The 827,918-nt window shown below is 47.0% G+C and overlaps 1 protein-coding gene across 1 annotated transcript; it reads right to left on the reverse strand.

Annotated features, from left to right (window-relative positions):
- Window positions 1–105,600: 105,600 nt before the first annotated feature.
- On the reverse strand, window positions 105,601–624,366 carry PGM3 (phosphoglucomutase 3). The gene is made up of 13 exons (XM_069606327.1): window positions 624,338–624,366; window positions 569,435–569,640; window positions 560,019–560,203; window positions 514,728–514,795; window positions 503,567–503,700; window positions 486,679–486,874; window positions 458,398–458,555; window positions 440,563–440,646; window positions 423,263–423,361; window positions 311,148–311,264; window positions 236,237–236,359; window positions 118,875–119,048; window positions 105,601–106,001 (listed from the first exon to the last, which is right to left on the reverse strand). The coding sequence occupies exons 2-13, from the start codon at window positions 569,636–569,638 to the stop codon at window positions 105,915–105,917; spliced, it is 1,629 nt and encodes a 542-aa protein (XP_069462428.1). The 5' UTR covers window positions 569,639–569,640; window positions 624,338–624,366; the 3' UTR covers window positions 105,601–105,914.
- Between the last annotated feature and the right edge of the window lie 203,552 nt (window positions 624,367–827,918).

Here is an 827,918-nt window from a genome sequence, read left to right on the forward strand (position 1 = left end):
TGGAAGACTTGAACCAAAACATTTCGGACATAAAGATTTTGGAAACACATCATAGCTTAATTATGAATCGCCTTTCACCTGTCACGGCGAATGAAGATCAAGCAGCTAAATTGGTGGAACTGACTAGTGTGGCCCATGCTGCTAGGCTGGCATCTGATGAACCGCCACAGTTCTTGACACTGAAGAGGACTGAGGCTTTGGCAAAAGAACCAGAAGTATCAGCCCCCATAAAAGTATTGGCTCAAGAGTCGAGTGGCAGTTTGTTGAATGGAATAATGACTGGTTCTGTTGTTGAGCAGGGTCAATCTTTGTGTGGTAATGACTCAGCAAACAGCAAAAAAAAGAAGAAAAAGAAACAAGCAAAACATTCAAAAGGTTCAAGAAAGTGCCTGAGATTTCTAAATCTATCTAAAGGCTTAAGGATTAGTGATGATCAAGTTGACTGCAATAGGAGCACAGTATCATATATAAGACCTGAACAGGGGATCTACACCACAGCTGGTCCTAGTAAGATCGAACCTGGCATTCAAACGTCTAGTTGGCATACTCTCCCGATGAGTGAGTCTTGGAAAATACCTCAGATAGTTGAAACTCAGATACTCTCAAACCTTTAAATATCTGTTCAAGTGATCGATCCACAGATGTTGGAGTGCAGAGAGGATGGTTATAGTACCAGAATGACAAATGTGGAACAAACAGATGTTGGGATGGTGGTATCCGATAACAATTCCATGGAGAAGTCATGCTCAAACATGCAAACTCAAGTAGAGTTGTCACATCTTAATTTGCAGAATGAGATGAATAATAACCCTACATCCGATATACAGAAACCCTCTGCTGAGCGTTGGACTCCAATATTTTATATCTGAAAAAATAAGCATAAGGCAGTCACTGCAACAAATGCTCCACCCCCTGCTCAAAACCAGTCAGTGCAAAGTTGACCAGATGCAGAAAGGCCAGCAAGTATACCAACTCATTCACAGGTCTTTCAAGCAACACATCTACGAACATTCGAAAAACTGTCATGATGATGAAACTTCAAATTCTTTCTTTGCTGTTCCGCACGTTTGGATTGAACATCTGGCAGATTAAAAAAAACAACGTGTCCTAAATAGACAAACAATCTTGTGTATAGTGAAGGACATACCAGATTTATATTTGCTGTCCACCCATCATATAAATTATATTCACTTTCCTTATGAAAATAGAACCAGCATAGTTGAAATTGGCTTACACTCTCATTTAGGGGTAAATGCTCTATTAGCTGCACAAAAAACCCTACTAGATATGGGGTTCAAAATTTCAACTTACAAACCCAAGGAGAGAAGGAATGGTGTAAGCGACAAGTGTCATAATACGCTTGAGGGTACTTTTAATGAAAATCAGGGACTGGAGTCGGTTAGGCCGGCTGAAATAGTTAATGGGGGTATTGCTGAATGCTAAGAGCAATATTTGGTCTTTGCTGCCTGGAATTTTGACACAGATCTTTCAGAGGTTGGAGAAAAATAATGTCTCGGTTTAGCAAGCGGTGGGCTTACTATACTAAGCTGGAACACGAGCGGTTATAGGAGTTTTATAAAAAAACTAGCAGGGATATTTTGGGCACGTCCAATCTGCTTTTGCTGCAAGAAACTTGACTGCACACTGAACTAAGAATTGATGGTTTTATCATACTAGATAAGCCAACCTCTAATAGTAAAGGAGTCCATCCTTCAGGAGGCCTACTAATTGCCTCAAGAAATGCACAAATAATAAAAGTGCCAACATTGGTTAGTAGCCATAATGGCATTCTTCTGACCAAACTACACTATTACTCAGACAACTTCATGCAGAGTCTGGTTGTGTTAAATCTCTATTGTAACCCAGCATGTTCCATCTTGGAAGAGTTTCTAGAGTCCATTACTGATGTTTTGTCAGGGTACCCAGTCATTTTTCTGAAACATTTTTACTGAGGTAGATTTTACCAAAAAAATACAGAAATTGAATTATATTGAGAGGAGTGGCGGATAAGGGATGAGAAGGTGTGGGGAGGGGGTTGGGTTTAAAAAACAAGTGAACGGGGGTTTGGTGAGGAACACTAATCCCCCCCAATCTCATTAAAAAGATATGTCTTTTTTATTTTCGGTAAAATTTACCTTGGTAAAAAAAAGACTTCAGTAATATGACAGTAAACCCTTTGTCAGATGTTATTTGTATCGGAGAAGCTACCAGCATTTTATGGCAAGAGACCTAAATTCATATTGTCTATTTCCAACAAATTTGCAGAATGGTAACTGCTTTGCTGTGGAAAATGGTAAGAAGTTGATGCATTTTCTTAAGGAGTGGGATTTATTTATCTGCAATGGGCTTGTGGAGGGAGACTTAATTCCCGCTTCTATGTGGGAAAATGGTAGATCCAAATCCATCATAAATTATATAATTCTGTCTAAAGACATATTTGATTGCTGTGTCAAAATGGAGATTAAGCAAGCAGAAAAAAAGTGATCATAATATGCTAACTGCTAAATTAGCTTGTGGGAGAAATTTGGCATTAAGGGGTCATCAGACAAAAATATTAGTGAATTGGGTGTAACAGACTAGCAAGGTTTAGCAGAAATGGGCGTGTACTCAATACGAATTTGATAGAATCTGTAACATCAGAGCAACTCATTTTGTTTTGCTCCCCAGAACATTTCAGAATCTTTATTTGGAATTTGGAAAGACCTCAGATGGTAAGAAAAGTGCTGTCGACAAATCATAAGTATAGATTCGATCAGGAGACCTGGCAACGCACAAAAGAGAACTTGGAAAAAATCTCAGCGATGTGAAAATGAGTAACATATCCAGATCTGCGATGTTGGCGAATAAGACAAGACTGTGTTGTAAGTCTACCAGAATTGGAATAGATCTAATAGATACTTAAAATTACAACGGTAAGGGGAACTTATGTTAGATACCCTAATATAAAAAACACCCGCAATTTCTGGTCCTTCGTAAATAATGGGAACGTTTCCCAACCCCAACCCCTTTGCCAGAGTAACTGTGTGTCGGAAGATTTGTGGTGCACACATTTTAGGAATCTCTTCTGTAAACCAACAGAGGAAGGGGCTTGTGAGCCCCCTAATGTCCCTTGGATACAGAGCCCCTCTCTGGAGGTTGTTGGATATTTGATTAAAAAATAGTCTACCCCGAGAGCAGCCAGGCCCAATGGCTTGACTTACTCAATTCTCAAAGCAGATTTGGCTTCTTGGGCAATGATTCTCTTTCTCCTTTTCAAAAATATTGTTTCACAGAAGCACTGTCCCGAAAGCTGGAAAACAGCAGTAATTATACCTATCCATAAGAAGGGCGATTGGACTGACTCTACCAACTATTGTCCGATCGTCCTACTTAATGCAGACAGTAAGATTTTTGCAGGGGCTGTTCTCATAGAGTTGGAGTGCTGGGCAGAGACTAATGGTATCCTAGATAAATATCAAATAAGCTTTATAAGAGGCATGTCTACCACTTAAATGGCCTAATAGTAAATATGCTGCGGGATACCTCCTGGAAGGCTGGTAACTCCCCCCTCTATGTTGCCACAACTGACCTCTCAAAAGCTTTCGATACCATAAACAGAAGTCATCTGTGGGAAAAATTTAGAACTTAGGGCATTCCCTCCAGCCTTCTAGTAATACAGATTTATCTGCATCGAAACATAAACAACCAGGTTCGGCTAGATGCTCAGGCACATCTCTCGACTCAGAATGAATCCCTGCCTCACTCCCCTCTCTGTATTCATCTTACACCCTGCCTCTTTAATTTGTATCTGGCTGACCTGAATGAGGCTCTGTACAAGCACGCCTTAGCTAGTCCTAGAATTGGAACATGTAAGATCATCTGAATTGCACATGCTGACAATATTCTACTTCTAGATTCCACGCCTCGCGGAATTCAACGTCTATTAACCACGATAAGTGGATCCGCAGCAAAAAATGAGTTACAGATCAATCCTATTAAGACCAACATCATGAGGTTCTGTGGCCAGACAAAAAAATGGGTCACTGCCAGATGGTCCGTTAACACACAGTCCATTCCACTGGCAATGGGAACCATCTATCTTGGCTTTAAACTATCTCCTCATCAAAATGTGATGTCGGTGGAGAGCAGGCTAAAAACCAAAATAGATCAAATATCTAGCCAGATGAAGAGTATCAATGGCACTTATTGTAGGTTCTCTATAACACCATTGATACAGTTCTATAAAGGTAAAGCCATACCTACACTGAGATATGGTATGGATGTAGACTCGCAAGCCTGGAACTTAAATTGGGAGCGGCTGGAGGGTAGTTTGTGGAAGAGAGGGTTATGCCTCCGACAGTCTCTCTCCATATCTACGCTCTGATATGAGTTAGGCTTGAATTCATTAAGGGCCACCTTGGAGTGGAGGCTATTACAACTGTATCGATGTATTAAAGTTCCTCAGATAAACTCTCTATTTACAGGTGTACATCAAGAGGAAACAAGGCAGGGTAATGTCTTCATGACAAAATTAACAAATAAGGTGACATTTATTCTATCTACTATATTCAGATCGGTGGAGGACTTGGTCACCAACTCCACCAGTGTTAAGAAAGCTGTCCTGGAGATGGATTGGTTAAGAACGATTGATGTTGTGTGCTCTCTACAGCTCCACAGTAGTTTCTTATTTATGTATAAACCCAGAGAGGTTCTGACGACTTATAGTTGGAGAAATATGTTTCTACGATTCCGTCTGAATCTACTTACAACAGGGAAGATTTTATCTAGTAGAGCTAAGGAGAAAGTTTTAAAAGAGACTTGTGTTTTGTTTCAACGTGAGATCAAGCAATCTCTACATCATATTCTGATTGAGTGTTCGGAGTCTCAGGAGCTGCTGAGGTCCTCCTTCATTTTCTTTGTTCACAATGAGGAGTGGCTCCAGATGGAAGATTTTTGGCATAGACTGTCCTCGGGTCACAAGACATTCATATCTATGGAACTCATAAAAGTATTGAAAGCTCTTGATTTACTTAAAGATGTAGCTTTTTACTGAATTAGAAAATCTCTGGAGACTGGTTAGAATAGGTGAATTGTGTTTGTGTACATTTGCTTTGATTATATTGTTTTAATAAGATTCCGTAATATTTTTTACCATTCGAAAAGTCAAATTCATGACTGTAACACATTCTTAATAACAGAAAATCACAAAAATAAACATACACTGCACCTCTTTCTCCAAATATCTTCAACAGTACATCCATGCCATACTTCCCCCATGGAGCAGCTCTGGGGGAATCCCCATCACCATTATAGGCACTCATTCACTATTTTTGCTAGAGGTTGGTGGTCAGAAACATGGTGTCTCAATTCCACTGCTACAAGACAAAAAAGATTCACTCGAGGGCTAACAGAGCACTGGGAACAGGAGTAAGATAATACATTCTAAAAGGAATGCTTGGAAATACTATTGAGTAACTATTGAATAACCTTTTAATTGGATCGCAATTGCCTGCCGATTCCTCATCTTAATAGATATACCCATCCGGCCTCAGCTTTCAGAAAATTTTGACAGGGGGCGTAGTGCAGCTCAGCATTGTCTCTCGACCTCATCATGCCTCGATTACACCACTCCTCGACTCCGGATGGGATGGTGGCAGTAAATATATCATGTCACTACAGCCCCACACCTCATTTACTTTTTTCCATGCGCTCAGCATGCTGTTCGGAATGATCTTTTCATGACTTAAACTTTTTTGTACTTGTGATGCCGATATGTTGGTCCCTAAACCATCAGGGTTTAAGGACTGAAGCTCTAAGATGTCCATCATGGACAAACACATTTGTATGTGGTGTCTCGAGGTGGAGCGCGCATTGAGCAGTGTGGCTCCTACCAGCACATGAACCAGAAGGCCCCGTGGTGGGTCGGAAGATGGGGACGGATACAGACCAGACATTTCTATCAGGTTTATTCAAAATAATAAAGAACATACCTATCTTGTCCTCCATAGGGATGTTCTGTACCTATCCAAACTAACCAAGGTGCTTGTCTATCATCAGGAAGCCAAACTAAAAACAATGTCCTCTGTCTAAAACCTAATCTACCTGACCCTACCATTAAATCTAATAACTAAAGATTGCTAAAAGAATGTGTCTCTCTTGGCTGCTTCCCATTTGCCATCGGTCTTGAGGCTTTACTTCAGATGAAAAAAAGGTCATCCTCTATAAAGAAGTTCACTAAGGTGGTCTCTTCCTGTTCTCAATGTCTGATTTATGAGCGCCTGCAGCTCCTGCCAATTACTCCTAGGTTTGATGTACTGCTTATCAGTATTCTCAATATTTTTCTTAATGATTTTCTTAAGATACTCTCTTATGATCCTTCCTTTGACTGACTATCTCACTCTCGTTCCACTTGATCCTTCTGGTCTTTGTTATTTGCTTATAGTGCGTGGGACATCATCACTCCTAGTATCTCTCTGTTTCTCAAAGTCTTTCATTAAAGAATTCCCCCAATCTGATTTTCTTAGGATAGTCTTTCACAGCCCTTTCTCTGACTGAGTATTTCACTCTTTCTCCACTCAATGCTTCTGGTCTCTGGGATATCCTTAGTATGGGTGTGACACCGCCACTCCTGGGATCTCTCTACTGGGCTCTTTCTTTGAGCCCTTGGAGTAACATGCCACCTTGACTCACATTGCTTCTCACAGTCTTTTATTAAGGGATTCCCACAGTCTTCAACATTTAAATTTGGTCATTTCTTGCATCCTTCATAGGGTGCTCTTTCAGGCATTTGCAAAGCCTTATGCTTAATATCGTCACTCACTTTCCTTGGCTTTTTGGGATATATATCTCTATACTTTTTCAATGTCTGAACATCAGTATTGTAGTTTTCCCAAGTTCCATTATTTAAGATATGCTTCCCTGGCGGCCTCCCACTTCTTCGTTCCATCTCGGTACCTTAATTCGTCGCAGTTGGCATTTTGGGTTTTGGCGCTTGTTCAGGTCTCCTGCTTTGGTTAGTCCTCTCTGTGCTCCAGACTTCCCAACTGCTTGCCTCTCAGTACTTCTGTGGCTTGCCGCACTTTGCGAGGGTTCGTAGACGGGAGGTTTCAGATCTTCCGCTGGTATGAGTGTCGGCGTTGTTGGACAGGCCCCAAGCCCACCACGTTGCTTTAGTAGTTAAGCCACCACGTCACACGGTACTCTTCACTCTATCCAGCCAGCAGCTCTTCTGCTTTTCAAACTGACGGGTCTCCAGAGTCTCGGTCTGGCGCTCTCTGCTTCCCAGATTGCCGTGAGCTCTGCAGCTCCACTCTGCTACGCTCCTCCAAGGCGTAGCTACATGGGAGGGCTCACCCTGCACATGGCTCACCTCTCTTGTGTTCCACTCATCCTGGTTGAATACAAGTTTGTTCTTAAAGGGATATTCCCTTTTCCTTCAGGTGTTGTGGTTGATCCAGCATTGCCTGGAGCAAACAAAAATAGGGTATGTTTTCTATTACTGAAGGCAGTCCCATATATGCAAACAAGGTGACTTTCATGGGGAGTTCCATGTGGGAATAAGAGTCCTTATCCCCTAAGGAGGAGTCACTCACAGTGAGGTCCCACTTGCCCAAACTCCTAGGGAGGCTCTTGCAGAGCAGGCTCACCCCCCTTAGCGAAATGGGGTGGTTCAGCCTTGTGGAGAAGTGAAGAATACCCTCGATTTGTCACAGCCCTAAGGGAATGATTGGCAAGGTTAATGCTTAGGTAGCACCCTTGGAAGTCTCTGGCTTGATCGATCACCAGGTCCTCGGGGCCCGATACCAAAGGCCCTATGCCCGAGAAGGAGGACATGCATCGCAAGAAAGCAAAGCAGCAGCCTCATTCACAGAGTAAGTCACAGAATTCATCCTCCTTGTCCTCTCAAGAGAAAAAGAGGCGTTGACGAAGGCAAGACTCTGATTCGTCAGACAAGAGGGGTAAGCCATACCAGAGTAAGGATGCCCTGAGAGAGAAGTGGAATGCATTTAAGACCCAGATGCTCCCATTGTTTGAGAAGGCTGTGGCGGGTACGGCTCGATGCCACAGGCAGTTCAGGCACCAGAGGCTCCAGCACCAAGGTAGCCATGCCGGGTCTTGCGCCTTCAACGCTCTCGAAGCCAACCAAGGCACTGATGTCCCTCGAGGCATCAGCGTCGAGAGGCCCATCGGGCGGTAACTTTGATGGTGGATTGAACTTTTCTACAGGAGTGAGGAGCAGAATTCTTTGAGTCTATGGGGACCCTTTTTTTCTACAAATCAAGTTTTTATTCATTTTTAAAACATCAATTACAAAGCTCACTCGGCAAGGGTTGTACCACAGCACTCTAGACAAGATATATCCTGCCCTGTTGATCAATTAATGATATGATATGATTTAGGGGCGCTGCTGTGCAGCAGACCAAGATGGCTGCTGCCTGAAAAGCTCTGGCAACAACGACAAGAATCCTGTTTTAAATATCCTATCCCTCTAGCCCTTGTTCCCTAGTAATAACGGGATCGTGGCAGTGAACTATGCGGGCGCCAGCAGGCAGAGCATAGAGGCAAACCGCTGTTGGGGAGACTGAGGCGAAGAAGTGTGGAGCTGTGACGCTGTTGTGTAGTGAGTGGGGGAGGGGCTGCCGCCCCGTCGGAAGAGCAGAGCGAGGAACGCACAGGCTGGTGTGGATTGGCGTGTGGTGAGGACTGCTGGGCTGTGCCCAGAGGTGGTGGAGCGGGGCCCTACTGTACGGCAGATGGAGGACCCGGGGAGCGGGAGCGAGGCAAGCCGTGAGGCGGCTGCTGCGCTCGGGCGGCCATCGGTGGATCCGTTCGGCTGGACCGCCCCCTCTGGTGGTTTGGAACTGCCGCTGGTTGGCTGCGGGCTTGGTCTGGCGGTAGCAAGTGACGGTGTGCCCCTGCGCGCGTTGTGCGTTTTGGAGCGGGTTTAACTCCTTCACTCCTGTGCCGCCCGGCTCCCTCCCCCCGCGGGCTGAACTCCGTCGCTCTTGTGCCACCTGGCCTCCCCACGAGCTGTACTTCTTCCCCCTTGCGCCGCCCGGCTCCCCCACCCCCGGAGGCGAGGGACCGCGCTCCGGCATCTGAGGAGCTGTGGACTTGGCCTGTTGCCGGCCCCTGGGAACTGCAAGACACCGCAGGAATCAGCACGGTGCGGTGTTGCAAGGAGGCAGGGAGTTGGAGGGCAGTGTGCCATACGGACAAACGCCTTGGGGCTGCCCAGTTGGATGGACAATTGCAGAGTACTACATTCATACTACTGTTGGAAAGTCTGTGGATGGGCTGGTGTCCCTCGTTCCTCTGGATGTATTGAGACCGGATTGCAGTATACTGTGAGTAGCTGGTGGAGCAGGACTGGTCGTGCTTGTACTTCCTAGTTGGGGCAGACTGGAACGGTAAAGTTGGGAGTCAGGTGTTAGGGGGAGGTGGGAGGTGGAGGGGGGGTTACCATATTGTGTTGATGTTGGTTACTGTTTTAAAACAATAAAGAAAGTTTAAAAAAATGATATATAATTTGGTATTTATAACGTGCCTGTTAAGTGTTTCTAGGCTCCTATATAACAAAAGTAACAATGAACAAAGGGAACCTCTCCCCCTCCTCCTCAAAAAAGCACCCACCTCTCTGTAATCCCTCCCCCCTTGCTTCCCACAGCCCCAACAGAATCCCCCCCTTCTCCGGTGAGCATCTTCATTCAAGCGCTTCGATTTCAGTGCCAGGATTCTCGCCCCTCTTTGATATCACATCATGCCTCTTTCTCATTGAACCCGTCGATCCCCCTGTGCCTTATCACCCCCATCACTAATATACTTGGTCACAAAAAGAAACCATTCCAATTCAATAGTGTGCCCAATTCCCTAAGGTGGTGAGGCAGCCTTTCCATAAAGAACAGCTCTTGGGCTACCCTCAGCCAGTCATCCTTTGTTGGCACCCCCTCTCCCTTCCATTTAAATACCACTGCCACTCTTGCCGCCAGCAAAAGATTATGCAGCATATGGCCCACTGGCTCCAGTCTACCCTCAATCTCCTCCAGGCTAAACAAAACAAGCCAATGGTTCAGATCTCTTTCTACATGCTACAGGTCGTGTAACCACGAAAGGACCTCCTTCCAATAGGTTTGCACCTTTCGGCATGCCCACCACACATGCCAGTACGTCCCCTTTGCTTTACATACCCGCCAACAAAATGGGCTAGTGCAGGGTATATATGGGAAAACCTGGTTGGGGGAGGGGGTGGGGGGTGGTTATACTGCCATCTATGCAGCAATTTAAAAGCATGCTTTTGGTACTGTGGAGACACTGATGCTTTGGCCACCCCCTCGCACCTAGCTTTCCAAAGCTTATCAATCCTTAGCTCTAGACCCACCTCCCATTGTTGGTGCACCCTGAGGGGGTTCACAAGGGACTGCCAGCATCAACATAGAATATAATCTCGAAATGCTCCCCCTCTCCTCATGCACAGTCAACAGCTCCTTATCAAAGGGTGTCAGCTCTCTTTGTAGATTGTCGCCCCACTTGCTATCCATTAAAACTCGCTTAAGCTGTAAATACTGTAAGATCGGCAAATGACCCACATTCAGCAGCTCCCCCAGGTGAGTAATCGAGGGAAAATCTCCCTCTGCTCAAAGCTCTCCCGCTTTCTCCAGCCCGCCTTTGTACCACCTCTGAAATCTAAGAGGGTCAATGATATCATCTCTCAGTGCTGGGGCACATATACTACTTAATGGGGATGGCCAGATGGGCAGCTACCTTGTTTATGCCCTCTCCCTCCACATGTCACACAGCACCAATTGGGTCTGTATTCTTCTCAAGATCCTACTCCTATGGACCCACAGCCCCAATCTGCAACAGTAAACAGGTGTAGGACTGCATTCTCCAAATCCACCCCCTGTTTCTCAATAGTTGGTTCGAGGTGATGTACTACTACTCCTAGATGCGTGGCTCTATAGTTTGACTTAAAATCGGGAAAGCTCACTCCCACCCCCCTTCTTTCTTGGGCCGGAGCAAGGTTGCATAACTAACCTTCTCCTTTGCTTTTCCCCAAGAGGAAGCTGAGTACCTCCCTTTTGATATTCTCCAAGAAGAAGGCCCTCGGCACTGCCACCGGCAACCTCACAAATAGATAGAGGAACCTCGGGAGGATATTGATCTTGATTCTATTGAGGTGGGCCCACCACGATGGAGTCTTTCTGACCCATATTTCCATGTCCAATGTAATCCTCTCCCATAACCCCTCATAATTTAAGGCAAAATGTTCCCCTAGGTTTCTGGGCACTGCTATTCCCAAATACCGGACACTCCCGTCTGCCAGGTAATAGTCTGCGCCCTGTGGAAGTTTACCCATTGGCATATATATACAGACTTCTGCTTATTCACCTTAAGTCCTCAGTATTTCCCATTCTCCCCTATAACTTCAAAGGCATGCAGCTGCAAATGTACTGGTTGCTCACATATAGCAGTATGCCATCTGCAAAGAGAGCCAGCTTGTACTCATGACCCTGCACTCAGAAGCCGTAAATACCAGTGTGCCGCCTGATCGCCAATGGTTCCATTACTAGCGCATATAACAGGGGCGAAGGGGGGCAGCCCTGCTGGGTCACTCTCTCAAGAGATACATCTGTAGAGCAGACCCCGTTGACTGCCACCTTTGCTATGGGAGCAGAATAGAGCTTGGCTATTCATGTACTACAGCGTGGCCCAAATCCATACTGCTCTAAAACACCCAGCTAACCCTGTCAAATGCTTTTTCAGCATCCACGGCCATCATAATCTAATCGCTTCATCTTCCGGGAGCGCTAGGAGTTGCAGGGTCTTACGTGAATGGTCGGCTTCCTGTCTCCCATGAACAAATCCCACCTGATCTCCATGGATGAGGTCTGGGAGGAATTCCTCCAGCCTTTTGGGCAAAATTCTTGTATGAATCTTAGCAGCGACATTCAGAAGGGAGATCAGTCTATAGGAGAAGCTTAACTTTTTATCCTTTCCATCCTTAGGTATCACCGATATAGTTGCCTTTAAGAATGAGAGCAGCGTGCCTTCCCCTCTTCCTATACCATTATATAGTTTAAGCAGTGTGGGAGCTAAGGTTTTACAATATATTTTATAGAGATTTGCTGTGAACCCATGTTAGGGAGAATTCTCTTATAAGGCTAATTTCCCAAACCTAGTGAGTCCCCCAGCAGCTTTGCTGGATTTTTTTTCTCTCCTGCTAAGAGTGAGACTCTTTTCCTCCCACTCTTAGGCATGATTTGAGGTATGTCTTTGACTTTTTGTGTGCTTATGGGCTATGTTTTTTTTTTACTCCATAGGGTATCATCTGTTTTTGTGTATGTGTTACACAGCACCCTCAGTGCAGTAACACAGGGGTGTCATAGTGACCCCCAAACATAGACTCCATACCCTCGGACTGACTACTGTCTCCCAGGGCATGTAAAGTCATCATTGACTTTACTAGTCCAAAATTGTGAACAGAACCAGTACAAACCATCATATTGTGGAAGTACTGGAAGGGGTTAATTCGATTGCCCCTGGGTCTGTTTTCAAGGGGGCACTGTCCAGTCCCCACTTGTGGAGTTTCTGGCTGGTGGCAGTGGTTACCATGAAAAATATTTCATCAGAATATTTCCTATGGGATTTTCCCATTGATTTTAAACGCATCACTTTTTGGTGCAATGTTAAAGATACCGCTGGTTTATTTATTTAATATTAAATCACTGGTTGGGTCTTTTTGCCAGAACTCTTTTCTAAAATGGCATTCGTGTCCGTCTCTGTAACTCCAACCAATGTCGGGCCCTTTGCTCCACTTTTTGGTGGGCTTCTCCACAGAAGCCCTCCAACTGGTGCCACTCTGTCTGGGTTCCACAGAATGTGTGGGTGGGGGAATTGGCATCCTGGACTGCGTTGCCTTAGCAACCCAAGTCGAACTCTGTTCTGAATGGGCCAGTGGTGAGCCACCCGGCTCACCACTTAGCATGTTTGAGTGACAGCAAGGCTGTTGAATGGGGGGTTTTCTGCATAAAAGCAGGGCTTTTGGGACTGGAACTTCAGAAGTCGCCACAGGACCTAAGAAATCCGAAGAGAGAAGAAGCTGAGCCATCTGCAACGATGACACCACCGCTGGAGCCCTGGTGCAACGACCTCACCACTTTCCCGACGACAAGAGGAGATCTTCTGCTGGAAGAGTCTTCTCCCTCTGAGCTGGTGGGATCAGCCAGTTCGCCATTTTGCCTTCCAGGACGTCTCTTGGTCGAATCGCCCGTGCCAAGCACCCCGGCGGCCGGATTGCCAAGCTTCACCACTGTGACCGCGAATACCAGGAACGCATCTTTTAACCGACGAACTCCGCGGCTGGTTTCTTCCCTGGGCAGTGAAACGACTCCAGGTTTCCTCCTCGACGAGATCCTCTCCTCCCCTGGTCGAAATCATGAACTGCACCCGTTGCCAGGAACAACTGCCACCGCTGGAGCTTCCTCAACTTTAAAGGTACTGTGTTCCACCTGGCCCCCCCTTTCTTCGATTTGCTCAAGGTGACCCTTAAATCCTTGGCTTTCCAACTGGGTTGGCCCCCAGAACTTCTAACTTTATCTTTTGAACTACCCCAACCTCTTTGAACATTCCTACAAAGACTTGAATGCATTGCTAAACTGTGTGATCTTGGGCACATTTCGCCTTGCTCCATTCAAAGTGGGCCTGGCTATGAACTTTAGCTCTACAGTACACCCTGCCTTCAGTAACTTGATTTTGTCTCTTAAAAGTGTTGGGAACTGTTTTATTTTTATGACCTGTCTTTTCTCTCCCTTTAACCTAATTATTGGAGTGCCATCTAAGTTACACGCTCACCTCTGTTTTGACAAAAAGTGGTGTTTTAACTTAGACTTGTCTAAATAATTCTTATGGGAGGTGTGTATACTTTTCTGGTTGTGTTTTGAACTTGCTTTGATTAATAGTGCTAGTGTATTTTCTAAAGTGTGTGTTAAATAATTATATACTTTTGATACAAAGCTCTGGTCAGTGTTTGCTTGTTCTACTGAGTTTTTAGCCCTATTGTGTATCCTCTGTATACTGCCTAATTCTTCTTGAGAGAAGTCCGACTGCTCAGCCACAGCTATCAGGTAAATCTGGGTGGTGCAGGCTGCTACCAATTGGGTTTATTGCTTACTCCGGTAGTCTTAATCTTTTTGCAGTGGTCCCCAAGGGAACTGCACAGGATTCTGCCCAACAACCCATCCTCTCTGGGCGCTTCTCCTGCTTTGAGACCTCGCCCCTCTGATCATCTCCACTGTAATGTCACACTCTAACTCCTTGACCTGGCCTTCCTTTAGTTTGGGTAAGTCAGTATTCCTCAGATATTCCCCTAGCTGCATGGAATTAGGCCCTGAATCCTCACTATATGGCACCCTATAGTATCTAGAAAAACATTCTGGCACTTCCTCTGGGTACTTATATTCATTACTTCCCTTATCACGCACCTTACACACTTCTCCTATTGCGTCTTAAGCCTATTTGCCAACATCGATTCTGCTCTATTCCCTTTTTCATAATACTGCTCCTTAACTTTCTGCATGTCCCTGTAGACCTTAGCTAAGCTGTGTTCCCGCAGCACACCCTTTGCCTTAAGTATCTCCTTCAAAACCTTCACTCTATCTCTCACTCCTTCCCTATACTCAACTTCTAGAGAGGTAATTTCCTTCAAGATCTGTGCTGCTAGTGCCCTGGCCTCCAAACCTCTTCTATTTTACAACTTCTGCTATAAGAAGGCTCTCATTTTCACCCTGGCTGCCAACAACACCACAATAACACCACCCCTGATTTCACCTTGACTGTGTTGTTCTCCTTCACAAAATTCATGATTGCTGTCCTCGACTCTTCGCGGAATATTGTATCTTGAAAGAGTGTATCGTTACACCATCAATTCGCCCTACCTGTCTTACCCAGCAGCATTGCAAGTCCCGCCGTTCAGAGATCCATTGCTTGGTGCTAGCATTCATTGCTCTGTCCTAGGGGTCACCTTCCTACGCTACTCCCACTTCTGTCCTGACTCGCTGATAGGTTATAGTATTGCAGTGTTACGCCCACAGCTCATTATATGTCATGATCGACTCACCATGATGCTTTTATTCTGAGATTCTATGTCATGCCCCAGTGTTCCATTTGCTATGCCTGTCCTACTTTGATACATTTAAACATGCTTTTTTGTGATGCCATGCAGTAATCCACTTGCTATGTTTGACCCACTGTGATGCTTTTCATCATGCTCTTTTAGTGATGCCACTACCTAGTCTGTTATTAACCCTGCACTGCACTGACTGCTGCTGATGTTTAGAGCGACCTATCTGCATTGGGCCACCCTCTGTGTTGTTCCTATAAACTTTGACAACCAGCAGCCATCATAGCCATGAAGACACAACACCTACTTCTAACTACCATTGCTAATGGCCTGGCCTACCTGAGCCTGCTACTCACAGCGTTGACATTTTCTAGCTTAGTCTTCACAATCATGAAATCCTCTACCGACCACAATGCGCCCACCATTAGCTTATCTATGTCATCCAATCTACCACCATCAACCCTCATACCTACATCATGCTTCTTACCATCCTGCCTTGATAATGTACCTGCGCAGTTGCTCAAAATAACACTATTAGGATCTAACACAAAACTGATAGCTCGGTACCTGCCCAAAGCCTCGCCTTTTAACAGCACAATACCCACATACACCATCATTGACCCCTTAGGTACCACTAACAGCCCATTTCATCAAGCAGTCACACTTGCTGTGTTTCCCACCCAGCCTTGCACCACACTCCACAGAAACTACAGACTCAGATCGAGATTTACACAACAACTCTCTACCCCCAACACACAGAATACTATGACAGCAACTAGCACAACCAAGCCCTCGGCCTCACATGCCACTGAACCTAGTCTCAAACCACTTAACAGTAAACAAAACATCAGTTTAGCACCTATAAAAGCAGCCCTTATTAATGCTGGATCACGTCAGGCAGATGCCTTAGATATTGCAGATATTATTACATCCCGTGACCTTGACTTCATCGCCATCACAGAGACTTGGCTGCACACAGCATCCGGCACCCTCAGTTGCCCTCGCCATTCCGGACAATTACTCAATCATCTGTGAAGACAGAGATGCCAACATCTCCAAAGGAGGAGGCATTGCATTTGTCTACAAGACATCATTAGGTCTGAGAAAGATTACCAATCCTCTATTGCCCTCAGAAGAACTTTTATCTGTCAAACTACCCACATCACCCACCTCGACTATTACCATCCATCTTGTTTATCACCCAACAGGTCCCACCACCACATTTGACACCGATATCTCACACCTGCTCTCCACCAACACTAAGAATAAGTCCCAAGTCGTCATCCTCTGTGATTTCAACTTAGGCTTACATGACCCCAATGACCAGAAAGCTGCTGCCCTCAAGGTTACCATGGCTGAACTAGAATTTGCTCATCGTATTTCTGAACCCACCCACAATAAAGGTAGAATCCTTGATTGGATAGCTGATCTGAACTGCAATATTGACACCCTTTCCAACACCCCTTGCGTTTTGACTGACCATCACCTTATTATGTTCAATATCAAAGAAACTGCCTCACCTACCCCCCACATTCAAGCACCAGCTATGATGACCAGGAACAAACATAATTTAACATAGACAAACCCACTGCTACAGCCAATTACCAACCCTACCACGACCACCTCAGACCCTACAGTTCTAGTCGATATATATAACACCATTCTTAAGACAATTAACACACTAGCACCCATGAAACTACGTAAATCCAAACCACGCACCCACCTCAATACTTGGCACACTCCACACCGCAAGTCTCTCAGGAAAATCAAAAGATCAGCCAAGTCTTCATGGAAAAACACCTCTTCCTTATCAAATGAGGACAACTTTGCTGCAGCCTCTTTCAATTACATAATAGCCACAATACAAGCCAAAAAAGACAACTATAATGACCGTATCTCCAAAGCTGAGGCCAATACCTAGGAACTCTTCAATATTCTGAAAGAGCTAGTATCTCCTGTCCCACCCACTGACACCTATATTAAAGACACCCAATGGTGCAGTAATATACAAAATGTGGTATCCAGTTAATTTCTCCCAAAAATATTTTCGACATGCCATTTTTTCGAAGCAAATATGTAAAAAAATAAATCGTAATTTATGATTTTTTTATTTTAGGTTTTAATTTTGTTTTGTTATAAAAAAAAGTGTCAAAAAATGGGGGTTGGGGCAAACCCCCCCCATTAAAAAAGTAAAATAAAAAATGCGGAAATTTTTTTCTCCAACATATTTGTGTCGCAAAAATGGCATTTCAAAAATATTACATTTGAAAAAGTCACTATGAACCACAAAATGCACTCCAGGACAAAATTACTGTGCTCCAAAACAAAATAGAAATTAAGAAATCGCTAATTTCTAATGTTGACCCCATCCTGAACTCACACGCCACTATCAATAACACACAACCTCAATTCAATTTCTCACTGCTATCCATTAAAGAGGTCAAAACCATTATACTGAAACTTAAAACGTCTAATTGTAAGGGAGACTCTTGCCCTGCTCCTCATGTCAAGGAACTAGCCTCCTTTATCACCCCAGTTATTAACGCGTCTTTCAAATCCAGCACAGTGCCCAACAATCTGAAGGATGCCTGGGCACTCCCGCTCCTAAAAAAACCTCCCTAGACCCTAACAACCCAGCCACCTAAAGACCTCTCACAACGGTTCCTTTTCTGTTCAAAATACTTGACCGTGCTGCTTATTTGCAAATACAGCATTACCTGGAATCCAATAATTTACTAGGACCGAGGCAATCAGGATTTAGACCTAGACATGGAACCAAACCGCCCTTAACGACCTCAAAACTCAAATACAGTCTCTGAAAGACAAAAGCAATTTGGCTCTGCTTCTCTTACTTGATTTATCAGCAGCCTTCGACTTGGTGAATCATAACATTTTATGTAACACCTTTCAACAGCTGCTCATTTTTCAGACCAAGCCAATGCTTGGATTGAATCCTTCCTCAATAACAGATCTATGAGGGTCTTTGCAACTTCTGCCTCTGCCTCACCTACTCCCGTCACCAGTGGGGTGCCCCAAGGCTCTTGGGTGTCTCCTACTCTTTACAATGTATTTACCAAACCACTTTTTGATGAGCTTGACTTTCTGGGTGTCACTTACACCAACTACGCAGACGACACCCATATACTCATCCCCATCACTGGTGATTACATTGTGGATAGTGGGACACTCAACAACATTTACCTCATCATACAAGCTTGGATGGCGAAGCACAGGCTCTGTCTTAACAATGATAAGACAGAGCTGCCCCTCCTGGGCTCTCCTGCCAAGTTGAACAAATTGGATGTACTATTCTCCTCCCTCAATTTTGACGGCAACATAATCAAAGTCGCCAATGTGATGAAAACATTAGGAATTTACTTAGCTTCGGTAGTAAGTAGACAAACTAACGCCATGGCCTCCTCTACTGCCTATACTTGAAAGCTTATCACAGCTTGCCGACCGTACCTATCCGCAGCCAACTGTATTACATTAGCTAGAGCCTCAGTCCTCTCTAAGCTTGATTATTGTAATGTACTGTACCTTGGCACCTGTTAGGCAGAATCCAGTGCAGTTCCCTTAGGGAGCACTACACCAGATTAGGACTACAGGTGAGTGCAATAAATCCCCTTTGGTATCAGTCTGTACCACAAAGATTTAGTTGGTAGCTGTGGCTGAGCAGTCAGACTTATCTCAAGAGGGAGATGAGCAGTACTCAGGGTTTACACATTAGGCCCACTAGACTATGGAACAAGGAAACACTGACCAAAGCTTTGTAGTTAAAAAGTATATATATATTTATTTTATACACTTCTAATCAAACACATGTATCACAAGTATCAAGCAAGTTAAGTTAAGTCACAGAAAAATATACACACTCCCTATATGAATTGTAGACCAAGTGAACCAGAGTGAAAACTGACCAAAACGGGCCAGTGGAAACTACACACAAGGGATCTCTAACAATTCCTCACAAGGGAGGGAAAGCACAAGTTATTCGGAAATAGATTCTTATACACCTTAGCAATACTTCCCATCAGTTGTGACCCAGTTCAGCAAGACAGTGCATCAAGATAAGCAATACTTAGAATGAAAACTGAGCAAAATGGCATTTCACAATGATTATGCAGTGGGAAGAAAGAGTAGATATAAGAAAGGGGTGCACCACACAGTTTGAATGGAGAATCAATCTCAAGAAGGGAGATCTAACAGATGTGACCAGTCAGTAGGCCTGTGCCAGAGTTAGTGGTACAGGGCAAGGGCCCAGGAGCAAAAATGTTCTTGTAGTTGCAGTCAAGTCTTTGGTTAACGATATTTGAAATGGTGGTTGCAAAAGTTGAAAAGACAATGTTAAGAGAGAGGGGGCGGCCAACCCAACAGGTAGGTAAAGGATTTAAAACACCTTTAGCACTACCGCAAAGAAAGGGCGGCCTGGCGGAACAATGCACCTTAAATGAAGAAGTGGCTCCTGTGGTGGCGGTTGTTCCTGGTAGTTCCTGCAGTTCGGGTGATCCAGCAGAGGAAGAGATGCCCTCGTCGTGGAGGAAGGTTTGCGTTACTGCACTACCCAGGGATGAAACCAGCCGCGGTGCTGCCCGACGAACAAAAGGTAAGCTCCTTTAAATCGCGGTCTGGGTGGACTGGTGCCTGGCTATCCGGCCTCCGAGTACAGGGTACAGGAGATTCGACCAAGGCAGGTCCGGGAAGGCGATTGGCAAACTGGTTGGCCCCACCAGCTCAAGGGAAGAAGGCTCTTGCAGGTGAAGATCTTCTCCCGTCGTGTGGAGAAAAGTGGTGAGACGCTGCAGTAGGGCTTCACCGGTGGTTCAGTCATTGCAGATGTCTTTGGCTTCTCTCCTCTTCGGCTACTTAGTTCCAGTGGCGACGTCTTGCTCTTCCAGTCCTCAGGACCCTCCTTTTATGCAAAAAGATCCCCATTCATACAGCCTAGCTGTCACTCACACAGTGGAGTGGTCATCTTGGCGGGAGACCCTCCAGCCTATCAGGATAGAGTGCGACATGGGTTGCGGAGGCAACCCTGTCCAGGGGTCCTACACCCCCTCCACACAATGGACCCACCACAGACTCAGTGATCCCGAAAGGAGGGCTTCTTGGTGGAAGCCCGCCAAACGGACGGAAAAAGGATCCCCAACCTGGGTTAGGAGTTTAGAGAAAGACACGAGAAGGAAGTTATATTAAAGTTCTGGCAAATAAAACCTACCGGAGCAAAGATAATATTAAAATGCACCAGCGGTATGCTAGATGCTGTCAGAAAATGTGGTAGCCTCGAACAATGGGAAAATCCCATAGGGAAATATTTGCGGTCGAATATTTATGGTAGTAAGCACTGCCACCAGCCAGAACTCGAAAATGAACATAGGGGAAAAACTATTAATCCCTTCCAGTACCACCATAGTAAGATGGGTTGTACTGGTTTAGTTCATAGGATTTGACTGGTAAAGTCAATGGGGACCTTACATGCCCTGGGAGACAGTAGTCCGTCCCAGGGTATGGAGTCTATTTTTGGGGGTCGCTACGACACCCCTGTGTCACTGCACGGAGAGTACTGTGTAACACATGTGAATAAATATGGTTCCTACTGGGTTGAGAAAAATCCCATAGGCATTAAATACAAAAATAGCCTAGAACACACATAGCAAAAATGCCCAAGAGTGGGAAAAAGAGTCTCATTCTTAGCAGGTAAAAAGAAACAAACCCTTCAAATCCAGCAAAGCTGCTGGGGGACTCTAGAGGTAAGGGATATTAGCCATAAACTGAGAATTCTCCCTAACAGCACCTCTCAGCAAAACCTTAATAAAATGCAAGTTCTGCAAAATAACACCATTCGAGCAGCTCTAAATATTCCAAGGAACCGACAAATCTCTGAAACCAGACACTCGCTAAAATGGCTCAACATCAACCAAAGAATAACTTACAAAACATTGTCCCTTACTCACAAGTGCCTCTCCAACCAAGCCCCCACCGACTTATCTGACACCTTCTCCCACCACACATCTACGCGCCCCATCAGATCGACATTGAGGCAGTGTGTCAATATTCAGTGCTTCAGGCAACAACGAGCAGGTGGGGCTAGCTTCCCTGTCCTTGCGGCCAAAACTTGGAATGGCCTTCCTTTATCCTTAAGAGATGAACCTTCCTACCACCTATTCCGAAAAAAGACCAAAGCATGGCTCCATGAGCAAGAATCCAGACCCATCGCTTAACCATGTACTATTAGTCACTTCCCTGCATATATTCTACACACGGCTAACTTGATGTACATTTTATGTATAGACTTTCAATCCTCGCACCACAGGTTGGTCTCATTATGTGTATCCGCAAATCATGTACATTTTGTTTTATTACTGTATATCTGTAAATCGCTAAAATGTTGTCTTATTACTGTTCTTCCTCTATAAACTGCCTGTATTTTTGTTTGTTTGTTTGTTTGTTTATTAATTTATAATGCGCACCAGACCCTTAGGTAACTGGGCGCCACAGCATACAAGGTTACTTTAAGTTTAGTTACATACATATAACAGTACAGGTTCAGCAAGTCAAACTAAAGGATTATACATCCTTTCAGTGTACAAAATATACATCATCAAATCAAACTAATAGGATTTATATATCATTGCAATATACAAATAAACATCAGGAATATATACATAGGCTAGGTACATAGAAGAATATGTATGTGTACATAGGTTAGTTACAACAGGGGGTGTGGTTTAGAGATAACTGGTACAGTGAGCATAGGTTAATCTTGGCAATCGTTTCATCGTAACCAACTGAGAATCTTACGTCTGAAACTGTAATATGATTGATCTATTCTAAGGTCAAGTGGTAGTATGTTCCAATATTGGGCCGCTTTAACTGGGAAGCTACTACCTCCTGTTTTATTTTGCTTAAATTTAGGTATCTGGAGGCAATGGGAGTAAGCCGCACTAGTAGGACGGGTCAATGTTTTTCTCACTATTCTTTCCGTAAGGTAAGGTGGGGCTGCATTATTGAGGCTTTTGAATGTTAGTGAAGCTATTTTGAGCGAGATCCTATCTCTAATTTTTAGCCAGTGGTATTCTCTTCTCCTATTCGATTTGTGATCTTTAGAAAAGATGTTCAGGGCGGTTCTTAAGGCGTTATTTAACAGTATCTGCAATTGTCAGTGATATATTTATTAGCTCCTGAGTACAAAGCATTATAGTAGTCTAGTTTGGATAGTATTAGGGCATTAGCGAGAATGATGCCGCTGACTTGTGTTAAGAAAGCACAGCATGCCCTAATAAGCTTACAAGTGTCGACTGAGGATGATGCTAGAGCATTTACCTGTTTTTTTAGTGTTAGGGCAGAGTGGAGGTAAAAGCCTAGTGTTTTCATTTCTTTTGCTACTGTTATTATATTACCATCAGTGTTGAACGCGGAGTAATTGGGGTCAATTTTGTTAAGGTTAGTGACAGAACCAAGGAGCAGGATCTCTGTTCTATCATCATTCAGGCAGAGGCCATCGGTTGCCATCCATGCCTGAATGATAAGGTATATCTCGTTTACCAAGGCTGTATCAGAGACAGAATTGCCCGAAAGGGGAATGAAGATCTGGATGTCGTCTGCATAGTTAGTGTAGGTGACACCCAGTCCGTCCAATTTGTCAAATAAAGGCTTGGTAAAGATATTATACATAGTTGGCGAGACACACAGAGCCCTGGGGCACACCACAAGTTGTTTTGATGTGGAGAAAACTCGCATGGTGCTATTGTCTAGAAATGACAAGACCCAAGCTATAGCCTCACCTGAGAAGTGGGCGGCCGAGGCCAGATGATCACACAAAACTACATGGTCCACCAGGTCAAAGGCCACCGACAGGTCGAGGAGGAGCAACATGGCAGTGTTTCCCTTGTCATTAAGCTCATCAATTTGAGTCTTGAGATCAATTAGAGCTGTCTCTGTGCCATGTCGTGGTCTAAAAGCAGATTGGCTGGATCCTAGAAGTTGGTTAGGTTCAAGATAGTACTGAATGTGTAAGTAGGCCACTCTGTCTATGATTTTGAGAAGGAATGGTACAGTGGTGATGGGCCTGTAATTGGTGGGAATGGAGGGGTCTAAGGTTTGTTTCTTGAGGGGAGGAAAAACCCAGGACTCCTTTAAGTTACTTGGGACAGTGTTTGTGGAGAAGGGTGAGTTGATTAGTTTAGTAATTAATGGGGCTATGTCCCTTGCAGCATCTTTAATTAGTTGGGCAGGACAGTTGCCACCCTTACAGTTGGAGGGTTTTAGGGATGCAATAATTTTTTCAGTTTCCTGGATGGAAACTTTGGCAAATTTAAAAGGGGCTGGGTGTTGTGTGTTTTTGGTAGGGCTGGTATGTGTTATTTCATTAGGGGACAGGGACGCTTTTTTTTGGGCAATTATAAGTTGGAGTGTTGTTATTTTATTAGCTAGGGCATCCTGGATACTGGTGCATCATTGTTTGTCTTAAGGTGTATTGTCCGGTGGGGGTATTGGAGATTCCAATTCCCTGAGGATAACAAATAATTCTTTGGTTTTAGAGCTGGCATTGGAAATTCTCTCATTGAATAGTAATTTTTTTGTTCGGAAAATTTCTTTTTTGTAGTTATTGGCAAAGTGTTTAAGTTGCAATTTATTTTCAGCTGAGGGGGGAGTGTCGCCATAGGGATTCCAGTTTCCTTTTTTGTTGCCTAGTTCTTTAAGATGGGGGTGAACCAGGCATTGAAGTGTGTCTGTTGTTTACTCTTGCGTAGTTTAAGAGAGGCAATGCAGTCTAATGCCTTGGTCATTGTATTATTGTAGGACTCCACAAGGAGATCTGGGTCCAGATTGTTTGTGAGTGCATTAAGGGTAGGGAGGAGTGGCAAAAGATTGTCGGGTGTGATATCTTTTATGGCCCTAGTAGGGAGAGAGGGTGCCATAATTTTGTTTTTAGTGATCTGTTTGTCTAGTGTTAGAGTGAAGTCAATTAGGTAGTGGTCTGTCCATTGTTGAGGGGTAATTTTGGTGATAGTTGTAGGGCAATTCAATGTGGCGACCCAGTCAAGGGTTCTTCCTTTGTTGTGGGTTGGAGTGAGGACTTTTTGCATTAGGCCATGTTCAGTAAGCATAGTCGCTATAGATTGGGCTTGTTTGTCTTCTGGATCATTAAATCCTAGGTTGAAGTCGCCTAGTATTAGTAGTTGGGAGGAATCTTTGTTCGCTAGTAGGCTAGATAGGTCCTCTTCAAAGGTGCCGATAGGACCGGGAGGCCTATATATTAGATATATAGCTAGGGTGCGACAGTTAGAAAATGGCCATTTTGGCAGAAAGTAGTTCACAAGATTTGAAGTTGGGTAGAGATATGAGTCTTAAAGCAAGGTTAACTTTGGCTATAATGGCGATCCCGCCACCTCTACCACTCTGTCTGTCCACTGTGATTAATTGGTAGTTTTCTGGTATTGCTAATGAAAGTGCTGGGCCTGCAGCTTCGTGCAGCCATGACTCTGTGACCGCTAGTAAGTCAAGCTCATTGGAGGATAAAATGTCAGCTATTTCCGTAGCGTGGGCTAATAGAGCTCTGGCATTAACTAAGGATCCAGAAATCAAAGTTCTGGTAGATTCTTTTTGAGGTTGTATTGGAGTCGGTTTAGGTTAAATATTGTTATCATAGGCTGTGGGTCGTAGAGGGATTAATTTTGGTATAGGGTGGTTATTTTAAGTTGTGCGTTAAGATTCTTATGGCTATAAGTTCTGGGTTCATAAAGGCATGGTAATCTAGCTTGGAGTCTAGTGTTTCTCTCCAAGGTAGGGCATGGGATGTATTTGGAAAGGGACATGGTTAAGTAGATTAGTGGTAATGTGAAGCACAGCAGGGAGGTTGCCTGTGTCTTTCTGGGGTACATAGATAGGAGTGGGTGTAACGCGGGGTAGATTAATATAATAGTGTTAGGGTAGATGCAGTCAGTCCTGTAGGTAGTACACTTATGAATCCGATCACCAGCTGTACGGCAGTCTATGCACAGTATGAAAGCATCTGGTAATCAGGTCTGAATATGGGGAACATGTAGGTCCGAGGTAGGCTAGTAAACTATAAGCATGGCATGTAAAAAAGCAGTATGGGCTAGTTCGATATGTATAGCACGTTGTGGGCTAGTCCAGTCTATGCAGATGTGTATAGATTAACGCAAGCTGGTCTAACATAGGTAAGATATATGTAAGAAAGTAAATCAGTTAATCTAACAAACAGTAAGGCTAGTCCGGCATAACCAGGCCTGTGAGAGTGCATTGTTATTGGCAGGTTAGTCTGCTAGAGTCAGACATATGTGGGTACAGAGATGTCTAATCTAGCATGGGGCATGCATTAAGCTGTGTCTGGAATAAACAGGCATATGAGTGTTCAGCAAGTGGAAACATATAAAAATCAAGCGGACTAGTCCAGGCTAAGAAAGTACGTTTGAACAGGCTAAGCGAAACTAAGCATATAAATTCGAACAGGCTAATTCAGTATTTGCATAGTAGGTATATCATGAAGAAAGTTAGTATGGCATACATAGTCATATTAAAGGTATTAATATAGGATCAGAACTATATAAAAAGCAAGGCTTACATAATAGCTAGTGCAGGAATAATGCAGATAGTAAAGTTAGGACAGGAATTGGGCAGTTAATTGCAGGTGGTTTGGCCAGATAACAATACTGTTTTTTGCTATGTGTCGCACATAGCTAGTGAAGAAGCTTGTTCCACTACTTTAGGTTTTGTGAGGTAGCTAGAGCAGTGTTAGCATGTAGTCATGTAGTATGCCACTGGTAGTTAGTCACTAATAACATAACAGTAATCAGTTCATGTTTTTTGGTGGTACATAGTCCGTAGTGGGCGTTGTTGGCAGCAGTATACAGGCCTTGTCGTTGCAGTACGGTTAGTTGTGGTTGACGCAGGTCATGTAACCAAGGCAAGCACTAGGAGTGGTTCGGATCAGGGTACAAATGCAATGTAACAATATGTAATTTGCTCAGGCGTGCGTTTCAGCCTCATTATAGTGGGTGTATAATGGATACAATGGTTGAGTAAATCCAGGCACAATATGTAAAGTACCTTATGTGCTTGTGTGAGGAACAGGCACAGCATACAGGGACAAAACAGGCTTCACGCTGCGGGCCTTCACGGCGGAGGGCCGGCTTCCGCCTTGCCGGCGGATGTGTGTCGGGGGATTTAGATGCAAAGTGTTGCTTGGCAACGTGACGCTAGCTGGATCGTATGGGCGGCGGCCATTTTGGATCAAGATTATGACTCAGGCACGATTCTTACCACCCGCAGGCAGATATTTTCCGCAAAATTCAGCTCGGATGGGTAGCGGATCCTTAGTAGAACAGATCCCAATCTGTGGATAATGTACTGCAGTTATTCATCGTAGTCGGCAGCTTCCACGGGCAAAGGTGCTTGCTAGGTGCTGATTGCTGAAGGAGGGAGGGGGCTCCTGCCCTCTCCAGCTGCAGGGGGTGAATGTAAGATGTATGATTAGAGCCCAGTTGGCTAAGGGCTCGGAGCGCTCCATAAATGAACAAACTAAACTAAGGTCTATCGATACCAGAATCCTTTGAGTCTAATTAGACACACCTGCTTAACAGCCTCCCTGATGATTATTTGAGATAAGAAAGCGCTAGGAGAACAACTACAGACCACAGAACTGCAGCCGAGGGATCTAACCCTGTTAATACTGAGTACCTGATTTGCAGCAGAAGGGATCTAACCCTGTGAATATTTGTCCATTTTGGGATGTGACCCAGCTACTTATTTTGTGCAACAGGTTTAATTGACCAGGACCGGGAGTGCGCGCCTCACCCACCTTCTTTTTTGTCCTCACCATGTTGTGGTCTGACCATAACTATGTCGGCTTTGCTCCCTGCCCTCTTCCACATTAAATTGATCCTTGTGTGTGTTTTGTGTACTGGGAAGTAAAAGGTATAGCCGCTTTCCCCTTGATGTGGCCCCTGCCATGCATCACACCAATAATGGTCCTACAGAAACTCTAAAAACGAGAAGCCCCCGTCTTCTCTAGCATTCTGATTTGTGACCATATGCATTTTGTCCACATGTGGCTCTCTGACCATGTTGAAATCTCCCCCACTATCGTCATACAATCCACCTATTGTTGCACACTCCACACCACTTTCCCAATATGATCCAACTGCCCCATATTGGGGGCATAAAGCGATGCTAGGGTCAACTAGTGCCTCTGAACCTTAGCTTTGACCATGAGAAGCTACCCTTCTCGATCTGTACAGTTGAATGCTCTTATCCATCATTATGCCCACCCCTCTCTTCTGTTTCCGGAGAGAAGACCAGAACACTTTCGAGATTCCCTTCCTCCACATGGCCGGAAGCCACCTCTCCCCTGCTTCACAGTTTGGCCCATGTCACACCAACGTAGACGTTCTAATTCATAGGAGCATTCCTGGAAACCAGGGCAGGGAAGGCTCCCTGCCTCCCCACACCCCAGGAAAGAGTAACCAGTTTCTGTCAGATGATCACACTCTTACAGCAGCATTTCAGCAGCTTCCTTTCTATACCTTTTGGGTCTCAGACCATGGGCTCATGCATATTTCTGATGCCAGAGTCGAGGCAGCTAATGCAATCCCTTCAATAGCTTGTGAGGGACCAGTGGTCTCAATACTTTGACAGCATGCTAGATGTCCTCAGTTTGTCTTGAATAAGTGGTCAGCAACCTCTCATGATGGACCAGCACGGAGAGCATGATGGCGGGGGAATCCTTTTGGCCTCCGTGGTCCGAAGCACATCTGGTCTTGGATTTTTCCCTAAAGGGCTGGGGTGCTCACTGCAGAGATCTGCAAGTGAATGTCCTTTGTTCTCCAGTGGAGCTCCATTGGCACATCGACAGGCTGGAATTGCAAGCAATCAGGCCATCCCTCAGGGGGAAGCATGTCCTGATTCTGACAGACAACACAGTGGCCATGCATTACCTCAACAAGCAAGTGGGTGTGTGGTCTCTGCCCCTGTGCAGGGAGGCCAGCCAACTATGGGTCTGGCTGTTGGAGAAGAACATCTCGGCTTCTGCAGCCCATCCGGTAGGGGCAGAGATCAGGTTGGCAGACGCTCTAAGTAGGCAGAGTCCAGTCTGCCATGACAGAGAGGAGTGCCCCAAGGTTATTGCAGAAATCTTTGCCCATTGGGAACTCGTTGCTGAATCTGTTTGCATTGAGGGCAAACAGTTCTGCACAAGTGAATTCCCTGTGAGGGGGGCATTGGGAGATGCATTCCTTGTGGAGTGGGTCTTCTGCCCCCATTCAGTGTCCCCCCACCCAGATACCTGCCATCCTGTGGGTTCTCAGGGTGTTTCAGGCAACCATGATCTTGACCGCCCGGAATGGGCGAGGAGTACGTGGTACCGGGACATTCTAGACATGGCCGTGTATCCACCTAGCCAATTTCCTCAGAGCCTGGTGTCATGGGCACTAGCGTAGCTAGCACTTCCAAGTCATCTTCATATTCAATTCATGGCAAGAGGGGAAAACAGACAGGAGCACTGTGGGTGAGAGCATAGCGAGCAAGGATAGGGTTAATATCCATTTCATCCATTGGTACTCCCTACTCCCATAGAATAACATGAGACTTCCTGTTTCCACTAGTATGGATCCTTTTTGTGCCAACCCGGAACTAAGTGGAACACTCTAGTCTTCGGGCGTGGCTCTCTATAAAAGCCACGCCCAATGAGCAACACATGCTTCATGTGCTTTCTGTAGCTTCGAGCACACACTTACCTGGTTCCTGAGACTTCTACAGCTTTCTTCAGCCCTTGTGACCGGCAGATCAGTCTTCTTCACTGCGATCACCTCTCCTGAAAAGAGAAGAACAGAGACCTAAGCTGACAAGCGGTTTTCTACTCCCCTTTTTTCAGCGCCCCTCTGGGGTTTTCGTGACTCCTTTTCCACTTGCGGACCGACAAGTCACTCCTGCTCATCTTCTCTGCAAGCTCTTCCGGATTTTCTGTCCCCGAGTGACTCCGTCAACCTTCAAAGAGAAAAAACAAAGGAAAAGCAGGTTAGGACTTAAAGACACTTTGTTGGCAAAGACCTTCATAGACAATACGAACCTGAACTCTTTCACACGCGCTAACCCAGTGAAGCAACTGGGACTCCAAGGACAAATAGCACTTACCTTATTCCGAAAAGGCCTCCTTTTGTGCACATCTGCTATTTCCACAGTACGAAGGTTCCAGTGAGGTAACTGGCCTTGGGACACTCTTTGGGAGCTCCAGAATTCCACTATCCACAATAACCGGTGGAGTTTACATCGCCGAACCAGCGCAGCAACCAGCAAAACCAGCACCAAGTCTGCGCAACAGACTACTGGTCCCGCACCGTAGCACCCCTTCAGAGGCAGGATGGAGAGCCACCATCCCAAACTAAGAGGTGAGCCCCCAGACACTATATTGCAGCACACAGGGGGGAGAGAGGGTTCCCTGGGTTTGGGTAGCACAACTCACTAACTCATCATTATCCTTCCAGGTTTAACTCCCAGTATTCCAGGTGAGAAGAGGGCAGGGCCGAGGTCGGCAAACTCCATCGCTCCGGCGGAGATTCAGGTGAGCATGACAGAACACGAAGCCTACCCTAAAACACCTCCGCCTGAGCGATGGAGACCTCGGAGGTAGATCAGTTGTCACAGTTATTGGGGGAACTGCGGGCTGAGGTGCATGCAGCCCGTTCTGAGACAAGCACCTTGAGGCGTGAACTGATAGTGAATAGGGACAAGACAGACGAGATTGCTCGCCAATTGCTACAGACTCAAGCGGGATTAGCTCCATTGCCAGGGAAAGCCACGGCTATGCCAAAGTCACCATCTCAACTCATAGCAGCACCAGTACAAGTAGTCCTTCCAGGCAACATACCACTGGCGCCCCCGGAGAGGTTCTTAGGAGAGCCCAAAAGGTTTGGTACTTTCATGAACCAGTGTCGTCTACCTTTCCTGTGAAAACCAGGGTTGTTCCCCACTGACCAATCAAACGTGGCCTTTGTGTTGTCATACTTGGGGGGACATGCCGCAGACTGGTCTGTAACGTTAGTCAATAGGGACGACCCTTTGCTCTGGGATTTCGCCGGTTTCCAGCATGAGTTGGAAAAGCTCTTCGCTCGTAGCACGCAAGGACAGGCCTTGGATGTCAAATTGTTATCTCTTCGGCAAGGAAATCAGGATCTTTTGGCTTATGTAGCAACTTTTAATCGTCTGGTAGCCGAAACAAATTGGCCCGAAGAAAAACGTACAACTCTATTTTACCGAGGTTTAGGAGGGGAGCTCAAAGACGTCCTGGCACAAGTAGTCAACCCACCTGATGGGTGCGCCGAATACATTGAACTAGCAATTCAGCTTGATCACCGTTTACAAACCTGGAAGGCCGACCGCTCACGCTCTGAGAGCAGGGCATTGTACATGCGGTCCAAAGAGACGCTGGTTCGCCAGCCCGTGGAAGCACATCCTGAACCCATTCAATTGGGTGGAGTTCGAGGTCCACTCACCAAGGCAGAATGAGACAGAAGGTGGCAGGAGCAGTTATGCTTGTACTGTGGACAATCTGGCCTTTTTCTTCGTAATTGGCCGGCAAAACCCCCTCGAAAGACTGTTGGAGCTATGGACAGAGCAAAGGAAGCAACCGAGGTGGAAAACTCCAACGCCTGACAAACATAGAGGTCGGTTTGTCGAGCGCAACTAAGAATCCCTCGACATCCCACTTTACCATCCCGGTGACCATCGTGGACCAACGCCAGCCCTCCAGGTTACACGCACTTGAAGCATTCGTGGATAGCGGAGCCATTGGGAATTATTTGGACCTGGAGACGGCAGACAAAATTGGTTTACCAGTCCCTGCAAAGGAAGTCATAGACAATGCAACCGCTGTCGACGGAACTCAGCTACTATCAGGCCCGGTTACCCATTGTACTGCAAAGGTCATTATGCTCTGTCAAGATGGACATAAGGAAGAAATCTCATTTGATCTGATTTTGGCCCCACAATTCCAGATGATCCTTGGCATACCTTGGCTCGAGAAACATGACCCGCTTTTAGATTGGCGTAGTAGGTCGTTAACCTTTCCCAGGGACTGCAGACATTGTTATGAGACAGGTCAGGCACCAGAACATCCGATATCTGCATCTCAGAAGGCATACCCAGTATTGGGAATACTAGGGGCCTTACCCAAAGAATACCAGGACTTTGAAGACGTGTTCGCCAAAGTACAAGCCAATACACTGCCCCCGCATCGTTCTTATGACTACCAGATAGACCTGGTATCGGGGGCAAAGGTCCCATGCAGCCGCATATACGCCTTGACGGAAGGGGAAAACGCCCATCTAAAGACCTACTTGGACCAGTATCTCGCAAATGGTTTTATCCGCCCTTCCAAATCTCCCGCGGCTTCTCCCCTCTTCTTCGTCCCAAAGAAGGAGGGGGACCTAAGAACGTGCATCGATTATCACGCGTTAAACCAGGTCACGGTAAAGAACCGGTACCCGTTACCGCTAATACCTGTATTGCTTGACCAAGTACGACAAGCGCAAGTGTTACGAAGCTGGATCTTCGAGGGGCCTATCACCTGGGGCGCGTAAAACAGGGTGATGAATGGAAGACCGCGTTCCACACCAGATACGGCCTCTACAAGTATCAGGTAATGCCGTTCGGGCTATGTAATGCGCCAGCGGCATTCCAACACTTCATGAATGATGTCCTGCAAGAACTGTTAGACGTATATGCCGTAGTGTACATAGATGACATCGGGCCTCATTACGACCTGGCGGAGTGGGTTTACGCCAGCGGTATTCGCGGCGGACCCGTCCGCCCTACTACGAGTTCCCGTAGCGCCATGGAGCGTTTTCCGCCTGGTTTTTCCGGGCGGAGAAATCCATGGCGCTACGGGACCTTGTTGTTAATTACGCCACCGTATTTTACGGTGGCGTAATTAACGCCTTCCCCACTCCCATTATACCCTATGGGGCAAAAATGGGAATGGGGAAGGGTAAAATGGGGAATGGGGATTTACCGCCCCGCCAAGGTCGGAATGGGGCGCTAAATCCGCCAACCCCCATGGCGCTATCGGCAGCTTTCCGCCGTGCTCCATGGTGCATTTTGCGCCACGATTTCCGCCAGGGTCGTAATGAGGGCCATCCTCATTTACTCAGCTTCCGTACAAGAACATGTAGCACATGTGCGGGCAGTTCTCCACAAGTTGCGTGAAAACCACCTATATGCCAAGCTGGAAAAATGCTCCTTCCATGTCACCGAAGTTGAGTTTCTAGGATTCGTGTTGTCACCACAAGGGATCCAAATGGACAATAGAAAAGTAGAGGCGATCCTCACTTGGCCATCACCTTCGTCTCTAAAGGACGTGCAGAGCTTTCTTGGTTTTGCGAACTTTTATCAACGTTTTATACCAGGATTTTCACACATGGTGCATCCTATTACTACCCTTCTACGCAAGCACCGAAGATTTGAATGGACTCCCGCGGCTGAGGAGGCATTCTGTGCTCTAAAGAGCAGGATTACGTCAGCCCCCGTATTACAACATCCACAACCAGACCTCCCTTACATCGTTGAAACCGACGCTTCAAGTGTAGCCATGGGAGCGGTCTTATCCCAACGGAATCCCAACACAGGTCATCTTCACCCCGTGGCTTTCTGGTCGAAGAAGTTTTCTCCAGCCAAACTGAATTACGCAGTCACGGACAAGGAACTGCTTGTGATGAAGGAGGCCCTCAAGGAATGGAGGCATTATTTACTCAGAGCCAATCATACCATCACCACAATAACTGATCATCCAAATATCCAGTACTTGCGCTTGGCTAAAGCACAATCATCCCGACAGCTTCGCTGGGCTCTGTTCCTATCAGAATATGATTTTGTGATCACTTACCGGCCCGGAGTAAAAAATGGGAAGGCAGATGTTTTATCACGCATCGGCAGAAGGGGAACAAGCTTACAGGATTCCTGATCCGGTGGACATCATCCCCGGTGACAAAATCCTGGGTCTGTGTGGAAATGATTCTTCATGGGAGGCATTCAAGCAGAAGGTAAAGGATAGTCTGTCCGTCAGAGAATTACGAACATGGGAAAACAAGGGAGTTAACTTTTCCATCAAGAACGGCCTACCGTATTACCGAGGTCGTATTTACCTTCCAACGCGTACCTTGCAGGAAGAAATACTCACTAACTACCATAATTCACTAATTGAAGGGCACCCAGGAGTGGCAAAGACTGCTGAAAAGATTGAAAGATCCTACTGGTGGCCAACTTAGCGACAAGACACCCACGACTTTGTCAACTCATGTGGAACACGTGCTCAAAACAAGGCCTCAAGACAAAGGCCCGCCGGCTTATTGCAACCACTGGAGTTACCACCCACACCCTGGCACTATGGACTTTGTCACAGACCTACCTCCCAGTTCGGGATTTAACACTATCCTTGTGGTGGTAGATTTGTTCTCCAAGATGGCCCATTTCATCGCTTTAAAAGGCATTCCATCTGCTCAGACCCTGGCTCGGGTATTTCTCAATTACATAGTGAAGTTACATGGGTTTCCGTCCATATTAGTTTCCGACAGGGGAAGCCGATTTGTGTCACGATTCTGGAAGCATTGTCGCTCGTTGGCCGGAATAGAAATCAGGTTGTCCACCAGTCACCATCCGCAAACAGACGGGCAAACAGAGTGCACAAATCAAACTCTGGATCAATACCTCCGTTGTTTATTACATCAGACAGAATACTCTTGGGAGGAAATCCTGTGGATAGCTGAATACGCATTCAATAATTCAGTACACGCCTCCACACGCATGACGCCATTTTACACTCTTTATGGCCGCAACCCAAGAACTTCGACATATGACCCTCCAAAAGCCATCGAGATGCCAGCCATTAAGACCTTACACGAAAACATCTCACAAGCAACCAAAGATGCTGTTCAACATCTCGAGGCAGCCAAGGCTACACAAAAAAGGTATGCTGATCGGCACCGACGAGAGGCCCCAAATTACCAAGCAGGAGATTCGGTATCGCTTGCATCTAAATATATCGCATTAAAAGGACCCAGAAAATTCCAACCCAAGTTCGTAGGCCCGTTCACAATTGAAAGCGTAGTTACTCCTGTTGCCATGAAGTTGAGACTACCACCACAAATGCGCATACACCTGGTTTCCTTGTTGAAACCTGTACACCTTGGGACTAGAACACTAACTCCACCAGCCCCCATAGAAATCAAAGGGGAGGAACCAGAGTACGAGGTAAAGCAAATACTGGATTCCAAGATAGTATGAAACACCCTGTATTACTTAGTGGATTGGAAGGGATATGGGCCCCAAGATAGGTCATGGGAGTCAAGCGAGAACATTCATGCCCCTCGGTTACTACTCAAATACCATCGGAACAATCCCACCAAGCCTGGTCCAGGAAGCACACCTTTGAGAGGAGCCTTGGGGGGGAGGACTGTCATGGGCACTAGCGTAGCTAGCACTTCCAAGTCACCTTCATATTCAATTCATGGCAAGAGGGGAAACCAGACAGGAGCACTGTGGGTGAGAGCATGGCGAGCAAGGATAGGGTTACTATCCATTTCACCCATTGGTACTCCCTACTCCCATAGAATAACATGACACTTCCTGTTTCCACTAGTATGGATCCTTTTTGTGCCAACCCGGAACTAAGATGAACACTCTAACCTTCGGGCGTGGCTCTCTATAAAAGCCACGCCCAACGAGCAACACATGCTTCGTGTGCTTTCTGTAGCTTCGAGCACACGCTTACCTGGTTCCTGAGACGTCTACAGCTTTCTTCAGCCCTTGTGACTGGCAGATCAGTCTTCTTCACTGCGATCACCTCTCCTGAAAAGAGAAGAACAGAGACCTAAGCTGACAAGCGGTTTTCTACTCACCTTTTTTCAGCGCCCCTCTGGGGTTTTTCGCGACTCTTTTTCCACTTGCAGACCGACAAGTCACTCCCGCTCATCTTCTCTGCAAGCTCTTCCGGATTTTCCGTCCCCGAGTGACTCCGGCAACCTGCAAAGAGAAAAAACAAAGAAGGAAAAGCAGGTTAGGACTTAAAGACACTTTGTTGGCAAAGACCTTCATAGACAATACGAACCTGAACTCTTTCACACACGCTAACCCAGTGAAGCAACTGGGACTCCAAGGACATATAGCACTTACCTCATTCCAAAAAGGACTCCTTGTGTGCACATCTGCTATTTCCGCAGTGCGGAGGTTCCAGTGAGGTAACTGGCCTTGGGACACTCTTTGGGAGCCCCAGAACTCCACTATCCACAATAACCGGTGGAGTTTACATCGCCGGACCAGCGCAGCAACCAGCAAAACCAGCACCAAGTTAGCGCAACAGCCTACTGGTCCCGCACCGTAGCGCCACTGCAGAGGCAGGACATAGAGCCCGCCATCCCAAACTAAGAGGTGAGCCCCCAGACACTACATTGCAGCACACAGAGGGGAGAGGGGGTTCCCTGGGTTTGGGTAGCACCACTCACTAACCTGTCATTCTCCTTCCAGGTTAAACTCCCAGTATTCCGGGTGAGAAGAGGGCAGGGCCGAGGTCGGCAAACTCCATCGCTCCTGCAGAGATTCAGGTGAGCGTGACACCTGGACCGCCTATCCCAGTCAAAAGATCATGTGCTCCACCCGAACCTGGAATCCCTCAATCTGCATGCGCGGCTTTTGAGAGGCTGAGGTGTGATAACTGGGACCTCTCTGAAGAGATTGTTGAGGTGTTACAGGCTGCACTCAGGCCTTTCACTAGGTCCCTTTAAGTGTGCAGTTGGAGAAGGTTTGAGGAGTAGTGTAGGGATTGCGATGTGGACCCCATGTTGTGTCCCACCACAGTGTTGGAATTTCTTCTTTCATTGGCCTCTTCGGGCCTACAGATAGCGATGGTCAAAGGCTATTTGGTGGCTTTGTTGCTGTTTCAGAGGTCACCGGATCAAGGTTCTTTCTTTTCGATCCTGGCAGTGGTCTAATTTCTGAAAGTCCTTGTAAATAAGTTTCAGTCAACACCTTTTGTTCCGACTTAGGACCTGAAATTGGTTCTCACTTTTTGATGGCGGCTCCATTTGAGCACATGTATTCCACATCCATTAAGTTACTTACTCTGAAGATTGCCTTCCCGGTGGTCATTACATAGTAAGAAGGATAAGCGAGCTTCAGGCTCTTTCCTGACAATCCCCATTCTTGCAATTCTTCATCGAGTCCAGCCAAAATTCTTGCCCAAGGTGGTTTTGGAATTTCACATCTCACAGGGCATTGAATTGCCTGTATTCTATCAACCACCTTACCCTTCCAAAGAAGAGGATAGGCTACATAGACTAGACCCAAAGAGGGATTTGAGCTTTTATGTGGCCAGGACAGCCCATTTTAGGCGAGATGAAAAGTTGTTCATTGTCTCCTCGCAGTCTAGGAAAGGACTGGCAGTGACTAAACCAACAATTTCCCACTGGATAGTCCTCTGCATCACAGAGTGATATGAAAAGTCGGGGATGAAACTGCCTTTAGGCATCAGGGTGCATTCCACTAGGGGCGTGGTGATCTCATCTGGTCTGCAAAGGGGAGTGCCAGTGAGGGGGATATGCCAAGCAGTGACTTGGTAATCACTTCACACATTCACAAAGCACTACAACTTGGATATGGCCCATCGGGCTGATGCCGGGTTTGGAAGAGCAGTATTGCAAAGCTTTTTTGTTTAGACTTTCGTCCTGCCTCTGAGTGCTGTACTGCTTTGGGAGTCTTTTAAGGTGAGGAATCTGTGGGAGAATGCAATCCATTGAAGGAGAAATTACTTACCGGTAATGTTCTTTCTATGGATACTTCTCCCACAGATTCCTCCTCGCCCTCCCAGCCTGGCCCGCTATGAAACTGTTCTTGTCCTAGCTCTCATTTATCACTTTTCTCGTGGGACGACACTCAAATGGTTAGTGATGCATGCAATCAACAAAAAGAGAAAAATCAGATTTTTGGCTTCTTCATGTTGAATTCCATTGGATTCTTCCCTGCGGCTGCTGAGCATGGAGGAAAAGGGCAGGGAACTGAGGTGTGGGGGCGTAGCCTCGGCGGGCCCCGGGTTGCGGTCTCCGTGTCAGTGCCATGTGTCCACTTTCCACTGTGAATCCCTGGGAGACCGTGCTCGCTCCAATTTCTTGCAGTAACATGTCTTCAATCTAATTGGTCGGGTTCTGTCCTTCCTCGCCTTCCGGTAGCCTGATCATCGGAACGTTGTTGCACCTGGTCCGGCCTTCTGCTTCCTCCGCCCTGTTTTCCAGGTTCTGTACTTGCTGTTTCAGGTGGGAGATCTCCATGGTGTTGTCTTTGCACCCGCTGGTATTGGCCTGCACCTCCTTTTCCAGCGCCCCTGTGCGCTCTGACAATGCTCTGACGTCTTGCCTCAAGAGATTCATGTCTATCTGCATTGCATCTATTTTGAATTCCAGGGACGTCTTCAATTTCCGATATAGCAGACAGTATTTGTTTGTCCATACAACCTTGCGTATCTCCTTCTGTTAGTACTTGTGGCTGCGACTTTGCAATCTCTGTCGTTTGAGCGGGTCTGGTAAACGTGTCCAGCGATGTTGGTTTTACTTTCTCCTTGTTTGCTTTAGACAACATCGTTATTGATCTTTCTCTGATGTTTCTTTTTGTTCCTGGCATCCGTGGCGGCACTGGCTGCTTTCGCCGTGCCCGGTAGAGGGGGATGTCTTCTGGTGTTCCTATGTGAGGTCTTATCCCCACTGCCGCAGCTCGCTTTCCGTGTCTGAGTCAGTCTTCCAGGTGCTGTAACCTTTTCTTGAAAGATGCAGCTAGAGGCTTGTTTTTTATGTCCTCGTATCGCCTGCCCTGCTTGCTGTCTATCCTTGGCCTTCTCTTCTCGTAGCAACTCGCTGCGTATTTCAGCTCCATCTCATTGCTTGTCCTTTTGCTTTGTTCTCCCCCACTCCTCTGTTCCTTGATTCTTTACTTTCTCTCCCTGTCTTGGGAGTTGAGTAACTCTAGCGGCTCCACGGTGGGCCAGTGTCCTCCTTGCTTCTGTTCAATGGTGCGGTCAGATGCTGCCCAATGGATGGTCTTGTGGCCTCAGACCAGTATTGTTCCTCCATTTGCCGACCGTCTTGGTGTCCATTACATTCGGGGGGTTTCTCGGGTACTGCTTCCGTGGAGCCCTTTGGTCGATCCTGGGTACGTGACCTTCTTTGACGCCTTTACGCGCTTGGGTGCCACCTTACCCCTCTAATGTCTTTGTTGTTCCGTCTTTGCTGCTCTTTGTGCAAGCAGGCTATGAGCCGCCTCCTGGCTTTATGCACTTTGTTGGGCACACTGATCGTGCTCTTCCTTTCTTGTGTGTGTTTCATGTGTCCGCTTGTAGAAGAGGGGCCCACACGGTTTCACCTTACAGGATGGTTGAATCTGCCTTTCTTCCCGCTCCTCCGCTCTCATTTACCCCAGCTGGCTTCCAGTGCACTGCCGTGCCTGCTTTACTATTGTCCATATGCAGCCAGGGCTGCGCCGTTCTCTGTCGCCGTCTGGTGTTTTGGGGATACCATGCCTGCAGTATCTCCTTTGCAGTCTCTGGGTTCTCTTCTGTGAAGAGGCCCCTTCTAACTAATTGTTGGGCACCTTCCCACAAGGGCTGCTGGATCCTGCACCGTAGGTGCTCCGCTTTCCAACTCTTTGCAGTGTTATTGAGGCCACGGGCACCACTGCTTACCCTTCCTCAACAGTACTGCCACTCTATATGTCCGGCCGTTATCCCATATTACTCGGGCTGTGGCCTTCCGTTTCCATTTTTGCCATGTCTCGCTTGCTCTGTGTACCTTGAATTCTGTCAGCCTCGCTGGAGCACTTCTCCCATCCGCACCTCTGTGCAGTGGGCTTTGTTGTCGCCTCTTATCCTGCTTCTTCGTTCACTGTTGGGGATGTGTTTTACTGCGGCCGCCTGCTCATCCCTACTTTCACTGAGTGCCACATTGTATCCCTTGATCCGGCATATTACTTCGGTATCCGGCCTCTGCACATGCAGCTGCCGGTTACAATGTTTATACCAGGCGTTGCTTCTTTCACCTTCCACAGTGCATCAGGTCAGTTTCTTGTGAAGAGCGGGGCTCCGATTCCGGCCGCCAGCACTTCTTATGCTGAGCCTTTGTGTAGGTCCCGGTAGTGCGACATTTTCTTTTCTTTGTTCTTGATACTCTGCCAACTTCTGCAGTTTCAAACACTGCTTTCCGCTGCCGGTTTTCCTCACGCTTTGCACTGGAGCACGCCCTGGTACTTCATCCAGTAGCTGCTTCAGAGACATATCTTGTAATCAACTCAGATCGCCTATTTTCTTCCGGATCAGTTTTGGATCTGCAGGAGCATTCGAAATGCACGTCCTAACTCGCGCCCATTTAGCCACGTCTATCTCTCTCTAGTTTTAGATAGGTGGAAGGGATTCCACTATAAGGAAGAACCCAGATAGGCTGTTAACTAACAGAACATTGAACTCCTCTTGCATCCAACTATTCCACCTGGCCCAGAGGGTCATCATAAACTATGTAACACTTTGAGCATCACCTAACTAACAAAGCGTAATAGTAAAGGATCACTAAACATGGTTGCTTTTTCCTTCTCTAGCCGCTTCATTCAGTTAACCACTGTATAATTGCTATTCTGAGCAAGTTGCTGTACTCACAACTTTAGATCCTTTCAATTAAAAGTAAGCTACAAAAAAAGAACAAATACTCCTACGCCCCGTCTCCTTTCCTCCATACTGTATGGGCGTCCTTGTACGGGGTCTAGACCGGAGTCTTTTGCCCCACAGAAAATTGCACTTCCCATTTAAGGGATTACATTTATGCAAGCGTAGGTGCGAGTATAAGTGACTGCACACGCTGACCCCGCCACACAGGGCCACACCTCAGTCCCTTTTTCTGCTCAACAGAAATGGACGTCTGCTCTGCGGTAGCAGTATTTTTTTGCTGTGCGCTTCCCTTTTACGCTGTAACGCATGTGTTCTTTTTTGTCAATTAATCTTTATCTAAAACAGCCTTCGGCGCCCCCGGTCCCTTTCCGCATGTTGGGTTTGTCCAGGCTCGCTAGGTGTGCATCGTGTAGCACGCCACTTCCCACTTTGGATACCTATTCACTCTGCATAGAGTGTTTAGGCCTAGAACACAGGTGGAATTCCTGTGCGCCATGAGACACGCTTACACCGTGTTTGCTAAAGAATAGGCTCACTAGGTGCAGGGAGATTTTCTCCAGAACATTTTAAAAAGTTTGCACACAGGAAATTGAAGGAAAAGGTAAGTGAACCTTTGTTTTCTAAAGTACCTCAGAAGGCGGATTCCTTTTTGGGTAATGCGCTTACTGTGAAGGGTCATAAAGACTCTTCTACCGGTTCTAGACCCGAGGCTCATGTAGCTACTGGTGCTCACACTGAGGGGGTCTTTGTACCCTCCCAGGCATAGAAATGAGGGGCACAAATTCATCCAAGGGGCGGCTGACTCTAGCTCGGGGCCTTGGCCCGATGGAGCACCAGTACGCAGGACTACCGGCTCCTCAGCTGAGGGCGTATAGCCTCTTAGGGTACTTCCCGAGTTTCAAGAGAGAACTAGTACTCGTACTGAGGGTCCGGGGGACATGCTCAGAGTAGTGGCACGCCAGGTGCTGCTTCCACGCGCACTGAAGTCAAAGCGCATAGAGCGGAAGTTCACAAAATGGCAACGAGGTGCGAAAATGCTTCTGGTGGACACAGCCAAGCCATCTTCAGTTGACTCATCACCGTCTCAGAGGGCAACAGGCAGTTTAGCTCATTAGAAAGATTGGCAAGCTTGCACTTGGTCTCTGCTAATTAGCCTTTGGCGAGGATGGAGTTGTCCAGTGGTGATGTGCCTTGGTACACTTCGTATCCAGTGCCGACAAATTTGCTTCAGTACTCTACTTGCAGCCCAGACAGGTTACCCGGACTCCAACAACATTGACTTGGACGCCATCAGCAGCAGCCTCATGACTAGCTGTGCAGGTTTCCCTTGCTTGTGAGGACAGATTTATCGAGCGATTCCTTCAATGAATGAAGTCACCTCAGATGTCCAGCATATTAAAGGGGTTCATTAAGGAGGTTTTGCCTCAGGAAATATAACAACCTCAGGGTCAGGCTCCTGTGCCTGTGGGCCAGTTCTACAACCACCTTTGCCACAACCTCCAATGCCTCTGCTACCGTCTCTTCCCCCGCCACCTCCTGCGGCTGGGGCCAGCAGCCCAGTGATGGGGAAGCATCCGGGTGGCGCGCATTGAAAGCCTGGCTGAGGCTACCCAAAGCCTGGGACCACTGGGGCAGGCTGAGTCAAGCCAGGCAAGTAAGGATCAGGATAAGGATGCTGATGATGATCCATGCAGGGACTTTCACAAAATCCTTGGTGAATTAAATTCCCCTTGTTACCAAACGCTCCTCTCCTAACTCCTCTAACTCACAAGCTCTCTGCAATGAACTTTCCAACCACTTTCATAACATTGCCCTTGAAAGATATTGTACCATCACCACAAAACTAGCTCGGATCCCACCATCTACATCTGACCCTCTCACAAAACCGAACTTTTCCTGGCTCTCCCGACCAACTTTCTCTTCATTCACACCTCTTCCCCAGGCCAATTTCGGCAAATTAGCCTACCCTCGGGCACGCCTGAAGATCCTTGCCCACCAACCCTTCTAAAAAAAAAGATCCTTACCTCCAACTGTGCTGGCAGCATAGCCCGCCCTTCAAGAACAAATACCTCTCATCTGGCACCTTCCCTCTCATGTCAAACAGCTACTAAAAAAACACAGCCTCAATCCACTCTTATCAAGCTACCAACCAATCTCCAACACTTGCTTCATTGCTAAATAAATTGACCATGTGGCATATGAACACTTTAGCCTCTTCATAGAAGCCAATAGACTCCATGACCCAGTGCAATCAAGGTTTCCGCCCCTCTGTGGAACAGATCTTAGCTGGTCTCTATCCGAGACTATCTAAAAAGATCTGCTGATTCAGATGGGTGTGCTGCACTCATTCTCCTGGATCTATTGGCAGCCTTTCATACCATCAACCACATAATACTCAGGAACAGGTTCCTCACTCTAGGCATCAAAGACTCCACCCTTAATTGGATCACCTTATCTCCAAACACTCGCAAATCATTCTCCTTTATCCTCTGCCCCTCGCCCTGTCACAAAAGGGGTGCCACAAGGAGCCTCCCTTAACCCCTTCTCTTCAACCACTACCAGCTCTCATCAGCTAACACAACCGTACCTGCTACAACTACGCAGACAACAATCAGATCATTTTCAAAATCCCCAAGACTCCAGCCTCCCCACTTCCCAACCTTGCCTCTTGGATTTCGACCTATCGATGACGACCAACCACCTAATCCTCAACCCAGGCAAATCAGAAATCCTAATATGCAGCAAAACTGCTCTGATCCCCCAAACTTTAACTTGCCCAATTTCCCTGGGAGCCGCCCATGCCGCCTCCACCTCCATTAGAAATCCTGGATATACCATTGTGATGAATCCGATGGACTCATCGCTGATTCCTCGGCGGTACCTCTTCCCATGTGACATGGGAATGGCGTCCGCTACCTGATCCTGACTCTGGGGGTGGTTATATTAAGCAGGATCACAGGGGAGGGGACAACAACCGGGGAGAAGAAATTATTCCTTTAGAAACACAGTATTCCACCCCTGGCCCTGATGAAGATCCTATAAAACCCATATTTTTGATGGCTTGTGGTCACCCAACGATTTCCCCTTATCATGAAATACAGAAAACCCTTCCCTTATGTTACTGTAAGCAAAATTCAATGCATACCTCCAACATTCACAACACACAGAAAACATCTTCTGTTTCTGACATTTCTGTATGTGAAGTTTTTGAACATCATCATTTTGGAAATCCAATTGCATCTGGGGACTTCCATAAAACCTCAAATGAAGAGACGGCGAGGGAAGAATTAATGCAGATTAAGCAAAGTCCAAACACCAACGTGCAGACTAATTCTGTTCACACTAAATTGCATGGGACATTTAAAAATGGCAACCACAGCCTTCAGAAAAGTAGTACGGGAGAAAACTGCAGAGGAAAAGATGGACATTTGCATTGGACGACTCGTGAATGTGAGTTACAGACACAGGCGTGGCGGGAGAGAAGAAGTGCGGCAAGCATATCTGAAGGACCGCAGAAGCACTGAGAAGCACAGTGGAGCTCCTGGGTGTACGGTCGAGTCAGGAAGCAGCGTTCTCTGGTCGCGGCCACAGAAGGATTCCGGTATAAAATGTGGAGCTGCAGGGAACGCTGAAGAAGAGACTCCTGCATCGACTAGGAAGCCAATCCTGGGAGGAGGCTTCACCACAGAGGCACGCCCATAAGTTGGGGGTTCCATGACCCACTGGTAAGTCGGGCCAGAGCCACTGGGAACGCCAGGGCATACCGACATACAAGAAAGCAAGTGAATGAAGTATGTGAGATTGATATTTTTGACAATACCGGAAGGCAATTTAAACACAGGCAAAACATAATGCTAGATCAAGGTTTAAGAGAAATCAGATTTGAATACCGAAAAGAAAAAGTACAACAACGAAATTTGAATAGTTACATATGCTTGAGATGTCAATGTGGGGAGAGCTGAAACAAGCATTACCCTAAGCAAATACATTGGACAGAACAAAGCAGATGCTGATGTGATATGTTGAAAGTAACAGTAAAGCCAATAGAGAAGTCCTGGTGGAGAACAGATACCAGGCAGCCGACATTGGGGGAAAGATACCTGGCAAGGTTGTATACCAGTGGATCTGTAATACCTCCAGACAGGGGACTCCTGGCAGGGAAGAATACCGGGTAATCCACTGAAATTGTGAAAAGACTACTATTGTGGAAGGATTCTTAGCAGGGGAGTATACCAGGCAATCCACTGAAGCTGTATAAAGACTGAACATTGTGGCAAGATACCTCACAGGGGAGTTTACCAGGGGATCTTAGAAGGCCATAAAGAGAGACCAGGACAGTCAAACACACCAGGCCTCTTAGAATTGTATAAAGAACTTTACACTTGGGAAGATACCTGTCAGGGAAATATACCAGGGAATATGAAGGGCCCCATACAAGGATTCCTGGCAAAGGAGTATACCAGGTAATTCACTAAAGAATAAATGCACACAAGAATTCCTGGCAGTCAAAACTAACAGGTGTTTTGAGAACTATAGCAGGATCCCTGGCAGGGGAATACACCAAGCAATCCAACAGAAGTTGTAAAGAGAAGCTTAACAGTGGTACAAAATACCTGGCAAGGATGTTCAGGCATCAAAAATTCTTAAAAATCCCAATAGACCTGCAGGTTTAGTTATTTGATTTACATACTCTACCTAAGAGAAACTCACTCGCCCCATGGTAACAGGTGACATATATACCTCTGGTGTCTATAAAACATTGCTCGTCACCAAAAGCACACTTCATATTTGGTGCAATGCTGCCACCCACAGGCTAGCCATGCACAGTGAAACTTGTATTTGTCATTTACTGCAAACAAAGCTTGTTTGCAGCAAATGTACAAAAATAAGTTTAAAAAATCCCCATACTCACCAGCAAAGTCCAGTAACCTGCAAATGGTACTCGCCCTTCAAAAAGTCTACTCGCCAATGCGAGTGGGCTAGTAGATATTGCGAGCCCCGATGTTTACCAGGGAATCTGGAAAGTACACTAGCCACATCTTTAAGTTTACAGAACAAGAATTTTGCCAATCCAATATAAAGGTATTGTTGTCCAAGAAAGACTTTTGCTGCAGAGGCATTGATAGATAGCTGTGAACAAGAACTCTCTGAATCCAGTGTAAAACACTCAAGGAATTGTTGGATAAAGAATCACTCTTGTGATACAAAGAAACTGTTGTTTGAAAGAGACACCTTTGGTATCCTGTCTAAAATCCAGGGAAAGGTAACTATTCTATGGTTTCAAGGATTTCTTGAAAAATACTTTTGGATTAATTTTTATTTTTTGATTATGAACACATTTCACTAAAAATATGTCAGAGACATTTCCTTGCACCCTTAGATTTCTGTTTCTAGAGCGAGGGTCAGTTTAGAAGGTTTGGGAAACAAGGACGGTTTTTAAGTTACTAACTACTCGTCACAGACGGATTCTTCGTTTTAGTTTCTTAGGTAGGGAACCTCCTTTCTTAGGATAGGGCTAGAGAGGCATTTTTCCAAACCATTTCCTTTAAATAAAATGTCTGATAATGAAAATACTGCAACTTTGTATCCGCCCCACAATTCTGGCCCCTCACATCATGGACACAGATCTATCTCTCTCCAAACACATGAACTCTGTATCCAGAACCTGCCACTTCCACTTAACGCATCCTAAAACAAATCTTTACATACCTCGCCTATCCCCAAAGAGTCTCTGCAATACTGCCCATCATCATCTTCCGCCTAGACTAGTCCAACTGTCTCTATCTTGGCGTTCCGGCATGCAGCCAGACTGCTCCCAGAGAATACATCACCCTCGCACTCAGAATATTGCATGGGCTTCCCGTGTCGTCCAAGAGCAACCTTCAAAGGCATGTTCATCACACACCGAGCCCTCCATAATACAGGACCCGAGTTCTTTCCGAACAAAATCATCCACTACCAATCCCCCAGAAACCTCAGATCGGGCTCAGCACACCTCCTCGCTATTCCCCCTTACCACTCCACCAGAGTTGGCAGCTAGGCTTTCTCTAGCCTAGCTCCCACAAAATGGAACACTCTTCCTCTGCACATCCACCACAAGGAAAACTACCTTTCCTTCAAAGACTCCTCACAATCTGGCTATTTTTTTCACATTATCATGAAACCCCTCCTTAAAAAAAATCCAATTCCCAATCCGTACTTAGAAACACTGCATTAGTAGCGCCCCGACTTCTAAGCAACTGGCGGGGGCCCGGACCACACCCACACCCACACATACACCCCATGATCCTGGTTTCCCACATGTACAGCCCTTCATATATGAAATGTCACAAAATTGATGAGTGTCTGCACCTGGCATGCACAGGGAAACCAGCAAATCGCACTCACAGTGGTTGTGATAGAATCACCAACACCACAATCAGATAGATTGTGATGCCTTGCAGGGAATTGTCATGGGCGGACGTGTGCCATGGCCATGTCTCACACCAGAAGGCCAGGCAGGGGTCCCCTGTGCAACACTCCAACAGGGCAATCAAGAACTAGTCCCTGAATCGCTCTGGAAGGAAGGGGGGGATGGGCAGGTCCTCGAGACCAGGCATCCCTCTCAAGGATGTGGTTGAGGTCGCCAAGAAAACGTGGACTAAGCTTCACTCTTGTGAGGCAGTAAATAAAAAGATTAGATGCCCGATATAGACAGTTGAGACCTGAGGGACCCTTCTTGGATTCTCACCCGTAACCTCATTAGTTGGTGGTGGCAGTGGCGTTGCTGTATGCTAAACCTCTGGTGTCTGGGTCAGCTAATCAGGTGACCGCAGCAGTTTTGAACAAGGAAGACAAACCTCTGGAAGATTTCAGCAGGACGGTGTATGCCTTGTGCCTCCACCAGGCCAACGCGGATTCCTTCCTAGCGGCAGCAAGCCAGAAGCTGTGAAGGGAGGTTGCCGAGTTCACTCAGGATCTTCCATGGACAGGCAAGTGGCATTCAAGTCAGGGCTGATTATGGCCAAATTGGTTGCTCAGGACCTTTTAAAATCACCTTTTGCACACATCGATACAACCAGTAGAGGGATGTGTATTGGGGTAGATCTTAGAAGGTCTGCATGGATGGGTGCCACTTGGTTTACCAATTACGTGCGCGAGAGGATGCTGGACCTCCCATTTAAAGGGAATGAGCTTTTCATGTGTCAACGGACAAGGAATTGACAAATAAGACCAGTACCCAGGTGGCAAAGTCTTTGGCTGTCCTGACTAAGCCTACGTCCAAAGGGTTCTCACAGACCCATTCACAGTTGCAAGGCAGTCCAATGTCTTTCTGAGGCTTTTGAAGGCTCCAAGAGAGGAGGACGAGGCAGCCGGGTAGGCCGCCTAGCACACACAGGCATAAACATCAGAGAGGCAATCCTAGCCACCTCAGAACCCACCAAAGCATGATGGATCACCCAGGTCCACGAGTACCCCATGGGGGGAGTCTCACTTCACAAAAGTCACTGGTGCCATTATTCCGCCAACCACTGGCTACATTTAGTGGTTTCAGCTCCCTGTTTCTTTGCCTCACCCTTCCTCTTCCCCTCTAATTCAGATAGGGTATCCAGCCCCCTCAAGGAAGTGGAGTCCTTGATAGAGTCCCCATAGACGACAGGAGCAAGGGATTCTACTCCAGGATCTTCGCTATAATAAAAAAGTACCAGGCGGGCCTGCGAATTGTGCTAGACCCACCATACCTCAATCTTTATTTACCCTGCAAGAAATTTAAGATGGTGAGTCCAGCGCAGATTGCAGAGACTCTTTGCCCGGGAAACTGGCTTTGTGCCTGAACCTGAAGGACGCTTATCTACCTATACCAATTTGGCAACCCCATTGCCAGTATCTCAGGTCCCCCATGACGGGAGGCATTTCCAGTAGAAGGTGCTTCCTTTTGGGCTCAATGCTGCTCGGCAGGTGTTCACAAATATCATGAACTTCATTGCCAGCCTGTTGAGATTCAGGGGCCAGCATGTCTACCCCTATCTGTACTGGCTTATCAGAGCATACTCGCCCCAGGAAGTGTCATGTAAGGAAGGTTGCACTAACCTGGATCAGGAGCATGCAGCTGAGGTAGTGAAAATCCCACTGGAGACCCTGCTCTCCCTTTGCCCAATATACTAAGAACAGAGGAATGCAGAATCCCCAGGGAAACCCTCTGGGGGGAAAAAACCCTGATGGCTGGAATTGAGTGCACAGAAACCTTGGGTCCTTCTAGGCGTGGGAAGATCCAATGATACACCATTCACGGAGGAGCAGCTCTGGAGGTGTCTAATGTGTAACAGAGAGGAGAGTATTAGTATCGGAACATGAGGCAGGATTATAGCCAGAGGAAAGGGATCTACCTGTTGAGAGGCTGGATATGAACGTGCTGAGCTCGTCGGAGGCCAGGAGAGGCTTTCTGTCTGCACAACAGACGGAAGCTCGGAAACGTGAGAGGGATAGGTAATACTGTCTCTCTGAAGCTGCGCGGTGACTGGGCTGAAATGACAGTATGTGTAAGGATGCTGTGTTCGTAGGAGAGGGAGAGAGAGCGGAGCTCTAATAGTGCCTTTCCTACCATGTTTGCCGAGTGGTGTGACTCGGGATTCTTTTGTGGTTCTGGTGATTCTGAGCGCAGGCTGCAAACAGTGAGCTGTTTGAATCCTTGCTGGCTGATGCTAAGAGAGTGGAATGGGAAGCCGATGTGGACACTCGATAAGGAAGTAGTGCGGGTGAACCTACGAGAGAGAGAGAGATTAGACGGAGGTATCACAAGATTAATGGCGTAAGTACAATATCTCCAGGGTAGCGGACTTACAGAGCGCCAGGCAAGAGTAGCGACGCATGGAGCTGTGTTTTCAGTCTGTGGATATTCTGTTCTGGGAAGCATAGTGGGCGGAGTCAGGTCATCACCTGGTTTGCACACGAAAGACTGGGGAAAATGGAAACTCTGGGCAGCCATCTTGGAAGGGACAATGTATGCCGACAAACGAGAGTAACCCCGGCGCCACCAAGTCCAGTGCCTGTACGGGGTGATGACAGGAAGTGACGCACTAATCAATCTCCTATTCAAGTTGGGATTCATGGTGAATGTCAAGAAATTGGAGTTCACCCCCACACAAAGGATTACATTAATTGGCTTAGAGTGTGACACGGTGCAGACCAGAAATGTCTCTCATGCAGGACAGGAGTAAGGATATTGTGGCCGTAATAGCGCATTTCCTCGCCAGATTCTGGTGTTTGGGAAAAAAATGAAGCACACCCCTACTTGGTCACTTAAGAGTGAACCTCTTGAGGTTGTGAATGAATATAAATACTTAGGCCTGCTATTCACCTACAATGGGTCGTGGAGAAATCATACAAGTACAATTTCTAACCAAGCCCAACCTTCGGTGGACTCATGCGTTTCTATCATCAATTTAGAGAGAAACGTCTGGATAAATGTTTACAGGTAATGCAGACTAAGATTAATTCTGCTACTGTTTGCAGGCGGAAGTGTAGTGTGGGGTGCTACGCCGTGCAGGCATCTGGAGATGGTGCAAAATAAGGGTTTTCGTAGGCTAATAGGCCTACCTCGTAATTCACCTGTAGTTGCTACGCTTCGAACTGGGTGAGATAAAGATCTCCCTTTTAGCAGAACAGTGTTTTTTGGACTTTTATTTTTAAAGTGTCTACGTGGCCCTTTTTCTAAACTAAATTTATTGGTGGCTGTGTTGGAACTCCGCAAACAAGCATTTTGCGCTTTCAAAATCTGGCTGCAAATCCATTCTTTTTTTTTTTAACTTTGTTTATTTTAAATCAAGGCAGGATAACAATTACATAACAACTTGCACAATCATTTAAGCATGTTAACCCACAGACACTTTCTTACTCTCTTCCCCTCCTCCCCCCAGCTCCCAGGCCCGGATTCCTCCTTCTAGAGCCATCTGCCTCGCGCCCCGCCATCTATGTGTCCCTTTCTGGGTTTTCTTGATCCCTCAGGGTCCAGCGTGCATTAGTGGGTTTATAGGTCAATGCCGGGAATCGCCGGTCGTATTCCAATACTGGGGCCCAAATGTTCTGGAATCTGTGGAGCGCACCCGCCTTTGCCGCCGTCACCTTTTCCGCAATCGGTATGTCCCAGAGTTTCGTCCACCACTGGGCCATGAGGGGGCCTTCTGGGGATTTCCAAGCGCGGGCCAGCACCGTTTTCCCGGCTAGTAGGCATTGGGTCAGCAGTTTTGCTCTATTTCCGGCACATGGGTAGATCGTGGGGATTGGCGCTCCCAACAGGACGGGCTCCGGTTCTAGCGGGATCGCTGACCCGGTGATTTGTGCGATGGTCCCCAGGCATGCCTTCCAGAATTGCTGGATCTTTGGACAAGTCCACCACATGTGGAAAAAGGAGCCTGGGTGGCCGCACCCTCTCCAGCAGAAGTAGTCCACTTGGGGGTTCATGTGATGAAGTCTCAGCGGCGGGTAGTACCACCGTAGTATGATTTTGTATGCACTTTCCCTGTTGGTGATGCAGGTGGATGAGGCGTGCATCCGAGTCCAGATGTCTACCCAGGTCTGGTCTTCTATCGGGTGACCCAGGTCCGCTTCCCATTGGGCCATGGAGCGCGTTCTCGTGCTCAGGAAGTCGCCCAAGAATCGCCTGTAGAGGGTGGATACCCTCCCATGGGCCGGGAGGTCCCCGAGTGTCAGTTCCAGGGTGGTGGGAGGACGCGTTGCTGCCTGCCGAGTTAGGGGGTGAGCACACCAGTGACGCAGTTGAATGTAAGTGTACCTGTCCCTTTCTTGGAGTTGAAACTTTTCTTTACATTGTTCAAATGTGAGGGGTGCCTCTCCCACGTACAGCTGGTCTATGGTTTCAAGGTCGCTGTTTATCCAATTTTGTAACTTGCGGGGGTTCACTCCGGTCGAAAAAACCAGGTTATGAAAGATCGGGGATTGTGGGCTCAGTTCTCTCGGAACCCCCTTTCGTTTCAGTGCCCAATCCCAGGAATTTAGAGTGTCTCTGGTTGCCAGTAGAAGGTCTCCCCAGTGCGTTCTGAGGGGGGGTGGGATGTGTGGCAAGAATCGCAAGGGTAGGGGCATTCGTGACGCTTCCAGCTCCACCCATCTGGGGCGGTTTGTAATTGTTTGCCACGCGTGGACCTGTGCTAATTGGGATGCCACCCTGTAGGCCTGTAGGTCCGGAACTCACAGTCCTCCCAGTTTGGAGACCCCCAGTAGCGTCTTTAGGGGGATTCTCACCTTCTTACCTCTCCAGATAAATGTCAGCATCTTCCTCTGTAGGTCTCGGAGGGCTGGAGTGGGGATCGCCACCGGGAGGGAAGCACAGGCATAAAGGAACCTCGGGTGAAGGTTCATCTTGCACGCTGTTATGCGTCCCAGCAACAAAATCTCTTGGGCCGCCTAGCGTTTCAGGTCTCCTTCCAGTTTTCCGAATAACCGGGGAAAGTTCGCTTTGTATGTGTCTTTCGGGTCTGCTGGGATATCGACCCCCAAATAGGGGATCGCCCTTTTTTCACACGTGATTGGGCACATTTTAGCCAGTGGTTCCCGGTCTCCTGGGGTGAGGCCGATGCTTAGGGCCGCTGATTTGGCGAAGTTTACTGAAAAGCCAGATACCTCTCGATAGCTGGTTATTTCGTCTAGCGCGTGTCGCAGGGAGGAGCTGGCTTCTGAGAGCATGAGTAGGACGTCATTGGCGTATAGGGCGATTTTATGTTGCGAAGGGCCGACCTGCAGGCCTTTGATCTGGTTGTTTTGCCTAATTCTTTGGGCGAAGGGCTCCATGGTCAGGGCGAAGAGCAGTGGCGACAGCGGACAGCCCTGTCTAGTCCCGCAAGTCAGGGGGATCGGGGCCGAGTTATGTCCGTTGATCCTCAGGAGTGTCTTTGGGGCTGTATAGTTAGCCAGGACCATTGTTTGGAATGTTGTCCCAAAGCCGAAGGCCCCCAAGGTGTATTTCATAAATGTCCAATCCACCCTGTCGAATGCCTTGGTCGCATCTAGGGCCATTAAGACCAGTTTCTGGGAGTTCCGGGTAGCAAGATCCACTAGGTTTAGGGTCCTCCGCATGTTATCTCCTGCCGCCCCGTGCAGAATGAAACCTGCCTGGTCTGGTTGAATGATCTCTGGAAGGACGCGACCAAGGCGGTTTGCCAGAATATACGAGTATAGATTTGCGTCAATGTTTAATAGTGCAATCGGCCTGTATGAGGCCAGGTCCCTCGGGTCTTTCCCAGGTTTCGGCAGGAGGATGGTGGTCGATTCCTGCATCGAGGGGCTTACCGACCCTGTTTCCCTGAAGGAGTTGAAAAGTGTCACCAGGGGGGAATCAGCTGTGGTCTAAATAATTTATAGAACCTGGCCGAGAATTCGTCTGGGCCCGGGGCTCGTGTTTTTAGTGATTTAATGGCATCTCCAATCTCCTCCTCTGTGATGGGCGCCTCCAGCTCCTCTCTTGTTGTGTCGGGAAGTCGAGGCAATGCAGCTTTACGCAAGTATTCCATTTGTTGCGGTTGGTACCGTGGGGTGGTCGTGATGACCTTGGTGAGGTGGTCCACCTCTAGTTGTTGTTTTTTGGGTTCCGAATATTGGACAACTCCTTTGGGGTCACGCAGGCCTGCGATCATATTGGTTCGTCTTAGTTTGGCCAGTTTGGCCACCAGGATTTTATTGGCCTTATTGTTCGATGATTGTTTGCCTTGGCCATGAGTAGGGCGGTTTGTTCCGCATAGTGGGCTTCCAATTTCTTCCTGGCTGTACGCATAGCTCTCTGTGTCTTAGGGGACCAGCCTTTTTTCTTATGGGCTTCTTCTTCGGCACCTAGTTCTTCCTCCAGGGCTGTCCGGGTCTGTCGTCTGTTCCTATGGTAGGCCGCTCCTTGGGCGATCAGGGCGCCTCTGATTACTGCTTTCATAGCATCACAATTGTTTGCCACAGAGGTTTCGGAAGCTGGGTTTTCTTCAAAGAAGTTCTTGATGGATTTCGCAATCTTGTCCCTTGTTGCCATAACATTGAGGATAGGGTCGTATAAAGTCCATCTGCGTGGGCTGTCAGATTTAGGGTTCTGTGCCCGGATCTACAGGATCACTGGGGCATGGTCAGATAGGGCTCTCGTGCCGATGGATAACTCCTTGAAGAAAGCCAGAGTTTGGGGGGAGGTTAGGAGGTCGATCCTCGAGAAGGTCCGGTGGACGTATGAATAGAAGCAGAGTCTTTTTCGGTGGGGTGGAGCACCCGCCATGCGTCCACCACCTCGAAAGATCGGAACATCTGGAGGAGGCTCAGCGCCTGGGTGAAGTCGCTCGGATTCGGGGTGCGATTTGTCTCTTGTGGGGTCTGGAATGCCATTGAAGTCTCCTCCGATTATCGTTTGGCCTTCTATGAAGCGTGAGAGGGAGGAACCCAGTGAGCCGTAAAAATTTGATTGTCCGACGTTGGGGGCGTATACCGAGATGAAAGTGTATAGATCTCCCAGCAGAAGGCATTTGACCGCTATAAATCGGCCTTCCAAACATGTTTTTGTTTCCAATATCTGTGGATTTAGGTCCTTCCTGAAGAGGATCGCGGTGCCCCCTTTTTTAGTTCCTCCTGAGGCGAAGAATTGGGGGGGGTACCATTGGGAACGGAGCCGGCCCACATCTGTTTGTAGCAGGTGCGTCTCTTGGAGCATGGATACTGCCGCCTCTTCATCCCAAAGTTTTAGTAGGATTGCTTTTCGCTTAGCAGGAGAGTTTAGCCCATTGACGTTTAGGGAGAGGAGCCTTAGGGTTTGGTGGTCTGCCACTAGGTCACTCTCTGTGAGTTGGGTGGGGGGGGAGGGGGTCGAGCGGGGGTGGATCAACTGCCATTACTGTTGAGAGTTAGGAGTGTATCATCCTGCACTTGGGGTTTTAACACGTGCCCCCAACGGGGGGGCGTAACCTTAACCAGCGGGTGGGCCGACATTGTGTGTGTGGATGCACCCTTAACCAACTGGGCCAATGAACGAATCAAGGTGTAGAGTACCGTGGGTTTCCAAGGATTCAACGTTGGAACTTTCCTTGGAGTGGGTATGAACCATGGGTGTGGCCCGCCGCCACCATCGAAGAGATCTATTTATCTGGGAGTGAGATGGTGGTTCCATAGTAGGTGAGGGCTGTCAAGCCGAGGCCGATGTTGCCCAAATCCATGAGGCGTGCACCGTCCCAGTTTACCTCCTCCTGTGGTTTCGCTGGATCTTCGACCATGATGATCGCCTGGGCTTCGGGGAGGGGGGTGGTTCAGCTTCCCCAGCCACCTCCAGATTTGGTGAGGGGGTCTCCTCGGGTGAGGTTGGATGCATGATTTTGTTTGCGTCTTCCAAGTGGCTGATTCGCCAAACAGTGCCTTTATATGAGAACTGAAGCGTCGTTGGAAATAACCATCTGTATCGCACCCGTTGGTCTTGGAGAAAGAGTGCCAAGGGGCGGAGTGCCCTTCTTTTCTGTAGAGTGAGTAATGAGAGATCCTGATAAATCTGCAGTGAGGTGCCCTGAAACGAGAGATTGTCTCCCGTTCGGCTAATCGGTGAGATGGCCTCTTTAGTCGTGAAGAAGTGAACCCTGGCGATCACATCTGGGGGAGGGCCGACTCCACTCTCTGGCGTGGGCGCAGTCTGTGCGTTCGGTCTAGCAGTAGTTGGGATTTGTCCAGCTCCGGGAGCAGGGCCTGGAAGAAGTCCCCTATGTATTCCGCTAGCTTGTTGTCGGGGACAGAGGATGGAACACCTTGGATCCGGAGGTTATTGCGACGCGCCCTGTTTCCAAGGTCCTCTTGTTTAAACTCCAGGATCTCATAGCTATCTTGTAGGGTGCTGATGGATCGCTGGATTTCCTCCAGGGAGGTAGTGTGGACTTGTGAGCGGTCTTCGATCTCTCCCAGCCTCTGCTCAACCTCTGTTACCGTCTGGTCAGTCTGCTCTACATTGGAGGCGAGTTCTGATAGGCAGGAACGGAATTTGGACTTGATGTCTGCCATGAAGGCCACTAGGTCCCCTCTAGTAGCAAGAGCATCCTTTTCCTCTGGATGTTTATGTGTGGTCAGTTTGGGAGGATCATGCTTTTTGCCTTTGTCCGCTACTGCAAACATAGTGGTTATGTCCGTGGCTTTACCGGCCTTCGTTTGTTTAGTCATGGTGGCTAGGTGGGGGGGCTGTGTCAGGGAGGTCTCGGTGTTCACCGGGGGGCACTAAGAATGTGAAGGAGGCCTTGTAGGGGAACTCTCCAAGTGAGCACCCCAATGGATCAGGTCCTGCGGTTTTGTGCGTGTTGCTGAACTGGTTGGTTGAGTGTGTCCAGTAACAAAAGGGAAGCCGAAGGTCCGTTGCATTGATCTGGGCTGGGTCCGCGCGCTGGGTGGGTATGTGGGCCGGGGCGCTCCAGGAAAGATGTAGGGGGTGGGAGTCCGTATTACACTGGGCCTTAGCTGGAGGGACTTCCGCGTGTTGTGTTGGGCCGGGCTGGCATGGACTTGGTCCTGGCGTGCTTCGTTTCTCGGGAGGGGGGGGAGATCTCATCCGGGGGTGCTGTGCAATAGGGCCCCTGGTTATTACGCTGCGGTTGCTGTTGCCTCTGAAGCTTCTTGGGACTCTGATCTGTTTGCGCGTGTGGGAGGCTCCCATCCGACGCCTCACCTCCCCGATTCTGCTGTACCTGGAGTGGCCACTGATGTGTCCGTTGGGCGAAAGCACCTGGGCCTCTCCTGGAAGCGGGAGGTCTCTGCAGCTCCCCGTAGCGCAGGCTCCCCACCAAGGCCCCGGCCGAGTCCGGCTCACGGCACCCCCGTCCTCGGGGCCCGGATTAGTGCGGAGGGAGAAGGGGGGAGGCAGGGAGCAGTCCTTCTCTCGCCGCCCGCCCCCGGTGGAATTCCGGGAATGAGAAGGCCCTCAGTAGGTGCCCCACCACGGTCCCAGCCGCGGCTGCCGTGAGGCCCGAGTGAGAGTCACGGCATGCTTTTGCTTCTGCAGCTGGGTCTGCGGCTGCTTGTGCTGTCGGGTATCAGTGCGCCCCTCCTCTCTGTTTTCTTAGGTCTCCACTCGCCCTCTGCCTCAAGGATCGTTTGTTTCTCTGGGGATCGCAGGAATCCGCCATCTGGATTTTCGTGAAGGGCCCCGGGTGCAGGGTTTGGCGGCCAAAATCGGGAGTAACGCACACGCGTTAGTCAGTCATCTTTGACCTTGTTGTGCCCCAATGGTTCCGATCACCTTGAGTGGTATTGGTGATCGCGTACCTTCATTGGAACCGCATGAAATTCACGGCGGCGGCGGGTCACCCACGGGCTGCTTCAAGGGAGCGACCGCATCCGTGGCGCTCCAAGCCAAGCCCCCCCTGCAAATCCATTCTTAAAAAAGTCCTTACGAAACTTAATGTATGGCTCAGACATTGCCAGGGCCTGAATCTCGCTCTCCCTCATAGCCGATGTCAATGCCACCAGCAGAACGTTTTTTAAGGTCACCAAGTTAACATCCACAGATGCCATGTACTCAAAGGGTTTATGCGCCTACAGCTGCTAAGACCACATTGAGGTCCCAGGACGGACGTTGTGAATGGTTTTATGCTCCAGTGGCTGCCAAGTAGGACCTGCGTGTGTCCACTTGCACCCCTGACTGAGTACAAGCTTAGAGTGTCAATCCCCTTATTGTGTGCCAATGACAAAATCTTGTCCATTTGCTCTTGTATTGAGCTCGAGTTGAGTCTTTCATGTCTCTTTGTATGATATCCAAGTTGTCATCTGACAGCTGAAGATGTGCCAATGTCAGCTTGTCAGATACCAAGCTGCTAGCACCATTGACTGAAGATTGGGGTGAAGGACTGAGCACCCCCTGTTGGGACAGTATTCGATCCGATGCCGATAGGCAGACTGGGCCTTGAACCAGCAACTGCTTGAGGTCCGAGAACTATGCCCTGTAGGGCCAGAGGGGAGCCAGCAGTATCCTTGTGCAACCCATGGAAGATCTGAATTTGTTGCTCACTCTCTGTACCAGCGGGGTTGCAGAGAATGCGTAACGGGTCAAATACGATCAGTCTGTGAAACCTATCCCCCCTCGAACCCTGTGCCCTCACAAGTGGCAAATTTGCAGTATTTCACATTGCTTCTCATGGCAAACAGGTCTATCTCCGGCTGGCCCCCCATCGAAAGATCCCTTGAACACTGGATTCCTCTATCTCCCACTTGTATAAATTTGTGTTGAGCCTGTCTGCTTTTGTGTTGATCTGGCCCGGCAGATGGGCCCATGTAGCCAAATCCTCTGTGCTATGGCCCATTCGCACAATGAAATGGCCAGCTCATAGAGGGGAAGGGACTTGCCCCCCCCCCTGCTTTTTCACGTAGAACATAGAGGTTGTGTTGTCTGTAAGAATCAGCATTCCCTTGTCCTTCACTGTTGTGTTGTCTTATACTGCGCACCGTTACCATTCGGGTGGTCTCCAGGCGCTCACGTGGCTCTGCAAGAAAGAGGACTGGGTGAGTTAGTGAGGGTAGAATGATGCGATAGATCCAGAACCAGGAAAAACTGGCATCTGTGTGTTGGCTTGCTGATGAGTTGACTGCATGCACTGGCTTGCTGTATCCGTACGCGTAAAAGCCTCATGCCTCAGTTGTTTCTTGTATGCAAATGTTGGTTATGTTGGGGTGTGTTTCATGTGTTGGCTGGTAGTTTTGATCGTGCGCACTAGCTTGTGTCCGTAAGGGTCCTCTGCCTGTGTTGTTTGTTGTATGCGTGATCGTAATGTTGGGTGTGTGTTTTGTGTGTTTCATGTGTAGGCTGGCTGGTCGTTATGGTTGTGCGCACTGGATTGTTGCATGCGTAAGGTCTAGTGAATGCCATTGTTTGTATGCGAATGTTAGTTAAGTTCAGTGTGTGTTTGTGTGTAGTTTGGCTAGCAAATCAGGCATGTATAGTACTTGTGAGGTATGTTGGAGGGGAGCAGGAGCAGGGTAGTTAGTACATTGGGTACTCTCAAGTTGTACAACATATGTCCTGAGAGCTCACCCAGCTGCAACTCAATGGTCCCCTCCAATTCTTCCAAGTGCAATATACTGGCCGCCCTCACCACCCCTCCAAGCTGGACACACTAGCCACCCCCACTGATTCTTTTAAGTGCAATACATTAGCTACTCCCACTAGCTCCTCTCTGTGTAGCAAGAATTACCAGACACAAAGTGTCTGAGTGCAGCAAGTTTAAACGGCTAAAATGATGCATGGCTAATCTTTCACAAATCGATCTAAATGTGACCTATGGCTTGTTTCCACAAATCTATCTAAATGTGAGGCATGGCTAGTCTTCAGAGAGCTATATAAATGTCAGGGAGGGTAATCTTTACGAATCTATCTATTGTGACACGTGGAGAGAAGGAGTTGGAAGTGGGAGTTATTGGTTGGTGACTTTCCTTCGGTTCCTATTGTTATCACAGGTATTGTCCATTTTCACTTGCAGCATGAATGACTTTAACGCTAGGAATATCTCCTTCATTAACGAGTATTTTATATGTCTGTCCAAGTCCCCCCGGTCAACATTCCGTGAATCGAGAGGTCCCCCAGACTAGTGCCCCAGCCCTCTTAGGACGAATCTGTCATTACAATCAGAAAATGAGGAGGAGGATGAAATGGGGCTGCCAGGCTCAGAGAAGAGTCCTCCTTCCAGCATAGCAAGTTGTTCCTGAGGGTCTGCCGGTATACAGATCCTGTCCAACTGCGACCCTATTTCCTGATGCCATGAGTCTGCCAGATGAAGCCGTTTTCTCCTCATCTTGAGCCTTGCTAAAGGCACTGAGAGTATGCAGGCTGCTTGAAGTCCCAACAAATGCTGGTTCCACCACATGTTTGCACATTCCCTGGCGAGAGAGAGAGAAATTAATTTTATTCATACAATACATCCATTAACAAAATGACACAACAATAGATAAAATTATCATCGAACACTGTATAAAACTAGATTCCTTTCTTCCATAAAATATGACACATTAATAGCTTCCTTAATAAAATTGGCTGCGTCAGATAAAAATGTTACATCATTAGTATTCATAAAAAAGTTAATTGCCCCAGTGCAGGTTCTTATATTATTCTGGTTAAAATGCTGCCTAAGCCAGCGTTTCCTCATATGAATTGTAAACCTACAGAATCAGATCCCCCATACAACCCAAACCACAGAGACAGGTTTTCTCTAACCTCAACCATGACACCCTCGCTTGCAATGCTAATACATTTATTAGTGCCATAAGCAGCAACCTGTGGCTGTTAGGAGAGTGTAGTCCGACTATTGTTGGGGAGGATTTCGGAAAAACCGAAACGGTCATAAAACCTTAAAGACTGGAGCATAATCACTCTATCTGAGAAGCTGACATTGGCACATCTTCAGCTGTCAGATGACAACATGGATATCATACAAAGAGACAGGAAAGACTCAATTCGAGCTCAATACAAGAGCAAATGGACAAGAGTTTGTCATTGGCACACAATAAGGGGATTGACACTCTAAGCTTGTACTCAGTCAGGGGTGCAAGTGGACACACGCAGGTCCTACTTGGCAGTCACTGGAGCATAAAACCATTCACAACGTCCGTCCTGGGACCTCAATGTGGTCTTAGCAGCTGTAGGCGCATAAACCCTTTGAGTACATGGCATCTGTGGATGTTAAGTTGGTGACCTTAAAAAACGTGCTGCTGGTGGCATTGACCTCGGCTATGAGGGAGAGCGAGATTCATGCCCTGGCAATGTCTGAGCCATACATTAAGTTTCATAAGGACAAGAAATTCTTATGGCCGCATCCTTCCTTCATGCCAAAAATAGTTTCACATTAATCAAGAAATCACCCTTCCTTCATCCTTTCCTAACCCGCAATGTCAAGCAGACATGGTCTTGCACTGCCTCGATGTTAGAAGAGCATTACAATTCTACCTGGGCAGGCCCAAACCATACAGAAAGTCTGATGCTCTCTTTGTGACATTTGGCAGGTCTTCGTCAGGGAAGCAAGCGTCTAAAGTGACCATAGCTAGATGGATGGTATCTTGTATAGCGGAGGCTTGCAAGACGCAAGGCAAGGCTCCTCCAAACGGCATTCAAGCACACTTGGTGAGGGCCAAACCATCGGCTGCAGTCCTTCAGTGGCAAGTGCCATGGGACGTGATTAGTAGACCTGCAATGTGGTGCACTTCTGTCTGCCTTCTGCCGCTGTTACTGCTTGGATGCCAGCTCACGAAAAGATGCAGCTTTTCGGGCAGGCAGGAACCTCTTTGCTTAAAGTGACTGTTGGTTCCTCCCTTATTCATGGGTTGTGTTAGAATTGCCCATACAGTATGGAGTGACGGGAATGGGACGTAAGAGTAAGAACAAGTTACTCACAATAGTGACTAATGCACTCCTAGCCCATAGTCCCCATATTGATGTACCTGGGAATGAGTCTTGTATCTTATGCCATACGCCCCACCCTCCATCACCCTCAAGGTTAAAAAGCGTTGTTTGTTGTGCGCAGGAGGATAGCTCAGCGGCAGCGTGCTCGACTTGGAAACAAAATGACACGGAGCAACACAGGTTCGATCCCTGGGTCCGCGCTTAGAAACCTCTGGGTATTAAGCGCGTTATAAATAACCTATCATATCATATCAAGGGGGAATGAGGTGTGGCACTGTGGAGCAGGGTCAGCGTGCACGGCCATTCCTATCTACGCACGCATAAATGTAATCTAATGTGTTCTTCTAATGCATTTGTCCTCCCAGAGATTTCTCATCTTAGATAGACGCCCATAGCAGTAACACAATGCAGGAGGAGCAAACTCTGCTGGTATCAAACAAGAACATGCTGCAGGGCAGCTCTGCCGAAGCAGATGTCCTGACCTGACAAGGTGTCCAGGCAGTAATGTTTTGCAAAGGTGTGAACAGAAGCTTCATGGAGGGATATGCTTTCATCAGAAAGTCGTCCACGTCGTGGAAACAATAAATTGTTCCCAATCTCAAATTGGCTACCACCACTGCCAACAGTTTGCTGAAAACCCTTGGGGAGGTGGTGTTAGGAAAGATTTCCCTAAGGTGCAATTTTCCCTCCACTTGTGAACACCCACCCCCAAACTTTTTGCTTTTGTTTGGCTTACCTAACCCAACTTTTTCCAGTGAAGCACAGCCTTCAACTGTACTCCTCTGGGCTTTTGCTCATGTGTTATGGGGAAACTGACACGTCCTTCAGGCTGTCAGTACTGGGAAACTATGTTTCCCTTAGTTTCGACTATGTTGCCATTTCTTGGTAACTTTATATCTGTGTGCCAAGTACCTTACATTAGCGTGCATAGAGGTCCTTTTGTTTTATGGCCTTAGCCAACCTCTAAGGATTTTTGGGTGTTTGTGCAACTGGTGGCAGCAGTTTACTTTTAAAGTATTTTTACTTCGTTTTTATGGACATTACCGTGTTTACTGCGTTTGGTCCAAGAATGTGGCCAGTGCCGAAAATTGCCATGCCACAAAGTCTTTTGTTCTGTCCTTTGGCCATTTTGTCCCTTTGCCTTCCCCCAGGTCGAGAGACCAGAGTGCTTATTTGGGCATGCAGCCTACTGCAAAAACCTCATCTTTCGCGGGTTCCTGCATGTCACGTGTGCTAGTGCCCAGGAAGAGGTTTGGGACTATCTGGTCCCAATCCACATTACTGGTGCCAGTATGTCTGGTAGTCCTGAATGACTGGAACCACTATGGGCCATGATTGGCCCACGTCTGGCGTGTATGCAAGAGAGCAGATCTTCCATTGGATATCGGAGATTTGAGCGAAAAAAAAACAATCTTGGATAAGAAGGGGCTCTGCATCCATTGCAGGTCGATCAACTGAAGTTCACACCGAACTACAGAAGGAGCCAAGTATCCTTAACGAAAAAGCAGATTTGAGGAACCGCCAGTAACGTGCTAGGAAGGTTTGGCACCCTCAACCAGCTGCTGTCCCGTCGTACCAAGAAGGTCTGCAAGGGCAATTCATCCCTTTGGAGTAGTGGGAACAACTACTCTCGGCACCTCTGACTTACCCTCCCAAAGAGCCCCTTCGGAAGTGTTCCTGGGTCCCGAGTTGAGACTCAAGACTTTGGGAATCGCTTACTTGTGGTCCTGGGCCCTCTCCCGCCAAAACGTTGTCCTAGCTCCACTGGGTCGCGATTTATGAGAGTGCGCCACGCTGCAAGCATTTGCAGTCCCTGTGTCACCCCGCTCTGGTGACTGTCGCTGTAAGTGCCTGCAAACCTGCCCCACCATACTCCTGAGACGTGCTCCACCGGAACTATCCTTCTCCTTTCTTCGAGAGTTGAGAAAAGGCTACTGTCCCACCACAGCCAATCGTCCCGTCCCGCAGCTGCTGAGAGCGGAAGCATCCTGAAACTGCAGGGTTGAAACCTATGACGAAGTGGACTAGACTGCCAAAGTTTGGTTCGGACTGTGTTGCAGGTCCGTGAGTACTTTTCTCACTTACTGGGGGCCCCCTGGTACATCGATCAATTTTTACGCACCAGAATCCCTTAAAAGATACTCACCTTGGCTGGGCTAGCCTGCACTCACCAGCTATTCTCCAACTCCAAAAGTCACTATCTGCAAGGGTAGACCATCCTCTAGGAATAGGACTTTATTCTTCCTCACCTCAAGCCCCTTCCTGAGCAGCTACAGCCCTCTGAAAAGAACATGCTTTTCGCTTTACGCACGACTGCGCATTGTTAACGCACTACTGTACTTTGAGTGTAAGGCTCCTCACTTCGTAGGGCTGGACTACATAAATTAGGGATTGACTACGAAGAACTGCCCAATTTGATATCTTTGTTCAACGTACCCCTTTCTGTTGCAGCTTGTGGTTATTTTCTCCCCTTTCATCAGCATTAGGCTAAATGCATTCTGTATGTATGTTACATAGTGAGTAAGCGTGCATGGTAATTGTTTTCTTGATAACTGGTTTAATCGTGTTTTGTTATAAAGGCCTATAATAAATGTATTTTTGATATACATCTGTCTAAGGGTAATCTGTGGTGCTTTACTGTGTGTGCTCAATGCAGGCTTCCGATCCCTCTAACCCTGCCTGTGACTTAGTCCTGACTGCCTGCCAAGCTACCGTAGATTGGTCTGGTTTGTCCAGAAGGTTCCCCTGTTCAATTACACTAGGGTGGCCTCCTAAACTTCTGCCCACCAGAATCCATCATAACAGTGAGTCCGAAAGGCAGTACTCTGAACTTGTAGTGGGAGATTGTTTTTGCCAAACCACAGCTACCTTCAGTGCTTTGGATGTAAGTAAGTGTCTTGGAGGTCGAGTGACGCCAACCAATCCTGGAGCTCCACAGCCTGGTGTATCTGCAAGAGTGTTCCAATCTTGAACTCATCTTTCCTGAGGAACTTGTTCAAGCGTCCTCTGTTGTTGTTTGCTACCAAATAAAATAAAGAGAGTACCACCCCTTGTTCTTTTCCGCTTGAGGTTCCATTTCTATGGCCCCCTTCACCAACAGGGAGATAATCTTCTGTTTGAGTAGCAAACGCAGACCCTGAGGTGGTCCGTTAGGCAGGGTGGGCAGGGGCTGGGGGAAGTATGGCAGGCACCATAAGCAAGGCCGGCAGTACACTTGGGTGACCACCTGCCGTGCGCATGCATCCGTAGTAATATTGCCCCATTCTGAAGAATGATGCAGCAGATGCCCCCCTGCCGGAGTAGTATGAGAAAAGTTCTCAAAGCAGTTTTCCAACCACAGCAGGACTGCAAGAGACTGATGCTAGGATGGACTTAAGTTGTACCTCCTCTGCTTTCTGATTGTCTCGAAAACTGTGTGTCCTTGTTTGTCCTTTGCCTTTTTAGCTAAGATAGCTGTAATAGCAAAAAAACTTTCCTTTCCATTCTTAGGCTGTAGGTTGAGTGGGTTGACAAAAAGCTGCTCCCAGCGACTTTGCCGTCGCTTTAGATGCCTGCAATTTCTCTAGGCTATCGTCCGCCTTCGGATCGAATAGCATGTCAGGAAATGTGGACTGCACATCCTGCGAAAATCCAGATTTTAGGATTCCAGGCAAACCTCAGTGACGGAAAGCTTGTACCAATGTTTCTCCCCACGCAGTCGGCTGCGTTTAGAATGGACTGGAGTGCTTGGCACATAGCTTCTTCATCTTCTCCCAGTATACTGAGGAAAGTGTTCCTCATTTCGCCTCTGGGACATGCTCCACAGCCTTCGATTTACCACCCACAAGATGTGGGTGGATTTAGTCAGCACGCATATTGCAGTAATGACTTTTAGGGCCATGCTGCCCAAAACAAAGACGTTTTTTTGCCAACGCATCATACCTCTTGTCATCCCTATCAGGGGGCAAGTAAGAGTAAGAGCTTGCTTTGGCATTACATGTTGCTTACAATAGCAGGTTCTCATGACACTTGGGTGACCACTTGCTGTGCCCAATGCCGATAGGATAGGAAGTGAGGGCCACAGGATGATAGTTTATATTTCTTTATTTGATCCTTGTGTACTATTGGTGCTGAGCAGGGTCTCTTCCATAGTGCTAGCAAAGGATTTTTGGGGGAAACATGAAAGGGCAAGACAGGGTCCACCTGTGGACCTCTATCAAGGATGTCCATGAGATCATATTCCCTGATCATCTTTGCAGGAGGGCACCAGCATAAGGCATCTGTGACCTTGGCCATCATCCTTCTGTTGGTGGCATTAGGATGACCATGATGGTCTGGAAGCTCAGACCCGACCTCTATGCCACTTGCATCCTTCAAATGTATACCTGTCAGCATGGCCTCTCCTGTTTGGAACTCTTCCAGGGTTCAAGTCAATGTGAATGGCTAGAAGCCAAAGGAGAAATTTTTCAAAATGAACTCAAAGTCCTTTCTAAACTGCAGTGTGAACCTAGATACCGAGGATGGCTGTGTCATTGAAGGACCTTTTGGAATCGGCACTGATACGTTGAAGAATGCTGCTGTGTCACGGAAGGTGAAGGAGTCAAGAGGTCTCAAGGCTTTTTTGAGGCCAAAGCCGTCCCTGGTTTCTTAGGTGCATAGGAAGTATGTGACTCTGAAACACTGCCGGTTGTATCTGGCTAGTGTCTTTGATTTTTTTGCCTCTTGAGGAGGAAGTGGGAGGACATCATTTTCTGACGCTACTCCGATTTTTCCATCGAAGTGGACTCGGAGGGGAAATGTACCTGCCTGTCAAGTGAGGGGTCTGATTAATATCTTCACCTCCTTTTCTTCGATGAGGAGGAAGGCTAATTTGAGATTAACTCCTGAAATTAGACAATGTTCGATTTCTTTGGCTCTTTTCCTCGATTTCTCCAGCTATCTATCAACTGTCTGAGTCTTTTCCATCGGGGGACCAACACTTAGAAGGGGTTGTGCTGGACGAATTTGATGCCGAATTACGAGACCTCATTTTAAAGCTTTCTTTCAATGCCTTCAGTGTCATCGTCTTGCATGAACCACAATCGTCAACGGCATGATTGATGCCGAGGCACCACAGACAATTCTTGTGGGGGTCTGTCGGGGACATTTGAGTGTTGCAATCTCAACACTTCTTAAAGCCATGGTTTAGGTGTCGACATTTTAGTGCTAAGGTTTAGCACTTAGGTTTATCGAAATTTTTACAGAAGTTTCTTTAATCATTCCTGCAAAGTCTGCTGGGCATGCAGAAAAAAGTAACTGAGGTTATGGGGCACTGTGCGGGCTATTTGTACCTACGCAGACTTCATGTCCGGACTCAACAACTACGAGCAACGAGGTACCTCAATGCCAGAGCCGCACAGTGCCTCCTGCTGACAAACGTTTCCCAGATCTGCTGCCACAGGAAGAATATATCTAAGATGAGGAATCCATGAGAGGGCACAAGCCATAGAAAAAAGGACTCAATTTCAATGACGACTCACAGTTCTTGCTCTACCCGTAGAGTGAGTGCCTTAAGATCCCCAAACTGATCTTTTACCTCTCTCAGATCTAAAACTGGATGCCCTTCAGCTTCCTGCGATGAGAGGGAAATGGAGATCCTGTTATATGGCGCATCCAAACTAAAGCCCCTACCTTTTGATTGACTCCCATAAATGGGCACCACTCTCATCCAGACAACTACGGTGAAATATCTGGGAGTGATCCTCAACACACAACTTACTTTTGCCCACAAAATAACAGTTACAAGGTAAACACTAACCTCTCCAAAGAGAGCAAAAAAAAAATCCTCCTTTTTATTTTACATATGTCATGAATTGGAGGCACTACTGCAATGAACTATAGATGAGGTGCACACATTCCCCCTTGGACACCTTCAACTGGTACAGAACAGGGCAATGAGAATGATAACAAGGGGATTGCAACTTCTTGGGGCTCAACCACCTCCATTGCCTCTAATAGAACAAATGGTCAAATTCCAATGCACAGTCCACCAAGTCATAGTTCTTAAGAAGCCTAGCTACTTTGCTGAGGAACTAAACCGAAATTCCCAAACAGAAAGCCTAAGATTAGCAAATACTGGCCTCCTTCAGGTACCTTAATATAAAGACATGGGCAAGGGTGGGATCAGATTCTTAGTGACTGGGCTCATGGCCTGGAAAAAGCTTCCTCTAGAACTAGACTTCAGGAGAACCATCTCACTTTCATACGTGGTAGCCCAAATCCATCACTGTAAAATCCAATAAGCAACCCAGATGGGAAAAGGTAGACACAGGATTCATTTCCATCTGCACAAGGCACTTTACGATTGCTAATCCTTTGGGTAAACTTAATGAGTCTACAAGGGCATTTACATATTGTGAATTTTTCATTGGTCTGCCTGTAGCCATCACAAACACCCTTTCTTTCTCGTGCCCCCCGTAATCATTCACTATTTCAAATATGCGTAGTGGGAGTCCATAAAAATATTTGTCTTTTACTGTACAGTACGCCCAATCCAAGGCAACAAGCGCAACTATTTCTGCACAGTCTACATCTGGGAGTTCTCTACTACTTTCAATGACAACATGTGCTGAACATACTGCAGAACCAGATTTGAATTTTCTCTTTACATTCCTTGACCAATAACAACCTACATATGTTATTTTATAATAACTAAAATTGTTCTTTTATAATGTGCTTGATACCACAGAGGTTTCAAGCGTGAGCCTGGAATTCGAACCTGTGATGCTATGCATGGTCTTGCTTCCAAGACACACGCGTTACCCCTGAGCTATCCTCACAATCCGAATTTGTGTAGCGCAGCTGTCACCAACAAGGGCATCATGGCGCTAGGGAACTGAGGGCAATAGCAGAAAAAGGAAGAAGGAAAACTAAAACAATAAGGTTTTCAGGGAACGACTGACAGAAAGTTGATTGTCAGTTGCATGAAGAGAGTAAGGAAGCCTATTCCACAGCAAAGCAGCTGCCATAGAGAAGGCGCGTCCCCCATTCTGGTGCGATTGAAGTGTGGGACCTGGAGTAAACATGCTTCTGAAGGTCGGAGGGTGCGAGATAGAATATAGGGGCGAGTTTTCATCTGCAGATATCCGGGGCCGGTGCCAAAAAAAAGCACGATGCACATTGCAGAACGCTTTAAATTCAATGAACTTAGAAACCAGGAGCCTATATGTCATCATATCATGGAGGAAACGAAGAATCGGAGAAATAGAAACATGAAGAGGCGTAAGAGTAGCAGCTCTAGCAGCTGAATTTTGTTGGATTTGAAGATGGTGTAGAAGATAGGCCGGTTGAGCCAAGAAGAGGGAATTACAGTAATCCAGAGTCCCAAAGATAGAAGAAGATACCACAAGAGCATGAAGACGGGATCATTTTACACAAGAGCCTAAGTTTAAAATGGCCGGTCTGGCACACAGCACTTACTTGGGCCTCCGCTGCTCAGCTGATAGGGAGGATGAGATCTTAAAACCAAGATCCTTGAATACTGCAGCTGGCTTGCGTAGAGGCCCAAGGGACGAGGGCAAAAAGGCTGACTCCCAATAAGAGGCAACTGATGAAGGACCAATGACCAACACCTCAGTCTTCTCGCTATTAGGGCACAGCCAGTTATTGATCATCCAGATGTTCACCGATTATAAACATGAGCGGTTACACGCTGCAGTATTTTGTTACGCAAGATCAAGGTGCACTATAATCTGCGTGTCATTTGCATAGGAATAGTTACCAAAGCCAAAATACTGTATAAATTTAGCCAGTGGATGGATATAGACATTGAACAAAAGAGACGAGAGAGCAGAACCTTGAAGAACACCACAAGTGATAGAGACTGGATAATAAAGATATGGAGGAAGGGAGAGAGATTGTGAACGATCAGATAAGAAAGAGTGAAACCATTCCAGGACCGGGCCCGAAATACCAGCCGCAGGCAACCTGTCAAGCAGGATGGAATGATCGATGGAAAAGAAAGGAGACACATAGGACGAATATTAGCAGAAAGGAGAGATCAAGTGAGGTTTTTTCTACAGAGGGATCACCAGAGCGTGCTTAAAAATAGGAGCAAAAAATGAGTATAAAAAGAGTGATTAATAGCAGAGACCATGACAGGCGCAATATCGGGCATTATCTCTCAATAGAGAGAGGGAGATGGCATCCGAGGGGGAGGCACATTTCAAATGATTGGTAGCCCCTACAATATCAGGCAAAGAAAAGAGCAGAAAAGAAGGACCAAGAATGGGACTGACAAAACAACTGATGAGACAGTGTTGTCAAGAGACTGGGAACCAGAAAGGGAGATTTTCTGGCAAATTATAGAATCTGATCTATGAAAAAAGGAGAATTACACAAAGATTGAGAGGGAGGAATAGGATTAGGCGAAGAATCAGAGGACAGTGCCTGGACACACCTGAAGAGCTCCTTAGCTTGTTTAGACACAGATTCAATTTGGTTGGTATAATACCAGTGTTTAGCATTCCCAATAGCATTGTTTACATGTGGAAGTGGCCTTACGCTGGGATGATCCAGCAACGGGGCAATAGGATATACACAATTTCCATTCTGACTGCCTATGGAGAAGCCATAGTTCTGTCAACTGAGATGAAAACCAATGTTCGGAAGGAGGGCCACAAGGCTTAGAAGTTCTAAGTGGAGCCAAAGAGTCAGCAGTAGACTTAAAAAACATGGAAAGTGATGATAGCTCAATCATAGCAATTGAAGCGCAAGCTTTGTTAATCTGGGAAGAGATTTTGGATGCCTCGATAGACAGCCAACACCTATACGGGAGTGGGAGGAATGAGGCAAAGTAGCGGGCGGGATTTCAAAGGGAAAGGGGACAATAAAATGATCCGTCCATAAAACCTGCACAAGAGGGCAAACAAAAAAAAGTATATTTTTACTGACCATTATCATTTTAACATACACTTAATTAGTTCGACCAATACTGCCTATAGGAGCAAATAGATAAACTTTGGATTTAAAGGCATGGTCTAGTAAACATTTTTATTGTCCCTACGGGTCGGCCATGTTTTTTTAAGCGTAAGTGGCTCGATTTTAGAAAACTTTCCTATGGACCTTACCCGAGTTTTCGTCCATTAAACGCATGCGAAAACAAGGACCAGAGAGCCGCCATTTTCTGATAATCCTATCTTTTCCCCAATCGCCCTGGCGGACCTGCTTTTGCGGCACTAAATCAATTCCCCCGCCCCTGAGCCTGACATTGTCAAAACATTCATATTCCCCGCCTCTCCCCGTGACGTTACTGTGCTGCGTAGGCAAACGCGCCCAGTCGTCTTCTGCGCGACTCCACACAGAACCCGGAAACCAACACAGATCAACTCACAACACAGCGCGCCACAATTCGGAATATGAAACTGTACTTTAAACTGAAACAGCAACACGGTACATTTGGTAAAGTACATTTATTTGACATTAAATGTTTAGAGAATATTCAGCAATTGCCATATGAACTCCGGAAGCCATTTATTTTCTTTTATCTGTATCCGCAATAACTGTTCCGTTTCATCTTGAGTCACGCGCTGTTCCTTTATGGTACACAGGGTGTTCATTTTCGTAAAAAGAATCACTTTGGAAGCACGGTGAACCGCAAGGCTGTTCCATCAACTAGGCACTAGTCCAGCCTAAAGGTTGTTATGTTGCTTCTAGCCACTAGTACAGCGTAAGGGCATGTGGGCCCTTGGCGATCGTCCCATAATATGGTGATCGTGCTCCAGTTGTTGACACAAAGCTGCAGATGTCTGCTGAAGAATCCATCCGCCGGTGTCTCAAACAGATGGCAGTGGCAGAATGGGATCAAATACCTGTTATGAAAACAAAAAAATTATAATTAGTCTCGCTAGCCGAACTTCATTAATATTACTAATTTTATTTATTACGGCCGATCAGAAACTATTTGCTTGCAAGGATAGTTCAATGGAGTATGTTCGTCTCTAAAATCAATGCGAAAAGTAACGAGATAAATCGAGTCCAACACACAATGATAAACGACAGTTAGTCTACATGCGTGAGGAATGATATGATATATGATATGGCATTTGTAACGTGCCTATACTCAAGTGTTTCTAGGCGTGACGAGGCAGGTGGGGAAAAAGGACAGACAGACAACGATCCTACTAGGCCAGGTGTCTTTCTGATCGCGCATGGGGAAGGGCTGTACATGGTTAGTTGAATACAAATTAAATAATAGGGCCAGCTGGTGGCAAGTGCAAGGTAAATGCCGGGAGAAGGGGCTGAAGGATAGAGACAGTCCCGTAGTGCAGGTAGGCAGTGCAGGGAAAAGTGGCTGGGCCAAGGACCGAGATCGGTGAGACCAGTGGACCTGCATGCCCATGTGCCCACTACGAACAGTTTTACTTGCTTTTCCTAGCTCTTCATTCATTCATTTATTCATGTCATGATCTCTGCTTCCAAAAGATCAGGACTTGCCCGACTCCCTTGGAAGCAGACCCATAACCCCGGTTCCGAGTGCCAGCCAGTCCCAATCGGGACCTTTTGGACCCTGTCCTGGCGCCAGTGGCACCAGGCTCATAAAGATGCCCAGTCCCAGCGCTGGAAGCGCCGGGCTCATAATGCTTGGGTGGACTTACCTGCAGCAGACCATGCTGCTTACTTACCTGCCAGTTGAACCCCTGATCCTCTTCTGTTTGGGACTACTTTTCCTGTTGGGTGGGGCAGGAGCCACTCCCTAGGTTCAGAACACTGGAACTCTTCTGGAAAGCAGGAACTCTTTTCTTACCTAGGCGTGGCTGTGGAAGGAGACACCTAAGCACTACAGGAGGCTATTTAAACCACACCCGATGGATGAATCTTGCTTTGCGTTATTCTGCATTCTCTGCAGCAGAATGCTCATCGTGTCTTCTGCTTCTGATCCTGGGCCTAAGGGAACAAAGGCTTACCATCCTGGAATCCAGTCTTCAGCAGCACCTGTAAAGACAAAGAAAGAGCAGGTTAGCACTACGGTCTTCAGTGGCAGCGCATCTCTTACCTGGTCCATCGGCTGTCACCAACGCCTCGCGCTGCATTCCGGCATTTGAAAGACAAAAGAAGGTGCGTTTAAAGACATTGGGCAACTTTATTACTCACGTGCCATTACTCCTTCCCACGCCGAATCCAGTGGGTATTCCAGCACCCTTCAGCTTCTCTAAAGCTCTGAACTTGTACCTGCAAGATAAAAGGGACAGTTAGTGCGCATCGTGAATTAGGCTACAAGCGCTTACTTACGTGCTTCCAGGCGCTTCTATTCCTCACGCGGGTTCGATCCTCAACTCTCATCAGCCCGCCATCCGCCATCGCCGGAATCCTGCAAAACAAGAGATATCATTACAAAAGACTTTTAAGACATTTGAAGTGCCCAGAACTTACCGTTCGTGCAGTTAACGACAGACAGCAGTCCTCTGAGGTCAAGAGGCCTGCACCCTTATCCAGTGAAGAAACTGGTTATGGCACCCTGCCCCGAGGCAGATGGAGAGCTCGGCGTTCACTTACCTAAGGTGAGGGCGTTAACCTTTGGGGTTCTACAGGAGAAGAGAAAGGGAAGAGGAGAGAGGCACCCAATAACCCCAGTTCATTAATCCCATATTTTCTATCTGCAGACATCTTACTCTTCGAGTCAGACATACAGTGCACAGAGGTCCAGCCCAAAGAGCCAACCGTGTGTTACACATCACCTTTGAAGATACGGCATTCACCCAGTCAAGACCGGTGCCTCTGCGGGAATCAGGTGAGCGTTACAGAACGCAAAGCCTTCCGCAAAACTCCCGCCCAGGCGCTATGGAAACCTCGGATACCGACCAGCTAGCCCAGTTACTTGGGGAACTAAGAGCAGAAGTGCATGTAGCCTGTCAGGAAACAAATGCTCTAAGAAGGGAACTGATTATTTCCAAGGAGCGAACAGACTATCTCGCTAGACAATTGCTACAGTCACAAGCCGGACAAACTCCGTTACCCGCATCAGGGGCAAATCTTCCTTCAACATCCTCTACGAACCCAGTGCAGATCAACCTACCTGGGAATGTACCTCTGGCTCCGCCCGAACGATTTTCTGGTGACCCAAAGAGGTTTGCAGTATTTATTAATCAGTGCCGGTTGCACTTCTTATGCCGGCCAGCAGCCTTTCCAACTGATCAAGCTAAGGTAGCTTTCGTGCTTTCGTACCTTAGTGGCAATGCGGCAGACTGGTCGATCCCTCTAGTTAATCAAGATGATCCGGTTCTCCATGATTTTCAAGCTTTTCAGCTCAGTATGGAAAAACTGTTTGCAAGACATTCACAGGGGCAGGCCTTGGACAATGAGCTCCTTTCATTGCGACAGGGTAATCAAGACCTTTTGGCTTATATTGCGTCTTTCAACAGACTGATAGTGGAAACTCGATGGCCGGAGGACAAAAGGATTACGCTGTTTTATAGAGGTCTACGTGGAGCGCTCAAAGATGTGTTAGCCCAAGTAGTGAATCCCCCGCAAGACTGTTCGGACTATATTGACGTAGTCGTTCAAATTGACCACAGACTGCAGAACAGGAAGGCCGATCGTTCCAAGTTTGATGCTCGAGTATTTTCCAAACCACCAACTCCTACCAAAGGAGTAGACTCCGGGGAACCCATGCAAATAGGGGGCCTGAAAGGACCACTAACACAAAAGGAGCGGGAAAGGAGAAAACAGCTGCAATTATGCCTCTATTGCGGAAACTCGGGGCACTTTCTTCGAGACTGTCCGGTGAAACCAGCCAAGAAGGCAGTAGGAGCTGCAGTTACCAGGGTCACAAACTCTGAGCAGGGAAACGACCTCGCCCGACAAGAATAGAGGTCCTCTTGCCGAGCGTTAAAACCAGTTCCGTGACCTCGCATTTCGTGATACCTATGGTCCTCATTAGCCCTGAACATCCGGATCGATTACATGCGATTGAAGCTTACGTCGACAGCGGTGCCATCGGCAATTATGTGGATCATGAAATGGTTTTGAGGATGAATCTGACTCTTTGTCCAAAGGCTGTAAAGGACGTCATTACTACGGTGGATGGTACGGAGATAGCCTCCGGACCAGTAACGCATACCACCCAAGAAGTGACGCTAGTAAGTCAAGATGGACACCATGAGAAGATCGTGTTCGATGTGATCAAGGCCCCTCAGTTCCAGATTATTCTAGGAATTCCTTGGTTAGAGAAGCACAATCCTCAGATCGATTGGCGAGCAAGAACGGTTCAGTTTCCAGAATGTGTCTTTACTTGTCACCCTCAACCTGGTGTTGCACTGGCAGCAATTTCCTCGGAGGCTCCCCAGTTACCTCCTGAATACCTAGAATTCCAAGATGTTTTCTGGAAGGATCAGGCTAACTCTCTACCTCCTCATAGGTCTTATGACTGCCAGATAGACCTGATACCTGGATCTACTCCTCCTTGTAGTAGAATTTATGCCCTCACCGAGCCTGAGAATCTTCACCTCCGACAATACCTGGATCAATACCTAGCAAATGGGTTTATTCGTCCTTCCAAGTACCCTGCTTCCTCAGCTTTGTTCTTCGTTCCAAAAAAAGAAGGGGACCTTAGAACTTGTATAGATTATCGCGCCCTGAACCAGATCACTGTTAAGAATAGATATCCGTTACCTTTGATCCCTGAACTCCTGGACCAAGTCAGAAAAGCATGCATATATACAAAGCTGGATCTTAGAGGAGCCTACCACTTGGTACGAGTAAAAGAGGGCGATGAATGGAAGACGGCCTTCCGCACCAAGTATGGGCTATTTGAATATCAGGTCATGCCCTTCGGACTTTGCAATGCCCCGGCCGCCTTTCAATATTTTATGAACGATGTCCTCAGAGAGCTCATAGATGTGTGTGTTGTTGTTTACATTGACGACATCCTCGTTTATTCTTCATCGGAAACTGAACATCGGAAACACGTGAAAATGGTCCTCGAGAGATTGCGTCAACACAAACTTTTCGCTAAATTGGAAAAATGTGTTTTCAACGTGACTGAAGTTGAATTCTTGGGATTCATATTATCACCTAGCGGAGTGCGTATGGATTCAAAGAAGGTTGATGCAATTCTCAAATGGCCATCGCCATCCTCCGTAAAAGGTGTTCAAAGCATGTTAGGCTTCGCTAACTTTTACCGCAGGTTTATCCCCAAATTCTCTCGAATAGTCCAGCCCATCACCGCCTTGTTAAAGAAAAACAAAGGTTTTGAATGGTCTACCGAGGCGGAACAAGCTTTCCAGAATTTGAAGACTAGATTTATCTCTGCACCGATCTTAAAACATCCTCGCCCAGAACTCCCCTACATCGTTGAAACTGATGCTTCGAGCCTTGCCATGGGGGCAGTTCTATCACAAAAGGACCCAGTAACCAATCAGTTGCATCCCGTGGCATTTTGGTCCCGCAAATTCTCGCCTCCTGAAATCAATTACACTATTACTGATAAGGAACTTCTAGCTATCAAGTCCGCCTTTAAGGCTTGGCGGCATTATCTTCTGGGGGCCCGACACACCGTTACTGTGATTACAGATCACCGAAACCTGTAATATTTGAAAACCGCAAAAGCTCAATCCTCTAGGCAACTCCGTTGGGCACTACTCTTTGCCGAGTTTGACTTCATAATTACCTATCGACCTGGTACAAAAAACAGTAAAGCTGATGCCCTTTCTCGGATGGGAGTGGAAGAACATTTGATCAATCCTAAACCTGTACCTATCATTCCCGAACAAAGAATTCTAGGTGTAATTGCCACACAATCCATAGAGGAAGTTAAGGATAAAGCCAGGCTACTGGTAACTCCAGCAGACATACAGAATTGGCATCTGCAGGGAAAGGGCTTTACGGTGAAGGACAACCTATTATATTTCCAAGAACGGTTATACCTGCCCAGCACAGATTTACAGAAAAAGGTAATCTCTTGTTATCACGATTCTTTAATGGAAGGACATCCCGGTATGACCAAGACCTCGGAAAAGATCAAGTGCTACTTCTGGTGGCCGTCTTGGAAAAAAGATATCAGAGACTTTATAATGTCCTGTGGAGTATGCGCCCAAAACAAGAGTCAAAAAGAAAAACCAGCCGGCCTCTTACGCCCTATTGACATCCCGCCTCGCCCTTGGCATACGCTTTCTATGGACTTCATCACCGATCTACCTCCATGCTCCGGATACAATACGATCCTAGTAATCGTGGACCTATTCTCCAAGATGGCGCATTTCATTCCACTCAAAGGCTTACCAACCGCAGCAACTCTGGCCCGAGAATTTCTCGAAAACATCGTCCGACTGCACGGTTTTCCTTCAGTTCTAATTTCGGATCGAGGTAGTCAATTTATTTCTCATTTTTGGCGAAGTTGCTGTCGGTCGGCTCAAATTGATGTGAGACTTTCGACCAGCCACCACCCTCAAACAGACGGACAAACCGAGAGGACCAATCAAACTCTGGAACAGTATTTGCGCTGCATGCTACAACAAACTGAAAAAACTTGGAAAGATATCCTTTGGATAGCCGAATATGCCTACAATAACTCTGTCCACTCGGGAACTGGGAAGACCCCGTTTTTTCTTTTATACGGTAGTCACCCTCGAACCTCGGAGTTGGATCCACTCCAAGATCTTGGAACACCAGCAGTAGACCACCTGCATTCTACAATCACCCAAGCCTTTAAGGAAGCCGTTTCTCACCTTCAAAGGGCTAAAGAACAATACAAGAAAGGAGCAGACCAACATCGGAAGGAAGCCCCCCAATATCAAGTAGGAGATCAAGTCTGGTTATCCACCAAATATCTACCTCTAAAAGGACCACGCACATTCAACCCAAGATACCTTGGTCCCTATTCCATCACTACCATAGTAAATCCAGTAGCGGTCAAGTTGGACTTGCCCCCTCACATGAAGATACATCCGGTCTTCCACGTCTCTCTATTAAAACCCGTGCAACCTCAAACCCGACTAACTACATCTCCAAAACCTATTCTAGTTGATGGGGAACTCGAGTTTGAAGTCAAAAGCATCCTGGATTCCAAGATCTCCAAATCTAAACTATTTTACCTGATTGACTGGAAAGGCTACGGTCCCCAAGAAAGATCCTGGGAACCTGCAGAATATGTCCATGCGCCTCGTCTAATCAAAAGATTTCATCGAACATTTCCTAACAAGCCCAAACCCCCGGAGAAGCCCGGTTTGGGAGGGGCCTTGAGGGGGGGTGCTGTCATGATCTCTGCTTCCAAAAGATCAGGACTTGCCCGACTCCCTTGGAAGCAGACCCATAACACCGGTTCCGAGTGCCAGCCAGTCCCAATTGGGACCTTTTGGACCCTGTCCTGGCGCCAGTGGCACCAGGCTCATAAAGATGCCCAGTCCCAGCGCTGGAAGCGCCGGGCTCATAATGCTTGGGTGGACTTACCTGCAGCAGACCATGCTGCTTACTTACCTGCCAGTTGAACCCCTGATCCTCTTCTGTTTGGGACTACTTTTCCTGTTGGGTGGGGCAGGAGCCACTCCCTAGGTTCAGAACACTGGAACTCTTCTGGAAAGCAGGAACTCTTTTCTTACCTAGGCGTGGCTGTGGAAGGAGACACCTAAGCACTACAGGAGGCTATTTAAACCACACCCGATGGATGAATCTTGCTTTGCGTTATTCTGCATTCTCTGCAGCAGAACGCTCATCGTGTCTTCTGCTTCTGATCCTGGGCCTAAGGGAACAAAGGCTTACCATCCTGGAATCCAGTCTTCAGCAGCACCTGTAAAGACAAAGAAAGAACAGGTTAGCACTACGGTCTTCAGTGGCAGCGCATCTCTTACCAGGTTCATCGGCTGTCACCAACGCCTCGCGCTGCATTCTGGCATCTGAAAGACAAAGGCTTACCTACTCTTTGCATGCTCCGGAGGTCTTCGCACTGCATTCCGGCATCTGAAAGACAAAAGCTTACCAGCTCTTCGCACGCTCCGGAGGCCTTCGGCGCTGCATCCCGCATCTGAAAGACAAAAGAAGGTGCGTTTAAAGACATTGGGCAACTTTATTACTCACGTGCCATTACTCCTTCCCACGCTGAATCCAGTGGGTATTCCAGCACCCTTCAGCTTCTCTAAAGCTCCGAACTTGTACCTGCAAGATAAAAGGGACAGTTAGTGCGCATCGTGAAGCAGGCTACAAGCGCTTACTTACGTGCTTCCAGGCGCTTCTATTCCTCACGCGGGTTCGATCCTCAACTCTCATCAGCCCGCCATCCGCCATCGCCGGAACCCTGCAAAACAAGAGATATCATTACAAAAGACTTTTAAGACATTTGAAGTGCCCAGAACTTACCATTCGTGCAGTTAACGACGGACAGCAGTCCTCTGAGGTCAAGAGGCCTGCACCCTTATCCAGTGAAGAAACTGGTTACGGCACCCTGCCCCGAGGCAGATGGAGAGCTCGGCGTTCACTTACCTAAGGTGAGGGCGTTAACCTTTGGGGTTCTACAGGAGAAGAGAAAGGGAAGAGGAGAGAGGCACCCAATAACCCCAGTTCATTAATCCCATATTTTCTATCTGCAGACATCTTACTCTTCGAGTCAGACATACAGTGCACAGAGGTCCAGCCCAAAGAGCCAACCGTGTGTTACACATCACCTTTGAAGATACGGCATTCACCCAGTCAAGACCGGCGCCTCTGCGGGAATCAGGTGAGCGTTACAATTCATGCATCCATTCATTAAATCTTCATTCCGGTATAAAAGCGTGTAAAGATTTACTTACATTATATTTGAAATTTCCATTGTGTCTCTTCGTAATGCAGTCTGTAAAACGGACCGTGCTCTTGACAACGATTTTTCGTATACTGACCTAAAATGAAACTCGGTCTAGTTTCTGAATTTTCTGCCTTATCGTCTCTTACGTTATTGCGCACTCCCTTCAAATGTAGTTCTTTCGGCATGGTCCCTGTCTCAAGGTCAAAAAACAATAGACCCTTATACTTCCAGTGCGACTTGTGGGCCTCATCTGGGCGCTGTCCTTCGCATTCTTTATTTGCAACATCACGTAGTATAGGCATCTGTGAGAATTTGAAGTTTAGAATCCGTCTATGTAGTGCGCCTCAATGTGCAAATGCAAACTGGCTTCTCTCCCAAATGCCACGGCCCGCTTGGCTGGTGCGTTCTAAGTGCCCCAATTTTGTCCCCGTTGTCTGCAAGCTTTGCAGCCCAAATTGAGACATTTAATTTTTGGCGGAAGGTCAGGGAAAGTATAAAGTACCACAGGAGTTGAGTTAAAAGTGAGATTTATTGTTTGTTTGTTTGTTTTATTATTTGCAATACGCAAGCCTCCCCTCCGTTAACAGTGCGCAGCATTTACATTTACATGAGATGAGACATGAGAAAAATATATACATACACATATGTGAGGTGAATAGTGAGAATTCAAAGATGACACCCAGCTTGTTCGCCACCCATGATGGTGAAGGTAGGGGTTAGGTTTACAGGTACACTGTACAATAACATTTATTTACAAAAAGACAATCGTATTGCAATTATTTAAACCGGGATTTGTACTTCACAATCAGCTGTGCTTCGGGTGGGCATGGCACAGTCGCAATGTTCGGTGGCAAAGGATCACTGCTCTGCACAGAAACGTCCAAAATTCCATATCTGTGCTTCTCTAACACAGCAACAATAAGGCCTTTCACAAAGTCGAACTGCATTTTATCATAGACTTGTTTGATCACCCATTGCTTACTTTGTTTTGAAAACACCTTAGTGTAGCGAGGCATCCTTACTTTACCCCTAGTCCTAGATTGTTCACGTCCGACATTGCTGTTATGGGCCAAGACCGCTAGTAGAGTGCGATGTTTCATGCCCCGAAAGCTAAAATGCAAGCGCTTTGGCCTGTACTTTAGGCACATATTGTGGAACACCTCCAAATCTCCTGTGTGACAGAATTCTGTCAGTCCTCTCAAATCTCTTGATAGAGTTTTGTCGAAAACAATCTTCTCAATGGCTTTGTGTGTCAGTGAAGATGGAATCAACCACTTCTTCTTCCGTGCCTCCTCTGGGGACAAAGGGCCATGTTCACATTGGTGGAAATGTTCATTTGCTGTCCAGCGGTGAACGTTGGTACAGTGGTGCATCAGTGACCGCCATTTTTCAAGTAGTATTTCCACTGACCCCTCACAAGTTTTTGAGCTCCACCAAAGATGGTTGGTGATAGAATGTGACCACTGCAAAATACTTTCAAAACCTTTTTTTTTCCCTGCAGCCGAGATTTTCTTATTGATTGATTTAGCAAGATGCCATACGTCAAATTGATGTTTAATATGTGGGAACTGCTCTCTCATTGTCTTGGCAATTGAAACGTGTCTATCCGTGGCTATGAGGTCGATGTGCATTCCCCTCGATTGTAGATATTCCACTGATTTTATAAAACCTAGTTTCTCCATGGCCACTGACGATGTACATTGTGTTACCTACACGACCACCGAACTCACAATTTTCTTACTATCCATGTCCTGAAAGTGGTAGGTGCAGTACTTGGCAGAAAATTCAGGGCTGTCGCACTGTCCATCGCCAGCTAGCCTGAATCGTTTGCCTTCGAATGTACTTGCTAGAGACAATTGTTCAATTTTCCAAGCATCACTAATGGCCGGAAACAGATAATCACGTTGGTATATGTAGTACAGCGCTTTAGAAATGAAATGGAGTCCCACAAACTGAAAGAAAGCCTCTAACCTTCTAAAACTGGAGCCACTAAAAAGTGATCCAGCTGCACACAGTAGATTGTCTGCTGGCAGTTTCCCCAGCATCTGTTGTGCAGACCATGAGAACCTATGATTTAATCTACAGGCGGCATTTATTTTGACGTTACTGCCTTTTATTTGACGAGTCACATTAATCAATGGCTTCCCACATACTTTCCCTCTAATGGAATGCGCACATTTCAGCATACTTATAATTTCCATCAAACAACTGTCGAATACAATGTATTTGCTCTCTTTCATTAGACTGTCATCCTGCGTCAACGTTGTTTCGGCCTGTGACGTTGTGGAGATTTCAACACATTGGAAAGTAATATCGCTGATATCAAATTCTGATGCGTCTATGGATGCTGCGGCTGGTTCATTCTCTGTCATTTCGACATCTATTACTTCAACATTGATGGGAGAACACAACAATGTCGACAGGTTTTTGGGTGGCAAATTTTTGGCGGGTGTAGATTGTGTGAATTGATCTGCAACTACTTCAGAGCTATCTTCAATACATTCAATAACATCTTCTTGTGGTGGTGCGGTCGCACTGTAGCTATGGTCCAATGCAACTTTGCTGTAGTCTCCAAACACAGTTAATTCATGTTCTGGCCATTGGACATGAGCATCTCGAGCCTGAACACGCCTCGCCTCAATTAATAGTTCCTCCATAGTGTACACGGTCTGGCAAGCCACATCTCTCATTCGCTTCACTGTCTGTGTGTGTATAGTTCTGACACCCACGGGTAACTGGAGGAGAGATTGGAAAAGGGATGTTCAGTTTAAACACAAGATGGAGTGTAGTAGAATTGACTGGAAAAAAACATAAAATAGTCCCCAGCACAAACATTTTTTTAAAGTTATGAACTGTTTGTAACTAACCTTTTTTTGGTTTTTTTTCTTTGCAACTTTTTTGACTCGACCTTCAACATCTGCACGCTGTAGCTCCGATTCGTTTCCGCATGTCCTCCCTTCCTCTTGCGCTGCAACGACTATATTTTCTGTATCCGCATAGACAGTACGGAATGAGGCTCCATCGTCTCCCTGAAACATAGTACTTTCATTACTATGTATCAAAATATTGTTAGCATAAAACACACGTGAGGACGAACACACAGGTACATCTCAATAGCCAAACACGATTTAAACATTGTGTGCAACAATCAAACGACAAGTATTCGACCAGTGATACCTCTGGCTCTGCATGGACTGCCATGAATTGTTGTATTGGAGAGGAGGCATCCGCATCTTCCTGAAACACAGTACCTGCATTAGTATGCTTTTCAATATTGGAAACACAACACACACTTGGGGTCGACGGCACAGGTACATATAAAGAGATAACCACAAATGATGCATTGTCCAAAAGAATCAAGGAAAATCCAAATATGATCACATTTCATCGACTTATTTCAACGATTCCTTTACATCTGCATCATCTAAATGAGATGTTGTGATTGTGGTGGAAGCTCCGTCGTCTCCCTGAAACACAATACTTGGATTAGTATGGTTTTCAATATTGGAAACATAACACACACTTGGGGTCGAACGCACAAGTACATATAAAGAGATAACCGCAAATGATGCATTGTCCAAAAGAATCAAGGAAAATCTAAATATGATCACATTTCATTGACTTTTTTCAACGATTCCTTTACATCTGCATCATCTAAATGAGATGTTGTGATTGTGGTGGAAGCTTCGTCGTCTCCCCGAAACACAGCACTTGCGTTAATAGGGAAGAAAGTATAGCAAATGGAATCACGTTATATGATCACGCATGATGGAGCTGTCATTATCCAGACCTCGTGCTGCTGAAGAATATCTATGGATGTTGCAGATGTAGTGCGCACTTCCGAAAGCTGTTGCGCCGATTCGTATACTTGAATGTCAGGCTCTGCATCAAGTGCAGGGGTTGACGCTCCATCAACTGCCTGAAACATAGTACTTGCATTAGTGAGGATTACAATTGTGAAAACATAACACACACCTGGGGTCGACAGCACAGGTACATATCAACGGCTAACCACGAATGAAACATTGTGTAGAACAATCAAACGACAAGAATTCCAGCTCTGATGATGACGCTCGATGGAGCTGTCAGTATCCATACCTCCTGCTGTTGAAGAACATCTAGAAATGTTGTAGATGTGGCGGACGCCTCAGCATCTCCCTGAAAGACAGTACTTGCATTAGTATGGATAACACTAATTAGAACTGAAAACAAACACCAGTGGACGATAACTAAGGTGTACATCAATTGGAAAGCAGTAACCAAACATTCGGTAAAGTAATTACACGATAGAATAAAACTATTACTTGACATGCATAAAACAAGTCTGTAGCAGATTAGCCTAGTAAGATTACCTGATACGCGCTAGAAGTGGTTGATAACTGCGACCACGTCAAGGATGTAGAATGCTCTTGCTTGAGATTGAAGGGATAGTCAAGAAGTTGTAAAGGTCAATTAATGATGGATAATGAAATGCCAATATTAAAAATAGCCATGTAAGCCGACAGAATACTTGAAAAATGCTCAATACAGCACAGTTCCCTGTCCCCATATATATATACATTGCGTTTGTGGGTTATGAAATCGAATAAGAATATATTGATAAATGTCATTATTCAAAAAACTATACACTCATATCAATATCGAAATTATTACAAGGGATAGAACACCTACAATATCAATTAATCCATTCGGCTACCTACACACTACCGCAAGGCCTAAAGCTAAATCCGGACACTTGACTCACCGGTGGCGGAATGTGGACGAATAGAGTGGGAATAGCGTTTTCGCGCAATTTCCGTGTCGTTCGCCGTTTATTCTTCTTTGTTACCCAAGAAGTTGTGTACATGTCCAAGGAAAAGTGCCGGCTGCAGATGCGGTATCGATCACCCCTCTTGTCCTGTAAGACTTGTTGGACTCTACTTTCCAGCTCATCCAGTGGATATCCGCAATGTCTGACCCATTCTCTTATTCGATCAACAGTTTTCGGGAATACATGCATTGTAGTGCCTTCAGATTTCGCATGGGTCTTCGAAGGGCAACCGCTAATCGAAAAGGCAGGCATTGTTGATAAATCTGAAAAGTAAATATCGACATTATTATACAATCTTCAAGAATAAAGATTTGATACAAAAGTAAATGATTCATACAATGATCAATGCAAGGTTTGTTTTGGTCGCAGGAACTATACCAGTTCATTATGTGTGGCTTAGTATTTGCATAAGTTGCAGAAATGTATAAATGATGTGACTAAAAACTGAACATGTGACTCATCCCTTGGATGTTCTGTATTGCATGAGAAGGAAACATGCTTACATTATAGACTGGACCCCCGAAGGGTGCAATTCGATGACAATAGACACAGATGAAAATAAATAGATCTATTGATAGCATAGCAATGGAAACTCAAGTCAATAGCAATGAGACCAATGAACCTAGCACTATTGTGTACTCAACTCGTAAATAGATAGAAATTCAAAAATCTGCGAAATATGACTAGGGTACATGGCCTTACCTTGACAACAAACAGTTGGATTCAGCAAGCAGAGCAGTATGTTGCAAGAGAATAGGTGGGTGGCCACAGGTAGCACACTGATGGGTTTGCTCTAAGCGGTCACAGAAGTTCACGGATAGCACGACGATGAGCAGATTAGCGTAGATCTCAGTGGTTGCCAGGTAACACGTTCAGGAGTTGACTTGCAAAGCACAAAGATGTTCTCATGAGACATATCAAGTGGTTTATAAAGTATTAGAAACAGGGGTGTGTTTGTGAATGAATGACGTATGTATGTCGTGGTTTTAGGGGGGCGGCCTGCTTCAAGGGGAGGCCTGGCTGGAGACACGGGGTCTGAGGAGGCCATGTGACCGATGGCCCCTGGGCGTGGGACACCTTTTGAAGTGTACATGTAGTTTGGCACCTTGGCCGTTTGCGCCCGTCACAGCCCCCATGCCAGCGCGCATCCACCGGCACGAACCGCCTTTGATACAGGGGGGTGGGTTTGATGGGCCTGGGGCGTGCAGATAAGGCACAGGAAGACTGCTGAATGGAGACACACTTATGTGGATTGCAGGGGGGCGGCCTGCCTCAGGGGAGGCCTGCCTGGAGACACAGGGTCTGAGGAGACCATGTGAACAATGGCCCCTTGGCGTGGGACACCTTTTGAAGTGTACATGTAGTTTGGCACCTTGGCCTTTCGCGCCCCTGACAGCCCCCCATGCCAGCGCGCATCCACCGGCGCAAACCGCCTTTGATACAGGGGGGTGGGATGGATGGGCCTGGGGCGTGCAGATAAGGCACAGGAAGACTGCTGAATGGAGACACACTTATGTGGATTGCAGGGGGGCGTCCTGCCTCAGGGGAGGCCTGCCTGGAGACACGGGGTCTGAGGAGACACTTCAACCGGTGTATTACATTCAATGACAATTTTGTACAAATGTCCATTTTTTTCTTTTTGCATTAAGAATTCAATTTTGGCCTTATGAAGAAGAGGAAAGTATCCTCGAAACGTGTCGCCATTTGAATTGGATTCCACCATTTCTTCAAATTTGCTGTGACTATTGATGCACTTTTTGCTTCTTTACTTTATAATGTTTCTTTGTGAATGAACATTGACTATATATTTATGATATAAATTCTCACTTTATCTTACAGAACTGGATCCTCTGGTTTATATTATTTCTTGATATTAATACCTAAATTGAGTAGTGGACCCAGTCCACACATTTGAAAGTGTGCAGGGGACGGGAGGGTTCCTAGACTGAATCCTCTGCTTTTTTGTCTTTTAATGTTGGGGTTTTGTGCCATGGCCCCAGTTCCTCCCCCACACCTAAAACAAACCTTAAACAATTTTCCAATTATATTATAATCTTCATTGAATTTGAGGTGTGCACCCATAATCAACCTTTTCGCAAGCTTGATTCTAAACCTTCCAGCCATCACATCTTGTTTTGCTGTAGATCGCAGGGTGCCTCTCACCTGGGCAGCTGAATAAAAGGGTAATTGCGGTTTGGACTAGAAGGACCCAGAAGCCCTGCTCCTGAAATATCAAGCAATTCCCCCTTGAATATGTGTCTCACCGATCTCCCCAACAGCGTATTCGCACCATCACCACTCATTGCCAACCAGGCCACTCACCAGCAAAATTATGAACACCACATTGAAGCAACCTCCCCTGTGTGACTTCCTTGCTGCATTAGACAAAATGGGAGAGACAAAATGCTTTGTCCCTGCTTTGGATTTACCAGTCTTGCTGGATGACCCCCCCCTACATTATCTAATACGGCCACCGAGCCTGAAGGGGGTGGGGAAGCTTAACAGCCTGTGACGATAAAACCCGTCCTTCTAAACACCAGGTCTCTGTCGTTTTGGACATCATCTGCATGTTTAGGCATAGTGGTAAAATTGAGTGTACGTTATGTGCATTACTGAGGCATGGCTATTGGATTCCCATGGGCCAAAGATAGGACAAGCGACTCCTGCTGATTATATCTTCTTTGGTAAAAATCGGTATGAGGGTGCGGGTGGCGGTGTTGCCATTATCTGTAGGAAAGACCTAGATATGCGTCAGATTGGGATAGAGTGCGATGGGTGCGAAAACCTACATACTAAGCTCTCCCCTAATCACAATAATAGTATAGACTTCATTCTGGTCTATAGACCTCCTTCAGAGATGCCCCCTTTCAATGAACGTATTGCACAGTTGTTATCTCCTTTACAAAAACCTAATTGCTCTAAAATACTGCTGGGTGACTTCAATCACTGGAAGGGAGAATCAAGAGATTAGGCAGCCTTGAACCTGGTAGTTACTGTCACATATTAAGGGCCATATGTTAGACTGGCACTCCAGTAGAAATATTAAAGTAGTCTATGTGTCCACTACACCCTGCATATGGTTGGACCATTTCTTTATTACGGCTAAGGCACAGTTCCCATTACCCTATCAACGTAATCATGAGATCGTCTGCCAGGTTTTTAGTAGAAACCTCCCCAAAATTCAACCTTTGGAACTGGCGAATTGTCTGAGGGAACTTATGGTCCAAACATCAGACCAGGAACCTCCCGATGTTCTAGTGAAAAGTTACAATTCCCATCTTGAAGCCTTTTTGAACAATAATGTGCCTCTCAAATCTACAAAAATAAAAAACCGCCCAAATCATCAAAGTTAGTTTACCCTAGACTTAACCCAACTCAAACAGATGAAAACACAGGCAGAGAGCAACTGGCTCAAAGAGAAAACCCAGGCAAGTAAACGTGCCTGGAAACTCATTGAGAAGGCTTACAGACTTAGGATTCTGGAGGCCAAGAAATGTTTCTATAATGAACAAATAACGAAAGCTGAAAGTGAAACCAAAGAGTTATTTAAATTGTTCAAAAACGGAGAAAAACCCAGCGCTCTGCATGAAACCTTTAAGCCAGGCAGAGATGATTGCACTCATGTGCAGAACGCTTTTGAGCGTAAAATCCCTCCTGCACGTGCAAGAATTTGTAATGCTTTGAACAATCAGATCTTACCGGAGCCCCCGGTTACCATGGGCAGGGAGCAAGGCCGGGATTCTCAGGTTTCTTTTGATTTCCTCCTAGTACGAAACCGCAGTGTAGCAGATTTGTTTGGAGGCATACACCCAACAAGTTGTCCTGGAGATCCGCTCCCTTCTAAAACATTCTTGGTAAACAGGCAATTATTGTTGCCCTTTTTTAGTAGATTTATTAATCCCTCTATCGCGCATAGTATCGTCCCTTCGGTCATTAAGGAGGTAGTAGTGACTCCGCTTTTGAAAAAACCGGGGCTAGACCCAAGGGATTTTTCAAACCTTAGGCCAATTACCAATATTCCATTTCTTTTAAAAAATAATCGACAAAATGGCTGCTACTCAGATCCAGGCCCATGTAGAGAACAAGGGTCTCCTCCACAAGAAGCAGTCATGGTTTTGCTCGGCTATGGTACACAGAGCGCCCTCCTGGAATGTCGAACCCACAGGTTAACTGCCCTTGAAAAGAGTGGGTCAGGGCTGCTGATCCTTTTGGATCTATCGGCAGCTTTCGACGTACTCGATCACAGGCAATTGTTGAACACGTTGACTCACACCAAACATTTCTCAGAGAAAGCTAGGAAATGGATGGACTCTTCTCTGTGGCCGCAACTCCAGAGTTTGCTGGGGGGATATCTCCTCTGACTCTGCCCCCTTGGCTATGGGGTACAAGAGGGGGCCTTCTTGTCCTCATCTCTTTTTAACATTTACATGAAGCCCCTATGCGCTGAGCTAGAGAAACTGGGGGTTTTCTTCGTGAGTTACGCCGATGACTTTCAACTGTCCATGGAACTCAGCGGAAACCATGAGGCGGAGGAAAATCTTAATAAAAACGACCAGTTTATTAAAGACTGGATGACCTTGAACTGCTTATGTTTAAATGCAGCAAAAACTAAACTAATTGTTTTTGGATCAAAGTATGCCAGAGAAAGACTGAGCCCTGCTCATAAGAGTTTTAGCATTGAGCCCCGCTTATAAGAGTGTTAGCATTGACGGAGACCATATCTCTGTGTTTAGTAAAGTTAAAACCCTTGGGGTTTACATCCAAACATCACTCAATGCAGATGGTTAAAAACTCCAATACTTCCTGAGGGTTCTAAGCCAAATTAGCCCCCTGGTTACTCAATTAAACCACAAGAAGTTAGTCCGCGACATTGTCCTGTCCAGACTTGATAATTGTAATTCCTTGCTTGGTGGGACTAGTAAGCAATGTCTGGGCAAGTTACAACAGATCCAAAACGATGCAGTACGAGTTGTCTGTAATATTGCTCAAAGAGAACCGGTTTCAGAGACTCGCAGGCAACTCCACTGGCTCCCTGTTGCCGCCAGGGTTCAGTTTAAGATACTTACGCTGGGTCCCAACTGCCTGTTCAGAAGTGCCCCCGTCTTATTTTTTAGAGAGAAACTGGTTATCTATAAACCAGTCCGCCACTTAAGTTCTTCGGATGTACATGGCTTACTCACTCCTCGCTTCAAGAGAAGCAGGGGAAATGGCTGTTCTTTTGCGGTTTGGTTGGCTCAAGCCTGGAACAAGTTGCCGGACAACTTGTGAACAGGAAAAAAAAAATCATCTCGTCTTTATAAAAGGCCTGAAAACTTGATTATTCATCTAGGGCAATCTCCCTTCTTTCTGTTCTCTTCCGGATCAGGTTTTTGTCTTGTTGGTCGTGAAAACTGATGCTGGTGACATCCACTCGTCAATCAACCATGCAGCAGACACTGCTGACTTCATCACCACACACAACCTGGATGCCGTCTTTATTAACGAGACCTTGATGACATCCACTTCCACCCAGATCCTACACATCCTCATCCCCATCGGCTACAGTATTCTAAAATCATTCACAAGGCATCACGGCCATGCACCCAACTGGACGTTGGTATCATAATTTCTTTTGAAACCCTCTCTTGCCACTCCCCACTCTCCCCAATGGACAGTCACCTTCCACCTCATCTACAGACCACACAAGCCCAACACCCCCCTTCATCAGAGACTTCATGTACTTGGTGGCCACGAAAGACCCAACACACAGAGAAGGTAATATCCTCAGGGACGTCATTTCACCAAAATGCCAGGGGTAGCGGAAGTGACATCACACGACCCTTGACCCCCCTGATGACATCACAGGAAGTGATGTCATTTGACCCCGCCCCGAAGTGATATCGCGGGTAGCGATGGAACATGACATTTCACCTGTTGACAAAACAGGAAGTGGCATCACATAGCATTGTACACTATGAAAAATATAGTTACGATATCACTATGTGATGTACATTTCATACAAGAATGGATCGCCATATGTATCATTAAGATCAGTGTGTGCAGGCCCATATTACCAAATTACTGTGTATGCAAGCAGACGTCCATGACCAAATGATAATGATGTGTTATTATAAAGCACTTACGCTTATGCGCTTTATATAGACAAAATATACACCCAATATCACCCATATACTCATTTATCGACGTCAGAAGGATGAAAGGCTGAGTGAGACGTTTAAGAACAGACTAAATCAGTGACTCACCCCCTGAAGTGTGCCTGAAATAAACATTTAATGTGCCTAGCAATTATTGTATAGAATTCCAGAAAGACACATTATTTGGTATTCCTATTCTTTCTTATTTAAGGTCAGTGCTGAAAGTGTTAGACTTGTGGCAATCCTGTTCTTATTTTTTTTTAAGGGGCCTGAACAAGAAAGCCAGCTACTCCAGAAGTAAAGAGCCACAGGCCAGGAGATTGCATTACAAAAAAAAAAAAACATTTTTTTTTTTTAGAGGTCGCAAGGGAGACCTCAGAGGTCGCAGTTGCGACCTCTGGCGACCCCTAAATGACGTCCCTGAATATCCTCAACCTCATCATAAGCACCCTGCACACCCTCCCTTACAGCTCTCCAATCCTGCTCAATTGGTCAGACCATTTGGCAATCCCCTTTGACATTAGTCACACCACCCTAGTCAAGCACACCTGTCGGAAACCTAGCAGACTTTCAGATCAATCAAGAACTTTCAAATGGCAGCTCGCATGGAAGTCTTAGCCAACCGCTACCTCACAAGGGCCAATCTACCTCAGATGAACCAGGAACCCAACACCACCCTCGCACACCAACATCAACTGCCATGTTTTGGTGAAACGCACCCTGAAGCCTAATGTCATGATGCCTACCCCCGGGCATCAGGACCAAGCCCATCAGCTCCGGGAGCAGGCATCTAGATACTTATTAAAACCCCAACAGCCCCGACTGGGGGCTGTTTGGGTTCAGTCCTGGCGCCTTAGGCGCCAGGCTCATCATAGAAATCAGTCCTGGCGCCATAGGCGCCAGGCTCATTGACTTTACTTACCTGATGCAGACCATGCTGCAAGTGAGTCCAAGCCAACGTGAGGCCTGGATGGGACTATTTTATTACAGGGACTATTTTTTACTTGGGTGTGGTTCTGGGGAACTTCTTACCTGGAACTACTTTTAAGGCTATTTAAACCACGCCCGAACAGCAGCACACGCTTTGCGTTATTCTGCATCCAGCAGCGTAACGCTCAACGTGCCTGCAGTCAGCATCCATTCTTCTGCCACGCCCGCCTCGAATCTGGAGCTCCTAAAACAAGAGGAAAGAAAAGGACAAGGTTAGAAAACAAACTATTTTCGAATTCCTCACCTGATTCCGGATCCATCTCGACTCCGGACCTGGAAAGAACATCATTTCAGTACGCGTCGCATCTCCAGCTGCAGCGCCGCGCCATACTCACCAGTCCTCGCAGCATCTTTCGATTTGGCGCTGCCTCCATCATTTCTTCGCCTAACTCCGGCACCTGGGGGACAAAAGAAAACAACAAGGTGAGCCGAGAAAACCAACAAATATAACTCTTATCACCATAGACCTACCTGATTTACCACCGGAGGCGTTATTCTATAATTCTCCACATCTTCATGTGCCACACCTGCAAAGAGAGAGAAAACAACATGTTAAACACGTGCAACATTTACCGGACAGCGTCGGGTAATACAGACTCTTACCTGAGCGCCACCAGCTACCACGAGAGCATCTTCTCACGAACTCAGCTGCAAGACAAGGAAGGAAGGGGGGAACAAGAGTGAACATCGGACATATTGAACTCTATGAACTTCATACTTGCTGGTCCTCGCCAGGAACCTCAGAGTCAATACTCTCCCGAACTCTCCCACACCTTCAAACCAGTGAAGTAACTGGCATCAACGCGCCCCTGCAATCCATGCAAGATGGAGAGCTCATCTTTCAAGAGTATAAGGTGAGATTGCTGAAAGGGCACTTCGGTGGTGATTAGTGGGGAGGACTGTGGGGGGGTGCCATCCCTTGAATCCACGGGTGGCTAAATTCATCTCTCCACTTGCAGGAGAATACTTCTACGGGTCAAGCAGACAAGATTAGGAGGGCCAGTCCAGTCAGTCATCTCTGCACTATGCATCATGTTGGTGGAGACCGCAGCCGTCCGGGTCCGACCGACGCCCCTGTGGGAGCCAGGTGAGCATAACACCTAAACCTTCCACACCCAGGTACACAGAAGAACTTGCTTATGACCTCGCCCTGCTCAAGGTTCTCCGGGCTACACACAGACCACTGATCAATACTGCCATGGCCAACTAATACCAGAACGTCATAGCCAAGGCCACCAATTAAAGCAGAGCCCTTGTCAAAGCCATCAAGCATTGCATTAACCCTCTTCCCGACCCACCCATACCATACTCGATGAAAAAAGTTTATGGCAGTGTTTTTTTCAATTAACACAATCAACATAATTCACCAGTACATTCACACCAATGCCACAACTGACAGCACACCCCACATCCCATCTTGCAAAACGACTGCTATCTGGACAACTTTCAAGACACACCATGGAGGACTTGAATGTCACCCATGCATCCTTCAAGACCACATCATACACGACCAACATATTGCCTGCCTCTGTATTTGAGACCCTTCTGACTGAAAAATTCTGCCCTTATCTGACAATCAACAGCTGCCTAACTCAAGGCACCTTCCATCGACCCTCAAGGCTGGACAAATCTTTCTGCTATTTCAAGAAATCAACACTGGTATCGGACGACCTTAGTAAATACCCCCCCCATCACCCATCTTGCCTTCCTAGGCAAGGTCCTAAAGAAAGCAGCAGCCATGCAGCTCCTCCAAACACATCGACACTGCCAACCACTTTCAGCCCTACCGATCTGGTGATGTAATTCTTATCACCCCTACCTCCAGAGGCTTTCCCTCCACCCCCAGGGGAGTGCCCAAGACCCCCCCAGTGGGGGCTGTGGAGGGAGTAGATCCAGGAAAAAGCATATACCTGTCACTGTGCATCAGTATAGAGAATAGGCAACAACCCCCTGCAGTGTGCGGCTAATCTCATTCATCAGCATAGGAGAGGTTTGCTAATGTCATGTTATATTTTATTGATGTTCCACTGCTCATACCTTCCAGTTACCCTGTGTGTATTAAAGACATGCACCATATATAGCATATTAATACACAGTACATTTAAATAGACGCCCCACACATTAAGCTCATGTTCAAATGCTTCCGACAAGATTCTCAGTAATGAACACTCAATGAATGCTCTTGCACTCTCCTGTATAGTGGAAATCTTTTAATTATGAGAAATTAATAATATAGAAACATTGCTTCCATTATAGTCGCTACACACAACACACTTAATATGCAAAAGGTTATTAATGAATAAGCAGCTATCACTGTATTAATGACCTGCCTCTAAGGCTTCTCGAGAACAATTAATCATATCGGAAGCCTAATCGCCTCAATAGTAACTTTCTACCTCATTAGATCTCACTAGGCAACCTCATAGAATGATCTGACCTAGTAATACCTCTCTTCTTTCTCAATGTGATATCAATGATGGGTAAAACATCTCATACTCACTACCCTCTTATGGTAGGGAGTGGAGATCTGGAGACTGGATGCCTTGGTGCCTGGAGCTTTGTGGTTTGCACAATCCAAAACAATCCATACAATATCAAAAACCACCTATCAAAATCACCATTGTTTCTGTTAAAAAAAAGCAGCAGAAATAGGCAAAAATACTTCAGAGTCAATATTAATTGGGATCAACCATGGTGCCAACATCAGCCAAATAAGAATAAGATCTGTTCATTGGTGGTGGGGTGTTTGGCAATGGTGGAAATGTAGAAATACTCCCAATACAGCTCTGTCAAAAATAGTAGTTCAACTCAAAAGTAAAGAATACAAGTATTCTTGTTACTCAAAAAGTCATAAAATCCAATTTCAGAGTCTTTAAAAAGTCAGGCAGAAAAAAGGAGGGATTTTGCCCCTCCCCTCACCATAGGGTTTGCATGGAGAGTGTGTTCCCAGTCTGCTCTTGTCCTCCAGCTCCCATCTGCCTTCTTCTGCCAGCTCTGTCATGTCCGGGTACAGCTCATCTCCTCCCAGAGCCAGCTAATTTTATAGTCACAGCCCACTGCTTATTTCACTTTCTACCTACTAGCATCACGAGAAGGACACTGCTTAAATCATGCTCCCATTATCAGTGTTTAGCAGGAGCACGTCTGTGCTTAGATCATGAGCCAATTATTGGCATGGAACAGGAGCATTTTTCTGCTTATGTCTAATGCAAACGCAAGGCCAACAGCAAATTGCTGAGACCATTCACCCAGTTACAGCTGCTCTCATCACATTATGGCTACAGCATCTGGCTTCACAAGAAGCATTGTAGTTCAGTGTAGTTCCTTAAAGAATATTTTTGTTTTGTTTACTATTCCAAAGGCACTTGGCACACTTACCAAACAGTCTGGAGTGGGTCCCAGAAATATCGTTTACGCAATGTTCTCTCAGTTTCATAACAGAGTTAAGCATGGCGCACATCCCAGAAATCATAACTACACTTAATTCTCTGTTCTTAATTGTGAATTCTTTCATATGGCCGAACACATTTCAAAATTCAGTTCAATATTTACTCTCATTAAAGCAAGGCTTGGAATGTCGCTCAAATAACATGCCTTAAGCATGGCTAAAAATTGGCTAAAACTGAAAATACATGTCACTGGCTTCAGACTCCGATGTAGCATGGAAACGGCTAATATTACAGAGATTGCTGGCAACCTTGACAATGGCCATCCTTGCCACCAAGTTCTCCTCAGCCTCTCAGCAGCCTTCACCAAAGTAGACCACCAAAACACTCATCAATATTCTACATCGCTGCATGTGGATCAGTGAGACTTTCAACAGCTGGTTCGGATCCTACCTTGCCATCTGCAACCAATTCATCTGAATGGATTTCTCCAGATCACCAACTCTACCAATCACCTGTTGAGCCCTACAAGGATCCATCCCCTCTTGATCGTTAACCTTTCAGCTGGTCAGAAACCTACTGACTCCAAACAACATCCACATCCACTAATACGCGCAAGGACTTGCAGCTCTACCTCAAGCTATCCTCCATCGAAGGCATCCACAGACTCATTTTGATACAGTCCTGGATGTTCAGTGCTTAACTGAAGCTCAACCCCCCCCCCCAAAAAAAAACCTCAATTCCTACTTCTGACCAACACAGAACTCTCTGACATCTAGATCTGGCTCTCTGCCATGAACCCCGAGGGCTTCACACCCCATTTTACCAACTTCCAAGTCTCTTGGGCTCTACATCAACAGGCTCCTTTCCTTCAAGGAGCATACAGCAAGGAAAACAAATGGCTCAGTACCAAATGTCTCACCTGGGGAGAATAAAGCCCTTCATCCCAGCAAGCAACTTCAGATCTGCTGTCAAAGCCTTGGGCCTTTCCCACTTGGATGGTGGCAATGCCCTTCTGAACGGCCTTCCAACGACAACCCTTAAATGTGTCCTACATGCTTCCATGACTCAAAGGACTCAGCAAATTCAACCATATCACCAACCAACATAGAACTGCAGAGGCTACCGCCGCAAGCACACATCACCTTCAAATCATGTTTCACCATCTACAAAGCCATTGTCCTCAAGTTCCCAAGCTACCACCAGAAATAAGGACATGTGCAGAGATCGAATCCGGGGGTGCAGGAAGGAAAGAACCAGAAGACCAGTCTGCTCGATCTAAACCCCCAGACTCTGAAACAACCTCATCAAGATGGGAGTCTCAAGAACCACCCCTTCAAGGAATGGCTCCTCCCTAACACCTAGGTCCACAAAGACTCCTCACAGAACCTGACACTGGGTGATCTAAACCACCCGGTTTCCCCCCCAGTTTGCTTGTAGATCTCTTGCTGCCAAATTGCCTGCCCTCCCTCTCCCTCATTGTTAGCTTCCATCTCCCTTGTTTCTCCAGTTCCCTCACTGTGCACTTCCCCATATGCCTTGTAAAGCGTTTTGTTGCTTCCAGACACTAGGTCCGCGCACAATAAATACCCTAATAATTGAAAAGAATGCAGGACAAAACTCCACTACTGTGAAACATGTAGCTGATGGGGAATATATGACAATATGGTAGCTGGATTAGGTACTATTGGAAATGTGGGTAAAACCACTGTGTTTACGGCTATTAAGTATTTACGTCAGGACGATTATTCCCAGTTCCAGTAAGGGCTTTATTACTACAGAAATGCCAGTTAGCTCCTCCAGTTTTAATGGATACTGTTGTTTCCTTAGTAGGGGATTAGAAGAGGACTAGTAGGATCTACTGCAATGCAAACTTTGTTTGCAACCCAATACGTATGATATGATTGGGTATTGAGCATGTTATAAATAACCTGAGGTTTCTAAGCGTGGACCCGGGGGATTGAACCTGTGTTGCTCCGTGTCAGCTTGTTTCCAAGGCGAGCACGTTTTGTTTCCAAGGCGACCACGTTGCCCCTGAGCTATCCTCCTGAGACTGTACATATTCTGTGCAATTTCTGTTGGCTTTTTTATACCTGAGAGATGCACAAAAATACTCTCCAAGCAGTTAAGGTCACCAGCAGCATACTCTTTTCACTGCTTACAACTTCCGCAATCTGTCTTTCTTGGACACACAATTCTTATTTTATGTACCAAAGCATCTCTCTTGTTCCAAATCAACTCCAGTTACCATGTCCTTGGCAGGCTAACCGCTTGAGTCAACATTTGAAAAAATCATAACCAGGGGCACTGCTCTGGGCAACCCCTCCAGACTATCATTTTATAGCCTGCCACGCCATTACAGAACGGGAAAGGCACAATACAAATCGGGCTTGCTATCACCCCAAAAAGGGCAGTCCAGCCCGAACCACTAGGTCACATCCCTTCTGCACGAACCACAAGCATCCCCAGACATGTTTCGGCCTTGTTGGGTGTCATCAGTGAGGAGTAGCTTGGTTCTCTCGGCCCATCAGGTTTGGGACCCACATCTGGGCATACCCGTCCCACTCAAGGTGACTAAAGCAAAACCAAAAGATGATGGCTGGAAGGTTTTGAACAAATCATAACCACAGGCGCAGCTCTGGTCAACAGTCCCGACCATGTTTCAGCCTGCCAACCCATTACAGAACGGGAAAGACCATTTGCAAATCAGGTTTGGTCTCACCACAAAAAGGGGCAGTCCAGCCCGAACCGCTAGGTCACACCACTTTTGTTTTGCAAGAACGATTATAACACTCGATTACTGTGCTCATCTCCTTAACATTTTTCTGGTTCTTCCCTACCATTCAGCATCTCTTTAGAACCATTCCTCCAAACCCCACCCAGGCGTCCATTGGACATGTACCATAAACTCACTACAAGCACATTTGCACCTGCTTCTGGTAACAGTTTCAGTGGGGCTTATAATTGCATGTTTGCTGCACCATAGATTGCACATGTCATGATATGAGATACATTTATAGTGGTGAAAACACTATTTGTTTGCCTGGCAGGGCCTTCAGCGATAGTCTGAGGCATCATGCCTGTATTCACTACATTCCGCAGCTGCACTTGCAGAGAGCTATGGAATTGTGCTTGTTCTGCAGGTGCGTGCAACACGCATAGGCGTGCGCCATTACGATTATGTGTTAAAATTGAAGCTGCTAGAATATCTACATTTTCCCCTTCCTCTTCTCTGTCCTCCTCCGCAGCCTTGCCCTTGTCTGCCAGCTTTGGGTATGGTGATGTAATTGAACTACAGAGGAGATGAACTAGACCTTGCTCCTTTATTTTGCGCATTTCTTAGTTTCCTATGTTTTTCTATTGTGTTACTTAGTTTTACATATGGATCCTCCAAGCAGACTCTACTTATCCGCTTTGACCCTTTCGTAAACCAATTCAAGAAGATTCCCCACTCGGCTGGTTTTATCTTCTTGTCCTTGCCTTTCAAAGTGCATCATACATGAGCATGTTTAATCATGTCAAATGTCCCATCTACTGTGAATATATGCTATCTGTTCCCTTTTATCATGAAGCTCCATTCTTGTAAATATCTACAGGTCTCGGAATATTTTTGTCTGTAACCCTGTCTAGTGCGCTATGCTCCTTTGACTTTTACCGTTCTTAACCCACACGGATTTGACCTTTTTTCCGTTTTGTTAAACGGAATTATTCTCTTACCCAGTAGGACAGATCTAAAATAAAATGCTATTTGTTTTCAGAATAGCGCCAGCCCTCAACATCTTTGCTACTGTGGCCCCGTCTTCAGCTCCCTTTGGTCCAACTTCCCCGAGTACCTATAATGCTGAAACGTATTTCTGTGTTGTGTTCCGAATCTTCCAAATTTTATGTTATTAATTTCCCCAGCATTTTCACCAGCCGAATATATTCTACCCCTTGTGTCTGCCCATGCTGTGTTAGGGAGAATTCTAATTCTATGGCTAATTTGGATTTGAAGGGTTTGTTCTTCTCTCCTGCTAAGAGTGTGACTCTTTTTCCCACTCTTAGGCATATTTGCTATGTGTGTTCTAGGCAATTTTTTGTGTTTAATGTCTATGGGTTTATCTCACCCCCATAGGAGCCATCTTTACCCACATGTGTTACACAGCACCCTCCGTGCAGTGACACAGGGGTGTCGTAGTGACCCCCAAACATAGACTCCATACCCCGGGACTGACTAGTGTCTCCCAGGGCATGTAAAGTCCCCATTGACTTTGCTAGTCAATCTTTATGAACAAAACCAGTACAACCCATCTTAATATGGAGGTACTGGCAAGGGTTAATAGTTTTCCCCTTATGTTAATTTTCGAGAGGGTACTGTACAGTCCCTCTCTCAAAAGTTTCTGGCTGGTGGCAGTGGTTACTACCAAAAATATTCGACCACAAATATTTCCCTATGGGATTTTCCCATTGTACGAGGCTACCACATTTACTGACAGCCTCTAACATACCGCCGGTTTATTTTTATATTAACTTTACTCCGGTAGGTTTTATTTGCCAGAACCTTGATATAAATTCTTTCTCGTATCTTTCTCTAAACTCCTAACCCAGGCCGGGGATCCTTTGTTCGTCCTTTTGGCGGGCTTCCACCAAGAAGCCCTCCTTTCGGCGCCACTGAGTCTGGGGTGGATCCATTGTGTGGGAGGGGGGAGTAGGACCCCTGGACAGGGTTGCCTCAGCAACCCATGTTGCACTCTTCCCCGATAGGCTGCCGGGTCTCCCGCCAGGATGACCACTCCACTGTGTGAGTGACAGCTAGGCTGTATGAATGGGGATATTTTTGCATAAAAGCAGGGTCCCGAGGACTGGAAGAGCAAGACGTCGCCACTGGAACTAAGAAACCAAAGAGGAGAGAAGCCAAAGACATCTGCAACAACTGAACCACCGGTGAAGCCCTGCTGCAGCGTCTCACCACTTTTCTCCACACGACGAGAGAAGATCTTCATCTGCAAGAGCCTTCTTCCCTTGAGCTGGTGGGGCCAACCAGTTTGCCAATCGCCTTCCCGAACCTGCCTTCGTCGAATCGCCAGTACCCTGTACTCGGAGACCGGATCATCAGGCACCCGTCCACCTGGACCGCGATTTAAAGGAGCGTACCTTTTTATTTGTTGGGCAGCACCGCGGCTGGTTTCATCCCTGGGCAGTGCAGTAACTCGAACCTTCCTCCACAATGAGAGTCCCTCTTCCTCTGCTGGATCACCTGAACTGCCGGAACTGCCAGGAACAACCGCCACCACAGGAGCCTCTTCTACATTTCAAGGTACATTGTTCTGCCAGGCCGCTCTTTTCGCGTGGTAGTGCTAAAGGTGTTTTAAATCCTTTACCTACCTGTTGGGTTGGCCGCCCCTATCCTCTAACATTGTCTTTCACCTTCTGCATCCACTTTTTCGAATCGTTAACCAAAGACTTGACTTTTGCTCCTGGGCCCTTTGCCCTGTACCACTGACTCTGGCACAGGCCCATTGACTCTGGCTAAATTTGTTAGAACTGCCTTCTCTAGATTGCTTCTCAACTAGAACTGTGCTGGTGCACCTACTTCTTATAACCACCTCTTTCTTCCCATTTTTAAAACTTGTGAAGTGCCATTTTACTTGGTTTTCATTTAAGTATTATGCATACTAAAGTACTACCTTGACTAAACTTGTTCACAAACTGATGGGAAGTGTAGCTAGGGTGTGTAAGAAGATATTCCTGTATAACTTGTGTTTTCCCTCCCCTGTGAGAAATTGCTAGAGTGTCATTTGTGTTTGGTTTTTGCTGTGTCATTTTGCTCAGTTTTCACTCTTGCTCAAACTTGTCTACAATTTAACTAGGGGGTTGTGTATACCTTTCTTGGTTTTAACTTGCTTTAATAACTGTGATTAATGTGTTGAACTAGAAGTGTGTAATAAATATATATATTCTTTTTAATACAAAGATTTGGTCAGCGTTTCCTTGTATACTAGTATTGTAGGGCTCATAAATACCTTATATGGCAACAAGATGGAGAGAGAATGTTATCTGCTCTCTCTCGAGGGGAAATACAAGAAATGTTTGGACAATGGTAGGGGGATGTGAGGTAAACAGGAATCAAAAAATGGATGTGGTTCATCAAGAACAAGCCTGGCCTGAGCATTTTGCCAGTCTTTATGACTCACCTAATTTTATAATCGGGGAGAGGAACAAATTGATTAAGTGGTCCCTGGACTTTACAGCTATGGATCTGGAAATATTGATAAGGAAATCCTCAACTTCCAGAGCAGGGGGACCGAATGGGTTGAGTAATTCAAACCTTAAAAAGGACCCCTCTCTATGGGTTGAGATCCTAAAGAAACATTTTGATAATATAATCCATCAGAAAAGCTTCCCGGACTCATGGAAAAACTCCCTAGTGATACCAATATATAAAAAGGGGGATAGATTGCTAGCTGTCAATTATTGACCAATTTCCCTTTTAGATGCAGACAGCAACATTTTTACAGGGCTCATCTTAGGGGAATTGGAATCATGAGCAAAAAAAATGTGTGTCATCCCAAGAGAGCAATCGGGTTTCAGGAAGGGTTTATCCATTTCCTTAAATGGGCTGGTTCTGAGCGCCCTGACCTTCCTGTCTTTCCAAGGAGGGGGCCCACCCCTGTTTGGGTCTTGGTTAGATCTCTCCCAAGCTTTTGATACGATAGACAGAGATCTTCTTTGGAAACAATTAGATGAATGGGGTTTGCCTCCTACTCTCGTCAATATTGAGAGAATTACATCACAATAATTCCATGCAGGTGAGGCTTGGAAGATCAGGCCTCTTCACAAATCCGATTGGTGTAAAGAGAGGGGTCCGTCAAGGCTGTCTCCTAGCTCCCCTTGTGGTCATCTTGTTTATGGCAGATTTGGGTGAGGCGAGGAAGGGAATAGGTCTAATATCTCTGATATTAGGAAAAACAAAAATTAATTGGTTGGCATATGCGGATGATGTTGTAGTCCTTGATCATTCCCAAGTAGGGCTCCAGCGCCTCTTGTTTGCCTTAGAAAATTATGCCCAAAATAATAATCTCATTATTAAACCTGCCAAGTCGAAGATAATGAGATTTAAACATCTGAAAAAGATAATTAAGCAATATGCCTGGACCCTGGATGAACGTCCAATTGAGGTAGTCTCGGAGTTGACATACTTGGGAGCCTCGATTAGCTCCTTCCCAACGAAAGGCAACTTAGTGCGCTTGTTGGAGTTAAAAGTTGTAAAATTGTGAGCACAAATTAAAAAAATCAAATCCCAGTTTTGCAAATTTTCTATTCTCCCTTTGGTGAAATTCTATATAGGGAAAGTAATTCCGATTCTTCTCTTTGGTCTTGACTATAACATCTTAGCAATGGACCTCGAGTGGGATTCCTTGTAAGCCAATTTATAGAAGCGTACATTGGGACTGCCGGACTGTGTTCCAATAGTCTCTCTTCGCTATGAATTGGGCTTGCTGTCTCTTAGATCATGGCTTCAATGGAAGTGGCTGACTCTATATAGATCAACATTAGATGCTCCCAAGAATTCACTTTTTGAGGATATTGCAGGGGAGCTGAATCATGGTGAAAATCTATTGCTGGCTAAGTTCAATCAAAGATGCCTGGAAATCTTAGAAAGAGCGGACTGCGATTCGACCCTACTGCTCCAAAATCCAGATAGAGTAAAACAAAATATGAAACAAAGACTGGATTGATACGATTGACAGTATGAAGAGGACGAAAAGATCTGCATCGTTTTCTGTGGGTGATGAGCCTCTCTCCTTGGTTCCTGCCTATCTAAAAAAAATGCCTGACTTGTGTTTTGGACTATCTCTTCTTAGATTTAATCAAAATCTACTTCCTACTCAAGAGATTTTGGCCTCTAGAGATGGAGAAGGGAAAATTGATCCATATTGTTATAAGTGTTGTATGAAGGTTTTCCAGGCTTTAAAACATCTACTATCTAACTGTCAGGGTACCTGGAATATGAGGGTCAGAAGATTTAGCAGGTTCGTCCATCAGTTAACCTGGCTTTATTCTGTTGCTTTTTGGGGGAGATTATCCTCCTGCCATGAATCTACTCTCTCCATAGAACTTGTTAGAGCCTTGAGAGAAATCAATCTAATCGGTGATCCATTCTCTGTTACGTATGGATCAGGCTCTTATAACTAGTGTTATCCTGGTCAAATTTGCAGTGGAGGATCCTTAATTGGACTTTGTATAATTGGACTGTTTTTTTTTCTCTTTATGTGGGGCATTTTTCTTTTGTGAAATTTGGATCTATTGATTAATTAATTTCTCTGGTAGAAAAGATTTTACTGATATGGGTTCTGTGAACTGTTTGAAGTCAAATGTTGGCTATTGCACAATAAAAATAAAAAAAATAATTAAGTATTGTGTAAAACCCTGAATACTGCTCATCTCCCTCTTGAGATAAGTCTGACTTCTCAGCCACAGCTACCAACTAAATCTTTGTGGTGCGGACTGATACCAAAGGGGATTTGTTGCTCATACCTTTAGTCCCTATCGTCTGTAGTGCTCCCTAAGGGATCTACACAGGATTCTGCCTAACATGCTGCACTTAAATAATGCAGGCTTTCTTGAAGGCCAAGTAAAAACACCAACATTCACAGGCAGTTCTCCTTCGAAACCCCTTGTAGAGTTCTCAAATAGGCTTCTTACCGACCCCATCATTTATGTGCACTCGGGCATTTAGGGGGAAGCAGTCCACTAATTCTATTACTGTTTATGCTGGGCATGGTAAATCCGAGGTGTGATGGCACCAGGCAGTAAAAGCCCAAATCCATCACCATATAAGCCAATAAGCAACACAGGCGGCAAAGATAGAGATAGGACTCCTTTCCAGACAACTTTGCAGAAATCAGCAAGGAAACTGCCATAGTATCACCATCCCCACTACCCTCTATGCACAGAGACCACTGGGTTTTAATAGTGTCAAACATCAAACAAAACACATACTTCTACCACAGCAGAAACCTACAACCACCACAAAATGCACACACTCAGCAACACACAACTAAACACAACTCACCATAGAGAATAATTACACACAAATCATCCCACCCACACTCATACAACAACCATCACCCAGCCCTTATCAACTAAAAACAAACCCAGCACACAGTGATCGTTTTTTCCAAACTGAAGCTACCAACAGCACATCTAGCGCTTTCCCTCTCAAACCCACTAAGCCCTCCCAGTTCTGCTTCCCTTGTTAGATCCACCAGCGTGCCTGGAGGCGATGAAAAAGGCAGCAGTGCACGGTATAAATCACAGTAACATAACAATAAGAATTAGACTGAAAGTCAGTCAGATACATTTAGGTGATTTAATTAACCATTAACTTCCAAATGGAGCAACCTCCAACCTTGGAGGACATGGCTTCTCAGCACCATTCAAGACCTGTACAACTCTATTCTGTCAACCCGTGTTACAAAAACCACCACCTCTATCAGATTACATTACACATAATACACCCCGATCAAACAACTGGTGTCGAACTGATCCCTATTCTGGTTCTGAGATAGCCAAGTATACATTACAGTGATAAGGGGCACAACACTTGAGTCTAAGAGAGAGACTTGCATCTTTCCTGCAAAACCCTATAGGCACTCCTGTGCATGCCAATTATTACTCACCTCCCTAAAAGATGAGTGTGGTTACTGCTGCAGTGCTTATATGTCCGTGGCTCATGTACTTCTGTAGTTCAGCCAGCAGAAATAAAATACTGACAGCTAAGACACAGTAAAGGACTGGAAGCGGTTTATTTTTAAGAAAACCTATTGCACTTGATCCTCTTCCCTCCAGATATCTGCGTCGCCTGCAATCCCCACTAATCCCGACTGCTCCTAGAGGTCAATTTCATGCTCAGCCCTTACCTTTGCAAGAGTCCACCTGCTTCTGTCAGCACGCACTTAACCCCTGAACACAGCACTACTTATCTAATGGGAGAGGGAAGCCAGACTGGCTCCCTCCATACTTCAGTGCGAATGAAGCATTGGCTCAGCACTTGCTGTCAGACTCCGCTGGACCCTGGACTCACCCGGGGACACCTCAGTGCTGTTGCTACAATACATTGCCCTTGTTCAAAACGAATAATTGTTGGCACTGCATCCTTGAAATAAAATGCCTTGGCTTGAATAAGGTTTGTTAACAGATCATACACTTTAACTCTCAGTGGTGTCCGCTAATCATTACATATCGCCCATGTTGATAAGTCTCTGGTTACTCCAGAACATGAGAAGTATCCTTCCCATTAGATCCCCCACTCCTCTTCTTTTCCATCCTATGAATGCTTATTATTGTTGCAGAAAATGCCTTTGTGCCAGCTTCTAAAGTTTCCGATCATGAAGACTGGTCGTTAAAAAAAGAAAAATCAAACAAGTATTAAACTCTTTATTGGAGCGATTTAGAATTGTGGGCCAAATAAGTCAAAATGCTCAAAGTAAATGGCAAAATAAAGCTTCGAAACACCAAAATGACAGGATGTCTTCTCCACTAGTTTAGCAGTTGCAGAATAATATGGCAACGTCTTCTCTGGCTCAAAAGAGGGACCTTTGGTACGTCAAGATACTCCACTTGGGATTCCTTCCCAGAGGGGTTTTAAAGGGCTCACGCACTTGCCGGCTGCGAGCTTTGTAGGCTCTATTTATCTGCATCTCCTTGATGCAATAGGTTCTAGTCATCTGCTTCTTATCCTCAATGTATGGAAGGCCCTGCCCGTCGGTCTTTGGAACATGCGGAAACACTAAGCATGTTCACCTGTGGAGGCTGGAGTATGGTAACTAGATCTCCCTCATGGTGGCAAGGAGACAGACTGATGTCTGTATGCCTAATATTGGGGTCTAGTCTCCTCCCTGCCATAGACCCCTGGCTTTATTCTCACAAACATAAGATGCACTCATGACTGTGGATGGACACCCCACTACTCCCGGAACCTCTTCCTACTCTCTGGGATTACTTTCTCCAAAGTTGCCACAGCACTCTTTTCTCTTGTGATCTAGATTTCAGAGCGGTGGTCTCACCCCCGACATGCATACAGGTGTCAAGGGCACTGAGGCTATTTCTTTTACACCTCCCTCGCCTAATGCAGGTCAGCATGAAAAACACAATTTTCTATTTTTTCATGACATACGCCATGTTTTTACAGAAAAACTCCACTTGGTGAAAAACATGGATCAATCAATGTGAAAGGGTCTGGGGTATGCGCCCCTGTCAAGGGAGAATGGGAGGTGAGGGGTCCCTGGAATGACTGGAGCCATCTATGCCAATTGGTGCTCTTCTTGCTGAACCAGTGCACATCAAACTCTGTCCTGGTCAGGTATATTTTTCTATTCTTGCAGAGACTACCAAGAGTAGCATGACATGACTCCTGAGAAACCTGCCATTGATCATGAATCCTGAGATGTAGTGCAAAGCAAAAGTAAAATGGAACCGCCAGTACCACAATGTAGCTGGGTCTAATGGACAAGACCCGCTTGAAGCAGGAGGAAAGGACTGACCTTGCCCCTTCATAAGCTGAAAGGAACACTAAACTCCCACCCCACGAACCTCAGATGGACCACAGGGGAACTGTGGTCAACAAATACATGGGAATAGGGGAGACGCAGAAACACTTCCCAAACCATATTTGAACTGAGACTCCTCCAGGATAGGAGACATTCTGTGAGCAAATGACCCCTCTGACAACAACGCTGCATGGCAAAACATGTAGATTGAGAAAGGGCAGGCTAGAGACCTTTTTGAAGACTTCCAGGGGATGTCCCTGCCCCCAAGAGTATAGTTTAGATAGAGATTGCCTCAGGGGAGCAGCAAACACAGGGAACAAATAAGTTCTGAGCAGAAGCTGCAGGGATCACCCCTAGACTGGGGACCCCAATTGCTTGGTGCATATATTTATTGGTTGTTGTGGGATTCATTGAGCGCCTTGCCACATCAATGTTTTCAGTCCCATATCTTTGCACCAGTTTGTGTCTCTTGACCATGTATGTCGAGCTCCCTCATACACACACACCTCATTCAAAACATCTGTGGTGCAAACAAAAGCCTTCTTGCAGACCAGGGGCAGTGCCTGCGAATTCTTCTGGGTAAGCATGCCCAGATCTCGTCATTCATGCCACAGACCACTGTGCACAGAACCAGACAGAAGATAATTTCTCCATGTTTGTAAAGGGATAGCTGTAAAGAATGTGCATATACATTGATGAGGATACATGCTACATTAGGCCTATGTTTACATCACCATAGGAATAATGGTATAAAATGTCATTATCAACTAAAACACCACAAAAGGAAATTACAAGTACAACTAGCATCAGAGATTTAGGTTAAATAAAAAAACACCTTTCAAAGGTTCGATTTAAATGTCTATGTTTTGTTTATTGCACTGATTAGGAAATTCACAGACATGTTGCAGTATGAAAATGGACCCAAACAACCCAGCTAAAAAAGTAAAGAAAATATTCCCGGTTGGATCAGTCATTCAAGATATTTTCAAGGATCAGTTTGGCTAGACATGCACTTAAAAATAAGTTACCAAGGAAATCTCATTATCGTGTTAGATTGTCACAAGAACAGTATATGTAAACATTTGTAGAAAAAATATCAATCAATAATAATGCGGTCTATTAACAAATGTCAAACAATGTCCGTCTTCATATGCGATTACTTCATCATAGTGGGGCAGGTTCTTCTCCTACTCCACCTGCAAGGTGATAGACAGCCACACTTACTGCTTGGGCAAGGGCATCTGCATTTTCCTGCAAATTAAAACATGGATGCATTTGAGTTCAAATTTACAAAACAAAAATGTATAATCTAGTAGAGATGTTCTAATGGTGTGAACAAACAATTTGAAAATAGTTCTAGTATCTGGTTACACATTCCCCCACCACGAGGCGCCTTGATATTTGACTTGCCCACTTAAACAAGTCTATCGGCTAGTATTTAAGAATATGCTTTTGTCACAGATGGATGAAGGAAAAGAGTTTTGTTTAGCATTGAAGAAAGTTTAGAGCCTATGTTTGAAATGACTATTGAGTTATTTGTCCATTGAAAAAATGCAGTTTCAATGCAGTTTGTACAGACAGAGGTGACATGAAAAGGCGAATAGGGGAAAAAATTGGATATCCCACCTTTTAGGATTACTGCACAATGTACCCGGAAGAGGTAAATGGGGAATTGCAAAGAGTCCTTCTCCTGATCTTCTTTGTGTTGCGTTTGCAGGAATTCTCCGAGATATCTGAGATAACAAGCGCAGGATGCGCAGGGAGATCAGACCTCTAACGGCGCATAGTCAGCGTCAGCGCTCGGTATCCCGGGCGCACCAGGTGATTAAATCTGTAAGGGGAAAATAGGGGGAATGTGAAGGCCGAAACCGCATCGGTCACAGCCTTCGCAAATAAATCAAGCATTTGCTGCTTGAACTCCTCCCTTGATGACCCATTCTAGGGTAAGACTAACTCCTCTCTGCGGATGAGTCACTGTCATCCCCCCTATGCTTGTGTTTCTTCTTGTGGGAAGAGGAGGGATGAGACTCACTACGAGAGCGAGACCTGTCTTTTTGTATCAATGGCCCTCCCTATTGCTCTTTTTCTCTATAGTGGCCCTCCTGCGTCAGCTTCGAAAGATTTAGTGGGCGATCAGGCCGATGACTTTGATCTGGGTCTTCCCATCCCCAACTTCACAGAGCACCGTCTTAGGGTGTTCAGGTCGACTGACATGAGCTGTGCTGTCATGCATCCGCCCCACACAAATGTTAGTGAGTCATCGATGGACATTTTGGAGTGGCCATCCCAGCAGCGTTTGAAACCCTAAGGCTTGGGGCCCAACATAGTGGTGCAAGAAAAAATTATTAGATTGCGTTCCGAACTGTGTGCGGAGGTTGTGGAAAAAGGAACTGAGGTAGTGGGCGTAGTGCATGCTCTAAGTAGCATTGTAGATGTCATGACCAGAGTCGAGGAGTACTGGAGTCGAGGCACATGAGAGTTGGAGGGGTGGCATGGAGCTGCACTATGCTCCCAGTCGAGATTTTCAGAGAGCAGCTGGTGCTGGAGGATGTCCATCAAGATGAGGAATCTGTGGGAGAATGCAATTAAATGAAAAGTAGCCACTAGAATCAGACTGCAGTCGTGAGCTCCCATAAAGTTATGCAATATATGACTAGTGGGACTTCCATGACCAATCTAGACTGAAAACACCACCAGGGAATGGAGAGCCACCCCCTGCCATTAAACACGCCTGACACAGGCAGTTGTTCTCCATCGTAAGCAAGTGCACCATTGGGAAGCCCCATTCCTGAAAGATTGGAATGATGACAGACCTGTTCATCTCTCATTTGTGTGGGGCATGAATGAGTCCGCTCACAGCTTCCACTTTCAAGTTATTTTCTCGCTTTAGGTGGGATACAACAGGGTGAACGTGGTTGAGGAGACAACTCTCAAGGTTGGCAGGTTAGGAGGCCAGCAACAGAAGATTTAGCCCCACACTGATTTTTTTTTTTTAAAGCATTGCTGTTGCGTTGTCAGTAAACACTTGAACCCCTGTACCACTGGAGCAAAGGAAGCAATGCTTTCAAATACAGAAAGAAGGCCTTTAGTTCCAAAATATTTATGTGGAGCTGCCTGCCAATAGACCACAACACTCTGTGGATCTGGTGAAGAGTGTCTGTGATATTTGCTCAGAACGGAGCAGAAAAAGACCCTATGAGGGGATTGTCTTCTAGCATTATCACAAGGCGATACCTCTGAACTGAGGATGGACTGAGGATCTGATAGTTGGTTCCAACTGAATAGCTCCTGTATCTGCAAGGGCCTCATCCAGAGCCTGACCAGGGGCATCATCAGAATGCATGAAGCAATAAAGCTCAGAAGCCTCTGGAACCACCATGCAGTTTGATTTCTGGAGATGAAGTAATGAACCGTCTGCTTCAAGGCCAAATTCTGCCCAGAGGCAGACAGGACATTAGCTGAGAGGTATCTAGAACCACTCCAATAAACTGAACCCTCTGAGACAGGAAGCAGCAATACTTCTTCATATTGATTGAAAAATCCAAGTAGTGAAGGCTGTTGCACAGGATCAGGAGGCTACAAAGGTTTCACTCTACTAAGGAAGAAATAATCAACCAATTGTCCAGGTAGGGGTATTTGTGAATCTTTTGAAGACGAAATTGAGGTCCCACGACAGACAACATATTCTTGAAAATTCTGGGACATGCATTTAAGCCAAATGCTAGGCTTTTGTATTGATGGGGCTGGAGATGATGGGGCATAACATCCAGAGAAAATCCCTTCCTGATAATTTTAAGCACAAAAGGCTCCTCTGCAATGTTTTCCCACGCCTTGGAAAAGGAAGAACATCTCTCACGCAATGCATTGGTGTATAAAGGGCATGCATCCCCACTTCAGAGTCAAGTTGACTTCAGAGCAGAATCCTGGTTGAGGAAGAGGACACTGCAGGTTTTGCTTTTGAATTAAATATTTTTTTTGAATGTCTTTATTGGCATTTTTAAACACAACAATGACCATATCCCACAACCCCCCTCCCCCCGAACTCCTAGGTACATTACTTCTCAGTCGAGAATATACACTCTTATCTCGAGTGTCATGGTCACACTGTGAAGTCCAGTTTATGTTTTTCCTTTTTGCAGTATCTGGTCTATACTGGGTTCATCTGTGTCTTGCGGGTAGTGCCACCAAGTTTTTATTCCACCCCCCCTATCCCCTTTGTCCCGTCGGTCCTTCATGGGTTATGTTGGATCATCGCCTGGGTCTTAACTACTCCCGATCAGGTATTGTATGTAGGGGCCCCAAGTGTCTTTAACACCAGGTTGGGTGTGGGTTAGGGAGCCATATCCCATTTCCATGTCATTGCAATACAAAATATCAGCCCTCCATTTTTCCACCCTGAGGTTTTGCTTTCCACCCCACTGCATCACCACCTGCCTTTTGGCTAGTATCAGGATCAATCCTGTTAGATTCTGCATGCTTTTGGGGATCAATTTGGTGTACCCCATTAACGCCATCAATGGGTTTGGTTCTATGCCTACCCCCGTTATTCCACTGATTGTCTCAAATACTCGTGCCCAGGCCATCCGTGTGGTAGGGCATTCCTATGCCACGTGCATAAAGTCAGCCGAAGCGATATCGCATTTTACACAACTACTTGAATTATCTGGGGAAAAACCCTTTGAGCTGGGTTGGTGTCTAGTAAAATTGATGAAGTTATTGGAAGTGAATTAATTAAAATTTTGCATTGGTATCCCCTTTTCTCGTCCCTTCACAGCAGTACCTCCATACTGCCTCTTTTTAGGCAAGATTGTATGTAGTAACCAGGTGGGAGACTACACCAGCCTTGCCCTCTTGGTAACAGGTAACCCACCTATTGGTATAGGTCTGTACTACACAAGGTGGCAGAGTGACTGAGCAGCCAGACAAGGTTTTCTAGTAAAATAATTATTTATTTAACGGTTGGCTTTAGAAAGGGCAATATGCAACAGTAAAAATAGACTTCACAACATTTCCTCAGATTTATGTTAATCAGGTAGACACACACACATATATATATATATATATATATACCCCCACCCATCCCCTCACCACCCTCCCCGCCAACACCCCACATACCGTGGACATTGATATATCACTTTTGACCCTTAAATGCAATACTGAGGTTGTGGAAAAGGTTAGGGAAGGAAAAAGGTTAACAGGTTCTCAGAATAGGTGAATACTTTGCAATGTTTACAATGAAGTCTAGGTTAGACCTTTTCCAGCAATACAAGTTAAACTTATGCACCACCTATGAGGGACAGTTAAAACCAAAGTCAATGGGTCAGAAGAGTCTGCAGGGAGCCAGGACAGCCAAAATCAATTGAAACAATGTCTAGGGAGCTGAGGCACTTCTTACGATAGCACAAAAGTCTTGCACAATGTTATTTAAAGAGTTTGTAGAAAAAGAATCACTGTTGGGCCACAAGCTGTTAGGCTTGTGAAAGGCAAAGCTGCAAGCAACTCTGCAAAAGGCAGCAGCTGCAAGTCTCCAGTGAGAACAAGCAAGTTACAGACAACAGAGGTAAGTACCCCTTCAGTCAAGACAGTACCTTAGGTTGGAAGAAGAGAATCCAGCTGGCTTCTGTTTAGGTTGCAGTCCTGCAGTTCCTGGGTTCCTGGGCCTCAGTCGTGGGGACAAGAGGGAGGACATCTGGAGGACTCTTGCACTGCAATTCAAAGGCGACAATGGGCTCTTACCAAATCAGCAGCACTTCGCGGTTTCAGCTACCAGCAAATTGCACCACCGCGGTTCTTGGAAACCCTATGGGTTCCCCTTGCTTCTGTGGTCCAGCACTCTGTTGAGGTGGCTCAGGCTTGGGTCATCCTGCTTTCGGAGTGTCTTCAGGAACTTCCTGGAGCTCGGGTCCGGGTTAAAGAAGATGCGCTCGTTTCTGGTGTTCCTGACCCCTGGCACTTGGTTCCAGCAGCAGCAAGGAAGTACAGCCAGCAGGGAGAGGGGTTCCAGCAAAGTTAGTCTTGGGGTCAGCTGGTCGCACCAGCCCAAGGGAAGAAGTCGTCCGTTCCGGTCTTCTCTAGTCGATACAAAGCTGGAGCTTCAGTACTGCAGCAGGGCTTCACCGGGCAGTTCAACAGTCCAGGAGTGTACAGCAAGCTTCTCTTCCAAGTTCATTCGTAGGTTGTTTCTTCCAGTGATTGACTCTGCCTTCTGTTCAAATGACCTTGCCTTTTATCCAGGTTTCTCCTGTTCATGCACAGCCTAGCTATCACTCACACAGCAGGATGGCTGTCCTCCAAGGACAGCCAGCCAGCCAATCAGCACTGCGTGCATTCAGGTAACCAAAGAGACTAAGGATAAGGAGTTTTGGGTACCTCCCTCGCTTCCTGCTTTGCCAGACACATCAGAGCCGGAGGCGGATTTCAGCACTGATGCCTGCCAAATGCAAAATGAACAAAAGGGTCAAACCTGTTTTGGCGCACAGAGTAAAACCCACGAAAGACCTCACAAGTAAGAAATCGCGAAAAAAGAAGATGGGGGGTCATTTTGACAACGGTTGCAATACTGCAGCTGAGGATTCAGCCTGCGGTAAAAACGCACAATGGTAGGAAAATTAAACCACTGCCACCAGTCATTAAATGTAGTGAGCACTGAAAGCATCACACTATTGCCCTGGATTTGTTCAATGCAAGTGTTGCACACCCCTTCACGCATTCACAGCCGTACTACCTCCTCCTTGGCCACTTTATGGCTTCTCGGCTCTCAGAATCAGCCTAAGTCAACAGTTGCTTCTAACTTACGGATTGGTTATTACGATGATGATTTGGGGTTATGTCCTGTAGATTAGTCTTTTGTGTTCCGTAGTCCTTCCACCATCTTGCGCTGTGCAGGTTGCCGCATGCTCTGAACTGGGCGGGTGTATGTGGTCACTGCGCGTCAGATCTTCTCTCAAGGTCTCCAACCGTGGGCTGTGCACTACCGCAATATTGTTATGCTCTTTGGATTCGTCCATCGCGTTCTGTGGTCCTCCACCCTTTTGAGTTTACAAGTTGCCCCACGTTATGAACCGAGGAGGTGCATGTGTCGCTGCAGGGTGGGTCAACTCTCAGGGGGCTCCAACCGCGGGCGATGCACTACCTAAGCATCACTGCAGTCATCTCCCCTCTTGTGCCTCACCGGGATTGAGACCTTCCCTGCAACTGCCCCCTCCGCTAGGTGTCTCCCCGGGGCTTGTATTTTCAGGGGTGTCCATCAGTGAATTGGCCTCTCCAGTCTCAGCCTGCCCCTAACCCCCTCTGCGAGCTTGCGCCACCCAGCGCGCTCCCCCTTTTTCGATCACTTAACTGTGGTGATGTCTTCTTTTGCCTGGGGTCTCGCTCTCCTTCCTCCAAGTCACCTTTCTGCTCCCAGATAACCCAGTGTAAGGTTAGAAGAGCATGTTCTCCACTTATGCAAGAGTTGCCTATGGCGTATTCCGCACTTAAAGTGCTCTTGTTCGTTGCCACGTCCCTATCCGGGGTTATGGTCTTTCACCAAGGATCACAAGGCTCTGTGCTTATAGGCACCCGGGCACATCACGTATCCTTTGCAGGTCCTCGTTAGGTCCGTCCTCATTGGTACCAGGATCACCTTCCTAGTTGGCTTCTTAGTGTCCGCTGTATCAGGGTCGCAATTCCACTCCTTTATAGGATATTCGGTACACAGCCTCCTCCTGGCGGGTGACCGGAACGGTCATCTCTTCGCCCACGGAGTGCTGGTTAACACCGGATTCCCGCGGCCTTTGGATGTACTGCATACCATATGTAAGGGCTTGCGTCGGTCACCTACCCTGGCTGGGGTGCCTCCGTGCTGATGTTGCCTGGGGTGAGGTCTGTTCCCACTTGCCCAGGTCCATTAGGTTTGACGTAGTCCCAAACCGCTTGCGCCATTGCGGCCAACTTGCTGCTCTCCCTGGTAGCGTCCTGCTTATCTTGGGGCGGATTGTGGGCATAGTTTAGCCCCCTGGGGCCTGCTCATCCTCTGTGGCATTTAGGCTGGTGTGTTCAGGCACCCCAGGTGTGGTGGACTGTATCTTCTAGTATCGTGCACCACCAGGCCCCAGACCTCACCCAAGTGTGGGCGAGGGTTTCGTACACTTCGGAGCCGTGTCTAAAGGATCGGGCAGGTCGGGAAACATCAGGATAATTACCTGATTAACATTCGGTACTTCAGAGCTATGGGCTGACAGCCATTTTGGCTGGGCTCTCAAGCACCCTCTTGAATGAAATATATTTTTAAAACGCACCCGTAGAAGTGGATGACTTGCCTTTAACCAATTGTCCAGCCTAAAAATGCTTGGAAAGCCAAAGAGATGGTAGCCAGATTTAGAAGCAGCAGAAATTGCGCTTTGATATTTAGAAGTCAGAGTGCCAGTTTTGCAGGTTTGGAGGATTTCATCCATAGAAGGAGAGAAAGTTCATCCATCAAACAGTGGAAATCAGAATCAAGTGAAGTTGTGTTCATGTAAGCATGACTAGACATGTAGACTGGGGAATTAATGGCCCTTGAAGATGTGCAGTGAGGTCTTTGGTAACCTACAGCAGTTTTATGGCTGCTTCCTTACCCTGTGCTAGCCTGAGAATTATTCTTGGTCGCCCGGAAAAAAGAAATCCCCAAACTGCTTAAAGGCCCCACAGTTTTGGATGTTATACCCAGCCAGAACACAGGCAGAATTAATTTACTGAAGACACAAGGTAGAATTTTGATGCAGCATCTAGCCCTGTGATTCCGAGTCTTTTGTCCAGGACTGCAGAGGAATTCTGAACAGCCACCCTACGTTTACTCAAGACTGCCGATGCCACCACAGATTGCTCTGGAAAATGCCCCATTATAACGCAAGGCTTGTCTTTAGGGGTCTTCTATTTGGAGTCTAACACATGATCGACTTTGAATGAAGTCTCAACCAGATGTGCACAAATATACATCAGGGTCCCTGCAAACCATGAAGAACCGGGAGCAAAATAAACATAAAACACTAGTCCTTTGTAGTTTTGACCATGCGGTTCACACAAAACCTTTTAGCAAAAAAAAAAAAAAGATTTATTTACCATACATGGGAAATACCCTATGATAGCATGAGTTATAGTTCACCCTCAATATACCTCAAAACCCATAGCAAAATGTGCATCAAAAACATTTATCAAACCACTAACACTACTAGAAAAGTAGCACAAAAACAATGAACAGTCAGGACAATATATACATTTTTAAACCACGTATTGCATTACTCCGCAAATACCTCAATAAGACAAAAACACATAAATAACACTGTTAAAAAGACATATGTGTAAAGTGCAAGCGTGACTCAGAATGCTTCAAAGTGATGCTAGTGCTTTCAATACTGGTACTTATAGATAGCTGCAACATGCGATCACCCAGTAACAGGACTCACTGCCAGTCTGAGAACAGTAATCAATATAGACAGCTCAACCATAGCATAAACTCATACAAAGTGAAGTCAACTTTTGATAGATCAAACACATAGATATCAATATGGTCAAAGATCTACGATGCAACAAAGCTGAATGTAATCTGACTAGAACAGTGCTGACCATTCAATGTGATCATCCAAACCTGAAATGTGGGATTGTAATTGATAAATCCAATGTTGTTGATGTTTAGCTGAAAGGGTATCTAAAGACCTACCCCTAAAGTCCTTAATACCTTTCTGTACGACAAATCATTTAAGGTAATCAACTATATGTTGGCACTCCAGAAAATGTGCCACTCAAGGGGCTGCAACAACTTTGTGGATTCAGGACCTAGGCTCCTTAATTCGAAAACATACAGGTTGTGTGCTTCTCCAACATAAGACTTCTGACATGGACAAACGATCACATAAATGGCATATGCCGTCTACAATTGGTGAATTTACAAAGAGGCTACTTTTTACCTTGTGCCTCAAACTCAGTATTGTGTACGGTAAATTGACAGACCGTACATGTTCCACACCTGTGGTGGCCCAAAATAGGTGGTAACCCCAAGAGACCACGAGTGTCTGAAATGAGTGCTTCTTGCTGATTAGGGATGTCTGTGGATTCAAGCCCTTTTTGAATGCAAATAGAGGTTTAGTTATTTCCGGATCATACACCTGTACAACATGCCAATTTCGGAGTATTAGATTCCTTAGCGCATTGACACATACCAACCGATTATTGGTTTTTATTTTTGCGCAAGGAGTTGTTCCATAGGAAAAAAAAGTGCATGCTTAATAGAGCGTTGCACATTTTTCCTTTTGGTGTAGCCTCGTAACAAAAGGCAATTCTTCATTATATTGTCTTCATGTTAAAACTTGTCTAGTAAAGTACAGCTTCTGCGAATCCGTAGGAACAGGTGCAATGGAATATTTCTTTTAAGGCTGTCCAGAAGTTGACGTTCGTAATGCGGGATCGTATTTCTGTCTGTTGATTTTCTAAACAAAGTGACTTCTAATAGACCTTCCTTGGCTCGAATGAGTATGTCACGAAAGGAAAAAGCTGATCGGCTAAGGGTGGTTGTACATTTCAAATTCAGATGAAGAGAGTTAATCCACGTAACAAAATCAGTAAGTATAGATGAATCATTTTGCCAAATTATTAAAATGTCATCGATGTACCTCTGATAAAACTTAATAAATGGTAAAAAAGGATTTACATCAGTATATTCTGTATTTGTAAATCGTTCTACAAACAAATTGGCCACACTTGCGCAAAGGCAGCCCCCATTGAGGTGCTGTATTTTTGTTTATATTAGATGTCTTTATAGACAAAGAAGTTTTCAGTCAAATCTACTGCAGCTAAATCATTTATCAATTTGGTGGATACTTGGAGGGGAGCCTCTTGTTACTCTAAACTCTGGGAAATAACTTGGTTACTGCTCTCTGGGGAATGTTAGTATAAAGGGACCCTATGTGCAAAGTGACCAACCAGTCTGTCGAGGATTCAAAAGACATTTTCTAGTCGATGAATTACGTCTCGAGGTTCTTTGAGATAAGACTGCCAACATAGAAATATGCCTGATAAAAAAATACACATTTGGATATTGGTTCTGATATAGATCTGCATGCCGAGACTATAAAATCGACCCAGTGGAGAAGAAGCAGATTTATGAATTTTTTGTAACAAATAAAAGCTGGATTCTTAGGTGATTTGGGATTCAGGAAGGAGAGTTCTTGCAAACTCAAACTGACCTCTTTGTAAGCTGTCTAATATCTAGAATAGTTCCAGATAGTTCTGGGCTCGGGTCCTTAGAGAGTGGGAGGTAATATGTCAGACTGGACAGCTGTCGCAGCAATGGCATAGTCTTGAATGGTTTCAATAACTATTCCTTCACCTTTGTCGCCAGGTTTGATGACAATCTAGAAGTTGTTTTTTGTTTCTGTAGGGCCGGATATTCAGATTTAGATAGGTTCAATTGAATAGACGCATTAGTGGAAACAATGCTGCTCAGGCCAGTCGTAATGACAGCTTCAAAAGTCAACAGAACTCTTTGGGCATATCCATAGTTTGGGGTAAAAAGGTAGATTTAACAGAAAAGGGAGAACTCTGAGGGTCTACTGTACTGGAGGCAGAGCCAATTTTGAGACGAATGACACATACAAATTGGCACCTCTCAGTTTCAAGGAGAATATTAGGGGGCTATTGGCTTGCTACAAAGAAGAGCTCTTCTGCTCAAAAGGCTGAGTTATGGTTCTGAAAGAGGTACATTGGTCAAATAAAAAATGGCAGACTGCTCGTTTACCAATGATAAACTATCCTTGAGGGTGTTGAATTAGTTGATCTGTTCTGGACACTCTTGGTAGTACATTTGATGTTGGTATGTCCATTCCCGGGGTCTTCCTCATTGACCTCTATAACTGCCTCGATTTAAAAAAGGATGAGACTGTCCTTGAGTAAGAAGAGACTCATTGCGAGATGTGGATATACCCTTGAACTCTTGCTCCGAGTTCGATCATGAGCTATCTGAAAAGGTAATCCACTTTTTCTCAGGGGAGTAACTTATTAGGATATAATGGCTACCACCCAGGTCTAGGCACAAAATCGTATGACAAATCTGGATAGACTGATTCCTTTTTGAAGTTTAGAAGGTCTTTAAGTTTGTCAATTTTATTTGTGGTGAAAATCTTAAAGTCATCTATTTGCTTTTGAATATATGAACATTTATCTTTGATTGCAGTGATCAAGGGGTCAGATTTAAATGCCTGTTCTGCTTGTTCCATCTCAAGCAAGATTTTACGACTTCAGATTAAGCAGTAGTGATAGTGATGACCAATAGGTCCCAACTACATTTATTGGCGATTTGACTAAAAGATGTTTTATATATTTTATATTATCTAGAAACAAGCAGGGTTCATTTTTATTGTGTAAGCCCATAGGAGTGATGTTGCCCTTAAACGAGGACCATGCATTTCTGACCTAAACTGGGTTTTTTTTAGCTGCAGAAGGCTATCACTGCTAACTTCGGAAGCATGGGTCCCTTCTAAGGATATGTTTTCAAAATATGATAGACCACTAATTAAGGCTCTGATATGTCACTCTAAATATGGTAATCACTTGTTATCCATTGTACAAATAGATAACCCTAACCAGCTAACAAGATATTCTAATGCACAAATATACATTAAGGTCCCTGCAAATTACGAAGACCATGGAGCAAAACAAAAAACACTAGTCCCTTGTAGTTTGAACCATGTGGTTCACACAAAAATGTTTTGCAGAAAAACTATTATGCATTTACCATACATAGGAAAAGCCCTATGATAGCATGAGTCGTCTGTTAATTTATTGTACAAACAATCCAGTTTGAGGCACAAGGTAAAAAGGGGCCTCTTTGCAAATTCACCAGTTGTAAGACAGCACATGCCATTTATGTGATCGTTTGTCCATGTCAGAAGTATTATGTTGGGAAAAACACACAACCTGTACATTTTCACATTAAGGAGATTGTGTCCTGAATCCACAATAAAATGATCACAGCCCCTCTTGGTGGCACATTTTCTTGAATGCCAATATATACTTGGGGACCTAAAATGGTTAATCGTAGAGAAAATGATTGCAGACAGAAGGGGTGGGTCTTTAGATGCCTTATTAGCTAAAACGCGAACAGCATTGGATTAATAATTACAATACAACATTTCAGGATTGAATTATCAAATTGAATGGTCAGCACTGTTCTAATCAGATCACATTCGGCTTTGTTACATAGTAGATCTTTGTGACCATATTTACATGTATTTGATCTATCAAACTTTGACCTAACTTTTTATGCTATGGTTGGCCTGTCTATATTGATTACTGTTCTCAGACTGTCAGTGAGTGCAATCACTGACTGAATGCACATTGCAGCCAGCCTTGAGTACCAGTATTGAACATTTGAAAGCATTAGCATCACTTGGAAGTATTCTGAGGCATGGATGCCCTTTACACATGTCTTAGTTGTTGTCTTATTGTTGTATTATTTGCTGAGTAATGCAAGATGTGCTTTTTTTAAATATTGTCCTGACTGTTCATTATTGTTTTGTGCTGTTTTTACAGTAATGTTAATGGTTTGATGAATAAAAGGTTTATGATGCATATTTTACCTTGAGGTATATTGAGGGTGAACTATTATAACTCATGCAAACATCATTTTTCCCCCATTCATGGTAAATACATTACAATCGATTTTTTCAAAAATATTTTGTGTGAACTACACGGATCAAACTATGTAGAACTAGTGTTTTTTGTTTATAGAACCAGATTTGCATGACAAGCTCCATAATTGAGGTTTTCATTGCCGTTAAAGGTTTATCTGGAATGGTAAAACGCAGACAGAACACTGGCAGTTCTCACCCATGTTTCCAGCACCTGATTGGCTGAGTTCCATTCCCAAGGTGCAAATAAACTTTCCTCTGAAGGGGGAAAACTAGTTTGGTTTATGTTGTTTATCAACATCCAAGAAAAGATAAGGTTTTAGTTTTGGTAGGAGAATGGATCTTAAACTTCTTACTATAATGGAAAAAAGCTCAAGATCATCCTTTTTTAGCCCTTTTCTTAAATGAAATTACCCAGTAACAACCAACCACCCATCAACAATGCAGCCTGATTCTTGGTAAAATATGTTCAGGCTCTGACCTGTGTGTCTGCCTCTGCATAGACTCGAACAACATCTTCTGTTCCTGATGGACGAACAAATGCTCTTGATAGTTTGTACTGCTTCACAAGGTCATCAATTTTCTCCTGGAGTCCTGGGGGTGTAACCGTACGCCTCTCTGCATCCGTAGTGTCAATTACTCTTCTGTCCGCAACCTAACGGGATGATTACAAGTACAACCATGAGCTTGGTGAGGCATTTCTCTCATACAATTAGCAGTATGGAAAGAAACTCCAGTTACGTCACCAGACAGCTCAATAAATCAAGAAATAACACTCTAGAAGAACAAATTACTTACCTCTCAGTAATGTAGTTTCTGATGGATGTTCCTACCACAGATTCCTCATCCATGATAATTGTATCCCAGCACAGCTGTTATTCAGAAACATTTCTGCCACCAGAGGGCGCAGTGTGGCTCTGTCCGACACTATATATTGAAGCTCCAAGCCCTACAACTTCAATTCCTTCCTTTTTCTCCGACACCTCGACGTTGTCGGACCGCAGAAGCAAAGGTGTACAAAAAATCCGCCAAGTGGGGTAGGTCAGGCGGGTGATGAGCAATCCATGGGAAGAACATTAAAGCGATGCAAATAATTTGTTATTCTAGTGGATTTGTTCCTCCCACTGATTCCTCATCTATGATATACGACCATAGCAGTAAGCAAATCTGGAGTGGGGAGTAGCAAGAGGACACCATCTAAACCAGAAAACTGGAGGACCGCTCTGCTAAGCGGGCTTCCTCCCCTAAAAGGGAATTCAAGCTTTAATTGTTGGGAAAAGTGGGCAAAGAAGCCCACAAAGCCAATTGGCAAATGTCCAAGACATGCACTCCTCTCTGTAGGGCAGAAGTGGCTGCCAGACCTCTGGTATAATGAGCCCTGAGACCTTCAGGGACATCTTTCCCAGCCAGATCATAGCATTCAGTGATGCAGATAATTATCCATTCTGACATGGTCTGTTTGGTCACAACCCTTCCAGCATGGGCACCAACATAACCCACAAAAAGCTGGTCATCTTTCCAGACATCCCTCGCCTGAGATGTAGTAGCTGAGATCCAGCACCAGGTCAAGCTAATGGAATCACTCCTCTGCCTTGCAAGGAGGGGGCGGAGGAAAAAGTACTGGAAGATGGATCTTCTGAGAGAGATGAAAACCCAAGACCACTTTCTGAAGGAAGGAGGGTCTCACTCAATGTCACCTTCTCTTGGCAGAAAATCAAACTGGGAGGTTTTTAAAAAAAAAATGTTTTTTATTGCATTTGTAACCAAAAAAGAAGACAAACAGTGGAACTTTCAACATTGTCCCTCCCCCTTCCCTCCCTCATGCCCCACTTAACCCCCACCGGCTGATGAATGTTTATCACATTAACGGTATGTCCTTAAGAGTTTGTCTCCTCATGTAAACATGTCCAAAATTCAGATTTTGTGTGGGCACCAATGTAGCATGTAATCCCTTTGTAGGTATTCTAGCGACAGCCCCCAGTTTTGCCCAGCCCCTTGGATGTTATAAGTTATGCGCTCCATTGCTATGAATAGCCATACTCTCTGTAGCCATTCTATCATGGATGGCAGTGATTTCTGTTTCCATCTTTGGACTATTGTTAGCCAGGCGGCGGTAAGGAGACCCATGAAGTTTCTCTTCGGCGGTAACCCTTAAATCCGGCGGTAGCCCTATTACCGCCGGATTTAAGGGTCCGCCGAATCAGGGCTTCGGCGGATTTCGCCCCAGCTCTTGGCTGGGGCGAAATCTGCCGAAAATTCGCACTATTACCGCCGGCGGGAAATCTGCCGGCAGTAAGCGTGCACATTTTCCCCATTGAGCCCAATGTGGAATGGGGCATTCCCGAATGGGCTCAATGGGGAATGGGGACTTCCAAGTCCGCCCAACTCGTGATCCCGCGCTATTAGCGCTGGGGGCTATGGCGGTCGCGCTAATAGCCCCCGCGCTAATAGCGTTAGCGTTACTGCCAAGGTCGTGATCAGGCCCTGAGTCTTTGTCATCGTCCTGTCTCGGGGGTCCCACATGCCGCACATCCAAACCTCTTCTTTTAGGAATTCTGCTCCTTTAAACATCTCTTGCATTTCGGTTTTTATCTCCGTCCAGAAGTCTTGTAGTTTCGGGCAGTGCCACCAGATATGTCTCCTTGTGCCCTCCGCATCACAGTCCCGCCAGCATTTGTTTTAGTGTTGTACATTCAGTGTAGACTTTCTGGAGTGTAATGCCATTGGATCATTATCTTTGTCCATGCTTCTCTCATCTGGATCGCCCGTGTCCATTTGGAGATAATTTGCTAGACATACACCCACTGGTCTCTCGAGATCTCTCTCCCCAGTGTTGTTTCCCATCTCTTCATATATTGCCATTTTGTGTCTTCCGCCTCGGCATTTATGAATTTGTACATTGTAGAGATGAATTTTTTGTCTCCTGGGTGTGACATAATAAAAGTCTCGAATGGGGTGAGATCTCTTGTTGCCGCCTGAGTTATTCTTGGGGTGGAGAGCCAGTGATGTAGTTGTTCATATTTGAATCCATCTTTTTCCGTGAGACCGAGAAGTGTACAGCATCCGTGAATGTTCTAATCTGTTGGTCTTCGTACATGTCTCCCACTTTTGTGCATTCTGAGTCTAACAATTTTTGGAACGTTCCTTTCTGTGTGCCCGGTTGGAATTCTGGGTTCTCAAACATCAGCATGAAGGGGGCCGGATTTATGGTCAGTGTTTCTTTTTTTTTTGCCCTGTTCCATATTTCCAGCGATGCACTCATGATCTCACTTATGCAGAAATTTGGGTGTCTGTGTTCTGGGCAGATCCACAATAGATGCTGTAGGCTTTTCCTTGCCAACACCCTGTCTTGTGTTTCCCATATCTTCTCACAATTGTTGGGGATCCATTCTTTCAAGACCCACATTTGTTCTGCCTCATAATATTTTCAGAAATGTGGGAGTGCCATGCCTCCCATGATCTTTGGGACTGTTAGTGCTATGTTAGAGAGTCTCTGAGTTTTGTTCTGCCATATGCATTTGTTTATCATTTTGGTTAGTGATTTGAAGAACGTGGACAGGATTCTTATGGGGAGTGCCTGGAAGTAGTATAATAGTCTGGGCAGGATTGTCATTTTTATAACTGTAATTCTGCCCCGCCATGTGATAGAGAGTGGATTCCAACTGTCCAGGTCTTTTCTCGCCTTGGCTATCAGGTTTGGGTAGTTCCCTGCATATAGGCCTTTGATTGTATTGGTGAGCGTGACCCCCAGGTATCTGACCCCTTCATCCGCTACCCGTAGTTGCAACTCCCCTGCTCGCTTTTGTATTTCCTGTGTGTCTCCTGCCAGCACCATTAGCTCTGACTTTTGCCTGTTTATCTTTAGACCCGAGACAATTCCATAATCATCTATCGTTTGTATGAGAGAGGGTAGTGTTACTGCCGGTTCCGCTAGGGCAATCGGCATGTCGTCCGCATAGGCTGCTGTTTTGTGGGTTATTCCTCCCATTGTAATGCCTTTGATGTCGGGTGTATTTCTTATTTTCGTCAACAGCGGCTCCAGGAATATTGCGTATAGGAGTGTGGAGAGGGGGCATCCCTGCTTCGTGCCTCTTTCTATTCTTATTGTGTCTGTAAATTCCCCGTTCACTGCGATTCTGGCTGTGGGTGAGTTGTAGTTGGCCCGTATCATGTTGATGAATGTTTCACCGATGTTGAGTTTCTCCAGATTACGGAAGAGTATGGACCACTCCACTCGGTCCAACGCATTTTCTGCATCTATCTCCAGCAAGGCGGCTGGGGTGTTTGTGATCCCCACCTTCTCGATCAGATGGGTGATTCTTTTAATGTTGTCGTGCGTTGTTCTGTTGGGGATGAACCTGACTGATCCTGGTGTATCAGTTTGAGGAGCAGGGGTGTAAGTCTGTTAGCCAAAATGTTGGTATATAGTTTGGCATCAAGGTTTATTAGAGCTATGGGTCGATATGAGCCTGGTGACGCCGGGTTTTTCCCTTTCTTGTGGAAGACCAGAATGTTTGCCTCATTCATTGAGCTTGTGATGTTGGACGTGTCCCTAAAGGTGTTGAAGAGCTCTGTGAGGACTGGACTTGGGGATCCCGCGTAGGTTTTATAGAAGGTGGCTCTATAGCCGTCCGGGCCCAGGGCTGTGTTTTTTGGTAAGTCTCTTATCGCCTTTGTTACTTCCTCTGTCGTTATTGTTTCACTGAGTAATGATTTCTCCTCTGGTGTAATGGTAGGGAGATTCAGGTCTTTTAGGTAATTTATCTGGTCTACCACTTTTGGTTTGTCCAGTGTATATAGTTTTTGGTAGTAGTCTCTGAATATTTCTTTTATGACCTTCGATTGTGTTCTCAATTGGTCGTCGTTATCTCTCAGTCTTCACTGTTTGCCTTTGTTGCTTGCCTTTCAGTTGTCTCGCCAGGAGCTTGTCTGCTTTATTTGCTTTCATTGCATACCAGTGTTTCAAGTGGAGCAATTGGTTCTCTGCTCTTTTGGTTCGGATGGCTTTCAACTGACCCTGTATATGTCTGTAGGCTCTCTTTAGTTTCTGGGTATTATTATTTGTCATTTCCTCTCTTATCTTCACTAAGTTATTTTCTAGTTCTTCCCATTTTCAGGATTGTCTGTCCTTCTGTGCTTTAAGTGTGATCATGTGTCCCCTCATTACCGCTTTGAAGGCTTCCCATATTGTGGCTTTCGCCACTTCTGGGGTGTTTTGTTCGAAATAATCTGCTATGTGACCTCTGATTGTCCCTCGCATAACGGGGTCTTGTATGACTTCTCTTGGAAGGGTCCATCGCCATAGGCCAGATTGTTTGCAGATGGCAGGGAGCGATATCCATATAGGGGCGTGGTCTGATATCGATATGGGGCCGTCTCTCCTTCTTGAATCTCCAGTAGAAGGCTGACCGATGACCAAATATAGTTGATTCTGGAGCTTGTGGGAGCGATATGTGAACCCCAGTGACGAGCCTCTGATTTTCCACCAGACGTCTTCTAGCGCTAGTTTTTGCATGGTGTACTTTAACGATTGTGTCGGGGGTCCCTGGTGTGAGAGTTTGGGGTTTCGATCGATCTTCTCTGGGATTCCAGGCCATGTTGAAATCCCCAGCCAGAATCATCTCTTCTTGTGAGAAATTTTCTAGTTTGTTCCAACGTATCTTTCGTCCTGGCCTGTGTTTGGAGCGTAGACTATTGCGAGAGTCAGTGGTCGGTTCTCGAATTGGATTTTCGCTGCTAAGAATCTTCCTTGCTTGTCTTCTAGGGTTTCTCAAATTTGTACCTTGAGAGAGTCGGCGAATGCTATCAGCAACCCTTTTTTCTTTTACCCGTCATTTGCTTGGATTATCCGATTGTATCCTTTCAGGCGAATTTTCCCTTTATCCTTTTTCTGTATATGCGTCTCTTTATTATTATATCTTATTTTCCCTGCTGTATCTGGTATTCTACTTTTTTTCTTTTGACTGGGGAGTTTAGACCTCTGATGTTATGTGTAAAAATTTTCAGCCCCATCCTGTTGTGTGTCTTTTTATATTTCGATGACTCCTTTTGGTTGGTTTACCATGGATTCTTTGCTGTGCGCCAGTGGGTTCCCTTTCCCCCTCTCTGTGCTTGCTCCTTGTCCGCTTCCCTTGTTCTTCCCCTCCCACCATTGTGTTCCCCAACTTCCACCTCCCGTCGCCCTCCCTTCCCCTTGTAACTTCCCTGAGGAGGGCTCTGGGCCTGATGACCGCTTGGGCGTGGAGCCCTTCGCGCCATGCCCTCTCAAAGTTAGGAGTATCAATGGCATGAGGAGTCCTAAACCTCACTAAAGTCTCTTAGGATTCCTGTATGGTTCTAGCACGACGCTGCTCTGTGTCTGCCGGTGATCGCCTCTTTCTTTCGGTATTTCTGTCGGAGTTCTGGTGGTCGTTCTTATTATCTGCTTGAGGTTTATGTCCGTTATTTGTGTCTTGATGTCTTCCGTGGGGCATCTAGATTTTGCGTTTATTGTAGTCCAGCCTCTTGGGGCTCTTTTCCCTGGGATAGGTTCCCTGCCGTTGGTTTGGGATCCCTCCTTCTCCTGTAGATTCATGATCCGTTCTCCTTCCTCGCTCGTGGTGATCCTCCATTTCCCCTCCCATGTGAATAGTAGGCCGAAGGGGAACGTCCATTTATATCGAATTTGTCTCGCCATCAGTTCTTTTGTTATTTGGGACATCTCCCTGCGTTTTTGGAGGGTGGACTGTGCCAGATCTTGGTAGAGTTGTATTTCTGAACCATTCATCCTTATATGATCCAACGTCCAAGCTTTCCGCAGTATCTGTTCTTTTTGTGGGTACGATGCCATTGCGATCAGGACGTCTCTGGGGCGGGTGCCGGGTTCTCCCGAGCGGCCTGGGCCCACTCTATGTATCCTATCAATATGGATTTCGGCTTCTTCTTCCTCCTCTAGGATGTATCGGAAGACCTGTTGCACTGCCTGTTTGAGGTCCTTGTCTCAGATGGTCTCTGCCATATTTTTGATTCGAATGTTGGATCAGCGGGATCGGTTTTCTAGGTCCTTCCATTGGATTTCCTGATCGTGGGAAAGTCTTGCCAGCCTCTCCTGTACTTCTGCGTGCTGTTGTGTTTCTTCGTCTAAATTCTGCACCGTTTTCTCTACGATGTCTGTACGTTCCTCCAGATTCCCTATGTCTATTTTCAGCTCCTGCACCGCCTGCTTCATTTCTCTCTTCATCGCCTCAAATTGGGTGTGCATGGAGGCCATGAATTGTTCTTGGAATACTGTAAACCATTCTTTCATGTCTTCTTTGGTGGTCATGTATGTGTTCTCTTCCTCCCCGTGGTCTCTTTCCCCTTTCTCTTTTTGCGCTGAGTTCTACTGGTTCGTCGACGTGTTTGTACCCCAGAGACGCTCCAAGTTCTGGTATTGTTTCTGCTTGGTGGTCGTGGCTTGTGCTTGCCTGCCCCTGGATTTGGACATGGGTGCTATCCCGGTATGTTCGTGGTCTGTTGGCTTTGGTTATTTCTCAGAGTTCTATTGTGGGCCTCTCTCTGATTTGTGGAGGGTAAGTTGTCCCCCCCGCATCCTGGAGTCCCCTCGGGGTATTGTTCTAATTGCACCTTTCCTGGGGAGTTTGGTTCTGCGTGGCGTTTGCTGTGGGTGGCTTAGCGAATCTTGAAATATAGGGGCCACTGGCGCATGCCCCCACTTCTTTGCCCCCTGCGCAGGCTTTTTGTGTGTGAGTTGGTGGTGGCCTTTGTCCCCAAAGCAGGCCTTTCTTGGTTGTCCCCGAGTTCTGCACTGGGAACTCTGCTAGACCTATGTTGTGCTGGGGTGTGGGGGGCGGATCCTCCTTTACTTATTTGAGAGGATCTGTGATTGTAGGGGATAGGCGAGCGGCTATGCGTCTATTTTCTGTTTGGCCGTCTTCTCTCTTTGTGCCCCTCCGAGTGTCCCTGTTGTTGTTGGTCTATGGGGGTATATGTTGCTTGCCGTCGCTCCTTTGCCCCCAACAAGGGCTTCTAGGTGTGGGCTAGTGGTGCCATCTTGTCCCCAATGGAAGCCTCTCTTGTTTGCCCCTGTTTCCCGCTCCTGGGGACCTGCTGGTTTTGTTTTGAGCTGGGGGGGGTTCCTCCTTTTCTTATTTGGGCCCCTCCGTGGATATGCCGGGGTGCTATATGTTCCTTTAATCCCCCTTGTGGGCCCCTCCCGTACCTCCTCCTCACCTCTCCGGCTTCTTGATGTGGCTTCTCGTAGGATTCTTATGGAGGCGTTTGGCGGGCGCTTCCTCTCTCCGATTCGGGTGAGGTCCGTCTCTCTCTCTCTCTCTCTCTCTCTGCTGGGTTCTCTGCAGGGCCCTCGGGTGCGATTGCTTCTTGTGCCTGACCGCTCCGCTAGCTGCTGTTGGAGTTTTAGGGGAGAGGAGCCTGTCTCAGCGTCTTGTCTCCGCTTGGTCGCCTTCTCCTTGTGGCCTCTCTCCGGGTGTCCCTGCTGAAGTAGGTCGGGCCGACACTCTCCCTAGAAGCCTAATTGCAGCTGTGTGTGGTACGCGACCTGGATGGCGCCCACCTCCTCTCCCGTTCTGGGTGCCTCCCTGGGTAGGTTTGTTTCGTTCTGGGGGTCCCGTCCCTTCTCAGTGCTAGCCTGGTTGTTGGGCTCCTCGGCGGCTCTGTTGGGCTCCTCTTCCGCTCTGTCCACGATCCGTCCTGGCGGGTGGCGCTGGTGGGGCTCTGGATCTCCTTGATAGTGGCAGATATCTCCCCTTGTTGGAAGGGGGCCGCCCTCCTATTGCGCGGACTGGACTCACCGGACTGGGAAAGCATGCAGTGGGTACCGCTCTTCCGTCACTGGGTGGGCAGGTTCCGCGCCTGTAGCTCACTTACCGATCTTGTGCAAGTGTTGCCAACCAGGAAAATCACTTTTAGGTCGAGCAATCTAGGAACATGAATGCATGGGCTTAAGCTGATTGCCCATAAGAAAGGTCACCACTAAATTCAAATACCACGCCCACACCACAAACTGTTGTGGTGAAAACTAATTGCACAATTTCTACAATAATTGCGTTAGAGTGGGAATTGTGAAGTAAGATTCTTGGTCAAACTGAGATCGAGGTCACGTACACCTTCACAGTGCAGAACTGAAGGCCCAACCAGAGCATGAAAGTTCAGGCTGTTAAGGTTCGGATCGAGGACCCACTCCTGTCTGAGGGAGCAGATCCACTCATCAGAAGGCATCAGCGAGGGCAGATGGGACAGGTTAAGCACCATGTTTTCTGAGCCCAGTTCGGAGCAATTAAGACCAACGTGGACCCAAACAGGTGCAGGCTCCATAGAACCAGCAGGAGGACAGGGATCACAAACACATTGTGGAGGCCGAATGCCCAGTTAACAGTCAAAGGGCCCTGCCTAGCGCTCCCTTCTGAGGAAATTCCCTGGAGTAAATCAAGTTGCATTTCCTGTTCAAACAGGAAGCAAAGAAGTCCACTTGAGGAGTTCACCAGTGGAAGAAAAGTTTTCCAGAACTTCCTGGCAGAACACCAACTTGTGGGAGGCCAAAGTCTGTCTGCTGAAGGCATCCGCTGAAATATTCTAAGAGAGCAGTCATCAGACAGGTATTTCTCCAGAGCCCAGAACCAGTCACATTGCTTCTCTGCATAGCAGCAAGGACCCCACACCACCTCACTTGCTGAGCTACTGCATGGCCACTGCATTGTCTGTCCGGACCAGCACAGCTTTAGCTTGTACAGAGGGGAGGTAAGAAACCAGGGCCAGACCGATTGCTCGCAATTCCAGTAAGTTGATGTGTTCCCGTTACTCTGCGAGAGGCCACAGACCGCTCACAGTCCGGTTCAAAAGGTGCACCTCTGTCCCCACCCATTCAAGGATGCATCAGTGAGCACAATTAATTGCCGTCATGGTTGCCAAAGCAACACAAACATGTTGTCTCTGAGGGATCACCAAGCAATACCTTGAGAAACGCGACTCGATACCTGCAGAAGATCTGACATGGTGCCCTGAAATAGAAACCACTAGCAATGAAGTAGCCACTGAAGCAATCCCATGCCTAGCCGGGCCCTGGGACCACCAGAACGCAGGATGTCATGAGACCCAAAAAGTGTAGGAGGCAAAGACAGGAACTTGTCCTTGGAAATCGAGGACATGTAACCTCAAAAGGAATGTTTGCCACTCGGTACTCGGACGGAAAAGCTCTGCCCAGGCAAGTGTTCAAGATTGCCCGGAGTGATTGCAACAGTGAAAACAGACATTTTGAAGCTCAGTGATAAGCCGAAGCTGTGCTATATGCTACATGTGCTGAACAGATGTGCCTACGCCTGGTCTGGGAAGCGAGCTTGGATAAGTCAGCCATCCAAGTATGGAAAGACATGGATGCCTTCCCTCCTGAGACAAGCTACCACCACTGTCAACAGCTTGGTGAAATCCATGGTGCAGAAGAAAGTCAGACTGGCAGGATTCTGAACTAGTAATGTTGGCCCATGACAATTTGCAGGTACTTTCTGTGCTTCACATGTATAGGCACATGGAATTAGAAATCCTGAAGGTTCATCGACAACAACCAGTCCTTCAGATTGAGGGCTTGAAGGATCTGGGATAGAGTTACCATCTTGAAAGTGTCCATGAATAGGTACAGATTTAGCAGCCTCAGATCCAGGTTGGGACACAAGCCCCTATCCTCATTCGGAACCAGAAAGTAAATGAAATACAATCCTTTTCTTTGTTCCAACCGTGGTAGTAGTTCAAACGTGCCCTTGGTCAGAATCTGATTGACTTACTCCAGGCGGAGGATGGTCTGGGTGGAATGAAAGGGAGACAGTAACCCTGATTAACAACCAGTAAGTCCCAAGCATCAGATGTGGTGCCTCAACATTCCAAGACGAACTCTGAAATTCTCTCTCACACTGGGGACATGTGGAAGAAGTCCCTCACACAGGGGCTTTGAACTAGGGGTGGCCGAGATGACTGTAAGCATTAATACAGCCTCTCTGAACTCCTCTGTCTCTACCCCTGGGGCAATGGTGAGATTGTTGCCTCCCTGGGCGAGTCCGAATTCTCTCACAAGAGGCACAGAGGATGGAGGGTCAAAATCTGTGACCGCTGTTGGATAGGATCAGGAGTTGTTGGATAGCTAGACCAAAAGATTTTGCTGCCACTTTAGAGGATTGAAATAAATCCTCTGTAAGGAGTCATCCGCTTCAGCCCCAAAGAGGTTATGTTCATAAAAGGGCATATCCAGTAGCTTGGCCTGCACATCTTGTGCGAACCCAGATTTCCTCATCCAAGAACGACGCCTGACTGTTCCAGTAGCTATGGCATACATCAGACAGACATCTGTATCCAGAACAGATTGCAAAATGTACCTGCAATGGTTCCTTCCCTTCATCTACTCTGGCCGCGAAGCCGTGCATCACCTCCCCGCTGGGAAGGGGTTTGGCTGCTCCACTCACTCCCGACCAGAAGCCAAAAGTAAAATGTGGCCAAGGCACAGAAGGAGTTAAACAATCTGAGGACAAGGCTGCCTGAGGTGAAATTTTTCTTACCCCATGTGGGCAATCTCTTACTTTCCCTGTCCAGAGGCAAAGAAGGGAATGAGGTTATTTGCAGATTGTGAGCAGTGGCCTGTACCACTAGGCTCTCAGCTGAGGCATGGGTAGACAGGAAGGCCAGGGCAGAACGAGCTGGGAGCTTCTTCTTTGCCATTTCACGGTCCACTGCCGAGACAGAGGCAGGTTTCTCCTATGCTTCCAGCACTGCAGCCTCAACTGACACACTGAAAGGTAGCAAAGTCACTTTTTTAGGTGCTTCAGCCAGGCTGTCTGTTAGTTTAAATTGAAGCTTAGGTCTGGATAGGGTTGACAACCATAGGGTGTCAACCAATTTGGCCATAACACGCTGGAAAGATGCCTGGGGCCTACCCGGAGCAGGCATCGGCAGGCTATCCTTCGATTAAGAAGTGCCAAAGCTGCTGGCCACCTCCAATTAATCCTCCCCATCTCGATAGAACCCCTCTGGGAAGTCCCTTTCCTTTCTAGTCGTTCCATCCCATAAGGAATGGGGTCACCTTCCTCAAAGATTTGGCCACTCCTTGCCATAAATATCTCAATAGGGCAGGGGTCTGCAACCTTTGGCTCTCCAGATGTTTTTGACTAAACTCCCAACAAATGTAGCCAGTATAGTTAATGGTGAGGGGTCATTGGAGTTGTAGTGCAAAACATCTTGATAGCTACAGTCTGCAGACTCCTGAAATAGGGAGTGGGGCATATTCAAGAACAGCTCTGGCCCTGTTGGTGCCGAGGATGTCGAAGCAGTGGGGGCTGGAGCGGAGGCCTCGATGTCCAAAGACAGAGCCTGTCGATGCCAGAATGTTTTTTTAGCCTGAGAAGCAGGGGCCGAGCATGCGGTTCTGGCCCTTAGTTGGGTCCTTGCTGGCCAGGTCAGGTGCAGTAGGCCCCCCCTATGTCGAGGATCTTTAGCCTGAAAGCTTAACATTCGTCTGGGGTGGGAGATTGGGTGGGAAACGGTACCCGCAGAACATTTCCAGAGTAAGTCTTTGGATTGACGACGCTTCTTCCTTGAAGAGAACATTTATTTATATACTTTAAAGGGGTGAGTTTGAGTTACATTCTGACCAGGTTGCGGAGGGGAGTAAACGGAACAGTTATCAGGGACAATACATGGGTGGACATACATAGGACAACCAATGTTAGAAATGTTTAAGTGCAGGTAGGCGGTACGGTTGTTAGGGATAATTTGCATTTCTGTGCCAATTCCCTTTAACATTTGAGACACCACCTCTCCCTCACCCCCCCCCCATGTCTTTTGCTGCACTCAGGGCTCTTTAATTTTAACTCCTGAGTGAGTGGAACTTATTTCTCACTCTCTCATGTGTTTTTCTGACTAGTCTAGGATTTTTGTGTTTCTTACTGTTTAATGGAGTCTGGTAAACTTCATAGGCACCTGCTTTTTGCATTGTGACACTCAGCAGTTTTTGTGAAGTGCCACTGATAAGTCCTTTGGACTTCTGTTAATGTTTAACTACATTTTCTTGGGTGATCTACTGTTCCCAGGAATAGTAAGATGACTCCCGTCTTACTTACTCTTTCTTTTGTGGAGTGCTGGGGGGGGTTATATAGTAACTCCTTTATCCCACTTCTCATGTAACATTCTGTTACACTAACTAACTTGAATTCCTGGTGACAGTGGTTTCTTTTTTACTACCTTGTGCCATGTATCTGCAGGCTGATTCCTAAGCTGCAGTACACCACCCAAGGGTGGCAATTTTCTTAAAACAGCCCATCTTCTTTTTTTGCCATTTCTTGTCAGTTAGTTCCTTCTCGGCTTTTACTCGATTTGAATCAGGTCTGAGTCCTTTGTGCATTTTGCATTTGCCGGGTTTTAGCCCTGAAGCCTGCCTAGGCTTCAGTGTGTCTGGAAAGGCAGGAAGTGAGGGAGGGTCCCAAAGCCTCCCTGTCCTTTATCTCTAGGTGTGCCTGAGTGAAATCAGTTCTGATTGGCCGGCTGGCTGTCCAGGAGGACAGCTACCCTGCTGGGTGACTGACAGCCTAGGGCTGTGAATGATTGGGAACTTGCTTAAAAGGCCAGGTTTCGGGGACTAGAGGCATAGTGGACCACTGGAGGAAAACATCCGACGAAGAAGACGTGAAGAGACACCAGCAGCACCCTTCTGAACCCGGTGAAGCCCTGCAGCTGCAGCACTGACCCAGTTTTAATTTTGACTGGGAAGACCCGCAAGGGACGACTTCTTCCCTTGGGCTGGTGGGACCAACTAGCCTTAAGACCAGCTTCACTTTGGTGCAAACCAGACTTTTTGCGACTTTCCATGGCTGCAGAATCACAATGCCCAGGGATCCCTGACCATCATCGAGTGCATTGACTTCGGAAGTGCAAATCTGGCTAAAGTTCCGTGGGCACTCAGAGGACCCTACAGAAGCAGGAAATATTCATCCAGAGTCCCCTCACCAGAGTCGAGGAACAAGGGATCAAGTAAATTCTATCCATTCTACCCGGAGCTCTTCGGTCTTCTTTAGGGCGAGAAAAAGGCGCCAAAACCACAAAAGGCTGATGAATCAAGGAGAATCCATTGCTGCAGAGCTCCTCTCTCCAGTGCTGCTACAGAAGCCCACCAGACGTCCTCCCTTTCGTCACCACGGCCAAGGATCAGGAACAAGGGTCTGCTACACTGCAACAGGAAGGCATCCAGCTGGAACAAATTCTTCAGGTCACAGGTACTGTGGGGCTTGAGGTACATCTATCGTTTGCCAATTGTGGTGCTTCCTAGCTTGTGGAGTGCTATTTTACCATCTTTAGAGTTGACCTCAACTCACTTGCACTGGCCTTGCAGTTTGTGCTTCTTCAAGGCGGCTCTTCTTGAGCCTCTGATTTTCTATTTGAAGTACTGACTATTTTAAAACATTTTCTAAGAAGAGAGCATCAGAACTTTGAACTGGGCCATTGACTTAGGCTATCCTGGCTCCCTAAAGACCCCCTTCTGAACCTATTAGCTTTGGCAGTGCTTGTTCCCTTACAGGTTTTAATTGTTGAACACTATTATTGCTGGGATAAAAAGACCGCCTGCATCCCTCTGGGAGAATCTATTTTTCTAAGTACAAAGTATGTTCTGATCGAGCTATAACTTTTCCCTCCTGATCACTCAATATTGCAATGGCGTTCACAAATAGGTGTTATTACTTACCTCAAATAACATCACTCAATGTGCTGGAATATGTATAACATGAAGTTACTCACCGACTTTATTGCTCTTGTTGAATTGAATCCTAACTTTCCGGATTAATCTTACTAGTAGCTGCTGCTTTTTAAAGATTGCCTAATTATCCTTGTGTATATATAAATAAATATGTATACCATAAATTTAAGTGTTTAAGTGTTTACTTGAATACCTGTATTTACGGATTTCATTGTACAGCTCTACAGCTCACATTACCCCTCTTAAAATAAGCCTGGCTACTCAGTCACACTACCAACTTGTGTAGTACAGGCATATATTAAAAGGTGGGTTACCTAATACCAAGAGATAAGTCTTGTAACGTCTCACACCAGTTGGACTCTACAAATTCTAACCTAACAACGGCCAGCTGTGTTCGGGATGAAACCATGATGGAGTAAGTGCTAGAGCGCAGGCAGAGAAAGTGAGGGGCAGAGGCAGGTTAGAGGCGAGGGAAAAAGGTTAGCTAGAAGGCAGATGAGAGAAGTTAAGAGGGTAACCCTGAGGTGAGGAGGTAGGCTTTTAGTTGGTTTCGAACAAATCAGTGTGCACTGTTTCTCGGATTTCCCGGGGAAAAGAATTCCATGTAAGTGGAGCAAGAAGAGAGAAAGAGCAGAAGCGAGAGGAAGCACAGGGAGGGAAAGGTGCCACAAGGGTAGCCAAGGAGACAGAGCGGAGAATATGAGAAGGGTGGTACAGTTGGATAGATCCAGTGGTGTCTTAGCGTGGAAAGATTTGCAAACCAGGAGAAGTTGTTTAAATCTGGCCCTGTTTTGCATCATCTAACATCCAGCTTAATGATGGTACAATTATCATTGGATCACGTGCTGTCCCTTGATGGGGGCATGAGCCTCCTCTGGGTCAAGCATGTAAGAAATAACTTGAGTATTTTGAATGAATCCTCACTCTAGCAGAACCCTTTGCATGTTAGCAGGTGGTCTGCTTCAAAGATTAAGAGTGCGCTCCTACTCTGCTAAGGGCAAAAATGGTGGAAGAAACCTGTAAACGTAATCTAGGCGTTGGTTATTTATAATCCAAATTTTAATTTGGTTTTAAGAGGTTCCTTGATACAGTTACCCCAACCTATGCACCTGCATTATTTGTGAGTTTTAGGATGGGTACCCTTAGAGTTGCTACGTTTACCAAACTATAGGGTAACACAGGTTTGGACATCTGTCCCCTGTGTGGATTAAGTGAAGAAACTATGAATCATTTGATGTTTGTGTGTCCTAGGCTGAGCACACTGAGAAATTGGTATCTAAAATCTATGCTGCGAGCTACAGGTAGCCGAACTATAGCTCATGCTATGGCATTCTGTAAAACACTTATGATATGGATTCTGTGCACACAACTGTGAAATATATTAAATCGGGTTTGGTTGTTAAGATTGAAATATATAGCAACCGAACAAGATGCAAACCTTGTGCATTGTTGAGTGTTTTATTTGAAACATTTGAGTGCGTATTGAATGGCATTAGCAAATATGTTAAATGGAATACAGAGCTAAAAGGTCCACCTTGAGCTACAGGACTATATGACAACGGTGCCCTACAGGAGCTGCAAGTATTCTCTACCGTGGGCTGTTTTAGATATGTTTTTATGAATTATGAGCTTATTCATTTTACTAGGTTGTTACACAAATTTTGAGTTACTGATTGTATTATTCGTTTGAACTTTATAGGAAACTATACATGTATTCAACTGCATTGTTTTTATATTGGGGCTCATTACGAGTTTGCCGGTATCCCGCTGGTAATTTAGGTGGGATACCGGCAAACTGCTGCTACCATTATCAGCGCCTGATATCCCAGTATTACCGGGATATTCCAGGTGCCAGCAATGGCAAGAAATCCTCATTCAATGGAGTTCTATAGGACTCCATCGAGGGGATTGCCGCAATTACTGGCATCAGTGCCCCAATTACCGGCATTTTTACCGTACAGGGGAAACTGTAATGAGACCCATTGTCTTTTATGGCTTTTTTGCCGAATAAAGCTATTTGACTGACTGACTGTTAGGCAGAAACCTGTGCAGTTCCCTCTGGGACCACTGCAAAAGATTTAGGACTACAGGTGTTTGGCAGTAAACCCACTTGGTAGCAGTCTGTACCACACAGATTCACTTGGTAGCTGTGGCTGAGCAGTCAGACTTCCCTCAAGAAGAGTTAGGCAGTATACAGAGAGGGTAATTCATAGAAATTCGCACAAAAGTGGCGCACGCGGCTGGCGCACAGTGTCCCCGTGCGATACACTGCGCCAGCTGCGTGCGAAAAAATGCTTTTCATCGCACAGCGTATTCATGGATTTTAGCCTCCGAAACCAGCCGTGGCGTAGCGACCCTGCAGCAGCGCCAGTAACGCGCCCAAGAACGCCCTCGCAAAAGGAAAAGCCTTCAAAATTCCCAAATCATCGCAAAGGGTTGCGCTAACCCTGGACCAGTTCACAGGGCTGCCAAACAGCAAACGCCAAGCGGGGAACGTGTATTTCAGTGGTTCTCTGGAAGTTTCACACGCGATTGTCCTGGTATTCCAGGGGTGTGCGGGAAGTATCACACGCAAAAACAGCAGGATAGGTGCATTTCAGGGGTGCGCGGGAAGTATCACACTGTATTCCATGGGTGCGCGGGAAGTATCACACGCAAAAACAGCAGGGTACGTGCATTTCAGGGGTGCGTGGGAAGTATCACACGCGATTCCATCAGGGTACGTGTATTCCAGGGGGGTGCGGGAAGTATCACACGCAAAAGCAGCAGGGTACATGTATTCCAGGGGTGCGCGGGAAGTATCACACGCAAAAGCAGCAGGGTACATGTATTTCAGGGGTGCGTGGGGAGCACCACATGTGAATTGCACGTGTGGGTCCTCCAAGGTGTTCCCTCTACACCCTCCACGGCCCCTGCAGGCGGCTCACACCACAGGGGACTACCCTGCACATGTCCCGCAGGCAGCCCATCCACCATGCCCATGCCCCCCAGCCAACCCACATGTCACCTTGCACTACTGCCCACCAACGCATGTCCCCCTGCACCCCCAGCATCCAGGGGCACCCTCCACCAGGCCCCCACTCATGTCTCCCATCACCCCCACCATCCAGGGGCACCCTCCACCAGGCCCCCACTCATGTCTCCCAGCACCCCCACCCCCCAGCAGTGCAGGGCACCCTCCACCAGGCCCCACTCATGTCTCCCAGCACCCCCACCCCCCAGCAGTGCAGGGCACCCTCCACCAGGCCCCCACTCATGTCTCCCATCACCCCCACCCCCCAGCATCCAGGGGCACCCTCCACCAGACCGCCACTCATGTCCAACTCATGTCTCCCACCACCCACACCCCCCAGCAGTGCAGGGCACCCTCCACCAGGCCCCACTCATGTCTCCCAGCACCCCACCCCCCAGAAGTGTAGGGCACCCTCCACCAGGCCCCCACTCATGTCTCCCATCACCCCCACCCCCAGCAGTGCAGGGCACCCTCCACCAGGCCCCCACTCATGTCTCCCATCACCCCCACCCCCCAGTATCCAGGGGCACCCTCCACCAGGCCCCCACTCATGTCCAACTCATGTCTCCCAGCACCCCCACCCCCAGCAGTGCAGGGCACCCTCCACCAGGCCCCCATCCTTGTCCAACTCATGTCTCCCAGCACCCCCACCCCCCAGCAGTGCAGGGCACCCTCCACCAGGCCCCCACTCATGTCCCCCAGCACCCCCACCCCCCAGCAGTGCAGGGCACCCTCTACCAGGCCCCCACTCATGTCCCCACGCAACCCCACCCCCCCAGCAGTGCAAGGCACCCTCCACCAGGCCCCCACTCATGTCCCCCAGCCAACACATCATCACAATCCAGATCCCAGGCTCCTATGCCCACCCAAATCCCACGCCACGCCACCCCAGTCCAAACACCCAACCAACCAACCAAGCTTTACATCCATTCAAAATGGAAATACCCATTACATGATAGATAAGACATAAGCAGTATGCGCATGAGTACAAGTCCGTCAGACCCACACAATGGCAACACATGACTGTGAAAACCCACATCCTGACAGGCATGAAACCAATGAGAGAAGTCCACACATTGAAGTAAGAAACAAAAATGTATTACAGTGGAAATGAAGTGAATGAAATATAAACAAACAATAATGGCAACAAAAATCAAAATGCTGCATGTCCACCAAAATAATAAATAATGAAAATGGGAATCCAAAATAAACGTAATGAAATTGTGTCCAAAGTCACCGTCCAACAAAGCAAATCCAAAGGGAAAGTAAAATGAAAATCCATTGCTCCATGGTGAAAAAATAATAAAAGATGAAGGCCACAAATCCACTGTCAAACTATGTACAAAGAGCAAATCCAGGGTCCATGATCCCAACTATGTAAATGAAACCTACAATAAAACCCACCTAACTAATAACTATATACAAAAAAGTGGGGCATAGTCCAAGTGCCCCAAATTAAAAAACTAAAAATAAAACCTAACACTAATTAACTATATACAATGGCAGCGGGCTAGCCCAACGGCTCACTTCTGGATGTTGCGGGCCAGGGCATCATCGAGCTCCTGCTCAATGTCCCGGAGGCGGTCCTGTTCCATGGCCCCGAGGGTCCGCAGGGACGACGACATGTTCTCCTCCAACTCCCTGCGGATTGCCTCGAGGCACTCGGCCCGCCTCAGGGCCCTCCGCATGGAGTTCTCCGCCCTGACCATCGTGAGCCGTGCCTCTTCTGCCCGCTGCCGCTTCGCATCTATGGCGTGGCCCAACCGCTGCCACACGGAAGACACTTCCCGTCCTGGCTCCTCCTGCCCTCCGGCCGATGCCTGCCCCTCCGATGTCGAAGGCCCCGAGTCATCGTGGCTCCCACCTATAGCCTCCTGCTGCTGCTGCTGTCCATGTGCCCTGTCCGATGGTGCCTGCACATCCTCCTCCAGCTGGGGTGCAGTTGTTGATGTGGCCACCCCTGCTGGACGTCCGACTCCCGACTGTGGCAGGGATCCGTTGTCCACCAGCCTGGCCGCACGGTCAGAGGCAGCTGCACAGGGCACCTAGGTGATACATGGGTGGGAAGATGGCATGGAGGACGACTGGGGCATAGGGGGTTCCGTTGAGGAGAGGGTCGGAACAAGGTCCAGGAAACTGAGGAATCCGGCCATGGTGAGCTGTCCCAGTGGGTCAACGCGGTCAACGAGCCATGTGAGAAGACGTGCAGTCTCATCATGGAAAGACTGCAGGTCAGCTCGCATGGCCCGTTGACGCAACGCCACCCCACCCTGGAAAGGCTCAACCTTTTGCAGGATAGCCACATCCGCAGGGAGAGGAAGGCCAGTTGGTGTAAGCCAATCCCCTCCCTGAGAACGGGTCTGGAGGTAGGCATCCCTGCGGGTGCAAGATGATGCAGTGACAGGAGCAGGGACAGGATTGCACACAGGCACCTCTGCCTGTGCTGCCACCTGTCCCTGGTCCTGCACTGCACCACTAGCACCAGTGGAATCCCCACCTCCAGACCCCGTCTCTGTTGCTTGCACGGCCTCCTCCTCCCCCAAACCCCCCACCAACCTGGATGACTCCATGCCATCTTCCTCCGTTGGGCCCTGTGGGGTCCCAGGTGCCCCTTCTGCTGCCGAGGAGTCCAACTCCAACCTCTGCCTCCTGGACCTCCCCTTGGCAGCTGCGGCCTCGGACGTGGCACCGGACTCCTCACTCCCCGACGAGATCACAACCTGGGAGGGGAGCCGGGCCTTGCGTCTCCGGCTGGTGGTGCGACCCCTGCCGCTGTGCTCCACAGCACCTTCTCCGCCCTCTTCATCAGTTGACGCTGCAGACAGGAAGAAATAAAACACAGGCATCAGGGCACTGTATAATGGACTCAAACACATGACAGTTGTACATGAGTGGCATTGGCAAACCTCAGACATGCCATCACAATACCCAACACACATGTCATTTCAACTTGCACACATGAGCTATACCACAGCCATATCGCAACAGCCAGCACCATCCATACACATACAACAGCATGAGCAGGCAAAGGTGAGCCAGACATCACATGTGACACAGGGAGTGCACTACACATGCACACACACCACCACACTTGCATGCATGTGTACACCTCCGCCAACTGTCGCAGTGTTCAGATCAGCATCCATATCACACCTGCCAATCATTCTTCCTTATCCTTTGCCATGCAAGCCTACACACACAAGCACCATCCATGTGTCACACATGAGAGCCCTCGCATGTGTCAGCCTCACGGCCCTGTACCCCCCCCCATACTTGGCCACATAAAACCACATGTGCAACCTGCACACTCCTGCCAGACCACCACACGCACAGCTCGCAGTCAGTATGCATGTACACTTACCGCTCAACTCCAGACGGGTCTACCTCTTAAGGACCTGGACGTGGAACGCTGAGGATATGCGTTCCAGGACCCTCATCTGATCTTCCGACAAGTGGCCTGGACCTGAAGTCCTCCCAGCGTTTCTTCACATGATGGAATAGTCTGACTGCCACCCCCTCCGCGTTGATGGCAGTCACGATGTCCGTCCAGATCCGAGTCCGTCCTTCCTTGTCAGCGCGCAACCTTCCAAAGAGGGCATCATACTGCCCCAGGACATGCTCCACCAGGACACCAACTTCGGTGGCAGTGAAGCTGTTGCCCCTCTGCCTCTCTGGCCGGGGGTTGCCACTGGTGCCAGATGTTGCAGTGCCCGACATGGCAACCCCAGAGGCAGGAGTGGGTGGGCAACTGGGTCTTGGGGCTGGGCTGTGGAGCGATGGTATCCCAGTCGGGAGTCTTCGGTTCCAGCAGGGGTGGTCACAGCAACAGCACTTCTGGCTGATGTGCAGGCAGCAAATGGCAGGACACGTGGGCAGCAGGCAGTCAGGCAGCAGCAGATGGCAGGTGGGAGCGTTCTCGGGTCTCTGGGGGGCAGTAATTTGGCCTTCTGGGCAGGAGCGTGGTCTTCCGTGTGCTTACGTGTGGCCAGCTTGATACGGAGTGATTTGGCACGTGAAAATCCAGCACGTCTGCGTGTAATTCGAGAAAAGGCCCTTAGCGCTTAAGCGCGTCAGCACACATACATTAATTCATTGGCCCAAAGGCCCCCAGGCTCATCTATGACGTCACGCGCATGGCCGTAGAGAATGGCGCATGTAAAAAAAAATATACACGTCCGAGTGTCAAAGCGTGTAATTGGTGGAAATGGCCTCATCGCGTATGCGCGTCTGACGTGTGTATAAAAAGGTACGTGTAGAACGCCATTTCCTTGTACGTGCTTTTCGTGGAGAGCGAGTGGGTGAAATATGTACTTCTTGTCGGTTCACACGCGATTTACTTCACGGCGTTTCAAGTTCGTACTCCCTGTTACCTCTGACAGATTTTTCTCTTTTCCTCTTTTTCCTGGGCCTGTTTCCTCAAACAGCGTTCCCTTCTACTGTTGTCCTGTCTCCTCAGACAGCGTACAATTCTTCTTTTGGCGGGGGTGTTGCCAACGCGCACATGCGCATATTTTTCACGCTTTTGTTCCTGGCAGACGGTGAGTCGCGCACATATTTAATATCTGTGCTTGCCCCGTGTGTCGCATACCCCTTCAGAGGTCATTCTAGGCTGCGTGTGACACGCATACGTTCATTCTTGTGTTTCTGGGTGCCACAGCGTAGTGCAGGTTTATTTTTCCACACACGTTGTCTAGGAGGGGTTGCGTGCACCTTACTTCCCTTTTTTGGGGTGCCTGTGCGTTGCGTGACCATCTTTCCCCAGGGGTGACATACAGCCTTGCTAGAGCACTAGGGTACGATTACCATCTGGTACCCAACCCCTTTGACCCCCAATTGCCCAGGACAATAGTTCACAGCAACTCCCATACGCACAATAACATCAGTGCCATGGCTGGGAGGCGAACAAGCCGTAAGGGTGGCAAAGGTGGCCGAGCCCCAAGTGGTGGCCGTGGTGGATCCGGTAGGGGACGTGGCCATGACTTGCAGGGTGCCCCTAGCCCCCCATGTGTGGAGGACCAGTCAGGGACACCCATGCCCCCCCCCCCCGGTTGAAGGTAACGTGGCTGACACCATCCATGCTCAGCCCTTGTTGGACCAGCCCACTGTGGAACCAGACCTGGAACAGGGCGACTCCATGGCCGACTTCCAGGTCAGCAGGTCTAGGCCACGTGCGCCGGTGCACTTTGGTGTCATCAGGCCACGTGGATCAGGGGCAGCTAGGTCATCTGCTGCCCCGCGTAGGCAGGCTGGGGAGGCTGCAGGGGCAGCTGCGGCTCCATCCACCCCACCTCTCACACACCCAGCCAGGACAGTGTCAGTCCAAGTCCATCCTGCTGACATTTCCCCTGACACCATCACACTTGAGCTAATGCCTGCACCAACTCCCATGCTGAGTGTGCAATCCCTCACTCCTAGTACAGAGTCCACCGGGGCTCCTGCCCCTAGTGTCCAGAGCGGCGTAGGACACTCAGGATCCCCACCACCTTCCAAGCGGAAGAGGAAGAGTGCTCGTCCAGTAGAGGCTGATGCCCCAGACACGGCTACACAGTCCGGCCCGACAAGGAAGCCCAGCTTCAATGAGGCCGAACTGAATGCACTTGTAGAGTATGTGTCCGCAGGATCCAAGACCACACCTGCACAACGTCTGGCACACTGGCAGACCATCGCGGACATCAAAAGTGTCCTTGGAATCGTGAGGCGCACAGCTACTGAATGCTACAAGCGCTGGAATGACCTGAAGCGCAGGGCAAAGAATAAGCTGGCCTCAAGTCATGCCGCTACTCTAGTGACTGGAGGTGGGTCTCCAGCAGAGAACATAGAACTCACTCCACATGAGCATGTTGCTGGGACCTACGTCACGGAGGAACAGATCCAAGGCGTGGGAGAACTGGAAGATTACGAGGCATTGTCCGGTGAGTGCACATGCATGTGTGTGTCATCCATGTGCATGGTGTGTGTGTGAGGGCTTCTGTTTGGGTGCCATGTGAGGGTGTGTGTGCCTGAGTGGTTTGGGTCACCCATGTGCCTCATCCAATACATTCTGCGCACCAGCATTTGGGTATAGCAGTATCCCTTCTGCCAACATTAGACATCTAGCCCAACACCACGCCAGTTGCCCCTGAAGTGTCATCTTGCCACAACATTGCTGCTTATTTTTCTCTGTTTATTCAGGCAGATTGTTTGCATACCACCACTTTTACTAGGCATTTCTCAGTCCTATTGTCACATGTCTGACATGGCTATGGTACAGTGGACTGACTTTGTTTCCTGGATATGATTTGTTTAGACATGTCCCTGTGCTATAGGACCATTTTGGACTAGCAGCTCCAGGACCATGCAGGCTTGTCATGAATTTGGGTCAGATGCTTGGGTTTGTGTGACACACACCCCTCCTGCTTCCCGTTTCCATGGGCTTGCAAAGGGTGTGCCCAAGTGACATTGACATACATGTTGACGTTGGACTCCCATTTGATGTGTGGGCAGTCTGTAGTCAATACTGTGTATACATTCATAGTGCATATTGTTGTTGTATTGTACACTGCATGGTGTATTGATATGGCCTCTGCATCCATCTCATCCTCCTAATTTGCAGGTCCATTTCTCATGTCTTCACAAGGCGGTCTACCTTGGAACTGGAGTCCATGTTGTAAGCAGTGCACCTACACTCTTGCCTGGCGCTAACACTGTATACTTGGAAGTGTTCGAAGTGCTGGCATTATCAGGTAGTGAGGCTACCAATTTTTTAAGTCTGTACTGTCATGTTTAAGGTAGGTTGGAGGTTGTGTAGGTGATTGGTATTCTTGGTAAGTATTTGGTAATGTGTGTTGTAGGTCCTGCATTACTGTGAACATTTCATGTGTGGCCAGTTTCCATTAGGGACACTGTAGTTGGCGACACTTGGGGCATGTTGTGGGGATCAATTTGTTTGCTCTCACATTGCATGACATGCCATGGTGTATTGTGTGGCCGTGCCAGGGAGGGGTTAGGTGAAATAGCACTGTTCTCATGTAGTATTTTGCAAGTGGGTATTCATTTCTGCTGCATGGAAGTGTGTCTTTTGATGACACTGCATTGGTGGTGTTTGTGTAGGTAGGGATGCACGCATTGTGACACTTCCAGATGAACAATCTCAGGCTGCTATGGTTCTGACAGTTGACTGTCCCTTTGTTCGTCATAATTGTCAGGTCGAGTCATCATTGCTTATCAGATGGTATGTGCCAGGGCTGTGTGCACTCCACAGGGGTGTGATTTCTATGTGAAGTAATTAGCCAACAGCTGCGTACGGGCTGCCTCACCCCGTGCCCTTTCCCCTCCCATGCGCAGCGGGCGTGCATGTGGTTGGGGATGTGGGGGCACCACCATGTCCACAGCCAGGCCCCGGCAGGACCTGCCACCATGCTGCCACTATGATCCTGCACACTACTGGGGGTGCATATAACAGCTGCCCGCCAGAACGGTCAAGGAAGCGAAAGCGTGACTTGAGCACTCCGAATGTGCGCTCCACTATGCCCCGGGTTGCAATATGGGCTGTGTTGTATCTTACCTCGGGAGGCGTGATGGGGTTCCGAATTGGCGTCATCATGTGGGTGCTCAGACGGTAGGCACTGTCCCCTGGTGAGGAGGTGATGGGTATCATTAGTGGGGTAGTGACATAACTCTGCATCTGACATGCATGCATGTGCAGTGGCATTCATACTCACCAAGCAGCCATGTATCGCCATGCCGCCCAGCTTCTAGGTCCCGGTTTAGGGTAGATATTCGGTAAATGAAGCTGTCGTGGGTGGACCCTGGATAGTTGGCATATACTGAGGTGATGATTCCCTTGGCATTACATACTACCTGCACGTTGATGGAATGCCAGTGCTTGCGGTTCCTATAGATGTGCTCAGATGCCCTGGGGGGACGTAGTGCCACATGGGTGCAGTCAATGGCACCTAGCACTTTGGGGAATTGTGCCACACTGTAGAAATCCAGGGCGGCAGCCTGCCTTTCTGCAGGGGTCCTGGGCAGGTATATGTGCCTGCGGACTGATGGGCGTGCAGTGATGATGTCCAAGACCTGGTGTAGGCAGCGTGACTGCGTGGCCTGTGACACCCCACCCACTATGGCACTTGTCCGATGAAATGATCCAGTGGCCAAGAAGTGCAGTACATTAAGGACCTTCTCCAGGGGGCTGAGTGCTTGGGAGCACAGGGTGGGTGATGTGAGGTCATCCTCCCACTCACTCACCAGGTCCAGTATTATGTGAGGTGGAAACCTGTACCTCCCATACACCTGGAAAATTCGGGCCCTCACCATCCTCCTCCTCCTCCTTTGGTAACCCACGGCCACTGCTGCTAGGAACAGTATATTCATCCTGGCGTCTGAGCTTGTTTGTTGGTTGCGCGCACTTTTATGCTGCGCGGGTCGACGTACGCCTGTTTCCTGCTGGCGTATGTGTTTTTCTGGATTAGCAAGTTTTTTTGTGCGCATGCCTTAGTCCCGTTCAATTCCATGGATACGTGTTGTTGGCGAGCGTGTAAAACTTCCCGCGCACCCCTGTAATACACATACCCAAGCAAATCGTGTGTGAGAATTCCCGCACACCCCTGTAATACACATACCCAAGCAAATTGCGTGTGAGAATTCCCGCACACCCCTGTAATACACGTACCCAAGCAAATCGTGTGTGAGAAGTCCCGCACACCCCTGTAATACACGTACCCAAGCAAATCGCGTGTGAGAATTCCCGCACACCCCTGTAATACACGTACCCAAGCAAATCGCGTGTGAGAATTCCCGCGAACCCCTGCAATACACGTACCCAAGCCAATTGCGTGTACGCGCACTTTCATCCAATTACACGCAATGATAGTCTGACGTGCAGTGTTTCCACGTGTGCTCTGTCATCACGTGCTATGAGGGGAAACACCCGCGCGCGTCACGTCACAGACGCGCTTACGCGCTGAGGGCCTTTGGTCCAATGGAATCGCGTATGCGTGCTGACGCGCTTACGCGCTAAGGCCCTTTCCTCGAATTTCACGTTGACGTGCAGGATTTTCACGTGCCAAATCACTCCGTATCAAGCTGGCCACGTGTAAGCACACGGAAGACCACGCTGCTGCCCAGAAGGCCGAATTACTGTCCCCCAGAGCCCGAGCAGCCTCCCACGAGCCATCTGCTGCTGCCTGCCTGCCTGCTGCCACTGTGCCCTGCCATTTTGTGCCTGCACATCTGTCATCTGCAGGGGTCCAGTTGCTGTGTCCACCCCTGCTGGAACAGAAGACTCCCGACTGCTATACCATCGCTCCACAGCCCAGCCCCAGGACCCAGTTGCCCACCCACTCCTGCCTCTGGGGTTGCCATGTCGGGCACTGCAACATCTGGCACCAGTGGCAACCCCCGGCCAGAGAGACAGAGGGGCACCAGCTTCACTGCCACCGAAGTTGGTGTCCTGGTGGAGCAAGTCCTGGGGCAGTATGATGCCCTCTTCGGATCGTCACGCGCCAACAAGGAAGGACGGAACAGGATCTGGGACGACTTGGTGGTTGCCATCAACGCGGAGGGGGTGGCAACCCGCAACATCCAGAAAGTCAAGAAGCGCTGGGAGGAATTGAGGTCCAGGACCCTCTTGAAGGCCCGGCGCCTCGTGAAGGGTGGCCGGGGCCGTATGAGTACCATCCAGGTGAGGGTCCTGGAACGTGTAGACCCAGCGCTCCACGCCCAGATCCTTGCGAGGCAGACCCGTCTGGAGTTGAGCGGTAAGTGGGCAAGCATTGCTGTGTGAGACAGGGCATGTTGCAGTGTGCTGGTTGTCTGATGCTTGCCTGTATGTGTGACATAGGCCATGTACGCATGTATGAGTGCAGGGACATCATGGTCATGCATGTGAGACCAGTAATGTGTGAACCACAAGGTTGGCGCATGTGTTTAAATGCATCATGGGGAGCCCTATGCGGATTGGACACATGAGAGCATGCCAGTCTCTGTTCCTGGACATGGGTGGGGGTGAGGGATGGGTGCCGATGCCATGTACATGTATGGTATCCATGTCTGTGTGTCTGACCTGCGTGTATGTGACTTGTGAATGCCATGGATGCATGACACATGTCTGTGACTATGTACAGATTCACAGATGCTGCCTAGTTATCCTTGTATCCACTGTGTCTGGGGTGTACAAGGCCAGATGGATGAAATTACGTTGATGTGTGTGCATGTGATAGGCATGACCCATGATGCATGTGAGTTCCATAACAACATTGTATGTTTGGAGAGTCCCTTGGACATGTATGCAAATGTCCATAGCATGTGCCATGCCTGTTACTGCGTGTGTTTTCCCTGCACTGACCCATGTTTTGTGGAGCGACATGATGGAAGTGAGCTTTGACAGTGCCACTCATCTGCTATTGCTTCCTGTCTAGGGAACCATTGTACAGTACCCTGATGCTTGTGTTCTATGTCTCCCTCTACACAGCGGCAAGTGAAGAAGAGGGCGGAGACGGCGCTGTGGAGCAAAGCGGCGGGGATGCCCTCACGGCTGCAGCGGAAGGGGTGGGTGAGCCCCCACAGGGGCTTGCAACGGCAGAAGACGGTGTGGAGCCATCCAGGTTGGTGGTTTCCACAGAGGAGGAGGAGGCCGCTACTGAGGCGCACATGGGGCCTGGTGGGGGCATCCCTGCTGGTGCAAGTGGTGCAGTCCAGGGGCAGGGACAGGAGGCAGCACAGGTCGCCGTGGAGGGGCCTGTGCATGTCACTGTCCCTGACACTGTGACTGCACCACCATGCACCAGCAGGGATGCCCCATCCCAGGCCCGTCCGCAGGTAGGGGGGATGTCCATGTCATCTGACTCCCCTCCACCTGCGGACGAGGGGACCCGTGGCCGTATGGAGAAGCTCCTGATTGGTGTCGCATTGCGCACGGGTGTCATTCGTAATGACGTGCATGCTTCCCGGGAGGAGCTTGCACGTCATCACCAAGAGCACCGTGCCAAAGTGGCCCAGTTGGGATCGGCCGTGGTCGGGGGTTTCATACATGTGTCGACCAATCTGGCGGCCCTCTCCTCCTCTGTGGAGACTATACGCCAGTCGTTCTCCATGCTGTCTTCCGGCCCAGATGCCACCAGGGCCCCCTGTGGACCTGCCCTGACCAACGCAGCCGGCTTGGTGGGGATCCCATCCCTGCCACAGTCGGGAGTCGGAGGGCCAGCAGGGGGTGGACACCATAGCAACTGGACCCCAGCAGATGGAGGATGTGCCGGCATCATTGGGCAGGGCACGTGCACGACGGCGTCGGTGGATTCCATCAGCCTGGATGCCGTCGTGCTGGCAGAGGCAGTTGCATCAGAGGCAGCAGCGGAGTCAACGTGGGAGGCATCATGGCTCGGGCAATCTACATCGGAGGGGCAGGCATCGGCCGGAGGGCCCAGGACGGGAAGTGTCTTCCGTGTGGCAGCGGTTGGGCCAGCAGATAGGTGCGGAGCGGCGGCGGGCGGAAGAGGTGCGGCTCACGATGGTCAGGGCGGAGAACTCTATGCGGAGGGCCCTGAGGCGGGCCGAGTGCCTCGAGGGAATCCGCAGGGAGTTGGAGGAGGACATGTCGGCGTCCCTGCGGACCCTCGGGGCCATGGAACAGGACCGCCTCCGGGACATCGAACAGGAGTTCGATGATGCCCTGGCCCGGGACACCACGGAGTGAGCTGCTGGACTAGCCCGCCGCCTTTGTACATAGTTAATTAGTGTTAGGTTTTATTTCTTTTTTTAAATTTGGGGCGCTTGGACTATGCCCCACTTTTTTGTATATAGTTATTAGTTAGGTAGGTTTTATTGTAGGTTTCATTTACATCGTTGGGATCATGGACCCTGGATTTGCTCTTTTTACATAGTTTGACAGTGGATTTGTGGCCTTCATCTTTTATTATTTTTTTCACCATGGAGCAATGGATTTTCACTTTACTTTCCCTTTGGATTTGCTTTGTTGGACAGTGACTTTGGACACAATTTCTTTACGGTTATTTTGGAGTCCCATTTTCGTTATTTATTATTTTTGTGGACATGCTTTTTGATTTTTGTTGCCATTATTGTTTGTTTATATTTCATTCACTTCATTTCCACTGTAATACATTTTTGTTTCTTACTTCAATGTGTGGACTTCTCTCATTGGTTTCATGCCTGTCAGGATGTGGGTTTTCACAGTCATGTGTTGCCATTGTGTGGGTCTGACGGACTTGTACTCATGCGCATACTGCTTATGTCTTATCTATCATGTAATGGGTATTTCCATTTTGAATGGATGTAAAGCTTGGTTGGGTGTTTGGACTGGGGTGGCGTGGGGTGGGATTTGGGTGGGCATAGGAGCCTGGGATCTGGATTGTGATGACGTGTTGGCTGGGGGACATGTGTGGGGGACTGGTGGAGGCTGCCCCTGACTGCTGGGGGGTGGGGGTGCAGGGGGACATGTGTGGGAGCCTGGTGGAAGGTGCCCCTGGCTGCTGGGGGTGCAGGGGGATATGAGTTGGACATGAGTGGGGGCCTGGTGGAGGCTGCCCCTGACTGCTGGGGGGTGGGAGACATGTGTGGGGGCCTGGTGGAGGGTGCCCCTGGATGTTGGTGGGTGGGGGTGCAGGGGGACATGAGTTGGACATGAGTGGGGGCCTGGTGGAGGGTGCCCCTGGATGCTGGTGGGTGGGGGTGCAGGGGGACATGAGTGGGGGCCTGGTGGAGGGTGCCCCTGACTGCTGGGGGGTGGGGGTGATGGGAGACATGTGTGGGGGCCTGGTGGAGGGTGCCCCTGGATGCTGGTGGGTGGGGGTGCAGGGGGACATGAGTTGGACATGAGTGGGGGCCTGGTGGAGGGTGCCCCTGGATGCTGGTGGGTGAGGGTGCAGGGGGACATGTGTGGGGGCCTGGTGGAGGGTGCCCCTGGATGCTGGTGGGTGGGGGTGCAGGGGGACATGAGTGGGGGCCTGGTGGAGGGTGCCCCTGACTGCTGGGGGGTGGGGGTGATGGGAGACATGTGTGGGGGCCTGGTGGAGGGTGCCCCTGGATGCTGGTGGGTGGGGGTGCAGGGGGACATGAGTTGGACATGATTGGGGGCCAGGTGGAGGATGCCCCTGGATGCTGGTGGGTGGGGCTGCAGGGGGACATGTGTGGGGGCCTGGTGGAGGGTGCCCCTGGCTGCTGGGGGGTGGGAGTGCAGGGGGACATGAGTTGGACATGAGTGGGGGCCTGGTGGAGGCTGCCCCTGACTGCTGGGGGGTGGGGGTGGTGGGAGACATGTGTGGGGGCCTGGTGGAGGGTGCCCCTGGATGCTGGTGGGTGGGGGTGCAGGGGGACATGAGTGGGGGCCTGGTGGAGGGGGGCCTGGTGGAGGGTGCCCCTGACTGTTGGGGGGTGGGGGTGCAGGGGGACATGTGAGGGGGCCTGGTGGAGGGTGCCCCTGGATGCTGGTGGGTGGGGGTGCAGGGGGACATGAGTGGGGGCCTGGTGGAGGGTGCCCCTGACTGTTGGGGGGTGGGGGTGCAGGGGGACATGTGTGGGGGCCTGGTGGAGGGTGCCCCTGGATGCTGGTGGGTGGGGGTGCAGGGGGACATGTGTGGGGGCCTGGTGGAGGGTGCCCCTGGCTGCTGGGGGGTGGGGGTGCAGGGGGACATGAGTTGGACATGAGTGCGGGCCTGGTGGGGGCTGCCCCTGACTGCTGGGGGGTGGGGGTGGTGGGAGACATGTGTGGGGGCCTGGTGGAGGGTGCCCCTGGATGCTGGTGGGTGGGGGTGCAGGGGGACATGAGTGGGGGCCTGGTGGAGGGTGCCCCTGACTGCTGGGGGGTGGGGGTGATGGGAGACATGTGTGGGGCCTGGTGGAGGGTGCCCCTGGATGCTGGGGGTGCAGGGGGACATGCGTTGGTGATCAGTAGTGCAAGGTGACATGTGGGTTGGCTGGGGGGCATGGCCATGGTGGATGGGCTGTAAAACAAACGATGGGTTTCCCCTACTTCGCTGGCTGGAGGGAAGCAACAAATAATACTACATGGAGGTCAAGCCAACGGAAAGGCCAAAAAATTCATTCAAAGGACATCATTCAACCATATATACAAGGAAAGAGGCTCCCCCAGCTGCCCAACAGATCATCACACATAGAACAAACAATCCAATAACGCTGCTGAGTCTCGGAGGCGGCCTCTTACGACGCGCAGTTCCTGCGTATGTTGCGTAGAGGTGCGGCTTGAGACGGTTGGGTTCTTTCCTCGAACGGTGCGAACTGCGCCATCGGTAGGCTCGGGCGGACTGGCTCTAGTGCTGGGAACGGAGCGGAGTCGGGAGTCGGGAGCACGGAGGCTTTTGGAGCACACGCCGAAAGGAGAGCCGCCAGGGGTGACGGGTTGTGCACACCCGGTTCGTCGCCCGCCGCCCGATAGTGCAGCCCTACACGGAACGTAGAGGGCGCACTGGGTGCATTGTGATCCGGCGCCGGCGACGAATCGAGCAAGATCTCACCCCCCGGAGGTAACTGGCCTTACGGCAAGAGGTACGGGGAGGGGTGTTGGCGCCTGCGGGTGTTGCTCTGGGCGCTGGGCGCACTCGCACAGGCCTGACTAGGTCATTGGCTGAACAAGGTGCCCCCTCAAACTGCGCATCGAGGCTACCTCCCCACTGTAAGATTTTGTGAGTGGGGTGACAGTTCCTCTACGTGGATACTTTCCCTGGCGCAATTATCATTGTATCTGCGTTCCTCTGTTGAGAAAGATTAGTGGCATCAGAAGTTGAGCCTGGTAGAATTTCAACGTAACAGGAGACTGTGGGGATTTTCCCTTTGATCCTGTAATCGGCCAATTCTACCTACTGGTGCCAGGTAGCCTACTTATCCCAGAGTGGATGGCTCCCCATAAAAAACCTGCTCCTTCCAAATATAATCTAAGGAAAAAGACACATGAACCAGACTTGGGTCCCATAATGGAAGAGTCTAAAGGCAGGAGAAATAAAGCCAAGAAGGGAACCCCCGTAGATCAAGGCAAGATAACGGGTTTTTTCCCTATAAACATACCGGCTGAAAACAATTCTACAACCCTTGAGACGCCTATGAATCAAGTGACCAATACCTCCAATTTGGATAGATCACTAAATTTTGAGGATATTGACAACAACTCCTTACTGGACTTATGCCTGTCTTTACAGAGAGGCATGACACCCCAGATTGTGGTGCACTCGGAGGATATGGAGTCTCTCACACCGGAGAACCAGAGTGAAAACCATGGCAAACGACTCTCTCAAGCTGTAACAATGGAGAGGCTATCTACATCACCTAACCTAATTATTGATACTTCATCTGACAATGGAAGAGAGACAGTCAGTAATATTCATCCGGTAGCCCAGGAAATTGCCGAATTACAAGCTTCCGTGGCTTCCTTACAGTTTGCATTAAAAATACTGCTGAAGATGTCGGGTCGCATATTGGCAAACACAAACACATTGATGAGTGACACTGAGCAAAGACGGAAGGAGGCCGAGGATGCGGAAGTCAATCTATCTGAAGCTATTATAATAGCAAACGAGATGCACGAACAACAACTACCTGGCCCCCATACTGACATAACAGCTCAACCAGACATACCAATGACCCGTAAGCAGCGGAGGTTGGCCAAGTCAGCGCAAGATAGGGCCAGAGTGAATACTCAAGAACTCTTACCTTTTGAACTAGAGAAGCCTATTCCTCGCTCAAAAAAAGGGAAAAAAAGAGCAGCTCGAGCAAAGAAGCGAAGGGCTGCAGGAGATGGTTGTCTAACTAGTTGGTTGATTGCGGAGACCACTGAAGCCCCAGATGGGGCCGAGGAACTCGAAAACTCAATAATTGAATCTATACTTGAAGACGATGGCACTCTAGAAAAGCCCCCGAAAACAGCGCATGAGCTTGATTGTCTCCACAATACAGCTCATAACTCTTCAGATTTGGTAAAAGAGTGTGATTCGAAGTGGGGGAATCGCACCTGTATTATTAGAAATTTATATCAATCTGGCACAAGCGCTTGGCTTTCTCGCTCCGAATTTTTAAAGAGATTATTTTCGATACCTCAACTGAGAGTTTTGCAATCGGAAGACTTTCAATTTCTTGAGCCCTTGTCAGGATCCCATCCTAAGGTATCAGCCCTGCATTGCAAATTTATATCGACTGCCCAACTATTAAGGACCTATAAAACAGAGCTGAAAACTGTTGACATTGAGTTAGATGCTGAAGTAAACTATAATGAGCCTAGCAGCTCTGAAATTGAAAATGCTATAGATGGGCCCGTGGACGCTTGCCCTATTATGCCATTAGGAACCAAGATGGACAAAAATAATGTACAATCCATCCTGAAATGGTTGACGGAGGCATTGTCTAAGGTGGTAGAGAATCATTGAAAATTATCGTTGGCTTCGTGGAATTGTAGGGGTTTTGCCCACCTTTTAAACAAGACAGGCCCTATAGCTCAATTATCTCATTACAACTGTATCTGTTTACAAGAAACCTTTGCAATGAATCCCCTATTTTTAGATGGATATAAGGGCCACCAGGTATTTGCCAAACGAGGCGAAAGAGGTAGACCCTTTGGGGGGCTATGGATTGGGGTATCTAATAGCCTAAGTTCAAGGAGGATTTTCGGGAGCCAAAATGACCAACTATTGGCTGTTGAAATAATATACAATATTAAGAAGACCACCGAGAAAGTCTTGGTGGTGTGCTTATATAATCCTCCGGGCGCTACGTGTAGAGAATCAATACAAGAAGGGTTACATGAGCTACTGGCCAGTTGGTTAACCATTGAAGGAAATATTAATGTTTGTGTGGCTGGAGATTTTAATACCCATATGCTTGGGGGAGAGAGGAGCTTTGCTAATCCTAAGCTCCGTCCCAGATGTGTTATGGAGCATGATAAATTAGAGGATGAAGGACTTGATTGGGTACACTTCTTTTGTAGGTGGGAATTTGAGATGTTAAATGGACGCACCAAAAGTGATCATCCAGGTAAACATACTTGGAACAATGGAACTGCGATCAGCACCCTAGATTATATCTTCGTATCCCCAAGTCTGTTGTTACTGATTGATGATATGATGGTAATATCAAACGTATGGAGTGATCATGCTATTTTGGCGTGCTCATTTGACATCCTGGAGAATAATGATCGAGTGTGCACTACGGGAGATCTGAAAATCAATCATGCAGGGACCTGTATCCGCTGGTCGGATAAGAATATCTCCCGCGCGGAGGAAGCCCTACATAAGTATGGCTATCTCAGTGTCGAAGACTTTAAGAAAATGACCTTAGATGGAGTTGAGGACTGGATATACCTGTTCTCCGAACAATATGCCGCAACTCCGGTTGGGACAATGCTCGGTGAGCAGGAGAAATGTCCTACCTATGACAGATTTATTCGAGATACTAAAAGAACTCTGAGGGCGGAACTAAGAAGAGCAAAGAAAACAAGTACGACCTGGGATATATATAACATTGTGTCCAAGGAAATAAAGATGAGATATAGGAGGGTGATTAAAGCAAAAAGAAGCTCTGATAGAAATAGAGCCTGGCAAAAGCTAATACAGACTATCTGCTCCCGTAAAACTAGCAGTATATGGGCTCTTCTTAATGAAGCAAGAGGGAATAGGCCACGGCAATTAGTTAATCCTATTTCCAGTGTGGAATGGATTGCGTTTCTGGAAAAACGCAACATAGTGATCAGAGTCGAGGAGATAATCCCTTTGGGTAATATACCAACGGACCCTGATATTGACATTTCCCATGACTCCATCCTCTCTATGATTAAACTGTTGAAGTCATCTAGGGCACCTGGTCCCGATGGGCTCCCTAATATTGTAATAAAAAGTAGCCCAATTTTTTGGGCCACCCTAATGAATGTATTGTTCTCCAAGATTTTGAGGGCAGGGGTACTGCCGAGCTCGTGGCAATCAGCCATACTAATACCAATATTTAAAAAAGGCAATCGATTAGACCCTAATAATTATAGATTACTTTCCATGCTAGACAGTACAAGTAAAATATTTGCGTCACTCCTGCTGGAAAAACTACAGATATGGGTTGACCGGGCTAAAATCTTAAGTAAATTTCAATGTGGCTTTAGGCAAGACTACTCAACTAGCCATAACATTTTTGTCATGGACTACTTACGAACTAGAGCCTTGCAAAGCGGACAACCACCCCTCTATGCACTTTACATAGATTTTAAAGCGGCCTTTGATTCTATCCCCCGAGAAAAACTATGGCTGAAGTTACAAAAGCTTGGCTGTCCAGCTGATCTACTATACTACCTAAGATTGCTACATCAGAACACCAAGGTTAAATTGAAATTAGATCAAGCAGGTCATATGACGGAGGAAGTCATACAAAATAGAGGAGTTAAACAAGGTTGTGTGACCGCCCCCCTAGTATACAATCTGTATGTGCATGACATACCGTCATTTTTAGCCTTGGTAAAAAACTGTCCTCCCAATATTGGTAAAACTCCATGCTTGGTACTTGCATACGCTGATGACTTAGTGATCTTTGACCACACAATCAGTGGTATACGTCGTTCAGCCATAGCTCTCTGGGGATATTCTGAACAAAATGGGCTTACAATTAATGTTGAAAAAACGCATGTGATGAGATACACATGTAAAAGGTCCGCGCGTGTCTCTCTATGCATTGATAGAGTTGTAATTTCATATGTCCCTGAATATAAATACCTCGGGATTGAATTTGAACCCAGAGGTGACTACACGAATTGTAAACGCAATCGGAAAATAAGAGCTGCCCAAATTACTGCCTTATTTAAAAGCTTTACAATTAAACAGGGTGGTTACACATTATGGGGATCTAGACACCTCTATATACAGGTTCTAGCGCCCATGATGGTATATGGATTGGAATCATTAATTAAGATGGATCTAAATTGGTTACAAATTATTGAGGGAAAATACTGGAGGAAGATATTAGGACTCCCGGTATGTATCCCTATGGCTCTCCTTAGACTCGAGTTGGGTCTGATTTCATTAAAAGCACAGATATTAAAGAAAAGAGCCGGATTCTACTTAAAAATGGTGAATGGCGCGGGTAATGCCCTGCTAACGACATTTGCCCTGAATAATAATAATGAAAACACCCTCAGTGATTTCAAAAAACAAATGGAACAATTGCTCAAAGAAATTTGCTGGAATCATCGTGCAGGGACTTTTACGGAGGCTATGCAATCCTGTATGGGGAGACGAGTTGAGTTATGGGATTGGCTAGAGAATTACGAACATCTGCGCAAATTAAAAAGGTATAGGTTCATGGAAACTAGATTATATACCTTCAAGAAACCACAGAAATACCTGATGATATGCCCGTCCCCAAGATTAAGGAGGTTTATACTTCTATTAAGAATGGAATATCTTCCCATTAAGATGACCACTGGTATTATGGATAAGATACCCAGAGAACAACGCTATTGTCGCCTGTGTAAGAATCAGGAAGCTCTGGAGACAGCTAAACATGTACTAACCGAATGCCAGGGTATGATGGTTGACATAAAATTACACTTAAGTATGTTTGTACATAATTGGGAGACTATTGGAGACATGTTGTTCTGGAATCATTGTGTAAACACCAACAGTATGCGTCTGCTAGCCGCACTCTATTCCATTTGGTTAAGAGTGGAAGATGAGCTGGGTATATCCATATGAGGAGAGCTAGCCATCGTACTGGATAGAACCAGGGGATAATACAGACCAGTATATGCATTTTAACTGCTGACATGATAAGAAATAATCAAAACCATGCCCATGTGTAACTATGGTGTGCTATTTTACGAAGAATTTTTATTTAATTTTAATTTTATGTTTATGGTGTTTTGAATTATGTATTGAAAGTAATTAAGATGTACATGTGTAAAGTTTGAATTTTTAAACTATATCACATTAAAGATATTAATTAATTAATAGAACAAACAATTAATTTGTAATGTTATATTTATTTTATACAAATAGTCTAAAAGAGTATTAAATTGTCTAAAGCTCTAGTACAATATACAAAATTGTATCTTACAATTGGCTAAAAAGGTGCATACTGTTAGTAATATTAATGTCAAATAGTGTCTACTGCGAAAGGTCGCAAGTCAGTTGATCACATGAAACCTAAGAATTAATCTGGGCATGCCGTGGGTGGTGCCCCAAGCGAGTGAAGGGAATCACTCAAGTGGGGGACCCCCAGTCGCTCTGACCAGACCAATTATATAAACAATCAAATAAATGTCAAAAATGCAGTCAAAATAATATTGAGTCCAGAAAACCAAACAAAGAAGGTTTCATTTCAATAATCAAATCAGGAACACAAAAGACCGAACTATGGAAAGAAATTGTATTGAATTCCAAACAACAAAACAGTAAAGCACACACACTAAAATCTAACTATGGGATGCTGTGCGTCGACTACTAAGGTGTCATGAAGAAGGAAAAAACAAATAATAAATGTGAATGACATGGCACCATTGGAAAATAGTAGTTTCGATGGAAATAACACATCTAGCAAAACATGCAGGTGATGTCCATCTTCGTCAGGACATAGCATTCCCTTGAATTTCATAGATTCTGGATTGTTCATCTGTGTTTTTGTCTGAACGTACCCAGGTGTAGTTAAAAAACTTTTTTGTCTTCTATATGTTTACACATTTTTAAAAAGTAAACACATTTTTCACCTAAAACAGGGTATGGAAAAGAAAAAAGAAGAAGAAAGAAACACATCATGAATAGCAGTTACATACTGAATAAAAAGTAGATGATCTATAAGTGCAGCAAGCGGGACCTCTCCCATATCAATTGGTTTCAACAAGTCTTGTGACATTCAATGTAAAAAAGAGAAGGGGGAGAAAAGGTAATTACCATAATCTCGACCCTGTATGGGGGCTGATTCCACAATCCTGTCAATAAGTCCAGGGGGTAACTGTGCATCCGCACCAAAAAAAAGGATCTCAAACAAATTGGATCTGCAACGCAAGGTATAAATATACAGTTAGAATTTTCAATTATCTTATAAAGTACATGGTAATGAAATTACTCAAGAAATTCCTACAGAGAACAAGTGAGGCAAGGAAATCAAGTAGATTCATGCTGTCCAGTTGTACCATGGTCCCGGTGAAAAAGGGCCCAAAAGGAAAAGAGTCGGAAAGGACAGTCTAAGAACAATTGATGAAAGTAAGGAATAAAGGCTAAAGCAATCACTGGATCTATAGGCGACTGAAAAAATATCAGATCCAAAAGTTATTTAAAAATGGATTGGTTGTCCAAATACAACCCACTTGTACATCAAATGTATGTGAGCTAAAGCTCAAAATTGAAAACTAGAATCGGGCAGCTCACCTGGATGCCCCAATGTGTATGTTCAGAACTTTGAGAGCGTGGCATACAAGAAGACAACGCAGGTAGAGTTCAAAGTACCAGTCTAATAGTAGTCTTAGTAAGGACACTGGATCCCACGGTCCACAGGACTTGTAAATTCCCCAGTTGGACAAAGACGAACTTGACAAAACGAATCTGCATAAATAAGTAAATTAGTAAGTAAATGAATAGATACTGTTTCTATGGTCATGGTAGAGTTCCACGGTATAGAATGATTCCAGAGTAAACAAGCGAATAAATCTTGAAACTACCAATGTGACTCACCCAACTGCATGGTCTAACTAACATAAGAAAATAAATAAATAAATAAAACAACAAAACACTACCATAGATTAGACCGTCTACCGGTTGCCTACTCGCTAATTAGCCCCAAAGTAAACAACCGGATGATTATAAACCACTGTTTATAGCTGATCCATTCTCCTAATTCTGAAAAGCACGGGCCAGTTTACTAAACCGTAAACGGCTGATAGCCCGTCCATCTGTTTGTTTAGGAATAGCCTGAAAGGCCAGAGCTTTAATCTAAACGAGTCTTGCCTTGTTGTGAACTTTCGGGTGTTAAGGACTCCTTATCACAAGGAATCAAAATTCAAGGCTCCCTCTAACAGTTGGCAACAGAAACAGATGGAGAGGGGCATTAATCCAAAAAACAACAAAAGAAAAGAAAACAGGACCAGCATGTTACATGTCATTCAATCTGCGGCAATCGTGAATTGTACTCCAGCTCCGCGAAAACGGAAATCCCGGGCCGTCGTTCCTGCGACGTGGCCTGGCTTAAATACGTGACTACAGACGTAATGCGTATAGCCTCAGGCATTGGGCGGTGGTTGAAATTGCTCGCAAGGCTGTAGGCTATTCGGGACGTATGTTGTCTCTAGTGTGTTAAACGAATAGATACCTCGCCTTCATTAAGTCACATGCGCGTGTCCTGGAAATGAGCCGTGACACATTTCGCAGGAACGACGGCCCGGGATTTGCGTTTTCGCGGAGCTTGAGTACAATAGTAAACTGGCCCGTGCTTTTCAGAATTAGGAGAATGGATCAGCTATAAACAGTGGTTTATAATCATCCGGTTGTTTACTTTGGGGCTAATTAGCGAGTAGGCAACCGGTAGATGGTCTAATCTATGGTAGTGTTTTGTTGTTTTATTTATTTATTTATTTTCTTATGTTAGTTAGACCATGCAGTTGGGTGAGTCACATTGGTAGTTTCAAGATTTATTCGCTTGTTTACTCTGGAATCATTCTATACCGTGGAACTCTACCATGACCATAGAAACAGTATCTATTCATTTACTTACTAATTTACTTATTTATGCAGATTCGTTTTGTCAAGTTCGTCTTTGTCCAACTGGGGAATTTACAAGTCCTGTGGACCGTGGGATCCAGTGTCCTTACTAAGACTACTATTAGACTGGTACTTTGCACTCTACCTGCGTTGTCTTCTTGTATGCCACGCTCTCAAAGTTCTGAACATACACATTGGGGCATCCAGGTGAGCTGCCCGATTCTAGTTTTCAATTTTGAGCTTTAGCTCACATACATTTGATGTACAAGTGGGTTGTATTTGGACAACCAATCCATTTTTAAATAACTTTTGGATCTGATATTTTTTCAGTCGCCTATAGATCCAGTGATTGCTTTAGCCTTTATTCCTTACTTTCATCAATTGTTCTTAGACTGTCCTTTCCGACTCTTTTCCTTTTGGGCCCTTTTTCACCGGGACCATGGTACAACTGGACAGCATGAATCTACTTGATTTCCTTGCCTCACTTGTTCTCTGTAGGAATTTCTTGAGTAATTTCATTACCATGTACTTTATAAGATAATTGAAAATTCTAACTGTATATTTATACCTTGCGTTGCAGATCCAATTTGTTTGAGATCCTTTTTTTGGTGCGGATGCACAGTTACCCCCTGGACTTATTGACAGGATTGTGGAATCAGCCCCCATACAGGGTCGAGATTATGGTAATTACCTTTTCTCCCCCTTCTCTTTTTTACATTGAATGTCACAAGACTTGTTGAAACCAATTGATATGGGAGAGGTCCCGCTTGCTGCACTTATAGATCATCTACTTTTTATTCAGTATGTAACTGCTATTCATGATGTGTTTCTTTCTTCTTCTTTTTTCTTTTCCATACCCTGTTTTAGGTGAAAAATGTGTTTACTTTTTAAAAATGTGTAAACATATAGAAGACAAAAAAGTTTTTTAACTACACCTGGGTACGTTCAGACAAAAACACAGATGAACAATCCAGAATCTATGAAATTCAAGGGAATGCTATGTCCTGACGAAGATGGACATCACCTGCATGTTTTGCTAGATGTGTTATTTCCATCGAAACTACTATTTTCCAATGGTGCCATGTCATTCACATTTATTATTTGTTTTTTCCTTCTTCATGACACCTTAGTAGTCGACGCACAGCATCCCATAGTTAGATTTTAGTGTGTGTGCTTTACTGTTTTGTTGTTTGGAATTCAATACAATTTCTTTCCATAGTTCGGTCTTTTGTGTTCCTGATTTGATTATTGAAATGAAACCTTCTTTGTTTGGTTTTCTGGACTCAATATTATTTTGACTGCATTTTTGACATTTATTTGATTGTTTATATAATTGGTCTGGTCAGAGCGACTGGGGGTCCCCCACTTGAGTGATTCCCTTCACTCGCTTGGGGCACCACCCACGGCATGCCCAGATTAATTCTTAGGTTTCATGTGATCAACTGACTTGCGACCTTTCGCAGTAGACACTATTTGACATTAATATTACTAACAGTATGCACCTTTTTAGCCAATTGTAAGATACAATTTTGTATATTGTACTAGAGCTTTAGACAATTTAATACTCTTTTAGACTATTTGTATAAAATAAATATAACATTACAAATTAATTGTTTGTTCTATGTGTGATGATCTGTTGGGCAGCTGGGGGAGCCTCTTTCCTTGTATATATGGTTGAATGATGTCCTTTGAATGAATTTTTTGGCCTTTCCGTTGGCTTGACCTCCATGTAGTATTACATGGTGGATGGGCTGCCTGCGGGACATGAGCAGGGGTGCAGGGTAGTCCCCTCTGGAGTGGGCTGCCTGCAGGGGCCGTGGAGGGTGTAGAGGGAACACCTGGGAGGACCCACACGGTCAATTCACGTGTAGTACTACCCGGCACCCCCGAAATACACGTACCCTGCTGAAATCGTGTGTGGAACTTCCCGCGCACCGGGAATACACGTACCCTGCAGAATTAGCGTGTGGAATTTCACGCGCACCCCAGAATACACGTACCCTGCAGGATTAGCGTGTGGAACTTCCCGCGCACCCCGGAATCCACGTACCCTGCAGAATTAGCGCGTGGAACTTCACGCGCACCCCGGAATACACGTACTCTGCAGGATTAGCGTGTGGAACTTCCCGCGCACCCCGGAATCCACAAACCCTGCAGAATTAGCGTGTGGAACTTACCGCGCACCCCGGAATACACGTACCCAGGCCAATCGCGTGTGGGACTTCCCGCGCACACTGGAATACACGGACACAGCCAATTCGCGTGTGGGACTTCCCGCGCTCCCCGGAATACACGTATCCAGGCAATTCGCGTGTGGAATTTCCCACGCACACTGGAATACACGTACCCTGCCAATCGCGTGTGGGACTGCCCGCGCACCCCGGAATACACATACCCAGGCAAATCGCAGGTGGGACTTTCCGCGCAGCACAGAATGCACGCACGCGCTATTTTTCACACAGCGGGTGTCCGTGTTTGTCGCGTACCCCTTTGCACGTTATTTGTCTTAGAGGGCCACAGTATGTGACATTCATCATAGCTGTATATAGGTGCTTTTTGTTGGCGCAAATTTTGGCGCACATTTATTTCAGGGGCAGGGACACTACCGCCTGCTTTCTTGTGGCGGACGTGTTTGGGCCTGTGCGCTGGTTTGACCGTGCGCTGGTTTGCCCTATTGGATTCCATGAATACGTGTTTTAGGCGAACGTGTGGGCGTTCCGTGCACTTGCCTCCTGTACTTCCCCCGTGATGCCCACATTTTGACGAGTTGTTCCCCATTCCGAGTGTTACGCCCCATGTTACGCCTACTTTTGTTGTGTGCCCCGCGCTATGTGCGATTTCGCTGTGGCCGTGGCGCACGCCGTTAGATATCCTGTGCGCCGGCGTGCGCCGCGCACCTTTTCAGCGCACATCCGATATTTTTCTCGCGCACGGCCTTCCATGAATCGATGTGCGCTGGTTTCCCTGCAATTTTCTCACTTGTACTGCGATTTTCGCACTTTTACTGCGAATCGCACGTTTTGGCACCTCTGCGCGGGAATTTTCGGCGCACATTAATTCCATGAATCGACACCAGAGTATTCACAATAGGTCAAAAGAACATAGTAGAACAAGTAAACACTGACCAGGGCTTGGTGTAAAAGAGATATAATTATTTATTTAAAACCACATCTCGAAAAACACACAGGCACTAATAGTAAGCAATCCAAAAACACGGTCACTAAAAGATATACACTCCCTTAAAAGAATATTAGATAAGTCTTAAGTAAAGCCCCACTTATTTTCAGACAGCGGTGAGCGCTTAACGTAGATGGCACTCTAATAATTTGTTTTAAAAAAAAGGGAGAGAAAAGCAGAGAATAAATTGGAACAGATCCCAACACTTTTTCACGAGCACAACAAGAGAGGAAGGCAAGTAACACCGTGAGTTTAGAGTCAGTAGGCCGGATCCACTCTAAGAGGATCAAACGAATTGTGTCCAAGGTCACACAGTTGCAGTGCACAAGAGTCTTGTAAAGGTTCAAAAAGGAGTTGGACCAAAGAAAGAGACCAGTTAGAGGGTCAAGGCGGCCAGCCCAGTCCAGAAGGTTAAGGGGTTATTATTACCTTGTAGCAATCTTTAGAAAGGGAGGCCTGGCGGACACGGTACCTTAAAGTGGTGAGAATACTCCAGCGGGGGTAGTTGTTCCTGGCAGCGGATGCAAGTCGGTGCTTCATCCGGGGGAAGAGAGGATTTCGTCGAGGAGGAAGACAGGAGTCCGTTGCACTGCCAGGGAACAAACCAGCCGCGGAGTTACTCAGGTAAAAGGAGCGGTCCTTTAGTTCGCGGTCCAGTGGTAAGTGGCTATCGGTTGCCGGGGTGCTTGGCACGGGCAATTCGACCACTTAGCCGGTCGGGGGTGCGAAGAGAAGAAGGTAAACTGTTTGTGCCCACCAGTCAGGGGAAGAAGCCTCTCCAGTCGGGAGATCTTCTCTGTCGTCGGGAAGTGGTGAGTCGGTTCCGCAGGGCTCCTGTAACGCTCACCTGGCTCCCAGGGAGGCGCGGGCGTGGCTGGGACTGCTGTGACCTCTTCTGCAGAGATGCGTAAGACCCGGAAGATGGACTGGACTGGATTCCCCAACCTGGCTTTTCTGGCTCGGAGGAATATCCCACCGTGTGTGAAAAGGAAGGGTTATAGTCTGCGGGTGATGTTCCGACCTCCCACTTCCCTTCTCTCCCTCCGTGAAACCCTTTTGGGATTCCCTGCGAAGACTCACCTTAGGTACCAAAATGACGAGCTCTCCATCCTGCTTCTGATGCAGGGGCGCGTTGCGATTCCAGTTACTTCACTGGATTGATGAGTTTAAACTAGTTTGTCCATTCCCGTCGTACCGCAAATGTTTATGGCAAGTTTGGGTTTATATTCACTCATCTGTTCTTTTCTTTCGCAGGTGCTGGAGAAGATTGCGGGCTGCAGGCGATTTGGATGAAGCCAAATTCAGGTAAGAATTCCGATGAGAGATTCCTTTGCAGTTTTAAGTATCTCCTTTAATGTCCAATGTCTTTTCCCCATAGGGGCCGGGGTACGGCAATGCCGGAGGTAAGGCACCGACCCGAAAAGAGCTGCTGTGTCTCTCTTGCAAATGGGTAAGTCTTGAGTGAGCGTATTGCTAATGTTCTCACATGCTCTCACTAATACAATGTCTGTTTCTTTTCCCCTTAGGGGCCGGGGTGCTGAGATGCCGAAGGTATGGCACAAACCCCAAGGCGGAGAGGGAATTGAACCACAGGTAAATTCTACTTAGATTCGAGTTTCCCTTCTCACCTCTCTTTCTCCTTCCTTCCAATAGGTGCTGGATGGCGGTGGAAGCTCCGGATGGACGTCGCAGGACTCGAAAACGCCACGTGCAGGTGAGTGAAATGCAGCGTGCTGCGCGCGACGCGATGCGCGTTTAAAATGTTTGCCTTCTTTGCAGGATCGTCGGCGTGCAGAATCCGGAGTGCAGATGTATCAGGTAAGGTTCTTGTTTTCACCTGTTCTCTTCCCTTTTCTTCTTTAGGTGTTTCCAGGATGCTGGCAGGCGTGATGAAGGACCACGGCAGGAGCAGGCACGGTGAGCGTCCAGCTGCTAAGTGCAGAACAACGCGAAGCGTGGTCTGCTCCTTGGGTGTGGCTTAAATAGCCTTTCAAGTAGTTCCAGGTATGTATTCTTCCCCCAGAAATATGTATTCCTCCACCGGTCACATCCTAGAGATCAAGTAGTCCCAAGAAAAATAGTTCCTTTTAGTCTTGGAAGTTGCAGCATGGTCTGCACAGGTAAGTTTACACCAAGCACTACTCCCAACCTACTTCTGTATGAGCCTGGCGCCGATGGCGCCAGGACTGATGTCCCCTATGAGCCTGACGCCAACGGCGCCAGGACTGAGTCCAAAGGGCCCCCCATCTGGGGCTGCTGGGACTTCCCTTGAATGCATGGTGTCCGTCTCTGAGGGTGCCGGGCCTGGTTTGGCTCCTTGGAGGCAGGCATCATGACAGCTCCACCGGTGGTGTCGTCGTGGTAGGTTGGCTCAGCTTCTCCCTCGTTGGATTCTCAGGTCCTGTGGCGACTTCTGAAGCTCCAGTCCCCAAAGCCCTGCTTTTATGCAGCATACCCCCATTCACTCAGCCTAGCTGTCAATCAAACATGCTAAGTGGTGAGCCGGCCGGCTCACCACTTGGGCCAATCACAAAAGAGTGCGACTTGAGTTACCAAGGTAACTCAGTCCAGGGTGCCTAAACCCCCTCCCACACCCCCTGTGGTACCCAGACAGAGTGGCACCACTTTTGGAGGCTTCTGTGGAGAAGCCCGCCAAAAAGTGGAACAAAGGGCTCGACTTGGGTTGGAGTCTCAGAAGAGAACACAAACGCCATTTTAGAATCGAGTCCTGGCAAAAAATACCAACCGGCGAATTAATATTAATTAAATAAACCGGCGGTATGTTCGAGGCTATGAGAATTAAATAATTAAAGTTGGTAGCCTCGAACAATGGGAAAATCCCATAGGAATATATTTGCGGTCAAATATAAAAAGTAGTATCCACTGCCACCAGCCAAAACTCGATCAGGGGGGACGGAGACGTGCCCCCTCGACTAACAGACCCCGGGGCAATCGAATTGCCCCGACCAGTACGTCCACAATTTGATGGTTTGTACTGGTTTCTGTTAGTAATTTGGGGCTAGTAAAGCCAATGGTGACTTTACATGCCCTGGGAGACAGTAGTCAGTCCCAGGGTATGGAGTCTATGGTGGGGTGTCACTATGACACCCCTGTGTTACTGCACGGAGGGTGCTGTGTAACACACATAGTAAAAACACATGAGACCCTATGGAGTAAAGGACCCCATAGCCCATAAAACACATTAACAGTCAAAGGAACACCATAAATCATCTCCAAGAGTGGGAGAAAAAGAGTCTCACTCTGGGCAGGAGAAAAAAAACAAACTCCAGAAATCCAGCAAAGCTGCTGGGGGACTCACTAGGTTAGGAAATTCAGCCTAAAGAGAGAATTCTCCTTAACACTGACGAAGAGGGTGTTTAGTGAGGAAGTTCAGAGTCCTGGTAGCAAAGTTAATTATTTTGTCGAGAGGACAGAATGCATATGAGGAGACCAAAGAGGAACCTGGCATAGTAGTCCAGTTTAGATAAGACAGGAGTGGTTAAGAGATGCTTGACAGTGTTGAAATGAAGAAAGTGTCTGATTTTCCTAATATTCAGGAGGTTGAGGTGAGCCGCCATTGCAGTTTTGGAGATGAAAGTAGAGCAGGTGTGAGATGGGTCATAGTTGACGTTGATGCTTCTATCTGAAGAAGAGAACGGGAGAGTGTCAGCTGGGAATTGGATAGGCAGGGGATGAGAGAGAGTATTTGGAAGTGAAAAAGAGCACATGCGTTTTGGTAGCGTTTAACCTCAGAGTGCAAAGCCATTCAATATTTAATGGCCGAGAGGCAATTGGACATTTTGATATAGAGATCAGAGGAGAGTTCAGGAAAAGAGAAGACTATTTGGGGGTTTTGTCTGCGAAGAGTTGGCACAAGAATCCAAAGGAGGAAATTAGTGCTGCAAAAGCAGAGCTGTAGAGTGTAAAGGGGAGAGGACCCAAGACACTGCATTGTGGAACACCAACAGTTACCGGAGTGAGTTGAGAGGTTTTTCTGCAACAGGAGACAGAATTGACGAGGTGCAAGGTAGGATTCAATCCAGGCAAGGCTTGACTGCAAATCCCAAGAAGAAAGCATATTAAGACATTCAGCGTCTATCTTGACTCCTCCTTAACCCTGACGAAACAAGTGAACGCTACTGCCTCAGCTACAGCTTACACATGTAAATTAATAAATGCCTGCAGACCCTTCCTCTCACTAACAAGCTGTTCCACCCTAGCTACGGCAATGCGCTCTACCTAAGAACCAGCAAGCAAAACATAAATAAGCTGCAGGTCTTGCAAAACAACGCTCTCAGAGCAGCCTTTAACATTCGAAGATCTCACGATATATTTGAAACCAGATGCAAGTCCCATTGGCTGTCAATCAAAAACAGAAATTCACTTAAAAACTGGACCCTCACTCTTAAGTGCTTGTCTAACTCGACGCCAAAATACTTGCCCTGCAAATTCACCAAAAGCCAATTCAACAGACCTACCAGATCAGCTCAAATACACTGTCTTAAAGTCCCTAGATACAACCTTCAGAAATCTGGAGGCAGCAGCTAGCCTGTACTAGCCTCCAAACTCTACTACCCTAAGATCAGAACCTTCATTCACCCAATTCAGAGCAAATGCTAAAAATTGGCTCTCCTCTCAGGAGACCTGTTAACCTATAATGTATATATTTATTCTATTCATTGACTGTATATAATGCTACTGTATCATCTGTTTTTGTTGCAACCTGCCATTTTAACCATGTATCAATTCTGTGTTTTGTTGTAATCGGCCAATGTAACCATGTACTAATGTAAGCAATGCACCCAGATACCTGAGGGTTAGGCGCGCTATACAAATAAACAATGCATTACAAGGAGATCAGAGTGATCAACAGTGCCAAAGGCAGCAGACAGGTCAAGGAGAATTAGGATAGGTTGGAGTGCTTAAAAAAGGCAAAGTTGAGAGACATTCATGAGAGCAGTTTCAGTGGATTGACCGGTTTGGAAGCCTGCTTGTAGGGCGTCTCAAAGGTTATGGATGTCTAAGAAATGTGTAAGATGGTTTAACACACCCCTTTCGAGCACTTTAGAGTACCGGGGAAGGAGAAACAGAGGGTGAAAGTTAGCTGTTAGGTTCGGGTCAGCCCTTTACCTTTTTAGGAGAGGGATGACTGTGGCCATTTTGATAATGGAGGGCAGGCATGCATAGTCAAAAGACAGTTTGAAGAGTTCAGCAAGGTGAGATGCCACTAAAGGGGCAACAGGCTTGATTAGCTGAGGAGCAAAAGGATTTGATGAGTCACAAGAGGGGTTGGCCTTCATCCATAGTGATAGGACTTCTGCAGTATTAGTGTGACTAAAGTGGAAGATAGAGGCAGAGGATGATAGTATGGTAGAAATAGTGTAAAACGTAGGAAAAGGGAGTGTGAGGAAGGTCAGGAGAGGGTCAAGTCTTGGAAATGTTGGCAGCAAAGTATTCAGCCAGGTTAGCTATGAGAGTGGGCTGAATAGTAACAGGTTTAGGATGAGTGAGGAGTGAGTTAGGGTGCCCTGTAGCTGGCAAAAATGGCTGGAGTTAGAGTCAAGGAGGGTGAGGTAGAACTCTGTTTTCTCTCAATCAAGAGAGGACTTAAGAGAGTTCAGGGCAGAGAGGTAGACAGCAGGTCTTCATGTGAGTGGGTAAGTCTGTGTTCGGAAATATTTTCGCTTTTGCACCTTTCCCTCCATTGATTTTAATGGGACACCATTTCTTTTGCTTATTTTCTAACCTGTCCTGGCTTTTTGGAGGGAATGCCTTCAGCTTCACTTCCCTTGCCTTTTGCTCATTGTTATGGGAAAACTGTCTAGTCCCCAAGACTGTCATAACTGAGAAACGTTGTTTCTCTTTTGGAATTCCTGTATTTTGTCAATTGCATATAGCACTTTACTTTTTATATGTGCCTAAGACAAGCTGGTAGCAGCAGTAACATTTTGACAGTTTTTATTGCATTTTACTTGTGGACATCGCATTTACTGCGAATGGCTACTAAAAAGGTGGCTAGCACACAAAGATGGCTGTGTCACAAGGTTCTTTGTTTGTTCTTTCGCCATATTGTAGTTTGGCCTTCTTCCTGCCTGCTCAGCTCAGGAATTCCCATACAAGGTCATGCACTTGCATGCGAAAGCTGCTACTTTCACAGGCCAGTGAGCCAAAGGGAGAGTGCTGGGACTGTCTGGTCCCAGTCCACATCCCTTGGTGTCAGAGTCTGCTGCTGAACAAATGTGAAACCAGTAGTTGTCCCTGATTGGACTGGCTGTTTGAATGAGGCAGACCCTTTGCATTGCAGGGCTTGGGGGCTTGCTTCCAGTCCCAATTCTGGATAAGAGGACTTCTGCAGCCATACTTCAGATCTATGTTGGAGACAAGATTCCTGCAAAGAACAGCCCGCCGACGACCCGAGGACGACTTCTGCAGTGGATCACCATCCTCTCCACTCATTGGACTGGTGAAGCCTTACTCCTCATCTCAAAAGACCCTTGTCAGTGCTTTGTCCCAAGTGGGACCAACTAATCTTGAGACCTACTTGAGTTTGCATGCCCCAAAACCCTTCAGAAGTGTCCTTGGACTGACTGGTGGACTAACCGGCTCTTTTGGGCTACCTTGCTGCAGCTGTCGCCGTTCCACGTTAAGTCCCAGATCATTGGTGGTTACCAGCGTGTGCCTTAAGTTGCCTTCTCCCAAAATGTCAGCATTTTAGCATCTAATGAGGTTGAGCTGGAGTTGCTTCTGTGGCTGTTCTTTCATCCTTATCCATCCTGTGAAGTGTCCTGAAGGGTCTGCACTAAAACAGTCTGCATTCTTAATCGTTCTGGTATTGCAACTTGCAGTTGGACCTGACCGGAAGAAGCACTCTAACAAGCAACCCCTGGGCAAGCCTCACTTGGACAAAGGACAGAAATTCGAGTCCCAGCGATTCCCGGACAATCCACAATATGACCTGGGACAATTGTAGTCACGGTGTATAACTAATGTCCCCCTGTCCTCCATAGAGTAACATTGAGTGCAAAGCCCCTTGTCCCCCCCCCCCCCCCCAACTGCCTCTGTGCTTACCTCTGGTGATGGAACCTGGGTTAATTATCCTACCCCTGGGTTAGCCTTGGGACTGGGATAGAGAGGAGAATTTACTTGTCTTTGAACTAATACTTTTAAATAGTTTGAAACTATCAGCACCACAAGCCCATTGAATCCTTTGTGAGAATACCTTCCCTGGAGAAACCTGTGACTCTTGAGCACTAGGCCCCATACATCTTGGGGCTGGATTTCTAAAGTAAAAGGGAATTGGGATTGTGTTGGCTCTATTCATTTTATCAGCATCTGATCACTTACCTGGTTAATTATTGATGAATGCATTGCATAAGGAACCCATGGTTCCTGTTATCGCCTCGTTTGGCATCTCCCACCACTTCTACGCCGACACTCAACTCTTCCTCTCTTTCTCCTCCTTCTCTACTGACCTCCACCTACAACTCTCTTCCTGCCTTACTGCCATTAAGAACTGGATGTCTTCCCACTTTCTCTCTCTCAATACAGACAAGACAGAAGTGATGTTCTTTCCCTCTAACTCCCTTCCCCCTCCCTCTCCTCCTCCTTTCATTCAATTCCCTCCCTCCAACCTTCCTATCTCTCTTCAAGCTCGTAACTTAGGCGTCCTCTTCGACTCCTCCCTCTCCTTCTCCCAGCACAACTCCCTCACTTCTCGCACCTGTCGCTTCCACCTCTTCAACATTCGCAAAATCCGTCCCTCTCTCACTTTCCACGCCACTAAACTCTTAATCTCCTCCCTTATCTTCTCCCGCCTTTTCTACTGCTCTTCCTTACTCTTTGGACTTCCTACTTCTCACCTTGCCCCTCTTAAATCCATCTACCACTCTGCTGTTTGCACCTTCTGTCTCCTCACCCCCCGTGACTCCATCTCTACCTCTCTCTCCTACCTTGGCTGGCTTCCCTTTCACTCCCAACTTAAATTCCAATTCCTATGCCTTGTCTTCAAATCTCCCCATGGTCTTGACCCCCCTTATCTCTCCGCCCTTCTCTCCTTCTAATCCCCCTCCCGTTCCCTTCATTCCGCTGACCATTTCCTCCTCACTTCACCCCCACCCCCCTGTGCCTCCTCCCGTATTCGCTCCTTCCAACTCTTAGCACCCCTACATTGGAACTCCCTTCCTCTTGATATCTGTTCTTCCCCCACCTTCACCTCATTCCGCACTTCCCTTAAATCTCTCCTTCTCCATTCCCCGCCTTGAAATCCCTCCCCCTTCCACCTCCCCCCTTTCCCCCTTTCCCACTCTTATCCCCAACTTTCCCCCTCCCTTCTCCTACCTTCCCTCCTCCTCCCTCCCCCTTCCTCCTCCTTCTCTATTCTTCCACTCCCCCCCTACCCTGTCCCTCTCCCGGTCCTCCCTATCCCACTCAGTTAATTGCTCTTCACACTGTTTTATTGCTTGATCGATTCATATTGTAATTGCTTCACTGTTATATCGTTCATGTTTTATGTATTGTTGTTCCATGTACAGCGCTTTGGCGTAAGGCGCTTTATAAATAAACAAATACAAATGGTGGCAACAGTAAAGACGGACACAAGTGATCACAGTTCAAGGTGTATGTTAAACTGTAAATGCAGGGTGGAAAAACACCTATCCTAAACCTAAATCTAACATGGGAGCAAGCGTCGACCATCAAATGAAAATGAGGCAGTCCTTGTGGCGTTGTGTCAAAATAAAAAGGCCTATACTAAGAAAATAAAAAAATAAAAATATTGCCAACTCCTTACAACTAATTACAGAAAGAGTGTGGGATAACGGTTCAGTAAAGAAAGAATTGTTCACAAATAAAAAGTCAGGATTTGATTGCCAGGGGTCCCCCTTCCCCATGTTTTCAGCACGGGACAAGGTGGGACCTTGGAGCACAGCACATGCTCGAGCCTTCTCAGCAAAAGCCAACAGTTCCTTATCAGCTATCTGGGTCTTCGACGGTTAAGTCTCCTTTCAGAAAAATTCACTTGCCTTTGAGGGCCTGATGCATTCAACAAACACAAAGTTCTGTTCCACATATACTTTGGGTGACAGCTTCACCCCTGGGTCCCCCACTACTGGGCGCAGACCCCTTACCAATCGTATTCCACAAAATAAATAAACTGTTCTTTTCTCATTGAAGTTTGGGTGATGAGCTTTCACCCTAGATCTCCCTCGGCCGGGCTCGATCCCCAATTGACAAGGGGGACACTTACACTTCCCCTTGTCCTGCAAAATTTCACCGCTTTCACAAATCTTAATGTCATTTCAAACAATGCAGTGCAACTTTCCCTCAGTTTGGTTCACTTTTGGCAACTTTAAGAAACACAGTTCATTATGGGACTTTAGACTTCATCCCTTCTTGTTAGCATCCCTCCGCCGGGTTCACTCTTGCTAATCTTCACCATGCAGGATTTACTTCCCCTTCACAATCATCTGTAGGTCAAAGACTTTCAACAGTAAAGAGGATTTCACAAGGCCCCTGTATCACCACGTTGACCTCTCTTCACCTCTTCCCAAGGCCTTCTGGTTATGGTAGTCTATCCTTCAGGCAATCGCCCAGTTTTCTGCGTGAGCACCCATGTGGTGCCGGATGCCTCTGTTGCAGGATTTTCGCGCACTTTCTCAATAGTTCCTTTGTTTGTTCAAAGTTCAATTAGCAGCTTACTACTTTCGTTTAACACAGTTGGGTTTCTTTATCGGCTTTCCCCTCGACTCACTGATTGTGAGGAACTGCTCTATTTTGTTGTCTGTAGAGTCAAGACTGGTACCATTGAGCCATGTGTCTCTTCCCGGCTTGGCGTTCAGCGGTGGCGGCCCCCAGGCGCAGTATATCAGGAGGGTTGATGACCATTGAAGGGGTAGATTGATAGGAATGCCCGGGATGGTTATTGTGAAAGGAACAGGGGGGATTGTGTGAATGGTAGTGTTTAGTCCAAGTAGAGTGTGTGTGCGGGACAGAATAATAAAAGAGGGACGTGAAGGAGAATGATTACGAGTATTCGGATAGAAAACAGGAAAGCAGGAATTCTGAAAGAGATTGTTTCTGAATGCAACGGGGTGTTCGATCCTAGGGGATATGTTCTATACAGAGGGGTAGGTAGATTCAGGTAGGAGAGATTTAATGGGATGAAGGGGGGTAGATGTGGTACAGCCCACAAAGGCCTTAGGGGTTTCACCCTCTTCCTTCTTCCCCGGTATAGTACTGTGTCTCACCTGGGCTATTCCCCCAAGCATAACCCCGAGTTCCCTTACCCAGGTGATCTTCCCTTGCTCGCCTACCCCCAGGGTTGGGATCTGAAAGCCTCAGCCCATCCCTGGCCACATGAATAAGGGATTCTCAAGGTCTTCCTGGGAGAATAACCTTAGGTTTCTCACATTTGTAAGTGAACCTACTGACGAATGTTTATAGTTGTGAGTTATGGTTTTGAGTGATAATACTACCTGCTAGTTTCATTTCTTAATGTGTTCTTAAGGTCTAATAAATAATTGTATTTTTATACATTGATGGTCTAAACTGAATTATTGTCTGTTATTCTGTGTGGTCTCACTGTAGCCCTAGACAACACTCCCGAGACTGAGCCTTGATTGTGATTGCTCTTCCATGTAACAACGATTGGGTTTTGGCTAAACGCTCAAGAGACAACCTGTTCACCATAGATAGGGCAGCCTCCTAAAATCTTACCCCATGGTTGATTTTAGAAATCCATTTTAACAGCCTCCATTTGTGCAGCAGCCGATGCAGGTCTGTGCCGAGACAGTGTATGAATGGGGTAACCGATGGTTGAAGATGCTGAGAATTAGGGGTGAAAGTTAGCAGTGGGAAATGAGAGGGGATTGAGTCATACAATAGGGATTGGAAGCCTGAGAAGGCAGTGTTAGTGGAAGAATTATCAGTTGTGAAAGAGGAGAGTGAGAACTGTAGGTCTCAGAGAAAGGGGGGAATGGTGGAAGGTTCATATTTCCTTTTAGTAATAGGTGAGGCAAGTGGTGAGGAGGCGCCAGAGGGTGGAAAGGAGATGGTGGCGGAAACAATAGTGATCAGATAGTGATGGAGTGACATTAGTATTTGTGGCTGAGAGAGAGGTGACGATGAATAAGAGATCCAATGAGTTACCCCTGGTGTGGGTATGCAGGTTATGGATACAGTGGAGAGCGTGGTCACTAAGAAAAGACTTCTCAGAAGTGGTTGGAGAGGGAAAATTAGGTGATATTTAGTGGAAAGAGAACCAAGGAGTTGCCCAAGTTCATCAAAGGAAGGTCCAGTGGGAGGGATAGATGGAGATGATGTGAACTGACAGGCGGTGTGATAGTGGAGATGGTGAATTCAAAAGAGGTAGGAGAGGACATGGCAATGGAGATTTGTGAGGAATTCAGGCAGGAAGTGAGTAGGTGTCCGATGCCTCCACCTCTGCCAATCATACAAGGAGAGTGAATGAAGGATAGTTTGGAGTTGAGTAGGACCACTAAAGTGGCACTGCCAGATGGAGAAACCCAGGTATCAGTGATAGTAAGGAGGTCAAGGGGTGGAGAGCTGGCATGAAAGTAGTCAGTTATAAAGGATGTTTACTTGCATACAGACTGAGCATTCCAGAGTGCAATGTTTAGTTGATGCGGTATTGAAGAGTAGAGAAGTTGAGTCTCAGAGGAAGTGAGGCGAGGTGGATAAGTGTTAGGGGCAGTATGGTTATATCGTCAGCTTTGTTTGTTGGAAGTAGGAGGTGCAAGAGAGATTGAGTAGTGGGGGTTTCGAAATGCACATTTTATGATACGGATAGGAAAGCAGGAAGTTCTGGCATGAGTAGGAAGAGCTGCAGTAGCAACAGGAGTGAATGCATAACAGGCGGGTACTGCAGTGTGGAGAGACAGCACAGTATGACAATGCATTACTTACCGTAAAAGCATTTCTGATGGTTGTATTTGCTTAGATTCACATGCTGTGCATAGGTCCGACATCCAGCGGTCACTGCGGAGTATTGCATTTTGTTTTTCGTAGTCGAAAAGGGACGTCGACAAGGCATGTCTGAAATACTATCCCTATAGTGACGTGCGTTGTACCCACAATCCCTCACGCATCGAGGTCCCTCTGTCTGTATTTTTCTGCCCTGAGGGAGCCTTCTAGACATGAGTGAGTACAGAAAAGAGATATAAAAGGAAGTCTATGTTCCTTCCATCCGAGCGGGGAGGAAGGGTGGGCGCATGTGAATCTAAGCAGATACAACCATCAGAAATGCTTTTACGGTAAGTAATGCATTGTCTTCTGATGTTTGTTAATCTGCTTAGAATCACATGCTGTGCATAGACTAGCGAGCAGTACCCGGAGTTGGCGGTGGGTTATGAGAAGGAACAGTAAAGAAAAGATGTCTTAATACTGCCTGTCCCACCTGGGAGTCAGATCTCGAGTGTGCATCTAGACAGTAGTGTTTTGTAAAGGTGTGCACAGAACTCCAGGTAGCCGCTTTGCAGATGGACTCAAGGGGAAAATTTGCAATGAATGCTATGGACGCCCCGTGCCTCGAGTAGAGTGTGCTCTTGGCTTAAAGGGCAGTTCTCTCTTAGCAAGAGTATAGCAGAGAGTGATGCATTGAACAATCCATCTAGAAATAGTGGACTTTGAAACTGCATCCCCTTCTCTTCTTGCTGCCACCGAGACGAAGAACTGATTAGTCTTCCTCAGTGGTCTGGTTCTTTCCATGTAGAACATGACCGCTCTGCGCACATCTACTGTGTGCAGAGTTTTTTCTCCCAAGTTGGAAGGATTTTGAAAGAACGTTGGCAGTTCTATAGACTGGTTTACGTGGAATTTCGAGATGAATTTCGTAGCAAACCTTGGGTGCGTGCGTAGAACCACCTTATCTCTGAACTGTATCTAAGGGGTCTAGAACAGAAAGAGCCTGTAGTTCACTTACTCTCCTGATGGAGGTGATAGCTATTAGAAAAGCAGTCTTAAGAGTGAGGTGTTTAAGAGATGCTTTGTGCATGGGTTCGAATGGTGAGCCCATGAGTCTGGTAAGTACCACGTTAAGGTCCCATCCGGGAGTTGGGTCAGCTATCGGGGGGTGTATTCTCTTTGCTCCCTCCATGAAGGCCTTTATAACAGGGATCTTCCACCACGACAGTGAGTTGGGAAGTGGTGTATGCAGAAAGTGCCGCTAGGTGGACTTTAATGGAATTGAACACTAGACCTGAATCCAATGAGTGGGTCAGGTATAGAACAATATGTGTGGGAGAGCAGTCAATCGGGTTGATGCTTTTTCCTCTGCACCAGATGACAAATCTCTTCCACTTGCTAGAATAGCAGTGGCGAGTGTTAGGTTTTCTGGCTTCCCTGAGGATGTCCATGCATCTCTGCGGGAGCTGTAGATGTCCGAATTCTATGATCTCAGGAGCCAAGCTGCTAAGTTCATGTTCTGGGGGCATGGATGCAGAGTCCTGCCCTTGTCTTGTGACAGCATGTTGTAAGGGCAGGGGAGTTTCACTGGGGGAGATAGAGACATCTCCATCAAGTGAGCGAACCATGGCTGTCGGGCCCACATTGGGGCCACCAGTATCATGGTCACTTGTTCCTGGTGCATCTTGTGCACCACCTTGTTGAGAAGGGGAGTCGGGGGAAAAGCGTAAACAAATTTCCCTGACCATTGCATCAACAGACCGTTCCCCTTGGATTGGTTCTGGGGGTACCTGGAGGCGTAACTTTGGCATTGTGAGTTCTCCAGGGTTGCGAACGGGTCTATTTCTGGGAATCCCCATTGTGTGAAGACGTCGAAGACAATGTCTTTGTGCAGTCGCCATTCGTACTCTTCGGGCAGGGGGAAATCTCTGCTGAGTTTGTCTGCCAGCAGATTGAGTTCCCCTGGTACATGTTGTGACAGTAGGAACATGTTTTGTTTGAGAGCCCACTTCCATATATTTTGGGCCAGTTTGGACAGTCCTGGAGAGTGGGTGCCCCCCTGCTTGTTGATGTAGTACATGGCTGTGGTGCTGTCTGTAAGGACCAACACAGTCTTGCCTTGTAGGTGTTCCTGGAAGGCTTTTAGCGCCTTGAACACAGCTAGTAGCTCCAGTAGATTTATGTGTTTGGATGCTACGCTCGGAGTCCACACTCCGTGAGCAGTCTGATGGGATAGGTGAGCCCCCCATCCTGTGAGGGATGCGTCGGTGGTTAGAGTGGCTTCCGCCGCGGGTGTGGCAAAGGGTTTCCCTCTTTCCAGGTATTCCTTTGTCCACCACCGTAGCGAGAGAACCAAGGCCTGCGAGACCACCACTAAATCGTCCCATAGTCCGCTGGCCTGACACCACTGGTTTTTGAGCCACTCTTGCATAGGGCGCATGCGCAGGCGCGCGTGAGGTACCAAATAAATACACAACGCCATCATGCCTAGCAAGCGCATTGCTTTGCGTACCGTCACCTCTCGACCGGTCACATATTGAGGGATCTGAAACAGCATGTTTTGGGCCCTCTCGTTGGAGGGGAAGACGAGGCCGTCCTTTGTTTGAATTAGAGCCCCTAGGAATTGTTTGATTTGGCTGGGGTCTAGGCTGGACTTCTTTTCGTTGATGTAGAAGCCCAACTGGAACAAAAGGTCTACAGTCTTTTGGGTATTGGAGAAGCATGTTTCGTAAGAATCCCCTGTTATGAGCCAGTCGTCGAGGTAAGGGTAAACTGGGATGGACAACCTGCGCAGGTGGGCCGCTGCCACTGCCAGTACCTTCGTGAATACCCTTGGTGCCGATGCTATGCCGAAGGGTAGCACTCTGAACTGGTAGTGTTTGCCCTCTATCATGAACCTGAGGTATCTTCTGTGCGCTGGCAACATTAAAATATGAAAGTATGCATCTTTCATGTCCAATGTTGTCATGTAATCTCCCTGTGATAGCAGTGGGATCACTTCCTGTAAGGTCACCATACGAAACTTCTGGGGTTTGATAAACTTGTTCGCTGGGCGCAGATCTAATACAGGGCGCATGGTTAGATCCTTTTTGGGTACAAGGAAGTACACTGAATAAATACCTTCCGTTACCTGAGATAGAGGCACGACCTCTATGGCTCCTTTTTCCAGCAGTTGTTGTACTTCTTGGAGAAGGATGGCAAGGTGTTCCGGTGTCATGCGTCGTCCCCTCGGGGGTCTGTATGTTGGGGAACCGTTGAATTCGATGCAGTATCCGTGGGCTACGGTGGAAAGTACCCAGCGGTCTGACGTTATTCCCTCCCATGCTGGAAGAAAGGATGTTATCCGGCCCCTGACCGGTGTTGCATGGGAGGGGACGCGAATCTTCGCGTCACTTGGTGTTATTGGGGGCTTGGGAGCCTCTGGGGGTGGACCCCCGACCTCTCCCTTTATCACGGCGCTGGCCTCTTTGGCTGTACTGCCCACTATTGGTCTGATAATTGGTGGCAGGGTAGTGTTGCTGCTGATTCTGCTGTTGGCGTTGGCCACGAAAAAAGCGTTTGTTGCCATAGCCGCGTCTGGTAGTGGGCTTAGAGATCTGGTCAAGAGTTTTGATAGTATCGAACTCTTTTTTAGCCATCTCCAGAGCCTCATCCACCGCTTTCCCGAAGAGGTTTGAGTCTTCAACAGGTTTATTTATTAAAGACGCCTGTGTCTCCGGTTTGAACCCTGAGTTGCGCAGCCATACATGGCGTTTTAGGAGTATTCCCTGAACCAGGGAACGTCCCGCTGTCTCTGCAGCATCCAGAGAGTTCTTTACAATACTCTGGTTGACCTGGGTTCCTTCGCCAATAGTTGATAGCAGGCGTGTACGTAGAGGTTCCGGCGCTTCTTCGGCGTCTTTGCGCAGTTTGGCCCACTGCGCGTCTGCGTAGCTAGCTAGCAAAGAATTGTTGTTCGCAATTCTTGCCGAAAAGGCAGCCGAGGATGTGACTCTCTTTGCAAGGGCATATAACCTCTTGCCCTCCTTGTCAGGTGGTGCCTCGCTGGTGGACAGCGGTACCCCTGCCCTCTTCCTTGTATTAGTTACTACAAGGGAATCCGGAATGGAATGTCCCCTGATGTACAGCGGGTCTGAGGGTGAAGGAGTGAAAAGTTTTTCAATTCTTGGATTAACTCCTCTGATTAGTGCGGGTGTGGATAGCGAAGGGATGATTCTTCTCTTCACTGAAGCGAGGAGGGGAATGGTCTGGCTGACCGGGGGTTTCTCCTTAATTACTCTTTCCACAAAGTCTATTTCAGGAGAGATCTCCCCAGTGTCCAGTTCGAAATGTGCTGCTGCTCTGCGCAACAGGGCATTGAATGTGGGCTGATCGTCAATGGGAGACGTGTTTCTAACAGGTGAATCGTCAGGAGGATTAAGGTTCAGGACATCAGTGTCCGAATATACTGATGGGGATTGCCAGGGACGAGAAGGTCCTTCTTCTGGATTTTCTCCGAAGCCTTCTCCTACCATGTCTGGGCTGTCTTCCAGACCTTCCTCCTGGTTCTGTCCCTCTTCATCGTCCACAAATGCATCCTCCTCCTCCAAGTATTGTTCCTCACCAGTGAGGTCATACACATTATGGAAATCTAAGGCTGTGTCCTGCTGGGGATTGAATAGTCTCGGGAATTTGGCCCTGGGGTCCTCCTGAGGCCCTTCTCTTGTTCTCTTGGGAGTAGGAGGGTTCTGGGTCTTCATAAATCTCTCCATTCTCTCCATGCAGAGATGGAGCCTTTCCATGGTTTCATGTGGTACCCCTGAGCGGTCTAGCGGGGGAAAATTAGTGTCATCTAGCTGAAAACGGCTCGACCTCTCCCATAACGTCGAGGAAAGTGTCCCGTCGCCTTCCGAAAAGCCTTCCGGTGTGCTGGGGGTCCCCCCGACTGAAGGGGGTAGTCCCTGTCTTTCTTCGGGCTTTTTCGGCGTGTCTTTCGACCTTTGCGTAGCGCTCGATGTGTCTTTTGGCGTACGCTTCTGGGCGTCGGCTACAACGATCCTCGCCAAGCTCTCTGCGACTCGTTTGTCAGCTTTGGGCTGTGGTTTCGACGTTACGGGTGTCGATCGTTCTACGGCGGCGTGCGCTCTCTGCTGGTGCGCTCCGGCCGATGGTTTGGGGGCGGCGCCCTTATTTGCCGAAAGCCCAGTCGCTGGTCGCCGCTGCGGTTGCGAGAGGGGCTTCGAACCTGAACGGTCCGAGGAGGTCGCCGGTGGAACCTGCGTCTCCTTGGGCGCTGATGCTTTCTTCGTCTTCGACGAAGAAGAGCCATGGGTTGTGTGCTTATGTGTGGTATTGTGTGCGTCAGTGTCGCCGGGGTGTTCATCCCCATAAGCAGGGCGTGAGCCGAGCCCGTCGGGGCCGGGGACAGACGACGAAGAGCGCGAGCGCTCTTTAGAGGGGTCTACGATTTCCGTAGCGGAGGTCGTGTTATCACGTTCCTCGTCACTGTCGGTGGTAGCAGCGGCGGGTGAAGAATCGGCCTTCAACATAGCGTAGGCCGCCCACCTCTTGACCCTACGGTCTTTTAGAGTCTTTGGCTTAAGAAGCCGACAAGCCGTGCAACCCTCCTCTTTGTGATCGAGGGGCAAGCAGCGGTTACACCGTGAATGCTTGTCCTTCCAAGTAAACTTGCCCTTGCAAAGCGGGCAAAACCTAAAGGGTGTCCTCTCCATAGCCGAGGCAATAAATCGTGATAACGACCCCAAGGGAAAGGAAGGGGAAAAGGAAAGGCATTCTCAGAAAAGAACCAGAGATGTCCCACGACCCCACTCTCCCTACTGTATTTGGCTTGCGAGGCCAGGCCACGTGTTCGGCAACGCCGAAGGATCTCCTCCGCTCGTCCCCTCCGTCGAAGATCTTGCTCGGCGGAGACAGCTTCATAACTGCGTTGAGGGAGGGATCGATGTGTTATATATTAAGTAGGAAAACGACCAAAGGTCGAGGAGAAGAAATCTGCAATGTCTCTCGAGGAGCTCCACGTAAAGGCGACCAGTAGCTGGGTGGAAAAAAACAATCTGAGGGACCTCGACGCGTGAGGGATTGTGGGTACAACGCACGTCACTATAGGGATAGTATTTCAGACACGCCTTGTCGACGTCCCTTTTCGACTACGAAAAACAAAATGCAATACTCCGCAGTGACCACTGGATGTCGGACCTATGCACAGCATGTGATTCTAAGCAGATTAACAAACATCAGAATTATATTTATTTATTTGTTTGTTTATAGAGCGCCCAAACCTTTAGGTATCGGGGCGCTAAATATACATATACATGTAGTAAAAAGGAGACAGGACAACAAAGTTTTAATTCAAGGGGCACAGGCGTATCTGGTCAATGAAGCGCCTGGTGTGGAATCAATCAAAAAGATGTCATTAGCAAGCTCGGGGTACTCACAGGTGCAGCAGGTAGGAAGGCAAAAGCAAAGGCTCATAGGTGAAGAGGCAAAGGGGTTGGTCAACAGCTGGTCTTCACCATTGACTGTTCTACCCTGAACTGGGACGCCCCTGGCTGGATGCCCCAAGGGAGTTCAGAAGTGAGGGGACACACTCTCGTCAACTGATCGCCTAGTCCATTAGTGTTTGATCGCTCTGATTTTGGCCCTGGTTTTGCTGGAATTAAGTGATTTCTTCTTGATTGGTGTTCTTAGAGGAGTCTCTTGTGGCCTTCAGATGGTGAATGGACTGACTCAAGATGGCCACTGGAAGTGATGTCACTGATCCAAGATGGCTGCAGGAAGTGATGCTACAGACAGTAAGTGATGCGACAGACCAGAAGTGATGAGACTATTTAGTCACCGGATTGCCTAGTCCATCAGTGGTTGGTCTCTATAATTTTGTCCATGGTGTTGCTGGGATAAGGGGATTTCTTTCCGATTGGTGTTCCCAGAGGAGTCTCTTGTGGCCTTTAGCCCGAGATTGAGGGAGAATAGTGGTGGCAAGAGGAACCACCAGGTTAACGGGACATCTTGTAATGCTTGTTCTTCTTATGGTCCGGGGGCCTGTCTTCTGATCTCCAATCTGTGCCCTCGGACCTCAACCGAGATGCATCTTCTCTTTTTTCCTTGTGGAAAATAGTAAAGAGTTTTGCCCCCCACTTCAGGAGCGCCTTTGGGTGCATGGATTTGCACGAACTGCAGCTATGGGGGTTGCTTTCCAACCGCAAACAGTACTGCAATCCGTGCAGGTTTCGAAGCCCAAGGCCTTCGTGATTTTAGGCACTTGTTTACAAAGTAGCAGTGTTCCCGAAGTGAACAGAGTGTGGAAAAAAGGTACCAAGGTCATGGGCAAGACACCGCAACATAGACTGGTCCCAACTTGTCGGGCACGGCAAGCATAGTGCGGAGCAGAGCAGCACTGCGCCCCCTGGTAGTGGAAACGTTTTAGAAGAACAGCTGCATTGGGATACAATTATCATAGATGAGTAGTCTGTAGGAGGAAGGAATCAATTACTATCAAGGCACAATAAAAACAACAGAACATAAGTGTTGGGAGGGTTGTTCAAAACCACTACCTGGGTTATGACTTGGAAAAGGCAACCTAGGGCTAGGAATGTTATGTAAAACCACAGTTAAACAAAGCCATTCTCTTAAGTAGCATGACTTAAAATGGATTTCCAAAATGAAACATGGGGTGGATTTTGGGCAGCCACCCATTATGGTGAACAGGTAGATACTGACATTTTAGCCAAACAGGAGGTCTGTAAGAGTGGTCTAGGGATATAATGAGTCCACACAGAACACCAATAATTCAAGTCAGACAGTGATGCTTGTGTCTGTTTAGATGAACATGCTTTGCATAGACAGACATCTAGGTGCAGAGTATTGCATTACTCGTTTGGCTTAGCCGAAAAAAGGGTGTTGACCGGGCATTCCTGTAATTCTAGACCTACGGTTACGTGCACAGTACCCATGATCCAGCACGCATCAGCGTGCTGAGATCGTTATGTTTTTGACCCCAGGTTGCATAAAGTCTATAGTGTGCTACAGATTGTATACGGAGAAAGGTCAAACTAAAAAGGATTCGTTGTTAGAAACCCTTTATTTAAATTGAGTGTATTAATAGGATCTCTCGTGTTGTTGGTTGTAGCTTGAACTCCCACAGAGTGGAGGATGGGTGGGGATATGTGAATCTAAGTAGACGACGGCTTCCGTAAGAGGAGTACATTAAGAAATGTTTGTCTTCTGAGGCTTGTGGACCTGCTTAGAATCACATGCTTTGCAAAGACTAGCAAGCAGTACCTGATGAAGGTGGTGGCAGAGTAGAAGGAATAATAACAAGCAAATGTTTCAACACTGTCTGCTCCACCTGTGAATCATTTCTTGCTGGAATGTCAAGACAATACTGTTGTGTAAAGGTGTGCACTGAGCTCCTTGTTATTGCTTTCCAAATTACTTCAAGTGGCACGTTTGTAATGAAAGCAAGCTTGGCTCCTGAGCTATGTGTAGAATGAGCTTTAGGAGTAACCGGAAAAGTTTTGCTTGAAAGTCTGTAACACTGTTGAATGCACCTTTTTCTTGAGGATTCTCTGCGTATGGGGTCAACTCTTACAAGTGTGGAATGGTGGAAGTGGATGTTAATTGGTGATAAGTCCAGGGTGGTTATTGTGGTGATGAAAATGCTTAACGCTGTGTTATCAAACTGGGAGGGAACACTGAGGATTGAGGGTGAGGATTAATTGAACTCAATTGGTCGACACTAATTTAATTACCTATGGTTTGGCCTGATCTATTAAGTGGGAATGTAGGGGATCAGAATGTGTTGCTGTTTGGTTGTAGATGCTCTCTGGAAATGTAACGTTAAAGGTTTATTTTAAGTTGATTATTGTTTTTACATATTTGACTTCTAACCAATAAAACATTTATTTTAAAAAATATGAATGTACCTTATGATCAATTTGCCAACACATGGTCACCTTATCTTCCAAATGCCAGGGACACAAAAAATGGATCTATCCTTCTCAGTTGCTATGTTTTGTTAAGGTAGTACATGACTGCTCTGCATACATCTGATGCACAAAGAACTTGTTCCCCTGAATTTAGAGGGTTTTGAAAGAATGCTGGTGGTTCAATTGGCTGGTTGACATGAAAGTCAACCTTGTCTCTATGCACAGCAATAAAAGGCTCTGTAATGGATAAAGCATAAAGCCCACCAATTCTGTGAATAGATGTAATGACTATAAGGAAAGCAACTTTATAAGTGAGGATGCTTCATACATTGGTTCAAAAGGTGGATCCATCAGTTTACTTAACAGAACATGAAGATCCCAACCTGTTGTCGATTAGCTGCAGGTGGGTGTAACAGTTTAACTCCATCCACGAAAGGTTTGATAACTGGATATCTCCACCAGGAGATTTGACTCTGGGATGTTGTGCAAGCTGCTAGATGAACCTTTAAGGAATTGAATACTAGACTCGAGTCTAGTAAATGGAGGTAGAATATCTGATGGTGAGCAATCAATAGGATTGATGTTCGATTTTGCACACCATATGACAAACTTCTTCCATTTATTGACGTATTTAATGCCTAGTATTTGGTTTCTGAGCTTCTTTTAGGATTTCTATGCATCTTTTATTTTGAATTTGGTGACCAAGGAGCCAAGCTGCTAAATTGGTTGTTTGGGGGTGTGGGTGTAGAACCTGCTGCTAACCCTGTGACAACAGGTTGTGGGTTGTTGTCATCTTTATTGGTGGGCATACAGCCATCTTTAGCAGATGGCAGTACCATGTTTGAGGTGCCCACGTCGGTGTAATGAGTATCAATGTTAAATGTTCCTGATGCATTTTATGGACTACTATGTGTAATAGGGGTATCGGGGGGAGCGTAAGCAAATATTCCTGACCAATAGATTCATTGTGCATTCCCCAGGGAGTCTATCTGTGGGTACCTGGAGGTGCAATCTGGGCATTTTGTAATTTCTGGTGTTGGGAAAAGGACTATTGGTGGATGCACCCATTTAGTAAAAATGCGTTTGAGTAGATTGGTGTTCAACTCTCACGTATGCTCTAGTGATTGTGCTCTGCTTAAACTGTCAGCTAGATACTTGTGTTTTCCTGGAATATGTTGAATTTGGAGGTGTATTGATATTTGAAGACACCACCTCCAAATTCTTTGAGCAAGTTTTGACAACTGTAGGGAGCGAGTTCCACCTGGTTTGTTTATGTAGAACATGGCTGTCATACCGTCTGTTGCAATCAGAACTTTCTTTCCCTTTAAATGTAACTGGAAAGTGTGAAGTGCCATGCAGACAGCTAGAAGTTCCAGTAGTTTATGTTCTGGTGTTTTAGTGAAACTGACCATGTCCTTGAGCCGCGAGGTGTAGTGAATGGGCGCCCCAACCTGCTAGGGCTGCGTCTATTGTTATGGTTGGGTTATGAGGCGAGTTAACAAAAGGTTTCCCTTTTAACACGTTTTCTTTTGTCCACCATTTTACAGTCATTACCCGTTTATGCGAAATTTCCACTAGATCGTCCCAATCCCACTATGTTTGAGACCACTGGTTTGCTAACCATTGCTGTAATGGATGCATATTAAGTCTGGCACGTGGCATGATAAAAAGCAGGACGCCATCATGTACAGCAAGAGCATGGATCTTTTGACTATCTGCCAACCAGGCACATAACAGGGGATTTGGCTTACTAAATTGTAAACCCTCTGGTAGGAGGGGAAGACTAGAATTATCTTTGTGTTGAAAATAGGCCCCATAAATTGCTCATACCTAGGGTTGCCAGATAATCGTCCTCTTTAAGCAGTGGAATTACCGCTTGTTATGTTGTCATTGTGAATTTTTGTTTGCTGGTCTGAGATCCAAGACTGGTCGGTTTTGTCTTTCTTTGGAATAAGGAAGTACAGAGAATAAATCCCCAGTTTACCTGCGACTGTGGGACTCGTTTTAATTCCCCTTTTTTTCAAGCAGTGCCTGGAACTCTGCTTGTAGAAGCTGTATGTGTTCTGGCAGCATTTTCTTGTTCCTCAGGGGTAGACTGCGTGGTCGTTCCTTGAACTCTATGCAATGCCAAGGTCGACAAGACCCACTTGTCTGACGTTATTTCCTCCCATGCATGGATGTATGAGGTTATTTGACCCCCCCCTACTGGAGTAACATAGGCAGGGGGGAACGTGTACAAGGGGGGGGGGTCATTGCTTTATGGGAGAGTGCCCTCCTCTTGGAGTCTGACCTCTCACACGGTTTCTTACCAGTCTAAACTATCTCTGGAATCCTGATGGTGTTGGACTTGGTGAGCCTTGATTTGAGAACTAGTTGCCTGAGGCACTAGCATATGGGGACAGAGATCGTGCTGGGGAAAACATTGATAGCAAAAACACAGTTGGTTAGCGGTAAAACCCTCTTTGTAGACAGGGTTACCCTGAAATCTGATCCAATGATTTGTTAGTTTCATGTTCTTTTTTGGCCTTTTCTAAAACCTGATTTGCCAACATGTTCCTTCAACGGCATGTGAAAGAGAGTGGCCTGTGTTTCAGGTCTGAACTGTAAAGACTGGAGGGGGGTGTCTGTACTCCAGCAACTTAAAAGGTAAGTATAACCTAAGGCAGACTTATTCTAGACAGGGGAAGAAAGACCCAATTGGGGCACTCATACCGTTATATCCCAACAGGAATAGTAAAGTGAAACCAACCTCATTACCTTTGGGGAAGAGGCACAACCAATTCACAGGTGAGAAAATGAACTGTATATATGATTTTCAGAATGGCATAACACATATTCAAGGTAAGTAATATCTTTTGTAACTGTTCACTCTCAGGGCCAGATTCTCATCAAGGCGCAGTGAATGTGCTAAATAGCACGATTCACTGCGCCATTTCGTGACGCCAAGGCACCACCGCTATTCTGAAGTGGGCCTGGTCGTCATCGCAAAGCACGACAGTGCTTTCGCTGTAATCCACCTTTTTCTAATTGAAACGGGCGGATTGCAGAATTTCGGCAGCATTTTCGTTAAATAACGAGGGCATCGGTATTTAACGAAAATGCTGCCGATACACCAAAGTGAGCAGCTTCAACATTGCAGGATGTTGAAGCTGCTTACTTTGGTGTATAGGAAAGTGTTCATTATACACCCTTGTGGTGTATATGAACACTTTCATTTAAAGCAAGCAGCTTCAACGTTGCATCCTGCTTGAACACTTTAATTTACACCAAAGCAGCAGCTTCAACGTTGCAGAATGTAACGTTGAAGCTGCTCGCATTGGTTTAAATAAAAGTGTTCCTATACACCCGTGCGGTGTATATGAACACTTTCATTTAAAGCGAGAAGCTTCAGCCTTGCATCCTGCAACGTTGAAGCTGCTCGCTTTAGTGTAAATGAAAGTGTTCATATACACCCGTGCAGTGTATATGAACACTCACTTACACCAAAGCGAGCAGCTTCAACGTTGCAAGATGCAATGTTGAAGCTGCTCGGCTCGGTGTAAATGAAAGAGTTCATATACACCCGTGTGTTGTATATGAACACTTTCATGTACACCAAAGCAAGCAGCTTCAGCGTTGCAGCAACGCTGAAGCTGCTTGCTTTGGTGTACATGAAAGTGTCCATATACAACACGGGTGTATATGGACACTTTCATTTACACCAAACAAGGCTTCTTGTGGCACTCCTCCAGTTTGACTGCACCAAAAGGGTACCGTATATGTGCGCTAGTTTAGCGCACATATTAAACTGGAGGATTGCCACAAGAATAGGCTTCCAAAAAGCCAGTTTACAAATGTGGCGTTTGCTAGGTTGGTTTCCAACCCATCCTAGCAACCGCCACATGTATTCTGAAAGTGGCGCATTCCTTCCGACTTCGAAGAATGCGCCACCATCAGAATAGGTCTTCAGTACCAAAAAGGTTGTTGACCCTTTTAACGTCCTTTTCGCTACTTAACACCTTGATGAGAATCGGGGCCTCAGAGTTACAGTTACCAACCAGCTCTTTCACAACGAAGTACTTTTTAACACTCGTTATAATTTTGAAGACAGAATCCTTTACTTATCCAGTACTTCCCTATTCTATTGCATGAGTTCACTCAGGGGCATAAGAGGAACCCTAGTAGCCTAGGAGCCAGTTGTAGGCAGGGTGAGATGGGGTTCGGTGGCAGGGAAAAAATTAGAGTTCCTGTGGAAGACTGTTCACCAAGTAAGTAGTTCACTTCAAAGTTAGTTAGGGTCTAGGGACTTCAGAGAAGACACCCTAGGAGGATTCCAGCAGTGGGCTGGGTGAACTAGATGAGACGACTCCCAATCACAGAAACACCCCCAACGCTTTACAGAAATCACAAAGGCTTAAGGTAAGTAAATAGCCCAGCCAACACAGACCGTTAGCACGGAAGAAGAGTTGCAGCATGAAGACTTCAGGATCTGCAGGCAAAATTCTGGCCACTGAATTAATTTCCATGAAGACCGAAGACAAGACACTGGAAGGGCTTTTGCAGCAGAGATCAACAGGGAAGGCTCCAGGCAAGAGTTTCTTCGCAACTGGATACGGCTCTGTGGATTTTGGTGCCCTTTTCAGGAGCCAGGAGAAGAGTGAATATCGCTGGTCGGATTCTCGTCTCTAATCTGGTCCAGCACTCTGGTGAGGGGACTTCAGGACTTAAATAGTTTCTCTGGAGAGCCAGGAAGAGGCCATCAAACTTTCAGCTCAATTCGGAATTCAGAAAGACCATGCACTGCATAATGGCTCGAGGTCCCAGGGTATTGAGGTATTCAAGTCCTGCAAGGTCGCAGTACGGCGTGGGATGGCTCAAAATGCAGGTGTTCTTGTTCTTGAGTCTAGTGTATGTCACCAGGCTCTGGGTTAGGGTCGACGTTTATTTGAGTCCACAGGTTGCTTGGAAGGAAGGATAACAGCAGGCTCCGGTTACACAGCAGGCTCTCCGGTCGCGGGGAATCGTCTCGTCCACATTTTCTTCATCTTCCTCTTTCGATTCAGGTCCAGTGGATGACTCAGCAGCTTCCAGGTTCCGAGTTTTTATCAGGCACTACAGCACAACTTCTGCATTCTCTCCCTGCAGTTTACAAAAAGGGGCAGGCTGGCGGTCCAATCAGGACAGCCAACCTCCACACTGGGAGTTTGCTCCTTTCAGGAAAGGTGCAAGACAAAGGGAAGCAGAGTTCTGGGCTCCTCGCTTGCTTCCTGCCTTTCCAGACATTCTGGAGCCTGCGTGGGGATTCCCGCCGAAGACAAAACAGCCACTGAGGTCGCTCCCACCGAGAATGGCAGGGGAAGAACTCAAACAGCAAGCACACAAGAAATGGTGACAAAATGAGCAAGACATTTTTAAAAAATGGCGTCCCTTCTGTCCATTACCAAGGCTGAATTAACAGCCTTCGAGTAATAAAGACTAAAAGTCATTAAGGTAAAACCACTGCCCCAGCCATTCATGTAAAAACTTGCAACTGTAACAAAATGTTACCAGGTGCATAAGAAAGGGGATATATTGTATCCCCTCCAGCACTCCACATAAGGTGGGGTGTACTGGCTTACTATATAAAATGTAAAGGGGGATGAAAATCCCTCTTTACTACTTGGGAGCTGTAGGTCACCCAAGTACATGAAAGAGAAATTGACAGGGGAGCCCTTGGGGGAAACCCAGCCTAAGCCCAAAAGTTGTAGGAAACTGTAACTTCAACCGTACACTAAGGAGAGACATAGATAGGTTACCCATGAAAAGAGTAAAAGACTAGGTAAGAGGGGGAAAAGGATTCCCCTTCATCTAAGGACAAGGTCAAATAGTTACCTAGTCAAAGCAAAAGGTTCTGGGGTTGACACATGTCAGGAAGATTTATCATTGATATGAAAATCTTACCCAACAGTATCGCTTTCGAAACCGATGCTGTCCTTATCAGCTTAGATGTTTTATGCGACTGCGGATAACGGTTGCCTAAGACTGCAACGAATAGGCTGCCCAACCCTTCAAAGAACGATCCTGAAGTGTCTTTGTCTTAACGGGCTTAGATGCTCGACACCTCTCCTCCTGTTGATTCTGTGGCAGGCAGTAATTACACACTTTGTGCGTATCCTTCCAGGGAAATTGTGTAATTACTGCCTGCCACGGAATCAACAGGAGGAGAGGTGTTGAGCATCTAAGCTCTTAAGACTCCATCACCAAAGCAGGAAGACAGATACGTACATTTTAAATAATGGGAAGATATAGCAGAGCATTCAACAATAGTATGAATTAATGTGTAATGTTTTTCCCCACTTTTTGTGCTGTAAGGACCTGAGGCCTGGAGTAGTAGTTGTTGACCCTCTGAATTTAAGACGCTAGTCCTGAAGATCTCATCAGGCACAGAGTCTTCGTTGTGCAGTATTCGGTGTCAAGGTAGAATAATAATAATTTGGCTCGATATCGAGCATTATGTGAATAATCTATCCCAAACTCTGTATAGCGACCGACCCAATGGCGGAAAACAACCCAATTTGAGGATGCCGATACATGAAGGATCATGAGTACTGTACATATAACAGTAGGCATTGAATTACAGGAACGCCCTGTTGACGTTTTTAAAAACAAAATTTGATGCACAAGAGAAATACATAGGTCGGGACTTGAACCTAAGTGGCATGGGTGTAAGGGCTAACCCTTGACCACTAGACCACACAAGACCCTAGGGTGCGTTTGCCTTGCTAGAACTTTGACAGGACTGCGAAGATGTATGAAAGTTATAAGAAACTGCAACCAGCCCTGTTCAGCAGGAAGAAAGTAGTTTCATTCTGCAGAACAGGGAGTGTTTGACAATTTAGTATAACTTTAATAGGACTCCACAATCTAACATCAGTTTGTGCATGTTTGAATTCACTTCCCCCGATGGCAGTAAACAAGCATGAGCACGTTCTAGCACATTGGAGGGGGCTTCTTTTTGCTTATTGCCACCAGGACATTGCATGAAAGAGTCAATACACACTATACAAAATGGATGCCTGCAAACCTTTGAACAGCAGGACTTTAGAACACATTAAGGTGCTCATTTTACATTGAAAAAACTGTAAAGAGTTGTGTAAATTGTTTAGCAATACTTTAAAGCAATAACATTTTTCAGTGAACCTCTCCTTTAAGAGATTTGGATGATGCCAGCGGTTCTGATTCAAAAGTCAAAAAGATAAGTCAGGTTCAGATAAGTAAACTAAATCCCAGTCACTAGGATAGGCATAGGAAGGGATTCTTGAGCAGGCATCCACCGAACAAAGTCAAAAGAGATTAGTTTAGGGACAGCACTCTACACCCATTTAATCCTATGAAGAACATCAGGTAAACGAACAGGTTTCTTAACTTACCCACTTTCCAGAGACCACTGCTTTGCTGGGCACGGCAACTTCTGTGCTTGGTCCGGTCGACGAAGGCCCAGGGGTTGTGGGCGCATAGGTCACTGTCGGATGTAGGATTTAGTTAGTTTCAGCCGATCACAGTGCTTAGGAATCGATTCCAGGTACCTTCCAGCTGAACACCCAAACAAGAAAAGATGAAAACGTATCTGGAGCAGGCGATCTCAGGACATATCTCGGATGTGAAGACGACTGATTGCAACGGAGGACACCACGGTCAGGCGGAGACAGGCGATCTTCCAGGGACGAACAAAGGAGGTGCTGCGTGGCTTCTGTTGTACAACAAGACACATGCTCCTACATTTTCAGCCTTTTTGCATCCAGCTAAAGATCCTCTAAGCTCCAAATATGTACTCAAATTGGCAATGGCTGCAGCGAGGTAGTCAAGGAGAAAGCCGGTCAGTCCAAAGGTTGGCCGAGGACACTTGCGAAGGCACAGATCGAGATTGGTTGTTCACAATGGTTCAGGGGTCAAAGCACTGACTAAGGTCTTCTTGAGATCAGGCACAGGACGTCACTTGAATTGGCGCTGGACAATGCTGCTGCAGGGGTCGTCAACCGTCTGCTCTTCTTCATAGAGGACTTGGGTTCAGGTCCGTCAATGGTAAGGATCTGCACCATTCAAACCAGAAGTGACTAGCCAATAATCAATAGCTACTGGCCACAACATCTGTCCAGCAACAGACATTCAGGCACCAGGGTGTGTACTGGGACCAGTCTCAGCCCCCACATCCGGGCTCACACACAAACCACCTCTTTCCCTGCAAAAGATGCAGCTTTCCTATGGAAAGGACATTCCATATATGGCGTTCTCTGACCTGAGAAGGCAGAAAATATGCCAAAGAACAATATGGCCAAAGGACAAGCATACACCTGTGTGGCATGGCTGTTTTAGGGTTCTAACCACCTTTAGTAGCCCTTTGCAGTAAATACATAAGTAAAAAGTATAAAACACAGTAGAAAGGTGTCTGCTGCCACCAGCTCATCATAGGCACGTTGTAACAGTAACCACAAAACCATTACAGAAAGAGTTAAGGATACAAAGCATCATAACCGCACTTCACTTTAGGGTGATGTGCACAATTGTAACAATACTAAAAATTCACAAAGACATTCTCTCAGTACGGATGGTCTTACGGACTAATCCGTTTCCCCCTAAGAATGAGCAAAACGACTAGGGAAGTAAAGTAGAAGGCTTTCCTGACCTCTATGTCTGGACCAGAGTCTAAACAAATTAAAAAGAAAGGGTGTCCCATAGTTATATATGGGAAGAAAGCAGCAAAAAAGACAATATTTCCCAACATTGACCAAGCAGCAAGTCAAGGAGGATGGAGGCACAGTTGTGTAAACATTTAGCAGAACTGATAACAGCGGTAGGTTCTAAAAATTACTAATTTATTACAATACTACACTAAGGCATACTTTAAATATTTCAAGGCAATGTGACGAATACAGAGGTTTTGTCTCTCACACCTTTGAGGCTAGGGAGGTGAGCCCGCTAAGCAAAACTCTCACTAGGTATTTGGGAAAGCGGGTCCTCACTAGGAATGTCTCCCCTCAAGGGGACAAGGATTCCCATACAACTAAAGCATTATCTGCATACATGTGAATACGTGAAAATGATGATGCATTCAACTATGGGACTCAAAATAACACTGAAAGTACCTTTGGATGTTTGCCTCAAGACAAGGCTGGTCTCTGAGCTTGACAGCGGAACATGAACATGCCCCTTTTTGGTCACGGAGCGAGAATAAAAGGTGCAATTGCCCTTGAATGGAGGAGAAGCAATGTGCAGAGGCAAGCTTCTGGTATGAGCAGGTCCCTGAGGGGCCAAGCCGCGCTGCACAGTGGAGCAAGCTGTGGTGTGGAAAGAGGCAGAGGAAGGAGAGAGATGCTGCTGATCCGAAGGAGTCTTGTAGAGTCGGCGAGGCCAAGGCCAAGCCTTATCTGGAGGCATGACCAAGCGAAGGACGTGGTGGACCCAGTGCCCAAGAAACTATGCCAAACACAGAACGCGAGGGAGGAACAAATCCTCAGTTCGCATCGAAGGAGTAGCAGCACAAAAATACTGAGACGAGCAGAGCACAAAGCTCACTCGTGTCCAGACAGGAATGCCAGAAAGCTATGGAGAACACTCCTGCTACCGAGCAGACACCAACTCACTGGAGCAAACCCTGCAACGTAGAAGGTACTCAAGTTGCTCATAGTGGAGGGGCGGCGGTTAGACTAGAAAGCTAAAGCTGGAGAAGTAAGGATTACCCGAAACCCATAACATGGCATAAAGGCCCGGAGAGAGCGAAACAAACAAGCAACAATAAGGGTTACGGTACGCCAAGAAACCCGAATGTTGCAATCACCCAAACGGCTCACTGAGACTACCTAGAGCCAAGAGAGGCATGTCTAAAGAGGGGTCACCAATACCCCAGGGAGATAAGTGAGACTGTGACAGAGACACTAAAGAGAGACAGAGGGGCCCAAAAAGAAAAGTGAAGAACAAATTCAAGGGGAACACAGAGAAAAGCAAAACGTGATACTAGTGGGGAGAAACCCACCCAAATGGTGGAGCGTGATTAAGGCAGTATCCCACCACCTATGACAAATTGGACAATTGAACTTTTCAGGAACCGACGGGAATGAGTAACTAACAAAACACCATAATTAATGGATCACGCAATCAATTAGATCGGAAACTTTATTTAATCCCCTTTGTCGTAAGAATATGTTTCTTTACCGCTCGAACTGCAGTGTTGTAAAAATGCCACGTTGACAACATTCAACATGGCTGCCGCTATATATAGTGATGGTGACCATGGCAACCCACACACAGCTTTCGCTAGGATGCAGCCGGAGGCCCTGCAGCACTTTTGAAGATACGTGCGATCCACGCCGGCATTGAATCCTGCCAAGGTAAGCAGTTCTTCGCGTTTGGACAGCTCAACATTAAACATGATTGAGCACAAACAATCATGTGTATGGCCAGAGATTGAGACAAAACACAAGATTGTATAATTCTCACGGATAGTGAGGCCTGCTGTGACACATCTCGGTGTTCAGCACTAACGCTACATTGACTCATCACAGTGACTCTATTTTATGTTATAGCTACTGTTAAAACTGTTGGACACAGAACGCATGCATTAATGTATTTTCATTTCTGTCCACAGGTTCGATTTTCCCTATATGAAAACATCCTGCAACCTCACACGGAGGCAAAGAATTTTAGGATTTGCCCCCGCACCCATCATTTAATGAGTGTAAGATTATATATATATATATATCTCTCTCTGAATGGGGTAATGTAGCACTCCTACCGAACCAAGTCACTTAATCAGACACTGGTTTGCATTTACAGATATATGTGGCACAGACCAACAACTGAGTTCCAGTCACCATTTTCGGACTACTTTGCAGTCCAGATGCCTACAAAATTGACAGTGCGACCCCACGTCTTTCCAACACGGTTAGACCAGGGTTGGTCTCCCTCCATCTATCCACGCATTAACTACTTTTGATCAATTATGTAATTTGCCCTTGAAACAGACATACACTCCTGAGACACATATCTCTGTCTATTCTCTTGACAGAGCCAACATGACCACACCTCACCACACTTTCTCGTCCTGATGAAGGCCTACCCAACAGCAGCTATCCAATGCAGCTAAAATGGGCCGAAACACAGTCGTGTCGACTCTGACCTTCTTGTCCAAATGTCTGAAAGATATAATGTTCATTTTGTGTTACTAATCATACGCCACTGAAGCTATACATTTGTCCCTATGTTATCCTTCACGGTTTGAAGGGCATGTATGTATTTTGTATTGTGACCCAAGGTACATGCCTTTGGTGAATAACAATGTATCATGTGTAGATACTCTCATGTGAATTGATAAGTGTCCTGATAATATGTTTTCAATCTAGATACAATTTATGGTGTGTATTAAATCTTCCGAAAAAAGCAAAAACCAAGTCTAGTGTGTAAAAACTAGCGGGAGTGTATGCACTGGGTTCAGTGACCCTGTTAATTTGTTTTGGTTTAATTTGAACCCACCTGGGTAGAGCAGGGCCGTAACCAGGAGCCCATTTATTGATCGTCTTATAATTATAAAGGCACCTAGAACCATATAATACAACTTTAGAAGTCCAGCTGTAGCCTATATGAAGTTTCTGTGAGCTTTTTAGGCGTCCCACTGGTTCCTGAGGGAAGAGGGGGCATAGTTCAGGAAAAGTTGTGAAATGAGTGCAGGACAAATCCAATATGCACAACAGTGACTTAAGTGTCTTAATTCGAGTTCCAGTGAAAGGAGGAGCAAATGCCACCACTGGGATTCACAAGGATGACCTAGATTAGTACTGGCCCAGACACCACCATCCTGGGCCACCCGCTGATGGCACTAAGGTAAGCAGGACTTTTCATCCAACCCAATCCCAATGGGTAAGGAGGAGGTTCAAGAGTTATATGGTATCCCAGCCCCCCGCCTCTCAAAGCCCTAGAAAGGCAAGAACAGTCCCAGGAAATGTATTGGGGAAGGACCAGTCTCACCAGGGTCATTGGTTCGCAGGTTGAAAGGCAATCACCGCCGGTTGTCTATAGGCCTCTCTGAAGAGCTCAGAGTGTAAGGGGTGAGGGCGAAGCTCAGAGTGTAGGACGTGGGGTGACCCCAGATTTGGTTCCACAACGAATGCGAGATCTTAATGGATACAGATCTTGCACTGATCCCGAACGGAGTCAGATGGCACTTGGAAACACCACAGTTCATGTCCTTGTGGAAGCACAGCAGATTTCCAGGGTCTCAGCAGAGCCTACAGGACGCCCACCAAGAGTTCCAGTCATTTGGCCTGATGGAAATCCTTGCAGCGAACAGCTGGATCTGGGCCTTTCAAAGGAAATGCAGAGATACACCTTACAACGACTGAAAACAGGCGATGTACCTTGGCCAGGACAGGTGACTGGTTGGTTTTAGAGAGTAAGTCATCTTGAAGAGGTTTTCCCTGTCGATAATGAAGTCAAGGTGTGTTTCTGCAGCAGTTGTCTAGCATCCCTTGGTTGTTGTCGTCTTTGGATCTCTACAGCTCCAGTGTCCAACTTCGGTTCAGGGTCTAGCTTGAACCATTAGATGCAGAAAATGGTCTGGGGTGACCCCCAGCCCTTCCGTAAGGACATTCTACAACATGGAGATGGCTGTCCAGCAGAGGACAGCCACTCACCCAGAATTTGCCCCAAAACATCTAGGCTCCTGGAAGAATGTGGACTGAGGGCAGATAGGAGTCCAAAACACTGCAGCCCTTTGTCTTCCAGTCTGCCTGAAAGCAACCAGTTCCTAAGGGGTATCCGCCTGTCCTGATAGGACAGTCAGCCACCCCTTTCTGTAAACTGCAGGGAGAGTTTTCAGAAGCTGTGCCTGGGTTCCTGGATAAAAGTCAGAATCTGGAAGCTGAAGACAAGTCGACCACTGGAGCTAAATCCGAAGAGGAAGGTGAAGAAACAACGGCTGGACCCGATTCCAGTGACTGGAGAGCCTGCTGTGTAACCGGAGTCTGTTGTAACCCTTCCTTCCAAGCAACCTCAGTAGCCGGTAGATGTTGGGCATTTTGAGATGTTTGCACCATCTGCAAGAAATATTGAGCCCTCAACTCGGAGGGTGACTCTTTCCCTGAGGAAGAGTCCAGGACCGCTCCAATGAGCTGCAGCTTTTGGGAAGGTGTCACCTGGGACTTCTTGAAGTTGGGAGAGAAACCCAGTCTGTGGAGAGAGTGGCAGGCGGTGTTCAGATGTTCTATTGCTTGTTTGGCAGAACAAGCTCTGATCAGCCAGTCAGCTAGGTAGGGAAAGATGTGAATCCCTCCCCATCTTAGATTTGCTGCCCCCCACCGCCATCAACTTGGTGAAGACCCTCTAGCAGGGGTGAGCCCCAAAGGCAGTACCCGAAACTGAAAGTGAGAACCGCCACTGGCAAATTTCGGGTACTTCCTGTGCTTGGGATCTGTAAGCACATAAAAGTAAGCATCCTTAAGGTCGAGTGACACCATCCAATCCTGGAGCTGAAACGCCTGAAGGATCTGCGAAAGAGTGACCATTATGAATATGTCCTTCCTGAGGAACTTGCTCAAGCATCTCAGATCCAAGATGGGTTGCAATCCTTGTCTTTCTTGGGAACCAGAAAATTGGTGGAGTACCAACCATGGTATTGCTCCACTACAGGCACCCTTTTCCACTGCACCTTTCTCTAGCAGGGAGATAGTTCCTACAGAAGGAGCGGCTCTGGTTCTCGAAGGGATGGTTTGCTCAGGGGACAATCTGGAGGTCTTTTCAAGAATGAAGGCAATACCCTTGGCCTACCGTCTGCAGCACACAAGCATCTGAATTAATGCTTTGCCATTTTATCTACTGAAGAAATTGCAATGTCTACAAAACTCAGCTGCCAGACTTCTAAAACTTTCATGAAGGGACCACATCACTGCAACGCTAAGGATGCTACATTGGTTCACCTTCAAAACTAGGTGCATAACACACAGAGCAATCCACGGCCGAGGAGTGGAATTCATACAAAAGAACATCACCATCTACAAGCTGACCAGAACACTCAGATTCAGCGACATCAGCCTAGAACCTAAACCGTACACAAGAAAAAAAGCATTCTCCTGCTTAGCCATAAAACTTTGGAACTCCCTCCCCAAAGAGGTAAGGACCATGGAAAATTGAGAAAACCTCTAAAATCAAGGCTCTTCAAATCTGAACAGGATGAAAATGAATAAACAACATTGTCTCACCATGAAATAAACACATGACGGAGAATGACTGGAGGGTATGTCGGAGTGGAGTGCAGGGAAGAGGAGAGCAGTCAGAATGGTTGGAGACCTAGGTGTACCTTTCCCTATAGGGTATCAAACGAGAGGTGGGGGACAGAGTTGGGTCCAACCTGGTTGGACCACTGGTGGAGAGCCTCAGTTAGGGGGTTTGGGGGGAGAGAGGCACCCAGATCGGATCTGATGGACTGCAGGACAGGGGGAGCACATCACAGCCTCGAGGAACCTGCAGGGTGGTAATTGCGGCACACCAAAAATATACTGGAGGGTAAGATACAGCCCTTTGAGGACCCACTATTCTTCACACATCAAGGGGATTGGGGGGCAAGTGCATTGTACCAGAATACACGACAGGGGAAGGGATACGTGCAACAGTCAATCAAAACCGATGTGTAGGGTAAGGCAACGCCACTAACCATCCCTACTTAAAAAAACCTCATCCTTCTGCATGTACCTCTCAAACTCCTAACTAAACACAACCATACCTCTACAGCACAACAAACCGCACGCACTTCACTGCACCATAATAACGAAACAAACCACATATAGCCTCGCACAACAGCCATGGCGGCTACCAACCGTACACTCAGCGTACACACCTACAATCAGCGAACAGTGTTAACCGAACTGAAACTGCCAACAGCAGATCACAATGTTGATGTCACGTCCGATTGCAGAGATCGAAGCCGTGGAGGAACCTTGACTCGACGATGCATGCCGACCTCTGCTATCGAAATGTAGGATATCTGTATATCATATCACAGAAAGGTAAGTGCTAGAAGCAGGAAACGTTGAGGGTGGTGCGGGTGGAGGTGGAAAGATTACAGAGCAACCGAAGGACACAATGTTCGGCACTGATGAGCATCTGACCTGCTGAGTGTAGTAGATCTAGATCTTAGATTTAGTTAGGTTGTGCCACCATTGCAGAAAGCTATGTGCATCATACTCAAAATGTTGAAGCATGTGTGGGTTTGTGTAGGCCGAAACAGGGAGCAAGTGGGGAATAATCGAGGATACAGTAATGTACTCACAGTCTTAAATGGAGGGTTAATCTGGCCTCCTTATTCTTTTTTTTAAAAAGAACAAGTTACTTTCTTACCTGGTAACGTTCTTTCGATGGGATGTTCCTCCGACGAATTCCACATCTATGACAATAATCCCCACAGCTGTGCTGCCTCGGAATTTTTTTTCGGCGTAGGCGTCCTGCGTCCATGACGTCGAGGGCCTCCGTCGAGGGTCAACGTCACCGGATGTTATATCTAGGACGCACGGCGCCCGTAGCCTCAGTTGTAGTTTTTTTCCCAGAACGTGTGGCACCAATCTCCTGGCAGTATGACTAAAGCCTTGCGGAAACGTAAGCTGAAATCGCATAAGAAATTCTGTAGAGGGGCAGGCTGGGAGGTGCGATGTGGAATACGTCGGAGGAACATCCTATCGAAAGAACGTTAGCAGGTAAGAAAGTAACTTGTTCTTCGATGGGATTTGTGTCCTCTGTCGTATTCCACATCTATGACAGACTCCAAAAGCAGTACCAATGTCTGGAGGTGGGAAAAAGAATTTAGAATTTTAGAATGCCCAATCAAATTGCAGAATAGAGGACCGCCTTACCAAAGGCCAAATCTTGCCCATGGAATAGTGTTTTACAAAAGTATGGACAGAGGCCCATGTGGCTGCTTCACAAATATTACGAATGGGAACACCCCTCTGCAGAGCTGTAGAGGCAGCCACCCCCCTAGTAGAATGAGCCCGTAAGCCCACTGGAGGGTCCTTACCTGCCAAACGGTAACATTCAGAGATCATCACAATTATCCACCTGGACAAGGTCTGCTTGGAAACAGCTTGACCTAAATGCCTTTCAGCGTATCCTACAAAGAGCTGATCGTCCACTCTGACCTGGGACATCAGTGAAAGATACAAGCTCAAAGCTCTCCTAGGATCCAACATATGGAGCCTCTCCTCTTCCTTACCAGGATGTGGAGGAGGATAGAACGCCGGAAGAATTACCTTCTGGCTCAAATGAAATTCCGAACACAACCTTTGGAAGAAAAGAAGGACGAACCCTAAGGACAACCCTGTCCTTATGGAACACCGTGAAAGGTGGCATGGCGGAGAGTGCCTGCAACTCACTCACTCTGCGAGCGGAAGTAACCGCAACTAAAAATACAGTCTCAAAAGGACAACAGTCTCAATGGACAAAAATGTAACTGCTCAAACGGAGCTCCCATTAGGAACTTTAGAACCAAGGCCAAATCCCATCCTGGCACCTGGAAAGGTGACGGTGGAAACACATTAGTTAGCCCTTTTAGAAACTGAGAAATCAAAGGAATCTTAAAATAAGAACACTCCTCAGACGAGCGCTTAAATATTGACAGCGCCACCAGGTAACCCTTAATGGTACCCACTTGCAGGCCCTTGTGGGCTAATGAACGCAAAAAAGACAGAACCACAGGAATCGAACATTGAAAAGGATCCACATTCTGTACCCTGCACCAGTCGCAGAACTTTCTCCAACGGCAATGGTACAGGGATTGTGTTGCTGGCCTTCTGGCCCAAAGCAACACCTCCATCACGTCTTCAGGGAGGTCCCAATCCTTATACCTCAACCTTTCAGATACCAAGCATGAAGGTTGAGAGACTTGACCTCTGGATGGAGAACCCGACCCCCCTCCCGTGAGAGCAGATCATCTTGATAGGGAAGACGGCATGGAGGGCAGATGGACATGTCGAGAAGGTCCGGGTATCACGCTCTCCTGGCCCAAGCCGGAGCAATGAGGATCACTCAGGAACCAAACCTCCGTAACCTCTGCAACACTTGCGGAATGACGGGGACTGGAGGAAACGCGTACAGCAGTGGGAAGGACCACTCCACTACGAATGCATCCCCTAAGGCTCCTCTTGGAGGCAATTCCTGCAAGCAGAATCTCTCGCACTTCCGGTTGACACTGGTGGTGAAGAGATCCACTTCTGGGGTCCTCCAAAGAGCAAAGATCTCCAGAAGACCGTGCTCTGCCTGCTCAGAGTGTCCACCGCCGCGTTTCCGTCGCTGGCCAGATGAGCTGCCGCGAGCGAAATTTCCTGCTGGATGGCCCAGAACCAGAGCTGCATCGCCTCTCTGCGCAGTGGGGGTGACCCTGCCCCCCTTTTTTGTTTAGGTAGTGCATGGCCACTGTATTGTCCGTCATAATCAGGACATTCTTCCCCCGCACAGATGGCAGAAAAGCCTTCAGGGCTAGCCTGACGGCCCTCAGCTCTAACAGATTGATGTGGAGTCTGGACTCCGATGGAGACCAACGACCGCTGACTGTCAACTTGATTTGAGGGATGCGTCCGTCTCGATCGTCACTTCCGGCCAGGGTAGCCAAAATGGCACTCCCTTCATCAGATTGCCTTCGGCGGCCCACCACAGAGGATCCTGGGCGACCGAGGCCGGCACCTGAACGGTATCAGACATCCTGCCGCAGGACTGCGACCACTGCATCTTGAGAGCCCACTTCAGAGATCTCATCCACAGCATGGCCTCTGGCACCAATAGAATGCAGGATGCCATGAGGCAGAGCAAACTCAAGAACTCGAACGCCGGGAGACTCTGGACATGTTGAAACTTGTCCACCAACTGCAGAATGTGATGAGCCCTCACCTGGGGAGGCGAACACTGCCCCAGGGATGTGTCGAGCACTGCTCCGATGTACTGGAGCCACTGGGTAGGTGTCAAATGAGACTTCTTTAAGTTGAGGGAGAAGCCCAGCTTGTGAAGGGAGTGGCAGGTGACGGACAGATGATCCAGGACTTGCTTGGGAGAGTGCGCCCTGATCAACCTATCGTCCAGGCAGGGGTAGGCGTGAATCCCCCCTTTCCTGAGATACGCTGCCACCACCCTCATTATCTTGGTGAAGACCCTCTGGGCGGAGGTCAATCCAAACAGCAGGACTCGAAACTGAAAATGCAAGTCGCCAACCGCGAACCTCAGGTACTTCCTGTGCTTGGGATGAATCGGCACAACTAATCCTAAAGTTGAAGGGCCCGGAGGACTTCAGAAAGAGTAACCATCTTGAACTTGTCCTTCCTGAGGAGCTTCTTCAAACCACGCAAGTCCATGATGGGTCTCAATCCCCTCTCTTTTTTCAGGATCAAAAAATATGGGGAATACCATCTCTTGTTCCTCTCCGCTACAGGCACCAGTTCTATGGCACCTTTCCCCAGCAGGGATAGGATTTCCTGCGCAAGGAACGGATCCGGACTCTTCAAAGAGAGCTTCCTTGGTGGATTGTCATGAGGCCTCTGCAAGAAAGGCAGACAGTAGCCGTGGGCTATGATCTCCGGAACCCACACATCTGAAGTAATGGCACGCCATTCTACAAGATGCTGCGCCAGCCTTCCCCCAACTGGCAAACCATGGCGAACCATGGGCCATGGCCTCATGACTGAGCGGAAGTGGCTGCGGCAGTGCCTGAAGGCAAGGAGGCAACTGCCCGAGCGGCTTTGGCACCTCGAGTACCTTGTTTTCCGCCTCTGGTACTCCTACATTGGCTCCTTTGACTGGCAGCTCCCCTCGATCTACCAAAGGAAGAGTAGTATCGAAAGGAACCTCCCCTCCATTGCTGTCCCCTAGGACGAAAAGGCAGAGGTTTGGTGGTCTGCAACCTCTCAAGGCTCTCGTCAGCCTTGCTGCCAAAAAGATGGACACCATCAAAGGGCATGTTGAGAAGCCGGGACTGCACATCGGGAGCAAACTCCTACTTCCCCAACCACGCAAACCTGCGCATCACGGTGCTCGCCGTCATGGACCGCTGACACAGTCTGCCATGTCCAGACCCGACTGAACGGATTCACACATGGCATCCTTGCCATCTTGCACAAGGGCTAGAAAGCCATCCCGTTTCTCCCCTTCGGGAATATGTTCAGCCGCCAAAGGTGGAACAAGTTACTTACCTGTAACTGTTGTTCTCCAGCATGGGTCTGGCATGAATTCACATGCTCATGAATATTCCCCGTCGTCAGGCTGGGAATCCTCGGTAAAGAAAAATCAGTATCAGTTTCGTTTCTGATCTGTCTTTCGTAGTAGTAACCAATCACTGATCTCTGCGTCATACTGCCCCCAGCCAATGACTGCCATCTCCCTAAGCCCCGCCTCTGGCAGCCATCCTCAGACTTGGTAGCACGTGAAGTGGCAGTATGACCAAGTGAAGAGCCGCAGAGGGGTAGGCGGGAGGGTTCGCATGTGAATCCATGCCAGACCGATGCTGGAGAACAACAGTTACAGGTAAGTAACTTGTTCCTTCTCCAGCATGGGGTCTGGCATGGATTCATATGCTCATGAATAAAAGAATACATAGCAGTACACACATGCACAACCACGGGAGGTGGCAACAGGCTCAACATTAAGCATCTCTTACCTCCTCACCAGGCTCACCTTAAGCGAACAGGTTGCGCAGCACTGCCTGGCCGACCCTGGACTCCTCCCTGGAATCCCGGTCGACGCAGTAGAATTTCGTGAAGGTGTGCGTCGACCTCCACGTAGCAGCCCTGCAGATATCCAGCAGGGGCACACCAGATAGGAACGCCGTGGTAGCTGCGATCGCTCTGGTGGAATGGGCTCTCGGACGGCCGGGCAGCGGTCGGTTTGCCAACCGATGACAGTACATGATGCAGCCGGAGAGCCATCTGGAAATGGAAGCCTTTGAGAGAGCCTTCCCCTGATTGACAGGTCCAAAGTTCACAAAAAGTTGTGACGTCTTCCGAAAACTCTTTGTGCGGTCCACATAGAACTTCAGCGCTCTAGCCACATCCAGCGAGTGCAAAGTCCTTTCAGCCGGCGATGAAGGCGACGGGAAGAAAACAGGCAACACCAAGGGTTCGTTGAGGTGGAAGTCCGATGGCATCTTGGGCATGAAGGAGGGGTGCGTCCTGAGCACTACCCTCATGTTGTGAAAAGTCAAGTACGGGGGCTTGCAGGAAAGGGCCTGGATCTCTCCCACCCGTCGTGCGGAGGTGATGGCCACAAGAAACGCTGTTTTCCACGACAAGAACTTCAGCGGAGCTGAGTGCAGAGGCTCGAACGGAGGTCCCATGAGCTTGGTCAGCACCACGTTGAGCTCCCACGCCGGGGCCGGAGCCTTCACCGGCGGGAACGATCTGAACAGTCCCTTCATGAATTCTTTCACCAAACGATGAGACCACAAAGACGTCCGTCCCGTGGTTCTGGTGTATCGGGAGATCACAGCAAGATGAATCTTGATGGAAGCGTGCACCAGTCCAGCCTTGGCCAGCGTCAGTAGGTACGGCAGTAGTTGAGGAGCCGTAATCTGTAGAGGGTTAATCTTCTGTGCGTGGCACCAGACAGAGAACCTCTTCCATTTGTGTCCGTAGCATTTAAGAGTTGAGGACGCCCTGGACTTTGGAAGAACCTCTCTGCAGTCGGCCGGTATGTCGTAACCTCCAAACTCTAACGCTGCAGGAGCCAGGCCTGCAAGTTCAGCGACTTCGGGTCGTGATGGAGGATGGCGCCTCCTTCCCTGGAGAGAAGATCCGCGTCCACTGCAGCTTGATTGACGGGGACGCTGACAAGTCCAGAAGGTCCGGGAACCATATCTGCCTCGGCCACGCAGGTGCGACGAGGATCATCCTGCACCGTGACCTCTTGAGCTGGTTGATGAGCCAGATCAGCAACGGCAATGGAGGGAACGCGTATAGAAACAGGCCCTCCCAGGGGAATGAGAAAGCATCGCCCATGCTCCTCGGCTGGGGAAACCTGCTGGCGAACCTCTGGCACTTGGAGTTCGTCGCCGTCGCGAACAGATCGATCTGGGGTGTGCCCCACCGTCGGAAGAGGCGGTCCACTAGATCCTGTCATAGTTCCCACTCGTGGCATGAGCGCAGCTCTCTGCTGAGCGAGTCGGTGATGGTGTTATTTATTCCTGCCAGATGAAACGGCACCAGAAACATCCCTTGGGCGACGGCCCAATGCCACAGATCCTGCGCCTCCTTGGACAGGGCTGGGGATCTGGTACCGCCCTGCTTCCTGATGTAGAACATGGTGGTGGTGTTGTCGGTGAAGATCCTCACCACCTTGCCCTTGAGGGACGGAAGAAAGGACCTGAGGGCCCAAAACACTGCACGGAGCTCCAGGACGTTGATATGGAGGGACTTCTCCGTCGGAAGCCAAAGGCCACTCGCGTGCAGATTTTCGGTGTGCGCTCCCCACCCTTCCAGGGAGGCATCCGTGGTCGCTGTCTTCTGGTGGCCCGGGGTCTGGAAGTCCATGCCCGCCGTCAGATGCGCTCGGGTGCCCCACCACCGGATCGCTCGTCGGAAACTCTCATCGAGTGTGATCCTGTCCTCGAAGCTGCCCGTCGTCTGGATCCAGCGAGCGTCCAGGAACTCCTGTAACGGGCGCATCCGAAGCCTGCACAGGCGGATGAGATAAATGCAAGAAGACATCATTCCGAGGAGGGATTTGATGGACCTCACCCTGGCCGCGTCCGCAACCAGCATCCGCTGCACCTTGCCCAAGATGGCCCTCGTCCTTTCCTCCGACGGAGAGGCCAGAAGCGCCACTGTTTCGAGTTTCGCTCCCAGAAATGGTGCTTCTTGCGCGGGCACCAAGTGGGACTTGGCGTAGTTTATGGAAAATCCCAGGTCCGTGAGTAGTTGGACAGTCCTCACCGTGTGCTCCGCGGCGAGCTCCCTTGTCTTTGCTCGGATGAGCCAGTCGTCCAGGTAGGGGTAGACGTGGATCCCCTCCAGGCGCAGCCGCGCCGCCACCGGTGCGAGGCACTTGGTGAACACCCTGGGTGCCGACCTCAATCCGAAGGGAAGGGCTCTGAACTGGTAGTGACGCCCTTGGACCACGAATCTGAGAAACTTTCGGTGTCCCTTTAGGATGGGGATATGGAAGTAAGCATCCTCCAAATCCAACGATGACAGGAAATCGCCCTCCTCCAGCTGACCCAGGACGTGCTGGAGGGTGACCATCCGGAACTTCTGTGCCTTGATGAATTTGTTCAGTCGTCGTAGGTCCAGGATGGGACGCCATCCTCCCGTCTTCTTCTTCACGAGGAAGTATCTTGAGTAAACTCCGGAGCCCCGAAGCCTCTTTGGGACGAGCTCGATGGCGGCTTTCTTGAGCATCGCCTTTACCTCCAAGAGAAGTTGAGGGACGTGATGTTCCTTCCTGGCCACGGGGGGGACGCGCGGGCACTTCTTTAGAAACTCAAGCGCGTGACCCTGGGCCAGGGCGTCCAGCACCCAACAGTCGGTGGAGATGGACTCCCACACGCTGACGAAGTTCGCCAGCCGGCCTCCCACCGGGATGCTTCGGTGGGGGCCCGACCCCACGGCCGGTTCAGTCCTGCTTCGACGAGGCTTTGCGGCCTTGTCCTCCCTGGCGACGATTGCGGGGTCCGGCCGACTTGCCTCGTCCCCTGTAGGCTTCCTGTGACGACGAACGGGCCGCTTGACGGTAGGTGGAATATCCGCTGTCGAAACCTTTGGAGGCACCCTGCTTGCCTCCGGTGCTCCGAAAGGGCGGCCGTCATTGCTGGAGAACACCAAGAGCCCGGGCCGTCTCCGTGTCCGTCTTGATGGCTTGCAGGGAATCGTCCACTGTTTTCTCAAACAAGTTGCTCCCGTCGAACGGCATGTCCAAAACTCTGAAACCCAGTGTCAGCGATGTCCGTCGCTATCGTAATGGCGTGGTCCGACGCCACTTCTCCTTCCTGCAAGATCTCTAGGGCCTCCGCCCTCTTGTCGTCCGGTAGGAAGTCCAGCAGGGGGGCGATCTTGTACCACAACTCCCTGTCGTAGCGGGCTACAATGGCCAAGGCGTTGGCAGCCTTAATCGTCGTCGCTGCCGATGAGATGACTCTGCGTCCCATCGTGTCCAATTTCTTTCCCTCGCCGTCCGGCGGGGGAGGTTGACGTAGAGGCCGATGCCCCCCCCGCTTTCTTCCTGGCCGCCGTGGAGACGACCGAGTCCGGGGTCGGCTGTGCCCGAAGGCACAAGGGGGCCGCGTCCGGGACCCGGTACTTCTTCTCGTACCGATCCCTTCTCGCAGGCGTTGTGGATGGGTTCTTGAGGAGGGCGAGACCCTCATCCCAGATATCGTCCAGTAGAGGTACAGCGAGGACCATCTTCCTCTTGGTCTTGCGCCGTTGATAAAGGAAACCTTCCTTCTTCTCTTCCGGGAAGAGCTGGAAAAGCTTGGATGCCCTGGCGATCATGGCATGAAACGATCCAATCTCGTCGGGCGGGGAAGCCAGGGGAGGAGGTGACGATGGAAGATCCTCGTCGTAAACTTTGTCGTCTGTACCCGTCGCGCTCGTGTCCCTCCCCGTATCATCCCCACGGGTCGTGGACGGGGAGGAGGGCTGAGCAGGGCGCGATGGTTGAAAAGGAGGTGGAGGATGAATCCTTCTTCTCTTAGGGGGAGGGCTCCCAGAAGGGCCTGGCTCCGGGTCCCCCGTCGGGAGCGGTTCCTCCGTTGGTGGTAACGGCAATCTCGTCCTTATCTCCGAGCATAAGGACTGTATAGCCAACAAAATGGCCGCCGAGTTGTCTTGCGGCACTGGTTGAGGGGATTCCGATGGGCGGTCAGGAACCTCGTTGGCACCCTCGACGTTCTCGTCGTCTCTTTCGTCGGGGTCCCTCCCGACAGGCTGGTCTTCTTCCACGCCAATGCCGTGGCTTAAGACTTCGATCAACTCCTCTTCAGAGGTTGAGGCCGAATCCACGATGGCCTCCTGTCCCCCCCTTTTCTTCTCCGTCGGAGGTTTCACGGGGGTCCGGTCGATGGGCTTGAAAGAGGACTCCCACCGCGGTGGCAGGGAGACTCTGGGCCCCGAGGTCGCCTCCACTGGTGTAGCCTCCACAGGCTGAGCCAGGGCCGCCGCGACTGTCTCGATAAAGGCCTTGGCAGGGTGGATCAAGGCTTTCACCACCTTAGGTGCGTTCACCGCCTTCTCCTTGGGGGAGGGTCACCGCCTCGCTCCCTCTCCGATGGGGCCTTCGAGCTCGACCGGGGCCTCTGCAGAAGCTTCGCCGGGTGCTCGGACTTCCTCTTACCTGAGCCAGAGTGCTGGCTCGTGGTTGATGGCGCCAGGGAGGTTGCGCCCTGCCTGGCAACCGAAGAGCCCGACGGTTCGGCATTCCCGGTGCCAGCGGACTCGCGGTGCTTGGCCTTCTGTTGGGCCCCCGTCGCCGGGGCGCCCTGAAAGGTCTTAGAAGACCGCTCCGACTTCTTCTTCCTTTTCTCGCCTGACGGGCTCTTCCCTTCCAGCCAGTTGGCGAGACGCAGATGGCGGACCTTCATGGTCCGCTCCGACATGTTCCCGCAAAACGCACAGTCCTTCTCCACGTGCGTCTTGTCCTCATGCAGGCAGTAGAGGCAAAGGGAGTGTTCGTCCTCCTTGAAGACATTCTGAAGCTGGCATCCAGGGCAGACCCTGAACAGCTTTCCGGGCGTCGAGCTTCCCTTCTCCTGGCTCATGTCCAAGATGGGCCTGAGAAACTTCTGGAGTCCTCCAAAAGCGTGGCTCGACGAAATCTTCACCCTTGAGGGGCGTAGAAGAATCCGACACGGGTCCCCGTTGATCGGATAAAGAAATGGTGGAGCTTGAGGCTCTTTTGACCGAAAAAAGTGAATTTTCCTATGAAAAAGCGTGAAAACGCACTAAAGGTCGAGAGCAATAGCACGAGGATCCCAACACTTGAACGTGCGGTAAAAATCTGAGGATGGCTGCCAGAGGCGGGGCTTAGGGAGATGGCAGTCATTGGCTGTGGTCAGTATGACGCAGAGATCAGTGATTGGTTACTACTACGAAAGACAGATCAGAAACGAAACTGATACTGATTTTTCTTTACCGAGGATTCCCAGCCTGACGACGGGGAATATTCCATGCTGGAGAAACACAATTCCACAGAGTGTGAGTGAATCTTGCTAAGGCACAAACGGAGTTGGCTGCCTTTAAATCCATACCCCCACATGAAAATACTTTTTTCACCCAACCACCAAAGCGCTTGTCGTCCCCATCAGGAATGATGGTAGGGTACGCAGCCTGCTTCGCTGGGACCGTAGCCGCCTGCACCACCAAACACTCCAGAGTGGGGTGCGAAGAGTAGCAGGAGTCACCACTGGTTGGACGGTATTTTTTCGGAAGCGACTTCCCCACTGCCAGGAGACTCTCCGGAGCAGTCCAAGCAGCCACCACCCTTCTTTGTAAGGCCATATGAAAAGGCAGCACCGGGTCAGGCGGCGGACCTTGTCCAATATATCTGTCAGGTCATCCTGCAGAAAATCCACAGGTGGAGCAGACCACCCCAAGTACTCAGTCACCCTCGACATGAGATGCCTGTACGAGGAGTCGGCATGTATACCAGGCTCAGGCCTGCCAAACTCAACCTCCGGAGAGGTTTCCAGACCACTGGCGTCAGGTAAGGACTGACGTAGGTCTTCCATTTCCCCAGAACACCTATTTTTGAGCCTCCTACAAAGCCATCTTTACTTCTTACTTTGAGCCCCCGCCAATTTAGACTGGCCCCTGTGCCTATCCTCAGCCACTAGCTCAGTTAGTTGATGTACACAGGGGGAGGGCTCTACAATCTTATAGTCCGAATTTATCTGATGACCCCTTAGTCACATAGGCTCTTCTTAATGTATTGTGCCCTTGGTGCCACTGGTGTACATATGGCGAGGGCCCTTAGTCAATAGGCTTTCCTTCATGTATGAATCCACAGGCACTTTCTCATGCACTGTGCCCCCGACAGTTAGCTACACCATATTGCTACCTGGGACTCGGCAGTTTACAGCATTTACTCACATTTACGGCCCCCCGTGGCGGTCAGCATCCGCCAGTTCTATTCCCCCGCTATTCTCGGGACGTGGCGACTGGTATCAACATCTCATTGCCATGACTGCATACACCCATGCGCTGTAATATAGTTTCCCCTTTTCCACTCATGCGCACTTGCCATTTCGAGACACAGCTCCATTACGTGCTGTTTCCAGTTCCTGAACACACACGCTGACAACGACTCGTGTATCCTACAGCCTGCAGATATTCCATGCGCCCATGGAGGACCGCTTTTCACTTCTTTAACTATTGACACAGGTACTTAAACAGGGACTTCATTTTGCCATAGATTCTTCCAAGCAGCTCGCAGCGACACTGCACTAGACGCTTCCAGCACGAATTTTGAAAACTCCAATTTCCCTGAACAGAAGGGATTCACAGATCTCCATCTGAATTTTCCACAACAACAAGGTACTGTTTGGCTTTCCGAGTGCAATGCCCGACTTCAGAGCTTGCTGATGTCTTCTCACTAGCCAGGGATCGTTCGTTTACTATAGCATTTCTTTGCTTTTCCTCTCTACCCAGCTTTACGCACCGAGGCTAATTCACCTTGACCCAGATGAGGATCATACCGGGCCCCATAGGTATTTAGCCATTGGGCCTCCATCTAGGACCCAGTCATGTGAAAGGCAAGTACATGACCACCAATATGAGAAAATTAGAGTTTTTAAACTCATTGAGTCCTTCCCTTTTTGCATTGATATTGTACAAGGCATTTTATCCACTGCGCCTTACATACCCTTTACCCTTCCCTTTTACCCTTCCCTTGTTTTTGCATTTTTAAACTCATCAGGTTTAGTAACCTTAGTTCTCCTTCACTCTTTACAGGGGATACCGTACCTTGGCTCCATGAAGAAGGCTGTGACCCACTGAAAGCCGAAACGTCCTGGGACCCATCCACCAATCTGGTGGAAGGGGGTCCTTTTATTTCTTCTTTTGATTTATTTCAGTGACGTTGATCCATTACTTTGGTCACCCTTTAGCCTGGCTTTGTTAGACCTATCCAAGGTTATCATTTTAGAGGAATAACAAAGTCGTGCTAGCTCTAATTTGGGTTAGGAAAACGTGTTTAATCCTGACTAAAATTTCATGTTGTATAATGAGGAGAAAAGAAGGTATTAGAAACAGTTTGTATACATGTCTCTCTCCAAAGTAGCCATTATGCAACACACTCTTGTATTTGATTGTTTGATTCTATGAAATGTTTGTCATTTAGTTCCTATTCATTTATGATTGCTAAATGTGTTGAAGGACTGCACCCTTCTATATTGTATTTGCATAAAACAAATGCCTGAATAGATGAGGGCAGCAACTTAATAAAAGCTGTACCTCCCCTCAAAAAGAGGAAAAAGTAAGCGCATGTGTATTAGTACTGTCTTTTATGTACACCTACCTATGGATACACATAAATGGTGCCACAAATAGGTAGTTAACACACAACAGATTTTATTTGCATTTGAATAAGTTGCAATTTGCTTAGACTGTTACAGCCAGGACAATACCTCCTTTTGTACACATTTATTTATAGCCCTTAGTCCTGGTTTTGTATTGGGCACTCGCTCCTGTTAAAATAGTAGGTCTTCCATTTGGCTGTGACCAGACAGCAGGTCATCAGGAACCTCAGGAGGTACAACCCCCTCCTCATCCAGCCCATCTTCCACCTCTGAAATATAGTCCAAAGGCTGGAATAAATCAAGCCTGGGGGGATGACCAGAGAAGGGCTCAAAGGCAGGCCTTACTGATTTACTGAGGGCCTTCCTCAGAGTTTCCACAGCCTTCCGGGGCACTTCCGGTAATTCCGGCTCAAAAGGCGTCGAGCGCGCCGATGGAAAAGGTGTCGACCGAGGCGCCGATGGGTTCAACAACGGCTTCGAGGCCGGAGCGCCGAGCAGGTCCTTTGGCGGCCTCGGCGCCAATGGCATCAACGACTTCCTCGGAGCTGGAGCTTCGAGAGAGTACCTCAACGGACATGGAGCCGACGGCGTCGATGCCTTGTTAGAAGGCCTCACAGGCTCCAACGGTCTCGACAGCGTCGAGGACCAGGACCTGGACCTGGCACGGCTATGGTGATCAAACTTGTCCGATAGGGACATCGATGGCTCCCAATGATTGCGCCGACCGCCCGAGCCCGAAGGTGTGCGAGCAGTGGCTCCAGCTCGTTCCTTGCCGGCTTCTCTCGAAGGCGCGGACGGAACGGTGGCCTGCGATACGAAAATCGACATCATCTCCTTGCGGAACGCGTCCTATTCCGCCGGCGATGAATGCTTGGTGGGACAAGCTACCCGCCGTCTGGTGGAGTCCTCGGACGAGGAAGGTGACCGGTGATGGCGCTTCCGCGAATGCCTAGAAGAGGCAGAGGACTGGCGGGACCCACTCCGAGACCCCCTGGACGTACGCTGACGCGGAAAGTCGCCCCTCGAGTCGTCTGTCGAAAAGCCCAGTGGATTTCGACTTACGGGGCTTAGAAAACCTACCTACCGACAATTTCTTCTTCCGCTCCCCCAAGGGCTTCGAAGTCAAGGACTGGCAGTCATCGCAGTCGTCAGTGGCGTGCCTCTCGCCAAGGCACCAGAGGCAGACGTCGTGCGGGTCTGTAATGGATATCATGGCACCGCAGTCCCGACACTTTTTGAAACCCGACTTCGGGGTAGAAGACGACAAAGACATATTCTCAAACTTTCACAAATGAAGTAGAACAATCGAGCATGCTGAGATTTCGAGGCAAACACGTTAGTGGAAAAAACGGAACGGAGGCTACGGGCGCCTTGCGTCCTAGATATAACATCCGGTGACGTCGACCCTCGACGGAGGCCCTCGAGGACAGCGTATCGACGTCATCGACGCAGGACGCCTACACACGAAAAAAAATTCGAGGCAGCACAGCTGTGGTGATTACTGTCATATATGTGGAATACGTCGGAGGACACAATCCCCTCGAAATATATTTTTATTAGAGTTTCACAAATGCAATTAAACATGTTTCAATGTTCAGATAATTAACAGCTTTCATTTTCCTCCCTCACCTTCCCCTCATTGCCCTTCCTAACCCCAACACGAAAGGTAACTGTCTACAATCTATATAAAGGTACAAGTTCTTTTGGTCAGTATATCCACCAAGTGAGCGTGGGAAGGTGGATGCTGGTTATGCTGTTTGTCTTAAAATCTTTTGCTAATTTCCTTTCACAAGTTGCCATATTCAGTCATCTGGTGAGGTGAACAGTTCTTGCACGAGTATGTTCCATGATGTAATGTCCATGGAGTCTTCTCTTCTTCCCATTCCTAATGCTTCATACCACACTGCCATCTCCGCGACCTCTATGCTCGGTCCCTCTCTGGTTTTCAACGCCATTGCTATTCGCCGTTTGGCTAGCGCCCATGCCAGGTCAATCATCCTTTTCATTGCTCTGTCTTTCCCTGGATATTTATATAGCCCTAAGAGGCAGGCCTCGGCTGACAATTCTTGGCCCTTTATTCCATTCCTTAGTAGGCGCTGTTCAATGTCTCGCCAGTATGTCTGGATTGCTGGGCAAGTCCAGAACATGTGTCCCATGCCTGCCTCGTCTTCTCTGCATATTGGGCAACTCTGTGCAGTTGCTCCTGGGAACTGTGATATCTTCCTGGGTGTCAAGTATGCTCTATGCAGTATGTAAAGTTGTAGCTGTTTCAGTCTGGCATTTCTGGAGACCATTTTGAGATATAGCATAGCTTTGGACCATTCTTTTTCTGTAATTTCCCTTCCTATTTCTTGCTTCCCATGGGAGCTTCCCTTCATGTAGATCTTTGGGTATCTCTTCCAGAAGTGCCTGGTATATTCTGGAGAACATGACCTCCCTCGGGCACATCATGCAACAGCCCCAGTACAGGGTTTTCGGTTTCTAGAGCTGCAGGGGATAACCACCAGGCTTTTAGGTGTCTCATGAGTCTTGCATAAGTTATATATTGGCCTTGATGTATCTCATGTGTGTTGACCAGGTCTTGGAACTCCAGTAGTTTCCCCATGGGGGAGAGATCTCCTACTGTGATCATTCCTTTGTCTTCCCAATAAATTCTGCTTTGCTTGAGGTATTATCTATTGGTTCCATGCAGGGCCGCCAGTGGGACATTGGAGGGGGGGGGGGGAATATGGTTCTTTTACCTTTAGTATCTTCTTTGTTCTTTCCCATATGTGCTTACCTAGTTTTAGGAGCGATGGAGGGTGTTCAATTCCGGTTTGTCCGAGCCACAACATGTGGAGCCACAACACTTCAAGGAGGTAGGGAGCTATGCCCGCACTCATCAAGGCATGCGCTATCATTTTTGTGTCTGCTAGCCAACCGGCTATGTGTTGGAGTTGTCCTGCTAAACAGTAGAGTTCAAAGTTCGGGAGCCGCACATCTCCTTCTGAGTAGTCTCTGCTGAATATCTCGATGGCGACTCTCTTCCAGCCTTTATTCCATATAAAGCTGCTTAGTTCTGAGTTTAATTCCCTAAAGAAAGTTCTTGGGATGAGGTTTGGTACATTAATGAAGTGATAAAATAGCCGCGGGAGAGCTATCATTTTCACCAGTGAGATTCTCCCCATCACGGACAGGGGTAGCTTTCCCCAAAATTGTATGGATGCTTCCAGGCCCTTTTTTGCTTTTAGCTTGTTTGTGGTGTGAGTGTCTTTAACGTCATGACCTATGTTTATGCCCAAGTAGCAAAATGTATGTGGATTCCACTGGAGGCCAAGGCTGGGGAGTCTGTCTTCTGCTATACCTGCTCAACCTGCCAGGGGGAAAGGGCAGGATTTATTCCTGCTAATTGATATCCCTGATAGCATCTCAAAGTTTTCTAGCACTACCAGGTATGTCTCTAGATTGATCTCTGGTTGTTTTATATATAGCAGCAGGTTATCTGCATAGAGGGATATTATATGCAGCGTTCCATCTACCTGTAGCCCTGTATCTATGAATGAATTCCTCATATTTATCGCTAAAGGTTCTAGTGCCAAGATGTATAATAAGGGTGACAGGGGGCAGCCTTGTTTGGTGTCTCTGCGGATCGGGAATTTGTCTGATATGTGTTTCCCTGTGCAGACGCTTGCCGATGGCATTGTATAGAGCATATGTATTCATCTCATAAAACCATGCCCTATCCCGAACTGTTCTAGGGAAGCGAATAGCCACTACCATCGCACAGAATCAAATGCCTTGATAGCATCTAATGCCGCCACTGCAGAGCCCTCTGTTTGGTCAATCGTCCTGTCTATTACCGCCTGGAGCCGCCTCAGGTTTTCTGTTGTGGCTCTACCCGGAACATAACCCAGTCTGGTCAGGGTGGACTAGTGTTGCGATTACTTTAAGTCTCTCCGCTAGTACTGCAGTGAGGATTTTGGTATGCTGATTGATAAGCGCTATTGGTCGGTAGGCGTTTTATCCTTTCCGGGTTTTAGGATAGGAAGTATCACTGCTTGTTCCATCGTATCGGGTATTGCACCAATTTTGTATGCCTCTTCAAGGACTAAAAGTAATTGCGGGACTATTAAAGGAGTGTACTCTTTATAAAATTCTGCCAGCAGTCCATCTCTTCCTGGGGTTTTACCTGTGGGCAGCGCAGTGATAATCTCTTGTATTTCTTCTATAGTAAGAGGGGCATCTAGCATCTATCTGTTCTGCCGTCAGTACAGGCAGTCCTAGGACTTCTATGGTTTCTCATATTTCTATTTCCCTGGATTATGTATTGTCTTCATATAGTCTACTGTAGAAATCTCAAAAGGTGTTATTGATCTCTGTTGCGATCTCCATATATTCCAGCACTCATCTGCTATCTCCACCACCTCCTCCCTGTTGGTCTAGGCATGTACCTGCCAGGCCAGAAGTCTGCCTGGCTTATCACCCTGCACGTGTATTTTTTCAGTGTATTTTGCATAGCTAAAATTGCCCAACATTTCCCATTGTTCCATGCACTTTTGTCTCAGCTCTACGAAGGTTATTTCTTTTTCTTTCCCTATTGATTTCATTCCTTCCATTTTTTAAATCTCTGCTTCTACTACTGTTATTTGGTTTATGAGGTCCTTTTGGACTACACCCACTTTGGAAATGGCAGCCCCTCTTTACATTAAAAGCATCCCATACGATTTGTGTACCTTTAACACTCACCATGTTGTGCTCAAAATATTGTTCCGTTTGGAGTCTCACTTGTTCTCTAAAGCTGCTGTCTCGGAGTGATTCTGCCCTTAGTTTCCATGTGGGAATAGGTGTGGAGTGGTCAGTGATTGCCCATTCTATCACGGGTGAGTGGTCAGACAGCGTTATACCTTCATATCTGTTAGGCAGAAACCTGTGCAGTTCCCTTAGGGACCACTGCAAAAGGCTTAGGACTACAGGTGTTGGCAGTAAACCCAATTGGTAGCAGTCTGTACCACCCAGATTTACCTGGTAGCTGTGGCTGAGCAGCCAGACTTCTCTCAAGAAGAGTTAGACAGTATATAGAGTATACAAGATAGGTACCAAAATACAGTAGCACAATCAAACACTGACCAGAGTTTTGGTATCAAAGTATATAATTATTTATTTAAAGACACACTTATAGAAGCACTCCAGCACTATTATTGTAAGCAAGTTCAAAACACAGTCACTATTAAAATATATACATCCCTTATTCCTTATTAGACAAGTCTTAGTTAACACCACTTATTTCCAGACAGAGGTGAGCGCTTAACTGAAGATGGCACTCCAATAAGTTATCAAAAAAGGGATGGAAAAGGCAGAAATTAGAAAAGCACACAACACTAATAACTTTAGAAGCACCCAGCAAGGCAGGAAAGTCAAAGGGCCTCATTACATGGTAGGCGGAGGACCAAGGTGCTATTAGCACCTTGGTCCATGCCGGTAAAATACCGGCACCGCCTTGGAGGAAAGGGGAATTACCGCCCTATTCCAAGGTTGGCGGGGTTGTAATTCCCCCTTCCCCCATGGCCCTTCCCCATTCCCATTTTTGCCCCATAGGGCTCTATGGGAATGGGGAAGGCGCTAATTACGGTGCCGCAAATTGCGGTACCGTAATTAGCACCCTGGTCCCTTTGCGGGTTGGTTTTTGACGCCTGCTAAACAGCAGGCGTTAAAGTACCAACCCACAAAGGGACCTCGTAGTAAGGCAGTAAGGGTTTACCGGTACCGGTGCCCTTACCGGTACCGGTAAACCCTTACCGCCGTCCGTGTAATGAGGCCCAAAGTCTACTTGTGAGCAAAAAGTTCAGGGGCCAGGCTCCCTCTTAGAGAGAGCAGAGCACCAATGCGCCCAAGATCACACAGTTTAAGAGGCTTGAAAAAGTCTTGCAGAGAGTTCAAAAAGGAATTAGTTCAGCTCAGAAAAGTTCAGTTAGCCAGCCTAGGGTCAGCCCAGGTGGTAAGTCGAGGATTTAATAGACACCCCGTGCAGACCGTTGCAAGGGAGGCTAGGCGGACACAGTACCTTTAAAATAGAGAATATCCTCCAGCGGGGGCAGTTGTTCCTGGCAGCGGGTGCAAGTTGCGGCGTCGTCCAGAGGTAGAGAAGATCTCGACGTGGAGGAAAGCTGAAGGTCGTTGCACTGCCAGGGAAGAAACCAGCCGCAGAGTCCTCCGGTTAAAAGGTACTACCCTTCTATTCGCGGTAGTGGTAAATCGTGGTATCCCGGTTGCCGGGGTGCTTGGCACCGGCAAGGCGGGCACGAGATGATCCGGGAAGGCGAAAAGGCGGGCAAACTGGTTATCCCCACCAGTCAAAGGAAGAAGACTCTTCGGAATGAAGATCTCCTCTGTCGTCGGGAAAAGTGGCGAGACGGTTCAGCAGGGCTCCACCGGTGGTGTCGTCGTTGCAGGTCGGCTCAGCTTCTCCCTCTTCGGATTCTTTGGTCCTGTGGCGACTTCTGAAGTTCCAGTCCCCAAAGCCCTGCTTTTATGCTGAAAACCCCCATTCATCAGTCCTAGCTGTCACTCAAACATGCTAAGTGGTGAGCCGGGCGGATCACCACTGGGCCAATCATACAAGAGTGCGACTTGAGTTGCCGAGGCAACTCAGTCCAGGGTGCCTAAACCCCCCCTCCCACACATCCTGTAGACCCAGACAGAGTGGCACCACTTTTGGAGGCTTCTGTGGAGAAGCCCGCCAAAATGTGGAACAAAGGGCTGGACTTGGGTTGGAGTTAGAGGCAAACACAAACGCCATTTTAAAACCGAGTTCTGGCAAAAAGACCCAACCGAGGAATAAATATTAAATAAATAACCCGGCGGTATCTTTAACATTGCACCAAAAAGTGGTGCGTTTAAAATGAATGGGAAAATCCCATAGGAAATATTCTGGTGGAATATTTTGCGTGGTAACCACTGCCACCAGCCAGAAACTCAATGAGGGGGGACTGCACAGTGCCCCCTCGAAAAACAGACCCAGGGGCAATCTAATTACCCCTACCAGTACTTCCACAGTATGATGGTTTGTACTGGTTCTGTTCCCAATTTAAGACTAGTAAAGTCAATGGTGACTTTACATGCCCTGGGAGACAGTAGTCAGTCCCAGGGTATGGAGTCTATGTTTGGGTGTCATTATGACAACCCTGTGTTACTGCACTGAGGGTGCTGTGTAACACACTTACCAAAAACCACATGAAACCCTATGGAGTAAAAGACCCCATCTCCCATTAAACACATTTCAAAGTCAAAGGATATCTCAAATCATGTCTAAGAGTGGGAGAAAGAGTCTCACTCTTAGCAGGAGAAAAAAAGAAACCCCAAAAATCCAGCAAAGCTGCTGGGGGACTCACTAGGTTTGGGAAATTAGCCTTAACAGAGAATTCTCCCTAACAATACCTGTAAACACAGTCAATTCTCGTGTATATCCCCATCTGTACTCGAGTAGAACGAGTATTCTCGTCGGTCTCGGTGTGTCCACCTCCATATTTCCTGGAGCTCCAGTTCTCGTACCAGTGTTTTCAATGCCACCTTTGGGGGGGCGAGGGGATGAGGTGGTTGCCGGATGGGAGTGGCCGGGATGAGCTCTCTGATCTATCTATGGTTGAATCTAATATACAAGTAAAGTCCCGGCCCCAGATCCATTGCATGCCTTATAGGGGGTCAGGATGGAGCACAAAGAGCGGGAGAATGCTGCAGCATTCCGATTGGGCGCATAGGTGTTGATCATACAGATTTCTTTCTCATCTAAGAATCCATGTATTAGTATTATTCTTTCCTCTGGGTCTGAGTGTGTGTTTAGTACCCGGAGAGATACTCCTGGGGCTATCCATAGGAGTGTCCTTCTAGCGTAGTGGATATATGCTGAGCCGAACCCTCTACCTGTCGATTTGCTAAATAAACGTGTCTAATTGTCCGGTGTCAAATGTGTTTCTTGGAGCAGGGCAATGTGGGTAGCCTTTCGGCGTAGGTATACCATTACTCTCATTCTTTTAACATAGTTGTTGAGGCCAGCAACGTTCCACGTGGTGGTTTTCAGAAGTTCCGGCATCTAGGGTGTATTATAGGTTTTATTAACCCTTTTCTAGGTGTCGGGTTTTCGATCTGCGGGCCTCATTACGTGTGCGGCGGTAAGGGGTTAACGGCACCGGTAAGGATGCCTTACGGTCGCATTCCGAGGTCTCTTAGCGGGCCCCACTAAGGCCGGCTGGTTTTACCAGCCGCCCTTAGCGGGAGCCGCTAAGGGACCAGGGAGATAATAACGGGCCGGCTATTTGCGGGTCCATTATTAGCTCCTTCCCCTTTCCCATTGAGCCCTGTGGGGGCTCGAATGGGAATGGGGAATGGTTTTCAGAATGGGGACTTACCGGGTCCTCCAAGGTTGGAATGACCCAGTAAGTCCCCATTCTGAGAAACCAGACACGAGTTTGGAGGCAGCCATGGCGCTATAAGCACCAAGGCTGCCTCCAAACTCGTAATGACCCCCTGCGTCGTTGTGCTGATTTGGGGTATATTTGTTGTCTCCAGTGCATGCTCTTGGTCTCTCAGCAGTATCCGAGTTTTACTCTGTTCTCTTTTTGTGTATGTCCCAGTCTTTCCGTGGTCTTCCCTGTTGTTCCCAATTGTGTCCTTGACCCTTGGACTTTTTGCAAGTTGCGTCCTTTACAGCCGCTTTGATCGTGGTACGTCCTTAACTGTGGTATTAACAAATGAACTCTAACATGGCATTCAACCTCATATGGTCCCATAGCAATCTCGTTTTTCTGGCTGGTTCGGCCGTTATGTAACTTTAACTGTGTGATTAACAACTGAACATTAACAGAACTTGTAACTTAGTGCCCACCGGTTTGGTCCTGTAGAGGCATAACCACCTGTGGTCCCTAGGAGGTTCCGGGGGTTGGTGGCCAAGCACTAAGGCATACCCTTAGTTAATTTGAGTGTGATTGCGATTAGGGGCTGGGTCTCTGGGTACTTTACCCTATAGAACTAGAGGCAAGGGCGATGGTTCTGAGTTGTTGTTTCTTTTGCTGTTGTCTGGGCCTGGGATTCTTTTCCCCGTGTGAATATCTGGTGATCAGATGTGGGGTCCCCACCTACCATGTAACTTCATTTTGGTAGTGCCAACAGTTCTTACATGCGTCTGTATATCATTGGTCTTTAACTCATTATCTCTGTGTGGTCCCTCCTGCCTTTCCGGGATATGTCCCAGATTTTGCTCTTCCATCCATTCATTGACCGCCTCCGGCGTGTCAAAGAAGAGGGACTTTCCTTGATAGAAAATCTTTAGTTTTGCGGGGAAGAGGAGCATGCATCTGATACCCTGCCTTCCGAGTCTGTCTTTGGTTGGAATGTACTGGGCTCTCCTCCTTTGGACTTGGATGCTATAGTCAGGTGTTAGGGAGAATTCTCTGTTTAGGCTGAATTTCCCTACCTAGTGAGTCCCCCAGCAGCTTTGCTGGATTTCTGGGGTTTCTTTTTTTTTTTCCTGCCAAGAGTGAGACTCTTTTACCCTCACTCTTGGACATGTTGAAGTGTGTTTTCTTGGTTAAACCTTGTGTTGAATGGGCTATGGGGTCTTTTACTCCATAGGGCCTCCTGTATTTTTGTGATGTGGGTTACACAGCACCCTCTGTGCCATGACCCAGGGGTGTCCTAGGGACTCCCCAACATAGACTCCATACCCTGGGACTGACTACTGTCTCCCAGGGCATGTAAAGTCACCAAAGACTTTGCTAGTCTTGAATCCTGAACAGAACCAGTACAAACCATCATATTGTGGACGTACTGGCTGGGGCAATTCGATTGCCCCAGGGTCTGTTAGTCGAGGGGGCACGTCTCCGTCCCCCCTGATCGAGTTTTGGCTGGTGGCAGTGGAAACTACGTTTTATATTCAACCGCGAATATTTTCCTATGGGATTTCCCATTGTTTTAGGCTAACACATTTAATTATTTATTTACGGTAGCCTTAAACATACCGCCGGTTTATATATTTATTATTATAACTCCGGTTGGGACTTTTTGCCAAAACTTGATTCTAAAATGGTGTTGGCGTTCGCCTCTGTAACTCTGACCCAAAGTGGAGCCCTTTGTTCCACTTTTGGCGGGCTTCTCCACAGAAGCCCTCCAAAGTGGTGCCACTCTGTCTGGGGTACTTAGGAGGGGTGGAGGGGGGTTTAGGCACCCTGGACTGAGTTACCTTGGTAACTCAAGTCGCACTCCGTCCTGATTGGCCCAAGTGGTGAGCCGGCCGGCTCACCACTTAGCATGTTTGAGTGACAGCTAGGCTGGGTGAATGGGGGTTTGCTGCATAAAAGCAGGGCTTTGGGGACTGGAACTTCAGAAGTCGCCACAGGACCAAGAATCCGACGAGGGAAGAGCTGCGCCGACCTGCTTCGACGACACCACCCGGTGGAGCCCTGCTGAACCGTTGCACCACTTTTTCCCGACGACCGAGGAGAACCCTTAACGGAGTGGCTCCTTCCCTTGACTGGTGGGGACAACCAGTTTTCGCCTTCTTTTCGCTTCTCGAGGTATCTCGTGGCCGCCTTGCCAGTGCCAAGCACCCCGGCAACCGGAACCCCACCACTTTTACCCCAACCGCGAAAGTCGGTACAACCCTTTAACCGGAGGACTCCGCGGCTGGTTTCTTCCCGGGCAGTGCTACGACCTTCTTCTTCTGCTCTTCAGCGAGAACTTCTTCTCCCCTGACCGACGTCGAGCCTTGCTGCCACTGCCTGGAACAACTGCCACCGCTGGAGGACCCTTTCCGCTTAAGGTACCGTGTTCCGCCTGGCTTCCCTTGCCACCGACTGTACGGGGTAGATTTAGCCCCCGGCTTTCGAACCTGGGAGTGCCTGGGACACCCTGGCTAAACTTTCTAAGCCACTCTAAACTCTTTCTAACTCTTTGCAAGACTCTGAATCCCTACTAACAGTGTGATCTTGGGCACATTTTCGCTCCGGCTACTCTAAGAGTGGGCCCTGCCTAGTGACTTTTGCTCACCTGTGACTTTGTACTTCTTTGAGCCTATTGCAAGTGTTCTGGACCTTAGAGCGGTGTGTTTAACCTATTTTTGTTCCTTTTTATCCCTTCCTTGAACCTACTAGAGTGTCATCTAACGTTAAGCACTCACCTCTGTTTTAATTATGTGGTGTTAACTTAGAGTTTGCTAGATAGGAGTAAGGGTGGAAACTGCTTTCATTATAACTGTGTTTGAAGTGTTTTTACTATACTTTGCTAGAGTGTCTTCAACTTATGTGTTCCTGAAAATAAATATCTATATACTTTTGAGACCCAGCTCTGGTCAGTGTTCGCTTGTGCTATTGTGTCTGAGTACATATTGTGTATACTTTGCATACTGCCTAACTCTTCTTGAGGGAAGTCTGACTGCTCAGCCACAGCTACCAGGTAAATCTGGGTGGTGCAGACTGCTACCAAGTGGGTTTACTGCTATACCTGTAGTCTTAAATCTTTTGCAGTGTTCCCCAAGGGAACTGCACAGGTTTCTGCCTAACACTGGTGTACAGCGGTGGGATTTGTATTGAGTATACATTTTATTGTGCTTTAGCTACCTTAGTGCAACTAACCACAAAGCTTAGCACTGTAAAAGTAATCCTCTAACATGTCAGTTATAGAAAGCTATAGTCAAGAGTCCCTTGCAGCCAAAACTGCTGATTGTCTAAGAGTGCTCTGTAAACATAAGGATCTCCTGACTAAGGGCAAGAAAATGGAGCTGATTGAAAGATTGTTAGCTAACCAAAGTCTGGGTGATGGTTCAGAGGAACCTACCACTCCAGCAACTGTAGATGACAGTATTGAAGTTAACATGGAGCAAAATGTTGATGATTCTGAGGAAGAGTCAGAAGAGGAGGGTGAGGCTGTTATGACTGTCCCCCCTAGGCCTCTGCCTGCTCTACCTGCTGTACCTACTGGACCTTTACCAGGTCCCACATTTAGTCCTCAGTACTTTGAACTGGAGAAAATGAAACTAGAATTGGAGTATAAGAAACTTAATGCTCAAACTGACAAAGAACTAAGGCTAAGGGAAATGGAGCTCAAGTATGACTTAGAAATGAAGAAATTATCTGTTGAGAATGCTTCTCTCTCTGGCTCCTCTAGAAGTTCCAGTCCTAAAAGACCCCGGATGCCTAAAGAATTGGTTGGTATGTATGAGCCTAAGTTGGATGTGTTGGATTGGTTGTCTCTGTTTGAATATAATCATGGGCTCCAGAACATCACAGGAAATGACTTACTCACCTGGTTGTTCTCTAGGCTTCCCCCTGTTGCAACTGATGTGGTAATGGAGATGGGGGAGGAGGATAGGAAGGACTATGAATGTGTGAAACTCGCTTTGATAGCTAGGTTTGGGAAGACCCCTTCCCAGTATCTTAAGAGGTTTAGGAGCCTCAAAAAGCATGATGGTACCCCTTGGGCTACCTGGGTGAATGAATGTTTGAAAAACTTAGAGGGGTGGATTAAGGGTTACAAGGTGAACACTTATGAAGGTATGAAGAATTTGTTTATGTTGGAGACTATTTATGATGCCTGCTCTCCTGAGCTCAGACAACACTTGGCTGATTCCAGGGAATTAGATTCCCGGAAACTAGCTAAGGCTGCTGACTTGTGGGTTGCCAACAGGGCCACTCACAAGGATTCTGGGGTCACTCAGAAGAAGGATGGGGAGAAACAGCCTAAAAAGGACTCCAAAGAGAATTCTAATACTACAAATTCCAAAGAGGGCCCCAAACAAAACTATAAGGGTAAGCCACAAGGGAAACCAAATCAGGCTAGTATGCCTCCTGGTCCCAGACCAGAAGGAGGTCAGAACAAGCCTCCATTCCAGCGAGCCTTTGGCTCATGCTTTGTTTGTAAGGCTACTGACCATGTGAAAGGAGATCCCAGATGTAAGGGTAAACCTTCAGGGGTCCAGCTTGCCTCCTTAGCCTTCGCTCCAGAGGAGGAAGTACATATGGCAAGTGGAAACTTTCTCTTACTAGCTGATGAACCCACTGGAGTCTCAGCTAGTGTTTCTTTAGTCTCTCTGGGGTTGTGGGAACAACAGAATTTAGATGTCTATAACTCTATCCCAGATAATACTAAAGAGTATTATAAGGACAGTGTCCAGGTGAATGGTCAGGAGACTCCTGCCATTAGGGACACTGGAGCCAGCATAACTGTGGTGGATGAATCATTTTTCAAGGCAGAGGATGTTGCTAAGGCACCCAAATGCCTCACCAAGTTAGCTGGTGGGCCTGTGCAGATGTGTCCCCAGTTACCAGTTCTCATCCAATGTAATGATATGGCTGTAAAAATACCTGTCAGTGTACAATGTGAAGTGCCAGGTAGGGTTCTGTTGGGTAATGACCTCAAAGCTCTTGGAGTTGTATCTCATACCCCCAGACCCCCTAGCAAAAGGTTACAGGAACTCACAAAACCTGCAAGAGAGAAAACCCTGAGAGGGTTATCTCAGGAGATGATGACAGAAATCACTCCTCTCCCACTGGAGCAACTTACTGCAGTAACTACCAGATCAGGAGCAAAGGGGCAACCCAAGACTCCTAGGAAAAAGCCAGCAGCAAGCACTCCAGTGCTTCCAACAAGGACTTCCCCTAGGTTGTCCAAAGTTACACCTGTAACCCCACCTCCAGCTGAGGCTGAGAGGGAGGTACAACCCTGTGTGGTTGAGCTAGACTCTGAGGAAGAGCTAGAAGGAGGCCCCAACCTTATTGGAGATTTGGACCCTGAGGACCATCCTGAGCTGCAGTCTTTACTGGCAGAAGGTGGGCCTAGCAGGGCAGCTTTTCGTAAGGGGCAAAGAGAATGTCCAACTCTGGAAGGTCTCCGCCACCAGGCAGCTTCTCAGGCTGATGGGCAAGAGCCTGGGAAGTATAGGTTACACTGGGAAGATGGCTTCTTCTACAGTGACCCAACTGAGTCTGAACCTGGAGACTACAAACGCCTTGTAGTCCCACAAGAGAACAGACAACAGTTCTTACAACTAGCCCATGAGATACCTTTGGCTGGTCACTTGAGTTTCAAGAAGACCAAGGAAAGGCTCTCTCTCTACTTTTATTGGCCAAAGATGGGGGCTGAAGTAGACAGATATTGTAAGAGCTGCCACACCTGCCAGACTTCTGGTAAGGTTGGTTCCAAGAATGTGGCACCTTTAGTGCCTCTCCCAGTTGTGGGAGTCCCATTTGAGAGGGTAGGGATTGACATTGTTGGTCCCCTTGATCCCCCAACCTCCTCAGGCAACAGGTTTATCCTTGTTGTAGTAGACCATGCTACTAGGTACCCTGAGGCAATTCCTATGAGGACTGTTACAGCTCCGGCTGTGGCTAAGGCCCTCCTTGGTATTTTTACCAGGGTTGGGTTTCCTAAGGGGGTAATCTCTGACAGGGGGTCAAACTTTATGTCCCACTACATGAAAGCCATGTGGAAAACCTGTGGAGTTACCTACAAGTTCTCAACCGCATACCACCCTCAGACAAACGGGTTGGTTGAAAGGTTTAACAGAACCATGAAGAGCATGATAGGTGCTTTAGAAGAACCCCTTAAGAAAAAGTGGGACCTTCTACTGCCATGCCTTCTCTTTGCTTATAGAGAAGTCCCTCAGGAGGGAGTAGGTTATTCTCCCTTTGAGCTTCTCTATGGCCATCCAGTCAGAGGTCCATTGGCCCTGATTAAGGAGGGATTGGAAGGTGCTCCTCCCCTCAAGCCAGTCAGAGTGACTGACTATGTGATAGGTCTCCGGAGGAGAATGTCACACATGATGGCAGAAGCAAGTGACAACTTGAAAGCTGGTCAAGCTCTGGTCAAACATTGGCACGACCAGAAGGCTAACATGGTTGAGTTTACTCAAGACCAGCTAGTTCTAGTTATGCTCCCAACAAGGCAGAGGGCCTTGCAAGACAAATGGATGGGACCCTTCAAGATTGTGGGAAAACTTGGAGAGGTCAACTATCTGGTGGATCTGGGCAGACCCAGGGAAGCTCCTAGAGTCTTCCACACCAACCGACTAAAAGCATACATCTCCAGACCTGATGTAGGAGCCTTGCTTCTAGCTTCAGCTGCAGAGGAAGAAGAGAGTAAATCTCTCCCTGATCTCCTCAGAAGTGTGCCTTTAGATTAAAAAGTTGAAGGAGTCAATCTCTCTTCAGACCTGACATCTGAGCAACAAGAGGAGTGCAAATCTATGTTAAATCAGTTTGCCTCCCTGTTCTCACTGTCACCAGGCTTGACCCCTTGGGGTCAGCATGAGATACTCACTGGTGACTGTCTGCCAGTCAAAAGCAGAGGATACAGAATGTCAGAACATGTCAGAACCCACATCAAAGGAGAGGTCAAGAAGATGCTTGATCTCGGGGTAATAGAGCCCTCTACTAGTCCATGGTCTAGCCCAGTTGTGTTAGTACCAAAGGCAGGATCCAAAGACTTGAGATTCTGTGTGGACTATAGAGCTCTAAATGCAGTCACCAAGACTGATGCCCACCCTTTGCCCAGGACAGATGAGTTGGTGGATAAACTTGGTGCAGCCAAGTACCTCAGCACCTTTGACCTGACATCAGGCTATTGGCAAATAGCCTTGACAGACCATGCCAAGGAGAAAACTGCATTTTCAACCCCAGTTGGCTTGTACCAGTTTAAGGTCATGCCTTTTGGACTAAAAAATGCACCTGCCACATTCCAAAGGATGGTGAACCAAGTTCTGGCTGGGATGGAAGATTTCTGCATGGCATACTTGGATGACATTGCAGTCTTCAGCCACTCCTGGGAAGAACATGTGAACCACCTAGGACATGTGTTGCAGGCTCTGGAACAGGCCCATTTGACAATCAAAGCCAGTAAGTGCCAGATTGGTCAAAGTAAAGTGGTCTACCTTGGACATGAGGTAGGAGGTGGAGAAATAAGGCCTTTGCCCAGCAAGATTGAAGCTGTGCAAAATTGGACAACACCAACTACTCAAACCCAAGTGAGAGCTTTTCTAGGCCTCACTGGATATTACAGGAATTTCATTGAGAACTATGGGACCATAGCTTCTCCACTGAATGTAATCTCCTCTCCCAAATTCCCTAAAAAGGTAAAATGGACTGAGGAGTGCAATCAGGCCTTTGAAAAACTGAAGAGAGCTCTTTGCCAAGCTCCAGTATTGAGAGCTCCTGACTACCACCAACCTTTCATTGTACAAACTGATGCTTCCAATGTAGGTATAGGTGCAGTTCTAAGCCAACTGGATGAGAAGGGTAGGGAGCACCCCATTTGCTTCATCAGTAGGAAACTGAAGGATCCTGAGACAAGGTGGGCAACTATCGAAAGAGAATGCTTTGCTATTGTGTGGGCGCTGAAGAAGTTTAGGCCATACTTGTATGGTTCTACTTTTATTATTCAGACTGACCACCAACCCTTGAGATGGTTAATGCAAATGAAAGGGGAAAATCCAAAACTATTGAGATGGTCAATCTGCCTGCAAGGGTTTGATTTCACCATTGAGCACAGGTCAGGGTGTCACCATCAAAATGCTGATGGACTCTCTAGGATGTATATCATCGACTAGAGGTATGAGGTTCATCCAGGAGTGGATTAAATCCTCCTGTCCCTTAGTCTGGGGGGGGGCGAGTGTTAGGGAGAATTCTCTGTTTAGGCTGAATTTCCCTACCTAGTGAGTCCCCCAGCAGCTTTGCTGGATTTCTGGGGTTTCTTTTTTTTTTTCCTGCCAAGAGTGAGACTCTTTTACCCTCACTCTTGGACATGTTGAAGTGTGTTTTCTTGGTTAAACCTTGTGTTGAATGGGCTATGGGGTCTTTTACTCCATAGGGCCTCCTGTATTTTTGTGATGTGGGTTACACAGCACCCTCTGTGCCGTGACCCAGGGGTGTCCTAGGGACTCCCCAACATAGACTCCATACCCTGGGACTGACTACTGTCTCCCAGGGCATGTAAAGTCACCAAAGACTTTGCTAGTCTTGAATCCTGAACAGAACCAGTACAAACCATCATATTGTGGACGTACTGGCTGGGGCAATTCGATTGCCCCAGGGTCTGTTAGTCGAGGGGGCACGTCTCCATCCCCCCTGATCGAGTTTTGGCTGGTGGCAGTGGAAACTACGTTTTATATTCAACCGCGAATATTTTCCTATGGGATTTCCCATTGTTTTAGGCTAACACATTTAATTATTTATTTACGGTAGCCTTAAACATACCGCCGGTTTATATATTTATTATTATAACTCCGGTTGGGACTTTTTGCCAAAACTTGATTCTAAAATGGCGTTGGCGTTCGCCTCTGTAACTCTGACCCAAAGTGGAGCCCTTTGTTCCACTTTTGGCGGGCTTCTCCACAGAAGCCCTCCAAAGTGGTGCCACTCTGTCTGGGGTACTTAGGAGGGGTGGAGGGGGGTTTAGGCACCCTGGACTGAGTTACCTTGGTAACTCAAGTCGCACTCCGTCCTGATTGGCCCAAGTGGTGAGCCGGCCGGCTCACCACTTAGCATGTTTGAGTGACAGCTAGGCTGGGTGAATGGGGGTTTGCTGCATAAAAGCAGGGCTTTGGGGACTGGAACTTCAGAAGTCGCCACAGGACCAAGAATCCGACGAGGGAAGAGCTGCGCCGACCTGCTTCGACGACACCACCCGGTGGAGCCCTGCTGAACCGTTGCACCACTTTTTCCCCGACGACCGAGGAGAACCCTTAACGGAGTGGCTCCTTCCCTTGACTGGTGGGGACAACCAGTTTTCGCCTTCTTTTCGCTTCTCGAGGTATCTCGTGGCCGCCTTGCCAGTGCCAAGCACCCCGGCAACCGGAACCCCACCACTTTTACCCCAACCGCGAAAGTCGGTACAACCCTTTAACCGGAAGACTCCGCGGCTGGTTTCTTCCCGGGCAGTGCTACGACCTTCTTCTTCTGCTCTTCAGCGAGAACTTCTTCTCCCCTGACCGACGTCGAGCCTTGCTGCCACTGCCTGGAACAACTGCCACCGCTGGAGGACCCTTTCCGCTTAAGGTACCGTGTTCCGCCTGGCTTCCCTTGCCACCGACTGTACGGGGTAGATTTAGCCCCCGGCTTTCGAACCTGGGAGTGCCTGGGACACCCTGGCTAAACTTTCTAAGCCACTCTAAACTCTTTCTAACTCTTTGCAAGACTCTGAATCCCTACTAACAGTGTGATCTTGGGCACATTTTCGCTCCGGCTACTCTAAGAGTGGGCCCTGCCTAGTGACTTTTGCTCACCTGTGACTTTGTACTTCTTTGAGCCTATTGCAAGTGTTCTGGACCTTAGAGCGGTGTGTTTAACCTATTTTTGTTCCTTTTTATCCCTTCCTTGAACCTACTAGAGTGTCATCTAACGTTAAGCACTCACCTCTGTTTTAATTATGTGGTGTTAACTTAGAGTTGGCTAGATAGGAGTAAGGGTGGAAACTGCTTTCATTATAGCTGTGTTTGAAGTGTTTTTACTATACTTTGCTAGAGTGTCTTCAACTTATGTGTTCCTGAAAATAAATATCTATATACTTTTGAGACCCAGCTCTGGTCAATGTTCGCTTGTGCTATTGTGTCTGAGTACATATTGTGTATACTTTGCATACTGCCTAACTCTTCTTGAGGGAAGTCTGACTGCTCAGCCACAGCTACCAGGTAAATCTGGGTGGTGCAGACTGCTACCAAGTGGGTTTACTGCTATACCTGTAGTCTTAAATCTTTTGCAGTGTTCCCCAAGGGAACTGCACAGGTTTCTGCCTAACATCAGGGTATATTGCTAAGGTTGCTGAACGGGGCAGGATCTTTTCTTTGTCCCGATAATTGAGAATTTTCACTATAATTGGTCTCGGGCAGGCTCCAGCGAGGGGCCAGGGGCTTTCTTGGGAACACTCAGTGGGCTCTCTCCACCGTAAATCCCTGCGACAGGACACCTGCTCCTACTTCTTGGAGAAGCAAGTTTCCAACAAAGTTTTTGGGATCTCTGCCTTCCGCCCCCTCAGGTAGCCCCAGGATCCTGATGTTACTTCTTCGTGCTTGCCCCTCCGCGTCTTCAGCTCTTTCTTGTAGCATTCAGACTTTGGTCATTAGGTCTTGGACCATTGCCTGTAGATTTTTGGTGGTGGACGCTGCCTCTTCCAGTTTTTGCTCGGTTTCACCTACTCTGCCAGCTAGGTTACGCACATCCTGGCGCAGGACACTCATATCACACTTGATTTCCCCTATGTGGGTCTACATAGATGTTCTCATAGCTGCTATTGCTTCCAGGATTTTATTCTTGTGTGCCGTGTCTTGTGGTTCCTGCGCGTTGCTTCCCGGTCGATCTTCCGCGTGCCTGGTGTCTACTTTCAGATCTTTTTTGTGTCCATCATTGTTTGTTTTTGCTGAGCAGCCATTTTCCTTCCCTTCCCCTCCGGCATCTGGGCGAGTTACTTCCCTAAGATTTGCTAGGCAATGCAGGGCACTCGTTTGACTGTTCACTCCTTTACGAGGGGGATTCAATAGGTGCATAACAGCCCTCCGAGAGTTCATGGTGTAGCTCTTGGTTGAGCTTCTTGCTGAGTTGTTGCGGCTATGGGTTTGGGGTTAGCCTCCTTTCTTGTTCTATTGTCAGAAGTGGCTCCTAGGTTGTTTCCGTTTGGTTGTACGTCATTTTAGTCCAGAGGTGGAGCCTATTTTCTGTGCCTCCAGTGGGGCAGGAGGCTTCACCCTTGGTGTGGGGTTTGGTGTGTAGTGTGGGGCACCTATTTGACCGATTACTCCATTATGGGGTAGGTTCAAAAGGTATGGGGCGGCTCTTTGCTGGCAAGTGTTGCGTTTCTTGTTTGAGCCCCATTCAGTTGCTGTGCCCGTTGGCTTAGTAACAGCATCCCTTTTATTTATTGTTGGTGGAAATGGCTTCTGGGCTGTCCCTTTGTGATTGTTCACTGGTATGATTCAGAGGCAAGCTTTATTTTCCAGGGCCCCCTGTGTGGCAGGGTATCTGGTGGCTCTCCTGCTGCAGTCAATGGCTGGGGACTCCTTCACATCTCTTGTAGTGACCTGGGGGGCTAGGAAAGTGTGCCCCTGTTTCTGTGTCCATGTGGTGACTTATGAGCTGATGGGCTCGGTGGCAGAGACTCAAAGCAGACTTTGCCGAGTCCTCGTTCTGCAGTACGCAGATTTATTCCTTTGTGCACTATGTGCATTCCTCAGCGTGTCTTCAGCGCTTTTTGCTGTTTCTTTTGTGGTGTTGGTGTGGAGGGCGACCCTGTTTGAGGTCCCTCAAGCTCATATAGAACGCAGTGCCACCAGAGGTAGGGGGGTGCTCCCCACGTGTTACTGCTACTCCTGCGTGCAGCCCGCGCCGCTCAGAGGACTCAGAGGGAACGTCTCACCGCTCTCCCCCAGCTCATTCTCTGCTTTCTTCCCCTCCTTTTGCGCATCCGTGTGCAGGGGAGAGCGCTTCCCCAATCGGGTCTCCAATTGTTAGTCCAGAACGGGGCGGGCTCCCATACGAGTGCTATGTGTCAGGGGACTTGCTTCTCAGGGGGTTATGTGCTGCCTCTCTATCCCCCAGCTGTTATATGTACACTAGCCAACCCCTCCCCAGCCCCGTGGAGGCACAGCAATCAAAGCGGCAGCTAACTACTTGCCTTACGGTTGTTTGCTGAAGCAGTGCTGCCTCTCATACTAATCCCCCAGGATCATGCAGGCTTCATCCAGCATCGGTCTGGGCTCTCTCCCTTCACTCACTGCTCCGATGCTGCATCTGCCATTTTGTGTACTTTCCTTCTTGGATTTTAGCGGCCGGGCGCTCCCTCTCCACGACACTGTGGGTGCACTAAAGCGATTCTATGAATGCGCATATGTTCACGCTTTTGCTAGATAACATTTTCTTTTTCAGGATTGCATTCTGTTGCTCTCAGGATTGTGTTTTACAGGATCGGCAGGGCGCTCACAAAGATCACGTCCTCTTCACATTGCAGCTGGCTACGCCCCTCCACACCTCCAGCCTCCTTATTCTAAATGACCTGAAGCTGGTGGGTCGAATGTTTAGCCATTAACAGGAGTAGGCATTTGTAATAATTAAGCCTTGAAATCGCCATGGCTTCAGTCTCTTGCACCCACTGTAAAAGAATCAGGAAGCGGAGACAGCACTTCAGCACATGCAGTTGGAAATTAGATGTCTGGGTGATCTTCTGGACTTGAGGACAGAAGGACAATATACTGTCAAAAGTGACACCAACATTTTAGGCCGTGGGTGTTAGTTTTGCCCAGAGGTATCAGAGCGCTAACAAACCGAAACAAAACAATGTCAAATATAGAATAATACAGATCCAAAACCCAAGCACATTAAAAACAGTTATGACAACTAACAGCAAATCTAAAGTACAAACATTTAAAAAAGTTGACTAGTCAAACATAGTTCCACTCACTGGCTTTATGCTATCAACACAAGCTAGTACTCAGATTACAGTCAGGTGGCCTGTTTGTTTCTCAAGATCTGGCAAATGCTTACAAATGCAGGAAGATCATTTTTTTGCCACAGCCCACATTAATACAGTCTGCATTGTTAAGAGGACACCATTCATCAATCTGAACTCCAAGTAAAACTTTGAAATCATGCATTCTCATAGTCCTATTTTAAGGCAGGAACGGCTCCCAAGGAGGTCATAAGAACGGGTGATCCTGGGGGATAGCTATACCAAAAAATATCATTTCAGTTCTAGATGCATTGAGCCATACACAACTGTTGATCATTCCGTCTGGGAGTTGCAGCAGACATGAGGCACTGCAACAATGGTCCAGGGAAGAGCCAATGAGACTGAAGGCAACCTGGGTGCCATCAACAATAATCATAAATGTTGTAGAGACAGGAGAGAGGAGGTCTACAAGACGTTTGAGGTATGCACTAAAGCCATAGTGACAGAATAGTGCTTTGTGCAACTCTGCAGGCAAGGAAAGAAAGACGCAAGGAAGGGGCAGGATCTGCCTTAAAGTACAGCGTCAAAGAAAGGATGGACGAAATCCATTTTAGAGCAGTGCGGTCAATGCCAAGGGAGGTGTGCATAGGTGCTTGGTGAGGATGAAATGCTTGGCACTGACCAAAGCAGATGAAAGGAACCAGAAGACGACTATGGCTGGGGTACTGTTGTCCAGGGACTTCAGGAGCTCGTCTATCATACAGAGAAAAGCAATTTCTGTCCTTCTACCTGGGCTGACATAGACCGGTGGACATGTAGGTGAAGTAATAGTTGCTTACCTGCAACTGTAGTTTTCCAATAATGTTATCTTACATAGATTCACATGTTTGAATTATTCCCAGCCATCTGGCAATCCCCTCGTATATAGAATGACAAAACCACAGCAACTGAATTGCCCCAACAAGCATAGAAAGGCTCTAGACTGTAGTCTAGCCATCTAATTTTGTGTCTTTTCAGCTTCCACCAATGAGGTGGACAGGGCCTTTAGCTCCAACCCAGGCAGTCATCATCTGATTCTTCACCATAGACTAGAGAATTCTCCTTAGCTCTCTGAGCTTTTTTCCCCCCCAATAGGTTTGGCTATATTTTCCCAAATATTTCAACTCTCAACAGCATTTCTGGTGAGGCTGTATCTGCTGTTTCAGCGGACCAGTTTTATCACATTTTGAAAAAGAGAGGGGAAAACCTTTGAAGTCTTTTCCTCAGGGACCCTCATTTGGAGTTAATTTATTGCATGCAGTCCCACTAATCTGATGCCTGTGACACATACCAGACTGTGTTAAAACCTCAGGAAAGGCAAACGGAGGTTACTATCATTTTTAGAGGAGAATAGGGGTGCCTCCTCAGGAAAGTCCACCAGGACAGCCACTTGCCTTTGCACTGGATGCCAGAAAAGCATGCTTCTCGGAGAAAGCGCTTCTTCTGTGGAATGGGCAATTCCACCGTCCTCCAAAAACAATGCCAGGGCAGACTCTAAACAATGGGACATATCCTGTGAGGAAATATACCTAAAAAATAGCCAAAACACATTATCACTCAATAGGATCCAAGCTGTCCACCAGTAAGCCCCCGACAAAGCAGTAATCGTCAGATCGACCACTGTAAGGAAGGCATGGTATCAAACAGCAAGACAGACACAAGTGATCACAGTTCAAGGGTGTTTATTGAACTTCAAATGGGTTGGCAAAAATGCCTATCTAATCCTAGATCTAATTATGGGAGCAACATACGACCATCAAATAATAATAACGCAGTCCTAGTCAAGTTGTCAAAATACAAAGGGCCTACACTCATAAACCTATTGCCAATCCTTATTTCTAAATACAAATAGTGTGGGAAACAATGTTATGCAAAAGAAAAAAGTGTTCAAGAAATTACATGTCAGGCTATTCAAGCGGTTGGCTTTCCAGCCCCACGTTTTTAGCACGGGACAAGGTGGCAAACTCGAGCTTAGCACACTCTCTGGTTTCTCTAGCACGAGAATGCAGTTCAAAACTTCAACATCAGGGCATTCTGTGCCAAAGTCTCTTTGTCATTCAAAGGGCCTCATTACGAATCAGGCGTTCAGGGGTTAACGGGGCCGTAAACGGCACCGACCCTTAACGCCTGATTACAAGGCCCTTTAGCACCATGGTGATATTAACGCCTGCTTTTTGCAGGCGTTAAAATCCATGGCGCTAAGGGACCATGGTGCTAATTACGCCACCGTAATTTACGGTGGCGTAATTAGCGCCTTCCCCACTCCCATTATGCCCTATGGGGCAAAAATGGGAATGGGGAAGGGTAAAATGGGAAATGGGGATTTACCGCCCCACTCACCTTGGAATGGGGCGGTAAATCCGCCATCCACCATGGTGTAAACATAGTTTACACCATGGTGGTAAGGGTACGACCCAGGCGGTAACTTACCGCCTGGGTCGTAATGAGGCCCAAAGCCTCTTATTTTGGAGGGCCTGATGCAACAAGACAAAACAATAAAGTTCCTTTCATCTCAGGATTTTCACTTTTACACCTTTTCAGGTGATTTATTGTTCACCCCGGGCCACCCTCCGCCGGGCTCAGGCCCACTTTAATACAAAATCTTCAATTGGTCTCCCTCTGCCGGGCTCGGACCAAATTCATGCACTTTTCCAAACTTTCTCTACTTCATCAAAATTGAAGACTTTCCACTGTGCGCAGGATTTAGTTTGACTCGTCATAGGACCACTTCAATTCACTTTTATCTGTTCTCTTTCAATCGGTCTCCCTCCGTCGAGCTCAGACCAAATGTATCTACTTTTGTCACTTCTCAGCTGCACACCTTACAGACACCTTCGATTGAACACCCACGCGGTGCCGGACCACTCTGTCAAATGTATTGTAGCTTGCTTTAAAGTTCAATCACTCTTCAACTTCACTTGCGTCTGTTATCACACGCGTTTTAAAAACGTTCATTCCAGCGCTTGCCATACAATGTTGCTGCTTGCAACCTTGGTTTCAACACCGACTGGTCTTGTATCAGTCTTCTCAACTCACCGGCTGTGTTGACTTCACTGAAGCTGCTTTGTTCTTGGAGCCAAGGACGGTACCACGTAGGCTGGTGCTTCTCCCTGCTTCGATTATTGATGCGGGAGGGCCCCGGGTATCTCCCGACACACAATGAAGGATTCTTCAGCCTGGTTTCCTGGTCTTATGCTTTCTATTCTCGAGGTCTATGGAAAGTAACCATTCCTTGTCAAAAAGGTCAAGGGAATTCCCTCCCTTCGGTTTTGCAGTCTTTCCTCTCTGGCTCAGCTGCCGTCTCAAAACTGCTGTTTCCTTGTGTGCTTTGCCTCGCTCAGAGTGTGCTCTTGTGCTCTGCCTTTTATCCATGTGGGAAGTGTAATGGAAGTCAGGTGTGTGTGATGGACAGTAATTGCCTGACCTCGCCTGACCATTGTATTGGGACACGTCAGGTATATACTACTCAGGTGTTAGTCTGTTTTCTGTCATAGCCGGCTGTCTGTGCCAAAGTGTTTGTGTGTTACAGGGAGTTGGGGGGGAAGAGTTCCTAAATAGCCTACCTGGAAGGATGGGGTAAAGGTGTTACAAGAAAGGTAATACCAGGATATCCTCCCACACTAGTCCACCCCCAGGAACTGGATCCAAAAGCGATGGCTGTGTCCTGGCCACCTGGAGGACAGATCCCAGGGATCTGTGGGTGAGACTCACACCACCGAAGCAGGTATCTACAACCTCGTCCACATGGGTGGTTGACACGCTGGCCGTCGATGGAATGATCACTGACAAAGTACTAGTCAATGGAGACACTGTCCATGAAGAGACGGCTGTCAATAGAGAAACACTTGTCAACGGGACAACATGCTGTCGAACATTGGCCGTCCACTACCAGCTGTTGTCGGCTGCACCATTGATGATGCGCAAGCCATCAACGGCTTGTGGATAGTGCAGTGGATATCTCAATCCTCTACGGTTGGTGGGGAAATTCTACTGTTGTGGTTTTGTCAACACACACACCAGGGAATTCCAATTATGACCATGGCAAATAATTAGCATGTCAATCTATGAAAGATACAATGCTGGAGAAGATGAGCTTCACTGTAGAACTGAGTTGCTAGATTACTACTTCTTCCAGGATCTTTCCTAGCAAGGGGGTCCTAGAAATAAGTTTGTGGTTAGAAGGGATGTTTGGACCATCATTAATTTTTGGGAGAAGTGGGGAGATGCAAGTATTATTAAGGATGTCCTGGAAGGTTCCAGTCTCAAGTGAATAGTTGATCAGTTGGGCGAGTGCTGGTTGTAGAGCATGAATGTTCTCTTGTATGGTCTTCACAGGGCAGAGAAAGTTGATAATGCATTACAGACTCGGTTAGTAAACAGCACTGCAACAGCTCAACTGACATGCTATGTATTAAATAAAGAAACACTTATTTAAAAAAATGGTATCATTTAATAGACATAGAAAAGCATCTTAGCGATCAGATAATGTGGTGTGCTGGATTACAAACCTTAACTTTGAGTTGCCGGTTTGGTAAGTCAGTGTAAATTGCATCCCACTGCTGTACGGACATATTCTTCAAGAGCAAGATGGCTTCAATTATAAGCATGTCCGAAATGGCATCCCCCACAGTCTACAAAAGTAGGGAGAAAGGAAGATAAAGCAGTAAGCACAGTAGAACATGTTAAAAAAGTAGTGACATTGCAAAGTATGCTGTTATGCAGTTATTTAAAAAGCAAATCAAGCTGCTTTTCCCACTCAACACATCAAATATGGTGTTTTTGTTGGATTATGCCCTTTTTCTGAATCCGAATCTTAAGTGGTTTATTCAATGCACATTAAAAAATCAGAAGATTTAAGTAGAGCATTTATTGGGCTCTCAGAAAATGGTTAATTTATAAGGAATTGTATAAGGTACTGTAAGGCAGAAGTACATCTACGTTATTGATCAGCTCATCACCTCACTGTCATTCTCATCAGTATTTCCATTTAACATTCATCTACTGAATTCAGAGTTAGAGGTATTATCCAGAATATTAAATCTGTGTTATACCTGTATCCACATACTTTTTAAAAACTTTTTAAAATTGATTTTCAAACGGTGTACTACAACATTTTATTGTAATTTGGTAACCAATATAGTTTGTGTTACAGCCACTATTTTTCATTTAACACAATGCCTGTCAGGGGACAGATACAAAGTCTGGAAGACCCAACAAATGAGTATAATATGATCATGTATAAATAGACAAGAATTGATCAGAGGTTCACATATAGAGTTTGTTTGCAGCAAGTCATGTCTCATCCTTAAGCAATAATCAAGCAATCAATCAATAACAAGCAGACAGACAAAAATGTATGCAGTGGAAATAACTCATGGTGGTTTATCTTCCAAAGGCTAAAATAGTAATTGGGTCAGTTTGTTCCAAACCAATAAAAAGTTGCTGGTGTCATCATTGCTTTCCTGCCTATACACGAAATATCCACATACTTGTTATTGTCTATAAAACATATTTTCTTACTATATAACTGCCTCCTCTGAGGTTATGACCAACCACTTTAATAATTCACCAGCCACCACTGGCTGGAACTGTTCTATGTGAGCGGGAAACCTTCAGTGCTGCTACCCATACTGTGCCTGCTCCATTTGTGGCTCGCAATACTGGAGTTCTACTACCAATGCTGCCCCTGTTCTGAATGCGGGAACCATGCAAAGCTGTCAGAGTTAATTGCACCTGTGCGAGAAGAAAACTTGCAATGCTGAGGGTGTTTTTTGTGAAGGAAGCTTACAGGTGATCACAAAACATGCTACAGACACTGCATGTATGCATGCAAGCAATGAGTCAGAGCTCCTTTGGGCATGTCATGCAGTGGTTAGGGAACGGGGGCGGTAAAGTTATCCTTCACCTAACATGGCAAAAATCCTTGCATCAGGCGCATCAGTAGTGAATGGTCTTGTAGCAACATGGGATCACTGTTAGGTAAGATTATGTAAAGTCCAACTGGTGTGGGACTTCACAAGACATATCTCTTAGTATTAGGTAGACCCAACTCTTAATATAGGCCTGTACTACACAAGTTGGTAGAGTGACTGAGCAGCCAGACCTATTATAGGAGGTGTAATGTCATCTGAAGATTAGCACAATGAAATCAGTAAATTTAAGGCACCAAGTTAACACTTACACACTTAGAGTTATATTGAATTATTTATATATACACAAGGAAAATTAAACATTCTTTGAAGAGCAGCAACTAATAGTAACATTCAATGGAAGATATAATTCATTTAAACAAGAACCAATAATGCAGTGGAGTAATTTCTTTCTATGCTAAATATGTTCCAGCACACTGGTTGACAAAAATCAAGGTGAGTATTAGCACTTATTTTTGTTCACCTTTTCAAAATTGAGATTAGGAGGGGGAAATGGTAAAGTAGAACACACTTTCAACTGTTTTAATAGTACGATTCTCCCAGAGGGATGTAGGCAGTTGTTAGGGAGAATTCTCCGAAATTTGATAATTCCTCTCTACCTTAGAGACCCAACTTTAATTTTTAACCTGCAGAGAGTGAGACCCTTTTTTCCCCCACTCTCTCATTATTTTATTGTGATTTTGAACACTGTTTCTTTTGGTTGTGGAGTCTGACAAACTCCATGGGCATCATATTTTACATTGTGTCACACAGCACCTTCAGTGCAGTGACACAGAGAAGTCTTTCAGCATTTCCCAAAGGTTTAAATACCTTCTCTTGAATAAACTACTGTTTCCAAGAGCAGTAATGTGAAATTGACTTTACTTACATCTGTAACTTTCTAGACCCAGCACACACTATCTTCCAATAGGGTGCTAGAGGGGTTACTTAGTATCCCCTTTGTCTAGCTTCTCATGTTAGAATTCTATGTTACCCTTTCCTCGATGAATGGCTGGTGGCAGTGGTTTACTTTTAACTACCGTGGTGTGCTTTTACCGCGGGCTGCGTTCGCAGCCACAGTAAAGCACCGAAGGGTGTCATTTTTTGTCAAATTGGCTCCGGTCTTCTTTTTCCGCCATTTCTTTGTGGAAAGGTCCTTCTTGAGATTTACTTTGTGCGCCAAACCAGGTTTGGTCCCTTTGTTCATTTTGTCTTTGGCGGGATTCACAAGTGAAGCCCACTTCTGGCTCCTGGGTGTCTGGCAGGGGCAGGAAGAGAGGGAGGTGCCCGAAACTCCCTGTGCTTAGTTTCCTAGGAGACAGGAATGCACTCTTAGGCGAATGGCCGGCTGGCTGGCTGTCCGGCAAGGACAGCCATCTTGCTGGGTGACTGACAGCTAGGCTGGAATTAATGGGAGAAACCTGCATAAAACTCGAGGCTTTTTGGCTTGGAAGGCAGAGTCGACCACTGGACGAAGGAATCTGAAGAAGAACTTGGAAGAGACGCCTGCTGCAACTCCTGGACCGTTGGTTTGCCCGGTGAAGCCCTGCTGCTGTGCTGAAGCTCCAAATACATATCGACAGAGAAGCCCCACAAGGACGACTTCTCCCCTTGAGTTGGTGGGACCAATCAACTCTAAAGTAAGCTACCTGGACACCCTCTCAAAGCTGGGTGAATTTCCACTGCAGCCGCTGCTGAAACCGAATAGCCAGGGAGAGGAACACCAGATCGTGTGCGTTGCTTTTAATCTGGCCAAGATCTCCAGGAAGATCCTCTGGACTCCCAGGAAGCAGGACTGACTAAGCCTGAGCCACCTCAACAGAGTGCTGGACCCCAGATGCGAGGAAAACCCATCTCGACAGCCAGGAACCACGGTGTTGCTATTTGCGGTAGACATGAGGAGCTGAAACACCACAGAAGATTGCCGGTTGCGGCCGGTGACCGTCCCATTGCAGTGCAGGAGTCCCCAGAAGTCCTCCCTCTCTTCCCCATGACTGAGGCACAGGAACACCAGGATATGCAGAGCTGCACAGGAACAGAAGCCATCTGCTGCACTTTTCTTCAATCTAAAGGTACTGTACAGTCTAAGTGAATTTACCTCTTCTTGTGCCACCTTGCTTGATCTCAGTTGAGACTTGCCTTCGTTGCTCTTGTAGAGTTGCTTGCATCTTCTATTACTCACAGGACTAACAGCTTGAGACCCTACATTTGATTCAACTTTTGCTACAAAGATTTCTAAAACATTGTGCAAGACTTTTACTTACCTGCAAGAAGTGCTTCAGTTCACCTTGACTTTTGCTAACTTAACATTGGCTGGCCTGGCTCCCTGAATTACTTCTCTTTTCTGCTTATGTGTTTTGCCTTCCTTCCAGGAAAGGGTTAACTGACTTTGCATTGTTTTTTTTCCAAAGTACTTACCTGGTTGAGAATAATTGTGTGAGCACTTGTCTTATTCTAAAACCTCTTTTCTTTGGCACTCCTCTCAAGTATATTCGAAATGCAAAAAGTGATATATTAATGTCCACAACACCCTAGCTATTGATGTCACCTGAGGGTGTAGGTAGTGTCTGTGGGCCATCCCAAATGGGTATTTGCCGATTTAGAAAACTAAGCGTGTGTAATTTTGAAGTGTATTTGTGTGTTGCTTCATATTGCTCCCTTCCGAAGAAGGCTTATTCAAACAGACTGTTAAATAAATTAATAATTGTTTAATCAAGAAACTTTGTGTGTGAGAGTTTATTTGAATACTTGTCACTGTGAATCTGTGTAACTCCCCTACAGCTCACACTGACCCCACCTGAGATACGCCTGGCTGCTCAACACGCTACCAACCTGTGTAGTACAGGCTTATACCAAAGGTTGGGTTCCTATTGCCAGGAGGTCAGGGTTGTTGTAGTGCACCCAAAGGGTACTGCATACATCTTGCCTAACAGCAGTCTTTTATCCCAGCAATAATAGTGTCAACAATTAAAACCTCTAAGGGGACAAGCACTGCTAAAGCCAATAGGGTTCATAAGAGGAGCCTTTAGACAACCAGGCCAGGCAAAGTCGATGGGACAGTTCCAGTTCTGATGCAGCTTTTCTTAAAAAAACGTTCTAAAAGTCAGGAGTTCTTTGGAAAATCACAGGAGCTCAATTGGGAGCCCACTTGATGGCGCACAAGATGGAAGGCCTGCACAGGTGAGTTGAAGTCAACTCTGAAGGGGTTAATATAGTACTTTCCAAGCAATGGAATTCTACAAATGGAAAAAAAGTTATACCACAAGCTCCACAGTACCTTAGAATTGAAGAGGAGGTTCCTGCTGGATGCCTTCCTGATTCTTAGTGTTAGGCTAGATTTATGTAGTAACCCTGTGGGAGAATACACCAGCCTTGTCCTCTTGGCAATAGGTAACCCAACCTTTGGTATAGGCCTGTACTACACAAGTTGGTAGAGTGACTGAGCAGTCAGGCTTATCTCAAGAAGGTTCAATGTGGGCTGTAGGGGTACAACATAGAGATCCACATTGACAGGTATTATTCAAATAGCACGTGTACTGAAGGTTTCTTATTAACATAACAATCTGTTTTAAAATGAGAGTCTCTCTCTCTCTCTCTCTCTCTCTCTCTCTCTCCTTCTTGAAGATAGCACAAAAGTCTTCCACATGTTAAAGAGAGTTTTGTTGTAAAAAGAATCACTGTTGAGCCACAAGCTGGGAGGCTTGTGAAGAGCAAAGATGCAAGCAACTCTGCAAAGGGCAGCAAATGCAAGTCTCCAGTGACAGCAAGCAAGCTACACACAACTAGAGGTAAGTATCCCTAGTTACCCAGTACCTGAGTATGAAGAAACAGTTCCAGCTGGCTTCTGTTCCCATTGTAGTCCTGCAGATCCTGTTGTTCCTGGACCTCAGTCGTGGGGACAAGAGGGAGGACGTCTGGGGACTCCTGTACTATGGTTTGAAGGTCAGCAGCAGCAATGGGCACACTCCAGATCAGTGGCACTTCACGGTTTTAGCTTCTCACAAATAGCACCACCCCGGTTCTTGGACACCTTGTGGGCTCTCCTTGCTTCTGGGGTCCAGCACTCTTTCGAGGTGGCTCAGGCTTGTCGAGTCCCGCTTTGACTGAGTCCTTAGGATCTTCCTGGAGCTCGGATCCGGCTTAAAAATGATGCACTCGATTCTGGTGTTCCTGTCTCCTGGCACTCTGTTCCAGCAGCAGCAAAGAAGTACAGCCAGCATGGAGAGGGGTTCCAGTAAAGTTCGTCTTGGGGTCAGTTGGTCCCACAAATCCAAGGGAAGAATTTGTCCTTTACGGGCTTCTCTAGTCGATTAGAAATTTGGAGCTTCAGTAATGCAGCAGGGCTTCACCGGGCAAACCAACGGTCCAGAAGGGTGCAGCAAGCTTCTCTTCCAGTTTCCTCTTCAGTTCCTTCATCCAGTGGTCGACTCTGTCTTTCTTGCAAAAGACCTCACCTTTTATGCAAGTTTCTCCCATTCATTCTCAGCCTAGCTGTCACTCTCACAGCAGGGTGGCTGTCCTGCAAGGACAGTCAGCCAATCACCTTTGGGTGCATTCCTGTAACCAAGGAGACTAAGCATGGGGAGTTTCGGGGACCTCCCTCGCTTCCTGCCCTGCCAGACACGCTGGAGCCAGAGGCAGGCTTCACCAGTGAATCCCGCCAAAGACAAAACAAACAAAGGGACCAAACCTGGTTTGGAGCGCAGAGAAAATCTCAAGAAGGACCTTACAAACAAGAAATGGCAAAGAAAATTGACAAAATGGGCACTTGTGGGTGCAATACTGCAGCTGATGATGATTCAGCCTGCAGTAAAAACGCAAAATGGTTGGAAAATTAAACCACTGCCACCAGCCATTAATTATAATAAGGTCAACATAAAACATGTTACATTAGAGTGGAGAAAAATGGGATACTAAGTAAACCCCCAGCGCTCCACACAAAAGAGAAACTAACAGCTCTGGTTGGAGTTTCCTCGGTCCTGGACTCTGGTGAGGGTCTCTGGATGAAGAATTTGTGCAGGGTAAGCTTGCTAAAATTAGATCAGATATCGTTAGTAAAAAGGCTATCTATTCAGATACCCCAGAAGTCACCAACCAAGTGCTACCGGTTATTAATTCTCAAGTTCCAGAGTTTTCCTTTACCCCTATAACGGTTGAGGAATTGGCAACGATAATTAAACAACTTAAGTCAACCACATGTAAAGGTGATCACTGATCCGCCTTAATTATTAATTCTTGCCCGGCTATTTTGCTGGATGAAATTTGTAAGTTTATTAATGCCTCCTTTGCGGAAAATCTGGTGCCAACAGATTTTAAAAAGGCTTGGATTACGCCAGTTATCAAAACACCTGGCCCATCGGAGGACAACCCATTGAACTTTAGACCCATCACAAATACCCCTTTCTTATTGAAGATTCGTGATTGGGTGGCCTACGCTCAGATGACTGCCCATCTGAACTCTTTTCCCATACTCCATCCACACCAATCAGGTTTTAGGCAGGGGTATGTACCTGAATCAGCCCTCTTGGCATTGAAGTCAAACTTGGTTGACCATATGATAGAGGCCTGCCATCTCTCCTCATGCTTTTAGATCTCTCAGCCGCCTTCGACCAGGTGGATCATTCTATACTGATCCCCAGGTTGAAGGAGGTGGCTAACCTCTCCAATGGAGCGGCCTCCTGGCTTTCTTCATTTCTAAGTGATAGGGAATGTAGGGTTTTCTCCGGAGAGGCTGAATCCCCACTAACAATTTTAAAATTTGGGGTGCCACAGGGAGCTTGTCTTTCTCCCTGTGTGTTTAATATTTTTACTGTTCCATTTTTTTAATATATTGATCTTAATGGTATAGAGTTCACGAATGATGCCGATGATTCACAATGTCGGATACCACTATCCGGTGACTGAGAAAGACGAATGTTATCTTAATAAGGTATTTCCCATTGTTGAAAACTGGAAGGTCCAGAAGAACCTTGCCCTTAAGGACAAAACCGAGCTCATGGTTGTGTGATCAAAAAACGTGTTAGAAAAACTTGGCCCAGCCTATGAGAGCTTTAGCCTAAAAGAAATCAAAATTACAACAGAAAAAAAGGTTAAAACATTGGGTGTAGTGCTAGACCAATACCTTAATATGAAAGAGCACGTCAGTTCTATTGTGTCTTCGTCTGCTTACTATCATAAACTCCTTGCACACCTGCGCCCTTTTATCACTCAACAGAATGCTGAGACTATTGCCAGAGCAATATTGGGCGCTAAAATAGATTATTGTGGCAGCTTATTGATAGGAATTAATAAAGGAGACTGCAGGTTGTACATAACACTGCAGTGAGAATAGTTACTGGCAGAGATCACATTTCAGAGGCCTGCCGTAGCCTTCACTGGCTCCCAGTGGAAGCTAGACTTGTATACTGCCTGGCTTTTATTGTATGTAAATGTCAGGAGGGTAAAATGCCGGAGTATCTTCAGGTTGGTGAAAAGGGTCATCTCAGGTGCCTACGGTCTAATAACACCGACTTGTTGTACATTCCCAAATCCAATATGGTCAAGGCCAGCAAAACAGCCTTTTTGCATGCTTATCCTAGAATTTGGAATGTACTACCTCCTGAGATCAGGGGAATTAAATCAACTGATGTTTTTAAAAGGAAACTCAAGACATGGCTTTTTAAGTAATTTTTGAGTACGTTAGTTTTTACTGCGTTAGCTATCCCTGATGATTTTAGCTTCCTCACGCATTTCTTTTTTTAATTTTTTTTTAAAGATTTTATAGAATTTTACAAACAACCAACAAATACAAACCAAACAAACAGTGCATGTTCCAACAGTTTCATTACACTTTCTTAACTTCTAACCACCACTCACCCTAACCCACCCCCCTTTACGAGTCTATTGCATTAAACCTTCAGTTTCCACATCCTGTGGTTCGGTACCCTCCTCTACAGGCTCAGCCGGGTCAGCTAAAGACCCAAACAGTTCGGCTATCAGTGATTTCCAGGCCATCAGGCACTCATTCTCCTCCTCCCCCCCTGTGCTACTCGCTTCTTGCCATGCCATGGATTTGGCTTCCGCCCATTTTTGCAAGTCTTTCCACCAAACCTCTATCTTTGGCATGACTTCCATCCAATGGCAATCCTTTTTGCGAGCACATAAGTCAGATCCCTCAGCTTACTCAGCCTCCTCTCGCTTTTCTTATGTTTTTTTTTTCTGTGAGTACGTCTTTGTGGCCACTAAAGCCTTCGGGTCCATGGATCGCGCGGTATAATTTATTAAAGTGTAGTTCTGTAGGTCCTTGAAGGAGCCCACAAAATTTTGGCCGGATTCGTTCTTGGAAAGCCGATGCACTCGATAATGGTCAGGGGTCCCAGGGCATTGGGATTCTGCAGCCTAGGAAAGTCGTAGCAAGTCGGGGGATGAGCCAAAATGAAGCAGCTAGTTTGTCAAACCAGATCTACGGAGTAAGTCGTCCTGCACAGATCTTCCCTGTCAAAAAACAGGGTCAGCACAGCTGCAAGGCTTCACTGGTGCTTCTGCGGTCCTGGAAGGTGCTGCTGGCGTCTCTGCTTGTCCTCTTCATCGGATATGATGTTCCAGTGATCGACTCTGCCTGTACTGCCAAAAGCCTCGCTTTTTATGCAGAATCCCTTTCATTCACAGCCCTACAGCTGTCAATCACACATAGGGTGGTGTGTGCTGGACCCACAAAAGAAAAGGTAAGTAATATAAAAGCTTTCTCACTGTTCTTGGAAACTGAAGTTCACACATAAACATGTATTTAAACATTAAGATAAGTCCAAAGGGTGCTGTGCATCACTATGCAAAAAGCAGATGTCTATGGAGTTTACCAGACTCCATTAAACAGTTACAAATCCTAGTCAGAGACAAACACATGAGTGGGTGAGTGGAGTCAGGAGGTTGAAAATCAAAAAGATCCCAGATTCTAGCAAAAGAGCAGAGGGTCTCTAGGGTTAAAGGGAATTAGCACAGAAACTGAACATTCTCCCCAATAATCAGCTCACCAGTCCATATGGAGACCCAATGAACATTTTGGTGAAAGAAAGCCTTTCTTAAACTAACAAGGAACAGGATACACATAGGCTGGGACAATTATTTTTTTCTCTGCATTACTGTTCCTAGATGAAAAGCAGTGTTACTACTGATGTTCATATGTGTGTGCCATCAATGACATATCAAAGGTATCCCATGTTAAAGCTACAGAATACTGCCAAGTTCTCTTTTGGCTTGTCTTGGAAAAATAATGGGGCATCCACAAATAAAGTGAAATGCTAATGCTTTTTAGCAGTTACCACAGTGGCGACAAGTGTGTTTGGTGGCTGCACGAATACCTGATCTTCTGAAGGGTGCTTATTGTTCAAGCCTAACTCAATGAGAAACACACTGCGGCCATGAGAGTGAAACAGCAACTTGGGCATCTTGGTGAAGCTCCCTTACTATTTTTTGCACTGGCCTAGCAGTGTTGCACTACAACCCATATGAGACATGGGAGCACTCCTATTAGTTTATGGAGGGAGGAACCTGAATTTGGTTTATTAGGACTGCAAATAAAAGAAAAAGCCATGTTCAAGCCAATAATCACGAGACTGGCTACTAGTTGCATAGAAGTGTCAATCAATTAACACCATCATACGCCATTAACCACCAACAACCAGTTCCTACGTGGAATTTGAATACACTCTCTCTCCGTGGTAGGGCAGATGACCAAAACATACATGTCACAGAACAGAGCCAGTAACATCAATGTGTATCTGGTTGGTTGGAATTTACACCAAGGTAAAATAAGCACCAATATCTACAACAGAGGTTCACTTGAGAGCCTAAGTCGTCACTATTAGCAAGCAGAACACCAGAAACCTTACTGTCTACAGCCCATGTCAAGCCTATAAACCACCCTACAATAGAGAGTCACCCTGGAACTGCTGCCTTGTGGCAGATTGTTTTGGAGATGTATAAAACCGTGGTGTAATACAACTGGATGAGGCTACTATGTACCCTATTTCTGGAACAAGTTACCTTTGCAGGTAAGGCTGGCCTCCTCCATTCTACAGTTCAGGAAGGACATGAAGAGCCGACTCCTCAAAGAACATCTCGCCAATCACTGATGGCTCCACTCAACCCTACTGCTTGCCCTCCAGAGCCCCTCCCACCCCCGCTATTCCCATGTATTTCAGCTCCTCTGGCACCTCGGCGCCCCTTCTGTAACCCACTGGGGAATCCCCTATGTACAACACTCCGTTGCTTCTGAGCTAGGTTTGCACTCAAATACCATGCATACTGTAAGGAATCAGAAGTAAGACTCGGACACAGGAGTTTTTCTGGTGGTTGTTATAGACTTGTATTAAAGGAAAAAGAGGGTTGGAGAAAGATCTTGCTCGCCTTATCACTACGAGGGGTTTCCCTGCCTCAAAAAAACTAAACTATGTCGGTGTCAGGAAGTCCAAAATCCTAACCTGACCCTCGCATGCTCAACTCAAAATAAAGCCCAAAGGGATATAGTCTTTCAACGGGCCAACTGTAGCTTTTTCCAAAGTTCCAAAAGGTGCAAAAATAAACAATTAATCAAAGTTGCACAATCCTTAGGAGGTGTTTCTCTTCCACCGAGTTCTTCAGACACTTTATAGTTTGCAAACACAATAGTTCAAGGGATATGGTTCCACCCTTGGTTTCTTTTACACAGTTTACTATTTCCAGGTCCAGGGGGTAGGGTTCCCTTTCCCATGGATTTCCCACATTCACAGTTATATACTTTCACAGTCTAAGGCATACAATAATGTTAAAAATTGATATAGTTTGCTAAATGTAATGTTCTTGATTAGCAAACAAACCCATTTGATTAGAGAATTTACACTAATATTTTTAGTGTCGCCAGAGGTTATTTGTACCCAAGACATAAAATGAGCAACAATACATCAGTCTTGAGCACCGGTGAAGTAAAACGTTAGTGAGAGGAGTCTAGCCTCGCAAATTCTTTAAAATTCTGCTGCACCTGCAGGTCGTGTGACTTAGTTTAGATACTTCACCTAATAGACCTGCACTCGACACATGGTAACGGATGACAACAAATTTAAATGAGCTTTCTGTAAAATGGTGCATGTCACCACAAACCCACTTTGTTTGACCCACTGCTGCCACCTAGAGGCCAGTCATGCAAAGTGAAACTTTTGCAACATTTACTGCGAAAAAAGTTAATGTTAAATAAAAGTTTAAAACATTAGCTGCAAATGGTACTCGCCCTTCATAAAATCTAATCTATTTGAGTGGGTGAAAAGACTTTGCGAGCCCTGAATGAGTGTCTGTAAAACGTAAAAGGTATCTGCATGAATGGACACAAATAAATAGATATGCTAAAAAGGCTCTGAAAACAGTTTGGTCAGCTCTCACCTGTAGGTGCTACTATATAATGTAATCCTCATTTTAGAGAAAAGTGAGTTCGGGAGGCTAACTACAGTGTTTGGTGCTGCAGTAGATCTGTCGATTTTAAAAACTGGATGGACCTATTGATACCTACATTGCATAAACATCTAGTTAGCTTTGTGAATTCATTATGTAATAAGAAAGGCAGTAAGACACACAAAAGGCAGTGTAAGCAGAGTGGGTAGCGTAGCAGGCAGAGAACTGGAGAAACTAGGGGGAATATTGTAGTTCGAATGTCAAGGAGTATGGGATCAGCTCATGGGTTGAGCACCAGTTGCACAGATGTACGCAACCAGCAAGTTAATGAACAAGGTTTGCCAACTCAAGCATGTGTGATCATGTACAGTTTCAAAAGTGTTCACAAGTCATTATATTGTGCATCTTTCCAAACAAAATGAAATATAGACAGTATGAGATTTGATACACTACCTAAACCTTACTGTAAAAGATTGCAGATAAAAGATTGTATCAATACTGTAATTATGCTTTATGTAACAACTTAAAGTTTTAGGAATAGAATTGCAGGATTGCTGTTTAAAAAAAAAAAATAAGGAACAAGTTACTTACCTGTAACTCTTGTTCTCCAGCATGGGTCTGGCATGGATACACATGCTCATGAATATTCCCTGTCGTCAGGCCTGGGAATCCTCGGTAAAAGAAAAACAATTTCACTTTCACACTGTATTTCTCCTCCAAATCAATCACTGTCCTCTGGGGCATACTACCCCCAGCCAATGACAGTCCTCTCCCTCATACCCCTCCTCTGGCAGCCATCTTCAGATTTGTTAAGTACGTAAAGTGACAGTCTGACCAAGAAGAGCCGCAGAGGAGTAGGAGGGAGGGTTTGCATGTGAATCTATGCCAGACCCATGCTAAAGAACAATAGTTACAGGTAAGTAACTTGTTCCTTCTCCAGCATGGGGTCTAGCATGGATTCACATTCTCATGAATAACGAATACATAGCAGTACAACATTACTGAACCACGGAAGGTGGCAAGGCTCAAGAGAAGCAATTGCTCTTGCCTCTGGAACAGACTCACCTCAAGCAAACAGGTTGCGTAGCACTGCTTGGCTGACTCTGGACTCCTCATCGACGCAGTAGAACTTCGTGAAGGTGTGCGTGGACCTCCACATAGCAGGCAGAAAATGGTGCATAAAGCACAGAGAATTGAAAAACCCCTCACTAATGGAACCCAGGGGGAAGTAGAGATTGACCGATTATTATCACATACAATTTAACAACACCAAGAATATGTCACATAAAAATACATTGCAAAAGAACTCATTAGGACTAGAGACAAAATGGAGCAAACTAAGAGGGAAAAATATGTATAAATCTTATTTTATTGATAAATATTAAAAACAATATATATTCATACAATAGTGCACCACGGAAAAACACAAAAGACGGCTGTCTATGTAATAGGACATACAATAGGGAGAGTGGAGAATTTATCAGTCCTCCTTTCGCATTTAAAGAATTTGACTATAGCAGTTGTGCTTAAACGCTATTCGAGAAAGAGAGTGTCACATAGCAGCCATGCAGAAGCCCAGCAGGGGCACACCAGACAGGAACACCGTCATCACAGCGATCGCTCTGGTAGAGTGGGCTCCCGAACGGCCGGGCACCGGTCAGTTTGCCAACAGATGACTGTGCGTGATACAGCAGGAGAGCCAGCTTCAGATGGAAGTCTTGGACAAGGCCTTCCCATGGTTGACAGGACCAGGGTTCACGAACAGTTGAAGTCTTTCGAAAAAACTCTGTGCGTGACACAAAGAACTTCAGGGCACGAGCAACATCCAGCGAGTGCAAGGCCCTTTCAGCCGGTGACTATGGCTTTGGGAAAAAACACAGGTAAGACCAAAGGCTCGTTGAGGTGGAATTCCGAATGAACCTTCGGCATGAAGGAGGGGCGCATCCACAGCACCACCCTCAACTCATGGGAAGTCAGATTGCAGGATAGGGCCTGGATTTCACCCACTGTTCTGGAAGAGGCGATGGCCACAAGGAAAGCAGTCTTCCACGAGAGGAACGGGAGGGGGCTGATGCATGGGCTCGAAAGGGGCCCCCCATGAGGCTTGTCAGCACCACGTTGTGTTCCCACGCCGGAGCAGGAGCCTTCACCGGTGGGAAAGATCTAAACAGTCCTTTGAGGAACTCCTTGATGAGTCAGTGAGACCAAAGTGAACATCTTCCTGGAGACCTGGTGTAGGGGAGATAGCTACCAGATGCACGTTGATCGAGGCGTGCACCAGTCCGGCCTTTGCCAAGGATAACTAGTAAGAAGAATCTGTGGGGCCGTGAACCCCAGGGGGGCGATCTTCTGATAATGGCACGACGTAGAAAAGCGCTGCCACTTGTGACTGTAGTACTTCAAAGTCGACAACGCTCTGGCCTTGGCAAGGAACTCACTGCAGTGCGCTGGCCATTCGCATCCTCCAAACTCTAGGGCTGTAGAAACCAAGCCGTCAGGTTCAGCGAGCCCGAGTTGTGATTCAGGAATGCGTCTCCTCCTCTGGTGAGAAGATCCGGAACTACTGGCAGCTTGACCGGGGGCGATGCAGACAGGTTGAGAAGGTCCGGGTACCAAATCTGCCTCAGCCACGCCGGAAAGTTGAGTATCATCCTGCATCAACACTATTTGAGTGTGTTGATGACTCATAGCAGGAGAGGAAACACACACAGAAACAGGCCCTGCCAAGGGAAGGAGAGCACGTCCCCCAGGCTCCTCAGTTGGTGGAATCTGCTGCCAACTGTCTGGCATTTGAGTTTGCCGCTGTCGCAAACAGATCGATCTGGGGCCTGCCCCACCTGATGAAGATGCGATCCACCTGGTCCTGCTGAAGTTCCCACTCGTAGCAGGAGCGCAACTCCCTGCTGAAGGAGTCTGCGATGGTGTTCTTGACTCCCACCAGGTGAAGAGGAGCATCTTTTGTCGGACGGCCCATTGCCAGAAGTCCTGCGCCTCTTTGGAGAGCACCGGCTACAGTGACTTTAGCGAAGTCTGCCGGCCAACCGGAGAAGAGGATGCTGAGCCTGGCTCCGACCCCTCGGAATGGAAAGATGGGGGCAGGGGGAAAGGAGGCCTCGGTCCAACCACAGGCCGTGCCCCAACGGACGAAGAGGACCTGGACCATGGACCTAGATGGATGCCGGTACGACGAGGATAAACCTTTCGACGACCCGCTCGACTTCCCTCTGGAGGAGCGAAAGGAAGAGCAGTGCTGCTGGGGTGTGCCCAGGCAATAGGCCGTCTCTGTATCCGCATTGATGGCCTGTAGTGACTCGTTGAGGACCTTCCCCATGAGGTTACCTCAGTAGAATGGGATATCCAATACCCTCGTCTGGACCTCCTGGTGAAAATGCGTGGCCTTCAGCCAGCATTGATGACTGAGGCTGACACAGTTCCCCATCTGCCAGAACCCTGCGTCAGCAATGTCCTGTGCAAGTGTGATGTCATGGTCCGAAGCCACCTCTCCCCGCTGGAAGAGGGCGATCGCCTCCAACCTCTTGTCGGGGAGGAACTCCAGAATCGGACCCAGCTTGTACCACAGCTCCCTGTCGTACCTGACCAGGATCGGCAGTGTATTGGCCGACTTGATGGTGGACAGCACAGTGTAAATTACCTTCCTTCCCATGGTGTCCATCTTCTTCCCCTCGCTGGCCGGAGGGAGCGAGGACGATGAGGAAGGGTTCACTGGCCGCTTCCTCGCAGCCGCTGAAATTACAGAGTCCGGCGATGGTTGCGACCTAGGCACTTGGGTGCGGACTCCAGTACCCTGTACTTCTTCTCCAGCCTATCCTCTTGGCCCGTGTGTAAGGACTCCAGGTCCTTGTTGTCCGTGGACAAACTTCCATTGCCTGGGGCACGGCCTGTGGTTGGACCGAGGCCTCCTTTCCCCCTCCCCCATCTTTCCATTCCGAGGGGTCAGAGCCAGGCTCAGCATCCTCTTCTCCGGTGGGCCGGCAGACTTCGCTAAAGTCACTGCAGCGGTTTCTCGTCTCGGAGGTAGGGACACCTTCTGCATCGTGGAGACTATCTTTACAGGGTCAGTCCCTTGTACCAGCTCTATCGTCGACGAAGACCTCTCCTGAGCCGACTGGGCCTTCTTGGGCAGTCTGGCTGACTTCTCCTCCGTCCCTGGCTTCTCAAGCCTCTACCGCAGCTTAGCCGGGTTGGGCGACTTCTTCTTGGAGGAGGAGCTTGATCGTTGGCTGGCAATGGAGGCGGATGGTGATGTTGAACGTGCCCTGCCCAACGCGGCAACCCGCTTGCGCGGCGACCCCGGTGGAACTTGACTTGCAGTGCTTGGCCTCGCCTTTGGCCCCCACGGGTAAGGCACTGTCAAATCACTTAGAAGCCCGCTCCAAGGACCGGCTGGTCATGGGTGAGCTCAGAGCACAGGGCAGAGGCCTTGGTGTTCAGCCACTCCGCAAGTCTACTTTGTCAATTCTTTGTCGTCTTCTTGGAGAAGCCAAGGCAGATCTCGCATTTTCCTTCCTTGTGGTCCGGGTGAAGACCGTAGGTATCGGAGGTGTTGGTCCTCCACAAACACGTTTCCTAGCCCGCACTTGGTGCAGGGCCTGAAGCGGGACCTTTCGTCCTTCTCCTCAGTCATGGTCAGAGGTGCGGAGTAGGCCTGATGGCCTTCTGGAAACTTTGAAGAACACTTCAACGATCTTCGAACTTGAGGTGCGCCAAAATTCACTGACAAAAGGATCCCCGCTGTCGGCAGATAGAGAGAGGAGCACACAGGCTCTTTTGGAACAAAAATAGCACTTTTTCCTGTCAAAAAATGAAAAAACTGAGAAGTAGCTCACAAGGCAAAACTTGAAGACTCCCAACACTGAAGCGTGCAGTAAAAATCTGAAGATGGCTGCCAGAGGAGGGGCTTAGGGAGAGGACTGTCATAGGCTGGCGGCAGTATTACCCAGAGGACAGCAATTGGTTTAGAGGAGAAATACACCTTGTAAGTGAAAGTGAAACTGTTTTTGTTTTACCGAGGATTCCCGGCCTGATGACAGGGAATATTCATGAGTATGTGAATCCATGCCAGACCGCAGGCTGGAGAAAGATAACAGATACTGGTCTTTGTTGGACAGGATATAGTTGACTTAATAAAAGTATCATTACAATTACTTCCGGTTTGCAATTATTTGAAAAATAAATTGTTGCCTAGCACTCCCTCACAGGCCTTTGGTGAGTGGATGAGATGATTGCTGCTGCACTATCTCTCTATGAGCCCCTCTGAACTTGAAGTGAACAGAGAAAAGAGGGTAAAGAGAGTCCCAGGGGCAAGATAGGATTGCAGGGCAAGCTGTGCTCTCATTGATCAGGTTAACTTAAATAGCTAGCTTTGCTACACAAGTGATACTTTGATTAGAAAACCTACAGAATTGCATAGCAAATTGCTATGCGACACGGCTTATTTTAAACCTTGCATTTTATTGTATATCTGGGTGCTTGTCCCAGATTTGCAATCAATTCACCTGGTGTATTCTCCTGCCAGTACTTTGTTACTTTCTTCACTTTGCTTTTCCAGTCCAGGGGGTTTGGATTCCCTTCCCCTGGATTTCACACACCTAAGAGGTTGTCTTTACTTGTATTGACTCTCACAGCTTATTCACAATTGGGTGCAGGTCCCAGACTTGCAACAGGTTGCCTGGTATACTCTGCTGCCATGGGTTTCTACACATGTAACAATCTGAATCTTTCAGGCAATGGGTCTTCCATCCGCTTTCATTTATTTAATTCCTTAATGCACTCGGCGTCCCAGCTCCCTTGCTCAGCTTCGCCCTGTGAATATCACAGTCTCTCCTTTGCATGTGGTATACGCTGCGAAGCGCCCCAGGGTCCCAATTCCCCTCTCTGGGCTCACTGGTCTCTTGTGGCGGCTTCAGCGTTCTCTGCGCTCTTCGGTTTCTCTAGAGGAGCACCTCCTTCTGTTGGCATACCGTCCGCTCTCTACTACCCGATATGCTTTAGCATTCTTTCCACAGTGCCTCCTGCTGCAGGCCTCTGTGTGGTGTACCTTTGACCTCTGAGCTTCTCGTCACTGTGCCGGTTGGAGCTCTCCTACTCCCTGCTACAGCTGGCTTCTTCCTCGCTTCCCGGCCCGCTGATGTAGTGGTTCTCCATCTTCCTCGCAGGGGTGGGTTTTTAAATGTTGCAGCACCTATCGGATCCATCCAAACACTAGAGCGCAGTTAGGGGAGATTTAAGACCGTAAGACTTTAGTAAGCTATCCCAGCAGGTTTTAGATCTCCAACCCTTAGTACCAGTCTGTACTAAAACAGGACCTTGGTAGAGTGGCAGAGCAGTCAGGCTTATCTCAAGAGGAAGATGTGAGCTGTAAGTAAGGTCACTGAACCCAGTTAAACGTGCACATCAAAAAAGCACTTACACTTATAATTTATATAAAAATATATATTTATTATATTTACACCAGGATCACTTTAAATACCTTATATGCTTACACTAGAACACTTCGGAAAACTTAAGAATCTACTTCAAAGGACACTTTCACTTTTGGGTCTGTTTGTAGTTACATTTGTAGCAACGTTAGAAAGGCAACAGATAATGTTATAGTATTACTGGTTAATACGCGTACCTGCGGTTTCTAACAGTTTATAATACGGTAATACATTTACTCTGCAAACACATATAGTAAAGTTACTTTAGAAGGAAAATGGTTGGTTAGTGCAATATTAGCCTGGTTCAGGTTCTAGAGAGGATTCCTTTGCAAAGCAAGTCTTAAATCCCAAATTGCAACCCTAGCTACAGGCAGTTCGAAGACGGCTAAAGTCTTGACAAGCAGCACAATACGAAGAGTTCCAGAGGATTTCTTCCAGGCTCTAGTAATATAGAAGCAGCAAGTTAACAACTAACACGCAAGAGCTGTAAAAAGACTTGATGAAGGGACACAAGCAGCAGCTTGAGTCAGAGGTAAGAGGGAGTGACCCTGGACACCTCTAGATGCACTTCAAAGCTCGGGAGCGACTTCTTTTGAATCAGGTAAGCAATACCTTTTTCCCCACAGTACCTTAGGTTTGAAGAAAATGTTTGTGCTGGATGCTCAGTGTTGCAGCTCTGGTCCCGAACTTCCGGATTCCTTGGTCTGATGACTGAAGGAAGGACAGGACAATGGACGGGATCTCTCAGCAGCAGTCTCTAGGGAGGACCTGGGGCACGACTTTCAGCAACTTCTTGGTTCACTCTGCGGTCTTGGTGCCTTTTCTGCAGCACCAACAAAGGACACGGATCGTCCGGTAAATCGTCTTCGCTTCCTGAAGTCCCTCACTCAGGTGAGCGGGACTGGGCGAGTTGGATTGGACCTCTGGAGGGTCCTTATAGGTTCAGCAAAGGTTTTGATGGATTCGGCCTTTCCCTGACGATGCACTTGAAATGGGCTGCAGGTCTCCCGATATTGGGGTTCCGCAGCTCTGGAAACTGCTAGGATCTTGGGAGATTGCTCAAGTCAAAGTGGGTCTTGGGACTGGTTGTTCCCATCAGCCAAAGGGAACAAGTCGTCCTCTTCAGAGCTCCTCTGTCACATAGAAAACTGGGGCAGGACAGCAGTGGTCACTTCACGGTGTTGCAAAGGGTCTGCAGGTATCTCTGGTCATCTTCGGTTACTTCAGCTTCCAGTGGTCGACTTGCTTTACACTTCAGAAGCCTCACCTTTTATTCAGTTTCGGCACACACTCCTCTGCAATCTCTCTCTGCATTTTACATAAAGGGGTGTTTGGCTGTCTAATCAGGACACTCTGGCAGACAAAGGACAAGGGGTGGAAGACTCCTCCCCCACTTCCTGCCAGCTCAGACACTGGTGCCTAGGCAGGGGTATTCAAGGGTTTCTGCCAAAGGCAGAACACACACACACTGACCTCCCCCTCCCAGAATGGTAGAATGGCTAACAAAGGGCAACCATTCTAGTAATGGTGAAAAAAGAAGGGAGGCCCCAGTTGGTACTTGAGTGCCCCTATTGTGCACTACCGTATTACGCTCACCTGGTCTCCTCGGGGGCACCAACCAATGCTGGGCATGGCTGCACTGCTTCTGAAGTCACTCTGGTCAATGGTCAACCTTGGGGGAACTGCTCCTATGGGGGACGAGGGGCACAGTTAGGAATTGTTCTTGGTGTGACCCCCACGGCCCTCTGCTCACAATTCCCTCCCTGAGGGTTTCCTCTCACCTTGGTTTTATGAACGATGAACTCTCCATCCTGCTTTTCTATGCAGGGGTGCCGTTGTGGATGCAGGCGACAAATGGACCTAGTTACTTCACTGGTCCACGGGCCTGTGCGTCGAGTCCAGAGCGGCTGTGACTCTGACTCTTGCTTTGCAGTCTTAAGGTGAGTATTGGCCTTAATTGTGTTACACTTCTCCTCTTCTGTCTCTGTCCTCCCTTTCCGTGTTTGTTCCTCTTTTTGATGTTCTTTTCCCAGTGTTCACCTTATGCTTCTTAAGGTGGGAATTGTCCTTTCTCTTTGTGTTTGTTCTTTCTCCCTTTCCGTGTTTGTTCTTTTTGATGTTATTTTCCAGTGTTCACCTTATGCCCAACTAATGTACTGTGTCTCTTATCTTCACAGTTGCAGTTCGTGGAGTGGGGCTGTGGGCCGACTTCGCTTGTAGGAGAATGGATGCCAAGCCCAGAATATGGAGACTGGCAAAGATGACAGTTAAGTTCTAGTGCGCAAGCGCTAGCATCGGGCTAGGGTGAACGTGAGTGATGCTAACCTGCTGTCTCTGTGTTTTCTCTTGTTCTGACGTTGCAGGCTGCGTTGGGCTCCCGGAGTGAAGATCGAGTGGTCCGCTTGGATGGTGTTCAAGATCCACGGCTAGCTTGCAGGTAAGCGCTGTTATTCTTCCTCTTGATCTGCTTCTTTTCCTTATGGATCGGTGGTTGGATTCGGCACTGAATATCAGGTAAGCAGAGCCAGACACTGTGAGCGCTACGCTGCAGAAGAACAAGTTACTTTCTTGCCTGGTAACGTTCTTTCGATGGGATGTTCCGACGACGTATTCCACATCTATGACAGATAAGCAGCACAGCTGTGCTGCTTCGGAAAGTTTTTGGCGTCTGTGTCCTGAGTCGATGATGTCGATACGCTGTCCTCGAGGGCCTCCGTCGAGCCAACGTCCCCGGATGTTATAAGTAGGACGCATGACGCCGTAGCCTCAGTTGTAGTTTTTTCCAAGGACGTGTGGCACCAATCTTCTGCCAGAATAACTACAGAAAGCCTTGCGGAAACGGAAGCTGCAATCGCATAAGAAATTCTGTAGAGGGGCAGGTAGGGAGGGAGCGATGTGGAATAAGTCGTCGGAACATCCCATCAAAAGAACGTTACCAGGTGAGAAAGTAACTTGTTATTCGAGGGGATTGGTTCCTGCAACGTATTCCACATCTATGACAGACTCCCAAAGCAGTACCAACGTATGGAGGTGGGAAAAGAATTTAGGATTTTAGAATGTCTAATCAAATTGCAGAATAGAGGACTGCCTTACCAAAGGCAAAATCTTGCCCATGGGTAGAATCCAGGGAGTAGTGTTTGACAAAAGTATGGACAGAGGCCCATGTGGCTGCTTCACAAATGTTACGAATGGGAACACGCCTCTGCAGAGCAGTGGAGGCAGCCACACCCCTAGTAGAATGGGCCCGTACACCTACTGGAGGGTCCTTACCCGCCAAGCGGTAACATTCAGAAATTGTCAAGATAATCCATCTAGACAAAGTCTGCTTAGTAAAAGCTTGTCCCAAATGCCTTCCAGCGTAACCTACAAAGAGCTGATCATCCACTCTGACCCGGGACATGCGCGAGATGTAGAAACTTAAAGCTCTCTTAGGATCCAACCTATGGAGCCTCTCCTCTTCCTTACCAGAATGCGGAGGAGGATTGAATGCCGGAAGAATGACCTTCTGGCTTAAATGAAATTCCCACACCACTTTCGGAAGAAAAGAAGGACGAACCCTAAGGACAACCCTGTCTTATGGAACACTGTGAAGGGTGGCTTAACGGATAGTGCCTGCAAATCACTGCGAGCGGAAATGACCGCAACTAAAAATACAGTTTTCAAGGTCAACAGTCTCAAAGGACAAGAATGTAAAGGCTCAAACAGAGCTCCCATTAGGAATTTTAGAACCAGGTTCAAATCCCAACTGGGCACCTGGAAAGGTGACGTGGGAACACATTAGTGAACCCTTTCAGAAACTGAGAAATCAAAGGAATCTCAAAATAAGAACACTCCTCAGATGAGCGCTTAAATATGGACATCGCCGCCAGGTAACCTTTAATGGTAGCCACTTGCAGGCCCTTGTGGGCTAAAGAAAGCAAAAAAGACAGAACCACAGGAATGGCGCATGAAAAAGGATCCACATTCTTAATCCTGCACCAGCCGCAGAACTTTCTCCAACAGCAACGGTACAGGGATTTAGTTGCGGGCCTTCTGGCCGAAAGCAACACCTCCATCACGTCTTCAGGGAGGTCCCAGTCCTTATACCTCAACCTTTCAGAAGCCAAGCATGAAGGTTGAGGGACTTGACCTCTGGATGGAGAACCTAACGCCCCTCCCGTGAGAGCAGATCGTCTCGGGAGGGAAGACGGCGTGGAGGGCAGATGGACATGTCGAGAAGGTCCGGGTACCACGTTCTTCTGGCCCATGCCAGAGCAATGAGGATCATTCGGTAACCGAACCTCCGTAACCTCCGCAGCACTTGCGGAATGACGGGGACTGGAGGTACAGCAGTGGGAAGGACCATTCCACTACGAACGCGTCCCCCAAGGCTCCTCTTGGAGGAAATTCCCGAAAGCAAAATCTTTCGCACTTCTGTCTGACACTGGTGGCGAAGAGATCCACTTGTGGGGTCCCCCAAAGGGCGAAGATCTCCAGGAGAATCTCCTGAGCCAGCTCCCAATCGTGAGAGACCGTGCTCTGCTTGTTCAGAGCGTCCGCCGCCATGTTTTAGTCTCCGGCCAGATGAACTCCCGAGATCGAAATTTCCTGCTGGATGGCCCAGAACCAGAGCTGCATCGCCTCTCTGCACAGAGGGAGAGACCCTGCCCCACCCTTTTTGTTGAGGTAGTGGTAGTGCATGGCCACTGTGTTGTCCGTCAGAATCAGGACATTCTTCCCCCGCACAGACGGCAGAAAAGCCTTCAGGGCTAGCCTGATGGCCCTCACCTCCAACAGATTGATATGGAGTCGGGACTCCGACGGAGACCAACGACCACCGACTGTCAAATCGTTGGCATGAGCTCCCCATCCTGTGAGGGATGCGTCTATCACGATCGTTACCTCCGTCCAGGGTAGCCAAAATGGAGCCCCCTTCATCAGATTGCCTTCGACGGCCCAACACAGAAGATCCTGGGCGACTGAGGGCAGCAGCTGAACGGGGCCAGACATCCTGCCGGAGGACTGCAACCACTGGAGCTTGAGAGCCCACTGCAGAGATCTCATCCACAGCCTGGCCTTCGGCACCAGGAGAATGCAGGGTGCAATGAGGCCGAGCAACCTCAAGAACTCGAACGCCGGGAGACTCTGGGCATGTTGAAACTTGTGCACCATCTGCAGAATGTGATGAGCCCTCACCTGGGGAGGCGAACACTTCACCAGAGATGTGTCGAGTAGGGGTGTACCGAATAGTAAATTTACTATCCGGCCGAATGCCGAATAGTAAATTTACTATCCGGCCGGAGCCGAATAGTGAGCCGAATAGTCGTTTTGGCTTTTGTGTAGGCATGGGAAAGGCTCTTGCCCTGCACCGCCGTAGTGTTATTAACTGGCTATTGATGGTTGCAGGTGCAAAATGGTGCGAGTAACTAGGCATATAAAAGCTGTTGGATTTGCCAATGCTTGTTTTAACACGACTTCAGTGAAGGACATGCACAGTGTATACAAACACGTGTGTATGGGCGCGTTATAAATGCCATATCATATCATAGTGCTTATAAATTGTCCCAATGAGAACTTTCTTTCACAGGCCGATTGTTCCAAGGTACTTGCAACAAACAAACCTTTCATTAAACCTTTACAAGGGTGACTTGCCATTCTTTCACTTTCAAAGATATTATCTTCTATGAAGAAATATCTTTTCACATCTAGTCATAATTCTGTTAGGACAATGGCAAGTCAACCCCCCTAGTCACTTGTGAAGACACGAGAAGTGTGCCTGCCCCCAGCTCTATAGTTATGTAAAGTGGACTTGATGGTTCCAGTTTTGTGTGCTGGGACCTGGAGCGGGCACGGGATTCCATTAGCTCCTTTTGTAATTGGGTTACACTCTTCTGTGTTTGCATTTGTGTAACTTCAACTTGGCGGAGCATTTTGTAGCCATGGTATCCATTTATAAAACTTTTCAAAACTGATGTGCATATCTCTGCAAGTGGCCAAACAATTAGGTGGCAGGCAAGGAGATTGTGCATATTCATGCCTTGCAAATAGCCACAGAGATGCAGCATTGTGCACATTTACTTTGCAGCCTTATTAGCAGAGCAAGCCTGCATTCACTGAAGAACGTTCAGTAGGCTAACAATGCAGCCAGCAACACAGGCTTAAAGGGCCACTTCTTTGTACAGCCACACAAAGAGATGCCATTAATCATTGCCTGCCCAGCGCCATTGAGGCGGGGGCCGGCATTAGCTGTTAGTGGGCGCACCTGCAGGGGGGCGATAGTCACTGTGACCCCCTCACCCCCCCCCCCCGCACAACAACCTCCTGAGGACTCTGATATCCTCCCAGCCCATTGAAATCCAAAGTGCTCCTCCCCTCCTTTACCATGCCCGTCCCGCCCCACTTAGCAAAGCAATGTGAACTGGTTGCGTGTGACTCCTGTTTAGAGTGAGAGAGATGTTTGTCAGCCCTCGATCCGATTTCCCAGGCGCAGGAGGTGCTTTGCAGAAATCAATGGGGCCTTGCTCCGAGGCGCTTCCAAGCGAGTTGTGCATAAAATCCATATTTTAAAAGTGACTGGATTGGTGGCAACAGGAGGGACGCGATATAAACACTGTTCATGCTCATAGTCCTAGCAGCTCAGTTTTTCAAGCAATGCAAGTTCTTTTGTGTGCAACTCGACTGCCATCTAGTGGCTCATATGGTTTGTGCAGCAACTGCTGTGTTTAAGCTCTGCATCCAAGGCAAACATGTTGCTTTTATATGGGAGAATGTCTTTTCAGTGCAGGAATTTATGGTGTGTTAACTTCGGCTTCGAGTAAGGCTTCAAGTATACATTCGGCCGAAACCGAATAATTACTTTTTAGCCGAATTTCGGCCGAATACTTACTCGAAGCCGAAGTTCGGTACACCCCTAGTGTCGAGCACTGCTCTGATGTACTGGAGCCGTTGGGTAGGTGTCGAGTGGGACTTCTTTAAGTTGAGGGAGAAGCCCAGCTTGTGAAGGGAGTGGCAGGTGACTGACAGATGATCCAGGACATGCTCGGGAGAGCGCGCCTTGATCAACCAATCGTCCAGGTAGGGGTAGACGTGAATCCCCCACTTTCCTGAGATACGCTGCCAGCACCACCATGAGCTAGGTGAAAACCCTCGGGGCAGAGGTCATTCCGAACGGCAGGACCTGAAACTGAAAATGCGAGTCGCCAACCGCGAACCTCAGGTACTTTTTGTGCTTGAGATGAATCGGCACATGAAAGTAAGCGTCCTTGAGGTCGAGAGACACTAACCAGTCCTTAAGTTGAAGGGCCTGGAGGACTTTAGAGAGAGTAACCATCTTGAACTTGTCCTTCCTGAGGAACTTGTTCAAACCGCGCAAGTCCATGATGGGTCTCAATACTCCGCCTTTATTCGGGATCAAAAAATAAGGGGAATACCATCCCTTGTTCTTCTCTGCTACAGACAGCAGTTCTATGGCGCCTTTCTCCAGCAGGGATTTGATTTTGTGCGCAAGGAGTGGATCCGGACTCTTCAAAGAGACATTCCCTGGTGGATTGTCGTGAGGCCTCTGCCGGAAAGGAAGACAGTAGCCGTGGGCTATGATCTCCAGAACCCACACATCTGAGGTAATGGCACGCAATTCTACAAGATGCTGCGCAAGCCTTTCCCCAACCGGCGAACCATGGGACATGGCCTCATGACAGAGCTGAAGCGGCTGCGGCAGTGCCTGAGTGCAAAGAGGCAACTGCCCGAGCGGCCTTGGCACCTCGAGTACCTTGTTTTCCACCTCTGGTACTCCTACGGTGGCCCCTTTGATTTGCAGCTCCCCTCGATCTACCAAAGGAAGAGTAGTATCGAAAGGAACCTCCCCTCTATTGCTGTCCCCTAGGATAAAAAGGCAGAGGTTGGCTAACTGCAGCGCTCACCGACTTCGCTGCAGCTTTGGAGGTCTGCAACCTCTCAAGGCTCTCGTCAGCCTTGCTGCCAAAAAGATGTACACCATCAAAGGGCATGTTGAGAAGCCGGGCTTGTACGTCAGGAGCAAACCCAGACTTCCGCAACCACACAAATCTGCGTATTACGGTGCTCGCCGCCATGGACCTGCTGACACAATCTGCCATGTCCAGACCCGACTGAACGGATTCACACATGACATCCTTGCCATCCTGAACGAGGGCAAGAAAACCATCCCGTTCCACCCCTTTGGGAATATGTTCAGCCGCCAAAGACACACAATTCCACAGAGTGTGAGTGAAACGTGCTAAGGCACACACAGTATTGGCTGCCTGTAAAGCCATACGTCCCTATAAGGAGGGATGATAGGGTACGACACCTGCTTTGCCGTAGCCGCCTGCACCACCAAACTCTCTGGAGTGGGGTGCATAGGTAAGTAGCAGGGGTCGCTACTGGCTGGACGGTATTTTTTCGGCAACGACTTGCTCACTGCCGGGAGACTCTCCGGAGCAGTCCAAGCAGCTGCCACACTTCTCTGTAAAGCCATATGAAAATGGCAGCACCGGGTCAGTGGGTGGACCTTGGTCAAGGATATCTCAGGTCACCCTGCAGAAAATCCACTGGTGGCGCAAACCACCCCAAGTACTCTGTCACCCTCGACATGAGCTGCCGGTATGTAGCCTCAGCGTGTGTGCCAGGCTCAGGCCTACCGAACTGAACCTTCGGAGAGGTGTCCAGACCACTGGCGTTGTGCAAAGACTGACGCAGGTCTTCCACCTGCCTATGACCAGACAAGAGTTTGTCAGGAACCTCCATGTATAAGAGCTTGATCCAATGTAGGAACCCATCACATAAGTGGGCGAGAACTCCCAACAGCCAGTCCCAGTTCACTGAGTCAAATGCCTTTATGGCATCCAGTGATGCCACTGTGCTTTCCCCCCCTCTTCCTGATTAGTGTTGTCTATGACGTAGTGGAGTCTGCAGAGATTCCACGTCGTATTCCTTGGCAGTACATAGCCTGTTTGATCTGGGTGCACCAACGTTGGTATAAACCTTTTGAGCCGGTTGGCCAGAGCCGCTGTGAGGATCTTGGAATATTGGTTTATCAGGGAAATTGGTCTATAGGAACCGAACTCTAGAGGCGGTTTCCCTGGCTTTAGTATTGGTACTATTATGGATTCCGACATACTACTTGGGAGCTGTCCCCTCTCGTATGCCTCCTCTAGTGTCTCCAATAATCTCGGGGCCAGGCTGTCCTTGTATTTCTTGTAGAATTTGCCCCGAAGACTTACCTGTTGGAATCTGGGCTATGACCGCTGACAGTTCTTCCACTGTGAGGGGCGTATCAAACATTCAAGTTTGCTCCTCTGTTAGCTGGGGAAGGTTGATTTCCGCGAAAGCATCAGCTATATCTCCCGCCTCTGCTTCCTGTACCCGGGAGTATAGTTTCTCGTAGAATCGCGAGAAAAACGTATTAATGCCTTCCTGGGCCCCAATAACCTCCCCCTGCTGGTCTTTAATTGCGTTTATCGGTTCACGCTTGCATTCCTGTTTAGTTAGCCAGGCTAGGAGCCTGCTGGGTTCGTCTCCCTCTGCATGTAGCCTCTGTATATACTTCTCATAATCCAGCTTTCCAAGCCTCTCCCAGATTGCCATACACTGCTGCCTCAAGGTAGTGAATGTCCCAGTTCTTCTTCCATCTCGCCCGCTCGTGCTTTTGCCCTCTCGACCTCGCTTTCTACTCCCTCTAGTTCAGCCAAAATCTCTCCCCCGAGGCCTCCAACTTCCCTATTGCCGCTCCTCTAACTACCACCTTAAGGGCTTCCCAGACCGTTCCAGTGTTATCCACACTCCCTGCGTTATGCTCAAAATTGTCATCTATCGTGCTCTGGATATGCTCCTGAATTCCCCATCCAACAATGCTTCTGCCCTCATTCGCCATGTGGGTATGGGGGCTCTCCTGTATATATGTGCCCATGTCGCACCCAGTGGGGCATGGTCAGATAATGTACGTGTATGAATGTGTGCCCTAGTAAATTCCCCCAGCGTCTCCTTGCCCGTGAACAGGTAGTCTATTTGAGTGAATGTACCATTTATACTGTACTATAATGTGTGTATCCCCTAATGCCCTCATGTACCTTTCTCCAGACGTCTTCTAGCTCGAGCTGCACCAATATCATCCATAGTACCCTGGCCGGCGGTGCTGGCTTCTTATGCTTGGTGTCCAACCTTTCCAGTCGGGGGTCTAATATACAGTTGAAGTCACCAGCCCAGATGATCGATGCATCCCTATATGGGGCCAGCCGGGGGGCGTGAGTGTCCAGAAGAACTCTGTTGCGTCATGGTTGGGGGCATACGTGTTCACCAGGCACACCTCCCGGTTCTCCAGCATTCCCTTTATGAACAGTGCTTTCTTGTACATCAATACTCCTCTTGCATAGAGTACGTTGAACTGTACATCTGGCCTCCGCACTTCTTGGTTACCTTGGCTTGCTTCTCGGCAGTCAGGTGTGTCTCCTGCAGCATTGCAATGTGGACCTTCGCCCTATTCAGCCAGGTGTAGACCCTGAGCCTCTTGACGTAGGCGTTTAGTCCCCTGATGTTCCATGTGACTACCTATAATACTTCCTGGCCCATGTGTTTGCCGAGTCGGGCGGCCCCCTCATTCCCATGGGCTTGTATGCTGTTCTTCTAGTGTTCGCTGCTTCTGGGCCTGCCCTCACTTTCCTCAGCTTGTTGGAGTAGTGTTGGACCTTCTGTACCCTGGTGGCCTCCTCCTACATCTGTTCCGTGCGGGTCCACATCCTCGGTGTGCCTCTCTGGTTCTCTGTGTTTGGACGTAGCTCTGATCGCTCCCTCTTTTTTTCCTCTGCCATGTCATTGTCGTTTGATGCTTCTTTTTCACTCGTGCCTTCAACGAACCAAACTAACCATGCAACGGCTACAACTATAAACAAACGCCCAGCTCCCCCCAAACTCCCTGCTCAGGCCCCACCGCTTTCGAGGTGCTCCCTTCCCTCCTGTGGGTGCACTCGTTGCTTCGTGGTGCCTTAAAACTGGTATCACAAATACTGTCCTTCTGCAGGGTCGCATCCGTGGATCTTGGCGACCAGCTCTCAGAGACTGTGGGCTCCTGCGTCTTACAAACTACTGATTCAAGTCTCTGAACGGTTACTAATCCGTCCGGTGTGCTTCTTCGTGGGTCATCAGGGGGCGTTCCTGTGTCCCGCTCATCCCTGTCTCAGTTGTAGGATCCCTTGCTGGTCCATCCATTCTTGGGCCTCTGTCGTGGTCTCGACGAAGTATGGCCTGCCATTGTATAGCACTTTCAATTTGGCCGGGTACAGCAGCATGAATTGTACCCTGGCGACCCTGAGGCATTCATTTGTTGGCCAAAATTGTGCTCTGCGCTTTTGCACTTGCACCGTGTAATCTGGATACATAGTTATTCTGGCAGCGTTCCTTGTTATGACCCCCCCTCCCTCTCTCGAAAATGTCAAGATCTTTTCTCTGTCTCCGAAGTTCATGTCCTTTGCTATCATGGGTCTTGGGGAGGGCTCCTGGGCGAGGTGTTCTAGTTAGAGCCCTGTGCGCCCTCTCCACCACAAATCCCTGGGATAGATTCCTTGCCCCCACCTCTTGGAGCGGTAGGTTTTCTTTTTTTTTTAAACATCTTTTTATTGAGGTCTCATCAGTTACAACATCACTCAGTCAATGCATTTCATGGTAAATTTACAGCAATAGCATCATCACATGTTAAGCAGTTCATCGTTCACATATCCGTTTCGCTGTCCGTAAGCATGTCACATAGATATGTCCTGAAAGGGCCCCAGATGTCCTTCGGTCGGCTCACGCTGGGTTGGGTAAGCACATATTGTTCCTCACACTCATTGATGTATGTTAGTTCTTGCAAAAAAGTGTTCATGGTAGGGGGCTTTGAGCTTTTCCATACTTGCAATATACATTTCTTAGCAATAATACAGGATACATTAAACAGTCTTCTGACTTTTTCCGAGCATTTAGCAATGTCCCCGAACAGATATTTTTGGGGAGACAAATGCGGAGGAATCTGTGTGACATCAGCCAACATGGCGGCCACCTGTTCCCAAAACCAGGCCACTCCGGGTATTTCCAATACATGTGATAGGATCCCGCTTGCGGAATCCCACATTTGGGACAATTGCCTGAATCGTCTGGTGTGAATTTAGCAACCTTTGCAGGCGTGTAGTGTAACCTATTGAGAATCTTGAATTGATTCTGGCGTAGTCCCGCATTGAGGGATACCTTTTTCGTGAGTGCGCAATATCTGCCCCATTTGTCGTCAGGTATTTGCATTTCCATATCCGTTTCCCATTTCTCTTTCACCCGGTTGGCCGTGGGGTTGTGGATCTGTGTTACCTTTTACAATTTGGAGATACCCAGCCCGTCCTGTGTTGTAACCAGTTGTGTGCAAGGGTGAGTGGTGGGTTTGTCAGGGAATGACGGCCAGCATGCTTGATATGCAGATCTCATTCTATAGTACTGTAATATACGGAGTGGGCCTCCTCCCACGCCTCTTGTGAATACATCAAGGGTTGCGAACTTCCCCTCTATATACATATCTCCCACTTACATCTCTCTGTCAGGGTCCCAGGCTTCCTGTATACTAGTATCAAATGTAGGGGGGATGTTTGGATAATTCCAAAGGGGCGTCTCGGGGTTATATGGCAATTCTATATTCAGTCTTTTAAATATCGCCCCCCAGGCCCTAACGGTGCAGCTCACAGGGTCAAATTCACATGCATCTCTGTGTCTAAATGACTGATTTGATATCTGTGGGTGCAGTGGTGTACTCCTCTATCCAGGTGTGTGGTGAGTTATCTACCTCATCATACCAGTACCTTGCGAACTGAGTCTGCGCCACTATGCAGTAGAGCTCAAAATCTGGCACCGCTATCCCCCCTGTTTCAAATGGTTCTGTCATCTTTTCCCAGCTGATCCTGGCCACCCCCCCCCCCCCCCCGTTCCAGAGAAACGACACCGCCATGGACCTAAGCCTGGAGAAGAATTCCTTTCCCGGCCAAATGGGGATATTTACAAACAGGTATAGCAGTTACGGGAGTATTATCATCTTAAGGATTGCGATTCTGCCATGCAATGAAATTGGATGGTGTCTCCAGACCTGTAGTTTGGTATTGATTGTTTGCAGTGCCAGTTCATGATTGTCCGTATAGAGGGTTTGCTTATCACCTGAAACCAACACCCCTAAGTATCTAATGTTTCGGTCCGCCCACTTGAGGCCGCATGTCAGAGCGGGGCTTTCCGTGGAAGGGGTGAGTGGAAATACTTCTGATTTGGAGGTGTTTATCGTGTAGCCGGAATACTGTGCAAATTCGTTAATTTCTGCCATGATGGGGTCAATGTTTTTTTCCGGTTCGCGGACATAAAACAGTTTGTCGTCCGCGTACAGTGATATTATTTGGGTGGCTCCTTTCAGTGTTATACCCCTGTTATGTCTCAACCGAACTGCAGCTGCCATGGGTTCTATTGTTAAAGCGAAAAGAATGGGGGAGAAGGGACACCCCTGTCTGGTTCCTCTGCCCAGCTCGAACAGCCCAGACATGGTTCTATTTGTGCATACTTTCGCCCCAGGGGCGGTATATAGCAGTTTGACATACTTGATAAAGTGGGGGGCCACTCCAAACGCCTCAAGCACCAAGAAGAGGTATTCCTAGGAGACTGAGTCAAATGCTTTTTCGGCGTCAAGAGACACCGCCACAGCTTGTTTGTTTGGGTTAATTTGTGCCATTATGCCGAATAGCCTACGCAAGTTTAAGGGAGTGGACCTTCGGGGAACAAATCCACTTTGGTCTGCATGTACCAGCGTGGCTGTAAAGGGTAGCATGCGGTTCGCTAGCACCTTCGCAAATATCTTAGCATCCACATTTATCAGGGATAAGGGTCTATACGATGCCATATCTTGTGGCGGGCGTCTCGGTTTAGGCAATACCGTAATTATAGCCTCTCGCATTGTGGGGGGCAGTATTAGCTTACCTAGGGCCTCCTCCCATAGTTCCAACATCACCGGGACCAGCTCCTCCCGAAACTCTTTATAAAATTCAGCGCTCAGTCCATCTGAGCCCGACGCTTTGCCAGATGTGAGCTCCTTGATTGCCTCGGTGAGCTCTTTTGTTGTAACGGGCTGTTCTAGTATCAATTTGCTCTCCTCTGGGAGCTTGGGGAGGTCTACCACCGCGAGGTAGTGTCTAATCTCAGCAGGGGTTTCCTATCTCTGTTCGTATAGAGATTTTTATAATATCTAACGAATTCGTCATTAATTCCTTGTTCGTTCGTGATTATTTCATTCTGCGCCGTTTGGATCACGGCAATCGGGATTGCTTGTTTCTCTTGTTTGACCAAGTTGGCCAACATTTTCCCTGCTTTATTACCCTCGCCATATCTGCGCGCCCGGGTCGGGGCTGCCATGTATTGTATTTCCCGCTTTGCTAACTTGTCGAAATCTCGAAGGAGTATGTGCATTTTGGCCAGTGTGTCCCCGCTATGTGTGTGGCTATAAGTTTCTTCCAGTTCGTTCAATTCCCTCTCCACCCCCTCCAGTTCCGTGCGTATGCCCCTCAATAGACCAGTGGTTTTGGACATCACGGCCCCTCTTGCCCAGACTTTAAATGCTTCCCATACTGTTGATATCTGGGCTACCGACCCAACATTGTCTGTAAAGAAGTTAGCGATTTCTTCATGCAGGGTTTCAACAACATTTGGGTCACCAAGTATACCTCTAGGCATCCTCCATCTTCGCGCCGGTCTAGGGGCCTCTTTCAGTATAATCTCCAGTATGACCGAGGAGTGGTCCGATAACAGGGCAGGATATCACAATTTTGCAGTGCTGGTGCCATGTCTGAGGACACGAACCAATAATCTATGCGTGACTCACTGTCATGCACAGAGGAGTAGAATGTATATCGTTTGCTGGTTGGATGGAGTACCCTCCAGGCATCAATCAGGGACAGTTGCGAGAGGATCTGTTTCAAGGTCAATGCTACTCTGGGAGGTGGCCTGTTCCCTTTGGAAGATCTATCCAGGGCCTGGTCTATTGCAACATTGAAGTCTCCCCCCCATATAACAGTGGTCACATCATGATTAGCAAGGATCTCAAGCATTTGCAGGTAAAAATCAGGATCGTCTAAGTTGGGGCCGTAGGTATTCACCAGGGTTATTTGTTTCCCCGCGATTTCCCCCCAGACCAGCACATATCTTCCCATTGGGTCTGCTAAGTGGCCCTTTGCAAGAAAGCCCAGTGAATGGTGTATGAGGGTGCAAACGCCTCTGGACTGTGAGGAGTAATTGGTATAGTATCGTAGTTTCCCCCATTTAGTTAGTAAGTTCTCATTAACCAATTTCTGTGCGTGCGTTTCTTGCACCATCAATATGTGTGGCCCATGCCTGGTGACATAGTTGCCTACCTTCCTGGCTTTCATTGGATTGTTTAGGACTCGGACATTCTATGACATTAGTCTTATTTTTAACCCATCACCCATTTTCCATGCAAACATATCGTAGATACCTGCATCGACCATGATTATGCAATTTATTAACATCTGAGTGGTGTCGGCGCCTGCGACACCATGTTTCAGTTAACCTACAACTTTTCTGTTCCCCCAGACTTAAACTCGTCTAGGTGGTTGCAATTGTTCAAAACATCCCCACCCTCCCCGCCGCTCTCTCCACCCACATCATCTGCCCCAACTTGACGATGAACCCTGACAACAGTTAGGAACATTCCTGAGGGTACTACGTTGCATCACGAGGCTACCCGACCGGCTCACGGCCCGCTTCTCAGTACTTGGAGCCCTCATGGGGGCCAAGCAGTTCAAAGAATGATACTTGCATGTGTTGTGTTCCGTAGCTGGGTTTCAGTCTGCATCTGCAGGAGGGTGTCCCCTGTTCTGGTCCGGTCCGCGACCTTTAGGAGGCAATGGAATGGTGGCCTCCACATAGGCCTGGGCTGCAGCCGGCGTCTCGAAGAAGTGTGCCCTCCCTCCGTATTGGATCCGTAACTTGGCTGGGAATATTAATGCATATGGGACTTGTCTTGCTCTTAGAAGTTCTTTAACTGGCTCATATGACCTACGACTCGCCTGGAATCCAGTGGCAAAATCAGGGTAAATGTGTATACGATTCTCCTCGTAGTGTAGTGTCCCATGCTCCCGTGCCAGTCGAAGGATCATGTCTCTGTCCCTGTAATTTAGCATTTTTGCAATTATCGTGCAGGGCGGCGTTCCAGGTTTCGGCACCGGGGCCAGTGTGCGGTGTGCATGTTCAACTAAGAAGTGGTCGGAGAGGGAGTTTGCTCCATAAAGGGTTTGGAGGAGCGCAGCGGTAGGTTTTCTACGTATCCTGTGGGGTCCATGCCTTCTTCACCCTCCGGCAGCCCCACTATGCCCACATGGTTGCGCATGACTCCTACTTCTGCATCCTCAGGCCTCTGCTCCAAGGTATGTATTCTGTCCAACGCCTCTGCCATTTGGCTCTGGGTAGAAGTTATGTTTGCTGTGTTACTCTGCACCTGCTGTTCTGCTGGGCCAACCCTCTGATAGGTTCCTTACATCTTGCCGTAGGAGTCCCACATCCACTATCACTGCATCCATTTTAAATCAGAGTGAGGTTTTCAGTGCTGCTATGGCCTCAAGGACACAACCCTCTTTTCCATTCTCAGCCTGTACAGTGTCAGTTATGCTGGAGCCAGCTTCTGGCACCTCCGCCTGGGGCGCTTCGGTTTTCCAGGCAAACACCTCCATGCTCATTTGTTTTCTTTTGCCCCCTTTCTGATTTTTCCGACAAGTCAGTGCTGGGGGCGCCTTGTCTCTTGTGTCAGGGCCCCAGTCTTGCTTCCTCCCTGCCGCCGCTGTGTGTCCGGCTGGTGTCCCAGCACTATTTTCTGCTCACCGATGCTGTCCCTTGTGTCGTGGGTTTGTGCTGTTGTGACACTCTGGGCTTGCTGGTCCGTGCGCTCCCCGTCTCTTTCTGCTGCAGCTCTTATTGCTCTGTTCCCCTCTGTTTCGTCTGTGTGCTCGTCCTGCTGTGCCGGCCAGGGCCCTATCAGTGAGAGTGTTTAAGGCGCCACCGCTGTGGTTGGTGCTGTGGCCCTCCATTGTCCCTTGCTCGCTTGTCTGAATTACGGCTCCCCCTGTGGGGAATGCCTGGGTGCGCGGATTGCAGGGCTGGGCCTCCCCTTACGTGATCCTTATTGAGGTTCTTAGTACTCCCATGCCCGTGCCCATGTAGGTTCAGGCCCACCCTTTGTGGCCAATGGGTATAGAAAAATGTTCCAATGGACTGTGGCCTCCCCCGTAATACAGCTTTGCTTATTGTGCAGTTGCAATCCCCCTTCCTCTCACCTCAAACTGTGTCCCTCAACATATGTGTCAGCCTCGTACTGCGTTTCAAGTACTCTCATCCGCCTGTGTGGTCTCCTGCTACGTGGCGTGTGCTAGCAGTGCCGGATCTTCTGTGAATATCTTTGATGCTTGAAACCACAGATGCCGGTGCCGGCAATGGTTTAGCAGCACCTAGGTGTTCTTTATTAGGCGGGATTCACTACTGTCTCTGTTGAGCTATGTTGGCTGGTTACTGGGATACCCTTAGGGCATTTGCACACTGCATGTGGGGCATCAACTGTGTGCTTCTACGTGTCCCACCATCCTGCACACAATTCTGCAGTGCTTGCTCAGTGTTATCCTGTTTGATATAGTCCCGTCCCCCCCTGGTGAGGGGTTGACCCGCACCGCCTTTGTTGGTGCCCAATCTGTTTTGCCGTGCTTGTGTTTATGCTTCCGTCCCACTGTCGAGATTAGGGTGGCAGGCTCCATACAAAGAGCCCCCCTGTTGTGACCCTTGCTTCAGGCAACACCATTCTGTCTCCCCCAGGGGTCTGCCCGTGGGGGTGCAATTGTCCCAATCTTTTACCTTCTGTGTGCTCCCTCTGCTGACTGGCACCTCTGTCAGCGATGGTCTGGAGCGTACCTAGACCTCTGCCTGCCCTGTGTAATTCGCAGTCATCCGATCCCGTCTGGTGCGCGTGGCTTCTGGGGTGTCTTACAGCATGGCCGCTATTGCATGGGCGAGTGGTTTGTGCCCTCCCACGTACCAGTGTAGAGGGTCCCTTCGCCGTAGTCTGTCCGCTTCTTCCTGCTACACTGTCGCAGCCTTGTCGTTGTGCGTGCAGGTGCCTCTGCGGACCAGTAACCTTTCTCTTAGGGCCCGGTGATTCAATGCCTTCTTTGTCCGTCCTAATGCCTCAGCAGCTCGCCTTGTGCTGTAGCCCGCTGCCTCTGCGGGACATTGTCCTGCCTTCTGCTGTGTCCGTGTCGGTTGGGGAGGCTGGAGTCTCTGCACCTTCCTCCCCCAATACCCTTTTGCAGATTGGTCGTCCTAGGGTATACATTTCTCCTCTCTCAAGCACTCTATTCGTCGTCGCAGGGCGCCGTGCAGAGGTCCTCGGCTGGGGCTGTGTAAGCCCCAGTGTCTCTCCGGTCGTGGCTGTTCACTGTAGCCGTTTCTCGCCACCACCTATGCTTCTGCCTCGTAGGCACGGCATCCGCCTTGGTGCTGTGGGTGCTCTCCTCGTGGCGGGTCGGGTCTCTCTCCACAGGTCCCAGACGTTGTTGGGCACCCTGCACGTCTGCAGGGCGATTCGTCTGCGGGCCGCGCCTGTCTCCTGTGCTAGTGGGTTATTCCGTGGGCACCTCGGTGTTGCGCTGCCCCTCCTCCTTTATTATGCTCACAGAGCTGCTTCTTCAGTGCAAGCTGTTACGCCCGCCATTTTGTATGCAAACTCCGCTACCACTGCAATCTTCTCCCCGGTCCGATTTCTCCCGGGACCACTACCATCTGTCCTGCTAATCTTCAGATGCCTCTCAGCCATTTTTTGTACGGTTTTCCTCGTGTTGTCCCCAGCTTTTACGGTACGGATCTTCAGATCGGATCATCTAGGAGCTCCGAAAGTTCGCTCCTCAACTCATGGTCGCCAAGCCACGCCCCTCCTCCCAATTTGACACTTATGTGGACTCTGGCACAGAGAGAGAAGGTGATCTGTCCAGGATCACATCATTTTGGTAATGTGGAGAACCCAGCTCTCCCGCTTCCAAATTATACACCTAAGGCTAGAACAGTTGGGGCACAAATAAAGCAAAATCAAGACTACCACCCAACTATTTAAAGTACAATGGATGGAAAGGATTTGCATACCGTTGACTGTTTAAACTGTGGACAGGACAATCTGTTTTTGAGACCCATCCACTGGGCAACATCCCCACCCACCAAACGTTGTAGCCTGACATTTGTATGATTTTGCTGAACCAGACAATATAAAAAAAAGTTATGAAACATATTGGCCAAAACAAGCATGCTTCACCTTCAGGGAGAAATTGTCACCACAGGGAATACATATCTTTAAAAGGCAATGCTGGAAAATAGGTGGATTAAAACATTAGAAATTCATGTTATTCTACAAAGTGGAATGTCAAATGGTAGGAAGGAAACCTGCTGTGAATTAAGATCTGAGGCGAAGGATAAAACACAACTTTTTGAACTGCAAGAGAGGCGATGAACTGCTGAATTTGATAAGAAAAGGATACCACTCATGTAAAAGCTTGAGGTGGCAGGCCATAAGGCTGACTTGCAGTTTCACTATAGTGAATTTTGCCTTGCTCTGATGACAAAGCACCAGCTTTAAAGAGACACCCAAAAGTGAAATTACTGACTGGATAAGATAATCAGTTTACCCAGGAGCATACTTAAACACTGGTGTATGATTAATACCGAGGAGTTTGTCATTAATAAACCACGCTTTGCCTTTAGGCGCATGCCTAATTTAAGAGATAAATTGGTCCACACATATAGAATACCCAGAGATGGGAGCAATAATACTCAACAAACGCTCTGGAATTTACCACCTATGGAAGGCCACTAAGTGCGGTAAATGTTCAGTATGTCATCTTACTACAAATTTGAAGAGTGTTGACCTGAAAGGCAGAATCTGGAATCTAAGATCCTTCACTAATTGCAATTCAAAATGGGTGGTGTACGCCATAAGATGTCCATGTGGGCTGCTGTACATTGGAAAGACCAAGAGGCCCATACGGCAGAGAATCTGCGAACATAGGTCTTGGGTCAAAAATGGTGTAGCAGATAAACCCTTAGTATCACACTATAAGTTGCCCACCATAGCCCAGATGACATTCACTGGTTCATTATTGAAACTATTCTTCCCCAACCTCGAGGTGGTAATCGGGATCTCAAACTGAGGCAGGCAGAACAAAAATGTATTTATTCCCTTAATACTGTAAAAGAAGGTCTAAATATCTCAATTGAATGGGCATTGTTTATCCATCATAAATGAGTATAAAACCGCACCATAGAGCTGTTTCATTTGGGGCTTAGGTCTCAGACAAAACAGATGTGGGACATCCGTCCAGTTCAAAGATGGTGAGCGTTCTTACAGTGTAAGCATGCCTTCTTCAAGAGAAATGTGACATATTTTTGCTCGCATTCCACATAAAATTGACATTTCCGAAATACACGTTTTTATTTCTATATTTTATTATCCCAAGTTCAATAGCTGAACACATTTTTTTGGGGAATATACAGACTTTCCCTTTCCTAAAATTGCAGGCGCAGATGTGTCGTCAAAAGACAGGCACGCGAAGTATAGGCGTGGCCTGATCTCACGTCATTACGGACACGCTATTTGAAACCACATGGCAGAAAGCCAGCGCATCACGTGATCTTTGCAGTCAGGTGACACGCTGCTATCGGAAGTGAACTGCGGGCTAAGTCATCGGCCGTTGTAAGGTAAGATACAAACAAGCAGTATTTTTCGGCTGCTGTGTATTTAGAGTACAAAGTTCTTATGCCATCCAACGGATGTGATTTCAGGTCCCGAGAGGATTAGGTTCCCAAACGACGGACGCCACATAGACATTTTGGATACAAGATGTGGAAACGCGTACCGCACGATGCGCCACATATAAAAAAAAGTCCCCGGGAGAGCGACCATAATAGGTGAGCACTTTTCAGCTGATCAAGTGTGGCTTTAGAGATGGGGGCAGCAATTTTAACACAAGGTAACTAGCGGTCCTGTTTCCTCAGTATCTACAAACGAGGTGACTGAATACATCAAGCCACCCTGAGTGGACACACGTAAAGAAGGGAAAACATCAGGTCATGGTGGGACTGAAAAGGGTAAGGATGCATGATAGTATCTGCCAAAGCAGGGGTGGCATTAGAACATTTACAACCATCAGGAGGGGTACATAGAAGAAATTTAAGTGCGTGCCTCTAATATTGAAATTACTGAAATTGAGTAAACCAAGGGAAATGGTCCCCTATAAATATCAATGACGATAGAAATAAATGATTCCTTCTGTTTAAAACTATACAAAGGTGAAGATGTGATCGATGCCTCAAGAGTTTTTTGTGACGTGTCAAAAATCATGTGAACCATGGTATTAAGATTTGTTCTGTGTTTTTTTTGTAGAAATGTCGGAAAGATGGCAATATCTTGTGATGTCTTACGATGGATGTGAACCCATGAAAATATGAATAAGTGCCCTGAGGACAGCACCAATAAGGAATGCAATTCAAATTAATTATTGTGCATTTTTCAGAAACTAGTATTGGTTCTAGAAACCCATTGTTTGAAGTGTAGGCACACTGTTTTTGCCCTCTCATTCAAGGGGGTGTCACTAGGTAGGATCGCAGTAGAGTCATCAAGTAGCTCACGGCTAAGATATAAAAGAGGCTTAATTAGAGGTGCTTGTTTGCCATATGTGTTACATGTATAAGTGTATATGTTTATGCAAAAATGAAATAGGACTATGTCATTGTCTTTTTAAATATATGTACTGTTGATTTTTGTAATTTTGATAAATATTAAAATATGTGTACATTTTTTGATAACCCATGGTTACCTGCCCTCATTTATGGTAAAAGGGTATGACATTACTATCTCAAGAGGCATTTGAGAACTCACTAGTAACAGAAGGAAGGAAGCTGGTTTGTGGGATATTTTGTGTTTCCAAAGGTACACATAATCCAGAATAGTCTGAGATTAGCTGCCTCAGAGACAGCGAAAGTGGTCAAGCATCGATACAGATGAACAATGGGAAGCAAGGATCAAACTACACATACCATACCATAGCATAGAGAGTGGATGACGATTTGAAGATACCAGGAAGGTCTCTGTATCAAGACAAACAGATTAGTAGTGGGACATGGTTTTCAAGCAGTGTCGCAGTTCGAGAGCAAAGAAACAGATGGCTCTGGTGTGCAATATATCAATGCTCACTATCATTATAGAGAAAACAACACTATATATAGTCAGTGAAACCATGAATGAGTCTTTTTTAAAGATCATACCCTGAGAACGAAATGATACGATATGATATGGCATTTGTAACGAGGCAGGGAGGGGGAACAAGGGAGGGGGAACAAGGGGAAGACAGACAACGATCCTACTAGGCCAGGTGTCATTCAGATCGCACAAGTGCAAGGGTAGAGAGAAGGGAAAAGTGCAAAGGGAAAGGGGAAAGAGGGGGGGGGGGGAGTGCAGTACAGGGTAAGTAGAATAAAAAATAAATAATAGGGCCAGCTGGTGGCAAGTGCAAGGTAAGTGCAGACAAGTGCTGGGAAGGGGGGCTGTAGGGATACAGAGACAGTCCCGCAGTGCAGGGGTTGCCAGGGAGGCAGTGCAAGTGGAGAGTACCAGGGCCAAGGACCGGGATCAGTGAGAGTGGCCCAGTTGCAGATTCCGTCCAGTTTCAGTCAAGAATTTAGCAGGGGAGAGGGGGAGAGAAAGCAGAAGCAAAGAGGAAGGTTTTGAGGTGCTTCCGGAACCGGAGATGGTTCTCCTCAAGTTTCAGGGAGGCAGGAAGGCTGTTCCAGAGGGAGGCCCCTGCCGCAGAGAGAGATCTACCCCCAGCTTGTTGCTTGGAGAAGCGGCTGACCCTGAGGGAGTTGGAGACGGATGAGCGAAGAGCTCGAGAAGGAAGATATTTAGGAAGAGAGAGTTGAAGGTATTTAGGCCCCAGGCCCCAGAAGGCCTTGTGGACAATGCAGAGGGTTTTGAACTTAATCCTCGCAGCCACTGGGAGCCAGTGTAGAGATTTCAATCCTGGAGAGATACGGTTCCTGGGCTTGAGGTCAAGGACAAGTCTCGCAGTCCTGTTCTGGATGAGTTGCAGAGCGCAGAGAGTAGAGGCAGGCAGATTTAGATAGAGGCGGTTACAGTAGTCCAGCTTAGAGAGAACCAGGGCTCGGGAGACAGTGAGCTTCTGGGGGAAGGAGAGGAAAGGAAGAATACCTCTGAGGAGGTGCAGCTGGTAGTGTGACTTCTTAGAGATGTCAGATATGTGAGGAGAGAAGGAGAGTGTGGAGTCAAATATGACCGAGGTTATTTGCCTTGCAGGTAGGCGCAGGAAGAGGGCCAAGAGAGGCCGGCCAGAGAGCTGCAGGGAAGGAGGGAGTGGGTGTGTCCCGATGAGTAGAATCTCAGTCTTACTGGCATTAAGGCAGAGGTCATTGGCAGCACACCATTCCTGGATAGCAGACAGTCAGAGATGAGGGAAGGAGAAGAGGCGGCCGAGGGTAGCCTGAAAATGAGCTGGGTATCGTCCGCATAGCACTGAAAGTTGGGGCGGAGAGCGGCGATGCAGTGGGCAAGGAGTGCCAGATACTGGTTGAACAACCAGGGGGAGAGATTAGATCCCTGGGGGACACCACAGGTAGAGAAAAAGATGTCAGAGAGGAAGAACCCCAGTTGGACCTGGGAGGGTCGATTGGAGCGCAAAGAGGTCAGCCACGCCAAAGCCTGACCAGTGATACCCAGGTTATCACGGAGACGGTTGAGCAGGATGGCATGGTTGACAGTATCACTCTGAAGGGCTGACAATTTTGAAAGGTTTAGGGACTTGCAATTTTGACAAGTTAGGAAATACAATATTGAGATACCCAGGATCACACATTGATTAAGAGGTGAATTTGGGATTCGTACCCACAATTTCTGGTCTTACCAATTTATTTTCTAGTATTTACAGAACTGAATTGGAAAATATGAAAATCACATAACCGAATATAAACATTTAAAAAACAAAACGTTATAGAAACATATTATTCAAAATGGGAATGATTATAGCTTCATTGTCTCCATCATCAAGGAAAGTATATAAATACCAGCATACTAATGGATGTGATCTTAAAAAATTTCAAATAGGTTTCTCTTTTGTATTGTAAGGCTTTAAATACACCCCAAACACAGGCTTGTGCAATGGTATTTAAAAATGTGCAGAAAAAACGTTTTGTTGTCAAATAAGCAAACCTTAAAATATGCTGGTAAGAAGTCTGCAATATCTGATCTGCTCTCTTCTGTCTGGAACTCTTTCCACTCAAATGGCCTACATGATAGGAAAGATCATGTAATTGGCCAAACAATGCCACCAGTATGTGAGAAGAAATCCTTTTCATAGAAGGCAGTACAGTACTGTCAGTGATATAAGATTTGTCCAGGATCACTGTATCGTCTGCTGGCAAAGCCAGGATCCAAGCATGAACGCTTTGGTTCCACAGTCTGGAATTCGGATACTTAAACACCTCTAACACTTTATTAGCATCATTGGAGGTGCCTCCTTAGGTTTTACAACTCCCCATCTAAACAAACCAATTTCTAGACCATCACCATATTGATGGTATGTTAGTTTCTATAGCACCCACTATCTAGGGCAGGTACATTGGTGATGATAACAACTGGGGTGCTATTGAACAATGTACATTTACATGCAGGCTTAACAACTTCATACATTGGAAGCGCTGAGTCGGCCTTGCTGGAATTTGGTATTGTAAACTTGCATGTGAACAAATATCTCTTCAATGAGTGCTTAACACACTGAGCTATCCTCTGAACCATCGTGACACTCAACTGTATCAATATGTATTTCAACGTTGGCTATTGCACATGATCAATAGAATACCCAAAGGAAGGTGAGAATGCTACAGTTGTGCCACACAAACTATGCATACCACAGTGAACATAGCATTAGAGGATGAAAAGATTTGAACAAAATGTACTTGTCAACAGACAGAAAATACGTTTAGCCTTACCAACACACCAAACACACCATAGAAAATCCTGATGTGGAATACTTAATTTTGTCGACTTAGGGAAGCTGACTTTTTTTTTTTTTTAGTAAGACTCTTTCTTGGGGCCCCCTCCAAGGTGGTGGCCCGGAGCAAGTGCCCCTGTTGCCCTCCCATAAAGACAACTCTGTTGTTAATGAGTGTACCATGGTGAGTTCAAGTGTGTTGAGGATGATGAAAGGACCCTTTATAGTCTTTTTGACAGTGTGCCTTGGGAGAATTACTTCTACAAATAGATCTAACTGGAAAAGGGATATGGGGCGGGGGGGTTTGTGTAGATGCAAGTATTTTAAACAGTTGATGGTAGTTCATTCGGTCTATTTCATAGTCTGGTGGGTTTGTGTTCAGGTGATGTGCAGAATGCTGCATCTGATAAGGATGAGTTTTTGAAGAATGTATTCGGAACCAGATGTTAGGTTGATTTCTGCAATGAATGTACCTGGATTATATGTGGTGATGGTGTCGGTGATGTAAGTTGCATTGTAAGTAAGTTGTAAGTTGCCTTGAAAGTTGCTTATTTATAAATTAATAGTTACTTACCAAAGTGACTAACGCACTTTTAGTCAATAGTCCCCTTTCCTCCATACTGTATGGGCGTCCCTCGCAAGGGACGGGAGACAAACCTTTTTCACCAGAAAAAAATCTTCTTCCCCTTTAAATTTAGAGGCGCGCAGCCCTGGGAGCATGCGCTCGCCTGACTCCACCCACTGGTGGCACTCCTCAGTCCCCATTGACGTGTCGACAATATGCAACATTGCCAGTATTATTAGGGGGGAGGATGGTGGGACATATGGAGGAAAGGGGACTATGGACTAATAGTACATTAGTCACTACGTTGAGTAACTATTAATTACTCTTACGTCCCGTCCCCTTTCTTCCATACTGTATGGGCGATTACAACAGAGTGTAGCCCTAGGGTGGAGAGGAGACCCTCCTTAAGCAAACAGGTTTCTGAAAACCGCCTGCCTGAAAACCGCGTCTGACCTAGAGGCGTCGTCCAGACAGTCGTGCTTGCAAAAAGCCAAGGGGGTAGCCCAGGTGGCCGCCCTACTGATGACCTACCACAGCACATGATGTTGGAATGCAATAGGCGTGCTCTTGGACCTGATCGCATGGGCATGCAAATTTGCCGGAACTGGCCTGTGCTGCCCCTCATAGGCCTCCTTGATGGACGCAACCATCCACCCAGAGATGGAGGCCTTGGAAGCCTGATAACCTGGCCTTGCACTGCCGAAGGTGACGAAAAGGGCATCCGATTTTCAGAAATCCTTGGTCCTGTCTAAGTAATACTTCAGAGTGCGTCTGACATTCAGACAATGCAAGAATCTCTGAGGCTCACCCTTGGGATCGGAGAAGAACGTGGGTAAGACTATCTCCTCGTTAAGGTGGAAGGAGGATGCGACCTTGGGTAGGAACGCAGTGTGAGTCCAGAGGACCACGTTATCCCTGTGAAAAGTGGTGTAGGGCTCTGAGGCCAGGAGGGCCTGGATCTTGCGGACTCTGCAAGCCAAGGGGAAGCCCACGAGCAGGGCAGTTTTTAGGGTGACCAGCCTAATGTCAACAGAAGCCATTGGCTCGAATGGTTTGTGTGCCAATGCGCCCAGCACCACACTGAGGTCCCACACAGGGTGAGGCCTCCATATAGGCGGTTAGGGTCTGTGTGGCCCACCAGGTGTCGCTTGACCACCGGGTTAGAGGAGGAAAAAAAGACCCTCCACCGAATTTCTGTAGGCACCTATTGCTGCCAGGTAAGTGCGGCATGTGTCGACTTGCACTCCGGAGTGAGCGAGGTGTGCCGAGAAGGAGAGGACATGATCCAATGACCACTTGAGAGGGTCAATCTCCTTAGAGCTGGCCCAATGACAGAATCTAGACAAGTTGCTCTTGTATTGACTCCTGGTAGCTTTGCTTCTGGCGCCCTGTATGATCTCTAGGTTAGCCTGCGACAGGTTCAAGTGTTTCAGAGTGACTTGCTCAGGAACCACACTGCGAGGGCTAGTTTGTGAGTGGCAGGGTGGAGAACCCTGCCCCCTGCTGGGTCAGGAGTGGAGCTGGGCCCAGCGGTAGGTGGATGGGAGGCCTGCCTGATAGGCTGAGCAGATCGGAGAACCATGGTCTCGCCGACCACCACAGAGCTATCAGAATGACGCTGAGGTGACACGACTGCTTTATCCTGCAGATCACCCTGTGGACTAGGTTTGTGGGCGCGAAGGCGTAAGCCCTCATGTAGTTCCACTGCATCTGAAATGCATCGCCCAGGGAGCTGGGGCCTTGCCCCTGCCAGGAGGCGAACTGCTGGCATTTCCTGTTGTCATGGGAGGGAGACAAACAGATCCACTTGTGGATGCCCCCATCTGAGGAAGATTTCCTCCAGTACCTGGTTGTTCAATTGCCACTCGTAATTGTCCACCACCAGTCTGCTGAACCTGTGTGTCTCCAGGTTGGATATCCCCCGGGAGGTGGACCGCCATGAGGTAGATGTTGTTCTCCAGAGCCCATTCCCACATGCTGAAAGCGAGGTTGCACAGCGGAGCGGAACTGGTACCCCCCTGCTTGTTCACATAGTACATGCTGGTGGAGTTGTCCGTCTGGATAAGTACTGTCCCTGCCCTCTAAGAGAGGAAGGAAGGCTTTGAGGGCCAGCCATATGGCCTTCAATTCTAGCCAGTTGATGTGGGACTCCTGTTCCTTCCGGGTCCAGACTCCTTGGATGCTGTGGTTCTCCAGAGTGGCTCCCCAGCCCTCCAGGGAGGAGTCTGTTGCGACTGTGACCTGAGGGAGCGGTTGTCGGAAGGGCCTGCCCCTCCATAGGTTGAAGTCCGCAGACCACCAGACGAGGTCCAGGTGGAGAGAGGTGGGAATGTCCACAGGCTCGGATTGTGAGCCCCTCTCCTGATTCCAGGAAGCTGAGAAATGCAGCTGCAGTCTCCTCATCTGGAGTCTTGTGTGGGGGACAGCCAGCAGGACCGCTGCCATAATGTCCAATAGGTAGTGGCACTACCGGGCTGAGGTCACAGTCCTGGAGAGGAAGTGCGTAGTAGCTCTCTTGATGGCTGTGATCTTGTCCTCCAAAGGGAAAACTCTCTTGGAGTTGGTGTCCCATATGAGGCCCAGGAAGGTCAGCTACTGCGTGGGCTGCAGCTGAGATTTCTTGAGATTGATCATAAACCCTAGGTTGTGGAGCGTGTTCTAAGCGCGGAAGAGGTGTGAAGAACCGCCTCCGGAAATGAGACCCGAAAGAAACAGTCATCCAGCTATGGGTAAATGCAATGGCCTTGGGCCCCGAGGAGAGCCGCCACCGCGTTCATCAGTCTGGTGAATACCCTTGGGACTGAGTTGAGGCTGAAGGGTAGAACCTTATACTGGAAATGGCGGACCATGATCCTGAAGTGCAGAAAGGACCGATGTGGCTGCCAAATCGGGACGTGTAGATATGCGTCTTTCAGATCCAGGGAGCACATCCAGTCTCCCCTGTTCAGTGTCTCTGCAATGAGGGCTGGCGTAACCATCTTGAATTTTTGTAGAGGAAGGGAGAGGTTGAGGGTGGAAAGATCCAACTCAACTCTCCGGCCAGCCTGGTTCTTCTTCTGAATGGCAAAGATCCTGGAATAGAAGCCCAATCCTCTCTTGGAGGCTGTGACTTCTTTCACTGCCTGCCTCCGGACGAGCTACCGGACCTCTGCCAACAGAGTGGCTCTCCCAATCTGTGGAAGAGGAGGGAAGGAGAGGGCGGGATTGGTAGGCGGTACCTCGTGGAGACTACAGATAGGATCCAGGGGTCCAAAAAGTTTTGGCACCAAAATTGCACGTGAGGGGCAAGCCTGCAGCCCCCCCCACCGGAGACACGTGGGCCCGGAGGGGCATGTCATGCCTTTTTTCCCCTCTGAGGCTGCTGAAGAGGAGGGGGATTGGAAAAACCCCTTGCCCCCCCTTTTTGTTGTTTCCACCAATGCTGACTCGTGGAACGGTCAGGCTGTCTGGACATCTGTTCTTGGAGCCTCGGAACCCTCCAGACACCCCTTGTCGGAGCGTGGGCTGGAGTGGGTGTATGCCTTGGGCGTGGCCTTTGTGAGGATAAAGACTTAGCTGTCTGTAAGGGGTTCCTCTTTTTATCCAATTCCTCATCCGTGGTGGAGTGGAAGAGGTCACTAGCCTCGAATGGAAGGTCCAATATGCGTTCCTGGACGTCCGGATTGAACTTGGTAGCCCAGAGCCAGGCCATTCTTCTCCTGTCTGTGACGATGCAGATGGCCCGGCCAGAGGTATCGATATGGGCCATGATGTCCCTGGCTTCTCCTAATCCCGCTTTGAAGCGAGCATGGCTGTGGGGCGGGAGTTCCGGGAGGAAGTCTGCAATTTCCCAGCAGAGCCTTTGGTTAGCGACTGCAAGAATGGTATCGGAGTTGGCCTGATGCAGATGCAAGGAGGCATTGGAGTACAGCTTTTTCCCATACGCCTCCAAGATCTTCTCCTCCTTGCCCAACAGCACCGAGGACGATGTGGCCAAGGATGACTGAAGCTTAGAATAGAGTGATGTTGCAGCGATCACCGAGGAGTGCGGCTGCGGATGAGCCGAAAGCAAGAGTGTATACCCCTCTAACTGCCTGTACTTGGCATCGAGGCACCTAATGACAGGTTGGGCCGAGTGCGGCTTGAGCCACCCCTTCTTGGCCAGGGCAACAACGTCCTTCTTCGGGCTCCCCGTCTTGGAGGAAGGCCCAAATACTCTGCCATGACCGCACGGCGTCCGTGGATGGTCTTTGCTGAAGATGGCGTGTCAGGGTCGTCCTCCTCGTCTGTGTCCGCCTGAGTGCTCGGAGGATCCAGAACTAGTGGAGGGGTATTCGGAGCCGCAGGCTGCAGTGCGAGTACTGGAGCTGGAGGCTGCTGCAGAGGCTTGTGTGTGACCGCCTGAACTACCAGAGGCAGGGGGGGGGGGGCAAACTAGGAGCCGGTAAAGGCAGCGCAGGTAACACTGGGGCCTGGAGCAACGGAGGCAATGGAGGAATGACAATGGGTGCTGGTGGGGTAACCTGAAGGAGCGTGTGCCAGATAGTATTCCAAAGGATAGACCCCATCTGGGGCATTCCCATCAGTGCTAGAAACCTTTCGAAGAACCTGTCTTCGGAGGCTGAGGAGGCGCCCTGTGCTGCTGATGGATAAGTTGTAGGCCACGTACCTGGTTGACATCAGTCCCACCTTGTGACTCGTTCCTCAATCCGCTCTGCTAGAGGAAGTATCGGATGAGCGACCATTTTGTCTAGCGCGGCAGCCATTTTGTCGAGCTGCTTGCCTCGTGCCAAAGTCGTGGTGCCTGGCTCGCTGGAGACAGCCCCATCCAAGATGCTTGGTGTTGGAACGTAAGGCCTATCCTGCACCTCAGGCCGAGGCCTGGAAGGTGTATTGCCCTCGGCAGAGCTGCCGGTAGTGCCGCGTGAAGGTGCCAACTTGGACATGATGCTAGGTACTAGGGCGTTGCCCCTCTGGAGTAACCACGGTAGAAGAACTTTGCGGTCCCTCAGCACCGATACCAGAAGGATCCGGAGACCCCCTCGGCCATGAGGCCGGTGGCTGGACTAGCCTTGGTACGTGTGCAGGTGCTAGACCCCAACAGGCCCCTCCTGGTCAGGTGCTTCCTAAGAAAGGAATTCGCCCTTGCTGGGTGCGATGTTGAATAAAGGCCTTGTCTTTGGTCTCGAATGAAGTTTGATGAAGTCCTTTAGGTCCTCTGGAGGTTATGTCTGGAAGAGCTCCAGCCACCCGGCTAGCCTGTTCGTCAGGGCCCGAGGTGTCAAGGCTGTGGTTGAGCAGTCAGACTTCCCTCAAGAAGAGTTAGGCAGTATGCAAAGTATACTCAATAGGCACTTAGATACACTAATACAAGCAAACACTGACCAGAGCTTTGGTATCAAAGTATATAATTATTTATTTATAAACACACAGTGAAACACTCCAGCACTCTTATTGTAAAATATTCTAAACACAGTTACTATTATGATATATACACCCCTTTTCCCCTTATTAGAAAATCACAGTAAGACACCACTTATTTTCATACAGAGGTGAGCGCTTAACTAGATTGCACTCTACTAAGGTTGTGGAAAAGGGAGGGAAGAATATGCAGGATTACACCACTCTACGATTCAGGAACACTATTAGCAAGGCAGAGAGCAAAAGTCACTGGTGAGCCAAAGTCCAACGGCTGGGCCCACTCTTAGAGAGAGCAGAGCACAAATGCGCCCAAGATCACACAGTTACACTAGGCTTAGAAAGTCTTGCAGAGGGTTCAGAAAAGAGTTTAGAGAGGCGTTAGAAAAGTTTAGCCAGGGTGTCCCAGGCTAACCCAGGTTCGAAAGCCGGGGGCTAAATCTACCCCGTACAGTCGGTTGCAAGGGAAGCCAGGCGGGACACGGTACCTTAAGTGGGAAGGATCCTCCAGCGGTGGCAGTTGTTCCTGGTAGTGGTTGCAAGTTGCGGCGTCGTCCAGGGGAAGAGAAGATCTCGACGTGGAGGAAAGATGCAGGTCGTTGCACTACCAGGGCAGAAACCAGCCGCAGAGTTTTCCGGTAAAAGGTGGTACCTTTATCTCGCGGTCGTGGTAAAACGTGGTATCCCGGTTGCCGGGGTGCTTAGCACGGGCAAGGCGGCCACGAGATATGCCGGGAAAGCGAAAAGAGGGTGAAACTGGTTATCCCCACCAGTCAAAGGAAGAAGACTCTCCGGTGGGAGATCTCCTCTGTCGTTGGGAAAAGTGGTGAGACGGTCCAGCAGGGCTCCACCGGTCGTGGTGTCGTGGCAGGTCGGCTCAGCTTCTCCCTCGTCGGATTCTTAGGTCCTGTGGCGATTTCTGAAGTTCCAGTCCCCAAAGCCCTGCTTTTATGCAGCAAGCCCCCATTCACTCAGCCTAGCTGTCACTCAAACATGCTAAGTGGTGAGCCGGCCGGCTCACCACTTGGGCCAATCAGGACGGAGTGCGACTTGAGTTGCCTCGGCAAGTCAGTCCAGGGTGCCTAAATTCCCCTCCACCCGCCTAAGTACCCCAGACACAGTGGCACCACTTTGGAGGGCTTCTGTGGAGAAGGCCGCCAAAAAGTGGAACAAAGGGCTCGACTTGGGTTGGATTCACAGAAGAGAACACAAACGCCATTTTAGAATCAAGTTTCGGCAAAAAATACCAACCGGAGAATTAATATTAATTAAATAAACCGGCGGTATGTTCGAGGCTACCTTAAATAATTAAATAAAGATAGTAGCCTAAAACAATGGGAAATCCCATAGGAAAATATTCGCGGTTGAATATAAAAAGTAGTATCCACTGCCACCAGCCAAAACTCGATCAGGGGGGACGGAGACGTGCCCCCCTCCACTAACAGACCCTGGGGCAATCGAATTGCCCCAGCCAGTACATCCACAATATGATGGTTTGTACTGGTTCTGTTCAGAATTTGAAACTAGTAAAGTCAATGGTGACTTTACATGCCCTGGGAGACAGTAGTCAGTCCCAGGGTATGGAGTCTATACTGGGGGGTCACTATGACACCCCTGTGTTACTGCACGGAGGGTGCTGTGTAACACACATCACAAAAACACATGAAACCCTATGGAGTAAAAGACCCCATAGCCCATTAGACACATTTAGATTCAAAGCAACGCACTCAAATCATGTCCGAGAGTGAGGGTAAAAGAGTATCACTCTTGGCAGGAGAAAAAAATAAACCCCAGAAATCCAGCAAAGCTGCTGGGGGACTCACTAGGTTAGGAAATTCAGCCTAAACAGAGAATTCTCCCTAACCCTCACCCCCCCAGACTAAGGGACAGGAGGATTTAATCCACTCCTGGATGAACCTCATACCTCTAGTCGATGACATACATCCTAGAGAGTCCATCAGCATTTTGATGGTGACACCCTGACCTGTGCTCAATGGTGAAATCAAACCCTTGCAGGCAGATTGACCATCTCAATAGTTTTGTATTTTCTCCCTTCATTTGCATTAACCATCTCAAGGGTTGGTGGTCAGTCTGAATGACAAAAGTAGAACCAGACAAGTATGGCCTAAACTTCTTCAGTGCCCACACAATAGCAAAGCATTCTCTTTCTATTGTTGCCCACCTTGTCTCAGGATCCTTCATCTTACGGCTGATGAAGCAAATGGGGTGCTCCCTACCCTTCTCATCCAGTTGGCTGAGGACTGCACCTATACCTACATTGGAAGCATCAGTTTGTACAATGAAATTTTGGTGGTAGTCAGGAGCTCTCAATACTGGAGCTTGGCAAAGAACTTTCTTCAGTTTTTCAAAGGCCTGATTGCATTCCTCATTCCATTTGACCTTTTTAGGGAATTTTGGAGAGGAGATTACATTCAGTGGAGAAGCTATGGTCCCATAGTTCTCAATGAAATTCCTGTAGTACCCAGTGAGGCCTAGGAAGGCTCTCACTTGGGTTTGAGTAGTAGGTGTTGTCCAATTTTGCACAGCTTCAATCTTGCTGAGCAAAGGCCTTATTTCTCCACCTCCTACCTCATGTCCAAGGTAGACCACCTTACTTTGACCTATGTGGCATTTACTTGCCTTGATAGTCAAATTGGCCTGTCCAAGAGCCTGCAAAACATGTCCTAGGTGGTTCACATGATCCTCCCAGGAGTGGCTGAAGACTGCAATGTCATCCAAGTATGCCATGCAGAAGTCCTCCATCCCAGCTAGAACTTGGTTTACCATCCTTTGGAATGTAGCAGGCGGATTTTTTAATCCAAAAGGCATGACTTTAAACTGGTACAAGCCAACTGGGGTGGAAAATGCAGTTTTCTCCTTGGCATGGTCTGTCAAGGCTATTTGCCAATAGCCTGACTTAAGGTCAAATGTGCTGAGGTACTTGGCGGCACCAAGTTTATCCACCAACTCATCTGTCCTTGGTAAAGGGTGGGCATCAGTCTTGGTGACTGCATTAAGAGCTCTATAGTCCACACAGAATCTCACGTCTTTGGATCCTGCCTTTGGTACTAACACAACGGGGCTAGACCATGGACTAGTAGAGGGTTCTATTACCCGGAGATCAAGCATCTTCTTGACCTCCCCCTTGATATGGGTTCTCACATTTTCTGACATTCGGTATCCTCTGCTTTTGACTGGCAGACAGTCACCAGTGAGTATCTCGTGCTGTCCCCAAGGGGTCAAGCCTGGTGAGAGTGAGAACAGGGAGGCAAACTGATTTAACATAGATTTGCACTCCTCTTGTTGCTCAGGTGTCAGATCTGAAGAGAGATTGACTCCTTCAATTTTTTCATCCAAAGGTACACCTCTGAGGAGATCAGGGAGAGACTCACTCTCTTCTTCCTCTGCTGCTGAAGCTAGAAGCAAGGCTTTTACTTCAGGTCTGGAGATGTACGCCTTCAGTCGGTTGGTGTGGAAGACTCTAGTAGCTTCCCTGGGTCTGCCCAGATCCACCAGATAGTTGACCTCTCCAAGTTTTCCCACAACTTTGAAGGGTCCCATCCATTTGTCCTGCAAGGCCCTCTGCCTTGTGGGGAGCATAACGAGAACTAGCTGGTCTTGAGTGAACTCAACCATGTTAGCCTTTTGATCATGCCAATGCTTGACCAAAGCTTGTCCAGCTTTCAGGTTATCACTAGCTTCTGCCATCATGTGTGACATTCTCCTTCGGAGACCTATCACATAGTCAGTCACTCTGACTGGCTTGAGGGGGGAGCGCCTTCCAACCCCTCCTTAATCAGGGCCAATGGACCTCTGACCGGATGGCCATAGAGAAGTTCAAAGGGAGAATAACCTACTCCCTCCTGAGGGACTTCTCTATAAGCAAAGAGAAGGCATGGCAGTAGAAGGTCCCACTTTCTTTTCAGGGGTTCCTCTAAAGCACCTATCATGCTCTTCATGGTTCTGTTAAATCTTTCTACCAGCCCATTGGTTTGGGGTGGTAGGCGGTTGAGAACTTGTAAGTAACTCCACAGGTTTTCCACATGGCTTTCATGTAGTGGGACATAGTTTGATCCCCTGTCAGAGATTACTTCCTTAGGAAACCCAACCCTGGTAAAAATACCAAGGAGGGCCTTAGCCACAGCCAGAGCTGTAACAGTTCTCATAGGTATTGCCTCAGGATATCTAGTAGCATGGTCTACTACAACAAGGATAAACCTGTCGCCTGAGGATGTAAGGGGGATCAAGGGGACCAACAATGCCAATCCCTACCCTCTCAAATGGGACTCCCACAACTGGGAGAGGCACTAATGGTGCCACATTCTTGGCGCCAACCTTACCAGAAGTTTGGCAGGTATGGCAGCTCTTGCAAACTTATATACTTCGGCCCCCATTTTTGGCCAGTAGAAGTAGTGTGAGAGCCTTTCCTTGGTCTTCTTGAAACTCAAGTGACCAGCCAAAGGAATCTCGTGGGCTAAGTGCAAGAACTGTTGTCTGTTTTCTTGAGGTACTACAAGGCGTTTGTAGTCTCCAGGTTCAGACTCGGTTGGTTCACTGTAGAAGAGGCCATCTTCCCAGTGCAACCTATACTTCCCAGGCTCCTGCCCATCAGCCTGAGCAGCTGCCTGCTGGCGGAGACCCTCCAGAGTTGGACATTCTCTTTGTCCCTTACGGAAAGCTGCCCTGCTGGGCCCACCCTCTGCCAGTAAAGACTGCAGCTCAGGATGGTCCTCAGGGTCTAGATCTCCAATAAGTTCTTGGCCTCCCACTAGCTCTTCTTCAGAGTCTAGTTCAACCATACAGGGTTGTACCTCCCTCTCAGCCTCAGCTGGAGGGGGAGTTACAGGTGTAACTGTTGGAAGCACTGGAGTGGTTGCTGCTGACTTTTTCCTAGGAGTCTTGGGTTGCCCCTTTGCTCCTGATCGGGTAGTTACTGCAGTGAGTTGCTCCAGTGGCAAAGGAGTGATCTCTGTCATCATCTCCTGAGATAACCCTCTCAGGGTTTTCTCTCTTGCAGGTTTTGTGAGCTCCTGTAACCTCTTACTAGGTGGTCTGGGGGTATGTGACACAACTCCAAGAGCTTTCAGGTCATTACCCAGCAGAACCCTACCTGGCACTTCACATTGTACACTGACAGGTATTTTTACAGCCATGTCATTACACTGGATGAGAACTGGTAACTGGGGACACATCTGCACAGGCCCTCCAGCTAACTTGGTGAGGCATTTGGGTGCCTTAGCAACATCATCTGCCTTGAAAAAAGATTCATCCACCACAGTTATGCTGGCCCCAGTGTCTCTAATGGCAGGAGTCTCCTGACCATTTACCTGGACACTGTCCTTATAATACTCTTTAGTATTATCTGGGATAGAATTATACACATCTAAATTCTGTTGTTCCCACAACCCCAGAGAGACTAAAGAAACACTGGCTGAGACTCCGTTTGGTTCATCAGCCAGTAGTAGAAAGTTTCCACTTGCCATTGGGACTTCCTCTTCTGGAGCGAAGGCTAAGGAGGCAAGTTGGATCCCTGAAGGTTTACCCTTGCATCTGGGATCTCCTTTCACATGGTCAGTAGAGCCACAAACAAAGCATTTACCAAATGCCTTCTGGAATAGAGGCTTGTTCTGACCTCCCTCTGGTTTAGCACCAGAGGAGACACTATTCTGCTGTGGTTTCCCTGGTGGCTTACCCTTCTGGTTTTGTTTGGGGCCCTCTTTGGAATTTGCAGTATTAGAATTCTCTTTGGAGTCCTTTTTAGGCTGTTTCCCCTCATCCCTTTTCTGAGTTACCCCAGCATCCTTGTGAGTGGCCCTGTTGGCAACCCACAAGTCAGCAGCCTTAGCTAGTTTTCGGGAATCTAATTCCTTTGAATCAGCCAAGTGCTGTCTGAGCTCAGGAGAGCAGGCATCATAAATTGACTCCAACATAACAAGATTCTTCATACCTTCATAAGTGTTAACTTTGTAACCCTTAATCCATCCCTCTAAGTTTTTCAACCCTTCACTCACCCAGGTAGCCCAAGGGGTACCATCATGCTTTTTGAGGGTTCTAAACCTTTTAAGATACTGGGAAGGGGTCTTCCCAAACCTAGCTATCAAAGCTAGTTTCACACATTCATACTCTTTCCTATCCTCCTCCCCAAACTCCATTACCACATCAGTTGCAACAGGGGGAAGCCTAGAGAACAACCAGGTGAGTAAGTCATTTCCTGTGATGTTCTGGAGCCCATGATTATATTCAAACAGAGACAACCAATCCAACACATCCAACTTAGGCTCATACATACCAACCAATTCCTTAGGCATCCGGGGTCTTTTAGGACTGGAACTTCTATAGGAGCCAGAGAGAGAAGCATTTTCGACAGACAATTTCTTCATTTCTAGCTCATGCTTGACCTCCATTTTCCTTAGCCTTAGTTCTTGATTCATTTCCTGATGTCTCTGTTCAGCCAGAGTATTCAGTTTCGAACTCTAGTTCAAGTTTCATTTTCTCTAATTCGAGATGTTGAGGACTTAGTGTGGGACTTGGTAAAGGCCCAGTAGGTACAGCAGGTAGGGCAGACAGATACCTAGGGGGGACAGTCACAGCAGCCTCACCCTCCTCTTCTGACTCTTCCTCAAGATTATCAACATTTGGATCAATATCAATTTCTATACTGTTATCTACATTTTCTGGCATGGTAGGTTCCTCAGACCCATCATCCAGACTTTGGTTATCTAACAACCTTTCTATTAACTCCATTTTCTTGCCTTTAGTCAGGAGGTTCTTATGCTTACACAATACTCTTAAACAATCAGCAGTTTTTGTAGCAAGGGACTCTTGACTATAAGTTTCCATAGTTGACATGTTAGAAAGATTACTTTTTCAGTGCTAAGCTTTGTGGTTAGTTGTACTAAGGTATCCTCAAGCACTCTAAAGTGTATACTCAATACACATCCCACCGCTGTACACCAGTGTTAGGCAGAAACCTGTGCAGTTCCCTTAGGGACCACTGCAAAAGATTTAAGACTACAGGTGTTAGCAGTAAACCCACTTGGTAGCAGTCTGTACCACCCAGATTTACCTGGTAGCTGTGGCTGAGCAGTCAGACTTCCCTCAAGAAGAGTTAGGCAGTATGCAAAGTATACTCAATAGGCACTTAGATACACTAATACAAGCAAACACTGACCAGAGCTTTGGTATCAAAGTATATAATTATTTATTTATAAACACACAGTGAAACACTCCAGCACTCTTATTGTAAAATATTCTAAACACAGTTACTATTATGATATATACACCCCTTTTCCCCTTATTAGAAAATCACAGTAAGACACCACTTATTTTCATACAGAGGTGAGCGCTTAACTAGATTGCACTCTACTAAGGTTGTTGAAAAGGGAGGGAAAAAGACAGAATATGCAGGATTACACCACTCTACGATTCAGGAACACTATTAGCAAGGCAGAGAGCAAAAGTCACTGGTGAGCCAAAGTTCAACGGCTGGGCCCACTCTTAGAGAGAGCAGAGCACAAATGCGCCCAAGATCACACAGTTACACTAGGCTTAGAAAGTCTTGCAGAGGGTTCAGAAAAGAGTTTAGAGAGGCGTTAGAAAAGTTTAGCCAGGGTGTCCCAGGCTAACCCAGGTTCGAAAGCCGGGGGCTAGATCTACCCCGTACAGTCGGTTGCAAGGGAAGCCAGGCGGGACACGGTACCTTAAGTGGGAAGGATCCTCCAGCGGTGGCAGTTGTTCCTGGTAGGGGTTGCAAGTTGCGTCGTCGTCCAGGGGAAGAGAAGATCTCGACGTGGAGGAAAGATGCAGGTCGTTGCACTACCAGGGCAGAAACCAGCCGCAGAGTTTTCCGGTAAAAGGTGGTACCTTTATCTGGCGGTCGTGGTAAAACGTGGTATCCCGGTAGCCGGGGTGCTTAGCACGGGCAAGGCGGCGACGAGATAGGTCGGGAAAGCGAAAAGACGGTGAAACTGGTTATCCCCACCAGTCAAAGGAAGAAGACTCTCCGGCGGGAGATCTCCTCTGTCGTTGGGAAAAAAAGTGGTGAGACGGTCCAGCAGGGCTCCACCGGTCGTGGTGTCGTGGCAGGTCGGCTCAGCTTCTCCCTCGTCGGATTCTTAGGTCCTGTGGCGACTTCTGAAGTTCCAGTCCCCAAAGCCCTGCTTTTATGCAGCAAGCCCCCATTCACTCAGCCTAGCTGTCACTCAAACATGCTAAGTGGTGAGCCGGCCGGCTCACCACTTGGGCCAATCAGGACGGAGTGCGACTTGAGTTGCCTCGGCAACTCAGTCCAGGGTGCCTAAATTCCCCTCCACCCCGCCTAAGTACCCCAGACACAGTGGCACCACTTTGGAGGGCTTCTGTGGAGAAGCCCGCCAAAAAGTGGAACAAAGGGCTCGACTTGGGTTGGAGTCACAGAAGAGAACACAAACGCCATTTTAGAATCAAGTTTTGGCAAAAAATACCAACCGGAGAATTAATATTAATTAAATAAACCGGCGGTATGTTCGAGGCTACCTTAAATAATTAAATAAAGATAGTAGCCTAAACAATGGGAAATCCCACAGGAAAATATTCGCGGTTGAATATAAAAAGTAGTATCCACTGCCACCAGCCAAAACTCGATCAGGGGGGACGGGGACGTGCCCCCTCGACTAACAGACCCTGGGGCAATCAAATTGCCCCAGCCAGTATGTCCACAATATGATGGTTTGTACTTCATTCTGTTCAGAATTTAAGACTAGTAAAGTCAATGGTGACTTTACATGCCCTGGGAGACAGTAGTCAGTCCCAGGGTATGGAGTCTATACTGGGGGGTCACTATGACACCCCTGTGTTACTGCACGGAGGGTGCTGTGTAACACACATCACAAAAACACATGAAACCCTATGGAGTAAAAGACCCCATAGCCCATTAGACACATCTAGATTCAAAGAAACACACTCAAATCATGTCCAAGAGTGAGGGTAAAAGAGTCTCACTCTTGGCAGGAGAAAAAAATAAACCCCAAAAATCCAGCAAAGCTGCTGGGGGACTCACTAGGTTAGGAAATTCAGCCTAAACAGAGAATTCTCCCTAACATCAAGTAACTACAGTTCTTAAGGATAGTATCTCTCCAAAACTCTTTAGTTTGAGAGACTGGCATACACCACCTTCAGTGGAGTGCCAAAGGGATACCCCTAGTATTCCCCTTTTCTCTACTGCTGTGACTTTTTAGTCACATAGACAATCTCCTAGTTATGGCTGGGGGCAGTGGATGTGTTCTACCAGCTATTCTGTAATTTTTATACCGCAGACATTGTCCATAGCATTGGTAGTGCACAATAGGGGCACCCAAGTACCAACTTGGGGTTCTCTTCTTTTTTTGCGATTATAAGAGTGGTTGTTCTTTGTTAGACCTTCTACCATTCTGGGAGGGGGAGGTCAGTGCCTTTGGCAGGAACCCTTGTATCCCTGCCTAGGCTCCAAAGTGTCTGGGCAGGCAGGAAGTGGGGGAGGAGTCTTCCACCCCCCTGTCCTTTGTCTGCCAGGCTGCCTGAATAGGACCAGCTCCCACAGGGGGTTTGGCTGTCCTGATTGGACAGCCAAATGCCCCTTTCTGTAAAATGCTGGGAGAGATTGCAGAGGAGCGTGTGCTGGAAATGTATAACAGGTGAGGCTCCTGGAGTGAAAAGCAAGTCGACCACTGGAGCTGTAGTAACCGAACAAGAAGACTACCAGTGATGCCTGCAGACCCTTTGCAACAATGAAGTGATTACTACTGTCCTGGCCCCGTTTTCTATGCGACAAAAGGAGCTCCGAAGAGGACGACTCCTTCCCTTGGGACTGGTTGTTCCCACCAGCCAAAAAACAACCTGGAGTCATCTCCCGAGGTCCTAGGAGCTTCCAGAGCTGCGGAACCCTAATATCAGGGGACCTGCTGCCCATTTCGAGTGTGTAGTCGTGGAAGGGCCGAATCAATTTAAATATTTGCTGAATCCGTAAGGACACTCCAGAGATCCGATGCAACTCGCCCTTACCACCTCACCTAAGTGCAGGACTGCAGGAAGCAAAGAGGATTGACCAGACAATCCGTGTCCTTTGTTGGCGCTGCAGAAAAGGCGCCAAACCCACAGAGTGAACCAAGAAGTTGCTGAAAGTTATGTCACAGGTCCTCCCTCAAGACAGCTGCTGAGAGATCCCGTCCATTGTGCTGCTTTCAGTCATAAAACCAAGGAATCCGGAGCTTGGGTCCAGAGCTGCACCATTGCAGAGCACCCAGCACATACATTTTCTTCTAACCTAAGGTACTGTGGGGAAAAGGGTATTGCTTACCTGATTCCAAGAAGTCACTCCCGACCATTTGAGTGCACCCAGAGGTGTCCAGGGCCACCCCCTCTTACCTCCAACCCTAGCTGCTACTTGTGTCCCTTCATTGAGTCCTTTTATTCTGCTGCTTGTCAAGATTTTGAGCCCTGTCGGAACTGCCTTTTGCTTGGGTTGTGTTTTTGGACTTAAAAGACCTGCTGGTGAAGAAACCTTCTCTCAACAAAGCTAATGTTACACTAACTAACCATTTTCCTCTCTTAAAGTAACGTTACTATATTTGTTTGCAGGGTAAATGTATTACCGTATGAAATGTTAGAAACCGCAGGTGCACCTAATAGCCGATAATGCAATAACATTGGGCCTCATTACGACCGTGGCGGTCCGGAAATAACGGTGGCGGTAAACCCGCCGCAACCGTTGTTTCCGGACCGCCTGATCCCGACCCCTGTAGGCGGGAGGTGATGTTCCCGCCAGGTCTGACCTGGCGGGTTTAACACCGCCTGCCTGCAGGCGGACGAGGAAACACCGGCAGCATTACAAGATGCTGCCGGTGTTTCCATGATCCCGATTCCCATTGAGTCCCATAGGACTCAATGGGAATGGGGATTTACACCATTCCGCCTCCGTGATTCCCGGAAAACCGGGGTTGTGATGCCCCGGTAATTCCGGGAATCACGGAGGCGGAATGGTAATACGAGTCCGGCGTTAACCAGGCGGTTTTACCGCCTCGGTTAACGCCGGACTCGTAATGAGGCCCATTGTCTTGCTACAAATGTGACCGCAAACAAACACAAAAGTGAAAGTGTCTTTTGAAGTGTATTATCAAGTATTCTGAAGTGTTATAGTGTAAACGTCTAAAGTATTTAAAGTGAATCTGGTGTGTATATATAATAAATATATCATTTTAAATAAATTCTAAGTGTAAGTGTTTCTTTGATGTACATGTCTAGCTAAGGTTCTGTGTACTTAACTACAGCTCACATCTTCCTCTTAAGATGAACCTGACTGCTCAGCCATTCTACCAAGGTCCTGAGTTAATACAGACTGATACTAAGAGTTGGAGATCTACAAACCACTGGGTAGCTTACTAAAGTCTTACTACCATTAGTACTTTCGGAAAACTCCAACACAGAAAATATATTTTAAGTTGTTTTTCAAATGTAAATTTGTTTTAAACTGCACATTATAAATGTAGATCCCAGGATGGGGAAGGGAAGTGTGACAAATCTAGGGTGTTCGTCCCTTCTCCTCAAGGGGCAGCCACCCCTTTGAGGGAAGCCCACTCAGCAAGACCCTCCCATGGGGGTCTGGGCAAGTGAGCTTTCACTGGGAGGGACTCCCCTCTAGGGAACAAGGACTCCCATTCCCACAAGGATCTCCCTACACAAGGAAAACTGTCTTCATATATGGGATTACCTTTAAATACCAATAACATGGTTTCTCTTCTATTGGCGTCAGGTAATGCTGAACAGAGTACCACATCGGTTAATAAACGCAATGATGCTTGGAATGTAAAACAAACTGTAAAAAGGACCAGCATATAAGCATACGCCGCATAGAAGCATACGCCGGGGAAGCCCTCTGATGTACGTACATAGAGGCGGAGCGGGTTGAGCCGCAGAGCCAGCAGCAACCTGCACGAAGGTGAACACTGAAGCGAGACGCTGGCTTAACACAGAGCATAACAAATGATGTGTGGACGAGGTCTAGGAGACCACCTTGAAGGGTGGCGTGACCTCGAGAGAATCATGGTGGTTCGGGAACCCACCTAATGCCAAGTCCCATACCAGCTGGAGGAACAAATCCCCCCAACGGCAAAAGTGTGCCGACTACCACGGGTTAGCAGAACAAGCAGGAAGAGCCTGGGAGAGAGGGGAGAAACCAGAGGCGAAAAGCAGACAAAGCGGATATGTCCCATCGCCAAGCCCACAGAGTCAACCAAAACTGACTCAAGTTACGGGGGTGATTCTAATAAGTTACTGAAGAAATAGCAATATTGAGGATGAAAGCCTAAGATAATGGGAAGCCTCGTATTGGAAGAAAGCAAGAAAGTTACATAACATAACTTAGGAAGACTACTGGCATTCTTGAATGAAAGACTGGGATAAAGATACTGAGTTAAGCCCAAACAGCTTGATAAAAGTCAAAGACATGTGAAACCAGAGGAAAGACCCCATAAGGTGGGTTATCAAACACAGAAAAGGGGTATAAGATACCAACACAGAGGAAGAAACAACTGTTAAGCAGAATCCTGTGCAGTTCCCTTAGGGAGCACTACAGAAGATTAAGACTACAGGTGAGAGAAATAAATCCCCTTTGGTATCAGTCTGTACCACAAAGATTTAGTTGGTAGCTGTGGCTGAGCAGTCGGATTTATCTCAAGAGGGAGATGAGCAGTATTCAGGGTTTACACAATAGGCCTACAGTACTAAGGCACAAGGAAACACTGACCAAAGCTTTGTATTAAAAAGTAGATATATATTTATTTTATACACTTCTAGTAAAAACACATTTATCACAGTCATCAAGCAAGTTAAATTAAGTCAAAGGAAAAATATACACACTCCCAAGTTAAATTGTAGACCAAGTGAACCAGAGTGAAAACTGAGCAAAACGGCACAGTGAAAACCACACACAAGGGATATTCTATCAATTTCTCACAAGGGAGGGAAAGCACACGTTATATAGAAATAGCTTCTTACACACCCTATTAACACTTCCCATAAGTTTGTGAACCAGATTAAGCAAGACAGTGCATCAGTATAGGCAATACTTAAATGAAAACTGAGCAAAATGGCATTTCACAAGGTTTAGAAAGGGGAAGAAAAGGGTATTTATAAGAAATAGGTGCACCAACACAGTTCTAGTAGAGAATCAATCTAAAGAAGGCAGTTCTAACAAATGTAGCCAGAGTCAGTAGGCCTGTGCCAGAGTCAGTGGTACAGGGCAAGGGCCCAGGAGCAAAATGTTCTTGTAGCTGCAGTCAAGTCTTTGGTTAACGATTTTGAAAAGGTGGATGCAGAAGTGGAAAGACAATGTTAACAGAGAGGGGTGGCCAACCCAACATGTAGGAAAAGGATTTAAAACACCTTTAGTGCTACCACGAAGAAAGGGCGGCCTGGCGGAACAATGTACCTTTAAATGAAGAAGTGGCTCCTGCGGTGGCGGTTGATCCTGGTAGTTCCTGCAGTTCGGGGGATCCAACAGAGGAAGAGAGGCTCTCGTCGTGGAGGAAGGTTCGAGTTACTGCACTACCCAGGAATGAAACCAGCTGCGGTGCTGCCCGACAAATAAAAGGTACGCTCCTTTAAATCGCGGTCCGTGTGGACTGGTGCCTGGCTATCCGGCCTCTGAGTACAGGGTACGGGAGATTCGACCAGGGCAGGTCCGGGAAGGCGATTGGCAAACTGGTTGGCCCCACCAGCTCAAGGGAAGAAGGCTCTTGCAGATGAAGATCTTCTCTCCTCGTGTGGAGAAAAGTGGTGAGACGCTGCAGCAGGGCTTCACCGGTGGTTCAGTCATTGCAGATGTCTTTGGCTTCTCTCCTTTTCGGCTTCTTAGTTCCAGTGGCAACGTCTTGCTCTTCCAGTCCTCAGGACCCTGCTTTTATGCAAGAAGATCCCCATTCATACAGCCTAGCTGTCACTCACACAGGAGTGGTCATCTTGGCGGGAGACCCTCCAGCCTATCATGATAGAGTGCGACATGGGTTGCTGAGGCAACCCTGTCCAGGGGTCCTACTCCCGCTCCCACACAATGGACCCACCCAGACTCAGTGGTGCCGAAAGGAGGGCTTCTTGGCAGAAGCCTGCCAAAAGGACGAACAAAGGATCCCCGACCTGGGTTAGGAGTTTAGAGAAAGACACGAGAAAGAAGTTATATTAAAGTTCTGGCAAATAAAACCTGCCGGAGTAAAGTTAATATTAAAATGCACCAGTGGTATGTTAGAGGCTGTCAGAAAATGTGGTAGCCTCGAACAATGGGAAAATCCCATAGGAAAATATTTGCGGTCGAATATTTACGGTAGTAACCACTGCCACCAGCCAGAAACTTTTGAGAGAGGGATCGTACGGTACCCTCTCGAAAATGAACATAAGGGAGAAACTATTACCCCTTTCCAGTACCTCCATAGTAAGATGGTTTGTAGAGGTTTAGTTCATAAAAATGGACTAGTAAAGTCAATGGGGGCTTTACATGCAATGGGAGACAGTAGTCAGTCCCAAGGTATGGAGTCTATATTTGGGGGTCGCTATGACACCCCTGTGTCACTGCACTGAGGGTGCTGTGTAACACATGTGAATAAAGATGGTTCCTATGGGGTTGAGAAAATCCCGTAGACATTAAACACAAAAATAGCCTAGAACACACATAGCAAAAATGCCTAAGAGTGGGAAAAAGAGTCTCACTCTAAGCAGAAAAAAGAAACAAACCCTTCAAATCCAGCACTGCCGGGGACTCTATATGTAAGGGGAATTAGCCATAGAATGAGAATTCTCCCTAACAACAACCCCTGAAGTAAAAGGGTTAAAGTTGCTAAGAAAGAAAAGAGCCACCGTCTTAATTAGTATATAAGTCTCAAGAGCTTGAGGAGACCAAAAGTTTAAATATAAATTAAGAACTACAAAAACTCAATCAGTTGGAAAACTTTCAAGCATTGCAGTAATTAACCGCAATTTCAAGGAAGGATTTGGTTCATGTCATGCTGAAACCAGAAATACATTTGAAAAAATGCTTTTGAAGAATTCATGCAGTGCATTATTTTTCTGTTGTCTAATCAGTGGCATTGTTTTGTGTGCTCTGAGGCAGCTTGCATCATGCCACCTGTTATAAAATATAAACTAACTTCCCATCAAAAGGCTTCAGTTGCATTTCAGTCTTTGGTGTGTTTGCAGAACAGTGCATCTTTAGCAGTTCCAGAGCGTGGACCCATTCTAAAATGAAGATATCAATTTTGTCATGTGCTGCGCTCAATGGTGCCTACAGAGAAATTATCCCTTTTTGGCCATATTCACTATTATGATGGATTTTTAGAATCCACTGTGTTATGGTGAACAGAGAAGAGACAATCGAGGTAGGATAGCAGCACAGGAAGGCTTAGGCTCAGGAGGGTGTGAAAGTGGTCTAGGGCTAAAATGAGATGCACACAGAGCACATCAATATTTGAAATTCGACAGATGTACAAAAATATACAATTATTCATTAGGCCTTTGAATATGCTCTAAGCAATGAAAACCCCCCAGGTAAATATTGTCCCACAGAGACTATAATTTGCATATACTATTGGGACATTCTACCAGTAAAGACCCAAAAATGCCCCTTAGTAAGCAATGATAAGAGCAACATTTTAAGTAACTGTGTATGGTAAAGGAAGCGAGAAACAGAAGAACAAGTTACTTTCTTACCTGGGAACGTTCTTTCGATGGGATGGTCCGACGACGTATTCCATATCTATGACACTAATCACCACAGCTGTGCTGCTTCGGAAAATTTTTGGCGTCTGCGTCCTGCGTCGATGATGCCGATACGCTGTCCTCGAGGGCCTCCGTCGAGCGGACGTCACTGGATGTTATAAGTAGGACACACGACGCCCGTAGCCTCAGTTATAGTTTTTTCCCAGAACGTGTGGCACCAATCTACTGCCAGTATGACCACAGAAAGCCTTGCGGAAACGTAAGCTGCAATCACATAAGAAATTCTGTAGCGCGGGCAGGTAGGGAGGGAGCGTTATGGAATACGTCTTCGGACCATCCCATCGAAAGAACGTTACCAGGTAAGAAATTAACTTGTTCTTCGAGGGGATTGGGTCCTCCGACGTATTCCAAATCTATGACAGACTCCCAAAGCAGTACCAACGTATAGAGGATGGAAAAGAATTTAGAATATAAAACTTTAATATGCCCAATTAAATTGCAGAGTAAAGGACCGCCTTGCCAAAGGCCAGATCCTGCCCATGGATAGAATCTAGGGAGTAGTGTCTTACAAAGGAATGGACCGAAGCCCATGTGGATGCTTCACAGATGTTACGAATAGGAACACCCCTCTGCAGGGCAGTAGAGGCAGCCATACCCCTAGTAGAATGGGCCCGTAAGCCTACCAGAGGGTCCTTACCCGCCAAGTGGTAACATACAGAAATTGCCAAGATAATCCATGTAGACAAAGTCTGCTTAGTAACAGCTTGTCCTAAACGCCTTCCAGCGTAACCTATAAAGAGCTGATCGTCCACTCTGACCCAGGACATGCGTGAAATGTAGAAACTTAAAGCCCTCCTAGGATCCAAAATATGGAGCCTCTCCTCTTCCTTACCAGGATGCGGCGCAAGATAAAATGCCGGAAGAATGACCTTCTGGCTTAAATGAAATTCCGACACCACTTTCGGAAGAAAGGAAGGACGAACCCTAAGGACAACCCTGTCCTTATGAAACACCCTGAAGGGTGGCTTAACAGAAAGTGCCTGCAACTCACTAACACTGCGAGCAGAAGTAACCTCAACTAAAAATACAGTTTTAAGGGTTAACAGTCCAAAGGACAAGAATGTAAAGGCTTAAATGGAGCACCCATTAGGAATTTTAGAGCAAGGTTCAAATCCCAACTGGGCATTCGGTGGAATGGCCATTTATGTTCATGGTTCTCACCAGGATGGGGTTGGGGGCCCGTTTCATAAAGCTAGTCTCCGTCCTGTACACTAAGCCACAAGCTAACATCATAGTGGGCACGGCAAAATCAGCATCAATAAATTTACAGCGTGGTACGAGACAAGGATGCCCGCTGTCAGCACTAATCTTTGCCCTGGTAATGGAGCCACTAGCCTACAACTTACGAGAACTCCGACAACAGAGGGGACTCACCATTGGCCTGCACAAACTTATCGTCTCTCTATACGCCAACGACATGGCTCTCTTCATACGTGACCCTGAACTTAACCTGAATCCAGTCATGCGGGAAGTCATCAAATTCGGAGCAGCCTCCGGATTAAAAATCAATCACTCTAAATCCGTCGTCTTCCCACTGACTTAAGCCACTAAACAGTTTGCAGACGATTTCGGTCTCATGTGGAAGACCGCCAAGGTTCGTTACCTGGGAATTCAACTGTCACTAGACCAGCATGAGGTGTTCCGAGATAACTACGAGGAAGTACTAAAGTCCCTACAAGACAAGGTCACACGCTGGAAAACGCTTCCTCTGACGCTCTGGGGTAGAACCTCATTGGTTAAGATGATAGTGCTACCAAAACTTCTGTACCTCTTCAACAATATTCCACTCCTGCTACCGCAAACTTTCTTGAGGAAGCTGACAAGCCTGGTCCTTGAACTGCTTTGGGCTGGCAAACCAGCCAGAGTCGCCCATTCAGTATTAACGCTTCCTGTGAACAAAGGCGGTCTAGCCCTCCCAGACCTGTTGAAATATTTCTGGGCAGCCCAGGCACAATACTTCAGCCACTGGTATGCAACGCAATCCATTCGTCCACATGTGCAAGTGGAACGAGCCCTAGCGACTCCTAATTTCCTGACGGCAGTGGTATTCGGGCAGCTCCCCCTGCCCTGACCCACGATGAATGTGATGCTCAAGACGTACAAGGTCTGGAAGACCCTTGCCAACAAACTTGGGGTGCAAACAAGATACTCTCCCCTCTTGCCAGTCAAATTTATCCCTGGAATCCCCCTAACGTCAGAAAAAGTCTTTCACCAATGGGTCGATAAGCTTCACATAAAAACACTGGGGGACCTATTCACAGAGGAAGGCTCCCTAACTCCAGATCAAGCCAAACAGAAAGGGGGCAACACTGCTCTGGACGTGTTTCTCTATTTCCGGACCCGGTACACACTACAGTCCCTCTTACCTGACTTCCCGCGACAACCACCTACATGGCAATTACTTCATTATGTCATTCAAGCACAGGGAGGCGGCAGGCTGGTGTCACAAATATACAAAGCTTTAACCTCGGGCACGACACCCGCCAACACTGGCGCAAAAACCCGATGGGAAAGAGCACTAAACGCAGTCATATCAGATGAGGACTGGAGCTACGCCCCGAATCAAACCCAGAAAATCGCTCTTAACTCCCGCCTCAAGCTTATTCACTTTAATTTCCTCCATCTGACCTACTACACTCCTGAAAAAATCAACAAACATCATCCCGACACCCAGGCGGAGTGTAAGAGATGCAGAACCTTATCTGCGAACTTTCTACACCTGTCATGGGAATGCCTGGAAATCGCCCCCTTCTGGAACCGAGTACTGGACACAACAAGGGCGATCGTGGGAGAAGCAATACACCCGAGTCATACAGCAGCACTACTGGGAATTACAAGACTACTTTCCGCTCCATCAAGGAGGTTGGCCGGGGTCCTGTTGACACTAGCTCGTAGGAGAGTTGCCATGGCATGGGGCCGAGGTCCCCCCCCTTCCTACGCAGCCTGGCGTAAAGACTTACTGTACTACCAGGACAGAGGCCGACTTCATAAAACTTCTCCCTCACCACGCTCGTCCGCCTGACATATGGGGCCCGCTGGTAGCCTTCTTGATGAGCGAAGCGGAGTCCACCTTGGCGAATGCATCGGAGCTTGACGACATGCCTCGACTCAGTCCCAGCCCAGGCCAAATTTCCCTGGCATAAAGGCCACAGAGGGGCGTGAGCTCCATCAGTGACACTGGTCGGCGGTGGCGGAGGCTGGAGGTTCGGGGTAGGGGGGGAGGGACAGGTACGGGTTGATGGCGCAAAGTTTTAATCCACCCTAATGTGGGTGTGTATTTGTGTGGTGTGTTAAATACCAAAAATAAAGTTTAAAAAAAAAAAAAAAATCCCAACTGGGCACCTGGAAAGGTGACGGTGAAAACACATTAGTGATCCCTTTCAGAAACACTACTCAGACGAGCGCTTAAATATAGACAGCGCCGCCAGGTAACCTTTAACGGTACCCACTTGCAGGCCCTTGTGGGCTAACGAAGCAAAAAAGACAGAACCAAAGGAATGTCACATGAAAAAGGATCCACATTCTTAACCCTGCACCAGTCGCAGAACTTTCTCCAACGGCAACGGTACAGGGACTTTGTTGCAGGCCGTCTGGCCGAAAGCAACACCTCCATCACGTCTTCAGGGAGGTCCCAATCCTTATACCTCAACCTTTCAGAAGCCAAGCGTGAAGGTTGAGGGATCTGACCTCTTGATGGAGAACCAGACCCCGCCCTCCCGTGAGAGCAGATCGTCTCGGTATGGAAGATGGCGTGGAGGGCAGATGGACACATCGAGAAGGTCCGGGTACCACGTTCTCCGGGCCCATGCCGGAGCAATGAGGATCATCCGGGAACCGAACCTCCTTAACCTCTGCAGCACTTGCGGGATGACAGGGACTGGAGGAAACGCGTACAGCTTTGGGAAGGACCACTCCACCACGAATGCGTCCCCTAAGGCTCCTCTTGGAGGAAATTCCCGCAAGCAGAACCTTTTGCACTTCCAGTTGACACTGGAGGCAAAGAGATCCACTTGTGGGGTCCCCCAAAGGGTGAAGATCTCCAGGAGAATCTCCTGAGCCAGCTCCCACTCGTGGGAGATCGCGCTCTGCCTGCTCAGAGTGTCCGCCGTCTTGTTTTCGTCTTCGGCCAGATGAACTGCCAAGATCGAAATTTCATTCTGGATGGCCCAGTACCAGAGCTGCATCGCCTCCCTGCACAGAGGAAGTAACCCTGCCCCCCCTCTTTTTGTTGAGGTAGTGCATGGCCACTGTGTTGTCTGTCAGAATCAGGACATTCTTCCCTCGCACAGTCGTCAGAAAAGCATTCAGGGCAAGCCTGACGGCCCTCAGCTCCAAAAGATTGATATGGAGTCTGGACTCCCGATGGAGACCAAGGACCGCTGACTCAACTCGTTGGCATGAGCTCCCCATCCCGTGAGGGATGTGTCCGTCACAATCTTCACCTCTGGCCAGGATAGCCAAAATGGAGCCCCCTTCATCAGATTGCCTTCGATGTCCCACCATAGAAGGTCCTGGCCGACCGAGGGCGGCACCTGAACGGGATCCGACATCCTGCTGGAGGACTGTGACCACTGCATCTTGAGAGCCCATTGCAGAGATCTCATCCGCAACCTGGCCTCTGGCACCAGAAGAATGCAGGATGCCATGAGGCCGAGCAACCTCAAGAACTTGAACGCCGGGAGACTCTGGGCATGTTGAAACTTGTGCACCATCTGCAGAATGTGATGAGCCCTCACCTGGGGAGGGAAACACTGCCTCAGGGACGTGTCGAGCACTGCTCCGATGTACTGGAGCAGCTGAGTTGGCATCAAGTAGGACTTCTTTAAGTTGAGGGAGAAGCCCAGCTTGTGAAGGGAGTGGCAGGTGACTGACAAATGATCCAGGACTTGCTCGGAAGAGCGCGCCCTGATCAACCAATCGTCCAGGTAGGGGTAGACGAGAATCCCCCCTTTCCTGAGATACGCTGCCACCACCACCATCAGCTTGGTGAAAACCCTCAGGGCGGAGGTCAATCCGAACGGCAGGACCCGAAACTGAAAGTGTGAGTCACCAACCGCGGAGCTCAGGTACTTCTTGTGCTTGGGATGGATCAGCACATGAAAGTAAGCGTCCTTGAGGTCGAGAGACACCAACCAGTCCTGAAGTTGAAGGGCCTGGAGGACTTGAGAGAGAGTAACCATCTTGAACTTGTCCTTCCCGAGAAGCTTGTTCAAACCACGCAAGTCCATGATGGGTCTCAATCCCCCGTCTTTCTTCGAAATCAAAAAATAAGGGGAATACCATCCCTTGTTCCTCTCCGCTACAGGCACCAGTTCTATGGCGCCTTTCTCCAGCAGGGATTTTATTTCCTGCGCAAGGAGCGGATCCTGACTCTTCAAAGAGAGATTCCCTGGTGGATTGTCGTGAGGCCTCTGCCGGAAAGGAAGACAGTAGCCGTGGGCTATGATCTCCAGAACCCACACATCTTAAGTAATGGCACGCCATTCTACAAGATGCTGCGCCAGCCTTTCCCCAACGGGCGAACCATGGGACATGGCCTCATGACTGAGCTGATGCGGCTGCGGCAGTGCCTGAGGGTAAAGAGGCAACTGACCGAGCGGCTCTGGCACCTCGAGTACCTTGTTTTCCACCTCTGGCACTCCTGCGGTGGTCCCTTTGACTTGCAGCCCCTCTCGACCTACCAAAGGAAGAGTAGTATCGAAAGGAACCTCCCCTCCATTGCTGTCTCCTAGGATGAAAAGGCAGAGATTGGCGAACTGCAGCGCTCAACGACTTCGCTGCAGCTTTGGCGGTCTGCAACCTCAAGGCTCTCGTCAGCCTTGCTGCCAAAAAGATGTTCACCATCAAAGGGCATGTTGAGAAGCCGGGCTTGCACATCAGGAGCAAACCCCGACTTCCACAACCACGCAAATCGGCGCATTACGGTGCTCGCCGCCATGGACCGGCTGACGCAATCTGCCACGTCCAGACACGACTGAACGGATTCACACATGGCATCCTTGCCATCCTGAACAAGAGCAAGAAAGCCATCCCGTTCCTCCCCTTCAGGAATATGTTCAGCTGCCAAAGAGACAATTCCACAGATTATGAGTGAAACGTGCTAAGGCACACACAGAGTTGGCTGCCTGTAAAGCCATACCCCCTGAATAAAACACTTTCTTCGCCCAGCCATCAAAATGTTTGTCGTCCCCATCAGGAGGGATGGTAGGGTACGACGTCTGTTTTGCCGGGGCCGTAGCCACCTGCACCACCAAACTCTCCGGAGTGGGGTGCGTAGTCAAGTAGCTGGGGTCGCTACAGGCAGGACAGTATTTTTTCGGCAAAGACTTGCCCACTGATGTGAGACTCAGACTCTCCGGAGCAGTCCAAGCCGCTGCCACCCTTCTTTGCGAGGCCATATGGAATGGCAGTACCGGGTCAGTTGGTGGACCTTGGTCCAAGATGTCTGTCAGGTCATCCTGCAGAAAATCTCCTGGTGGCGCAGACCACCCCAAGTATTCAGTTACCCTCGGCATGAGGCGCCTTTACAAGGATTCAGCATGCGTACCCGGCTCTGGCCTGCAAACTCAACCTCTGGGGAGGTGTCCAGACCACTGGCGTCGTGCAAAGACTGACGCAGGTCTTCTAACTGGCTATGACCAGATAACAGGTCATCAGGAACCTCCTCAGGAACCATACCATCATCAGACCCTTCATACACCTCAGAAATATAGTCAAGAGGCTGGAATAAATCCCTGGATGAGGGCACGTGTTTGGACTTGGCCAGAGCCTTCCTCAGGTTTTCCATCGGTCTCCGGGGCACCGCCGAAAAATATTCCTCGAAAGGCGTTGACAGAATCGGAATCGACATCGAGCGTGGCACCGAGGGCTTCGACACAGGCCTCGAGGGCAGAGCCCTGAGCGTGTCCTTTAACAGCCTCGGCGCCGATGGCGTCAATGGCTTCCTCGGAGGCGTAGCCTGAGAGTCCTTCGACGGTCTCGGGGCCGAAGGCGTCAACGTCTTCTTTGAAGACCTCACAGGCTCCGACGGTCTTGATGGTGTCGAGGACTGGGACCTGGAGCATGCATGGCTAGAGCGATCCACCTTGTCTGACCGGGACCTCGAAAGTTCCCGGTGATCGCGACGACCGCTCGAGCCCGAAGGCGTGCAAACAGTGTCTCTAGCACCTAACCTGCCAGCGTCTTTCGACGGAACGGAGCTCTGCGACTGAAAAATCGCCATCATCTCCTTAGGAAATTAACCCCATTCCGCAGGAGAGGAATGCTTGGTGGGACAAGCAACCCGCCGACAGGCGGAGTCCTTGGACGAGGACGGGGAAGGCGACTGTTGACGGCGCTTCCTTGAGTGCCTCGAAGAGGCAGAGGAATGGCGGGACCCACTCCAGGACCGAGACCCCCTGGACTTACGTCGACGAGTCGCCCCTCGAATCGTCCGTCGAAAGCCCAGTGGATTTCGACTTCTGGGGCTTGGACACCTTACCGACAGAAAGCTTCTTCTTACGGCCCCGCAAGGCCTTCGAAGTTAACGACTGGCAATCGTCACAATCGTCCGTGGCGTGATCCTCACCGAGGCACCAGAGGCAGGCGTCATGCGGGTTCGTCAGCGACATCTTGGAACCGCAGTCCCGACACTTCTTGAAACCGGGCCGCAGGGTAGACGAAGACGAAGACATCATGGAAATCTTCACAAACAAACTGATTCGAAGAACCGATAGGACAACTCAGAAGAACCGAGGCGTGCCGAGATCTCCGAAGCGAACACGTTCGCAGAAAAAACAGAACTGAGGCTATGGGCATCGTGCGTCCTACATATAACATCCGGTGATGTCAGCTCGACGGAGGCCCTCGAGGACAGTATAGACGCCATCGACGCAGGAGCCGAAAATGTTCCGAAGCAGCACAGCTGTGGTGATTACCTGTCGTAGATATGGAATACGTCGGAGGACCCAATCCCCTCGAACTAGCAATTTAGAACAAGTTGGAAACAGGAAAACAAATTAAGACATAGTTAGAACATCCACAAGAAAACCTAGTTTTATGTCCCTTGTTATTAGTAACTCCTACCCTGCTAGGGAATGGGGCCCTAGTGTCACAAGATTCACTTTGCAGGAGGGTTTACTATGTGAGTTGCAAATAAGCGTTGCCAAAGCCAACGGTTGCAAGTAAATGTTCCAGAAACAGAACAAAAAGGTTAAGTAAAGTTCTTACAGATTTCTCTCCCAATCCCACCACACGAGTGGAAGCCTAGGGGTGGTTGGGAGGTGGGGGTGGTGTGCTCCTTGACCAGACCACCACTGCGATTAGTTAGGCAAGGGAGAGATTGGGTTAGGACTTTACAACACATCAACCCAATAGTGGGGGGGCAGGGGGTGGCAGTAGGCATGAATAGGTATGCAACATCAACTCCCTTGCAGATCTCTTCAGGGTTCTTGAGTTGAGAGAGGCCCAGGGACAATGGGTGCATGTTCACGTTAGCGCTGGAATTGTCTGTCTGGCTAGTCGGGGCTTGCAGACTGAAAAGACTGTTCTGGAGACTGGACTTTTGACACCCTTGGCACGACAGGATGAATACATACACGAAGCAGGCGACCTCTGGAGAACTCCAGGACACAAAGAAGGTGGGTTGCAGTGGCGACAAACAGGCAACAACAAGGGATCCTCGTGGAGAGAACAAAACGTAAAGGCCCTGCACGGCTTCTCTTCGATCAGGAAGGCCAAAACTTCAAGGAAAGGCGTCTAGCGCCACAGGTTGAAAATCTTCAGAGTTCCAAGGCTAAACTTGGGACGGAGATCTGTGCAATGAGGTAGACCAGGAAAGAGCTGGCCATGCCATCAGGTGGTTCAGGGATACATTTGAAGGCTCAGCAGGCACAAAACGTCAAGCAGGAGTCTGTACAGATTGTCCCCACCAGTCCAGGGGTCAAAGCACTAACAAGGGCCTTCTGGAGATCTATAGAGAGGAGTAGGGCTACATCAGGACTTGGCTGGAAGCAATGTAGGTAGGCTGCAATGGTCGGCCTCGGGCCATAAGCAGACTGCACTTCTTCGTAGGGATCTTTTCTCCAACTATCTGTCGAATGGCTGCAGGAGGAGTGCTTTTATCAAGCATTTGGAATGGAGCTTCCCCCAAGACCACCAATGGTAAGGATCTGCACCATAGAAACTGGCAGGAGATATTCAATCATGGGCAGCCTATGGCCACCAAAGTGCATATTTTGGCTTGGATGTGAACTGGGTCCAAATAGACCTACTCCCCCACATCCGGACACACAGACAGACCACGACTTTGTCCAGGAGAGGGCTTGCCATATATGGCAAATCTGCAACAGTGAGGACAGAAAGACAACCAAGGCATGAAATCACAAAAGAACATGTGAAAATCTCATGGTACAGCCATTTTAAAGTACATGGGACTCAAAATGTCATTATGCAGTAAAATACAAAAGAGCACGAGAGAAAAGTACAAAACACGGTGGAAGAAAATCTGCTGCCACCAACTCACAATGGAAAGATTGTATCTGCAATACCAAAATTGCAAAAGAAAAAGTTATAGGGGCACAACGCACCCCAACCACACTTTGTAAGGTGATGTGTGCAGTTTAAAAAACACAAGAATTGCACTAAGGGAGACAGCATCTCCCAGTGCCGATACTATTAGGTACTGATCAGTATCCCCATAAAAAGAGAGCAAAAGCAAGTTAAGTAAAGCTGTATGCTTTACTTACCTCCAAAAAGTCAGGTCAAGTTGTGGACAATAGCAAAAAGATAGGATGTCCCAGTATATGGGAGGAAAGCAGCAAAAAAAATCTCTTCGAACATTGACTTTCAGTCATTCATTCAGTTAAATATTCTACCTGGTTAATCAAATCGATGGTATTTGCGAACATTTTAGCAGCTTCCCTCTTTTTGGCATCGGCTTCTTCATTTGCCATCTGTCGTACTGTTTCTTCTGCCGTTTTACTAAACAATACCTGAAACAGAAAAACATGTTTACATCTTAAATTAAAATAGATACAAATTGCAAAATAATATTGGGCTAGGAACAAGTATTCACAAAATGCGCTTTGTATCTAAATGTGTGTTTTGTGAACCAACATCACTGTCGGAAAGTTTTCCTGTACCACTAAAGGGACTGCAGATAAAACCAAAAAACTCTTTGGTGTCTGCTTTTGGGAGGACCAAACATCTTACTATTTGTTTTTCAACTTGTATTCAGTTCTAAGTTCTGTATTTGAAGATACGCAATACATGACTAGATACATGTATGGGATGCTGCAATTCAACTATGAGTTTCTTGAGGAAATACAGGTCACAAGGCAACTTCTTTTTTTGTTAATATCCTCTTTTTATGAAGACTTCATAAAACAGCCAGCAAGATGAAAACAAAGCACCATAAGAGGATAAAGAAATTGTTTTCATTTTGCTACCACGAGACTCCCGTTTGGCACAGTGCGTATGGTCTCTCTTACGTTATTTCGATTTAAAAAAATACCATACTAACATTTGTCATTGGACAACACATTGCACATGGCATTCTGGTCATCAAAAGAATAATAATTGTACAAACAGAGGTTTATCACTCCTGACTACAAATCTCTGGGTAATCAGTTTACAAAAGACATCTACAATTGGAAGAAATCACAAAAATATCATAAAATCACATTTTATAAAAAAAAGTTAAGGAAGAGTGGTGAATGGTTTTGTGATGGATCCAAGAAGTGCTCAGCCATTTCCTAAAAGTGTGTTGGCCAAGGAAGCTTTGATCTGTGCCCAAAGGGTTCCCAGCGAAAAGGATCGGAGGTCTGCCAAACCAAATGATCAGAGGTGAACATGACAATAGTTGAATGCAAGGAAAGTGAATGCAGGTAACAGAAGGGGAGCTTGTATTGGGAGGGGAGCATGTATTATCGTCCAGGACCATCCAAACATGGTCTCCAGGTGAGGGAAAGATCGTTGGGGTGCGAAGAAGTGGCATCCTCTCAGTGTAACACAATGGGATTCCATATGTATGTGTGCAATGTGTCCCAACTAGTTAATGTCTTGATACAAGGGGAAGGGGGCTTGCCTATATCCAAAGTAGATAAATCTCGTCCTTAGTTGGTAGTAGACCCTTAATGGATACGCTAATGTTAAACCCTAGAAAACTGTTTCCCATAGGTGGCAAGCTGATGGACTTGTGTAGCAAAGCTAACCCCTCCAATTATTTCCACTTGTATGCTGAAGAGGTGTAGAATAAGGTGGGCTGAGCCACAAACAATATGGTGTAGTTAAGGGATGTTGTAACATCCATTAGAGTTAAGTATAAGGTAGGGAATCCACCTAATAATTTAGCCTTTGCGCAAATAGGATAGCACAATAAATACAAGTGAGACTAATGTGAAATAATACCTGCAATAACAGCTACTCAAGCTTTTTTTAAATGAAGGCATAAAATACAAGAGTGCTTTCAAAGAGGTGTCATTTCGCCAAGACTGATGCATGACATTTGGAGCTCAGGCACTCTTATTATACTAAGTAAAACAATTTAGAGATGAGGTAAATGCAACACGAACACTGAGCATGCTAATTGGGCTTCCAGTTCATAACAAGTTTGTATCATGGAGTGCAGTAGGGGCGAAGTACTGAATTTGCATTTCCACACAAAGGCACGACGACAAATCCAAGGACGTACTGTGAACTTAAAAAAAAGAAAAAGGAGGCCTTGATTTCTCCAATGAGCACGGAGCACATTATGTGGCACTCCTGTACTTTCAGGTTAATTTGCTGGAATTCAGTATAGGCTAGGAGGGCAACCATAAGAGACCATGTTAACAGAACATTCAGGCCTTGTGTGAGAGGAATACAGCACGATTTGGTGCTCCAGGTTTCCCATTCTGCAAACTTGACAAAGGACCAATTACTTAATAGGAAGTGTTGATAACTGTTTGATTTTTGGATTTAATAGCCATTAATAAAGCTGCCAACGTTCTTGCCCTGTCCTCTGAATTTTCTCCTAACCCCTTGTATTTCATCCTCAAATGGGAGTCAATAGTTTTATCACTAGGTGCACATCTGTTACAAGCTAACAGAAGCACAATTGTAGCTTGTTTGCATTCACCATCATACCAGATATTGACTGTAATGCCTCTTACTCTAAAGAATGTATGCAACTTAGTTACATCAGCAGTACCCTGGGTTTGTACTTTTCCTAGTCGGTTATGCTAGCAGGGGGTATATAAAAGGCCTCAAGTGGAAGGGTAGCAAGTCTTGATATAGAATCAGAACGTCAACCTCTTGAGTCATACAATGCCATCAGAGCCTCTGGTATTTGTTGACATAACAAATGCTGCCCCTTTTGAAGAAGTGTTTCTGGTGTCTGCTGGTTGCACAATAGCACAATGGTTAGCAACATTGGATCATGGTGGCTCTCCAGATGCACAATTCCCTCCAAACAATTAACCAAATGGCAAATTGGCAAATCAACCAAAACTGACTCATTGTGGGTGGATTTATAAGCTTTCCTGAAGGTAGGGTTGCTGGACAATCCCCAGTAAGTCTACCATTGCCAACTCCAGGGCCTGCATTTAAAGGCCAGCTGCTAATTAACATGAATTATAATAGGTTTAGTGGCTTGAACCTCTGAAATACTCTTATTCTTCATCTTCCTCCACCGTACCCAGCCCACAAGTAGAATATGTGGGTGACTGGAACTCATATTCTGGGTAGCAAAGAGTCAAGCAGTTCCTCTATGGGTGTTAAGGCAACAATGTCTGGTCTTAAATATAGGTTAACGATGGCCCAATCATGTCTGGTAAGGTAATAGGGATGGTTATTATCTTAGCCTGGAGGTCCAGTGAACCCAGATTAATAACCTCCCACTAGGCCTTGTTAGGGAGAATTCTCTGTTTAGGCTGAATTTCCTAACCTAGTGAGTCCCCCAGCAGCTTTGCTGGATTTCTGGAGTTTGTTTTTTTCATCCGGCCAAGAGTGTGACCCTTTTCCTCTCACTCTTGGACATGTATGTGTGGAATTCCTTTGAATTGGCAATGTGTTCGATGGGCTATGGGGTCTTTTACTCCATAGGGTCTCATAAGTTTTTCTATGTGTGTCACTCCGCACCCTACGTGTCGTGACACGGGGGCACCCTAGCTGGTCCCCCCACCATAGACTCCATACCCGGGGACTGACTACCGTCTCCCCGGGCATGTAAAGTCACCATTGGCTTTACTAGACCTAAATTTGCTAACAGAACTAGTACCAACCATCTTATTGTGGACGTGCTAGTAGGGGTAATTCGATTACTCCTGGATCTGTTACCCGAGGGGGCACTGTCCCGTCCCTCCTTGTCGAGTTTTGGCTGGTGGCAGTGGAAACTACTTGTTATGTTCGACCCCGGGCATAACCCTATGGGATCCCTCCCATTGTTGAAGATTAATACTGTTTTTCGTTAATCTCCAACGTACCACCGATCTACTTATCTTAAATAGGTTTATCGAGTGGTATTTTCTGCCAGAACTCGGGTTGTAAAATGGCGTCTGTGTTTTTCTCTGTGACTCCTAAACCAAAGGTTAAGCCCTTTGTTCCACTTTTGGCGGGCCTCTGGACAGAGACCCTCCAAAGTGGTGCCATTCTGTCTGGGTTACCTCAGGGGTGTGGGAGGGGGTTTAGACACCCTGGACCGGGTTGCCTTGCCAACTCAGGTCGCACTCTGAAGTGATTGGCCCAGGTGGTGAGCCTTCCCGCTCACCACTTAGCATGTGTTGATTGACAAGCTAGGCTGAATGAATGGGGGACGTCTGCATAAAAGCAGGGCTTTGGGACTGGATCTTCAGGAAGTCGCCACTGGACCTAAAGAATCCGACGAGGGTAACGCTGAGCCGACCTGCACGACAACACCTCCGGTGAAGCCCTGCGGAATCGTCTCACAATCTCCCGACGACAGAAGAGATCTCCCTGCCGGAGAGTCTCTTTCCCTGGCTGGTGGGGACAACCAGTCTTCTTCTTCTTTGTGCTTTTTGGTTGCCCAGGACGCAGTGGTCGAATTGCCCGTGCAGAGCACCCGGCAACCAGATAGCCACTACTCCTGCACCGTGATCGAAAGGTGGTGCCTTGTGACGAAGCACTCCGCGGCTGGTTTCTTCCCTGGTGGTGCACCGGACATCTTCTCTTCGACGACGAGAGCATCTCTTCTCTTGGCCAAGACCCGTCGTGCATCCACCACCAGGAACAACTGCCCCCGTCGGAGCTGTCTTCCACAACAAGGTACCGTAACCGCCTGGCTTCCCTTTTCGATCGGTTCGTGTGAGGTATCTGATTCCTCTCCGTTCCGTTGGGTTGCCTCCAAGCTTTATTCACTCTTTGTTCTGAACTGGTTCAACCTGTCGCTAACCAATTTGCTAAACAAGACTTGAGTGCATCATCCGTAGAGACTTTCCAGGACATCGTGCCTTGCCTCTCACCGAGTGGGCCTGGCCGCCGAACTGTATGATCTAGTGTGATTAATGCCTTCTTGCCTTGCATTTTTACCCGCTTCAGTACGAACCGTGTTGACTTCATTACCTGCCTTTCTCTCCTCTCCCTTCCTCACAAAAATATTCGAGTGTCATCTAGGTTGGGGTATACACCTCTGTCTGCAAATAAGTGGTGCCGTAAAAACCTAGAGTTGTCGATATTGTGTTTCGGGGGGTTGAGCTTTATTCCATTCTGCAGAGTAATTGTATTTTGATTTGTTTGCCGTGGTTCACTTTAGTATTTTTCGTAGACGTTCTGTTATTAATAAATAACTTACTATCTTTATACTAAAGCCTGGTTGCGTGTTTACTCGTTTTGCTGCGAAGAATTACCCTATCTTGTATACTCCCTATACTGACCAACTTTTCTTGAGAGAAGTCTGACTGCTCAGCCACAGCTACCAATTGAATCTGTGTGGTACAGACTGCTACCAAGTGGGTTCATCGCAACACCTGTAGTCCTAAATCTTTTGCAGTGGTCCCAGAGGGAACTGCACAGGTTTCCGCCTAACACTGGTGTACAGCGGTGGGATTAGTATCGAGTATACAATTTAGAGTGTTTTTCGACGCTGTAGGACGACTAACCACAAAACTTTACGAAAGCAACTTTCAAAAAAACATGTCTACGATGGAAATTTACAGCCAAGAGTCTTTGTCGGATAAAAATACTGAGAGTCTGCGAGCTCTCTGTAGACAAGAGAATCTTCCTGTAAAAGGCAAGAAGTTAGAACTGATAGAGAGATTGCTGGCGAACCAAAGTCTGGGTACTGGTTCAGAGGAACCAAACTCTCCAGCAACTGTAGATAACAGTAATGGTGTTGATCTAAATCGTGATTCGGATGATAGTGATGAAGAGGCTGACGAGGACGGCGAGGCTAACGAAACTGTCTCACCTGTTCCTCTACCTGCCTTACCAACTGTGCCTACGGGGCCAATACCAGGTCCCACAAGTAACCCTGCTTATTTTGAACTTGAAAAAATGAAGCTCGAATTAGAATATAAACGGTTTTTGGCTCAATCTGAACGAAACCAAGAGCTCGAGTTCAGACAGGCTGAGTTGAGACTCAGAGAAATAGAGCTTAATCATGAGTTACAAATGAAAAAGTTGTCTATGGAAAATGCTTCTCTCTCCTCTGGTTCCTCTAGGAGCTCCAGTCCCAAAAGACCCCGGATGCCGAAGGAATTAGTGGGTATGTACGAACCGAGATTGGATGTGTTGGATTGGTTGAAACTGTTTGAATACAATCATGGGCTCCAGGACATCACCGGGAATGCGTTGCTTCCCTGGTTGTTCTCTAGGCTTCCTCCTGTTGCGACTGATGTGGTAATGGAATAGGGGGAGGTGGATAAGACGGATTACGAAAGTGTGAAACTAGCTTTGATAGCTAGATTCGGGAAGACCCCTTCCCAGTATCTTAAGAGGTTTAGAACCCTCAAAAAGCATGATGGTACCCCTTGGGCTACCTGGGTGAGTGAAGGGTTGAAAATCTTAGAGGGATGGATTAAGGGTTACAAAGTTGACACTTACGAGGGTATGCGAAATCTTTTTATGTTGGAGTCGATTTATGATGCCTGTTCTCCTGAGCTCAGACAGCACTTGGCTGATTCGAAGGAATTAGATTCCAGGGCTCTAGCTAAGGCTGCTGACTTGTGGGTTGCCAACAGGGCTACTCACAAGGATTCTGGGGTAACTCAGAAAAAGGACGAGGGAAAACAGCCTAAAAAAGACTCAAAGGAGAATTCGAATAACTCACATTCCAAAGAGGGCCCCAAACAAAACCAGAAGGGTAAGCCACCGGGAAAACCACAGCAGAATAGTGTGTCTTCTGGTGCCAAACCGGAAGGAGGTCAGAACAAGCCACCATTCCAGAAAGCATTCGGGAAATGCTTTGTTTGTGGCTCGACTGATCACGTGAAAGGAGATCCCAGATGTAAGGGTAAACCTTCAGGGGTCCAGCTTGTCTCCTTAGCCTTCGCTCCAGAGGAGGAAGTCCAAATGGCAAGTGGAAACTTTCTACTGCTAGCTGACGAACCCATTGGAGTCTCAGCCAGCGTTTCTTTAGTATCTCTGGGGTTGTGGGAACAACAGAATTTAGATGTCTATAATTCTATCCCCGATAATACTAAAGAGTATTATAAGGACAGTGTCCAGGTGAATGGTCAGGAGACGCCTGCCATTAGGGACACTGGGGCCAGCATAACTGTGGTGGATAAATCGTTTTTTCAGGCTGAGGATGTTGCTAAGGCACCCAAACGCCTCACCAAGTTAGCTGGAGGGCCTGTGCAGATGCTTCCCCAATTACCAGTTCTCATCCAGTGTAACGACATGACTGTACAGATACCTGTCAGCATACAGAGTGAGGTACCAGGACGCGTACTGTTGGGTAACGATTTGAAAACTCTCGGAGTTGTATCGCATACTCCCAGACCTCCTAGTAAACGGTTACAGGAGCTAACCAGACCTGCAAGAGAGAGGACCCTGCGCGGTACTCTCGGGGAGATGATGAAGAAAGAAATCACTCCTGCTCCATTGGAAATGGCGGCCGCTGTCTCTAGGAACACCGAAGTCAAAGGGAAACCTAAAACTTCTAAACCGAAACCAACAGCCCACATTCCGATGCAGCCGACACGGACTTCCCCGCGGTTGTCCAACGTCACACCCGTAACTCCACCTCCAGCTGAGGCTGAGGGGGAAGTACAACCCTGTATGGTAGAATTAGACTCTGAAGAAGAGCTAATGGAAGGCCAGGAACTCATTGGAGATCTGGATCCTGTTGACCATCCTGAGCTGCAGTCGTTACTGGCAGAAGGTGGACCCAGCAGGGCAGACTTCAGTAAGGGACAGAGAGAATGTCCAACTCTGGAAGGTCTTCGCCGTCAGGCAGTAACTCAGGCTGAAGGGCAAGAGCCTGGGAAACATAGGTTGCACTGGGAAGATGGCCTCTTCTATAGTGAACCGACCGAGTCTGCACCTGGAGACTACAAACGCCTTGTAGTACCCCAAGAGAACAGACCACAGTTCTTGCAGTTAGCCCACGAGATTCCTTTGGCTGGTCACTTGAGTTTCAAGAAGACTAAGGAAAGGCTCTCACTCTACTTCTATTGGCCAAAAATGGGGGCCGAAGTAGAAAAACACTGCAGAAGCTGCCATACCTGCCAGATCTCTGGTAAGGTTGGGTCCAAGAATGTGGCACCGTTAGTGCCTCTTCCCGTTGTGGGAGTCCCATTTGAGAGAGTAGGGATTGATATCGTTGGTCCCCTTGATCCTCCAACCTCCTCAGGCAACAGGTTTATACTTGTTGTAGTAGACCATGCTACTAGGTATCCTGAGGCAATTCCTATGAGGACTGTTACAGCTCCGGCTGTGGCTAAGGCCCTCCTTGGTATTTTTACTAGGGTCGGATTTCCTAAGGAAGTTATCTCTGACAGGGGGTCAAATTTTATGTCCCACTACATGAAAGCCATGTGGAAAACCTGCGGGGTAACTTACAAGTTCTCAACGGCTTACCACCCACAAACCAATGGGTTGGTAGAACGGTTCAACCGAACCATGAAGAGCATGATAGGTGCTCTAGAAGAACCCCTTAAGCGTAAGTGGGACCTTCTATTGCCATGCCTTCTTTTTGCTTATAGAGAAGTCCCTCAGGAGGGAGTAGGCTACTCTCCCTTCGAACTGCTCTACGGTCATCCCGTCAGAGGTCCATTGGCCCTGATTAAGGGAGGGGTTGGAGAGTGCTCCTTCCCCCAAGCCAGTCAGAGTGACTGACTACGTGATAGGTCTCCGGAGGAGAATGTCGCACCTGATGACAGAAGCAAGCGATAACTTGAAAGCTGGACAAGCATTGGTCAAGCACTGGCACGATCAAAAGGCTAACATGGTTGAGTTCGCTCAAAACCAGCTTGTTCTTGTTATGATCCCCACAAGGCAGAGGGCCTTGCAAGATAAATGGATGGGACCCTACCGAGTAGTGGGTAAGCTCGGTGAGGTTAACTATCTGGTGGACTTGGGCAACCCCAAGGAGGCTCCAACAGTCTTTCACACCAACCGACTTAAAGCGTATGTCTCCCGACCTGACGTAGGAGCGTTGCTTCTAGCATCAGCCGAGGAAGAAGAAGAGAGTGAAACTCTTCCGGATCTCCTCAGAGGCTTACCTTTAGATGAAAACATTGAAGGAGTAAATCTCTCCTCCAATCTGACACCCGAGCAACAAGAAGAGTGCAAGTCTATGTTGAATCAGTTTGCCTCTCTGTTCTCGCTCTCACCAGGCTTGACCCATTGGGGCCAGCACGAGATACTCACTGGTGACTGTCTGCCTGTCAAAAGCAGAGGATATCGCATGTCAGAAAACGTAAGAACCCACATCAAAGGTGAGGTCAGCAAGATGCTTGATCTCGGGGTAATAGAGCCCTCTACTAGTCCATGGTCTAGCCCAGTTGTGTTAGTACCAAAGGCCGGATCTAAAGAACTTAGATTCTGCGTGGATTATAGAGCTCTTAACGCAGTCACCACGACTGATGCCCATCCTTTGCCAAGAACAGATGAGTTGGTGGATAAACTTGGCGCCGCCAAGTTCCTCAGCACATTTGACTTGACGTCAGGCTATTGGCAAATAGCCCTGACCAACCATGCCAAGGAGAAAACTGCATTTTCTACCCCTGTTGGTTTATACCAGTTTACGGTAATGCCTTTCGGACTAAAAAATGCACCTGCTACGTTTCAACGGATGGTAAACCAGGTTCTAACCGGGATGGAGGACTTCTGCATGGCATACTTGGATGACATAGCAGTGTTCAGCAATTCCTGGGACGAACATGTAACCCACCTGAGAGATGTTTTGCAGGCTCTTGGACGAGCCAATCTGACCATAAAGGCGAGTAAATGCCAAATTGGACAGAGTAAGGTAGTCTACCTTGGGCATGAGGTAGGCGGTGGAGAAATAAGGCCTTTGCTCAGTAAGATTGAAGCTGTGCAAAATTGGACAACACCGACTACTCAGACTCAGGTGAGAGCCTTCCTAGGCCTCACCGGGTATTACAGGAATTTCATAGAGAACTATGGGACCATAGCTTCTCCACTGAATGTCATCTCCTCGCCCAAATTCCCTAAAAAGGTTAAGTGGAACGAGGAGTGCAATCAGGCTTTTGAAAACCTGAAAAAGGCTCTTTGCCAAGCCCCAGTACTCAGAGCTCCTGATTACCGCCAACACTTCATTGTGCAGACAGACGCTTCCAATGTAGGGATAGGTGTCGTACTCAGTCAACTGGATGGGAAAGGTAGGGAGCACCCCGTTTGCTACATCAGCCGCAAGCTGAAGGATCCTGAAACAAGGTGGGCAACAATCGAAAGAGAATGCTTTGCTATCGTGTGGGCTCTGAAGAAGTTTAGGCCGTACTTGTATGGTTCTACTTTTGTTATTCAGACTGACCACCAACCCTTGAGATGGTTAATGCAAATGAAAGGGGAAAACCCAAAACTACTGAGATGGTCGATCTGCCTGCAAGGGTTCGATTTCACCATTGAGCACAGGTCAGGGTGTCACCACCAACATGCTGATGGTCTCTCTAGGATGTATATCATCGACTAGAGGTATGAGATTCATCCAGGAGTGGATTAAATCCTCCTGTCCCTTAGTCTGTGGGGGGGGCGAGTGTTAGGGAGAATTCTCTGTTTAGGCTGAATTTCCTAACCTAGTGAGTCCCCCAGCAGCTTTGCTGGATTTCTGGAGTTTGTTTTTTTCATCCTGCCAAGAGTGTGACCCTTTTCCTCTCACTCTTGGACATGTATGTGTGGAATTCCTTTGAATTGGCAATGTGTTTGATGGGCTATGGGGTCTTTTACTCCATAGGGTCTCATAAGTTTTTCTATGTGTGTCACTCCGCACCCTACGTGTCGTGACACGGGGGCACCCTAGCTGGTCCCCCCACCATAGACTCCATACCCGGGGACTGACTACCATCTCCCCGGGCATGTAAAGTCACCATTGGCTTTACTAGACCTAAATTTGCTAACAGAACTAGTACCAACCATCTTATTGTGGACGTGCTAGTAGGGGTAATTCGATTACTCCTGATCTGTTACCCGAGGGGGCACTGTCCCGTCCCTCCTCGTCGAGTTTTGGCTGGTGGCAGTGGAAACTACTTGTTATGTTCGACCCCGGGCATAACCCTATGGGATCCGTCCCATTGTTGAAGATTAATACTGTACCACCGATCTACTTATCTTAAATAGGTTTATCGAGTGGTATTTTCTGCCAGAACTCGGGTTGTAAAATGGCGTCTGTGTTTTTCTCTGTGACTCCTAAACCAAAGGTTGAGCCCTTTGTTCCACTTTTGGCGGGCCTCTGGACAGAGACCCTCCAAAGTGGTGCCATTCTGTCTGGGTTACCTCAGGGGTGTGGGAGGGGGTTTAGACACCCTGGACCGGGTTGCCTTGCCAACTCAGGTCGCACTCTGAAGTGATTGGCCCAGGTGGTGAGCCTTCCCGCTCACCACTTAGCATGTGTTGATTGACAAGCTAGGCTGAATGAATGGGGGACGTCTGCATAAAAGCAGGGCTTTGGGACTGGATCTTCAGGAAGTCGCCACTGGACCTAAAGAATCCGACGAGGGTAACGCTGAGCCGACCTGCACGACAACACCTCCGGTGAAGCCCTGCGGAATCGTCTCACAATCTCCCGACGACAGAAGAGATCTCCCTGCCGGAGAGTCTCTTTCCCTGGCTGGTGGGGACAACCAGTCTTCTTCTTCTTTGTGCTTTTTGGTCGCCCAGGACGCAGTGGTCGAATTGCCCGTGCAGAGCACCCGGCAACCGGATAGCCACTACTCCTGCACCGTGATCGAAAGGTGGTGCCTTGTGACGAAGCACTCCGCGGCTGGTTTCTTCCCTGGCGGTGCACCGGACATCTTCTCTTCGACGACGAGAGCATCTCTTCTCTTGGCCAAGACCCGTCGTGCATCCACCACCAGGAACAACTGCCCCCGTCGGAGCTGTCTTCCACAACAAGGTACCGTAACCGCCTGGCTTCCCTTTTCGATCGGTTCGTGTGAGGTATCTGATTCCTCTCCGTTCCGTTGGGTTGCCTCCAAGCTTTATTCACTCTTTGTTCTGAACTGGTTCAACCTGTCGCTAACCAATTTGCTAAACAAGACTTGAGTGCATCATCCGTAGAGACTTTCCAGGACATCGTGCCTTGCCTCTCACCGAGTGGGCCTGGCCGCCGAACTGTATGATCTAGTGTGATTAATGCCTTCTTGCCTTGCATTTTTACCCGCTTCAGTACGAACCGTGTTGACTTCATTACCTGCCTTTCTCTCCTCTCCCTTCCTCACAAAAATATTCGAGTGTCATCTAGGTTGGGGTATACACCTCTGTCTGCAAATAAGTGGTGCCGTAAAAACCTAGAGTTGTCGATATTGTGTTTCGGGGGGTTGAGCTTTATTCCATTCTGCAGAGTAATTGTATTTTGATTTGTTTGCCGTGGTTCACTTTAGTATTTTTCGTAGACGTTCTGTTATTAATAAATAACTTACTATCTTTATACTAAAGCCTGGTTGCGTGTTTACTCGTTTTGCTGCGAAGAATTACCCTATCTTGTATACTCCCTATACTGACCAACTTTTCTTGAGAGAAGTCTGACTGCTCAGCCACAGCTACCAATTGAATCTGTGTGGTACAGACTGCTACCAAGTGGGTTCATCGCAACACCTGTAGTCCTAAATCTTTTGCAGTGGTCCCAGAGGGAACTGCACAGGTTTCCGCCTAACAGGCCTGCCTCTAACAGCCCCTAGTTTGCGGTTTATGGTAGGTGGCATGGCCAGACTTATACTGGGGAACAAAGGACCATATCATGTAAAAAGAGGGTACATAGTTCTTTATGAATTCAAGTCAAGGGTGTCCTTGATTTTACCAGCAAGAGACAAGGAAAACATATTCAACCCCTCCAAAGCTGCACAGCAGCTATGTCTAGCAGCTCCAGGGGTGGGGTCCATATGCTCCATGTGGCCGAGCGAGGACCAAACACCACGTCAATGAAGCTCAATAAGGTCCTTTATAGGTCAAGCATTAGATACACTCACCACCTTCACTGTTGACCAAGTCTGGGTGATGGTAGAGGGGGTACATCTGAGTAATTTGAAATCTGCTTACACAGAAGCTCTATTGTTGAATCATATTAGATATGTTAATGCTCAATATTTAATAGCAAAGAGCCCATGAGCCAGCACTATCTTGTGTATTTTCTAAGAAAAGATATTTTCTAAAATTAGTTTCTGGGGCAGAGAAGAAGGGGTCCTCAATTATCAGTTGTATTGGATTATTTGAAGCGCACTGCCCAAGTTGCAGCCTGCTCATCCAGGACCTTTTCACAATTACACATTTGCTACCATTAACAGTAGGCAGTGTGTGTTAACATGAGTTATCACTAGGCCCCACCCATATGTGCTTGCTTTTGGCTGTTCAACCTCAGCCATGCCAGGAGATGACCTTCGTACTTTTAAGTTGTTCTCTCCCACTTGTAAGCCACGAGTATACAGTCTCATTAGTGGACCCTAATAATTGCAATGCAAATGTCGGAAATAAATGCAAACAAATTACATTGCTACCACTTTCAAGGACTGGGACCAAACACTGCATTTGTTTTAGCACTCTGATGCCTCTGTATATTTGTCATCCTCTACTCGAAGCACTGGTCGACTTCTCTGGACTCTTGGTAGACCCATCTTTTTTTCAGATTGAAATATTGCTAAGGCGCAATTTCCAGGTAGTGTAACTCATTGTTAAGGAGATTTATCATTATAATACTTCATCCCCTTGCCTAGTAAGACCTCCCCCCTCCACCCACCCCAGCACTTTTTGCTGGACTTCTGGACCTTTTTCTTTAAATCCTGAATGAGTGGAGGTTTTATTCCACTCATTCATTCTTGTGGGCTCTGTCTTTTGGAACTCTATTCTTTGTACTCTACCTGTACTATGGGGTCTGCCTGCTCCATAGCCCCTAAAAGAATCTGTATTGTATTCTATTGCAGCACAAAGCTCCTTATGGGCAGTGTTGCTGGGGACCCTTAGGGTCCTCCTTTAAGATTATCTTTCTATATCCTCAAGTAACTACAGTTCTTAATACTTAGTATCTGTTCCCAAAACTCTATAGTCTGAGAGATTGGCACAAACCACCTTATGTGGAGTGCCAAAGGGATACCTTGTATCCCCCTTATCTCTGCTCCTGGGACGTATTAGTCACATAGACAATCTCCTAGTTATGGCTGGTGGCAGTGGACGTGTTCTACCAACTATTGTGTAGTTTTTGAACCTCAGGTCCAACTTGGGGCCTCCCTTTGTTTTTCACGATTACTAGCGTGGTTGTTCTTTGTTAGCCCATCTACCATTCTGGGAGGGGGAAGTCAGTGTGTGTGTGTGTGTGTTCTGCCTTTGGTGGGCACCCCTGGGTGTCCCTGCCTATGCTCCAAAGTGTCTGGGTAGGAAGTGGGGGAGGAGTTTTCCACCCCCTTGTCGTTTGTCTGCCAGAGTGCCTGAATAGCACCAGCTCCCATAGGGGGTCTGGCTGTCCTGATTGGACAGTCAAACACCCCTTTCTGTAAAATGGTGAGAGATTGCAGAGGAGTGTGTGCTGGAACTGTTTTTTAAAAGTTATCCTTTTGACAACATTTTGGCAATAAGTGCCTTTTGTTGCTGGGTTGCCCTAGGGGCTCTCCTTTTATCTTTCTCTGGCTAACCTTGTGAGATCTAAAGTTAAAAAGTGTAGAAAGTATCTTTGGATCCCTTCTACATTTTATTAGGTGAGACCAGCACCCCACTCCTTATGTGGAGTGCTGGAGAGATACTGAGTATGCCCTTTCTCATTTTAAATGTAACATTTATGTTACAAGGACAAACTTACCTTTAATGGCTGGCGGCAGTGAACCTTTTTATTAATTCGGTGCACCTTTTCTAAAGGCTGTTTGCACAGCCCCGGTAAATGCATCCATCGGTGCTCATTTTACTTCAATGGCCCCGTCTTGTTTTTTCGCTATTTTAGTGTTCCTTGTCCTTTCTTGTTCGTTCCCCTGATATCCTTTGTGTGATTTGTATCTTCGGCAGGAGGCCTGTGGACTCCACGTCCAGGCCCTAGAGTGTCTGAAGGCAGGAAGCGAGGGAGGAGGCCAAAACTCTGTAGTCCTTTGTCTTCTAGCCTGAGTGCGAGATTCCAGTTCAAACTGGGAGGCTGGCTGTCCTGAAAGGATAGCCAACCCCATACGTTTGAACGTTCCAAGGCTGTTTGATTGGCTGGGCTCCTGCATAAAAGTCTGATCCTGGAAGCTGAAGAGGTAGTCTACCACTGGAACCAAAACCGAAGAGGAAGATGAAGAATTTGTGGCAGAAACTATTTCCAGCGACCAGCGAGCCTGTGTAACCGGAGCCTGCTGTAGCCCTTCCTACCGTTCGACCCGGGGACTTCGAAAACAACAACCTGACATAGAGCCTGTTGAGACCCACTAGACTCAGGAGACCTGAATTTTGAGCCATCCCATGCCATGCTGCGACCTTGCAGGGCTGCAATACCCCAGTACCCTGGGACCTCAAGCCATTGTGCAGTGCATAGTCTTCCGAAATTCCGAATCTCACTAAAACTTCATGGACATCCTGCTGGATCTCCAGAGGCACGATTCCAGTCCGACCAGTCCCCTCACTAGTGTGTTGGACCTTGCAAACGACAAGAATCCGACCAGCGATATTCTGTCTTCTTCTGTGCTCCTGAAAAAGGCACCAAATGCACAGAGCAGCATCCAGCATGAGGAAAACCTTGCCTAAAGCCTTCTCCGTGATCCTTGCTGCAAATGTCATTCCAGTGCCCAGTCTTCTGTCTTCTTAATGGAGGAATTCAACAACCAGGTTTTTAGTTGCAGATCCTGAAGTCCTCCTGCTGAAAAATCTTCTATGCTGAGGTACTGTGCTAGCTTGGGTATTTACTTACCTCAAGTCTCTTGTGATTCCTGTGTAGTTTTGGGGTGTTTTCTGTGATTGGGAGTCCTCTCGTCCAGTGCATCCAGGCCCCTGCTGGAATCCTCCTAGGGTTTCTTCTATGAAGCCCCTGGACCCTCAACTAACTCTAAAGTAAAGTACTTACTTGTTCCAACAGTCTTCCTTAGGAATACTGACTTTTGCTACTTAAGAACCTATCCGGACACTGCATATTGGACACTAGACCCTAGTGACCCCCGTTCTGCCACTGGGAACACTCATGCTCCAAGAATAAGGGAAAGACTTTTAAAGGAGTGGGCCTTTTACCTAGAAAAGAGAATACGTGTTTAAAAGTCCCTTACTTGTAAAAGAGTTGGTTGATAACTGTAACTCAGAGTGAACAGTTACAAAAAGTATTACTTACCTTCGAAATGTTCTGCCATTCTGAAAAGTAGATAAGGTTATTTTACTCACCTGTGAATTGGTTGTGCGCCTCTTCACCAAAAGTAATGCTGTTGGTTTCACTTCACTATTCCTGTTAGGATATATGCATGAGTGTCCCCCAACTGGGTCTTGCTTCCCATGACTTACTGTTAGCCTGTCCAGAATAAGTTGTGCCATTCATAAAGTGTAACACTGGGTTTTGCTTTGCCTGGTCTGTTTTAGACAAACACAAAAAGAGTCTTAGGTTTACACCTGCATTTAGGTTGCTGATAGCTCCGGTAAAAAGTGTATAAGTTTACTTACCTTGAGCATAACTGTGTTATCCTAAAATAAGTAAGAGTTATTACTTCCATTACTCTGAACTGAAAAGCAACTATAATTGAATGTTACACCTTAAGGTCCAACTCGCCTACAATAGCTTATACTGTTCCTAGAATCTGTTTCACTAGATCAAAAAAGTACATTGTCCAGTTGATATTACTATGTGATTTCTTGCTGAGCGTCACAGTAAAACTGCTGGGGTGTACTACCCCTATATTACTGAAAGTTATCTAAAAAGTAACTAACTATTAGTTCGACTTTTTAGAACCCCTGTTAGGTGTACTGCCTCAGTTGAATGGTTTACTAAGCCCTTAGTTGGACTTCAGAAAAAAACTGTCCTATCAAACGTAGTATGATTCATCAAGGAAGAGATTCGGGTGAAGGGCCTATGCTAAGAGGGCCTAATGTAGGAGTCAAATGTCCAAACTCTACAGCAATACACACCATTCTGGGGGTAGCCAATGTAATGCACTTAATAGACTGAGGAAGACCAATTTTTTGCACCAAGGAGATTTTTGGGAGTAGTCAATGTATTGCACTGAGACTAATTATGCAGATAGCTGATTTATTGCACTTAGAGGTTCTGAGGGTAGCCAATGCGTGAATACACTGCACTCAGATGAATTGTGCAGATATTCAATGCACTGCACTTACAAGATCTGAGGGTAGCCAAAGTATTGCACTTAGACAAACTTTGAATATAGTCAACATATTGCACTCAGAAGTCTGCCAAAGGTAGCAATTACACTGCACTTAGACAAACTGTGAAGGCAGCCAATGTACTGCAGTTAAAGATCTTTGAGGGTAACCAATGTATCACACCTTGATGAACTGTGAAGATAGCCAATGTATTGTACTTAAAAGATTTGAGGGTAGCCAACGCGCTGCACCCAGACGAGCTGTGAAGGTAGCCATTGCATTGCACTTGGAGGTTTTATGAGAATAGCCAATATACTGCACTTAGATGAATTGTGGAGAATAGCTTATGTACTGAACTTGGAGGACCTTGTTGAGGCATTGCACTTAGATGAATTTGGAGGATAGCCAATATACTAATAAACCATGCTCCTGCTCCCCTTGTGCATAATGGCCAAGTACCCCAAACGCTTGAGGGCCAGCCAAACTACACACCAAACACACAAACCACACATCCAACATAAACATTTGCATACTACAAACAATCCCAGACACTGGGCTGTACCCTTCTGGATAGAAATAGACAGTGCGCACAATCAAAATCCACTTAGAAAGCGGACACGCACAGACGCCAGTTTCTCCTGGTTCTGCAAGCATCAACAGAAGATCACAACCTCTATCCTATCCCTCTTCCCTCACTAACCCCCCACCCTCTTTCTTACAGAGCACGTGAGCACCTGGAGACCATGCCAATGGTAACGGTGCACGGTATAAGACAACTTAACATAACCTTCTGCACCCAGGAAAGCAACCTTCAAAACACTCTGTCTCAGGAAGTTTCAAGTGATTTAACACTTCTTTACATTGCTTTGGAGGATGATACCAACAGTCAGTAGCCCTCCTGGACTCAACTATGCTGTACTCCAACCTTTTCAATTACTGCTCTTTCCCCTAGGGGTCTCTTGATGTTCTTTACTGAGGGCGGAACTTGTAGCTTTCCCCTTCTTGATTTATGAATCTACTTCAGGCTTTTAGTGGTACACTCCTTGAAATGTCTCCTTCTTGCTGTACTGGTCTCCCGTGTAGGAATTTCTTCCCACCCTACCCCAGGGTCTTTGTTAGGCTGCAGTAATAATAAACACCTCACCTTCCCCAGCCAAGGGTCAGTTTTGGGATTGAGCCCATCACAGGCTCAGCTTAGGTTTTCAAAGACTGAAAACATATTAGTTAGTTCTGAGGGCCTTACAGCTACCACTGGTACCTGGAGTAGAGCCCCCCCGTAGGCTACTCTCAGAGCCCGGCTGCTGCCAGCCTTTGAGTCAAGGCCCGGAGAAGACTAGTTACCATGTCCTTTCCTACAAGCCTTACGCCCTCACTATTTGACCGTAATATAGCCTATTTGGCTGGGCCATCTCAGGTCATTGCTGGCTGCCTCTCCTACTCCTCCACTCACTTCTATACAACCATCTCTCTAGAACACCATTTTAAAAACCACACAACTGTATCCTATCTGCCTCCCCTTGTAGGTTGGCTTAGACACTAGTAGTTCCAATGATTGATGTGATTGGTGTGTCTGTTTCACTGTGCAATTGGACACAGTGATAGGTTATTTAACTAAATACGTGCCTCTCTTGGCATATAAATGTTTGCCTAACTTAAATGCTTGATTAACCAGAGCTGATACTTTACTTCCAAGACCCTCACTTTACTTCCAAGACCCTCACAACAATTCCTAGGTACTCTTCATTCAGAAACATTCTGATGTTTCAATTGCGGCTGTTGCAATAATGTGACACAGCTTGACTACATTACACAACCATACAATGGATTAAACATCAAACTAAACGACTGTATAACTTGTTTATTTGAATATATGATTAACATCTTCAAATGTTGGCGCAAGGAGATTAACATTAGCCCCACAATTTATTTTTTTGAAAGACAAGGTCAATAGATACTAGATTAAGTGGTCCTTTTGCTTTTGATGTTTTAGTTTATTTAATAAAAGGTTGACCGCTAATCCCAAGATTTGTCATGACAGACTCTGAATAATTAAAAGGACTGTGGACCAGCTCTGATAATCACAAACTTGCATTAAGATTTGTTTAATTTGAAATGGTTTGGACATTTTCCAGTTACTCAGAAGAGGTATTTAGTCATAATTTAATGATCCATTTCGCTGCAATCTGTCTCAACATAAGCCTAGCTTTCTGGGATTGGAATTTGCTAAGTGATTCATCCTTCTCCCCATGTAATGCCACACTGTCTTAATATGGTCAGATTTGGTCTGTTCCTTGCAAAGTTAATTCTGCTACTGCTGTCACCCCATGGCCCAAGGACTTAAATACCATATCTGTCAGTTCTATGTGATTTTCCTGTTTTCAGGAAGTCGCATATTAAAAAGACAATTTTCTTGTGATTTCGTGCGACCCCTAGAAAACTGGAATGGGACATCACTGCTATTATTACCCTCCCTTTACTCCCTGCGGCCCCCTCAGCATACACACACACGTTTGTCCTCTTCCTCCTCTTCCTGCTAAATACCGCCCCCCCCCGGCTTGCCGTGCCGTTCAGCCCCTGTGCGCACTCGGGTGTGGCTCAAGGGCTGATAGTTTGATTTAGAAAGACTGCTTTGCAAAAAGAAAAAGGTCATTTGACCTAATACTCATCTGTCATCTTGGGGCCAGGTGAACAAATGACTTACCCCTGGGAATGTTCTTTCTAATGGGTGTCATTGGTATCGATGTCCCTCGATGGCTACATTCCTGCGTCCGGACGTAATGTTGGTGAGAGTATATATAGCATGCAACACGCCTCGTTACCTCTGTTACTAGTTTTTCCTCACTCTGTGCTCAGCCGCCTGGAGGAGTTGTGTAACCCTGTATGGGCATTGAAAGAGAAGAAGTGAAAATGCACTCACAGTAAGAGGGGCAGACAGTTAGGGCAATGAGGAATCTGGGGGAGAAAATCCATAGCAATATTGAAGATGGAGAAGGAGATTCTTACGATAGCAGTACTGAAGATGGAGGAGATTCTTATGTTTTAATTAGCACATCATGTTGTGCAGAACCGGGGGTCATGCTAGCAGCCATGGAGTAGGTGGTCTATAAGGACTGCTCCCGCCGAATCCTGCAAGATTGAATTAGTTAGCCCAATTGCAATAACTTGGTCCTGCAATGCGAGGAAACGTGGAGGAACCCACCAGAAGGACAAGAGAGTGGAGCCTACGTTCACATCCTGAGACGGGGCAAGAAGAGAGGGATGGTGGCTGGCGTCTGAAATGCAAAATGGCGATTGGGATGCAGTGAAGATCGAGACGGCGAGGGAGAGGCTGGGAAGCGGATTTGAAGACCTCCCTGGGGTCACAGATCGAAGCAGTACAAATAGATGTTGGATTGCTGCGCCAGGAAGTGCACAACTTGGCGGAACGCACTACCACCTTGGAGACCCAGGTAAAGGGGAATACAGGAGCGCTCAGGGAGACACATGCTGATATCCACATTCTGCAGCAGAAGGTCAGCCTGCTTGAAAACAGGGTCGAAAAGGCAGAGGGGAGAGCCCGGAGAAAAAACATCCGTATTTATTTTATTTATTTATTTATTTTATTTATTTGTTACACGCCCAGACCCTCGGGTGTCACGGCGAGGTTATAAGATAGCTTAGAAATTAGTCATATTCAAACATTACATTAGTTGCATTACATGATATAGGTTACAACATATTCACAACAATATACAGTGGCCTAAGTATTCACAACAGTATCCGATGGAAGGGGTCCTATCTTTGGGTGCTAACATTGGTTGAATAACCGGGTTTTTAGCTGTTTCTTAAAGATCATGAAGGAGGATGCTTTTTTGATGATGATGGGTAGGGTGTTCCAGTGTTTGGGGGCTAAAGTGGAGAAGCTGCTGCCCCCTGCTCTTGTAGTTTTGAATCGGGGGGGGGGGTCCAGGAGGAGTTTGTCGTTGGATCTCAGTAATCTTATGTTAGTTTTAGGATGCAGAGTGTTATTGAGGTAGATAGGTCCTTTTTTTGGAATGCATTTGTGGGTGATGCATAATGTTTTGAAAATGATGCGGGCTTTGATGGGGAGCCAGTGGGCATCTTTCCTGGTCTTGGAAATATGGTCTGATTTTTTTATGCCTAGCGCTGCCCTCAGGACTTTGTTTTGCAAAAGTTGCATTTTGGCTAGATTGGTGTTGGAGGTGCCCAATAGTAATACATTACAGTAGTCCAATTTCGATAGGACCAGTGCTCTGGCCAGGGTGAGGCAGTTTGCTGGGGTCAGAAATTGTCGGCTGAGTGCGATTAATTTGGAAGTGTAGGCCGTGGAGGAGGAAAGTACATTGATCTGTTTAGTCATGGTCAGGCTAGCATCGAAGTACACGCCCAGTGTTTTTACTTGTTTTGACACTGGAATAATGGTGCCGTCGATGTTGATGGTTGAATATTGTGGCTGAAGGGTTGCTAATTTGGCTGGAGCTCCTACGATGAGGACTTCCGTCTTCTCATCGTTAAGGCATAGGCTGTTTAATGCCATCCAGTTTTGTATGATGGCGTACATTTTATTGATTGCTAAAGTGTCCTGGTCATAGTTGCCTGTAAGAGGTATAAGGATCTGGGTGTCATCCGCAACATTTGTGTATATGACACCCATATCGTCAAGTGCTGAGAACAGGAGCTTGGTATATGCGTTATACAGCGTGGGAGAAAGGCACAAGCCTTGGGGCACTCCTATGGGGACTGGGATGGGGTTGGCTGCTTCTTTGCCTATGGACACTCTGGAGGTGCGGTCAGTTAAGAATGATTTCACCCAAGCAGTGGCTGCCCCAGAGAAATTGAATTCACGGGCAAGTGAGTTGAGAGTTTGTCGTGGTCCACCAAGTCGAACGCAGCTGAGAGGTCTAACAGCAGAAGAATGCAAGTTTCCCTGAATCTCTAATGGCATCCATCTGGATTTTGAGGTCCAAGAGGGCTGTTTCAGTGCTGTGGTTGGGCCTGAAGCCTGATTGTCTGGTGCCGAGGAGCTGGTTAGATTCTAAATGGGTTTGAATTTGGTTATAGGCTAGTTTGTCGATGATTTTGAGTAAGAATGGGACCGTGGTTATTGGGCGATAGTTAGTTGGAATGGTGGGGTCTAGATTTGGTTTTTTAGAAGTGGTGTAACCCAGGCTTCTTTAATGCAAGTCGGAACTGTATTGGAGTTGAATGAGGCATTGACAAATTTAGTGATGAGTGGGGTCAGGGTGGGTGCACAGGCTTTGACTAGTTTGGCTGGGACAGTATCTCCTTTGCAGTTGGATGCTTTTAGTTTGGAGATAGTATCGAGTACGGGATTGTGGGTGACTGGTGTGAATTGGAAGGGGGGGTTGGAGTTGTCACTGGAAAGGGTACAGGGATCAGGGAAGGGGTTTTTTTTTGTAGCTAGGAGTAATTTTTTGGAGTTGATTTTGTTTTGTAACAGTGATTTTGGAGGCAAGAGCATCTTGTATGGTGGTACACCATTCTTTGCTTGTGTTTATGGGTGTGTCGGTCGGAAGTGGATTTTCAAGTTCTCTAAGGATAGAGAAGAGCTCTTTGGAGTCGGATGCTGCATTGCTAATGCGAGCATTGTAGGCGTTAGCTTTATGTGAGATGATAGCTGATTTGTAGAGGGTGTTTGCGTCTTTGAATGCTTTAGCTGAGTCCGGGGAGGGATGTTTATTATGGGCATGCTCAAGAGAGCGTTTTTTCCTTCTAAGGGCGATTAATTCCTCGTTGAACCAGAAGTTGGATTTTTTGTTGAGGCACCTTAGTTTGGAGGTTACAGGTGCTATGGTGTTAATCGCTGTGGAGAGGCATTTGTGGTAGTACTCAGCGATAGTAGTTGGGTCATTGCTGAGGATTGAGTGGGTATCTAGCAATTTGTTCAAGGTGGGGTCGAAGTTCTCAGCTGTGAGCTTTTTAGAGTTTCTACTTTCGATGATGTCCATAGATATGTTCTTGGGTGTGCGAGGGTCGTCGCTAGTGATTGTAAATTCTATGCAGTAGTGGTCTGTCCAATTCAGTGCGGTAATCGGGCCTAGGGTGATGTTGGTGTTGAGGGTGAGGATCCAATCAAGGGTTCTGCCCTTGGTATGGGTGGGGACATTGACGTGTTGGCAGAAGTTCATGTCATTTAGTGCCAGGATGAGGGCGGTTGCTTTGGTGTCTTGGTTATCGTTAAAACCTAGATTCAAGTCACCAATGATGATACATTTCGTTTTGGGTTTGAGGAAGGGCGCCAGTATTAGTGGGATGTCTGTTTCTGGGTGGCTGTTTGTGCTAGGGGCTCTATAGATGACCACTATGTTAATTGTGGTGTTTTCATTCAGTGAGAGTTTGGCGAGTAGTAGTTCGTACCCTGAGATTATTTCAATGGAACTTGATCTAAGTTTGATAGTGTTTTTTGCAATGATGGCCACACCGCCTCCTGGAGTGGTGGTTCTATCAGATCTGAGAATGGTGTAATCTGGTGGGATAGCCAATAATGCTAGCAGAGGTCCTGATGCTTGGTGTAGCCAGGTTTCTGTGATTACTAACATGTCAAGGTCAAGTTCGATGATGAGGTCATGAATATCAATGGCGTGGGCTCCAAGGGAGCGGGCATTGGTGAGTGCATTTTTGAGACTAATGGGAGGGTTGGGCTCCTTAGTGGGAGTATTTATGGTTGGTGGGCCACTTAGTGGAGTAGTTTTAGTTGCTCTAGGCTGGGTGCGTTTGTCGTTTGTTGTGTAGGTCGTGGGTTTGGGTGATCTGGGAGGCTGGGTCATGGTAGTAGGGTTGTGGTGTGGTAGCCTAGTGCGAGCTCTTAAACGGGATGTTCTCTCATATCCTAGGATAGGGTGTGTTTTACCATTGCTTGAGGGGTTGGGGTGTACATGTGGATCATCAGTGATGGTGGGATGGTGTTCCTTACTGGTTACGTAGGTGTCCTTGAGCCTGGAAAAGAGAATGGAGGAGGATGGGAAGGGAGGTGTGGTAGGGAGGAAGGGGGTAGGACAGGGGATGGGATGGTGTCTTGGGCAAGCTAGTTTGGTGAGCCCATTACTGAGGGCGAGAAAGTGAGTGCCAGTGCACGGGGTGTCCGCTCGGGCAAGGCAGAAGGGGAACATAATGCACAATATCCAACTTAACATAGCTAGGGATATAGGGGGGTGTTGTAAAGTGAGGCTCGGCTCGCTTTATTTGCACCAGTTGGGCTAGATACAGTAGTCAACAGTAAAATACTATTAGGCTAATAGCAAGAATCCTAGGAGGGCCTGTGAGCGCTCAGGAGCGACCATAAGGCACAACACAGTATCACAGAGGTCTCTGAGCGACCATAAGGCACAACACAATATCACAGTGGTCTCTAAGCAACCATAGGGCACGACACAATATCACAGTGGTCTCTAAGCGACCATGAAGCACAACACAATATCAAAGTGGTCTCTAAGCGACCATAAAGCACAACACAATATCACAGTGGTCTCTGAGCGACCATACAATTGGCAAGCGACCAGAAGGGTCTCAAATGAGTCATAAGGTGTATTAGTAGAGGACCATGTTTATGCAGTAGGTGGTGAAAAACACACTGTTCAGGGCTGCTCAAGCTGTAACAGTACTATGAAGGTCAGCCTATTGTGGATGCTAAATTTCAAATAAGCACGGAAAGCTGGATAGGCTATTTCAATTGGGCATGCTGGACAGAGAATAGCATATGCAAAGTGGCTAAGGTTCAAGTAGCATCGGCCCAGTGGGTAGCAGAGACTGAGTTACACAAAATCAAAGAGGGCATGGTTCGGCATAGTCTCCATAGGCTGCAATGACTACGATACTCATGGGCACAGTGGGCAAAGATCAGCCTAGGCACAGTGGGCTGCAGTGACTAGGGTACAAGTAGCAAGGCACGAAGGGCTATAATGATTGCATTTCAAATGGCATAGGCACAGTGCAGGCAACTAGGTAAAAGCAGGTGACCATATCGCTGGCAGGGAGGGATAGCATATTATAGCTACCTATTGAACTGTGATGGGCAAGCCTGAGCACCCATGTAGTGGCTAGTTTCAACACATATGGGGAACACCTTATTGAAATAGTGCGGTCATTATGGAAAGTCGAGCCTCGTGCTTAGGGACTGGGTGGGCTGCACGATAGTGGGCAGAGTTATATGAGCACAGCTCGCAGCAGCGCAAGAAGTGTTACGGAATGGCTCTATGTCATTAAGTGGAGCGTAGATACTGGATCTCGATTTCAAGGTTTTTCGTTTCCCTGCTAGAGGTGCAAATTAAGGCTCCAGGGCTTACCGTGATGGGGGCCCATTGTAGAGGAGGACGAGGCTCCCTCCGGGCTACCTTTAGAAAACAGGGGTGAAGGGATGGGCACTTCCTCGCATACCAGTCGCCAAACAGGCGCAAACAGGGCCTTTATACGGCCTTCATGCAGGCCGCCGGCGCATCCGCCTGCCGGCGGATACTGGAGACAAAATATGGGGCAGATCGAGGCTCAGCCTCGCTGTGGTGCCGCGTCGCGCCCGGCATGGGCGGGTCAGGCGGAAGATTGGGACACGGTCAGGCAGGCCGTGTGATGCCGGTCTGCGCTACAGCCTGGTGTCCGTGGCTGCAGGATAGGAGGGGGGCTCCTGCCCGCTACCCTCGAAGGTGGTCTTGAAGAGGGGTACCTGGGCGCAAACAGGGCCTTTATACGGCCTTCATGCAGGCCGCCGGCGCATCCGCCTGCCGGCGGATACTGGAGACAAAATATGGGGCAGATCGAGGCTCAGCCTCGCTGTGGTGCCGCGTCGCGCCCGGCATGGGCGGGTCAGGCGGAAGATTGGGACACGGTCAGGCAGGCCGTGTGATGCCGGTCTGCGCTACAGCCTGGTGTCCGTGGCTGCAGGATAGGAGGGAGGCTCCTGCCCGCTACCTTCGAAGGTCGTCTTGAAGAGGGTATTGTGGGCCTTTCAGAGGGAAAAAAGGCACAGACCCTACAGCATACATCGAAAACATGCTACTTCAGGAAATTGAACCCGGAAACCTTACACAGGGCTTCACAATCTAGAGGGCACACTGTTAGGCAGAAACCTGTGCAGTTCCCTCTGGGACCACTGCAAAAGATTTAAGACTACAGGTGTTTGGCAGTAAACCCACTTGGTAGCAGTCTGTACCACACAGATTCACTTGGTAGCTGTGGCTGAGCAGTCAGACTTCCCTCAAGAAGAGTTAGGCAGTATACAGAGTATTCACAATAGGTCAGAAGAACATAGTAGAACAAGTAAACACTGACCAGAGCTTGGTGTAAAAGAGATATAATTATTTATTTAAAACCACATCTAGAAAAACACACAGGCACTAATAGTAAGCAATTTAAAAACACGGTCACTAAAAGATACACACTCCCTTAGAAGAATATTAGACAAGTCTTAAGTAAAGCCCCACTTCTTTTCAGACAGCGGTGAGCGCTTAACGCAGATGGCACTCTAATAATTTGTTTAAAAAGGTAGAGAAAAGCAGAGCATAATTTGAAACAGATCCCAACACTTTCACAAGAACAAAACAAGAGATGCAGGCAAGTTAAACCGTGAAGTTAGAGTTAGAAGTTAGATTTCAGTAGGCCGGATCCACTTTAAGAGGATCAGAACGAAATGTGTCCAAGGTCACACGGTTGAAGTACACCAGAGTCTTGCAAAGGTTCAAAAAGAGTTGGACCAAAATAAAGGGACCAGTTAGAAGGTCAAGGCGGCCAGCCCAGTCCAGAAGGTTAAGGGATTATTATTACCTTGTAGCAATCTTTAGAATGGGAGACCTGGCGGACACAGTACCTTAAAGTGGTGAGAATACTCCAGCGGGGGCAGTTGTTCCTGGCAGCGGCTGCAAGTCAGTGCTTCGTCCGGGGGAAGAGAGGATCGTTGCACTGCCAGGGAAGAAACCAGCCGCGGAGTTCTCAGGTAAAAGGAGCAGTCCTTTTATTCGCGGTCCAGTGGTAAGTGGCTATCCGGTTGACAGGGTGCTTGGCACGGGGAATTCGACCACAAGACGTCCTGGGATGCGAGGAAAAGAAGGTAAACTGGTTGTGCCCACCAGTCAGGGGAAGAAGCCTCTCCAGCCGGGAGATCTTCTCTGTCGTCGGGAAGTGGTGAGTCGGTTCCGCAGGGCTCCACCGGTGGTGTCATCGTGGTAGGTCGGCTCAGCTTCTCCCTCGTCAGATTCTCAGGTCCTGTGGCGACTTCTGAAGTTCCAGTCCCCAAAGCCCTGCTTTTATGCAGCACACCCCCATTCTCTCAGCCTAGCTGTCAATCAAACATGCTAAGTGGTGAACCGGCCGGCTCACCACTTGGGCCAATCACACAAGCGTGCGACTTGAGTTACCAAGGTAACTCAGTCCAGGGTGCCTAAACCCCCTCCCACACCCCGTGTGGTACCCAGACTGAGTGGCACCACTTTTGGAGGCTTCTGTGGAGAAGCCCGCCAAAAAGTGGAACAAAGGGCTCGACTTGGGTTGGAGTCACGGAAGAGAACACAAACGCCATTTTAGAATCGAGTCCTGGCAATAAATACCAACCGGCGAATTAATATTAAATAAATAAACCGGCGGTATGTTCGAGGCTATGAGAATTAAATAATTAAAGTTGGTAGCCTTGAACAATGGGAAAATCCCATAGGGATATATTCGCGGTCGAATATAAAAAGTAGTATCCGCTGCCGCCAGCCAAAACTTGATCAGGGAGACGGAGACGTGCCCCCTCGACTAACAGACCCCGGGGCAATTGAATTGCCCCGACCAGTACGTCCACAATATGATGGTTTGTACTGGTTTCTGTTCATAATTTGGGACTAGTAAAGCCAATGGTGACTTTACATGCCCTGGGAGACAGTAGTCAGTCCCAGGGTATGGAGTCTATGGTGGGGTGTCACTAGGACACCCCTGTGTTACTGCACGGAGGGTGCTGTGTAACACACATAGTAAAAATACATGAGACCCTATGGAGTAAAGGACCCCATAGCCCATAAAACACATTAACAGTCAAAGGAACACCATAAATCATGTCCAAGAGTGGGAGAAAAAGAGTCTCACTCTTGGCAGGAGAAAATAAAACAACTCCAGAAATCCAGCAAAGCTGCTGGGGGACTATCTAGGTTAGGAAATTGAGCCTAAAGAGAGAATTCTCCCTAACACACACCGGGCATTCACTAGGCGCCATCCGCCTGGTGCACCCCTAGGCCGATTATCGATAAGGTCCTGAATTACAAGGACAGGGAGAAAATATTGGCCTACTCCAGACAAGGGGCAGAACTGAAGAGAGCATCGGCGGACCCGGCAGTCTTTCCCGACTACACTTCTCAAGTGCAGAAGAGCCGGGCACAATTCTCGGCAGCCAAAGCAAGGCTTCGGACGGCGGGTTTGAAATACATTCTGACCTACCGGGCATGACTTAGATCATACACAAAAACAAGTCCTGGTTCTTCGAGGTCCCAGAGGAGGCGCAGTCCTGGATGAACAGAGAGAAAATAGGACTCTGTGACTGAGACGGAACTGACAACCAACGGAGGCGCAAAGAAAGTCCAACACAACCTGAACCTAGGAACATCTAAGGAACCCGGGGCTATAGACGCAGTTCTACTGGGCACGCTGACAGATCGAACAACTCAAGTGGCACTCCAAGACAAATAGGCCAGTGTTAGGGGGACCAGGTCTCCTCCGAGCGGGCACTTGACGCTTACATGTTTACGTCATGGCGGGGACAACCGCCGGCCACGATTTTGCACCCTCAAGTTCTTTCTTTCTTTAAAGGTCACTGGTTTATGGTGCCCACTCGCTGTGCACTAGCCTTAAGTATGCAATGGGCGAATGGGAGAAGCGGACATGCCTGAGCGAAAGTAGTGACGTTGGGCAGTTGTTTTTTGTTAAGGGAGTTGGGGATGTTACAGGGGGTGCAAGAGGGAAGAGGGGGGGGACGAGAGGGGGTCGTGCCAGCATGTTTGTTAAAGAAGAATAGTAGCACTGTAGTTTTGACAGGGTCACTGCATGGGAAGCAGGAGGAATCTGTTCTGTCAGATGCAGACGCAGATGGATGGTTTGTAAGGGATGCAAGCTAAATGGCTGGAACTGTAAACGTACTCACATGGAACATGAGAGGGTTAAATGCTTATGTTAAGAGAAAGAGTTTATTCTTATCTAATTAGGGGCAAAGTGGACATAGCCTTATTGTAGGAAACACACCTTATGACTGAAAAACAAGCACTGTCGGCAAATAAATGGAGGGGGCAAGTATTCGGGTCTTTGTATTCTGCTTACGTCGGGGGGTTCCTAATATGGATACCCCCCCATGGTACCCTTTGCGGTCACCCACATTAAAACTGATAACGAGGGCAGGATGGTGTTAGTGCAAGGCCTCCTTGAACACACAGATATTTGCCTAGTTAACACGTATGCCCCCAATAATAATGCAGCCATGTTTTTCAGATCACTATACCACCGGCTGGGTCCTTATAGGGATGGTGACATTATATGGCGGGTGATTTTAATTGCACGTTGAACCCGTCCTTAGACAGATCTGATGCCAAATGCATCAAACCTGCTCCGCCAGCTAGGACATTACAAATACTCTTAGACTCGATTGCATTAGTGGATGCATGGAGAGTTCTCCACCCGGATACTAGGTACTATTCACACTACTCAGCGCCGCACATGGTGCACCCACAAATAATTACTTTTTTGTGCGTCGGGAGCTGGCGCACCTCATCACACTGGCACAGTATAAGGGTAGGGTCCTGTCAGATCACGCCCTGATCAGCCTGCAGTAGCAATATGCACCCCCCGAGAGCCCCAATCCTTACATGGAGACCTAGAGGTGAAACCCTGAAAGATCCCCCCATTCTAAGACTGCTTAAAGGACAGCATCACAGACTATGTCATACATAATGTAGGGAGTGTACCCAGCGCAGGAATCTTCTGGGAAGTATTAAAGGTAGTAATTAGGGGAGCAGCGATTGCTGGATCTTGTAGCGTCTAGGCAACCATTAATAAAGAATTGTCCTCTGCCGAGCAGTGACTGAGGATATTGGAGCAGTCCCAGGGAAAGCTAGCAGGAGAGAACACATTGGTCAGAGCTGAAACAGGCATGCATGGAGTTCTGGGAGAGGTTGGGTAGGCATAGTTATGCAAAATACATGGAAAGACAACATAAGGAGGGGGATAAACCTGGCCGATTGCTAACATGGCGATACAGAAAAGAGGAGAAACAGGGCCCTATCCACACAATATGCACAAGTAATTGGGATTCATGTCATACCCAAACCGGGGTCTACAACGCCTTTCAGGTATTTTATAAAAATCCTTACCAGGAGGGTGCCCTGATACCAAGGGCTGATCTCAATGAAGTGTTAGGGGAGATAGCACTCCCTAGGCCCTAAACCAGGAAGTAAGAGGAAGCCTCTAAGAACCGCTTCCACTGGAAGACATACAAAGCACAATCACAGCATTACAGACAGGAAAAACTCCTGGATCAGATGGACTGCCTAGTGAATTTTGCTCATGAAATGCCCCCACATTTGCTCAAAATATTCACAGACTCTTATGAGGCAGGCATCCTTCCCCTCAGTTTTAGGGAATCCATTATTATACCGCTTCTCAAGCCCCATAAGACTCCAAAAGATTGTAGTTCATATAGGCCCCTCTTGATGCTAAATCAGGATAACAAAATGCTGATGTCGATACTAGCAAATAAGAACAGGGTGATGCATACCCTGGTACACCCAGACCAAACTGGCTATGTGCCAGGCCATAGAATGACATGGAACCTGAGGAGGTTACACCATGTGATGGACAGGTGAGAATGGCTCTATGCGACTTAGCGTAGGTTCGGCTTCGTGCGGACATAGATCAAGTGGGTTCAAATAGTGTATACAAGACCGACGGACCAGGTGAAAACAGGCAAATGCATTTCCGAGGCATGGGAATTGGAAAAAGGAACAAGACAGGGCTGCCTGCTATCCCTGCTGCTTTACATCCTTGCCATGGAACCAATAGCACAGTACACAGCAGAATACATGGAGGCAGGCATAGAGATAGATGGGAGCAGGCATTTGTTAGCATTGTACGCTGATACGTTACTCTACATTCAGAATCCTGAAGACAACCTAGAGCTGCTACTTGAGGCCATGGCGCCGATTGCCAAATTGCCAGGGATCACAATCAGTACAAGTCAGCCCTGTTCCCGTTAGCAGGACTGCACAAGACAGAACATAGAGCACTGCCGGTCCTTGCTCTGCAGTGGGAAACGTCCACATTCAGGTATCTGGGGGTCAATGTGTATCACGATCCAGCAAAAGAACATACACAATACGTTGAAAGCCTTAGAGAGCATCAAAGGCTCAATGAATTTCTGGACCAAGTTGCCCCTTTCATTAATGGGGAGGGCAGCTCTGCTGAAAATGGTTGTATTGCCTAGACTGCTGCACTTCTTTGTAAATGTCCTGTTCAACATACCCAAACCTTTTTTTCAGACACTGGACGGCATTTGTAGAGGTTTCCTGTGGTGAAATGGGAGGTATAGGATAGCGTTGGCCACACTGCATAGGCCGTGCATGGAGGGAGGCATCAGGACCCCACATCTTGAACTATATTACATAACGGGACAGTTGCATTTTGTGGTAAACTGGCTTGCGGATGATCGACTCAGGATACATTAATGTTGCAGCCTATTGGGACACACTACTACCTGAAGGGACTAGTATGGACCAGGAAGCCCTGTGGAGGCCAATGGCTGCATTTGGTGTCCCTAGGGGGTGAGCATGTGGGAGAGCAATGATAGGGCTTACTGACCCGTTCTCAGTACAGATTCTCTTGGTGTCGGTGATAGCACCCACAACGCAGATGAGACTGGGAATACGTGCAAATTGGAAATATCATGGGGTGGCTACAGTAGGGGATCTCTTACACAAGAACTCCTTTATACCCTTTGCTGAGCTGGCAGAACATACAGGATTGCATACAGGCCAATATTTAATGCATGGTACAATCAAAAGGGAGATTATACATAGGTGGCCGGCGTACAGGGAGCTACAAGAGAAGAATTCCATAGTGGACACTCTGTATGACATATCGGAGGGAGGGCACACCATATCACGGATATACGACTTCCTACTAACTAATCGCCCCCCTCCCCTTTGGTGATAAGCGGCAAATAGGAGGAAGATTTGGGGGCACCCTTTACGGACGCAATTTGGAGAGAAGTATTGAGATACCATAAGAGGGTGTCATGGAATACGAGCGTGCAGCTTACACAACTACTGATGATACATAGGGCATATATGACGCCGCAGAGTATCTCCAGATTTCTGGGCTCAGAGGTGCAGGTTTTCCTCAAGGTGCGGGGCAGAAGATGCAGGGATACATGTTTTGGGCACGTCTGGTGGTTAGACAATACTGGCAGGAGGTGGCTGGCAAGTTGAGCAGAGAAGCGGTGCAACTAGATGTTCTTTCCCCGAGGGCATGCATGTTGGGCAGCTTTCCATGCCCCCAAAAGAGCTCAATACATAAGTAAAATGAAGGATTTAGCGTATATTCTAGCCAAGCGCAAGATCACCATGGCATGGAAATCGCCCTCAGGTCCAGACGTAGAGGAGTGGTGGCGAGACTTGAAGTGGGCTTTGGCTGAAACTGCAGTATGGAGAGGGGCGGTAGGGGGGTGGCCGAGAAGAAACCATAACGGGAATCGTGGAATGGAATGTCTTAATACAAACCTTGTTCAGTGCGGAAGCTGACGCCAAGGCATAGGGGAATGAGCCCCATTGACAAGACAGAGTGTTCAATCATGCAAGGGATATTGTGGGGAGAGAACAGGGGTCCTTTAGCCAAGGAGGGAGGGAGTGTGTTGAGGAGCAGGGAGAGGAGGGGGTTGTATGGGGCAATGATGACATGTTATGATGTTGAGAATTGCTAACACTGTGTGTGTCAGTGTTGAAGAATGCTCCATTTCATGTTTTGGCAAAATTAATAAAACAAATTTACAAAAATAAAAATAAATGTTGCGCAGGTCCGCTCTTGCAAATAGAGCGTTGTGACCTGACAGATTATCTAAGCAATAGTGCTTTGAGAAAGTATTGAGCACAGGACCACATTGCAGCACTACAAATATACTGCACTTGTACACCTCTTTGTAGAGCAGAAGTAGCTGCCACACCTCTGGTGGAATAGGCTCTTAAATTATCAGGAACATATTTTCCAACAATGGAGTAGCACTCTGAAATGCATAGGATAAACCACCTCGACAGTGTCCGTTTGGCCACGGCTTGTCCAAATTTGTGACCAGTGTAGCCAATGAATAACTGCTGTGTCTGTTTTGTGACATCCTTGAGATATAGAAGCCAAGTGCTCTTTTTGGGTTCAGCCTGTGCAACCCCTCTTCATCCTTAGAAGGTTTAAAGGGGGTGGGGGTGTGTTGGTTAAGATTTTGTAAAGTCCAACTGGTGTGGGACTTCACAAGACTTATCGCTTGGTATTAGGCACCCAACTCTTAATATAGGCCGGCACGACAAAATGGTAGAGTGTCTGAGCAGCCAGGCTTATACTAGGAGGGGTAATGTGTGCCGTAGAGTAACACAATGAAATCAGTAAACACAAGGCACCAAGTAAACACTTACACAGTTACATTAAAATATTATATGTAGATAGAATTAATTTAAACAAGAACCAATAATCAATGCTAGTATCAGCACTTATTTTTGTTCACCATTACAAAAATGTAAAATCACAACATTTTGGGGGGAGTAGGGGGAAATGGTCAGTGAAAGTAGAACACATTTTAGCAACTGGTTCAATAGATATTTTCTCCCAGAGGGATGTAGGCAGTCTTTTACCCCAGCAATAATAGTCAACAAAAACCTATACAGGTTTTAATAATAATAATAATAATAATTTAGCATTTATATAGCGCTACGAACCCTCAGGTATCTGAGCGCTGCTTATTATTACCCACGGTGTGTGGTGCTCATTTATCAATCTCGGAAGGATGAAAGGCTGAGTTTGGCCCTGCCGGGATTCGAACCTGCGTCAGCAGGCTCTGCACAGATGTCAAAGCGAGCGCTCTACTCATTGTGCTACCGGACTGGCTGTTGCAAGCACTGCCAAAGCCAATATGGCTCAGAAGAGGAGCCTTTAGGAAACCAGGACAGCCAAAGGCAATGGGATGGTTCCAGTTCCGATGCAGCTTTTCTTAGAAAATGTTAATCATACAGTCAGGAACTCTTTGAAAAATCACAGGAGCTCAAGAGGAGCCGACCTGTTGGGAGTACAAGCTGGAAGGTCTGCACATGTGAGTGGAGGTTAAGTGTAGATGGGTAATAATAGTACTTCCCAAGCCAGATAGCACCACAAATGGCAAAAGGTAGTTGTATCTCAATCCCCACAGTACCTTAGAATTGAAGAAGAGCTTCCAGCTGGATTCCTTCCTGATGCAGTGATGCAGACCCTTGTTCCTGGTCCTTGGTCGTGGTGACGAAAGGGAGGAAGTCTGGCGTGCTTCTCTGGCAGCACTCTGGAGAGGGACTCGGCAGCAATGGATTCCACACGATTCAACTTCTCTTTGCGGTTTTGGTGCCTTTTTCTCAGCGCCAAGAAAGAACGAATACCTCTGGTTGGATTTTCCTTGGTCCCTCTGCCCTGGACTCTGGTGAGGGGCCACTGGACGAACATTTCCTGCTTCTGTAGATCCACAAGGATGCCCACAAAGTTTTGGCCAGATTTGTTCTCTGGTAGAGTATGCACTCGATGAGGTCAGGGGTCCCCGGGCATTGGGATTCTGCAGCCTAGGAAAGTCGCAGCAAGTCGGCGGATGAGCCAAAATGAAGCCGGTCTCAAGGCTAATTGGTCCCACCAGCCCAAGGGAAGAAGCCATCCTGCACAGATCTTGCCATTCGAAACGAAAACAGCATCAGCACAGCTACAAGGCTTCATCAGCGCTTCTGCGGTCCTGGAAGGTGCTACTGGCGTCTCTGCTCATCCTCTTCGTCAGATATGATGTTGCAGTGGTCTACGCTGCCTGCAGTCCCAAAAGCCTTGCCTTTTATGCGAAATCCCATTCATTCACAGCCCTAGGGCTGTCAATCACCTGGGGGTGGGGTAGTGGTGGCTGTCCTCCAGGACAGCCAGCCGGTCAATCAGAACTGTTTTCAGACAGGCACATCTAGAGACAAAAGGACAGTGAAGTTTCGGGACCCTCCCTCACTTCTTGCCTTTCCAGACACACTGGAGCCTGGGCGGGCTTCAGGGCTGAAACCTGTCCAAGGCAAAATGCACAAAGGCCTCAAACCTAGTTTAAACAACAGAGTATTACGCCCGAAAGGAACCAACAAACAAGAAATGGAGAGAAAAAAAGAAGACCGGGGCCATTATGGAAAAATTGTCACCCATGAGCGTTGCACTGAAGCTGAGAAATCAGCCTGCTAGTACCCTGCACAAAAAGCTAGTAAAAAGTAACATCTGCAACCAGCCATTCAAGTTAGTTAGTGTAAGAAAATGTTACATGAGAAGTGGGATAAGGTGTTACTATGTAACCCCCCAGCACTACACATAGGGTGGTGTGTGCTAGGCCCACACAAGAAAAGCTAAGTAAGATAACAGTTCTCACTATTCCTGGGAACTGTAGTTCACACAAGAACATTTATTTAACCATCAATAGAAGCCCAAGGGACTTTGCAGTGGCACTGCACAGAGGGTGCCCCATGTCACTATGCAAAAAGATGCCTATGGAGTTTACTAGACTCCATTTAACAGTTAAAAAAAAAAAAATATCAGAGAAAAAGACACGAGTGATTGGCAAAAAGCTGAGGTCTGAACGCAGGTTGTGTGATTTTCTGAGATAAGTGAAAATCAGAAACCACCATAGGAAGGAAAGAGCAACGAACCCTCAAAACTACCTTCTCTTTGCAAAACACTGTGAAAGGTGGTTTGCAGGATAGGGCTTGTAAGCTCACAAACCGTGGAAGCAGTCAGTCACTATGAAGACAGTTTTCTATGTTAGTAACCTGAGAGGACAGGAATGGAGCAGTTCAAATGTGCGCTCCCATTAGAAATGTAATAACTGGATTTAAACCCCAGGACGGAACCAGAAAAGGGACTGGAGGGAATGTGTTTGTTGATCATTTCAGGAACTGTATTACAATAGGCATCTTAAAGTGTAAGCCTTGTTCTGGCGTGCATTTGAATATCGATAACGCCACCAAGTATCCCTTAATAGTAGCCACCTGCGGCCTCTGATGGGCTAGTTGTAGCAAAAAAGGAAGCACTGCAGATGTATCGCAAGTAAAAAGATCTATATCTTTAGCTCTACACCAGCTGCAAAATCTGTTCCAACGGCAGCACTATATGACTTTTGTTGCTGGTCTTCTAGCCGAAAGCAACACTTCCATAACATCTTGCAGGAGGTCCCAATGTTTATATCTTAGCCTCTCAGAAACCAGACATGAAGGTTCAGTGTCCTGATTCCTGGGTGAAGAAGACTACCTCCTTCTTACAAGAGTAGATACACTCTCTTGGTAAGACGGAATGGAGGGTAGCAGGACATGTCTAGAATTTCCCAAACATACTCAACCTCCTGATGACATGAGGAATGACTGGGACTGGTGGGAACACGTACAGGAATGGAAATTCACAGTCACTATAAATGCATCTCCCAGAGCTACTCTGAGGAAATGCCCTGGAGCAGAACAGGTCACACTTCCTGATGATACTGGATGTGAACAGATCCACTTGAGGGGTTCCCCAGAGAGCGAAGATCCCTAGAAGGGCTTCCTGAGCCAACTCCCACTCCTGGGAGATCGTGCTCAGAGCATCCACTGTTGTTTTCCCTTTTCCGGCTAGATGAACAACTAGAGATTCTATTTTGTATAGCCCAAAATCAGAACTGCATTGTCTCCTTGCACAACGGTAATGACCCTAAAGCTCTTTTAGGTAAGATTTTCATATCAATGATAAATCTTCCTGACCTGCGTCAACCCCAGAAGTTTTGCTTTTACTGGGTAACTATTTTACCTCGTCTCTAGGTGAATGGGAATCTTTTTCCCCTCTCACCTAGTCTTTTACTCTTTTTATGGGTGGCCTTTTATGTCTCTCCATAGCGTATGGTTAAGGTTAACATTTCCTACAACTTTTGGGGACAGGCTGGGTTGCCCGTTTGGGCTACCCTGTTAATTTCCCTTTCATGTACTTTAGTGAACTACAGTTCCCAAGTAGTAAAGATGGATTTTCAACCCCCTTTACATTTTATATAGTGAGGCAGCACAGCCCACCTTATGTAGAGTGCTGGGGGAATAGAATGTATCCCCTTTCTTACTTAACTGGTAACATTGTTACAATTGCGACTTTTACATGACTGGCTAGTGGCAGTGGTTTTACCTTTATGACTTTTAGTCTTTCTCACTCGCCGGCTGTAATGCACAGAAGGGCTGCCATTTTACTAAAATGTTGGCCACTTCAGTGACTGTTTTGTTGTCGGCGGGAATCCTGTGGATTCCCCCGTCTAGGCTCTAGAGTGTCTAGAAAGGTCCAAAACTCTGCAACCCTTTGTCTTCCACCTTGCCTGAAAGGAACACATTTCCAGTGGGGGGCTGGCTGTCCTGATTTGACAGCCAGACGCCCCCTTTCTGTGAAATGATATCCAGGCATTGCATCAAATACAGAGTTTCGAATGCAAAAGCTTCAAATAAATGCATCGAAAAAATGCATTTTTTGGTAGGTAAAGTTTGTTTTGTTTACTATAATGGGTAAGGGGTAAAAGAAATGGGGGTTGGGGGGACCCCCCCCCATTTAAAAAAAATCATTTTTTCAGTGCATTTTTTTTCCGGAGGTTTTGCATTTGAAGCTTTTGCATTCAATGCAATCACTAGGAACCCTGTAAAACGCGGGGAGAGAATGCAGAAGGTGTGATGTAGTTACTGGTAAAAACTCTGACAAGTCAAACACTGAAACTGAAGAGGAAGGTGAAGAAACAAAGGCTGTAGCCTGCTGTGTAACCAGAGACTGCTGTAACCCTTCCTTCCAATCAATCTGGGGGATCCCGAAACAGACAACCTCGACCCCGAGCCTGGTGGGATCCACTAGACTCAAGAATTTTGAGCCAACCCATGGTGCAAGGTCTTCTAAATTGGAGCTGAAACTATGGGGCATCCTGCTGGAACTCCAAGGACAAGATTTGAGTCCTAAAAGTCCCGTCATCAGAGTGCTGGACCTTGCAAACGACGAGAATCCGACCAGCGATAAATGTTTTCTTCTGGTTCCTGAAAAGGGCGCCAAAACCAGAGCCGCATCCAGCCACGAGGAAACTCTTGCCTGGAGCCTTCTTTGTTGATCCCTGCTTCAAAGTCCCTTTCAAACTCCTGTCTTCTGTCTTCATGACAAATTAATCCATCTACCAGGGTTTTGGCTGCAGATACTGAAGTCTTCCTGCTGCAACTCTTCTTCTGTGCCGAGGTACTGTGTTGGCTGGGGTATTTACTTATCTTAAACCTGTGTGATTTCTGTAAAGCTTTTGGGGTGTTTTCAGTGATTGGGAGCCCTCTCATCCAGTAATTGGGAGTCCTCCCATTCAGTTCACCCAAGCCTACTGCTGGAATCCTCCTAGGGTGTCTACTGGACCCTAACTAACTTTAAAGTGAACATTTGCCTGCCAAAGAACACTATCTCACCCTGCCTACAGCTGGATCCTAGACCACAAGGGTCCCTCTTCTGTCTCTGAGTGAACTCATGCAATAGAATAGGGAAGGACTGGATAAGTAAAGGATTCTGTCTTCAAAAGTATAATAAGTGTTAAAAAGTTTTTCAAAAAAGGAAGCAGGCGCTCCTCTCCAGAAAGAACATGGCATGATAACCTATTCTGAGGTGAGAGTTTGTAGCACACGCTTTTTGCTCACTGTACCTTTCACAGATGGGAAATATCCATTTGCATATCAGTCTTTGTCCTGCTCACATGGGCAGTCCAGCACCGAAATGCTATGGCAATTCCTTTCTGAACAAGAGTACCAAAAGCAACCCCATACACATATTTCACTCTTGTTGGGCCTCATCAGTGAGGTGAAGCTTTGTCTCTCTGAGCAAAGTGAGCAGGGAGTCCACATCTGGTTGCCCCCAGGTAACTCAGGGTGACCAACCCCAAGTTCCTTTCAAATATTTCAAAAAAGGTAGCAGGCGCTCCTCTCCAGAAAGAACAAGGCATGATAACTTGTTCTGAGATGAGAGTTTGCAGCACACGCTTTTTTCTCACTGTACCTTTCACAGATGGGAAATATCCATTTGCATATCAGTCTTTGTCCCGCCCACATGGGCAGTCCAGCACCGAAATGCTATAGCAATTCCTCTCTGAACAAGAGTACCAAAAGCAACCCCATACATGTGTTTCAGCCTTGTTGGGCTTCATCAGTGAGGTGAAGCTTTGTCTCTCTGCTACCTTTTTTTGAAGTGTTAAAAAGTACTTCCCTGTGAAAGAGTTGGTTGGTAACTGTAACTCTAAGAGTGAACAGTTACAAAAGTTATTACTTACCTTGAATATGTGTTATGCCATTCTGAAAAGTATATGTAAGGTTAATTTACTCACCTGTGAATTGGCTGTGCCTCTTCCCAAAAATAATACAGTTGGCTTCACTAACTATTTTTTTCAGAGAATAGGTGAGGTTCCCCAACTTGGTCTTGTTTCCCCCAACCAGCTTAATAGCCTGTTTAGAATAAGTCTGCCTTAGGTTTTACCTACCTAGAATAACATTGAATCATTCATAAAGTGTAACATTGGGTTTTGCTTTCCCTGGTCTGTTTTATACAGATGCTAAAACAGTCTTAGGTTTATACCTACCTTTAAGATGCTGATAGCTTGTTTTGAAAGTTTATACGTGTTACTTACCTTGAGTTAGCTCTGTGCCATCCGAGAATACGAGTTAGTGCTTATCTCAATCTGTGTTCCATTGATCTTAAAAGCAACTGTAATAGTAGATTAGATCCTTCGGTTTTACCTGCCTAGAATAGCTGTGTGGCAGTCTTCAAGAGTGTTCTCTAGGTGTAGCTGACCTTGGTCTGCCTGGTGCATCCTAAATTAGTCTAACGAGTTCTTGCTTATCTTAGACTGTGTTCCACCGAGCTGAAAAGCAACTGTAATTGTATAATACACCCAAAGGCCTTACTCACCTAGTATAACTGTTAGCCTGAATAATAGTTAAAGGTATATACTGTTCCTTGAATCTGCGTTCCAATATTCAGAAAAAGTATCCTGATAGCAGGGTTGGTTGATTATGTGATTTCTTACAGTGCCATTGCATAACTGACAGGGTCTACTACCCTTAACTTATTGTAAGGTTATCTGAAAGTAACTAATCATTTTACTCTCTATGAATAGGTGTACCCTATACTAAATGTGTTTAATACAGTCTGACTTATCTAGAAATACTGTTCGTTTTCTAAATAAGGTCTATGCTTTGGTCTGTGTACTTTAAAGCATAGTGTTGTGTTTTTATAATGTGTTTATATGATCTGTGATAGTACTCATTTCCCCCCAAGATTTATCTGTGCCTACTTGTATTTAAATATACCATTTATTTTTACAATGCATAGTGTTTCAGAGGTTCTTTGGACCATATGTGTACTACAATTTCTTTGTATGGATTCTACAGCCCTCTCTCCCTCCTAAAATAAGCCTGGCTCCTCTGTCTACGCTACCATAAACGGTGGTACAGCCTTAAACTAAGAGTGGAGCCTTGTACTTTCTCAGTTGAATACTTTCTCAGTTGAATGTTTTACTAAGTCCTTTTAGAAAAAACTGTCCCAACAATCTGCTTTTTTGTTGAGTTGATGTATGCCCACTGTGTTGTCTGTCATAATCAGGGTGTTATTTCCCTGGATGGAAGGCAAAAAGGCCATGACGCGAGTCTGATCGCCCTCAGCTCTAACAGGTTTATGTGTAGTCTTGGTTCTGCAGCTGACCAAAGCCCTCTCATATTCAGATCACTCATGTGTGCTCCCCCATCCCATGTGGCAACCATCCGTGGCTACAGTTCTCTCTAGCCAGGGTTGGCAAAAAGGTCCATCGATCATCACCTTCTCCTTGCAGGCCCACCATAGGAGGTCCTGTGCTACCTTGATCGAGACCTGAAGAAGGTCTGTCGTTCTGAGAACTGACCACTGGGATCAGAGAGCCCACTGGGGGGACCTCATCCTCAAGCAGGCCTCCATCACCAGGAAAATGCAGGATGCCATGAAGCCCGGCAACCTCAGACAGTCAAATGCCAGTAGATATTGGGCATTTTGAAATCTCAAAACCAGCAGCAGGGATCGAAATTGGGAGTTGTTGACCAGGAGCAAAAAGCAGCTTCTGGGTATCAGACATAACCAGTTTGGCAAGAGCTACCTCTCGGGAACCAGGAGCTAGTACACAGTGCACAGCAAATCTAACTTTGCGGAAAATGCAAGCTCTGATTTTTTGTCAATTTTATAGCTCCAATGTGTTTGAAATGTCCCTTAGGTGTGTTCTTTATTCTCCATTAAATACATTCCCAAAAATACACACAGTTAATATCACATAGCTAGCTTGGAATGGCAACACTTGCCACAGGAGTCAAAAGTACCTCCTGGTAGCTGTTGGTTTTAAGCTAACCAGGGTGCCCTTGGGTATAACCAGGAGCTAAACAGCTCACCGGTCCTGGCAATTTCGAATCCTGCACCAGCAACATACGATGAGCCCTCAAGTAGGGAGGCAAAGCCTTCCCAGAGGAAGAGTCCAGGACCGCCACAATAAGCTGAAGCTTTTGAGAAGGTGTCACCTGGTACTTCTTGGATTTGAGGGAGAAGCCAGTTTGTGGAGGGAGTGGCAGGTGCTGTTGCGATGTTTCTGAGCCTGCTCGGGAGAACAAGGTCTCATCAGCCAGTCTTCTATGTAGGGGAATATGTGAATCCCTCCCCTCCTTAGATTCGCTGCCACCACTACCTACAACTTGGTGAAGCCCCTTCAGGTGGAGGTAAGCCTGAAAAAGGCAGCACTCGAAATTGATAGTGAGAACTGCTAATGGCAAACCTCAGGTACTTCCTGTGTCTGGAATGTATAGGCACATGAAAGTAAGCATCCTGAAGATCAGGTGACACCATCCAGTCCTCTAGCTGGATGGCCTGGAGGATCTGCAAAAGAGTGACCATCTTGAATTTGTCTTTCCTGAGGAACTTGTTCAAGCGCCTGATGTCCAGGATAGTTTGCAGTCCTCAGCCTTTTTTGGGGCCAGGAAATGGGTGGAGTACTAGCTCTGGTTCCGTTCCGCTACAGGTACCTTTTCCCACAGCAGATAATCTCCTGTAAGAGGAGCGGATCTGGATTCCGAAGAGAGTGTTCGTTCACAGGATAATTTGGAGGCCTCTTTAGGAATGGGAGACGGTACCCTTGGGCAACTGTTTGTAATGCCCATGCATTTAAACTAATAGCGTGTCATTCTTGCATATACTGGGTCAATCTGCCTCCCACTGAGGTCTTTTGAGCAAAGCACTCAAGCGGTTTTGGAGCTGGGGCTGTGGCTGAGGCTAAGGATGGGGTTGCTGCCTGGGCAGCCTTTCCTCTAGGATCTCTTGGGGCCCGTGTCTTTGTACCGACTGACTTCTTCCTCTTTGATTGAAGGATCAGGAGTACCCAAGAGGACCCTCCTATACAGTTCTGTGAAGTTGGATGATGTTGTGGTTGGCGGATGGCTGCCCCTAAAGACTTTACTGCAGCCTTGGAAGCCTGCAGTATTTCCAGGCTGTTGTCCACATATCAGCTAAATAAACTGGACCCATGTTAGGCAGAATCGTGCAGTTCCCTTAGGGAGCACTACAGAAGATTAAGACTACACGTGACAGCAATAAATCCCCTTTGGTATCAGTCTGTACCACAAAGATTTAGTTGGTAGCCGTGGCTGAGCAGTCAGACTTATCTCAAGAGGGAGCTGAGCAGTATTCAGGGTTTACACAATAGGCCTACAGTACTGTGGCACAAGGAAACACTGACCAAAGCTTTGTATTAAAAAGTACTTATACATTTATTTTATACACTTCTAGTAAATCACATTTATCACAGTCATCAAGCAAGTTAAATTAAGTCAAAGGAAAAATATACACACTCCCAAGTTAAATTGTAGACCAAGTGAACCAGAGTGAAAACTGAGCAAAATGGCACAGTGAAAACCACACACAAGGGATGCTATAGCAATTTCTCACAAGGGAGGGAAAACACAAGTTATTCAGAAACACCTTCTTACACACCCAAGCAACACTTCCCATAAGTTTGTGAACCAGTTTAAGCAAGACAGTGCATCAGTATAGGCAATACTTAAATGAAAACTGAGCAAAATGGCATTTCACAAGGTTTAAAAATGGGAAGGAAAGGGTAGTTGAACACTCGCGTCCCCTGCACACTCGGGTGAATGCCAAAGGCAATCAGCAAGTTATGACATATAGTTGTATGAAACTCATGGTAATTTGCTTCAGTGTTTCATTTGTATGCTGTAGTTAATACTGCTGATAAAGTAGAGAAATGTTTTTAGGTTGAGGCATAGGGCTATTTCCCCAAAAAAGAGTTTATACAATCGGTAATTAGATAATATTTCCTTGAATCCTTTCTTAGTCTATGCAAATAATAATTTTTACTTGGTTATCAATTTCAACAGACAAAATCCATTTTATTGCTACATGCCATCCTATATTCAACAATGTTATGCACTGTTCTTCATATAGTGACATCTCTTCCAACAAGTAAAACATACATATTAGGTACAGTAGAAGTCTAACTACTGTTCAACTGGCTCAACGTGTTTAGGGAAGGAGATTCCCTTCTTTAGGAGCAAAGTTTTCGATTGATATCAATTGTAAAGTTCATATGATCCAGATCAGAAAATTCTTCTGAGCTGTCTGCTTCCCACTAAAGAGAAAAATAGGAATGGTTTTAGTGCAATAATCATCATGGAGATTTATGATTTTTTGTAACTTAAGATATCCCTACCTCTCATCAGTGCCCCATCGGATTTATGTCAAGATTCAATTTGATGATGATGATGTCACTGAATGGTGCGGTAGACTACTCCAGGGAGATTAATGGGGTTGCTGGAGCTGATGACCCTACAGAGAAGAATTTAGAATCTACTGAGGATCTATAGGTAGTACATATCATGATTTACATTAAAGATAAAAACTGTCATGAGAGCTCAAAATATAAACTATAAAGGCTCTATAGAGAAGAGTTTAGAATCTACTAAAGATCTATAGATAACACATCTTGCTTTGTATTGAGGATAAAACTGTCACGGGTGCTCAAACTAGCATTTTGGATAGGAATAATCTAGTATAACATCTATAAAGATGGGCACAGAAATTACTGTGTAAATAATGATGCAGACTCACCCCTTCATAAAGGAGAGGTGTGTGGGTTCGGTAAGTGGTATAGGTCCACAGTGCAGGATCTGAGAAGAGCTTTTTGTTTAAAGTGAAAGTCTTCAGCAGGTATCTACGAGTGGAAAGGGGAGTTAATCAACCCACCTGTTCTCCTTGTATGGTCTAAATAATTAGAGAATGGACATGAGGCTGTCCTGGGTATATTGGCCTAAGCTGTTTCTTACCTCTCTAGCGTTTGTCTGGGCTCCATGGAGGCAACCGCGAGTGTACTAAACCGTCGGAAGCCCTTTAGTTTAAACATCCGGGACGCCGGAGCACGTCGACGTGATGACATCAGATGTAAACATCGGACGTCATTCCACAACGCTCCCACGACATCCTGTCATCTCCATTTCCCGTGAAAGGTGAATGCGAGATGTGGATCATTAAAGAAATGACAAATGGTGTAACCTACCCTTGGGTAAGGAGACCCTCATGTGTGTAAAATTATATAGAATTATATAGAAAGTCAGAAAAAGCGCATGTTCAAAATAAAGGAGTTACTCCTAGGGGCACCTCTGCTCACAATCTAAGTATGTTAGGATGTACATGTTCCACCCCAGTGGTAAACACTCTTAATTCCACCTTATTCAAATATTTTGAGGAAAACTTGCTCTGATATATGTAACATTCAAATTTGACCATACTATCCTGGCTATTTGACAAATGGGACATTATTTCATCTCACGTAACATCTCGTTCACAGTATTTCCACCTTATTGCAGAGGACATGCTGAATATATTGATGAGAACAGGCTGAGTATACTGAAAAAACAACAACAACAATCTTTGTTTGATTTGTACCTAAAATGTTACAGTTTGTACAACAAAAATCTGTCATTCACTTTAAACATAACAGTAGCAATCATTTATTTGATCAATTATCGTGGTATTCGTCAGGATGTTAGTCCAGTGTCAATGTGTACCAGATTGGCTTATGATACCTGATGTTATGGTGTTCATGGTCACTATTAATCAAAATCATTTTAAAGAAGTGAGAGGTAGGGGGTGGTCAGTTTGCTCATTTTGCTAATACTCAACTTAAATCAGGATGTGAACAGTATACAAAATTTTTATTCATATGGACACACCTAGGTGGAAGTCTTTGTTCATTCCATATGGGCACATGCTGTCCAATTTATCTATCCAATACAACTCCCGTTTGTGATGTTGTTACAGTTGTTGCAGTGTAGGCATGCAAATGTTTCCAATATCTTGGTCTGTAACACCCTCTGTCGTTGATCCCGGGTGCATTCTGCTTTTACCAATACATCTCTAAAGTTCTTCCCTCTTTTGTAGGCAATTAGGGGTGGTTCTGGAAAGAGGTCTTTCAATTGTGGACCCAATTGTATTGTCCTCCAATTTTTTTCTAATTAACCAAGTAGTTTGATGGATTTGACTGGGATATTTTAGAGAATATAGAAATGGGATGTCTTTTTTCTCTGGAACTTTCTTAGGTAGGTCTTGCCTGGATATGAGGGTGCTTCTTTGGCTGCCGATGTCATGTTCTCTGGATATTCTTTCTCAGAATATTTGGCCTCCATTTTCCCCATTTCAATTGTGAATGTGGCATCCAATGATGTTATTCTTTTCGCCCGGAGGAGTTGACTATAGGGGAGATTATTTTTCAGATGTTTCGGATGTGAGCTTCTATAGTGTAGACTATTGTTGACATCGGTAGGTTTTGTAAATAGATTTGTGATGATTTTTCCATCAATCAGTTCAAGTTCCACATCCAGATAATGAATCTTTGGTGTGCCTATTCCATTGTGAATGTTATCCTGTTGTTGACTGAAATGATATACAACAGTAATGCCTGGTCCCCTCTCCAGATCACAAAGACATCATCGATGTACCTCATCCAACATACCAGTCTTGGACCCCATTCTTCATGGGTGGTAATGTGTTGTAATTCCAGGTGATGCATGAACAGATTAGCATAGGCAGGGGCCATAGCAGAGCCCATTGAGGTGCCTGAAGCCAGTAAATAAAACTGATTGTTCAATCTGAAGTTGTTGTGTAGGATGATTTTAGCCAATTCTAGTGCGAAAGTTTTTTCAGCTAGGCACTCATTTTCTTTCAATAGTGCCCATTCCAGTGCCTCGATGCCTTTATCATGTGGAATAGAGGTATATAAGCTTTGTACGTCAAATGTTACTAGGATGTCATTTCTTTGCAAGTTCCTTATGGTGCCAATTATGTTAAGAAAGTTGATAGTGTCTCGAAGGTAGGTGTTGGTCTTCTGTACTATTGGTTGTAGGACCTGATCCACATAAATTGCCAGGGGGTCGAATACGCTCTCTGTACCAGCTACAATGGGTCTTAATGGTGGTCTGGTGCGTTTATGAATGTTGGGTAGTCCGTAGAAAACTGGTGTGATTGAATGGGTTTTGAGTAAATATGTCTTCGTCTTTAGAGTGATCCAATCGTTTTCAAGGGTGTTGTCCAATGTAGATTCTAGCATCGTCATAATTCTCGTGGTGGGATCTTCATTAATGGGAATGTAAGTGTCTCTGTCGCTCAAAAGTGCAAGGCATTGGTCATTGTAAAAGGTGGCATCCATGACCACAATTGCTCCTCCCTTGTCAGCAGGTTTAAGGGTTAGAGAAGTGTCTTCAGCCAAATCTTTAATGATTTTGCTCTGGTGTTTCCTAATATTGTACTTTTTTATTTTGTTTTAGTCGATTTTTTTCAATTGATTCAACATTTGTTTTTCAAATAGCTTCAAAGTAGTATTCTGTATGGGAGGGTCAAATGTACTTTTGGTCTTAATCTCCAAGAATTCAGATGTAGTGGGCTGTTCCACTGGTAGTTGTGTAGAAAAAAAGACCTTCAACCCCATTTTCTCATCAGTCTGTACAAGTTCACGCGTTCTTCCAGATGTGTGGTATTCTGGGTTGGTGTAAAAGAAAGCCCCAAATTCAGTACTTCTAATTGGCTTTGTGACAGTTGTTTTGATGAAATATTGACTACTAGGTGTTGGGTTGTTTGTTCCTTGGTCTTAGGTTTCTTAATACCTCTTCTGGTGGTCTTCTGTCTAAAAAAGCCTGTGGGACTGTAGAGGATGTAGTGGCTTCTTGAGAGTTATGTAAAATCCCACTCCTCACGTTGGTGGTCATTGGCTGTGCTACTGTTTTATCCGCACCTCTAGTTCTTTCTTCTCCACTTGATGGGATCTCACTTCTGACCTCTCTTGTGTCTCGTCTTACTGATTCTGGTTGTGGACTCTTTGGGCCTTGTGGTCTGTTTTGATAGAATTCTTGCCACGTGTATACGATATCCTGGGAGTAGTCCAAGGTGTCCCATCTGAATTTCCGGACTTTACGCGACTCAATTTCTTTCTTATATTGCTCTAGTGATGAGTTGATATCTTCAAGGATTGTTTTTAGTTCGTCACTAGTTTTGAACGAGCTAAGTTGTTTGCTCAATTCACTTATTTCAGAATCAAGTTTAGTGACTGACTTTGACAGTTCCTCAATGGTAAGTAATAGGAGGTCAAGCGGACACTATTATTTAAGATTTTTTCCCACTTCTTCACAAATTCTGGTACTTCCTTGCAGAGGGTAGGTTTAAGATAAACCCTGAGACCCCTCGGTATCCTTTGCGCGCGATAATACTGTGCCAATGTCGTGGCATGTAGTTTTTGGGAGATTTCCCATTGTATCAATTTTTCCAGGCGGAATATTATTTGTTCTTGATTAGTAGCTGCCGGTGTTGTAGTTTCTATATCTTTAATCAAATTTAAGATGCAAGTAGCTTCATCCTCATTGAAGCCAAAGGTTATGGCATGCTTATCTGTGATAGCATTAATTTTAGAGAATGACATATTCTTGTCAATAGGGTTATTCTGATGGGTGCTATCTGTGTATGTGTGTCACACACTCGAAGAGCGGAAAATATACATGCAAAAGAAAATATGGACACTGTCTGCACACCAGGTCGTATCAAGAGAATTCTGTGCGATTAATAGATATTTGGTGAGGTGCAGAGGAGAAAAAACACTACCTTGACACTAGGTAGTGGTACAAAGAACAGGAAAAAAGTGTCCACGGGCTGTGGAACACTCGCGTCCCCTGCACACTCGGGTCAATGCAAAAGGCAATCAGTAAGTTATGACATATAGTTGTATGAAACTCATGGAAATTTGCTTCAGTGTTCTATTTGTATGCTGTAGTTAATACTGCTGATAAAGTAGAGAAAGGTTTTTAGGTTGAGGCATAGGGCTATTTCCCCAAAAAAGAGTTTATACAATCGGTAATTAGATAATATTACCTTAAATCCTTTTAGTCTATGCAAATTATAATTTTCACTTGGCTATCAATTTCAACAGACAAAATCCATTTTATTGCTACATGCCATTCTATATTCAACAATATTAGGCACTGTTGTTCTTCATATAGTGACATCTCTTAATAATAAGGCTCGCCGACCTGGGTTAGGAGTTTAGAGAAAGACACAAGAAAGAAGTTATATTAAAGTTCTGGCAAATAAAACCTACCAGAGTCAAGTTAATATTAAAATGCACCAGCGGTATGTTAGAGGCTGTCAGAAAAAGTGGTAGCCTCTAACAATGGGAAAATCCCATAAGGAAATATTTGCGGTCTAATATTTACGGTAGTAACCACTGCCACCAGCCACAAACTTTTGAGAGAGGGACTGTACGGTACCCACTCGAAAATGAACATAAGGGAAAAACTATTAACCCTTTTCAGTACCTCCATAGTAAGATGGTTTGTGCTGGTTTAGTTCATAAAAATTGACTAGTAAAGTCAATGGGGACTTTACATGTCCTGGGAGACAGTAGTCAGTCCCAGGGTATGGAGTCTATGTTTGGGGGTCGCTACGACACCCCTGTGTCACTGCACTGAGGGTGCTGTGTAACACATGTGAGTAAAGATGGTTTCTATGGGGGTGAGAAAATCCCATAGGCATTAAACACAAAAATAGCCTAGAACACACATAGCAAAAATGCCTAATTGTGGGAAAAAGAGTCTCACTCTTAGCAGGAAAAAGAAACAAACCCTTCAAATCCAGCAAAGCTACTGGGGGACTCAATAGGTAAGGGAAATTAGCCATAGAATGAGAATTCTCCCTAACAACCCATCAAAGGGCATATCCATGAATCTTGACGGGACATCAGGGACAAAACCAGATTTGCATAGCCATGCAAAGCACCCGATAACAGTGCTAGATCCCATGCATCTGCCAACAGTCTGATACATCTAAACCACATTCGTAGGGATTGCTTCCCGTCATTAATAAGGTTAGTTAATCCTTCTCTCATTTCTCCTTCTAGAATATTTTCAGCCGCTTGTGCAGTCAGATGACATAATATGTAACTTTATTTGGCAAGTACACATGATGCGTTGATAACTTTTAACGCCATAATTCCGGCTGAAAAATCCCTTTTTGCAAGGGCGTCATAACGCTTATCCCTATCTGAAGGGATGGGAGGATAAGCTGCAGCTTTGGATGTGCAAGTAGAAGCCTGTACCACTGAGTTCCATGAGTAGATGCCTTTAGTGCTGTATGAAAGGGCAGTACAGGTTCCTTAGGAGGACCCTCATCTAGGATGTTTGTTAGGCCCTCTTGGGTAATGCCCTTTGCATGAAGACCCCCATACCAAATATTCTATGACATTATTCATTACAGTCCAATAGGCTGCATTTGGGTGAGAATGTACATCTGGTGAGTCAAACTCAATTTCAGGGAAAATATCTAGACCACTGAAATCTTTTAGGCATGAGACTAGGTCTTCGAGCCGAGATGCCTCTGAAAAGAATTCCTCCTCTGGGACAGTCAGAGTCCTAAAACGCTCCTACCCAAAGGGAACAACATCTTCCATCCTCTTGTAAAATGGAACTGAAGGATCTAAAGAAAAGCTTTGTCAATTGTGGTTTATATATCAACATCGAAAGTCCCTTTGACTTTGTCGGTTCCTTTAAAGAGGATGTCATTGCAGCCTTTTTCTTCGATGCAGACTCTGCAGTCAACGGTGTCGACGCTATTCGAGTAGACATCTTAGAGGCCGTATGGCTTTTAGGCGCACAGGTCACAGCCATAAAGATTCCCTGCTGGTCTTGGAGAAGGCAGTGGAATCTATAGCTTTCTTTGGCTCTTTCGCAGGGGCCAGTAGGAACCGCCTTCAAGAACACCTCCAACATTCTCTCCAAAATGTTCCCATTCAGCTGACGAGGCAGTCTTTGGGAAACGTACACGATGCCGGTCAGGCGAGGAATCAGACGATGAACGATTGCACTGTTTTTTACTCTTCTTTTTTGACGAAGAATAATGTAAATCACTCTTGGATATAGAGCTCTTGTAGCGTTTACAACTTTTGTTGGGACTTTCAGGAGATTTGCCTCTTGTGGAACTTCTTCCTTTGGAGGATTTTCTTTTTGAAGGGGTGGAGGACATTTTTAGATACCAACTGACCTAGGACTAGCTTGGATTGCTCTCCTTCAGGGCCTTACTGGTCATCGACTGGCAGGAGCCACACTCAATGACGTGGTGCGCTTCGCCCACTGAGGTAATGGGGCGCAGCGCATGCTATATATACTATCATCGATATCAAATCCAGACACAGCAATGGTAACCGATGAGGGACATAGCTGGAGATGATGCACAGAGCCCCCTGCTGTCGATGATTTTTTCCAAGACTGCAAAAAAGGATACAAATTCATCTAAAATGAGGAATCCATGGGAGGAATTAATCCATTAGAAATACTTATGGTGGGGGTGGCACTAGCAAGCCGACCAGGAATGGCGGACTCTGTGTGAGCTATGTGTGCCAGCTCCCATTAATCCTGTTTTTGTAGAACCCCAGGCGGCTTGTGAGAAACCTGAAAGTGTCTCACTAGCCCCCGGAGATATGTCATCCAGGTGGCCAGGACACGGCCATCACTTTTGGATCTAGTTTCTGGGGGTGGACCAGTATGGGAGGATCACCTAGAGGAGGCGTCTTAGGGGAGTGGAAGCGGGACACCAGAGGGTGAGATGCAATATCACCTTCCCTGTACCACCTTTTCCCTATCCTACCAGGTAGGATACCTAGGAACTCCACCGCCCCCCCCTTTCCCGACACAAACACTTTCTCGCTGACAGCTTACCGTGAACCACAACAGACTAACACCAGAGCCGTATACCGGACATGTCCCAATACAATGGTCAGGCAATTACTGATCATTACACACTCACCTGACTTCCATCAAGCTTCCCCACACAGATAAAGGCAGAGCACGAAAGCACTCCGAGCGAGGCAAAACACATGAGGAAACAGTTCCAAGATGGCAGTTTAAGACGAGGAGAGACGGCAAGACCGGAGAGGGTTGCAAGGAGGGAAGTGACCTTGACCTTTAACGACAGCTACTTTCGTGAGCCTTGGAAAGTAAGAAACCTAATACCAGGAACTAAAGCTGATCAAACCTGCATTGTGGGTCGGAAGTACCCGGGGCTCTCCCGCGTCGATAACCAAGGCTCTGGAACTGTCCTTGGCTCCTACAACGAAGCAGCGTCAGTAAAGACAGCACAGCCAGTGAGTCGGAGAGACTGATACCAAACCAGCCTGTGTTTTAAACCAAGGTTGCAAGCAGCAACATTGTATAAAGATATCGAAGGAGAACAGTGTGTGAGACGTATTTGACGATCGACGCAAATATAATTGGAAAGCAAAGGAGTGACTGAACTTTGGGATGCAAAGAAAATATAGCATGGACCGTGGGCTCCGTCGCAACGTGGGCGCTCATGCGAAAGTCTCAGTTAGGTATCTAACTGATGCTAAGTGTGATAAAAGGGAATCTTAAGATCAAAGTAGTCCTGCAACGGGTCAAGCTAAATCCTGTGCACATTCGAAAGTCTTTGATGGTTTAATGTACACTGTAATTGGTCTGAGCCCGGCTGAGGGAGACTAATTGGGCAAAAGAAAGGGATCTGAGCCTGGCTGAGGGGGATCCGGGGTGAACTATGAGTCACCTGAGAAAGAATATTCGCGGAACATTGGAATTCGAGAATATGAGCCTGGAAGAGGGGGATCCAACGTTGAACCTGTGTTTTTGAAAAGGGATCTGAGCCCGGCTGAGGGGGATTCAGGGTGAACACCCACATTGAATACTTGTAAAAAGAAAATAACTTATGCATCTTGTTTTTGTACATCAGGCCCTCTGAATCGAGAGATTTAAGAAGTTAAGAGACTTGTACTCAGAAGGTCCTGATGCAAGTAATGGAACAGTATCTTTGTGCCACAGAAGCCAGAGTGTGTAATTTGTTCGAGTGAACCGTCTTGTCCCGTGCTGAAAACGTGGGGAAGGGAGGCCAACAGCCTGAACGTCCTGATATATCATTTTGTGAACACTTCTTTCATTTTCATGACCACTACCCCACATTATTTGTAAATTAGTGATAAGGATTGGCAATAGGATTTTTATTATAGGCTATTTTATTTTGACAAAGACTCCACTAGGACTGCAGTCTTATTATTTGATGGTCGTAGCTTGCTCCCATCTGTAGATTTAGGTTTAGATAGGCGTTTTTCACACCTTGTGAAAGTTCAATAAACACTCTTAAACTGTGGTCACGTGTGTCTGTCTTACTGTTGATCCCATGCCTTCCTTAAACCTGGCTTGAGTGGGGAGGGAAGTGTGCCTGCAGTGTCTAGTTGGTGTGGGGAGCACTCTGGTAAAAGTTGAGGCTGTGGTGTGGCGGTCGGCTGGTGACGGCGGACAGTGAGGCTTGGCAGCCCCCAAGGAGGATCAGAGCGAGGAGGAGGCCTCAGTCCTGAAGGTGCCCCGGGACACTAGCAAGGGGCTGCGGTGGGGGACAGCATGATTTCTCTCCCCTGGCAGGCAGGACTCTGGGACAGGGCCTGGAGGCAGTTTTGTGCAGGGGAGCACTGATGGTGGAGGGCGGCAGCAGTTTGGAGCCTGCCCCCAATAGCATTATATGCCATATCCACCATTGAAGCTGGCTGGATCAGACCAAGGGTTTGCAGCACTCTACAGGAAGCAGTGGGTGACTGCAGTGGTGGGTGGAGTTGCTTTGGAGGCCACCTGCCATCACTGTACTGGTATTGGGCAGAAGAGACTAGAATCCCCCCCCACACCCGCCACATGCGGGGCTCCACAGCTCGACGAGGAACATTAGGGCACAGCGGGCAGTGAGCAGAGGTAGTTTGGAGCCTGCCTGCCGCTAATATAGTAGGCATCCTGACATGGATTGAGTGGAGGGCCAGGTTGAGCCTGCAGAGGGCAGCAAGGCAAGGCAGGTGGCTGCAGTTTGTAGCCTGCCCACCACTTAGATGGCTGGCCTGTGGACAGCAGTGGGTGGTAGCCCCCCGGACCCTTAAGGAAGTACACCCCCCGGCAGGTGAAGGCAGTTTGAGGCCTGTTACTTCCCCATCGTGCTACTGCGGGTTCAGATAATGGCGGCCCCACTTTGGTTCTTGGTTGACACCAGCTTACACTGGATTAGCGGGTAGCGGTCGGAGACAGTTAGGAGCCAGCCAGTCACCCCTGGCACAGGCTTTTATTGATACAGTGACCGGGGCATGCTGTGGACTGCTTGCGGGGTAGCCCAGATCGGCAAGAGAGTTGTGGGCACGGCAGGTGGTGGGTAAAGGTGGTCCGGGCGGCCTGCAGTGATGGAGAAATTAACCTAAAGTGGCTGCAGCGACTGGTGCCCCCCCCCTGAGGTTGTTGGGATACCCGTCTGGCCTGTGGTGTGCCCTGCTGGTGGCGGACGGCAGCAAGGAGCTGGGTGACGGCCTCTACAGTATTTGGAACTGACGTATAGCGAATTGGAACTGCTGGGGGCTTCTGCCTGGTCTGTTGTTGGTGCTGTGAGACCCATGATGGGTAAGACCAACAAGCTTCAGGAAAATTGTAACTTTGAGGGGGGCACCTCATCTAGGACACCGTACGTCAGGTCTCAACCGGGGGCCCCAGAACTGGTGAAGGCTGCTCCCAAGACAACAACCCGGGTGCCAAAGGTGGACATCAAGGCAATTCTTCTGGATCTCAAGGCCGGGACAGGTGGGCTGGACGCTTAGCTGGACTCACTCTCGTCCAAGTGAATATGCTCCAACACAGACAAAGACTAGGCACAGGATGTCCGGCACTGAGGACAGTGCAGAGTCCCTCACGGCCAGGGTCTCTGCCTTGGAGGGGAAGCTCAAGGCAATTTGCAGCAAGAACAAGGATTTGGAGGAGCAGGCATGCAGAAACCATATTAGATTGGTTGGGATCCGATAGCACCAGGGTCCGACTAAGATGAAGGAATTTGTCAAATCCTTGTGTAGCGCAGTCTTCGGAGATGCAGAACTCTCCTCATTGTTTGTGGTTGAAAGGGTTCACCGTATACCGGCCTCTCGCCTGGTGCCGGGGTCCCCTCTGTGCCGCATCATAGCTTGTTTATTAAACGATTGGGACCAAGACATTATCCTTTGGCTAGCATGACAGAAAGTGGATCTACAATTTGATGGGGACAAATTCCACATATTTCCAGACATTTCAGCAGCGGAGCAGCAGGTGTCCAGGAGGTCCTTCGTGGGCATCAAGCGCAGACTCTGGAACAATCATATACAGTACTCTATGTTGTTCTCTGTGAAGCTGAGGATTCAGCAGGAATGGAAGATGCTTTATGTCCCAGCGTTCTGCCAGCTTCTTCCTTGACGGGATCGACATCGGCCAAACCATCAGCATCCCTAGAATGGCGCCGGGAATCATGGCAGGGAAGGCCAGGTGGACCCCTGAACACTGATGGGTCATGGGGATGGCTTGGGGTCAGCCTGAGGGGTGGATCCATGGCTCCAGCAGGGTGTCTCCGTAGCTATCCTTAAGTCCTGGGTCGCAGGGAGTTCAGAGTTTGTTTTTTTATATATCATCTGTAGTGAAGCCGGCTCATCCAGGGCTGGCATTAGTGCCCAGAGTGTAGCATGGCTCCAGTTTGTGTTTTGCTGGGGCTAAGTGGGGTAACATCGGGCAAATTGGGGTTGCCCGTGAGGGAGGTGGCGTGTTCCAAGGATGGGCTGCAGGAGGGTTGTTATTTTTTGCTGGGAATGAGTGGGGGGCTTTTGGGCAGATTGGGTGTTATGTTAACCGTGGTGGTGGTGGGAAGTTTGTGTTGTTGGTTTGTCTGGAATCCAAATCCTTGCAAGGTGGCCCACTGGCCTACGATAGCATGGAAGCAGCGCAGTCTGGAAAGGCAGGTAAGGCTTGGCACATGGCTAGCTTTGGTATGCAAGGGTGGCCCTTAGGGTAGCTACCTGGAATATCGGAGGGTGGGAGGGGGATAGCCCTCTAAGGTTAGAAGGGTTGCTCAGATACTCCGCAGGCAAAGAGTGGAGGTGGCCTTTGTTCAGGAGTCTCATCTTACCTCCTCCTCAGAAACCTGCTGGGGGTCCCATTGGAGATGCCACAGGTACTTTTCATCATACTCCTATTATGCGAGGGGTGTGGCTATACTGATCACAAAAGGGGCTACACTTGGGGTTCGGTGGCAAGAGATGACAAAGCGAGGGCCCCGTTAGTAGGTTGAAAGTGGCACTTGTCAACACCTACGGGCCGAATGTGGACAGCGCCAACTCCTTTGATTGGGTGACAGTCCAGCTGGCGGATGTCGGGATGCCACTGTAGTGTGGGGACCTGAACTTGGTGGAGGACCCCCTGGTATATCGGTATGGGGCTAGGCTCTCCGTCCAGGGCGAGTCAACGGGTGTAAGAGACCTGCGCGATTTACAACTTGCTGGATGTGTGGAGGAGGTAGCACAGGGATGAGCACAATTATACTTTCCACTGCTGTGTTCACATGGCCGGTTCCAGGCTGGACTATCTGCTGGTGTTCCGCAATGGAGGGGTAGTGTCGGCGGGGGGAGGGGGGTCGGGTGGTTGAATCTGCCTGCAATCCTGCAATGACTGCCGGATGCTTCCCCGGATCCCGTCTGACCATTAATCAGTGGTTCTGGAGTGCTTGCTGGGAGAGGGACGCAGGGCCTACTCCTGACGCTTTAAGCATGCAGCGTTGCACAACGCTGTGTTCCATCAGGAATTGCAAGACTAAATAGTAGCCTACTTCACACATAATGAGGGTTCCGTCTCCTAGAAAGGGTTGCTCTGGCAGTCCTTCCAGTGCTTTCTAAGTGGGGGTCTGCATGGGCAACAAACCAGGGATGCTCTGGCTGATCAGGGGGGAAACTGGAGGCAGGTGATGCATGGCTGCAGAGCGAATACATGCCCACGGAGGACCCCAAGGTGCTGGGTGAGCTGCAGCGGGAGTTGGACAGTTTTTGGGTGAACACGTACCATTACGTTTCTTGGCCGGGGCCACCTGGTTCAGCAGTATGGTCAGGGACAGAAACCCAGACCCTTGCTGATCCAGCTGCTGGCAGCGGACAGGAGGCCCCCGCATTTAGAGTGAATCAGGGAGCCCCAAGGGAATCAGCTGTGTGCAGAGGAGGACATTGTAGTGGAATTTGGTGCATATTACTGGCGTCTCTACGGGTCCATGTACTACCAAGATGCGGAGGGTCTACAGCGCTAGCTGGATGTGGCAGGATTGTATTGGGTGGAACATGCGCTCAGAGAGGTGCTCAATCGCGAGCTTTCTTTGGAAGAGATTTTAGTGATGGTTAAGGAGCTCCCCACATCTAAGTCTCCTGGCCCTGGTGGCCTCTCTGGAGAGTTTTACAAGGTGTACGCCCCCATCCAGGCTCCCATTTTGCTGCAGGTATATAATGAGTCGCTCAACTTCCCCCATCTACCCCCCTTCGCTACGGGAGGCGAATATTATCTTGTTGCACAAGAAAGGGAAGCCGGCATAGGAGGGCACCTCCTGCCGGCCAATTTCTTTAATCAGTGTTGACAATAAGATGTTCGCCACAGTGTTGGCCAATCGGCTTCTCCCCCCGATGCAAGGACTTGTGCTGGCGGACCAGTCTGGATTTGTGCCCGGGAAGAACACAACATATGGCTTGTGTTGTTTGTTTGGAGTCTTGGCGGTGCTGGAACCGCAGACGCATGCGCCCGTGATTTTTTGGGATCCCGAAAAGGCACTTGACTCCATCGAATGGCCTTAATTACCCATTTAGTTTCCCTGGTCTCCCTCTTGTACATTAACCCAATAGTGAGAATTGTGGTTGGGCAGCAGTGGTCCGAGAGCTTTGTCATGGAGGCGCAGGACACGGCAGGGTTGCCCACTGTTCCCATTCCTTTTTTTCTCTGGCGATGGAGTCATTGGCGGCCATCCTGCAGGAGTGGCAATTCCAGCAGGGACTTCAGTTGGGGCCGGATAGGCTGATAATCTCCTTATATGTGGATGATGTGGCCCTCTTCCTCTGTGACACAAGCGCAATCTGGGACCGGTGATGCTGGAGGTGATTACATTTGAGGAATTCTCTGGCCTGAGGATCAACCACAGCAAAAAGGTGGTCTTTCCTCTTACGGATGGGACCAGGGAGTTCGTAGAGGTGTTTGGCCTTTAGTGGGAGTCTTCTGGAGTCCGGTACCTAGGAGTTGAGGTGTCATGGGACCGTGAGGAGTTGTTTCGGGACAATTACGGCTGGACGGTTGGGTCTCTCCAGGACAAGGTAGCTGTTGCTCCCTGTCACACCGATTTGGCGAATCTCGATTGTGAAGATGATTGTGCTCCCAAACTCTGTTATCTTTGGTTCTATGTCATTTCATCGCGGGTTTAACCATTATTGGGTTTTTTCCAGCGGAAAAATTTACTGGAAAAATGAATTGAATTATATATATATATATATATATATATATTACAAAAGGGTGTCAGGAAAAAGGTGCAGGTAGACAGATGAACAACACCTCCAACTTTAGCCAAAACTTGCCCAAGCACTCACAACCATTTACTAAGTTAAAAATTATTTTCCTTTATTTTATCAAAAAGTTGTGCAAAACATCATAAAAAAGCGTACATAGCAATACCTGGTCAGACCAGGCATAAGGCACCACTCACCCCAACGGGTGGAAAAACGCCACGCGTTCCGCTCGACTCGCGAGCTTCCTCAGGCTTGTAGTTGTTCCCAACTAGTGTGTTCTCGTGTTTATATTAACTCATAGGCCATGTCATGTGCTCCTCCCAACTGTTGCTCACGCGTCACATGATTTACAGTTCAAATTTTACTGAAAAAGAACTCTATGGTTCTGCATGACGGAAAATACGCCATCTTGGAGTGACTGAGGTCTAATAGACCGTAGGTGTAAATCTATGAAGATCAAATATTAATACATTATTTGAAATTGAACTAGTGCGTGTGGATAGCAAAAACAGGGGGAGTCAAACATGCCATGCCTGAGCGAGAGAACATTTTTATCAACTTAATGACGAGATCTCGCGCCAGTGCGCAATTGTAATATTTGTAATATTTGTTGCCTCACTGCGCGAGAACAAATTCTCCGCGGTGTGGCAAACAATCTGCATGAAGGGGTGAGTACAGAAAAAACTAATACAGCGGCTACAGCCCAATGTCAGTGATGCCAGCCAGCACAATGCATGAAAGAAAGGGTTATCTTTATTATTTAGCAAGTGTACTAGATCAATGACGGGTAGGGGGCAATGCATGTTGGACCTGCTAGTCCCTAACTCGCCAGGGATATGCAAGTGCATATAGTGGGGATTGAAGCGAATTCAAACAGAAATACAGACGCCTCTCATCCCATATGCAGTAGTACAGTACTATGGATAGATAATACCTCAGTGTATTAATAAAATGCTGGTGCATGATTAAAGCAGCATGATTTGAATTTATTGGACAAGTGTCCAAATTGGTAACTTTATCTAAAAAGGTTGTTTATACTACTCTGAGAACACTGAGATTCGACAGAAATAGGGAGCAGAGTTCTCTCTGTCTCTAAGAATACCCAGTCCTCTGTGAGCATTATGACAAAAGACATAGCGTGCAGGATTCTCTCCCTCTAGGGATACCTCATATATCTCTGCCCACTTTCTCCCCATCTCCCAACACTATGCAACCGGCATACCGATACTGGGCAGTATTTCACTGAGTGATCAATTATACCATCTTTAGAATAGATGAGCATTCCGCCTGTCATATAAAGTGACATGTGCATTTTATTAATTCTAAAAGTGCAAAGTGATACATATGTATATAAATTCATAGAAACATGACTGAGAATAAGAAACATCAGATCACTACATATTGACCCAGCATAAAATAAATTTTAAAAAACACTGTCCATATGTTCTGTCCACATCAGAAACCAACCTAAATACATTATAAGGTTACTCTCTAAAATAATTGGTATACAGACGGAAAGTGTAACACAGATAACCGGCATTACACTGAAGTATGGAACATTCACGGATGTAAATAGCTTCTAGCACCTAATCAATCATATAAAAAGACATATAGCTCTGAGTCCACATTTAAACCGTTAGGTTTTAAGGTATCAAACCTACAGATTAGCTTGGCTTCTAGTTGGCGCAATTTGAGTTCCCTATTGCCCAACCTATTGTGTTGTGGTATATGTGCTAAGCCTACAAAACTCATCTCTGATGTATTTATATTGTGTTTCTCACCAAAGTGTAGCGCTAAAGGGTATGTCTGATCTCCATTTTTTATGGCTCTGTAATGTTGTAAAATACGCAGTTTTAGCGGGCCAATGGTAGATCCTATTTAGTGTAACCCCCAACTGCATGTTATTGCATAAACCACAAACTTTGTAAGACAGGTTATTTTGTGCTTATACTTCCATTCTTGCCCATTGGCACTGATTGGAGAATTTCTCGAGACATATTGGCACATTTTGCATTTTGTCACATTTTTTGAAACCTACATATTCATGTTTGTTAGGAAACCAGCTCGATGAAGAAACCTCTGTTATTACCGTGCTCAGTGCCAGTATATTTTTTAATGTCGGAGCTTTGCGAAAAGTCACACTGGGTCTCTGTTCCAGTACTTTACAAAGGTCTTTGTCAGTGGTTAATATATTCCAATGTCTGTGCATAATAGCCCTGATGTGTTTAGCTTGCTGGTTGTAGCCTGTTATAAATCTTATCGTTTCATTTTTTGATTTAGGATGTGGTTTGAAGAGATCTCTTCTCAATTGTTTTTCAGCTTTAATAAAACATTCTGTCACTGCACTTTTCGAGTATCCTCTATTCACAAATCTGTTGCCAATATTTTTGGCTTCTTTTTGGAAATCTGCCTCATTACTACATACTCTTTTCGCCCTAAGGAATTCTCCATAGGGTATTGATTTTTTGAGAGCTGTAGGGTGGTGACTGTGAGCAAGGAGCGTGGAGTTAGAACTGGTGTCCTTCCTGTACAGGGTGGTAATGAGTTGATTTTGTTCAATTTGCAAAGAAACATCCAAAAATACCAATGTGTTTTACTGATGGTGGTTGTTAGCTTCAAATTTAATGTGTTCGAATTCAAAATAATGATGTACTTCTCTAATTCTTTTTCTGTTCCATCCCATATCAGGAACAAATCATCGATAAATCAATACCACATGACTATATGTTTGGTAAACTCTTCCAGCTCCTCACTCCATGCCACTGTCTTTTCCCACCAACCCATATAAAGATTGGCGTAGGTTGGCGCCCTACATGACCCCATTGCTGTGCCCTGGGTTTGTCTATAAATTACATCATTATAGAGGAAGAAATTGTGTTCCAGGCAGAATTTCAACATATCCAGCAACATTTTATTGTGTTGGCGGTAGGTAACAGATCTGCTCTCCAGAAAGTGGCGGCATGCATTTAAACCATGTTGGTGCTGTATAGACGTGTAGAGGGACACTACATCTAAGGAGACAAGCAAATAATTAGGCTCCCAATTGACCTCATTTAATTTTGACAGGAGGTCTGATGTGTCCCGAATGTATGAGTTTAGACTTAGCACCAATGGCTGGAGGAAATGATCAAGGAATTTGGAGGTATTTTCCAATTGAGGACACTATGGGGCGTCCTGGAGGATCTATTAGGGTTTTGTGAATTTTAGGGTTGAAGTAGATTAGCAGGGTTAGTGGGTGAGCATTCTTCAAGAAGTGATGTTCATCATCATTTAACAATTCTTCTTCACACCAATGGAACAGCAATTCATAATATTCTCTGTTGGTGATCCCTAAAATCGATTTGTCCGCTAATTCATAACAAGAAGTGTCAATAAGTTGTCTGCTTGCTTCTTTGACATAGCTGCTACTGTCCATGACAACTATGCTCTCTCCTTTATCCGAGGGTCGAATGACTATGTTATGATCATTTTTCAATGTTTCCAGGGCTTTTATTTGTGCGGGATTAAGGTTTTTGAATCCCATGTCGACAAAGCCTTTAAGATCTTTCATCACCAGTTTTTCAAAAACATCTATAGGACTGCATTCTATATTTGGGCAGAAAACTGATTTTGGCTTGAATTTACTAAAACAGGTCATGTTGGTGTTAATACCAAAGGTATTAGTCACCCAAATGGGAATAGCAACTTAACCATAACTACACAGCCAATACCTGTATATATATTTTTTTTTAGCCGCCACAAAAATTTGATGAGTTTTTTTCCAGTAAAATGTCTGCAGAGAAAAAGCCAGCGAGGGTTAATCCCACAATGAAAGGACATCTGATGTTATCTTTTTCTCACCATCCCACTGCTTCTCTCGGCTGCTTTTTTTCTGCGGTTGCAGGGACTTATTCTTGACATACTCTGGGCAGGGAAGCCTGTGATGGTGGCATATTCCATGATGATGCAGCCCTATGAGAAGGGAGGCCTGGCCCAGCCAGATCTGGAACACTACCACTGGGCGGCACAGGCACACTACCTGGCGCATTGGTATTCTACTCAATTCATCCGACCCCATGTGCAGGTGGAGAGGGTGCTGGCTGCCCCAAATCTGTTACGCGCTGTGGTGCTTCCGGCCTCGAAGATAACGCTGGGCTCCGAGAATATTGTGAGGATCACCTGTGGAATGCAAAATGGGAATTGACACACTGTACTCGTCTCTCCTACCCGTTAGGCATGCAGCGGGACTGGAGATCACCCAGCAGTAGGTGGAGAAGCTGGGTGTCACCTTTGGGGATTTTTACGTTGGAGAGGAGTTCCTATCTCCGCAGCAAGTCAAGGATAAGCTCAGTGGGGGAATGAGGGTGTACCATCTTGGATGTTTTCATATACTTTCGGGTGCTGAATGTCTTTAAGGCAACGCTCCCATTGTTACCCCGAAAGCCTCCCACATGGGCGTTACTGCAGGGGGGATCCAACTACATGGGCGAGGTCCGCCTGGTCTCACGGATCTACAGTAGCCTCATGGCTGATATTCCATGGGAGGCGGACGTGCCGAGGTGAAAGTGGGAGAGGGCTCTTAGTAGGGGCATCACGAACGAGGATTGGCTGTACGCGCTGCGTCAAACCCAAAAAGTATCCTTGAACACCAAATTTAAGCTGGTCCACTTGATTTCCTACATCAGGTCCATCATACCCTGGCCCAACTCCACAGATATTTCCCAGCTACACTGGATGTGCTGGGTGCAGGGTTGGTCAGGCGGGGTTCCTGCACTTGGCCTGGAATGCGAGGGGGTATCTCGGTTCTGAGTGGACGTCCTGCCTGGGGTCTCTAGGATTATTGGGGAACAACTAGATCCTGATCCCTTGGTGGCGCTCCTGGGATGCACTAGATCCCTGTTGCGGGATGGTAGACGCTTAGCTGGCTTGCTTCTGGCAGTGGCTCGCTGAAGGGTGGCTATGTCTTGGGGGAAAGGATGCAAGTGTGGTTTCGGAATGTTGGTACTACCATGACATGGAGACAGCATGCATTCGGGCTCTACCACTACACGCATGCCCGCCGGATGTGTGGGTGCCTTACGTTCAATATTTGATTGCAGTGACTGAGTAATCATATTGTACGATAATGTGGACAGTTTCTTTGAAATGTACAACATCTGTCCTTTGTGTCATGCTCTGGGTGGATCACTGTGGGAATCGGACTCCATGCTTTTGTTAGTTTTGTTTTTGGCAAAATTAAATACAAAAAATAAATAAAAAAATACTTGTTATGGCAACCTTCATTTCTGCTGCAACAGCTGTTCAATTTATATGGTTTTATTTGTCCTGCACATTTCCGCGTCTTGCACATATGCTCCATCTTTGTACCTGTTCAGATGGATTTCTAAAATCCCCCCTGGGTAGTTGATTTTGGGATGCAATCCTATCATGGTGTACAGGGAGATAATGAGAAATGGCTAAACCCAATCAAGGTAAGGTAGCAGAGCAGCAAGGCTTAGTCTCAGGAGGGCTGTGAGAGCTGTCAATTCCACAATGAATCCATGCAGAAGACCAATAATTCAAGTTAGACAGGTAAGTACAAAATATACAATAGTTTATTATTAGACCTTTACATTACACACTAAGCAAGTACAACTTCTAATCAAACATTGTCACACTTATTGTAAAGCAGATATGCACTGCGACAAATCCAGGGTACCAGTCGGGTTACAAGAGATGCATTTTCATGCTTGAAGAAATACAGCCGTGCATGCTTAGATCTTCTGTGGACCCTTGATTTGTGTTGGAACAGGGGGGTAATTTGCTTATCGGGGAATGCAAATGTGTGGTGGTCGGGTCAGTGGTGTAGGGCTGGCTCCGAACTGGCTGGCTGGGGGTTAGAGGCCTACTGGCAGTTTAGTTGAGATGAATGGGCGCAGTGCGGAGCCTGGTGGTGTCTCATGTTCTTGCAGGGCGCATTCCTTTGGAAGATACTAAATATTCACAACACTTGTAGGGACAACGGGCAAAGTGAACTTCAGTGGGAACGGGGCTCTGCAGATCCATTCTGTTTTAATGAAGTTGGGCCTGGTGAGCTGGGTTCATGAACAGCGCAATTGTGCAAGCTCATACTTTTTGGACCTCCTACAAAATGGAGTTGTGTGCTATGTGTTTTCTAGTGCTGCATATCTAATGTAGGTGCTACAGTGCCTCTACATGGTGCTTAATAGTGCGGATTACTCCCCCCTTACACACTACATCACCTCATATGGTGTTTGCCTCACCTGAAAGCACCTAGGCGGGTGGCATAGGCTCATTTCCATCTCAACAGTACCCCTCCTCACCCTCCCAAGGAGGAGCCACCCCCTTTAGAACTAGGGAGGTGAGCCTGCTAAGCTTAACAGCCCCTAGGGGACAGGGCAAGCAGCATCCCACTGGGGGATACTCCCCATTGGTGAATAAGGAATCCCCAGTAAAGTCTTTTATCAATTCTCGGTCATGTGAAAAGTCTCATGTGTTTGTTGGCTATATGTGGATTGAGACGTATGATTGTACCTAGGATCCTTCTGGCGTGGTTTTGGACCCCTGCATCTGACAATCATTGAGAAGAACAAGTTACTTTCTTACCTGGTAACGTTCTTTCGATGGGATGGTCCGACGACGTATTCCATATCTCTGACAGGTAATGTCCACAGCTGTGCTGCTTCGGAAAATGTTCGGCGTCTGCGTCCTGCGTCGATGATGTCGATGCGCCATCCCCAAGGACCTCTTCCGACGGCCGACGGCACCCGATGTGATAGCCTCAGTTGTAGTTTTTTCCCCCAGAACGTGCACCACCAGTTTTCTGCCAGTCAGACACACAAGGCCTTGCGGAACGCAAGCTGCAATCGCAAAAGAAATTCTTCAGCGAGGAGGTAGGGAGGGAGCGATATGGAATACGTTGTCGGACCATCCCATCGAAAGAACGTTACCAGGTAAGAAAGTATCTTGTTCTTCGGGGGGATTGGGTCCTCCGACATATTCCATATCTATGACAGACTCCCAACGCAGTACCAAGCAAGGAGGTGGGAAAAGAATTTAGAACACAAATTTAGCATGCCCAATCAAATTGCGGAATAAAGGACAGCCTTGCCAAAGGCCAGATCCTGCCCTCGGATGGAATCGAGGGAGTAGTGCCGTACAAAAGTATGTACTGAAGTCCAGGTGGCTGCATCACAGATGTGACGAATAGGAACACCCCTCTGCAGGGCAGTAGATGCAGCCACTCCCCTGGTAGAATGGGCCCGGAAGCTAGCCAGAGGGTCCGTACCCGGCAAGCGGTAACAATCTGAGATAGCTAAAATAATCCAACGAGACAAAGTCTGTTTCGTCACAGCTTGTCCCAAACGCTTTCCAGCGTAACCAATGAAAAGTTGATCGTCCACTCTGACCCGGGACATGCGCGAAATATAAAAGCTCAACGCTCTCCTAGGATCAAGCCTATGGAGCCTCTCCTCTTCCTTACCAGGATGTGGAGGAGGATAGAAGGCCGGAAGAACAACCTTCTGACTCAAATGAAATTCCGAAACCACCTTCGGAAGAAAAGAAGGACGTGTGTCCTTATGAAACACAGTGAAGGGAGGCTTAACTGAAAGTGCCTGTAACTCACTCACTCTGCGAGCAGAAGTAACCGCAACCAAAAACACAGTTTTCAGAGTTAACAGTCTCAAAGGGCAAGAATGTAAAGGCTCAAACGGAACACCCATAAGAAACTTAAGAACAAGGTTCAAATCCCAACCGGGCACCAGAAAATGTGACGGAGGGAACACATTAGTGAGCCCTTTCAAAAACTGAGAAATTAAAGGAATCTTAACATAGGAACATTCTTCAGACGAGCGCTTAAATATGGACAGCGCCGCCAGGTAACCTTTAATGGTCCCCACTTGCAAGCCCCTGTGGGCCAAGGAAAGCAAAAAAGACAAAACCATGGGAATGTCACATTCCAAAGGATCCACATTCTTAACTCTGCACCAGTCGCAGAACTTTCTCCAACGGCAACGGTACAGAGACTTTGTTGCCGGCCGCCTTGCTGAGAGCAACACCTCCATCACGTCTTCAGGGAGGTCCCAATCCTTATACCTCAACCTTTCAGAAGCCAAGCGTGAAGGTTGAGGGATCTGACCTCTGGATGGAGAACCTGACCCCCCCCTCCCGTGAGAGCAGATCGTCACGGTAGGGAAGACAACGTGGAAGGCAGATGGACAAGTCGAGAAGGTCCGGGTACCACGTCCTCCGGGCCCACGCCGGAGCAATGAGGATCATCCGGGAACGAACCTCCGTAACCTCTGCAGTACTTGCGGGATGACGGGGACTGGAGGAAACGCGTACAGCAGTGGGAATGACCACTCCACCACGAACGCATCTCCTAAGGCTCCTTTTGGAGGAAATTCCCGCGAGCAGAACCTTTCGCACTTCCGGTTGACACTGGAGGCAAAGAGATCCACTTGAGGGGTCCCCCAAAGGGCGAAGATCTCCAGGAGAATCCCCTGAGCCAGCTCCCACTCGTGAGAGATCATGCTCTGCCTGCTCAGAGCGTCCCCAGTCTTGTTGTCGTCTCCGGCCAGATGAACAGCCGAAATTGAAACTTCCTACTGGATGGCCCAGAACTCGAGCTGCATCGCCTCCCTGCACAGAAGAAGTGACCCTGCCCCCCCCGCCTTTTTGTTGAGGTAGTTCATGGCCACTGTGTTGTCCGTTAGAATCAGGACACTCTTTCCTCGCACAGTCGGCAAAAAAGCCTTCAGGGCAAGCCTAACGGCCCTCAGCTCCAACAGATTGATACGGAGTCTGGACTCCGACGGAGACCAACGACCGCTGACTGTCAACTCGTTGGCATGAGCTCCCCATCCTGTGAGAGATGCATCCGTCACAATCGTCACCTCCGGCCAGGGCTGCCAAAATGGGTGCCCCTTCATCAGGTTACCTTCAACGGCCCACCACAGAAGGTCCTGGCGACGGAGGGCGGCACCTGAACAGGGTCCGACAGCCTGCCGGAGGACTGAGACCACTGGAGCTTGAGTGCCCACTGCAAAGATCACATCCACAGATGAGCCTCTGGCACCAGAAGAATGCAGGATGCCATGAGGCCGAGCAGTCTCAAGAACTCAGACGCTGGGAGATTCTGGGCAAGTTGAAACTTGTGCACCATCTGCTGAATGTGAAGAGCCCTCACCTGGGGAGGAAAACACTGCCCCAGGGATGTGTAGAGCACTGCTCCGGTGTACTGGAGCTGCTGCCTTGGTGTCAAATGGGACTTCTTTAAATTGAGGGAGAAGCCCAGCTTGTGAACGGAGTGGCAGGTGATGGACAGATGATCCAGGACTTGCTCGGGAGAGCTCCCCCTGATCAACCAATCGTCCAGGTAGGGGTAGATGTGAATACCCCCTTTCCTGAGATGCGCTGCCACCACCACCATGAGCTTGGTGAAAACCCTCGGGGCGGAGGTCAATCCGAACGGCAGGACCCGAAACTGAAAGTGCGAGTCGCCAACCGCGAACCTCAGGTACTTCTTGTGCTTGGGATGGATCGGCACATGGAAGTAAGCGTCCTTGAGGTCGTGAGACACCAACCAGTCCTGAAGTTGAAGGGCCTGGAGGACTTGAGAGAGTAACCATCTTGAACTTGTCCTTCCTGAGGAGTTTGTTCAAACCGCGCAAGTCCATGATGGGTCTCAATCCCCCGTCTTTCTTCTAAATCAAAAAATAAGGGGAATACCATCCCTTGTTCCTCTCCGCTACAGGCACCAGTTCTATGGCACCTTTCTCCAGCAGGGCTTGAATTTCCTGCGCAAGGAGCGGATCAGGACTCTTCAAAGAGAGGTTCCCAGGTGGATTGTCGTGAGGCCTCTGCCGAAAGGGAAGACAGTAGCCGTGGGTTATGATCTCCAGAACCCACACATCTGAAGTAATGGCTCGCCACTCTACAAGATGCTGCGCCAGCCTACCCCCAACCGGCGAACCATGGGACCTGGCCTCATGACTGAGTGGTAGCGGCAGCAGCGTTACCTGAGGGCAAAGAGGCAACTGCCCGAGCGGCCTTGGCACCTCGAGTACCCTTGTTTCCACCTCTGGCACTCTTACGGTGGCCTCTTTGACTGCTAGCTCCTCACGCTTTACTGAAGGACAAGTAATAGAGAAAGCAACCTCCCCTCCATTGCTGTCCCCTAGGACGAAAAGGCGGAGGTTGTCGAACTGCAGCGCCCAACGACTTCGCTGCAGCTTTGGAGGTCTGCAACCTCTCAAGGCTCTCGTCAGCCTTGCTGCCAAAAAGATGTTCACCTTCAAAGGGCATGTTGAGGAGCCGGGACTGCACATCAGGAGTGAACCCAGACTTCCGCAACCACACAAACCTGCGTATTACGGTGCTTGCCGCCATGGACCAGCTGACACAATCTGCCATGTCCAAACCCGACTGAACGGCCTCACACATGGCATCCTTGCCATCCTGAACCATAGCAAGGAAACCATCCCGTTCGTCCCCTTCGGGAATATGTTCAGCCGCTAATGCAACACAGTTCCACAGAGTGTGTGTGAAACGAGACAAGGCACATATGGAGTTGGCCGCCTGAAGCGCCATACCCCCTGAAGAAAACACTTTCTTCGCCCAGCCGTCAAAACGTTTGTCGTCCCTATCCGGAGGGATGGTAGGATACGACGCCTGCTTTGCCGGGGCCGTAGCCGCCTGCACCACCAAACTCTCCGGAGTGGGGTGCCTGGATAAGTAGCAGGGGTCGCTACTGGCTGGACGGTATTTTCGCGACAAAGACTTGCCCACTGCCGGGAGACTCTCCGGAGCTGTCCAAGCCGCCGCCACCCTTCTCTGCAGAGCCATATGAAACGGCAATACCAGGTCAGTGGGGGGACCAAGATCAAGGACGTCCGTGAGATCATCCTGAACGAACTCCCCTGGGGGAGCCGACCAACCCAAGTACTCAGTGACCCGAGACATAAGGCGCCGATATGAAGAATCGGCATGAGCGCCAGGCTCCGGCCTACAAAACTCCACCTCCGGAGAGGTGTTCAGTCCACTGGCATCATGCAGTGACTGCGTCAGGTCATCACACTGGCTATGGCCCGAGATAAGCTCATGTGGTAGGGTAACTGGAACCAAGCCGTCATCAGAGCCTTCATCACCCTCTGAAGTGTACTCCAGGCAGTGAGAGGAAGACATCTGGGACCAAAGCTGTGCCTGACCTTAGCCAGAGCCTTTCTAGGGGCTAACCCCGTGCCACGGGGCCCCTCCGACACCACCGCCTCGAAAGGCGTCGAGGGCGGCTGCAGTGCCGCCAGCATCGACGGTGTCGACACAGGCCTCGAAGCCAGAGCTCCGAGCGTGTCTCTCGACGACCTAGGCGCCGACAGCGTCGACGACCCCCTCGGAGGCAGAGCCTCAAGAGAAATCGTCGACAACCTCAGCGCCACAGGCATCGACGTCTTCTTCGAAGACGGCACAGGATCACACGGTCACGAGCGCATCGAGGACCGGGACCTGGAATGAGCATGGCGAGAATGGCTACCCTTGTCCAAGCGGGACCTCCCCCGCGAGCCGTGCCGACCACCTGAGCCCGAAGGCGTACGAGCAGTGTCTCTCGACCGGTGCCGAACGACCCCACTCGGAGTTGCGGACGGACCGGTGCCCTGCGATTCAAGAATCGCTAGCATCTGCTTCCCGAAGGAAGCCCATTCCTCCGGTGTCGCTTGCATGGAGGGATAAGCGACCCACCGACGGGCGGAGTCCTCGGAAGAGGACGGGTAAGGCGACCGATGCCGGCGCTTCCGGGAATGCCTCGAAGAGGCGGAGGAGTGGCGAGACCGACTCCTGGAAGGAGACCCACTGGACTTCCGACGATGACGCGGAGAGTCGCCTCTCGACTTCCGGGGCTTAGACACCCAACCTACCGATAGCTTCTTCTTGCGTTCTCGGAAGGCCTTTGCTGTGAGCAACTGGCAGTCGACACAGTCCGTATCGTGGGCCTCCCCGAGGCACCAGAGGCAGGCGTTGTGCGAGTCCGTGACCGACATCTTGGACCCACAGTCCCCGCATTTCTTGAAGCCCGGACGCAGGGTTGAAGACGAAGTTGACATCGCCACGAACAGGTCTTCACAAAAAAACCGAACAGGTTCAACGAACCGAGAAGAATACAGCAAACTCCAAAGGAGGCGTACCGAGATTCACGAACCGAACACGTTCGCGGAAAAAACGGAACTGAGGCTATGGGCGTCGTGCCTCCTACTTATCACATCGGGTGACGTCAGCCGTCAGAGGAGGTCCTCGGGGACGGCGCATCGACGTCATCGACGCAGACGCCGATTATTTTCCGAAGCAGCACAGCTGTAGACATTACCTGTCATAGATATGGAATAAGTCGGAGGACCCAATCCCCTCGAAACAGTCAATGCAACATTTTATCTGGTTTCAGCTTGAATGTTAAAGACGCAAGCGCAACATCAGAGAAGAAGGAATGGGAACAGGAAGTCCCACGGAGCGAGCCACAAGCATGGCTGTCCTCCAGGAGGGTGGAGTTGAGCAGCAGATAACATCAGCTGAGGAGGAACCAAAAAGCCTGCAGAATGCTGCTAGCCCCAACCCGGTCTGGAGCCAGTCGGGCTCAACTGAGTGAACAGAGAAGCAGTGGCTAAACCAGAGGAGAGCAGCCAGCGCCAGATGTATGCTGCACCACCAAACCCGTGAAGTGAGTGCCGAAGAGCAGCACCATGGGCTGTTGCAGCCTGTGGTGCTGCAACAGCCGAAGATCCCTCCTCCTCCAAGGAACGCTGCCATGGCACATAAGGTTTGTGGCTGTTCGTGGGAGCTGGGAAGAGAGCGGAAAGAACCAAAGCGAGGTGAGATATCAGAAGACTAACTGGAGTAAAAGCCAAACAAGCCCGAAAAGGGGTGAGACGCCATACCAAACGGCAAGGTGAGAGTTTTGTCGCGGGTTGAAAGAAGGAGTCAGACACATTAAGGACTTTACCTTTCTTTAATGAAATTATAAGTAGAAGGCCTATCTTTCCCTATTACTAAAAAGGATCACCCTGACTATCTACATCAACTATAGGTGTCCATCTGTCATCGGGAAGTCCAAAAGTAACTGTCCTCAGTCACAAACCTAACTATATGACCCTACCACTAATATGAATAACTCAAAATGGGCCAAAAGAATGTCTCTCTTCTCTTGGTCATCTCTTCTTGCCTTACTTACAGCGCTTTGTCTTTAAGCCTGTATCTTATATCCTTTGGTTGTTGATACTTCAATGTCTTTGTTTAGAATATATGCTTCAGAGTTATCTTTCCTGAGAGTCTCTTGAGACTTCTTTCATGAGCTCTTGTAGCTCTTCCCATATTCTTGTGGGGTTTGTACTCTTTAGTGCCAGCTTTATGACAATTTTCCTTGGAATACTTTCTTACCCTTGTGTCTTTAGTTGTATATCTCATATATTCTTGAGGGTTAATCTTCCACAGGTTATGAATGACTTTATGCCAATTATGATTCCCCCCTCTCCTGGACTCTTGGTACTGAATTGTCGCTTGGCTTATTCTGTTCTCTTAACAGTCTCTTTTCACAACACTTGTTACACATTTGCAGTGGACTCCCTCCTCTCTTTAGGCCTCTGTACCTGGGGATTTCTCCCTTCCTCTCAGGGTATTAGTTTCACTTTTTATATGTTTCCCAAAAAGCATTATTCGTCATGTACTTTGTTTCCAAATATCTCCACTTCTGCTGATTTAATGTTTGACTTTCATACTTGTGACTGAGAAGTTTCTCTCCTCCCAATGCATTGTTTGGGCGGCCCCCTGCCTTTCCTGCCCCCCCCCACCTTCCCAGATACATTTTCGGATGCAGGGGAACCTCCCGAGGCTCAGCACGCACTCAGGTATTTGGCTTCTCGGTTGCTCCTCTGTGTGTCTGTCTTCGCTGGCGTCACGTTCTCGGCTCCTCTGCAGTGGGATGGCGTCTACAGACAGGGGCAGCAGGGAGCTAATAGTACTCCTTTCTCAGGAGTTCTTGGCTTTGTTAGCTGGACCCCTGGCCCATCACGATGCTGCTGTGGTCACACCACCACCTTGCACAGGTGTTAGGTTCCCCTTCGGGCAACACTTCTGCCGCGGCAGGATTCGTCGGCACTCTGACATCTTACTCTGCCGTTCCTAGTCTGTCCAAAAGTCGCGGGCTCCACGGCTTCGCTTTGCTCCGCCTCTCCAAGGTGTATTCATGTCAGGGGGTTTCCCCTGCATACCATGCTCGCTCTCCTCACAAGAGTTACTCGTCCCAGTTATATACACATCTCCTTTTAAAGAGACATTTCCTTTTTGTAGGTATGGCTGGTTTGTTCCCATATTGCCTGAAGCCAAGTTTAAGTTTGACAGTGCCATATAGGAAGATATGGGATTTGATCTAGGGAGTCCCTCATCGGAATGGTAGTTCTTGTCCCTTAACGGGGGTGTGGGGTCACTCCCATTGAGGTCCCACTTGCAGACCCCTAGGCAGGGTCTGGCGGAGCGGGCTCACCTCCCTAGCCTCAAAGGTGGGTTGTTCCCCCTTGGGTAGAAGGGACGAATACCTGTGATTTGTCACCGATCCCATACCCCACAACGGGGTAAACAACCAGAAAGCCCTTGGCAGGGAGAAAACAAAAACTAACCCAAGAAGGGTCGAAGGGCACACAAACCCAAGAATGAGTGAAAGCCGTACTCCTTGGTGGAGAACTCATCATTTTTTTGGTAAAATCATAGACTGTTGTACTGGAAAACTCGAGAGACTCAAAGACATTACCACCAGAACTTTGAACTATACCCTGAGGCATAAGGAACAGAGATGGATAATTGGGTGGGGCTCAGAAGCCAGCCACTAGCCCAGCTTTGATAAAAAGGCATTAAGAGACCTAGTCTGGTCCACTTCATGTTACTTTGTTTTATTAGTGGTAGGTGCAGGGCTCGGGTTAGATTAGGCTTTTGGGACCGAGGACTATCCTAGGTTTGTAAGACTTCCGGACAAGGACAATTTATTCTTCTTTTCTTCACACCTTAACTTAGAGAAAATAGTCTATTTGATTTAAATAAAAGTTACGTTTTAACAATGACCTCTTGACTGCCTCCCAAGTCAGACTTGCCACAATACATTCACCATTTGAAGAAAGAACGCCTATACCTCAATAACGAGTGAAACACAGTTAAGTGCTTACATGCAAGAAAATCTGTTTAGGTACTTAAAATAACTACAGAATAGCTCCCATAACACTTAAGGAGTCCAACCCTAAGATGGTTTGAGGCCTTGTGCCCAAAAGACACCAGTTCTAAAGTTGTACTTCGCAGGAACATTTATTAAGACACTTGGGCAATGCCAGTGGTTATGATCACAAAGTCAAAACAGTACAACGGTAAGTAAAGTAACTCAATCCCAGTCATTAGGATAGGCCTAGGAAGGGATCCTTGACCAGGGCTCCAAAGTCAGGAAAGAGTAGTTTTGGGACAGCACTTTATGCTTATGTAACCCCATGGAGAATCGGGAGGAAAGGAACAAGTATGTTAACATACCCCTTTGATTCAGATTTCTCTAGAGACCACTGCTGAGGTTCCGGAAATCAGTTTGGGACACAATCTTCCCTGTCTGTGTCCGTGTGTTGCTATGTTCCCTTCCATCCTGTTCACGTGCCTGGTCTCGGGCGCTCCAAAGATAAACCATCATATCACTACGCTAACTCTCTACTATACACCATCATTCAAATAGAACACAGCTATACCCCTGATTAATTCGGCCTAGCTGTTCACATACGAATACGACCCCATGAACATAGAAAACGAATTATGAAAACGCAACTAGCCAAGCACATTCCGGCCTAGTTGCTCACATATGCGTCCTCCAGGCCTAACGTAGCCAGAAGCCCAGTCTGGATGTCCACCCACCAGACTGCACACATCCAACTGATATCTCCAGCACCACACCTAACGCTAGGATGCAGCTACCACCCGGCAATTACATCAGCTGCACACATATCTGGTGCACCCACGCACCCTATGACACTATCTCTCTCTCTACTGACCAGAACTACGGTTCCCAAGGGCGTTCCACCTACCAGCGCTTTGAGGTCTCACCAATGATATATAGAGCACTGTATAAATGCCAAGTAACATTACATAACATAAGTCCAGTACAGGAAGGCTCAGGGGCACAGGTGCAGAGGCCACTGTTGGACACAGGATTGAGTTTCAATTGGAAGATGATGCTTGGTAATCTGTTAGACACCTTCCAGCTAAACACCCAAACGAAGAAAAGATGAAGATTTCTGCGTTGCAGGCAAGCTCAGGGCACATCTAGGATGGAAAGAAAATGGATTGCAATGGGAGGCACTATGGTCAGGTGGCGACAAGCGATCCTCTATGGACGAACAAAGGGCAAGGCCCTGCATGGCTTCCGTTGATGCAAGAATGCTGAAAATAGAGGAGCAAGAGTCTTGTTGTACAAGTTGAAGAATCTCCACGTTCCAAGGATGCACATACAACATTGATGACAGCAGCAAAGCAGCACAACAGAGAGCTGGTTAGTCCACTGGTTAGTCCTGGGACACTTCCAAAGGCAGAGATCCTCAAGCAGGGGTCATGGCTGGTTGTTTCCAATGGTCCTGGGGTCGAAGCATTGACAAGGGCCTTCTTGAGATCAGGCATCGGAGCAAGTCGTCACTGGAGCTGGTCAGCTGCAGGGGCTTTCCTCAGGTCGTCAACAGGCTGCTCTTCTTCATAGAGGACCTGGCTCCAATGATGATCTGAAAAATGGCTGTAGGAGTCCTCCTTTTACCCAAGTTCTGGACTGGAAGCTCCCTCAGGTCCACCAATGGTAAGGATATGCACCATTGAAACAGGCAGTGGCTATCCAATTATGGATAGCCATTGGCTACCACATCTACTCTGCAACAGACATTTAGGCACCTGGATGTGTACTGGGACCAGACAGTCCCAGCCCCCCACATCCGGGCTCACAGACAAATTGCCCCTTTGCTTGCAAAAGCAACAGCTTTCCCCATGAAAGGGTATTCCATATATGGCATTTCCTGACCTATGAAGGCAGGACGAAGGCCATTGAACAATATAGCTAAAGGACAATTGAAATGCGTGTGGCACGGTCATCTTAGGGTGTTAGCCACCTTTAGAAACCATTTGAGGTAAATGTCCTAGGCACAGTGTAAAAGTCCTTATAGAAAAATGTGTAAGGATACAGAGTATCCTAACTGCACACTTTAAGGTGATGTGTTTAACTGCACACTTTAAAGGTGATGTGTTCAACTGTAACAACACAAGAAAGTCTCTCCGTACTGATAGTCTTATGGACTAATCAGTTCCCACACAGGAATGAGCAAAAAAACAAGACAGTAAAGCAGAAGGCTTTACTGGCCTTCAAAAAGTCATGACAGGCCCTAAACAAAGGGTGTCCCACAGACGTCTATGGGAGGAATGCAGCAAAAAAATATATTTCTTCACAATTCCTTGGTCTTCGGTTGTCTGATTCACATCGAGTCCCCCCACAATCCACTTCAGGCTTCACGCCCACGACATGGACCCAGAGTCACGCTCAATCTGTGGATTCACAAGACCATTTATGAGGTTATATTGCTCTAATTATTTTCCCTCAACATTGTTTCCACAGATTGTGATAACATTAAGTGCTTTTTTCCCATTCCTCATGATATATATCTGGGAAGAAACAACTGACACTGGGCAATCCAGCCTGTGAAAGCTACCCCTGCAAGAGCTTTTGTTCCTGCTCTGTTCTCGTAGTCCTTTTCAGGGGCAGGGAGTGTCGTCTCCATTTACCTGCTGTGCGCTTCTGCTTCCTACCTCATCGGTCTTCAGGCAGGGATGCTGGTAGCCCCACATACTGCACTTTGCTTTTCTGTATGCAATCTTTTGCACGCCCGGCTTCATGGCCTGAAGACAGCAATGTATTCTAATGGCGCATACCATGGGCCTGTCTTTGCAGTGGGGACGGCCAGGCATGTAATGGGAAACCCGAGAGAGGACTAGGGGCTCTAGGTGATTCCCCCATATCCAATTTACAGAGGTGGCCCCACACAGCTGCTAGTTACTCCCCCTCGCCACCCATTCTCTGCAATGGTTCTTCTAAAAGTAACGTCACAGTGGAGTAATGGCTAACTATCTTATACCCTCCCATAACACCTGCATCTGTTCATGGATGAACTAAGTGGCCCCTAATGTACCCCTGGTTTGATAGCTTGGATGTGATTAAGACTTAACCCCCTCAGTTGATGATGGATACAAGACTCTACAAAACGGTATACCAATCAGCTTAAATGATAAATAACCTAATGTCCAGAAAAATGAGGTGAAGCAATCAAGAGTGCAACATTAGACATTACTATTTCCAAAAGAAATGAATTACACGCAAGCAGGATAAATCAATACAGCCAGTTGCTGGCAATTTAGAATTGAGCCTTAAAATACATTTGTATGCCAGGTGTCTGTAAAAGTGTTGGGTGGTGGAAAGAAGTTGAGAAAAAAAACTAAGTGAATGTATCTGAAGCTGCCCTTGATGAAAACAGTTTATAAGGGTTGTCCCTCATAACTTCCTGCCCAAGGCTTAAAGCTGCTAGTTTTAGGGCTGTGGGAATTTACACAAAAAAGGCCCACCAATGATAACCAACGTTGCCCAATGTTCTAGGCTTTTTCAATCTCATGACCAGAAGAGCATAGAACCACGAATGATGCCTGCCACCTCTCTACGACTGTTGTCCTTTAGTAAAGTTAGAACATATGTTGGCACAGGACTGAGAAAACGCTGCCTTTAGGTTGAAATAACCCTTCCCTGGCAACACAGACTGGCCCTGAATCTTCTAGCTAGCATAATGGCTGTAAACAAAGAGGTTGCTGTTAATCTGGCATCAAGATTACAGAGGATTCTATTTGTGATCTTCCAGATTGTCATTCACTCAACTCACGCAAGAAAAATAATTTTGTTTTAGAAACCTACAAATAATGTACCTCACCTAGATCATGCTATCTTGGGACGAGGGGACCTAAATTAATGCATAAAAGAAGCCTTCCATCGGCCACCAGAGGGCACACGGATGAGCCTGCTCTTCGTGTGAGCTCCGCGCCTGAGGTCTGGAAAGTGGTCCTGAGCCCCCACTTTGCGACCCACCCCCCCAGAGCTGGTAACGGAGCATGAGACGTGGGAAAGTGGCCCCCCCATCCAGGAAAAAGCCAGTTAAAATCTGAGGTGCCTTCGCTGAGAAAAAGGCAGAGACGTCGGGAGGCCCTCGTCACGACGTGCGCAACAACGAAGTGGAAGTGCCCCCTGCGGACACACACGCACTCGGAAGAAAGCTGATCCACACGGCGCCCCCTGGGCGAAGCGGACGTCGAGAGATGGCCCGCCCTGGGCCTTTGCCCTACGCGACCAAGAGAACCTCGCTGGACCTCGCTTGTGCCCCCGCCCGTCTGTGCGGACCGGGCGTCGCGAGCCGAGACCTGCCTCTGTGCTGGTGGCCGCGCGAGCGGGACCCGGACGGGCCTCCTTCAGCAGGATAAGGTAGGCGGCCGTCCTTCCCCTCCCGCCCACAGGACTCTGACACTGTCCTGCGCTACGGCGCGAACCTCGGCGGCCTAAAATCGAGCCGCCAGTATAACGCGGCCTTCTCCTCCCCTCCTCTCCCTACCTCCACCGAGGGCCGCGTAGTACGCGCGGCCCACAAACTGCATGTTACGACACAGAAACAGGGCCCATTGCTTGCAATAGCAAGTGAATAGGAGTGTTCACGCACCCCTGAAGTGCCTGCACGCAATAACAGTGCAATTCGGAGGAGGGAGGAGTAGAAAAAGAGGGAAAACCCAACGAAATCCAAGCACAGCATACGCACGGAGCGGGGAGGCAAATCAATACACAGTCCCTACGTTGTGCAACTCCCTGTGACCACAGCCACATCGGGGCCACACGTACTGTACACCCCGCACTGAGATCGACATAGGGGAAACCCTTTCATCCCCGCTGACAGCTCCCCCTTGACGGAACCCCACTGCTTTCGCTCGAGAACACCAGCCAGAGGGCACCTCTATTCAGCCAGACCGAGAGGCCCAGCGCCTAACCCCTCAACATACCGAAAAGCAACCAGGATCGAGGGTTGGGCCCCCGTACCAGGGGCGTGTGCCTCCTCAGGTAATCCTGCACCTAACAGAACCAACGCTGTGGGGACACTCTGCAATCTCCCCCCCGCCCCTAAAACAAAGACTCTGCGGGGCACACAAGATCCTCACGACTGAAAAAGGGCAATATACAGCTCTCTGAGGACGGGAAATACTGCCTGGGCATTGCCACAAATAAGCTATCTGTGAGTGCACGGCGCAATCAGAAGGTGCATACCCTACACCCCACCCCCGCCACACTCAGGACTGAGTCCTCGGAATATATGCAAGCAAGAGAAAAACTAGCCAGCTACGCCTATGCACCCCCGCCCTACAAAATTACCTCCCCCAAAATGGCAAATGAGGCGACAACACACGGTGAAACAGCGGCCACGAAAGATGATGTAGCGGCCTTACTAGCGGAGATAAAGAATATGGGGGCCAATATAGTAGGCAAAATCGACAAGATCACTCAACACATGGACAAGATCGAGGATAGGCTGGACGAAGTGGAAAACAACCAAGCCTCGATAGACACCTTGGAGACGCAGCTGGATCACAGAATAACAGAAGTCGAGCAAAGAGAGGAGGAATACAGGTTAAAGATCGACGATTTGGAAAACCGGGAGCGACGGAATAACCTTTGTTCCTTCGGAATTCCGGAACAAGACGGGGAGACAGAGGAAGGCCTTAAATCAACACTTCATGATATCATTACGATCCTGGCTGCTGACAACAAGATCGACGAACCAAGGACTGAGCGGATCCACAGTGCAGGAGGCCCGCCGGGAGGCCCAGGTCGGTCCTCGGCCGCTTCCACAGATACCAGGACAAGGCCAAGGTACTTGAGAAAGCGAGACGCGGAGGTGTTGTCACCCTTAATGGAGCACAAATAACGATATACCAAGACCTGTCTGCCATGACACTCGCCCTGAGAAGGATGTGTGGCCCCCTGACGAAATGGCTGAAGGAACGAGACACCCGATACAGGTGGGGATACCCCTTCTCCCTCACTTTTGAACATAATAGTACAAAGATCAGGCTGCGATCTGAGCAAGAAATAAAGGCATGCATATCTGAACTCGTGGAGGCGAATGGGATGAGGAACGATGGAGATGCACCAAGGGACGAAGGAAGAGAATGGAGACTCCAAGGCCCCAAGAGACAAAGTCAAGGGATCGAGAAAATACTGGAGAGGCAATGTTTCCCCGGAGGGGAGCAAATTAGCCGAACGTACCAGATCGGCATCAAAGGACCTTATATGATGCTAATGTTTCAAATGGGACCAGTATTCAGTCCGGTGCAAAATCTACGCTCAACTGTTGTAAGTTAAGGTTTTAAAGGGGAGGGGAGGTAATGAGGGTTCAGACTCATGTGATAGTTATTGTTAGCGAAAGGACCGTGAGGTAACAGTTCCTGCTGGTGGTTCGTTAACGGTTCAGTGCGTTTAACTGGACCTGCTCGGACGCCGCCACATGGGGGGCAGAGGGGGAGACGAAGGGAAGGGGGAGGGGTTGCAAGACATGGGAGAGAAACAATGAAACGGATTTCTTGATCACTGATGGGGAGAGTAAAGCATTATTGTGGGTAAAAGAGGCGACGCCCAGGGAAAGGTGGCTTATTAATACGAATGCCTTCATGTCGCGTACAGATGGCCAACCCTGAAGGCAAGATGCGAGGCCCCTTGAGAGTGGGGACACTTAATGTTAAGGGACTTAACTCGCCGACTAAGAGATCATTGGTATCGAGGGAATTCCGGAGGGCCAAAATGGATATTTTGTTCCTACAAGAAACTAAATACATGAGAGGGGAAGAGAGACCTGTCCTGGGGAAAAACTGCGGAATAGAATTCTGGGGCTCGGGGGCATTGCGCAAGGGGGGAGTGGGGATCCTCATCAAAAAGGGGATCGAATTTCAAGTCACAAAAACCTGGTCGGATGAGGAGGGTCAAGCCCTGTTGGTGGCCAGGACTATTGGGAGGGCTGAGGCAACGCTGGCCACAATCTACTCTCCCAATCTGGGACAGCTCAGATTTCTTACTAGAACCACCCTGAAAATAATGCTGGTGGCTACTGGACACTTTGTATTTGGTGGAGACTTTAATCTCTGGGCGGATCGTGATTCAGATCGAAAGGTGGGTAAGCCAGCCGCTGATAATGAAACAAGAGGGGATCGTAATGACTATGCGAGTATGATGCAAGTATATGCGCTGGTTGATGTGTGGAGAGGAATGCACCCAGAGGAAAGAGGATACACATTCTACTCAGCCCCTCACAACACTTTCACTCGCATAGATTATATTCACCTCTCACGAGAACTGTACAACATCACATCGCACTCAGAGATCACCCCAATAACATGGTCCGATCACGACATGGTCATAACTCATATTCACTGGGAAGACTTGCCTACCAGGGGTGGGAAATGGAGATGCAACGAGGCCCTGTGGAGAGACCTGGTCTTTAAAGACGAACTGGAAACAGAGATCAGAGAATATTTCAATACCAACAATACAGGGGAGGTCTCCAAACAGGGAGTGTGGGAAGCGGCTAAGGCAACTTGGAGGGGAATCCTCATACGGGAGGGAGCCAGGAAGAAAAGGGAAAGAGCGCTCATTGAAAACAAGCTCCGGGGTGAAATATGCCAACTAGACAAAGAAGCAAGAGAAGGTGACGCAACAGACCCCCAAAGAAAACGAGAAGAACTCCGACATTTAGAGCATGACCAGATAGTGTGCAAGCTGCATCTATTGAAACAAAAATTTTATGAGAAAGGAGATAAAGCCGACGCACTACTGGCAGCCAGACTTAGGATCCTAGGATCCAACGGGCAGAGCGTAGGGTAACAGAGCTAGCATACAATGCCCCTGCTCAGGAGCAATCTAAACCCTCTATTCCTAAAATGTTTGTGGATTTTTACGAATCCCTATACACTTCCGAAATAGATCCCATTTCGAGTGAGAGACAATTATCTAGCCGGCATCGGCCTTCCTAAATTCGCGCCCACAGACTCGGCCCACCTCGAGTCCTCCATAACAGAGGAAGAAATACAGGAAGCGATTAAAAGACTAACCCTAGGCAAATCCCCTGGAGAAGACGGATATACGGCCGGCTTTTACAAAACCTTCTGCACCCTCCTTACCCCATTCCTGGCTGAATTGTTCAACGAAATCCTTGAATCAGGGGTTGCCCCAGACTCTTTCGTCCGTGCACTTATAACAGTCATCCCCAAGGAGGGAAGCGATCCCAAGCAATGCGGGTGGATGCCAAAATGTATACAAGGGTACTAGCCGCCAGATTAGAGACCCATGTGCCCCTTCTTATCCACCCTGATCAGGTCAGATTTATAATCGGACAACAAGGAGCAGATACTATGAGGAAGACGCTCCATTTGATTGCAGCCTCCCAAACCATGGGCGATTACTCTCCATCGACGCTGAAAAAGCCTTTGACAGAGTGGAATGGAGCTTCCTGGCCGCAGTCCTCCGCACAGTGGGAATAGGACCAAAACTCAGAAGGGGTATAGAGGCAGTTTATACTTCACCTAAAGCCTCAGTATCAGTCAACGGTGGTACTCGAGGTGGTTTGAGCTGAAACGCGGTACCCGGCAGGGATGCCCACTCTCGGCCATTCTTTTTGCCCTATCGGTCGAGCCCCTGGCCCAAAAATTGATAGAAGACGCCCAAGTAGAGGGAATGCGGCTAGGGCAAGTGGAATATAAAGTGGCGCTGTACGCTGATGATTTACTCCTCCACGTGACTAACCCCTACACATCCATCCCCAGGGCACTCAGCCTCCTGGAAGAATACGGCCGCGTATCGGGGTTTAAAGTCAATAAATCCAAGTCCATACTTTTCCCCCTTCAGGGATCGGTAGAAACGAACAATGATAGATATCTGCCCTTGGGTCTCACGATAGAACATCACAAACTAAAATATTTAGGGATACAAGTCACAAGATCACTGCGAGAGCTTTATGATGCCAACTTCCCAGCGCTTCTTGAAAACTTCCACGCGGACCTCGCCCGGTGGGACAAACTGACCATATCCTGGCTAGGACGCCTTAATGCAATAAAAATGACCTTCCTCCCGAGATTTCTATACCCCTTTCAAATGCTCCCCATTCATATGCCGCGACAATTTTTTATGGAGGTCAAGAAGGCGATTATGAAATTCCTATGGCAGGGGAAAAAAGCTAGAATAGCATACCCCAACCTGATGCTGCCTAAAGATAAAGGCGGGGTAGGCCTCCCCGACATTCAAAAGTACTATGAAGCGACCCAATTACGAGTCCTCATTCCTCAACTCCACAACCAAAAATCACCCCAGTGGATTGCCATGGATAACCACTATCTGTCCCCGGCAACAGTTTGAGTGACTGTGGTCCCCTAGGAGGAGAGTATTAAGGAAAACTAAAGCACACCCGATGTTCGAAACCATATGGGATATATGGCGAGAAGGCAAAGGCATGGCGAACATCACCACGTGACCGTCACAACTGAGCCACCTGTGGTCCCCCGGCATCAATGACCAGATTCCCAATGTGGAAAGATTCCAGTCCTGGTACGAAGCAGGCCTAGAGAGGGTGGGGCATCTCCTCAAATAGGATTCAACCATCTTGCTTCCTGAGCTGGAGGAAGTGCTGCGAGTGGGTACATTGTCTGTTTTCCACTTTCTACAGATCAAAGGTGTCCTGACGAAACCCGAGTGGAAGGACAAGCTAAGAAGGGAACTCACCCTGTTTGAGACCATATTGGACTCTACGACAGAAATGAAGGGATTGATTGCAGCCCTATATAAGGTATTAATAGGAGCAGGTGAGGGCTCCATGGAACCCCTCAGACTGAGATGGGGAAAAGACACAGGGGATGATATCGGCCCAGAGACCTGGGAAAGGATATGTCGAGCAGCATCCAAGGTCTCGATCTTGTGCCAATATAAATTACACACAATCAAACTATTAAACAGCTGGCAATATGACCCGAACAGGCTCTCCAAAATGTACCAGTCATCCAGTCCGTTGTGTTGGCGAGGTTGTGGATCTATAGCAGACTATCGGCACATGTGGTGGAGCTGTCCACACATTAAAATATATTGGAATGAAGTACTAGGGTGGATCAGGGACCTAGACGGGATCCAGAGAACAGTAGACCCCAATCTTGTCCTGTACGGATTTGAAAATGTTGATGAATGGAGGAGGGTCAAAGATATAGCTGCGCAGCTGTTATTAGCTGCGAGGGCTCCGATAGCCACAAAGTGGAAATCCCCTACAGTCCCAACCGAAAAAGAGTGGGTCAATGTAGCTTCCAATATGTGCACCATGGAAAAGATCACATCCTCCATACATGGGAGATCCACGCAATGTGATATCCTGTGGATGGAATTCCTTAACAAGTACATGCCAGGAACAACACACTAATACCAAGCTGCAGACCAACCCCACTACCCCGACTTGTAGGAGCACCCCTCGCCAACAAAACCCACAATGCACTGCAGAGAAACACCACGATAACTCCCCCAGCAAGGGGGTCTCTAACACCTACTGAACAGCTCGCCGAACATTGAATAATGCAATCCTCAGCGGAAGTGCCCAAAGTCTTGCGGGGTTGGGGGAGGGAAGCAGGGGGGGGGAGAAGATGGTAGAATTGTTGAAGTATACTGACACATTGAAGTGGGGTTACTTAGGAACGGAAAGTTTATAAGATCAATGTTGAAATGTGCGATTGGAATGTAATAGAATATCCTCGCCAAGGATACAAGTTCAAATGCCAGTTCATTTCCCATGTAATGCTGTTACCTTGTATGCAACAAATTCTAATAAAAACAAATTAAAAAAAAAAAAGAAGCCTTCCACCATACAATGGTTTTCCCCTACCCATTTTCCCCATTTCTTCCCGTGGTGCTGAAAAGGAGTCTGGGATTTGCTGTATCCTGCGTTCAATGAAAGAAAATGATTACTGTTCAAGTCAGGGTTCAGGAAGCGGCGAGATCAAAAAGGTTATTTTGACTATTGATTACGGATAGGGAGAACCTTTTTTCAGGAATCCCTACAATGGATAATCATTTGGTGATTATAGTGCTTCATACCAGATTTTTCTTGTTTCTAAGCACTGTAATAATTACACTCATCATTCAGATCAATTCATCAACACAAGAGGATGACTGACTAGTTGGCCTAACTGCGCTATTGAATCCATCTCCTACACCATCGCCCTGTTCCCAAGGTGAGCAGTTGGGCTACATTTCTTTACTCCAATAATCTTCCACTGCATGGGTCTCTCTTGTGCATTCACTTACCTCGCCTTATTTCTTTTGGGGCAACTGCCCTGCGGAGTTCCTTACATTCCAAGGCTTACCTGACATCCTTCCCCTACCTCCTTCTGAGGGGCCTGTGCCCTTTACCCCCTGATATTGTGTTACCCATCCCACCCTCCATTCCACAGTCTCCCTTCCAGACCCCCCTCCAGCTGTCCCTTTCCTTGCCCCCTCTATTTTCTTCGCTTTCCTCCCCCGGCCCATATAGGACCACATTCCTGTGCCATTAGCAGTGCGGTGAACACCTGTGTCACAAATTCAGCACAAATAAAACCGGCACTTCTAAAAGCCATTGCAGCGAAGATAGGGCACTGCGTGTTGTACCCTAAGCCATCACGAATTAACGAGGACACTTACCTTATAAGGACAATACAAGGGCTATAGCTATTGATATGGATATGGCATCTGCATATCTGTCCTCGCTCACCCCAGTATTAAAGCAAACATATATTGGCTTAGCAATGCTTTCAAGGAAATAGCAACTATATCCTTGATATCATTTATTAAGTCAAGCCTTATTGTGACTTCAGATACCAAAAATGGGGGTGAATGAACATATAACTGTTTCATTTAGTTGGAGGCCTAGCTCTTTCTTACACTGTCATCATAGATATAATGCCATCAGCATTTCCTCCAAGGTTGAATTTGAGGATCTACATGATTTGGCCGTGGCAGAATTGCTTGTGGCGGAACTGACCATAGTCAATTTTGCCGCAAATACAATTTTACTGTGGCCAAACCCTGCAAATCTATGCCCCCCCCACCCCGTCCAATACATCCCTCCACCCACCCGCACCTACCTTTTGGACGCCCGTTGCTTCTCCTGACCCTGTGGCGTCAGTTCCGTCCCTCCAATGTGGGTCGGATCCAACGCTGCAGGGTCCCCTTTTCTCTTTTTTTTTTTCATTTCCTGCCTCCAATCCGCATGAAGCAGGGGACACCCCTGCAACCCCCCACCCCATGGCCATCAATACCGAACATAGGGATTGGGGACACCCTCACTCCCCATGTTCGGTAATGATTACCCAATATGATCGAATTTAATCGATCGAATGGTACTGGCCGAATTTGGCCAGATTTACCATTCGGTCAATTGAATTAGATCAAATTGGGCAATACCGAATTTGAGACCGATGTCCACAAAGTGTGGCATGGGAAACTGACAGTGCTGCTTCAACAAGAGGCCCCTTTGCATCATCTCTGTCCTTATTTTCACAAAAATATTAAAAATATACAATTCAAATGAACTGAGATTTTTAGACCAATTGGAAGAACTGTGGTTTGAAAACAAAGTCAAATTATGCTACGAGGATACAGTGGCAACAGTCACATTCAAATGTAAACTATGTTTGGTACCTGAAGTCCCAATAAGGCTTGACTTAATAAATGGTTCTATGTTCATTTAAAACTAGTTTTTTTGCTGTATTTTTGCCCCCCTTATATGCCCTTATCCCCCACCCCCATAATTTTAGATGATTCTTTTTGGACAAAAGTGTTCAGCATAAAAAGACATGAAAAATAAATAAATATAAATAAATCGCAGATGAATGAACGCTGTTAGAATGAAACATGAGAACTAAGAATTAATCCGTTGGCATGCAAAACAACCGATTGGCCAGTCTTCCCAAAAGTGGCCATGAAATACCCAGACCCACTCAAGCGTTTTGTTAGGGGAGTTTTCCTAAAGTCCTACTAATAGTACGACTTTTGTAAACTATCCCAGTGGTTTGTAGATCCCCCAACTCTTGGTATCGGTTTGTACTAACTCCCGCTTCGGCCCGTATTAATCCTGCGGAATCCTCCAGTTCCCGGCGAATCTGTGTGTCAGCCCGCAGATCCTTGTCTTTCTGGTCTCCCCAGCGACATATCTAAGAAATTTGGAGCCAAATCGGTGCCCCCAAGCCAAAGCCCGGCCCACGCGGCTCTGTCCCTGAGCCCCGCGTAACTGGTTAGCGGGGCGCCAACTATTCAGAGCCCTGCTCCCTCGCCAGTGGTAACCTGATCCCCCACCAGAAGCCGAGCCGCGACGAGGGCGCCAAGGGAGCCGACGAAAAATCCGGGCGCAGCACTGTGGGCACCCGTCAGATGACTGCGAGTCAGCGAGGGCACAGGGGCCTCCCTCCTCCACCATCGGACTCCGGCGGCCGTGCAGGGATCGCGGCCACGAGTTATCCCAGCGGCCGGCGCCGGCCTCGGAGGTGACGGCGCTTCGAGAAAGGAACAGCTGCTCCCCCACGTTGTCACCGCCCGCCTCTATCGCGCCTGCTCCGGCATCCAGCTCTGAGGCTGTGGGCCGTTGAGCGAGAGGCGCAATGGCGGTCGGGGGTTAACCACCTCTCCCCCACCAGCTCTGAGCCTCCGTACAAATCCATACTCTGCTGAGCCCGCGACGAATACCGTCGCCCCAGCGTCGGCGCCGTGCCGAGAGCTAGGAGCCCCCCCCCCTCAAGGCTTGTGAGCACCCAGCGCGGCACAAGCCTCGAGGAAGGAAAAGGCTGAGCTAGTGTGGAGGAAAGGAGTGGGGGGGAAGTCTACATCACTCCCCGTAGGGGGCCGCCCCCTCCCCTACCCCCCTCCGGCCTCCCTCAGGCAAGCCATGATTACCATAGGGTTGGGTCGGCGCAGAATTCCAGAAGTTGTCCATCATGACCCTGCTCCAACTGTGACTTGAACATTGCGTCATCCACGCTAGCTGGACACTTTGGGCCTCACTGCACTAAGGTGGGCAACATCACCCTGGTACAGGAGTGCCAACTGCACTGGAAAAGATAGTCCACCCCCATTGAAGTTCTCAGAACCCTTCCCCACTGCCCATGGGTATTGGATGGTGACGCTTCTTCCTTCACAAAGCCGCAAGACCACCATCCACATCAAGCAGCGTTCAGGCCAGTGCAGGGAAAGGCCCTGGAGGCGCCCCAGGTATAGTCTGGACATAAGCAGCCGACAACAGTCATCCCCACTTCCGGTGCCACGATGGGGAAGACTGACAAGTCCCAGAGGAAATTAAACTTTGAAAGTGGCTCGACTCCCAGAGCACCCCTCCTCCAGGAGGACCTAGCTTCAATGTCAGTCTGTCCGCAGCAAGAAGATTCTAGTGGCAACTCCTCCGAAATCAAAGAAATCCTCCGTGACTTGAAGGCTGGCATCGGCAATCTGAGCAATAAAATGGATGGTCTTGCATCTAAAGTCGACCTCCTGCAACATCGGATGGACTCACATACTGAACGCATGAACGATATGGAGCAGAGTGTCAAATCTCGACGACAGCTGAACAATTCTAACCAACAAAGTCTCTCTATTGGAATCACAACTTAAAACAACCATTGCCAAGTGTGAAAACTTAGAAGGCGGTTCAAGAAGGAATAACCTACGGATTGTGGGAGTGAGAGAACAGCAAACGCAGGAGAAAATGGAGGACTTCGTCGAGTCCCTTTGCATCAACCTGTTCGGACGCGAGGCTCTATCCCACCTCTTCATTATAGAGAGGGCTCACCGTGTTCCTACGTCTAGACCAGCTCCGGGCTCGCCACCCAGACCAATAATAGCGAGGCTGTTGAACTACAGAGATTGGGACTCCATACTCCGGCTAGCCAGAGAGAAAGGCGAGCTACGCCACGAGGGGGACAATATTCATTTCTTCCCCGACTTCTCCCCATCAGTGCAGGTACAACGGAAAACGTTTGCCAGTGTCAAGCAGAAACTCCGAAACAGTCAAAGGATGTACTCAATGCTCTATCCAGCGCGCCTTAGAGTTCAGCACGATGGGAAGATCCAGTTCTTCCAAACCCCGGATGAAGCAAACCTATTCTTAGACCGTTTGGGATGTCCAGATCAGAACCAGGCTCGCCCCAGGCCGCAGAGAGATAGAAACCCCAGGAATCCTCCATAAAGAGTAATGCAGGGCGGCGACTCAAACTAGCCTGCATCACAGAGTAAGCCGGAACATTCACACTAAGCGAAAGACGGGGCAGGGACACTTGGGAGGCCCCGAGCGCCCCTAGTACAGCTACTGTTAAGTTTAGTTTTAGTTGAGTTTTTTCCGCTGAGGTGGAGGTTCATTCCTCAGCATGGTATTGCCATGGGCCATTTGTGTTAGCTGTTGGCTAATGAGGGACCTCTCGGTGGGCCAGTTGGGGGTTGCCCACCCTTCGGAGAGTAATGTCTCGGGCCTGTTGGGGTTTGCCTGGAGATCGAGCCCTCAGAGTGCATTGGGAATGGTCAGCGCCGCCAGATCCCGACCGTCCTGTTCCCCGCTTGTTCCCTGCCCATCGCCGATCCTGTCGCCTCAACCAGGCCCTCCACCCCTGAGCAATGATCCTGGCACTAGACCATTTATTGCCAAATCAGCGCTGCACATCGGAATGGCAATGTGGTCTGACATAAAAACCTACTCGCCCCATTCAATGTCCTAACGTGGAATATAAGAGGCGGCAACATCCCAGCAAAAACCAGAAAAATCCTGCATTACCTCAGACGCCATGATGTGGACGTGGCCTTGATCCAAGAGACACACCTCAGCCCTGGGAAGGATCACCGGTGGGCCAAGAGTTGGGGATGCCATAGATATTTCTCATCCTACTCTACATACTCGAGAGGAGTCGCTATACTCATACACAGGAGGATCAGTTTCTGTCTACTCCATTCGGCAAAGGACACAGAGGGAAGAGCAGTACTGGTGTGCGGCATCATCGCAGGTCAGAAAATGACTTTCATTAATTCTTATGCGCCGAATGTGGACGGTCCTGACAATTTTGGCTGGGTGTTGATACAGCTCTCCACTCACGACCCTGCAATAATAATTTGGGGCGGAGACATGAACACGGTTTTAGACCCTACGAGATACAGATCAAAAGCCACACCGCTGCCGCCCTCTAAGGCTGGCCTCCAAATAAAGGAAATTTGCAAAGCGTTTGATCTTCAGGATGTATGGAGAATTTCTAATGGAGAGCTGCAGGATTTTACCTTCCATTCTGCGGTCCACAACACGAGCTCCCAGATCGACTATCTCTTCACCTCAGCAAATGGTCCCTTGACATGTGGCCGGTGTTGTATCCATCCGAGAACGCTCTCCGACCACTCACCGCTTTTTCTCAATCTCAAGCCATCCAACCCTTCGCCGCCCCTACAGCGCTGGCGCTTCAAAACGGGCTCGCTACATGATGATGTCTTTGCCTCCGAATTAAGAGAGGAGATGGACGTGTTTTTTGAAGCCAACCTTGGCTCTGTCCACTCAACAGGCACAATCTGGGAGTCTTTTAAATGTTTCATTAGAGGAGTCTGCCACGCCAAAGAAAATGGCATCCTCAAGCTCATCAGGAGCGAGCTTACAGCCACCGAAGGTAAACTAAAATCTCTCGAGATCCAGAAGACGAACTCGGCTGACCCAAAGTCAGCGGCAGCTTTGAAAATGGAACTGCAAAAATTCAATGCCACTGCGGATCGAGAGGTCAAATTTTTAAGTCGCACCAGTCAAGTCCGTCAATACGGCGAGGGCCAAAAACCTGGTGCCCTTCTGGCGAACCTAATCAGAGACAACAACAAACAGTCCCAAATCGAAAGGATCCGAACCAAGCAAGGTGAGGTGATCCACACCGACGATAAGATTGCAGAGGAATTCAGGCTATTCTACCAAGACCTCTACAGTGCGAAACTCCCAAAAGATTCAAACGCCCCATTGGAATATCTAGAGGCCACACAGCTCTACTGGGTCGAACAACACCTGTGGGAACCTCTGAATGAGCTGATCTCGCAGGAAGAGATTAAAGCAGCCATAAAGACCCTACCCTCTTCCAAGGCGCCGGGCCCAGACGGCCTAACGGGAGAATTCTATAAAGCATTTGCAGACACCCTGGCTCCTCTCCTGGCGGCGGTGTACGAAGAGGCGCCGGAAGTCGGGACTCTCCATCACTGCTCCTCTGAAGCCAATGTCATCCTTCTGCAGAAACCAGGCAAACCACCAGAAGAATGTGCATCGTACCGCCCTATCTCGTTGCTTAACCTCGACAATAAAATACTCGCCAAGGTTCTAGCCAAAAGGTTGATGCCCCTGATGCCCGCCCTTGTACTAGCGGACCAAGCCGGCTTTATTCCAGGCCGCAATACGACCTTCGGCATCCGGAGAATGTTTGGTATCATCGAGGCACTAGACCCCTCAAGTCAGGCAATTGCAGTCCTTCTAGACGCCGAGAAAGCGTTTGATTCGGTGGAGTGGCCGTTTATGTTCATGGTCCTCACCAGGATGGGTCTAGGTGCCCGTTTCATCAAGCTTGTCTCTCTCCTGTACACCAAGCCACAAGCAAACATCATTTTAGGCACCACAAAATCAGCTTCAATAGATCTGCAAAGAGGTACGAGACAAGGCTGCCCGCTAATCTTTGCCCTGGTAATGGAGCCACTCGCCTCCAACCTTCGGGAACTCAGACAACAGAGGGGACTCATCATCGGCCCACACAGGCTCATCGTCTCTCTATATGCCGACGATGTGGCTCTATTCATTCGCGACCCAGAGGTCAACCTGAATCCAGTCATGAGGGAAGTCATCAAATTCGGAGCGGCCTCTGGGCTAAAAATTAATCATTATAAATCCGTCGTCTTTCCACTGACCAGGGCCACAAAACAGTTTGCAGACAAATTCAATCTGACGTGGAAAACTGCCATGGTCCGGTACCTGGGGATACAGCTGTCTCTGGACAAACACGAGGTGTTTTGCGATAACTACGAGGAAGTGGTCGAGTCCCTCCAGGACAAGGTTTCACGCTGGAAGGCGCTTCCACCAACGCTCTGGGGAAGGGCCTCCCTGGTCAAGATGGTGGTCCTGCCGAAACTACTGTACCTCTTCAACAATATTCCTCTGTTACTACCGCAAACCTTTCTGAAAAGGCTGAAAAGCTTGGTTCTTGAGCTTCTTTGGGCGGGCAAACCAGCCAGAGTGGCATACTCAACATTGACACTTCCGGTGTCCAATGGGGGGCTTGCCCTCCCGGACTTGGAGAAATACTTCTGGGCTGCCCAGGCACAATACCTCAGCCATTGGTATGCGACTCACACGATCCGCCCTCATGTACAAGTGGAACGAGCCCTGGCAACGCCCAATTTTCTGACTGCAGTAATCTTCGGCCAAATCCCCGTTCCCTGCCACATTATGAACGTGATGCTCACAACGTACAAAGTCTGGAAAACCTTAGCCCAAAGGCTCGGGGTGCAAACACGGTACTCCCCTCTTTTACCAGTCAAGTTTATTCCGGGAATCCCCCTAACCTCAGAGAAAGTCTTTTACCAATGGGTCGATAAGCTTCACATACAAACTCTAGGAGACCTCTTCACAGAGGAAGGCTTCCTAACCCCGAACCAAGCAAAAATGAAAGGGGGCAACACTGCACTGGACGTGTTCCTCTATTTCCGGACTCGTTACACATTGCAGACCCTCCTGCCGGGCTTCCCGTGTCAACCGCCTACCTGGCAATTGCTGCATGACGTTATTCAAGCACAAGGTGACGGCAGGTTGGGGTCACAAATATACAAAGCATTAATCTCTAGTACGACCACCGCCACCACTCGTGCAAAATCCAGATGGGAAAGAGCACTAAACACAGTCATTTCAGATGAGGATTGGAGCTACATCCTGAATCAGAAAATCGCACTTAATTCACGCCTCAAACTTATCCATTTCAACTTCCTCCATCAAACCTATCACACACCCGAAAAGACCAACACACATCACCCTGACGTGCAGGCAGAGTGCAAGAGATGCGGTTCCCTATCCGCAAACTTTGTCCATCTGTCCTGGGAGTGCCCTGAAATAGCCCCTTTCTGGAACCGAGTGCTGGAAACGATGACAGCGATTGTTGGAGAAACTATACACCCGAGACATACAGCAGCGTTGCTAGGCATGACAAGGCTGCTTTCCGTCCCATCCAGGAGGTTGACGGGGGTTCTGCTGACACTTGCTCGAAGGAGAGTGACCATGGCGTGGGTCCGGGGCCCCCCTCCTTCTTACACAGCCTGGCGCAAAGACTTACTCTACTACCAGGATGTAGAATCGGACTTTATAAAACTTCTGCCCCTACACGCTCGCCCTCCTGACATATGGGGCCCGCTGATAACATTCCTGATGAGTGAAGCGGAGGCCCCCTCAATTTGCACTTCAGAGTCAGGAGGCACACCCTGATGAAATCTCAGTCCAGGTCAACTTTTCCTCAAGCCATGGATCAGGAGGGGAGCGACGAATACCTGCGGAGACTTTGCTCGGGTGAAGCGGGGGTGGGAGGTGAGGGGGGGGTCGGCGGGAGGATTTAAGATGACGGCGCAAAGTTAATGCCCACCCTAATGTGGGTGTGTAGTTGTATGGTGTGTTAAATACCAAAAATAAAGCGTTTTAAAAATAAAAAAAAAAAAGCATACTGTAATCGATCTTAAACATTTTTTCCTATGCATCTCACCTTAGTTTGCCTCACTTTTACACACGCGAAAACAACGAGTTGGGCCCGGCCATCTTGTGCTAATCTTATCAGTTGAGGCATTGCATTAACTTCAAGGGTGCTCATGGCAAGAATACAGATCGCCTGCCCCTGAAGCTGACATCACAATTCCAAACAATATGCTCAACCTATTTCATTGACGTTCGCGGCCAGCGTAGCCAAAACGCACACAATCATCACCCACGCCATAACGTCAGTTCACGCAGAACCAGGAAGATAAACACACACCTCCTCTCACAGCGTGTCCCAAATCATATAGGAAAATAATATTTGTTAAGAAAACATCATTAGTCTGCAATGTAGCAAGTGCTTTTATTTATCAAATAAAGCTCGCAAAACTGTTTGCCATTCAAGTTATAACTAGCGAACATTGCATGCTTTGGATTTGCTTTTTGACTTCCAAATGATACAGTGATTGGGATCCAATGACAGATTAATCCCAGTAGTCCAATTGTATGCCCTTTGAATGGCAACACTATCGCATCAGCATCTTGCTACATCGGAAAAGACAGGTTGCTCCTTGTCGCCGGTACCGCCAAAGGGCAGATCGGTCCCAGTCGGTCGTCCCAAATCTTGGTAACGCAAAAAGCACTGTGTATGCTTATCTGCCATTGTTGTTTGAAGAATCCATACGACGGCAACTGGAAACTATGGCATTCGCAGAACGGTACAATATATCCCTGTACATAACAGAATAAAAATCGATTTTATTAGCCGTTCTTTGTTCGACTACAACCAATTAGCGTCTAATTTTGCACCAGATGAACCCTAATCATAAACACAAACCGCTCATAATGAACACACAAATGACAACATGATGGAGTATTTGAGACCACGACGTGCATGAAAGGTTAGCGCTGTGAAATAGGTATGGCTCCCAATGGGATGGAGAACCTGATGTATGCAGAGTACCACAGACAGATGGCATTATAGCGGAACTGCGAAGATTATTGATCGTAAAGCAAATCAAGTTTCCTTGGCAATGTTTAGCTCCCAGCAATTCCACCCCACACCCAATTTATGGTGCACAATAATGCAACGTTCACAGCACAGCCTGATAGTCCACGGGATTAAGCAGTTTAGAAATCACTTGCTGAATTAATACTGCCTGAAAAATCAGAACCTCCATTTACTCCTCTTTACACTTTACACAAATAACAAATACTACCTTTACTAGACTTTTAAACAAACTGCGTGTTACACGCTCGGTTTATTATATGTATGATTCAACTTACATAATTTTAGGAAGTTCCCTTCTCTCTGTGTTCAGCTCAAGAACCACTTGAACAACAGATTGAAGAAAATGAAACATTTTCAAATTTCCAACTGTGATATAGTAAATGTTATAATTTTTGAGGTTTTTCGACACCTTGTTGTCGTTGAGGCTAGCGTTTGCTGACTTTCGTTCAAGGCCAAAAAACAATGGCCGCTTGTTTTCACTGACTGAATGCAGAGACGGCCATGTTTCAATTTTGTGAAAAAATGCCATAATATTAAACCAGGCCAGACAAGACGAGCAAGTGTTACTTGATTAATGTCTTCCATTTCCACAAGCATCAGCCCACGACCTGACCTTCCCTCCATGGAGAGACGAGTTCTGCACACCCACATGGAATTCGAAATACGCTTAACGCACAAACAAATTTTAGGCTGGCATCAACCAACGTAGCACAAACATGTATACTGTGTTACCGATCACTAGTGTGGGTTATGAACTTATATGTGATGTCATTACTGACGCTGTGGCCTCTCAAAAGGCCACAACATTCGTTCTGGAGTCTCAACATTCTTGAACAGTAGCTACCTTTGCTGATATTTTTGGTATTTGGTAAAATTAGACCATGTAATCCCTACAAGCTATCTTGTGTCTTCTTTCCCTAGAGGGTTTTATTCATTACGTTGTCAGCATAACAGGGTACAGACTTCAATTGCACGCCACCTACTATAATTCATGCATGTCCGTTCAGACTACCTATCGCACCTGAGGCACCACTCTATACCTTATTGCGAGACTGGTGACAGTGCATGCTCACATGCTCAGACTATGCCTTGTGCCAATTGGTGCATAGGGTAAGTAAGGAGGAGCATTAGGCCATTTTTCTGAGTCGTTCTCTAACTTTCTAGTGCGAGCATGAGAAGTGGGTAGCAATGTGCTCAACATTGCAGTAGTGCGTGAAAACGCACAATGGCGCCGGTGATGCTAAAAGCGGTTCTTTTTAGGAAGAGTGTAGAAAGTCAGGAAGGGGCCTGAGGCGATGAAGAATTGGTTCCCACTATTCCAGTAGATGTGCTCTTGGCGGCAGATCAATTTTCAAAAGGTGACAATTGCTGGGGAGTGCAGGCTAACCAAGCCAACATTGAATACCTATATGGGACATCCTTGCATCAAAGGTATCGATTGTGACGGTCTGAAACAGTCAAGTGATGCAAGGTCTTAAACCATGTAGCCCAATGTAGCAATGGAGTTGATTTTATTTTGACAAAGAAAAGATATTTACCCCTTACGATTACCCTTTCATCAGACTTACTGTAGACTTGATGCACCGCCACCTTATACATATATAAAACGGGTACCTTATTTCAACGACCTATTGCGTCTGCTACGGGGAAGCGGTTAGCATAGTATAGTATCTTCATACTCTAGCACTTCGCCCTCCCTCAGGGTCAGTCGCTTCTCCAAGAAACTAGTTGGTTGCTGATGTTTCTTATGCTGGGTCCTCAGTCTGGAACAGCTTCCCGCCTCTATCATATCATTGTGGTAAAACCATGGATAGTCGACCATATCTGTTGTACATGACGCTCCGCAAGAAATCACAGTGTAATGAACTGGACAATACATTTTTCTGATCTAGTGATACTCGTACACTATGCACAGTATAAACCTATAACTTTTAATCTGGATCACGGCCATTCAAGTTGGACCTTGGGGTGCAATATTAGATCACACTTGCTATTCGGTTCACAGACTAGGGGAAGCAATTACTGCAAATTAGTATAGGCTAACACAGTTACACTCAAGGTAAGTAATTAGGCAAATTAAATGCAGTTGTAAGCTAAGACTCTTTTTGTGTCCGTGTAAAACAGACAATGCAAAGCAAAACGCAGTCTAACACTATATGAATGGTCCCAGGTCATGTCGGCATCCCCGAAGGCAGACTTTATCTCCTAAGACATCAGCACGTCAGGCGACGCAACACCCAGTTATACAATTATCCTTCCAGGAATAGTAAAATGAACCAACATTACTTTTGTGGAAGAGGCACAACCAATTCACATGCGAGCAAAATCACCTCATGTATACTTTTGAGACTTGAACATTTCAAAAGGCAACTAAAGTAAACTTGTATACACTTAGCAGAACGATGTGAGCATGATTTCTTGTGATGTGAGGACAGTTTGAATTGTTTTTGTGGCCCTTTTACATCATTTCAGTTTATTAACAAATTACTCCCACCTGCCATTAATGGCAGGTTTTTCCGTGCAACTTAAATGCTAGATTTATTTAAAATGATAAAAGGGGGCACTAACTAACGCCACATGGGCTCAAATGATACTTTCTACCCGTTGCGCACTGCAGTTCTGCCAAGGTTAGCCATCAAAACTTAAAAGTGGTGCACCTAGGGACACCTAGAAACAACAGGCACCTATTGCGATAAAGTTGCAAAAGAGGATACTTTTGAATAGACAATATGGACGCCATGGAGAGCTATGTAGAGCTTGGGAGAGCATAAAAAAATCAAACCCCATAAAACACAAAAAATACCTCTGACAATGTGTTAAAATGTTCCCACTGACAGAAGTGTATGAAAAAGTAATACACCTGTAAAGCAAAAAGTTCTTGGAATTATGGGCTTGACACAGGTAAAGCGATTTATCATCACTATGTAAACCTTACCAACCATAGGCCATCAACGCCAGTGCTATGCTATGCATGTGTGGATTTGGTTCAGGCCTAGCAGAGGGCTTGTCAGATACCAAGCCTCAGTGTACCTTTGACTGATTGCAAATATCCATTTGCATAACAGTGTTTATGCCACCCAAATTGGCAGTGCAGCACGGATGTACTAGGGCAATTCTATTTTAAATGTTAGTACGAATAGCAACCACAGACATGGGTCTATTCTCGATAGAGGACCAGTAATGAAAATGAAGGGAAGGTAAAAGATATACATTAATAGTACACCAGATCAAATCTGCATAATTAAAAACTTTTAATGCTTTCGTTTGCATTCAAATTGGGAGTGTAATAGCATACCATTGTCTATGTCCAATGTACAAAAAATGTGGGATCTTATTACAAATGTTATTGTGAGCATATTATGAAGACAACCACACATCATATAAATCTGGAAGTCAACCTTTCAACAAGTTCCGCTTTAGGTGGACAGGGCTCGTTTGCAATGTTTTGTAGCATTGTATGAGTCCTAGGATTAAAATCTGGATCGATTCCATGAGTATGCATGGCCAACACAGTCAATGTCAGGTCTTCCACAAATTCGAATTCCATTTCCTGGTATATTGGCTTGGCCATACATTGTTTACCATGTTTTGTAAAGGCCATGAGGTAAAGAAGGATCTCGAAAGTTCCTGCAATTTTTGCTTGTTCCCTCCGAACGTTCTCGTTGTGCGCAAGTACAGCTAGTCTTGTTCTGGCCTCCATATCGTCTATGCGGAAAAGCAACCTTTTGGGCCCGTACTTTAGGCACATATTATGCAACACCTCCAAATCTCTGGTATGACAGAATTCGGTGAAACCCTTCAGGTCTCTTGAAAGCATTTTATTGTACACAATCTTCTCAAGTGCTTTGTGTGGAGGTGACATGGCGCCAACCACTTCTTGCGTTCCTGCTCCTTCAATAACGGTGCATGTGCAGATTTTTGGAAATGTTGGTTTTCAGTCCATGAGTGTACGCTGGAACAGTGATGCATCAATAAACGCCATTGTTTAAGTAGAATTTCTACCGATCCATCGCAAGTTTTGGAGCTCCACCAAAGATGGTTGCTGACTGACTGACACCACCCGGGCCCCCTTTTTCTTTTTACCCGCAGCTGCTATCTTTTTATTGACGAATTTGGCAACGTGCCATACATCAAATTAATGCCTAATGTGTGGAAACTGCTCTCGCATCACCTTGGAAATTGAAATGTGCCTGGTAGGGGCTATTGGGTATATTTGCATTCACCTGGATTAAAGATGTTAGACGGATTTGATGAAACCATGCTTGTAAATGACCACAGAAGATGTACATTCAGTAACCTGCACGATCACCGAACTCACAATTTCTTTACTTTCCATGTCTTGAAAGTGGTAAATGCAGTACTTTGCGGAAAATCCTGGCTTATCACAATGTTTGTCACCAGCTAGCCTGAAATGTTTGCCAGTGAATGTACTTTCCATTGACATCCGTTACATTTCCCAGGCTTTACTAATAGCGGGGAATAAGAATTCCATCTGAAATTTGTAGTACTGGGTTTTAGTAAGGAACTTAACTCCCACAAATTGGCAGAAACTGGAAATCTTACCGAAAGTCGACCCGCTGAAAAATAAAGCAGCTGAACATAGATTTCCAGCACGAACCTTGCCCAGCCGACCATGAAAAGGTATTATGGTGGACACAGCTGGAATGGATTTGCAGGTTAGTGCCTTGTAATACGCGAGGCGCATTCACCAATCGCTGCTTACATATGTTCCCTTTTAGTGTATGGACACATTTCAGCATTCTTACAATCTTGAGCAGACAGCTGTCAAATACAATGTATTTTTGCTCCGTTAAAAGTCAATCGCCCTGCAGGAATGTGTTCTGTGACTCGACAGTGGCGGACAATTCACCAAAACTAGGCAAAGTAAAGTCGAGATCTTGAGCTAATTCCTCAGTCAATCGCGTCAAAGCTTCACCCTCTGCTAGTTGGGTCTGTGATATTTGCACATGAATAGGAGAAACAGGTAACATTGAATGCTTATTTATTTGCATTTTTAAAGTGCTCACACAGCCCGCGGGCTGTTATGACCTTTGCCCATGGCCCTCATTGGCAAGTCAACCTTCCAGTTAGGGTCTGGTCAAAGGCCTTAAAACCTCATCCAAGACTCTCTTGGAGTCAGGCTCATAACCATCATGAAGACCAACATTAGAATCGGACGATTTACTTGGGACTATTTAACTTGGGGGGGGGGTGGCATCATGGAGGCACACACATAGCTCAGTTACAAGGAACTGAGCTATGCAGTCTAGTCTTTTGGGTGTGGCAGGCCTGGGACTACTTTACCTGGACTACTTTACCTGAGACTATTTAAACCACACCCAAACAACAGAACATGCTTTGCATTATTCTGTTGTGGGCAGCGTAACGCTCACCATGTCCAGTTCTTTGATGCCAGTTTACCTGAAACCACGGACCTGCAGATAGAGAAAGAACACTACGAAAACGAAACTCACCTGGAACAGTATCCCGTCTTCAATCCATTGCTTCAGTTCCACTCACCTGAAGGTACGAACTCCATCATCCGGCACCGTATGTATCCTTGAATACCATAACCTGGAAAGAGGAGAAAGACAGACAGCGTTAGTAAGCGTTTACTCACGTTTCCTCCCGAATGAAGAAAGCCACACAATTCTTACCTGGGTAGTCATCTCCTGGTCAGTATCATTGCTGGAACATTACGGCGCTCGGCGAGGAACATCGCAACCTGCAAGGAGAGAAAAGACACAGGTTAGCAATATAAAAGGCGAAACGGCACTGCGCATCACGCATTACTCACCGGACAGCATTGCGCACACCGCGCTTTGGCCTACTGGCCCATGCTCATCTTCAAACTGCATGACAACACCAAAATACCTTTCCATACCTAAAAGGAAAGAAGCAAGACATTATTATTCGAACTAAACGGAACAAAAGAACTGCATATAAAGACTGTAAAGCAGCAAACCTGAGTCGCAGCAGGCCTGGATTCCCACAGGGGGGCTTGCACCAGTGAAGTAACTTGGTTGCTGCTCGCCCCCACATCTACGCGCCCCTGTCACGAGGAGCAGGACGGAGAATCCACCTTTTACAATAGTAAGGTGAGGAGAAGGCCCAAGGGGGAGGAAGGAGTTGAGGCCAAGGGAGGTGGGAAAACAAAGACAATCTGGTATTGAATCCAGCTCTCCTATATTGCAGACCCATCTTTAACCAAGGGACCGGGAGAGGGTTCGAGAGTACAAATCATCCAATCAGGGCTGGATGGCGTCCCCGTGGATACCAGGTGAGTGTAACATGGGCATCAAGGCGCTGTTACAGGAATTGTTTGTTTTTTAGTTGCGTGAGTTTTTTTTTGTCTTAGTTGCGTATTTATAACGCACTTAAATACCCAGAGGTTTCTAAGCGCGGACCCGGGGATCAAACCTGTGTTGCTGCGTGTCGTCTTGCTTCCAAGGCGAACACGTTGCACTGAGCTATCCGCCCGGGACAATTTGGTGCAGCATTTTAAGAGGGTGTAAATTGAGTCCAGGGGTCTGCGAGCAATTGCAATGCATGTTCATGGTCTTCAATTTCATCTTGTTGAGTTGGTACATAATAGCAATGGTCCAAGGACACTTTGTACGGTTCACCTGCAAGATTCCATTAATTTTCAGGCCACTGGACATTTGCATCACAAGTCTGCTTATTAACTGGACCACGCTGACCCTCAAATAGTAGTTGCTCAATTGTGAAATCTGCTTTGCAAGCGCCATGTTTGGTTTCATTTGTTGTCTGAGTCTTTATACTTCTCGTCCTTTTGGGCCTCTAACAGATGTCAAGAAAAACATGCTCAATGTTAAGCAGTCATACAGCAGATACCATTTTAATACTGAAAACCTAATATGAATGAAACATCAATTTAAAAGGTTCCCCAAAATCAAACTTGTTTGTTATTTACTCTTCTTTTCTTAATTTTCTTGGAAACCACTTGCTTCTCTTTGCCCAGCGCACAATCAGGCTGAAAAAAATATTTAATTTTATAAATGTTTAAATAAAGCAAATTCCATTTGTGCACAAACAAACGCATGTATATATCTGCAAACAGAACCATCTTGACTGACTTTGAAATATTACAACATAAATATGTATTCTAAATGCAATGTGATGTCCACTTCTATTCAATACTAGGTTTTGTTTGCTTCTACTTCATGTGCCTTCTTTTCTACTTCCACACCTTGGGTACATTCCTTTAATAGAATATTGATATAAAAAAATGAAATGTCAATCGTACTGGTAAATAACATTTTTTATTGCACCGAGCACTTACACACAAAGAAGTATGAAATGAATGCGAACCATGTACTATATGGTTTGTTGTCGCAACACAAATAGAACAATTGTATTAACATACCCTCGAAAAGAGTGTATGTGATTTGGTCATAATATACATTTCAGATTTCACCTGATAAACTTCAGAGAAGACACATGTCAATGAAATATTGTTTTTGGGTTGAAAGTGATAGACACGTACGCGATGAAGACTGATTTTCAAAAAGCGAGATAAACATTCAATTTACGGACTATTTGTCAGTGATCGATTAAAGTGTCGACCATGTATGAACACAAAGTGTTAGTCGTCTCAGTGGTCAAAATGACATCACATCTAGAGTACACTTACTTGTTACTTGGATTTCGAGGGAGAACTGTTGCACGAAGTTCGTATATAAGCACCATCATGATCCTCAGCACGGACCTTGTGAGGCAGGCTGCCCTGAAGTCATGGACCTCGGTGACGCATAGCGGTGGTGTGTCTTCTTCTGATATGTAGGCCAAGCATCCAGAGTTTTCTTGCCAGCAGCAGTTCTACACCTCGATTGGCATGACCTTGCAACAAGTGCAGGTACACCGGGTGGAAACGTTTTCCATGCGACTAGGCTCAGGCTCATGATCCAGTGATTAATCTTCCCAACTATCATTCGATTCCCCCTAGTTTTCTTATCTTTGTCTTTCAATTACTTCCTCCTCAGAACACTCTGGCTCCTACTGGGAGGGATGTATTGTTGAAATTGTACGACAACATTTTATATAGAATGCAATTAATGATTGCAATCAGTTCTGCTAGTGCAAGTATCTGTTTGCAGGGGCTTTGCACTACTAAGATAGCTGAACAGAGGATACGAGTCACAGGCAATCCAACATTAAATACAGTAAAACAATTGAAAAAGCAACTTTGATGTTGTTGGATGAGAAGGGATCTGTTTATACTTATTGAGGAAAGTGGCGTCTGGCCATTTCCATGGAGACAGGCCAATAGCTTGCGCACAGAGCACGTTGACACGAGACGTGCATTGGTGTTGTGAAAAGGGCCATACGCGTCTAGTCAGCTTCAGGGGCGGGCAATCTGTATTCTTGTCGCGAGCACCCGCAACGAATAAGATTAGCACAAGATGGCCACGCCCAACTCGTTTTTGCATGTGTAAAAGTGAGGAAAACTAAGGTAAGATGCATAGGAAATGTTTTAAAGATTGATTACAGGATGCTTAAAAAACATGCCCAAACGATCAGGACAATAACATTTTTGAGCGCACCTCCCCTTTAAGAGGAAGATGTGAGCTGTAGGTAAGTACACAACCCAGTTAGACATGCACATCAAAGAAGCACTTACGCTTATAATTTATATAAAATTATATATTTATTATATTTACACCACAATCACTTTAAAAATACCATATACGTTTACACTAGAAGAAACATGTTTAGAATATACTTGAAAGGACACTTTGTTGGTTAGATTTGTTACAGCGTTAGAAAGGGAAAAGATAATGCTATCGTATTATCGGTAATTACACGCACACGTGGTCCTTAGCAGATTTACGGTAAGACATTTATTCTGCAAACACATATAAGAAAGTAACTTAAAGGAAGGAAAAGGATTGGTTAGTGTAACATGAGCTTGGTTCAAGGTTCTAGAGAGGGTTTCTTCGCCTATTAAGTTTTTTTAAGTCCCAAAACGAAACCCTAGCTAAAGGCAGTTCAGATAGGGCTCAAAGTCTTGACAAGAAGTAGAATCTGTGGATTTCTTCCAGTCTCTAATGTTCTTGGGGCAGCTAGATAACCAACAATGGAGGCCCTATAAAAGGACTCAAATAATGGATACAAGCAGTGGCTTGAGTTGGAGGTAAGAGGGGGTTGCCCTGGACACCTCTACGTGCACTCCAATGTTCTGGAGCAACTTCTTGGAATCAGGTAAGCAATAATCTTTTCCCCACAGTACCATAGGTTAGAAGAAAATGTTTGTGCTGGATACTCCGCGATGTTGCAGCTCTGGAACCGACCTCCGGATTCCTTGGTCTGATGACTAAAGGCAGCATAATGGACAGGATCTCTCAAGCAGTATCGAAGAAGGACCTGGGGCACGACTTTCAGCAACTTCTTGGTTCACTGCGTGCATTTGGCACCTTTCCTGTAGCACTAACAAAGAACACGGATCGTCCAGCCACTCTGCGCTTCCTGCAGTCCCACGCTCTGATGAGGTGGTCCGGGCAAGATGGATCGGATCTCTGGAGTGTCCTTACGAGTTCAACAAATATTTGGACGGATTCAGCCTTTCCATGATGATACACTCGAAATGTGCGGCAGGTATCCTGGTATTGGGGTTCTGCAGCTCTGGAAACTCTTAAGACCTCGGAGGATATGATATGGTATGATACGATATGGCATATATAACGCACCTATACAGAAGTGTTTCAAGGCACGACGAGGCAAGGGAGGGGAACTGAGGGAAGACAGAGACAACGATCTTACTAGGCCAAGTGACATTGAGACTGCGCAAGTACAGGGGAGGGGGCAAGGGGAAAAATGCGGGGGTAAGGTGGAGGGGGCAGTGTAGTACATAGGATAATAGTAAAATAAATAAAAAGTGCGGCCAGCTGGTAAGTGCAAGGGTAAGTTCAGACATCAGATGTCGGAGGCTGTAGGGATACAGTAACAGTCCTGGAGTGCAAGGGTTGCCGGGGGGGTAGTGCAGGTGTGCAGCTGGCAGGGAGGGGACCTGGGCCCCGAGATCAGAGGGTAGCCAGTGCAGTTTCAGTTTCAGCCAGGAGATCAGCAGGGGAGAGGAGGGGAGAAAACAGAAGCAAAGAGGAAGGTCTTGAGGTGCTTCCGGAACCGGGAATGGTTCTATTCAAGTTTCAGAGAAGCATGGAGGCTGTTCCAGTGGGAGACCCCAGCAGAAGAAAGATCTACCACCAACTCTTTGCTTGGAGAAGCGACTGGACCTGAGGGAGTTGGAGGCGGATGAGCGGAGAGCTTGAAAAGGAAGATATTTAAGAGAGAGTTGAAGGTATTGAGGCCCAAGGCCCCAGAAGGCCTTGTGCACAATGCAGAGGGTGTTGAAAGTAATCCTTGCCGCCACTTGGAGCCAGTGCAGAGATTTCAGTCCTGGAGAGATACAATCCCTGGGCTTGAGGCCAAGGACAAGTCTTGCAGTCCTGTTCTGGTTGAGTTGTAGAGGGCAGAGAGTACAGGCAGGCAGATTTAGAAAGAGGCTGTTACAGTAGTCCAGGCTAGAGAGAACCAGTGCTCTGGAGAAGGTGAGCTTCTGGGGGAAGGAGTGGAAGGGAAGAATAACTCTGAGGAGGTGCAGCTGGTAGTGTGATTTCTTAGAGACGTCAGAGATGTGAGGAGAGAAAGACAGTGTGGAGTCGAAGATGACCCTGAGGTTTTTAGCCTCGCAGGTGGGAGCAGGAAGAGGGCCAAGAGCGGCCCGCTAGAGAGTGACAGGAAAGGAGGTAGCAGGTGTGCCGATGAAGAGAATCTTGGTCTTACTGGCATTAAGGCAGAGATCATTGGCGGCACACCACTCCTGGATGGCAGACAGACAGTCAGAGATGAGAGAAGATGAAGAGGTGGCGGAAGGGAGTCTGAAAATGAGTGGAGTGTCATCCGCATAGCACTGAAAGTTGGGGCAGAGAGCAGCAATGCGGTGGGCAAGAAGTGCTGGGTATTGGTTGAACAGCCAGGGAGAGAGGTTAGACCCCTGGGGAACACCACAGGAAGAGATAGAGGAGAGGAAGGACCCAAGTTGGACCTCGGAAGGTCGATCAAAGAGGAAATAAGTCAGCCAAGCCAGGGCCTGATCAGTGATACCCAGATGTCATGGTTGACCGTGTCAAAGGCAGAAGAGAGATCAAGTAAGATGAGAACACGGGGTGTTGGAATCAAGGTTGGAGAGCAGGTCTTCACAGATGATCAGGAGAGCAGTTTCCGCGCTCCTGGCAGCTCTGGAGCCAGACTGATGGTCATGGAGGCAATCAACAGATTCAGTGTGAAGATTAAGCTGGGAGATTGCCAGCTTTTCCAGGAGTTTGCATAGGAAAGGAGTGATGGAGATTGTGCGATAGTTATCTGGGCAGGAAGGGTCGGCAGAGGGTTTCGTAAGAAGAGGGTGCACAAGGGAGTGCTTCAGAGGGGAAGGGAAGACTCCAGTGGTGAAGGAGTGGTTGCAGAAGTCAGCCAGAGCAGGAGCCAGTGTGCCAATGTGGTCTTTGATAGTTGTGGAGGAACAGGGGTGAACCTGTTTTGTCAAGACTTTCATAGATCGGACTGGTCTGGGAAACCTTGTCAGGGGAGAACACGGGAAAGGCAGAGAAGGAGGGAGGAGAGGTGGCTGAAGAAGTGCCAGAGCAAGAGCAGTGAGTAGAGGGAGGAGGAGGGGCAGAAGAAGTGAGAGAGAGAGAGAGGACAGGATGTTCTGAGTTTTAGAGATGAAATGAGAAGCCAGGGCCGTGCAGAGGGCCTCGGAGGGGACAGGAGAGGTAGAGACTGCAGCAGGATTGTCCAGCTCCTTGCAGATTTGAAAGAGTTTGGCTGAGTTGTTAGAAGCCGCAGGGGCACGGGCTTGATGTGGGCTCACTTCTTTGTGCAGACAGAGAGCAGGTATTGCCTTTGAAGCAGACGGCACCAGTTTGTCAGAGGGTGTTCTGGAAGCACACCATTTCCTCTCAGCCACCCTGCACTTGCGTTTAATGGTGACGAGGTCTGAGTCGTACCACGAGTTGCACTTGGATTTGGGCTTCAAGCAGATCCTCATGACAGGGGCAAGAACATCGAGAAGATAAGATATAGCACAGTGGAGCATGGAGATGGCTGTGTCAGGGTGTGAGTCAGCCAAGGAAGGAGGAAGGGGGGGAGAAGGTGGCGATGAAAGCCTCAACTGACACACACTTCATGGGTCGGATAAACGAGAAGGTAGGTGGCAGTGCCGGAGTAGGCTTGGCCTGAGGGTTAGAGAGGGTGTGCTGGGAAGAAAGGAGAAAGTGATCACTTCAGGAGAGAGGAGTGGTGAGAGGGATCGAAAGGGGAAGGTCTGAAGAGATCAGAACATTCAGAGTGTGCGCTGCATATGCTATAGTCTCCAAGAAAGAGGAGTTGAGTGGCCGAGACCAGGAGTGAAGAGGAGAGGTCCGCCCACTCAGAGGAAGGAGGCGATCTGACCAGGTGGCCGATGGATGGTAGCCACAGTAAGTGAATGGCCAGGAGAGAGAGCCTGCAGACGAGGCATTCGAAAGACGAGTAGGCCTGTGTAGGAATGACAGAGGCAGGGATCCACTCAGCGAAGATCAGGACTACACCCCCTCTGGGACGGTTGGATCTGGGCACGGAGAGGATCTTGTTGCCATCAGGGAGGAGAGTGTCAAAGCTTGCGACAGAGCTGGCCGTGAACCATGTCTCGGTGAGGCTGAGAACATAGAGGTCAAGTTCCTCAAGGAGGCGGCAGATGTCAGAGGAGTGTGTGACAGTTGTGCGATAGTTTATAGTGGTAATATGGAGAAGGTTGCCATCCTTGAAAGACTTCCGGGGAGGGGTACAGATCAGAAGTACGCCCTGCGGAGGTGTAGAAGAAGCCCGAGGGGGGGCAGAAGAGGAGGGAGGAGAGGGCAAGGTAGCCAAGGAGGAGACAGCAGGGGGAGGCAAGGAAGCTGTGGAGGGGAGAGAGGGGACAGCAGGAGAAGAAAGGAAATGGATAAGGTACGGGAAGCATCTGTCAAAGAGAAGAAGGTTGGCTTGAGGGCTTCGGACCAAGACGGTACCATTCAAGTATCAAGTAAACATTAATGATGACCAAAGAGGATTGGAAGGAGGCCAGGAGGGCCTCCCACCGGGTGCCACCATTAATGGGAGAAGGAGAGAGCACAGAAACCATATGTACAGTCCATAGGTCTGGTGAGGGAATGACAAAGAGGATGTCAGTGAAGGTTTGCCTGGAGGAAGCACTGGTATAGATATCAGCGATAGGGAAGCCTGGGTAGGAGACGAGGATGTCCTTTTTAAAGTTCTTCCTACCAGATTTAGTGAGGAGAGCAGGATAGTCGATAGAGAAACTGTTAGAAAAGATAGGAGAGACAGAGAGCACCATAGAGTAGGTAGGGAGAGGAGATAAAAGGAAGGGTGTGGGAGGAGGGGGGACACAAGGAGGGGCGCAAGCAGAAGTGGCAGAAAGACGAGACAATAGCAGACAATTGGACAAGATGACAGGGGCTTAGCCAATGATAGAAAAGTTTGCTAGATTAATGCTTTGCTAGGAGGCAAAGCCACAGGACAGCGCTACTTCAGAATGCAATTTAAGTAACGGAAGAAAAACACACCCAAGTCCGAGAATACTGTACGTGTGGAAAAAGGCCTAGTTTTCACAATGCAATTTTAAATACTTTCACGGTGCAATGTAAAAAACAGAGGAAAAACACACCCAAGTCTGAGAATCCTGTACGTGGGGAAAAGGCCTAGGGCCTCATTACAACTCAGGCGGTAAGGGGTTTACGGCAGCGTTAACAGCGCCGACCCTTACCGCCTGATTACGAGGTCCCCTAGCGCCATGGTGCTTTTAACACCTGCTTTTAGCAGGTGTTAAAATCCATGGCGCTAAGGGACCATGGAGTTAATTACGCCACCGTAATTTACGGTGGCGTAATTAACGCCTTCCCCACTCCCATTATGCCCTATGGGGCAAAAATGGGAATGGGGAAGGGTAAATGGGGATTGGGGACTTACCGCCCCGCCTAGGTCGGAATGGGGCGGTAAGTCCGCCAACCACCATGGCGTAAATGTAGTTTACGCCATGGTGGTAAAGTCACGGCCCAGGCGGTAACTTACCGCCTGGGTCGTAATGAGGCCCCTAGTTTTCAGAATGCAATTTTAAATACTTTCACGGTGCAATTTAAAAACGGAGGAACAACATACCTAAGTCTGAGAGTCCTGTACGTGGCTAGGTATTCAGGGTAGAGTGAGCCTCTATTCCAAGCCCAGGCAACACCTACCTTACTTAGTCGCTGCTGGTTGACAGCTGGCTGCTGGCTTCCTCTGCTGACACCTGCTTGGTGATACCGGCCAGGATGGCTCAATTCAAAGTTTGTCTTGGGACTGGTTGTTCACACCAGCCAAAGGGAAGACCTCCTCTTCAAAGCTCCTCTGTCGCACAGAAAACAGATTCAGGACGGCAGTGGTCACTTCACAGTGTTGCAAAGGGTCTGCAGGCATTTCTGGTCATCTTCTTTGGTTACTTCAGCTTGCAGTGGTCAACTTGTTTTTCACTCCAGAAGTCTCAACTTTTATACAGTTCCAGCAGACACTCCTCAAATCTCTGAGCATTTTACAGAAAGGGGCATTTGGCTGTCCAATCAAGATGGGAGCCGGTCCTATTCAGGCCCTCTGGCAGACAAAGGACGGGGGGTGGAAAAATCCTCCCCCACTTCCTGCCTGCCCAGGCAGTCTGGAGCTTAAGCGGGGATGCCCAATAGTTCCCGCCAACGGCAAAACACACACACTGTCCTCCCCTGCCAGGACGGTAGAAGAAGGGCTAACAAAGAACAACCACGCTAGTAGTGGTGAAAAAAGAAGGGAGGCCCAAAGTTGGTACTTGGGTGCCCCTATTGTGCACTACCATGGCTATGGACACAGATTGCAGTCTACATAATAGTTGGTAGAACACGTTCAATGCCACTAGCCATAACTAGGTGATCGTCTATGTGACTAAAAGGTCACACAAGCAGAGAGAAGGGGAATACTAGGTATCCCTTTGGCCCTCCACAGAAGGTGGCGTGTGCCAATCTCTCAGACTATAGAGTTGAGGATATAGAAAAAGAATCTTAAAGGAGGACCCTTAGGGTCCCCAGCAACACTGCCCATAAGGAGCTATGTGCTGCAATAAGAAAACACAGATGCCTTTAAGAGCTATAGAGCAGACAGACTCCATAGTATAGGTAGAATACAAAGAATAAAGTTCCAAAAGACAGTTCCCATAAGCAGAAATTAGTGGAAAAGGCTCCACTCATTCAGGATTGAAAGAAAAAGGTCCAGAAGTCCAGCAAAAAGTGCTCGGGGTCTCACTAGGAGAAGGAGCCAGGCATAAAAACGATAAATCTCCCGAACACATTTGAAAGTATGTTCAATTGGTATGCAGTGATTATAACGAAACAAAAAACTACTAACACTTTTTAAATGAGTTCAAAATAACGAATGTAAAATTGTCAAATTTTTTAAATAACAAATTTTCCATGCCAACTTTAACTCCTGCTAAATATTTAATTGTCTTTAATTTCAACTGTAGCAACAATATTATTTTTGTACATTGGGTGTCACTAGCATCAAAAGACATTCTCAATTTTATTACACTGGAAATTGATAGACACCATTTTCGTCCGTTTTTCATCTGAGATCTGTCATGTTTTTTTTCCATTTTCCTGGATTCTAATTCGGATTTATTGACTTTGGTTTGGATGTAGATTTTTTGGATTGGATGTACGTTTTTTGGATGCCTTTATGTGGATTTTCTGGTACTCTGCTGGATTATATTCAATGGATTCTGCGATCAGTTGTGTTTTTTTTTACTTTCCTGGAATTTAATTCGGATTTATTGATTTTGGATTGAATTTACAGTTTTTGGTCTGGATGTACAGTTTTTGGATGCCTTTTTGTGGATTTTTCGGTACTCTGGATTCACGTTTGGATTTTTTCTCCCCTTCAATGGTGTTTGGATGAATTTTTTGTAATCGGTTCCCTGCACTTTGGTGAACTATTTACAAAGGATTTTTTCTGCCTAGGAGCCAAATATAATAAGTCTTATTTCTATTGTTAGATCTTGTGCTTTGTAGGTATAACATTTCTCAATTTTTCTATTTATTTATCCTCTTGTGTTTTAGTACTTCAAGTTAAATGCCACACTTTGCAGATAAGACATGGCATTTTTCAGAATATGCAAGCATTCCGTTAATGTATTGGCTGCATCTCTGTACTTCTTTCTTTGTATTCCAGTTTTCTCCATTGATCGTGCTTGTGAAATCTGCAATTCCACAAATGCTTGTTCACTTTTTAAATGTTTTATGAAGCTCCATAGTGTTGGATGTATTGTGCTAAATGTATGCCGCAGTCCATTGTGCCAGCCTTCCAAGGAATTATTTGTTTTTGGGTTGTCTTCAATACTTGCTAAATAACAGTTCCAAGTGCTTTTATGATGTTGAGGACTTCTTCCGTTTCCACTTCTGGTTAGCACACAAATCCAATCTAGCAATGGTTCAAATAATTCTGCATGTGTCTTGAAATAGTTTGCTTGTATTAGCTTCTCATAATATTCTTGTACTTGTTCAGGAACAAATGCTAGTGAAAACAGTAGCTTTATATTGAATTCAAACTTTGTGTCCTCTCCATAGCGCATTTGTAGACAACTTGTTTGGATTTTTCTTCTTATAGCCTGAGTAAAGTGGAAAAAACAACCCTGTATGTTCAACATTTTTAGTCACACTTTATTTGCTGAATTTCGAAATTCATTATTTTCTCTAGCTGGATGGGTGAAATCGCATTCTTAGTGTATTTATAAAATTTGATGCATGTGTCGTAACTTTCTGTTGGCATTAAACATTATACTAATGGAAATAGATTGTTGTTGATGGTTCAGTTTATTGAATAAATCTGACTGAATGGCTTTGGGCACACTTTGAAAGTTCCATCAGCCTGCCATTTTTTCGAATTTTTTTAAATAATGTAATCCTTGTTCTGTTCCAAAAATGATCAGTCTCCTTTCTTTTTTTAAATTATCATACAGTATAAATACCTCCTTTTCTTGGTAAATTGTAATTCAATTGGTATATTTATTTCTTCAAATGATTGTGGATGTGGAGGTAAATTCTCCTTTTTTTCGTTTCTGACTGCATTTTCTCCTTTGAAGTATTTTAACATTTGGCATTTGACCGGCTAGGTGAAATGGTACATTTGTACGTATTTCTCGAATGATGTAGCCACTTGCTTGTTCATTATTGCTTTCTGACATTTCTTTTATTTCGGCTATTTGTTTATTTGCACTTTCGTTACATCTGGAATGTGATTATGTTCCCCTTTATGTAATAATTAATTTCCCTTCGTTATGGCTCTACCATGACAGTTGTGACTATAGTAGTATAAACATTTCCAGTATGTACGTTTATCCTTTTCGCTCCCCCTATTGAGCACATAGCCATGTAATGTAAACTGTTTTCCTTTTTGCGACAATGAATTCTAAGACCCTTTCTTCCATCATTTATCCTGTTAATGTAGGTAATGCATTCAAAATGTGTTTTCATTAATATTTACTTAATCATATATGTTTCTTTCCTTTTCCTCTTGATAACATCTAATCTAGTTTTATCAATTGTTTACTCCTTTCTCCCGTCTGTCACACTAATCTATCTCTATCGCAGTTACCTCAGTCTGTCAACCATTTCCAAATCTTTACTTCTGTGCTAACCACTACACTTCCGTATTTAGGTTCTTTTTTCTATCCAACTGCATTATTTTAGTTATTGATGTAAATTTCTTTTTCGTTATTTCTTTCATTTACATTGGATTCCATTGAATTCGTTATTATCTTCATTGTTTCATTTTCAGTAATTGTTACTTTCGTTATTTTATATACGATAAAATCACATGTTCAATTTAGCTGTTCATTATGCAAAGCATTAGAGCAGGTTTCTATTTGGTAAATAACAGTTTGCCAGAACGGCTAATACAGTTCAATGGTGACATTTCAATAAACAACAGGACATATTTAGGACTTACTGTGCCATGGCCATTTGCCTCAAAATAAACGCCTATGTCAAACTCTTGGGCTTTGTGGTGCAGGTGTTTTACTCCTGTTTTTGTGCAATACACAGGAACCTATGGCACAGAAACAATTTCGGATTAGAGAAAATATATAAAAACATCAAACAACCCAACCGAGTCAAGCATGCAGATTATACTCCAAGTACAATTAGTTTCTGTCAAGAAATTGAAACAAATTCAGCGTCCTGCTCACGCCCAGTGGTGAACACTTGTGCACCAGGCCATGCCTGTTATGCATGGTTTTATTTTATTAAAACCTTTCTTTAATTGGCAATTTGAGGTAGAGCACAACAGCTTTCATTTGGTATCAGACAGGATATTTTCATACAGACAATCACTTAACTGCTAGACAGGAGAGAATGATGTAAGCAATAAACACGTAGCGTATCACAATTTACCTAGTTCATATTAACCAGTACAATGAGGCAATGGGTTATCGGAAGCATGGTTAATCAAATATGTGTGGAACTCAGCCCATATATCCCTGGGCCTAGACACATAGGGTAATGTACCTATATACAACTCTTCACGGCGCAGGTAAGAGCTGCCAACCATTACTGAATTCCAGCTGGAGTACAATCTTTCCATTTCAGTAATAAACAATCTATTGGCTCATCTTTTGGCTATCTTGCATCCCATGCTTATTCATGTGTGGATTCTGCAATTTACCCGTTCTGAGAGGGTGAGCTCCTTTTTATTCTAGAGACATGGATTTACTAACACTCATAAACATACAGTGACTGTTATACTTTATCATTGCAGACTGTCTTTGGATAGAAAGATTCCAGGGCACTAGAACGCATATGACGCAGGTACACACAGATACCCGTGGCACAGAAGTAATTTATTTTTCTTGTGAACAACTGTAACAGCTCACTAATGAGTGTATTGAAGGATATACATATTTGAACTTATTGAGTCTTATGCGTTATATTATAGATACATAAAGATGTTCTTTATGAAGCTTTATTGACCACATAATAAAGAGCTTGATAGCTCGAAACGTGTTGGGCATTGCAACAATAAAGGAAGATAATATGAACAGACATTTCATGATTGTGTTGAAGTTCTGCAATATAAATATGTCGAATAATGATACGCTATTCACACAAGCTGAATAGGAAACCAACTATGACCCTTGCATATTGAATTGTTCTACAGGATTCATGAACCTATTATTATTGTCTTAACAGTCTAGCGAACCTAGCTATTGATAATGTGCAGGGGACAGGAGTTCCCCCATTTTCTTTTCCCACTTAGTTTTTATTGAACATTTTGCTTAAACAAGACAACACAGTTAGCGATTACTCGCAAAACAATCCCTCACCCCCAGCCCCCACTCATAGTTAACCTGGCCAAAATGGGCATTGGGGATTCAAAGGAAAATAACCATTGGATCTTACAGAGTGAATAGGCTGACAAGTTGGGTTCATTGATGACGATACACCTCGAGCAATATGGGATGACATATCAGTGAACCGTCAGTTAGGCTGTTTCTGGGCTGGGAGCTTCAAAGTCCCATTGTACCACAATCCTCATGCAAGAGTACTACTGTCCAGTCCTGCAGAAAGGCGTCCATTGAGTTGTGTACCAGGGCTGTTAACTTCTCGTAAGTGAAAACGACGCAAAGTTTTGCCAGCCATTCAGCTCTGGATGGAACTAATTTGCTTCTCCATTGCTGGGCATGGGCCAGTCTCCCCGCTCTCAGCATAGCCTGAACCACCCTGAGATAGGCACTTGACTCCAGGGCAGGAGAGGGGAACCCAAACAGGAGGTCGATGGAGCACAAGGGGAGTGAGAGATCCACTATGTCTTTAATCCAGCTCAAGAGCTCCGACCAGAAGATCTGGATAGAAGGGCATTCCCACAACAAGTGATACCAGGAACCCCTTTGGCCACACTCCCGGGGACAGAGGGGGGAGGTACTATGAAACATTTTGGATAACCTCTCAGGGGGGAGATGCCACGCGTGAAGGATTGTGAAATTATGCTCCATGGTCGCTGTGTAGAGGGAACGCGACAGGAGCACCCCAAAGAGCTTAGACCAGGTATTCTCTGCCATAGTCTCACCCCACTTCTCCTCTCAGAACTGCTTAAATCCCCGTCTGCCCTCGAGTTGGGCTGTGATTAGAATTTTGTATATTTTGGAAAGGGACCCTCTTCTTGAGGTAGCCTCCACTAACATTCTCTCCAGGGGTTTGAGAGGGTGCGTGAGGTTCACGCCCCACTTTATTCGGGGAAAGTCAAAGACAGAGACGGGTGCTCCCCATGCTTTCCGCTAAGGCGGGGTACTCAATAAAGGTGCCATTCTGGAATAGCTGAGTGGCTCGTTCCCAACCCATGTCAGACCACCTCTGGGTGTCTCTGAAACCTCTCTTCTCCAAATCAAGAGAAGGTCCCCATAAGGAAGTCAGAGGAGAAGGCCAAGAAGAAAGGGGAGCATTGGAGTTGTCTTGCCTCCATAGGGACCACAAAACCGACAATGTCAGATGATTTCTGACCCTATCAGGGAGATCCTTGGTTGGGGCCCACCGGAGGTCCCTTACTTTCTTGGGGTGTGTGTGTGGGTATCCTCTATATATGACCAACAGGTTCGCATTTCAATCTTCATATGTTGCAACATGACCCTTAACTGAGCAGCTTTGTAGTACTGACGGAGGTACGGGTGCCCAAAGCCCCCTTGAGACTTTGGAAGAGTCAGGGTGGCAAATTTGACTCTTGGCCTTTTCCCATTTCAGACAAAACGCACCGCCATGGATTGCAAGGATAAAAAAAAAAAAAGAAAGTCTGGCACTATAGTAGGGAGTGCGAAAAAAGGCAGGGCAGGATATTCATTTTTAGGGATACCATGCACCCGAAACAAGAAAGCGTCAGTGGAGGTCCGAACGTATCTTGGAGAAAATAGGGGAGAAGTTAAGCTTAAAAAGGTTTCCCAAAGTCCCTCGGAAGCAGAACCCCCAGGTAGGGTGTAGCCACGCGCTCAACTTTAATACCTCCAACAAAGTCTTTCCCTTCAATTAGCCCTGAGCACTCTGATGCGTAGAGGCGCTCATAGAATGTTCAGAATTGCTCTGCTATCCCCGGGTCGTCGAGGCATCTTTGGCCTCCCTGGGAGACGCACTGCGTCCACCCTTCTACTGCTCCAAAATTCACGTAATCTGCAAACCAGAATTTTATCTGCCTTCTCCCCCTTCTCCATATATCTTTCTTTGAGGAGAGAGTTTTCTCTCAGTTTGCCTGACCATAAGGGTGGCTAGTTTCGCCTTAAATTGTTGAAGTTCAGCCCATTTACCTGGAAACATTTGGGATCAGAGTTTGCCCCCTGGCTGTATCTCGTTTATTTTGTCTCTGAGTGTCTTCTCCTCCCTGGTTACGACTCGCTTCCTTGCAGCCCCCAACCCAATCAAGACCCCTTGGATTGTACCCTTAAAGGCCTCCCACAATCCTGCCTCCTCACCTCTCCATTGTCGTTGAGCTCAAAGAATTCCTTAATATTTGTGAGGAGGGTCTGGGCGGTCTCTCTATCCCTCAACAGGAGATCGTTACATGTCCACCTTGTGGACATAGGGGGGCCCGAGGAGATACCCCCTTGGTCACGGACCAAATCATGGTCAGAGCACGGGATCAACTCCACCCGAGCCCTATAATACTCTCACGCAAGGCTTTGTCAAGCAAGACAATCAATCCTAGAGAAAGATGAGTGAGGATTGGAAAAAAATGTGAAGAGTGGATTTTGGCCCTGACGTGTCGAGTGGGAGTCTAGCAGGCCCAACGCCTCATTCGTTGCATGAAAAGATGAGGCCAATTTCCTCTGGGTCTGTAGGTCTGTGTAAGGGCAGAGAGACTTTCTATCCAATTCAGGATGGAGAAAAATGTTGAAGTGAGCTCTCGAACTGAAGTGGGCTTTGGGGACACTACTATTGCTACCCCCCTTCTCTTGGTCAGGGCAGAGGCCTGGAAGATCTCCTGGATGGACTTGGATCTGAGCGCCAACTCCCTCCCCCCTTGCTCAGTGAGTTTCCTGCAAAAACAAAAAGTGCAATTTCAACCTATTAAACTCCTTCATCACCAGTGATCTTTTAGTCGGAGAGTTCAGCCCCCGAACGTTAACCAAACCCAATGTCAGCGAAAATAGGGCATCAACCATTGAACAAGCAAACAACTCTGCAAGACCCTGTAAGGGGGGCAGGTACACCGCGATTTTCTCCCCTGGACCGGCCATTCTGAGCGATTTTCAAAGGAAGTGGTTCTCAATGGATTCAGTCCCCTGTCCAGTATTTTCAACCAACAGTAACCCCAACGTAGAACAAAAAACTCCCCAAGTTACCCCCCACCCACCCCTGAATGCCTGGACTTCCTGCAAGATATAAGATGCCGTCCAACCAGGCCACCACTGCCTGCCTACACTAGAGCAGAACTCAGCAATAAAACCAAGTTATACTGAGCCCCCCCTTCTCCCACTCTCTAACACAGACAAAAAAGACTCAACATAACATTAGTTCTACCCCCCCTCCCCTGAAAAAATATCAAGGCACATCTTTCAATTAGAGGCCAGATCCCTCCCGAGCCCCCCACACAGCGATCGCTTCGGCAAGAAACTCTTAACTGTCAGTTGAGGCATCCGTCTCCCTCTCTGCACCAGTCCGTTTCCCCCCTCAGGGGAAAAAACACAGCACTCTCCCAGCCAAGGAGACCGGCACCTCCCCCGAGCCTAAAGCAGGGCTTACCCCGGCAAAATCTCTGTCTGCTGGCCGATATCCATGCCCTCTTCAATGTTGCAACTACAAGCTACCAAGACTTGTTCAATCATTGGAGGGTTTAGGGGAGGGCGGGATCACCCTTCTGAAATTCCTGTGACCACGAACCCAACACCTTTCTGAGGCCTCAATGGACCTCCCAATGGGTTTTCGAGAGCTCTCTATACCCTTTTCGCTGGTCTCCTGGCTGCTTTCCTGGGAGGATTCAACCAGAAGCTCCCGGGTCACTCTTTGAATGTCCTCCTCAGTGACTAGGGAGTATTTATAGCCCTCATACTCAAAAGAGAGGGAGAAAGGGTGGCCCCACCTGTAGCGGACGCCCTTAGGCTGGAGCCATTTTGTAAGAGGGCCACAAAGGCGTCTCCTTGCCAGGGTGAGGGCCGACAGGTCCTGATAAATTGAAACCTTTGCTCCTTCCAAAACCATTGGGCCTTTCTTCCGGGCTAACTCCAGGATCTTGCTCTTTTCTGCGTAATAGCAGAACCTCACTAGGATTGACCTGGGTCCTCTGGATAGGGCACCCACTCTGTGGGCCCCATCAATGGTCAGCTCGGTGGTGTTGGTGTTCACCTCCTTGACCACTCTCAAAATGTCAGATTGCGTTTCACCGTCCCACTCCGGAATCCCTAGAAAACACAGGTTACTCCGCTGTTCCCTGTTTTCAAGGTCCTCGAGTTTTAGGGTGCACTTCTCCTCTTGTCTCTCCATCTCCGCGAGACGCATGTCTATTTGAGTTTCTAGTATGTCGACGGAAGATTGGTTCCCCTCCAGGGCCTGATGTCTTCCACACAGTCTACCTTCTTATCCAAGGAATACAGCTTTCTTCCGATATCGGCCCTAAAACCATGGATTTCCTCAAGCAGGGCCGTCATACACTGGTTCACAGATTGAGCGTCCACTGCACCTGGTTGGGTGGGGGCCGGTGAACTAGTCGCTTCCATTGTGGTCATCAAAGGATGGCGAAACTTTTTCAGTGGCTGGGCCCTGTCCATCTGGGAGAGACTCGAGAACCAGACCTTGACAGAGGTCAGGGGGGCCCAGTCAAGAGGGGGACAGGGGAGGGGGGACCAGAGGGACCACGTGGCTCAGAGGGCTCTGCAGTATAACTTGTTTCTATTCATCTGTGGACGTGGTAACTTGGACTGCGTTCGAGCGGCCTGGGTAGCGAACTAGGAGTGGCCACTGCGCTGGAGGTTTTGAACCGCCCTTCAGTTCTCTGCAAGTCTACTCCCCTTTACACTTCCATGCACATCTCACACAAAGTCTAGTGTAGGGCCCCTCTCAGGATTTCAGATCGCTCACCTGAGCACAAACACGTGCGCACTGTCCCCAACTTGCGTGAATCCAGACGGCAAGGGGGGCCACTAGGAGGCACCCCTTGGGATAGACCAAGGGAGTGTTGAGTCCTGAAAAGGAAATATTGTGCCAACGTTCACTAAGACAGTTAAAACAGTGAAGAGTTAATGAGCGGACTTGGATATGGACTGTGGCCTCCCACGTATTTGAAACTGATCAGCCACCTCTCCCTACAAAACAATGTCAGTAGGGCTCCTTCACTTGCCTTGCTCACAACCGTTCAGCCACTCCTCCAATGCAGATTCCCCCGTGATGAGCACACGCAGCCAGTACAGAACTCCAAGGCCAGTTCGGGAATCCTCACGGCCTCCCAGTCCCAGTTCTGGGCTCTGCTGCAGGTAGAGGGCTGCACCAGTCAGGAGCGGCCAGTCCCACGGCTCACCCACCGCTCTGCTGATCCAGCGGGGGAGTCGAGGCAGGACAGAATATGCCCGGAGGTCTCTTGCTGAAGAGGCACGGCTTCTTCCCCCTCTCAGAGGTCTCAGTACATAGTAGCGGGACGCTCTGCCTGACGGGGTCCAGGCTTCGCAACAGGTCGCAGAGGAGAAAAGAAATGGAAGGCTCTCTCCCCCAGTGGACAAGGCAGCACCTAAAGGCCGTCTTCACACCCTCCAAACTGCAGCGAGATGACCCCTGTCAGGACGCCGTGCAAGCTGAGTCGCTCCGCGAGCTCCGCTCGAAGCCTCCAGGCGTTTGGGAAATGTGACACGGGCCTTCCACTCACGTATCAGGAGCTCTGATCTTGGCCTCTAAAACCCTGTAGGGATCCTGACTTTCTACCCCTCGGCGCACCCTGGTCTCCTAGTGTTGCTGGGGGGGGTCAGAAACTCACGCCAGGGGGTCACAGGGGTGGGGGGGCTCAAACTCCAAGTTAGGTCCTCGCGGAGGAGAGCAGCTGAACGGCGTCAGAACATCGCAGCGCCCCCTGCAGGATCGATTGCCCCTATTTTGGGAACTTTATTTGTTTCGCCTCATGGTGGGCTGCCATCCTTCATCAGTTGCAAACATTCCTAGGAAGAGTGAGTGCTCATTTCCATTGTCTGGGTCTTCATTGGTCTGGGGGTTCAAGTCCCTGTCTGTTCAGATGCTGTATTCTGCAGTTGAAAATAAGTCTTGTACTCAAAGGGTTGTTTTGGGCTTCCTGGACTGACGTTTCGGGGGGGCAGGTGGGTGTTAGGCAAAGTTTGTATGCAGTACCCTTTGGGACCACTACACACAACTATGACTACAGGTGTAAGCAAACCAATCTTTGGTATAAGGCTGTACTATACCGTTTTTGGTAGCAGAGCTGAGCAGCCAGGCTTATCTCAAGAGGGGAATGTGAGCTGTAATGATGTTACAGAGGTCTACACAGGTATTCAAATAAACTCTTACACTCAAGGTTTCTTGGTAAAAAACTTATTCATTTATTTCACAGTCAGTTATAAAACATTCACTAGAAGGAGGCAACTGAATATTATACACACACATAATTCAATACTGTATACTTTAAGTTTCTAAAGCATTCAGGCTACTTTGAAGGAGGAGCAAAATGGCATCCAGAACACTAAAGTAGGAGCAAAAAGGCATAGGTTATCAGAACATCATTAAAAGAAGATTACAAGTATTCTTATACAGTGCAAATATTTTGAGTTCACCAGAAGAGTCAATTCAATGCCAGGCCAAAGTCAATGGGCTAAAGTCTTGTGTACGATAAAGCAGTTCTGGTAGTTAAACGGAAAGGTCTTTGCCAAAGTTCTCAGAAGTAGTTTGTAACAGAAAGAATCATATGTTGGGTCACAAGCTGATTAGGCCTGCGAGTTGCAAAAGGTTCACACACTTTCACAATGAGTGGTAAATTCTCTCGGTCGGGTTTTCACAGTACCGTACAATGAAGAAAAAGAGTTCCTGCAGCTGTTCCTGGGCCTCAGTCGTGGGGACAAGAGGGAGGAAATCGGGGGGACTGGTCAAAAAGCTGGCAACTGGCAAATCTTCAATTCCGGTAGCTGTAGTCAAGCACACAAACTGGTGTCCCTCTCCCTGGTTATTCGGTTTCCTGCAGCACTCTGAGGAAAATACAACCAGCTCCGAGGTTGGTATCCAGGTGGCTTAGTGTCGAGTTGATTGGTCCCACCAACTCAAAGGGAGAAGTCGTCCTTGCAGGGGCTTCTCTGTCGAGATGAACTTGTCGATTTAGACCTGCAGCAGGGTTTCACCGGGCAAACCAACGTTCCAGGAATTGCAGCAGCCGTCCTCTTCAAGCTTGTCTTTGGTTCTTTTGTTCCAGTGGTGGACTCGCCTTTTGTTCAGTTCTCTCCCATTCGTTCCAGCCTAGCTGTCACTCACCCAGCAGGGTGGCTGTCCTTGCCTGAAAGTCAGCCAGGCAATCACACCAGAGCGCATTTAGGAGACTACACAGAGGGAGATTCGGGCACCTCCCTCACTTCCTGCCCACCCCAGACACTCGGGCAGCAGAGGTTGTCTTCAGTCCTGAAGCCTGCCAAAGGTGTAGGAACAAAGGGACCAAACCTGGTTTGGCGCGCAGAGACAATCTCTAGAAGTACCTTTTCAAAAAGAAATGGCAAAAAAAGAAGACCGGGTCCTGCTTAAACAAAGGGGGCTCAGATGCCATCTTGAAAACATGGCTCCTGCGATTTAATGCTACCAGTGTTCGCAGTCGGGAAAAATCATTGTAGTTTGTTGTAAAACCACTGCCACCAGCCATTTCGAGAGGAAAGGGTAGCATTTGACTAGTACATGAGTTTCTAGACACAGGGGAAACTAAGTGACCCCTCCAGCACTCTATTGTAAGATAGGGTGTGCTGGGTCTAGGAATTTAAAAAAACTAGTAAAGGCAATTTCACTTTACTTTCTCTGGGAAACAGTAGTTTATCCCAGCAAAGGTATTTAAACCCTGGGACAGCCTAAAAGGCTTCCCTGTGTCACTGCACTGAGGGTGCTTTGTGACACAAATGAAAATATTATGCCTATGGAGTGGTTTAGGTTCCATAACCACAAGGAAAAACAAGAATAAAAACACACATCAAAATACGAGAGAGTAGGAAAAAAGGCTCACACTCTCTCCAGGTAAAACAATCAAGTCTTCAAAATCCACCCTAACAGTGGGTTATTCTCGATACTTGCCCCCAGGTGACCCAGGGTGCTAGATCTAAGCTTTTAGCAAGCAGGCTTAAATCCCATTTTCCAAATTACTTCAATTGGTTCTTGAATCGGCTTTTGAAGCTTTTCCTAAGGATGTCCTCAGTCATTCCCTGGGGCTGTTTGTCGCCAACTCCACACTTGTGGGGTAGAACTGAGACTGATCTCACTTTCCTGCCATATATTCACATCTGCCTATTAACCATTCCCCATTGACCCCCATGGGGAACATTTTACTCACCTGAAAGTCTTGCAAAGTGACTTTGGGGATACGTTCTTGCCTCTGGGCATTTGTCCTGCATCCAGCATCCATCTTGGGTCCAATGGGTTTTAGGCCAAAGACTAGACTTTAAGCTTGCACCTGTGATTTTTTTTTTAATGTATTTAAAATTCATTTTTTCTGCTCATGGGAATGTCTGTTTACATATTTCCATTGACACCATTTATTTTCAGGGGTAGTGTCTTGGTGCACTCAGTGTAAATGTATCTCACCTTCTTGTAGTGTCTGGCTGTGCGTTAGAATGGTTTTACCCCTTCTAGGCACTACCTTGACTTGTGTACATGTGTATTGTCTAAATACTATGTTCTAGTCCTTTAGGGAAACAACTGTTATTTTGGCATCTGTGGCACTGTAATGTCTATTAATGCCCTGTATCTTATTGTGATCCCCTCTTCCGATTCCCATCTTTTGTCTCTTATACATAATGTGACCAGTCCGACGTACAGTCACTAAGTAGCGCACCTAATCTATAGTCAAGGAGTGGATTGTGTCTTTTGACAATTTAATTATAAGTTACTCAGCATAGTGACTAACGTACTCTTAATAGTCCCCTTTCCTCCATACTGCATTGGCGTCCCTCGCGAGGGACGAGAGACAGAACCTTTTTCACCAGAAAAACCTTCTTTGCCTTTAAATTTAGAGGTGCCTGGGGGTGCGGCCCTGGGGGCATGCGCTGCCCTGACTCCACCCTCTGGCACCACAACTCAGTCCCCATGACGCGTCGACAATAGATTCAACATTGCCTAATGACACCAGTATTATTAGGGGGGAGGATGGTGGTGGGACGTATGGAGGAAAGGGGACTATGGACTAATCGTACGTTAGTCACTACAGTGAGTAATTTATAATTACTCTTACGTCCCGTCCCCTTTCCTCCATACTGCATGGGCGATTACAACTTAATGTAGCCCTAAGGTGGAGAGGAGACCCTCCTTAAGCAAATAGGTTCTGGAGAACCGCCTGCCCGAATACTGCATTAGATCTAGAGCCGGCATCCAAACAGTAATGCTTGCAGAAAGCCGAGGGAGTGGCCCAAGTGGCCACCCTGCTTAGGACTTGCCAAGGGACATGGTGCTGGAAAGCGATGGCCGTTTCCTTGGCCCTGACTGCGCGGGCGTGCATGTTGGCCGGAAGCGGCTTGTGCTGGCCCTCGTATGCTTCTTTGATGGCCGAGACCATCCAGCGGGATATGGAAGCCTTGGAGGCCCGATAGCCTGGTCTTGCCCCACCGAAAGTGACAAATATGGTATCTGATTTGCAGAAGCCCTTGGTCCTGTCAAGGTGGAATGTTAGGGCACGCCTGACATCCAGGCAGTGCAGAACTCTCTGTGCCTCATCCTTAGGCTCGGCAAAGAAAGTAGGGAGGACCATTTCCTCGTTCAAATGGAAAGCAGACAGCACTTTAGGCAGAAATGCTAGGTGTGTCCATAGGACTACCTTGTCCTAGTGAAAGGTAGTATATGGTTCTGAGGTCACAAGCGCATGGATTTCACTGGCTCTGTGAGCCAAGGTGAGGCCGACTAGTAAGGCCGTTTTAATGGTGACCAGTCTGATGTCCACTGTCGCCACTGGCTTGAATGGTTTGTGCGCTAGGGTGCCCAAGATTATGTTCAGGGCGCACACAAGGTGTGGCCTCCTGATGGGCAGGTAGAGCCTTGCAAGCCCCATCAAATGTCGCTCAACAATTGAATTGGAAGAGACCCCTTCCTCCAAATTCCTGTATGCCCCTATGGCAGCGAAGTAATTGCAGCAGGTGTCCACCTGCACGCCAGAGTGGGCAAGGTACGCCGAGAATGAGAGCACCTCCACCAGGCTACATGCCAGGGGGTCGATTTACTTGGAATCTGCCCAGACGCAGAACTTGGTCCATTTACTCTTATACTGGGCCCTGGTAGCCTTGCTCCTTGTGCCCTGTATGATTTCCAGATTAGCCTGGGAGAGGCTGAGATGCTTTAGCGTTAGCTGCTCAGGAACCATGCTGTGAGGGCTAGTTTTTGTGGCGCGGGGGGGTGATGACCCTGCCCACCTGCTGCACCAGAAGATGTGCTGGGCCCGTCGGAAGATGAATCAGAGGCATCTCAGAGAACCATGGCCTGGCCGGCCACCATGGAGCTATTAGGATGATGTTGAGCTGGCGAGACTGCTTGATCTTGCAAATCACTCTGTGAATCCGGGGAGTGGGCGGAAAGGCGTAAGCTTTCATGCCGTTCCACTGAATCCGAAAGCCTTCGCCCAGGGTGCTGGGGCCCTGTCCCTGCCGGGAGGCGAACTGAGGGCACTTCTTGTTGTGCCAGGTGGCAAAGAGATCCACCTGGGGGAGACCCCATCTGTTGAAGATCTCCTGAATAACGAGGTTGTTTAGCTGCCACTCACAATTGTCCGCTCTCAACCTGCTGAGCCTATCCGCTGCCAGGTTGGACTGCCGTGAGGTAGATGTCGTTTTCCAGGGCCCATTCCCACAGGCAGATTGCCAGTCTGCACAGTGGCGGGGATCTGGTGCCTCCCTGCTTGTTGACATAGTACATGCTGGTTGAGTTGTCTGTCTGGAAGAGGACAACCTTGCCCGTGAGAAGTGGGAGGAATGCTCCGAGGGCTAGCCAGATGGCGTTCAGCTCCAACCAATTGATGTGGTACTCCTGCTCCTGTCGAGTCCAGGTGCTGTGGACCAACAGATCGTCCAGGGTGCCCCCCCAGGCCTCGAGCGAGGAGTCTGTGGTGATGGTGACCTACGGGTGGGAAGCCGGAAGGGTTTGGCCGTCCCTAAGTTGCAGTCCTTGGACCACCATGCGAGGTCCGTGTGGAGAGATGGAGGAACCTTGAACATCTCGATTGATAGGCCCTCTACTGGCTCAATGAAGCCGTTAAGTGCAGCTGAATCCTCCTCATCCTCAGTCTTGTGTGGGGGACAGCTAACAGGATCGCCGCCAGGAGAACCAGGAGATGCTGGTACCACCAGGCCGAGGACACCTCTCTGCTGAGGAAGTGAGTGGTAGCCCTCTTGATGGCCGTGATCTTGTCCTCCGAGGGGGAACACCTTCTCGGAGCACGTGTCCCAGATGAGGCCCAAGAAGGTCAGAGTCTGCGTGGGCTGCAGCTGCGACTTCTTGAGATTGAGCGAAAAGCCCAGATCGTGCAGTGTGTTCATTAGAGCATGGGAAGAGTGGTGAACTGCTTCCGGAGATATAGCCCTGACGGGCCAGTCGTCGAGGTATAGGTAGATGTGGAGGCCCTGCGCTTGATGAGGGTAGCCACCGAGTTCATGAGTCTGGTAAAGACCTTGGGTGCCGAGTTGAGGCCAAAAGGAAGGACCTTGTATTGGAAATAGTAGCCCATGTTCCTGAACCGTAGGAAAGAACGATGGGGCTACCAAATCGGGATGTGTGGGTACCCGTCCTTCAGATCCAGGGATCACATCCAGTCTCCCCTGCACAATGTCTCTGCTATAAAGGATGGCGTAATAATCTTGAATTTTTGTAGAGGTAAGGAGAGGTTGAGGGTGGAAAGGTCCAGCACAACTCTCAGGCCAGCCTGGTTCTTTTTCCGAGTAGCGAAAATCCTGGAGTAGAAACCCAAGCCTCGCTGGGAAGCTGGGACTTCCTCCATTGCCTGCCTCTCTACGAGCGAGCGGACCTCCGTCAGAGGAGTTGCTGTCCCAATTTGAGGGAATGGAAGGGAGGAGAGGAGAGGCTGGGATGGGTAGGCGGTACCCCATGGATACTACTGAGAAGATCCAGGGGTCTGCAAAATTCTGGCGCCAGAAATGCGTGTGAAGAGCAAGCCTGCTCCCCACACTGGAGACACGTTGACCCGGAGAGGTGTGTCATGCCTTCTTTCCCTCTGAGGCTGTTGCAGAGGAGGGAGACTGGAAAAAGCCCTTACACCCCACCACCTTTTTGTTGCTTGCGCTGATGCAGAGTCGGTAATCTGTCAGGATGCCCGGACCTCCGTTCTTGGAAGCCGCGGAACCCTCCACATGTACGTCTCTTGTCAGAGCGCTGCTGTGACTGGGTGTATGATTTGGGCATGGTCTTTGTCAGGATGGATAAGGACTTGGCCGTTTGTGAGCTGTTTTTTTTCTTGTCCAGCTCCTCGTTCATGGTGGAGTTGAATCCCCCCCCCCTTTCCCCCTCCTCCTCGAACAGTAAATCTAGTATGCGTTCCTGGACGTCCGGGTTGAATTTAGTTGCGGAGCCAGGCTGTTCTCATGTCCATGGCGATGCAGATGGCCCAGCCAAAGGTACCAAAATGGTCCACAGTGGATTCCATAATGTCTTGTGCCACCATCTTGGTCTCAGCCAGTCCCGCTTTAAAGCGTGATTGGCTCTGCACCGGATGTTCTGGGAGGAAGTCGGCAATTACATGCCAAAGCCTCTGGTTGGCGGCTGCCAGCATGGCATCAGCATTTGCCTGACGAACATTTAAGGATGCGTTGGAATACAGCTTCTTCCCAATCGCCTCCAAGATCTTCTCCTCCTTGCCTAGCAGCGCTGTGGAGGACGAAATAGACGACGACTGCAGGTTGGAGTACAGTGATGCCGCGACAATCACTGAGGAGTGTGGCTGTGGAAGGGCCGATGGCAAGAGTGTATCCCCCTCCATCTGCCTGTACTTGGCGTCTAGGCGTCGGTTGACCGGCTGGACAGAGTGGGGCTGAGCCAACCCTTCTTGGCTAAGGCGACTACCTCAGTCTGCATAGGGATTCCCGTTTTAACAGAGGGGTGTTGCGTGAGGACTTCTGTGTGGACCCCCTCTGCTGGCTGCTCGACCTGGGGCTGAGGCAGGGCCAGGTACTTTGCCAGTCCAGCGAGACGTTAGTGGAAGGCCTTGGCTGAGGAGGGCGTGTCCGGGTCACATTCTCCGCTAGCATCATAGGGAGGACTTCCCTGATGGCGTCCCTGAGGATTCCCCCCCATCTGAGGTGATCTCATAAACCCAAGGAACCTCTGGAAGAAGCTGTCCTCATAGGATGAAGAGGTGGGTAGGCGATATTGAGGGAGGAGTGGGAGGCTGCTGGTGCTGCTGCATACCCTGCCCGTATGGACGCACAGGGAATCTACCCTGCGCCAATGACGGATAGGCCGTAGGCCACGTACCTGGTTGATGCCAGTCGAACCTTGGCACTTGCTCTTTGCCAAAATCCTGAATCTGGTGTGGCGTCGGGCGGGGTGCAGATATCCGGCACATTGGCCCTCTTGTTGACCTGCCTTCCACTTGTCTGCGTCATGTTGCTCGGCTCGCTAGGCCCATTCTCATCCAGGACTCAAGTGTGGATCATGAGGCCTACCCTGTTCCTCGGTCTGAGGCACAGTAGGGGAAATGCAGTCGGCCCTTGGGTCAGTAGAGCTGTGTTCAGGCGCCCCCTCTGACATATTGCCGGTATTAGGGTGTGGCCCCTCAGGTGAGAACCCGGTACAAGAGCCTTCCAGTCCCTCAATACTGTCACCGGGAGGATCCGCGGATCCCTCTGCCTGCAGGCCAGTAGCTGAAGTAGCCTTGGTGCGCGTGCTGGTAGAAGAACCTGAACGGTCTGTCCCGCGCTGGCAAGTCCCTGCAAAGGAGTTTTCCTTTGCGGGTGCTAAGGAGAATAGAGGCCCTACCTTGGCCTGGATCGATGGTAGACGAAGTCTCTCAAGTCCTCCGGAGGAGATTTCTGGAAGAGCTCCCTCCACCTGGCTAGTCTGTTCTTCAGAGCCTTCGAGGACAGGGTGTTGCACGCTGTACAAGCTTGCCAACCATGGTCTGGGCTAAGGCAACATAGGCAGAGGGCATGGGTGTCTGAAGTTGGAAAGAGCCTGTCACAGGCTGGGCATATGCTGAACCCTGTGGAAGTCAACATGCGCTGGCGAGGAGCTTGATGCCTGAGCACCAATATCTGTAATAAAAAAGACAAAAAGATAAGTATCCACGTAATTACATGGCCAAAGCCAAACCCAGGAGCGCTGGTGAATTCGGCTTGTTCCCGTCAAAGCGGAAAAGGGGACTGAGGTGTGGCACTGGAGGGCGGAGTCAGGGCAGCGCATGCTCCCAGGGCTGCACCCCCGCTCACCTCTACTTTTAAAGGGGAAGAAGGTTTTTATGGTGAAAAAGGTTCCGTCTCCCGTCCTTCGGGAGGGACGCCCATGAACTATGGAGGAACGGGGAGAGGATGCAAGAGTTTTATTTGTATAGATATACCTGGTATTATTAGTGTGTGTCAGGTCTACTTAAAGTATTTATGGAACTAAGATATATATTTGTAATCTAATAAAAAGGTATACATTCTTCAGCTCCCCAAAGGCGTTGAGATGGGAGGCTGATAGGCTGGAGATTTCATGCTTCCAGAAACTATTAAGTCAGGCTTAGGCTAAGACAACAGGAAAGGGTAAAGATGGCTAGAATTTGATTCCAACCGCACAGGAGAATCCCTTAAAAGCCACAGACTGGTTTAGACACTGGTGTGATTCAAGACAAGGTCAGCAGTCCGCCAAGAACATTGCAACCGGACTGTGGTTACCAGCTGTCCCTTCCTCGTGGTGAGTAAGGCAGTAGCAGGACTGAAAGGTCCCAGAAGAGCTCTGAGGATGCCAGAAAAGTCTTCAGTGATGAAGTAGAAGGGGGGCCTATTTCGAGCTAAAATTCAGTTCCAGTCAGGTGTAGGCCAAATGCAGACCTGGCAATGACCAAGACCTTGAAACAGTGATGGATGCTGTGTAGTCTGAAGTAGGAAGGCAATGGGTTAAGGTCTTCCCTGTCGATGTTTAGGAATCTGTACGAAACTCAGTGATTGGCTTGGCAGTGCTTCAGATACTGGGATCTTGCGGTCAATGATCTCAAGAGGATTTAGTCCTCCACTTTTATCCAAATTCCATGTTGGGCAACAGCCCACGTATGAAAGGGACCTGCAAGGCCAGCCTGCCACCTCACATTCTCCTCAGCAACAGAACATACCCAGGCTGAAGTTTGGATTGGGGCCAGACAGTCCCATAACCCAGTTTTTGTAAATTCACACACACACAAAGCACTGATAAGGAGTGCAGAGCTGTTCAACCGCAAATGTGCATGTCTTTATTTGGCAATTTTTAACCTGAAAGAAAAGCAGATGGCCAACAAAGAATATGATAAAAAGAACAGGTCCTGTAACACGGGTTACAGCCACCATTTTAAGTATTTGGCACTTGAAGGTATAATTTTAGTACAACCATAAAAACGACATGGCTGTGTATCAGGAAAAAGATGGAAAATGGTTCACTGCAACGAGCCTGTTCAATACACATCATACAAGTAACTGGGATGTAACCTGAAAAAAAAGTTAAGAGACACAAAATGCCCCTGCAGCACTCCACTGAAGGTGGCTTGTACTACACTGTAAATGAAAGGGTGAAAAACAAAAGGGAGACACATTCGCTCCACTGGTAGACATAGGAATTGACCAGAGCACCCGTAAAGGGGCCTCTCACCCAAAGTCAAAATCTGGATTTAAAAGAAAATGCTGTTATAGTAGGGGAATTCACTGAAGTCAGTGGATGAACACTGCAAAAACAGAACCGAATTCCAAAAAGGATTGCAAGAGAGGTGGGAATATCATATTACGGCTCATATTTTGCCACTGTCCATTTTCTAAACTCAGTAAAATTGTCCTAAGGAAAAATAGTAAGATCTTCAATCTGTAAAATCTGGTTATCCATGCAACATAGTTTGCAGTAATAGAACATACATTTTACTCAAAAATATCAAAACATAGCTACCTTCATAGTATCTTCAAGATAGCGTGTGGAGCTTCCATTCGCATAGGCAGTTTGTACTACAGCCATCTTTAAACTTAAATCAACCTGTGCAAATGTAAAGCAAAGCAGTGAATTATGGTATACTTTACAAGAGGCAAATGCAAACATAAATAAGGATTCCAGACTGTTAATGGGGGCAATGACAGAACACCAGGATAAAATGAAGCATTTCATGACTTCTTGTTGGATTAGAGCTAGGTCCATTTAGCAAACCTGCATGCATTTGTGAGACAGACGTAAGGTTATCCATCATCTCTGCTTTTAGCACTGATTTAGGAGTGGGATTGGCAGTTCCCCGTGGATGGTCTTCCACTACAATGGGAAAGGTAAATCATGAAAAAAATAGAAAAAGGTTGCTTACCTGCAATGGAAGTTTGCCATCTATGGTAACTTCCACAGATTCATCATAGTTAATATATTCTCGTTTCTACAGTATAATTCTAGAACATATTTACATATTTTTTAAAAAAAGAAAAAAAAATCATTTTTTTTAAAAAGGCAGAAGATAATCAGAAGACCCCAGAAGGGGGTGAGGGAAACTTGAAAGGGCTGAGCAGGCATGTGGCCCCATGCCAGGCTGTCAATCCGAAGACCACAGAAGGGGGTGAGAGAAACCATAACCAAAGCCAGGACCAAATTTCGGCTAAGCAAGCATGTCGCCTACTCGAGGCTGAAAGCAGAGATATCAGACCAGGGATAAAACGAAAGTTGTGTTTTGTGAATATTGAACGATACAAATCAGAGGAACCTGTTAAATGTAATACATTCCACAGATGGGATAAGAAAGAAACTGTTTGGAACACCTGATAAACCCATTGTTTTTCCATAAGGACACAGAGACATTTGTTTGTTTGTTGGAATTACCAAACCAAGAGCTGGAAAAGCTGATGAGAACTATTTGGCGGGGATCAGAAAACCAGTTACTACCGATTTACCCCTAGGGCAAAGTAATCCTATTCCAAGTCAAAACTTGATTGACTTTCTTTTTATAGTGGTAAGGCAGATATTAGTATAGCGTATGTTTGACAGAGGAAACAGTTTATGTGTAAGACATCCTCATAAGCATCCATTTGTAGTTTGTAGAGTAGAGAACTCATCTAAGAGGTAGGGTTGGAGGTTTTTTTTATATTGTTTCAACATGTCCTCTTGTCCGTCTCCTATATCCGACTTCACACACTGTGCTGCTACTGGATGGTTTCCATGCTGTGATGTCCCAATGCAGACACACGTAGCTCGCAGATTTCCATGTGCTCGCAAGCTACTGCTCCTCTCCACTTGCCTGCCTGTCACTGACCACCAGTATGCAGGGGGCCTGGTATGAAATTCTCCACCTCATGAATGGGTTCAGAGACGGTGCTCACTAATGCTGGTGTACTTGCTAGTTTCACAGTACCTTCTTCACAATCACTCATGCAGTTGTACTAAATGCTTGTGACCCTTGCCATCAACATCCCTAGGATTCCCAGGTGAGGGATCCTGTTGTGTTAGCCATTTAACTTCTCTCCTGGTATTCCATAAGGGCAGGGCTTGCCATAGAAGAGTTTAGGGGTTCCACGTGCAAGGGAGATTAGGGAGGCTGGCTAGATACGGGGGATGACCCACAACACCTACCTCGTGCACATCACAGAGTGAGGAATGTTGCTGGCTCCAGAAATCCTTGGTTCTCTCCCGTAGCACTCAAATGATGTGACTACATCACAGGTTCTTGCATGGGACAGGACAGTTTCTAGAGTCGATGATGCAAAGCCAATATATCAGGATTTCTTCTTGCTCAAGTAATATGTTTACATCAAGGAGACCAGCAGTATCTCTTAAAGCCCCAGTCGGATTTGTTTCCTTTACCAATAAGTAATCACACAATTGTTCCTGAAATGGTGGGGTTAGAGAGAGTGGTAGTAATTTGCAATCAGTTATAGATTCTAGAACTTCTTCCCAGTGCTGATGGAGAAGCAGGATGTGCACACCTCTTACGGGATATATCTTGAAGTCTGTAATTGCACTGGTTTAGATTGCCTTCTTTGTGCTTCTGATTTAGAAGATAGTTTCATGGATTTCCTTGATGCAGACACAACTAATATAAATGTGCTAGATTCTCTCTACATGAACTTAAGCTACTCATTTCCCAGGGACCCCAAACAACGTGCCATCTCTGAAGGGAACACACAGCATTGTGTTTTGTAGTCTTTGGCCAATAGCTCATAAGAGGCAACTGGCAAACGTGACTCATTGACAATTTGCAAGACACTAGTTGCTTCTAGGTCACAGAAACCCACTGATTCTCATATATTGTAGATGGGCACAGGCTGCCCTTTAGAGAGAAGAGGCTTTTGATATTTTTCCTTCACAAGGAACATAAGAAGTTTCCTAAATGTGTTCCAAAGGGACCAGTCAGTCACTGTCCTGCTTGCAGAGATGTTGAGGAGCAATGTGCCAGTGTAAATGAGGAGCGGGTATTCGCTGTTCCAAGCCCCGGTCAGTTGGATCCGGCTATGTCAAATAATGCACCTCTTTTATGGGGTAGAATGCTAAAAACTTGCTATAGAACCATAAAAGGCAGGTATGAATCACCATATGCTGGTAATTTTACTTTTAATTACTTCCGGTTCCGTAGCATAACAGACTATATTTTGGTCCCAATTTAATGGCGAGATTATATAAAAGGCTTTGAAATCCATGAAAAAAGTGCTATTGACCAAAATTCACTATCGCTGGCCTGGGCCTGTGGAAGGGAGAAGACCAGACTCAAAGTATCCCCAATTACTAGAAAAGGGCACCAATAGAAGGGCTCTGCTCTGGAGAACAGACAGAGGATAATTTCCTGGGAAAAGCAGTGGAAATGAAAAAAGAAAACCTAAAGAAATGATATCTTTAAATGTGGAAACTCCGCCATTAAGGATTATAAGACGCGAGGAAATATTTAGCACTAAGAAGAGTAGTTGATGAGATGAATGAGAAGGCTATATGAAAGTCCTAGCTTTCAACTAGATTAAAAGAAAAAAGAAAGCACTTCTAAAAAGGCTACTCACTCAGATACTGCAGCTATTAAACAGAAGTAGCGACTACAAAAAGGAATTGGCATGCAGAAAATGGGAGATTGCCCCAGAGTCATTGGGATGCACGGTGTGAAGCTGCAACCTCCCACGATAAAAATAATTTCTGGAGTATTATTGCTAAGTACTCCAATTGCCTTGGCCTAGGTTGCCATGAAATCCATGACTGGGTTGAACACTTTACTTATCTTTATAGTGTGGATGGTAATATTAGCATCAACGGTAATATTGACCACCGGTTCATATTGTGTCTATATTGATCCTTTCTCAGTGAGGGACCTTGAGTTGGTAATAGGACGTCGGAAAGCATGTAAAGCACCTGGGGGTGATTAGGTGCCAAACTAGCTTTTCCGTCCCTGCATTGAGCTGTGGGAACCTTTTCTTAATTTTCTTTTTTATTTTGTTTATTTTTCAAAAGAAAACATTTTACACATTAAGTCAACGAAACAAAAAATAAACTTGGGGGTACATAGTTGAAACAAATCCAATTACAAATCCAATTACAGGGTACATTACAATAAGTCAATAATAAAACCGCATGGTAGCTAGTGATCTGGTCAGAAGAGCTCCATGCAATCTCCCACTCCGAGCTCAAGTGCCAAGAAACATCCGCCCTTCCCTATCAGCCCGACCCCCAGCACGCCCGACCTTCAGCGATTAATCTATTTAAAACTAGGTCAATGAAAAATATTTAAACAGCTGTGGTTTGACCGAACAAAGGGGATACCTATCACAAAACCTGTGAAGTGGGAGCCACACCCCAATGGAGCTAGCCAAACTACCCTGAGTGGTGGCGCAAATCTTCTGACAAGGACATTTCCCAGATCTTATACCACCAAATATATATTTGCGGGACCCCCTCAGCTTCCAGCATCTGGACAACTTAATCCTGGCAGCCAATAACAGGTGGCTAATTAATGACACCAAATGCCCTTGCATGGGGTAGACTGATTGCACAGTTTCACCCAGCAGAACCACCAAGGGGCCCATTGGCAGTCTTATTCCAGTTATATCTTTTATCAAAGCCAAAAACTCCCTCCAGAACACTTGGAACCTCCCACAGGTCCACCAAAAGGTGTAGCAAATTGCCCTCCAATCCACATCCTCTCCAGCACAGAGGAGAAATAGAACCATCAATCTGATTCAGACAGGACGGATACATGTACCACTCAAACCTGACTTTGTACGTGTTCTCCTTGTTTGTCACGCATTGGCTATAGGTCCCGTTTCTAACGTAGGTATGTAAGACTCTTCTGGCTACTGAAATTAAACCAGATACCTGAAAAATTGGCACAATTATACAAATTTATATAAAAAAAAGCAAAGCATCATTCCCATCATCGTACGGTCCCATTACATTATTGGATGGACGATCTCAAATATTTTCTGGCGTTATAATGAAAAGACTTGAGGAATAGGCCTTAAGAGAACAATGTTGTTTCCGATACCCAGTAGGCTTTTAGGCTGGGGATGGGAACAGTAAACCAATGCATCAATGTGTATCTGCTCCTCTCCAAATTCCTCTATGGGACCATTATATGGATCCATGTTCAGGCTTTGAACATGTGGACAGGGGTCTCTTTCTTGTGGAGCACTCTTGGCAATATGGGCATTCCAAGAGCATTGCTGCGGTTGCTTGAGTGCAGATTCTACGGTTCAGGTTCAGTGTAGTGTGGGTGGGGGAGGTAAGCAGTAGTATAAATGTGAACATGAGAGTTAGGCAAAGGTGCGTTGCTGCACCGCTCCTATTTAATCATCTCCCATCCTTTTTAGAGGGCTAAGGTGCTGATGTTCCACGATGTGAAGGCAAGGGGTTGCCTGTTCAGAGTAACACAGATGATGTGCTTTTTACACTAAGTAATCCCAAGCCCCTCCAAACTGTGGGTTACACAGATTTTATGAACCAAATGGGACTCAAGGTGAACATTGCTGAAAGCTACGTGTTGTGTTTCACGACTAGATGTTCCCATGGTCCAACAATTCTTGTGGACGGTCTGAGAGGCCAATTGTCAGTTAACTTGAACGGAGAACATAACTACTAGGAGATTAAAAATGAGAAAAGCAATTGAAGGCATTTTCTGATTTTCAAAAACCTTGACAGTTTTCTGTGAGCAATATGCTGACTGCATATAGAGGACTTTGCAATATTTCTGACACTGTGTTGCTTAAACCCATTTTATTTTGGCACTCACTGTAGTTGGGAAAGGGGGACACTTTAACAACATTTTTGATAAAACACCTACAGTCAATGGGCAATTGCCATAAAATTGAAAGATTTACATATATTAAAAAGTCCCTTGGGTCTGGAAGGTGGTTTTACAACCCGCCCAGTCTTACCACAGTGCCCGAAAAAAAGTGCTAGAAAAGTATGATTATGAAGATAGGGGCAAGCAATAGGGAGGATATGAACCGCCTGAAGACATCGATAATACAATACCTACCTTTTTTGCTACCTATCGGGATGGTGCCATATCTTGATGTTGTTACGAGTTTCCATCATAGATGATTTTTGACTCGAGCCAGATTAACTGTCTTGCAGGTAAAGGCAGCGGCTAGTAATTGGTCCTGCAGCGTTAAAGAAACCTTAGCTCATGTCTTTCTATTTTGCCCTCTATATGATGATATACTGAAATGCCATCTTCTTCCACTTTTACATGACTTTGGCCTGGATCATTTTAACCTGCCTTCATGTTATTAGTGTACCCATCGTATTTACCAAGTGGTTTGATATGTGCATGTTATCTGCATTATGCATGGAAAAGGCGAACATTAATGTTGACAGGACCCATTTACTGTGATTTTATGAGATGTGTTTTGAGAGTTTAGATTTGTATCTTGTTTTTATGAACAAGGATTTGATAGATGTTTTATATTACTGTTTTATGGATGACTTTGCAAATCAGAAATAAACATTGTTTGGCTGAAGTGGCACAACCATATTTGGCCAATAAATCCATTCTCTTAGTACTTATCTAGGCTTTCAGAGGATAAGGAACCTGAAGGGTATGTCGATCATTTTGCTGCAGGGAAGATCTCAGAATCAGAAAGATTATCAAGTATGATGTTTTGGGACTCCCCCAGTGTAAGAAAAACATTACTTGAAGTCTATAAGAACCATGCTACGGAAATTGTGATTTTTGGGAGCTGGTTGAAGCTCATAAGGTTTTGCATATCAGGGTGAGTAGCGTTAAGGGAAACATAAAATACCTATTGCAGCATTTTGAGTGACATCAGCAACCATCACAAGATAATTTAACTTAGAAAGCCTACCTGTTCTTAATTGCCCCTAGTTAGCAGTGATCAATGGTAAAGATAAGTTCCTCCTACTCAGATTCTTAAGAACCTAGCCCTTATATAAGGGGATATAATTTCCTTTCCCATTTTACCACCACATATACCCCATGCGTAGAACAATTATGCAAGTGATACACAACAATAATGTGGAATAAGTATGACTGTCTCCGCAACCACTCCTGCAATTGGTCATGGAGACTCACATAATTGTGTTGAGGACTGGTTTCAGAGAAGGCTTCCTGCCACACTGCATGTTTAACCACAGCAAATAACTGCCCCAAGACCTGCACAAGGATTGGGGTGACCGAGAATGAGCCTCAACTTTTTTTTTTAAACATTTTATTTATTTATTATGTTTGGTTTTTAACAAACCTTTCATAAAATGGTCTCATATACATACAATTAAAACATTGTCTTTCCAACTTCTTCTTGACATCTCATTCCTTTAGTCATTGCCTATTCTTCTCATAATAACAGATTTCAGCATTTACATATTCAAACCAACAACTGAATTGATGATTGACCATTTGTGAATCAGTATTTCTAATCTAACATCGGGCTTTCCAATTAGTCCTCCTTCACAGCTCAAGCACCTCAATCATCAATTTAGTTGCAGCTAGCATCATACTACATTTTTCACCAATCAATAGAAAATTCCACCATGCATCCATCGATATAGAGGTGTAGTACGCAGCTATCGCACCAAGGTGTTTTTGTGTGACCATAAGCAAGCTTGCACATTCTGTTATCAAGTGTTTAGTAGTTTCCACTGACCCTTGCTCTTTGCAGAACCTATTGGCTCTTTTTTCCCTTATAGTGAGTATCTCTCTAGTGGGAAGAATGTTTAATCTCAGTTTCAAAAACCTCCCGATGTTTGAGGCTAGGAAACTTTACCAAATTATTTGGGAGATGGTTTAGAGCCCTCCTTTCATGTGTTAAGTATAATGGAGTTTTGTACAAACTTCTCTTGTCTTTAGTCTTGCGTTTCTATCGAATCTGGTCTCTTCATACGATTTTTCACTTTGTTTGGGTTTTGCTATTAATGTTTCTTCAGAATGAGTTAGCCGTTGCAGCCCCTCGTGACATTAATTTTTCCAGTTATTCAGCACCTCCTCTGTTGCTGTGATCCCTGTTTTTTTATCATCTCAAAGGGGTGCAACTGTTCAACATCCATACATTTCCGATAAAGGTCTAACTTCCTCCATTCAATCATGGACTTTAACGATTTTAGGCCCAATTCAGATCTAATTTGTGCAACAGGTACCGATTGCGTCAATCACAGCACTTTTTTCCAGAAGTGGCCTTCAACCATGTCCCAAAAGTCTTGAGGAAAAGCCAAGACAGTTTCGGCGCCATAAGTCAAAATGGACACAGCTTTCTGTTTGTAAAATACCACTGCCCGTTTCAATGTGAATTTCCCATTTTTCTTAAGTATTATGGTGGCACGATTTGCTAGCCGTTAGCATTTAGATCTTATGTTTTCAGTCCAAATTTTGTCTTTGGCACTGCAACCCAATGGGATCTCCAGATATGTAATTAATTCCACTACCTCCAACCGATCTTTGTTGACAGCTCAGGTAAATTCTGCCATCTTTTTGCCTTTTCTTGAGGTCAACGTCAATATATTCTGATGTTTATTTGTAGACCATTTCCATTTACAAAGTGATATAACTGATCTAATCGTCTCTGCAGACGTATGGGGGTTGTATCCATCATGACCACGGTGTCTGCATATAATAACCATGATATTCTCTGGTTATAGATTTTAGGGGGAAATTCACTTACCGACATTTGTGTTGACCCCAAAATCAGACATATATAAGACAAACAGTGTGGCCGTCAGGGGATAGCCTTGTTTTATCCCTCTTCCTTTCTTTATGGCCTGCGTCACTAGACCTTCTCTTGTCATTCTAACTTGAGCCACAACTGAGGTTAAGCAGAGAGGTGCCAATCCACCACTCTTGCAGGCCAGGGAAACTCCATACCACAAGGCTCTTGGTCCAACAGAATTTCACAGGGCAGCATCATTGCTGCAAACCAGAAACAGTCCCAACATGCAACATAAAGTTAGCCAACAAGGAGGATCAGAAGGACGAAAACAAAAAGACCATGAAAGACATAAATCAGCCAAAAGGAGAAACCAGAGCAGGGACTAAGTATAGCCAAACCTGGTCCTAGATTTTCAGGAGCCTATCTTCATGGAAAATCCTCCAGCAACTAGAGGAAGAAACTTGCCTGAGGAATAGGTAGGGTTTCCCATAGATATGCACATTCACTCATAGGCAGAGGGCAGAGGGCACACACACACACACACAAGCAAGCTTCTTATCAGATTCCAATCAAAAGTGTTGATCTTGCCAAAATAAAATGCATATTTCCTCTCAGACAAAATGTCGATTGTGGGTCACTGAAATGCACAGAGTGCTTTTTTACGGACTACAAACGCTGTTCAATCAGGAATTGCTAATATGGATTGCAAACTTATTTTCCAACTTAAATACCTTGGATTTATTACATTCACCTGTTTTTCAATATTTCACATTTGCGCAGACTAGTGTACATGTCCTGTAAGTGGTGTGAAGGACATCATGTCTACTGCGAAATATGCTACAATAAAATTGCAGCCAGCTACATCTCTTGCCCTTTTATCAAGCAGTTATTTCTAGCCATGAATGATCATGAAACATGGCCACACCCAAATTCCAAGTGACGACGAGTGTGTCTGATAAGTCGAATCCATTTGGCTGGTTTTGGAAGATCTCATTGCCAGTATTGGTGTAAAGATTAAGACTCCTTTGCCAGACCTTTACTAAAAAGGTCCACAAGGGTCCTAGTTTATCTTTCAGTGTCCTGTTATGCTGTTTGAGGGTTGGAGGGCTGGGCTCACGCAAGGTGAGAAAACGTTGCTGAAATTTATTTCCAGCATGTTTGCATTCTGGGAACACCAACAGTACCTCCCCACTCCCACCCCCAACCCCCTCCTCCTGCTTTGGCCAGGCCTCAGTGTCTGCATGAATGGAGTGTTATAGTGAAACAGAGTGATCAAGTGGGGAACATAAGTGAAGTGGAATAAATTTGTTCCCAAGTTCTGTCCTCTGGGGAACAGACTTACCAATCTACAAAGTTCTTGAAAACACCTCATGGCTTTGGCCTTATATTAAAACACATGTGGTGAAGCCAATGGCGTCCTCATGGATTTCCTGCAGGTATCCTCCTCCTATGTGGCCAGGAGACGGGAGCCACTACATGATCCGGACACTGGGGGCGGTTACATGAGATAGGATCACATAAGAGGAGACAACTACCGGGGGGAGATGTCATGACTTCATTGGATGAGACATGGTATCCCCCATTTGTCCATGAAGAAGACCCCATGATACCCAGTATGCTAATGGCCTATTGCCATGTATCTGTACCCGCTTTAGGGAAAGTAGAGAAACCTCCCCCCCGCCCACCAAACATCATTCAGACCAGTCTGCCATTCCTGGTCTAAGAGCACAAGCTCCAATTCCCCTTATAAAGAATTGATTTGTCATATCGAGAATGAGTTTCCAAATGCTAAACATCAGTTAATATCAAAAGGACTCCATTTCCCACAACCACCCAGTACTGACACAAGGAGGATGAAGGAAATGTAGCCTCAAGTTCCGTGAGCATGCTAGTTTTCCAAAAACCCTGTTGCGCAGGACATTTAAAGATGGAGCTTCAAGTTTCGCCAGAAAGGACGTTGCAGCAACCTCGGAAGCAAGTAAAAGCTGGAGGCACGAGCCGGTCTGGCAGAGCAGAAGGGCTCACCAGAAAAGTAGGGAAGGTATGCTGCGAGGACAAGTCATGCTGTGGAGCTGTGGAGCTGCCAGTTACCGTGAGAGGGTCCCTGGGCGTACAGCAGCTTGAAGAAGAAGCGTTGCTTTTAACAGAACCTGAAAAGAAGCAGGCATGCAGGAGTGGAACTGCAAGTGTGTTTGGACAGTTTTTCTGAAGTCCAACTACGGGCTTAGTAAAACCATTCAACGAGGACAGTACAAGATTCCACTGTTAGTATAAGGCTGTACCACCTGAGTAAATGGTAGCGTAGACATAGCAGCCAGGCTTATCTTAGGAGGGAGAGAGGGCTGTAGAATCAGTACAAAGAAATTGTAATACACATATAGCCCAAAGAAACACTGAAGGTAAGTAAAACCCATATACTTTTTACATGAGCTATCAGCAACGTAAAGGTATCTATAAACCTAAGACTGTTTTCGCATCTGTATGAAACAGACCAGGCAAAGCTAAACCCAATATTATGATATGAGAAGTCATTTATAACGCGCCTGTACACAAGTGTTTGTAGGCACGACAAGACAAAGGGGGGGGAAGGAGGACAAAACAACAATCTTACTAGGCCTTGTGTCATTCAGATCGGGGTGGGTGGGGTTGCAGGTAATTCAATAGGTGCTGCCAGAGGGTGGCTCAAAGTGCAGAGTGACAAGGGACTGTAGGGTTGCAGATACAGACCCTTAAGTGCTGGGGGAGCCCGGAGGCAGTCCGAGGGCAACTGGACAAGCAGAAGCCTGGGCCTGAGTTTCAGTCGGTGGCCAGGTGACCAGTGTGCAGAGCAATCAGGGACATTAGCAAGGGAGAGGAAGAGAGAAAGCGGAAACGAAAATGAAGGTCTTGAGTTGCTTCCGGAACGGGAGGTGGTTCTGCTCAAGTTTGAGAGAGGCAGGAAGGCTGTTCCAGAGGGAGGCCTGAGCCGAGGAAAGATCTAGCCCCCACTCTCTCCTTGGAGAAGCATCTGACCCTCAGAGTTGGAGGTGGATAAGCAGAGGGCTCGAGAAGGAAGATGTTTAGGAATAGAAAGTTGGAGGTAGTGCGGGCCCAGGCCCCAGAAAGCCTTGTGGACGATGCACAGGGTCTTGAACTTGATCCTTGCAGCCACAGGGAGCCAGTGGAGAGATTTTAGAGCTGGAGAGATACGATCCCTGCGCTTGAGGCCAAGGACAAGTCTCACAGTCCTGTTCTGGATAAGTTGTAGAGGGCAAAGAGTAGAGACAGGCAGATTTAGAAAGAGGCTGTTGCAACAGTCCAGCCTAGAGCGGTCCAGGGCTCTGGAGACTGAGCTTGTGGCAGGGAACATGAGAAAAGACTGAATACTTCGGAGAAGGTGCAGCTGATAGTGTGACTGCTTGGAGACGTCATACACTTTATGAGTGACTCAATGTTATTCTAGGTAGGTAAAACCTAAGGCTGACTTTTTCTTAACAGGCTATACAGCAAGTTAAGGGAAGCAAGACCCAGTTGGGAAACTAAAACACCTATTTTCTGAAAGAAATGGTTAGTGAAGCCGACAGTATTACTTTTGGGAAAGAGGCATAACCAAATCGCAGATGAGTAAAATAAATGTACATATACTTTACAGAATGGCACAGCACACATTCAAGGTAAGAACTTTCGTAACTTCACTCCCAGAGTTACAGTTACCAACCACTCTTTCTTTCTCAAGTAAATTCTTTTAAACACTTGTTATACTTCAAGACAGAATCCTTTACTTATCCAGTCCTGCCCTATTCTATTGCACGAGTTCACTCAGGGGCAGAAGAGGGACCCTAGTGGTCTATGAGCCAGCTGTAGGCAGGGCACGTTAGGGTTCTGTTGCAGGCAAACGTCAGAGTTCCTGTGAAAGACTGTTCAAACAGGTAAGTAGTTCACTTTAAAGTTAGTTACGGTCCAGGGACTTCTGATAAGACACCGTAGGAGGATTCCAGCAGTGGGCCTGGGTGAACTGGATGAGAGGAATACCAATCACAAGAACATCTCAAAGCTTTACAGAAATCACAAAGGCTTAAGGGAAGTAAATTCCCCAGCCAACACAGTACCTTAGCATGGAAGAAGAGTTGCAGCAAGAGAAACTTCAGGATCTGCAGTTTATCATGAAGACAGCACACTGGAAGGACTTGTACAGCAGGGATCACGGGGAAGGCTCTAGGCAAGCGATTCTTTGCATGTTTTAGTCAGCAAAGAAGAAGAGGTTGCAGTGGGGGAGACAACAGGATCTGCAGCCAAACGCCGGTCGCTGAATTCCTTGTCATGAAGACTGAAGACAGGGCACTGGAAGGGCTTCTCCAGCAGGGATCAGCTGGGAGGGCTCCAGGCAAGAGTTTCTTCGTGGCTGGATGCGGCTCTGTGGATTTTGGCACCCTTTTCAGGGGCCAGAAGAAGACTGAATATTGCTGATTGGATTCTCGTGGTTTGTACGTTCCAGCACTCTGATGCTTTTCAGACTTGATTCACGGCTCTGGAGGTTCAGCAGGGTACCCACAAAGTTTCAGCAAGATTGGAATCCGGAAGACCGTGCACCGCACAACAGCTTGAGGTCATAGGGTATTGCAGCCCTGCAAGGTCGCAGCATGGCGTGGGATGGCTCAAAATGCAGGCCTTCTTGAGTCTAGTGGGTCTCACCAGGCTCTGGGTAGTCGTTTTCGGAGACCCCGGGTCGATTGGAAGGAAGGGCTAAAGCAGGCTTTCGGTTACACAGCATGTTCCTTGGTCGCTGGAAATCGTCTCAGCCGCGTTTCCTTCATCATCCTCTTTGTCTTTGGTTCCCGTGGTCCACTACCTCTTCAGCTTCCAGGATCTGACTTTTATGCAGGAACCCAGCAAATCAAACAGCCTTGCAACATGCAAACTTGGTGGGTTGGCAATCCTTTCAGGGCAGCCAGCCTTCCAGTTTTGTCTTCCAGCCTGACTGTGAGAATCCAGTTGAAAGGGCTGCATAGTTTTGGACTCCTACTTTGCCTCCTGACTTCACAGACACTCTGGAGCCTGGGCACGGAATCCACAGGATTCCCGCCTAAGATAAAAATCACACAAAGGAATTTCACACCCTGGGTGTCAAGGGAAGGAACAAGAAAGGACAAGAAATGCTAAAATGGTGAAAAAAAGAAGACTGGGGCCCTTTTGGTAAAATGGGCACCCAGGGGTGCCTTTACTGGGGCTGTAGAAACAGCCTGCGGTAAGGGTGCACCAAATCAGTAAAAAGGTTCACTGCCACCAGCCATTTAAGATATGTTTGTCCTTGTAACATAAATCTTACATTTGGAATGAGAGAGGGGATATTCAGCATCTCCCCCAGCACTCCACATACGGTGGGGGTGCTGATCTCACCTAATAAAATGTAAAAAGGATCCAAAGATCCTTTCTACCCTTGGGAACAGTGGTTCTCTCAAGGTTAGGCAGACAAAGTTAAAAAGGGAGCCCCTAAGGCAACCCAGCAACAACAGGCACTTATTGCCAAAGGTTGTCAGACACTATGCAGAGTCTTAAAAATGACACTCATAAAAAGAGTAAAAGAGTCTAAGTGTGGAAAAAGGTTCCCACTCACTGAGGTATAGGGAAAAATAATCCACCAGTAAAAGCAAAAAGTTCTGGGGCTGACACAGGTTAGGCAGATGTATCATTGCTATAAAAATCTTACCTAACATTGTTTCTTTTTTTTTTAATCAAACTAAGGAGTTCCTTCCAATATTATTGAGCTGCCGGGCAGTTCCACCACATATGCTAATAATTAGCTTTCATCTCACATTTACTTGGGCATCGACTGCTTGTAGTCTTAAACATCTTTGTTGACTGCTGTGTCCAAATTCCATCCATGAAAATCTTACCTAACACCGCCGGAGATAAGATTGACATAAAGGTATTTCCCACCCGGAGATCAGGGAAAGGAACACTGAAATGGCAAGAAATGAAGACAAGGGCCATTTTGGTAAAATTACCACCCGTGGGTGCCTTTACCGGGGCTGTGGAAACAGCCTGCGGTAAACGGGCACCGAATTTGTTAAAAGGTTCACTGCCATCAGCCATTTAAGCGAAGTTTGTTCTTGTAACATACATGTTACATTTAGAATGAGAGAGGAGATACTCAGTCCCCAGCACTGCCCATAAATGGGGGGTGTGGTCTCACCTAATAAAATGTAAAAGGGATCCAAAGATCCTTTCTACCCTTGGGAACTGTAGTTCTCACAAAGTTAGCCTTGGAAAGTTAAAAGGGGCGCCTAAAGGGCAACCCAGCAACAATAGGCAGTATGTGCCAAACGTTGTAAAAGAGGAGAACATTAAAGAGACTATGGAGAGTCTTAAAAAAGACACCCATAAAAGAGTAAAAGATTCTGCAAGTGTGGAAAAAGGTTCCCACTCACTGAGGTATAGGGAAAAATAATCTACCAGTCCAGCCAAAAGTTCTGGGGTTGACACAGGTGAGGAAGATGTATCATTGATATGAAAATCCTACAACACAGTGGGAACAACCAGTCCCCAGACTACTTTGATTTGAGCCATCTCCTGAGGTCCTGTGAATTTCCAGAGCTGCAGAACCCAATACCAGGAGACCTGCTGACCATTTTGAGTGCATCGTTGTGGAAAGGCTGAATCCATCCAACTCTTTGCTGAGCCGTCAAGGACACTCCAGAGATCCGATCCAACTCGCCTAGGCCCCCTCACCAGAAAGTGGGACTGCAGGAAGCGACAAAGATTGTCCTATGACAGTGCTTCAGAAAAGGTGCCAAAACCGCAGAGTGAACCAAGAAGTTGCTGAAAGTCGTGCCCCAGGTCCTCTCTCCAGACTGCTGGTGACAGAACCCGTCCATTGTCCTACCTTCAGTCATCAGGCCAAAGAATCCGGAGGTCGGGTCCAGAGCTGCAGCATCGTACAGCATCCAGCACAAAAATGTTCTTCTAACCAAAAGGTACTGTGGTTAAAAAGGTATTGCTTACCCGATTCCAGAAAGTCACCCCAGAGTATTGGAGTGTACGTAGAGGTTTTCAAGGCGACCCCCTCTTACCTCTGACTCAAGCCGCTGCTTGTGTCCCTTTAGTGAGTCTTTTAACAAGGTCTCCAACGTTGGTTAAGCCTCCCTGTATCTTCCTTCCTAGAGACTAGAAAGTATCCACAGGGACGTTTGATTTCTTCTGCTTTGCAAGACTTTAAGCCGCTACAAACTGCCTTTTAGCTAGGGTTGCATTTTTTACTTTGAAAGACTTGCTGTGCTACTAAACTGCCTCTATAACCTGAAGCTCTACTAGGACAAAACTAACCAACAGTTTTCCTTCCCAACAATCACGTTGTTATTTGTGTATGCAGACTAAATACAATTACTGTATTATTTTGTGGGTGCGCGGTATTACCGATATAACTGTCAAACATCTGTAACAATGTGTGCATCAACTACCAGCCAAGACGTGACCCTTTACAAGTATTGAAAAGTATATCTATGTGTAATGGTTTATAGTGCTAAGAATGTATCAATGACTCTTGTGTAAATCTAATAAATATATATTTGAATATACATTTATGTGTAAGTGTTTCTTTGATGTGCTTTACTTACTGGGTTCAGTGTACTTACCTGCAAGCTCACATCTCCCTCTTAAGATAGGCCTGACTGTTCTGCCACTCTACCAAGGTCCTGAGTTAGTACAGACTACGAGTTGGGGGGGGGGATCTACAGACCACTGGGATAGCTTACTAAAGTCTTAACTCCAAGAAGACAGTATACAAATAATGGACCTTAGTAAATGAGGCTGGAGGAACAACTTTAACAAATTGACAGTGTAGAGCACATAAATTCATATAGACTACACATCACACGTGCTCTATAAGCAAACAGTGTTAAAAATCCAATAACATTGTTTTGAATAAATTTGTGTTTGAAAACATACGGTCAATTTGTTGTGAAAGTTGTTCCTCCAGCCTCATTTACCAAGGACCATTATTTGTATACTGTCATATTACTTACCTGAAGGACCGGTGGCATTACAGATACCCTTATTATATAACTTAACTCCAAGAAGAACTTTAGGGAAACTCCACCAATATTTACTTTTTGAGGAGAGGCTCCTCAAACCAAGGGACCACAAAACCAGCTCCACCAAACTGGCCAACCCCACGAAAACAAAGCATAACACTGCCAACCCCATAGAAGGAATCACAGCCTAACAAAACAATGTAGCCGACAAGGCCACACATACCTTTTCACCCAACCCTACCGAACCCTTTCATTTACTACAAGCACACAGCTCAGCCACCAAATACTGCACATACATACCTCTACCACAGCACCAACATAAAACTACGCAGGAAGCTGCACACTCCCTCCGACATCTCACTCCATCACAACAAACTAAACCTTCAGCACTACACCACAGACACACACAACAATCCTATAAAGACCCACACTCCAAAACAACACCTTGCCACTGACAGTTAGAAGCAAACCCAACACAAAGTGACGCTTTCTTCTGAACTGGAACTACAAACAGCACAGCAAAAGCTCTTACATCGTCCCTCTCCATTCCACTAACTAACCCTCCCAACCTAGCTCCCTAGAGACCATGAAAATGGCAGGGTTGTGGGGTATAAATCTTAATAACATAACATCCCCACACTCCATTGAGTCATGTAGGCCTTACTGCTCAGTCACTTGCCTTGATAGAGTTTGACTAGACGTTAGTGTCTTTTCCCTGTTCACTTTAATAGGGTGGCCTCTCAGATTTTACCCACAGATTTGATTTAAAAATAAAAAGAGGAATTATCTTGACCAATATTAAAATTGTATTGAAAGCATTGTGAAGGGCACATCAGTGACAACATCCAAGGTAAGGGAATTAGGGACGAGGCATGAGCAACATGTGGATTTTTGGAAAACCCTTTTTCGTGTGCCATTTATTGGCTACATGTGATTTTACACTATAATGAAGGGCATTCCACCAAAAGTAACATTTAACTAGATCTAGGGTCTTTGAGAACCCAGATGGCCGGCTAACTGGGAATTGTGACCTCACATCAAGACTTGATGTCGTAGTGCAAGAGTAGAGATGTCTAAAAACTGACATGCAACACTGTTGTAGTGGAATTTTCATGAATGCAATTAAATTACAGCTTTTCTTGCATAGTAGCACATATTTTCTACTACATGTTTAAGATTCTTCTAACAAACAAAAGGATCCCGAAGTTACGAGAGGAGGTGGCTTGCTCCAAGGTGGTGGTTGCTCCTGCTGATTTCTTGACCGGGCTACTGTTTGGTCATGCGGACGACCTCTGCCTCAATTATGATATAAATGGAGGAAAACAAAGCCAATCACAACTAGTGGGCTGGCAGAGAGAAGCTAGGCCATTTCAAGGACTATCAGGCTTGTGATCCGAGAGAACTGTTACAGTAGGTCGTGGTCACAGAGGATAATTGCATCTTCATCCAATATAGTATAAAAATTGTCAAAACGATGCACTTGGCTATTGTCAGGGTGGTGTTATGAAAAGATTGCACTTACTACTTGGTCTAAAGTGCGGGGTTTGATAAAAAGTGGATGAGTGCCATGAGTGTGTAAATGCACACGATACTGTGTAGCTGAATTCTTCAAATGTCAAGTGCAATATGCAAAGAGGATTCAAAAAAGAACAAACAGTTAAATGCAATGTTACCTTCACAAGGAGCTCCTTAAGAAAGGTGCTGATCAAAGTAGCAATCTTATCTCCATCAAGTAAATGAAAGTGGCCAGCCCCGTCGTTGAAATAGTAGACAATTCTGTCAGCATCTCCATCGAAGGAGCACCACCTTTCTGCCGGTTTCATCTCCATTCCTGAAGCAGACAAAGAAAAACCACGCCCCAAGCAATGATCAAAAACAACTCAGTATCATGGGCTTTAAAACAAACTATTTAGGCCCTCAAAAGCAAATGACGTGTATGGACACCAGTTACACAGGCCTCTTTTTTTTATTATTATTTTATTTCTAGGCAACAGCAGTCCCAAGGATGTTTAACAATATAGTTGTTAGACTATACTAAACAATGATGTGCAATCTTTCTTAATCCCAAATATTATATTATTTTACAAATGGTAAGTAAGAACTGAAAGTGTAAAAGAGTCTTAACCTACTAAAACCTAATGAGATGTTACACAATTCTGCCAAAGGTTAATAATGTTTCTGTATCGGTCAGGCACATCTAAATCATACACTTATCATACAAAACATCTTTTGAGCCACACATAGTTTTACTGAAAACAAGGATTGTTGATTGCCAATAGGTCTGTGCTGGTTAGTATCACAAGACTAGAATTTGGTCTCCAGTCCTGGTGGTCGATCTGTAAACAAAATAAACTAGGGCCCTATCACAAAATAATTGAGGGGACGGAATCTTTGTTTGCTAAATTGGGGCAGTTTTTAGGGCAGAATCTAATGATTTTTAAATTAATCGTATGAATGGCTATGAAGGCTTTTCAACGGAATCCGGTATCCCTATCGGTTCCTCACATGCATCTATTATGGCCAGAATTAAAGTTTGGGATAAGATTGTAGATGGAAACTATTTAACCAGACTCAAACTGTATAAGGATAGGACGTTTGGGTACACTTCCTCAAAAGATATGAGGCCTTATGTAGCGAAATTCCCCTCAGACAATGTTTGTCTATGGTATATAAAATGTAGACTTACCTGCCTCCACATGCTAGAAGTTATTGGACCTTGGATTGATCTTCCAAGAAGCAAGCGCACTTGTAGATTGTGTATAGAGTCTCTCTACCATCTGGTGTTGGAATGTCCTGTTTTAATGCAGAGCAGACTTTTTTAAGGCACATTTGTGCATTCAGTCTCCTCTGTTTTTGCTCCCAATCTATGGATAAGATTAATGGGAATCCGGTCTGAGATAATTGCTTTAGCGTCATTTTTAAAAGAGATTTTTTTATAAATTGGAATTTGGAAGTAATCCCATATATAATGATTCTGGGGGTTTCATATGCTACTTCTCTGTGTATTGACTATATGCGTTATGCGGGGGGAGTGGGTTATCAGTTTTATTGAGTGTGTTTTCTGAGATTTGACTTTGGCATCCATGAAATGGTTATGTTACTTTGCTAGCGAAGAAAAGGCTTTGCGTGCTGGATGTGTAATGTAGAATGACATTTTGGTTTATGATTCTTGAAGTTTTATAACTGTTTGATATGTGTACGCTTTGATTTTAAACCATATACACTGAATACATTTATTTTTTTAAAGTCAACATGGTAATTTGATTAAAACAATCTATTACTGCAACCATCTACGCACAGCATGCTTTTTGAGATAAACCCTCAACAAAGTTGCTCAGAGCATTACTATGGACATTTGACTTCTGCCAAACCTGTTGAAATTACACTAAACACTTCAACCAGTGATATTCAATTATATATTTCATACACTCAGATGTTATTTTGCAGAGGTACCAGTCCCAGAATTCTTCTAGTGCCAGGAAATACCAAAGCACATGTATTAATTCTGCATGTGGGTAATTGCAGCGTGGTGTCAACTTTTGGAAAATCTTAGATAACCTAGCCAGAGTCGTGTATGCCCTGTGGAGTATATTACATTGCACCAATTTAAAGTGAGACCTTCTCTATATATAGGAGAGGTTGCATCTACTGTGATTCTGAAAAGATGTCTATTAGTTTGTCCTCCCAATCTGTCTTTACCTTGAGGCCAGAAATACATGATAATTTGAGAAAATTGGGAAACTATTTTAGGCCCTTCTGCTATATCCTATACTGCGGTTAGTAATGTATCAGGCACTGTCTCCACTGGGAGACATTGCCAATATTTCCTGTAATGGATTGCCAGAGTGGCAAACGTGAGGAATTTATCTCAGGCAGATCAAATTCTGAGTTCCAGGAACTGCTACACCAATACCTGCTTAAGTCTTCCCATGCTGAAAGGCTCCTAGGTTGCCATTCTGTTTGCATCAAGTTTATTTTACCAGTGAGCTATGCCAGCCCCATTGTCAAGGGTGTGTTGGGGGAATACACATGGTCAATCCCCATTTTATTTTGTATCACTTGTTTCCTCATCACTGACCTCCATTCAAAAGGAAATGGGGGGTGGGAGTGATTCTAATCTTCACAAGATCCCCCCAAAGGATCACGTTTATAGTGTGTGGCGACAATGACTTTGCTAGCAAATGTTTTTGTAGCACAACGGCTCTTTGATAAAGAAAACTCTCAAACCATGCCAGAAAGTAAAGCTTGTGATCCGGGTCCTGGCACTCTCCCTCGTTATGGGAGCTTCATAGTGTTGTTAAGGCCATGCTTTGCCTAACAATACCTGTGACAAATCCTCGGATGTCGCCCCTTCTCCCCTAGGGAGAGCTCGTTCTGATTAGGCCAGGGAGGGGAGGCCACTACCCGATAGTTCCCTGGGTGTTGCACTCAGCAGGTGGATCTCATGGGGAGGCATCCCCCCTATGGTACTAGGGACGACATCTGGGGAGAACGCAGTATGTCCAGACTATATCACAATCTCCCTCATCCTCCTACCCTGTGTAGGGTGCCATAGTTCCCCACACTGCCATGTATCTATATAAGGTAGATAAGCCAACCTCCTTAAAGAGTACTAGAAAGAGTAGGGACCAACTATGTGAGTTGTGTAGGAAGACTGGGATGAAGAAGAACCCAAGTAACCCAGTCGAGAATGATAACATCAGCACCAATATGAAGGAGAGGCACTGAATAATGAAGAATGATCCGCGGAACCAAAAACAGCATTCTAGTCAATATGGACAATCTGTAAGTAACTGGAGCATAAACAGGAAAGAAGGACTGAAAATGGCATTCAGCCCTCCCTCAAAGAGCTACAAGCTGGTTGGCGGTGCAGCGAAGGGAAACCTGGGGAACAGAGACGCGAGGCGAGAAGGTGAAGCCTCCGAAAAGGGTTGTAAGAGAAATTACCCTTCTGCCTATCCCAAAGGAAGAGCAGGAACCATGTGGTCCACATCGGAAAGGCAAGCCAGTGGGGAGGAGCAGCTAGACGCCGTAGTGTACCATGCAGAGAGCGTGGGCCGGAAGAAATCGAGTCCTGGTGCCGGCCGGAGCCTGAACAGAAGCTCCCTAGAGGTAGGGGCTTGTTGAGGCTAGCTGGTGGGGACAGAGGAAGCTGGGGCCCTCTAAAGATGGGTGGAAACATCCTACAGATCAGGGCTGTGAAGAGAGCCTGGGAAAAAGACTTTGAACCAGTAATTGCACCTGAATTAAGTACAGAAAAAAATATATAACAGTTATATGGACAATAGGTGTCATTCCCCCTGGTGTTGCAAGAAGCAATAGAAAAGCCAGGAGAAAGGGAGTCATTTCTACTGGCTTTGTAAGAAGCCTGAAAAGAGCCAGGGGAAGAAGGGCATAACCCCTGGTGCTGAAAGGACATCACATCAGGTGTTGCGCAATAGACACCACACAGAAGGAAGTCTGAATACGATCCAGGGGAAGAGAGTCATACCACCCGGGATAGAAGCAGAGCACCTGGAGAGGGGAGTTGCTCTCCAGGGATCCAACAATAAAATCAGTAATCAAGGTCAATAAGGAATGCTGATGGTTGAACCAAGAACTTGTAGGGAGCCATTACCTCTGGGAACAGTCCCTTGGTTCACTGGAATCGGAGTCCATTCTCCAGAAGAAGGGAGCCATTCTTCTGGACCAAGAAGACTTGTCAATCCTTTAGTTTAGCTGTAAGGGAAGGAAATAGGTTTGCAACACAGGATGGTGGACCTTTTATTTTCCTGGACATCCTGACAGTCTCCTTAGTGTTTTTGGTTGAGACAGGCAAACACCTCTTAGAAGCTAGGGAAACTTGAAGTTTTCCCTTTATTTTTTTAAACAAGTTTATAGCCAAAAGGATGCCACTTGTGTGTCAGTCTCCTCCGTCCACACCAATAAATGTTCCCTTATATTATGTCACAGATTGCCTCCGAAAAAGACAGTCAAAGAAAGTATATTTAAAGGTGTTTTATTTAGGTTTTAAACAACCGGTCTTGAAAGACTGAAATGGTTGAAACTAAGGGGCTCCATGTGGCTCTCTTGACCGCCCCTTGGGCTGCCTCTACTCTAGCCTAGGTATCCCAAACCTACAGAAGTTCCCCAACATAATCTAAAGCAAGGCAAAGCCTACTATTTAAGTCTTTCTAAACTTGAGGGGGGGAGCTAAAAGGTTGTGGCCCTCTCTATCCATCTCCTTCTGGGACTTTCTAAGGGATAATTCTGGTCTGCTGGACTGCCCAATGTCACCAGAATGCGTCTTCCATTCTCTCCCCATCTCCCTGTTTCCCTTTCTCCCCTCCACTCTGATCTTCCTCGACCTCCTCTCTATACCTGTACCCCTTTTTCTTTTCCTATCACTCCTCTCCCTCCCCCCTCCTATACGTCTCCTTTCCCTCCAACTCTCTTCTGTCACCCTTGCATTCCATACTCCTCTATACTCTCTCCTTCCTCTCCCTTCTTCTCTCCACTTGTACCGCTTTCCTCAGCACTCCCTCAATAACCCAGTCTACTCCGTTCCCTGATCTTAAATGCTCCCTCCTGCCCCTCCCTACTACCTTCAGCCTTCTCTCCACCTACCCCACTACTGCTTACAATACCACCTTACACTCTCCTTCTCACAGCCCAAGTCACTTACTCTCACACCCTCTCTAAATCAATGTACATTTACACTCAATCTCTTACCTTTCTTTCACTCACCTTTTAAGCCTCACCTCACCCACACCACAACACCCTCCTCCACACAACTGGTACCAGTCTCCTACACAATACCTTACCTGCAGTATCTTAGAACACCGACAGTCTCCTCAGCACCCCATTCCACTGCTCCACCTGTTCTCCCCTGAACAATTTTTAATCTCCTCTGTGATGCCTGGGCTTTTATAGCCTAGCCTTCACCCTTCCAAACTACTCCTAGCTCGCATTGGTCCCTTTTGTTGCATACTTCCCAAGGCCAATATTTGGCTAAGCTATCCCTGGAAGGATTCAATTGCCACCCCTGTTTCAATCTCCATTTGCAGGGTAATATCCATGTGCTCAGGCTGCTAGTTTCCCTGGTGGCTTTCTTCATGTGCTGGGGATTTTTGCTTCCAATTCAGTTTGGGGGAGAATTTCTATGTTTCTCCTGCTGCCCGGTATTCCTTTCTCACTCGGTTTTCTTTTTTTACTTTATTGTTTTGGCTTATAAAACCTTTACAAATATATCTAACAATTTTACAAACAACAATTTCTTGATAATATTACAAACTACTTATTTTAACATCACTAAAAGGCTAATTTTAATACTGAGACAACTGATTACTCTTAGACATACAAATTTGAAAACGCTGTTATCTTATTATCTTAACATAAAACTAATCTATTGCCTAAAACAACTTAGACTTGTTTTAAATTAAGAGTTGCTAGCTTCCGTGACACAGATTTGCAATGCACAATATTCAATTACAGAGAATACAAGAACACCTTTTCTGCGTTCAGAATATAACCAATAAAATATTTAATTCTTTGGGTCAACAAGGCTGGACAGTAGAGCAATAAATGTGGTAAGGTTTCTATTACCGTCATATTCAAGCAATGTCTACATGAGATTTCCCCCATTTATCAATTTTAGACGCAGGCCAAGTATTTAACTTGTAGGTAAGACATTCAACCTAAAACGCATAAAGTTATTTCTTAATTCTTTACATGGGAATCTGAATAAAGAGAATTCCAACTCCACCATCGCTTTTTGAGGAGATCCCACCACTGCGTAAAGTCGATGCCCTAGTACTTCTTTTGTTGTTCCTGCCCTGTCTTGGCCTTTAATAATTTGTTTGACCTTATTTGGATTATTTATTAATATTTCAATAGAAGAGCCCATAATAAATATGCTACTGATTCCTTCCTCATACAATTCTTGAATAGAAGTTCAGCCCATTTCTCAATTCCTAACCCAACATTTCATAAAGGTTAGTCTGTGTTTAACATACATTTCCTCAACAGATTTAGTCTTTTCTACAACATTATACTTTTAATGAATAACGTATTACCACAAGTGGAACACATTTCTGTAAACAATACAATATAACACGCCATATTATAGCTTCAAAGCATTTCAGTTCTGCGAATACCCACGTGGGGAAAATCTCTAAGCCGTAACACAGTCTTGGAATAACTTTAATTTTTATAAAAATGTAAGAGTTGGGAGTATAGAAAATGTTCCATACCTTCTATCCACAACTTTCATTTGTGATACAAGTTTCACGCACTTTTCTTTGATGTAATTTCTTTTTTTTTAAAACTTTTATTAGTTGTGATACACGACATTGCAGCGACACATTGCAATACATGCAAACATTACAGAGATGAGTATCTTCGGCATACAGCATATTATACAGTTTACAAAATCAACGAAAACAATCAGGACCTAGTAGGGCTTTCTTCTTCCGAGAACATCTTTCATCGATATATCCTAAACGGAGCCCATATATCTTTGGGTCGGCTTGTCCATGGTAATGTTATCATGAATTGTTCCTCACATTCGTTTATATATGAGAGTTCTTTAAGGAAGTGGTTTACGTGTGGCGCGTGCAGGCGTTTCCAGTTCTGAAGTATACACTTCTTGGCCACCACACAGGACACATTGAACAGCCTTCTGGTTACTTCTGCTCTTTTCCCTATGTCCCCAAACAAATATTTCTGGGGTGCGAGATCAGCTGGAATCTGTGTTATCTCCTCTATTATATCGGCTACCACCCTCCAAAACTCAATACATATGGAATGAGTCAGCTAACGGATGCCCACATTTCTGACAGCCACCAAGGCATCCTTCTGAAAATTTGGCAATTTTGGCTGGCGTGTAATGAAGTTTGTTTAGTATCTTAAACTGGATTAACTGGAGACCGGAGTTAAGAGATACCTTCTTGGACAATTCACAATACCTAGACCATTGTTTCTCTCCAATTGTGGTTCCCATATCAGTTTCCCATGAAACCCTGATCATATTGAGTCAGGGTGAGTAGTCTGTATTATCCCGTATAGTTTATAAACACTGGTGCCAGACTGAGAGGACAATGGTATAAGGCATTCATGTGATAAAGGTTTGTCTGGAAATAGAGGCCACCTAGCCTTGAAGGCCAGCTTCATTTGTATTAAAATCTGTGATGCAGTAGTAGCTGTTCTAGTGGGTGCATTGTTTGTACTAGAGGATCGGTCAAGGGAGACATCAAGAATGGTATTAAAGTCGCCTCCCCCACAGTATATATTCACCATCTAATGGGCCTATCTCATGTACTATTATATTAGTATAAAAGCCTGGGTCATTGATGTTTGGACCATATGTGTTAATAAGCACCACTTCCTTTCCGGCCCTCCTACCCCATACCATAACGTAGTGCCCCTGTGGGTCAATTTTGCTCCTTTCGAATCAGAAGCCTAAAGAGGGATGTACAAACGTGATGACCCCTCTTGCCTGAGTCGAATATTCAGTGTAGTATCTTTGCTGTCCGCAGTCCCTAAGGATAACCGCGCATTCACCTTCTGGAGTGCGTGCGTTTCTTTTAACATAACAATGTGGGGGGCGGGGTGTCGGGCCACATAAGCTCCAACCTTTCTCAACTTTGCCTGGATGTTCAGCCATCGGACATTCCATGTAAGCAATTTAATTCTCAGCCCATTGGGTATTACCCTGCTGTGTGCCATGTATGTGGTCTAGAATTCCTCGTAGTCATTTCAATTTGTTCCGGATACGTGTCGTATGCAGCAGCGTGCTCACAAATTTTAACAAACCGAACCATTTCAACTGGGTTCCAACACCCCAACTCCCCTCTTACCCCCTTACGTTATATCATAATAAAGCCATTCCCCTTCATTTGTTCCATTCCCCCCACCTCCACATCATCACCCCCAACTTGATATTGCTGCCCCTGGAATCTCAAAAACTTCCCAAAGGGCATCTGCTTAACTTGTGGAATTCTCCAGAGGGTCACTTGTTGCAGCTGCATGGCTTCCCCGAACAGAGGCTCACAGCCCTGGTTCTAACAATGATCTGTTGGAGCCACCCTTCATCACTGAAGGTCTCAGATATGGTAAAGGATATAGGTCTAAACGTTTCTCAATCTGTAGGGTCTTGTCTTTCCTCGCCTGGCCGTGCTCGCATATTTTGATCCACTACCCGGTCTCTGGGTGGCAGAGGTATGGAGGCCTCTACGTATGCCATGGCGTCCGCAGGGTTCTCAAAAAAGTGTGCTCTTCCTCCGTGCTGAATTCTCATCTTCGCCGGGAAGATGAGAGCATAGGGAACGTGGCACAGTCTGAGTTGTCTGTTGACCGGTTCATATGATCTTCTCAGTGTTTGAACATTGGCCGAGAAATCCGGGTATATGTGCACCCCGTTTTCCTCATAGTGCAGGGTACCCTTTTCCCTGGATAATCAAAGCATCGCGTCTCTATCCCTATAGTAGAGGAGACAGGCTATAATCATGCGTGGTGGTGCGCCAGGTCTGGTAGGCAGTGCCAGAGTGTGGTGCACCCTTTCAATGAGGAAGTGATCCGAAAAATATTCCACACCCATAAGGGTTTTCAAAAGGTTTTCCACATGTCCCTCCATCAGGCCTTCGCAGAAGGACTCTGAAATTCCAACAATCCGGACATTATTTCTCCTCAACCGTGATTCAAGGTCTTTGCATTTGTTTTGAGTTTTGTGCAGTTCATTCTTCAGCTGCGCGATGTCGCGGCCGTGTTGAGTTATTGTGTCTTTGTTTGTGCTAATCCTATTTTCTGCATCAGTGATACGTGCACTCTCCTTCTCTACCCTTGCCTTCAAGGAGCCGACGGTAGCCACTATGTCATCTAACTTGACATTTACTGCAATGCAGCCGTTTTGTACAATTGTCATTAGACGATCATCCCTTGCGCCGACGAGGGTCTCAGTTGTCGATGGTGGCATTGCAGTCGACCCATGCGGCTGGCAGCTAGGAAAAGAATCCATTGGGCCGGTTTTCTTGGCTCCTGAGCCTTCTTCTCGTGGTGGCCCATATGGGGCAATTTTTCACTCAAGAGTGGACTGTGTTCTCCCACATGTTTATGACTACATGGGACTACTTTGTTCTGCTGTTCTCGGTATGGGGTGGGTACTTATAAAATCAAGTGGCTGATTTACACTCTGCTCCCAACCGCATGGGCCCGCCCCGCCTTCTCTGATGGTGTTGTGTCGCCGATAGTGCCCTTACGCTATTACTGATGTGACTTCCCAGGCGTCCTTCCCATCTCGGCAACAGGATCTCTCAACAGCACAGAAAAGGATCTGTTGCGTTGTTGATAGCGGTCCGAGCTGTGTAGCAGTAGTTGTTATTCTCGAGGGCTGTAATGTCCTCAGAGATATTGCTGAAGCGGCTTCACAGGATACGCCCAAGTTGTATCATCATGGCCTCTCCCTGCTGTTTTTTTAAATTGTTTTTAAAGCTCTGTTGCGTTGTGGACTGACGTTTGGGCCAAGTGTCAGTATGTGTCTATGCTCAGCGCTGGTATGTTCTGTGTCATAAAGGAATCCTCCAACACTTGAGTGCAGACTTATAGTCCTGGGTCTAACTTCAGCTGATTGATGAGGGCGATTTTGCAGTATGCCCCCTCCTTATATGAATGACTGCAAGGGGGAGACTGTGTTTAATCACACGTAGTAAAAGTCCTCTAAACTGCCTCAGCGTGGGATGGGATATCTTCGATTAAGTGCCTAATGCTACAGCTGCCAGTCTCTCGCAGAACTGCACATCTTGTGTTGTCCTTTCCCCATGTTTATTACTGCTGGTAATTATGAAGCACAGGGTTCCCAGAGGAATCATTACGTTCCCGCCAGGCCTGGGTAGCCAAAGGAGGATGGTGTTTATGTTTTCTCCCTCCCCTGTTGTGTTCACTGTACTTCTCGTCAACGGCTCACTGTTGTTCGTTCGTGTAGGACCCTTCATATGGAATCTCATGGGTGTACAGGGTGCGGCTGTATGGGTAGGCCCGGTGCCACCTCGGGTTTACTCAGACATGAGGGCCGTTAGCTCGAGGTGCGTGACTCAGGCTTCCCCAGTGGACCGCCGGGGTTCCGTTGTAGTGGCTTCACTCTTCGTATGCCGTGCCACGGGGAACTTGTAAGAGGAAAGGAGGGGGGGCTGCGCGTGTACCTTGTCCTGCAAAGTGGACTTCCCCACCTAATACGCTCCACCGCACTACTCGCGCCTTCAGAGTGTCCCCAGGTCGTACCCGTGGTTCCCCTGCACACCTTACGGGTCTCCTGATCTTCTTCGGGTGTTTGTCCACAGGAGTGTCATCGTTCCTGAGGGGGCGTACCTCTCAATCTGCCCTTGCAGCCGCCGGCTGCCAGTCTATGGCTCCGCTTTCCACCTGTAACATACAGCGCTGGTGATTCAAGATGTCTGGGCACACTTATGGGGTTGATGTCAGCAGTCCCATCCCCATCGCTGTGGTGTGACTCCTGGGACCCCTATCGCTGCGGCACACTAGGCGTGCTGATGCTGTGATGTTGTTACATGGCCCTTCCCCCACTTGGCCTTCTACGGGGCTCCGCCTTCGGTCTGGATTAGTTGTGAGCGAATCTCACACGGCTTCTTCCCCACAGAGCCCACGCTAGAGATTCCGGGTCCAATATCTCTGGAAGTTACATGTGGTTTTCCACCTCGTTTTAAGGGTCAGTTCTGTAGACCTTCAGCTGTCACTTGCATGCCTTTTCCGATGGCAGGGTGGCCCCTGAAAGGATTAATTCAAAAGGATGTAGTTCGGACCGGAGCTCTCCAATCAGGCAGCCATATGCTTCGTGTGCAACAGCGACCCCTCCTCTTTGATGTAATTTCTGAAAAAACACGTCTGTATATCTTGCCACGATAGGGAGAACCAAGCATATCATATTTGTTTTCTCACTCAATTGCTGTTATTGAGCCACCACGAAAGACTATTTTTGGTCTTCCTACTTCGTTCTGGCGCTTTGACAAATGTTATTACTGTTTTCTCCAGATTTATGACCAGTTTGTGAGCACTTATATTTCCCAAATTCATCAATTAGTTTATGTAACCCTATTGGAATAAGATCAAAGAGGACAAAGTCGTCGGCATACACTGCTATCTTCAAACTACCAATTTTAGGTGGAGCGAACAAGGCTTTGTTTAAAGATGTGCCAACATCTGCCACATAAAGAAGGATTGGAGCTAACATACATCCTTGTCTTAAACCATTTGTAGTACAGATGGGTTTAGATAGTAAGCCTGCAGGATTCAATCTGATCTGGATTTGTGTGTTTTAATGAAGATATACCAGAATGCTCAGTAAGCCCTTATCAATTACATAAGAATCAAACTTAGTCCACAGAATTTGGCGATCAACCAAGTCGAACGCCATTGGTAGATCCATTGAGGCCACGTAGAGAGGCTGGCTTTGTTCTACCCAAGCTTGTCTTTGAATGGTACATAGTAATAAACCCCCCCAGTCTGTGCCATGCCCTTTCTAAAACCAATCGATCTGTCTGTGGTCCAATATGTCCTTTTCTCTACACCATACCTCCAGATGTTCTCTAAATATGTAGCAAAGATTTTTGAGTCCACATCCATGATCGCTATTGGTCTATAGTTTGATGGACATAAACGTTAGCCTTTCTAAAAAATGGTTATTACATGTGAGATTTCCCAACTTTGAGGAGTCTTCCTACTACATAGTATGTCCCTAAACAGTATGTATAACATTTTAGCCCATAGAGTATAATTCTGTTTCAGTATTAGATTAGTCAGTCGATTCAGCCCTCCCGCTCTGGATGGACTACGTTCTTAATCAGTCTTTCAATATGATCCACCCAAAAATTCATTACCCATTTACAATTTTTGAATTTATCCCATTCCTCTATTTTTGTATCTTTTTTACAAAGGTACATGAAATAATTTACCCAGATTTATTCAGATATGGGTTTAGTCTGGATTATAACCAGTTTTTATTTCGTTTTGATTAATTAAAACCCAAAACCTGCTAGAGTTACTGGCCTTGAGAGATTCCAGTATACTTTCACCATCTCATTTGATACAGAGGAGCTCAGTAGAATTTCATCTTATTTCTTAATTGTGGTTTCAGTTTACGTATACTTTCTTCCCTCGCACTTCTTTCCACTATCATTTTCTTTATTTCACTGATCTTTTTACAATTCTGTCTTCTCATTTCTTAAACTAAGATATTGTATTTGTGCTTACGAGTTTGATGTACTATCTCCATTCCCATCTTTTTTTTCACTACTCATACAAGTCATTATTGTGGTCTTCATATAGCTCTATATATGCGTAGCTGAATAGTTTGACATCTTTACAACTAATTCATAGTCTCTCAGCATAATACAATGAAAGCTTTCTGAGGTTCTATTATTCCATCTGATTCTGTTGCCCCTGACATTGACTTGATGTGTGTACTTTATAACCTTGCACTGTAGTTTCTCTCTGTCCCACTTCAAGGTCAAATTCAACCATGCATGACCGCTATAATTGTTAAACACAACATCGAATCCCACTATTTTGTTAAATAACTTCTTACTAACAAAGAAATAATCTATAATCAATTTGGACCCGCTAGATGACCAAGTAGGGGTTTCATTACTTATTTTGAATAAGCCCCAGTTTTCAAGTGATTGCAGCTACATAGCTCCTTGTATTTTCATCCTTTTTGTATGACCAACTGTTCCGACTGTCCTGGATTACATTATCACAATCCTTCGTGTAATCTGTGTTTTCTACGGTCTCACCAATCCCCTTGGGTGCATCTCGGGTTTATTGGGGAGGCATGGTATCATAAACAGAGACCGACAATGCGTACAATTTGTAAAACCTTTATTTAAATGCTTGGGATTGTAAAAACTCCAAGTCTGCCCTATAACTAAGATCAGAGTAGTCTCAACCATCAAATAATAAATAACGCAGTCCTAGTAGAGTCTGTCAAATCAAAATGGCCTGTGCTAAACAACCTAATGCCTGCCCTATCTCTTGTACAAAAAGCGTGCCAAAGAAAAATGTCTACAAAAGGAAAAGTTCAAAAAGTTGTGGATTGAGGCGCGCCTGACCTTCCACGCTCGAGATTCTTTCTTCAAAAATAATGTCTTATCCAAAACGTTCCCAAAAGATCCTCCTCAGCAGGGCTCAGACCTTTCACCACACTGTCTTTTTTTTAGATCTCCCTCGGTTGGGCTCAGATCTCCAACGATAAAGTTCAACACAAGTTGCAAGCGGGAGCTCCCTTCCCTAAACTTATTCCACCTCGGTCTCCCTCTGTCGGGCTCAAACCCCTTCCGGATGTCGTAGGCTTTCGAATGTGCGTGGCTTATATGTCTGACCACTGCAGGACCACTTCATTGAAAGTTCACTGTGTTACTTTCACTCTTCCCTTCTACAGGAATTAATCTTCTCCCTTTTACTTTCACTGTTAATTCGCTTTCTCGCCTTAAACAAAGTCTCTTTCACTGAGACTTTCGAGTGGGTTACTTCCTTTCACCGGACCACTCTTACTTCGTATCACTGATTTCCCAGCTGTTCTTTACATCAATGTTCATTCACAGGTCTGCCTTTCTTAGCGTCTCATCCACACGCGTGTTGCCCTCACTTGTGATATGATGTTGCTACTTCATTCACTTTAACACACATGTCTCTCGCTTGCCAACTCACCGGCTGTGTGCGCCTCTTTGTTTGCCATTTTCTGCTTTTAGAGTCAAGGTTAGTACCCCAGGCTTGACCTCGCCTCCTGAACTCTGCCATCCGCCCGGGAGGGCCGCTGGCGACCTTGGAACACAATGCAATCTTCACTTGTGGGATCTGGCCTTCACCATGTGTCCTGCGAGCTGACTGAGACAACAACCTCCAATAGGGAAGCCTTGGGGATTTTGGCCTGCTGTTCTCAACCCTTGGTCTGTTGCTCTGCTCCAGTAGGTGTGCCTTCAAACTGGAAGCTCTGCTCGTTCTCGTGTTCCACCTTGCTTAGAGTGTATTTTTGGTTTCTGCATTTTATTCGTGTGAGGAGAGCTAATTGGTATCAGTTGGATGCACTTAGGATTAAGTGCCTGACTTTGCCTGACCCGAATAGCGGGATATGGCCAGTACGATGTATGCAAGTCAGTGTTATTCTAAGTCATCCTCTTCCTCGGGCCCAGTGTTTGTGTAAAAAGGGGAAGGAGAGCGGGTTTGGGACCTCTGAGCATACTGAACATAGGATGGGTTTCAATAAACAAAATAAGGGTGAGTACTGCATCTCGCCATCAACTATCTCACCCCCACAGCCTGAAGACTCTTCACCCTGGTGATCCTCCCTCACTGGTCAACCCCCAGGGTCTGGATCCAAAAGGTGATGGCCGTGCCGTGGCCATCTAAGAGATCCCCGGGGAGTAGCGGGTAAGACACCCTCTCGTTTCGCACAGGTTGGAAAGTCAGGTGTTTGGGGTCATCTCTGTTGTATATATGCACCTAGTTTTAAAAGGCCTTCAAATGTGTGGGTATTTGATTCAGCTACTGTTATTAGATGCTGTCCAGCATGTGCTTTCACTTTCAGAACAAATTTTTTGGAAACCCTTAAAAGCCCAAGGACACATACTAAGGGTATGCCATTATCTTGCTAATTGCTAAGTAAGATTTTCTTAGAAATGGTAAATCTTCCTGACCTGGGTCAACCCTCAAACATTTTGCTTTACTAGTGAGATATTTTTCCTTAATACCTCCGAGTGGGAACCTTTTTCCACACACACAGAATCTTTTACTCTTTTTATGGGTGTCCTTTTTTAGACTCTCTGTAGTGTCTTTTTAAAGTTATCCTCTTTAACATCTTTTTGGCAATAAGTGCCTGTTGTTCCCGATTTGCCCTAGGGCCTCCCTTTTTAACTTTCTTTTGCTAACCTTGAGAGAATTATAGTTCCCAAGGGTAGAAAGCATCTTTGGAACCAACAAACCCGACCTTATGAGGAGTGCTGGGGAGATACAATGTATCCCCTTTCACACTAAAACTGTAACAATTCTGTTACAGGGACAAACTTACCTTCAATGGCTGGTGGCAGTGATACCTTGTATTAATTTGGTGCACCTTTACCGTGGGCTGTGTTCACAGCTGCAGTAAAGGCACCCAAGGGTTCTCATTTTACCAAAATGGCCCGTCTTCTTTTTTTCCCATTTTAGTGTTTTTTGTCCCTTCCCCCCGACATCCAGAGCGGAACATTCTGTTGTGTGATTTTTATCTTCAGCGGGTGTCCCCTGGATTGGCTGCCCAGGCTCCAGTCTGTCTGTGAAGGCAGGAAGCGAGGGAGGAGTCCAAAACTCCACAGCCCTTTGTCTTCCTCCTTGCCTGAATGGGGACAAATCCCAGTGGGGGGCTGTTAGGGTTGCTTCCTCCAGGTGTGTTTGAGGTGTGTTTGTTTGTTGTAGGAAAGAAGGTGTCAGGGTTGGCTCTTATACTTACATGTGTGCTGAGACAGGATCGATGTCATCATCAGAATGTAGGCTGTGAGTGTGGAGTGTGAAGTCAGAATGTTTAGAGTTGAATGGGTTCTAACCCAGGCAGTTAGATTATGTGAGCCTGGATGGTGGGAGCCAGTGGGCTCCTGTCCCTTTCCTCTTTATCTCCTAATAACTATGATGACATCTGATCCTTGTAACAGAAGAACCCTAATAAAGTAACCACTATGCGTACCTGGCCTGTGTATCCTGAGTGTCCCTTGGAGTGAACCTTATGACTAAGAGCCGGTGATAACAGGGGCTGGCTGTCCTGATTGGACAACCAGATCACCCCTTGTTGTAAAATGCAGGGAGAGAATGCATAAGTGGTGCTGTAGTTCCTGTTAAATACTGTGAACCTGGAAGAAGAAGTCAAGTCGACCACTGGAACCAAAACTGAAGAGGATGATGAAGGAAAAGTGGCCGAAACGATTTCCAGCGACCAGAGAGCCTGCTGTGTAACCGGAGCCTGCTGCAGCCCTTCCTTCCAATCGACCTGGGGACTCCGAGAGACCCTTATCCAGAGCAACCCACTAGACTCAGGAAGCCTGCATTTTGAGCCATCCCACGCGTTGCTGTGACCTTGAGGGGCTGCAATACCCCAATACCGTGGGACCTCAAGCCACTGTGCAGTGCACGGTCTTCCGAATTCCAAATCTCGCCAAAACTTTGTGGGCATCCTGGTGGATCTCCAGAGACACAAATAAGAGTCTGAAAAGTCCCCTCACCAGAGTGCTGGACCTTTGTAACGACAAGAATTCAACCGTGATTTTTTGTCTTTTCTGTGCTACTTGAAAAGGCGGCAAATCCGCAGAACCGCAGCTTTCTTTATTGATCCCTGCTGCTAAGTCCCTTCCAAGGTCCTGTTTTCAGTCACCACGACAAGGAATCCACTGACCAGGTTTTTGGCTGCAAATCCTGAAGTCCTCCTGCTGCAAAATCTTTTTCAATGCTGAGGTACTGTGCTGACTTGGCTATGTACTTACCTTAAGTCTCTTAGGATTTCTGTGTAGCTGTGGGTTGCTTTCTGGGATGGGGAGGCCTCTTCTCAAAAAAGAAAATAAGTGTTTAAAAGTTACTTACTTGAAAAAGAGTTGGTTGGTAACTAATTCTAAGAGTGAAAAGTTACAAAAGTTCTTACCTTCGATGTGTGATGCACTATTCTCAAAAGTATGTTTAACATCTTTCTTTCTGTAGAAACCGTTTCTGTAGAAACCATTTTGCCATTCTAATAGAAAGTAGATGTGAGGGCCTATTACTCACCTGTCGTTAGGTTGTGCCTCTTCCCAAAAGTAATGTGTTGGTTTCACCAGATTATTCCTGTTAGGATAATTGTATGAGTGTCCTCCAACTGGGTCTTGCTTTCCCTGACTTGCTGCTAGCCTCTCCAGAATAAGTCTTATTAGGTTGTTGACTACCTAGAGTAACTGAGTCATTCAGTAAAGTGTAACATTGGGTTTGCTTTCCCTGTGCTGTTGTAGACAGACTCAGAGAGTCTCTTTGGTTCCAACTGTCCCTCATAAATCATACATAAGGTACTTGTATAGCTGGGAAAGATCTAACCTTGATTTCATTGTGAGGTTAAAAAAGTATATGGGTTTTACTTACCTTGAGTTAGCTGTGTGACATCCCAAAAATAAGTTCCAAGAGTCACTGCTTATCTCAATCTGTGTTTCACTGATCTCAAAAGCACCTGTAATTGAATATTACATCCTTAGGTTTTACTCACCTATTATAACTGTGTTATCACATAAGTAGTTCTAGGTTTTTACTGTACCTGGAATAAGTGTTCCACTATTCACAAAAAGTATATCAGTTGACTGATTATGTGATTTGTACTGAGAGTCACTGTAAAACTGGTAGGGTCTACTGTCCTTGCATTACTGCATGTAATTGTGAAAGTAACCATTGGTTTTTACTCCCCAAGATTAGGTGTGACCTATACTGTATGTGTATGAAAAGGTTTTGACTTCCCTAGAACTACTGTTAGGTGTTCCAAATAAGGTTTACACTTTGGTCTCTGTACTTTCAAGTATAGTGTTGTGTTTTTATAATTGTGATTGCATATAATGTGTAATAGTACTTATTTACCCCTAGATTTATCTAGGCCTACATGTATTTAAATAAATCATTTATTTTTACATACATAGTGTTTAAGAGTTAGTTCTTTGGACCAGTTGTATTACAATTTCATTTGTACTGATTCTACAGCACTCTAAGCCTGGCTTGTCTGTCTACGCTACATGAATTTAGGTGGTACAGCCTTATACTAAGACTGTAGTCTTGTACTGCCTCAGCTGAATGGTTTTACTAAGCTTCAGAAAAACTATCCTCACACCAATGCAACAGATACAGACCGACTAAGGTCAAGGGATTGTTAGAACCAACAGCACATGCATTTAAATTGTCAATTAAACACTGACAATCCAAATAGCTTGAGGAACTGAACGCATTAAAACAAGAGAGTACTATATTAATGAATTAAGCCTATACTGTAGAAAGGTGATGCTTTAATGAAGTGTTATTAAAACTCTAGATGCATAAGCATTCAAGCGCATCGATTGAATGAAGCTTTCAAGGAATTGGCTTACATCCAGAAATTAACAGCACAAATCCTGTGTGACAATGGCATAAAAGGCTTGCACAAGCAATCACCTGGGCGTTTATATAAACAGTTTCAGTCAGAAACACCTGGCCAGCAGTCAGAAAACTCAAGAAAAACAAAATTATTTAAGAAAAGACTAGAACCTGCCAAATGTTTTATTTATTTATCTATATCGCACCAAAACAAGACCTGGGACATCAGGGCGCTGTGAGATTGGCATCATGGAAGGAGACACAGACAACAGATTCTATGTATAACAAAGGGTTTTTATGAAAGGAAATGTCAGGATGGCGTAAGGCCTAACCAGCGCCTAACTAGCCCTATGCTAGGGTGGGATTTCCTACCTAAAGATACTAAGGAAGGTATGTGTCAGAAAGTTCAACTGAAAAGTCTGTGTCCAAAACCTATGCTTGCTCTCATAACTAAAACAATATAATGTACAGGGATGTCAACCATAAACTAAAACAGTGTTCTAAACGTAAAGTTCAGAGCTATTTCCAGCTCGGGCTTACTCTTCAGCTTCTTTTCCCCAAACGTCTAAGTTCTTTGCAATGTTAAGTGTACCTTCTTGTGGACTTTAAGTAATAAAGTTCCATACTTTTGTATGGTCAGGATACCATTCCCCAAGTTCCATATAGTTTCAAGGGAACACATCTCAGGGTTCCATTCCCCAAGTTCAATATCAAAGGATGACACGAAAAGAATCTTGAAGCATTGTTCTTTAGACTGTTTTAGTAGTTCTTTACCGTTTAGGATTCTCTTCACCAAATCGAATATGCACCAATGATAGTTTTCCTTTTTACACAACAGCAAACTTCCTTGTTGGCATATAGGGGTTCTCTGGTCTTGGCGCAGTTGTTGGATCACACAATACACCCATTACAGGCCACGCAACCAGGAACTTCCAGTTCTCCTTGTACTTCAATATTCAGCCAAACAAGTGATTTCTCAACCTTGACTCCAATTTTGCACTGAAGTCTTTTATTCAAAAGTAGTTTCCAATTTGCCTTCAGTTCATTGTTTAATATTAGCAGTTTTGTTGTTTCATGTAACTCAAAGTTCAAAATGAATAGTTGTTACCTTTCCTTTCTCTTGGATATTTAATGGGTTCTTATTTTATTAAATTCAGCATTCAATAAGGGCAACTTTGCCAGTTTTTGGGGACCACTATTCTATTCACGGTCCTTTGGAGCGTTCAGGTGATTCTAGTGTCTGCCACTTACCTGGACCCAGCAGCTTCTCTGTGCGGTCTCCCTCCAAGCGGGAAAGCCTGTTCGCTGGGTACTTTGTTCAGCACTCGCTGGCTCATGTGCGCAGCTCCGCCTCCGCTCCTCGGCAGCGACTGCTGCCCGCCTTCCTGCCCAATGGATCTCCTTCCTGCATAGTCCCACCACAGGACTCCTGGGATCTTGGTAGGCATCACAGCATCTCAGCTTCTCTCGTTCCCACATGGCTCCTTCGGTTATGTCTTCCTCTTCCCCTGCTGCTCTCTTGTGCCTCTGCAGCCCACCTCTTACACACATGTGGTCCTTTAATGGGCTGCAGGTGTATCCCATCCATTAAGGTTGCCTGGCTCAGATTACAGGGCCATGTCTGACCTTCATTCATCTTCTTCGTCCCAGTACCAACGTCCTGAGAGTAAGTGTTGTCTATTACTCTTAGTTGCTTCTTACTTGACTCAGTACTAAAGTGGGGAAAGTGTGTAATGTTCATAACTCTCAGTTGTTTCTTCCTCATCTCAGTACCGTTAGATACCCCAAGCGGGGAATAGAGAGGAATTGCCTAATATTGACCCATAAAGGGTGGGGGAGGGTTAAGCTGGTTATCACGAGGATAAGGGGGATACCATGTCTCGCCTAAAGGTACCTCACTCCCAATCCCCAAGGACCCTCCACCCAGGTGATCCTCCTGTTAGGGCAGTTTTTCTGAAGTCCATCTAAGGGCTTAGTAAAACCATTCAACTGAGACAGTCCAAGACCCCACTCTTCGTATAAAGCTGTACCACCCGAGTATATGGTAGTGTAGACAGAGCAGCCAGGCTTATTTTAGGAGGGAGCGAGACACAGCTGTAGTAAAGTACATAGAATATGTAATACATCAAGGATTCAATAGAAACAATGACAACCAGAAGCATTATAAAAAATAAACGGTTTATTTTAAATACAAGTAGGCCAAATTTAGTCTTGGTGGAAGTACTGGTCATAGAGTCATAAACATGCCACTATGCAATACACACCAAAGCATAAGACATAATTTAAAATACCTAAGAGTAGTTCTAGCGAAGTCAAACCTATAGTTACTTTTAGACCACCTTCAGTAATACAAGGGTAGTAGACCCTGTCAGTTATACTGTGATGCTCAGCAAGAAATCACTTGGTAAATTAACTAGACAATATACTTTTCTGAATAGTGGAACATGTAAAAACCTATAACTCTGATTCAGGATAACACAGTTATTCTAGGGCAGTTGGACCTTGGGCTGTAATATTCAATTACAGTTGCTTTTCAGTTCACAGACTAAGATAATCAATAACTTATTTTGGATGGCACACAGCTATGCAAGGTAAGAAAAACTTCCATTACCTTTGCAAGGAGCTACCAGCAACCTAAAAAGGTAAGCATGACCTAGGCAGACTTATTCCGGACAGGCTAACAGTAAGTAAAGGGAAGCAAGACCCAATTGGGGACACTCATACAATTATCCTAACAGGAATAATAAAGTGAAACCAGCAGCATTACTTTTGGCGAAGGGGGGGACCCAATTCACAGGTGTGAAATTTAACCCATCTACTTTCTGTCAGAATGGCGAGGCAGTTTCGAAGGAAAGTAATACTTTGAGAATACTTATTTAAGAAGACACACAGCTTATTCAAGGTAAGTAAATCCTACATATACTTTTCAGAACGGCAGAACATACATAAGGTAAGTAATAACTTTTTGTAACTATTCACTCAGAGTTTAAATTGATCAACTAATTCTTTTACGAGCAAGTACACTTTTCAACACTTGGTCTACTTTACAAGGCAGACCCGTTAAATGATCTGGAACTTCCCAATACTAGTATATGAGTTCTCTCAGAGGCAGAAGAGGGACCCTAGCGGTCTAGTGGCCAGCAGTAGGCAGGGTGAGATGGGGCTCAGTTGAAGGCAAACTCAGAGTTCCTGAGGAATACTGGGCAAACGAGTAAGTAGTTCACTTTGAAAGTTAGTTAGGGTCCAGGGGCTTCAGAGAAGACACCCTAGGAGGATTCCAACAGTGGGCCTGGGTGAACTGGACGAGAATCCTCCCAATCACAGTAGCACCCCTAGGATACACAGGATTCACAACAGACTGAAGGTTAAGTAAATACCCCCAGACAACACAGTACTCAGAACAGAAGAATTATTGCAGTAGGAAGACTTGCCAAAAACCCGGTCAATGGATTCCTTTGTCTAAAAGACGGAAGACAGGACTTTGGAAGGACTTTTGCAGCAGGGATCACGGAAGAAAGCTTCAGGCAAGATGTTCCTCGCAGCTGGATTTGGTGCTTTTTTCAGGAGCATAGAAGACAGAATATAGCTGGTTGGATTCTATTTTTTTTGTAACATCCAGCACTCAGATGAGGGGACTTTTCAGACTCGAGTCACGTCTCTGGGAGGTCCAGCAGGATCACCACAAAGTTTCAGCAAGATTCAGAATTCGCAAGACCGCGCACCACACAATGGCTTGAGGTCCCAGGGTATTGGGGTATTGCAGCCCAGCAAGATCGCAGCAAGACATGGGATGGCTCAAAATGCAGGTCTTATTGAAGCTACTGGGTCTCACCAGGCTCTGGGTCGGGGTTGTCCGTTTCGGGATCCGCAAGACGATTGGAAGGAAGGGCTACAGCAGCCTAGGGTTACATAGCAGGCTGTTTGTTCGCTGAAATTCGTCTCCGCCGCTTTTCCTTCATCATCCTTTTGGGTTTTGGTTCCAGTGGTTGACTTGTCAGCAGCTTCCAGGTTCTGAGTTTTTATCAGGAACTAGAGCACAACCTCTGCATTCTCTCCCTGCGTTTTATAGAAAGGGGCAGTCTGGCTGTCCAATCAGGACAGCCAGCCGACCACTGGGAGTTGTTCCCTTTCAGGTAAGGTGGAAAACAAAGTTGCAGTTTTGGACTCCTCCCTCGCTTCCTGTGCGGGGAATCCACAGGATTCCCACCGAAGACAAAACAGCCACTAAGGTCCTTCCCACCTAGAATGGCAGGGGAAGACATCAGAAACAGCAGCACACACGTAATGACGAAAAAAGAAGAAGCCCACCATTTTAGAAAAATGGTGGCCCTTCTATGCATTACCGAGGCTGAATTAACAACCTGCAAGTAATAAAAACTAAAGGTCATAAAGTTAAAACCACTGCCACCAGTCATTTATGTAAAACTCACAATTGTTAGCAGGTAAGTAAGAAAGGGGCTACATTGCATCCCCCAGCACTCCATGTATGGTGGGGTGTGCTGGCTCACTATATAAAATGTAAAGGATGATTAAAATCCCTCTTTACTACTTGGGAACTGTATTTCACTCAAGTACATGAAAGAGAAATTAACAGAGGAGCCCATAGGGGCAACCCAACCAAAGCCCAAAAGTTGTAGGAAACTATAACTTCAACCATACACTATAGAGAGAAATAGAAAGGTCACCCATAAAAAGAGTAAAATACTAGACTAGAGGGGAAATAAAAGACTCACTTTCACCTAGGTACAAGGTAAAAGTTACCTAGTCAAAGCAAAAAAGTTCTGGGGTTGACACAGGTCAGGGACATTTATCATTGATCTGAAAATCTTACCAAACAACCACTCCATTCTGTAAAATCCAGGGGGAGATTTCAGAAGTTGTGCTGTTGTTCCCGATAAATACTCCGAACTTGGAAGCTGCTGACAAGTTGACCACTGAACCTGACACCGAAGAGGAAGATCAAGAAAGGACGGCTGTAGCGGAAAAGACGGCTGTAGCGGAAAAGACGGCTGTAGCGATTTCCAGCGACCGGAGCCTGCTGTAACCCTTCCTTCCAATCGACCTGGGGGTCCTAAAGGAGACTCCTACCCAGAGGCTGGCGAGACCCACTAGTCTTAAGTAGACCTGCATTTTGAGCCATCCCAGGACATGCTGCGACCTTGCTGGGCTGCAATACCCCAAAACTGTGGGACCTCGAGCCATTGTTTTTAAAATTTTTGTTATTCTTTATTTATAGATTCATCAAACATTAGATGGCATAAAACCTTGTATTATACAATAGATAGAAAGAGGAAGAAAGAAGAATTGCAAAAAACTGTTAAGGCACCCACATCTACTCCCCATCCATCTTAAGACTAAGATAGAAATTATCCAAATCAACCCATTGGGAGTCCCGCCATTCCCTCAGATGTGGAATAAGAACCCTAAGCTGTGCCGCTTTGTAATAAAGGTATATGTCTTGGAAGCTCACCCCCTCCACCACCCCTGTCCTTCGGGAGTACCAATACACCTCATATGCCACCCTGGTTTTTTTCGACCTGCCACAGGCACACCCCATATTGCGACCACTATTTCCGTTGCCGCTGGGACTGAAAACGATGGGTTTCTAAGTTGCAATAAAATCATCAGCATATAGACCCAGCTTGTATTCCACTCCTCCCACGATAATACCTTCCACACAGGGGTCATTCCGCAGCCTCTGGGCCAGGGGCTCCAAGGTTAGAGCATAGAGTAGAGGCGAGAGGGGTAACCACCTTGAAAAATTCCCATTCGCAGCAACACAGGCCGTTGGGTCTGAATACAGTGCCATGGGTCCCAGCACGTTATCTCCCCTACCTCTGTCCCTTCGAACAGATGCAAGGTTTTACACATTGTGTCTGTCCCTTGTTGACCCCTAATGAAGCCCACTTGGTCTGCGTGCACCAACCGTGGCATACGGGCATCTAGCCAGGTCGCCAAAATCCATGTAAACAGCTTCACGTCCACGCTGAGGAGCGAAATCGGCAATATGAGCTACAGACCCAAGGATCCCTACCCTCTTTAGGCATCACTGAGAAGCGCCTGTACAAAGGATCTCAGGGCCCATCTGGTTTCCAATATATTATTGAACAATTTGACTAGATGTGGGAGAAAGGTGTCCGCAAATGTCTTGTAAAAACCTGCAGTGTACCCAGCTTTCCCATGTGCCTTACCAAAGTGCAATTTGCGTAATGGCCTGCATAATCTCACCCCCCGTGATGGGGTCATCCATTGACCTTGCCACCTCCTGAGTCAGTGCTAGAATGGACATGTCCTCCAAATAAGGTGCCATTCGATCGCCAGAGGGCTGGTCCCCTACACCCCTTTTATAGCCCTTCATAAAAATTGGCAAGACCCTCGACTATTTCCACGGGTGAAGTCACTAGGGTGCCCTCCGGCCCCTTCAAACCCGATATCCATCTATCTCTTTGCCTTTTGACCATGCAGGCGCGCTGCCAGCAGGCCTAACTTCTGCTTTAGAAACTGGAGCTTCTGAACTACCCTTCCTTCCTCTAATAGGCAGAGTTCCTCCCACTTGCCCTGCACTTCCTCTATCGACTCCCCCACCCCTTCTTCCGTTGCTCGTATTCTTTCCTCCAAAGTCCCTATCTCCCCACGCAGCCTATTCTCCAACAAGCTTCCCACGAACTGTATGAGTCCAGATTACCATGTAGTCCATCCCCCCACATATGGGACCCCTGCCGTTACCATTCCCATTTATCTCCTATCCCAATGCACAACTGACAACATGTTAAGATCCCCCACTACTAGGTGTCCCGTCCCCTCATTCAATTCTCCTTTCCTCTCCCCTGGAGAACCGCATCCTCTGGACAAAGAACATCAATCCCAGATCTCCGGAATTCTTTGGCCACTAAGGACCTCTTGATCAGTGAATTAAGCCCCTTAACACTTAATGTGCAGATCCGCAAGTGATCACCCCCCCCCCCCATTCAGGTCCACCATCTCCCCACCTTTAACACATCCCTTTGGACAGACCTCCTCAAGCCCCAGGTAATTTCAGTGTGGATCATGACAACGCATAATAGTTGTACCCCTCTAAATCTCCCCCCCTCCCCTCCCTTCACTCCTTGCGGCACCCGGTTTCCGCCAGTTACCATCAATAGACGAACCCCACCAAAACCATAAGCCTCCCATTTCAACCTTCATACCTCAAGGTTTTAACATTGCTGCTCCACCCCCCCCCCCCCCCCCCCCCAACAGTCCCCACCAGACCCATCCAGTATAAACACCTTACTCCAGAACCAAATTCAATAACCTAGCCCATCTGCAGGCTCCAATTTAGAATCCATCACATGCCCCTTAACAGACCTCCAACCCCTTGCTGCCCTCCTCCAAATAGCCTGAGGTAATCTTCCCTGTGGACCCATGAACATAGCAAAAGAACAACCTCTGAGACAACCAGTCCCCCACTCCCCAACCCCAGAAAGATGTACAAGTAATAGGTCAAGTATCCCCTGCTGGCAGAGTGTTAGGTTTCCTGAATTTCCTCGAGCCTGGCACCTTGTTACTCTTTGGCTCTTGTATGCACCACTTCCTGTTCTCTGGCCCTTTAACCCTGCTTCTGATGTGGACTCAGCTTCCCCCCCCATCAACTCCTTGGTAACCCGGTGTATATCGTCTTCCGTGACCAGTTTATAGTTGTATCCATTGACTTAAAAGGAGTTGGAGCAGGGGAAGCCCCATCGCTATTGTATCCCGTTCTTATTCAACCATTTCGTGAGGGGTGCACATAAACATCTTTTACCCAGCGTACGTGAAGACCGGTCCTGAAAGATCGCAACTTTAGCATTGACCAGTGTCATGTGTCTATCCACCCCCATCCCCCTGCCCTTTGCAGTATTTATCGGGATAGTTATGAAAATTAGTCAACATGGATCTCGGGCCACTGTCCTCTCCACCTGCTCTGTGTACCCTATCAATTTTGTGCTGGTCGATAGTGTTGTCTCCAAACAACACTTTTGCTGTTTCATGGACGAACCTGCAGAGGTCTCTCTCCATTTCACCCTCCTTCTCTCTCCGATGCCCCAATGAATCGCAAGTTGGTCCTCTTTTCTCAATTCTCAAAATCGTCCATTTTAAAATGGGATTTCCCCTCTCTCCTCTCCAGTTCTGCCATCCTCATATTTATCAGAGTTTCTAGTGTCTCAAGGAGGACGGATTATTTTCCACTACTTGCAACCTCTCGTCCATTGCATAAATCCAGATGTTGATTTTGTCCACTTTGCCTCCAATACCCACCCTAATTCCTCAGATCGCCTCTAGTAATGAGGCAATGTCCCTCTTTGTGGAAACAGGGTGCCCCCCTTGCATCTTCCCTCCCGGGGTAGTGTTCTCAGAGCCCCGGCCCTGTGGGCATTCAAATTATCCCAGTTTCCCTTCCAATCCATTGGGAACCTGGATCCCTCTATTCAAGGCAGGGCCCCCCGCCCAGTAACAACTGCACTCTCAACAATGGCCTCCTTTAGTATCTGCAGGTCTTCCACCAGATCAGTCCAAGATGTTAGTCTTACTGTTGTGTCCAGCAAGTCGGGCACATGCCCCGGCGTTAACCCTGGGGCCCTCACCTCCTCTTTCCACTCCGGGCCTGGGGGACCTCCCCCGTGTCCGTCTATTGGCGGGGCCCACTCCTGGACATAGCGCTCCCAAGCCCACCATAGGTGGCCACTTGGTTATCCGAGGTGCCCCAACTTTGACTTACAGTCTATGTAAGGGTCCAAGCCCTCCATCTTCAGGCGAGGCGGGCAAACTCCACGGTCCCATCCAGGGGGCCCACACTTCCAGCCAGTCACTTAAGGGCACACTCCTCCCCAGGTCTCCAGAGCGGGGGGGGGGTCTCACCTCGACCAACTTCAACTTCCCCTGCTCGCCTCTGTCCTCTGAGTCCCAGATTGGGGGTGGGGAGGGACGTTGCACCTTACTGTGGTACACAGAGACTCTGTTAGTGGCTCCTCTTCACTGCCACTTACTGTGCACTGCTCCTGCACCACACCACCTGAGACCGGGTCATCAGAGCCCCCAGTTACAGTTCTTTCTGGTCCCCCAGTGCCTGATGGGTGGGGGGGGTGCTGCAGTGCGGTACCTCTGCTGCCACTGCCAACAGCTGATATCACCTTCCAGCTCCCTGCGGCGTGCCGACGCCTGAGCTCACTGTAGGCCTTCAGATTGCCGGGTCCCCAGTGAGAGCAGCCGTGGAGCACAGTGCCGGGGAAAGTGATTTCCTGCTCCGTCTGCCGCACGCTGTATCTTCGGATTCTAGGCCCTGATACACTCTATTTTTGGAGCGAGTGAGCCCAAGGTGCTTATGGAAAGGGGGGTCTAGAAACCAGCTGCCCAGGGGGGTCCCAAGTGGCAGCTCATGCCACTTTGCTGCCCTTTGCGCCAGGAGTGAAACGCTCAGGCTACGTCCATGAGCGCACCCGCTGGTGGCCTCCGTGCACATTTTTTAAAATAACAAAATGGATACGTGTTCTCATTCCGCTTTTATTATTTGTATTTTGGGATATTAGAAGTATATGAATGAATTTGTTGTATTTTTTATGAATTTCTGTGACATTTCTTAAACTTGTATAAGACAGACTTATATTTTATTATAGCTTTTGTTTATTGTATGTATTGTAAAAAGTTCACTTGTTGAACTAACACAATTAAATATAAAAGATAAAATGTGAAACAAAAATTTGGTGGCTTGGCACACAACATTGGCCAACTAATTCAGTAGACACATGTTCCATAGGATCAGATTACTACTATAACTCAGACATCAAATGGTGCCTCTTGACATGGTTTACCTATTATAAGCAAAAGAACATGACAAAGTGAATGATAAAACTGCATACCATGAGGTGGTTTCTGCTGAACTTTCACATAATCAGCTCCACAAAGATGATTCAGCTTGCCATTTGTTCCATCATTAAAAAGTTGAACAGACAGTCTCTTCTGTAGATAATGCTCCATCTCTTTCAACTTTAGAGCGCCAATTCCATTTGCACCGTCAACGTTTACACACTGATAGCTATCACCACCGCTAGCAGCCTGTAAAGCAAAGAAAAGAACTTAACCTACAAAAAGTATTTGGTCCTTGTTGAGCACCATCTACAAGAGTACCACAAGACCACCACTCAATGGTGTGGTTGGGCACTCTGAGGGTGAACTAAAGGAATTCCAAGTCCCATCTTCATTGAGCCCTCACCGCCTTCTTTGATTTCAGACATCTAGAGCATGCAAGGAGAGCAACACTTCTACAAAGGCTCACTTAGCAACGGTATTCTGCCAGAATGAATCATGTGTACCGAGAAACATTGTCACTCCTCCCAACCCCAACTGAAAGTTGTCCTGCCTACCACAATTCCTGGAACATGGGGATTTTTTTTATTTTTTATTGTTCATGGTTAAATAACCTTTACAAAATGTCCACATCAAACAAACGAAACCAAATTAACCAAATTTAACAATGTTAAAAGTTGATATACATTAATATATATAAAATGTACAAATAAACCACTCAATCAATTAAACTTTAAAAAAAAATGTACATGTGAAATGATCACACACTTTTACTTCAATTAATAAAAATAACTTTTGTAAAACTTTTTTTTTAAAACACAGGAAGTGTTATTTCATATTATGAAGCTGTAGTCTCCAGTGCCCTATTATTAATAAAATGTCCTTCTTTCAAATTCAGAGTTGAAAAGGAGGCTACAGCAAGAGTTTCCGAAGTGTTACACCCGCTCAACCACGGGTGCCATATTTGATGCTCATTAGCCCATTTATTGTTAGGGTACATTTTTGCCAAGTAACATTCTGGTTTTTTATTCAATTACTTGCAATAGGAGAATAAATGTCTTGTTGACTAAACAGAACTATCTAGGTGACAAAATCTACAGACTAAATCCTTGGGGTCAATTAGGCAGCGTTGTGCAAGAATTTGTTTTGTATTGAATAAATTCCAACGCACCTGCATAAAGGTTCGCCTATGATGTTTGTCGGCAAACTTAACAAGGTTTGGAGCAATGACCCCTCGTTTTTTATATTCTTTACTTAAATGTACCATAGAGGAGTATGCATGGGATATCTCCACATTTTTTGGGATTATGAGAGGAAGGGATTATGCATGTGTCGTCCCACACCTATGTTTGAAGTCGCTTTTTTGGACTTCTTGACACAACCAGAATTGTTTTGTTGTATTTAATTGATCTTCAGACCATTGTCAGAAGCAACAGTGGAAAAAGATGTTAATAGACATCTCAGCCCCACATGTAATTTATCAAATAAGAGGAAATCATCAGTGTAAGCGAGCCTGGACAGATGTTGTGAGCCCACCTTAGGAGCTATTAGGGAAGCTGGAGTTAGATAATTACCAGCATCTGAGACGTATAGGTTGAATAAACATGCTGCTAACGTACACCCCTGTCGAAGACCTGACTCGTTGGAATACTTTGGGACATGACCCCCCGTCTTTCGTCAACCTTATCCTAACAGAGGAATTGGTATGAAGGCCCACAATTAGTTCCTAAAGTGTATTAGGAATCCCCCAACTCCGAAGTTTGCCCCACAACCTTTTACGATCCACATGATCAAAGGCTGCAGATAGATGAGTCGGGGGTGTTCCAAGTGGACTGCTGAATATGTCTAAGAATGAGGCCATTGGGGATCTTTTAGGAATAATCTGCAGGATTTAGATATCCAAAAATAAATCATAAGAATATTTCACCTGCAATATACATTTTTTTTTTAAAAGATATATTTAATGGATTTCATACTCGAACCAAACTTCCAGTTTAGTAAGTCATAGACCTAGCAAACAATATTAACTTGTTTAAACCCCAAATGCTAATAAAATGTAATTTTAAAAAAAAACCTATCTAACCACCTCCCCATACTCTTCCCGCTCAGAGGATCAGTGAATTTCCAATTGAAACTGTTAAGTCTATATGACTGAGCACTCAGAATCTGACTGGACAGATCAGTGCATTACAGTCCTTCCCCATGTGTCCAGAAAAAAGGGACCAGATTGCCAGAAAAGTAGATGTGGCATTTCTCATGTCTGCCGTTAGCTTTTCCAATGCCATAATAGTCCAAGCTTTGTCCAGCCATTGTTCCATCGTTGGAGCGTCTAATTGTCACCACATCTTCAGTATACATAATTTGGCTGCAATCAACAGTAGTGTCAGCAGTTTACTGTCCCTGTCTGGGCATCCTCTATCAGTCCCGCTTCTCAGCCCTAGTATACACACTTTGGGATCATTTTGCACCTCAAACCCCAAAATTACCTTCAGCAAATTTCCAACCAAAACCCCTGTATTTTGGGGCATCCAAAAGAATGTGCAATAAAGTACCCACTTCCCTACAACCCCTCCAGCAGGCATTAGATGCTCTGGGATTGCCATCATGGAACCGGGCCGGTGTTTTATACCATGATCTGCGCTCGGGTGTGGTGAGATCATTAGTTATTTTGTTCAGCTTGGATATAAGGCCCCTAGAGTCTGCTGCCAATTGGAAAGTTGTTTCTAAAGCTGTTAGTCTATATGTCAGTGGCGGTGTAGGCTAAGTACTTACCCCAATCGACATTCTTTGTTATGGTGTCTGGGGAAGAGTGAATGGCATGAATGCCTGTGAGCCTGACTGGCTGCCTGCCTGCATGAATGAATGCATGAATGAATGCCCTTCTGCAAGATTGGCTGACAGAGCCTGGCTCAGCCAGAGAGAATGGAGAACAGAAGTGTATCTGGGGACCTCTCGCCTACCACTTTTTCAGAAGGTGAAGTCAAAGCTGAAGCAAAAAGAAGCTGTTCCTTGAACCCAGCTGGAGTAGAAGTCTGCTGTTGCATTTCTTCATGTAATCCAAAAGCTGTCGTGTTCTTCCAAGGACTGATCTAGAGAGGACCTGTAAAGGAGACCTCTACCGGAGCTACAAGGGACCATCATGCAACCTGCTACTCTTCATCAGAAGTACCCCGGAAGCCAGTCCAATGTGCCTACCGTCCGGAGAAGGGCGTCTTTCTGAGTCTTGACAAGGAGTGCCTGGAAATCTCGAGTCAGAGATGTCCATTGGTGTCACCCAAGGTCTGCAGGTGCGTTTCGTGACTGCTGGAAGCCGTTGCTGGATACCCCTAGCTGCGAAAGTTCCAAACTGCTAAGAAGAAAATTTCAAAGGACATCCTTGCCGTCTTCACTGCCCATTTTACCCGCTGGAGAGGGTCCATAGTTGCTGAGTGCAGAGGAAGGTCCGCTGGTGAGTTTCGCGCCACCAGAAGCTAAAAAAGACGTCCCAAGGGTCCAGACTTCGTGAGGGTCTGAGATCCACTAAGTGGTCGAGTCCAGGTCGCCCAAAGCCACCCAGAGGTCTGTGCTGCGGCTGCAGCACCGAATATCGAGTCGGAAACACCGGGATATTCCGAAACCCGACACCAAAAGTGACCTATGCACCAGTCGCTGCCAGAAGTCAAGGTTCCCAAGGGTCTTACCCTCATCTGCCAAGCCTTTAAGGAGCCCACAGCAAGTTTCATCTTCACAGGGCTTCTACAGTCAGAGAAATAGACGACCAGTCGACCAAAAGAGAGCACCGCGAAGAGTAAAACTGCTGCACTTCAGAAAGATTTTCGTTCCATTTTCCTTATGGACTCAGCATCCCAGTGGCTCCTTCTCCCAAGGGGGGGGTCGGTCCTCTGAGGGAATCCGAGTGAAACTCAGAACTCTACCACTTTTCCTGCCAAGGCACCAATGTGACGAGGAAGAGCATCTTCTAGCCTCAGGAGACGTCCAGGGGTCCCAGAATCGTCTTGGATTCTGTTCTCCTGTGGCATCTCATGTACTTTGGGGGGTGGTAGACCCTTTTAAAAGAAATAAGGTTATTGAACATTATTGGACTGGGCTGTAAAAGACGAGATAAGTTACTCCTTAACCTTTCCATTACAGGTAGCGCAGGTTGGAAGGGGGGCAGGAGGGTATTCACACAGAATTCTATATCTAGTCTTAAAAAAGCATTCTGCCAATGTTCATACCCAACCCGCCTTTCTTCCCTATTCTATGCTGATACACCTCACTTAAGAATTCACATGCCTATTTAAAACAGTGTGCAGTTAGTGCATCTATTACTGGATTTAGTATTGTGTGGTACCACATAGAGTGTATATATTTGCCATTTTTTCAATAAGTATTTCCAAGTACAAAGTGTTATTTATATGTATATATTTGGGTATCAACCTTATTTCATATAAAGAAGCTGTGTTATCACCCAACATAGTATACAGACATTCCTTTGTGGGGGTTTTGGGGGAACACTGTACTTAAGAACCAGCCTGCATCACCTCCTGAAAGCTTAAGCTTGGCTGCTCATCCATTGCTACCAAACTGAGAGCCCTGGCTGGGGTGTTCTGTGCCTTTACCCTACCATATAGAGGGCAGAAGTACAGATACCCCCTCCAGTCTTTACACCTGTCTTTTTCACTTATGACCAAGTTCATAAACCCCCCCCCCCATCAATATCAGTTCCCCCTCTGCCCAAGTACTCAGCACTCGCAACAGATTTAGCATAAATGTGTTTTGGGAGGAGTTGGGGGCATAGAAGAAGGTTATTGTGGCCTTCCTCCCTTGCATATCCCCTTTCAGCATGATGTATCTCCCCTCAGAGTACCTTTTATTTTCTACCTTGGTTAGTGCCACATCTCTCCCTATCAATATCACTACCCCTGCTCTCTTGGTAGTTGCAGAGGAGAACTGTGTGGGATATCTTTTCTTATGCAGCCGGCAATGGTCTTTTATGAGTAGGCGAGTCTCCTGTATGGCCACTAAACATCTGGAATCGTTTGTTAGGGGTTTTTAGGCCTCTGGCGTTAGTCGCTAATGTCCATGTCATTTTAAATCCCACCAAGTTTTTTTCAATGATAAGATCTCTGCAAACTCTCTTGCCATGTTTTCAGCGCCCTTAAGCCCCCGGATGAGTGGCTGCGCTATATAAATTATTATAAATAAATAAGTGCTGTACTGCCCCTTTGCTAAGTGGGGTGACAAAGTGCCAAGCAAATTCAGTTCCAGACCCCTTTGTTGATTGCCCTGTGCGTGCTAGTCTTTGATCCACAAGTCCCCTATTTCCTCTAGTGTGTCTTCTGCCCGGTCTAACCCCTTGCCTTGGAAGTGTAACCCACTCCCATCTTCCAGTGTTGCTTACTATCGAGAGGCCCCGCACCTCACATAATGACTATGCCATAACACTGTACCCAAACATGAACATAAGCAAATAATATCCCCCCTGAACTTTCATAAACTGCATACATGGTGCCATGATGTTGCCCTCTCTCTCTCATGACAACCACATGGGCATCCCATGCCCCAGTTTCAGTGTTCTGATGTTTACCTCTTCCTACCTCAAAGGTTCGATCTCCTCTTTCCTGCCTGGGACGCTGACCATAATTCCATTCTCTGACCTCTACCACTGGCAGTCAGCTCTCCTGCCCCACTTCCAATCTCCGCCGGGATCTTCAGTAGCTTGCCCCCGGCTTCCGCTGTAAAAAGTGTGTGAAGTTTTCCCTCCAGCTGGAACTGTAGACCCAACGGGTATGTCAATTTGCACTTGATATTCTGTTTAATCAGCTCCTCCACCACCGGCCTCATTGCACGTCTCTTCGCTAAGGTGGGTTGAGAGACATCTTGAAATATTCGGAACAACAAATTACGAAAGTCTGTTTAGATTTCCCGGCTTCTCCCAGAATGAATTCCTTCACCTTGATGTTATGCAAACAGCTGTTGGATGCAAGCCTCAATGCTTCCCTCTTCAGCCCCTTCTCTCAGAAAACAGACATGGAGATGATATCCTCGGCCCTGTTTTTGAGGTAGTCGCATTTGGACCACAGGTACTCATTAGCCTCCTCCAACTCGTTTATTGGTTCCCCTGCCCCAGCCACTCTTGACTCAAGATCCGCCAGTGCCCTTTTGTTATGGTCTCGCCATTCACCCAGGGAGGCTAGGTCCTTTTTATTTTATTTAGATGCCAGCAGTTCTCTTCTTGGATCGCCATCTCTGAATGGAGTGAGCTTTTCAGATCCTGCTTTAGCGTGTCCAGTGTTCGCACCAGAAAATCTGCCGTAATTGGAGGAGCTTCGGAGGATTCTTCTGATTCTTCCTCCTTCCTCCCCCTCTTAACACCCTGTATGATGGGCTGCTTTGGTGTGGTATTTTGGGTGCTTCGGTAGGGGCCTGAGATTTCACTACTGCTCAGCTCCGGATGCCTCAACATCTCCTTTCGATGTTTGAGGGTTTGGACTGTCTCCTGCGCCCCTCGGTTCCCCAGAGCCTCATTTATCTGGGGTGCTGGGTGAATGAAATTTCCCGTCCTCGCCTCAGCCGCCACACTCTCGCGCCAGGCCTCCCCCTCCAGCTTGGGGAACACCAACCTGGCTCACGCCTGCCCACAACTCCTGTCTTCTAGTGTCTCTTGCTGTTTTTTTTACCCTGCTGCACTCTTCAATGCCAGACCTGTAGTGCTGAGGCCGCTGGGCTGATGCTGGGCTCAAAGACTCTCTCCCGAACTCTGCAGGCACCGGTCCGACATGGCCACCTGCTCCTCTCCACGGCGACTTGGGCCGGAGGCGCAAAGGCAGAAGGCCACCGGCCCCAGCAAGGCAGACTACTCGCACAGCAACCCCTCCCGCCAGTCAAGCTCTCTGTCCTGGCTGCAGGTCTGTGAGGGTAATTTCCACGGAGCCTCTGCTGACTGCAAAGGTTCCTTCGACAGCACGCTGTTTTATCCTGGCACATTCCACTCCCAATGCCCTGTCAAAGGGTGGATATTTTATCTGTTGGGATCCTCGCGTCCGACAGATTTTTGCTGGACGTCAGAGCGGGTTACGGGCACACGTCCATTCATGTCACCATCTTCGACACGCCCCTCTTTTATTTTAACCCGTTGTTTGACTTTTTAATGAGGTTACTATTATTAAATTAGAAATGCACATATAAAACCGATTTACTTTGACAAAGCAATATCCACGTGAAAGGTTGTGCAATAAATCCCACACTTTAAACTCTGTGGTGTGCAGTCCCTTCTTTAGACCGTTATGTTAATGTTTTCACACCAGAGCGGTTTATCAATACAATTAAATAAATCCTATTTTAAGATGGCGACTAAAAAGGCATTGCATATAGTCGTTTTAAGCGAAGACATCCAAGTTTGGGGAGCCAACTGGACTCTATACACCAACTCCATGAATTTGCACCTGGCATGGCCAGGTTCTCTATAAGCCATCATTCTTATTGTCTGGGAGTTGCCTCCCTTCGCTGTATCAGCTTTGGGCATTATGCTTCTAGTAGGAGCACAAAAGATTGATTCTATTCAGCTAAACAAACCGAACTTAAGAAGCAACTTCCCACAGTTAGAAGGGCAAAAACAAACCAAACATTGCTTATTTATTATTTTTTCATTTGATTTAATTGGTGTACAATTTTTACAAAGAGAATTTTGTTTTCCTTTTAAGAATATCCTTATCTTCAATTGTGGGCCATTAACTTTCTGTTATAAGTCATTCCTTTTTTGTTCCCCCCTCTTTTTTTTTCTTCCTTTCTCTCACTTTTCTTTGAGCAAAAGTCTACTCGACTGATCTCAGGAACATTTTGACCATAAATGACACCACTGCTATTACAAATGTGGTCTTGTCCCCACACATTACAGCAGCCCACCAGGCCTCTGTGTCAAATGATGGAAATTTCAAAAGGTGCTGACCCAATAATTTTGTTTGCTCCTTAATTAAGCCTGGACAGTGGAGCAACAGGTACTTCAAACTTTGAACCTGGTCTTCTCCTTGATAGTTTATGATATGATAGTTTATTTATATAGCGCCTATACACAATGTGTTTCAAAGCGCTTCAAGGAAAGGGAGGGAACAAGGGAAAAAACAATGACATTCTTACAGGCCATGAACAGTAAGGATGTGAAATTAACTATCGTACTCGGCCTGACGACATTTCAGATAGTGCAAGAGCTAAAACATAGATAAGGGAGGGGGAGAGTGGGAAGGAAATGGAAAGAGACAGGCGACTACCGTACTAGGCCCGACGACATTTCTGGTAGAGCTGGAAAAAAAACAAGAGGAGGGAGAGGGGTGCAGAAAGGTAGGGGAGGAACAAAACACGCGACTATCATATTAGGCCTGACGACATTTCAGATAGTGCTGGAGGGGGTTGGTGAGGAAAAAACCAGTAAGGGGAGGGAAGAGGAGACAGACGAGGTTGCTATCATACTAGGTCCAGGGACAATCTGACAGAGTAAGTGCATAGAAGAAAGTAAGTGGAGGAGATAGGAAAAGGGAGAAGGGAAAGGAGGAGAGAACATAGAGTTAGCAGTCAAAAGAGTGGAGAAGCAAGAGGGGAGAGTGAATACAATTGCAGAAGTCAGTAGTAATGTTGCAAGTCAGGATACTCCTTTACAGTATCAACATTTATTTTGGTCAGATTTTGGTCTTATTGTGATGATCTCGTTGGTGGGAAAGAGGTTCAGACCTATTCTTAGAAACTGATCTTGGTAAAATCTGTTTGGGAATTTTACAAGATATCCGGAAAGCAAATTTAGTTTTCTACTTTCCACTGGTGCTGTGAGTGGTAGCCGGATGCAGTGGCGAGAGTGAGAATCCAATTGCTTTCTCCCAATTTCTTTTTTACTCTCGCTGGATTTAGCGTCAAGTCGGCTTCCGTACAATCAAATGCTCCCAGTTTGCTTCTGTTTTTGGTCACCCATTTTTCCAGTGTTTCATTGGTTCCTCCTGTTAGTTCTTTGTTGATAATGTCAAAGATTTCTGTCCGGGTGGGTAGGATGGTTTTTCTGAACAGTGCCAAGCTGTTCCATTCCACCACTGCTTGGAGGGAAAGAAGGCCCAACTCTCTGCGTATAATCGGAATTGGTGTTGAGTTTGGAAGTCCCAAGACTCGCCTCCAAAAAGGACCCTTGAGCCTAGGCCATACTTTCTCCGGAATGTTTAACATTGCCTCGGCACCATAGGTCAGTTAAGGAACTACTTTTCTTGTTCATTGCCACCGCCTGGCTGGTCAGGGTCTTAGTTCTCTCATGAAGAAGGTCCAACATGGAGTTTCCACTGTGCTGTTCTTTAGCCCAACTCCTAGATATTTAAACGTTTTACTTGTTTGATCGACGAGTGCCCCAAAAAACCATTTCAATTTCTCATTTGTTTCTTTGATTTTTCAAAGCACATGTTTGTTTTCTCTTTGTTTATCTCCAGGTTATTCTTGCTGATGTATTTTTGAAGACTGTCCAGCTGTCGCTGAAGGCCATTGGGGTTCGGTCTATTAAGACCAGGTCATCAGCGTACAGTAGGCGGTTGAGGCAAATGCCCCCTATGGTCGGTGGAAAAGATCTGATCATGGGCTCAAGGTGCTGGAGGGCAGCCAAGAAGAAGTTAAACAGTGCCGGAGCGAGGGGGCATCCTTGTCGTACGCCTCTAGCTTTGGTGATTTCAGTTGATAATGTTCTACATCATGGGGGGATGTCCCATGATTCGGTCATATTCGCTAGGGGTTGTTGAGTAGAGTCCTTCTCTCCATGAGAAAGGTTTGAAAAAATTAGCCACCCATGTTTGTTCTTGAACGTTATTCTGCTGGAGTTCCGATAGTATTTTCTGCTGTGCATTTTACCAATCACCAGAAATCTTTCACTTTCCCACCGCAGATCACTCGTAGCATGTTTTCAGAGTAATTTTGGTAAATGTTTGTTCTGTGTGTAGAGATACAGTTTTTGTAGATCTTATTTGCAGTAACTGCCTTTTCTTTGCCATCCTGGTGGTTTGTCTTAGCAACTAAACGTTTAGCCCTTCTCACTGTTCCTTTTTCTACGAGTAAGGCATTGGGTGTGTGGATTCTTTTGGTTGACTCCACCAGTAAACCACGTTTTTCAGTCAGGTAACATTCGAGAGGGCTGTAAAATCGACTTTGAAGGTCTTGGTTTCAAAGCTGTCGGTTCTCAAAGTTTTTTTTATGTAATCCTGTGTTAGCTTTACAGTTGCTGGTTTTAGTCAATTTTAATTAATTGTGTACCTCTATTGCACTCTTCTACCAATGTCGTCATTCTTTGTCTTTCCGGTTCCGCTGTCGAGGACCAGTTTGCGTACAGCAGTTTATGGTTGCTTTTTACCGTCTTCATCACTTCAAAAGATGTAACAAGTTGCAAGAGGTCTCTAGACACAAATGCATTTATTTATTAACATTTTTAAAGCACGCAGCAGCCCTGATGCATCATGGTGCTGTTCCATGTGAAACAAATCTGGTTCCAGAGAGCATAACTGTTACAGAGGCAGGCAAAATTGCATGACGGTCTGTTAGGCTATACATACTTGGTTACAATCAATACAAGGGGGGTCCAGAGTTCAGTAGTAGTGTCTGTTGAATAGTGCAGTTTTGCAGCCTTTTCGGAAAGTAGAGAGGGAATTTCTGCACAGAGGGTGTTGATTAGGGCGTTCCAGAGTTTAGGGGTTATATGAGGAAAGCCTATTACCCCTGCTTTAGCCCTTTTGATGGGTGGGATGCGCAGTTGGTTGGCGTGGTGCGTTCTTCTCGGGCATGTGGAGGTGTCTCTGCTGATGTCTTCGGATAGGTATGAGTGGGCAGAGAGGCGAAAACATTTATGGCTCAAGGTAAGAGTTTTAAAACAAATTCTTTCTTTAACCGGGAGCCAATGGGCATCTCGTCTAGCCTTTGTGATGTGGTCTCTTTTGGGGATATCAATTGCTGCCATGAGCGCGTTGTTCTGTACAACTTGGTGCTGGTTAAGGTTTTTGGCTGAAGTGCCTGCCAGGAGAACGTTACAGTAATCTAACTTGACACCAATGGTAGCTCGGGCAATAGAGAGGCAGTTTTGGTTGGAAAGGAATGGTTTAATGGCGTTTATCAACTTGATGGTGTGGGCAGAGGCGGAGGCAATGGCACCTATTTGTTCATGGACAAGGTGGAGTCAAGGTGGACACCAAGGGTCCTGACTGAGGAAGAGACGGGGATGGTGGTGTTGTCAATGATGAAGTTGCTGTATTTTTGGCTGAGTTTGTGCAGTATTTCTTGGGGACCTATGAGAATGATCTCTGTTTTCTCTCTGTTGAGGCAGAGACCATTGGCTGCCATCTGTGCTTGGATGGTGGAATAAATTAGGAGAAGAGCGGCAGAATCATGGTCATATGAGCCAATGAGGGGGAGGAGGACTTGGGTATCATCGGCATAGCCGTTTAGGCTATGCCGAGGGAGTCCAATTTGTTAAGGAGGGGCTTGGTAAACAAGTTATAAAGGGTAGGTGCAGTGCATAATCCCTAGGGAACACCGCAGTGGATGGGAGAGGGAGCGGCGTTGACCAAGTCTGAGAAGACTTTGAAACCTCTCCAAACTGCCTTTAGCCAGGGTTGCGATTTTGGACAAAAGACCTGCTGTGCGAAGAAACCCTCTCTAGAACCTTGAACAGACCAATGTTACTCTAACCATTTTCCTTCCTTTAAGTTACTTTCTTGTATGTCTTTGCAGAATAAATGTCTTACCGTAAATCTGCTAAGAACTGCATGTGCGTGTAATTACCGATAATACAATAGCATTGTCTTTTCACTTCCTAACATGGCAACAAATGTAACTGTGAACCAACACAAAAGTGAAAGTGTCCTTTGAAGTATATTCTTAAGTATTCTGAAGTGTTCTAGTGTAAACGTATGAGGCATTTGAAGTGATTCTGGTGTATATAATTTATATAAATTATAAGCATAAGTGCTTCTTTGATGTGCATGTCTAACTAGGTTCAGTGTACTTAACTACAGCTCTCATCTTCCTCTTAAGATAAGCCGGACTGCTCTGCCACTCTACCATGCTCCTGAGTTAGTACAGACTGATACTAAGAGTTGGAGATCTACATACCACTGGGCTAGCTTATCTGCCGCTCACAGTGCACCCCTACTGCACCCAAATCACCTGGTAGCCATCTCTGCACGGTTAACAGGCAGGCGTGTTATGGTCTGTTGGAGCTACTTCAGGCACAGCCCTGGCCCGCAGTGGACGCTGGAAGCGGCAGGTCCACCGCCAAGATGGTGCGCGGCGACTGGAGCACTCTGATGTAGCCTCCCTCTTCAGCTGTCTGGCACCGTTGCGCACCACAGCAGCAACAGGATACTCAGGAGCCTTTCCTCTTCCCAACAGACCCGGGATTCCGGAGATTAAGCAAGTTAGCAGGATATTGGCCTCCAGATCATTCAGGCTGCGACAGAGCTAAGGCTCATGTCTACATGCCTCGGCTGCTCAACATTGCCCCTATTAACATCCTTAAGTGATGCCAAAGGATTGATAACATACATTGTTCAGGAAGTGGGGCAAGTCTGCTAAAGTGATTTGCAAGTTAGTGCAGCCAGATCAGACTGGGTACATTCCAGGACGCAGCATGTCCTGGAACTGGAGAGGGTTACATCATGTGATGGACAGGACTACGACCTGGGATGCGCTGTGCACCATAGCTACGTTGGGTGCGGTGAAAGCATTAGATTCAGTGAGGTGGGAATGGGTGTATGCAACCCTGGACAGGTATGGGATTGGGCAGCGTTACATTAAGTGGGTGCAACTGGTGTACACTAGGCTGATGGCTCGTGTACCATGTCTTGTTTTTGTATATAATCTTGAGTTGTGCACGATAATCAATGCCGAGAATTGTGCTCTGCCCTTTTGCACCTGAAACGTATAATCCGGGTAGACAGCCAGGTTCGCTGAAGCCCTCTTCAGTTCTCGGCCTTGTCTCGAAAATGCCAGAATCTTTTCTCCATCTTTGTAGTTCAGGACCTTGGCGATGATTGGTCTCAGCGGGGCCCACAGAGGGGGCCGCCTAGTTAGTGCTCTGTGTGTTCTTTCGATAGTGAAGCCCTGTGTGAGGTTCCCAGGCCCAATTTCCTGAAGCAGCATATTCTCAATACAAGTCTATACAAGTCGTCGGGTCAGTTCCTTCTCCTTCCGGCAGGCCAAAAATGCAGATTACATTTCTGCGGTCCCGTCCTTCCACTTCTTCAACTCTATGTTCCAGTAGGCCGACCTTCTGCTGTAGAATGTGTGTTTCCCGGAGCGCACCAGAATGCTCCTTTGCTTGCGTCTCTAGAGTTGTGGTTTGTTCTGTCAAGCTCTGCACATCCTGGCGCCGGAGACCCACATCAACCTTCACTGCTTCCATTTGTGTCCCCAATGATGCCTTCATATGAGCTATTACCAGCAATACCTGGTTGTGCATTTCTAGGGCCCTGTCCCCCTTCTCCGGCTGTGGCTCCATATCCTTCTCAGGTACTTGCTTCTTCGGTTTGGTGAAGCCATCTAAGGTTGGTTGGGTAGCTTTAGCCTTGGCTGATTTGGGAGGCATTCAGCCAGTTGCCTTTCCCCTCTGCGATCCCCTAGCTCTCAGCAGGCTGCCCTTCACCTCCACAGGAATCCTGGACTTGATTGCTACAGTGCGTGTCGCCATGAGGAGCTCAAACACCGTCTAGAAGAATCCAACCTTCGCCGCCCCTTGGAGTGGGCTCTACTCAGGCAATGTCCTGGAGCATGGGTCCACTCCTGTAAGCTTCTAGTTCCTGTCACAACACTATGTGCTGTGCTTTGCATCCTGGACTGTGACCTCCACACCCTCCTATCCGCCACAGGTGCCTAGCCTTCCGGTCCCCCCACAGATGCAGGCGATAGTTGTGCTGTTATTGTGTCTGCATCTCCTGCCCCCAGCCCACGATTCCACTATGTCTCGGCTTGGCGCCGCAACACTAGCTCCGCCAAGGACTCCGCACAGGTAGCCCAATGTGGACCAGCCACTCCTCTGTAGATTCTTGCCCCTGGGCCACCTGCCGCCTCGGGACTAGCGCCAGTCAGGCCCTTTGCACCAGTGCCAAGGCTTTGCCAGCGCAACTGCCGGCTCAGGATCAGGTGTTCTCCACACTACTTCCTCCTGTGCCACAACCTGCTCAATTCCAATACAGCCCCAGCCTTGCTCTCAGGATCACCACACAGCCCCAGGTCCTGCATATATTTCAAAAAGCGCCACCCACTTTCAAGGCCACACACTTTCCAGCCTCCTGGCTCTTTCGTTCCCCCTCATCAGCTCCTGCTGAGCCCGGGCTGTCTATCTTCTTTCGCCCTTGAGCCTGGGTTCTATTTCCTGACTTTCAGGCTTATTTTCCTCCTATCCACTGTTCATGCCCCCAACACAAAGGGGCAATGCTCCACTGTGTGCCTGTACCTGTTTGTGGAGGCTACTTGCTCGCTTCGCTGCATCTAGCGAGTCAGAGCTGCAGCTCCCCTCGCTTGTAACATCTCCCGCAGCCAGTGACATTCAGTGACCCAGTAAGGGCAGTCCCCAGCGCAGGTCCGGTTTTCCATCGTCTCCCCTGGCCACCAATGCGTATGACAACCGCTTGTTCCCGGGCAGCCTGTCACAGAGCTGCTCCAGCCCCTTGATGGTTCCCCAGGGCACGCTCCACTTTACCCACGTCGGGTAAGCGGGCCAGCGCCCTGTGCACACAAGTCCAGAGGATGTTCAAGCTAACGCCACAGTGCCCATGCTGCTCGCTCAGTTCTCAGAACCTCTGTTCGGGGCACGACAGCCTTCTCCACTTTCCTTGTCAGGTTTCCCTCCCGTTTCACTGCTACAGGAAGCAAGATTCCCACGTCACGTACAGACTGGGGTCACCAGTCACGCTTCAAGCGCTCCTCTCCAGCTAATTTCACTCATGGTAAACTGAGAGCACTTAATTCCTCGATTTGGTCACAGCAAGGTGCCTGGAAGTTGGCATGGCAACTCTGGCGTCCTGTGCACCGTTGTTTGTCCCACCCCCTGCTCAGAACACCTCCCAGTGACTCTGCTGGTGCTTCTGAATTTGAATCAGTGGCGTTTCTGCATCCTTCGTATCCCTGTTTTGGAATACCCGACCCTTGCATCCAGTTCCTGTTTCCCCGTCTTGCCCATCCTTTCCCTGTACCTTGGTGCTTCCCTCCTACGACTCAGACCACCTTCGGACCTGCTTTGGAAAACGTTTTGTTACCTCGCCATCAGCTTCTTCTTTGACCTCAGATCTGCCTTCGGACCCGCTTTTGGATAAGCTTTAATACCTTGCCCTCCGCTTCCTCTTCTGACTATGGATTGTTTCTTGACTTGCTTTGCCTGCCGCTCTGCATCTTGCTGCCTGCGCCATTTTTGACCCAGACTGTTTGGATTGCCTTTGCACAAGCGAACCTCAGGATTCTTGAACCTTGTTTGTTTGTAGTAAATGGACTAGAGACTGCCATTGTGTACTAGAACCTTTGAGGCGTCCTCGTGCAGTTGGGGTAGGTGGGACATTTTTTGCTTGCCTTGGATTTCCACGAGCTACACACCCATCCTGCCCTTGAACTTCATTCTGTGCAGACAGGATTTTAGTACGGTAAGCCATACTACCCTTATGCTTTGTTACCATTAGTCAGCTACAACCTTTTGCTTACTGTTTGGGTTTTCTTGTTACAGAGAAGACCACAGGGACCTGCATCGCATGGCATCACATGACCGTTGAATGTTTCATGGTTCTGTAGCAACAGGTCAGTGGGTATTGCATTCTGGACTGTTAACTGTAGTTTGCTATGGTCTGTATTGCACGGATAGCTTACTTTCTTTGCAGTCTTCAGTGCCTCGCCCTGCAATCCAGTGTCTCGACCTGCAGCACCTGCGTCTCCTCCGGCATCCTGTCTTTTCACTAATAGGCCATTGTGGTTGTTTTCTTCTATAACCACACAGTACATTGATAGGAAGACAGTCTACTACACGATGAGTGAACTTACTTCATTCAGCACACCGGTTGAGCATCCGACACCCCTCCCCACAGCTTGCGTGCAGATCTTTCACAGCAGTTTCTCATTTCTCTTTGTTTTACGAGAGTTATTGCGGTCCGCTACACACCACGTCCCTCACCGGTGGCTCGTCCCTCAGGTGCTCCTCACTGCAATCTGCTCATTAGCCGACCTTGTTTGCACCTCTGATTTTCGGTGCACTCATTTGTCCTGGTCATCTCGGGCCGGCCATCTTTCTTTCAGACTACACCCAGGGGTCGCCCGGATTGCACAACGTATCTCCTCCCCATCCTGTACACTTCGCTTCTCACTGTGCCCATGCACTCCCGAGCGGTTTGCACAGGTGCCCAGCCGCTTTCGAGCTTCGAAAGCTCATGTATGCCTGTCTTTACCCACGGATAAAATCGGATCAGGCAGGAACGGTCATAAGAGCAGACCTACTACATTGGCCCCAAGTCACGCCCCCCCTGTGAATGTTTGGTTATGTAAATGTGTTTCATACAGCGCACCGCTCCCATTTTCATCGTCTCCAGGGGCTCTAATTATAAACGTATCATCCATTTTCCAGTTCACAAAAAATCAATGATTGCAAAAATATGCCTCTGTGGCTTTGCCAATATATCATTCAGCTTCCTGAGTTGTTACAGGATGTGGCTTATCAGAATTGCCCATTGGCTTTACACATTTCTATTATCCACACCAAATTTGGCCACAGTTTCATATTTATTTATGCCATTTAGTGGCATTTGTCTTTTCTAGCAATCCATTAACAAAAGAATATACTGTTCAAACTAAGCGTGACTTTCTTTGGAAATTAGAAAAAAGGTCTCAAGCACTTGAAATTGTGGGACATTTATGTTACTTTATCACGCAGTGAAACATTGAATAGCTAACCATCACAGTGATATAGTCTTTCTCTACCTGTTTGGTAAGGTCTGCAAAAGCCTTAGACAGTTTCTGGTAATATCCTTCCACTGTGGCAGTCCCATATCGGCCCTCAGTATTTCGACAGCATATTATATAGTGTAGCTGTGGCGTGGTCACCAATCCATAATCTAGAAAATCAAAAGTAGAACAGTCTTAACCATGAGACAAGAACGTTTAGTTATATGAAAATAATTCTGGTCTCAAAGTAGCACCAGAATCTCTTGATGGCTGTAAAACTATGGATGCTATTAATGCAGAAGCAGAGCTCCAGCGTCTACTTTGGCACAAATGTCCAGCAAATCTCTGTGGTCTAAGAACATGATGACAATCAGTATACTAACTGCTAGAATGCATAGTTTAGTAATACAATTAGTTCTAGGTTAAGCTGTGCCTTTCAATGTCTAGGGATTAAATATGCAACGTTCCTTACCATTAGGACTTGCAACTGTGGGGCATATTTCAATATTTTATAGGCCACCTTTCTTAGGAGGGGTGAAGAAAAGCATCGGGAAACTTGGGAGATTCTGCAGTGTTTCACAATCACTTCAGAAGCAAGAGGGGCAACAATTTTCACAAGGAATACAAGGAATCCCTCATTCGATGTAACAGAGCTAAAACAGAACACCATTCAGCATGAAAAAAGCAATCAAGCTAAATCTGTACAACTTACGTATTCTTTGCTAACGTTACAAAAACATATTTCCGCTGATATAGTCTCACGAAAATACAATCACACGAAGCTAAATGCCACTACACAATTTATTGAAAAAAATGTGTTTTTATTGGCATTTTGATTCATAAAAAACAAACCCTGCTTTCAGCCACCCCACCCCTGCCCCCACTTCCCACCCCAACAATCCTGTAATGCATGGCTTAAATATCAGTTTCCATAAAATCACCCACTACCCAAAATTCTAAGTTTCTGAGGACAAGAAGACATATTATAGTCACTTTGAAGAAAATTTAACACCAAGTCCCACTCTCTGATGAAATTAGCTTGTTTGCCTTGTATAGAGTAGGTTATCCTTTCGAGTGCCAAAAAGTTCCAGACCTTAGCAAACCATTTGCTAACATCTGGTGGATCCTTCGATTTCCAATTCTGTGCAATTATCAAAAGAGCCACAAGTTGCAAGATAACAAAAGCTTTACAGGTTTGCCTAGAGCTCCGTCGCATATCAGTTTCAATAACCACCAAAAGACGAGACCCAAGAGACCTAGGCTTTCGTAGACCAAATATGTGTGTAATGTGTGTTAATTTCTTCCCAATATCTCGTCAGCCCCATACAGCTCCACCATATATGCCCCCAGTTCCCCAACACCCCACATTCTCTCCAGCACCGATCAGAGATCAATGATTTCATTTTGTGTAAGCAAGCTGGTGTATAATGCCATTGTGTCAACAGCTTGTACCAAAATTCTCTAACCTGAAAGGACCAGGTAAGCTTGGGTATATCTTTCCATAGCTCGTCCTACTCCTTTTCTAGTACCAGCACCCCCAATGTCTGATGCCAAAGTTGTTTTTATTTCAATGGTATTTTGGGGGTTGCATCAGCCATCATTTTATGTAAATTTGAGATGAGAGCTTTGTTTCCTGGGTTGGAAGTAACAATCCTTTAGAGTTAAATCTCTACTTGCCGCTTTGTTTGGGGGGGGCTAAAATCCAATGCTGGACCTGGAAATATTGGAATCGACTAGCCTCTGCCAGTCCCAAATCTACCTTGCATTGTATACATTATTTAGGGTCCTTACCCTGAAACATACACTGCAATTGAACACATCCTCCCGGTTTCCATTTAACAAATGCACCAGGGTCAGTGCCCGGGAATTATTGTGGGTTCAAGAATAACGGTGTAAAGGGTGAGAGTAGAAAAGTCGTTAACTGATATTTCTTAACTGCAGTGTCCCAAACATCTTCAACCAGTCTCATGGTTTGACTCACATGCATATTAGGGGGCCGGTATTGTTTAGGCAGCCATAGTTTATCTCCAAGCTGTATCCCACCCAATGCCCTCTCCATCTGAACCCATATTTTCTCAGTATATTCATCGCTCCAGTCTTTTAGCACCTGAATTTGGGTGGCATGATAGAATTTCAAAAGGTTTGGGAGACCTAGACCTCCCCTTGTTGTGGAAGTCATTAATGTGTCTAAAGTTAGGTATGGAGCCTTATTGTTCGATATATATTTTGAAATCATCCGGTGCAATTTTTGAAAAAAAAAGAAGCAGGAATCCGGATTGGCAACGCTTGAAAAATATAAAGGGCCTTAGGCAGAATAACCATTTTTACTGAATTGATTCTACCAGGCCAAGAGACCGCCAACGGTCCCCATTTTGACAGTTGACCTTGAATTTCTTTTAACAAGGGGAGGAAAAAAAATTAAAAAAAATAAATCGGCCTGATAGATACCTTCTAATGTGGGGATATAGTCACACCTTGCACTTGAATCCCTTCTTGTGCCCAGCCAAATTGTGTGTGTGATTCTAGAAGTTGCACATCATTAGTGGAGAGGGATAGGTTCAAAATTTCTGATTTTGTTATATTTATTTTTAAACCTGCAACTGTCCCAAATTTATCCAGTGTACTTACAACCGTGTGCAACGTGTTCAAGGGGTTAGAAGCTAAGAGCAGCATATTGTCTGCATATGCCATCATTTTGTGTGAAACACCTCCAAAGTCTATTTCACGAATGCATCAGTCTGTCTGAATTTAGCAAGGAGTGGCTCCAAATACACCGCCTATGAAAGCGGTGACAATGGACACCCTTGTTTGGTCCCTCTTTGTAGAACAATGGGGGAGACAGGTTGCCATTAATAAGTAATCTAGCACTAGGCTGTACGTAATTAGCCTTTATCCTATTGATAAATTTGGGCCCCGAATCCCATCTTTACCAAGTTCAGAAAAGAACGACCACTCAGCCCGGTCAAAAGCTTTCTCAGAGTCTAGAGATAAAAGGACCGCTGGGATATATTTTTCTTGCCTACTTTCTCTAGGATATGACACGTTCTTCTTATATTATCATGAGTCTGTCATTTTATAAAATGTGACTGGTCTGCATGTACTAATGAGGACAGTAGATCCTCCATGCTACTTGCCAAGACTTTAGTGTACATGTTTACGTCCAAGTTTATTAACGATATAGGACGGTATGACCCGCAGCTACTCAGATCTTTACCCGGTTTTGGGAATAATATAATTTTTGCTTCCTCATAGTGTAAGAGATGATTGTAGAAAAGGATTATACAGTTGCATGAATCTGAGAGCTAAAATATGCCAGAATGTTTTATAAAATAAAGCTGCATAAACATCTGGGCCTGGTGATTTATTTAATGGAAGATTACATATGGCTCTAATAATTTCTTTCTGAGTGATATCTGTTTACAGCTGAGCCCTATCTGCCTCAGCTACTTGGGGAAGGATAACTGCCTCTGAGAACTCTTTCTGAAGCGTTGGGTTTGGAGACGCCGACTTGTATAAATTTGTATAGAACGTATGGAATTGTGATGTGATATGGGGTCTTTCGTGATCATCTCGCCTGAAGGGAGCCAAATCTTTTGTATAATCTGGCAAGCAGCTTTCTGGTGAAGTTGTCTACTAACAGTCGATCAAATTTGTTATCTTTTTCATAATATTTCTCTGCTTTTTTTGTTTGAAGTAAATTTAAATCGGCCTGCCGCCATTATAAAACATTTCTGTGTAGACGGCCCCAGACTTGTATCCATACTATCCATTGGACGTCTTAAGTTTGCCTCTAAATCTCAGAGTCCCTTTTTGTTGGTGCCTAATGGCATTTTCAGCTATCAGGACCCACTGTAAAGTTGCCTTAAAGGCATCCCAAATCACATTTTCAGCAATCTCCCCACCAGGATTACTCCATCTCCAACTACCAGATTCCCCCAGCAACACTGACAAGAATCGTCAAGGCTACAATCTTTGTTTTCCCCTGTGGTATATTCAGCGCTATAGAAATTGGTGCGTGGTCTGATAGCGTGATCGTGTGACACTCGATGTGAGTGATATCACCTAAAAGCGGAGTTGAGACCCAGGCATAGTCTATGCGTGAAAATGAGCGATGAACATGAGAGTAAAAAGTGTATCCTTTGTCAGACCCTCTGAGAGTCAGCCAGACTAACAACAAATATGCAAGTGTTTGCTTGAACGTGATAGGAGGAGGTTGGGCATAGTGTGTAACAATACTATGATCTCGAATAGGGTCCAACGCAATATGTAGATCTCCAAGAAGTATGATTTTGCCTACCCTAAAAGATTCCAGATGTATTAGAGTAGATTTTAAAAAAAAACCTCTTGGTCTACATTGGGAGCATATGTTGAAGCGACAGGGAGTGTCAAAACGCCCATCACCAGGAACACAAATATATTGCAGCCTTCTTTATGAGCCCACCATCATTTGGGGACCCCACCGGAGTGTTCCAAGTACACCGGCCACCTTCCATTCTGCATTTGCTTGCAAGATAACTGGGTAATGTTGCAGCCGGCGGATACGAGTCACTTAAAGCGCCACCAAGTCCGGTTGGTACCGTGCCAAGAAGGCTTCCACCTTTCTATGGTTTAACAGGGTATTAAGTCCCTGAATATTGACCGTTAGGCATTGAATTAAATTGACATAGATGGTATCTGAACAATGCCAATTAATATCTGGACCTTCGCCTACATAAGTATATTAAAGCCAACCCTGCACTACGGTTGGCCACCCTACCTTTCCCCACCCCACAAATGAGCACGCCATCCCCTAACCCCAAAATCTCCCCTTCCCCACCCCTGAAATGTCCCCTGGTGTGAGTCACAGTACCTAATGTATCCTGGGGTAACAACCCGCAGCTGTGATCCAGCTTCTTCCCGAGGGCAAAGTGCGGGGTATCCTAAAAACCCCCATCTGTTACCTTAACAGAAAGATTCCAAGATGTTGTGCTCCATCTGGGCAAAAGTCGGAAATACCTTTTCGTAATCAGTAATTTAGGTGCTCGCCCCGCTACAGTGTCTATATAGGAGCTTTTGCAGATGGTCCTCTCAGGCGGGCTTTCCAATCGCCTTTCTGTACACCCCCGTTTCGGCTCCCATAGCTGTTCTGTGAACACCATTCCCATGGTTTAGGTTGTTTGGAGGAGCAACCCCCCCCCTGCCCTCCGATGGGGCCGTAGCTGAATCCTCATCAATTTGTAGGAGGGAGGTACCTGCTTCCTGGGAGGAGATCATGTGTTGTCTTCCTTCTATAGCAAAAGCTAATCGAATGGAAAAGTCCATTTGTATTTGATCCCATGTGATTTTAAGGTTTTAACCACAGCCTGCATTTCTCTACACTTTTGGAGAGTTGTTTGAGAGGGATCCTGATAAAGGTGGATTTCTGTCACATTGTAAGTTATTGGTGTCGAATTCCATGCCATTCTAAGGATGAGTTTCTTCTGTGGATAAGATGCACAGGTTGCAAGTACATTTCGAGGGCGAGCACCAGGCTCAGTTCTCTTCGGGCCGTCCTGTGAACTCGATCTAGCAGAACACTGACCGCTTCTTCCTCTATGAATAAATCAGTAAAAATATGCATTATAGGTCAGGTCAGCATCCAAGACTGTTTCAGGAAGGTTTTTGATTAGGATATTAGCACGCCTGGATCTGTTCTCCGGATCTTCATAGTGGATTTCAAGATTATGCGTAATCCTCGACAGATCTTCCAAAGCTATTTCTGCTTGTTTAGATTCCTGTGCTAATTCCACGCGCTCATTTGTGTCAACCTGATCTCCAATAGTGGAGATCTCCTTGCTCAAGTCCAAAAACGATTGCCTAACTTCAGATGTAAAGGAGGAGAATTGCATTTGAAAAGAGGCCGCAAATATTTCCTGAAAGTCCTGAAAGCTTTTTGAAAAGTCCTCATTAGACGCCGCCATATCTGGAAACTCACTGCATGGCTGCTCCAATGGAACGATACTTCCTAATGTTTCTTTGCGTGGGGGTGTCCCTGGTTCTTTTTGCCCACAATTTCTGCAATGGGTTAAGTGACATTTGGTGGGCCTGAACAAGCTCAGCCAGGGTAGGTTTCTTTCCGCCCCTAGGCATATGCATGGTTTTGGGTCCACCCTGAGAGTCGCCAAGTTCAGCCACGTGCGCACCAAAAAGCAGACCTGTACCGTATGCCCAGAGTGAAAGATTTACCTACTTATGAAGAGAGTTCCAGCTAGGCGATATAAGTTAAAATTGCACCTTGTGTCATATTGTAGAACCTGTACCCCCCCCCCCAGCTTTTCCGCATAGAGCCGCCAATTATGCAGATTATTTATGGTAATTATATCGGGCGGGGCACACCATCTCCTTTATTGCTGCCGATCGTTCAGTTTCAAAAGTTGCCACAGTTAAGAACTTAAGGCAATCCCTTCCTCCTGTCCTTATCCGTGTTGCAGGGCCTAATTGTCCTGCGGCTGTGATCGGGGGAGAAAGCTGTGTCTTTACAGATCGCGACTCACGCGATTGCTTTATGTAAGGGGGAGGCAGAGACGTACCAGCTGATATCCGAAGCCCAACAAATCACTTTTGCATGGAAAACGTTCCAGAGCTCCGACTTCCCTCTGAGCGAACCGAACCAACACAACTAGCTTCTTTTCTTGCATGGTGTGTCCCCAAGCACATAACGCTGTCTTCAGCTGCTCCTCGCCACCACCCAATACCCTGCAGTATGTACAATTTCCTCTGAGGCAATGGGCAGGCTATACAGCGGCACCATCCCAAAGCCGAATAGGCCGCTTTCCAGACACGGGCAACACTGTCCCTATGAAAAGCAAAGTGGGACGTCCCTGCCACTTTTGCCACTCCTCTACCGCACTCCAGGTTGCCAAGGAATCACTCCCAGTCAGCAGTCAGGGAGATGCCAAATGGATGCTGTTTCGAGTAAGAGCACTCCCACGCACGTCTTAACCGTGCAGCGGCCATCTTGGAATGCCAGTACACCCTTTTTATAGATAAATTGATTATGAAAACAATCACTGAAGTTAAACAATCTGAAAAGGTTCTAAGTTTTACATTATGCTAGCGACTAGTACCAAGCAACAACTGTATCTATATTATCTCAAGATACTAGGAATTCACAAATAAGAATGCAAGATGAGAAACAATTCCTGTATCACAGATATGTATAGGTTTTATTTGACAATTTCTAGAATGTACAGTACATAAAATGAGAAATTGGATTTTGTGATCTCGCACAGATATTCCACAGGGCTGTCCTGGCAAAATATACAATACGCTGGACACGAATGCTGTATTGTTGAAATAAAACAAAATCAGATTCAGGACTCCAATTAAAGTGAGGTTAGTAGAAAATAGTGTGTATAAGAACACTTCTCTAAGGCGCCAACTGTAAATTAATTTTGAGGGCAAAAATATGTTCCGGTGAGTCCATTTTTTAAAGACAATATGTTATCAGGTGAGTCAATTGTTGAAATGACAGGCTGACACATTGTTTTGATTTCAAATGAGCTTGAGCTCTCTTTAAAGCTTATATTTTATGATACTCTGGTGTTACTTCACATCAGAGTTCAATCCTTGTGATATATCCAGTTCAAGTACACTTAATTAGTATTTATGTTACACAGGTGTTGCTTCACACCAGAGACCAGTACTTGTGATATATCCAATTATTTTAATTTACCCTTAAGGTTCGGACCTTATAATATATACAGTTTTAATTTTCTCTCAACACTTGTTTCCCCATTCTAGTGTGAATGGTTCACCTAGAGAGAAAGAGTAACCTTGGTTTTTGTCAAATTATAGGCTGAGATGGTTCATAAAGTTTCCAATTTGGGAAGCTAAGTAAAGTGATTTATCCCGGTAGATTTGTGATGTGCTTAGAATTTCTGGTGGTTGTGGCCATGCTAAGCCAGGTGTCCTGTGTATTCCTTTTGGAACCAACCAACCCCAGGATTTAACTGAGGAGTCGCCTAGGAACAGGTTTGGTTGGCTGCTATTTTGTATAAAGTGAGGTTAGATCGATAAACATATAAATGTAGAAGCTAGGTCGTGGTCACAGGAACACACAAACACAGTTCTTCAGACAATCCGATCCTGCACACCCCACATTCACAATGGATCAACTTAAAATAGTTTTTTTTTAATTACTTTGCAACAAATGAGCAAAGCATAAGAATGTAGGATCTCTATAACAGGGCTTGCAAAATCTACAAGCCCACTCGCATTGGCGAGGAGATTTTTTTGAATGGCGAGTACCATTTGCAAGGTTCTTGACCTTGCTGGTGAGTATGGGAATGTTTGAAACCTTTTTTTTTCAACATTTACTGAAAACAAACTTTGTTTGCAGTAAATGGCAAATAAAGGTTTCACTGTGCATGGCTAGCCTTTGGGTGGCAGCATTGCAACAAATAGGAGTGTGCTTTTGGCGACAAGCAATGTTTTATAGACACCAGAAGTAGATATTTTTTCACCAGTCACCATAGGACAAGTGAGTTTCTCTTAGGTTGAGTATGCAAATTAAGGACCTCGCCCTGGAGGTCTAGTGGGATTTTTAAGAACGTGCAAGGACTGTTTAAGGAGGTTTTCACACCTTGAAATTAGCACAATGCATCGCTTATGTGAGTCATGCTCTGGACTCTCCGAATACTTCAGACACCTTAAGATATTAGTGGAGCACTGCGCTTACATCTCAAGTGAATTTGTAAGCTCATCAGTATTATGCTTGAAGCCAGGTAATCTTGCACAAAGCTGAAAATTAGCTGCATGTGTGGAGTTACATAACCAAAAGCTGGTGTTCCAGCAAGCAAGCATGTGGATAAGTCTTGCTTTTGTATGCCAAAGCAGAACTCCGTCTTGTCAGCAAGCGTATATTTATTTCAAAATGGGACCCTTTCCAAGTATGCTAGGACAGTGAAAAGATCATAAGGCCTAGCCTTCTTAAATCAGTGCATTCTTGTTTCTCTGTCCCTGGTCTTTTTGTCAGAATTCACTGGAACATGTATCATAATTTGCTGCATTCCTTTTGATTTCTCATTTCATCCAACTGCATTTTTCTTCCACAGTAGCCGATCCAATTACAGACAATATTTTTCTTTGCATTCAAATTACTTATTTGTCTATGCATTCTGGGAGGTTGTATTGATCATAAACCCAAACCATGTTGCACACATATTAAAACATTCTCTATTTTCAATGGTCCTCCCATGAGAAGGTACCACATTAAGAATACACCAAATCATAAAAATAAACTCACTGGACCTTACATCCTGATTTACAAGAGGCAAATGTGTTTCAATCGGGTTGGGGGGCTAGGTGGGAAGGCTGTATTCCCGAGGGCCCAATATTCATGAAGAACCAAGCATTTATTTTTGTGTCTGCGCATGCAGGCTTACCAAAAATACCATGAACTAAATATCTACCCTGGATAATTTATCCAAAATTGAGACTACTTCGGTGTCTACATTAAGAGACACACATAGTAAGACGCAACACATAGCATATTTATTTAATTAGTTTCCTTAAACTCAACGTTTCTATCTGGGACAAATAGGATTCTTTGTTGCCTTATCACATATTTACCCTTTGCATGACAGAGGTGCAGACTGCATAGGTTTATAGCCAATCACTTTAAAACATGTTTAGTGAACCCTGGAGAGAAGTGCCATTTTATGTCATGTGCACTATTTTGGTGTCTTGAAATCTAGCTCATCATTTAGTCAAGTTCAAGATTCTTGAATCTGAGACACTGCAATGGCACCAACCTCAGACATTGTGAATTGCACTGGAGCAAAATCAAAAAATACTTTCTTATTTTACTCTATTTACACTACCTTATGGTTAGCATCCTTGCAGACACGTGTACATAGTGTTCAACTGCCCTGTTCCACAGTTATTAGTGTGAAAAGGATCCACATACATGTATGCCAATCTTCTACGCATAACTCAGTCAATTACAAATTAAAGGCAAGCGGGAAGAGAAACATACTTTCTACAATTATAACTTCCTGCATCATACTTTGCTACTCCTAAGCCATTTGTGCATAGAAGCATCATCCCATTTCCTCATTTTGGGGCATAACCCACCAAACGCTCATCCGAATGCCATATTCGGGGCGCTGCCACCAGCTTGTCCATTTAGCACACCTAGAGTAACCACAAATCCTCAGAGTGTTAGTCTAGGGCAAAAACAAAAGGTGTACCCCATTATACTGCATTGTAAAATGATAAAAGTTACAAAAGTGATACAAACGTTACCAAAGTAGTAACATCAGTATCAAGGATAAGGGAAACAATGTTTCCCAGTAATGACAGCCACGTCAGTTTCCCCATAACAGATGAGCAAAAGCCAGTGTAGTGAAGCTGGAGGCTTCACTGCACTGCACAACAGTAGGTCAGATTAACGCAAAACATTTGGGGGCCCCCAAAAATGGAAGAAAAGGTGCAGCAAAGAGAAATCTTTCCTAACACCATGGTTTGCTTACGGTAACAAACTATACCCAGAATCAAAATATCTATGTTTACTTGGTTGGGAACAAGTTGGCACCATCCTTCTTTGGTTCAGCTATTTTGCAAAGAGGTGCTTGCCTCAATTAAGCAAATCATAAGCATACTGTTAACAAATAAGGCCTTGGTACTTTTACTGGGACAATTAGACGAAGACGGATGACAGAATTCATGATCATCTATTGGTAAACGTATCACTAACCTGCCTGCTGCGGCTAGACTTTTCATAGGCGACCTCTGGAAGACCCAGGAAATCCTTTTATTAAATGAATGACGAATTAAGATTTGGCATACCCTGTCAATGCAATGGATATCAGACATATTAAAAGGCATGCACACCTTGCACGTTACTGGGGAAAGAAGAGATTTTGAGCTTGCCTATCAAACTTCATTTTTCCTCATTTTGTCTGAAAGCTTCATGTTCTTCACAAATACTTTTGTGTCTTTCTTAATAAAGTAGATGCAGGTAAACACAAGCCTTTCACCAACTGCAGTGTTGCCACTCTGATAATATTGTTTGTAACTATTAATAACATTAGTAGAATATAAATAAAAACAAGGCAAATGCTGGAAACCCAATAGCAATGAGGAAAAACCTAAAATAGCATATTCAGGCCACATAAAAGAGAAAAATATACATTTAGCAATATATTGAAAACAACCGATTTGGCCAGCTGTATACCTTGGCATTGAGCACCCAACGCAGTTACGCCATCTATCACAGCTTGAGCAAGATTTTCACTGCTTGGTCTAAAAAACAAAAATAAAAGAGTAAACTATGTATGCAATACAGAAGAGTTAACAATGTAAAACAAGTATGAACTGTGGCCCTTGTTCCACCTACGAATGCAAGCAAGGTAAAGCCAGAAACCACGTTGTAAGAAAAACAAGAATTGTGTAGTCCGATTCCATTTGTGGGTTACACATTCACATGTTTCAATGTGAGGGCAAGTTTGTTTGAAAGGTGTAGAATTGATCTGGCAATCCCGCACTGTAGCTATAGTCATAAATCTGATGCAGCAGTGCAGGCATCCTGAAGAATGAAGGTTAGTATCCGTGCCCATTTCACTAGACAACCGTAGAAAAACGTATCATTGCTCAAACACAAAAGGGGTACTCTTCCGGGCTATGCCCTCCAATATCCAGAACCTTGCTTCATCGACTAACCATATTCATTCCAGAACAAAATTGGACTCTCCTTGACCATTCAAATTCTGAACAAGATCAAACTAAATCAAACACAGACCAAGAGCCACCCAAAAATACCATGGAGGCTTTTCAGCTTCGATGTCTAGACCCAAACTTGTAGGGGGTGAACATCCTAAATGAGGAGGTAATTTGTGATGCAAGATTGCCAGGATTCAACAGACTTGGGTACAAGTGACTTCAGGGACATGTTCTCTTCCATTAGGGCATCAAATGAGTGTCCTGCTAGGGTCACTAAGAGCAGAAAGCAGAGAAGTTTGTTTAACTTAGTGTTCCCAGCCCTCACCCTTTAAGTGGGATGCTAAATGGTGCCATCAGGTTATTTTCAGAGCCCCAACAACTGCATCTGTGACAATGTCAGTTAATTCCATAATTTGAATGCCCTCCAACTTTGTTTGGGTATGTCTGGCAGAGGACAGATTTAGTAAGTGGCTTTAGTCCACCAGTCCCAGGTGTTGGCGGAACCGGACTATAGAGGTCCTAATCAGTCACACATTCCACGTGGAATTCTGTTAGGGACGAGTTTCATATTTGTAGCTCTGGCATTAACTTTTTGGGTCCCCTAACATTATACTGGCATCAGAAGTCTCCCTGCCATTGAACCCATTTATCTGGTGTGCGGACCTTAATAGCCCATATGGCTACCAGGGCAGGTGTGATTTTTAAGCACCCCATTTTGATTCTATGTTAATTATGTCACCCTGAAAGTGTGTTGTGGTATAGGCCTATGGAGAGCTGTGATTTAGTTTTGGCACCAACATCTCCAATAGTCAGGTAAATACACAAATAACACACTTAAATAAGGCTCATATGCCTAGTTAATACATGTGATTGCTTAAAACTGTGTGTATGTTATCGTAGACACACTATTACATTTAGAATAGAGATAGTAAAAATACTTCAGTTTGTACTATGTTTAATCGTAATGTAATAGTGTGCAAAACCTAACCTGCACCATTTTGCATTCAATGTTTTCTTTTTTTTTAAATCATCAAAGAACAATAAGCCTTACAGATAGAGGATGTTACGGTACCTATGCTTAAGTAAATAACATTAATTAATGAATACCCACTTGAAATAATATTAAGGAAAGTAAAAGGTGTCAATTTATAAAAAACATTATTGAACCATACTAGAACTATATTTTAAAACTAAGTTGTAAATATAAAAAGGAATCAACTCGATAAATAATGTAACGAGACGGAGCCAAACAAACAGTGGCCCTCATTACGACCCTGGCGGAATTCGGAAAACGATGGCGGAAATGCAATACCGCCATCGAATAGCGCTCGGTGCGACTATGACCCGTCACCGCAAAGTACGATGCCATTAGCGACACCGTAGTGAACGCCAACGCTAACTGCACCAAGCACGCGCGCGCGCGCCATGCCAAACCGTAAACACCACCATGGCGCAACGGTACGCCAATTCCGACCCTAGCGGACATGTACCTAACGCCATCAAGCATGGCGGAATGCACCATTCTGCCATGGTGAGAAGTACGGCATCGCGAATCAACCGTAAACGGCCCCACTGAGTGCCCGTACACCGCTCCCTGCCCACAAAGTACAACTCCCCGTAGGTGCAACGAAGCCACAATGCAACCAGTGAAATGTACAAGTCACCCATGCATGCCAACGAACAATAGAAACACAACAGGGGCCAATGGGAGCTGCAGGGCACAGATGGCACGAATACAGAAGCCATCCCAATGGACATGACCACAGTCCCCCACCAAGAAACGCACGCAAACACAGGCACCTGTGACCAGCAATATTCCGAAAATCACATCATTCCACCAGTCCACCTGGCTGACCGGCATCTGTTACACAAAACCCAATCCCCCGCCCCTGAGCATGACAACATTCAAACTGTCATATTGGCAGCCCCCATCCCTGACCTCACGGGCTTCGTAGGCAAACGCGCCCAGTACAGTACCACGCAACTAAACTCCGAAGCTGGAACCCAGTGCAGATCTCCTCACAATACATCGCCCCCCAAATAGGCATATGCCACATCACTTGCAAAGAAGAACGCTACACGGGCCAAATCAGAATAGAAATTTAATGCACATCAAAATCACCAAGTCCATACAGCCATCAGGCCATGAACTCCAAAACACATTTCACCATTGTGGGCTGCATCCGCAAGAAATGACCAGCCACTACTTGTGTGACGCCCTGTTCCCTCATGGTACACAGAGCCACATTCACGTACGAAAAGGCAACATGGAAGCGCACAGAACCGCAGGGCCGTCCCAATGGGGAGGCACTAGTCCAGCTGAAAGGCCGAAATGTTGCTCCGAGCCACCAGTACTGCGTAAGGGCATGTGGCCCATTGGCGATCGTCCCATAAGATCGTAATGCTGCTCCACTGATTAACACGAAGCAGCAGGTGTCGGGAGTAAAACCCATCTGCAGGAGTGGCATACAGATGGCAGTGGCAAAAGGGGAGGAGATACCTGTCAACCAAAAGAAAAGAAAAAGAACAGAATGGCCATCAGTACTACATTCCAACAACTCACTGCAATGATCACACTAAATCCACAGCCACATGCATGCCAGCCCACTCCAAAGGTCCATCACCACCCAAAAACCACTTGCGACTCATAACTATCTATATCGAGGTGTAAACACCATCACAAACGAGTGTACCTGTGCATGCGCCTGTGAAAACAGAATCCATCTGATGGGATTGGTAACGTGCATGGACACAAGTGTCTGAGGGCGCGTCGAGACAGGGAGGGCTCAACAAGGCCAGATAGACGATGGTCCCACTATGGCAGCCCTGCATCACATAGCGTAGGGGAGGCGGATAGATCCCAAGAAGCCCTGTACATGGCAAACTCTGTATCAAATCACCTGCCCATGCATCCATTCATCATTCCCTCATCCCGGGATTAAAACGCCTGAATATTTACTCACATAACATTAGAAATATCCATTGAGTCTGTGCGTTATGCAGCCTGCAAAATCCACAGTGCCCCAGCCCGTAATTCCAGTGTAGTGAAGTAACATGTATTTGGGAACGTCCTGCCTTATCGTCCACTACGCTATTGCGCATCCCATACTATTCATATCAATCATTGCATACTCGCCATGGCCCCTGTCCCAAGGACATTGAACAATAGAACGTTATATTTGCAGTCAGACCTGTGGGCATCTCCTCGCCGCTAGCTGAAAACCGAAAGCGCCGCCCTTCGAATTCCTCATTTGCAACATCACGTCGAAGAGGCATCTGTGGCCGTTTGAAAACACTAATTAATCCATCGAGTGCGGCTGTGTGTGAAAATGGCAACTGCCTTCACCCACGAATGGGACGCCCCGCCCGTCGTTGCAACTCGGTACAGTGATGAATGAGGGCCCACCGTTACTCGAGTACTACGTTCCACTGACCCTTCACAACTCTGTTCGCGACTGCACAGATAGTATGTGAAACAATGGGACCACAGCAGAATGAACATATCAACCAATGTTACACGGCCATCGGGTACAAATACATGATTGCAATAGCAAGATGCCATTCCACGAATTGCAGCGTTGTGCGCGGGACGTGCTCGGCCAAAGGGGAGAGCAGTTTGCACAGGTGGAATGAATCACCACAGGTGGAGGCCATTCAGCCTGAAAACACATAAATTGCACAGCCAGTCTCCTCCCACAACCACACCGAAATGCTACCGGCAGGACTCGCGATGTTGGCCCTGGGGGACCTGATAGCACTGCAAGTACTCCAACTCCAAGAAGAAGACGAACACCAACTACAACCGGCCGCACGGAGGAGACGCAGGAGGAGGAGGAGGCCAAGGCAGGGCCAGCAAGGGCCGCCAGCACAGCCACTACCACCACGCAGGCAGCCCGCAATCCCACGCCTCCGAGCACATCCGTTCAACCTCACTGATGAGCAGATCCACACCCTCTACCGTCTGGACCGGGACACCATAGCCGCCATTGTGGACATGACACAGGCTGACCTTGTCAGCATGATAGATAGCCCAACCGCCATCCCACCCCTACTGAAGGTGGTGTCTGTACTCCACTTCCTGGCCACAGGCACCTACCAGCACACAGTCGGACAGTTGCATGGCATTTCTCAGCCACTGTTCTCACGGACACTATTGCAAGTGCTCGATGCCCTCCTGCAGCACGCAGACGACTACATCTCCCTACCACGCTCGGAGCAGGAAATTACCAACACAAAAGTGGGATTCCATGCACTTGCCGGCATACCGGGTTGCATTGGTGCCATCGACTGCACCCATGTGGAATTGGTCGTCCCACATGCCATGGAGGCCCAGTACCGCAACCGAAAACAATTTCATTCTCTGAATGTACAAATGGTGTGTGACTCCAACAGGATCATTACACATTGTTGTGCCCGATTCCCTGGATCAACCCATGATTCTATGGTCTTGAGGAACTCTACAATACCACGCTACATGGAGCGACACGCAGGGAACAGATCCTGGCTACTCGGTGAGTATCATTACATGGATGATAATGTGGGGTATGTGATTCGGCAATGACCTGGCAGGAAGGGGGGGGGGTGTGCGTACGTAGCAATGGCATTCCACATCATACGTTTCTCGTCCACATACAGGTGATGCTGGATATCCCCTGAAGAGATGGCTCCTCACACCAGTCCGGAACCCACGGGACCAGCATGAGGAGGACTACAACCATGCCCACTCACGTACCCGTGTAGTCATTGAACAGGCATTCGGCCTACTGAAGGGTCGTTTCCGCTGCCTCAGCAGGTCTGGCGGGGCACTCCTGTACCGCCATGAGAAGGTTGCAAAGATGGTGATGGCATGTGTCATGCTCCACAACATGTGCGTACGTAGAAATGTGCCCATGCCCCCTGACGCAGAACTGCAAACACCTGATGATGGTCATGATGAGGGTGGGGATGTGGCAGCACCTCAAGGAGTCTGCGAGGCACCGGAGGCCCGTGACATTCGTCAGCATCTCATTGATGTATGCTTCTAGCACTCACGCCTGGTGGCTGATACATGGACACGGGACTCGTGGCACTGTGTGTGTCTGGGACATGCACAATATGGACTGTACGCCTATGATGGCCTAGTACACAAAGATCAATGTCCACACATCTCATTGGTTGATCGTGCACTTTTTATGGCATATGTGATATCATGTTGTACACCCTATCGACCCGCCACCCAAGTGAGCCCAACACACCCCCTCCACCCTCCCACCTCCCCCCCGAACACCAGTGTCCAAAGATGCTCATTGTCAGTGGGCAGTCGCTATTGCAAGCCCCCTCTGCGGGTATCAGGGGCACCCCTGCCTGTGGAGCGCAGGTTCCTCCCAGATCTACGTTGGGGGCTGCCCTGGACGGAACTTGCAACGGATGATGTCTCTGCCTGCTCACGTCCATGCATGTCCCTAAGGGTTTGCGAGAGCTCAGTGAGCACACGGCGCACTGCGGCAAGTTCGGCACATACGTCCTTGGACGTCGCATGCAGTTCCCCCCTCAGGCTCTCGGTGCTTCTCTCCATTTGTGCCCTTAGTGTCTCTGTACCTCTCTCCATTTCTGCCCTAAGTGTCTCAGTTGATGTTTCTATGTCTGCCTTAGTGCCCCCACATTCATCGGCATGGTCCTTGAGGAGCGTGGCCAGTTGCTGCTGTTGCACGATTAACTGGTCGAGGGACTGTTGCCTCTGCTGGGCCATGGCCATTTGCGGGGGTGTCACAGAGGGGCTGTTGTCCTCATGTTGCCCTGCCACAGGGCTTGTGGGGGATGGCCAGTCGTCGTCTTGTGGGTGCCCCTGCGTGGTATCCTCATGTTGTACGGGATGGGACAGACAGGGGGATTGGGACAGGTCATGGATGGATCTGACTTCGACATCCCCGTCTTCTGTGTCGGAGCATGCTGCCATCAATGGGGTGTCACCTATGGTGCTGCTGCCACCGGAGGCAGTGCCTTCTGTGGCATCCGTTGGGGGGACCTGTGGTGGTGGTGTTGTGGGCATGCTGGCTGCTGGGGTGCCTGTTGATGTTCCCTCCTCTGTGCTGCCACCTGATTTGTGCTGCTGCCGTGTCTTGATGCGTGCAGCTGAGGTGGAGGGTCTTTGGCCGTTGGTCTTGGCCCTCTTTGCAGGTGTGCTGGTAGGGGTGTCCTGAAGCTCGTCGTTTGGATCGGACCCTGTGGTGGAGTAGAGGAGGGCGAGGGTTATTGATGGGTCTGTGGGAATTGGAATGGCATTGTATCACATGCATTGGGGTGGTACCTGAGGGTGATTTGGGTCGGGGCCTTGGAGGTGCTTTCATTTGTGTGTGGAGTGAGGGTGCAGTTGTTTGGCAGCCTGCAGTTAGGGTGTGCCTGCTGCACGTGTAGTGCGTGTTTTAGGGGTTTTTAATTATTTATGTATTTATTGTGGGTTTTAACGTGCGCTATCAGGCCGATGTGTGTGGCCGTTCTCCTGGACATGCGTTTCTGTTGCACTATGTGGACGCATGGTACTTCACATGGATGGACTTTGTGGATTTGGCATTGTTTTATTTGGGCCACCTACCTGAATCTTCGGATGTCTGCACTCCTTTCTCCATCCCTCCGACTCCCTCTATGCTCTCCATTCCGATGGTGGAGGCACAGATTTCTTCCCAGGGGTTCAACTTGATGGGTGATTCAGGACCTCCCCCGGTGGCTGTGGCAATGTTGCGGTTGGCAGAGAGTATGCTGCGGACGCGTATCCGCAGGTCGTCCCATCGCTTACGGCATTGCTGTGGGGTGCGGGGTGCGGTCCCCACCGCACTTACCCGCTGTGCCACCAGAGCCCATATGGCCTTCTTGTTTGCAAGTGCCGTCCTGGTCATTTGCGTGCAGAAGACGACGGCAGCATTCTCCTGGAGGGTCTCTGTTAGCACGGTGAGTTCCTCACGGGAGAAGTGGACCTGCCGCTTGCGGTCGCACGCTTTCTTCGCTACTTTTCCCATTTTTCTTGGTTTCGCTAGGGTGGATGACGGGTTGGGGTGTGTCTCAGGGTAGTGATTTTAGTGGTTGTGTGGTTTTAGTGGTTTTATAGGTGTACGGCGGGATGTTTCCCGTTCCGGGCCCATGTTTTAACTTCCGTTTCCGTATATTTCCGGTCACCGTACTTTCCGGTAGGCGCACACTGCGGTGTCCGCTGTGATGGGTGGCGGTATTGCACCTAGGGCGCCGTACGGCGGCGGTGTGGGCCGTTTTGGGTTCATTTCCGCCATCGCGGACTTTGCACTTCCGCCATGCCGTGGTGCTCGTGCCCGATGGGTCGGAATGGGCCGCACTTTGCTCCTTCGTGCAATGGCGGAAACGCTATTTACGCTGTGGCGGTCCGGTCAGTCACTTTCCGCCAGGGTCGTAATGAGGGCCAGTAGATTTAACCACTATACCTTTATAACGTCAATAAGCATACAGTCTATGCTTGCGTGGAAAATTTGGCACTGATGGAGATGTAAGTAATCCTTTGAGATTGAGGTTTTGAAACACAAATGGTTCAGTATGATGTAGAGGGCAAATAAATTGTATTAGTGTGGGGATTTATTTGGGGATTGGAGCATAGGGTTCAGGCAAGGGGTGTGAGCTAACTTGGTAGCAGAAGGATTGATTGTGAAAGATTTTCTGGCATCTCGTGCTATGTTACCGATTCATGCTACCATACAGGATAGTGAAGCTTGTCTGTAGATTTAAAGTTTACTGTGATTGCTTTGATTGTATTGCATAAAGTGCATTTGAAATGAGGAAGGATCACTGAATCAAAAGAGAACAATGGAGCTGGAGAGTGAATTTCTGGGATAGTGGCTCCAGCTGGTTTCCAGAATGAATAGCAATACATGTATTCATTAGGTGAAGTTGGGTAAAGGGGTAAGATGTACAGTGCCTGCTGTTGTCCATTACAGATTCTTCAGTCTGTGTAATAAGTAAGGGGGGGTTCTGGGAGTCTCTCTACCGGCCTATATTGGGGGGTTCGAGTCCCACCAGATTCTTTAGCTCAACATCCCTTTCACAGAAGAGACATTTCCACTACATATCAGTCTTTGTCCTGCCCAAGGGCAGACCAGCACCGAAATGCCATGCATTAGAGACACAGCTGTTCTTTGTGAGGCACAGCTCCACCTCACTGACGAGGCCCAACCAGGCTGAAACACGTGTCTAGGGTTGCTGTTTGTCCTCTTGTTCAGAAGAGAATTGCCTGATGGACTGCCCTTGGGCAGGACAAAGACTGATATGTAATGGAAAGGTCTCTTCTGTGACAGGGATAGTGAGCTAAAGAATCTGGTTAAGACTTTCTGGGGATATAGGCTGGTAGAGAGGGACTCCCAGGACCCCCCCCCCCCTGTGTGTGCATATTACTCTGTGTATCACAGGGTTCCAAAAACGTTTGTGCAGTTAAAAAAAAGCTTTGTTTCAGATGCTGAAACACACTTTTTGATTGCTCCATTCCAAACTTTGTGCCACTAGAAACCCACATACCGAATTCCCAGGTTTTCCCCAGTATACACTTTTGGCAATCTGTGTTACTCCTCTGCCAGTTGTAAATGTAAAAGGTTGCACAGTTGGTTTTGGAGGACTTGGCCAGAAGGGTTAAGAGACCAGAGGAGGAAAGTGACCAATTATGAGATTATAACATAGTGATTAATGCATTAAAAAGTCTAATCCATTAAAAAATCAGGACGTTTCCATGCATCTGTGCCAGCAAAGAATAAGCAGGGAGTTGCTTTGGAAGAGATCAGAGACCAGTGAAGGCACACCCCAGAACGCTCACAGCAGAGAGAATACAACCCGCTAGGGAAAAAAGGCCCAAGTCGATCTTGTAAGGATAACAAGTTTTAATCGCACACAAAGATGACAGCAACAGCAAAGAACTCTGCTGCTAAGAACGTTCTGCTGAAAAAGGGTACAAGCAGAGGCTTAAGAGGAGGCACATCGTCATGACGCAATACTATACAGTAAAAGCCTGGGCAGCTGGTTGGTGTGCGCCTATACAGGGTCTGCCTGCTCCATAAGGGATGCCAGGTCATTAGTTCCAGCCCAGTCCATCTGTCGGTCCGTCTTCCATCATGTGGGTGCTGCAGAGGTAATTTTATTTCTCATCGAAGGTCAAAGAACAAAGTAACTGCACTCCAAACACAATGCAACTTCATCATTATACTGTGCACCTGGCAGGATTTAAGACTGACACAATGGAGGCTCTGGGGCACTCCGTACTCCCCACACACACACACACATTTCACTCACTCCCGTTTGTGCCAACTGGCCCTATGGTCTCCACCCTCGTTTTGAACTATAATGTGTACCTCCCAGCACCTCGCAATACAAATCACATGATTCTAGCTCACAGACATGCAATGTGCATTCTCTTTGAACATTCAATACTTGTTACTTTAGGGGTGATGGTCGAAGGTCCCCTGGTGCCATGGAATGCAAAGCGCTTGGGGCTTTGTCATTTATATGGGCTATAACTTGTGGTCGCCTGGGGGTGGGTCAGGTCAGACTTTGGCCAGTGAGAGATAAAATGCACACCAGGCATCGGTCTATGATTGCGGCCTTGTGGGGCACATTCCTTTCAGATAGAAAATCATCTTTGCAACACTGTTAGAACAATTAATTAACTTTATGGCGGTTGGGGGTGTGGGTTGTCCTCATGGGAGCTCGGGCCTAGCTGGAAGTTTCGGGCCTAGTGCATGAAATGCTGCATTTGCCGTGCAGACCTTGTCTCCTAATTATGATTACTAACATCTACCCAAAATGCACTAACATCTACACCAAAATGGCAGTCTTGTTCGTGTCTTGGGCTATACTATGTGAGTTAATTATAATGGGGTGGGGTCGTACCACCAATCCCTCTCCTTCGGCCCATTATATTGCTTTGAATGCAGCTCGCCTTACTATAAAGTGCTTAGGGTGGTGGGACAGCGTCGCCCCTTCCCAGCATTCCCCATTTGTTACTTCCCCAGTAAGGAACTCCTTAATACCCCTTTGCTCCTGCTGTCTCCTCTGTGCTTCCACTTATGGCTGTGTTCCCTTTATGGGCATTCAAGCCCTGCATACTGACTGCAAAGTCTCGCCCCTATGCGTGTATTCCTCAGGTGAGCAAGTCATACATATGCATGTGGAATGAGTGAACACACTGAACAGCTTCCATTCACAATGATTCTTCCCACACCACTCCTGTCAGTATATCAGCTATTGGTAAACTCAGGATGGCCTATATCCTCAACCACATCCAAGCCCAGCTCTTGATGCGTATCATACGTCTTTCGTGCTTCCCTTTTCATTATTGTATACACGCTCTCAGGGGCGCCAACTTTAACAGTGCTATCGAAAATATCATCATATTGTTTTGAATTAATAACCAGTCCTCAAATTGCTGGAAACAAACTCTTTACTATTACCCTTATTGCCCATTGTGCACTAATGCTCGCTGTCATGTTATTCCTGCTATAATCATCACTAATACTTGTATGAACATTATTCCTACTCCTACATGCATTTCCATTATTTTCAACATTCATGTTGCTAATATATGTAAATCCACTAATATTAACATTTACATGTACCGTCCCATTTAAGTATACAGTCCCATTTCCACCCCCCCCCCCCTTTTATAGGACCGCCCCTATACATACTCGCCCCAATAAAGCCACAACAATAGCATCAATATCATAAACTTGCAATAACGGTCATTCCACAGCAATAGGGATAGGCCCATATTTTGTAATTTGTGCATCTGTGCATCTACACTTTCAGATCCCTACTTAAACAGTTATTTAAATTGGTGAGGTTCATCATCTTCTCTCCTGAAATTAAAGCAAAATACACAGAACAGAGAAAAGAGGAGACATACAAGATTTATGTAGAGAGAGTGAGAGAGAGAGTGAGAGAGAGAGAGAGTGTGAGAGAGACTGTGAGAGTGTGAGAGAGTGTGAGAGAGAGTTGAGTGTGAGAGAGAGTGAGAGTGAGAGTGAGAGTGAGAGAGGAGAGAGAGAGAGCTCACAAAAAAAAGGAAAATATGGAGCTAGCAGCTGAGCTTTGGCCCGTTAGAGAGTGTGACAACGCACACTTTACTGTGCCAACACAGGCCGATGAGATAGATCGGGCACAGGTAGTACTGCCCCTCCTTTAAGATGACTGGAGTGCTGTCTGGAGGTGCCCTGCGGACATCAGAAAGGTGGACCTAATATCGGAAGCCCTTTACCTTCACAGAGCAGGTAATGCAAAACACAACCTCGTAGGGACTGTGGAACCAAGGGTTGTTCCACCTACAAACGAAATTGCTAATGTACACAAAGTCACCAGCCAGCAACGGTTGTGTGGTCATGCATTAAGGAGCTGTCGCTGTCATGTTTCATGGTTGCTACGTCCGGTGTGTCTGTCTCAATTTTGGGAGGCGATATCTGACGGGACACATTTAATTGTCTGCGTCAGTGTGGTCAAATGATCTTTGAACTCATCACCTAACACCACTGCTGCCCTATGTGCATCTGAAGCTCTTCTCACAGGAGAGATGGGGGTGTGCATACGCCGACCAGTGACCACCTCATGAGGTGACAAATGGTGGTTTTTGCTGGGCTGTGTGCATAAACAAAAGAGGGCCAGGGGCACACCGTGTACCAGTTCTTCTTCAACGTGGTACACAGTTTGGACAATTTGCTTTTGAGGAGCCTATTGATCCTCCCCACAACGCTGTTGGCCTGTGGGTGGTAAATCGAACACATCCAGTGCTTAATGCCAAGTAGTGCTGTGACGTGCTGAAACAGTGCATTGAAAAAATGTGCACCATTGTCTGACCTTAGAACCTTGCACACCCCGCCAATTGAGAGAAAACCTTGCGTAACCAAAAATCTAGCAGCACATTTGGCATCCAGATGTGCACAAGGCCCTGCTTCCACCCACCTTAAGAAAGGGCTAACCACAACTATGAGATACCTGGAGCCATTGCAACTCTCATCCATGTCAGCATAATCTATTTGTAATTCACGGAACGGCCTAGTAGGGCAGGGTAATGTGCCGAGTAACGTCTGTAGTGCCATCCCTGTACTACATGTGGTTCAATGCGCAATCTCAATGTCACCTGGTCTAGTAAGATTGCTGTCTTTGTCTTCCCTCTGTTCCCCTTCACTTGCCTCGTCGCACCTTGAAACGCTTGTGTATAGGCGCGTTATAAATGCCATATCATATCAATGTATGACCATTTCTGTAATGCTCTCCTCGATATTTGGTATGAAGTAGTCCTCCTGTAGGTCTGCTGTGATGTGCTGCTTTGAACTGTGGGATGGATAGTGTAACTGTTCAAATGCTACTGCTAGCAGCTGCTGGGATATTACTGTCTTCCCGGAGCACTCTTGTCTCCACAATAGATCTGTTGGGGATTGCTTGCATCCCCTTCATAGCCACAATTCCTTCTCCCTTTCTGTTGCCCTTCCCTTTAACTCCATTATCTGGGAGATTGGCAATGCTGTGTAAGGTGTTGGATGTTCGCTTGTTGATGGAGTGGTCACAATGTACTCAGCAGGCATTTTATTTGGTAGATACACCACTATTTTGGCTGCCGCATCAGCGGCTGTGTTCCGCATTGATATTTGGTCTGTCCTGTTAGCGTGGGTGGCACACTTGACGACTGCCATAACAGATGGCTGGGATAATGCTTGTAATAATGTTTTTAGCAGTGCTGCATGCTGCACCGGAGACACACCCGCTCTCCGAAACACCCTCCTCTTCGAGCGCGATAGACGGACATGCACAGTTGTTGTAACGTATGCAGAGTCTTAATATATTGTGGCATGGCACCCTTGGGTCGCTCTCAATGCTTCAATGAGCACTACGAGTTCCTCCACCTGTGCTGAATAATGCATGGGCACTCTTTTCGACCACAGTCTCGTACTCCCATTCCTCAAGCCGTACTACCGCTGCCCCTATACGTCTGTCCATACTCCTGGCTAATTTTGGATGATCAACCAACGAACAGTACCTCACCCTCCGGTAATGCGCAAACTTTCGCTTTGGGGATGACATCCTCCTCCCCATCGTATGTGGCGCAGTCGTTCACTGTTAGATCTTCAGCAGTGGGCATATCAGTTAGGAAGGTGGCAGGATTCACTGTCTAGCATCCAACTACATGAATGTGGGGATTTGAAATAATAATCTCGTATGCTGAAGATCTCAAAGTAGTTGGGTGGATTTTGACCTTTCCAGGATGGTGTAACCCTTACCTGGACTCCTCGGGAGCGCAATACCTTCTCAGCCTGTAAACCTGCACTTGGGCACACTTTGGATTCCTTTTCTGTTTAAATGACAATAACAACAATAAAATGGCTATAACATATTACTGAGAAGGTGCTGCCTTCAAATATATACTGTGGTAATTCTCCCCTCTCACCTGTGCTTATTATGTGTGGAGCTCTCCATCCTGGTTTCTACAGGGGCGCGTTGAGAATGGAATACAATGGAGTCTTAGAATGCTGAGAACTCAATAGTGGTTTGCCTTACAAATGCCTATTCTTTTCCAGAAAATGCCGTTGGGTAAGTATCTTGGTAAAAACGTTGTATTCTTTTATCTTGTAATTATCCCTACGTTGGAGGGATCCCTCTAACAATTAACCTTTCTTTTGCAGATTCCCAGAATTCGAAAAGTTTAGGGCTACGAAAGACCACGAACTTACTTAGGCTGAGGAAACTTCAGAAAAGTGCAGGACAACTGTGCTGAGAGAAACTTGCAATACTTCAGGTACGTAAGCCTTTTTAACTTTCTTTTGTATTTTTCTATTCAGTTCTTTAGTTAATTAAAAACCTCTTCTGCAGATCTGCAGAAAGCTGAGGAAAATCCTTTCGGATGGTGCGGAGGCGGCAGAAGAAAACTTCTGACTGAAGATGTTGCGGGTTCGGAGAAAACTGCAGTCGGAAAATGCTGCGGCTTTGAGATTAAATTCTGACAGGAGCTTCTGCGGTAACAACGACCACAGCTGACTGAAGAAACTGCTTCGAAGAAAAGTAAGGTTCAGTAAGTTTTTTCAAATAACTATTGGATTCTGTTTTTTTCTGTAAAGCGAATGTTTTATTTTTCTCTACTTTTGGCAGCTTAAGTAGCTCCCTCTGCAATATCAATGGAACGCGCTGTCAGATATAAATTGGATCATGCGGCATCCATGTTTGTAGTAGAAGGCCAATGCTAACACTATGGAAGTCTATGGAAACTGATGCTGAGAGTGGTGCAAATGCCATGCATGCCAGGCGAACACCCACTTTAGAACCACTGACTGGGATCATGACAGATGGCGAATAGAGAGTGTTCCACATACAACGTAACTGAGCACCCCATCACAATAGTAGAACTTTTTTCTATTGCAAATGCCGCAGCTGCTAAAGCTTGCGCGCACGCGAACTGCCCTAGCATCACTGAATCCAGTGTGCTGCTGTAAAGGGCCAACAGCTTATGGCCCATACTACTCTTCTGTGTCAATACTGCGGTCATGAGCTGGCCATCTGACTGAGAACAAGTAAAATTCCTGTGTGTAGCCTGAGTGGCCAGTAAGGGTTCTGAACTAATGACTTGTTTTAGATCCTACTGTTAAATATCTGCAGTTCAATGTAACTTATGATCCTTTGTTTTTTGTACTTCTCAAGGGCTTGCAGGGGTGGTCTTGTGTATGTGGCATAATCTAAGATCCATGCTCAACAGTAGTTGCACAGCCCCAGAAACCTCCATTTCTTTAAATGAGGGGGTTCTGGGGGTGACAAGTACGAATGCTGCCCTATCTGGTAATATTCTTTCACCATTCGCTGATATGAACTGCCCCAGATAGAATACCCCCTGTTGGCAGTACGGCAATTTAGCCTTGTCGACCTTGTACCCCTTATAGGCCAACAATTGTAGAAGTGTAATGGATTCCCTTCGACAGTGCTGCTCACTGCCACTACACACTAACAGATCATCCACATATTGGATAATCATGCTGGGTACCTCAATGTTCCCTAAATCAGCATGCAGCATTCTGTTAAAGATGCTCGGGCTCTCACAGTACCTCAGAGGTAACCTAGTATGTTCGAACTGCATTTGGCCCTGTGTAAATGCCGTACGGTACCTCAACTCAGGATGGAATGGAATCGAGAAGAATGTGTTTTTCAAGTCCACTACAGTGAAGTATTTGGCTTCTTTGGGGATACTGCATTGAATTGTTGCATGATTAGGAACGACTAGTAATTCTTTCCGTACCACGTCATTAAGGGGGCGCAAGTCCGGGATCATTCTCCGATTGCCCTTGTTGATTTTGTGACATGGTATATTGCCTTGTTACACAGACAGATGGCACAAAGATCCCCTGGTGTAGTGGGGCCTGTAATGTATTTCTAATACCCTCTCTGCCTCTCTTGATAATGGATATTGTTGTACCCCGGGTAGCACCGCACCTGGCTTCAGTGTTATAAGCACAGCGGTCACGTCTTTCAGTAGTCCTACATCGTGTGGATTTGTAGTCCACAAGTGCCAAGGCAAGTGTTAAGTCTTCGTCAAGAAATAGAGAAGGAGTTAGTACTGCCATCAGGGGGCACTGCACCCTTTGGTACTGTACCATTATGTCGCTGGGGATACACATCTCTATTATCTCTCCATTTTTGTCATTGTTTTCAAACAGCTCATCATCCGTCAATTGCTTTACCTGTACTGTTGGATTTATACAGAGCACTGTGTGCAACTCACAACCAACCCTGTCTATTCCTAGTACGACAAGCCTCTTTTTAGAGACCAACAATTCCTGTAAATCCAGTGACAATATTGCCAACATTGTTTAGCAATCTGAGACACCGCTTCCACGAGCGCAGTAATACCATAAATGAACATATCCAGGTTGACAGGAGTCCCATGAAACACCATCTGCCTTTTCATTGTATGCATTATCAGCATTGCCCTTATTGCGCACATCCCAGGTGTGGAGCAAACTATACCACGATCTGTAAATGATATGGTCAGGTTTAATTTTTTGAGCAGGCCCCTGCCCAGCAAATTGACTGGGGAACTTTCAGAATATAGTAAGGGAGTCTGCACCACCTTCCCTCCCACCTTTACATCCAGCTCCTCAGTGTATGGAACCGTAGAAATAGCCCCAGAGAATCCCTGCATGTCAAGATATTTGCCTGAAAATGGGAAATTCCCCTCCATGATGCTTGATTTTGTTGCACCCAAGTCCGCCATAAATATGAACTGCTTGTTTCCCATCTGCGCCCCCACCGAGGGTTCCTCCTCAGGGTGGATGGTCGTTGACAAGACCTGACACGCGAGTGCTCTCTGTGGGCTGTCCTAATCAGAAGATGTATTTTTTTCCTGGGAACAAGGGGTTACCCCCATCACTGTTCCTCCTCCAAATGGGGGGCGGTGGTCCCACTTGGTACCCTATTGACCGGGGCCCCACCGCTTTGGTGTGGCCGGTGCCACACCTGTATATCGGCTGTTGGAGGCTGCTGTTTATATGTTTGGGGTTGCCCCTGTAGACACCCTTGATTCCGATACCCTTGACCCAGTTGCGGGTAGTCCTTGGGGTCCTCGACCCACCTGCTGTGACCCGTAATTATACCCCATTGCAGACCTGCTCCTGCATTCCCTTGCACAATGCCCCCGCCTCAAACAATTCCAACATTGCGATGGTCCACATGCCCCTCCTCTTGCTCCTTGGAAGCCGCCTCTTCCTCACTGCGGTTCCCCTTGCTGCCACTGTGCGCCGGGAAACTGTTGCCCCCAGCCCCACTGTCCCTGTCCTCTTTCAGCACACAGCACAGAAATGGTGGCACTCATGACCTGTTGGGTGCTCTTCGTCCCATTCACCTGTACTGCTGTCGACACTGGTGCATGGACAACAACATTTGCCAATTTCTTTTCTACCAATTTCGCTTCCTGCGCTTGACGCCTTTGGTTGTTTCACTGTCCTGTTCCTTGATTCTTTTACAATGGTCCACTATTATACTCTGTATCTCCGGCCACCCCTTTGCTTCAATACCCATAATCTTATTTAACACCTTCTGCACCTCCTTTGGCAAGCCCCCGTTTACAATAAAATAGAAAAATGGTATTGAACGCTCCCACGGTCCTCCCGTTTCAACTCTCCACATCTCTTGTAATTTAAGAATGAATTTAGCTGGGTCCTCATCACCCATTGTACACTGCATCAGGGACTGTAAATCGGGGGTATCTGGGAAAGCCCTTCGTAGCTCATCCCACACCACACTCCATCATGTGCATCGTCCCACACGGTTATTCGCAGATACCCAGCTTTCACCCACATATGCCCCGCCTGGTCCCCAATTATAATGATCATCAAGCTCTTGATATCACCCACTGCCAGGGGCATCCCTGCTGTTTGCTTTTCAAACTCATATCCACTTAGTCGCCCCTGCTGTGAGAGAGCCTTAATCAATTTGTTTTTATCCATCTGGGTCCACCTGCCCCTTTATGTATGAGGGGTATCTGCATCTTTCCCCCACTTCTTCACAACTCTCCGTCTCTTAACTAACACCATCCTGCCAGTTCTATTCCTCAACCCGACCCCCACCCACAAGCCCTCTACTTTCAGCCACCTCTTCACCACTTCCTTCTTCAGCCTGTCCCTCAAACGTGCTATTATTGTCCTCCCTCTCATAGTTTCCCAACACCATATTCTCCTGTCCAAAGAGTGTCCACCCACCCTGACTTCCCTCCCTCTCAACACATACGCTTCTTATTCCTTCATTATCCATCCTGAGCTGCGGCAACTCCCCTGATCTCCATTTTCCTAATCCTTGTTCCGACATCCCTACATTCCTCACTTCTGTTGAAGATGCCTTTATCCTGTTCAGCTCTGCTAGCAACTCTGCCAACCTTTCTTCGAACTCCCTCGACATGGCATGCGACCCGCCACCCATGGATGCCGATACTCCAGGTGGGTGTGCATATGGGGGTGGGGGAGTGGTAGCCTGCGGGGTTGCTAATGCTGAATGGGTCCCTATCATGGTGGGCACATAGGTTGGAATCATATACCCGTCTGCGGGATATGCTGTCAAGGGTTGTAATCCACCAGCGCTCCGCTGTCGCCCCACCCTCTCCTTCTCCCTTCCTGCACCTTCCATCTTTCTGTATCTGTATCTGTGCTCCCGCTCCCTCCACTTGGTCCCCTGTGTCGTCAAACATTCACCATAGTTCTAAACGGTCTTTTGGCTTCTGTAGCAGTTTCCCCTTATACTTAGCTACTAAAAATATGGACATGTTTTTCAAGATGCTCTTATTGTGGAAGCCCTGCTCTGGCCATGGGCAGGGCATTCCCCCCCCCCCTCGCCTCCCTCCTCCAGTCTCCGTGAGATATAGCGCTTATGGTATTTCTACACCGTGCCACGGTAAAGTGGCAGGGCCTTATACATATACTCTTATTGGTGTTGCCCCCCCCATGCTAGTGCAGTCTATGTCTTAATAACCCCACAAAGCTCTGCTAATGCACCATGCATGCTGCTACTGCTTGTAACAAAAGAAGGAAAATCAACCCCTACCCTTCTCTTCCCCCTCCCCCATGCACACACACTACTTCAAACAACCATACAATGCCACACCACAAAGCGACACACAATTCCCCTCCTAGGGCATGTTCATCCAATAAAACACGAATACAATAAACTAAAATAACAACCACTACTTGTTCCAGGCTCACCTTTTACACAGGACCACTACTTTTACTTCCGTATTCTCCTTTAAATAATATATTTAATCGTGGTACCACCTTCCCTCCCCTTCTGAGGAGGGGCTCCCTGCTTTACCTTACCTTATAATGCCTTACCAACATAATCTCTTTACAATACAAACAACAATAGGAAATAACACAAACCACACCCATGTCAAATCAACGATTTGATTTTCTACGTGTTCACACCTCTCACACTTCCCCATGCATCTGTCCCCTACTTGTTATCGCTTACAAGAGTCTATGCACATGTGCGTGCTCACCCAAACTCCTCCGTCACCGGTCCGCACTCTCCTCAGACCCGCACCCCGCTTCAAATAGCAGAGAGGACATCTCCTAAAATGGCTCCTGCTAAACAACTCGGAACACGTGTTTTTTCGGGACCGGTCACTGTAGGTGGCTGCCGCTCCTTCTGGAGAAGTGGCCTGGAAGCCTCTGCAAATACAGGGGGGCACTGGGATCACGTCGGGGTCACCAATTGAAGGCACGCCCCTGAATGCTCACACCATAGAGAATACAACCCGCTAAGGAAGAAAGGCCCAAGTCGACATGTAAGGATAACAAGTTTTAATCTCACACAAAGATGAGAGCAACAGCAATGAACTCTGCTGCTAGGAACGTTCTGCCGAAAAATAAATACTATACACTAAAAACCTGCGGGGCTGGTTGATGTACGCCTATACAGGGTCTGCCTGCTCCATAAGGGATGCCAGATCATTAGTTTCAGCCCAGTCCGTTCTTCTTCCATCACGTGGGTTCTACGGAGATCATCATCCCATCGACGAAGGTCAAAGAACAACTTAGAGCTACTTCATCATTATACTGTGCACCTGTCAGGCATTAAAACGGACACAAAGGAGGTTCTGGTGCACTCCGTCCTCCACACAAACATTTCAATCACGCCCCTTCACGCCATCCGGCCCCAAGGTCTCCAACCTAGTTTTAAACTATAATGTATCCCTCCTAGCACCTCGCAATACAAATCACATGATTGTAGCTCACAGACATGCACTGTCTGTTCTCTTTGAACATTTAGACGTGTTACTTTAAGGGCAATTCGCGAAGGTCACCTCTTGCCATGGAATTCAAAGATCTTGGGGCTTAGTCAGTTATATGGGCTATAACCCGTGGTCGCCTGGCGGTGGGCCAGGCCAAACTTTGGCCAGTGCGAGATAACATGCACACCAGGCGCCGCACTATGATCCCAGCCTTGTGGGGTACAGTCCTTTCGGATAGAAAAACATCTTTGCAACACTGTTAGAAGAATTAATCAACTTTATGGCGGTTGGGGTGTGGGTTGTCCTCATGGGAACTTGGACATGGCTGGAAGTTTCCCTCGTCTCGCAAATTAGGGCCTAGTGCATGAAATGCTGCATTTGCCGTTCAGGCCTGGTCTCCTAATTAGGATTACTAAAATCTATGCAAAATGCACTAACATCTACAAAAAAATGGCAGTCTGGTCTTGGGCTATACTATGAGTTGATATTAATGGGGTGGGGTCCTACCACTGTCCCCCTTGGCCCATCATAGTGCTTTGAATGCAGCCCACCTTACTCTAAAGTGCTTAGGGGTGTGTGTGTGTGTATATATATGTGTGTATGTGTATATATATATATATATATATATATATATATATATATATACATATTCAGTGAAAAAACTTAGTTAAAGGGACGTTATGGTTCAAAGTAAAACCGAAAAACCCCTGAAATTCGGCAGTTATGGTAAGATAAGCAATCATAACTCACGCCACCGTGCACTGCTAACACAAACACCCAGGACATGAAAGATGACATCACAAATGTCATTGATGACATCACTGATGACATCACACGTGTATGTACTTTTCATGAAAACTCTGTACAAGGGATTCTTATAATGCCGACCAAAAACTGTCAAGGATCAATGGGATAAATATCATGAGCTAATTAGTGCATTAAGCAATGCATTGATATAAATAGCATTCTATTATGAAGTTCTATCCAGTATAGTAAGCTACCCATGCAGAAACATAGGCAGTGTGTGGAGCATACATGATGAAGGCGCCATATTCATAATCTCATAATCTTGCCATGTTGAATAGTGAAAAGATAACTGCTTACTTATTAGAGTTTTGCGTACTGTGAAGGTACCGTAATTAGCACCAAGGTCCCTTTGCGGGTCCAATCCTTTACGGCTGGTAAAACCAGCCGTTAAGGTGGGAACCCGCAAAGGGACCTTGTAATCAGGCGCTAAGGGATTACCGGTACCGGTACCCTTACCGGTACCGGTAATCCCTTAGCGCCAGGGTCGTAATGAGGCCCCTTGACTGTTACTGAGCAAAACCATGTGGCCTAGATATGTTAGTAAAGGAAAAAAAGGGGGAGCCAGACATGTTATGTCATCAGTGATGTCATCAATAACATTTGTGATGTCATCTTTGATGTCCTGGGTGTTAGTGTTAGCAGTGCACGGTGGCACGAGTTATGGTTGCTTATCTTACCATAACTGCCGAATTTCAGGGGTTTTTCGGTTTTACTTTGAACCAAACGTCCCTTTAACTAAGTTTTTTCACTGAATTCATAGGTTTTTAGTAGCGCAACTTAACCATAACGTCCCTTTAACAAGGTTTTTTCACTGAACTTCATAGGTTTTTAGTAGCACAACTTAACCATAATATCCCTGACTTCATATACATGTACATGTAACATAGAACATACTAACCCCCTCGTAGTGATTTTCATGTCCGCGGACTACCGCCATGTCCGCGGACATATCGAAAATCTGAGCGTGGTGAATGTAAATTTAAATAGTGTGCCCCATTTCCCCTTTCAAGTTGGCTCTGAAAAGAGCCTTTTTTTGGTTTTTTTTACAGATGCTTGACAGACACCTGTTATTTTGTATTTTTTCTTGTTTTTTTTTTCTTACTTTACGCCTAAAATCTTCCCATAACCTTCTCCAAAGCAACCCTTACATTCCAAAATAGAAAGGCATTTCCCATAAAAGATAAAGAGATGCCATCTTCTTTAAAATTAACAGCATTACTGGCATCAATATTCTCATTATTACAAAAAAACATACCAGCTCTAAGCATGAAGGCACACATGCCTCGGTTGATGACACACCTAGCAATGTTTTGCTGAGGACAAAAAACTGAACTATTGTCCCATATTGCCCTAGGTAGTAATCCAAAAAAAATTACTTTCGCAGTTGGAAGGATCTTCATTACGGCTTGAACCAAGCGTTCCAAATCAGCCAACAAAGTAGGGGCACTGACGTTGCCCAAATGGAAAGCACCATAGTGCAAAACTACCATACGCGGACTGTTCATCGTGGCCATATCCTCACAAACTTGTACAATTCCCTGTACATTGCAATCAGGCACAGTGCTCCACACCACCTCCACTCCTTTCAAATCAAAGTTCTTTGCAACATGCCTGCATTGAGCGTACTGTTGTAAACCATGCACAAACATATCTCCAAGCACCAACACCCTGACTTTCTCTACTTCTGCCATCTTCACCACACACAGTCTCTTTCAACACAAATCCACAACCTCGACATATGATTGGCTGATCCGGACAGTCTTCTTTCCATGTTGGATTTCCTGGAAAAACCCAGATGTAGCACGCCCTGTCCACGAACAGCCGCGGTTGTCCGCGGACAGCGTCCACTTTACCCTCTGTGCCATTCCCTCATTGCATACAGCTAAGCAATCACACAATACGAATAACGTCCTCAGAACACCCCCATTTTGTGAATTTTCGAACATTTCAGGACAATTACCATTTCATTATACAACATATTAACATTACAAATATTATACTTTCATCTTGTACTCACAATGCTATGTTTCTCCATTAGTAGCTCAGTATACTAGATAGAATCCCATAATACAATGCTATTTATATCAATGCATCGTTCAAAGCACTAATAACGGTATGATATTTATTACAATATCCTTGACACTTTTTTCGCAACATTATAATAAAAATCCCTAGTACACAAATTCCATGAAAAGTACATACACATGTGATGTCGTCAGTGATTTCATCAATGACATTTGCGATGTCATCTTTGATGTCCTGGGTGTTAGCCTTAGCAGTGCACGGTGGTGGCGCAAGTTATTTTTCATAGCTTACCATAACTTGCGATTTTCAGGGGTCTTTCGGCTGTACTTAGAACCATAACGTCCCTTAAACAAACTTTTTTTAATATCACGCAAACAATATACAAACATGGCATGCAAAAACCAACTTCTCACAGATGGCTTTACACAGAATGTTGCAAAGTAAGAATTTATGCTCGTTCACAGTGAAGGTCAGCTGCTTCCATTTTTTTCCTCGGGCCCCGGAGAGGCTCACGAACCGGACTATAAGGTTGTATTGTGTTTTGACCTTGACAGACAGAGATTTTGATGAAAGACTTCTCTTGAAGGAGTGTTGCTAAAACGTAAGTGAAGATAAGGATGACATTTCTGAAACGAAACCACTTTTATATATTATATCACTATTCGAAAGATCGTTCGCACACGCAGAGTCGTATTTTGGGACTGCACTACTCGTAGACAATGGAAATTGCAATTGTACTGTAAGTAACCCTTTAGATTATTTTATACCAAATATAATTACAATAGCGTAGCATTAAAGACCGCTCAAGTTGAACTTGTTCGTTCAAAGTGGCATAATGTTTTCTACCGCGCACTATCACCGCCGAATTGATCCCCTGTCGTTTAGAGGGCTCTGAAAAAGGCAGACGACACAGGGTGGGTTAATAGAAATAATTTAACCGGTCTATAGGCGGTCAAGCGCTCTACTCGCTGTGCCACTTCACTGTAGCCTGTCAAGTGGCACAGCGAGTACAACGCTCGCTTTGACATCCGTGCACAGCTTGCTAACGCAAGTTCGAAACCCGGCAAGGCCAAACTCAGCCTTTCATCCTTCCGTGGTCGATAAATGAGCACCACACACCGTGGGTAATAATAAGCACCGCTTAGATACCTCACGGTTCTTAGCGCTATATGAATGGGAAAATATTATTTTATTATTAACATACTCCGTTGCACTATCTTCGATAGCAAATAGTTTCATGCCCTAATAAATAAAATGATGATTTTTAATGAAGATCGGCTGGTGAGACTAATTTATGTTTATTAAAACAGGTATGTCGCCCCATTTTGCCTATGTCACGATTTACAGACTCCAGCGGATGGGGTCTTCAACTGCCAGGTGCAGGTCCAAATATGCAACTTCATGACCCTCACCATTTTATGGGACAATCGCCAAGGACCAATATGCCCTTACGCAGTACTAGCGGCAACAAACAACACACCAACCAATAGGGTGGTCTAATGGCTCGTGGTTGGAGCAACCTTCCGATTATCAGAGCGACCATTTACTGCTTTTATTATAAACCAACAGCCTATCTACCACAAAGGAACAACGCGTGGCTCAAAATAAACTTTTGCTGATCGACAGCAGAGACAATAGCAAATCGCTGAATATTCACTAAACATTTCATGTGAAATAAATGTACTTTACCAAATGTACAATCCTGCTGTTTACTTTTAAACCACAGTTTCATATTCCGAATTGTGGCGCACTGAGTTGTAAGCTGATCTAACACCCTCTGTACCGCAAAGGAACATCGCGTGCCTCAACATGAACTTTTGCGGATTGACAACAAAGACAAATGCAAATTGCTGAATATTCTCTAAACATTTGATGTCAAATAAATGTACTTTACAAAATTTACAATCTTGCTGTTTGCTTTTAAATCACTGTTTCATATTCCGAATTGTGGCGCTTTGTTGTGACATAATATGTGTTGTCTTCCGGGTTCTGTGTAAAGTCACTTAGGACTGGAGAGGACTGGGCGCGTTTGATGACGCACCCTGTAACGTCATGGAGAGAGGCGGGGAATATGAATGCTTTGATAATATCAGTCTTAGGGGCGGGAGATATGATTTAGTGTCGCAAAAGCGCAAGTCATAGGATTATCACATAATGTCGGCGCACACCAGCCGGATTTATCGTTTCTTTAGTGGACAAAAAGTCGGTTGACGCCCATAGGAAATTGTACTATTAGCGGACAAAAGGAGTGGTCTTAAAACACTTTCACCCTGACAACGAACAATACAAACAACGTTCTCAGAACACCCCCATTTTGTGTAATTGCAACCATTTCGGGACACCGCGAGTGTCCTTAGAACACATTCAACTAGACAGATTACAATACGGACAGCGTCCTGAGGACACCCCCAGTTTGTGTATTTACGAACAATTAAGTACACCGCGAGTGTTGATAGCTCATTTTTACCTTCCTTGCGAACAAAAATTACACATACTCCGTCCTCTAAACACCCCAACATTTAGTTTACTCACAAAATGTCAGAACAGACGTGTTCTCCGCGGACAAATCGAACACAACAAAAACATCTAGCAAAATTCAACTATTAGCAGGAGAAAGTGGTCAACTTGATGGAAGCTGAAAAGCAAGCAGGAAGTTGATTTTAGTGACTAGAAGATTGGAGTCTTCCAAGATCTAGCCACCTATACACTTCAGCACAGTAAAAAATGTGACACTCTTATGACCTAATTGTGAAGTGTGGCAATTCAGTATAGAGGGGTGGGGGGTAGGTGGGGTTTGCCTTTGCATTGATATTTGAAAAAGAAAGGGGTGCGATATGCCCCTTCTGTGTTGGTGGGATTGCAGGCAGCAAGATTGAGGAGGGAGGATAGCTCGGGGGCAACACGCTCGCCTTGGAAGCAACACAGGTTTGATCCCCGGGTCCACGCTTAGAAACATCTGGGTATTAAGCGCGTTATAAATAACCAATTACGGGAAAGATACAAGAGGGCATAGACAGAAAAGGAAGTCAGTGCATTAGACAAATGCCAGGGGGGGTAAGGGAGTCATCGGTTTAGGAAGACTAATTCACCAGAATTGGGAAATACCCTGGCTCACAGGATATAGGTTTGGATGTGGAATTTGGCCTGTGTTTTTTGTTTGTTTTTTTGGCTGAATAAAGTTAGCTTTCACGCGAACATGTCATAGTAGTGGATTGTTTTTTGCTTCCCTTAGATCCGAGAGGGAGGAGAGATTTCAATCAAAGTGATGAAATACACATGCCCTAGTTCGAACTTACCTGGTTAATGATTCGTGGTAGTAATGGTTACACAAGTCAGTGAGGGCTTTGGGATTATCACATGTTACAGTTGGAAAGTGCTCTTAAAATTGTGGAGAAGTATGTCTAAGGATGTGATGAATGGGAGGAACAGGGAGGGAAGACTGTATCTAAGTGGTCTGCTGTTGCAATGTTTCGATAGATGAAAGTCCTCCACGGAGCAGATGACCTACCTTATAAGTATATGACGGGATAGTCACAATGCGTTTTATATAGAAATTGACAACTTACATAAGTAACACTATATGCTGTAGCTGTTTTTGCCTCATTCTGGAGGACTTCTTGGATGAAGTAGATGTACCCTATGTGACGGATCTATGGTATTTGTCCCCCCCCCCCCCCAAGGGGGAGCCACCCCCATTAAGGTAAGGGAGCGGCACTCCCTCAGCCAAACCCTCCATAAGGTTTTGGGCAAGCGGGACCTCATTGGGAGCAACTCCGCCTTTGGAGACAAGGGCTCACGGGATAGGGGCTCACAGGATAGGTTGAGAACCACTATCAAATCTGCTTTCCACCAAAATTGGGATCACAAAAGTTAGAGATGCGTGAATACATTTTTACACTGCTGAACCCTCCTCAATCTCTATTAATCCAAAGCATTTTACTGCTGGTAATTTGTAAATGCCTGTTTGTTTGACGAACTCCACTCGGAGGGGGGGAGGGGGAGAATACCAACGGTGGGGCGAGTCCCAGGTGGGAGGATGTGGACAAGGGGAGGAGTTGCACAGAACCTCAGAATCGGCTTTAGCGTGGAAGGAAGCGGATGCAGCAGAAGCCACCAGCCCCAACCAGTCACTCAGGGCCAGAAAAGCATTTCCCATGCAAAGCGAGACGTATCGCATTGGAGTCCAGATACGATGGGAGGACTGGGTCATCCCCTCTCAAACTGAGAGCCAACAAAAAGAGAAACGATGCTGAGGAGAGACTCTCTGGGTGTGCAGATGTCCTGGAGGGGCAGAGCCGCGCTACACAGCAGAGCCAGCGGTAGTGTAGAGCGAGACAGTGAGAAAGCAGAGACCCTGGAAGGTCGGTGCAGAGAAGGCGATACAGCAGAAAAAGAGATGGGGACAAAAATAACTGTCTTCCCGGTATTAGCACATTTGACCTAAAACATTTGATCGAATTCTTTTGACACTTTATTTTCAGTCAATTATATATATATATATATATATATATGGGTGTGGGTAAGGTTATAGATTAGTTTGAGGGGAAGGAGATGGTGTTGCGGGGGGGTCTCCTCCCGCATGTTAGACCAATAAAAAAGGTAAAATAAATTCAATCAAATGTGATTAGGTCAAATGTTTCAGGTCAAATAGACCAAAACCGTCTTCCCTGGTGGCCGTGGTGCGTCTGGGACCCTCGAACCAATGCCGAGATCAGGATAGAAGTGAGGAACAAATCGCAGAGACAGCAGAGTCGAACCGAATCAGAAAAGCAGACGCTTACGTGCCAGTGACTGAGGAGAGGGCCCAGCGGCAACACCCTGCTGAAATGCTAACCCACTAGAGAACACCCCAAGGCAGTGCGATACCAGGGTTGCCCAGGGCAGAGGGAGGCATGCAGAATCAAAGAAAGAGATAGAAACTGATACAGAAGGTTACAGGAGCGCTAGAAACCAGAGCAATGAATATTAGCACGAAAGACTGAAGGAAGCACAAGGTTAAGGAAACCAGAAAGCCTGAGCGGCCTAGAGAGCCCAAAACAAATAAGGGACATCTGTCAAACCATAAAGGTGGAGGGCACCTGAAGGGTTCAATCAAGTTACTCAGGTTACAAAACCCAGGAAGCGAAAGTGGCTAAGGTAGTGGACAAGGAATAAGGAAATCATTTCTGGACATGAATTATATAGAGATTTACAACTGTGTATCAAGAGCTTAGAAGGAGAGCTGAAACAAATTCTTTTCAGAACTATTTTTGCGTTCCGAGCTCTCTCGTAACGAGAGACCCATCAAACATTGGCATGACAAGCCGGAGCTGAAAGGCTATTGATATGGTGTCTGTTTTTCTAGAGTGGTAGGGCCAGATATAGTGAATAGGTTTTGGACTGAGGACTATTTTTGCTTTGGACAACAGAGAAGCACCCTTAGTTTAGTAGGTAGGGAAATTCCTCTTCACAATAGGGATATATAGGTATTTTTCCATTGAATTTAAATAAAGACCCTTGAAATGCAGTCCTTGAGCCCGAATCCTTCTGGTTCGCCACACCCATCATTGTGACTGGGTGCCTGAGAAAAACTATGAGTGGCACATTAAACGTTCATAGTCTGAACCTGCCTACTAAAACACTCATTGCTTAGGAGAGATTTTATTTTTATTTTTTAAAAGCCGTCTTCGTGCTGGGCGTTCAGGAAATGCATTTTACCACAGATAAGTAGTTATAACTGAAGAGAGAGGGTGTATGAGAGACTTTTGTAGCCTCTGACAGTAAACAAAATAGGAGTGCCCATTTTAATGGGCTCAGCAAACCAATGTACCTCCCTTGCAGTCTTGAAAGGCACCGGGAAGTGATTCATATTTGTTAAGTTGGAACACCAGGGTGCAATACCTTTGCATCCACTTGGCTCAGATGGCATTATGCGAAGAAAAATGGAAAAAGGTTTTGGAGGGGATATGGTGACTTTAATAAGGTGACAAGACTCAGTAATTGATAGATGTGGTAACTTGGGGAGGAGTTGGGTTGAGGCACAAGAAAGTCGCAAAAATGTAGCTCCTTGAACAGGGATGCATGCCTGCATGAGGTTTGGCGGCTGCATCAAGGGAAAAGTAGAGATGCACTTTTTTCTCGCAAGCCTGTGCCGCCTTTTCCAGGATAAACTAGATCTTTGTACATTGCAACAGGGGTGACACGATGGTTTGTCTGGGATTGGAAGTCTGGCTGCTTCGCAAACCGAAGCGGAGACTGATACGTAATGACCAGCTGCGAGTGGTCAAGGTCACGGCTGACAATATCGCAAAAGATATAAGACATTTTTCTCAAAACAATACAGGGAAGGGTCTCTGGCAAATGTATGGGAGGAATTAAAGGCTATATATGTGGGGTACTCATAATATGTAAGCTTCTAAAGGTGCAAAAGGTAAAGGGGCGAATGCCTAGATAATTTGGAAAATCAACTGGGTAAGGACCTTAAAGAAGAGGCTAAGCTGGTAAAGAATGAACTGAAAACCTTATTGGTGAATGAGACTGAAACCAAGTTAGGATACCTGTAATAAAAGAATTATGAAAAAGGAGATAAGGCAGATAAATTGTTAAGATTAAAAGCACAGATGCATCCACAGAATTAAAGATCGCACAGGGAATATTTTGAGTAAGAGGGCTGAAATTGGTAGGCCCATCAGGGAATGTTATAGAGAACTATTAAAGACAAAGTGTTCAGGATGTGACAAAGATGTTCGAGTATCTGGAGGGGATAGAGAAGTCTACTTTTAGGGGAGAGGACAGAGAAGCTGTGGACTCACACGACACCAGAGGAGATAGGGTCTGCTATTACTTGGATGACATCAAGGAAGGCATCAGGAAGGGACGGATTCAAGTTACTTGTTTTTCAGCCTTAAACATTTTAGGTCTTTTCTGGCTAAACCCCGACAGAAAAATATTGGTGAAAGTACTGGTAATAGGCAGAGATTAAAAATCCCATCATTTATATATGAAGATCAGGTGGGCTTTATACATGAGTGACAAGGGGCAGATAGCATGAGAAAATTGTTAGATTCGATTTTCTAGGTAAATGATAGGGGAGTAGACTCCACTCGGACACCAGAAAGGTTTTCCTTATGGAGAGGCATAAGACAGGGGTGTCCACTGTTGCCCCTGCTTTTTGCTCTAGTTTTGGAGCCACTACTGTGTGCCCTTAGGCAAAATGCTTACGGTAAAGGCCTTTCATGTGGGTCTGTGGTATGTAAAGTATCCTTATTTGTGGATTATCTGTTGCATTCCTCTAATCCACAATATTGTCTTCCAGAGGATATGAGAGAAATCAAGTGATATAGGCAAGTAGCAGGTCTTGTTATTAATACTTTAAAAATCTGTTTTTCTTCCTTTGGTAGATAATGGGGAGAGGCGATTGGAAGATTTGCAGGTGGTGCATGACAAAATTAAATGGATTATGGATACTGTGGCGAGTCAGAAGAAAGACGTGGACACTGACACCATTTCACCTGGCGTTATTAAACAACAATAAAAAGGCCTAACTTTCCCTATTGTTATGTGGTATTCCCTGCCTATATAAATTACTAAGGTGTTCGTGAGTCGTCAAAAAATACAATCAGCCCGTCCAAAAACGAATACTAACTGAACCTACCACTAGTCTCACCAAAAAGAAGGTCAGGAGAATGTCTCCCATCTACAGATTGTCTCTTTCGTAGAGTTCTCCTTTGCTTAAAGGATATTGCCAGTAGTTTATTTTTAAATAGTCTTTTGTCACCTTCTGTACATGTTCTTGCAACTTTCATAATGTTCTCCTTCTCCTCGTGTGATTTAGTTGTGTACATCTTTGCTCTTATAGGCTTCACTTGCCTTTACTTCATAGAAGTACTTGGCATTTTCCCTTCTTCCTAGAGTACTGTGTCTCAATTTCAATAGTCTCTCCTTCAAGTTTAAAGAAAATGCTCTTAGAATATTACAGTTCCACTTCATTAACTTTACACTCCAGTTCTCGTTATTGTCACTGGGACAAGTATCTCAGGATTTGTAACAATTCCCCAGTGGCTTCCCGGTTCTCAAATCTCCACTTGGTATCTGCAAGGAAACGTCTGTGGGGCCGGTGCCTGCTCGGGTCTTCTTAGTTAATTCCTGTTCTCCGGCTTCTTCTGACATTGTCACTGTCTCACTCTTGGTTGACTCCCTCTCAGTGGTCACATATCACTGCGTATGACCGGCTGTCTTGCAGATTCCACATATGGGTGGTTTCGGCATAGTTATAAAACGCACTTCCCACCACAAAGTTGCCATGGTCACTCCACCACTGAGACTCGAGTTCCCGTCTTCTTGGCTTCTCCGTCCACTTAGATGCCGGACCTCTAGCGTCTCACGCTTATATCTGGAGCACTTTTGAAAATGTTGCGTGCCCGACTGCTCTCTTCGGCTCCCCTCTCACAGGTGTTATGCTGTTCGGTGGCTTCCCCTGCATGCTTCCCCACCTCCCAGCGGGTCTTCCTCTTCTAGCTTCTTCATCCTAGTTAAATGGCAGTCTCTCTTTAAAGAGACTGCTCCTCTTTCTTGTCTGTACCAATATGCATGATCCTTAGTGAAGTCTGAGATTTATACAGTTCTTCATACTTGATGTTCTCATGTAGGCTACCACAGGGAATGGCTTTGGGAGGTCTTATCCCCAAAAGGGAGAAATCTCTTCTAGTGGGGTCGAACTTGCCTTGAACCCTAGGGAGTTTGTTGCGGAGCAGAGTCCCCACCCTAGCCTCACAGGGGGAATTGCGGGGGGCTCCCCCTTAGCGAGAAAGGACGACTTCCCTGGATTTGTCACAATTCCTAAAGACCCATCCACCCTGTACAAAATGAATTACCAGCTACTTTGCAACACACAGAAATATGACTAGGGGATGTGGGATTAACTGGTAGGTTGTATAACATTGGACAAAATGAATTTATTACTGCACATTTTCCTTCCATTTATAATGTTACCAGTCATGGTTCGTAAATAGTATTTCAAGGAAATTGATAGTAGAATCTCCCGATTTAGCTGGAATGGTTGTAGGCCATTGGTTGGGCGGAAGGTTTTAAAACTCCAAAAAGGGTAGATGGAGGATATGCTTCACCAGATTTTTAGATGGCATCATAATGTGGCCCAACTACAGGTGCTTGCAAACTATACGGATTATGGGGATGTGACATTACGGATGCATATAGAGAATGTCGGTATTGTACCCTTGTGAATGGAAGAGATACTGTGGACTCCTCAAATGATGTTGCCAAAAGAAGTGCTTAAAACATTCTTCCTTGAATGGCATTTGTGAAATTTGGAAGGGTGATGAAGTATGATATGCCCATCACTCTGGCCTTTGACCATTGAGCTCCCTTTTGGTCCCACATTTGATAATTGGGGTTATAGACCCACTAAATATGAGAAAATGGGCTGAAGCTGAATTGGAGAAAGCATGACGTATGTTCGAAGATGAAGGGTTCAGTACCTTGCAGGAGGTGTTCTTGGGTACCAGTATGTGAAAACATTCCCCTGCCTGAGGTTTAAAAGGAATGTGAACATTTAAGGCATGGAAATGACCAGTCAAGAGATCTTACCAATTTAGAGAAAATGCCCCATAATTTGTAAAGGTAACTTGCATAAATGTATACTGTTGGAGTTGGCCGATAGAAAGTTTAATGAAAAATAGGAAAAGGACCTCATTAGGGAGATCACAGAAAAGGTTGGGCTGATATTTTCCAGGTTATCCATAAGCAACAAAAGCAATGGCACTTTCCTGATGGAATTTGGACACATCAGTCAAAGATGTTTAAGACTACAAGCAGTCCATGACCAAGTAAATGTGAGATGAAAGCAAATTATTAGCATATGTGGTGGAACTGCCCGGCAGCTCCGAGATATTGGAAGGAACCTCTTTGATTTAAAAAAAAAAAAAAATCAAAATGATGTTAAATAAGATTTTCAAGGCAATGATAAATCTACCTGACCTGTGTCAACCCATGAACTTGTTGCTTTCACTGGTGGATTACTTTTCCTTATACCTCAGTGAGTGGGAACCTTTTTTCACACTCACAGAATCTTTTCCTCTTTTTATGGATGTCATTTTTAAGACTCTCCATGGTGTCTTAAACGCTATCCTCTTTGACAACTTTTTGGAAATAACTTTCTCTGACTAGCCTTGTGAGAACTACAGTTCCCAAGGGTAGAAAGGATCTTTGGATCCCTTTTACATTTTATTAGGCGACACGGTCACCCCCACCTTATGTGGAGTGGTCGGGAGTATCCCCTTTCTCATTTTAAATGTAACAAGGACAAACTTACCTTTAATGGCTGGTGGCAGTGAACCTTTTATTAATTCGGTTCATCTTTACCATGTCTATTTGCACAGCCCTGGTAAAGGAACCCATGGGTGGTCATTTTACCAAAACGGCCTTCATTTCCCCCCCCCCCCCCATTTTTGTGTTCCTTGTCCTTTCTTGTTCCTTCCCCTGACCTCAAAAGCGGGACATTCCTTTGTGTGATTTTTATCTTCAGCAGGAGTCCCCACCCAGGCTCCAGAGTGTCTGAAGCGAGGGAGGAGTCCAAAACTCTGCAGTCCTTTGTCTTCCAGCCTGAGTTTGAGAATCCAGTTCAAACTGGGAGGCTGGCTGTGTCCTTCCCCACCCCCACCCCCCCGCCCCAAGCTTGAATGTTGCAAGGCTGTTTGCTTGACTGGGTTCCTGCATAAAAGTCTGATCCTGGAAGCTGAAGAAATAGTCGACCACTGGAACCAAAACCGAAGAGTAAGATGAAGAATTTGCAGATGAGATCATTTCCAGCGACCGGAGAGCCCGCTGTGTACCCGCAGCCCATTACCCTTCGATCAAATCGACCTGGGGACTCCGAAAACAACGACCCTGACCCAAAGCCTGTTGTGACACACTAGACTCAAGAAGACCTGCATTTTGAGCTATCCCATGCCGTGAAGCACTTGACCGGGTTGTATGGAGTTTCCTTAGGGAGCTGCTCGGTGGGCTGGATGTGGGGCTAGGCATCAGGCAGCTGTGATGGTGGTATATGATGCTCCTTCTACCCATATTGAAGCGAATGCTTAGCTATCAGACACTTCTAGGCTGTTTAGGGAGACCCACCAGGAATGCCCTTTGCCCCTGTGCAGTTTGCCCTGGCTGTGAAACCACTGGCCCAGCTGTTAAACCACTGGCCCAACTCATAAGGCACACTCCTGGAATCGGGGGCCTTTTAAGATTTCTCTATTTGCCGATGATATCCTGTTGATATTAGTTGCCCAAGATATGCCTTAGGTCACACATGGGTGATATTAAACTTCTATAGGATAGAAGTGAGACATTTCTGGGAACTACCCCTTTGGCTAAGGCAGAAGGAAAACTGAAGGACCTTGGCATTTATCTTGGCAACTAAAGCAACAAGTCTATACAAAGCTAATGTACACGTTTTATTAGTTTGTTATAGAAGATATGCAATGGAGAATGTTGGCTGTGTTACGATTGGCGCAGCTCTATTCAATTAAGACTTCTGTCATGCACCATCTAGAATATCAATTCCAAACTCTTCAGATTTTGGTAATTGGAATCTAAATCAAAGGGACACTATGCACTTCGTCTTCGGGGTTGGGACTAGAAGGTGGTCATGGAGGATCCTATTTCTTGCATGCTCCCAAGAGTGCATTGCATGTGCTGATATCAGTACTTTCATGCTGTAGCACAAACAATCCTTAGCAAAACGGTAAACCACACAGTTGCATAGGCCTTGGAAAATCCTGGAGAATTACATTATGGGAGTGCCTCGTCAATGTGCAATGGGGTTGTCCCTAGAAATAGGTTGCTGGTGGCTTATAAGCAGCCCATGACTAGGATTCTGTGAGAAAAGGCCACAAGATTGAACGTTACCTCTTTTCCGCATCTGACCACACCTTTGCACCAAAATCATCAATATACTCAGTCATCTAGGGAGAACAGTTTGGGCCTGTGGCTCCGGGGAGGGTGCGAATTTGCAGCCCATATGGTCCTAGGGGAAGTCATAAAATCCTTTGATAGCTGTAGTAAGAGGGATTTCGGCTTATGTGGGGCGGAAGGTTTGCACTGCTTCCGGGTACTGGCTTTTCCAACATGAGGCTAAAAATAAGATAATTACCCCCTAATTTTCTGTAGCTTATGCTAGGAACCAGATTTGTGAGATATACCACCTATTAATGACCCCCTTTGGCTACCCTGTGAAAGCGCATATAGTAGTTGGCATAAGGAATTTGGTCTGGAACTGTAATCCAGTGAGAAATGCGGGTGCATCATGCCTCTAGAGTGTTCAGCACATAAAGCAATTCTATGAAAAAACGTATGGGTGATATAGGACCCCTGATATGAGGCATTTCATAAGGCACGAGTCACGATTTTGTTTGTGGTTGGAGGGGGTGGTAGAGCTGGCGCCTCCATTCGTATTTGGTGGACATGCCCTACATTGGTCAAGCTCCTCTGGGAGAGGACCCTGGGGGACAGCCGGGATCACCAAACTGCTTTTACTTCCTGGTCTGGAGCGGTTATGGGGATCAAAAGATACAGAAAGGCAGCTACAGTCTGCCATGCCCTCCTAGACACCAATCGCCTCTGCCACCTTTGCCCCTAGAATGCCCCCCAATGATCAGATCTTTGTGCAGCTTAAAGAGCTTGATGACAAGCACAAAACGAACATTTATTTAAAAAAAAAAAAAAATCAACCTGAACTAATGCCCCAAGCACTAGTAGGCAGCCACAAACAAACCAAACCCTAGTTAAACTCTCCTTGCAATGGCAGCACTCCAATGTTGTAACATCAAATACCTTCTCATGGTCCCAGGATCTCCACAGGTGGCCAGGATGGGGCACTGCAACGACTGCAAAAGGCATGCGTTGTCTTGGCATGCGTGCAACAGCCATTATCGGCTCCTGTGATCTCCCTGGAGCGTGACTAGTCCTTCTGCTGACGCCCTTGAGCAGACCTCGGTCAAGTTAGCCAATGTGGGAGTCCCTGGGTGAGGCAGTATACCTCACTATTCTATGTCAAATAGACGGTAAAGAGTTTGGTCCCACTGATGCCGTGCTAGGGACTGACAACCATTCCAACATTCCTTCCACTACCAGGCTCCTCCTCCATAGGTTCGGCAGCTGTGCTTGGCCTTTTCACTGCAGGGTTGACCCATCTCCGTTGTTCTTGATCTCAGCATTCCAAGAGCTCTCCTAAAGAGAATGGTACATTCCTGCTGTAAGGTGTGTGTTGTATTAACGTGAAAAAACACATACACAGGGCGTGGCCAAGTAGCAGATCAATGCAGTCGCAAGGGCCGTGAGCTCCGTGGCACTGAGCCATTTTCACTCTTTGCAGAAACCCTACCCAGCCTCACAAGTCCCTATGGAGGAGTAGCCCTCCCGAAGTGCCTCAGTGACAGGCGGGCATCGCTGCGTACGGGCCGAGGCCTCAAGATGGCGGATGGCTGGGCAGTTGATGCAATTGTTGGGCTGGAGCCCCGACTAGCTGGAGGGGTGAGCCAGCGACTGCTAGGGCAGATGCCCAGGACGGGGCCGGGCTGGTAGATGTGGGAGAGCAGTCCATGTCCAGAGGATCGAGGGACGGCAGTGTGAGTCGGTGGCTATGGTAGGTGGCGGCTGATCAGGCCAATGGTTGGAGCGGATAATATGGGCGAGCACTGCGTCACTTGCCTGGGCTGGCATAGTGCTCGCAGCATTCGGTGGCGTGGCTGGAGCGGATAAAGACCCCCCCACCCATTTCAGAACTTAGACATCACCTGCAGAGGTCTGACAAGAGTTTAGAAGAGCTGGAAGAAAAGCAAAGCGTGCAGGCCTTTGAGGAGGGCGTCCTGGAGATGAAGGCCATTCAACTACAGACCTCTGTACAGCAGATTCTGGATAGACAAGACAACGCAGAGAACAGATCTGGCCGCAATAATGTCTGAGTGACGGTCATTCCCACGACAGTCCACGATAAAGACTTGGGCGCCCATGTCCAGGACCTCCAACTCTATTCTAGAAGAAGCCAGCAGTGACTATATGCATCTCGATTGTACCCACCAAATTTATAACACATTCCAGAAAAGCAGGACTCAGATCCTGGACGTCCTGACAAGAGTCCACTTCTATCGCAGGAAGGAAAAGCTGATAATGGCGGTGACGAAGGAATCTCACAATCTGCTTCATCGGAACTTCGATATCGCTGTTTCAGAACCTGTGAAAACTGATGCTTCGGGGAAACATTAGCAGCGGGTGACCGGCAGGATTGGGAATGAAATATCTGGTACTTCCCCTTTAGCCGTCTGGACGGTAAGCGGGGAGCGATTTCCAAACCAAAGGAAGCAGGCGATCTGTGGGTCGTTGTCTAGGTGGGGTAACTACTGGAACCTTTCACGGGGCCTGAGAGTGATCCGACTTCCCAGGACATGAGAAGGAGACTACAAGCAAGAAAACTCACCTGAAGTTTTCCCATCGAAACTGCTGAGTCGTTGGACTTTTTGTTCAGAGCCATCTGTGGGAGACGTTCTGGTCCCCCTGCCTATGTGATGCTGGGGGTTCTCCCAGTGGTGGACACACAGACTCACTGGACTTGGGGGAGGGAGGGGCATGGAGGGAGCATTCTTGATTTCCTTTTCCTCCAGTTCTTTTTCTCCACTTTTCCCTCAGTTTCTTCACTCTTTCAGCTTTAGCTCTTTCTTGAGAGGGAGTCTGTGCTGGAAAAAGGGGAGAATACGTTTGGGGTATGGAGGGTATATTTGATAACTGGTTTTACATTGTTCAAACAGCTTCTCTTAGAAGTTCAACAGGAGAATTGTTTCTGTGCTCATGCATGTTCAGGCTGGCATAACTGGAAGTTTGTTCTAAACCGTACATAGCAGTTTCATGAAGAATTAGGTCAAATGTGTCGGAGTGTCTAGTGGTTAAATTCCCCTATTAAGAGAAAATCTATAGGGGTTTCATGAGGGGGCTAGATGATGCTGTGGTATTCTTACAGGAGACTCACCTACTTCAATAAGATACCTGGTGTCCCGTTAGTAAACATTATAACCTTTGCCTCTGGGGATTCTAAAAAAAAACAAAAAAAAAACAAGGGAGGTAGCGATCCTCAGCAACAGGGATTTGTCTCTGATGGGTAGGGTTGCTATCACCAAAATGATAATTTTGCCAAGATTGCTGTATTACTTTAACAATGTCCATTATTACATCAAGGCCCCCTTCCTTCGTTTATCAGAAGTACTTCTACAGGAATTCCTATGGGGTGCGGCCCGACACAAACTGGCACTTACAACTCTATTCTTACCCTATAGGGAAGGAAGGACATAACTATCGGATCTGGAGAGATATTATTTGGCAGCGAAACTTAGCTTTGTAGCTAGATGGCTCTCCAATGAGGCTACCTGGGAAACAGTACTGCTACAAAGCTTGGTAGCTCCGGCATACTTGAAGGAAATACTATGGTTACCACTACAATGCTTGGGTGACACGCCTATGATTGTGACACTGGGGAGGCAGGTGTGTCATAGGGTCCTGACACTCTTGAAGCTCGAGCGCCCTTACTCACCTGTGATTCCAATTGCAGTAGATGTCTGTACGGACAGAATAGACTTGGCAGTAGCGAGATACTGGGAAAGATGGGGTATCTACACTTGGGGCGATATGTATGCGGAAGTTGTCTTTAGAAAATTCTGATTTTTACTGGAGAAAAAAGGGCTGCCCAAAGGACAATTCTTGTAGTACCAGAGGCTTAGGAAAGTAGCAAGAGGGAGGTAGGTGGAGTGGCCTGGAGAACCAGCCATCAACCCCTTACTGACCTTAGTGCATAGCCTGAGTGATGGTTGGAAACAGGTGTCCAGGTTATACGGTCTACTGATAGATAGGCCCTAAGAGCACAGTGCTGAAAGAATGCTGGCAGGCAGACTTGGGGGAAGATATAACAGAAAGAGAGCGGGAACAAATAGTGTTTTACCCCCGAGAGGTGTCCAGGAACTCCCGCTTCAGACTAATCCAACTGAACGTCCAATACCGTACCTATATGACACCACAGAGGATAGCCAAATTTAACAGCAACATACAATCATTGTGCCCCTGATGCGGTGCAGCGGAAGCAGGGCTAATGCACATGTGCTGGGGATGCGTGCACATACAACGATTCTGGGCACGAATAGAACAGACCTGCAGAAGGGCTGGGATTGTACGATATGCATGGACTATGACAGAATGTCTTCTGGGGGCATACGCTAGATGTAACAAGTTCAAACATGTGGTAAATTGTATGGACATGGCATGCATACTGGCCAAGAGATCCATAGCGATGGCTTGGTAATCAGCCAGGGGCCTACAATACGTACGCTGGTACAGGGAATTTGAACGTTGGGCTGAAGCAGAGACAAGAGTGTGGAGTGGAGTGGTTGCCAGATCAGAGGCGGATGCAAGTGTTCACTATGAAGCTTGGAAAACATTGGTTTGGGTCATGTTCCATCCCTCAGACGACAAACCCCCATGAACACCCATAAACCATCAATGATCCAGCTATAATCTGTTGCAAATAAAGGACATTTTGCCATTGGTGCTACTCCAGGTGCAGTGCCCCTACGGGAGATAACAGGAGTCACATCGGGTACCCCTGATCATCTGCATAGAAAAAAGGAAATGTTGGGTAACGCATGCTGCCTGATAAGTGAAAAAAGTTTGTGTTTGTTATTGTGTTAACTTGTTGTTGATAATATGTGAATGCACATACACGTGTACTATAAGGAAGCGTTTCATACATGTGTAACTGTTTATATACGAACGCCAATAGAAACAATTTAAAATAAAATCAACCTGGATTTGCGGTTCACTAGGTAAGCGATCCTAAGAGACGCAGAGGGTCACTATTTACTGCTGATTATTTGGGCACATGGTAACCATTTACACACTTTATGAGGCGCAGGACTCCTTTGATTCGCTTCTCCCAATTCTTGTACTTTTTATGAAGGGGAAGTGGTTATAGTTAAGGGGGTGGGTTCAATTGTGGCCTGCGTTTGCAGCTGGATAGGACATCCCAGCCTTCTCACGCGGCCAGGCGAAACCTGCACGCCCTGGCTAGGATCCTGAGGGAGTGCTCCCTGATCGATATGTGGTGTTTTTCATCAGTCAAAAAAGAGGCTATCCCACACACATAACTCATCTTCTAGAATCTATATGATTTTGGCATCCAAGTCTGGTTCTGTTACTTATGTAGATAGCATCACAATAGGGCAAAAATATCTTTCGGATCACTCCGGCGCAATCAGTTATCTTGGGCCCCCGCAGCAAGACCCGGCACGGGGTCCTTGGAGGTGTAGTGATATGCTTCTGCAAGATGTACCAATCTGGTCAGCAGCGATTCAGAAAACAATGACCCGATATTTTGAGGAGAATGACACAGGGGGCACTAGCTGGGATGCTTCCAAGGCGCTGGGAAGAGGGGACATCAGAAGTAGGGAACACATCATAGTGAACTCTTGGAGAAAGGTGGAAGACTGGGAACGGGAGGCTATGCGGTCAGGCTTGCAAGATAATCCTGAAGGCAGCCTGAAGCCAGCTTGAGTCAATGTGTGCAGATCACTCAGTCCAGGACCTTCTCTGAACTACACACTCTTACTACTCGAGGGGTAACAAAACAAACCAGTTTCTCACAGATAAATTTAAGATGACAAGCCACCCGCAATTTCATCACTTGCCTTTGCGATGTATATGGGCGTGAACATTATGACTATGTGACTGGTGCCTGGCCCCATCCTCGACCAGTCTCCTCAGGCATCCCTTACCAGCACTTGCCCTCAGGGACCATTCTCCATGGACTAGCCAGATTATGTCCTTTGCACTGCCCCCCCCCTTTCCCCTTGCACTTACCCCTGTGGCTTCCATCAGCACTTGCTCAGCCCCTAGGGCCCGCCACCCCCTCCCATCCCTGCGCGATAATCCACCCTCCCCTGAATTTTGTGTCTCTGCACTTGCCCGGTAAGAATGTCACAAGGCCTATCAATTACCCATTTTACAAATACCATGGGAGAAAATAAAAGAAAAAAATAATGTCACAAGGCCTAGTATGACTGCTATTTCACTTTTTTCCCTCCGTATGTACCACCCCCTTTTGTCTTGTGGCACCTGGAAACACTCGTGTATTGGCGCGATACAAATGTCCAATAAATAAATGAGGAAAAAGACAAACTGGAAATAGTGGCGGCCTACTGAGGGCGACTAGTCCAAAATGGCCTGAAGGAGGAAGAAGCCCAGGTTGGTTTCTTGTCTAATGGCCTGCTTCCTCAGATAACAGAACAGGACAGGGAGGAGCTGGAAGCTCCAATATCACAGGAAGAGGTGGAATGGGCAATACGTTCTCTTGCAGCAAATAAGGCCCCAAGCCCCAATGGCTTCACCAAAGCCCATTAAAAGGCATTTTATGCCACCCTCGCCTGACTTGTTTCTTGAATCGGGGACAGTCTCGACATCCATGGCAGAGTCCATGACAACATTATTGCTGAAGCTGGGCAAGGATCCTAAAAACCTGATTATAGTGGGACCGTGCCAGATGGGCTTAATCATGCACCAAGATATGAACAATAACATTCAGCGGTTGATTAACCAGATAGGCTTGGGGCATAGAACTAAATAGTTTGGTACCACAGCACTCAATGACAATAAGGCATTTCATTCCACAGACTGGGTCTAAATCCGACAATTTCTGAGAGTCTTTGGTTTCAGCAAAAAGCTCAGGTGGATACTCATGGCGGAACACCAAATACAGACCAAGTGGAACTAAAGAGACAGTTCTCTTCCCAGATAGCCATCAAGAGAGGACCTTGACAGGGTTCCCCTTCCCTATCCCTGCTCATCTTCGCAACTTGCGGTCGAGCCGCAGGCGTGTGCTGTTGGGCTGAGGCCATTCGGAGAGCATGTTGCGGCACATAACAGCAAAAAATTGCATTATATGCAGATGATATTGCACTCATCTGCATGTAAAATGCATTACATTTTTTTGCTGGATGTTAAACTGAGAACTATTTGAGAACTATTTGAGAGATTTAAAATAAAGCCAATCTTCTATTATTCTACTTTGTATGGTACGGATGTTAGAGGGGTATAAGAATATCTATTATGGCATGCAGCAGAGTACCATAGTATAAATACAAATTGTGACAGGGTTAGGAAAAATGACCTCTGCAAGAGGGAATAGGGACCACGCTCAGCTCGCGGTGGGAGGCCTACCAGGGTGGAAGCCAAAGCCTGAGCCAGTCCTACCCCCATAGGGTGAACAAAGCTTCTTCCTGTGCCTGCATGTACGAGAACAGTACCACAGTTGATCACCTTATACTGTTTTGCATGATGCTGGACAGTTATTCTCAGTTTCTTGGAGAGAACTACAAGTTCCAGCATGCCCAGTGGTGAAAAAACAACCATGAAGCCAGACATTGACAGGGGCGAGCTACTGTGTCATGGAACAAGCTGAAAAAACAAACCGGCAGATCACCCACACCGCATGACCTAGACCAACGCTAGCATGCAGAATGGTCCGCAAGGCATTTCAGCCTGAACATAACAGGGACATTTGTTACTTACGACGGTGCTGTGGAGCAAGCTCCATAAAACACCTGCATACAAACTGCTCTGCAAGGCCCTCACGGGAACTGGGACATTCACTATGGTGAAAAGGGGCAGCCACGGACAAACACCGGAGGACCCCCATACGAGACGGGGCAAGGCTTACAACCCGGTTTATGCGGTTAACCACTTCTAAAACCTCCCATGAGGGGAAGACAAGGAATGATTGTACCGGGGCACCAGCAGCGGAGACCAATGAAGGAAGAGGAGGATAAAAAGGGCCACAAGGAACAGGAAGGTGTGGGTTGTTCGGATGAGGGCAGACCAGTGATCAGAAGACGGAAGGACAGTGTAGAGGAGCATAGCGGCAGGTTTTACAAAAGGGGAGTTATTCGCTAGTGAGAGAGAGAAGAAAAGATGGTGGGTGGAGGAGGGAGAGTGATAGCTAGATCTAGGGAGTGGAACAGAAGGGTGTGTAAGATCAGGCAAGGGCCCAGAGTGATAGAAAGGCACTGTCCCTGATAGACGTCACCTAGATTGTTCCTAGTGAAAGATTAGATAAGGTGTTTGCCTGTAGTTCATCACCCCTAGACAGACAGCTTTTAGATAGCAGGGGATAGTCATCGCTAGCTAACAGTCTGGGGTCAAGGGACACATGGGTTAGAGTGGAACTGCCCATTCCTAGGTTAGAGAGAGAGGGACAGTCATTTGGCCATTTTCTGAATTGAAAGTAAAAACACGTGAACCTCATTTAGGAGTTGGGGTGTTCTTAAGGTCATCTATGACAAAGTCTAGTCAATTTTGGGATACCAGAGTTCTATAGTTGAGCTATGAAATGTTCCCTGGCAACGGGCATGTTTTATCAACTAAAGAACTGGGTAAACAAACAAGTTTAACAACAAAACAAACAAACTGCAAGGCAAATATTACCACAAGACTGATGGATCCGCAAAATACCTCAGGGAGAACGGGGGTGGAGGGAAGGAACATATTCCCCAACTTTATGACCTATATTTTACTTCAATTAGAGTAAATTCATAACCGAACCCAACACCATCAGCATAATACAACTTCTGGAAGAAACTGAATTTTCAGCTGGACAGCTTGAAATCCCTGCAAGATTGGATAGGCATCCCGCTCTTTACTAGTCTACTCCCAAACGACAACTTCTTCCCCCACTGGCCATACCAGGTTTTCAGAGTCCCAACTACCATCCCAGAAAAGAGGCAACCAGTTAGCGAAAATAAGCACCTCCAGGTTAAGGAAGACCCATACAATAGGGCAGTTGTACTGCACGATGGTACACAATTGGGCTACTTGCATAGGGCAAGGAGGACATCTAGCAACAAAGGAAATGTAAAGCTTGGGGTCTCCTCTGCTCGAGTAGAGAATCAGGGAGATGCTTTGTGGGTAATCATTGGTCTTATGGGAGCAGGCGAGAGGAGTGGCAGTTCTGTGAAAGGGTAAGCATGAGAATCCCCTAATCTGCCATTCAGCAGCAAATGTAACCAGATTATTAGAGCAGGAATTCTTTCCACAAAGATCCATGTAGGACAAGGATCAGCATTTTTAAACCACTATGGTGGGGAGCTGGCCAGTATGAACGACAAATAACAGATATTGGGAGAGTATCCATTAATATAGCACTGAATGTGAATAAAGGCTGGACTATCTAGACCCTGGCCCGATGAGACCGGATAGTGTGCATGTGGAGTACTGTACTCACAAACTAATTGCACTCTTTCAGAAAGTGAAATTACAGGAGAATGGGTTTTGTCAGACAGGGCCGGTTTAGAAAACATGCATCTTTCCTTGACATAAAAAAGAGCGAACCAAATGGCAATAATGATATATTACTTAAGAAGTACGATAACACGCATGACAAAGTGTTCGAGACAAAAAAGTATGAATACACCTACTTCTAAGAATGAATATACAATCCTAAAGTCTCTTTCTAAAGGCATGGTCTGAGTTTAAAAACCTACTACTGTGACATTTTTTTTATGGAATACATATTTTTTTTAAACTTTTAATTATGTGTTCGCAGTTTAAACGTTTACACTAAAATACAGCGTAGAAACAGTAACATAACATTCATATCACTTGGAATAGAGGTAAAAAACATGATAAAAGAAAATAATTATCTGCTATAAATAATAGAACACTTTTTCCAACACAATTAAATGGCATTCGATAATGTCTTCTACTTTCTGACCCAAACCGTGCCTTTCAATATTTGACTAGGTCAGCGGATTGAAATATGCAAGTCACGTGTTCAAGGAAGTGACATTATACTATGGTCACAGTCTACAGCAACTCGCCGGATACGTGCACATCTGTTGGGGTTGCAAGAGTGTGCTTCTTCTGTGTCTAGGTTTGTGCGCCTAGGTTGTATGCTGAATGGTGCTGCTACAGAATAGACACATTGAGTTATTCAGAAGGCTTTAAGAACAGCATTTGAACAAATGAATGTGCTTCAAGACAAACAAAACCAAAACAGTGAAAATTACTTTTCAATAATGAAACCGAAACACACTTAAAAACGGCTGTGAGGACCCGGTCTATTAGGCAAGTCTATGCAAAAAGGACGAACCTATTTTTCCTTGGCACTTTAAAGGGGTGGTGGGAGGATGTAAACAACAATGAAGGCGCTGAACCTCCTCATGGCATCACACCTACCTAGTGTCTCGCCCAACAGCGACGAACGCCTTCTGGTTCACATCGACAGATTCTTTGTGGACAATGTCCGTCAGTACAAATGGCATCTCTAGCTCCTCCGCATTCGCCAAACATGTAGCATACTCTTCCCATGCCGGGGCAAGCATTTCCCCCATGGGATCAACCAGCTTCACGCCATTATCTTCCTGCACGAGAAAAACATTTGCAGTTTTCTTAAAATGCATATAAACGCATATTTCATAATGTGGAGCAAAGGCAGTTTCACAGCAAAGGGAGGCAGGGCCACTCGTACTCCAAGGACATCCAGACATGGTTATGTCTGCCTCAGCACTGCAAGAAATTGCTCAAACTAAACGAGATGGGCAATGAACCCTGGATTCTAGCAGTGGCTAAGAGATGGTAGGAATGGAAATAACTCCTGTCAGGATCAGGGTGCACAAGCAGAGGTGTTGCTAGGTCTGGAAAAGATCCGGGGCTATGCTAATTTTGGAACTGTCAGGACTAAGGGCTAGCTAGCTAGCCTTTTTGGTTGTAACCCCTGAGCTTCTATCCAGGGCTACAATCAAAAGACCCGGGGCTATAACCCCCTCAGCCCCCCCCGAGCAATGCCCTGCGCACAAGAGCCACCGTTCTCCTTGCTGATCTCTGAAGACATAAGCGTCTCTTGCCTGAAGCCGCCCTTGCACTGCTACACTGCGCACATCGGCGGAGCACTAAGGCAAACTGCAACATGCTTCCAAAAACAAGGAGGAAAAGAAAACAAAAATAGAACTTTATTATTTTTATTAAAGAAAAGCACAGAACCATGGACCTAAGCCTAGCTTCAGAGACCAACCGACAAACCAAGCAGTGATGAATTCGGCAGGAACCATAAAGGAGAGCAGAACTGAGAAGAATCTAAATCATGTCACTGGCTCTTCATTCACAAGTGATAGGAAGAGGATTGCCAGGCAACAATCATCCTGGATCAGGAGAGCATGACGGGCATCTTAGAATGTGCTTCGCACATGACACAACCACAAACCAACCATATTTAGCACCAGGTATCGTCATGTCTAGATACTGACATCACAGTTATATCTTGATTGCAAAACTGGCTGCACATACTGTATACTTTCTCTCATGCTTGGCAATACCCAATTACAGTTAAACATGCATCCCAGCATCAACCTTTTTCCCTCGTCATCACCTTATGTCCAACTGGCCCCCCCGCCTGCCGCAAACTAAGTTGTTTGTCCACTGGCCAATTCCCTGTTCCCATCACCTCCTCTCCTTCCAACCATTATTTTATATCCACAGACCAAGGTCTGTGGACACCCATGGGTCAAAATACGCAACTTCTCGGATAAGGTCAGTCACCATAAGACCACTCTGGTGGTGAAGGGTTCTGTATAAATATACATTTTTAATTTTTTTTTTTATTTCAGCACTTGGTTTATTTCACTTTGTCATACATTTAGGACGGACTCAGTTAAAATATTCTTGCAATAACAGCCAAAGGAAAAAAGGAGAAGAAAAGAGCAAACAATTCATAAACGATTGAAAAGGAGAAAAGAAAGAAAAGAAAGAGAAAAAAAGGGAAAAAGACGTTTTTTTAAAAAAAAACACTTCAAAGTGTTAAAATGAAGGCATGGTTTAAACATCTTGATAAGAAGAGTTTGACACACATTCAACCAATAGGCAATTGTGAGCCCACTACAGCCCTATATACAGCTACCATTGTGATCAAGTTTCTTCTGTTCCTTTGCAGGTGTCTTTGCATTCAAGCCCCATTTTATCTTTACCCCACGGGGGCAGTTTGAAGATCTCTCCCAACATTTTTGTTCAGGCGAATATTAGACAAAGGCTTTGTCCCCGACACAAATCCACCCACCAGTCCTCAGCATTTTCTGTTTGAAACGCATTCAAAGGAACCTAGATAATGTTTCCTTGGGTCATTAACAAAAGGGCATAGTAATGTCACATGGCTCAGCGATTCTTTGGACTCCCTACATAGATCAGGTTATCTCCCGCAATCTGTTAACGACCAGTTAGAATTTCTTTAGTGTGCAACAAGTTAAATCTGAATCTCAAGAGGTTGCAGTATGTTGGGGTTGGAAATGTGGTCAGGCGATTCAGGTAAACCTTATTTAATGCTTTAGTTTCCGATATAAGGTAGAAGTATAGACCGAATTTAGTTTTTTTAGATTGGGTCCTAATTCAATCTCCCAGCCCATTTTTTTTTTTTACTGCTTCGGGGTTGTCTTTTAGCAAGTCCTCCGATACCCCTGTGTTTTGCAGGATATCAGCAGAACATCGCCTTGAAGTTCAACACCCAATCCACCTTCGCACCTTCCTTTTCTCTCAAAATGTCAAACTGTGCTGGAGAATTTCCAATGATCAGCTTCCGATACAGAGCTAGAGAATTCCACACAAGTGCTTACAAGGAAAGGAGGATTAGCTCGTGCCCGATACATATCGGTACGCACCGAGGGATATGTACAATCTTCCCCAAAAGGTGCTCTCTAACTGCAACCAGATCTCCCAGAGTAAGCATAAAGAGGCTTCAGCACCGTATACAAAATATAGGGCACACCTTTTGCTTGTAGAAGTTGAGGGTTGGAGTCAAGGAAAATGTCTAAATTTCTTGTGGATAACCCTGGCTTGAGGTATTCAATTCTTAACCTTTGATCTGAAGTCAACAATTCTTTGCGCCTCAGAGATACTTGGGATGAGATCGCTCCCCAAGTCTCTCACATTAGGAACCTGGCAGATGTCTTCATTCGCCAGATAACATTCTTTTTTTCTCCCTCTTGCACCTTGGAGAGTTAGAATAGCAGATTTTGAGGTGTTGATCTTTAGGCTGTTGGTCTGTACGTACTTGCATAATGCGTTCAAACAATTTATGTTGAAATCCCCACATAGTATTATCATTGGGTCTCCAAATTGTACCAAGCAATCGTCTAGTTATTTCATAACCATATCCACAAAACCATTTTCTTTCCACACCATAGGGTTCCAATAAATGTTTGCAAGGATCATAATACTAGGAAGTTTGACCTCCCGTTTGGCCACTCCAATGTTGTGTGCTGTATATACGGGTTTGGGGTTGATGAAGCCATGATCTTAATTCCCAAATCCCTTTTAATCAGAGTAATGAGCCCAGACAAGGGTCTCCCTTTCTCTGCCCTTAGGGCTGGATTTATTAACAGATTGAAACCCTCTACGCTTGATGCAACCGAAAGCCAGGTCTCCTGCAGGCATGAGATATCGTATTCCTGAAAATCATTACCATTCTTGTTAATTAGGTGACTAAAGCCCCTTGTGTTCCAAGACTCGAACACTACCTGATCTCTGACGAGGGGCTCCTCACTTGCTTTGAATAGCATTCAAAGTACCCGCCAACCAGTCCCAGCTTTCTCCCTTGAATGCAGATACTTGGATTTTTTTGCATCGTTATCTGTCTTTCCGAGTCCTGCTCTGCTGCAAATTTAATGTAATATGAATCAGATTTTTTCCCATTCTTTTGGGCTCTATAGAATTAGGAGCCACTATGCTCACTGGGAACCTCACCCCGCTCCCATTTGATTCACCCAGGATTCTCCCCTGTGGTTCTCTATTAGGACTGGATGGTTTATTACAAACTGCTGGCCAGTTATGCGTTTTATCATGACATGGTAAATTATCACTTCTGTCAAATCCCAGAGCCCACAGGTGTTCAACTGAATTGATCAATAAGCTGCGTATCAGTTTAGAATCGATTTGTAAGCAAACCAGATCATATTTTAAGGGATTAGGAAATTCCACTGATCTTATATCACTTGATTCAATCGTCATGAGAGCTGGAATGTGATGTAAAAGTCTCAGAATGTTGGTACGATTCATCTTCAGATAGTCATTCACTGAAAGCATTCTCTCCAGATGCAACTTTTGTGGTTCCTTACCTCCGACACAGGAGGCTCGATGTTTATTTAGGTTAAGGGCCCACTCTGTTTTTGCCCCTTGTAAGATGCCTCCTTCTCTGGCTCAGCATCTTTGTTCTGAAAAATGTCCCCGTGACTGTATATTGGACCATCTGGGGTTACCGTATTCATAGTTTGTCTCCTTTCCTGCTCTACATCTTGATTGATGTTGCTCAGGTTCAGTGAACCAGAATGTGGACTCTTGGTCCACATTCTGGTTCACTTATGTAACTGGCAGCAATATCAAGTGAAAGGGTAGTTTCCCCTCGAATAACAATTCTCTCTGCCAGTAAGTTTTGTTTCTCCTAAAAGGTTAAAAAGCATGCAACACCCATGATCTTATGTATGGCTGTAGGTTGCATAGCCTTTCCCGGGTTTGGGTGGTAATTGGGGATGCTCTGCAGCTGCTCCACTGTCCCATACATTCATATTTAATAACACATCTTTACTTCTGAATCCCCTTCTGTAGCTCAGCCTTATGCAAGAACCCAACTGACAGTCAGCAGTAATGGTGGAACAACACACAGACCCCATATCATGAAACTGGGCCCATTACATTAAAACATGATGAACAAGGCACACAAGGTCTCCATAATGCTCTGGATTCTTCAGTCCACCAAGCTTGACAAAATGCCAAATTCCCCTAGTATCTCAGTGAACCAAAGTTCTTTTGGAGCCCTAGCTCCTGATGCCCAAGGCGCCATGATAATCCGGATGACACGGGTGCACAATGTTGTGTCAAACAAGACTGTATGACCCTCTTCCCATACAAGCCCCATGGTTAATAGCAACACTTTAGAAATAAATGGTACACTAATGAGGGGGTACCCACAAACGGTCAGACACAGGACCACCTTTTCATTAACCAAACCTCATCACCATCCACTCAAACAGCAGACGTGGAACCAGAGAATAAGAAAAATGATCTTGATCACAAACTTACCCTGACAAATATGGAAAAAGTTATTAAATCGATCAATTCCTTAGTAGGCAGGGATGGAGAAACAGGTTCTAACCTGTGCAACAAGAAAAGGTCAATACAAATGAGATGTCAACTACCCCTACTCAGTAAAACAAACAATAAAACTATGAGAAGGCACACAACCACACCTTATATCCTAGGAAATCAATACATGCAGACCACAAAATCTTTCATGGATCTTTTTGACTTAAGAAGATTGTCAGCAACAACATTATAAAGTTGATGCAGCACACACAGACATTAGGATATGGGCATAATCTGCTGGGGTGGAACCACACATGGAAAATCCTGCAGATGTGTACATCACAGATGAAAGAAGGGTGAAACCTGAGTAACAAAAAGCACACAATTTTTATGCCAATACGCTTAGAGCGGGAAACAAAACCCTTCTTTGAGTGCCATTTAAGAAACATTACACATACTGTTCCAGTGTCAGATGGTCTGACTCCACACCCTTTTTTGTTGTGATCATTACCAGAGGAGAGGGCCAGTTTTATCCCTAGAGCATTACACATTGCTCCCCATAAATGCAAAATATACTGAGAGTCGCAATCAGAAATCATCTTTCAAGGGAGGCTATGGATGAAACATCTTCCCAAAAATAATATGCTAGCTCTTAAGTACAATCAGCATTATTAAAAGAAAGTATCCACTGTGACCGCAATAACAGATTTTTTTTTTTTTTAATAGGGACCACTCATCAAATCGGGTCCATGGCAACATAATGCCATGGCTCTGGAGCCACTCCCAATGCTTGCAATACCCCCAAATGAAATTGGTGTCAGGAATTATTCTGAAGACATGCTGGAAAAATAAAAGCACAGAACTTCAGCGGACAATGTGGGCCACCAAAATGATTTTTGCGACATATGTCCGGCAAAGACAGTCTCAATGCATAATAACCCAAACTACTTGCAACCAGTGACAGTGCACAAACAATGCAATCCCTAGAAAATAAAGTCCTTGCTTCTTAGTGGAATCGAAGGAAGGACTGAAGATCCAAAACTTCGGAATCAAGAAGTAAATCCCAGTGACTTTAAAAAGAAAATAACAGGCCAGACCTACAATATGCTTCGGGTCCATAGATCCAGGACTAGCGCGTTTCTGAGACCTAACTCAGTGTGTAGTGTAGGCAGTGTATCAAGTTTGATATTAATTGGACAAGGAATATAAGCCATTACAAAATCATATTGAATGAAAAGAATACGCCTGACTGAACCTGCTGCAAAACCTTAAGATTGCTACGATTGGTGGCTTTTAGAAAGAAAGCAATACATGTCTTCATTTAGAACAGGTCTAATTCCTGGTCAGCCAATCCCATTCAACTACAGAATCATTGTGCTCACTAGAACTGACGAGTAAAAAGATAGGGTGTTCAACAAAATTGTCTTCTTGAACCTGCAATAAAATTAATACAATAGCAAGCCTGAACAAGCAGAAGTAAATTCTCTTTTCAGCTCCACCATCCCACTGAAACGCCTTTCACATAATCTCCGTTATCAAAATACGAGACATCAGATGTATCCAAGATGCTGGATCCCTCTTTGTAGCCTAAATCTCTGCTCCGGGCTACTCTAACTCTTTCCTCTTCCCATGTCTGCATGCTTCAATAGGGCTCCAGTAATTAGCACCCTTGTGCGAGTGTGTCTTTATGATGTCAGGACTGTCTTTGAAGCACTTGTTCCTTGGGGAGGGTTCCAGTGCCCTGGAGGAAGGTATCCGTCTTCCTTAGGGGGGAACAAAGCAGCTGTTTCCAAAGCAGGGTCCCCCACATGGTTGTTTTGGGTACACCCTGGTTAGACAGCCAATACACACCAGCTTGGTCATGAGTGCATCACCTCACAAAACTGACACTAACATGAGATCCAAATGCTGTGGCTATTTCATTTAGCAACCTCAGCAGCCACCAGGTCAAAACTATACGGATTAGATTTAGAGTTAAACTTGACACCAGGCTGATTATAGTATATAATAATGTTATGGACCAGAGGTGCAGATGTGAGGTTGGATGGATGGAATGTGTTTGTATCGGTTTGATTGAGAATATGACAAACTGGTGTGCTGATTGAGATTATGATTTGTTCTTTTTTCTAATTACTAATTTGTGCAGATTTAGCCTGCTCGTTTGTGTGAAGTAGAATACTAGGTTATTTCTACCTTTGTCTTTTTTAATTAGCGCTGTGTTTTTTGTACAATCTTTGGTTGATTGCAACATCAGCAATTATGTTTTATGTTAAAATCTTTTTTCTTGTATTATCATTAAAATGTGTATTTTATGATCATGATCACATTGATGGCTAGTTTAATTTCAAGAAGACTACCAGCCATGCTCATTTAAAGAGCATGCTAATTTGCTTAAGAGGGTAGAGTGTCAGATTCCTCCGGTTTGCGCCTTGAAACACTTGTGTATAGGCGCGTCACAAATGCCATATCATATCCCGAAAAAGAGTGCTGCTTATAAATTGGTTTGTTGTTAATTAAAGGTTGTGAACCTCATTTTGAGGGCGTGTGCTTATATTGCAGGATACATTTCCCTCATACCTTTGTGTGTGTAGTCAGCAGATGTGAGGTTGCCATTTTGTTTGCTATACTTAGCCATCTTAAATTTCTGCTTACTAAGGAACTCTTGCATTATAAATAGTGTCCATTCTGGGAACGTGCACCAAGACAACCGCACAAGGTTGCATGCAAACTCTAGCCAGGCCTTAGCTGTTCATCAGCTGATAAGGCAGCAACCCTCATTAAGTGAGGCGTGACCGTTTGTACTGAAATCCATGGCTGCTAATATTTCTCTTCGATAAAGGAAGCCACAAACAGAATGACAGATTTCTTTTGCAAAAATCTAAGCATGGGTATTCTTAAAGTATTTTTGCTGCATAAGTACTATATATCACACACACACACAGGGAATGCGGTTCACAAAGTTAGCATTTTGACGTAAACATGAAATTATATTTGTATTATTTTCAGTTTCTTTAATTATAACTTATTAAAGTAAAACAAAGAATCTTCTCCATTTGCAATTTAAGTACTATCCTATTTAATATATTCTGTATTCTACATACTTCAATCTGTAGAACAAAGAGTACATTTAAAAAAATTACAGCTGAATAAAATGTACCCTATAATTACCGTAGAAAATAATGTACCTTGATCATATGTATTTTATGTGCAATAAAATAGTCCTACAATTTCAAAATGTTATTTATATAACCAAAGCTTTCATTACCCAAGTCATATATGATGTTATATCTGATGCCAGCAGTGATGGCATATATGATGTAATTAGTGAGGTCATCAGTGATGTTATCATTGTAGTCATATGCTGTGCAACAGGGGGCGGCAAGTTAACTCTCTGCCTGAATTGTCTGCCAATTTCAGGGGTCTCGTTGAATTCCATTTTCACCTTAATGTCCCTGTAATTAAAGTTTTTTTTCCTGCATTCGAAAGGTCTTGTTACAATATATTGCTCACCGCAAGCGAAAAAGGCAGCTAAAGGTTCTAGACAGATGCCCAAGATGGGCGATTAGCTTTGAAAGGAAATTCTTTAGGAGTTACCGGAGATGAGTCCGATCCCCACAAATGGGCAAGGAGTAACTGCTGCCATTGTCAAAGGGCTTCCTCACTCTTAAAAGTTTGGACTTCAGCAATCATGCTTCGCAGACCCAATGACAACTCCGGCAATCAATTCAACTTTCTAGTCAAAATGTGATAGCACAGTAACGTGTTGGGATCAGGCACACCATGCTCCCAGTGTTGGTCCGATTATATGGATGCCCCTGCCTCGAGCAACCATAGCGAATATTGTCCAAGCCCCAAATCAAGGTGCAAAGGCAAATGCCAGAAAAAGCCAAGGCAACACTACATACCATTCCTCCATGAGGCACCACACCTCAGTGAAGGCCCCAACATCCAGAGTCACATCATGATCCTTAAGACCTCTAGCACAATGGTGGGTGCGACTACAACAACACATTTAGAATTAATCTTAACCTCTGCATTGTTTTGGGCAACCTTCCAGACCGCCGTTCTTTGCCTGCCACGCCATTAAGAAAAGAAAAAGAAAAAGGAGGATATGCAAATCAGGCCTGGTCCCACCCTTAACATGGTAATCCTGGTCCCACCCTAAACGTGGCAATCCAGCCCAAACTGCTTGGTCATATCCCTTTTACACAAGACCACAAGCAACCCTTGACCTGTTTCAGCCATGTTTCGGCAGGTGTGAAGAGCACCCCTCAAAGAGCTAGGACAGACGTGAAGAAGGCACACAAAGTATACTCATAATGGGTGTTTAAAATCAAAAGAAGCAGGATTCCCTGACACCTCTTCACTGTTAGGATTGCGCGACTCACAACGTCTCTATTAAAGTTTATTAGGCAAGTAATGTATTATGATTCTCTACAGTGAAGTGCACAATTCTTCTAAAACATTACATTACAATAATAATGTGCACATCACACATTTATACTTATCAAAACCAAACAAGCCATTACCTCTGGATTATGTGATGCTGTGACCATAACTCCAATGGCAGATCTTCGTTGTTTGGACCTCAGGACAGCCAACAGACCCATGCGGAACATGACATGATCAAGGTATTCCGCTTTTGTGCGGAAGCCAGCTGTCCCATACTGAAGCAGAAGCCCTGCGGGCTTAGAGTGACATGCCGAGAGCCGTTTAACAGAATCAAAATCCATCTCTATGAAAGAAAAGTCACAGGGAGAAATCAATGATCAAGTAACACTGTCACTGTAAAATAATCAAGTTATTAATACTGATCTTTGCACACTTTTTACATTTGACGAGCGCCAACGCCCAAGATGCAGTATTCAGATAAACCAACTTGGCTGTGAGACATAGGGCTTCATTACAAGTTGGTCGGTGCAATAATAACGTTTACTGGCACATTACCTCACCGGCCAACTACAGGTTTTCCAGTGGGGTGCCCGATTTACCTCCAGCTAAAGGCTGGAGGTAAATCAGGCGCCTTACCGGCAAACATTGCTGGCATTACCCCCCCATGGAGTCCAATAGGACGGGGATTTACAACCGTTGCCGCCACTTGTAATCTGGCGGTAATACCGCCGGGCCAAGGGGCGTTAACGGTAATACAGCTTGGTTGTATCTGGGTGATCCACCCAGATACCAAACTCGTAATGAGGCCCACAGTGCTAAAATAAGCAGGACGCCACAAATTGTGGTTCACACTGATTTTCCAGACAACTCAGTATACATAGAGGATGCGTTTGATCTTTGAAAGGTAAAAGCACAATATTTGGGATGAAGCACCATCAACAAAAACAGCTTTCACAGGGGAGTGTTCACCACCAAAATACTGTGCAAGAGGGGACAGGATAATGTGCACGGCTCTGGCTGGATTACTCAAGCAAAGTGAAAGAGTGTTATGTTCCATCATGCCATTTTAATCTCGTCTACTTAAAGCCTACTCAGAATTCCCTTGATCGTTAAAAGCTTTAAGGTTACAAATGAAATTCTGTTGTAGAACTCCAAAATTACTTTATTTATACACATTTAACATGGCAGTCCGCAATGAACAATTTGGCCTCCTTGGAAAGGACAACATATTTTCTGAAAGATAACGGAGAAAGGGGTTTCAACGACATTCGAGGGTAGTTTCTGGATCTAAATAATTTGAGATGCTGATCGGTCTAGTGCAGTGCAAGAGTACGGGTCAACGTCAAGACATGAGGTCCTCCTATGTGTTATCATATGTCTTGTCCTCAAACTATCTAAATGTGAATATGTAATAAATACGTAACACTGTAACTGTTCATGTGCCAAACACACTGTTTGGGTCAGAAGATATAAATAACCTTCTGCCTTTGTTTATTTTTTTTAAAAACTTGTATTTAACTTACTGTGGATACAAGCATATTCATCAGGTCCCATTTAGAGAGAGGACAGAAAAACACATTCAGCATCATATTCATCCCACCCCAGCAGTCTTCCATGGTCAGCAAAGACCGCCATGGTTCTAATTGGAAACATATTATACCCCTGTACCATCAGAGTTTGTATAGCAATGAGACTATTCTCACGATTGGGGGTTTTCAAATGACGGCCGGGAAGCTTTCACCATAACCAATAAGGGGTTCCCATCTGCGGACATATTTCCCATATCTCCCCTCATACAGTGCAGTGATCTTGTCTGCCACTAAAATATCCCACACTTTCATCCATGACATTTGGATCACTGGGCTTGTTGTAGATTCCCAGTTCATGGCAACAGTTTAGCTGTCAGAATGAGATGTCCAATCAGAGTGGCCATGGATCCAGATATTGAGAACACCTCACCCCCTGTATCACCCAATAATACCATTGGGGGGTCCTTGGTAGAGTCAACCCAGTAATTACTTTGATTCTGGCTTCCAGAAGAGACCCACCATCTCACATGTCCAGACCATATGAAACAGAGATCCCACCTTGAGCCCCCATGCCAAAATGTAGACGGGTAGTCAGGAGACATGATGCAGTTGCTCCATACTTAAGGCAAACAGTGGAGATCGCGGGCAAACTTGCCTTGTACCCCCTTGCTATTGAAAGGCCAGAGGAGAAGTACCCATTAACCAGAAGGGATGTCGATTGATCGATAAATGGCCATAACCCACCCAATGAATCCTGGGCCAAAGCCAAATTGCTCCAACACAGCTCTGAGATAGCCCCATTCCACTCTATCGAAAGCCTTGTGGGAATCCAAAGCAATTACCCCCACACCAGCACCTGATGTCTGTCCCACCTCTATTAGGTCTGGTTCCGGCCTAATGTTATCGTGTACAGTGCACTGCGCCCTACAACAAATCCAGTTTGATCGCCATCTACAATTTTGAGCACAACACCCATCAGCCGGCGAGCCTGAATTTTGGCAAATCATTTTGAGTCTATATTGGCGAGTGTGATAGTCTGCTAGGAATCACAGCATCAGGCCTTTACCTTGTTTGGGGATCAACACAGTTGTGGAGCCTCCCATGGATGGGGCTGCCCGATACAGAAAAAGAGTTAGAGATCTAAGAGAGGGGAAACCAGGAGGGTCATACATTGCTTGTAAAAGGGAGCCATACATCCATCAGAGCCAGGGGTTTTATTAAAAAATAACTTTTAAACAACATACTGTGGGTACAGAACATCATGAACAACAGGTATATACCAGAAAATTCGCCAACAGCGGATCATGCAGCAAATTAGAATGCAATATGAAACAAGCTCCAGCCTCCCCCATACCCTTCATGGACAACATCAAATGTTCTCGTCCCCCCAGGCTCAGATTGTTTTACAGTGATGAGAAGTGTCGCAACATGGTGGACTTGACCACAATCGTGGGGCAAGTCTCTGCAAAGTCAATAAAAGGGGTCCAGATAGACACATACTGTGTGTAGCGTCCTTCACACAGTGAAGTAATTTCCTCAGCCACTAGAATGTCCTAGATCTTAACCCACCACATCTGGATCACCGGGCCCTCAGTGGATTTCCAGTTTTGAGCTACCTTCCAAATTTTCGCACTTCCTGGAAGATAGCTTTGGGAGGCCCGCGCTCTCCAAGTAGGCAGCTTGGCTTTCAATCAAGTTTGCTTCCCACTGGAACACTTCTCTAAAGGGACTCTCAAATATTCCTATGGTGTCCGCCATCCCCCGTCAGACTAGACCCTGGTTGTGATGCAGTGCCAGAAGTGCATTGAGGGTCTGAGATTTCTTTAGTTTAGCTATAAGTGATGGGTTTGTGGAGGACCCCCTTTGGTATGTTCCCATATGTCTTCCCTTCAATTCGTAGTGTTAGGTGAATGAGTTCCTTGACGGGGATGAAGGACACAAAGAAGCTGGCTCGGCCCAGTTACTCCATCAGATCCAATGCTGAAGTCCTGCTGGCGTCTGCTTTGTGTGGCACAGGATTGTAATTCTTTCCTTTGTGATGTGGTCTGTGGCTTGCAATATCACCTTCTTCTGTTATTTAAATTATCTATAGTACAGGGTCTAGCAGTAAGACTGCCTGATGTTTTGTCTCATACCCTTCTTCTTTCCTTGCAGAGTGGAGAATCAGGTTGGCAGATGTCCTTTGTGTTTTATGTGGTTTTCCAATGTCTCTTTCCCACCTCTTCTTTCTTCTGTAACAGGGAGGACCCCCCGGAGGCTCAACAGTGGAGGCAGGAGAGTCCGGAGCGAGATCAGGAGCAGGCGTTTGCTTGAAGAGGCAGGGAGCAAGAGATTACAGCCAGCACAGTGCAGCATTATTCGGTTGGAAACGCTAAACACAGGCTGGAGAGTGGGTGTGGTTTATATAGCCTTGCCCGCAACATGGCCTCCCGAGACTTCTTGATCCTGTAAACTTTCGCAATCTTGCTGGGTTTCGGAAGAAACAGGGTTTGGCCTCCCGTGTTGGTGTTTTAGGGCTAGTCTTGCCCACAAAGTCCACCTCCTGCTCTGCATCAGTTCCCTCCATGATCTCACCCGGAGATGGGTCAGAGTGTGTGCTTTCTGGGTGTGTGCGGTCTGGGGGGTGGGGGGGGCCTAAAGTGGGTGTGGGGACCTAGGGCCCATGGCGGCATTAGGAAAGCATGCGGGAGGAAAATCGTACAGGAGGGAGACAGAGAAAGAAAGAGTAAAAGAGAGCTCTGCGCGGAGGTCATTGGTAGGAGTGCGGGAGCAGATCAGGATATGCCTCGTTAGTCCCAATTCATGCTTTGCTATGCCTTTCATAACTTGCTATGCCACATTATGAATTGCTAAATGCGCATTCAAGATAAGTTGTATAGCTCTGGTAGATTATCCCCCTGTCCCCCGACTTTAATAGACTTGAAAACAGGTCCAGCAAGACAGCGAAGGAGAGAGGCAGTCCCCAAAGAATGAACTGGAGCCAGAGATTGTGTGATAAAGAAGCAGGCAGCCAGTAATCTGGCTACAATCTCCACGTTTGCGGCGATGCCGGCCTAAACATAGCGCCAACCGTGCCAGATTGGCCACGGCGGGGAATAGGTGAAGACAACCTGCAAAGGCTGTTGGGGGATGATCGGCACCAAAGGAAGGAAGCAAGTCCCAAGCTGGGGGTGCAAGGAGGTGAACGAGCAGAGACCTGGAGTAAGGCCTCCACCCACTTTTCAGGGAGCTGCCCGACTAAGATGGTGGCACCAGGGACTAAAGATCCCAAGTGTAGACTGGGCAGACTGGGTCCTCTGGCCTGCACACTTCAAGGCTGTGAATAGTGGGGGTGCATTCCTATAGCCTTCAAAATACATCAATGCTATGTGGTGGAGCGCATGAGAGGCATCAGAACGGGCCAGCATATCGGTCACAACAAGGGGAAGATAGCTGAGCAAGTGATGACAGCAGGAGACAGGCCTGGAGAAAAGTAATGCTGCAGCTGACACTCAACAGACTGGCTTGGAGTCTTGCAATATGGTGGCAGACACCCCAATATGGCACTGAAGTGCCAAATTAAATTGAAGATCTCTTTTGGTATATCCTAGGCCAGCTCGGCTGAGGAGTTTCCACTGTAGCGGACAAGACCAGCAAATCCCTGGAGCCGGAGAGGAGCAACTGCACATTGAAATGGGTTTGCCTTTTTGGATGTTTACTAGGCTATCCTACCGCAAAAGCAGAATAACCAGTGGATGTTTGGACCTAAAATGGCGTTAATGGACCACAGCTTACAAATAAGAGATTCATGAATAGGAGATCACCAAAAGGAAACCCGTAGAGAACCGTAGGAGGGGGTGCAGGTCCACATACAGAATAGAGAGGGGGGAAAAAGCATGCAATGGGAGTCATCCTGACTCATGCCTCCTTGGTCGGGCACTGGAAGAAGTAATCACCTCGAATGGAGATTATGTCTTGAACCAAACAGAACACGAATCACTATAGGTACAGGAAATACATTAACGAAAAATGCTGCGAGAGATGGTAACCTTACAGGAATGTATAGCGCAGATCATCGCGAAGCAGGATCTACTAAGCTGTACGAATAATGTACATGATGACACTGGGGAAAAGAAATTACAGAGGAGCGCCAAGCCATGGCACATAGCATCACTGGCTCCTGTGGCGAACCAGAAGGAGGACCCATACCAGTGACTGACATGGTACAAGGGTTTTTATTAAAAGTAAAAACTCCTAACTTGCCCTATCTCTAGGAGGGAGGTTCCCTGCCTAGAAACTAAAGCTAATGGTGCTAGTCATGGAAAACAGTCCTTAGTCCAAAATCCTAGCAAACTAATCTGGCCCTACTACTTTGGAAAACTTAACTAAAAAGAGAGGAATGACTTCGAATTTCAGCTTCTGCCTAACTTGTCCAATTAGTTTCAAGTTCATCAATATTTATTTGTACATTTATAAACAGCGTGCACAGCCCTTGGGCATCAAGGTGGTAGTTACAGAGTGTGGAGGGGGTCTAAAAGGGGAGGGTTCAGCAGGGAGGTGAATGTCAGTTAAAATAAGGTACGCCTTGAGCTCCTTTCTGAAGGCGTTGTACGATGGTTCGTCTCCCTGGTGGGAAGGGAGATTGTTCCAGAGTGCGGGTGCCCGGACCGGGAAGCTGGAACCACCTGATCTTGTCCGCTTGAACCTGGGTGTGACTAGGCAGTGTAGGCTGATCTTGTAGGAATTCTTTTTTTAAAATTTTGTCAGTCAGGTATTGTGGTGCATTGTTCGAAAGGCAGTAGTGGGTGATGGACAACATCTTAAAGTTGATTCTGTCCTTCACCGGAAGACAGTGGGCAGCTTTTCTCGCCCCAGAAATGCTGTCCTGCTTACCGATGTCAAGTGCCACCCTGAGGGTGTGTGTAATTGCTGCACATTATTTTCAGACGTGCCACAGAGCAGGGATTTACAGTAGTCAAGTTTCGACCCTATGAGGGCCTGTGCAACTTCGTCGGTTCGCATTGGTGAGGAAGGGTTTGCTGGCATTGATAAGCTTAGTGGTGCAGCCATATGAAGGCGGCAATGTGGTTGACCTGTCATGGCCAGAGAGGATGAACTTGTGCACAAAACGTGGGGAAACACGTGTTGAGAGGAAATAAAATCAGTATGTGAATTAATGAATGAAAAAGGAAATTGCATGTAAAAAATAAAATATCACTAAAGAAGTAATCTTGTTGATGTGACGTATATTGTTTTTATCCAAAGCGCATTCCACATAAGTGTCTTCTAAAAAGGAAAATTGAATAAAATATTGCAGCAGCCGCAATATACACTTAAGGGTGCAGCATCCAGGTAAAGTAACAGTTAATTTTTGCACTCAGAAATCGCCGAAATAGGAAGCAAAAGCCGGCAAGGTCTGCAACAAGTTAAACAAAACTTTGATAATAGGCTTTCCTAAAGGCAGATCTCGTGCACTCATATTTTGAAAAAAAGGAAAAAGAAAATGGCAGACATCTTTGAAAGACGAGAAGCAGAAGAATTGTTCTTACGACATAGACAGACACTTGGAGATGTAAGAGCATCTCAGACCTCGACGTCAATGAGGAACCTATTTGAAAGATAGAAGCAGTTTCCAAAAAAGAACTAGCAAAGTGGTGGGAGATGAAAACTTTAAGAATGTACATGGATATGGGAAGAATCCCACGAGGCTTAAGGATATGTATCTTCCCATCTTCGAGGATGAAGACACAGAAGATTTGCAAGATTGGGAGACACTCCTCACAAAAAAATCAAAAGATATGAGGATTAGAATTATAAATCATTCAGCAATAGCACATGAGAAAGCATTAGAAGAAATCAAAGTACTAAAAGAAACAAGTGAAAAATTAAATCTTCCTGAAATAACTTTTAAAAATTATCAGATATTGGATGATTATTTAAAAAAATTCACAGAGGAACTGAAATCCAAAAAACAAAAAGCATTTCTAAGGGATGAAATTGATTATAAGATTGGAAGAGTATATACATATCAGAGAAAATATGACATAAAAGGAAAAACCACACCGATTTCAAAAGCTTATCCAAAAATTCAGAAAAATGTTATTACACAATCATCAACTACTCAATCATCAGATACAGAAACGAACAGTGAAATGGAAAAAGAAACAGAAGAAGTACCAAGTACATCGAACAAAATACAAGAATTCAATTTTTTAGAAGAATTCCGCAGGCACAAGTCCATCACAAAAGCAGATTTTCAACAAGGTATGATGAATATAAGAGGCATGAGATCAGGTATAAGCGAAAGTACATCAACCAATATACCAAAAACAAGAGAGGAAAAATGGGAGGAACGCAAAAACAAAGGAGGAGGAGAAGTAGCAATGCAAACCAGATCACAAAACAAAAAGCCCAAGTGAATTTAATAATGAACTTAACCGGAGAACAAGTGGACAAAATATTAAATACAGTGCTCAATAAAGGATTAAACTACAGTCCATCAAACAAAGCAGATTATTTTCATACACAAGTGGATTTGTTCAAATTCTGTAGAAAATTGAAAAAATATTTTGCTGAAGTAATGAACAAAAAAGAAAAAAGGGCAGAACAAGAAATTGCACCACTCACGGTTGAAATTGTAGAAGGAACATTGAATATCATGAACCTTACTGAGGAAAATTACACTACAGAAATGTTTTTGGAAGAACAGAATATTAATCCTTTTCAAACGGAAGAATCAAATTTGAAATTGAAATCAAAATTCATTCCTAAAAAGGCAGAAAACAATGTGATAGATGTTTTTCAAAAAATGGTTAGTGAAGATCTGAGACAAAATTATCTAAAAAATAAACCAGCGAAATTCAAACATAATCTTTCACTTAAAGAATCAAAAGCTATTGACGCTCTTGCTAAAAACAAAAAATGGGTAACCAAATCCGCTGACAAAGGAGGTAACATCGTTCTCATGCAAAGAAATGACTACATAACTGAAGGAAATAGACATTTGAGTGACAGGAATTGCTATTCCATACTCCAAAAAAATCCAATTAAAGAACTGCAGACTCAATGGCATTTTATGATTAAAAACTGGGAAGAAATGGGCCTACTCTCAGAAGAAGAATACAACGACTTAGATAACATCTACCCAATAATGCCCATAATATATTCTTTACCGAAAATTCACAAAACATTCGACCAATTTCCAGTATGTAGACGAATAATAAATGGCATAGGCTCACTAACAGAGAGAGCCTCACAATACATTGATCTTCATCTACAGCCGTTAACAACCAACCTAGCATCGTACTTGAGAGACAGTAAACATGTAATACAACAGTTGGAATAAATACCTTGGGAGAAAAGCTTTATTTTTGTAACTTTAGACGTGGTGTCTTTATATACCAGTATTGAACATCTTAAAGGTTTAAAAACGACTGAATTTTTTCTAAAAACAAGATCAATTTCATTTTTTCAACAAACCGATTCTAGAAATGCTGCATTTTGCTTTAACCAATAACATTTTCATGTTCAACAAAATAATATATAGACAAGAGCAGCGTACGGCGATGGGGGCCAAGTTTGCACCCTCATACGCAAACCTGTTCATGGGACATTTTGAGATCAATCACGCATGGCAACATCCAGCATTCACAGAAAGATATATCGTTTATTGGGGACGTTATATTGACGACATATTAATGATATGGAATGGTGACACAAGGAAACTACATGAATACATCAGTTATTTGAACACAAATGATTACAACATTAAATTCACAGAGAGAAGAAGCCCAGAGAGCATAGAATTCTTGGATTTACAAATCTACACGGATGGAGATATGATCTTGACTGATCTATATATAAACCTACAGCAGTAAACAAAGTGTTACATGCAGAAAGTAACCATGTGAAGCACATAATTAAAAATATACCTTATGGTGAAATTCTAAGAACAAAACGAAATTGCAGCTCACATGTCCTACTTCTCAAAGAAAAGTTTATAAAGAGAGGCTATACAACTGAGGAAGTAGAAAGAGCCATAGGAAGAGCTGAAAAAATACCCAGAACTGAATTGCTGAAAGACAAACCAAAGTTGAAAAATAAAGAAACAAAGGTAGACTTCATTACCACTTATAATAGTTAAGCATACATTCTAAAGAACATTCTGAAAAAACATTGGAATATTCTACAAAGTGATGATACGGTCAAATATAATATAGAAGTTAATCCAAGGATAATTTATCGAAGAGCTCCAACATCGAAACAAAAAGTCAGCCCAAGTCATCTCAAAGAAGATAGAACTGAGATTCTCAGTCAATTTCTAAAAGTGCTGGCACCAACAGGAACTTACAGCTGTGGAAATTGTATAGCATGTAATCAAATGGAAAATTGAATTAAAGAAATAAGATGACCAAATGGAAGATATGAAAAGATAAAACAATATATTAATTGTAACACAAAATATGTGATCTATGCAATTACGTGTATTTGCAAAAAAAGATATGTGGGAAGTACTATCAGAACACTAAAGATCAGACTTCAAGAACACATAAGAGCTATTAAGAATAATGAAAAAAAAGAAATCAAATTTCTAGGCATTGAAAGAGTTGACACAATGGAAAGAGGAGGAAATAGAGGACTTCAGTTAAGAAGAAGAGAAGCCAAATGGATATGTACCCTGGATCCGTGTCGCTTTGGCCTGAACTCTGAGCATGAGATGGCTTATTGGCTATAGAAAGGTTAATTTTGAAAATAGAGTGCTAACCTTTCAAATATATAATTTATTTTCTTATTATTTCCATGCTTTATGCCGATAATTCTTGATTTTTAGTATAATTGCTTATTCCTTTGCTGTGTATCAATATTATGGAATGCATTAAGACAAGTATAGATTGTTGATTATGTATGTTAAAAGGTTATCTTTTTAATGGACTGATTTATCCATCTTTGCTTTTCTCACTTTCTTTTTGTTCCTTACCTTTTACCTGTAAAGCTGCATCTGTCTGGTCCCATATAAATCTTTGATCCATATATAAGAGGCCTCAAAGGAAGGATACACTAAAATAAGGAACATACTAAAAGAACATACATTTATGGGGTCAGACGAGAGAACATTATGGTACAACCCAGAGTTGGTGAAAAGGAAACTATTGGATTTAGATTTGATAGAGATCTGTGAAAAAAGATTATCCCAAAAATCCATGCAAAATACACCAGCAGAAGCTAAAAGACGCAACACGCTTCCGAAATATCTGATACTATCACCGTGTAAACAATTAAGAAGATTGTATTTAAAATTTTGTTTGAACATCTACGAAACAAAAGAAATCTTACAACATCGAAGGATGATTTCGACAAGAAACTCGAAATGCAGGATGTGTGCAAAAGAAGATGAAAACCTAAAACATCTCGTCCTGTATTGTGAGGAACTAAATGATCAACGTGAAAAATGTTTAGGGAAGGAGATGAGCCAACTTCAGACTTACAACTGTGAGGAGTGGTGGAAACATCTTCACTTAGGCGAAAGCAAAACACTGATGATTGCAGTGACGAGATTTCTGGAGCAAATACAAATACGTATAGATGTGACGTCTGCAGACTCCGAGAGTGAGGACTTTATGCAAACCTAAATGATGGTTGTTACAAAGGACATAGATGACAACCATCAAGATTACATAGAGCGGAAATGTCAGATGTCTTCAGAGTTAAAAAAAAAAAAAACGGAAGAAATTTTAGTATTTATAAGTTAAGAGGAAATGTGTTGAGTTTAATTTTTTTTTCTTTTGATGTTTCAAAACATTTGTAAAAACTAAATGAAAAAAAATATATATATTATTTATATATATATATATATATATATATATATATATATATATATAGCTATATCAGAATTTTGTAATAAATAAAAATGGATGAATTAGTCTGGTATCACGGCAAAAACAGTCAATCAAAATGGCCGCTTGACGCTATGGCGTGACGCCATCGGGTAACGTGACGCGGTGACGTCATGCATCACCCGATCGCGGTCTTTATAAAGGACAGAAAATTTAGTAGAAAGCCAGCGTGGATCCTGGCAGACTGGAGGCAATCGTACCGAGTTGAACTGAAGGATTTGTTCAAGGTGAACATCCTACCCACCCCCCAGTTATCAGGCTCAATTCAGTTGAAATTAATATCTTACCATGGCTGCTATACATTTTCGAAACATTACCACTACACATCCCTGACCGAGTAATCGCTGGGCTGCAAAGGGAAATAATGCATTTTAAATGCGGGGGAACCAGACCAAGAGTCTCTCAGACGATTATCTTACAATGGAAATTAAGTGGTGTAGCAAGCCCAGTCCTAGAAGAATGGGTTTCATCACCAAGGCATGGAAGTTGGAATCGAGGAAGACGTGGTTGGCTGGCCGTTCAGATATGTGCTCCGATTACCTGCGCAGGAGACACCGCTGGCAGTGAGCGATCTGTTAGTGATTGCAGCTACCAAGCATATTTGGGAAAGATTGGCAACAAAATGGGACTCCCTTCACTTCCGGGATCCGCTACACCATTACACGGGTTCCCACCGGCATACAGACCTTATAGCTTTAAAAGTGTGTCATGATCTCTGCTTCCAAAAGGTCAGGGTTTTCCCAACTCCCTTGGAAGCAGATCCATAACCCAGGTTCCGAGTGCCAACCAGTCCCAATTGGGACCTTTTGGACCCAGTCCTGGCGCCAGTGGCACCAGGCTCATAAATATGCCCAGTCCCAGCGCTGGAAGCGCCGGGCTCATAATGCTTGGGTGGACTTACCTTCAGCAGACCATGCTGCTTACTTGCCTGCCAGTTGAGCCTCTGATCCTCTTCTGTTTGGAACTACTTTTCCTGTTGGGTGGGGCTGGAGCCACTCCCTAGATTCAGAACACTGGAACTCTTCTGGAAGGCAGGAACTCTTTTCTTACCAGGAACTCTTTTCTTACTTAGGCGTAGCTGTGGAAGGAGACACCTAAGCACTACAGGAGGCTATTTAAACCACACCCGGTGGATGAATCTTGCTTTGCGTTATTCTGCAACCTCGGCAGCAGAACGCTCATCGTGTCTTCTGCATCCGGTCCTGGGCCTAAGGAAAAAGGCTTACCATCCTGAATCCAGTCTTCAGCAACACCTATAAAGACAAGAAAGAACAGGTTAGCATTCCGGCATCTGAAAGACAAAAGTTTACCAACTCTTCGCACGCTCCGGAGGCCTTCGGCGCTGCATCCCGCATCTGAAAGACAAAACAAGGTGCGTTTAAAGACATTGGGGAACTTTAATACTCACGTGCCATTACTCCTTTCCACATCTAATCCAGTGGGTATTCCGGCACCCTGCAGCCGCTCCGAACTCGTACCTGCAAAATAAAAAGACAGAGCGCATAGTGAAGCAGGCAACAAGCGCTTACTTACGTGCTTCCAGGCGCTTCTATTCATCACACGGGCTCCATCTTCAACTCACTTCAGCCCGTCATCCGCCATCGCCGGAACCCTGCAAAACAAGAGACATCATTACTAAAGACTTTAAAGACATTTGAATGACTCGAAACTTACCTTTCGTGCAGTAAACGACGGACAGCAGTCCTCTGAAGTCAAGAGGCCTGCGCTACCTATCCAGTGAAGAAACTGGTTACAGCACCCTGCCCCGAGGCAGATGGAGAGCTCGGCATTCACTTACCTAAGGTGAGAGCGTTAACCTTTGGGGGTCTACAGGAGAGGAGAAGAGGAAAGAGATAGGGACACCCCAATAACCCCAGTTCATTAACCCCATATTTTCTATCTGCAGACATCTTACTCTACACGTCAGGCATACAGTGCACAGAGGTCCAGCCCAAAGAGCCAACCGGGTGCTGCACATCACCTTTGAAGATACGGTAGTCGCCCAGTCAAGACCGGCGCCTCTGCGAGAATCAGGTGAGCGTTACAAAGTGGGAGGATGGGAGTTAATTGGACAGATACTAGTAGCTGGCAGAATTAGATCCTAGCAGGAGTTAACCTGGGTGAACAGTTCAAATGTAAGTATTGGCAGCTGAGACATTGTCTTCAGCACAAAGAGATGAGCAAATGAGCCTCTCTCACAATCACTGCATTTGAGGCTTTGGTCTTTTTTGTCACACCATCTAGAAATCCGATATCTAAACTTTATAACTCACGGTTTCCTAGAAACCCAAGTCTGACAGGGCTCACATCAAGGCCTGGCATAGAGATATTGGGCAGGACCTCACCTTGTAGGAATGGGAAAATGATCTGGAAATGTAGTCACAGGTGTTCCGCCTGCAATCAACACTGCACAGTCATAAGATATTATATGGGTGGAATAGGACCCACGACAAACAGCCGATATCGTGAAGGGGAAATCAGGCCTTTGCTGGAGGGGGTATGGTGGAGAAGGCACGTTCATGCATATTTGGTGGTTCTGTCCGAAAATGACAGCACTCGGACTTGATATTTGCTGAAGCGGGGGAAATTCTACAAGAATCAGACACTGGGATTACTGAGAATGCAACTGGAGGAACCTAAAGAAGCTTGGAGGTCTGCTGAACTAGTGGGAAAGGCACGTCCTGCAGCAAGACTAGCCATAGCCCAACAACGGAAGTCACAAGACTGCCCCGATCTTCTAGACTGATGTACCAAACCATGAGGGAAGCAAACTAAAAGAAAAGCTTTTGCCCCAAAAAGGGGAGCTGACCTTTGCAGCGATATGGTGACCATAAGCATAAGCAAAATATATTAGAACCCACAATAAAGATAGCACGTGTTTAACCAGGTGGAAAGCATTGGGTCTTCTCAATATCTGACTTAAGAGGAGGGACACAGTGGTTTGGTCCGATGTAGGAACCCACCATAAAATATGATCTTGAGTTGTGGAGAAAACCCTCACTTGAAAAGAATGCTGAATAAATTGTGGTTGTGTTTCTTTTACCTTGGCTTTAGGAGAAAATGTATAAAGTAGATACCTTTTATTTATAGCCATTTTGGAAGCAAAGGGTGTGCCGAGAGGGGGAATTGCGGGGGTGGTGAAGAGGTGCACGTTTTACAGTATTGATGTTGTTTAGAGATTCTGAAACCGCCTACGTATCGCCTTATGTTTATTGTTATAAAGAGAGCGATGTTTAGTGAAATGGATTTGAAAAAGTTGTTCTTAAAAATTATTAAAAGATGTACAAACATTTTTTTTTTAAAAAAAAAAGGTTGGCAACACCCCCCCTTGAACCTTTTGTTTTCGGTCCTATTGACTCGACCCTATTGCATTCGAACATTTTGTATTCGAACCTTTGACCGGACACCCTCACCAACCATACTACTTTATACTATATTGCTCCTGGATGTCCCATTAAGATTCTGCTCCCATATGTCCAAATGCAATACCACGTCCAGGTGTCCCACAGCGATTGCTCTATCTGGGATTTGCTTTTATGTGTATTACTGGAATTTTGTCACATTGTTTTTTTCTGCACCTAGATCCCCGTGCACCAATTTCAAAACACGGTTGACTTTGAACCCACAGCTGTCAGCTACCCCATGGCTTCCCTCAATGCGATTTTGTACCAGGTGCTGCATGCGGTCTGCACGCAGTCTGTTGCTAGAAACACCAGCTCATTCCAGGGTGCCTCAAGACCTATCCTCAATACTACCTTACTACAGGTAGTGCGCTACTAGGCAAGGCCACACCACTTGCATGCCCCTAAATGCCTATTGAGGTCTAAATGTTTTCTGTTGAGAGCAATGGAGGCACCTGCATCTAGAAGGGAGCCTCGTGGTTCTAGACTGGATATATAATTTGGTTAGAGAGGTGCATTGTTCTGAAGTTTGGTGTTGATCTGTGAGTTGGAGGGGGGCTAGGAACCAAGGTAACAGCACAAACGTTTTGGCATAGTCACAGTAATTTGGCGGGATAACTGCAGCTATTAAACAAAACGAGATCGGGACTAAAAGTGGTTCACACAGAACGAGGTGGGTTGGAGGCATGGGAGAGGGCTAGGAATGGAACTGAGTTTAGGGGTTCGGGTGGAGAATGCTAGGATCAGAGGGACACAGGTGACTGGGAGGGCAGGGTAGTTTTTCCAGCATCTTTTGCCGATAACCACAGTTTTTTTTAAAAACCTTATTATTAGTTTTAGTATGCATAACTTACAACTAACATTGCACAGGTAGCACCCTCTTCCCCCCCTCCCTCCTCCGCTCCAGTCCATTTATCCCTAGATTTGTAGCCTCTAGGTCCGCCGTGGTCTGGTTTCGTTTATGGCCTGCCGGCAGCGGTCGTGGTAGTGACGTCATCTTGGGGTGCTGGTTCTGTGGATGTGCTCTGCGATTATATTGAGTCCGTGGTGGACATCAGATTTGCAATGTAAGGGTCCCAGATGTCTGGTGGTCGTGCATGGAGTGGCAGCGTCCTTATGAAGTTGGTTTCTGTGTCATGACTGTACGTCACGTCCTTGAGCCAGTTTTGCAGACTGGGGGGTGGTCCCGAGCCCCATGCCATTGCTACTCTTCTCTTCGCTAGGACCAGTAGTATGTCCGCTAGTTTGCGACCACTTGTTGGGAGATGTTTGGCGAGCCCCAGGAGTGCTACGATAGGGTTTATATCTAATTGAGTTCCAGTGATTGTTGAAATCTTCCCCAGCACTAGTTCCCAGAATCGTATGATGCCCGGGCAATTCCATGCCAGGTGTAGAAAGTCTGCTTTGGGTGTCTTGCACCTTTCACATAGCGCCAGAGTTGCTGGTCATTGTGCTTGGAATTTTGCTGGTGTTCAATATGTTTGGTGGATGAAGTTGAAGTGGATCCGTTTGTAACGCGTGTTAAGCGAGACTTTTTGTGTTTGCCTGACGATGTACGACCAGTCTTCTTCTTTTATTGAGGTTTGCAAGGTTCTTTCCCATCTTTCAGTGCGTTATCACTTCCTTTTTCTCTGGCTTGTTGTGGGGTGATAAACATGCCGTCGATAAAGAGATCTTCAAGTGACTGAGTGTGCAGTTTATCTGTCCATTTTAGGTAGGTCCTTTCTGCTGTCAGGGGGATTCCTGTTATGAATCTTGCTGGGATTAAGGGGGAAAACCTAATTTGGATGTTGCTTCTTCGCGCCATCTTTTTCCAGATTGTGTGTGTAACCTGGACAATATTGAGTGTGTTATGGGGTACGTGAAGATTCCTTAGGATTGTCGAGCTGTCACGATGCCTGCCCCCGGGAAACCAGGTTTGGCCCAGCTACCCCGGAAGCAGGCATCATGCCATTTAATGCAAGCCCATGAACCCCAATTAGGGGCTATTTGGGTGCAGTCCTGGCGCCTATGGCGCCAGGCTCATAAGTTCAGAATCAGTCCTGGCGCCATGGGCGCCAGGCTCATGGTCTAGGACTTACCTGAAGCAGACCATGTTGCTAACTTACCTGAGGCAGACCATGCTGCCAGTGACCAGAAGTCAAATGAGGCCTAGGAGGGACTATTTTTCCCTAGGAACTATTTTTTACTCGGGTGGGGCCGCGGAAGGATACTTACCTGGAACTACTTCCAAGGCTATTTAAACCACGCCCTGACAGCAACCCATGCTTCGCGTTATTCTGCACCTGCAGCGTAACGCTCACCGTGCCTGCAGCAGCTTCCAGTCTTCAGCCACGCCCGCCTGGATGCCGGAGCTCCTGAAAACCTGAAAGAAAGCAGAGGGAAGGTTAGAACCGGAGTTTTACCTGCAATCCTTACCTGAATCCTGAATCTTCTTGGCTCTGACCTAGAAGGAAGAAATCATCAGACGCGCGCCGCTTCGCATCCTGCAGCGCCGCGCGGGAACTCACCTGAAGCAATCCTCTGCATTCCATCGCGCTTTTCAGCATCCAGCGGCCGCTCTCCAACACCTGTGGAAATAAAGACAATAAGGTGAGCAAGGGAGCATTCCCAGACAATAAAGGCAATCCCCAGGACATACCTGATACCACAGGGAGTACTTACCTCATCTCGGGTCGGCGCGGCCTCCACAGCTTCTCCGCCGTACCCCGGCCCCAAAGGGGAAACTAAAGCAACACAAAAGCGCAAGTAGGGGAAAACGAATTCCGCTACAGACTTACCTGGTTACTGCCTGAGGCCGCAATCACCGGAACCTCCACCGATTCAGCGCCTGCAAAACCGAAAGAGTCACAGGTTAGACCAGGTCCTCATTATCGAACTGAACAGAATCCATAAACACTCACCTGCATCTTACTAGTTGCCACTTGGAACTCTTCTCAAGAACTATTAAGGCAACCTATGGAATTTGGACAGAGTGAAGGCCAGACGTTTTTGAACTCTTTTTCAAACTATTTCCTTACAGAGTCAATACCGTTCTGCAACTCTCCAACATCCCACACCAGTGAAGTAACTGGTCATCAACGCGCCCCTGCGCTCGAGGCAGGATGGAGAGCTCATCTTTCCAAACTATCAGGTGAGAACATAGCAAGAGTTCGGAAGTAATTTGTGGGAAGAGATCGCAGTGGGGGAAGGTGGGGTTGGCGCCCAGTCCCCGCAGGTGGCTAATTCCCTTTTCTCCATTACAGAAGAATATTCATACAGGCAAAACAAGCTAAGCTGGGTGGTCCGGTCCAGTCCATCATTTCGGCGCCCCGTGTGTCGCTGGAAGAGGTAACAACAGCCCAGTTCAGATCGACGCCCCCATGGACACCAGGTGAGCGTAACAGATCTAAGCAAGTACGAGGATGCTAGGGCTCTTTCGATATGGACGTTTGGTCTGATGAAGTCTGTGGCATACCAGTGGCCTAGAAATTGGGCTTGGGCCGCCCAGTAGTATCTTTCCATGTCTGGGAGTGCTAGGCCGCCTTTGTTTACTGGTTGGATTAGTGTGGAGTATGCCACTCTGGCCACTTTACCGGCCAACACCAGGTCGAGTATCTGGCTGCGGATGCGTTGCAGGAATTGTTGTGGAAGCAGAATGGGGATGTTCGTGAAGAGGTATAAGAGCTTGGGTAGAATCACCATCTTGACCAAGGAGACCCAGCCCCATAGAGTGAGTGGAAGAAGTTTCCATCTGTTTATTTTGCTTCGTAGTGCCTCAATGAGTGTTCCATAGTTGTCTTGCATGTTGTCCGAGTGGGATCTGGACAGATAGATGCCGAGGTATTTGACTTTTGATGATTGCCAGTGAAAGCCAAAATCGTCTCTAAATCTTGTTTTGGTTTGGTTTTGGTTAGTTGGGCCAGTAGGGCGCCAGGTTTCTGGCCTTCTCCATATTGCCGGATTTTGTGGCCCCGAGAGAGGAACTTTATATCTCTTTCTGCTGTGGACCTGAAGTTGTCAAGCTCAGCTTTTAGCCCGGCCAGGAGGTTGGGATCTTTGGATCGTGTGTATTTTTGCTCCCATTCTTTCAGCTTGGCTTCGCTGGTGGCTAGTTCTCTTCTAATGAGCTTCAATATGCCCTGTTCCTTTGCTAGGCATATCCCCCTAATATAACATTTCATCGTCTCCCAGAGTGTGCCTGGGGACGTGACTGATGGTTGGTTTATCTCTAGAAAGGAGGACAGCTCGTTGCACAGTTCGTCGGCAAAGACTTGGTCTTGTTGGGAGCCGGGTTTGAATCTTCATTGCGGTCTGTGTTTTTTGCTATTATCTGGAATGCATTCGAGGGTGACGGTGGAGTGGTCCGATAGTGTCCTCGGGAGGATGTGGCAGTTTCCCCAGTGGAATTGAGCTTGGGTTGATACCAGGAGATAGTCTAGACGGGAATCTGTATTGTGTATCCATGAATGAAAAGAGTAATCTCGGGTTTCCCAGTGAGTCTGTCTCCAAATGTCGATTAGGTTGTACACTTTGCAAATATCTTGAATTTGGAGGCTGGCCTTAGATGGCACGGTCTTAGTGCTCTGTGATTTATCTTTGTGGGGGTCAAGTGGGGTATTGAAATCACCGCCCCAGATGATCGTAGCCGATCCGGCAGTCTCCAGGTGTGTCATTACCCAGTTGAAGTTATCAGCGATGTCAGAGTTTGGTCCGTATGAATTCACTAGGACCGTTTCTAAGACCCCTCTGAGTCTTTTTCCGAGGTTATAAATCTGAAGTTTACTTTTTTGTTTATTAAAATGGCGACTTCTCTCGCAAATGAAGAATATGATGAAAAATACCTGCGACAGCCCCATTCGCGGGCCCAGTTGTCTTCAGGGCTGGGGAGGAGATGAGTTTCTTGTATCATGGCCACGTCTATTCGGTGTCTCCAGAGGTATTGGGACATTTGTCGTGCCTTAGCTGGTTGGTTTCCCCCTCTGATGTTCCATTTAGCTAGGTTAACCATAGACGTGTGATGGCTTAATTTTGCCAGACTTGGATCGGGTCCTGGACGATCGTGGTCAGGCTGGGTTTTCCACTTCGCTGACTGTTAGGATATAGTAGGCAGTTGTACAGGCGGGGCTTTGGGTTTGTGGGTATGTCTTGTTTGAGGCGGAGGACGAGAGTAGAGTCGAGGGGGGTCGATAGTGGCTTGGTTTCCTGTGTTTCCTGTGCTTCCCCATAACTGTGTAGAACTTTCCCACCCACACACGGGCAACCCCCAACTTGACCCTAAGAATATCCCTCCCACTTAGTCATGTTAAGATCAAATGCTGCGCTTGGGGCGCTAGTGCCGGACCGGAAACAGCAGCTCCCGATAGAGCGCTTCTGTTATTGTGTTCCTGTGTGACTCCTTTTCCAAAAAGAGCGCTGGAGGATGACGCATGCACGGGTTACGTCGGGTTTCTTCTGCCCCGATCTCTTTTGGGTGATCTCTGCCGGTTGTCATCAAGAAAGGAGTTTGCCTCTTCTGGCGAGTTGAAAAATTATATTTTCCCGTCTCGTTGGATTCGCAGTTTCGCCGGCTACAGCATGGAGTAAGTCATGTGGTTGGCCTGTAGTCTGCGTTTGACGCCTTTGAAGGATCTTCTCATTGTTTGTACAGCCGGAGAGGAGTCAGGATAGAGCTGAATATCATCTCCTTCAAACTGTAGGTCTCCTTTTTCCCTTGCCAGCCGCAATATTGTCTCCGTCTTTGTAATTAAGGATTCAGGCTATAATTGGACATGGGGGTGCTCTATGGATTGGCCGGCCGGATGGTATTCTATGTGCCCTTTCCACTACAAAGAGTTGGGATAGGGCTGTGGTCCCGAATAGTTCGATGCATAACTTCTCCACGGATACCACCATCTTCTCAGGGGCTTGTTTTTCTCTTATGCCAACTAGTCTAATATTGTTGCAGTGTGAGCAGCCTTCGAGGTCTTCATTCTTGGCTGTGATCGTCTTTATCTGGGTTTCCAATGTCGTCACCCTTGCTGTGAGCGATGTGGCACTGTCTCCGAGGTCTGATATCCGTTCGGCTGCGTCTAGCCTATCCCCATGCTTGTCAAGATGGTGCTGTAGTAGGTCCCCTTTGGACAACAGGGTGTCAAGTTTGGAGTCGAGGTTGCCAATTCCTGCTTTTAAGTCGAGTAGGATTTCCCTGATATCTATGGGTGCTGGAAGGGGTTCCTCCTCCTGACTTTCCTCTGTGGTTGGGGATTCGTTTTGGTCTGCTGTTTTCACGGATTTGTTAGTTGTACTTGGGTCGAAGGTCAATTGTCTCTGGGACTTGTCTATTTTCCCCATTTTACCTTGAACGTGGTGCCGTCTGGGTGCGCGGGAGGGGTCTGAGCTGTCGGGGGAAATCGTCTGCAAGCGCCTCTGGGCTAAGAGCGTTCTGGTGAGTTTTCAGAGAAGTTTGTGGGCTGATCGAGGATTTGACTCAAGTTATTTGTGGCTATGTTGTACCTCTTACTGTTCCGGTTAAGATTTTAGTGGGGGTTGATTTCTCCTGTTGATTGCGGCGGGGTGTGTTAGGGAGCGAGTCTGGATCGGGATTTGTGATTCCTCCTGAGCTGATGTCCCTTTCTTGTCCCCTCACACAGCGTTTCGCGGCCTCCTGGTTGTGGGGGGAGCGGCGGCCTGTGGTTTACTATCTTCGGTGGGGGGTGTTATTGAAGTTTGCTGTGGAACAGCGAGCACCACTGGGGTCGTCACGTCTCAACCTTGTTATCTCAGGCTTAATCAGTACAGTTTAAATTTGGGTGTCCTAGGAAGTTTGCATACTGATGGCGGGGCTCTTCTCTCCTTGGGGGACCTGTATGCCCTCTAGGTTCAGTGGGTAGTTATGGGGGTGTCACGCCTCTTTGGTGTAACTGACGGATATTGTACGCTTTATTTTGAGGGTTGGTTAGCTGTACAGTTCTTTGCCCTCCCCGCTATGTTGAGCGTTTGCCACTTTTGTTTTGTTCATATGCTTCTCGGCAGAGGGGGCAGGAGTGCGGCGGGTTCTATGCTTGAACCTCCTGATGGATGCAAATGGAGGCTTGTGCCGCTCCACGGGCCTGCGCTATCGATTTCACGCAGTTATTAAGCTCGGGGCTGCGGTCTGCTGGTCCCTCGCACAGCACCGGACCCGGCGAGTGGAGAGCCTCCGCCGCAAGACAGGGAGGTTGCAGCACTTACCTCCCGTCTTGTCGCAGCTCCACCTCCCGGGGCAGCTGTTTCCCCTCATCTTGTGTGTGTCCTTGGCCTCACAGGGGGGGGGGGGGCGTCTGCTATGGCGTCCCTCCTCCACCGTCTGTGCCGGAGCTGTGGCTGCTCCCGGCCTCTGCCTCCGTCCGGGCTGCCTCTGGGCCGTCACCGACCCTCCTCCCCGCCTCGGTGGGGGGGAGGCGGGAGCACCCCGCGCTGGCCCGCGTTTTCCAGCTGCCGGGAAGTTTGGGGATGTTTCCGAGCCGGCTGGGGCTCAGCTCCAGGAGTCGAGCGGGTGCTCCTGCACGTTATAGCCTCCAAGGAAGCAGTCGCTCAGCTCTTCTTTATGGCGAGAAGATGGCGCTGGGCCGTGGGGGCAGGGTCTCTCCACCGCAGGTTGTGCTCAATTGCCTTTGTTTGGTGGAATCCGTTCGACACCACCTCTGCGCTGCTGATTTTATTGAGCACCTCCACTAAACATGGGTGAAATTCCGTTGTCGGAACTTATTTTGATCAGGATTAATTCGGGAGTTGTTGGAGCGCTCACAGAGGAGCAGCCATCGCGGTCGGCTCTCTAGCGCCCTCCAAGTGTGCCGATAACTACAGTTATCGAAAGCCCACAGATAACTGCGAAAACTCGGGAAAAGGTTACAAACAAAAAGAAGAAAAAAATAATTTACACAGCTACTGTGAGTTGGTGGTGGAAAGTGGACACGGCTGATGGCTAGTGGCTTGGTAGGATCATAAAATACACAGTGGGCACGGCCATAGGCCGTTTTACAGGCCAGGGTGTGATGAATACTACGGATCCCTCACCCCAGCCAAAGTCTCCTCACAGGTGGTCAGGGAAAGGCAAGCGCTTCCTGATCCTGATTTTAGGGGTGGTGTACTGCGGGAGGATCACCTGGCAGGAGACAGAGCCCAGGGTGGTGAGGAGATCCTGTGGGATGAGACACAGTATTTCTCCTTTAGAAGGGAGAACCTTTTAAAATTGCCAGAACAGGTAATGGCTTATTGCCATTATAATGTATCTGAACCATATACACGATCTGTGGCTCTGGGCACAAATGACATAAACTAAACAAGCTTTGACACCAGAAAGGCCATTCAAGGTATTTTGGGATAAAAATCTTCCTTACTCCCAAAGGCAGAATGTAGGATTCTAGACATATTGCCTTCAGTAAACTGTCTTCCTCTGTAACAAAGAATTCTAAAGGTTCATCTTTAAATGATTTGAAGGGAAATAAATCTACCCTTAAAATCAAGAGGTTGCTTAAAAAGAGTTGCTTTTGTGGTTAAGGACTACAAGGCCCAAAATCCTATAGGTATTGGGACGATGAAGAGAACTGAAGAGTTAGACTTAATTGCCTGATTACTGCTACAGCATAACAGCCCACACCTGAAGGTACCTGGGAGGAATAAAAAGCCCCCTCATGTGCAAACAATTAGAAGGAGCTGGAACTGTGGAGTGCGTGCAGTAGTAGCAGAGAGAGGAAGAAGGCATAGTGTTGGCAATCCAAGCAAGGAGAGAGAACCAGAGGGACACTGGAATGTGGATTCAGCAGATTTCACCTGTTCCGAGAGGGTACAGTCTGCCCCCCCCCCCAAACTCTGCGCAGCAGAGGGCATGCAGGAAGGCTGCCTTTCCCCATGGGAGCCAGATTGCAGCAGTTGCCGTGCAGGAAACGTGTCTGAGACCGAGGCGAGGAGCTGTTGTCAAGCTGTGGAGCGAGGGGGGGCTCCTTAATAGAGTGGCCGGGCCGGAGACACCTTCAGAGAGGAACGGTGTGGGTACCAAATGCACCAGAAGCAGTAGAAGATGTGCAACAAGTGGAAAGAGGATTACAGAAGCAGGTGAGTCAAGCCTGGTATTCCTCGCGCGAGCACTGCCGGCATCAGTACCCAGCTTAATATTCACACGCGTAGAAGCAGAAGTAAGCTGAAGTTGTTATTGAGGTCCTAACAAGGGGACAATGGAAAGTAGCACGTGTGATCAGAAGTATTTCTTTTAATCGTGTGAAAGCAAACACTGCTGAAAGCCATTGTTAATCCCTTAAACTTTATGAAGAAGTGGTTGCGTGTCCCTCAATCAGAACCAACGCTGCAAAAAGACATAGTTGAACATTTAAACCTTGTAAAACGCGTGAACAGGTGGTCGTGTGTGCCTAGTTTCATTTTCCAAGTGAAGAGTGAACTTTACCTCTTTATTCACACGAACCACCATTGTTCATACAAGAAGTCAAGTGTTTAAACATTGTATCTGCAGTTGGAGAGAGCGCAAGCATTCCCCAAGCTAAGAGTATTCCCTTATTGAGATTGAAAGCAGCCTTTCGCAAAGCCAGAGAAAACAGTCTAACAATTACTGTGAGCCCAATAGAAGTTCAACATTGCCTAAGATACAAGTGTGCAAGGATTACCTGAAGCCAAGAGAGTGGCACCAAGGCTGCTGGGTAATTATTTGGCTAACAGTTGGCAGAGACGTGAAGGCAAAGTTGCTTATACAGATTACTTGAAATTCACATAACCTATATTGCCAAAAACGGTAAGAAAAAGAGACAAGTAGGTCAAAAAGGCAAACTTAGGTTGCTGATGTGGCTGACAGACAAGAGAAGCAAAGAGGCTGCCTATTTGAAGGTGTGTCAGTTCCTTAAAGTGAATATTGTCAAAACCGGTCTTGAATCACAAAGTACTGAAGCTGTAGTGGTAGATCTGGTTGTCAGTAGATGCAAGACTTCAGTGGTACAAACGAAGTGGAATACTATGAGGCAAAGGAGAATGTCCGAATGGTAAACTCTAGTAGAAGTGTTGAAGTAGAAGCTGCAGCACTGTGAAGTCATCCTGACAAATATACCTTTTGCGAATCCTAATCTTGTGAAAAGAGATAATAACTGTTAACCAAGACTGGCGTTTCACTAACAATTATAGAAGTTGTATTTCTTTTGACTGTGTCAATTCTTCTTGGATAACTGGAGGTGGTGGCAAAGCATTGTGGCTGGAAAAACATTTATACTATTTTGAGGAAATGGAAAGTGTTGCAGGAAGTGTTCTGCTCTGCTGTGCCTGTTCATTTACTTTTTGCCACAGACGTTGGATGCATGTGGTTTTCACCTGACTGCTGCTGGTACCTGTGCCTTTCAGAGGGCTGAACTCAAATACACTTCCTCTACGCGAAGCGTTTCGCGAAGTCTTGCAGGAAGTGTTCTGCTGTGTTCCGCGGTGGAAGTAAGCCTCGGCGCATTTCAGCGTATGCTCATTCTTGAAAAGTGTGATGTTCTCAAAGTTTTGAACAGCGTCACAGTGTCATCATGTTATATCGTCTTTGCAAACTTTTTGGAGCCACACAGTAACCAAATTCTGAGTTTTGCATGTAATAAACGGTTGGGGCGACTGTGGGCAGATTGTGCCTTTGAGCCCCAGCCCTAGCCTGACGTTCTACGGAATGCAGACTTTCTCCTCTTGTTTATAGACACTTGCTGGGGTGACTGTCGGAGGATTCTGCCTTTGAGCCGTAGCACGACGCTGTCCAATGGAGCACAGACTTCCTCCTCGTGTTGATAAAGACTTGCTGCGGTGACTGTTGGCAGATTCTGCCTTTGAGCCCTAGCATGCCGTTGTCCTACGGAGCGCAGTATTCCTTCTGGCATTTCGAATGTTTTGCTGGTTCAGTTGTAGACAAAAAAATGCACTGAACTCCATTTCAAGTCAGAAGTGGCGGGCTTTCAATCTCCTTGTACTCCAGTGAATCGTTGCATTTTTTTTTTCTTTGCCTGATCCAGTTGTGATCCTCGAGTTCATCGCGTGGGTGGCTCTACGCGAAGCACTTTTGGCAAATAAACGCTTTGCTCAAAACTTCCTAAAAGAATGTATAATTTACAAAGTTCCATCTTTAAAGACGGTTTGAAGGTCCCTGAAACGGACCATCATTCTTTGACCAACAATAGTTGTAGTACGGCCCCAGCAAACGACATGGGTTTACAAAGCCACAAAATAAACACTCAAATGGTTACAAATATTATTGATGAAAATCAGGCACCATGATTGCCAACATGCCCTTCACTTTTGGCAACTAAAGATCAATTTAGTTTGCCTACTATTCCCATTAATTTGCTGAAAAGCATCTTAAATTATAACTTGGAATACACGGCTTCAACTTCAACAATGAAAACGCCATATCAATAACTTGGCTCAAAAAAGAAAACCTAGGTCACGTAGCTAAAATGCCTTGGAAAATTGCTCATGGGCTGCCAGCTCTATTCAGTTTACGCAAAAGGATAATCAAGAAATAAAATTCATGACAATTTTGTTCAATTGTTCGATCTTACCCAAGAGGCTGGACCTAATGGACAAGAAAACGGTCTAGCCTTTCCCTTTTTGACAACTACACCAACATTTACTAAATCAAATAAAGGTACAGGATTTGGAGAGGGGAGTTGGACTGTTAACCCTTGTCCCCGTGACAAATCTGCTGAGAAAACTACAAACACAGACACCCAGAGATTGCAATATCCCACTCTTTCAGCCTTAAGCTTTGTGCTCAATGCATTAGTAAATGTTTTTGAATCATTAAAAGAGGAAGTCCATACCACATCATCATAATGGAACTTACTAAAGGAGGTGAGCATTTGTGATTCCACTCTAGTCGGGCTGAACGGTGCTATTCACACACAATTTAAACAAAGTTGCGTCGCAAGTGTCACAGAATGATAGGATTCAGATAGACTATCAAGAACCTTGCTAACAAATTTAGCCAGTTTAAAAGGAGTAATGAGCTAGTGTGGTCGGATATTAAAAGCAACCATAAAAGCTCTAAAACTAACGGATGCAAATGAAGGAGAACAACTGAGAGCGGACACTGGTGAGATCTTAGTTGGGGACGATACGCCATTATCTGCCTCGACATTAGAAGAATAAACAAGGCTAGCCCAGATTGACGACGACCTTGAGCAAAACCTGCTACCTCCCCATAGTCATGCTCGCAATCCTCCTGATTCTGGTAGTGACACTTCACACCCAAAAAAATCGTCCGCTTTAAATGGTGTGGACAAGGCTGATACGCAAAACCTATCTGATGAAGGGGCTGATGCTCATAATCCTCAAAATAAAGCTTCGATAAACATAGGAAAATCTAAGAGGAAATAAAAAAAAAATGCCCATACAAAGGACATTGAGGTTGTTCAACCAGCTCAATCCTCAAGCAGTTTGCAAAGTAGAAAACAAAAAAAAGCTGGTGAAGGAATTTCTTCAAAGCCTTAGAAAATGTAACGAAAGTGAATGAAAAGAGAGTAAAGACTTCAAAAGGATTGAGATCTGAAGTCACAGAGGCCCCCTGAAATCCAATGATTAAATTCCACAACCTAATACAGACATATTAACAACCTTTACTGAATTGAAATCTCCCGTGGTAATAATGAAAACAAATATGAGGTCTCAAACTGAAGAATCGTTGAAGATTGAAAATATTCCAGTAAAAGTACTGAAATTAGCACCAACATTTTGCAAGAAAATCCAATCAAAACCTATGGGCAAAATTTAACAGCCTAATATAAATTCTGAGTTAAAGCAACAGTCTGCTGAGCCTACGGACGCATGCAGTATTATTTCGATCTCATCACAAATTCCAGTCCATGCTGGGACGGTCTGTGATTCTGTTTCCATCAGTAAACCATTTACTGCTGCTAAGGTGTTGCTTCAACAAACCAACGGAAAAAAAGGACAGAACGCGTTAAATCGAAGTAACATTTAGCCTACACAAAAAGAATCCCATATCTGTATCTTTTTTCTACTAATGATATTGATCCGTTATCTTTTCCATATGACAAATAAACACACACTGTCGAACCAATTTTGAAAACCACTGAAGGTGCCCAAGATCTCCTTTCGTGTGCAACAGATCTTAAAAACATAGGAGTTGAGGACTTCACTAATACAAAACACACTTCAATCTGTGATTACCTGCCCTGTTACGGACTTAAAAACATCAGCAACGTTTGGTAGACAAGTGTCGGAATTGGAAGCAATTCGTTCAAGGATTAAGTACTGTTCATGCAAACAAAATTCCAAACTATTTACCTTACTTCCGGACATCATAACACAGGTCTTCCTACATCTGAATGACACAGGTGATCAACTCTAGGCTAGCGATATCATTAAACTAGTGAGTTGGAATACACAAGGCCGCTTGTCATTTCAGCATTAAGTTACCGGTGATACTATTTTGTCAGAGTTTGATTTGTTGTTTTTTTTCAAGAATATGGCTCAAGACTGAACTATACTTGGATGAATTCACTGTTGTTTCTCAGCATGCAACCTGTTCTAATTGGGGCGCCCATCTGGCAGTCTTTTGACAGCCATTCAAAATACAATAGGTTACAATGTCCAGTGTATTAGCAATGACATACAGGGTATCCTGGCGATAAGGTGCAATATTAGATGGGGCGTTAGTATACAACTGATAAATATTTATTGGAATGCGGTATCTCGAGATTTAACTTCTTTTCGTGAAGACCTCTCCCTCATCCTGAGCTCAATATACGATTCCCAGATCTAATATTGATCAGCTGTGATTTTCATGCATGTTGTTCCCCAATAGCAAGGGTTTCTTCAAAATCCTCGGTTAGTAATGCAAATGGTGAATAATGGGAACAGCTGTTTACAAACTGGAATCTAAATATTGTGAATTGTAAAATTGACTCATATTGTCCCCCTGCTGTGCCCCCTGCTGTGTCCCCATGCTGTGACTTGGTCGAACAGTAAAAGTTCTTCCATAATAGATTACATAATAGTATCTCCCGACCGACTGTATCATTGTATGTGGTTTAGGGTTGTTACCTTGGCAGTAGAGTGATCTCAATTCATTACAGGTTGCCTTTTCTTTGGCAAAGTATGAAATTGAAAATACACTGTTTACAAATTACAGATCAACTCAAAAGGGAATCGTATCTGCTTTGCGAATAGGGGTCGGAAGTTGAATGCTAAATTACAACATTTAGTCATGCATGGTCATAAGGATGAACTAGAAATGTTAGTGCTCTTGGTGGTTTTGTTGAATTTATATGGGATCTGAATCCACAACAATTCAGAAAAGATGGTCGAATAAAAACATGAACACACCTTCGATCAAATAACCCATATTCACAAAAAAACACCGAAATAAAAAAACTCAGAGACTCAAAAGCAAAGAAACTTGAGTTAAATACTTACATCATTGAAAAGTCCAAATTACAAAAACACCTATAAAATATTGGTCCCGTGGGCAGCTGCGTAACATCAATGATGGGCAAACAATGCTAAAACGCTATTACTCTCACGAATAAAATGATTTTGGGCCTGTGAAGAATCAGAAGAATGTGAAAGAGCTATGATAAAGGCGGAACTAACAGAAACAAACTGCAGTTCAGACAGGAGATGAAACGTTAAGCCTAGGGGGCGGAACTCATTGGGCTCATGGAGATCTGTCAGCTGTCAATAATATCAGCTGTCACCAGGTGCCTTCCTTTAATGTTTCTCTGTTCTTGGTTGCTAGGAAACAGTACTACGAGACGGGGAAGAGGAGGTTTGTTACTAGTGGGCTTATTAGAAAGAAAGCTCCACCGTAACTCTTGAGAAAGAGAGAAAAGTTGCAAAGTTTTTGTGCTAGTGTTTGTATGCATACAACCAGGAAAGGAGAGTGAGACCGCCCGCTACACTATCCGGTGATTAGCTGAAGGAGGAGGTGTGCCGCGAGCGGGGCAAAGTCCAGATAGAAGAGGCCATTTATTCCTGAAGAGAGACAGCGATACGTTTCCATCAGCTGAGAGAAGGAGAGACGGAACATCGGAGTGACGTGCACATAAAGTTGGGGCCTGTGAGAGTGAGTGAGGAGCCTACGCTGACAAAACGGGATCAGCTGTTAAACAGGCAGCGAGGCAGTAACTGAAGGATTCACGAGAGGAGGGGCCTGCAGCCATCGCAAAAGAGAATTTCAGCGCTTGCCTGCTTCTAAACTGAAACCGACGACTCGCACAGCTGAAAGCCTTATGTGGGCAACGTACTTGAATGGACATGTCAATTACAGTCTGTTTCTTCCCGAAAAGCGCTCGCACATTATCTAAGAAGTTATTCAGTTATAAGTTTGTGTAAAACTATTAGAGATTCACCAAGGCAAATGAAACAATTCTACATATACATTGCTTTAATCTATGGATGTTACAGCAATATTAAGCCATAATACAACTGCAACAAGAACTGGCTGAAGGGGATAGCGTTTTATAGGAACATTTAAGCTGTGAAGGGACACCAGAGTTAAAAGTGAGACCCCCGAGTGACCTATCTGGATGTGCATAGACTGATTCCTTTTAGAAATAAATAACACTTTTGGAAGACATACAGAGGTATTGCCAGCATCAACTAAAGTTCCTTGAGATGCTGTTCTTTCCCAATTTTGGAGGAGCGGAAGTCTTTCAGACTTGGGAGGAAGCCTACATCTTAAGTATCTTTTTTCCTCAAGAGAAATAATATTTCAATAAAAGTTGTGTTGAACCAAGATCTTGGTTTGTGTGTGCTCTTATTCCCACAAAGGTGTGACATGGCCCTAATTAAGAATCAATTGGCATCCCAAAATGCTTGTCAAACCTGTATCATAACTGCAACCGTCTGGGAGACTTACTTTAAAGAACAACTGGTTAAGGGTTTACCTTTTGAATCTCACATGGACAATACTATCATATGGAATTTGAATATAGATGAACATGAGATCTTGAATTGAATTGGGCTAGCTTCTAAATCTCGTCCTGCCAGTCCCAATGGCCTAACTAATGAGATGTTAAGATCTGACCCTCATACTTGGTCTGTAATACTAACCAATCTTTTTAAGAAGATTGTGCTGACTAAAGTAATAACCATCTCTTGGAAACAGGCCATAGTAATCCCAATTTATAAAAAGAGCGATACATTGGATCCCATAAACTATTGCCCGATTACTTTGATGGACTGAGACAGCAAAATGTCTTCTCGTTTGGTCCTACATGATCTACAAAAATGGGCCACCAGTCAACAAATATTATCCAAATTTTAAGTAGGATTTCGAAAGGGCCTTTCAACTATTTTAAATGGGCTGACTCTAAACATCTTGCATGGTCAAAGTAAAACAAAGCAATCACTTCCAACATATATTGCCCTAATTTATTTATCCAAGGCATTTGACTTAGTTAACAGGTCAAAGCTATGGATTATATTAAAATCATGGAATATACCTGATGGGTTGTTGAAAATAATCATTGCCCTTCATGATCTACATCCATTCACGTCAGATTGAATTTACTGGGTGATCTTTCTTCGACCATACCCACCGTCAATGGTGTCAGGCAAGGGTGTATACTCGCAGCCCTACTTTTCAATGTATATCTTGCTGATTTGGTTCCCTTTCTACAAAATTACACCTTTGCTTCTCCTTCATTAGGAAAATGTAAAATCCATCTATTAGCTTATGCTGATGATATAGCCCTAATGGACAACACTCCAATAGGGCTAAACCACTTATTCTCAGCAATGGAGGTATATGCTAAGAGTAATGATTTAATAATTAATCCTATAAAATCGAACATAATTATGTTCAGGAAATAAACAATCAGGATCCCTAAGCAACATTGGAGAGTGGTCCAGCAAGAAATTCATTAAATAAAAAATGTAAAATATCTGAGCCTTACTCTTGGAGTCAAACAGTCGCTGCAGGATCCAACATTAGAACTGGAGAGTAAGATACACCAATGTATGTGCCATTTAAAAAAATGTGCTCATATTGTAGATTCTCTTTGATGCCTTTAATAAATCTATACAAAAGGCAAAATTATCCCTGCCCTTTTATATGGGTTGGAATTTACTCCTTGTACCCGTAACATTAACTGGGACGGTCTCGAGGGTTGATTATGGAAAATAACTTTATCCTTACCTCACTCTTTATCCATCTCAAGACTGAGATATGAACTTGGCTTACATTCTCTCCAGTCTAATTTTTTGAGGAAAGTCATGGCTCTCTATAGATTGTCATTCCTCCTGAACACTGTTTGTGGACAGTCGCAATTACACTAACACACGAAAGAATTGCTTTTTGTCTAATATACAAGACGATGCTGAAAAGATTTTAAAACAATGTCAATGTACGCGCCAGTTTCTTATAGAAAACTCTGATAAGGTTAAACATACCCGAATGCGTACCGCTGGATTGAAACAAGAGCTGTGTTCAGTAACTTGAAAAATACTACAATTCAGTCTGTGAACAAATCTAGTTCCTGTCTCCTCCCTTACATTAGAAGATTCCCAAATCCCATTTGGCGAATGGAGTTATTACGTTTTCGTTTAAACTTGATAAAAACAAATGAGACCAATCAAATCTGGCATAAATTAGAACGCTCCGCCGGTGAATGCACCCTGTGTGGTGAAGGGTTTCTTCAAGACATGAGACATGTAGTGGTATCATGAAAATGTATTCTGACCAGCAGAGAAAAATATTTCTCTTGCTTTTTTCATGATATCGCCTGGATCTCTACACAAGACTTTTGGCATAGGCTTTCAGCAGGAAAGGAGATCCCGTTGTCCAATGCATTATTAAAACTTTTGTTAAAATTCAATTCAATCAAAATTGCTCTGCAATTGAAATTGCTGCAAGGTCTGGATATATCGTTTTTATTTTTAATTATTATTTTTTTTTATTTCTGGTGTTTTGAATTTTATTCTGGATATTATGCATTTGTTAATTTACTAATTGTTTATTCTTACTGTTTTTAGTGTTTTCTTGTCGTCAAGTTTATATTTTTTCCTTTTCCATCTTGGTTTTATGAAAGAGCTGATAATTGTTATTCAAAATGATGAAATGTGTTTGTGACTAAATGCACAATAAAAAAATAAAGATTAAACAAAAGTCTTTATTTCACCAAGAAGACCTTTGTTGTTGTTGGAACTCTGGTTAACAAAACTTTACTGCAACATTGAAACATCAGGAATTGAATTGAGACTGCTACCCATGTGGCTTTCCTGGTTTCTTTTGATAAACATTGAAGCCAACTGTTTTGAATACTGGGGAAGGCAGTTCACCAAGGTTACTAAACGTGTATCAAGAAACTGTGAATATAACTGTTGATGTTATTTGAATTGCCATATATTTTCTTTGTGTATTTGTGTTTAAGTGTGACGGCCAGACATCCTGTGTTAGAGTGTTTCCCTTTAGTTTTCGTTAGGCAGGGAAATCCTGAGAGTAGGGATAGTGAGGCATTTCACATAATTTATCATTTGATAAAATGGCATCTTTTAATCAATCATCAAAAGGTAGTCCGCCTCACATTGCTGACCCCTCACAAGTGCAGAAAGCCCTGGCTTGTGGGCACAAAAGAGAGGGGGGGGACGCGTGCTGTGGCCATGACAGTGTTTTAAAAAATAGGAGTGGGCACAGGAATAACCCCCAAAACACATTGAAAGTTTAAAAAATAATAAATAAAGGGGAAGAAAAAAAGTATTTACACAGCTACAGTGAGGTGTGGGGTGGAAAGTGGGCATGGCCGAAGGCCCTGGATAGTGGGCCCAAAACATATGGAAAGTCCGCCGTGGCCACCTAGTGGGTGTAAAAGAAACATATTAAGGGAACATATACAGTGGACACAGCTGAAGCCCATGGCTAATGGATTGGTAGTGTTGTAAAATATACAGTACTGGCCAGGGCCGAAAGACTTGGATAGTGGGCCCAAAAGAGAGGGGGGGAATATGTTCAGTAGCCATGGTTGAAGGCCATGGCTAGTGTCCCGGTAGCGTTTTAAAACAGAATGGGCACAGCTGAAGGCCCTGGCTAGTGGGAACGAAAGACATGGAAAGTGCCCACGGACAAAGGTTCTGGCCACCCAGTGGGTGTAAAAGAAACATATTGAGGGAACATGTACAGTGGACACAGCCAAAAGGTGTGACCAGTGGCACATAAAAACGATGTGCTAACAAAACCCTTGAAATTCACTGAAAAAACATTAGTTAAAATTTAGTTAAGTTGACCATATTTTTCTCAATGAAACCCTTGAAAATCAGCGGATATGGGAAGTCATGACCGGCTTAAAATCGGCACGTTCCAGATGCAAAGCACATAATAGGTCTGTGCTTATAAAAGAAGAAATTCACAATCACATACAATATGGCTTGGGGGGGGGGCGCATCAACAGCATCGTGCCAAGTTAAGCCAGTGATGACTTCCCACATCTGCTGAATTTCAAGGGTTTTGTTGCGATAAATCTTGTCAATTTAACTAAACTTGAACTTACGTTTTTTCAATCGATACACACATGGTTATATGAATATTTTTGTATTTGTTCCAACAAATGTAAGTGTGGGGTTGTAGGTTTCTAGAGTATGCAGGCAACTGCATGCATGCGATTATGAATTGCATGTGAATTTTGCAAGTTTGAGTTAGGAAGCAATGTTGTCAATTTAGTATGCACAGACTAATGACTTACCCAACCAACATGGGAGAATGGTTTGTCAATATTATTAAACAGGCATTAAGTGCCCCCCCATGCTCACCTCTCCATTAGTATGCCCCTGTACAATTTCAAGAATGAGGGGTATATATTGGATTTTACACATCATTTTTATGGGAGTAGAAAGGACAAGCCATTTCTTATTAAATAGCAATGGCATTCAAAGAACACACATTATCAAGCAGATCTTCATTAGGCTATGATACAGGCTAATTCACATCACAGCTGATTAACTGTTTCTATGAAAACATGTTGGGTACAATTTAATGAGATTATAATTTACAAAGAGCTGCACGCTGGCTACACAGAAGTGCCTTCTGTATCATTGCTTACACAGCTCAAAATGTATTTTGAGTTGGATTGAAATGACATCTCCCTTGATTTTAAATGCAATGATAACACACTACAAACTTCCCATTTAATCAATATATTTTGAAACCTTCCCAAACCACTACATTTTCTGGGATTTAACAGTAAAATAAAAGTGGTGGCTAGAGAGCAACTAACATTTCTATTGGGGAATTCTGATACTCACTTTGACTTCACATTTAAAGGCATGGAGCTGGCAGAAACCCTCCAAGAATGGAAATCCTCCGGTCAACACGGCTCCTCCAGCTCGGCTTCCATGACGTTTGGACTAACTGAATCTTTCCGTAAGCAGCCCTTAAATTGCTCTCCCTCATGAATCCATCCATCGCATAGGAATAGGGGGTGTTCTATCTGGTGGATTTTTCCAGAGTCATAATCCTACCCCTCCACCCCTCTGTGCTCATGTGAACTAATCTATGTAATGGGGTCAATGAAAGATAGATTTGAAATGAGATGACAGGCCTGCTTAGCCGAACAGTGGCCAGTTTTATTGCTATGCAGATTTCAAAGGTGCCACTTCAGCTACAGGAATTTCTCTGTGAAGCTCTGTAACAAAACAAACTGATTCAAGCTAACAGATGATAATCACCTACAGTACCACAGATTCAATTTAGTTTGAATATATTTAGGTTGTTTACTAACATTCTCCTCTCCTAAGAAGTTTCCAAAGGTGGGTAGGCTCAGTACTCTGAAGGCCTTTTTACAATGACTTTTGTCCTGGAAATTTAAACACAAAATAAAACTAGACGCAGTCAAAGTCTTCGACTCTGTGAATGGGAGTGGGTGTTGCGAGTCCTCTGGCAGTTTGGGATAGGGGAGGAGTTCCTCCGATGGGTCAAGCTACTTTATAAAAATCCCAGGGCAAGGGTGAAAACTGGGAGGCACTTCTCAGAGGCCCGGAGGATCTACAGAGGTACAAAGCAGGGCTGCCCATTGTCAAACATACGGGCCCGCGAACCATTGGCAGCCTTTCTCAGAGCCGGATATGGGAACACCGGGATAGACATAGATGGGGTCACACATCAAATCTCGTTGTACGCAGATGACATGCTTCTCTTTGTGGGGAACCCACGGGCAAACCTACCATGCCTACTGGGGGCGATAAGACACGTATACTAGGCTTTCAGGAATAGCTATAAATAGAGATAAGTCCTCACTCTTCCCATTGTCTGATTTAAGAGGGGTCCCCCTGAATCAACTGCCAGAGCTGGGACTCACATGGGCACCACACTCCTTTTGCTATCTGGGGATAGATGTGCACCACGATACCCTGGATACACATACATCCAATACACAGGCGGCCCTCGAGCAGACGTAGAAGGCCATGACCTTCTGGAAGACACTCCTGCTGGGGATGATGGGGAGAGCGGCCATACTGAAGATGATTGTATTGCCACGCATGCTGTACTACTTTACAGACATCCCACACAACATACCCAAGGCATTCTTACCGAAGGCATTCTTTACACAATTGAATACAAGGGTACTGGAATTCCTGTTGGGGGGGGATAGGATTGTGCTGAATACTTTGCAGAGAGACTATGAAGCAGGGGGCATCAAACTGCCAGATTTCGAGCGGTACTACCTCGCAGGACAGCTGCAATTTGCGGTCAGATGGTTGGGGGACGAAACCTCAGTAGACTCACTACTCTTCCAACCGGCGCTGAAACAATATTACCCGAGGGAAATTTTATGAATTGAAAAGTCCCTGATCAAAACCCTGCCCAAAATAGTCAAGTTGGGCTGGACCCTGTGGATCAAAGCATGGAAACTCCAGGGGGTGCAGGGCCCCTACTCTGCGGGATTCGTAGGCGCATATAAGGGTACCCTCACAACCATAGGTCCCAATGGGAAGCCAAAGGAGTTGTTCAGATAGGAGACTTGAGATGGGAAGGATAATGGGCCGAATTCCAACAGCTGATGGAGGAGTTGTTGGATGAGCCATACATAGTGGTCAGTTCATACTACGCAACAATATAGTCCAGAAAATAAAGAAAAGATGGCCAGAACTTACCAGAGAGCGAGGACCCAATGGGGACGCTAAGACGCATGGTTTGACATATCCGAAGGGGGACATACAGTCTCCAGACTGTACCAGCAGATGCTGACATCTAACAACGAGCGAGAGCTACAAACGAGGGAATACTGGGAGGGGAGCTCCGGAGGCCCTTCACTGACCAAGAGTGGTCCAGGGTCCTGAAATACCCTAGGAAAGTGTCCAGGAACGCAAGATTTAAACAAGCGCAGCTGTACCTCATGCACCTAGCTCATGCACCGTGTGCATCTCACACTCAAGAGAATGACCGCAATGGGGATTGGGGTGCCCCATAATTGTCCATGTTGTGCAGAGGAAGGAGCGGACATGTTGCACATATTTTGGACCTGCATGGTGATAAGGACTTTTGGGAGGGAATCAAACTAAAGGTGGAGGGGGGCGGAATTCGAATGCAAACATGGACTCCTGAACCTTAACTATTGGGCGTCTTTCCTAGAGGCGACAGCAATAGAAAAAAAACCTAGCTAAGATAAAGGATTTGCCGTGCATTCTGGCGAAGCGCCGCCTAGCAATAGCATGCAATTCCAACTCGGGACCAAGCAAAGGAGCATGGTGGGCAGATCTGCAGAAATGGTTGGTTGCAGAAACAGTGGTGTGGACAAGGGCGGCGCAGAGAGCGGAAGGGGAGAGTGGACAAAAAATATTGGCATGGAACTCCCTGATACAGGAGTTATTTTGACAAGGGGAAGAGAGCGGCACAGGCGACATGGGAGGAGCAGGGGAGTATGAATAGGAGAATTGGCGGAAAAGAGAAACGACCCCCCGACAAAGGGGAACGCTAGGATATAGACTTGACCAGAGATCGGACTAGATGGAGGGGTTGGCCGTTGACCACGGAGCATGCCCACGGGACTGTGCCAGGAGGAGAGACGTCTCTGGTCGAAATCCACACAGGAGTGTCAGTATGATCGTTATGTTTTGTTTGTTGTTGGTTTATGTTGTAAAACAATAAAGAGTTTTTAAAAAAACACCATTGCTTTTCAACATAGCTACACTATTAGATATCATATACAATCTGCTAATTTTTTTAAAAATAAACTTTGCACAATAGTACCGCCAGTGGTTGGGAAAAGAATTGAATTACATGAGGATTACTTTCCTTACTTGCTACGCAGTAGGGAAACTGCATAAGCCCACAATTCAGCAACAACCTAATACTTGACGTTTGTAATTCTAAAATATATTTCAGTAACACAGGCAGTGTTCTCTGGTTAGCAGAATTATAGTTTAGATCCGTTTGGGACCTTAGTATTTACGGATATACAGCTACAGTGCATCAGGCGCAGCTCTCCATGAAGTGTTCCACCTTGGAGCTTTTCAGCATTTCCTGCTTTCAATTTAAAGTTATTCAAACTGGAGCTTTTGGGGTAAAACGTACTCAAGGCACAATATTTTCTTTTAGATGGTTTAGTCTGTGGCACATTCCACACCATGTGTCGAGTGCTTTCTCTCAGGTGTGCAGGCAGCTACAGTCAGCCCACAGGTGCACCCTATTCATAACAATGGAAGACATAAGATAAATGAAACAGGAATAAGCACAAGTTCAGCACCTCTCATTTTGAAATAAAGCAGTATTCATTTGCTTGTGATTCTACCCACACAGTCCACTCGGTCCAATGCCTTTTCTGCATCTACTGAGAGGAGAGCAAATATGAACCCTATGTAATTGTTGATATCAATGGTACCGTTGACCAGTTTGGTGTGATAATGGGGTTGGCGACAAAACGCAAACCTTGTTTGGTCCAGGCTGATTACTGTTACGCACACCTGGTCTCTGCGGAGGCATTGGGGCACGGGTGCAGCCCTCCCCGAACTTGAATCACCCCCTTCAGGCCTCTCCCTCAGTAGAAAAGCTAAGAGTGGTGGTACGTGGTGATACTGCTCTTGTGAATTATGGAAGATAAGCTCTCCGTCCTGCTACTTCTGGCAGGGGCGCGTCGAATGGGATCTAGTTCCTTCACTGATCCCTGATAAGGATTAGTCCAGTCCAGCTACGACTATGCATCTCCTTATGATTGGTAAGTCTTTCTTGAGCTCTTGTGATGCTGTTCATTCTGTTTAAATTTCTTTATATATTGCTCCTATTTATGCCCGCAATAATTTCTCCTGTTTTCTTCCCTTAGATGGAAATTTCGGACTCAATGCAGCTGTGAGACGCGAGACGCGGCCGAATGGAAGATGGATGCTACCGCAATGTTCGACACAAGGTAAGTGGTGGTTTAAGGAAAGCACGAAGTATGGCGAAGCACAACCTTAAACTGACTGTTTTTTTGATGTCTAACCTTGTCTTCTGTTTTTCCTTGCAGGCGCTGCTGTCGACGATGGGGCGTGCCGTATTATAGTCCTGAGATGAAGATTTCGGCATTCCGGAAATTGTAAAGATGAATACTTGTTTCGCCGAAGAGATGTACAGGTAAGAACAGCTTCGCCCAGTTGGAAAGTATGCTGGCAGGATGTCCAGGAAGCAGGATCTTCAAAGGTAAGTCTGACCTCAGGAGACGGTGAGCGTTACGCTGCTTGCAAGTGCAGAATAACGCAAAGCTGAGATCGTGGGCACGCCCATTAGGGCCGGCTTAGCAGACACACCCTGCCACTCCTAGAGAGTGAGCACGTGCAAAGGCAATTCATTAGTAGCCACGCCCAAGAATACACTTGGGGCTGCTTAATGGATGGAATGTTCAAGGTTAATGCATCTTGCTTAATGGATGGAATGTTCAAGGTTAATGCATCTGAAGTGCTATGTCCATAATAAAAGCTTTTTGGTGTTAAATGGATGTTCGTATTTACTTTTGGTCATGAGCCTGGTGTCAAAGGCGCCAGGACAGTGTTCACCCAGGTCTCCTGTGCATGCGACCCCTGCATGCCTGTGCCCCTGACTTCATGACCACGACAATTACAGCTGGTTAGAAAAATAAATACAGACATCGTACCCAATAACTGCTATGAGGTGGTAAGATATGCTTTAGTGAGCATCCCTGACCAGTTTCAACAAAAGTATTCACCCAAGGAGCCCATCGCTGAGTTCAAAATTGTTGAAAAGGCATGCCCTTTTGAAAATCAGGATCTGTTGGAACTTTTATTAAAACAGGGCTATCGGGCCATCAAGAGCGAGGGCTTTGAATAGCTGGAGGGATGTAATAACTTCGTTATTTCTTTACAGGTTATCTCTGCTTCCAAGGACTCACGGATCTCGGGAGTGACCAACAGCAGAGTTATAGCCAATAAATACTTAGACTGAGCCTCAGAGTTTAAGCCTTGTACTGAGAAGAGAAAAAAAAATACCAATTTAGTATATTAAGCTCATCCTCCTTGCCAGTTTGTAGAAAGCCAATTGTATCCTTAAGAGCAGTAATCAAATTATAAGTGAATGTAGGATATTCAGTTTGCATGCAATTATCCTATTGGTATCATTGGATAAGGTATAGTAAAAGTGTTTGGTTTTCAACAAAGAGAATGCCATTGCCTCATCCTTCATAGATTTTAACCATTTTCTGTAGATCTTTTGTGAACATGGTAGTGCTATGTGGTAGGTCCCACTTGGATAGCTTTTGCTTCAGGGAGTCCCTTAGTTTAAGCCTAGAGGTTTAATGTGCTGAAATGATACTAATCACCTTGCCCCAGATTACAGGGTTTAAAGGCATCGCACAAAGGCGAATCAAATACATGCCCATTATCGGAAAGGTTTTTAGAAAGGTGTTCCCCCACATGGCGTCTACAATGGTTGGCTCATTCAAAAGCAAATAATTTGTTTTCTATTGCCTCTCAATCTCCCGGTGAAGCCCCTGTAAATGATACCATGACTGACAGTAAAGAGTGCCCGAACACCATTCCCAGGGCTTTATCCATGGATTTGTAGAGTCTACCAGCTAATGGGACAGCAAAAAGTAAATCAAGTCGCAACTCCTGTGAACATGAAAGTAATACGTAAAATATGGCACCAAACTTTCACTCATTGCAAGTAAAGGATATCTAACAGAGCAACTGATAAAGGACCACAGGGAACTTAAATTCTGGTTAGACCCATCAAATAGATCAATTTGATTAACATTGAAGTCCCCCACCCACCCAGAGATTAACTTCCCCTCTTGGAATAACAGAACCCTGCGAAGTTTACTCGTGTAAAATTCATCTCCAAGATAATTTTGTCCATAGTTGCAAACATAAAATTGCTGCTGTGTGTGCTTTACGCTGCCAAAACTGATGCAGAGATCAAAGGTAATCACTTCAATAGGTGTAGATTGTGGCAATTGCTGTAAGTGTTTATGCACCTTGACTGAACTTCCTTAAACCAGGTTAACGTTTCTTAGGAGCAGCACTATGCACCATAAAACATGCTCAGTATTAGTTTGGCTTAACAAATGGCATGGATGTATAGCTCCCTCCCCCTTTTTAAACAAAAGAATTCTGGATGGCTAAATCATTCACCAGACACATTAATTTCAACTTTATACAATGTCTTAATGCTGACAAGCTCAGTTTCCCATCAAAAGAACCTCCCCAAAATATACAGATACCTAAATATCAGATATCTAATCAACATTAACCATAATTGTGTACCATTTACATTTTGATTTGTTACATTAGTTAAACTGCATGATTTTACATTTTTTTATATTGATCCTGTGACAATTGCATCTGCAGTAATAAAGATTTTCCATAATAACTTTCTAGTAAGTCTTAATTCTATTTAAGACAAGGAGGCAAGCATTATGCTTATCTTTCTTTAAACACGTAAAGAAAGCTCAGCAGCAAGATATTTTTGTGCACCTGAGCGCAATAGGTAATATGTATAAGGAAGGTGCACTAAAAATATATATAACAAAACACAATAAAACACATCAGGTTACATCCATAAGTCTCTTGGAAAAAATAAGAACTCCATTTCCCAGGAGACCAACCTAAAGTTCATCCAGAGGTCACCAACATGTGACATTAGTCCTCCAATAAGTATGAATATACCCTCATAAACAGTCCTGAACATGATGTAACTTCCTCTTTCGAGGCTGCGAACTTGGCTGTCCATAGGTGAATAGAATTGTAACTGTAGCCAACTCATAGAAGAAGACAGAGTAGAGCTGCAGGTCAGATGCACTTGTCTGCAGGCGCTGTCAAGTGAGAGATAAAAGACTAGAATTTCTATGTGCGTATGACAACCCTAGTTCCCTTTGCGGGGTGGGAGAGAATAAATCAGTGTGTTATTCGGTAAAGCATATATAAATTCCAAATTACCAATAAACCATAGCAATGCACATAATCACTATCAAGCGTGATACATGCCGCTATTTTCTCTCGCCGGGTGGGATAATGCTCGCCTCCGTGTCTTTAGTAGAATTAAGACTTTCTAGTAAGTTATTATGGAAAATCTTTATTCTATGTCAAGACCGGAGGCTCACATTATGCTAGTTCAAAGCTTACTTACCACAATCGATGCAGGCTGCTCTACCGGCTTCAGGTAGAACTACTTAAAGATTGATTTGCCTGCCCAATCAGCCATCCTCATGATGTCCTCTAAACGGACACCTACATGAAAGGCTTTGGAGGCAATAGCTCCTCTCACGGAGTGGGCGCCAAAGTGAATAGTGTCTATCCCTGCCTGTGCTAGGGTCCAACGCACCCAGCGTGCTAATGTAGGGTCCGAAACTTCTCTGTGGGGTTTGCGAAGAGCTATCAGTAGCTGACCGCTAGGAGAGGTTCTGAGGGGAGCTGTTACCTATTCGTGGGTTTTCAAACATTTGACCAAGTTGGGGTTGTTCCCTAAAAGCGGGGTAAGAAATCACTTTTGAATCGCATTTAGTTCTTCTGCATACGTGGAACACAAAACCGTCAGGAGAAAAGGTCCTGCCTGCTAGGTCTAGGGCCCTGATGTCCGAAACTCTCCTGCAAGAGGCCAAACAGAGCAACGTAGTAAGCTTGCCGGAGAGAGCCATACGTGATAATCTATTTCTGTCATGGGCACCTAACGAGGAGTTAAGTACTGACGTCCCAAAGCTTGTCATAACGGGACGGAGGCAGCACTGTAAACCTAATACCCTTTAGCAATCTGCAGACCGGTGATGCTCCCCAAGTTGCACTCTTTGCATGCGGTTGTGGCCTGCTCAAATCGCCGAGCGGTAGGCATTGACTGTCCTGTAGGCAAGGCCTCTTTCCACTAAGGAGGCCAGGAAATTGGGAATTTCTTCTATAGGTGCTGAAACCGGCCTTGGCACCAGGTCCTTGAGGAGTTGGAGTATCTTCTAAGGGTAGCGGGAGCCCAGCTGTCCTCGAGGAGACTAATCGCCTTGAGTGACATGCCTGGAATTCTCCACCTTGCCCTGAAATCCTCCAAGCTGCCAGGGTCTGAGACCCGCTGAGGAGAAGGGGGTGATGTTGTCCTAGCAGACCCAATAGAATATCTGGAAAGTGGGGTAGAAGGATTGGAAAATCTGTAGAAAGTTCCAGAAGAACTGGATACTAGGTCTTAGAGGTTCAGCCTGGGGCTATGAGGACCAGCTCTGTTTGCTCACGACGGGCCTTCGCCAGGGTCCTCGCTATCATGCTAAAGGGGGGAAATGCATCGTGAATTCCCTCGGTCCAAGGCTGCAGGAATGAGTCTGTCGCCGAGGCTGTTGCATCTGGTCTCCAGCTGTAAAACACTGAAAGTTGAGTGTTGAGGCGGGAGGAAAAGAGATCCTTGGACATGGGGCTCCAGATTTGTTGGAGGCAGAGAAAGAGGTTTCTGTTGAGCCTCTAGTCGCTACTGGAGGCGGTGGAATGACGGGAGTGCCAGTCCGCTACCACGTTCCAGAGACCCGGCAGATATTCCGCAGCGACGGAGATCCGGTGTTCCAGACAGAAATGCCAAAAGTCTTTGGCCAGTTCCGTTAGCAAATGTGATTTGGTGCCACCCAGATGATTGATGTATCTTACTGCGGATACGTTGTCCAGCTTCAGCAAGATACAGCAACTCACTCTGTCTATGGCAAGGGAATTAACTACGAAAGAGCCAGCGAGAAGCTCCAGGCAGTTTATATGCATCTCCAATTCCTGTGGAGATCAAGTTTCTCCCGTGGCTACCGAACCACATCTTGCTCGCCAACCGGAGCGACTGGCATCTGACTCGATGACGATATCTGGGGTGGATCCGAAGATGGCTCTGCCATTCCAGACGATAAAATAGTTGAGAGCTCTTAGATTTATTACTGGCTGCACCTTCTGCTTTCTGCTACCAGAAATATGGGGCTGAAGAAACCACCTTGACTTGAGCAGGGGCGAATCGCTTGTTTCTGGCATAAACTGTGCATCTCGTTGTCTAACGCTATCTGATCTATTTCGGACATCACTATAAGGGCAGGGTGACAGGCTTGAACGGGTTGCGTGAAAAACTCTAGGCGCAGACCGCGAACTGTGTCCCTGACCCCGGCATCTCCCGATGAGGTATCCCAAGCGCTCACAAAAATAGCAAGCCTCCCCCCTATAGGCACTTGGGGTGCTGGCGCTGTGATGAGTACACTGACCTGAGGGTTGTTGCTGGGCTGGATATTTAGCTGCTCTTCTCCAGGCACGCCCTCTTCCATACCCTCTTGATGGAAAGAAGGTATTGTGCGCTCTTGCCAGGCATTGTGCTGGCCCCGGGAGTGTTGAGGTCTTCTATCGAAGAAATAATAACCGGAGGATCGACCTCGACCTCGTCCGGGCCTGGAGAAAAATTTTGAAGCTAAGACTCTCTTGATGGAGGCCTGAGCTTTGTCCAATGCGGTGAAAGTACCGACAAATTGTGACATCTCCTTCATGAAAGGATCCCCAAAAAGTAAGCCCTGTGCAGCAGCACCTGACTCGGTATCCGCTAATTCATTCAACTTGGTGTTGATTTTATACAGCATGCCTTTACGACACTCAGTTGATATAGCACAACTGGCATTTCCTAGTAGGCAGATGGCCCGCTGGGCCCAACCCGAGAGAATCACTGGGTCAGTGAGGTTGGCTGTGTCGATGGCCGCTTCCGCCAGGTCCAAAAGCTTTGCCAGTGAACCAGTGACGTCCAGGACCTTGTCCTGACAGGACTTCCAGGCGCGGTCGATGCCTTTTCTAGGGTCCTTCACATTTTTGCATGTTAGGCAGAATTATATGGAGTACTCTTTGGGAACACCACACACAATTAAGACTACAAGTGACAGTACAAATTCACCTTTGGTACAAACCTGTACTACACAGTCAAAGTGGTCACAGTGGCGGAGCAGCCAGACTTTCTCAAGAGTAAGTGAACAGTATCAAATAGTTACACAAAGGACAGCAATTACTATGATTCAGGCAAACACTGACTCAAGGTTTTCAAGTAAAAGAATATACATTTATTCCACTCTTCAGTTGTATAACATTTCACTATTCTAAGCAGTTTAAAAATCACACTCTTAATACAGTACACCACTTCCTTTAAATTCCAGACAAGTTAAGCTCATAAAATGAAGTGGGAGCAAAATGGCACTCCAGCAATTTAAAAGGGATGAAAAGACAGAAGTTAACAGAAATTGAATCACACAACAGGTAAGTACTCAGGGCAATCGAACAAGAGAGAATACAATGATCAAATCAGATAGAAAAGGCTTGGGGCCAAAGTCAATGGTTCAAAATTCTTTTGCTCAAGATAATACAGTTCAGTGTAGTTTGCGGTAAAGTTTGTGGCACGGTTTCCGGACGAGGTTGGTTGGTAGAAAAGTTAGTTCAAAGAGAAGAGAAGGACGAGCCCTCGGATTGGAGAAAGATTTCAAACACTTTCACCACAGCTGAACGAAACGAACAACTGGATTTGCACAGTACCTTAAAACGGAGAGGGAGTTGTAGCTGAGGCAGAAGTTCCTGGTAGTTCCTGCAGGCTCACGGTTCCTGAAGCGAATGTCGGACTGATCAGAAGTAGGAAGAGTGGAGGGTCACGCACTACCCAGGGAAGAAACCAGCAGCAGAGCAAAGCAACAAATAAAAGGTGCGCTCCTTAAAACCCAAGCAGGGTCCAACCTTCCTGGTTATCCGGCCCACTGTAGCTCTGTACAGCGAATTCGACCAGAGGAGGGGTCCTGGGCTTGCAGCTTGGTTGAACTGGTTGGTCCCACCAGCTCAATGGAAGAGGTTTCCTGGAGGATCTTCTCTGTCGTCAGATTCTTAAGATTTGGACCTGCAACAAGGCTTCACTGGGTGGTTCAGTCGTGGTAGGGGTCCTTTTCCGTCAGTTCCTCGTAGGTTCTTTCATTCCAGTGGCGACTCTGCTCTTCCAGTCCCAAAGACCTGCTTTTTATGCAGTTTTCCCCCATTCATACAGCCTGGCTGTCAATCACACAGCAGGGTGGCTGTCCTGGCAAGGACAGTCGCCCAGCCAATCAAACAGGAGTGCAACTTGGGTTACCAAGGGAACTCATGGCAGGGGTCCTAAAACCCCTCCCTCACATCCTGCCTACCCAGACTCTCAGGCTTCCGTGTGGAAGCCCGCGAAAAATGCGATGAACAAAGTGACCAAACCTGGTTTGGCGCGCAGAGTGAAACACGAGAAAGACATTTACAAAAAGAAATGGTGAATAAATCCAGCCGGAACCATAATAAAATATATATGGTCAAGCGGGTTTATGTTTGAGGCTAATATAATAGCCTAAAACAATAGCATGGTTATTTAAGATAACCGCGGTATAAAAAATAGGGCAGATACCACTGCCACCAGCCAAGTCTTAGTGTAAAGGGAGCGAAACAATGCTCAAAAGAGACACAGACAAAAAGGGGTAGGGATTAACCCTTTCCAATACTCCATGGTAGATGGGGTGTACTGGGTCTGTGGCAAAAGTAACTAAATAAAGTTAATGGCATCTTTATCTTTTCTGAGGAACAGTAGTCAGCCCCAGAGTCAGTGGGAAGTCAAATAAAGACAACCCTGTGTCACTGCACTGAAGGTGCTGTGTAACACACATGAAAAACATGGTGCCATGGAGTAGGTGAGTCTCCAGTGCCCAAGATCTCACAAAAAGTAGAAATACACACAGCAAAACACATGTAAGAGTGGGAAAAAGGCTCACACTCTGACCAGGTGAAAAAAAAAAATCCTAGAAATCCAGCAAAGCTGCTGAGGGACTCAGTAGGTAAGGGAAATTAGCCATTTATGAGAATTCTTCCTAACATTGCCCAAAAATGTAATCATTTTAGAGTCTAGCTCTGTGGTTAGAGCCACTTTGTCTGGAATTTCTGGACGGGGGCATTCGGCCCGGAGTATGGCTCTGACTTCTTTATCGAGGGTCTTGCGTAGTCTGGTAAAGATGTATTTAGTTGTTTAGACGGCGGCTCCCAGTCAATGGATCTGGGATGTATTAGATCTTTGGGTGCGAACATCCCCTTTGAAGGAGACTGCTCCCTGGCTGTCTTCTTGGGGATGGGGGCTGCCGCAATCCCCGAGCTTGAGGGTTTTGAACCCACGATTTGAATGGCCTCATCAGAGGTGTGAGAGTGATCAGCGTCATACACGCCTCTGTTCTGGTCGTCTTCCATGCCCTGTCCATCTCCCTCCGGGCTTGAGGGTCTAGTACCCCTGTTGTCCTTCTCGGGGTAAGAGGGTCCATCATGGGAAGGGGTTACCTTCCTATTCATAAAGGCTCTTTTTAGCCTGGAGAAGGCATCCGATACAGCCGCAGTGGCAGGTTCTGGCTGGCTCTGGAGGGGGCGAGGGGTCAGAGAGCTTCTACTCTTGCGAGCCGGACTACATCCCCTTTCTGTAAGGTGCTTCCTTTTCTGTTCTTTTTTTTCTCCCTGGTGGGGAGACCTCTTGCATGCACTCTTCCATAGTGTCCAGACACTGCTGTATAGGAAGGAGCATATATGTAACGTCCTTTTTAATGCTGGTCTCAACAGAAGATTGCAGCACCTTCTGAAGGCTTTTTGCCATTGCCACGTCATCAATATTACAAGTATCTTCCTCACACTAAGACCAAGACTGATCTGATGGAGGGGAGTAATGTGCTGCCATGGTCAATTTAATGCACCTTTCTCACTTTTTTTTCTCTTCTCTTCTGGGCTTACTGAACTCCTTCTCTCTAGCCCAGCAGGAAGAGTAATGAAGCTGAGATGATCCTGCTTGTAAAGGATCTTTCTCTCTTACTGTTCGTTTGGTTTTCTCTTATTTTTTTTTAATATGCTTAATCTGAATAATGTTGTAGTAAAGAGAGAGAGAGTCTCCGGCGCTCGCGTTTGCAAATCTGTAATAGTCTGTAACGGAATGCGTTCCGCGAGTGCCGGAAAACTGAGAAAAGGACCAGGGAGAGCGGGAGCTCCCCCTGGTGGAACGCGGGCAGCGGCGCGGCCTGGTCAGCTTCCCCGAGCCCTGTGGGGAACTCTGCTGGGTCTGGGAAGCAAGCGCAAGGACACGCAAGTGTCCGCTTCAGTGGACCTTCAGTCAGCTGTTAGGAACGCTGACAGGAACATAAATGTAAGCGGCGCAGCCTGAGGTAAGCCGTGTCGGCTTCCCCAAGCCCTGTAGGGAAGTTTGCTGAACCGGTGAAGTGAGCGCAAGGATGCGCAAGGGTCCGCTTCAGCGGACCTTCAGTCAGATGTTAGGAACGCTGACAGGGAGCATAAAATGTAACAAGAATGCGAACTGAGCATTCGTAGATGCGCGCTCTCAGACGCCAGCAGGAAACAGCTGGCGTCGGAGAGAAACAAGCAAAATAAGTCACAGAGTCACAAAGCGGGCAAACTAATAACAAACACACTATAAAACGTTTTAACACGTTAGCAATATAGTAATAATATTAAATCCAATGGTATAAATAATGATCTTTAAAATAATGCAAACACTTCATAAACAGTACTGAACATGAACTCTACTCATCCCTTGCTGTGAGCAGCAAAGAAAGAGAAAGTTACATCATGTTCAGGACCGTTTATGAGGGGATCTTCATACCTATTGGAGGACAAATGTCACATGTTGGAGACTAATGCACATAACCTTATGTGTTTTATTGTGTTTTTTTTTTTTTTTAGTGCACCTTCTTTATGCATATTACCTATTGCGCTCAGGTGCACAAAAATATCTTGCTGCTGAGCTTTCTTTATATCTTTAAATAAAGAAAGAGAAGCATATTGCCAGCCTCCGGTCCTGACTAAGAATTGATAAATTGTTATTGTTGTTATTGTTATTTTGCATTTATATAGCGCCTTATATACCATTGGTATGGTCTGAAGGCGCTGGTAGGTTGAACGCCCTTGGGAACCGAGGTTCGAGTCAGTAGAGAGGGTGAAGAGAGACAAAAGGTGCGTGTGCGCACAAAGTATGTGTGCAGCTGGTGCGGGGTTAATGTGGTAGCTGCTTCTTAGCGGTAGGTGTGGTGGTTGAGAGGTCAGGAGAATGTGTACGCTCCGGCAGAATTAATCCAGCTCGAGAGTGGCTGCGTTAGGCCTGAGGAGAAACGCCTGGCTGGGGGTGTTAAACCAGCGGTGGTTACTTAGAGTGATGGGGAGCGAGCGGGAGATGTTGATATGAGAACAGTTATACCGAATGGTGTCATAGTATCCCTGTGTTCTATTTGAGTGATGGTGTAAGGAGGAGAGTAGGTGTGAGGTGTGGTATCATATATGTTCATTCGAATGTTCCCGCAAATCAATGCATATTATGTACGTTCCCCACACTCAGCCATTCCGATATACTCGGCCATTCCTACACATTCAGCCATTCCCCACACTCAGCCCTTTCCCACACTCAGCCCTTTCCCACACTCAGCCCTTTCCCACACTCAGCCCTTTCCCACACTCAGCCCTTTCCCACACTCAGCCCTTTCCCACACTCAGCCCTTTCCCACACTCAGCCGCTCCCCCCACTCAGCCGCTCCCCCCAAGGACTGTTTGTAAACCAGATTGTGTTGCGTCTAAAATAATGAAATCATCTGCATACACTAGAAATTGCAAACCTTCCCCATCTAACTTGGGGTGGTGCTTCTTGATAATGGAAAGTGATGAGGGAGGTCCACGAGATACAAATAATGAAGTGGCAAAGACAATTTTAACGCCCCAGAATGTGGTGATTTCTCTTGATAAATTACTATGTCAATTGAAGCAAACCTAAAAAGAAGCATTTTCATGTAGAGCACTAATCGCATGCAGGAGGGAAGAATCCATTCCCATTTTCTTAATGTACCCTAAAATCTTGGCAAGGCTGCCCTGGCACGAAATTTTAACAGGGCACAGCCCACCACAATACCTATTGGAGCTCTGTGCTTCTCCAGATTTGCACATTTGTATCTCTCGAGTTCAGTTCTAACTTTCAATAGTTCGCCAGTGAATGCGTTATCCATCTTGAGGTGCTTAATTTCTTATTTAGGGAAATATATCCTGCACAGCTCATGCATGGGACTTGCTTTTTAGATGGTATTTTAGTCCCACCAATCCTTTGTGCACTAGCCCCCTTACTCCTCTCCTAACTCCCTCTCTTACTATGCTAGATTGACTCCTGGGTAGAGGTTACATTATTTAGCATGTGCTAAATAATATGATCAGAAACTGGTTGATAGCAACATAGCTGCTTGTCCATTTGATAGTACTGCTATATCTTTTGTACCTTAAGATCTTATTTCCACCTCACCCAGATCTGGCACTAAAAAGCCTGACTAAGCTAGAATTTAGTAGGGCCACTTTATTACACACTACGAAACCTTTAATATATAGGATATTGGGGGTCCTCATTCCCAACTCATCAGAGTTTCTTATGAAGTTTGGATTGTCCCAAATCTCCCAACTTTGTCACAGCATAAACTTTTGAAATGAAAAAACAATGGCCACTTTCTTGGTGCAATTTGCTAAACATATCTCAAGGATTGTTTGCAACATTAACTGAGATACAGGCTTTAGCACAATATGCCTGCTTGCTGTGCCTATTTCACATAATCTATTTTCCACAAAAGGTAGACTGAACATACATTTTACAAGTGCTCCCTCATTTGGTCAGAGTGGAAAATTTGGAGCATCCAACATTAACACTTTTCACAGCTTCTGAAAAACACCCAATCTGCCCTGGTCTAAAAGAATGACTTTAGAGACCATCCTGGAGTCATCTGATGATGATCGAACTACACTAGAAGTCATTCCCACATCAACAGACGTTATCACGCTGTTAAAGTCATCAGCAAATGTCTCAGAATGGTGGATGAGGATTTGGGGATGAGCTTAGGGTGACTTAATGATTATGCTAACATCATCCCCATTTTAGAAAACACTTTTTTCCTGATGATTTTAGGATGACTTGCTGATCAAATCAAGAGATTGCATGATTGTCCCTGATGCTTTGGGATGACCTGCCAATTACTTGTATTTGTATTTATTGGTTTATAAAGCACTTTACACCAAAGAGCTGTACAATTGAACAACTTAATACATAAACATAAACAGTAAAGGTAGAAGCAAATAACAATATGAATCAATCAACAAAACAGCAAGAAGAGCAATTAACTGAGGGTAATAGGGAGAGTAGTGGAATAGGGTGGGGTGGGGGGCATGGGTGAAGGGAAGGAGTTTCAAGGGGGAGAGTTGAGAAGAAGAGATTTAAGGGAGGTGCGGAATGAGGAAAAGGTGGTGGTCGAGCGGATTGCAAGAGGAAGGGAGTTCCAGTGCAGGGGGGCTAAGAGTTGGAAGGAGCGGAAACGGGAGGGAGCAAAAGGAGCCGGGGGAACAGTGAGAAGGAAAAGGTCCGCAGACCGAAGGGAACGAGAGGGAGATTAGAAAGAGAGGAGGGAGGATCCATAAGCGGGAGCAAGACCATGGAGAGATTTGAAGACGAGGCAGAGAAAGTGAAATTTAAGTTGGGAGTGAAATGGAAGCCAGGCAAGGGAAGAGAGGGAGGCAGAGATGGAGTCGCGCGGGGTAAGGAGACAGAGGGTACGAAAAGCAGAATGGTAGATAGATTTGAGGGGGGCGAGATGAGAAGTAGGTAGTCCAAAGAATAAGGAAGAGCAGTAGAAGAGGTGGGAGAAGATAAGGGAGGAGATTAAGAGTTTGCTAGCATGGAAGGTGAGGGAGGGATGGATTTTACGAATATTGAAGAGGTGATAGCGACAGGTGCAAGAAGTGAGAGAGATATGGTGGGAGAAGGAGAGAGAGGAGTCATAGTGAATGCCTAAATTACGAGCATGGAGAGAGATAGGGAGATTAGAGGGAGGAAAGTGAATGAAAGGCAGAGGAGAGGGAAGAGGGAGAGAGTTAGAAGGGAAGAATACGACTTCAGTCTTGTCAGTGTTGAGGGAGAGAAAGTGGGAAGACATCCAGTTTTTTATGGCACTAAGGCAGGAAGATAGTTTTAGCTGAAGGTCAGATGAGAGAGACTTCAAGAGACTCATTGCTTCAAGAGCATCACCATGAAACATGTTTGTTATTGATGATTTGTGGATGACTTACTAATTACTTCAGAGCGTTAAAGAGTTTGTAGGATGATTTGCAGACTAAAGCCGATTGTTATTCAGCTTTTGCTTAGTTGCACTTGTGCCGAATGATCCCCAATGTGGCAAGGGTAAAGCTTGAGACTATGCTAGGCCAAAGTGGAAGCTAGAGACCTGAAAATAGCATGCACCCCATGGGTGAGAATCCTTTGCCATCCCAGTCAACAGCAGGCACCCAGCCCCCTCAAAATCCCTAATGTAGCAAGGGTAAAGCTTGAGACTATGTTGGGCCAAAGTGGAAGCCAGAGGCCTAAACACAGCATGCTCTCCCTTGGTGAGAGTCCTTTGCCATCCCAGTCAAAAGCAGGAAGCCAGCACCCTCCCAAACAATACATTGCCATGCTGACTGCATCAATATATGCCAGTATTCATATATATTAATTCACAAAGTATTCATGTTTGCTTTGCACATAATACCAGTAATGATACTATAAGTAAATATGCCCAACGTGGCTCTGCCACACAATCCTGTTGGCTTTGCCTTTAAGAACCTCTTGTCACAACAAGAAAACATGTCCAAACTGGCTCCACAATGCAGGCGAGTCTAGATGCGTAATAACCCTTGTCATGTTTGCTTTACCCTTGATGACCAGTGAAAAAAGCCAGGTCACAGTAAGAAATGGCGATATGCAGTGATTTTAATCAGGAAAAAAAACTAAAAATGCATTTAAGAACCCAAAGCAAAGAGAAAAAATAACACATTTTTTAAAAGTGTACAAATGTAGTGGGGAATGGGAATAGTAGTTTTGGGGGTGGAGGAAAGTATGAAAAAAAGTGAGGGGGGTTGGGAGAGACCCCCCAAAAACAACAAAAAAGTCAAATTCGATTTTTTTTCTCTCCATGTTTTGGGTTTTTAAAAAAATAATTCTTTGGGGTGTTTTCCCACAAACAAAAAAAATCACATGTAACCAACATGGCTTGGCTGGCTGCCCTAAATGCCAGTCTAGACACATAATACTCATCATGCTTGCGTTGTCATAGAATCGGAGTAAAAAATAAATGTCATACCAATGCCACAGCAAAAAATTGTTGGACTGAGTGCCCCAAAATGCCAGTGCCACCAAATAAAAGCATATATCAAATAAATAAATCAGCATTTTGTACTGGACACTCTGATGGATACCCATTACAAATAGTGCATTGTTACTGTGCTGCCCTCACCAGCCAAAATGAGCTCCCCGGCCCAGCACAAACACTCTCACACACACATTCTTTGACTCAACATTCACTCGCTTATTCACACGCAGCATTTACTCACACATTGCAAGAAAGGATCAGAAGTGACCTTCCCATACATTTGATATCCCTGTTGCACCTGTTCCATATAGGCACAGGGAAATGTTCCCTCCACCCCCTTGTGCTTTGAAAATCAGGATTTACTTGAAAATACCCAGTACCTACCACCTTTCAACCCTCTGCCTTGAGCAGTTGAGCATTTGGTGGGAAAATGCGCACCTCAATGATGCACACATTTAAATGTCCTTTGTGCGCGGTTCTCCACCTTTTTGGCGCAAGTGACGAGAATGAGCATCCCATCAGTTGCACCAAACGCGTTTTGAAAATCCTGTCAAGCTGTTTTATCCCTCCTTATCACTTCTTTACGCTGTACGTTTATTTCATTGAGTGTGGTTCGAGGTGTCAGGGGAATTAGGAATGGGAAAGGGCACAGTGGAAGGAAACGGGGCATGGGGGTTTTACTGTTTCTGCAGTCATATTTGCTCATGAGCAGGTATTGTGTTAAATACCATTAGCTGCAGAGCAGATACTGTGACTGGAATCGTTAGCCCCAGAGTACCAACTGTGCGTGCCATCATTGTCGCAGAGCAGGTATTGTGCCTGTAGTTATAAGCCCTGTGGCATGTATTCCGTCATATGTAACGGAATAACTATATCAAGCGTCATTAGTTACAGATCAGGTACTGTGTGTGGAATTGGTATCCCAGATCAGGTACTTTGTCTGGAATTATTTGCCCCAGGGCAGGTATTGTCAGATGTAGCTGATGAGCAGGTACGTACACTATCGGAAGTCATTAGCTCCAGAACGGGTATTATGTCTGCACTCATTCGCTCCAGCCATAGAATGTGATGGGCATTCACCATGAGTGCTAGAGAAGGTAGTGTCTGATGCTATTCTTCAGGTTGTTTCTGTGTCTGCAGCCATTAGACATAGAACAAACCATGTGCCTGCAATTATTATCCACAGAAGGGTCATTAGACCCAGAGAAAGTACCGGATCTGCAGCCATTACTTTCAGAGTATACAACAGGACTGGAGACAGTGGAGATTGCAGACACGTCTGCAATCATTAGCCGGCGCAGGTATATATATATATATATATATAGTCACTCACATCAGACGATGGTCTGTGTAGTAGCAAACGTTAGTTACTGATCAGCCACCGTTTCTAAGCCTGAACTGTACCGTAAATGAGCTTCGGGTCAATACCAACAACAGACTGCCCTATGTACTTTCAAAACCAGAGGTTAAGAAAGTCACGTACTTACAATTTTAATTTCAACATGTGAGGAGTACATGCAATGCAACGAATTATAGCTTCAGCTGCAATCACTTACTTCAACGTGCATTTCCAAAGGTTGCAAAAGGGCTCCTTTTACCAATGGATGAGAGTGAATGGAGTTTATGGACGCTAAAAGAAATGCATATAATACTCATTACAAGAGCTGGATTGCATGCACTCACCTGATGCTACCAGGAAACTGAAAGGAAGATTTTTGTAAAAGGGGGGCGTTATGTCGCTTTCATTATCAATTGAAACACACATTTAAAGTCCCTATGACACCCTATACCATTGTGTGTTTGCTTAAAAGTATGCCGACACTTTCTGGAATGCCTTTAAGGTGTTATGCTGCGTGGACATTTTTGACGAAAAACGTCTACGCCCATAGGAAGAGAATCTTGGCGGAAGGAGACTCCATGCCAACATCCAGCGAGAGAACACGTCAAGGAGGTGGTGTGGGCCGTGGGCGTGAAGGAGGCGGAGCGGGGTTACTTGGACATATTGGGAGGAGAGCTAGACGGAGTGTTAGGAACACGCAAGATACGTGGAGGACGGCTTGGGATGGGGTGGAGGTCGCTCCTAGTTCATTACCAGGCGACTGCGATTGAAGCTACCTGGGGCAGGACAGGAGAACGGTGTCGGACACAGGAGGAAGGATTGGGAGGTTTTTGCAGCTGTGGAGGCACAGTAAGACCCTTGCAGTCAGGGGCGCAACGAAACCTACATTTAGGATGGGGGGGGGTGGGGGGGGGGGGACCCAAAGACCCAAGACCCAAGACCCAAGACCCAAGACCCAAGACCCAAGACCCAAGACCCAAGACCCAAGACCCAAGACCCAAACTGGTGATGGAAGGGGCCACTTTAGAGAATGGGCGTGTCACATGTGGAGGTTCTGCCCCCTTCCTACGTTCTACCCCTAGGGGTTGTCTGGCATGCGGCCTAAGTATCAAATGGTAGCAGCCCAGCATTACACATAGGTGCACACCAATTAAAAATTCACTCATTTAAACATCCCATTTACCATAGCTCGCTCATTTATATGCAGCCCAAGCCCCCATAATTCATACACAGAGCAATCCAGAACCTAGCCGCAGAATTCCTGAGAGACAAATTACACCTACATCACCCAACAAGAACACTTGGATTAAGCAACAACATTCGCCTGGAGCCAAAACCTTACAACAAGAGAAATCCTCTTTCACCTCGCACCAAAAATTTGGAACGACTTACCAAAGACTATATGCAACACAAGAAACCACCTACTATTCAGGAAACTGCTCGAATCGTGGCTCTTCATTGCATAACCAGAAGACTGCCCACAGGGGCACACACACACACACCTGGTAACAATGAGTGAAGACACTGAAGCCGGACCCCAACAACCTATCAACTACGTACAGAATCCAAGGAAGATATTCTACGTCATACCGAACCACAAATTGAGAGTTAGCCACAACATGACGACACTAATTGACTGAATATAATGTTAGACCAAGACAGAAGATCAAAGACGATACACCAATAGTACCCTGGCCCAAATTAGGCCCAAGCAGCAGACCAACATCAGATATAGACAAAGAGGGAACATAGGGGGCGGCCTCAGGAATGCCACTTAAATATAATAAGATCAGCTAGAACCTGGATATACAACCCACTAACCCAATTTCAAATCTCTGATTACCTAATTCACCCGAAAACCCACACAACCATCTCTCACCAGCAACCTGCACACACTTCACCACACCGCAACAACAACAAAGAAATCACCAACGGCACACAAGGCCTCGAGGCAGCTACACCAAAACTCAGCGCACACTGAAAACCGAACTGAAGCCGCCATCAGCACCCCACCTTTCTGACTGTCCCTCTCCCTCTTCACACGACTAACCTAAGCCCACCCCCCACTCTTGTTACAGATCCGCCTGAGCGCCTGGGGACCAACTCCGTTGGTGACGGTGCGCAATATAAATACCTTTAACATTAACTCCCTCATTCACACATACATTACATACACTCCTTGCATACATACAGAATAAGCTAATATGCACTGCTAGTTTCAGAAAAGGCTTTCGTCGCGTTGCTAACAAAAAGCAAGTGTGCACATCAGCCCCTTCCCTTCAGATGTGAAAGAACATATAATGTTCACACGTAGGGAGAGGCTGATCTGTCCATTTGATTTTTTTATTAGGCACAGAGGTGAGGGAAGCATTTCTTGAACTAGCAGCTTTAAAGTTTTGCTCCGTTTGTGCAAATACATTTTTCTGCACGCACACAGTAACACTTTAAAGTCACCTGTTTCAGGAAAGGTTTCTTTCCCCTCTCTGACTAACAGAAAAGTATGGCGCGCCATGCCATTCAGCTAATCAGGCTCCAGCCCCGCCCCTCAGCTCACATTTCAGGGCGATGCAGGGTTGAAGCCCGATTAGCTCAATGGCATTGTGCGCCTGCTTGCTGTGTGTGTATAGTGTATATGCAGCAGGGGGTGGGGGGAGTGTTGGGTGTGCCTGGAGGGGGGGCGGGTTGGCTTTGGCGGCGACGCTGTGGGTCACAGGCGCCCTCTGCCAGTTGGTTTTCAGTGCATGCATGTTAGGTGTCTTTGCACGCCGCCATGAGTGTGAATTGTTGCGCCTGGTCCGCCATGCCAACAGGTTCCGGGTTCATCAGTGCTGGGGGCACCCAGCCGACACAAGGACAGGGAGCATCCTGGCCATCACGGCCAATGGTGCCGGAGTTGCCGTTATAGGGCTGCCCGGCAGGGGCTCTGCTACATATGGGAGACATCAGGGACAGCATTGTCCAGCAAGGGCACTGTCATGTTGGAGGGCCCTGAAAGGCAGGCCCTCTGCCTGCTACGCAGCTCCAGCATCGTGCTGTAAAGAACGACACAGCAGGCAGGAGTCAGTTGGTTGTGACTGATGAGTGGGAAACCTCTCATCCCTTTTATTCAGTAAGTCACATGATCACTGACATGTGACATTAGCACCAGCCCTGGGAGGGACTCGTTCTCTAAAAGGGGTGGCACACCACACTCCTCCTTTTCCATAGTGAACAAACAAATGACAAGCGTCACTGGACATCAAATCAATTAACTGTCACTAACAGTAACGCTTGGAATCCGGGTACAAACAATAATCACGTACATTGGAACTCAGATTGGGACAATCACTACCTACACATACTTCGGATGTATCAAACATAAAACGTACAATGAACAGTGGTACACATTTGACGGTGACAGTCAGGGATGGTGGATTGCTGGTGACACGTTGGAAATTCCACATCTAAAATAAAGGACCCTTTATAAAACTGGGTGAGTGGAAATTAAACCACTGAATGACACCACTGTTAGCTTCTGGCCCCATATAAAGCAGACTGTCACTCTGCAGGAGCCCAGCTTTATATACTGTCTGAGGCCACTTTAAGCATGTCCAGAGTCTGCAGGCTCACATCATTTAGATGGATGGTTACTGAGCCCACTTTAAGCATTTAAGGGCTGCAGAAGACCAGTTCAACTTGCACTAGTATCTTTTCAGGACAGTTCACTTCAGGGGCTGGCAAAACATGACCTGGGGGCACCGGGTGCCACATCGGCACATTGGCACAGGAGGGCACACACGCACTCCCCAGAGCTGCAACCCTCGTGCTTCTGCACTGGGGCATGTGCCAGTCCAGTTCTTCCCTTCTTTTACATTCGCTCTGATCTCAGAGCACATACACTTTTTTTTTTCTTTCTTCCAATTAAAGGTAATGCAGATTAAATTTCAGGAAAAGCAAGACCCATGGCAAACAGCCACCCAGAGCTGACATAAGGTTGTTCCTGACAGCTGCATAAACGGCACTAGTCTCTACATTATAGATGCACTGTAGGCAAAATAGCAACATAGCATGCTGGGAGAGGAATGAGTACTTTGTGCATAAAAAGATATGAAAGACTGTATTCTGATCAATGTGGCCTTGCCTGTCCCTCACCTCTTTACTCTTTTACTTGAAAGCTCCGACCACGGGCATATCAGGAACTTGCTGCCTCTTGCCCCGGGATCACTGCAGGAGGAGCACTGGCCTGGGTATTGCAGAGTTTCCCAATAAAATGAAGGCTGTCGCGTGGTGACTCGTGTTTCATTACATTTCTTTTTGAGCTTCGCTATCGCGGCATGTTCGAATCTTCACCGCCAGCGGTCCCGGATGTTTAGGTCAGAAGCACACTTCAGCTCCGACATTGGATCACTTAATTATTCACAGCCCTCGGCCTGGGTCAGTCAGAGGCACCAAGAGGCGAAAGCCGGCCCCCATCAAAGGCAAACATCTAAGGCTCCTGTCTGAGCCTGTCGGAGCTGGGAGCAGCCTAGTGTATCACCGCAGATTGTCGCTACTTCGATCCAGTCCTTCACGCCTCCTCCTAGCCCCTCCGGGAAGACCTCGATGTACCGGCCTACTCAGCGAATTACCCACCTACAAAGTCAACCCCCTGCACAACTCTCCACTTCCCAGCCCAGACCACCTACACAATCTTTCCTTCAGCCTTATTAAGCTGTAACCAGTGTTGCCTCTCCCCCCGCCCTACTGACGCATACTGTCACAGCTCATTGCGAACCATAAGAAATCTTCATAATCTTGCTTCATAAGAAACATCTATGCTGCAGCCTCTGCGCTTCCCCCATCGTGACCCTCTACTTCCCACAAAGTCGATTGAACACTGCTGCTATTGACAAACATATTTGCCATAGTTAAGGACCTATGCCTCGCATGAGTACCGACAAGCTGCATCTGACCGTTTGTGTGCATCTGCCATATGGCTGACATTTAATTTCTAAATGGCGCTGCACAATGGCCTCGTATACATTTCCTGTTGTTCATCTTGTACTTTGTTTACATTTTTGCACCCTACCACTGATAAGCTGCATCTGCCCATTTGTGTACATCTGCCATAGGTCTGATGCCTAATCTCTAAATGTCGTCTCGCATCGGCTTGAGTGACTTTACTGTGTTCCTCATACCACACTTGGTTCATAACTTTAATTGAGAAGCTTCCATGTGACTGTACACATTTATATGTTAATCTATAATACTACTGAGCCACAATGTATAAATATTAAGTACTACTGCTCATCTTTGTATTCTAACATCATTGCGCCCCTGCCTTATGACAATCACTGCTTACTAACCCAGCGACACCCAACCACCAGGTCCTAGAGCTATTTAGACTATTCTTAACACCCACAGCTCCCACAACCTGCACTGTATGCAGCGCACCTAGCACATGGGAGAGCTTCTGCCAAATGGACACTACTCTGCCCCCATTACTATTGCAACTACAGCCTGCTCTGCACAAACTAACTTAGCAATGTTAGTATAAGTACCCCTCCCATATTAGTCTACCCAAACTATATCGCAGTTAATCGTTTGATATTAGCATACCTACGGCTCATCAGACTAGGGAGCGTCGCTGGTACCGCATTCAAGGACCCAAATCCTATTTATAAATCCTAGTCCCCAACCACAGCCTTGCAGAGAAACTATTTAGCAACTGACCGCCACCTAATGACTACTGATCCTAACATGCACAACCTCCCACCATGCACAGCAGGTCTTATGCCTAGCTCAATAATGGCCTTGCTAAACTCTGGTTTCACTGACACTTCCCACTCCCTTGCCCCACACCATTTCCTACCCAAGCTACCTCCTTTCCCACCTCCTGTAATGCAGAAACCCACCTGTAATGCAGAAACCCACCTCCGTATCTAATCAAGCTAGACCCAAATTTGTTACCAAACCTACCACCACACCCCGTAGGATCTCCACAGCCTCCAACCCTTCAGGTTCACCAAAACCCACCATTCCATGCACTGGACTTTTGCCCTCAAACGTCTCAGATCTAGACTACCAAAAACCCCTATGATCACGTCTCTCCCTATCTCAGGTAATACAAGATGATCTAGACTCGCCATTCGAACCCGTCCCTACCTCTCTCGTGGGCATTTCAATAGGCCACCACACCCTAGATCAGACTCCCCAAACAAGCACCCAACGCAGGAAACCATCCACCTTCAAGACCACTATGACGCATGACATCACCCTCATGCAACCCAAGTTGGACACCTCCCTCATTGCCATTGCTACGGCTCCCGCTTCTCCCTGGCCAGAGCCTACTCACAGTCTCAAAGGTGCCCTTCGTAATGTACGATCTCTAGGAGCTCACGAGATAGACGCATACAACGTCATTCTAAATCAGCAGCTAGACTTCCTTGTGATCATGGAAACTTGGCTTCACCAAGCATCAGGCCCCCTGCAATCTATGGCCATCCCCCAGACTATACTATACTCGGGGCTGACCGCCAAGACACGACCGGAGGAGAAGTAGCTATTATAGCAAGAACCTGTCTACAATTTTGAGCTTGCCCGCTAGACCCTGTAGATGGTGACGAACTTCTCCTTCTCAAACTCACAACTCACCCCAAATCCACCACAAACTTCCTCCTCATTCATAGAGCTCATAACAATACCAACCTCCCAAAATCAGATGATACACTCCTCATCACCTCTCACCTAAAACCTAACACCAAATTCATCATAGTAGGTGACATTTACTTGGGATTCAATGACAAACTTGATCACAAAGCTAGTGCTTTCTATCCGACCCTCCACGAAATGCACTTTACCCAACACGCCAGTTCACCTATTCACTCTAAGGGAAGAATATGATCGAATACATCTCAGAAATTAATTGGTCGGACCGTTTTCTAATAGGCTTCATCTTAAAGACGCAAAGCTCTCAAGGCTCACCTCCACCCACTCCCTGCGCCATTGCAATACGAAATACCACAATCTCACTGCAGACAGCCTCATCCCCACTCTAACGGAATCCCTAAAGACCTCTCCACGGTCAGGCACCAACCCTGCCAACATTGCCCTCATGTACCATAACTGCCTTAAATCCACCATAGAGGCAGTAGTTCCACTCAAGACCAAAATTCCCCATTCTGCTAATCGAACCAACTTCTGGTTTAACAAATAACTCCTTGTACTCCGGCTCAATAAAAGAGCACTGGAACACCTACATAAAAAGGCCCCGTCCACCTCCTCAGCCAATGAATTTCTATTAGCTAACAAAACCTACAAAACTGCTGTTATAATCCACAAAGCCAATTCGCTCAACACCTGCATTAACAACGCTTCCTCTAACTCCAAAGAATTATTTTCCATTCTCAGAGAATTGGAATCTTCTATCCCCTCCACCATCCCCATCAACTCTAGTAAAGCCTGGTGCACTACCACCCAGAACACACAAGCCTCCAAAATTCTCACACTCCAAAATAAAATACTTGCCAAAAGGAATCTCTTGGCCAGCAAAAAGCTAACCACCCTTAGCACCAGACGCCGACTCAGGAAAAAATAGCCACTCAGTTCAAATTCTCTACGGTCTCCCAAGATCAGATCCTTAACACCATCTCCACATTAAAACCTTCCAATTGCAAAGGCGACAGCTTCCCGGCGCATCTAGTTACACTGTGTGCGCCTACGCTAACAACCATTATCACAAACTTTATTAATGCTTCCTTTAAAACCACCTCTGTCCCTGCCAGAATCAAAGAAGCATGTGTCACCCCTCTCCTCAAAAAACCATCCCTTGACACCACCATACCGACCAACTACTGCCCCATAAACACTGTGCCCTTTCTGCTGAAAATAGTTGACAAACTAGCTTACTCACAAGTCCAAAACTACCTAGAAAGCAACAGCCTGTTAGGAGCCAGACAGTCTGGTTTCCGGCCCAATCATAGTACAGAGACAACTCTATTAGACCTAAAAATCCAGATGGATGCCATAAGAGATTCGGGTAATATGTGCATCCTCCTCTTACTCAACCTTTCTGCTGCCTTTGACTTGGTGGACCATGACAAACTATGTAAAGCGTTAGCAGCAAACTTCAATTTCTCCACCGAAGCCACCCTTTGGATCAAATCTTTTCTAGCAAAAGGCACCTCAAGAGTTTCTATTGGAAACAAAGGCACAGATCCAATTCCAGTACCCCTAGAGGTCCCCCAAGTCTCCTGCCTATCACCAACTCTGTATAATGCATATACAAAATTCCTTTTTTCAGCCCTGGACGCCATGGGTGTCATATACACAAACTTCGCTGACGACACTCAGATCCTCATACCCATCTCTGGAAACTATGAGCTTGACACAACTACCATTATGAAGCTGTACTCCATTATCCAAAACTGGATGCCCACTAACAGTCTGTACCTCACCGATGAAAAAACTGCGATCCTCATCGTAGGCTCGCCTGCTAAAGTAAAATCTCTACATGCCGACTATTCCTCCATTACTATTGATAGAACACCCATCCCAGTTCTTAAGCAAGTCAAAACACTGGGTGTCCACCTAGACTCCAACCTTGCGCTGACCAAACATATCAGCGCCCTCTCATCGTCTACTGCTTATACGGCAAAACCTATTGCACTCAGTCGTCAATTCCTGACCCCACAAAATTGCCTTACCCTAGCTGGAGCCCTCATACTATCCAAATTAGATTACTGTAACATCCTCCTTTTAGGAACCACAAGTATGAATTCATCCAAACTTCAACTGTTGCGAAACAAAGCCTTACAAGCAGCTTTCGGATTAAAAGGAAACAAACACATATCCCATATCCGGAAGGAAGTTCATTGGCTACCCATACAAGCCAGAATTCTCTTCAAAACTCTCTGTGTCACTCATAAATGTGTGACTAAGGTAGCCCCCCTACCTAAACAACTCTACCTCACAAAAAAGGTCCACCGGAATCCTTAGATCTGACTCCAACACTCAGTTATTTGTCCCAAGGTTCAAGACCTCTAGGGTTCAGGGGGGTCAGCTTCCCAGTAGCAGCACCCAAGATCTGGAACCCCCTGCCCCCCCGCCATTAGAAACAAACCCTCACACAAGCACTTTAAGAGTCTCTTTAAAACCTGTCTCTTTAACAAATTCTAATTTGCTACCTGCAATCTGTTTTTGAACATAGCACTACGTATAGTGTAACCTCTAACTGTTCTTCTACCTGCTTGCATAACCCATCTGTAACCCAAATGCAAATATGTGCTCTCTATCGTCTCTGTCAATTCTGCTTATAATGTAATGCCTCTATCCTGTAACCAGACAAGTATGCACTCTGTAACCTAAGCCGTGATACCTGTGGGTTTGGGTGTATAACAAATGCCATAAATAAATAAATAAAACTAGGGTCAGCGCTGGAATGCCGCCACATTCGTTTTCCGCCATGTTCAGGTTTGTGTTCTTTTTCTTATGAGCTCCAACACGGAGCATTGCCTTTTCACCGCCGGTGGGACTGGGAACCTCATTGGGGCGTACGGACCGCAGCGCAACCCTATCTTTCTGTTTCCCCTCCTGCTATTTTAAGTAAACAGGAGATAGATAGCTATTAATCAACAGTTATCAACATTAAACACATAACTGTTTTAGAAATAATCAATTCGTAATTTATTAAATCGTAAAAAATACAAGTTATAAAAACGTCAACATTTATAAAACACTGTATAAAAATACAAATTCTAAATAGTGACAATCACTGCCTTTTCAACTTGGCTTCGATCCTAATTGATCGGGGATCAATATAATTAGAGAGGTTCAAATTAGCTTCTCTGCAACATCAATTAATTTACATATAGTTGTTCTAAAATGGAAAAAACATCAACCATTTTCATATACTCGAAATGTTTCAGTCCTCTATAAGTGATTAAAGGGACCTTTGTCAGGAGTAGTGTCACTGATAATTCTATTAAAAAATAGTTACACGATCTACTCTAAATGTAAATAACTGTAGATCTTCTACAGTTTCTTGTAAAACAGTGTAGCTGTGGTTTTCTTCGTACAGTAACCGTTGTGACTGTTGAAAAACAACAAAAGAGAGAGGACATCAGCTATTAATGCTAAGTAAAATCTCTAGCAGACAATTATTAGTCTGGAACAGGCCTAATGGTCATCATACCTAGTCTGTTTTGTGGAGAATATTAGAGAAGGAGCCTTGAATGTAGCAAGAAAAATCTTCTCTTAGGTAGAAAGTCCCTCTATGTGTAGAGATCGTTCACCTGTAAAGCAAATGATATGCTTGTCAGATCCTGAGGGGCCGATTCATGGAATAAACGTGCGCCGAAAATCTTTGCGCAAGCAGGCGCAAGCAGGGGCAAGCGCAAAAAAACAGGCGCACGCGCACGCGTGCGATTCATGGAAGTCCCTGCGCGTGTTTTCCTCGGGATGTGCGCCAAACCCGTGCATGGCGCACACGTCACTGCAACATCTCGAAAGGCGTGCGCGACGCGCACAGTGAAAGCGCACAGCCTCGGCGCATACACCAGAAAGTGGGCGGAACACGGGGAGTAACGCGCGGAATGGGGAACAACGCGCGAAAATAAGGGCGTAACTGGGGATGTACTGCAGGGAAGCAGATGGAACGCCCAAACGCACTCGAACCACACGTATTCATGGAATGGAATAGGGCAAAGCCACGCACAGCCAAAGACACGCACAAGCTGAAACACGTCCGCCACACGAAGGCAGGCGGTAGCGTCCCTGCGCATTACAAAAGTGGCAACATACAGCAATTGGGCCTGTGCGAGCGGGGCACGTGTATTTCTGGGGTGCGCGGGAAGTTACACACGCGATTGAGCGGGGTACGTGTATTTCGGGGGTGCGCGGGAAGTTACACACGCGATTGAGTGGGGTACGTGTATTTCGGGGTTGCGCGGGAAGTTACACATGCGATTGAGTGGGGTACGTGTATTTCGGGGTTGAGCGGGAAGTTACACATGCGATTGAGCGGGGTACGTGCATATCAGGGGTGCGCGGAAAGTATCACGCGATTTCATCAGGGTACGTGTATTACAGGGGTGCGCGGGAAGTTCCACACGCGGATGTCCAGGCTACGTGTATTTCGGGGTGCGCGGGAAGTTACACACGCGATTGAGTGGGGTACGTGTATTTCGGGGTTGCACGGGAAGTTACATGCGATTGAGCGGGGTACGTGTATTTCGGGGGTGTGCGGGAAGTCACACACGCGATTGAGCGGGGTACGTGTATTTCGGGGGTGCGCGGGAAGTTACACACGCGATTGAGCGGGGTACGTGTATTTCGGGGTTGCGCGGGAAGTCGCACACGCGATTGAGCGGTGTACGTGTATTTCAGGGTTGCGCGGGAAGTTACACACGCGATTGAGCGGGGTACGTGCATATCAGGGGTGCGTGGAAAGTATCACACGCGATTCCATCAGGGTACGTGTATTACAGGGGTGCGCGGGAAGTTCCACACGCGAATGTCCAGGCAACATGTATTTCGGGGTGCGCGAGAAGTTTCACACGCGATTCCATCAGGGTACGTGTATTACAGGGGTGCGCGGGGAGCACCACACGTGAATTGCACGTGTGGGTCCTCCCAGGTGTTCCCTCTACACCCTCCACAGCCCCTGCAGGTGGCTCACACCACAGGGGCCTACCCTGCACATGTCCTGCAGGCACCCCATCCACCATGGCCATGCCCCCCAGCCAACCCACATGTCAACTTGCACTACTGCCCACCAACGCATGTCCCCCTGCGCCCCCAGCCACCAGGGGCACCCTCCACCAGGCCCCCACCCATGTCTCCCGCCACCCCCAGCCCCCAGCACTGTGGGGCACCCTCCACCAGGCCCCCACCCATGTCCAACTCATGTTCCCCACCACCCCCACCACACAGCACTGTGGGGCACCTGCCAGCAGGCCCCCACCCATGTCTCCCACCACCCCCCAGCAGTGCAGGGGCACCCTCGCCCAGGCCCCCACCCATGTCCAACTCATGTCTTCCACCACCCCCACCCCCCAGCAGTGCAGGGGCACCCTCCACCAGGCCCCCACCCATGTCCAACTCATGTTCCCCACCACCCCCACCCCCCAGCACTGTGGGGCACCTGCCAGCAGGCCCCCACCCATGTCTCCCACCACCCCCACCCCCCAGCACTGTGGGGCACCCTCCACCAGGCCCCCACCCATGTCCAACTCATGTTCCCCACCACCCCCACCCCCCAGCACTGTGGGGCACCTGCCAGCAGGCCCCCACCCATGTCTCCCACCACCCCCCAGCAGTGCAGGGGCACCCTCCACCAGGCCCCCACCCATGTCCAACTCATGTCTCCCACCACCCCCACCCCCCAGCACTGTGGGGCACCTGCCAGCAGGCCCCCACCCATGTCCAACTCATGTTCCCCACCACCCCCAACCCCCAGCACTCTGGGGCACCTGCCAGCAGGCCCCCACCCATGTCTCCCACCACCCCCACCCCCCAGCACTGTGGGGCACCCTCCACCAGGCCCCCACCCATGTCCAACTCATGTTCCCCACCACCCCCACCCCTCCAGCACTGTGGGGCACCTGCCAGCAGGCCCCCACCCATGCCTCCCACCACCTCCCAGCGTGCGGGGGCACCCTCCACCAGGCCCCCACCCATGTCCAACTCATGTCTCCCACCACCCCCACCCCCCAGCAGTGCAGGGGCACCCTCCACCAGGCCCCCACCCATGTCCAACTCATGTCTCCCACCACCCCTACCCCCCAGCACTGTGGGGCACCTGCCAGCAGGCCCCCACCCATGTCCAACTCATGTTCCCCACCACCCCCAACCCCCAGCACTGTGGGGCACCTGCCAGCAGGCCCCCACCCATGTCTCCCACCACCCCCACTCCCCAGCAGTGCAGGGGCACCCTCCACCAGGCCCCCACCCATGTCTCCCACCACCCCCCAGCACTGTGGGGCACCTACCAGCAGTCCCCCACCCATGTCCAACTCATGTTCCCCACCACCCCCAACCCCCAGCAATGTGGGGCACCTGCCAGCAGGCCCCCACCCATGTCCAACTCATGTTCCCCACCACCCCCACCCCCCAGCACTGTGGGGCACCTGCCAGCAGGCCCCCACCCATGTCCAACTCATGTTCACCACCACCCCCACCCCCAAGCACTGTGGGGCACCTGCGGGCAGGCCACCAGCCATGTCTCCCACCACCCCTACCCCCCAGTAGTGCAGGGGCACCCTCCACCAGGCCCCCACCCATGTCCAACTCATGTCTCGCACCACCCCCACCCCCCAGCAGTGCAGGGGCACCCTCCACCAGGCCCCCACCCATGTCCAACTCATGTCTCCCACCCCCCCACCCCCCAGCATTGAGGGGCACCTGCCAGCAGGCCCCCACCCATGTCCAACTCATGTCTCCCACCACCCCCACCCCCCCAGCAGTGCAGGGGCACCCTCCACCAGGCCCCCACCCATGTCCAACTCATGTCTCCCACCACCCCCACCCCCCAGCAGTGCAGGGGCACCCTCCACCAGGCCCCCACCCATGTCTCCCACCACCCCCCAGCAGTGCAGGGGTACCCTCCACCAGGCCTCCACCCATGTCTCCCACCACCCCCACCCCCCAGCACTGTGGGGCACCTGCCAGCAGGCCCCCACCCATGTCCAACTCATGTTCCCCACCACCCCCACCCCCCAGCAGTGCAGGGGCACCCTCCACCAGGCCCCCACCCATGTCTCCCACCACCCCCACCCCCAGCACTGTGGGGCACCTGCCAGCAGGCCCCCACCCATGTCTCCCACCCCCCCTACCCCCCAGCACTGTGGGGCACCTGCCAGCAGGCCCCCACCCATGTCTCCCACCACCCCCAACCCCCAGCACTGTGGGGCACCTGCCAGCAGGCCCCCACCCATGTCCAACTCATGTTTCCCACCACCCCCACCCCCCAGCAGTGCAGGGGCACCCTCCACCAGGCCCTCACCCATGTCTCCCAGCACCCCCACCCCCCAGCCACCAGAGGCAGCCTCCACCAGGCCCCCACCCATGTCTCCCACCACCCCCACCCCCCAGCACTGTGGGGCACCTGCCAGCAGGCCCCCACCCATGTCCAACTCATGTTCCCCACCCCCCCCACCCCCCAGCACTGTGGGGCACCTGCCAGCAGGCCCCCACCCATGTCCAACTCATGTTCCCCACCACCACCACCACCCCCCAGCACTTTGGGGCACCTGCCAGCAGGCCCCAACTCATGTTCCCCAGCCAACATGTCATCACAATCTAGATCCCTGGTCCCTATGGTCAGCCTCCAAATGCAAAACAGCCACCTGAGTATTGCATCCACCCACTCTGAAATGGCAATTACATGACAGAACACCAATTGCAAGTTTCGAAACAAACACATGTCCCTCACATACACCCAATGGGTGTCAGTGAATCTCAAAACCCATATCATGATATGCATGAAATCAATGAGATGATACTACACATTGAAGTTCGATAAAAAAATATGTATTAAAGGAAACATAAATAGATTCAAAAATAAAGAAACAGAAATGGGAATGTACAGAAATGAAAAGAAGCATGTCCGTGAAAAAAAGCAAAAGCAAAAATCATAATCCAAAGTAATGGTGTCCAAAGTCACTGTCCACAAAAGAAAATCCAATGGGAAATAATAATTGAAAGCCATTGCTCCATGGGTAAATTGTGAAAGTGAAATAAAATCCAACAGTGAACTATGTACAGACGAACAAGCCAGGGTCCATTGTCCCAACCAAAGAAATGAAACCTATCTAACAACACTAACTAATAAAATAAACTATATACAAAAATGTGGCCAATGTCCAAAAGGTCCAAAAAAAATCAAAAAACAAAGGAAACCTAACACTACCTACATAACTATTTACATGGGCAGCGGGCTAGTCCAATGGCTCACTGGATGTTGTCATGGGCCAGGGCATCATCGAACTCCTGTTCAATGGCTTGGAGGCGGGCATGTTCCCTGGCCCCGAGGTCTCGCAGGGATAAAGCAGTGTCCAGCTCCAACTCCCTGCGAAGACCCTCAAGGCACTCAGCCCGCCTCAGCGCCCTCCGCATGGAGTTCTCCGCCCTGACCATTGTGAGCCGTTCCCCCTCTGCCCGCTGCCCCCCCGCACCTATCTGCTGGCCCAACCGCTCCCACACGGAAGCCACTCCCATTCCAGGGTTCTCCTGCCCTCCGGCCGATGCCTGCACCCCTGATGTTGATGGCCCTGAGCCTTGATGCCTCCCTCGTCGAGCCTGCCGCTGCCTCCGACGCAACTGCCTGTGCCAGCACGACGGCATCCAGGCTGATGGAATCCACCGACGCCGTCGTGCACGTGCCCTGCCCGATGATGCCGTCACATCCTCCATCTGCTGGGGTCCAGTTGCTGGTGTGTCCACCCTTGCTGGACCTCCGACTCCCGACTGTGGCAGGGATGGGATCCCCACCGAGCCGGCTGCATTGGTCGGGGCAGGTCCACAGGGGGCCCTGGTGGCATCTGGGCCGGAAGACGGCATGGAGAACGACTGGTGCATAGTCTCCACAGAGGAGGAGAGGGTCGCCAGATTGGGCGACACATGTAGGAAACCCCCGACCATGGCCGTTCCCAACTGGGCCACGTCGGCACGGTGCTCTCCGTGATGACGTGCATGCTCCTCCCGGGAAGTACGCACCTCATCACGAATTGCACCTGTGCGCAACGTGACACCAATCAGGACCTTTTCCATACGGCCAGGGGTCCCCTCGTCCGCAGGTAGAGGGGAGTCAGATGACATGGACATCCCCCCCTACCTGCGGATGGGCCTGGGATGGGGCATCCCTGCTGGTGCATGGTGGTGCAGTCACAGTGTCAGGGACAGTGACATGCACAGGCCCCTCCACTGAGACCTGTGCTGCCTCCTGCCCCTGCCCCTGGACTGCAACACTTGCACCAGCAGGGATGCCCCCACCAGGCCCCATGTGCGCCTCAGTAGCGGCCTCCTCCTCCTCTGTGGAAACCACCAACCTGGATGGCTCCACCCGGTCTTCCGCCGTTGCAAGCCCCTGTGGGGAGCTCACCCACCCCTTCCGCTGCAGCCGTGGGGGCATCCCCGCCGCTTTGCTCCACAGAGCCGTCTCCGCCCTCTTCTTCACGTGGCGCTGTGTAGAGGGAGACATAGAACACAAGCATCAGGGTACTGTACAATGGTCCCCTAGACAGGAAGCAATAGCAGATGAGTGGCACTGTCAAAGATCACTTCCATCATGTCCCTCCACAACACATGGCTCAGTGCAGGTAAAACACATGTGGTAACAGGCATGGCGCATGCTATGGACATTAGCATACATGTCCAAGGGATTCTTGGAACATACAATGTTGTTTTGGAACTCACATGCATCATGGGTCATGCCTATCACATGCACACACTTCACCCTAGTTTCATCCATCTGGCTTCGTACACCACAGACACAGTGGATACAAGGATGACTAGGCTGCATCAGTGAACCTGAACATTGCGACAGACATGTGTCATGCACCCCTGGCATTCACAAGTCACAGACACACAGGTCAGACACACAGACATGGACAGCATACATGTACATGGCATCAGCACCCATCCCTCACCCCCACCCATGTCCAGTAACAGAGATTGGCATGCTTTCATGTGGCCATTCCGCATAGAGCAACCCATGTTGCATTTGAACACATGCACCAACCGTGTGGTTCACACATTACTGGTCTCACATGCATGACGTCCCTGCACACACACATGCATACATGGCCTATGTCACACATACAGGCAAGTATCAGACAACCAGCACACTGCGACATGCCCTTTCTCACACAGCAATGCTTGGCCACTTACCGCTCAACTCCAGACGGGTCAGCCTCTCAAGGATCTGGGCGTGGAGCGCTGGGCCTACGCGTTCCAGGACCCTCATCTGGATGGGACTCATGCAGCCCCGGCCCCCCTCCACAAGGCGCCGGGCCTTCAAGAGGGTCCTGGACCTGCAGTCATCCCAGCGCTTCTTGACATGTTGGTAGTCGCGGACTGCCACCCCCTCCGCGTTGATGGCAGTCACGATGTCCGTCCAGAACCGAGTCCATCCTTCCTTGTTGGCGCGCTTACTTCCGAAGAGGGCATCATACTGCCCCAGGACTTGCTCCACCAGGACACCAACTTCGGTGGCAGTGAAGCTGGTGCCCCTCTGCCTCTCTGGCCGGGGGTTGCCAGTGGTGCCAGATGTTTCAGTGCCCGACAAGGCAACCCCAGAGGCAGGAGTGGGTGGGCAACTGGGTCCTGGGGCTGGGCTGTGGAGCGATATTATCCCAGTCGGGAGTCTTCTGTTCCAGCAGGGGTGGACACAGCAAATGGACCCCTGCAGATGGCTGATGTGCAGGCACCAAATGGCAGGGCACGGTGGCAGCAGGCAGACAGGTAGGTAGGCAGCAGAAGATGGCTCTTGGGAGGCTGCTCGGGGCTCTGGGGGACAGTAATTTGGCCTTTTGGGCAGGAGCATGGTCTTCCGTGTGCTTACGCGTGGCCAGCTTGATACGGAGTGAATTGGCACGTGAAAATCCTGCACGTCTGCGTGTAATTCCAGGAAAGGCCCTTAGCGCGTATGCACGTCAGCACGCATATGCGATTTCATTGGACCAAAGGCCCTTAGCGTGTGAGCGCGTCTGTGACGTGACGCGCGCGGGTGTTTCCCTCATTGCACGTGATGACAGAACACACGTGGATTTCCACCAATCGCGTGTGAAAGTTCCCGCGCACCCCGGAACACACGTACCCAGGCTAATCGCGTGTGGAACTTCCCGCGCACCCCGAAACACACGTACCCAGGCCAATCGCGTGTACGCTCACTTCCCTCCGATCACACGCGATGACACTCGGACGTGCAGTTTTACCACGTGTGCTCTGTCATCACATGTAATGGGTGAAACACCCACGCGCGCCACGTCACAGACGCGCTCACGCGCTAAGGGCCTTTGGTCCAATGAAATCGCATATGCGTGCTGACGTGCATACGCGCTAAGGGCCTTTCCTCGAATTACACGCAGACGTGCAGGATTTTCACGTGCCAATTCACTCCATATCAAGCTGGCCACGCGTAAGCACACGGAAGACCACGCTCCTGCCCAGAAGGCCGAACTACTGCCCCCCAGAGCCCCGAGCACGCTCCCACCTGCCATCTGCTGCTGCCTGACTGCCTGCTGCCCACGTGCCCTGCCATTTGCTGCCTGCACATCAGCCAGGGGTGCTGTTGCTGTGACCACCCCTGCTGGAACCGAAGACTCCCGACTGGGATTCCATCGCTCCAAAGCCCAGCCCCAGGACCCAGTTGCTCACCCACTCCTGCCTCTGGGGTTGTCATGTCGGGGCAAACACCATCTGAGACCACTGACAACCCCCGGCCAGAGAGGCAGAGGGGCACCAGCTTCAGTGCCACCGAAGTTGGTGTCCTGGTGGAGCAAGTCCTGGGGCAGTATGATGCCCTCTTCGGAAGTTCCTGCGCCGACAAGGAAGGACGAACTCGTATCTGGACTGACATCGTGACTGCCATCAACGCGGAGGGGGTGGCAGTCCGCGACTTCCAACATGTCAAGAAGCGCTGGGAGGACTTCAGGTCCAGGACCCTGAACAAGGCCCGGCGCCTCTTGAAGGCAGCGGATGCCAAGGGGCGCCGGGGCCACTTGTCGGAAGAAGAGATGAGGGTCCTGGAACGCATATCCCCAGCGCTCCACGTCCAGGTCCTTGAGAGGCAGACCCGTCTGGAGTCGAGCGGTAAGTGTACATGCATCCTGATTGTGAGCTGTGCGTGTGTGATTTTTCAGTAGTGTGCAGGTTGCACATCTGTTTGTATGGGGTCGAGTATGGGTGGAGGTGTACAGGGCCGTGGGGCTAACACATGCGAGGGCTGGAATGTGTGAGACATGGATGGTGCTTGTGTGTGTAGGCTTGCATGCCAAATGCAGTTGTGTGGGCACACATGTTTGGATGAATGTGTATGTAAGTAGACATGTCCGTGATGTCACGCATGTATGTTGTTTTCAGCTGCATGTATCAGCACTGTGTACATGTGCATCTGTGTGTATTTGACAAGGGTGCAACAGTGATGCAACATGGATGCATGTGACAGCCGGATGTGGAAGCCTGATTGGCAGATGTGACATGGATGCCCATCTGAACACTGCGACACTTGCCAGAGGTGTACACTTGCATGCAAGTGTGGTGGTGTGTGTACATGTGTGGTGCACTTCCTGTGTTGCATGTGATGTCTGGCTCACCTTTGCCTGCTCATGCTGTTGTATGTGTATGGATGGTGCTGGCAGTTGCGATATGGCTCTGGTATGGCTCATGTGTGCGAGTTGAAATGACATGTGTCTTGGGGATTGTGATGGCATGTCTGAGGTTTGCCAATGCCACTCATGTACAACTGTCATGTGTGTATGTGTCCATTGTACAGTGCCCTGATGCCTGTGTTTTATTTCTCCCTGTCTGCAGCGTCAACTGATGAAGAGGGCGGAGAAGGTGCCGTGGAGCACAGCGGCGGGGATCCCACCGCCAGCCGGAGACGCAAGGCCCGGCTCCCCTCCCATGTTGTCATCTCGTAGGGGAGTGAGGAGTCCGGTGCCACGTCCCAGGCCGCAGCTGCCGGGGGGAGGTCCAAGAGGCGGAGGTTGGAGTTGGACTCCTCGGCAGCAGAAGGGACAGCTGGGACTCACAGGGCCCAAAGGGGGAAGATGGCACGGAGTCATCCAGGTTGGTGGGGGGTTTGGTGGAGGAGGAGGCCATGCAAGCAACAGAGACGGGGTCTGGAGGTGGGGATCCCACTGGTGCTAGTGGTGCAGTGCAGGACCAGGGACAGGAGGCAGCACAGGCCGCCGCGGAGGTGCCTGTGTGCAATCCTTTCCCTCATCCTGTCCCTGCATCATCTTGCACCAGCAGGGATGCTTACGTCCAGACCCGTTTTCAGGCAGGGGATGAGCTCACAACAACTGGCCTTCCTCTGCCTGCGGATGTGGCTATCCGGGTCCGGGTTGGGCCTGTTCTGACTGGTGTGGCGTTGCGTCAACGGGCCATGCGAGGTGACCTGCAGTCTTTTCATGAGGAGACTGCACGTCATCCCGAATGGCTCTTTGACTACGTCAGCCTGCTGGGACAGGTCACCCAGGCCGGATTCCTCCGTATGATGGGGCTTGCTACGACCCCCTCCTCAACTGAACCCCCTACGCGCCAGTTGTCCTCCGTGCCATCTTCCCACCCATCAGTCACCTGGGTGCCCTGTGGAGCTGCCTCTGACGGTGCGGCCAGGCTGGTGGAGGAGGCATCCCTGCCACAGTCGGGAGTCGGACGTCCAGCAGGGGTGGCCACATCAACGACTGCACCCCAGCCGGCGGAGGATGTGCAGGCAGCAGGAGGCAGTGCACGGGCAGAGGCACAGCAGCAGCAGCAACGTGGTGGGAGCCATGAAGGCTCGGGGCCTTCAACATCGGAGGGGCAGGCATCGGCCGGAGGGCAGGAGGACCCAGGACAGAGTGTGTCTTCCGTGTGGCAGCGGTTGGGCCACGCCATAGATGCAGAGCGGCAGCGGGTGGAAGAGGCACGGCTCACAATGGGCAGGGCGGAGAACTCCATGCGGAGGGCCCTGAGGCGGGCCGAGTGCCTCGAGGCAATCCGCAGGGGTTTGGAGGTGGACACGTCGACGGCCCTGCGGACCCTCGGGGCCATGGAGGAGGACCGCCTCCGGGACATTGAGCAGGAGTTCGATGATGCCCTGGCCCGGGACATCCAAAAGTGAGCCGTCAAACTAGCCCGCTGCCCTTGTACATAGTTATGTAGGTAGTGTTAGGTTTCCTTTTTTTTTGGATTTATTTTGGACCTTTTGGACATTGGCCACATTTTTGTATATAGTTTATTTTTATTAGTTAGTGTAGTTAGATAGGTTTCATTTCATTTGTTGGGATAATGGACCCTGGCTTGTTCGTATGTACATAGTTCACTGTTGGATTGTATTTTTCTTTCACATTTTAACCATGGAGCAATGGCTTTCAATTTTATTTCCCATTGGATTTTGTTTTGTGGACAGTGACAATGGACACCATTACTTTGGATTATGATTTTTGGTTTTGCTTTTTTTCACGGACATGCTTCTTTTCATTTTTGTACATTCCCATTCCTGTTTCTTTATTTTTGATTCTATTTATGTTTCCTTTAATACATATTTTTTTATTGAACTTCAATGTGTAGTATCTCATTGGTTTCATGCATATCATGATATGGGTTTTGAGATTCACTGACACCCATTGAGTGTATGTGAGGGAAATGTGTTTGTTTCGGAACTTGCAATTGGTGTTCTGTCATGTAATTGCCAATTATGAGTGGGTGGATGCAATACTCGGGTGGGTGTTTTGCATTTGGAGGCTGACCATAGGAACCAGGGATCTAGATTGTGATGCCATGTTGGCTGGGGAACATGAGTTGGACATGGGTGGGGGCCTGCTGGCAGGTGCCCCACAGTGCTGGGGGGTGGGGGTGGTGGGATACATGGGTGGGGGCCTGCAGTGCTGGGGGCTGGGGGTGGTGGGAGACATGGGTGGGGGCCTGCTGGCAGGTGCCCCATAGTGCTGGGGGGTGGGGGTGGTGGGAGACATGGGTGGGGGCCTGGTGGAGGGTGACCCTGCACTGCTGGGGGTGGGGGTAGTGGGAGACATGGGTGGGGCCTGCTGGCAGGTGCCCCACAGTGCTGGGGGGTGGGGGGGTGGGAGACATGAGTTGGACATGGGTGGGGGCCAGGTGGAGGGTGACCCACAGTGCTGGGGGGTGGGGGTGGGGGGAGACATGGGTGGGGGCCTGCTGGCAGGTGCCCCACAGTGCTGGGGGGTGGGGGGGTGGGAGACATGAGTTGGACATGGGTGGGGGCCAGGTGGAGGGTGACCCACAGTGCTGGGGGGTGGGGGTGGGGGGAGACATGGGTGGGGGCCTGCTGGCAGGTGCCCCACAGTGCAGGGGGTGGGGAGGGTGGGAGACATGGGTGGGGGCTTGCTGGCAGGTGCCCCACAGTGCTGGGGGGTGGGTGGTGGGAGACATGGGTGGGGGCCTGGTGGAGGGTGACCCTGCACTGCTGGGGGGTGGGGGTGGTGGGAGACATGGGTGGGGGCCTGCTGGCTGGTGACCCTGCACTGCTGGGGGGTGGGGGTGGTGGGAGACATGGGTGGGGGCCTGCTGGCAGGTGCCCCACAGTGCTGGGGGATGGGGGGGTGGGGAACATGAGTTGGACATGGGTGGGGGCCTGGTGGAGGGTGACCCTGCACTGCTGGGGGGTGGGGGTGGTGGGAGACATGGGTGGGGCCTGCTGGCAGGTGCCCCACACTGCTGGGGGGTGGGGGTGGTGGGAGACATGGGTGGGGGCCTGCTGGCAGGTGCCCCACAGTGCTGGGGGGTGGGGGGTTGGGAGATATGGGTGGGGGCCTGCTGGCAGGTGCCCCACAGTGCTGGGGGGTGGGTGTGGTGGGAGACATGGGTGGGGGCCTGCTGGCAGGTGCCCCACAGTGCTGGGGGGTGGGTGTGGTGGGAGACATGGGTGGGGGCCTGCTGGCAGGTGCCCCACAGTGCTGGGGGGTGGGGGTGGTGGGAGACATGGGTGGGGGCCTGCTGGCAGGTGCCCCACAGTGCTGGGGGGTGGGGAACATGAGTTGGACATGGGTGGGGGCCTGGTGGCAGGTGCCCCACAGTGCTGGGGGGTGGGGGGGTGGGAGACATGGGTGGGGGCCTGCTGGCAGGTGCCCCACAGTGCTGGGGGGTGGGGGTGGTGGGAGACATGGGTGGGGGCCTGGTGGAGGGTGACCCTGCACTGCTGGGGGGTGGTGGGAGACATGGGTGGGGGCCTGCTGGCAGGTGACCCTGCACTGCTGGGGGGTGGGGGTGGTGGTAGTCATGGGTGGGGGCCTGCTGGCAGGTGCCTCACAGTGCTGGGTGGTGGGGGTGGTGGGGAACATGAATTGGACATGGGTGGGGGCCTGCTGGCAGGTGCCCCACAGTGCTGGGGGGTGGGGGTGGTGGGAGACATGGGTGGGGGCCTGCTGGCAGGTGCCCCACAGTGCTGGGGGTGGCGGGGTGGGGAACATGAGTTGGACATGGGTGGGGGCCTGGTGGAGGGTGACCATGCACTGCTGGGGGGTGGGGGTGGTGGGAGACATGGGTGGAGGCCTGCTGGCAGGTGCCCCACAGTGCTGGGGGGTGGGGGGGTGGGAGACATGGGTGGGGGCCTGCTGGCAGGTGCCCCACAGTGCTGGGGGGTGGGAGGGTGGGAGACATGGGTGGGGGCCTGCTGGCAGGTGCCCCACAGTGCTGGGGGGTGGGGTGGTGGGAGACATGGGTGGGGGCCTGGTGGAGGGTGACCCTGCACTGCTGGGGGTGGGGGTGGTGGGAGACATGGATGGGGGCCTGCTGGCAGGTGACCCTGCACTGCTGGGGGGTGGGGGTGGTGGGGAACATGAGTTGGACATGGGTGGGGGCCTGCTGGCAGATGCCCCACAGTGCTGGGGGGTGGGGGTGGTGGGAGACATGGGTGGGGGCCTGCTGGCTGGTGCCCCACAGTGCTGGGGGGTGGGGGGTGGGGAACATGAGTTGGACATGGGTGGGGGCCTGGTGGACGGTAACCCTGCACTGCTGGGGGGTGGGGGTTGTGGGAGACATGGGTGGGGGCCTGCTGGCAGGTACCCCACAGTGCTGGGGGGTGGGGTGGTGGGACACATGGGTGGGGGCCTGCTGGCAGGTGCCCCACAGTGCTGGGGGGTGGGGGTGGTGGGAGACATGGGTGGGGGCCTGCTGGCAGGTGCCCCACAGTGCTGGGGGGTGGGTGTGGTGGGAGACATGGGTGGGGGCCTGCTGGCAGGTGCCCCACAGTGCTGGGGGGTGGGGGTGGTGGGAGACATGGGTGGGGGCCTGCTGGCAGGTGCCCCACAGTGCTGGGGGGTGGGGAACATGAGTTGGACATGGGTGGGGGCCTGGTGGAGGGTGACCCTGCAGTGCTGGGGGGTGGGGGTGGTGGGAGACATGGGTGGGGGCCTGCTGGCAGGTGCCCCACAGTGCTGGGGGGTGGGGGTGGTGGGAGACATGGGCGGGGGCCTGCTGGCAGGTGCCCCACAGTGCTGGGGGGTGGGGGGTGGGAGACATGGGTGGGGGCCTGCTGGCAGGTGCCCCACAGTGCTGGGGGGTGGGGGTGGTGGGAGACATGGGTGGGGGCCTGGTGGAGGGTGACCCTGCACTGCTGGGGGGTGGTGGGAGACATGGGCGGGGGCCTGCTGGCAGGTGCCCCACAGTGCTGGGGGGTGGGGGGTGCGAGACATGGGTGGGGGCCTGCTGGCAGGTGCCTCACAGTGCTGGGTGGTGGGGGTGGTGGGGAACATGAATTGGACATGGGTGGGGGCCTGCTGGCAGGTGCCCCACAGTGCTGGGGGGTGGGGGTGGTGGGAGACATGGGTGGGGGCCTGCTGGCAGGTGCCCCACAGTGCTGGGGGTGGGGGGTGGGGAACATGAGTTGGACATGGGTGGGGGCCTGGTGGAGGGTGACCCTGCACTGCTGGGGGGTGGGGGTGGTGGGAGACATGGGTGGAGGCCTGCTGGCAGGTGCCCCACAGTGCTGGGGGGTGGGGGGGTGGGAGACATGGGTGGGGGCCTGCTGGCAGGTGCCCCACAGTGCTGGGGGGTGGGGGGGTGGGAGACATGGGTGGGGGCCTGCTGGCAGGTGACCCTGCACTGCTGGGGGGTGGGGGTGGTGGGAGACATGGATGGGGGCCTTCTGGCAGGTGACCCTGCACTGCTGGGGGGTGGGGGTGGAGGGGAACATGAGTTGGACATGGGTGGGGGCCTGCTGGCAGATGCCCCACAGTGCTGGGGGGTGGGGGTGGTGGGAGACATGGGTGGGGGCCTGCTGGCTGGCTGGTGCCCCACAGTGCTGGGGGGTGGGGGGTGGGGAACATGAGTTGGACATGGGTGGGGGCCTGGTGGAGGGTAACCCTGCACTGCTGGGGGGTGGGGGTTGTGGGAGACATGGGTGGGGGCCTGCTGGCAGGTGCCCCACAGTGCTGGGGGGTGGGGGTGGGAGACATGGGTGGGGGCCTGCTGGCAGGTGCCTCACAGTGCTGGGTGGTGGGGGTGGTGGGGAACATGAATTGGACATGGGTGGGGGCCTGCTGGCAGGTGCCCCACAGTGCTGGGGGTGGAGGTGGTGGGAGACATGGGTGGGGGCCTGCTGGCAGGTGCCCCACAGTGCTGGGGGTGGGGGGGTGGGGAACATGAGTTGGACATGGGTGGGGGCCTGGTGGAGGGTGACCCTGCACTGCTGGGGGTGGGGGTGGTGGGAGACATGGGTGGAGGCCTGCTGGCAGGTGCCCCACAGTGTTGGGGGGTGGGGGGGTGGGAGACATGGGTGGGGGCCTGCTGGCAGGTGCCCCACAGTGCTGGGGGGTGGGGGGGTGGGAGACATGGGTGGGGGCCTGCTGGCAGGTGCCCCACAGTGCTGGGGGGTGGGGTGGTGGGAGACATGGGTGGGGGCCTGGTGGAGGGTGACCCTGCACTGCTGGGGGGTGGGGGTGGTGGGAGACATGGATGGGGGCCTGCTGGCAGGTGACCCTGCACTGCTGGGGGGTGGGGGTGGTGGGGAACATGAGTTGGACATGGGTGGGGGCCTGCTGGCAGATGCCCCACAGTGCTGGGGGGTGGGGGTGGTGGGAGACATGGGTGGGGGCCTGCTGGCTGGTGCCCCACAGTGCTGGGGGGTGGGGGTGGGGAACATGAGTTGGACATGGGTGGGGGCCTGGTGGAGGGTAACCCTGCACTGCTGGGGGGTGGGGGTTGTGGGAGACATGGGTGGGGGCCTGCTGGCAGGTGCCCCACAGTGCTGGGTGGTGGGGTGGTGGGAGACATGGGCGGGGGCCTGCTGGCAGGTGCCCCACAGTGCTGGGGGGTGGGGGTGGTGGGAGACATGGGTGGGGGCCTGCTGGCAGGTGCCCCACAGTGCTGGGGGGTGGGGGTGGTGGGAGACATGGGTGGGGGCCTGCTGGCAGGTGCCCCACAGTGCTGGGGGGTGGGGGTGGTGGGAGACATGGGTGGGGGCCTGCTGGCAGGTGCCCCACAGTGCTGGGGGGTGGGGAACATGAGTTGGACATGGGTGGGGGCCTGGTGGAGGGTGACCCTGCACTGCTGGGGGGTGGGGGTGGTGGGAGACATGGGTGGGGGCCTGCTGGCAGGTGCCCCACAGTGCTGGGGGGTGGGGGTGGTGGGAGACATGGGCGGGGGCCTGCTGGCAGGTGCCCCACAGTGCTGGGGGTTGGGGGGTGGGAGACATGGGTGGGGGCCTGCTGGCAGGTGCCCCACAGTGCTGGGGGGTGGGGGTGGTGGGAGACATGGGTGGGGGCCTGGTGGAGGGTGACCCTGCACTGCTGGGGGGTGGTGGGAGACATGGGTGGGGGCCTGCTGGCAGGTGACCCTGCACTGCTGGGGGGTGGGGGTGGTGGGAGACATGGGTGGGGGCCTGCTGGCAGGTGCCCTACAGTGCTGGGTGTTGGGGGTGGTGGGGAACATGAATTGGACATGGGTGGGGGCCTGCTGGCAGGTGCCCACAGTGCTGGGGGGTGGGGGTGGTGGGAGACATGGGTGGGGGCCTGGTGGAGGGTGACCCTGCACTGCTGGGGGGTGGGGGTGGTGGGAGACATGGGTGGGGGCCTGCTGGCAGGTGCCCCACAGTACTGGGGGGTGGGGGTGGTGGGAGACATGGGTGGGGGCCTGCTGGCAGGTGCCCCACAGTGCTGGGGGGTGGGGGGGGTGGAAGACATGGGTGGGGGCCTGCTGGCAGGTGCCCCACAGTGCTGGGGGGTGGGGAACATGAGTTGGACATGGGTGGGGGCCTGGTGGAGGGTGACCCTGCACTGCTGGGGGGTGGGGGTGGTGGGAGACATGGGTGGGGGCCTGCTGGCAGGTGCCCCACAGTGCTGGGGGGTGGGGAACATGAGTTGGACATGGGTGGGGGCCTGGTGGCAGGTGCCCCACAGTGCTGGGGGGTGGGGGGGTGGGAGACATGGGTGGGGGCCTGCTGGCAGGTGCCCCACAGTGCTGGGGGGTGGGGGTGGTGGGAGACATGGGTGGGGGCCTGGTGGAGGGTGACCCTGCACTGCTGGGGGGTGGTGGGAGACATGGGTGGGGGCCTGCTGGCAGGTGACCCTGCACTGCTGGGAGGTGGGGGTGGTGGTAGACATGGGTGGGGGGCCTGCTGGCAGGTGCCTCACAGTGCTGGGTGGTGGGGGTGGTGGGGAACATGAATTGGACATGGGTGGGGGCCTGCTGGCAGGTGCCCCACAGTGCTGGGGGGTGGGGTGGTGGGAGACATGGGTGGGGGCCTGCTGGCAGGTGCCCCACAGTGCTGGGGGTGGGGGGGTGGTGAACATGAGTTGGACATGGGTGGGGGCCTGGTGGAGGGTGACCCTGCACTGCTGGGGGGTGGGGGTGGTGGGAGACATGGGTGGAGGCCTGCTGGCAGGTGCCCCACAGTGCTGGGGGGTGGGAGGGTGGGAGACATGGGTGGGGGCCTGCTGGCAGGTGCCCCACAGTGCTGGGGGGTGGGGTGGGTGGCAGACATGGGTGGGGGCCTGCTGGCAGGTGCCCCACAGTGCTGGGGGGTGGGGGTGGTGGGAGACATGGGTGGGGGCCTGGTGGAGGGTGACCCTGCACTGCTGGGGGGTGGGGGTGGTGGGAGACATGGATGGGGGCCTGCTGGCAGGTGACCCTGCACTGCTGGGGGGTGGGGGTGGTGGGGAACATGAGTTGGACATGGGTGGGGGCCTGCTGGCAGATGCCCCACAGTGCTGGGGGGTGGGGGTGGTGGGAGACATGGGTGGGGGCCTGCTGGCTGGTGCCCCACAGTGCTGGGGGGTGGGGGGTGGGGAACATGAGTTGGACATGGGTGGGGGCCTGGTGGAGGGTGACCCTGCACTGCTGGGGGGTGGGGGTTGTGGGAGACATGGGTGGGGGCCTGCTGGCAGGTGCCCCACAGTGCTGGGGGGTGGGGTGGTGGGAGACATGGGTGGGGGCCTGCTGGCAGGTGCCCCACAGTGCTGGGGGGTGGGGGTGGTGGGAGACATGGGTGGGGGCCTGCTGGCAGGTGCCCCACAGTGCTGGGGGGTGGGTGTGGTGGAAGACATGGGTGGGGGCCTGCTGGCAGGTGCCCCACAGTGCTGGGGGGTGGGGGTGGTGGGAGACATGGGTGGGGGCCTGCTGGCAGGTGCCCCACAGTGCTGGGGGGTGGGGAACATGAGTTGGACATGGGTGGGGGCCTGGTGGAGGGTGACCCTGCACTGCTGGGGGGTGGGGGTGGTGGGAGACATGGGTGGGGGCCTGCTGGCAGGTGCCCCACAGTGCTGGGGGGTGATGGTGGTGGGAGACATGGGCGGGGGCCTGCTGGCAGGTGCCCCACATTGCTGGGGGTTGGGGGGTGGGAGACATGGGTGGGGGCCTGCTGGCAGGTGCCCCACAGTGCTGGGGGTGGGGGTGGTGGGAGACATGGGTGGGGGCCTGGTGGAGGGTGACCCTGCACTGCTGGGGGGTGGTGGGAGACATGGGTGGGGGCCTGCTGGCAGGTGACCCTGCACTGCTGGGGGGTGGGGGTGGTGGGAGACATGGGTGGGGGCCTGCTGGCAGGTGCCCCACAGTGCTGGGGGGTGGGGGTGGTGGGAGACATGGGTGGGGGCCTGGTGGAGGGTGACCCTGCACTGCTGGGGGGTGGGGGTGGTGGGAGACATGGGTGGGGGCCTGCTGGCAGGTGCCCCACAGTGCTGGGGGGTGGGGGTGGTGGGAGACATGGGTGGGGGCCTGCTGGCAGGTGCCCCACAGTGCTGGGGGGTGGGGGGATCGGCGACATGGGTGGGGGCCTGCTGGCAGGTGCCCCACAGTGCTGGGGGGTCGGGGTGGTGGGAGACATGGGTGGGGGCCTGCTGGCAGGTGCCCCACAGTGCTGGGGGGTGGGTGTGGTGGGAGACATGGGTGGGGGCCTGCTGGCAGGTGCCCCACAGTGCTGGGGAGTGGGGGTGGTGGGAGACATGGGTGGGGGCCTGCTGGCAGGTGCCCCACAGTGCTGGGGGGTGGGGAACATAAGTTGCACATGGGTGGGGGCCTGGTGGAGGGTGACCCTGCACTGCTGGGGGGTGGGGGTGGTGGGAGACATGGGTGGGGGCCTGCTGGCAGGTGCCCCACAGTGCTGGGGGGTGGGGGTGGTGGGAGACATGGGTGGGGGCCTGCTGGCAGGTGCCCCACAGTGCTGGGGGGTGGGGGGGGTGGGAGACATGGGTGGGGGCCTGCTGGCAGGTGCCCCACAGTGCTGGGGGGTGGTGGGAGACATGGGTGGGGGCCTGGTGGAGGGTGACCCTGCACTGCTGGGGGGTGGTGGGAGACATGGGTGGGGGCCTGCTGGCAGGTGACCCTGCACTGCTGGGGGTGGGGGTGGTGGGAGACATGGGTGGGGGCCTGCTGGCAGGTGCCCCACAGTGCTGGGTGGTGGGGTGGTGGGGAACATGAATTGGGCACGGGTGGGGGCCTGCTGGCAGGTGCCCCACAGTGCTGAGGGGTGGGGGTGTTGGGAGACATGGGTGGGGGCCTGTTGGCAGGTGCCCCACAGTGCTGGGCGGTTGGGGGGTGGGGAACATGAGTTGGACATGGGTGGGGGCCTGGTGGAGGGTGCCCTGCACTGCTGGGGGGTGGGGGTGGTGGGAGACATGGGTGGGGGCCTGCTGGCAGGTGCCCCACAGTGCTGGGGGGTGGGGGGGTGGGAGACATCGGTGGGGGCCTGCTGGCAGGTGCCCCACAGTGCTGGGGGGTGGGGGGGTGGGAGACATGGGTGGGGGCCTGCTGGCAGGTGCCCCACAGTGCTGGGGGGTGGGGGTGGTGGGAGACATGGGTGGGGGCCTGGTGGAGGGTGCCCCACAATGCTGGGGGGTGGGGGGGGTGGGCAACATGAGTTGGACATGGGTGAGGGCCTGGTGGAGGGTGACCCTGCACTGCTGGGGGGTGGGGGTGGTGGGAGACATGGGTGGGGGCCTGCTGGCAGGTGCCCCAAAGTGCTGGGGGGTGGGGGTGGTGGGAGACATGGGTGGGGGCCTGCTGGCAGGTGCCCCACAGTGCTGGGGGGTGGGGGTGGTGGGAGACATGGGTGGGGGCCTGGTGGACGGTGACCCTGCACTGCTGGGGGGTGGGGGAGGTGGGAGACATGGGTGGGGGCCTTCTGGCAGGTGCCCCACAGTGCTGGGGGGTGGGGGTGGTGGGAGACATGGGTGGGGGCCTGCTGGCAGGTGCCCCACAGTGCTGGGGGGTGGGGGTGGTGGGAGACATGGGTGGGGGCCTGCTGGCTGGTGACCCTGCACTGCTGGGGGGTGGGGGTGGTGGGAGACATGGGTGGGGGCCTTCTGGCAGGTGCCCCACAGTGCTGGGGGATGGGGGGGTGGGGAACATGAGTTGGACATGGGTGGGGGCCTGGTGGAGGGTGACCCTGCACTGCTGGGGGGTGGGGGTGGTGGGAGACATGGGTGGGGGCCTGCTGGCAGGTGCCCCACAGTGCTGGGGGGTGGGGGGATGGGAGATATGGGTGGGGGCCTGCTGGCAGGTGCCCCACAGTGCTGGAGGGTGGGGGTGGTGGGAGACATGGGTGGGGGCCTGCTGGCAGGTGCCCCACAGTGCTGGGGGGTGGGGGGATGGGAGATATGGGTGGGGGCCTGCTGGCAGGTGCCCCACAGTGCTGGTGGGTGGGGGTGGTGGGAGACATGGATGGGGGCCTGCTGGCAGGTGCCCCACAGTGCTGGGGGGTGGGGAACATGAGTTGGACATGGGTGGGGGCCTGGTGGAGGGTGACCCTGCACTGCTGGGGGGTGGGGGTGGTGGGAGACATGGGTGGGGGCCTGCTGGCAGGTGCCCCACAGTGCTGGGGGCTGGGGGTGGTGGGAGACATGGGTGGGGGCTTGCTGGCAGGTGCCCCACAGTGCTGGGGGGTGGGGGGGTGGTAGACATGGGTGGGGGCCTGCTGGCAGGTGCCCCACAGTGCTGGGGGGTGGGGGTGGTGGGAGACATGGGTGGGGGCCTGGTGGAGGGTGACCCTGCACTGCTGGGGGGTGGTGGGAGACATGGGTGGGGGCCTGCTGGCAGGTGACCCTGCACTGCTGGGGGGTGGGGGTGGTGGGAGACATGGGTGGGGGCCTGCTGGCAGGTGCCCTACAGTGCTGGGTGGTGGGGGTGGTGGGGAACATGAATTGGACATGGGTGGGGGCCTGCTGGCAGGTGCCCCACAGTGCTGGGGGGTGGGGGTGGTGGGAGACATGGGTGGGGGCCTGGTGGAGGGTGACCCTGCACTGCTGGAGGGTGGGGGTGGTGGAAGACATGGGTGGGGGCCTGCTGGCTGGTGACCCTGCACTGCTGGGGGTGGGGGTGGTGGGAGACATGGGTGGGGGCCTGCTGGCAGGTGCCCCACAGTGCTGGGGGATTGGGGGGTGGGGAACATGAGTTGGAAATGGGTGGGGGCCTGGTGGAGGGTGACCCTGCACTTCTGGGGGGTGGGGGTGGTGGGAGACATGGCTGGGGGCCTGCTGGCAGGTGCCCCACAGTGCTAGGGGATGGGGGTGGTGGGAGACATGGGTGGGGGCCTGCTGGCAGGTGCCCCACAGTGCTGGGGGGTGGGGGGATGGGAGACATGGGTGGGGCCTGCTGGCAGGTGCCCCACAGTGCTGGGGGGTGGGGTGGTGGGAGACATGGGTGGGGGCCTGCTGGCAGGTGCCCCACAGTGCTGGGGGGTGGGTGTGGTGGGAGACATGGGTGGGGGCCTGCTGGCAGGTGCCCCACAGTGCTGGGGGGTGGGGGTGGTGGGAGACATGGGTGGGGGCCTGCTGGCAGGTGCCCCACAGTGCAGGGGGGTGGGGAACATGAGTTGGACATGGGTGGGGGCCTGGTGGAGGGTGACCCTGCACTGCAGGGGGGTGGGGGTGGTGGGAGACATGGGTGGGGGCCTGCTGGCAGGTGACCCTGCACTGCTGGGGGTGGGGGTGGTGGGAGACATGGGTGGGGGCCTGCTGGCAGGTGCCCCACAGTGCTGGGTGGTGGGGTGGTGGGGAACATGAATTGGGCACGGGTGGGGGCCTGCTGGCAGGTGCCCCACAGTGCTGAGGGGTGGGGGTGTTGGGAGACATGGGTGGGGGCCTGTTGGCAGGTGCCCCACAGTGCTGGGCGGTTGGGGGGTGGGGAACATGAGTTGGACATGGGTGGGGGCCTGGTGGAGGGTGCCCTGCACTGCTGGGGGGTGGGGGTGGTGGGAGACATGGGTGGGGGCCTGCTGGCAGGTGCCCCACAGTGCTGGGGGGTGGGGGGGTGGGAGACATCGGTGGGGGCCTGCTGGCAGGTGCCCCACAGTGCTGGGGGGTGGGGGGGTGGGAGACATGGGTGGGGGCCTGCTGGCAGGTGCCCCACAGTGCTGGGGGGTGGGGGTGGTGGGAGACATGGGTGGGGGCCTGGTGGAGGGTGCCCCACAATGCTGGGGGGTGGGGGGGGTGGGCAACATGAGTTGGACATGGGTGAGGGCCTGGTGGAGGGTGACCCTGCACTGCTGGGGGGTGGGGGTGGTGGGAGACATGGGTGGGGGCCTGCTGGCAGGTGCCCCAAAGTGCTGGGGGGTGGGGGTGGTGGGAGACATGGGTGGGGGCCTGCTGGCAGGTGCCCCACAGTGCTGGGGGGTGGGGGTGGTGGGAGACATGGGTGGGGGCCTGCTGGCTGGTGACCCTGCACTGCTGGGGGGTGGGGGTGGTGGGAGACATGGGTGGGGGCCTTCTGGCAGGTGCCCCACAGTGCTGGGGGATGGGGGGGTGGGGAACATGAGTTGGACATGGGTGGGGGCCTGGTGGAGGGTGACCCTGCACTGCTGGGGGGTGGGGGTGGTGGGAGACATGGGTGGGGGCCTGCTGGCAGGTGCCCCACAGTGCTGGGGGGTGGGGGGATGGGAGATATGGGTGGGGGCCTGCTGGCAGGTGCCCCACAGTGCTGGGGGGTGGGGGTGATGGGAGACATGGGTGGGGGCCTGCTGGCAGGTGCCCCACAGTGCTGGGGGGTGGGTGTGGTGGGAGACATGGGTGGGGGCCTGCTGGCAGGTGCCCCACAGTGCTGGTGGGTGGGGGTGGTGGGAGACATGGGTGGGGGCCTGCTGGCAGGTGCCCCACAGTGCTGGGGGGTGGGGAACATGAGTTGGACATGGGTGGGGGCCTGGTGGAGGGTGACCCTGCACTGCTGGGGGGTGGGGGTGGTGGGAGACATGGGTGGGGGCCTGCTGGCAGGTGACCCTGCACTGCTGGGGGGTGGGGGTGGTGGGAGACATGGGTGGGGGCCTGCTGACAGGTGCCCTACAGTGCTGGGTGGTGGGGGTGGTGGGGAACATGAATTGGACATGGGTGGGGGCCTGCTGGCAGGTGCCCCACAGTGCTGGGGGGTGGGGGTGGTGGGAGACATGGGTGGGGGCCTGGTGGAGGGTGACCCTGCACTGCTGGAGGGTGGGGGTGGTGGAAGACATGGGTGGGGGCCTGCTGGCTGGTGACCCTGCACTGCTGGGGGTGGGGGTGGTGGGAGACATGGGTGGGGGCCTGCTGGCAGGTGCCCCACAGTGCTGGGGGATTGGGGGGTGGGGAACATGAGTTGGAAATGGGTGGGGGCCTGGTGGAGGGTGACCCTGCACTGCTGGGGGGTGGTGGAAGACATGGGTGGGGGCCTGCTGGCTGGTGACCCTGCACTGCTGGGGGTGGGGGTGGTGGGAGACATGGGTGGGGGCCTGCTGGCAGGTGCCCCACAGTGCTGGGGGATTGGGGGGTGGGGAACATGAGTTGGAAATGGGTGGGGGCCTGGTGGAGGGTGACCCTGCACTGCTGGGGGGTGGTGGGAGACATGGGTGGGGGCCTGCTGGCAGGTGACCCTGCACTGCTGGGGGGTGGGGGTGGTGGGAGACATGGGTGGGGGCCTGCTGGCAGGTGCCCCACAGTGCTGGGGGGTGGGGGTGGTGGGAGACATGGGTGGGGGCCTGGTGGAGGGTGACCCTGCACTGCTGGGGGGTGGTGGGAGACATGGGTGGGGGCCTGCTGGCAGGTGACCCTGCACTGCTGGGGGGTGGGGGTGGTGGGAGACATGGGTGGGGGCCTGCTGGCAGGTGCCCTACAGTGCTGGGTGGTGGGGGTGGTGGGGAACATGAATTGGACATGGGTGGGGGCCTGCTGGCAGGTGCCCCACAGTGCTGGGGGGTGGGGGTGGTGGGAGACATGGGTGGGGGCCTGGTGGAGGGTGACCCTGCACTGCTGGAGGGTGGGGGTGGTGGAAGACATGGGTGGGGGCCTGCTGGCTGGTGACCCTGCACTGCTGGGGGTGGGGGTGGTGGGAGACATGGGTGGGGGCCTGCTGGCAGGTGCCCCACAGTGCTGGGGGATTGGGGGGTGGGGAACATGAGTTGGAAATGGGTGGGGGCCTGGTGGAGGGTGACCCTGCACTTCTGGGGGGTGGGGGTGGTGGGAGACATGGCTGGGGGCCTGCTGGCAGGTGCCCCACAGTGCTAGGGGATGGGGGTGGTGGGAGACATGGGTGGGGGCCTGCTGGCAGGTGCCCCACAGTGCTGGGGGGTGGGGGGATGGGAGACATGGGTGGGGCCTGCTGGCAGGTGCCCCACAGTGCTGGGGGGTGGGGTGGTGGGAGACATGGGTGGGGGCCTGCTGGCAGGTTCCCCACAGTGCTGGGGGGTGGGTGTGGTGGGAGACATGGGTGGGGGCCTGCTGGCAGGTGCCCCACAGTGCTGGGGGGTGGGGGTGGTGGGAGACATGGGTGGGGGCCTGCTGGCAGGTGCCCCACAGTGCAGGGGGGTGGGGAACATGAGTTGGACATGGGTGGGGGCCTGGTGGAGGGTGACCCTGCACTGCTGGGGGGTGGGGGTGGTGGGAGACATGGGTGGGGGCCTGCTGGCAGGTGCCCCACAGTGCTGGGGGGTGGGGGTGGTGGGAGACATGGGTGGGGGCCTGCTGGCAGGTGCCCCACAGTGCTGGGGGGTGGGGAGTGGTAGACATGGGTGGGGGCCTGCTGGCAGGTGCCCCACAGTGCTGGGGGGTGGGGGTGGTGGGAGACATGGGTGGGGGCCTGGTGGAGGGTGACCCTGCACTGCTGGGGGGTGGTGGGAGACATGGGTGGGGGCCTGCTGGCAGGTGACCCTGCACTGCTGGGGGGTGGGGGTGGTGGGAGACATGGGTGGGGGCCTGCTGGCAGGTGCCCCACGGTGCTGGGTGGTGGGGGTGGTGGGGAACATGAGTTGGACATGGGTGGGGGCCTGCTGGCAGGTGCCCCACAGTGCTGGGGGGTGGGGGTGGTGGGAGACATGGGTGGGGGCCTGCTGGCAGGTGCCCCACAGTGCTGGGGGTGGGGGGTGGGGAACATGAGTTGGGCATGGGTGGGGGCCTGGTGGAGGGTGACCCTGCACTGCTGGGGGGTGGGGGTGGTGGGAGACATGGGTGGGGGCCTGCTGGCAGGTGCCCCACAGTGCTGGGGGGTGGGGGGGGGGTGGTAGACTGGTGGGGGCCTGGTGGAGGGTGACCCTTCACTGCTGGGGGGTGGGGGTGGTGGGAGACATGGGTGGGGGCCTGCTGGCAGGTGACCCTGCACTGCTGGGGGGTGGGGGTGGTGGGGAACATGAATTGGACATGGGTGGGGGCCTGCTGGCAGGTGCTCCACAGTGCTGGGGGGTGGGGGTGGTGGGAGACATGGGTGGGGGCCTGCTGGCAGGTGCCCCACAGTGCTGGGGGGTGGGGGGTGGGGAACATAAGTTGGACATGGGTGGGGGCCTGGTGGAGGGTGACCCTGCACTGCTGGGGGGTGGGGGTGGTGGGAGACATGGGTGGGGGCCTGCTGGCAGGTGCCCCACAGTGCTGGGGGGTGGGGGTGGTGGAGAACATGAGTTGGACATGGGTGGGGGCCTGCTGGAGGGTGACCCTGCACTGCTGGGGGGTGAGGGTGGTGGGAGACATGGGTGGGCGCCTGGTGGAGGGTGCCCCTGGTGGCTGGGGGTGCAGGGGGACATGCGTTGGTGGGCAGTAGTGCAAGTTGACATGTGGGTTGGTTGGGGGGCATGGCCATGGTGGATGGGGTGCCTGCAGGACATGTGCAGGGTAGGCCCCTCTGGTGTGAGCCACCCGCAGGGGCCGTGGAGGGTGTAGAAGGAACACCTGGGAGGACCCACACGTGCCATTCACGTGTGGTGCTCCCCGCGCAACCCTGTAATACACGTACCCTGATGGAATCGCGTGTGGAACTTCCTGCGCTCCCCTGGAATACACGTACCCTGCTGATGTTGCGTGTGAAACTTCCCCCGCACCCCGAAATACACGTACCCTGATGAAATCGCGTGTGGAACTTCCCGCGCACCCCTGTAATACACGTACCCTGATGGAATCGCGTGTGGAACTTCCCGCGCACCCCTGAAATACACGTACCCTGCGGAAATCGCGTGTGGAACTTCCCGCGCACCCCTGAAATACACGTACCCTGCTGAAATCGCGTGTGGAACTTCCCGCACACCCCTGAAATACGCGTACCCTGCTCGCACGGGGCCAATCGCGTGTGGAAATTCCCACGCACCCCTGAAATACACGTACCCTGCTGAAATCGTGTGTGGAACTTCCCGCGCACCCCTGAAATACACGTACCCTGCGGAAATCGCATGTGGAACTTCCCGCGCACCCCTGAAATACGCATACCCTGCTCGCACGGGGCCAATCACGTGAGGTACTTCCCGCGCACCCCAGTGATACACGTAGCCCGCTTGCCGTGCTGGTACAGGGTTAGCGCAGCCCTTTGCGCTGGATTGGGGATTTTGACGGCTTTTCCCTGCGCGAGAGGCGTTCTTGGGGGCGTAACTGGCGCTGCTGCAGGGTCGCTGCGCCACTGTGCACCACGGCTGGTTTTGGTGGCTGGAATCCATGAATACGCTGTGCGCGGAAATGGATTTTTGCGCACGCGGCTGGCGCAGGGATTCGCACACGCACACTGTGCGCCAGCCGCGTGCGCCCCTTGTGCGCTGAATTCTATGAATTACCCCCTGAGTGTTTTAGACCTAGAGGGGCCGAAATAAGGGGTACACATGCTCGTTTATCCTAAATTCCAAATACTTAAAATAGTTACAAAATATATAGAGAAAGAAATGAAATTTCATCTATATATAGCACAAGGTATAAAGGATGTAAATACCTTGAGCTGGTGATGGAGTTCTCAAAATTCCTTAATTGTTATTGCTGAATCAATTAGTGGTCAGGGACTTCAGGGTGTCTATCTTGCACGCTGGTATTTACTTTCTAATTCTCCTCCTGTTTGTAGGTGGGAAAGGAGGTAGATAAATAGTAAGCGGCTTGTCCTATGTTATTATCACAAGGTTCGTTGTCGTATCTGTTATGTAAAAGCATAGAAGTAGTTTTACCTACACGTAGTGCATCTCTCTATTAGTGAGCGATGGTAGCTGTGTCAGCGAGATGGTAATGGTCCTTTACTTCTGAACATTCAGTCTGCTTCCGTTCTAAATATAAACAGAACAAGCAGAGACTATTATTTTTCTGCTTCTAGTTGCATAGGTCGCTCGACCTAGAGAATATATGCAACTCCCTCCATAACCTTAAGGTAGCGTTTCGTTAAGTCTTAAAGGGATTCTTACCTCTAATGTTGCTGTCCGTTGGACTAGATCCGTTGGTGGGGACGCTACTAGTTCTCTACCTTTCAGTTCGCTATCGAGTGCTTACTGAGTCGCGGTCACCATCTTGAGTGGACTATTTATAGGTAACCCAGTCCTATTTTAGTGTCTATCTTAGCTGAAAGTTCTTTCATGACTAAAGGGAATAAGAGGCGCTCTAAGTCGCCGCCAAAAGTATTATAAACGCTAAAACTCATGCGTAATTAAAAAAATCTAAGTCTGAATGACTGAAAGGTCAAAACCTTTAGTGTGGGATTAACTACGAAAGATTTCTATATTCACAAGTAACCCATTTCAGCTTATTAGTAGTAGCTACATCTGGGTTTTGAATTCCAGTGACAGAGGGTTTAGATAGAGAAATTCTAATCGGGACTAGATTTTATGCCATTCGACAGCCTCATTGAGCCCAAGTTGGTCACTTTTTGTAAGGAAGATTAATCTCTGTTCTTTTTCAATTAGAGTTTTTTTTCTTTTTCATAGTGTCTGTGCCGGCCATGGTAAATAGAACAGTCCATGTGAAGTCTTCTGATGTATGTTGGTTATCCAAAAAATGTTTAACCATAGGCGCTGTTAGAACTTTGTTGTTAATAAAACTACGGTGTTCTATAATTCTAGTTTTAATTTTTCTGTTGGTCTTGCCTATGTATCTTTTCCACATGGACAGGTAATCATGTAAATCACGAATTCCGTGTTACAATTTGAAAACTTAGTCTGTTTCCATTTCTTTTCTAGACCTATGTCGATTTCTTTGGACTTATTGGTGTATTTACAAACACTACAATGACCGCACGGATAATGACCTTTAACTGGACCTAGACCCCAATTTTCAGTGAGAGTAGTGTTTTGTTTATGAGTAGTTTTGAGTTTACTGCTACTAATATGGTTCCCTATAGTAGTGGATTTCCTATAGGCGAAAAGAGGGCAGGGAATTTTCACTGTAGCTTTTTCAAAAATGTTCCACTGTTTCCTAACTATATTGGTAATAGTTAGGCTCAAATTAGTGAAAGTATTCACACTCACAATCCGGTCCTCGGGAGGTTTTTTAACTTTATCTTCCAGAAGTGATTCACGGTTGTTAATAAATGCTCGTTTGGCTGCTTTACGTATTAGCTTCTTGGGATATTCTCTATCTTTGAGTTTATCTGAGAGTATCTTCGCTTCTGTCTCGTATGATTCTTTTTGGCTATTATTCCGTTTTAGTCTTAAAAATTGGCCGTACGGAAGGTTATCTTTTAGATGCTTAACATGGTGACTATTATAATGGAGGAGTGAATTTCTGCCCGTACTTTTATGATACGGTTTAACTAATAGTACTCCTTCCTGATGGAAAATTGTTAGATCTAGAAAGTTCATGTTGTTATGGTCAATGGTCATGGTGAACTGCAAGTGTCTATTACATTGGTTCAACCAAATGAGGAAATCATTTGCTTCTTGTATTGTGCCTTTCCAAATGACAATAATGTCATCTATGTAGCGAGCCCATGAAATGAGGTTCGCTACATAGGGATGCATGGTGTAAATAAATGCTTTCTCGAAAAATTCTACATAGAGGTTTGCTACACTGGGTGCCATAGTGGCTCCCATTGCAGTTCCCTCTATTTGTTGATAATAAGCTCCCTGGAATTCAAAGAAGTTTTGGGTTAGTACCATTTCAAGGCACCAAAGTATGAAGGACGTGGGGACTGGGTCATTGTCAGTCCGAGCCAGAAGTATTTCCTCTATAGTGTGAAGAGTGGCTCTCTGAGGAGTATTGGCATATAATGAAATTATATCTAGCGTGATGAAATAATGAGATGAATTATCATATGGCTGATATTCAAATTTTTTAATCACGTCTTTGGTATCTTTTAGATATGATTTCATTTGGGATACATATATCTTGAGGTAATGATCAACATATTTAGACAGGGGTTCAAGAATAGAATGAATCCCTGCTACTATGGGTCGTCCAGGGGGTTTCGATAAAGTTTTATGTACCTTTGGTAGGCAGTAAAAGGTAGGGTTACTGGCTTCTTTATTGATCAAAAAATCACTTTCTTGTCTACTTATCCAATTTCTTTCTTTGGCTTTAGTCATCTTTGATTCTATGATCTCCAAGAGCTTCTTACTTGGATTTTCCGTGAGTTTTTTATAATACTTCGTATTATTAAGTTGTGTAAGACATTCGTCTATATAGTCGTTTTTGGCTTGGATGACTATACTTCCACCTTTGTCGGCTCTTTTTATTATTATTTTTTCATTTTTTGCAAGGGTACTCAGAGCATCAGTTTCTTTTTTTGCTTAAATTATGAAAAAAACGACCGTTCTTTTTTTCAAGTTTGTCAATTTCTTGGAGGACTCTTTTTTTCAAAAATCCTTGATTCTGGAGAAAAGGTAGAATTAGGTGGACAAAATGATGAAGGATTTTTTAAGCCCGTGTGATTAATCATCTGGCTAGTGTCCATAGCATTTGTGGGGTCGGCAAAAAATTCTTTAAGATGTATTTTACGCATAAAATTATTAAAATCAACTCGGAATTGAAAGGGGTCGTGTTGTTTACTGATCACGTATCCCAACCCTTTGTTCAAGACTTGTTCCTCCATAACTGTAGGTTTGTATTGGGAGATATTAACTACGAGCGATTCCCGCTCCTTAGTTGCCGTTGGTCGCTGTTCTATTGGCCCCTCGTGGGGCCTTGTTCTAAAAAATTCCTTGAGCGATTGCCTTGATTATTAGCTCCTCTCCTTAGGTTGCCTCGCCCTCTATTTTGTTGATGGTTTATGGGAGTCGAATTGTCAGAGTTATTACTACTGTTGCTCGAGCTAAAGGAGGTGGCTCGAAAACGGACTCTATGGTTTTGTTTTGGTGCATTAGACATCTGATTGCCTGTTGTTTTGCATCCCTCCGTTGTGTAGACAGGAGCACAGGATATTCACTGCCGGTTGGCCCGGTATTCTTCAGGGGCTACAGCGTCGGCTCAATGCAGGCCGGTTCTGCTGCTTGGCGGCGGGTGCTTCTTTTGGGTGCCAGGCCCTTACCTTCCTTCACTACTCTCCCTCAGGTGGGAGCCTCGGTTGCCTCAATGCGGTAGTGGGGGCTGCAGCAGCACCACGCTCCCTGTGGTGGGAGTTTACTTAAAGATTGCGTCAGCAAGCTTCTTTACCTGAATTCTCATTGTACTCCGGCGCAATAAAAGAGCACTGGAACACCTTCGTAAAAAGGCCCCGTCCACTTCCTCAGCCAACAAATTTCTATTAGCTAACAAAACCTACAAAACTGCTGTTGTGATCCACAAAGCCAACTCTGTCCCACCAGTATCAAAGAAGCATGGGTCACCCCTCTCCTCAAAAAACCATCCCTTGACAACACCATACCGACCAACTACCGCCCCATAACCACTGTGCATGTGTATTTAGGGTTTCAGTGCTTTAGGGTGAAGCCTTATGTTCCCGCCCCTCTTCTGTGTTATAAATGCCAGGAGTATGGCCATGTGGCGCGATCTTGTAGGAAGGAGAGGAGGTGTGGTAAATGTTTTGGTCCCCATGATATTAAAGATTGTGTTTCTGTGAGTGCGGCAAAGTGCCGTAACTGTGGTGGTGACAACATAGCTTCTTTTATGGGTTGTTTTATGCAAATGGAGGTTTGGAAGGTTGTGAATACGAAGGTGAGCCATAACATCAGTTGTGCTGCTACAGCTAAGAACATGCAGGAGGAGCGGGTGGTTTTGATAGGTAGTCCTGTGGTGGTGGTGAAGCAAGTGAGGCTGGGGGTGGGGGAGGTACAGACTTTGGGGGACGGTGGGGTGCCTGATTGGGGTGTCACTATCAGAACAGAGGATTTGCTGTGTTTTATTATTGCAACTATCAATTTGACGGCTGAATGTAAATAAAAATCTGACAGGTTGTAGGCGGTGGTGAGGGCTGCGAAAATGTATTTGAAGATTGGAAATATCACTGATAGGAATGTCCATAGGTTGATGAGTGGTGGTGACATCTCGCGTGAGAGTTCACGGGTTTGAGATTGTGGCAATAGAATGCGAGGAGTCTGTTGGCGAATGGGCAGGAGCTGAAGAAGGAGTTGTTAAGGTAAGGTGATGTCGATATCGTGTGTGTGCAGGAGACTTGGTTGAGAGTTAGGATTCACTCGGTATGTCAATTTGGGGGTCTGCAATTTGGTAAAGAATGGACTTCAATGTTCTGGAGTTTGATGGGGAGTTGGAGATGATTGGGGTGAGGTTGTTTGTGGATGATGATGTGTTGGTTGTTTTTTTACTTTTATAACCCGCGTAGGCCTCTTGATGTAGGGGCGTTGCAGCAAGCCTTGGGGCATGGCGTCAGTTATATTTTCTGTGGTGACTACAATTGTCACAATACACTGACGAACAGTCCTGGGATGGATCTAAATGAGATTGGACTTGAGGTGTTGGCTGATGACTGCAGCCTTGTTTTACTGAACATACGAGGACTGATATTAATACCGGTATGGAGTCTTGCCTTGATTTGACCTGGATCTTGGCTTCTTTTGTTTCTAAGTGTGTGTGGAAGTTGAGGACAGATGGGGAGATGGGAAGTGTAAAGAAGGCACGGTATCAAACAGGGAAGACAGACACAAGTGATCACAGTTCAAGGGTGTTTATTGAACTTCAATGGGTTAGTTGAATGCCTATTTAATCCTAAATCTAAGGATGGGAGCAAGCTACGATCATCAAATAATATCTGAGTCCTAGTGGAGGGTCTGCCAAAATAAAAGGGGCCATACTAATAAACCTATTGCCAATCTTTACTTCTAAATACAAATGGTGTAGGAAAAGGATGTATGCAAAAGAAAGGTGTTCAAGAAACAATATGTCAGGATAGTTGAGCAGTTGGCTTCCCTTGCCCACGTTTTCAGCGCTGGACAAGGTGGCACACTCGAGCTTAACGCACACCCTAGCTTCTCTGCCCCGAGGATGCAGTTCAAAACAGGTATCTGGGCCTTCTGCGCCAAAGACTTCCCCAATAAAAGTCTCTTATTGCAGAGAGCCTGGTGTAAGAAACAAGTGCCAAAGTTACTTTCTAATAAGGATTTTCACAGTCACAAGTTTTCGGGTTCACTGTTCACAGGTCTCCCTCAGTCGGCCTCGGACCCCCTTTAACATAAGTTCACAATTGGTCTCCCTTGATCGGGCTCGGGCCACCTTAAACACAAGTTCACAATTGGTCTCCCTCGATCGGGCTCGGACCACGGTCTCCCTCAGTTGGGCTTGGACCTTATAATCATGCTTTCTTTTTGTTACCAAAATTTGAAGACTTTTGACTGTGTGATGGATTTCTCTTAAACCATCCCAAGACCACTTTGATTCGCTCCATTCATTACTTTCACTTTATTACTTTTGTTTACTTGACACAGAGACCTTTGATTGAGCACACCCGCGGTGCCGGACCACAGCGGCTGCTGCTTCTCCCGCCTCGACTAGTCATGTAGCAGGGCCCTAGGTTCTCTGACACACAATGCAGGATTCTTCAGTCTGGTTTCCTGGCCTTATGCCTTTTAATCTCAAGGTTTCTGGAAAGTAAGGGTTTTCGCCAGAAAGTTCAAGGGTATCTCCCTCCTTGCTCTCCCTTCTTGATTTGCCACCTTTCTCCCCTCGTTCAGCTTTCTGGAAAATGCTGTTTCTTTGTGTGCTTTGCCTCACTCGGAATGTGAAGTCAGGTGTCAGTTGTCAACAGTAATTGCCTGACTTTGCCTGACCATAGTAGTGGAACATGTCAGGTACAATGCTTAGGTGTGAGTCTGTTTTCTACCAGAGCGGGCTGTCTGTGTGTTTGTGTAGGGAAAGGGGTGTTGGGGGGGTATTAAAATTCCCAAGTATCCTACCTGGTAGGATTGGGTCAAGGTGTTACAGGGGGGATATCGCGTCTCACCATCAGGTATCCCATTCCACAAAGACCCCTCACCCAGGTGATCCTCCCGTACTGGTCAACCCCCTGAGTCTGATCCAAAGGCGATGGCTGTACCCTGGCCACCTGAGAGAAAGAGACCCCCGGGACTAGCAGGTGAGAAACCTTCTGGTTTCTCACAGGAGTGACCACGGGTCTATATTGGTGGAGGTTGATGTTAGGGTGGTGAAGGTGACGAGTACTGCCCTGCGGGGATGTAAAATACGTAACATGGATTGGGCGAAGTTTGGGGAGGGATGCACCGGGTTGATGGGTGGGATGGAGGTGGGTGGCGCCCAGGGGTTGCAGGTATGGACAAGTTGGATTTGGCACTGGTATGGATCTTTTGGAGTGTTGTGGCAGACCTGGCTCTGGTTCGGGGTAAACTTTTCTGGAAACCTGAGGTCCCGTGGTGGTCATCAGACTGTACAGTGGCTGTTGAGGAAACAGTGGACGGCCATGCATTTTGAGGTGGTGGCAGGCATTGTGGCATATAAGAAGGCCAGGGTGCTAGTGCAGAGGGTGATTCCTTGTCATAAGCGGGTGTATTGGAGGACTTATTGTGGTACTGTTTCTGTTGACACTTGTATGTCATAGGTGTGGGTGCGATTTCAGCCCATGACAGGTCATGCGAGAGGTGGATCTCTAATTCCGATTACTACTGTTATGGGGTGTGACATGGTGGGTGATGGTGGTATACCAGAGGCATTAGATGCGCATTTTGCGGGTTTTCACAACACAGATAATTATTCACTGGATACCAGACGGGCAATGTCAGAGTTTGTGCCTACTAATCAGTGTGCGTTGCTTGCTGTGGACAGTTGGATGCCCTGTATGGATATGTCCTTTGCTATGAGTGAGTTGCCGGATGCTTTGATGAGGCCTAGGAATTCTAGTCTGGGGGAGGATGGGGTGCGTTATGTTTATTTACAGCATTTGCCGGTTTTCTGTTTGATGGCGGTGTTGCAGCTGTTCAATATGGTGTGGGTTAGCGGTACATTGCCTAGTGGGTGGAAGAGGGCTATCATCCTGCTGATACTGAAACTGGGTTGTCCTGGGAGTTTCCAATGGAGAATGGGACACCTCAGGGTGGTGTTGTCAGCCCTATCCTGTTTAATGTGGCAGTGGATGCCCTTATAGAGGGGGTTCAGGAGAGTGGTTGTCAGGTTGGATTCTATGCAGATGATGGAATGATTTGGGTGAGAGGTAAGGTGGATGGAGTGATTCAAGGGAGGTTGCAGAAGACTTTGGACGTTATGGAAGCCTGGTGTCAGAAATTGGGTTTTACGTTGTCCTCCTCTAAAATGGTGTGTATGTTGTTTAACAGGAGATGTACCGATGTCCGTTTGGACCTGAAGTTGAGAGGGGATGTTTTGACACAGGTGTTGGAATTTCAGTATTTTGGTGTACTTTTGGATGAACAACTGTCTTGGAAGTTACAAGTGCAGAGAAGTTACAGGTGCAGAGGATGGTGGGGAAGTGTAAAGGACGGCTTAATTTGTTGAGGGCAGTGTCGGTTCAGGAGTGGGGTAAAGGACAGAGGAGTATGAGGATGTTATATGTAGGAGTGTGCTGGAGTTTGGGGTTCAACTGTAGGGTATTTATAGTCAGACTCAGCTTGGTTTGTTGGACAGTGTCCAGGCGAGGGCATTGAGGATTGTGATGATGATGGTTAGGTCATCGCCTACTGAGGCTGTGCAAGTGTTGGCAGGAATGCTTCCATTGGATTTGAGAAGGGAGGAGCTGAGTGCTTAATTTTGCTTGAAATGTAAATCCCTCAGTATGTGGCACCCTGTGAAGAAGTGCCTGGTGGTTAATTGGCTGCATGCTTATAAAAGTGGGAGTTGGGAGAGGAAATGGTGTATTTATAGGTTCCATGCTGACAGGCTGGTTAAATGGTTGGGGGTCGAGAAATTGTGTATGGTAGAAAATGTGGAAAGGGTGAATGTTGCCTTTCTGGATAGTGCATGACCCAGTAATCTGTTTGGATTTGGCGAAAGTGGTGGTCAAAAAGAGCAGCGAACGGTGGAGATTAGGAGACTGGCGTTGCAGTATGTGGGGGCTGGGGGGACATTGTTGTCCAATTGTATACAGACGGTTCCAGGGATTCAGAGAGGGGCAGAGTTGGTATGACCTGCTACATTCGGGAGGAAGAGGAGTTTTGAATGGCTAGGCTTTCAGATAATGTGTCGCAGTGGTTAGGGTTATGGAGAAGCAATTGGCTAGGGTGGTGGTTTTTGTGGGATCGAGTGCGTTTGCTATCAGGGATGGGAATGGCAATAGGAGGCATACAGTTATACTCATTAGACAGCGGTTGGAAGAGTTTATTGTGGGGGTACTGTGGTGGAGTTGGCTTGGGTACCCAGTCATTGTGAGGTTTTGGGTAACAAATTGGTGGACAGGGCTGAGTATGAGGCCACTCTGAGGAGGGAGCTGGATGTAGAGGTCTGCGTGAGTGTGGCTGAGGTGCCGGTGGTGGTGCGAGGCAGCATTAAGGGAATGTGGCAAGATCGTTGGGATATGAGCTTAAAGGGGCAGCAGGTGTATGCTGTTACCTGGCACATTTCTGATTCTGCACTTTCTTTTTGTTTGAGATACATCACTTCTGAAGCAGGAAGACTGGCCTAATGACTGGCATAACGATTGGCCTAAACATCTAATAGCCATGAAAGCAGATGTCGCAGAGCGCAACAAGAGCACAACTAGCTGAGCTGTGGAATGCGATCCAAGCCTCAGAGCTAGGCATCCATAGCCGCCCTCTTCAGAAAGGTACACGGCGCTGAAGCTGAAGCTGCTGGCTGAAGTCCCAAGGTCGATAAGAGCCTGCCTTACAAAGACAATCTGATGTTACGAAATATGTCTCTCTCTCTCTGTTCTTGCGATTTGTACTTAATGATGAGCCAGGCCTGGGAGGGGTCAGAGTCGATGTAGCCCTCCAGAGCCTGTTGTGTGTGTTAACATTACAGCTTTTACTCCCAAACCTCTGGCTTTGCATATTATTTGTGTTCAAGTGCCGAGTGCAGTGTGCCTGGAATGCCTGAGACGGTGTGAGGGAGCTAGATGAGCACTACTATCGGGGGGAGCAGGACAAACAAATGTAACATATGCAGTTCACAGGGGTCCGAGTTCAGGCGTTGCGGGGGGGGTGCAGAGTTCGCACGGAGAGAGGAGTCGATATTGAATCGCCTTAGGGTGGGTCATGCGGGTTTGGCAGGGTGGAAGTGTATGATGGATAGAGTTGCCTCTGCGGAATGTGAGGCTTGCAGTTACCTGGAGACGGTGGCTCACTATATTTTGGACTGTGTAAAGTTTAGTGTGAAGAGGAAATTGCTTATAGCCAAGATGAGTGGCATTGGTGTGGTTGTGCCGGGGTTAACTGATTTGTTTAGTTGGAAAGAAGTGTTAGAGGATAATCAGAGCAGGTTCCTCCTTCAGTTTGTGTGGGACTATCTTGTAGAATATATTTTCTTTTTTAAAAGGCAAAAACCTAATTGCTATCTTGCTGGCACTGTTATATGTGAACATAAATGTTGATTGCTAGTTTAGAAGAACACTTAGACCCTCCGCCTGTCCCTAGAGGACGGTGCACGTGCAAGTTTGAACGGCGGAAGCTTAATGTACTAAACAAACCTTCTTTACAAAATCTCTGGTTGTTTTTTTACTTTTTAAAGTGGTCCAATATCCACGTACTTGCGTTGCCCTTGTGTGCAGCGTTGCCCTTGTGAGCAACGTTGCTATGTGCACGGTATGTTGCATATAGAGCTCGTACACATGTCTGCACCTTCAGCGGGTACGAGCAAATCATTTCAGTGCTTTACTGTGAAGGAAAGAGTCACACAGGCCCAGCGATACTCAAGATTAGACTCACCGTCTGCTTAAGAACATTGCAGTGCCATGTAGTCCCTGTAAGAATGTGTCTATCGTATGTGTCTATCGTATATAAAGGGCACGGTGGTGCGAAGCTTGTAATTTCCAATAAGTTGCCCAGACAGCTGCATGTTGGTGCGTAGACGTCCGCTGGCATGGATTTCCCTTGTATGATGTGTGGCACGTGGTAAGCGTGTGCAATGTTTGCAGCATCTTCATATTGCTTAATTTTGAAGCAGGGTGCCAAGGAGTGCAGTTTTGTTTGGCTGGCTTGAAGGGTGGCCATGTTTTGAAGTGTGTGGCAGACTGTATGAGCCGCTGTGTGGTACGGCATGTGCTGCACACACTGCCGGGGATGGTTGAAATGCCCTGATAAATGCGCTCCTTGATTCCTGCCTTCCCGCTTTTGGTGGCACAGGGTGCTTTGGACTTGGATGAACAATCACAGTGAATTTGATTTTACTTTACAAAAGCTCTAAATTAGAATTGCTGCTGTCTTTCTGCACACATGGAATGGTTGCAGATATTGGCCATCCAGGCTTTCATTAAGAAGGGAGATAAAAAGGCTTCTGTAACCAACATTGGACAGATGCCCTCCATCTATTTGTTTCTCTCAAACAAACCATGCAGCCTGATCATTGCTCCCATTTAAATCATTGCTTTCACTTAAGTCATTCAACACTAGTCAACTAAAAGTAAAAATACAGAACGTCATTCTCCAAGTGGCATCCATTACTCGACCAATCGCAAGTCGGTTTCAGACCCAGGAGAGGAGCAGAATCAGCACTCCAATCAATATAGAACAGCTTAAAAATAAATGCTGACAACAAAACCCAATCTACCCTCCTACTACTACTCCAGGGTTAGAACAGGAGACATCAAATGTGGTAAAGAAACTTGGAATACTAATGAACAACAAACTCTTATTGGAACCGCAAGTCAATGCTATTACAAAGAAATGCTTCTACCTCCTGAGATTAATCAGAGGATATTACCCAATCTCTCCTTCCCTCACCAGAAAACTACAGCTCATCCAAAACACTGCAGCAAGGATACTCCTCATACTAAACAGAAGAGATAATATCACATCAGTGCTAAAAAGCCTGCACTGGCTCCCAATAAAAAAACAAATTAAGTTCAAAGCCCTCTGCATTGCCCACAAATCATTACACTGACAAAAAGCAGAATTCCTCCAGACAAAAATCCACTGCTATTAACCCGGTAGAGAATTAAGATCCAGGGACGACCTTCAAAATGAAAGCATACTAAAAAAGGAAATTCTGAGGAACTGCATTGTCACACCTAATTATCTATCTATGGACCACAATGGCAAAGGAAATCAGGTTTAGAAAATGACTGAAAACTTGGCTGTTCAACTTCCAATGACCAGCACAAAACGAACATTCCCAGCGACACCAACAGGGAACGAAATGAAAACCACCAACTACTAACCTCCTGCTTCCAATTCCTCTCCAGCATACCTCTAACTTACCCCACTCGGTCCTCTGGATCAGCCTAGTCTCCACAGAAAGACACAATGGGCCTCATTACGACTTCGGCGGTAGCCATGCCACTAGGCATGGCTGCCGCCGAAATCGGGTCCGGGTTCCCAGAATGGGGAATTACCGGGCCATTCCGAGTTTGGAGGGCTCAGTAATTCCTCCCTCCAGGAACCCGGGCCCGGACCTTCACCATTCCCATATGAGCCCCTCTAGGGCTCAATGGGAATGGGAGAGGGTGCAAACAACGGGCCGATCACGAGCGGCCCCTATGTTTGCTCCCTCTTCCCCTTGCGGGACCCGGTAAGGACGCCTGGTTTGACCAGGCATTACTTAGCGGGTCCCGCGAGGGGAGCTTGTAATAAGGCGGAACAGGTTCAACGGGTCCGCCTCCTTTAGTGGAGCCCGTTAACCTGTTCCGCCTCACTCGTAATGAGGCCCAATGTGGATGCACCATGAAATTAACTGCCGCAAACAAACACCCAATTATTGGATTCTATCCATCAGTACACAATAGGTCAGTGCACACGTTCCCAAAACACCTAGAAACCTAATCCGCACTAGATGCCAGTTCCTCCTGGTTTTACAAGTACCAACATAAAAGCGCAATTTGTATCCTTCCTCTCCTCCCACTAACCTATCCAACCTTTTGAGTTACAGAACCACCAGAACGCCTGGAGACCACACCAATGGTAACAGTGCGTGGGAACAAAAACATAACATATCTTCTGTGACATGGCATATCACATCAGTGAGGTGAACAGGATGGCAGGTTGGTGAGCGACGGGAAAGGCCTGTTTCTCTCTAACAGACACAACTTCTAAAATATGTATTTCTTGTTGTATCTCTGTTATCTTTTCAACCTAAGACAATCATTCAAACATGCCTTCAAACCTCTGGAATCATTTAAATCCCAACCTGTTCAAATTCAGCATGCAACTTTACCACCCGCTTTCTTTCTGCCGGCCAGTATACAAAGGCAGTTTTGTCTGCAAAACAAAGTGTACATCGACAGAAGGCAATGCTAATAATTCGACACAGCTACCATTGCTTTCGAAGAGTAACATACCTTGCAAGGTAGTACCTGTTGCTTAACCTTCCCAACATATCCTAGTTCCCACTAACAGTTACTGTCTGCTAACTACCTTACTAAGACACTGCAGCTGAAGGCCACAGATGCCAATTTGTTCTTATTCCTATCTAGAAATTGGGAGTTATTTCTGGGGCAGAAATCAGATAACAAGATGAAATTCCGGGGCCTCTCACCTGCTATACATCACGATGAGTGACCCATTCCTAATCGCAGCCCAGCCAAGGACCTGATATGATTTTGCTTGTCTGACCTTTAGCTTGAAAGGAGCATAACCTTTTCTCGTATGTTCATCCACTATATTTCCACAGACTTCTGCAGCGCCATAGGTCTACATGGATTCCCGAAGACTGCATAAGGACCTGGCATGATTTTGCTTGTTGGACCATTCCTCGAAAGGTGCACAACCTTTTCTCTCATCACCAACCACTGTAGTCCCACAGACTTCTCCAGGACCACATGTCCGCAGGGATTCTTGATTAGTTTCTGGAGGGTCTCGGCCATTAGTGATAGAGAACATCTTCCTGGATGCGTAAAAGCTGGTTACTCAGGAAATCTTGAACTTTGGTGAAGGCAAAGCCCAATTCAATGGCTGCTCCAACTGCTTATACGCCTTGGTTCAGTCGGGTCAACATCTCTCTTGCAACTCTTGAGAGTTCCGATAACGTGTAGCTCCCCTCCTGTTACATCTGTGTTGGTGAGCTCTCCTCAAGTAAAGAGCCCTGCTGGGTTCCATGTCCCTTTGCCGATGCACATTTTTCAAAGTAATTTTCTATGAAGGAATTACTTAGAGAAAACTCATTCCCCAAACCCTGTTCCCTACACCCTTATCCCCACAATTACTCCTACCCCAACCACGTCACTGACTCTTTTAACCCTTTACCCCCTTTATATTTCGATGAGATGTGCATCGATAAAACAACGCAATACCCCCTGCTGATTGTTCTAAGCGATCCCAACAATCACTGAGAGACATGCCCTTGTATAGACTCCACACCGTAAAGGCAGAATTTGCTGCATCCCAGACTCTATTAACAACTCTCTCTTACCCTTCTGATGAAAAATAATTCCTTTTGCTGCTCCAACCCCACAGCATCTCCTCGCAAGCAGTTTGGAAATTAAGTATTACACTAAAAGGCAGACAAAGGAGTTGAAAAAACAATGTTACCTAATGATGCATTTATAATGACATCTGTACCCCGACATATCTATGACACTGACTGTATAATACCCTAGAGTGTTGCTTTTCAAAGTGTAGGGTTTGCCACCCTGGCGCAGCTCAGAGCCATGTCTGGGTGAAGCAAATCGCACAGACTGAAATCAATTAACAGCTGCTTAGCCAGTTCAGCTGAGCAGTGAATTGAGTAAGTGGAGACGTACTCAATCTGTGTTAACCTTAAGTTGTTTTTATTAAGGAACAGCATCCAAGCAATAAAGTTGAAAACCCCACGGACATCACTCCGTCAGCCTCCAGCAGCAGGAACAACTGCTCTCTAAACCGTCCCCTCTTAAACCATAACATTCCTATCTCTCATTCCACATTACATCACACACCCTACATGCTATGCATACATTCCACAAGATTCCAGCTGACTCCATACTAGACATCCTCCCCCAGAAGTAAAATTTTAAAAAACAAAGAAATAGAAAAAACAAGAGCAATACATCATTAATTTGCCAATGACTGCAACACTACCATTTCTTTACTTTTTGTATACAACAAAATCTTGGAACTTCTTTGTCAATCTCTTTCTCCTTTCACTCCTTCTCACTTCACAGTCACCTCTACTGTCATTACTCTCAGTCAACATATCACCATGTAAAGCGTCACTTCTCCCATTCACGTCACTGCACCCATCTATGTTTGCACCTCTTTCTTTCCACCACACATAATCTGAATGGTTCCACATCCTCTCACTCTTCTCAACCCCTTTCAACATTGCATCTCCTTTCCCACATTTAGACACTCTGCCAAGATTCCAAACCATGCCGTCTTCCACCTTAACAGCACTTCTAAAAAATTGCACCACTTCCATAGGACGAGAAAACATAGATAATCCTTTCTTACTTTATCTGCCCTTTCTCACTCACAAAATCACCAACTAACACAGTTTCCTTTGCCTTACCTCTCTTGTTAATACTATCCTGGAACTTTTTGTCATGATACTCCTTGTTCTTCCTCTGCATTTGCATCATCCTTTCAGCCACAAAACCTTCGCTCACACTCTTAATACCCAATCTCTCATTCACCCACAAAGGAGATAATTTACTGTTGGGTTCAATGCCCCTCATAAACCAGAAAGGCAATGTGTGGTGTCACTGTTATACTCCATAACAAATCACCCAAACAATCCTTCCAATTAAGACCATTGGCTAAAGCCAGCTGTACACACTCACCACCCTATGCATTCTTTCCACCATGCCATTTGTTTCCGGGTGATATATTGATGAATGCTTCCAACAAAAAAAAAGATTGTAGCAAAAGTTCGTATTTCTTTGGAATGAAATGGAGGCCTGTTGTCACTCAGTATTTCCTTCAGCACATCTTCCTTTCTAAAAAAAAATTCCAAAAGCTCTATCACTTTCTTTGATGTTACTCTGTCCACAATCGCCACTTCTGGCCAACGTGTGTACCTATCAACCATCAGAAATCAATAACCATGTCCTAAACCTTTGTATGGACCCAAAATGTCAATACTCAATTCCAGCCATGGTTCTTTTGGTACTGGAATTGGTGTCAAAGGTAACCTTCTAGTCATATTCTTGTCACAATTACTGCATGGCACACATTGTTGAAGAATTCTCTCGATTTGAATATCCATTGCTGACCACCAAAATCTTTGCTTCGCTTTTTTCTTAGTCACAGTGATACCTGGATGACCTTCATGTGCCAATTAAACAACCTGCACCCTCATTTTCTCTCGGGGTACCACCCTTGAACCTCTCAAAATCCAATCACCCTCAATTGACAATTTACAATTTATCCTTCACCATGCAATAACTGTTAAGATGGATTTCAGTTGGGCAGAGGTTCAGAAGGCCAGCCGAGTTTATTGGAAGAGGGTAATCTTCTGGAAAAGCCAGACCAATCAAGGTAGCATTGGCAGCAGTCAAGACTAGGTCCCAGGAGGGGTGAGATTGATCGAAAGGCCCACAATGAGCACACACAGTAAACAACACCACAAATTACGCTCAATCAGGTGTATATATCAAACATACATATACATTTATTAAAGGCCTTTGAAATCAAACAAAAGATGAAACTAGTAATATTAACAATTCTAACACAACCATATACTAGAGAACAAACATACATTAACTTTTGTCCTAAAGCAATATTAAGCAAGTATGGATTCGCAACCTGTAACAGAAGAGGGTCAAACAGTGCAAATATACTTTAGGCAATTCTTCAGGAATCACAACCCTAACTAGTAGGCAGTCCAGTCCCTCCGAAGTGTGGGGCCTTGTGCTCAAAAGTAAGTTTAGCGTGGCAGCGCTCGATTGTGCGTTAAAGTACAAAACTAGTTTTCTTCAAGGGGCTGTAGTGTCTCAGGAAGGGGGGTGAGGCGATGAAGAATAGAGTTCCACTATTCGACAATGGGTCTCCACAAGAGGGCAGAGCGATTTCCAGGAATCGGGAATAGGATGGTAGCTCAGGCTACCCTAAGGTGAGTGGCCCTTGGTGGACACTCATGCGTAAAAGTCTATGGATCCGCCTGGGGGCCACCGGTAAGTGATGCAAGTACTCATGACCCTCGACTCAGTCCAGACCAAACTTCACCATTCTAGTCCAGTTCCCTCACAGCTTCGAGTCCAACAGTTGTGCATCTCTTTGACTTTCTGGGGCTGCGTTCCGGGACTTCAGTCTGTGGTGGGACAGTGTCCTTTTCTCCACTCCTGGGGAAGGGATCGGGTCAGTTCCACTGCAGTTCATCTTTATATATAGGAGGGCACAGCAGCAAAGCACCCATTAAGCTAGTCACTGCAGGGGGGCAACAGAGGTACCGTGTGGGCTCTGGATCAAGCAGACTCTCCTAGTTCTTGACCTAGGAATGCTAGGTGTACGAAAGTCGGTGTGAGAGTGCCTTCAACCAAGAGCTTTCAGTTTCCAAAGTCCCAAGTCAATACTCGAGACAGCAATGATTCCAGAGCAAAGGTCCCACATGAGCTGGTTAGTTCACTGGACGGTCCAGGAACACTTCCGAAGGGGATCGTTTGCAGGTTAAGCAGGAGGTGCCAAGAGTAGTTGGTCCCACTACTCCAAAGGGTCGAAGCGCCCTTGAGGCCTTCTGTGATCGATGAGAAACAGGGCCTCCGACGGTACAACAGCGGGGTCAGGGTGACAAACCTTCCAGCAGGTCTCCAGTGGTTCCACTGATTTGTTTCTTTGGTTCAGGACACTTGGCTCCTTTACTAAGTTCAGTGATAACTCAGAAGATCAACCTCAAATGGGTGTAGCGTGCCTTCTCTCATCCAAAGTTTGCTTCACGCCAAAATGAAGGGCAACCAATGGGAGATCTACTCACATTCAACCATCTCAGACTTGGACCAATGATGGACCATGGTGGTCCCAGTCATCCTAGCACACCAGACATCCTGGCACCCAGGGTTTGTATTGAAACTAGACAGGTCCAGCCAACATGCTGGGCGCAAACACACAAGGCATGCAGAAGCCCACGAAAGCCTTGGTTTGCGTGGCAGCCTGCATGACCAAATAAGAAATTTCCCGGGTCAGCTCGACCTGGAGAAGGCTGAGGGACAAAATGGCCAAAGGACAGAACAAAAGACTTCGTGGCATGGCCATTTGAGTCACTGGCCACCGTCCTGGGCCAAACAGAGTAAAAACAGTTTGTACCATTGACAAGAGTCAAAATGCTTTCAAACGTAACTGCTGCCACCAGTTCCATCCTGTGCACATCTTTAAATTCACCAAAAATCATTCGAGGGTGTCTAGGGCCTGAAAAAGGGACCCCAGCGCAATGTATTGGAAGGTACATTGTGCAGTAATAAAAAGTTACCATGAAATGGCAACAAAGGGAAACAAAGTCTCCCAGTACTGACAGTCTGAATGCCATGTCAGTTTCCCCTTACCGAGATGAGCTAAAGCCCAGCGGAGTACAGCAGAAGACTGTGCTCCACTGGTAAAAGTCAGGCTATGATGGTCCGACAAAAGCAAAAAATTTGGTGGGGGGGATCACAACTGGAGGGAAAATTACACATACATGGAAATCTTTCATAACACTTGCCCCTCCCAGACCAAGGACAGAGGAACTAATCCACCTTGAATGGGCCTCATGTTGAGGTCGACTAAACCTTCTGGACAACCCATCAGCATTGCTGCGTTGGACACCTGGCCTATGCTCAATGGTGAAGTCAAACCCTTGCAGGCTTATGGACCACCTGAGCAACATTGGAGTCTCTCCCTTCATGTCCATGAGCCACTTTAAGGGCTTATGGTCAGTTTGCACAGCTAAGTGGGTCCCATAGAGGTAGGGCCTCAGCTTCCTTAGGGCCCACACAACAGAGAAACATTCCTTTATACTGTGGACCACCTGAGCTCTCTGTCCTTAAACTGGCGACAGATGAATCCAGTTGGGTGTTCCTTTCTCATCTATCTGCGATAGTACAGCACCTATCCCAGTGTCAGAGGCATCTGCCTGCACAATAAAAGGTATTTTGTAGTCAGGAGCCTTGAGAACAGGGGCCAGGCACAAGGAATCCTTTAAGCCATTGAAGGCCTTCCCACAATCCTCAGACCAAGAGACCTTCTTGGGTTTCTTTGGAGTTGTGAGAGCAGTCAGAGGGGCAGCAATGGTGCCATAGTCTGCCATAACGTTTCTCTAGGACCCTGTGAGACCTACTCAGGCTCTCACCTGGGTTTGTGTAGTGAGGGTAGGCCAGCCTTGTACTGCTTGTACTTTACTGGGTAGAGGCTGTTTACTCCCTCTACCTATTTCATGCCCGAGGTAGACCACTGAACCTTGACCAATCTTGAACTTATTGGCCTTTAACAATTCTAAGGTGTTTCACACGATCCTCCCTGGTGGCACTGAAAACTGCTATATCATCCAGATATGCAAGACAGAATTCATCCAATCCATTAAGGACATGATTCACAAGCCTCTGGAAAGTCGCAGGTGCATTCTTCAACCCGAAATGCATTACCCTGAACTGGTAAAGGCCCTCTGGAGTTGAGAATGCTGTCTTCTCCTTGGCATGTTCTACTAGGGCTATTTGCCAATACCCTGCAGTGAGGTCAAATGTGCTGAAGTACTTGGAGGCACCCAAGGTATCCACCAGAACATCAGTTCTAGGCAAGGGGTGAGCATCTGTCTTGGTGACAGCATTCAGAGCCCTGTAGTCCAAGGTACCAAACCTGGAGATAGGCAAAACAAGGGGGAGAATTGCCTCAGGAAAGTTCTCACCTCATCTTGTTGAACAGAAGTCAGGTGAGGGGCTACTTTGACACCCTCAATGGAGCTGTCTGAAGGACTGCATTGGAACAGGTCTGGAATGGGTTATGATTCCTCTTCTATATCTGATGCCAAGAGCAGTGCAGCAATTTCGACCCTAGGGATGAAAGCCTTCAGTCTATTCACATGGAACACTTTTGGGGCCTTGATAGTTCTGGAGGAGCAAGGGAGCACCTCTTTGGATGAGACCTTCATAGAGTGGACTTGTCTAGAAACCTCATCCGGTGTTATGGGAGAAAAAGAGGAGAGTAGGAGGGGAGGGCAGAGGGGGCCAAGGGAGCCCAGAGAGCGGGTGAGAGAGAAGAGTGAGGGGTAGAGGAGAGTGAGAACAAGATGTCCTGAGTTTTAGAAATGAAGCAAGAGGCCAGATGAGTGCAGACAGCCAGGGAAGGTAGAGGTGAAGTGGAGACTGCAGTAGGGTTGGCGAGTTCCTTGCAGATTTTGAAAAGTTCAGCCGTGTTGTTAGTGGCCGCAGAGATGCAGACTTAGATATAGGCCCTCTTCTTCAAGCAGATGGGGAGTCTGTATTGCCTTTGGAGCAAGTGGCAGTCCAGTTAGTCAGAGGATGTGCTCGGGCCTGCCATTTCCGCTCAGCCGCTCTGCACATGCGTTTCAGAGAGGCCAGGTCGGAATCAAACCAGGAATTGCACTTCGAGGCAGGTTTTATGCGGATCCTCATGACAGGGGCAAGGATGTCCAGAGTGTTGGAGGTGGAGAGTTGAAGGTTGGTAAAGGCTGTGTCAGAGTGAGAGTAAGCGGTAGGAGAAGGAGGGGAGTGAAGGTGGCGGCAAAAACGGCAACTGACACTCGCTTCATAGGTTGAATGACGGAGAAGGAGGCTGACAGTGCAGGTGGGGGCTTGGCCAGGGGACCCTGGTGGTCTAGGTGAGAGGAAAGAAGAGCATGATCAGACCAGGAGAGAGGAGTAGTGAGAGGGTTGGAGATGGGGATGTTTGAAACAATGTGAGCATCCAAGGTGTGTCCGGCTGAGTGCGTCGGATCAGAGGGAAGAATGGAGAGCGAGAGAGTCATAGAGGTTGCAGAAAAGCGCAGAACCCACAACAGGGGAGTTGAGATGAGTATTGAAGTCTCTGAGGTGGAGAAGCTTTGAGGAGGAGGCAGGGAGAGAAGAGGTGAGGTCAACACATTCAGAGAGCAAGTGGGAGACCTGGACAGGGGGCCTGTAGATGGTGGCCAGGGTCAGAGAGAGGCCAGGAGAGACACCAATCCTGCAGACAAGGCATTTGAAAGAGGAGTAGGCCGGAGTGGGTATGATAGAAGCAGGGATCCACTCAGGGAAGATCAGAGCACCTCTGTCCACGGGCTGGTTAGGCCTAAGATTAGATAGGATCTTGTAGCCCTCAGAGAGTGTCAAAAACAGTGACAGAGCTGGCAGCGAACCACGTCTCGGTGAGAGCGAGGACATCAAGGCTGTTGTCGAAGGAGTGTTTGATGACAGAGCGAGAGTTGAGCGTAGCTACGTGGAGCAGGATGCACTTTTGAAGGTTTTGCAAGGAGGGGTACAGGAGTGTGGTGCACCCGCCGGAGGTGGCAGAGGGGCCAGAGGGGTGGCAGAAGGAGGAAAAGCAGGAGAGGGGAAATAATGCATATTTATTAGTGAAGTATAAATAAAATAGACCAGATTCTACTATTAAGCAATAAGCCTCTAGCTGGAGGGTCATTGCTGCTTCAGGTAATGCCCCTGGGCCCATTGTTACCCGAATTGGCAATGCCCCCCAGAGAGGGGCTGATCGCTATTAGTATCCCGGCCCATAAGACCAGGGTACTAATAGAGTCTTTTTTAAATTGCGAGACACCTTCGGTATTAAGCAATGGAAAATAAGACACAACAGATCGCTGCCACGGAACGGGGAGAAGGGACTATATATAGTCCCTTCTACTTATCCATGGCGGCCATCAAAAAGCGAATACAAAAATGTAAACAAAGAAGATACCCGCCAGGGAACGGGGAGAAGGGACTTCACAAAATGTGACTCAGAGAAAGACTTTGTCGGCCTGGTAACGACATAGCGAGGCCAATGACAACGCTTGTTACAAGCTCATTGTCCCTTGCTGGGTACTGATATACAATAACCATTTATTTCTAGCTATGTATGTCTGGATGTTTGTGTGGATAATCAAATTCAATTTGTTATCCTTTGTTTTAATACATTATGATTAGTGATAAAACAGTAGGCAATCTGCATCTTAAACACTTTGTTTACATTCTTTGGAGATAAAGGTACAATACATTGACTAAAACAGCCTGTTTCTTGTTCCCATGTTGATTTCACACATGTTGCCTAAGCTTTGAAGTATGTATCATCTGAATCACTCGATAATGCATATTTATTAGTGAAGTATAAATAAAATAGATCAGAGTCTAGTATATACAATAACCATTTATTTCCAGCTATGTTTGTCTGGATGACTGTGTGGATAAGCAATTTGAATTTGTTATCCTTTGTTTTGATACATTCTGATTAGCGAGAAAACAGCAGGCAAGCTGCATTTTAAATACTTTGGAGATTAAGGCACAATACTCACATGACCTGAATTAAATAAATAGATATCGCGACAAGTGAGTGTGGAATGGAATGTGGTTGTAACTATTTCCTTTGAGAAGTCACAATAAGCTGAAAGCCAGTGTCAAACAATGTCTAAACACAGGTGACATTAGCACACATGTTCTTCAATGGGTGGGAGCTGTCTTTAAGCCTTGAAGGTTATACAATCTGCAGGGCAGTTTACAGAGATAGCAATGTCCCAGTAAGGTGGGAAATAGACAGTCCTTGCTTCTAGACTCACATGGTATTGTGTTCTTGTATTTATAGTCATGCATTTATAATATGAAAACCTTTACAAGTACTGTACAGGAATATAACGTAGCATGCGATGAAAAAGCCAGAACTTAAAGAACATGACCTGCTGTCTTTGTTTCTGCACATTGCAGGTAAAACGTGTGAAAAGTGGCAGTAGTTTAGCCACATTTTTCAAATGTTCACGGATTCACTGGGCTTTAGGTTTTTCTTATTTACCAGTTACTTTGTATGTGGATTACTTTTATGTGGCAGAAGAAAAAAATATTTGCTTCTGTCGGATTCTTCTCGTAGGGCCATGGGCACTTATATGTAGATCCCCAGAGATTTTTGGATGTCCTTGTGCAACCTGCATTTATATATTCACATTTTGCTAGGGTTGTTTTTGTCTTTTGCACGCGTTAACATGAGTACTATTGAGTTAGGTAATTTTAACTTCTATTCTTTTGTATACCTTGAAACATCAAAACTGGTATCAAGCGTTGCACAAGAAACATGCTATTATTGTTTTTGAAGAGAGCTGAGGGGGGTGTCACAAATGGACTTAGAGTGAGTTGCGGTGTTCAATGGGAGTAAGTGTTAAACAATTGGGAAAGATTGACAGAGAATGGAGCTCAAAATGGGTGATGGACTAGGGGCAGCATCCATATTTTGTGACCCAGGTATTTTGACCTGAGTTATGGAACAACCTATGACAGGAGCACTCTGCTGTTGAGTTTTACCATGCATTGTCACTCCCTTCCTCTATAAGTTGTATTAACAATCTGAATGAAGCAGCAATACAGCTTCAGCCACTTCAATGTGATTGACCACAGGCTTCCATTGACTGGAGTGTAAAGCACAGCTCAGGCATCTGGTATTCTGGCTGCAAGTGCGTAGAAGGCTCGGAGAGTCCTCTCGAGCCAGCATCATTCATATGATTCTGTTGCACCACCATCACCAAGTTACTCAAGACTCCCAGAAGAAGTTAAAAAAAATACCACTGGTAAGCAGGCCCAGTCAATGGGCATAAACTCAGAGATGGGAGATTATGGGACAGGTAGGTAATCAGAACTGGCAGCAAGGTTTTTGGTCCTGCTAACTCTGGATGGATGGTGGAGGGGCTGCAGCAGTAATGGGACAGAAGACTCTGGGCCCATGGCCAAAGCTAAGAGTTTGTGTATTCGCTAAAGAGCTTAGGGGAGAAGGGAGTATTCTCTGGAGGGGGATTCCTGTAGATGGTATATGGAAGACCCTGAAGCTCGGGCCCTTGCATACTCTTTAAAATTCTCAAGGAATTAGAGTCCCCAGTTGCCCCCCTTGACACATGCACCCCTGACACCGAATGGTGCGCCAACATTCAAAAAGCACTACTTAACAAAATCACTACACTCCAAGCTAAAATCAACACTAAAAAAAAACATCTCCTTGATTTAGCAGGTAACTCCCAACCCACCAACCAATCGTAAAGGAAGCAGCACCTGAGCTCGCCCCCTTTATCACTTCCCTCATCAACGCCTCCTTTAAATCTGGTATTGTACCAAATAACCTCAAGGATGCATGGGTAATCCCCTTAATCAAAAAACCTAACTTAGACCCTAGTAACCCCACCAACTATAGGCCCATCACCACGGTGCCTTACCTTCTAAAAATCCTGGACCGTGCTGCTTATCTCCAAATTCAAGATTATCTCGACAAGAACAACTTATTAGGACTCAGGCAATCTGGTTTCCGGCCGAGACACGGCACAGAGACAGCTCTAATAGATCTAAAAACGCAAATTGAGGATTTGAAAGACAAGGGCAAACAAGCGCTCTTACTCCTCCTTGATCTATCCGCCGCTTTTGAGCTGGTGGACCACCAAATCCTCTGCCAGCATCTCAAAACGGCCGCCCACTTTTCCGATGCAGCCACCTCCTGGATCAGCTCATTCCTTGTCAACAGATCCATGAGAGTCTTCACATCTCTGGCCGCTGCTGACCCAGCACATGTCCCATGTGGAGTCCCACAAGGCTCGTGCGTATCACCCACGCTCTATAACGTCTTTACGAAACCACTCTTTGATATTCTTGACCATCTGGGTGTCACCTACACAAATTATGCGGATGACACCCAGATACTCATCCCTATCACTGGTGACTATGTAACTGATGCCAAAGCTCTCAATGCAGTTTACTCCGTCATCCAGGCGTGGATGGCCCATCACGGTCTCTGCCTAAACGATGAGAAAACTGAGCTACTCACCCTAGGCTCTCAGTCCAAACTCTCAATACTTGACAGCAAATATGATGCATTCAACATTGATGGTAACATCATCAAGGTCACCAATGTCACTAAAACACTCGGAATCTACCTAGACTCCACCCTCTCTCTCACCAGACAAACCAACTCAGTAGTTTCAGCATCTGCATAAACGTGCAAACTGATCACTGCTTGCCGTCCCTTCTTAACTATGGACAACTGCTTGATCCTTGCCAGAACCCTTATTTTATCCAAAATGGACTACTGCAATGCCCTTTACCTTGGAACGAGTCAAAGAAACATTGACAAACTGCAGGTAACCCAGAATAACGCCATTAGCGCTGCTCCTAACATACCTAGGCACTCCCACATCTCATCCAGTAGACGCAACTTACGCTGGCTCCCTATTTCACAGCGTGTCGCCCTCAAAACACTTGTTCTAAGCCACAAAGCACAGAACAACGCAGCACCAGCCTACTTGTCAGAGCGCTTCACACAACACACAGCCCACAGACCTCTAAGATCGGCACATGCACACACACTCATCATTCCTAGCTTCAAGCTACAGGCTGCCAGAGGCTCGAGTTTCCCAGTCCTGGCAGCGAAGCTTTGGAACTCATTACCTAATGATCTGAGGAATGTCCCTTCCCTCCAATCCTTCAAAAACAGAGTAAAACATTGGCTTTATGAGCAAGATGAAGCTTCGGCCACCCTTTGACTTTGGTAAACACCTATCGCATTCTGTGCAACCACGATTACCTCTGTATATAACTAACTACCTCTGTAAATATATGTATATGTCCTTGTTCTATGTATATATATATATGTTATGTAACATGTAACTGCCTTCTCTAACCTTCTGTAACCTTTCCAAACATGCGCCCTGATGCCCGTGGGCAGACTGCGCAATATAAATAAATAAATACAAATGCATAAGGAATTAATAGAAGAAGCTTGGGAGCAGGACTGAGACCTAGAGGGCAGTTTGCCGCAGCATGTTTGGAGCAGCTTGTTAAAATTGCTTTCTGGCTTGTGGGCTTGCTGGAGAAGCCCTTTCTTCCTTGAAACTGCTACACCTGCTGTAATTTGAGAGAGTGGAGAGCGGTAGGCTGAGAGCGCAGTTCGCAGCCAGAGCAAGCTGAGCCAGTAAGACTGTTGTTTCACCTACTGCTTTTAAATAACATTGGGCCTCCGTCTGAGTATGCCGGTATCCTGGAGGTAGAGCCAATAAAGGTACTTTCCGAGCACTCATTCCGAGTATGCTCTGCTTCCAGGATACTGGCATTCGGTACTTACCTTTACCGGCACTCGTGATTATGAGTGCCGGCGGGACAGCGTTAATCCCCATTCGTGGACTCCATGAGGGGATTTGCCGTCATTACCGCCACCGCCAATGCCAGTGGCAGTAATGACAGCTTTTATTGCTGGTAAGGCGCCTGGCTAACCCATGTGCCCCACCGGCAAACCTGTAGTTTCGGGCGGCCTGGTAAAGTGCTGGTATCCACAAATACCGGCACTTTTTTACCGGACCGCCCGACTTGGCATGAAGCCCATTATAGTTCTGCTTATGGGGAAGAAGTCAATTAGAGGGATTCTCTTGATATGCTCAGTGCTATAAAGCTCTTCACTTCCCTTGATGTTTCTTAGTTTGCTGATGGAAGGACATTACAGAAGCTTTGGAACGTTTTGCAGGGAGTTTAAGGACTAATGTTAAGTGTAGAAGTCAGCCAGCCGCCTGCCTCACTTTGGACCATTTATTGAGTTTATACTCGCATGAACAATCTTCGCAGTGGGGCCAAAGTGCGTTAGATGATGGAGCTTTAACGTGGATGTATAAATCGGGCAGTCGTGTTACCCCTAGCACTTTCTCCTGGGGAAGGTACATCTTTCAAGCATCCACTGTGATTAGTGAACCGTTAGCCGTACAGAAAGACAACAAGTTCAAATCAGAGGTCTCTCTAAAGGAGGGAAAAGGTCAATATTTTTTAAAAAATAACTTGATTTTTCAATCCTGTAAAATGTAAAACACTAAAAGCTTTAAGCTTACACAGCAGGTGGATGAGAAAGCAAGTAGAAATAGGACTACTCAGTGTGAAGTTATATCTGGGCAACAAGGAATTGAACACACTGAAGACTGTATTCCTAGCCCTTCGTCTGATAACATACTTCTGACTGTCTCTGATCATGAGGGATCTGTGTCGGATGACGCTTCGTTAGACCACGCCCCTTTTGAATATGTCAACTATGACTCAGGCTCAAGTTTTACCTCCTAAACATCCACACCCAGTCCTGTCCCACCGAGACACTTGTCCACTTTATTGAGAACGGTGGACATAAACATTCGGGACATAGCAATTGAAGGCGAGGAGGGCCTGTTAACAGAGTGTCGTGTGCCTTGGTGACCCTATATGAGGGTCTAAAAACAGAGCCCTGGATACACTCCACTATGTTGGAGTCACTTTTATTTTAATTCGAGCACATAGGGGTACAAAATAAATGTATGGAATTCTGTGTGGAAAATCTTGCCCCTATTCTTGAAGATCTGAGAACAGAGGGGGCGCAAGGGTCAGCTTACAAAACCCTAAGTGGAGTGCACGAGAGAACCAGCCTGGAGGGGTCACAACACGCAGGATGGAAAGTGCATCAACATCCAGTGAGTCCTCAAACTTGCAATGACTCAAACAATCAGTCTAGCTATTTGAGATCTAATATGACAATACATGGGAGATCACAATTAAGCATCCTTGATGGAATCTATGAAGGGAGTGTAAGAGTGGAAGAAACGCCCAACCTTTTTACAGAGTAACCTCTAAACGGGATATATATTATTTATTCATCCAATAACAGCAAGAACTATAGAGGAACAATGAGTATCTAACTCTAAAGGTCCCAAGCAATTGTATGATTGAGAATATGGCCTGCTGGGAGCTAAAATAGGCTTGGACGGACAGACCACAAGGAGCATGTATGGTGCACTTTTGGGGGGAAGGGGCCGCTCAACATCCTGGTGGAAAGTTTACTACCGCAGAATCGGAACATCTTGTTGAACAGAGCGAACATTATGAGATTCATGGGTGAGGACCAAATGCTTTGTGCCTTATCATGTGTAGATATCAACAGAGTGGACTTTATTGATCTGCATCGCACAAATCATGCCATCATGTACATTAATTCCAAAGCAGTTGCAGATATTATCTTGAAAGAACGTCATTCATTGCAACAATTGGGTTTTGATGTGTCATTGTAAATGGAGAGGGACAATAGGCGCTTAGATTCGGGGAACGCAGTGGCTCCACTCCTGAGCGACATTTTGGTTCCAGCGGATTGTAATGGATCCGGTGTCAGAGGGGTTTGTTTCTCTAAGCCAAATCAAGTTAATGGGGGACGGAATCAAGACTGGTCCTGGCTGACAGGGGCCTTCTTGCAGGGCATAAAGAGGGCTCAGCCTTAGTTTAAATTTAAAAAGACAGCTATGAATTACTTTAAACTCCTGTCCTGGAACACTAGGGAACATCGTAACTTGTTAACCAACAATGAATTTGGATTTTGTTTCAAAACATGTCACTTAATATATGTACAGGCAGTTTGGCTTGTGGACAAACCCTCTTTTGACGGATATATATCTCATTTTCAAGCGGCAGAGAAGGGAGCATGGGGCCGTCCTTCAGGGGGCACATTTACATTAATTAAATCCTGCCCAGATTTAGAAATTGTCTCTGTGACAGATGTGACAAGGAGTTTATTGGCTTCCTATATTATTGTAGATGATGGAATGACAAGGCATGACCTCTTGTTTATAAATGTAAATTGCATAGTGGGATTTCTGTGCTGGACTACCCGGCGGTAAGTAATGTACATTACCGGCATGGCGCAACTAACGTGTCCGTGCTGGCCTGAAGCCGTAAAAAGCGGCACATTACGACTCATCGGGCACAAGCATTGCGCCATGCCGGTAATGTAAACTGCGCCATGCCGGTAACGCCCCCAAAATGGCAGCTACCGGCATCGTATGCCACGCAAGGTGCACCACCGCCACCACCGCCACCCCTCCCACCCATATTAGCGGTGACCGCAATTAGCGGTGACCGTAAATAAGCGGAACCGAAAGTTGCGTCATCACGGCAGAACGGGAAAGAGCACGGTGGCCATCTTCAAAAACACAATCCATTGGCATCCTCCGCAACCCTGAGAACCGGCAGAAAAAATCAGCTACATCTACCCTTCGAGAAAATGCCTAAAGTTGTCAAGAAAAGTTGTGATCGCCAGCGGCAGGACAGTTTCAGCAGGGAGGAGCTGAACATGTTGGTGGAGACACTCCAGGAAAACGCCTCTGTAGTCTTTTCCACCCAAATGACTAGACCAGCAATTGCACAGAAGAAGGCCATATGGGCCCTAGTTGCACAGCGGGTCAGTGCAGTGGGAACAGCACCCGAAAACGTGAGACAGTGCCGTAAGCGGTGGGATGATCTCCTGCTCCGCGTTAGGAGCATCCTGTCCGCCAACAGGAACATGGGCATGGCAACCGGCGGAGGATCAGAGTCTCCAATAAAATTGCAGCCCTGGGAGGAAATCTGTGGCAGTATAATCGGCATCGAGTGCATCGAGGGGGTAGGAGAAATGGAGAGAGGAGCCCCGACATCAGGCGATGCAGGTAGGTGCCTCAAATCAAGCCATGCAAAAGTCACTGAAGTCCATATTCATGTGAAGCACAATGTTGCCTAATATTGTTAAAGCGACACATCAGCAGAAGCCTGCCGACAGCCATTTCTGACCTCCACCCTGTACACATGCAGTATGCACACCCTAACTGTAGGCACCCACATACCTCCATGCTACTTCCACACAAAAGGGAGACAACCTGTATGTCCCAGCCTCCAATGTGCAGCATCTAGTAATCAAAATGATGGCAGTCATCACAATGCCCGCTCAATGTCCGCAGACCCATCAATAACACTTTCCCTCCTTTGCTCCACCACAGGCTCCCATTCCGACTTCGACGAGGAAGACAATACTGCCACCACACCTGCCAAGAAGGCCAGGACCGCAGTGCCAGCACACCAACCCTCCACCTCTGCTGTACAGACCAAACCACCACAGCAGACAAAATCTGTGGGAAAAACACAGGACAGAGCACTGACAGGCACCACAGCAAGCAGCACGGTACCAGCAGCAGAAGCAGACATACACCAACTGGTGGCCACAGAAGGGACTGTGTCTGCAGGAAGCAGCACAATCGGGGAAATTGCTGCCATTGCAGCTTCCTCTGACAGTGATGCGGGGATTGATGAGGAGATCGTTGTAGGACCCCCCACTGCCCACCCTCATTCCCCCTACCTGTCCCAAAGCACCCAGCATGAAGATGCCACACAGGGGCAATCAGACGTTGAGTCTTGGCCAGGCTCTCCATGCTCAGTGCAAGATGTGCAGGAGGCCAGCAGCCCAATGGAAACACCACTGCCAATATCCATGGCCCAGAAAAATCAACAGTCGTTGGAGGAGATTATCACAGGGCAGAACCAACTCTCCTCACTTCTGACTGAGCATGTGGCAGAATGTGGGGGTGCAAGGGCAGGAATGCAGCAATGCGCAGAGACTGTGAAGGCTGCAATACAGTCCTCCACAAAGGACATCTGTGCTGAACTCGCCGCGGTGCGGCACGTGCTCTCTGAGCTAGTTCAGTCAATTAGGGACATGCGTCCCAATGACCAGCCAGGTACCTCCTCCGCTGCAAGTTCAACCCCAAGCAGCCCCGTCCGCCGATCGGGCAGGAACCTGCGGAGCACAGGCAGGGGTGCCCCGGGGGCCGGGAGAGGGGGCTGCCAATAGTAGCCGCCCAGTGGAAAAATGCAACATTAGCCACTTCATCACAGGCATCCTCACACCTTTGCAGGGAGTTCAGGGGGAAGGGGGGGTGGGTGTGTTGGGAGAGACTTCAGGCGGGAGAGGGGAGGGAGGAGAGGGAGGGGGAAGTGGGTGTGTTAAACCAATTCACATTTTCAATACACTTTTTCCTTTTGCACAAATCAAATGTGTGGACATTGCTCATTGCGTATGTGCGCTTTATTGGTGTACAGTCCACAGTGTGCATGTCCCAGACACACACAGTGCCCCAAGTGGCGTCTCCATGTTACACACACAGCTGTGTGTGCTAGAAGCATTGGTTAATGATATTTTGACGCATTTTGCGCCCCTCCTGTGCATCGCTGCCTCCCTGAGGTGCTGCCCCATCCCCACCCTCCTCATCCTCATCGTCAGGTGGTTGCAGTTCAGCGTCAGGGGGCAGGGCCACATTTCATCTGATGCACATATTGTGTAGCATGACACATGCCATGACAATCTTTGCAACCTTCTCATGGCGGTACAGGAGTGCCCCACCAGAGCTGCTGAGGCAGCGAAAACGTGCCTTCAGTAGGCCGAATGCCTGCTCAATCACCACACGGGTACGTGTATGTGTACGGTTGAAGTCCTCCTCGTGCTGGTTCTGCGGGTTCCAGACTGGTGTAAGGAGCCACCTCTTCAGGGGATAGCCTGCATCACCTGTATGTGGGCAACAATGTATGTGTCAGTCATGACATCAAATACCAAACATGATGTGCCACCATGGCATGCATTTGACTTTTACTTCGTACCAATTTTACATGCACAAATGGATTCACACTATGTGACCGGTATATGTGTATTGCTCTCATGGACTGTTTCGCATGCCAACAACCAATGTATGCAGGGGGGTCAAGTGCCTTGCGAGTGCTCATCCACTGTGTTAATTCATGGCATTTGTTTTGGTGACCTGGCACGTGTCCTGTGATATCAACGCTCACATTATGGCAACATTGCTGTTAGTCTCATGATGACCCCAATGAGCACTACTGATGTTGATAGGGACATTTTTGGTGCCTTGGTGTCTGTGTAATGGTGTATTGAAGTTTCTGTCCGTCATGTGCCTCCTTTGTGCGCAGTTATGGGGGACAGGCCTTTCAGTTGATGGTGTTTGGTGCCGTGCATGTAGGTGCATTACGTTGAAGTCAATGTGGTCCGAATCGGTACAAAGCACTTGCAGAAGTTTGTGTCATGGTTGGGACACACCTTCATTCACATGGTAGGGCTGCTTACATCGGGCATTATGTGTACAGGTGTCAGCTGATGTTTGTGCTGCTTTAGAGTATGAGCTGGCTCCATTGCCTCAGCTACTCGCAGCCAGGTAATGTATGCATCATTCTCCCCCCTCCCCATTTCAGCCAGGTAAAGTATGCATCATTCCCCCCGCTTTCAGCCAGGTAAAGTATGCATCATCCCACCCCCTTTCAGCCAGGTAAAGTATGCATCATTCCCCCCCCCTTTCAGCCAGGTAAAGTATGCATTGGTATGTCGATCACCTACCCACTTCACATTTCCATGTCCATGACATGAGACTCACCGAGTAGCCAGGATCTTGGCCCTGCATGTCGCTCCATGTAGCGTGGTATTGTGGAGTTACGCAGGACCATTGAATCATGGGTTGATCTGGGTAATCGGCACAACAATGTGTTGTGATCCTGTTGGAGTCACAGACCATTTGCACGTTGATTGAGTGAAATAGTTTACGGTTGTGGTACGGTACCTCCATGGCATGTGGGACCACCAATTCCACATGGGTGCAGTCGATGGCACCAATGCAACCAGATATGCCGGCTAGTGCATGGAAACCCACTTTGGTGTTTGCAATCTCCTGGGCAGACCGTGGTAATGAGATGTGGTCGTCTGTGAGCTTGAGGAGGGCATCAAGCACTTGGATCAGTGTATGTGAGAATAATGGTTGTGAAATGCCATGCAAGTGCCCCACTGTGTGCTGGTAGGTGCCTGTGGCCAGGAAGTGGAGCACGGACACTACCTTCAGTAGGGGTGGGATGGCGGTGGGTGTTTCTATCATGCTGACGATGTCATTGTGTATCATGTCCACGATGGTGATGATGGTGTCCCGGTCCAAACGGTACAGGGTGTGGATCTGCTCAGCGGTGAGGTTGAATGGACTGGCTCTGATGCGTGGGATTGGGGGCTGCCTTCGTGGTGGCACTGGCTGTGCTGGTGGGGCTTGCTGGCCCTGCCTTGCCCTCCTTCTCCTCCTGCGTCTCATCTGTGCTGCCTGTTGTTGTTGTCGTTGTAGTTGTAGTTGTAGCACTTGCATTGCAATCATGTCCTCCAGCCCCAACATTGCTAGTCCTATTGGAATCATTGTGGAGTGTGACTGGGTGTGGGAAGGGGTGGGGTGTGCTCTTTCTCTACTTGGTGAGTCTGTATTGCCTCCACCTGTGCTGATTCTGTGCACCTGTGGCAGTTGGATACACTGCACATGGCCATTTACGGTTGGTTTGCGATGGCGGAATTAGCACCATGGCGGTAAGGTACTTAACAGCCTTTGTGATGGCGTTAAGTGCATGCACGCTTGGTTCATGATTCGCGTACCTTTGCGCGATGCCGGTATTTCCGGCGTGGAAGGTCGCGTGCAGTGAGCGGCACCTTTAACTACGATGCCGCTAATAGCACTTTCACGGGTCATAATCGGACCTAGCGGAAAACGATGCCGGTAATCATTTACCGGCATCGTTTTTCGCTTACCGCCGGGGTCGTAATGAGGGAAGTGTTGGATAGGCTCACATCCTTTGTAAATGATTGGTTGTTAAAGATTTCAATCAGGCGACGCACACCTTAGTCTCGGCCCAGTATGCAGCGCACAACTGAAATGCTTATGATTTATAGATTAGATTCAATATTGAGATGGTACACCACTCATATCACACACACTTTTCAAATAAAAATAATTCATACCATGTTTAATATGGGGCAGCAATCACCAATGGGGTGATAATTACAATAGGAATGTAAGCAATTCACTTAGTTTAACCTTCTAGTGACACATCTACAAAACATCAGGAAATAGGAGCACTTTTTGATTTTAGGTAAGATAGCACTTGAGTTAGAATTTCCCCCTGCAATGTTCCATCAACCCACAAATAATCAATTCTGAATGGATATGTAGAAACAGCAGGTAATCAGGAATGACAAATGGAAAACAAAATTGAAATCAGACCTTCCCTCCCCAAACAAGAGAGAAAAACGGATTTTAAACCCTGGAAATGCTAAAAATGGCACTCGGAAATGGATGAATAAAATAATGAATGTGTGTAAAAACCTTGAAACAAATATTATTCGTCACTACAGCAACCATGTAGATTCTGGACAGTCAGCGTTCTGGTCATCACACGGATCTGGTCTAACAACGGACAGCCAGGCAAATCAGCGGGACAGGATCAGCTGGGCAGGGACTGGTTACCGGGTAGCACTTCTGGACTGGCAATTCTCTGGATAATAGAGGTCACCAGTAGGCAGGATGGCACCAGTATGCAGTGAGTGGCGGCAAGCCAAGCTGGATCAGGATGCCAAAGGTACCACAGTTTTCCCCTTGTTACTGGGAAATTAATGGGTTTTTAATATTGGAGGCCTTGCTAGGAATGGGGTCAGCACTGCTTGGGTGCTGCAGTGGACCCTAGAGTAAGATCAGCAATGCTTGGCCTTGTAGTTGGGATCTGGAGTCTAGATAGAGGACAGGAACAGGACGCTGTTGCAGGAAAATCAGGAAGAGTGTTTGTCTAGGGTCTTGTCAGGGACCCTTATTTACAGTGTAAAATTACATCATCAAGGTAGAGGCTGGGCAGGGTTAACTACGCACGCCCCTAAACTACTTGGATTGGGTAGGGGTGCTAGTCTCCGCCTTGCTCTCAACTGGTTGGGTTTCCAAGGGAATGATGTCAGGTTTATGAGGTGGGTTTTACCATGTCCAGAAACTCCCACATTTACTTTACTGAAAATCTGATTTTGCCAAAAACATACATTTCTACAATTGCAATCTCTTGGCAAATTATACCCACAGGTTACATATGATGTGCAGCACAGATCAGTCCAATCCTCAAGTCTGTGCGGCCTTGTTTCGCCTTTCAGATACATTTTGGTAATTTTAAATATGAAAGATTTGGTCTAAAATTCTACAATTTTATACACAGATGCGAATTATCTCCAGGGATGTATGTACAAAATGTTATATTTGCACCATTAATACTTTCCTCGGAATCTCTCATATTTTGTAACTTCTGTTCCCCATGCGGCAATGAGTTCTACCGAGTTTTAAAAGAAAGCACATAAAATTAGATTTGAAACTGCGAACTTGTTTACATTTAAAGTTTCTTTATAAAATAGACTTGGTAACTAAAAGGCAGTCCATTGTTACTAGATCCCTTTTTTTTCTTCCTCCAACTGCAAGCAACTGTCATTTCCTTCAAGGCAAGCAGGGTTTCCCATCTTAATTGAAGGTTTTATTGCTTTACATTGTTAAGGAAGCAGGCTTTCATTCAACAATTTATTCTAAACAGGCCATTTTTCTTACAGTCAGCTAAATCCATTTTTCCACATGTGTAAAAATTGCTAGTATTTCTTTCTTTAAATTCGGGTTGGCAGCTCCTTCAGATGCCCGCACTGTCTTTGCAGCTGTAGTCATTTCCTTGAATGCAGGAGTTTTATCTAAATTATAGATACATTTACACTTGACCTGGCTCAGAGAGTTGAAGTCTCTTTGAACTGCTGAGCCTGGATACATTTGGAAAGAAATAAACGCGTGTTCCTGTGCGAGTGAAAGTAAAGTTGCTTATTGATTTCTCTCAGAGCTGGTTGGCCTTGGCCTGTCACTCAGGAATTATGCCTGGTTTTGGTGAAGCACAGTGAAATATCCTGGGCATGACAAAGCCTTTTGAATCACAGTGATTTCAGAATGAACAGATGGAATTAGCATCAAAGCAGTATGTTTAAAGGGTGAAAATGTTTCATTTTTAAGGCGATTTTGGCTTTTGCAGCAAAGCAACGCTGCTTTTTCTCTTGATTCCATTTATATGTTTCAGAACACACTGGCATACTTTTTCAGTGTGTCCTCCTGTTTCATCTTGCCTGAAGTGTGCTAGGCAGGATGGTGCAGCCATCTTTTTGTTGCTTCCAAAACGTAGTTTTGAGGTCCTGGTACGCATAGGAGCCAGTGCAGCCAGGTTGCCGTTTCTTGCGCAAATGCAGCCTAGTGATGTGGGGCAATGCCTTTGAGTGGGTCAATATATTCCACATGGTGTAACCGAGTTAGGGGGGATCACCGATAATAATGGGAGACTTGAATGCTCACTGTATTGATGCTGAAATAAAGACCATAGTCAATCCCAGTTTAGGTGGAGCTAATACAGGGGTGGGTAAAGGTACAAAATCGGCAGGAGCATTTAATGCACTAGGTTCACACATGTTTAATGGGTCAGTTTCAGGGGACATCCCACACAAAAACACATGGAGTAATAACATACAATTCTACACCATAGATTACATATTTTTACCTGAATGGTTGATTAATAGATTAAATATTTATAAAATTACATCAACCTAAGTGATCACAGCATGTTGTTTGCAGAGATCGATTCAGGGATTGTGGGTAATGTGCTAGAGGGCCCAATGGGGATATCTGTGAACCAGGCGGGTAACAAAATATCATGGAACCCAGTTAATATCAAAAAGGTTAGCAATGCAGTTGGTCTCAGTTTGGGTGATTTCTCCCTAAATTGGAAAATGGACACCTTCGGTTGACTCATTTGAGCCATTTGTTGATTAATTTCTTAGTGCTGTTTTGGGACAATCTTGTAGGAATCTGGGGTAAAGCGGAAACACACTCACTTATATGATCATGAGTTGAATGACAGAAAACTTCTCATGAGAAACTCAAATAAAATATTGAAAGGTAGAAGAGAGCTGTCTCTGTCTTCCACCATTCTTGAAATTAAAAAAATTAAGCTTTACTGTAAATATTGGTTTAAGAACAATAAATTGACATTATTCCAAAAGGATGCAGAGAACATGTTGGCAGTGATAACAAATTAAATGTTTTGTGTATCCTTGAGGAATATAAATGATCAAGCTAATAAGCAACCCAACATAAATATTAATCCTGTGTCTGGGAAGGATTGGGTAGCTTACTATTGCTGGTGTGTTCCCAGAGAATGATCATAGCAGTTCCTTGAATCTTAGTTTTCGACTTAACAAGGATTCTACATACCAAATTCCTATGTACCCGGAAATAAAAAAAATACTTGTTAAAATAAGTAGTTCGAGAGCCCCTCGGTGTAACAAACTCTCAAATGCTTTTTTTTTAAAGTGCTAGAAGGGAATGGTTGATTATTTTATCAGTTTTAGTTCAGCAGATTTTAGCATGCCATCGATTTCCTGCCTCTTGGCGGACCACATACATAGTACCAATCTATAAAAAGGGCCTCAGAAGTGACCCAAGGAATTATAGACCAGTGTCTATATTGGACGCGAATAGTAACATTCTTGCTTACTTGATTCTTGTCCACTTGAAAAAGTGGGCGAAGGATTCTGGTCGACTACAAAAGTGGCAGACAGGCTTTCGACATAATTTGAATACCATCTTAAATGGTATGATTTTTAAATGCATTCAATCATTGGTGTGGGAGAGAAAGTATCAGTCTGTTTATCACCACCATCGACCTATCTGCCGGCTTTGATGTTGTAGACCAAAACTTACTCTGGGCTAAATTACACAAATGAGGCCTGCCTGATGTTTTCTTACATTTAATTATTGGTATCCATGAATATTCACAACTCCAAGTATGACTAAATACAGAAGAAGGCTTGACTACCAAGATACCAACTTTAAAGAGTGTCAGGCATGGGTGCATGCTTGCCCCCTATCTTTTTAATTTATATATGTCTGATATTGGTGAATATTTTACGCCCGTAGCCTTAGCCTCTCCTAAGCTGGACTTACTGAAAATGACATGGATCAGTTATGCTGATAAATTTTGATTATTCGATTATACAAAGATAGGGTTAAAACGACTTTTATCTGCTTTTAACAATTTTGTAATAGCCCATTATCTGAATATGCACCCATCTAAAACGAAGGTTATGCACTGCACTTAAAAGAATCCCTTGAGCACTTTTAAATGGTTTGTTAATGAAGTTCCCTTGGAAAGAGCAGATCGTTTTATCTATCTTGTATTTCCAGTTATTTCCAAGTAACATAAATCCCAAATCAAAGATTGGTTGTGAGCAAGGGTGTCAGCACTGGCTAACCAAACCACTCGGCTAAATGCTCGATTTGGTCGATTTTCAATCATTCCTGTGTTAAAATTCTTTGAGGGTAAAGTTATCTCCAATATTGTATACAGGATAGAGATTTACTGGGTGCTGGAACTCCTCCATATATTGGATGGAAATTATTGGCAAGGGCTGAGTATACAGAGTTCTATGCCTTTAGTGGCAATCCATTACGAGCTTGGTATTAATTCACTAACTAGCAGAGTTAATTGGAGGCTTTTGAATTTGTACAGGGACATTACTACTCCAATTCCAGAGTCATTATATAGTGACATGGCCATGATGGTAATACAAGAGAAACAGAAACCCTTAAATGATCTGGCCAGTAATTGTTGACAGATTTGAATTTGACTGGTGAAGATCTTACATTGATTCCAGACAAAGTAAAAGGTGTACTATATCATAGTGATTGGATATCCACATTGGAGAAATTCCATGCTTATAAATCATTAGATCACCTCAGTACGAATCATAAACCATGTGGAATTATAGCTCCATATTTAACGATTTATCCGAGTAGGAGGGTTAGGGGACAATTTCTGAAATTCCGCTGGATTCTACATTGCACCAGGCAAATACGAAGTAGATATGGTTGTTTCTGGTGGAACCCTCTAGTTGCAGATATTGTGCACCCCAAGAGGTGAAAGAAGACCTTAGACATTTGGTAACTGCCTGTCCGGCGCTCTCAGGGATTCCAGAATTATATTTTAGAAAATTCTATAATTTTGATACTTCGTGGGGTAGGGATTTATTGTGGAACAAATGTCTTTCAAGTAGAACTACGTCAACAGTTCTTGCAGTGGTAGGATTTGTTAAAGCACTGAAATTAAGAGATGAATAACAGATAAGCACTTTAGAATTGTTGTATTTTAAAATGTGTTTTTCCTTTTCCTTGTCTTTCTTTTTTCTTCTGTTTAGGAGGTTTTAAGGAATGTCCTGCTTTCTCAAATTATTAACATATTTTTAGAAAACCAATTGTATGGGTTCTAGCATTGTGTGGATGAAATGATATTATATGAATTGTTTTATAGTAGAATTGCCATGCCTCCATTGTTGTATGGCAGAGGGCATGCTTTATTTGGATTCAGAATGCATAGAAAGGAATTCTTATAATCCTCATTTTGCTTGATATTTTGATCATATGAATTTTGTTGTCAATTTGCTAAAGACACATTTGCCAAATAACAATAACATTTTTTTTTTCAAAACAATTAATAGAAGAAGCTTGGGATCATGTGATTGCACTGTTGCAACTTTGCTGTTCTCTGGGTTATCTGAAACAGAAGCTTTAACCGCTGTCTGTCTGTGACATAGCTGTTCTGTGGGAATGAAGCTTAAACGACTTATGATGATGTTGCTGTGCCCGTTCGTTTGGAGGCAAGCTTTGTAACAAAATTAGCTCTGCTCTGCAGGAGTGCAGGGATGAATACTGGCTAAAACGCCTCCTTGGCCCCCACACCTCTACAAACCAACAGTGATCCCAAACATTAAGGTAATACAGGCACAGCCAAGAGATATACCCCCTTTGCCTTTTTTCTAGTACCGTGAGCTGAGGGAAGGCTATACTCTTAGGAGGGGTGTGAATGTGGTACAGTAGTAACCCAACAGCAATAGCACACAAGTTCCAAAATAGAAGAATGTCCAATCAAGGTAGTATAAAACTATACATACTTTAAATAAACAAATCAATTATACAATTCACTATTAAAACACTATGATATGATATGGCATTTATAACGCGCCTATACACAAGTGTTTCAAGGCGCGACGGGTGAACAGAGGGAAGACAGAGACAACAATCTTACTAGGCCAGGTGACATTGAAATCGCGCAAGTGCAGGGGAAGGGGCAAGGGGAAAAGTGCAGGGGGAAGAAGGAGGGGGCAGTGCAGCACATGGGAACAACAGTAAAATAACTAGAATAAATAAGCAATAAGTAGAGTGCAGCCAGCTGGTGGCAAGTGCAAGGGTAAGTGCAGACATTAGGTGTCAAGTGCTGGTAGGGGGCTCTAGGGATACAGAAAACAGTCCCCAAGTGTGGGGGATGCCAGGGAGGCAGTGCTGAGGTGCAACTGGTGGGCGAGGGGACCTGGGCCCGAGATCAGAGGGTAGCCAGGTGACAAGTGCAGTTTCAGCCAGGAGTTCAGCAGGGGAGAGGAGGAGAGAAAGCATAAGCAAAGAGGAAGGTTTTGAAGTGCTTCCGGAACCGGAGATGGTTCTCCTCACATTTCAGAGAGGCAGGGAGGCTGTTCCAGAGGGAGGACCTAGCCGAAGAAAGAGATCTACCACCAACTAATTGCTTGGAGAAGCGACTGACCCTGAGGGAGTTGGTGGTGGGTGAGTGAAGAGCTCGTGAAGGAAGATATTTAGGAAGAGAGAGTTGGAGGTATTGAGGCCCCAGGCCCCAGAAGGCCGTGTGGACAATGCAGAGAGTTTTAAACTTAATCCTCACAACCACCGACAGCCAGTGAAGAGATTTCAGTCCTGGAGAGATACAATCCCTGGGCATGAGGCCAAGGACAAGTCTTGCAGTCCTGTTCTGGATGAGTTGCAGAGGGCAGAGAGTAGAAGCAGGCAGGTTTAGAAAGAGGCTGTTGCAGTAGTCCAGCCTAGAGAGAACCAGAGCTCTGGAGATAGTGAGCTTCTGCGGGAAGGAGAGGAAAGGAAGAATACCTCTGAGGAGGTGCAGCTGGTAGTGTGATTTCTTAGAGACGTCAGAGATGTGATGGGAGAGAAGGAAAGAGTGGAGTCGAAGATGACCCCAAGGTTTTTAGCCTCACAGGTGGGAGCAGGAAGAGGACCAAGAGAGGCCGGCCAGAGAGTGACAAGAAAGGAGGGAGCAGGAGTGCCGATGAAGAGAGTCTCGGTCTTACTGGCATTAAGGCAGACATCATTGGCGGCACACCACTCCTGGATTGGAGATAGACAGTCAGAGATGAGCGAAGGGGAAGAAGTGGCGGAAGGGAGCCTGAAAATGAGTTGTGTCATCCACATAGCACTGAAAGTTGGGTCAGAGAGCGGCAATGCGGTGGGCAAGAAGTGCTAGGTATTGGTTGAACAGACACGGAGCGAGGTTAGACCCCTGGGGAACACCACAGGTAGAAATAGAGATAGAGGAGAGGAAGGACCCAAATTGGACCTGGGAGGGTCGATCAGAGAGGAAAGAGGTCAGCCATGCCAGGGCCTGATCGGTGATACCCAGGTTATCATGGAGACGGTTGAGCAGGATGGCATGGTTGACTGTGTCAAAGGCAGAAGAGAGATCAAGTAAGATGAGAACACAGGGGTGTTGGAATCGAGGTTGGAAAGCAGGTCTTCACGAATGTTCAGGAGAGCAGTTTCCGTACTTCTGGCAGCTCTGAAGCCAGACTGATGTTCATGGAGACAACCAACAAATTCAGTGTGGAGCTTAAGCTGGGAGATGGCCAGGAAAGGAGTGATGGAGATTGGGTGATAGTTAGCCGGGCAGGAGAGTTCGGCTGTGGGTTTCTTAAGAAGAGGGTGCACTAGGGAGTGCTTCAAGGGGGAAGGGAAGACACCAGTCACAGAGGAGTGGTTGCATAAATCAGCCAGAGCGGGAGCCAAGGTGTGAATGTGGTCCTTGATGGTTTTGGAGGAACGGGGTGAACCTGTTTTGATGAGATTTTCATAGATCGAACTTGTCTAGAAAACTTGTCTGGGGAGAACAAGGGAAAGGCAGAGAAGGAGGGAGAGGTGGTGGAGGAAGGGCAAGGGGAAGAGCAGGAGTAGAGGAGGCAGGGGGAGAGGATGTCCTGGGTTTTAGAGATGAAATGAGAAGCCAGGGCCGTGCAGAGGGCCTGGGAGGAGACAGGAGAGGTAGAGACTGCAGCAGGATTGGCCAGCTCCTTGCAGATTTTAAGGAGTTCGGCCGAGTTGTTAGATGCTGCAGAGACGCAGACTTGGATGTGGGCTCTCCTCTTGGTGCGGACAGAGAGCCGGTATTGCCTTTGGTGCAGGCGGTAGGCCAGTTTGTCAGAGGAAGTACCAGAAGCACGCCATTTCATCTAAGTCACCCTGCACTTGCGTTTAAGGGTGGTTAGGTCTGAGTCATACCAGGAGTTGCATTTGGCTTTGGGCTTCAAGCGAATCCTCATGACACGGGCAAGAACATTGAGAGTTTCGAATATAGCAGAGTGGGGCATGGGGAGGGCTGTGTCAGGGTGTGAGTCAGCCAAAGGGGGAGGGGATGGTGAGAAAGTAGCAGCAAAAGCCTCAACTGACACACGCTTCTTGGGTTGGATAACCGAGAAGGTAGGTGGCAGTGCTGGAATTGGCTTGGCCTGAGGGGTGGAGAGAGGGAGCAAGGAGGAAAGGAGAAAGTGATCACTCCAGGAGAGAGGAGTGGTGAGAGGGATAGAAAGGGGAGGTCTGTAGGGATCAGAACATCAATAGTGTGCCCTGCAGAGTGAGTCGGGCCAGAGGGGAGGATAGAGAGTGAGAGAGAGTCACAGAGGTCACAAAAGAGTCCAGAGGAAGGACAGGAAGCATCCAGGTGGATGTTAAAGTCTTCAAGAAGCAGGAGTTGAGGGGAGGAGATCTGACCAGGTGGCCGATAGATGGTAGCCACAGTAAGGGAATGGCTAGGAGAGAGAGAGAGCCTGCAGATGAGGCATTCGAAAGAGGAGTAGGCCTGCGTGGGAATGACAGAGGCAGGAATGCACTCGGGGAAGATCAGGGCTACACCCCCTCTGGGACGGTTGAACCTGGACATAGAGAGGATCTTGTAACTGTCAGGGAGGAGAGTGTCAAAGCTTGTGACAGAGCTGGCCGTGAACCATGTCTTGGTGAGACCGAGGACATCGAGGTCAAGTTCTTCCAGGAGGTGGCAGATGTTAGAGGAGTGTTTGACAGCTGAGTGAGAGTTTTGAGTGGCAATTTGGAGAAGGTTGCCGTCCTTGAAAAACTTCCAGGGAGTGGCACAAATCGGAGGTACGCCCTGCGGAAGTGTAGAAGAAGCCCGAGGGGGGACAGAAGAGGAAGGAGGAGAGGGCAAGGTAGCCAAGGGGGGGACTGCAGGGGGAGGCAAGGAAGTCGTGGAGGGAAGAGAGGGGACAGCAGGAGAAGAAAGGAAATTGAAGAGGTGCGGGAAGCGTCTATCAAAGAGAAGAAGGTTGGCCTGAGCGCCTTGGACCAAGACGGTACCATTCAGGTAAACATTTATGATGACCTTAGAGGAGTCGAGGGAGGCCAGGACGGCCTGCCACCGGGTGCCACCATTAATGGGAGAAGAGAGAGGAGAAAGCACAGAGCCCATATGACGAGTCCATAGGTCTGGCGAGGGAACGACAACGAGGATGTCAGTGAGGATTTGTCTAGAGGAGGCACTGGTATAGGTGTCTGCGATAGGGAGGCCTCGGTTGGAGACCAGGATGTCCTTTTTAAACTTCTTCCTACCAGATTTAGTGAGGAGAGCAGGATAGTCGATTGAGAAGCAGTTAGAAAAGATAGGAGAGACAGAGAGCACAATAGAGTAGGTGGGGAGAGGAGAGAATGTGAAGGGGGAGGGTAAAGCACGAGGGAAGGACGCAGGTAGGGGCACAAGCAGATGAGACAGAAGGAGAAGAGCCATTAGTAGACAGTTGGACAAGACGATAGGTGCTCAGATAAAGAAGTTCGGAAGATGAATGCTTTGCTAGGAAGTCAAAAAGCACAGAATGGCACTACTTTCACGATGCAACTTTGAATACATTAGTATAAAAGCCCACCCATGTAAACAAAGACCGTAAATGCAGAGTAAATACGTGTAGGCACTCTACATAATTTAGCAGGGAGCAAAAAGACAGGAATTGCAACAATATCACTCAAAGGATATGCTTCTTGAAGACAAAGGTCCAAAAGGGCCTTAAACTGTCACTTGCACCCCAAAAATGGAACATGGGGCTCTTAATAATACTTCATAGCAGTTCTTAGGTGGTTTGATGGGGTCGACCTAGACTTCAAGGTGTTGTAGATGCAGTCGAACCGGGTTTTAATGTGGTAAGTCACATTGATCGCATGTCGCGAGACAGCATCAAGTCGATTGAAGCAGTTCTCTGTGTGATTTAAAAGTGGCATTGAGCTCTGTAGGTCAACTGATTTCCAGGAGCAGTTTGACAATTGAGCGTGGTTCGATACAATTAGTACCACTGGTTTGGGTCGGTGAGTGATATTAGGATCCATCGGCTTGAGTCAAGCTGCGAAGCGACACATTAGTTCGATGTGGCACATTCAGAACCATCTGCACTGTGCACTGGTGTTTAGCCGGATAAGTGGCAAGGCTCAGCTGGAGCGATGTGACATTGAGCCAGTCCGATAATGCATCAACAGCGGTCTGAAGTTCGACGGAGAGTGCCGAAGGCATCACCGTGGGTCCTGGATGTTCAAAAGCAGTGACTGGGTTGTCAGAGATGTGTGAGATGTGGGCAGGTCGGAGATCAGAGAGGAGTGGGGTCTTGCTGGCTTGTGTGATTTTACGGGCACTCCTGTTCCAGGTGGGGATATGAGGTGGTTGACAGGTGATGTGTTTTGCAGTTGTGGGATGGTAGAGGTCACTACAAAGTGGTCTGACCACGGGGAAGGGGAGATGGTTTGGATGTCAACTTTGCAGTTGAGGTCCTCAACTCAGTCGAGGGTGCAGCCTTTAATGTGGGTGGGTGAATTTATGCAGTGAGTGAAGCCTAGGGCTTCCAGAACGCTGGAAAGTGAGGAGGCATTGCCATTTCTGGGGTTGTTTAGGCCTAGGTTGAGATCCCCTAGGAGGAGGATTTTAGATGTAGGCTTGAGGTTTGTGTTGAGGATGTGTAGGAGGTCACCCTCGAACATGCCTAGTGATCCGGAAGGCATGTAGATAAGTTTGAGGAAAATTGAGCTAATGTGGGAGTTGGAGAGTTTGAGGGAGAGTAGATCGCAATTAGCCTCCATCTTGGTGCGGCATTGTCTAACATTTCGAGGGAGTTTGTGGATCAGGGTGACACCGCCACCGCTGACTTCCTGTCTATAAACTCTTAGGATAGTGAATCCAGGTGGGATCGGCAGGGATAGGGCTTGGCCAGAGGCTTAGTGTAGCCACCACTCAGTGACGGCCAGGAGATCTAGGTCGAGTGAGGTGATGAGCTTGTGAATATCCAGGGCGTGGGATGGGATAGAGCGAACGTTAATCATGACACATTTGACGCTGGTGTGGGTGTGTGTGCTGGCAAAGGGAGCCTGTTATGTGTGGGTTGATATGTGGTAGGTTTGTTACGTCTCTGGCGTGGACTGCCGAAGTGCAGGGGTGTTTTAGCACTGGGGGTGGCTGTGCATGTGGTGAGCCGGGTGTTCCTGATGCAGATAGGTGGTGTGTAGGTGGGGTGATTGGTGTGTTCCCTCCTTGCACAGAGGCGTTTGTTCTTAATGCTGATGGGAGGGCACAGTAAGGCCCAAATAGGGGCTGTGTGGCAGAGTGCGTAAGGCGGTAGGGGGCTGTTGTTGAGTATGGAATGGTGAGCCCAGGCTCTGCTAGACACGCGGAGGTCTCTGTGGGCTGGGTGCGCTGAGCTCTGGTGCGGCGTATGGATTATTGTGGTTAGTGGCTGAGTATGCACTTGCTCCAGGAGACTGCACAATCATCCATTATCCCGCGTGCTCTAGCGAGTCGGGGTTGAACCGACAGAGGTGGTGTGCATGTGCGCTTCACACAAGCAGTAGTGGGTGCTGTGCGAGTCTCACGCAGCAGTGATGCTGGGCACATTGACATTGTTAGGGGCGGAATTCATGGCAGGTGAGCAGATTGGGTTAGGACTATTGACATGAGCACATACATTAAGGGTTTCGCATGGGGTAGTGGCGGCATTGTCGGTGGGACCATATGCACGCTAACCTTTGATTTCATGCTTGGCAGACAGATGGCTGTTGTTCAGGATATGGCGTGGTGTGTCTTTGTGCCGCATCGTGCTGCAGAGAGCTGCAGAGAGGGTCATAGGCCGTAGGATCCGGCCTTTTGAGATGGCCGGCATCACCATCCGGCTTGGAGGGAGCATTTCATGTTATGTTATGTTTCTGGTGGTAGTCTGTGTTTTAAGACTTTCTTTTGAAAGTCTGAAGTTTGGTCATGCACTTTTAGTCAACCTGAATTTGACCCTTTTTTTTGTTATAAGGGGGGGGTCCCCCATGCTCTCCTTCCCTACCTCCTCCCCATCCTTTCTCCCCGCCCTCCTGCAACTATACTATCACATACACATAAATATATGCATGTATATGTGTATGCAATTAGTCGATTAGACCAAAAGTGCACGACCAAACTGTAGACTTTCATGAGGAAGTCTTTTAACATAACTGTTATATACTGTAGCTGTGCCTGAGTGTGTCTGATGTTGTCATGAAGTGAATGTTCATGGTATGAAAAACGGAGTGGAGACCACCCCATAGCACCCAGTGCTCACAGCTTGCCTCCTGCCTGGAGGCTAAATTTGGTACTTGAAATGATATTCAATTGTTAGTTGAGTTAGATAATTCTTGAACTTCAGCATAATCATTAGACTTGATTCTTTTAGAAAAAAGGGATTTCAGCCACTTCATTTATCAAAGTTTTTACTCCGGTACTTGCGTTCAAATCACACAATATATTAGGCGTTTTCCCAATTCCTCTACCAAAAATCACAGCTCTTGCCAATGCATTTCGGTGACTAGCACCATCTTCAGGGCTAAATTGCAACATAAATTTCATCACATAACACATGTGTATAAATTACGGATCATAAATGTTAAATGTACATACCAGCAAGGAGATTGGTTTCATCACATAAAAGAAATAAAAAAGAGAAAAAGTGCAATGTGAACATTAGTGTCATTCTACATGCAGACATCGTTACCATTTATCTTTAGTAAATGTGTGCTTCAGCCATGTGTGAATTCCATTACCTTAGTTGTCTCGTAAATGTGTAAACGCCTCATAAAAGTTGATACATCAATGCAGTCTCTCTGTTAAGAGAGGGAGAAAGACTATGAGCTCTCTAGCTTATTCAGTGACCTTAATTGCTTGCGTGGAATGCCGTGACTTGGCAGAACCTCTTACCTTGACTCTGCTCGCGAGTGAACTGCTCGTAGAACGGGCTGCAGCTGCGCGTGAATGTGCGTGGCCTAGTAACAACGTAACCAAGGAGCTGACGGCACCGCCCGTCTTCAGGGATAGGACAGGACAGGTGTGCCTCCCGTTCCACCTCCTCACATGAGCGTTGGGGTGGGACTATCTCCTTGGTAACCCTTCGTGACACCTTCACATGAGGCAATTAGTCTAAGTTCTCTCTGTGCTTCCTAAATGTCAGAGTTTTTTTAAAAGATGTGCATCTCCCCAGTGCTTGCACCCTGCCCATATTCAAACAAGCCGGGATCGCCGGCGTTTGAGCATGTGCGGAGAGCAGAGGAGCCACGAACTGACACATATCCCAGCGTCTATCACTGTCCTATTCTCATGCTGTATGAATAGTTATCGTGATGTTTCCTAGATTGCTTCAAGGCAAATATCATTTTCAATCAATGCGCCAGTACTTTTAACACTATTACAGAATAAATATCTTGATCCAAGGTGGATCTGTTAGTACTTATACACTTCTCCTTCAACCGCTGTATCTAACACATATCATACCCACAGGGCAATTACATCCTATTGAAAACGAAAAACTATAAGAGGGATAAAAAACAATTTGCATATAATCTAAACCAAACATGTTATTCCACATTCTGTGTATACATTTCTTGAAAGAAAGCAAGCAAAGTTAATCTCTTCATTGAGTCCTTTCGGTGTGAGCGTTCCCAGCCGGTCTATCCAAAATGATTCTCTTTGATCAAGTCTTTGTTGCAGTCATATGAGGTTCTTCTTTCTGGACCACCTCTAAGATTTGAAACCTTATCTGGGATAAATTATGTTTTTTGTGATCCCAGTGTCGTGCCACCGCCGAAGTTTTATTGTGAGTATGGATACATGAGCGATGTTCGTTCCATCTTGTCTTCGCTGCTCTTGTTGACTGCACTACATAGTATAACCCACACGGGCATTTAATTGAGTAAATTATATTGACAGAATTGCCTGTTCCAAAATGTTTCAATTTGATCTTTTCTCCAGTGTGTGGATGGTTTACTGTATTGCCTTTCAATATATATCCACAATTAGAACAACTCAGGCATGGATAAGTTCCGGTTTTGGTTGTTCCCTCTTTTTTCTTCTTCAAGGTTCTTGTTCTCACCAGCTTGTTCTTCAAATTCTGACTCCTTTTGTATGCAAATGTTGGCAATTCTTTGAATAAAGACTCCACTCTTTCATCTAGAGTTAGTATGTTCCAGTTCTTTTTGATTATATTCTTGATCAGTTTGCTCTGTTTAGAGTACTTAGATACAAATACTACTGAGGGTGCTTCGTCATGTTTCAATTTGGGTTTTAGTAATTCTTCTCTGCTTTTGTCTTTAAGTCTTTCTTCTGCTTCCTCAATTTCTGATCTATCGTATCCTTGTGTCAAAAATGTATTTCCCATCATGTTGATTGCTTCTTCATAGTCCTCTGGATCACTTACTATCCTTTTAACTCTCAACATCTGACTGTAGGGTAAATTCTTAATCAAACTTTGCTGGTGGAAACTCAATTTGTGTAGAATGTTATTCCTATCTGTCGGTTTCTGATATATGTTAGTTCTGTAACCCGTCTGTTCCTTGGTCACCTTGACATCCAGGAAGTGCATTGTTTCGATTGAGCTTTCAGATGTAAACTGGATCCGTTTATCTATATTGTTGAGATACTCCAAAAATCTTTTCAATTCTTCCTCTGTATCGTGCCATATCCCAAAAATGTCGTCTATGTATCTGACCCATTAACCGATCTTGCTTCGCCATCTCTCATTTTCTAGTACATTATCTACCTCGAATTTGTGCATAAAAGCGTTGGCATACGACGGTGCCATTGTGGCACCAATGGAGGTTCCAGCTGTTTGTAGGAAGAACATTCCTTTATATTGGAAATATGAATTTTCACTAATGAACTCCAACAAAGCCATGACAAATTCTTTCTGAGCTGGGATATCCCCTTCTTGTAACAGTAGCCATTCCACAGCCGCTCTTCCTTGGTCATGTGGAATCGAGATATACAGACTTTTCACATCTATTGTGAATTGTATATCTGTTTCTGTATAGGTTGCTTCTTTCAGATATTTCAAGAAATGTGTTTTGTTTTTGACATATGTACTAGTTTTTTGTATCAGTGGTTGTAGGAAGTAGTCACGGCATTCCACGCAAGCAATTAAGGTCACTGAATAAGCTAGAGAGCTCATAGTCTTTCTCCCTCTCTTAACAGAGACACTGCATTGATGTATCAACTTTTATGAGGTGTTTACACATTTACGAGACAGCTAAGGTAATGGAATTCACACATGGCTGAATTCACACGTTTACTAAAGATAAATGGTAATGACGTCTGCATGTAGAATGACACTAACGTTCACATTGCACTTTTTCTCTTTTGTATTTCTTTTATGTGATGAAACCAATCTCCTTGCTGGTATGTACATTTAACATTTATGATCCATAATTTATACACATGTGTTACGTGATGAAATTCATGTTGCAATTTAGCCTTGAAGATGGTGCTAGTCACCGAAATGCATTGGCAAGAGCTGTGATTTTTGGTAGAGGAATTGGGAAAACGCCTAATGTATTGTGTGATTTGAACACAAGTACCCGAGTAAAAACTTTGATAAATGAAGTGGCTGAAATCCCTTTTTTCTAAAAGAATCAAGTCTAATCATTATGCTGAAGTTCAAGAATTATCTAACTCAACTAACAATTGAATATAACTTCAAGTACCAAATTTAGCCTCCAGGCAGGAGGCAAGCAGTGAGCACTGGGTGCTATGGGGTGGTCTCCACTCCGTTTTTCATACCATTATAGTTGTTAAGGTCCGGATGTCATTGGACCTTTTTTGACCCAGTAAGCTCCATTGAAAAAAAAATACCCATTGGAATAATACTAATAATTGAGATTTATTTGAAAACAGAAATATTCATAAGTGGTGCCCACCTGACCTCCATTGCACCATGAAGTAAATGTTCCCCATATGCTCGGAATGTTTATATGTGTACATTTGAAGGTCTATGTTCCAGTTTAGGCAGTTAGAATGATTCAGCCTGGGTGGTGGGAGCTGGTGGGCTCATCAATATCTCCTGTTTAACTTAATATGTTATGCTCCTATGCTTAACTGTAACCCGAACTGTCATACCTGAAGACTTAAATAAAGGAACCTACAACCTCCCTTGCTGCCTCACAAGTGTTCTTTTTAACAATAACACAACATAACATGGCACCCGAAGAAAGAATGCAGAAGGCATTTATAGGTTTACTCGTAGAAAAAGAAGTTAAGCAAGTAGTTACAAAGAATATATAGTGCAGTATTTGAAACAACACTCTATATCCCATAGTCTGGGGCTTAACCTTCAGAAACGAGGACGGCAACATGAGCATAGTATCTGCCATTTGACTTCACTTAATTTGATGTATTGGTTTGGTTTCTATGGAACTGTTGTTAGCTGCATCAATAAAGAACAGCAGTGTTTTTCATGCAGTAATTTCTTTTTTCTATTTTTATTTATTGGTCATTTATATAACGCCTATACACTTAACAACAAGCGTTTCAATGCTCCAACACAGGAAGGGATTACAAAGACTGACATTCTTAATAGTCATTGGTGCATTCAGAATGGGCAAGTGCAGTGCGTTTAGACAGGAGGAATACAAACTGTTACAATATAAGACAAGAAATTAATGCACATACCTGACTGTCGTTACAATAATGCAAGAGCAATATATGAAAGAGGGAGAGAAGGGATGGGGTGGTGGTGGGTAAGACAAACAGAGCAAATAAATTCAAAAGACACATAGTAGGTTAGGAGGGGGTTTGAAGGGGGAGGCACAATAGGCACATCCTAAAAAGCACCTAGAATCGATTTTATACACAGGCACACTATCACATGAAACCGAAAGTGGCTCAGATGTGAAACGCACCTAAATTCAAATGTATGCACAGGCACACTAACACATGAAAATGAAAGTGGCTCCGATGTAAAACGCACCTAAATTCAAATTTATATACAGGCACAAAAAGTGGTACATATGTAATGTCAATTTGAATCGAAATAGGTAAGCTGCCAACTCACGTATGAATCTGCTGAGTGCCAAGCGATCAGGTGTGTCAAGGACGGGAGGTCACAGACAGCCCCTAAGTCTAGATGACTACTAAAAAGTGCTGCAGTAGAAGGAGAAGAAAGTGGGGCCAGCAGTCCAGCCAGGACCGGACAGGGTCAGACACAGGCCTTTGATGAGGGCCTTAGGTGAATGGGCAGGTTGACTCACCTGCCGACTGCTGATTGGCTAGATGTAGTGGGCCAATCAGCACTGCTGCAGTGTGAGGCAAGCAGAAGCACTCCATGCCTGAAGAACAAAGGTGCCGGCTGCCATGATGGAGTGGGGGAGGCTGCCCGGCATGAAACCATCAGGGCCCACGATGCAGCACCACTGCAGGTGCTGCATGATGAAAGTTTGCAGCCACAACATGCAAAACGATGATACATTGTGACATCAAATCAGAGCGGAGCCCCACTGGGCTTACCTAGATGTTGTTGAAAGGTCCGCCTGGTCGGGTCGTCTCATGGGAGGGGGAGAGGAGAGAGCTAGAAGAGTGCCCCATGTGGGAAGGGTCGAGGACATGATGTCCAGGTCAGGGCAGACAGGGGCCTTTGATGAGGATGAAAGTGGATCAAAAGTGCTTGCTGTGGTGTTGGAGGTGTAGCTGTGCAGTATTTTCTGCATTGCTACTGACCAAAGGAGGAGCTACTAGACTGGACTCTGCAGCTTACCTATAAAGATCCCACTCCAGCGCAGAGCGTGGTGCGGATGAAAGTGGATCCAAAGTGGTTGCTGTGGTGTTGGAGGTTGAGCTGTGCTGTATTTTTTTCCATTGCTACTGACCAAAGGTGGAGCTACTAGAATGGACTCTGCAGCTTACCTATAAAGATCCCACTTCAGCGCGGAGTGGGATCGGCGCAGATGAAAGTGGATCAAAAGTGGTTGCTGTGATCACTGGTGACCTGGAGTAGCTGGAGGCTCCCTGCGATATTGCTGAACAATTGCTGTATTCTGTGAGTATCTCCACAACAGATAAGCCATATGCGCTCACTTGCACAGGAAGAATTAACTGTAGGTGGCTGCCGAGGCTGTTGAGTGTTTGGGGCGGAGAGTTTGTGCATCTGCTTGTCTTTAAGGGACAAATCTGTAAGTGCTAATTTGCAAAGTGATTACAACAGTAAAGGCGTGCAGAAGCCACTGAACTTCAGCGGCTGTGGATTGTTTCCTCAGCTACCTGCCTGCAACGGATAATCTGGCAACTGTTATTTATACAGGAACAGCAGTAATAGAGACTAGCGGCTCGAGAGGGCGTGGACCTGTTTTCATCTGCTTGCGTGACATTTAAAGTTATTATACCCTATTAAGGGACTGTGTTTAACACAGAACTGTGCAGTGTATTTTCAATAGGCTGTGTTTTCAGAGTGCTAGCGCAAACCGGGGTGACTGTTGGTCATTAAGGCCTTTGAACCCCGGTTATTGGTAATAAAGGAGAAGGTGGGAAGAGACGAAGCAGCATTAATTCAACGGAATCCCAAACTCTGGTTCCGGACTTCAACTGCCCTTCACATGGGGTAACTGTGGGCCTTTTGTGCCTTTGAATCCTGGTCTACTAACCCTCAAGTGCTGTTGAGGCAGAGCGGCTACTGTGTTAACATGTAAGCCTTTTGAAGTCTACAGTAATACATTGTGCCTTTGGTTCAAATGGGGGTAACGTTGAGAAGCATGGGTTTGACTGCAGAGCCCGCTTCCACTTTAAAAAATAACAATAACCCCATGGAAATCCAGGAAAGGGGAGAGGGATTAAACCTGGAACAGATGAATGACCCCCCCCCCCATTTGGGCATGGCAGGGACCCTTCTGGATGAGAGTGAAGAAGCAAATAAAGTTTCAAATACAGGGTTGAACATGGCAACTGAAGATTATGAGCATGCAGCACTTCTATTTACTAAGCAGGTGGACCCCGTATTGGGGGTTATATGTAGCATTAACAAAGTTTTGACCAACATTGAAGGAAATACAGGAATCATAGTGGGTGGTGATATGATGCAGGGGGAGACTTGGTTTCTGATGTGTCTATTTTGGCGCCAGCTATTTCCCATGAGTTGGGGAACGTGTGAGGTTGTCTTTGGACTTTAAGACCAACCAATGGTCCATTCCAGAATCCCCCGCTCGAGATTTGGGCCTTACGGAAATAATGTTGCACCAACCAATAGAAAGAGAGTTATTAAAAATGAATGTTGTCTGCTCTCCCTACCAGATGACCCCCCATGATCGATCAAAATGGATATGAGTGGGTTCCAAATAATGACCAAACAAGGGTGAACCTGGGTGGAAGTGCTGGGGTTCAGTCCGTCCCTGAGGACCAAGCTCCAAGGGTGGTGGGCCAGGCTGGTACTGGTGGGGATTCACCAACAGTGGTTGATAAATTGGCCTTTCCAATTATTGCCCGGCTTCTTCAGGAGCGCCCATAATGGCCCACATTCTACCAAGCCTTCGGAGGACAGTCCATCCTTTGATTTAAGCAACATTTCAGTTTACCTGACAGAGGGGGTACTCTAGATAAGGCAGGGAGTGAAGAGGATCTGGTTACCCTGGTAAAAACAGACCAAATAATCGGGCATGGGGGAGGGATAGTCTGTGTTTTAAGGGACTCTGCCCAGACACCGTTGTTGGGACCGTCACAGCTTAAGCTGGTGGAGGTGGTAAATGATAAGATGTTGGCGCGGGTGATGGAAGAAACAGAGAGACTCTTTGCAATATATTCAAGACTGGTCCTGGTGGTTGATCATGCTTGGGCTCAGGAGAGTCGGGATGTTCTCTGTGAAATACCTTTGCCTCTGTCTCGTATAGTAGAATAACAGAATTTGGGTATTCAAAAAATCAAACAATTGCTGGTGGGCACTGCCCCTTACTTTAATCCTAATATCAAGGGCTGTAGACCCAATACACAGTTAATAGTATCTGATGGACTCCCTAAAAAGAGGCAAGTTCAGGAGGAACAGATTTGTATCTATTTGAGCCGGCTTTTTGAGTGCTCTAACAGGTACCCACTGAATAGGCATTTTATCTTGTCTCTGATGTATGAAATCCCTAGCTTGAGGCTGGTGAACACAGGTGACATTAGTATTGTCAAATTCCTTCACAAAGATTGCCTAGATGTGACGCAAAGGTCACACATTCTCAAAACCACTGTTTGGCCAAAAATGAGCGCTTCCTGTCACTTGGATTTGAAGTGGTTGATGTAGAGACCTCAATAATTTCTAGGTTATCCCAGAGTCAACAGGGAATGGAAGTCAAAGATGGTGGGTCGTACTTTGCCCGACAGGTTGAAGGGGGCAATCCATGGGAGTATAGTCAAAAGGCCCCAAAAAATGTATTTAACTGATGGTTGGAAACAAGTCCAAGAGCTGAGGGTTGAGGGGGGAGCAAGGACAGGTTATGAATCCTGATTGTCAAACTGGGTAGTGGCCTCCTGGAATTCTAGCGGCTGTAACGCTCACCTGGCTCCCACGGAGGCGCTGGTCTGGTCTGGGTTGCTGTGGCCTCTTCAAGCGTGATGCGCAGAATTCGGACCACCGATTGAACAGGACCCCCAAATCTTGCTTGTCTGGCCCGTAGGAATGTCCTTCTGCAGATGAGAAAGGGGATTAACTGTCTGCTGAATAGTGTGCTTGCTCCCCCCTTTCCCTCTTCGTTCTTCTCTGACTTCCTCCAAAACCCCCGGTTTAAGCTCACCTTATGGTTTGGAAGGATGAACTCTCCATCCTGCTTCTGGTGCAGGGGCGCGCGTTCGTCCAGTTACTTCACTGGTTTTCAGAATGGCGCTGGTACATCCACTTGACTTTTCTGAGCGATACGCCGTAAGTATGAAGATGCAAAAGTTCAAGTGTGAGCCTCCTTTTATGTTGTTTTTTCTGTCCTTTATTTCAGGTGCAGAACAAAGGCGATGCGTTGAGGGGTTAAATTGCCGGTGGTAAATCAGGTAAGTTAGTGATGGGGGCGACCCCTCCAAATGTCTTTATAATTCCCCAGTAATGTCTTGTCCTTTCCCCATAGGGACCGGGGTGCGGTACCTGCCAAAGATGCGGCGCCGACCCGAGATGTGGAATGGTTCACCAAGAAAAGCCGGTAAGTAATATAGCTGAAAATTCGGCTTTCCTCTTGTGTTCCCTTGCTCACCTTTTGTCTCTTCTTCTCTCCCCTAGGTGCAGAGATGTGGCGACCGGTGCTGAGAGCCGCGATGGAGCCGGGCGGCGTCTCGGGAACAGGTGAGTGAAGCGCGGCGCTGCAGCGAGCAACGCAGTGCTTTTAAATGGAAGTCTTCCTTCAGGAATGCTGGCGTGAAGATTCCGGATGCAGGTAAGAAGGTTGAATAAGTTCTTGGTTTTCACCTTTCTCTTCTTTTATTCCCTTAGAGGTGTTCCAGGTTCGAGGCGGGCGTGGCTGGAGTCCAGGTGCAGGAGCAGACACGGTGAGCGTTCAGCTGCTGGGATGCAGAACAACGCGAAGCACATGTGGCTGTCCGGGCGTGGCTTAAATAGCTTTGGAAGAAGTTCCAGGTGAGTATTCTTCCACAGCCCCACCCAAGTAACAAAATAGTTCCTTCAGAAAAATAGTCCCTCCTAAGCCTCATTTGGCTTGGTTCTTTATGTAGCATGGTCTGCATCAGGTGAGTGTGCAGCATGGTCTGCTTCAGGTAAGTGCACCAAACACTTCCCCTTATGAGCCTGGCGCCTATGGCGCCAAGGCTGATGTCCAACATGAGCCTGGCGCCAACGGCGCCAGGACAGAGTCCAAAGAGCCCCTATAAAGGGCCGCTGGGCTTTTACCCGGGGGCGTGATGCCTGCTCCCGGGGGTGCTGGGCCTGGCCTGGTGCTCCGGGGGTAGGCATCATGACAGCACTCCCCCCCAAGGCCCCTCCCAAGGTCTTTCCCCAGGAGGTTTCGGTTTGTTTGGGAAATTCCGATGGAACCTTTTTACTAGCCGAGGTGCATGTACGTGGTCGCTGGGTTCCCAAGATCTTTCCTGAGGCCCATACCCCTTCCAATCAATTAGATAGAAAAGTTTTGATTTTGAGATCTTAGAGTCCAAAATGTTCTTCACCTCGAATTCAGGCTCCCCATCTATCTGGATTGGTTCTGGTGGCTTTATTAATCTGGATTCTGGTTGCACTGGTTTCAAAAGCGACACATGAAAAACGGGGTGAATCCGCATGTTAGCTGGTAGATCTAGCTTGACTGCCACTGGGTTAATTATAGCTTTGATCGAGTAAGGGCCTAAATACCTTGGATTAAAAGTCTGAGGTCCCTTGAGCGATAAGTGTTTGGTAGCCAACCATACTTGATCCCCTATTTGGTATGGAGGCGCCTCCTTTCGATGCAGATCCGCATTCTTTTTGTATTTCCCTTTCGCATGTTGTAAGTGTGCAGTAGCATCCTTGAAGGCTTGAGTAATCGTAGAATGCAAATGGTCCACTGCGGGCATTTCGAGGCTCAAAGGTGAGTCCAAGTCTGAAGTACGAGGGTGATGTCCATATAGGGTATAAAAGGGGCTCTGACCAGTTCCAGAGTGTATCGAGTTATTGTATGCATATTCAGCCACCCATAAAATATCCTTCCAATTACCCTCCGATTGGTGCAACATACATCGTAGATATTGTTCAAGGGTCTGGTTCGTTCTCTCCGTCTGACCATCGGTCTGTGGGTGGTGGCTGGTTGAGAGTCTTACGTCGATTTGTGCCAGTTGACAACACTTTTTCCAAAAATGAGAAATAAACTGGCTTCCCCGATCGGAGATTAGTATGGACGGGAATCCATGCAGACGGATGATATTTTCGAGGAATTCCTTGGCAAGAACAAAAGCTGAAGGTAATCCTTTCAACGGAATAAAATGGGCCATCTTGGAAAATAAATCCACCACAACCAGAATAGTATTGTATCCATTACAAGAGGGCAGGTCCGTGATAAAATCTAGTGACAAGGTGTGCCTGTGCCAAGGTGCTGGTGGAATGTCTAAGGGTTGAAGAAGACCGCGGGTTTTGTTTTTTGACCTTTGTTTTGGGCGCAAACTCCACAGGACATCACGAAAGATTTAATATCCTTTCGCCAGGACGGCCACCAGAATTGTCGTTTAATTTTTCCTCTGTTTTGGCAATGCCAGGATGTCCTTCCATCAGAGTATCGTGATGACGGGAAATAACCAGTTCTTGCAATTCCTTTTCTGACAAAAATAAACATCCTTGGAAGTAAGGTAAGCCATCGTTGATTGAAAAGGCAGATCCCCTTTTGATCCAATCCTGCAAGGCTGAAGAGTCCAGGAATAGTTTTACCCGTGCTTGAATGTCTTCAAGGGTTTGTAAAGTGGTTATCCCCAAGATTCTTTGTTCGGGAATTATCGGCACAGGTTCTGAGTTTGTGTCCATTTCTCCCATTCCAATTCGAGATAGCGCGTCCGCTTTGCCATTCTTACAGCCGGGACGGTAGGTGATTACAAAATCGAACTCAACAAAGAATAAAGCCCATCGGAGCTGTCGTGAAGACTGAGCCTTGGCAGTTTTTAAATATTGTTAATTTCGGTGATCAGTGATCACGGTGATGGTATGCCTGGCGCCAAGAAGATAATGCCGCCAAGCATTAAAGGCGGACTTAATGGCTAATAATTCCTTATCAGTGATTGCATAATTTATCTCCGGCGGTGAGAACTTTCTGGACCAAAATGCTACGGGGTGCAGTTGGTTGGTTTCGGGGTCTCTCTGAGACAGGACAGCTCCCATGGCTAAGCTGGATGCGTCGGTTACGACTATATATGGGAGATCAGGACGCGGGTGTTTCAAGATAGGTGCGGACGTAAATTTAGCTTTTAATTCCTGAAAGGCCTGTTCAGCTTCCTCGGTCCATTCAAAACATTTATTCTTCCGCAAGAGTGCAGTGATGGGTTGCACCATCCGTGAAAATTCCGGGATAAACCTGCGATAAAAATTGGCAAAACCAAGCATGCTTTGGACACCTTTCACCGAACTAGGTGATGGCCATTTGAGGATGGCATCCACTTTCCGTGAGTCCATTCGGACCCCTTTAGGTGTCAGGATGAATCCAAGAAACTCAACCTCGGTGGTATGGAAAACGCATTTTTCCAGCTTTGCAAACAGTTTGTGCTGGCGCAATTTCTCAAGGACGGCCCTGACATGTTTTCTGTGATCAGATTCCGAAGAGGAGTACACCAGAATGTCATCGATATACACGACAACACAGACATCGATGAGTTCCCGAAGGACATCGTTCATGAAGAATTGGAAGGCAGCAGGCGCGTTGCACAACCCGAAAGGCATCACCTGGTATTCGAATAGTCCATATTTTGTAAGGAAGGCCGTTTTCCATTCGTCGCCTTCTTTTACTCGTACCAGATGAAGAGCCCCCCGGAGATCTAACTTGGTGTATATTCAAGCGTCTTCACCTGGTCAAGGAGTTCAGGGATCAAAGGCAGAGAGTAACGATTTTTAACAGTTATCTGGTTCAATGCGGGGTAATCGATACAAGTTCTAAGGTCGCCTTCTTTTTTTGGCACGAAGAACAAAGCCAAGGATGCCGGAGACTTTGACGGGCGAATGAAACCATTGGCTAGGTATTGATCTAAATATTGTCTCAAATGCAGATTCTCCGGCTCAGTAAGGGCATAAATCCTGCTACAAGGGGGTTGTGCACCGGGCACCAGATCGATTTGGCAATCGTACGATCTGTGAGGAGGTAACGTGTTGGCCTGTTCCTTTTGGAAGACGTCCTGAAAGTCTTGGTATTCCGGAGGTAGTTGCATGGAGACAGAGGTTACTGATGCTAGACTGATGTTCAGATTTTCTGGGTAGCAGGTTCGTGCACACTCCGGAAAGGTTATTCTCTTCGCTCGCCAATCAATTCGAGGATTATGTGTCTCTAACCAAGGGATTCCGAGAATAACCTGAAACTGTGGAGCCTTGATTACATCAAACACAACTGCCTCCTGATGGCTGTCCGGACCTACAAGTGTCACCTCAGCTGTGGAATGTGTTACCGGTCCCGAGGAAATTTCGGTTCCTTCAACTGTGGTGATGACATCTTTGCTGGTTTTAGGACGCAGGGGAAGGTTAATCCTGGAGACCAATTCACGATCCACGCAGTTTCCTATAGACCCACTATCGATGTATGCCTTTATTGCATGCAACCGCTTAGGCTGTTCCGGATCTACGAGGACCATTGGCACAGTGAAATGCGAGGTCTGAGAGTTCGTTTTCAAGCTCGGCAAGCGGACCCCTATGCTTGTCGGGTGGGGTTGTTTCCCGATACAGAGGTTTCATGGATTTTATCAGCGGCTCCTACCACCTTCCTGGGCGGCCTTGCCGGGCAATCTCGTAGAAAGTGGCCAGAGGATCCACAATAAAGACATAAGTGCATCTGCCGTCTTCTTTCACGTTCCTTTTGCGTTAAAGGTCCTTTAACTCCTCCGATTTGCATTGGCTCGGAGGCTTCAGCCCCCTCGAGGTTAGTGTGGGTCTTGACTAACACCCGGGTCTCAAACTTGCACCGATCTGCTTTTCTGTTTTGCAGTCTGTGATCCAATTGGACCACTAAGTCTATATATTCTGAGCATTCTTGGGCGGATTTACAACTTGGGCCAGGACATCTTTAAGTTCTCCGCGTAGACCTCGATAAAATAACGTGATTCTTTTATCCTCTGGCCACCCAGTTTCCGCAATTAGTCTATTAAAGGTTGCAATGTAGGAAAGGAGGTCTTGATTGCCCTGTCGCAGAGATAGAAGTTCGTCATCTAGAGCCTGCCCCTGGGAGTGACGAGCAAATAACCTTTCCATGCTTGCTTGAAATCCTTGAAAATCACGAAGAATCGGGTCATCTTGAGTTACCAGTGGAACTGACCAATCGGCAGCACTGCCGCTGAGATATGACAATACAAAGGATACCTTGGTCTGGTCATTAGGGAAGGCCCCAGGTCTGCACAGGAAATGCAAATGACACTGATTCATGAATACGGCAAATCGTTTGGGGTCCCCAGCAAAGCGTTCGGGTGGGGCCAGCGGCATGTTTCCAGGTAGATTAATCTGCACCGGGTTACTGGAAAACACAGGAGCGGGGTTCCCTCCGGAACCGGGTAAAGGAGTTTGTCCAGCTTGACCTTGCAAAAACTATTTAGCCAGGTCATCAGCTCTTTCCTTTGTTACAATCACTTCCCTCCTGAGAGCATTAGTCTCTTGACGAGCGGCGTGTACTTCGGCCCGTAATTCCCCCAGTAGTTGGGCCAACTGGTCAGTCTCGGAAGTTTCTATAGCGCCTGGGTGGGAATTTGTAGGAAGTCTTTGCGTTCTGTAACGCTCACCTGGCTCCCACGGAGGCGCTGGTCTGGTCTGGGTTGCTGTGGCCTCTTCAAGCGTGATGCGCAGAATTCGGACCACCGATTGAACAGGACCCCCAAATCTTGCTTGTCTGGCCCCGTAGGAATATCCTTCTGCAGATGAGAAAGGGGATTAACTGTCTGCTGAATAGTGTGCTTGCTCCCCCCTTTCCCCCTTCGTTCTTCTCTGACTTCCTCCAAAACCCCCGGTTTAAGCTCACCTTATGGTTTGGAAGGATGAACTCTCCATCCTGCTTCTGGTGCAGGGGAGCGCGTTCGTCCAGTTACTTCACTGGTTTTCAGAATGGCGCTGGCACATCCACTTGACTTTTCTGAGCGATACGCCGGGAGTATGAAGATGCAAAAGTTCAAGTGTGAGCCTCCTTTTATGTTGTTTTTTCTGTCCTTTATTTCAGGTGCAGAACAAAGGCGATGCGTTGAGGGGTTAAATTGCCGGTGGTAAATCAGGTGAGTTAGTGATGGGGGCAACCCCTCTAAATGTATTTATAATTCCCCAGTAATGTCTTTTGTCCTTTCCCCATAGGGGCCGGGGTGCGGTACCTGCCAAAGATGCGGCGCCGACCCGAGATGTGGAATGGTTCACCAAGAAAAGCCAGTAAGTAATATGGCTGAAAATTCGGCTTTCCTCTTGTGTTCCCTTGCTCACCTTTTGTCTCTTCTTCTCTCCCCTAGGTGCAGAGATGTGGCGACCGGTGCTGAGAGCCGCGATGGAGCCGGGCGGCGTCTCGGGAACAGGTGAGTGAAGCGCGGCGCTGCAGCGAGCAACGCAGTGCTTTTAAATGGAAGTCTTCCTTCAGGAATGCTGGCGTGAAGATTCCGGATGCAGGAAAGAAGGTTGAATAAGTTCTTGGTTTTTACCTTTCTCTTCTCTTATTCCCTTACAGGTGTTCCAGGTTCGAGGCGGGCGTGGCTGGAGTCCAGGTGCAGGAGCAGACACGGTGAGCGTTCAGCTGCTGGGATGCAGAACAACGCGAAGCACGTGTGGCTGTCCGGGCGTGGCTTAAATAGCTATGGAAGAAGTTCCAGGTGAGTATTCTTCCACAGCCCCACCCAAGTAACAAAATAGTTCCTTCAGAAAAATAGTCCCTCCTAAACCTCATTTGGCTTGGTTCTTCATGCAGCATGGTCTGCATCAGGTGAGTGTGCAGCATGGTCTTCTTCAGGTAAGTGCACCAAACACTTCCCCTTATGAGCCTGGCACCTATGGCGCCAGGACTGATGTCCAACATGAGCCTGGCGCCAACGGCGCCAGGACAGAGTCCAAAGAGCCCCTATAAAGGGCCTCTGGGCTTTTACCCGGGGGCGTGATGCCTGCTCCCGGGGGTGCTGGGCCTGGCCTGGTGCTCCGGGGGCAGGCATCATGACAGCGGCTTCAAAAACATAATGAATAATCAGGATGTGTTCGTATCCTTTGACATAATTTGCCTACAGCAAACCTTTGTGCTGGATATACCGATTATAGAAGGTTTTGATGTAGGGCATAGTGAAGCATTGCGAGGTATAAGAGGGAGGCCTTACGGTGGCATTCTGACAGCAATAAAGCGGAACCAAGGTTTGGCTAGCCATAAAATTGACTCTGGTAGGAGGGATATGTTGGTATCCTTTTTGGAATTGTAGGTGCCTGGTGAAGGGACTCTTAGTAAATGCCTTGTAAATGTTCATTGGAATCCCGAAAAAAAGCAGTCGGAGGAAGCCCTTGCTGCCCACTCCTTTACTTTCCTGAGGAATTTACCTGAAGAGGGAGCATCATTAATTGTTTTAGGTGATTTTAATGCAGAATGCCTGGGTGACTCTTGGTATCTGGCACCAAACTGGTTAAAAACATCTAGGGATGCATGAGATAGGGGTAAGAGGGTTTATCAAGATGGGTCAAGAGATTGGGGGGTTATTCGCTAAGGGGATAGGTCCTCTTTGCTCCCCGGAAGGGTTATCTCTTGTATAACATTGGTATTAGGTGGTCTCATGACGGGAAGAACCTTGGCCAAGAGGGCGGTGATGGTGGGGGGTACCCATGGATTTGACGCCCAGATTCAGGAACGGAAAAAACAAATGCGTTATGAGATAAAGGGTATACAGAAGGAGAATTCACGGGGATGTTTTGATGACATTCACATGGAAAAGCAGATATACAGGAATTGGTTAAAGGGTCGCAAATTTCTAATGAGTACCAACAATGCCAAAAAAATGCTGTCTTGTATGCTGGGTAATAATACGGGTACGTTTTGGCAAGTAATAAAGCCACAAGGGAGGGATCCATTTTTGAAAACCCAGGCGATATCAGAGGTGGTCTGGGTAAAGCATTTTACTGATTTCTATGTAAAGCCTGTGTTAAAACAGGACACTGTGCTGCCACAATCATGTTGGAAGGGGGCTCTGTGCTTTAATATCGGACCATTCCAGATGGGCTTCAGGAAGGGCATGGGTATGTAGAGGAGGTCCCAGATATGGCCGGCACTCCAGCCATCCATTTTGTAGTACCAGAATGTACACACCAAGCTATGTGACATACAATGAGCAAATAAACCAGCAGAGAGACGCACTAGGGCTCTGCCCAGTGCTCATCAGAAGAGTAATACCTATTGAAGTGCCCATAACCAGACAACCATGGGCCGTAAGATAACCATTGAGACAAACGTACCAGTAGCTTACACAAAATGAAGACTAATTACAAACTGTCCCAGAAGAGACCCAAAGGACCTTAATTGAAGGCGAATGATGACGACACAAGGGCCCTGTAACACTCACCTGATTCCCGCAGAGGCGCCGGTCTTGACTGGGTGAATGCCGTATCTTCAAAGGTGATGTGTAACACACGGTTGGCTCTTTGGGCTGGACCTCTGTGCACTGTATGTCTGACTCGAAGAGTAAGATGTCTGCAGATAGAAAATATGGGATTAATGAACTGGGGTTATTGGGTGCCTCTCTCCTCTTCCCTTTCTCTTCTCCTGTAGAACCCCAAAGGTTAACACCCTCACCTTAGGTAAGTGAATGCCGAGCTCTCCTTCTGCCTCGGGGCAGGGTGCCGTAACCAGTTTCTTCACTGGATAAGGGTGCAGGCCTCTTGACCTCAGAGGACTGCTGTCCGTCGTTAACTGCACGAACGGTAAGTTCTGGGCACTTCAAATGTCTTAAAAGTTTTTTGTCATGATATCTCTTGTTTTGCAGGGTTCCGGCGATGGCGGATGGCGGGCTGATGAGAGTTGAGGATCGAACCCACGTGAGGAATAGAAGCGCCTGGAAGCACGTAAGTAAGCGCTTGTAGCCTGCTTCACGATGCGCACTAACTGTCCCTTTTATCTTGCAGGTACAAGTTCGGAGCTTTAGAGAAGCTGAAGGGTGCTGGAATACCCACTGGATTTGGCGTGGGAAGGAGTAATGGCACGTGAGTAATAAAGTTGCCCAATGTCTTTAAACGCACCTTCTTTTGTCTTTCAGATGTGGGATGCAGCGCCGAAGGCCTCCGGAGCGTGTGAAGAGCTGGTAAGCTTTTGCCTTTCAGATGCCGGAATGCAGTGCGAAGACCTCCGGAGCATGCGAAGAGTAGGTAAGCCTTTGTCTTTCAGATGCCGGAATGCAGCGCGAGGCGCTGGTGACAGCCGATGGACCAGGTAAGAGATGCGCTGCCACTGAAGACCGTAGTGCTAACTTGTTCTTTCTTTGTCTTTACATGTGCTGCTGAAGACTGGATTCCAGGATGGTAAGCCTTTGTTCCCTTAGGCCCAGGATCAGAAGCAGAAGACACGATGAGCGTTCTGCTGCAGAGAATGCAGAATAACGCAAAGCAAGATTCATCCATCGGGTGTGGTTTAAATAGCCTCCTGTAGTGCTTAGGTGTCTCCTTCCACAGCCACGCCTAGGTAAGAAAAGAGTTCCTGCTTTCCAGAAGAGTTCCAGTGTTCTGAACCTAGGGAGTGGCTCCTGCCCCACCCAACAGGAAAAGTAGTCCCAAACAGAAGAGGATCAGGGGTTCAACTGGCAGGTAAGTAAGCAGCATGGTCTGCTGCAGGTAAGTCCACCCAAGCATTATGAGCCCGGCGCTTCCAGCGCTGGGACTGGGCATCTTTATGAGCCTGGTGCCACTGGCGCCAGGACAGGGTCCAAAAGGTCCCAATTGGGACTGGCTGGCACTCGGAACCGGGGTTATGGGTCTGCTTCCAAGGGAGTCGGGCAAGTCCTGATCTTTTGGAAGCAGAGATCATGACAGCACCCCCCCTCAAGGCCCCTCCCAAACCGGGCTTCTCCGGGGGTTCGGTCTTGTTAGGAAATGTTCGATGAAATCTTTTGATTAGACGAGGCGCGTGGACATATTCTGCAGGTTCCCAGGATCTTTCTTGGGGACCGTAGCCTTTCCAGTCAATCAGGTAAAATAGTTTAGATTTGGAGATCTTGGAATCCAGGATGCTTTTGACTTCAAACTCGAGTTCTCCATCAACTAGAATAGGTTTTGGAGATGTAGTTAGTCTGGTTTGAGGTTGCACGGGTTTTAATAGAGAGACGTGGAAGACCGGATGTATCTTCATGTGAGGGGGCAAGTCCAACTTGACCGCTACTGGATTTACTATGGTAGTGATGGAATAGGGACCAAGGTATCTTGGGTTGAATGTGCGTGGTCCTTTTAGAGGTAGATATTTGGTGGATAACCAGACTTGATCTCCTACTTGATATTGGGGGGCTTCCTTCCGATGTTGGTCTGCTCCTTTCTTGTATTGTTCTTTAGCCTTTTGAAGGTGAGAAACGGCTTCCTTAAAGGCTTGGGTGATTGTAGAATGCAGGTGGTCTACTGCTGGTGTTCCAAGATCTTGGAGTGGATCCAACTCCGAGGTTCGAGGGTGACTACCGTATAAAAGAAAAAACGGGGTCTTCCCAGTTCCCGAGTGGACAGAGTTATTGTAGGCATATTCGGCTATCCAAAGGATATCTTTCCAAGTTTTTTCAGTTTGTTGTAGCATGCAGCGCAAATACTGTTCCAGAGTTTGATTGGTCCTCTCGGTTTGTCCGTCGGTTTGAGGGTGGTGTCTGGTTGAAAGTCTCACATCAATTTGAGCCGACCGACAGCAACTTCGCCAAAAATGAGAAATAAATTGACTACCTCGATCCGAAATTAGAACTGAAGGAAAACCGTGCAGTCGGACGATGTTTTCGAGAAATTCTCGGGCCAGAGTTGCTGCTGTTGGTAAGCCTTTGAGTGGAATGAAATGCGCCATCTTGGAGAATAGGTCCACGATTACTAGGATCGTATTGTATCCGGAGCATGGAGGTAGATCGGTGATGAAGTCCATAGAAAGCGTATGCCAAGGGTGAGGCGGGATGTCAATAGGGCGTAAGAGGCCGGCTGTTTTTTCCTTTTGACTCTTGTTTTGAGCGCATACTCCACAGGACATTATAAAGTCTCTGATATCTTTTTTCCAAGACGGCCACCAGAAGTAGCGCTTGATCTTTTCCGAGGTCTTGGTCATACCGGGATGTCCTTCCATTAAAGAATCGTGATAACAAGAGATTACCTTTTTCTCTAAATCTGTGCTGGGCAGGTATAACCGTTCTTGGAAATATAATAGGTTGTCCTTCACCGTAAAGTCCTTTCCCTGCAGATGCCAATTCTGTATGTCTGCTGGAGTTACCAGTAGCCTGGCTTTATCCTTGACTTCCTCTATGGATTGTGTGGCGATTACACCTAGAATTCTTTGTTCGGGAATGATAGGTACAGGTTTAGGATTGATCAAATGTTCTTCCACTCCCATCCGAGAAAGGGCATCAGCTTTACCGTTTTTTGTACCAGGTCGATAGGTAATTATGAAGTCAAACTCGGCAAAGAATGGTGCCCAACGGAGTTGCCTAGAGGATTGAGCTTTTGCGGTTTTCAAATATTGCAGGTTTCGGTGATCTGTAATCACAGTAACGGTGTGTCGGGCCCCCAGAAGATAATGCCGGCAAGCCTTAAAGGCGGACTTGATAGCTAGAAGTTCCTTATCAGTAATAGTGTAATTGATTTCAGGAGGCGAGAATTTGCGGGACCAAAATGCCACGGGATGCAACTGATTGGTTACTGGGTCCTTTTGTGATAGAACTGCCCCCATGGCAAGGCTCGAAGCATCAGTTTCAACGATGTAGGGGAGTTCTGGGCGAGGATGTTTTAAGATCGGTGCAGAGATAAATCTAGTCTTCAAATTCTGGAAAGCTTGTTCCGCCTCGGTAGACCATTCAAAACGTTTGTTTTTCTTTAACAAGGCGGTGATGGGCTGGACTATTCGAGAGAATTCGGGGATAAACCTGCGGTAAAAGTTAGCGAAGCCTAACATGCTTTGAACACCTTTTACGGAGGATGGCGATGGCCATTTGAGAATTGCATCGACATTCTTTGAATCCATACGCACCCCGCTAGGTGATAATATGAATCCCAAGAATTCAACTTCAGTCACGTTGAAAACACATTTTTCCAACTTAGCGAAAAGTTTGTGTTGACGCAATCTCTCAAGGACCATTTTCACGTGTTTCCGATGTTCAGTTTCCGATGAAGAATAAACGAGGATGTCGTCAATGTAAACAACAACACACACATCTATGAGCTCTCTGAGGACATCGTTCATAAAATATTGAAAGGCGGCCGGGGCATTGCAAAGTCCGAAGGGCATGACCTGATATTCAAATAGCCCATACTTGGTGCGGAAGGCCGTCTTCCATTCATCGCCCTCTTTTACTCGTACCAAGTGGTAGGCTCCTCTAAGATCCAGCTTTGTATATATGCATGCTTTTCTGACTTGGTCCAGGAGTTCAGGGATCAAAGGTAACGGATATCTATTCTTAACGGTGATCTGGTTCAGGGCGCGATAATCTATACAAGTTCTAATGTCCCCTTCTTTTTTTGGAACGAAGAACAAAGCTGAGGAAGCAGGGGACTTGGAAGGACGAATAAACCCATTCGCTAGGTATTGATCCAGGTATTGTCGGAGGTGAAGATTCTCAGGCTCGGTGAGGGCATAAATTCTACTACAAGGAGGAGTAGATCCAGGTATCAGGTCTATCTGGCAGTCATAAGACCTATGAGGAGGTAGAGAGTTAGCCTGATCCTTCCGGAAAACATCTTGGAATTCTAGGTATTCAGGAGGTAACTGGGGAGCCTCCGAGGAAATTGCTGCCAGTGCAACACCAGGTCGAGGGTGACAAGTAGAGACACATTCTGGAAACTGAACCCTTCTTGCTCGCCAATCGATCTGAGGATTGTGCTTCTCTAACTAAAGGAATTCCTAGAATAATCTGGAACTGAGGGGCCTTGATCACATCGAACACGATCTTCTCATGGTGTCCATCTTGACTTACTAGCGTCACTTCTTGGGTGGTATGCGTTACTGGTCCGGAGGCTATCTCCGTACCATCCACCGTAGTAATGACGTCCTTTACAGCCTTTGGACAAAGAGTCAGATTCATCCTCAAAACCATTTCATGATCCACATAATTGCCGATGGCACCGCTGTCGACGTAAGCTTCAATCGCATGTAATCGATCCGGATGTTCAGGGCTAATGAGGACCATAGGTATCACGAAATGCGAGGTCACGGAACTGGTTTTAACGCTCGGCAAGAGGACCTCTATTCTTGTCGGGCGAGGTCGTTTCCCTGCTCAGAGTTTGTGACCCTGGTAACTGCAGCTCCTACTGCCTTCTTGGCTGGTTTCACCGGACAGTCTCGAAGAAAGTGCCCCGAGTTTCCGCAATAGAGGCATAATTGCAGCTGTTTTCTCCTTTCCCGCTCCTTTTGTGTTAGTGGTCCTTTCAGGCCCCCTATTTGCATGGGTTCCCCGGAGTCTACTCCTTTGGTAGGAGTTGGTGGTTTGGAAAATACTCGAGCATCAAACTTGGAACGATTGGCCTTCCTGTTCTGCAGTCTGTGGTCAATTTGAACGACTAAGTCAATATAGTCCGAACAGTCTTGCAGGGGATTCACTACTTGGGCTAACACATCTTTGAGCTCTCCACGTAGACCTCTATAAAACAGCGTAATCCTTTTGTCCTCAGGCCATCGAGTTTCCACTATCAGTCTGTTGAAAGACGCAATATAAGCCAAAAGGTCTTGATAACTCTGTCGCAATGAAAGGAGCTCATTGTCCAAAGCCTGCCCCTGTGAATGTCTTGCAAACAGTTTTTCCATACTGAGCTGAAAAGCTTGAAAATCATGGAGAACCGGATCATCTTGATTAACTAGAGGGATCGACCAGTCTGCCGCATTGCCACTAAGGTACGAAAGCACGAAAGCTACCTTAGCTTGATCAGTTGGAAAGGCTGCTGGCCGGCATAAGAAGTGCAACCGGCACTGATTAATAAATACTGCAAACCTCTTTGGGTCACCAGAAAATCGTTCGGGCGGAGCCAGAGGTACATTCCCAGGTAGGTTGATCTGCACTGGGTTCGTAGAGGATGTTGAAGGAAGATTTGCCCCTGATGCGGGTAACGGAGTTTGTCCGGCTTGTGACTGTAGCAATTGTCTAGCGAGATCGTCTGTTCGCTCCTTGGAAATAATCAGTTCCCTTCTTAGAGCATTCGTTTCCTGACGGGCTGCATGCACTTCTGCTCTTAGTTCCCCAAGTAACTGGGCTAGCTGGTCGGTATCCGAGGTTTCCATAGCGCCTGGGTGGGAGTTTTGCGATAGGCTTTGCGTTCTGTAACGCTCACCTGATTCCCGCAGAGGCGCCGGTCTTGACTGGGTGAATGCCGTATCTTCAAAGGTGATGTGTAACACACGGTTGGCTCTTTGGGCTGGACCTCTGTGCACTGTATGTCTGACTCGAAGAGTAAGATGTCTGCAGATAGAAAATATGGGATTAATGAACTGGGGTTATTGGGTGCCTCTCTCCTCTTCCCTTTCTCTTCTCCTGTAGAACCCCAAAGGTTAACACCCTCACCTTAGGTAAGTGAACGCCGAGCTCTCCATCTGCCTCGGGGCAGGGTGCCGTAACCAGTTTCTTCACTGGATAAGGGTGCAGGCCTCTTGACCTCAGAGGACTGCTGTCCGTCGTTAACTGCACGAACGGTAAGTTCTGGGCACTTCAAATGTCTTAAAAGTCTTTTGTAATGATACCTCTTGTTTTGCAGGGTTCCGGCGATGGCGGATGGCGGGCTGATGAGAGTTGAGGATCGAACCCGCGTGAGGAATAGAAGCGCCTGGAAGCACGTAAGTAAGCGCTTGTAGCCTGCTTCACGATGCGCACTAACTGTCCCTTTTATCTTGCAGGTACAAGTTCGGAGCTTTAGAGAAGCTGAAGGGTGCTGGAATACCCACTGGATTCGGCGTGGGAAGGAGTAATGGCACGTGAGTAATAAAGTTGCCCAATGTCTTTAAACGCACCTTCTTTTGTCTTTCAGATGCAGGATGCAGCGCCGAAGGCCTCCGGAGCGTGTGAAGAGCTGGTAAGCTTTTGCCTTTCAGATGCCGGAATGCAGTGCGAAGACCTCCGGAGCATGCAAAGAGTAGGTAAGCCTTTGTCTTTCAGATGCCGGAATGCAGCGCGAGGCGCTGGTGACAGCCGATGGACCAGGTAAGAGATGCGCTGCCACTGAAGACCGTAGTGCTAACCTGTTCTTTCTTTGTCTTTACAGGTGCTGCTGAAGACTGGATTCCAGGATGGTAAGCCTTTGTTCCCTTAGGCCCAGGATCAGAAGCAGAAGACACGATGAGCGTTCTGCTGCAGAGAATGCAGAATAACGCAAAGCAAGATTCATCCATCGGGTGTGGGTTAAATAGCCTCCTGTAGTGCTTAGGTGTCTCCTTCCACAGCCACGCCTAGGTAGGAAAAGAGTTCCTGCTTTCCAGAAGAGTTCCAGTGTTCTGAACCTATGGAGTGGCTCCTGCCTCACCCAACAGGAAAAGTAGTCCCAAACAGAAGAGGATCAGGGGTTCAACTGGCAGGTAAGTAAGCAGCATGGTCTGCTGCAGGTAAGTCCACCCAAGCATTATGAGCCCGGCGCTTCCAGCGCTGGGACTGGGCATCTTTATGAGCCTGGTGCCACTGGCGCCAGGACAGGGTCCAAAAGGTCCCAATTGGGACTGGCTGGCACTCGGAACCGGGGTTATGGGTCTGCTTCCAAGGGAGTCGGGCAAGTCCTGATCTTTTGGAAGCAGAGATCATGACAGGCCCAGACAGACTCACAGATGAAAGAAACGACAACCAAAAAGGTGATAAACAAAGACGAAATGTTACGAATAATGACGCAATGGACATGGAAGAAGAGACGATGTTGAAATATAGAGAAACTTAACTATCAAGCAAATATGCGACAAACTAACGCCTGTACATATGCTTGGAACGAAAGAAGCTAAGAAAACAAATACTGCTTGCTATGCTTAGTAGAAGGATAGAGTGGAAAGCGCCAACTATATATCTGCCTTAACAAAGCACATTATATGAGTGCGAGTCCACTTTATACAATAGCAGAATGAAACACAAGTTGCTAGGGGTCAAACAGGCGAGGATTCATATACTAGCACAAAGCCAGACGGAAGAGTGGAATCGAAACTAAACGAGAGGCAGCTCGTGCCCGGGAAGTCAAGGTCAAACCAAGTGAGGGAGGCAGACAGTAACTTCAGATAATTGAAAATTAAGAACATAGCAGCCTGCCCTGCGAAGGTCGAGATAAGGAGGCCCATGCTGGTGGCGGGCCTAAGGAGAATTAAATGCACAAATAGAAGGAAAAAGAAGCAGATTCACGGTGTACTAACACGTGACCAGCTGAGAGCAAAGAGGTGCCAACCTCTGATGTCACCCAAAGGCAGAAGATACCATAACCTTTCTTGACAAGAAGCTACAGTTTCGAGGCCATCCTCAGCCAACTAATTGACACATAGCCCTAAAGTGATGATTGATGAAAGGGAGGCAGGGTGAATCTTGGGGCATACTGCATCTGGGTGACCATTCTGCATGCTGCTAATTAAAGTGGAGATTTATGCTCAGGGTTATAGCCAGCCCAATCACAGTGGGCCAAATAATCTAAGGTCCTATAGATAGTAGCACTAATAAGACGTCATACTTTTGTGACGTGTGCATGAGTAATATAGAGGGAAGGGCGTAGACGCCTGCCCGATAAGAGTTATCCAATCCTCACACTCTGTTACCATATACAGATATAGCACCTATACTTAAGTTACCTTTTCCAACCAATAGAATTGCATGACAAACTTATGAGTGTTAAACGTCAATGATGATGAATCTTTGCTATAACTATTGCTGCTGAATGAAGTTTGGTGGGAGTTGAAGCGAGACGGGCGATCACATCACTGTTGATTTCCATGTTTTTGTACTTGTCATTAAACAGACTTCCCTTTGCCAAACCGTTGAGTTAACCTTATTGATTGGTGTTGGAGTAAGAGAGTCCCGCACCCCATCCACCCCAAGGTGCAGCTATCTCGTCTTAAAGTACCTGAGGGTGAGCTCTGATCATATGGGCCCGGCAGAGGTCATTCTGCCCTCCTGTACACTTGGTAGCAAAGGGTGGGTATGGCCATCAATTATTGATTTTGATTATTGATTAAAATAAAACACCTATTGACCGTCGACACGAAGTACCTCTAGTCCAGGTCAGGGCAGACAGGGGCCTTTGATGAGGATGAAAGTGGATCAAAAGTGCTTGCTGTGGTGTTGGAGGTGTAGCTGTGCAGTATTTTCTGCATTGCTACTGACCAAAGGAGGAGCTACTAGACTGGACTCTGCAGCTTACCTATAAAGATCCCACTCCAGCGCAGAGCGTGGTGCGGATGAAAGTGGATCCAAAGTGGTTGCTGTGGTGTTGGAGGTTGAGCTGTGCTGTATTTTTTTCCATTGCTACTGACCAAAGGTGGAGCTACTAGACTGGACTCTGCAGCTTACCTATAAAGATCCCACTTCAGCGCGGAGTGGGATCGGCGCAGATGAAAGTGGATCAAAAGTGGTTACTGTGATCACTGGTGACCTGGAGTAGCTGGAGGCTCCCTGCGATATTGCTGAACAATTGCTGTATTCTGTGAGTATCTCCGCAACAGATAAGCTATATGCGCTCACTTGCACAGGAAGAATTAACTGTAGGTGGCTGCCGAGGCTGTTGAGTGTTTGGGGCGGAGAGTTTGTGCATCTGCTTGTCTTTAAGGGACAAATCTGTAAGTGCTAATTTGCAAAGTGATTACAACAGTAAAGGCGTGCAGAAGCCACTGAACTTCAGCGGCTGTGGATTGTTTCCTCAGCTACCTGCCTGCAACGGATAATCTGGCAACTGTTATTTATACAGGAACAGCAGTAATAGAGACTAGCGGCTCGAGAGGGCGTGGACCTGTTTTCATCTGCTTGCGTGACATTTAAAGTTATTATACCCTATTAAGGGACTGTGTTTAACACAGAACTGTGCAGTGTATTTTCAATAGGCTGTGTTTTCAGAGTGCTAGCGCAAACCGGGGTGACTGTTGGTCATTAAGGCTTTCGAACCCCGGTTATTGGAAATAAAGGAGAAGGTGGGAAGAGACGAAGCAGCATTAATTCAACGGAATCCCAAACTCTGGTTCCGGACTTCTACTGCCCTTCACATGGGGTAACTGTGGGCCTTTCGTGCCTTTGAATCCTGGTCTACTAACCCTCAAGTGCTGTTGAGGCAGAGCGGCTACTGTGTTAACATGTAAGCCTTTTGAAGTCTACAGTAATACATTGTGCCTTTGGTTCAAATGGGGGTAACGTTGAGAAGCATGGGTTTGGCTGCAGAGCCCGCTTCCACTTTACAAAATAACAATAACCCCATGGAAATCCAGGAAAGGGGAGAGGGATTAAAACTGGAACAGATGAATGACCCCACCCCCCCATTTGGGCATGGCAGGGACCCTTCTGGATGAGAGTGAAGAAGCAAATAAAGTTTCAAATACAGGGTTGAACATGGCAACTGAAGATTATGAGCATGCAGCACTTCTATTAACTAAGCAGGTGGACCCCGTATTGGGGGTTATATGTAGCATTAACAAAGTTTTGACCAACATTGAAGGAAATACAGGAATCATAGTGGGTGGTGATATGATGCAGGGGGAGACTTGGTTTCTGATGTGTCTATTTTGGCACCAGCTATTTCCCATGAGTTGGGGAACGTGTGAGGTTGTCTTTGGACTTTAAGACCAACCAATGGTCCATTCCAGAATCCCCCGCTCGAGATTTGGGCCTTACGGAAATAATGTTGCACCAACCAATAGAAAGAGAGTTATTAAAAATGAATGTTGTCTGCTCTCCCTACCAGATGACCCCCCATGATCGATCAAAATGGATATGAGTGGGTTCCAAATAATGACCAAACAAGGGTGAACCTGGGTGGAAGTGCTGGGGTTCAGTCCGTCCCTGAGGACCAAGCTCCAAGGGTGGTGGGCCAGGCTGGTACTGGTGGGGATTCACCAACAGTGGTTGATAAATTGGCCTTTCCAATTATTGCCCGGCTTCTTCAGGAGCGCCCATAATGGCCCACATTCTACCAAGCCTTCGGAGGACAGTCCATCCTTTGATTTAAGCAACATTTCAGTTTACCTGACAGAGGGGGTACTCTAGATAAGGCAGGGAGTGAAGAGGATCTGGTTACCCTGGTAAAAACATACCAAATAATCGGGCATGGGGGAGGGAAAGTCTGTGTTTTAAGGGACTCTGCCCAGACACCGTTGTTGGGACCGTCACAGCTTAAGCTGGTGGAGGTGGTAAATGATAAGATGTTGGCGCGGGTGATGGAAGAAACAGAGAGACTCTTTGCAATATATTCAAGACTGGTCCTGGTGGTTGATCATGCTTGGGCTCAGGAGAGTCGGGATGTTCTCTGTGAAATACCTTTGCCTCTGTCTCGTATAGTAGAATAACAGAATTTGGGTATTCAAAAAATCAAACAATTGCTGGTGGGCACTGCCCCTTACTTTAATCCTAATATCAAGGGCTGTAGACCCAATACACAGTTAATAGTATCTGATGGACTCCCTAAAAAGAGGCAAGTTCAGGAGGAACAGATTTGTATCTATTTGAGCCGGCTTTTTGAGTGCTCTAACAGGTACCCACTGAATAGGCATTTTATCTTGTCTCTGATGTATGAAATCCCTAGCTTGAGGCTGGTGAACACAGGTGACATTAGTATTGTCAAATTCCTTCACAAAGATTGCCTAGATGTGACGCAAAGGTCACACATTCTCAAAACCACCGTTTGGCCAAAAATGAGCGCTTCCTGTCACTTGGATTTGAAGTGATTGATGTAGAGACCTCAATCATTTCTAGGTTATCCCAGAGTCAACAGGGAATGGAAGTCAAAGATGGTGGGTCGTACTTTGCCCGACAGGTTGAAGGGGGCAATCCATGGGAGTATAGTCAAAAGGCCCCAAAAAATGTATTTAACTGATGGTTGGAAACAAGTCCAAGAGCTGAGGGTTGAGGGGGGAGCAAGGACAGGTTATGAATCCTGATTGTCAAACTGGGTAGTGGCCTCCTGGAATTCTAGCGGCTGTAACGCTCACCTGGCTCCCACGGAGGCGCTGGTCTGGTCTGGGTTGCTGTGGCCTCTTCAAGCGTGAGGCGCAGAATTCGGACCACCGATTGAACAGGACCCCCAAATCTTGCTTGTCTGGCCCGTAGGAATATCCTTCTGCAGATGAGAAAGGGGATTAACTGTCTGCTGAATAGTGTGCTTGCTCCCCCCTTTCCCTCTTCGTTCTTCTCTGACTTCCTCCAAAACCCATGGTTTAAGCTCACCTTATGGTTTGGAAGGATGAACTCTCCATCCTGCTTCTGGTGCAGGGGCGCGCGTTCGTCCAGTTACTTCACTGGTTTTCAGAATGGCGCTGGTACATCCACTTGACTTTTCTGAGCGATACGCCGTAAGTATGAAGATGCAAAAGTTCAAGTGTGAGCCTCCTTTTATGTTGTTTTTTCTGTCCTTTATTTCAGGTGCAGAACAAAGGCGATGCGTTGAGGGGTTAAATTGCGGGTGGTAAATCAGGTGAGTTAGTGGTGGGGGCGACCCCTCCAAATGTCTTTATAATTCCCCAGTAATGTCTTGTCCTTTCCCCATAGGGGCCGGGGTGCGGTACCTGCCAAAGATGCGGCGCCGACCCGAGATGTGGAATGGTTCACCAAGAAAAGCCGGTAAGTAATATAGCTGAAAATTCGGCTTTCCTCTTGTGTTCCCTTGCTCACCTTTTGTCTCTTCTTCTCTCCTCTAGGTGCAGAGATGTGGCGACCGGTGCTGAGAGCCGCGATGGAGCCGGGCGGCGTCTCGGGAACAGGTGAGTGAAGCGCGGCGCTGCAGCGAGCAACGCAGTGCTTTTAAATGGAAGTCTTCCTTCAGGAATGCTGGCGTGAAGATTCCGGATGCAGGTAAGAAGGTTGAATAAGTTCTTGGTTTTCACCTTTCTCTTCTTTTATTCCCTTACAGGTGTTCCAGGTTCGAGGCGGGCGTGGCTGGAGTCCAGGTGCAGGAGCAGACACGGTGAGCGTTCAGCTGCTGGGATGCAGAACAACGCGAAGCACGTGTGGCTGTCCGGGCGTGGCTTAAATAGCTTTGGAAGAAGTTCCAGGTGAGTATTCTTCCACAGCCCCACCCAAGTAACAAAATAGTTCCTTCAGAAAAATAGTCCCTCCTAAGCCTCATTTGGCTTGGTTCTTCGTGCAGCATGGTCTGCATCAGGTGAGTGTGCAGCATGGTCTGCTTCAGGTAAGTGCACCAAACACTTCCCCTTATGAGCCTGGCGCCTATGGCGCCAGGGCTGATGTCCAACATGAGCCTGGCGCCAACGGCGCCAGGACAGAGTCCAAAGAGCCCCTATAAAGGGCCGCTGGGCTTTTACCCGGGGGTGTGATGCCTGCTCCCGGGGGTGCTGGGCCTGGCCTGGTGCTCCGGGGGTAGGCATCATGACAGCACTCCCCCCCAAGGCCCCTCCCAAGGTCTTTCCCCAGGAGGTTTCGGTTTGTTCGGGAAATTCCGATGGAACCTTTTTACTAGCCGAGGTGCATGTACGTGGTCGCTGGGTTCCCAAGATCTTTCCTGAGGCCCATACCCCTTCCAATCAATTAGATAGAAAAGTTTTGATTTTGAAATCTTAGAGTCCAAAATGTTCTTCACCTCGAATTCAGGCTCCCCAGCTATCTGGATTGGTTCTGGTGGCTTTATTAATCTGGATTCTGGTTGCACTGGTTTCAAAAGCGACACATGAAAAACGGGGTGAATCCGCATGTTAGCTGGTAGATCTAGCTTGACTGCCACTGGGTTAATTATAGCTTTGATCGAGTAAGGGCCTAAATACCTTGGATTAAAAGTCTGAGGTCCCTTGAGCGATAAGTGTTTGGTAGCCAACCATACTTGATCCCCTATTTGGTATGGAGGCGCCTCCTTTCGATGCAGATCCGCATTCTTTTTGTATTTCCCTTTCGCATGTTGTAAGTGTGCTGTAGCATCCTTGAAGGCTTGAGTAATCGTAGAATGCAAATGGTCCACTGCGGGCATTTCGAGGCTCAAAGGTGAGTCCAAGTCTGAAGTATGAGGGTGATGTCCATATAGGGTACAAAAGGGGCTCTGACCAGTTCCAGAGTGTATCGAGTTATTGTATGCATATTCAGCCACCCATAAAATATCCTTCCAATTACCCTCCGATTGGTGCAACATACATCGTAGATATCGTTCTCTCCGTCTGACCATCGGTCTGTGGGTGGTGGCTGGTTGAGAGTCTTACGTCGATTTGTGCCAGTTGACAACACTTTTTCCAAAAATGAGAAATAAACTGGCTTCCCCGATCGGAGATTAGTATGGACGGGAATCCATGCAGACGGATGATATTTTTGAGGAATTCCTTGGCAAGAACAAAAGCTGAAGGTAATCATTTCAACGGAATAAAATGGGCCATCTTGGAAAATAAATCCACCACAACCAGAATAGTATTGTATCCATTACAAGAGGGCAGGTCCGTGATAAAATCTAGTGACAAGGTGTGCCAAGGTGCTGGTGGAATGTCTAAGGGTTGAAGAAGACCGGCTGGTTTTGTTTTTGACCTTTGTTTTGGGCGCAAACTCCACAGGACATTACGAAAGATTTAATATCCTTTCGCCAGGACGGCCACCAGAATTGTGGTTTAATTTTTTCCTCTGTTTTGGCAATGCCAGGATGTCCTTCCATCAGAGTATCGTGATGACGGGAAATAACCAGTTCTTGCAATTCCTTTTCTGGCAAAAATAAACATCCTTGGAAGTAAGGTAAGCCATCGTTGATTGAAAAGGCAGATCCCCTTTTGATCCAATCCTGCAAGGCTGAAGAGTCCAGGAATAGTTTTACCCGTGCTTGAATGTCTTCAAGGGTTTGTAAAGTGGTTATCCCCAAGATTCTTTGTTCGGGAATTATCGGCACAGGTTCTGAGTTTGTGTCCATTTCTCCCATTCCAATTCGAGATAGCGCGTCCGCTTTGCCATTCTTACAGCCGGGACGGTAGGTGATTACAAAATCGAACTCAACAAAGAATAAAGCCCATCGGAGCTGTCGTGAAGACTGAGCCTTGGCAGTTTTTAAATATTGTAAATTTCGGTGATCAGTGATCACGGTGATGGTATGCCTGGCGCCAAGAAGATAATGCCGCCAAGCATTAAAGGCGGACTTAATGGCTAATAATTCCTTATCAGTTATTTGCTTAATTTATCTCCGGCGGTGAGAACTTTCTGGACCAAAATGCTACGGGGTGCAGTTGGTTGGTTTCGGGGTCTCTCTGAGACAGGACAGCTCCCATGGCTAAGCTGGATGCGTCGGTTTCGACTATATATGGGAGATCAGGACGCGGGTGTTTCAAGATAGGTGCGGACGTAAATTTAGCTTTTAATTCCTGAAAGGCCTGTTCAGCTTCCTCGGTCCATTCAAAACGTTTATTCTTCCGCAAGAGTGCAGTGATGGGTTGCACCATCCGTGAAAATTCCGGGATAAACCTGCGATAAAAATTGGCAAAACCAAGCATGCTTTGGACACCTTTCACCGAACTAGGTGATGGCCATTTGAGGATGGCATCCACTTTCCGTGAGTCCATTTGGACCCCTTTAGGTGTCAGGATGAATCCAAGAAACTCAACCTCGGTGGTATGGAAAACGCATTTTTCCAGCTTTGCAAACAGTTTGTGCTGGCGCAATTTCTCAAGGACGGCCCTGACATGTTTTCTGTGATCAGATTCCGAAGAGGAGTACACCAGAATGTCATCGATATACGCGACAACACAGACATCGATGAGTTCCCGAAGGACATTGTTCATGAAGAATTGGAAGGCAGCAGGCGCGTTGCACAACCCGAAAGGCATCACCTGGTATTCGAATAGTCCATATTTTGTACGGAAGGCCGTTTTCCATTCGTCGCCTTCTTTTACTCGTACCAGATGAAGAGCCCCCCGGAGATCTAACTTGGTGTATATGCAAGCGTCCTTCACCTGGTCAAGGAGTTCAGGGATCAAAGGCAGAGGGTAACGATTTTTAACAGTTATCTGGTTCAATGCGGGGTAATCGATACAAGTTCTAAGGTCGCCTTCTTTTTTTGGCACGAAGAACAAAGCCAAGGATGCCGGAGACTTTGACGGGCGAATGAAACCATTGGCTAGGTATTGATCTAAATATTGTCTCAAATGCAGATTCTCTGGCTCAGTAAGGGCATAAATCCTGCTACAAGGGGGTTGTGCACCGGGCACCAGATCGATTTGGCAATCGTACGATCTGTGAGGAGGTAACGTGTTGGCCTGTTCCTTTTGGAAGACGTCCTGAAAGTCTTGGTATTCCGGAGGTAGTTGCATGGAGACAGAGGTTACTGATGCTAGACTGATGTTCAGATTTTCTGGGTAGCAGGTTCGTGCACACTCCGGAAAGGTTATTCTCTTCGCTCGCCAATCAATTCGAGGATTATGTGTCTCTAACCAAGGGATTCCGAGAATAACCTGAAACTGTGGAGCCTTGATTACATCAAACACAACTGCCTCCTGATGGCTGTCCGGACCTACAAGTGTCACCTCAGCTGTGGAATGTGTTACCGGTCCCGAGGCAATTTCGGTTCCATCAACTGTGGTGATGACATCTTTGCTGGTTTTAGGACGCAGGGGAAGGTTAATCCTGGAGACCAATTCACGATCCACGCAGTTTCCTATAGACCCACTATCGATGTATGCCTTTATTGCATGCAACCGCTTAGGCTGTTCCGGATCTACGAGGACCATTGGCACAGTGAAATGCGAGGTCTGAGAGTTCGTTTTCAAGCTCGGCAAGCGGACCCCTATGCTTGTCGGGCGGGGTTGTTTCCCGATACAGAGGTTTCATGGATTTTATCAGCGGCTCCTACCACCTTCCTGGGCAGCCTTGCCGGGCAATCTCGTAGAAAGTGTCCAGAGGATCCACAATAAAGACATAAGTGCATCTGCCGTCTTCTTTCACGTTCCTTTTGCGTTGAAGGTCCTTTAACTCCTCCGATTTGCATTGGCTCGGAGGCTTCAGCCCCCTTGAGGTTAGTGTGGGTCTTGACTAACACCCGGGTCTCAAACTTGGACCGATCTGCTTTTCTGTTTTGCAGTCTGTGATCCAATTGGACCACTAAGTCTATATATTCTGAGCATTCTTGGGGCGGATTTACAACTTGGGCCAGGACATCTTTAAGTTCTCCGCGTAGACCTCGATAAAATAACGTGATTCTTTTATCCTCTGGCCACCCAGTTTCCACAATTAGTCTATTAAAGGTTGCAATGTAGGAAAGGAGGTCTTGATTGCCCTGTCGCAGAGATAGAAGTTCGTCATCTAGAGCCTGCCCCTGGGAGTGACGAGCAAATAACCTTTCCATGCTTGCTTGAAATCCTTGAAAATCACGAAGAATCGGGTCATCTTGAGTTACCAGTGGAACTGACCAATCGGCAGCACTGCCGCTGAGATATGACAATACAAAGGCTACCTTGGTCTGGTCATTAGGGAAGGCCCCAGGTCTGCACAGGAAATGCAAATGACACTGAATCATGAATACGGCGAATCGTTTGGGGTCCCCAGCAAAGTGTTCGGGTGGGGCCAGCGGCATGTTTCCAGGTAGATTAATCTGCACCGGGTTACTGGAAAACACAGGAGCGGGGTTCCCTCCGGAACCGGGTAAAGGAGTTTGTCCAGCTTGACCTTGCAAAAACTATCTAGCCAGGTCATCAGCTCTTTCCTTTGTTACAATCACTTCCCTCCTGAGAGCATTAGTCTCTTGACGAGCGGCGTGTACTTCGGCCCGTAATTCCCCCAGTAGTTGGGCCAACTGGTCTGTCTCGGAAGTTTCCATAGCGCCTGGGTGGGAATTTGTAGGAAGTCTTTGCGTTCTGTAACGCTCACCTGGCTCCCACGGAGGCGCTGGTCTGGTCTGGGTTGCTGTGGCCTCTTCAAGCGTGATGCGCAGAATTCGGACCACCGATTGAACAGGACCCCCAAATCTTGCTTCTCTGGCCCGTAGGAATATCCTTCTGCAGATGAGAAAGGGGATTAACTGTCTGCTGAATAGTGTGCTTGCTCCCCCCTTTCCCCCTTCGTTCTTTTCTGACTTCCTCCAAAACCCCCGGTTTAAGCTCACCTTATGGTTTGGAAGGATGAACTCTCCATCCTGCTTCTGGTGCAGGGGCGCGCGTTCGTCCAGTTACTTCACTGGTTTTCAGAATGGCGCTGGCACATCCACTTGACTTTTCTGAGCGATACGCCGTAAGTATGAAGATGCAAAAGTTCAAGTGTGAGCCTCCTTTTATGTTGTTTTTTCTGTCCTTTATTTCAGGTGCAGAACAAAGGCGATGCGTTGAGGGGTTAAATTGCCGGTGGTAAATCAGGTGAGTTAGTGATGGGGGCAACCCCTCTAAATGTATTTATAATTCCCCAGTAATGTCTTTTGTCCTTTCCCCATAGGGGCCGGGGTGCGGTACCTGCCAAAGATGCGGCGCCGACCCGAGATGTGGAATGGTTCACCAAGAAAAGCCAGTAAGTAATATGGCTGAAAATTCGGCTTTCCTCTTGTGTTCCTTTGCTCACCTTTTGTCTCTTCTTCTCTCCCCTAGGTGCAGAGATGTGGCGACCGGTGCTGAGAGCCGCGATGGAGCCGGGCGGCGTCTCGGGAACAGGTAAGTGAAGCTCGGCGCTGCAGCGAGCAACGCAGTGCTTTTAAATGGAAGTCTTCCTTCAGGAATGCTGGCGTGAAGATTCCGGATGCAGGTAAGAAGGTTGAATAAGTTATTGGTTTTCACCTTTCTCTTCTCTTATTCCCTTACAGGTGTTCCAGGTTCGAGGCAGGCGTGGCTGGAGTCCAGGTGCAGGAGCAGACACGGTGAGCGTTCAGCTGCTGGGATGCAGAACAACGCGAAGCACGTGTGGGTGTCCGGGCGTGGCTTAAATAGCTATGGAAGAAGTTCCAGGTGAGTATTCTTCCACAGCCCCACCCAAGTAACAAAATAGTTCTTTCAGAAAAATAGTCCCTCCTAAGCCTCATTTGGCTTGGTTCTTCATGCAGCATGGTCTGCATCAGGTGAGTGTGCAGCATGGTCTGCTTCAGGTAAGTGCACCAAACACTTCCCCTTATGAGCCTGGCGCCTATGGCGCCAGGACTGATGTCCAACATGAGCCTGGCGCCAACGGCGCCAGGACAGAGTCCAAAGAGCCCCTATAAAGGGCCTCTGGGCTTTTACCCGGGGGCGTGATGCCTGCTCCCGGGGGTGCTGGGCCTGGCCTGGTGCTCCAGGGGCAAGCATCATGACAGCGGCTTCAAAAACATAATGAATAATCAGGATGTGTTCGTATCCTTTGACATAATTTGCCTACAGCAAACCTTCGTGCTGGATATACCGATTATAGAAGGTTTTGATGTAGGGCATAGTGAAGCATTGCGAGGTATAAGAGGGAGGCCTTACGGTGGCATTCTGACAGCAATAAAGCGGAACCAAGGTTTGGCTATCCATAAAATTGACTCTGGTAGGCGGGATATGTTGGTATCCTTTTTGGAATTGCAGGTGCCTGGTGAAGGGACTCTTAGTAAATGCCTTGTAAATGTTTATTGGAATCCCGAAAAAAAGCAGTGGGAGGAAGCCCTTGCTGCCCACTCCTTTACTTTCCTGAGGGATTTACCTGAAGAGGGAGCATCATTAATTGTTTTAGGTGATTTTAATGCAGAATGCCTGGGTGACTCTTGGTATCTGGCACCAAACTGGTTAAAAACATCTAGGGATGCATGAGATAGGGGTAAGAGGGTTCATCAAGACGGGTCAAGAGATTGGGGGGTTATTCGCTAAGGGGATAGGTCCTCTTTGCTCCCCGGAAGGGTTATCTCTTGTATAACATTGGTATTAGGTGGTCTCATGACGGGAAGAACCTTGGCCAAGAGGGCGGTGATGGTGGGGGGTACCCATGGATTTGACGCCCAGATTCAGGAACGGAAAAAACAAATGCGTTATGAGATAAAGGGTATACAGAAGGAGAATTCACGGGGATGTTTTGATGACATTCGCATGGAAAAGCAGATATACAGGAATTGGTTAAAGGGTCGCAAATTTCTAATGAGTACCAACAATGCCAAAAAAATGCTGTCTTGTATGCTGGGTAATAATACGGGTACGTTTTGGCAAGTAATAAAGCCACAAGGGAGGGATCCATTTTTGCAAACCCAGGCGATATCAGAGGTGGTCTGGGTAAAGCATTTTACTGATTTCTATGTAAAGCCTGTGTTAAAACAGGACACTGTGCTGCCACAATCATGTTGGAAGGGGGCTCTGTGCTTTAATATCGGACCATTCCAGATGGGCTTCAGGAAGGGCATGGGTATGTAGAGGAGGTCCCAGATATGGCCTGCACTCCAGCCATCCATTTTGTAGTACCAGAATGTACACACCAAGCTATGTGACATACAATGAGCAAATAAACCAGCAGAGAGACGCACTAGGGCTCTGCCCAGTGCTCATCAGAAGAGTAATACCTATTGAAGTGCCCATAACCAGACAACCATGGGCCGTAAGATATCCATTGAGACAAACGTACCAGTAGCTTACACAAAATGAAGACTAATTACAAACTGTCCCAGAAGAGACCCAAAGGACCTTAATTGAAGGCGAATGATGACGACACAAGGGCCCGGACAGACTCACAGATGAAAGAAACGACAACCAAAAAGGTGATAAACAAAGACGAAATGTTACGAATAATGACGCAATGGACATAGAAGAAGAGACGATGTTGAAATATAGAGAAACTTAACTATCAAGCAAATATGCGACAAACTAACGCCTGTACATATGCTTGGAACGAAAGAAGCTAAGAAAACAAATACTGCTTGCTATGCTTAGTAGAAGGATAGAGTGGAAAGCGCCAACTATATATCTGCCTTAACAAAGCACATTATATGAGTGCGAGTCCACTTTATACAATAGCAGAATGAAACACAAGTTGCTAGGGGTCAAACAGGCGAGGATTCATATACTAGCACAAAGCCAGACGGAAGAGTGGAATCGAAACTAAACGAGAGGCAGCTCGTGCCCGGGAAGTCAAGGTCAAACCAAGTGAGGGAGGCAGACAGTAACTTCAGATAATTGAAAATTAAGAACATAGCAGCCTGCCCTGCGAAGGTCGAGATAAGGAGGCCCATGCTGGTGGCGGGCCTAAGGAGAATTAAATGCACAAATAGAAGGAAAAAGAAGCAGATTCACGGTGTACTAACACGTGACCAGCTGAGAGCAAAGAGGTGCTAACGTCTGATGTCACCCAAAGGCAGAAGATACCATAACCTTTCTTGACAAGAAGCTACAGTTTCGAGGCCATCCTCAGCCAACTAATTGACACATAGCCCTAAAGTGATGATTGATGAAAGGGAGGCAGGGTGAATCTTGGGGCATACTGCATCTGGGTGACCATTCTGCATGCTGCTAATTAAAGTGGAGATTTATGCTCAGGGTTATAGCCAGCCCAATCACAGTAGGCCAAATATTCTAAGGTCCTATAGATAGTAGCACTAATAAGACGTCGTACTTTTGTGACGTGTGCATGAGTAATATAGAGGGAAGGGCGTAGACGCCTGCCCGATAAGAGTTATCCAATCCTCACACTCTGTTACCATATACAGATATAGCACCTATACTTAAGTTACCTTTTCCAACCAATAGAATTGCATGACAAACTTATGAGTGTTAAACGTTAATGATGATGAATCTTTGCTATAACTATTGCTGCTGAATGAAGTTTGGTGGGAGTTGAAGCGAGACGGGCGATCACATCACTGTTGATTTCCATGTTTTTGAACTTGTCATTAAACAGACTTCCCTTTGCCAAACCGTTGAGTTAACCTTATTGATTGGTGTTGGAGTAAGAGAGTCCCGCACCCCATCCACCCCAAGGTGCAGCTATCTCGTCTTAAAGTACCTGAGGGTGAGCTCTGATCATATGGGCCCGTCAGAGGTCATTCTGCCCTCCTGTACACTTGGTAGCAGAGGGTGGGTATGGCCATCAATTATTGATTTTGATTATTGATTAAAATAAAACACCTATTGACCGTCGACATGAAGTAACTCTAGGTTTTCGGCAATATCACAAGTCCTTTGCTATTTGGCTGAGTAGACTGTGAAGCTTCCCGTGGAAAATGGTAGTATAAATTGATCCAAAACTGCAGTGGGCCTGAAGGGTCCCGTTTTAAAAACATAACCCTTCCCATTCCTACGGGCAGCGGATCAGGCGAAAGACTGAAGGAGGCTGTAACGGAGGCTGTGATCCCGAGGGTCCAGAGAAGAACGATGCGAACAGTGAGTGAAACAAAAAATTGAATGCTTTGGCAAAAGTCATAGGCTTTAGAACAAGTAGGGGAAAAGGTAACGGAGGGAGGTGGAAAAAACGAAATAATCAAAAGTAGAAAAGACTATATATATACATATATATATATATTCAGTAAAAAAACTTTGTTAAAGGGACGTTATGGTTAAGTTGCGCTACTAAAAACCTATGAAATTCAGTGAAAAAACTTTGTTAAAGGGACGTTATGGTTAAGTTGCACTACGGAAAACCTATGAAATTCAGTAAAAAAACGTTGTTAAAGGGACGTTATGGTTCAAAGTAAAACCGAAAACCCCCTGAAATGACATTTGTGATGTCATCTTTGATGTCCTGGGTGTTAGTGTTAGCAGTGCACGGTGGCACGAGTTATGGTTGCTTATCTTACCATAACTGCTGAATTTCAGAGGTTTTTCGGTTTTACTTTGAACCATAACGTCCCTTTAACAACGTTTTTTTACTGAATTTCATAGGTTTTTCGTAGTGCAACTTAACCATAACGTCCCTTTAACAAAGTTTTTTCACTGAATTTCATAGGTTTTCAGTAGCGTGACTTAACAATAATAACTTTGACTTTATGTACATATAATATGGAACATACTGAACCCTTTCTACTGAATTTGATGGTCCGCAAACATGTTCGGACAACAGTACCACCACCTAAAAACTCTGGGGGGGTATGTGTAATAGTTATATCATAACATAGGAACATTTAATAAATTCACAAAACAGCACACATACAAAGTATATGTAGTAATACTTAAAAAATGTAACCCATATATGTAACACACTTACCATTCATTTAAATACAATATGTTTTAAAATGGAACATACCAAAAGAAGATAAAGTGGCTTCCACCATAATTACCTCACAGACGCTCCAGAACCAACAGCAACACCAGACGTATAGACTACTGATTACATATCTCACCAGACATAGTAAGTGCACTTCTTTTTACTCATATATTTATAAACTTTCTATATTAGAAAAAAAAAAACATTACTTTTTTGTTTTCTCACAGAAATGTGTAGTACTCTCGACTGGCTAGAGGAGCATTGCCCACGAGAGGAAATGTTAGAAGATAGTCCACCTAATGGTACACACTTTACTATATAAACCAATTAATAAATATTATTTTCTATACATTTAACATATACATTTTTTTTATTACAGACCCTAAAAAAATTCCAAGCATCTCACAACAATGAGAGGATATCACTCTACAACAGATTAATCAAAAAATGGACGACCTTATGCAAAATTTTATGGATTTGAAAAACTTTGTGGAAAATCATGTGAAACCACAACAGCACACCATTGTCCAACCTGCACTTGTCCCCCCTCACCCTATCCCACTCAGTTAACCCCAAACCCTGTCTATGGACCAAAGCGTTTCTCTGAGCTTTCCTTCCCTTCTTCACCTGATCCCAGTGATCTAGAAATCCCTAATTCTCCTGTTTTTGTTTCCGTTTCTGCCCCACCTTCCCAGTCATAATTGTATATATATATGAAATAAAGTTACTTTTCTTATATTCTGTTCTAATTACTTTCAGTTCTTTGTGATGAAACCAATTTGGGTGTCCACGGACAGCGCGGTTGTTCGGAAATGTTTGTAAGGAAACGAAAATGTAACTGTCCTGAGGACACTACATCTGTCCGTAATGTTCTCATACAAGTTGAAAATGTTCTAAGAACGCTCGTAGTGTCCTGAAATGTTCATAAATAAATGAAAATGGAGGTGTCCTTAAGAACACTATGCCTGTTCGTAGTGTTCGCTAGCAAGCAGAAGCTGTTCTACGAACACTCGTGGTGTCCTGAATTGTTCGTAAATAAACAAAAATGGAGGTGTGCTTGAAACGCTATGTCTGTCCGTATTGTTAGCAAATAAATTAAACTGTGCTAAGAACAAACGGCTGTCCGCTGTTAGTTTTACATGTGACGCACTTTTAATTAGTTCAGGACCCGAACACTGTCAGTAGAACATCAACACGCATGCGCAAAACAATGTCCGTACATTGTGTGTCCTGCGGACGGCCGCTACCTTAGCGAACATGCTCACAAAACAATCATGTGACCGCGCCCACGCTCATCTCGTGCTCTAAATGCGGACACTGTTCGTGTCCCTGAACAGTTTAAAAGTACATTTCCAGGTAATCCACAATATTTCTCATTAAAAAATCACCATACCACAAATCCCACATACTAATCCTAACTTTCCACATAGTTTTTGTGACTTTTTGAACCTTTTTTGATATTCGATCTGTCTTGCGGACGGCGCGCATGTCTGCGACCCGCGCACAAGCACCCCTATATAAGACCACGCCCTAGAGCGCATTCTCATTGTGTTTCTGACTATTCCACAGAGCACACTGCATTTTGCTGCATACTTTACAGATTTTGAGATTTCCATCTCCAAGCCTATGACATCCATGGCTCGACTATTACCACATGGTGCTACATCTGCCTCAGCACCACCCCCACCCCCTCCACCACCACCATTTCCCCAAGGGCCTGAAGAGGGGAACAGGAGTGAGGATACAGAGGAGGAAGAAGAGGATGACGAGAATGAGGTAGAGGAAATCCCTACTAGCCGCCCGCGGCGTGATTCTTGGGTGTGGCGGTTGTTTACCGTTCATGGGAATGGTCCTAAGGCTCATGCGAACCGTGTCACCTGCAACGAGTGCAAAATGGTACTCAGTCGCGGGAGGCATGGTTCGTATAGCTTTGGGACTACGACCATGAAGCGACACCTGAACTCATTCCACACTGGGGCCATTCGCAAAGTTGTACCTTGCGAAGAGCTTAGTAGGTTGATTGCCTCTACTTCATCCTCCGTTTCTGATCCTGTCACCACAAGGACCACCTCTGTGGGACAGCGTCTTCCTCAAGCTGCCTCACAGGCCATACAGAATTCTGATGACCCTTACCTTTTGAGGGTCACAGTTGTATGTATGTACTGTGACACAGTACTCTGTAGGGGGGAGCGACTTCGGAGTGCTTTTGAGACTATCGTCTCAGAGCACGAGAAGACCTGCTCACTACCCAAATAAAACCCACTCTACATCTTCCTCTCTCAGCTTGCCCTTTCTTATCCCTGTGGTTGGTGTCCCCCCCCTTTACCCTCCTTTCCCCTCCTCTCCTAGTGTGTCGTGTGTAAAAAACCAAAAAAATACAAAATAACAAAAATAAAAAAAAAATAAGGCTCTTTTCAGAGCCACCTTTCACAGTTAAAAAATAGAAGTAACGATAAAGAATGCAGGGCCCTTTCTATTTATTGAAAGTCCGCGGACAGTTCGCGAAAATAAAAAAAATTGGGGTGCTGCCCTATTGTAACCATTGCTTTTTTCTCTGGGAAGAAGTGGTGGCTCTGAAAAGAGCCTTTGGGAGGTGTTTGTATGTCAAAAATTATAAATACTTAACACCTACTTCAAAATAGATGCTACGTTTCTAAAAAAGGTCGTAATGCATTTTGTACATTTCTCAGAAAAATCTGATTGCCAGCATAAGTAAGATGGACTCCATCTCTACGAAAAATGTATGCACTACGAAACATAATATTTTCATTGTGAAAAGAGAACATGCCAACATCTCTTAGGAAAGCACAAACAGCCTTATTGACATTACGCCTTGCTTTCTCCATTTGTGGACCACATGAGAAAGAAGGAAGCCACATTTGTCTGTGCGCAATCCGTGAAAAAATTACTTTGGAGTTTGGAAACATGTCCATGATCTTCTGAAGTCCTTCTTTCATTGCAAATTGCAAAGAAATTCCAGACACATGTGCTAAACTGTTCCCTCCACAATGAATTACAATTATGTCTGAATGTTCCTCTAGAGAGGTAGCAAGTCCAGACACTTCATTCCACGCACTCCATGCCAGTGCACTTCCACATGTGGGAATCCAAGATCTATAGATACTCCACAGCTTTCTGCATGCACCTTCAACCAATGTATCCATGAGTCTCCCAAAATCCACACAATCTGTTTTTTGAAACACTCAGCCATAGCTATCTGTTCTTCGCTCACCAAAAAGAATATCAGAGAAAACCTCTCCTAGCACAACACACTCACTAAACTTTACTGACCAATCCCTTGCTACATTCAATCTCATTTGCATGCCTCCCCACCCCAAATTCCCCAGATGTAATACGCGGTGTCCTGGAACTACCGCCATGTCCGTGAACGTATCGTAACATGGACAGCCCTTCTACCATTTCCACTTCACTCTCTGTGCCATTCCCTCATTGGATGTAGCTAAGAAATCACATGACCATCCACTAATCAAATCCACGACCTCTACATGTAACTGCATCATCATAGATCAGCACTGCAAATGTACGGTGAATCTCTCGGACTACAAGTCTCATACCAATGGCAAGCACGATCTACGAGAAATACTAGACAAATCTCCAAGATTTCTACTTGTAGCTTCGTCCATATTTATATGCATGAACACAAACTACAGGTATACAGTACATGAACACATTTTCTAACCGACTTTTACCTTGTATAATCTGTAAAATGAATCTACAATCTTTTTTTCATTATCCTAAAATGAACTGTGACTTACAAACCTTTATACCGTTTAATTTCTTCATACACACACACACACGCAAATAATGTTAAACTAATCTTTTTCAAATAAAATATATAGACTACATATAATCAAACAAAATTACATGCACACTCTATGATCAAATCTCAAAGAATAATATTTGTACAAACACATATTTGGTTTTACTTTTTTTAGTTTATTTAATTACTTACATGTATATAGGACAAGCAGGCTATGACATTCACTCACTATTACGTGGAAAAGCAGGCTATGACATGGACTCACTATTACGTGGAAAAGCTTAGTTGCAGGAATAGTGGTATACGGTGGTACATTATGAATTTAACAAGCCATAGTGAAGATATTTTCTTTCCTAAAGTTAGTCATAAAATAGTTTCAATGTTTTTAAGGAAGGCGCTGAGCATTTCAATTTAAAAAATCTATGTCTAAATTAAAAAGAGTGCTATATACAAACCAAATTACTAATTTCTTTCTTTTACAATTGCAGTGAAGACCATTCTCCTGACAAGAAGCAGCCAAATTGGAACTACAAAGAACAACTAAGAAGCAAACTGCTCATTTTAGAAAAAAAGTAAGTAGAATGTTACCATAATATTTGAATTATTACTCACACTGTAAGCTTAATTCATGCTGTTTCTGTGCCATTCTGACCAAAAATCCCCCCGTCTTAAACAGTGATTTACTGGCAGAATGGCACGCAAATTCCTATTTTTCGACACACAAATTACCCAACTCAGCCGCTAGAATTTAGATGTTGTAGAAAAAACAACTGTTTTAATTGTATACCTTTAGATATATTATTTATACTTCTCCACACCACTAGCTTACCTTTTTCTGTCATCTGAACCACAGTTTAGTAACACATTAATTCAAGAATAGCCATCCCTACTAGATGTACTTCCCAATGCACAATCACACACCATTACATACATCTTTATCACCTTACTCAAACACTCATGCACACACCACACATGCATTGCAGAACACCCCAGCCCATACCTTCTGTATTTTTTTCAACAGACCCTAAAGAATGCCTACCAAAAAGCAACTCCGTAGAAAGGGACGCAGAAGTAGAGCAAATGAAAAGAAAAGTCTCCAACATAAACATCCATATATAGCAGAATTTGTAAAAGAAAGTTGAAACACAACAGATAATACAGTCATGTAGTGAAACAGAAGAAGTTTCTAGTACAAAAACTTTCCCTCCTCTATCAAAAAGTAAAACAACCCAAAAAACAATTAACAGAAAATCAACTATCACTACAAATAAAACTTCTTCTATAAATCTTGATATAGTGCAAAGTAAGCATACCAAGAAAAGTATTTTAGCCAAAATGTTCCATCACAAAGTCCTTCAAAATCTTATGAAAACAGGAGAGAAACCAGGTTCAAGACTTCAAACCTATCGTAGGAAAGTAATCTTAGAAGCGTTGATAGACAGTGCACTTCTTCTCAAAACAAAGTTATTTATTTTAGTGTTAAACAGAATGAAACCACTAACAAAACTAATAACTAAATTACAAAAAAGACTTCTCAATAAACGAAATGTCAACAGAAATAACTTCTTAAATATCTGTGGAGGTGAATGGAGTCACACTACAACCACAGAACCATACATTAATGAAGAAGCCTACAAACAAAAGCAAACAAATACAATTGCCATACATAGCAGTGGTCGAGGTTATGAAAAAGTTAATAATACCATAATGGACAAGAAGAACGCCTTACAAAAATATGCCCTGAAAATGTAGATTTAACCCTCCATTCAACTGAATCAGAACATCTAGTGTACAAATGGCCATGCACGTCAATGTGTAACATTCCCAAAAAAATGTTCAAGTCTTTACGCCAATTCCTCAATCAATATGTGAAAAGCAAAGACAAAATCAAAATTAAACTACTGGAAAATATGGATGCTTGTCCAATACGCAAGTACACAGGACTACAAGGACATTCCTTGGCCTGCATTACAGGACCTACTTGCAAAACACCCTTCCATGATATCAAAAGGATATCAACACATCATGCAAGTATAAGAAATCTAGTTTATAAACTGTACTATGCTAAAAGTCCTGCTTTAGTACTAGCCAATTTAAATAACATTCTTCTACATGGCACAGCAAAAGACCTCCTAGAAGAAATCGACTATATCCAGACAAAATATTTTGGAAGTGAAACCCACTTACAAGATGAATTAGCTGTCAACCAACTTCGTAACAATTCTGCACCTGGCAACCTTTCACTACAGACATACAAAAAAGAAATACTAAAATTTGAAAGTACTTCAGCTGAAGTACCAAACCACGTGTGTGTATGTTGCCGCAGAACTTTATATAAAAGTAGCACAAAAAGTATAGACCTATCATACAAAATAGAAGACAATGAAAATTCTAAATGGTTTGAATTAGCTCTCTACCTTATAGCAGAAAACAAATACGAAATAACTGACTCCATAATACTTTGCAGTTACTGCACTACAAAACTTGACAACAACCAAACTCCTTCACGTGCTATCACAAATAACTTGGAATTGTATCCACTACCGAAACCCCTTCAACAACTTAATTTATATGAGAGCATCATAATTCAAACAGTGCACCCATTTCAAGCAATAATACGCCTTCAACCAAAAACTGCAAAATTACCTCCCTCTGAATTAGTGAAAGGTATTCGTGGAAAAGTAGTATATTTACCATTAGATCTAAAAGAAAATGTGCACACTCTCGGAGTGCAACGTCCAATGCAGCAATCTTTAATTATCTTGGTAAATGGAGTACCTACAAAAGACAAAAAAATTTGGCAACAACTGGTAGATTTACATAAAGTTAGAGAAGCCCTACAATATCTTAAAGAGAACAATGACTATTACAAAGAAGTTAATATTGAAGAAAACTTGCAAGATACAAGTGAAATAATTGAACAGACACAAGAAGCTGGTCAATTTGAGCTCCTAGATCCTGCTACAATATCAAAAACTTTAGACCATTATACAATTCATCCATTGCACTCTAAATACACCATAGAAGATGCACTGGAAATGTACCAAATGCGTCAAACAAAAGGATCACCAATCAGCATATGGGAAAAAAGTATAGAAGCATGTGCTTTTCCTCTACTCTTTCCTACTGGCAAAGGAGGAAGATACAATGATAGACCTATTCAAATATCAGCATCAGAATATCGCTCATTACGAATGTATTCTGAAGATCCCAGATTTCGACAAAATGTGGAATACATATTCCACCTACTCTTTAAAAGTGAACTAGCAACTTTATGTTACGGAGTTGCACAAATATTAAAATCAGGATCACACTTTCAAAATATGACAGCTACACAATTATTACAAAAAGTTCAACAAAAAGATGAGGTTTTACAAGCAAATCTTACAAATCTATCAGCAAATATGCGTGGTACTAAAGAGTACTGGTTTCGACGTCATGGAGATGTACGTTGTATGATCAGAAACCTTGGCCCACCCACTTGGTTTGTTACATTAAGTTGTGCAGAATATGCATGGGAAGATTTATATGCTTTCCTACACATATCAAACGAAAACAAAACAAACATAGATATACTAACACCTGGAGAACTTTGTTCACAGGATCCTGTTAATGTTTCACAATATTTTCACCATCGCTTCATTGCTATGCTACATTTTATTTGTAACAAAACTGTTCCTCCCCTTGGAGAAGTGCAACAATTCTTTTGGAGAAAAGAATACCAAGCCAGAGGAGCACCACATATCCACATGCTTTTATGGATTAAAGATGCTCCTAAATCTGGTCAAGACAGTGATGCCACTATTTTACAGTTTATTGAAAAATATGTCACTTGTGAAATTCCATCAGAATCCACAAATAGTGATCTTCATGCAAAAATTTTACAATTCCAAAGATACAAATGTGGCAAATATTGTTGTCGCAAATACAAAAACAAAGGGAAATACTACACCAAATGCCGATTTGGTTTCCTTAGACCAGTCACAAATACAGGTCAAGTGAACAACCTCATGTCTTCAGTTAGACATAGTGTTAAAGGTAAGTCACCTAAAAATACATATTGCATAAAAAGAAAAGAAGAAGAAAAATATATCAATGATTACAATGCAATCATTGCCTACTTATGGAATGCAAACATAGACGTGCAGTACATTGCAGACAATTCTACTGCAGTTGCACGATATGTCACAGCATACTTAACCAAATCAGAAAAGACAGAGCTCCAAGACCTCTGGAATGACCTGTCATCAGATAAAACAGTGTCTCAGAAATTATACAGCTTGGGCATAAAAAGCTGTCCCATAGAGAATGTGGATCCTATGAAGCAGCTGATCGATTAACTGGTACTGCATTGTATGGTAAATCTGCAAATATAGTATGGCAAAGTCTTGGTCCAGCTAAATCTAGAAAAAGAGTTCTAAAATCATACGAAGATATAGAAACAATAGCCAAACATGATCCCAACAGCCAAGACATTTTAAAAAACAATTTATTGGACACATACTACCCAAACAGGAGTACCACTTTGGAAACCATGAGTCTATACCACATAGCCCCAAACTACACATACAAAAATAATATAAAACCTGATGAACAAAACCGTAAATAAAAAAGGGACAAACTGAAGGCAGCTTAGTAAAACTCACCAAACCAAATTTAATTAATCATATCAAATTGTCATTAAAGACTCCTCAACATAAAGAAGTATATTACATGTCCCTGCTACAACTCTTTAAACCATGGAGAAAAGAAGAAGAAATACTAGATAACTATGACTGATATGAAGACGCTTTCAAAGCAAATGAAAGCAGGATAACTGATCTAAACTTTGCACAGTACAAAACAATGTTGCACAATGAACAGCAACACGAAGAAGAACTCCAGGCCCAACTAGATAAGGACACTCCTGACAGTAGTCAACCATCTGTCACAGGAAGCCAAGAACCACTGGGAGACCCACTAATAACAAATGAGGCAGAATTAGCTATGATAGAAGTACAAAACACCATGTGTCAGTATGAAGATAAAGAAGACTTAACTATACTAGAATCAAAGCTAAACAATGAGCAACGTAGCATTTTTCAAGAAGTAACAAAACAAATTGCACATGGTGTACAACATGAAAACAAAGAATGCACCTGTCAAAATTACAAACCTATATTATTGTATGTCAGTGGTGAAGCTGGTTCTGGCAAAACATTCCTAATCAAAATCATCAGTAAGTTCCTTCAACAATTCACAAACAACAAACTGTCAGCTACTGTCACTGCCCCCACAGGTTTAGCTGCCTACAACATAGGTGGTGTCACTTTATACCGATTACTACTCCTGCCAGTAGAACACCAAAACAAATTAGATTATTACAAACTTTCTGCAGAATCTGCAATGAAACTACGCAGAGTATTAAAACAAATGAAAATGCTACTAATAGATGAAGTGAGCATGATGTCCAACCTAATGTTGGCTTTGATTCACCTCAGATTACAGGAAGTACTCAAAACAAACTATGAAGGAAAACACATTATTGTTTTCGGAGATCTTCTTCAATTGACACCTGTAGAAGGTGAGCCTATTTTTAAAACATTAGGACACAAACTCTGTCGTAAAACTGTTGGCAGCATTGGAAATGTCAACCTTTGGCAACATTTCCAATGCAGAGAATTAACACAAAACATGTGCCAATATGCAGATCTCACTTATGCCAACATCTTAAAAAGTATCAGAGTTGGTATACTTTCTAGAGAAGCAGAAGCAATATTGAAAACCCAGCACATTCATGCACTTTATGGTGATAATACATGTGCTACAGATGTTATGGAACAATTAGCCCACAACAATGTCAATTGTATGGCCTTAATGCCACCTCTTGCAAGCTGTTTCAAATTCAATAAAATCATGTTAAGTAAGGAAATGCAACCAATAATGGAAATTAGCGCCACAGACAAACTAGATGTACATGGAATGACACTACCCATGTGTGACCAAGCCACAGCAAGACTAAACAGTTTAATCAATCTCAAACACAGCAGGCTTGGAAAAGATATTAAAATTATCCTTAAACTGCAGAGTAATGCTGAAAAGTAACCTTGACGTAGACCAAGGATTGGTTAATGGAGCACTGAGTACAGTTGTTGGCTTTCAAACATACCCACGTGACAACAAAATTCAATTTGTCAATATTCTCTTTGACAAACTTTCAGAAGTTAAAAGAATAGGACGCTCAACAGCTCGATTCCTTCTCTTCAAAGACATGTATGTACGCAGAGAACAATTTTCTCTAACTCTTGCATACGCAGTCACCATTCATAAATCACAAGGTCTTACCTTAGACAAAGCAATGATAGACATTGGTAACACAGTCTTTAAAGAAGGCATGAGCTACGTAGCACTATCACGCTTACGTACACTTGACGGTCTATTTCTAATCAACTTTGATGCAAGTAAAATAAACGCTGATATTCCTTGCATTTTAGGATACAATAGACTTCGTTCACTATACACCCCCCATCTACAAACATATCCTGTTCCACAAAAAGGAACATGTTTGAAAACTAAATCAAACAGAAATGCAACAGGATGTCACTGCAAATCCTCCAAAAAGAGTAAAAGAAACTAAAACTTTATCAAGTACCACAATCAAAAAAGAATCAATTAGGGAAAGTAAACCAGGTACTTCTTCAAAGAAGGAAGACAAACTCCAAAAAAAGCAGTCAGATACAGAACTACATGGTCCATTTAAACTCTCAAATATAGTTGGTGTAAATTGCTACGCAAATGTAGCAATGAATATTCTATTCAATTATCACCAATTGTTGAGAACATTTACTTACACAGTGCAGACCCACTGTGTTTGCAAATGTTAGTACTTCACAGAAATGCAGCAAATAATCCTGACAACACATATAGTGTTTATGGAATAAGACAACAATTGGACTACTGTGCTGGAATGGTGAAATTCACTATTAACTCACTGGAAGATCCACAAGAATTTCTAATGTACTTACTACAAGTACTGGAAAACAAAAACATACCTATAAATGAAATCTTTCAGATTTCATACATGTGGAAACATACATGCACTCTCTGCAACAATGTGACACAAGAACAAATCCCCAATGAGCGCTTTGTGTATATATCAATACCTAATTGTGAATCCGTTCCATTTCAGCAACTTGTACAAAATGCAAACCACGGTAGATTATGTTCCACCTGCAATTCAGATAATCGCTCCACGTTAGTAATACAAACACATAGTAAATACTAATGCTTCTACGTTACAATGCAGATGGTACCAAAAACAACTGCAAGCTGACTGGATTCACACATGGTCAAATATCACTTGGTAGGAAAACCTTCACAACAATAGGTATCATCTACTACGCAGGAGCCACGACCAACTCAGGACACTACACTGCATATATAAAAAAGGAATGTGGATGGTTTGAATGTAATGATAGTACCATTACTCTAAAGCAGAGATTACCAGAAAATCTTACAAACGCTTATTTAATGTTCTTAAAAATTTGATAACTGAACTGTACTTAAACCTTAAGTACACTTGTAGTAAAAAATATAAACTGTCACAATATTCCAAAAGCTACCTAACTGCCCAAAGATGCTACAACAACTAAACAGATACATTAGGACTACTCAAATAAATAAAAAAAATAGACAGAATACGCCAATTGGTATCTAACTGTCCCAAAATTTAGAAATATTCAAACAGATAAATCAATACCACGAAATTATATAAAAAAATAAACAGTTAGAATACGCCTACTGGTATCTAGCTGCTCCAAAACTGTACAATATCCAAACAAATACCTAATATCTTACTGCTCCCAAAAACTGGAACAATCCAATGGGCCTCATTCCGAGTATGGCGGTAAGGGATAGCGGCCACCGCTAACCAGAGCGGTGGCGGTAATCCCTTACCGCCATACTCCGAGTTCCCTTTGCGCCATGGAGGTTCTAACACCTGCTTTTAGCAGGTGTTAAAATCCATGGCGCTAAGGGACCTTGATGTTAATTACGCCACCGTAATTTACGGTGGCGTAATTAACGCCTTCCCCACTCCCATTATGCCCTATGGGGCAAGAATGGGAATGGGGAAGGGTAAATGGGGATTGCGGAATTACCGCCCCGCCAACCTTGGAATGGGGCGGTAATTCCGCCATCCACCAAGGCGCTGCCGGTCCGGGTACGGCGTCAACCAAGGCGTTAATAGCGCCATTGGTTAGCGCCGTACTCGGAATGAGGCCCAATGTATAAAGCATTAGCCAGAAACAACAAGTAAATACTGAAAACAAACAAACAAATAAACTGATTGGACGGCGTGGTGCGTGAAGCGCGTCAGATTTTCTGTGGCACCCGCCATCTTGCATTCGCCGACGACCGCAGACAGCGCGGTGAAACTTGGATTAAAAATTGTATTTAGTGGAGTGTGTTGGTATGTAAGTGTTTGGGGAGGGTGGGGGCGTATGAGATAGGTTCAATGTTCTGTTTTTTTATGTGCTAGACACTTTTGTTGTGTTCGATTTGTCTGCGGACAACACGGCTGTTTTGAAATGTTCTATATAAACTAAATGGTGGGGTGTTCTGAGGACGGAGTATGTGTCCTTTTTGTTTGCAAGCAAGATAAAATTGAGCTAAGAACACTCGCGGTGTCCTTAAATGTTCGTACATAAACAAAATGGGGGTGTCCTGAGGACGCAGTCCGTATTGTACTCTGGAAAGTTGAATGTGTTCTAAGAACACTCGCGGTGTCCTGACATGCTCTGATTACCTACGGTAATCTTCATTACTCCTAGTCCTACTCTTCCTCGTCACAGTACTGACGACCCTCCTCACCATTCCTGCAGGGAAGGTCCCATGCTCCGGCTTGGTAATATGAAACTGAGTGATGTGGATGTGGGGGAGGAGTTATAGGAATTTAAAGAAATAGAAGAAGGACCTGTGTCGGAGGCAGGGGCCTCATGAAGTAAGTACTGGGACGAGGAAGAGTGGACGTGGAGGTAATGTTTGCAATTAAACAAAATGGGGGTGTTCTGAGAATGCTGTTCGTATTGTTCGTTGTCAGGTTGAAAGTGTTCTAAGAACCCTCCTTATGTACGTTGACATTACAATTTCCTATGGGCCTTACCCGACTTTTTGTCCACTAAACAAACGATAAATCAGGCTGCTGTGCACCGACATTATGTGATAATCCTATCACTTGCCCCATCGACCTGGCTGACCTGCTTTTGCGAAACTAAATCATATCTCCCGCCCCTTAGCCTGACATTATGAAAGCATTCATATTCCCCGTCTCTCTCCGTGACCTTACAGGGTGCGTAGCCAAACGCGCCCAGTCGTCTCCAGTCCTACGCAACTTTACACAGAACCAGGAAAACAACACAGATCATCTCACAACACAGCACGCCACAATTCGGAATATGAAACTGTGATTTAAAAGCAAACAGCAAGATTGTACATTTCGTAAAGTACTTTTATTTGACATGAAATGTTTAGAGACTATTCAGCGATTTGCATTTGTCTTTGCTTTCGATCCGCAAAAGTTCATCTTGAGTCACGCGCTGTTCCTTTGCGGTACACAGGGTGTTGGTTAATGATAAAAGAAGCATTATGATCGCACTGATAATCGGAAGGCTGTTCCAGCAACGAGGCATTAGACCACCATAATGGTTGGTATGTTGCTTCTAGCCGCTAGTACCGCGTAAGGCCCAGACGTCTCCAGTCCTACGCGACTTTACACAGAACCAGGAAAACAACACAGATCATCTCACAACACAGCGTGCCACAATTCAGAATATGAAACTGTGATTTAAAAGCAAACAGCAAGATTGTACATTTCTTAAAGTACTTTTATTTGACATCAAATGTTTAGAGAATATTCAGCGATTTGCATTTGTCTTTGCTGTCGATCCGCAAAAGTTCATCATGAGTCACGCGCTGTTCCTTTGCGGTACACAGGGTGTTGGTTTATGATAAAAGAAGCACTATGGTCGCACTGATAATCGGAAGGCTGTTCCAACAACGAGGCATTAGACCACCATAATGGTTGGTATGTTGCTTCTAGCCGCTAGTACCGCGTAAGGGCATATTGGTCCTTGGCGATTGTCCCATAAAATGGTGAGGGTCATGAAGTTGTTTACAAGTAGCTGCACCTGGCAGTTAAAACATCCATCGGCCAGGGTCTGAAAATCGTGGCATTGACAGTAGGGAAGGATGTACCTGTTTTAAAAACATAAATTAGTCTCACGAGCCGATCTTCATTAAAAATATTCATTTTATTTATTAGGGCGTGAAACTATCTGCTAGCGAGGCTAGTGCAACGGAGTATGTTAACTTATTCCCACTAACCCACCCTCTCTCCTCTGCCTTTTTCAGAGCCGTCTGAGCGCCAGGGGACCACTTCGGTGGTGATAGTGCGCGGTACAAAACAATATGCCACATTGAACGAACAAGTACAACTTAACCGGGCTTTAACGCCACGCTATTGTTATTATATTCCGGTATAAAATATTCTAAAGGGTTACTTACATTATATTGCCATTTTCCATTGTCTACGCGTAATGCAGTACCTAAATAAGAATCCGTCTGTGCCAACGATTTTTCTCATAGTGATATAATATATAAAAGCGGTTTAGTTTCAGAAATTTCATCCTTATCGTCTCTTACGTTTTTGCACCCCTCCTTCAAAAGAAGTCTTTTGGCACGATCCCTGTCTGTCAAGGTCAAAAAACAATAGAACCTTATAGTGCGAGTCGTGGGCCACTCCGGCCCGCGAGCAAAAAATGGAAGCAGCTGACCTTCACTGTGAACGAGCATAAATTCTTACTTTGCAACATTCTGTGTAAAGCCATCCCTGAGAAATTGCTTTTTACACTCCATCTTTGTATATTGTCTGCGTGCTAATGAAAAAAGTTTGTTAAAGGGAGTTTATGGTTAACTTGCGCTACTAAAAACCTATGAAATTCAGTAAAAAAACTTTGTTAACGGGACGTTATGGTTAAGTTGCGCTACTAAAAACCTATGAAATTCAGTAAAAAAACTTTGTTAAAGGGACGTTATGGTTAAGTTGCGCAACTAAAAACCTATGAAATTCAGTGAAAAAACTTTGTTAAAGGGACGTTATGGTTCTAAGTAAAACCGAAAAACCCCTGAAATTCGCCAGTTAAGGTAAGCTAAGCAACCATAACTCGCGCCACCACCGTGCACTGCTAAGCCTAACACCCAGGACATCAAAGATGATGTCACAAATGTCATTGATGACATCACATGTGCATTTACCTTTCATGAAAAGTCTGTACAAGGGATTCTTAGTGTTATGTTAATAAAAAAGTGTCAAAGATTATTGGAATAAATATCAAATGCTAATCAGTGCATTAAGCTATGCATTGATATAAATAGCATTCTATTATTAACTTCAATCCAGTATACTAAAGTACTCATGTAGAAACATAGGCATTGTGTGCAGAATACATGATGGAGGTGCAATATCCATAAGCTTGCCATGTTGAATAGTGAAATGATAACTGTTTTCATATTAGAGTTTTGCGTACAGTGAAACTTGTGATAAGTAGGTAATAAAACCCACTTACTACATAATTGCATTATTATAGACAAATCACAAAGAGACAACAACACATACAAAGTTTTTTCACTGAATATATATACATAAGGGGATAATGACTCGAGGATAATTAAATAATTAGCGGATACCATGGTAGACAACCGAAAAGAGAGAGGATACCAGGACGGATACCTTAGAAAGAAAGAGGATACACCTTATTCCTGCGCTTTAATAAAGTGGTCAAAAGAAACGTGAACTCAGAGCCTCATATACTAGGGAACGACTAGGCTACCACCACGTTTAAAGACGTTGTGAACAAGGTTTTGTTTTAACTCCAAGTCGGGATACAAATTAGAGGCAGAAATATTTGTGTCCAGCTGGTGTCTGTCTAGTCTGTCAAGTGTCTGTCGTACGTGTTCTTTTGTGTGTCACATGTAAGGAATTTTGTTGTTTGTTGTCTAGAACTGATTAGGATTTTACACGATTCTATAGTCGAGAGGGAATTGTACACGAATTGATGTTTTTGGGTAAATTAGTGATATAAAAGTTTTGGCAGGAAAAAATTGGATTGGTGCTCGCTTATATTGTTGGCAGTGTTAAAGTTGCATGAAAGCATTGAAAACTGTTGTATAAGAGGAAAATAGAACAGATTTAAGCATGGAAGACATTACTCCATTAGCACACTTATGCAAGCAACTGCCGAAACATGCACCCAAGCTTAAGATATATAGCACCGAGTGGGTTAAGGGTACCGCCCACAAGATGTTTATGCCGTGGCCACAAAATGGGTCCTTATCGAAAGCCGTCTTACAGCATATGACGACTTACTTGCATGCCACATATACAGGCAAGAAGCTAGAGAAATGCCTTGCTGTTCTAGAAGTTTGGAAAATGTTCGAACAGTCGAAGGAGGAAGAGCCACCTACAGACTGGATATTAAATGTATGCACGGAGGGGGGTGAGACGCCTACCACGCCACCCGCCCCGCCAGAAACAGAAACCGAGGGAAGTAAGCCTGAGGGACTCTACCCATTACGGGAGCTTAAAGCAGCTACAGGGTACAGCAACCCTACATATGAGTCACCTACATACAGTAGTGAGGAAAATCGAGGGAAGGATGAGGACAAGAATCTTACCTCCGCAGTCCCGAGGGACAAGGAGAGACGCAATGATGAAAGGAAGGTTCAGGCACAGACAAGTGCATCTCTCGATAAGGAGAGAGAGGGAAAGAAATGGAAAGGAAGTGAAGACAGAACTTATAAGATAGCATTCGCAAAAGACGAATGGATGGGAGGACCAATACTATTGAAACTCGATGGAAAAGGAAGTGATGAAGTGAGACCTAAAGAGAGGTTAGATGAGGCACAGAGAAAGGAGAAAGAGAAGGAGTTAAGGGATGAAAGGATAAGAAGGAAAGATAGGCTGAGGCGATGACAGGTATATCGCGAAGAGCAAGAAAAGCAACTTGATCGCAAACAGAGAACAGCCTATGAGCATGACAGACAGAAACAGCTAAGGTTGGAAGAAGAGCAAAGGGTACGTGAAAAAAGGATAAGGAGACGAAGGCATGAGGAAGTTCGAAGGGCAGATGAACGTAGAAATGAAAGGAGGAGGGAAGAAGATAAGGTCAGAGAAGAAGCGATGAAACGCAAAGAATTTGATGATGATATCGAACGTAAGCGTAGACAGAGGGCATGCGATCTCAAATATTTGGAGAGGGAAGTTAAAAAAACCAATCCAGTTGTAGACTGAGAAGACATTGAAGAATTATTTCCTGCGTACGACTCAGTACCGGGCATGTCTAGGGCAAATATTGAAGATGACTTCGACACCAGAAGCATCGGGGAAACGATCGCTAAAATATATGATGAAATGGGGTTAGAACAAATATCCCAAAGAGAGGGGGAAGACGAGCACTTGGAAAGCACTCAGCTGTATGACAGTGAGGAGCTAACTCGAAGTAGCGGGCGCAGGAATCAGTAGAAATGATGATGACACAAGGAGTTGCGTGAATAATTGGGAACAATCAGTGTCTGACTACGGAGAGGAGACGGAGCGCGAGGCAAATGAAGAAGGGAGGCGGCGCGAAAGGCGGCTCCCAAGGGACAAAGGGGTATGATGGTCAGACGATAGCGAGTCCACACCGAGGACATCAGAGTCTGCCGCACAGTCTGAACGGCATGAAGGAACACCCCATGGTCAGAGGGGGGTGTCAGCACCCGCCTATGTAGACAGATTGAGGACACTGCCAGGCAGACGGCGATGTGGGAATATTACCCCTGTGATAGACAGGAGACAATGAGAAAAGAGAAAGAAGGCTGCACACTCCAATTACTGCTACTAGAAAAGGGGGGAGCAAGACCGCAATATATTCCATGAACACATCGATCCAGAAAACCTGAAAAACAAGCTTCCAATGCTGACATCAGGAGCTGGGAAGTGGATACATGAGTTAGATAAAATGACAGGGGGAGTCACGCTCGCAATAGGGGACATTAAAGGTCTCCTGATCGCCATACTTGGTGAGAGAGCAGACGATGTGTGGACCCGGGCAGGGTACACTGGTGTAACCCCAATTAACCCTGCACACGACAGAGCACCATTTAACAATTTCAGAGCAGCAGTATGGAAAGCGCTACGAGTGCTTTACCCAGACACGTCCGATATGGGAGCTATAATGACGCAAAAAATGAAGGAGCCAGAAGATCTGTTACTTTATATCCAGAATTTCCAAGACGCGTGGATACTAGAAATGCATGAATCTTGGACGAAATCTATACCGGTGTTCTACCACATATTGTCATGATGCCTACCTCCAAGGAGCCAGGCCGGGCCCAGCAACCCCAGAGGCAGACATCATTTTCCCCAGGGAAGTCTCAGCGGGCCCAAGTCGGGGCCCTTTGGACTCAGTCCTGGCGCCTTAGGCGCCAGGCTCATAGCGGACCCCAGTCCTGGCGCCTTAGGCGCCAGGCTCATAGAAGAGGATATGTGTTTAAGTGCTTGGGTGCACACTTACCTGATGCAGACCTTGCTGCTTCATCCAGGCCCTCTTGAGGCCTGAATGGGACTACTTTACCTGTAGGACTACTTCACCACCCGGGTGTGGTCGGGGAAGGATACATACCTGATTGGTGGAAGGATACATACCAGGAACTTCTTCCAAGGCTATTTAAACCCCACCCGAACAGCCACATGTGCTTCGCGTTGTTCTGCACCTAGCAGCTGGACGCTCACCGTGTCAGCTCCTGCATCCTGACTTCAGCCACGCCTGCCAGCACCCTGGAACACCTGCAAGGGGAGAAAGGAAGAGAATAGGAGAAGAAAAGCCCTTACCTGCTAAATCTGCATCCCGGAGTCATTTCTCCAACGGCCCTGAAAAGGAAGACATCATTTTAAAGGCATTTTGTTTCGATCGCTGCAGCGCTGCATTTTACTCACCTTTGCAAGGCGCTTCTATCTTCAGCAGCGATCTTCTGGATTCAGCTACGCCCCGGCGCCTAGAAGAAAAAAGACAAGAACAAAGGTGAGAGGGAGAAAAGGAATAAGGAAAGCTCAGTTTCCTTTTAAGTCTTACCTGTTGGATTATTCCCACTGCATTTCGGGTCCTGCCGCTTCCTGGCATCTCCGGACCCCGGTCCCTATGGGGAAAAAAGACAAAGACATTGAATGAGCGAATGCAAAGACATTACCTGAGCGCTCATCCAGAACTGTTTCACTTCGGGTCGGCGCCATATCTCTGGCACTCCGAACCCCGGCCCCTAAGGGGAAAAAGACATAAGCATTAGCGCTTGCTGCAATTAGACAACGAACATTATTATTAAGCTTGAACTTTTGAACAGAACTTTTACAGCGCCTTACCTGAACTGTCAAGCTTACCTGAACTCCCATCAATCCTCAATCCAGTGAAGTAACTGGGTTTCAACGCGCCCCTGCATCAGAAGCAGGATGGAGAGCTCATCCTTCCAAACCCTAAGGTGAGGCTTCACGGGGAATCGTGGAGGAGGTATCGTGGAGGGTTGGAAGGGAGTGGGAGGCTTGAGCATTGTTCCACAGTTGGTAATACTCCCTTTTCACGCACAGGAGGGTATCCAACGAGCCAGGGAAGCCAGAATAGAGGGGCCCTTCCTGTCCATCTTCAGAGTTCTGCGCCTTCGACGCCGCGCCTCCGTGGGAACCAGGTGAGCGTTAAAGAACGCGAAGCCTTACCACAATTTCCCACCTGGGCGCTATGGAGACTTCCGAGACAGATCAGCTGGCCCATCTTTTAGGGGAATTACGGGCAGAAGTGCACTCAGCCCGCCAGGAGACTAACGCTCTCAGAAAGGAACTAATCCTATCCAAGGAAAGAACTGATGATCTGGCCAAAAGGTTATTGCAGGGCCAGGCAGAGCACACTCCTTTACCTGTTTCCGGAGATATTTCTACAACAATGGGTTCGAATAACCCAGTACAAATCAATCTACCTGGACACATGCCTTTGGCCCCGCCGGAACGTTTTGCGGGGGATCCCAAGAAATATGCCGTTTTTATGAACCAATGCCGTTTACACTTTTTATGCAGGCCCGGGGCCTTCCCCAACGACCAGACCAAAGTAGCCTTTGTACTATCTTACCTCATTGGCTGTGCTGCCGATTGGTCTATTCCATTGGTAAATCAGGATGATCCCATTCTCCGGGATTTCCAGGGCTTCCAAGCCAGCATGGAAAGATTGTTCGCTCGACACTCGCAGGGACAGGCCCTTGATAACGAACTGCTATCCTTACGACAAGGTAATCAGGATCTTTTGTCCTATATCGCCACCTTTAATAGACTAGTTGTGGAAACCGGATGGCCTGAAAATAAAAGGATCACATTGTTTCATCGAGGCCTGCGCAGAGAGCTTAAAGATGTTATAGCTCAGATAGTAGATCCACCCCAGGCCTGCGCAGACTACATAGACTTAGTGGTTCAACTTGATCACAGACTTCAAATTAGAAAAGCAGATCGGCTCAAGTATGAAACCAGAGTACCTATCAAGACCCACGTTAACTCCAAGAGTACTGACGTTTCCGAACCTATGTAAATTGGCAGTGTTAAAGGACCATTAACGCAGAAGGAACGAGAGAGAAGGCGACAAATGCAACTTTGTCTGTATTGCGGAACTTCCGGTCACTTTCTTCAAAGTTGTCCAGTTAAACCACCCAAGAAGGTGGTTGGAGCCACTGATAACGAGTTATTGACACCTGGTTCGGGAAACGACCTAGCCCGACAAGCGTAGGGGTCCGCTTGCCGAGCTTCAAAACAAACTCTTTGACCTCGCATTTTGTCATGCCAATGGTGCTTGTGAACCCAAAACAGCCTCAGCAGTTGCATGCTATAAAAGCATACATAGACAGTGGAGCTATTGGAAATTACATAGACCGTGAATTGGCTTCCAGGATTAAGCTTCCTCTCCGCCCGAAAGTAACCCAAGATGTAATTACTACAGTTGATGGAACCGAAATAGCCTCAGGGCCTGTAACGCATTCCACAGTTGAAATCACTCTGGTGGGTCAGGATGGACATCGAGAAGCAATCGTGTTTGATGTGATCAAGGCCCCACAATTTCAAGTACTTCTTGGTATCCCTTGGTTAGAAACACATAATCCGTGAATAGACTGGCGAGCAAAGAAGATAACTTTTCCTGATCGTGAACCAACCTGTTACCCAAGGAATCCAGCTATGGGTCTAGCCTCTGTAACTTCCACCCCTGTACAGTTACCATCTGAATACCAAGAATTCCAAGACGTTTTTCAGAAAGAGCAGGCTAACACCTTACCTCCCCATCGATCTTACGATTGCCAAATCGACTTGGTACCCAATGCACAACTACCTTGTAGTAGGATTTATGCTCTTACTGAACCTGAGAACCTGCATTTGCGCCAGTATTTGGATCAATACCTGGCCAATGGCTTCATTCGCCCATCAAAGTCACCAGTCTCTTCCGCTTTGTTCTTCGTACCTAAAAAGGAAGGAGACCTTAGGGCCTGTATTGACTACCGCGCCCTAAATCAGATAACGATTAAGAATCGTTACCCTTTGCCCCTGATACCTGAGCTTATCGACCAAGTAAAAGATGCTCGTGTGTACACCAAGCTAGATCTCTGAGGAGCTTACCACCTGGTACGTATAAAAGAGGGCGACGAGTGGAAGACTGCATTCCGCACCAAATTTGGGCTCTTCGAATATCAAGTAATGCCCTTCGGTTTGTGCAACGCACCTGCCGCCTTTCAGTACTTCTTGAATGATGTTCTTCGGGAACTTATCGATGTTTGTGTCATCGTTTATATTGACGACATCCTGGTGTATTCCTCCTCAGAATCTGATCACAGAAACCATGTTAGGGCAGTTCTTGAGAAATTGCGCCAGCACAAATTATTTGCCAAGCTCGAAAAATGCGTTTTTCATACCACAGAAGTGGAGTTTCTCGGATTCATCCTGACACCTCAAGGAATCCGAATGGACTCGCGGAAAGTGGACGCCATTCTCAAATGGCCATCTCCTAGCTCTGTGAAGGGAGTGCAAAGCATGCTTGGCTTTGCCAATTTCTATCGAAGGTTCATCCCGGAATTTTCTCGAACTGTTCAACCCATCACAGCTCTCCTAAAGAAAAATAAACGCTTTGAATGGACTCTGGAGGCTGAACAAGCCTTTCAGGACCTGAAAACCAAATTCACCTCTGCACCTGTATTGAAGCACCCGCGCCCAGATCTCCCTTACATCGTGGAAACCGATGCATCCAGTTCGGCCATGGGAGCTGTCCTGTCGCAAAGAGACCCAGAAACTAACCAACTACACCCTGTAGCCTTTTGGTCCAGAAAATTCTCTCCACCTGAACTCAATTACGCAATTACCGACAAAGAACTACTGGCTATTAAATCAGCTTTCAAGGCTTGGCGTCACTATCTTCTCGGTGCAAGACACACCATCACCGTAATTACGGACCACAGAAATTTGCAGTATTTAAAGACGGCCAAAGCTCAATCTTCGCGACAACTCCGATGGGCTTTATTCTTTGCGGAATTTGATTTTGTAATTACCTATCGCCCTGGCTGCAAGAATGGTAAGGCAGATGCCTCATCCCGGATAGGCATGGAAGAACCCAATTCGAGTTTAGAACCTGTGCCAATCATACCGGAACAAATAATTCTGGGCTTGACTTCATTGCAAACCATTGAGGACATCCAAGCTCAAGTAAAACAGCTTTTTGACTCTTCTGCCTTACTGGAATGGAGTCAAAAGGGTCCTCACTACACCGTTAAGGATGATTTACCCTACTTCCAAGAGCGGTTATTTCTGCCAAGTAAAGAATTGCAGGAACTTGTCATTACCCGTCATCATGAATCATTAATGGAAGGACACCCCGGTATCGCGAAAACAGAAGAAAAGATCAAACGCCACTTCTGGTGGCCTTCTTGGAGAAAAGACATAAAGTCATTTGTGTTGTCTTGGGGAATCTGTGCCCAAAATAAGAGTCAAAAGAAAAGGCCAGCCGGCCTACTTCAACCTTTGGACATTCCACCAGCACCTTGGCACACCTTGTCAATGGACTTTATAACTGACCTGCCTCCTTGTGGTGGTTACAACATGATTCTCGTAATAGTGGATCTATTCTCCAAAATGGCCCATTTTATCCCTTTAAAAGGATTGCCGTCAGCTTCCACCTTGGCCAAGGAATTTATGGAAAATATAGTGCGGTTACATGGTTTCCCTTCCATATTAGTCTCAGACCGTGGAAGTCAGTTTATCTCCCACTTTTGGAAGAAATGTTGCCAACTAGCACAAATAGACGTGCGGTTATCCACCAGCCACCACCCCCAGACCGACGGACAAACCGAGAGAACCAATCAGACTCTCGAGCAATATCTGCGGTGCATGTTACACCAATCCGAGTTAAATTGGAAAGACATCCTTTGGATTGCAGAATATGCATACAACAATTCAGTGCATTCTGGAACCGGACAGACTCCTTTTTATACCCTGTATGGTCACCATCCTCGGACCTCTGACCTAGATCCACCTCTGACCCTGGAGATGCCTGCAGTAAATCACCTACATTCCACAATAACGCAAGCCTTCAAAGAAGCTACAATCACTTACAGCAAGCCAAGAAAAAGTATAAAGAAAACGCTGATTTGCACCGAAGTAAAACTCCTCCTTACCAAGTAGGAGATCAGGTATGGCTAGCAACTAAACATCTACCCCTCAAGGGTCAGCGAACTTTTAATCCCAGATTCATTGGGCCTTACCCCATCAAAGCTATTATCAACCCAGTGGCCTTTAAACTCGATTTACCATCCAACATGCGGATTCATCCCGTTTTTCACGCATCTCTTCTAAAACCAGTACAACCTGGAACCAGACTGTCTGAGCCCCCAGGCCCTGTCCAAATTGATGGAGAATTAGAATTCGAAGTGAAAGACATTTTAGATTCCAAGATAGTTAAGTCGAAACTCTTCTATCTTGTTGATTGGAAAGGATATGGGCCTCAGGAAAGATCTTGGGAACCCAGTAACTATGTTCACGCACCACGATTAATTCAACGATTCCATCGAAGATTCCCGCACAAACCAAAACCCCCGGAGGAAAAGACCTTGGGAGGGGCCTTGAGGGGGGGTACTGTCATGATGCCTACCTCCAAGGAGCCAGGCCGGGCCCAGCAACCCCAGAGGCAGACATCATTTTCCCCAGGGAAGTCTCAGCGGGCCCAAGTCGGGGCCCTTTGGACTCAGTCCTGGCGCCTTAGGCGCCAGGCTCATAGCGGACCCCAGTCCTGACGCCTTAGGCGCCAGGCTCATAGAAGAGGATATGTGTTTAAGTGCTTGGGTGCACACTTACCTGATGCAGACCTTGCTGCTTCATCCAGGCCCTCTTGAGGCCTGAATGGGACTACTTTACCTGTAGGACTACTTCACCACCCGGGTGTGGTCGGGGAAGGATACATACCTGATTGGTGGGAGGATACATACCAGGAACTTCTTCCAAGGCTATTTAAACCCCACCCGAACAGCCACACGTGCTTCGCGTTGTTCTGCACCTAGCAGCTGGACGCTCACCGTGTCAGCTCCTGCATCCTGACTTCAGCCACGCCTGCCAGCACCCTGGAACACCTGCAAGGGGAGAAAGGAAGAGAATAGGAGAAGAAAAGCCCTTACCTGCTAAATCTGCATCCCGGAGTCATTTCTCCAACGGCCCTGAAAAGGAAGACATCATTTTAAAGGCATTTTGTTTCGATCGCTGCAGCGCTGCATTTTACTCACCTTTACAAGGCGCTTCCATCATCAGCAGCGATCTTCTGGATTCAGCTACGCCCCGGCGCCTAGAAGAAAAAAGACAAGAACAAAGGTGAGAGGGAGAAAAGGAATAAGGAAAGCTCAGTTTCCTTTTAAGTCTTACCTGTTGGATTATTCCCACTGCATTTCGGGTCCTGCCGCTTCCTGGCATCTCCGGACCCCGGCCCCTATGGGGAAAAAAGACAAAGACATTGAATGAGCGAATGCAAAGACATTACCTGAGCGCTCATCCAGAACTGTTTCACTTCGGGTCGGCGCCATATCTCCGGCACTCCGAACCCCGGCCCCTAAGGGGAAAAAGACATAAGCATTAGCGCTTGCTGCAATTAGACAACGAACATTATTATTAAGCTTGAACTTTTGAACAGAACTTTTACAGCGCCTTACCTGAACTGTCAAGCTTACCTGAACTCCCATCAATCCTCAATCCAGTGAAGTAACTGGGTTTCAACGCGCCCCTGCATCAGAAGCAGGATGGAGAGCTCATCCTTCCAAACCCTAAGGTGAGGCTTCACGGGGAATCGTGGAGGAGGTATCGTGGAGGGTTGGAAGGGAGTGGGAGGCTTGAGCATTGTTCCACAGTTGGTAATACTCCCTTTTCACGCACAGGAGGGTATCCAACGAGCCAGGGAAGCCAGAATAGAGGGGCCCTTCCTGTCCATCTTCAGAGTTCTGCGCCTTCGACGCCGCACCTCCGTGGGAACCAGGTGAGCGTTACACATATTGTGCTAAGGGTTGCCAGAACCAGTGCAGAAACAGCTCAAGAAATTGGTAGGAACCAGTGCAGAAACAGCTCAAGAAATTGGTAGGAGTTGAGGCTAAACCTTGGGCTGAAATACAGTTGATGATCGCACATTACTGTAGATTGTTACAAGAAAAAAAACGAAAAAAGGAGCCAACTCGAAAGGGTGAGGAAGTAAAGCTGGTGCAAAAGAAATTATCAAAGTATGCTCTTGAAGGAGCCATGCTAACAACCCAGCCGAACAGAACATGCAACAGGTGGCTAATCCACAGCAGAACAACCAGGGTAACGTAGGACTGTACCTGAGGGGAAGAGGATTTAGAGGAAGAGGATGGCAGAGTAATCAAGGAGGCTTTCAAAGCGTGCAAATGGACAACCCAGATATATCAAATGGACAAATAATCCGACCACCGCCACTATGTTGGCTGTGTGGAATGACAGGGTATTTGGCGCGCACATGCAGAAGCCAAGGTGCGTGGCACAACAGCCAAGGAATGGGAGCAGGCACGGGGAATCCACCTGCGATCCCACAACAGGGTGGTGCACAGAATCACACGGTGCAGCAGCAAGCGCCAGGCGTGCAGCAAGGTGTGCAACAAGGGGTTCAACCACCGAATATTGGAAATCTGCCACTAGGACAATCCCATCAGGCACCACAGCAACCTTTTCAGGGCACAAACCCCGGAAGGGGAGGCAACCCTGGGAATGGAGAAAATCCCCAAGTGTATAGTGGGCCGAACTTGTATATGAACTAGGACAGCTCACTGGAACCCTGATGTGCTCTATCCTATCAGTGACACCAGACCCTAATAGAGAACCTATGGTGAATGTCGTCATAGGGGGTAAAGAATATTCCTTCCTAGTTGACAAGGGTGCAACACGCTTGTGCATACGAGAAGGCAAGTTTTCCTTGTCCAGCAAGACCATAGATTCTCAGAGTTTTACAGGAGCTCACAGTCGAGTTCCCTTTACAGACGCTCTCCCAGTCTCCATAGGAGAGTGCAAAATGAATGTACCTTTGGTGTATTCACGTCAGACCCCAGTAAACATTTTGGGTCGAGACTTAATGACAAAATTGAACATGATAATCTCGTTCACGGCGGAGGGCATAGTATGCTCGACTCCAGGAATGCATTATTCAAACTTATGCGAAATGATTAGAGCATATTCAGGACACATAGCCATGAGAGCTATACCTCTGGAGCCAGACATTTTTGCATATGGCATGCATGCACTTATGGTGGGGTTGCCAGGTCTTGCAGACAAGGCCATGAGAACCCCTGAGTAGTTTTTATTCAGACCAAGAATACCTATGCATGAAGAGGAGGGACAAGTATTTCCCTTGATGATACATGCTGCAGCAGTGCGAGGGAAAGTGGCATTGGTCGAAGGCTACAATGACGAAGGTAGACAATGGTGCACGATTATCGCCATTGAAGAAGGGCATCGAGTGGCTGATGTCACCGATGACAATCTGTTTGAAGAGCACCCAGACTCAGAAGAGACAAGGGTAGAAGTGAGTCTCATCTTTTGGGTAAAAATGATCAAAAGAGAAGTGCCTCAGAGAATGATGTTGGCGCTAATACGTCTGGAATACTTTGATGACGACATGGCCCAGGTGCCTGTCTCAGTATGAACTGCAGGACCCTATGGCGTAGGCCTCCTGAAGGGGGTGGGTGAAGTGAAAATTAAACTGAAACCAGGAACAATTTTACCGAGAGCCTGACAATAGCCCATGTCCAGAGAGGCGGATGAATGGATCGCAAAGACAATTTCCTCCATGATGGACCAGGGCATCTTAGTGACATCCAACTAACCACAAAGCTAGCACTGTAAAAGCTATTTTTTTAACAAGTCAACTATGGAAAGTTACAGCCAGGAGTCCATTTCTGCTGATTGTTTAAGAGTTCTTTGTAGACATAAGGACCTTCCTGTAAAAGGCAAGACAATGGAACTGAAAGAAACATTGTTAGAGAATCAAAGTCTGGGTAGTGGTTCAGAGGAGCCTACCTCCCCAGCAAATGGAAACCACAGCCATGAAGTGATATGAATCAAAGTAATGATAGTATTGTTGTAGAGTTAGAAGAGGAAGAGGAAACTAATGTAACTGTTCCCACTGGCCCTCTGCCTGCTCTAGCACCTCAGCCTGTGTCTACTGGACCTTTGTCAGGTCCCACATTAAGTCCTGCATTCATTGAACTGGAAAAAAATAGACTTGAATTAGAATTAAAAAAAATAGTGCCCAATCTGAACAAAGGCACCAAGAACTAAGGCTCAGAGAAATGGAGCTCAAGCATGAGCTAGAGATGAAGAAATTCTCTGTTGAAAATACTTCTCTCCCCGGATCCTCTAGGAGTTCTAGTGCCAAAAGATCCTGGATGCCTAAAGAGATTGTGGGTATGTATGAACCTAAATTGGATGTGTTGGATTGGTTGGTTATGTTTGAATATAATCATGGGCTACAGGACATCACAGGGAATCAGTTGCTTCTTTGGTTGTTCTCTAGGCTCCCCCTGTTGCATCTGATGTGGGAATGGAGTTGGGGGAGGTGGATAGGATGGACTATGAATGTGTGAAACTAGCTTTAATAGCTAGATTTGGGAAGACCCCTTCCCAGTACCTTAAGAGGTTTAGGACCCTCAAAAAGAATGAGGTACCCCTTGGGCTACATGGGTGAATGAAAGTTTGAAGAAATTAGAGGGATGGATTAAGGGTTACAGAGTGAACACTTATGAGGGAATGAGAAATCTTGTGATGTTGGAGTCAATTTATGATACCTGCTCTCCTGAGCTCAGACAGCACTTAGCTGATTCAAAGGAAATAGATCCTAGGAAGCTAGCTAAGGCTGCTGACTTGTGGGTTGCCAACAGGGCTACTCACAAGGATTCAGGGGTCACTCAGAAAAAGGATGAGGGAAAGCAGCCACCAAAAGTGAATTCAGAGAATTCTAATACCTCCCATACCAAAGAGGGCCACATACAACAAAATAACCAGGGTAAGCCACCAGGGAAACCCCATCAGGCTAGTGTACCTTCTGGGCCGAAGCCAGAAGGAGGTCAGAACAAGCCACCATTCCAGAGAGCATTTGGAACATGCTAACTCTGTGGGGCAACTGACCACATCAAAGGAGATCCCAGATGTAAGGGTAAACCTGCAGGGATCAGCACAGTCTCCTTAGCCTTCACTCCTGAGGTGGAAGTACAAGTGGCTAGTGCTCACTTTGAAGTATTTGCTGAAGACCCTTTGAGTCTTCAAGCAAGTGTAACGTTAGAGCCTATGGGTCTGGTTAGCAACCAGAATAGGGACATCTATGACACCCTACAAACAAACTCTAAAATATATTACATGGACAGTGTTCTCATCAATGGCCAGGATACTCCTGCCAGCAGAGTCTCTGGGGCTAGCAGAACAGTAGTGGATGAAAGCTTTTTCAAACCTGAGGATGTGACTAAAGCACCCAAAGGTCCCACTAGAAATTCTGGAGGCCCTGTCCAGATGGTTCCTATCCTAACAGCCCTCATTCAGTGCAATAACATGACAGTGAGGATCCCTGTCAGTGTTAAGACTGAGGTGCCTGGGAGAGTCCTGTTGGGGAATGATCTAAAAACTCGAAGAGTAGTATCCAGTACCCCCAGGCCTCCCAGTATGAAGATACAGAACCTAACCAAATTGGCTAGAGAGGCCACCTTAAGGGACCACTCTAAGCCTATGGGAACCTCTACTGAGAACCCCACTACAAGCCCTGGTGTTAGTAAATTGACCTCTGACCCAGGCAAATTTCAGGTTAAAATGTTAGTGAAATGGGAGCCCGAACCAAGCTCCGTCATTGTTCCCCCTGTTTTAAAGTCTTTGACTCCCCCTGCTTCTGAGGAAGAGGTGGATAGACCAACTGGACCCCTACCCAGGCCTAAGAGAACTGATAATTCTTAGTGCTGGTGGAAAACCAGAAAAGAAAAGTCCAAGGCCAAAAGTCTTCAGACTGTTGGACCTTCTACTGAAGAATCCAACTCAAATCCTAGTATTAGGAGGGAAACTCCTAAAGTAGGTGAGGTAAGATATAAGAGGAATGGGAAGCAGGTAGATTGCCTAACCCCAACCCCAACAACCAAGACGCCTGAGATCCAACTTGCTCCCAAAAGAGAGGTGGTGAGGAACCTTGGAGGCCCCTCTAGATCTAGGGGAATCCTTTATAAGGACCCCTTGAAAAAACCTAACACAGGTTCAGAAGTTGTACCAACTTCTGAGGGACTGGTCAACCAGATCCCCTATAGATTTAACAAGGAAGATGTTCCTCAAAGGGTTTGTAGGTCATATAGCTTACAAAGGAAAACCTTTGATTTATCCATTGAACACAGGTCACGGTGTCACCACCAAAATGCTGATGGTCTCACTAGGGTGTGTGTAACCGACTGGAGGTATGAGATTCATCCAGGGGTGGATTCAATCCTCCTGTCCCTTAGTCTGGAGAATTCTCTTATAAGGCTAATTTCCCAAACCTAGTGAGTCCCCCAGCAGCTTTGCTGGATTTTTGGGGTTTGTTTTTTTCTCCTGCTAAGAGTGAGACTCTTTTCCTCCCACTCTTAGGCATGATTTGAGGTATGTCTTTGACTTTTTGTGTGCTTATGGGCTATGGGGTCTTTTACTCCATAGGGTAGCATCTGTTTTTCATGTGTGTTACACAGCACCCTCAGTGCAGTAACACAGGGGTGTCATAGTGACCCCCAAACATAGACTCCATACCCTGGGGCTGACTACTGTCTCCCAGGGCATGTAAAGTCACCATTGACTAGTCCAAAATTGTGAACAGAACCAGTACAAACCATCATATTGCGGAAGTACTGGAAGGGGTTAATTTGATTGCCCCTGGGTCTGTTTTCAAGGGGGCACTGTCCAGTCCCCCCTTGTCGAGTTTCTGGCTGGTGGCAGTGGTTACCACGCAAAATATTCCACCAGAATATTTCCTATGGGATTTTCCCATTGATTTTAAACGCACTACTTTTTGGTGCAATGTTAAAGATACCGCCTGTTTATTTATTTAATATTAAATCAACGGTTGGGTCTTTTTGCCAGAACTCTTTTCTAAAATGGCGTTCATGTCTGTCTCTGTAACTCTAACCAAGGTCGAGTCCTTTGTTCCACATTTTGGCAGGCTTCTCCACAGAAGCCCTCCAAATGGTGCCACTCTGTCTGGGTTCCACAGGATGTATGGGGAGGGGAATTGGCACTGTGGAATGCATTGCCTTAGCAACCCAAGTTGCACTCTGTTCTGATTGGCCCAGTGGTGAGCCACCCGGCTCACCACTTAGCATGTATGAGTGACAGCTAGGCTGTTGAACGGGGGTTTTTCTGCATAAAAGCAGGGCCTTTGGGACTGGAACTTCAGAAGTCGCCACAGGACCTAAGAATCCGAAGAGGGAAGAAGCTGAGCCATCTGCAACGACGACACCACCACTGAAGCCCTGCTGCAACAAACTCACCACTTTCTCAACAACAAGAGAAGATCTTCTGCTGGTGGGACCAACCAGTTCGCCCCTTTCGCCTTCCAAAGACGTCTCTTGGTCAAATCGCCCGTGCCAAGCACCCTGGCGGACGTTTATCCAAGGAACACACCTTTTACCGACGAACTCCGCGGCTGGTTTCATCCCTGTGCAGTGCAACAACTCCACGTTTACTCCTCGACGAGATCCCCTCTTCCCCTGGTTGAAACAATGAACTGCAACCACTGCCAGGAACAACTGCCACCGCTCGAGCTTCCTCTCTCTTTAAGGTACTGTGTCCTGCCTGGCCTCCCTTTCTTCGGTTTGCCCAAGGTGACCCTTAAATCCTTGGCTTTCCAACTGGGTTGTCCCCAGACCTTCTAACATTAACTTCTTGAATCACCCCAACCTCTTTTGAACATTCTGCAAAGACTTTTAGTGCATTTTAAACCGTGTGATCCTGGGCACATTTCGCTTTGCTCCATTTAAAGTGGGCCTGGCCTATGAACTTTGGCTCTACAGTGTATACTGCCTTTATTCCCTTGCTGAGAACTCCTAAAAGTGTTGGGCCCTGTTTTATTTCTATGCTCTGCCTTTTTCTCTCCCTTTAACCTAACTATTGGAGTGCCATCTAGGTTACGCACTCACATCTGTTTTAACAAATCGTGGTGTTTTAACTCTGACTTGTCTAATAGTTATCAAGGGAGGTGTGTATACTTTACCTGACTGTGTTTTAACTTGCTTTTGATTTAGAGTGCTAGTGTATTGCCTAAAGTGTGTTTTAAATAAATAATTCTATACTTTTGATAAAAAGCTCTGGTCAGGGTTTGTTTGCTCTACTGTGTTTTTAGCCTTATTGTGTATACTCTAAATACTGCCCTACTCTTCTTGAGAGAAGTCTGACTGCTCAGCCACAGCTAAAGGTAAATCTGGGTGGTGCAGACTGCTACCAATTGGGTTTACTGCTTACTACTGTAGTCTTAATCTTTTTGCAGTGTTCCCCAAGGGAACTGCACAGGATTCTGCATAACAACCAGGCATCTTAGTGACATCAGAGTCACCATGTAATACAGTGATTTATCCTATCAAGAAATCAAAAGGAGGGTCTTGGCGTTTAATCCAGGATTTGAGAGCATTAAACAATATTGTTGAAGCCGAGTTCCCTTCAGTCTCTAACCCATCTAAAATTTTATGCAATATACCCATCGAGGCAAAATATTTCACGGTGATTGACTTGAAAAATGCTTTTTTCTCAATCCTGTTGCACTGTGACTCACAAGATCTGACGTCATTCACATTCAGACAAATGCGTCTGAAAAGCACTAGGCTGCCACAGGGGTACTGTGAGTCTCCGTTCATTTTCAACAGAGTCCTGCAGATGGACTTAAGCAATATTGCATTATAAAGTGTTGTCTTGCAGTATGTGGATGATATCTTAATTTGCAGCACCACAGAAGAGCAATGCAGGCTCGATTCTGTCCAGCTACTGACTATACTGGCTGAGGAAGGCTATAAGGTTGACAAAGAAAAGTTATAATATTGTCAACAGGAAGTGCTGTGCATAGGCCAGTTGATCTCTCATGAAGGAAAGAAGGTGACCCCAGAAAAGGCTGAAGCAATATTGAACAGGGCCAAGCCACACACGATAAAGCAAATGCAGAGATTTCTAGGCCTATGCAACTACGTTAGGGCATGGGTTTTCGATTACAGCTCATATACTAAGCCTTTGCTTCAGGTTCTAAAGAAGGCCCAGGTGACAAAAGAAAAGATTGAATGGACTGAGGCAATGGAAAAGGGGTTTGCAGAACTCAAGAGAGCGCTTTGTACGGCTCCAGTTCTCGGGATTCCTAATTATGGGGAGGAATTCTACCTGTTTTCACACACAGATGGCAGCGTTATGACAGCAGTGCTCGCCCAAAGAACCTAATTGGGGTACAAGCCCCTGGCATATTACAGTGGGAACCTGGACCCAGTAATGAAAGGCCAATTCCCATGTGAACAAAGTTTAGCTGCCGCAGCGTTCGCCAAAGAGAAGGCGACAACCATTGTAATGGGATGTTCCATGACGTTATACTTCGAACACTTAGAGAAACCAAAGGGCACATTGACATCAGAGCGAGCTTCTGCTTATGAAGTGATCATATCAAATCCATCAATCAAAATAATCTGATGTAAAATAGTGGACCCAGCTACATTCATAGCAGAGCCAGTCACTGAAGGGGAGCCGATACATGACTGTGCAAACTATGAAGAATTCTATGATGAAATCCCCAAGGTAAAGGAAAATGCCCTGGCAGGAGGGGAGATTGTTTTCATTAATGGTTCTTCAAGAATCGATCAAAAAGATGGACAAAGATATACAGGCGTTGCTGTAATGAAACACATAGCAAACTGAGAATTTTGAGTACTCGTCAGTGCACGAATACCATCTCATTATTCAGCACAGGCTGCAGAATTATTGGCGTTGATGCTCACCATTGAGAATCACGCAGACCAGGAAGTAACGGTGTACAGTGACCCCGCCTATGTGTTGTCCACCGTGCACGCCGGACTAGTGCGCTGGTAAAGGAGGGGCTACCTCCGAGCAGACGGCACGCCAGTGCAGCACGCAGTCTTATTGGACAGGCTGATTAAGGCACTACAGCTCCCAGTGGGCATAGCGGTCGTGAAATGCACCGCACACACGAAAGGGATAGATTTTGTGTCACGCAGAAACCATGCAGCAGACACAAAAGTCAGGCGTATGGCATCCACAAGTGAGGCGGTCATGGAAGTGGAAGTGGTGTGCACCCATGAGAGAATGATGGTGGCACGAACCACACCTGAAGCCTATAGCAATCTAGGGCAGACACAGCTGATGGAGCTTCAAGGGGAGGCACCACAGGACGAGAAGAACCTGTGGAAACGTCAGGGGTGTTCCTTAAACCCCAGTAATGCCTGTAGCCCTACTAAAAATAGCATTAGAACAGCTACATTACCCGATGCACATGACAAAAGAAAATCTAGCAGCAACGCTCGCAGAAGACTGGTTTATACCGAATTTAGCTGACCATGTTGAATCTTTTTGGTGTACTGCATAATCTGCCAGCAATACACCGCTGGGCACACATTAAAAGTAGTAAGAGGAGTCATCCCCCAGCCAAATGGGCCTTTTCAGCACTTACATATTGACTATGTCGACATGATTCAAGTGTGTAACGGGTACAGATACTTAATTGTTGTGTTGTGTCCATTCTCTAGATGGATAGAAGCAGGTCCATGTACACACCCAGACTCTACCTGTGTGGCCAAATTCCTAGTGAGTGAAGAAGTGTTGCCTAGGTGGGGGGTGTGTGAAGTGAGGAGGTCAGATAATGGGGCTCATTTTGTAAATGCAGTCTTTGAACAAATTATCTTGTTGCTTGGTATAAAGCACCAGTTCTCGTCGGTGTATCATATAGAAGGTAATGGGATTTGTGGGAGGCTAAACGGCTTGAAAGGATAGCCAAGTCGAAGCTTACTCTAAAGAGGGGATGGTTACACTGCCTTCCATTGGCATTGTATGCTCTTCGGAACCAACCAGGCTCCGACCATCATTTTACGCCGCACGAGATATTCACAGAAAGGAGAATGAATACTCCCCTAGCCCCTCAAGACAGAGCAAGATGTGATGCCCAGTCAACCCGAGAGGTCCTGGGATCCGAAATGTAAAAATACCTGAACTGCATGACATCCAGCCTTACTGTAATTTCAGACCAACTGCAACGATGACGAAAAGGGTACAGTGCAGAACAAAACACAGCGGGAGACACTGCAACAGACCCAGTTCAAGGTCTACGTGTTTCACTCGTCTTCCCTGGAGATGCGGTGTTGGTAAAAAATCACACAAGGAAGAGTTGGGTTGAGCCAAGATTCAATGGTCCTTTCATCATGGAGGACTGCACTCCATCAGCTGTGAAACTGCAGGGCAGGAGAGCATGGATTTTTCTCAATGACATTAAGCCCTATATCGGAGAAAGCCCTCCAGCTGCACCCCACCGCGAAGAAACTACAGACAAGGGGGAAGAACCACAGCGGTGGTCAGTCAAAAGACCGAAAAAAAAATCTCGAAATACAATAATCTCGAAAAAAAAATATCGAAAAAAAAAAGTCGAATTTTTTATTTATTTAATTATATGCTTTTTTGGGGTCAGGTAAGTAAAAAAAAGGGGTAAAATAAAAAAAAAATGAAAAAAAGCAGGGTTGGGGGGGAACCCCCCCATTTCGAACAAAAAACGTCATTAAAAAAAAATTCAACTTTTTTTTTTTCGACCTTTTAATTTCGAGATTTTTTTTTTCGGGATTTTATTTTTCGGTTTTATGACTATAAACCAACCACACATGTACAGACAAGATCCATGACGAGGAAGAAGGACGCATGAGCAGTAAAGCAAGACAGAGAACCCTGTTGCAAATTGTGGCTTAAATTGGACATTCCTCTAAGCAGAAAAGAGGATGAGGAAAAATAAAACGGACACTCTGTGCATCCTAGTAGCAGGGTGAAGAAGAAAATTGCGCATGTAAGCCACAGCACGTTTAACACAAACTTTTGAATCAAGTCACATTTAAGCCTTGTTGAGGAAAAGACTATAACAAACGTTGATCAAGGACTTTACATTGAGAACAAAATACAGTATCCTGAATCATCCAGTACCAAGACTTTGTTCGACAGCACTTATGGTGTCCCCCAGTAGAGACATCACAAAGGACGTGCCTAACTACTTTCATTTAGTATTGGTATCATATCCGTCGCTGGTAGGGAGGGTCACCAGTGTCACAGACTTTATACAAGAACCTGCCAACAAGAAAGTAATCTGGCAATTGTTTACTGTCATCGTGGATGCCTTCATTGTGCTGCCAGAGTACAGTGAAAAAGACACAAATGTTTCCACCACAGACAATTCTAGATGAACTCATTAATACACTCTTCATTCGCATAATCGAAGATTGTCCATCTATTGTCGGGAGAACAACTGACACTCTGACCTTCACTCGAGATCCAGCCAACACTGAACATTTGAGCCAGCTGTTAAACAAAATTAGTGTACCGATCGCAATCCATGCGTCCGGACAGTGCAAACATTGTTCAAGTCAAGAAAAGAACCTACAATCCTGACCCCAGCAAGGCAGGGCAAATGTCCCTGTCACCCGAAGACAGCAGACTGGCACATAATGTCCTTTTTTGCCTCGTCACTGACTTTCCGGAGATGGTGTGGAGACCTATCGAGGTTGACGTCCTCACCTTCATGAGAGATCCAGCTAATGTCGCTCAGATGGGAATGCTCCTCGATGGAATAATGCTGCAAGTGGAGCTTTATAATTTTCAGAGAGAGTATCGAAGGAGGTTCTAGAAAAACTTTCCGCCGAGGGACAGATCGAGGGAACAAAATCAAAAACCCTAATTGTTGTACTTGTTGATACTTTTCCCTTTCTTCACACTGACCAGCATCCAGCATGTCCTCAGGACTGAAGCAGATTCGGGGGGTGGACTGGGAACTCACGTATTTCAAACATGCACAGTAAAAGTGACTTACTGAAGTGTTAGTCTAATCTATTTTTCCATAGTCTAGCAAGGGAACTATATCCTGTATCAAAAGACAATCGTCACCCGCAAGAGGGGGTACACTTGTGAAGTACCAGACACTTTATGATACATTCTGTTCAAGAACAGTATTGAATTGGGGAGAACAATATCATTGACGTTTGGTAAATGATCCAGATGGGGGCCCGGAACAGTAACATGGTCCTCCCACAAGCAGAGGGGCAATCTGGGATAAAATGCTGCTGTCTCACTTACCGTACTATTATGTATTTATGCATTGTGTTTATCATAATTTTGCTGTCTTTGACGATCAGAGCTGCCTTTTTTATTGGCGCACGACGCGTTCCGATTTCAGTGCACCCACCTGATGATGTACGCATGAAACCCACAAAAGTACCCAGACCCTATATAGTTATTCCAGTCCCAAGAAAATCTGATGGTAAAGTAAATGAACTTGAAATGAACATGATTGATAATGGTATGCACACACTTCTGGTAACAAAGCAGCAGGAAAGCCGGAGACAGGGTCGGCTCGGGAAAAATGAAGATAAGGTACTGACAACTACACGCACACACACACTGAATGCACACAAACCAGGCCAGATGGCAAGAGCAGCAGAGCTGCAAACGAAAGCAACAGAAAACATGAGACTGCTCACCGAACAACCAATCCCAGAAAAGAATGAGAGAAACTGAGAAGAATCAAGAGAAAGATCAACGAAAGCAGTTGTATCAGAAGCCCTTAAAAAGACAGAAGCGGCTGCTGAAAAACTCTCTGCAAGGACACAACTGTTTGTAGATCTTCTACTATCAAACATAGCCAGAGTAAGAAAACTACAAGAGGAACTGAAGAACAAAACAACAGAGACTATACTATCCAACACGCATATTCCAACACAAGGGACAAGTACCCGGCCTACCATACAGCCATACACCAGACCAGTGTTAGGCTGGTTGGCATGGGCCCTTGCACGCAGCAGAGAATAGATGCACGAGGACCAGGAAAGAGGCAGCCAGACTCTTGTCCACTCAAATGGCACAGATGAAGAAGCCGGCACCGTGGACCAGGATACCTGAGAGTCCTCCAGAAAGAAAAAGCCACACAGATGCATTTAGGAATGTAGTTATAGCAAACTACAGGGAGACACTGAGAATCAAGGGAAGCCTACATGAAGATAACAATGAGTTAAAGGACTACCTGGACAGCACAGCACATCTAGGGAACAACATTTGCTAGCAGCACATGAAAGAAGTTGGAAGGCGAACTTCAGAACGAGTATGCTTTGTTTGTGCACTTCTACCATATAGCATGGAGATATGCAAGATCTTCGTGGCTGTAGAAATTGATGTACCGACAGCACACTGTAATGTGCAACACCAGAGGTCAGTTCATGGGGAGGGATGCCTCATTGATATGGGCAACTGAAACGGATTACCCGATGAAGATGATTATGTTCAAGACATTAAGACGAGAAATAGAGCTCATACTAGGAATAACGTGATCAGATATGAAAAGCCTGCAGTTAAAGCAGCAGGAATAAGATGGGAAGTAAACCCAGAAGAGGCTCAAATTTGGAAGAACAGAGGCCAAATGCAGATTTGGGGAACAGTGCTTTCACCAGACGGATGGGAAGAAGGAGTGGTGATCTGCCGAGCATGGATGGACCTTGGAGCCTGCAAAGAAGCAATAGAAAACCCACAGATGTTGTGCAAACCTCTATGGCCTAAACTCACAAAATTACTGACATGGGTTAAAGACAGAGGAGGGCCTTTGCAGATAGTGCCACTGTGAAACCCAAAATTGTGCTTCAGGAGCAATGGCACAAAGAAGATGGGAGAAAATCAGAATTGTGGACGTATCTTTGAAGCTCCAGGAATGACTCATGGAACTGCAGTCATAATGGATTATTATTGGGCGTGTGGATCCAAAGCATACATAAGACTGCTGAGAAACTGGGGAGGCATATGCACCATAGTGAATGTCCACGTTCTAGCACTAGTGATCCCAAAAAGTGACCTGAATATTGACAGTTTCCCGAAAGCAGATGCTCACCTGAGGAAAAGGAGATCTGTAGAGCTGAGATCCCGAATGAAGAGAGAAAATTACTTTTCTGCCAAATCAGAAGAAGCATTTCATGTAATCCCATATGAATACAGGCTGTTCAGCCTCACCTCATCAGTGTTCACAACAATCGTCATGCCAAGGTTCCAAGTTGGAGAAAACACTAAATGGTTGCAAATAACCAGATGGGAATTATTGCAGACCATCAACTCAACAATAAAGGGATTCAATGCAATTAAGGAAGAGTTAAGAGCCACTCGACTAATGACTCTCCATAACAGATATGTACTTGACTTGATCACAGCGATGGATGGAGGAGTTTGTGTAAAAATTGGAGAATCATGTTGCACATGTATACCTTCTCATGACGAAGAAAATGGAACCTTAACAGAAGCCATAGGTACGCTAACAAACCTGCAGAACCAGATGATCGACGAAACCAACGAGGTTGATGACGACAGCTGGGTTGGATCCCTATTCTCATGGATTCCACAATGGATGGCAGACATATTCAAGTTCCTAGGAGCCCTGCTATTGATGATACTGCTAGAATTTTGTGTTATCATAATAATAATCTCGCAATGCCAGAAAACTGCAAAGAAAGCAATAGGGATGAAGATCATGATCGATGTCAAACCAGGAGGGAAGCCCAGAGACCTGACTGATGACAAAATAAGAGACTTTGTGAAAGCCAGCGAATATGCGCCAGAAGGAACAAAGTTCCTGTACCCCAGGAAACGTAGAAATTATGAAGGAAAATTGATCTATTGTAGCCCAAATGGACAATGTCAACTAATGACATGGAATAAAGAAGAACCTGTGAATACAGCAGGAAACTTGAAAGGAGTGATAAAAATATGGACTCCAAAAAGACACTCCTTCACACCATCATGTACAAACCCAGAAGACAAAGAATTGGATACAAAAGAACCAAGTAAGACGAATCCAAAGGAGGAAGCAGAAGTGGTCGATGAACTGACCAGAGGGGGGAGTGTAGAGGAGGTCCCAGATATGGCCTGCACTCCAGCCACCCATTCTGAAGTACCAGGAACGTACACGCCACAATACGTGACATACGATGAGCAAATAAACAAGCATAGAGCCACACTAGGGCTCTGCCCAGTGCCCATCAGAAGAGTAATACCTATTGAAGTGCCCATAACCAGACAACCATGGGCAGTAAGATGCCCATTGAGACAACCGTACCAGCAGTTTACACAAAATGAAGACTAATTACAAACTGTCCCAGAAGAGACCCAAAGGACCTTAATTGAAGGTGAATGATGACGACACAAGGGCCCGGACAGACTCACAGATGAAAGAAACAACAACCAAAAAGGTAATAAACAAAGACGAAATGTTACGAATAATGACGTAATGGACATAGAAAAAGAGACGATGTTGAAATATAGAGAAACGTAACTATCAAGCTAATATGTGACTAACTAACGCCTGTACATATGCTTGGAACGCAAGAAGCTAAGAAAACAAGTACTGCTTGCTATGCTTAGTAGAAGGATAGAGCGGCAAGCGCCAACTATATATCTACCTCAACAAAGCACATTATATGAGTGCAAGACCACTTTATACAATAGCAGAATTAAACCCAGGTTGCTAGGGGTCAAACAGGCCAGGATTCATATACTAGCACAAAGCCAGACGGAAGAGCGCAATCAAAACTAAGCAAGAGGCAACTCATGCCTGGGAAGTCGAGGTCAAACCAAGTGAGGGAGGCAGACAATAACTTCAGAGAATCGAAACAGAACAGAGCAGCCTGCCCTGCAAAGGTCAAGATAAGGAGGCCCATGCAGGTGACGGGCCTAAGGAGAATTAAATGCACAAATATAAGGAAAAAGACGCAGATTCACGGTGTACTAACACGTGACCAGCTGAGAGCAAAGAGGTGCCAACGTCTGATGTCACCCAAAGGCAGAAGATACCATAACTTTCCTGACAAGAAGCTACAGTTTCGAGGCCATCCTCAGCCAACTAATTGACACATAGCCCTAAAGTGATGATTGATGGAAAGGAGGCAGGGTGAATCTTGGGGCATACTGCATCTGGGTGACCATTTTGCCTGAGGCTAATTAAAGTGGAGATTTATGCTCAGGGTTATAGCCAGCCCAATCACAGTGGGCCAAATAATCTAAGGTCCTATAGATAGTAGAACCAATAATACGTTGTACTTTTGTGACTTGTTCATGAGTAATGTAGAGGAAAGGGCGTAGACGCCTACCCGATAAGAGTTATCCAATCCTCACACTCTGTTACCATATACAGATATAGCACCTATACTTAAGTTACCTTTTCCAACCAATAGAATTGCATGACAAACCTATGAGTGTTAAATGTCAATGATGACGAATCTTTGCTATAACTAGTGCTGCTGAATGAAGTTTGGTGGGAGTTGAAGCGAGACGGGCGATCACATCACTGTTGATTTCCATGTTTCCCCGTTGTTTGTACTTGTCATTAAACGGACTTCCCTTTGCCAAACCGTTGAGTTGTCCTTAGTAAGAGAATCCCGCACCCCATCCACCCCAAGGTGCAGCTATCTCATCTTAAAGTACTTGAGGGTAAGCTCTGATCATATGGGCCCGTCAGAGGTCACTCCGCCCTCCTGTACAGGTACCTCCTTGAACAGTTTTGTTTTAAGATTGCTTTCTGGCCAGGCAAAGGCTCAAGGGAATCCAGTATACCTGGCTTTACTGGATATTAGCAAGACATTCGACCATGTTAATAGGGCGGTTTTATGGAAGAGCTTATACGATAATGGATGCCCGCTTCCACTGATAGGGATTTTGGAGGCTCTCTGTTTGGGCACAAAGATTAAAGTGAGGTGAGATTAGATGCTCACAGATCCTACACCTGCTGGATAGTAACAAATAGGGGTTGGTGCCAGGGTTGTGTCCTGGCACCTTTCCTATTTTGTTTCTACATTAAGGGTATAATAGCTTGTTGGACGCTAGTAAGGACCAATCCCTCGAGGTTAGGGGAGGTCAAAGCACAGCACTTAGTGTATGCAGATGACATGGACATCGGCAGCATGACTCCAATTGGTCTACAGATAGCTCTACATGTGGTGGAGGATTTCTTGGGCAATTTGGACCTCTCAATAAACACAGAAAAAAGTATCGGTGTTGAATCAGGGGAGGTCCAAATGGAGAAGCTTTTCATGGAATTTGATGGTTTGTCTGTTGGAGGTGGTCAATAAATACAAGTACTTGGGGTCATTTGTATATGCTAAAAAGGCTGGAATAGACCCGGCAGTTGACCTCAATGCAAAGTTTATGACAGCGACAAGCCAGCTTCTACTGTTTGATTCCATATTTGGCAGATTTTCACTTCTGTCGGCATTGAAATTGTTCAAGCAGCAAATTGTCCCCGATATTTGGGGTGCAAACCAGGGATGAAGAAATCTCCTGGTCAATATTGGAAGCAAAACTCTGGAGAAGGGTCCTGCGACTACCGGCCTCAGTGCCATTGGCGGGAATACTGTATGAACTAGGGCGGCTCCCTATCCAGACATTAATTGACTGGGGTAAGCTGCACATTTTGTCAAGCATTTTGTCCCCACCTACTGTGTCCCTTTTTATGAGTCTTTTTGATGCTTGGCACAAAGGTTCCTGTAAGGTTTTGATGGAATGGGAGGCTGGTTGTGTGCAAATGCTAGTGAAAATAGAGGCCTCAACACAAGACCTTTTTAGTACCCCACACAGAGTGAAACAGAAACCTTTTAGATATGTGTGGATTCATCTTAGAGAGGAGTTGATGAATTATCAGTGTTTTGGTATCATTTCGTGTGGACTACAAAGAACTACCACACTGTTGCTCCATATTTGAGGAAGCTCCCGTCAAGGCTGTTTAGGACGCAAATGCTGAGACTAAAGCTAAATCTATTGCCAACTATCCATCAGGAAATGGCTAGGGAGAATTCGGTATGTACAACCATTGATCAGATGGCTAAACTGTTTCATGAAATAGGTTGGCAATCTAGGGATGGTTGTTATTCAGAAGAAGCACAAAGTGCTCTGAGCAAACAAATAGATCTCTGGGATTGGTTAGAGAACTATGAACATCTAAGGAGTTTAAGAAGCTATCAATTTATGCAATACAGATTGTACGAGTTTAAGAAACCGCAGAGATACTTGAACATCTGCCCATCAGCCAGACTTAGACGGTTCATCTTATTGCTCAGATTGGAGCAACTACCCACGATTATGATCACGGAGAGAAAAGATAAGATTGCTGTCGAGCTGCGAACATGCCGCCTATGTAAAGCTCAAGATCAGCTGGAGACAGCAAAGCACCTTTTGACTGAATGCCCTGAAATGGCTAGTACATTTAATCCCCTCCTTGGTAGTTACGCGCATGATAATAAGTACATCAAGGACAACCTTTTTTGGCATCATTGTATTAATTCCAATAGTATGCGCCTGTTGACAGCCTGATATATCATCTGGCTGAGAGTTGAAGTTAGCCTGGGCATAACACTTTAGGTTACTGGTCAAGAAATGTATCCCAATTTTGTATTGATAACTGTGAGTTGAACTTATGAATATATGTTGATGGATTTTATATGTTTTTTCCTAGGTTATGAATTTTCTGCATTTGTATTTGGATTATGTATTACTATTTTGTTATTTTAAAGGTTTGTGTAAAGTTTATAATTTAAACTATATCACAATAAATATTATTATTTCCAATTATGGAAGTTCTGGGCAGGCGGACAAATGTGCCCATGGAACAGAGACTCTATTAGCACTGCACCCAAGAAGTAGAGACTTTAAAACAACTATGTGTGCAATGCCCGGCTTTGTGCGTCCTAAGGGGCTACATTATTCAATTGATCAATAGAACAATGACGAAGTACTTGTGGATTATAATTTTAAACACTATTGAAATGTCACTGTCCATAAGATTTTTAGAGTTATTAAAGGCAGTTTTAGAAGAGTTTTAAAGGTCATTATAGGATGTTATGTATTGGATTTTTAATGTTGTTTAGAGTGGTAACCATGTTTTTTAAGATTTTCTTGTTTGATGTGATGAATGTTAGTTATGTGGGGAATTTCTGTGGAAAATAATGTGTGTGAAATCTTTTGTGGAATTGTTAAATTTGCATTGTGAGAATTTGGGAAAAGTTAAAATTTGTACTGAAAATAAAAATAAAAAAATAAAAGAATTTGATGAGGGCCTTAGGTGGATGGGCCGGCTGACCCGCCTGACGGCTGCTGATTGGCCATATGTAGTGGAAGTGGGCCAATCAGCACCGCTGCAGTGCGAGGCAAGCAGAAGCATTCCAGTGCATGAAGAACAAAGGTGCCGGCGGCCATGATGGAGTGGGGGAGGCCGAACGGCATGAAACCATCAGGGCCCACGAGGCAGCACCACTGCAGGTACTGCATGATGAAAGTTTGCAGCCACAACACGCACAACGAAGATACATTGTGGCATCAAGGTGTACAGCAAATCAGAGCGGAGCCCCACTGGGCTTACCTAGATGTTGTGAAAGGTCCGCCTGGTCGGGTCATCTCATGGGGGGAGGGGAGAGGGCCAGATGAGTGTCCCATGTGGGAAGGGGAGAGGAAGTTCTCCCAAATTCTGCCCACATGTCACTTGTCCTAGATGTACATGGCAGGGTTAAAACATACATCTTCTGTAGCTCTTTGCACTTTTCTATAAGAGAGATTTTTCTTAGATCATTTTTAGGGTCCAGATAGTCACAGTTTACCTGATATTTCCTCTGACTTATCCTGACTCTCCAAGTGATAGAATGGCTGAGCAGACAAGGCAAACTCTTTGAAGGGAGAAAGATAGTTAAAAGGCATGGAAGACTCTGTGGACCGCTACAATGCTTCTCCTACTGTCGTGCCTGCAACGGTTCAGTCCTTCATGCCTCGTCTTTTTTCCCTGTGCCTTCCTTGCTTCCTTCTCCCCTGTGTCTCTCCTGTGTACTGCTGCTGCCACTTCCACCTTCCCTTCAGTGTCCAGTTGCAATCCTTGCCTCCTGTCTCACCTGTCTTACGCTCCAGTAACTTAGCCTTCCTGCCTTCAGCCTAGGGAAGGAAAACTCCACCAGTCCTTCAATCATTACGGCACCGAGCGAGCCTGCAGTGTCCAGGGTTTTTTGCATATTGTCTTTTCCCTAGGGACTTACTGTCCACCAGGTCACCTGGGTCACTGTATCATATCAGAGTGCGTGGTGGTTTCTAGGATGGGCCGCCTTAACTACGCAACACGCTTGCCAGAAGCAAGCTCAGAAGTGTCACACGGCCCACCCATAAACAAAACACAATATATATGGTAATATAATTAACATAATAATAATATACTCTTTATATAATTAACATTCTAATATATTCTTAATATAAAACATTGCACAAAGATGAAAATTACAATTATAGGTAAATAAATAATTAGAGGATCACAGAAATGTTGACCCAACAGAGTCACCAAAGTGTTCAAAAGTCTTTCAAAATCCAACAGGGCCATGGAGAGACTCATATTGTTAGTCAAAGTCCCAATGTTAACCTATGGGTGAAGGTTCAGGGTCTACACACAGAGCACCCCATGCTGGAGGAGTGAAAGGAAACGCTTAGTATGTTCAGAGGCCCACACTGAAGAAGTCCATCCAGTGAGGACTGGTTAGAGATACGAAGATTACAGAGTGAAATTTGCATATCAGCTGCTGGGAGATGACACATTTCCCCGCTAAATAGGTATAAGTCTGAAACAGAGTCTATTAAAGTCAGATGAATGGAACCAAGACTCTATGAAGTGACCAGGGAGCCCAAAGATGAAGATAAGGTGAAGGAAGTGCATCAGTGCCTTTCTGATGTAGGGCCTGCAGAGTTAGCGTCACAATTTCGCGGCAAGAGCAGTTGAAGTTAACTGACTGTTGGGAAGGAATAACATTGGGGTCCACGCTGCTGTGTGCTTAATTCAAAATTGTTTTTCAATTATTTAACTACTACGTGTATCATTTCCGATATCACCTCAAAAATAATGTAGGCCATATCCATTCTGGATGCAATCATATAGCCACACCATGTAAACTCAAAATTCTGATTTATTTGGATGTGACAATTATGAATTAAAAAAAAGGGATTCCAAGAGTGAAGAACAGAACAAAAACAGTAATTGCAAATCAGCAAACATGAAATTGAGTTTGAATTCACAGTATGAAGAAAGAAGTAGAAGGAAGCACGTTTACTATGGTGCTTACTAGTGTGCCAATTTCTCGAGTTCATAAATTGGCTTATTAGTCAAATGCAGGTCTGCCTACATGTAGGTGTCAATCACAATTAGATTCCCAAGAGGTCATAACTTAAGTAGACATCTTAAACACGTTTCGGCAACAAGGCCACCGGCTGGGCAGTAAATTCAAAGAAGCCTTCCTCAGGGCAGAGAACAACTGAACCCTGTGTGGAAGCAGACATAGAAACAAGGTTATAGTAATTGTTTTCAGTATGTTAGGCTGCTTTTGCAATTGCTAGCTATTTAGACTGTCTAATAACTTAGAGTCCTGTATGTTGGTCTTACCCGTGTTTAGAGGGCAGGACAATTTTAGGACAAGCCGAAGGTGACCTCAACGGCACAGCATGTAAGTGGAAGGGTGAGGCTGGGGGAACAACTCATCCGGCCTTGCCAAATCTGTGAGCAAAAGGTAATTAAACCTAATGTCATTATAAAGCGATTTATGAAAACACATTCCACCAAAAGTGTTTACTATTAGGAACGTGCTGAGCGTAGTGAAGCCTGAGTGCTGATGTAAAAAATACATTCGTGTGAATGTGATTTATAAGGGATGTCTGAAAAGCGACAAGTGAAATATGCACAATACCTTTGAGGATAGAGCAATGCGTGCGTCCAAATGTTTTTGGTTGCAGTGTCTCAAGGTTGGACTAAAGGATATTAGATAACACCAACAGGGACGTAGAAATTAATTTTCATAGGCGGCTGAACCCTATGTGAGAAAAACAGACGTATAACTATGGATGCCTTTTCCGACATGGCGTTTCTATAAATTAGGCAATTTAATTGATTGAGCCCTACTTGGGGACACTCATGCGGCTGAAAGTACCAATGTGATGGTACATGTTAGCATGAGATAGAAAATGCAAAGGATGCTACCTGAAATTTGTTTGGAATGGTTGCAGAGAGATGGGCGGCAACAGATCGAGCCGTGCACAGATTAGTGTTTGCGATTTGCCGCTGCCAGCAAGAAAACGGCAATGCACCATTAAATAAAAGTCACTTGCTGTATGCGATCTGGCGGACAGAGTTATGGTGAGTGAAAGTGTTTGTTACCTTATCATGGTCTACGTCTGAGTTAATCCTGCGTTACCTGTTCTCGGTGGTTGCTCTGGGCAACCAAACTCTAGAGTGCTAAAAATGCACGGATTGGGTAAAATAGAACGTGCCCCTGTGACGTGCAGCATGCATCGTGTTGTCATCACGTATTGGGTGATGATTGCTCTTAGAGGCTCCATTCTTATTGGTTAACACCGAGCCAATCCCTCTTTCGGTGCGATTTACAGTCATGACTGATACATAATGAAAGAATTGTATCCTTCACACACAAGTTGTTATTAAAAAGAAGTATATACAAATTGCCTTGTTAATCAGTCAGCACTCGCACTTTGGGAAAATAAATTGTGCGGTTGTGGATATTTAAGGGAAACCAATAGTTTCATCTTGAACCGAAAAATTGTATTTCAATGGTTTGTTTGTTAAAAACAAAGCATGTTAGGATTGCTTTTAAAGTATTGCACTTGCAAACAAAGTGGCAAGTTCGTCTGTGCAATATTGATCTATGGAGATGAAAGTATCAATTTTACCCATAATCGCTACATATATGGGCTCTTGCCTAATCAGTGTGAAATGTTTTGTATTAGTGCACCTTTGGTGAGTCATCTATATAGGCAACTGTTCCTGGTTCTGGGGTGTAATCCTAACCATGCATACACTTCCCTTTAGAAGAGGGCTTGTTTAAGTATGAAAGAGAGATTATCTTTAGTAATACATTTTGGAACCATTGCTGTGTTATATATATTGTTAGTGATCTGAGTTCTACTACCATGCTACTGATCAATTCTTGGTTTTTGACATCCAGTTACGATTAAGACCGTATTGAAGGTTCAGCAAGAGAAGAGCTCATTCCTGAAAGACCAGAACCAAGACTTTTGATGAGGTCAGTAGATTTCATGGATGCTGAACATGAGAAAAAAGGCAGTTGAAAATGTGTTGTTGAAGAGCTTGCAGGGAGGTGTCTCTGCTTAATATCTGGTGAAGTCAACATTGACCAACGGATGTGCAACCCTGGATGAACAGATCAAAGAACATAGATGCATATCAGGCCTCTGTATGAAACAATGTATCCACTTGTGGGACAGATGACACAGGCAGACCCAAGAGTTCCTGAGGAGCACACAACCTCTTGCAGGGACATGGCTCCCACCAGATCTAGGGGAAGGGGCACCATTGTTAGTTTCCTCTGGTCACAGGAGATGCATAACTTCACCATTAGGATTATAAGAGTCAGGAGATTGTGGTACAGGGTTCCAGTCTCTGTCCTTGAGTTAGTCCTCCCTCTAGGTGCTTCTGTATTGAATCCCAGTGGTTGACAAAATACTTGTGCAGAGTGTCTTCATGTATCCCTAAATCTGTGCTAAGGACGACCCTAATCTCCAATTGGACACACGTACACTCTCACATTTACTCACTCACTCTCACTCACCAGACTCACCATATAAGGGCTCTCTAAGGGAGCAAGTAACATTACCTGAGTGGTAAAATGGCACAGGCCGCATCCATGGCATAAGGTCACATTGCTACCAAGTAGGACCTAGGCACACAGTCTGTGTGTGGCTATTACCCAAAGAAATTAAGGCACACCTTTGTTGTGGCCCCCAACTTGAGGGCCATAAGACATTCCACATAGCCACAAACATTACCAAGTCACATCCACAGTGTGTCCCGATTGGGGCTCACTGGGGAAAATGGTCAGGCCATTACATAAAATGTTCAAGAAGTTCACTAAAGTGACAACAAAGTACCTTTTTACAATCACACCCCTCATCAACCCCCTCACATGAAGGACAGGGAGAAATAGTTCTCCCTGGGATAATCCTCTGGTTCTTGTCAATTAAATTCTCTAGAAAGGCCATCTGCATTCCCTATGGTGAGGTCTAGCCCTTTCAGGCTAATGGAAGTTCAAGAGCACCTTCAAGTGCCCATGATCTGTCTGTACTCTCACACACCTAAGGCCTCTACCCTTGTGATTGGTTTTATAACTAATACAAAATTAGCTTCATCTTCTATTGAGCCAAAGCCACATTGGCAAGTTGCTGAGTGGGTTGGAGACTGGCCAGTCCACCTGGATGTCACTGCTTTCAAGGGCAATTTGTCCATTAATCCATTTATTACGACTCTGTCTGGCTGGTGTTATAAAATCAAGATAAGCAAAAGGCGAATCATTCCTTTCAATCGAAAGATGGTAATTAGCGAGGGTAGGTTTAATAATTTCCTTCATCCAATGTGCATCATTAAAATCAGCAGTTAAGGAATATTTTAAAATGGCACCTGTATGAGTCATTATAGTCTTTATACTGAGGAACCAGTTCTCCGTTTTGATTTGTCTTAGGATGGTATTCATATTCTTTAGACAAACTATCTTGTTCGGAGCTTCGTGATACCACAATTAACGTACCAACATATGCAATAAGGAACCAATCTTTTTGGATCTAATTGTTTACAACAATTGTACACTTCTTAGTAGAATAAGATCTTGAATAAATGGGGCATTCGTTTCGTTATGCATAATGAAGTTAACTGATTTACTCACCCATATTAATTGTTTCAGAAAAATATTTGCGCAATGCCCCAAACGACTACTGTCTTAAAAGTCCCACACCTTGCAACTGTAGAGAACTTGGGTAACTGCGTTCACTCTATAAGGAGGGCCCCGGTTAGCACGCGGTTGGCGTTGCTCCCTGGGGAAGTTTTGGGTGCTGCACCCAACCAGCGAGTCGGGCAGGGACTATATTGTCCTCATTAGCTGATATATGCGGGTGCTGGCAAAGGTGCAGGAACTTTTGGCGGTTAACGCTATTCCGTGTTGCCTGGACCTTGACCAGCACCCGCTGCTGTGTTGGCGTGGGGACGACCCAGGGGGCACTCATAGGTAGGACGGGTTGGGAGTAGAAGGTAAGAAGGGGGAAGGGTTACCTGGCGTAAAATATATAGATTTCTAAGGGAATGATGTCAGGTTTATGAGGTGAGGTTTACAATGTCTAAAAACTCCCATATTTACTTTACTGAAAATCCTATTTTGCCAAAAACATACATTTCTTCAATGACAATCTCTTGGCAAATTATACACAGGTACATATTATGTGGCGCACAGATCAGTCCAATCCTCAGGTCTGTGCGACCTTGTTTCGCCTTTCTGATACATTTTAGTCATTTTAAACATGAACGATTTGGCCTAAAATTCCACAATTTGATACACAGATGCGAATTGTCCCCAGGGATGTATGTAAGGGATGTATGTACAACATTTAGGGGCCGATTAATGGAATAAATGTGCGCCCGCCAAAAATCGTGGCGCAAGCTGGCGCAAGCGTGAAAAAGCAAGCGCACGCGCATGCGTGCGATTCATGGAAGGCCCTGCGCATGTTTTCCCCGGGATGTGCGCCAAATCCGTGCGTGGCACACGCAGGCGCACACGTCATTGCAATATCCAGAAAGCCGTGCGCGACGCGCACAGCGAAACCGCACAACGTCAGCACACATACCAAAAAGGGGGCAGAACACTGGGCAGAACACACAGAATGGGGAACAATGCGTGAAAAAGAAGGCGTAACTGGGGAAATACTGCAGGGAAATACACAGAACGCCCACACACAGGCGGGCAACACTTATTCATGGAATCGAATACGGGAAACCCGTGCACGCCAAAAGACGCGCACAGGCATCAACACGTCCGCCACACGAAGGCAGGCAGAAGCGTCCCCGCGCGCAGTATAAAAGTGCGCGCAAACAACAAACATGTATATACAGCTACGATGAATGCCCATTTGTCGCAGCACTGATCGTGGGACACCGCAGGAGGAGGAGGATAGCCAGGCCCCGCATTCTTTTGCCACAGACCAGCCTTTTTGGGATGCCTGATGACCAGGTCTATGGCAGGTATAGGTTTCCACCCCGTATCATCCTCGACCTGGTCAGGAAGTGGGAAGATGACCTTACATCACCCACCCTGTGCTCGCAAGCATTGAGCCCCTTGGAGAAGGTGCTCAATGTCCTGCATTTTTTGGCCACTGGGTCCTTTCAGCAGACAACTGCCATAGTTGGGGGTGTCTCACAGGCCATGCAGTCACACTGCCTATACCAGGTGTTGGCAATCATGACTGCGCGCCCCTCAGTCCGCAGGCACATATACATGCCCAGAACACCCACAGAGAGGCAGGCCGTCGTCCAGGACTTTTTCAGGGTGGCACACTTCCCCAAAGTGCTTGGTGCCATAGATTACACCGATGTGACCCTACGTCCACCTAGGGCCACTGAGCACATCTATCGAAACCGCAAGCACTGGCATTCCATCAACGTACAGGTTATATGCAATGCCCATGGAATCATCACCTCTGTCTGTGCAAACTATCCTGGGTCTACCCATGACAGTTTCATTTACAGAATGTCTGCCCTGAGCCGGGACCTGGAAGCTGGGAAGCATGGCAACACATGGCTCATTGGCGAGTACAAATGTCTGTGCACATGCATGCATGTCACACAAGACAAATACACAAATCCAACTAATGAAAACCATCCTAACCTCCTCAGGGGACAGTGCCTACCCTCTGAGCAACCACATGATGACGCCAATACGGAACCCCACCACACCACCCCAGGTAAGATACAACTCTACCCATATTGCAACCAGGGGCATAGGGGAGTGCACATTCGGAGTGCTCAAGTCACGCTTCCGCTCCCTTGACCGGTCTGGCAGCCAGCTATTATATGCACCCTCAGTAGTGTGCAGGAACATTGTTCAGCATGTGTCCTGCACAATGTTGCAACACGGCGGGACGTACCAGTGGACATGGTGGTGCCCCCACATCCACAACCACAGGCACAGGGGCTGCACATGGGAGGGGAAAGGGCACGTGGCGAGGCAGCCTGGACCCAGCTTGTGGACACATTTTTCACCTAAACTCCCACCCCTGTGGAGTCCACACAGGCCTGGCACATACCAGGTGACAATCGATGATGACAAAGAGACAGTCAACTGTCACAACCTTACCACCCTGAGAATGTTGCCACGGAAGTGCTACATTGTGTGCATCCCTAGCTACTTAAACATAACCAATCCTCTGTGACCGAAAGGAACACATGCAAGGTGTGTATTACCCCCCCGTGCAAAACAGGCCATGACAATCACTGGTCTGTCACCCAAACCCTCCCAACCCACATCACCCTTGTCTGCCACACCATGACATGGCATGCAACAGCAAAAGCCCAACACATGACCCATTAGATACGAAGTGACATGTGATGAATGGAAAGAGGCCCAAGACTATCACACCTGACATGGAATCAGATGAAATGACTGACCAACAACCTCCCACACATACAAAGTCATACACAAATGCATGCCACCAGTGGTACCATCAACAAAAGACTGAGTGCCTGTTCCCATGCACATTGGCCAAGCCAAATCCACTAATCCCTAACCCGTGTGCTGTGTGTGTCTCCTGCAACACACTGCACAGCACAGTGACCAGCCATTGTGTCCGCGATTCAGCTTGAGCATCACATAAAAAGGACAAGCAACAAAAATAACCTATTGACGCATGTACACCATCCCCAAATGGTAAGTGATCATACGCTGCAGGGATACAGCATGCCAGAGAAGGCAATCTGTGTGCATGTGTGGGCACGGAAGGGTAGTTGTATGTGTGGTGGAGCATTGTGTAAGTGTGTGTGTCAGTAGGGACATGCACTCAATACATGCATGTGAAATCAAGTGACCCTCATTGTCCTGTACACATCACATGTGAACATTGCCCATGTGTACACCGCAGCATGTCAAACCACAACAATCCCCTGACACCTGAAAAGTAAACACAACACAGGAACAGCCATTGACCAGCAGAACACATCATGTACATAGTACCCCACAATGACAATGTCAGAGAGTGCCCAAAAACTGTAGCCCAAGCGTACTGTCCAACAACAAAAGGCCCTCCCTCATTGACACATCACCATGACCTTCCGAAGAACTGTGTCTGGGGTCCGTAGCCTTCTTCCTTCTAGTTTACCTGGCTTCAGGATCCTCCTACCCCTTGGTTTCCATGTTCTACCTTGCATGTAAATAGGGCCCAGCCCCCTCAGAGGCCACCTTGACTGGTAAATATACCAAATCGCAGAGAACTCCAAGGAGCCGAACCCCCAAACAAGGGAAAAAGCCTGTAGCCACCAAAAAACCCTGGAAGAGTCTCCAGTAGATGACTTGAAGTTGCTGAAAATGGCCAAGCACATGTCCAAGCAGAATGATATAACAACCAAGGTAGCACAGTTCAACAATGGTTCAACAGGATGGGTAGCATTTTCAGTACACAATAATCAATGAGGATGCAACAACTGATGGGTAGTTGGCACGAACCAACCACCCCCTCCGCGGTCGGGGCGCCTGCAAGGTAAAACATACACAGGCCTTCAAGACCCCGGTGGGGGAAGAGGGTCAGGGATCTGTTGTTTGGATAGGCATTGGTATTCAGGATAACCGGAAAGAGGGTCAGGAGAGGGGAGGTGGATTGGCAAGGGAAAGTTGGCAAAAGACAAAATACAACTATTGACAATAACACATACTCAATCAGAGAAACCATGTTCTACATGCACATTGTACAAAATGGGTCAAATGCAAGCCAAAGAGAGACTTATCTCTGGGTGAGTGCTGGCCTCCTGCCTGCGCACTCTCAGGTCCGGTAACAGGAGCAGTTCAATGCTGCAAAGAGAGCATGAGTTACTATTCTGTGTGTGTTTTCACCGCACACACAACATCATTAATGCCTCAAACTTAACTTAGTGACTTCTCCCCAAACAAACACTCTTGTCTGCTGCTTTGTTCGTATACTTTTGCTTGCCCCCGTGATGGTTCATACACTGTCAATGCGGTAAGGCAGCCGCACGTGGCCCCGCGGCAAATGGAAGACCAATGTGTTACGAATCACACATGATAGAATGGTCCTTGGGTGAACTGCTAGACGCGTGTGGCGAGGTGCGACTTCAGTACAAGCCGTGTTCTGCCAGCTGCGGATTCAATGGGTAGCGCACGTGGCAATTTGCATATGCAAATGATATGCACTGCACTAGAGTCTGTGTGTCGCTGGGTGCCCCCGTACGCTGTATTAGTTTCTGGCTAGGAATGCTACTACGCTAATAACTCAGCTTCTATGGAGCCGGGGGGACTCGAGGATATGGGCGACGCCCCCTGCGTGTGCCCCTGACAACTTGTAAAGTTACTTGGCATTTGTTCCTCAACGCGGCTTAGCTGTACTCTGCGCTTCTTCCCCAATGCCTGGCCAAGCTCGCCAGCACTGGTGCTACTTAGCATGCATGTGTGAGGGGCCTGGAGGAAGGTCGGCTGGGGTGTGGCCCCTTGTGCTGCTCACCTTGCTTGGAGCCCCTGGAAACACGTCTGCTTCTGTCGGACATCTGAGCACAAGCCCTGTGCTTCTGCTTGTGCATGCATGCGCACGTGTGCACCACCCAACGTGGCCAGGTTTCTGTAGTTCCTGGCACCGTGTCTGCTGGGAAAGGTAGCCTGAAGGATAATTTTCCTGCAGAAAGGGCATAAAAGCTTTTAATACGGCTGGGAAGTTTCCTGTGTGTGTGTTTTCATGCTTGTTGTCACTGGGCCATGTCTGAGACCTACATCCGACCTCCTCCCACCATCAGTGTGACTTTGACAGCCAAAGGGTGCAGGCTACTTGTAACGCTCACCTGGTTCCCTCGGAGGCGCGGGTCTTGGCTGGGCGGTGAAACCGTCTTCAAAGTTAGGCGTAGGGTCCGTTTGGCTCCCTGGTTTGGTCCCTTTCTCACCGAAAGCTTGACTTGGAGGGTGAGATGTCTACAAGTGGAAAAGATCAGGGGGTGTTAGTAGCTGGAAGGTTAGATGAAGTCTCTACCCCCACTCTCTCCTCCCGTGGTACTCGGTTGCTAACTGTGCTCACCTTAAACAGGTGAATGCCGGGCTCTCCATCCTGCGTCTTGTGCAGGGGCTCTGGGTCCAGTTACTTCACTGGTTTTGGGATCAGCCTCTTGATTGCAGAGGGTAAGTAGAGAGCGATGCCGCCGTTAATTGCACAAGCGGATTTTGCATATATCAAGTCCTTAATGTCCTCTTTTAACGTCCCTTTCTTGCAGGGTTGGCTGAGAAGAAATGATGGCGAAAGAATGCCAAACTTCGTGGAGGCATGTAAGTAGAAAGTCTGTGCAGGGCCTTTCAACGCACCTTAATGTCTCTCTCTTGCTTTCAGATGGAGAATGATGAAGGCGCCGGTGATGATGCCGAGGCGCGAACAAGATGATGGAGAATATGAAGGCACGTAAGTAGAAAGTCTGTTCAAGGCCTTTAAACGCACCTTAATGTCTCTCTTTGCCTTGCAGGTAGCAGAGTGCGGTGCGAGCTGACTTTGGAGCGTACGTCGCAAAGGTAAGCCGTTCAGAAACAAAACGTTACTAACCAATGTTCTTTTGTCTTTGCAGGGCTCGATGGCGGAGAAAGGGTGCGACGAATACCTTAAACGCTCCGGTGGATCGGGTGAGTTGAAACGCTGACCTTGACTCTTCTAATTTGTGTTTTTGTTGTTGTGCAGATGCTGCTGAAGACTGAAGAATGGATCCTCATCAGGTAAATCCGGAGATTTCACGTTCACAGGAGCTGGAATGGAAGATTCCCTGGAGCTGACACGGTGAGTGTCCTGCTGCTGATGCAGAATAACGCGAAGCACGTGGCACCAATCGGGTGTGGTTTAAATAGTGCACAGGAGTGCTTAGGCGTCTTCTTCCACAGCCTCGCCCAGGTAAGAAAAAGAGTTCCAGTTTCCAGAAGAGTTCCAGTCCTAGGGAGTGGTTCCAGCCCCACCCAGAAGAAAAGTAGTTCCTGCCAGAGGAGGATGAAGACTTCATCCTGTTGGTAAGGAAGCAGCATGGTCTGCTGCAGGTAGGTCCACCCAAGCACTTCTGAATTTGCTATGAGCCCGGCTCTTCTTGTACCGGGACCAGTCTCCACAATGAGCCTGGCACCACCGGTGCCAGGACAAGGCCCAAAAGGTCCCTAAAGGGACTTGCTGGCATCTGCAATGAATGTTATGAGCCTGCTTCCAAGGGCGTTGGGCTTCTCCTGACTCCTTGCAAGCAGTGGTCATGACAGCACCCCCCCTCAAGGCCCCTCCCAAGTTCGTCTTCTCCGGGGGTCTTGGTTTGTCAGGAAAAGTTTGGTGAAACTTCTTGACCAGACGGGGTGCATGCACATGTTCCGATGGTTCCCAAGATCGTTCCTGGGGTCCATAACCTTTCCAGTCAATCAGATAGTATAGTTTTGATTTGGAAATGTTGGAGTCTAGGATGTTCTGAATTTCGAACTCCAGTTCTCCATCCACTAGGACAGGGTCTGGAGATTTTGTCAAACGGGTTCCAGGTTGCATGGGTTTTAGCAAGGAGACGTGGAAGACGGGATGAACTTTCATATGAGTAGGTAAGCCCAATTTTACTGCCACTGGATTTATTATGGCAGTGATCGGGTAGGGTCCCAGGCATCGTGGATTGAAAGTACGTGGTCCTTTTAAGGGTAAATGTTTGGTGGACAGCCAGACTTGATCTCCCACTTGATATTGGGGAGCTTCCTTTCGATGTTGGTCTGCACCCTTCTTGTAATGTTCCTTGGCTTGCTGAGGGTGAGAAGTGGCTTCCTTAAAGGCTTGAGTGATTGTAGAGTGCAGGTGATCTACAGCAGGTGTTCCAAGAGTCTGAGGTGGATCAAGATTTGAGGTGCGGGGATGGATTCCATACAAGAGGAAAAAAGGGGTTTTTCCAGTTCCAGAATGGACTGAATTATTGTAAGCGTACTCCGCAATCCAGAGGATTTCTTTCCAAGTGCCTTCTGCTTGCTGCAACATGCAGCGTAGATATTGTTCCAGAGTTTGGTTGGTCCTCTCGGTCTGCTCGTCGGTCTGGGGATGATGGCTGGTTGAAAGCCTTACGTCAATTTGGGCTAAACGACAGCAACTCCGCCAGAAGTGGGAAATAAACTGACTTCCTCTACCCGAGATTAGAACTGAAGGAAAGCCGTGCAACCGAACAATGTTCTCGAGGAATTCCCAGGCTAGAATTGAAGCTGTGGGTAACCCCTTTAATGGAATAAAATGAGCCATTTTAGAAAATAGGTCCACAACTACTAAGATCGTATTATATCCGGAGCATGGTGGTAAATCCGTGATGAAATCCATGGAGAGAGTATGCCACGGGTGAGGAGGAATGTCTATTGGATGTAAGAGGCCTGATGGTTTCTCCTTCTGGCTTTTGTTCTGAGCGCACACCCCACAGGAGATTACAAAATCTTTAATGTCCTTCCTCCAAGAGGGCCACCAGAAATGTCTTTTTACTTTTTCAGACGTTTTAGCAATGCCGGGATGCCCTTCCATTAAGGAGTCATGGTAACATGAAATGACCTGTGATTGTAAATCCGTACATGGCAGATATAATCTACCTTGAAAGTATGGCAAGTCTTTTTCCACTGTAAAGTCTTTCCCCTTGAGTTTCCAGTCTTTTATTTCTGCTGGAGTCATAAGTTTTTTATCTTTCGCTTCAATATCTTCAAGGGATTGTGTGTTAATTAAACCCAGGATTCTTTGTTCCGGAATTATTGGTACGGGTTCAGGACTAGTCGTGAGTTCATCTACTCCCACTCGGGAGAGGGCATCCGCTTTTCCATTCTTGTTGCCTGGTCGGTAAGTAATTACAAAGTCGAACTCGGCGAAAAATAGTGCCCAACGGAGTTGTCTAGAGGATTGAGCTTTGATTGATTTTAAGTATTGTAAATTGCGATGATCCGTAATGACGGTGACTGTGTGTCGGGCTCCCAGGAGATAGTGCCGCGAGGCCTTAAAGGCAGACTTAATAGCTAAAAGTTCTTTATCGGTAATGGTATAGTTGATTTCGGGAGCCGAAAATTTGCGGGACCAAAAGGCCACAGGGTGCAACTGGTTTGTTTCTGGGTCCCTCTGCGAAAGCACTGCTCCCATCGCGAGACTGGAGGCATCGGTCTCAACAATATAGGGAAGTTCCGGGCGGGGATGTTTTAAAACCGGAGCTGAGATGAATTTAGTTTTCAGTTCTTGAAAGGTTTGTTCGGCTTCTGTAGACCATTCGAAACGTTTGTTTTTTCTGAGAAGGGCTGTAATAGGTTGAACTATTCGAGAGAAGTCTGGAATAAACCTACGATAAAAGTTGGCGAAGCCCAACATGCTTTGGACTCCTTTTACTGAGGTTGGTGAGGGCCACTTAAGAATAGCGTCCACTTTTCTTGAGTCCATGTGAACTCCGTTAGGTGACAAAATGAATCCCAAAAATTCGACCTCAGTAACGTGAAAAACGCATTTCTCCAGCTTAGCAAAAAGTCGGTGTTGACGGAGCCTCTCCAGTACCGCTGTGACGTGTTTTCGATGATCAGCCTCTGAGGCCGAGTAAACCAGAATATCGTCAATATAGACAACTACACACACATCAATGAGTTCTCTGAGGACGTCATTCATAAAATACTGAAAAGCGGCCGGTGCATTGCATAATCCAAAGGGCATTACTTGATACTCGAATAATCCATACTTAGTACGAAAGGCCGTTTTCCATTCATCGCCCTCTTTTATTCGTACCAAATGGTAAGCTCCTCTGAGGTCCAACTTAGTATAAATACAGGCACTTTTAACTTGGTCAAGTAGTTCTGGGATCAATGGTAACGGATATCTGTTCTTGATTGTTATCTGATTCAGGGCACGGTAATCTATACATGTTCTCAGGTCTCCCTCTTTTTTTGGAACGAAGAACAGAGCTGAGGAGGCTGGGGACTTTGAAGGACGGATAAATCCATTAGCCAGATATTGGTCCAAATATTGTCTTAGGTGAAGATTTTCTGGTTCAGTAAGGGCATAAATTCGACTGCACGGAGGAGTGGATCCCGGAATCAGGTCTATCTGACAGTCGTATGACCTGTGAGGAGGCAGGGTGTTAGCTTGATCTTTCCGAAAGACATCATGATAATCCCGGTATTCAGAAGGCAGTTGTGGAGTCTCAGAGGAGATTGCTGCCAGCTTGGTGGGAGGCTGAGGATAACAGGTGGGAGTGCATTCTGGAAACCGAATTGTCTTTGCTCGCCAGTCGATTTGAGGATTGTGCTTCTCCAACCAAGGGATTCCCAGAATAACTTGAAACCGCAGAGCCTTGATCACGTCAAACACGATCTTCTCTTGATGTCCATCTTGGCCTACCAACGTCACTTCCAAGGTGGTGTGAGTTACTGGTCGGAAGCTATTTCCGTACCGTCCACTGTGGTAATGACGTCTCTCACTGCCTTAGGACAAAGAGATAGATTCATCCTGGCGGCCATTTCACAGTCCACGTAATTGCCGATCGCGCCACTATCAATGTATGCTTTTATGGCATGCATACGATTGGGCTGCTCTGGACTCACGAGGACCATAGGCATGACGAAATGCGAGGTCAAAGAACTGGTTTTAACGCTCGGAAAGCAGACCTCTACACTTGTCAGGTGAGGTCGTTTTCCGACTCAGAACCTTCGGCACCTTTATCGGATGCTCCTACCATCTTTTTCTTTGGTTTCACAGGGCAATCTCGAAGAAAGTGTCCAGAATTTCCGCAATAGAGGCATAATTGCAATTGTCTTCTCCTTTCTCGTTCCTTTTGGGTTAGGGGTCCTTTCATGACCACAATTTGCATGGGTTCCACGAATCATTTCCTTTAGCGGAGCTCTGTGGTCTTGAAAAAACACGGGATTCAAATCTGGAACGATCGGCCTTCCGGTTCTGCAGCCTGTGATCTAATTGAACCACCAGATCGATATATTCAGAACAGTCTTGTGGCGGATTTACCACCTGGGCCAGAACGTCTTTAAGTTCCCCTCGCAGGCCTCTGTAGAAAAGCGTGATTCTCTTGTCTTCCGGCCATCCGGTTTCCACCACTAGTCTGTTAAATGACGCAATGTAAGTCAAGAGGTCTTGATTACCCTGTCGTAGTGAAAGAAGTTCATTATCCAAGGCCTGACCCTGGGAGTGTCTTTCGAACAATCTCTCCATACTAGCTTGAAAGTCTTGGAAGTTATGAAGAACAGGGTCATCCTGAGTCACTAAAGGTATAGACCAATCTGCAGCACTGCCACTAAGATATGAGAGCACGAAGGCCACCTTGGCCTGGTCCATTGGAAATGCGGCGGGTCTACACAAAAAGTGCAAGCGACATTGATTGAAGAAGACAGCGAATCTCCTTGGATCACCAGAAAAACGCTCGGGCGGGGCCAAAGGTACATTTCCTGGTAGATTAATCTGCACCGGATTAATGGAAGTTGTTGGAGCATGGCTCCCTCCCGAGGCGGGCAGAGGAGTTTGTCCCGCTTGGGCTTGTAACAACTGTCTGGCAAGATCATCAGTTCGCTCCTTAGAAACAACTAACTCTCTCCTTAAGGCATTCGTTTCCTGGCGTGCTGCGTGTACTTCTGCCCTCAACTCCCCAAGCAATTGGGCCAATTGGTCTGTGGCTGAGGTTTCCATTGCGCCTGGGCGGGAAATATGCGGTAAGGCTTCGCGTTCTGTAACGCTCACCTGGTTCCCTCGGAGGCGCGGGTCTTGGCTGGGCGGTGAAACCGTCTTCAAAGTTATGCGTAGGGTCCGTTTGGCTCCCTGGTTTGGTCCCTTTCTCACCGAAAGCTTGACTTGGAGGGTGAGATGTCTACAAGTGGAAAAGATCAGGGGGTGTTAGTAGCTGGAAGGTTAGATGAAGTCTCTATCCCCAATCTATCCTCCCGTGGTACTCGGTTGCTAACTGTGCTCACCTTAAACAGGTGAATGCCGGGCTCTCCATCCTGCGTCTTGTGCAGGGGCTCTGGGTCCAGTTACTTCACTGGTTTTGGGATCAGCCTCTTGATTGCAGAGGGTAAGTAGAGAGCGATGGCGCCGTTAATTGCACGAGCGGATTTTGCATATATCAAGTCCATAATGTCCTCTTTTAACGTCCCTTTCTTGCAGGGTTGGCTGAGAAGAAATGATGGCGAAAGAATGCCAAAGTTCGTGGAGGCACGTAAGTAGAAAGTCTGTGCAGGGCCTTTCAACGCACCTTAATGTCTCTCTCTTGCTTTCAAATGGAGAATGATGAAGGCGCCGGTGATGATGCCCAGGTTCGTACCGAGGCGCGAACAAGATGATGGAGAATATGAAGGCACGTAAGTAGAAAGTCTGTTCAAGGCCTTTAAACGCACCTTAATGTCTCTCTTTGCCTTGCAGGTAGCGGAGTGTGGTGCGAGCTGACTTTGGAGCGTACGTCGCAAAGGTAAGCCGTTCAGAAACAAATCGTTACTAACCAATGTTCTTTTGTCTTTGCAGGGCTCGATGGCGGAGAAAGGGTGCGGCGAATACCTTAAACGCTCCGGTGGATCGGGTGAGTTGAAACGCTGACCTTGACTCTTCTAATCTGTGTTTTTGTTGTTGTGCAGATGCTGCTGAAGACTGAAGAATGGATCCTCATCAGGTAAATCCGGAGATTTCGCGTTCACAGGAGCTGGAATGGAAGATTCCCTGGAGCTGACACGGTGAGCGTCCTGCTGCTGATGCAGAATAACGCGAAGCACGTGGCACCAATCGGGTGTGGTTTAAATAGTGCACAGGAGTGCTTAGGCGTCTTCTTCCACAGCCTCGCCCAGGTAAGAAAAAGAGTTCCAGTTTCCAGAAGAGTTCCAGTCCTAGGGAGTGGTTCCAGCCCCACCCAGAAGAAAAGTAGTTCCTGCCAGAGGAGGATGAAGACTTCATCCTGTTGGTAAGGAAGCAGCATGGTCTGCTGCAGGTAGGTCCACCCAAGCACTTCTGAATTTGCTATGAGCCCGGCGCTTCTTGTACCGGGACCAGTCTCCACAATGAGCCTGGCACCACCGGTGCCAGGACAAGGCCCAAAAGGTCCCTAAAGGGACTTGCTGGCGTCTGCAATGAATGTTATGAGCCTGATTCCAAGGGCGTTGGGCTTCTCCTGACTCCTTGGAAGCAGTGGTCATGACACTACTGTCTACAGCATGAAGTGCATCAAACACATGTACAGGCAATAAAATTACATGCATCAACATCAATAAATGGACATATCAATTATGTACTCACCAAAATTGATTTTAGACATGCCGTGGAGAAAACATACACAATCCCCACTATGGGTGTTAACACAAGTAGTACAGCAGCAGACAGGCCACAGATATGAAGAAAGTCCAATGCCCTTGTGTAAATGGTTGTAACACCGAACCATCCTTGCGAGCCCATGGATAGGGGAAGCAGGAGTGGCATATGTGAGTCAGGACCCCAAGCTGCAAACACATACACGAGACAAGCTTGAAGGGCCCAGCTGGAACAGACAGTGGATGCTTTCAAGCCACAAAGCACCACACCGTCACATGAATGCACAATAGACAAGCAATTTTAAACTATATTAACTAATTAAACTAACTATAAAAATCAGAAATGGCCACATATGACCCGGGGGGAAGCCACCCAGGAGGGGGGAGGTACAGGGTGCACCTCACCACCCACATGCGATGATGCTGAGATTAAAATAAAACCTACATGGGCTCAACACCTGCACGGCCCGACCTGTGTGGGAGATAAGTCGTCGTCCTCCTCACCCTCTGACTCAAAAGGTGGACGTGGCACAGTACCCTGACCACACCTATGCGCAGCTTGCCCCTCGTCTGCAGCAAGTCTGCGGGATTGGTGAGCCTGGTTCTGTGCGGCGATGACACGTAGGTCAGCATGCAGAACCTCGCGTGATACGCGTACTTCCTCTTGCAAGGTAGCACGTGTAACACAGAGTTCTTCCTGCATGGCCTGGCATGACATCTGGAACACCTCCCGGCAAGCACGTAGCTCAGCCGAGATGGTATTCTCAAGCTGCTCCAACCTCTCCTCTGTCTGCTGCCTCTGGGACATCAAGAGCACACCGAGAGTAGATTGCAGGGATTTATGGTCATCCCTCAGGGCCTCCCTGTGTGCCTCTGTGTGAGAAGCAATTGCTTGACGCAGAGACACCATTTGAGCCCGGCGTGCCCTGTCTGAGGCTGCCATGCCCAGCCTGAGCGAGCGGGCCGTGGACCGTGCCACCCGCTGCTGGAGATCCACCTGCCTAGCAGGGGGGAGCATGGATTGGGCCACACGTTCCATGCTCTGAGCGATATTATCAATTGCTGCCCCCTGGTGTTCAGAATTGGCAACCATGGCTTGCTCCCACTCAGTATACCCCGGTGGCGCACGGCCACCGCGTTGCTGGGATTGACACCCGCGGGGCCCTAGGAGGCGCGGCCCTTGTTGGGTTTGCACCACCCGTGACTACAGGACTACATTCCTCTGTTGACGTGATATCCCAGGCACATCAGCAACTGGTCTGGAGTGTGACCGTGCGTCCCGATCCACCACAGTCGGGGGTCCCACCACCGTCTGTCCCCTCAGTGCAGGTGTCGCGGACAGAGGATCGTCCACATCAGAATCACTCTCCGCTGACGAATGGACATGACGCGCATCCAACTCGACATTGTCGTCAGAGTAATCATCCGGGCTAGACTCATTGCCAGCCCTAGACACGATGGTCTGGAGCACAAGTGGGTTCTCGTGGTCTACCACCCCACGACCCCCACTTGTGCCAGGGTGCTGGTGTGATAGCAACCCTGTGTCTGGCCTGACATCACCATCCTCTGGCTCCATTGCGTCATCATCTGAAAAGTGGAAAAAACAAACATGAGTACACATGTCAGAAGCACATAACCCATACACACATAGACATCACATCGACAGCCAACACATGAAGCAGACATGTCACACACAAATGAGAACCTGGCATGCATCCAGTTGCATTGATATACAAAATGGATGTGTCTAAATAGCAAAAGCAGAAATGGATGTGTCTAAATAGCAAAGCCTACACAAGTACAAAATGTAGTATATCACCTCCATCAGACACCACCTCAGTCAGGCACATGTCACAGGCAGAAAAGACAGATGGCAACAAAGAGATGGCACATACCATAAGCATGTCTGAACTGCAAATTGACCACAGCTGTAAGTGAATCCAAACACACAATGACACACGTAATATGAATGTACACATGCATCACTAAACCATCATCATTAATATTGCTTCATCCATCTGCAGCTCGGCCTGTACTGGGTGTCATGGGCCATGAGATATAGTGAATGTCTCGAGCAAAGCAAGGGCCTGCAACCAGGCATGAGGGACCATAACGCCCAGTACGGTCTGAGCTGCAGGCCATGAAGCCTCCAGAACACCCCTCAGGGCCTGATTGAGCACATTGTGCTATGAATGTGCCCTATTCCATTATTCTGTGTGTAAATTCTTCACGGCCAGGCCCCACCATATTAGCTAAGTGGGCCTGGGCGTACACATACTGCACAATAGTGCACCTTCAGGATTATGCCAGTTCAACATGACGTGCGTGATGCTGAAATCTCACCAGCATTAACGTCAATCAACTACATATTAGTCAGTCAACAAAAAAGCTGCGGAAGACACATGTGTAAATGAACTCTTTCACACACACATAAGTGAGTAGCCGCAATGTTGCACTAAACAACGTTGAAGCTGCTTCCATATGTACATGTGAAAGCGTTCAAAAACAACCCTTTCCCTATACACCTGTATTGTGAACATGAACAGCATCCAATACAGCAAAGGAAGCAGCTACAACGCTTCTTGCTTTGATATATGTGAAAGTGTACACATACACACGTGAAGGCAGCTCCACAGTCATTAAAACCCGATTGGCAGGCTACATTCAATCTGCGCCCTATACCAGTTGGTATAGGCCGCAGATTGACCAATTAACTTTGATAAACACCCACTAGGGAGTTCCAATACTGAGTACATTTGTCACAGGATGCACCTGTGCCCGTGGCATTCATGACAGAGAAGGGATGAAAATCTGACCATACATGCCAGGTCACTTTCACATTGCAGCAGTGAGTAGGCATGTAGAACGGTGTAACACGCCTCAGAAGTGGGTTGATGTAGTGCAGAAGATGTGTACGGTACCCACTATCTACATGAACAAGTACATTATGATGTCAATCAATAATCACGAAGGCAGTGTAAGGGCAAGTTCAGGCATCACGTGCAATGTTCATGCAATGGGTTGCATGGCTACAGGTAAACCCCCCCACCCCCCTCAGTGAAAATGCTGGGAGGCATTGCATGGCAGCGAAAGGTTGACCAGAGACCTGCCTGTGTAGTGGCAGTGTTGACTAGCGTCAATTGCATCATCTGAGTCAACTGACAACACAGCAGATGAGAATGGGACAGTAAGCAGGACACATGAGGAACCCTCAGTAGTACATCCATGTGTGCAGAAGCCACTACACCAGTTGAACAGAGTCAGGGGGCCTGAAACAGGGGGAGTTATGTGCCCCACACATACTGTGATACCCTAAACATGTGCGTGATGCAGGACTGAGCCAGAGTGGGCATGGAATGGATGATCAAATTCCATTAAATGTATGTCATCCTGGACAAGTACTACAATGATCATCTGGGCAAGGACACATAGGGGCATGCATGGAATGCACATGGAGCATGAATGGGCACTCATGTCCCTGCGCAGCATCTGCCATCTGCACAGTCCGAGTGAGACACACTGCATCAAGGACAAAGGATGAACACCACTGTATGTGTCTGGCAGGTTGGCAGGGGGAAGTTTGCATGTACACAGGAGCGTTGAACAGGCCAGTGCAGTACTCCAACATGATACCCACCAGTGCCATGGTGAAATTAGTGTGCAGGGGGGTGGAGGGGCAAGGGAGAATGCCTAGGCAGAACACACATGCACGTAAGTCATGCGATGACATAGTCCCGGTGCTGAGTGGAAAGACAAAGGCTACATGCAGAAGGGCCAGTGAGCTGGAACATGGACCGGAGGGGCAGCCGGGTGACTAGCATGTGAGCAGGGTGCAGGTGTGGTGAGGAGAACAGTCCCAGTCTGCTCTACATGTCCAGCATCCTGCACAGCAGGCACGCATCAGTGAAGCATTGCATGACTCGCACATGAGAACCATGTACACATAGCATGTAGTGGCAGTCAAGCACAACACATCACACAAGCAAACCACACATGGTCTGGACAAACACACGACAACACTCACTGGACAGGGCATCAAGGTCCAGCATCTCTCCCACTCCTTCGTACAATTCTACCGGTATGAACTCTGCAACGATCGACTCGTGCGGAGTGAGATCTTTCTCCTCAGGAAGACACACCGCCAGTTACCTGAATCATGGCATAATTGGAGGCACGCTTCGACTTAGCACAGCGTCGGAGGTCATCCCAATGCTTTTTGCACTCCTGAGCTGTGTGCACCTCATGTCCGAATGCACTAACACTCTCCGCAACATGCTTCCAGTGGGACATATGCTGGGCAGCCGTAGTGTGACAATTCAGGCCCACTAGCATATCACGGTTGTGTCCCGACACGTAGTCCACGAGGAAGTCCAGTTCCTGCGTGCAGAAAGGCTTCTTCCTCAACATGCCAGAGCCCGGAGCTGTGTCTGGGGTCCCAGCCTCTACTGCAGGTGTAACCTTCCTCCTCTTGGACAGTGGTTGACTGGCAAATGCCACCCTGATCAGTATGGGCAGGGGTGCTGGTGGATTGAACCAAGGGAGTGGCAGGTGGAACAATGATGGAAGCCCTGACTTGCGTCAGTGGCTGCTGGGTGCCCCTGACTTGACCCTGCGCAGCAACATCTGCTGTGCTAAGGTCACTGACCGGGACTGTCCTGGATGGTAGACTCACAGCCGGGATGCTGTTGGCTGAATCTGCCCATGCACTTCCCAACACCCGTCTGCTCGGGGCAGCAGATGACCATACTGCTGCAGGGACATCTGCCTCGGTCAGGGCAGCTCTGCGTGCACTTCCCATGTGCCTCCTGACCTCCTGGAAATCATCCTGGGACTCTTCAGGTGCCAACGCAGCATGCACTGGTGGACCCTGAGCCTGGGTGGTGGTGTCCACAGCTGCACCTGCAGCTACCACTACCCTTGGGCCTGTGGCAGTCGATGAAACGGACTGCCGGGTCACATGGGCGCCAGTGCCAGATGCAAGAACTGCATCTCCCGGAACCACAGGGGGTGGTGGCATGACTGCACCAACAAGTGGCACAACATCATGCCGAAGTGGCGCACCCCTGCCTCTTCCCCCCCTGCAGCCACCCTGGACACCCGGGAGTCCTCCTACTCCCTGGTCATCCCAGCCACGTCCCTGACCACGGCCGCCACGTGGAGTACGCTCAGCTGAGGCACCCCTCACCTTTCGTGGCCTCCCAACCATGGCACAGATGGAGTAGTTCCGGCACAGATGTAGTAGTGCCAATGGGAGGTGTACACAACAATTGTCCTGGGCAATTGGGGTGAAGGGGGTGGGATACAAGATGTTAAAAGCACCCCTGTGCACTTGCAAGGCTGTATGTGACCCCAGTGATAAAGTGATGGGTCACGCAACGCTCAGGCACCCCAAAACTGCAGTAAAACTTTGCATGCAACCCCTGGTAGCCCACGTGTGTGGAATTAACCTCCTGCAGTACAGGGGGGCACCCAGGGACACGAAAAACATGTACGCGTGGGATACACAGGCTACTATGACCTCGAAAACGGGTAAGCGATACACAGGGGCACCTGCAGTGGGAAAAATAGCGTGCGCGACTCACCGTCTGACTAGCGTGATAATGAAAAACACGCGTAGCCAATCCCCCCGCCAAAAGAAGAGATCCGTCCTTGATCTGCTGTGAAGTTGTGATGGCGCGCAAAACAACCAGAAGTAGCAACACATGTCGGTCTCCACGAAAGGCACGTACAGCGAACTGCTGGCCCCGCTCACCTTTAACCCGTGCTGAGGAAAACGCCAACGCGCGTCACGTCACTTACGCGCTTAGGTCCTTTCCTCGAATTACACACATTAACACGTGGAAGTGCTGTTTTTTCATGTGCTGAATCACTATGCACCCGTGATGAGGGGAACGCCCACACGTGTTACGTCACAGATGCGCTTACGCGCTAGGGGCTTTCCCTCGAATTACCCACTGAGCTGCTGTTTTTTCACGTGCCAAATCACTCCGTATCAAGCTGGCCACACGACAACACACAGAAGACTATGCTCCTGCCCAGAAGGCCACATTACTGCCCCCCAGAGCCCCGAGCCGACTCCCACCAGCCATCTGCTGCTGTCTGCCTGCCTGCTGGCCACATGCCCTGCTATTTGGTGCCTGCACGTCAGCCATCTGCAGGGGTCCAGTTGTTGTGACCACCCCTGCTGGAACAGAAGACTCCCGACTGAAGTTCTATCGCTCCACAGCCCAGCACCAAGACCCAGTTGCCCACCCACACCTGCCTCGGGGGTTGCCATGTGGGGGCAAACACCATCGGAGACCGCTGGCAACCCCCAGCCAGAGAGGCAGAGGGCTACCAGCTTCAGTGCCGCAGAAGTTGGTATCCTGGTGGAGCAAGTCCTGGTGCGTTATGATGCCCTCTTCGGAAGACCACGCGCCGACAATGATGGACGGAAGAGGATCTGGAAGGACATCATGGCTGCCATCAACGTGGAGGGGTGGCAGCCCGCGGCATACAACAAGTCCGGAAGCGCTGGGAGGACTTCAGGTCCAGGACCCTCAGGAAGCCCGGCGCCTCTTGGAGGCAGCAGATGCAGAGGGGGTGCCGGGTCCGCCTTACCGATGACCAGATGAGGGTCCTGGAACGTATACGCCCAGTGCTTCACCTCCAGGTCCTTGAGAGGCATACCCGTCTGGAGTCGAGCGGTAAGTGTCCATGTGTACTGATTGGACGCAGTGCATGTTGAGATGTGCCAGGTGTGTGCAGCTTGGACATATGTCTTGAAATGCCCATGTGTGGACGTGTATGTGCGGGGACATGAGCCTGTCGCATGTGAGTCCAGTCATGTGTGGGGCACATCAATGGTGTATGTGTTCAAAATGCATGATGCACAAATGCATGTGGGGATGCACACATGTTAGCATTTCTATGTATGTACTATGGCATGGTCGGGGTGTGACACATGGATGCTGGTTCCACCTTCATGTACGTGCACAGCATACATGTGCGTGTGTGTGTTTGACATGTGTGCAAATGTGATACGCCATGGATGCATGTGACACAGACATGTAGGAACCCCATTGGCAATGTGACATAGTTGCCGATGATTGCACTGTGAAAGGTGGTGGAGATGTACAGATGCATGTATGTCTGGTGGCGTGTGTGCATGTGCTCGGCACTCCCGGTGTTGGATGTGATGTCAGGCCAACCTTCTGATGTTCATGCTGTTGTATGTGTATGGATGCTGCTGCCTGCTGCACGATTCCTGTTAATTTGCGCATGTGTGTGGGTTCAAATGATATGTGTGTTGGGGAGTGTGATGCCAACTGTGAAGTTTGAGACTGCCACTCATGTGCAACTGTCATGTGTGTATCAGACCATTGTACAGTGCCCTGATGCCTGTGTTCTGTCTCTCCATGTCTGCAGCGTCAACTGATGAAGAGGGCGAAGACAGTGCTGTGGAGCACAGCGGCAGGGATCCCACCACCAGCAGGAGATGCTAGGCCCAGCTCCCCTCCAAGGTTTTCATCTCTTCGGGGAGTGAGGAGTCTGGTGCCACGTCTGCGGCCGCAGCTGCAGAGGGAAGGTCCAAGAGGCGGAGGTTGGAGGTGGACTTCTCGGCAGCAGAAGGGGCAGCTGAGCCCCAAAGGGGCCTATGGAGGTAGATGGCACAGAGTCATCCAGGTTGGTGGGGGGTTCGGTTGAGGAGGAGGCCATGGAAGGCCCAAGCATGGGGCCTGGGAGGGATTCCACTGGTGCTAGTGGTGCAGTCCGGGGGCAGGGACAGGAGGCAGCACAGGCCGCCGCGGAGGTGCCTGTGCATAATCCTGTCCCCGATCCTGTGACTGCATCATCCGGCACCAGCAGGGATGCCTTCGTCCAGACCCATTTTCAGGGAGGGGATGCACACACAACAACTGACCTTCCTCTGCCTGCGGACGTGGCAATCCGAGACCATGTTGAGCCTGTCCTAGCTGGGGTGGCGTTGTGTCAACGTGGTATTCGGGATGACGTGCAGGGTTCTCGTGAGGACAATGCACTTCATTTTGAATACCTCATTGACCGCGTCGACCTACTAGGACGGGTCAGCAAGGCTGGGTTACCCCGTCTGCTGGAACTTCTGGCAACCCCCTCCTCAACTGAACCCCCTATGCGCCAGTCATCCTCCCTGCCATCTTCCTGCCCAAGTATCACCTGGGCACCCTGTGGAGCTGCCCCTGACCCAGCGGCCAGGCTGGTGGAGGACACATCCCTGCCACAGTCGGGAGTCAGTGGTCCAGCAGGGGTGGCCACCCCAACAACTGGACCCCAGCAGGAGGAGGAAGTGCAGGCATCGACGGGCAGGGCACATGCACGGCAGCAGCAGGCTCAAGGTGGGAGCGAAGATGGCTCGGGGCCATCAACATCACAGGGGCAGGCATCGGCCAGAGGGCAGGAGAACCCTGGATTGGGAGTGTCTTCCGTGTGGCAGTGGTTGAGCCAGCAAATAGATGCGGAGCGGCGGCGGGCGGAAGAGGCACGGCTCACTATGGTCAGGGCGGAGAACTCCATGCGCAGGGCATTGAGGCGGGCTGAGTGCCTCGAGGCAACTCGCAGGGAGTTGGAAGAAGCCTCCTTGCGAGACCTCGAGGCCAGGGAAGAGGCCCGCCTCCGGGACATCGACATTGAGTTCGATGATGCCCTGGCCCGGAACATCAAAGAGTGAGCCGTAGGACTTGCCCGCCGCCATTGTACATAGTTCATTAGTGTTAGGTTTCCTTTGCTTTTTCTTTTATTTTGGAGTTAATGGACATTGCTCCACTTCATGTAAATAGTTTTTTCTTCATAGGACTTTTTTGTAGGTTTCATTTGCTTTGGGGATCATGGACCCTTTGGACTTGGATTGTAGATAGTTGAAGACTTGTACATACTTTCTTTTTCAAATTTCCCATGGATCAATGGTTTTCTTTTATTTTGATTATTTATTTCTTATTGACATTGGCAATGGACCACTTTTTTTTATTTAACATGACGTTAATTTTCTTTTTCATTGGATTACCATTTTTTTTGGTCATATCTGTCATTGTATATTGATTTTCAAGTTTGATGTCCTCTTTGTTACTTCGTTATGTTTTTAATACATTTTTTCTAACTTCATGCTTTGTGTTGTGTTCTATCATTGGTTTTGTGCATGTCTCAATGAACATTGCCTCAGTCATGAGTTGCCACTGTGTGGCTCTGTTGTGCATTGATGCATGGGCATGGTGGTTCTTTTAAGACTGTCTTGGCATGGGTAATTTGGGAGTGGGCACAGTGGATGGTTGCGTGCTTCTACTGGGGGGCAGGAGGGATTGTGGTTGGCATTAGGGCCATGGGTCTGTTTAGTCATGACATGTTGTTTGGTGGGCCATGTGTCGGGGCCTGCTGGCAGGTGCCCGTCACTGGTGGTTGGGTGGGTGGCTCGGCGACATGAGTCGGGTCCTGCTGGCAGGTGCTCATCACTGGTGGGTGGGTGGCAGGAGGTGCCTGTCACTTATGGGTGGCTGGGGGACATGAGTCGGGGCCTGCAGGCATGTGCCCGTCACTGGTGGGTGGGTGGCGGGCTGGGGGACATGAGTCGGGCCTGCTGGCAGGTGCCTGTCAGTGGTGAGTGGGTGGATGGGTACATAGCTGGGGGATATGAGTCGGGGCCTACTGGCAGGTGCCCGTCCCTTATCTGGGGTCATGAGTTGGGGCCTGCTGGCAGGTGCTGTCACGGGAATGGGGGACATGAGTCGGGGCCTGCTGGCAGGTGCCTGTCACAGGTGGGTGGGTGGCTGGAGGACATGAGTCGGGGCCTGCTGGCAGGTGCCCGTCACTGGTGGGTGGGTGGCTGGGGGACATGAGTCGGGCCTGCTGGCAGGTGCCTGTCACTTATGGGTGGCTGGGGGACATGAGTCGGGGCCTGCTGGCAGGTGCTCGTCAATGGTGGGTGGGTGGGGGACATGAGTCAGGGCCTGCTGGCAGGTGCCCGTCAATGGTGGGGGACATGTGTTGTATTGTATTGTATTGTTTATTTATTTATAGAGCGCACCTGGCCGTTAAGCAACTGGGCACTTACAGAAAATAAATCTTGGGTTGCAGGTACATAAATAAGTTTCATTTCTTATGTTACAGGATCATATATCAAGCATTTCTTATGTTACAATGTCGGAAGACTTACATGTGAGATATGTTACATATATCAAAACATTTCTTATGTTAGAATGTTGGATGACTTACATGAAAGATATGTTACAGTTACAAGGGTTTACAAAAAATATACAGAGTATTTGGTACAGTTGGGGCATTTAGCAGTCGTTGGTGTTAAGCCAGACTTTAACGTTAGCTTTGAACCCAAGGAAGGGGCTCACAAGTGCATGGTGCCATGTGGGCTGCCTGCAGGGCATGGTCAGGGTGGATGGGCTGCCTGCAGGGCATGGTCAGAGGTGTAGGGTAGTCCCCTGCGATGTGGGCTGCCTGCGGGGCATGCCCAGGGTGGATGGGCTGCTTGCAGGGCATGGGGACGGGGGAAAGGGCACACCGGAGAGGGCCCACACTGCCAAATTGCATGTAAAACTCCCGCAACCCCCGGTATACATGTACCCCGCCCGTGCTAGCGCAAACGTGTGTAAAAGTTCACACGCACCACCAGAATACACGTAGCCCACCCCCGCTAGCAAAAACGTGAGTAAAAGTCCACGCGCACTCCCGGAATATTCGCAGGCAGCCCATGTACCATCCTCATGCCCCACAGGCTTCCCATACCACAGGGGGGACTTTTTAAACACATTTTACCTAATGCGAGCGGGGTACGTGTATTCCGGGGGTGTGCATGGACTTTTACACGTGTTTTCACTAGCACGGTCGGGGTACGCGTATTCCGGGGGTGCGTGTGGACTTTTACACGCATTTTCGCTAGCGTGGGCGGGGTACACGTATTCCGGGGGGTGCGCGTGGACTTTTACACGCGTTTTCGCTAGCGCAAGCAGGGTACACGTATTCCAAAGGGTGCGCGTGGACTTTTACATGCATTTTCGCTAGCGCGAGCGGGGTACGTGTATTCCAAGGAGTGCACGTGGAATTTTACACACGTTTTCACTAGCGCGAGCGGGGTAGGTGTATTCCAAGGAGTGCATGTGGACTTTTACACATGTTTTCGTAGGCACGAGCAGGGTACGTGTATTCCGAGGGGTGTGCGTGGAGTTTTCCATGTGTTTTCGTTGGCACGAGCAGGGTACATGTATTCCGAGGTGTGCGCAGGGAGTTTTCCATGCGTTTTCGGTGGTGCGAGCGGGGTACGTGTATTCCGAGGGGTGCGTGGGGAGTTTTCCATGTGTTTTCATGCTTGGGGGGCTGTATGCTGGCCCCCTGGCCTTTGTGCCATGTAGGGGATTTGTGCGATGTTTATGGCGCACAGGGTGGGGTTGGAGGCATTACTGGTGCTGCTGCAGGGTCGCTGCGCCGCTCTGCGCCACGGCTGGTCATGGATGTTGAAATCCATGAATATGCTGTGCGCTGAAATGGGTTTTGGCGCACGCGGCTGGCACAGACTGTTGCACGTGCACTCTGTGCGCCAGACGCATGCGCCACTTGTGTGCCGAATTCTGTGAATCACCCCCTTAATGTTTGCAAAATTAATACTTTCCTTGGAATGTGTCATATTTTGTAACTTCTGTTCCCCATGCGGGAATGAGTTCGACCAAGACAGCATGTAAAATTAGATTTGAAACTCCGCACTTTTTACATTTCTACTAATTCTTGCTACCGAGATAAAAAGTCTTTAAAGTTTCTTTATAAGACAGTCTTTGTAATCAAAAGGCAGCCACTTCGTTACTAGATCCTATTTTTTTTTTCTTCCTCCAACTGCAAGCAACTGTCATTTCCTTCAAGGCAAGGGGGATTTCCCATCTTAATTGAAAGTTTTATTGCCCCTTACACTTGACAGGTTAGTATCCCAGGACTTCCATTGTTTGGGTCCCAGCAGAGACAAAAGTTTGTTCAACCCCGTAATTATCAGGGGGTTGTCAGTATCTGCTGAGAGTTTTTATGATAGTCCCCTTCCCCTTGGGGGAAGTTTCATGGCTGGCAACTGGAATGACTGGTTTTTCCGAGAGCTTGTAAATCCAGCCCATGTGTTTTAAACTCTTTAATTTCTTATTTTGGGTCTTGAATTAAACAAACCTGTGAAAGAAGATACCGTATGTGTGTATTATCACCACTAACATAAACCCTTTACATTGCTAAGTAAGTAGGTTTTTATGCAACAATTTATTTTTTAACAGGCCAATTTGTTTTCAGTCAGCAAAAGCCCATTTTTCTACATGTGTTAAAACTGCTAACATTTCTTTCTTTAAATTCGGTTTTGCAGCTGCCTCAGATTGCCCACACTGACTTTTCAGCTGTAGTCATTTCCTTGAAGCAGGAGTTTTATCTAAAGTATAGATACATTTACACTTGACCTGGCTCAGAGAGTAAAAAGTCTCTTTGAACTGCTGCGCCTGGATACATTTTGGCAAGAAATAAACATGTGTTCCCGTGTGAGTGAAAAGAAAGTTGCTTCTTGATTTCTTTGAGAGTTGGTTTGACTGGGCCTGTCACTCAGGAATTATGTCTGGTTTTGGTAAAGCACAGGGAATATTGTGGGCATGACAGGGCCTCTTTACTCACAGTGGTTTCAGAATGAACAGATGGAATTATCGAAAAACAGCATTTTGAAAGGGTGAAAATGTTTCATTTGAAGGGGATTTTGGCTTTTGCAGCACTTGATTCCATAAATGGTTCAGAACACAATGGCATATTTTTCAGTGAGTCCCCTTGTTCCATTTTGCCTGAAGTGTGCTAGGGAGGTTGGTGCAGCCATTTTTCTTTGGTTTGCTGCCAAAATGTAGTTTTGAGCTTCTGGTGCACGCAGGAGCCAGTGCAGCCAGGTTGCTGTTTGTTGCGCAAATGCAGCTTGGTGATTTTTGTGAATGCCATTGAGTGGGTCAATATATCCCACAGCACCCAATAAGTCAGTTAGAGGGAAGCAAAGACATTTTGTCCGGGGGTGTTGTTACCACACCCTGTCTCTTTAAGAGAGAGACAGGGCCATGTGAACGGTGACATGGGAGCAGGGAGGAGGAACGTAAGGGAAGCGAGTTAAGGCAATTCCTGTTATGCACAAAATAAAGTAAGACCTATGTTATCGCCTCTGGTGTGTGTCCCTCTTTCCAAGGGCTAGAAAGCCCCAACAGGGAGAAGTGCCAGTGTCAAGGAAAACACGCCTGAAAATGTGAAAAAAGGGCCAGGTAAAAAATATGGCCAAGAGAAATTACAGTTTAGAGTCATCAAGGGGGCAGCTGCATGAGGAATGAGGAAAGATTGCAAAAAAAAGCAGCTCGCCGGCTCAAGCGTGGGAAAAAATAAAAGCAGCAACTTGACTAACTGGCTGTTAAATTGTGAGCAAAAAAATAAAAAGATGGAAAAAGTGGTCATGGCCTTCAAAGATGTAAAAGCTATTCCCCCTAAGGATGAATCTGACCATTCAACCACAATAGATTAATCTAATTTATCTATAATAGATATGATAGAGGATTTGGAGGTTGACATCAGGGAGGCTGGTAAGATCGATGATAAGGAAAAAGTGCTCCCCATTGCTTCCAAAGCAAATGAGTGGTTGTCTCCCATGGCCTTGGCAATTTTGAGACTGTTCAAGGAAGATAAACAGCCAATTAAACGTCAGTGTGTTTTGCAGCTGTTTAGAAATCTCTTGCCCCTAAGAGTGCTACAGAGCTCAGACTCTGACTTTTTAAAGCAATTTGTGGGCTGTGATAGGACAATAACAAAGGTGCTGATGTGACTTCTTTGATCAGACATAATGATTCCCTGTTTTTGAAATAGGGATACGATATCAATTAACCAGTGGGACTCACAGAGCCACAAGGTCACAATGGTAAGGCTTGTGTTGTTCCCGGGGTGGTGATAAAGCGCCGGCAGGAAAAACCCGCTAACAAGGAATATTAAATCAATGTGGAAGGTGAATCTAATGTAAAAAAGAATTGGCAATGGCTGCTGTCCTTCCTTCCTCCTCAGCGATCCTGAGGATAACTTAATTGTGACATCCTGGAACACACAAGGTTTTTTGCATCTTTTGCAAGATGCTGGATCTAAAGACTTCTTCTGCCTGGCACATGTGGTGGTGTTCCAGGAAGCGTGTATAAAAGATGAGGTGATAATTGATGGGTTTTCTGGCTTTTGACGATGGGCCACTCAGGAGGAAAAGGGTTGCCCAAGTGGGGGTCTTCTGACCCTCTGCTCTAATTCCTACAGGGCCGAAGAAATTGTGGGAGAAAGGGTGTGTGAGAATGTATTATTTGTGATGGTTGAGATTATGTCAGGTCAGGAACTGGTAATTGTAAATATGTACAGTCCTCCAGCAGGTACTAATATCCAATTTATGCAAATGGTAATTTATGAAACTCTCATTCCCTCACTTGCTAAGAACCCACCTATAGACATCCTAATAGGAGGTGAGCTGAACACAAGCTGTATCAACGATAGCTTGGCGAAAGAAGATAAATATCTGTTTAAATCTAGGATAAATGGTAGAGACAAATCGATCAAATCTGTTTGTGCTTGGCTGAAATTCTTTCATGATCTAGGTCTGTGTATAATTAAAGAGATTTGGGTTGAGGGAGTGGGTCCATCTAAGACGTGGCATAGTAAGAATAAATGCTCTAGTATTCATTGCTTCTTTGGGTGTCTCTCTGTGATATCGGACACTGTATTAACAGTCTCCGACTTCACGGAATATAATGTTCATGCGGTTTTAACAGTGAGCTTCCAGTCTACAAGTAGCAAATTGAGGGAAAAGGATAGAGCGGGTGCTGTGAAAGTGAATAACGGTCTTAACCGCTTGGGCCGGACTGATAGGAAATTAAGGGCGATATCTAGATATATGGATGAGGTCACGATTATGAGGATCTAAAAATGCCAGATGATGTGACAACTGGATACGTGCGATCACCAACAAATTTCTGTCCACACAAAATTTCAAAGTAATAAAAGAGGACGGTAAGCATGTCCACCCATATGATAGTGCTATTAGAGATAAAAGGGCTAGTTGTGTCTAGCTCTGAGGAAGGTTAATTGTTCATCGCTGGATCTTAGTAGTAAACAAAGGAAAACAAGGTGTCTGAAAAATAGTCATAGAAATTGGATAAAAAGTTATTGTTGCTCAGAAAGAAATAGGGCATGGCAGATGTTATATAGGGTAATTAATGCGGGGGACTCTAAAAAGCTATCGAACAGCTTTAATAAAAAGGCTCAATCGTCAGTGAAAGCACTTCTTGTATTAATAGTGATGAAGGAACTGATTCCTAGGTAATAGGTTTAAGGCCCCTACTCCAGTAAGGTTACATTCTAATCATCCCTTAAATTTGGAATTTACCAGAGACTGCTTGTTGGAGCTTATCTCTGGTCTTAAAACTTCTAGCGCCCCAGGACACATTGGAATCTCGAACATGGTGATGTGGGAAAATCTGGCATTATGTGCCGCTATGCTGGAACAGTTGTTTAGATGGGTGATTGAAAGTAATAGCATTCCTAGCTCTTTGGAGCAGTCTCATATTATCCTGATCTTCAAAAAGGGGGGCAGAGGTGAGCCAACTGATTATAGATGAATCTCACTTTGAGATGTGTAAGGAAAAATGTTTGCCTCCTTGCTCCTTTGTAATATTCATAAGTGGATAAGGGATAATCCAATCTTGAGCTGCTTTCAAACAGGGTTTAGGGGAGGAATGGCCACAACTCACAACATATGTCTGGTGAATGCCTTAATAAAGCAGGCGCATAATAAACCTGCACCTTGATTATAGACTTTGCAGCGGCATTTGATGATATTGATAGCTCTTAACTATTACTATTACTATTTATTTTATTTTGCATTTATTTCAGCGCACAAAACCCTTGGGCATCTAGGCTCTAGTTACAGAAAGTGCATGATACATTGGTGAAGTGCAAGAATTAGCAAACGGTTACAGACATACAATGATGTGTGTACACAGACTGGCAGACTGGCAAAGCCACACCTCATGTTACGGGGGGGGGGCTACATCAGGCAGCATATGAGTGAAAAGTAGGTAAGATTACACAGACTGGCAAAGCCTCACCTCATGTTATGGGGGGCTAAGTCGGCAGCATATGAGTCAAAAGTACGTAATATTATGCAGACTGGCAAAGCCTCACCTCATGGTACGGGGGGCTACAACAGGAGGTCATGTGGATCGACGTCTCATCCACCTTAAGGGTACTCAAGGTACCGTAATCACCAAAACGAAAGTGGTAGCACAGGTCGAAGAGCACCTAAAATCGATTTTAACACGAGGTATTCTAAGGCATGCATAACATGGTGGTGATATGGGTAGAGGTTGACATGCAGCTAAGGAAGGGCAAAGGGGAGAGAGAATGCTGCAGTAATAATGACTGAGATAGTATACAGGCAAGGAGGATGGAGCGTAGTGCCTTATGGCTACTTACCAATGTGTGTGGGGGATCTAATGTAGCTATTAGTAGCAGAAGTTCCGTGGAAGTTCTACAGGGGGGTGCTCTTTCATGCTCTGACAGGCTCAGACAGGGCCTTTTTTTGTGGGCCTTTCCTGGGGGACGGCTTTCCTCTCCTGCCGGCTTGCAATTGGCTTCAAGAGTAGCGGGGCAGCCAATCAGGAGCTTTGTGTACACCAAAGCACTAAGGCAACCTGAGAGCCCTCTGAGGCACTCCAGTGCCAAGGATACAGGCGGCCATCAGAAAGATAAGCAGTAACATAGAAATCAATAGCACTGAGTGCGCAACACATGTGTTCCCCAGGTAAAGAGGCATCTAGTTCTTTGAATACGGGCAGGAACTGCAGTCATACAATCCTGCTGTGTTGCTGAGAAAGCACATGATGAAAAGGAAAGAAAATGCACATAAGCCCCGAAAAGGGCTTACCTCTTCAAGGGTGCCACTGGGTGGCAGCAGGGAGAGATGGTAGATGTTGCTTACATGGTGGAGCTGCAGACAACCTCAACGCCGTCGCCACGGGATGCTTGCCAAATGCTGCACGAGAATGACATGGCGAGGGTTAGACTGAATGGGCAGGGTGATTTATTGACCCCAATTTTTATCCAAAGTGTTGTGAAACAGGGGTGCGTGCTCGCCCATGTTCTTTTTAATCTGTTTATGGCGGACTTGAACGACTTTTTATGTCACAAGAGTAATTTTATTCCCTGTCTGGGTAGTCGTTCAATTACTTATCTTACCAATGCAGATGACCATGTGATTTTATATTCCACTTACATCGGTATCTCAAGGAGTGCAGCGGCAATTATAGAGTATGCAGAGATAAATGGAATGATGGTGAACATGTCTAAATCAAAGTTCAAGAGATTTGGTAAAGTGCTGAGAGACTGAAAACCAGTCAAAATGGCAGAGTTGACAATTACTGCACCTTGGGATATGAGATCTGAGCCCAAAAGGGAAGGAGTGTTTTTGCAAAAGCGACAAACGAAAGCCATTTCCACAATGCTTTTAATTAAGAACTTTGTCTCGAGTGATTCATGATACAGCCTTAGTGATGTAATCTCCTTATATAAACGAAAGCTGGTAGCTATTATTGCCTACACTTTAGAATGTTCCTTTAACAAATGTGATAAGTGGGTAATTGCCTGAAGGGCACTATCTGGCGGCAAATTCTTGATCCTTGTATGGCGACCCCTATTGAAGCAGTAGTATTGGAGACAGACTTGATATCACTAGCATCTATTATAAAAATGAATGGAGGGAAATTATATGTGTGCGGAATCGGAGAGGATGCTATGGTAAAGAGGGTGAATTTGGCCATTTTGGAATTCAAATCTTTAAATTATTGTTTTTTTATTTTTTTGCTTGGTCTCCGAATTGGGAGGATGGTGAGGGTGTATTTCTGAGACATCTCAAGAAGAAGGTATTGGACTGGGACTGGATTGTTAACTACGATCATGTTTCCAGGCTTGCTTCACTGAGTGTCTTCTCTAGAATGCCCTTTACCTTTGGTATGCCCCAAACATACATAGTGCAGTTTCCTTGCTCGGTATTGTGAAGGGGGCTCATGCTAGTAAGGCTTAATAAATTGCCCATTGTAGATGTTAAGAATTCCTGGTTAGGTAAGATTAAACGAGGTTGCAGGCTATGTGGTGACCCCCAGGAGCTAGAACAGCCTGCATGTAATTACGTCCGGTATAAGTGTGAGCAAATATTATGTTAACTTTAATATGAAACATGCTGGTGGAGTGTGTGAAATTTGCAATGAATTTTTATGGCTGCAGTGTGTCTCGGTTGGCGTATATCTCTATCAGTTACGAATGCAAAGGTATGGCAGGCCTTTAAAAAGGAAATTGCTTTGAAAGAGTAGTGATCTTTGACCTGGGGATGATTATGCATGTAAATGATTGCCTATATGTAACAGGTTGTCGATTGTGTGTATGTATGGTGAAAAGAATAATTTAATTTTTTATATTGAATTTTTATATTTTGATTTAATATGTTGATATTTGTTTTATATAATGTTTATGTATGTGAAAGGTTCTATATTGAACTAAATCTCATTAAAGGAATATTAATAATAATAATGATGTTGGCCTTGGTTGGTGTGTGGTTTTTGGGTGTGGTTTGAGGTGGCTGGGAGGTCTGTACATTCCATTGGTACGGGTGCTATGAATGAAAGTGATGGCAGTGTAGTGAAGCCAATTACAGATTTATTTCCTTTGTTGCTGGTGGGTTGGGTGAGCTACTTTTTGTAGTACGGGATGTGGTGTAGATAATCAAGGGCCATTTCTTTGGGCTTCTGGTTGGAGTGGTCTGCTAGTAAGTTGTGGTGTCCAATGAAAATTTCAATTAAATGGTTAATGGGTTCTGAGATATTGAGTTTGATGATTTCTTTGAGGAATGCTTTATTGGTTTCTGGAGGTCTGTAAACCAGATAAAGGGCTTCAGTCTGTGAGACTGTAAGTATTAAGTGGCAAGATGGGATTTCCAGCAAGGTGGCATGTTGGATTTAAGACTGTGTAGGGTCACTGGGACTCACTTGAATGCTTCCCCAGTAGGTATA

Source organism: Ambystoma mexicanum, chromosome 4p (genome assembly GCF_040938575.1).
Source record: "Ambystoma mexicanum isolate Mex_15411 chromosome 4p, UKY_AmexF1_1, whole genome shotgun sequence".
Lineage (NCBI taxonomy): Eukaryota > Metazoa > Chordata > Amphibia > Caudata > Ambystomatidae > Ambystoma > Ambystoma mexicanum.

What these genes read in the sequence shown, in the direction of transcription:
- PGM3 (XM_069606327.1), bottom strand. Translation starts at nt 569,638, where the DNA reads ATGGATTTTGATTCTGTTAAACGGCTCTCGGCATGTCACTCTAAGCCC. An exon ending in TTAAGGAGCTCCTTGTGAAG is followed by an intron (nt 440,647 to 458,397) that starts GTAACATTGCAT and finishes ACATTTGCACAG; the next exon opens with GTTGATTTAAGTTTAAAGAT. An exon ending in CCATCGATTTGATTAACCAG is followed by an intron (nt 236,360 to 311,147) that starts GTAGAATATTTA and finishes CTACTTTTGTAG; the next exon opens with ACTGTGGGGGATGCCATTTC.